The 1,072,903-nt window shown below is 42.4% G+C and overlaps 5 protein-coding genes, 2 long non-coding RNA genes and 1 pseudogene across 17 annotated transcripts in view; 3 read left to right on the top strand and 5 right to left on the bottom strand.

Annotated features, from left to right (window-relative positions):
- Nucleotides 1-26,287: 26,287 nt before the first annotated feature.
- On the top strand, nt 26,288-88,654 carry CAPSL (calcyphosine like). Of its 5 annotated transcripts, none has more exons than XM_033932838.1 (6): nt 26,288-26,364; nt 43,212-43,348; nt 46,593-46,770; nt 62,040-62,249; nt 73,635-73,738; nt 81,692-88,654. In XM_033932838.1, exons 2-5 carry the CDS (start codon nt 43,212-43,214, stop codon nt 73,734-73,736), a joined length of 627 nt encoding a protein of 208 aa, XP_033788729.1. In that variant the 5' UTR covers nt 26,288-26,364; the 3' UTR covers nt 73,737-73,738; nt 81,692-88,654. The 5 variants fall into 5 exon arrangements, with proteins under 5 accessions (XP_033788729.1, XP_033788748.1, XP_033788742.1 ...); XM_033932851.1 differs by having other exon boundaries at nt 26,304-26,323; XM_033932843.1 differs by having other exon boundaries at nt 26,338-26,364; nt 43,186-43,348.
- A 17,031-nt stretch (nt 88,655-105,685) lies between these two features.
- On the bottom strand, nt 105,686-142,818 carry IL7R (interleukin 7 receptor). Of its 2 annotated transcripts, none has more exons than XM_033932928.1 (7): nt 142,438-142,818; nt 136,908-137,056; nt 134,161-134,315; nt 125,549-125,714; nt 117,372-117,462; nt 111,216-111,291; nt 105,686-106,202 (listed from the first exon to the last, which is right to left on the bottom strand). In XM_033932928.1, the coding sequence occupies exons 1-7, from the start codon at nt 142,563-142,565 to the stop codon at nt 105,714-105,716; spliced, it is 1,254 nt and encodes a 417-aa protein (XP_033788819.1). In that variant the 5' UTR covers nt 142,566-142,818; the 3' UTR covers nt 105,686-105,713. The 2 variants fall into 2 exon arrangements, with proteins under 2 accessions (XP_033788819.1, XP_033788827.1); XM_033932936.1 differs by having other exon boundaries at nt 142,264-142,527.
- On the top strand, nt 142,294-360,221 carry LOC117355004. Its single transcript, XR_004538261.1, has 3 exons — nt 142,294-142,827; nt 359,853-359,909; nt 360,086-360,221. It is a non-coding gene; the product is annotated as an uncharacterized LOC117355004 (long non-coding RNA).
- Nucleotides 235,934-273,355, bottom strand: LOC117354986. Its single transcript, XM_033932946.1, has 4 exons — nt 272,840-273,355; nt 260,750-260,913; nt 246,526-246,579; nt 235,934-236,391 (listed from the first exon to the last, which is right to left on the bottom strand). The coding sequence occupies exons 1-4, from the start codon at nt 273,216-273,218 to the stop codon at nt 236,344-236,346; spliced, it is 645 nt and encodes a 214-aa protein (XP_033788837.1). The 5' UTR covers nt 273,219-273,355; the 3' UTR covers nt 235,934-236,343.
- On the bottom strand, nt 299,348-843,501 carry SPEF2 (sperm flagellar 2). 2 transcript variants are annotated; one of them, XM_033932867.1, is made up of 34 exons: nt 843,276-843,501; nt 839,129-839,231; nt 823,957-824,203; nt 814,691-814,861; nt 805,797-805,937; nt 744,357-744,430; nt 723,998-724,190; nt 707,530-707,718; nt 687,475-687,662; nt 675,233-675,401; nt 624,977-625,196; nt 560,747-560,880; nt 554,455-554,558; nt 545,532-545,779; nt 534,181-534,295; nt 518,234-518,388; nt 512,166-512,252; nt 501,533-501,678; nt 479,405-479,532; nt 455,331-455,469; nt 450,718-450,855; nt 439,041-439,201; nt 419,483-419,666; nt 405,112-405,274; nt 401,876-402,007; nt 366,126-366,264; nt 360,080-360,309; nt 347,315-347,421; nt 344,820-345,002; nt 333,563-333,655; nt 324,463-324,636; nt 319,464-319,628; nt 311,532-311,651; nt 299,348-304,705 (listed from the first exon to the last, which is right to left on the bottom strand). In XM_033932867.1, the coding sequence occupies exons 1-34, from the start codon at nt 843,331-843,333 to the stop codon at nt 304,628-304,630; spliced, it is 5,076 nt and encodes a 1,691-aa protein (XP_033788758.1). In that variant the 5' UTR covers nt 843,334-843,501; the 3' UTR covers nt 299,348-304,627. The 2 variants fall into 2 exon arrangements, with proteins under 2 accessions (XP_033788758.1, XP_033788755.1); XM_033932864.1 differs by lacking the exons at nt 299,348-304,705; nt 311,532-311,651; nt 319,464-319,628; ... (18 more) ...; nt 554,455-554,558; nt 560,747-560,880 and adding an exon at nt 618,411-618,491.
- A 59,330-nt stretch (nt 843,502-902,831) lies between these two features.
- On the bottom strand, nt 902,832-903,534 carry LOC117366452 (annotated as a pseudogene).
- A 66,835-nt stretch (nt 903,535-970,369) lies between these two features.
- Nucleotides 970,370-1,029,030, bottom strand: LOC117354997. The gene is made up of 4 exons (XR_004538259.1): nt 1,028,906-1,029,030; nt 1,025,918-1,026,001; nt 1,002,572-1,002,657; nt 970,370-971,375 (listed from the first exon to the last, which is right to left on the bottom strand). It is a non-coding gene; the product is annotated as an uncharacterized LOC117354997 (long non-coding RNA).
- Nucleotides 1,029,031-1,029,139: 109 nt separating this feature from the next.
- PRLR (prolactin receptor) overlaps nt 1,029,140-1,072,903 on the top strand; it is a 311,196-nt gene continuing 267,432 nt past the window's right edge. For 3 of the 5 annotated variants that reach the window (XM_033932893.1, XM_033932877.1, XM_033932901.1), the window contains exon 1: nt 1,029,140-1,029,254. The gene's annotated coding sequence lies outside the window, so the exon portion shown is untranslated. The remainder of the gene's footprint in view (nt 1,029,255-1,072,903) is intronic. The other 2 variants (XM_033932896.1, XM_033932881.1) reach the window with 1 other exon arrangement.

Consider the following 1,072,903-nt stretch of genomic DNA (forward strand, 5'->3'; position numbering starts at 1 on the left):
CCCCTTCCTGCGGGACCTAAAAAGTCCCTGGATATATTTTAAAATCCTCTATCTGGACGTCCAGGCCATTGAGACACCCAGACCGTCAGGACGTCTATCTTTATACATTTTCGAACAAAATTTTATCCAAGTCCCAAACGCCCAGAACAAGACCATGTGGATGTGGGAGGGGCCAGTCATTGCATAGTCCTGTAATGGACTGGTCACTCAGACATGGCAACAGAGCAGTGGGGCACCTTACAGGACATTGCTGTGAACTTCACAAAAAGGGTGCCAGATAAACATTTCACCAGACTCCCTTATAGGTTATGGTGAGCCCCCCCAAACCCACTTGTCTACAACCCCAATAGCTCTTATGGCTGCAGGTAGCACCTATATTGCAGTAGAGTACGGGCTGGGGGGAGGGGTTGGGGGGGCTCACATTTTCTACCATTAATGTAGTGGTTAGAGTGGCTTATGGGTCTGGGTCCTCCTCTCTATGGTTCACTAGCCCCCGCCCCCACCCTCACCCCAGACTATTTAAGACACCTCTGTGCAGCTGTACTAGGCTTTCCTATACCAGGTGCTGCTGTTTTAGAGACGGGTATATATACCTTTTTGTTCTCATTTTTGTGTGGTGGAAGGGGGCCAGTGAGCACTGGGGAAGTTTGGGAGTGTCTTACCTTGAAGTGTGCAGTGGTCATCTGGTCAGTTTGGGCACCTTTGTGGCATTTAGAGCCATCTAAAACAGTTCTAGTTCCAAACATAAGTTCCATCCAGGATGTCTTACAAAATGTTTGATTATCGCTGCAAGATGTCTATATCTAACCCACCCTTGAGACTGCCCAAAGCTCACCCATAACACACCTCCACTGTGCTCATCTTGTGCTTTGAACGTACAGAGGCTGGAACACCTTGCTATATGTACAGAAAAATGATTTTATTGGCACTTGGACGTCCTGGCAATTAGGATGACCAAAGTACTGATTTAGGATGCTTTTTGGACATCTATTTTTTTTTTATTATGGGTCCCATAGTTTATTAAAACTTGTTATACTGCATATTACTATCACACAGATCTGAGCAGTTTACAATCTATAACATATATTCAGTTGAAAGGAACTACAAGACAGAGTGCATGCATTCCTGACAGTGGAGAGCGTAAAGGAGTCAAGGGAGTTAGATCTCAAAGGAAGGGGACAGAAAAAACAGGAAACAACAGTTGTCAAGTTATCTAAGCTTAAGTTAGGTCCAGACTGAGTTTAAATGCAGAGTTGAACAGCTAGGTTTTAAGGGCAACTTTAAAAATTTAAAGGATAATTTGCCTCAGATGTGTAGTGGTAAAGAGTTACAGAGGTAGGGGTCAGTAAAGTAAAAAGCGTGGTGTCTAGTGGTATTAAGTTATGCCAATTTGGGACTTGGCAAAACATTTGAAAGATGCTATTATATTATATTGTATTGTTTGTCGTGTATATGGCATAACTATGTAACTATTAATAGTGGTTGTTGGTAGCAAAGCAGGGATTAAAGCTCTCATGAGACACAGGTCTGTGTCTCACATCTTCAGAAAAAAAGAAAGAAAGACTATGAAGTGAATGTAACAATCAAGATGCAGGAATGCATAGTTAACAAATCAACTACTTCACTAATCAAGAAATAAAAAACATAGTTCTGGAAGTTTTAAGTGAGGGAAGGAGAGGTTGCCAAGCAATGATGCTGGGATGAGAAGATTGCATATATCTAATATTCACAAGGGTGCCACAATTGCCAGGGGATCAGCTGGTTTCCAGGGGATGAAAGGTACTGATATTGCAATACCAGTTTGCAGTTAGGAGTACATGTTGCTAAAATACATACCTAAGATTACTACTGTTATCATTAACAGGGCTGCCTGCCAGGACAATTCAAATTATTTTTATTCTATCAACAGAGGTATATGTAAACCAGGGATATTCAGCATGAAGATTATACATTTGTTTATTTATATAGTACCATTTATAGCAGTGGTCTCAAACTCGTGGTCCGCCAGGTACTATTTTGAGGTCCTTGGTATATTTAGCATAATCACAAAAGTAAAACAAAACAGTTTCTTCATCATATGTCTCTTTAGCCATAAATTACAATATTATTATTAAGACTTAGCGAAAAGGAAAGATTTAACTATTTTTTTCTGAGGCCTCCAAGTACCTACAAATCCAAAATGTGGCCCTGCAAAGGGTTTGAGTTTGAGACCACTGACTTATAGCCTAATTAGTTTATATTCAGGTACCTGAGCATTTTTCCCTATCTGTCCTGGTGGGATCAGAGTCTATCTAATGTACCTGGGGCAATGTTTCTTCTTTTAGTAATGAATTGGGGCCATAGTTCTTCTCTTAGTAATTAATTGAAATGTATTATACTGTTGCTTTCAATGTTGTAAATGTTCTGCCCCCGGCAGCCTTGTACTAGTTTAAAATGTGTTTAAAGTATTCTCTCTCTTCATAGAATTTTATGCTGCAGTCAGTGTAAGCAAGGCATTATGCGGAATGTAGTTCCTCACATACTGTAGCCATCCCTGCTTACTGTACAAGCTTTATTTCTAGTGGTCTTTCTCCTAAGTCCTCCTCCCTTTTTCTCTCATCTAAGCTTGGGTCTTTGTCTTACTGCAATACATCCTGGTCACTTTTACAACCTTCACTCTGATGGGTCCACAAGGTATGACTTCGCTCTATCCCTATTGGTCTCTTTTCCTCCCTCCCCTGCTTCCTGGGTACTCCCTGAGACTCTTTTGTCTCAACCTCTGTCACACATTCGGTTCCATTTTAAGCACATGGCTGCATCCCCAGCAAAAGCACCAGTGTTTTCACCTTAAGCCAGGGGTGTCCAACCTGCGGCCCCGTGAAGTATTTTGTGCAGCCCCAGTCAAGGGCGATGCAGTGTTTTCCTCTGCTGCCCCTGGGTGTTTACCGTCTTGCCGGGTCCCTCCTCTATCTTGCTGCAGCATTTGTGCAGCTCTAGAAACATATTTTTTGGCCAATGCGGCCCAGGGAAGCCAAAAGGTTGGACACCCCTGCCTTAAGCTATCCAACCACATGCAAGAATAATTCAGCATTTCAACTCTGAAACTTGGAGCACCTTTCTGCCCAACCTCTTTCTCACTTCTGCCCATCTTTCATCCTTCAAGCCTACTATCTCTTCTTCAGCTGCAACATCCAGGAGATTTACCAATTGTAAGTACATTTACCATATCTACTCAATAAAATATACCATATCTATTCAATAAAATATATATTCAGAAAATCATAAGGACCTGCCTATGTATGTGTGTTGGATATGTTAAGGTTTAACTTTCCGTTGAATATACTGCATTTCTGCTGAGAGAGTCTCTGGCTGAGGCAGCACAGGCTATATGGCAACAGATCAGAAAACTGTACTGAAAGTTTTTACAGGAATGTGTTATGAAAGATATTCTGGCCTATATTCAAAGGCAATTATCAGGTGCTGCTGGCCAGTGGCACTAACCACTTAATATTTATTTATTTATTTAAAAACAATATACCACCAGGAGTCACAGTGGTTTCCAATTAATCATACACAAAGCAAGAAAAACAAACACCCCCCCAATAAAAAAAACATTCTTCAAAACATCATCAACACATATGAAAATCAAATTTACAAATCTTTCAATAACATATTTAAAAGAATACAAATAATGGCTGACAACTTTAGGAAAGACAGATCAGAAATGTGTCTACAAACAATTTGGTTTTCAACATCTTAAAGCTGTAGTGATCTGCACATAATCTTAATTGCCCAGTAAGCTTGTTCCAATATGATATTCCAACAATGGAAAACATTTGGAGTTGAGTTGCCACATATCTTACATTATCAGCTGTCAATGCTACCAATTTCATTTTCCCCTCAGATTGTAGTGCCTTTGCAGGTTTATAAATCTCCCATAGAGACTGAAATCAGAGTGGCACAGTTTGATATACTATTTGATGTAACAGGGACAGCACTTTAAACTGAATTCTTTGCTCAGTCGGCAGCCAATGCAAGCTTTTCAATGTGGGGGTTATATGGGCTATCCTCATTACCCCACTAATCACCTTAGCTACAGAATTCATAAGCACCTGCAGAACCTTCAATTTCGTTTTAGGCAAGCCCAGAAACAAGGAATTACAGCAGTCCATAGGAAAGTGTGGAGTCAAGCAGGATTCCAAGCACCTTGGAGGTCTTCTCAATGTTTAGTGATGCACAACTGTGGGATTCTGACTGTATGGCAGTGTGGAACCAAAGAAGCTTGGTTTTGGTGGTGTTTAGTTTTAGTTTGTTGGAGAGTGCCCAGAAGTAGATTTTTTCAATGTCTTTGGAAACTTTTTAGCATCAGAGTAAAGTGGGATTAAGAAGAATATATCATCTGCATAGGATAGTAGACATTCACCATTGGTAAAGGTGAGGTTGCCCAGGGTGCTCATAAAAACTTTATATTAGTTTTCTTCTTTGATTGCACTTTTCCCTCCCTATTGTTTTTTCCATATATGGTTCTACTCTGTACTTTGAAACACTGAATTGTAGTTCTTTTCTCTCTTAACTTGTGTATTAGTCGGTCTGTAAGTCTATTTGTCTAACCCATTATTTTAAATTGTATATCTAAATATATGTTTATATTTTTATCAATTTTGTACCTCACTTAGTAAAACTAAATAAGCGATTCATCAAACTAAAATAAATAAAACTTGAAACTTGAAGAGCACTGGTGACAGTGGGGACCCCTAAGATACTCCACAAAATGCTTTCCAGATTTGGGAGAAGGTGACATCTTTCCATACATAGTATTCTCTGTTTGTCAGGAACTCATTGAACCAGTTGAGGACAGTTCCAGTCAGATCTAGTTCATTGTGCTTATTCAGTAGGAGCTTATGATTGACAGAGTCAAATGCAGCTGATATGTCAAACTGTAGGAGGGTTGATTGATGCTCTTTGCTGAGCACCTGCTTGATTTTGGTGGTTAGTGTGAGTGAGTGAAGGATGTAGGCAGGATAATTTATGAGTTTCATTAAAAAAACAGTGTTTCAAGAAGTTTGGTGAGTAGAAGTATTCCAGCTATGGGTCTGAAGTTGGAGGATGAGGCTGCCGCTAGGTCAACTCCTTGACTTTTTGGAATAGGTTTGAGAGCAATGTAACCCATTTGGATGGGAAGTTGTTCATCAATGAGGTCAGCCAATGAGTGAGTTAATTAGAGATGTAGGAGTATAAGTATGATGGGCATTTGGCTAATATGCTGCTTTTGGTAGACAGTTTGTTTAATTGGGGGAGCACTTCATCTGGGGTGAGGGGTTCAAAAATGCTCCAGATTTGGTCTACTGTGCAGGGATAATTGGCAACGGGGTCAGATTGGATCTTTGGGTTTATAGTGCTTGATGTTTTGCTGATTTCTGCTTGCACACTCTTAATTTTGTTTTGGAAATAGTTTTCTAACTCTTGGCATTGGGGTTGGGTGTTATTGGGAGTGGGGGGCAGTAATTGTGCATATTAGTTCTCAGCCTTTAACTTACACTTAGATGACACTACCAATAAAGATACCTTAGATTTTGTCTCATTTCTGAATTCTCTTAGTTTATCGCTACCTACAAAAGCCATTACACATGAAAAAGGTCACATGTTAGATCTTTTTTTAAATTTCTTTATTTATACATTTGTTACAATTTAAATAACAAACATAAAGGAATATCCATTTTATCATTGACATAAAAATGCTCATAAAATAAAATTTAAAGAAAATTATATCAGTGATCTAGTCCACATCATTTGGCTCGCTAATGCTGTCGCTTAGAAACAAATAACTACACCAAGATATCTAACATGTGGCAGACAGAAGAACATGTGGCACACTTTTACACATTAGAACTTATCAGTTTTATGGATTTTACGTACCAACAAACTGGGCCAGATGAGGTCTGTTGGTGCAGGGATCCCTGGTCGGACCACCTTCTTAGGAAATTCCAATCTTTATGTTCCCTATTAATGATTATGTACAACAGAAATGAATGGTAACTATTAGGAAAAAGATCTGTTCTAACCTTTTCTGGTCCAACTTATTAAAAGTATTACCATGTATTTCTCCTGACAAATGGTCAGAAAATATATGGAAGGAATGGATGGAAACATCTGAAAATATATTTCAAATCTTATCCCCTTAACAACTAAATAAGTGAGTTATGCTCAGAAGACACCCTGGTATACATCATACCACCGTGAGCTAAAACAGGGGTGCAGAAAATTGGAATGGAAATGGAAAAAAACTAACATAGAATCTGATAAACGGATCTGGAAAGTTAACATCAAGAAATATAACCCCTAGAGATTAAGACTGCAAGAAAAAACTATTATGGTATTAAGATAACCAGTTCAGATAATCAAAGTAACGTCCTTTTTAAACTCTGGCGCTCACTAACCTCAGAGAGTGTAAGATCAAAGCAAAACTGTATACCAACTGCAGAAGATTTAGCAAAATTTTTTAACAATAAAATTACATTTATTAGAGACACTTTTCCTGACGATTTTCTTTTAAGCCCAAGCAGGCAAATTATAATTCCAGTAGATCATTTTTGGAATAGTTTTGATCCAGTTTCAGAAACTCAAGTTTTAAGAATTGTGTGAAAAATTGAAAAAGTGTAGTTGTAAATTGGATCCTTTTCCTTCTTATCTTTTTGGGGGTATCACCTCACAGGCTGTTACATGGCTGGCCTTACTATTAAATCACTTCCTTGAAAATGGTCATTTCTCGTTGGGTATGGGGAACATAATCCTAACACCTCAATTGAAAAGTTTATGGAGGTCTGGGAGCCTTTAACAAATTATTTCTCTCCTTTTGATTATTGAAGTATAAGGGGGGGAGGGGAGGAGGATTTTATATGTATAAAATTATATGATTATATTGGAAGAAGGATGTGAGGGCGAAGTTATAGTTTGATTTCAGTGAATGTATGATTAATAAGTATTATTATATTGTATATGATTGTATAATGAATTACTTGTTGAAAGTTTTTAAATGAATAAAGAAAAAAAAAAAAAAGTACCAATCTGGATCCTTCAGTTCCCTCCCATTACTGTCCAATCGCAAATATACCTGTACTGACAAAAATGATGGAATCTATTATCTCTAGCCAACTTTCCAACTATTTAGAGAAATTCTCCATTCCGTTACCATTCCAACATGGGTTCAGACCAAATTTTAGCACAGAAACCCTTTTAGTGTCACTAATTTCAAAGATTCAAAATTTACAGATGCAAAATAAATATACAGTACTCCTGCAATTTGACTTATCGGCTGCGTTCGATGTTGTCTGTCATGATATCTTGATCCATATGTTATCAGATATTGGTTTAAATCAAGCAGTTCTGAATTGGTTTAGTAAATTCTTATCATTACAATCTTATGAGGTATATTTGGAGGGTGTGACATCCTCTTCTTGGAAACCGAGTCGTGGAATACCACAGGGTTCCCCCTTGTTGCCAATACGGTTTAATATTTATATGATCTCATTGAAAAACTTTTGTCTCACATCTGTAGAGACTATATTTACTTACGCAGATGATATCCTCATTTTATTGGAAACTGATCCCAATCTTAGCAACTTATTCTCAAGTATAGACTGTTGCATTTCTAAACTTCAAATGTGGGCACTCTCCATTCAAATAAAACTTAACGCTGACAAAACTAAATTACAGTCAAACCTCGGTTTGCGAGTGTTTTGCAAGACGAGCAAAACAGTCCAGCAATTTGTAACTCACAAACCGAGAGTTTTCTTGCAAAATTTACCTGCCCTACGATCTTGGCGATGTGCTCGGAACTGAAGCGAGGCCTGTTCTACTCCTCCAACACCACTGTTGAACACTGCCTGAGGGTTTGCCACTTCTGCTCCACACAGCGTCACACCGGTTTGCGTCTTGAAGACGATGGCGATGGAGCAGAGCCCAGCCCCGGAAGCAGCGACAGGAGCAGCGGCATCGGGAAGCCATAACAGAAACTAGGAAAGACAGAGCCGGACCAGCCACACATGCTTCTGCCAGTAAACTCCAGCTGGTTGTCTACAGTGGCCAGGTGTTGCCAAACCTTATTTTCACTACACGGAGCAGGTGCAGTGCGCTACATTAGAGTTTGTTTCTGCCTCCAATTCCCAACTAAAGGTGCTGGCAGAGGTTTAGCATTGTGTGCTGAAGGTATTGTATATTATGCAGCTTTCTTAAACATGCAACGGAGTTTTTGATTGATTGCTTGACGGATTAAATATTACAGTATTTTGGGTTGTGGAACGAATCATTCGAGTTTCCATTATTTTCTATGGGGCAATTTGCTTTGATATACGAGCGCTTTGGATTACAAGCATGTTTCTGGAATGAATTATGCTTGTAAACCAAGGTACCACTGTACTTTGGGTTGGGCCAAAATTGGAAAATCTTCCTGTTTCTGTCACACCAAAAACAGGTATTTCGTTACAGATAGATTTTTCTTCCAGAGTGCTGGGTATTATCCTAGACTCATCCTTCACATTTCATGAACAGATAAATTCTTTGGTAAAAAAGTGTTTTTTAGTCTGTATATGTTGAAGAAAGTTAGATCATTATTTCATCAAGATCATTTTTCAGTGTTGGTACAGTCTATTGTACTTGCCCAGTTGGGTTATTGTAATTCTGTATATCTAGGTATCAAACAGGGTAGTTTAAGAAGACTTCAGTTAATACAGAATATGGCAGCTAAACTCATCTTTGGGAAGAGAAAGTACAATCATGTCTCTTTTCTGTTGAGAAAGCTTCATTGGCTCCCAATCCGTTTTAGGATTCAGTTTAAATGCGCCTGCATCATTTTTAAGCTTCTTTACGGAATATTTGGCCCTTTGGTTACTTTATACTGGAATACCCTTAGATCTTGCTATTAGAGGAATACACAGAGATATAAACTACTGTTCCCTTCCTTCAAAGGAATTAAATCATCCGGGAAACTCAGTCAATCTTTCACTTATAAACATGTAGAAATGTGGAATGGGCTTCCTGACTGTCAGATTGATAGATCAGTTACAACAATTTCATAAAGTCCTAAAAACCGTGGAGGGGCATAATAGAAAGGAACGTCTAAGTCCATTTTCGTCCAAGTCGCAAGTCATCCAAAGTAAAAAACAGCTTAAGACACATTTTCGAAAAATACATCCAAATTATTTTCCGTTTCAGAAATCGTCTAAATATATGTCCTGCCGATCTGATCGTCCATCTTTATACCACATTTTCATTCAAGTCACAAACAACTTGAACAAGTCCTGTTGGACGTAGGAGGGGTCTGCAAAGTGATGGACTGAACACCCAGACATGGCACCTAAATAGTGGGGTACCTTGCAGGGCACTGCTGTGAACGTCACAAAAAGGGTGCCATGTCATCATCTCATTACAGCTCCCTTATAGGTCATGGTGAGCCCCCCAAACCACCTCCAGAATCCCCTAGACCATGGGTAGGCAATTCCGGTCCTCTACAGCCGGAGCCAGGTCAGGTTTTCGGGAAATCCACAGTAAATATGCATGAGATAGATTTGCATCTCAAGGAGGCAGTGCATGCAAATCCATCTCATACATATTCATTGTGGATATCCTGAAAACCTGACCTGGCTCCAGCTCTCGAGGACTGGAATTGCCTACCCCTGCCCTAGACCCACTTATCTACCACCCCAATAGCCCTTATGGCTGCAGGAACCACTTATATGCCAGTACAAAAGGGTTATGGGGGTGTATAGGGGAGTGCACATGTTTCAATATCAATGCAGGGGCTTATGGGCATGGGTCCTCCTCTCCATGGGTCCCTAACCCACCCCCAAGACAACTTAAGATGCCTCTGTGCAGCATGATTAGGCTTTCCTATGCCAGGCTGCCAGGTGATGATGTTCTGGAGGCACAATTTTCAAGTTGTGATTAATATTTTTCTGGGGGGGAGGTCGATGATCACTGGAGTGATGTGTGGGGGTCTGTAGTTTGGATCTAAAGTGCTTATTTGGTGACTTTAGGTGGGTTTTTGTGACTTAGACCATATTTTAAATGGTCTAAGTCAGAACGTCCAAGTTCCGTCTATGCTGTGCTGTATAACTTTCGGTTATACATGCAGTACGACTAAGTCTAAGCCTGCCCACGTCCCACCCAAATCCCACCCTCGACACTCCTCCTGAAACGCCCCGTTTAACTATGGTCGTGCAGTAGCACTGCGAAGGCCTAGGTTGTTTTAAAATACGTCCAAAACCCGGTTTTATTATCGGCACTTGGATGTTTTTGACTGATGATCGTCCAAGTGCTGATTTAGGCCGGTTTTTGGACGTGTTTCTCTTTCGATTATGAATCCCTTATTATTTACACAATACTTGAACAATTTACCTAAAGATTTAACAAATTGATTGCTCTACAACACTTATTTTCTCTTATGCTCTTTTTAGTTTTTTTTGCTGGTCTTTAATTACTTGTAAATCAAGTCGAGCTTTGCTGGGAGATGACCCGGTATATAAATTGAAGATTAGATTAGTTAGAACAGTTTCTTGATGTCAAAGGTATGGTTGTCTAATTTTGAGGCAAAGTAGGATTTCTTGGCTTTGGCTATGTGGCGTTTCTAGGATTTTATCACTGTTTTCCATGCCCGTTTGTGTTTGGAGGAGGGTTTTTTCTGCCATTGTCTTTCTACACGGCAACAGTTTTGTTTCTCAGCCTTTAGGGAATCATTGTACCTTGGGGATTCTTTGGCAGTCCTGACATTATGGGGATGTAAAAGCGAAATGGAGTCTAATGTTTAGTCACATTGTCCCAGTTGCTTAACTGTACTATGTTGACAGTTGTTTACTTTTGCAGGTGATCAGTTACTGGGGACCAAAACTGATTAGGGTCTATTTTACCTCTGCTTAAGAGTTTCTGATTTGCTGGTTTGGACGTAGGGCACTAGTCGCTCAAAATCAGCAGCGAGAAAATGTCCATTCTTGAAAAGTACGTCTAAAATATTTTTTCCCCGAAAATCGTCTATCTGGACGTCCAGGCATTTGATCATCCACTACGTCTATCTTTATATCACATTCTCAACCAAAAATTTGTCTAAGTCCCAAACGCCCAGAACAAGACCTTTTGGACATGGGAGGGGCCAGCATTGTGATGGACTGGCCACCCAGACATGGCAACAGAGCAGTGGGGCACCTTACAGGGCACTGCTGTGAATTTCACAAAAAGGTGCCAGATAAACAACTCACCAGGACTCCCATATAGGTTATGGTGAGCCTCTCAGAACCCACCATACCACCTGTCTACAACCCCAATAGCCCTTATGGCTGCAGGTGGCACCTATGGCAGTAGAGTTTGGGGGAGTTTGGTGGGCGCACATATAATTATTACACCCACATATAATTATTACACCATTAGTTAAAAATTAAAAAAACATCTATCTCTGATGTTGCCAACTATAGACCAGTAGCTTCAATTCCTTATTTGTAAAATTGATGTAAGGATCAGTCTACCAGCAATTTCAGGACTACTTGGATCAATACCCTCAATCGGGTTTCAGGCCATTGCATAGTTGTGAAAGACTTATCATAACTCTTTTAAACCATCTTTATGCCCTGTTTAGTAAGGGTTCAGGAATACTTTTGCTGCAATTGGACTTGAGTTGTGCATTAGATTTGGTCGATCATGACATCTTATTAAACAGTTTAGATCAATGGGAATTTTTGGCAGGGTATTGAGTTGGTTTAAGAATTTCTTGCAAAGTCAAACTTATCAAGTTTTCTTCAATGGAGAATACTCTGACAAATGGAGCAGTCCATGCGGAGTTCCACAGGGGTCTCCTTTGTCACCAGTACTCTTTAATGTCTATTTAGCGACATTAGGTCAAAGATTATCTTATAATTTAAAACTATTTAGCTATGTGGACCAAATTACCATTGCTATCCCAATTAACACCACTATCTCTGCCTCTCTCAGATTGATCCAAGATATAGTCCATGCAGGGGAAAATTGGATGAAGGAATTTTAGATTAAATCTAAACACTGAAAATACTAGGTTTTTCTTTACTACTCCTTCCAATTGGCCATTAGAAAATCTGTTGACACTGGATAGCAAAACTTAACCTCTGGTTTCTGAACTAAGGGTGTTAGGAATTTATTTAGATCAGATACTTTCTATGAAGACACTTACAAATGCGACGGTTAAAAAATGCTTCTTTATATTATGGAAGCTGTGGGCAATTAGATCCTACTTTGACCAACCGTCATTTAGAATACTGGTCCAGTCCTTGGTGCTCAGCATCTTGGATTACTGCAATTCAGCCCATTTGGCAGGTCAACGCAAGAATCTAAATAGATTGCAAGGAATCCAAAATGCTGCTGTTTGCCTGATTTTTAACCTGAAGAAGTCTGATCATATAATGCAATATTATAGAGAGCTTCATTGGTTACCTTTTGAGGCAAGGGTCATGTTTAAATTTGGAACTATTTGTTATAAAGTTCTCCAGGGGCAAGTTCTGGGATATTTAATTTCACAATTTAGGGCATATTTTACAAAGCTGTTTAGCGCGGGTCGCTGCGGTAACAGCCTCAAAGCCCATAGAGATTTAAAGGGCTTCGGGACTATTGCTGCACGGATTTGTAAAAGAGGGGGTTAGTTTTTAAAAAAAAATATAAACTGTCCTTTACGGATTACATCTATTTTCACTTTTCCACCAGTAAAAGAATTTACTCATAAGAGGTTTCTACATAGAAACATAGAAGATGATGGCAGATAAGGGCCATAGCCCATCAGGTCTGCCCACTCTACTGACCCACCCCCAAGTCTACTATTCTAGGGATCCCACTCCTGGTGACAGATTCCCTTGGCTTATCCCTCTAAGGCAGTGGTCTTAAACTCAAACCCTTTGCGGGGCCACATTTTGGATTTGTAGGTACTTGGAGGGCCGCAGAAAAAAATAGTTAATGTCTTATTAAAGAAACTAGTCTTTAAGCCCGTTACATTAACGGGTACTAGAATAGATGTGTGTGTCTTTATTTCTTTTTCTCTCTCTCCTCTTGGCCGCTTTCTGTCTCTCTCTTTCCTCGGCTGTCAACCATCACCCCTTGCCTGTTCCACCTGTCCAGCAGTAGGCCTTCTCCCTTCCTTTTACCTCCCCCTGTCCAGCAGCACTCCTTACCTGCTCCCCCTGTCCCTCTTCCCTGCTCCCCCTGTCCAGCAGCACTTCTTCCCTGCTCCCCTGTTCCTCTTCCCTGCTCCCCCTGCCCAGCAGCACTCCTTACCTGTGTCTCTCTTTCTCCTTAGTGGTTTTTTATTTTTTTCAATCTGTCTCTTTAGCCCCCCTGTCCTTCTGTGAGTGTCTGTGTGTCTCTGTCCTTGTGCACTGTTGTTTTGTTTTGTTTTTTTTTTAATCTCTGTTTAGCTCCTGATCCCCTCTGTTTCCATGGCAACCCTGTTCGCGGATGTGAGGGCCGTTTTGTGGTGCCGGGTCTGGCGGCGCCGTGTATGTCGGAAGCGGAAGACGGGCCTCAGCGTTTTGTAGGGCCGGGTCTGTTTTGTAGTCAGCGTGTAGGGCCTCAGCGTTTTGTAGTCGCCGTGTAGGGTGGAAGCGGGAGGCGGGGCCTCAGCAGCGGTCGGGAGGCTCACGCCGCCGGCCCCCAGGAGCTCAAGGTCGGCGGCGGATATAGCTAGCTTGTAGGGCGGAAGTGGGAGGCGGGGCCTCAGCAGCGGTCGGGCTGCTCGCGCCGCCGGCCCCCAGGAGCTCGAGGCCGGCGGCGGACATGGCTAGTGTGTAGGGCGGAAGCGGGAGGTGGGGCCTCAGCAGCGGTCGGGCGGCTCGCGCTGCTGGCCCCCAAGAGCTCGAGGCCGGCGGCAGACATGGCTAGCGTGTAGGGCGGGAGGCGGGGCCTCAGCAGCAGTCGGGCGGCTCGTACCGCCGGCCCCCAGGAGCTCGAGGCCAGCGGCGGACATGGCTGGCGTGGCATGGTGGAGGAGGAACAGAGGTCGGTGACGTAAAACCCGCACATGCGCAATCATGTTTCCGTGACGGATCAGGGAACATGATTTTTTTAGTGCGCATGCGTGTCCTACCATTTTATTATATTAGATTACAATTTTGCATGAGGTTAAACTCTTTATAGTTTATAAAACTTTCCTTTAACAGTTTTACCTCATGCAAAATTGTCATTTCTTTAATAAGACATTAACTATTTTTTCTGCGGCCCTCCAAGTACTCTATTTTTTCTGCAGCACTCACATTTAAAGTTTAATATCTTTTCTTTCTCAAAACTGGCACATTTCAATTACTAAATTGAAAATAAAATCATTTTCCTACCTTTGTTTGGTAATTTCATCAGTCTCTGGTTGCACTTTATTCTTCTGACTGTGCATCCAATATTTCTTCCCTTCTTTCAGCCTCCTGTATGCTTTCTCTCCTCCAGATCTCATTCCCTCCCCAAACTTTTTCTTTCTTTCTCTGTCTGTCTTTCTCTGATTCCGTGTCCCATTTTTTGCTTTGTTACTGGCTCTCTTTCTTTCTTTCTTCCTGCACTCCCCCATGCCACCGCCGCCGGGGAATAGGCTGCTGCTGCTGCTGCTGCTGGCGCCATCGGGAACAGGCTGAGATCTCCACGGGGCCAACTCTCCCCGCCCGACGTCAATTCTAATGTCGGAAAGGACGTTCCGGGCAGCCAGGCAGCGATTGGCTAGCCAGAACGTCCTCTCGACGTCAGAATTGAGGTCGGGCGGCGAGAGAAGCAGGGAGATCAAAGACACGGTGCCGGCCTGTTCCCCGATGGCAGCGGTGAGAAGGGAAGCAGACGATCCGCGAGCTGCACTCTAGGAAGAACAGGGACCGCGCCCCCCCCCTTGGTACACCACTGGAGCAGCAGCATGTCTGGCCGGCTCATTCCATTCAAAGCCGCGGGTGGCGGCTCCTTGCGAGATCCGCGCCTGCGTCTGAAGCCTCTCTGATATTGTGACGTCAGAGAGGCTTCCGATGCAGGAGCGAATAGCGCAAGGCCAGACCCGCTGCTGCTCCAAAAGGAAGGGAATCATCCAGTCCAGACCGCGGGCCGCAAATAAAACTTGGAGAGCCACATGCGGCCCGCGGGCCGCGTGTTTGAGACCGCTGCTCTAAGGGATCCCACATGGGCATTCCATTTGCTCTTAAATTCTTGCACGCTGTTTGCCTCGATCACCTGCACCGGGAGCTCGTTCCAAGGATCAACCACTCTCTCGGTGAAGAAATATTTCCTGGTATCGCCATGAAATTTCCCGCCCCTGAGTTTGAGCGGATGCCCTCTTGTGGCTGAGGGTCCAGGCTGTTAGTTGGGATGACGAATTTAGAAAGTTGTTAATGCTGTCCTCTTCATATTTGCAATTTAGAAAGTTATTGAAATCATTTCAAGTTTCAAGTTTATTAAAAATTTGATTGATCGCTTAATCCACATTCTAAGCGATTTACATATTACTAAAATTACAATAAAAAGGGGAATAATACATTAAATAGAACTGAACATACTATTGACAAAACTATTGACAAAACAACAACAACAACAAAAAAAAAACATGAGGAAAAGCATGGGTAAAAAGTTACAATATGTTGTAAAGATAGAAAAACAAGTAGGGAAAATACATAAGGAGAGGGAAAAGGCTAAATGTTTCAGTGAAAGATTAGAAATAAAAGAATAATTATTAATTAGTGTAGAAATGATTAACTAGAAAAGGCATCTTTAAAGAGAAAACTCTTCAGCTTACCTTTGAATTTGTCTATATTTGTTTCTTCCCTTAAATAGATAGGGAGAGAATTCCAGGTTTGGGGGGCTGAAACAGAAAAGATAGCTTGTCGTCTAGTATTTATGAATTTAAGAGAGGGAACCGATAGAAGATCTTTTTGTTAGATTTATGGGTAACTGAAAATCTGGTAATTTTCTATTACTAGAATCTTGCCTTTCACAAATTTTGTAAATCACTGTTATTGTACAGCCTCTTTACTCTTTTGTACACTGCAATGAACTGAAAGGTATTTATGGTTTAGAAATAGAAATGGAAATGGAAATGGCCCTCCTTTCAATGGTTCACTAGCCCACCCTCCAGGCTATTTAAGAAACCTGTGTGCAGCTCTACTAGGCTTTCCTATAGCAGGTGCTGATGTTCTGGAGAAGGTATGTACGTTTTTATTCCGATCTTTGCGGGTGTGTGAGGGGGTCAGTGAACACTGGGGGAGTGTATGGGGTCTTGACTTTGTCTCTGCAGTGGTTATCTGGTTACTCTGGATACCTTTTGGGAATTATACCTCTTTTTATATCATCTAAGTCACAACATATAAGCTCCATCCAGGAAGTCTTGTAAAATCTTCAATTATCCCTTGTGGTATTCAGCCTATGCCTGCTAGGTCTGTCCCCAGAGCAGTGCACAAACTAGAAGCAGATGCACTAGAAACAGCTCACTTTAAATCTCAAACTGACCATTTTGAGGACTTTTCTTTTTTGGCCTCTAGAAGGAGCAGGAGAGCAGATTTGCCTGTTTTACAGCACACACACAGCTCTAGCTTGGTTCCCAACAGTCACATGCAGGCAGGGCAGGATTAATTCCTTGGCAGGCCCTAGGCAAACAAGCCGATTGGGCCCCTTATCTAAAAGCATTTCAAAAGTTTCAGAATGGTCCTCTTGGACCTCGCTGCAGAGGAAAACCAGCAAAGGATGGCACAGCAGGGAAGAACTGCTGTTTGCTGATTCTCCTCCTGCCTGAAGAATGATGTCAGAGGATGGGAAGAGTATACACTGCTCTGGCCTCCCCCTAGCCAACCATTCTTTCTGCTTGCAACTTTCTTACCAGGACCTTGGCAGAAATTGAGAGCCCCCTCCTAAATGTTTGGACCCTAGGCACTTGCCTAGTTTGCCTATGCATTAATCTTGCCCTGCATGCAGGCTGAAATTAGAACCAGCAGGAAAGCCTTTGCACCTGAGGGTTTGGGACGTGGCTGCAGGCTTTTACTCCAGGCAGAGAGAAAAGAAGCAGCATGGAAGGCAGGAATGCTTAGGGTTGGGAGTTCTGGATGGCAATGAACAGTCAGAATGCATGGACCTGGTAGAGGCTGGTTCAGAGCAGGAGATAGTACACCAGGATTTACAAGCCATGGAGTTGGAACCATACCCTGAACTGCCCAATGGAAACCTGCCAATGGAAGTCTGCTGAACTAAAGGCAAGTGAACTAAACTGCCTAATTGTTTGAACTGGATATTTTTGGATAAGCTTGCTGTATGTTTTGCTAAGTAACCCTGAAGAAGTGGAGTGATTTTTGGCACCAGAACTTTAAAAGAACTGTCTTTGGGTTTTGTTTTTTTCTTTCCCTCGGGGGGAGGGCAGTTAGTACTCCCAGGAAGTGGGGACTGCTCTGTGTTTTTCTGTGGTGGGTTTTTAGAGGGTATACTTTTGCAATATTGAGACCAAACAGAGCATACTCCCTGGCCAGCATGCATTATGCTGGTGCTTTTTGCCGTAGCACTAGTGCAGGCTGAGTTAGCAGACATCTGCCCAAGAAACTGTTTTGGAAAATTCAAATATTTCCTTTAAAGATAAGCTGAAGAAGCTGTGATGGCTTGGTGAAGCCAGAACCGTGTTTTTTGGGTTTATTTTGTGTTTTCAGTATTGAGAGGTCGATAAAGGGGGTTTAAAGAACTTTATTTGTCAGAAGAAACCCAGAGACTGTTTGAAAATACTTTTTTTTTTTTTTTTAGCACGGTGTGCACTAGTAGAAGGACCATATTTTGAGTACTTTGGAGCATTCTGACACTATTGTTTTTTTGGCCTTTTGAACTGTTTAAACCAGGGGTGTCCAACCTTTTGGCTTCCCTGGGCTGCATTGGCCGAAAAAAAATGTTTCTGGGGCTGCGCAAACGCTGCAGCAAGACAGAGAAGGGAGACGGCAAGACAGTAAACACCCAGGGTCAGCAGAGGAAAACACTGCATTGCCCTCGACCAGGGCCGCACAAAATACTTCACGGGGCCGCATGCGGCCCTCGGGCCACAGATTGGACACCCCTGGTCTTAACTCTTATGCCAGAAGGCTGGTTTAAATGGAGGGTTTTTGTAAATAAACTAGGTCCTTGCTATAAGAAACATACTTACCTAGTGCTGTGGTGTTATTCTGTGGTTGCCTTTTCTTTTCCTTGTGAAGCCCGCAGCGGCTCACAAGAGTTTTCTCTTGTCACTGGTGCCCTAGGATCCATTGCCCTGAGGTTGCCGGTGACACCCTGCAGGACGACTAAGTCTAGGTCAGCCCTAACCACTCCTTCAAAACTTCCCCTTTTAGCTCTGAGCGCACTGCAGCATTCAGAGGCCTAAAAGGTCCCTGGATATATCCAAAAAATAGGTTTGATTAACGGGACTTGGACGACCTGTCGTTTAGTTTGACCAAATGCTGACTTGGGCGGGTTTTTAGATGTGTTTATATTTCAATTATGAGTCCCATAGTGTAAAGGATAGCAGTGAGTGATCAGACCAGGGGACTGCAGACCAGATAGGATCAGTGACTGGGAGCATGGAGCTAGTTGCTATGATGTCAATGGTTTGACCTTTGTCATGCGTTGGGCTAGAGCGAACCAGTTTTAGGTGAATGGTCGAGCGGAAGGTTTTGAAGTCCAGGACTGCAGGGTTATCTTAAGATTCAAAGGCTATGCCAATGTCTCTGAGGATGAGCACTTTAGTGAATTGGCATGCAATGCTTGAGATGATTTCCTGTAGCTTGTGGTATGTTTGAGACCACACCCTGAGTGGGTGATGTATTAGCAGGATGCCAACAGTGCTGAGGAGGCTGTCTGTTTCGTTTTGTAGAAAGCATGTCATATATTCCAAGTTTGATAGGGTGGCAGTGTCCATTATGGATATATGAAAAAAGCTCTTGTAGATTAGAGCAATACTGCCTCCTCTTTTGCCAGGCCTTGCAGTGTGTAAGATACTGTAGCCTAGGGGCAGAGATGGGCCAGTTCTGGGCTGTTTGCCTCTTTGAGCCATGTTTTAGTAAAAAAGGCAAAGCCTATGGGGCTCATAATCAAAACGGAAATACGTCTAAAAACAGGCCTAAATCAGCACGTTAGACCATCAGTGAGACAAGTCGTCCAAGTGCCGATAATTGAACTGGTTTTTAGACGTATCTAAAAATGACATAGGCCTTCACAGTTTCTGCAGTACACCCAGAACTAAAAGGGGCATTTTAGACGGAATGGTAAGGGCGGGATTTGGGTGGGAAGTGGGCCATCCTAGACTTAGGCTTACTACATGTATAACCGAAAGTTTTACAACACTGCCTAGATGGAACTTGGACTTTGCGACTTAGGCCATCTAAAACCAAGTCTAAGTCACAAGAAAGTATCCAAAGTGACCAGATAACCACTACAGGGACAAAGTACAGACCCCTACACACTCCCCCAATGATCACTGATCCCCCCCCCAACTGCCATAAAAATCGTAATAACAACTTTACATATCTGCCTCCAGAACATCAGCACTGGCAGCCTGGCATAGGAAAGCCTAGTAGAGCTGCACAGAGCTGGCTTAAGTGGTCTGGAGGGTGGGCTAGTGAACCATGGAGAGGAGGTCCCAGGCCTATAAGCCACTCTAACCACTGCATGCATAGTGAAATATGTGCATCCCCAAAACCCTTATGTACTGCCATATAAGTGCCACTTGGTGGGTCTAGTCGTTTCTGGGGGTGTTTTGGGGGGCTCACCATGACCTATAAAGTTGTTGTAGTGAGATGTGTATGTGGCACCCTTTTTGTGAAGTTCATAGCAGTGCCCTGTAAGGTATCCCATTACTCTGGTGCAATGTTTGGGTGTCTAGTCCATCACTTTGCTGACCCCGCCCACGTCCAAAAGGTCTTTGTCTAGGCATTTTTGACTTGGATGAATTTTTGGACAAAAATGAGGAATAAAGATGGACAATTTAGTGGTCTGGACGATCAGACAGCTGGACATAGTTAGATGATTTTTGAAAAAAAAAAAAAAAAAGTTGGATGTATTTTTCAAAAATGGACCTTTTCCCATGTCCGACTTTGGGTGACTAGCGACTTAGGCCCAAAACAGACTTAGACGTATCTTTTGATTATGCCCCTCCACATCTTTAGAGTATATCAGTTCATTTAGCAGCAAGAGTTTTCTCGACACAGACCTGACATTAATGCATGGAATATTGCTACTCCTTGGGTTTTGACCAGGTACTAGTGACTTGGATTGGGCACTATGAGAACGGGCTACTGGGTTTGATGGACCATTGGTATGACCCAGTAAGGCTATTCTTATGTTCTTATATGCATGGTATTGGAGTGGAGAATCTTTCATGGATGTAGAGGTGTTTGGAAGTTGCAGAAGATTAGTGTGTTTGGTGAGGTTTGTGCATCTGTGCTTCCTTCTGTTGGCAGAGTGGTTGCCACAGATGGTAAGTATTTGATAAGATGGGTGACACAAGTAGTTGGTGGAAGGATGGGTAACCTTACATGGTTTGGGCTTCCTGTGTGTTGATCAATGAGTAGGGATGGGATAGTGTAGTATGGTGTGGGGATATTAGCTTCCAGGCTGATGAGGCCTAGTAGAGCAAGGAATAACAGGTAGAGCAAATTCATAGTCACTGATCTGCCCGGTTGGGTTTGAGTTGTGAAATCCTCAGTGGTGGTGTTTGTCCTCTGTTAGGCAGGGAGCTTAATAGGCTGCTTCAGCTTTAGGAAGAATTTTGGCAGGGCTGTTGGCTTGGTTCGTCTTGGTGGGTGGTGGCTGGGGCTTTCCGCTGAAGAAATGGTCTGGTACAGTGAAGGGATGAAGAGGCTGATCCTTCCCTCACTATGCTGGGCTGGCTGGAGGAGGCAAGGTAAATGCTCCGACACTCATAGAATTCTTATGAGCATCGGAGCATTTACCTCGCCGGCCCACAGTAGAAACCTCTTCCGCAGCTTCCCTAAATTAAGACATTTTTCAGTTAGCAGAGGCTAAAACTTCCTTCCTCCAGTTAGGACAGTATACCATATTTAAGTTGTGATGTAGTATTTAGAATATGTCAGGTTCTGAAATTTACATCTACTATCTTTAAATTTTGCACAGTATAGGGGATACACATTGCACATAATACATCACCAGAGTTAACAGTAAAGTCTGGCTTTGTGAGAGTTCAGTTGAATTTTTGTCTACATATTTCTTATTTTTGATTATGGTTTATTTGCATTTTGTGTGTTTCAAAGAGATCAAGTATTCTGTTAGCAATATCAATCTCTACTAAAATGTACTGATGTTCTAGTAGCCCATCACAATGTTTACAGTGCAGCTGTTTCTTAGGCAGGCCCTTCTTGTGTGACTCCTGGAAATTAGTGCTATTAAGATATGATAGAACTAGGATCAATTAAATTATACTTTTTGGTGGGAATCTCTGTCACACTTTTAAAATAGAACGTGTGATGGCCGTACAACAGGGACATTATAAGAAGTTTATGGATATTTTGGAGCCATTGACAAAATTCTGTAAGGAGTGATTGTTGATTTTGCTCTTTGTTAATACACGTCCAGGGTGGGTGGGTAAGATATATCTATATTTTTTAAAATTTGAGTGCAATTTTGGGATACGTAGACGGGGGGGGGGGGGGGGTGTGTGTGATAAGAACATAAGAAGTTGCCTCCGCTAAGGCAGACCAGAGGTCCATCTCGCCCAGCGGCCCGCTCCTGCGGCGGCCCATCAGGCCCATTGCCTGAGCAGTGGTCCCTGACTAGCTCTATAACCTATCTCTACTCCTATTCCTATAACTTACCTCTACTCCTATCCCTATAACCTACCTCTACACCTATCTATACCCCTCAATCCCTTTGTCCTCTAGGAACCTAACCAAACCTTCTTTGAAGCCCTATAATGTGCTCCTGTCTATTACAGCCTCTGGAAGCACATTCCATGTTTGCTTTCCTTGAGGCTGTGGCGCACTGCGCCGACACCTTCAGTGTTGTGTCTACCATCACTCCCAGGTCTCTTTCAAGGTTACTTACCCCTAGTTGTGATCCCCCCATTTTGTAAGTGAACATCGGGTTCTTTTTCCCCACATGCATGACCTTGCATTTCCCTATGTTGAAGCTCATTTGCCACTTTTTGGACCACTCTTCCAGTGTCGTAAGATCCTTTTGGAGATCTTCGCAGTCTTCCGTGGTTTTAACCCTGCTGTATAGTTTGGTGTCATCCGCAAATTTAATGACCTCACATTTTGTTCCCACCTCTAGGTCGTTTATGTAGATATTGAACAGGAGCGGTCCCAGCATATATGTGTATATCAAAGAATATAATTTTGATTGAATTTAGGGGCTCCTTTTACTAAGCCTTGTTAGGGTATTAACGTACGGAATAGGGTGTGCTAAATTGCTGCACACACTAGATGCTAGCGCCAGCATTGAGCTAGCGTTAGTTCTAGCTGCGTAGCGTGGGTTTAGCGCGCGCTAAAAACGCTAACGCAGCTCAATAAAAGGAGCCCTAAGTGCTGTTATAGAGTAAAATGACTGTATTTATATGTTGCACTTATTTTTGGCTTTAAAATGAATAAAGATTAATAATAATAATATAAAAAAAGATATGATAGAATTACTCTATAGTTCTTGAGTGACATTTGTAGGCTTTTGCATTACTTTAAATTATGCCTGATACTGGATTTGAATTTAGATTCTACCTTTCTCAGTAGTAGCTCAAGGCAAGGTATATTCAGGTTCAGTAGATATCTCCTATTCCTGGAGAGCTTGCAGTCTAAGGATGTACTTGTCCAAGATAATGAGCAACAGTGGGATTTGAACTCTAGCTTCCCTGGTTTGCAGTCTGCTGCCCTAATCATTAGGTACAGCTAACATAGATGATACCTATTCCAAACATATTTGATGCCTGCTGGCCTTTAATTTATTATTGGATTACCAAATATATATGTTGCATGTTGATGTTATATCCTAAAAGCTTCTGAAGGAGGCTGTTTTTTGACATAATGAAATTATTGAGCCTTAACAGTACTTCTGAGAATCTGAGATAATCTCTGGGCAATGCACTCTGATTTAAGAGTGAGATTCATTCCTATAACTGGTTTGGAATATGCAAAACCACCCCTTCTGAAGATGTTGTTCTAGAAGATAAGAAACTGCTGTACTTGGTATCAATGTTAGCCATTTTGCCTCCCAAATATATCATTCCTACAGCTAGAGCCTAGGGGGCTCATAATTGAAAGTGAAAAACCTGCCCAAGTGCCAATAATCAAAACAGCTTTTTGGACATATCCTTAGAATCCCGCTGTGTGCCCATATCTCAAAGGGGCGGTTTTGGAGGAGTGGTTAGGGCGGGAGGTGGGTCAACCTAGACTTAGTCGTCCTGCAGCTAATAATTGAAGGTTTGACAAGACTGCCTAGACCAGGGGTCTCAAAGTCCCTCCTTGAGGGCCGCAATCCAGTCGGGTTTTCAGGAGTTCCCCAATGAATATGCATGAGATCTATGTGCATGCACTGCTTTCAATGCATATTCATTGGGGAAATCCTGAAAACCCGATTGGATTGCGGCTCTCAAGGAGGGACTTTGAGATCCCTGGCCTAGACAGAACTTATACGTTGTGATTTAGACAAAGTAAAAATAGGTATAAGTACCCAAAAGATATTGAAAGTGACCAGAAAACCATTACAGAGACCTGTGTTCACTGACCCTGTTGCACCCCCACAAAGGTCAGAGTAAAAAGGTACATATCTGCCTCCAGAATATCAGCACCTGGCATAGAACCTAATAGAGCTGCACAGAGGTGGCTTAAGTAGTCTGGGGGGTGGGCAAGCACACCATAGAGAGGCCCATAAGCCATTCTAACCACTACATTCATGGTGAAAACTGTGTGCCTCCCAACCCTACTGTACTGCCATAAAGGTGTCACCTGCAGCCATAAGGGCTATTGGGGTTGTAGACAGGTGGGTATAATGGGTTTTTTTGGGGGGGGGGCTTGCAATAACCTGCAAGGGAGTTGTGGTGATATGTTTATGTGGCACCCTTTTTATGAAGTTCACAGCAGTGCCCTGTAAGGTGCCCCACTACTCTATTGCCATGTCTTAGTGGCCAGTCCATCACTTTGCTGTCCCCTCCCACATCCAAAAGGTCTTATTCTAGGTGTTTGGGACTTGGACAATTTTTTGGATGAGAATGTGGTATAAAGACAGACGACCTGGCGTTCTGGACGATCAAACGGCTGCACGTACAGATGATTCTCGGAAAAAAAATATTTTGGATGTATTTTTTGAGAATGGACTTTGGACACTGCTGATTTTGGGTGACTACTGCCCTACGCCCAAAATGGACTTAGATGTTTCTTTTGATTATGCCCCTCCCCATATTTCTAAGGTCCAGAATGGCATGGTATGGGGAAATAGAGAAGAGGGAGTACTAACTAAAGAAGGAGGGAGGGAGAGAGGAAGAGAGAAAGGGCAGGACTTTAGAGAGGGAAAGTTGCAATAGTGAGGGGAAGGGGAGGAAGTGACACTGTGCATTCCGCTTGCAAATTCATGGTGATATAAGTGGTGGTGGTGGGGGCACCATGAGACAAACTTTCCTTGGTGCTGACTCATTTCAGTGAAAAAAAAATCTTCAGTGTCCAATAAACTGTGCTCATCCCACACTTTTTTTTTTTAAATTGTCACACTGTTTCATTGTTTTCAGTGTCAGGATCTCCCAAAGGCCCCTCTCTCCGGCCATGCATATCAGCCTCTCACCTCCTAATACATACGGTTCACTCAGATTTCTACTCCCCAAGTGCATCACTCTACTTCTTCATATTGAATTTTAGTTGTCAAACAGACCATTCTTCAGAAGCTTTTAGGATATAACATCAACAAGCAACATATATATTTGGTAATCCAATAATAAATTAAAGGCCAGCAGGCATCAAACATGTTTGGAATAGATATCATCTACCGTATCTTAGATGTAACCAAAGGATTAGGGCAGCAGACTGCAAACCAGGGAATCCCGAGTTCAAATCCCACTGTTGCTCATTATCTTGGACAAGTACATCCTTAGACTGCAAGCTCTCCAGGAATATATTGAACAAAATCATCCCCAACACCGATCCTTGTGGCACTCCACTACTTACCTTTCCTTCCTCTGATCGAATTCTGTTAACTACCACACTCTATGAACCAGTTTCTAATCCCGTTCACCACTTTGGTTCCTAAATTCTGCCCATCAAGTTTATTCAAGAGCCTCTTATGCGGAACCATGTCAAAGGCTTATCTGAAATCTAAGTAAATTACATCTAGCGCACAATCTTGATCCAATTCTCTGCTTGCCCCATTCATAGGCTCTTCCTCAAACCCTACAGTGCCTTGTAAGATTATGGAACACCTTGCTATAACATTGTTGTCCTTTAGCGCTGGACAAATTCATCCTGCTACAGCTGGTACTGTGTTAGAATGACACACCCCAGGGATCTCTGCATTCTTTCCTCCCTTACAGCAAGTGCTCTCTACAGTACTGGAGAGAAGAAAACACCCCTGCAGCAAAGACGGGCACTCGAGGCCATATGAGATGAGAGCTGTGCTGTTAACTAAGTTGTCTAGTTTTGACCAACCCTGGTTTTTGAACTCAAGTCCAAAAGCAGGGTCGTGCTTGTAGTCTCTGATGCTACCCACTAAATCAGCTAAAAAATTTCCTCCTGGAACTGGGCAAGCTCAAAGCTGTGGGGTATGAGAACAGCATGGCCTGATTGTCTCAGCCTTGAGAATTGTTATTTATCTAGTTCAGAATTTGTATCCAGAGCCATTAAAGTATTACCTGAAAGAGACTGTATAAACTACAGGAGGAAAAAAAAGCAGAAGCCTGCATTTCTTAATTATTAATTATACACGTCACCTCTTTTCTTTACTAAAACTTTGGTTATTTTTTTTATCTTTATCTTGAAAAAGTTTCACAGGGAGTCTAGAAATCCTTCTTTTCAGAAACCTCGTTAATATAGATTTTTTTTTTAATGTTTAGAGCCCTTATTCATTACCTGCATTTGAATAACATCCTAGACTACTAGACCCTGCAATGCCTCAATGCGTCGGGCCCTGGCACATTAAACACGCCACTCCGGGTTTCAGCGCTCGAGCGACCAGCGTTACCCTAGTAACGGCACCCGTGTGCCTCAGGCTGCAAACTGGAATGGGGCGGGGCCATTCAAAATTTCCGAGGGCTGACGGGTGATGGCCTCCCAATCGGTATCCGAAGAGTCTCATCCCTGGTCCGCCTGAACCAATGAGTGCCAGAGAGGTGCGTTTGGTATAGTAAGGGGCGGGACGAGTGTCTTAAACAGCAAGAAGGGAGCTTCCATAGTTTCAGGTGAAAAGCAGCGAATTTCGAGGGGGGTCCGCAGGTTTAAGGTAAATGTTCTTGTTGAAAAAACAGCTGGTGCGAAGTTTTTGGCGCTGCTGTGGGAGCGCACAACTGGGTTCGGGGGCAAGGCTGCTTTCTGGATTCACTTCTTAAAGGGAGTAAGACTAGCCGCAGCCCTGCACCTGATCTAGCTGTGAAGAGCTAAGCAGATCAGTCTTCTGCGGAGTTCTTTCTCCTCCCATCCTTGTTGCCATAGGCACTGCTGTTGTTTTCCCTGTTCTATTTCTCCCCCCGGGTGCCGTACCTCTTTTTTCTGGACTCGATCCGACACCCCCCACCTCAATCCAGATGCATTTTAGGTAGCCGCACCCTTTCCCGGACATTCACCATCCTGGGTACCTCCACTGTTGTCCCACCTACTTCACTCCAGCTTCTCTCCCCTGTCCGCTCTCTCAAAGCAACTTTGTTCTGGGTGCATCTGCTGTTATCCTATTCTCTCTGAATCTAGTCCCATCTCGGATTCCTAATGTCCTCAACCCTCCTGTCTCCTGCAGCTGCTCCTTATCTGAAGTCTCTTTTCTAGATACCGGCTATTAAGTGCCAACTCCTTCCCCTGAAGCCCAAATAGCTTTAAGTTATTTGCAACATACTAACCATTTGGATCCTGAAATCTACTCATGATCAGGACCTATTCTGCATGTTGTATTGCTCTGTGCCCCACCCACTAACGTAGTTAGAGTTGCCAAATGCTGTTTTCGAGGATAGGTTGACCATTAATGGTTTTACTCCAGTGCATGCATGGACTTGTAGACCTGGAAAAATTAGTACAGAAATCGGACCAATCTACCCTGAAGAAGCAGAGCTAGTTGGCCTGAATAGGAAAGCCCTGGCCATGTGCCAACAATATACCGTAGTGTCCTCACCTAGCCCTTTCTGGAAAGATGAATTCTAGGATGGCTACAGATCTCCCTCTTGTGCCTTTTCAGCATATCACAGGATTTGAACATACTGTAGTTATGACTAATCATTTTCATGCTGCTTGAATGCCGTTCACTGTAGCCTAGATCTGGATGTGGGTCTATTGCTTTGGTTCTGAAATTCTTCCCATAAAGTGGGAGAAAATAAAGGCCAATAGAAATTCTACAAGGTGGTAGTATCAAGCTAGTTAAAAAAGTATATAGATCATTAGACTCCATTTATTAAGGCTTTTTTTCCCCCATTATGTATCTATGGGGACAAAGCTTAAAGGACAATTCTGTAGATTGGCACCTCAGTCTAGGCACATCAATGCCATGTGCTTGGTGTCAATTCTATAATGTAGGAGATGGATTTAGTGGAAAGAGGGGCGAGGGAGTGATAGGTGGACTGGGAGAGAGCGACCCAATTTTGCCAGTTGGTTTCTGGGTCTGCAGGCTGAGGAACGGAGGAGAGAAGGTTGAAAAATTTGGTCCAGAATAGGTTGTTTGTAATTTTTTTGCGGAAGGTAATGGAATTGGAAGTGAGTGGTGGAGCTCCAAAAGGTGACATGAAAATTGGGAGACAGAAGGTCCCTAAGAGGTGGTCCGACCAGGGTACATGTTCCCAGCGAGTGTCACCGGCTAGAGTTTTGTGAGCGGTAAGATCGAGGAAACTGATGAGATCTAGTGTGTGCCCTTTTTCATGGGTTGGGGATGGGGCAGGGGGGGAAACCAAGGGAGGTGAGGAAGCTAATGAATTCGGTTGTGTCCTTGCTGGTGAGGTTGTCTAGGTGGAGATTGATGTCCCCGATAATCAGTAGTCTTTGGAATTTGAGGAAGGCATTTGTTATAGTCTCGATGACGAGTTCAGAGGATTTGTTCCAAGGGGTAGATGGGCGATATAAAAGCAGGATACCCAGTGCATGAGGGTGGAGTTCATCGTTGACAGAGGCTAGCATGTATTCTAGTGAGGTGTGACTGCCTTTTTCAAGGAGCTGGACATCAAAAAATGATTTGTAGAGAAATGCCAGGCCACCTCCTTTTCGGTTAGTTCTAGGAGAGAAAAGGCCATGGTAGCCGTGGGAGCAGAGTTCGTTTTGGGTAAATTGGTCATCTGTTGTGATCCAAGACTCTGTGATGCATAGGAATCCAGGATCAGAATCCGCAAGTAGATCCTTCAAAATTTGGATCTTGTTGCATGAGGATCTGACGTTGCAATAAAGTGTTGGGACTGGGGTGAGAGAATCGGAGGCGAGGTTTGGGAGGTTGGCAGGGGGAATAGGCTTTAGAGAGGCAAGGTTGGTTCGTCGAGGGTTTTTTGGGGGGGGAATGGCTTCTGGTGCGTATCAGCGTGGGGATTCTGAAGCCAGGGCAGATATTACTGACACTTGCGGAATTGAGGAGGTTGGGAGAGGGAGGTAATAAGCAGAGGGTGGTGTTGAGCGAGGAGCAGAGTAGGAGGAGAAGGAGCCACATGGATGGCTTCATGGTAAGGGATTGGGAAGCCTTTGGGGGTGGGGAGGCAGGTGAGAGTTGGGGAGCTTTGGGGGTGGGGAGGCAGGACTTTTTTTTTTTTTGAAAGCTAGGATGGAGGAAGAGCTAGGCAGCTGTTGGGGAGTTAGGCAGAAGGGGTTTTTTTTATTTTTTTTTTAAGAAAGCTAGGATGGAGGAAGAACTGGCAGCAGTTGGGGAGCTAGGCTGCAGTTGGGGAGCCTTAGGGGTGGGGAGGCAGGACTTTTTTTTTTAATTTTTAGAAACAAACCCTCAGGTTTAAGAGGTGTGGGGCGGAGGAAGGAGAGACCAGGAAAGGAAAGGAGCTTCCTCCTTCCTCTGCCTAGAGGAGACACTGGAGGGAGAGCTTTGAGGACCCTCAGTGAGCTAAGGGGGAGTCCAGGAATCCAGTACTGAGATGGGTAGGGAACACTCCTGTACAGATGGGGAGCTTTTCCAGTAGACCCCAGAGGCTGGAGGGAATGTGCTCAGAGGGAGTAGAAGCAGAGCTGATCCGGCGGCCCTCGGGGGCTGAAGATGAATCCGGCGCTAGAGAAAAAGTCGGAGGAGAAGCGGGCGCTCCTCTCCTTGGTGTGGGGCCGGAGAAAAAGACCACGCTGTGCCGGTGCAGGAGATTTCAAAGTCAGCTCTCCTGCTGGGTCAGGAGAGGGGCGGAGCAGGGCTCCCACGCTCCTCTCCTTGGTGTGGGGCCGGAGAAAAAGGCCATGCTGTGCCGGTGCAGGAGATTTCAAAGTCGGCTCTCCTGTTGGGTTGGGAGGGGGGTGCAGCTGGGCTCCCACGCTCCTCTCCTTGGTGTGGGGCTGGAGAAAAAGGCCATGCTGTGCCAGTGCAGGAGATTTCCTTGAAAATCTAGATACACAATATCGACCAGCTCACCTTTACATGTTTGTTCAGTCCTTTGAAGAAATGTAGTAGATTAGTGAGGTAAGATTTCCCTTGACTACATCCATGTTGGCTTTCTCATCAATCCATGCTTATGTATAAGCTCTATAATTTTGTTGTTTATAATAGTCTTTACCATCATGCCCAGCAGCGATGTCAAACTCACTAGTCTATAATTTCTCAGATCATGTCTGGAATCCTTAAAAATTGGCATTACTTTGGCCACTCTCCAGTCATCTGGTACCTTGCTGTATTTTAAAGATAAATGATTAATTACTAACAATAGCTCTGCAAGTTCATTTTTGAATTCTCTGGGATGTATACCATCAGGCCTAGGTGATTTGTTATTCTCCATTTTATCAGACTGCCCCATTACATCTTCCAGGTTTACAGGGATCTTTTTTTTTTTAGTTTCTCTGAATCATCAGCATTGAATACCGTTTCTCTCCCACATATTCCTCAGTGGAGACTGAAGCAAGGAATCCATTTAATCTCCGTTTTGGCTTTGTCTTTCCTGAGTGTGCTCTTTTTACCTCTTGTTAATCTAGTGGTCTACTCTATCTGATTCTTTTACTGGCTTCTTGCTTCTAATATACCTTAAAAAATTTGTATTATGTTGTTTTTACCTCCAACGCAATATTCTTTTCAAAGTCTCTCTTTGCATTCATTATCAGCATTTTGCATTTGACTTGCCATTCCTTATGCTGTTTCCTGTTATTTTCAGTCATGTATTCCCTATATACATAGAGAATCCATGTCTGCATTGGGAAATCTGGATGCCAGAAATTATATCTGCTTTGAGACACATCTACTGTAAGTGCCTGCTGTATGGACAGCTGTAAATCCTGATATTTTGGCTCGCTGTGGTGCAAGTACCCAACACCCTCCCCTTCGACAGCACACTCAACCCTGATAGAACCTGACCCTTCCATCAAGCACACTCAACCCGCATGTCAACAGTCCCTCCCCCCCCAAAAAAAAATCAAAGACACCCTTGGAGCAGCCACAACCCTTCCCCTGCCAGCAAAAACACCTCCCAGTAGGTGATTCCCCTACTTGATTTCCTATTATTGATAATTTTAATATGGGATCAATGTACAACTTTATATCCTGGAGCAGTGGTCCCCAACCTTTTTGCCACCAAGGACCGCTTTTACAGAAGCAAATTTTTCCAGGAACCGAGGTGGGGAGGATTTGGAGCGGATTCGTAGGGCAGTTTTATACACAATATACATTACATTTCTATTATTATTAAGTTATAATATCATAATAGAAATTATACAACTTACCATAATGTAAAATTGTTGGGAGTCCTGAGCTTGTTTTCCTGCAACTAAATGATCCCATCTGGGGACGATGGGAGACAGTGATACGCATGCAGAAGAATCCCGCCAACCCATCCCCCCTGCGCACCTTTCCATCTCTCCCTCCCATCCTCCATGTGCAGCAGAACCCCAATGACCCTGCCAACCCATCCCCCCTGCGCACCTTTCCATCTCTCCCTCCCATCCTCCACGTGCAGCAGAATCCCGATGACCCTGCCAACCCATCTCCCTGTGTAGAACCTTTCCATCTTTCCCTCCCACCCCCCATGTGCAGAACCCTGGCGACCCCGCCAACCCATCCCACTGCGCACATTTCCATCTTTCCCTCCCATCCCCCATGTGCAGCAGAACCCTGATTACCTTGCCAACCCATCTCCCTGTGTAGCACCTTTCCATCTCTCCCTCTCATACACCCCCGTACCACCAGTGCCCCCAAGAGCTCCTCAAATGGGGCTTTCTGGAAGGAATGAAACAGTCCGCTTAATGTTGTTGAAAAAAAATCCTTAACTTGGAAGTAGGGGAAAATGTCTCCAGAAGACAGCTTAAATTGCTCCCTAACCTCAGCAAACTCCCAAATTCTATCCCCCTCTAAAAATTGCCCAAAATACTGTAAACGCAGTCTGCTCCACCTGCGAAAAAGACCCCCAACCCTACCCAGCTGGAAATCCAGGGAGTGCATCAGAGGTAAAAAAATAAAGGTACACCATAACCCTGATGACCCTGCCAACCCATCTCCCTGTGCACCTTTCCATCTCTCCCTCCCATCCCCCACATGCAGCAGAACCCCGATGACCCTCCAACTGTGAGGCCCCGACATACCTGAAAAGCAGTGGCAGCAATGAATAGGCTGCTTCGCTGCCTTTCCCACCAGGGCCTTAAGAACATAAGAATTGCCACTGCTGGGTCAGACCAGTGGTCCATCATGCCCAGCAGTCCGCTCACGCTGCGGCCCTCTGGTCAAAGACCAGTGTCCTAACTGAGACTAGCCCTACCAACGTATGTCCTTGTTCAGCAGGAACTTGTCTTGAATCCCTGGAGGGTGTGTTCCCCTATGACAGACTCCTGAAGAGCGTTCCAGTTTTCTACCACTCTCTGGGTGAAGATGAACTTCCTTACGTTCGTACGGAATCTATCCCCTTTCAGTTTTAGAGAGTGCCCTCTTGTTCTCCCTACCTTGGAGAGGGTAAACAACCTGTCCTTCCATCTGCTGCCACGTCACTGATGTCATCAGTTACGCGGCGGCAGAGGGAAGGCAGCGAAGCAGCCTGTTCAGTGCTGCAACCGCTGCTGCTTTTCAGAATGGTAGTCAGCGGCGTTCTGCTGAGGGATGGAGGATTTCTTGCGCCCGGCTGTCAGACGGCTGTGGGCTGTGGACCAGGGGTTGGGGACCCTTGTCCTGGAGGATGTAATACTTTACATTTGCCTAGAGCTGATCATAGAGGGCATAACTCTTTTTACACCCCTTCACTAGAAATCTTAGCGTGTGAAACCAGGGACGGTTTATTTCAGGGCTCATTATGCTGTATATTATGTTATCCTAGGACAAGCAAGCAGCATATTCTCACATGTCTACTGTCCCTGGATAATATCTGTTACGGTAAGTAACTGTGCTTTATATCCCTCCGGGAAATTGGCTTACTGTTGAAAATGAGTTCTTGGAATTTGCAGCAAAGCATATTTTAAAACTAGATTTTACTCTTTTAATAGGAGATATTAACCTGAAGTTAGATGATCTATAAAATCTATCCACCTGAATATCTGCAGGATTTTTAGAAGTGTTAGGTCTCTCCTTTTATGCTAACATCCCATAAAAGGGGGAACAACTTGATCTGCTGGCATAACAACTACTGATGGAAGATGAAACCTTGTTTTTAATAATGCAATTATGGTTCCGTGTTCAGATCATTTTCTGTTGAATTTCTTTGTATTATGGTTTTTAAAATTCTAGCAGAGGAGATCCTTTTATACATTTCTAATTACATTGCTAAATATTTTCCAGGAACAAACAATTTAAAATTCTTAATGCCTATCTATCTATCTATCCTCACATATGAGTGATGTCATCCATGGAGCCCGGTATGGACTGTGGTAAAAGTGTATTGCCACTTTAAATTTTTAGGAACTTCGCGACTTCCCACACGACACATGGTGTCTTCCTGTCCGACACCAGCTCGCGGTACCTCAGATCTTTGTTTACTATGGAGCGAAGAAATGCTTTTTTCTGGACTCTGTACATTGCATGTTGCCTTCCTGTCAATGTACTTCTTTTGGCTTTTTGCCATTTTTATTATTTTTCTTAGAATATTTTTCTATCTTTGGTTTGTGAAGAAAAAAAATTCTTTTTTCCTTTGTACCTCAGTTGAGCCATCAACCCTCTTTTTTTTTTCTGCTTCGGCGGTTTTTCTCCTTCTGTCACCTTTGAGTTTAACCTTGCTGCCAAATTTTTCCATCCATGTTGAAACCATTAAATGGTTTTAAAAAGTGCTGTTTGTGTCAGTGCCTTATCTCATTTACTGACCCGCATAGTTGGTGTTTACAGTGTTTGGGCCCTGAGCATTGGGTAGACACCTGCACTCATTCCACCCTACAAAAACGGCTCATTAAAGGCTTTCCACATGCAGCAGGAGAAACTGTTTGGCTCAACAATGGACTCTGGGGTTAGATCTGAGCCTTTGGTGGACATCATTCTTGCATCGGGGAAGCCTGCTAAGAAGTCATCCTCTTCCCAGCAAGCATTGCAGGCCTCTACAGCATCAAGTCCCTTGATGCAAGCCAAAGGTTGATGCCAACACTCTCCTGCAGTGCAGGCTGTCTCTCCTTCAGAGTATGAATCCTCTTCGAGGTCACCCACCCCTTGACACCCTGTTACACCGATAGTGCCGGCTGTTGAGCCAAGGGAACAACTCAGTAAGTTTTTCCAAAGGAAGATCGATGACATGTTCAAATTGCACTTGAAACTAGTGCTAACATTGACATCCTCGGTACTCCACAGCCTAAGTATAGCACTCCAAGGCCACATGGTACCAATTCTGGGTCTACACTGACACGCCAGTCTACTTCCTATTGGCACTCTTCCAGTAGACATTGACACTCTCCATCGAAGCATCAATCCTCCTTCTCCTTGAAGCGTTAACATTCTGCATCAAGGCCTTGATGCTCTCCATCAAAGCACTGACATTCTTCATTGAAGCATCTACGTTCTCAATCACGTCAATCCTATGCTTCCAGGTACAAAAGATCTTTGCATCATTCCTTATCTTCATCGGATCTGTACCGATGACATCAAGAAAGTTCTCACTGATCCCACCAGTCACCTGGGACTTATGACTCTGATCTCTCTCATGCCACACTGACTCTGAATGTGAGCCTACTTTTAACTGCTCCTGAATCATATGGTATTCCTTCAGATCCATCTCCTTCTCCTCCTAGAAGAAGGTCTCCTCCTGAAGGACTTTCATTTACTAGATATATCAGAAAGTTGGGAAAGGCTTTCCCTGTCAAATTAGAGGCTGACACTGAGCCTAGAGCAGAGCTCCTTGATGCCTTGGATTTTGATAGAAAGAAACATAGAAAGATGACGGCAGAAAAGGGCTATAGCCCATCAAGTCTGCCCACTCTACTGACCCACCCAATTTAGTCTGTGCGCTAATGACCCAACTCTTTAACTCAACCTTCTTAGTGATCCTACGTAGGTGTCCCATTTATTCTTAAAGTCAGGCACGCTGGTGGCCTCGACCACCTGCACTGGAAGCTTGTTCCAGCGATCTATCACTCTTTCCGTGAAGAAGTACTTCCTGGTGTCGCCATTAAATTTCCCTCCTCTGAGTTTGAGCGGATGTCCTCTTGTGGCCGAGGGTCCTTTGGGAAAGAAAATGTCATTTTCCACCTCGACACGTCCTGTGATGTACTTAAATGTCTCAATCATGTCCCCCCTCTCCCTACGTTCCTCAAGAGTGTAGAGCTGCAGTTTGTGCAGTCTCTCTTCGTACGAGAGATCCTTGAGCCCCGAGATCGTCCTAGTGGCCATCCGCTGAACCGACTCGACTCTGAGCACGTCTTTATGGTAATGTGGCCTCCAGAATTGCACACAGTATTCCAGATGAGGTCTCACCATGGCTCTGTACAGTGGCATTATGACTTCAGGTTTCCGGCTGACGAAACTTCTATTGATACAACCCATCATCTGCCTTGCCTTGGATGAGGCCTTCTCCACTTGTTTGGCAGCCTTCATATCTGCACTGATGATTACTCCCAAATCTCATTCTACTGAAGTCCTAGCTAATGTTTCTCCTAAGGAGACTCCTCTTTCTGTCAAAAGATTGATTCACTCTACAGAATAATATCTTGTCCTGGCTTTGACAAGCTGCAGCTACAACATTAATTGTCGTGGAATTGACCATTAAAAAAATCCTCCAGCTCCAGGGTTTATGCTTCTGTGCTACCAGGACGTGATGGGCCGTACTATGGATAAATTTGGTCACCGTCTTTACCAAAACTCTGTTAGCTAACTTCTACATGTCTTTTTACCTTAAACATCTGGTAAAAAGTTGACTGATTTTGAACAGCATATTACCTCAGACTATCTTGCAGATTTTCAGCAGACTACTCACAGTATCCTTCAAACAAGAAAAGATATGGCAAGAATGGCATTTGATGCATTTAAACTGCCATGTCTGTTGCTATGAAGCATCTTACTTGGCTGCGAGTTTCTGACATGTATATTAATCTTCACAATCGCTTGACCAACATTCCATGTCTTATTTATTTATTTTAAAAATTTATATACAGTTTAAATAGAACTCTTTGGTGACTGCATAGAAGTGGCTACTCAAAAGCTTACTCAGCATGAGCAGAATTGCAAAGTGCCATTGCTATGTTTTGACATTGTTTTAGATCAGATCTGTTACGACAGAAGGTAGTGATCAATTGAGATTGCTCTGAGGAAAAGGATTTTGGTGAATAGCAACTAAAACAATTGCTGAAATGCTGCAGATATCCATGGAATGTGTTGGATGTATAATCCACAAGCAGCTGGGTATGCAGAAGCTGTCAGCTAAGTGGGTGCCCAAATGTTTGCCAACTTTTTGGAACAACTAGTTACTGTTGATGAAACATGGTTACACCACTGTAATCCTGAAACAAAACAGTCCATGCAATGGTGGCACTCAGGTTGGTCGAGGAAATTCAAGACCCAAAAATCAGCATGTGAGCTCCCTTTCTGACCCATATGTGCATGCTCATATGCACGGCTTAGAGCAGGGGTAGAGAACTCCGGTCCTCGAGAGCCGTATTCCAGTCGGGTTTTTAGGATTTCCCCAATGAATATGCATGAGATCTATTTGCATGCACTGTTTTCAATGCATATTCATTGGGGAAATCCTGAAAACCCGACTAAACTAAACTAAACCTTAAGTTTTATATACCGCATCATCTCCACGGAAGTAGAGCTTGGCACGGTTTAAAAGAACTTAAAGATGAGAAAGGGTAGGAAAAGGTTTACATAAGTTTATAAATCGAGTGGAAAAGTAAGGGAAAAAAGAAATTACATGTTAGAGAAGAGCCAGGTTTTTACTTGCTTGCGGAATAAATGGAGGGAGCTCAGGTTCTGCAGTGGGATAGTAAGGTCATTCCAGAGACCTGTGATTTTGAATAGAAGTGATTTTCCCAGTTTACCTGCGACTGGAATACGGCTCTCGAGGACCGGAGTTCCCTACCCCTGGCTTAGAGGGAACACTGGCTTCTGTGACCTCTACTGTATTTCATGGCCACAGTGTTGTGGGATCAGGAAGGTGTTGTAATGATTGACTATCTTTTAAGGGGCCAAACAGTTAATGCAGAATACTACTGTAACTTGCTGTATTGAATATTTCTGTAAATTGTACTGATTAAAGGAGACATTGAAAGAAAAAAAAAGAGGAGGAAAGGAGGTCTTTTTTTGCAAGACAATACACTTGCTCACAAGACTGGCAAAACAGTACATGTTTTGATTCAGTTGGGGTTTCAGTACATAGACCACCCACCCTACTCACCAGATCTTGCTCCATCTGACTATCTGCAGTGAAGTCATCTCAATCTGGACTTTAATCCGACTGTTCTGATTTATATTTTCACTTTTTTTTCCAGTTTATGTTTTATTGTTAATTTCATTCATTGATTTGCCCCTTGTTTTGTTTTATTTTTAACATTTAAATTTCTCCAAAATTCTATTGCTCAACGGTTCCTCCTTTCTGCAGCTATTCCTATCTCTCTTCTTTTCTACCTTTCAAAGTCCTTAGATCAATGTAGTCTTGTTAGAATGTTTTTTTTCTTATTTTTTCTTCTATTTCTATTTCTTACTTTTATTACTCAACTAATTGTTATTTTTCCAGGTACTTCAGTTAGATTGTGAGCCTTCGGGACAGTAAGGGAATTTCTAAGTACCTATTCTTTATTTATTTATCTTATTTTTATTATATCCTTTAACGTATATTTCTCTGTAAACCTATATTACTTATAATTTTAATGCACACTATTGTCTATTTTCTGTAAACCGCTTAGAATCCTAACGGAATTTAGCGGTATATAAGAAATAAATTACATTACATTACATTTACTATTTTCTGTTTCCAAACCTTAAAAAGAGTTTGAAAGAGTGACAATTTTTGAGTGATTTGGAGGTGTTTGCAGCAGCAGAGCAGTATTTCAGTGACCAGACATCAGAGTAATTTTTGTAAGGGTTACAGAAACTTCAGACACAATGTGCCAAGTATGTTGAACTTAGGGGTGAACATGTGGAATAACTTGTAAGTTTCATGGCTCCACCTATTTCCCTTCCTGTTTGGGCTGAGAACTTTTCAGCACCTCCTTGTAAGATCTCCTATCTACAGTATATGCTGTGCTGTAGTTTACTGTTTATCTTGGCCTGGGATCTTGGCCACAGGAGCCAGTTCTGTTGGTGCAGCAAGTGCTTTAGCGCCTCCAGCATTGAGCAAACATAGTACCTTCACTTTATCCACATATGGATAAATGTAATGGTTTCATCACCCTCAGTCATTGTGAACTGTTGGTTCCTATCAATGTTCCCTCTAATTTTTGCTGGTACATGTGCGCAAACTCCCCCCCCCCATTATGTGCACAAGTTTTCCACTTCCACAATAATTAAAAAAAAAAATTGTATAGCCTGTTACTAGGCACATATACTCCCTTTCTGACTTGTGTGCGCATGCTCATATGCACAGCTTAGAGGGAACACTGAATGACATCTGCAGTATTTCACACATGAATCCATTGTATATTTCCTGATGATATTATGTGGGTATCTATTGTCGAATTTTAGCTGCGAGGTAGACTGTCAGGACCAGTTTGCAAGTCCAGCCTTTTGAATAACCAGCCTCTAGCTTTCTCCTGCCATGTTGGTAGTTGTAATACTCACAGACAGCGTCCAGTGGCCCATGGTGGTGTTCTTATGCATTTGTCTAGCTTTTTGCTCCACCTTCTTCAGTTTACAGCTTTCTCAGTCTTGACTCAGGTTGAATTCATGAGCTCAGCTGACTTTCATCTCCCATCTAGATGGGACACATGACTCAAACTCGAGCACACCCCAGCTCTGGATGTGGCTCCAGCTTGGTGTATAGCACACAGTTCCATCTTCAGATGCAGAACAAGAATCCATCTTGTTTTTTAGAAACCCGTTGAACCAGCTAAGAACCTGTCCGGAGATGCCGATGTGCGCAAGGGAGTTTAGGAGAGTGGTGTGGTCGACTAGGTCGAAAGCATTGCAACTTGACCTAAGCAGTGCTTTCGACCTAGTCGACCACACCACTCTCCTAAACTCACATGCGCACATCGGCATCTCCGGACAGGTTCTTAGCTGGTTCAACGGGTTTCTAAAAAACAGATCTTATAGAGTGATCAAGAACGACTCTTTCTCTCACAGTTGGGACAATTCTTGTGGTGTTCCCCAGGGCTCACCACTTTCCCCCATCCTATTCAACATATATCTCGTCTCCCTGGGAAACCTCCTGCACAGCTTCAAGCTCAAATTCTTCACTTATGCAGACGATATCACAATAATCATCCCACTAACCAGTTTCACCCTAGAGCTGCTTAACTCTATATCACACTTACTCAGGCAGATAGAACTCTGGATGCTATCCTATAGATTAAAACTAAACCCTGACAAAACTAAATTCTTCCTGGCCTCCCCCAACGATAAAATCAAAGATACCTCAATTCAAGTGAATGGATCGGACTTCCCCCTAGAACAAACCCTAAAAATACTAGGAGTCACCCTAGACAAACACCTTTCCCTTGAGAAGCACACCGATCTTACCGTCAGGAAATGCTTCTCGGCGCTCTGGAAACTCCACACCATAAAAAAATACTTTGATGACAACTCATTCCGACTGTTAGTACAATCCTCCATTCTCAGCATCCTCGATTATTGCAACATCATTTACCTAGGCTCCATGAAGAAAACCACCAGGAGACTAAAACTGATTCAGAACACGGCCGTCCGCCTTATATATGGCCTAAACAAATGGGAACATATCACCTCTTACTACCATAAACTGCACTGGCTACCATTTGAATCCAGAGTACTATTCAAGTTCGCATGCCTCAGCTACAAAACGGTGTTTGGTCTATCCCCAAGCTACCTCATCCCCCACTTTAAATTAGATCACAATAATAAGAACTCTCGCAGAATTCATCTATTCGCCTTCCCCTCCCTAAAACTATGTCAACTTAAACGATTCGTCGACAAAACCTTCTCCTTCCAGGCGGCCAAACTAAACTCATGGCTTGCCCAAATTATACTTGATGCCCCCACTTACCTGGACTTCAGAAAAAAACTCAAAACTCACTTATTCCATAGACAGAATCCCTAACTCTCCCACTTGCTCCTTCTACTCCCTTCAATACACATGAACCTCCACCTTCCCCCCCTAATGTACCCTCCAAACCAACTAACTTCACTGACCGGTTTTTTTCCCTCCTATTGTACACTCTTGTATTTTCCTATTGTACTCCATTGGATATTCTGTCAACTTCATTGACCTGTACACCCCAAAAAATGTTAATTCTTGTCAACTTAAATGACATGTTCATTCCAAAAAATGTTAATTCCCAATGGTATCATCTTTTGTAACATTATTAATTGCTGTGAACCGCCTAGAACTCTCTGGGTATGGCGGTATACAAAATAAAGTTATTATTATTATTATTATCTTGGAATGTGGAGCATGGCTAGAGCACAGCTTGATCTCTGCATGTGGAGCGCATCTGAGTCTTTGGATGTAGGACAGAACTCCATCACTGGATGTAGGGCACATTCCCATCGCTGGATGTTTTGTGCAGCTTCTTCCTTTGCACTTGGTTCATTTTTTACTGTTGCCAGAAAATGGCTGACTTTTCACTTTCTGAATTCATGGCCATATGCTAATGTTACCATTCATTTGGGGCCATTAACAAAAATTAGTGCATGAGCGTTTACTATTACCTATTTTGTAAATTATAATTTAGTATATTACAAAAAAAGTAATACAAAAAAGAAGGAAATAAATTACAAAATAAAAAAAACCCAGCCCATATCAAAGGGAACAACCAATCACCAATCAAAGGAAGTAAAGCAAAAGGGGAAAAAACCCAACAGTGGCATAGTGAGGGTAGAAGGCACCTGGGGCGGTGGAACCCCCTATCTTCCACCTTCCCTTCCCCTCGTACCTCTTAAACTCTTTGCCAGTGCGAGCAGCATCTCCAACCTGCTGCCCGCACCAGCTTGGCTCTCCCTCTAACATCACTTCCTGGTCCCATGACCAGGAAATGACTTCAGAGGGAGAGCCAAGACCAACGTGGGCAGCAGATTGTAGATGCTGCTCACGCTGGTGAGGAGTTATGAGGGGGAGGAGAGGTGCTGGTGCCCTCACTAAGTTGGTGCTGAGGACAGTCCACCCCACTATACTACGTCACTGATCCCACATAAATTTTATGCAGCAAAGTAGCAGGCAAAATAAAACATAGAACCTATATTACCACCATCTGTTTTGTAGGTAGTAAGGGCTCATGCGCTAATTCCGTTCTAATCAGTTAGCATATCTATATTGCAATGCACTGATTAGCACAGGAACTCACTCTCGGCTCCCAGACATGCCCCCTCCCAGCAAAATTAAAAAATTATTTTAGTACGTGGTTTGTTTGCATACATTCAGAACTTATTTGGGATGCTTCACTGTTTCTGGTAGTAAGCATACTCTAGTGCAGTGGTCTCAAACTCAAACCCTTAGTGGGGCCACATTTTGGATTTGTAGGTACTTGGAGGGCCGCAGAAAAAATAGTTAATGTCTTATTAAATAAATGACAACTTTGTATGAGGTAAAACTCTTTATAGTTTATAAATCTTTCCTTTAACAGTTAAAGGAAAGATTTATAAACTATAAAGAGTTTTACTTTATGCAAAATTGTCATTAACTATTTTTTTCTGCGACCCTCCAAGTACCCTATTTTTTCCGCAGCCCTCACATTTAAAGTTTAATATCTTTCCTTTCTCAAAACTGACACATTTCAATCACTATATTGAAAATAAAATCATTTTCCCTACCTTTGTTGGTTGGTGACTTTATTTTTCTGTGCATTTAACTATGTTTCCAGGGTCTTCTTGTCCTTTGACTGGTTTTCTCTCCGTCTTCACTTTCTGCCTTGCATCCATCTTTGGCATTAACTTAATATTCAATTTTTATGCTTTCTTTTCAAAATCTACGTTTCCATGTCTTCCCTTCCCTTCTATCTCTCTCTTCTTCTGTCCCTATTTCCATGGTCTGACATCTCTTTCTTTCCTTTCTCTCCCTCCCTCCTTCCTTCCTTTCCCCTGGTCTGGCATCTGTCTCCTTCCCTCCCCCAACTTTTTATTTCTTTCACCCTGCCCCCTTTTTTCTTTCTCTCTCTATCCATGCCCCCATTCTTTCTATATGTCTGTCTTTCTCTCTCTCCGTGCCTCCTTTCTTTTTTTCTTTCTCCATGCCCGCCCTTTCTTTCTGTCTTTCTCTCTCCATGTCCCTTTCTGTCTGTGTCCCATTTCCCTTCTTTCTTTCTGTCTCCCTGACCCCCTTCCTTCCTTTACTTCTCCCTGTCCTCCCCCAAGCCACCACCATTGGGGAACAGGCCGCCACCACCGCAATCAGATAACAGGCTGCCACCGCCGCAATCGGGGAACAGGCTGCCACCGCCACAATTGGGGAACAGACCAGCGCCGAGGTCTTAACTCTCCCTGCTTATCTTCCCCAGCGCGGGGACAACCAATTCACGCCACCCGACGTCAATTCTAACGTCGGGGAGGAACTTCCGGGCCAGCCAGGCAGCGATTGGCTGGCTTGGAACTTCCTCCCCGACATTAGAATTGATGTCGGGTGGTGAGAATTGGTCGGCTCCGAGCTGGGGAAGATATGCAGGGAGAGCTAAGACCTCGGGTGCTGGCCTGTTCCCCGATTGCGGTGGCTTGGGGGAGGGCAGTGGGAAGGAAAGCAGATTGGGGACCCCTGCTTTAGGCGAGGACAGATCGCGGGCCGCAAAATAGTCCCTGGGGGGCCGCATGCGGCCCGCGGGCCACGTGTTTGAGACCACTGCTCTAGTGTGTACCACAGCTTAGTAAAATGAGCCAATAACGAAGTATTTTGCTTACTTTGTATATTATTATAATGTATCCCAGTTATATAATGCATTATATTGATGTGTTAAGATGCAAATATCATATGTTATTCCTTTAAAATGTTAGTAACTACCTCCAAAGTTATAAAGGAAAATAAAAATTGTACACAAATTAGATGCTATAGCTAACCCACTTACCGCAGCTTTTACAAAGCTTTTGCAAAGCTGTGGTAGAGGTTTCTACTGTGGGCCATTGAGGCAAATGCTCCAGTGCTCATAGAATTCCTTTGAGTGGTGGAGCATTTACCTCGCTGGCCTGTGGTAGAAACCTCTACCGCAGCTTTGTAAAAGGAGCCCTTAGTTTGTGATTTTGCATTGGAACTTCAGGTATTGTATTTCTAATTTTTCTATTTATTTTAGAAAATATTTAGAGCAGTGCAAGATAAAGTATAGGTTCTCCTATTTTATTTTTGCTGGCCTTGTTCACATTTTCTCTACAAGCATTTCAGTTTTAGTTAATAAATATGGTAAGCATAAGAACTCTTCCTTTTTTTTTTTTTTCCCCAAATTATAGATAGATTTTATTTATTTTACAAATAGATGGCTGGAACAGCAAGGCACGACCGAGAGATGGCAGTACAGGCAAAAAAATCCCTTTCAAACTGTACAGATCCCATTGAGAAACTTCGGCTACAGTGTCTGTCCAGAGGATCTGCAGGAATTAAAGGGCTTGGTCGGTAAGTCTAACAGTCCAAATATGGTAACAAGCTATTTACTACTTATGTCAAACATTTGTTGCTCGGAGAAAGAGCCAGTGGTTAGACTTAGAATAATGAGAACCAGGAGATTTGATTCAAATTCTAGTTTACCTGCTCACTCTCCTCATGATTTGGGGTCAGTTACTTTATTTTGTATTGCCTTCAATGCTTACGTAGATTGTAAGCTCTAGGGAGAAGAGACTTGCAGTACTTGGATGTTTATTTAAGAACATAAGAATAGCCTTACTGGGTCAGACCAATGGTCCATCTAGCCCAATATCCCATCTTTGCGGAAGCCAATCAAAGTCACAAATTCCTGGCAAAAACCCAAATAGTAGCAGCATTCCTTGCTACCATCCCATGTCTGTCTCAACTATGGACTTTTCCTCCAGGAACTTGTCCAAACCTTTTTTTTAAACCAGTTACATTTAACTGCTTTTACCACATCCTCTGACAACATGTTCCACTATTCTCTGAGTGAAAAAATATTTCCTCCTATTGGTTTTAAAAGTATTACTCTGTAACTTCATTGAGTATCCCCCTAGTCTTTGTAAATCTTCATGCAGTAAAAAATTGATGCACTTGTACCCATTCTACCCCACTCAGGATTTTGTAGACTTCAGTCATATCTCCCCTCAGCCATCTCTTTTCCAAGCTGAAGAGCCCTAACCTCTTTAGTCTTTCCTCATATGAGAGGCGTTGCATCCTCTTTATTATCTTGGTCACTCTTCTTTGAACTTTTTCTAGTGCCGCTATATCTTTTTTGAGATAAGGAGTACTCAAGGTGAGGTTGCACCATTGAGTGATACAGAGTCATAACATTCTTATTCTTGTTAACCATCCCTTTTCTAATAATTCCTAGCATCCTGTTTGCCTTTTTGGCTGCCGCCACAGATTGGGCAGAAGGCTTCAGCATATTGTCTGTGATGACACCCAGATCCTTTTCTTGAACGCTGACCCCCAAGGTGGTCTGTAGCATCTGGTAACTATGACTTGGATTATTCTTCCCAATGTACATCACTTTGCATTTGTCCACATTAAATTTCATCTGCCATTTGGATGCCCAGTCTTCCAATTTCCTAAGAACTATCTTAATGTAGAATGGTTTAAAATGCTTTCAAGCCAATTTTCCCTTATGAATCAAATTATAATAGGATGTTTCCGATGTGAAATCTCTACAAAACTACTTTGAATAATCAGATAAAGAGTGGTAAATCGATGAAGTCATCTTTAATAACTGAAAATATTGTACATGGACACAAGATTGAGCATTTGGAGAATTTAGTGAGAAGTTATAACCTTCAGGTAATTAACTTTCCTAATAGTCAATCTACTACTGCAAGAGATATGTTCAAACGTTATATGAGAGAAGTTTTATAGATACTGGAAGAGACATTTCTACCACTGCAGAATATCTATTATTTGCCAATATCTAAGAAAGAAACTTTACCTGCTCAAGGGGATACAGGTTCAGATATAGATGTTATAAATATTTCCAAAATTCTGGAGACTTCAGGGTCTGAATTGGTGACTCCTGCTACTTTGCTGATAACATTTACATTGTCCTCCAAACCAGTTATTACGTATGGTTTTTTAAAGAAAAGGGATTTTTTTTTTCTGGAATCCCAGATGTTTCCTAATCTTACTAAAGAAATCCAGAAGAGAAGGAAAAAGTTTTCTGTTATAAAAACCAGGAGTTTTGCAAATGGGAACATTATTTCTTCTTAAATATCACTAAATTCATTATAAAATATACCGTATTTTTCGCTCCATAAGATATACCTCACCTTAAGACGCACCCCAGATTTAGAGAAGGACAACAAGAAAAAAACCCATTCTGAACCAAATTGTATACTAATATATACCCGATACCTTTAAATTCTATCCCAGCCCTCCCCAATCAATCATCACTTTTATATACCCCCCAGCACATTTAAATTCCATCCCAGCCCCCCAATCAATCATCACTTTTACATACCCCCCCAGCACATTTAAATTCCATCCCAGCCCCCCCCCCCCAGCGGTACCTTTAAATATTGGAGGTCGGTGGACGACTGCTTGCTGCTTGTTGGGGCCTGCGGCGCACAAGCTCGCTAATGCCTGGGCCCGGACACTTCTCTAATTGGGCTGGTCGCTGGTGCTTCGCAGGGCTGCTGCCTTCTGATTACCGGCACGTTGGGGCTAGCGGTGCACAAGCGCGCTGCTGTGTGGGCGGGCACCACTTCTGAATGACTGCTCAGTTACTGAGGCAGCCATTCAGAAGTAGCGCACGCCCACACAGCAGCGCACTTGTGCGCTGCTGGCCCCGACGTGCCGGTAATCAGCAGGCACCAGCGACCGGCCCAATTAGGAAAGTGTCCGGGCCCAGACATTAGCGCGTTTGTGTGCTGTGGGCCCCGACAAGCAGCAGGTAGCTGTCCACCGACCTCCAACATTTAAAGGTACCACTGGGGTTTTTTTTTTTGGTTTTGTTTTTTTTGTATATTCGCTTTATAAGATGCACCCTTATTTCCGCCCACTTTTTTTGGGGAAGAAAGTGCGTCTTATGGAGCGAAAAATGCGGTAGGTCTGTTAAATTTATTTTTTTTTTATCCTTCGCAACTCAGCTTTTTTTTAAACAGTGAAAAGGATTGATCAGGCACGCAGTCCCTCTTATCTCTCCGAGAGTAGCATTTATTATTATTATTATTATTTATATACCACTTATCAATGGAGGTTGTCTAAGCGGTTTTACATTCAGCCTATCAAGTACTTTTTCCTAACTGTCCTGGCGGGCTCACAATCTATCTAACGTACCTAGGGTTATGGAGGTTATGATTTGCCCATGGTCACAAGGATTGTGGGGCTTGAACCCACAATCTCAGGGTGCTGAGGCTGTAGCTCTAGCCACTAGGCCACTCCTCATTCTTGAACTTGAAGCTAGTTGAGGAGACTACTCTGTGCAGGAATGGCCACACATGTTTAGAACGTTGTACTAGGTTCAGAGCTCTGGGAAATTCTGATTTTTCATTGTAACAAGCAGTGTTGTCATCCACTTGTATGTATGCTGAATTCTGCTTTACAGTTCAAATATCCAGATGTGGCCTGCATCTTTAATTAGACTTCATTTTCATAATCACACCTGCAAATTCCACTGCTCATTGGTATAATATTTTATTTTACTTTGCACTTCTTTATCTGTTATTTTTTCAATTTTGTTCTAATTCACACACTTTACTTGCAGAGTATTTCGGATTATGGATGATGATAACAGCAAAAATCTAGACTTCAAAGAATTTCTGAAAGGCCTTAATGATTACGGATTGGTAATTGGGAAAGATGAAGCATTGGATCTTTTTTCACAATTTGACAAGGATGGAAGTGGGACAATAGACTTTGATGAATTTCTGATAACATTACGAGTAAGTAAACTAAGCATTACAATTTAAGGGGCAGGATTGTTGATAAAACTGTGACGGGGAAAATTAAACAAATAGTTCTGATTCATTTCATTTTTCTGCTACTTGCTATAGGGACCTAGAAATCTGTCCACAAATATGCATCTGACAGGTTGGAGTGGAGTTGTACTCCAGCTGTGAGATTTTGGTCTGGTCTGGGCATGGCTGAGAAGCATTCAAAAGTCATAAATTGCACTTGGGTAGACAGAGGTATGGATGTGAGACTTGCAGATGGCAAGAGTGGAATGGAACTGGAGTTGGACGAGGGCTGCAGGCCTCAAACTGAGTTAGAATGAGGCTATAAGTCCAGAAGAGGAACTAGTAGCGATCTTTACTGGTATCTGTGGACCAGCCTGGAATACAGAAACTTGGCAACAAATGATCAGAATACAGAAAGTTTGAGAGTAAATAGGATGCTTAGATTTCAGGTTGTTGTGAAGAGCTTTCTATTCTCAGTTACCTCTTAATGAGACCTTGCAGTGTGGCCTGGGAAAAGGGCAGGGTACATAGAATATTTTGTCCATTAATGTTGTGAGAAACCCACTGTGGAGATGTGCGCCCTCACTCAGGCGGGAAGGCACTCGCGCATGCGCAGTGCAGCACTCGTAAGCTCTTACAAAGATCTTCAAGCAAGCTACTAGCTACCAGCCTGGAGTAAGACAACTCCATAGAGAAGATTGTGTCCATTTTTATCTAGCTGTTATCTAGATAAAAATGGACGCAATCTTCTCTATGGAGTTGTCTTACTCCAGGCTAGTAGCTGGTCTTAAAACTAGGGCTCCCTTCATGAATTCCTAGCCTAACCCTGGTTCAAGCTCCTATGCTAGTCTTGTCTTAGTAATAACATGTAGCTGCAGGAATTTGAAGGAGTAGGAGAGGTGAAGTGAGAAAACACAGTTACTTACCGTAACAGTTGTTATCCAGGGACAGCAGACAGATATTCTCAACAGTGGGTGATGTCACCGACGGAGCCCCGCAGCGGACAGCCTCGCAAGCAGACTTGCTTGAAGATCTTTGTAAGAGCTTACGAGTGCTGCACTGCGCATGCGCGAGTGCCTTCCTGCCTGAGTGAGGGCGCGCATCTCCTGTGAGGGACCTCAGTTCAGATAGCTAGCTAAGAAGCCAACCAGGGGAGGAGGGTGGGTTGTGAGAATATCTGCCTGTTATCCCTGGATAACAACTGTTACGGTAAGTAACTGTGCTTTATTCCAGGACAAGCAGGCAGCATATTCTCAACAGTGGGTGACCTCCAAGCTAAGCATAGTGGGATGGAGGGAGAGTTGGCAAGTTATGAGAAAAGATTTTGTAAAGATGGCCATCCCTTCTGGAGAAAGTATCCAGACAGTAATGAGAGGTGAAAGTATGAACCGAGGACCAAGTGGCAGCCTTGCAGATTTCCTCAATAGGAGTTGATCTGAGGAAAGCTACAGACGCCGCCATTGCTCGAACTTTGTGGCCCGTGACTCTACACTGCAGAGGGAGACCAGCCTGAGCATAACAGAAAGAGATGCAAGCAGCCATCCAGTTGGATATGGTTCGCTTCGAGACAGGATGCACCAACTTATTTGGATCGAAGGAGATGAAAAGCTGTGGGGCTGTTCTGTGAGGTTGAGCGCGTTGCAAATAGAAAGCCAAGGCACGCTTACAGTCCAAAGTATGGAGTGCCACTTTCCCAGGGTGAGAATGAGGCTTTGGAAAAAATACTGGAAGAACAATAGATTGATTGAAACAACTTTAGGTAAGAATTCTGAAACAACTTTAGGTAAGAATTTTGGATGAGTACAAAGGACCACCTTGTCATGGTGGAAAACTGTGAAAGGTAGATCCGCAACCAAAGCTTGTAACTCCTTGACTCTTCGAGCAAACGTGAGGGCAACAAGGAAAACTACTTTCCAAGTAAGGTACTTGAGATGAGCCTTATCAATTGGTTCAAATGGAGGCTTCATCAATTGAGCCAGGACAACATTGAGATCCCAGACCACTGGAGGTGGTTTGAGCGGTGGATGAACATTAAAAAGTCCTTTCATAAAGCGGGAAACCACAGGGTGTGCAGACAGAGGCTTCCCATCAAGAGGCTAATGAAAAGCAGCAATCGCACTGAGATGGACTCGGATAGATGTAGACTGGAGGCCAAACTGTGATAAGTGAAGTAATTAATCCAAAACAGAAACCAAGGATGTAGACATTGGCTCCATATGGCGAGTGGAACACCAAGCAGAAAATCTAGTCCATTTCTGATCGTAACACTGCCTAGTGGATGGCTTTCTGGAAGCCACCAAAATATCCTGTACAGACTGAGAAAATTGTAGAGTCTGTTGGGTGGAAAGGTACCAAGCTGTTAAGGTAGAGACTGCAGGTTGGGATGTAGCAAGGAACCTTGACTTGGAGTAAGCAGAGAAGGAAAAATCGGTAGAAGTAGAGGCTCCCTGGTGCTGAGTTGAAGTACCACGCTTGTCTGGGCCACCAAGGAGCTATCAGAATCATGGTGGCATGTTCTGTCTTGAGTTTGACAAGAGTCTTGAGAATCAGAGGGAATGGAGGGAAGGCATAGAGAAACTGACCCATCCAATCCAGTAGGAAAGCACCTGCCTCGAGACGCTGGGGAGAGCAGAATTGAGGCAGCTTGTTGTTGAGGGGAGAGGCAAAGAGGTCTATTTGAGGAGTCCCCCCATCGAGCAAACACGTGACATAGAGGCGAGGAATTGAGTGTCCATTCGTGTGGTTGCAGAAGAAGACTCAACTTGTCCGCCAGACATTTGTGCTGACCTTGAATATAGACAGCTCTGAGAAAGATGTTGTGATGGATTGCCCAATCGCACAGCTTCAGAGTTTCTTGACCAAGGGAGTGAGATCCCATCCCTCCCTGTTTGTTGACATAGTACATAGCGCTTTGGTTGTCTGTCCGGACAAGGACTACCTTGCCTTGAAGAAGGTGTTGAAAAGCTTTGAGAGCATTGAAAATCGCTCTGAGTTCCAACTAGAGAGCTGCACGGGAACGGGGATGACGGGAATCCCGCGGGACCCGCGGGCATCCCGCGGGTTCCCCCTTCGGGTCACGGGGATCCCATGGGGATGCCCCCTAGGGTCGCGGGGATCCCGTGGGGACGCCTCCGAGGGTCGCGGGGTTCCTGCGGGGCTGGATGTACTTAGTCGCGCGGCTCTTCTTCTCCCTACCTGCTCTGCTTGCAGCACAGAGCCGAACGGAAGTCTTCCCGACGTCAGCGCTGACATCGGAGGGGAGGGAGGGCTTAAACAAAGCCCTCCCTCCCTCCGACGTCAGCGCTGACGTCGGGAAGACTTCTGTTCGGCTCTGTGCTGCAGGCAGGGCAGGTAAGGAGAAGGAGAGTAGCTTCGCGGTTCGAGTGGCTACCAAGGGAGGGGGGCGGTCCGTCCCCGTTGCAGCACAGCCGGCCAGGTCCCCTTACTTTTGTGGCACTTCCCCGACCGACCGACAACAGCCCCGGTCCGACAATCCTCCCTGCCCTGTAGCTGCAAATCTAAATTACCTTCTTACAGCAGCTGTAAGAAGGTAATTTAGATTCGCGGTTAAAGGCAGGGAGGTTTGTTGGACCGGGTCTGTTGTCGGTCGGTCGGTCGGTCGGGGAAGCGTCACAAAAGTAAGGGGACCTTGCCGGCTGTGCTGCACCCGAGGCGGTAGAGAAGGAGGGGGGAGAAGGACGCTGAAAGCACTGAAGACAAAGGGGTGGAGAAGGACGCTGAAAGGCCATGGGGAAGACGGGCAGCGGGGGGGGGAGAAGACGGGCAGAGGGGGAAGGACTCTGAAAGCACTTGTGGAAGACAGAGGAGGGAGAAGGACGCTGAAAGCACATGGGGAAGACAAAGGGGTGGAGAAGGACGCTGAAAGGCCATGGGAAGGGGGGGAAGGACTCTGAAAGCACTTGTGGAAGACAGAGGGGGAGAAGGATGCTGAAAGCACATGGGGAAGACAAAGGGGTGGAGAAGGACGCTGAAAGGACATGGGGAAGACGGGGGCGTGGGTGGAGAAGGACGCTGAAAGGCCATGGGGAAGATAGAGAGGGAGAAGGACGCTGAAAGGACATGGGGAAGCAGAGGGGGGAGAAGGACACTGAAAGCACATGTGGAAGACAGAGGGGGGAGAAGGACGCTGACAGGACATGGAGAAGATGGGGGGAGAAGGACGCTGAAAGGAAATGGGGAAGAGAGAGTAGGGAGAAGACACTGGCAGGGAAGAAGACAGATGCCAGACTATGGGGGAAGCGGAGAGAAGCAGATGGGTGCCAGACCAATTTGGAAGGGGGAAGAAAGGGAGAGGCACAGTAACAGAGCAAATGGAAGATGCAGAAGGAAGAGAGACAGTGGATGGAAGGAATTGAATGAGAACATGAGGAAAGCAGAAACCAGGCAACAAAGGTAGGAAAATAATTCTATTTCTTTTTTTTTTGCTTCAGGATAAAGTAGTATATTAGTTGTGTTGATAAAAATTTATAAACATTAGAGGCTCTGGTAGAAACCCGTTTACAAAGAATGTATTCTTCCCAATTAATATTTTCAAATTAATAAAGTCTTTTTGCTTATTTGTAAATGGGTTTCTACCAGAGCCTTTAATTCAGTAGCATAATTAAATGAAATAACTATTTCTGAAGTTTATAGGGACGGGCGGGGACGGAGGGGATTTCTCACGGGGACGGGTGGGGATGGAGGGGATTCCTCGCGGGGACGGGTGGGGACGGAGGGGATTCCTCGCGGGGACAGGTGGGGACGGAGGGATTCCTCACCGGGACGGGTGGGGATGGGTGGGATTCCTCACGGGGACGGGTGGGGACGGGTGGGACTTTGGCGGGGACGGGTGGGGACGGGTGGGATTTTTGTCCCCGCGCAACTCTCTAGTTCCAACAGATTGATGTGACAAAGACAGTCCGCAGGAGACCAATGACCTTGGGTATGAAGACCGTCTAGATGGGCTCCCCATGCGTAGGTTGAAGAGTCTGTTGTGAGAACCTTTTGATGAGGGAGATTGTGGAACAGCAAACCTCTGGAAAGATTAGAAGAGAGCATCCACCAATGGAGAGACTGCTTCAACAAAGGAGTTAGTGTAATTTGTTGAGAAAGCGGGTCGGTAGCTTGTTGCCACTGAGATGCCAGGGTCCACTGAGGTATGCGAAGGTGAAGTCTGGCAAAAGGTGTCAGTTGAACTGTAAAAGCCATGTGATCGAGCAGAACCATCATGTGTCTTGCTGAAATTGAAGTGAGATGAGACACTGGATGGCAAAGGCGAATGAGGGTATCCTGACGTGGTGGAGGTAGAAACGCTCTGAGCTGGACAGTGTCTAGAGTGGTCCCAATGAACTGGAAAGACTGAGATGGGGTCAACTGGGATTTTGGAAAGTTGACTTCGAATCCCAGACATTGGAGGAACATTATAGTCTGTTAGGTCGCTGCAATAACCCCTTGTTGAGAAGGGGCTTTGATGAGCCAGTAGTCCAAGTATGGAAAAACTTGAAGACCTTGGGTACAGAGGGCTGCAGCCACCACCACCAGACACTTCATGAAGACTCTGGGGGATGAGGCGAGTCCGAAAGGAAGAACTCTGTATTGTAGATGAAGATTCCCCACCCAAAATCTTAAATACTTGCAAGAGGCTGGATGAATCGGGATATGAGTGTAAGCCTCTTTGAGATCCAGAGAGCATAGCCAATCTCCCTGATTCATCAGGGAATACAGAGTTGGTAAAGAAAGCATCCGAAACTTCTCTTTGACTAGAAATTTGTTGAGGGCTCTGAGGTCCAGAATTGGTCGCAAATCCCCCGTCTTCTTTGGAACTAGAAAATAACGGGAATAAAAGCCATGTTCCGTTGGTTCAGAGGAACCTCCTCGACAGCTCAAAGGCGAAGAAGAGCCTGAGCTTCCTGAAGAAGAAGGGGAAGTTGCGACAAATTGGAATGACACTCTCTTGGAGGGCGATCTGGAGGCACCTGAAGAAAGTGAAGTGAGTATCCCTCCCGAAGGATGGTGAGAGCCCAGAGATCTGAGGTGATCATCTCCCACTGGTGATAAAATTGGTGAAGACGACCCCCTATGGGCAGAAGAGAATTCTGATGCAGGGAGGTTGGCATGCTCAGACTGGGAATGTCAAAAAGACTGAGCAGGTTTAGTCACAGCAGGAGATTGAATCTTCTGCTGTCGTTGTTGCTGTGGAGGCCTTTTAGGTGGAGGCCTGGAGAAAGCTGGTGTCGTTTTTTGAGGATAACGACGTGGTGGTTGCTTGTATGGATGAGCAGGAGGAGTCTTAGGCTTCAGCCGAATCAAGGAAGCAAAAGAGCGCTCATGTTCAGAGAGGCGCTTTGTAGCAGCTTCAATAGAATCATCAAAGGGTTCATTCCCCTGGCAAGGCAAGTTCGCTAGACAGTCCTGCAGATTGAGTCCATATCAACAATGCGGAGCCAGGCGAGACGTCGCATGGCTACTGCAAAGGCAGAAACTCTAGAACAGTGTTTTTCAACCGCTGTTCCGCGGCACACTAGTGTGCCGCAAGATGTTGCCTGGTGTGCCGTACGGTGCAGACACTGATTAGGCCTCAGGCCGGGTCCCACACGCGCTCCCATGAGACTCCCCCGGTCCCCGCTGCTGTTCAGTTTCGATCTTCTGCTCTGACGTAACCGGAAACAGGAAGTTGCAGCAGAGCAGAAGATTGAACACTGAGCAGCCGCGCGTGCGCGGCTCTTTGAGAAAGCGTGCATGTCGCCGAAAAACAAAACCTACAAACTAAGGTGAGGCGAAGGGAGAGAGCTGGCTAAACAGTAGGATCGATTGGGCAGGCGAGTGGTGGCTGTGGGGACCGTGCGATCGCTCGTGTTCCTGGCTCAAATTGGAAGGAGGGAGTGAAAGGGAAAAGGATTCTGGGCCAAGGGGATGAAGATGGAAAGAAAAACCCACAGCAGGAAAGAAAGGGAAGGACAGGCAGGTGAGCCAGATGCTAGAAGCAGGGGGGGGGAAGAAAGAGGGAAAAAAGCTAGATGGGGTTGAAAAGAAGAGACACACTGGTATGGAAGAGGAAGATAGGGGAAATCTGGACACAGGAAGGTAACAGAAAGAGGGGAAATTATGTGCATGGGGCATAGGGACAGAGACATAAAGGGGACATGCCATGGGGATGGTATATGGACACAGGGGGGGGCAATGACAGATACATAGGGGAGATATTAGAAATGGAGAAAATAGGAGCACAGAAGCGAGATGGTTTGTGGGGATGGGACAGGGACCGAGCTCGCAGGCTCCAGTGGCTTGCACAAATTACATTGTAACGTGCCATGAAAATAAGAGGGAGGAAGGTAGATAGATAAGCCACGTGAGAGGAGCTGAAGGGTAGTAGAAAGGAACAGATGGTAAAGGAGGGAGGGAAGGGTGGTGGTGGAAAGGAATAGGACAGACATTGAAGGAGGGTGGAGAGGAACAGACCCCGAAGGGAAATGTGGAAGACAGAGTGGGAAGAAGACAGATGCCAGACTATGGGGGAGCGGAGGGAAGAAGATGGGTGCTAGACCAATTGGGGGGGGTGAAGGGAGAGGCACAGTAACAGCAAATGGAAGACATAGAGAGAAGACACACAGTGGATGGAAGGAATTGAATGAGAAGATGTGGAAAGCAGAAACCAGACAACAAAGGTAGAAAAAAAAATTATATTTATTTATTTATTTTTTGCTTTAGGATAAAATAGTATATTAGTTGTGTTGATAAAAATTTATAAACAAAGCCCTGCCAGCTGAACATCTCTTTCTCTAGTTCAGCAGCAGGAACTTTGATTTATAAGAAAGGAATAAGCTAAATATTACAGTACTAAGGCTTATATGGATGCAGCGGGGACGGTGACGGGGCGGAGAATGGGATGGCAGTGGCGGTGACGGGGCGGTGAAAGGGATGGCAGTGACGGTGACGGGGCGGTGAAGGGAACGGCTGTTGACGAAGAGCTACGTGTGTGTCTTTCTTCGATTCCAGCCAGAATATCAGCTTTGTGTTCAGCCAAACAGGCCCAGGTTTCGCACTGAATAAAGTATTTTATAATTTTTCACTATTCTGTTTACTTAATATTTCATAATAAAGTAATTATAAAATACTTTCTTTGTGTTTATTTGATTCCTATTCAAGAGAATTACTTTATATATAGTCAATATAGGCACAGAGTTAAATTTTTTAACATTTTCTAATGGTGGTGTGCCTCGTGATTTTTTTCATGAAACAAGTGTGCCTTTGCCCAAAAAAGGTTGAAAAACACTGCTCTAGAAGAGAGCTCAAAAGCATTGTATGTGGCTTGCAGCATGAAGAGTCGAAGTTGAGACAGAGTTCTGATGATCTGTTTAAATTCAGGAAGACTTTGTTCCTCAAGAGCCGGGTAGAATTTAGGCATCAATTTGAGGAAATGATTAAAATAAGCCATGAAAATGTTATAATTGAGAATTCTGTTAGCCATCATGGAATTCTGGTATAATCTACGGTCAAACTTGTCCATGGTACGGCCCTCCCTGCCTGGAGGGACCACAGCATAAAGCTTAGATGGATAAGCTTTCTTTAAAAAAGATTCCACAACCAAAGACTGGTGGGACAATTGAGATTTCTCGAAGCCTTTGCAAGATACTGTGCGATACCTGGATTCCAGCTTGGATGGAATGGCTGTAATGGAATAAGGAGTTTCCATATTCCTTAAGAAAGTTTGCTTCAATACTGGAGTCATAGGAAGTCTCAATGTCTCCTTGGGTGGATGAGATAACTCCATGTCGGCCAAGTATTCAGGAGTATACTTGGAATCAGAGTGGAGATCCAGCTGAAGAGCTTTTCCCATGTCAAAGACGAACCTGGCAAAAGAGGCAGACTTCGAGGTTGAGGCACCTTCAGGAGAAGGAGTGCGAGACTGAGGGACTACCGAATAGGAAGGAGAAGCCTCTCTGGAATACTGAGAAGGAGGCTCAGAGTCCAGGCGCACAGTGATTGAGGAAGCTGCACTACCTGCGTGAGGAGGAGTTAGTGAGTGTTTGCGCTTCAAAAACCTCGATGGTGAAGTCCCCGGAGTTTGAGGGACAGAGTGGGTCAAGGCAGAAGGAGAAGGCTCCTTCGGAGGAGGTCTCGATGGAGGAGTCTTCGACCTTGATGGATTGCGAGGAGAAGCAGCCGGTGTAATAGCCTTGTGAGACTTATGTTTAGATTTAGTAGAAGTCTCAGTAGCCTTGGATAAACGAGGCATAGAAGACTCAGTATCTAGAGGAGGAGAGGGTTTCTGCTGTAGAAAAGTCTCCTGAGGAAGCTTGGAAGCGAGATGCCTCGAATGCCTTGAGCGATGTCTCGATTGAGGTGGAGGAGACTGTGTCCGAGGAGTAGGTGAAGAGTCACTGGATGAGAACCGGCGAGACTTCCGAGGCTTGCCTCGAGGTGCTTCTACAGGAGTCTCAGACTGCTGCTCAGGCTGGCTCATAGGAAGCAGGGTTGAGGACGGGAGGAGTTGAGCCATGACCGAGGAAATCTGAGTGGTCAGAATGGTTTTCAATATGTCCTCGAACATAGGCACTGAGACAAAGGGATCAGGTCTCGAAGGTGCAGCAGTGCGCTCCAAGGAGGGCAATCTCGAGAATGGGGGTTAAAACCCGATGGTCAAGACTACCAGTCCTGGTTACAAGAAAGAAGATTATATCAAGGTAAGAACCTACTCTTTCCATTTTTGTTGTAGTTCCTGTTTTGGACAATTTTAATTAAATCCAAGATAGGCTGAAATGATGTATCGATCTTGAACAATTGACTTGTAATCACTTTTTGAAACTTAACAGATGAAAACCAAAAATATTATGATTTAGTTAGTCATTAACACAAATATCCTAGAAAACATTGTCTTGAATTCTGGAGAACCACTGAAGGTTGAAAACAAATTTAGGGTACTTGGGAGAACCTTGTGTGAATTATTGGGAGTCACCCTAGATAATAAATTAACATATCACTACCATATTAGTTCAGTAGTCCAGCGTTATTAAAGATTACAAATGATTAGATCACTTGCTAAAATATTAGATTCCTCTTCGTTAAATATTCTAATTCATTCTTTAGTGATATTATGTATTGATTATTGCAATGCCCTTTATAAAGGCATAGCAAAAAAAGGACTAAGTCGCCTTTAAATAATACAAAATACTGCAATAAAAATTATATTCAATGCCAAAAAGTACGATCACGTCTCCCCCCTACTATGCAAAGCATACTGGTTGCCTGTGGAACACAGGGTTAGCTACAAAATTATACTACTCACATTTAAAATACGACAAAGTAACCAACTGGATTTCATTAATAACCTATTTTTTTTTTAAGTTCATGAAATGCTTATTGAATTTTCAAAGCAAAACAGAAAGAGTACATTCCACATTGACATCTAAAACGCTTCGCTCCATGACACAAAACCTTCTTGTAGTTACATCTTTAAAACAAATAAACAGTATAAGATCTAACAATTTTGCAGTAAGTACACATTTGGGAAGAAAAATCTTTGATCCACTTTAAAACAAACTTAAAAACGTTTCTGTTCCAAGATACATATGACACATAAATGCTCTTGTAAGGGCAAAACCCCCCCCCAAAAAAAACATACCGACTGTAGAAAGCATCCTTTTTTCCCTTAATTTTTGTTCTCTTTCTTTTGAAAAACATTGTAGTTCTTCCCCTCCTTTCCCATTTGTTTCTGTTCATCCCGTCAAATTTATTACGCAGTCTATTTTAATTGTCTTCCTCATTTTATGTGACACAAACTAATTTTTATTGTATACCGCTGAGAAGTTTGAGCGGTATAAAAATTTTTAAATAAACTTGAAACTTATAACAAATATTTTTAAGCTAAGGCAGTGTTACTCAATTAGACCACATTTTAGCTTTCAACACTATTGAATGAGGTTTTAGGAAATCATATGTCCACAACTTGACTATTGCAATTTTTTATATGCAAGAATTACTATTGAATTACAATATTAATTGTAATTGATGCAGAATGTGACAGCTAAATTGATATAATTCAGACAAGTATGATAGGGCTAGCCCTTTTAATGATAGATTTGTTTTGGTTGTCTGTAAAGGCAAGTGTTAATTTTAAACTAGCTTGTTTGGTTTCTAAAATATTACAAGGTGCTATTTCTTCTTACCTTGTTTGCTTTCAGCTGCCAAACGCTCTCTTCACATCTTAACTCTATTTAATTGAAAGTATTTGCTAAATAAAGAGGCTCATTTTAAAAGTATTCTAGATCACAGTTCTTCAACTGCCGGTCCGCAGACCGGTGTCGGTCCGCAAAAAAATCTTGCTGGTCCACGAAGGATTCGGGTCCCTGCCGCAACAAAAGGTGCCGGTGTCAGCTGACTTGCAACTTCCTGTTGCCTTCGCTGTGCCGGGACTCCTGCCGCGTATGCTTCCTGCCTTGTCTCCGCACTTCCAGACCAGCAGCGGCAGCTCTGTGTGCTTTTAACTTCGGCATAGAGCTGCCCCTAAGCAGTAGTTTAGCGCGGTTTCATGAGGCAGCCTCAGGGCCTTTGCTAGGCCGGCCCGCTTCGATGATGTGATGTGGGCCGACCTAGCAAAGGTCCTGAGGCTGCCTCATGAAACCACGCTAAACTACTGCTTAGGGGCAGCTCTGTGCCGAAGTTAAAAGCACACAGAGCTGCCGCTTGCCTAAAGACTCTTGGGCCGCTGAAGAAGGGCAAAGAGCAGCTGTCCTGGAGGTTTCCCTTCCTCTCACCTTTGCAGGTCCCTTTTTTCCACCTTTTTTTTTTTCTTCAAATGGCAACGGGCCACAGCATCGACATCAAGTAAGTTCCACTGTTCCTTGCAAGCGGTTCTGCTCGGCCAAAGCTTCCCCTCTGACATGAGCCACCCTCAGGGGAAAGAAAGTGACCCGCAAAGTTGAGGGGAAGGGGGGCAGATGATGGAAGTTGGGGGGGGGGGAGAGAGAGAAGGGGCAGATGATGGAATGGAGGAGATGAGAGAGAGAAGGGGACAGATGATGGAAGTGAGAAGAAGGGAGAGAGAGCAGAAGGGAGTCAGTTGAGAGGGGAGAGCAGATGCTGAATGGAAGTGGGGAAAGAACACATACTGGATAGAAGGAGGAGATAAATAAAGGGGGAAGAAAATAGTAAGATAATGGAGGGGTGAGGAAAAGGGGTGACAAGCTGTGGGTAGACACAGTGAAAAGAGAGAAACAGGACTAAATAGTAAGAAAGAATTTAATTTAGATGGAGGCAGAAAATAGAGAAGGAAAACCAGAGAAGAAAAGGGAAGAGAGAGCAGAGAACGATATCAGATCTGAGTGGAGGAAATGAGAAGAGAGAGATGCTAAAAACCACAGGGGGGAGGGAAGGACAGAGATGCCAGACCATGAGGGGAACAGAAGGAAGATGATGGATGCCAGACCAAATTGGGGGGGGGGAGGGGCAGGAGGAGAGATGGCAGGGAAAGACAGACAGTGAATGGAAGGGGCAGATGCTGGACTGAAGAGACAGAGAAGGTTATCATGCCGCTGTACCGGGCCATGGTACACCCTCACCTGGAGTACTGCGTCCAGCACTGGTTACCGTACATGAAGAAGGACACGGTACTACTCGAAAGGGTCCAGAGAAGAGCGACTAAGATGGTTAAGGGGTTGGAGGAGCTGCCGTACAGCGAAAGATTAGAGAAACTGGGCCTCTTCTCCCTCGAACAGAGGAGATTAAGAGGGGACATGATCGAAATATTCAAGATACTGAAGGGAATAGACTTAGTAGAGAAAGACACTATTCACCCTTTCCAAGGTAGGAAGAATGAGAGGGCACTCTCTAAAGTTGAAAGGAGATATGTTCCGTACAAACGTAAGGAAGTTCTTCTTCACCCAGAGAGTGATAGAAAGCTGGAATGCTCTTCCAGAGGCTATTATAGGGGAAAACACCCTCCAAGGATTCAAGACAAAGTTAGACAAGTTCCTGCTGTACAAGAACGTGCGCTGGTAGGGCTAGTCTCAGTTAGGGTGCTGGTCTTAGACCAGAGGGCCACCGCGTGAGTGGATGCTGGGCATGATGGACCACTGGTCTGACCCAGCAGTGGCAATTCTTATGTTCTTGGGGCAGACGCTGGATGGAAGAGAGTGAAAAGGCAATGAAAGCAGAAACCAGAGACGATAAAAGGTAGAAAAAAATAATTTTATTTCTATCTTGTGATTCAAATATATCAGATTTGAAATATGTATCTTGCTAGACATAACTGGGGAGTGCAAAGCCCAGGCAGTGCTTCTTTAGCTTCCAGCTGGCTTAGGGCTGGCTGGTCTCTGACCAGGGGGCAGTTGCCCTAGTTCCACTCCCCTAACACCATTCCTGTCATGTGTGACTGTGGTATTCTGTTACATGATATTTGTGTAGCATTCTGTAATAATTTGGCTTATTCAGTTTTCTTGATAATAGAGGGGATATATGTGAAGGGGAGGGGAGATAGGGGTTTTGTTGATCTTTGCCCTGTATTATTTGTATTTATAAAATGACAATTGTATAGAATATTGTTTCTTTTTATACTTTAATAAAATATGTTCAATATAAAATCATAACTATTTGAGGCTTGTGCGGATGGGATCAGATGGTTTGTGGGACCGAGCTCGCGGGGACGGGGCGGCAATGGTTTTTAAAAAAAATTTCAGTCTTAGTAGTTTGCCGGTCCACGAAATAATTATTTTATTTCCGCCGGTCCATAGGTGTAAAAAGGTTGAAGAACACTGTTCTAGATAACACTTTTAATTTTCAAGGAATAAAAAGTCTGCAATTCTCTTTCCTTACAGCTTAGGATGGTTCCTTCATACATTTCTTTTTGTAAAATGTTAAAATCTTATCTATTTTTGAGGTATTTGGGAAATTTAATATATATTGTTGAATGGAAATATTTATATTGACTTCTTTTGAATTGTACTCAGCGTATAAATATATGGGATAGAATAGAGGTGAATACAAGTGTTATAATTGTAATTACAGTGGAACCTTGGTTTATGAGCATAATTCATTCCAGAAGCATGCTCGTAAACCAAAGTACTCGTATATCAAAGTGAGTTTCCCCATAGGAACTAAGAGAAACTCGCTTGAAACGTTCCCACCCCCCCCACCCCCCGAGGCCAGCGGTGCTGCTCTACCTCCCCGAGAACCGGCATTGCTCCCCCCTGCTCATGAAGGCCCCCCTGCGTGATCCACCATTCCCCCCGCGATCCGGCACCCCCCTCCTGCTCACGTCGCCCCCCCCCAGCCACAATCTGGCATCCCCTACACACACATCCACCCACTCGAACACATTGCTTACCCCCATCTGGCACCCGGCACCGGCACCAACACATCAGACATTCCGGTGCCGGTGGCCGAAGATCTGCCGTCTTCTTTTTGCTGGGCCTTGAGCATCTGCGCATGCTCAAGGCCTTCGAGTTCCCGCTCTCTCCGAGAATCTCCAAGAGAGCGGGAACTCGAAGGCCTTGAGCATGCGTAGATGCTCAAGGCCCAGCAAAAAGAAGACGGCAGATCTTCGGGCACCAGCACTGGTATGTCTTGTGCGTTGGTGTCGGGTGCCAGATGAGGGTAAGCAATGTGTTCAGGTGGGTGGATGGGTGCGTGGGGGATACCAGATTGCGGCGGGGGAGGATGCCGGATCGCGGGGGGGAGCGCTCGTAAATCGAGGCAAGGCGTTGATTTTGCGAATGTTTTGCTCATCTTGCAAAACACTCGCAAACTGATGCACTCGTAAACCAAGGTACCACTGTATATGGGAATAGTGTGGAAGGGTATATGAATGGTATAATTTTAATTTGAGTTTTCAGAATATCCACAATGAATATGCATGAGAGATTGACATGCACTTCCTCCTTGATATGCAAATCTTTCTCCTACATATTCATTGTGGATATCCAGAAAACCTGATGGACTTGGTATGTCCCAAGGACTGGGTTGAGAATGCCTGGTCTAGGACAGTGTTTCTCAACTCGGTCTTGGAGTATCCCCTTAACAGTCAGGTTTTCAGGATATCCACAATGAATAGGCATGAAAGAAATTTGCATATAATAGAAGTATATACAAATCAAGTTTATGCATATTCATTATGGATATCCTAAAATACCTGACTGGCAAGGGGGTACTCCAGGATTGAATTGAGAAACACTGGTCTAGGGGATATAAAGAAGAATGTTAACCTTTTGTCTCTTTGCTGTGAATAAAAATCAATTGTTGAATGTTTTTCTTTTATATAGCCACCGATGTCTAATGCCAGAAAAGATGTCATTATGCAGGCATTTAGGAAGTTAGACAAAACTGGTGATGGTGTTGTAACAATTGAAGACTTAAGAGGAGTATATAATGCAAAACATCATCCAAAATATCAGAATGGAGAGTGGACAGAAGATCAAGTTTTTAGAAGCTTTTTAGATAACTTTGATTCTCCCTATGACAAAGATGGACAGGTGAGTAATACATTCTAAGAAGAAAGCTTATCCCAGGACAAGCAGGCAGGTATTCTCACATATGGGTGACATCATCCGACGGAGCCCCGATGCGGATGCCTCACAAGCAGACTTGCTTGAAGGAACTAGAAGTTTTGAGTCGCCCGCACCGCGCATGCGCGAGTGCCTTCCCGCCCAGTGCACAGGGTGCGTCTCCTCAGTTCTTAGTTTTCCGCGGAGCTGCGAAGTCCATCTTTTTGGCTCTCTCCGGTAACTTCGTTGTTCGTGCCTTCTCTCACCGCGGTTTGTGTTTTATTTTTCTCACGAATCGCTGTGTTATTACTTTTCTTTCTTTAAAAAAAAAACTGTTTCCGTTCGTTCGTCCGGTACAGCCACTTGGCCACAGCCTGCAGACTTCGACTTTGCGTCGGCTGTATTTTTGTCTATGCCCCGGCTTGTTACCGGTTTCAAACGGTGTTGCAAGTGCAAGCGCACGATATCTCTCAGGGACCCTCACGGACGCTGCCTCAAGTGCCTTGGGCCGAAGCATCATCCTACCTCGGGCCTGCCTTGCCAAACACTTAAGCCTCGTGCTTTTAAGCGTCGTTGCATCCTGGTGGATAGCCTCTTCGAGATGGAGTCTACTAATCCCTCGACATCGAAGGTGTCTTCGGCCTCGACCCCTGTCGAAACCTCTGCCTCTACTGCTTCCACCTTGAGCCTCATCAGACTTTCGTCGTTTGGAGCGGCTCTTGATTCGACACCCTCTGCTGCGATATCTTCTCCTGTCTCCTCAGGTCAGATAGCTCAGCACCCGGTTCCGCCAGTGGTGATTAAAGTGTCGAAGCCTTCCAAGTTGAAACACTCTCACACCACTGTGCGGGACCCTTCAGCCAAGGCAGATGGGCAGGTTTCAGACACGGTACCCTCCTTGCCGGCTTCGTCCCAGACCTCTTTGGAGAAGCAGATTATTAAGGTCCTTACTAACATGGGACCCACACTGCTCACTCTTCTTCAGCCTGGGCATATAGCAGTCTCCCGCGAGGTCGAGCCGCCTTTGCCCCGGTCTGATCCGCCACACTCGATGCAGGGAGCGGAGTCTCTGTGAGTGTCTGGTCTGGCTTCCAAGCACGAAACGCATGGAGTAGATTCTGTGCGAGTGCGTCGACAAGATACCTCACACTCTACAAAGGCTGTCCAGTCTTCGAAAGTGCTTCGAGGCTCCTCTTCCACGCCTATAGATCTTCGATCTTCTGCTTCCGAGGCGACCTCTGCTCGGTCCTCGAGATCCAGGTCGAGACACAGTTCTCGACACCACTCGAGGCCTGCTTCGAGGCATTTTTCCAGGCATCATTCCTCGAAGCCTCGATCCCCTCTGGCCTCGACAAGACCACCAACTCCTCGTTCCAGGTCTCCGATGCTGGCCCTCGAGGATATTCCGATTTCCAGTGCCTCGTCCAAGTCTCCAGGTTCCTTCGCACCATGGTTTCCAGCCAGGCTTCTACTTCTTCGACTCCAGCTGCCTCGACGTCCTCGAGTCCTTCTCGAGGCCGTGCAACTGCAGATCAGTAATCTTTCTCCTCTTTTTTGAGACAGATGGCTGTGTACTTGAGCGTTCCATTGGACACTGGCTCTAAATATTCTAAAGAATACCTCGAGGTCATGCATCTTCCTCAACCTCTGGCTGAATCTCTTAAGCTTTCACTTCATAAGCTTCTCGATCAAACTTTTACTAGATGCATGGAGACTCCTTTTTCCATTCCAGCAGTTCCAGGAAAGTTGGACGCCAGATATAAAACGGTCCATCATAAAGGCTTCGACAACTCCCAGTTGTCTCATCAATCCCTGCTTGTAGAATCTTCTCTAAAGAGATCCCATCCTTCCAGGGTTTATGCCACAGTTCCTCCTGGCAGGGAAGAAAAAACCATGGATAAATTTGGACGTCGCATCTACCAGAATGCTATGATGTCTTCTAGGGTCCTTAATTATAATTTTTATTTTATCACATATTTTGAATTTCTTTTGTCTCTTTTGCCAAAATTTTTGAGTTACATGCATTTTGAGTTTCAACAACTCATTGCTTCTTTCTCCCAGTTACGTCTTCATCTTCTGCAATCATCTTATGATGCCTTTGAGCTCTCTGCCCAAGCAGCAGCTTGCTCTGTGGCCATGTGTCATCTAGCCTGGCTTTGCACCATTGATATGGACTCTAATCTTCAGGACCGCCTGGCGAACATTCCTTGTGAGGGCAATGACCTTTTCGATGAATCTATCGAGGCAGCCATCAAGAAATTGTCTGACCATGCTAAATTCTTTGCCTCCATAGTCAGACCTAAACCTAAGCCGACTCCTTCTAGGCCTGCACACCCTCCTGTTATCTACCAGAGGCGTTTTCCTCCAAAGTCGGCGCCTTACACTCGCCCTCCTTTGAAGAAACAGCAGAAACCTCAACCTTCTGCTCCACCTAAGACTTCTCAGCCTTTTTGATTGTTTACAACAGAACATAACCTCCACCGTTCTGTCTCTGACTCCCTTTCCACCTATAGGAGGTCGTCTCCATCATTTTTACAACAGATGGACGGTCATTACATCCGACCTCTGGGTACTTACCATCATAAGGGAAGGATACTCTCTTCATTTCACTCAGGTTCCACCAGAGCTTCCTCCAAGAGAGTATCCTTCCAATCCGTCCCAGACAGCCCTTCTTCTTCAGGAAGCTCAAACTCTGCTTCGTCTCCATGCCTTCGAATCAGTTCCCTTGGAACAGCAAAGCAGGGGGTTTTACTCCCGTTACTTCCTTGTTCCGAAGAAGACGGGCGATCTGTGACCCATTTTGGATCTCAGGGCTTTCAACAAATTTTTAGTCAAAGAAAAGTTTCGAATATTGTCCCTGGCATCCCTTTATCCCCTTCTCGAGCAGAACGACTGGTTATGCTCTCTGGATCTCAAGGAGGCCTATACTCATATCCCCATTCATCCGGCCTCCCGTCAATACCTCAGATTTCGGGTGGGGAATCTGCATTTTCAATACAGAGTTCTACCCTTCGGCCTGGCCTCGTCTCCCAGAGTGTTCACCAAGTGCCTGGTTGTGGTAGCGGCAGCTCTAAGGAACCATGGTCTTCAGGTATTTCCCTACCTCGACGACTGGCTCATCAAAGATTCCACATCTCAAGGGGTTATTGTAGCGACCCAATGAACTACCTGGTTCCTACAAAGTTTGGGTTTCGAAATCAACTTTCCCAAATCTCAACTTCAGCCCTCACAGAATCTACAATTCATTGGAGCTGTTCTAGACACTGTCCAATTCAGAGCATTCCTTCCACAACAACGTCTGGAAGCTCTTCTTCTGTCATACAGTGTCTTCCCGCTCTTCCATCTCAGCGAGACACATGATAGTACTTCTGGGTCACATGGCCTCCACAGTACACGTGACTCCTTTTGCCAGACTTCACCTCAGAATTTCTCAGTGGGCCCTGGCATCTTAATGGACGCAGGTTTGCGATCCTCTTTCCCGACACATCACAGTCACTCCTTCTTTCAAGAAGTCTCTCCGTTGGTGGATGCTCTCTTCCAATCTTTCCAGAGGCTTGCTTTTTCAACTGCCCCCTCATCAGAAGGTCCTCACGACAGATTCGTCGACCTACGCTTGGGGCGCTCATCTCGATGGTCTCCATACTCAAGGCCTCTGGACCAGTGCGGATCATCAGTGTCATATCAATCAGTTGGAACTCAGAGCGATCCTCAAAGCTCTCCATGCTTTTCAACATCTCCTTCACAACACGGTAGTCCTCGTCCGCACGGACAACCAAGTCGCCATGTATTATGTCAACAAACAGGGAGGGACGGGATCTGCCTCCCTCTGTCAAGAAACTCTGGAGGTTTGGGACTGGGCTAACCGTCACAACACCTTCCTCAAAGCTGTCTACATTCAAGGGGCTCAGAATTGCTTGGCGGACCACTTGAGTCATCTCCTGCAACCTCACGAATGGACTCTCCATTCCTCGTCTCTTCATCACATTTTCTCATAGTGGGGAACACCTCAGATAGACCTCTTTGCAGCTCCCCACAACTTCAAACTGCCTCAGTTCTGCTCCAGGATATACTATCCTCACCGCATTCACATTCCTCCTTATCATCTGTTTTGGATTATCTTTTGCACCTGTCCAACTCTGGACTCAAGTCTACATCCATTTGAGTCCATCTTAGTGCAATTGCAGCTTTTCATCAGCCTATTGACGGGAAACCCCTCTCTGTTCATCCAGTGGTTTCCAGATTCATGAAAGGACTTTTCAATGTCAAACCTCCTCTCAAACCGCCTCCTGTAGTTTGGGACCTCAATGTTGTCCTTTCTCAACTCATGAAGCCTCCATTTGAACCAATTGATAAGGCTCATTTGAAGTATCTCACTTAGAAAGTGGTGTTTCTCATTGCCCTCACTTCTGCTCGAAGAGTCAGTGAGCTGCAAGCTTTGGTTACTGATCCACCATTCACTGTGTTCCATCATGACAAGGTGGTTCTTCGTACTCATCCGAAATTCCTACCTAAAGTGGTCTCAGAATTTCATCTCAACCAATCTATCGTACTTCCAGTGTTTTTTTCAAAGCCTCATTCTCACCCTGGAGAATCTGCTCTTCATACTCTGGGCTGTAAACGTGCTTTGGCCTTCTACTTGGAACGCACCAAACCACACAGAACTGCTCCTCAACTTTTTGTCTCTTTCGATCCAAATAAGTTGGGACATCCAATTTCTAAACGCACCATCTCTAATTGGATGGCGGCTTGTATCTCTTTCTGCTATGCCCAGGCTGGCTTACCACTTCACAGTAAAGTCACAGCCCATAAAGTCAGAGCAATGGCAGCTTCTGTAGTTTTCCTCAGATCGACACCGATTTAGGAGATTTGCAAGGCTGCTACTTGGTCCTCGGTTCATACCTTCACTTCTCACTACTGTCTGGATACTTTCTCCAGACGGGATGGACAGTTTGGCCAAACAGTATTACAAAAGTGGCTGTGCCACTTGATCTCCTAAGTTGCCAACACTCCCACCATCCCATTCTGGTTAGCTTGGAGATCACCCATATGTGAGAATACCTACCTGCTTGTCCTGGGATAAAGCACAGTTACTTACCGTAACAGGTGTTATCCAGGGACAGCAGGCAGCTATTCTCACAACCCACCCATCTCCCCTGGTTGGCTTCTCTGCTAACTATCTGAACTGAGGAGACGTGCCCTGTGCACTGGGTGGGAAGGCACTCGCGCATGCGCAGTGTGGGTGACTCGAAGCTTCTAGTTTCTTCAAGCAAGTCTGCTTGTGAGGCGTCCGTATCGGGGCTTCGTTGGATGATGTCACCCATATGTGAGAATAGCTGCCTGCTGTCCCTGGATAACACCTGTTACGGTAAGTAACTGTGCTTTTTCTGTATTTCATGTAACATTGCAGTATAGACATTTGAATGTTGCAAAAGAATATTTTCTAATGACATGCAGATAGAGGGGTCCTTTTATAAAGATGCAGGCAAAGTGGCCTTAGTATGCCCTTGTCCTACACACTAAGGCCACTTTCTAACAATAATAAAATGGCTCAAATTTTTAGAATTAATGGCTACTAGCACGTGACCACTTAAACAAATTAGTGCATGAGCACTTAGCAACACCTATTTTGTAGGTGCTAATGGCTCACATGTTAATCATGTGCTAACTGATCAGTGCTGGCACACTCAGGGGAAGATTCTCAAAACTTAAACGTGCCTTTAACATTCTCGCTAAACCGGTTTCAGCAGGTTTAGCGTGCATGTGTATTAGTGGCGGATGATCAAAATAGTTTACCGTGGTCTCTTCCGAGTTTCCTAGTAGTCTCTGATTCTGCCATGCAAATGTAGTACAACGAGGTCATTAATATTAAAATGAGAACTCTGAGTGATTCTCTAACCTTGTCGTGCCATATTTGCGGCCAAAATTTGATGACAAGTCTGAGCTGTGGTAGTCTTACTTTCTTTTTGATGCTTCCTGTGCTCTTTCCAGTTTTCCTTGGTTTTGTCCTATTTCCATTTACGGAATGAATTCTTCTTATCCCCTATCACTTTCTTTACTTCTTTAGTTATCCACGCCAGGTCTTTTGTTCGGCTCTTTTTGCATCCTTTTCTAAATCTGGGGATATACAGATTTTGCGCCTCGCTCACCGTGTCCTTGAATAAAGACCAGGCTTGCTCTACAGTCTGCGATTTCTTTGAGCTGTTCCTAAGTTTCTTCCTTACCATTAATCTCATCACTTCGTAGTTTCCTTTCTTGAAGTTAAAAGTTGTCCCTGTGGTCTCTTCCCCTTCGATACTCCTACTTCAACTTTGAACTTGATCATATTGTGATTGCTGTTTCCCAACGGCCCCACTACTTCCACTTCTTTTGCAGGTCCTCTTAGCCCATTGAGGATTAGATCCAAAGTGGCATTCCCTGTCGTCGGTTCTCTGACAAGCTGCTCCATGAAGCAGTCCTATATAGCCTCCAGGAATCCGGTCTCCCTAGTGCATTTCGAGTTTCCAAGACTCCAGTCTATCCTGGGATAGTTGAAGTCTCCCATAACAATCATGTTACCGCTTTTGCATTCTCGCTTCATCTCGGCTTTCATTGCTTCGGTTTGCCCAGGTGGACAATAGTAGAGGCCCATCTTTATCTCGGGCCCATTCCTTCCCGGAATTTTAACCCATAGTGATTCCAATTTGTTTGTCATCACTGCTGTGTCCATTCTGGTCGAGTGTATGTTATCCTTTATGTATAGGGCTATTCCTCCTCCTTTCTGACCTGACCTGTCTTCGTGATATAGTTTGTACCCCGGCAGTGCTATGTTCCATTTGTTTTCTTCATTCCACCAAGTTTCAGAGACCCCAATGATGTCTAGGTTCTCTTTTTTGGCCATGACTTCTAGTTCTCCCATTTTGTTCCTTAGGCTCCTTGCATTAGTATACATGCAATTTAAGTCCTGCTATTTTTTTGCCTTCATTTTCTTTTCCTGTGCTACGATCTTCTTATCATCCTCTTCTCGATCTGTCAACTCTCTTGTTTTTTTACTGTTGTGTCTTCCCAGCATTTTTCCCACTCAGTATCCTCTCGGGATACCTTCTTCCGAATCGTCGACACTTGGTCGACTGTCAGCTTTCCCCTTTTTCTTAGTTTAAAGCCTGCTCTATTCCTTTCCTGGTGCTGTTTGCTAGAAGTCTAGTTCCCTCTGCGCTCAGGTGCAGTCCATCTCTCCTGAAGAGCTTGCTCTTGCTCCAAAACGTTGTCCAGTTCCTCACAAAGTGGAACCCCTCTTCCTCGCACCATCTCCTCATCTATGCATTTATTGACTGTAGATCCGTCTACCTCTTCACATCTGCCCTCGGTACTGGTCGAATCTCGGAAAACGCTATCTTCTGAGTCCTCATCTTCAACTTCCTTCCCAGAATCTTGAACTGTTCGATCAGTGCATTTCTACTGTAGTCTCTCCTGCTGACATCATTTGTCCCGATGTGGATTATCTTCCATCTCTGCTCCTTCTAGGATCTTTTCAATTTTGTCGACGATGTCTTTTGCTCTTGCTCTTTTGTTTTCTGGACTGGGAGGCAATTTTGATGGCAGAATGTAGATGCAAAATTCATCTGCTATTGCATTTACTCTAAAATGGGAGCCTGGATTAATCAAAGTAAATTTTTTGTTGATGGTGTTCATACGTAGTGGATCCAATTCCAGAGTTGCTGGCCCAGAAGCTAGTTGTGACCTATCTGTGGTCTCGGATCATTCTTTCCATTTGGCTCACTGCCACTGTCTGTGATTGCATGAATTTCATGTCTATAAACAGGCAGAAGCTCCAGAATCTATCATTTCCATTGTTTTTAAGTCTTGGTCCTCCCCTTATGAGCCATACCTAAATTAATAGGTGCAGGGCAATAGGTGAAGAGCATCCCAAAGGTAGGCACTTCATTGAAGTTGTGATTATTCATTTTCCACTGGACAGTTTCAGATTTTTCTGGTCACTTGGGGCTTTTGAGTAGTTGATGCAATACATATTCACAGTACAGATGGAGACCTTTTTCATATCTTCTCTTGTTTTCTGTGATTTGAGAGAAGTTGCCTTGCTCTGTTAATTATCATGAGCTCCGAGGCGAGTTGAAACTGTGTACAAGGATCACTGTGTAGATTCCTGAGAACCTTATCTTTTGTTTCAGAGTTACATTTTGCATAGTATTCAATTCTAGAGAATGACACAGGGGGACCATTTACCGCGGTAAACCGTGGTCACCGCAGTAAATCTGCAGGAATGGAGACATTTGCAACTGGTTTACTGCAGGAATGGGGACAAGAATTTTCACCGCCCCGCGGGAACAGGGACAAGACCTTTTACCGCCCTATTGGAGCGGGGAAAAGTCTTGCTCTGTGGTAAAAAAAAAATTGTCCCCATGTCAGACTCGGCATCTCCTCCCCAGCTGCTCTTATGCCTATTTTACCTTCAGGAGCCAGCCATGCCACAATGAAGACAGAAGGAACCCAAAACCAAAGCCTGAGACCAATGTAATTTGAAGAATAAAATTACCAGACAACAAAAAGTAGAAAAAAATTAATTTATTATATTTTGTGATTAGAATATTTCAGATTTGAAATATGTATCCTGCTAGAGCTGGTATTAGACATAACTGGGGACCGCAAAGCCCAGGCTGTGCTTCTTTAGCTTCTAGCTGGCTTAGGGCTCTCTTTCTGACCAGGGGGCAGTTGCCCTAGTTGCACTCCCCTAACACTATTCTTGTCATGTGTGACTAAATTATTCTGTTAGCTTGATTTTTCTATGTAGCATTCTGTAGTAATTTGGTTTGTTCAGTTTTCACAATAGTGGAGGGGATATTTGTGAAAGGGAGGGGAGACAGGGGTTTGCTGATCCTTGCTCTGTATTATTTGTGTTTATAAAATGACAGTTATACAGAATATTGTCTCTTTTTATACTTTAATAAAATAAGTTAAGTATAAAATCAGAACTATTCGAGGCTTGTGTGGATGGGGCAGGGAGGGGGACAGGGCAGGGATGGGGATAAGTTCACGGGGTATCATTCTCTATTAAATTCTACTTGTCATTACTAATGCAAAGGGTGATTAATGACACTAATCATATCTTTTTTTGGGGGTGGGGGAGAAGGGGATGATGTGCACCAGTTCATCTTTAATATGCTCAGTTAACATGCTCCTGAAGCTCAGGCTAATTTAAGTCTATATTAAACCTGCTTCCCCAGTTGCTACACACTGACTCTGAGGTTCATGAGGCTCTGTTTTACTAGTTGCCCTTGGTTTGGCTCTCCATCTCCAGTTCGCTATCTGGAAAAGGACTAGCTTGTTTCAGTAATAGTGTTGCAGAGATCAGTGTAGCTATGAGCCTATTTTGTATGCTGTTTGTGCTATATTGGGAAACAGATCATCGGTAAATCAAAATCATGTAGCCTGTCCCTAAGTTCCCACATCACAAGTGGAATAGCAGGAGACACTTGCTGGTTTATGAAACCTTAATATTCTTTCCAGTTCCTCTCAAACTTATCAGTAAGTGGCAGCCTGGGTTCTGCCTCTGGTGCTGGGGCAATGGAACTGGGTTCTCTGGGGGTTACATTTGAGACCTGCAGGGTGTCTACCTGCTTTTGTGGGTGTTGCCCTTGATCCTGCATGGTTTGGTCCTACATGGTTTGACCACTATTTGAAACGTATTTAGTAGTATGGGTTGTTGCAACACTGTTTCAATTGGGATTGGCACAAACTGTCAGGCTGTATTGCCATGGATGACTGGCCTTTGAATAAGGTGAGGCCTATCTGATCAGAGTATACTGTATGGGGCTATCTCTTTGAAGGAAAAGTCCATATAAGCCTATTTAGGCTAAGCCTATAAGCCTAAGTGCTCTCATGTTAAGTCTGTATTATCCAATTAGTAGTGCTCCTTACAATGTACTGACAGGATAACACTTCCACACCCATTCCCTTCCCATGACTCACCACTTCCTCAAAACATTAAAGCATTTTGTGGTAATCCTTTTTTCCTGCATTAAGCGCATGTTGGCTCTTAAAACAGTAAAAGGGCCCCAAAGTATTTTAATGATTTTATTATGCAGTCACAGTAGCCCCATGTCTTTCCACATGTCCCAAGGCAGCTCCTGTTAAGTCCAGGACTGCTTCAGCTGTGAAGACTAAGGGACTCTGTAACAATATAGTTCTGTTACAAAGAGATATAAATATAAATAAGGTATTCATTATATTAGGATAAAGGCAAGGAAGATACAAGGCTAAGACCAAAAGATAAAATGTGGTGCCTAAAATAGGGAGGCTGATATGTTTGAACTTGCAACTTGTATGGCTGCTTTCGTATGTAAAATGTTGCTCCCATTTCAGCTTTACAATGTTACTGTCCTCTAGATGTGACAACTTCTTTTCTTGTTTGTTGTGCTATATCGCATGGTTCTTTCAGGTACATGAAAATCTGATGTAACAAAGGGTCCCTTTTATCTAAACTGTGTAAAGCTGTTAATGTATGAATTTGCCCACGCTTAACAGCTAGCACACAAGTGTGCCAGTTATTAGCACTGTGTCAAGCCAGTTAGTGCACAGACATTCATGTTAAAATAAGAGGTGGGGAGTAGGTGGAGAATGAGCATGTTACAGTTGACATGTAGGCCCGGATTCTGTAGCTGGCACCACTATTGGCGGCTGCCTTAAAAACGGTTGATCACGTATCAATCACGCGCCGGCACTGGATACAGAATCGCGCCTCTAGCGAAGGTAAGTGCCAGAAATGTAGGCCAGGGTTTTCCAGGCCTACATGTCCGGAGCCTATCTTTGATGTGAATCACGCCTGCGTAGGCGCTTTAGGCTGCCTAATGCCACTTCCAGTGTTAGCCATGCCCACAGAGGCATTAGGTGGCCTAAAGCACCTAAGGGAGCACGATTATGGTGCTGATAGGTGCCCTGAAACTTGGTTAAAAACATTGTTTAAACAGCATTTTTTTTTTTTTTTTTACTGAGTTTTGGTGCCTACCAGCACCTAAAAAATTGGTGCCAGTTAGAGAATCTGGGCCATAGCTCTTACTGCGCTCTAACTATAATTTTTGCTCTTACCATCTCCTAAATAAGAGGCACTAAGTACCTTTGTGCTAATTAACAAAAATGTATATGAGTGTGCTAATGAACTTTTCAGTGCAGTAATTAGTGTACAGCCTTTGCACTTAGCACACTTTAATATTTGCTGTTTAAGACATAAGTGCAAAGCTTGCTCACTTTAGAAAAAGACCTTATAGAATATTTCTTTTTTTTGTTGTTGTTGACGCTCAGTACTGTTTTAAACATTCAAGGATTTCTGCACCATCATGAAGAATAAAGCTGCTGTTCTCAGTTTTAATTTTTATTTTTTAGGTTACAACAGATGAATTTACAAACTATTATGCAGGGGTCAGCGCTTCAATAGATACAGATGTCTACTTTATCACCATGATGAAGAATGCTTGGAAACTCTAACTGTATGACTTAGATTACAAAGCTTTATTTTCAGCTGCACTTTTATTCCCATTCAGTTTTAATACTATTCAGTCTTTTTATTGATTAGAATTTTAATTTCAGAATATGTGGGAAACATAAATGTAATAATGGGTATCCTTTTTTTTTTTAAGTGCTGTTTGTTAATCCTTTATTCAATTCCCAGTCAAATAATAATTTAAACATTCTAGCGTGACGCACTCAATCCCTTCTCATGAGAATTCTTGTAGGAATCTTCATTAGCATTCTTGTGCTCCGTCTCCAATCCTTCTGGGGCTGTCTTTCATTTCCTCAGTTGTCTTCCTACAAGCAAGATGTAGGAGCTTGTCTTTTCTTCTCATGTTTCTTTTATTTAAATTAGTTTAGTTTTGTTTTTTGCTGTTTGCAAGGCTTTTTCGGTGCTGCGGAGGATTCCTCTTATGGAACAACTCTGGCTGTGGGAGAGCTCAGACTCTGAGGTCAAGAGGCTGCTTTGCAGTGCACCTACTTGGGCAGCCTGCACTAAAAGTTTAGGGGCTCAAGGACTGATCCCAACGGAACAAGGCTTGCCCAGGTTTGTCCACAGTGGGCTTGAGCGCAGACTTCGTGGCTCTGTGGCGGTTTTTCCAGGATTGGGGCCGACTGTTTCTTTCCTCGTTCACATGTGCATGATCCGGTGGGGTTCGTTGGGCTCGAGAGGCAGTCAGAAGACACAATTAGTCCTGTTTCCAGGCTTATTGAGGCAGAGATTCTCCTTGTAAATCGTTTGCATCTTCCACGCTTTCAGCTTCAAGCACACATCATAGCACAGTAACAGGTTAAAAACCTGAAACACAGAATCAGGGGGGTGTCTTTAAAATTGATTTTTTTTGTAGTTTCTGGGGTTAGAGTTAGGTATCCCCCACCCCTAAAATCGCTATTTTTAAATCCCCAGTGTAATTCCCCAGGACCGTTTTTGGCACTAAAATTGTAGCCGCAGTGGCCATATTGGATTTTCCTATTTGAAAATAAAAGCCTCCTCCATCTGCCTTAAAACACCTCAATTTTGTTTAGAAACAGATGTGATGGACTCCTCAGGCCAGGATACCTTAGATTCATGCCAAGTTTGCGGTGGATGGCCATCTGAGGATCGTCTGTTTCACGTGCTGTGTGTGTGTGTGGGGGGGGGAAGGGGAAGGAGTGGAGCCACTGGCTTAGCCTCCTCTAGTCATTTGGGGGGGAGGGAGTGTTAGTGCCCAGATGGTCCGAGGGTCAGGGAAAAGAAATCCATATTTGAGCCAGGAAGCAATGCAAGTGCGTCCCCAGCAAAGCACAGTTGGGACACAAACCCCAGAAAGGAGCTCAGGAGCTTCTGCAGGAGCCATCTGGATATCCTAGTCAGGGGTGTGTAATATATGCAAAATATCTGTGCCATTTAAAAAAAGAAAAAATCCCCCAGTTACTAATAGGTCTAGAGCAATCGGCTTTTACTGCTGGTAAAACCTGATGCTAAATAGCCAAGTGATGTTAGTGCGGCAGTAGCTTGGCTATTTTGCATGGGGTTTTACTAATTTGCATGGATCAGATTGGAAAATGGCTGATCACACTTGGTGGGCCGTTCTGTGCATCAGGTCGTTATCAGTGACGATCGCTGACTTTTGTGCACGCATCCCCCAGTTAATCTGGTGACTTTGCTGTAACCAGAATTATAAAAACATTCTTCCATGATTGTGTGACTGCCCTGTTTATAATGCCAGTGTTTTGATCATGACAGTGTGGCCTGCATAGAGTGGCAGGTGTGGCTCTGGCTGCCTTGTTGGGCAGACTAGATGGACCCTGCAAGTCTTTATCTGACATCATATACCATGTTTCTATAGCAATTGTTTCCAAAGTAGATGGATGTCTCAAAATGGCCAGAAAACTATCCATCTGCCAAAAAGTCCAAATTGCAATTTTCAAAAGGTAGAATTTGAATGTCCTAAATTGCAGTTTGTCCAAATAGCAATGGGGTGTATTTAGGTTGGGACTAAAGAAGGCCCAAAATTAGGAATTTTAGTAGCAATAATCAAACGGGAAGAAACTTCCAAGTCAAAAACGAAGGTTGTCCTACTTGAGGCCTGTTTCAGTTACGTCCAGGCCAGAGTATAAAAAGGTGCCCTGATTGAGCAGCTGAGCTCTAGAGAGATTAAGGCATAATCACTCCTAAATTCTACAGCAATTACTGTCCTCCTTTCTTCATCCCTGATAGTGACACCAGAAAGGGAAAATAGGCTCTCTGACAACATCAAGTATTGTGCACACTTGAACACTAAAGGAAACAGGACTGAAGGATGGCCTAGTGGTCAGTGCAGTGGACTGTAAACCAGGGGGCCCAGATTTTAATCCAGTTTCAACTTTTTTTTTTAATCCTTTAAATTGTGAACCCTCCAGAAGCAGAAATATACCTACTGTATCTTATATTAAAGACACCTGCGAGGCTGAGGACTATTGAAATGGTGAATATTCAGGTATTTCCCTGTCTCTGGAGGACTCATCATTTAAAATAACAAGAGTTGCATTGGAATTTGAACCTGGGTACCTTGGATTAAATTCTGCTGCACTGACCATGAGGCTACTCTGCAGCGACTTTTGCATAGCCATTTTTGCACAAATGCTGCCAGACAGACATCCTTATATCACTTTTTTTGATGTTCATAATTTGGACACTTTATTTTGGAACATGGCTGTTCATTTTTGATGATCTCACATATTTTTGAACAGGAAAGCCTAATGCATTTCCTCTTTGACAATGGCTGTGAGATTGACTTTTTTGGATGTTTTATGTAGGATGTCTCAAGTATGATTTGGACATTCTTTTGAAAATGGCCCTCCATATCCCACAGTGAAAATAAATGCCATGAAAATAGTGCAGTTACTTTTGGGCTGGTCAGTACTTAATAAGAGGCCATTTATATGTGTCAGTTATTACTTAAATAACTGACATACTGACTTTTCAGCACATTGTTGATGTGTAAACCCCATGGTTTCTGGATAATTCTATCCATTGCAAATGTGTCAAAACTCTGCCTTAGAACCTATAAATCATGTAGAAACATGCACCTTCTTAACAACAAGCATGCTATTACACATATAATTCCCAGGGTAATTTTAGAAGAAACCTTGTATGCATAAAAATCCTTTATAAAATTACCTCCTACAAGTATAGAATCTATTTTTTAAGCTTAAAATACCCCTCATTATACAATTATATAGTTGTGAAGCTGTGTTATTTGATTGAATGATATGAAAGTGCAGCTGTAAATATTTCTCTGGTAACTTGAGGTTTAGGTAACTAACTGTGCAAATAATTTTACTAACTCTTGTGAAACAGAAAATGAAATGTGATTTAAAAAATAACTCATGTATGTTAAGTCTTCTGCTTACTAGCCATACTTCTGAAGGGTCATTTTTAAAGGTATTTCCACAGATAAAGCATGCCTGCCTGGTTATGTGGATAAACTCACACCCATATAGTCAGTGTACACACAAGTTTATCTGGTGTTTGAAGAAGTGCTTTGGGAAGGAGGGGGGTTAGGGATTGGTGTGCAAATTCATATTTATACATTATGTGAAAAAATCCCTCCCTACCTGAATGGTTTCTGATCATTAAACAAAGGGAACATAAGTAAACACAAGTTTTTAAATTATTACATCATTTATTTAGGAAACAAAGTTATCCAACATCCATATCACCCATGTAAAAAAGTAACTGCCACCTAAACTTTGTAACTGATTGAACCACCTTTAGCAGCAGTAGCTGCAACCAAATGCATCCTATAATTTGATATCAGTCTTTCATATCACTGTTGAGGAATCTTATCCCATTCTTTGCAGAATTGCTTAAATTCAGATAGTCGTAGGTTTTTTTTTTTTTTTTTTAATTTCTTTATTCATTTTATAACTTACAACAAGTGTACAGTAAATATCAAACAATTATAGTACAACATCACTTGAAAATCTACAATATCATATCATTTTGTAGGGAAGTTTGTGTGCAGAGACCGTTACGGTGTCTTCATTTGAATCCATAACACCTCTATGAGGTATATAAGAACATAAGAACATAAGCAGTGCCTCTGTCGGGTCAGACCACAGGTCCATCCTGCCCAGCAGTCCGCTCCCGCGGTGGCCCAAAAACAGGTCAAGACCTGTCTGAATCATCAGAAGGGGCTCCCCTGCCACCTTGGTTTCCCATTTAAGTCCTGCCTTCCTATCGAAGTCCTAGCCCTCCGGTCTACACATGCACGACCAGGTTGGTTTACTCGTTTCCTGGTTAACTTCCTACACCCGTGTTACATCCCAGCTCCTCCCTCAGTATCCCACGATCCCTCTATCCCTCAGGAATCCATCCAATCCCTGCTTGAATCCCTGTACCGTACTCTGCCTGATCACTTCCTCCGGTAGCGCATTCCAAGTGTCCATGACCCTTTGGGTGAAAAAAAACTTCCTTGCATTTGTTTTGAACCTGTCTCCCTTCAGTTTCTCAGAATGCCCCCTCGTATTTGCTGTCCCCTTCAGTCTGAAGAATCTGTCCCTATCCACCCTCTCTATGCCCCTCATGATCTTGAAGGTCTCTATCATATCTCCCCTGAGTCTCCTTTTATCCAGAGAGAAGAGCCCCAGCCTATCCAGCCTCTCGGCGTACGAGCAGTGTTCCAGCCCTTTTACCATTTTCGTTGCTCTCCTTTGGACTCTCTCAAGTACCGCCATGTCCTTCTTGAGGTGCGGCGACCAATACTGAACGCAGTATTCCAGATGTGGACGCACCATCGCTCGATACAATGGCATGATGACTTCCCGTGTTCTGGTTGCTATGCCCCTCTTTATGATGCCCAGCATCCTGTTGGCTTTTTTTGAGGCTGCTGCGCACTGTGCAGATGGCTTCAGTGATGCATCCACCAGCACACCCAAGTCTCTCTCGAGTCTGCTGTCTCCCAACAATACCCCCCCTAATTTGTAGCTGAACAACGGGTTCTTTTTCCCTATATGCATGACCTTGCATTTGTCCACGTTGAATCGCATTTGCCATTTGTTTGCCCAGTCTTCCAGCTTGTCCAGGTCCCTTTGTAGGTCCTCACACACCTCCCTGGTCCTAACTCTGCCGCACAGTTTGGTATCGTCTGCGAATTTTATAACCTCACACTTTGCCTCCTTTTCCAGGTCATTGATGAATATGTTAAAGAGTAAAGGCCCCAGCACCGATCCCTGTGGCACACCGCTCGTGACTCCCCGCCAGTCAGAATATTGACCCTTTACTCCAACCCTCTGCAGTCTACCCGACAGCCAGTGCTTGATCCATCTGTGCACATCCCCTCCCACCCCGTGGTTCCACAGTTTCTTAAGTAGCCTTTCATGTGGCACCTTGTCGAAAGCCTTTTGAAAGTCGAGGTAAATGATGTCTATGGGCTCCCCATTGTCCATCCGACTGCTTATTCCCTCAAAGAAGTACAGAAGGTTCGTTAGGCACGACCTTCCCTTGCAGAATTTGTGCTGGCTTGTTCTCAGTAGGCCATTCCTCTCGATGTGCTCGCTAATGCCTTCCTAATGTTTCCACCATATTCCCTATTATATCATTAACTATAGGCTACATCATTCAAGTTATTGAATATTTTGAATAAAGCTTCTGAGGCAGGCCACATTGGCCCAAACACATGCGTGTCGAGCCACCGCACAGGCTTTTTTTTATGACTGTTGAATAAACTGCACACCAACGCTTCTACATATCTCCACTGTGGTTTGTTTGATCTGGGGGTGGAGTCAACACTTAATTGCCTAAATTAAGTGGTCAAATTGGACCGCATTAAACTCGCTCCTTTCTTTATGCATTATTGCTTAGGTAGGTAAGTGCTGAATATCGCACAAGTTCCAAGATAGCCAACCGCACAAACCTGGATATTAATGCTGGTGTCCGGAGATTTCCCAGCATTGAACATCTAGACAAAATGCCAGCTGAGCTTAAAAAAAATGTTCACTACTGCCAGTTAAATATTTATGCGTTTTTGTTTAGGTTTCCTTAATATTATATTTGGTTTAAAGATCAGAAAGCATTCAGTGTGACACATATGTAATAGCTGGGGAAATCAAGATGGAGGAGGCCTTTTTCATCTGATTCTACATGCATGCTTTTGAAGATTCAAACATCTGTTTGTAATTTTATCCAGAAATTTTGTATGTCCCAGTAGCAGATGTAAATGTAATTGGATTCTCCTGGGGAAATGTTCAGAATAGAAGCATGCATGTACTTTTGCTTTGAAATCTAGTATGATCATCGGATAGAAAACTACATGCATATTTATTATCCACGCAGGCAGTTATAAAATTACCTCCACCCCCCCTAATAAGTTTTAGTGTTTGAGAGATTAATGGCTGTATTGTAAACCACATGTGGCTCTGAAGTCAGGTATGGTCAAGTTTTGGCAAAATCTAGATGAAGTGGAATTTTAAGAAACTAACCATTTGATTTCTTTCTGTGTCTACTGAACCAGTGTGGTGGTGGTGGAAGCATTGTGCTATTGAAGGTGCTGGATGAAATTTTAACACTGATGCACTTTTGCACCTTTAACACTGCTTTGCGTATTCGTTTAATTTTGGATATTTTGTAATCCAGTATTCCTAAATCCCCCCTGTAAAAATTCTCCATTTGATTCTGAAAACCTTCCATTTCCTCTTCATATTATGTATTGTATATGATTTTTAAAAATATACTTAATCTATAATATGAAAATTAGATTATTGAAATAAGGGTGCTTTTTACAGTATTTCATAATGTGCCTCATCTGCAGAATCTTTAAACTTCTGTTGCTCTTGTTCTTTTTTCTAACTCTGTGGGTGAAGGAGCTTTGCTTGGTTGTACACTTTCACATGATTCGTTTGATTTTCTATACTTTGCAAATAATAACATTTAATTATTGTTTGGTTCAGCATGATGTGATTTGTTGCTATTATGAAATGGACATGATATAAAATATGAATGATCATTCTGTTTGGAATGACAGTCTATAATTAAAATTTTAATGCTGATGCCAAAAGTTTTGGAATAGTGATGCCCAATCCTTAAACTCTACTTTCTACTTGCAGTTATATACAAATTTAATCGTATAGTAAATCTCATAAACATTCAAAACATCACTATACACTCTGAACTCTTGGATCTCAGTATTTTACACTCCCTCCGCACCCACCACTTCCGCGGGGCATGGAGTAATGTGCAGCAGATCTTCACCGATCCTCAAGTATTCTGTTCTGATTAGTATTAAATTTATGTCTTTTAAAATATTTATGAAGTTATTAACATTCATTAATTCATTCAAAGACATAAAGTGCATAAACTTGGCCAGGAGGTTCTCTCCACCGACATGTCACATGTTTCGCGCTTGCTGTTTCCAGGTGCCACCACCTACAAACAGAAACTTTAAACTTAATTATCTGCTTTTAGATGGTATACGTAAAATTATATGAAAAAACTTTTTGTAATTAGTACCTTTAGTTTTCTCTGCGTCGTCATCTCTTTCCTACTGCAGTTCAGTGTTTTGGAAATGGCGCAGTTGTCAGTCTATTCAGATTTAAAGGGCCATAACCAGCTGATAACCAGCTGATAACCTTCTTAACCAATCAAAAACCTCAATTTAGATCAACATCATTCATTCAAGTTCAGCATTGAGTCCGTAGGGTACTACGTCATTCAATTTAAAGATCCAATATTGTTCTTTGTAATTTAGTTGTTTCTCATATGCACCGCGGAAGTGGTAGGTGCGGAGGGAGTGCAAAATATTGCAATCCATAAACTCAGCATATGTCCAGTGTTTTGATGCCATTCATAATGGTTAGTAATGATAATGAATGTATTCAGAAAGTTGTTTCCATTAGTTTGACCCAATCTGCATATTGTTTGTCTAATATTTTGATGTGTAGTTGACTTTTGTCTTTTCTTCTCATTTTAGGTTTCGAAAAATGAATTTTTGGACTATTATTCTGGAGTTAGTGCATCAATCGACAATGATGTTTATTTCATTCTTATGTTGAGAAGTGCTTGGAAATTGTGATATTTCCTATGTACATGTTTGCTTTCTTTGAGGTTTCAATATTCCTGTTGATAACTTGTCTGTCTTCATTTCTAATTGACTCAACTATGCGGCCTTACTTACTGACAACCTTTCCAGTTGTATACTGTCTGAAACTCATTCATTCTGAACTTCCCTACAAAATCCATATAATTCCTTTACTGTGAAACCACCATCTTATGCTCTTCCGCTTCCTAGTTAGCATACTTTTTAGCTGTTCTCCTCTAGTCTTGAGAGTGATTGAATTCTTACACTGTCGTTTGTGTTTGGTAATCGGGTTTCTTCTTAATTTGCCCATCAGATTTAAAAAAAAAGTTTCCTCTTTCCGAGCTGCTTTTGAACTGTTCACTCTCTTTTTAATGCCCTTTGTTCATGCCTGTGTTCTGTAAAGCTCATAGATTATGTTACCTTAGAGAACACTAATTGAAAAATTATTGATCATTTTCTGCTTTTTCCTCTCATGTACTTAATCTAATCTAATAGAGCCATTTCTATTCTACTTAACCAGAATATACGAGTTTAAGGCAGATCACAGCTAAAATATAAAGGGACAAAACACATTTAATTACAGTAGAGTTAAGAACTGCATAAAATCTCTAATTCAAATACCTGTCAGATATTGAGCAAATAAGTAAGATTTGACAGCTCTCCTAAATGTATGGTAGCAGTCAATTTCTCAAATATTACATGGCAATTTATCCATAGATCAGGACCCACTACCTATCATAGATTTCTGTCTAGTAGTAGATTTTTGATAAGTAGAGACTGAAGGTATCTTTAGTCTTTACTTCTTGAGATGAATGTAACAATTTAGTAGAGGGAGATTTATACTGTATTTTATTTTGAAGATAATCTGGAGTTAATCCATAGCAATATAAAAAAAATGAACATCAATTCTTGCCTTTATCAGCAGCCGATGTAACCTTATCAAGAATGGGGAGGTATAATTATTAGATCATTTAGAAGGCAATTTTCAGCAGAGGGTATTTTCCATAAAACTAAATGACTGTCTTACTCGTTGTGGTTTTCCACCACCATAGCCCATTTAAGTGGCGCCACTAAAAATCCATGTATAAAGTTAAGTGGACAAGATATTAATTTAATGTTCTACCTGCAACTTGTGTCATCGCAGATAAGTTATTTGTTTAAGCAGTTGGATATCACCACATGAAAAGATAACATTATACCCAGCCCCAGAATGCCCCTAGCCATGCTGCTTTTTAAAATTTGCATTTAGGGCTAGATTTAATAATGTTGCACTTCTACATTATCATATGCATTAATGTGTGCTATTTACCACGGTGCTCATTTCATGCAATGGGGCTTATATACTAGTAGCATACGTTAATGGCTTTAGCATGTGCTAACATGGTAATGTACTTAGTAAATCTATAAAGTTTAAATGGTCTGTGGCTGCTGCCAACCATATAAGTTTGTATCCCTTAATAATGCATGATCCTAATGTTGTAAAGCAATGGAAGAAGACAATGGCCAGAGCCATAGGTGAATATATTAGACAGAACAAAGATTGTGATAGTGCCTTTATATAAATTGCTGGTGACAACTTATCTGTAGTATTGTGTCTAGTTCTGAAGACCGTACTTCCAAAATGATATGGTCCTTTTCAACTTTTTCGCAAATCTTTAAAAACAATTTTATTTGCTAATCATTTCAGAAATCAGCCTTACTAATATTTCTGTCTGTTATTTTCTTATTCTTTGCACTTTTTTAGTTTCTGTTAACCGAGTCGAGCTCCGCTTTGGTTGAAGACCCGGTATGCAAAGCTAAGATTTTAGTTTAGTTTAGGAATGGGTAAGCGCAACCAAGACAAAGACTTCTAAACCCATGTGAATTTAGTATACCTTAGAGCAGTATTTCTTAACTCGGTCCTGCCAGTCGGGTTTTCAGGATATCCACAATGAAAGAATTTTGCATATAATGATGGCAGTGTATGCAAATCAAATTTATGCATGTTCATTATGGATATCCTGAAAACCTGAATGGCAAGGGGGTACTCCAGGATCAGGTTGAGAAACACTGCCTTAGAGGAGAGAGAAGGGGAATATGATACACATGTAACTACTTAAATGATAAAATTAGTATAGAAGCATTTTTTCAGTGGAAAGTATGTTCTGGAATAAGGAGGAGGAGAGTAATATGAGGCTCTAAAATGGAGTAACATTAGAAAATATTTCTTCACAGAAAAGCTGGTGAATTATGAAGCAACTAACCAGTGCAGCTAGTGGAGGCAAAAACATTCAAGCAAACATTTGGTAAACACAAAGGGGCCTTTTTTCTAAATCTTAGTGCATGCTAACAGACATTAACATGCACTATGTACCACATGGACCATAGGTATAAGAAAGGACACGCTGCATTTAAGCCCCTTTTTTACTAAGCTGATCACCGTGGTGGCCCACGGTAACCGTACCGAAGCCCATTGGGCATGAATAGGCTTCGGTGCCATTGCCATGTAGCTTTGTAAAAGATGGGGGTTAGTGGTCTGTTAGCACATGCTAAGGTTTAGTAGAAAGGCCCCAGTAGTGCTTGAAAGTAAAGGTATAGATAAAATGGAGCAGAAATGAAATTTAATAGTGTAGAGGAGCCTTATTTTAAAAATCTGTTATAATGTTCTGCGTTCCTGTCATAGTATCCAGAAATTTTGTGTACATTGTGTTCTGAGGATACATTTACCCGTTTCCCAATACTACTATTACTTGCTTTGTAGCTTCTCCAGAGAGTAATTTTAAAATACATTTATTCATGTAAATTGCTGCTTATATAGGTAAAAAAGGTTACTTGAAACTTGTTCACCTTTGTGGGTAAAAGTATGTATATTGTTCCACATGGTGGCATACATTAACATGTATTTTCACGGGGATGCTCCTGAGGAGGAAGTCGGAAAAGGTACAACATAAATGAGGCCCTTTTCCTAAAAGAAAAGTCTATAAACCATTATTAAGATGAACTTAGGAAAATCCACTGCTTATTTCTAGGATATGCAGCATAAAATCTGTTATACTTTTTGGGATCTTGCCAGGTACTTGTGACCTAGATTGACTACAGTTAGAAATAGGATATTGGGCCTGATGGACCTTCGATCTGTCCCAGTATGTTAGCACTTAAGTTCTTGTGTACTAAAGTGTAGTATGCACTTAATGTGGGAATTACCGTAGCATATATAGCCACACTAACAGCTAGCACTGTGGCTTGACAATTCTGGGGTAACTCTGTACCTATGTGAATATATACAGTACACATGCACAGGAAGTGACTATTTTCCAACTAAGCAGTATTCTGTAAGTACTTAGCTAAATGCAATGGCATGTGCTAGCAGATGGGCAGTCACATTGTCAGAGAATGGTTAGAGCACAAGCTTTGGGCACCCTTTTACTAAACTGCAATAACATTTGAAATTGAATGTGTGAATATACTTCATCATAGCTGTAAATTATACACAGCACTCAGTGGGGGTGGAACCAGCATTTTCTAATGCTGGTCCTCCAGTAAAGTAGCAATTAGCACGCAATACCTGGTTAGAGTTAATGCAAGAGCACTTACAGTGGAAACAGGCACATTATCACAAAACCCCTTATTGTATTTGTGCAGTAGCCTATTTCTGGGCATTATCATATCATACGGTTCTTATATCCTGCAATTCTCAGCTTGGATTCATTACGGTTCACAATTAGATTGATGATTGGTTACTTCTAGACTTTGCGTATGATAATTCACCTGGGAATGGGTTGGTGTTGGTTATATTGAGAGCTTCATGTGACGGTTTACTTGAGAGTTAGGCACCTAGATCAGCTTATTTGGTGTTGATAATTCACAATTAGTCCTTTATAATTAGCTTTAGTTAAAATTAATTGGATGGTAGGCATCTATTGCTTTCAGGTACATGCCTAATCCAAGGCAGAAAAGTGGGTGTGGTTAGGGGCGGATCTTGGGCATGTTTTGCATGTAGGTACCTAATGTAGACTTAGGTGCTGGTAGGCACATAACTTAGGCCTTAGTATTTAGGCCAAGAAAATCTTGGTGTAAATAGGGGGCAGTTAGGGTTCAGACACCCACTGAAGCTTAAGTCCATTTTAGGCACCACCAGGTGTGATTCTGTAAATTGTGCCTAACTGAAGATTAACAGATGCTATTGCCATGTTCCTCGGTGCCTGTCTTAGGCGCCATTTATAGAATTGGGGCCTAACTGTGCTAAGTGCTTACTGCATTATAATAAAAGGACCCAATAATTTGTAAATTGAAAATTAACTGCAAAGTAAGAATAATCACACAAACGTTGCAGCAAATGTACAGTCCTAAGCAGTTTACAAAAAACACACATAAAATATATTAACATTAATACATAATCTTCTTAAGACATACAAATACCAAAACAGTGATTTACATCAATCATTTTTAAACAATTTCACATCACTACCGCCACCCCCCCATTACAAAACCATGCTAGTGATTTTAACACTGGTTGCAGTGGTAACAGCTCCGACGCTTATAGGAATTCTGTGAGCGTCCGAGCTATTACCACTGCAGCAAGCACTAAAGAGGGGTGGGGGGAGTAAAATACCTGAAAAAAAAAGTTTTTCTAAAACCATTTGAACATTTGGCTGATCTTAAGCTCTTTAGAAGTGCATCCATCATAGATAAATAGTTTCACATCACTAAAATACCTGAGAAAATAGAAATGTTTTTAAAGACTTTCTAAAGTCATCCAAAGATTCAGTCGGTCAAACTATTTGGGAGCACATTCCATAGCTGAGGACCCACAACCATAAATTTAGAATTTCTAAACATTATCCAGTCTTATTTGTTTGAAATCTGGGACATCAAGTAGAGCCTGATTCCCTGAATGTAAAGATCGTCATGGAACATGAATCTCTAAAGTTGCAGCCAAACAGAGGGGTTGCTGTTCATGAAGGATTTTTAAAAAAATCGGTGTAAGATCTTAAATTGAAAAATAAGTAGCCAGTGTAGTTTAAGAATCAGCATAATGTGACCATAACGAGGGCACCCCGAGATAAGTCTAGCAGCCACATTTTGCACAATCTATACTGCTCTTAGATCTGTTTTTGGTAAACCTACCAACAGTGAGTTACTATAATCAAAGAGTGGATATACATAAGCCTGCACTAGAGTTTGAAAGAAGAGATTGTGTTAGAAAACCAATTCTCAGGCTCTGATGGTGATCAGCACTGTTTCTGCTCATATCTCGATTGGTGGCAGAAAACCACCACTGTCACTTATACAATTTGGCATAATTTCTAAAGTATGCTATCTTAAAACTTGTACCTTTTTTTTCCCTGTTGCTGAAAGCTACAGATACCCCCGTTACAGGTTTATCATACCTCCTAAAGCCTCTTTCAAGCAGCATTAGTTTTATAATGACAAGATTACTGCAGCTTCATGATAATTGGTCTTACAGTCATTTTTTTCTTTCATTTTCGCCTAATACCAGTCCTATAACATTTCCGCTAATGAATTTAAAATACAAGTTTCAAAAGAATTTATTCAGATCTATTTGAGACTTAAATTTGAAACTTGGTGAAAATTGCATGCCTTCTCTGGTAAAGATTTGGCAGCTTCCTTTTGGCACCTTCTCTTTTCGGTTTTTAATATTTCACTATTCATGTCACTGTTAGATTTACATCTTTAGTTGACCTTTAAAATGTTATTCTGATAATCTTCCCCATACTTGCAGCTTTTAACCACTCCTAATTTTTTTTCACTTCCTTCTAACTTTTCTCTTCATTTATTCTTGCCGTTCATATATACTCTTTTTTTTTTTTTACCTCTACTCTTTCTCTCCTGTCCTCCTCTTAGGCAATAAACCATAATAAAATGAAGTGAAAAGCACACATTTTAAGTTTCAAATCTACATGTTCATCCAATTCTCTGTCACCTTGTTTTGGATTGATTGTTTCTGTTTGAGGTGCATAGCTTTGAATTGTACTTTGGAATAAAGTACTATACAGCAAAAGAAAGAAATAGTTGAATAAAGATCTGTCTTTTGAAACTTAACAGATGTCATTTAATATTACAAGCAAATTTCTGTTTGTTTGCTTTAAAAGTAGTGTTTAAAAAATTTGCTTGTGTCAGTTTTGCCTTACAAGTTTCTTTTTCCGTTGAACAAACTAAGGGGTCCTTCTAAGGTGCACTAACGGATTTAATACATACTAATGATTAGAGTGCACTAAATGCTAAGATGCCCATAGGAATAAAAAGGGCTGCTTCACATTTAGCGCACACACTAATCGTTAATCTACGCCAAATCTGTTAGCACATCTTAGTGAAAGGAGCCCTAAGACGTAAAACCGAATAAAAATTTTTTAGTGTTTGTTAATCTATTTTATTTAAAACTTCTAAAGTGTCATCTCTGTGATTTTTTTTTTTTTTTTAAGCATGTTGTCTTGAATAATTCTTAAAGGACCTATGCTTGAGTTTAATGTTGCTCTATTCCTCTTGGTCTGCTCTACAGGGACCTAAATCAGGTTATATATAAATATATATATATATATATTGGAATATTCTTCTATAAAATGTGCATTTTTTATCTGAATCAGCCGTCTTATGAATGAATGAAGACCAAAACCACCAGCTGCTTATTATTGGACCTAGAATTATGTAAATGTTCTGTATTTGGTAAACTGCACGTAAAATACAGTGAGAAAGATGCTTATTAAAGTGTAAAAATTAAATTATTTTTTGTATTAAAAATCATAGTATAAGCTGTTTGTTAATGTTTATAGCCTGTCATATGCTGTTCATCTAGTTTCATATTAAATGTGTTGCATTAACAAAAAGCATTGTTTGTCTGCAGAAATAAAAATATTACCCCCAACGTATTTGGAAAGACAAGAGTTGGAATTAATTGCAGTAATATATTGGTAAATGTTTGAGATGATTTAGGTAATATGCATTTAGTCTGATCTGGGCAACAGTTGAAAGAAATGGAGTTTGAATGTTTATTTATTCAGTTTTTTAGCCCATTTAACCCATTGTCCTAAGAGAGCTCAGAACGGTTTATTCAGGTGTATGAGATTTGGAGGCCCAAAGAGCAAAAAATGCAGGCCGTTGAGAAAGCAGGAGAAATAACTGCAAAAAGCTTGGTCAACTCTTAGGGCTCTTAAATTGTGAGCACTAGACCTTAACACCAGCATTGAGCTGGTGTTAGTTAGTTAAAGGAGCCCTAAGTGAAGCAGAATTGCATGCGTATTTAGTGATCGCACAAATTTTGTAATGATTTGACACTTTCAGTGGACACAGTTGTATTTTTCACCTTTTCTATTTTTATTTGTGTTTTGGGAGGTAGTGGTGGGGGGGGGAGGTAGTGGTTTCTACTAAACGGCCCAGATGCACAAAGCTTTGACACCTTGGTAAAAATTACTGTTGTGGGAGTGCTTTTTCTTTTACTAGTTGACGCTCAGCACGATAGCATGCAAATTATATGCATGCTAGTCATGTGGCAAATTGCCAGTATAAGGGGAGAGTAACTGTGCCTAGCGCTTGCTCAGAAGAGCAATCACTAGCACAACTCCTCCTCCTCCTCACTCCCGTGTCAAAAAAAAAGCAGCCCTTGGTCTCCCTGCCTATTAGTGCAGCTAATCGAGGCGGCTGCCAGCTTAGCTGATTGGGGATTCTCCTGCCCCAATCAGCTGAACCAGCAGGAAGACCAGGGGCTGCTTTTTTTTTTTATGGGTCCTAAGGGTTTAAGAATCTCCTCTATAAATTTGTGAGTGTGCCAATACCAGATAGGATTGGTTTGCCAGGATAAAAAAAATCTCTTATCTGTTCATCCTTTGATAGCCCATTTTCTTGAAAGAACTATTCCACATGAAACCACCTATCAAACCTCCACCTGTTACTTGGGATCTTAATGTAGTACTATCTGCTCTAATAAAGTCTCCCTTTGAGCCACTTACATCTTGTTCTCTCAAATTTCTCATCTAGAAAGTCATTTTTCTCATTGCCATCACCTCTTCATTCCATGTGAGTGAACTTCAAGCTCTTGTATCGGATACTCCCTACACAGCACTGATCCCTAGTAACTGTTCATATTGTATCATCCTACAACTTAGTATAACATCCTGTATCTGATTGTAAACATCCTATAACTGTTCTCTCGTCAATATCTTGAACCTTACTGTAATCACCCCAGTACCCGCTCTCCTTGTACTTTCCTGTATCTTATTGTAAACATCCGGTAACCGGTTTCCTGTTAATCTTGTACCTTTCTGTAAACACCCCAGTACCTCATTGTAAACACACTGTAACTTTTTTTTCGTGTTAACCTTCCTGTAAACACCCCAGTACCCTGTACCTCATTGTAAACACACTGTAACTGTTTTTTCGTGTTAATATTTCGTACCTTATTGTAACCACTTTGTATTATCCTGTATCCTTCTGTTAACACTGTACTCCCTCTAGACACGACTTCACTGTAAACCGCTTCGAACTTAGGGTATAGCGGTATATAAGAAATAAATTATTATTACACAAGATTCTACCATGAAAGAGTAGTGCTTCGAACTCAACCAGAATAACTACCTAAAGTCTTCTCAGAATTATACCTCAACTAGGCCATTGTTCTGCCTGTTTTCTTCCCAAAATAGCATATGTATTGACTGCAAACTTGCTCTAGCATCCTACCAGGACTGGACTAAACATTATAGAGGATCATCCCAACTCTTTCTGGGTTTTGACCCTAACAAATTCGGAATTCCTGTTACCAAGAGAACTATCTTCACGTGGCTAGTGGACTGTATCTCCTTCACATATACTCAGGCTGGGCTGGTGCTTCAGGGCCATGTGATAGCTCATAATGTGGGAACTCATTTCTGCTCTGCATCTATTGAGCACATCTGGAAAGGGGCTACGTGGTCCTCAGTCCATACCTTTACTTCTCATTACTATTTGGAACAAAATTCCAGAAGAGACAGTTGGTTTGGATAAGCATTTCTACAAAATCTTTTCTTTACCTGAGCACCAACTTTCCCTCCAACCCACAGAACTCTGGAACAACCTCTCATCCCTGCTCAGAAATTCTAGCTCCTTCCAATCCTTCCGCAAACACTTGAAAACTTGTCTCTTTTCAAAAATCTAATCACCTCCCGTTCTCCAGTACCCTGTCCCTCTCTATCTTCTCAGTCCCTCTCCTATATCCCTTCATTGTAGTTCCTTTCCTCTTAACTTCTGTAAACCGTGCCAAGCTCTGCACTTGTGGAGATGGCGCGGTATACAAACCTAAGATTTAGTTTAGTTTAGATTTCACCAGGCTCATGTTTATATATCTATTTCTAGTGTTTAAGCCCGTTACATTTACGGGTGCTTAACAGTGTTCCCTCTAAGCTGAGCAGGAGTCCTCCACCCACAGTCTCACCAATAGAGGGTGCTGTTTTACTGTCACATTTTTCAATTGTGAGGGACAGGCAAGTTCTGCAGGACTCCAGGGAACATACCTGTCCTTAGCGACTGAAAATATTCCACCCCCTAGTGGTAGCAATGCAGCTGGAGGACACCTGTCTGTCTGTCTGTCTGTTTTTTTCTCTTTGTCTTTGTCTCCTTAGACGCTGCCTGTCTGTCTGTCATTTTTTCTGTCTGTGTCTCTCCCTATGTCCTTAGTGCCCTCATTGCCTCCTTCCTATGTCCTTAGTGCCCCTAGTGCCTCCTTCCCATGTCCTTAGTACCCCTTCCTACGTCATTAGTGCCCCCAGTACCTCCTTCCTGTGTCCATAATGCCCCCAGTGCCTCCTTCCTGTGTCCTTAATGCCCCCAGTGCCTCCTTCCTATGTCCTTAGTGCCCCAGTGCCTCCTTCCCGTGTCCTTAGTGCTCTCAGTGCATCCTATGTCCTTATTGCCCTCGGTGCCCCTTTCTATGTCCTTAGTGCCCACAGTGCCTCCTTCCTATGTCCCCATCACTATCTTCCAGACTTTGTCCCACCCCCACCCATGCCAGCGTGCCTCCCATCCCCCTGAGCAGCAAGTTTCCATTTATCCCCTCCGGCACCGACCCTACCCGGCACACCCGAAACCCCTGTTGACCCTCCCAGCCGATCCTCCCACCGCTAGACGGCCGACAAACCTCCCGGCTCCAGTAGCTTCCGAGGCACATTAAACACGCTGCTTTGCGGCCTTCTACTGCCCTAATTTCCTCTGCCACATCTCTGATGATGTCATCAGGGACGCGGCAGAGGAAATCAGGCCAGTAGAAGGACGCGAAGCAGCGTGTTTACTGTGCTTCGGACGCTGCTGGAGCCGGGAGGTTTGTCGGCTGTCTAACTTACTTAGCTACGGCCAAATCTATCTTCCGTCCACGATCCTCACGGGAGCAGCGCCTGACCCTCAGCGGCTCGAAGTTCTCCTCCCAGCAGCCACCGCCACCGTCGCTCTGCGAAGCCCTCCTCCCGGCAGCTGCCACTCCGCACTGCCTTTCATGCGCTTTAGCGCGCATGCGCACTCTTGCCGGCCACAGCCCGACAGATCAGGGAACATGGCGGTAAGAGTGCGAATGCGCGCTTAGCATTTTATTATATAGGATTATTCTCCAGAGTGATAATCCTGGCAGCTTGGGCGTCCTTCACAAGAGAATATTACTCTTGCTTGTTCCCAGAAAAAAGACAAAAATACTTACCTGTAGCAAGTGTTCACTGAGGACAATTGGCATGTATTTTCTGAAAACCCACCCATCTCCCCTGGTTGGTGTCTTAGCTTTGTTACTGAACTGATGATTCTGTGAGCCGATGTCAGGCAGGCAGGCACTGGCATGTGTGCAGTATGGGCACTACATAAAGATTTAGAGTGACAGTGCACTTGGTAGTGCTTGATATGTGAATGGCCTACTACCGTGTAGCTTATACATGTGTATAATGACTCCCATTCTACCCCAACCTGCTCCACATTGATCATATATATATAGGCTACGCCCTAGTAGGCTGGTAACATATTGTTGGGGGGGGGGGGCATATCGTGTGCCAGGAGCCAGTATTTAGTACTACTACAACCACAATGCACTGGGATAGAAATCCCCCATCCAGGAATTAGCATCTCCACATTGCCATTTCTCACATTCTGCTTATTTTGACTTGACACCCACCCCTTTATGTCCCCTCATATGCTGATGACTTCCATTCTAAAAACCTGCAGCCAAGACAGGCTCTCCTCGTAAGATGAATGCATTTTGGTTGCTTCTTTCCCCTCATCTCTCCCCTCCCCCTTCCCCCTCTCTCTCTCTCCCCCCTCCCCCCACGCCTCTCTTAATATCAGCCTCAGGAAGGTTGGAGGAGAAGAGGTTAAACAGAAAAGAGAGCAATGAACATGACAAGGCAACCATTCACAGATAAAATTCCAGTCCAGGTTTCACCCCTGGTCATATTAACCACTCTTATTTTAATTGTTATACGTTTTATTAATATAATACTGTGATATTATTTTTCATTCATTTCAAAAGAAAACTATACAAAACATTCAACTAAACTGTGAAGCTGGCATGAAAAGTACTCTTCTATCAGCCTCTATCACATCACATGCCCCCTTACAAAATCAGATCCTGAAGCAGGTGGGCAGATGTCCTATCTCTAGATCATTGTGTATAATTCAGGAACTCTTTGGTAGATTGGGTTTCTGGATGGATAAGAAGGATAGGGAATCTTAACAGCACTGATAACCTCGCTGATTGAGCCCATGCGAAAAGCTTCTCTAGCTTAACAAGCTTTCTAAAAGCTTTTGAGTCACTTCACTTTGCATATGTTCCTGCCTGCCACCATCACTGGGGACTACCTCAGTCTTTATCTTCCCATGGCGTTCTCAAAGGTATATCACGAGAGTTTATCTCAAAATGTGGTGATTTCTTTACTGTTACTTTAAAAAAACTTTTTCATTGTGAAATAATTTTTATTGAAAAGCATGGGATCACATAATTTATATCATAAAACAGTGACATAGACAACAATAGTGCTGTAGTATAGCAGGTTCATCATAACAAGTTTTGACATAATAATTAAGCTACTCTCCCTCTAGCCTACTAATCTGACCTAAAGATAGAGATCAAACAGCAAAATCCCAGTGTAGGACAGGATGTAGGAGGATCAAATGTCCAATGTATTTCCAACTAGAACAATCTTGTAGTGGTAATGAGCCCAAATAAACCAAAATTTATTTTTTTTTTGGGGGGGGGGGGGGGTGTTTATGACCCTGAATCTCTATACTGCTCCACAAGTGGCTGAATGGGTCAAAATACTACTTCACAGAAAAAACCACTCAAGAGAACGTATTCTTTCCCACAAAGAAAGGTATAAGTAACCCCAATGATCACTCAATATTGTAGTTTGCTTTATTAAGGGTCTTATATTGATGGAATATTCTCTAGATGTGATGGCAAGTGGAAAATATACAATTCATTTTTTTATAGTTATAGTATTTTTATTGATATTATAAAGAGAATTACAACATGGTACAAGCCTTGATAAAGAAACATAAACAATGGGTATAACAGGTTGAAAGAATCATTTAAGTTAACAAAGAGAGGTTACTCCATGGGGTACATCAAGTCTAACAATTATAAGGAGGCAGCAGCATAATATGATGAGAACTAATCATTTATACAAATGTAAACCTACAAATTAAGGTGTAGATTTTTCCATATTCGTAATAGAGATTTGATGGTGGAGATGTGGCCTAGTATTGGTGACCATTGGGAGAGTAAAGGGGGTGGGGGTCATGCCTCCAGGGGTCATGACAGTAGCCTACTTGTAGTCTTGTGAGCTGTGCTGCTTGTTTGTAGCCTCTTAACTACTGTTTTGTGTGACTTTTATGTTTTTATACTTAAAACTGCCAAAGACCCTATAAGACCCTTGAGAAAGGCAACATCATTATATATAAGGCAAAGATGAAAGCATTTCAGTGATATTTGGAGACAAAGAGGCTGTATACCGTAATTCCTTAGACATGTAGTAACTATTAGCAGCTATGTGATTTTGTTTATGTGTATATGGTCATGAATGGTTTGCATTTACATTATGTATACAATATCCATTAATGAAAAATGGTTATAAAATGCTTCACTATGCTGCAGCAACCTATTCTGCATCCTAGAGAAAGAGACATCCCCATTGAAAAAGTAAACTCTGCATGCCTGCTGACTCTTAATACCCTCAGTTGAAGATGTGTTTTCATCTGGGACTTCTGTGCTTTCTCGTAGGAAAAGGTATGAACCTGTATGCTTAAGATTTGGAAGGCATGATATACAGTTATGTTGTAGTTTTGATAAGGAATAACTTCAGTACTCATTGCATTTTTCCTCTAATTTCTGCATGCGTTCCATTTGAATTTTAAACATTTATACAATTGTGTTTGAAACACAGCATGCATTTTGAGAAAAGTTAAGATGTCTATTCTGTGTGGCACAGCTAATATGGAACTTAACCAAAATCAAAGATTTCAACCTAGTACAATATATACTTATAATCCCATCATATTTTTCATATATTATTTTTTTTCTCCTGTACAATTCAGACAATTCTATTGACAGTTCAGAAGATGTGGATGATAAACTGAAGAGTATCTGTCAGTACATTTTAAACGTTCGGGACTGTAGGAGAAGCAGCAACTGCAAGAGCAGCTAGATTGATAGATGCACTATGACTCGGGCTTCAGGTGTACACATGACCAAATGAACGCAGCAACAACAAAATGGTAAAGCAGTAATCAGTGTGTGAGCCATTTGTAACAGCTATGGCTCATTTAAACCCGTGGATTTTGATATAAGAATAAAGGCAAACTGTATGCTTGCTTTCACGATTAAAGATTTGAGTGGAGGAATAGTCTTTGTCACTTTCCTCCTGGCTTTGAACAAATCATTAAAACACCCTTTTACTACAGCACAGTATGAGCTAATGGAAGCTTATGAAATGCTAAGAGGTCCATAGGCTTCTTAGCATTTAGTATATTCTAATTCAGTTAGTGTGTGCTGAAGGGCCTCTTAATCCTTCATTGCCTCAAACAGAAAATTTAGGGGGTAATATTTAGCCCATAGTGTTAAGTGGTTATTAAGCTGAACTGAGCCCAGATATTGATTGCCGGGCCATGTCAGAGCACTAGCATTGAATATCTGGGTCCCTGTGCCCACCCGGAAGCTTAACGGTTGCACAGTTAGCTTGGTGGATAGAGTTAGGACAGCACTTTTGCTGGCTTAACTTTATCCACTTACCTAATCTGTTCACAGACCGAATATTTATTTAATTCATTTTTTTATCTTGTTGTCCCCAAAGAGCTCAGAACAGGTTACAGGTTAAACATACATAGTATATAGTTAACAGGTTACAATTTCACATAATTACAGTACAAGGTTGTATCCTAACATGATACAAACTAGGGGTCTAGTACCAACAATTACAGAGTTGCTTAAGTACTGGCTCTGCCCACAGACCACCATAGCACTAAGACCCTGATTCTATAAAAGATGCCTACAGTGAGGCGCCTAGATCGGTACGCTTAGCTGATCTAGGTGCATAACTTAATCTTTTTAATTGGCTTAAACAGCAATGATAATTGAAAGTACCATTTAAAAATAATTGAAAACCAATTTAAAAAAATTAATATGCCAGTAGGTGCCTACCACTTCGAGGTAGGTGTCTACACTAAAGCACCTACTGGTAATTAGGCGTGGTTAGGGGTAGATTCGGGGTGGAGTTTGGGCTTGGATTAACTTAGGTCCACTCATTTAGGCCAAGAAAATCCTGGTCTAAATGGCAGTGTACTTAAGGATTCAGTGCCTTCTGGTGCCTAAGACTGCTTTAGCCCCACTAGGCGTGACTCTATAAACAGTGCCTAGTTTTTCATTGACAACCATGACAAATGGCGTCTAGGAGTTAAGTGATGGGCTGGGTCACGAACTGGTTGAGTGGAAGGCAACAGAGGGTAGTGATCAATGGAGATCGCTTTGAAGAAAGGGATGTTACCAGTGGTGTGCCTCAAAGTTCTGTTCTTGGGCCTGTTTTATTTTATTTATTTATTTATTTAGATTTTTATCCCGTCCTCCCAGTAGCTCAGAACGGTTTACAAGTAAACATTCACAATGGAGTGAATTGGACATACAAGATTATACAGTAGATTTAAATACTTGGACATATGAGCAGCAGTTTAAATATAGGGACTATAAAGCAAATTAAGAACAGTAGTTTAAATATAAGTAGTTTAGTTTAGATATGAGTTATTTGAGTATAGGCTGAGAGTGGACTATACAGAAATTTAGGCAGAAGATTAGAATGGAGAAAGAAGGGTAGATGTAGGGTTTAAGGGGTTGGGTGTAGACTGAGGGGACTTTAGTTGAAGAGGAGGGTCTTTACCATTTTCTGGAATGTCATTAGTGAGTTCTGTAGTCTGAGTTGAGGGGGGAGTTGGTTCCAGAGTTGGGAATGAAGTGGCTGTAGGAGCGTTTGTGGGCGGTTTCTGAGAGGAGGGACCTTCCGTCGTATCTCCGTTTTTGAACGGAGGGTGTTATGTTATGTTATGTTATTTATTTCTTATATACCGCGGGTGGGGATGTAGATGGGTAGCTTGGATTTTATGTAGGAGGGAGTGGTGGCATAAATTATTTTATGTGCTATTGCCAGGGCCTTGAATGTACAGCATTGGCTAATTGGGAGCCAGTGTTCAGCGCTGAGTGCTGGGGAGATGGGATCATGGTAGTTGAGGCTGTGTAGGAGGTGGATAGCTGCATTTTGGACCCGTTGGAGGCGCTTGAGATCTTTTTTGGTTATTCCATTAAATAGGGAGTTGCAGTAATCCATTCTGGAGAGGACATATGCGTAGAAGAGTTGGGCTAGGTCAGGTGTGGAGATGTAGGGTTTAATCCTTCTCAGTTGGCGGAGGTAGTAGAAGGAGGTAGAGACTATTTGGGATATGTGGGAGGATAAGGATAGGTTTCCGTCTAAGGTTACTCCTAGGCTGCGTACTTGATCTGTTGCCGTTAGTAGAGTGGAGTCCCATGATAGTGTTGGGCGTGTGTATTTGGTGTTTTTTTTCCTGATCCATAAGAGTTCGGTCTTAGATGCGTTCAGTTGTAGTTTGTTGTTTGTCATCCAGGTTTTCATGTCAGAGAGGCATTTTTATAAATGATATCGCTGTTGGGTAAGATTTGCCTCTTTGCGGATGATACGAAAGTTGTACGTTAAATTGTATGTTTATTTTATATTTTATTGTAACTCGCTTAGTAAATTATATATAAGCGATTATCAAATTTAAATAAAACTTGAAACTTGAAGGGTTGTCGGGTAAGATTTGCCTCTTTGCGGTTGATACGAAAATCTGCAATAAAATAGACATACTGGATGGTGTGAATAACATGAAGAAAGACCTGGCGAAGCTTGAAGAATGGTCTGAAATCTTGCAGCTAAAATTGAATGCTAAGAAATGCAAGGTCATGCACTGGGGCTGCAAAAACCTGAGGGAACGGTACAGATTAGGGAGTAAAGAGCTTATGTGCACTTATGTGCACGACAGAAGAGCGGGACTTGGGTGTGATTTTATGTGATGATCTTAAGGTGGCCAAACATAAGAACATAAGAAGTTGCCTCCACTGGGTCAGACCAGATGTCCATCCTGCCCAGCGGTCCACTCCCGCGGTGGCCCATCAGGTCCATGACCTGTGAAGTGGTTCCTGACCATTTCTATAATCTACCTGTGCTTCTATCTGTACCCCTCAATCCCTTTTTCCTTTAGGAACCTATCTAAACCTTCCTTGAACCCCTGTACTGTGCTCTGGCCTATCACAACCTCTGGAAGTGCGTTCCATGTGTCCACCACCCTCTGGGTAAAAAAGAACTTCCTAGCATTTGTTCTAAATCTGTCCCCTTTCAATTTCACCGAGTGGCCCCTAGTGCTAGTGGTTCCCCACAGTTTGAAGAATCTGTCCTTATCTACTTTTTCTATGCCCTTCAGTATTTTGAAGGTTTCTATCATGTCTCCTCTAAGTCTCCTCTTCTCCAGAGAGAACAGCCCCAGCATTTTCAATCTGTCAGCATATGAAAAATTTTCCATACCTTTTATCAGTTTAGTTGCTCTTCTCTGGACCCCCTCGAGTACTGCCATGTCCTTCTTGAGGTACGGTGACCAGTATTGGACACAGTACTCCAGGTGCGGGCGCACCATTGCACGATACAGCGGCATGATGATTTCCTTTGTCCTGGTTATGATACCCTTTTTAATGATGCCCAGCATTCTGTTTGCTTTCTTTGAGGCTGTTGCACTCTGTGCTGATGGTTTCAATGTTGTGTCTACCATCACCCCCAGGTCTCTTTCAAGGTTGCTGACCCCTAGCAATATTCCCCCCATTTTCTAGCTGAACATGGGGTTCTTTTTCCCTACATGCATAACCTTGCATTTCTCTATGTTAAAACTCATTTGCCACTTTATTGCCCACTCTTCCAGTCTCGTCAGGTCCCTTTGCAGGTCTTCACAGTCTTCCGTGGTTCTGACTCTGCTGCAGAGTTTGGTGTCATCAGCAAATTTAATGACCTCATATTTTGTCCCCGTCTCCAGGTCGTTAATAAATATATTGAACAGGAGCGGTCCCAACACCGATCCCTGTGGAACTCTGCTCGTGACCCATTGCCAGTCTGAGTAATGGCCATTTACTCCAACCCTCTGTTTCCTACCTGCCAGCCAGTGTTTGATCCATCGGTGGACATCCCCTTGCACCCCGTGGTTCCACAGCTTCTTAAGCAGCCGTTCATGGTGTACCTTGTCGAAGGCTTTATGGAAGTCAAGGTAGATGATGTCTATGGATTCCTCTTATCCATCTGGCTGTTTATTCCCTCAAAGAAGTACAGTAAGTTCGTGAGGCACGACCTTCCCTTGCAGAAGCCGTGCTGGCTCGCCTTCAGTTGTCCATTGTTTTCTATGTGTTCGCAGATTGTGTCCTTAACCAGTGCTTCCATCATCTTTCCCAGGACCGAGGTCAAGCTGACCGGCCTGTAGTTTCCCGGGTCACCCCTTGATCCCTTCTTAAAGATGGGCGTGACATTTGCTATTTCCTCTGGGATCTCCCCAGTTTTTAAGGATAGATTACATATTTGGTGAAGTGTTTCCGCTATTTCGTTTCTCAGTTCTTTTAGTACCCTTGAGTGGATGCCATCCGGACCTGGTGATTTGTCGCTCTTCAGTCTGTCTATCTGTCGGAGGACATCTTCTCGGCTCGCCTCTAGTTGGACCAGCTTTTCATCTTGGTCTCCTCGGGTTCTGGGATATTGGATGTGTCCTCTCTCGTGAAGACTGATGAGAAGAACTTGTTTAACCTGTCAGCTATCTCTTTTTCCTCCTTTACCACTCCCTTCCTGTCTCCATCGTCCAATGGTCCCACTACCTCCCTGGCTGATTGCTTCCCCTTCACATACCTGATGAATGGTTTGAAGTTTCTTGCTTCCCCCGCCAGTCTCTCCTCATACTCTCTTTTTGCTTTCCTAAGATGACAGTCTTTTTGGTGCCTTTTGTGTTCCTTCTGGTTGTCCTTTGTTTGGTCCTATTTCCATTTTCTGAAAGATGATTTCTTGTCACTTATCGCCTTTTTTACTGCATTTGTTATCCACGCCGGGTTTTTTGTTCGATTCTTTTTGCACCCTTTCCTAAATCTGGGGACGTATAGGTCTTGTGCCTCGTGCACCGTGCTCTTGAGTAGGGCCCAGGCTTCTTCTACGGTCTCCATCTTCCTTGAGCTGTTGTTGAGCTTTTTTCCCACCATTTTCCTCATGGCCTCGTAATTTCCTTTTCTGAAATTGAGTGCTGTCGTTGTGGTTCTTTTCACCTTTGATGTTCCTATTTTTAGTTTGTACTGGATCATGTTGTGATCGCTGTTTCCTAGTGGTGCTTTTACTACCACCTCCTTTGCGAGTCCCCCTAGCCCGTTGAGGATTAGGTCAAGAGTGGCATCCCCTCGTGTTGGTTCCGTGACCAGCTGTTCCATGAAACAGTCCCTCACCGCCTCTAGGAATTTTGTTTCTCTCATGCAATTTGAGTGTCCAATGCTCCAGTCTATTCCAGGGTAGTTAAAATCCCCCATAACCACCACACTTCCACTTTTGCATACCTGCCTCAATTCGGCCTCCAAGTCCTGGTCGTTTGCTTCTGGCTGTCCTGGTGGGCTATAGTACAGTCCCAGTTTAATGTCCGCTCCATTTCCTCCTGTCAGCTTAACCCATAGTGATTCCAAGCTGTCCGCCCTCACTGTTGTTTCCATCCTGGTTGAAGGAATGGAGTCCTTTATATACAGCGCTACTCCTCCACCCTTCTTGTGTGTCCTGTCCCTCCTGTAGAGTTTGTACCCAGGTAGGACCACATCCCATTTGTTGTCCTTGGACCACTATGTTTCAGTGATTCCAATTATGTCAAGGTCCTCCTTACTGGCTATAACTTCTAGCTCTCCCATTTTGGTTCTAAGGCTCCTAGCATTTGTGTATAGACAATTTAAGTCCCGGTTGGTTACCTTCTCTGTTGGTTCTCCTCGTGGTTTGGTGACAGCGAAAGCTAGAAGGATGCTAGGTTACATAGGGAGATGTATGGCTAGTAGGAAAAAGGAGGTATTAATGCCTCTGTATAAGACTTTAGTGATACCTCATTTAGAATATTGTGTACAATTCTGGCGACCACACCTTCAAAAAGATATAAAAAGGATGGAGTCGGTCCAGAGGAAGGCTACTAAAATGGTATGTGGCCTTCATCATAAGGCGTATGGGACAGACTTAAAGATCTCAATCTGTATACTTTGGAGGAAAGGCGGGAGAGGGGAGATATGTTAGAGACGTTTAAATACCTACGTAAAGTAAATGCGCATGAATCGAGTCTCTTTAATTTGAAAGGAAACTGCAATGAGAGGGCATAAGATGAAGTTAAGAGGTGATAGGCTCCAGAGTAATCTAAGGAAATACTTTTATTACAGAAAGGGTGGTAGATGCATGGAACAGTCTCCCAGAAGAGGTGGTGGAGACAGAAACTGTGTCTGAATTCAAAAGGGCCTGGGATAGGCACATGGGATCTATCGGAGAGAGAAAGAGATAATGGTTACTGCAGATGGGCAGACTAGATGGGCCATTTGGCCTTTATCTGCCATCATGTTTCTATGTATTCAATCAGGGTCTGATTGGCTATGTGATGCTGAATATTAGTGGCAGTGATGCTGAGTGCTATTTAGGGGCATAGCTATCAACAGAGGGAAGGCTTCTGGGCCAGCCACATGCAGCGTGTAAGAGCAGTTGCCTGCAACGCATCTCTGTGCGGCTGAAGGCAGGAAGGAGTAGCCTAGCTGGACAGCACTGAAAGGAGCGAGGGTATTGTAGCAAATAAGGTAGAGAGGGGATATGATTGTGGGAGAAAGGGACAAAGGAGGGGGGAATTTGGGACAAAGGCAAGGAGAGGAACACAAACTTGGGACACAGAAGAAAGGGAGGGGGCATGAACATGAGGCACAGAAAGGACTGAGGAAGGAAGCATTAACCTGGAAGAATTGTTGGGCATGAGTGTGTAAGTGAGAGGGAAAGAGATGGTGCACATGGGGAAAGGAAGAAAGAGGAAATTTGTTGGTCACAGAGAGAGGATTGAGGTAGAGATGCATGGGGAAGAGAAGGATCAGAGGGAGAAATGTTGGATATGGTGGTGCAGAGGGAACAGAAGGACAGATTGAAGGGGATGCAAGGGGAGGAATATTCGGACTTAGTGATGGAGGGAGGGATGTGGCATGGTGTTGAAAAGGGGTGATAGAAGGAGAAATAGGCATGGGGCTGGTGGGCAGTAGTGAAAAATTCTGCACATTTTCCGTGGGATGAGAGAGGGAGAAATGTGTGGCAGTAGAGGGGATGGGAGAGATGCACCATGGATCTCTCTCTCTGTCTTTCCCCATTCCCTTTGCAGGAAGGGAGGGAACATAAGAACATAAGCAATGCCTCCGCTGGATCAGACCTGAGGTCCATCGTGCCCAACAGACCGCTCACGCGGCAGCCCAACAGGTCCAGAACCTGTGCAGTAATCCTCTATCTTAACCTCTCTATCCCTTTTTCCAGCAAGAAATTGTCCAATCCTTTCTTGAACCCCAGTACCGTACTCTGCCCTATTACGCCCTCTGGAAGCGCATTCCAGGTGTCCACCACACGTTGGGTAAAGAAAACCTTCCTAGCATTCGTTTTGAATCTGTCCCCTTTCAACTTTTCCGAATGCCCTCTTGTTCTCTTATTTTTCAAAAGTTTGAAGAATCTGCCCCTCTCTACTCTCTCTATGCCCTTCATGATCTTGTAAGTCTCTATCATATCCCCTCTAAGTCTCCTCTTCTCCAGGGAAGAGTCCCAGTTTCTCCAATCTCTCAGCATATGAAAGGTTTTCCATACCTTTTATCAGATGTGTCGCTCTCCTCTGAACCCTCTCGAGTAACACCATATCATTCTTAAGGTACGGCGACCAATATTGGACGAAGTACTCCACATGCGGACGCACCATCACCCGATACAACGGCAGGATAACTTCTTTCGTTCTGGTAGTAATACCCTTCTTGATTATACCTAGCATTTATTCACTCTCTTAGCGGCCGCTACGCACTGTGCCGTCGGCTTCATTGTCATGTCCACCATTACTCCCAAGTCCCTTTCTTGGGTACTCTCCTTCAATAACATCCCTCCCATCATATAGCTGTACCTCGGGTTTCTACTTCCCACATGTAGTACTTTGCATTTCTCAACGTTGAACTTCATCTGCCATCTCGTCGCCCATTCCCCTAGTTTGTTCAAGTCCCTTTGCAATTCTTCGCAGTCCTCTTTAGTCCGAACTCCACTAAATAGTTTGGTGTCGTCCGCAAATTTTATTATCTCACACTTCGTCCCTGTTTCTAGATCATTTATAAATATATTAAATAGCAGCGGCCCAAGCACCGAGCCCTGTGGGACACCACTCGTGACCCTCCTCCAGTCCGAGTAGTGGCCCTTCACTCCTACCCTGTTTCCTACCTGCCAACCAGTTTCTGATCCATCTATGTACGTCTCCTTCCACCCCATTGTTCTTGAGTTTCCAAAGTAGGCGTTCATGAGGTACCTTGTCAAAGGCTTTTTGGAAATCTAGATATATGATGTATATGGGGTCTCCTCTGTCCATCCGTTTGTTAATTCCTTCGAAGAAGTGCAATAAGTTTGTTAGGCACGATCTCACCTTGCAGAAACCATGTTGGCTGGTTATCAGAAGTTTGTTTCTTTCAAAATGTTCATCAATGTTGTCTTTTATCGGTGCTTCCACCATTTTTCCCAAAACGGAGGTCAGACTCACCGGTCTGTAGTTTCCCGGGTCACCTCTTGATCCCTTTTTAAAGATGGGCATAACGTTGGCTATCTTCCAATGCTCCAGGATCACGCCTGTTTTCAGGGATAGATTGCAAATTTGCTGCAGTAGTTCCGCTATCTCCTCCTTTAGTTCCTTGGGAACCCTTGGATGAGAGAAAGACAGATGGACAGTGATAAAGAGAGGGAGACATGTTGCCAATAGGGGTGGAGGAGAGAGGAGGAAAAGTTGGAATCATGGTAGGACAGAGAGATGCTGGCTGGGGAAGGGAATAAGGTCCGAAGGAGAGCATACAGGAGACAGAAAGAAAGAAATATTGGATGCACATTCAGAAGGAAGTGCAACCAGAGCTCATGAAATCACCAGACAACAAAGGTAAAAGATGGGCGTAAGGTTGGCTATCTTCCAATCCTCTGGGATCACGCCTGTTTTCAGGGATAGATTGCAAATTTGCTGCAGTAGTTCCGCTATCTCTTCCTTTAGTTCCTTCAGAACCCTTGGATGAGAGAAAGACAGATAGACAGTGAGAAAGAGAGGGAGACTTGATGGCAATAGGGGTGGAGGAGAGAGGAGGAAAAGTTGGAATCATGGAAGGACAGAGAGATGCTGGCTGGGGAAGGGAATAAGGTCCGAAGGAGAGCATACAAGAGGCAGAAAGAAAGAAATATTGGATGCACAGTCAGAAAGAAGTGCAACCAGAGCTCATGAAAACACCAGACAACAAAGGTAGGAAAAATGATTTTATTTTCAATTTAGTGATCAAAATGTGTCAGTTTTGAGAATTTATATCTACTGTCTATATTTTGCAATATGGGGTCCTTTAACTAAGGCACACTAGCCGTTTTAGTGCGCGCTAAATGCTAACGCATCCATAGACTATAATGGACACGGTAGCGTTTAGCGTGTGCTAAAATGGCTAGCACATCTTAGTAAAAGGACCCCTATATTTGTCTGCTTTTCTATAGTTGTTACAGAGGTGAAAAAAAAATGAATATAAATGATAATTAACATTTTCTCTGTGTACAGTGTGCTTTGTGTTTTTTTAATTTTGTGTTTGCCATTATGTATTAATAAGATTATATTGTGTGTATATGAAAAATGAATGGAAGAAATTGCATTAAAATTAGTACTATTTTTATGGGGGTGGGTCTGGGTGGAGCTTGGGCAGGGGTATTCGGTTGATATTTATTAGACTTAGGGTGCACTTGGCTTGAAGAAGTTGAGAAACATTGCCTTAGAGCACAGGTGTCAAAGTCGGTCCTCGAGGGCCAGAATCCAGTCGGGTTTTCAGGATTTCCCCAATGAATCTGCATGAGATCTATTTGCATGCACTGCTTTCAATGAATATTCATTGGGGAAATCCAGAAAACCCGACTGGATTCCGGCCCTCGAGGAGGGACTTTGACACCCCTGCCTTAGAGGGAACACTGGGATAGTTGGCTCTTTTTTTCAGTTGGGAGCAGAGGTAAGCAGCATGAATTTTAAAATCTACAAGTTCTGAATTACATACAAATCCGACTTAAGAGCAGCTTTAAAAACGTAACTCATTCTTAACTCGGGGACTGTCTTTATTTTCTCAAATATTTTAAAATCAAGTTCCCTGAAGTTTGGTTGTGGTCATGAAAACTGACATTGTAATATATGCTTCTTTAGGGTCTAATGGCTTAAGATTTTTAGCTGGCTCGGTTTGTTCAGCTTGGTTGGAATTTATGAAATGTGGTCTGGACTGGTTTGACAAGGCAGTTGTATCACTTTGAAAGCCATTGATTTCTTGATTTATTAGTACACCTGGACTGATAAGTGTATGAAGACTGGCAGAACTATTCTTACTGCACTGTGCTTTCTGAGAATGGATTGGCCATGATCCTCCATATGTCACTGGGCACTTTAGGCTATTTTCAGGCTCAAATTGCTGACTCATGCTTAGGCCCAAGCCCCTCCAATTATTTCCCACTAAGCATACATCTTGAATCTGCGATGTGTTCAGAAGATGCTCTGGTTCTGTTTTTGATTGAATGGCATCTATTTTATGCACATTAACATCTAGGAAGCATTTAGGATCAAAACTTATGTCCAGATCCTGTATGAAAAAGAAACAAAAGATTGTGTTAGGTTTATCAGAGGTCATATTAAGTACCAGTAATACTGTAGACTAGCACAAGGAGTAATAGGTTTATCAGAGGTCATATTAAGTACCAGTAATAGACTAGCACAAGTTGGTTTGAGGACAGATTTCAGAAGGATTTAATCATGCAATTTTCAAGCACGTCTAGGTGTCTTACATTCCTGGGTTAAAAATTTGCCTCATTCAAAGTAACTAAGGGGCCCTTTTACTAAAGAGCATTAAGCCTTAATGCAAGATTAACACACACAAAGGGCCTGATTCTGCAAATGTGCGTCCCAATGGTAGGACTACCGCCGTCTCTCAGCCAATTGGGTCGCACATTGTAGGCACGTGTCACATTTCAATGGAGACGCATAGGTCGCTTAAGCATGCCCAAGGTGGGGCGTGGGTGTGGTTTCACCCAGAAGTGGCCTTGGGTGTGTTGAAGCGTCCCTATGTGTCTTTGTAGGCGCAAGACAGATGCCTTAAATGTAGGCCTGTGAGAATGATTTAAATTTAGTTCTCAGTTTTTTTTTGTAATTCACATTTGTTGTTCTGTGGTCAAAAGATATGGATCTATCCTGATGTAACTAAAACTACACAAGTTAGAAGGAAAGGATTTTTAGTTTTAAGGAAGGAGACACCATCTATAGTAGCCTCCTTTCTTCAAGCTTACCCATGTAAATGCATTGTAAAATATCTGGGGTTGAAATATGTTTGGTTTTTTTTAACCATACAATCTGAAGACCTTTTTGGATATGAAGAAGATCTCTGGAGTTAATGAACCATCTAAGGATTGATATAATTGTTTAGCTCGAATCTCTTAGGGCCTGTTTTACAAAGCTGTGCGGTAACGGCCCCAAAGCCCATAGAGATTTAATGGGCTTCGGGGCTGTTGCCGTGCGTCAGCCACTAGCGTGGCTTTGTAAAACAGGCTGTAAGTTTGTAACCTTTGGAATATTTGAACTATTTCCTTTAAGTTAATCTCTCCCTCGACTATAGTGATCTAAGAAGGAGAGATAGATTTCTTATTTTTGTAATAAGCTTTTTATTTGTTTTTTTTCTTCTGATTTTATAATCTCTGCTGCTTGATCAAATTTAATGTTTGTGAATAAAGTTTTAAATCATTTTTTTTAAAAGTAGGCCTGCAAAGTGCTGGCCTACATTTAAGGCATCTGTTCAGTGATGCAGATATGATTCTCTTTAGGATGGCGATGCATGATTGACATGTGATCAGTGGTCGCTTCTTAGGAATCCACCGAGATTGGAGTCCTAAAGAGAATCTGGCCAAACAGGCTATGCAGAAATGCATTAAAGCATTTTGTGTTATTTTGCCTGCTTGTGTATGATAACCTGTGTGTTACCAATTTTTAAAAATATATTTTTGAGTGGGCATTCATTCCTGCATTATCAACTAGTGCATTAAGATTAGCATGCACTAACTGGATAATGCAGACTTAATGTGGGAAGTGGGAATTGCTCCCGTGTTAATTTTTTGCAGGTTCTGCTTGCTAGTGGGAACATTAGCGAATAACCTGTTCCTCCCTCATGTTGGAATGTGTTATGCCTAAATTTTACCACACTTTAGTAAAAGGGCCCCTAAATTTAGCCATGAGCTTGCATTCTGTATAGTGCAACCTAAGTTGCATGCACAAATCTGTGTGCAGTACAGGTTTGCATGCACAATTGTTTAACAAGCTAATCAGCACCAATAATTGGCAATTAACACCTAATAATTGATGCTAATTGGCACTAATTAGAAGTTACGCACATAGATTTTTAAGTGCATTCTATAAAGTGGTGCTTGTAAATTCTAGTGCGTGAATCTCAAAAGAGGGCGTGGCCAGGGGAGGAGCATAGGCAGATTGTGGGCATTTCTAAAAGACAAATTATAGAATATGTCCGATCCATGTATAACTTAGGTACAAGTATTTAGGCCTGGTTTTTATTGACCTAAATGGGTGTGTCTAAATGTTAGTCATGCGTATGGGTGCTAAGTGTGATTCTGTATATGGCAAGTACCTTTTATAGATTTGTGCTATGCGCCATTCTGGTCAGCACCAATCTTTTAGTGCCATATATAGAATTTGGGGAATAGTTTCACAAAACAGCTGTACTTAGCCACTGCTTAAGTAGGTAGTCCTAGGTGGTAAATTGGAGTCAGCAAAGAAAGGAACATCCATAGATACTGAATTTTCAATTCCACACATACTCTTTTCTCCCAAAACCTCACCCACATAAATAGAAGCATAAAATTATAAGGGTAACTTTGTACCTGTCCAGGGAATTTCTTTTTGGAAACTAAGGACTCCTATTATCAAGCCGCGCAGCAGGGTTAGCGCATGCGACTTTTAATCACGTGCTAACCCCTGCGCTGGTCAAAAAACTACCGCCTGATCAAGGCAGGCGTTAGCGGCTAGCGCGGCCGGCGGTTTAATGCGTGCTATTACGCGTGTTAAACCGCTAGTGCGGCTTGATAAAAGGAGACCTAACTAAAGGTGTGCAGGTGTAAAAGTTCCTATTTTACTTTACTATGAGGGGTTATAACATTTTTCTGTTTGTAAATTGTGTATTACACGTGGAAAAAGGCTCTCATAAAATTGTGTGTGGGGGGTAAATTCATTTAGAAACTATAGTGTGCCAAAAGATGTATACTTTTAAAGTTTACAGTTTTATTAATCTTAATATACTGCTGAACTGCTAGAGCAAACACTGCGGTTTACGATGACAAATTTTTACATACGCATTCATAGGTGCATAGTGTGGATGGAGTTACAAAGCACACACAGAATGCATGTACAAATTTACACCGTCTCTGGAACAGATATGAACTTTGTACATGAGAATTTGAGTGCTTCTCCAGCTTGTTCTCTAGGTACCTGTTTTTGTTTTTATAAAAGGTAAATAGACATCTGTGGAGCCCTTTTGCTCACATTTCTACTTAATTGTTTTTCTTTATGGTATATAAAATAAACTGAGCTGTTTACGTACAAAGTGAATATGGGAAAATGAAACAAGGAAAACTCATAGGAGACTAACTTACAATATTTAATATAAAACAATAAAAATCTAGAACTAGAATGAAAAGATATAATAGGAAGGGAGGAGGTGAAAATATAGACAATACAGTGATAAAGAATCTGCTGACAATAGGTCACCACGTAGAGAATGACACGGGGACATAATTTGTCCCCATCCCCGTAGTTAATCATGGAAAACCATCCCCATGTCATTCTTTGAGGAGAGAGGGAGGAATCGGAGTATGAATAGGCACAACCACTCACCCTCAAGCCTTGTATTGAAGAATACTGGTGTAGAAAGTCTGCAGTTGAGATAAGACACTAAAGAATGACATGGGGTAGTTTCCTACAGTTATACCTGTTTTTAGATCACCTAAGTCACAATGTATAAGTTCCGGTGGGTCGGGACAACGGGACGATCGGCCCGAAAATGGGACTGTCCCGTTGAAAACGGGACGTAAGGTCACCTTAATTATGGGCCTAGAGCACTAGTCACCCAAAATCGGCAGTGTCTAAAATCCATTCTTGAAAAATATGTCCAAATTTTTTTCCCCCCAAAATCGTCTACTTCTATGTCCAGCTGTTTGATCGTCCTCCAGAAAACCAAGTTGTCTATCTTTATACCCCATTCTCTTCCAAACAAATCGTTCAAGTCCCAAATGCCTAGAACAAAACCTTTTGGACGTGGAAGGGGTCAGCAAAGTGATGAACTAGCCACCCAGACTTGGCAACACAGTAGTGGGGCACCTTCCAGGACACTGCTGTGAACTTCACAAAAAGGGTGCCACATAAACATCTCACCACAACTCCCTTGCAGGTCATGGTGAGACCCCCCAAAACACCCCCAAAACCTACTAGACCCACCTGTCTACAACCCCAATAGCCCTTATGGCTGCATGTGCCACCTATATGGCAATACAGTAGGGTATGGTTTTTTTGGGTGGACTCACATTTTTCATCATGAATGCAGTGGTTAGAGTGGCTTCTGGGCCTGGATCACTAGCCCACCCCCCAGACTACTTAAGCCACCTCTATGCAGTTACCTATTCCAGGTGCTGATGTTCTGGAGGCAGGTATGTATGTTTTTATTCAGATTTCTTTTTTTTTGGGGGGGGTGTCAGTGATCACTGGGGGGAGTGGGTGGGGGGAGGTCTGTACTTTGGATACCTTCTGGGCACTTAGACATCGTTTTAGATCACCTAAGTCACAACGTATAAGTTCTATCCAAGCAGCCTTGTAAAACTTTTGGTTATACTTGCAGCATGACTAAGTCTAGGTCGGCCCATGTTCTGCCCAAATTCTACCCTCACCACTCCTCCTAAAATGCCCCTTTCAGCTCTGGGAATACAGTGGCAGTAAAAAGGCCTAAGTTGCCTCTAGATACATCTAAAACCTGTTTCAATTATCGGCACATGGACAACCTGTCTTTTAGATCGTCCAAGTGCCGATTTAGGCGGGTTTTTAGATATTTTTCATTTTGATTATGTACCTCTTGGTTTCCCTATACTTGGGACCATTTGCTAGATGCATTTGCCTCATTGAAATGAAAAGTATCAGGAAAGTAGGTTTCATGGCTCCACATCATTCTCTTCTTGACTGGGCTGAGAACTTTTCAGTGGCCCCTCGTATGTAGAACTACTTTCACACTATGCACTATCATAGTTAGATGCCATTTTATAATATAGCTTGTAGCTATAATGTTTGCATTTACACAAATGAGCACAAATATGCAAATACACGCCAGTATTCTGGTCATTTATGAATGTTCTTAAATGTTAGACTTTTTTCTTTCACTGAGCATCCATATCTTAAGCAGAATATTTCCATTAAATTCTACAGCAAATTGATGTGGAAATTGCATTTTTTTTCCTTTGCAGCCAATTAATAAAGTAAAAACTACTTCTTGCTCAGCCTTAGTTGCCAACAGACTTTATAATTATTTGATTTGTATAACATCAAGTGCGCAAACCGTTTTTGTCTTTTTACAGAGCTTCTCCAAAGTACTCTTATGATCTGGAATTTCGGCCCACACTATAGACTTGATTCTGAAATACAGACAACACATTTAAAATCATGTTAGAAAAGAAGTAATTTTCAAATGAATAAAAAGTAACAGTGATGCTAGTAAATAATACATTAATCCAGTTGACTCTCAGGGGGAGGGGGATATAAATGTCAATCTATTCTCTTCTACTGGGGAGAAGGCAGCATAACATCAAAATCATGCCGTGGAGAAAAAAAGTCTTCACAATTCATAAGGAGCTTAACATAACAGCTAATGCTGAAAGCAAGTAAGCTCATTTTTCATCATAGGTCAAAGAAAAAAATTCCACTCCAAAACGATAAAACTGAAAATGCTCCTCATAGAAACATAGAAAAAGCGGCAGAAAAGGGCTATAGCCCACCAAGTCTGCCCATTCCAAGTATCCCCCCCCTGAATTTACTCCCTTAAAGATCCCACGTGAGTATCCCATTTTTTCTTAAAATCTGTTACGCTGCTGGCCTTTATCACCTGGGGTGGGAGTGTATTCCAATGATCCACCACTCTTTCGGTGAAGAAGTACTTCCTGGGATCGCCATGAAACTTCCCTCCCCTGATTTTCAGCGGATGCCCTCTGGTGGTTGAGGGTCCCATGAGCCAGAAGATATCATCTTCTGACTCGATGCGTCCCGTGATGTACTTATACGTTTCAATCATATCTCCCCGTTCTCTTCTTTCCTCAAGTGAGTACAGCCGCAACTTCTTTAGTCTTTCTTCATTCGTGAGATCCTTGAGCCCCATGACCATCCTGGTGGCCGTTCGCTGAACCGACTCGATCCTCAGCACGTCCTTTCGGTAGTGTGGGCTCCAAAACTGAACACAGTACTCCAAGTGAGGCCTCACCATGGCTCTGTACAACGGCATCATAACCTCAGGTCTCCTGCGGACGAAACCTCTACGGATACACCCCATCATTTGTCTTGCCCTGGAGGAAGCCTTCTCCACTTGATTGGCAACCTTCATATCCTCGCTAATGATTACTCCTAGATCGCGTTCCACCGTAGTTCTAACCAAGGTCTCACCATTTAGTACATAAGTTCTCCGTGGGTTTCTCCTGCCCAAGTGCATTATCTTGCATTTTTTAGCATTGAAGCCTAGCTGCCAAGTTTTTGACCATTGTTCCAGCAGCAGTAGGTCGTGTGTCATATTATCAGGTGATAAGCCACTGCCTACTATGTTACAAAGTTTGGCATCGTCGGCGAACAGTGATACCCTTCCTCTAAGTCCTTTCGTCATATCTCCTTCATCAATACGTAAAAGGCACACAATGATATGCTCTATATATTATATCAGTTCATGTCCAGCATATCGCCAATTATGTGGAAAAAAAATATGTAGCAGCTCTTGAGTTTAAATGTAAACATAATCTGTAATCAAGAAAACCTTCCCCCCCAACATCTGCATATCAAAACTAGCATATTTCTCCTTGGAAGTTACCATGTCTTTTTTTGTTTGTGCCAATTACGGGCAATACATTCTGTCTCATCTTTAGACAGTTTTCAAACTGTGGTAAGAGCTATTGTACCACCTCAGTTGGATTACTGTAATTCTTTGTATTACACTGAATCTAAAAAATAGGCCGCAATTGCTTCAAAATACAGCTGTGCATTTGATTTGTAGAGCAAAAAAATATGACCAACTTACTCCTCTTCTGAATTAAGTACATTGGTTGAAGATTAAGAAGATAATGAAATGGTTATACTTATATATAAATTATTGCAGGAAATGGAACCAGAAGGTTTAATGAAGTATATAACTTTCCCAATCATACCCCCTCTTCTACGAAACCGCACTAGCGGTTTCTAGCATAGAGAGCTGTGCTGAATGGCCCGTGCTGTTCCCGAGGCTCATTGAGTTCCTATGAATGTCGGGAATAGCAGGGGCCATTCAGCATGGCTCTCTGTGCTAAAAAATGCTAGTGCGGTTTCGTAGAAGAGGGATAGAGTTACTTCTCGATATAAGTTCATATGGGTATTTGAAATCCTTTGAGTTTATAGGAACAAAAGGCTCCTTTTACTAAAGTGCGCTAGCGTTTTTAGTGCGTGCTGCTGATTAGCGCACGCTAACCCCTGTGCTATGCGTAAAAACTAACACCAGCTCAATGGTGGCATTAGTGTCTAGCGCACGTGGCAATTTAGCGTGTGCCAAAACCACTAGTGCAGCTTAGTAAAAGGAGCCCAAAGCTTTGGAATGATTTTCCAACTGGACTAAGAAAAGTTTCTTATTATATTTTTTTGAAAGTTGCTGACAAGGGAGGAGGTGGGACCACTGGATGACGGAGACGGAGATAGGAAAGGCGTGGTGAAGGAGGAAAAAGAAGTGGCGGATAGACTAAACATGTTCTTTTTGTCAGTATTTACAAAAGAGGATACATCCAACATGCCAGAACCTGAAAAAAATCTTCATAGGAGATCAAGCAGAAAAACTAACATCCATCGAGGTTAGCCTTGAGGATGTACACAAGCAGATAGATAGATTAAAAACTCACAAGTCTCCTGGCCCAGATGGAATCCACCCTAGGGTATTGAAAGAAGTAAAGAAGAAATAGCGGAACTACTACAGCAGATTTGTAATATATCCCTGCAAACAGGCGTGATCCTGGAGGATTGGAAGATAGCTAATGTTACGCCCATCTTTAAAAAAGGGTCGAGAGGTGACCCGGGGAACTACAGATCGGTGAGTTTGAGTTCGGTTCTGGGGAAGATGGCAGAAGCGCTGATAAAAGACAGCATCAATGAGCATCTAGAAAGGAATAAACTGATGAAACCAAGCCAACATGGCTTCTGCAAGGGAAGATCATGCCTAATGAACTTATTGCACTTTTTTGAAGGAATTAACAAACGGATGGACAAAGGGGATCCCATAGACATCGTATGCTTTGATTTCCAAAAAGCCTTTGACAAGGTACCCCATGAACGCCTACTACGGAAACTGAAGAACCATGGGGTGGAAGAAGACGTACACAGATGGATCAAAAATTAGTTGGTGGGTAGAAAGCAAAGGGTGGGAGTGAAGGGCCACTACTCGGACTGGAGGAGGGTCACGAGTGGTGTTCCACAGGGGTCGGTACTCGGACCGCTGCTGTTCGATGTATTTATAAATGATCTAGAAACAGGGACGAAGTGCGAAATAATAAAATTCGCAGACAACACCAAATTATTTAGTGGAGTTAGGACTAAAGAGGACTGCGAAGATTTACTAAGGGACCTAAACAAACTAGGACAGTGGGCGACGAGATGGCAGATGAAGTTTAATGTAGAGAAATGTAAAGTCTTGCATATAGGAAACAGAAACCCGAGGTACAGCTATACGATGGGAGGGCTGGTAATGGGTGAAAGTACCCAAGGAAAGGACTTGGGGGTGATAGTGGCCAAGACAATGAAGCTGTCGGCACAGTGCGCAGCGGCCTCTAAGAATGCGAATAGAATGCTAGGTACTATCAAGAAAAGTATTACAACCAGAACAAAAGAAGTTATCCTGCCATTGTATCGGGTGATGGTGTGCCCGCATCTGGAGTACTGTGTCCAGTATTGGTCGCTGTACCTTAAGAAGGATATGGCGATACTCGAGAGGGTTCAGAAAAGAGTGACACAATTGATAAAAGGTATGGAAAACCTTTCATATGCTGAAAGATTAGAGAAACTGGGGCTTCCACAAGGCAATATATTGCAATAGATCTAGTAGGAGGAGAGTCTTCAAGTCACATAGAGACTTACAAGATCATGAAGGGCATAGAGAAAGTGGAGAGGGACAGATTCTTCAAACTTTTGAAAACTACAAGAACGAGAGGGCATTCGGAAAAGTTAAGAGGGGACAGATTCAGAACCAATGCTAGGAAGTTCTTCTTTACCCAGAGGGTGGTGGACACCTGGAATGCGTTTCCAGAGGGTGTGATAGGACAGAATACGGTATTGGGGTTCAAGAAGGGATTAGACAATTTCCTGAAGGAAAAGGGGATAGAAGGGTATAGATAGAGGATTACTATACAGGTCCTGGACCTGATGGGCCGCCGCGTGAGCGGACTGCTGGGCATGATGGACCTCTGGTCTGACCCAGCAGAGGCCCTGCTTATGTTCTTATTGTTAAATGAATAACTTTTAGAACAAATTATAATTTTTTAATTGCTGTTATCCGCCTAGAATTTATTATGAGAATAGTGTGTATTATAAATAAATTAGAATAGAACATATTAAAAAAATTCTGATTCTTATTTTATCTGCCTTATAAGGCACTGTTTAAAGTCTTATTCCTGGAATTGTCACCATATAGCATAAATCCAAAATCAAATTCCAAGCTTCCAACCTTTAGAATATTCTTTCTATGTTACTCCTTTAAATCCTTAACTGATGTTGCTACTTTTGTTTTAGCTATAGACCTCAGAAACACCCCTCCTCCGTCCCATAAAGGTTATGATCTCATAACGGGGAGATTCATGTGTAACCTCCTCATCGGTCAAGGCTTAAATTTTTAATGGCTGATGCTCAATAATTTTATATTTATTTTAAACACTTTTTATACTTTAATACGACTAATGAAGTTTATGTACTTATCTTCAAAAGTGTTGCTTATTTTATCTGGACATAAATCTCTCCATTGCCAGACATACTGTGATAGAATCCTAAACCTGAAAAAGTCTTAGATACCAAAAAATGGAAGATTTGGGGCTCCTTTTTCTAAGGTGCGCTAGCATTTTTAGCGCACACAGGATATTACCGCGCGCTACGCGGCTAGAACTAACGCCAGCTCAATGCTGGCATTAGCATCTAGCGCACGCGGCAATGTAGCACGCGCTATTCTGCGTGTTAATGCCCTAATGCAGCTTTGTAAAAGGAGCCCTTTGTTGTTTTTTTTTAACATGGTCAAGTTCTGGTTTCCTTATATCCATAGTTTGGACGTTTCAGTTTGTAAAGTAGATGTTTTCCGTGATACACTGATTTGGAAGTTCTGATTTGGACTCAGATGACCTTTCTCAAATGCCATTCATAGCACACACACAAATGCAAGGGAAGAATTCAAATGGATGGTGCATGGGCAGTGCTGCCACTTACAGAATACAGTGGTACCTCGGTTTACGAGTGCACCGGTTTGCGAGTGTTTTACAAAACGAGCAAAACATTTGCAAAATCGGTGCCTCGGAAACCGAGCATGGCTCGATTTACGAGCACCCCCCCCGCAATCTGGCACCCCCCCTGCGATCCGGCACCCCCCCGCCTTGAACTGGCACCCCCTGCCACGATCTGACCCCCCCCCCCACCACGATCCGACCCTCCCGCCACAATTGGGCACCCCCCTGACACGATCCGACTCCCCCCCCCCCGACACAATTGGGCTCCTCCCCGCCGCTTCTCACCCTCATCTGGGCATTCTTGAAGATCGGCCCTCGTCTGCTGGGCCTTGAGCATCTGAGCATGCTCAAGGCCTGCGAGTTCACGTTCTGAACGTGAACGAAAACTCGCAGGCCTTCAGCATGCTCAGATGCTCAAGGCCCAGCAGACGACGAGTCCGATCTTCTAGAGTGCCCAGATGAGGGTAAGAAGCAGTGGTGGGGGTGCCCAATTGTGTCGGGGGGGATGTCGGATCGTGTCGGGGGGGTCGGATCATGGTGGGGAGGGGTGCAGGTTCGAGGCAGGGGGGTGCCGGATCGCAGAGGGGGGTGCCTGATTGCAGGGGGAGGGCCTTCGAGGGGAGCAATGCCGGTTCTCGGGGGGGGGGGGGGAAACGCATCAAAGCGAGTTTCCATTATTTCCTATGGGGAAACTCGCTTTGATAAATGAGCATTTTGGATTACAAGCATGCTCCTGGAACGGATTATGGTCGTAATCCAAGGTACCACTGTACTGTAAATTATACGCGCCCCTGCTGTATTTATATATCCACAGGTCTATGGCTTGTGTGACCGTTGTGCCTATTTTTAATCATGCTGCTGCTGGTTATGCTGTTATAGACTAGGCTCTCACAACATTGCATTAGGACACATAAAAGGAAGGGCCCGTTTCTAGAACTGCCCCCTTAGTCTTTTTGCATCTTTTTCACTAAAAGCTGACCAATTTCAGTGGAGTGATATATAGGACAGAAAACAATTACCTTTTTTCCCAAAATGTGATGACCAAGATAACCATGATACCAATTAGAAAGCAGGCCCCAATGGGCAGTAAAAGTGCCATCTGGAAATTAGCTGTTGAAAACAAAAAACAATATTTATTTTATACACATCTGCTCTTATTTTTGTAAAGAAAATTATCTGAAGAAGTTTGCTTATATGTATGAAATACCATGAGGAGGGGGGCTCAGCCTATCTGATCCCTACTGGCTTTCTTGTTGTCATCCCTATGAACATCTCTGTCCTGGGCTGCTCTCATTCCATACAGCAATTTCTGTGTTACACTTTTTTTTTTTTTTTCAGTGTCTCTCTCATTTTTGCACTGCTGATGGTTATTCACTGCCCCTCCTGTCAGTTTTCTGCTTTCCATTTCATGTAGAAGTCAGATTAACTTCCTTTCCACAAGGCAATATATTGCAATAGATCTATTAGGAGGAGGGTCTTCAAGTCACTATGGGGCTCATAATCGAAAGAAAAATATGCCTAAAAACCCACCCAAGACCTAGACTTAGTTGTACTGCAGGGATCATCAAAAGTTTGATGAGACTGCCTGGACGGAACTTATCCATTGTGACTTAAGTGATCTAAAAACAGGTATAAGTGCCCAGAAGGTATCCAAAGTGACCAGCTAACTACTGCAGATATAAAGTACAGACCCCCACACACTCCCCCAGTGATCACTGATCCCCCCCCAAGACCGCCATAAAAATCAGAATAGGAAACCTGGCATAGGAAAGCCTAGTAGAACTGCACAGAGGTGACTTTAGTAGTCTGAGGGTGGGCTAGTGAACCATAGAGATGAGGATCCAGGCCTAAAAAGCCACTCTAACCACTGCATTCATGGTGAAAAATGTGAGTGCACCAAACCCCCCCAAACCCTACTCTACTGCCATATAGGTGCCACCTGAAGCCATAAGGGCTACTGGGGTTGTAGACAGGTAGGTATAGTAGGTTTTGGGGGGGCTCACTATGACCTATAAGGGAGTAATAAAGAAACTGTGATTTATTTTTGATAGAAGAAGTCTTTCAGGATGGTGGTGAAGAGAGAGTTCATATTTAATATGTCATAATGACATTAAAAATATGATAAATATCCATGAAAGATTTATTATTATCATCTGAGTAATCCAATTTTTTCTATACAAAAACCCAAATAGTAAGAACATAAGAAATTGCCTCCGCTGGGTCAGACCAGAGGTCCATCGTGCCCCGCAGTACGCTCCCATGGCGGCCCATCAGGTCCATCACCTAAAAGGTGATTTTAATCCCCCTTGTCCTTCTATCTATGCCCTATCATAACCTATTTCTACCTCTATCTGTATCCCTCAATCCCCTTATCCTTCAGGAATTTATCCAATCCTTCTTTGAAACCCGGTAGTGTACTCTGTCCTATCACAACCTCCGGAAGCACATTCCAGGTGTCCACCACCCTCTGAGTGAAAAAAAATTTCCTAGCATTGGTTCTAAACTTGTCCCCTTTCAATTTCTCTAAGTGCCCCCTTGTTCTAGTGGTTCCCAGTAGGCTAAAGAATCTGTCCCTTTCTACCTTCTCTATGCCCTTCATGATCTTGAAGGTCTCTATCATGTCTCCTCTGAGTCTCCCCTTTTCCAGGGAGAAGAGCCCCAGCCTTTCTAACCTGTCTGTGTATGAAAGGTTTTCCATACCTTTTATCATTTTCGTCGCTCTTCTCTGAACCCTCTCAAGTATCGCCATGTCTTTCTTGAGGTACGGTGACCAATATTGGACACAGTACTCCAGATGCGGGCGCACCATCGTGCGATACAGCAGCAGGATGACTTCCTTTGTCCTTGTTGTAATGCCCTTCTTAATAATACCCAACATTCGGTTTGCTTTCTTTGAGGCTGCTGCACATTGTGCTGTTGATTTCATTGTTGTGTCCACCAGCACACCCAAGTCTTTTTCAAGGGTACTTTCCCCTAGCATTGATCCCCCCATTTTGTAGCTGAACATCGGGTTCTTTTTCCCTATATGCATGACCTTGCATTTCTCTATATTGAAGCTCAGTTGCCATTTATTTGCCCACTCTTCCAGTTTGTTTAGGTCCCTTTGCAGGTCTTCACAATCTTCCGCAGTTCTGACCCTGCTAGAGTTTCGTGTCATCCGCAAATTTTATAACTTCACACTTCGTCCCCGTTTCTAGGTCGTTTATAAATACATTGAACAGCAGCGGTCCGAGCACCAACCCCTGTGGGACACCACTCGTGACCCTCCTCCAGTCCGAGTAATGGCTCTTTACACCAACCCTTTGCTTTCTGCCTGCCAACCAGTGTTTAATCCATCTGTATACATCCCCTTCCACCCCGTGGTTCCACAGCTTCCTAAGTAACCGCTCATGAGGTACCTTGTCAAAGGCTTTTTGGAAGTCGAGATAAATGATGTCTATGGGTTCCCCTTTGTCCATCTGGCTGTTTATCCCTTCAAAGAAGTGCAGTAAGCTCGTTTGACACGATCTTCCCTTGCAGAAGCCATGCTGGCTCACTTTCAGTTGTCCATTTTTTTCTATGTGCTCACAGATGCTGTCCTTTATCAGTGCTTCTTCTATCTTGCCTGGAACTGAAGTCAAGCTTACTGGCCTGTAGTTCCCCGGGTCACCCCTCAATCCCTTTTTGATATTTGCAATTTTCCAGTCCTCTGGGATCTCCTCGGTTTTCAAGGACAGGTTACAAATTTGTCTGAGTGTTTCTGCTATCTCGTTTCTTAGTTCTTTTAGTACCCTTGGGTGGATTTCGTCCGGGCCTGGTGATTTGTCGCTCTTCAATCTATCTATCTGTTTGAGTACATCCTCATGGCTTACTTCTAATTTTGACAATTTTTCTTCTTGATCTCCACTTATGATCTCTTCGGGTTCTGGTACATTGGATGTGTCCTCACTCGTGAAGAACTTGTTTAACCTGTCTGCTACCTCTTTTTCCTCCTTTACCACTCCCTTTCTGCCTCCATCATCCAGCGGTCCTACTTCCTCCCTCGCCAGTTGCTTCCCTTTAACGTATCTGAAGAACGTTTTGAAGTTTCTTGCTTCCCCAGCCAGCCTCTCTTCGTATTCTCTTTTTGCTTTCCTAACCACTCGGTGACATTCTTTTTGGTGTTTTTTGTGTTCCAGTTCTCCCCGTTTTGGTCCTTTTTCCATTTTCGGAACGATTTTTTCTTGTCACCTATTGCTTTCTTCACTTCATTTGTTATCCATACCGGGTCTTTTGTTCGATTTTTTTGCACCCTTTCCTAAACCTGGGGATGTACAGGTTTTGTACTTCTTGCATCGTGCCTTTGAATAGAGACCAGGCTTTCTCTACGGTCTCCATCCTTTTTGAGCCGTTTTTGAATTTCTTCCTCACCATTGCTCTCATAGCATCGTAGTTCCCTTTCTTGAAGTTGAGTGTTGTCGCTGCGGTTCTCTTCACTTTTGATGTTCCTACTTCCAATTTGTACTGGATCATGTTATGATCGCTGTTTCCTAGAGGTCCTACAACTTCCACATTTTTTGCAGGACTCCTAGCCCATTGAGGATTAGGTCGAGAGTGGCATCCCCTCGCGTTGATTCCTTGACAAGCTGTTTCATGAAGCAGTCCCTCACAGCCTCTAGGAATTCTGCTTCCCTCGCACAGTTGGAGCTTCCAATACTCCAATCTATCCCGAGGTAGTTAAAATCCCCCATTACCATCACACTTCCGCTTTTGCATTCCCGCCTCAATTCTGCTTCCAGTTCTTTGTCGTTTGCTTCTGTTTGTCCAGGTGGGCGATAGTACAGTCCCAATTTTGTCAGCTCCATTCCTTCCTGGTAATTTGACCCATAATGATTCCAATCCTTCCGCCTTTGCTGCCGTATCCATTCCGGTCGAGTGAATGGTGTCCTTTATGTATAGTGCTATTCCTCCACCCTTCTTGTGAGTCCTGTCTCTCCTATAGAGTTTTTACCCTGGCAGTACTACGTCCCATTTGCTTTCCTCAGTCCACCATGTTTCCGTGATTTCAATGATGTCTAGGTCATCTTTTTTGGCCGTGACTTCCAGTTCTCCCATTTTGGTCCTCCGGCTCCTTGCATTTGCGTACAAGCAATTTAAGTCCTGGTTTTTTTCTTTTTCCTGTTCTTTTTCCTTGTGGTTTGTTCCACTTGCCGTCCCCCTCATGGGCTGCCAGCCCCTGAATTCCATTTCATTCTTCCCCTTTCTATGGTGCATCTTTTTCGCCTCAACCTATTTCCTCATTTCCACATGCTCCTCTAGCTCCAGCTGTTTGCTCTTCTTTTTGTTCTCTAGTTTCTCTTGATCCTTGGACCCCTGTAATTCGTCTTTTGTTTCTTCCCAGCATTTTTTCCGCTCAGTATCTTCACTTGATACTCTTGTCCGAACCATCGACGTCAGGTCGACTGTCAGCTTTCCCCTTCTTCTCAATTTAAAGCCTTCTCTATTCCTTTCCTGATGTTGATCGCCAGCAGTCTCGTTCCTGCCGTGCTCATGTGTAGTCCGTCCCTCCTGAACAGCTTGTTCTTCCCCCCAAAAGTTGTCCAGTTCTTCACAAAGAGGAAACCTTCCTCTTCACACCATCTCCTCAGCCATGCGTTTATTGTTTGTAGCTTGGACTGCCTCTTCACATCTGCCCTCGGTACTGGCAGGATCTCTGAGAATGCTATCTTCTGTGTCCTCAGCTTCAGTTTCCTTCCCAGGGTCTTGAACTGCTCAGTTAGTGTAGTCCTGCTGTAATTTCTTCTGTTCACATCGTTGGTTCCAACGTGGATCATCACTACTGTCTCTTCCGTCTCAGCTCCTTCCAAGACCCTCTCGATTCTGTCGGTGATGTCCTTCGTTCTTGCGCCTGGGAAACATGTCACTAGCCGGTCTTCTCTCCATCCTGCCACGTGACTGGCCACTTCTCTCAGGATTAAGTCTCCCACTATGATTGCAGATTTCCCCTTCTTCAGCTTCCTCTTTGGTCTCAAGCCTGTATCCTTGGTGCGGTTCAGTGCTTCTCCCTCAGGGTTCTGGTGAGTCTTTGCCTCCTCTGTTTGCTCGATTTTTCCATAAGGTTCTTCATCCTTGGTGTCTGGTTGTTTCAGTCTTCCATCTGTTGGTTCCTGTCCGCATTGCTGGTGGTCCTGTTCCTCCACCCTCCTGTAGGCCTCCTCAATGAATCTCTCGAGCTCCCTTACTTGCTCCTCAATGTGGCTCTCTCTTGTGGGGTCCTCAGTTGTCCTTATGGTTCTTCCGAGATGCGGAGTCCCTCCAGCTCCTGGACCCTGTCCTGTAGTCTACCGACCTCCTTCAGGCTTTCCAGTTCCTGACACCGACCGCATATGTACGCCTGCCTTCCTGAGGGGAGATAGTCGTACATATGACACTCGGTGCAGTACACTGGGAAGCTCCTCGGGGTTCCTGCTGCTTCCATTTATCTTTCTAGTCTCTTGGTGTGTGGTGTGCAAAGGTGGTCCCTGCTGTGCAGCTGGATGAATAAGAGAGAAAGAAAAAGAAAGAAGGAATGAGAGAGAAAGAAGTACTTGTGACTTACTTTCTAGGTTAATCTGCTGGGTAGCCTGGTGTCCTGGCTCCTTCTTAGGCTCCTTCACAAAGGCGCTCGCCTTCGCTGCACGCCGTTGGCTCCCTTCCTCTTAAAGGGAAGCCCGGGCGCCGATGCGACCTCTGACACAGTGGGGGTGGGCGGAGCATCCTCTCGCCGCTACCCCGATCCGGATTCCTCCCCACTGCCTCTCCGCTTGGATCTGCTCCTCTCCTCTGCCTCTCTGTTTCGGCTTTCAGCCGCAGCATTCCATTCTACCGATCCAGGGCAAGCAGTGACTTCCCCCATGTCTGTCTCAACAGCAAACTATGGACTTTTCCTCTAGGAAATTGTCCAAACCTTTTTTAAAATTAGATACATTAACCGCTCTTATCACATCCTCTGGCAACACGTTCCAGAGTGTAACTATTCTTTATGTGAAAAAATATTTCCTCCTATTGATTTTAAAAATATTACTTTTTAACTTCATAGTCTCCCTTAGTCTTCGTAAATCTTGATGCAGTAAAAAATTGATCCAATTGTACCTGTTCTACACCACTCGGGATTTTGTAGACTTTAATCATATCTCCTCTCAGCCATCTCTTTATCAAGCTGAAGAGCCTCTTTAGTCTTTCCTCATACGAGAGGAATTCCATCCCCTTTATTATATTGGTTGCTCTTTTTTGAACCTTTTCTAGTGTTGCTATATCTTTTTTGAGAACTGAATGCAATACTCAAGGTGAGGTTACACCATAGAGCGATACAGAGGCATTATAACATTCTTAATCTTGTTTACCATCCCCTTTCTAATAATTCCTAGCATCTTGTTTGCTTTTTTAGCCAGTGCCGCACATTGGGTGGAAGGTTTCATCGTATTGTCTACAATGACCCCCAGATCTTTTAGGGGGGCAGTATTCCCCGATGTGGACCCTAGCATCTGACAATTGTGATTTGGGTTATTCTTCTCAATGTGCATCAGATGAGGATGCATTTTCAGTGGTTAGAGCTATAACCTCAGCACCCTGAGGTTGTGGGTTCAAACCCATGCTGCTCCTTGTTACCCTGAGCAAGTCACTTAATCCCCCATTGCCCCAAATATATTAGGTAGAGTGTCTACCCACTGGGTCAGCTAGGGAAAAGTGTTTTGAGTACCTGAATGAAAACCACATAGGCAGTAAGTGGTATATAAATACTAAAAATAAAATAACATCATTTTACCCACATATGTTACCTAAGTGTACATCCAATAGTGCAGCCACAACTCCATCACTCTACACACATCTATAGAAAACCCTGAAACAACTTGAACTACTTGGCTGGTAATTGTGGTATATATGTCATTGTATTATATTAAGTGTAAATAAACTAATCTTTGGGATTCTGCAAGGTACTTGTGACCTGGTTTGGCTACTGTTGGAAGCGGTGTCAGGTCAAAAGCGCGCCGGGACAAAGGCGCATGCAGACAATTGAGCACAGCGCGGAGGCGCGCACCACACAAAATTACTGTTTTTACGGCTCATACGGGGGGGGGCGGCATGGGGGGAACCCCCCCACTTTACTTAATAGAGATCACGCCGCGTTGTGGGGGGCGTGGGGGGTTGTAACCCCCCATATTTTACTGAAAACTTCACTTTTTCCCTGTTTTTAGGGAAAAAGTTAAGTTTACAGTAAAATGTGGAGGGTTACAACTCCCCAAACCCCCCACAACGCCGGTGCGATCTCTATTAAGTAAACTGGGGGGGCTCCCCAACAAAACCCCCCGTCGGAGCCCCTAAAAACTGTAATTTTCTTCGGCGCGCGCCTCCGTCTTGCACTCAGTTGTCGGGGCACGCCTTTGTCTTTCGCGGACTTGTCTATGAACCGTTGGAAGCAAGATACTGGACTAGATAGATCATTGATCTGAACCAGTATGACTATTCTTATGTTCTTATGTAGAAAGGCTACAAAAAAAATGTAATCCTTGGAGCAGGTGAGTAAGATGAAGGGTAGGAAGGAATTAGAAAAAAACTAAGTTTTAGAGCCAAGCAAATTAAGCAGTGAGAAGGCAAGGATAATTTTTTTTCCCCTTTAGTGTAAAGGATAGATAAAAGCATTGTTAAGCTCTGGAACTCATTGCTGGAGCAAGTGGTAAAAGCAGTTAATGTAGCTGGGTTTTTATAAAAGATTTGGACTTATTCCTGGAGTTACATAGCATGGAATATTGCCTTTTTTTAGGGACTCCAGCCTTTCTCAAGACTAGACAGACGAGCCTAGGAAGAGTGGCCAAGCACAGCCGGGAAGGCACTCAGCCTGGCAAGTGCTTGCCAAAAGATCTATTCACACAGTATTGACATTGTCCGCTACAGTGCAATCATTCTTTCACACATTTCCCTCATGCTGCATCACCGTTGACTATATATCCCCTGAAGAAGGCAGTTCATACTGCCAAAACTGGGATCCTAGTTGTGATTATTGATTGACACATTAATATAGGAACTGTTGGTTGATTTAGAAATCTTATTTGCCTTTCTTTTTCTGTGTCTTTCTACTTTTGGAAGCAGGATACTGGGCTAGATGACTCTTGATTTAACTCAGTAGGGCAACTCTTATGTTCATATGTTCTTAGAGTGCAAAATTAGGAAGTGAAAAAAATATATATACAGTATACTGCACCTTTTTGATGCACTGAGGTTTTAAAGTGCTCTGAAGAACTCCAGTCACTCCATGTTCCATTGAAATATTTCCCATTTGGCTTAGATCGAACTTTCACCTCGTACTTTGCACCTGGTTTCAACTCTTGTTCCAATAATTTTATTTGAAGGAATTCAATGTTTTTATACTAAAATTGTAAAAAAATTACAGAAGTAAAAAAAATTTTTTTTTTAGTTTAAATATCTTTATTAATCCTCCTTTTATCAAGCAGCGCTAGAGGCCGGCAAGGTAAGTGCTCCGATGCTCATAGGAATTCTATGAGCATTGGAGCATTTACTGCCTGAGCTCGCTCTAAAAACCTCTAGTGCAGCTTGATAAAAGGGGCCTTAAAACTTTTTTTAAAGTACAAAAAATGTTACAAAACATTGTAACCATTAAAACCATGAAAATAACTCAATATAAAGGACAATAAGCAATAAAACATATTGCAACATTTATTGCAAGGACAATTAATATGAGATGTCATTTGGATTTAATTCTAGATGGATATACAGTAAAACCTTGGATTGCAAGTAACTTGGTATGCAAGTGTTTTGCAAGAGAAGCAAAACATTTTATTAAATTTTAACTTGATATACAAGCAATGTCTTGCAATACAAGTACATACAGTATACACGCATCACATCACAACTGAGCCGATAGTTCTTCTCTGTCTGATGCTGCAAGAGTGTATTCAGGGCAGGATTAATTCTTCGAGGGCCCCTAGGCACACAAGTACACTGGGCCCCCTAGCCACTCTCCGCCCCCCTGCCCCACCCCATTTATTTACCTGTTTTCTTATTTACTTCTTTATTTCCACTTGTATTTCTTTTTTTCTTTTATTATAAAATTCAAAACAAACAACATAGATTACCATACCAGTGCCAGTGTACAGTTTTAGTTCTATGCAAGCCCCAAATATCTCTGAACAAATCCCCATTTCAATCCCTTCCCACCTACTTGCCCAGGACTTTAACTCTGAACCCTTTCCATACGTATATAAAAGTGTTCAAATGCATTATAAAGTAGTAATACTATCCGAAACATAAGTCTACATTAATAACCAAGTTTGCAACTCCTCTCAACTGCCTCACTCTATGTTGTCCAACTTTAACCCATATGTATAAACAACCAAATCTGTAACTCTGGTACGTTCCACTCCAAGTGATCCACCAAAGAATCCAACGTGGAACAAAAGAAGATCGACAGACAATAAGGAGATTCAAATCAGGTTTATTTTTCAAGGTGCTTCCAGGAACCATGCCTGTTGCATTTCGCCAAACAAGGCTGGTCAACGCTATCAGAAAACCATGTCTTTCATACACACAGGACACAGAACCACCCTCACCCAGTATGGAATAAGTAATCACAAACTAAACTCCCCCTTTTTTTTTTTTTTTTTTTACAAAAGCACAGAAGAGATTTTAAGCACTGGCTGGCGGGCTGAATGTTCTGCGCTGTTCTGGCGATCATAAGAATTCTATGACCATCGGAGCAGTGCAGAGCATTCAGCATACTGGCTTGTGCTACAAAGCAAAGGAATGATACAATTTAGGGGGTAAAGAAACAGTGGTGCATATCCCCCAATACTGAACAAAATATAAAGATAGCGGATGTAAATTTGAAAAAAGAGAAATAAATCACTTTACAAATTAACAAATAAAAAGAAAACAAAAAATGGAAAACAAGTGATACCATTTTATTGAACTAATACATTTTTTAAATTAGCTTTCAGAGGTCAAAATCTCTTTCCTTAGGTCAGTAAAGCATAATGCTGTTACAGTATCCTGTCCTGACCTGAGGAAGAATTTGGCCTCTGAAAGTTAATCAAACGTATAAAAATTAGTCCATAAAAAAGGATCACTATTTCTATTTCTAAACATTTATCAACACAGCTACAATACTACTTTATCCTAAAGCAAAAAAAATAAAAAATATAATTTTTTTTCTACCTTTGTCATGTGGTTTCTGCTTTTCTCATCTTCTTGTCATTCTCTTCCTTCCATCCACTGTCTGCCCCTTCCAGAAAATGTCTTCCTTTCTCTGCCATCTCTCCTCCTGAACCCCTGGCATCCATCATCTTCCCTCTGTTCCTCTCATGGTCTGGCATCTTTCTCCTTCCCTCCCCCCTGTGGTTTTTAGCATCTCTCTCTCTTCTCATTTCCTCCACTCAGATCTGATATCTCTGTCTCCTTCCCCGTTCTTTGGTATCTCTCTCCTCTCTCTCTCTTCCCTTTCCTTTTCTTCTCTGGTCTTCCTTCTATCTCACTAACTATCTTCTTCCCTCCATCCGGCATGTGGGAAAGCAGCAGCAGCAGCAGTGATGAGGAAGTGAGGGCTGGGCACAAGTTCTCCCCACTTCCTTCATCTGCTGTACTCTAACCCCTTCTCTTTCTCCCTCCACCCTAGGCCCATCTCATCACTCACCTTTCACTCCGATTTTTTTTTTTTCTTCAAATGGCGACGTCCCCCCCCCCAGCATCGATCGGCAACACGGCCCCCCAGATCGGCAATGTGGGCCTCCCCCATTGACAGACCAATCGGCAACGGACCCCTCCTCCCCCATCGACGGAAAGTAGGATAAGCAAAGAACGCAGGTAAGAAAGGCAACAGCAACTTTAATTTTCCAAGCAGTGCTGCTTGCCCAAAGCTTCTCTCTGATGCGCCCCGACGGAAAAAGGAAGCTGCGTCAGAGGGAAGCTTTGGGCAAGCAGCACCGCTTGGAAAATTACAGTTGGTATGGTATGGTGTGGTATGGAGTCTAAATGTGGAGACTCCCTAGAGGGAAAGACTAACTCAAAGTCAATATAGCAAGCAAAAGAGTTCTAATACAAAGGAAGTGAAAAGTGAAAAAAACTTGATTAACATATCGGTCGTTAAATAATACTCTATTATTGTGGAATTGGTTTCCAAATTGCGAATGCCTTAGAAAGGGAAGAGGAAAAAACTGATTTAACCTAACAAATTTATGCTTCCTCTTTTGCTAACAAAATCAGTTTTGTTATTTGTTAGATTAAGTCAGTTCTCTTTTCCTTTTCCCTTTCTAAGGCATTTACGATTTGGAAACCAATTCCACAATACTAGCGTATATTTTTTCACTTTTCACTTCCTTTGTATGTTTCTCGTTTACTTCTGTATAAATTTTCTCCGTTCATGATTTAATTTTGTTTTTTGTTTTGTTTATTTTCATACTCTAGGACCCTTGAGAAAGACTTTGTTAGCTGAAACATGGCCTATGTCAGGTCCGTAAGTTTTTAATACAGTTGATGTGGATATTTTTCTTAATATTGATTGAAAAAATAAATTTTGCTCTCAAAATGTCATGGCAGTCCTTTTGAGAGCAGAGCTGATGTGGGTAAGAGTGACTGGAGATCACTCCTGCCCTGACTGTACCACTAGACTAGGGGTCTCAAAGTCCCTCCTTGAGGGCCGCAATCCAGTCGGGTTTTCAGGATTTCCCCAATGAATATGCATTGAAAGCAGTGCACATAGATCTCATGCATAGTCTACACCCCAGGGTGCTCAGTGAGCTGCGTGATGTCCTGGCAGAACCGCTATCAGGACTCTTCAATCTCTCCCTAAGTTCGGGGAGAGTCCCCATAGACTGGAAAACAGCTAACGTCGTTCCACTGCCCAAAAAGGGTTGCAGGGCAGGGGCTGCAAACTACAGACCGGTGAGTCTCACATCAATAGTATGCAAACTCATGGAAACACTAATCAGACGTAAATTAGACGCAATCTTGGATGAGGAGAATCTACGGGATCCCAGTCAACACAGATTTACCAAGGGTAGGTCCTGCCAATCCAATCTCATCAGCTTCTTTGACTAGGTAACAAAACAGTTAGACTTGGGAGAATCCGTGGACGTCGTATACCTAGACTTCAGCAAAGCTTTCGATAGTGTCCTGCATTGCAGGCTGTTGAGCAAGATGAAATCAGTGGGGCTGGGATAAACACTAACTACATGGGTCAATGACTGGCTGAGTGGCAGACTTCAGAGGGTGGTAGTTAACGGTACCCTCTCTAAAATATCGGAGGTGACCAGTGGAGTACCGCAGGGCTCAGTCTTGGGCCCGCTCCTTTTCAACATATTCATAGGTGACCTAACTCAGAGGCTTCAAGGTAAGGTAACATTTGCTGACGACGCCAAACTATGCAATATAGTGAGAGATGGCAATTCACCCGATAGTATGACACAGGACCTACATTTGTTGGAGCTTTGGTCCTCGACCTGACAGCTGGGCTTCAACGCTATGAAATACAAGATCATGCACCTTGGCAGCAGAAATCCGTGCAGAACTTACACCTTGAATGGTGAGACCTTAGCTAGAACTTCAACAGAACGAGACTTGGGAGTGATCATCAGTGCAGACATGAAAACTGCTGATCATGTGGAGAAGGCTTCATCTAAGGCAAGACAGTTGTTAGGTTGCATCCGCAGGAGTTTTGTCAGCCGGAATCCTGAAGTCATAATGCCATTATACAGAACCATGGTGAGGCCTCATTTGGAATACTGTGTGCAATTCTGGAGGCCACACTACCGAAAAGATGTGCTGAGAGTAGAGTCGGTGCAACGGATGGCCACCAGGATGGTCTCGGGGCTATCGTACGAGGAAAGGCTGAAAAATTTGCGGCTGTACTCACTCGAGGAACGTAGGGAGAGAGGAGACACGATCGAGACGTTTAAGTATATTACCGGCCGTATCGAGATGGAAGAAGAGATTCTCTTTCTCAAAGGACCCTCAGCCACAAGAGGGCATCCGCTCAAACTCAGGGGTGGGAAATTGCATGGCGACACCAGGAAATATTTCTTCACCGAGAGAGTGGTTGATCCTTGGAACGAGCTCCCGGTGAAGGTGGTCGAGGCAAACAGCGTGCAAGAATTTAAGAGCAAATGGGATGCCCATGTGGGATCCCTTAGAGCACAGGTGTCGAAGTCGGTCCTCGAGGGCCGCAATCCAGTCGGGTTTTCAGAATTTCCCCAATGAATATGCATTGAAAGCAGTGCATGCACATAGATCTCATGCATATTCATTGGGGAAATCTTGAAAACCAGACTGGATTGCGTCCCTCGAGGATCGACTTTGACACCCCTGCCTTAGAGGGTTAAGCCAAGGGAACCTGTCACCAGGAATGGGATCCCTAGGATAATAGACTTGGGGGTGGGTCAGTAGAGTGTGCAGACCTGATGGGCTATGGCCCTTATCTGCCGTCATCTTCTATGTTTCTATGTTTCTAATCCTGAAAACCTGACTGGATTGCGGCCCTCAAGGAGGGACTTTGAGACCCCTGCACTAGACCATCAGGGAATTTAAGGTAGTCCTGGGTGGGATGGGGGTCATATTTGTGTGTACTGCAATTGTAAATAATGCAGTTATGATCTTGTATAGGGCTACCAGACGTCTGGATTTCCCTGGACATGTCCTTCTTTTGAGGACATATTCAGAGATACGGACAGCTTTTCAAAACCTGGCACTTGGTCCGGGGTTTTAAAAAGCTTCTGGTAACAAGCGATGTCGGAACGGCATTTGTGCATGCGTGGATGCAACCTGGTGACGCGTGATGTAATCGTGTCACACCAGCGCATGCGTGAATGCCGTCCGATGTTGCTCATTGCTCGTGCAGGTCGACGGGGACGGGCCTGGGGGTGGAACGGGGTGTGGCTGGCCAGAATGGGGCGGGCTTGGGACCGGATTTTCAGTTTGGAAATTCTGGTAACCCTAATCTTGCATAGTAGTTCATATGGTAAATAGAGTGCTCCAAATAAATGCTTTTGATATAAAAGTTTGCAGTAATTTAAGTCGGTAAATTTGTGATGATATACTCCTTAGGAAATAGCCTCTTGGTAGAGATATGACATTAGCTGTCATTCCAAATGTGGCACAAAGTCAGCCATTGTAAAAGCACTGTGGCTTTTTGAGTTTGCCAAATCCATCCAAAAATAACTCTTATAAATTTGGTATGTCTGTAACAGAAAAAGGTTCACATTTAGACCTAACCTATAAAGTTTTAGTGCTTTTCATGTTTCCTTATTTAAGATGAGCTTTCAAAGGAACCATAACTGATTTCATGAGTATTTGCAGTTTCACTTCCCCCTCCCCATTCACAGTTTCTGCACTCGCAATTTCACATAATCGTGATTTTTTTCTGGGGAGGGGGAAAATTTTTAAAAAAACATATTTTTTACCTCTCTGCCGCCTTTCCGGCCTTACCTGGTGGTCTAGTGGGCTTTTGGGGCAGGAGCGATCTTCCTACGCTCCTGCCCCGTGCAGATCGCCATAAGGAAATGGCTGTAGGGAGTTCCCGTCGTAATCTCGAGAGACTACGGGAACTCACAGCAGCCATTTCCTCATGGCGATCTGCACGGGGCAGGAGCGTAGGAAGATCGCTCCTGCCCCGAAAGCCCTCTAGACCACCAGGTAAGGCTGGGAAGGCGGCAGGGAGGTGGGGGTGGGTCAGAGCCGGATAATCGCGGTTTTTCTCCTTTCGCGGTCCGGCTCTGCCCATATCCCCTGCGAATAACGAGGGAGAAGTGTACCAGCCGAGTGTACTTGCATGTGCCTGGCTTAATCTTTGAGACAAGCATATGCTACTGGCAGGATCAATCTAATATAATAAAATGGTAAGCCGCGCATGCGCACTAAAAAAAACGTGTTCCCTGATCTGTCGCGAAAAAACAATTGCGCATGCGCGGCCCCGGCGGCGGCAGCTTTCAAATAAAAAATTCCATAGCTGCGGCGGCCTTCCTCACCCCCGGCTCCTCTCTCGAACTGGACGGTCCCCGCATCTGCCTACCCTTCCCCCCAACACAGCGTATTTCTCCCCCCCCAACGAATCAATAAATCGAGCCGGGCCGCCCTCCGCAACAGACCAGAGGAGATCTTTGCCGCTCACCCCCCTTCCCTTGCCGCTGACCCGAATACCTACCCGGAGATTCAAGAAGCCTGTACAGCAGTCTTCACACGCTGCTTCAGGCCCTTCTACTGCCCTGATTTGTTCTGCCGCGTCTCTGATGATGTCATCAGAGATGCGGCAGAGCAAATAAGCGCAGTAGAAGGACCCGAAGCAGCGTGTGAAGACTGCTGCACAGGCTGCTTGAATCGCCGACTTACAAGGGAAGGGAAGGGGGGGGGCTGCAAGGACTCTATCCGAGTAATTTAAAAACTCTGGACAGGGGGAGCAGGAAGAGGTGATGATGGACAGGGGGGGAAATGAAGGGAGGCCTAATGCTGGACAGGGGGAGCAGGAAGAGGTGCTGATGGACAGGGGGGAGGTAAAACAAAGGGAGAAGGGCTGCTGCTGGATAAGGGGAGCAATGAAGAGGTGGTGGTGGACAGGGGGGAAAAATGAAGGGAGGCCTAATGCTGGACAGGGGGAGCAGGAAGAGGTACTGATGGACAGGGGGAAAAAATTAAGGGAGGCCTACTGCTGGACAGGGGGAGCAGGAAGAGATGCTGATGGACAGGGGGGGGGCGGAAATGAAGGGAGGCCTACTGCTGGACAGAGGGAGCAGGAAGAGGTGATGATGGACAGGGGGGAAAAAGGAAGGGATGCCTATTGTTGGACAGGGGGAGAAGGAAGAGGTACTAATGGACAGGGGGGAGGTAAAACAAAGGGAGAAGGGCTGCTGCTGGATAAGGGGAGCAGTGAAGGGGTGGTCGTGGACACAGGGGAGGTAAAAAGAAGGGAGAATGTACAGGAAAAAGTGGCTAAGGAGACAGAGAGAGAAAGAAATAAAGACAGACACACACACATATATTCTAGCACGAGGGAGGAAAATGCTGCACAGGGAAGTAGGGAGGGGGGAAATGCTGATGCTCAAGGAAATGGAGGGGGAGGAAACGCTGATATGGCTACTGTACAGGAAAGTGGACAAGGGGAGATAAATGCTGCATAGGGGGCAGAAAGAGAGACAAATAGAAAGAAAGACAAATAATAGGAGGGAGGGAGACAGAAATAAAAGAAAAAAGACACAAGGGCAGGGAGTGAGACAGAAAGAAAGACAGACATACATATATTCTAGCACCCGTTAATGTAACGGGCTTAAAGACTAGTCTTTAATAAAGAAACATTCAAAGCACTAAAACTTTATAGGTTAAGTCTAAATGTGAGCCTTTTTCTGATACAGACATCACACATTTACAAGAGTTATTTGTGGATGGAGATGGAAAACCTTCCCCTGCTCTCTCCCACAGTGATGTAATAGCTCCAGAAACTACCTTGTGTAGCATATTGATCATTAGGTAGCTGACAAGAGCACCAGGCATTACTGCAAGGGAGATGCATGTTTTGCTCTCCCTCTCCCCTATCAACTTAAGAAGAAAAATCCAATAAGGGGAAAAGCAAAACGGCTGAGAGAACATGCAAGAGACTACCAAACTGTTAATATCTTGGCCCATCCCTTGTCACTGCATTACAAAATTTCTAGAGTTATAACCCAAGAAGTCAATCAAATGAGTATAACATAAATGAAACCTCTCCAACAAGCCTTCCATAGCAATGAGCTTGATTACCTTCTCGAGAATATTGAACCTGGTTCTTGTTATCCAAAAGCACTTGAAAACCAAGAAAATTATCATTGAATGTCTACTTACTTCCCAGTTATCATTTTCCACTCTATAAGCTATTTGGTGCTCCAGATTGTCATGTAGGTAGTCATTTGATGAATATGTTATATTGTATGTGATGAGATACTCTTTACCTTTCTCCAGGTATGTGACTGTTACATTAAAAGGGGCGTAAGGGTGAGCTGCGAAAATAGGAAAAATATATATATAGAATTTGTATAAGAAATGTGACATCCTTCATTTACTATCTGAATATTTTAAAATCCTGCAAAAGCTCTTAAAGATAGAGTTTATATTGGTTATTTTGTGAGCAATCACTCTATAATTAAAATAATTCCTTCTTGATAAATATTAGGAAACCTGTTCATGAAACAGTCATCAAATATGTCCTTTGACCACTGTGGCTCGATCTGGATAATGCTGGGAGGTTCATGGATGGAGCTGGGGCAGACCATCATTTATCCAGATGGTGACAATATTCAGGCTTCTATCTAGATATGTATTCACCTAATTTAGGACAGGAAGAAGGCTGTCAAGTGTATGTGGACTGGCCATCTAGTTAGTATCTGAATATCACCACTTCCCAAATAGCCACAGTGCTGCTATCCAGGTATTGCCACTGAAAATCAGGATATTATTTACCATGATGGCTAATGTTTAAAAATAGAGAAAAAAGTAGAATCTGAATACACACAAGGGCAATTAAATTGACTGGAGGAAAAGAGCCTCAGATGCCCTGTTATGCACAGCTACAATGTTTCAATTGCTGGCCTTACTCAGGACTGTTTTCTTCCATGGGCTACTGAACTTTTAACATCTTTTGTCATTTAGAGTGAGGTAATTATTGAATTACAGGTTTAATATTGTGTTTCAAATGCAAAGCACATAAACAAGCACTTATCTCCACTTGTCCTGACAGGACCTGTTTCGCTAAAGGCTTCTTCAGGTGGCTTGGTTAACCTGCTGGATCTGCTCACATTTCTGTGTTCAAACTTCTCCGGGCTTGAACACAGAAGTGTGATCAGATGCAGCACGATAATGAAGTCCCCTAAGAGCTGGAGTCTCAAAACTCGCCGGTAAAATCCAATGAGTCAATGTAGTGCCTGTAGAGGGAGTAACTTTTATTTTACAGGCGATTCTCAGCCATTTTATTTATGCCTACCAAAAGCCCATTTTTAATATAATTGGTATATTAACATAGGCCGTGCTCTAGGGGTCTCTTCCAGCCCACAACGCACCAAATCCATCTTTGACATCATGACCAAAGAGCCAAAGTGTCCTGATCACCCCCATATCTGCACTCTCTATACCACCAATGATTAAAAAGGTTGGTCTGGGGGACCTATTAGAGTTGGAGGAGGTTTACCTACTTCAGTAGAAGGATGGATGGAGATTGTGATTGGTTGGAGAGGAGGAAGTGAAGTACTTTGTACTTAAGCTATCCTGGCTGAATCCAAGTTTCCAAGTTTATTTACAGTTTGATATACCAACCATCAAACAAATATCTGGACGGTTTACAATTATTAAAATTAGAGTTTAAAAAAGAGTAATAATAATAAAAGAGAAAATAGGGTAACAAAAACCAGACAAAGACAAAGATATGGACAAAGTTGTTACAACAGACACTGGGGGAGGAAAGATTCAAAATTACATTGAAGTCAAAATGAAAATAAAAGGGAGGTAGGAAGGGGAAGGGAGATAACGAATAGGGGAGGGGAGGGAGGTTGTTTCTTAAAAGCGGTTCTTTTTAACAGTTAAAGTGGAAGGAAAAGGATCTTATCCAGAATGTTGGTATGCATCTTGAAATAAAAAGGTTTTTAATTTGTCAAGTAAGTTTTCCGTTTGAAGGTGAGATGTCATTGCATTCCAGAGGGAAGGGGTTGTGACGGAGAAGATAGAGTTTTGAGTGTAGAAAAGTTCTTTGAGAGACAGAACAGTCAGTATATTTTGATCAGCAGATCTCAATGCATGAAGTGAGGCATAAGGAATAAGATATTTATCAAGGAATGATGGGGAGTGTGCGAGTTTAATCTTAAATACCAATAGGAGAATTTTATAAGTAATTCAATGTGAAACAGGAAGCCAATATTGGCTGGGATCCGCATAACTTCCAGTGGCTACTGCAATTGGAATTAGCCTTGGATTATTCAGTACTGGTGCCCAGATATGGCCCAGTACTGAATATCCAAGGCTAATTCTGTCTGCAGTTGTCAGCGTTTATAAAACAAATAAACACCGAATACTGCGGGCTAAATATTGGCCAGTTTGTTTTCTTTTTGGGCAATATCCATATGCAATAACTTATCAACTTATATAGAATTAAGTCTTTTTATTCCTCCTTTTGAAAATTGTTGAAAACATTTTTATTTAAGAAGATTTACTTTGAGCTGTTTTAAATTCATGCTAGGATTTATGTGGAATTGATTAGCTGAATTATATTTCATTATTTGTATAATTCCCAGAGAAGCCTGGTCTCTCTTTTATGTAAGGTACCTAGTTGAATCTTATTTTGGAGAAGCTGGATAGGTTCTCAGAATAGATCAGGTTAGATTAGGACTCTCCCCACAGTTCACTCTTACTCTCCTTCCCAAAAATCAAACCTTCCTTACAATCACTCTTGTCTTCACTCAGGCTCACTTTTTTTCTTTCAGAGCTTTCGCTTCCTTTCTCTTCCCCAATCCCAGGATCATCTTTTCACCTACCTAGACTTGATACCAACCACAAGATCTTCCTTCAGTCAACTTTGTACTCCCCTCTTCTTTTAGACAACTTACCAATTTTTACTGGCTCATATATCTTGCAGTGGGTTTTCAGTGGGAGGAGCATGCATACTTTATAGGTATCTAGTATTTTCAGGTGATGTAATTTTAATGTATATCTGTCCTCCTTCAACTCGACGTATTTTATGCAGTGAGGGAAATGGCTGTGAAGATAAAAGAAACCCCAATTTTCAAAGTGAGATCATTGGCAATTAATGTTTTCCCCTTCCTTTCATTACTTTCTTTATAAATAAACTTTTCGTTTCTGCTTTTATTTTCCCTTATTCACATACTCATGTTTCAAAAAAATGTACAAACCACCAAAAGAAAGGAGGAATAGACCTTGCCTTATACAATATCAGAGTCCACAGAAGAAAGGCAAGAAAAAGATGTCAATTCCAGTCGTGCATTGAAATCTTTATTGTGTAGGTCCCAACAAGGATCCAACTTTCGACAATAACAATTGCCTTCTTCAGGGGACAAATAAAAATACAAAGCTGTATAACAGTAAAAAATGATGTCAGGTTGGACAGATCACTAAACTAAAACTAAACTAAACTAAACCTTAGGTTTGTATACTGCGCCATCTCCACAAGCGTAGAGCTTGGCACGGTTTACAGGGTTAGGTTGAAAAGGAGCTACAATGAAGGGTTATAGGAAAGGAGCTAGGAAGATAAAGAGGGACAGGGAACCAAAAAGCGGGAAGTGTTAGATTTTTGAAAAGAGCCAAGTTTTCAGGTGTTTGCGGAAGGATTGGAGGGAACTTGAAACTCTGAGCGGGGATGTGAGATTATTCCAGAGTTCTGTCGTTCTAAAGGGGAGGGATGTTCCTAGTTTTCCTACGCGGGATATACCTTTTGTAGAGGTGAATGATAGTTTCAGTTTTTGGGAGGATCTAGTGGAATTAGGGTTAGAGGAGTTCCAGAAGAGTGGGATAACGGGAGGGAGGATGCCATGTAGGATCTTGAAGGCTAAACAGGCACATTTAAAGAAGACTCTGGAGTGAATTGGGAGTCAGTGAAGTTTGGACAGGAGTGGGGAGACGTGGTCGAACTTGCCTTTTGCAAAAATAAGCTTGGCCGCGGCGTTCTGGATTAGCTGAAGTCTATGGAGTTTTTTTTTAGTTAGGCTTAAATAGATGGAGTTGCAATAATCCAGTCTAGAGAGGATGGTGGATTGAACAAGGACGATGAAGTGAGAATGATGAAAGTACGATCTCACTTTCCTCAACATATGAAGACTAAAGAAGCATTTTTTTACCAAGAAGTTTCACAACCGAATTAAGAAATCATTTCATATTCTGCCATAGCTTTCGGAGTAAAAAGTGCAATAAAGTAAAGAAGTGTTTGCGATGAGCCTACCGCCACCACAAATTGTTATTGCCGAACCTTTGATCCATGTTGGGACCTACATAATAAAGATTTCTGTGCACGACTGGAATCAAGAACATTAGAATAGCCTTACTGGATCAGACCAATGGTCCATTTAGCCCATTATCCCATCTTCACAGAAGCCAATCCAAGTCACAAGTACCTGGCAAAAGCTCATATAGTAGCAGCATTTCATGTTACCATCCCTTGTCTGTCTCAACAGCAGACTATGGACATTTCCTCCAGGAACTTGTCCAAATCTTTTTTTAAACCAGCTACATTAACTACTCTTACCATATCTTCTTGCCTTTTTTCTGTGGACTCACAAAAATGCAGCAGTCAATATTTAGCAAGTGCCAATCTGACTGCCACAGGACTAATTAGACCTGGATATTCAATTCCTGCCCCTGTCCAGATACTTGCACCAAACATCAGGGTATTTGACAGTACTCAGAAGTTATGCAGATATGGTTGGTATTCAGTGCCATACTTACAGTAGATAACTAATTGGTTTTTTTTTTTGGTTTTTTTTTTTTTAAATGCAGCACAACATGCCCAGTTATGTATCTGTGCTTTGGCAAAGAATATAAGCAGTATCTGGATAACTTTAAGGTTGCCCCAACTCTGTCCTTGAATATCCCAAACACTAAGCACACAGTGCAGTGGTGATCTGCCTGACATTCAGTGGCATCTGAGTTGCAGCCATTTCTGCTCAGATAACCCCTTTTGAACACTAACCACATATGTATTAATGCTTTTATTTAATGCCCTTACATAAGATATTTTGCAACAATGGAGTGCACATAATAGGTTTCAGGATAGGTGTTAGTCAAGAGAGCTGTGGTAACCCTACCTATGAAGCAAAGGTGACAGAACTTCAAATCCCAGCAGGCCAAGGGCAGAGCAAACTTAAAGGCAGGACTGGAGCAGCTCCAGTATCTAGTAAGCCTAGAGCTAGATTGAGCCAGATTGACAAGAGCCTGAGCTCATAAATAGCTAGAATTGAGAGCTCACCTGCACTGCAGCACAATCAATTTGGGAAGGAGAAAGAAAAGGGTGAGGCTCACATGGAGAGGGAGGCACAAACACTGGGAAGGCAAGAGTGAGAGAGAAGGCAGCCAGCCCTTGTCTGTCAGAAACCAGAAGAGCACCAGAACATTATGCACCTGAGGGTCAGGTAGGAGTAGGGTTACCAGATTTTCCGTGTGGAAAATCCAGATCCCTAGACCTGCCCCCAGTCCCACCCATCCCCGCCATGCTCCAGTTCTGCCCTGTCATGCCCCCATGCCCGCCCCCACGACTCTCAGCGGGCAGGACATCTTTCTATCTTTCTTCTTTAATTTAGTTCATTGTTATGTTCTATTTCTTTTTTTTAATGCTACCAAAATTCTTCCATTCTCTGCTGTCTTACTATGAGAACATAAGAATAGTCTTACTGGATCAGACCAATGGTCCATCAAGCCCAATAGCCTGTTCTCATGGTGGCCAATCCGGGTCCCTAGTACCTGGCCAAAACCCAAAGAGTAGCAATATTCCATGCTACTGATCCAGGGCAAGCAGTGGCTTCCCCCATGTCTTTCTCAATAACAGACTAGGGACTTTTCCTCCAGGAACCAGCTATGCTATCTGCTCTTACCACATCCTCTGGCAACTATCTTCTCCCCCTTGCAATTCTCCTTACATACCTACCTCTAATATCTGACCATTAATTCTGTCACATACTACCTTTCTGTTCATATCACACATTCCTTACTTCTATCCCTCATCTCTCATAAACTCAATATCTTCCTCAGAAGCCATAAGTTCCTAATGAAATTAGTATACAGGCTTATGGTGTCAAATGAATAAACAAACTCTCTTTTTCTTAATCTATGCTGGTCCTAGCCAGGTCCTCCTGAATACTTCTCTAATTTGGGAGTGGCTAGAAATCTTTTTCTCCACGGACCAAGGGCTCAGCTTAGCCACTCAAATACCATGACTACACATATATTGAAAAGGAGCTGCAGCGCTTGGGCCAGAGGGAGTGGGGCTACATTTTTGTCATCCTTCTTACATCTTGATAGCTTTACCCCAAAAGTACATAAGAATTGCTATACTGGGTCAGACCAAAACATCCTACTTTTAAATCACAAGTCCCCAGCAGGATTTCCAAAAGAAGAAAGATTTCTACATATCTACCTTAGAATGCCTCTGCTGCAGATCAGGAGCAAGGAGATTCTTCTGGGAGTCACTAAGAAATACGTACATGAGAACTCTTTAAGTGAGTTGGAGGACCCAGCTTGGAGGAGGTAGAATGGAAAGGGTAGGGTTATCATATTTTTCTCTGGGGAACACTGGACATATGACTTTGCCCCAGCCCACCTAATTCCGCCTCCAGTCCCACCCCCCACAAAGTCTCCTCTCTTCTTCCGGATGAGTTCCAGCTGCATCTGGAGGGCCTGGAGCATGTGAGGATGTGTGTGACATCTATGCATGCTCAGAGGTCCTCCAGAGGCAACCGGAGCTCATCGGAGCTTTCCAAAACCCATACAAATGCCAGGTTTTCGAAAGTCCGTCCGGGAGCCCAGACAGTCCTCTAAAAAGAGGACATGTCCTGGTTTTCCTGGATGTCTGTTAATCTGAGGTAAGGGAAATAAAATGAATGTGTTGAGAAATGGAACTTTTGGTTATTTTGATCTCTCACCAGAGCCCAAGAACTGAGGGAGACTCCTAGGAGTGACATAAAGACCCATGTGGAATTGCCACAGTGCAGTGATGTGGTGTGTTTGGTGTGGCTTAGGGGAAGGGGGATGAGATCTGGAGAAGCTCTCCAGAACAAGAATCAATTGGATTTTATGCTTCAAGACTGTTGCCAGGAGAGGACAGAAAAGACTGTGTGGACAAATCTCCAATGATTGTGATTTTTTCTTATGGCAAAGTCTAGACTGAGGGTTTCAGTTTGGGGACCAGATTGGCCCCAGGCTGAGGAATGAAGGTGGGACCCAGAGTGATTCTTCGCACGTACAAAATGGATTTTGTGGTAAAGAGATTGGGACCTTACAGAGAGATTTACTAAAGTAACTGTATACTGGAAATGTGTCTGAAGAAATGTTTTGAGAGACTTTTGTAAATAATCTAACCTAATCCTTAGATTTATATACTGAATCCTCTTCCAAAATAGAAGCTCAACTCGGTTTACATAAAGATACTTGGTAACATACATAGATCAGATTTACGGTAATTAGCAATTCTAAGAAAAATGACTTAATAGGATCCACAACCCCAGTAGGAATTTTCTAAAACTTGGAAGAAAAGGAAGAATTCTAATTCTTACTGGAAGTTCATTCCAAATAGATGTAAAAACATATAAAAAGAATCCAGAGAAGTAGCGTAAAGATTTTATTTCTTTAAGTGAAGGAAAATATAGTTTATACATCTGGAAGCTTCTTGACTTCATGGACTGCAACGAGTTCAAAGAAATTGAGACCAAAGGCATAATTTTGAAAGTGATACTTGCACATTTAAATTGGATTCTGAAACCAACTGGAAGCCAATTAAGTGCTTTCAGGAGAGACATATTAAGTGCTTTCAGGAGAGGCATATTTCTTTTTGCCATAAATCAATTTAGCAGCCATATTCTAGATTAATTGTAGTCTTTTTAGATTTCCCTTGCTTAAATAGTTTATACCTGCTTAAAATAGCTTACATCTGCTTAATAAGTTTATACCTGCAATTCAGATTTTCAAATAAAGTTCAAATGATCAATTTTTCATCAGTCTCAGTTTGATTTCTTTTCAATTAAGTTAAAGACTGTGTGAAGTGATTGCATACCAGGAAAAATTATCCTTTGGCCTACTAGAGTATTGCCAGTGCCAGCTTCTGCCCAGCTCGAAAAACAGGCTATGTTTTGTAGATCCTGGTCCGGGCACCTAACCTGAAGTGTTAGTTGGTGTTCAAACATGTAGTGAGTGAGACCAGGATTACAATACTTATGGACTTTTCTTTCAATAATTTATCCAAACCTTTTTAAAATCCAGTTAGGCTGCTAATTGCTTATTTCCAGTGGTGTGCAGTGACATATATAGTAGGGGATTCAGTAGATGAGCTAGACCAGACATGGGCAAACTACGGCCCGCGGGCCATATCCAGCATGTTTTGTTTCTTAATCCGGCTCGCGGCTGCATGAAGGGACTGACCAGTGTTGGCGCTCGTCAGCCAGTGAGTGAAGCCCGCAGAGAGACTGTGGGAAAGAAAGCAAGGCCCCGCGGGAGTGAGAGAGTGCGAGCGAGCGAAGTAAGCCTTCCGTCAGACCCTCTGACGTCATGGCTACACGCTGAGCACCGAGGGAAAAGCTGCCTCGGGACTGAGGCCTGGACTGATGACAGAGGGAGTGAGCACGTGAGCGAGGCACCTCGCGGCAGAAAAGATGTTGCTTTCGCGCCCACTACTGGAGGGGAATTTTTTTAAAAGAAGAAATTTGGATGCGCTGCGTGTGAGATACAAAGATGGGAGGGAGCGCCAGTACCCGGTGGGTCTCCTTTGAGGCAGACGAGAACGACAATATAAAGGTGGTGAAAAGCATCAGGGTGAGTGAGAGAGCCTGACAGCCCAGGACGTGGAACGTGAGGAGGCTGCCCGGGGCACCTCTTAGTCGGGAAGAATAGGCCTCAGTTCACCACCTCAAATTGTTAAAATGCTCGGATTTATTCTTCAGAGGGAAAGATGTGGCAACATATCGCATCCACAGAGAGATACACTTTTTAAGATGGTGGAACCCAGTAACATAAAATGAATGGAGAGAAAGTACAGAAATTGTCAGGCTATCTCTGTGACCCATTATAGACATCAGGGTGCTTTAAATGGATAGAAAATGCCTCCATAAGGAGCAATTCTATAAAAATAGATGGTAATATTTACCTGCTTGTTATGTATGCAAATATTTAGAATCATGGCGTTACATGAATTTGTGTAGAGTCATGCACCTAAATTTCACCTAATTGCTAGTCTTTAAATATCTGATTAAGTGACCAGGGTGGGGGTTGGGTTCTGATTAAGTGACCGGGATGGGGTGGGTGACCTGAATATACATTAGAGTGTGCGCCCGCCAGGACAGATAGGGAAAAATGCTCGAGTACTTGAATAATTTGTAATTCGCAGAGAATTGTAGGATATGCAGAATAGAAATAATTAAATAAAATAAAAATAAAAATAAATAAATAAATAAAATATACAGGCAAAGTTCAAATTCACAATCTGAAGACAATTTATGTCACAAAAAAAAAAAGATAGAATCAGTAAAAGGAAAGATGTTCACTTATTGGTATATAGGGAAGTTTCACAATGAATCTCTGAAAGACATATGCTCTGGGCCAGAGCCTGTGAATAAGCCATGAGTGTTTAAAGAAGGTGTGATGAATAACAGTGATTCTGCACAGTATTATCATACTTTCGGTAACGTCTACTGTGCAGCATTACCCAGTATGAGCAAGAACTATACACATTAAAAAGTGTTTCTACACCTTACTGCTTTGAGCAATGTATGCTTTCTTATTTCTTACACAAAACACCAGCTTCAGAGCAGATAAGCAGAAGGAAGTCTACATATCCCTCACTGAGCCATATACAGTCATTTGATCTATTCTTTATGATTCAATATAGTTATGTGGAAACAGAAATACAGAAAATTAGAGCAGATAAAGACAATATGGCTTTATCCAGTCTGCCCATCCATACCAACCACTAATATCCACAATCCCTTCCCCTTCCGTTAAAGGTTTTTAGTGCTTGTCTCGTGCTTTCTTGAATTTGGATACAATCCTCATCTCTCCCCCTCCCTCATCAGGAGGCCATTCCACGTATCCAACACCTTTTCTGTAAATATGTATTTCTTTAGATTACACCCGGGTCTGTCCTTTTTCACATTCATCCTATGCCCCCCTCATTCCATAGCTTCCTTTTGATTCAAGGCCTGCCTTCTGTGCATTTATGCCATGGAAGCATTCAAATGTCTCTATCATATCTCCCCTCTCCTGATTTTCTTCCAAAGTATACATTACATGCAAGTTAGAGATCTTTAAGTCTCTTTTTCCAACTGAGCCTTGGATACTTATGGAAGTACCTTTTTATAATACGTTTTTATACTTTTGAACTTGTAGCTGCCTTTAAGTTCATTTATTCATCTCTACTCCTTTTTGGCATATGAACTGTTCTTACCTGGAAAATCCCCACTAAATACGTATCGGGCCCATAATTTGTAACAGTGGTTTAGTTTGCGCTCTTGCAAAATCTCAGTGGACCATGAAGCTGTATACGAGGTCTGTTCAAAAAGTTCCAGGACTGATTTTATTAAAATTTATCAAACAATCTTACAAGTTATTCCATTGAGTCCCCTTCAAAATATGTATTTATTTTTTTTATTTAAAAAATTTCTGGTCACGTAACACCATGTTCTGAGGAGGACACTGTTAACTTCCTCTCCAGCCACCTGCCAGATTAATCCCTTATTAGCCAGTTTTCTAACCTCTCTCGGGGCATCTCGAACAACTGATTGCTGTGTGCAACACCTGTGCAGTTTGCTGGTGACCTGTGACAGTGGATGCCCACTAAAAACCTGCATAGGGAGAAGGACCGGGGCCGCGTACAGGACACCAAGATGGTGCAGGCTCTGAGCTCCGTGGGCCCGTCGCCAACCCCAATGTGGGTGGTGAATATCACTGCCGAAGTCACCGCAGCGGTTGCTTCCATACTTGATGCCTGGTTCCAACACTTTGATTCTCAACTAGTGACGCTGCAAGGTAAGATCGAGAGTGTGGGCCGTGATCTCACTCAGTTTCAGCAACGAGTGAGTGACGTGGAGAATCGGGTGGGAAGCCGATTAAAGTAAAGTGGAGGCGCTTGAACAACGCTTGGAGGACCTTGAGAACCGAGCCCGATGGAATAACCTTAGATTTGTCAGGCTCCCGAAACACCTACCTGAACCGGATCTATGCGCGTTCTTTGAGCGCTGGCTGCCCAAATCCCTGGGGAGCTCTATTTGGATGGGTTAGTCTTACGATAGCACTTCCTAGTCTTACGATAGCACAACTTGAAAAGTGCTAGTGGCTGCCGGGGAGATGGAGCTGGCCATTACTCAAAGTTCTACCTTGAAGGCTCTGGGTGTAGATGGATATAGAGCTGAGTTCTACAAACTCATGAAATTGTTCAGCCGATCGCTAATATGTTTAATGTGATGAGTAATGCTGAAGCTATGCCAGAGCATTTCAATGTGGCTCAGATGATAGTCCTTCCTAAGCCAGGGAGAGATCCTGCCCTTCCAGAATCCTGTCGTCCTATTTCCCTACTAAATTTTGATGTTAAACTTTTAGCGAAAATCTTGGCCAACAAGCTAGCAAGGTTCCTTCCGTACATTTATAAAGGGTCGGTCCGTGGCCAAGAACCTACGGAAAATATTAACCTCATTGGCATATAGTAATCGAATGACATCCCCTTCTTTACTTATTAGCTTCGATGCTGAGAAGACTTTCGATCAGGTTAGTTGGGATTTTTTGTTTGCTACTCTGTCTAAATATGGTTTTGAGGGTTGTTTTGTTTCAGTTATTAATGCACTCTATGCTACCCCTCAGGTGACTATGTGGGTCAATAATTGCAGGTCCCCTCTCTGAAATTCATAGGGGCCCTTGTTGTTTGTCCTGGCTCTAGACCCACTTATAAGAGAGATTTATGCTAATCCAGACATTAAAGGTGTTCGGAGAGGGGGTCATAGTTTCTTATTTTCCCACCATTCCCTGGGACTTTGACTCAGGGCAAGATTCTCAAAAGTTTAATGCTGTCGCTAAACTATTTTCTGGCGGTATAGCCTGTACGCAGTTTAACAGTGGATTATCAAAAGGGATTATCTTTAGCAAGGTTTCCAGCAGCCTCTGACAGTGACATGCAAATGGGCTCTTCAACACTTAAATGTGTCCTCCGGTGGATTCTTACAAAATGCCGAGCCATTTTCAAAAAGCGGCGTCTGTTTTTGATGACAAAAAAAGTGGCTATTCCAGGGGTGTCGGTCAGTATCAGATACTGCTAGAAAGCCCTGTGTTATGATGCAGCAGGAGAGATGCCCATTCTTTTCACTGCATCACACCACCCTTTCCCTGCAGCCAAGGCCAACACAACCCCTCCCCCCTCCGGAATGGCAGTGACCCCCTCCCCAACAGCAGGAGAGATGCCCACTCTCTCCTGCTGCACTAAAAATCCTGATGTGACTACCCCGCCACAACCCATTCTCCCCTGCTTTCAAGTGACCCCCCTCCCCCTTACCTCAACATAGATGAGCCGGAGGGATGTGGACACCCTCCTCCCAGATACTGCGTCATCTAAAATGGGCCTTCCCCTCCCTGGTGCATCATGGGATGCATCAGAAAAGGTCCTAAGGCTCTGATTGGCCCAGACACCCCATAGGAGGGGCCTTAGGTTTCTGAGCCAATCGGAGCCTCAGGCCCGTCCCTGTTGTATCCCAAGATGCACTGAGGAGGGGAAGGCCCATTATAGACGATGCAGTAGCTGGGAGGAGGGTGTCCACATCCTTCTGGCTCATCTTTGTTGATGTAAGGGGGAGGGGGGTAGTGGAGACGGGGAGGCGAGTCACTGATGTGGGAGGGGGCGGTCAGGTCACGGCGGGGTCATCGCGTCAGGATTGTTAGTGCAGCAGGAGAGAGTGGGCATCTCTCCTGCTGCAGGGGGGGGGGTCACTTCTGGGATTTTAGGGCAGCGGGAGAGTTTTAATTTTTGACATTTTAACAGCGTTTTTTCTGCGCATGTGCCCATCGCTATCACCAGTGATGGGCACATACAAATTTAGTAAATCTTCACTGCTCTCTGCCAAACTTATTTGCATGTGTGATTTTTTTTTTTTAAGAATGTCTCATTTTTTTTAGATTTGGTATCAAAACGGCTGCGTTAGCAGACTGTCGCTTTTGTTTTTTTTTAAATCTTTATTGATTTTCAAACTTCAATAATGTAATACAATTGATATATCAGAAAAACTGCACAAAAACACATTATTAACTATATAATTATTACATTAACAATCATTTCCTCCCCTCCTGAACTTATTATTTGAATAATAATACATATAAAATAATTTTAATATTATAATGAAATAATTAAACTTTTCAAAATATATTTCCCCCCTCCTCCCTGGATGTGCAATGATTGTAATAAAAAAAGAAAGAAACATGACCTTAATTATAATACAATAAAATTAGTCAATGGACTCCATATATCTTTAAAAGACTTATTATTCCCAAACCGTTCTGCCATCATCTTTTCATACTTGTACATGGTACACACAGTTACCTACCAAATAGTAAAATTAATCCTATCATGATTTTTCCAATTATGGGTAATCAGCTGATTCCTGTCAATATCATGAAAAGGCGATTTTTAAATTTGTCTAAAGTAGGTTTGACATGAAGTAGTGTGCCACATATTATCGCCTCATATGACAATGGGATAGATGATTCAAGAATAAGATTTATTTGTCCCTAAACTGAATTCCAGAAACTAAGGGCTCCTTTTATCAAGGCATGCTAGCAGTTTAACACGCGTAATACCGCGCGCTAAAACCGCCAGCCGCACTAGCCGCTAACACCTCCCTTGAGCAGGCGTTAGTTTTTAGGCCAGCGCGGGGGTTAACGCGTGATGAAAAGTCACGCGTGTTAACCCCGCTAGCGCGCCTTGATAAAAGGAGCCCTAAATATCAATGGACAAAAATATGAGATGATCCAAAGTCCTTATATTAATGTGACAATGCCAGCATCTATTAGATTTAGAATTATCTATTTTTTGTAAGCGAACTGGGGTCCAAAAAAGCCTATGCAATAAAAATGACCATATTTGTCTCATAGATGCTGACGCTGTACATTTTAACCTCCAAGTTCAAATTCGTGGCCAACGAGACACAGAAATATACTGTTTTATCTCGATGCTCCAGATATCCCTAAGACTATTTTTTGGCTTCTTGTTTAAAAATCTAGAAATCAATATGTACCACTGGGCGGCCTGATGTCCTACTAGATCTGTCTGGTAGCAAAGGATCTGCAAGTTATAATAAGTTTTGAAACTTTTCCATTCAGGGAACCCACTCTGAATAGCCTGCTTCAACTGCAACCACCTATACTGTTGAAACTTTAAAATTCCAAATGATTGTTGCAGCCGTGAAAAATCAAGCAGTTTTCCATTAGATATAACATCATCCAATGCCCGAATACTTGCCTGCATCCAATTCTTCCAGGCAATCCCAGCACCACCTATTTGAATCTTGGAGTTTAACCATAAGGACTGTAAAGTTGATTTCATTATAGAAAGATCTGTAAGTTTGTCAATAAATTGAATTGTTTTCCATGTGTCCAATAAAATGATGTTGTCCTTAGCTTATCTAGGTAGCTTGATACTTAGTACATGAGATAGTCGCATAGGGGACATAAATTTCCATTCAAGATATAGCCAATCTGGCTGATGTTCCATGAGCTCAGGGAGGATCCAATACATACCTTGACACATTATATAGGCTTGATGACACCTATAAAAATTGGGAAAATTTACCCCTCCCTCCACAATTGTTTTTTGTAAAGATACTAAAGCAATTCTTGCATTTTTCCCAAGCCAAATACATTTTGTCAGAATACTATTTAGCTTTTTGTAAAAGGACCCTTGAAAATAAACTGGCAACATACCCATTTGGTAGCACACTACAGGCAAAATCATCATCTTGACCGTTTGAACTCTCCCCCACCAAGACAAATGTAAAGGGTTCCATTGCTCACACATTTCAGTGACCTTTGACAGTAAGGATTTTTCATTTACTTTCATCGTTTCTTCCAATGTACTTTTTATCCAAATACCTAAATATTTTATATCATCTTCCTTCCAGATAAAAGGAAACTCATCAAATAATCCTTTTGTACAATGTACATTTAATGGAAGAACCTCTGATTTACTCCAATTTATTTTGTAACCAGAGAATTTTCCAAATCTATCTATCTATCAGATCCAGTAAATGTGGGATGGTCGACTCAGGATTCCTCAAATGAATCAAAATATCATCTGCATACGCAGAGACTTTATATTCCCAACCTGCATAAGGAATACCTTGTATCTCCTCCGCTTGTTGAATAGCCAAAAGTAAAGGTTCCAGAACAATATCAAATAGCAAAGGAGATAACGGACACCCTTGTCTAACTCCCCTCTCCATAGAAAACCGCTCTGAAAAAGTATTATTTATATACAATCTGGCAGAAGGAGAACTATACAGGGTTTGAACCATTTGAATGAATCCAGAACCAATACCAAACCAATCCATTTCCTGATACATAAAGGTCCATTCTACTTGATCAAAGGCCCTCTCTGCATCCAAGGATACACAGAAAGCCGGATCATCCATTTCCTTTGTCAAGTTTAACATATGAAAGGCCAATCTGGTATTATTTGAAGAATGCCTTTGAGCAAAGAACCCTGTTTGGTGCATACCAATAATATAAGGGAGAGCCTTGGCCAAACATAAAGCCAATAACTTTGATTTATTTATTTATTTTTTGTAATCGTTTTTTTTAACGAGTCAACAAGAGAAACAGACAGCTTGCATAATACAAGCAAGCAAACTAAAGAAGCTTACAATGATCATCACCAAGAAACTTAATACAGCAAGAAGATACAAGACCAGGCAATAGCTTTGCTAATAATTTTCCATCTACATTAATCAAAGAAATAGGCCTGTAATTTGAAACCAACATAGGATCTTTATTTGGCTTTGGCAAAACTATTGTTAAAGATTCTGCCATAGTACCTGTAATACAACCTTTAGTCAGTTGAGCCTGATATAAATTGAATAGATGAGGTAACAAGATAATTTGAAAGGAATTGTAAAACTCTACCATATATCCATCATCACCTGAAGCGGATCCAACTCTAAGAGACTTCAAGGCTATCGGAATTTCTTTTTAACGCGGGTTTTTGAGAATCCTCCTCTCAGTTCTTATGAATGTGTAGACTTTGCATAAGTTATTTTTGGCATGCTGGTGTTTTTCATCAATAAGGGGTTTTCCCTCCAGACTGCTGTAGAGTCCCTTCTCTTCTTCATCTGCATTGTGATTTCATATGGAAGATCTAGTTTGATTGAAGATATTTATAAGAAGTGGAGATTCCCAATGAAGCTGAACTAAGATTTTTCTCCACTTTCTTCAGGATTTTCTTGTTCCAGTATGGTTATATATGAAGATTGTCACCTTAGGAGGTTTAGCAGTGTTCGGGGGGATGGGGGAGGGCACATCCACCCTCCCTGCATTTCCATATAGAGCAAAGTTGGTTTCTTTAGAGTGGTTTGTGTGTCCTTTCCTTAGGATTATTGGGTAGTTGAAATCACCCATTATTATACTGATGCCCAATATGTCAGCTTTCCTAATCTCTGAAAACATTTCTTCGTCTGTCTGCTCATTCTGACCTGGGGGACGGTAGTATAACTCTACCTTTATATTCCTTCCCTTCACACATGGAATTTCTATCCATATGGATTTCTATCCTTATGGATAACTACCAGAAATCCTCTCCAGACTCCTTGCTGGAAAGAAGACACACCTTTTTTGTTGTTGTTGTTCTCTTCATTTTAAAAAGGGGCCCAGTAACTAACAGGCAAATGCAACCTCCTTTGCATCCCAATTGCAAGTTAGGTTTACTTTAGAAGTAAGATTTCTATGATGCTCCTCTTTGTGAACACAGAGGACACATAGTAACGTAGTAACATAGTAGATGATGGCAGATACAGATCCAAATGGTCCTCTAGTCTGCCTAACCTGATTCAATTTAAAATTTGTTGGGGTTTTTTTCCTTCTTCTCCTTAGCTATTTCTGGGCAAGAATCTAAAGTTCTGCCCAGTACTGTTCTTAGGTTTCAACTACTGAAATCTCTGTCAAAGCTCACTCCATTCCATTTACACCCTCCCAGCCCTTTAAGCCCTTCCCAGCCCATCGTCCCCAAAACGGCCATATCCAGACACAGACTGTGCAAGTCTGCCCAGTACTGGCCTTAGTTCTTCAATATCTATTATTATTTTCTGATTCTAGATACTCTGTGTTCATCTCACGCTTTTGTGAACATCGTCACCGTTTTCCTCGCCACCACCTCTCTCGGGAGTGCATTCTAGGCATCCACCACCCTCTCCATAAAGAAGAATTTCCTTACATTGCTCTTGAGTCTCCCACCCCTTAACCTCAAATTATGTCCTCTGATTTTACCATTTTCCTTTCTCTGAGGCTCCTGTTACACCTCAACGAAACAAAGAATTATTACTGGTCAGAGTATCATCTTGGAACTGTAAGTCAGGGATCCTTTTACAAAGCAGTAATACCGATTAGTGGTGCACCAAATGCAAAGAAACCCATTCAGTTCCCTTGGGCTTTTTTGCATTCAGCACATTCTAATCGGTAGAGCCGCTTTGTAAAAGGAGCCTTAAGTAAATAAAGGAGCCTTAGTGGTGCACCAAATGCAAAGAAACCCATTCAGTTCCCTTGGGCTTTTTTGCATTCAGCACATTCTAATCGGTAGAGCCGCTTTGTAAAAGGAGCCTTAAGTAAATAAAGGAGCCTTAAGTAAGTCTAGTTCTGGGTATTTGCTCTGATTCAATAAAAAAGATAGCTAAGACAGCAGTGGGAGAGAAACCCTCTTTACCATTTATGAAGCCATTATTTTCTCATTTCAGGAAACCTTGTCTGTGGCACAGTAACTCTTCTTTACAGACAAAAGAGAGAGTGAGTTCCAATCGGCCAGCAGTGGTTTCCAGACTATCTGGGAACAGCATGTGTAGTGGTCTCAAACTCAAACCATTTGCAGGGCCACATTTTGGATTTGTAGGTACTTGGAGGGCCTCAGAAAAAATAGTTAATGTGTTATTAAAGAAATGACAATTTTGCATGAGGTAAAACTCTTTATAGTTTATAAATCTTTCCTTTTGGCTAAGTCTTAATAATAATATTGTCATTTCTAGCTAAAGAGACATATGATCAAGAAACTGTTTTATTTTACCTTTGTGATTATGATAAATATACTGAGGGCCTCAAAATAGTACCTGGCGGGCCACAAGTTTGAGACCACTGGTCTACACAGAAAGGCATCCTGCTGAAATTAGGCCAAATTAAGGTTACATTTTCCTATAATGCAATTTTTTAACCATAACCTCCTTTGAATGGCTTGCAAAATATTGAGTTTCCACACATTTGTCCTAGTTTTAAAGAGACTAAGTAGATGTAACAAGCTAGTTGCACATATTTTATTTCATTTTAATGGAGAACTTCAAGCAGCTTCCACAGACCACTCAATATAAACAAAACTAGTTGCACATAAAGAACATAAGAACAGCCTTACTGGGTCAAATCAATGGTCCATCAAGCCCAGTAGCCCATTCTCACGGTGGCCAATCCAGGTCACTAGTACCTGGTCAAAACCCAAGGAGTAGCAATATTCCATGCTACCAATTCAGGGCAAGCAATAACAGACTATGGACTTTCCTCCAGGAACTTGTCCAAACCTTTCTTAAAACCAGCTACATTATCCACTCTTACCACAACCTTTGGCAATGCGTTCCAGAGCTTAAGTTTCAAGTTCAAGTTTATTAAAATTTGATAAATCGCTTATTACATACTAAGCGAGTAACATAAAATATAAGATAGATCAAGAGTTCATTGTACATCATTGAAGTGGGTTAAAAACAAACAGACAAAACAAACAAACATGATACATAGGGAATGGAAAGTAAGAGAGAACAGTTACAATGTTTATATTTATCTTAATTATGAGGAAAAGAAAAAACAGGTAGGGGAAAAACATGAGGAATGGGATTGGAATTGATAAAAATGAATTATTTAAACATTAAATATTAAATAAGATGAATTATTTTAAACATTAAAAGCATCTCTAAATAAAAATGTTTTAAAAATATTTTTGAATTTGTTGAGATCTTTAACTTCTCTTATATGTAAGGGCAAGGCATTCCAGGTTTGAGGGGCCATTACAGAATATATGTCGTGACGTCTGGTTCCGATAATTTTCAGAGAGGGAATCATTAACAGTCCCTGAGATGCGGAACGAAGAGAACGTGTCGTGTTGTAAGGAATGAGTAGCCGATCTATAAATTGTGGTTCGTTGGTGGATAGTGTTTTGAATACTGAGAGCAAAATTTTATAGCTTATTCGTTGGTTAATGGGAAGCCAATGTGAATCAATTAGGAAGGGAGTGACGTGATCAAATTTTTTTCCATTATGAATGATTTTAACTGCAGTATTTTGTATTATTTGTAAACGTTTCTTTTCTTTTTGAGTAATATTTAGCAATAGTGAGTTACAATAGTCCAGTTTGGCGATCACAAGCGAGTGTATTAAAATATTTAAGGATTTAGATTCTAGAAACTTCGACACAGAACGAATCATACGCAAACGGTAGAAGCAACTTTTGACAATATTACTGATATGATCGTGGTAAGAAAGATTTTCGTCGATAATAACCCCAAGTATTTTTAATGATGATACTAGGTTAATGGGTATATTGTCAATTGAAAATGGGGCCGTTGGTATTAATCCCTGTTTAGTTGGAAAGAGTAATGCTTTAGTCTTAGTTACGTTTAAAGCTAATCTATTGTGTATAAGCCAATTTTTGATTTTTTCAAGTTTTTGATTAATTAAATGTATTTCAATAGAGTTTTCAGGGTTGAAGGGGTGAATCAATTGAATGTCATCGGCGTAAGCGTAGGTGGTAAAGCCTATAGACTGAGCTAGACTTAGTAAAGGAGCAAGAAAGATATTAAAAAGTAAAGGAGATAAAATAGATCCCTGAGGAATACCATAATCGTGTGAAAAAGAATTGGAAACTGAATTATTAAAGTGACCGGTTGGATAGAAAAGAAGTAAACCACTCCTATTGGTTTTAAAAGTATTTCCTCATAACTTCATTGAGTTTCCCCCTAGTCTATGTAATTTTTGACAGAGTGAAAAATCGATCCACTTGTACCCATTCTACTCCACTCAGGATTTTGTAGACTTCAATCATATCTCCCCTCAGCTGTATCTTTTCCTTTTTAGTCTCATTTTGGCAAGATTTAAGTACTACAGTGAGGATATGTGGCGTATGTGGCCTTTTCCCAACTGACCTCAATGAAATCATCATCACTACGATCCTAAAAGACCCAAAGGGACCAACAGATCAACCATCCAACTACAGACCCATTGCCTCAATACCACTATATGTCAAACTAACAGAAGGACTAGTAGTCAAACTCCTCACTAACTATCTAGAGGATCACAACATACTTCACCCCACACAATCTGATTTCAGAACCAACTTCAGCACAGAGACTTTACTAGGTTCTCTTATGGACACAGCTAGACAACACCTCAGCACAGGAAAAAAAAAATGCTGCTCATACAACTGGACCTGACCGCAGCATTCAACCTGGTAGACCACGGCATCTTACTACAAATTCTGGACACAATAGGTATCTCAGATAAAGTATACTCATGGTTTGAAGGTTTCCTAAAACCGAGAACATACAGAGTAAAATCAGATAAAGAAAAATCAGAGCCTTGGTCCAACCCCTGCGGCATACCCCAAGGATCCACACTATCCCCCACCCTCTTCAATCTCTATACTGCCTCACTCGGTGCATACCTGGACAAACTAGGCCTAACATCACCATTCTCATACCTTTTGATCAACCTACACTGAACACTAGAAACAGTAGCGAGCTGAATGAAAGATCACAAACTGAAACTGAACCCAGACAAAACAAAATTCATCCTCCTCGAAAATAACAAAGTTCCAACCATAACCAATATAGAAATAAATTAAATCAACTACCCCATTCAAACCACCCTAAAACTACTAGGAATGATGATAGACAGATGCTGCAATATGCAACCTCAAATAAATAAAACAATACAGAAGTCATTCGCAGTTATGAGAAACCTAAGACAAGTCCGAAAATTCTTCGAAAGAACACAATTTCAACTCATAGTACAATCCCTAATCCTAGGTCTGCTAGACTATTGCAACATCCTCTATCTCCCCTGCCCTGCAACAATGACAAAACAATTACAAACATAGCTCTGAGGCTCGTATACTCACTGAGGAAACATGACCACATTACGGAGGCATACCTCAACTCACACTGGCTTCCAATTCCAGAAAGAATACTATTTAAATTTTACTGTATACTATTCAAAACTATAAACGGAGACAGCCCAACCTACCTGAACAACCGCCTCATCCAATTTACCTCAACAAGGCATAGGAAAACTCACACCCCATTCGAACACCCTCTAATCAAAGAAGTGAAATGGAAAAAACTATATGACAGCCTCCTAGCCACTCAAGCAGCAAAGCTAGACAACCAAATCTCCAGTCTACTGATAACAACCCCAGACTACAGGACTCTTCAAGAAATCCCTGAAACAGTCTTAACACCACGAGTACCTTCCTTCCCACCATCTTCTTCCTGACCCCCAAATCAACCTGACCCTCTTTTTACCCTCTCTAGAAATAGCCAGAGATCTTCTTTTGTAACCCTCCATCTACTACTCTTTTGTAATCCACCTTGAACCGCAAGGTAATGGCGGAATAGAAATCTCTAATGTAATGTAATGTATGTCTGAGGACATACTTTACATATGGCTTACTGTAAGAATGAGATTCTTATCATGATATGTGCAAAACTGGAACTCATTTGGAGGCATCACCTCTGAGAAATCATACAGAGTAATGCTCTACAATTTTACAATCTTATATTTCCTATCCTCTTCCCTCCTGCCTTTCTCAATAACACCCACAAAATATACCAATACTCAAACTATTAACATATTCCATTGACACGTTCCATTTCTTGCTGATTGTGAGCCCACCGGGCCAGACAGGGAAAAATGCCTGAGTACCTGAATAAATTAATGTAAACCGTTCTGAGCTCCTCAGGGAGAACGGTATAGAAAATTGAATGAGTGAATGAATGAAAGTAGAGAGAAGAAAAAAACACAATAAAATTGAAGGGTTATTGGAGGGGAAAAATGACTAAAGAAGATGGTGTTATCAGCCGTCGTTGCTCAACCCGCCGACTTTACGAAGGAGGTGCTAAAAAGTTCTCAGCCAAACCAACCAACTTCCTAAATTCTGAGCATTATTTTGCCACTGCAGTTGAAAAGAGTATTGTCTTATTTCGTTAAGTGCCAATTTGCAGAAAAAAATTATGTGTGTTGATATTGTTTCAGATCATTGACTGAACCATATCCATGTCATTCTCTTGGTTGGACTGAGAACATTTCAGCACCCCCTTGTATATACAGGCTGAAACAAAAAAAGTAACCGCTTAGAGTTTTTTGCTGTTTTCTTAGCAAACACTTTTGAATTTCAACATGAAATTTTACAGCTTTATTTGTTACTATTTACGTTTATGTAGAGTGGATTATGTAAAGTGGAATCAGATTATCTTTAAAAATGGTGACGTTTCAGATTTTAGCATGACCACCCAGTGATTTTTTTGCATGTTCAAATATGTTTCTACTGTAAAACTACCATTATTTGTAAAAAAAAAAAAAAAAAGAGGGTACCAGCTTACTGTTAAAGATATCATAGTGATGTAGAATTTTATAAACAATAATACGAATTTGAATCATTTGTATTTGATGATATGATAATTTACAGATAATTTCTTTAAAAGAATTTCAGATCAGAATCCAGACCTACAGAGGGGCATAATCAAAAGAAACATCTAAGTCCGGTTTGGGCCTAAGTTGCAAGACACCCAAAGTCAGACATGGGAAAAGATCCATTTTTGAAAAATACGTCCAACATATATTTTTCCCAAAAATCGTCCAACTGTTCATCCAGCCATCTGATCGCCCAGACTGCTAAGTCGTCCATCATTATACCCCATTTTCATCCAAAAATTCATCCAAGTCACAAATGCCTAGAAAAAGAACTTTTGGGTGAGGAAGGAGCCAGAAAAGTAATGGACATGACACCCAAACATGGCACCAGAGTAGTGGGGTACCTTACAGGGCACTGCTGCAAAGTTCACAAAAAGGGTCCCACATAAACATCTCACTACAACTCCCTTATAGATCATGGTGAGCCCCCCAAAATACCCCCAGAATATACTAGACCCACCTATCTACCACCCCAATAGCCCTTATGGCTGCAGGAGCCACTTATATGGAAGTACAAAAGGGTTAGGGTTTTTTTTGGGGGGTGCACATTTTTCACCATGAATATAGTGATTAGAGTAGCTTATGGGCTTGGGTCCTCCTCGCCATGGTTCACTAACCCACCCCCAAGACCACTTAAGCCACGTCTGTGCAGCTCTTCTAGGCTTTCCTGATGTTCTGGAGGCAGATATGTAAAGTTGTTATTTCGATTTTTATGAGGGTGGAGGGGGGGGTCAGTGATCACTGGAGCAGTGTGTGGGGGTCTGAACTTTGTGTCTGCAGTGCTTATCTAGTCACTTTGGATACCTTCTTGTGACTTAGACCTGGTTTTAGATGGCCTAAGTCACAAAACCCAAGGCAGTGTTGTAAAAGTTTCGGTTATGCAGTATGACTAAGTCTAGGACATCCCACGTCCCGCCCAAATCCCACCCTTGACATTCCTCCTGACACGCCCCTTTTAGCTCTGGTCGTTCAGCAGCACTGTGAAGGCCTAGGTCGTTTTTAAATACGTCTAAAACCTGGTTCAATTATCGATACTTGGACGACCTGTCTCTCTGATTGTCTAAGGGCCGATTTAGGCTGGTTTTTAGACGTTTTTCTATTTCGATTATGAGTCCCTGAGTGAGTAAAGTTTCAGAGCAAAGGTAATAAGTGTATTTTCTCAAGAACTGGAAGCTCAGAACTGTGTAGAAAATTTGTCAGTATGACTGCAAAAGTCGGACTCATTGTTAATTGTATTATATGAATGATATTATTTTACTGTGTTTTAGCGGAAACATTTTTAATCTGCAAAAGTCGGACTCATTGTTAATTGTATTATATGAATGATATTATTTTACTGTGTTTTAGCGGAAACATTTTTAATGTGCAAAAATCATTGGGTAATAATGCTAAAATATCAGTAATATCTATAGCTTAAAATAATTAAATGTTTAATAGTAATACATAATATGATGACTACATTTGTGTGTAAAATTTCTTGTTGAAATGGTGTGGTGGTCATGTAAGTACACTTTCCAAGGTAATATAAAGAAATAAAACAATAAAAGGGAACTTTAAGACAATCTAAGAACGTAAAACCTTTGAAATTGAAATTATAAGACATTTTGACACCTACCAGACAAGTCTTAACAGAGATCTGGGCTTCCTTTCCCACTACAAAGACATTTAAAACTGTTCTACCATCTCTCGGTCTCCTGCCCACCCACCTACACCTCCCTTTTCCTGTCCCTAAAATGCTTTCATATTTTACTTATATATACAGATTTTATCAACATTTGCTTATTATTTCTGATCTGAAGAAGAAGGGTACTGTCAGCCTCAGCATTTTCGGTTGGCCTAACCAATGTCAGCAAAGGCCTATGGGAGATCATATCATTCATGTCTGACCTTAGGGATTGAAAATACTTAAGAATTCAATGACTAACAAAATTAAATATTCATTAAAAACCTCCATATAACTAGGTGTGATCTATTATGTTTTATATATGTAAGTGCTCAGTTTAAAACATCATTCAAACACAGCAGTGTTGTAAAGCAATGATGTTATATCCAGACATCATCGCACCCTCCTATCTACCTACCTCACATATAACTAAAGAGGTTAATATAAATCTGTTAAATTCAAAAATAATTTTTTCAAGTAGTTATTATGAGAAGGTGGTACTTAGCTCAAAAGGTCAGTTCCAAATCAACTTTAGGTCTAGGGTGCGTGGAACTTGGAATATTCTAGTCGGTGCAATGTTGCTGGTTTGAACCTAAATTGTGTAGTGTCATCATTACAATTGTGCTCCAAAAAGAAATCCACAGTGTGTTATGCTATTGAATAAATAAATAAATCCCAGTGCAAAAACTCAATCTCCACTTTCACTTAGGGCAGGGGTAGGGAACTCCGGTCCTCGAGAGCCGTATTCCAGTCGGGTTTTCAGGATTTCCCCAATGAATATGTATGAGATCTATTTGCATGTACTGCTTTCAATGCATATTCATTGGGGAAATCCTGAAAACCCGACTGGAATACGGCTCTCGAGGACCGGAGTTCCCTACCCCTGACTTAGGGAATGTCACCTTACAGGTACCTTTGAAAGCTCATCATAAAATGCATTGAGCTTTTAGTCCAATAAAAAAGGTATTACCATATTTCCTTTGTGGGTTTTTTTTTTTGTTTTATTTCTTTATATTGTTGAAATTCATAGCAGTTGCTGAGAAAACGGCAGAAAAACTGAATGGGGCTACTTTTTTTTTGCCTCACCCTGTATGTATGTGGGTGAATGTATGTTAGCGTTGCCTTTGGGTTGTTGCGTGTGGGGAATGTGTATATATGTGTGTGGGGGTTTTTTGAGTGGGAGAAGTTTGATTTTGGAAGTGAGGGCAGTTTATGGGGTAGTGGAGAAGTTGGGGGTATTTGAGGGGGGGATGAGGCAGTTTATGAAATGGTGGAAAAGTCATGGGGGGAGTAGTTTCTGGGAGTAAGGCAGGGTGCCAGGTTTTGAAAAGCCATCCAGACCCCCGGACATGTCCAGGGAAATACCTACATCTGGTAACCCTAGCCAGGAGGCACCCAAGCTCAGTGAAAAACACTTTACAGTGCCTAACGCCACTGTAGGCGTGGTAACGCCAGAGGTGGCATTAGGCACCGCAAAGAGCCTAGATAAATTAGGAACCGCAAAGCACCTAGATAAATTCAAGGGAAACTTAAATTCTTTCTATTTAAAGACATATATGAATGCTGATATGGTTCTGCTGATGCCTTGTTCCTATTCTGTTAATTACCTTTTATGCTCTCCTTTCTTTAAAATTGAAATTCTCCCTACTTTCCTTTTGTTTCTTCATCTGTCCAGATTGTCCAGTATATATTTACTCCCTCTTTTACTAAGGTGTGCTAACCGATTAGCATGAGCTAACTGATTTAGCACACGCTACATTAGTTTGCGCTTGCTAATCAGTTAACGCACCTTAGTAAAAGAGGGGGATGGTATGCTAAATGTTTCCCCCCCTTTTTTATTGTAAAACGCTTAGAATTTATGATTAGTGTTTTATCAAAAATTTTAATAAACATGGAAACTTGGAAACTATGGAGGCACAATTCACAGCAAAGGTAGGCACCGGAAATGTAGACCTGGAAAACCCTGGCCTACATTTCTGGTAAGGGGAAAAAGAAACAGAGAGAAGGTATATACCAATATAGTGTATATTACTTATAATACCTTCCTTGCAGTATCCTGCAGATTGGAATATCTAAGTAAGGGAATTTGTTATTTTCTTACAACTGAATTATAATATTGAAGAGTATAAAGTTTACTGGCAATTTGCACATTATGCACGATCATCACTTTCAACAACTTGTCCCTGATGAAGCAATTAATTTGTGAAATGGTAGAGCCGCCATCGGACTTCTAATGAACTTCTGATTGGATTTCAATGGAACCTTGGATTTCTAAACGACTCTAACAAGTTACAAGCGTTTGGATTATTATCCATTCAAAGTCTGTTAGATCTTTTTTTTTTAAATAAATCTTTATCAAGTACTAACAGTGCATTACATATGAAGCTGAACATATAACAAATCAAGAAAAGCACTTTGAACTTACATATAATTGAAAGTAATATTTCCCCCAACCCCTTTATTTAATCAATAATAAAAATACAATTCTTCTTCCAATAAACCATTCTTATTTAAAATAATACCCCATTCCCACCCTGGATGTGTAACGAAATCAGACAAAAATAAAAGAGAAATGACAACTATATAGAAGCAATAAAAGATGCCAATGTGCCCCACACCAACCTTACTATGCCCCAAAATTTCAGCATTCATTTTTTCATATTTGTAGCTGGAGCATAAGTTCGCCCATCAGAAAGGAAAGTTAAGTCAATCATAGTTCTTCCAATTACGTGTTATCATCTGTATGGCTATTCCCATCATAATTAAGAAAAGCCAGCATTTATAACGGTCTATAGGGGTTTAACATGTAGTAGTGTTCCACATTTTATGACTTCATAAGTCAATGGGATTGATGACTCAAGTACAACATTAATTTGACCCTCATATCGACTTCCAAAAATTAAGTATCAAAGGACAATAGAATAACAGATGATCCAATGTCCCTATATCAAGATGACAATGCCAGCATCTATTAGATTTAGAACTGTCTAACTTTTGCAAACGAACTGGGTCCAAATAAATCCTATGCAACAAGAAAAACCAGGTTTGTCTCATAGAAGCTGATGCTGTACATTTCAACCTCCAAGTCCAAATTCGTGGACATCAAGATGTAGAAATATACTGCTTAATCTCAATGCTCCAAATATCTCTAAGACTATTTTTTGGCTTTTTTATTCATGAATTCAGAAATTAATTTATACCACTGGGCAGCGTGGTGTCCTAATAAATCTGTCTGGAAGCATAGTACCTGCAAGCTATAATAATTTTTTAGATATCGCCAATCAGGGAACCCACTCTGAATGGCCTGCTTCAACTGCAACCACCTATAATTTTGAGACTTTAAAATACCAAATGATTGTTGCAGTCGTGTAAAATCAAGCAGTTTCTCATTAGATATAACATCGTCCAATGTACGAATGCCTGCCTGCATCCAATGCTTCCAGAAGATCCAAGATCCGCCTATTTGAATCTTGGGGTTCAGCCATAAGGAATGATAAGTAGATTTCTCTATTGGAACATCTGTTAATTTATTAATAAATTTCAAGGTTTCCAATAATTTCAAGGTGTCCAATAAAATATTATTGTCTTTAACATAACTAGGTAATTTGATACTCAACACATGAGACTTAAGTTGCCACTCTAAATATAACCAATCGGATCTTGATCTGGAGTGGAGATAGAGCGGTGAAACGAACTTGTTGAAATTTCCTTAGCATTTTTTGTTCAAGTTTAAGTTTTGATTTTTTCATTATTGATTACTTTGGAAGTTTGTTATTCGGGGGGAGGGGTTGAAGCGCTTCTCAGTCTTTTTTCTCGTAGCTTGGAATTATTCACAATGTTCCTGGGCTTATTGGTATGATCATTTATTTAAAAAAAATAATTTTATAAGGACTTTATGATGTATGGGGTGGAGTTTATTTAGATTTTGATCTGGTGCTAGTCACCAAATAACATTTACCCGGGGCTAAATTTGAACTGCAGGGTTGCCTGAGCCCGTACTGAAAGTCCTTTTAATAACTTTAATAACATTATTACTATTACTCAGACGCTGGGGTAATTTCAAAGGGAGTTTAAAGCGCTCACCAATTTGTTTTTGTTATAGTTTTTCTTTTTGGGTGGATATTTTGGTTTTTTGAAGCCCTTGATCTTGATATGGACATATGTACTTGAGGACTTCAAAAGGACTTTATTAAGGTGCAAGCCATATGGATTTCAAAAAGTTAAGTGCTAATTTTTGATCATGTTATGGATATGTGAAATATATTTTTAATCTCTGAGAAAATATACTCAAAATAATGATGAAATAAATTAAATAAATTATTATAAGTAATATACACTGTATTGGTATATACCATCTCTCTTTTTCTTTTCCCCCTTATTTGAATTATTTGTTCAGAAGGTATTTCTTTTCCCGTTTTTGATTATTGTCTTGGAGCTACATTTCCGGGGCCTACCTTTGCCAGACGTGCGATTCTCTAACCGGCACCATCACGTGATTGACACACAATCGGCGGCTGTTGACAATGGCAACGGTTAGAGAATCTGGAGAGAAAACATATGCACAACTAAATTCACTATGAGCTCCCGAGTCCTTGCAATGAAACTGCTAAAGCATGATTAAATATTTTACAGTGATATTCAATAGAATCATGATACTTACCATACTTCAAATGTTACTTTATCAACTTTAGAATCTAGATCTACCGGATAGCAAGTTAAACTACTATTATTTATATCCAGCTGGCTGAAGCACTCAAATTCATAATTCAATTCATCATCATCTTCAGGGAGCCCTGAAAAACAATTAGTACAGAAATAACTATGCAAATTAGCTTAAATAATGTAAGAACTTATAAGAGCTGGGGAAAGAGGCATGCTAGAGAGCTAGCTGCATGAAAGAGCTTGTTCTTTGAGGAACAAGTTAAAATCCCAATGCTATCTGATAAACTCTCTTGGGGCAGGATGCAAAAAACTCTCCAACCGTCTTAATGACCTAATTTGCCAACCCGATGTACAAAATGGCCCACTGCGTGCTTTTTCCATGCGTGCTTTCTTCTATTCTACCATGCAAATGACCTCATTAGTAGTAAAACAAGGTCATTAATATTAACACGAGCCCTCACATCGCTAAGGCATCTATCAATGGCTGCTAAGAGCCTGAAATGACTGTTGGTGGAATGTGACTGTTGCTGGGATGTGTAACGGTCCTCAGTGTCTCTTTTATTTATTTATTTAATTCGATTTCTATCCCATCCTCACAGTAGCTCAGAATGGGTTACAAGCAAACATTCACAGAATACACAAACCAACGGAGTGGTTAGTGAATTCAAGATGACGACTGGAGAAATACCAGGATAGCAAGCTAAATACCATTTAGTTGCTTATATGTACCTGTACAGTGAATTGAAACCTATGGGGCTAATAATCGAAAGAGAAAAATGTCCAAAAACCGGCCTAAGTCGGCATTGGACGACCATAAGTCAAAAACGTCCAATTGCCGATAGTAAAACTGGGTTTTGGACGTATTTCTAAATGAACTAGGCCTTCATAGTACCACTGAATGACCAAAGCTAAACAGGGCGTTTCAGGAGGAGTGTCGAGGGTGGGAGTTGGGCGGGACATGGGCCAGTTTAGACTTAGTCGTACAGCATGTATAACTGAAAGTTATACAGTCCAGGATCGACAGAACTTGTACATTGTGACTTAGACCATGTAAAACATGGTCTAAGTCACAAAAACCCACCTAAAGTCACCAGATAAGCACTGCAAACACATAAAACAGACCCCCATACACTACCCCAGTGATCACCGACCCCCACCCCCTAAAAATATTAATCACACCTTTACAATTCAGCCTCCAGACCATCATCACCTGGCTGCCTGGCATAGGAAAGCCTAGTCGTCCAGCACAGAGGCGGCTTATGCCATCTTGGAGATGGGTTAGGGACACATGGAGAGGAGGACCCATGCCCATAAGCCCCTGTAATCACTGCATTGATACTTAAACATGTGCACTACCCTATACACTCCCAAAACCCTTTTTTACTATCATATAAGTGGCTCCTGCAGCCATAAGGGCTATTGGGGTGGTAGATAAGTGGGTCTAGGGGATTCTGGAGGTGGTTTTGGGGGCTCACCGTGACCTATAAAGGAGCTATAGTGAGGAGAAGACATGGCACCATTTTTGTGAAGTTCACAGCAGTGCCCTGTAAGGTACCCCACTATTTAGGTGGCATGTCTGGGTGTTCAGTTCATCACTTTGCAGACCCCTCCCAAGTCCAACAGGGCTAGTTCTAGGCATTTTTGACTTGGATGAAAAGTTGGACGAAAATGTGGTATAAAGATAGACGATTTAGTGACTTGGATGATCAGATCAGCAGGACGTATAGTTAGATGATTTTTGAAACAAAAAAATTTTGGACATATGTTTTAAAAATGTGTCCTAGGCTGTTTTTCTACTTTGGACGACTTGCAATTATGCCCCTCTATCTGCTTTATGGACACAATTTGTGAACTTCTTTGAACAATATATAAATTTATTATTCTTTTATATAATTCTTCAATGTCCTTCTTTGCACCATTATATGGCACTACTTTCTACAATGGGATGCATGTTTTTCATGCGTATCCACATAATTCATTCGTTCGATTAGCATTTATAATCACATCTTCCTTTACACAATGGAGCTTCATGGTCACACTCTAACAATATTGTAAGATGTTTCACCACCACTATATATCGGATCATCATGTCACATCTAATTGTTCATACTAGGACCCCTGAGGAAGAAGTGTTTCTTTGAAACACGGACTGTGTCAGGTCCTAGTTCATCAACTTCTTGGACCATATTTTGAATAAAAACTGTTTTATGCTTATATCTACGTCTATTGAATAAAGACTTGGCAACTTGTACACCATTCCTGCAGTTCTTCCTTTTGTTTGTTGATCAATATATAAATTAATCATTAAGATTGATATACACTTCTCTTTCCGTATTCGCGGTTTCTGTATCCACGGTTTAACTTATTCACGATTTTTTGTCAGCTGACTCGGCCCTCCAAAATTACATCACTCTGATAATCGCTGCTTCCATGCTCTTTGCCTTCTTTCTTCTTTGCACTGAGAATTTTGTGTTTTGTGTGTTTGTTATTTTTTCGGAAGGGAGTGTGTGTGGGAGGGAGCGAGAAGGGTAGAGTGAAACAATTACCCCTCAGAAGACACCCCCCCTCTGTATACTGCAAGATGATTGGATTTCGGCAGGCGCGGGCTTCGGTGCTCAGGGTCACTGTCAGTGCCTTCCGATCCTTACCGGAGGCATGTGCTTGTGTCCCCCACCTCTTCTTTGTCCTGTGTGTAAAATCGGAGCGGACAGTGAATGGAGCCAGTCGCAGATTAGTGCAGAGCATGGATTGGGAGGCTTCCACCGCTGGCCTGGAGGAGAGAATGGAGAGCAGAGCCATCCCTTTCCAGTGCATTCATGTGCAGCTGAAAGGGGGAGTGCCGTTGGTCTGTAGGGGTGTTTCCTTATTCACACCTGAAGGTTAGGCCTCTCTGACATCATCAAGCCTGAACTATTATTTGCAAGAAATCATTCCAGCCTGAGCCTAGCAAGAAGAGAAAGAAGAATACATCTTTGCTGTTTCTGCCTGATGCATTCTGGGTATGTACCAGAATTGTATTCTAGTCAAGGACATCCATCTATGCCATCAAGCATGCCTATGACATGCTTAGCCTGTGTGAATCTTGGGGGAGGAATTGCTCCTGTGTTTCTTATCTAACGAAGGCGCCTCTGTCTCCCAGATTGTACGAGACTCTATACAGAAAGGCTATTCATCTAAGTTCTGTTTCTGGATTGGTCCGGAGAAGTCATCTGATTAGATCCAAGTGAAATGTGCTAATTATAATTTAGTCTGTGTTAGGATGTGGGTGAACTCGCATCTTATCATAGGTGTTCTCCATGCACTTCTTTTATAATAATTAAGACCTGAGAAGTTACCTCTTGTGATTAGCTCTCTTCCAGGGAGTGAAGGAACAGGACTTTTATCCAGACCTGGTTTTCATATCACATAAAGGAAACCTTTGCTGCCAACATAAGTTACAGCTTCTACAGTGGCTGACGAACTCTTGTTCTGGTACCAAAAGAATTCTTATCTTTAGTGTTGAATAGAAGACGACTTCCCTTTCACCTGATTTTGTGCCAAGGCCTAATTGGATGGTGAGAATACGGAATTCTATTATCTTATAAGCTGGGGTTAGATAAATGAATCCTATTGTGGTTCGGGATAAGGAGAAGTGAAGCTACTCTTGGTGATAATCTGTAATAGTTGCTGCTAATCAGGAATTATTTAGAGTGTAAGAATTAGTTTTACTTATTTATCTAGCAAGTGTGTTGTGATAATTATGTACTGAGTTTCATATATGTAATGGATATTTTGTGAACAATATTTAGTTATTGCTGCTGGCTTTTGAATTATATTTTTCTATTTTCATAATAAAAGTATTTCTCATTAGCCTGGGTCTGGTGTCGTGTAAATAGGCAAAGAAAGCTGAACCTGGATGAGATATTATGGTCTTCCCTAGAATACTAACAGGCACGTATTTGTTTATGTAACTGATTAGTGGACTATAAATCTTTCTTCACGTTGAAAGGGGGCCTGGAGCACGGGGAGCCACTAATCTTGTCCAAGGTAAGGAAGTGGCGGGGAGGCGATCGTTGGTGCCAGCCTGCCATGCACTCAACAGTGTGTACTTTCCCCCTGCTCAGGAGCTCTTTTAAATCCCCGTAGTACACTACTGCATTTGCGGTTTTAATGGTAAAAACACTGACTTTTACAGAAAACTGCGAATAACATATTGAAAAGTTATTTGTGGTTTTTTCATATTTGCGCCTATATCCGGAACGCATCCACTACGAATATGGAGGGAGAAGTGTATATATTTTTCTCTTCTTTCTTTACATTTGTATTATTGGCGTTTTTTCCCTTTTTAAGTGATGTACACCGCACTGATGTAACAAAGTGCAGTATATAAATAAACAGAAGAATATTGGACACTGGGAGTTTTTTGTAGACCTATGTGGCACATCTGTTATATTTTGTGTCTGCATTGCAAGAGTTTATTATAGGCTCAATATTGATAAGTCTTGAATTACAGGTAGGGTTGGTCAGTCTTTCTTAATATACAGTATATAAGTGGATAATTTGATGAAAGTTTGATTATAAATTCACTCATTCTCCTAATTACCCCTGTATAATTGAAATCACCCATTAGTATACTGTTAGGAATGGGTGGGAGAGAATGGAAACTAAGCCAGCCTCTAGCATAGGGGTAGGGAACTCTGGTCCTCGAGAGCCGTATTCCAGTCGGGTTTTCAGGATTTCCCCAATGAATATGCATTGAAAGCAGTGCAAGCAAATAGATCTCATGCATATTCATTGGAGAAATCCTGAAAACCCGACTGGAATACAGCTCTCAAGGACCGGAGTTCCCTACCCCTACGGAAGCCTAGCAGATAGTTCAAGCTGAAAAACTGTAGAACTATAAAAGGCTATTATTCTATGGAGACTAGCTAAGTAAAATTTGTTTTTTTAAGATATAAACTGTCTACTGTATATAAGGGAACCTTTTAAAATCTAAACTGTCTATAAAAAGGAACCTATCGTGTAATGTCTGGAAGAACAGCCAGGGAAATCTCTTCTCTAAGTTTCTAAAACAAGCAAGGCCTGCCATCTGCACCTTAAGGGGTGCCACTGTTAATCCATTGCCCAGGCCCTCTTGAAGGAAGGCCAGTAAAAACAATACTGGGGTTTTGTTGAGCTCCAGATTCTCCTTATTGCACGAGCGCTGAAAACCATCCCACACCTTGGCTAAAAGAGAGGATGGTTTACTGACCTTCAGTAGGTTGGTAATGGCCACTTCTGAATATCCTTTCTTGGTTAGTGCTGTGCGCTCAAGAGCTATGCTCCAAGACTGAAGTGACCTGGATCTTCTAGAGCAGGGGTAGGGAACTCCGGTCCTCGAAAGCCGTATTCCAGTTGGGTTTTCAGGATTTCCTCAATGAATATGCATGAGATCTATTTGCATGCACTGCTTTCAATGCATATTCATTGAAAACCCAACTGGAATACGGCTCTCGAGGACCGGAGTTCCCTACCCCTGTTCTAGAGCAATCAACGTCTATGTAAGCAAGTCCGGATCCACCTGGAGCCTGGAGCTCAGAGCAAAATAAAGTATTCTTATCCAAAGATATGTTTTCTACTCCTCTCAGAAACATATGTCCACCCAGAAAGAGAATGTCCTTTTCCCTCTTTTCTCTCCTCTCAGTGAGCTCTGTTCTACTGTTTTGTTTGCCTTTTTATAGCAATAGCACCAGCTTAAAAATTGTTTCTGTATGAACTTCGAGGACAACCTCCAATCCAACCACAGGAGGACTGGCTAGTTTCTCCTATCAGTTTAAAATCAATAACGTGTTCAAAAAGCACTGCAGGAGGTTTATGTTCAGTCCTTAAATGCAATACTTTCACACATGGTCCCCTGAGAGATTTTTGTGAAGGTTTTGGGTTGTACTTTTTTTTATTGTAGTGTCTGGTTCAAAGAAGCGTTATTTCAATACTGGTCAAGCAAGATTGCAGGTTATTTGCCCTATTTGTATATAATCTTTAAATCTGGCTTTCAGTATGATGCTTTTCAATTGTTAAGTGACTTCTTTCTTCCAAAACAATAAAAGAAAGTTTTGTTCCTATGCGAAAAAACTCACTGCAAAGTAAAAAAAAAAATTAGTATACTCTTCTGATAGCCTTCATTCTCAACTCCCAGGTCATGCTGACTCGGTTTCATCTTTATTTCCTGACTAGTCACATTCTAAACTGAATATGAGTCACCTGATATAATACAGGTTGGAAAATCCCAAAGTATAAGGTAACTGACTGTGGGAAAATTTTTCTTTTAAATGCTTAAGCAACAACATTTGAAATCTGAAGCTTTAGCAATTTTAATTTAAGAATATTTCTAGAGTTAAAACACTGAGAGAAAAGCTTTGAAAAAAGTTATGCTTCCAGGAATGATTTTATTTGGTTGTCAGTTTCATTACATAGTAACCTAGTACATGACAACATATAAAGACCTGAACGGTCCATCCAGTTACATGCATTATAAATTTATGATTCAATTAAATTGTCTTTTTTTCTTTGATATTTCAGGGTCATAGACCATAAAGTCCACTTGGTACTGTCCCTAGGTTCTAATTACTGGAGTTACTGTCAAAGCTCACTTCAGCCTATTTAACCATCTTGTTGTTAGCAGGATACATACCGTAAAGTCTACCCAGCAATTTCTTCATATTCCAAGTTTACTGGGATTCCCATCGATGCCCTCCCAGTCCATCCTAAATCAAATTGCCATATGAGGCTCAGACCATGCAAGTCTGTCCATTGCCAGCCTTGGTTCTTCAGTTTATACCCTTCATTTTCAAATTACAGATCCTTTGTATTCATCCTACGCTTTTTTGAATTCTGTCATTGTTTTTATTTCCCAAGAAGTAGTGGGGAAGGGATTACGCACATCAGCCTCTAGAACATCATGTAAGCCTATTAAAGAGTCCTTGGTCCTTTCTAGTTGGACCCTTAACACGGTTTGTGTTTCGGCTTCCGAAAAAAGCCTTCCTCAGTGGTGTGTAGGTAATTCAGTAGATGGTGCTGTTATACTGGAAATCTAAGAAGGATTGCTCTTGGCTTGTATAAAGAGTCATAAGAAAACAAACTATTCGGTCCCAAACCGTGTGGAGAAGTTCACGTATGAAGGACTCTTTAATAGGCTTGCATGATTTTATGTGTATCTCAATGTTTCTAATAAATAAATTGTTTTGCTAGAGCAATGGTCTCAAACTTGAGGCCCGGGGGCCACATATGGCCTGCCAGGTACTATTTTGAGGCCCTCGGTATGTTTATCATAATCACAAAAATAAAATAAAACAGTTTCTTGATCATATGTCTCTTTAGCTATAAATTACAATATCATTATTAAGACTTAGCCAAAAGGATAGATTTATAAGCTATAAAGAGTTTTACCTCATACAAAATTGTCATTTCTTTAATAAGACATTAACTATTTTTTCTGAGGCCCTCCAAGTATCTACAAATCCAAAATGTAGCCCTGCAAACGGTTTGAGTTTGAGACCACTATTCTAGAGGATGAGGTGTGTAGTCCCTTCCCCACTACTTCTTGTGCTTTGTTCTATTACACGTGGAGTTGTTTTTTTCCTTTTTGTTGTGGTGTACAGTACTCCCCCAAAATTCACGGGGAGTTCCGTTCCAGGAACCCCCACGAATTTTGAAAAACTGCGAATGCGGTTTTTCACCCATCAAAAGGCAGGGGAGGCAGGAGAGGGCAGATGGAGAGGCAGAAGAAAGCAGCTGGAGCGCCGGCGGGTGAAGAAAATCACTCGCGGTCTGCTCTGACCGCCTCTTCCTATAGTAAAGTCGGGCTACACCAATCAGGAGCTGCTTTGACACGAAGCTCCTGATTGGTGTAGTCTGACTTACTACAGGAAGAGGTGGTCAGAGTAGACCGCGAATGAGTGAGTCCGTGATTCGCGAACCGCTAATTCATGGGGGAACACAATATCGTTTTCATTTCCACCATCTCCCTCAGGAAGGCATTCCAGGCATTAACCTCCCTTTCAGTGAAAAGGAATTTCATAACGTTACTCCTTTGTCCAGCACCCGCAATCTCAATTTATGCCCTCTAGTTTTACCATTTTCTCTTCTCTGTCCGATTGTTAGTGTGAACCGTAGACAGGCTCTGAACAGGCACAGCTCTTACACAACATTATTACTAGCCCAGCCCCCGTTTTCTGTGGCAACATTTTCTAGGTTCTGTGGAAGATTTTTCCAAATTCTTTAGGAATTAGGTGGCACATTTGCATGAATTTGAACAGATCTGCCTATTGAATAAAATATTTATTTAAAAAAAATTTCTTCACCGCTTACACTAGCATGAAGCGTTTTGCAACGTAAACATACACAGTCATGTATAAACACATAATCAGTAATAACATTTTTCCTACCTAATCCTCCCAACTCTTTTAACTGTTGCTAAAACCAGCACATAACTAATAAAATTTAGATAAAACAGATTATCAAAATCCAAAACATTGCTACCTAGTATCCCGGTAAAGCATTCCATTTCAGAGGACCCGCCACAGAAATGGCAGAGATGACAGTGCCAGCATCTATTAGACTTAGAGCTGTCTAATTTCTGTAAACGAACTGGGGTCCAAACTGCTCTATGTAACAAAAAAAAAACTTTTAGGTTTTTTTTTCAATTGTTTATAAACACTTTCTTCTGTGAACAGTGTGATATTTACTCCATTCCCATATATACCTTTGTCAACCAACTGAGCTTCATCTCCAAAAAATGTATACAAGACCCAAAGACTTAATATGTGGTTTTTCTGACACTGGGGATTTTGTATGTGGTCTGAGGAGGAGTAAAAAATTAGTTTACCTTTCTGTGGTTTTCTGAGATATTGTGACAGTTTCTTGTGCTAGCATGAGCTACCCACAACTTACTTTTTTTCTTGTTATACTGAAGGGGACAAGCTAGTGATTAAAATGACAAAAAGATGGTAATAATAATTATAATAACTTTATTCTTCTATACCGCCATAGTCGTGAGACTTCTAGGCGATTTACATTAAAGAGGGCTGGACAGTCAGCGAATTACAATATACAGAGATAAAAGAAATACAGTATGCAGTATCTTAAAAATGAGGCAATAAATACAATAGTTTACAATGAAGAGAGCTAGACAGTCAGCGAGTAACAATATGCAGAGATAAGGATCAGACAGCATGCAGAATAAATTATTGTCTTATACGCAGGAGTGGTGGGTGGATAGGGACAGATTCTTCAGGCTGAAGGGGACAACAGGTACGAGGGGGCATTCGGAGAAACTGAAGGGAGATAGGTTCAAAACGAATGCAAGGAAGTTTTTTTCCACCCAGAGGGTCGTGGACACTTGGAATGCGCTACCGGAGGAAGTGATCAAGCAGAGTACGGTACAGGGATTCAAACAGAGACTGGATGGATTCCTGAGGGATAAGGGGATCGTGGGATACTGAGAAAGCTAACCAGAAAATATATGCAGAAACCCAACCTGGTCGTGCAGGCAAGACCGGAGGGCTAGGACTTTGATAGGAAGATAGGACTCAATTAGGAAACCAAGGAGGCATGGGGGCCCCTTCTGGTGATTTAGACAGGTCGTGAACTGTTTGGGCCGCCGCGGGAGCGGACTGCTGGGCAGGATGGACCTATGGTCTGACCCGGCGGAGGCACTGCTTATGTTCTTATGTTCTTATGGTCATGTTTGAAATATTAGGAATTGATTTAGGGATTGTGTAGATACTTTTTAGGTAATATTTCTGTCGAATAAGGCAGTTTTTATGGCTTTTCTAAAGGCGTCATAGGTCAAGCTTGCTCCATTGATGTAGTTGTCAAACCAGTGTTGTTGTTTGTTTGCCTGGTACATAAAAATTCTATCCAGAAAGGTTTTGTATTTGCAGCCGGTAATGCTTGGGTATGCAAATAGATTGCTGTTTCTGGTAGGGTGATGAGGGGCAGAGGTAATTGTGTGGCCACATGTGGGGGCTGAAGGGGAGATGAAGCAATGAAATGAAGGACAATACGCTTGACTGCAAATATTTATTATGATATACCAATAATATTTATGAATAGAAAATACACGTCTAACAACATGGCCCAACATTAAAGCTTTCCACATCAACGAACAATTTAAGGCATAAAGAGCCCTCGGAAAGGGATTCTTTTTTTTTAAATTCCTCTTATGTCAAACAACATGTGCACTATAGATCGTCATCAGTCCATAGAAATTATCCTATGCTTATACTGTATCAAAGTCTGCTACATAAAAATTATAAAAACTGAGAAAAATGAAGGCAGAAAAAGACTACATGGCCTATCTGGCACACCGACAAATCCGCACATGACAATTGCACCCTGACAAATGCGCCCCGACAATTGCACGCACGGACAAGTGTGCGCATGACAATTGTGCCCCGTGAAATGCACACACCAAAGAGGGAATGTTTGAAAGGAATACATACATTGTGATATTCTAAATCTGCCATAAGTGGATATGTGGAAGGCCCCGATTTGCTCAGCCTCCTCAGGCCCTGTCCCTAAAACCTTCCCAAACACAGCAATTAGATTGATGTGCAGGGCTCATAGATTTGATCGTGTAACCCCATTATATAGCCTCTAGGATAGAATTTAGTAGGGCATGATAAGGTGAATGTCCTTCATATCTGTCTTTTTTTTTTTGAAAATCATTTTTTATTAAGGAGTCAACAAGGGAGACAAGCCATGTTCACAGACTGGTGATTCCTGCGCTGTGTAAAGCTCGCCTGGAATCTTCACGGGAGAGAGAATTCTTCTGTTTGGACTCTATGATATGGAGCTGATTGCTCGTTCCCCTTTGAACTGAGTCATCTTTTAAATGGTTTAAACTTTTATTTTAAACCTTCTGTTTAAGAAGGCATTTGGTAACTTGATCTGGGGCACCTAATGAGTTAAGGGACTGTCTACATCAGTGGCTCTCAACCCTGTCCTGGAGGACCACTAGGCCAATTGGGTTTTCAGGCTAGCTCTAATGAATATGCATGAGAGAGATTTGCATATAATGGAGATGACAGGCATGCAAATCTGCTCCAAGCATATTCATTAGGGCTATACTGAAAATCTGATTGGCCTGGTGGTCTACATGACTGATTTTGCTGTGTGGCAAATTAGAGCTTTTCTATCATTTATTGTACTTCATTTTTCTATTATATTTCTTTTACTCATTTATAAACCACTGTGACCTTGCTTGGATATGGTGGTATACCAAATGCCTATAAATGATAAGCAATAATATGTATATAGTATGGAGTGGAGGCATAGCCTAATGGTTAATGCAGATCCCGGGGAACTGGGTTCAATTCCCATTGTAGATTCTTGTTTATTCTGAACTTCTATACCGCTACTAATGACTGGGATGCCAATTCAGAGCGGTTTGCACGAGCTTCTGTGGAGGTGTTATAATACAGAGTTACAAAGAGCTTCTGCGAGCTCTATACAGAGTTACAGGGGCTTCTGTAGCGGTGTTACAATACAGTCATTAATAGCAGCATAATTATGACATAATCAATCAATCATCCTACTTATGTTACCGGCACATCGATTGTCCTACTTATATGTATATGTTCATACCAAATCAATCGTCCTACCTATCTTCGCATCTAATAATAGGTTTACTATTGCAGCTAAGTACACAATATTTCCATACCTCCTAAGGAGTTTGGCCTATTCAGCTAAATATACCCCCTCTTTTACTAAGGTGCGCTAACCGATTAGCGCGTGCCAATCAAATTAGCACGCGCTAAATGCTAACCTGTCCATAGACTAACATGCACGCGTTAGTGCAGTGGTTCCCAAACCTGTCCGGTCCAGCCAGTCAGGTTTTCAAGATATCCCTAATGAATATGCATGAGAGAGATTTGCATACCTGCCACTTCCATTATATGCAAATCTCTCTCATGCATATTCATTAGGGATATTTTGAAAACCTGACTGGCTGGGGGTCCCCCAGGACAGGTTTGGGAACCACTGCGTTAGCGTTTAGCGTGCGCTAATCGGTTAGCGAACCTTATTAAAAGAGGGCCATAGTCTATATACATGTATACCGGCCTAGGCGACTAAATATAGTATAGTCTGTATACATGTATACCCTAATCAAGTCACTTAACCCTCCTTTGCCCCAGGTACAAGAACTTAGACTGAGACACTAGGGACAAACAAAGTACCTGCATTGCATAAAATCCTTATTGCACTGTGTACATCTAGTAGCATTATAGAAATGATTAGTAGTGGTATAAAGTGATATATATTCACATATTGTGGCATAGGTACATGCAATATTCCTCCAGATGCTGGTATAATCTTTTGCAAAATATCAAATCTTTGGCTAACGCATGTGAGATGTACTGGAATGCATGTATATTTCCTCAGCGACTGGCGTGTTCTGTGTGGGCACACAGTTTTTGAGTGCATATAGTTTGCATAAGTTGAATACTGCATAGGTATAAACAGTCTCTCCACCGAGGCATTAGGAAACTGCTGAAGTTCAGTATTTCACATCTGTATTTGAATATTCTTCCATGCTAATCTATTATGGTATCATTTCTATTATACTGACATCATATTTCTGTTACATAGTTGTTCCATAGAGCTGTTAAATGTATATATTTCTGATACCCCCTATTGCTAGGTTTAAATTTTCCATTTCCAAGTTTACCTTATATTTGGCCATTAGTCTATTGTTTTATACTAAACTGTACCTGCTGAATATCATCTCTTCATAAAGACAGTTAATAAATCCCAGTGAATAAATAAATATTACATCTGCTTCTGTGAAAATGACACTATGGCTAACAAAAGTAATTCAGTTCACTCCAACTTAGATAGTATAATAGCGCTAGATAATATATCAATGCTTTATAAATTCTTTCTTAGTCCAGTTTCTTTACAGCAGTACATCTTAGGAATTCAGATATCCACCCTTATAACAAAAGTAATAACATACTAAATGGGCAAAATATTAAGCAAGCATTGAGGAGACACCATGACCCACAATTACAGATAAAGCAGAAACGGAGCGGCAGAAATCTTCAGCGAAGGAATAACCATGCGAGAAACGTGTTCAGTGTCTGTGAGCCCAGGCAGGCTAAATATATACATAGTAACATAGTAGATGATGGCAGATAATGACCCGAATGGTCCATCCAGTCTGCCCAATCTGATTCAATCTAAACATTTTTTTTGCTTTTCTTCTTCTTAGCTATTTCTGGGCAAGAATCCAAAGCTCTGCCCAGTATTGTTCTTAGGTTCCAACTACTGAAGTCTCTATCAAAGCTCACTCCAGTCCATTTACACCCTCCCAGCCATTGAAGTCCTCCCCAGCCCATCCTCCACCAAACAGCCATATACAGACACAGACCGTGCAAGTCTGTTCAGTACTGGCCTTAGTTCTTCCATATTTACTATTATTTTCTGATTTTAGATCCTCTGTGTTCATCCCATGCTTTTTTGAAATCCGTCACAGTTTTCATCTCCACCATCTCTCTCAGGAGCGCATTTCAGGCATTCACCACCCTTTCCGTAAAGAAGAATTTCCTAACTTTGCTCTTGAATCTACCATCCCTCAACCTCAAATTATGTCCTCTGGTTTTACCATTTTATCCCAGGACAAGCAGGCAGCATATTCTTAACGCTTGGGTGACGTCACCGACGGAGCCCCGGTATGGACACTTTTAACTAGAAATTTCTAGTTGGCCGCACCGCGCATGCGCGGGTGCCTTCCCGCTCGACGGAGGAGAGCGTGGTCCCCAGTTTCCTCGTTTCCGCGGATCAAAGAAGACGCATGTATTTTTCAACGGCCGTTGAAATATCGGATTTTGCCTTCCCGCTCGCGTTTTTGTCTTCCTTTTTCTTTTACCTTCGGGTTTCTTTTTCGTTTTAAATTCCAAAAAAACCCCCCCAAAAAACCTTTGTTTTCTCTTTATTTTTCGAACCGGCCCCGGCGGGGCCTGTTGTCACCATACAGGCCTCCGGTTTTGATTTTGCGGAGGCCGTGTTTCCCTTCATGCCCCCTCAGCCGGGCTTTAAGAAGTGCCAGCGGTGTGCACACCCGATATTTCTCACTGACCCGCGCAATTGGTGCCTACAGTGCCTGGGTCCAGAGCATCGGGCTGACACCTGCACCCGCTGTGCTACTCTTAAAAAACGTACATTAAAAAATAGACAGATCCAACAAAATATTCTTTTCGTCACCGGATCTGCCATGGAATCAGCCGCGCCATCAACGACATCGCAAAAGTCGGCACCGACTACTTCGACACCGCCTGATCCTTCCTCGGGGTCGCTGGCACCAGGTAAGCCGGCTAAGAAGCCTTCCACTTCCCTTGAGAGCCCTCCTGCCACACCGGCGACGCCGGTCCTCCCGGCATCACGCCGACCCCGCAAACGCTCCGCCTCGATTTCGGTGAGTGCCTCGTCATCGGCCTCCTCATCGCCGAGGCATGGAGCGGCACCTATGGTACCGAAAAAGAAAAAAGCGGTACCGGTGCCCCCTCTGGACGACCGCATTGCGGCCATACTCCAAACCCAACTGCAGGAGCAACTACAACAACAACTCCAGCACTTGTTGCCCACACTGTTGACCCCACTCCTTTCGGTGCCGGACCGGCCCGAGCCTCGCACCACACCACCGGTGTCGACACCATCGGTACCGTTGAACACCTCCATGCCGGTACTCGCGGCTGAACCACTTCATCCTCCGGTGCAACCACGCTCTGATGCCGACCCTCCCCGACATCGAGACCGACACCAGTCCCCCCGAGACCAGGACCGGCACCGATCTTCCTCCCCCGGTACCGTCTCGATGCGCTCTGGCAAATCCCTCTCTAAGACTCGCCATACTGAGCCATCCGCACCACCGTCCCGTCCCGCGCATACCGACGTCAGGGACCCGGACTTATGGGAAGAATCCCCACCCGGTACTGATGATGAGGCTTCATCAACGGACGAGGAACCATCGATGGTCGATACCAGTTCCAAACCTGAACAGTCTTCATTCACAAAATTTCTACGAGAAATGTCGGCAGCTCTGTCTATCCCTTTGGAGTCCGACTCTAAGAAGTCCCAGGCTTTCCTTGACGCCCTGGACTTCGAACAACCCCCCAAAGAATTTTTAAAGTTACCCGTCCATGACATCTTACGGGAAACTTTTTACAAAAATTGGGAAAACCCTCTCACGGTACCGGGTGCACCTCGAAAACTGGATAGTTTATATAGGGTCATTCCTATCCCGGGGTTCGACAAACCTCAACTACCCCATGAATCCCTTCTAGTGGAGTCCACTTTAAAGAAAACCCAGGGCTCCAGTGTTTATGCCTCTACTCCTCCTGGCAGAGAGGGCAGAACGATGGATAAATTTGGCAAGCGCCTTTATCAGAATTCCATGCTTTCCAACAGAGCTAATAATTACACCTTCCACTTCTCCTTCTATATGAAGCATTTGGTGCAACAACTCTCCTCCTTCCAAAAGTACATCCCTGAACGCAAGGTCCCGGTTTTTCAACAACAACTTTCCAGTTTGCTCCAACTCAGGAAATTTATGGTGCGCTCCATTTATGACTCTTTTGAGCTGACCTCTTGAGCATCTGCCATGGCTGTTGCCATGAGGTGCTTGGCCTGGCTGAGAGTTTCTGACCTCGATATTAATCACCAAGACCGCCTAGCCAACGCACCTTGTCTTGGTGATGAACTCTTTGGGGAGTCCCTGGACTCAACTACCCAGAAACTCTCGGCACACGAGACCAGGTGGGATACCCTGATCAAACCTAAGAAGAAAACTCCTCCTGCTCGCCCCTACAAACAGCAGTCTTCCTATCAACGCAGGTTCTCGGCCAGACCTCTCAACCCGCCTCAACAACAGTCTCGCCGGCTTTGTCAGCAGCACCAGACTCAGGCACGTTCACAGTCTCACCCACCGACCAAGCCTCTCCCGCAGTCAAAACCATCTCAGCCCTTTTGACTCTTTTCTCCAGGGCATAGCCAGTCTCCCACCATCCTTGCCTCTTCCTCAGCCGATAGGAGGACGTCTTCAACTCTTCCTCAACCATTGGGAGGTCATCACATCAGACCTGTGGGTCCTCAACATCATTCGCCATGGCTACTCTCTCAATTTCCAGACTCTTCCACTGGACAATCCTCCCATAGAGTCTGTTTCTCACTCCTCTCAATCCCCCCTCCTCCTGAGGGAGGTCCAATCCCTCCTTCTTCTTAATGCCATCGAAGAGGTACCCCCAGACCAAAGGGGTCGGGGATTCTACTCCCGCTACTTCCTGGTTCCCAAGAAGACAGGAGACCGCCGTCCCATCCTCGATCTCCGGAACCTCAACAAGTGACTGGTCAAGGAAAAGTTAAGAATGCTCTCCCTTGCCACGCTTTACCCGCTTCTCTCTCAACATGACTGGCTATGTTCCCTAGACCTCAAAGAGGCCTACACTCACATTCCAATCCATCTGACTTCACGTCGCTACCTCCGATTTCAGGTATAGCACCGCCACTATCAGTACAAAGTGCTACCCTTTGGCCTCGCATCATCACCTTATTGTGGTGGCGGCCTTCCTCAGGTCTCACAACCTCCAGGTGTTCCCGTACTTGGACGATTGGTTGGTGAAAGCTCCTACGTCTCCGCTTGTGCTGCAAGCCACACAACACACCATCTATTTCCTCCATCTCCTGGGGTTCGAGATCAACTACCCCAAGTCGCATCTGCTTCCCACACAGCGACTTCAATTCATTGGAGCAGTTCTGGACACCACTCTGATGAGGGCGTTTCTTCCCGCCGACCGACAACGGACCCTGCTCCATCTCTGTCGTCAGGTGCTCCTTCATCACTCCATCCCAGATCGGCAGATGATGGTCCTCCTAGGCCACATGGCCTCGATGGTCCATGTACTTCCTCTGGCACGACTCCACCTCAGGACACCTCAGTGGACTCTAGCCAACCAATGGTCACAGACCTCGGATCCTCTTTCTCATCCCATCTCTGTGACATCGTCTCTTCAGCAATCTCTTCAATGGTGGTTGAACTCCTCAAATCTTTCCAGGGGTCTACTCTTTCATCTGCCCCCTCACTCCATGACCATCACCACGGATGCCTCCCCCTATGCGTGGGGAGCTCACCTGGGAGATCTTCGCACTCAGGGTCTCTGGACCCCTCAGGAGCGTCTACATCACATCAATTTCCTGGAACTCAGAGCCATGTTCTATGCTCTCAAAGCCTTCCAGCACCTTCTCTACCCTCAGGTCCTTCTTCTGTGCACAGACAACCAGGTCGCCATGTACTACATAAACAAGCAAGGCGGCACCGGATCTCCCCTCCTCTGTCAGGAGGCCATCTGCATCTGGTCCTGGGCCACGGCCCACAGTCTCTTCCTCAAGGCTGTATATATCCAGGGCGAACAGAACTCCCTGGCCGACAATCTCAGCCGCATCCTTCAACCTCACGAGTGGACTCTGGATCCTCCCACACTCCGCTCCATCTTTGCGCGCTGGGGCACTCCGCAAGTGGACCTCTTTGCAGCTCCTCACAACCATCAGTTGCCCCAGTTCTGTTCCAGACTCTTCTCTCCTCACCGTCTGGCCCTGGATGCATTCCTGCTCGACTGGACGGATCGGTTCCTCTATGCCAGGGGTGTCCAATGTCGGTCCTCGAGGGCCGCAATCCAGTCGGGTTTTCAGGATTTCCCCAATGAATATGCATTTAAAGCAGTGCATGCAAATAGATCTCATGCATATTCATTGGGGAAATCCTGAAAACCCGACTGGACTGCGGCCCTCGAGGACCGACATTGGACACCCCTGCTCTATGCCTTTCCTCCACTACCTCTGATGTTGCGGACATTGTTCAAACTCCGCAGGGACAGAGCCACCATGATTCTCATCGCTCCTCGGTGGCCTCGCCAACACTGGTTCTCCCTCCTGCTCCAGCTCAGCTCCAGGGAGCCCATTCCTCTTCCTGTGTTTCCTACTCTACTTACACAGCAGCATCAGTCTCTACTGCATCCCAATCTGTTCTCGCTCCACCTGACAGCTTGGTTTCTCTCGGGCTGACCTCTCCAGAGAACCTGTCTCAGCCTGTCCGTCGTATTTTGGATGCCTCCAGGAAACCGGCCACCCTCCAATGTTACCATCAGAAATGGACCCGGTTCTCCTCTTGGTGTCTACTTCATCATCACGATCCCGCCTCATTGGCGGTAGAAACTATACTGGACTATTTGCTTTCTCTCTCCGACGCTGGCCTCAAATCTACCTCAATCAGAGTCCACCTCAGTGCCATCACTGCGTTTCATGAGCCTATCCTCGGAAAACCTCTCACGGCTCATCCCCTGGTTTCCCGGTTCATGAGAGGCCTCTTCAATGTCAAACCACCGCTGAAGCCTCCTCCAGTCGTCTGGGACCTGAACGTGGTTCTCTCAGCCCTCATGAAACCTCCATTTGAGCCTCTTGCCACAACTTCACTCAAATTTCTGACATGGAAGGTGCTTTTCCTCATTGCCATCACCTCTGCCAGGAGGGTTAGTGAGCTACATGCACTGGTCGCTGACCCACCTTTCACGGTTTTTCACCATGACAAGGTAGTTCTGCGTACCCATCCTAAATTTCTTCCCAAGGTGGTCTCGGACTTCCACCTCAACCAATCCATTGTGTTACCTGTCTTTTTCCCTAAGCCCCATTCTCATCCTGGGGAACACGCATTACACACGCTGGACTGTAAGCGTGCCCTTGCATACTACCTTGACCGTACCAGGGCTCACCGCTCGTCCCCTCAGCTCTTTTTGTCCTTCGACCCTAACCGTCTAGGTCGCCCTGTCTCTAAACGGACGCTTTCTAACTGGCTTGCTGCCTGCATTGCGTTCTGTTATGCTCAGGACGGTCTCTCACTGGAAGGTGCTGTCACGGCCCACAGGGTCAGAGCTATGGCTGCTTCTGTGGCTTTCCTCTGCTCCACGCCCATCGAGGAGATCTGCAAAGCTGCCACTTGGTCCTCAGTTCACACATTCACTTCTCACTACTGTCTGGATGCCTTCTCCAGACGGGATGGGCACTTCGGCCAATCTGTGTTACAAAATTTGTTTTCCTAATGGCCAACCATCCCTCCTCCCTCTCTGTTAGCTTGGAGGTCATCCATGCGTTAAGAATATGCTGCCTGCTTGTCCTGGGATAAAGCACAGTTACTTACCGTAACAGGTGTTATCCAGGGACAGCAGGCAGATATTCTTACGACCCACCCTCCTCCCCGGGTTGGCTTCTTAGCTGGCTTATCTTAACTGGGGACCACGCTCTCCTCCGTCGAGCGGGAAGGCACCCGCGCATGTGCGGTGCGGCCAACTAGAACTTTCTAGTTAAAAGTGTCCGTACCGGGGCTCCGTTGGTGACGTCACCCATGCGTTAAGAATATCTGCCTGCTGTCCCTGGATAACACCTGTTACGGTAAGTAACTGTGCTTTCCTTTCTCTGGAAAATATTTTGTTCTACGTTAATACCTTTCAAGTCTTTAAACGTCTGAATCATATCTCCCCTGACCCTCCTTTCCATTAAGGTATACATATTCAGGGCCTTGAGTCTCTCCTCATACGTCTTTTGGCGTAAACCTCCTATCATTTCCATTGCCCTCCTACACAACATAAAAAAAATTCAGGATGCATCCTTTACTTCCTCAGAAGTTTTCATCATTTCGGAGATCATGTTGGACCAGTTACTGGGGGGGAGGGGGGGGCAGGGTAGCGCTTCTTTCGAAATGGTAGAAAGAGAGTTTTCAGAGTTAAACATATTTTAATAGTTATTTGTACTCCCAATAATCCCACGTGCCTATCCCATGCTTTCTTGAATTTGGAAACAGAGACTGTCTGAATTCAAGAAAGCATGGTATAGGCATGTGGGATCTCTTACCGCGAGGTTACTGTAGATGGGCAGACTGGATGGGCCATTTGGCCTTTATCTGCCATTCTGTTTCTATGTTTTTTAATAACGAGTCAATTCTTTCTGTAGTTGTCACTCCATTTCATAAGGGACTTTTTTTTTTTGAGGGTAGAAACATTCCCTTGTCCTTTCTGTTATTTTGTATTGTATTATTGTTTTGCTTTTTAACAGTTTGTTGCACATTTGTAGCTGCTATTTATTTCTGCACTGTTTTGAGTGGTTTAAAATAAGACTAGAAATAAAATGGAAAACAGAGAGTTAAAGAGGCAGATGATTTGTAACATTACTCAAAGACCCATGTTATAATAATGAGTGTCTGATAAATACCAGTATACTGGTGACAAACCAGGTACTTTTTATTGTATTTCCGTGACATGTCAGGGGTAGCAAACTAGAATATATGAAACCCAACATCAGATTTTTACATCCAAAGGGGATGTTCAACCTTTTCTTTCTATACTAGACGGCAATTGATTTTTTCTGTTACAGCCCCCCAAACTTGGAACTCACTTCCTATTCACTTGAGGGAAGAACACAACTTAGAAAAATTCAAAAGTAAACTAAAGAGCTTTCTTTTTAAAGATGCCTTTGAAAATTAGCCATTTAGTCTTCCAACCAATTTTACTTTTTCTCTCTAATTTTATTGAAGTAATTTTTAACTTCCCTTTCCCTCTGTATCTCCCTTATATGTCTCTTTAACTTTTAAATAATTTGTAGTTCTTATCCCTCTTTTCCCTTATGTTCTTAGTTTTGTTACGTTTGTCAATAGTCTTGTCAGACCTGATTTTTGTTATTTATTGTATTGTTCCCCACATTTTGTAATTTTATTATTATGTACATCGTTGAGAATTATGATTAAGCGATTAATCAAATCTCCATTAAACTTGAAACTATAATAGGCTGCTCCACATTTAAAACATGAATGATCATAACCAAATGAACTTAGGAGAGTTCACATCATGCTTCAGAGCTTTGAAAAAAAGATTGAAATAATTCTTATCTAAAAACCCAAGCTAAGATCATCATTTTAGTTCTCACGGAGAACCGATGTGTGTACAGCGTTACTGTATAGGTCTGACACACCGAGAATGCAAAGCGGATTGGCTTGAACTCTGAAACTCAAACAGAGAGAATACACTTTTAAAACAGCTCCACTTTTGTTCTGCAAGTCAATTGTTCTGTCACGCAGGTTTAAATTGCTTACCAGATTGCTGACCGCCACTCTGTCCATCGGCAACGTGAAAGAGCAACAGTACGCAGAGATATGTTGCTGTCATTGCGAGAGCACACGTACTGAGGTGTAAGTCAAACTCAATGTGATGTTATTTTCCACAGTGTAAGAAAAAACCCCCAAACTTGCTGCACCAATAATATAACCACAACTAGGGGGAGGTGCAAGCATGAAGATAATGAGAAAAGAATCAATGCATTGCTACATAAAACAGCTCATAGCAATTACTAGTTCACTGTATGACAAGGGGCTCATTACCTTTTTGAAAGGTGCAGCATTTCAGTGGCCCTTTACCATGCAGGCACCTTTATTTATTTATTCATTCATTCAGTTTTCTATACTGTTCTCCCAGGGGAGCCCAGAGGTTTACTACAGTGCAGGAAGATTTTGCACATAGTATGCAGTATGTGCAAAACCAAATACACGGCGAGTGTTTAGCGGTGTCAGGTCAAAAGCGCGCCCAGACAATTGAGCGCAGCGCGGAGGTGCGCGCTGCTCAAAATTACTGTTTTTAGTGCTCCGATGGGAGGGGCGTGGGGGGAAACCCCCACTTTACTTAATAGACATCGCGCCGCGTTGTGGGGGCGTTGTGGGGTGTGTGAGGGGTTGTAACCCCCCACATTTTACTGAAAACTTAACTTTTTCCCTGTTTTTAGGGAAAAAGTTAAGTTTACAGTAAAATGTGGAGGGTTACAACCCCCCAAACCCTCCATTACGCCAGCACGATGTCTATTAAGTAAAGTGGGGGGGTTCCCCAACAAAACCCCCCGTCGGAGCCCCTATAAACTGTAATTTTGAGCGGCACGCACCTCCATCTTGCCCTCAGTTGTCGGCGCGCACCTTTGTCTTTCGCGCCGTTGTCTATGAACCGTGTTTAGCATACCAAGAGCAGAACAGTGGAGACAGTCTGCCCTGATGCTGGAGTGGTCAAATGACACGGAAAAAAATTTGTCCCTGTTCCCACGGGACCTCGGTTTCCCATCTTGTCCCCACAAGCTCTGCCCCTGCCCCCTTTCCTGCAAGCTCCGTCCTCATCTGCACAAGCTTCAAACCCTTTAAAATCATAAGTAGCAACATTCTAAAGCTCAGATTGTGTTGTCATAATGCCTCTTTCTGCCAATGCCTAAGCTCTGTCCTCATCTGCACAAGCCTCAGACACTTTAAAATCATACGTGTTTGAGGCTTGTGCGGTTAAGGCAGAGCTGGCAGGAATGAGACAGGGACAGACCTCACGGGGACGGGATGGGGACAAATTTGTCCCTCTGCCATTGGCCACAGTTTGCATGTATGTGGCAGTCAGCTTTGCTGGCCCTGCCCTCTGTGATATAAACTTCCTGTTCCGGGGCAGGGGACTGGCAGAGCTGACATTAATGCATGTGGACTGCAGCCCTGTGACTGCTCCATACTACAGTACTACTACTATTTATCATTTCTATAGCGCTGAAAGACGTACACAGTGCTGTACGTTTAACATTCAATAGACGGTCCCTACTCAGAAGAGCTTACAATCTACTTTGGACAGACAGACAGGACATCTCAGGGTTGGGGAGTTTCTGGCAGAAGGAATGATACAATGGGTATAGGTATCTGACAGTGAGTGGGAGTTAAGAGTTGAAAGCATCTTAAAAAAGTGGGCTTTTAGCTTGAATTTGAATACTGCTCCAGTAGTACCATGAGACAATCACTAGGCAGCAGAGGCACCATTTTGGAAGCAGGCACCAACCTGGGTAGCCGTGGAAGAGGATCATGGGGGTTGAGGGAGTAAGGGCCATGCAGGGGGCCTGAGCTGTTCTGTCAGGGGCAGTGTCTGACTGAAGGGGCAGGATCAGATAGGAGGCTGGTTACCATTGTGGGGGGGAAGGGGCATGGTTTATCACGGTGAGGGATTGGAATGGGAGGAGTCTGGCTTGCCAGGGAGGGGGTGTAGAAGTGGCATCAGACCTTCAAAGGGGGTATTTTGAGAGGAGGAATACTTATTGGGGAGAAAAGATCAGTGGGGGAATGTGAATGGGGTGATGTGGGGGGGGGGTGAGCTGCTGTAGCATTTTACAGTTTTGCAATAGTTTTGCCTCACCAAGTTGTTTAATTTCTTTGAAGGTGCAAATAAACATGTGGATAAAGGTGAGTTGGTTGATGTTGTAGTATCTAGATCAGGGGTAGGGAACTCTGGTCCTCGAGAGCTGTATTCCAGTCGGGTTTTCAGGATTTCCCCAATGAATATGCATTGAAAGCAGTGCCTGCAAATAGATCTCATGCATATTCATTGGGGAAATCCTGAAAACCCAACTGGAATACGGCTCTCGAGGACTGGAGTTCCCTACTCCTGATCTAGATGATCAAGTTCTTTATGAGTGACTCCTGAGAAAATTAGAGCCATGGAATAGGAGGCAATGTTCTGTTTTGGATTAGGATTTGGCTATTGGCCATTTTTCTCAATGGAGGGAGTGAGTAGTGGTGTGCTGCAACTATCTGTATTGGGATTGGTGCTATTTAACATATTTATACATGATCTGGAAATTGGAACAACAAGTGAAGTGGTTAAATTTGCAGATGATATGAAACGATTCAAAGTTAAAACACATGTGGACTGTAAAAACTGCAGGATGACTGTAGGAAATTGGAAGACTGGGCAACCAAATGGCAGATGAAATTTAGGGAGGATTCATCAAGGGGTGCTAACTTCTTTAGTGTGTGCTAATGATTAGCATGTGCTAAATGCTAAGATGCCCATTACAAAGTCTAGGGGGGCACTCAATGAAGTTATAGGGAAATACTTTTAAAACCAATAGGAGATTATATTTTTTCACTCAGAATAGTTAAGCTCTGGAGCGCATTGCCAGAGGTTGTGGTAAGAGCGGATAGCATAGCTGGTTTTAAGAAAGGTTTGGACAATTTCCTGGAGGAAAATTCCATAGTCTGTTATTGAGAAAGACATGGGGGAAGCCACTGCTTGCCCTGGATCGGTAGCATGGAATGTTGCTACTCTCTGGGATTCTAGAATATTGCTACTCTTTGGGGATTCTGCATGGAATGTGGCTACTATTTGGGGTTCCGGAATCTTGCTTACTCTGAGATAATCAAGAAAATAAACAAAAAACACGCTTATGTAAATCACTATAACAAATTCAAAAGGTATTTTCTTATAGCAAAGTCTATATCATAATTTCATATGTGGATAGATTGTGCTCAGAGACATGGAGAAAAAAGGGGACACTGTCCCCCAAAAACCTCACCACCCAATCATTGCAGAACTTCCACTTTACTGAAGTATAAATCTGTGCGTTAGCATCAAAAACTATTAAATAGCACTTATGTTTTTATGTAAAGTTCTTTGGCCTCGACGTGCCATGTTTCAATATTTCTTCAGGAAGCCAAAACGGTGTAGTCTAATTCAGTATCAGAAGTCGATACATACTGAATTAGACTGACACCTTGTATGGAAGACTTTTTGTCTTTTGACTACACCGTTTTGGCTTGCTACTCTATGAGTTTTGGCCAGGTACTAGGGATCTGGATTGGTCACCGTGAGAACGTGCTACTAGGCTTGATGGACCATTGGTTTGACCCAGTAAGGCTATTCTTATGTTCTTAAATTCACTTATCATCGGTCATTAAAAAAAACTCCACTCAAAATGCACAAACTGTAAATAAATGATTTCCTCCAATAATAGGTCAATAGAGCGCAGTAAAACTACATACTTTAAGCAGCTGAAAAGGGACTTCACTCTTTTTGTTTTGTAAGACAGCCTCCTGGAAGCATCACAGCAAAAGGCAGAAACCCACTTGCAAAAATTATTTTTAAAAAATCCAACAAATGAAATAAATGATTCAAAAGCAGAAAAACTAAAGAAAAAATGCTTTTAAACAGGCGCTCAATCCAATTTTGAGTCTAAGAACACCAAAATCCCAATGGGAATACCCCGTTTCGCAACCAGCGTCTTCTGGGGTCGATAGTAGAAACTGTACCAAGGCTACCCCTTCAGTTGTCCAATTAATAAACTATTTTCAAATGAAGATAAATAATTTGTTTGTGGAACTGCATATTCACGAGAGACCCTGTGATTTAGATATATCATTTTTAGAAAATTCTTTAATGAAAGATCATTGGCCAGCAGATAGAATTTAAAATACTTTTGCTCAAATAAATATAGCTGATTTAGATAGAATATGTAACAAATATGTTAAATCTCATTGTTTTCTTGATAATTGCCCTAATTTCTTGATGAAGTCTGGTCTGCGGGAATTTAGATCTATTTCGTTACAATGGATAGAAAATTTCTTTCAATGGGGTTTCCCCCCCAAAAGAGTATGCAGAGATTATTCTTATACCCATAATGAAGAATTCTAAATTATCTAAGAATGTAATTATGAATTACAGATTTGTAACATCTATCCCTTACTTTGTAAAAGTTATGGAGGGTTCTGATAATGGAACAGTTGGTGGATTACTGGTATTTGGATTGCTTTGATATACTGCATATGTCTCAGTTTGGATTCCATCTTGACTGTTTTTAGATGTAATCCACTTAGGTTTGTAATGGAATAAAATTTTTAAAAATAAATTGTTAGAGGAGATAAAAATCATACATTAGTAAGGGAAAATGAGCTTTTATTAAGCTACTACCATAGACCTTTCAAGTGCATTTGATTTGGTAGATGATAAAGTTCTTCATGTTTTAAATAACAGGAATAGTTGGAAATGTATTGACTTGGTTTCATGGGTTTCTATCATTCAGATCCTGTCGCGTCAAGATAAGAACATAAGAATAGCCTTAATGGATCAGACCAATGGTCCATCAAGCCTAGTAGCCCGTTCTCATGGTGGCCAAGAGTAGCAACATTCCATGCTACCAATCCAGGGCAAGCAGAGGCTTCTCCCATGTCTTAATAACAGATTATGGACTTTTCCTCCAGGAAATTGTTCAAACCTTTCTTAAAACCAGCTACACTCTCCGCCTTTACCACAACCTTTGACAATGTGTTCCAGAGCTTAATTATTCTCTGCGTAATTGCTATTGGTTTTAAAAGTATTTTCTCCTATTGGTTTTAAAAGTATTGCCCTGCAGATGTTTTTTCAGAAAAGTGGTTGCCACCATTAGAAGTGCCACAGGGTTCTCATTTATCTCATATTTTATTATTAATAATAATAATAATAATAATAGCTTTATTTATATCCCATCATACCTTTCAGTTCAAAATCGTTTACAACAAGATTATGGACTTGAATGCATGAATGCAGCAAAGTTACATCATAGAAACATAGAAACATAGAAATAGACGGCAGATAAGGGCCACGGCCCGTCAAGTAATGTAATGTAATGTAATTTATTTCTTATATACCGCTACATCCGTTAGGTTCTAAGCGGTTTACAGAAAATATACATTAAAATTATAAGTAAGAAAGGTACTTAGAAATTCCCTTACTGTCCCGAAGGTTCACAATATAACTAAAGTACCTAGAGAGTAATAAAGAAATGAAAAGTAGAGATAGAGGAAAAATAAGAAAATAAACATTCTAACAAAACTGTATTGAACTATGTACTTTGGAAGGTAGAAGAGAAGAGAGAAATGAATAGATGCAGAAGGAGGAACCGTTGAACAAAATAATTCTGGAGAAATTTAAATGATAGAAATAGAACAAAACAAAAACAAGTGGCAAAACAATGAATAAGATTAAAAATATTTCATAAACTGGAAAAAAAATAAAAACATTGTCTTCAATCCACGGTTTCAGCTTCAGTGATGAAGTGGAGCAAGTAAGTTTTGGAGGAACTTCCCAGAATGTTCCCAGAAAAAGGACTTCTTCAGGTAAGAGATTTGGTTGATAGTCCCAGGATGCCCATGTCTCCTCCTCTGCGATGGTCTCCTCCATGCAATCCTCCCCACGACACACTGCCCGTGCTCCAGCCGCTACCCTGAATGGCTGCTCCAAGGAGACTGCCCTAGATGAGGCCTGTGGTGATTGAAAGAATTCCTCTTCTGCAGAAAAGCCACCCGGTGCTGATTTTGGTGTGTGTTGGTGCTGCAGGAGCTGGGGCTGACAGGGAACCTCTGCTTTGCTGCTGCTGCATTCCTCACAGTGCACGGATTGTGCGACACTGGCGAGAAACTCTGAAGAAAAGCCGGGCTGATGGACGCTAGGATTTCGGGGCAGAAGTTCTCAGACTCCGGGCCAGGCAAGCGTTGAACAGTAATCACTTCACTGTCCCTCTCCTACCTTTGCCCTGTGAATAGATCCCATGTGTCGATCCCATTTGGCCTTAAAATCAGGCACACTACTGGCCTCAATCACCTGCAGTGGAAGACTATTCCAGCGATCAACCACCCTTTCAGTGAAAAAGAATTTCCTGGTGTCACCTCATAGTTTCCCGCCTCTGATTTTCCACGAATGCCCTCTTGTTGTCGTGGGACCCCTGAAAAAGAAGATATCTTCCTCAGCCTCGATGCGGCCCGTGAGATACTTGAACGTCTCGATCATGTCCCCCCTCTCTCTGCACTCCTCGAGCGAGTACAGCCGCAATTTGTCTAGCCGTTCCTCGTACGGGAGATCCTTGAGTCCCGAGACCATCCGGGTGGCCATTCTCTGAACCGACTCCAGTCTCAGCACATCCTTGCAATAATGCGGCCTCCAGAATTGCACACAGTATTCCAGGTGGGGTCTCACCATGGATCTATACAATGGCATAATGACTTCAGGCTTACGGCTGACGAAACCCCTGCGTATGCAACCTATGATTTGTCTTGCCTTGGATGAAGCTTGCTCCACTTGATTGGCAGCCTTCATGTCTTCACCGACGATCACCCCTATGTCTCGTTCTGCTACCGTTCTTGCTAGGATCTCGCCATTATGGGTATAGATCTTGCATGGATTTTGGCTGCCCAGGTGCATAACTTTGCATTTTTTGGCATTGAAGCTGAGTTGCCAGGTCCTAGACCAGCGCTCCAGTAGGAGTAGGTTGTGTATCATGTTGTCGGGCGTTGAATCTTCATCCGTTGTGCATTTGCCCACTACATTACTTAGTTTGGCATCATCAGCGAATAAAGTTATTTTCCCTCGAAGCCCTTCTGCCAAGTCCCTTATAAAGATGTTGAATAGGATCGGGCCCAAGACCGAGCCCTGTGGCACTCCACTGATCACCTCCGTCATTTCGGAGGGGGTGCCGTTCACCATTACCCTTTGAAGCCTACCTCCAAGCCAGTTCCCAACCCATTTCGTCAATGTGTCTCCTAATCCTATAGAACTCATCTTGCTCAGCAACCTGCGTTGTGGTACGCTATCGAATGCTTTGCTAAAGTCCAGGTACACTATGTCCAGGGATTCCCCAATATCCAGATTCCCTGTCACCCAGTCAAAGAAGCTGATAAGGTTGGATTGGCATGATCTTCCCCTAGTAAATCCATGTTGACGGGGATCCCGTAGATTCTCCTCATCCAGGATCTTATCCAACTGGTGTTTGATTAGAGTTTCCATTAGTTTACTCACATGAGCATGAAGTAGGAGGAAACAAATAGGCGTGTAACGTAGTTATATATAACAGGAGGTAGGAGCATGCCAGAAGACGTAGAGGAAATTGTTTAAGAAAGTTTAAACAAATTCGTCCAATAGATGGGTTTTCAGTGATCTTCTGAATGATTGGTATGACAATGAGTTAAGGAGTAAGTCACTTAGGGCTCCTTTTACGAAGGTGCATTAGGGCCTTAACGTGCGGAATAGTGAGCGCTAATTTGCAGCGCGCGCTAGCTGCTATCGCCTCCTTTTGAGCAGGCGGTAGATTTTCAGTTAGAGCGCGATAATCCGGTGCATGCGCTAAAACGCTTAGTGCACCTTCGTAAAAGGAGCCTTTAGAGTATTGTTCCAGATTTCTGTATTACTTTCATTACTAGGAAAAAATCATTAGAGAAGCCAGGTTATCGCATGTTTATCTATGCTTATGATATTACAGTCTTGTTCCAATTGGATAATACAGTAAAAACTTGGATTGCAAGTAACTTGGTATGCAATTGTTTTGCAAGACAAGCAAAACATTTTATTAAATTTTAACTTGATATACAAGCAAAGTCTTGCAATACAAGTAAATACAGTATACACACATTACAACTGAGCCGATGGTCCTTCTCTCTCTGACACTACGGGAGTGTAGTGACTGTTCTAAACAAGCGAGGTCTTGCAATACAAGTACATACAGTATTTTGTATTCAAGTTTTTTTGGGTTGTGGAACGAATCATCTGAGTTTCCATTGTTTCTTATGGGGAAATTTGCTTTGATATAAAAGTGTTTTGGATTACAAGCATGTTTTCGGAATGAATTATGCTCGCAAACCAAGGTTTTACAGTATATTACAAGATATTAATCAGAAAATTTCACAGTGTTTTCATTTGGATGAATGCTTTTAATCTGAAATTGAACTAAGATAAAACTAAATTCATATTAATTGGTTCTAAAGACATACAAGGAGAAGGTTTAACTCTTAAGTAGATGTTATTCATTACAAGTTAGAATCATCTTTAAAACTCCCTCCTCCCTCGTCAACCCCACTTTCATGTCTGTCATTGTCAATGTCTTTAATTGTTCACTTCCCCTTTTGCTCTTTTATTTAGTTTTACAATCTACAAGCATAATTTTACTTTATCTTTTATTGTAAACCGGCTAGATACCCGTTGATGGTCGGTATATTAAAAATCAATAAACTTGAAACTTGAAACTTGAATTATTCTAGACAGCAAACTGACTATAGAAATTCAGATTAATTAATTTAAAAAATGTATATCCTGCTACATCCACAGTTCTGAGCGGGTTCCACAAAAACATACATAATCAAATTCTAACACACAAACAACATATAAAATAAAACTCAAATAAAATTTGCATTCTACAGCTGTTCTCACAGAAAATTTTACAAAAACATAGGGCTCCTTTTACTAAGCTGCGTTAGGGCATTAACGCGCGGAATATTGCGCGCTGAATTTCCGCGCACGCTAGACCTTAACGCCAGCATTGAGCTGGTGGTAGTTCTAGCTGTGTAGCACGTGGTAATATCCTGCATGCGCTAAAAACGCTAGCACACCTTAGTAAAAGGAGCCCATAGTAAACCAAAAGTCTACCTGCAAGAAATGAACAGACTTACTTATCTTCTCTCTCAAATAATGTTTTCACGCCTCTCTTGAACTGTATCACAGTGGATGACTACTTAATTTCAATGGTAATGCCACAAAACAGCACTCTATACGGACACCATAGACTATCAAATTCTTGTCTCACCAAATTCAATGACGGAATTTCAAGATTCAACTAGAAGTGCTTTTTAGACCTTAAGAAAACTTAGGGCTCCTTTTACAAAGCTGCGCTAACAGTTTTAGTGCACGCTAGCCTAAAATGTACCACCTGCTGAAAAGGAGGTGGTAGCGGCTAGCACGCGCAGCAATTTAGCCTGTGCTATTCCACACATTAAGGCCATAGCGCGGCTTTGTAAAAGGAGCCCTTAGAAATATTAGAAAATATTTGCAGCAAGATCAATTTAGATTGGTAGTGCAAGCACTAATATTAAACAAATTAGATTACTGCAATATAGTTTATCTAGGAATTCCTAGGTATCTGCTTAAATGTTTGCTGACAATACAAAATTCAGCTGTTCAATTCATGTATAAGGTAAGAAAATCAGATAGTTATACCTTCTTATATAGCTTTTTACTGGTTGTCAATCAAAGCTAGAGTCATGTATAAGTTGTGCTGTTTGGTGTTTAAAATATTATATGGATTTACCCCACAATATATGAGCAATTTAGGGCTCCTTTTACAAAGGCACGTTAGGGCCTTAACGCGTGGAATAGCGCACGCTAACCGCTATTGCCTCCTTTTGAGCTGGCGGTAGATTTTCGGCTAGTGCGCGTTAATCCGGTGCAAGCGCTAAAACCGCTAACGTACCTTCGTAAAAGGAGCCCTTAATTTTCAGGCCATTGATAGGCCAATTTTATAATGTTTGTAATACTTTTAACATAACAATTTCCAAGTTTAAAAGGAATTATATTAAGAGTTTTATCAAAAATTTATTTGATAATAACATCTCTTCTGATACCGACCCTTTAATAACTTGGGAAGCTTTTAAAGCCTCCTTGAGATGGGAACTCATTTCAATTTCCGCACATAAATCTAAATCTGAAAAGGCTTCAATAGTAGTTCTGGAAAATCAAATATTGGAAATGGAACAAAAATATATTCTCACTAAGGATCCCCAATTATATAACACATTATGCCAACTTAAATACCAATATAATAGCACTATTTCCAAACAAGCAGAAATGCAAATTTTCATGACCGAAGCTAAATATTATGTGGAAGGAAATAAAAGTAGCAAATTGATAGCTTCTTATTTGAAAAGGAAAAAGAATCGGATTCAGATCCCAGCCATCCAAAACGAGGAAAATATAAATATCACTACCTACTCTGGAATTTTAGACACGTTTACAAAATACTATGAATCACTTTACCAATCAGAAGCATCCTCTAATTCAGCTCCATTATTTTCCTTTCTACATCCATTGAACAGGCCAATGTGATCTCGCACTGATAATGTTGCTTTAAATAAAGCACTAGATGTAGAAGAAATTCTCATTGCCTTGAAACAATTACAATCCAATAAATCTCCGGGAGCAGATGGAATTCCTGTCAAATTCTATAAAATTTTCAAAAATGATCTGTTGCAACATCTTCTCGAGTTATTTCAATACTTAACTCCTGATAATGTTAAACAAAGTCGCTTTACTGAGGCAATAATTACTGTCATCCTAAAATCCAATAGAAATCCCCTACAAGTACAGAATTATAGGCCAATTTCACTCCTTAACGTAGATTACAAAATTTATGCTATAATCTTGGCGAACAGGATTCGAGAGCTCTTACATACTATTTCTGAATACTCATCTTTTTCAGAATATAAATTAAATCAAGATAAAATGGAAACTCTTCCTCTAAACCGTTATGCTAATTCAGATATGATTAAACCTTACAATTTAATATGGGCCTCAAAAAAACTAAAACACCTTGGTATTGAACTCACTGTATCCCTTCAGGAATCTATTGATATCAACATGCAACACATCCTTCAAAAGGTGAAAAACTTGATTCAATCCTGGCACCCTCTCTATCTTTCATGATGGGGACGCCTAGAAAAGATCAAAATTATGTTTATGCCCAAAATAAATTATACATTACTTATGATCCCCTGTCTTTAAAAAAAAAAAATAGATTCCCTATTATCTTCCTTTCGGTGGAAAAATAAGCAACCATGAATAGCTTTAAAAAACTTAAACTGAGAAAAGAGGATATTGGTGTTCTCTTTCTGGATTTCTATACCTATCATAAGGCATTTATTATCCATCAAGGTCTTTATTGGTTTGCAGAACAAGAACTATACTCGCCTATATGGTTTGAAATTGAAAAACAACTAATTACCACTCCAACCTCACGCTTACTTGACTGCCCCACATTCTCTATTTGACAATCCCTTACTACAAACCACGACTAAATGTCTACTGGAATTTGACATAAAATTAGAATATCCTCATACCAACTCAATATTTACCTCTCTCTGGTTTAATTCTAATATTCTTATTAGCAAGAAACCATTTCTATGGAAAGAATTGATTGATAAAGGTGTTTCACACTCCAGAATGTATTGGACTCGAACAATCAATTGCTTCCATTTAAGACTCTTCAGAATGAATATATTCTTAATCGTTCCGATTACTTTAAATGGATGCAACTCCATCATTGCTTATCTAATACATCCTTTATTGATACAGTCAATTTTCACCCCCCACTCTTCCTACCATAGCAACAACTTTATTGACAACAGGACACACTGCATCCCGAATATTATTATTATTATTAGGATTTTTTTTATATACCGCCTATCAAGGTTATCTAAGCGGTTTTTATAGTCAGGTACTCAAGTATTTTCCCTCTCTGTCCCGGTGGGCTCACAATCTATCTAATGTACCTGGGGCTATGGAGGATTAAGTGACTTGCCCAGGGTCACAAGGAGCAGCACGGGGTTTGAACCCACAACCCCAGGGTGCTGAAGCTGTAGATCCAACCACTGCGCCACACACTCTTTCTATACAATGGAACACTATACCTAATACCGCATTACATGATGTTTGGGAAAGAGATTGTGAACACAAGATAGATGATCAATCATGGGCACTCCTCTGGTCGAAATCATTACGCTCTCTATTGTCAGCAAATACATTACAATCTATGTATTTTCTACATCACAAAGCATTATGGACCCCTCACAAACTTAAAATCGCTGGCCTTACCCCCACCAGTGCTTGCTGGAACTGTGAGACTCAGTCAGGTTCCCTAATTCTTATGATATTTGAATGTCCATTAGTATATTCCTTCTGGTCAGGAATATGGATTATAATGCAAAAGATCTTCCAGCTGGATTGCAATCTATCTTTATAGTAATGCTTAAATCACAATCTCCTCATATTGATATAATAGATTCAGATAAGAAACTTTTTGATATATTATTGATTCTTGCACTGAAACTGATTCATCTCTAACTGGAAATCTTCGACCTCACTCCATGTCCAGCACTGGTGGAACCTAGTATTGCAACATCATAAATTTGAGATAGCGTTGTCGGAACATAGAGGTCAGCTCAGATAACCTTGATAGGCGGTATATAAAAATCCTAATATACAAAATTAAGTTGGTCTCTCTTAGGTACATACTTACAAGCTTCTAATGTATGATTTTGCCCATCCTATGTACTCATTATTGGAATCTTGCATTGAAAACTGATTATTGCTGTAAATGTAATATGCCTATGTATGTTTTGTTTTTTTGTTTCCTTTTTGTTATTGTTTTTACCATTTATTTTGCTTGAAAACTTTCAATAAATTTTCATGGAAAAAAAAAATAAGGAAATAATTCTCAAACAGTTGATAGTATGGGTTTATGATACTACACTAGTGTTTAAGCCCGTTACATTAACGGGTGCTAGAAAGCAGCCTCCTTTCCCTCTCCCGCTCCAGTTCCTCCCTGTCTCTCCGTGGCCCCCTTTCTGTCTTCCCCCCCCTAAGCAAAACGATCTGCCTCCCAGCACACCCCTCCCCCCGAAGCAGCCCCCTTTCCCCTCCTGTAAGAATGTTTACCTGCATGGGCCACCTGCAGCATCCTCCAGCCGTTCCTCTGAGCTGAAACTCCTTCATGCGCCTCCCGCCTACACTTTTTTGAAGATGCGCGCCATCCCCGCGGTCTGGCCAGCTCCCCTAGTCCCTTACCGCCGCCGCCGCTGCCACCCCCTTCCCTTCCCTTCCCACGGTCGACATCATCAGAGACATCATCAGAGACGTGGCAGAGCAAATCAGGCCAGTAGAGGCCGCGAAGTAGCGTGTTTACAGTGTTGCGGCCGCTGCTGGAGCCAGGAGGTTTGTCGACCGCGGGAAGGGAAGGGGGTTGCGGTGGCGGCAAGGGACAAAGGGAGCCGGCCAGACCGCGAGAAGGGAAAATCGGATGGGAGGGTCAGACCGTGGTGGGAGGCTCAACGGGGATTCGGGTGGGGGGGGGGCAAAGACGAACTGAAAAGAACCCTAGGTGCGCATGCGCACTCCTGCAAGGCCACGGACCTACATCTCACAGATCAGGGAAAACAGAAGCACGCAGTTGAGTGCGCATGCGCGGCTAGCGTTTTATTATATAGGATTACAGCCCTGGTTCTGATTGCACTAGGGGAGAAAACACAGGTCAAAATTAATGCTCATGGAGTAGACAGTCAATCTCTACATTGCCACATAAATCCAATATAGGTATACACTTTCACAACAAATCTGCACAATTATTTATGTACAGAAATATTTTTTGTAGATTTCATTTAAGTTTTGAACTGAAGCACAGTCATTTTCTACTGACAAATGCTGAGTGAATCTCTTTATAAGCTTTTTCTGCTAGAGAACTTAATAGCCACATTTGTAGCTGCTAGAAGACAGATTAGAAGCAGTAGCAATTTATCTGATTTACTGTATGTGCTGATAGCTATGCAGTGCAGTGACCCAAGAACCAGGGGAATTGGGTTCAGTTCCTACTGCAGCTCCTTGTGACTTTGGACAAGTCACTTAACCCTTCATTGCCCCAGGTACAAAATAAGTTCCTGTATCGTAATATGTAAACTGCTTTGATTGTAACCACAGAAAGGCAGTACATCAAATCCTATCCCCTTTCCTCTTTATTGAATGGAAACAAGAAAAAAAAAAAAAAGAGTGGTACAATCTAATATTCATTGCATTACTGACTTGTCAGATTAACAAGAGGATTATTGAAAAATATAAAAAGAATTTAAAAAGTATGTGTGGTAAGGAATATCACTTTTACTCCAGGATAAATTTTTTTCCATCTTTATAGTACAAAGGCTCAGATTCTTTAAGTGGTACGTGCCATGGCAGATGCCTACAAAACAGATGCCAATCGCGTGTCAGTCACCAACAGGCACCACTTCCAGAATCGTGGCTCCCAAGGACCCTAAGGGGCTCATAATCGAAAGAGAAAAACGTCCAAAAACCAGCCTACGTCAGCACTTGGATGAACATTACATATAGTAACATAGTAGATGACGGCAGATAAAGACCCGAATGGTCCATCCAGTCTGCCCAACCTGATTCAATTTAAATTTTTTTTTTTTTTTCCTTCTTAGCTATTTCTGGGCGAGAATCCAAAGCTCTACCCGGTACTGTGCCTGAGTTCCAACTGCCAAAATCTCCGTCAAGACCCACTCCAGCCCATCTACACCCTCCCAGCCATTGAAGCCCTCCCCATTGTCAAAATATGTCCAAATGCCGATAATGAAAATGGATTTTAGAAATATTTCTAAACAACCTAGACCTTCATAGTGCCACTGAACGACCAAAGCTAAACGGTGCATTTCAGGAGGTTTGTCGAGGGCAGGAGTTGGGTGGGACGTGGGCCGGCTTAGACTTAGTCGTACAGCATGTATAACCGAAAGTTATACAGCCCAGCATAGACGAAACTTGGACGTTGTGACTTAGACCATTTAAAACATGGTCTAAGTCACAAAAAAACCACCTAAAGTCACCAGATATGCACTGCAAACACATAATTCAGACCCCCACGCACTACCTCAGTGATCACCGACTCCTCAACCCCATAAAGATCGTAATCACACCGTTAAAATTCAGCCTCCAGACCATCATCACCTGGCAGCCGGGCATAGGAAAGCCTAGTCGTCCAGCACAGAGGCGGCTTAAGCCGTCTTGGGGGTGGGTTAGGGACCCATGGAGAGGAGGACCCATGCCCATAAGCTCCTGTAATCACTGCATTGATACTTAAACAAGTACACTCCCCTATACACTCCCAAAACCATTTTGTATTGCCATATAAGTGGCTCCTACAGCCATAAAGGCTATTGGGGTGGTAGATAAGTGGGTCTAGGGGATTCTAGAGGTAGTTTGGGGGGCTCACCGTGACCTATTTGGGAGCTGTAGTGAGGAGAAGCCATGGCACTCTTTTTGTGAAGTTCACAGCAGTGCACTGTAAGGTACCCCACTATTTAGGTGCCATGTCTGGGTGTGCAGTCCATCACTTTGCAGACCCCTCCCATGTCCAACAGGGCTTGTTCTAGGCATTTTTGACTTGGACGAAAAGTTGGACGAAAATGTGGTATAAAGATGGACGATTTAGCAACTTGGACGATCAGATCGGCAGGATGTATAATTAGACGATTTTCGAAACAAAAAAATTTTTGAACGTATTTTTCGAAAATGTGTCCTTGGCTGTTTTTTTACTTTGGATGACTTGCGACTTAGATGAAAACGGACTTAGACTTTCCTTTCGATTATGCCCCTCCACTTTTATAACAACTTCTAGAGCAAAACACATAATTCCACCTAACATATTTACAGTTATTGCTACTATAATTTGTGCTTATAATGCTCAAGTTAGACTTTGCCGTGCTTTCTTGAAAGTGACATGGAATGAATATTAATTGTTCCCTCCTCCTTCCAGGTCTTTTACACACAGGAACCTCCACCCCCCCCCCCCTACCCACTGAGAATGTAAACTGAAGGTGTACCGAGAGAGTGCAAACAACTTTGTATGCCAAGAATCTAATGTTGTCAACAGATACAGAGCTAAGGAAATCCCCATTAGTGGTATCTGAGGGGTTTTTTTTTCTTTTTCTACAGCATTATGAAAACAACACATTCATACCATTTTGCTTCCAGTAATTTAAGGGACAAGTTTTACACACTTCTCAGTCCTAGCCGTTGAAATATATTTCTAAAGAGAAAATATGTTTTTAAAGATTTTGCAGTGAAAACATTTGCTAGCTTGGTAAATCCAGGCTAGGCATGGTTTTTAAAAAAAAATTTTTTATTCATTTTAAAACCATGATTAAGTGCAGGATATAATACAATCATATAACTCTATAAAAACACTTAAATACATTTATAATTATAATTTATGACAAATAGATATATCACCCCCCCCCCCAATTATATTCCAAAAATACTGTACACTCAATTTGAGAAATTGAAAAATACATTCCAACCCGCCCTCCCAGCCACCCACCCTTGATGTGTATGATCAAAGGGCATAATCACTAACCACCCTTAAACCAGCCTTGGAATACTGCCACATGAGGCCACAACCGTACACATTGTACAATGGAAATACTTTTAATAGTATTAAGAGAGGGCAGTTTTCAGAGTGCCAATTTCAACACATGAATTGCTTTTGAATAGTAGAAAGGGCTATGTAAATTGTCCTCTCATACCTAAAACTGAAATAATTAAGCTGTAATCATCTACAGAGAAGAAACCATTGAGAAAGCAGAAAAGTTGATAATGAAGCCTTGGGTTTTGAGAACAGAATAAGTGATAAACTGAGCCATGCTTAACATTGGTTTGCTAAATTCTTGTAAGCTGGATGGCACAGGACGGCTCTGGGAGGATCCTTGACAAAGCTGAAATAGCGAAACCTGTTGGATCCAGCCTCCCCAGACCGCAAAACTGAACAGTTATAAAGAAAAGTAAAAAGCTGTGTTCCTAGCAGATGAAAATTTTGAAATAAAATATTTATAAAGCGCTACTAAGTAAATATGAAAAGAATGGAGAAATAACATAAATAGAAATTAGTGACCAATGACAATTTGACACGTAAAGCTTACTGCTATGAAAGCATGTGGAGCAGTGAGTGGTGCCGCTGAGGTCACTGGGAGTGACGGTGAAAGTGTTAATATTGTTCTAAGTTGGTGGTATAACTTGGGTATATTGAAGATCATATATAACATCGGTTTCAAAACACAAAACAGTATCACTAAAGACAAGTATATTACACAAAGCACCATTTGCATTATATTATTGTGTTTGAGACATATCTGAAAAATCTATTTAAGTTAGGACTATTCGACTTTACGAAGCGTTTACTACAGTTTCCCTCGCCAGCTGTTAGCAGCCCCAGTCTCCCGCACTCCCAAGTCTCGCTGCGCAGTAGTAATAATCTAAAGAGGAGGAGACGCCACAACGAATACCACAAAGGGATTGTGCTGTGCTTGACTTAGAAAGCAAGAAAATGTTGATAAAATATTACTTTAAGATGATTACAATATCACTACCCAGTCTAATACAGTATTCTTACCTTAGTCTAACATAGGCCGACTTACGACCTGCCAGTCGGAACCAATTACGGTTGCAAGTCGACGAGTACCTGTATATAGAATGTTAATTTTGAATATCAGAGCTGTCGTGTGTGTATGCCTTTGAGTCAACCACTGATCCATGGCTGTATGCACAGTGAGGAATTCTCCCTGTGTTGTTTCAAGGCATAGTACAGGAGTGGTTTGCCATCGCCTTCTCCCGCGCAGGGTGTGACTCCACTATGTTGCTGCCGCAGAGCTATCTTGTACAAGAAAAGACATGAAATGAAACACAACTATGTGAATTGTGCAGTGGATGACATCACAGAACGTATCTTATTGATTTATTTAAAACGTTTTTCATCCGCCTTTATCCAAGGCGGCTTACAAATTTCGATACATGTAGAGGAAAATACAAAGGGCTCCTTTTACTAAGGTGTGCTAGCGTTTTTAGCGCACACAGGAAATTACCATGCGCTGCACCAAGTGCTATGCTTCTAGAACTAATGCCAGCTCAATGCTGGCGTTAAGGTCTAGCACGCGCAGCAAAGTAGCGCGTGCTATTCCGTGCGTTAAAGCCCTAATGCAGCTTAGTAAAAAGAGCCCAAAGTTTCAATATTGTACCTGCATAGCCACCATCATTCTTCAATTTAATAAACCATTTACCTGTAAAAGCATAACCACTGTTATATATTCACTTTACAAAAAGCAACTTCCTAAATTTCAGGAGGTTTCTACAAAGACATAATATTCCTGACAAGACCATTTTTTCTCTCAGTTGTACCATTTTTTTCTCTCTGTTGTACCATTTTTTTTCTCTACCACCTAATTTTATCTGATTGTAACATTGTACCATTTTCGCTGATTGTCCAACCCTTCTTCGTTGTAAACCGCCTCGAACTACTATAGCTTTGGCAGTATATAAGAAATAAAATTATTATTATTATTATTCCACATCAGTGGACCAGCTAAAGAGAAACAAGAACTCTTCGCTCGTACATACCGGATTTTATTCTGTTTCTTTGTGTCCAGCAACAGATGATTCTCAGATCTCAGCTTCCGCGATGGACTATACAGCATTAAATATTTCCCCCCAAATAATATGGTAGAAAATCATAGACACCCTGATGTATGAGTTTCAATACCTTGAATTTAATGCGAAACGCTATGGGCAACCAATGCAATCTCTTCAAAAATCCTTTTTTTTATTGGTAAAACGATTGTTATAGAAAAGCCTCTGAAATCTCAGTTCAATCTCTATAGTGATTTTTCTTTAATAACTTTGCAACCATTCCCCACCCCCTAAAAAAATACAAAACAATACATGGAGTGTTGGAATAGCCCATTGGTTACAGCAGCTGTGAGCCAGAGAGACCATGGTTCAAATTCCACTGGTACTCCTTGTGGCCGTGGCCAAATCATGTAACTCTCCACTGCCTCAGGTACAAATTTATAAAGTTCAGGTTTATGAACAAGCATCAAATGCATATTACCAAAAGACTAGCAAATAAGTGGATTAGTCTATATATCCAGAGTGCTGATGAGGAAAGGCCGACTGTTTGGTGCACCGAGGACTGTGGTTCCTTCTTGCCTGACTTTGCTTCTGTGATCCGCTGCTCGAGCATGCCATCTGGAATGACGGTTTGATGGGGCATGTGTGGCTTGTCATCAGGGGTCCTCCTGTCTGTTACTCCAGCTCTCCTTGGCATTATGGATTCGGCCGTTGGGACCCTCCTGCCTTTTCCCTTAACCATTGTGTCCTGCCTTTGCCTTGTATAGGACTGAGCCTTTATTTAACTGCTAATTTGCTTAAATTTTCTTTATTTTTAAAGTAATTTTGTTGTTTTTGTTTCCACCTGTAATTGATTACTTGTTAGGATATGTATATATCTTGTATCTTTGTCTATCTCTACCTTTCCTATTTGAATATGTTCTATGGAGTTCCTTTCTGTTTTTAACTGTTATATTGTAAACCGTTTAGGTCAGTACAATGCGAGAGCGGTATATCAAATTCTGAATAAACATAAACATGTGAGAGGAGTTTATACAAGAGTGGGTTATGGGCAGCAGTTTTAGCGAGTCACCTAACACCAGCACCTGGAGCATGCTCAGTGTCCATGCATGGGCTGATGTTGGGTGGCTCACTATAGCTGTTCCTCACTGCTGAACTGTGCTAGAGGGAGTTCAGGGCACCTTTGAGGAGGTCTTCAGCTGGTAGAGCTTAGGGACCTCTGCCTAGGGTTACCAGGTAGTCCGGAACTAAAATCCGGACCCATGGTCCTGCCCCCATGCCCTCCCAGTTCTATCTCAATCATGCCCTGCCCCTCAACCTGTTCACTTGTTGGGAGGGCATCTGCGTATGCACTGGTGTGACACGATGACATCACATGAAGGCACACATGCACGTGACGTCACCGTGTGGCATCCGTGCATGCACAGATGCTATCCCGACGTCGCTCCGAGCTGGAAGCTTTTCAAAACCCGGACAAAGTGCCAGGGTTTGAAAAGCTGGCAGGTCGCCTGGACGTGTCCTCTAAAAGGAAGGCATGTGGGGAAGTCCGGACATCTGGTGTCCCTACCTCTGCCAACTATAGCCACAGTGCACTGATGCTGGGTGGGCCTTAACCTAAAGTACCTAGGCTACTGCATTGTAAGGAAGATGGACCAGGATGAATGACAAACTAAAGAATAGCAAATCACCTGGACCATTACATTACATTACATTAGTGATTTCTATTCCGCTTGTACCTTGCGGTTCAAAGCGGATTACATAAGAAGAGAGCTGGACATTTCCAGGAGGATACATTACATTGGAAAATTTCTGGTACAGGTACAAATTGAGGATTCAGATTAAATTACATTGGAAAATTATTTCAAGTTACGTTACACAGAAAAATATTCTGCTTCCTTACATTGGTAGATAGCTGGTTTCGGTAGGAGATATTAGGTTTCAGGTTGATTACTTGGGTTTCCGGTTACTTTTTTTTTTTTGGGGGGGGGGGGGGACGATTGAGGATATTGTACCAGGGAGTGGGCTGTACTTGGTCAAGTTAAAGAGGGGAATAGGAGGAGGGGGAGATTAAGTAGATTGTATATACTTTTTGAATAGAAGTGTTTTGATTTCTTTATGGAAATGTGTTGTATGTTCCAGAGTATATTTAAAATTGTAAATGTACCTGAAAATTGAGGCCTGGCTAGTACCTGGATGGGGGCCCACTGCCAAAATTTAGGGGCTGTAGGTTGAAGGGTCTAATGTGACAAACTGAATGACTGTTTGGGTAATACTATCATGCGCGCTCCATCCTATTTTAGTTTTAGAAAATCAGCAAAAATGCAGTTGTTTGATCGATTTGTAACCTATGGATTCATTGTTTACTTTTTATCCTGTATGCATGTATTGTAGGTGATTTTTATTGTTTTCTCGCTGATTGTCCAGCGCTTCTTACTATAAACTGCCTCAAACTGTTGTGGCTTTGGCGGTAAATAAGAATAAAATTATTATTATTATTAGTGGAGCCGCATACACAGGGCCGGATTTTCCTATAGGCTAACTAGACTTCAGCCTAGGGCCTCAAGATCAAGAGGGGCCTACATTCAAATTGTTAGCAAAATTAAAATTTCACTATTCTAAAAACAGTGAACACTAAAACACTGAACTGAAAATAAGGAGAAATTCTACACTTCGGGATCGGAACCGGCTCTGGCCGCAACGGGGCGCCGACTCGGCTTCTCCCTTTCTTTTTCTCGCCCTGGGAGGAGGATCGGGGAGGGAAAGACATCAGTCCGGAAACAGCTGGGCAAAGCCCAGCCCCGCAGGGAGAGAGGCAAAACGTGGATCTGTTAGGACAGGGCGGCCCAGACTGGCATCGGGGAGGGGGGGAGGGGGGGTTCAGTGGAAGGGGGATGGGAGGCAGGTAGGCAGGCTGGCATCAGAGGGGGGATGGGGGGGGTTAATGGAAGGCAGGCAGGCAGGATGGCATGGGGGGATGTTCAATGGAAGGGGGATGGGATGGGAGGCAGGCGGGCATCAGAGGGGGGGGGGTGAGGTGTGGAAGGACGCACTGGGGGCACTATGGACATAAGAAGGGGCAATGTTGTGTGTTATGTTTGATTAGTTATTGCTACAAGTACTATATATGGTGCTGAGAATAAATGTCCAAATAAGTGTTCTCGACTTTTTTTTTTTATTATCTGTGTCACATTTTTTATAAAGGTTAGTACCAATAACATGTTTCATTTAACATATTGATATATATCACAGTAATGATGTATTTTATTATCTCTCATGTAATTTACAAACTTAAAAATGGGAGGTGAAAGGACCTCATAAGTGGAATAGCCTAGGGCCTCTTTTCATCTAAATCTGGCCCTGCGCATACAGCGCGGGAGAAGGCAATGGCAAATCACTCCTGTACTCTGCCTTGAAACCTCACAGGGAGGATTCCTCACTGTGCATGCAGTCACGGGTCGGTGGTTGACTCAAAGGCATGAAATTTGGAAGGTGACCAACATAGCACCAATTTTGAAAAGGGCTCTGGGGTAGGGTTACCAGACATCTGGATTCCCCCAGACTGGATTGCGGCCCTCAAGGAGGGACTTTGAGATCCCTGATGTAGAGTGACATTTTATAAAGGAAATCCAATTCAGAACATGGATGTCCACATTAGAATGTCGCAAATAGATGCCCATCTTGCATGTATTTTAGAACAGGATATGGCTTGTTCTAAAATACATGTGAGATGGACAACCATATAATGGAAACCGTAAGCATGAACTAGTGGTGTAGCTAGGGATTTTTAACAGGGGTGCATCTCTTCCACCATCCTTAAAATCACTTTCAGTCTTTACCCAGGAAGCTGTAGTGGCATTGATAGGAGCCAACTTTTCAAAATGATTGGGGGTGCTCAAGCTCCGCCCCAGACCCTGCCCAAGCTCTGCCCCAGACACTGTTATCCGTCAGTCTTCTCTAATCAAGGCATCTGCCCTGTGCTCTTGTATGTGCAATATTCATGGGCGACCAGAACAACCTTTGTCAGTTACACCTGTTCTTCACGCTGTAAACCTTTTTTACCCACTCAAAAACCTTTTGTTGATTCATAATTCTATATCCATACTGAGTCAATATCTGATGGTGCATAAAGAAAGCGCCTACTGCATGTTGTTCTTTGATGGTGCAATCTTGCAATGCCCAGAACATGCCTCCAAGATGCCCCCTTTAGTTTTGGACACACAGCAGCTAGGACAATTTACAAGACATCCAGAAAGACAGTTTTGAAAATCGGGACTTGGACATCCTAGTGATTAGGACATCCAAGTGCCGATTTATAACATTTTTGAATGTCTTAGTGTTTTGAAAATGTCCCTAATGGTGTATCTAGACTTTCAGAAAACTTTCAACAAAGTTCCTCATGAGAGACATCTGAGAAAATTAAAGAATCATGGGATTAGAGGCAATATTCTATTGTGGATTAAGGATTGGTTATTGGACAGAAAACAGAGGGTAAGGTCATATGGCCATTTTTCTCAGTGGATGGGGTGAATTGTGGTGTGCCACAGGGATCTGTATTGGGACTAGTGCTATTTAACATATTTATAAATGATCTGGAAATTGGAACAAGTGAGATGATTAAATTTGCAGATAACATTAAACTGTTCAAAGTTGTTAAAACACATGTAGACTTTGAAAAATTGCAGGTAGCATGGAATGCTGCTACTCTTTGTGGTTTTTGCCAGGTACTGGTAAGCTTGTTTGGCCTCCGTGAGGACAGGCTACTGGGTTGGATGGACCACTGGTCTGACCCAGTAAGGCTATTTTTATGTCCTTATGTAAGACCGTAGGAATTGGAAGACTGGGCATCCAAATGGCAGATGAAATTTAATGTGGATGGATGCAAAGTGATGCACATTTGGAAGAATAATCCAAATTATAATTACCAGATGCTAGGGTCTCCCTTAGGGTCAGTGCTCAAGAAAAAAGATCTAGGTGTCATCATAGACAATACACTGAGACCCTCTGCCCAAAGTGCAGCAGTGGCCAAAAAAGCAAACAGGATGCTAGGAATTATTAGGAAAGGGATGGTAAATAAGCCCAATAATATTTTAATGCCTCTGTATTGCTCCATGGTGCAACCTCACCTTGAGTATTGTGCTCAATTCTGATCACTGCATCTTAAAAAAGACATAGCAGAATTAGAAAATGTTCAAAGAAGAATGACCAAGATGATAAAGAGGACAAAGCACCTCTCGTATGAAGAAAGGCTACTGAGATTAGGGATATTCAGCTTGAAAAAGAGACAGCTGAGGGGAGATATGATTGAGGTCTTCAAAATCCCAAATGATAGAGAATGAGTACAAGTGAATCAAATTTTTACTCTATCAAAAATTATAAAGACTAGAGGATGCCCAATGAAGTTACATGGAAATACTTTTAAGACCAATAGGAGAAAATATTTTTTCACTCAAATAGTAACATAATAGATGACAGCCGATAACGACCCGAAAGGTCCATCCAGTCTGCCCAACCTGATTCAATTAAAATTTATTTTTCTTCTTCTTAGCTATTTCTGGGCAAGAATCCAAAGCTCTACCCGGCACTGTGCTTGGGTTCCAACTACTAAAGATTAATTAAGCTCTGGAACTCATTGCCAGAGGATGTAGTAACAGCAGCTAACGAAGCTGGGTTTAAAAAACGTTTGGACAAGTTCCTGGTGGAAACGTCCATAGTCTCCCATTGAAACAGACATGGAAAAAGCCATTGATTGTCCTGAGATTGGTACCATAGAATGTTACTACTATTTGGGTTTCTGCCAGATACTTGTGACCTGGAATGGCCACTGTTGGAAACAAGATACTGAGCTATATGGACTATTGGTCTGATTCAGTATGGCTATTCTTATGTTCTTAATAAATAAATACAAAGGTTTGAAATATATTATTGCATATCCTTGCTGCAGCCATAACTGAACAAGTGGGAGGGCTGATATTGGAAAGGTCACATCTAGGAGGAGGGTTGGGTGAGAATGGTCAAGAGTGGGTGAGAATAATTGTCAGCAGAAAGAAGATTAGGTGGGCAAAGAGAAATCTAATCTGTACCAATCCTCGGTGAGGCAGAGAAAGTTCACCCTCTCCACTACCATCAGTATGGGTTCCCTGTTCCTTACTCTCCAAGTCAAGAATGAAGTAGTTCCTGAATCAATTAGGAGATGTGAAAGAAAGATATAGATTTGAATAATGTGCTGCAGATACAACTGTGTGTGGACAAGAGGACACAAAGGTTCTGTTTATTATGTTTAACTGTGTTGTGTGATGGGTGTTGAACTGTTGGGAGTCTACCAATCTGACTGCCATGGAGATGTGTGTTATACTAAGTTGTTTATGACTGTATGTCTACTGGTTATCGCTCCTTATCAATTAGAGAATGATATATGAGTCAGGGGGCTACTTTCAGCTGCAGAGCATAGAAACCATAAGTCACTCTGTCTGAGCTATAACTACAATGACTCTTGTTTGGAGACTTCTAAGAACTGTGAATTAATGATTATGAACTTTCCCAGAAGCTCTCTCTATATCTTGGTCAATAAATCACTTGCAAATGCAGAAATTGTGACCTGAATACCTTCTGTTTCTGTAACGGTGAACAAACAGGAACTATCACAGTGTTTTAAGAAAGCTGTATCCAGGCACAAGGGATGGTATATAAGACCAAGAATGTTACAAGGCCTCTGTATTGCTCCATGGTGCAACCTCATCTTGAGTGTTGTGCACAGTTCTGCTTACCGTAGCTCAAAAAAGGAATCGCGGAATTAGAAGCGGTTCAGAGAAGAGCAGCCAAAATGATAAAGGGGATGGAACTCTTCTTGAATGAGGAAAGACTAAAGAGGCTGAAGCTCTTCAGCTTGGAAAAGAGATGACTGAGGGTGAACATGACTGAGATCTACAAAATCCTGAATGGTATAGAACGAGAAAAAGTGAATTGAATTTTTTACCCTTTCAAAGAGTACAAAGACCAGGGGACACCCTATGAAATTACATGGAAATACTTTTAAAACCAATAGGAGGAAATACTATCAGAGGATGTTGTAACAGCAGTTAGCATACCTGAGTTTAAGAAACATTTGGACAAGTTCCTGGAGGAAAAGTCCATAGCCGGTTGCCGAGACAGATATGGAGAAAGAAAGTCACTACTTGCCCTGGATTGGTAGCATGGAATTTTGCTACTATTTGGGTTTCTGCCCTATCCATTGCAAATGCAAGCAGTGTCTCACTTCCGGCTCACCACATATTAACTTTCCCACATATTCACCATTATAGAACCCCCAGGGAACCCTGAAGAAGACTTTTTGTCGAAACACGGATCGTGTTGGGTCCTGCATCCCTAGCGGATTAGGTCCTTTAAGGCTCTTATGTGGATTACTTTACTTTTATGTGGATGATTTTAGTGTACCTTTGGAACTTTGACATTTTCAAATAAAGTCCATTAAGGAACATCGTCATTCCACAGAGTTTCTTTTGGGTTCTTTCACTGATAAACACAGATGAAGGATAAAAGAAATGGAAGGCAAAGGTCTACAAAATCCTGAGTGGTGGCAAATGGGTAAACCTGAATTTTGAAAAGTAATAAGATTAAAGAACGCTCAATGAAATTACATGGTAATACTTTTAAAAAGAATAAAAGGAAATATTTTTTCACTCAACAAATAGTTAAGCTCTGGCTCATAATAAAAAAAATAAATACGTCTAAAAACCAGCCTAAATCGGCACTTGGACGATCTAAAAGACAAGTTGTCCAAGTGCCGATAATTGAAACGGGTTTTAGACATACCTAAAAACGACATAGGCCTTGTCAGTGCTGCTGTACGACCAGAGCTAAAAGGGACTTTTAGGAGGAGTGGTGAGGATAGGATTTGGGCGGGATGTGGGCTGATCTAAACTTAGTCGTACTGCAAGTATAACCGAAAGTTTAACGAGGCTGCCTGGACGGAAGTTGTATGTTGTGACTTAGGCCATGTAAAAACAGGTCTAAGTGGCAAAAAGGTATCCAAAGTGACCAGATAAGCACTGCAGACACAAAGTACAGACCCCCACACACTGCCCCAGTGATCACTGACCCCCCCCCCCAACACCATAAAAATCATAATAAAAATATACACATCTGCCTTCAGAACATCAGCACCTTGCAGCCTGGCATAGGAAAGCCTAGTAGAGCTGCACAGAAGTGGCTTAAGTGGTCTTGGGGGTGGGTTAGTGAACCATGGAGAGGAGGACCCAGGCCCATAAGCCACTCTAATCACTGCATTCATGGTGAAACATGTGCACCTCCCAAAATCCTTTTGTACTGCCTTATAAGTAGCAATTGCAGGTGGGTCTAGTAGGTTCTGAGGGTGTTTTGGGGGGGGCTCACCATGACCTATAAGGGAGTTCTGGTGAAATATTTATGTGGCACCCTTTTTGTGAAGTTCCCTGTAAGGTGCCCCACTATTCTGGTGCAATGTTTGAATGTCCAGTCCATCACTTTGCTGACACCACCCACGTCCAAAGGTCTTGTTCTGGACGTTTTTGACTTGGATGAATTTTTGGCCGAGAATGGGGTATAATGATAGATGACTTAGTGGTCTGGATGATCAAACAGCTGGTCGTCCAACTAGATTATTTTTTTGGATGAAAAATATTTTGGACGTATTTTTCAGGAATGGACATTTTACGGCCATTTTGCTTAGCCGACTTTGGGTGACTAGCGACTTAGGCCAAAAATGGACTTAGATGTTTCTTTTGATTATGCCCCTCCACGTCTTTAAAGCACGTCATAATTGTTGATAAGAGTCAACCGTCATAATTAAGAAATTCAAGTCCTTATCCCATAGTGCCGCTTGGAAGGACAGCAGACGTTGAAATCTTTTAAATTTACAGCTCTTCTCAGATGGGGAAAAAAATAGTGTGTGTGATTTCTTGGAGTGCTTTTGATTGTAAGTGATTCCAAGGGATGTTCTGGGATTAGGCCTGCCAGTGCCTTAAAACAAAAAGATCCATACTTAAACCTAATCCGCGTTTCAATCAGTAGCCAATGCAGTTGATGATAGTAAGGTATAACATGATCATACTTCAGATTATAGATCAAGCGAACCACTGCATTCTGAATAATGTGCAGTCTTTGTCTATTTTACCTATTTTCAGCTCTTACTTTAAAACAGTAAGCAGCTTTCAGAAGTCTGATTAATAGTGAACAGTTTAGCTGATTTCTTTAAGATAGCATATTATCAACTGATCTCATTTTCTTTTACTGTGATTGAGATGGTGAAATTTTGCAGAACACTAGCTGCTTTGGATTTAAGGAAGTGATAAGATTTATAGCCTTGAATTCAAGGCTTGCAGCCACTTTCTGGATTGTGCCACTCACATAAAGAGGATGCACCCTGATCTGGCTATTTCCAGGCACTTTACTATTTTTGGATCTTACTCTGTGAAACAATCAAAGGCTGTTGAATCTTGCTGGCATACTGCTTTGCGTGACTATACAATGTTTTACAGACGACATGCTGAAAGATATTTTCGTGTCAAGCCGTCTTTTCATTTGTTATACTCATTGGGCCTGATATTAAGGATGGCTCCTGTCTGGTTAAGTAGCATTTGGTCGGCTAACTGCTAATTTCATAACATAGCATAGATCAGGGGTGTCAAAGTCCCTCCTCGAGGGCCACAATCCAGTCGGGTTTTCAGGATTTCCCCAATGAATATGCATGGAATCTATTTGCATGCACTGTTTTCATTGAATGCTAATAGATCTCATGAATATTCATTGGAGAAATTCTGAAAACCCGACTGGATTGCAGCCCTCGAGGAGGGACTTTGACACCCCTGGCATAGATTCTTATATACTGCAACTATCTCATGGTTCTGTGCGGTTCACACATCAAGAAATACTAACCAACACAGTATGATCACAGCGAATTAGTCAAAATATTTGCCAAACAAATATGTTTTTCCATTTTACTGTTGGAAAATCAAAAAATTGTACTTTACTTAGATGTTTTCTGTTTATGAATTTTAAATGGTCAAAAAGATGGCTGGGCACAATAGTCAAATGGCTAAAATGGTCAAAAAGATAGCTGGGCATTCAAAGCTTTAAAACATATACAACTGAACTTGAAAATTACTCTAGCTTCCATTGTCAGCCAGTGCAATCTGTGATAATACTGCGACATGTGATCAGTTCGGCTTAAACTCACTCGCTATATCGCACGTTAGCCACCACTTTTAAGCGCTAACCAGCCAAGTTTGGCAGCCAAATAGGGTCATGCAAAAAGCAGATCCATCTATGGCTGCTATAACTTAGATGACCAGTGCTTAAAATTGGCATAGCCAGTTAAGTTTGAGCTGGCCAAAGATCGACTGGATATTCAATATTGATCACTGGAAATGGCCAGCATTGGATATCAGTGATCAGTACCAACCACAGGAGTTAGCTCACTCTATATGTGATCATAAAATGGGGACACTGCCAGAAAATGCCCTAAATTTAGATTTCCCATTGCATTTAAAAATTGACCAATCTTAAATTATTGTGAAAAATTATAAATAAATAAATTTAAAAGAAATTGACCAATCTTTATTTACAGCTTTGTTCCAGATCTGCTACAATACAAACAAAGAATTGAATTCAAGATCAGTGGCTATAGACAATAATACTTATCAAGGGTAATATTTAACCCATGGCTTCAAGCAGTTTATAAGCCCCCTTCCAGCTGCAAGCTGATCCTAACCCCAGATATTTGATGCTGGGGCATATCCAGGCACATCCACTGACCCAGAACATACATAACATAAGAACATAACATTACATTACATTAGTGATTTCTATTCCGCCTGTGCCTTGCGGTTCTAGGCGGATTACAAATTATAAGAGATCTGGACATTACCGAGAGAATTGCGTAACAAAGATTATCTAGAGAATTCCATAACAGTGATTCATGTACTTTACATGGTGTGGTAGAGGATTCAATTATAAGAATTACATAGCAGAGAATCAAGTGATAACAGGATACAGTGGAGAATATCAGTATATACGGGTTACAGACGAGAAGTTACCTAACAATGACGTAAGAAGTTTGTTGGATAGTGAGGTAGATGCTTATTTAGGAATCAGAATATTTTTGGAAGGAAAGGTTCTAGGAGTTGACTAATGTGTTATTCAAGAGAGGGAGAGCTTGTGCGAAAGGGGAGGAGATTAGTTAGTAGGGACGTGTTTTTTGAATAGAAATGTTTTGATTTCTTTTCGAAACACTTTGATGTCTGTTGTGTTGATCATTAGTTTGGTGATGGTGGGGTCAATTTTCGCTGCCTGTGTCGCTAGAAGGCTGTCGTATAGTTGTTATGTTATGTCTATACGACAATTGTTATGTCGTATAGACATAACAATTGTCGCTGCTGGGTCAGACCAGTGGTCCATCGTGCCCAGCAGTCTGCTCATGCGGCGGCCCCCAGGTCAAAGACCAGTGCTCTAAATGAGTCCAGCCTCATCTGCATACTTTCCAGTTTAGCAGGAACTTGTCCAACTTTGTCGAATCCCTGGAGGGTGTTTTCCCCTATAACAGACTCCGGAAGAGCATTCCAATTTTCTACCACTCTCTGAGTGAAGAAGAACTTCCTTACATTTGTACGGAATCTATCTCCTTTCCACCTTAGAGAGTACCCTCTCGTTCTCCCTACCATGGAGAGGGTAAACAATCTGTCTTTATCTGCTAAGTCTATTTCCTTCAGTATTTTAATGTTTCAATCATGTCCCCTCTCAGTTTCCTCTTTTCAAGGGAGAAGAGGCCCAGTTTCTCCAATCTCTCACTGTACAGCAACTCCTCCAGCCCCTTAACGCTCTTCTCTGGACCCTTTTGAGTAGTACCATGTCCTTCTTCATGTATGGCAACCAGTGCTGGACGCAGTACTCCAAGTTAGGGCACACCACTACAGAAGCATGATAACCTTCTCCGATCTGTTCGTGATCCCCTTCTTTATCATTCCTAGCATTCTGTTCGCTCTTTTTGCTGCCGCCGCACATTGCGGGACAGCTTCATCAACTTGTCGATCAAAACTCCCAAGTCTCTTTCCTGTGTGGTCTCTCCAAGTACCACCCCAAACATCCTGTATTCATGCATGATATTTTTGTTACCGACATGCAACAGTTATACTTATCCATGTTGAACCTCATTTGCCATGTCGAAGCCCATTTCTCGAGCTTGATTATGTCACGTTGCAGATCTTCGCAATCCCCCTGTATCTTCACTACTCTGAATAACTTCATATCTTCCGCAAATTTAATCACCTCGCTCGTCGTACCAATGTCTAGATCGTTAATAAAGATGTTGAAGAGCACAGGTCCAAGCACCGAACCCTGCGGCACCCCACTGATGACGCACTTCCAATCTGAGTAGTGTCCATTTACCCCCACTCTCTGTTTCTTATGCTCCAGCCAGTTTTTAATCCATGTGAGTATTTCACCCTTGATTCCATGGTTCATAATTTTCCAAAGTAGTCGTTCATGTGGAACCTTGTTGAACACCTTCTGAAAATCCGGATATACAAAGTCGACTGGGTCGCCCTTGTCTATCTGCCTCTTTACTCCCTCAAAGAAGTGCAGCAAGTTCATCAAACAAGATCTGCCTTTGCTGACACCGTGCTGGCTGGTCCTCATCAGACCATGTCCATCAAGGTGATCAATGATGCTGTCCTTTAGCAGCGCCTCTACCATCTTTCCCAGTACCGAGGTCAGACTCACCGGTCTGTAGTTTCCTGGATCTCCCCTCGAACCTTTTTTGAAGATCAGCGTAACATTCTCCACCTTCCAGTCTATAAAGTTAGGATAACTGTTTAGCTATCCTAATTTGATGGACTCACTCTAGCTGTTTACAAAACTGAATATTGCTGCTAATCAGCTACATCATGCCTCTGCCCTAAATCAAGGTGTGTGTGTGTGGGAGATTTAGTATCTGCTGACAGTGGTGTAGTAACAGGGGGAGGGGGGCATGGGGGGAGGAGCAGACTGCCATGGGTGCCATCTTCGTAGGGTGGTGTAGTAAGGGGGGGGACAGGGGGCAGACTGACATGGATGCCGTCTTGGTGGGTGTGCCAGCACCTCTCTGCCCCCCATGCCACACTCATGCCCTGCCATCCCCAGCCCTGTACCTCCTTAAAATCTTTGCCAGCACAAGCAACTATTCTAGCCTGTTGCTCGTGCCGGCCTGGCCCCCTCTGAAATCACTTCCGGGTCGCGGGGCCAGGAGGTGACGTCAGAGGGAAAGCCAATGCCAGTGTAAACAGCAGACCGAAGCAGCTGCTTACGGTGAAGATTTAAAGAGGCATGGGGGTGGAAAGGGAGGGTACAAGTGTGGCATGGGAGTGTGGAAGAAGCAGGGGTGGAGAGGAGGGTATGGAGGGGGGGGGGCACCACTGCCCTGGGCATCTCCAACCCTCACTATGCCACTGCCTGCCAGAGGTCAACTAGCTCAGTGGGATGTAACCAGCCAGCAATGGCTCTTGACCAGTTAGCTTTAATTTGGCCAAATGCTATTTATTTTACTATGTTGGCTGGAGGTTCTGCCCCCTATCCTAGATCAGTGGAGAGTGATCCTGACTCACCATTTACAGATGAAGCGACAGATATTTAGTGGATTTGGACATGGCTAAAGGACACAAGTTTCAATGTATTTGAGAACCATTTTGGCCAAGGGGGAGGACCTGGATATAATTGGAATTACAGAAACATGGTGGACAGAGGAGAATCAATGGGATGTGGCGCTGCCAGGGTACAAGCTCTACAGGAGGGACAGGACCCACAAGAAGGGGGGAGGCATAGCACTATATATAAAGGACTCTATCTACTCGGTCGGGATGGATATGGCAAAGAAGGCAGAGGGGCTGGAATCGCTATGGGTCAAATTGCCGGGAAACAAGGGTACAGGCATAAAACTGGGGCTGTACTATCGCCCACCTGGTACGCCGGAGGAAATCGGACACGACTTGGAAGCTGAACTGAGACAAGAATGCAGGACTGGAAGTGTAACAGTGATGGGGGACTTCAACTACCCGGGGATTGACTGGAGTACGGGTCACTCCAACTGCACTAAGGAAACAGGATTTGTAGAAGCTGTGAGGGACTGCTTCATGGAGCAACTAGTCAAGGAACCGACGCGAGGGAGTGCTACTCTTGACCTCATCTTAAACGGATTAGGGGGGCCTGCAAGAGGGGTAGAAGTGGGAGGACCACTAGGCAACAGTGACCACAACGCGATCCGATTCACATTAGAAAGGGGGACACCCACAGTAAAGAGGACCGCAACAACTGCGCTCAACTTCAGGAAAGGGAACTATGTTGCTATGAGGGAAATGGTGGGGAGGAAGCTCAAAAACGTCCTTAAGATGGAGACTGTAGGAAGCGCCTGGACCCTATTCAGGGACACCCTGCAGGAAGCACAAAGAATGTACGTCCCAAGTTTCAGGAAAGGCGGCAAGAACAAGCGGTCAAAGGACCCGGTTTGGATCTCAACAGAAGTAAAGAGGGCAATAAACGACAAGAAAGTGTCCTTCCGGAGATGGAAAAAGGACCCAACGGAGGAAAATCACCAGGCGCACAGGAAATTCCAAAAGGAATGCCACCGAGAGGTTAGAAAAGCAAAAGGGAAATATGAAGAGGGGCTGGCCAGGGAGGCGAAAAACTTCAAGGCATTCTTCAGTTACGTAAAGGGAAAGCGACCAGCGAGAGAGGAGGTGGGGCCGTTGGACGATGGGGATAGGAAGGGAGTGATCAAGCAGGATAAAGAGGTAGCTGAGAGGTTGAACACGTTCTTCTCGTCGGTTTTCACGAGAGAAGACACATCTAATATACCGGACTCAGAGGAGCTCATGAGTGGGGAACAGGCTGAAAAATTAGAACACATAGAGGTAAGTAAGGAGGATGTCCTCAAGCAGATAGACAGGTTAAAATGCGGCAAATCGCTGGGCCCGGACGGGATCCACCCAAGGGTTCTGAAAGAACTAAGACAAGAAATAGCGGGCACAATCCAGCATGTTTGCAACCTATCCTTGAAAACTGGAGAGGTACCAGAGGACTGGAAATTGGCGAATGTCACACCTATCTTCAAGAAGGGATCGAGGGGTGACCCCGGAAACTACAGGCCGGTGAGCCTGACTTCAATTATAGGGAAGATGGTGGAAGCTATGATCAAGGATGGTATTTGCGAGCATATCGAGAGATATGGCCTACTGAGAACAAGCCAGCATGGATTCTGTAAGGGAAGGTCATGCTTAACGAACCTTCTGTACTTCTTTGAGGGAATAAGCAGTCGGGTGGACAATGGGGAACCTATAGACATCATTTACCTTGATTTTCAAAAGGCTTTCGACAAGGTGCCACATGAAAGGCTGCTTAGGAAACTGTGGAACCACGGGGTGGGAGGGGATGTGCACAGATGGATCGAGCACTGGTTGTCGGGTAGACTGCAGAGGATCGGAGTAAAGGGACAATACTCTGACTGGCGGGGAGTCACAAGCGGTGTGCCACAGGGATCGGTGCTGGGGCCGTTACTCTTCAACATATTTATCAATGACCTGGAAAAAGAGGCAAAGTGCGAGGTTATAAAATTTGCAGACGATACCAAACTGTGCGGCAGAGTTAGGTCTAGGGAGGAGTGTGAGGACCTGCAAAGGGACCTGGACAAGCTGGAAGACTGGGCAAACAAATGGCAAATGCGCTTTAACGTGGAAAAATGCAAGGTCATGCATATAGGGAAAAAGAACCCGTTGTTCAAATACAAATTGGGGGGGGGCATTATTGGGAGACAGCAGTCTTGAGAGAGACTTGGGTGTGCTGGTAGATGCATCACTGAAGCCATCTGCACAGTGCGCAGCAGCCTCGAAAAAAGCCAACAGGATGCTGGGCATCATAAAGAGGGGCATAACAACCAGGACGCAGGAAGTCATCATGCCATTGTATCGAGCTATGGTGCGTCCACATCTGGAATACTGCGTTCAATATTGGTCGCCGTACCTCAAGAAGGACATGGCAGTGCTTGAGAGAGTCCAAAGGAGAGCAACGAAACTGGTAAGAGGGCTGGAACACTGCCCATACGCCAAGAGGTTGGATAGGCTGGGGCTCTTCTCTCTGGAAAAAAGGAGGCTCAGGGGAGATATGATAGAGACCTTCAAGATCATGAGGGGCATAGAGAGGGTGGATAGGGACAGATTCTTCAGGCTGAAGGGGTCAACAGGCACGAGGGGGCATTCGGAGAAACTGAAGGGAGATAGGTTCAGAACAAATGCAAGGAAGTTTTTCTTCACCCAAAGGGTCGTGGACACTTGGAATGCGCTACCGGAGGAAGTGATCAGGCAGAGTACGGTACAGGGATTCAAACAGGGATTGGATGGATTCCTGAGGGATAGGGGGATCGTGGGATACTGAGAGAGGTGCTGGGATGTAACACAGGTATAGAAAGCAAACCAAGTAATAAGTATAGAAATCCAACCAGGTCGTGCATGTGCAAGACCGGAGGGTTAGGACTTCGATGGGAAGATAAGACTCAATGGGAAACCAAGGTGGCAAGGGGGCCCCTTCTGGTGACTCAGACAGGCCGTGACCTGTTCGGGCCGCCGCGGGAGCGGACTGCTGGGCAAGATGGACCTGTGGTCTGACCCAGCGGAGGCACTGCTTATGTTCTTATGTTCTTATGTAACTCATTATCACCGACTGCCCGCAGTCATTTACTTAACTTATAAACAGTGTTTTATTTTTACTCCTTTTTCTATTTTCGAGCATTATTGTTCCTACAAGTAATACAACCTATTCTAAATTAATCAAATGGTGAAACCTTAACAAGAACTGTCGCAGAACAAGATCTGGGTGTAATCATTAGCGAAGATATGAAGGCTGCCACTCAAGTGGAGAAAGCCTCGGCCAAGGCTAGACAAATGCTGGGTTGCATCCGAAGAAGTTTTGTCAGCCGTAAGCCTGAAGTCATAATGCCATTGTACAGGACCATGGTGAGACCTCATCTGGAGTATTGTGTTCAGTTTTGGAGGCCACATTATCAAAAGGATGTGAAGAGAATGGAATCGGTTCAGTGAATGGCCACTAAGATGGTCTCAGGACTCAAGGATCGCCCATATGAAGAACGTCTAAACAGGCTACAGTTATATTCTCTCAAAGAACGCAGAGAGAGGGGAAACATGATAGAGATGTTCAAATATCTTACAGGCCTTACCGGAGGAAGATATCCTTTTTCTTAGGGGTCCCACGGCAACAAGAGGGCATCCGCTCAAACTCAAGGGTGGGAGATTTCATGGTGACATCAGGAAATACTTCTTCACCAAAAGGGTGGTTGATCGTTGGATTGGCCTTCCACGTCAGGTAGTTGAAGCCAGTAATGTGCTCGACTTCAAGAAACGATGGGATAAACATATGAGTTCACTTTCAATATTGCTTACGGGGAGTGTTCTTTTAATGGGAGGGTTCTTTTGAGTGGGCAGACGTGTTGGGCTGACGGCCCTTTTCTGCCGTCATACTCTATTGGGGTTTTTTTTTTTTTTTTTTGCTATTCCCATCATAGTTCAAATATTTTTCCAGTACTTGGCTTGCCCCCTCTATTTGTTTCTCCAAATATTTTTGTCTATAGATGCCAGTTTTAGAATTACAATCCCCCCCCCCACTTTGATTTAATTAGTAAAATCATTTGCAGTTTCTTCATGCATTTACTTTTTGTTGTTACACTGAGATCAAAATGAGGTCTTTCTGTGGTTTTCATAGGTTACGAAACAATATATATTGATATTTGCATATTTTGCCAGATAAAGTTACAGCGATGTGGGTGATATCACTTATGAGCCCTAGTTGCAAGAGTAGTTGGCTAACAGAATAGTGACCTCCAGTTTCCTGTTCTATTTCTTTCTTGAACAAAAAATGCTTGGTTTTGTTGTTTTCTTGTAATTGCTGTGCATGTGGGAAAATATGCTTTGAAGGCCATCATTATAGGCATTCAGAGTCAGATTAAGGCATAGGCAAACTAGGCACATGCCTTAGGCTCAAAGGTTTATTTATTTACTGGGATTTATTAATTACCTTTATGAAAAGATTCATCCAAGGCAGAATTCAGAAGGCTAGGATTACCAATTGTCTAGATTTTTTCAGGATTATAAAAAGTTGTAAATTACCCGTCTGAAAGCCAGAAGAATGGCTAAGTGTGTGGATATTGTAAATATAAGAAAAAAGTGAGGTTTACCTTGTTCTCCCCCCTCCCTGTGGGGTTTGCCTAGGGTACCAGACGTCCTCATTTTAGAGGACTGTCCGGGTGCCTGGATGGGCTTTCCAAAACCCAGCAGTTTGACCGGGTTTTGGAAAGCTCCGGCTGCATCTAGAAAGCCTCTGAGCATATGTGGATGATGTCACATATGTCTGCATATGCTCGGAGGCCCTCGGACAAGGCCTGGAGGTCAGCAATGAAAAGATGAAGCTATCTGGGGGCGGGGCTGGAGTGGAATGGGGTGGGACTAGAGGCGAAACAGGTGGCAGAATGGGGCAGGGCTAGCACAGAACAAGGCGGGGCTGGGGCAAAACAAGGCGTGGCCATGTGCCTGGGATTTTTCAACAGGGTTGCTGAGATTGGTGAGGGGGGGTTTATGTGAAATCTGTTTTTATTAACAAGAAAAATCACAACAAGGTCGATATGACAAGCAACAAAAACACTGTTTTATATGTAGAGATACCCGCCAAAGAGGACTGTACTCTTATGTCCTCCAAGGCCACAAGAATAGCCCCTCCCCCAGGTCCCCCCCAGTGAACCCCCCCACCCACTCCCTCCAACCACTCCCTCCAACCCCAACCCCCAAATAAAATAGCACATAAGGAACCAAGTTCAGACAGGTGGGTTTGAAAACAACTGAAGTCCATTTAGAATGTGAATGCGACTACGACTCCTTGGAGGTAAAATGTCCAAATAAGGAGACCAAACAGTGACAAAGTCTCTACTTCTGCGACGAGAGGAGGAAGCCAACCGGGCCTCCCATCCCATCAGTTCATGCAGCTTATTTCTCCAATACTCAAAGGACGGAGGTACATCAGCCAACCAGTAATTTAAAATACATTTTTCCCCCAGAATATAACATTTGCTCAAAAACAGTATTTCAGCTGAGGTATATACAGAAAACAGAAAGAAGTAGGCAAACAGCATATGAAGCGCTGAAAGAGGAACGGGAACATCTAGCAGTCCCCGCAAAAAAGAGGCCAAAGACCCCCATAAACTCTATACCTTCACAAAGTCAAAGGTCATGAATATAAGAATTCACTTCGGTTATGCAAGTAGTACAAAGTTGGGTGTCCACACAGCCCAGATGGAAGGTTTGACTTTGAGAAGTATATGCTCGCAATAGTGTTCTAAAGTGGCATTCCTGAAGCTCAGCGTTATGTACCGGAACTGGGATATGTTTAAGAGCTCTGCGCAAAAGTTCCACCCCAAGGACCCTTCCCAGATCCCGCTGCCAAGCCTCCAATATAGAAGAAAAATCCCGGGAGGGACCAAGGACACCAAGCTGCTTATGGAAAAAGGAAATGGAAACTCTGGATCCCGGATCCGCCTCCCCTCCAAAAAGATATGAAAACGGATCCCATAATCCAAAGATAAAGAACCCCCCAGGCAAAGACCCCACATAATGGAGCAATTGGCAATGAGCATAAGCAAACCCAAGAAGGGGGATACCAAGCTGCTGCAACTCTTCACAGGACAGAAGCCTCCCATCGTCCCGCAAAACATGGAAAAGACACTCAACATCCCCAGCCCGCCATCTATCAAAAACCGAAGAGACCAACCCTGGGAGAAAGGAGAGATTTCCCGTCAGAGGCAATAAAACACTAACATGAGGATCCTTACGCCACAGTGAAAGAAACCGCCGCCACACCACCCAAAGCAGTCGAAACAGAATGCTACCTCTACTGGGATGAGGGACCGCCACCAACCGAGCATGAAGTAGAGAGAGGAGGTGAATAGGATAAAAATAATCTTGCTTCAAAAAGGTGTCAGTATACAGAGTAGTACCCAAAACCCAGTCCCGAATGTGTCGTAAAAGACAAGCATGATTATAGAGAGCAATATTCGATACCCTGAAGCCTCCCCGATCCCAGGAGCCCAATATTAACTGCCACTGTAATTTAGGTTTCTTGCCTCCCCAACAAAACTTAGATAACAAAGAGTAGAATGCCGGAACTTCTTTCTGCAAGAGGCATAAGGGAAGTGTCTGGAGAAAATACAGTCACTTTGGGAACAAAACCATCCGAAAGAGGTGCACCCTCCCCATCAGTGAAAGAGGCAACTCATGCCAGGTAACCAAAACAGAAGCAGTAGTGGAGAGTAAATGGTCCACATTCAAACGGTAAAGTTTGCTAACTAGGAACCAGCCCACTTCCCCCTCCCCTCCCGCCAGGTTCCCCGGATGTGCTCAGAAGATGCCAGCTCTCCGATTTTTTCAGATTTAGAGAAAAGCTGGAAAAGTCCTCATATTCCTAAATACTTCCCAAAAGAGTAGGCAAGGACTGATGCGGAGTAGTCAAAAAGACCAAGAGGTATTCAGCGAATGCCGCAACCTTAAAGTGTGTAGCTCCCAACTGAAGGCCACTAATATCCACATTAAATTGGAGCTCTCGAATCAAAGGATCCAAGGACAGCAGTGAGAGAGGGCAGCCCTGATGAGTGCCCTGACGAATCACAAAGGGGGTCGAGAGACTCCTATTCACCGAGATCTGCGCCACCGGATCACAATACAGCGCTTGTAAAGCATTAAAGAAAAAGGGTCCCATCCCATTCGCTCGAAGTACAACAAACAGGAACCACCACCTCACTCAGTCAAGTAAGGAGGGGGTTCTGTCCACAGCAGTCTTTTCCAAAGCCAACTCAATACGCCGAAGGTTCTTAGACACCAAGTTATCGGGCACAAAGCCCACCTGCTGGTCAGACACAAAAGAGAGCAACACCCGAGCCAAATGATTAGCAAGGACCTTAGCCATCAGTTTCATCTCGAAATTCAACAAAGATATAGGTCTATAGGATTCTGGCAGAGTCAGGTCCCATCCTGGCTTTGGAAGAACAATAATCTAAACCTGATTTAAATACCGAGGGAGGAAACCCTTAGCCACATTTAGATTAAAGATCTCAGCCAACACCAGAGCAATCTCCCCAACAAGCAACATATACAATTCACCACGATACCCATCTGGCACTGGCGCGTTACCTAAAGGGCATGCACGAATCACCCATTACACCTCCTCAGCAGTAATAGTATGCTCCAACATGTCCAAATCCCGAGCTGATAGACTAGGCAAGTCCAAGCTATCCAAGTAAAGCCTCCCATCTAAAAGGTCCATGCCTGGCGAGTCATAAAAGGCAGCAAAAATAGTTCGCAAGAGATTACTGGCGTCTTCCGTCCTATGATGAAGAGTACCAGTAATACCCCCAGACCCTCAATGGGACCGAACCAATCAAGCCATCATACGACTACTTTTGTTAGCAAAGCGAAAGACCTGAAACTTATAAAAGTCCCGGTTCCTCTGCGCCCCCCAGTGTAAAAGCTCATTCAATTCCTGCTGCGCTGCCAACAGCTGCGACTTAAGTACCAGCGAAGCCTGATGAGCATAATGTCTACGCAAAGCCATCACTCGACGTTCCAATGCAATAATTGCATTATAGCGCGTTTTAGTCTCAAAGGCCATAATGACTATGATTTCCCCCGTAGCACCACTTTCGCCGACTCCCAATAAAGATTGGGATCCTAATTGTTATGCTTAAAATCCTCCCACTTAAGGATTAAAAAGTCCTGGAAGCGTTGATTCTTATACAAATGGAAGGGAAATTTCCATTGGGTACTATCCCTCAGGAGGGTCCCCAACACCAATGAAGCCCCACCCACGCATGGTCCAAAATTTCAATGGGGCCGAGTTTCACCTTCCGTACAGCTGGAAGCAGCTCTCTAGAAACATCAATAAGATCAATTCGTGATAGCATCCCATGAGCTCGAGAAAGATGAGAGTAATCTCGTTCCACTGGGTGCAAAACTCTCTAGACATCCAGAAGACCCAGAGAAGAGGCCAATAGTGCAGCCCCCATACAAGTCTTATAAACCTCCCACCCAAAAGAGGCAGAACGATCCAACTGCGGTCAGGAACCTCATTAAATTTCCCCCCCCCCCCCCAATGATCATGGGAAGGCTTCCAAACTGCAACAAGTGGTTACATAGCTTCTGAAAAAATTTGCCTGGGGGATTGTTAGGAGCATAAAGATTACATAAAACTAAGGGCTTATTATTAAGAGTCACGGAAGCAATGAGGTAGTGCCCCTCAGGATCCCTGATAACCTTATGAGTCTGTATCTGAAGACCCTTACGAATCAAGGTCACTATACCCCCCTTCCACCCCAGAACCAGAGCCTCAAGATGGTCATCCACCCACCAAGTGCACAATTTAGCATGTTCTGCAGAGGACAGCCTAATTTCCTGCAAAAAGCGAGATTCATATTAGTATGGTTCATCAATTGTAGAATTTTATACCGTTTAACGGGGGAATGGATACCCACCACATTCCAAGAGGTTAATTTATGTTCCAGAAAAAACTAATGGAAGAAAAACATGCAAATACAGAAAATCCCATAGCAATATACTAGAGGGGCGTCCCAGCCACCCCCCCAGTTGCCCTACACTCCAAGGAGCTAGCCACACTTGTCTGAACTGAAGATTACCCCCCCAGCAGTCCCCCCACCCCCTTCTCCACCCCGTCCTCCTCCCCCCCAACTTCCCCAACCCTCCTGACCCAACCAGAACACCACACCCCAAGGGGGTGCCACTTTCAGGAAACCATATGCGCCTGTCACAGGATCCCCACAGATTCCAGAGATTTCCGGTCCCCCTCCCACCTCCCAGCAGCCCAAAAGAGAAAGAACACAAGGTGGAAAAAAACACCAGAACAGGCTGAGCTTATATAAGGTAACAGAGTCCATGGTCCAGACAACCGAGCCACCCAGAAAAGGGAGGATCCAGGGAAGCCCCCAGGGGAACAAAGAGAGCAGGAAAACAAACACTCAACCCCCCATCCCCAGTTCCTATACCGCAGCAGCGGAAGAGAGAGAGATATAGGGAGTGAGCCCTGATTAGAAAGGACAGCAAGAAATGCTCAGTAAAACCTAACAACCCCCCCCCCCCCCGTGCCCACAACTCCCACGGTAAAGCCCACAAGTGGAGAACAGCTCCCAACCAGTCACATTCAGCACTCATCCACACAGCACCCCACTCACTCCCCAAGGACCCACCCCCCTCGAGAACAGCTCCCAACCAGTCACATTCAGCACTCATCCAAACAGCACCCCACTCACTCCCCAAGGACTCACCCCCCACCCCCCTCCAACCGGGAGAGCCAATATTGAATGCCAAAGAGCAGTAGAACAGGCCCCACTGCCCCACTAAGCCAGAGATGTCCCCCACTAACCCACTCAAACTCTCATACACCACACACTGATTCCCCATCCAACAAACCCAGAAACATTACAATTCCCCCCTGTCTCTCCCCAAAGGAAAATAAGGGGAGGGGGTGGGGAAGAGACCAGGCTCCAGAGATGAGACCTTAACAAGGCCAAGCGCGCCCCTCGCAGGAGGTAAACACAAGAGTCTCAAGTCACAGAGCTCGGTACCCCAAGTGATAACAGAGCATACAAGAGCACTTCCAAGTTCATGGGATATCCTCTGGGATGTTCCCCTCCAAAAACGCCAAGTGGCCTCCGGAATATCGAAGTGATGTGCCTTGTCTGAGTGCATGACTCTCAGACCACAGGATATTGGAGAGAGAAAGGAATGCATCGACAGACAAGGCTGGTACAGAGAGTGGAAAATTTGCAATGAGCCTGAGAGACCTCCGTGGAGTAGTCCTGGAAGCAGAGGACTGGTTCTTGGCCCACTGCTGCAGAGCTGCCAAGTTACCCAGCTCCAAGGAGGGTAACTTTTAGGTCAGTCCTGCTTTTGAACTTATAACCCAATTCAGTGTTCTACATGCAGTCCCTGATAGCATCAATTGAAATCAGCACTTCAGGTCCCCGATGCACCAGAATAAGGCTACAGAAATCTAGGATTGAGTTTCCTGAACTTGTCTGCTCTCCAGCTCTACCCATTAAGCTCCTCCATTCAAAGTACAATGTTCCCCCACGAAATCGCGGTTTGCGAATCACAGACTCACTCATTCGCGGTCTGCTCCAACCACCTCTTCCTGTAGTAAAGTCGGACTACACCAATCAGGAGCTGCGTATCAAAGCAGCTCCTGATTGGTGTAGCCGACTTGACTACAGGAAGAGGTGGTCGGAACAGAACGCAAGTGATTTTCTTCACCCGCCGGTGCTCCAGCTGCCCTCCTGTCTCCCCTGTCTTTTGACAGGTGAAAAAATGCATTTGTGGTTTTTCCAAAAGTCGCGGGGGTTTCTGGAACGGAACCCCCCGTGAATTATGGCGGGAGTACTATATGTGCTTGCATAGTCCCTATTCTCACTCACAAACTATTACTGCTATCATACACAGTGGCATAGTGAGAGTGCGAGGCACCTGGGAGGGGGGGGGTGCCCCTCCCCGCTCTCTTCTGTGCACCCCACCTCCACACACTCCTTCCCCATCCCCTCCTGCCATGCGCATGCTGCTTTCCTTCCCCGTACCTCTGTAATGTTCCTGGCATGAGCAGCAACCCCCATGCTGCTGTCGCTCCAGCGTCGGCTCTTCCTCTGACATCACTTCTTAGGCGCCTGTCCAGGAAGTGACGTCAGAGGAAGAGCCGACGCTGGTTCGACAGCAGCTTGGGGGTTGCTGTTCACGCCAGGAACGTTACAGAGGTACGGGTAAGGGGAACGGCATGCACACGTAGCAGTGGAGGAGGGGTGGAGAAGAGACGGGTGGCTGCGCCCAGGACGGACCGCCACCCCCACCCCACACGCACTACTCCACTGATCATACCCTTAGCTAGGCTCTGCACTTTCCCCTGCTACTTCTGGAGAGGTGAAATCATGGTGGTGGAGGAGGTCCCTGTTAAAGGGGCCTACAAACATGTTTTATAAAAAAAAGTCTGTGTTTATTAATATAAAGTTATATATATCATTAAAAAAACAGCATATACATGTCATAAAAGATACACACCATTTTTCTTTCTCGCCTGGTGACTGGGGATCGCTGGATTTTTGGGCTGTGTGTTCTACTACGCAGTGCTAAGATTCCCGAAGAAGGGGGACGGAAGCCGCTGAATTTAGAGCAAGCACGCGCTTTGATGGTTTTTTGCATTTATTACAGCTACAAAAAAGATAAGTACCATGCATAACTTACTATCATCTCCAGCTTCAAATTTTGTTGGACTCTTTCATTAATGGTCTGATAGGAAGTATGTACGCTGAACTGTGTTTATAGCAGCAGCCAAGTATGAATGTGTTTTTTCATGTGTTTTTCACATTTTGATTTATCCTGAGCACATTTGTGCACTGTAATTCACAGTGGGGGTGAGACCGGGGCACAAAGAGTGGGCACAAAGAGTGACAGCTGACACTTTGGTCTTTCTAGTTGTATAAACTGAGGACTCCCCCCACCACACTTAATTCACTTTATATATTGTTATGTAGTGTTTGAACCATTTTCCTTGGCTCCTGCTATTTTCAGTTTATCCAAGAATAATTTTTGGATTTCTACTATATAAGATACACAGACATAGGAAAACATTATAAACAATGCAAAACACCGCATGAGTTCCTATTAACTAGCACAGTAAAATTCCACGAATTCAAATATTCTTTTAATGAGAACCATTGCAAACAAAATTGTTAATATCTGCCAGATTTTGTAGCTACATATGCCTCAAATCTAGGATCCGAAAGAAGAAAATAAGAAGAAACACAAGCACTGGCAAGTTAGATGCAAAGCATTGATAAAGACAGCTACAAAAGACTATGAAGAGAAACTTGCAAAAGAGGCAAAAACTCATAACAATTTATTTAGGTACATCAGAAGCAGAAAAGCTGTGAGGGAATCTGTGGGACCGTTTCAAGTTTATTAAAATTTATTTAATCGCTTTACATAAAATTCTAAGCGATTTACAATAAAATGGAGAACAAATAGATAAAACAAGACAAAAGGCACAAATCACAAAACTGGAACAAGGGGATGAGATTAAACCACATTTTTAAAAGAAAAGAGGAGAAAAAGATAAGGAACATATGAGTGGAAGGGAAACATATAAAAAGAAAGGATACGTGAATTACTTTGTGGTTTAAGAAAAGGATACCTAAATTACTTCGCAGATTAATGATCAAATGAATCTTTAAAAAGAAAGCACTTTAGGGATCCCTTAAATTTATCAAATCTTTTTTCCTATCTTAGAAAGGCAGGAAGTGAGTTCCATATAGTAGGTGCTGTAATAGATAACAACGTATTCCGACATGTGTTAATTACTTGGATGATCAAGGAGTAAAAGGGGCGCTCATGGAGGATAAGGCCATAGGGGAAAGACTGGATGAATTCTTTGCTTTGGTCTTTACGGTAGAAGATGTAAGAGATCTTCCTGAACTGGAAATGGTTTTTAAGGGTGATGATGCAGAGGAACTGAAAGAAATCTCGATGAATCTGGAAGATGTACTAAGCCAAATCGACAAGTTAAAAAGTGATAAATCGCCAGGACTGGATGGTATACATCCCAGGGTACTAAAAGAACTCAAACATGAAATTGCTGACCTGCTGCCTGTTAGTAATCTGTAACCAGCCGTTAAAATCGTCTGAAGTATCTGAAGATTGGAGGGTGGCCAATGTTATGCCAATTTTTAAAAAGGGCTCCAGGGGAGATCCGGGAAATTACAGACTGGTAAGCCTTACTTCAGTGCCGGGTAAAATGGTAGAAACAATTATAAAAAATAAATTGGTGGAATACGTAGACAAACATGATTTAATGAGATGGAGTCAGCATGGGTTCAGCCAAGGGAGATCTTGCCTCACCAATTTGCTTGACTTCTTTGAAGGTGTGAATAAACATGTGGATAAAGGTGAGCAGGTTGATATAGTGTATCTAGATTTTCAGAAAGCTTTTGATAAAGTTCCTCAGGAGAGGCTCCTAAGAAAATTAAAGTGTCATGGGATAGGTGACAAAGTTCAATTGTGAATTAGGAATTGGTCATTGGATAGAAAACAGAGGGTAGGGTTAAATGGTCATTTTTCTCAATGGAGGAGAGTAAACAGTGGAGTGCAACAGGGGTCTTTACTGTGACCGGGGCTATTTAACTTATTTATAAATAATCTGGAAATTGGAACGATGAGTGAGGTGATTAAATTTGCTGATGACACTAAACTGTTTAAAGTTGTTAAAACGCATGCGAATTGTGAAAAATTGCAGGCGGACCTTAGGAAGTTGGAAGACTAGGCCTCCAAATGGCAGATGAAATTTAATGTGGACAAATGCAAAGTAATACACATTGGGGGTTAGCACCCAAGAAAAGGACCTGGGTATCATCGTAGTTAATATGATGAAACCTTCCGCCCAATATGCGGTGGCAGGCAAACAGGATACTAGGAATTATTAAAAAAAGGGATGGCTAACAAGACTAAGAATATTACAATGCCCCTGTATCGCTTCTTGGTGTGACGTCATCTGGAGTATTGTGTTCAATTCTGGTCTCCTTATTTCAAGAAAGATATAGTGGTGCTGGAAAAGGTTCAAAGAAGAGCGACCAAGATGGTAAAGGGGATGGAACTTCTCTCGTGTGAGGAAAGACTAAAACAGTTAGGGCTCTTCAGCTTGGAAAAGAGACGGCTGAGGGGAGATATGATTGAAGTCTATAAAATCCTGAGTGGAGTAGAACAGATACAAGTGGATCGATTTTTCACTTCGTCAAAAATTACAAAGACTAGGGGGCATTCAATGAAGTTACAGGGAAATACTTTTAAAACCAATAGGAGGAAAAAAATTTTCACTCAGAGAATAGTTAAGCTCTGGAATGCATTGCCAGAGGTTGTGGATAGCGTAGATGGTTTTAAGAAAGGTTTGGACAAGTTCCTGGAGGAAAAGTCCATAGTCTGTTATTGAGAAAGACATGGGGGAAGCCACTGCTTGCCCTGAATCGGTAGCATAGAATATTGCTACTCCTTGGGTTTTGGCCAGGTACTAGTGACCTGGATTGGCCACTGTGAGAATGGGCTACTGGGCTTGACCCAGTAAGGCTATTCTTATGTTCTTAAATTCCACCAAGTGGAATATGAAAGCTAGATCAAATCCATCCACGAATTCAAGATAATTTTAATATACAAATATATGTTTGCCTAGGACCAATATAGTGGTAATCCAGCCCTGCAGACACTACTGACTGTAGTCCTATTCTCATGTTAAAGAATGAAAATACTGTATAAAGCAAGAGTAATTTATTTGAAAGTTTTAAAAATGCACTGATTGGAAATGACCAGAATATTTGTGAACGAGAACATGCCAATGTGTAGAGCACAGGCTCTGCTTTCTGCAGGTTATCAGGTTCTCTGATCTGTTCTTACAAAACCAAACTGTCTTCCAGGCTACAGCTCCATCTTTTGCAATGCAAAAACCAAATAACCATTCCTGAGTGCATTTGCTTATTGCTGTTTATCTGTCAGTTACACTGTGGTATGAGCTCTGTCATCACACGAGACCCATTCTCACACTCTTTTAAATGAAAGAATGCAAATTATAGGCAAGCAAATTCTAGCTTGTTTCTTCTTTTAATGAGATAATCTGACCAATATTTAAAACGTTATCGCGGGCATGAGAGGCTCCTACATGCTTAAATCACTTGTCTTTGGCTAACCGTTGATATTGAGCGGCTCTTAACTGGTTAGCACCGCTGAATATTCATGCTTAGCACCTGTGCCATGGGTGTTCTTGGGGCAGAGTTGGCACTTATGTGGTTAAGTGCTGATATTCAGTCCTTGACTGCTTAAAACAACTAAGGTCCCTTTTATAAGGTTGCGTGGCAAATGTAACACAGACCATTTGCTTCCTATGGACTGCGTCACTTTTACCACACCAGTACTCGCTACTAGGGCTTTGTAATAGCATTTTTGAGCTGAATTCATTTTGCTAGTATAAATGAATTATACTTGAGAGTTTTAATATGCAATTAATCACAAAGTTATGCTAATCTGAGAATTTGCGACTAGTTTTGTTATGATGAATATTTTAGATATTGCTATATTTTATATGTCTATTATTTATGACTGTTATTGTGATCTACTTAGAATGTTAAGATAATGTGGAAAATAAATATTTGAAAAAAAAAAAAAAGCAGTTCTATGTTTAAATGCTAATGATCTTCATTGCAAAGCCTGTGAGCAAATAGCGGTTTGCAGAGACCACCTGGGCAGCCTGCGCTGCAGTTCGGGGTTCATCCCTGCAGGATCCAACACTTCTCCTTCCCAGCAGCGGCCTTCAGCATCCTGGAAGCTTTTTCTCTGGTACTGCTTCCTGTCCCGACATAGGCGGAAAGCAGTAGCAGAGGGAAAGTTTCCAGGTTGCCAAAGGCAGTGTGTTTACTTCACTTACACTGCTGGCAGCCCGAAGAGTACAAGAGCAGCTGCCAGGAACGAGAAGGGTGAGGAACCACTAGATTCTATAGAAGGGGGGAAAGATAACTGTTTCACAGGGGTGGAGGTTAGTAGAGAGATGCTGGACCACGGCATTGGAGATGAGAAAAAAAATAAAGAGATGCCAGACCTCTTGGAAAAGGGAAGAGAGAAGTCAGACAATAGTAGGGAGGAGGAGAAAGAGGGAAGGGAAGGGGAAGAGAGAAGAGGTGATACCAGACCACATAAAGGGAGAAAGGGAAAGAGAGAAATGTTGGACAACTGGAGGAGGGCGGGAAGGAGAGAGAGATGCCAGACCAGAGAAGAGAAGGAGGAGAGAGAGAGAGAGAGAGTTTCCATAATAAGGCAGGGAGGAAGAAGGAAGGGAAAAAGAGGAGAGAGATTCCAGACTACAAGAAAGGGGAAAGAGGAGAGAGATGTTGGACTATAATCTGTTCAGGAAAGCAGGATAGGAAGGAAAGGAGGGGGAGTAGCGTTATCTGTTAAAAATTATATTAAAGCCACACAATTGCAGGATCTGTAGGGCAAGGAAGAGGCATTGTGGATCAATTTGGAAAGAGGGAATGGTAAATAAGAACATAAGAACATAAGAATTGCCGCTGCTGGGTCAGACCAGTGGTCCATCGTGCCCAGCAGTCGCTCATGCGATGGCCCTTAGGTCAAAGACCAGTGCCCTTACTGAATCTAGCCTTACCTGCGTACATTCTGGTTCAGCAGGAACTTGTCTAATTTTGTCTTGAATCCCTGGAGAGTGTTTTCCCCTATAACAGCCTCCAGAAGAGTGTTCCAGTTTTCCACCACTCTCTGGGTGAAGAAGAACTTCCTTACATTTGTACAGAATCTATCTCCTTTTAACTTTAGAGAGTGTCCTCTCATTCTCGCTACCTTGGAGAGCGTGAACAACCTGTCATTATCTACTAAGTCTATTCCCTTCATTATCTTAAGTCTTTTGGTGCATATTTTTACTATGGAAGATGCCGTCCCGTACTGGTGAACTGCTGTTACATTTACAAGATTATTCAATCCATTCTGTCGTTAACAGTGATCTCACAATCCCCTGAAGAAGGCATCTTCTGATGCCAAAACTGGGATCCTAGTTGGGACATTTTAGAAGACCTTTCTTATTAAAACAGGTCCTCAATTACAGACTTGTAACTTTCACAGAAAGGCTGGTCAACCATAGACTTTTATGTATTTTTAAGATTTGTATTAATAAAGTAACTGTTGGGTTGATTTATGACATTTCATTTGCCTCATTTTGTTTGTTTGAATTTGTGTATTTTGAGGCAAATCTCTTCTTTCTTTTCCTGACTTGTGGGCTCCAACCATGTCTAAAATCAATTTTGGCAGACGTATATTCCAAAAACTGACATATTCTAATTAATAAATAGAAATTAAAATTCCTTCTTCGACCTTTGTTATCTGGTCATTTTATTTTTATAATCTAGTCTCTCTGCTTTCCTTTGTCTTCTCTTAACTCTCATGTCAGGATCTCCTTGTCCAGTTGATATTTCTTTGTTCTCTATTTCCACCATTCATCCTCCCTCTGAGTCCCTATTTGACCTGTCCAGCTTCTCCCCTATGTATCCTTGACACTATCCTACTGCCATATTGACTATCTTCTCTCTCTGTCCTTATTCTTGGCCTGCTCAGCATCTCCCTTCTGTGCCCTAATCCTCCTTCCCCTCTGTCCATCATCATCCATTTCCCTCTGGATCTCTATCTTTATGACATGTCCAGCATTATTACTGTTTATTACTGTTTTATTAAAATTTGATATGATTGCCTATTCCTAGGTTTCTAGGCGAGTTACAAAAATAAAAATTATACATTATTTTAAATACATAAATTTACTTTGGGGGTTGACATACTGGGCACACAGGGAAGACCTCTTTATGTCCCTATCCTCCTTTTCCATGTTCAGAATTTCTCTCTGTGTCCCTATTCTCCCCTCACTCTTTCCTTTTTCCTGCACTTCCTGCCTCCCTTAGGGCTAGCATCTCTTCTTCTTTTTTCCATCTTTCCTGTCCCCTCCCATCCTTAAGGGTCAGCATTTCTCTTCTTTCTCTTTTGTGCCTCCTCCTGAAGGGAAGGCACCTCTCTCTTTTCCTTCCCTTCTGCCCCTTCCCAGGAGGGACTAGCAAGTATCAGTTTCTCTTCCGTCCTCCCTTTTGTTACCACCTCCACATGGATATCTTTGTTCCTTCTTCCCCCAAATTCCAGCATCTCTTCCTCTCCCTCCCCTGGAGTTCAGTAAATGTCCCTTTCTCTTCCCTCCCTTTTGTCACCCACACGGATCCAGCATTTCTCTTCTTCCTTCCACCTCAAATCTTGGTATCTCATCCCCTCCCTCTGTCCCTCTACGGGTCTAGCATCTCTCTCTCTCTCTCTCTCTCTGCCTCCTTTGCCTACAAGTCCCAACATCTCTTCCTTCTCTCGTCCTGTTTCAGCCTTTCTTCCTTCCATCCTTCAGTCTAGTATCGCTTCCTTCCCCCTGTCTCAGCTTACCAGCTTTGCCTCTGTGACCAGCAGCATTGAAACATGCTGCCACAGCTGGCACAGTCCTTTCTCTGATACATTCCACCTCTGATACAACTTCCTGTTTTTGGTGGTGGTACATGGCAGAAGGAAGGGGTCTACACCAGCTAGAGGTAGAATTTCTTCAAAGATACCATCTATAGAGGCAAGATTGAAGGACCTGGGGGGCATGGGGGTGGAGAGTGAAATGCCGAGTTGCAGGAAGGGGAGAAGGAATAGAAAAATTAAAGAGATGCAGTGAGCAGTAGGGAGCCAATGCATTTGAAGAGGACATTTAGGTGTGTGGGCTGGAGAAGGGGCCAAAATGCATGTCATACATTTAATGCATGAGAATTAGCATCTGTAGTCTCCAAACCAGCAGAAATTTACACACAAGAACCCAGTCAGCCACCAGAGCCTCCTGCTTGCCATACAAAGGGTAAGCATATTAAAAAAAAAATAAAAAAACCAAACCCAAAACACTAGTTATATAAACTTCTAATATATTCCTTGTTGTCTTTTCCCTAACTGAAGAACCAAATTCAGTATGCTTTCCTCATCAACTTTTATAATTTTTGATGCCCTCCTCTGCATCTTTCTTTATTTTCTTTTTTTAAACCATAAATGAAGAAATGACAACTTTGACAGATCATATATGAAAACAAAGCTGTGACACGAGCATCTCTGCTGACAGACTATAGAGTGATCTGTTGAACTTGCATCGTGAAAGCAAATATTTGTAAAACATCAAGGCATGGAAAAAACCCACTATGAAAACAATAATGTAGAGAGATGAACACACAGACAAACCACAGGCTTCTGAAAACCCTTGGTTTGGAACACATCCCATACAATGACTCTGCCATCATCAACGTGTGATCTTGTGCTTTGGAGTTAAGGTACTGAAGAATAAGAAATGCATTCCCACACCAAGATGAAAACAACTTTGCCTGCGGTGAACTGATCTGTAGCCCATCAACCAGATAAATACAGAATGCATGTAGTTTGCACAGCGGGTTGTCTTGTCCTTGCAGAGCAGAGTGGGTAGGTGGTGCAAGAACTCCTCAGCGGTAAAATTATGGGTTAGTTAAGGAAAACCTCTGTTTAAAAGCAAGCAGCGAGAATGCATAGGCATCTGCAAGTAGAAAAAAAACATATTGTTGCAAGCTTTATGCTGTAGATAAATGTAAGTATTTAAAACGACGTATTTCAAACATCCAAAAATCCAGTAGAATAAATGACCATTTTCAAACCACAAAAAAAATATTTTTTTCTTTCAAAAATGACCATTTCCTAGATGTGTTTGTCCTCAGTGCATTTATCTTTTTGACCCAATTTTTGAAAGGAAAAAAAAGTCCAAACAAAAAATGCACAAACCCCCCCCCCAACCATTGGGATTTAGGAGAGGTCAGCATTCCTACAGACTGGCCACACAGACATCCCATCAGAGCAGTGGAGCACCCTAGGGGGCACTGCTGTGAACTTCACATAGGTTATGGTGAGTCCTCAAAACACTCCCAAAACCCACTATACCCACCTGTCTACAACCCCAATAGCCCTTATGACAGCCTATATGGCAGTAGAGTAGGGTTTTGGGGGTTTTTGGTGGGCTCACATTTTCCACCATAAATGTAGTGGTTAGAGTGGCTTATGGGACTTGCTACTCTTCTCTATGGTTCACTAGCCCACCCACCAGGCTACTTAAACCACTTGTGTGCAGCTCTACTAGGCTTTCCTATACCAAGTACTGATGTTCTGGAGACAGGCATTTACTTTGGTATTCTGATCTTTGTGGTGTGAGGACGTCAGTGAGCACTGGGGGAGTGCGGGGGTATCTTACCTTGATGCATGCAATGGTCATATGGTCAATTTAGGCACCTTTGTGGCACTTAGACCTTTCTAAAACAGGTCTAGTTCCAAATGTATAAGTTCTATCCAGGATGTCTTGCAAAATGTTTGGTTATCGCAGCAAGATGTCAATGTCTAATCCGCCCTTGAGACCGCCCATAACATGCCTATCTCGTGCTTTGAATGTACAGAGGCTGGAACACCTCACCAGATGTACAGAAAGACAGTTTTGATTATCGGCACTTGGACGTCCTGGCGATTAGGATGTCCAAGTGCCGATTTAGGATGCTTTTTGGGCATCTAAGTTTGTTGTACTACGCTGCATATGCCTATCAGTGCTATCGAAATGTTAAATAGCAGCAGTGGTAAGCTTTCTTATTTATGGACTCCTGCCTTTGTTCTTTTTTACTCCTCCTTGTTGTATCTCCTGAGTAAAGATTCTTATTCACTTAAATTTCTATATCAGGGTTCCCATTTTAAGAAAACATATTTAATTTACATAAGAGGAAATCATATGCTTATACAGAACATAAGAATAGCCTTACTGGGTCAGACCAATGGTCTGTCTAGCCCAGTAGCCCGTCCTTACGGTGGCCAATCCAGGTCACTAGTACCTGGAAAAAAACAAATAGTAGCAATCTATGGCAAGGAGTGGCTTCCCCCATGTCTTTCTCAATAACAGTCTATGGATTTTTCCTCCAGGAAATTGTCCAAGCCTTTCTTAAAACCTGCTACGTTAACCGCTCTTACTACAGCTCCTAAACATTATTTACAATCAGCTTTGGGAACTGTGTACTCTAAGAACCCATTTACCTTTATGCTTTGAAATAGGACACTTGTGAAAAGAAGGACTTGTAGAAATTAGTCATAGGTGGTGGGCCACTGAGTCCATAGCCTTACCAATATTTTGCCCATCACAGCATCAGCAACAATAGAGCTTGAGGGCAGGGCTGGAGATAGGTTTATTTGATACCTCCAATCATAAAGGTGTTCAACTGCCCCTGAAATAAATAATTGGCCTGGATGGGCCGACTTGATACACTATATGATAAGATCATAAAAATAGCCTTATTGAATCAGACTAATGGTCCATCTAGCCCAATATCATGGAGGACAATCCAGGTCATAAGTAAAACCTGGCAAAAATTCAAATAGTAATAACATTATATGCCACTGATCCAGGGCAAGCAGTGACTTCCCCCATGTCTGTCTCAACAGTAGTTTATGGACTTTTCCTCCAGGAACTTGTCTAAATCTTTTCTAAAACCAGCTACATTAACTGCTCTTACCATATCCCCTGGCAACGCATTCCACAGCTCAATTATTCTCTGAATGGAAAAATATTTCCTCCTATCGGTTTTAAAAGTATTACTCTATAACTTCATTGAGTGTCCCCTATTCTTTGTAAATCTTGATGCAGTAAAAAAAATCAATCCATGTATACCCGTTCTACACCACTCGGGATTTTGTAAACTTCGATCATATCTCCCCTTAGCCGTCTCTTTTCCAAGCTGAAGAGCCCTAACCTCTTTAGTCTTTCCTCATATGAGAGGAATTCCGTCTGCTGTCAATTTTTTTGTAAATATTGACCAGAAGATCTTTTGACCATGTGCTGAGCAAAATTTAAAATGTCCCATCACTTGTATGGGAAGGAGAAAGGGTAATAAAATTAGACTATTAATTATGGACCTTTAAGGGATATGATAGGTGTTGGGTGCCAAAGGAAAGAAACTAAGTAGAAATTTCATATGATCATCTAGCCAAGATAGTGGAGTAGGAAAACACACACACTCTCACACTCACTTTTCTGATGGAATCAGTACATGTAGATAAATAAATAGATACAGATATTTATTTATTTATTCAATTTTCTATACCGTTCTCCTAAGGGAGCTCAGAATGGTTTACATTCATTTGTTCAGGTACTCAAGTATTTTTCCCTGTCTGTGCCAGTGGGCTCACAATCTATCTAATATACCTGAGGCAATGGGGAACCAAGTGACTTGCCCAGGGTCACAAGGAGCAGCTTGGGTCTGAACCCACGACCTCAGGGTGCAACGGCTGTAGCTATAACCCCTCTCTCAGATATAGTGTGGTAGGAGATAGCATGGCAACAAGTATTGTCAGACAGAGATGGCAGACATAGTTAACAAAATATGGCAAAAACATAACATGACAAATATGGTGTGGTGAGACATAGCTTGGTGAGCATAGTATTGCAGAACATAGCATGGCAAACATGGTATTATGAAGCATGACTAACATAGCATGACATGACTTGGTAGAAATGGTATGGCAAGCGTGCATGATGAAGCCTAGCATGGAAGTCATGGAATAGTAAACACTGTGTGGCAGAAATGGCATGAGAGATTGTAGCATGGCAAACATAGTATGGTAAATATGGTGTATAGTTTATTAGAGTGTAGTAGGCCAAAGATGGCGAATAGTATGACAGAGTGTGGAGGAACATTGCATGAGAGCACATGGTATGGTCAGACACAGGACGAAGTGCATAGTGTTTGAGACTCGAGACAGTGGGGGGTCAGGGCACTGTTTCAGAAGTTTGGGGAATTTGGACCGGCGCACTCTCATAGAGGGTCAAGGGTTTTTTTAAAATTACATTGCATATATTGCATGTACAGTGCTGCGTACATCTAATAGCGCTATAGAAATGATTAGTAGTACATTAGTATTTATGGATCACTAATATGCCCCAGAAGGAGTCCAATGGGATTTACAGTTTAGAAGAGCTTAGCTAAATTAGGGTTCATGACACAGATAACTTGGTTTGTGTTCGTGTAAGTGTATGATATGGCATATGGTTTGGAGAGAAGATTGGCTATATCTGGTGTTGTAGTCTTAATATTACGGGTTCTGGTTTAGGTGTCTCTTTCCCAGTTTGTAGGGAGCTTGGTCATCTACCAAAACAGGAGAGGTAATTTGTGTTTTGTTTGGTTTCTTGTGTTTGTAGCCTGTTGCTTGTAATTGGGGTGGGGGGTTAGGTATTTTCCAAGTAGATAGATTTTTAGGCCTTTATGAAAGTTTGTTATAATATTACTTTATGGAGGTATGTCTAGAAACAAACATACTCTATAGGTGGCAGCTGGGATTTTGAGTAGTGTGAGCAGACTAGAATGAGCTATATAGTCTTTCTGCCATCATTTATAATGTTGTTATACCTGTTACATTACATTCCTATGTTACTATGTTACATTACATTAGAGATTTCTATTCTGCCATTACCTTGCAGTTCAAGGCGGATTACAAAATAATTATAGATGATGGGTTACAATGGAAGAATATTTGTCATTTCTAGAGGAGTCTGGTGGATTTAGTGTGGTGGGAAGATGGAGGAAGGACGGTAAGTGTGATGTTAGGACTGTTTCAGGAATTTCTTGAAGAGTATAGTTTTTATTTCTTTTCTGAACATCTTGTAGTCTGGGATAGATATCAGTAGATTGGAGATCTGATTATCTAGTTTTGCTGCTTGAGTGGCTAGGAGGCCATATTATAGTGTAATGTTTTAATTTATACATGCTTCTTATTTTATTTTATGTTATTCGATGCATTATTGTTGTACTATGCACCTTGGGGTGTCCTTATGTTGTATTTGATGTTTGCATCAATAAAAATTGTTTGAACCTAATGTTATTATGTCACATGTAACTAAGACAAACCAACAGTATAGTAGTGTAAGGCAACTATGGCAAAAGGACCTCTGCACTCAATTATAGAAAAATTGTGGAGAAGAAGAGACCTCTGTCGTATTTTCTTTTGTATCCCTCAGTGTCGCCTCTCCCCCCTTGCAATCTGTGCAAACCTCTGCTGCACAATTCATCTTTTACCAACCTCACTACGCTCATGTCACCCCTCTTCTTAAGTCACTTCCCTGGCTCTCTATCTGCCATCGCATACAATTCAAGTGTGTTCATTCTGCTGCCCCTCAATATCTCTCCTCGCATCTCTCTCCTTATACACCTCCCAGAGAACTCCGTTCCTCAGATAAGTCGCTCTTAGCTTTACCCTTCTCCTCCACTGCCAATTCCAGATTTCGTTCCTTTCATCTAGCTCAGGGGTGTCCAATGTCGGTCCTCGAGGGCCGCAATCCAGTCGGGTTTTCAGGATTTCCCCAATGAATATGCATGAGATCTATTTGCATGCACTGCTTTCAATGCATATTCATTGGGGAAATCCTGAAAACCCGACTGGATTGCGGCCCTCGAGGACCGACATTGGACACCCCTGATCTAGCTGCTCCCTATGCCTGGAATAAATTATCCGAGTTTGTCCATCAAGCCCCTTCCCTTTCCTTGTTTGCTGCGTGTGGTCTGGTAGCACTATAGAAATAATTAATAGTAGTAGTAGTTTAAAAGCAGATTGAAAAACCACCTTTTTGATTTAGCCTTCAATCATAACCCTACTACTTAGCTCTCCAACCCAGGCAGTTGATTAATCGTTCCCCTTAACTGTATCCATGACATCCTGTTTGCTGCTTAGATTGTAAGCTCTTTCAAGCAGGTACTGTTTTCTTCTTCACGTAAATACATCAAACCCTCCATATTCTGGAATAAAACAGACGCAACAATCCAAGAAAGTAACCCCAAAAATTTCATCTCACAAAGGTGCACACTAAGTACAGCTATCCTAGATGAGCTAGCCCCAGTACAAACAAAAACTAAAATCAGCAGACGATCAGACAAATGGTTCGACAAGGAACTACTCCTACTCAAAAGACAATGCAGACAACCATAAAGAAAATGGAGACAAAGTAATCAAGAACACACAAAAAAATGGAGAAAACTAAACCAATAATACAAGCAAAAGCATTGAAGTTCAAGACACAAAAAAACTATTACAATTACTAAAAGAACTCACAGACACTAAACCCTACCTAGCCAATAACGACACTCCACCCCCTTCAGCCACCCTTCTAGCTGAATACTTTAGAAACAAAATTAAAACAGCCAGGACAACCTTCTCAGGAACCCCAATCCGCCTTGATGAGATCTCAATGCCCCCCACAGAAAAAGAATCAGCTGCAGCAGACAGAACCTGGACCGACTTCACCACAATACAATGGTCCAACCTAAACAGACTCTACAAAAAATACAGCCATGTGACCTCAACCATTGCCCTCCATACCTGTTAAAAGCCTCTAGCCCAAAATTCCGCACTCTCCTCATACAATGGATACAATCCCTGCTCACAGATAGCCTTTTCCCACAAGAACTCAGCGAAATCATCATCACCCCAATCATAAAAGACCCAAAAGTAGCAACAGATCAACTATCCAACTACAGACCCATAGCCTCAATACCATTATATGTCAAGCTAATGGAAGGCCTTGAAGCCAAACATCTCACCAACTACCTAGAAAACTACAACTTACTCCATCCTACACAGTCTGGTTTCAGAACCAGCTATAGCACAGAGACACTACTAGGTTCCCTCATGGACACAGCCAGACAACACCTCAGCACAGGCAAAAAAAATGCTGGTTATACAACTAGATCTCACCGCAGCATTTGACCTGGTAGACCATGACATTCTACTACAAGTACTAGAAACAATAGGAATCACAGGAAAGGTGCACACATGGTTTCAAGGATTCCTACAATCCAGGACTTACAGGGTAAAGACAAACAAAGAAAAATCAGAACCATGGTCCAACCCCTGCGGCGTATCCCAAGGGTCACCTTTACCCCAACACTCTTCAATCTCTACATTGCATCCCTTGGCACCTGCCTAGACAAACTAGACTTAACTTATTTTAGCTATGCAGATGACATCACCATTCTCCTTCCTTTTGATCAACTAACACCCTCCATGACAGACACACTACATAGAACACTAGAAACAGTAGCTACATGGAAGAAAGAACACAAACTAAAACTGAACCCAGACAAAACAAAATTTATACTCCTGGAAAAAAACAAAATCCCAAACATAACAAAATTAGTAATAAACTCAATCACATACCACATTCAACCCACCCTAAGACTTCTGGGAGTGATGATAGACAGAGGCTATACCATGCAACCACAAATCAACAAAACAATACAAAAATCATTCGCGGTCATGCGAAACTTAAGGCAAATCTAAAAATTCTTCGACAGAAAACAATTCCAGCTCATGGTCCAATCCCTAGTCCTAGGACTTCTAGACTACTGCAACATCCTCTATCTCACCTGCCCTGCAGTCATGGTAAAACAACTACAAACAGTAAAAAACACAGCCTTGAGACTGATCTATTCGCTGAAGAAATACAACAACATCACCGCCACATACCTTGACTCACACTGGCTCCCAATACAAGCAAGAATACTATTCAAATTTTACTATCTACTATTTAAAGCCATGAATGGAGACAGCCCAGTTTATATAAACAACCGCCTTATCAGAACTACCACAACCAGGCAAAGGAGAACCCAGACACAATTCATACACCCCCCAATCAGAGGCATCAAACACAAAAAAATGTACGATGGCCTACTGGCCATGCAGGCAGCAAAACTGGACCACCAACTATCCAATCTACTGACCACGACTCCAGACTACAAAAGTTTCAGAAAAGAAATAAAAACCCTGTTTTCAAGAAATCAATCAAAACAAACTAACACCACAGGAAGCTCTTCAGTCCTCTGAAGTAATCTGTTCAACTCTGTAACTCCTGGAAATGTACAGATAACCTCTTATGTAATCTGCCTTGAGCCGCAAGGAATAAAAGTCACTAATGTAATGACTCTGTACAGCGCTGCGTGCATCTGGTAGCGCTATAGAAATCATTAATAGAAACATAGAAACATAGAAAGATGACGGCAGAAAAGGGCCAAGGCCCATCAAATCTGCCCACTATAGACCCTCCCCTTAAGATTAGCTAGTGTTTTGCCCTGACCCTCTTAGGGATCCCACATGGGCGTCCCATTTATTCTTAAAATCTGGCACACTGCTGGCCTCGATCACCTGCACTGGAAGCCCGTTCCACCGATCAATCACTCGCTCCGTGAAGAAATACTTCCTGGTGTCGCCGTGAAATTTTCCGCCCCTGAGTTTGAGCGGGTGCCCTCTTGTGGTTGAGGGGCCTCTAAGAAGGAAGATGTTATCTTCCACTTCTATACGTCCGGTGACGTATTTAAACGTCTCAATCATGTCTCCCCTCTCCCTGCGCTCCTCTAGAGTGTAGAGCTGCAAATTGTCTGCATAATAGTAGTAGTAGTAGTAGTCGTTTAATAAATATTTTTTGCAGCTGAGGAAATCAGCAGTGGAAGACATCCGCATTTCATTGGCTGTAGAACCGTCCCAGGCGATTATGAAGATAAGTATCCTTACGGCGTAGGAATGAGAAAATTTGTAATGATTGTCTATAGTGAAGAATTGCAACATTGAGAAGCTTTTTGTGGAGTTTTTTCTAGAGACCAATGACTGCAAGCCCCCACGCAGGACACATAAGGGTTGAAAATTTTCTGAGGTCTCTCTCCTCAGAGTACTTTTTAAGTTTGGCTGCATGTGTTATAAGATAATAAATGGTCTGGTTCCGATTTATCTTCCTGATCGTTTTAAGCTTGCAGGTACCTTGCGTTCTATAGTAAAGGGTTGCCAGTGTAAAAGATTTTTGAATCGAATACTGGCTTATCAGGCGGCTTTTTAGGATCATAACTTTGGCACATTGAGTCCAACATCGGACTCGTATTTACGCTTTAGAAAATCGTTACAGACCCACTTATTCAGAAAAGTGCCTAAATAGGCTGAATTGTATTTCGCTGCAAATGTGCAGCATCTTGGAATTGTGAACCGCATGGAACTGCGAGGAAGATGTGGTATTTAAATGATTTGTTATGTTATAGTTGCCTTACACTACTATACTGTTGGTTTGTGATTGATATTTATAGTAGTACCCTTCTCCCTCTGTATTCACAGTTTCAGCAATTGCGGTTTCGATTATTCGTGGTTTTTAGCTTGCTGGCTCCTCCCCCCAAAATTACATCAGCTTGCATAGAGAAATTGCTGATTCTAAGCGTTTACAGGGAAAATCGCTGATTCCCAGCAGTTTCTTCACCATGTTTTTTGCCTCTCCTTCAGGAACAGGCCAGGTCTCCCACCATGTTATTTACTGTTTCACCATATTCACGATTGTTTTTAATAGAAAACAGCGAATAACATATGAAAAAGTTATTTGTGGTGTTTCTGTATTTGCGGGTCTGTTAATCCCCTATCACAGCGAATACAGAGGGAGAACTGCAGTTCATTTATTAGATATTACATTACATTACATTTGTGATTTCTATTCCGCCTGTGCCTTGCGGTTCTAGGCGGATTACAGTTAAGAGAGATCAGGACATTACCGAGAGAATTACATTACAACGATTTAAGTAAATTACATGTTGTGGTATAGAAATACAAGTATAAGATATCTGGATTTATCGATAGAATAACTTGACAGGGTTCAAGTAGTTACAAGGTTCAGTGGGGAAAACAATATAGGCAACTGAAGAAAGATACCTAACTTTGAAGGAATCAGTTAAGTGGATACCTAAGGGAGATGCTTATTTAGGAGTTTGGATATTTTTGGTAAATGAGGTTCAAGGGGATGACTAGTGTGTTATTTGCTGGGGAGAGTGCATGTGCGATTGGGGAGGGGAATATTAAGTAAGGACGTGTTTTTTGAAAAGAAATGTTTTGATTTCTTTCCGAAACACTTTGTTGTCTGTTGTTTTGATCATCAGTTTGGTGATGGTGGGGTCATTTTTCGCTGCCTGAGTTGCTAGAAGGCTGTCGTAAAGTTTCTTACGTCGGGTACCATTATGAGGGGGGAATGTGAAAAGATTCTGAGTTCTTCTTGATCTGGGTAGAACAAATAGGTCATAGTTACATAATAATAATAATTAATTTTTTTGAATACCACCCCACCAACAGTTCTAGGCGGTTCACATGTACAATCTAGCAGCATGCAACCCTGCTAAAGATCCATCAGGCCAGGACATCTGTTCTATAATCATTTTTGCATTAAAGGTTGTATTTGATGTTTAGGAGACAGGAACATTTCTTTCAGATTACTAGTAATGTATGGATTATAAATGCAGTAAATATTTATATCTGCTCCCCTTCCTGCATCTATAGTATAATTGCTTTGATAATAGGGTCCTGGAAACATCTTCTCATTTCACTCATTATATGAGTTAAAAAATACACAGCAATTTTGTTTACCCTCTCTGTGTTTGTAATGATACATTTGATACCTTGTAAATGTAGGCTTTTAAGAACCTAGTTTTCTTAACAGATAGATCTTAGTGGAGGAAGTGGCTTTGTGTCAACAGGTTGCAAAATGTGCTTTGCTGTACAATCTGAACAAAACGAAGAAGAGTACAAGATCCTTCTGATATAAACCAGTCCTGACTACTGCTCTTAAATATTTAAGTATTACCTTTGTTTGCAAAAGAATCTTCATCTTTAGAGCAAAAGCTTCATCTGCTACCATCTATGCAAAAAAACAAAAATGACAAGTGAGAAAACACATGAAAACAGGAATAAGTATGTAAACTATAAGTGAGCCATAATATGCACCCAGAAATATATACCACTCTTGAGAAAAGCAGGGAAATGAGAAGTACCGGTACTCGTAATCTGTAAAAGCTCACACAGTTGTCAAGTTGTTGTCAGGTAAAATGTAATAGAAAAAAAAAATGAAGAGACTTGCATTTGTACTAAAGAAATCCATAGAAGCTTTATGCGATAGGGTGAGATACTGGCACTTGGGGTCATTCTTGATGAGCAAACTAATCAAGGAATTAGTCAAAGCTAGAGGAATGTTAGTGTGCATAGGGAGAGGCAAAACTAGTAGAGAATGTGCAATTAAACTCTGAAATGTATTGCCAGAGAATGTGGTGAAACCAGTTAGCTTAGCAGAGTTTAAAAATGGTTTGGATAATTTCCTAAAAGTCCATAAGCCATTATAAAGATAGACTTTGGGAAATTGTTTGCTTATTCCGAGGATAAGCAGCATAAAATCTATTTTGCTCCTTGGTATCTTGCCAGGTACTTGTAACCTGGGTTGGCCACTGTTGGAAACAGGATCCTGGGCTTGACGGACCTTCAGTCTACCCCAGTATGGCAACTCACAAGACCACAGTAGGAACTCACGTCAGCCATTTTTGTTTGCGGCTCTGCATGGGGCAGGAGCGTACAAAGATCACTCCTGCCCTGCTTCACTGTTAGATCACCAGGCTTTAAAAAGTAAGTTGTGGAGGGGTCGGGGAGGCAGAAGGGAAGTGGGAGTGGGTCATAGTTGGCCCTTAGTAAGTTGTAGAGTTTTTTAAAAGTCTGGGAGGGGGGAACCCCCCCCTGAATAATCAAAGTCATGAGAGGAAGTATTATGTACAATTCTTGAGACTGCACCTTCAAAAAGATATAAACAGCATGGAGTCGGTCCAGAGGAAGGCTACTAAAATTGTCAGTGGTCTTCTTCACCCCCAACACATCAGCACCTCTCTCTGAGTCTTCTCTCCAGTCTCTTTCTCCTTTGCAGGTCCAGCCCCTCTTTCTCTCCTCTCCTCTCCTCTCCTCTCCCTCCCAATTCCCATCTTGCGGGTCCAGCATCTCTCTCTCTTCAACCTCCAGCACCCCCTGCACATCAGCACCTCTCTTTGAGTCCCTCCCTCCAGCCTCCTCCTCCTTTACAGGTTCAGTAACATAACATAAGATAAGAATTTATTTCTAGATCGCAGTTACCGTAAAATTCAATGCAGTTTGGAAAAGACTAGCTACAACACATGATTCCGGATCATATATACGTTAATATTAAGAGCTGAAAACTTCGAGAACCAAAAATTCTTGAGTTGAGAAGATAAGAAATAGATAAGAGCCGCTTAAAATCTTTGTCCCATAAAGCAATCTGAAAAGAGAGAGTTTTATTCTGGTATCTATAGCCCTTAATTGGTGGAAAGAGAAAGAAAGTTTTAGTACTACACAAATAATACGCAGGTCCAGTTCTTCCTTTCCATCTGTCAAGCCCTGCCACAGCACTTTTACCTTGTTGGTGCTGCCCAACTGTGATTAAAATAGATCTGCTCCAGGGCCTTCCATTGGCCGCGTCCTGTCCTGAGTAAACAGGAAGTTGTATGATCAAGGCGAGATGCAACTGATGGAAGGCCCTGGAGCAGGCCTCTTTTGGAGGTTGAAGGAGCAGTGGCATATCAAGGGCGGGGCGGGGGGGCTGTCAGCCTAATGGGGGTATACAGCCAGCACACCGAGTCCAAAACTTCCTGCCCTACTCAGCCACGAGACCTACCTACACCTTCCTGTGGCTGCTGGCCAACCCCTCCGACGTCACATACTTGTTCTGGAGCAGAGTCGGCAGCCATGGGGAGGTGCAGCAAGGTCCTGCGATGACTGGGTCTGTCAGTTCTGCTCCATAACAATTAAGTGACATCGGAGGGGGTGGACCGGCAGCAGCAGTCTTCACAGGACCTTGCTGCACCTCCCCATGGCTGCCGGTCCACTCCCTCTGACGTTACTTATTTGTTCCAGAGCACAGCCGGCAGCTGCAATCATCGTGGGACCTTGCTGCATGACAGTGGGATGGAGGGAGACAGAAAGAAGCAGGATACTTGTATGGAAGGGTGGTGGAGGGAGAGGGAAGTGGGGTGGAGGGGGAGGGGAGAGAAGGAAGCAGGATACTGGTATGGAAGGGTGGTGGAGGGAGATAAAGGGGGCAGATTCTGATAGAATTGGTGTGCAGGGAAAGGGGAGAAAGACATAAGGGGGAAGGATACTGGATGAAATTGGATTGTAGGGAAAGAAAGGGGACAGGTGCTGATGAAAGTGTGGGGAAGGGAGAGACAAGAGGCAGATGCTGATGGAAGAGGGGTGGATAGAGAGAGAGAAAGGGCAAACATTGGATGTTAGTGGGGAGGGTAGAGGGGGAACCTATGCTGGATGGAAGTGGATGTGTGAATGGAAGTGGGAGACAGAAGGGAGCAGATGCAGGAAGGAAGTGGAAAGATGGGGCAGATGCTGGATGAAAGTGGACAGAGAAGAGAAGATACTAGATGGAAGGGGTAGAGAAAGAGGGCACATGATAAAAGGAGGGGATAAATAAAAAGAAGGCACATGATTGGGGAAGACGATTCAGTTAGTTAAATACTTGATGGGGTGAGGGAAAGAAGTGGCAAGCTGTAGGTAGACAGGGAAAAGGGAAATTGATGACAGGATAGTAAAAACTTAATCTAGACAGCTGCAGAAAATAAATTGAGAAGGAAGATGAGGGAATAAAAGGAAAGGGAAGGGATAGGAAAGAGTGAAATGCCAGACCATGGGGTGTGGGAGAGGGAAGGAAAAGAGAGATATGCCAGACCATTGGAGGAGGGGAAGAAAAGGAAGAAGATGGATGTCAGACCAATGGGGGTGAAGGGAGAGATGGAATAGGGAGGCATACAGTTTCTGGAAGGGGTATAGAATGAGAGAAGATGCCATATAGAAGGGGCAAAGAGAGGGCAGTGGATTGAAGGACGAGAGTGACAAGAAGATGAGGAAAGCAGAAACCATAGAAGCCAAAGGTAGAAAAAAATTTCTAATTTATTTTTTGCTTTAGAATAAAGTAGTATTGTATCTGTGTTGATAAATATTTTTAAATAGAAAATGAAAATAAGGTGAGCCTTTTATTGGACTAATTGCAATACATTTTTGACTAATTCAGAGACCAAAACCCCTTTCCTCATGCCAGGACAGGATACTGTAACAGCAGTATACTTTACTGACCTGAGAAAAGAGGTTCTGGCCTCTGAAAGCTAATTGAAAAATGTATTAGTCCAATAAAATGGCATTATCTTATTTTACATTTTTGTTTTATTCCCCCTGCCTCCCTTTGGCCCCCTTTTATGAAGCTCCATTAGGTTTTTTTTATCACCAGCCAGATATTAGTTCCGACGCTCATAGGAATTCTTTGAGTGCCAGAGCCCTTATCACCACGGCCTGAAATACAAAAAAACTAACGCAGCTTCATAAAAGGAGGAGGGGGTTATTTGTTAATTTGTAAAGTGATGAACTCTTAGAGAGAGGAAGAGATAATGGTTACAGCGGATGGGCAGACAAGATGGGCCATTTGGCCTTTATCTGGCATCATGTTTCTATTTCTCTGTTTTTTCAAATTTATATCTGCTATCTTTATATTTTGCACAGTATTAGGGGACATGCATCACTGTTTCTATTTCTGTGGTGTTGCATGGTATGCAGAGTCCAGCTTCTTGGTGGTTCAGTTTAACCTTGTCTACGTATTTCTATTTTATCCCCCTTTTACAAAACCGTAGAGTGTTTTTTAGCACTGGCTGTGGTGGTATGCAGAGTCCAGCTTCTTGGTGGTTCAGTTTAACCTTGTCTACGTATTTCTATTTTATCCCCCCTTTTACAAAACCGTAGAGTGTTTTTTAGCACTGGCTGTGGTGGTAACAGCTCCGACGTTCAGAATTCTATGAGCGTCTGAGCTGTTACCACCATAGCTGAAAACCGCACTACAGTTTTGTAAAAGGGGAAGGGGTTAGTTTGTGATTACATATTCCATACTAGGCGATGGTATATTCTGTGTTCTGGATGTTTGAAAGACATGGTTTTCTGTTAGGACTGACTGTGCAGGAATGATCTGTACTAGTATGGCTTGTTTAGTTTTACAATGGGTGTATTGATGTTCTACTGCTCACTGCAATAAGTAAGATGCTGCCTTTTCCTAGATACACTGTTGTTGTGCGACGTATGGATTGTGGATTGGTCCAAAGTTAGATTCTCTTCCCTCAGGAGAATCTCTGAAAATTGAGTTTTCCACGCTAATATTGGGTATTGTTATTGATTCATCTCTTATATTTAAGGATCAGCTAAATTCTCTTGTTAAAAAGTGTTTCTTTAGCCTCCATATTCTGAGACGAGTGAGAGCGCTCTTTCATCAGCAACACTTCTCTGTATTGGTTCAGTCAATTATCCTGTCAAGGTTGGATTATTGTAACTCAATGTGCCTGGGTCTCTCAAAGGTCAGTCTGCAGAGACTTCAACTGATACAGAGCACCGCTGCTAAGCTCATTTTTGGTAAGAGTAAATTCGATCACGCAACTCCATTGCTCAAGGAATTACATTGGCTTCCAGTATATCTTAGAATTCATTTTAAGTGCGGTTGTATTGCATTTAAAATTCTCTTTGGCATTTTTATTACTTTGGTTCCTTTAGATTGGAATGTACACAGATCTCATCTCGCTAGGAGTTCAAATAAATTAAAACTTACATTTCCTTCCCTTAGGGGTAAAAACACTTTCAAGAGATTTAGCCACTCTTTCATTTTCAAACTAACTGAGCTCTAGAATAAGTTACCCCTTTCATTTAGAAGTCTAGGCCCCTTCATTTTATTTTGGAAAGCTCTGAAAACATTCTTGTGGAAACAGCCATTCTAGATTACATTCTTCCTCTATATTTATGTACTATATTTACATTATAGTAAACTGAGTTGAGCATCTTTTGGCTGAAGACTCGCTCTATAAAATTAAGTTTTAGTTTAGTTTAGTTTGACTAAAAATCATGTTTTTCATACAGATTGGGAGGGGGGGGGATCAAAAATGATGGGCCCCAGATGTCACATATGTTAGGTACGCCACTGTGAGGGAGGTGAAGGGAGAGCACCGATACCAGACCAGTGGTGGTACAGGGAGGGGTGTTCAGTGAATTAGGAATGAAGTGCTTTTAACGTGATTAATTCATTAAAATTAACACACATTAAAATAATAACACATTAATCATGTTAATTTTAATAAGTGTATGTGTGGTAATTATTTGAAATCATGAATATGCATTGTAAACCGCTTTGAAATGACTGTATAGTCATTGTAAGCGGTATAGAAATTTTTAATAAATATAAAGGTAGATTATTAAAGATCATTAGTCATTTTTTTAACCATATTGCTTTGTTCACATTACAACCCTGACATTTTGCTGCTTTGGTCAGTAGTATGACTGAAAGAGACTGGCTGAACCTGGCGTTGGAAAGACATTTTGTGGCATAAACCACAGCATGCTGATCTGTTCATGCTAGGCAGAAAACCATGTCACATTACAAACCCATTCTACGTGAGAAACAGCACAAATAAATTAGGCCAGAGTTTTTGTGTTTCTGAAAAAGGTCAGCCTAAATGCATTGACCTCAATTTAAAAATGTTTTCAAAAATATTATTTAATCAACTATTTAATGTGCATTTTCAGCTGGAACAATTATGTTAAAAGTACATAGAATATATCAAAATTCATAGAACAATTACTTATGTTTAAATCATGTTTATTCAAAAGAATTTCAATACACGTCCTGCTGCAACAATCACTTATAGCAGGCTAACATCAAGTCTTGGGTCAACCATTCCTTTTAGAAGAGAAAACACTGACTGGATCAAAGTACAGAGTAAAGGTAAATAAAGTGGGAATGGTAAGTAAATAATAGGGAAATGTCTTTTTTCCTCCAGAAACTTGTCCAAACCTTTTTTAAAACCAGCTAAGTTAACTGCCCTTACCATATCCTCTGGAAATGCATTCCAAAGCTTAACTATTGTCTGAGTGAAAAAAATATTTCCTCCTATTGGTTTTAAAAGTATTTCCCTGTAACTTTATTGATTGCCCCCTAGTCTTTGTAATTTTTGATAAAGTAAAAAAAAAATCAATCTGAGGAACTATTTTTTCATTCAGAGAATAGTTAAGCTGTGGAATGCATTGCCAGAGGTTGTGGTAAGAGTGGGATAGCATAGCTGTTTTTAAGAAAGGTATGGACAGTTTCCTGGAGGAAAAGTCCATAGTCTGTTATTGTCTGTTATTGAGAAAGACATGGGGGAGGCCACAGCTTGCCCTGGATCGGTAGCATAGAATGTTGCTACTCTTTGGGTTTTGACCAGGTACTAGGGACCTGGATTGGCCACCATGAGAACGGGCTACTGGGTTTGATGGACCATTGGTCTGACCCAGTAAGGCTATTCATATGTTCTCATTTGTACACGTTCTACACCACTCAGGATTTTGTAGACTTCATTCATATCTCCCCTCAGCTGTCTCTTTTTCAAGCTGAAGAGCCTCTTTAGTCATTCTAATCTAATCTAAGGTTTGGCTTTATATACCGAGACATCATTCCAAGAAAGCTCGACTTGGTTTACAATAGTTAACTCATAAGAAAGGAGTTCCATCGTCTGTATTCTCTTGGTTGCTCTTCTTTGAATCTTTTCTAGTTCTGCTATCTTTTTTGAGATAAGGCGATCAGAATTGAACACAATACTCAGGTCGCACCATGGAATGACACAGAGACATTATAACATTCTTAGTCTTGTTTACTATCTCTTTTCTAATCATTTCTAGCATCTTGTTTGCTTTTTTGCCACCGCTGCACATTGAGTGGAAAGTACATAGAAACATAGAAACATAGAAATAGACGGCAGATAAGGGCCCACGGCCCATCTAATCTGCCCACCTTAATGTCCCTCCCCTACCTTTGCCCTGTGAATAGATCCCATGTGCCGATCCCATTTGGCCTTAAAATCAGGCACGCTGCTGGCCTCAATCACCTGTAGTGGAAGACTATTCCAGCGATCAACCACTCTTTCAGTGAAAAAGAATTTCCTGGTGTCACCTCGTAGTTTCCTGCCCCTGATTTTCAACAGATGTCCTCTTGTTGTCGTGGGACCCTTGAAAAAGAAGATATCTTCCTCCGCCTCGATGCGGCCCGTAAGATACTTGAACGTCTCGATCATGTCCCCCCTCTCTCTGTGCTCCTCGAGCGAGTATAGCTGTAATTTGTCAAGCCGTTTTTCGTATGGTAGATCCTTGAGTCCCGAGACCATCCGGGTGGCCATTCTTTGCACCGACTCCAGTCTCAGCACATCCTTGCGATAATGCGGCCTCCAGAATTGCACACAGTATTCCAGGTGGGGCCTCACCATGGATCTATACAATGGCATAATGACTTCCGCCTTACGACTGACGAAACCCCTTCGTATGCAGCCTGCTCCACTTGATTGGCAGACTTCATGTCCTCACTGACGATTACCCCCATGTCATGACAATGTCTACATTGTCTACAGTGGCACCCAGATCTTTTTCTAGGGTGCAGTCCCCCCAAGGTGGACCCTAGCATCTGATAACTATGATGAGAAAAGAAGCGAGCTGAAGTTTGAAAGGATCAATTCCCTAACTGTTGTGTTTCAATGTATCAAAGGTGGTATATTGCAGAAGACATATTCAGACTAGCAAATACCACGAGGCCACCACTAGAGGACGCAGAAACCATTTTACACTGGCCACCACAACAGGCAGGAGCAAGTGGGCATCACTCCTGCCCATAAGACCCACTGGACCACCAGGTATATATGGGTAGGCCTGAGGGAGCCTATGGGGGTTGAGGTTGAATAAGGGGCTTCAGACTGCCTTAAAATATGTGTAGGGGTGGTGGGAGGGAGAGGGGATCAATGTCACAGAGGAGGAAAAGAGGATTAATAGATGCAAAGATCACCTTATGTGGATCCTGGATGATATTCTGCCTGAGTTCACATAAGTGTCTTATGTGGGTCCCGGCTGAATATCAGCCAGGACCCGCATATGCCAGATATTGAATGTCCATGCTCAGACATGGCCCGACATTGAATATCTGAGGCTAAATCTGCCTGTGGCAGTCAGTGCTTTTAAAAAAAATGCTGACTGCCCTAAATTGAATATCAGCCGAAGAGTCTTTTCATTGATTTTCCTCCATAACAAATCTTATACCATTGTGTTAAATTTTCAGTTATTATGCTCCCAGACAGCCAGATATTGTGAACCCCTTATATATAATTACTTTCCAACATTCATTGAGCTGGAAAGAAGACAAACACACTGCCCCGGATTTTATATAGGTCACCAATATTGGGTGCCAAAATTTGGGCTTGGATCCCAGATGCACATTTAATTAGTCAATTTGATGCTAATAATTATTGGAGTTATTTGGAGTTGATTGGCACTTAATTGGCAGTAATTAGGAATTATGCATGCATCTCCCTATGTCTTGTTCAAGTTTATTAAAATTTTGATTAAATGCAAATCAAGATTTCTAAGCGTTTTACAAGTTATAATAAAAGGAGGGAGACATAATTTGACAGATTTCTACTGAACAAATAGGTAGGAAAGGTGGGAGAACCACAAATTTCTATAACATATGTGCCTAATTTTCATGACATACGACTCAAAAGGGTAGGGGCGCTCCACGAAATTAGGCGCAATGTTATTGAATACTTGGCTTTATGTGTTCAACTACCATCCGTTGGGAGTGAGGATTTGCGCCAGGTTTCAGCAGCCACAAGTCCTTGTGCACAACGTTGGGAGTGGAAATCCACGCTAAGCGCTTTTCTATAAAGATTGCCTAGTGCTCAAATCCTGTTGCTGCTCCCTGGGCAAGTCACTTAATCCTCCAGTGCCCACCGCCTTGAATGTCAGTTTTGGAATGTCAGTTTTGAAATGCCAAAGCAACAAAAAGGTGGTATAGAAGTCTCCATTCCCTTTCCCTTTATAAAATTGATGCTTACTGCAGATCTTTTAATGATACTTTGGATACCATTTACTGAATCTGGCCTACTAGAACAAGTTGTAACCTCCTCTTTTTTTCAGACGGCAATGTCTTCCACCATCTCTGTTATTTTGACGTTTTCTAGGCTACACTGAAGAGCTGATGGTATATGACATCATTCTAGGGTTCAAAACTAAACTTCAAATAACCACTATCATTAGAAATAAAGCACTGAAAGGCTGTTCCCTTTTAAAACTGTGAAACTTACTTTTATACTGTGGTGGTGTGCCTCAGAATGTGGAGCAATTAAACCCAGTTTAGAGTTTTATAGTGTAACTAGTCTTTAAGCCCTTTACATTAACGGGTGCTAGAATCCCTCTCCCTAACTGTCTCTCCATGGCCCTCTTCTGTCTTCCCCCCCCCCTCCGAGCAAAGCTGTCTGACCCCAGCACACCTCCCCCCCAAAGTAGCCCCCGTTCCCTCTCCCTATCTTTCCATGGCCCCTTCTGTCTCCTCTCAGAGCACAGCTGTCCCCAGCACACCTCACCCCCCAAAGCAGCCCCCTTTCTCTTTCCCTCTCCCCCTGGCTCCCGGTATTGATCCCCTTCTTACCCTCTCCTCCATCCCGGCGTCTTCTGGCCTGCTCCTCTTCAAAGCATCCTGCGATCGTGGTGGCCGGCTTTAGCGAACCTCGCAGGCTGCTCTCCAACTCGGTAGCACGTTCCCTCTGACGCAATCCTGTGCGTCAGAGGGAGCATGCTACTGAGGTTGGAGAGCGGCCTGCGAGGTTCTTTAAAGTTGGCCACGATCTGTATTGGATCTGAAGAGGATCGGCGGCGGCGGTGGCGAAGTGACACGGCGAGGACGCGGGCAGGCAGCGAGTGAGAGGCAGCGGTGAGTGAGGGCGGGCGGTGATGCGCCGAGGCAGGGAGAGAGCACAGTCGCGCGCCTTCAGCCCCCGCATGCGCCTTGAGGTTAGAATGTTGCAACAGAAGCACACCTCACGGCGCCACACCGCACGAATTTTCGAGAGCGCATGCGCGCTCTAGCATTTTATTATTATGGATACTTTTACACACTCCTGGTTACTTCATGGGCTACCAACCACCATCCTACTCTTTAATAAATTGCTCAAATGTTTAAAAAAGGCTAAACCTGCCTTTATACATAGCAAATCTCTATAGTTTCACATCATTTAACGCTTTAGACTTTTCCCTTTAAGCATTAATTTCATCTGCCAATACAGGCTATTTCGAGTGGAATTCGGCAACTGGGTGCATCACACATAAATCATCATTTAAGTTGGAAGTGGTACTTATCTCAATCTTGTTGATTTAAAATAGTTTTTCTGTGCCACTGGTTCAGACGAGCTATCGCTGCAATGTTTGTGGATTTTATTCAAGTCAATTTTACTCAATGTTTGTATATTTTACTCAAGTGACATCATCGCGTGACGGCCGCGCCCACGCAGACTTCCTCCCTGCCCGACACAGCTTTTCAAAACCTGGACAAAGTGCCGGGTTTTGAAAAGCCATCCGGACCTCTGGGCATGTCCGGGGATATCTGGACGTCTGGTATCCCTATGTTCCTCTATTAATACCGACCAGTGGCGTAGCGAGGGAGGTTGGCGCCTGGAAAGGTGGCGCCCAGCATTGCCGCATCATATGCCCCCTACTTTCCCGTCACTTGAGTGCTCCCCACTCTTCCCCTCCTCTTGAGCACCTCCCCCACAGTTGGAGTGGATAGGGGGAGCCACTGGCACCCCTCCTAAAAAGACAGCGGCCTGGATGGTCCGCCCTCCCGCCACCCTTACTACTTATTATTTATTTGTTTAAAAGACTTATAAACCACTTTACAATTGAAGCGATGTACAGAGTGACCTACATAATATAATGATAAACCATAAGAACAGTACATCAAACAAAATAAAATCTACTTAGCAGGACAGTGAAACTAAAACTCTGATACCAACATTCCACATAGCATAAATTCCATTGAGAAAACCCAAGCTAATAGCATAACAGGATAGATACTGATACACTATACGGAACGTTTCTTGAGTGGATTAGCTGAAATGACTACAAACTGAAGTGTCTTGGAACTGGATTTGGTCCTCCTCTAAGATAAGTAACGGGGTGATTCTATAACAGGGCACGAGCAGTTCCATGTGCCATGTGCAAGTAAATGCCAAGATAATTGGCATTTACACCATATTCTATAAAGTAGCAAGTAAGATCGTTACTTCCACCCAGATAAACTCTGTTGACCTTCCCCAGATTTTCCATGACATCATCCGGATAATGCTGCTGAATTTCCAGTTGAGTTGATGATTAGTCCAGTAATCAGATAACTGACTGGATAAAGTTAGCATAGAAAAAAAGCCATCCTAACTTTATTTATTCAATTTTCTATACCGTTCTCCCAAGGGAGCTCAGAACGGTTTACATTAATTTATTCAGGTACTCAAGCATTTTTCCCTGTCTGTCCCGGTGGGCTCACAATCTACCTAATGTACCTGGGGCAATGGAGGGATTAAGTGACTTGCCCAGGGTCACAAGGAGCAGCGTGGGTTTGAACCCACAACCCCAGGGTGCTGAGGTTGTAGCTTTAACCACTGTGCCACACACTCCCTTGGGAAACGGTCTGAATATCACTAGTACCTGGGTATGTAACACTGGTCAACACATACCCAGATATTTAGGCCCTGATTCTGAAAAGTGCCGTCCCGATTTTAGGCAGCTGTAGGCGTCCTACAGCTGTCTAATCAGCCAATCGGGATGCACGTTTTTTAAAAAAAATGCTCCCCAGGCAGGCCGCCTATATTGAAGGCGAGGCCCGCAAGACACCTAGGCCCTGATTCTGTATAGGACGCCCGGGAGAGGCGTCCTATTCAGAATCGGCCTAAACTAAACCCCGATTCTGTAACCGGCGTCCATGTTACAGGCGCAGGTTAGAGAATCGGGTTAGATTAGACACGGCCCGCTACACTTATCGCGGCAAGGGATCTCTCTGTCGCTATAAGTATAGCGGGCTGTGGCCCCCTGACCGATCGCTGGCAGGAGGGTGCCCAAACCCTCCTGCCCGAAGACGCACCCCCCCGACACTACCGACCGCCCCCCCCGACATTACCAAACGCTGGCAGGAGGGTGCCCAATCCCTCCTGCCCGAAGACGCACCCCCCCGGCGCTAACAACCCCCAAACCTCCACTCCACCAAACCTGTTCTTACGGCCAGATGGGTTTTGCACGTCCAGCCGGCAGGCACGCCTCGTCGAAATGAGGCAGGCCCGCCCCTTCCCGGCCCATCCCGCCGAAGCCTAAGGTCTGATTGGCCCAGGCTCTTAGGTTTCGGCGGGATGGGCTGGGAAGGGGCGAGCCCGCCTCATTTCGACGAGGCGTGCCTGCCGGCTGGACATGCAAGACCCATCTGGCCGTAAGAACAAGTTTGGTGGAGTGGAGGTTTGAGGTTTGTTAGCGCCGGGGGGGGGGGGGTGCGTCTTCGAGCAGGAGGGATTGGGCACCCTCCTGCCAGCGATCGATATTGTCGGGGGGGGGAGATCGGTAATGTCGGGGGGGGGCGGTCAGTAGTGTCGGGGGGGAGATCGGTAGTGTCGGGGGGGGCGGTCGGTAGTGTCGGGAGGGTGCATCTTCGGGCAGGAGGGATTGGGCAGCGATCGGACAGGCCGCGGCCCGCTATACTTATAGCGGCAGAGAGATCCCTTGCAGCGATAAGTATAGCGGCCACGTCTACTTACAATGTAGACCAGCATTTTGCTGGCCTACATTTTAAGCTTCTCCTCTACTAGGGAGACGTGTAGGGCCGCCTAGGTTCAGCCTAAGGCCCGCCTAAGGCCCTTAGACGAGCTTAGGCATCTTGCGGGTCTCCCTAGACTCCCGGAGGCGCCTTCAGGCCTGCCTGGGGAGCATTTTTTTTTTTTAAACGTGCATCCTGATTGGCTGATTAGACAGCTGTAGGACGCCTACAGCTGCCTAAAATCGGGATGCACTTTGGAGAATCAGGGCCTTAGTGTTGACTGGTAGCCAGATACCAGTGCAAATATCTAAATATAAAGAGCCTGATTCTATATATGGTGCGTAGATCAGGAATGCCTAGCTGAGTTCTGTGTAGTGAGCTTAATTGGCATAGCATGCCATTAAAAACTCATTAACTTTTTTTTTTTTAAATAATTAAGAGTTCTTTGTGTAACTCAGCATGGCTCCTACTGACACCTAAAGTAAGGTGCCCAGCTGTGCCTACCTGCAAAGTAGGCATGGTTAGGGAGGGAGAATAGTTGTGGTCTGACTTAGGCATTGGTAGGCATTTGTGTTAGGTGCTGCTGGGCAGTGGTTGGCCCCGGGCACCATCTTGCTAAGGGCGCAATCCCCCTTCTTTCCATTCCTCCGCTCCCCTCCTTGCCATGCACATGTGCCCACTGCCTTAGCCCATTCCTTTTTTACTTATCCCGATGCGAGGTTGCTGCCCATGTCAGCATCGGCGCTCTGTGTGATGTCACTTCCGCGACACGTGCCTAGGAAGTGGCGACAAAGGGCGAGCCGACACTGGCGTGGGCATGCTGCTCATGCCAGAGAAGTTAAAAAGCTACGGGGAAGGGGGAGGGGGTGCGAGTGCGGCAGGAGGGGCGGGGAAGAGGGCGGGGGAGGAGTACCTCTACCCTGGGTGTCGCTCACCCTTACTAAGCCACTGCTGCTGGGCATGATTCTATAAACAATGTCTATTGATTGATTGGTAGTCGTGATGAATGGCGCCTAGGAGTAGGTGCCTCCAGGCAGTTTATAGAATCTAGCCCCAAAATCCTATGACTGCTGGCATTTAAGAAAACATTGACTGCTGTAGGCTGAATATTTGGGGGTGGGGTTGGGAGGCACATTTCTAGATTCCTGTAAATCCACTCTTATATAGTTCAACTAATTTGACTTTTCACTGTAATCAATTCTTTTGTTTGACTCCAACATTTTCGCGCTCATTAATGTCTGATGGGAATCTGGTAGAAACTAATACAGATCAAATACGCTTCAAAAAGGAACTAAGCAAGCATGCGACTTTGTAAATTCATAAGCGATCTGCACTTTGCATCATTCTGGGCCCATACACTTAAAATTGGTGGCAGTAGCGGTTCTCGCCCGAGCTTCTCTTCCCTTGCAGCATCTCTCTTTCCCACATGCTGAACCTTTCCAGCTTCTGCAAAATAGCTAGGATTCCTTTGGGGTGGAAGATTGGTTCCTCTTCTTGCAGATAGTTGCCGTGATCTTTTACCTGAGAAACAGGATAGAAAATAGGTCGTTATTAGTTTCTTCTCATTTATTATCTTTTTTTTATTGCTTATTTTTCATTTCATTCTTCCTCAACCCCTCTAAGACCCCTGAGGGAAGGCGTGTTCGGTTGGACTATTATATTTGTATTTTTATGGTTTTATTGTGAAAGAGTATATAATAAATCATTTTCAGAACATCTATAGCCACAGTCTTTTTTGTTTTTATCGTTGGATTGATTTTACTGTGGATTATTGGGTCTTTTTTTTTTCTTTTGTTGTCTTCCATAGTGAGCAAAGGAATTGTTCACTTGAAAAAGATAAAAATAGAAGGAAGTTGAAATAATGACACTGGAAAGCTAAATCTGTGATTGAACTCTGAGGATAGTACAGAAGTTTGGAACTAATATTCTCAGCTCTGAACTATCTGTTCAGTAACTTACAGGTAGTAAAACTGTGATGAAATTTAGATGTACAGCCATTTTCTATAATTTGGGTACCAAATCTATTGATCCATTGAGAACATGATGCAGCTTCAGAAAAACAAGAGACCCTTGTTGGGTTATGTGATTTTTTTTTTTTCACGCCGTCAAAATTTACAAAGGCTAGGGGACACTCAATGAAGTTACGGAGAAATACATTTAAAACCAATAGGAGGAAATATTTTTTCACTCAAAGAATAGTTAAGCTTTGGAATGTGTTGCCAGAGAGTGAGAGGGGCTAGCATTGCTGATTTTAAGAAAGGTTTGGACAATTTCCTGGAGGAAAAGTCAATAGTTTGTTATTGAAAATCCCCCACAACGCCGGCGCGATCTCTATTAAGTAAACTGGGGGGGCTCCCCAACAAAAACCCCCGTCGGAGCCCCTAAAAACTGTAATTTTCTTCGGCGCGCACCTCCGTCTTGCGCTCAGTTATCAGCACGCGCCTTTGTCTTTCGCGGTGTTATCTATGAACTGATTTTGAATTATGGATAAACATTTTTTGATTTGGTGACATGGACATTTTGTACATTAATTCACTTCCTGCTTTTTGGTATCAGTGAATGGAGTTTTTTTAATGCCCTTATTTTGTTTTCTTTATTCTTGAAAGTAAGTATGAGGGGCGTTCAATAATTTATCTACCTCAGTAAGAAAGAAAAGAGTTTTCAAAAAATGTTGTTTAATTTTTCAATATAGTCCCCTGATAGCTCCATACACTTTATCCATCGTGCCCAGCAGTCCGCTCACGCGGTGGCCCTCTGGTCAAACACCAACGCCCTAACTGAGACTAGCCCTGCGTATGTTCTGGCTCAGCAGGAACTTCTCCAACTTTGTCTTGAATCCCTGGAGGGTGTTTTCCCCTATGACAGACTCCGGAAGAGCATTCCAGTTTTCTACCACTCTCTGGGTGAAGAAGAACTTCCTTATGTTTGTACAGAATCTATCCCCTTTCAATTTTAGAGAGTGCCCTCTCGTTTTCCCTACCTTCTTAAATAACTTGTAAACTATTAGTGTTGTCATTGTAGCTACACCATTGAGTGCATCAAAGCAGAATATCTAGGGCTACCATTTTTTGGCCTGCAAAAACCCGGATACAAGGCCATGCCCTGTTCCGGTTCCAGCCCCGCACTGCTCTGCCCCAGCCCGACCCAGCCAGCCCGCTGTCAGCTCCACTCCATTCTTCACCAGCCACTCCCAGTTCAGCCTCCAGCCCTGCCCCACAGACCTCCTCTCTTCTTCCCCAACAAACTCCGGCAGCAACTGGAGGGCCTGGAATAAGCACGGATCTGTGTGATGTCATCTGTGCATGCTCAGATGCCCTCCAGATGTGGCTGGAGCTTGTTGGGGCTTTGCAAAACCTGGACAAACTGCCGGGTTTTGGAAAGTCCATCCAGTTCCCTGGACAGTCCTCTAAAAAGAGGACATATCTGGGTTTTCACGGACATTTGGTAACCCTAAGAATATCAATATTATCCCAGGACAAGCAGGCAGCATATTCTTAACGTATGGGTGACGTCACCGACGGAGCCCCGGTACAGACACTTTTAACTAGAAAGTTCTAGTTGACCGCACCGCGCATGCGCGGGTGCCTTCCCGCTCGACGGAGGAGAGCGTGGTCCCCAGTTTCTTCGTTTCCGCGGAGCGAAGAAGACACATGTGCTTTCAACGGCTGTTGAAATTTTCTACTTTGCCTTCCCGCTCGCGTAATTTTCTTCCTTTTTTGCTTTTTTCCCTTCGGGTTTCTTTTTCGTCTAAAAAAAGAAAAAAAAATTATTTAATTTGTCTTTTCCTTTATTTTTCTAGCCGGCCCCGGCGGGGCCTGTTGCCAACATCCGGGTTTGATTTTGCGGAGGCCGTGTTTCAATTCATGCCCCCTCAGCCGGGTTTTAAGAAGTGCCAGCGGTGTGCATGCCCGATCTCTCTCACTGACCCGCACAATTGGTGCTTACAGTGCCTGGGTCCAGAGCATCGGGCTGACACCTGCACCCGCTGTGCTGCTCTTAAAAAATGTACGTTAAAGAATAGGCAGATCCAGCAGAACATCCTTTTTGGCACCGGATCTGCCATGGAGTCTGCCACACCATCGACGGCGCCGCTAAAGTCGGCACCGACTACCTCCACACCGCCTGATCCTTCCTCGGGGTCGATGGCATCAGGTAAGCCGGCTAAGAAACCTTCCACTTCCCTTGAGCGCCCTCCTGCCACGGCGGCGACACCGGTCCTCCCGGCATCCAGCCGACCCCGTAAACGCTCCGCCCCGATTTCGGTGAGTGCCTCGTCATCGGCCTCCTCATCGCCGGGGCGTAGAGCAGCACCTATGGTACCGAAAAAGAAAAAAACGGTACCGGTGCCTCCTCTGGACGACCACATTGCGGCCATACTCCAAACTCAATTACAGGAGCAGCTACAGCAACAACTACAGCACCTGTTGCCGACAATATTGGCCCCGCTCCTTTCGGTACCGGACCGGCCCGAGCCTCGCACCATACCACCGGAGTCGACTCCATCGGTACCATTAAACACGTCCATGCCGGTGCTCGCGGCGGAACCCATCAACCCTCTCGTGCAACTACACTCTGATGCCGATCCTCTCCGACATCGGGACCGTCGCCAAGCCGACCGAGACCGGCACCGCTCCTCTTCCCCCGGTACCGTCTCCATGCGTTCTGGCAAATCTCTCTCTAAGACTCGCACCGCAGAACCATCCACACCACCGTCCTGTCCTATACACACCGACGTCAGGGACCCGGACCTCTGGGAAGAATCCCAACCCGGTACCGACGATGAGGCTTCTTCAACCGACGAGGAGCCCTCCACAATCGATACCGGTTCCAAGCCTGAACAATCCTCGTTCACCAAATTTCTTCGGGAAATGTCAGCGGCTCTCTCTATCCCATTAGAATCTGACTCTAAGAAGTCACAGGCTTTCTTAGATGCCCTAGACTTCGAGCAACCCCCCAAAGAATTCCTAAAGTTACCCGTCCACGACATCTTACGGGAAACTTTCTACAAGAATTGGGAGAACCCTCTCTCGGTACCAGGGGCCCCTAGAAAACTGGATAGTCTCTACAGGGTCATCCCTATCCCGGGGTTTGACAAACCCCAACTACCCCATGAATCTCTTCTTGTCGAATCCACCTTGAAGAAAACCCAGGGATCCAGTATTTATGCTTCTACCCCTCCTGGCAGAGAGGGCAAAACGATGGATAAATTTGGCAAGCGCCTTTATCAAAATTCAATGCTTGCAAACAGAGCCAATAATTATACCTTTCACTTCTCCTTCTACATGAAGTATCTGGTTCAACAACTCTCTTCATTACAAAAGTATCTTCCTGAACGTAAGGTCCCTCTTTTCCAACAACACATTTCCAGTCTGCTCCAACTCCGCAAATTCATGGTGCGCTCTATTTATGATTCTTTCGAGCTCACCTCTCGAGCTTCGGCCATGGCGGTCGCCATGAGACGACTGGCCTGGCTGAGAGTTTCCGACCTCGACGTTAACCACCAAGACCGCCTGGCTAACGCACCTTGTCTTGGTGATGAACTTTTCGGAGAGTCCCTAGACTCCACCACCCAGAAACTCTCTGCTCACGAGACCAGGTGGGATACTCTCATCAAACCGAAGAAAAAGACTCCGCCTGCTCGCCCCTATAGACAGCAGTCTTCATACCAACGCAGATTCTCAGCCAGACCTCTTCATCCACCTCCGCAACAACCTCGCCGACCTCATCAGCAATAGCAAATTCAGGCTCGCTCCCAATCTCATCAACCTGCCAAGCCTCTCCCTCAGTCAAAACCTTCTCAGCTCTTTTGACTCCTTTCTCCAGGGCATAGCCAGTCTCTCACCAGCGTTACCTCTTCCTCAACCTATCGGAGGACGCCTGCAACTTTTTCTCAGCCGTTGGGAGGTCATCACATCAGACCAGTGGGTCCTTACCATCATTCGCCACGGCTACTCTCTCAACTTCCAGACTCTTCCACCAGACAATCCTCCCGTAGAGTCTGCTTCTCACTCCTCTCAAACCCTCCTCCTTCTCAAGGAGGTTCAATCCCTCCTTCTTCTCAATGCCATCGAAAAAGTCCCCCAAGACCAAAGGGGTCAGGGATTCTACTCCCGCTACTTCCTGGTACCCAAGAAGACAGGAGACCTACGTCCCATCCTCGATCTCAGGGACCTCAACAAGTGTCTGGTCAAGGAAAAGTTCAGGATGCTCTCCTTTGCCACGCTTTACCCTCTTCTCTCTCAACACGACTGGCTATGTTCCCTAGACCTCAAGGAGGCCTACACTCACATTCCAATCAATCAGACTTCACGTCGCTACCTCCGGTTTCAGATACAGCACCATCACTACCAGTACAAAGTGCTACCCTTTGGCCTTGCATCATCGCCCAGGGTGTTCACCAAGTGCCTTATTGTGGTGGCGGCCTTCCTCAGGTCTCACAACCTCCAGGTGTTCCCCTACTTGGACGATTGGTTGGTGAAAGCACCTACGTCTCCGCTTGTGCTACAAGCCACTCAACACACCATCTCTTTCCTCCATCTTCTGGGGTTCGAGATCAACTACCCCAAGTCGCATCTGCTTCCCACACAGCGACTTCAGTTCATTGGAGCAGTTCTCGACACCACACTGATGAGGGCGTTTCTCCCCTCCGACCGTCAACAGACCCTGCTCCATCTTTGCCTTCATCACTCCATCCCTGCTCGGCAGATGATGGTCCTCCTGGGCCACATGGCTTCTACGGTCCATGTGCTCCCTCTGGCACGACTCCACCTCAGAACACTTCAGTGGGCTCTAGCCAACCAATGGTCTCAGACCACGGACCTTCTTTCTCATCCCATCTGTGTGATATCATCTCTTCAGCGATCTCTTCAATGGTGGTTGAACTCCTCCAATCTTTCCAGGGGTCTGCTTTTTCATCTACCCCCTCACTCCATGGTCATCACCACGGATGCCTCTCCCTACGCATGGGGAGCCCACCTGGGAGAACTTCGCACACAGGGTCTCTGGACCCCTCAGGAACGTCAACATCATATCAACTTCCTGGAACTCAGGGCCATGTTCTATGCACTCAAAGCTTTCCAACACCTTCTCTACCCTCAGGTTCTTCTCCTGTGCACAGACAACCAAGTCGCCATGTATTACATAAACAAGCAAGGCGGCACCGGTTCTCCCCTCCTCTGTCAGGAGGCCATCCGCATCTGGACCTGGGCCACGGCCCGCAATCTCTTCCTCAAGGCTGTCTACATCCAGGGCGAACAGAACTCCCTGGCCGACAATCTCAGCCGCATCCTTCAACCTCACGAGTGGACTCTGGATCCGACCACACTCCACTCCATCTTCGATCGGTGGGGCACTCCTCAGGTGGACCTCTTTGCAGCTCCTCACAACCATCAACTGCCCCTTTTCTGTTCCAGACTCTACTCTCCTCATTGTCTGGCCCCTGATGCGTTCCTGCTCAACTGGACAGGTCGGTTTCTCTATGCCTTCCCTCCACTTCCTCTGATGTTGCAGACGTTGTTCAAACTCCGCAGAGACAATGCCACCATGATTTTCATCGCTCCTCGGTGGCCTCGCCAACACTGGTTCTCTCTCCTGCTCCAGCTCAGCTCCAGGGAGCCCATTCCTCTTCCTGTGTTTCCTACTCTACTTACGCAGCAGCATCAGTCTCTACTACATCCCAATCTGTCCTCGCTCCACCTGACAGCTTGGTTTCTCTCGGGCTGACCTCTCCACAGAATCTGTCTCAGCCTGTCCATCGCATTTTGGATGCCTCCAGGAAACCGGCCACCCTCCAATGTTACCATCAGAAGTGGACCAGGTTCTCCTCTTGGTGTCTACTGCATCACCACGATCCCACCTCATTGGCGGTGGAAACTGTACTGGACTATTTGCTCTCTCTGTCCGACGCTGGCCTCAAGTCTACCTCCATCAGAGTCCACCTCAGTGCCATCACTGCGTTCCATGAGCCTATCCTCGGAAAACCTCTTACGGCTCATCTCCTGGTTTCCCGGTTCATGAGAGGCCTCTTCAATGTCAAACCACCTCTGAAGCCTCCTCCAGTCGTCTGGGACCTGAATGTGGTTTTGTCAGCCCTCATGAAACCTCCGTTTGAGCCTCTTGCCACTACTTCACTCAAATTTCTGACATGGAAGGTGCTTTTCCTCATTGCCAGGTGATTCTGCGCACCCATCCTAAGTTCCTTCCCAAGATGGTCTCGGACTTTCACCTCAACCAGTCCATTGTTTTGCCTGTCTTTTTTCCCAAACCCCACTCTCATCCTGGGGAACAGGCGCTGCATACGCTGGACTGTAAGCGTGCCCTTGCTTACTATCTTGATCGCACAAGGGCTCACCGCTCATCCCCTCAGCTCTTTCTATCTTTCGACCCTAACCGTTTAGGTCGCCCTGTCTCTAAACGGACGCTTTCTAACTAGCTTGCTGCCTGCATTGCCTTCTGTTATGCTCGGGCCGGTCTCTCACTGGAAGGTGCTATCACGGCCCACAGAGTCAGAGCTATGGCTGCTTCCGTGGCTTTCCTCCGTTCCACGCCCATTGAGGAAATCTGCAAGGCTGCCACTTGGTCCTCAGTTCACACGTTCACTACTCACTACTGTCTGGATGCCTTCTCCAGACGGGATGGACTCTTCGGCCAATCTGTGTTACAAAATTTATTTTCCTAATGGCCAACCATCCCTCCTCCCCCTCTGTTAGCTTGGAGGTCACCCATACGTTAAGAATATGCTGCCTGCTTGTCCTGGGATAAAGCACAGTTACTTACTGTAACAGGTGTTATCCAGGGACAGCAGGCAGATATTCTTAGGACCCGCCCTCCTCCCCGGGTTGGCTTCTTAGCTGGCTTATCTTAACTGGGGACCACGCTCTCCTCCGTCGAGCGGGAAGGCACCCGCGCATGCGCGGTGTGGTCAACTAGAACTTTCTAGTTAAAAGTGTCCGTACCGGGGCTCCGTCGGTGACGTCACCCATACGTTAAGAATATCTGCCTGCTGTCCCTGGATAACACCTGTTACGGTAAGTAACTGTGCTTTGTGGTTGTCTTAAGAAAGATTGTTCTGGTGCCTTTTGTTTTTGAAGATTGGTCCCAAATATCCTCATGTTTCATTATTTTATCCTTTCTATAGTATATAAGATGAATTAGAGGCTGACCCAAACTGCTTTTTTTCAGTTTTGGTCAAACCAAAACTGCCACTGAAACTGTCTGAAACCTTTTGGTCGAAACCAAAGTCGCAGTCAAAACTCATTATCTGGTTTTGGCTAAAGGTAAAACTGAAACCCAAAATTCAAGTTTGGTTGTGTAAATGTGAACCAGTTTGGACCACTAGGGAGTTGTCAGAGCTTGCTGTTTGCATTCTTCTGCTAAACCCACAATTTCTAAATATAGAAACATAGAACCTGACGGCAGAAAAGGGCCACAGCCCATCTAGTCTGCCCACACTAATGGCCCACCCCCTAACTACCTCCATGAAGAGATCCCACATGCCAATCCCATCTTTTCTTAAAATCTGGCACGCTGCTGGCCTCAATTACCTGTTGTGGAAGATTATTCCAGTGATCAACCACCCTATCGGTGAAGAAATATTTTCTGGTGTCGCCATGAAATTTCCCACCCCTGATTTTCAACGGATGCCCTCTTGTTGCCGTGGGTCCTTTAAGGAAAAAGAGATCCTCTTCCACCTTGATATGGCCTGTGACATATTTGAATGTCTCGATCATGTCTCCCCTCTCTCTGCGTTCCTCGGGTGAGCACAGCTGCAACTTACCCAGTCGTTCCTCATACGGGAGATCCTTGAGACCTGAGACCATCCCGGTGGCCATTCGCTGAACCGACTCAACTCTCCGCACATCTTTTTGATAATGCGGCCTCCAGAATTGTACACAGGGTTGTATCAAAAGCATTTATTTGGAGTGCTGTATTTATTATAAATAAACTATAGTGCAAGAACTATTGTGCAGTACAAAAAAAGAATACAAGTAGCTCCCTCCCCCCCCAACCAGGACTACCTTACAATTCTTCATAGTAGTGCTACATTCATAACGTGACCATTTATTTTTTCCCTCATAACGGCTGCGCTAGAGTGGACAGCTATTAGACACGTAAATATATAATGATGTCATAATTTACGCCTAGATTCATGGGATTAAAAAATGCCACCGCAATCTTTACCCTTAAACACTATTGGGAGGCGAGAGTTCATATGGTAAGCAGTTAAAAAAATGTATTAAGAATAGTAAGATGTGGTTTTTATTAAACTAAGTGCAGTATAAGTATCAGTAATTTTATTACCTTTACTTTTATGTTAGGTGGACTGCCTTGAAAAACCGGTTCGGTGAAACATGTCGGCATCTGCCCTAGCCGACGAAGTTTCATTAGCAGCTGAAGTCATAAAAGCTCACGTGTCTCAGCTCAAATGATTGTTAAGAGATATTTATGGAGTATATAATTTATTACTATTTAAAGTGTGAATAAATTAATAACTTAAAAGTGATAAAAATTAAAATAAAATAGGAGAGTTAACTTGCTGAAGGATCAATAACGATTTAGCAGCGCTTCATAAAATTTATTATTGAAGTCTACTGCACGAATTCCGAGGAACCTTAAAGGTATTCTATATACCTGCAAGTGTGGAAAATATATATAACATTGCATGGACTATATACTATATATATGCAGTCATGGTACATGGAGTTGTTGTGCCGCTGGGGCTTGCAAGCATCTGAGAAGGTGAAAGCTATGCTGTCGGTAGTTTCACTACCAGGAGGCCTCCCAAAGTGGACAAGTTTCAGCGGAGATGTCAAACTAACGATGTACCACCCATTTGGGCAGCAGCAGATGGGCAGTGTTGGAGGCAGAGGATTGCGTTTGATGCGACAATGGCAACAACATCAAATTTATACTGCACAGAAGAAAGGCCCGGCAATCTACTTCTGTATTCTGCCACGAAAACTAGAGAGAAAGAAAAAAAATTTCATTTGAAATACCACCTTATCAATCAAGGTCAATTTTCTTTTGTGAGGTACTCTATGGGAAGAGGGACAACCCCTGTTCAAGGAGGAAAGGCAGGAGGGAGACAAATGGGACAAAGCAAATTTTTTGGTTTCTACTGAAATCACATGGTCAATTTTTGCCAATACATGACTGAAAATTAAAATAACCTTATGGATAAAACTGAAACCAGGCCAAAAAATTATTTTGGGCCAGTTTCAGGACCATAATCAAAACTGAAATTCAGTTGGGGATTGATAGATGCTGGATAAATGTAGTTTCTGGTTGCTTGAGAGTTACTATTAAAAATAGGCCTAACTAATACTATGCCATACCAAAAACTGTTCCAGACAAACTACCGGACATGTGTTGACAAAGTGTGGACATACTCAGGTGTGGCGTGACAAATTTACACTTAAATTTCCTCCCAAAATTGATTATATTTTCATTTAAAATATTACAGTATTTGTTTGATTTTTTTCTGCTGGTTGCTTGAGAGTTCTGGTTGCTTGAGTTGCGGTTAACAGAGAGTCTACTGTAGCATTTAAAATATACTATTTTGCACAGTATAAGGGTAATTTTATAAATTCATCTTTGACAATATACATGTGCAATATACATGACTCTTATAAAGTAGCACAAAGCATGAATTTATATGCTTTTACTGTTGCCATTGCCAGAGGTGTGGTTGGGTTGAATGTAGGCAGAATTCATAAAGTATATATGTTGAATGCATTGCCAGAGGATGTGGTAAGAGTGGTTAATGTAGCTCATTTGAAAAAAGGTTTGGACAAGTTTTTGGAAGAAAAGTCCATAGTCTGCTGTTGAGACAGGCATGGGGGAAGCCACTACCGGCCCTGGATCAGTGGTGTGGAATGCTGCTCCTATTTGGGTTTTTGCCAGGTAGTTGTGACTTAGATTAGCCTCCATGAAGATGGGATACTGGGCTAGATGGACCATTGGTCTGATCCAGTAAGGCTATTCTTATGATTATTTATGCTGATTTATACCGTATATGTAAGCTCTTTAGAAGGTACCAATGTCTGCACCTGCATTTGAGGCGTAATTCCTTCCACTTATACTAAACTAGTCTTATAGCCCGTTACATTAACGGGTGCTAGAATATATGTGTGTGTGTCTGTCTTTTTTATTTTTTCTCTCTCCTTAGTCGCTTTCTGTATTTCTGTCTGTCTTTTTTTTTTTTTCCCCTTGGCTGTCCACTACCACCCCTTGCCTGCTCCCCCTGTCCATTCTCCCTTCCTTTTACCTCCCGTGTCCTCCACCACCCCATCACTACTCACCTTATCCAGCAGAAGCCCTTCTCCCTTTGTTTTACCTCCCCCTGTCCATCATCTGTCCAGCAGTAGGCCTGTCTTCATTTTTCTGCCCCCCTCCCTGTTCATCAGCACCTCTTCCCCTGTCCTTCAACCCCTTTTCAGCCCCTCCATTTCCGTGTGTTGCAGCATTTCCTTCCCACCCACTTCCCTGTGCAGTATTTTCCTCCCCCCCATACCTTCCTCCTGAACTCCATGCCCTACTTATGTCGACATCCGCCTTGGGGGTGGGGGGGAGGAAGAGAGAGAGCAAACTTCGGGCGGCCAGCAGCCGCCACGGCCGACATCCACCTCGGGGGGAGGGGGGAGGAAGAGAGAGAGCGAGCTTCGGGCGGCCAGCAGCCGCCGCGGCCGACATCCACCTAGGCGGGGGGAGGAAGAAGACCGTAAGCCGCGCATGCGCACTTCCTAGCTACAGCTCACAGAAAACGGACACACGCATAGGAACTGCGCATGCGCGGCTTACCGTTTTATTATATTAGATTTTATAAAGACATGTGTAGCCCTATTTTAGAAGTAGGAACTGAAATGTTAAGGTCAGTTTAACCAGTTTAATCTCAAGTTTAACCAGTATTTTAGAACATAACTTGCTAATGTAAAACCTGATATACAATATAGGAGAAATGGATTTTTATGCACTGGGTACATCAGTTTTAGAAAAATAAACATTTAAAAAATCGATGACTTCAAAGCCAGCACAAACCAATTATATGCTGGCCATGCCTAAATTTACATGCATTAATAAAAATTAAATCCAGAAGAAACTGAAAACTCATCTATTCAATACTTAATCACCTGTATCCTCTCCTTCCCTTTCTACCCCTCTCCCTACCCCCTCCTACCTACCTCTTCTCCCCCCTCCTCCCCCCTTCTCCATCCTCACCCCTCTCTATAAGTTGCCTTGAGCCTGCCTAAAAAGAAGATTGGATTAGATATTAAGAAGCCAGTAATCAGTGCTAATTGGCTCATTATTTAATTTAGTTGTGTATGCAAATGGGACACATGCCCAAATAGGTGTCTGCAACTCAGAGCATCATATATAGAATTTGGGGGATAGTTTCAATAAAACATTTTCAAAGTAAAATCCCTCCCTGTATAGAAACATAAAACATTACCTGAAACTAGTTGTTTCTGCAGATTTGCTAAGTCTGTAAAGAAATACTCATTCGGCTTATCAGGCATAATGCTTCTTTTGGCCCTTGCTAACTGGTTCTGGGGTAAAAAATGTTCAAAGCCTTTTTCGTTCATTTCTGGTGTTGTCTTCTCTGTAATCTGTTTTCTTATTAGAGCTTCAACAGGTCGATTTATCTTCCCAGTTTTGAGTTTCTCCTCCAGTTGCTGTTGGGTAAATTGAGGATATTGAACTGACAGCAGGACAGATGTACAAACCATAAGAGTCAGGTCCTGTAGACCATCTGACCAGCCAGCGGCTGTAGAACCAGCAGAGACTGGAATTCCACAAACAGCACAGACAGAGGAATACATATATTTCATACTGTCATTATAGGCATGGATGAAATCTCTTTATGTAGCAAAACAATTGAAGTGTCAACTTATCACTGGGACCTTGGGTGGTGCAGAAGAAAGAAAGCCATGATGCCTGGAGATTGCTTTTAAGACTCTTGTGTGTGCACCACTTGACGGAGGTAGGACTTTTCTCTCAGCAGGGTTGTTGAGGTCATTTATTCAGAAAGCCAAATAGACACGCTTCATTTCTATAGATAGTGACCAAAGTGAATCCCATGTGCTATATCCACAGTACCAGCTTAGTTAAGATTTCTCTGTAGCAGGAAATTCAACAGATATATATATATATATTCCATTCTTCTACTTTCCATTCAGTTTTTGTTGTTGTAAAAATCATATCTGATGAATTGCCTGTTTTCTGTTTCTTAGTGCTGGACTCTGTTTACTTTCCTGCTATTGCTCAGTGGCTGATGGGAATGTTTTACATTTACTGGATTGAATAATCGCTTGGTAACCAGACTTCAATAGCCTCATTGTATTCTGGCTTGTTTATTTCTCACACTCTTTTATGAGAACTAGAAGCCAAGCTGGAGACATGTTAGAGAATGACACGGGGACAAATTTGTTCCCGTCCCCGCACAAACTCAATTTCCCTGTCCTGTCCCCATGAGTTTTGTCACTTTCCCAGTCTCTGCCCCATTCCTGTTTAACCACACAAGCCTCAAACACTTATGATTTTAAAGTGTTTGAGGCTTGTGCAGATGAGGATGGAACTTGCAGGAATGGGGCAGGGACAGGAAAAGAACTCACGGGGACGGGGAAAAATTTGTCCCTGTGTCATTCTCTATGTATACAGTACAGTAGTGTAATTAAGGTAGGGATCTATTTTCCTAAGGACTTCTTTCAGTATATGACAGATCTAGAACAAACATTCACAACTAAATAAGTCCTCCCCGATACAGGAAGTTACATCAAGGGGTGAGAGGAAGAGAGAGACTGCCAGTGCCAGCAGCGTGACTATGGCCTCACAGTGGTTTCATTGTCAAGAAAGCAGTAGTGCAAATTGGTTAGTGAAGGGAAAGGAAGGGAAGCAGCCTGAATATGCCAGGAATCAGGAGGGGGAGGGGCGGGAAGAGAGATGAAGTGATGGTGGAGTTGGGGAAGAAAGATGGAGGATACAGCATGGTGGGGCTTGGGAGGAAAGAGATGAGGGAACATCCTCTAGTTTTGTTGGACTCCTCTGAACAGAGTAGGAATAAGGTATAAACAAAGGAATGGAAAACAATAATGAGAATGAAAATGTTATAATGCCTTTGTGTTGCTCTATGGTGCGACTGCATCTGGAATACTGTGTGTAATTCTGGTCACTGCATTTAAAAAATGATATAACAGAATTAGAAAAGGTAGAGAGAAGGACAACAAAAATGATAATGGGGGTGGAATGACTTCTCTATGATGAAAAGCTAAAGTGGCTAGGGCTCTTCAACTTGGAGAAGAGATGGCTCAGGCGAGATATGATAGATGTTTATAAAATACTGAGGGAAGTGGAATGCATAGACCTGAATCACTTGTTTATTCTTTCTAGAAAATACTAGGAGGGGGCACGCAATGAGGCCACTAAGTAGTAGATTTAAAACAAAATGGAGAAAATATTTCTTCATTCAATTTGTAATAAAACTCTGGAATTTGTTTCCAGAGAATGTGGTGAAAGCAATTAGCTTAGCAGGGTTTAAAAAAGGTTTGGATCATTTCTTACAAGTCCATACGCCATTATTAAGATGGCTTAGGAAAATCCACTGCTTATTTCTAGGAAAAGCAGCATAAAATCTGTTTTACTCTTTTGGGATCTTGCCAGGTACTTGTGACCTGAATTGGTCACTGTTGGAAGCAGGATATTGGGTTTGATGTATTCTTCGGTTTATCCTATTATGGCAACTCTTATGTTCTTATGTAAGCGTGTACTTTAGGACTAGTGCTCAATTGCTTTTTTAGGGGGCTGTAAGATGTGTTAATTAATTTAATTGTTCCCAAGGTTAAATTTTCTTCTAGTAAGTCAGCTACCATCTGAAAAGAGAAAAGGGTCAGGCCAGAACCATCACAGTCCACAGAAGTCTGTCTCTCGATGCATTTTAGCTGCTGCTTCCTCCTCTGACTGTTTTCCTCTACAGTTGGAACAATGTGGGACTGCATAGTCTTACAAAACCCCAGCCCCACCTGCAGAGGAAACTGGTAGAGGAGGAAGCAGCAGCAGGCAGGAAGCACCGCTCCTCTGACTCCTACCTGCTGGAGGGGGAGGGTAAAGTGTTGGAAGGTGCTTATGCCAGGGAGGAGTAGGAGTAGAGGGATAAAGGATTTTTATAAAGAAGCAAACAGGAGGAGTAACATACTGGTAGTCACACATATGAGATGGGTTTAAAAATGTATTTACTGTATATTACATTGAAGATCCAACATAGCCAACAAGGAAGCTTTTTGTAATAATAGAGAATGACCCCCCTAGACAATCCCAAAAAAGAAAATTGTGAAAAAAAAGCAAAACATCCGCCTGCAAAGGAATTCTGCGCAATAATATCGTCTGCAGAAATAGACTGCCAAAGGACCTAAAAGTTTGTTTTCAGTCACAAGACCAAAACATATGGGACAAACCAGCTAGCATGGACTGGCACTTTGGGTAACATGCATGAGAGGCAAATCCTGCCATGTATGCCTTGTGAGGGGAAACATAGAGCCGTAATAAAAACTTATAATGCTGTTCTTGCAGGACAATAGAGCGAGTCAATCGCAGAAGATGTTTCATAAGAAGACGCAGACCATCGCCAGTTATCTGTTCCGAAATAGCAAGATATTGATTCCTCACTCCGCCACAGCATCACAGTCCCAGGATGCACTAAAAAAAAAATAATTTGGTGAAATAATTTGGTTGTCTAGACAGTGTCAAAGTTTCCCAGACATATCCGTTATGTCTTCATTTAAGATGTTGGAGTCCAAAGAATGAAGATAATGGGAGACTTGGCAATAGGATAACCAATCTCTAGCCAGCAGAGCTCCTTGAGCTTGAAGATCCTGAAAAGAAAGAGGAAGTCCTTGCTCATTCACCACATCCCTCACATAGCATATACCCTGATCAGCCCACCCAGTGTAGCAAATAAAATTTGGATGTATCTGGGTCCAAGTCACAATTCCCCCATAAAGGCAGTAAAATGGTGGATGTAAAAGGCAAATGCATTCGTTTACACAACAATTGCCAACACTGTCTCATAGATTTCAACAGAGGCCATGACCTTTCCTGCTGTCTTTTGGGTCTTGAATTTCCTTGGCCTTGGAGAACCTGAGTGCCACCATTGCTTGGACTGTTTTGTCTCAGGATCATAGTGGTCTAATCATGTTTCATCAATAGTAACTAGTCATTCAAAAATGGGATCAACTTAATGAAAATGCTGCAAAATCAACTTGGAAGTGTCCTCTTGACGTCGTTTCTCAACAGCATTTTAACATTTGTGCACTCATTTGGCTGACAGCTTCTGCATACCCAGCTGCTCATGGATTATACAGTACACCCAACACATTCCCTGGATATCTGTAGTATCTCAGCAATTGTTTTAGATTATATTTGCCAGTCAGCTAAAATCATGTCATGGACATGATCAACAATTTCAGGAGTTGACGCCGTTTGAGGCCTCCCAGAACTTGCTGCATATTTGGTCTCGAAATCTCCACGTTGAAAGTTTGCACACTACTTCTTCACTGTGGAGTCTAATAGGCATTTGTCACTCAATGTTTGCATCATGCATTCATGGATTTCCTTTGGAGTTTTCTTCTGCAAGAATAGGAACTTGATGACTCAGAGTTCCATGCTTGAAAAATTCCATACTTGTTGACATGATTCAATCAATGATCTGAAATAATGCCAAAACATAGTATTACAATTCTGCAAATTGGCACTTTGCAAAAGAAAATAACTCTCTTTTCAGGTACAGTGGCAAAATAACACTCAGAATTTAGGAAGTTGGTTGAGCTGAGAACTTTTCAGCACTCTCTTGTAGACACCCTGAAAGGTGTAGATAATACAAGGAGGGATCTAGCTGCGCGCGTCTGGTAGCGCTATAGAAATAATTATTATTAGTAGTAGCAAAACTTGAAGAATGGTCTAGAATTTGGCAACTGAGATTTAATGCTAAAAAATACAGGGTCATGCGTTTGAGCTGGAAAACCCAAAGGAGATGTATACATTTAGGGGTGAAATATTTCTATGAACAAAAGAAGAATGGGACCATGGGGATGATCATATCTGATTATCTTAAGGTAACTAATAAGGTAGAAAAGGCAATAGCGAAAGCTGAACTGATACTTGGATGTATAGGGAAAGGAATGGCTAGCAAGAAAGAGGTAATGGTGCCTGTGCATAAGTTTCTTGTGAAACCTCTTTTGGGCTATTATGCCAATGGAGGCACGTGTGAAATTCAAGTTTTGTTGTTTTTGCTTCAAGGTACTTTATGGCTTAGCCCCCTAAATATATAACAGACCTTTTATCCTTCACAACCAACCGATTCAGGAGAACTTCACATCCAAACTTTGTTTCTCCACCGGTTAGAGGTTGTAAATTTAAAAGTCATCACCAACATCTTCTCTCACATCAAGCAGCATCATGGGGTAAAGACCTGGAGCAACTGCTCGTGCCTACTACTTATAGGGAATTCAGGAAACGCCTAAAAACACATCTGTTCCTGAAGTACTTAGGTAACTGATCTATACAATCTTAGTCCTCAACAAATGATCTTTAGAACTGTTATTCACTAACTCTGAACTTTGTTTATTCCACTCGATCTGTAATACCTTTTAATCATTGTAAACCGCATAGAACTTCACGGTCCTGCGGTATATAAACTGTTATTATTATTATTACTTGCTTTACAGTCCTCCAAAGATTAATTGTGTTCTGCAAGGCCTGGGCTCTCGGGGACAGGGAGGCATGAATCTCTGGTCACATGTACTCTTATTCCCAACCTATGGATCTCTGGGTTGGGGACTAAAAACTCATGTTCAGACATCTGTCTTGTCTGTGCACAAGTTCCCAACATGACTTTGTAGGACTGGGATGGGGCAGTCACATTTAGGTACCGGCTTATAATGTCCAGACTAAGATCATGCTATGAGCTTCAGTGAATTCCTTATCCAGCTTCACGTCCCTCCTTGAAAAAGACCTCCAGCCCAGCATGCATCCTAGAAGTAGAGGCTTCAGGGAGGGCTGCATCCAGGCCAGCTCCAAGGAACTCTTTAGAATCCTCAGGAGACACTCAGGCCCTAATTCTATAAATGATGCCTGGGCTAGATCTGCACTTTTATCCCCCTTTTTATTTCTGGAAGCTCTGATCAACCAGCTCTCCAAGTATGGATGTACCTGGATTCCCTTCTTTTCTGAACTGCGTTGCCACTACTACCAGCATCTGGGTGAAGGTGCGCAGAGCCCTCTCCAGACCAAAGGGAAGTGCGGGGAACCGAAAATACGAAATTTTAGCAGTGCCAGTTTTTCGGTGCCATTTATAGAATTGAGTCCATAATACATACCCTCAGTTTAAAACCTAAATTACAAGCAGGGGCCAAGAAGTAGAAGCTTTTTAAAAAAAAGCTAGGATTCCCTCCACCCTCATCTCCTCATATACCAACAATTTCTTTAACAGATTGGGGCAATTAGTTCTAAATATTACATCTCAGTTAATGAAAGCCCAGCCCAGTACAGCACTGCTTCTTCCAGAAGGTTAGCAGTATGAGATAAGGATGCACATATAGAACATTTTTAGCTTGTGTTCTTTTTCCATGTCATTTCTGATTGCTGGTGTATTATTGCACGCAGTTTAAATTCTTATTAATGACTTATAAGTTCATGTATATTAGGCAGCCACTGTATTATTCACTATGCACTGAAGCAGGAATTATGTTCGAGTTCAGGTAGGGTTACCATATGGCTCCAGAAAAAGGAGTACAACTAAATATATTAAGGAATACAATGGTATATAATCAGTAAATATGTATCAAAAACATATTGTAGGTGATATTTAGTAGCAGGGAGTCATTCATGCCACATATACACGAACTGTTGACAAAACACCAACTGTATGAAAAATCATAATACAACGGAGAAAAATAAACCTCAATTGTGAAAGGCCGGGACTACACAAGTACCCAAACCTGTTCACATCATCACTGGTTTATAAAAAAAACTCCGTATACATATAAATAAATAAATAATTTCCATTCATACAGAATCAAATATTTTTCAAAAATTTTTTTCAATGTAAGCAGTGTAAGCAAAGTTCAATGCATTAGATCGTGTCAAAAAAGTGACCAGAATCCCAAACTAACAAAAATATTAGTACATATACACGTATACAGTTGGTGTTTTGTCAACAGTTCGTGTATATGTGGCATGAATGACTCCCTGCTACTAAATATCACCTACAATACGTTTTTGATACATATTTCCAGAAAAAGGAGAACAGATTGAGACATCCGGGTTTTACTTCCATTATTTTCAATGGAAATAAAACCCAGATGTCTCAATCTGTCCTGGACAATCTGCCCTCCTGGAATTTATGTTTTGTGTTCACAATTTGTATGTTTCTTTCATGGAAACTGCTTTGTTTATAAGCGGTATATACATTTTTTAAAATAAATACTTACATTGCTTTCAAAGGAAGAAAAACCCAGATGTCTCAATCTGTCCTCTTTTTATCTGGAACCATATGGTAACCCTAAGTTCAGGTATGCTGCTCCAGGTCTCAGCTGTCCACAATATTCAGTTGGAGGCTACACTTAGGGGAGCATTTTTTTTTTTTTTTGCTTTGACCCTACATTATGGAATAGTTTACCAGGGAATTTACAAGCAGAACAGACTTTGCCCTGCTTTGCAAATGGCTGAAGGCGTATTTCTTAGGCTGGGGTTTGGGATCCCCCCTGTAGGTGCAGGCAATGATGTGCTGTACAGATATAGGGGTTAATTTTGTTTTCGTTAATTATGGGGTGAGTCCTGCTTGGGGTCTGTCCTTTATTGTGGTTTGAGTACTCTGAGCACCTCAACAATTTCTGAATTTTAGACAAATTTTTGAGCCTCAACTCCACCACTCACCGCCTCAAAATACTTTCATCGCGGCGAGCTTTACGTGGTTATTTCCTCATTGGCTCATTCTACTTTTTGTCATTTTTTCTTTTCAACTAGTATTGCACCCTTCCTTATACTTATATATCAAAGTGCTTAGTGCTTACTCATTTCATCAACCTCATATATATTTTATAAATAAATAAATAGATATAAATAGAGCAAATAACTTAGCTTTGTATCGTTTAGTTCATTTAGCTTCATAAACCTTCAGTTTAATTCGTTCGGTTTGGGAGGGTTGGACCAGACATGTTTCGCCCACTGCTGTTTCAAGAGTCCTCCCTATTACAACAACAAAAAATTGTTTGTCAAAATTCATTCATACTTGTGTAAGCCTTAACCACCTAAACTATTTTCATTTCGTAATATTAGAAATAAAACTCTTTACCACAACCGCCAGAATCGATCCACCTCTATCAAATCTCAATTCTAAAGATGGCCGCTGCGTCTTCTGAAAGGTGTTTTTAAAGCATATCTTATTACCGAATTTCCCCCCCCCCCCCTCCTACTTATTTCCGGGTAGAATATCAGCCTATCAGAGAACCCTATTCAACTTCTATATTCAGGCTCCCTGGTTCCACCATCCCTATACGGTAAATCCATTTCTGTTTACATGATGGTGTTCCTTTTCTGATTTTAATTGTACTTTATGTTTTAAGAATTGTACACTGCTGAGGTTGCCTAGGCAGTTAGGTGGTATATAAAGTTCAATAAAACCGGAAACTGTCTCTCTTTTGGACAGTTTATCATCACAAGAGTAAAGTCTTTGAGTGCACACTTTTTCTTTCTCGTAAAAGAGAATGCACTGTCAGGAGAATTCTACTGTATATAGGGTGCCTAAAATTGGACGTTACTTCCACACCAAAAAAACAGAACAGAAAAGCATTCTAACAGATGCAAGGCACCAAGATGGGGCAGAAACAGCAGATTCACATGAACTCACTCAAATGACCATTTATAGAATAGTGCCTAAGGTCATTGATTTTATTCTATTAATATGCTTTTATTTTTTATTCCCTTATGTACCTTTCCTTTTTTGTTCTACTTTCCTATATTAAATTGTATTTCATTATCCCTTTTTTACCTTATGTTATGAATTTAATGAGTTAATTTTTAACCTATTGTATTGTCTTAAGTTTGTATTGTATTGTTTTGTATTGTTCCCCTTTGAATGTATTTTAAATTGTTCATCGCTTAGAACTATGATTAAGCGATTAATCAAAAGAATTAATAAACTTGAAACTTGAAACTAAGGGGTCCTTTCATCAAGCTGCGGTAGGGGTTTAGCGCGCGTAATACCACGCGTTAAACCACCTGCCGCGCTAGCCACTAATGTCTGCATTGAGCAGGCGTTAGTTTTTTAGCCGGCCGCGGGGGTTAGCCCGATGCGCTAATCCCGCTAGCGCAGCTTGATAAAAGAAGCCATAAGTGTTTCCACATGGATGTGCAAAGGGATGATAAGATGGGAGGGACAGACGTTAGGGGCATTCTTTTAAGATATATACAGTGTCATAGAAGTCTTTGCATAGGCCACAGTCGCGGTTGGTCTCTTGGCTCTAAGGAAGGTAGCTATGATTACTTCTGAGTAACCTTTCCACACTAGCCTATGCAAAGACTTCTATAACACTGCATACATCTTAAAAGAATGCCCCTAAAGTCTGTCCCTCCCATCTTATGCCCCCTTTGCACAGGATGTAGTACAATAACCAGGATGTAGTACAACAAAGAAAGTCTATATTAGAAAGGTACTATTAGTCTACACTCAACACGGCCAGTGTTCTGGCACCACATGCCTTTTTCAAGAATCAGCACCACCAATGAATATATGTTATCTCCTCTATCAATATGCTTCAAGTACAGCGCAACTGGTCATGGCTCCCACCCTCTGGAATTTCTTACCCTATTACCTCCGCTCTGAAAAATCCTTCACTACATTTAAGGCACGCTTGAGCAATGGGCCGCGACATGGCAAATGAGGTTTAACGTGGATAAGTGTAAGGTGATGCATGTCGGTAACAAAAATCTTATACACGAATACAGGATGTCTGGGTAGTACTCGGAGAAACCCCCCAGAAAAGAGACTTGAGAGTACCGGTCGACAAGTCCATGAAGCCATCTGCACAATGTGCTGTGGCGGCGAAAAGGGCAAACAGAATGCTAGGAATGATCAAGAAAGGGATCACGAACAGATCGGAGAAGGTTATCATGCCGCTGAACTGGGCCATGGTATGCCCCCACCTGGAATACTGCGTCCAGCACTGGTCGCCGTACATGAAGAAGGACATGGTACTACTCGAAAGGGTCCAGAGAAGAGCGACTAAAATGGTTAAGGGGCTGGAGGAGTTGCCGTACTATGAGAGATTAGAGAAGCTGGGCCTCTTCTCCCTTGAAAAGAGGAGACCGAGAGAGGACATGATCGAAACATTCAAGATAATGAAGGGAATAGAATTAAAGACAGGTTGTTCACCCTCTCCAAAGTAGGGAGAATGAGAGGGCACTCTCTAAAGTTAAAAGGGGATAGATTCCGTATAAGCATAAGGAAGTTCTTCTTCACCCAGGAGAGTGGTGGCAAGCTGGAATGCTCTTCTGGAGGCTGCTATAGGGGAAAACACCCTCTAGGGATTCAAGACAAAGTTAGACAAGTTCCTGCTGGACCAGAACGTACACAGATAAGGCTAGTCTGTTAGAGCAATCGACGCGTTAGCATTTAGCACGCCCTAAATCGGCTAGCGTGCCTTAGTAAGAGGGGAGGAGGGAGACAGTTTAAGAGACACTGAGATAAATAAATAAATAAATATGTCTGTAGTGTTCTTTATGGCCATACTGCTTTAATCTATATGTACTTCAACACTTATGCTGTCGTCATAATTATTTACTTCCTCCTCTGAATGCTTCTGTTAAAGCCATTTAAGCAAGGATACTGAAATCCCCTAAATGTACAGACATTTCTAGTTCCTCAATTTTCTGTCCTAAAAAATCCCTAGCTAAGTGATCTCAGCTATTGCTTTCTGTGTTTCATTCCCTGTCTAAAAACAAAAGGAATTGATCCCAAAATATCCACAAAGAAGAAAATCCAGAGAAAACCAAAAATCCTCTGTGGAGTGACGATGTTCCTAAATGGACGTTATTTGAAAGTGCTTTTCCATTGCAAATGCAAGCAGTGTCTCACTTTCGGCTCACCACACAATTGTTTTCCACGTACTCACCTTTATAGGACCCCCAGGGACCCCTGAAGAAGACTTTTTGTCGAAACGCGGACCGTGTTGGGTTCTGTATCCCTAGCGGACTAGGTCCTTTAAGGCTCTTATGTGGATGATTTACTTTTATGTGGATGATTTCAGTGTACCTTTGGAACTTTGACACTTTCAAATAAAGTCCATTTAGAAACATCGTCACTCCACAGAGTTTTTTTTGGTTTTCATCCCCTGTCTGACATAACTCCACTCATATTGTAGGCTTGTGTTGCTATTATATTAAGTGTTTCTTCCTTTGTCTGCTTTTCTAAGCATCTCCCTTTTTTTCTACTGGCCTTTGAAGAGATGACTTGATTCTAATGTTCCCAAGTCCTTCCATCCAGATTCGTCTTCTTTCAATCCTGCCTTTCTTTTTCACTCACGTACTGAGTTAGGTCTTCCAGGTATACCAAAGTAGCTTGTTAATGGGTCACAAGAGGCTGCTTTTTAAGCCTGAGGGGGGGGGGGGGTGGAAGCAGTTTAAGCTTTGAGACAATATTATCATTAACCTTTTGAAAATAGTATATTGAATGATCCCCTAAGAAGAGCACTAGCTGGCTTTTTGTCATCTCTGTAGTATAAGCCAGAGAACAAATTAATGTCAAGTCAAATTAATTCACCAGACCTCAAATGCCCAAGGCACTACTTGAATAATTTTTCATGCCCTTAACAGGGTGGTAAATTCATCATTGGTCTTGGTGAAGTGACATGTGCTTTAATGTTTTTTTGTAATCGTAATTTAATAACATTTAATAAATATAAAGTGCATTTAGTGCTTAAGGTGCTAAAATAAAAAGATCTTGTATCCTAAGAGTCTATGCGGGATGGTGGTTAACGGCAAGAGTGGATCCCTGACGAAGCGGCAGCGAAACATGTCAGGTCCACCAACCTAAGTACAGCAACACTTTTGAAGATAAGTACATAAACTTCATTAGTCGCTTTAAAGTATAAAAAGTGTTCAAAATAAATAAAAAATTATTGAGCATCAGCCATTAAAAATTTAAGCCTTGACCGATGAGGAGGTTACACATGAATCTCCCCATTATGAGATCATAACCTTTATGGGACGGAGGAGGGGTGTTTCTGAGGTCTATAGCTAAAACAGAAGTAGCAACATCAGTTAAGGATTTAAAGGAGTAACATAGAAAGAATATTCTAAAGGTTGGAAGCTTGGAATTTGATATTGGATTTATGCTATATGGTGATAATTCCAGGAATAAGACTTTAAACAGTGCCTTATAAGGTTATTTAAAATAAAAAGAAAGGCACATATCTTTTGTGCCCAATGGCTGCCCAAATGTTTCACACTCGGTTTCGTCAGGGGCTATGCCTCCTTTAATATGTGCACCAAAAATTAACCAGACAATTTTAAATGCACATAAATGACCAGCACAGCATATCTTATGCCTTACAACTGTTATTTGTTTGAACAAATTGTAGTTTTCTTCAATTCCAATCGTTTTGTCATCTCTGCTCATTTTTGGCCTTTTGTCACAGTTGTCCAGTGGAGATCAAACAGACAAAAAAAGAAAAAAAAAACCCACTTTATTCATATAGGGGCCCTTTTACTAAATTGCATTAGGAGCTAATACTTGCCTAAAACGGGACACCCCCCTCCCCCCCGAGTATCCCAGTATATGATATAGCATCACACATCACAGTAAGGGAATTTTTCAAGTACCTTTCTTATTTCTAATCTTAATGTATATTTTCTGTAAACCGCTTAGAACCTAACGGATGTAGCGGTATATAAGAAATAAATTACATTACATTACATTACAGTAATTTGAGAATGTGCAAGTTATAACTGTGCACAAATAATTGGGGGGAATTTTATTGAGCAGCCATGTCAGGGGTGGAAAGTGGGTGTTCCTGCAACAACCAGTTAGTTCATCTACCTTACTGCACAGAGATAATGCAGGAGCTCTTTCCTCCTACAATCATACCATACCATATTGATTCTTGTATCCCGCAAATGTCGACTAGGAATCATTGTGGCTTACATAATATTAGAAATGATACAGAGGTATATGCCACATAAACATGGATACGTTGTAACAAGTCAGTGAAGTGAAGAGAACAGATGTGTTTTCAATGCTTTCCAGAATTGGAATACAGTCAAACCTTGGTTTGCGAGTAACGCGATTTGCGAGTGTTTTGCAAGATGAGCAAAACATTCTCACAAATCGTGACTCGCAAACCGAGCGTTGACTCGATTTGCAAGCATTGCCCACCTGCAAATGCCCCCACCCCCCGAGAACCGGCATTGCCCCCCTTACCCCCCGCTCACGAATGCCCGCCTGCCCAAACAGAAGCCTTACCCCATCTGGCACCGGCACGCAGCCCACAGGACATGGCAGTGAATGAAGATCCTTCCTCTTGCCTGAGCCTTGAGCATCCGACATTCTCAGAGAGAGTGAGAGCCAAAAGACCTTGAGCATGTGCAGATGCTCAAGGCCCAAGCAAGAGGAAGGATCTTCGTTCACCGGCGCTGGCATGTCCTGTGGGCTGCGTGCCGGATGAGGTAAGGCTTCTGTTTGGGCGGACAGGGAATGCCGGTTTGTGCGGTGGGGGGGGGGGAGCGATGCCAGTTCTCAGGGGGGGTGGTAGTGGTGGACCAGTGCCGGTAGCCTCGGGGGGGGGGGGGTAACCAATCAAGTGACTTTCCCTTACTTTCTATGGGAAACTCGCTTTGATATACGAGCAATTTGGTTTACAAGCATTCTTCTGGAATGAATTATGCTCATAAACCACGGTTCCACTGTATGTGGTAAGTTGTCGTAAGCTGCTTGGGAGTTCGTTACAGACTTTGGGTCCTTGGAATTCAAAGGTAGTCTCGAAGAGAGCTTTTCTCCGGATCTGGCATGGGGAGGGGAGTGGTAGCTTCCAGCATTGAATTGTTCTTGAGTCATTGAAGGACTGTAAGATCAGGATGGCAGAAGTGAGTCCAGCTAAGTTTTCTCCATATATGGCTTTATGGACCATATATGCAATTTTGAACTGAACCCTGCTTTTGACTGGTAGCAGTAAACTTGCCCTCTTATATTTGGTTTTGTGAAGGATGAGCTTTGCTACTGTGTTTTGGAGCACCTGCAGATTCTTAAGATCTTTCTCTGCAATGCAGAGGGAATTACAGTAATCCAAAGAGGGGAGGAGGACTGCTTGGGCCACTGTCCTGAAGATTTTGGGGCTTAGGGATAATCTGATTGTTCTCAGCTGTCTTAATCAAAAGAAGACCTTCTTGACCAGTGAGTTGACTTGGTCTCTCATGGTCAATTCTGAGTTGAGTATTAGCCTAAGCACCCTTGATGCTCTGTTTATAGGTATCTGCTCGCCCGTGTTCAAGGTGTTTTCTGTTTCTTCAATCTGAGGAAGCGCTGACCATGAGTTTAAGTCTTCTATTAATGTAGTAATGTATTGAATTGTGTCTGGTTCTGAGTCTTTAGCCACGCATAGGTCGTCTGCATAGGAGAAGGTGTGAACGCTGGAGTCGGCGATATGTTGACCCAAGGTACTTACATGGTTTTTTTTTTTTGGTTTTTTTTTTTAAATAGCCACTTGCTAATGGCAATATTAACACATGACCAATAAATCCTAATAATTGTCTAACCACGTGATCCAAAAAATAATATAAAATAGAAGAAACACCCACCATGGGATTATGTACTGCTGAGATAAATTTTTATTCTGTTGTTACCATTCATTTGGAAAGTATGAATGTGAATATAGTGGGGTGAAAATGCCTCAGAGTATGGAGCAGTTAACCCAGCTGGGTTTCAAACGTGATCAACTCACTTACTCCCAATCAGATCATAGGCCCAAAAAACCCTTCCTTCCTATAAATAAATAGATATCTTAATTTTTATCTTTTTTTATTTATTTTTTCAAATTTACTTATCTTCTCTTACTAGATTATGTTGTGCTCAGACTTCCTATAAATTCACGTTTATCTATATAAATCAGAAGAAAGTGCTCTTTGTCATGCAGTCAATTCGAAAAAATAATTATTTATGATAACCTCAGCAGTTCATAAATACATCAACCAGCAACTTCAGAGTTTATAACAGTTAGATAACTTATCTGTCATAAGCTTTTTTTGTCAATTGCAGCGGCGTACCTAGCATATGTGACACCCGGGGCCCATCATTTTGTGGCACCCCCCCATCTGTACGAAAAACATGAGTTTTAGTATCAAGCCATACGTCACACATGAATACCTAGGAAAAGGCAGCATCTTACATATGCAGTGAGCAGTACATTAGTACATCCATTGTAAAACTAAACAAGCCAGACTAGTACAGATCAATCCTACACCGTCAATCCTAACAGAAAACCATGTCTTTCGAACACACAGAACACAGAAAATACCTTCGCCTAGAATGGAATATGTCATCACAAACTAACCCCTCCCTCTTTTACAAAACTGTAGTGTGGATTTTAGCCATGGTGGTAACAGCTCTGACGCTCATAGAATTCTGAGCATCAGAGCTGCTACCACCATGGCTGGCGCTAAAAAACGCTCCACAGTTTTGTAAAAGGAGGGATAAAATAGAAATATATAGACAAAGATTAAATTGAACCAGCAAGAAGCTGGACTCTGCATACAGTGCAACACCACAGAAACAGTGACACATGTCTCCTAAAGCAACAAATAAATATAAAATTTTTGTTCTACCTTTGTCTTCTCTGGTTTCTGCTTTCCTCATCTTCTTGTTACTCTCTTCCTTCCATCCACTGTCTGCCATCTCTCTGCCCCTATATGGCATTTTCTCTCCTTCTATGCCCCTTCTAGAAACTGTATGTCTCCCCCTTCCATCTCTCCTTTCATCCCCATTGGTCTGGCATCTCTCTCCTCTCCTTCCCTCTCCCACACCTCTCTTCTGCAATCCCTTTCTTCCCTCATTTCCCTTTTCAATTTATTTTCTGCATCCATCTAGATTACGTTCTTACTACCCTCTCATCAATTTCCTTTTTTACTGTCTACCTACAGCTCGCCACCTCTTTCTTCACCCCCTCCAGTATTTCCCTAACTCAATCCTTTCCCCCCATCATGTGCCCTCCTTTTATTTATCCCCTCCTTCCATCCTCTGCCCTCTTTTCTCTCTCTCTTCTCTCCACTTCCATCATCTGCCCCTTCTCTCTTCCCCCACTTCCATCATCTGCCCTCTTCTCTCTCCCCACTTCCATCATCTGCCCCTTCTCCCTCTTCCTCCCCACTTCCATCATCTGCCCCTTCTCTCTCTTCCCCCCTCCTTCCATCATCTGCCCTCTTCTCTCTCCCCCTTCTCTCCACTTCCATCATCTACCCCTTCTCTCTCTTTCCCCCACTTCCATCATCTGTCCCCTTCTCTCAATCTCTCCATCCACCACAGGCCCATCTTTCTCCCTCATCTTTCCGATTTTGGCAACAAGATTGGCAAGGTTCCCCCCCCCCACGACGGCACTGAGCGGCATCGGCGCCCCACCCCTCCGCAACGGCACTCAGCGGCATTGGCGCCCCCCCTGCCCCACGACAGCACTCAGTTCGGCCTCCTTCTCCCGGCATCAGCAGAACTTCAGATCGGCAACAGGTGCTCAGTCAAAAGCTTCCCCTGACTGAACTGCCTAGGCGGAAACAGGAAGCTGAGTCAGGGGAAGCTTTTGACTGAGCACCTGTTGCCGATCTGAAGTTCTGCTGATACCAGGAGAAGGAGGCCGAACTTAAGTGCTGTCGCGGCAGGGGGGGACGCCGATGCAGCTGAGTGCTGTCGCGGAGGGGGGGCGCTGATGCCGCTGAGTGCCGTCGCAGCCCAGGAATTTTCCGGACCTCTCCACTCGGCTGCACTCGGGGTGGACCGCCCCCCCTTGGTACGCCACTGGTCAGCTGTTATTGAAAGGAATGCACTATGCTGTAAAACGCTGCCACACAGTAATCGACACTGTCAGCATTTCGTGGGCTTACAAAATCTCCCGCTGCCTCAGGGGAGATTCCTCTGTAAACTGAAGAAAAAAGAAAAAATATTAGTTTTTTGTTAGACCAATTCAACAGACTTGATTCTTACTGCCTTCTCTTACTCAGGTTCCCAGTTCTTCAGACCTCAGCTAACAAAGGCACCAGCAGGATTTTAAAGATGGACTCCAATCACATGATGCTATCGTATTATTCTCATTTGTGCTCAAGAGGAAGATGTAGTAATAGTGATTAGCATATCTATAGGTTATTTTATTGGCTACAGACATTTTTAAAGATATTCATAAAATTTTTTCTTTATTGATTTTTCAAACTATCAATAGTACAATAAACAAATAGATGTACATATAATAATTCAAGAAAAGCACATTCATCTTGCAGAATCACATGAGCAATCATTTTTACCCCTCCCACCCAAATGACTAATCAAGAAAAACACAAATATATAGATTCCTTCAATAACCTTTCTCAATTTAAATTAATGGTGTATTGATCTGTTGGGAAGGGATATATTATATTTTAAAAGGCCATAAATAGGATGTAATAATGTATGGTTCAATTAATAAATTGTATTATTTGGCATAATTTTCTATTACTATAATCAATTAAAAGTGGTATGAAGATTTTATGATATAATTAATCGGGATTTTTGAATAAGAAACCAAAAACTAGTCTTCGAGATATTTGGAACATTGAGATTAAGCATCAAATTTCTGCGTATCAATGGCCACAAATTTGGGCTTGGAGGATGAAATGTACAACATCAGCATCTATGAGACAAACTTTTTTTTTTTTTTGTTGCACAGAACGTTTTGGACCCCAGTTCGCTTACACAAACTAGATAGATCTACATCTAATAAATGCTGGGACATCTACATCTAATGAAGCTGGGACATTGGATCATTTATTGTTTTATTGTCCTCTGATACTTAGTTTTTGGAAATCTATTTGGGGTCAACTAAATGATTTGCTTGAAAATCCGCTGGTATTATCTTATGATACGGTGTTATTTGGTACATTAATAAGGGGCTAAGAGCCAAATTTCCTCCAAAAATAATAAACTTTTACTCATAGTGACAGGTGTTGCCATTCAGCACATTATGAAAAATTGGAAAAACTGTGATCGACTAAGCTATAGTTTTTGGTGGAATTCATTATGCCATATTTTTAAAATGGAACGAGTAATTGCCATACAGCAGGGGCACTTTAAGAAGTTTAATGATGTTTTGGAGCCATTAGTAAAGAATTGTACAGATTAAATTTTAATTTTTCTTTTCCCTTTTATTCATAAATGTCCAGGGTGGGGGGAAGGGGGAGACACTTAGGGCTCCTTTTACAAAGGTGTGTTAGGGCCTTAACCCACAGAATAGTGCCATGCGCACTAGCCGCTACCGCCTCCTCTTGAGCAGGCGGTAGTTTTTCAGGTAGTGCGCGCTAATCCGGTGCATGTGCTAAAAACGCTAGCGCACCTTTGTAAAAGGAGCCCTTAATGTTATCTTATGCTAAAGTTATAATGATGGATTTAGGGGAGGGGGTGTATTTGATGTAATCTATTCATTGATGAGTCAGTAAGTGATGTTAAAGTGTAAAGTGATTTGTATTTCTGTTGCACTTAATGAAAGTTTTGAAAATGAATAAAGAATTTAAAAAAAAATTAAAAAAAATAGTATATCCCCACCCACCCTTGAATTCTGGTGACCCATTTGTGGTCAAATTAATAGAATACTAGACATCCCATTGAAATTGACATATGATGCGGTGCTATTTGGCACGGTATTGATGGCTAAGAGCCCAATAACCTCCCATAAGCAACAAACTTCTTTTTATCATGACAGGTGTTGCCATGCAACTTATTTTAAAGAACTGGAAAAACTGGGACCGTTTAAATTATAGTTTCTGGTGGGAGTGTTTATGCCATACTTTTAAGCTGGAATGCACTATAAAAGGACATTATAGGAAATTTAAGGATGTCTGTTAACCTTTGACAAAATTCTGTAAGGAGTGACGATGGATTTAATTTTAGCCCTTTGAGTATAAAAAATTTTTTTTTGAAGCAGAAGCAGTATATTTTATCATCGGTATAAAATGCTCTCAATTTTTGATAAAAGTGCTGCCATTCCATATTACTATTCAAGCCCGTAGGTGTTAAAGCTCGAAGTCTGTAAATCCATCGTTGCTCCCTCTGAGCTAGATATCTTCTCTATTGCTCAGAGGGAGCAACGATGGATTTACAGACTTCGAGCTTTAGCACCTACCGGCTTGATTAGTAATATGGAATGGTAGCACTTCAAGCTCCCTATCTGCTTTTCAGTTCTTTTGTGTATCGTATTTGTTGTATAATGTTCATATTTTGTTATCAAAAACTTTTAATAAAAAGATTTTGAAAACTGAAATATACCACAGTGCCTTCAAAGCAATTCAGTCAAAGGTTTTCTGGGGAAAACAAAGAGATTGGTTGCCTGATATTGGTTGTAGGGTTTCTGTAAGAATCAATAGCATTTGGGATTTTTTTTCATAGGTTGTCTTTCCTGAACATTAAACAGAACAACCATAATAAACAAAACAGCCTGGTGGAAATAAAAGAGCGGCAGAGCATCTGATCACGCTAGGCAACAGCAGCTACAGCAGCTACAGCAGCCCCAAAAGAGGGGCAGAGCACAATAAACAGCAACTTGAAAGGAAGCTAAATACAATCAAGAGGAAAAGGAAACCAATGTGGTTCTCCAAGTGACTGCAAAAATAAAGGCAAACCAAAATAGCATTCAAAAAAATACAGAGCAGAACATAGTAGATGACGGCAGATACAGACCCGAATGGTCCATCCAGTCTAGAAATTTGTTGGGGGGGAGGGGGTTCTTAGATATTTCTGGGCAAGAATCCAAAGCTCAGCCCGGTACTGTTCTTAGATTCCAACTCCTGAAGTCTCCGTCAAAGCTCATTCCAGTCCATCTACACCCTCCCAGCCATTGAAGCCCTCCCCAGCCCTTCAGTATTTTGAATGTTTTGAAAAAATGAAGGGAATGGACTTAGTAGATAAAGACAGACTGTTCACCCTCTCCAAGGTAGGGAGAACGAGAGGGCACGCTCTAAAGTTGAAAGGGGATAGATTCCATACAAACGTAAGGAAGTTCTTCACCCAGAGAGTGGTAGAGAGCTGGAACGCTCTTCCGAACTCTGTTGTAGGGGAAAACACCCTCCAGGGTTTCAAGACTAAGCTGGACAAGTTCCTGCTAAACTAGGATGTACACAGGTGAGGCTGGACTCATTTAGAGCACTGGTCTTTGACCTGGGGGCCGCCATGTGAGCGGTCTCCTGGGCAGGATGGACCACTGGTCTGACCCAGCAGCAGCAATTTGTGTGTTCTTGTGTTCATCCTCCACCAAACGGCCATATACAGACACAGACCATGCAAGTCTGCCCAGTACTGGCCTTAGTTCTTCAATATTTACTATTATTTTCTGATTCTAGATCCTCTGTGTTCATCCCATGCTTTTTTGAACTCCGTCACCGTTTTCTTCTCCACCACCTTTCTCAGGAGCGCATTCCAGGCATCCACCACCCTCTCCGTAAAGAAGACTTTCCTAACATTGCTCTTGAATATACCACCCCTCAACCTCAAATTATGTCCTCTGGTTTCACCATTTTCCTTTCTCTGGAAATGATTTTGTTCTACATTAATACCTTTCAAGTATTTGAACGTCTGAATATACTGTAGATATACAGTAGAAGTAAAATAGTAAAGCAACAGAACCATTGATTATAGAGGTGCTGGTCCCAAGCGATTACACAATGAATCACATGGAGACAGGAAAGATCCTTAAGTATCAAGAAACACAGTCTGAAACTTAGAAAAGTGACAGAAAGACACAGAAATATTTCCCATCATTTTGGGTGCCACAGGCCAGATTAAAAAGAACTTCCAAGTGCACCTGGATAAGTTGCCCATACATATTACATCTTATGAACTCCAGAAAGGCGTCTTTGGCACAATGCAAGTCCTATGCTGAGCATTAGCAGTATATTTGAGAGACTGAGATCATACTCCACCTATCCTGGCTTAAAACATAAGAACATAAAAATTGCTACTGCTGGGTCAGACCAGTGGTCCATCATGCCCAGAAGTCCGCTCACGCTATGGACCTCTGGTCAAGGACCAGTACCCTAACCGAGACTAGCCCTACCAGCGCACGTTCTTATTCAGCAGGAATTTGCCTAACTTTGTTTTGAATCCCTAGAGGGAGTTTTCCCCGATGCCAGACTCCAGAAGAACGTTCCAGTTTTCTACACTCTCTGTGTGAAGAATTTCCTTACGTTTGTATGGAATCTATCTCAACTATGGAGAGTGCCCTCTCATTCTCCCTACCTTGGAGAGGATGAACAACCTGTCCTTATCTACTAAGTCTATCCCCTTCAGTACCTTGAATGTTTCGATCATGTTCCCTCTCAATCTCCTCTGTTCGAGGGAGAAGAGGCCCAGTTTCTCTAATCTTTCTCTGTACAGCAGCTCCTCCAACCCCTTAACCATCTTAGTCCCTCTTCTCTAGACCCTTTCGAGTAGTACCGTGTCCTTCTTCATGTACTGCGACCAGTGCTGTACGTAGTACTCAGGTGAGGGCGCACCATGGCCCAGTACAGCGGCATGATAACCTTCTCTGATCTGTTCGTGATCCCCTTCTTTATCATTCCTAGCATTCTGTTCGCCCTTTTCGCTGCTGCCGCACATTGCATGGACGGCTTCATCGACTTGTCAATCAGAACTCCCAAGTCCCTTTCCTGGGATGTCTCTCCAAGTACTGCCCTGGACATCCTGTATTCGTGCATGAGATTTTTGTTACCGACATGCTTCACTTTACACTTATCCTTGTTGAACCTCATCTGCCATGTCGATGCCCATTCCTTGAGCTTGTGAGGTTCATTTCTTGCTATGTTATATGCAAATGCATTTGGAGAAATTGCCCCTGAAAGAATAAGGAATAATGCTGAAAGAGACCAAAAGAAAACCAAGGATAGCAAAGACACATGCAGAATTTAAAAAAAAAAAAATGACTAAAGATCCAAAGCATGATATAAAAATGCAACTTATTTATTCAATTTTCTATACTGTTCTCCCAAGGAAGCTTAGAATGGTTTACATTAATTTATTCAGATACTCAAGCATTTTTCCCTGTCTGTCCCAGCAGGCTCACAATCTATCTAATGTACCTGAGGAACTGGGGGATTAAGTGACTTGCCCAGCATCACAAGGAGCAATGTGGATTTGAACCCACAGCCACAGGGTGCTGAGACTGTAGCTTTAACCACTGTGCCATACATTCAGGTATATTGAAAAGGAGAAGGCGGCCAGAGGTGAATCTGCAAGACTCCGAGGTGCTGAGAGAACCGAGGTGTGGAGACTATTGAGGAAAAAGTGCAGCTGCTAAACAAATATGTCTGTTGTGTGCTCATGGAAGAAAAGCTTGGACCCCAAACGATGGACAAAGATATATATGGGAATGGAGTAGCTACAATGCAAAGCAAAAAGGAACAAAAACCCCACATAAAGTCCAAACTGAAGAAAGTCAGCAGGGAGTGGGATAGAACGCATCAACCTTGAAACAAACCCAATTTATTCATACAAATTCAAAATAAAATATATGTAAAGGAGCATGAATCTAAAGTCTTATTATGCAGATATATGAATATAATATCCTTAATGTGCAATGACCCAGTCGACAAATAAATTGTGTATGTTACAAGGTTGATGTGTTCTATCCCACTCCCCGCTGACTTTCTTCCGTTTAATGGCGAAGATACCACACCATTCATGAAGAGAGCGTATTGTGGCCGGGCCAGGCCCAGGTAAGTGGGAAAATACGGCTCGGACCACAAGGAAGATTTTTGATGCACCTTTTATATGGCTGGTAGAAGGAAAACCCGGACACTGGATTTCTCTCAAACAAAACTTCATCGGGTTTATCATAAGGCAAAAGAATATGAACTTGGTGCACCTTCAAAAGGATAGAGGTCTCAAATTGCTGGTGCATTTGGATCTCCTGTCGCAGGGTCCAGTTCCCATGGAGAATCTGGAATGCTTTGGTCTTATAGCATGGCTCTTGAGGAAGCAGCTCTAGTGCAGAAAGGTTATTCAAAAGTAGTCATAGCTAGCTTCCTTAGTCTTGGGTTTCTAGTTCGCCCTGACCCTGTTGTCACAGTAGAAGGTGGTTAGAATGTTATTGTTTTTCCTTTGCAGTGCCCCTCCTGAGGAAGCCAATCGTAAAACCCGGGTTGGGAGGTTTAACAGCTTATGGCAGTTGCAATGTGTTAGTTCTTTAAATATGTACCCTGAGCAATGAAAGAGCAACAACAGTGCCATCCTGCATTCAGATAAGTTATCTATCTTTTCCTTGTATGTTATTAGCAGGTGGCAGAGACAGTGAACTTGCTGTGATGGTCTCTATTATAACTGACTCCGTGACTTTTCACTAGAGTTTGGTTATGGGTCTGAGCGCTCACTTAGAAATCTAGAGTCACTGTTTGACCATAAAAGTATTTGGTTGTTTATTATGCCAGAATTCAAGAAAGTGTGGAACAGGCACATGGGATCTCATAGGGAGAGGAGGAGATAGTGGATGCTGTGAATGGGCCGACTGGATGGGCCATCATGCTTCTATGTTTAACAAGCCAGTGATTTTCTAGTTTCTAGTGCTTGGCCTCTTATCTCTTATACTATTGTCATATTGTGCTTGTGAGGGTGCTAGAGCAAGGCCAAGGCCAACTACTTTTCCCAGAGTCTTATAATTGCCACAGTCTTGGCAAGTAGGTCTTCCTATGGACTACAGGTCGGAGACAGCAGAAGTGACTGTTTCTGAGCAGAAGGTCCATTTTATAGACATAGGAGGATTTCTTCTGCCATCCTTTTAATTTTAATGGGCTCTCTTATCTTTCTACAACTTTCCTACATGTTCTGAGTCTCTCCTAATCCTTCCATTCTTCCCTAAGGCAGGATGTCAAAGTTCACATAGAGGGCACTGCTTACCTGAAATAAGCCTGTTTGACTTCTGATGATGTCAAACAGAAAGCTTTATTATGCTACTAGTTTTAAACCCGTTACATTAATGGGTGCTAGGATAGAGATGTGTGTGTCTGTCTTTCTTTCTCTTTCTCTCTGCTTGTCCGCTGTCTGTCTTTCTTTCTGTCTCTCTTTCCTCGGCTGTCCACCACCACCCCTTGCCTGCTCCCCCTGTTCAGCAGTAGTCCTTCTCCCTTCCTTTTACCTCCCCCATGTCCAGCAACACCCCTTCCTTGCTCCCCCTGTCCAACAGCAGCCCTTCTCCCTTCCTTTTACCTCCCCCTGTCTAGCAGCACCTCTTCCCTGCTCCCCCTGTCCAGCAGTAGGCCTTATCCCTTCCTTTTACCTCCCCCCCCACTGTCTAACAGCACCTCTTCCCTGTTCCCCTGTCCAGCAGTAGGCCTTCTCTCTTTCTTTTATCTCCCCCCCCATCTAACAGCACCTCTTCCCTGTTCCCCTGTCCAGCAGTAGGCCTTCTCTCTTTCTTTTATCTCCCCCCCCATCTAACAGCACCTCTTCCCTACTCCCCCTATCCAGCAGTAGGCCTCCCTTCCTTTTACCTCCCCCCCCAGTCTAATAGCACCTCTTCCCTGCTCCCCCTGTCCAGCAGTAGGCCTTCTCCCTTCCTTTTACCTCCCCTCCTGCCTAGCAGCACCTCTTCCTTGTTCCCCCTGTCCAGCAATAGGCCTTCTCCCTTCCTTTTACTTCCCCCGTCTAACAGCACCTCTTCCCTGCTCCCCCTGTCCAGCAGTAGGTTCCCCTTCCTGTTATCTTCCTCCCTGCTCCCCCTGTCCAGCATTTGGCTTCCTGATCGTTCGTGTCTGCCCTCCTCTTTAAAAAAAAGTCTACTGAGGATCGCGGCCGGCTGTAGCAAACCTCACAGGCGCTATGCACCTCAGTAGCACGTTCCCTCTGACGTGATCTGGTGTGTCAGATGGAATGTGCTACTGAAGTGCAGAATGGCCTGCGAGGTTCGCTACTGCCAGCCATTATCCTCAGTAGGCGTTTTTGAAGAGGACGGCAGACAGAAGAGCCGCTTCGGTGGACTGGATGGAGGACTGCTGCTTGATGCCTGAAGGAGCTGGAGAGCAGGGAGGTCCGCGCTTTACAATTGCTCTGCCAGTAGCGCGCATGCGCATTCCTGCCTGTCATGGACATACGGATCACGCAGGTAGGAGTGCGCATGCGCACTTAGTGTTTTATTATTATAGATTGGTGGATTCCCTTAGCACCACTGAAATTATTGTGACAGCAGCAGTGGGAACACTGACACAGTAATGAGAAATGGAAACAGCACTGAGGATTCAGGCAGTCTCAGTCATACTACTGAATTCCTCATCATGTTGCTCAGAACACCTTTCTACAACCTGGATGAGCCAAGTTCCAGGTATAAATAAAGACATCCATCTTTCTGGATATGGACGTCCTTTCCTGTTTTGCAATTGCAGTTGGACATCCATATTGTGGCTCCTCCCTAATCCCACCCAAAAGACACCCAGACCATATCTCCTTAACATAAGGACATACCACAATTTTAGATACCCAAACCCTGGCTTTAAAAAATCAGAATTTAGACATCCATGCAATATGGATGCCTATATGCCAATTTTCAGATGTCTACAACATGACTAGAGCTTCTAATATAACCACATTGGTTATCTAGAGGTCCAACTGATTTCATCACAGGCTTTTTGATTTGAATATACTTGAAAAATGTTATTATTAGTTTTTGCATCTAGAGCAAATTACTGTACATTTCAAATTCTTTCTTGGCAAGGTGTTTGTTCAGAGACTAACACTTACAGGTAATCAACAAGAAGAGTTTATATTCGTATATTTTTATTGAATTCACAAGATTTTCTAAAATACATTTTCCATTTAGTGAACTTGACATTAACACCTCTCAGAGGATGCTAATATTATATTGTAACATATTTTATCTGATACAGCAAAATATTCAATTACAGTAACTAACATAAATAATTATTGATATGCATACAGATTTCCTGAAATTTTCTAAAACTTATACTTTCTGTTACCATAGTTTCATATCTATACATCAATATTCTACATTCTAGGCATTATGGGGTCGATATTCAGACCATGGGAGTTAGCCGGGCTTTCTCCCATGGTCAGCGCTGAGCCTAGATATTCAATGCCAGGCCATTTCTGGTGACTATTGAATATGTGGTCTATTTTTGGCTAGTAAAAACTTATCCGGCCATATCAAAATTCAACACTGGTCAGCTAAGTTTATAGCAATCATAGACTAGCTATTTAAGCAGCCTGGATTGGCCACATGACTTAGCCAGCCATTGGTCTTCAAGGGTAGCTGGTTAAGTCACATGACTTGGCTGGCTAGCTACTAACCACTGATATTCAGCGGCCATCTCACACTGAAATTAGCACTTAGGCAACTAAAGCTGGGATTCACTAACTTGCCCGATCGGGGTCCAATCCAGGCAGGTCCGATAAATTCAGGAACGAAAAATATGCAGATGGGGGTGATCGCTCTGTAGTGATCCCTGCGCATGCCCGTCTGAGACGCAACCTTTTTTTTTTTTAACTTAAACTTTTTTTTGTTAGTTTTTAGCCCTGCAAGCCCATGGGCGGGGAAGGGCAGGAGAATGGCGATGTGGCAGGAGAGCTTCAGGGAAGGGCAGGAGAATGGCAATGCGGCAGGAGAGCTTCATGGAAGGGCAGGAGAACGGCGATGCAGCAGGAGAGCTTCAGGGAAGCGCAGGAGAATGGCAATGTGGCAGGAGAGATTCGGGGAAGATCGAGGCAGAGCACGGCAGCATTTGGGGAGAGCAGGCAAGAGAGATTGCAGGGCAGAGAGCAGGGCTTCCAGTCGGAAAGACGCTTTCGACTGGTCCCCAGCAGTCGCTTTTTCAGGTGATCGTCCAGCCCAGTTGGATCAGAAATTTGGTGTTGTGAATCACGTCCCAGCCTACTTTGCATGCGTTTCACTTCATTTGCATGCATGGATTTGAAGCGGATCGCAGGAGAGGTAAGTGAATCAGGCCGGATGGAAATTTGATAGTAAAGGGGTCGCAAACCGATTGATACACGATTGGTTTGCTTTGTGAATCTATCCTAAGTGCTATTTAGCCGGCCAACAGCCATTCCTGGCCAGCTAAATAGTGCTGAATATCGAGTGGTTTGTATCTCTAGGAACTAAAAGTAGATTTTAAAACCTAAGAGAGTAAAATATGTTACATTTTATTATAAGCAGAAATATCTTCAATAACTATAATCAATTCCAAATAATGGCTTTAATTAGTTTTGTGGTCTATAACTGTTATGAATGAATGAATGAATAAATAAATATTTATTTTATTACATTTCTATTCCGCTTAGATCCTAAGCGGATTACAATAAAACAGACATCAATTGAACATCAATTTGACGACAACAGTTACAAATCCCACAAACTCTTCCACCACACTGTCTCCACAGTTTTACTTTCAAAAACCCTTAGCTCTACCAAAAGGCTTGCACAAACAAATGCGTTTTTAGATCTCTCTTAAAAGATGTAACATCCCCACATAACCTCAATTAGCCAGTCAAGCAAATTGATAATAATTGATAAGTTAAAGGTCAGATTGCTATTCAGTGTGGAGGTAGACTTGGACTTTTCATAAGGCTTTATATATATGATATGATTTTAAGTGATTTTGGTTTATAATAAAATTACATTTGTTCCTTAGGTTGATGTATTCAGTCCCTTCCCCACTCTTTCTTTGTTTGTCCGTGGGATTTTCTTCCTTCCTTTTGGATTATTTAATTAATGGTATATGCAGGCATTTCTGGATAACAGAGTTGATTTTTTTTTTAATTATATATAAATAAGTGTACTAGTGTATGAATGTTATTTTTTAATAATTGGTTTTGCTTATTTGATGATGTGTATAGCTGAAGCAGGTAATCAACTTTTAATAAATATAAATGGAAGTTTATATAACTATTTCTAAAGTTATTTAAAAAACCACTTCAGATTATATCATTTTATATTATATAATTCCAAACTCAAACACAGTTCGTTCAGCAACGTGGAGATCTTTGTGCACATGACTGAAGTGGAATATTATCATTTCTGGAGTAATGACCCTATTAAGACTTTTCACACATTGCCAAGCATAGCTGTCTGATCCTAGGAAACTATACCTTACAGGCCTGATATTCAAAAGCACTTATTTGGTAGCAGTATCTGCTACCTAGTTAAATGCTGCTGACCAGTGTCATTCATTGATTTTGAGTGGTATTATCCAGATAATTATTGTATAGGGCTGGGGCAGTGTGTGGATGGAGTGCTGGCAGCTCCTGGAGTTGTCTGCTTAACAACAATATTCTACAAAAAGGCAGAATAGTCAAAGGTTTTTCATGTTGTTTTTCACTTTCATGTGTGATTATAGTTGATTGAGTAGTGAGTGTTTTCACTTCATGTAATTTATTTAAATCATTGCACACAACGGGGGCCCAGTGATGGTGTGCGGGTAGGAGTTTATGACCTCTGCCTGCCTGTGAAGCGTTGGAGCTGGTCTCCTATGGCTGCTCGTTCACACTGAGGGCTCCCTACATTTAAAAACTATTTTGCTGTTTAGAGCGGTAGGGGATTACAACTCCTCTGAGTGACCCCTTCCTTGAACCTTTGACTATTCTGCCTTTTTGTAGTATCTTGTTGAGGTTGTGGCAGTTTTTGCGTGGAGTAGTGTTTGTTTGGGTAACAACAATATTCAGCAGCTAGCCGGATACTTGTTCAGATAACACTGCAACAGTATACAGGCTGCCCTAATTTTATCTGGTTAGCTATCCAGGTAGGAGGCTGAATATCACTGCCATCACTGACTATCCTATCTAATGCTAGATGCTATATGAACACTGGCACTGAATAGCAAGATTTATTTCAGCCACAGTAGCTGATGTTTAGAAACATCTCTGACTGTCCAGGTTGAATACTGACCTCTCATGATTCATTGTCAGGGGTAGATGGTGATGATTGGAACTATTTTGTTGTGGCCAATCATGTTTTGTAATAAATGACTGCCCTTGTATGAATTGTGTCTTACCGGTAGTTTACATTTTTATTTTGAAAGGCGTATTGTAATTTAATAATGTTGAAGTAATTATTTGATTGAATATTTAATTTATATGATGTTGTAACCAACCTGGATATTATCAAATATAAGGAGGAATCGCAAATACTAGTAAATAAATAACTACACCTATTGGAAGAGCTCATTCCCATGTCATTCTTTAGGGAGAGAGGGAAGAATCAGAGTATGAATGGGCCCAGCCACTGACCCTCAAGCCTTACATTGAAGAATTCTGGTGTAGAAGGACTGAGGTTGAGATAGACACTAAAGAATGACATGGGATAGTTCCCCGTAGTTATCTGTGGAGATGGGAATGGGGACAAATTTGGAATATATACCAGGCCAAAGAATGGCCATCTATAAGGACTAATGTGAAAAAAAGGAGATACCACAGTTTGCTTTACTGTCTCAAATAAAAAATATAATTTGGGCGTATAAGAGCCTTTGTTACCTATATATTATAAAAACTGTGTCTTGTTCTGTTTCTGGCAACATGACTCCTAGCACTGCAAGACTATTGCTAGGGGTCACTTGTGCCATTTTGAACTTGATGCCGGCAAAGGGCAGGACTGACTGGAGAATCTCTCCTGCCCCAAGCATACTAGACACCAAGAATTTTGTCAAGTATAGGTTGGGGAGGGGAGGGAAGGCTTTGGTGGGAGGTGTCTTGATTGATGGGGCCATTAGGATGGGAGTAGGGATCCTTCTCAAAAGGGCCATGTGGGGGGGGTGGGGGATGGAGTGGGGTCAGTTCTGAGTATCATATTCTAGCCCCTTTATAAAATGCCCAGGAAAAATTGGCTGCAATTTTGCAGCTCAGTGCCCCCAGGAAGGAAAAATGTTGCCAGCTTTTTACTAGCAATATTTTTCCAGGAATAAGACAGCTAGTGATGTTCATTATAAGTCGTATTATCCAATGCTCTTCATGCATTTCCATGCTTTGCATATATCCTCTGATACCTCATATTAATGTGTATTACAGTAATCTAATGTGCATTAAGGAGTCACTAAGAATTGTTAGGGCATTAATATTTCTTAATAATTACCCTATTGAATTTCAGGTATAGATTTAAGGGGCGATATTCAGCCCACAGTAGTGAGTGGCTTACAAGCCACTTCCAGCAGCAGGCTGACTTAACTGTGGATTTTTAATGCAGTTCCCAATACCAGAATTTGACTGTTGACCTGGAAGCTAACCAGGCACCAGAAGACATTCTGATCGATGCCTAGTTAATTCATCATATGAAGTTAGGACAGATGTTTTGCTGTACTAACTTTATGCAGTTAGTCAGTAGTAAACTGAAGATTACTACTAACTGGATAAGTTTCCACTCTGCCCTAATATCGCCCTTGGACCACCCACAAACTGGCTGGCTTCAGCATATTGGTTAGAGGAGAAAGTCACTGGTAATGTCAAGTCAAGTGCTGAATATCCCTGGATAGCCCTACACAAGTGAATAGTCAGGAGTCTCTTGTGGCCATTTAAATTACTTTGAATACGACCCCCCCTCTCCTCCCCTCCCCCTGATTTTAAGCTCTTCAGGGACAGAAAAATACCTACTGTACTTGAATATAACTCACCTTGAGCTATGACTTGAAAAAGGCATAAGTTAAATCCAAAATCCCTTTCTTAAATTTAAACTCAGACTTAGTTGTATTTAAAATTTAGAAATATTAAATTGAAATATAATGTATGTTCCTGTTTATTATAAAGGTGTTATATACTGTTGCCTAAATTTTTTATTTGTGAAATGTATCTAGCAGTATAAAAGAAGAATCATATCATGCCCTTTTGATACTCTTTGCACACCCCTACTACCCTTACTATGATTTAAATGCCAAATTTATTTTATTAATAGTATAGGATATTATTAGCAATAAACATGTTTATAGTATTTATTCCCATTGTCCAGCTTCAGATAGTGTTTGTTACATTTATCCAAATAAAAGACAATGAAATACAGAAATTTATGAGCATCTGGCCCATACTCTGCCTCTAGAGAGATAACTGTGATTTACAATTTCTATATAATGAATAAGTCCACATTTTACACTGGCTAAGTATTAGAGGTAGTCCTAAAATCACAATCCATTGATTTTCTTGTATGCAAAGTTTACCATACCACAATTTTAAAGTCTGAGTTACAAAGGGGTCATTTTTCAAAGACCTACTGAAAAGACAATTCTTCAACAAGGTGCCTGGCAGGAGCCTGTTTTATAATGGAAAGTACACACCTACTTTCCTTTATAGATATTAGTATGACTGATTATAGTGCATATGTGCATAGACAATTAGGTGCAAGTACTTAATGCCAACCATAGTATTAGTTTAACTGTGGGCCTTAAATGACAAAAGTATATGCGTACTTTATAGTTTTCCATAAGGACACATCCCACCCATACTCTGCTCATGTATATACCCCCCCATGCACATACTCGCTATGCAAGATACACTTGTTTACAGAATAGTACTTAGGTAGCATATTGGCAGATGCACACAAATGCACGTATATGCTAGTACTCTAAACATACATGTGAAATGGAAATATGTTATAAAATTGCCCCCTGCGTTAGTCAGACAACTGGACACATATAGGTGGTGTTCAAACACACATTTTTGGCCTACATTTCCAGGTATCTTATTACTGATTTGGGATGGTGATCCTATAAACCATGCTCAGAGGAAACTGCCCAGATTAGACATAGATCATGATTCTACACTGCAATATTTTTGCTGCACTGTTTAAATATTATTTGTTATATAGATTGCACTAGCTTTTACCCCATAATACCAAAATCTAATTTAAAATTATCCTTTATTTAACAAAAAGTAAATAAAAACTGCAGAGTTTAGCTGATATAGCAATGGTCGACAAAATATTAGAAATATGCATACAGACTCTTCCTTAGAAATTCACAAATTTCAGATTTCCTTTTCATGTTTTCATTTATTTTTTTAACTCATGAATGAGATCAGCATCTCTCCCTCATTTTGATGAGTCTCTTTGACTTTTTGAAGTATCACTTGAATGTTCTGTGAAGAATAAAGTAAAAAGAATATGTGATAAATATATTTAGAGGTGATTTAACTGTATCTTTAAATCTAAGATTCTAGTTAACAATGAACACTCGAGGGAGAACATTATCATTGTGGGCTTCTGTTAAGATGTGCTACTATACTGTGAACTCCAGCCATTAATAACTAGGGCCCTCTTTTACTAAGGTGCTAATTGATTTATCACATGCTAAAAGCTAACGCGTACATGTTAGTCTATGGACGCATTAGTGGTTAGCACACCTTAGTCTCACTAAATAAAATAGGACCTGTAGTAATATTTATTTATTTAAAATTATTTGTAGCCCGTCTATCTACAAGTCTAGGCGGGGACCAATGTAAACATACAAAATCAGCAAATAACAAACAACAAAATGCAATAATAGTACACATCAAAAAGAAAAAAAAATCATAGAACATCATAAAACATCTGAACATCTTTACACAATCATAAAATACATCTTCAAAAAGACAGCTCAAAGCTGGTACCAACCACAGCCTAACATTAAAAGATAGAATTTCATGCACCTACCCAGCTGGTGCCAAAACCATGTGTAATATAGTTTTACCTCTTTTCTAAATTGACAAAGCATGGTCAATTGACGCATAGAAGCTGACAGGGCATTCCACAGAACTGGGCCCCGAACCAACAACGTGGAATTCCTATTGCCAGCAAGTTTCACAGTTACTAAGGATGGACTTTCCAATCTTAAACTGTCAGCAGACCTCAACTCATGGGTAGGAGAGTACTATCGAAAAAGTGAGCGAACGGCTATATGACAATTGCTTTGAAGCAACTTGAACATCAAACACAAGATCTTAAATTCTACCCGCATCTCAATAGGCAGCCAATGAAGTGCGCATAATATTGGGGTGATATGGTCAAATTTGGACACATGAGCAATAAGACGAGCAGCAGCATTCTGTGCCATCTGCAAGGCACGCAAAACACATTTAGGCAACCCTACATAAATAGAGTTGCAGTAATCCAACAATAGTGTTATCAATAATGTAACAACTGTTAAAAAGTTGTCATCTGATAAATAATCATGCAGCCTCCTTAGTAGCCGAAACTTGAAAAACACACTGGAAATCACACCCTTGATGATTGGAATCACACCCTTGATGGGAATATAATCCATCTTAATGGTAGCCTGCATTGATAACTATGCCCCTCAGCTGCTTAAGCAATCTTCTGGAAACTTAAGTCCTAAAAGGACTTAACATTAAAAGGAAATTCTAATCCTTGCATTATTTGGGTTCAAAAGTATACAAAAGTAGTAATTAAAACTCGTGATGTATCAGTTGAAACACTGAGGGCAATATTCAGTTGGTCAGTATAGTGAAGTTACTTACCTGTAGCAGGTATTCTCTGAAGACACCAGGCCAAATCTGGATGATATCTTCCAACGGAGCCTGGTGTATACAGCAAGTAGAAATTTCTAGCAGCATCCTACTGCGCATGTGTGGGTACCTTTCCCATTCTAACCTTTTTAGCCATTCCTCATATGAGAGGACTTGAATCCCCTTTATCATTTTGGTCATTCTTCTTTGAATCTTTTCTAATTCTACTGGATCTTTTTTGAGATACAGCAACCAGAACTGAAAACAGTATTCAAGGTGAAGTTGCACCATGGAATGACACAGAGGCATTATAATATTATTATTAGATTGTGTTATTTGCCACCCTTTTCCTAATAATTCCTAGCATCTTGTTTGATGTTTTTGGCCACTGTTACACACTTGGTAACAAAGAAACACAGTAAATGACATCAAATAAAGACCTGAACGGTCCATTCAGTCTGCCCAATAATCACATGCATTATACATTCATGGCTAAATTGTCTTTTTTCTTTAATATTTCTGGGTCATAGACCGTAGAAGTCTACCCAATACCGTCTTTAGGTTTCCACTACTGGAGTTGTCATCAAAGCTCACTCCAGCCTATCCTAATCATCCTGTTACTGGAGCTTCCATCAAAACCCTTCACAGCCCATCCTAAACTGAATGCCATATACGGGACACAAACTGTGTAAGACTGCCCAGAACTGGCCTTAGTTTGCTTCATACCATTCATTTTCTAAATTAGAGATCCTCTGTGTTCATTCCACACTTTTTTGAATTCGGTCACCGTTTCATATCCACCACCTCCCTCAGGAGGAAATTCCATGGATCCACCACCCTACTCTGTGAAAAATAATTTCCTAACATTACTCCTAAGTCTGCTACCCCACAACCTCAATTCATGCCCTTTAGTTTTACCATTTTCTCTTCTCTGGAAAAGATTTGTTTCTATATTAACCTTTTCCTATCGTAATAAATTTTACGTTATGCTGGTTCCAATCGTAATTATTTTAGCAAAGTTTTGTACTATTCACCGCTATCATTTACGGCTATTGTAAACATAATGTAAATAAGTCATAAGTCTGTAAATTCAAATATTTTGTGTTCCTGGCTCTTTATTAGTATGGGACATACGATGGCAATAACATTTTTGGAATGTCCCGTCATCCAGGACACACGATAGGAAAAGGTTAATACCTTTCAAGTATTTAAATTTTTGTATCATATCTCAGCTGTCCCTCCTCTCCTCTAGAGCAGTGGTCCCCAACCACTGGGCCACGGACCAGTAGTGGGCCATGGCAGGTGCCAAATTGGGCTGCGCATCTAATGTCGACTTTTCCGGTGCTGGCAAAAAAACAGCTGATTTCCCCCATGGCCTGGCACCAGTAAAAACCAGCTGATCCATCTCAGTGAAAAAGAGCTGTCCCCTGCAGTCTGAACTCTGGAAATGAAAGAGAAGTGCATGCTGGGGCCAGGTCTGGAACCACGTGGAGTGGAGGCATAAGGGACCAGTGTATGCCTGTCAAGTTTATTCAAGAACCTCCTATGAGGAAATCTAATCTAATCTAAACCTTAGGTTTGTATACCACATCATCTCTACATTCATAAAGCTCGACACGGTTAACAAGAGTTAGGGTAGAAAGGAACTCCAGTGGAGGGAAGAGGCAAAATGAAGAGAAAATTTAGAGGACTAGAATAACCAGGTTTTCAGATGTTTACAGAAGAGTTGGAGAGAGCTCAGATTCCTAAGAGGGGAGGTAAGGTTGTTCCAGAGCTGAGTGATTCTGAAAGGGAGGGAAGAACCTAGTTTTCCTACAAGTGAAACGCCTTTTAGAGAGGGAAAGGAAAGTTTCAGTTTTTGGGTGGATCTGGCAGAATTGGGGTTAGAGGAGTTCCAAGAAAGAGGAATGAAGGGAGGGAGAATACCGTGTAGGATCTTGAAAGTGAGGCAGGCACATTTGAAGTGGACTCTGGAGATAATCGGAAGCCAGTGGAGCTTGGATAAAAGCGGTGAGACGTGGTCGAATTTGCTTTTTGCGAAGATAAGCTTAGCAGCGGTATTCTGAATCCGCTGGGTCTTTGAAGGTTTTTCTTTGTTAGGAAATGTGTCAAAGGCTTTGCTGAAATCTAAGTAAATTACATCTAGTGCACGTCCTTGATCCAATTCTCTGGTCGCCCAGTCAAAGAATTCATTTAGATACATTTGGCATGATTTACCTTTAGTAAAACCATGTTGCCTCGGATCTTGTAACCCATTAAATTGTAGGAATTTCACTATCCGTTCCTTCAGCAACGCTTCCATTATTTTTCCAATAACTAAAGTGAGGCTTACCAGCCTTTAGTTTCCGCTTCATCTCTGTGACCACTTTTGTGAAGAGGGACCACATCCACTCTTCTCTAATCCCATGGAACCTGTCCCATCTCCAAGGAGTTATTGCACAAATCTTTAAGAGGACTTGTCAAAACCTCTCTGAGCTCCAATACATAAGAAATCACATCCTTTTCTGAAATGTTGAGGGTTCAAGAAGAATACCTTAAGAGAGTGAAAACAGTTGCTGAGAAAATACTGAATTTGCTCTAAGTGTTGCTCTTCAACCAAACACATAGCTAAAGACTGTAAAGCAGCCATTAAGTGCACAGTGTGTGATAGTGACTAACACGTCAGTGCCTTACATCCTGGCAGGAGTAGACTGACCTCTCTGAGGACCCCTGCCCCAGAGTCAGGCCACAGCAGGGAAAAGGGGACAGAGCAAATTACATCACAGAACATTACTACAAAAAGAGGTGTGTGGAGAAGGCCTCAGTGGAACGTCATGCACCAAGATATGGTGTGGCAAAGGGATATCCTAAAGAGCAGCCAGAAAAGGCAGCGAAATTGTACGTTGTCATCGATGAACAAAGCAACCAGTCTCTGGCAAGGACAGAGTTCTTTGATATGTTTAACATCCAGGGAAACCACTACCCCAACCACCTTAGAACCTGTTCAGGGAGGACCAGGAAAATGGGGGGAGAAAAGCAAGTGGTTATGTTATAGAAGCAATGGATGGCAGCATCAAGCAAGATTTTTCACCTCTAGTTGAGTGCAACCAGATACCAGATATCAGGGAAGAAATCCCTACACCTGAAGTTGTACAACAGTACTCTCTTCTGCAACCAATAGCAGAACACATATAGCCAGTGGATCTAAAAGCCAAGATCCTGCTCTTACTAGGAAGAGACATACCAGACCTGGTCAGAGCTCTCGAATTGAAGGTGGGACCACCTGATGCTCCATATTCTTACCGACTCGCCTTTGGATGGGTGATAGTAGGTGACGTCTGCCTCAATGGGCTGAGGAGACCAAGTGTAGATATGTACAAGACATGTGTCTTGGTTAATGGGCTCACCACCTTATTCAAGCGTTGTCCTCTGAGATGCTTCACATTTCTGTTGGGATGTCTGTGTGGCCAGTCTGCTAAAATGCTGGTCCCCCCTACATCCCAATGGCTTGATTTTTGCATTTTTCTTTTGAATGTGTTTTTTTATGTTTCAAAAAGAAAGATGCACAGAATAGAAACATATCCATTTTTTAAAAAACAAGATAGATGTTTTGCAGTTTTGAAAATGGGTATGTTTGCTTCTGGAGTTATTGCGTCTCCTGCATAACGTCCAAACTTGGATTTGGACTTCATAATGAAAATGCTCCTCCGAGTGTCTTTATAAGATAGGCTCATACAGTGGTGCCAAACAGCGCACAAATCTTCCCACACAACTTTAGACCCTGCTCCAAAGCAACTGTAAATGTGTGCAAGCATTTTATGCACGTGCATGCATATTTTATAAACTACTTCAATATTTATCAATCACTTAATTCCTATAAAGGTCCAAAGCAACTTACATAAAAGTACAAAAGAATCATCACTGTCTTTTATCATGATCTTTTATTAGCATTTGGTATATCGCCATATTGTGATGAAATTATTTTGTACTGTATTTTTACGTAAGCTGCTTTGGCCTTTGTAGAGAATAAGTGGTTGATGGTTGATTTTTAGCCCAAGATGGTGCAGTCATGAGCAGATGCACAAGCTGTTGGCTCCCAAGTTTCGGTGCGGAGCCTCTAAAGTTGAGTAGCTAACATAGTCAGGATGGGGAAAAGGAGGGCAAAGGTTCGTGAGCCTCAATCGGAGTCTTCTTCTACTCCTGCGGATAAAACAAAGCTCAGTCCAACTAACATGCCAGAGTAACCAAAATCACTGAAAAGCTATGGAAGCATTTTTTAAGTGATTTTCAGTGATTTTGGTTACTCTGGCATGTTAGTTGGACTGAGCTTTATCCCAGACCTGTCATCTGTGAACATATACGCCACAGTGACCCTTGATGCAGGCGTTCCTCAGACGCCGAAACACAGTGCTGTGTCGGGTCCACAGCTTCTGCTTGTGTCCTTTTATGAAATAAACAGGTTGGTTTTACATCAGTGTTCTTCAGTGGAGTGATCATTGTCCGTTCCCACTTCCTTTTGTACTGTTTTATACCCGTGGGTTCTCTGTCCTGTTGGACTTTTTGGTGTTTACTTATAAAAAGCTAGATAACATATATCTAGTTATGTGTGATATTTCAGAACTGAACCAGATAATTTAAACTGGATAAAGAAAAGACTGTGTTTTATGCAATCCTATTTATCTGGTTAAGTATCGAATATTACAACATAAACAGGAAAGACATCTTCTCACAGTAAAAACAAAAGAAAACAGTGAAGGTGACCATAAAGTGCTGGGATACTTTATTCTTTACAAAAAAAAAAAAAAAGACTTGACACATATGTGTTTCGGCCCAATGGCCTGCATCAGGAGTCTGAATACAGATCTTAAAACTCACTATTGGCATGTCCTTATTGTGACATGCCAATAGTGACATTGTAAAACAATCACAGTTGTGATACATGTTTAGAAGTTACACTTCTCTGTTTAAATACAAACTCATGATCGGGCTATTAGTTTTGAGATCTGTATTCAGACTTCTGATCAAAGCCATTGGGCCAAACATGTATGTGTGTTTTATTTGAAGAATAAAGTATCCCAGCACTTTATGGTTGCCTGTGCTGTTTTCTTAAGAACTGAACATTGGCATTTAATTAGATGTGCCACAAAATAGCTGGTTTGAGCCAAGGTGCTAGCCAGGCATATTCAGTGGTGCTAGCTGGTTAAGTGCTGCTGAGTCTGGTTAGCCCTGGGCATGTGATTTAAATGACTTTGAATTTCAACCCCTATGCATGTATATTGCAGTTTCACCTCAGTTCTGCCCAAACTATTCCCATGGAATGCTTATGCACAGATTGTGTAAAAATAGACACACTCTTGTGATGGGCTTATCATTTACGCATGTATACCTACATGCAGTTTTATAAGAGCAATCCTCCTTGTGTAAAACATGCTCTTCAGCTGATGATACCACTCTGATTCCTATGGAAAACTGTAATACTTACAGGAAGTTTGTACTGTTGATAGTTTTCAATCAGGTCTTGAATGAAAGGGTGCCGCAAAAGAGATTTAAGAGGAACTGATAGATTACGTGGACTGAAGCTCCTGTATACGAGTGTTAATTGCTTGAAGAAAATGAATAAGAATTATTAGTAGTGATTTAAAAAAAATAACAGACTGAACAACAGTCAGCTGGACAGATCATTAAAAATGTCTATCAAAACTGTCATATTAAAGATGTCTTAAAGATGAAAGGGTAAATTTATAGCTGAGTGCATGGGTATTAAGGACACACATAGGGCTCCTTTTACGAAGCCGCGTTAGCGGCTTTATTGCTCACACCTTTTTAGCGCGCGCTAACCCCCACGCTAGCCGAAAAACTACTGCCTGCTCAAGAGGAGGCGGTAGCGGCTAGCGTGGCCGGCAAATTAGTGCATGCTATTACGCGCGTTAAACCGCTAATGCGGCTTTGTAAAAGGAGCCCATAGTTTTCTCTGTTGGATCTTCATAGAAAAACTATGTTTGTACTTCTGCATTGAAAATTACCCTGGAAAATCATGCACTTTTGTTTGCTATTTGGGGTACACAATATTTCTGGGTTAAAATACACACATACAGTATTTACAGCTTCTTGCCAGTTCCCTCCCAAATCTCTCTGGGAGTCTCCCTCGGTCTTGGGCTTTGGTACAACTCCAGAGAAATAGAAACAAATGCATTTTTTCCTGACCAGTGCAAAATATAGACAGCATATGTAAAATCTCAAAACTGACACATTTCAATCACTAAATTGAAAATAAAATCATTTCCCCTACCTTGTCTGGTGATTTTATTTTTCTAACCATCTTTCCCAGTCTCTGACTGCACTTTCTTCTGTCTGTGCTCTTAATTGTGTATCAGGGCCTTCTTATCCATTTGCTGTTTTTCTTTCCTTCTTCACTTTCTGCCCTACATCCATCTTTACTAAAGTGCATTCAGGGATATAAAGTTAATAGACACAGAGCCAGAAAAGCTATAATAAACACCGGAGAGAACTGGCCTGTATAGGTGACTAACCTATAAAGGGTGCTCAAACAGATTTATAAAAAAGCTCAGAGATACGAAACTCTGAAGGGAAGGTTGTGAGACCTCCCTTGGAGAAAGAGTTTACCTTCCAGTCATAGTCCTTTTATGAAAAGTCTTTGATCACTTCCTTCAAAGGTTTAGAGATGAGTTTTAATATATACCTTTGAAGGAAGTGATCAAAGACTTTTCATAAAAGGACTATGACTGGAAGATAAACTCTTTCTCCAAGGGAGGTCTCACAACCTTCCCTTCAGAGTTTCGTATCTCTGAGCTTTTTTATAAATCTGTTTGATCACCCTTCATAGGTTAGTCACCTATACAGGCCAGTTCTCTCCGGTGTCTACATCCATCTTTAGCATTAATTTTTAACATTCAACTTTCTTCCATTTTTCTGCTTTCTTCTCAAAATCTATCTAACTTTCCATGTCTTCCCTTCCCATCTATCCTTGTGTATCATTTCCTCCCTTTTTTTCTCCCCTATTTCCATCTATCCATAAAAAGCATTTCTTATCTCTTCCCTACCACACCCATTGCTGTGCACTGTCTCCCCTTCCTCTCCATCCCTATACACCATCTCATCCCTCCTTATCCCTCTCCCATGGTCAGACATGGTCTCTGTCTTTCCCCTTCCCCCTCCTATGGTCTGGCATCTTTCTCCTCTCCTTCTCATAGTCTGGAATCTCTCTCCTCTCCCATGGTCTGGCATTTCTCTCTTCTTCCCTCCCTCTTCCTGTGGTCTAACATATCTCTCCTTCTCTCCTTTCCTTTCCACAGTCTGCCACCTCCCTCATCTCCTTCCCACAGTCTGGTATCTAATATCCTTTCCTTCTCACAGTCTGGCATCTCTCCTATCTCCTTCCCTGGTCTGGCATCTATCTCTCCCCTTCTTCAATCACCATTCTCTGGAATCTGACATCTCTCCCTTAGAGTCATCTCTCCTCCCTCCCAGTGTAATATTTCTCCCTTCCTCCTCTCCACTACCATCATGTTCAACAATTCTCCCTCTTTCTTCCTTTTCCCATGTATACATACCATCTCTCTTTCCCTCCCACTCCACACCCCTATATCCAACAACTCTCTTTTTCTCTTCCCTCACCTACTGGCATCTCTTTCCCTCCCTTCTCACACTATACCCATGCATATCTCTCTCTCCCTCCCTTCCTAACCCGCAGCCCGTGCAGCATCTGTCGTTCCCTCATTCCCAACCCCAGCCCCCCCCCCTTCTCAGCTGTATCCTATGGTATGACCAGTTCCTGACTCCCCCACCTTCCACCTCCCCGCCACTATAATTTAAAATCTTCAGGCAGCTGTCAGAACAAAGAAGTGAGCCTCCCATTGCCAGCCTGATCTGGAAGTGTTCTTTATGCAGCGTCCTGCCTGTGCAGGACGAGAAAGTGCTGCAGAAAATACACTTCTGGGGCAGGCCGACAGTGGAAGGCTCACTTCATTGTGCCGCCAGCTGTGCTGGAAGATTTTAAATTACAGTAGGTGGGGGAGTTGGGAGAACCATACTTCCGATTCCAGATTTTTGGGGAGGCCATGTCCCCTGTGGCCTCCTCTGTTCTGATGCCTATGGCCCAACCAACCAACTTCCTAAATTCTGAGCATTATTTTGCCACTGTAGCTGAAATGAGTGCTATTTCGTTAAGTGCCAATTTGCAGAAATGAAGTTCTATGTTTTGACATTGTTTCAGATCATTGATTGAACCATATCCATGTCATTCTCTTCTTGGTTGGGCTGAGCGTTTTGCTGCTGTTTATAGAATCTGGATCTAAGAACTAGAAGGATACTATCTTACTAATGGCTTATGGACCTTTCTTCCAAGAACTTGTCCAATCCATTTTTTTAAAACTCAGCTATGCTATTTGTATTGCTTCACTCAGCAATGAATTCCAGAATTTAATTATGCATTCGGTGACAAAATATATTTTTCTAATTTGTTCTAAATTTACTTCTTAGAAACTTCATGGCAACTCTTTCAAAAAGCACTGAGACTAGGGGAGATAACTGTTCTGCATTTATCCATTCCATTGTACTCATGATTTTATAGCTCTCTTCATATCTCCCTTTGACCATCTCCTCCCCAGGCTGGAGTTTTAACGTCTTTATCCCTTCCTTAGAAGGGAGCCATTACCTCATTTTGATCTTTTCAATCACCCTTTATTGTACCTTTTCTAATTCTGCTATCTTTTTTGAGATGCTGTGACTAACATTGCACAAAATATTTGGTTGGCAAGAAGCCTAACAAAACTTTGAGGATGAGAACACATTCTTAAATATACTGAAACATAGAAACATGATGGCACATAAAGGCCATATGGCCCATCCAGTCTGCCCATTCACAGCATCCACTATCTCTTCCTCTCTCTAAGAGATACCACATGCCTGTTCCACGCTTTCTTGAATTCAGACATAGTCTTTGTCTCCACCACCTTTACTGGGAGATTATTCCATATATCTACCACTCTTTCTGTAAAAAAGTATTTCCTTAGATTACACCTCAGCCTATTACTTCTTAACTTCATCCTATGCCCTCTTATTCCAGAGCCTCCTTTCAAATGAAAGAGAGTCACCTCATGCGCATTTATGTCATGTAGATATTTAAACATCTCTATTATTTCTCCCTTCTCCTGCCTTTCCTCCAAAGTATACATATTGATATATTTAAGTCTGTCCCGATACGCCTTATGACAAAGACTATCAACTATTTGAGTAGCCTTCCACTGGACCGACTCTATCCTGTTTATATCTTTTTGAAGGTGCAGTCTCCAGAATTATACACATTATTCTAATGTCTCACCAGAATTTCATACAGGGGCATCAATACCTCCTTTTTCTTACTGACCATACCTCTCCCTAAGCACTCAAGCATCCTTCTAGCTTTTGCCATCGCCTTTTCAACCTGTTTGGTCACCTTAAGATCATCACATACTATCACACCTAAATCCTGCTCCTCTTTCATGCAGAAAAGTTCTTCACCCCCTAAACTGTACCGTTCCTTTGGGTTTTTGCAGCCCAAATGTATGATCTTGCATTTCTTAGCATTAAATCTTAGATGCCAAATTTCAGGCCATTCTTCAAGATTCGCTAGACCCTTCCTCATATTACTCACACAATCAGGGGTGTCTACTCTATTGCAGATTTTGGTATCAACTGCAAAGAGGCAAATCTTACCTGACATCCTTTCAACAATATCATATACAAAAATGTTAATCAAAACTTGAGACACACTACTGGTAACATCCCCTTTCTCAGAGCTATCTCCATTGCCCACTACCCTCTGTCAGCTTCCACTCAATCAGTTCCTGATCCCGTCTGTCATACTGGGGCCCATACCGAGGGCTTTGCTAAATTCTCTGGTCACCCAATGGTCCTTCAAGCCCAATAGCTCATCTCACGGTGGCCAATCCAGGTCAGCAGTACCTGGCCAAAACCCAAGGAACTTAGGATTCTAGAAATGGATTCTAGAAACAACACTATACTCTATTTTCAAAGCATTTCTAATAATTTACTTACCACAGGAGTCAGATTTACTGGCCTGTAGTTCCCTATTTCTTCCTTACTTCTACTTTTGTGGAGAGGGACCACATCTACCCTTCTCCAGTCCTCTGGTACTACTACCAACTCTAGAGAAGCATAGAAAAGGTTAGCCAGCAGAGCCTCCTGAACTTTCCTAAGTTCCTTCAGTACCTTCGGATGTATACCATCCGACCCCATCACTTTGTCCACCTTTAGTTTAGCTAGCTCCTCACAAACACAATCCTCTGAAAATCAATCAGAGTCTAGCACACTTCCATCCCTATTTGTGTCTGTCTTCTGTGGTCTCGCTTCCGGCGCTTCAGCTGTGAACATAGAACAGAAATATTTGTTAAGCAATTCAGCCTTATCTTTATCAGTTTCTGTAGTTTCAAGTTTATTAGGTGTTTATATACCGCCTATCAAGGTTATGTAAGCAGTTTTACAATCAGGTACTCAAGCATTTTCCCTATCTGTCCCGGTGGGCTCACAATCTATCTAACATACCCCTTCACCTTTGAGTCTCACAATACCACTTTTGCACTTCTTACTATCATTAATATATCTAAAAACTGTGTCCACCCATTTTACCATGTCACCTATTTTTTTCTACCATTTGCATCTTTGCTTTCCTGACAACTTGGCCAACCTCTCTTAAATTTTCCAAATATTTTTTACCTGTCTTTCTCTTTCTGTGATTTTTTTGTAATTTATGAAAGCTAGCCCCCTTTTATTTTCTTCTTCATTATTTCTTTATTTATTTTAAATTAAATACCAAGTATAACTTGTACAGAAAAGCATAATTAGTCAAAGCCTAAATCAAGAAGAAAAAACAAACAAAAGAATATACATTTTAGACTAATTCAGCTCAAGTCCTCTATTTTGAATCCAAGACTTCAATTTAGCGAGAAAAAGTAAAATATTATTCAATACATCAAATAATGCTATAGACTATAGAGCTGAGATAGGAGTTACATATAACCTATGGAGCACTTGATTTGTTCTCGTCCAGTCGAGATAATGCCAAAAAATCTAATCTAATCTAATCTAAACCTTAAGTTTATATACCGCATCATCTCCATGAGAATGGAGCTCGACACGGTTTACAAGAACTTAAAATAGTGGGTAGAGAAGAAGAAAAAGGATTACATGAACTTATGTGTAGAAGGGGGGAGAGAAAGGGGGGAAGGATAGAGCTACAATTTTCTGAAAAGCCAGGTTTTCAGTTGTTTGCGGAATAACTGAAGGGAGCTCAGGTTCCGCAGCGGGGTGGTGAGGTCGTTCCAAAGACCTGTGATTTTGAAGAGAAGGGATTTTCCCAGTTTGCCTGAATAGTGGATGCCGCGTGGAAAGGGGAAGGCTAGTTTAAGCCTTTGGGCAGTTAATTGTTGAGGTTCAAAGAAAACATATTTAATTGAACAGTGGGAAACTATACACTTGCAAGGGTGCCTCAAATAGAATGTAGCCCCCAATGAAATGATGCCTGGTCTCAAAAGAAGAAATTCTCATCGACATTTTTGCATTTCTCTTGAAAGATCGGGGAACATTTGTATTTTACAACCAATAAATTCTTTCTGTTTATTTTTAAAGAAAAGCCTCAATAACCATACTTTATCAATTGAAAGAACTACAGTTAGAATCATCATAGAAGGTATTGCTACATCCTTGTCTGACGTCTCCAAAATATCTGAAACATTCAATGATACCTGATCAGGAGCTTTTAACTGTTGCAGAGACTTATTCTTATTAAGTAAGTAGTATACCTGAGAGAATGGAGGCAGTTTCCTCTGAGACTTGAAGAATTTCAGTTAAATATTTCCAAAGCATCTCCCTAGGAGTAACCATTTTAAGTCTAGGAAAATTAATCAGTCTCAGATTATTATTACATGAATTATTCTCAAGCATTTCTACCTTCCTTCTACGATTTACATTGTCTTTAATTAAAGACTCTTGAAGATGTTTAGATGATGATAAGTACTGTTCAAGTTTCTAAATCAAAGAGTTGGAGGTAGTTATATCCGCTTTTAAATCTTTAAGATCTTTAGAATGTTGGATTAATTTTCCTTCAATGTACTGGAAACTGGGGCTAACAGCCTTATCAAAGTTAGCCATCAGGTCCCATAAGGACTCCAGAGTCACTCCAGAGGGCTTTTCCCAAAATATAGGTTGTTGTTGAATGTAAAAATGCTCACCATCCAAATGAATTCCTTAGCGTTGGTCTGGCTGGCTCAATCCTCCTCCCGTAACTGCATGTGCCCCAGATTCTTCTGCAGAAGCATCCTGAATAGGAACTTCTGCTCCCATGCACTCCATTGTAAAGTTGGCTGCCTCTGGGAAAAGGCCCTCCCCCATCTCTGGGGTTTCCTTGTCCCTGAGAGAGCTAGTGATCTGAGGCTGCGAGGGTGGTGTTCGCATATCGGTGCTAAGGGTGGTATCTAGCCCAAGAGGAACTATTCCTCCTGACACCCTCAGTGGGCTACTCTCCAGTGCCATCATGGTAGCTCCCTGCATCTGCTGCACCAATTCTTCGATACTGCCGAAAATCAGCACTCCGGAGCACTGTGAGGCGCCAGCAGCCCTCCTGCCTCTCCTTTTCGGCATTGGGAAGAAATTGCTGAAATATCGGGCTGCAAAAGCTGCCAGAAGGAAAATAACCAACACTGTTCAGGTGCGCACTGCTCAGCTCACTCATCAGCAGCCATCTTGGATTTTTTTCCCCGCTAGCCCCTTTTTCTTACTTTCTCAGCTACTACTTTTGAGAACCAAAGCGGCCTTCTTTCCCGCTACTTTTACTTACTTTCCTTACAGAATAGTTTGTTGCTCTTACAGTAGCTCCTTTCAGTTTTGCCCACTGCTTTCCTACTTCTTCCAGATGTTCCCATCCAGAAAATTCCTTGACATAATCCCTCATCTGAACAAAGTCAGGGTTTTTTCTAAAGTCTAGAACCTTTACTTTTGAATGAGTCCTCTCTATACCTGTCTTAATATTAAACTACACCATGCGGAAGTCACTGGATGCCAGATGATCACCCACTGTAACATCAGAAATACTTTCCCCATTTGTAAGCACTAAGTTCAGTATGGCCCCATCCAGCGGGTATGTTATAATGCATATTTTGACAATATTGGACTATTTTGAGTTAATGCTCTCAATCATCAATGGCATTAATTGGTATTTTTGGTCTATCTCAGCAGAGAGGTTTATAAAGATACTGAAATTAAGTTACCCTCTCACCCTTAGAACAAAGAAGACGTATACTACGGATCAATGTTGCTATTACATCAATAATCAGGCAAGTACAGCAAGCATTAAATTCATTACTCACTTAAAAAAAGGATTTTTATTAGTCTGACATACCTCCTCAAAATTGCTTTCTTCATTCTCTGAAGAGGAAAATCTATGATTTTCCCCATATAATTTTGCGCCATGCTTAAAAACTTTGAGTAAAGCAGGAAGGCTGATTGTTGCTGTGTAGAGTCTATCCAAGATGTCATTATCTATTTCTGAAAGCTGTTCATTTAGCTGATGAATACCAGTAGAAGAATAAAGAAAAATATATTAGAAGCCAATATTATAGTGATTCAAAGAATTTACAATAAACGTTTCAATTGCTGGACTGTTATGAGAACTGTAGACACAAAGCAAGTTAAGAGACTTTTGAAAAGTCATTTGTCTGTTAAAGCTTCTGGTAATACAACAAATTAGAGAATGACGCAACAGATATAACTAGGAACATGGATGATTTGGAACACATATATGTTCGTGATATGTAAGACACTGAAAAATATTTAAGAAGTTGGATTTCATATAATAGTTTAATATGTATGGTTGTGGTGACATAAACATTTGTTTTTATGATATTTTATTGAGTTGTTTTTAGATTTGTGTTTTATTTTTATGTATATAATTTTATAAGCTAATAAATGTGAGGCATGGAGAGAAAATACTACAACCCAAACTCAAATTCTCTCCCCATTTAAATAATTTGCTAAAATTGTTGTCCCACCAGACATTTACTCCGGCGAAAGAAAAAGCCTCAGGTCACTGGTGAGCCATTATAAAATTAGCTTTACCCTATTAGACATCAATGGCATAAAACACTTTCGCCAGTTTTTTATGTAAATTTAGCTGCCAGTGTTGGGCAGATGCTCAGTATTGAACAGGAGAATCTCAAATAAGTTTGTAATGCAAAAACTGTGAAAATGGAAGACTATTCTTAGTATGACAAGGATGCATACTCCTATAATCTAAAAAAAGTATTCCTGTTATTTTTGTGCGCAATTGAAGAAGCAAGAGTTTGAGCTGCATCTTCTATGGTGGGATCAATTGGACATCATTTATAATATGTTTACTATACAGGATTGTTTGGACTCTGTATTTAAGCTAAGTACTGCTATTTTTTTTTTTCATTTTCTGTGCACAGTTTTTTGAGTTTGGGAAACTCAGTATATGGGTCCCAAGGAGGGCTCTGGATCATAATGAATCCGATTCTATATACTGTATCTGATATTGTTTTTGAAAGCAAACAGTTTTTCTCTGAGTCTTTTGACTGTGGAATTTTTTTCCCCTTTCCCTCTTTTTTCCCAGTGTTAACAAAACCTATGATAAAATAGCCATTCCATATCAGTGTCCATTCTTATCTATGATAGACATCCTGTGAGATTTGAAGTGCTTTTATTTATTTATTTATCTATTTATTAATTTATAGTGGTACAAAAAGGAAATTATAAAAGTTTTATTAAAATATGGGAGCCATTAACATTGTTTTGTAATGAATAGATACCATTTTTCTTTTGAAGATACACCATGTAAGGAAGGGAGGGGGGAGGGGTTATTTAGATAAAATGTTGAAATAAAATTAATAATAGGGATGGAGGGTAAGGATTTCTTTTAAGTTAATAGAGGATAATGATAAGTTTTTCAAGTGTTTAACTAAGTATTGTTTCTTATAATTCTTGTACACTTTATGAGAGGGTAAAATGAATTAAGCAAAATAGTGTTGGGAGGGATGGTGGGTTATGGATTTATATATATATATATATATATATATATATATATATATATATACAATTGTTATTGTCTTGATGGATATATCAAGTGTTATTTCTGAGACTATGTATGATTTTTCTTATACACTTGTTGAATGATTAAAAAGGAATAAAGAATTAAAAAAAAAAAGTTTCCATATTATACGAAGATTAAGGAACGACAAGGGTACCTGGTGTAGCAAACATTTCTGTAGTTTGTACGATAACTTTATATTTGTTATTTTATGTGCATATTCTGGCACATAAAAGAAAGTCTACAGAAAATTTACTCCATATCATTAAAAATTCCACATTGGCATTTACACTTTTTCAGAGGCACACTGAAGTGTCAGATTCCTGCTTGTTTGGATCTGGGATATTCAGCATAGCCTTGTAAAATATCCAGGGAATTGTGAGCATCTCATCCTGTTCGTCCCCATTCTTATCCTATGCAAGCTGGAGCTTCACATTTGGCTATTTAGGATTAACATTTATATTCATTTTACACTCTAGAATGGTAAACTTTAGCTTTGTCATGTGTATGATACCCAGGTGTCACTAAAGCTCATACAGCTGAAGATGAAACCTCTTTCAAGCTTTATCAGGGGTTGAAATGTCCTTGAAGGTGCATAGGGGAATAACTAGGTGGTTGATAGGGGAATAACTAAGGGGTTAATATTTAGCTGGTAGTATGCAGCATTTTCCTGACTGCCCAGTGTTATGCCTGGACATTCAAGGCCGGGCCGTGTGCGGACTTTAACACTGAATTTTCGGATTTCTGGAGCCGGCTACACCATAGCCAGCTAAATGCAATACTCAGCACTGAACCAGCTAAGGGACACCCCATAAATATTGGATTGACTTTTATGTGGTCCTATTTATGCAGTGAACTTGGCCAGGAAAGTGCTGAATATCAGCACTTAACCGAACAAGTCCCGATTCCACCCCAGAACACCCCCAAAATAGCTGATTTTGCTTTACCAGTTATTTTAAGTAGCACTGTCTGGTTGAGTGCCACATAAATGACTGGCTAGCTCTGAACGGGTATTTAACTAGTCAGAAGCCATTTCTGGACAGCTAAATCACTTTGAATATCGACCCCCTAGGATTATTGTACTTGAGATTCCAACTGGGATGTGTCAGTGGGAGGAGTTAAGCAGATTTCTGAGTTTACGGTCCCAGTTTTGGAGGGAAAAAGTGGTATGCCTCTTTTCCCAACAAGGTGGAAGGTGGATGATATTTGTCTGGATAGACAGGCCTGAGACAACTAGGAAAGCATGAGCTGGGAAGCTTTTACCTCAGGATGTGATTCATTCTGTCAATTACATTTGGGGACATTAGTGGTATGGGACTGAGGCCAAGCTGAAAGATGGAACCTCTGTGCAGCTAAACACAGCTGTGGGTAAGGAGGAGAGGTGTCCTCCATAAAAGCTTAAAAAGGAATTCCAAGTGTAAGTGAGAAAACAGAAAGAGTTCTAGGAGTGAGCAGGAGAATCTGATAGGAGTTGACTAAGAAACTGTTTATTTAAACCCCCATTCATGAACTGTAAATACAATTAGAGTACTGCTCACCAATCTATCTGCAGCAGCGACCGCAAATCATACAAATCAAGTTTGTAAAATGAGGACCATAATTCATAGAAACAGCTTTACATATCTGTGATCAGTGGATAATATCCTATATAATAAAAGGTTACCGGCGCATACGCTGTTAAAACAGCGTGTTCCCTGCCGCTGTGGTATGTGATCCATGGTCGTGTTCCATTTTAGAACCCGGCGGCAGGGAACATTCTGGCCACTCCCCTCCTCCCGCCCTCACTCACCAACTGCTGCTGGGAGGAAGCGCAGGCAAGCCGGACCCCTGAAACACAAGCGCCTGCAGGAGGAGGCCCCCGCCAACACCTTCCCAGTCTCCTGAGCTGCGTCCTCTCTCTCCCCCCCCCCCCCCGATTGCCGACCTTGGTGGCCGCTGACAAGTGCTGTGTCCCTCCGTGCCGAATTCCATTTTTGAATTCAGCACAGAGAGACACAGCACGGCCAGCGACTCCCCCCTCCCGCCCTCACCCACCACCAAAACCAGCTACTTTAAAGCCTCCTCCTTCTCGCCGGCTCACCCGCATTTAAATTCAGAAAAAAGCGCTGCACCGCGCTACTGCTGGTCTCGCCGTCTTCTGTCCACTGCGGCCTGCCCTCTCTGACTACTTCCTGTTTCCGCTAGGGTTGGCCGCAGTGGATAGAAGACGCTGAAGCCAGCGTTAGCGCGGTGCAGAGCTTTACTCTGAATTTAAACACAGCGGCTGGGAAGGGAGCGGGAAATGCTGCTGCTGCACAGGGAAGGCCGGGAAATGCTGCTGCTGCACAGGGAAGTGTGTGTGTGGGGGGGGAATGCTGCTTCTGTACAGGGAAGACTGAGAAATGTTACTGCAGCATAGGGAAGTGTGTGTGTGGGGGGGGGAATGCTGCTTCTGTACAGGGAAGACTGAGAAATGCTACTGCAGCATAGGGAAGTGTGTGTGTGTGGGGGGGGGGAAATGCTGCTTCTGTACAGGGAAGACTGAGAAATGCTACTGCAGCATAGGGAAGTGTGTGTTTGTGGGGGTGGGGGTGAGAAATGCTGCTTCTGCACAGGGAAGGCCGTGAAATGCTGCTGCTGTACAGGGAAGTGTGTGTGTGTGGGGGAAATGCTGCTTCTGCACAGGGAAGGCCAGGAAATGCTGCTGCTGCTGCACAGGGAAGGGTGGGAAATGCTGCTGCTGCACAGGGAAGTGTGTGTGTGTGGGTGGGAAATGCTGCTTCTGCACAGGGAAGGCCGGGAAATGTTGCTGCTGTACTGGGAAGTGTGTGTATGGGGGGGTGGGGGTGGAAATGCTGCTGCTGCACAGGGAAGGGTGGGAGGGAAATGCTGATGCATAGGGAAGTGGAGGGGACGGAGAGGGAAAGTGGGCCTGGGAGCAATCTTGGTTTGCTTTGGGGGAGGGGAGACAGAAGGGGGCCATGGAGAGACAGCAAGACAGGCAGGCAAGCAGCACATTAGAACGAAAGACAGACACACAGAAAGACAGCGGGCAGGGAGAGAGACAGAAAGAAAGAAAGACAGACAGAAAGGGTGCCAGAGAGAGAACCAGAAAGAAAGAAGGACAGACAGCGGGAGGGAGAAAGACAGAAAGAAAGGAAGAGAGAGATAGGGGCAGGGAGAGACACAGAAAGAAAGACAAACAGACATATATTCTAGCACCCGTTAATGTAATGGGCTTAAACACTAGTATCATTTATATAATGAGCATGAAATATATATTTTCTTTATATACTTTACTACGTCTCCCATATACCTTAGACAGAGAAGAATCATCTTCCTTTCCTTGGATTTTTATTTCAGCAAGAATACCAAATGCTCTGTAAAATCCCCTCTTCGGGTCAGGATGAGATGCAAAGTAAAGTAGCATTTCAGTGTAGTTGAGTTGAGGTGGTTCTTTACTGTGATCAGCAAACAAAGTGAAGAAAAACTGTAAATGAAAAATAATCTGTTAAGCCCCTTGTGGTGGCTAAACAAACCCTGGAGGCAGTGTTCAAACACTAAATAATTACCTGTATATATGTAAACTACTTTGGCCTAGATTCCTTAACCTTCCCGATCCTATCTGATCAGTGGGCCATCCATGGCAGGCCGACTGATCCACAACGCATCCTTATGCAAATGGGGGAAATCGGAGGCACGCTCCCCCCACCGACCACATGGATCGATGGAGAGTGATCCTGACACATGTGCAGACCATCTTCTTTGCCTGTAGATGGTCTGAGCATGCTCTCTGCACAAGGAAGAGCTGGAAACTACTTTTTTGCGGGTTTAAAGCGGGGCTGCACTGCGGCATGTTCTGGAACTTAATAGAACACGCCATAGTGCAGCCCCGCCAAACTCATGGGTTAAAACCATAGAGTCTGGGCGGCAGGAGCAGGAGTGTTGGGGCAGAGAGCAGGGCGGTAGAGAGCAGGAGAGTCAGGGCGAAGAGCAGGGCTTCTGCACAATTGACTGGCCCTCAGCAGTCACTTGTTTTTGGATCGGTCAGCCCAGTTTTAGTGAATCGAGGCCCTTCCTACTTTGCATGCGCGGATCGGATCGAAAAGGTGACGGATAAAGCTAGAAGGTTGCTGGGGTGCAGAGGAAGCGGTATGGCCAGTAGGAAAAGGGAGGTATTGGTGCCCCTGTATAAGACTCTGGTGAGACCTCATTTAGAATATTATGTACAATTCTGAAGACTGCACCTTCAAAAAGATATAAACTGAATGGAGTTTGTCCAGAGGAAGGCTACTAATTGACTGGTGGTCTTCGTCATAAGGCGTATGGGGACAGACTTAAAGATTTCAATGTGTATACTTTAGAGAGAAGGTGGGAGAGGGGAGATATAATAGAGAAGTTTAAAGACATTTAAATAGGGCTCCTTTTACTAAGGTGCACTAGTGTTTTTAGTGCGCGCTAACCACGCGCTAAATGAAAAATACTAACGCAAGCTCTATGGAGGCGTTAGCGTTTAGCACGTGTGGTGGAGCCCTAAATGGAGCAAATGCTTTTTGTGGCACATTATATAACTGGTGGAGTCAGAATTGGAGCTATAGCTACTCCAGCTGAATAAAGCGAATTGGCTGCCGGATATCTGCTTCTTTACCTTTCCCATTGTTTGTTTTTGTTTTTTTTCTTTCTTCTGCTTTTGGTTTTAATACGTTCAACAGTACTGTAACAGAAATCCTGTCGTTATTGGCAACCAGTTTTTTGCCTATCAGTTTTTTGGGGGTAGGTTGCCAAATTGCCATTAGGCTTCAGATCTGTTGGCCTTTAGTTTATTGTTGAGTTACAAAACATATTTGGAATAGGTATTATCTGTATTACCTGGTTAGAACAACATGCTGACAACTAGGGAAATCCTACTGCTACTCCCTGAGTTATTGGACAAGTTCCTTACCCTCCACTGTCCCAGGTACACATGTGGAGGGGCATAATCAAAAAAACCATCTAAGTCCCTTTTTGGCCTAAGGCCTTAAACGTTGAAAGCAGAAGCAGGGAAAGTGTTCATAACCAAAACAAACATCCTTGTTTTGATAATGGCCTGCCTCTACATTCAGCTGTTTAAACGCCCAGCCAACAACTACGTCTACAAGTACACCCCCATGACGTCTACACTTATACCCCATAATGAACCAAAAAAAACGCATAAGCCCAAAACGTCCAACACAAGGGCTTTTAGGCGAAGGAGGAGCCAGTCCTTTGCCTAAAAGCTGGATTTTGTAACCGGTGTCTGTCAAAAACAACACCGGTTACAGAATCCACACCAACCCCGCCCTCACACACATCAGGCAGCTGCGGCATCCCCGACGGTATCGGGGCAAGAAGGAGCCCAAGCCCTCCTGCCCTGGTGATCGTGCCCTCCCCCCGCCGAGTACGATCAGGCCAGGAGGGAGCCCAAGCCCTTCTGGCCCCGGCGACCCCCCGATTCGATATGGCCAGGAGGGAGCCCAAGCCCTCCTGGCCCTGGCGACCCCCTACCCCCCACTCCCACTACAATACGGGCAGGAGGGATCCCAGGCCCTCCTGCCTCAACACAACCCCCCTCCCCCCAATGACCGCCCCCTCCGAACCCCCGATCGGCCCCCCGCTGACCCGCAGCAGAACCCCCGCCCACAGGTGGGGCCTAAGGCGCCTGGGCCAATCAGAATAGGCCCGGGAGCCATTTAGGACACTTTTTAGATGGGTTTTTTTTTGTTTATGAACCCCCTTAGATTGTAAGACCTCTCGGAATAAGAATATATCTACAGTACCTGAATATAACTTGTCTTGAGTTATTACTGAGAAAAGTGTGATCTAAATCCAAACTCAAAATCCAGTATTAGGCTTATTAGGCCTGATTTTCCAAGAGGTGCCTAGCTTAGGTGCCTCTAGACACCTCCATTGAGGACACCTAGCGATGCCTAACTTAAATCTGCGTGCAAGTTAATTGTTTTTAATTGGTTTAAATGGTGTAATTGACCATGCCATTATAAATGATTAAGGTTGTATGTAGAATACCACGCGGTGCCTAACGACGCCTAGGTCGAAGCGCCGTGCAACACCTAATGATGCCTATCTGAGAAGTAGGCCTGGTTATGGGTGGAGAATAGGTTTGGTTGACTTAGGTGTCTGTGTTAAGCACCGGTAAATTAGGCCAGGCAAAACCTGGCCTAATGTACCGGCACCTACCACTAGGATGCCTAGTGACTCCTAAGTCTGCATAGGCGCCGCTAGGCATGATTCTATATATGACGCCTAATGGTTGATTGACAATTGCATTGACTGGCATCTACAAGTTAGGTGCCACTAGGTGCTGTGTATAAATCAGGCACATTGTGTTGTGAAATAATACAGAACAGCAGAAATATCACTAATGACCTGGAGAGCAATTCTACTATGGGGCTCATTTTCAAAAACGAAAACTGTCTGAAAAATGTCATAAAGTGGCACATGGACATTTGGAACGCCAAAGCAGCTAAATCACTATTTATGAAACCTACTTTCTAGTTTTCTATTCTGTTTCTATTATGCAGTATGTCTAAATTTCATGGGGCATGTTGGAGGCATGGTTTGGGCGGGATTAGCATGGGCTTAGGACTTGGACATTTTGCAGCGATAATAATCTAACATTTTATAAAACGTCCAGGGCACCATTTAGACCAAGGATGTCCAACCTTTTGGCTTCCCAGGGCCACATTGGCAGAAAAAAATGTTTCTGGGGCCGCACAAATGTGCAAACGCTGCAGCAAGACAGAGTAGGGAGCTGGCAAGATTGGTAAACACTCGGAAGCAGCAGAGGAAAACATTGCATCGCTCTCGACCAGGGCTGTAAAAAATACTTCACGGGGCCGCAGGTTGGACACCCCTGAGACGTTTGGGACTTAACCTGTTTAAAAAATGAATAAGTGCCAAAAAGGTGCTCAAACTGACCAGATGACCACTGGAAGCATGAAGGCATGGTCTCCCCACATTCCCTCAGTGATCACTGACTCCCTTCCATCTCCCCAAAGATGTGAAAGAAATGGTATATACTTCTCTATGGCAGCTGCAGATATTATGGCCATTCCTTGTAGAGCAGCAAGCAGGTGTCTGGAGTAGTCTGTTAATCAGTGCTGTGGACCCCAGAGAAGGGGACCCAAGCCCATATCCCACCCTAACTAGTAAGTAATAATAATAATAATAATAATAACTTTATTTTTGTATAACGCAATACCACAAATCAGTTCAGAGCGGTTTACAGGTTAAGAGACTGTACATTTACAGCGAAGTTACAGCATATCAGAAAAACAGTTCAAATCAATTTATGCATTGCAGGTGCAGAGAATAGTTAACAATTATTTGGTATAAACTAGTGAACAGTTACAAAATGATCCAATAATTGTTGCATGGGGGGTGCAACCAGGGAGGGTAAGGGTAAAGGAGGGAGGCGAGGTTGGGATTATTGGTTTGGTAGGGGGGCGGGGGTTAGAGGAATTTATCAAAGAGGTATGTTTTGAGAGATTTCCTGAACGATTGATAAGTAGGGGCAAGAGAGATGAGAGTGGACAAGCAGTCATTCCATTTGCCAGCTTGGAAAGAGAGGGTCTTGTCGAAAAATCTTTTGTAGATGCATCCTTTTGGGGAGGGGTAGGCAAACAGGTGGGCATTGCGTGTACGGTTAGTGCCTGGGAAGGCGAAGTGGCGTGACAGATATATCGGGGCTGAGCCAGTTAGGGTTTTGAAGCAGAGGCAGGCGAATTTGAAGATGATCCTTGCTTCGAACGGTAGCCAGTGAAGTTTTCTATAGAAAGGGCTAATATGGTCTGACTTTTTGAGCCCATAGATGAGGCGGACGGCGGTGTTCTGGATAAGTCGTAGTCGTTTAATGGTTTTCTTGTAGGAGCCCAGATATATGATGTTGCAGTAATCCAGGGAGTTTAAGATTAGGGATTGGACCAGCAAACTGAAGGTGGGGAAATCAAAGTAATGTTTGATGGAACGGAGTTTCCAGAGGGTGGAAAAGCATTTTTTGACCTGGGTATTAGTGTGATCTTCTAAAGTGAGGCATCGGTCCAGGATGACTCCGAGGATTTTTATAGTGGAATTGATTGGATATGTTAAACCATTAAGTTGCAGGGTGGTGGACGATAGTTTGTGGTTGGGGCTTGCAAGGAAGAACTTAGTTTTTTCTGGGTTGAGTTTCAGTTTGAAGCGTGTGGTCCAGTTTTCTACCATGGTGAGGACAGTTGAGATGTATAGTTCTGTCTCATGTGACAGTGAGGTGATGGGTATGATGATTGTAATGTCATCTGCGTAAATATAGGATTTCAGGTTACGGTTCGATAACATGTGTCCCAGTGATGCCATGTAGATATTGAATAGTGATGGGGATAGGGGGGAGCCTTGGGGGACTCCGCAGGGGTTGCTCCATGTATGGGAGAAGGTTCCGTCAGTATGGACTTGGTAGGTTCGGTTTTTTAGGAAGCCTGTGAGCCAGGTTAGTACTTGTCCGGAAATGCCAATGGAGTCGAGGCAGCTAATCAGAATGTCATGGTCTACTAGGTCGAAGGCACTGCTGAGGTCGAACTGGAGTAACAGTGCGCTGTTTCCCCGTGAGAATAGTTGGAGGAGGTGATTGGTTAGTGAGGCTAGGACGGTTTCCGTACTGTAGTTAGTGCGGAATCCAGACTAGGAGTCGTGAAGGATGTTAAATTTCTCTAGGTATGACGTGAGATTGTAATTGACAAGTCCTTCCATGATTTTTAGGAAGAGAGGAATATTGGCGATGGGTCTGTAGTTGGAGGTTACAGAGGGGGATTCTTTGGGGTTTTTGATTATTGGAGATACGAGGATGTGTCCGAGCTCCAGTGGGAAGTGGCCGGTTGACATGCACAGGGTGATCCAGTTGAAGAGTTCCGCTTTGAAGGGGAGGGGGGCGTTTTTCATGATGGATGGAGGGCAGTTATCAAGTAGACAGTTGGATTTGGAATATTTTGAGTATAGCTTGAGAAATAGGTTCCAGTCTGGGTTTTTGAAGTGAGCCCAGGTCATGTCAGCCGGTGAGCCATCATTTTCTGGAGTGGGTGGCTGGATATATGGGTAGGTGCTAGTTGTTGTGAGCGTTGTTTTCAAGTTGAGAATCTTGCTGGCGAAGTAGTCTGCTAGGTTTGTTGGGGAGGGTGGTAGATTGGTGGGGGAGCTTTTATGTGGGACAGTGTCAAATAAGGAGTTGACTAGTCTGAAGAGTTTATTGGTGTTTAGGGATGGGGTGTTGATAAATTGGGAGTAGTGCTTGTGGCGCTTTTCTTTGATCATTTTTTTGTATTCTGTAACTTTAATTCGCCAAGAGTGTCTGTCAGTGTTTGTGCCTGATTTGCACCAGGTTCTTTCCAGTTTGCGTACTTTGCGTTTGAGGGCAAGTAGATCTGCATCAAACCATTTGGCAGAGGAGCGGTGTTTTTTCTTGCAAAGTTTCAGTGGAGCAATGTCATTTAGGGTCTTATTGCTTAAATTGTTCCAGTCTGAGATGAAATTAGGGTCAGGATCTGGGATGGATGTTGGGTTGTAGTGGGACCAGAATTCTTCTGGGTTAAGTTGGCCTCTGGACCATATTGTTTTTTCTTTGTGGGTGGTTCTTGGTTGTTTTTTGGTTTGTTTTTTAAGCCAGTGTAATTTGAAATTGCAACGGAGGTGGTCAGACCAGGGGGTGGCGGACCATTTTATTTCTTTGAGGCAAATGCTGGGGGTTGAAGGGGTGTTGGGGAGGAACGAGATCAGGTCTAGGTGATGTCCTTTGTCATGGGTTTTTGTAGGGGGTGGTTTGGAGAAACCTAGGGATGTTAGGAAGGACACTTGTGGTGGAAAGAGTGCACCCACCGAAACCTTTCTGTACTGACATATTTATTTATTCATTTGGATTTATTAACTGCCTTTATGAAGAGATTCACCCAAGGCAGTGTAGCGCAAATACAATTCAACATAAAACATACAATTTTATTAACAGCATAACAGTAGTATATAGGTGACACCTGCAGACATAATTGCTATTGGGGTGGTAGACAGGTGGGTCCAGCAAGTTTTGGGTAGGTTTTGGACGGCTCCCCATACAATGTAAGAGGGTTATGGTGAGATGTGTACATGGAATCCTTTATGTGAAGTTAACTGCAGTTTACAATGTATCAAACTAAAATGAAATTAGGTACTTGAGAAAAACTACCCTTTATCATGCTTTATCATTCTCATCTTCCCCTTCGCCCCTTCCCTGGAAATCCACGGAATCTTGGAGGCTGGATGGTGGCTGGCTGACAGTTGAGCTCCCTCCTTTTAAACAACTATACTTCATCTATTTAATTATAAAATCCTCTAAAAGGACATCAACCAAGCAAAAGAAGCATATGGTATATGCGTTATGAGAAAAGACCAGCTGTAAATTCTAAACATCAGAAGATACTATGAGCTGTTTGCCTGCTCCTGCCTTTTGCCTGCTCTCACCATAACTGACATCTCTAGGGCTCCCAGGCCATCTCTCTTCCTCCGGGGCTCGGCATGTGAGCGAGCTCAGCCCCCCAGAAGCAGCCGGGAACCCTCCTGAACTGCGGCAGTTGAGCCGGTCGCCTGCTCCTGCCTTTTACCTGCTCTCACCGCAGCTAACATCTCCAGGGCTCCCAGGCCACCTCTCTTCCTCCGGGGCTTGGCGTGTGATCGAGTGCCGCCTCCCTGAAGCAGCCAGGAACCCTCCTGAACTGCAGCAGTTAAGCCGTTCACCTGCTCCCGCCTGTTCCTTGCTCGCACCGCAACTGACACCTCCGGGACTCCCAGGCCTCCTCTCTTCCTCCAGGGCTCGGCGTGTGAGCAAGCTCCGCCCCCTAGAAACAGCCGGAAACCCTCCTGAACTGCGGTTGTTGAGCCGTTCGCCTACTCCTGCCTTTTGCCTGCTCACACCTCGGCTGGCACCTCCAGGACTCCTAGGCCACCTCTCTTCCTCCGGGGCTTGGCATGAGTGCAAGCTCCGCCCCCCAGTAGCAGCCGGGAACACTCCGCTAGCTTCGGCCATGAATAGGAGCGACCCCCACCGCCACCGGGAGGCCATGGTTGGTCCGGACGGCACGGTCATCGAGGTGCCGCAAACGGTCAGAGAGGCTCGAGCGGTGCCTGTCCAGAAAGGAGACAGATTCAGCGAATTTGGCATGCAGGAGGCAAGTGTGAATGTCTTAGACGAGTTGATGACCGGAGACACTGGATTTGGGGCTTCCGGTTTGCTGGCAAGGATCGGATGACATCTGGAGAAGTTTGGCAGCCAAAGCAGTGAAGTCATTTCAAGCTGGACTTCAGTCTTGACTGTTTTTGTTTTTTATTTTTCACTTTCTTTTTAGTTTATGATATATTTTAAATCTCATTCATTGTTTTGCCACTTGTTTTTGTTTTTATTTTATTATTTAAATTTCATTTAAGTTTCCCCAGAATTCTATAGTTTCAACGGTTCTCCCTTCTGCTTCTATTTCCTATCTCCCCTCTTTTCAACCTTTCAAAGTCCTTTAGATCATTGTAGTCTTATTAGAATGTTTATTTTCTTATTTTTCTCATCTATCTCTATTTTTATTTCTTCATTATTCTACTAATTGTCATTTTCCCAGGTACTTTAGTTAGATTGTGAGCCTTCGGGACAGTAAGGGAATTTCTAAGTACCTATCTTACTTATAATTTTAATGCACCCTATTGTCTATTTTCTGTAAACCGCTTAGAATCCTAACGGAATTTAGCGGTATATAAGAAATAAATTACATTACATTACAAAGAACATGCCATGGCTATAAATTGCAGGACCTATCTCCTCATGTCTAAGCTGAGGGAGGGAAACAGGCAAGCCTGTTCATTTCTCAAGGCAGAAAATAATCAACTGATTTCATTTCAAAAAGGAGTCTTGTGCCTTACAGTGCAGTGATAGAAAGAGGAGGAGAGTTGCTGGCGGAGGTACTTTCCAGTGAGGAGACATTATGCCCACTGGAAGGTGGAGGGGTGTTTAAAGACCACCACAGATGAAGGATTGAGAGAGGCGAGGGATGGAGGACCAGGATCACAAAGGCAAAGAGAAAGAAAACGAGGTAGTGGGTAGATAGATAGAACTTTATTTTCTCTGTCTTCTTTCTTCTTATCACAATGATCCTCTATCCCCAGTCAGCCTTTGCCCACCAGTGCTCCAGGAGAATAAGAGAGAGAGTGTGTATGTGATTTTTTAAGAGAGAGAGTTCATATCCAACCTGATCATGCTTCCTCTCCATCTGAACCACAATTCTACTTCCTTATTTGTTACAAGTTAAGCTTAAGCTTAAGCAGGCAATGGAAAAAAAAAATCATAAATCAAGTCTTTTTTTTCTTAAATTATGGGGGGGAGGGGGAGGCAGTATGACAATTACCTTTATGAGATGTTCCAGTCTATTAAAAGGCAAAGGCTCTGTTGGATTTTCTGGAATATATATCTCAGTGCTAGGTGCAAACCAGAGTTCAACCTACAAAGAAAACCAACTCTGTTACTGTAGTCATTATATTTCCATTCACATTGGAATGATGATTTACTTTTTTTTTTAAATCACTGTAAAGGAAAACATAGCCATTATTTTATTCATATATTTATTTATCTTTTTTTTTTTAAATTTTTATTTTTAAATTTTCCATTCTTACAATATTTGATTCATATATAATATTATCAATTATTACATATCAAAATTTTATCATTAATAATTCATATTATTTAAAATATAATATGATAAAGATTATACAATAACATATAAAATATAAATCCCTTCCCTTTTTATATAATATGTTTCCATTAATTAATCAGTTCCCACCCCATTCATATATAATTTTTATCATTGTGCTAAGAAACTAATCATTAGAATAATTTGTCAATGGTTGCCAAATTTTCTTGAAATTAGGAAGATTTCCCTGTTGTAACGCTATTATTTTTTCCATTTTATAAATATGACAGACAGAATTCCACCAGAACGTATAATTTAATTTGGTATAATCTTTCCAATTTTGAGTGATTTGTTGCATGGCGACTCCTGTTAATATTAGTAATAGCTTATTATTGTTTGCTGAAATCGGACTCTTAGTTCTCATTGCAGTGCCAAATAATATAGTGTCATATGAGAGTCCTACATGATTTTCTAGTAACTTATTAATTTGGGGCCAAATTGAATTCCAAAATGCGTTTACACAGGGACAGAAAAAGATTAAATGATCTAACGTCCCAATTTCCAATTTACAATGCCAGCATCTATTAGATCTAGTACTATCTATTTTTTGCAGGCGCGTTGGGGTCCAGAACACTCTATGTAATAAAAACAACCATGTTTGATTCATAGATGCTGACCTTGTAGATCTTAATCTCCAGGACCAAAATCGTGGCCATTGAGATTCAGAAATTGTCTGACCAATCTCAATACTCCAAATATCCCTAAGACCTGTTTTCTTTTTTTTATTTAAAAATCCGTATATCAATTTGTACCATTTTGCGGCTTGGTGACCCAAAGAATCCGTCTGGAAACATAGAACCTGTAGACTATATTGATTATTTAGATTTTTCCAATCAGGGAACCCTTCCTGAATGGCCTGCTTCAATTGCATCCATTTAAAATATTGTGTTTTATTTAATCCAAATTTATTTTGCAATTGTGAAAAACTAAGCAGTGATCCTTCTGATATAACATCATTCAATGTTCTTATTCCTGCATTTATCCATTGTTTCCAGACGATTTTAATTCCGCCAATTCTGATCCTGGAGTTTATCCATATTGATTGATTTAGAGATTTAGCAATGGGTTCTGGTGATAGATTACTGATATATCTCAATGTTTTCCAAGTGTCAAATAAAATTCTGTGGTCTTTATATCTTTTAGGGTTATGTATATTTGATTCATAAAATTAATTCAATATCATGCATATATGTAATATAATACTCTGAATAAATAAATATATTACAACTATAGCTCTTATTCTCTATATATTCTGTTATTCATCATGTGAGTTAAATATATCCATTTTTATAAAAATATTATTATTAATAATAATGCATTTCAATCATTTCTTAGATCATTTTCATAATAAATTAATTTAAATAAATATTTGAACAAAATATACATTTTTATATCAATAAATAAGTTTTATAGTAAATTCATATTTTATTAATTATCTACCAATCAATAGCTTAATTTCTTATTTTTATAATAAGTTAATGTGACTGAATAATTGAATTAAATAAAAATCTTATAGTAGACATCTATTTTATTAATTAATCCTGTCAATAATCAAATTATTTTCTTGTATATATTTCATAAAATTGTAATTTTCTTTCACAGAATTAAAATATTGTATTTATAATAAATTAATATATTTCATTATTTCTAACTTATTCTCAATATAGCAATAATAAAATTTCCTTTCTATATTTTTAATGATATTTTCATTATAATCATTTCATTATTCATTAATCATAATAAATTAATATGCTATATAATCGAATAAATTCTCTATTTTGATTAAAATGTGTACTTTATACAAATTTCTAAGTAAATAATTCATTTATTTATATTTTAATAATTTAAAAAAATTTTTTTTATATTTTATTATTTTATTTTTTTTTAATATTAATGATTGTGGATGTTAATATTTTATTAATCCATTAATTATTAATTTAATAAAATAATATTATATTATTGCATCCACTATATCAATGAATAATTTTCCAATTAATAACATTTCTTATGTCTTAAAAATTTTTTTTTTATCTTCTTTATTTTCCCTTTTTTCCATCTTCTTTCTTCTTTCTTCTTTCTTCTGTCTTCTTTCTTCAGCTGAATTATTCTGTTTTTATGTAAAGATAGGTTCTTTTTGTGACAAAAATTCTTTCAGTTTTGCAGGGTCTTGAAAATATATGGATTTATTTCCACTGGATACTCTCATAGTAGATGGGTAATATAGTCCATATATGTATCCTTTTTCTTTCAGCTGCTGTCTGTATGTGAGGAATTGTTTTCTTATGTTTGCTGTATATTTAGCAAAATCTGGAACTAAAATCAGTTTTGATCCTTTATAGTTCAAGTTTTTATTTGCTTTTGCCATTTTTAATATTTCTTGAGCTTGTTGATACCTTAAAACCTTGAATATCAAAGGTCTTGGAGCAGCCTGATTTACTGGCTTTCTTGTGGGGATTCTGTGGGCTCTTTCAATTTCCAACGGCCATTTTGAATTGAGCTGAAGCAGTTTAGGTAGAAGATTTTCCAAGAATTGTACAGGATCTCCCCCTTCAATATTTTCAGCCAGCCCCAAAATTCTGATGTTCTTTCTTTTTCCTCGGTTTTCCATGTCCACCATTTGATTTTTTAAAGCTGCTACTTCTTTTTTATCTTTGTCATATTCCTGTGTGAAGGATTCATACCTCTCCATTTTTTCTTCCAGCACTGTCATTCTCAGTCTCTCCGTTTGGATCTCTTGTTTCATGTTAAGAAGCTCTTCTTTTACCTCAGATATTTTATTGGCATTTTCAGTCAGCATCAGTTTTATTTTGAATAGTTCAGTCATAATATCAGACTTTTCAGTGAGTTCTTCAGTCTCCATCGGGAACGGGACACTCGTTGGTGACAGGGGAGTAACTTTTGTTCTTTTTGCTGATATTCCCGATGTTGAAGGTTTTTCAGCTTTCCCCTGCTTCATGCTAGCCATTTCCGACGTTGTTTTATATATTTTTAATATCGATATGATAAAGTAGAAGTTTTATTTTTGTTCCGTTTGTTGCCTGGATACGGGAGCGCTGCGGTTAGGCTGCCATATCGTGCGCGCTCCAAGCCACGCCCCCCTTTATATCTTTTAGGCATTGTTATAGTTATTAACTGTTCTGGATATAAAGGGAACAGGAGCCGCCATTCTAAATACAGCCAATCTGGTACATTTTCTAAAAGGTCTGGGAGGATCCAATACATACCCTGTCTTAAGATATAGGCTTGATGATACCTGTAAAAATTTGGAAAATTTACCCCCCCTTCCACAATTGGTCTTTGTAATGATACTAATGCGATTCTTGGTCTTTTCCCACACCAAACAAATTTTGTAAGAACATTGTTAAGTTTTTTATAAAATGACCCCTGAAAAAATATTGGAATCATACTCAATTGGTAACAAACTACAGGTAATATCATCATTTTAATTGTTTGAATTCTTCCCCACCAAGAAAGATGTAATGGATTCCATTGCTCACACATTTCTGTTATTTTTTTCAATAAAAGTTTTTCATTCTCTTTGAGTGTGTCTTCAATTGTATTTTTGATCATAATTCCTAAGTATTTTATACCATCATCTTTCCAAATAAATGAATATGGTTCAAATAATCCTTTGGTACAATGAACATTTATTGGGAGAATTTCTGATTTATTCCAATTAATTTTATATCCAGAAAAAGTACCATATTTTTCTATTAAATTAAGCATACATGGAATAGTAGTTTCCGGTTCTCTTAAATATAGTAATATATCATCTGCATATGCAGATAATTTAAATTCAAAACTGGTAAATGATATTCCCTTTATCTCCTTAGTTTTGTTTATTGCAATTAATAAAGGTTCTAGGACAATATCAAAAAGTAAAGGAGACAGAGGGCATCCTTGTCTAACTCCCCTATGCAAGTTAAATCTATTTGATAAATTATTGTTAATATATAATCTTGCTCCAGGAGAGCTATACAATGTCTGAATCATTTTAATAAAACCGGATCCTATACCAAACCATTGTAAAGCTTGGTATATAAAATTCCATTCCACTCTGTCAAAGGCTTTTTCTGCATCTAAAGATATTAAAAAAACTGGATCATTTATATTTTTTGCTAAATTTAATGAGTGGAATGCTAATCTAGTATTATTTGATGAATGTCTTTTAGCAATAAATCCTGTTTGATGTACATCAATAATGAAAGGGAGAGCTTTTGCCAATCTTAATGCTAATACTTTTGCCATTAATTTGTTATCCACATTCAATAATGAAATAGGCCTGTAGTTTGAAACCAGAGTAGGATCTTTGTTTGGTTTTGGTAAGACTATAATTATCGATTCTGCCATAGTACCAGAAATGTTTTCATTCTTTATTTGATATTGATACAAATTTAACAGATGTGGTAATATGATATTTTGAAAAAATTTATAAAATTCAACAGTATACCCATCTCCACCTGGAGCGGATCCAACTCTAAGAGATTTCAGTGCTGTTTCTAATTCTTTTAAAGATATAGGTTCTTCTAAACTTCCTTTTATATGATCTGGAATATTTGGTCCAATATATGAATTTAAAAAAGTTAATCCGTCTTGTTCTTTATTTTTATAAGAATTGGAAGTATATAATTCTTTGTAAAAATCAAGAAATTGTGTTGTAATATCTTTTGTGTTGGTATGTGTGTTACCTTGTGTATCTTTAATTGCAATAATCTTAGATTTTCTTTTCTTTGCTTTTAGAAAGTTTGCTAATAATTTCCCCGCTTTATTTGAATTTCCATAATATTGTACTTGTTTGTTGAAAATGTCTTTCCTCACAATTTGAGAAGAAATCTCATTATATTTAACTTTTAATTTTAATAATTCTTGTAATGTATTATTTTCCCATTTCTCAATTAATTTATTTTCTAATAATTTAATTTGCTTTCCCATCTCAAAAAATTGTTTTTTTTTTTGTTTGTTAATAAATGTTGAATATGATATAATATTTCCTCTCATAGTTGCTTTAAAAGCATCCCATAAGATCTCAGCATTAATATCATCTGATTCATTAAATTGAAAATATTCTTGCATTTTTATTTTAAAATCTTCAAGAAATTTTGAATCCGCTAGTAAATCATTATTAAATCTCCATATTGAATCAAAGTTTTCAACATCATAATTTTGAAGGTTAATCCACACACCAGCATGATCTGAAATTATAATGGGATCAATTGTTGCTTTTAGTACACGCTGCGCTATATTATTAGAAACAAATATATAATCAATTCGTGAAAAAGATTTATGGACCTGAGAACAAAAAGAAAATTCCTGATCATTAAAATGAAGAATTCGCCATATATCTACTAAATCACAAGATAGAATCAAATTATCTAAACCTAATGATTTTATAACTTTACTTGGTTTTTTATCCAATATCGGATCCATTACAGCATTGAAATCCCCTGCTACTATTAAATTAGATGTAGCCAGTGGTAAAAGTAATTGTTGAATTTGTTTAAAAAACTCCATTTGATTCGTATTAGGAGCATATAAATTGAATAAATTCAGGGTTGTATTTCCCAGAACCATTTCGATATGCACCCATCTTCCTAAGGGATCATAATTAATTAATTTAAAATCTACATTACATTTTTTGTTTATTAGAACAGCCACTCCAGCTTTTTTTTTTAAAGCCGGTGCAAATAAACATTTAGAAATCCAACCTCCAGATAATTTTTTTGATTCAATTTCTGAAAGATGGGTCTCTTGAATGAAGTAAATGTCCGCATTTTGATTTTTAAGGAACGATAATAATTTCTTCTTCTTAATAGGATGATTTAAACCATTGACGTTCAGGGAATACATTTTTATGTCCATCTAATTAATAATTATGTTGTAACCAGTATTCTATGATAATTTACAAGATTAGTTCCCAGCACATTCAATAAAAATTTATCTCTTATCCCACCCATAATTTTCCCTCCCTCCCCACCCATTATCATATTCTGATTTGGAACACGCATTGGTCATGGAAAACCTAAATCTCCTTTCCCAGGCAACTAATAATTCATTGTATCATTCAAAAACATATTTCTAAATTCTATATATTCTTTATACTTCCACCCTTATATCATTGTAAATTATGTCCATTTCATCTATAAAATTTTATAAATATATTGAGATATATATTTATTTATCAATTGGGGAGGCAATCAGTGCTCCCTCTAAGGACTGGCTGGGTGCACGCAATTTTGTTTTTGTGTGAGCAACAAGTTCTAAAAACAAGATTTGAAACTATTTTTTGTGAGCGACCATGTAAAGTCTGTGAGCAATGCTCTTAGAATGTATATGCTCAGCTTAGAGTAACATAGAAGGCAATCGTATAACAGGGTGCCTGGCAGGAATCTATTCTATAAAAGAATATAGGCGCCTGTCTTCCTTTATAGAACACTTGAATAACTAGGTATGAACTCACTGAGCACTTTTGTCTGCATAGATCTGCTGTATTAGCACCTAAATGCTGCAGATCCTATGTAACTTACATTATTCTATAAGTTGCATATATAAGTTTAGGTGCTATCTATACTCTGACCCTGAGTAAGCCTCTTTGCAACTACACACATTGCATGCTAAATGGGACTTGCAGAACAACACTTAGGCAGCATGTTGGCATACACAAGCAAATGAAGAGACAGCTCACGGAAGATATGATAGAGGGCTATAAAATATTAAATGGAGTGATGGAACGGGTAGATGAGAATTGCTTGTTTACTCTATCCAAAAATTACTAGGACTAGGTGGCATGCAATGAAGCTACTAAGTAGTACATTTAGAACAAACTGGAGAAAATATTTCTTCATTCAACATGTAATTAAACTCTGGAATTCATTATCAGTTAGCTTAGCAGGGTTTAAAAAAGGTTTGGATACTTTCTTACAAAAAAAGTCCATAAGCTGTTATTTAAGATGGACTTGGGGAAATCCACTGCTTATTCGTAGAATAAGCAGCAAATACTGTATTTTTCACTCTATAAGATGCACCGGACCATAAGACGCACCCACCTGTAGAGGAGAAAAACCCAGGGAAAAAAATTCCCACTGCCCTGCCCTGTACCCCCTACAGGGGTCTTATAGAGCGAAAAATCCATAGGCAGTGTAGGCACCCCACCCCGTAGGCTGCACTGGCACTCCCCCCCCCCTTTAGACAGCACAGGCACCCCCCATAGGCAGCACAGGCACACATCCCCATAGACAGCAGAGGCACCCCCCCCCATAGGCAGCACAGGCACAACCTCCCCATAGGTAGGCAGCACAGGCACAACCACCCCGGTACCTTTTTTAAAAGACCTCTTTCCGCACTCTTGCCTGTCTCCCTCGTGAGAACTGACTGCAGCTATTCGGGGAGTGGCGCCGGACTAGGCAGGAACACGAACATCACACATCTGCCTTCTGTGCCGCTCTGCCCCGAACCGAAGATGAACCATCCGGTGAGGGAGACAGGTAGGAGCGTGGAAAGGGGACTTAAAAAAAAGGTACTGGGGTGTGTGTGTGTGTGCCTGGGCTGCCTACAGGAGTGGAGGGTTTTCGCTCATTAAGACACACCCTTATTTCCACCCCCTTTTTGTGGGTGGAAAAAGTGTGTCTTATGGAGTAAAAAATACAGTAATCCTTTTTATTCTTTGGGATCTTGCCAGGTACTTATGACCTGGGTTGGTCACTATTGAAAACAGGATACTAGGCTTGAAGGACCTTTGATCTATTCTAATGTGGCAACTCTTATGTTCTTATGCTAGTATTCTACACACATGTGTAAATGTTAGCACCTATTTTTTAAGTACATAAGCATCGCCATACTGGAATAGACCAAAGGACAGTATAGCCTAGAATCCTGTTTCCAACAGTGGCCAATTCAGGTCACAAGTACCTCCCAAAAAGTAAAGCAGATTTTTGCTTGATATTCCACGTGATTTAAGCAAGCAGGAAAGGCTCCTGCCTACTTTAATCATGCTTACTTGGCTGGCCACCATTATTTGCTGTACTTAACTGAGTAGTTCTGCTAAATATTGGCTCTGACTCACCATTACAACAGTGGGTAGGAGAAGAGTATTCTGGAGGTGAAATTGGTGAGGAACTGGGAGCTATACAGGTGCCAGCAATAGCTAAGTAATCATTTATGAATGCATAAATAGTAGTCCCCTAACTTTGGTCACTTTGTTATGTGGGTTCTGGTACTCACATAACTTATAGGTAGTGACCAAAGCTTTGGTTCAGCTCTTCTCTTTCCCATACCTCTCCAACAAAGTTCTACCTTCCATATGGCACATTTCTCCAGTACTGCAACCCACCTCCCAATGTCAGCCTACCCCTCCCCCCCAGCATTTCCAATTTAGTGGCATCCCCCAAAACCAACACCTCTCCTGGCAGCTTCCAAAAGTAGCAAACCCCACCCCTTGATCCAGCCCCTCTCCTGCCACTTTCTAACAGTAGTGCAAACACCCTCTCTAATACCAGACCCACATCACAGCCCCCCCCCCAAAGGTATACCTCTAGCTTCCTGGTGGTCCAGTGAGGTCAATCAAACAGGAATGAACCTCACTCACACCTGCCCCTAGTAGCTCTCAGTAGAAAATGGCTACTGCAAGTTCTAGCTGAAGTTTTATGGTACTATCACTAAAGGTTATCCTTCCATATGAGCTTTCTTTGTCCTTATATGGAAGGCTGATCTCTACCAGTAGTAACATGAGACTATTGGTAGCCATTTCTACTAAGAGTCACTAGGAGCAGGAGCAGAAGCAAGTAGGGTTCGCTCTTGTTCAGTTGACCCCATTGGAATACAGGGAGCTAGAGGTAGGGCAGGGGAAAGGGCCAAAAGGTGGGTAAGTGGGTGGGTGAGGGGGGTCTGGTACTGGGGACATGTATGAACTGTTGTTGTAAAGTGCTGGGAGTTGAGCTAGCATTAGGGGGAGGGGGAATTCATTTTTGGGGGGAAGGTGCCAGGAAGAGGGCTAGCATCAGGGAGGAAGGTTTCACTAAACAAGATTAGAACTGGGAGGGAAGGGGTAAAAAAAAACTGATCCTCTTATGTGAGGCCCAGGCAATGTTCAAATAGGACCTGCATATCTTTATTATGCAGGTCCTGGCTGACTATCGGCTGGGACCTGAATAGGTTTTAGCATCAATCATGTTTGGTGAGAGTCAGATATTCAATGTCAGTGCTTGAACACGGCACCCTGTGAACATCAGGCTATACATTAACAGCTCCCAGGGAAGAAAGCTAACACCAACTCATCAGGTGGCCATGATTAATGCAGTTTGCAAAGTTCCACACAAGTTGCATTATTCATTTATATTCTTTGCATCTCATTATTAGTTAACATGCATTGCAGTAAAAACTCGTGATTAGGGTCAAATAATGCCTGTTATGCAAATAAAAAGAGATTAGGTTCTTACTTTTCTAACATCTTTTCTAGTAGATAGGTGTGTCATCCTGGACTGTAGGGTATTCTCCCCATGCTCCCAAGCCATGCAGAAGGAATCCATTCCAGGTTTGCAACTCCTCCCTTCTCCAGGGGGCTCTGCTGCCTTTTTCAGTTTGTTTCAAAGCAGATGATAACCCTATACAGGAACACATAAGATGGAGGGGTATAGGGAGACTCCCTGAACTACAAATATGTTCTTCTCTGAAAGTATAACAAACATGCTAAACATTTTAAACAGGAGAGGACAACTTCCCAAAACTTGGAAAGCGGACACAAACAGCGAAAGAGATTCTTGGTACTCAATGCCTTTTATTATATCACAAGACTCAACACAATCGTGTTTCGGCCCAAAAAGGGCCTACCTCTGGAGTCTGCAGTCAGATGGTAGTAAAATCACTATCCTTATAAGACAATGTTTGAAAACAAGAAAAATGGCTCTGAAAACCGACATGGCTGTACTTGTCAGAAGAGTTTGCCGCAAGTTTATATGCTCCACAAAGATTTTTCAAGCTCACCAAACAGGTCCCCAAAGGACCTAAGTCTGCTTCTTCTCAACACAGACAGAGCTTTGGTACACTGATAGCTGCAAAAGTGGCATAAAATACAAAAAATAGTAAAGAAAGATACCTTCCAGCTTATGTGCAGAAAGAAAAGCTGAAAGGAGCAGCAGAGCCCTCGGAAGAAGAAGGAATTGAAAACCTGGACTGAATTACTTCTGTATGGCTCGTGAGCATGGGAAGTATACCCTGTCCATAATAACACACCTATTGCACTACAATAAGTGTTATTCCCTTAATGCACCATAGTGCTGTACCTTTCCCTGTAAATATAGGGACTTCCTTGAAAGGACACATATTTCTTCCATGACAGCAAACTATGCAATATTCACTGGATAAGTAGGGATTTGCTCTGAATAGTGTTACTTACCTATTCACTATCCTTTTAAATTAAATATTACAGAGGCACATATTTTGGTATAGAACAGCTTGCGTAATAAGCATTTTTTCTAATTCTATGTTGATTTACCATCAGTGGGAGTTATAATAGTTGGATGTGAATTCCTTTGAAGGTCATACTTTAACCTTTTCCTATCGTGTGACGGGACATTCTAAAAATGACATAGACAGTGGATAAACAATCTGTATGGACTAATAGCCAGGAATACAAAATATTTGAATTTACAGACTTATTTACATTATGTTTACAATAAATGATACTGGTGTAAATGATAACGGTGAATAATACAAAACTTTGCTAAAATAATTACGATTGGAACCAGCGTAACGTAAAATTTATTACGATAGGAAAAGGTTAAGTGTATTCATAAAATTTTGCCAAATACAAAATAGGATAACTGACCTGGGAACTTGCAATCAAAATAAGGAAAACTTAGCAAGGAAGGTCAGTCATGCTTTAAAAGCTACGATTACTAACGTGAAGATAATGAAAACAAACCTGGCTATATTCATCTTCTGTGACAGTACCTTGCCCATCCTTATCAATTGCCTTAAATCTGTTCAGCAAATTAAGAAGTTCATCCATAGAAGGATATGGCCAAGGCTGTGCAGCTGATAATAAGAACTTTCGCCAGTCAATAACATCCGAAGCCAAGGTCAGTATGGATGCCAGCTCTTGTAACTACAGAAAAAAAATGGTTATTAAAGACTTGGAAAGCATAAACATACAGTATTTAAGGGACCTAAGTATTACACTTTAAATTGCTAGGGAAAAACTGTGGGTGGAGCTAAGGAGCCCAGTGAAGTACAGCAGAGGCACAGAGAAATTTCTGGAGTGGATTCCTTCTGCAGATGGCTCACGGCAAAGGGGATACAACCCATCTGTCTAGAATGTCTCACCTAAGCACCTATGCATAGATCAGACATGCACGTGAGACATTCTAGGCATAGATGAGACATTCCAGGTATAAGTTCTGGATCAGGCCGCTGAGCTGATCATAGCTGCCGCAATCAGTTCAGTGGCCCAGACAATCCATCCCCCCCTCCCTGCTGGCAGGAGAGACACCCAAAATGATTCAAAATGGTTTTTTAATCCACTATATCTTTTTTGAGATAAGGTGACCATATCTGTGCACAATACTCAAGGTGAGGATGCACCATGGAGTGATACAGAGGCATTATGATATTCTTGGTCTATGTCTGAGGCAGAACTTATACCTGGAATGTCTCATCTATGTCTAGAATGTCTCACGTATTGCACTGGAAAACACATTTTATTCTCGTTGATAGGCTGTCTAATAACTGCCCACATTCTTGGCATAATTCACAGGTGATTAAAAAAAAGGAAAGAAAGATGCCAGATCTCCGGGGGAGGGAAGGGAAATGGAAGGGGAGGACAGAGATGGAAGATAGATGGTTAGCACGGAGAAAGAAGAAAGGAGACCCTGATAAGAAGACAACCAGAGCCTGGGACCAACAAGATTTGAATAATGACCAGACAACAAAAGGTAGAAAAAATAATTTTATTTTCTGTTTAGTGATTACGATATGTCAGATTTGAAACGTGTATTCTGCCAGAGCTGGTGTTAGACTGTAAACGTGAGCTAGGATTTAACAGAGAGAGGAAAAGTCTTTTTTGTTTGTTTATTTTGTTTACACCACAGCACCAGTGTGGTTAGGAGAAGGCAAAGGGGGTGAAGAGGCTATAGAAGGGGTGAAGTGGCTATAAATCCGACTAGATCCGAGTCAATATATTTTAGTAGCATGCTTGACTTACTGGCCCTGATGCAGTGGATTTAAATAAGTTTCCACGAAACGCTGGCCACGTTATGGTCTGAAGCAGTTTGCTGGGGATATAAGATTTGAGAGCTAAGTAATCTTAATGGACATTGGATGTTTAAATTAAGTCTCATATAAAGAAATAGTGCATCGTTCCACAGAACTTAAATTTTTAAAAAATTGACATTTTAGAATAAGTTATTTCTAATTAAAAGATTATAAAAATTTTTTTAGGAATTTATTGGGAATAAATTTAAAATCTTTGTAGTTAAGGTAAGGGACTGGAAGGTTGCCGATGATTAGAGCTAAGGAGCCGGAAAATGTACGCAGACTTGTATGGTCAGAGTCTATGACTTGCGTAGGCTCGATTACTGAGGCCCTTCCAGTTAGTTAATGATATTCGTTGCACTTTTTCATACCGAGTGGGAAGTTAGGGGTCTTTATTATTATAAAATAAACCCACCAGGATGTTTGGAAAAAACACCCAATTGGGCAGGAAAATCAAATTGAATCGAAAAATCGATTCAATAGGCTGACTCAAATCAAATTTTTTTCCTGAATCAGTCAGCACTCCTTGCCACCCCTCTTCCCAAGTCTCACATCTTTACTCCCTCCCCCTTTCTGGCCCCGAGTCCATGTCCCCTTGACTTTCGCTGTCCATCTCTCCTCTCCCTACTCTGCTCTCCCCCAGTCATCCATCTCTCCCTCCCCCTTATGCCCCCTCCCTTGAATCTTTCCCTTTCCCCATTTTGCCCTCTCCATTTTTTTCTGCCTCCACCAAGTCCATGTCTCCCTTTCACTCCCCTCCGCCATCTCTCCCTGACCCACTTCCATCCCCTCTGCCCTCCATGTCCATCTCTCTCTCTCTCCTGCTCCATCTATCCTCCTCCAAGTCCATCTCTCCCTCTCCCCCTTCTATCCCACTCTGCCACTTCTCCCTGTCCTCCTTCTAACCCCTCTGCCCTCCCCAAGTCCATCTCTCCCTTTCAAATATGACTTATCTCCCTCATACCCTCATTCTCTTACCTCATCCCTGAGTCTACTGACAAATGGTGAAAACAATAATATTGTAGAATAATGACCTAAACATGACAGATAACGTTTGTAGAACATTCTGTATAGGTAACATCACTAGTAGAACATAATGAGGCCCAGGCAATACTGTAGATATGTGAGGCTAGGACACCATTGGCCAGGATGGTTATTTAAACTCACTTGTGAATATGATAGTTGCATCCACATGTCTGGAAGGTTATCAGTTCCAAGGTTCAATGTTGTCAAGTCAAATAAAATATCAATGAATGATTTACTGGATATAAAAGCTGTTTGATCAATAAAAAAAAATTATTTTTTTAATATAGAGACAGATTCAATAAAACAGCTGGAAAATAAAAATTATCAGCAGGTGAAAAAAACAAACAGAAGATACTCACTTGCAGCAGGCATTTTTTGAGGACAGCAGGTAACATATTGCCACAGATGGGTAATGTCATTTAAAAGAAACCAGGATGGACACTACCCAGTTCTAGCAAATTCTGAAACTTTTAGCAGCACTGTGACACCCATGCATGGTACCTTTCTGCCTGATGTGAATGTGCGGGACCAGCAGTATAATTAAAAAGCTTAAGGAATGCAACTCCTAGGGGAGGAGGAAAGTTACAGTATGTAGTAATATGTGTTCTGTTGTCCCTGGAGAACACTTGCTACAAGCGAGTAACTTTGTTTTCTCCAAGCACATGCAGAATATTATTTGCCACATATAGGAATCCCTATCTACCAGGTTTACCAAAATCAACAAAGAATGGACAATAGGGACTTGCAACAGGCAATGATAACCAGAAACCAATTAACCTAGAGCATATAAACCAATCTGTTATGTGGGCATAACCTAAACAGAAAAAAATGGGCCTAGGGGAGCTCTGTAACCAGACCAAGAAGCTGTGGATGGGAGGGAGCACATTAGAACGGCCAATGACCAAGCACTGTGACAGAGAAGATGGATTCTAATTCGAGATCCTTCATAGCACTAGCAAGGAAATGGTGGACAGAGACAGATTTAAAAAGTCTGCGAATGGTGGGGCTTCACTCAAATCTGGACACTCCGAGATACCATGTTGACTAGTCCCAACAAGGGTATTAGCAGCATCCAAAATAGGAACAGTTTCAGGAGACAGGATAGATGTAATAGCCATTGACAGCTAATGACAATCAAGATCTGTTATAGTTGGATGAGAGGGCTCCTGCACAGGGACCTCCAGCACAGGGGTGACCAGCTAGAAAGAAGGCGACGCTCCCTCCAGCTGCATCAAATGGGCTGGGTACAAAATCTACGTGTTCTAGATGAGCTGAATGAAATCTGGAGAAATGCACACTCTGTGGCCATTGCTGGGTCCCGCAGAGGTGTCCGCACTACACCAAAAGAGTCCCCCAATTTGATATGCAAGTGTTTGGTGCCAGCATCCAGAACAGCCTCTGGACAAGACTTTTTGCCCAAATTAAGGACCCATGTCAGCTTCCCAGACCTGGAAGACCCAGAGGAGGTGAGGCCTGAAGCTCCTATCCCATCCTCTGGTGTGCTGTGGCACATAGTACACAGATGCTGTTCTGATGACAATCCTTACATGAATTTGACAGATTAGGGGTTGAGGAGTCAATCTAAGTTGATTTTCAGCAAAATCAAGGAGTTTTGAAGCAGATTCAAGCTCTTAAAAAGATCAATATTAATCCAAGATGCTCCAGTGAATTTGTATCATAAATGACAATAATGATAAATTACAATAATAAAGAAAATCCAAAAATAAAAATTAGTGATTTTGGGTTTGGGGAGGTGAGATACCTGAACCCTACCCTCAGAAACTCTAAAAAATTAAATTTACAGAGTTCCATAGACCACCCCCAAAGCTCCCATAGGAAATACAGTCTGTGAAGTGCCTGCCTGCCAGCTCTGTACACTGCAGCTGAATGGAGGAAAATGATTTTCTGCCTCAGAACTGCTCCAAATTGACCAGACTTGAAGATCTTCAGCCTGTCAGTCAGACGGACCTGACTGTAACCTCCGCCACAGATCCACTGAAGTTTCTCTATGAAGCAGCAGTCCAGCTTCGCGGGACTGCATCCTTTCCTCTGGCAGAGGACCACCACAGGGGTCTCATGGCACTCAAGCCACTGGAAAAAATGTACTTTAAGTGAAAGAAATAAGAAAAAGATGCACAGCAGAGCAGAAGACTTCTGCACGGATTACTTGAGAAATTAAAATATGCAGAAGGCTCTCTCTGTCTCTGAGGTAGGAGGAGCACATGCTCAGAAAGGTGTTTGGATTTCTGCAACTCCCGGATTCTGGGAAGGGATTGAACACCTAGAGTATAGAATCCGGAAGGGATGTAACAGAAGCTAAGTCACAGTGCACTTTCACCAGGATGGGTTTGGGTGAAAATGTTGGCAGAATAATTGACTGATTAAGGTGGAAATCTGACACCACCTTTGAAAGAAACTTAGGGTGTATATGAAGAACCACTGTTATGATGAAACTGTGTAATGTAGAGGTCTAAAGCTAGCTAACTCTGCTGACATCAGGAACAATACCTTCCAGGTCAAAAACTTCAGGTGACAAGAGTCTAGTGGCTCAATAGGAGCTTTCATTAGCATAGTGAGGACAAAATTGAGGTCCTATGACACAGTGGGTTTGATTGGCAGAAGCAAATCTCTCATAAAGCGAACACCTAGAGGCTGTACAGAGATGGGTTTACCTTCTATACAGTGATGGTAAGCACTAATTACACTGTGGTGAACTCTTATGGCATTGGTCTTAAGACTAGACTCAGAAAGGTATAGAAGGAATTTAATCAGTTTTTGTGTAGAGCAAGTAAAAGGATCTAAGGCCTTGCACTCATACCAGATGGCAAATCTCTTATAAGAATATTAGAGTTGTCATACTAGGACAGACCAAAGGTCAATCAATACCAGTATCCAGTTTCCAACAGGAGCCAACCCAGGTCACAAGTATCTGACCAGATCCCACTTGAAATTGTATGACCTCTTAGTGGAATCTTTCCTGGAAGCAAGCCAAAACCAGGAGACACCTTCATTCAATTGAAGGGATGGTATCTCTATGCTCTTAATATTCAAACCATGAGAGCTAGGGATTGAAAGCTAGGAAGTGAGAGAGATCCACCGATCTGAGTAATGAGGATCATAAATTATTCCAGTCTCCATGGGTCTTCTAAGACTAACTCCAGAAGTACAGGGAACATATCTATCTCAACCAGTATGGGGCAATAAACATCATGGTTCCCCAATGCTGTTTGAGTTTCAATAAAGTTTTCCTTACATGAGGTATTGGAGGATATGCATACAGAAGGCATTCCCCTCAATGAAGAAGGAAGGCATCTGAAGGCCTGCTATGTCTGGAACAGAACTAAGGGACATTATTATTATGATGAGTGACAAAAGGATTCCCTGAGGAGGTACCCCAGTCTTAGAAGACCTGACAGGCTACACCCATATTGAGAAACTCCTCGTATGACTGCATCACTGTGCTTAGTCTGTTTGCCAGACTGTTGTCTTTGCCAGCCAGGCATATGGCTCTATGCTATAACAGGTGATGCCACATTCTGACCCCTTCCGGAGTTGTGCATGGAAATTATCAAAAATAGAACCTAAGTTTCAACAGCAGATAGAACACCTAAACCTACACACCATTATAGTGAAAAGACTGTTGGAACCTACATCCTGTGTACAAAATGTGTCAACTCTTCCAGGATGCATCAGCATATTGAACTCAACAAATACTGAAATTGACATTAAAACAGTTAAACTGGTAAAAGAAGAGAGACAATGTTTCTTCATTTTGGAATGGCCATAACATAAAAGGAAGTCTGGGATTGTTTTGACAATGTAACTCAGTTAAAATCGTCAATGAAATTAAATACTGACATTATGTAGTTCTTGGAGAAGATTTTCATATATAAGAGGTTCGAGAGAGAGAGAGAGAGAGAGAGAAAAAGGAAATTTTATCTTCTATACTTAGGAAATATTAAATGTTTACTGGAGAAGGAAACTCTTTCTCTTTGGTTTCTTAATGTTTTTATGAAGACTAAATTCAATTATATTGAGAAGGATTTTAATCTATACAGACAAATATGAATTGATTCAGAGTCAATGTTTGAATTGAATGTCATATAAGCACATTGACAATTTTAAAAAAAAATTTAGTTAGTGATTAAGGTTTGATTGAGAACGTGGAGGGGCATAACATAAAAACACGTCTAAGTCCCCTTTTGGCCTAAGGCCTTAAACGTTGAAAGTAGAAGCAGGGAAAATGTCCATTATAAAAAAAAACCATCCAAAAGGAGGTTTTTTTTATAATGGCCTGCCTCTACATTCAGCTGTTTAAACGCCCAGACCACCACTATGTCTAAACTTATACCATATAATCAACCTAAAAAAAAGCCTAAGCCCTAAACGTCCAAAACAAGGGCTTTTAGGCGAAGGAGGAGCCAGTCCTTCGCCTAAAAGCTGGATTCTGAAACTGGTGTCTGTCAAAAACAACACCGGTTACAGAATCCACCCCCCTCACCACGACATTGGGGCAAGAGGGAGCCCAATCTCTCTTTTCCCGCAATCCCCATCCCCCACTGATGACATTGGGGCAAGAGGGAGCCCAAGCCCTCTTGCCCCGCGGCACCCCAAACTTCCCTGACTCGATGGGGCAAGAGGGAGCCCAAGCCCTCTTGCCCCGTGATCCCCAAACCCCCCCCCCCGGGCTGAATCCGTTGGGGCCAGGAGGGAGCCCAAGCCCTCTTGGCACGGCGATCTCCCCCCTCCCCCATAACATGATCCGGCCAGGAGGGAGCCCAAGCCCTCCTGGCCTGCGACCCCCCTCTAACCCCTACCCCCAACTAAAATACAGGCAGGAGGGATCCCAGGCCCTCCTGCCCTTGACACAACCCCCCCCAACGACCGCCCCCCGAATCCCCGACCAGCCCCCCGCCGACCCGTGAAACCCCTGCCATCCCCACGACCCCCCCACCCCCACCCCCTTTCCCCATACCTCAAAAAATGTTGGCCGGACGGATGGGTGCCAAGCCTGCCTGTCCGGCAGGCCAGCCAGTGCAGGAATGGGGCAGGATTGGCCCAGGTGGCTCAAACCCCGCCCACAGGTGGGGCCTGAGGTGTCTGGGCCAACCAGAATAGGCCCAGGAGCCTTAGGATCCTCCTGTAGTCGGGGCCTTAAGCACATGGGCCGGGTAGGGTCCACAAGTCTCCAGAGATCCAATTATTTTGTCTGATCGTGGAGGGATGTGGATTGAATTTAAACTTGCTGAACAGGAAAATGGTAGATCATTATGGAGATTCAATAATGCATTGTTAGAGGATTCAAATTTTCTTGAAGAATTCCAGTTAAAAATGAATGAATTTTTCCAAATTAACAAGTCAAAAGAAATCCCAATGGTAACTATATGGGATGCGTTTAAGGCCACTATGAGAGGTCAAATTATATCATATTCAGCATATATTAGGAAACAGCTTAAAAACCAATTTTATAATTTGGAACAGGAAATTAAGGTTTTAGAGTCCAAATTGGTTGAAAAATGGGAACAAACTACTCTACAGGCTCTTTTAAAAGTAAAATGTAAATGTAATGAGATTTCTTCACAATTTGTAAGGAAAGATTTGTTTTCTCAACAGAACATGTATTTTGGAAACTCGAATAAGGCAGGAAGATTATTGGCAAATTATCTTAAAGCAAAGAAAAGAAGGACAAAAATTATTGTAATAAAAGATGAAAAGGGTGATTCCAATTCTCAAATTGGACCTATTTTAAAGCAATTCTTAAATTTTTATACAGCTTTGTATTCTTCTGAGCCTTATTCAGATAAAGAAAAAGATGGTTCAGAGTTTTTTAAATTAATTAGTGGTCCAAAAATTCCGGATCATATAAAAAGAAGCTTAGAGGCGCCTATATCATTAAAAGAATTGCAATCAGCGTTGAAATCCCTTAGAGCTGGATCCGTTCCAGGTGGAGATGATTTCATGGTAGAGTTTTATAAAACATTTCAAAATACCCTTTTAGTTCATTTATTAAATTGATATCAGATCCAACTAAATAATGGTTGCATTACAGGTAGTATGGCAGAATCTGTTACTAAAGTCTTGCCAAGGACAAATAAAGATCCCACATTGGTTTCAAATTACAGACCTATTTCTTTAATCAATGTAGATGGTAAACTTCTAGCTAAGACATTGGCCTTGCGTTTGGCTAAGGCTCTCCCTTTTATTATTGGTATGCACCAAACAGGATTTGTTCCTCCAATAACACCAGACTGGCTTTTCATATATTAAATTTAACAAAAGCCATGAAAGATCAAGCCTTCTCTGTATCCTTAGATGCAGAAAAAGCTTTTGATAGGGTGGAATGGATCTTTATGTATCAAGCAATGGACTGGTTTGGTATAGGTTCAGGATTTATACAAATGATTCAATCCTTGTATAGTTCCCCTTCGGCTAGACTGTATATTAATAATAATCTCTCTGAAAGTTTTAGTTTGCAGAGGGGAGTTAGACAGGGATGTCCCTTGTCTCCTTTGCTTTTTGATATTGTATTAGAACCCTTGTTATTAGCAATTCAGCAGGCGAAGGAGATACAGGGTATTCCTTATTCAGATCGGGAATATAAGGTCTCTGCTTATGCAGATGATATACTGCTTCATTTGAGGAATCCTGAAACAACTATTCCATGCTTACTTGATGTAATAGAGAAATTTAGAAAGTTTTCAGGATACAAAATAAATTGGAGCAAATCAGAAGTTCTTCCTATTAATGTTTATTGTACAAAATGATTATTTGAAAAATTCTCCTTTCTATGGAAAGAGGATGGAATAAAATATTTAGGCATTTGGATAAAAAACACATTGGATGAAACAAGAAAGTAAATGAAAATTTTTTATTACAGAAGGTAACAGAAATGTGTGAGCAATGGAATCCTTTACATCTTTCTTGGTGGGGGAGAGTCCAAACTATTAAAATGATGATATTGCCTGTGGCTTGTTATCAAATGGGAATGTTACCAGTTTTTTTTCAGGGGTCCTTCTATAAAAAGTTAAATAATATTCTTAGTAAATTTATTTGGCTGGGTAAAGCTGTAAGAATTGCTCTAGTGACTTTACAAAATTATTGTTTCTGGTGGAGTTCGGTTTGTCAGGTGTATGAAATGGAAAAAACATTGGCAATCAAGAGAGGTTATTATAAGAAATTTAAAGAGGTGTGGAGACCATTAATTGAGTATTATAATAAATAAATAATTATATTTATCCCCATTAAATATATGTAGGGGGGAGGAGAGATGGGTGGGTTTTATGACATTATGAGGGGTAATATATGGAAAGGGAGGGAGGGGAGATAGTTTATGGTATAAAATGAATGTAGAGTTTCAAGTGAAGAATGTATAGTATGACTTGAATTATTGTACACTTGTTTGCATAATGTAAAAACGAATAAAGATATTTAAAAAAAAAAAAAATAAAAAAGTTAAATAGTATTCTAACAAAATTTATTTGGCTGGGCAAAACTCCTAGAGTTGCCTTAGTATCTTTACAAAAACCAATTGCAGAGGGAGGGGTAAATTTTCCCAATTTTTATAGGTATCATCAAGCCTATATTTTGCGCCAAGGTATGTATTGGGTCCTCCCAGAGCCCACTGAAAATATCCCAGATTGGTTATGGTTGGAATGGCGACTCATTTTTCCTCTGCGATTATGCCATGTTTTCAGTATCAAAATGCCTAGATTATATAAAGAAAACAGAATACTAGTAGATGCGTGGAAAACATTATGATAAGTCAACAATTTAACACCTATTCCAATTTACAAATCAACAAATCAAACTATATGGTTAAACTCCAAGATTCGAATTGGAGGATTTAAGGTCATCTGGAAGCATTGGATGATAGCAGGATACTTTAGAGGATGTTATATCTAATGGTAAGCTGCTTGACTTTTCTCAGTTGCAACATAAATTTGGACTTAATAAATCACAAAGTTATAGATGTTGCAATTGAAGCAGGCCATTCAGGTGAGGTTCCCTGAATGGAAAAATTTAAATAATCAATATAGTTTGGAGTTCTTATGCTTTCAGGTGGACTTCTTGGGACACCAGGCCGCACAGTGGTATAAATTGTTAGCTGGATTTATAAATAAGAAACCCAAAACTGGTCTTAGGGACATTTGGAGTATTGAGATTAAGCACCAAATTTCTGCATCTCAATGGCCACGAATCTGGACTTGGAGGTTGAGAGGTACAATGTCAGCATCTATGAGACAAACTTGGTTTTTCTGTTACATAGAGCATTATGGACCCCTGTTCGTTTACAAAAGTTAGATAGCTCTAAGTCAAATAAATGTTGGCATTGTCATCTCGAAGTAGGGACTTTAGATCATTTATTGTTGTACTGTCCACTCATTTTGGCTTTTTGGAATTCAATATGGTGCCAAATAAATTGTTTGTGGGAAAATCTAGTGGCATTATCTTATGATACTGTTATTTGGCATGTCTATGAGAGCTAAAAGTCAAATATCATCTACGAACAACAGACTTTTATTAATAATGACAGGAGTCGCCATACAACAAATTACAAGCAATTGGAAGAATTGGAAGAGGCTTAACTATAGTTTTTAGTGGAATTCATTGTGTCATATGTATAAAATGGAAAGAACATTAGCCATTCAGAAAAGGAATTTTAAGAAATTTCAGAAGATTTGGGAGCCAATAGCAAAATATTGTAACGTATAATCATTGTTTTCCCCTGTAAACATGCACATCCAGGAGGGGGGAGGTTTGATAGGATGATAAATTTAAATATATTAAATTGAGGGTCATTATAGAAATTATATATGTCGGTCATTGGGATGGTTTAGGTGGGAGGGGGGGATTAATTCTGAAATAGATATTAAAAGAATATTAAGTGTGGTATTGAAGTAAAAAATGTTGCATTTATTGTTACACTTATTGTAAGATTTGAAAATAATAAAGAATTGAGGGGAAAAAAAACATTTCTTAAAATGGAGTTTTAAAGGACATCAGAGGAAAAATAGCCAAATTAAAATCAAAGAGCTCACCAAATAAATGATACATGACTAGGGCCAAAGGAGCTGCAGAAAAAAAGAAAGAAAACAAACAGGCTGACAACACTAGAACACATAAGAATAGCCTTACTGGGTCAGACCAATTGTCCATCAAGCCCAGTAGCCTGTTCTCACGGTGGCCAATCCAGGTCCCTAGTACCTGGCCAAAACCCAAGAAGTAGCAACATTTCATGCTACCAATCCAGGGCAAGCAGTGGCTTCCCCCATGTCTTTCTAAATAACAGACTATGGACCTTTCTTAAAACCAGCTACGCTATCGACTCTTACCACAACCTTTGGCAATGCATTCCAGAGCTTAACTATTCTCTGAGTGAAAAAATATTTCCTCTTATTGGTTTTAAAAGTATTTCCCTGCAGTTTCATCGAATGTCCCTAGTCTTTGTAATTTTTGACAGAATGAAAAATTGATCCACTTGTACCCGTTCTACTCCACTCAGGATTTTGTAGACTTCAATCATATGTCCCCTCAACTGTAAAGAAATGTAAAACTAAGGAGAAAAAAAAGTCACATGTAGCACAAAAGAGGGCACAAAAATTTCAAAAAGATGCAATGAGGAGAGCTGTGCTGAAACACCACTGCTCTGCTCTGTGGAAAGGCTAAGACTTCTGGTCCAGCATGTTTATGTCAAGTGGGAAAGCACCTGCACAAGCACAGAACATTGCTGCCAAATGCTTCAGAATTTATTAGAATCCTGGGCAACATCCATGCTAGGCTCCATTGGATGATGTCACCCATAGAAGACAAATGATGTCCTGCTTGTTCTCAAGGTCAAGATGGGGTATGGCAGGGCAAATTTAAATATCTGGAGTCACAAAACATGTGCCTGTATGGACATTTTTGGACGCAGCAGAGAAGGACCTTGTCACTGTGTTGCTCAGATGCAGCTCCGCCTGCTGCCTTTCCCCGCTGCTCGGTATCTCTATTACTGATGGGAATATTTACACTGAAAACACTCAGTGAATTATGGGCCATAAAATCAAAATAAAGCACCAAAATAGAACACATTAAACAGAACAATATTTGCAACATTCAGGAAATATATGCTGGCATACTTTAACACTCCCAGTCAGCTCTGGCTCCCCAATCCAGCATCTTCCTTTTGGCCATGTGAGTAGTGATGTTTAATAGCACTAGACAGAAATCCATAGATTATTGGCAATTATGTATCCAGCACTGAATATCTGGGTTCACCATGCTGCCTCCTGTGGTCTGAATATTGCCCCCCTTATTTCTTTGATAACAGGACTCTTAACATTATCAAATAAAATTTCCTAGTGTTTATGACATATTCAGTTTTAATTTATTTGCGTTCATCCAATATTAAATAGAAGTAAAGCAGTGAGCAGATCAAGAACTGACTGAAATACTCTAATGGAGTCCAAAAACAACTTATTATTTATTTATTTAAAAGATTTATATACCGCCTTTAAACAACGCGGTTTCCATAAAAATAACCATACCTAATTGCAGAATATAAGACTAAATTACAGTTCTAAAATTTGAACTAAATTACAGTACCATAAAATACATTTTCTTATATAAAACCCCCCAAAAACCCCATTTGTATCCCAAAACAAACAATGCCCAAGCAATTAATAACAAAGGCACTTAAGAACCCACTTATTGACTCAAACAAAGAGTCAAGACAGAAGTTACATCTACCAGGGAATATATTAATATGAAGACTGAACAGCTCTACAAATAGGTGTCCACAAATTGCTTGGTTTTCAACAGCTTTTTGGAACTAAAATGGTCGGTGCTTAATCTTAGATGTCCCGACAGCTAATTCCAAAGTGATGTTTCAGCTGCTGAAAACATCTTAGATTTTGTAGCTACATATCTCATACTTTCTTCAGTAGTCACCAATAGTCTCATGGCTTTCTATTTTATTGATGTCAATCAAACATTTATTGTTTTATATGAGTTTTTTCTTAGTATGGATGACATTATTTATTTATTATATTTTATGCTATTTATTCTGTTTTTATAGTGTCATTAGCTCCTGATGCAACGTGAAACTTGGTCAGATCAGGTATAGCTTTTACCCTTCTAGCTCATTAAAGTATTTTTAGATTACCTTGGAGTACTTTGGTCTGTTCTTAGTCTGCTCACCACTTTGCCGGTCTGGCTCTTGCAGACTATTTGCCTGTTTGTTTGCTAGCATTGAAGAAGATTCCCTTTGTTGGAAAAAAGATTTGAAGTTCATCGGCATAAAGCCTACAGTATATTCTATACCATGGCTTGCTAACAACTGGCAGATAGAAATCATATACCCCCCATTTTTTTTTATCAAACTGCGCTAGAGGTTTTTAGTGTGGGCCCATAGGAATTCTATGAGCATCATAGCATTTACCACACCAACTCACACTGAAAACCTCTAGCACAGCCTGATAAAAGTGGCCCGTAAATATTAAATAAAACAGGGAAAGAACTGAGTCTTGGGGGAATTCCTGATGTGAACTCTATCAAAATGGAGCAATCCTGAGTTTGCCTGATTTTACCCATTAAAATTATTTTCACCTTACCTTTAGACCCTCACCCTAACCTTGGCACCAGCCTACCAACCAGTCTCCAGATGCAAAATATGCCTCACCTACCAACTGCTGGAGATTGAAAAATACTGACTGGTAATAAGTTGTTCAGGATACTTATAGAATGATATCACTAGTCTGGTGGTTCTCTAGCTCTATCTGCTGATAGAAGGCAAAACCAAAGATCTGGTGGGATGATAAACAACTGTATGTTTTATAAAACATTTCAAAATGTAATGGCATATGGTATTTGTTTGAGATATACAGTTCTACTCTCAAGATTAGTTGCATCATGGTGACCACCCTTGTGGTCTTTTGTGGCATGATACAATAGTGGTTTGCCATTGCTTTCTGTGCAGTTTGAAGCATTACTATGTTGCACTGTCTAGGGAGGCATGACCTGGACTAGCATTGTTACCAGAACCTGACCAGCATTGGGTCCATGGTAATAGAGGGTTAAGCACTTGCCCAAGGGCACAAGAACCTGCTATAGAATTTGAAACTGGTTCCCAACCCACTACTCTAACTATTAGGTTACTCTTCCACTCTTTACGAGATACATAATTCCATTTAACCACAGAAAGATAGGACCGAGAGCAATTCAAGACATTTGGTTTACTTCTATGACTTCAGGCTAGGTCACCGAACTAAACTATTCCAAATATTTGTCTGACTTGCTCAGAAATTAGCTACAATTTATAGTTATAAGTTCTTCCTATTGTGTAACCTAAATTTGCTTAATTTCTGATCATTTCTTGTTAAAATGTAGAGAACTTCTCACCACCTCTTTATACTTTTCTTTGAGTGTGCTTTCTGTAGTAAACTGACAAGTCAACCCATGATGATCATGTTTTTATAAATGCCAGGCAGCAAGTTTCTTGAAAACTGTACCCAGATACAAGTACCGAATACCCAGGGGAAATACAGCTACTGGAATTTATCTGGTACTGATATGCAGACCAGCATCCAGATAATTATCTGGGTACTTTTACTGTCCTAACTTTATCCAGATAAACCTGATTAACAGACTGAATATTGCTACCAAACCAGTAATTATAGTTTCTCTCTGACTCCTCCCACAGACCATTGCACAAATAAGGCTGAGACAGTCTGACCAGATTCTCAGTGACACCATACTGGTAAGTGCTACTAAAAATCCAGTGAGTGGGACTTATTTGGGTAGGATTATTCCCAATGAATATTGACCACACAATTACTTATTTGAGTCCAGCACCCACATTGCAGAATATAAGTAGGTACTTATGCAAGTCTGAAAAATGCTGCCTTTGATGAACAATCTTTTTCCTACCTCCAGGAGACACTTTTAGGAGCTGCTGATACAGGTTGTTAAGCTGAGACATTTTTAAAGTGACAAAGAATTGCTTTTCCAGTGAAGGGGGGCGTGACAGCGGAAGAGGATCCGGGAACAGTTTTACATCACTGTTGATGTAGAAGTCTGTCTGTTCTAAAACAAGTTCACTCTGGATTTTATTAGTAGCTTCAATGTGATGTTGTGCAATATAAATCATCTTGTCAATACTGCAAAAATAGAAACGATACATTTGATGGCAATGTAAAAACAGATTGCAGTTCATATTTCATATTCTGCATGCACAGTTTTTAATTTTTTTCTGAAAATGAAATCTGTACACGATGTCCTTAATGTGAAAACAAATGGCTCAATACACTCCTGTTCTTACTGAGCTATGAAGAACAAATACATGGATAGAAAACCATAATTCAGAAATATTCAAGGAAAACCAAAATGTCCTTAAAACCATCCAATATGGGCCACGTTCCACACAAACAAGGGCTGAATCAGCAGTAATCTTGCTAAAGCCAAACATTAAAAAAACAAAGAACATATAAATGAACTGTATCATTTGGATCCCTTTTGGTTGTTTACAGTTCATTTTGTATGTTCTTTGTTTTTTATTTTTGGTTTTAGCAAGATTACCCCGATACAGTTCTTGTTTGGGTGAAACGTGGCCTATGTCAGGTTTAGTTTTAAGAATATTTAAAACTTTTTTTTTTTTTTTTTTTTTTCCTTATTATTTTTTATTTTCAAGTTTTACATAAAGTGTACAAAATATTAAAATACAATTGATAAATACACAATATCACTTTTATATCTAATACATCATATTCTAAATATATTTTTCCCCCTCTCCCTCCCCCCACCCTTCTATTACTTTTTAATCATACATTACATATTGTATATCATATTATAGCCTATTATGTAAAATTTATTTTCACTGCCCCCCCTCTATGTGTGTCACAAAGAAGATATTTAAAAGAAGAGAAGAAGAAGAAAAATCCTACTATTTATTCATTGCAGTATTTTGTCAATGGCCCCCATATTTTTATAAATTTAGTATATGTCCCTCTTTGTATTGCTATTGTTCTTTCCATTTTGAATATATGACATATTGTATTCCACCAAAATGTATAATTTAGGTTATTATAATTCTTCCAATTATTGGTTATATGCTGAATGGCAACCCCTGTCATAATTAATAAAAGCTTGTTATTTTCTGGTGAAATTTGACTTTTTTTTCTCATCATCATTCCAAATAATATTGTATCATATGATATTGCTATATGATTTTCCATTAATTTATTAATTTGTGGCCAAATTGAATTCCAAAAACTTTTAATGTAGGGACAATGATACAGTAAGTGATCTAATGTCCCTGGTTCCAGATTACAGTGCCAGCATTTATTGGACTTAGAACTGTCTAATTTTTGCAAACGTGTAGGGGTCCAAAAAGCTCTATGTAATAAAAAGAACCAAGTTTGTCTCATAGATACTGACACTGTACATCTCATTCTCCAAGACCAAATTAGTGGCCATTGAGATGCATTAATTTGATGCTTAATCTCAATGCTCCAAATATCTCTTAGACCATTTTTTGGTTTTTTATTCAAATATCCAGATATTAATTTATACTTTTTGAATAAGGAAGTAATTTATACATCTATTTGGGATCTGCTCTTTGTGTGTGAGTTAAAAAATTAATTGGACACACAAAAGACAAAGATATTTCATTAAGACTTCCAGCACTAGTAAATGGGCTTAGCATGTTTTAACACAGGACTCTCCCACATTCTAAGCCCATTTCTAGGTTGTCCATAAATTTGGCCTCGCACTAATGTTAGGATTAGCATGTGACAAAAATTAATGCCAGAGCTCTCACATTATTCAGTTAGCACATTTTATTGTCAATGCACTAGCTAAACAGCATTTCCATGCCCATTCTTCATCCCTGTCAAGCCCTCTTCCCACAGAAAATAAGTAAATGTATAACACAGGGTTAGCATGTGCAAATGGCTAAACTAACTCAAAGCATTTTAACATGTTTTGCATTATGCTATTTTTTTTCCATATTAAATGCACATTAATACTTAACATGGTTTAGTAAAAGTGTTCCAAAATTTTGAATTGCTACACAATACCCAATCATGGATATATTGACTGCTACCCAGGGCTAGAATATCTCTAGACAATCCCTTATGGGAGCAATTTTGTCATTTTTAAAAAATCACATAGCAAAAGGGTGGAATTCTATAACCAGCACCTAAGTTAACTGACAGATGCCACTTAAAATGGCAAAAAGACATAAAAATTAAAGCACCTACTGGTACCTAAATATAAGGCACTCGAATCACACCTATGTAGGTGCTTTACGGCGCTTAGTACCACTATGGGTTTGACTAAAACCAGAAGTGGCATTAAGCATCGTAAAGCGCCTACATAGGGCCCTGTCTTTCCTGGAGGTGCAATTCTATATATGGTGCTGTCGCATGATTGACACGTGATCGACGGCCGCTTTTTAAGCAGCCACCAATATCAACGCAGTATAGAGAATCCGGGACAAAATGAGCAAACTTATCTAAAACAAACTGGCATTGGTTTCAATGCCAACAAATTTGATGAAGGAGTACACATAAGGAGCAAGTCCTGCTCCTTAGTGTGCTCCTTTATGTACCTCTGAAGGGAACCACTTTTTATCATTTCACATGTAAAATCACATCCATGATCCGCCCTTAATCACACCTACATTAAGGTAAGCGCCTTGATGTAGGTGTTCACTAGAAAGCTGTAGGCGCCTACTGAGTTAGGCGCCTTCAAGTTAAGTGGAGAGGTATTTACAATAGGACGCCTAAGTCTAATTTGGGTATTTTGGAAAAAAACATCCAGAAATCCAGTAGAGAAAATGTCCATTTTCAAAACAGCCAGACGTCTAGCTTTTATTTCTGAAAATGACCTATGAGCTTGGTATCAATCCAAGGAAGATGAGGAGGAGGTTCGATGTGCAGCTCTTTTCCGCTTTGACATGCCTATGAGATCTATCCCTAGGATTAATTGTTCAAGAGACTCAGACAATGGCCAGACATCAGCTACACCCTGTTTCTCCCTCGTTTTTCCCATTTCCCTTTCTTTTATTTTTATGTAATGTATCCCACCCATTCCCCTTTTGTAGCATGTTTTGTCTGTATTGTCCGTGTAACCAGTCTCTTCTTTCCCTTTTTAAAAATATATATTATATTAAAAAAATGTTTAAAAATTTTGTACTATTGTAAACCATTTTGGCATTTAAAGCGATAGGTATATCAAGACTAAATAAACTTGAAACTTGATAAACATGTAGACTGATGCTTCCTGGACTTTGAACGTCGAATAGAAGATGATGAACATCGATGTTTGGATGAAGTGGATCGATGCACTGATGGAGAACTGAACTTTGATGTGATGACTGATGTCGAGGAGTAGAATGTCACATCAAGGATCAATGATGATTCGATGAAGATCCATGTCGACATTCTACAGGAGCGTTGAATGCAGTACTGTGGGGCCTCATGGTAGTATGCTCAGGCTGGGCCAGTACCGAGGGAGTCAATGTTAAAGTTGGTGCATGGAGTTTGAATAAATCACCAATCTCTCTCTGGAAGAACTCATCGAGCTTTCCCTATAAGAAAGCTTATCTGCTGGTACCATCGTTGCAGCAGCTTGCCTCAGAGAGGGTGACCTCGATGAAGATGCACACCTCGAAGGAGAGACAAGCCTCAAGGGTGGACATCATTGCTTGGTCTGCATCAAGGGACTCGATGCTGTTGCAACCTGCGATGGTGTCTGGGAAACTAGTGACTTCTTAGCTGGCTTCTCTAATGGTGCAAGATCTCCCAATACCGATGTCAATGTCGATGCAGGAGTCTGATGTAGATGGCTGTGAGGTCTTGTTGGTGTCCATGGCCGTGCCGAACAATTTCTCCTGCTGAAGTCAATGACTTTTGATGAAGCACTTCTGAAAGGTGGAACACCAGGCGTAAGATTCCACCCAGTGTTCAGGCCCAAGACACTGTAGGCACCAACTATGAAGGTTGGTGAGGGAAATAGGCCTTTGACATCTACAGCACTTTTTAAACCCCATTAATGATTTCGACATGGACAGGAATATGGCTTCATCAAAATTAAACTCAATTTTGCCAGAAAAAAAGTCACGAAGGCCAAAGCCAACGAATGACAAAAAACAAAATAAACTTTTTTTTTTTTTTATCAAAGAGAAAAAAAAAATATTCTAGACAAAAATAGAGAAAAAAAGACGCGTAGCAAAAACTGAACAGAGTTCAGGTCAACAATGACTTTGCTCCACGGAAAATGAAGAACTGAGGAACTGCAAACCTACGGATGGGAAGGTACTTGTACATGCGCAGTGCGGGCAGTCGTGAAGTATCTAAAAACTTAAAGTGATACTACACTTTTAATGCGGTCCGTACCGGGGACCCATGGATGATATCACCCACATGTGAGAATATGCTGGAATAAATACATATATGCCATTATTCTAAACATTTATTTACATATTCTGTGTGGAATTATTAGTGCCTACTTTATACAATTATACACTTTCTCCCAAAGTCTCTATATGACACCTAAAGTTGTGTGCATACATTGTTGCCTTTAGCCGATGTATGCGCATAACTTAATTGTCTAATTGGGCTAATCAGCACCAATAATTGGCAATTAACAACACATAATTGATGCTAATAGGGATTAATTAAAAATTATGTGCATAGCTCAGAAAGGACGATGCTGTAAAAAGTATGCATAAGTTGCGGTGTGTGAATTTGAAAAAGGGGCGTAGCTAGGGGAGGATTAGGGGTGCTCCTAAAAGTTAGGTGCATTATTATAGAATACGCTTGATTCGTGCACAACTTAGGAACATGCATTTAGGTCTGGTTTTAGCTGGCTTAAATGCCTGTGCTTAAGTTATGCATTGTACACAGGTGTTATGCACGATTCTATAAAAGCTACACACACCTTGTAGAATCACGTTTTCATTCTAGTCAGCAACAATTTTTTAAATGCCATATATAGAATATGGCCATTTGTGCATAAAAAAAAATTACAGGGGTAATATTCAGCTTGCGAAAGTCATTGGTTTTTAAGCCACGGACAGGTGGATTGAATTGAGCGTGGGTATTCATTGCTAGGCCATGTCCAGGCTCCAGCAGTGAATATACAGGTAAAGTGGCCAATTGGAAGATATGTACCAATTAATATTCAGACTGGTGTATAGCTGACTTGGTGGATAGTTAGCACAGCCTTTTTGTTATCCTAACTTTTATCCACTTACTTAACTGAATATTGCTACTAACTAGTTAAATATTGCCTCTGCCCAATCTCTACCCATGGACCATCCCTGAAGCAACTAACAGTTAATGTTGATATTTTGTGGCACTGTTTGATTTAACCAGACAGGAAGCTCCCCTGCACATTTAATTCACATTGAATATCAACCTCTATATATGATTTTGCAATTACAATTTTTCTGTAGTATGGGATGGTAAGGACTTGGTTTGAGATACTATTTAAAGATTTTTAGATTGAAATAGTAAGGCAAACATTAGATTGGATTTATTATTTTTGATCAATCGTTATTGACAATAGTGTTACATGGTGTACAATATTTTAACAAAGTGAAGAACTTTACATTTCGAAGTATACAGTATAATTAGTTCAAGAGCCTACATTGTAACAAGTGCATAAAATCACCTAATTTATGTTGATCTGTGATAGATTATCATAAAATCACCTAATTTACATCAAAATATGGTAAGCTATTTGTCCATCATTATTTTATGATTAATTAATCAGTCCATAATACTGTTAAATAAAGTTGTTTTGAATAACTTCCTAAAGGCAGAATAACAATCACAGTTTCTGAATACAGTTAACCTACTAATTTTTAACTGGATTAATTCTATATCCTTTTAATGCAGCTCCGAATGATTTTACACCTACCCATCAAGTTATTTCTTGAAGGGCATATTTCACAAACATATATTATTACCTGGACATTTCTGCTAGATACCTAGCTCCAAGACACTTTTCCATCTCTTGATATGTATATTCAGCTTGTGATGTTAATTCATGAACAGCTGTAAGTGTTTTTGACTTAAGCAGTTCAAGTCGAGCTTTTGTAGTTGCATCTGTAGAAAAATTTAGTTGAGAACAGTTACAAATTAGGAAGCTAATTTATTAAACTGTGTTGAGAATTGAATGCCATTAACTAATAATAATAATAATAATAATTTTATTTCTTATATACCGCTATTCTGTAATATTGTACTCACAGCTATGGTTTATTGTAAATAATATTGCTTTCCTTATATTATTTTAAATATTATTGTGAAGTGCTCAGACCAAATAACCCAAAATATAGTGAAGTCACTACAATGAGGTTAACATGGGGACCATCATCGCCTTCACCTGTCCCCTGCCCTCCCTAGATGACCACAAACATTTTCAGATCAGTTTAATTTAATATACTTATCTGAATAGGAGGGTAGTTGGTTTTGTTAATTCTCATTGGTGACTGTGTATTAATAAAACTCATGTGCTCCGTTAAAATTCTAGAACTGTTCATTCATTCTTCCAATCCCGTCCCCCCGACTCGAGTTTCACCTCCTACCCTCCTATTCAGATAAGTATATTAAATTAAACTGATCTGAAAATGTTTGTGGTCATCTAGGGAGGGCAGGGGACAGGTGAAGGCGATGATGGTCCCCATGTTAACCTCGTTGTAGTGACTTCACTATATTTTGGGTTATTTGGTCTGAGCACTTCACAATAATATTTAAAATAATATAAGGAAAGCAATATTATTTACAATAAACCATAGCTGTGAGCACAATATTACAGAGTAATTCTTGTCACAGAATACTAAGTTTTATCTCCCTATTAAGTAAGAAATTTATATACCGCTATACCATAAGTTCAAAGCGGTTTACAACGGAAGATACATATAGTCAGGGTAGAGATACAAGATAATAACGTTCAGTCTGAAGTACAAAGAACATTTGGTCAGAAGTGTAAAAAGTATTCAATCTGATGTACAAGTGTAGAAAGCATTCAGTCTGAAATACAATTAGAGTTGAAAGAGATCTTCAGTTGACTTAGAAGATTGAAAGTTATTCCAGTGGTGCAATTGAGAAATGGATGGGTGTTAGGAATTGATTATGGGATAGGTAGGACAAGTTTTGATGAAGAGATAACTAGAACATGCTTTGGGATTTAGAACTTGTTACACAGACGTGTCTTAAGTAGTTTTCTAAAGTCAGCGTAAGAGATGGCCTCTAGTATGGGTTTTCCGAGCCATGTGTTCAATTTAGCTGCCTGAAATGATAACATTCTATCGAAGAACTTCTTGTATTGGCAAGCTTTCAGGGGGTAATTGAATAGATTTATTCTGCGGGTGCTCTTGGAACAGTTTAAAGTGAACTGAGAGACAAGGTAAGCTGGTAGCATCCCGAAAATGGCTTTGTAGCTAATGCAGGCAAACTTGAAGAGAACTAGATTCCACAGGCAACCAGTGAAGTTTTTGATAGTACGGGGTTATGTGTTCCCATTTTTTTAAACCGAAGATTAGACAGACCATGGTGTTCTGGATTAGTCTCACTTGTTAATTGTCTTTTTATAAGCTCCTAGGTATATGATATTACAATAATGCAGAGTGCTCAAGATGGATGATTGTACTAGTAAGTGGAAAGACACTTCGTCAAAGTATTTTTTAATGGTGCAAAGCTTCCATAGGACCGATATGCATTTTTTAAACATTAGATCTGTATGTTTTTCCAGGGTTAGGTGCTTATCAAGGGTTACACCTAGTATTTTTATGATGTGATCGATTTTGTATTCACGACCATTTGCGTGAATCGTATTTTCTTTTATCTTTTCGTTAGGGGTTGCCAGGAAGAATTTGTTTTTTTTCTGTATTGTTTCAGTTTAAAGGCTGTCATTCAGAGCTCAATTTGATTTAGAATGTTGGTTAAGGAATTAGAAAAATCTGACGTTATACAGGTTAAGGGGATCACTAGAGTAATGTCGTCTGCGTATATGTAGAAATTGAGCCTTAGGCTTTGTAGCTAATTTCCCAGTGAGATGTTGAACAGAGTTGGGGATAGAGGGGAACCCTGGGACAACCCGCAATTGTTATTCCAGCTGTAGGAGAGTTTGTCTTCTTTGTATACTTGATAGGATCTGTTCCCTAGGAATCCCTGAAACCAGTTGTGCACGTTTCCTGCGATACCTATGGTTTCTAAACAGTTCATTAGGATGGTGTGGTCTAATAGGTCATAGGTACAACTTAGGTCCAGTTGGGGTATGCAGCCAGAAAATTATACTAGGTATACTAGGGGTATGCAGCCAGAAAATTATGTAACGTATCCTGTTTTGTTTATGGAAATTTTATTTTATTTTATTTTTTAAATGATTTTTATTGATTGATAATGCAGCCAAAATCACAGCATGAAAACAGAAGTCGTAAAACAAGAGTATACAAAAGCAGTGCAAATTGTACAAAGCATCCAAGAATGATAAAAGTAAACAGTCAAAATGAATCTGCAAGGCCAAGCCCATCAACAAAGCACTCACGCAAGCAAGGATATAACAGCAAATCGTGCCTTGGACTGAGTGTAACATCTAACAATAGGGCATGTGCCTCCCTGGAGAGCTAACTAAAGCCGCAATAAAAGTTTTATAGTAGAAAGAGAGAAAATACCCCGCCACACACACTCACATTCATTCCAGTAGGCACCATCCAGCCAGGCGTACCACATGAATCACACCAGATAATCCCCACAGACCCCCTCCCGTACCCCATCCATATACACACCAAACATACAGGTTTTTTTTTCATCATGACAGTAATATTGATAAGTGTGAGCACTGTTTTCATTGAGTGCACACAATGTGCAAAGAGTTTGCACTCTCTACAAAGACTGTATCCTCTTTCTACATAGTGCACACTCTATAAAACTTAGTTACTTACCTGTAGGAAGTGTTATCTGAGGACAACAGGCAGATATTCACATATGTGGGTGATGTCATCCATGGAGTCCATTACGGACAGTCAAAAAGTGTATTATCACTTTAAAACTTTTAAAGAACATCCATACTGCACATGCGCTGCTCCCTTCATGCCCGACGTCAGCTCACGGGACCATCAATTCAGTAATTAAACTAAGAAGCCAGCTAGAGGAGGTGGGAGGGTTGTGAGAATATATGTCTGTTGTCCTCGGATAACACCTGCTACAGGTGAGTAACTATGCTTTATCCGAGGACAAGCAGGCAGTATATTCTCACATGTGGGACTCCCTAGCTGCCAGGATCATGCCTCTGAGATGAGGGTATCAATAAGTACAATGAGCCTGGTGAAACTGAAAGGGATGGAGGGAAGTTGGCATCTAAGTAGAGAATACATTTTGTAGAACTACTTGGCAGAAACAACTATCCCATCTGAAATGATTCTCCAAAAAATAAAGGGATGTGAATGTATGAATTGAGGACCAGGTGGCTACTTTCCAAATGTCCTCAGTGGAAGTGGAACGCAGATAAGCTACTGAAGTCATTAATGCTCAAACTTCAGGTGCAGTGACATGGATTTCAAGCCTCAGCCCAGCCCAAACTTAGCAGAAGGAGATATAGTCTGCCAGCCATGTGAAGATGATTCTCATTGTGATCATTGACAGGATCAGCTGAGTAGAAGTTCTATAAAGTTTTTCAGATAGTAAGCTAGAGCATGTTTGGAATCCAAAGTGTGGAGTGCAGCTTCACCAGGGTGAGAATGTGGTCTTGGAAAGAAGACAGGAAGCACTATAGACTGGTTGAGATGAAATTCAGAGATGACTTCCAAAAGGAACTTGGGTTGAGTACGAAGAACTACTCTATTGTGGTGGAATGTTGTATAAGATGGTTCTAACAGAAGTACTTGAAGCTCATTTACTTGGCAGGCAGATGTGATAGGAGGGGCAGGACTGTGGCAGAGGGAACGATAGTTGCGGAGGCCGATGGCAGCCTGCAAGGATTGCTACAGCACCAGTGAAACTCTCTGCAGTCTGCTTTGCTGCTGTAATTAAGTAAAAGTAAGACCGGGAGGCCAGGGGGGAACATGCAGGCCTTCAGGGTGGACAGGCCTTTGGGTGAGAGGGGCCCTGGTGTAGAAGTAAATGGAGAGAGGGAGGGAAGGGTGGGTTCAAAGAGATGTACATATGCCGGACTGAGGGGGGGGGGTGAGAAATAATGGGTCTAAAAACAGAGAAGAGGGAGAGAGATGATGGACAATGAGATTTAGGGAGGGAAGGAACAGAAAGGGAGAGAAGTTGGAGGTGTGGGTGTGAAGAAGAAGGATTCCACTTTGTGCGCTACTGGATGACATTCTGGGGAAAGAGCAAGCTATACATGAAGGATGGACTCCACCTCTGCGGAGACGGACAGAGGCTACTTGCAAGCAACATCAAGCAAGAAATTAAGAAGTTTTTAAACTAGGAAGAAGGGGAAAGCCGACAGTTGACCAAGAATCGATGGCTTGGAAAACAGTATACCCAGAGGATACCATGCAAGAAGATTGTGGGGAAGACTCACCGGATCATAGGCAATATAGAAATCATCACGGATCGAAAGGGACACAAGAGGAAAGGAAATGCAAGAAAGTAACAGGCTACAAACTCAAGTATATGTACACGAATGCAAGTACTCAAGTATATGTACACGAATGCAAGGAGCCTAAGGAATAAGATGGGGGAATTGGAAGCTATGGCACAAAAAGATAACTTTAACATCATCGGCATCACAGAAACATGGTGGAACGAGGAAAAGTCTGAGACACTGTGCTACCGGGATACAAGCTATACCGCAGAGATAGAGTAGGACAAAAAGATGGGGTTATTGCCCTATACATCAAAGAGGGAATCGAGTCTACTGGAGAGAATATGCCAGAAATGAAAAATAAGGTAGAGTCTCTATGAGCCAAAATACTGGGAACAAATGGAATGGAAATGAAGATCGGCATCTGCTACTGACCCACAGGGCAGCCGAAGAAACTGATGGAGAAATGACGGACGAGATTAAACGCAACTGCAAGGGAGGCAACGCAGTTATCATGGGTGACTTCAATTATCCGGGGATAGATTGGAACCTAGGCACCTCCGACTGCAGTAGGGAGACCAAGTTCCTGGATGCTGTAGGCGATTGCTTCATGGAACAACTTGTCAAGGAAAATACAAGAGGAAATGCAATTCTAGACTTAATTCTAAATGGACTATGAGGACTGGTGCAAGGTGTAGAAGTAGAAGGGACTCTGGGAAACAGTGATCACAATATGATCCACTTCAACCTGGACACAGGGGCAAAACATTGATCCAGAATGACGGCCATGGCACTGAACTTCCAAAAAGGGAATTACGAAGTGATGAGAATCATGGTGGGGAGGAAGATTAAGAAGAGGATAAGCACTGTATAAACGCTTCTAAGCCTCGTGGTTCTAATTGATACCAGATGTGCCTTAGGCTGGTTAGAAAAAGTATATGAGATTACGTATCCCAACCTGACATACATATAGTATGTGAAACTATGAATGAAAATAAATGGTCTGAATGAATGGAAGTGGCCCCTGAACCTGAAAGTGAGTGATTATGTGTATGGATGTGTATTGAACAAAAGAATGGGTTTTGAAAAAAACATATTATATATATTTGCAACCTAAAGAAATTTAAAGGAAGCCTGAGCACAACATCTGGAAATAATTAGCAGTCTCTAGCATAGAAAGGGGGAAAACAGCCCCTCCTTTTCCTCCAAGGCTGACCAGTTTTCAACACTTTTTAGGTGTAATATGAAACTTAGTTGTTCAAAGCAGGCTGAGAACATTTCAGCATCTTGCCTGACACATAGACAAATTGTCTGAAATAAGTTTTAAGAATGACAAAAAGAATATTGGATATGTTATAAAATGTTAATGTATATTCAGAAATGAATGTAAACAAATATGATTTCTGAAACTTTTAAACATATAAAGGAATTTTCTTTATCTAACTTTAAACACCACCTCTGTTAATTTTGATTGGCTGACAGCCAATGATGTCACACTGAGCCAAAGGTATATAATGGGGAGTTTCGAAGTATTGAGCTGAGTTCGTTATCAGAAGGCCAGTATTTTGGCAACTATAACGACCTCCCGCTAATGCAACTAGCTTTTGATGTCCATGATAGGAAAAAATAAAAATAATAAAATTAAATATTTTGGTGAACCTTGCGTTAGCGTCATTTTTCATGTTTTTGTTATTTTTCACACCTTGAGTGAAAGCTAGCAGCTTAATTGGTAACTGCAGCTTTATGAGTGTGCTGGTGTCTCATGGTCCATGCTCACCATGCAGTCTCACAAGAAGTTCCTAGACAGAATGTTATCATTCCAGGCAGCCAAACTGAACACATGGCTCGTAAAACCCATTCTCGAGGCCACTTCTTATGCCGACTTCAGAAAATCACTGAAGACCCGTCTCTTTAACTAATTCTAATTCCTAATTCTTGCCCAATCCCCCTCAGCCCAATCCCCAATTCTCTTGATTTTAGATTAACTCATCCTTCTTCTCATTTGTAAAGGTATTCCATCCAAATTGTTTTCCCCTGCACCCCAATCTCTGACTAGATACTTCCTTTTGATTCAAACCATCTTGGTTCTCTTCCATTTGCAATTTGTATCCCAGAAAGTACTGTTTCTGTTCCCCTTACATCTCATACACTCATTGTATGTATCTCGTTGTAAACATCTCTTACTTCTTGTTGTAAACATCTCTTACTTCTTTTTGTAAGCATCTCTTACTCTCATTGTATGTAACTTGTTGTAAACCGCTTTGAACTTATGGTATAGCGGTATATAAGAAATAAAATTATTATTATTATTACTTTATCATATTTTCCTATCTGTCCCAGTGGGCTCAAACTCTATCTAGTGTGCCTGGGGCAATGAGGGGATTAAGTGACTTGCCCAGGGTCACAAGGAGCAGCGAGGGATTTGAACCCACAGCCTCAGGGTGCTGAGGCTGTAGCTCTAACCCCTGCGCCACACACTCCTACATGAGCTACAATATAGTCTGCCCATATGCAGTAACCATTATCTCTTTCTCTCTCCAAGAGATCACAAGTGCCTATCCCAGGCCCTCTTGAATTCAGACACAGCTTCTGTCTCCACCACCTCTTCCAGGACACTGTTCCATGCATCTACCACCCTTTCTGTAAAAAAGTATTTCCTTAGATTACTCCTGAGCCTATCACCTCTTAACTTCAATCCTATACCCTGTCATTCCAGAGCTTCCTTTCAAATGAAAGAGACTCGACTCATGCGCATTTATATCATGTAGGTATTTAAATGTCTCAGCTAGGAGATCCTTATTGGAAAGAATCTGCACGTATGTTGATGTGTTTCTTCAATCGTTGATGTCCAACATTCCTTCTTTTCTATTAGATACTACAGATTTTTAAAAATGCTTAGATGCACAGAATCAAGTAGACAGTGCAGTTCCGATGGTAACTCTAGAAGTGAAATCGCTATATACCTGTATTCCTCAATCAGAAGCACTTCAAGTAGTGAGGAATGTTTTAGATGCTCGGCCCTATCCACATCAAGTGCCTACGGAGGTTATAACAGCTTTAACAACGATTGCGATGTTCAAGAATTATTTTCTTTTTGATCATAAGTTTTTTCAGCAGAAAACAGGGATGGCAATGGGGGCATCGTTTGCCCCTTCCATAGCAAATTTGTTTATGGCTAAGTTTGAACAAGACTGGAAATATGCATTGAGTTTCATGGTCCATATTAAAGTGTGGAGAAGGTATATAGATGATATTTTTCTGCTATGGACCTCGACGCAGGAACATCTTGAAAGTTTTTTTCAATATTTAAACAGCTGCCACCCCACAATTAAATTTGAAATGAAATGTGACAGTGTAGAAATTATGTTTTTGGACGTGAAAATCGTACAGGATAATGGTAGATTTGTAACATCTGTTTTTACGAAACCTTCAGACAGGAATACCTTGTTGCAGTACACTAGTATGCACCCTATTACGCTGAAGAACAACTTGCCGGTGTCACAATTTTTCCAGTATAGAAGAATATGTCATTCTACTGAAGATTTTGTGAATAATGCACAATTGTTACACAGTAAATATGAACAGCGAGGATACCCAAAGTCTGTCATCTCTAAAGCCTTTAAAAGGGTGAGATTTAGTGCTCAGGAACAGTTGTTATAATATAGACCAAAGAATGACAAGAGTGATTCTATAGCATGTGTTCTACGATATTCTGGCATATCACAGCGGCTTGGTAGAAAGATTATATCTTTATGGCCCATGCTGCAAACTAAGCAAAACTGTCAGGATTTGGATTGTAAAATTGTATTCGCTCGGAATAAAAATTTGAAAGATCTGCTGTGCCCTGCGGATGTTTGGACAAAGAAGGAAGGAGGGAGGGTTGGACTTTTTTGGTGTAACCAGTGCACTGCTTGTTCTTTATTGAATGAGGGAGAACAAATTTGCATACCCAGAAGAAAATGTATCAGGATGACCCAGTTTGTTACTTGTGAAAGCATTGGAGTAGTTTATGCAATACTCTGCCCTTGTGATCTGTGCTACATAGGACATACTGTACGCAGTCTTAAAACAAGATTGTTTGAACATCGTTCTAACATTTCACACAAAAGACAGGTAGATATACTTACACGACATTGTGTTGAAAAAAAACACTCTTTTGAGGAATTTAGGTGCTTTGTATTACATCATATTCCCCTTACAGCTCGTCTTGGGGATGTGAAAAGATTGTTATATCAAAGTGAACAGCAGTCTATTTTCTTTTTGAAAACTATCTGGCCTTAATCAGAAAGTAGAATGGTGTGCCTTCTACTGATGGTGAGATTGTTTGTTCCAGTACATAAAGTTTTTTGACAGTGACCCCTATGAATCCGGAAATATAAATTCCAGCGCCATTCTGAGCCAGGTGTGGACGGAGCAGGAGAGAATGCGATTGCCCTGACGCAACCGTTGTTCGGCGAAACAAGAGCCTTGTTGGTGACATCCAGTTCCTTTTCTTTTTTCAGCGTGAGAAGTTCTATAGCAGGAAGATCCACTCACTGCTGTTGTTGCCATCGTGGAAGATAAGTGAACTGTTTTGTTCTTTTTATGGCTCCCTGTGCACAGTGGTGGCTTTGGTCCCATTTTGAAAAGTTACATTTTGAAACGTGTGGAGTTTTTTTGCCTATGATACAGAGCAGGACTGGCTTAAGAACTCATTGGGTTGCCGTCGCCGTCCATATATTGTTGATAAATTGAGGCTTTTTCTCCACCTATTATAAATGTACTTTCATGGGGTATTTCCACCACTAGGCTAATAACAATTTTTTTGCTGATTGTATTTAAATGTCTATCATATTTTCCCTCTCCCACCTTTCCTCCAAAGTATACAGACAGATCTTTAAGTCTGTCCCTATACACCTTATGACAAAAACCACACACCATTTTATTAGCCTTCCTCTGGACTAACTCCATCCTTTTTATATCTTTTTGAAGGTGCAGTCTCCAAAATTGAACACAATATTCTAAATGAGGTCTCACCAAAGTCTTATACAGGGGCATCAATACTTCCTTTTCCCTACTGGCCATACCTCTCCTTATGCAACCTAGCATCCTTCTAGCTTTCACTGTCAACTTTTCAATCACACCCAAGTCCCGCTCGTCTATCGTGCACATAAGATTTTCATCCCCTAAACTGTATCATTCCCTCAGGTTTTTGGAGCCCAAATGCAAGACCTTGCATTTCTTAGCATTAAATTTTAGCTGACAAATTTCAGACCATTCTTCAAGCTTCACCAGGTCTTTCTTCATGTTATTCACACCATCCTGGGTGTCTACTCTATTGCAGGTTTTGGTATCAACCGCAAAGAGGCAACTCTTATCTGACAGCCTTTCAGCAATATCATTTATAAAAATGTTAAAAAGAACAGGTTCAAGAACAGAACCTTGAGGCACATCACTGGTAACAACCCTTTCCCTCAGAGCAATCTCCATTGATCACTACCCTCTGTCGCCTTCCACTCAACCAGTTCTTGACCCAGTCTGCCACTTTGGGACCCATCCCAAGGGCACCGAGTTTATTTATTAGACGTCTGTGTGGAACACTTTCAAAGGCTTTGCTAAAATTTAAATACACCGCATCTAGCGCACTCTATCCAATTCTCTGGTCATCCAGTCAAAGAAATTGATTAGATTTGTCTAACAAGACCTACCTCTAGTGAATCCATGTTGCCTCTGGTCCTGTAATCCACAGGATTCCAGAAATTTCACCATTCTCTGTTTTAAAAGTGTTTCCATTAATTTGCTTATCACAGAAGTCAGACTTACCGGCCTGTAACTCCCTACTTCTTCCTTACTTCTACCTTTGTGGAGAAGGACCACATCTGACCTTCTACAATCCTCCGTTACCACTCCCCACTCTAGAGACTCATTGAAAGGTCAGTCAGCAGAGCCACCAGAAGTTCCGTAAGTTCCTTCAGCACCCTCGGATGTACACCATTTGGCCCCATTGCTTTGTCTACCTTTATTTTAGCTAGCTCCTCATGAACACAACCCTCTGAAAATCGATCAGGGTCTATTACTCCTCCATCCCTATTCACGTTTGTCTTCTGCGGTCCCGCTCCCAGAGCTTCAGCCGTGAACACAGAACAGAAATATATTTGTTAAGCAATTCAGCCTTTTCTTTATCAGCTTCTACATATTCCTCCCCTTCACCTTTGAGTCTCACAATGCCACTTTGGCATTTCTTCCTATCACTAATATATCTAAAAATGTCGTCTCCCGGGGGGCGCTAGAGGGCGCGATAAGAAATGGCAGCATAGTTGGCAAGCTCCGACATTACAGGCTAAGAATCAAATAATAATCAGTGATATACCTCGCAGATTTTCTATTTTACTAGCCTTTCTTCCTTGCCTTACCCGATGGCTTCCTCCAAGGTAGGCAAAAGACACAAACCGGAGCCTACGTCGCCGCAAAAAGCAGGGGATGATAAATCGGAGCCGGATTCAAACCAGGCCCTACTCACTGAATTGCGTGCCATTAAGGAGATTGTTAATGAAACGAAGGAAGACACATCGGAAATCAAACAAGACTTGACAGAGTTAAAACAAGATATGGTGCAGCTAACTACTAGACTGGATAATGTGGAAGCTACACAAACATCGGTTCAAACTTCCATAAAAACCGTGCAGAGCCAATTAAAAAGAATGCCTCAGCTAGAAAAAGATCTTGAAGACCTCCAGCTTCGCTCGCGCCGGAACAATTTACGGGTGCTAGGAATTCCGGAAGGCAAAGAAGGGGCTGACATCCTTTCTTTTATGGAAAAGTTAATTCCGGACATTCTTGATATAAGTTTTACAAGAGAGTTCGAACTAGAACGAGCTCACAGAGTCCCTTCGTTTAGACCAGCGAATGCTAGATATTCCAGAGCCATTATCATTCGGTTCCTGCGCTACACTCAATTGGCTGAAGTCATGCAACAGGCTAAACTAAAATCTCCACTCAAGCTGGATACCCACACCATTCTCTTCGTTCCAGACCTTACAAAAAGTGCAGCACAAAGAAGAAAGCAGCTCCTCACTTACCGACCGAGGCTGAGGGAGCTCAAGGCTCAATTTGGTATGCTGTTTCCAGCCACGATGCGGGTTACGATCAATAACCAAACTAAAAACTTCACTGATTCTCAAATGTTATCTGATTTTCTGGAGGAAATACAACCGACTGCTATAGACAGAGTTTAATATTTTTCATCTTCTTGGGAGGTTCATCGGAACTCTTTGAATTCAACGATTAATAATGCATGCAGCGTGGCGACCACGTGGAAGCTGGCTCTCCTTCCCCATGCCTCGGCAATGGCGGTCAGATCATCTTTACATCTTGCAAAGTTTCAAAATCACCATAATGAAATTTATCGAAATTAATATACATCGATGCAGCTTTGGCACTTTGTGGACTTATTCATTCCTCTAATGATTTCCCAGTTTCCTTACACTTCTCTCGTTTATGCAATAATGAAATTTCCTATACCTTATCTGATGATTAATACTATGATACTTTTAAAGTTGCATCCAGTTCTGTTTCTTTATCCCTTAAGCATAATACTATTAATTTGATTTTAACATTGGTATCTGTGTTCTAAGTATTTTTATATGTTGTTTTAACAAATTCGTACTTCCATGAATTATTAATGAATTCTGGTTGGTCATGTTTCTTTTTGTGCACTGCTCAGTTATTCCTCTCTGCATATTAATTAGTTTTACTATTTAGCTGCTAGACCCTTTAGGCACATTTCTTTCTTCTATGTGTTCTTTTCATACTGTTAATATGAACTATGATCGTCGCTATTACCCCATTCATTATTTATGAATTGTTTCTCCTTTTTCTATAAGCTGCGGCGCTGTATATATCTATTACTAAGTTTAGCCCTTTTTTTTTTTTTGATTAATTGCTCTCTGCTTAGTGATTCACCTTATGAATTCATTCATTAATCAATATGCTACTATGAATATTTTATTCTTATCCTGTTTTGTGTTCTTTTAGAATAACATGCTATGCCCTATATATTACATAATCTACTCTATCACTCAAAATGAATTACTTGCCCCATCCATAGACTATTCTCTAATTATCATTATTATGTTTCTGCTGCTTCTTTAATACATTTTTCTTCCTTTTAATTCTTGCTGTTACTCTACATTCATGCTATAATGTTATTATTTGCACAATATTCATTTTTAATGAATTGTTTTAACTTATTACCTCATGCAGTGAAGTTATCATTATTCATATTAATTCGTATTCTTCAATTATACCAGTTTTTTGTTTTTTTTTTTTTCTACTTGTTGATTTCTTTAAGATATGCTCATTAATTATTATGCTGCTATGAATATTTTAATTTTCACCATGTACTCTGCTTACTATTGATTACAAAGAACAGACTGACTATAATAGTAATGATAATGTTTAACAGTGAGAAGAGAGTGGAACTACTGGTATTCAAAAAAATGCTCAGAGAAGTGAAACCCTGAAGAGGGGGTGAAAACCACCTCTTGAGAGGAAGAGTTTACCATCCAATCATTGCATTCACATGTAGAAAATCACTCTCTGGTCACTGGTGAAAATATGACTTCATAACTCTTATGTAGTATTATTCCAAAAGTTATGTCAGAAAACTCTCTATATGGACAAAATAAGATTGCACTTAGCTTGCAAAAAGACTTAGAAAGATTAACAGTCTCAGGGGTCCCAACGTGGCCCCGTTTCGAGATCTTCTGCTTCAGGAGACCCAAACGTGTTTGTTTAAAGCCCTCTGTGCAGACTTAGTAGAAACAATTTTTTGCCAAGAGAAATCGGTCTTAAGATTCAAAAATTCCAAACGAATCGGGTCGTTTGGAATTTTTGAATCTTAAGACCGATTTCTCTTGGCAAAAAATTGTTTCTACTAAGTCTGCACAGAGGGCTTTAAACAAACACGTTTGGGTCTCCTGAAGCAGAAGATCTCGAAACGGGGCCACGTTGGGACCCCTGAGACTGTTAATCTTTCTAAGTCTTTTTGCAAGCTAAGTGCAATCTTATTTTGTCCATATAGAGAGTTTTCTGACATAACTTTTGGAATAATACTACATAAGAGTTATGAAGTCATATTTTCACCAGTGACCAGAGAGTGATTTTCTACATGTGAATGCAATGATTGGATGGTAAACTCTTCCTCTCAAGAGGTGGTTTTCACCCCCTCTTCAGGGTTTCACTTCTCTGAGCATTTTTTTGAATACCAGTAGTTCCACTCTCTTCTCACTGTTAAACATTATCATTACTATTATAGTCAGTCTGTTCTTTCTATCATTCAGTAATTTTCTGACTACATTAATATATCTCCCTGTACCCTTCTAACGTACTATTGATTACAGGCTGGGCCTTTCTTTGCTAAACACTACATCTCACACCTTTTATGAATTGTCCTGCACATTTCCTTTTTCTATATACATATTATTCTTATTTTCTTATTGATTGTTACTATACCTTCAGGGTGCATTAATTCTTTTCTTTTTATGCTCACACATGATATTTTTATTATATTGTTATTACCTCTATATCAACTTAGTAATTATAAATTATCTATCTTTCTTTAGTTATGAATTGAAGCCTCTCGTGCCTAGCTATATTAATTACATTACCTGTCAGTAGTTATTTATTTAGTGTGTATTTTAACGTACTTTATAATATTTAACATAATGTTTTATATATAATACTCCTATCATGAACTTCATTGCTTTTAGAATATGTGTTGTCTCACCTTCTGCAATATTTTTATGTTAACTTCCAAGATACCTCATTTATTATAATTAATTGTTCCCTGTTGACTTAGATCTGTCATCATATCAAGTTGCTTTTATAATGCTTGTTTTACATGTCAATTCCTTAAATCAATTTTATATATCTTTGGGGTATGCATATGAACTACTCTATTCATCTCTATCAGGTGTGTGCAATAGTGCACTCATACTTACCCAACCAATTTATTATGCTTCAGTATTTCTATGTCTTAGGTACATATCTATTAATTGTTAATGATTTGACATTCTATTACTAATGCTAATCCCTCCTTTATACACCATTTCATCTAACCTGCTTGATTTGTTATCTATTTGCTCATAAGTGATATGTATTTCAGTGTTCTGAATAACTATTACACATTACAACTTCTTTCTATTATAAATTTGCTAATCAGTCACAAACTGTCTGTCTATAGTTTATAGCACATCATTTTAGCTATTCTGCTTATTTCTGTCATTTATTCATAATTTGTTACCCTCTTTTACTTATTAATGGTCCAGACTACACATAATATACATTTGAATAGATTTTAGGTAAATTAGGAGGTGATGTCGTCTACATCAAGCCATGTTTATTGTGTCCTTGTTGCCAAAGTTTTACTTAACCACTTCCTTGGTGTCGCCACACCAGACTTGAATATGCTAGCTGCTTAATGGTCATATTGCGTGCTGTAAAAGATGTCATGGTGGTTCCTCCCATAGGATCTGGTTCACTGACTGTTAATAATTTGTTGCCATTATATTATGATACGTTAGTGCATAAATGATTGCAATTCACTTGTTTGCATTTACTCAATGATTTCACCTTACAACTTCTTCGTTGTTCTTCATACACTGTTGGCTATATAACTATTCTATAGTACTTAAGATTAACCTTTCAAAATTGACAAGCTTTTAAGAGGATATCATATTTCCTATGTCGGATTGCTGATTACTCTGCCCTTATGTTCTCTCTCCCCATGGTGTTTTACTGTACATTGTCCTTTTCAGGACTTGGCAGTACTTATGTGCGTTTGTATAACACATTGATGTTAACTCATTTTGCTCATTGCAACACTCCACACCGCATTTATGTTAATATTCTCACTGGAACTGTCACTCTTTTTGCTAATCTCTCTTCTATTTTTCCATGGTAAAAATTCTTTCATTGAATGTCAAAGGGTTTAATAATCCTATCAAAAGGAAAAAGATATTGGATTATGTTTCTAAAAAATCGCCAGATATTGTATGTTTCCAGGAAACCCATTTAACTATGCTGGAATCAGCTAAACTAAAAACTAATTGGTCATTACCTGTTATTGCCTCCCCAGCGGTTCAAAAAAAGAATGGGACGGCCATACTGCTCAGGAATTGTGACTATATTAGGCTTTTATCTCATACTACTGATACGGAAGGACGTTGGATATCTGTTAAACTACTTATTCATCAAAAAGAGATCACATTACTAAATATCTATGCTCCTAATCTGGACAAGCCAGAATTCTTCGACAACCTATTGGCTTCAATTCTTGAGGATAAAACACATTCCCATATATTAACTGGTGACTTCAATTTAACCTTGGATCCAGCAATTGACAGGAAGTCCTTAGTCACCCATAAACCAACCAAATCATGGCAAAGCCTTCATAATCTGATTACACATTTAAAGCTTGTTGATGTGTGGCGTCTCATGAATGGAGAAGATAGACAATACACTTTTTATTTAGCACCTCACAACTCATACTCGAGACTAGATTACTTCCTAATAAGTAATAATCTATTGAATGCTGTCTCCCATTCCACTATTCATGAGATTTCTGTCTCAGATCATGCAGCCATTGAGCTATCTTTCGACAGTCATTTGCTCTCAAAAAAAGGAAAGGTTTGGAGATTCAACAACGCACTATTACTTGATGATGAATTCAAAAAAGTCATCAGGTCAGAGATTGTTGAGTACTTTGAATTTAATTCTACGGAAGATGTTGGTTGGCCAATTTTGTGGGATGCTCTTAAGGCCACTCTCAGAGGTGCTATAATATCTTATCAATCCCGGCTATCTAAGGTGTGGTCCAAGCAAATCTCAGCTCATGAACAATCGATTAAAGATTTGGAAAAACGGCATCAATCGAATCCTGCAGACATGTTAACTTTGAAACTACTACATCAAGAACGTCTGAGTTACAATTTGATGCTCAGCAAAAAGGCAGGGAATGCCATTTTTATGCAAAAAGCTAATTATCATTGTTCATCCAACAAAGCGGGAAGTGCCCTTGCTCACTATCTGAAAATACAAGATGAGCGCCTATCTATATCAGCCATAAAAAAAGAAGATGGATCTCTTACTACTGATCCACACATAATTTCGCAAACATTCAGTCATTTCTATGAACAGTTGTACTCTGCGGAAATTACCCACTCAGACCCGTCCAAGATACTGACGGATTCTCCACACCCTATAATCTCGTCTGATGATAATAAGATTCTATCATCTACTATAACGGTATCAGACATTTACTCAGTCTTACAAAATATGGCGAAAAGGAAAGCTCCAGGACCGGATGGCTTCACATCTGAATTTTATGCAACATTTCATCAAGAATTAGCGCCATATCTAGTTAAACTTTTTGATTATTTTGTGCGTTCTGGGGATGTGAGAGGCACTTTTACAGAAGCAAGTATTATAGTTTTGCCAAAACCAGGCAAAGATCATCTTTTGGTATCCAATTTCCGTCCACTTGCTTTAATAAATGTTGACGCAAAAATATACGCAAAAATTTTAGCTATTCGCATGCAAAAACTGCTCCCTAAATTAATTGGAGAAGATCAAAATGGCTTCATGTTGAATAGACTCTCAAGTGATAATTCACGAATGTTCGCGAATGTTATTCTACATGCCAATCTGCAAAAATCTCCCCTGTTGGCCTTAGCACTTGACGCCGAAAAGGCATTTGATAGAGTGGAGTGGGACTATCTTTTCAAGACTCTACGATGGTTTGGCTTTGATGAATCATCCATACAAATGATCAAAGTTTTATATTCAGCCCCCACAACCAATGTAAGAATCAATGGACTCACATCTGCTCATTTCAAACCTACCAGGGGTACGAGGCAAGGGTGCCCGCTATCGCCACTTCTGTTCAACCTTGCTCTAGAGCCCTTCTTACACTCCATAAGGCTTAATAAAGATATCAGGGGAATACAATGCATGGACTCTGAAATAAAATTCTCAGCATATGCAGATGATGTCCTGTTGTATCTCACACCTGAATCTATATCACCGTTGCTCTCTCTTATTGGTGATTATGTGGCTGTATCAGGTTACAAACTCAACAACAGCAAAACTGAAATCATGCCTCTAAATTCATATGTGCTTCAACACTCCATCACACAATATGGCTTTCGCTGGTCTGAATCCTCATTGACTTATTTGGGTATTCCATTCGGCAAATCTCTGGACCTCACCATTGAAAACTGTTCTTCACAACTAATGGACAACATCAAGGCACAAACTCTCAAATGGAACCCTCTGAATCTTTCCTGGTGGGGAAGGTTAGAGTCGATCAAGATGGTGTTGGCTCCCAAAATATTGTACACCTTGAGTATGTTGCCTACTCTTTTCCCACTAACAGTCTATAAAAAATTGGAGTCTTTGCTAACTAAATTCCTATGGAATAATAATACTCCCAGGATCGCTCTACACAAGCTGAAACAATGCAGATCTCATGGCGGAGTAAACTTTCCGGATTTATTGGATTACCACCTTGCTTTTCTGGCTCGTCAAGGTACTCATTGGCTGACTTATGTCTCTGATGCGACGCAATCTGCCCGCTGGCTGACTTTTGAACAAGCTAGATACTATCCATACAGCTTACAGAACCTCCCTTTCATGTTGCCACCATCATCACCTAACATTCGTGATCATATACTACTATCCATGATTCAAGTATTTAAAAGGATAGAATCATCACTCAATACTAAATGGCTGGATACACTTCATGCACCTATTTGGCGTAACAATATCATTCGAATCCAAAATAACGTTGTTATCTGGAAAATATGGCAAGCCGCTGGAATACATCAATTAAATCAGTTGTATGATGGATTTGCATGGAAGCCCTTTGTCCAGTTATGTGCTACTAATGATCTGCCGAGTACTCAACATTTCCATTGGATGCAGCTTAAACATGCTATCATGGCGCAACATAAACGTCAAAGTTTTGTCACAGCTACACCTGATATATTAACACTATGTGTATCCATGACTAACTGTAGAAAAGCAGCATCTAAATGGTACAAATATATAAGATTACAAAAAATGTTACGCCCTTCTGAAACAGAGCATAAGTGGAGTCTGGATCTTCAAACTGATATTGATGAAAAAACTTGGGAATATTTGTGGTCCAGAACTCATGCCATTTGTAAATCAGCGTCCTTCCTTCAAACATCTTTATTTCTTACACACAGAGCTTATTGGACCCCCAGCCGTCTGGCTCGTTTTCATCATGGAGTGACTGACAAATGCTGGTCTTGCGGTGCGTCACCAGGTAATCTTAGACATATGTTATTTGACTGCCCATTACTCCTTACCTTTTGGTCTAAGGTTTTAGCTGATATAAACAACTTATTACATGTATCCATTCCACTGAATTACAAATCTATTATCTTGGGAAGTATTGATCTAACGGACAGTCTCACTAAGGATGAAGATTACCTCCTTCATATACTTTTTCTCATAGCTATCAAGAACATACTCTCGAACTGGAAAAATCTTGAATCAGTGAGCTATGATTCCTGGTGGAACACTGTTTGCTTGATAGTTAAATATGAAAAAATAGCAGCGGAAAGATTAGGTTCACTGTCTAAATTCAATAGGCGCTGGAGTCCTCTCTTGCTGTATGCGGATTCGCCACCTACTAACTGACTTCAGTCCTCATTCTTTGTGTTAATAATACTCTCATAACCCCTCTGACATTGTCAATTTCTCCTTATTACTAATACTTTTATCTCTCCTTTTCTCCAGTGATGGTTGTTCATGGTTGTGGTGTGGTCTTTTTGACTGATAGTATACAGACGACACGCTATTATTATTGGTTATGTATCATGTACTAGGTATTTTTCCTTTTTTTTTCTTTTCCCTCCCCTTCCTCCCCTTTTTACTGATATGGAATGTTGTATTATCATTGACTAATTTTGGGCGTTGACTTGTGCATTTATTGAATACCAACACAAGCTTTATTGTCAGGATCTCTTGTTCTGTATTAGTATTGTTTCATTCTTTTATGTTATGTTACAAAAACTTTCAATAAAACGTACTGAACTTAAAAAAAAAAAAATGTCGTCTCCCCGTTTTACTATGTCAGCTAATTTTTCTTCCATTTGCGTCTTTGCTTTCCTGACTACATGACCAGCCTCTCTTAACTTTTCCAGATATTTTTGCCTGTCTTCCTCTTTCTGTGATCTTTTTTTTAGTTTATGAAAGCTAACCTCTTATTCCTTATCTTTTCAGCTACTACTTTTGAGAACCAAACCCACCTTATTTTCCTCTTACTTTTACTTACTTGCCTCACAAAAAGGTTTGTTGCTCTTACAATTACTCCTTTCAGTTTTGCCCACTGCATTTCCACTCCTTCCAGACGTTTCCATCCAAATAATTCCTTCATGCAATCCCCCATTCAAATAAAGTTAGTTTTTTTTTTAAAGTCTAGAACCTTTGCTTTTAAATGAGCCCTCTCTATACCTGTCTTAATATTAAACCGTACCATACAGTGATCACTGGATGCCAGATGATCACCCACTGTAACATCAGAAACAATTTCCCCATTTGTAAGCATTAAGTCCAGTATGACCCCATCCTGCGTGGGGTCCATTACCAACTGCTGGAAAAGTTATCCTTGTAGAGAATCCAGGAACTCCCTACTTCTAGAAGACCCTGCAATAGGGATACCCCAATCAACAAACAGCATGTTAAAATCACCTATTAGTAAAACTTCCCCTTTTTTAGATATATTCTGAATGCCTACCATTAAATCTCTGTCCACTTCTTCCATCTATGAAGGAGACCTGTATATCACACCAATGTAAATACATTCACCATTCCCTCTTTCCAAATTGATCCACAGTGCCTCTTCCTACAGACCCTGCAATTGTGTGGCTTTAATATGATCTTTAACATATAACGCTACTCCCCCCTCCTTTTCTTCCTACCCTGTCTTTCCTGAACAGATTATAGCCCGGTATAACTACATCTCAGTCATGGTTCTCCATGAACCATGTTTCTGTGATCCAGCTCATCTTCTTCCATCACAGCTTCTAGATCCAGAATCTTGTTTCCCATACTTCGAGCATTAGTACACAGCATACTGCTTTCCAGACATTGCCCTCTTTTCCCATCCGTGTAGAGCAGGGGTGCCCACACTTTTTGGGTTTGTGAACTACTTTTAAAATGACCAAGTCAAAATGATCTACCAACAATAAATTTTTTTTTTTTTTTTTTCTTCTTTTTTTTTTATCTTTATTCATTTTAAAGCCAAAAATAAGTGCAACATATTATACAGACATTTTACATTTTAACAGCACTTAAATTCAATCAAAATTATATTCTTTTTTTTTTTTTATGTTTAAGTTTTTTTATTGAATTTTTTTTCCATTTAACAACAAGTGTCATAAATTTTCATACAATTATCTTAACAATACACTTGATATTTTTATAATATATTTTATATATAACATTTCTTGTCTTATTTTTCTTATGGTTTTATATATCATATAATTGTAATTATTTTTCTTATAAAGTTATACAATATATATATTGTAATGATTTTATCAATTATTATTTAACTATGAACCTTTTCCCCCTCCCTTTATTACGTTATTTTCATGTAAGAATATCATCTATTATAATATTTTATTTATAATATATGATAAAGAGAATAATTCCCTCCCCTTAACCCCTCCCCCCCTCCTTCTTTATACTATTTTCTTATCATGGGAAAATGAAATTCAAATATTGCAATATTCTGTTAATGGTCCCCAAATCTTCTTGAACTTATTGATATATCCTTTTTGTGTTGCAAATGCATGTTCCTTCTTATATATATGGCAAACTGAGTTCCACCAGAAATTATAGTTCAATCTGTCCCAATTTTTCCAATTATGTGTAATTTGCTGTATTGCTATTCCAGTCATTATAAATAAAAGTTTGTTGTTATTTGATGAGATTTGACTATGGGCTCTCATTGTAGTACCAAATAGAATTGTATCATATGTCAAGGCACCTGGATTTTCTAACATCCTATTTATTTGGGGCCAAATTGATTTCCAAAATGTTAATATGAATGGACAATAGAATAAAAGATGATCTAATGTCCCTGCTTCTAGATGACAATGCCAGCATCTATTAGACTTAGAGCTATCAATTCTATGTAAACGTGTAGGGGTCCATAGAGCTCTATGTAAAATAAAAAACCAAGTTTGTCTCATAGATGCTGACATTGTACATCTTATCCTCCAAGACCAAAGTCGTGGCCATTGAGATGCATTAATTTGATGCTTAATCTCAATGCTCCAAATATCTCTAAGACCATTTTTTTTTTTTAATGTATAAATCCAGATATTAATTTATACCACATTGCGGCCTGGTGTCCCATGGAATCTATCTGAAAACATAAGAATTCCATACTATGATAATTATTAAGATTTTTCCATTCAGAGAACCCTGTCTGAATGGCCTGCTTCAATTGCAACCATCTGAAATATTGTGATTTATTTAAACCAAATTTATTTTGCAATTGTGAAAACTCAAGCAGTTTACCTTTATTTATTACATCTTCTAAAATACGAATTCCAGCCATCATCCAATGTTTCCAGATAATTTTAAAACCGCCAACTTTGATCTTTGGGTTAAGCCATATTGTTTGAGTCGTTGATTTAGTTATTGGAATAGGAGTTAGATTACTTATATATCTTATAGTTTTCCAAGTATCCATTAATATTTTATGATCTTTATATAACCTTGGCATTTGAATACTTATCACATGACTCAGACGTAAAGGAAACATTAATCTCCATTCTAACCAGAACCAATCTGGTATATGTTCAATGGGTTCTGGGAGGATCCAATACATACCATGACGCATAATATAGGCTTGATGGTACCTATAAAAATTTGGAAAATTTACCCCTCCCTCCTCAATTGGTCTTTATAAAGATACTAGAGCAATTCTGGGTTTTTTTCCAAGCCAAATAAATTTTGTTAATATTTTATCCAATTTTTTGTAAAAAGACCCCTGGAAAAAAATTGGTATCATACCCATTTGATAACAAACTATTGGTAAAATCATCATTTTTACAGTTTGCACTCTCCCCCACCAAGATATGCACAAAGGATTCCATTGCTCACACATTTCTGACACTTTTTGTAATAAATTTTTTTCATTGATTATCATAGTTTCTTCTATAGTTTTTGTAATCCAAATTCCTAAGTATTTTAATCCTTCCTCTTTCCAAATAAAAGAAAATGAGTCAAATAAACTTTTTGTACAATGTACGTTGAGTGGAAGTACTTCTGATTTATTCCAGTTTATTTTATATCCTGAAAATTTTCCAAATCTTTCAATCAGTTCGAGTAGCTTTGGAATGGTTGTTTCCGGATTTCTCAAATAAAGTAATATATCATCCGCATATGCTGATAATTTATATTCTCTATCTGAATGTGGAATACCCTGTATCTCCTTTATCTGTTCTATAGCTAATAACAAGGGTTCTAAAACGATATCAAAAAGCAAAGGAGATAGTGGGCATCCTTGTCTAACCCCTCTTTGTAGAATAAATTTTTCTGAAAAATCATTATTAATATATAATCTAGCAACAGGGGAGTTATACAATGCCTTTATTATTTGTATAAAACCGGATCCTATACCAAACCATTCCATTGTCTGAAACATGAAGGACCATTCCACTCTATCAAAAGCTTTTTCCGCATCTAATGAAATAGAGAATGCTGGGTCATTGATGGATTTTGTCAAATATAACATGTGATGTGCCAATCTAGTATTATGAGACGAATGTCTTTGAGCAACAAAACCTGTTTGATGCATATCAATAATGAAAGGGAGAGCTTTAGCCAATCTTAATGCTATTGCCTTAGTTAAAATTTTTCCATCCACATTTATTAAAGAAATAGGTCTATAGTTTGATACCAAAGTAGGATCTTTATTTGGCTTAGGTAAAACTATAGTTATTGATTCAGCCATAGTACCTGTAATACAACCTTTATTTAGTTGTTTCTGATATAATTTTAATAAATAGGGCATTATGATGTTTTGGAATGATTTATAAAACTCTACTGTATAACCATCTCCACCTGGAGCTGATCCAACTCTGAGGGACTTCAATGCTGTACCTAACTCTTTTAAGGATATTGGTTCTTCTAAACTTCGTTTTATATGTTCAGGAATCTTTGGTCCATTTATTAACTTTAAAAATTCTATACCATCTTTTTCCTTTTCTGAATAGGGCTCGGAAGAATACAAATCTTTATAGAATTTTAAAAATTGTTTTATTATGGGATTAGTTTGAGATAACATTTCTTTATTTTCATTTTGAATTGCAATTATTTTTGTTTTTTTCCTTTTTGCTTTGAGATAATTTGCAAGCAATCTTCCCGCCTTATTCGAATTTCCATAATACAGAGCTTGTTGTACAAATAAATCTTTTCTAATGATTTTTGAAGAAATTTCATTATATTTACCTTTAGCTTTTAACAATTCTTGTTGTGTCAAATAATCCCATTTTTCAATTAATTTTGATTCTAGAGACTTTATTAATTTTTCTAATTCTATAAATTGTTGTTTTTCTTTTTTTATTTTCATTGCTGAATAAGAAATAATTTGTCCTCTAGTATATGCTTTAAACGCATCCCATAAAGTCTCTATGGAAATTTCTTCTGTATCATTAATTTGAAAATATTCTTCTATTTTTTTTATAAGATTTGTACAAAAGTCATTATCTGCAAGCAATGTATTATTCAATTTCCATATAGGTCTGTTTATATTTTGATCTATTATTTTAATTTCAATCCACACTCCACCATGATCAGATAATACAATTGGATCAATGACAGCCTGTGTGACTTGATGTACTAATTGATTAGAAACAAAAATATAATCTATTCTAGAAAAAGAATTATGGACTTGTGAACAAAACGAAAATTCCCGACCATCAAAATGAAGTATACGCCAAATATCCTTTAAATCACAAGATTGCACCAAATTGTCAAGACCTAATGATTTTATAAATCTTCTCGGGCTTTTATCTATCAATGGATCCATCACAGCATTGAAATCTCCTGCCACTATTAAATTTGAAGTAGCCAGTGGAAGAATCAACTGTTGCAGAGTTTTAAAAAATTCATTTTGATTTGAATTAGGGGCATATATATTGAAAAGCGTCATGGTGGTATTTCCCATGTCCATTTCTATATATATCCATCTTCCTAAAGGATCAGCTGCCTTAAACTTAAATGAAGCGGAACATTTTTTATTTATTAATATTGCAACTCCAGCTTTTTTTTCCTATTGCTGCAGAAAAGTAACATTGCTTGACCCAATCACCTTTTAGCTTTATGGATTCATTATTTGATAAATGGGTCTCTTGTATGCAGCATATATCAGCGTTTTGCCTTTTCAAAAATAATAATGCCTTTTTTCTTTTAATCGGGTGATTTAGACCATTAACATTTAAAGAGATTATTTTAAGATCCATTTAATTTTAATGTAATATGTATTATAACAATCCCATCTGCAATGTTTTTTATGAACTTCATTTTCCCATAAATAAGATAGTTTGAGGAATTATCTATTTTACCCCTACTCTTAAAATTTAATACCCTCCCATTCCCTCCCTTCCCACCCCATTTGTATACGATCACTTGGAAACACAACATAGATCAGGTTTAACATTACTCCATTACAAGCTAAAAAATAAATTATAGTTTTATACTTATTACTCCATGCTAATAACATAGTATAATATATCTTTATACTAATATTTGTTATATTTATTTTCTCTTTTATTCATTTTCAGAAATATATATATATATATATATTTTTTTTCCCCTTATAATTCTTACCTTTCTTTATTTTACAAAAAATTACTCAAAAACAGAATAGAGCAAAGAAATGATTCTAATCTACGGGATTTTAACAGAGTTTCATATAATTCAATCAAGCCTGACTAAAAGCTTAGTTCCTAAGAACTTAAAGGCATTACTAAAAACTTAAAAGCCTAGAAAGTGTTTATTACATATTTATTATTATTCTGGATTCCTAAAATTGCAATATATCAATTGTCAGGTTAGTCAAAGTATCTATTAACCCATTTTTAAGTAAATAAATAAATTCAGTTTAAGTATATAGTGAAAGTCATTGGTAAATAAATATCCAATAAAATGCAATATCTTTCTTTCAAAATTATATGTGTAAAGTATGAGAAGGATGAGAATAAAATAGATGAGAAAAAGATATAGAAGAAATACAACATTTGAAGACAATTTTTTTTTTTTTTTTAAAGTACTTCTATAATAAACTTAACGTTCTTCACTATCTTTGTCAGGGAACATGCCAAGAATGCATAACAGTTAGCTCAGTGTATCAGCTGGGAATGGTTACAAGCTTGTTTGCACATATGGCAAACATAAAGGAAGGGCTCAGCTGTTCTCCTCCAACTGGGTGGGAATTAACTTTCTGCTTCTTTTACTAATATAATTGTAGTCATTATGTTCCACATCTTAGCGTCTGGGTCTTCCGGGATATTCATAGGAGCAGGGCAGATTCAGTTTGTAATTTACTCATGTGTTGGTAGCCTTCTATTCAGGATTTTTTTTTTTTTTTAATGAGACACTTCCCAATCGACTACAAGTTTTCACGCAGGTTGCACTACTGTTTGTACTTCCTGTTGACACGCAGATCCCTTCCTCTACTCAGCAACTCAGCAAACATAGTATCTCTAGTGTTCCACCTTTCTCCATTTCTCTCCGTGAGCATATAATCCATGCTGCAAGAGGATATCTTTCAAAAAGCTCCTCCATCTCGTCCCTTCAGCTGCATATATATTGAATTCTCCAGGTAGATCAATGTTCTTTTTTTTTTTTCCCTCCACAACATTCTGTTACTGACATGTTTGCATTCTTTTCAAGTTGTTCCATTTTCCTGTTATTTGCTTTTTTAAAAAAATTTCTAGCATTCTAAACAGTTTTTACTGTTTTTTAATGTTTAGATTATTTTGTATATAATAAATCAAAGTGAAAAGTTATTAATGTCTTCTTGTTATATTAAATACTTTAAAATATTCCCAAAGTTTCTTTTTAAGATGTCATTGGTTGTTCAAATGTTTCTTTTTTTTTTTTATATTATTTTTTATTTTCAAATTTTACAGAAAGTGTACAACATATTTAAATACAATTGATGAATATACAATATCACTTTTATATCTAATACATCATGTTCTAAATATATTTTTCTCCCTCTCCCTCCCCCCACCCTTCTATTACTTTTCAATCATATATTACATATTATATATCATATTATATCATATTATGTATACATTATTTTCACTACCTCCCCTCTATGTGTGTCACTAAAAAATTATTAAAAAGAAGAAAAGAAGAAGAAAAATTCTATTGTTTATTCATTGCAATATTTTGTCAATGGCCCCCATATTTTTATAAATTTAATATATGTCCCTCTTTGTATTGCTATTGCTCTTTCCATTTTGAATATATGACAAATTGTATTCCACCAAAATGTATAATTTAGGTTATTATAATTCTTCCAGTTATTGGTTATATGCTGAATGGCAACTCCTGTCATAATTAATAAAAGCTTGTTATTTTCTGGTGAAATTTGACTTTTTTTCCTCATCATCATTCCAAATAATACTGTATCATATGATATTGAAATATGATTTTCCATCAATTTATTAATTTGTGGCCAAATTGAATTCCAAAAAGTTTTAATGTAGGGACAATGATATAATAAGTGATCTAATGTCCCTGGTTCCAGATTACAGTGCCAGCATTTATTGGACTTAGAACTGTCTAATTTTTGCAAACGTGTAGGGGTCCAAAAAGCTCTATGTAATAAAAAGAACCAAGTTTGTCTCATAGATGCTGACACTGTACATCTTATTCTCCAAGACCAAATTAGTGGCCATTGAGATGCATTAATTTGATGCTTAATCTCAATGCTCCAAATATCTCTTAGACCATTTTTTGGTTTTTTATTCAAATATCCAGATATTAATTTATACCACAATGCGGCTTGATGTCCTAGGAAGTCTGCTTGAAAACATAAGAACTTTAAACTATATTGATTATTTAAAGTTTTCCATTCAGGGAACCCAACCTGAATGGCCTGCTTCAATTGCAACCATTTAAAACTTTGTGTTTTATTAAGACCAAATCTATGTTGCAATTGTGAAAAATCCAGCAGTTTACCTTCTGAAATAACATCGTCTAGAGATCTAATGCCTGCAATAATCCAGTTCTTCCAAAGGATTTGAGCTCCGCCAATTTTGATCTTGGAGTTTATCCATATAGATTGATTAGTTGATTTGTTTATTGGGATAGGTGTTAATTTATCAATAAACCTCAACGTTTTCCAAGTATCCATTAATATTTTATTTTCTCTGTATCTTCTAGGTATGTTAATACTTGGCAAATGAACTAAATTTAGGGGAAACATAAGAGGCCATTCTAAATATAACCAATCCGGTGCATTATCCATAAGTTCTGGGAGGATCCAATACATACCCTGACGTAGAATATAGGCTTGATGGTACCTATAGAAATTTGGAAAATTTACCCCTCCCTCCTTAATTGATTTTTGCAAAGTTACTAAAGCTATTCTAGGTGTTTTACCAAGCCAAAGAAATTTTGTTAAAATGCTATTAAGCTTTTTATAAAAGGACCCCTGAAAATAAATAGGTATCATACTCATTTGGTAGCAAACTACAGGTAACATCATCATTTTAATAGTTTGAACTCTTCCCCACCAGGAAATATGTAATGGGTTCCATTGCTCACATAACTCCGTAACTTTTTTTAATACATATTTTTCATTCTCTTTTACAGTATCTTCAATTGTATTTTTAACTTGAATGCCAAGATATTTAAATCCTTCTTCTTTCCATATGAATGGAAAAGTGTCAAATAATCCTTTTACACAATGAATATTTAAAGGTATAATTTCTGATTTATTCCAATTAATTTTATAACCTGAAAATTTGCCAAACTTATCAATTAATTCCAATAAAGAAGATAAGGTAGACTCTGGATTTCTCAAATAAAGTAAAATATCGTCAGCATAAGCCGAAATTTTATATTCCATATCTGAATATGGAATACCTTGTATCTCCCTCGTTTGCTGTATTGCTAACAATAAGGGTTCTAATACAACATCAAATAACAAAGGAGATAAAGGACAACCCTGTCTAACTCCCCTTCGCAATTGAAATCCATCAGATATCATATTATTAATATTTAATCTTGCAATCGGGAAGCTATACAAAGTTTTTACCATTTGTATAAATCCAGAACCTATACCAAACCATTCTAAAGCCTGATACATAAAATTCCATTCTACCCTATCAAACGCTTTTTCTGCATCCAATGAAACTGTAAAAGTCGGTTCATCCATTTTTTTTTGATAAATTTAACATATGAAACAATAATCTAGAGTTATTAGAGGAATGTCTTTTAGCAACGAAACCCGTTTGATGCATATCTATAATATGTGGGAGAGCTTTGGCTAATCTCAAAGCCAAAATTTTCGCCAAAAGTTTATTATCCACATTTATCAAAGATATAGGCCTGTAGTTTGAAACCATAGTAGGATCTTTATTTGGCTTAGGCAAAACAATTATTATTGATTCAGCCATAGTACCTTTAATATTACCTTTTATAAGTTGTGTCTGATATAAATTTAGTAAATATGGGGAAAGGACATTTTGAAATGTTTTGTAAAATTCTACTGTATATCCATCACCACCTGGAGCGGATCCAACTCTAAGAGATCTCAATGCTGTTTCTATTTCTTTTAATGATATAGGTTCATCTAAACTCCGTTTTATATGATCAGGGATCTTAGGTCCATTAATAAAATCTAAAAAATTTTTACCATCTTTTTGTCTCTCAAAATAAGGCTCGGAAGAATACAGGTCCTTATAGAATTTCAGAAATTGTTTTAAAATTATATTTGTTTGATTTGTTATTATGCCATTATCATCTTTTATTCCATTTATATTAGTTCTTCTTTTTTTTGCTTTAAGATAATTTGCCAATAATCTTCCCGCCTTATTAGAATTTCCATAATACACTGTTTGCTTGGAAAACAAATCTCTTCTTATCATTTTTGAAGTTAATTCATTATATTTACCTTTTGCTTTCAAAAGAGCTTGCAAAACTTCATATTCCCATTTACTTACCAATTTAGCTTCTAATATTTTTATTTCTTTTTCTAATTCTATATATTGTATTTTAATCTGTTTCCTAATAAAAGCTGAATATGATATAATATTACCCCTCATAGTTGCTTTAAATGCATCCCATACATTCTCAATAGATGTATCCTCTACTAAATTTATTTGAAAGAAATCGTTAATTTGTGTTTTAAAATTTTCCAAAAATTTGTCATCCACAAGCAATGCATTATCAAATCTCCAAAGAGGTCTATTATTCTCTACTTGATCTAATTGTAATTCTATCCATACTCCCGCATGATCCGATATAATAATAGGATCTATGGAAGCTTTAATCACCTGTTGCACTTTATTTGTTGAAACAAAAATATAATCTATTCTTGAAAATGATTTATGAACCTGTGAACAAAATGAAAATTCCTGATCATTAAAATGAAGAATACGCCATATATCCTTCAAATCACATGATTGAACCAAATTATCTAAACCTAAAGATTTTATACTTTTACCTGGTTTTTTATCTAATAATGGATCCATTACAGCATTAAAATCTCCAGCCACCACTAAATTAGAAGTAGCCAGTGGTAATAACATATTTTGTAATTTTTTAAAAAATTCTGATTGATTCGAATTAGGGGCATATATATTAAACAACATCAGGGCATTATTTCCCATACCTATATCAATATGTATCCATCTTCCATGTGGATCTGAATTTATTACCTTAATATTGGCCATACATTTTTTATTTATAAGAATTGCTACCCCTGCTTTTTTACCCTCTGCTGGAGCAAAAAAACATTCTTTTACCCACCCACCCGTTAGTTTCTGTGATTCCTTTATATTAAGATGGGTCTCTTGCAGACAGTAAATATCCGCATTTTGCTTTTTTAAAAATGCTAATACTTTTTTCCTTTTAATTACATGATTCAGGCCATTGACATTAATAGAATATATCTTAAAAGACATTATATATTCTAATATTTATCATTATAATCTTCTTTCCTTCTTCCTTCATATTTAAAATCCAAAAAATATTCTCAATGACACACATATTTACCCCTAAAGTATCCAATCCCTTACTAATCTTTTTTTTAATCATTGTAATAATTCTCATCTTTTTCCCTCCCTTTCCCACCCAATATAATGACTGCTTAAGAACACACATTGGAACAGCAATCCGAACATTCCCCTCCCCCTAGGCAACCAATATTTAATCATTATCCCCTTCTATCTATCTATATTAATCTTTACTATCTTTAATCATTTTTTATGTCTTAACATTTCATTAATGTATCTTTATTCTTTCATCAATTTTAATTTATATTTTCTAGTATTATAGTTTACATCTTACATTTATATTTTAAACATATATTTAATATGGTATTGATATTTTTCCTATATCTTATATTTTTCTCTTTATATTTTTATTATCTTTTCTTTAGTTCATGTTTTCCTTTCTTCAGTATTTCAATGTCTCATATTTTTATAATTTTTCACAATGTGATCGAAACCAATTTTGATGTTTTTTATTAAAATGTCATAGGTTCTGATTTTGAAAGAAAATCTTTTAGTTTTTCTGGATCTTCAAAATACAAAGATTTGTCTCCAGATGACACTCTCATTTTTGCCGGATAATATAATCCGTATTTATATCCCTTTTCTTTTAGTTGAGGTCTCATGTCTAATAGTTTCTTTCTTTTATTTGCTGTGTTTTTTGCAAAATCCGGCAAAAGCCATATTCTGGAACCTTTGAAGTTTAGATTTTTGTCTTTCTTGGCAGCATTTAATATTTCTAATGCTTGTTGGTATCTAAGCATTTTGAATATTAGTGGTCTTGGCCTGCCTTGATTTTCTACATTTTTTACTGGAATCCTATGAGCCCTTTCTATTTCCAGTGGTTGTTTTAAATCTAGTTGTAGTATTTTTGGAATTAAGTTTTCTAGAAAATGTTTAACATTTTTCCCTTCTAAATTTTCTTGTATTCCAAAAAGTTTAATGTTTTTCCTTCTTCCTCGATTCTCATAGTCTTCCAGTTGATCTTTCAATTTATTCAATTCCAGACTGTCATTTTTGCATCTGTTTGCTTCACCTTCTATGGTCTCCATTTTAGATTCTAATACAGTTGTTCTTTTATTATTAACTTCCATTTGTCTGTGGATGTTCAATATTTCTTCCTTCATTTCAGACATATTGGTTATAGTTTCCTTAAGCATTTGTTTAATTTGTCTTAATTCTTCCATAACTTCTGCTTTACTCAAAATGTCAGGTTCTTCAGCAGGAAGTGGGATCTTGCTTGGTGTTATTTGATCTTGTTTCTGTCTTTTTGCAGACGTACCAGCCTCATTTTTGTTTTGTCTGGTACTTGCCATGTTGTTGTTTTCTTTTTCTTGGGTTTTACTTTCTTTATATTTATTAGGAGACACAATAGTCTCTTTCAGTCACAATTCCCAGTAATCTTTCTTGTTTCAGTTTTTTACACAGTTACAGCTTTGACAGCACTAGTTTTAGAACGGCATTGAAACTTTCCTTTTTCCTCCTTTGGCCAATTCAATTTTTTCTTTTTTTTTTTTTTCTTTTATCAGCCTGCCCTCACTGCCTCTCTGTATCAGTCCAGAGAAAAGCCAATAAGAAAAAACAATTATCTTCCCCTCAGCCTTTTTTCAGTGTCAGCAGTTTTTTCATCTGTTTCCTCTGGTTTGTTCACACACTTCAATATCTCGCCGCTTGTCTCTTTCCTTTCAAATTTTCCATTGATACCAGTAGCACTATCAAATTGTCTCCGTTGATGAATGAATCTTTTTTTCCTTTTTTTTTGTCTGTTATCTGCCCCAATGCCGATCCAGCGCTGAGGGAAAACAAACAAGAAGACTGGCTTCAGGCAAAAGATCAGTTAATCACTCAGGGCTCCGTTTCAGCGCTAAACTGGAAATGGCTGCCTCAAACCGCCACACTTAGGAATTCAACTGACAACGTCCACACATTGGGAGTCGGTCTCTCTTTTACTTTTTTAACGTTAGTTAGTATTTTCCCCTTTAAACAACTTTCCTCACAGTTACAGCTTTGACAGCATTAATTTTAAAACTGCATTGAAACTTCCTTTTTCTTCCGTTAGCCAATTCAATTCTTTATCAGCCTTCCCTCACTGTCTCTCCACATCAGCACAGAGACAAGCCGGTAGAATCAGCAATTTATCTTTCCTTAGCCCCTCTTCTCTTCAGTGTCAGGCCCCCTCAATTCATTTCCTCTGGTGTGTACATACTTTAATATCTTGCCGCTCTGAGAAAGCTGCAAACCTTCGTCAAGTCAAATCTTCAACAGCCTTCTCTCAATACCTCAACATTGGGAAAAGTCGGCAAACAATATAAACTCACTGTCTTTTCACTTTTATGACCTCCGGTACCATCAGATTGTCTTCGTTAAGATTTCCTTTCCCTTTTTGTATGTTATCTGCCCCGATGTCGCGCCGATCCAGCGCCGAGGGAAAACAGTCAAAGGATCAATCAATTAATCTCTCAGGGCTCCGACTCAGCGCTTCAAACCGCCACAGCCCAGGAAGCCAACTGATAATGGTCTCACACTGGGATCAGTCCCTTTTTCAATGTTAGTCAGTTTAAATTTTTTTTAACAGCTCTCCTCACTATCGTGCCGTATCACCACACAGAAAAACCGGTAAAAAATAGTAGCCTTACTTATCTCCTTCCCTTCAGATCTTTTCTGCGATTTTTCAAATTGTCTTCTTTTATATATATTTAAGTTTTATCATTCAGCAATTGATTTCTTAAAAAATCAAGTTGAAAGGGGAATTTTTATTAATTTGTTGCCTATTGTTCAAATGTTTCAAGGTATTCTGCTAGTTTTTTAGAATCATTAAAATTTTATGTTTTATTTCCTAATGTTACCTTCATCACCGCTGGGTAGAGTAATCCATATCTTGCCCCTAGTGCTCGTAGTTGAGGTCTTAAATCAAGTAGTTGTTTTCTTTTTTGAGCAGTTTCTCTAGCAAAGTCTGGCACAATATGTATCCGTGCATCTTGACATCTTAGGTTTTTATTTCTAGATCCAGAATCTTGTTTCCCATACTTCGAGCATTAGTACACAGCATACTGCTTTCCAGACATTGCCCTCTTTTCCCATCCGTGTAGAGCAGGGGTGCCCACACTTTTTGGGTTTGCGAACTACTTTTAAAATGACCAAGTCAAAATGATCTACCAACAATAAAAAATTTTTTAAAAAAACACAAAGCACATTGAAAGACAGAGAAAATGTTAATTATCTTTCATATTCCAGGGTTTTTTCCAAGAGGTCAGGGCAGATGACTCTATGCAATGTCACCTCAGTAACAACTATACAAAAATAGACAAATATACCCCCTCCCTTTTTACTAAACCGCGATAGCAGTTTTTAGCACAGGGAACTGCGCTGAATGCCCCACACTGCTCTCGACACTCATAGGCTCCCTGCGCTAAAAACCGCTATTGTGGTTTGGTAAAAGGGAGCCATAGTGCAAAATATAGACAGCAGATATAAATTCTCAAAACGGACACATTGTGATCACTAAATTGAAAATAAAATAATTTTTCTTGCCTTTGTTGTCTGGTGATTTCATAAGTCTCTGATTGCATTCTTCTGACTGTGCATTCAATATTTCTTCCCTTCTTTCAGCCTGATGTATGTTTCCAGACCTCATTCCCTCCACCAACTTTTTCTTCCTCCTTCCCTGCCCACTAAATTGAAAATAAAATCACTTTCTTCTTCTGACTGTGCATCCAATATTTCTTTCCTTCTTTCAGCCTCCTATATGCTTCTTCTCCTCCAGACCTCATTCTCTCCCCCAACATTTTCTTTCTTTCTCCCTGTTCCCTTCTTTCTTTGTCTCCCTGCCTCCCTTTCTTTCTCTCTCTCCCCATGCCCCCTTTCTTTCTGTCTCCCTGCCCTCCTCCAAGCCACTAGGTTTGCCGCCACCGCCGCAATCGGGGAGCAGGCCCCCAAGCCACCACCGCCCCAAGCTCTCCCTGCAGAAGTGTCGCGCTGACCAGAATGCCGCTCCCTGACATCAATTCTGACATCGGAGAGGAAGTTTCCGGCCAGCCCGGCAGCAATTGGCTGGCCCAGAACTTTCTCTCTGACATCAGAATTGACATCAGGGAGAGGAATACTGGTCGGTCCGACGCTTCTGCAGGGAGAGCTTGGGGTGCTGATGGGGGACGTTGGGGAGAGGAAGGCTGATCGGCCCAGTAGATCAGGATGGCAACATAAATCTATCACGGAACCCGGGATGGGCATCGCGATCGACTCGTGTTGCCTTCCCGATCTACCGGTTGATCGCAATCGACGTATTGGGCACCCCTGGTGTAGAGGTATTCAGTGATTTACTCACCTGAGGGCTTTGATCACCTTGCCCCTTCACTTCTTGTTTAAAGCCCTCTTCAGTAGATTAGCCAGCCTGCTGCTGAAGACACTTCTTCCCTTCTTTGATAGATACACACCATCTCTGCTCAGCAGCCCTTGGAAAATCATCCCATGGTCCAGGTAGCCAAAATGCTCTCAACGACACCATCCACGTAGCCATGCATTCATCTCCAGTATGCAAGCATCTCTGCCCTGGCCTTTATCCTTTATAAGTGTACACTATTTACACACTATCTTCAACCTATATGTGTGTATTTTAGATGACTATATTTACCCTATATCTACATTTATCTTACATATTTATAGTATAATACATTCATTTTCTGTTTTTTATTGTATACTTTGCATTTGTGAATTTTCCTGTGTTCATTCTGTCATGTTCATGTTCCTCCTCGTTGCTACTCCCCACTGAATGTTTATGATCCACAAATTACTTTTTTCTATAAACTAAATGAATAATGTAGCATTTCACTGTTTGTTATGTTTGACAACATATAACATGTACCTTCAAATTGAAGTGCAAAATAAAATTCCTCCTGCATTTTCTTTTTCAATGCTTTTTGATGTAGAACTTCAGCACTTTCTTCCACTACGGGTGAAGTAGGGGATTGAGCAGCAGGCTCAGGTGATGCACTTCCTATAAAACAAGTAAAATGATCATTGATCTTCCCTCCATCATTCTGCAACATTTATTAAACTTTCTCATCATGTTCGTCTTTTTTGCTATCTAAACCTCAGCCAAATACCATTTGACTTCTTTCCATTCTCCTAGGTCCCTAGAAGGGTACACACAATAGTAAAGGGGGCTTCTTTGATCTCATTGATAGTTACGTAGTATTTGAGGAACAGAAGCTGTATTGTTCAGGTTTTTCAACTGATTATTATATAGAAAAGATGATAATACTTCTTATCTGGAATAGCATGCAGGAGGAACTAGATACTTTGGTTTACAGAGTTTCCAATGGATGATGTGCCACCTTATTGTGTCTTTATGAGAAGTAACGTAATGGTGGGCTGAGAACCAGGAGGACTGGGCTCAATTTCCACTGCAGTTCCTTGTGATCCTGTGATCAATGGTCAGTATTTTATTAAGAGATCATTCTTGTGTATATATGGCATATATGATTTTATAAAATTACCCCATTGTTCCATGGCAGATAGAAACATTTTCAACAACACTATCTAGATCAGAACTTCTCAAACTGTGATTTGGGACCCCAAATGGGGTCACAAAACCCAGATTTGGCATCATGACCTAAGAGGGCTCTCCATAGCTGCGTCATTATTCTGCACCTCCAGGGTGTAGGGGGTGTCAAAAATTTTATTTGGTTGTACTCATGGACAGGGCAGGATTAATTCGTCAATGGCCCCTAGGCACACAAGTACACTGGGCCCCCTGCCACGCCATGCCCCACCCCACCATGCGCCCAGACGGAAACAGGAAGCTGCATCAGAGGGAAGCTTTGGGCAAGCAGCACCGCTTGCACAATTACAGTTCCCGTTGCCTTCCTTACCCGCATTGCTTGCTTGTCTTACTTTCCGTCGATGGGGGGCGGGGGGGGGGGGCTTCGTTGCCGATCGGGGGGGGGGGGCACGTTGCCGATCAATGCTGGAGGGGCCCATCGCCGTTTGGAAAAAACACTGTTGTTTTTTTTAAAATATCTTTATTCATTTTTAATCTTTCAACAAGTGCACAAATTAAAACCATACATAGTCTTGAAAACATCACTTGGAAATCTATCAAGAAAAACAACAAATTCTAATCAATTTAGAAAAAACAATGTTGATGCCCTCCTTCATCGGGCCCCCTTGACCATTTCGGGCCCTATGCACGTGCCTACTTGGCCTATTGGTTAATCCTGCTCTGCTCATGGAGTCACTGCCACAAAAATATTAATAAGCACTTATCTAGATAGTATCACTGAAAATTCATCCACAAGTCCCTTTTGAATATTAACTTGTGTAAAACAAACATAACAGGATATTAGATTAGAAGTAACCACAAAGACATTCAAAACTAAGCTTAAGACCTTCTACTGTAAGGAGTCATTTGGAACTGACATATCCTTATCAGATATTTCCCATATTTATTGATTGAACGACTACTTCAGAAAATTGCGAGCCATGGAATAGAGGGTGAAATACTCACATGGATTAAAAACTGGCTGGAGCAACGGAAACAGCAAGTGGGGGTTAATGGACTGGAAGAGCGTCACCATTGGGGTGCTGCAGGGCTCGGTGCTTGGACCCATGCTCTTCAACATCTTTATAAATGATCTGGACATTAGTATGACGAGTGAGGTGATTAAATTTGGGGACGATACAAAGTTATTCAGAGTGGTGAAGACGCAGAGAGATTGCGAAGATCTGCAATGTGGCATAATCAGGCTCGAGGAATGGGCATCAACAAGGCAGATGAGGTTCAACGTGGATAAGTGTAAAGTGATGCATGTAGGTAACAAAAATCTCATGCACGAATACAGGATGTCCGGGGCGGTACTTGGAAAGACCTCCCATGAAAGAGACTTGGGAGTCCTGATCGACAAGTCGATGAAGCTGTTCTCACAATGTGCGGCAGCGGCGAATAGGGCGAACAAAATACTAGGAATGATAAAGAAGGGGATCACGAGCAGATCGGAGAGGGTTATCATGCCGCTGTACCGGGCCATGGTGTGCCCTCACCTGGAGTACTGTGTCCAGCACTTGTCGCCGTACATGAAGAAGGACACGGTACTACTCGAAAGGGTCCAGAGAAGAGCGACTAAGATGGTTAAGGGGCTGGAAGAGTTGCTGTACAGCGAAAGATTAGAGAAACTGGGCCTCTTCTCCCCCGAACAGATTGAAACATTCAAGGTACTGAAGGGAATAGACTTAGTAGATAAGGGCAGGTTGTTCACCCTTTCCAAGGTAGGGAGAATGAGAGGGCACCCTCTAAAATTGAAAGGGGATAGATTCCGTACGAACATAAGGAAGTTCTTCTTCACCCAGAGAGTGGTGGAAAACTGGAACGCTCTGCCGGAGTCTGTCATAAGGGAAAACACCCTCCAGGGATTCAAGACAAAGTTAGACAAGTTCCTGCTGAACCAGAACGTACGCAGGTAGGGTTAGTCTCAGTTAGGGTGCTGGTCTTTGACCAGAGGGCTGCTGCGTGAGCGGACTGCTGGGAACGATGGACCCCGGATCTGACCCAGCAGCGGCAATTCTTAAATCGATTCAGTGGCATGACTTTTGGGGAGTGTGATGGATAGTGGACATTTTGGTTAGTATAGAAACCTTTTTTTTTTTTAACCTCTTATAACATTATGCTATATGTATCCTATCTCTTTACTTTCCTATCTTTAATGGAGTTCCTTTCATAAAATATTTGTATTGTAAACCACTTAGATCTGTCATATGCTGAAACGGTATAACAAGTTCTAATAAAACATAAATATTCACAACAAAATTAATAGCATATTAACACTTTGGGCTCCTTTTATCAAGGCACGCTACGGGGCTTAGCGCGTCGGACATTTCATCACACGCTAACCCCTGCGGCAGCCTAAAATCCTAACTCCTCGTCAGTGGAGGCGTTAGGTACTAGCACGGCAGGCGGTTTAACGCGCGGTATTCCGCGTTAAACCGCTATTGCGCCTTTGTAAAAGGACCCCTTGGTTTCTTTCATGTAGAAGCACAGAATATGATGGCAGAAAAAGATCTAACAGATAATCCAGTATAAAAATCCACATGTTTCAGAATTACCTTTCCTTTTCCCTTTCTTTTTACTCGTAGATTGTGAAGATTTTTTCTTGGCACTGGATCTAGTTCTAGAAGGTGTTCGAGAACCTTTCCGACCTTTTTCTTTGCTTTCCCCTCTCCGACGTTCTTTTAGGTCATCTCCTTCCATCTGCATTTCAGCAGCTGTCTAACAGAAGAATAATCATAGTTGTATTCAAAGCATTTCAGATGATTCTTCCATTTACAGGAAACATTGGCAATTGTTAAATAATGAATAAAATTCCACAACAACAGGTTGTAATGGGGCCTATACCATAAAACTTATGCAAAGGTTTACCATGCAAATCAATACAATTTTAATGTTAAAATGGATTTTGTTAGCTCAGGGGATGAGAGAGAGAGGGGGGGGGGGAGGGGAGTGCAGACCAGAAGTGTATTTCCCCATCCACCTATGCGCCTAAAGCCTTCATGATGACACCAGGCTTTGAGCCACCTATTGAAGTCCTCTGTGTTTTTTACTCTTTCCTTTCCCTTTCCATATGCAGACACTACTTCTGAAAAAGCTACAGGCTTTGCAAAAGGTTTCAAGCCCTCACCAAGCTCCCAAAAAGCTTTCTGTATTGCAAGTGTGGAGTTTCTCTCAATTCCCAACGCTGCAAAGAAAAAGCCTCTAGTTTGTCTTGAGACTGCCTTGAAAGAATTAATTCCAGGGAATTGAAGCAATAGGTGATGCATCAAAATCGCGCGAGACAATCACACGCAGACAAAGCCAAGCTGACAATTGCACACAGGACATCAGCATGCCGGATTTAAACTGAATTTTACAGCGCTCCAAGGGGGGGTGGTGAGCATCGGTATTGATCTGTGAAGTGGTGTGAGAGCCTGAAGAGCTTGGTGGGTCTGGATAGAGCGTATGAGAAGCAGTGAAGTTGAAACCCCTGACGCAGCAACCAGAGCAAAACGGAGGGTTCCCCGTCGGGTTCAGTGGCTGCAGGGCCCAGGAGGTGAAGGACTGAGAGATCCTGGATGCCGAAGCAGCTAAGTTGTTCTCTTTTTTTGCTGTGTTCCACGCTGAATCCTGGACTACTTTGCTACAGTGCTAATTTACCCATTTTTTCACAACTGAGGGCTGTGTGACCCGGTGTGTTTTGTAACATCTCCCTGCAGGCTACCATAGAGCTTTTTCTACCGGTTCTATATTTTGGAGTACAGGGTTAGCCTTGAGAGGTGGAGTTTTTTGCCAGATGAAGCTGAACTGAGGCTTTTTCTCCACCTTTCTTTTTCCCTGTTACTACCTGTTGTGTGATTGGCTTGTGTGTGTGTGAAATTAAAGCCTGTTAGTGTTGCAGAGGGGAGGTTTGTTGTCCATATGGGGTTCTGATTTAGAGGTAATATTATTGGAACTCCTCCCCCTCTTAATTTAGTAGTATTGGGACTGCCGTTGGGGAGGTATGGGGGGAACCCCCACATTACAAATGAAACTGATCTTTTTCCCTAAAAAATAGGGAAAAATCCTGTTTCCTCTATAATGGGGGGTTCCCCCCAACGGCAGCACCAACACTATTAAGTTAAGTGCGGTAGTTCCCCCCCATAAACACCCCCCCCCTCGGAGCTCTTTAAAATTCAGTTTAAATGTGATGCGCTGATGTCCAGCGCGCAATTGCCGGACCGGCTTCGTCTGCGCGCAATTGTCTCGCGCGGTTTAGTCTCTGAATGAAGCAATATCATGTGGGGTGGGGAGGGGAAAGTGAAAGAGAGGCCAGACTGCAGGAAGAATGGAATGGAAAGAGAGACTGGACTGCATAGTTTGTGGGGTGGGGGGAATGCTAGACAGTACATGCACTGCCACTGGGGGAGCCCAAGCTAAGATTGGGGAGCTAGGCCCTCCTCCCGAGGGCTCCCTATGGCTACGCCCCTGGTGAGGGAAGAGAATAACAGAGAAGTTCGACCTAGGAGGGCTGGCCTTGAGAGGTGAAGATGATGACTGGAAGGGTAGTTGGTAAGAACAAGAAATATGTTGGAGCAGAACATGAGAAGGAGTGAGAGAAGAGAACGGTATGTGGGAGTAATGCTGGATCAACGGGAAAGAGGAGGGAACATCAGGAAACAGAGCAGGAACAATGTTGGACCACAAAGGGGAGAAGAGAGAGGATGTGAAATGATGGACCGTATGTGTGGGGGAGGGGGAGGGGGAGGGAGGGGGGAGAGAGACAGTAGGGAAGAGAGTTGGAACAGGAAGAGGGTGGAGGAAAAAGGACATGGAGATGTCAGACCATGAAGGGGAGAGGGACAAGAGATGCTGGGTTACAAGAATGGAGGGGGGATATACTGGAAATTGTGGAATCGTGGGAGAGAATGAGGGGGTAGCAAGGAGACGAATGAGAGGATAGTAGTGGCAAGGAGATAGAAACAAAGAAACATGATGGCAGATAAAGGCCAAATGGCCTATCTAGTCTGCCCATCCATAGTAACCATTATCTCTTTCTATCTCCAAGAGATCCCACATGCCTATCCCAGGCCCTTTTGAATTTAGACACAGTCTCTGTCTTCACTACCTCTTCTGGGAGACTGTTCCATGCATCTACCACCCTTTCTGTAAAAACATATTTCCTTAGATTACTCTGGAGCCTATCACCGCTTAACTTCCAGAGCCTATCACCTCTTAACTTCATCATATGCCCTCTCATTGCAGTTTCCTTTCAAATAACAGAGACTCAACTCATGCGCTTTTATATTACATAGGTATGGACACTTTAAAAGTGCATCGCCACTTTAATAAGTTTAGAAAGTTCACGACAGCTCACACCACGCGTGCGCGAGTGCCTTCCCGCCTGACATAGGTGCGTGGCTCCTCAGTTTAGTAAGCCAGCTAAGGAGCCAACCAGGGGAGGCAGGTGGATTGTGAGAATATATCTGTCTGCTGTCCCTGGATAACTCCTGTTATGGTAAGTAACTATGTTTTATCCCAGGACAAGCAGGCCACATATTCTCACATGTTCTCACAAGACTGAGTGGATTTATCAGGAACAATGGAAAGGGCATAGGGAGGATGCTGTTTCTTTGGTTTCTTCTGCTGAGGCCATGCCGGTGCAGAGGCCTTAGCTGAGAAGCGCCTCTGATAAGAGGAAGATGAAGCAGGTCTAAATTAGAGAATGACACGGGGGAAAAAATCTGTCCCTGTCACCGCCCCATCCCCGGTCCACCATCCTCTGCACCGCCCCGTCACCGCCGTTCCCTCCACCGCCCCGTCACCGTCACCGCCATCCCTTTCACCGCCCTGTCACCGCCACTGCCATCCCATTCACCGCCCCCGCAGCATCCATATAAGCCTAGCAATAATCCTCCGCGACCACTTCCAGTTCCAAATCCTCGATTCTAAACTGACCAACGCTCTGGAAATCCTCTCCTGCAAAATCTCCAAAGCTGACTGCAAAGACAATCTAACTATTACACTATTTTACTCCCCCCCCAGCAAATGGAACCAAGCCAAAGAAGATTTCTATGAATACCTCCTCACAAATTCCGTCGCGGGCACCCACAATCTTCTTGCAGGGGACGTCAATCTACACCTTGAACAGGAAGAGAATTCCAACGTGGCCGATCTCCTCTCCTTCCTAACATCCCTAGGTTTCTCTAAACCACCCCCTACAAAAACCCATGACAAAGGCCATCACCTAGATCTGATCTCCTTCCTCCCCAATACCACTTCAACCCCCAGCATCAACCTTAAAGAAGAAAACTGGTCCACCACCCCCTGGTCTGATCACCTCCGTTGCAATTTCAAATTACACTGGCTAATAAAACAAACCAAAAAACAACCAAAAACCACCCACAAAGAAAAAACAAAATGGTCTAGAGGCCAACTTAACCCAGAAGAATTCTGGTCCCACTACAACCCAACATCCATCCCAGATCCTGACCCTAACTTCATCTCAGACTGGAACAATTTCAGCAATAAGACCCTAAACGACATTGCTCCACTGAAACTTTACAAGAAAAAACACCGCTCCTCCGCTAAATGGTTCGATGCAGATCTTCTTGCCCTCAAACGTGAAGTACGCAAACTGGAAAGAACCTGGTGCAAAACAGGCACAAACACAGATAGACACTCATGGCGAATTAAAGTCACAGAATACAAAAAAATGATTAAAGAAAAACGACACAAGCACTACTCCCAACTTATCAACACCCCATCCCTAAACACTAATAAACTCTTCAGAATAGTTAACTCCTTATTTGACACCGTCCCACATAAAAGCTCCCCCACTGATCTACCACCCTCCCCAACAAACCTAGCTGACTACTTCGCCAACAAAATTCTCAACTTGAAAACATCGCTCACAACAACTAGCACTTACCCATATATCCAACCACCCTCTCCAGAAAAGGATGGCTCACCAGCAGACATGACCTGGTCTCACTTCAATAACCCAGACTGGAACCTATTTCTCAAGCTATACTCAAAATATTCCAAATCCAACTGCCTACTAGATAACTGCCCTCCAACCATCATGAAAACTGCCCCCCTCCCCTTCAAAGCGGAACTCTTCAACTGGATAACCTTGTGCATGACAACCGGCCACTTCCCACTGGAACTTGGACACATCCTCGTATCTCCAATAATTAAAAACCCCAAAGAATCTCCCTCCGTAATCTCCAACTACAGACCCATCGCCAATATTCCTCTCTTCCAAAAAATCATGGAAGGACTGGTCAATCACTACCTCACATCATACCTAGAGAAATTTAACATCCTCCACGAATCCCAGTCTGGATTCCGCACCAATTACAGTACGGAAACCGTTCTAGCCTCACTAACCAATCACCTCCTCCAACTATTCTCACTGGGAAACAGCGCACTGCTACTACAGTTCGACCTCAGCAGTGCCTTCGACCTAGTAGACCATGACATTCTGATTAACTGCCTCGACTCCATAGGCATCGCCGGACAAGTACTAACCTGGCTCACAGGCTTCCTAAAAAACCGAACCTACCAAGTCCATAATGACGGAACCTTCTCCCACACATGGAGCAACCCCTGCGGAGTCCCCCAGGGCTCCCCCCTATCCCCGTCACTATTCAATATCTACATGGCATCACTGGGACACATGTTATCGAACCGTAACCTGAAATCCTATATCTACGCGGATGACATTACAATCATCATACCCATCACCTCACTGTCACATGAGACAGAACAATTCATCTCAACTGTCCTCACCATGGTAGAAAACTGGACCACTCGCTTCAAACTGAAACTAAACCCAGAAAAAACCAAGTTCTTCCTTGCAAGTCCCAACCACAAACTAACATCCACCACCCTGCATCTTAATGGCTTAACATATCCAATCAACTCTACTATAAAAATCCTCGGAGTCATCTTGGACCGATGCCTCACTTTAGAAGAACACACTAACACCCAGGTCAAAAAATGTTTTTCCACCCTGTGGAAACTCCGCTCCATCAAACATTACTTTGATTTTCCCACCTTCAGATTGCTGGTCCAATCCCTAATTCTAAACTCCCTGGATTACTGCAATATCATATATCTGGGCTCCTACAAGAAAACAATTAAACGACTACGACTTATTCAGAATACCGCAGTCCGCCTCATCTACGGGCTCAAAAAATCAGACCACATCAGCCCTTTCTACAGGAAACTTCACTGGCTACCGTTCGAAGCAAGGATCATCTTCAAATTCGCCTGCCTCTGCTTCAAAACCCTAACTGGCTCAGCCCCGATATACCTTTCACGCCACTTCACCTTCCCAGGCTCTAACCGTACACGCAATGCACACCTGTTTGCCTACCCCTCCCCAAAAGGATGCATCCACAAAAGATTCTTCGACAAAACCCTCTCTTTCCAAGCTGGCAAATGGAATGACTGCCTGTCCACTCTCATCTCTCTTGCCCCAACTTATCAATCCTTCAGGAAATCTCTAAAAACATACCTCTTTGATAAATTCCTCTAACCCCCCGTCCCCCCGACCAAACTAATAATCCCTTGCCTCCCTCCCTATCCTTCCCCTCCCCCCATGCAACAATTATTGGATCATTTTGTAATTGTCACTGGTTTATACCATATAATTGTTAACTAATTCTCTGCACCTACATTGTATAAATCGCTCTGAACTGTTTTTCGATATGCTGTAACCTCGATGTAACTTCGCTATAACTAAGCTGTAACTTCGCTGTAAATGTACAGTCTCTTATCCTGTAAACCGCTCTGAACTGTTTTGTGGTATTGCGGTATAAAAAATAAAGTTATTATTATTAATATTTATCTTATTCCGTTCTTATAAATCAAAGTTCCTGCTGCTGAACTAGAGATGTGTAAGCAAATCAGCAGCGCCACCATTATATTAATAGGTTGCCCTCGTCGTCCCTGTCTTATGAAAGAGCACAGGCTGTGTACAAATGTTTGCAAGTTAAAGAACCACTCTCACTCAGGCTGATGATACCGAGGAGGGAGTGGAAAACATGAGAGAAGGGCTGTGGGAAATGCTGCTTATAATGCAATTGAATCAAAATGTGGAGCCACCATGGTGAATCTTTTTAAAAAATATATAATCATCTTTATTGCGAGCAAACCACATAACAAACAAACAAAGGCCAAATAGGAATACATCCAGTCCAAGTTACCGATTACAGAAGAATTTTACAATAATAAACAAAAGTAAGATAAAAATATGATACAATACCAAAGAAGTGAACAGTAGAGGCCAATGTTTAAGAGAAAGCAGAAAGAGAAAAAATAGATTTGCAGGAGAATTTTTTTCCCCCATATATTATAACATCCCTCCCCCCCCAAAAAAAAACTACCACCATCCCATAATCAGTACAACTCCCCTCACCCAACTTCCACCCACAGAAACCAATTATTTATTCAATATAAGACTATGTTGTTGATGAGTGAGCGTATTCCAATAGGGCTCCTAGATCGCCTGGAATGCACTCCAGCGCTTGGACTCTGCACCGGCAGACATTACAAACAAATCATTCTGCCCCAAGGCAGAGGCCTCAATATTTATTTAAGTATTTATATACTTCCTGTTTCCGGTTGCGTCAGAGGAGAAAATTGATTGACTCGCGCAGCCGCGCGTGCACGGCTGTGCGAACGCGTGCGGCTTGGGAAAAAGGAAACTCGAAATATATGGCAAACTCGAAATATAAGGTGAGGTGGAGAGAGGGAGCTGGCAAAACGCTACAGGCGGGCGGGCGGTGGCTGCGGGGACCGCGCGATCCTTGATACCTCACTGCGGAGACAAGACCATTCACCGCTCCACGGGGCGGTAAATGGCCTTGTCCCCGTCCCTGCAGCGACTGCTATTTTTCTTTCCCCATTCCAGCCGTTTACCCGCGGCTAAATGCGGTAAACCGCCACCGTGTCATTCTCTAGTCTAAATGTCTTGATGAAGATGGCTTAGATTAAGGCTTTACTAAGGTGTCCCACTGAGTCTCATGTGCAGTGAGCTTTTGGGATGCAGTGTCTATAGAGTCCCCAGAAAGCTCATCACCTAAACAAGGAACGTTTGCTAGCCTGTCCTGAAAATTAACGTCCATGTCAGAGACTCTAAGCCACGCCAGCCTCCTCATGGCCACAGCCATTGAGAAGGCTCTGGAGGTGAGCTCAAAAACATCATAAGCTGAGCGAACCAGATATTTCCTCAACTGAGTGACAGTGCTGACAAAGTGCTGGAAACCTTACAGTTTATGAGAAGGGATATATTTCTGATATCCAGGAAATTGCTTGATGAGATGTTTCAAATAACAAGAGATATAACATAGTAACATAGTAGATGATGGCAGATAAAGACCCGAATGGTCCATCCAGTCTGCCCAACCTGATTCAATTTAATTTTTTTTTTCTTCTCCTTAGCTATTTTTGGGCAAGAATCCAAAGCTCTGCCCGGTACTGTGCTTAGGTTCCAACTACTGAAGTCTCCGTCAAAGCTCACTCCAGCCCATCTACACCATCCCAGCCATTGCATTCCTCCCCAGCTCATCCTCAACCAAACGGCCATATATAGACACAGGCCATGCAAGTCTGCCCAGTACTGGCCCCGTGAAGTATTTTGTGTGGCCCTGGTTGAGGGCGATGCAGTGTTTTCCTCTGCTGCTCCTGGGTGTTTACCATCTTGCTGGCTCCCTCCTCTGTCTTGCTGCAGTGTTTGTGCAGCCCCAGAAACATTTTTTTCGGCCAGTGCGGCCCAGGGAAGCCAAAAGGTTGGACACCCCTGCCTTAGGCCTTAGTTCTTCAATATTTACTATTATTTTCTGATTCTAGATCCTCTGTGTTCATCCCAAGCTTTTTTGAAATCTGTCACCGTTTTCATCTCCATCACCTCTCTCGGGAACTCACCCTCTCCGTAAAGAAGAATTTCCTTACATTGCTCTTGAGTCTCCCACCCCTCAGCCTCAAATTATGCCCTCTGGTGCCGCAGGGTTTCCCTCTCTCCCCCACTCTGTTCAACATCTATCTTGTCTTTTGGGAAACCTGCTACAACTTAAAGCTTAAGTTTTACATTTATGTCGACAACATTACTATTGTCGTCCCATTAACTTGTCTGACACTAGAGTTCACAAGTCTTCTTGCATCCACCCTAAGCCAGATTGAGCTCTGGATGACGGCTTTTAAATTGAAATTAAACAAGGAAACCCCCCCAATTCTTTTTAGCATCGCCCAATGATAAGCTCAAAGAAACAAAGATACATGTGAATGGTTTGGATTATAATATAGACCAATCCATAAAAATACTGGGACTAACGTTGGATAAACATCTTACATTGGAAAAACATACCGATTTATTGACTAAGAAATGCTTTTCAGTGCTTTGGAAGCTTCGTACCATTAAGAAGTATTTTGATGAAGCCTCCTTTCGTTTGCTGGTGCAATCATCAATCTTAAGTATTCTTGACTACTGTAATATTGTATACCAGGGGTGTCCAACCTTTTGGCTTCCCTAGGACGTATTGGCTTAAAAAATGTTTCTGGGGCTGCGCAAATGCGCAAACGCTGCAGCAAGACAGAGGAGGGAGCCGGCAAGACAGTAAACACCTGGGGCAGTAGAGAAAAACACTGCATCGCCCTTGACCGGGGCCGTACAAAATACTTCACGGAGCCGCAGGTTGGATACCCCTGTTGTATACATAGGGGCCTGTAAGAAAATTCTTAGAAAATTAAGAGTAGTCCAGAATACTGCTGTTTGTTTAAAAAAATGGAAGCACATTACTCCTTTCTATCAAAAACTGCACTGGTTGACAGTGGAGTCTAGAGTTTTGTTCAAGTTTTCATACATTTGCTATAAAGTAGTTTTTGGTATGTCACCAGGTTACCTGCTCCCTCATTTTTCTTTGAGTCACTTTAATAAGAATACACGAAGAATATATCTATTTATATATCCTTCCATAAAATCTTGTCATTACAAGAGGTTCCTTGAGACAACTTTCTCATTTCAGGCCGCCAAATTGAATATATGGCTTGGCAAAATGATGTTAAAGACTCAACTATTCAATAGGTTGGTATCTTAATGTTCTCTGCTTTTTTACCATGTCTTTTTAACTTTATTCATTTTACCTATACATTTGTATTTTACTTTGATGTATTTATTGGAATTGCATGTACTGTTTTTCCTGCTGTGACATAGAACTTTACCGGTATGGCGGTATCTAAATAAATAATTATTATTTTCCTTTCTCTGGAAAAGATTTTGTTCTACATTAATACCTTTCAAATACTTGAACATCTGAATCATATCTCCCCTGCCCTCCTTTCCTCTAGGGTATACATATTCAGGGCTTCCAGTTTCTCCTCATACGTCTTTTGGCACAAACCTCCTATCATTTTAGTCGCCCTCCTCTGGACAGCTTCAAGTCTTCTTATGTCCTTCGCCAGATACGGTCTCCAAAACTCCAAGTGGGGACTCACCAACGACCTGTACAGGGGCATCAACACCTTCTTTCTTCTATTGGTTATGCCTCTCTTTATACAGCCCAACATCCTTCTGGCAGCAGCCACCGCCTTGTCACACTGTTTTTTCACCTTTAGATCTTCAGACACTGTCACCCCAAAGTCCCTCTTCCCATCCATGCATATCAACCTCTCACCTCCCAGCACATACGATTCCTTCTGATTATTAATCCCCAAATGCATTACTCTGCATTTCTTTGTATTGAATTTTAGTTGCCAGATATTAGACCTCCTCATACGTCTTTTGGCACAAACCTCCTATCATTTTAGTCGCCCTCCTCTGGACAGCTTCAAGTCTTCTTATGTCCTTCGCCAGATACAGTCTCCAAAACTGAACGCAATACTCCAAGTGGGGACTCACCAACGACCTGTACCGGTCCCATCACTTTGTCCACCTTCAGTTTTTCAAGTTGCTCATAAACATTTTCCTTCATGAACGGTGCAGAATCTACTCCATTTTCTTGCATAACTTTGCCAGACAATCTCGGTCCTTCTCCAGGATTTTCTTCCGTGAACACAGAACAGAAGGATTTGTTTAGCACGTTTGCTTTCTCCTCATCACTCTCCACATATTGGTTCCTAGCATCTTTTAGTTTAGCAATTCCAGTTTTCATCTTCTTCCTTTTACTAATATATCAGAAAATTTTTTTTATCTCTCTTTTTTACATTTTTAGCCATATACTCTTCCGACTGCGCTTTCGCCAGACATATCTCTCTCTTGGCTTCTTTCAGTTTCACCCGGTAGTCCTCTTCTTGGTTTTTTTTAAATATTTCAGGAATGCCAAATCTTTCGCCTTTATTTTCTCGTCACTAGTTTAGAGAACCATATCAGTTTCCTTTTTCTCTTGTTTTTATTTATTTTTCTTCACATAAAGGTCTGTAGCCATTTTTATTGCTCCTTTCAGCTTAGACCACTGTTTTTTCACTTCTTTTAGCTTCTCCCATCCTAACAGCTCTTTCTTTAGGTACTCTCCCATTTTATTAAAGTCCGTATGTTTGAAATCTAGAACTTTAAATATTGTGCGGCCGCTCTCCACTTTAGCTGTTATATCAAACCAAACCATTTGATAATCACTATTTCCCATGTTGGCTCTATTGGCCACTTCTCTCTAAATCACTAACTATTCTCTGTACTCTTTTAAATCTCTAATCTAATAAAGCTATATGGTGCCTATTTACATATTGTGGCACCATATACACTGTAAAGAGATTATTGGTCTAATACTAACATACACTTCATTATATGTGTTTATGTATATATATATATATATAAATTCTTCATTTTTTCATTTGTATGGACCTTCGGATATCAACTGGATCATGATTAATGCCCAGCAATCTCTTGTCTTCATCAGTCCACTTTATTGTTTATTTACTCAAAACTCTAAAATTCATTTAGTTTCATACTTATTCTTAATTTCATAACTCCATAACTATTTCTTCATTGTATTTCATTTTAGTTCACTTCACTTCCTTACTTAATATCTTTTTCTTCTAATTTAATCTTATTAATTAGCTACTTAGCTTTGAGGTTAGCTCTCAAACGTTAATCAATGCTACCTCTCCCGACATGCATGTTTCAAACAAGGTTTTTCTTCAGGGTCGAGGGGAACTGAAAAACATACAAAACTTTTAAAAAATCCAACTCTCTTCTCAGTTTTTGCTTTTTTTAAAGAAATCATTCAAACCTTGAAAACGCTAGTGACCTCTCAAATATAAAAACATTATACTCTGGATGCAGCAGAACTGAGCTCAAACAGCAAAAAATATACAAATCTTTTTCTCTCTTTTCTGGTTCTCTGCTTAACATTGTGCAAGCACTTTATCTAAAAGTTGTTACTTCAGGGAATTGTTACAAAACACACCTAGTTCAACCCCAACCTTTTCAGATATAATTTAGTTCAGATATAAGCTTATTCAAATGGAAATTTGCTAAGATATAGAGCTGTCGCTTACCAGTCGAGAATGTGCAGTCTTTCTTCAAACATGGCCACAGTTTGTAATCTACTGAATATAAAACAGCTGTAGGCTCCCCATTTGAACGTCTGACGTCAGACAGAGGGCTGACCTATTGCTAGGCAACCAGCTCATGGAATCAGCACTATCTTTCAGGACTATTGTTCAAATCATGGAGAGCACTGCTAGCTCTACTGAATAAAGCTAGAAAATACAAAACTGCAGGCTCCTTGTTTGGACGTCAGTCAGTGGGCTAATCTGTTGCTAAGCAATCTATTCGTGCTATCAGCACTGACAGACCTATTATTTAGATAATAGAAAACCATTCTATTTCCTCATTGAGCCCTACTGGCTCTAATGATTTGAGTTGGAAAATCCATCTCTGTTCTTTTATTGCCAAAGCTTTTTTGGCCAACGTGGAATTCTTATAGAGCCATCGACCAAATCTGTACTGAATTTGGAATCTACCTCCAATTTAAGAGAGAGGTCCTTTACCCAATTGTCGAATAAATCGAATAAAGGAAAGCCTCTCAGTGGGAGAAGAAGCTCTAACAGAGAATGCCTCAGAGACTCTGATGCAGGAGAGTCCTCTGCTTCTGTAGCAGAAGGTGAAGGATTTGGATTGGAATCATTCTGCAAATCAGAAACCAGAAGAACAGAGGGAGAGCGATGTTTTGACCAGTGCCGGTCCAGTGTTGGAGTCTGAGAATGTTTACATTTCTGTGAAGCCTTCCCAGACTTCATTGAACTCCTGCCAGAGTGTCCAGAAGATGATGAATGACGCTGAGAAGATGTGGATCGGTGTCTATGCAGGACCGGTGTCTATACAGGACTGGTAGGTCTGGAGCGGTGTCAAGAGTCCTTGTGGTGCACCAATTAAGCATTGATGGTACCAGAGGTCCTGGCAGTGTTAGGCTCAGGCTGGGCCGGTACCGGAGGAGTCAGCGCCAGGAGAAGTAATTAAAACTAGTCCCCGAGCGCCTCTCGAAGCAAAGCATCGAGCTTCTGATGCAAGATAAGAACCGGTATATGTGGCTTCATTGCTGGTACCACAGGTGCTGCGACATGTTCTGAAAGGATGACTCCGATGATGAAGCACCGCTCAATGGTGGAACTGGTCGCTGCAGGGATTTACGCTTGGTCGGCACAAATTGACTTGATGCGTCATGACCTTGGAAGGTGGTGGCTTCATAGCCAGCTTACCTGAGGGCATATTGTGTTGTGACATCGGAGTTGATGCTGGTGCCTCTGGCGGTATTGTTGACTTTGACATCAGAAACTTCGATGTAGATGGTGTTGTTGGCGCATCCCCATCCATGCTGACACTGAAGAGTTTTTCCTGCTGAAGAATGTGATTTTTTTTATGGTGTGCTTCTGAAGCGTAGAACAAAACGGGCAAGATTGAATGCGGTGCTCTGTACCCAAACACTGTAGGCACCAGCCATTAGGGTCTGTCAAAGAAATAGTGCGAGAACACCGACTGCACTTTTTGAAACCAGTCAGCGAGTGTGACATTGACGGGAACACTGCCTCAGCCTAATTGAACTCAATGGCTGGACATAAATAAAGGCCTTGCTGGAAAAACTCCCCCCATAGATGTCTGAAAAAGAAAAACTGTAAACTCTCATTTTTTTTGTTTTTTTTAAACGAGAAAGAAAAGATATAAGAAAAGAAATATAAGAAAAAGCGCGAGAGCGGGAAGGCAAGTTTACCACAAAAAAATGAAGACAATTAAGAATGCGACTTCAAAGCTTTGTGGAAAAAAACGAAACTAAGGAGCCACGCGCCTACTCGCACATGCATGGTACGGACTATCGCAAACTTTCTAAATTTGTTAAAGTGGCGATGCACTTTTAAAGGGTCTGTACCGGGGCTCTGTGGATAATATCACCTACATGTGAGAAAATGCTGCCTGCTTGTCCTGGGATAGCATGAATAATAATAATAATAATAATAACTTTGTTCTTCTATACCGCCATAGTCATGAGACTTCTAGGCGGTTCACATTGAAGAGAGTTGGACAGTCAGCAAGTTAAAATATGCAGAAGTCAGAGAATTACAGAATACAGATTCTTAAAAAGGCAGTGAAATACAATATATACAGCATACAGAATCTTAAAAGGCAGCGAAATATAATATACAGATTGTTAGCAAATGTTAGAAGTTTCAGACTTATATGCAGGAGTGGACATATTTAGTGTTTGGTGTAGATACTTTTTAGGGTGCAACAAAAGATAAGAGTAGGAAGAGAAAAACAACAGAAATGAAAACATTAACATATGAGACAAGAGAAAGGCCAAATGTGCACAAACTCTCAGTGATACATGTGATAAAATGAAAACTGGCAATACATCTAACTGAGACGGATTTATACAAAAACTGAATTTTGGGGAGATGTTCATTACATATAAGCTACTAAAATATGAATACCAAACTGTTGTAAATATTATATTGCATAAAATGTCTTACCAAATTAGATACAGCTATCACTGCTGTTTGCCAGATATCAGCAATTAGCTTTTCGTCAGTTTCATAGCTCACTGTTGGACTTAAAGGGGAGTTTTCTTCTTTGTTCTTTCCTGGAGTACTTTTACCTTTTGGTTTGACTGCAGGTAGTTCAACAGACTGTGGTCTTCGAGATATCAAAGGGATTCTTAAATTTAAAAAAAGCATTATACTTATTGTGAAGGATCAGCTTACATAGAATGTAAAGAATGGAACTGAAAATAAATAGAACCAAGGAAGGCTGTTAAATAAATCTATATCCACATAGCACAACCTCAAGAGTATAGGATAACAAGTCCAAGTGTTACTCTTAAGGGAGAAAAGACCTCAGTGTCTAATAGGGAAAATCAAAGCAACCCATATAGACAGGCTAGTTGCAAATATCACTTGCAACCAGCAGACACATCCTCGGTCAAAAACTCCCCAAAAGTTGAGGACACAATTTCACAGTGAATTTCAACAGTCTTAATTCTAAGTCTCAAAAAGTTAAAAAAAAACCACTTATCTGAAAATTGTTGTCTTCTCAATCAAATTGCAAACACAAGAACGTGATCCTGGAGCTTGGAAGCAGGAGAAAATCACTCCATAGGAGACAAACTCAGAGCATAGCAGCTACTAAATATCACCACTAGCATAATCCAACAGGGTTCCCTGTTTTGCTGGTGCGCTTCTTCAGGGATTTGAGCATCGATTCACCCGCTTCAATTTCTGTCCTTGACAGAATTTTCCTTGACAGAAATTGAAGCGGGTGAATCAATGCTCAAATCCCTGAAGAAGCACACCAGCGAAACAGGGAACCCTGTTGAATTATGCTAGTGGTGATATTTAGTAGCTGCTATGCTCTGAGTTTGTCTCCTATGGAGTGATTTTCTCCTGCTTCCATGCTCCAGGATCAAGTTCTTGTGTTTGCAATTTGATTGAGAAGACAACAATTTTCAGATAAGTGTTTTTTTTTAAACTTTTTGAGACTTAGAATTAAGACTGTTGAAATTCACTGTGAAATTGTGTCCTCAACTTTTTGGGAGTTTTTGACCGAGGATGTGTCGGCTGGCTGCAAGTGATATTTGCAACTAGCCTGTCTATATGGGTTGCTTTGATTTTCCCTATTAGACACTGAGGTCTTTTCTCTCTTAAGAGTAACACTTGGACTTGTTATCCTATACTCTTGAGGTTGTGCTATGTAGATATAGAAAGAACGGAACTGAGACATATTCAACCTTGGGGGTTTGTACAAAGGCTATTCTGAATGTGAAATGTTTTGTAAAATCAGGCTTGTCAAACCCATGGACCAGAACGCAGCCTAGTGAGTGCTTTTTTCTGACTCTCAGAAGCTTGGCAATTCTTGTAGTGCTTACAACAGGATTCCTGCTTCCCCAGCATGACTTAACTCTCTGTAAGCATGACACTCGCAATACTGGAAATTCGGGTTGATTTTGCAGTTTTAAGTCTCACGAGAGAATTGCAACCATGTAATCAATCCAAACCTGCAGTGCCTCATGGCTCAAGCTTGCAGAGAGCCAAGTCATGGTGGGGAGATTGGAATCCTGCTATTTCTTTTGTGACTGAAGCAAGGTGAGGGGGAAAAAAAACTGGGTGAAGGCTGGGAGGAGGTTATGTTGCCACTATTTGATAAGAACATAAGAAGTTGCCTCCGCTGAGGCAGACCAGAGGTCCATCTCGCCCAGCGGTCCGCTCGTGCGGCGGCCCATCAGGCATATTGCCTGAGCAGTGGTCCCTGACTAGCTCTATAGCCTATCTCTACTCCTGTTCCTGTAACTTACCTCTACTCTTATCCCTACAACCCATATCTACACCTATCTATACCCCTCAATCCCTTTGTCCTCTAGGAACCTATCCAAACCTTCTTTGAAGCCCTGTACAGTGCTCCTGTCTACCACAGCCTCTGGAAGCACATTCCATGTATCCACCACCCTCTGGGTGAAAAAGAACTTCCTAGCGTTTGTTCTAAACCTGTCCCCTTTCAATTTCTCCGAGTGCCCCCTTGTACTTGTGGTTCCCCTTAGTTTGAAAAATCTGTCCCTGTCTACTTTCTCTATGCCTTTCAGGATCTTGAAGGTTTCTATCATGTCTCCCCTAAGTCTCCGCTTCTCCAGGGAGAAAAGTCCTAACTGTTTCAATCTGTCAGTATATAAGAGATTTTCCATACCCTTTATCAGCTTTGTTGCTCTTCTCTGGACTCCCTCAAGTACCACCATGTCCTTCTTGAGGTACGGCGACCAGTACTGGACACAGTATTCCAGATGCGGCCGCACCATTGCACGATCCAGTGGCAGGATGACTTCCTTCGACCTGGTCGTGATACCCTTTTTAATGATACCCAACATTTTGTTTGCTTTCCTTGAGGCTGTGGCGCACTGTGCCAACGCCTTCAGTGTTGTGTCTACCATCACTCCCAGGTCTCTTTCCAGGTTACTTACCCCTAGTGGTGATCCCCCCATTTTGTAGCTGAACATCGGGTTCTTCTTCCCTACATGCATGACCTTGCATTTCCCTATGTTGAAGCTCATTTGCCACTTTTTGGCCCACTCTTCCAGTGTCGTTAGATCCTTTTGGAGATCTTCACAGTCTTCCATTAAGGAGGAGCCCAGGCGCTGACGCTGCCTCTAACGCTGCGGGGGTGGGCGGAGCTCCCTCTCGCCGATACCCCAGTTGATTGCTTGCCTGCCCGCCTTCTCCTGCTTCCTCGGCGGTTCTCCTGTCTCCCCTCTCCGGCTTCTGAAAGCCTCTGCTGCTCAGCCCTGCGGTCTCAAACACGCGGTCTGAGGCAGGTCGCGCTGTGGCTCGTCTCCTATTAAGGAGGAGCCCGGGCGCTGTCGCTGCCTCTGACGCTGCGGGGGTGGGCGGAGCTCCCTCTCGCCGCTACCCCAGTTGATTGCCTGCCTGCCCGCCTTCTCCTGCTTCCTCGGCGGCTCTCCTGTCTCCCCTCTCCGGCTTCTGAAAGCCCCTGCTGCTCAGCCCTGCGGTCTCAAACACGCGGTCTGAGGCAGGTCGCGCTGTGGCTCGTCTCCTATTAAGGAGGAGCCCGGGCGCTGACGCTGCCTCTGACGCTGCGGGGGTGGGCGGAGCTCCCTCTCGCCGCTACCCCAGTTGATTGCCTGCCTGCCTGCCTTCTCCTGCTTCCTCGGCAGCTCTCCTGTCTCCCCTCTCTGTCTAATGGATATCTATAACTCCTTGCAAGCTTAATCATAAAAGGCAATTTAACAGAGGAAAAAGCCTCAGACTGAGGCCCTCCCACCACCACAATGGTGGTTTAAAGGTGGTTAGGCAATAACCTCACTGGCAAAAAACCTCTGTAATGTCGCAGATAGATAAAAGCATTGCTCGGTGCTATTTAAATTATTAAATTGTATACATTTGAAGATAGAGGTAAAATCTTCCACTTATCTGCTGTTGATCGGTACACCAACGGTAGCCAGCGTTTCACAAGTCTGCTGCCTCAGGGTGTAACAAATCCGATCAAACTTAAAGAGGGACACTAAACAGCATCTCCACATCGATTAAGCTTGCAAGGAGTTATAGATATCCATCAGACGTCATTCTCACATTTTTTGTGAAAGTGTTCATTTGATACATTAGGTTTTCACAGTACTTGAGTCTTTTTGCCACTATTTGATGAAACATGTTTGCATGTTTTTGCCCTTCAAATGTTACAAAATATAAAATGTGGGCTCCGGAGACAAGCCTGTGTAAAATACATATAAGGACGTGCAGGAGTGCACATATATATATGTGACCCCTTGTTTACCTGGATGCTGACAAGGGGCACACAAAGGTATTCTTATTTGTTGAGACCAGAGCTGGGAACCTTGAGTCCTACAGCAAATGTGAACCAGACTTATCGCTCTTTCCTTTCTCTCCAAAATAAAGTAAGCCCACACAAGCATTATAAACTCCAAACATGAACTTTACTCTTTTCAAAGTGAAAAGAAGCACTCTCTTGGAACAGTTGCTTTTAGAACAAGTCTAACTAAGTACTGATTTTATCTCTTCTTCTCTCCAAGATGTTATTTTAATTTCCAACCCCAGTTACAATGATCAGATGGACAGCTCTAACTAACAGAAACTACCCTCTTAATCAGATCTCCTAACTCCAACTGTACATAGTAACATAGTAGATGACGGCAGATAAAGACTCGAATGGTCCATCCAGTCTGCCCAACCTGATTCAATTTAAATTTTTTTAAATTTTTTCTTCTTAGCTATTTCTGGGCAAGAATCCAAAGCTCTACCCAGTACTGTGTTTGGGTTCCAACTGTCAAAATCTCTGTTAAAACCTACTCCAGTTCATCTACACCCTCCCAACCATTGAAGCCCTCCCCAGCCCATCCTCCACCAAACGGCCATATACAGACACAGACCGTGCAAGTCTGCCCAGAACTGGCCTTAGTTAAATTTTTAATATTATTTTCTGATTCTAGATCCTCTGTGTTCATCTCACGCTTCTTTGAACTCAGTCACAGTTTTACTCTCCACCACCTCTCTCGGGAGCACATTCCAGGCATCCACTACCCACTCCATAAAGTAGAATTTCCTAACATTGCCCCTGAATCTACCACCCCTCCACCTCAAATTATGTCCTCTGGTTTTACCATTTTCCTTTCTCTGGAAAAGATTTTGTTCTACGTTAATACCCTTCAAGTATTTGAACGTCTGAATCACGTCTTCTGGCGTAAGCCTCCTATCATTTTTGTTGCTCTCCTCTGGACCGCTTCAAGTCTTCTTACGTCTTTTTCCAACAACTGAAGTGAGGCTCACCGGTCTGTAGTTTCCTGCTTCATCCCTGTGACCACTGGTCTGTTGGTGGATTCTGACCAACAGATAGGGCTGGATTAAAGGGCAGGCTCAATAGGCATGTGCCTCAGACCCGAAGAGGTTAAGGGGACCTGATGAGCTGGGTGCCCGTGTGTCTCCCTCCTTCCTTCCTTCTCCCTCTTGTGCAGCAGCTGCCATTTTGTCTTCCTCTCTTTATCGATTGGATGCCTGGTTTTAATATTAATGACCTCATTTGCATGCCAGAATCAGAGAATGTACGACCACACAGAGAACCATGCAGTGAGCCATTTAGAGCATCAGGTCAGAAAATACGATTGGTTGCTAAACCAGTCAAACCATTTAGCGACGATAGTCAGACAATCGGAGGCTTTAGTGCATCTATTCTAGCCCCAGTTGCATGAGCTTTATTTTCACAAGTTCACACCCTTTAGAAGTTATCCATTAGTACCTATTGTTCTTAATTCAGCTGCCAAACTATCTGTGCAGCTCTGAGCTAGGGATGCCCTTCATACGTATTCCAATACACAGCATACAGCACAGATAATATTAAAACTCTGACTTGCAGGCTAGGGAAAAAGCAAAGATGGTGGCACACTCTTGGTGACCTCTGTCTTCTGTGCAAGGCTTACCTTCCCAAATTACTTCAACATTACTTCTCTTTTGAGGAATAATTTCTTCATACTGCACATGAAGAGGAAGAGAACAGTGTGGGCTATTTCCTCACTGGCTTGTGCTTCTTTGCTGATGCAACAGCGGATGGAGAGGTATATCACTGGAGACCCAGTGATTGGTTTTGGGGGTGAGAGTCCTGCTCAGTTATAGCCTGTTTCTTTGGGGCTGAATGCTTCTTTCTGCCCCCCCCCCAATCCAGTCTGCTTGCCATGTCCAGCATTGGAGGCTGTTTTAATGCAGGAGCAGTGGGGAGACATGCATGAGTGTCAGCTTGAGGCTCCTGTTGGGGGAGTTTTACAGCTCAACGAAGCCAAGAATGTCCTTCTGTAGAGAGAACAGGAGTTACCATTACTCCCACGACAGTGACTCTGGAAACTATATGGAAGGCTATTAATGAGCTTACAGCTGCTATAAGGAAATCTTTTACAGAGGTAATTATCTTTGATAACTAAAATGGATAGTTTGGTAACAACTGTGGAGGAGGGAAAATAGGACTATTCTAGAAAATTCCAGGAGGTCCAAACTGATATTCTTGATTTAAAAGAATTTAAGTCAACTGTTGCAAGAGATCAATTAAATTTAAGGAGAAAGGTAGAACAGAGGGAGAACTTTAATAGAATATTAATTCTCCGGTTTCTGAATTTTCCATATGATTCTGCTATTCTGCCTATTGATATGTTTAAAAAATACTTTACTGAAGTTCTTAAATTTTCAACACAAATGATCCCCCTTTAAATAAGGTATATCATGTGACTTTACCTAAGAAAAAAAATCTTAGACTGAGAATATCCCATCGCAAGTTCCTGATCAACATTAGTTGAACTTACAAGATATCGCAGGTATAATATAATAATCAATGTCTGAGATCACACAAAGGTTAATTTTGGTAGTTTCCTTCATAATCTGAACAGGATTTTAACAATCTTATGAAAATATATTTCCACAATGCTCAAGCTCTTTTTTTATGGATAAAGAGTGTGGATATTTCCTGATGTCACAAAAGCTATGCAAGAAAGAAGGAAGGTTTTTCTGTCTTATATACAAGAGCAGCTTTTAAATTGTTATATCAATGTAAATGCTTGGTCCTACTGGGAGGTATTAAGTATGTCTTTTTCTCATTGGAACAGCTGAAAGCATTTATAGATTTGAAGAAATTGATATAGTTCCAGAGACAGATATAATCGCTGAAGTTCGTGTTAGTGCCTTTTCTATTTCTTTAGTTTTTCTTCTTTGTAAAGGATATTCTTGTCCTATTGGCTGTCTTCCACATTTGTTTTAGTGGTCTATAAAGGAAAAGATTGTTTCCACATATAAATTTGCTTTCTAGTTTCAAGGAGGAATTTCTTTCCATGTTTCTGTAACAAGTGTTAACTTGTGTATAAAGCATTTGAAAAATTAATTTAAAAAAGAAAAACTAACCTCTGACTTGCAGCTCTGAGAAATAGATGTACCCCTAAACACCCCACCTTAGTATATACTATTTGCCCAGGCTATTTGCCCACTCTCCCAGTGCATGAACAAATGATTCTCTTAATAAAGGGAATCATTTGGAGTGTTCTCACCCTAAACGGTAATGGAATGATTCAACACGACCAGTTCAGCATGGCCATTTCAGTGTGGCCAGATCAGCAGAGCCCTTTCAGAGTGGTCTTTTAATTATGGGACAGTTCATCACAGCCATTTCATCATGACCCTTTCAGCACGGGCTGTTTCATCTCTTAATATTAAGATGTCTGCTCAGTCAACCTTTTACCCTTGAAGTATTCCCTCTGGGCAACTTTCTGTTCCAATATGATGCGCCTGATTGATCTGTGATGATGCCCCTCCCCTTTCAAACCTTGAAGTTACCTGATGATGCAGAGGCAGGAGAAGACCGCAGGTGGGTGAAGGGAAAGGAAAGAAAGCACAGTTACTTACTGTAACAGTTGTTATTCAGGGACAGCAGGCAGCTATTCTCAACATATGGGTGACGTCATCCACGGAGCCCAGATGCGGACAGCCTTGCAAGCAGACTTGCTTGTAGAAACATAGAATTTTTAAGTCAGCCACACTGCACATGTGCGAGTGCCTTCCCACCCAGTTCAGATAGCTAGTATAGAAGCCAACCAGGGGAGAAGGGTGGGTTGTGAGAATAGCTGCCTGCTGTCCCTGGATAACAACTATTACGGTAAGTAACTGTGCTTTATCCCAGGACAAGCAGACAGCCTATTCTCAACATATGGGTGACCTGCAAGCTAACTAGAATGGGATGGTGAGAGCATTGGCAACTTAGGAGAATAAATTTTGTAATACTCTTTGGCCAAAATGGCCATCCTGTCTGGAGAAAACATCCAGACAATAGTGAGAGGTGAAAGTATGAACTGAGGACCAGGTAGCAGCTTTGCAAATTTCCTCAATAGGTGTAGATCTGAGGAAAGCTACTGATTTTGTGGGCTGTGACTCGACTCTGTAGTTGTAGTCCAGCCTGGGCATAAAAGAAAGAGATACAAGAAGCCATCCAGCTAGAGATGGTATGCTTAGAAATTAGATATCTCAACTTGTTTGGATCAAAGGAGACAAAAAGTTGAGGAGCAGTTCTATGTGATTTGGTGCTTTCTAAGTAGAAGGCCAAAGCATGCTTACAGTCCAGAGTATGAAGAGCTGATTCTCCAGGATGAGAATGAGGTCTTGGAAAAAACGCTGGAAGTACAATAGATTGGTTGAGATGAAATTTTGAAACCACTTTAGGTAAGAATTTAGGATGAGTACGGAAGACCACCTTGTCATGATGGAAACTTGTGAGCTCACTGAGAAAAACCACTTTCCAAGTAAGATACTTAAGATGAGCTGTAGACATTGGTTCAAATGGAGGTTTCATCAATTGAGCAAGAACAACATTGAAATCCCAAACCACTGGAGGCGGTTTAAGAGGAGGTTTGACATTGAAAAGTCCTTTCATAAATCTGGAAACCACCGGAAGAGCAGAGAGGGGTTTCTCTTCAATAGGCTGATGGAAAGCAGCAATTGCACTGAGATGGACTCGGATCGATGTAGACTTGAAGCCAGAGGTGGATAAGTGCAAAAGATAATCTAGAACAGAAGGTAAGGAGGAATCTTGAGGCTCCTTATCATGAGAGATGCACCACGTAGAAAATCTAGTCCATTTTTGGTGGTAGCATTGTCTAGTGGCAGGCTTTCTAGAAGCCTCTAAAATGTCTCTTACAGGTTGAGAAAACTGAAGAGGAGTTATGTTGAGAGATACCAAGCTGTCAGGTGTAGCGACTGCAGGTTGGGATGAAGTAGAGATCCTTGACTCTGTGTAAGCAGAGACGGAAAAACTGGTAGAAGGTATGGATCCATGCTGCTGAGTTGAAGTAGAAGGGAGTACCAAGGTTGTCTCAGCCACTGAGGAGCTATCAGAATCATGGTGGCACGATCGTTCTTCAACATGACGAGAGTCTTGAGAATGAGAAGGAATGGAGGGAATGCATACAGAAAAAGATTTGTCCATTCCAGTAGAAAAGCATCTGCCTCGAGGCGATGAGGAGAATATATCCTGGAGCAGAACTGAGGCAGTTTGTGGTTGTGGGAAGTTGCAAAGAGATTTATCTGAGGCGTTCTCCACTGTGAAAAAATGTGATGAAGAGTCGAGAAATTGAGTGTCCATTCGTGAGGTTGCAGAAGACAACTCAATTTGTCCGCCAAACAGTTTTTTGCCCCTTGGATGTAGACAGCTATGAGGAAGGTGTTGTGGAGGATTGCCCAGTCCCAAACCTTCAGAGCTTCTTGACAAAGGGAGGAAGATCCCGTCCCCCCCCTCTGTTTGTTGGCATAGTACATGGCAACTTGGTTGTCCATCCGAATGAGGACTACCTGGTCGTGAAGAAGATGTTGAAAAGCTTTGAGAGCATTGAAGATTACTCTGAGTTCCAACAGATTGATGTGACACTGATGATCCATATTGGTCCAGTGGCCTTGAGTACGGAGACTATTGAGATGAGCTCCGCAAGCGTAGGTCAAGAAATCTGTTGTGAGGACCTTCTGATGAGGGGGCGTTTGAAACAGCAAGCCTCTGGAGAGATTGGAAGAGAGCATCCACCAGCGGAGAGACTGTCTCAACGAAGGAGTGACTGTAATGTGTTGAGAGAGTGGTTCGCAAACCTGTGTCCACTGAGATGCCAGGGTCCACTGAGGAATTCTGAGGTGAAGTATGGCAAAAGGAGTCACATGCACTGTGGAGGCCATGTGACCTAGTAGTACCATCATGTGTCTCGCTGAGATTGAAGAACAGGAAGACACTGCATGACAGAGTTGAAGAAGAGCCTCCAAATATTGTTGCGGAAGGAATGCTCTGAGTTGGATAGTATCCAGAACAGCTCTGATGAACTGTAGATTCTGAGAGGGCTGAAGTTGGGATTTGGGAAAGTTGATTTCGAATCCCAAGCTTTGTAGGAACCACATAGTCTGTTGGGTCGCTACAATAACCCCTTGAGGTATGGAATCTTTGATGAGCCAGTCGTCCATGTAGGGGAAAACCTGAAGACCATGGTTCCTTAGAGCTGCTGCTACCACTACCAGGCACTTGGTGAACACTCTGGGAGATGAAGCCAGGCCAAAGGGTAGCACTCTGTATTGATAATGCAGATTCCCCACCCGAAATCTGAGGTACTGATGGGAGGTCGGATGAATGGGGTTGTGAGTATAAGCCTCCTTGAGATCCAGAGAATATAACCAATCGTTTTGATATAAAAGGGGGTAAAGGGATGCCAGGGATAACATGCAAAATTTTTCTTTGACAAAATTTGTTGAGAGCCCTGAGATCCAAAATAGGTCTCAGATCTCCTGTCTTCTTCAGAACTAGGAAGTAACAGGAGTAAAAACCCCTGCTCTGCTGTTCCAAGGGAACTTCCTTGATGGCACGGAGTTGAAGCAGAGCTTGAGCATCCTGAAGAAGAAAGGCGGTCTGGGATGGATTGGAAGGATACTCTATTGGAGGAAGCTCTGGTGGAACCTGAGTGAAAAGAAGAGAGTATCCTTCCTTGATTATTGACAGTATCCAGAGGTCAGATGCAATGTTCCCTCTAAGCTGAGCGCATGAGCGATCGCTCACTATTTTCAGTGGCGTCACTCTAACTTTTTCTCGTGTTGCTCAATCGAGCGCGGGCGGAGGTGAGAAGAAGCGTCGGCGGTGGTCTGCCCTGCTCGTGCAGGACCGGCGAGATCATCAACAATTTCCTGCCGGTCTGCGCAGGACCAGCAAGATCGATGAGCTGTAGTTCGCGCAGTCCGACAGTGTGCTCTCTTCCCTCCCAGCGGCTCTCCTTACTTACAAGCGCAGCGATTCAGGAAGGAAGCCTTGGGGCTTTTGCTGAGTCGCGGCCGTCTCTGATGATGCAACTTCTGCTTTCCTCAGAGGCGGTGCGACCCAACAAAGGACCCAAGGCTGCCTTCCTGCATTGCTGGGCTGGCAAGTAAGGAGAGTTGCTGGGAGGGGAGAAAGCCACTGTTAGAGGCTGGGAAGCTGCTGGGCATGATGAGAAAAAAAGGGACAGCTGCTACTGGGCCTGGAAAGGGATAAGGAGAGATGCAGCTGGGAGGGGAGGAGGGAAAGGAGTCTGGGAAGCTGCTGGGCAAGGGGAAAAAGGGACAGCTACTACTGGACCTGGAGAGGGATAAGGAGAGATGCTGCTGGGAGGGGAGGAGATAAAAAGGGAAGAGAAGAGAGTTACTAATGGACAGGGGGAAGAGGGAAGGGAGAAGAAAAAAGGAAGGAAACAGCTGGCAGGGAGATTAGAGAAGGGGAAGGGGAGAGACAGGAGATAGGAAGGGGGGGTCAGCAGAGAAACTGAGAGGGACAAAGATGTTAGATCTGGTGTAGGAGAGATAAAAATGAAGAGAGCAGTGAATCTGGAATGAATCATGTAAAAACGAGAGAGGGGCATAGGCTGGATGGAAAGGGGAGAGGGGCATAGAAAGAAGACAAATACCATATGGAAGGGGGAGAGGTCAGACAATAGATGGAAGGGGCAGATGCTGGATTGAAGAGACAGAGAAGGCAGACGCTGGAAGGAAGAGAGTGAAAAGAAGATGAAAGCAGAAACCAGAGACAACAAAAGGTAGAAACAAATAATTTTATTTCTATTTTGTGATTTGAATATATCAGATTTGAAATATATATCCTGCTAGAGCTGGTGTTAGACATAACTTGGGGACTGCAAAGTCCAGGCAGTGGCTTAGGGCTCTCTCTGATCAGGGGGGCAGTTGCCCTAGTTGCACTCCCCTAACCCTATTCCTGCTATGTGTGACTGCGGTATTCTGTTAGCATGATATTTCTGTGTAGCATTCTGTAATAATTTGGCTTATTCAGTTTTCTTGATAGTAGAGGGGATATATGTGAAGGGGAGGGGAGACAAGGGTTTTGTTGATCCTTGCTCTGTATTATTTGTATTTATAAAATGACAATTGTACAGAATATTGTTGCTTTTTATACTTTAATAAAATACATTCAGTATAAAATCATAACTGAGGCTTGTGCGGATGGGATCAGATGGTTTGCGAGGACCGAGCTCGCGGAGACAGGGCGGAAACGGGTTTTTGGAAAACTGAAAAGAATCAAAGAGAATATTTGTGAAGATTGAAGAACTGATGATATTACATAATTAAAAAAACTTTAAGTAAATTGTTTTTCTTCTAAGTTTTGCATATTTAACCCTCCCACAATCTCATGGGCACTCGTCCTCCGCGCCTGCTCATAAATTTGTGGAGTATGTAACTTGTCGCTCATGCATATTTTTTTCGCACACACCTCATCAATCCTTAGAGGGAACATTGGTCAGATGTAATGGTCTCCCATCGGTGGTAAAAATGATGGGGAGAAGGAAGGGCAGAGGCAGAACAATGGAGGTTTGAGACAGTCAAAAAGGCTGTGAAGTCTTAGGTGCAGCAGAAGGCTGAGGTTTCTGTTGCTTCTGTTGCTGTAGTTTCCATGGAGATGCTCAAGTGTAAGGAGCCGCCCTTGGAGTATAACGCCTCTGGAAAACCGGAGTAGGGCGTGAAGGTTTTGCAGGAGCTGACTTTGGCTTTGGTCTTACAATGGAAGCAAAAGATTTTTCATGTTCAGACAACTTCTTAGTGGCAGCCTCTATGGATTCATCAAAGAGGTCTTTGCCCTGACATGGAATGTTAGCCAGACGGTCCTGAAGATTAGGATCCATGTCAATGATGCAAAGCCAGGTCATGCGGCACATTGCTACAGAGAAAGCAGTGGCCCTAGCCGACAGCTCAAAGGCATCATAAGATGACTGGAGAAGATGCAATCTGTGTTGTGACAGAGTAGCAGTGACTTCTTGGAACTCGAAATGTCTATGTTGACCAAGGTTCTTCAGAAAACCTGGAAGAAGATCAATAAGGAACTTGAGATTAGTAACGAAGACTAAATTGTAATTGAAGACTTTGGAAGACATCATAGCATTTTGATATAGACGGCATCTAAATTTATCCATGGTCTTACCCTCCCTTCCAGGAGGAACTGTAGCATAGACCCTGGAAGGATGGGTTCTTTTCAAAGAGGACTCCACAAGGAGGGATTGGTGAGATAATTGTGAATTCTCAAACCCTTTCCAATGCAGAGTTCTATACCTCGAGTCCAATTTGCCTGGAACAGCAGGTATAGCACAAGGAGTCTCCAGACAACATTTGAAAGTTTGAGACAAAAGCTTGTTAAGAGGAAGCGTAAGTGACTCTGCAGGAGGTTGAGGTAGATGCATGACCTTGAGATACTCCTTAGAGTATTTAGAACCAGCATCTAACTGAATTTCCAGGTCATCAGCCATCTGACGAAGGAAGGACGAGAAAGACAGCTGATCCGCCAAGGCTTTGCCTCGTGAGGGACTCGATGACCTTGAGAACGAAGGTGAAGCCTCTCTGGAGAAGTGGCAATCCAAAGAATATGGAGACTTGGAGGAGGCAATGGAAGCAGTCGATTCCTCAGGGTCCAGAAGCGGTGACCTCAAGCGAGGAGTTGAGGGCCTTGAAGAGCTGAAAGGTCTGGAATGAGGCCTAGACGAAGAAGGCTGCTCTTTAGAAGAAGATCTACACCTCGATGGAAGTCTCGATGAAGGCCTCGATCGGCAACGAGAGTGGTGCCTGGAAGCAGGTCTCGAGGATCGAGGAGACCGCCCTATGTATAAAAACAGGCAATGCTGCTGGTGAATGGATAGGGCTAGAAGCTGTAGATTGAAACACAGTGGATTGGATCAGGGAATCTTGAAGCACTCCCAAAAGCTCTGCTCCTTGTATGGAGTGTGAGAAATCCTGTCGAGACACTCACAAAGAATCTACTCCTTGCTTAGAGTGTGTAGATGCCAGACCAGACACTCGCAAAGACTCTGCTCCTTGCATAGAGTGTGAAGCTTCAGCTCGAGGCACAGGCAGGGACTCGACCTAGCAGGAGAATGTTGATTGCCCAGGCTGAATTACAGGAGGCAGCGTCAAAGCAGAAGCATATTTGCTCAATAACTGAACAAACTGCTGCTCCAACATGGTCTAGAGAGAAGCCTGCAAAGGTGGATCCGCGTCTGAAACCGGACCACTTGCTGAGGCTAAAGGCTCCAAGTGGCAGTGGAGATGTACTTGGACTTGGAGGTCTTGGAAAGCTTGAGGATCACTGCAGGAACCTTCTGCTTAAGTATCTGATCTGAGGGGAGCTCAGGGGAAGATAAAGCAGATATACTCAAGGCTAAAGATGATCCAAATGAGGATGGTCTAATGAGGCTCGAGGTCGGAGTTATAGAAGTAGGAGGACCTTGGCTGGAAGGTGGGACCGAGGTAGCACTCAGGGCGAGGGTGTTACTGAAGAGTCTATGCTGAAGGGTTTTTCCACTAAAACTCGATGACGTTTAAGGGCTCGAGGTTGAAGAGTAGCACAGTGCTTGCACGACTTCGGATTATGGTCAGGCCCAAGGCATTTGAGGCACCAGCGGTGTGGGTCCATGAGAGAAATCGCACGCTGGCACTGGCTACACTTCTTGAAGCCCATGACTGGCCAGGACATAGGAAGGAAGATAGCCGCTGCGAAGTCGAAGCCCGCAGGCTGCGGCCGCGCGGCCTGGCCCACCAGTCAGTCAATGAAGAAAAATCAAAATGTCTTTTTTTTTTTAAAGGAAAAGAAAGAAAGTAACACAGCGATTCGCGACTAAAAGAACACAAACCGCGGTGAGAGAAGGCACGAAGCGAACGAAGTTCAATGCAGAGTGTCAAAGTACAGACTTCTCGGCTCCGCGGAAAACTGAGAACTGAGGAGACTTGCCCTGTGCTGGCCGGGAAGTCACTCGCGAAACTTCTACATTTCTACAAGCAAGTCTGCTTGCGAGGCTGTCCGCATCCGGGCTCCGTGGGGTTTCAATGGGGATGCCTAATCTCTCCTGCCGCGATTGCGATCCCTCCCCCCCGAATGACCGCAAATCAGCAGGAGGTATCCCAAGCCATCCTGCCGACACCCCCACCCCAACCCGCGATCGCGGCAGGAGGGATCCAAAGACCTCCTGCCGACACCCCTGAACCCCCGACAATACCAGCAGGAGGGATCCCAGGACCTCCTGCCGAAGACAGCCCCCCCCCGACAATACCGGCAGGAGGGAACCCAGGCCCTCCTGCTGAAGATGCAGCCCCCAAACCCCCCACCCCCCGACGACACCGGCAAGAGAGATCCCAGGCCCTCCTGCCGAAGACGGGTCCCCATCCCCCTGACAATACCGGCAGGAGGGAGCCCAGGCCCTCCTGACAAAGACGCAGCCCCCAAACTCCCCAACAACACCAGCAGAGGGGATCCCAGGCCCTCCTGCCGAAGACAGGAGTGCTTCCTAGGGATTGGAGAAGAGCAGATGTGGTCCCTATTCACAAAAGTGGTCGCAGAGATGAAGTGGGAAACTACAGGCCAGTAAGCCTCAATTCAGTTGTTGGAAAAATAATGGAAGTGTTGCTGAAAAGAAGGATAGTGAAATTCCTAGAATCTAATGGGTTACAGCAGGGGTGTCCAACCTTTTGGCTTCCCTGGGCCGCATTGGCTGAAAAAAATGTTTCTGGGGCCACACAAACATGCAAACGATGCAGCAAGACAGAGGAGGGAGCCAGCATGATGGTAAACACCCGGGGGCAGCAGAGGTAAACACTGCATTGCCCTCGACCGGGGCCACACAAAATACTTCACGGGCTAGGTTGGACAGCCTTGGGTTACAGGATCCGAGGCAACATGGTTTTACTAAAGGTAAATTGTGCCAAACGAACCTGATTTAATTTTTTCATTGGGTGACCAGAGAATTAAATCAAGGGCTGAAGTTAGGACCCAAAGTGGTGAACTTGATTAGAAACTGGTTGACGGACAGATGCCAGAGGGTGGTGGTTAATAGAAGTCGCTCGGAGGAAGGAAAGGTGAGTAGTGGAGTCCCTCAGGGTTCGGTGCTGGGGCCAATCCTGTTCAATATGTTTGTGAGTGACATTGCTGAAGGGTTAGAAGGAGAGGTTTGCCTTTTTGTGGATGATACCAAAATTTGTAACAGAGTAAACACCAAAGAGGGAGTGAAAACATGAAAAAGGATCTGCAAATGTTAGAGGAATGGTGTAATATCTGGCAACTAAAATTCAATGCAAAGACATGCAGAGTAATGCATTTGGGAATTAGTTATCGGAAGAAGCCTTATGTGCTGGGAGGTGAGAGGCTGATATGCACAGAAGGGGAGAGGGAACTTGGGGTGATAGTGTCTGAAGATCTAAAGCAAAGAAACAGTGTGACAAGGTGGTGGCTGTTGCAGAAGGCTGTATAGAGAGAGGCGTAACCAGTAGAAGAAAGAAGGTGTTGATGCCCCTGTACAGGTCGTTGGTGAGGCCCCACTTGGAGTATTGTGTTCAGTTTTGGAGACTGTATCTGGCAAAGGACATAAGACAACTTGAAGCTGTCCAGAGGAGGGCAACAAAAATGGTAGGAGGTTTGTGATTAAAGACGTATGAGAAGAGACTGGAAGTCTTAAATATGTATACCTTAAAGAAAGGAGGGACAGGGGAGATATGATTCAGACGTTCAAATATTTTAAAGTTATTAACATAGAACAAAATCTTTTTCCAGAGAAAGGAAAATGGTAAAATCAGAGGACATAATTTGAGGTTGAGGGGTGGTAGACTCAAGAGTAATGTAAGGAAATTCTTCTTTACGGAGAGGATGGTTGATGCCTGGAATGCACTCCCAAGGGAGGTGGTGGAGAGGAAAACGGTGAGAGAGTTCAAAAAGTGTGGGATGAACACAGAGGATCTCAAATCAGAAAATAATGGTATATATTGAAGTATTAAGGCCAGCACTGGGCAGACTTGCACGGACTGTGTCCGTATATGGCCATTTGGTTGAGGATGGGCTGGGGAGGGTTTTGAGGGCTGGGATGGTTTAGATGGGCTGGAGTGAGCTTTGACAGAGACTTCAGTAGATGGAACCTAAGCACAGTACCGGGCAGAGCTTTGGGTTCTGGCCCAGAAGTAGCTAAGAAAAAAGAAAATTTAAATTAAATCAGTAATTTAAAAGGGAGGGTAAGGTTGGACAGATTGGATGGACCATTCAGGTCTTTATCTGCCATCATTTACTAAGTTACTATATATGCACAAACTGTGGAACTTATCTGACGTTGGATCGCATGCGGGTTTTAATTCCAACATTCACACTTCAAATTTCCATCAGTCAATACCGCTCCTCCGGACACTGTTGATCTTTTTCTCAAATATTCAGCAAGCTATCAGCAACAGAGAACGTAACTATATATAATGCTTAGTGGTTAGAGCAGCTGCCTCAGCACCCCAAGGTTGTGAGTTCAATTTCCACTGCAGCTCCTTGCAATTCTGGGCAAGTCATTAAACACTTCATTGCTCCAGGTACAAAATAAATATCTGTCTAAAATATGTAAATCACTTTGATTGTAACCCTTTATCCTTCTTCACTTACTTATCAGATCAAGTAGAGTGCATTCCTAATGGCAGATGAAATTTAATATAGACAAATGTAAAGTGATGCACATTGGGAAGAATAATCTGAATTACAGTTAACGGATGTTAGAGTCCACCTTGGGGATAAGCGCCCAAGAAAAGGATCTGGGTATCATCGTAGATAATACAATGAAACCTTCCGCCCAATGTGCGGCGGTGGCCAAAAAATCAAACAGGATGCTAGGAATTATTAAAAAAGGGATGGTTTACAAGACTAAGAATGTTATAATGCCCCTGTATCACTCCATGGTACGACCTCATCTGGAGTATCGCGTTCAATTCTGGTCTCCATATCTCATGAAAGATATACGGCCTCTTTTCAAAACCGCACTAGCGGCTGCTGCACGGCAACAGCCCCAAAGCCCTTTAAATCTCTATGGGCTTCGAGGCCATTAGTGCAGCGCAGCCGCTAGCACGGCTTTGTAAAAGAGGCCGATAGTGGTGCTAGGAAAGGTTCAAAGAAGAGCGACAAAGATGGTAAAGGGGATGGAACTTCTCTCGTATGAGGAAAGACTAAAACGGTTAGGGATCTTCAGCTTGGAAAAGAAATGGCTGAGGGGAGATATGATTGAAGTCTACAAAATCCTGAGTGAAATTACAAAGACTAGGGGATACTTGATGAAGTTACAGGGAAATACTTTTAAAACCAATAGGAGGAGATTTTTTTCACTCAGAGAATAGTTAAGCTCTGGAACACGTTGCCAGAGGATGTGGTAAGAGCGGAGAGCGTAGCTGGTTTTAAGAAAGGTTTGGACAAGTTCCTGGAGGAAAAGTCCATAGTCTGTTAGTAAGAAAGACATGGGAGAAGCCACTGCTTGCCCTGTATCGGTAGCATGGAATATTGCTACACCTTGGGCCAGGTCTTAGTAACCTGGATTGACCACCGTGAAAATGGGCTACTGGGCTTGATGGACCATTGGTCTGACCCAGTAAGGCTATTCGTATGTTCTTATTGGCAGGCTACTTTGGGCAACAGTAACTCATCCTCACAATCTGATTGGTGATTTCTTTTTGTGGTTAGTACACCACTACAGAAAGGCAGTGGCCTTTCAGCCATAGTCAATAACACCTGGGTACAGCTGAATCCTAAACAATTTTCTCCTTTCTAGTGATGACTGCAGCATCATCTGGAATGGTGGTTGGCCACTCACCACCACTACAATTCTTTTTAAAGATTACATTTCTTATAATCTATAACCAACAATTTTCCATCTCTGGTACTGATAACATGTGAGAGTTTGGTGACAACATGATAAGCTCCTTTCGAATATGCTTAAAAGAAGGGTCTCTCCTACACTAGGGAGACAGGAGATGTGTGTGCTTAAATCAGTTGACATTTGAATTTCTATATGTCACCTACTGATCTCCTCATGTTGTGCCATGGACGGGCCACCTATGTCATTTGAATCTGAGAGTTCCACCCTATTTTCCATTCATCTGGTACTGACTTTAAAAATGGACTCATGAAGGAGTTTAGGGGATCTAGGACAATTCAGCACAGCCAGTTCAGAATAGCCATTTCAGCATGGCCAGTTCAGCACGGCTGTTTCAGCCAGCCCGGTTCAGCATGGCCATTTAACCGCAACTGTTTCATCGCAGAAAGGGCTATGCTGAACTGGCTGCACTGAAAGGACCATGCTGAACTGACCATGCTGAATCGTCCCATTCCCCAGTAACCACTGGGGGAAGTGTGTGTGGGCCATATGTTCAGCTCTCCAGTGGTCATCTGGTCAGTTTGGGTACCTTTTTTGGCCCTTTTAAAACAGGTCTAACTCTGAACGTCTAAATGACTCCCTGGATATCCCTGCAAGATGTCCAGGTGATAAGCCCACCCAAATCCCACCCCAAACACACCTCTCACATACCCCCTTAATACTGAGGCATACTGAGGGTGAATGCCCTGCAAGTCATCTATAAACTTAGTTCCAAAAATCAGCACTTTGACGTTTTGGCAATTAATACGGCTAAGTGCCACTTTATGCCATTTTTGGACATTTTTCTCTTTTGAAAATGAGTCCCATTGTATCATACAATAAGTATATGAGTTTCAATTAACCTTTTTGGCTTGTCAAAATCTTTAGTTGGATCTCCATTAATGATGTCTAACAATGATATTCGAGCAAACTCACGACTTCCATCAGACAGAATAACACCTTCCATCCCTTGATAGTAATCACGAAGAAGTCTCACTGTATCTTGAAAACGATCCACTTCCACCTTTAAAATAAAAGGCAAATAGATTTATAAATCAAATTTAAATACATTTTGTCTCCTTTGAGAGATTAAACTATTTACATGAATTTACCAAGCGAAAGAAGACTGAAAATGCACATGGGCAAATCACTAAATATACTAACAAACAATCTGGTACTCGGTAAGATAAGCTACAACACAGTCCAAACATATGAACTGCAAGACAAATAAGGTCCCAGAAACATTGATATTACAAACATAGACACATAGGAAAATGAAAGCAGATAAAGTCATATGGTCTATTCAGTCTGCCATTTACTATCCCTTCTTCTCCCTTAGAGATCCTACGATTTGAATTTGTTCCAAACTTTCTTGAATTCAGATATAGTTTTCATCTCTACCATTTCCATTGGGAGGATGTTCCATGAATTCTCCACCCATTCCATGAAGAAGTAATTCCTCAGTAATTCCATGGATTCACTAGAGGTAGGTCTTGTCAGACAAATCTGATCAATTTCTTTGACTGGGTGACCAGCGAATTGGATAGAGGATGTGCACTAGATGTGGTGTATTTAGATTTTAGCAAAGCCTTTGACAGTGTTCCATACAGACGTCTAATAAATAAACTGAGTGCCCTCGGGATGGGTCCGAAAGTGACGGGCTGGGTCAAGAACTGGTTGAGTGGAAGGCAACAGAGGGTAGTGATCAATGGAGATCAATCTTTGGAAAGGGATGTTACCAGTGGTATGCCTCAAGGTTCTGTTCTGGGGCCTGTTCTGTTCTTTTTAACATTTTTATAAACGATATTGCTGAAGGGTTGTCAGGTAAGATTTGCCTCTGTGCGGATGACATCAAAATTTACAATAGAGTAGGCTGGATGGTATGAATAAAATGAAGAAAGACCTGGCGAAGCTTGAAGAATGGTCTGAAATTTGTCAGCTAAAATTTAATGCTAAGAAATGGAAGGTCATGCATTTGGGCTGCAAAAACCCGAGGAAACAGTACAGTTTAGGGGGTGAAGAACTTATGGGCATGACAGAAGAACGGGACTTGGGTGTGATTGTATGTGATGATCTTAAAGTGGCCAAACAGGATGAAAAGGTGACGATGAAAGCTAGAAGGATGCTAGGTTGCATAGGAAGAGGTATGGCCAGTAGGAAAAAGGAGGTATTGATGCCTCTGTATAAGTGAGACCTCATTTAGAATATTGTGTACAATTCTGGAGGCCGCACCTTCAAAAATATATAAAAAGGATGGAGTCGGTCCAGAGGAAGGCTACTAAAATGGTATGGGATCTTCATCGTAAGGCATATGGGGACAGACTTAAAGATCTCAATCTGTATACTTTGGAGGAAAAGCGGGAGAGGGGAGATATGATAGAGACTTTTAAATACCTATGTAATCAGGGCAGGATAAAGCATAGGCAAACTAGGCATGGGCCTAGGGTCCTAATATTTAGGAGGGGCCCTCTCAACATAAGAACATAAGCAATGCCTCTGCTTGGTCAGGCCTGAGGTCCATCTTACCCAGAGACCACTCATGCGGCGGCCCAACAGGTCCAGGACCTGTGCATTAATCCTCTATTTATACCCTTCTATTCCCTTTTCCAGCAAGAAATTGTCCAATCCTTTCTTAAATCCCAGTACTATACTCTGCCTTATAACGTCCTCTGGAAGCGCATTCAAGGTGTCTACCACACATTGGGTAAAGAAGAACTTCCTGACATTTGTATTGAATCTGTCCCCTTTCAGCTTTTCCGAATGCCCTCTTGTTCTTTTATTTTTTGAAAGTTTGAAGAACCTGTCCCTCTCTACTCTCTCTATGCCCCTCATGATCTTATAAGTCTCTATCATATCCCCTCTAAGTCTCCTCTTCTCCAGGGAAAAGAGACCCAGTTTCTCCAATCTCTCAGTGTATGATAGGTTTTCCATCCCTTTTATCAGACGTGTCGCTCTTCTCTGAACCCTCTCGAGTAACGCCATATCCTTCTTAAGGTACGGCGACCAAAACTGGACGCAGTATTCCAGGTGTGGGCACACCATCGCCCGATACAGCGGCAGGATAACTTCTTTTGTCTTCGTTGTAATACCCTTCTTGATTATACCTAGCATTCTATTCGCTCTCTTAGCGGTCGCTGCGCACTGTGCCGTCGGCTTCATTGACGTGTCCACCATTACCCCCAAGTCCCTTTCTTGGGTACTCTCATTCAATAACATCCCTCCCATCGTTTAGTTGTACCTCGGGTTTCTGCTTCCCACATGCATTACTTTACATTTCTCAATGTTGAATTTCATTTGCCATTTTGTCGCCCATTCCCCTAGTTTGTTCAAGTCTCTTTGCAGTTCCTCACAGTCCTCTTTAGTCCGAGCTCCCCTAAATAGTTTGGTGTTGTCTGCAAATTTTATTATCTCACACTGCGTCCCTGTTTCTAGATCATTTATGAATATATTAAATAGCAGCGGCCTGAGCACTGAGCCCTGCAGAACACCACTCGTGACCCTTCTCCAGTCCGAGTAGTGGCCTTTCACCCCTACCTTCTGTTTCCTACCCGCCAAACAGTTTCTGATCCATCTATGTATGTCTCCGTGTGTAAGTCGAAGCAGAGTTTTGCCCTGGTACATTAGCTGCTTCCACAGAGAAGAGAATCGGGAGGGCGCAGAGCCATTGTTCACCACAGAGGTCTGTCTATTCTTCCTCACTCCCTATGTGCTGCCTTCTAGTCAGCAGGAGGAGCCAGCGAGCAGGGCCTGTTATCTGCTGTTTCCTCCTCTGCCAGTTTTCCTCTGTAGTCAGAATCATTCAAGGCTCCATTTGTGGGAGCTTTAAAATATATTTAAATTACAATGAGGGGCCCCACCAAACCTATTTGCCTAGGGTCCAACAAAGATTTAATCCTGCCCTATACGTAATCTAAATATGTATGAGTCGAGTCTCTTTCATTTGAAAAGAAACTGCAATGAGAGGGCATAGGGTGAAGCTAAGAGGTGATAGGCTCCGGAGTAATCTAAGGAAATACTTTTTTACAGAAAGGGTGGTAGATGCATGGAATAGTCTCCCAGAAGAGGTGGTGGAGATAGAGCCTGTGTCTGAAATCAAAAGGGCCTGGGATAGGCGCGTGAGATCTCTTGGAGAGAGAAATAGATAATGGTTACTGCGGATGGGCCATTTGGCCTTTATCTGCCATCATGTTTCTATGTTACTTCTCAGTCTGTCCTCTTTCACCTTCATTTTATTCCCTTTCATTCCAGAGCTTCCTTGCAATTGAAAGAGACTTGCCTCCTGTGCATTTATTCCACGTAAATTTTTAAATGTCTCTATCATGTCTCTCCTCTTCCACCTTTCTTTGAAAGTATACAAACTGAGATCTTTAAGTCTGTCAGTATCTACACAATACTAGGAACAGGCAAAAACATCAATATATCAATGCACAGCACCTAAATTTCACTAGAATTAAAGCTTAAAGACTCAAAAATTTATATGCAGTGCTACAAGTACTAAAAGTAGATGTGCATAGGGAAAAAAAGCCTCATGGCACAGTTCAAAACAACAGTTTTCTCAAACCACTTAAGGCCCTGATTCTGTAAGTGGCACCTACAAAATGGGTACCTATTGCATATGAATTACTGACAGGTGCCCAGAGACCTTTCTGAATAACGGTCAGTGACACATAGTGATACCGAAGTCTGGTGCCATCACTAAACAGCTTCACTTTGCACCATTAGCCGCCAAGGACCTAGGTACCAGTCCCAGAGGCCGCAGCTATTTTTTTTGTAACAAGGGTTCAATTGGGTTTTAATGGTGTGACCAATTATCATGCCACTTAAACTCAATTAAACCAATTAAGTTTAGGTGATGGTAGGTATTTTGGCAGTTTTTGTAAAATCTGACCCTTAGTGCCTCCTCATTGGCATAAACTTCCTCACCCCCCCTGTGTTTTATTTTCATCCTCAATCCACATTCTAAATCATCCTTAAGTTGAAATAAATATTGTCAGTCACTTATCTGTATTCAAAGTTTGCATTTGATTGAAGCAAACCAGTGGCCAGTGTTTCGCTTACTCAAGCTGCTTCAAGGCAAACATGGAGTGACACACATGTGTTAGCTGAATCAATCAAATGCAAACTCTGGTAAAATTTATGATCTTTAGGTCTGCCCACATATGCTTTAAGATGACCACTGACCATTTCGGTAGCTGGTCTCTAGACTGACTCCATCCTGCTTATATCTTTTTTAAGGTGTGGTCTCCAGAATTGTGCAGAATATTCTAAATGATGCCCCTGTATAAGATTTTTGTGAGACCTCATCACTTCCTTTATTCTATTGGCCATTCCTCTCCCTATGCACCCAAGCATTCGTCTAGCTTTAGCCGTTACCTTTATACCTGTTTGCCCATCTTAAGACCTTTACATATAATCAAACCCGAGTCCCACTCCTCTTTCATGCACAAAAGTTCTTCAACCCCTAAACTGTACCGTTCCTTTAGATTTTTGCAGCCCAAATACATGATCCTGCATTTTTTTGCATTAAATCTTAGATGTCAAATTACGGATCATTCTTCAAGCTTTGCTAGGTCATTCCTCATGTTATCCACACCATCAGGGGTATCTATCTTATCACAGATTTTGGTATCATCTGCAAAGAGATAAACCTTACCAGACAGATGCAGTATAAAGGAGACTGAAGAGTGAAATCTTGTGGATTAAAAGAGAGAAAATTAAATGGGAGCAAACTGAGAGGTAAAAATAAAGATAGATATAGGAAAGAAAATGAAGACAATGTGGAGGGAGAAAAGAAGTATCAGATGGCCTGAAGAACCTGGAAAGAAAGTTACGAGAAGACAGAGACCAACATATTTATAAAAATAAAATGGCCAAAGGTACAGTTTAGGTACAGTAAAATGGCCAACGGTAGAAAAATATTTTCAATTTAGTAATTTCACGCACGGACCCCACCCTCTCTCCCTACCTACCTATGGCCAAATCTATCTCCCTCCCTCCCCCTTATCTTCATGGCACTTTTGTAAAAAACTTACTGAAGCCGGCGAAGCCTGCCTGCCTGCAGTCACATGTGTGTGGGCGGAAGCTTCTCCTCTGACGCAACTGGAAGATGCGTCAGAGAAGCTTCCACCCGCCACCCTAAGGCTACTGGGCCAATTCCAGTTGGCCCAGGCGCCTCAGGCCCCACCTTTGGGCAGGGTTTGAGGCGCCTGGGCCAATCAGGCCCTAAGGCCCGCCATTCGACGGATGGCGGGCCTGCCGGATGGACGGGCTTTATTTCAAAGGCTCATCTTGCCTCAACTAGAAATTGTGCATTTTAAAAATTTAGTCCCAATATTGTGGAATAGTTTATCTGTGGAATTGAGGAAGGAAGAATCATTTCAAAAAATTAAAAGACAATTAAAGGCTTATTTTTTCCAGTTAGCCTTTTTAGATGGATGAGACGGAACTGGGACTGCAGTCTGCATTTATATATGCATTTATATATTTTTAAAGTAAAATGTCTTAAATTGGTATTAATAGTTTTTTATTTTTTTATGTATTAGAAATTTTATTTTTCTTCTTTGTGCTTTTTATTTCCTATTTAAAATGGAGTTCTTTCTATATATTTTTGGAAAGTTATATTGTGAACTGCTTTGATCCTTTCTTGGCTGTACAGCGGTATATAAAGATTTTAATAAACAAACATTTTGGTTGGGCTGAGAACTTTTCAGCACCCCCTTGTATGTATTACATTTTTCTGTGACATATATTTGAGCATCATAATATTATATAAGAAGATTATAGTTCTTCATAAATAACAGCAAAAAGAGAGAAATGTTTAGTGAGGTAAAACAGCTTATTTTAAAACTGTTTAAAGAAGAAACCATATGATTTTGCATGGTTTATATCTTTAATCTTTAAGTTAAGCCACCAAAATTTGCACCTGTCAGTTTTGATTTATTAGACCAGTACTATTAATATGAGACAGTAACTGACAAAACAATGGTATATATTCATGGGAACATGCACAAAACCACATTCACAATACATGGTAGAGAAATCTCACAAGATGATGCCTTTTTTACCCAACAGGTCCAAAACAGGCACACAGGCAACAAGATGCAGAGACCTCAAGAAAAAGAAAAGTAAAAGTCTGACAGAATTTGCTTAGAGTCTAATTATTTAGCCTGAATATATTAACTGCTCAATTATTTATTTGTATTTATGAGACATCTGCTCCAGGAAAAGTTCTCAGCCCAACCAAGCAGAGAATGACGTGGATATGATCTGAAACAATGTCAAAACACAGAATTTCATTTCTGCAAATTGGCACTTAACAAAATAAGATAACACTCTTTTCAGCACAAAGTAAAGCTGAGCACTTTCCCCCTTGGAATCAAAAAGCCACAAAGCAACTAGGATGCTAGGAATTATTAAAAAAGGGATGGTTAACAAGACTAAGACTGTTATAATGCCCCTGTATTGCTCCATGGTGCGACCTCATCTGGAGTATTGCGTTCAATTCTGGTCTCCTTATCTCAAGAAAGATATAGGGCTCCTTTTACTAAAATGCGATAGTGTATTTTAGCGCACGCTAAACCCACGCTATGTGGCTAGAACTAACGCTAGCTCAATGCTGGTGATAGTGTCTAGTGCATGTGGCATTTTAGTGCGCTCTATTCCGCGCGTTAATGCCCTAACGCAGCTTAGTAAAAGGAGCCCATAGTGGCGCTAGAAAAGGTTCAAAGAAGAGCGACCAAGATGGTAAAGGGGATGGAACTTCTCTCGTGTGAGGAAAGACTAAAACAGTTAGGGCTCTTCAGCTTGGAAAAGAGACGGCTGAGGGGAGATATGATTGAAGTCTATAAAATCCTGAGTGGAGTAGAACGGTGGACAAGTGGATTGATTTTTCATTCCGTCAAAAATTACAAAGACTAGGGGACATTCGATGAAGTTACAGGCAAATACTTTTAAAACCAATAGGAGGAAATTTTTTTTCACTCAGAGAATAGTTAAGCTCTGGAACGCATTGCCAGAGGATGTGGTAACAGCGGATAGCGTGGTTGGTTTTAAAAAAGGTTTGGACAAGTTCCTGAAAGAAAAGTCCATAGTTTGTTATTGAGGAAAGACATGGGGGAAGCCATTGCTTGCCCTATATTGGTAGCATGGAATATTGCTACTCCTTGGGTTTTAGCCAGGTACTAGTGACCTGGATTGGCCACTGTGAGAATGAGGCTATTCTTATGTTCTTTTGAACATTTAGAACTTTGTTTCAGCACATCATTGCTTTTTAAAAGGAAAATTTTAGTTGTATTACATACCAAATATACCTCCCCCCCCCTTTTATGAAGCCACATTAGGCTTTTTATTGCCTACCACAGTGGTAAAAGCTCCGACACTCATACCGTCGCAGCCGGTGATAAAAAAAAGTCTAACGTGGCTTCATAAAAGGGGGGTCATAGTTCTGACTTCTATATCATACTGTATATAGATAGTAAATGATAAAAAATATATGGGGTGGAGGGCCAAGACAATTTATTCTAGCAGAATTAATGGCATAATAAAGGTCAGGGAAGAAATATTCCACAGAGTAGCACTGGGTTGCTCTTCAATGAAAGCTCTTGACAAAATATTCAAAGGTGAGAAAATAACAAAGATCAGACTTGTCCATGCACTCATTTTTTCAGTGGTCAATTATGGATGCGAAAGCTGGACACTACGGAAACAAGACAAAAGAAGATTGACTCATTTGAGCTTTGGTGCTGGAGAAGGATTTTATGCATGCCGTGGACCACCAGAAGAATTAACAAATTGATTCTGGAAGAGATCAAATTGGCTATGTCACTTGAAGCCCAAATGATGAAGTTACAACTGTCTTATTTTGGTCACACTGTGAGAAGAGAGATCATTAGAAAAGGACATTGTTTGGGAAGATCGAAGGAACCAGGCAAAGAGAGTGATCTGAAAACAACCATGTAATGGATGCCTTAGCATTTAGCGCACGCTAAATCAGTTAGCAACTTAATAAAAGGACCCCTAAATGACTCTGATGCCTGGGGCCAATATCTGTATTTTCTTTCTCTTCTACCCCCCAGACACTCCATCCAAGCTGACAGAATGAGAATACAGCTTTTGGTGCAACAGTACAAGTACTTCTTTTTATTATACTCTTCCTATCCATGACATCTCTCCAATTTATAGCTCAGAACAGCTGTTTGGCCTGCATAGCTCCAAACAGATTTCTATGGTACAAATGATTCAGTTTTAAGCAAAGACAGGAAAGATGCTGACAACAGGAAAGGTGGGATAGGTTACAGAGTACCCTTGGAGGTGGAATCACCAGCCCACTGCTGAACCCACAGCATTTGGCGTGCAGAAATAGAATACACGGACACCTTGGCAAGCACCTTCAAAAAGTCATACAGGGCATCTGCCATATAATCTGTCCCAGCCATCAGGAGCTGAGTAGGAGGCTCCATCACATCTGTCTCCAGCATACACAGCTGGGAGAGGCAGATGCGTGCCACAAAGGACGTTGCCACACCTGCTTTAATGCCTAAATTCGCTGTCTCAAAAATCTTCCTGAGGACCACATCCACATGGCTGCCATGCATATCCTTTAACACCACTTCCCCATCACAGGGAAGAGAGGTTCACCTAGTCACCTGAGCCAACAAGGAATCCACCTTGGGCTGTGCCAGAAACTGCTGGCACTCTGGCGCATAGGATACAAACAGGATATAGGCCTTGCATTTCTCAAAGGGCCTTCTGGAGAGTCAGACTACTCAGAGACCATAAAACTCATATCCGAATGCCAAGGAAAAGTTGCAGATTGAGAGCACACACTGCTGAGTGGCCAAGTTCAATTCCTGCAAAGATTCTGTAATCAGGTCAGGCAAAGCCGCAAATTTAAATAAGCACAGCACAAACGAATCATCCCCAGGATCCGAAACCCTAAGGGATCTGTGGATCCAGTACCCAAGTCCAGATCTCCTAATATGGGACTGGCTGCACTATCAAATAAAGGATCAGAGAGGTCAGGATCAACTACTGGATCCCTCAGAACAGGAGTTGAAACCTGAACTGACGGAGCGGGAGGATGAGGGGAGATTCACAATGTCACCCCGCCGCCCAAAGACGTCGATGGAGGAGGCTGAGAACTTCGAGCCACAGAACTTCTGGCCTGAAATTCGAACCACAAAAATCTCATGAAATCAGAAAAAAATGTCAGGTCCCTGGGGCATAAAGTCATTCTTAGATGACTGAGACTTGCGTTTCTTAGGCTGCAGAGGGGGGATCGGCATGGCAGGAGAGAGTGGGCATCCCTACTGCCGTTTCACTGCTGTGGGGGTGTTCGGTCCCTGGTGCCGGTTCATCGAGTGGATGTCTCAGCGAACCGGTTTGTTGGAGGGCGTCATCAGCAGGAGGGGGTCCTTTTTCTTCTTCTTCTTCTTTTTTTTTTTTTTTAATTAAATGAGACAGATATTGTGTGTATTTAACACACCCACATCTGTGGCCATTAAAAAAAAAGGTTTCCTGCCCCAAACTGCTGAGTGGCAGGAGGCTTCCCCTGCCGTCTCTGCACATGTGTGAGAGTTGCTTTCACAGCAATGAATTGGACAGGAGAGACCGGGTATTATGATGAACCTCCACACAAATTATTTGTATGCAAACCTTTTTGTGCATCAATAACTCTTTTAGAATTGGCCAAAAATCGGATTGGAGTGGACCCACGCGGTCTTACAGATCCTGTTTAGTGCATCTAGGCCTTGGATGTTTTGACTAGTAAGATGTCCAAATGGCAGTTAATGCTTTCTTTTGGACGTCTATCTTTGTTTGAAAATGAGCCTTAGTATGCACCCTAATAGGGAAGGAGACTGATGTATCAGGCAGAGCAAATCAGGGCAGTAGCAGGCCGCGAAGCAGCGTGTTTACAGTGCTGCAGCCTCTGCTGGACTAAGGACGTTTGTCGGGAACTGTCACGCCGCTGGAGCCGGGAGGCGACGGAGAGGGCAGGGGGTTGCTAGTGGCCGGCAGCTGGCGCTCCGAGGCCAGACCGTAAGCCGCGCATGCACACTTCCTAGCTACAGCTCACGGAAAACGGACGCATGCATAGGAAGTGCGCATGCGCGGCTTACCGTTTTATTATATTAGATTTAACAGGCAACTGATTACTGCATAAAGAGAGGCCTGACTTTTTATGCTGTCCTATTGATGCAGTTAAACTGATCGGTTAAGTGCTGGCCAAGTGCTAATTCCACCCCCCAGAATGCCCCCAAAATAGCTGGACTAACTTTTTTAAAATATTATTAATAGATGATATTCTTACATGAAAACAATATAATAAAGGGAGGAGAAAAAGGTTCAAAAAATTTTAAAAAATAATTGATAAAATCATAACAATATATATGTTATATGACTTTATAAGAAAAATAATTATAATTATATGATATATAAAATCATAAGAAAAATAAGATAAGAAATGTTATGTATAAAATACATTATAGAAATATCAAGTGTATTGTTAAGATAATTGTATGTAAATTTATGACACTTGTTGTTAAATGAAAAAATCAATAAAATTCAATACACTAAGTACAAAGGGGGAGAGTATTAAAATAAGTGCCAGACTGGGCATGGGGGACAGCTTATGGGGCCAGGAACAGAGGAGAGAGAGAGATGGTAGGTAGTGGTCTGAAGGAAGAGAAGCTGGATCTGGGGAAAGAGATACTTGAAGGGAGGACTATTGGGGAGAGATGGTGGACCTGGGGAAGGGAAGTTGGACCTAGGGATGGAAGGGAGGGAGAAATGTTAGGTCTGGGGGTGGAAAGGGGAGAGAGATGCAGCATCTGTTTTTTTCCCTCCATCTTATTGTTCAGCATCAAGGGGGGAAGGAAGAACAACAGAAAATGGAGGAAAGAAGAATCCATGGGAGGGCAGAGAGCTGGGATAAGAAGATGCTAGGGGATGAAGAGAAAGGGACAGGGAGATATAGCCTGACCAGTGGAGAGAGGGAGGGGTATTCTGAAAGTGGTGTGCCATTTGTATGAGGTCAAAAGGGAGATGACAAGATGAATGAGAGTATGGAGAAAAACAGAAAGAAACACAGACATATATTCTACCGCCAGCGGGAGGAAGGGAGACAGAAAGAAAAGAAGAAAGACACAGGGACAGGGAGAGACACAGAAAGACAGACAGAAAAAGGGGGCCAGGGACAGAGACAGACAGAAAGAAAGACAGCAGGACAGAGAGAGAGAGACGGAAATAAAGACAGACAGACAGACATATATTCTAGCACCCATTAATGTAACGGGATAAAATACTAGTATTGGGTATAAGCCTTAATAAAAGAAGCATGTTCTTGAACTTTCAACATAGGCATCTTGTCTTAAAATCCCATCCAATGTTTGTATATTTTGTGGCTGCTACTTTTCGAAAGAAAAGAACAAGTGTGCAAAAAAAAAAAAGTTTTAAATGAAGGCAAGAGGAAATTGCAGGGTCCTAATAGTAAATAGAAACTTGGAATAATGATTTTGTCCTTGCAGGGTCATTTAGTCATACCTGCATCAGAGTAAAGTAGTCATTTACTAAGATTCCAATGTGATCTTGCAACCAACTATCATTGATGATATCTTCACGCTCCAGTTCAGCTTCCTCTTTTCTGTTATCACTGATATTCCAAAGGCGATCTCGTAAGTCCTAAAAACAAAATAGGAACCATAAAACATTTCATTATTTATATATTTATTTATTAGATTTATTAGCTACTTTTCTGAAGAGATTTACATAAAGTGGTCTACAGTAGTTATTGCTGGTCATAGGCAGTTTGAATTGCAATAATAGTATAACTATTAAAAAAAAAACCCTGACTAAATGTTAGCAAAAAACACAATTAGTACATGAGGTAAACTTAGTTATAGACAAATTAAATTATAGTAATAGCAATAACATGAAACAATGTCAGTACTGTACACATTAAAATAGCAATTAGGACACTCATAACAAATATGATACTCACAATATTGGCACTGTAACAGGTGGTACCCGAGGACAGCAGGCAAATATTCTCACATGTCTAATCCCTAATCTAATCTTCCATTTGTGCGTTGCACATACCTATACAGGCTCAAAGCGACATATCAAGGAGGAAGAGGGTGACATCATCCATGGAGCCTGATACAGATAGTGTAAACTAAACTAAACTAAAACTTAACCTTATATACCAGGTCTTCAACCAAAGGAAGCTTGACGCGGTTAACAATAAATTAAAAAAATAAAGAAAACTGAAATACTAGAGAGTTAGTTTTCGTGGAGTGGTATAATCGAAAGGGGCATCTAAGTACATTTACATCCAACTCGCAAGTCGTCCAAAGTAAAAAACAGTCTAAGACACATTTTCGAAAAATATGTCCAAAATTTTTTTACTTTAGAAAATCGTCTAATTATACGTCCTGCCGATCTGATTGTCCAAGCCGCTAAATCATCCATCTTTATACCACATTTCCATCCAACTTTTCGTCCAAGTCAAAAATGCCTAGAACAAGCCCTGTTGGATGTGAGAGGGGTCTGCCAAGTGATAGACTGAACACCCAGACATGGCACCTAAATAGTGGGGTACCTTACAGGACAATGCTGTGAACTTCACAAAAAGAGTGCCACGGCTTCTCCACACTACAGCTCCCATATAGGTCATGGTGAGCCCCCCAAACTACCTCCAGAATCCCCTAGACCCACTTACCTACCACCCCAATAGCCTTTATAGCTGCAGGAGCCACTTATATGCCAGTAAAAAAGGGTTTTGGGAGTGTATAGGGCAGTGCACATATTTCAATATCAATGCAGTGATTACAGGGGCTTATGGGCATGGGTCCTTCTCTCCATGAGTCCCTAACCCACCCCCAAGATGACTTAAGCTGCCTCTGTGCTGGACGACTAGGCTTTCCTATGCCAGGCAGCCAAGTGATGATGGTCTGGAGACAGAATTTTAAAGTTGTGATTAATATTTTTATGGGGGTGGGGGAGGGTCAGTGATCACTGGGGTAATGTGTAGGAGTCTGTTTTATGTGTTTGCAGTGCTTATCTGGTGACCTTAGGTGGGTTTTTGTGACTTAGATCATGTTTTACATGGTCTAAGTCACAACGTCCAAGTTCCGTTGATCGTGGACTGTATAACTTTCGGTTATACATGCTATACGACTAAGTCTAAGTTGGCCCACATCCCGTCCACACAGCCTTTGACACTCCTCCCAAAACACCCCGTTTAGCTTTGGTCGTTATGCGGCACTATGAAGGCCCATTTTTAGTATCGGCACTTGGACGTATTTGGGAAATGTTCGTCTAAGTGCCGACTTAGGCCAGTTTTTGGACGTTTTTCTCTTTCGATTATGAGCCCCATAATGTTTAGCGAATAAAAAAGTTTTTAGAAGTTTACGTAAGAGTTGGAAGGAACTGGGACATCTCAAAATTAGGGGAAGTTCATTCCATAATTGGGGAAATTTAAACGCCACAGAGCTGCTAAAATTCTTAACTCCTTGAATTCCTTTCCTAGAAAGAAGAGAAAGTTTAAATCGATGAATGCCTCTCGCATATGAAAATCTATAAACATTCCATAGCAGAGGAACAAGAGGAGCAAAGATACCATGTAAAATCTTAAAAACAATACATAAACTGAATTCTAAAATAAACCGCAAAGATGTGCTGAGAGTTGAGTCGGTTCAGCAAATGGCCACCCGGATGGTCTCAGGACTCAAGGCTCTCCCGTATGAGGAACGGCTGGATAAGTTGCAGCTATACTCGCTCGAGGAACGCAGAGAGAAGGGGGACATGATCGAGACGTTCAAATATGTCATGGGCCATATCGAGGTGGAAGAAGATATCTTTTTTCTTAAAGGTCCCACGGCAACAAGAGGGCATCCGTTGAAGCTCAGGGGTGGGAAATTTCATGGTGACATCAGAAAATATTTCTTTACCGAAAGGGTGGTTGATCGCTGGAATAGTCTTCCACTACAGGTAATTGAGGCCAGCAGCATGCCAGATTTTAAGAAAAAATGGGATTGGCACATGGGATCTCTTCACGGAGGAAGTTAGGGGGTGGGTCATTAGTATGGGCAGACTAGATGGCCCTTTTCTGCCGTCAGTTTCTATGCTTCTATGTTAACTACTGAAAAGATAGTGTTTCTTCTAGTGTTAATATGATTCAGGGTTGGAATTGCTAATAAATTTTGCTCCGAAGAATGAAGAAAACGTGATGTAGTGTGCGGTATCAAAAATTTATTAATGAATTCTGGCTGTCCAGTGTTTCTTGTTTTAAAAGGCAATAACAGAGTTTTATAAATAACACGATGATGGATGGGAAGCCAATGGGCTTTTATCAGAAGAGGAGTTACGTGGTCGTATTTTTTGGCCTTATAAATGACTTTTACTGCTGTATTCTGGATTATTTGTAAATGTTTTAACTCTTTTTTGGTAATACCATGGTATAAGACATTGCCATAATCCAGACAAGAAATGACTAGTGAATGAATTAAAATATTTAAAGCCGATATGTCAAGAAATTTAGTTAGAGAGCGTATCATTCTTAAACGATAAATTTTTTTTCTTATAACTGTACTTATATGATCATGAAAAGTGAGAGATTTATCCAACGTGATACCTAGAAGCTTGATACTACGAACAATCTGTATTGGAATAGATTTGATTTTAATAGGAGAGAGAGAACTATCTTTCTTGAAAGGAAATATCAGTTTTTGTTTTAATGCCATTGAGTGATAATTTGTTCAAATTTAACCAGTCATGAATCTTATTGAGCTTTTGTTGATGGTATGAATATCGTTTCGATTATCTAAGTTGAGGGGATGCATTAATTGGATATCATCTGCATAAGCGTAGACGGTAAAACCAATTGATTGTCCTAGCATGATTAACGGAGCCAAGAAAATTTGGAAGCAGGAAGCTCGTTCTGAGGCTCCTGCTTTAGGTCGCCAGACCTAAATGACGGGCTTTCTCCTCCCCGGTACATCATGTGATGCATGGGGAGGAGCCAAAGGCCTTGGTTGGTCCAATCGCCTAAGGCTCCTCCCTAGGGTTGCCATATTTTTCATTTGGAAAATCTGGACCCCCTAGACTCGCCCAGTTCCACCCATTCCCGCCCTGTCACGTCCCAGCCCTGCCCCCACTACTTGCTTTCAAAAGGAGGATATGTCTGGGGAAATCTGGATGTCTGGTAATCCTACCCCTCCCAAGGATACAGTTACAGTTAGTTTATTTGATATACCGCATTTCTTAACAATTGTAGTCAAATCAAGGTGGTTAACAAAGTTATAAACAATGGATACGAGATTTTAAAAAAACAGACAGGGGAAAGACCAATACTGCAAACAAACTGGGACAAAAGGATATTCAGGGAAGGGATGAGTTACAATATTTATAAGGGAAAGGGGAAATGAATAAAAGAAAAGAAAAACACATGAGGTTAAGGTGATTAAGTTGCTTTTGTTTAGTTTATTCTTGGATAGGAAGCGTCTGTAGGGATTCCCCAGTAAAAACCTTTCTGAAATAATGAGCCTTCGGCTGTGACTTGAAGACTTTAAGATATTTTTCCAATCTAAGATAAATTGGTAACGAGTTTCAAAGTCTTGGGGCCATCACTGAAAAACTTGACTCGCAGTTAGCATCCAGGATCATTTATCAAATTGATGGTACAGTTAATCCTGGATACAGAGAGAGGGGCCTAAGGCCTGATTGACTCACATCACATGATGCACTGGGGAGAGGAAGGCCTATCATTTAGGACTGGCAGCCTGAAGCAGGAGCCTAAAAGTGGGCTTCCTGCTTCCAACTTTTAAAAAAGTACAGGGAAGGTTCAGGGATGTTTAGGGAGGGTGGGGTGTATCCAGTGCCATTTTGGTGGGGGTTCAGGGGGCAGTGGTTTGGGAGTGCCTGGTGCAGGAGGGGGCATGGTATGGGGGTGTTCTTCAGGGCAGGAGGGATTGGGCATCCCTCCTGCCATTATTTTGGGTTTGGGGGGGACAGTGGCTCGGGATGCCTGGTGCAGGAGGAGTGTTCTGCTAGTATTCTATAATGGAATCTGGGTGCATAGATGTCATTATAAAATTTGCGCTCAACGCACCTAACTTTTAGTATACTTAATCAAGTTGCCCCTATATAGTACATACATATACTCGTTGATGTAGCTCTGCTTTTGTTTCCTCATCTTCCATTAAATCCTCTGGAATGGAGTTGTAATCATTTTGCCATTGAGAAACAAACTCCTGCTTATGGTCAGGACGCTTCAAGAAATCATTGAACTTAATTCTGAAAAAGCACAGAAATAATTATTTACCATTTCTAAATTCATTAATTAATTGTACCACACACAACGAAAGATTAGGTTCTTATCTTTGTTAATCTTTTTTCTTGTAAATCCACACTTTATTCCAGGACCAGTGGGTTATTTCTGTCTACCTGCCAGGACTTTGTAGGAAGCCTCAAACTTCAGAGACTTAAACCTCTCCCCCTCCTATCTCATCACTGTCTCTGCAACCTCAGTCAGTCTTAAAGCAACCAGGAACATCTGTAGAGGATAATAACAAGAGAGAGGGAACAGGAAAACTTCCCGGCAAGTAAGTCAATTTTGCTCATTTCAACAAAAGCAAAACAGCAACAATGAAAAATAAGAAAAAAGGTTATGAAACATTAGATAACTGAAGGACAAAACAGTGTTCTAGGAAGACACAGCCCACACTATCAGAAGGGGGCGCCTGAACCAGGGACACGTCCAAACTAAATGCTAAACTCGTTCCGATGGCACTCTTATAAAGGCTGGTCAGAAAACAGAAATCCAGCTTACCAGTACAGTAAAACCTTGGATTGCAAGTTTTGCAAGATAAGCAAAACATTTTATTAAATTTTAACTTGATATACAAGCAATCTTACAACACAAGTACATACAGTATACACACATCACAACTGAGCCGATGGTTCTTCTCTCTCTGACACTGCAATAGTGTAGTGACTGTTCTAAATGAGTAAGGTCTTGCAATACAAGTACGTATAGTATTTTGCATTAAAGTTTTTGGGTAGTGGAACGAATTGTCTGAGTTTCCATTATTTCCTAAGGGGAAATTCGCTTTGATATATGAGTGCTTTGGATTACAAGCATGCTTCTGGAACGAATTATGCTCGCAAACCAAGGTTTTATTGTACTTGTAAAAGCAGATGATCAGCGAATTAGCAAGATATAGGGTGGGTTCCTGGAATAAAGTGTCGATTTACAAGAAAGAAGATTAGCAAAGGTAAGAACCTAATCTTTCGTTCTTGTACTATCCCACTTTATTCTGGGACCAGTGAAACATAACAGAGCAGTGCCAAAAAATCAGGGTGGGATTGATGAGCCTGCTGCCTCAGAAGAAAAATCCTTACCCATGGCCATGCCCCCAGGCCCACCCAGTTCCGCCTTATTCCACCTGTGTCACGCCCTGTTCCGCATCAAGCCCTGCCCCCTGATGGCATCCATACATGCGCAGACGCGATACAATGACATTACCGTGTTACATCCACACATGTGCGGGTGCCCCTTCCTGATGTGATTTTGACGGGTAGCTTTTCAAAACCCGGACAAAGTGCTGGGTTTTTTAAAAGCTGTCTGGACCCCCAGACATATCCTTGAAAAGAAGGGCATGTCCAGGGAAATCCAGACAGCTGGTAACCCTTGCCACAACAGAGGCACCAAAAGCAGCATTCTGCTTGGCTGCCACATCGATCCTGCACATCTCATCCAGAGAAACAGCTGACGACTCTGCCCAAGAGGACGAAACAGCTCTGGTAGAATGAGTCTGCACCATTGAGGGGGGGGGGGGCATCTTTCCAGCTGCCACATAAGCCGTGGAAATAGCCATATGGATCCACCTGGAAATGGTGGCCTTAGAAGCAAGCTTACCTTTGTGGGCAGAACACAACCAGAACAAACAGGTGGTCAGGAAGGTGAAACTCGTTGGCGAACTCCAGATACCGCAACATAATCCTGTGCACATCCAAGGCCTGCAACACCTGGTCCTACTCCCTCAAACCAGAGGCAGCAAAAGTTGGAAGCCGGACTTCCTGACTCACATGGAAAGCAGAAACCACTTTTGGAAGAATGAAAGGAACAGTATGCAGAATCACAACGGAATCCATAATATGCAGAAAAGAATCCCTGCTAGAGAGAGCCTGAAGCTCTGAAACCCTATGAGCTGAGGTAATAGCCCCAGGAAGACCGTCTTAATTGTGAGATCCATAAGGGACACTTGCTCCAGAGGCTCATATAGTGGATGAGCCAAAGAACGGAGAACTAGATTAAGAATCCAGGTCGGAGAAGGAAGGCGCAACAGAGGCCTAAGTCATAGAAAACAAGCCACATCTGGATGAGCTGTGTGACAAACCAAGCACCCGTGCTGGATTTGCACCTAGAACTGCCAAGATCCTATGCAGAAGAGCTGACCAGATCAGCTCTAGTGACCAACTTGAGTCTGACCTCCGTTGTCCATGTTATAAAAGCAGTGGTAATCTGGAGCAGGCGGAATCAAAGCATTTGCACCCTGTTAGTATTTCAGCTGGGTAGCTAAAGCCAAGGTGGCTGTCCCCATAAAATTAAGGCAAAGCAGAAAGAGGAAGCTTAGGCTGAGGCAGCCTGCAGTGAAACCAAAGCCCATTCCCCTCTACAGGCTGAAGGGGAATGGCTTTGGGCTGGTTAAAGGCAGGAAGGGGAGTGGAGAGTGACATGGCAAAATCACTCTAGCAGGATGAAGCAAGGCAGGAGCCTTGGCGAGAGCAGGCAGACTCTGAGGTTTTAGATTGGCCCATGCAGGAGGTAGAGGAAAGTTGCCCTACTTCTAACTTTCAGGTTCCAGAGAATTTTATGGAAATGGAAATCCAGAAAGCCTACCCTACTTCAGTCTACCCTACTTCAGAGGACCAAGAAGAGTTTATGGAACTTAAATGAAAAAGTGAGTAGCAGTGAGGCAGCTGGTGTTTGGGGTTTTGTTTTTTTTTTTTTCAAAGTATGCTTTGTATTTTGAGTTCCTTGTTTTTTTGAGCTGGATATTATTGCTGGCCAAGACATGGGTACTTACCTGATTTTTACAGTCTGCTAACAGGATATTTAATTTGGGCAAAAAGGCATTGAGACAGAGTGAATGGTTTATATCAGTAGTCTCAAACTCAAACCCTTTGCAGGGCCACATTTTGGATTTGTAGGTACTTGGAGGGCCTCAGAAAAAAAACAGTTAACATCTTATTAAAGAAATGACAATTTTGCATGAGGTAAAACTCTTTATAGTTTATAAATCTTTCCTTTTGGCTAAGTCTTAACAATAATATTGTAATTTATAGCTAGAGAGACATATAAAAACATAAGAACATAAGAAATGCCTCTGCTGGGTCAGACCAGAGGTCCATCGCGCCCTGCAGTCTGCTCATGCGGCGGCCCATCAGGCCTAGGACCTGTACAGTAATTCTCTATCTATACCCTTCAATCCCCTTTTCCTTCAGGAAATCATCTAATCCCTTCTTGAAACCTAATAGCGTACTTTGTCCTATCACACCCTCTGGAAGCACATTCCAGGTGTCCACCACCCTTTGGGTGAAGAAGAACTTCCTAGCATTGGTTCTGAATCTGTCCCCTCTTAATTTTTCCGAATGCCTTCTCGTTCTTGTAGTTTTCGAGAGTTTGCTGCCCTGTGCTGCCGATTTGCGTCCTGGCTCAAACCCGCCGCCATGGCGATCCTGCCCCTGATGCTGCCGATTCGCTGCTCTGCCTCGTCCTGCCCCTTGGAGCAGCACTCTCTTTTGTATGTGGCTGGCCCAGAAACTTTCTCTCCGACGTCAGAGTTCACGTCGAAGAAACGCTAGTGGGTCAGCCACGTGTAGGGTAGCTGGCTCGTCGTCTTCTGCCGAGCCGATCTGTGCCAGCCCATCCATCCTGTGCCGTCCAAACGCCAAACCACCTTGGGCCCTTGAAGGGAGTGCTGGGTACTAAGGAGCAATTGAAGCTGCATGAACAATTGAAAGAGGACCAGCAGCAGCAGTTAAAAAAGTAAGTAAAGGCCGGGGACAAATGCTAAAAAGCTGAGCAGGGAGGGGCAGAAGGCCTAGATGACTTTTTTTTTCATATGGTGGTGGAGATGGAACAGAGGGGGTGGGGGGATATAATATCCCACCCCCACCCCCTCTGTTCCATATTTGTTTAAGGATTATTGTATATTTTCTTTGTATTTTCATTTCATGATAAAAATAATCATTTCAGCCTTCTGCCCCTCTCTGCCTTCCAGCATTTGTCCCCTAGCAGCACTCCCCACATCACTATGTCCAATATCCCCAGGGAGTGCTGCTGGGGACAAATGCTGGAAGGCAGAGAGGGGCAGAAGACCGAGATGATTTCTTTAAAATATGGTGGTGGAGATGGAACAGAGGGGGTGGGGCTGCGGATATCAGACATAGTGATTGCGGGAGTGCTGCTGGGGACAAATGCTGGAAGGCAGAGAGGGGCAGAAGGTCGATATGATTTCTTTAAAATATGGTGGTGGAGATGGAACAGAGGGGGTGGGGCTGCGGATATCAGACATAGTGATGTGGGGAGAGCTGCTGGGGACAAATGTTGGAAGGCAGAGAGGGGCAGAAGGTCGATATGATTTCTTTAAAATATGGTGGTGGAGATGGAACAGAGGGGGTGGGGCTGCGGATATCAGACATAGTGATGTGGGGAGAGCTGCTGGGGACAAATGTTGGAAGGCAGAGAGGGGCAGAAGGTCGATATGATTTCTTTAAAATATGGTGGTGGAGATGGAACAGAGGGGGTGGGGGTGCGGATATCGGACATAGTGATTGCGGGAGTGCTGCTGGGGACAAATGCTGGAAGGCAGAGAGGGGCAGAAGGCCGATATGATTTCTTTAAAATATGGTGGTGGAGATGGAACAGAGGGGGTGGGGCTGCGGATATCAGACATAGTGATGCGGGGAGAGCTGCTGGGGACAAATGTTGGAAGGCAGAGAGGGGCAGAAGGCCGAGATGGTTTCTTTAAAATATGATGGTGGAGATGGAACAGAGGGGGTGGGGCTGCGGATATCAGACATAGTGATGTGGGGAGTGCTGCTGGGGACAAATGCTGGAAGGCAGAGAGGGGCAGAAGGCCGATATGATTTCTTTAAAATATGGTGGTGGAGATGGAACAGAGGGGGTGGGGGTGCGGATATCGGATATAGTGATGCGGGAGTGCTGCTGGAGACAAATGAGCAGTTTAACAAGGCAGGGGACAAGAAATGCTGGAAAGCAGTGAGGGGGAGGGGACACAAACTCAGGACATGGGAGGGAAGGAATAGAAAGGGACAAAGGGTGCTGTTTGGTGGTCAATAGAGCGGGAGCCGTGGTCCCAGTCATTGCTGAGGTGAGGGAGACCAGGCCGCGCGGAGGATCTTCCGCTCCCCTGATGGAGCAGGTGATGGTAGTTGGGGAGGGCCGGGGGTACAGATCCAACAGCCCAACTGTGTCCAGATTGGTGAGCTTTAGTGAATCTAGCCCTTAGTAATGGGGGAAGGTAAGAGTTACAGGTGGTGTTACAGTTTGGGGACATGATGGAGGACTTGCACAGAGGGATTTTTGTTGGGGATCACTGTAAGTTCTTGTTTGGGGGGAGCAGGAGGATCTGAGTCTTCAGGCGAGGGAAGTCTTGAGAAATTACTTTTGGGCAAGATTTATACAATGCAATTACGCATTAAGTGTGTTTTGTTGTGATTTCACCAATGTAATTATTAATGCAGTTCATGTTTGGTTTAGGGCAGAAGTGATTTTGAAGAGACATAAACCCTGAAGAAACTTAGCAGTGAAATGGCTGGGCAGCTGTCGGGCTAAAAGATAAGTGCTCTTCTTTATTTGATTTTTTCCAACTCAGCAGACAGATAAATATCAGCCTGCAGAGAAAAATTAACTTGAACATAAGAATAGCCTTACTGGGTCAGACCAATGGTCCATCAAGCCCAGTAGCCCGTTTTCTTGGTGGCCAATCCAGGTCACTATTATCTGGCCAAAATCCAAAGAGTAGCAACATTCCAGAATCCCAAAGAGTATCAAGATTCCAGGTAGAATCTCAAAGAATAGCAAGATTACGGAATCCCCCAGAGTAGCAACATTCCATGCTACTGATCCAGGGCAAGCAGTGACTTCCCCGTGTCTTTCTCAACAACAGCCTATGGACTTTTCCTCCAGGGACTTGTCCAAACCTTTCTTAAAACCAGCTACGCTATCTGCTGTTACCACATCCTCTGGCATTGCGTTCCAGAGCTTAACTATTCTCTGAGTGAAAAAACATTTCCTCCAGTTTATTCAGAGTCAGTTGTCAGTATAAGAGCTAAACAAACTGTTCTTTCATATACAGTTTAGATCACCCTTCATTTTAACAATGCCTAAATCAGGGGTGTCCAACCTGCGGCCCGAGGACCGCATGTGGCCCTGTGAAGTATTTTGTGCGGCCCTGGTCAAGGGCAATGCAGTGTTTTCCTCTGCTGCCCCCAGGTGTTTACCGTCTTGCCGGTTCCCTCCTCTGTCCTGCTGCAGTGTTTGCACGTTTGTGCGGCCCCAGAAACATTTTTTTCGGCCAATACGGCCCAGGGAAGCCAAAAGGTTAGACACCTCTGGCCTAAATGCAAGTGCACTTTTAATGTTAACTTACAAGCTAAGTACCCGTTTATAAAGCAGCAAGGAAGTACTCCATCGGACGTCAGATGTGATAAGTGTTGTACAGAATTTAGCGTAGCCCACGGAGGTGGTAGCGATATTGAGCAACATTTAAGATCAGAAAAACATAAAAATTCTGATATTGCAGCCGCTTCAAGTTCTTCGATGCTTAATTTTTTTAAGAAAATGGATTCACCAACTTCGAAAGATCTTGAAGTTGCTGCGACGGAAGGCGCCTGGGCTTATCATACGGTGCAAGAGAACCACAGTTTTCGCTCAAACGATTGTGCTTCTAAGTTAATTCAATCATGCTTTGAACAGAAATTTAGATGTTCTCGTATGAAAACAGAAGCTATTGTTGTAAATGTGTTAGCGCCAATAGTAATAGGCAAATTAAAAGATCACCTCAGCGAATGCAACTGTGTTTCTATATTAACCGATGCTTCAAACCACGGGTCCACAAAAATACTCCCTGTTTTAGTTCGCTTCTTTTTACCGTACGAAGGCACACAAGTCAAACTTTTAGAATTTCAAGACCAACCGGGCGAAACATCAGACGTTATTGTCAATTATCTAATAGAAGTATTGACAGAAATTAATTTGACTTCAAAAATCGTGGCATTTTGTGGAGATAATACTAACTGCAATTTTGGCAGATTGAAAAGACGAGGTGTCAACAATGTTTATGCAAAATTAAATTTATTCCTTGGAAGAACATTGATGTGAATTATGTGACCTCCACATCCAATTCCTAACGCAATTAAAACTGCCGCAGATTGTCTACCTGTAGACTTTGAATGCGTTATTGTGAAAATATATTCACATTTTTATATCTATAGTGTTCGCGTGGAAACTCTGAAATAATTTTGTAACGAAGTTGACACAGAATATCAAAAATTACTAGGCTATAGTAAAACTAGGTGGCTTGCGCTTATGCCAGCTATTGAAAGAGTTTTGAAACTCTACAAGTCATTAAAAAACTACTTTATGAGTATTGATAAATGTCCAAACATATTGAAAACTTTTTTTGAAAATCCTAGCTCTGAATTATGGCTTTTTTTATGCATGCACAGTCAGCAACATTCCATCAAGCTGTGTTAAAGATCGAGGGTTAGAGTATATCTGCAAATTGATGCCATGAAGGAAATAAATCAACTTAAAGACAATTTGGCCTTGAAACAAAGTACTCTGTTTCTTCCCCACTCCATTCGTAATTTAATGGCAAAATTGCAAGAAAATGGCTGCAGTGGTGTTGAAGAAGAATATATTAAAACTACAGCTGCTGAGTTCTATAAAATAAGCAAAGAATATCTGGAGCAGTGGACTTGGTTCTGTGAAGAGTTAAAAATATTTGAATGGTCAAATTTAACCAAAATACCTACTTGGGAAGAAATTCAAAGTGTAATGAATGTATTGATTGAAAAGGGATTTCTTAATTGTAACCAAGATACAGAAGTATTTAATGAGTATTCACTTATTTCTAACTACATTACACTACAAAAAGTGACAGAATGGAACACTGGGAGTGTTTCAACCGAAAGTTGTTGGGTGGAATTGTTCAAACACTTTCACACCAATAATTTGAATCATACAAACTTTCATATAATTATTGAACATATTTTATGTCTGCCCGGCACTAATGCACCCGTAGAAAGGGTTTCTCTTATGAATAAGTTGTGGACGAGTGAAAAAACAGTTGCATGTCGCAGTTCTTAAAGCAATGTTAATTACCAAAGTAAACTGTAAGTAATCCTGCCAAGAATTTCATTCTTATTTGAAACCAACACCAAATATACTTAAGCAAAATTGTTCTGCAGACAAATATAAGACGACATAAATTATTTTTTGTCACATGTTCATTCCTGTTCTTTTCATTAATATATAAGAACTATGAAGAAATATGTGTTTTCTTGAAAGTTTTGTGAATCTTTACAAAGTTCTGAACACAGTTGCAAGTTGCAGTTCTTAAAGCAATGTTAATTACCAAAGTAAATGGTAAGAAATCCTGCTATTAGCCTGTTCCTGATGATAACATGTTTTGATTTAAATATAATTTCTTTGCTAAACGCACTAGATGACTCCAATAATGTGTCCTGAGTGCAGAAAGAAAGTAATATTGGATGCAGTCAGGAGGAAGTGCAACCAGAGACTCATGAAATCACCAGACAACAAAGGTAGGAAAAAAGATTTTATTTTCAATTCAGTGATCAAGATGTGTCAGTTTTGAGAATTTATATCTGCTGTCTATATTTTGCATTATATTTGTCTGTTTTTCTATAGTTGTTACTGAGGTGACATTACATATTTTAAAATCATCTGCCTTGACCTCTTTGAAAAATAAAACAAATATAAATGATAATTAACATTTTTTCGCCTTTCAGGGAGGGGCAGAGACTGAACAAGATGGCTGCCTGAAGCACTCCACAGGACACCACAGAAAAATTTTTACCTGCTCAATGGTTAAGAGGAAGGCTAAGACCCAGATCTATCTAGCTGAACCCAGGTCGGCTCAGCATTTGTCCGTTCCAATGGATGCTTTTGTGGAGCGGGGGCTACCATTTGTAATGGCTGAAAAGTCCTTAGATGGAGGCAGGAACCAAATGGAGGATTCCATGTCCTCCCTCGAGGCAATCAGCTTCTCCCCAGAAGAACGAAGAGCTCCAGATCAACGCAGGGAAAGAGGAGAGCAGCACAGCTCAGCCTGCAGACCGTGGAGAGAGAGATGGCTCTGTGGCACAGGCATCGCAGGCTGATTCATCAACTCAGCTGCGATCCAGTGAAGACTTGAAGACAACGTGGGAAACGAAGGACCCACTTCATCTCAATTTGCATCAAGGTACTGTGAAATTATCTGATTTAGAATTAATTTTAATGATTCCAACCCTAGTTAAAACCACCAACGATTGACCTGGATTCTATTTGGGAAGCCATTTCCTCATTACAAGTATCTTTGGGCACCCAGATTCAAATTTTAACTTCCTATTGCGCTGGAGTATTTTCTGACTCTTCTAAATTAAAAGACAGAGTGGAAAAACTGGAAGTAAATCATACAGTTCAAGAGACTAAAATTGAGACACTACAAAATCAATGCCAACTTTAAATTAGAGATATCTAGAAGACAAAACCTCAGACTAATCAATTTTCCTAAAGCAATTTCTATTACACCTCTTGATATGTTCAATAGATACCGTGTTTCCCTGAAAATAAGACCTACCCCAAAAATAAGCCTAGCAGGATTTTCAAGGAAGCCCTACCCCCAAAATAAGTCCTAGTCCCGGGATTCGCCGGCAGTTTCCCTTCCCTCCCTCCCATCAGAACCTGCTGCGAGCTCTACTTACTAGTGCTGCCCGATTCAGGAAAAAAAATTTCATAAGAACATAAGAACATAAGCAATGCCTCTGCCGGGTCAGACCCGAGGTCCATCGCGCCCAGCAGTCCGCTCACGCGGCGGCCCAACAGGTCCAGGACCTGTGCAGCAATCCTCTATCTATACCCCTCTATCCCCTTTTTCAACAGAAAATTGTCCAATCCTTTCTTAAACCCCATTACCGTACTCTGCCCTATTACGTCCTCTGGAAGCGCATTCCAGGTATCCACCACCCGCTGAGTAAAGAAAAACTTCCTAGCATTTGTTTTGAATCTATCCCCTTCCAATTTTTCCGAATGCCCTCTTGTTCTTTTATGTTTTGAAAATTTGAAGAATCTATCTCTCTCTACTTTCTCTATGCCCTTCATGATCTTGTAGGTTTCTATCATGTCTCCTCTGAGTCTCCGCTTTTCCAAGGAGAAGAGCTCTAGCCTCTCCAGTCTTTCAGTGTATGAAAGGTTTTCCATGCCCTTAATCATTCGTGTCGCTCTTCTCTGGACCCTCTCAAGTATTGCCATATCCTTCTTGAGGTACGGTGACCAATACTGAACACAGTACTCCAGGTGCGGGCGCACCATTGCCCGATACAACGGCAGGATGACTTCTTTTGTTCTGGTCATAATACCATTTTTAATAATACCCAACATTCTGTTTGCCTTCTTCGCGGCTGCTGCGCATTGCGCCGTTGACTTCATTGTTGTATCCACCAATACACCCAAATCTCTTTCAAGGTTACTTCCCTCTAATACTAATCCCCCCATTTGGTAGCTGAACATCAGGTTTTTTCTCCCTATATGCATGACCTTGCATTTCCCTACATTGAATTTCATCTGCCATTTATTCGCCCACTCCTCCAGTTTGTTTGGGCGAATAAATGGCAGATGAAATTCAATGTAGGGAAATGCAAGGTCATGCATATAGGGAGAAAAAACCTGAGAAAAAACCAGTAGGCTGAATCGATTCGATTCAGCCTACTGAATCGATTTTTCAATTCGATTCGATTTTCCTGCCCAATTGGGTGTTTTTTTTTTCAAACATCCTGGTGGGTTTATTTTATAGCCTCTTCACCCCCTTTGCCTTCTCCTAACCACACTGGCGCTGTGGTGTAAACAAAATAAACAAACAAAAAAGACTTTTCCTCTTTCTGTTAAATCCTAGTTCACGTTTGTGGTCTAACAAAAGCTCTGGCAGGTGAAGAAATAATAATAATAATAATAACAGCTTATATACCGCAATACCGTGAAGTTCTATGCGGTTTACAAAGATTAAGCAAAGGTAAATATTGATTGACTTTAAGAGGGGAGGAAGAAAGAGGGTTAATAGGACAGGAAATCCATTTTTGAGGAGAGAGTGATCAATAGAACAAGTTAATCGCTATAGAGGGGAGAGAGAAGAGAGGATCAGTTGTTTAGATACTCTAGGAACAGGTGTGTTTTCAGACGTTTCCTAAATTCCTCATAAGTAGTGGGCGAAAGCGACACCAGGAAGTATTTCTTCACCGAAAGAGTGGTTGATCATTAGAACGGGCTTCCGTTGCAGGTGATCGAGGCCAACAGTGTGCCGGATTTTAAGAGGAAATGGGATGACCATGTGGGATCCCTAAGGGGGTGGAGTTAAGGAGTAGGGTCGTTAGGAGTGGGATCTCTAGGAAAATAAGCCTAGGTGGATGGGTCTGTTAGGTGGGCAGACTTGATGGGCTATGGCCCTTTTCTGCCGTCATTTTCTATGTTTCTATGATATACGTTTCAAATCTGACATATTGTAATCACAAAACAGAAAATAAAATTATTTTTTCTACCTTTTGTTGTCTGGTCATTGGGATGGGAGAAAGGGAAACTGGGCAAGGGTCCTGCTGCACAAGGGATGGTAGGGAGGGGAGAAAAGCTACTGCACATGTGGGGTGAAGGAGAGAAAGGGAGAGATGATCATGTACATACCCCGAAAATAAGACCTAGTGCCTTTTTGGGGCCTAAGATTAATATAAGACACTGTCTTATTTTCGGGGAAACACGGTATTTGTCTGAAATTTTGAAGGTTTCAGAGTCTTCTTACCCACCAATATCTAAAATCTATTATATACCATTTGGTAAGAAGAAATCAGAGAAGGGTCAGCAAGATTTCTCAATGGATAGTTTGGATTTAACAAACTTTTGGGAAAAATCTGAGATGAAGTGGTGACCTTGGCCACACTTTTTGTCCAGTTCACATTGGATTTAGATAGAGAATCGCTGTTACAAATGTTCTTTAAATATCGGAATAAATTGTTTATAAATAGAAAAACTGGAATGTTTCTGGATGTGTCGAGGATTACCCAAAAAAAGTGGAAGCAATTTTTCCTTCTACGACCCCAGGTCATAAAGTTGGGGGCAACTTTTAGGGCCTCTTCTACTAAACCACGCTAGTTGCTAGAGTTGCTATGAGCGTTGGGAGCAGCGCGGGCCATTCAGTGTGGCTCCCTGCGCTAAAAACGCTAGTGTAGTTTAATAGAAGAGGGGTTACTCTCAGATTCCCCTGTAAATGTTTGATTAATCTTCAGGGAATTAAATATATATTTTTAAAGCGTCACAATTAACTACATTTTTAGCGAATAAAGTGGTTGTTTTTTCTAGTACATCATTGGAAAAGGAAGGCAAGCCCATAAGGCACTCATCTTTTTCTTTACCTTTTAAAAATTTGTGGGGTTATAATGTCCGTTGTACAGTTATTATATTTATGATTTATCATGAAAATTTGAAATTTAATAGAAATAATTATAGAAAAAGATAATTAACATTTTCTCTGCATACAGTGTGCTTTTTGTTTTTTAAAATTTTATGGTTACCATTATGAATTAATAAGATATTGTGTGTACATGAAAAATGAATGGAAGAAATTGTGGGCAGATAGGGGTGGGGCTAGGGCGGGATTGGGGGCAGGTCTGAAATTAGTAGGTGTCCCCTTTTGAGGAAAAAAATAAATGGTAACCTTATGGGCAAACTTCAGCTTCCTACTGGCTTGGACTCACAAGAGAAAACTCAGAGAAAAAAATCCCTCAATTTCTCTTCCAGACACTGACTAGTGCCCAAACCCCACACAAAGTCCAAAAAACCCCCAAAACCCAGCTAGGGTTTTACATGTAGTGTCCTTAACTCAGGTTTCCTCATCCAAACAGTTCAGTCAGCAAATGCAAAGCACAAAATATTCTCCAAAAGAAAACAGCACGTTTGCAGCAAAAAGAAACACAGTCTTTTCAAAAAGTATAATGTCCCAAACTCAACAAGCTCAAAACCAAAAACTCACAGCTCTGCATTCAGGAATGCCTGGTAGCCAAATCCATGTCCCATCGATTCTGGAACAGCTCCGGTGGAATCAGCGTTTTCTTGAACTCCATTTGCAAATTCAATAGAAGAACCTGCCTCCTCTATTTCCATAGGGTCTGGCACATTACCCTGGCTTAGGCTGGGAAGCTGCTTTTTGGGGAGATGCTTTATCCTCTCTAATAGCATAGTCAAATCTGCAGCCTTTTTAGGATTAGAGCCACGCCCTAACTGGCCTGAGCTTGCTCTAGCACAGGGGTGCCCAAAAGGTCAATCGTGATCGATCAGTAGATTGCGAAGGCAATGCGAGTCTATCGCGAAGCCCATCGCTCGCGATCTACCAGGGCCGCTCAACCTTCCTCTCCTCGACATCAATTCTGATGTCAGAGAGGAAGTTCCATGCCAGCCAATCGCTGCCTGGCTGGCCCGGAACTTCCTCTCCGATGTCAGAATTGATGTCGGGGACAGGAATGCTGGTCGGCCCGATGCTTCCAGAAAGCAGGGAGAGCTTGGGGCGGCGGTGGCTTGGGGGCCTGTTCCCCGATGGTGGCGGCAGTGGCTTGGGGGGAGGGCAGGAAGAAAGAAAGGGGGCAGGCAGGGAGACAGAAAGAAAGAAGGTAAACAGAAAGAAAGAAAGGGGGGACATGGAGACAAAAAAAGAAAGGGGGCATTGAGAGAGAAAGAAAGAAAGGGAGGCAGGGAGACAGAAAGAAAGAAGGGGGCAGCGAGAAAGAAAGAAAGAGGAGCGGGGCAGGGAGAGAGGAAGAAAAAGTTGGGGGAGGGAATGAGGTCTGGAGGAGAGGAAGCATACAGTAGGCTGAAAGAAGGGAAGAAATATTGGATGCACAGTCAGAAGAAGAAAGTGCAACCAGAGACTCATGAAATCACCCACGAAAACAAATCTTTGCTTTTAAACCTTCATTGGCTTCCGGTCTATCTCAGGATTCACTTTAAATGTGCATGTATTACTTTTAAAATTTTATATGGTATCTTCATCCCTCTTGTCCCTTTATTCTGGAGTGCTTATAGATTCTCCTATGCAAGAGGCACCCAACAATTCAAACTCTCCCTTTCTTCAGTGAAAGGAATCAAAGAAGTCAAGAATTTCAGTCAATCCTTGGTTTTCAAATTTTTTCAACTATGGAACGAACCTCCTCTTATTTATGGGGTCCTGGTCCTTTTCAACTTTTTCATAAATCTTTAAAAACTGTTTTATTTGCCAAACACTTTGGAAATTAGTCATATTAATATTTTCTGATTGTTACTTTTTAAAGCATTTTTTTAGTTACTGTTAACCGAGTTGAGCTCCTTTCTGGCTGAAGACCCGGTATATAAAGCTAAGTTTTAATTTAGTTTAGTTTAACAAAGGTAGGAAAAATGATTTTATTTTCAATTTAATGATCAAAATGTGTCCATTTTGAGAATTTATATCTGCTGTCTATATTTTGTACTACATATTAACATAGTAGATGACGGCAGATAAAGACCTGAATGGTCCATCCAGCCTGCCCAACCTAATTCAATTTATATTTTTTTTATTTTTTCTTCTAAGAAGATGATGATGAAAGTAATATTTTGTTACAAAAACTTCAATATAAACTTATTGAACTTAAAAAAAAATTTTTTTTTCTTCTTAGCTATTTCTGGGCAAGAATCCAAAGCTCAACCTGGTACTGTACTTGGGTTCCAACTGCCTAAATCTCCGTCAAAACCTACTCCAGCCCATCTACACCCTCCCAGTCATTGAAGCCCTCTCCAGCCCATCCTCCCCCAAAACAGCCATATACATACACAGACGGTGACGGGACAATCGCGCGCCAGACACCAGCGCACCAACAATCGAGCACTGACAATTCAGCACAAGACACAAGTGCACCGCAGGAAAACTTAGTTTTAAAGAACTCCGACAGGGGGTGTGGGGGGGGGAACCCCCCCGCACTTTACTGCATACTGTTCGTGTTGCCGTTGGAGGGGTGTGGGGTGTGCAACCCTCCACATTATAGAGAAAACTGAACTTTTCCAGAAAAAAATCAGAAAAAGTTCCGTTTTCTCTATAATGGAGGGTTCCAACCCCCCAAACTCTTCCTCCAAAAGCAGCGCGAACACTATGCAGTAAAGTGGGGGTTTCCCCACTCACACCCACTTCAGAGCTCTTTAAAACTAAGTTTTCCTGCAGCGCGCTGGTGTCTTAGAATTGTCTGCCCTCCATTGTCAGCGCGCTGATGTCTCGCGCGCGACTAACTATGAACCAACACAGACTGTGCAAGTCTGCCCAGTACTGGCCTTAGTTCAATATTTAATATTATTTTTTGATTCTAGATCCTCTGTGTTCATCCCACGCTTCTTTGAACTTAGTCACCGTTTTCCTCTCCACCACCTCTCTCGGGAGTACATTCCAGGAATCCACCACCCTCTCCGTAAACTAGAATTTCCTAACATTGCTCTTGAATCTACCACCCCTCAACCTCAAATTATGTCCTCTGGTTTTACCATTTTCCTTTCTCTGGAAAAGATTTTGTTCTAAGTTAATACTCTTCAAGTATTTGATTTCAAATATATTTATTGAGTTTTAGTAACCAAAACAGAGTTACATAAAGAACAAAAAAAATGATGAACAAATGAACAAAGAGGTTCAGACGAACCATCCAGATATCAGAAAAATACATAGTACAAAATGCATATAATAAGATATTTATAATATTTTGTTACAAAAGAGGGAAATAAAAAGCATATGTAAAACCTGGAGGCTCAAAAGAACCCACTGTAGAACCTGGAGAGGAGAAAGGAAGTAGAGAGGGAAATTGAGAGAAGATGAGGAAAAAGAGGTAGATCAAATAGAAGAAGGAAGAGGGAAGCTAGTAATGAAGGAGATATGAATAAAGAATGATGAGTAATGAGGAAAGAATGCGGGGCGGACATCCCATGCCAACCTGGGGTAGTGAATAGAAAAGAAAAGGGAGAGAAGTTTAGATATGAGCAAGATCAAGAGAAATTAAAGGAAAGACAATGATTAAGGAGAGTAATGTTGAATAGGTTCCCATATCTTGGAAACGCGCTGCAGACGGTTTGTAAATTCAGCAGCTTTTAGCTCATAGGAATGAATCATGAGAATAGAATTCCACCAGAAAACAATATTAAGCGAATCCGCAGATTTCCAGTTATGGAGAATCATTTGAATTGTTAAAGCAATTAAAATGTTAAGAAGAGCTTGTTGACTGGTGGAAAGGGGGTCAGACACAGCCAAAGTCCTGTAAAGCAAGATATCAAAAGAGAACCCGGATGAAATGGGAAGAATACGTTGAATAAGACGCCATACTTGTGTCCAGAAGTCCTGAAGAATAGGACATGCATATATCATATGATGGAGGTCCCCTAACTCCGAAGCACAATGCCAACACCTGTTAGAGTCTCTAATGCCTGCCATATACATCTTGTGAGGAGTCCAAAAAACTTTGTACACGAGAAAATAAAGCGACTGAGATAAACTGGCGGATGCTGTCGGCCGAATTATTTTACTAAAATAATGGTCCCAGTCCTGATCGGATCCCTGCTAGGTGGAATAGGATGACCAAATATCCGTAGATCTCTTGGCTCTAGGGTGTAAATGTGATCTGAGTTCTTTATAGAAAAGAGACGTGGTATGACCTAATTCTAGAGCTAATTTTGAAAGTGTCATGAAAGGAGAAGTTTGGGCATATGAAAAAATGGATGGGGAGCATTTAAGTAAACAGTGAGAGAGTTGAACCCAATGATAGCATTCCGTTGAAGGTAGGTCAAACCTGTCCATGAGTTGAGCGAAAGAGAGGAGTTTACCCTTATCTATGACCTGATTTAAAGTCCATATCCCCCTGTCTATCCAGGATCTCCAGTGAACAGGACGATTGTCAATACAAAAAGAGGGATTGTACCAGAGAGGAGAACTGTTCGTGTTGCGTCTGTCGGATCCGGAAATACGATCAAAATGCTGAACCGCTTGGAGGGTGGCATATATGGTGGTAGATTTACAAGGTAATGAAGAAGCAGAAAGGAAAGACAAGTGGGTTAATGGGATCGGACAAACAAGGTGCTGTTCAACTCGAAACCAGGCAGTTAGTTCTTCAGAAGAACTAGGATCCAATGTCCAGAATGAACTATACCGCATAAACGAGGCTATATGATAAAGAAAAAAGTCCGGAAAGCCCATGCCCCCATTTTCTTTGGAGGCTTTGAGAATTTTTAGGGAAATACGAGGTGTTTTCTTGCACCAGAGGTAAGCTGAGAGTTTCGCTTCAATACATTTGTAAAACTCTTTGGGGGCTAATCTAGGGAGCATGGAAAGATAGTAGTTGACAGTCGGTGTAATAGTCATTTTGATAGCCTCAAGACGTCCCCACCACAACAAGGAAAGAGGAGACCACCTCTTCACCAGTGTTTCGATCTTGGATGTTAAAGCGTCTAAATTGATAGACATCATGGTATCAGTATCATGATGGAATAGGATACCAAGGTATTTTAAGGAAGAGCTGGCCCAACGAAATGAGATAGGACCACAATCAGCCAATGAAGTAGAATCATTGAGAGGCATAACCTCGGATTTATCCCAGTTTATTCGATAACCAGAGCAGCGCGAAAAGTCAGATACTATTTGGAGAAGAATAGGAATGGAGGAGGCTGGTTTTGAAAGAAACACCAACAGATCGTCAGCATAAGCTAGGGTTTTAATTTGTAAGGAACCCACAGGAATGCCAAGCAAATGCGGATGTTGACGAATCGCCAGCAGCAACGGTTCAAGAGCTAGGTTGAATAAGAGGGGAGACAAAGGACAACCTTGTCGAGTGCCTCTGCGGAGAGAGATGGGAGTAGATAAAGAGTCGTTGATCCGTAGTCTAGAACAAGGCTTATTGTATAGTAATTTGATCCATTGTATAAAGTCTGAGCCACATCCAAACCATTGGAGAGCCGCAAGTAAATGATTCCACTCCACCATATCGAAGGCTTTCTCTGCGTCCAAGGAAATAGCTATCATTGGTTCAGTGGTAGAATGGGCGATGTCTAGAACAGAATGGAAGGTACGTGCATTATCACCAATGAAACGAGCTTTCATGAAGCCTAACTGATCTGGATGAATGAGATTGCCTAAGATCTTATCTAATCGAGACGCTAAGACTTTAGCCAGAATCTTACAGTCAGTGTTGAGTAGAGAAATAGGCCGATAATTGGCTACCCGTGTTTCGTCTCTCCCTGCTTTGGGTAAAACAATAATGTGCGCTTCCGTGAAGCCACCTTGATCATCAGGATTGGAGAACAGATAATCGAAGAGGAGTTTCAGCCAAGGGATAAGATCAGTAGAGAAAGTTTTATAAAATTCCATTGGAAGTCCATCGGGCCCTGGAGATTTATGTGAGGAGAGGGATTTTATGGCTTCAAGAATCTCGGTTTCTGTGATAGGAGCCCCAAGACATGAGGCCTGGGAACAATCCAAGGAGGGATGGGAGATATCCTGAAAGAAGATAGAACTAGGAATAGAGGAGGAATTGATGGACGACGAGTATAAGGCACTATAAAAAGTGGTAAAGAGTTGGGATATGGAGCTATCATCTGTGACAAAGGTACCATCTTCTCTCACTAGTGCAGCCACTCTAGATCTTTGCTTATGATTAGCTAAGTAACGGGCCATAGAACGGCCAGCTTTGTTGGCAGACATGTAAGTGCCTGCTTTGGATATTAAGAAGTCCTGTTGTGCTCTAAGTCGAGATAATATGTTATATTCAGCCTTTTTCTGAACTAAATCCGGTGACATTTGAGTAAAATTATTCGTAATCTGCTGGCGTTCCAATAAAGAGATGTCTTTCTCCAAAGATTCCATATTAGAATGATCTGACCTACGCTTCCAAGCAGAGAAGCTGATTACTTCACCTCTGAGGGTCGCTTTAAAAGCTTCCCATATGGTGGTATAGGATTCGATGGAAGAAACGTTATTATTGAAAAACTCCGTGATAAAGCTTCGTAGTTTATCTTGGAAAGCAGAGTCCAAAAGAATGGCTGTATTGAGCCGCCATATTCGATTGGGGCGTGTATGTTGTAATTCCACATGTAACCCAATGGGGGCGTGGTCCGAAAGAATAATAGGATGAATAATAGCAGCACGGATCGTAGGGAGAAGAGATTTAGAAATAAGGAAGAAGTCCAGTCTAGAATAAGAACGATGAGGGGCAGAATAAAACGTGAAGGATCGTTCACCCGGATGGAGTAGTCTCCACGGGTCACAAAGGCCAAGATCTTGAATAACGTTGTGAAGTTCAGATCGCATTTTAGAGGGGCGAAACTGCGAGTGAGAGTGCCTATCTAGATTGGTGTCTAACGGGAGATTAAAGTCCCCGCCAAGTATTAAAGGATAATCAGCTACATCTAGAAATACGTCCCTCAAGGTTTCCATGAGTCAATGTTTGGAGCATAGATGTTGACAATAGAAAAGGATAAGTCACCGAACAACTGATATTGCAATCCATCGGCCTTCAGAATCCGACGATTGATGTAAGATGCGAGCTTGTAACGAAGTCTTCACCAAAATGGATACTCCTCTTTTTTTATGGAAAGCAGGGGAAAATGCATGTGTAGCATATCCAGGAATACGAAGTTTGGAACAGTCTGTGAGATTCAGATGAGTCTCCTGTAGCAAGAGAACATCATAATCTTTCGCTTTAAGATAATCTATAATTTTCTTACATTTGAGAGATTGGTTAATACTGTTGACGTTCCATGATACTAATTTAAGAGAAGACATACAAGTGGAAGAAAAAGTTGAAATCAAAAAGGATATGACATGGAATGTCCGTCCCGCACACTAGTAAATTAGGCATGAAGAAGAGAAGGAAATCATGAAAATGAAGAAGGAAAAGAAGTCCTCTCCAGGATAGAGAAAAGAGGGGAGAGAGCACCAGTTTGATAAACAAGTGGAGCGGAAGTCACAAGGACCATCCAAATTGAAAGTCATATGTTTTCTTAAGATACCAACCATGATAAATGTCGACTGAATGAGTTGCCCAAGTCCGGAAATAATATAGTGTACAGTATGAACATATGTGGGTCGGGATCAGAAAAAAATACCAGCAAAAACTGATAAATGTACAAAATACAATGCATAAAACATGAGAAAATTATATATAATATTAAAGATAATATATAAAAAAAAAAAAAAAAAAGGAGGGGGATATATTTTTGGTCAAATACCATCAATGGTAAATGCTATCTGTATATCTTATTCAGAATGCGAAAAGGAATAACATTTGTATGGTGAATGTGAAACCAGATGAACATGTTACATTATGTGAAGATCAATTTGATAAACCAAGTAACAAAGCAGAAAAAGAATGTCATGTTAATAATAAAAAAGATGAGATTAACAGTAACATTAACATTCGCGGCTACCCTGGGTCAGGGAGCAAGTGCAGCACAATACTACTGGATGCTAAACATATAAGATATCCAGGAGGCGTGTCTGAATCAAAATGCTGTCTGAAGGGGACAGACTCCTGGATATAGAACCAGCTACCCAGATTAAACCTAAAACACAAGGTGAGGAACGGGACATAAAACTGTTAGGCAATATCAAAAGGAGTGTGTCTAGAAGAAAAATATGAATTCATCAATCAGTTGATAAGTTGGAGCTGTACATGTGGAGGATAAAACTCATGAGATGTAGGCTAAAAAAGTTATAACATTGAACAAAGGGGATAACACAATTCATGATGGGTAATAAGAATTGGAGGATAGAAAATATAAAACAATTTAGCAAAGCTTCACAGATAAGATAATTAAAAGAGGGTTATCAATAATTCATCAGCAAGTGGAATAGGGGAAGAGACGTGAGCAATGTATGAATTAATTATACAACATGAATTCATCCATCAATTAATAAAGTAGAACAGTTTGGACTTGAACAGGATGGTCGCGTGAGCTGCTTGCTCCTACCCTTTTCTAAGCTTATATTCCAGATTTTGCCCGTTCTTTCTGCTTTTTTTGAAATTTTTTTCTCAGCTACAGCCTTGTTAACTCCTATCCTAATTTCTAACATAACATGGCTAGCAAAAAATCCAAAGCCGACACACTTCCAGCAAGCAAACGTCTCAAGTCGGCTCCCCCCTCTCCTGAGAAGCCTGGCTCCGCTGCAGACCTTGTGGAGGAGATCGACCCGATCCTTACAGAATTGCAGAATATTAAATCTCTAATGAAATCGCACATGGAAATATCACAAGATATGCGAGGGGAACTAGAGTTAATCCATACACAAATAGCTGCATCTCAACAGCGTTTCGACTCACTTTCTGAACGAGTCACTGCCGTGGAAAAAGATCTACCAACAATAAATGCTAACTCGGCGGCCATTTCTAAACTAACAACTGACCTCGAGGATATGGCTAACCGCAGCCGTAGATCTAATTTACGGATCCTTGGAATGCCATAAGGGGCTGAGGGTAATGATATGCTAGCCTTCCTGACTTCGTGGCTCCCGAAGTTCCTGGACATCGAGTTCTCCCCTACCTTAGAGCTCGAGCGCGCTCACCGCTCTCCTTCCATCCTGCAGCCTGGAAACAAGCGCCCACGCCCGCTGGTCGTCAAGGTACTCCGATTCCAGCAAGCCTTACAAATCTTAAATGCTGCGAAGGGAAAGGCGTCCATGCTACATCAAGGACGTAAAATTATAATTGTGCCCGACCTAGCTCCCGCCACTGCAGCGAACTCTTCAAGTATTTGAACGTCTGAATCATATCTCCCGTGTCCCTCCTTTCCTGTCCTCATACGTCTTCTGGCGCAAGCCTCCTATCATTTTCGTCGCCCTCCTCTGGACCGCTTTTGGCCCCCTTTTACTAAGCTGCAATAGCGGTTTTTAGTGCAGGGAGCCTATGAGCGTTGAGAGCAGCGCGGGGCATTCAGCGCAGCTCCCTGCGCTAAAAACTGCTATCGCGACTTAGTAAAAAGGGAGGGGGGTATATTTGTCTATTTTTGTATAGTTGTTACTGAAGTGTCATCTGCCTTGACCTCTTTGAAAAAACCCCAGAATATAAATGATAATTAACATTTTCTGCGAACAGTGTGCTTCGTGGTTTTTATAAATTTTATTGTTGGTAGATCATTTTGACTTGGTCATTTTAAAAATAGCTCGCAAGCCCAAAAAGTGTGGGCACCCCTGCTCTAGCGTGTGGCTCTTGGGCTCCCCCAGTGGCTGCTTGGGAGAATTACAGGGATCATGGCAGGCATGGAACCTGACTAGTCACAGTACCTGCCGGCACCCTCTAAGGAAGGCAAAAGACCCTGGACCACAGTCGCAGGGGTCCCTGTGCCTGGCATGGAAGCCGGCAGAAGGGAGACAGGAAGAGACTTTTTTTTTTCATTCAATTATGCTTGATAAAGCACATCAACAAAATCCAGGGATAACCCATCCTCCGCAGCAGGAGCTGACCTCTGCACTCCAGTTGGGGACTGTTTGGAGAATTTACCAGATTTATCCCCCGAGATGTGCTTGAGTTTTGCTGTAGCATCGCCTGCACACTCCCCAGGGCCCCCCAACACCATTTTCACGGGAGTCAGACCCTTCATGGAGGTCAAATGCACCGAATCAGGGCAAGCCTCTCACCCCTTATGGGCCGCAACACGTGTAATATGGCTGCACATCTGACAGCCATCTACCACAAATGAGGCATGAATCCATGACATCCTGCCCTGGGGAGGTCATCTATGTTGTTTTCTTTCAAAAATGAAGCTGGCAAGTATAAAAAAAATAACTTTAAAATCAAATCTGGAAAAATCCAAGATGGCCCTTGAGGGCCTCTTTTGACTAAAAATAGCACAGAAAACCCTCAAAAATAGGATTTTAGGGATGGGGGGGGGGAGTAGGGCATGGAGGGAAACCATCTAAAATACCCTTTTTAAAGATCCCCAAAATCTCTGATTCAAGCTGTTAGCTGGAACTCACAGAAACATGTGCTGACAGGAAAACACTGCAGATAGAGCTGAACAGCTCACAGGGAGATCCTCTGCCTCAACTTGCTGGAAAGCTGAACTTTGAATCTTCTGACTGCCACATTGGCTTGATGTTCATGGCTGGTTACCTCTGCCACCCTTGGACACACCGTGCGGCACACCTGGTCGAGGAACACAGTCTGATCCTGGGTGCACCTCCACGGAACCACGCAGCCTGCACTCAACCCACTAGCAGATGAACCTGGGGTGAACTAGCTCCCAAGGGAATGGTCCTGAGCCCCAAACTGATGTACAGGTTGTTCAGAGGGCTTACTGACAAGCAGGGAACCCTGCAAAGCAAACTTTTCCCAAAGGTCTGTGATCGCCCACAGTTGAAGTTGTCCCCGCAGGGAACCTCCGCAGCACGAGGCAAAAACTGTGAATATAAAGACTGAAATTACATGAAATAAAACACTAGCAGAAAAGACAAGCTCCTACAGGAAGAAAGACTGTGGTTACAGAAACAGTGATGAGGTAAGAGAAGAAGGAGGGTTTGAAGTTTGAGGCTTCCTACAAAGTCCTGGCAGGTAGATAGAAATAACCCACTGGTTCCGAAATAAAGTAGGATTGTACAAGAAATAAAGTAGGATTGCAAAGTAGGATTGTACAAGAAATGCTCATTGCTACTCTTTACACACAGAAAGTTCAAAGTAAACATATACACAGAAATAAAGGGCACAGTATTCAAATGTAATCTGGATAGCAGCACTGATCACCATTCTATCTCAATATTCAATGCTGGACTGTATCCAGTGGTGCCAAATATCTGGATTTTTTTAGCACAACAACCTGGGTTTAAATAACCACTTACCAAGACTGCTAAATATTAGCCAGATAACATTCACTTTTTACATGTAATCTCCGTTTCTAATGTTCACTTACTTTGTATCATAAAGATGATGGATCACATGTAGACGTTCTTCTCTCAGATTTCTTAGTATAGTTTTAATGGTGCTTACATAAGTATCTTCTACAGTTTTCCAATATGGTACTAAATATTGTGGTATTTCCTGTTAATTGAATACATATATCCTTAAAGGATTTTCCAAAGTTCACTGAATGTATATTGATATTTTGTCCAACATCATCGTTTTTAAGTTTAGTGCAAAGCTTCATTCCTTTTGAATGTAAATAATCTAAATATTGAATCATCATGACATTACAAAAACTTCTTAAATCTTTTAGTTCTTCTGAGAAAAACAACTTTACAAGCCATTTAGGTGTATGGCTAAATATATATATGCATTGCTTGACAATGTGTATATTTTTAGCTGCATTTAGTGAACATAAGTGTGTTGGGTATATTTAGAACAGGGGAGGAAAGTAACATATAGATTACTTTTTATTTTGTGCTATTTTTCATAGCAATGTACCTGCACAAAGCAGGTGCTAAAGTTTGTTGATATTCTGTACCCACAGAATGTTTCAAAGTGAAAGTATGCATATATTTTATTGGTTAAAATTGTTCCTTTAATCTTTGAGACAGTAAAATGGTAACCTTCAAAGCTATTTCTATAGAAATGTATTTTATCAAAAGGTCCATTCTAGGTACAACTGTAGACATGTAACATAAGTCACAGGTTAAGAGGGCTTTCATGAGGCAAAGAATGGGGCAAAGCTTACAAGTGCATGCATACTTTTGGGCTTGAAAAATTAGGAATTCATTTTTCATCAGAAAAAATATGCACACCAAATAGATGTAAATATCTGCACATAGATTTCCCAGGGTACTTTCCAAAGTGAAAGTTCAGCAGAATACTCATAATGAAAAGAATGCACGTAGTTCCCAGTAATTATGCCATTATAAAAATATACATGAAATAAATTTCATGAATACTTACTTAAGTGGGAAACTGAAAACAATAGCAAAAAAATCCCACTAGCAATCCCACTATTGTTTCTTGCTAATATATTCAAAATTAATTGTAACTATAAATTATTTTTAAATTATACCAGTAGGTTATACTTAAATATATTTAAATGTATATCAATGGGGAAAAAGGCCTCAGAGTAAAGAGCCAACTGCACAACTGATACGTGTCAAACAAATCAGCCAAAATTGCCTACTATGGCTCATACATATAGTCTTTGGAAAAAAAACCTTTTGTTCATCTGCTTTTTCTCTTTATTTTCTCTATTTTTCTTATTATTTTTCTTTTTAATTTTTTATATGCTATTCTCAAACTACTGGAGTAAAATCAGCACTGCTCATTTAATCAGCTATATAGTAGCAAATCAAACAGAGAAAAGTATAGCATTTAACAAGTGGACTTATCTCTTTGGTAAGATATTTCAGTCTGCTCCGGTCACCCACTTGCACAAATAGCATCTGCCTTAATGAACTGTTCTCTGAAACTTAAGAATTCAGAATGGGGACCGGGAGAATATCCTTGCTACTAAGAACTGAGCTGAAGCAGTCAGCATTTTGCTTGACTTTTATTACCTCTGCTGCTTCAGGGCAAATTACATTGCACATTTTATCTGCAAATATTCCCAAAGGTGTAAACTGTTAAATGTAAGAATAGTTCACACTACAATGCTGCATAATTGCTAATCTTATACTTCTTAAATTAACTCCAATTGCTGGGGTATTCAGACAGTGACATATTGGCGACGGCGGCTTTTTAAGTGTTCTTATTATGACATCATTTACTGCTTTCCGATTGGTGCAGCCATTATTCAAAAGCGTTTATTCATAAAACATTTAAAACACTATCCAAAAAGTATTCTTCACAGCTACCGTAATTAATAAAGAAAGAAAGGAACCAAACCAGACTCATAATGGGCTCTACTAAGCAACACAAAAAGTGATTTAAGAGATTTAGTACAATGATCTTAAAAAATCATGGCATGTGTCTTAGAGGTCAAAATGTATTAATAAAAGTTTTTAGTAATAATAATGCAGCCGGGGGCGTGGCTTGGAGGCGCAGCCGGATGGTCAGGTGAAGACTAAGCTCCGCAATTACAGGCTTTTTGAAAGAAGATTTAAGCTATTGAATTGGGGTTTTTTCAGTGGTAATTAGATTAGTTTTAAAAATTGCATCAAGCAAACAGATGAAGAATGAAGTGGCTGGTACAGGATCGGGGAGTGCAAAAAGATCAAAGACAGAACCGGCGACTCCTTCGAAAGTGCCGTTGCCGAAAGAGGATAGCGGCGACATTTTAGCAGAGATGAAACTAATTAAAGAAATAGTTTTGAACAATACTCAAAAGCTGCAAGAGGTGAAGGATGAAGTTTTAAACCTCACATTATGCATGGAGCAGATCGAAGTTAAAATAGATTAGATGGAAAAGAGAACGGCAGCACATGAATCTGAAATACGGTTATGCAAATCATATAGGGAGAAAGTGGACACTCTCTCAAGAGAGCTTGAAGATTGTATTAACAGGGGGAAAAGGAACAATTTAAGAATAATTGGGCTCCCAGAAAGAGTTGAAAAAAATAATACAATCTCCTTCCTAGAAAACTTTCTCCCAAAGATCCTGCCTCTCACGACAAAGTATCCATTAGAATTTGAGAGGGCTCACAGGATCCCTACAAGGAAAACAGGTAAACAACTGGGGCCACGTTCACTTATTTTTAAACTTTTAAGACATCAGCAAGTCATGGAAATTATACGGCTTGCAAAAGAAAATAAAAACTTGAAATGTCAAGATTCAAAAATTCATATAGTGCCGGATTTCACTAAGGCCACCGCGGATAAAAGGAAAAAATTACTAGAACTGCAGCCACAAATGAGATATCTAGGGGCCAAATATGGATTGCTGTACCCTGCTATAATGAGGGTTACTTATGCCAATAAGACAATGAGTTTTGAGGATCCTGAAAAGTTAAAGGTCCTTTTAGATTCATGTGAACAACCGATGACTGCATGAAAAAAGGATTTAATTGCACTCACTTTTAATAACTTATTTATTTGATTAATTTTTAAGGATTTATTTAAACGAAGATGGGATTTTTATGTAGGGAATTTGAAAGAATGAAGGATGGAATATTTTTTGAATTAACTGCTATAACCATCCGTGATGCAAGGTGTTAATAGATAAAATTCTATTTAGAATACTTAAATGAATGCTCAAGATTTATGCAAATTAGCTGGTTTCCATGGTTTATAGAATGTAACAAATGAGTATTCCAGACTTGGAACTGAAGCCTGGAATTGTGCCACACCACTAAGGAAGAAAAAGGAAGTATATTGAATTAGAAAAAGAATCTGAGTTGCAGGATCTCTGACTTGAAGTACGGCTTCATCAGCGCAGTACGAAATGCCTGGCAGACAATGATTGTCTTATGTTCTTATGTTTTACACGTGTTCACACCTCCTCACTACAGAGGCAAGTGGAGCTGGGAAAAATGGAAAATCAAATCAAGGAAGAGGAAGAGAAAAAGCAGGTGAAAGCACAAAACTTCATAGAAATCCCAGAGCCCTCTTGAAAGGTGAACTCCGTTATTAAAGTTGAAAAGCTGAACGGAGGTGGGCGTATGGAATACGTTTTACAGGGAAAAACAATTGAGAGCTTTCGAAATCAGAAGACACCGCTTTGCTATTTTTGAAAGTACTTTACAGGATTTCGAATATTAGTTCGGAGTAACCACAGCAACAACAGACAAGGTTTTCATTTCATCAGGATGCCAGGCATGGTATTGCCTCTGCAACAGAGGTCTGAACTCCTGAGCCTTGCATAACGATGGGGGATTGGAGTCATCTTACTAGTGCTTCTTTAACAGAACCATCAGGCTACAGCAGTTTGGCAGTAGAAGAAAATGGCCATTTTCTTCTACTGCCAAACTGCTGTAGCCTGATGATTCCGAGGCTTCTGCTCAGCGTCAGTCGTTCCTGAAGAAGGGGGAGTGCTCCCCCGAAACGGAGTCCCGTAGGACGTTTGGTGATTTGCTGGCTGCTTTTTCAGAGAAGCTAAGTACCTTCTTTTGGCATTATTTGGTTAAAATTGGACACTTGAACTTTCTTGTTAGCCCCCTTGGATCAGGGGTAGAGACTACCTGTAGTGAGTGTGTTTTGATTTTGTTTGCACTCTTTAGCACTTTTGTGTTATTTAGCACTAAAATTCACAGAGAGCCCGGGGATGTTTCACAGTTGACACCTTTCTGGGTGTAAGCCAGTGGCAGCCGTTAACTCCGGGGGTCCGGAGGAGGGCTGTGTGACTGAGGGCTCTCTATAAAAATTCATATATATAGTTTAGGTGACGTGGTCTTTCCTCGGCACTACAGGCAGTCTCTCCCCCTGATCTCAGTTTCCTTCTTGGGGCTTGGGAGATTTTTTTATCATCATAGATGCGGCAGAGCAAATCAGGGCAGTAGAAGGCCCCGAAGCAGCATGTGTAGAGTGCTGCACACGCTGCTGGAATCGGCAGGTTTGGAGTCGGGACCGCGAAGAACGTAGTGGCTGGAATGTTTTGTCGGCGCTTCCCACCCTGTGAGGTGTCGCCGCGGCTCCTCTCGATCCCCACCAGCATCGGAAACCTTCTCCAAAGCTGGTGCGGCTGGTGAGAGGAGTCGAATATTGTGAAGAGCAAGGAGTCCAGCACTGGCGGCCAGTCCTGCCGGCGAGTGTAGGTGCTGGGAAGAAGTAAGGCTGGGGACTCGCGCATGCGCACTCCTGCGGCCACAGACCTACGGATCACGGAAGCACACAGTTAAGAGTGCGCATGCGCGGCTAGGGTTTTATTATATAGGATTGTCCATTTAGTTTGGCTTTCTGGAAATCAATATGGGGCCAAATAAAATGTTTGTTAGAGAATCCAGTAGCCCTAACATATGATACTATTTTATTTGGTATGTCAATGAGGGCAAAGAGTCAAATATTCTCAAAAAATAACAGACTTTTGCTAATTATGACTGGAGTCGCCATTCAACATATTACATTTAACTGGAAGAATTGGAGTAGATTAAACTATAGTTTCTGGTGGAATTCTTTGTGCCATATTTATAAGATTGAAAGAGCATTAGCCACACAGAATGGACATTTTAGTAAATTTCAGGATGTTTGGGGGCCATTGGCTGATTATTGTAATGAATAAATAACATTTTCCCCTTAATAATAGAATTGATAATGAGGGGGTAGGGTTGGGAGGGGTTCTGATTCTTTATTAAAGATTTGGATGAACAAAAAAAAAAGTATATTGTATAATATAAGTGAATGTATATGAAATGATAGGGTGGGGAGGGAGGATAGATAAATTTCATTAATTTAAGATGACTGTAATAGAATATCAAGTGATGTTTTTAAGTTCAAATGTTATTTCTTGATTCACTTGTTGTAAGTTGTAAAATGAATAAAGATTTTATTAAAAAAAATAAAAATATGCAGCCATTCCAAATTTTTGTTTAAGCCCTTTGGGATCAGGGATTGCAAACGAAAAATCTATCTTTGTTCCCTTTGAGCAAGATATCTCCTAAAGTCCCCCCTCTCCTCCCTCTCTTTATGAGGTCAATGATCAAAAGTCTTAGAGAAAAAAAAGTCATGTTGTTTATCTAAGCCAGTGTCTCTCAAACTGTGTGCTAAGGCACAGTGGTATGCCCTGAAGAGATTCCGGGTGTGCCATGAGAGATTCCATAATTTTACTTTAAAAAAAAAAAAAAAAAATTCCCTTCATATATATATATATACACTATAATAGATGACATATACGTTGCATACACTAGAGTCTGTCAATGTTATGAGTGTCTGTGTGCGTAAGGGTACAACCGCCATGAATAGATTGGCTACAATTGGGGACATGGTTATACCCATGGCTACCCCTGTTTTTTGATGAAAGATATTACTCTCAAACATGAAAAAGCTTTACTTCGTTGCTATTGATGCTATTTCTATAATAAATTCTGTAGGGACTGCATGTAGGTGTATTCTTTTATCCAGGGTTTCATGTAAGATCGTCAAAGCTTCATCCTGTGGAATAATGGTGTACAAGGAACAAATGTCCAATTGTCACCAATATAAGGCTTGAAGAAAGGTTTGAAGAAATTTATCCACATATATCGATAGTGCTTCAAGCAATGCCCCTTTATTAGATACAATTGGTCTCCCAGGGGATTCTCCAACGACTTGTGGACTTTTGAGAGTAGATAGAATATTGGAGTCTTCGGATTCATTACGTTTAAGAAACAAAATTCTTTTTAAGTGAGATACCCTTTCTCTAATGCATCATTAGTAATTTTATTGATCTTGATCTGTATATTGTTAGTGGGGTCTGCAGTGAGTATTTCATACTCTTCACTAATCAATTGTCTCCTACCTTCTTTTAGATAAATACAGTATCTTTATTTAATAGCACAATGGCCCCACCCTTATCTGCACACCTAATTATTAGATTTTTATCATTTAGAAGAGATACCAAAGCGGCTCTATCTTCTTTAGATATGTTATCCCATCTTTTATATGTTGTATCCATGTGTCTTCCCAAATCAAGCAATACCAATTTATAGAACGTTTCCAGAACTGGGTCAATTGGAGTTGTGGGGATCCAGGTTGATTTTGGGGTAACTATGGATGTATCATCAACTGCATCAGAATCTATGTTTGCAAAAAAACATTTTAATTCGTAGTAGCCAAAGGAATTTCTCTACTTCAACTCTTGTTTGGAAATGGTCGGTTATTTTAGACGGAACAAATGCTAGCCCTTTATGTAATATTTTCTGTTCACTTGCTGTCAATTGATGGTCAGATAAATTTGTGATCTGGTTTGTGGTCTCTGGTTCTGTCCATGACCCCGTCCATTTCCTCTTCTCCATCTGTTTTTTCATTGATATCGGGGTCTTGATCCTAAAAAATCATCATCTGAGCTAAGGCTTACACTGGATGATTCAGATGTCTTATAAAATGTGACCTTTTTCTCATTGGTAGTTTTTTCTTGTCCTTTAAAACTTAACCATGGGCATATTCTCTGGTTGACATAATCGTCCTCATCTCTTTAAAATTTTTTAAACTTGTCTTTCTGAGTATCATCTTGATGTTGTTTAAATTCATTTTCGGTAGAATTTTGTTTTAGTTGCTTCAATTTGTCCTCATGTGGATTAAAAACTGGCTGGAGCATAGGAAACAGAGTGGAGGTAAATGGACAATACTCGGACTGGAAGAACATCACTAGTGGGGTGCCGCAGGGCTCGGTGCTTGGACCCGTGCTCTTTAACATCTTTATAAACGATCTGGACATAGGTGCAACGAGCGAGGTGATTAAATTTGCGGACTATGCAAAGCTATTCAGAGTAGTGATGACGCAGGGGGATTGTGAAGATCTGCAACGTGACATAATCAAGCTCGAGGAACAGGCATCGACATGGCAGACGAGGTTCAACATGGATAAATGTAAAGTGATGCATGTCGGTAACAAAATTTCATGTACAAATACAGGATGTCCGGGGCGGTACTTGGAGAGACCTCCCAGGAAAGGGACTTGGGAGTTCTGATCGACAAGTCAATGAAGCCGTCCACACAATGTGTGGCAGCTGCGAAAAGGGCAAACAGAATGCTAGGAATGATAAAGAAGGGGATCACGAACAGATCGGAGAAGGTTATCATGCCACTGTACCGGGCCATGGTGTGCCCTCACCTGGAGTACTGCGTACAGCACTGGTCACCGTACATGAAGAAGGACACGGTACTACTCGAAAGGGTGCAGAGAAGAGCGACTAAGATGGTTAAGGGGTTGGAGGAGCTGCCATACAGTGTAAGATTAGAGAAACTGGGCCTCTTCTCTCTCGAACAGAGGAGATTGAGAGTAGACATGATCGAAACATTCAAGGTACTGAAAGGGATAGACTTAGTAGATAAGGACAGGTTGTTCAAACTCTCCAAGGTAGGGAAAACGAGAGGGCACTCTCTAAAGTTGAAAGGGGATAGTTTTCTTATAAACGTAAGGAAGTTCTTCTTCAACCAGAGAGTGGTAGAAAACTGGAGCGCTGTTCCAGAGTTTGTCATAGGGGAAAACACCCTCCAGAGATTCAAGACAAAGTTAGACAAGTTCCTGGTGAACACGAGCGTACGCAGGTAGGGCTAGTCTCAGTTAGGGTGCTGGTCTTTGACCAGAGGGCTGCCGTGTGATCGGACTGCGGGGCATAATGGACCACTGGTCTTAACCAGCAGCGGCAATTCTTATGTTCTTATGTCCTATATTTCAATTTTTATAGTCATAATAGCTTTTCTGGGTTGATCTTTAATTAATACCATCAGGTCTAAAAAACATTTGTTCAGAATAGCAATCCATTGTTTATTAAATTCAGTATCTTCATTAAACAATTTTGGCTATTTATAGATTCTAAGACCTCTTGGAACATACTCCTTCTTACAATATTCAGTCAAAGTAGCTCCGTGCAGTTCTGCTCTGATGTATCTTTTTAACAATACAGTTAATTCATCCCAATGTAATTTGTTATCCATATTTGTTTGCTCCCAACGTAATACTGGTGAAGAATCTAACACTGAACTGATGAAGTCAGCCGTAAAACTTAACCCACTGTGCCATGTCACACAAAAAAATAATGCAAACAGCAATAAGACAATCTAGTGTCTGACCTAGTGGTCCAAAAGACAAACTCAAATCAATAGCAAAAAAATCCCATTAGTGAGTAGTACTGATTCTTGCTAATATATTCAAAATCAATTGTAACTATAAATTATTTTTAAATTACACCAATAGGTTATACTTAAATATATGCAGCATTGTAGCTTTGTAACTATTCTTACATACAGTTTACACCTTTGGGAATATTTGTAGATAAAGCATGTGATATAAATTGCCCTGAAGCAGCAGAGGTAATAAAAGTCCTATGAAATTCTGGCCGCATCTGCTCAGTACTTAGCAGCACGGATATTCTCCCGGTCCCTGATCTGAACTCTAAGTTTTGGAGAAAAGTTCATTATGGCAGATGCTATAGGGCTCATAATTTAAAAAAAAAAAAAAAAAAAGTTCAAAAAGTGGCCTAAATCGGTACTTGGATGATCAAAAAGCCAGATCGTCCAAGTACCGATAATCAAAGTTGGTTTGATATATCTAAAACCAGCTTACACCTTTACCCTGCCTCTAAACGCCTAAAGTGAAAAGAGGTGTTTTTAGAGGGGAAAGGGCAGGAGGTGGATGGGAGGTGGGCCAATCTAGACTTAGTCGTACAGCAAGTATAACCAATAACTTTAGCAGGTATAAGTTCCAAAAAAGGGCCGCTGAGCTGATCGCGGCTGCCGCAATCAGCTCATAAGCCCTGGCAACCTGCCCACTCCCACCACAATTATCGTGGCAGGAGAGATGCCTCATCTCCCCTGCCTCAATTGCGATCCTTCCCCCCAAACTGCTGTGAATCACAGCAGGAGAGATGCCCAATTTCTCCTGCCACGTTTCGTGGCAGTTCGGGGGGGGTAACGATCTTGGCAGGAGAGATGGCCAATACTGGCAGGAGGGAGCCCAACCCCTCCTGCTGAGGCACGAGCCCTGCGACCCCCCCCATCTGACACAATACCGGCAGGAGGGAGCCCAACCCCTCGTGACCCCCTCTAAAATACAGGCAGGAGGGTCTCAGGCCCTCCTGCCCATGGCGTACCCTCCCCGCAACTGCCCCCTCACCCCCAGTCACTCCCCCAACGGCCCCCCTAACCCCACAACCCCCCTCACCCCCAACACCCCCCCCTCCAAACTTACAATAAGTTGGACGGATGGGTTTCTGATTATGATATACCTAAAAAAATTGTTATGAGCTTTTGCCTCTTTTGCAAATTTCTCTTCATATTCTTTCTTAGCTTTTTTAAATCAATGGTTTGCATCTTACTTGTGGTGCTTGTATCTCTTATTTTCTTCATTCAGATCATTTTTTCATTCTTTAAAGGACGGGGTTTTTTTTAGCTCTAATAACCTTTTTCACTTCACCTTTTAACCATGCCAGCTCTCATTTCCTCTTCTTTCCGCCTTTGCTGATACATTGAATATATCTGGCCTGGGCTTCCAGGATGGCATTTTTAAATAACACCCATGCCTGGTTTACAGTCCTAACTTTTGCAACTGATCCTTTTAGCTTCTTTTTAACCATTTTCCTTATTTTATCATAGTCACCCTTTTGAAAATTAAATGCCGATACAGTAGATTTCTTTTGCAGCATCACTCCCAGTATCCGCTCAGATTGATCATGTTATGATCATTGTTTCCCAGTGGACCCAACACAGTAACTCCTGTACTATTCCTCGCATTCCACTAAGGACAAAATCTAAAATAGCACCCCCTCATGTTGGTTCCTGGACCATTTGCTCCAAGAAGTAGTCATTTATGACATTTTGGTATTTTACCTCCCTAGCTTTCCCCGATGTAATATTTATCCAGTCAATGTTGGAGTCATCGAAATCACTCAAACACACACATGCCCTATATGGTACCACGGGCAAATTCTTCTACACTACAAGCCCACCCCCATCCCCTCAATATAACATGTATCTCTGGAAAAAATTCTAGAAGTGGAGAAAAACTTCAGTTTGGCTTTATTGGTTAAAAAACGCCTCCACTCCTCAAGATAACATCCAAGATGAAATCCTCTAGGCCTTGAATGAATATCATATAAATAGTATCAAATATCATTTGAGGCACAATAGCAGTCAGAGAGAAAAACTTGCCAATTTCAGAAACATTGGCATAAGCACATCAGAATTAAACATGTAAGTCCACTTCCAGATGAAAAAATACCCAGTTCAAATGCTACACAAATGGTAAGAAACAGTCCACTTAGTTGCACTTGCTGCCCAACCAGAGTCCACATGACGCCACTGCTTCAAACAGTACTCCAGAGGTAGTGCAAGCTGAAACACCTGATGGAGAAGTCTCCGTTTCACCAAGCTGCATCAGGGGTCAGTTCTCACTGAAACAGCATCCAAGTTTTGAGCATAAACATGGTGGTATGACTGATCTTTGGCCTGAAAATATCTGACCATATCACCCCTTACTTCAAGAAACTTCAGTGGCTACCAATCGAGGCCAGAATCATCTTCAAATTCGGCTGCATATGCTACAAGACATTATTGGCACAACTCCCACTTACCTCCTGTCACTTCATCTTACAGGATAAACCCCCGCCTCTCCCGCAAAACATTACTATTCACATTCCCAACACCAAGGGGATGCCACTATAAGAAATTCCTTGACAGAACACTATCCTTTCAAACAGGAATCTGGAACAATTCCCTAAGTGGCCTTCTCCTAAACATCCTGTCTTACCACTCATTCAGAAAAGCACTAAAAACCCACTTATTCGACAAATTTACCTAATAGGATAAGCCCTGGCCTTTTCTTTCCTCCTGCATAAATAAATAAAAATAAAGTCCAATTCACTGGAGCTAATGGTGCTGAGGTCTCAGAATGCCACCAAGCACTTATGCAACAGACTCCTCTAATACCTTATCGGCCATTAGGGATCTGTTCTCATTCAAAAAATGCCGGACACTCAATCCGGTTATTCAAACCTGAAGAGTGGACAGATTACAATAGATAAATCCACCGCTGTTCCTTCTGTCTCAGAACTTGCCAGCAATCTCCCCGCCTAATGGTGTAGACAATGCTCAACAACAGTGCACCTCAAAGAAAATGATGAAAATGTCTGCCCTCTTTCTGCCTCTTCCATATGGCATCTGTTCTCTTTCTATGCCTCTTCCAGAAACTGTCTAAATTTCCCTTCCATCTCTCCCTCCTCCCCTCCTCCATTGATCTGACATCCATCTATTTCTCTCCTCTCCCCCCATGGTGTGGCATCTGTCTTCTTCCCTTCCATCTTTCCCTCCCTCTCAGCAGATTTTAGCATCTCTGTCTCTCCTCTTTTCTTCCCCTCAGATCTGGTATCTGTGTCCTTCCTCCTTTCCTCCTCCCAGGTCTGGTATCTGTCTCCTCTCCTTCCTCCCTGCTCTGGCATCTCTCTCTCCGCTCTCTTTCTCCTGTTCTTCCCTGCTCATTCTTCTCAATTTATTTTCTGCCTCTGTCTAAATTATTTCTTACTATTCAGTCTTCAATTTCCCTCTTTCATTGTGTCTACCTACAGCTTGCCACCTATTTCCCTCACCCCTTCCAGTATCATAAGAACATAAGCAGTGCCTCTACTGGGTCAGACCAGAGGTCCATCGTGCCCAGCAGTCCGCTCACGCAGCAGCCCAACAGATCCAGGACCTGTGTAGTAATCCTCTATCTATACCCCTCTATCCCCTTTTCCTTCAGAAAATTGTCCAATCCCTTCTTGAACCCCAATACTGTACTCTGTCCTATCACGCCCTCTGGAAGCGCATTCCAGGTGTCCACCACCCGTTGGGTGAAGAAAAATTTCCTAGCACTTGTTTTGAATCTGTTCCTTTTCAACTTTTCCGAATGCCCTCTCGTTCTCGAAAGATTGAAGTTTTCGAAAGATTGAAGAATTTGTCCCTCTCCACTTTCTCTATGCACTTCATGATCTTGTAGGTCTCTATCATATCTCCTCTAAGTCTTCTCTTCTCCAGGGAAAAGAGCCCCAGATTCTCCAAACTCTCAGCGTATGAAAGGTTTTCCATACCTTTTATCAAACGTGTCGCTCTCCTCTGAACCCTCTCGAGTATCGCCATATCCTTCTTAAGGTACGGTGACCATTATTGGACGCACTACTCCAGATGTGGACTCACTATCACTTGATGCAACGGCAGGATAACTTCTTTCGTTCTGGTTGTAATACCCCTCTTGATTATAGCTAGCATTCTATTCGCTCTCTTAGCTGCCGCTGCGCACTGTGCCGTCGACTTTGAAGATTTGCTCAGGTTCCGGGATGTTGGATGTGTCCTCTTTTGTAAATACAGACGAAAAGAACATGTTTAGTCTTTCTGCCACTTCTTTCTCCTCCTTCACCACTCCCTTCCTGTCTCCGTCATCCAGCGGTCCCACCTCCTCCCTAGCCGGCTGCTTCCCTTTAACATATTTGAAGAACGGTTTAAAATTTCATGCTTCCCTGGCTAGCCTCTCTTCATATTTTCTTTTGGCTTTTCTAACTACAAGGTGAAATTCTGTTTGATATTTCCTGTGCTTTTTCCAGTTCTCCTCAGTTTTACCCCTTTTCCATTTCCTGAATAAATTCTTCTTATCACTTATCGCTTTCTTCACTTCTTTAGTTATCCACGCCAGGTCTTTTGTTCGACTCTTTTTGCACCCTTTTCTGAATCTGGGGATATACAGTTTTTGTGCCTCGCTCACTGTGTCCTTGAATAAAGACCAGGCTTGCTCTACCGTCTGCCATTTCTTTGAGGTGTTCCTAAGTTTCTTCCTTACCATTACTCTCATCGCTTCGTAGTTTCCTTTCTTGAAGTTAAAAGTTGTCGCTATGGTTCTCTTTCCCTTCGATATTCCTACTTCAACTTTGAACTTGATCATATTGTGATCGCTGTTTCCCAACGTTCCCATTACTTCCACTTCCTTTGCAGGTCCTCTTAGCCCATTAAGGATTAGATCCAGAGTGGCATTCCCTCTCGTCGGTTCTCTGACAAGCTACTCCATGAAGCAATCCTGTGTAGCCTCCAGGAATCCTGTCTCCTTAGCGCATTTTGAGCTTCCAAGACTCCAGTCTATCCTGGGATAGTTGAAATCTCCCATATTAATCATGTTATCACTTTTGCATTCTCGCTTTATCTCGGCTTCCATTTCTGCATCGATAGCTTCGGCTTGCCCAGGTGGATGATAGTACAGGCCCATCTTTATCTCAGGCCCTTTCCTTCCTGGTATTTTAACCCATAGCGATTCCAATTTGTTGGTCGTCGCTGCTGTGTCCACTCTGGTCGAGTGTATGCTTTCTTTTATGAATAAGGCTATTCCACCTCCTTTCTGACTTGACCTGTCCTGGCGATAGAGTTTGTACCCCGGCAGTGCTGTATCCCATTTGTTTTCTTCATTCCACCATGTTTTGGAGACCCCCAATGATGTCTATGTTCTCAGTTTTGGCCATGACTTCTTATTCCCCCATTTTGTTTCTCAGGCTCCTTGCATTGGTATATATGCAACTTAAGTCCTGGTATTTTTTTGTCTTCATTTCCTTTCCCTGTGCTTCGATCTTTATTTTCTTCTCTTGTGCTACAGTCCTTTTATCCTCCTCTTCTGGGTTAGTCAACTCCTGTGTTTTGCCCGTTGTTTCTTCCCAGCATTTTTCCCCCTTAGTATCTTTGCAGGATCAGCGGATGGCCACCAGGATGGTCTCGGGGCTAAAGGGTCTCCCGTAAGAAGAAAGACTGAGCAAATTGCAGCTCTACACTCTCAAAGAGCGTAGGGAGAGGGGAGACATGATTGAGACATTTAAGTACATCACGGGACGGGTCGAGGTGGAAGATGATATCTTTCTTCTCAAGGGACCCTCGACCACAAGAGGACATCCGCTCAAGCTCAGGGGAGGGAAGTTTCGTGGAGACGCCAGGAAGTACTTCTTCACGGAGAGAGTGATTGAGCAATGGAACAAGCTTCCAGTGCAGGTGGTCGAGGCACGCAGCATCCCAGACTTCAAGAACAAATGGGATGCCTATGTGGGATCCTTACGAGGTCATGCCAAGGGATAGGGTCACTAGGACTTGAATGAGCGGGTCAGTAGAGTGACAGTATAATTACAATTATACTTCAGGGGGTCAGTAGACTTAAGAGGGTAGGTAAATGGTGTGGGCAGACTTGATGGGCTATAGCCCTTTTCTGCCGTCATCTTTCTATGTTTCTATGTTTCTACCTTTTTCTGAATCGTCGACACTTGGTTGACTGTCGGCTTTCCCCTTCTTTTCAGTTTAAAGCCTGTTCTATTCCTCTCCTGACGTTGTTTGCTAGAAGTCTAGTTCCCGCCATGCTCAGGTGCAGTCCATCTCTCCTGAAGAGCTTGCTCTTGCCCCAAAACATTGTCCAGTTCCTCACGAAGTAGAATCCCTCTTCTCCACACCATCTCCTCATCCATGCATTTATTGATTGTAGTTCCGTCTGCCTCTTCACATCTGCCCTCGGTACTGGTAGGATCTCTGAGAACGCTATCTTCTGAGTCCTCATCTTCAACATCCTTCCCAGAATCTTGAACTGTTCTATCAGTGTGCTTCTTCTGTAGTCTCTCCTGCTGACATCATTTGTCCCGATGTGGATCATTACTGTAGTCTCTTCCGTCTCTGCTCCTTCTAGGATCTTTCCAATGTTGTCGATGATGTCCTTTGTTCTCGCTCCTGGGAGACAGGACACTAGTCGATCCTCTGTCCCACCTGCTTTGTGGCTGTCCACATGCCTTAGGATTGAGTCTCCCACTAGAATCGCAGACTTTCCCTTCTTTCGCAGGTCTATGTCCTCGGAATGCTTCGCTGCTTCTTCTTCTGGGCATCAACTAGCCCTTTCTTCCCCTTCCTGCAGTTTTCCTCTGTGGGCATCTTCTTTGGAGTCATCTTTCTCTTGTTCTCCCTTCCATGTTAGTGTAACTTCCTCTTTCCTCTGCAGTTCGTTCTCTTTCACCCTCCTCCTGTAGGCTTCTTCAATGAATTCCTCGAGCTCCCTGACTTCTTCCGCAATGTGTCTTTGTGCTGCAAGATCACATAAGCTTTTCAGACAAAGAAGCTGGATCACACTGCTCTCTTCCTGCTTTTCTAGCCAAGTCATTGCTGTATTGAAACATTCAAAGGCTTCTGCATGTGTTGGTCCCACATCAGCAATAACCTGCTGGCCATCATCAGTTTCTTATGCCTCTTGTTCCTTGTCTTGTACTAATTCCACAATTTCATCATCTGTTATGACCTGATACACTGTATCATTAGCGTCACTGCATATCCATTCGCTGACTTTCTCACATTACAAGCAGAGCAGCCAGGAACCTGTAGAATATCCTCTGTGATGTTTTTAAGGACATCATCTTCTTCTCCATCACCATATCTTTCTGATTTATTCCATGCATTTTTTAGGGTTTGATTTTAAACTGATTTCCAAGCCCCAGCAACCATGTATTAACAATATTTTATATTTAGTTCTTTTATGAATTGGATCATACCACATTCATCATCAATATCAGCCAATAGAAGTTTCTGTAACAATTGTTTCCTGTCAACCGAGTTGAGCTCCATTTTTATGCAGATGACCCGGTATATAAATTTAAGTTTTAGTTTAAAGTCGTTTCAAGGAAACGATAACTCCTTGATCCATTGGCTGCATTACAGATGTCACATTTGGAGGAAGCACAAAATTTCAAACCGTTCTTCAGATATGTTAAAGGGAAGGAGCCGGCAAGGGAAGAGGTGGGACTGCTGGATGAAGGAGATAGGAAGGGAGTGGTGAAGGAGGAAAAAGAAGTGGCGGATAGACTAAACACTTTTCATCAGTATTTAAAAGAGAGGACACATCCAATGTGACAGAACCTGAAAAGATCTTCAAAGGAGATCAAGCAGAAAAATTAACATCCATGGAGGTAAGCCTTGAAGATGTACATAAGCAGATAGATAGATTAAAAACTGACAAATCTCCGGGCCTGGACAGAATCCACCCTAGGGTATTGAAAGAACTAAAGGAAGAAATAGCGGAACTACTACAGCAGGTTTGTAATCAATCCCTGAAAAAAGGCGTGATCCCGGAGGATTGGAAGATAGCTAATGTTACGCCTATCTTTAAAAAAGGATTGAGAGTTGACCTGGGGAACTACAGATTGGTAAGTCTGACTTCAGTTCCAGGGAAGATGGCGGAAGCGCTGATAAAAGACAGCATCGATGAGCATCTAGAAAGGAATAAACTGGTGAAAACAAGCCAACATGGCTTCTGCAAGGGAAGATCGTGCCTAACGAACTTATTGTACTTCTTCGAAGGAATTAAACTAAACTAAACTTTAGGTTTATATACCGCATCATCTCCACGATCGTAGAGCTTGGCACGGTTTACAGGAGTTGAGAGAGAAAGGAACTCCATGAAGGTTAATGTGTATAGAGTAAGGGTATAGAGAAAGAGTGATTGGGGCTTACGATGCCAAAGATGGGTAAGTATTACATTTTTGAAAACAGCCAGGTTTTCAGATGTTTGCGGAAGAGTTGGAGAGAGCTCAGGGTCCGGAGGGGGGAGGTAAGGTTGTTCCAGAGTTCAGGGAGTCTGAAGAGGAGGGAGGTCCCTAGTTTTCCTGCACGGGAAATACCTTTTAACGAAGGAAAGGATAATTTAAGTTTGTGAGTGGGTCTGGTGGTATTAAGGTTTAAGGAGTTCCAGGAGAGTGGGATGAAGGGAGGGAGGATGCCATGGAAGATTTTGAAAGTTAGACAGGCGCATTTAAAGTGGACCCTGGCGATAATCGGAAGCCAGTGGAGCTTGGACAGGAGCGGTGAGACATGGTCGAATTTACTTTTTGCAAAGATGAGCTTGGCCGCGGCATTCTGGATCCGCTGAAGTCTATGAAGGCTTTTCTTGGTAAGGCTTAGGTAGATTGAGTTGTAGTAGTCCAATCTGGACAGGATGATAGATTGGACGAGAACAGTAAAGTGGTTTTGATGGAAATAGGATCTTACTTTCCTCAGCATGTGAAGGCTGAAATAGCATTTTTTTGCCAAGGAATTGAGATGGTCGTTGAAAGATAAAGTGGAGTTGATGATGATGCCCAGAACATTGCTTGAGGACTCCAGCTGCAGAGTGGAGCCAGAGGACAGGGAGATGGAGGTGGGGAGTTGGTCAAGTTTAGGGCCGAGCCAAAGTAGTTTAGTTTTGGACTCGTTCAATTTCATTTTGACAGTATGGGCCCAGGACTGGAGGTTCGTTATACAGGAGGATATGTTCTCCGAGAGGTTGGTAAGGTTTGGGTCGGTCTCGAGGAGGACTAGGATATTGTCAGCGTAAGTGTAAATTGTTTCTAGGGGTGATAGGTGGAGGAGTTTAAGGGAGGACATATAGATGTTAAACAGGATAGGAGAGAGAGGTGAGCCTTGCGGGACTCCACACGTTGGTTGCCAGGGGGCGGATGAGGTGCCATTCATGTTGACGGTGTAAGAGCGAGAGAGTAAGAATTTAGAGAACCAGTCTAAGACTGTGGAGTTGATGCCTATCTCGGAGAGTTGGTAGACTAGGATGTCATGGTGAACAACATCAAAAGCAGCGGAAAGGTCAAATTGAAGGAGGACGGCAAACTTGTTTCGAGAGTGGAGTAACTGGACCTTAGAGATTAAGGAGGTCAGTAGGGATTCGGTGCTGAAATTGGGACAAAATCCATATTGGTAAGGTAAGAGGATAGAAAATCTCTGTAAATAAGATGCGAGTTGGGTAGCAATGATGGACTCGAGTAACTTGGTTAATAGAGGGATATTTGCTATTGGGTGATAGCTGGATGGTGTGGAGGGGTCTAGGTCAGATTTTTTCAGTAGAGGGGTCAGGGCAATATGACCCATTTCTGGGGAGAAAAGGCCCGAGCGTAAGGTGGAGTTGATGAGTTCGGTGATAGAAGAGATGGCCTGTGCGGGAATTTTCTCATATAGGTAGGAGGGGAATGGGTCTAAGGAGCAGTTGCAGGATTTCAGTTTGAGGCAAAATTTGAGGACCGAGGATTCCGATACGAGCTCAAAGATGGACCAGGATCTGTCCACTGGGATGGGATAGGAGGTCGTTGGGGTAGAAATGGAGTCGGTGGGCACCAGGGAGTTGTAGGAGACTGTGGGCGGGAAGGGGGATCTCAAGGTGGTGATCTTATCGTTGAAGAATTTCACCAGAACACCAGCTGAGGGGGAGGAGGGGACTGAGGTGGAGCCTTTTTTGGAAGTTAAGGAACGCCAGATATTGAATAGAGTACTGCTCTGGTTGTTGGATCTGGTGATTTTATCTCCGTAGAAGTTCTGTCTTGCTTTTTTCAGAACTGTATTGTAGAACTTGATGTTGGCCCTCCAGGACTGCCTGTCGATAGGGGATTTAGATTTTCTCCATTTGCGCTCCAGAGCTCGACATTTCTGTTTTAGTTCTCTGTGATAGGGGAGAAACCAAGGGGCCTTACGGGAGTAGGAGATGGTTTTGGTGGAAAGAGGGGCGAGGGAATGGTAAGTGGACTGGGAAAGTGTGACCCAATTATGCCAGTAGGATTCTGGGTCTGCAGGCTGAGGAATGGAGGAGAATAGGTTGAGAAATTTATTCCAGAACAGGTCGTTCGTAATTTTTTTGCGGAAGGTGATGGAACTGGGAGTGCGGGGCGGGGCCCCAAAAGGCGACTTGAAGATGGGGAGACAGAAGGTCCCTAAGAGGTGATCAGACCAGGGTACATGATCCCAGCAAGCATCGCCGGCTAGAGTTTTGTGGGCGGTGAGGTCGAGGAAGCTGATGAGGTCAAGTGTGTGCCCCTTTTCATGGGTTGGGGATGGGGGACTCCATTGACATCATATACTTGGATTTTCAAAAAGCCTTTGACAAGGTACCCCATGAACGCCTACTACGAAAACTGAAGAACCATGGGGTGGAAGGAGATGTACAAAAATTGGTTGGCGGGAAGAAAGCAGAGGGTGGGAGTGAAGGGCCAATACTCAGACTGGAGAAGGGTCACGAGTGGAGTTCCGCAGGGGTCAGTGCTCAGGTCGCTGCTGTTCAATATATTCATAAATGATCTAGAAATATGGACGAAGTGCGAAGTTATAAAATTCGCAGACACCAAACTATTTAGTGGAGTTAGGACTAAAGAGGACTGCAAAGATTTACAAAGGGACCTGAACAAACTGAGAGAGGGGGCGAATAAATGGCAGATGAACTTTAACGTGGAGAAATGTAAAGTCTTGCATATAGGAAACAGAAACCTGATGTACAGCTATACGATGGGAGAGCGGTAATGGGTAAAAGTAGCCTAGAGAGGGACTTAGGGGTACTGGTGGACAAAACAATGAAGCCGTGAGCACAGTGCGCAGCAGCCTTTAAGAAGGCGAATAGAATGCTAGGTATAATCAAGAAAGGTATTACAACCAGAACGAAGGAAGTTATCCTGCCGTTATATTGGGTGATGATGCGCCAGCATCTGGAGTATTGCATCCAATATTGGTCGCCGTACCTTAAGAAAGATATGGCGATACTCGAGAGGGTACAGAAAAGAGCGATGAGATTGATAAAAGGTACGGAAAACCTTTCATATGCTGAAGGACTAGAGAAACTGGGGCTCTTTTCCCTAGAGAAGCGGAGGCTTAGAGGGAACATGATAGAGAATTACAAGATCACGAAGGGCATAGAGAACGTGGAGAGGGACAGATTCTTCAAAATTTCGAATACTACAAAAACGAGAGGGCATTCGGAAAAGTTAAGAAGGGACAGATTCAGAACCAATGCTAGGAAGTTCTTCACCCAAAGTGTGGTGGACTCCTGGAATGCGCTTCCAGATGTTGTGATAGGTCAGAGTACAGTATTGGGGTTCAAGAAGGATTAGATGATTTCATGAAGGAAAAGGGGATAGAGGGGTATAGATAGAGGATTACTATACAGGTCCTGAACCTGATGGGCTGCCACGTGAGCGGACTGCTGGGCGTGATGGACCTCTGGTCTGACCCAGTAGAGGCACTGCTTATGTTCTTATGTTTACTTTGAATCCACCATTCTCTTGTTCTAAGCTTTCAGCCATAGGATGTGATGGTGCATTGTCCAACAATAAAACTACGTTTTCTTCTTTTCCTGTATGAAGTTGGAATCTTTTCACTTCTGGTATGAAGCAGTTGTTATACCAGTCAAGGAGAATTTCACAATTCATCCAGGCTTTCTTTTGGCTTCTCTATAACAGTGGGAGCTTATGTACATTTTTGAAAGCACAAGTGTTTTTAGATTTACCAATTAGCAATAGCTCCAACTTACAACTTCCAGTTGCATTTCCCCCCCACCAACAGTGTGATTTACTGTTATTTCCAATACAGTTATTTCCAATTCAGACCCATTTCTTCTGTATTATAAACACAATCAGGATCATAGATTTTGATGTCATTAAATTGGACAAGAAAGTCATTAGCTGCTGGTAAGTTTGCGAAAAGTTTTTCACCAAGAATTTCAATATGCCTGATTCCATGGCGGTGTTTAAAATTTCAAAGCCACACCCAGTGCTGACTTTGAATTCAGACTCTCCATGAAGTTGCTGATTGAAAAACATTGCCTTTTCAGCTAAAATAGGCCCAGATATTGTATAGCCCAATGATCTTTTTTGCAAAAACCATAGATATAGAGCTTTATCTACCTGCTCATTAGTTGACCTTTTCATAGTTTTTCTGGAACTCCTTTCCTCTTTTTCAAGAACTGAAACGTAGTTGACAATAGCATCACTTTGACCTTTTTTGTCAGATATTGTTGATGTTCCAAAACCATATTCTTCTGCTAATGTTTTTCTGGACATTCCTTTTTTTTTAACTTTTCCACAATGTCCGTTTTGTCTTTTAATGACAAAACAACTCTTTTTCACTTTGCCTACATTTTAATTTTCTTATTTTGAGAGAGAAGCTTTAATAACCTGTCTCTAGTATGTACTTCTGAATTTAAACTGACGCCATCACCGGTCCGGATAATTGGACATCCGGATAATTGAAGTTCGGATAATCAACGTTCCACTGTATACAATAAAATATTACCCTACCCTCCCTTGATTTTCAGCGAGGTCAGTGAATTTAAAGATGCTGACACAAGGGGCTTATGACCTAGATGTTCAATGCTGGGACTAATCCAGGTACAGGGTTTCATAACCCTGTACCTGGATCATAATATAAGTGGCTGCCGGAAGTTATCCAGTCCTGACCAATATTCATCCTGGTGCCAAGATAATTGGCTGGATAAAGTTTGGACAGCCATTAAACTGTCCTAGATTTATCTGGGCCCTTACCTAGTTAGTTAGCTGAAAATCACCACTTAACCAAGTAATTCTCAATTCTGTTCTGACTCTGCCCTTGTACTACCCTGGCTCTAACTGGATGGTGCAGTGGTGGTTTTACCAGATTTTCAACAGCACCAGCTTCTTAAATGCTGCTAAAAAATCTTACTCACTGCAATGTAACCAGGCAGGAGTTTTTCCCCTTAATGTTTAATATTCTCCAATGTATTAGGATCAAAGATACATTTTTTTACCTCAGGAATTAGTTCATTTACATATACCCACTCCAATGATCCAGGTTCACAAGGTTTTTCAGAAGGGGAAGGTATTAGAACTTCAGAAGCAGGAGTTGATACCATGTTAGGGTCTCTGGGTTTCTGTAATTCTTCTTGTATAGAATCTTAAATACACACATACACAGTTAGCACATTGAAACATATGAATATTTAGCTAAAATACTTAGGGTCCCTTTTTATATCTATGGACTTCTTAGTATTTAGCATGCACTAATTCCAATAACGTGCTAAGATTTCGTATAAGGGCACATAAGACTCATTTAAACATATATACAATATGTACATATACTTTAAAAAAACAAACAAACAACCTTTAGTCAGAATCCACGTGAGTAAAAGAAAGGTTACACAGGTGAGATGAATGAATGTCAATGGATTTTCAGATGTCATAATGTGTGTGTGTATTTTCACAACACATACGGATTTTTTAGCTGCAGTAAAAGAGGAATTTCCGAAGGTTTACTATAACATACCCCATCCTTTACTAACATGTAGCACGGGTTATAAGAAGGGTCGGAGCAGTTACCGTCATTGCTGGCACTAAAACCCGTGCTACGTGTTAGTAAAGGAGGGGGATAGTAACATAGTAAATGACGGTTTCTTTAGCGGGAAGCCCCAGCCACTTTTTCATCAGGCTCCTTCCAGCCCTCTTTTCAGCCCTTTTTAGGGGCTCAGAGGTCCACAGAGTGCTCAGAAATCCAGAACAGTGAGGGGGAAGAAAAGCCAATTCATTTCCCCTCACTGCACCAGATCCTACTCTCAGCTAGTTTCTTCCACAGGAAGCCCCGCCAACTTCTTCATCGGGCTCCTTCCAGCCCCCTCTTCAGCCCTTTTAAGGGCCGACTTCCAGGAGGGCCTCCCTTCCCTTTGTGTGGCCCTTCGCGTGGATCAAGGGACCAAGCCTAGAGGCCAAAGCAACATGCTCCCAGTCACCCCCCTGTCCTCATTCCCACCATGGACCACCCACACACAGTGGCATCCTTCATACAACCACCTCCACGCACCAGTCAACCCAGCTCTATTTGCTACTATCTGCTTCACTATGCTAATCATCATAGGCCAAGGCAAATATGGTGACCTAGGCTCCCAACACAAAAACCACTGTTCCAGAAATCCCCTAAATCTCATTCCCATCCCACCTGCCACCCCTAACACAAAATATAACCCACCCATACTGACCCTCATCAACGCCAGATCAGGCACCAACCTAACCACCACCCTCCATGACCTTCTCTTCGACAATAGACATTCTTATGATCACAGAGACCTGGCTCTACGACAATAACTGGGTATCGCTGGGTGAACTATGCCCCCAGACTATCAAGCCTTAGGCTGCTCCCACACTTCTGGCAAGGGAGGCGGAGTAACAGCCATCATCAAGACCATCACGTCCCCCAAACTAATAGACTCTATGACCCTCTCCACACTAGAAGCCCTTGCCTTCACGATCAACCCCACAAGAGAAAGTCACATTCATCCTACTTTACAGAGCACTCCAGCAGATGCTCTAGAAACTCTCCTCAGCTTCATCACCAAACTTTTCCTCTCCCACAGATCCTAGGAAACTTCAACTTCCCAGACTACCCCAACGCCACTGGCATGAGCAATGACTTCCTCTCTTCTCTGGCCTAGGACCTAGCAAATTAATGGAAACACTTGTAAAACAGAGAATTGTCAAGTTTCTGGAATCCTGTGGATTACAGGACCGGAGGCAACATGGATTCACTAGAGGTAGATCTTGTCAGACAAATCTGATCAATTTCTTTGACTAGATGACCAGAGAATTGGATAGAGGATGTGCCCTAGATTTTATCAAAGCCTTTGACAGTGTTTCACACAGACTAGAGAATGACCCAGTGGCTGTTACCCACCAAAACGGAGAAAAGAAGTGATCACTGCGGGTACGGGGAGAAGGCCATTCACCACCCCGTGGAGTGGTAAATGGTCTTGTTTCCGCAGTGAAGAGAGGGAACGCGCACGGTCATCAATCGCACGTCCTCCCTCCATACTGATAGCTGCCGTTGAAGCATCTCCCTCCCTCCTTGCCTCTTGATTGCTGCCGCCCGATCGCCACCTGAACCCGATCGCCGTCTGAGCATCTCCCTCCCTGCTCCTTACCTTCGCAGCAGGCAATTTTTCTAAAAGTGCTTCCTACCAGCAGCCGGAGCATTAAAATCGCGTGAGGCTGCCGTAAAGGTCATCTCTGACGCAACCAGAAGTTGCATCAGAGACGACCTTTCTTGCAGCCACATGCGATTTCAATGTTCCGGCTGCTGGTAGGAAGCACATTTAGAGAAATTGCCTGTCGCAAAGGTAAGGAGCAGGGAAGGAGAAAGGTAGGATAGGTGGGGAGGAGAGGAACAGACGCTGAAGGGAATTGGGGGAAGTTGGGGTGGAGAACAACAGACACTGAAGGGAACTGGGGAAGGTGGGGTGGAGAGGAACAGATGCTGAAGGGAACTGGGAAAGGTGGGATGGGGAGGAACAGACGCTGAAGAGAACTGGGGAAGGTAGGGTGCAGAAGAACAGACACTGAAGGGAAATGGGGAAGAGAGATTCCAGACTATGAGGGGAGCGGAGGGAAGAAGATGGGTGGCAGACCAATTGGGGTGGGAATGGAGGAAGTGATGGAAGGGAGAGGCACAGTAACAGAGCATATGGAAGAAACAGAGAAAGCAGACAGTGGATGGAAAGAAATGAATGAGGAGAAGATGAGGAAAGCAGAAACCAGACAACAAAGGTAGAAAAAAAATTTATATTTATTTATTTATTTTTGCTTTAGGATAAAGTAGTATATTAGTTTGCTGGTAAAAATTTATAAACAAAGCCCTGCCAGCTGAACATCTCTTTCTCTAGTTCAGCAGCCAGAACTTTGATTTATAAGGAAGGAATAAGCTAAATATTGCAGTACTGAGGCTTGTATGGATGGGGCGGGGACAGTGGTCACGGGGACAGGGTCGGTGGTCACAGTGACGGACAGGGCAGTGACGGGGACAAATTTTTTACCCGTGTCATTCTTTTTTTTTCAAAACAGTTTATTGATTTCAAGTATTTTTATTGAGTTTTCAATAACACAAGAAAATACAGTAAAGGAAGAACCATGAAAGAAAAAAAACATCCGTTAACAAATGAACTGTAAGGTTCAACTGAACCATTCAGAACTCCAAGGATATGACATACAGATCATCTCAAATGGGAACTTAGGGAAAAACTGAAGAGCCCAAAAGAACCATGTGAAAACCTGAGGAGGAAGTAACGAAAGAGGAGAGCAGAAAGGTAAGAGAAAGAAGAAAGAGGATATAGAAACAGGAGAAGAGAAAAGCAGGAAAATAAAGAAAGTAGGACGGATATCCCACCCCCAGGAGGGGAGACAAAAAGGGAAATAGAGTGGAAACGGAATCAGTAGAATTACATGGAAAGACAACGGTTAAGGGGAGAAGTGCTGGATAGGTTCCCATATCAAAACAGTTTATTAAACGATAAAGGCCAAACAAACATAGCAGGTGAGATAGCTTTTTCAGTCTACAGTATAAAGAAACAGAAACAACAACAAACCATCCAAACAGGCAGAGACCTGTACAGTCTGGGTTGAGTTCTTATACCCAGACTCGGCCAAGCCCCACCCAACAAGAGAAGCCTCCCCACCCCAGTCCCCCCTTCAACTCACTTGCAACATGGGTACCACTGGCTTCCGCAACTGGTTGAGAACTTGGCCATTGATCAGAGGGGAAAGAGTCTCCAAATAAGGTGCCCAAATGGACAAAAAAAGCTTACCACGATAATGAGAAAATCGAGCTGACAGGGATTCCCAGACCATTAGCAGATGAAATTTATTGCGCCAATACCAAATGGTGGGTGGGGAGTCCTGGAGCCAATGATTTAGAATACATTTTTTACCCACTATATAGCCTTTGCGAATAAGTAAAGAATCCCCAGCAGAGAGGCCACCCAGATAACCCGTAGCCAAAAAGATGATCCCATCCACCTGAAAAGGAAGTGCATAGCCCACCAGGGTCTGCAGATAACAACAAACCTCCAGCCAAAAGGCTTCCCCATGTCATTCTTTAACACAGACGTCTAATAAATAAACCGAGTGCCCCTGGGATGGATCCCAATGTGACGGGCTGGTCAGGAACTGGTTGAGTGGAAGGTAACAGAGGGTAGTGATCAATGGAGATCGCTCTGAGGAAAGGAATGTTACCAGTTGTGTGCCTCAAAGTTCTGTTCTTGGACCTATTCTTTTTAACATTTTTATAAATGATATTGCTAAAGGGTTGTCGGGTAAGATTTACCTCTTTGCGGATGATACCAAAATCTGCAATAGAGTAGACACGCCGTATGGTGTGAATAACATGAAGAAAGACCTGGCAAAGCTTGAAGAATGATCTGAAATTTGCCAACTAAAATTTAATGCTATGAAATGCAAAGTCATGTGTTTGGGCTGCAAAAACCAGAGGGAACAGTACAGTTTAGGAGGTGAAGAGGTGACAGAAGAGCTGGACTTGGGTGTGATTGTATGCGATGATCTTAAGGTGGCCAAACAGGTTGAAAAGGTGACGGCAAAAGCTAGAAGAATGCTAGGTTGCATAGGGAGAGGTATGGCAAGTAAGAAAAAGGAGGTATTTATGCCTTTGCATAAGATTCTGGTGAGACCTCATTTAGAATATTGTATACAATTCTTGAGGCCGCACCTTCAAAAATATATATAAAGGATGGAGTTGGTCCAGAGGAAGGCTACTAAAATGGTGTGTGGTCTTCATGATAAGGCGTGGGGACAGACTTAAAGATCTCAATATGTATACTTTGGAGGAAAGGCGGGAGAGGGGAGATATGATAGAGATGTTTAAATATCTACGTAATATAAATGTGCATAAGTTGAGTCTCTTTCATTTGAAAGGAAACTCTGCAATGAGAGGACATAGGATAAAGTTAAGAGGCGATAGGCTCCGGAGTAATCTGAGGAAATACATTTTTACAGAAAGGGTGGTAGATGCATGGAACAGTCTCCCGTAAGAGGTAGTGGAAATAGAGACTGTGTCTGAATTCAAGAGGGCCTGGGATAGGCACGTGGATCTCTCAGAGAGAGAAAGAGATAAGGTTACTGTGGATGGGCAGATTAGATGAGCCATTTGGCCTTTATCTGCCATCATGTTTCTATATCAAACCCTGCACATTCAGCAGGCAACACCTTAAACCAGGGGTCTTCAAAGTCCCTTCTTGAGGGCCGCAATCCAGTCGGGTTTTCAGGATTTCCCCAATGAATATGCATGAGATCTATGTGCATGCACTGCTTTCAATGCATATTCATTAGGGAAATCCTGAAAACCCGACTGGATTGTGGCCCTCAAGGAAGGACTTTGAAGACACCTGCCTTAAACATTCTAACTGCACCACCACTCTAGTCTCATGGTCATACCACCACCTCATCACGTTTCAGCTCCCAGATGAAACCACCCATGCCCTCCCAAGAAGCCTGAATCCCACCATTCGCACTCATATCGCAGACTCAATCAACCCACAAGAAATGGCAGCTGGTATCCATAACATCGGCAAAACCTGCAGCCGACACCTCCAATCCATCGACTTGGCTGCCTCCAACTAGCACTCAGGAATCCAGTCCCTCTATGACAACCTTGCCCAGAAAAGAAACACAAAGGTACCCACCAACAAAACCCCAGCCCCCTGGTTCACCAACCACCTGCAATCCCTGAAAAGAATTCTGAGGAAATTCAAAAGAAAATGGGTTAAACACCCAAATGAAGAATCAAAGGCACACTGGAAGAGCCTACTAGCTTCCTACAAGTCCTCCATCTTGGAGGCAAAAAAAACCTACTACTCTCAACTCCTACAAAAAGTCCCCAACCAGTCTAGACACTTGTTTGCCCTGACAAACTGCTTCTTCTCTGCTGCCTAAGGATGCAATCCCAACAGCCTCACAGACCTAGACAACAAGACCCTCTCTAGTTTCTTCCAAAACAAAATTGACACCATCAGCAACAAGCTGGAAAACACCCCCAGCAAAGGTGTTCCCCCCCCCCAATCTGTTCTCCTCAAGGTCTGACTAGCCCAGCATCCAGATCACTATCCCAACTCCTCCCAGCCACGCATAATGAACTTCTCAAAACTCTGAAGGAGTTCAAACCCTCCAGCACTATCCTAGACCCCCTGCCCTTTCAGCCTCCTCCCATCCACCGCCGATGCCTTAGCGGAATCCCTCCTCCCCATCACAAACACCTCCCTAGAAAATGGTAAGGTCCCACTCAGTTGGAAAACAGTTATTATCAAATCCACTCTAAAGAAACCTACCCTTGACCCAAATGACCCTAACATCTACTGCCCAGTCTTGAACCTCCCACTTGTATCCAAAATCCTGGAAAGAACAGTACTCCACCGGCTACTCCCATTCATAGAAAGCCAAAACGCTCTCTCTCCTTTTCAATCTGGCTTCTGACCTGGCCACAGCAAAAAAGCTATTCTTCTAGACATGATCGATGACAGTTGGTCAATACTAGACATAGATAGCAATGCCCTGCTAGTACTGCTAGACCTAAGCGCTGTCTTTGACACTATTGACCACCAACTCCTACTGCAAAGGCTCACCGACCTAGGAATCAAGGACTCTGTACTTCAATGGTTCACTTCCTTCCTTCAACAGAGAATTCAAACAAATCAGAACCCAAATCTATCAAATATGGAGTCCCCCCAAGGTGCCCTGCTGTCCCCACTTCTCTTCAACCTATACATCAGACCAGTTATCGATATCGCCCAAAATTACAACATCAAAATCCACTCCTATGCAGACGACATTCAGCTTCTTCTTCTGCTAGGTAAAAACTGATCTACCCAACTCACCAACCTTCAACACTGCCTCACCAACATGAAGAACTGGATTACAAACAACAAACTCTAGCTGAATGCTGCCAAAACTGAACTACTATGGATCAGAAAGAAAAACACTAATTTCACCTGCCCAATACTATCTTGGGATTCTACACTCTTTTTTTTTTAATCTTTATTTTTATTCAAAATTTTTACATTTCAAACATGAACATATTCTTGAATATTGATTAGAATTACAATGAAGAAATATGGAGGGGGTAAAACCGGACAAAGCTTAAAATAAATAAATTATTAATTATTTATTTAGTCCACAAATATTAATAATCCAAGACCTAAGAAAACTTATAAAAAAATATTATTAATAAATCATCAGGACATAATAGAAATTAGAGAGACGCTTGCAGTAGCTGGTTCGTTAAACTGTAGGTATTGTCACTGCAGCAATGGGCACTCCCACCCCCCTTCTCTGGCCACAACAGATTGCAATAACTGTTTGGGATAAAAAAACAAAAAATGTTCTCCTTCTATTGAAACACAACACTTAGCAGGAAACTTTAAAACAAAAGAACCACCCAAAGCTAAGATTCTCAGTCTATATGCCAGAAAGTCTTTTCTTTGCTTCTGTGTTTCTCAAGATATATTAGGAAATATGCGAACAGTTGAACCCAAAAACATATTGTTCATATGTGTAAAGTATATGCAAAAAATCAAATCTCTATCAAACTCTAAAGCAAATGTAACAATAAGTGTAGTCCTCTCAGTTATTACTTCAAGGGAATTTTCCAGAAAATTTGGTACATTCGGTCTACTTGCATCTGTTCCTGGTGGGTCCCTAGGAGTAGAGCGATCTTGCTTCTTCTCAGAGGAGATATATTGGACTCTAACAATAGGTGGTAAACTTTCCTCTGGGATTAGCAAGGACTCTTTCAGATATTTCCGGACCATTTCCAAACCAGGAATCAATGGAGACTTAGGAAAATTCAAGAATCTTAAATTGTTTCTCTTCTGTTTATTTTCCATATACTCTAATTTTTTATAAATAAAAGATCTCTCTTTAACAGTCTCCAATTCCAATGATTTAAGTGAATTAATCTATTCATCATGTTATTGTATTTTTTGACTCTGCTCTCTTAATTTTATTCCATGTTCATTTACCTAAGAGTTGATAGTAATACAATCTGAACGTAGAACCGAGACTGCCTTTTTGAGGTTGGAGTCCATTGTTACAATAGCCCCCAACAGAGTGTCTAAACTGACTATTGAAAGCTTAATTAACTCCCCAAACTGCTGACTATTGGGAGCTGAAGTTGAGTTCTTACCAGTATCTGTGTTGGGTGCCATCAAAGTGGCTACAGTGGGAGCCTCACTCTCCATCGACTCAGCTCCCACTGCTCCTCCGGGACTCTCAAGCTGACCCTCTTGACGGGTAAGCTGGAAAACCTCTCTCTCTACAGAGTGTTCTCTCCCAGGTTGAAGAGGAGCCTGTACTTCAATCGGGCTCAAAGAAGCCCGATCGTTACTAAGGTTCGCCATGGTTCCTCCCAAAGCTGGTGGCGTGTCTCTCTGATGATGCGTCACTCCAGTGTCCAGCGTTGTTTAGATCAGGTTCCTGGAGCTCTCAGCTGCCGCAGGATTCAGCCTTCTAGCTCCCTTCCTCTTCCCCATTAAGCACGTCAAAACAAACAGCAGACAGCCGTTATTATTTATTTATTTTGATTTATATCCCGTTCTCCCAATAGGTCAGAACGGCTATTAGGAGAACGGCTATTGGGATACTCCAAAGTGAGTATTTGAAAGTTAGCAGGGTCGAAGAAACCTTTAGCACTGCTCCGAGTAAAAAAGCGCAACTGGCAACAGGAAAAGAAGGGGTGAGTCAAAGGACGCTGGGACAGAGCTCACCGCCAGACGTCCGACTCAATCGCCATCTTGGATCCGGGATTCTACACTCTTGTCAGCAAAAGACCAAGTGCGCAGCCTTGGGATGGTACGGGATGGCCACTTGTCCCTCTCAGCCCATATCTCACAAGTGGTATCTACCTCCTTCTACTATCTGCATCAGCTAAAAAGGATCAAATCATATATCACTAAGCCTGACCTAGCCCAACTCCTCTACGCCTATATACTCTCCAGAATGGACTATTGTAACTCCATCTTCAATGCAATCACTACCAAAGAACACAAGCACCTCCAATGAGTTCAGAATGCTGTGATCCGCCTCCTACATAACCTTGATTACCACAACCCCAGCTCCCCAGCCCTCCATGCAGAACACTGGCTATCAGTTAACAAACGCTGTGTGTTCAAAGCCCTTGTTACGGCCTACAAGAGATTCCACCTCATCACTCCTGCCTACATCACATCCAAACTCCCTCAATACACTCTTGCCCGCCCACTCCACTCTCAAGCCGAGAAATGACTATACATCCCTGCAGGAAGATCTGAGCTCCCAGGAGAATGGGATAGAAATCTAAACAAATAAATAAAAAGCAGACACTGTTAAAAACTGAGGTCTTATTCTGGTCTTTATCCATGTCTCTAAGGCCTAGATTCTCAAAAATGTGCATTACAAACAGAGAGGCTGCTGTCGCAGCTGTTATAGTAGCAATTTTAAAAAAGTGAGTTATTCTTCAAAAAACACTCATACAAATGAGGTTGGTGGAAAGTAGTGAAGATTCTCTACATTTGCATGTGGCTATTGCTGGTTATAGTGCTGGGCACATGGGCAGAATAAATGCAAAAAAAAAAAAAAATCCCCCAATAATAAATCAAGCCACAGATTCCAAGCAATCCTCCATCTGACAGCGGGAGAGATGTCCACTCTCTTCTGTCGCCACGCAACCCTCACCTTCCCCCATGCCTCTGACGACCCCTACTCTCTCCTCCTTACCTTATTTAGATGGCTGGCCGGAGGGATGCCTATTCCCTCCAGCCAGCAGGACCGCCATTTTGCTAATAGAAACATAGAAAAAGCGGCAGAAAAGGGCTATAGCCCACCAAGTCTGCCCATTCCAAGTATCCCCCCCCTGAGTTTACTCCCGTGTTCCTTGAGTTTTGAGAATCTGTCCCTTAGAGAGAGAAAGAAACTAATGAGGAGAAAGAGGCCAGTTAAATTCAGCTGGGAGAGAAGTATTTGCGGAGATGAACTGTTCTATCTATGCCCTAGCTCTATCCAGAGAGCAAAGTAGCTAAATTACATAATGAACTATCTGGTGAGAAAATTGTTCTCTGCAATAAAAGGTTTATGATTAAAGTTAATCCACATATAAAAGTATAAAAGTTGCACACAGAGGAAGATGTTGTACCCATGTAAGAAATTGACTTGTCCTTTTTTTATTCACCCTGACTGTACAAGGACATATGAAAGGGACCCAGACATCTTGCAGCCAGGTCTGACAAGCTTTTTCCAACTGGTAAAAGATATGGTGGAGATCATTTTTCATTCCTTCTGATCTTGCTGGGGGCTTCAGATTGCCAAGGTGAGCAGTGCTCTCTTGCAGAGTCTCTGGTGGGGAACTGTCCAATCTAGCCCCCAGTGGTTGCTCATCACACTTGTTTTCTTTCATTTTTGCAATTACTGTAATTGGTTGCTTAGGGGATTGATGATATATTGAAGGATCTTTATTGCTACCTGTATCAAATGTTCGGGGGGTGGGGTTGTATTGATTCTATTACCCTTTGTTATTAAGCATTAATTGAAGAGGAACACTGATAACAAGCATGTACTTCTGGAAACAATATAAATATACTTAACCAGACTTCATTAAGGAATCACTTTGTGGAAGTGTCCTAGGTATCTTTCCTTTTATCTCTTTAATAATGTCAATGAGTTGAGGAGATTCTAAGGAAAAATATTTTTTAAAAATCATTCACTGAGAAGTCTTTTAATATGCTGACATAAAAGAGTGTACTTATACAAATAAAAAGTAGTTTCTAAACTAGAATAAAGTTTAGATGACTTTCCACTTGCTCAAATAACATTTCATCTGCCATTTGAATACTCAGTCTCCCAGATCCTTAAGGTCCTCTTGCAATTTCTTAACTTTGAATAACAATGTCGTTAGCAAATGTGATTACCTAAATTGTTATTCCTGTTTCTAGGTCATTTATACTGTAAATATGCACATATCCGTAGAGAAATCCACTATTTACCCTTCAATGAGAATGTTGACCATTTAACCCTAATGTCTGTTTTCTAACTTTTAACCAGTTCTTAATCCACAATAGAACACCCCCAATCCAATGACTTTTTAATTTCCTCAGAAGTCTTGCATGAGGAACTTTGTTAAATACATTCTGAAAATCTAGATACATAATGGGGCTCATTTTCAAAAGAGAAAAACATCCAAAAGTGGCATTTGGACGTTTTGTTTGTTAAAATGTTGAAATTGCAATTTTTGAAACCTATTTGTAGATGGTTTTCTCTGCTATTTGCATAGAGCATCTAAATCTCAAGGGGGGGCATGTTTTGGATGACATGAAAGACATGATTTGGATGTTTTTGGAACATTGCAGAAAACGTCCAGGGCAAAACTTGGATGCTTAAGGCTAGACCTATTTCAATAACAAATAAGTGCCATAAAGGTGGTCAAACCGACTAGGTGACCACTAAAGACATGAAGGCATGCCCCCCCCCCCCCCCAGTGGTCACTGACCCTCTCCCATCCCCCATAGATGTGAACTACACAGTACACACCAGCCTGTATGACAGCTTAACAGGTTATGGTTGTCCTATTAGAGCAGCAAGCAGGTCGCTGGAGCGTTTTCCCCGTAACTTTAATCACAGACAACCCTAGATCACTTCAAATCAGAGCTTAACACATTTCTCTTTACAGAAGCGTATTCAACGTTTTTCATAGGTTACCAATATGTATTCCCCCTCTTTTCTATCTTACATTTGTAGTTCCTCCTTCCACCCTCATTGTCATGTTAATGTTATTTTGATATCACACTTGAGTGAAGATGCTTCCAAGCACCAGTTCCATCATATGATGTTGACAGGCCAGTCATGCTAACTCTTGTCCTACTAATGATTCAATGAAGATACAGTGGTATCTCGGTTTACGAGTGCACCAGTTTGCGAGTGTTTTGCAAGACGAGCAAAACATTCGCAAACTTGGTGCCTCGTAAACCGAGCTTGCCTTGCTGTACGAGCGCCCCCTCCGGCGATCCGGCATCCCCCCGGCGATCCGGCATCCCCCCCAGTGATCCGGCATCCTCCCCCACTCGCATTGTCCCCCCCTCCACCGCGATCCTACTTCCCCCCCCCCGAGCAGTCAATGACACCCTTTACCCGACTTGGCACCAGTGCCGGTGCCCGAAGATCCTCCCTCTTCTGGCGCGGCCTGGGCTGGGCGGTGCGTCGGAGATCCTCCTTCTTCTGGTCTGGGCTGGGCTGGACTGGCTTTGAGCATTTGCGCATGCTTAAAGCCTTCTGGTCTCGCTCTCAATCAGAGCGAGACCAGAAGGCTTTGAGCATGCGCAAATGCTCAAAGCCAGTCCAGCCCAGAAGAAGGAGGATCTCCGACGCACCGCCCAGCCGCGCCAGAAGAGGGAGGATCTTCGGGCACCGGCACTGGTGCCAAGTCGGGTAAAGAGTGTCTTGACTGCTCGGGAGGGGGGAAAGTAGGATCGCGGTGGAGGGGGAGATGCCGGTTCGCAGGGGTGGGGAAGCTGGATCGCAGGGAGGGGTTTGGAACAGCGTCGGATTCCTCAAGGGGGGGGGAGAATGGAGCAGCGCCGGTAGCCTCGTGGAGGGGGGGGAGGAGGTGGAACCAATCAAAGCAGTTTCCCTTACTTCCTATGGGGAAACTTGCTTTGATATGCGAGCAATTTGGTTTACGAGCATGCTTCTGGAACGAATTATGCTCGTAAACCAAGGTTCCACTGTACTTGCTTTTCTTCCCGCCTTCCTTGTCCTCCCTGAACAGGTTCTAGCATTTTCCCTCTGTGTCCATATACCCCCTTCCATGTCTTGTATTTCCCATCTCTGTCCATGTACTATTCCCATGCAGCATTTCCCTTTGTGTCCCTGCACCTATTTTCCTCTCCATGCTCATTATTTTCCCCTGTTTCTAATACCTCCCTGTTTATCTCCCTCTTCCTTCATCTGCTTAGTATGGCATCTCTTTTTCCCTTCCCTTCTCTGCAGACCCTCCTCCAACAGGTCTAGCACCTTTCTACCTTCCCTCCAGCAGCCTCCCTTCCACAGGCACAGCAACTCTTCCCCTTCCCTCCAGCTCCCTCTCCTGCAGGTCCTGTAGCTCTCTCCCTTCCCTTCAGTTCCAACGCCTTCATATGCCCTTCCCTCCAGCTTCAGTCCCAGTCCCCCTTCTGTGCCCTTTCCTCCAGCCCCAGCTCCCCCTCCTGTGCCCTGAAGGGGTAGTGGTTTCCTTGGATGTAGTGGGGTAGTGGTAGGGGTAGTGGTAGGGGTAGTGGTTTCCTTGCCAGGGACTGGTTATTTTGCTCATTGATGACAACATGCATTTTCATGCCTTTCCTGTTTGCTCTTTTGGGTATACCTTTGCCACAGAAATCTTGGTGCGTGACCTCCCACTAAGCCTTCTCCACACCTTTGTTCAGTTCATAATGATGCTCAATGATGATACTTGCTCCACCTCCTTCTCCCTGCTGTGGCTCTGAGGCTGGGGGTTTTGGAGAGGTAGGCCTGATCTTGTCAGGGTGTATGGCACTTACATATTGCTCACTGTTGCACATTGTGCATTTAGGCCTGGATTCTGGAAATGCCACCTACATTGGCTGCCGCCTCAAAAAATGGCCAGAATCACGGGTTACATCAAATTTAGGTGCCATTGATGTAGGCCAGGGTTTTAAAGGCCTACATTACTGGCGCCTAAGTTTTGACTGAGAATCACGCCTAACCGCACCTACTTTGACCTTAGGTGCTGTTCTATGATGTAGCTGCAATTCTGATGCCTATCAAGGTAGGTGCTTGCTGGTGCCTACTTTTTTTAAATGAAGTTTTAATTGTTTTTTAAACAGTGCAATCAATTACTGCATCTATTAAACCAATTAAAGCAATTAAGTTAGGTGGCGGTAGGATGCCTACCACATCCTAACTTATGGCACCATTTTAAAAATTCTGACATTAATGGCCACTTTACAGTCTTCAGCCATATGCTTGGATAAAGAGCAACATCTGTAACAAATTCTGTATTTTCTTAGCAATTCTTCTCACTCTCTTAAGGTTTTATGTATGGGACATTGTCCTTCTGGATCCTCCACCTTCTTTAAAGTAGGAGGACATTCAGTTGGTAGAGTCACTGTGGGTAACTCATCTATCTTGTGCGCAGCTATGGACTTGCTGGTGGGGAGGCTGGACTTCTTAAAACTGGCTTCTCATTCTGTAAATGTCAGGGCTTGGGCATCCCCACCAGCAAAGGAAGGACTTAAAGCTGCAGCTGTAGGAGCTGTGCCACAGCAACTCTAGTGGTGGTCAAGCATAGCTGAAAGTGTGCGGCCATGAAAAATATAATAGAATTTAATGGCACCATGATCTGAGAAAGTTTGGGAACCTGTTCCATAGTGTAACTACCCCAAAAAAATCTAAGGAAAGATATGCAAAACTCCTAAAACTAATAAATTATGCCCTATTGGAAACCATAGGAGGGACCTACCTAGACACTACCAGGGGAATGATTCCAGCCTACTCCACCAGCAACTGTAAAGGCTCTCCAAGTGCATTATAGTGTTTCTCACTGCTGAGTGAACTGATACATTTTGGACCTTGCTTAATGGTTGTTTATAAGTGGAGTTTTTTGCCATATGAAGATGAACTGAGGCTTTTTCTCTACCTTTTTTTTCCTTTTTTTCTTGTTTTTTGTGTGTTAAGTGAATGAGTGGGTCTTTGTATGAGTGCAGTGGGTAGACCTGGTAGTGTCTAGGTAGGTCTCTCCTATGGTTTCCAATAGGGCATAATTTATTAGTTTTAGGAACCTGTTCCATAGTACCATTCTACTGACCCTATAGTACACATAACTTTCAAAATGAAAGTTTTTCAAACTTATTTTCCAAATTTTTTTTTTTTAATTCAATTTTTCAAAATTCATTTCACGAAGAAATAATAATAGATTACTAAAACACAAGAATGATAATAAAATATCTAACTGAAAATTCTATCTAGCTCAATTATGTATTTACCAATAAGTTCAAATATATTTATCAATAAATCAAGCTCTAATAAGAGGGCTTAAAACAAGCTAATCCTTCCTGGTGATTACATTTCTCTCCTTTCAAAAATCAGTTTAAGCAACAAAATAATAAAATATCAATCTAAAGAAATTACTTTTTCTCTATTTCTCTAGTATTTAAGAATTGTTACAATTGAATAGAATCCCAAAATATAAATTCCTTCTTTTGTAACTTAAGCATTTGCATGGAAATTTTAAGAAAAATGTAGCTTTGAGGGCCAGTACCCTAGAGGGCTCATAATCGAAAGAGAAAATGCCCAAAACCCAGCCTAAGTCGGCACTTGGATGATCATAAACGAAAGACGTTCAAGTGCCGATAATCAAAACGGGTTTTGGATGTGTTTATAAACAACCTAGGCCTTCCCAGTGCCACTGAATGACCACAGCTAAACGGGGCGTTTCAGGAGGAGTGTCAAGGGCGGGATTTGGGCGGGACATGGGACGTGCTAGACTTAGTCGTATTGAATGTATAACCGAAAGTTTTACAACACAGCCTAGACGGAACTTGGACATTGTGACTTAGGTCATAAAAAACTATATAAAGTGACCAGATAAGCACTGTAAACACATAGTACAGACCCCCACACACTACCCCAGTTATCAACGACCCCCACCCTCATAAAAATCGTAATCATAACTTTAAATATCTGCCTCCAGAACATCAGCACCTGGCAGCCTGCCATAGGAAAGCTTAGTAGAGCTGCACAGAGGTGGCTTAAGTCATTTTGGGGGTGGGTTAGGGACCCATGGAGAGGAGGACCCAGGCCCATAAGCCACTATAATCACTGCATTCATGGTGAAATATGTGCACTCCTCCAAAACCCCCAAAACCCTTTTGTACTGCCATATAAGTGGCTCTTGCAGCCATAAGGGCTTTTGGGGTTGTAGACAGGTGGGTATAGTACGTTTTGGGGGTGTTTTGGGGGGCTAACCATGACCTATAAAGGAGCTGTAGTGAGATGTTTATGGGGCACTCTTTTTGTGAAATTCACAGCACTGCCCTGTAAGGTACCCCACTATTGAGGTGCCATGTCTGGGCGTCTAGTCCATCACTTTGCTGACCCCTCTCATGTCCAACAGGGCTTATTCTAGGCGTTTTTGACTTGGATGAATATTTGTACGAAAATGTAGTATAAATATGGATGATTTAGCAGCTTGGACGATCAGATCAGCAGGACGTATAGTTAGACGATTTTCGTGAAAAAAAATATTTTGGATGTATTTTTTGAAAATGTGTCCTAAGCTGTGTCTGACTTTGGACGACTTGCGACATAGACAAAAACGGATTAAACGTTTCTTTCGATTATGCCCCTCCACGTTTTAATAAAAGAAATTCCTTTCTTCTCAATTGGGTAACTTGAGCTACATCAGGAAATATTAGCACTAAATCTCCACAAAATTTGGCAAACTTATACTTAAAGTACAATTTCATAATCCCTATATGGCTCTCTTTCCTATTTTATAATGTACTTCTTTACCTTAATCCTATCGTTCTAGTAGGTCCTGTTTGTTTTAATGTATGTTACCCTATTTTACTATTTTTATTATGTACAAACCGCTTTGAAGACTGATAGGCGGTATATCAAATTTTTATTAATCTTTAAACTTTTACCTTTTGGTTTTTTAACCACTTCAGCCAAAAAAACTTCTTCCATCCTTTTGCACAGTAAGCTTTCTTCAATTTCACCATCAATCTTTATTAGAATATTTTGTTTTTCTGAAAACCACTTCTTTAGCTCAGGCCAGTTGTCAAGGAAACCTCCAATTCTGTAAAATAAGATCAATGTTACTAGCAAATAACAATAACAATTTAACAGGAAAATACAACAATCTCATTCTCAACAAGAGAAATCCAACAGAATTCATATTACTCCTATAAAATAATTTACAAAGAGTGGGGGGGAGGGAGAGTCAGCTTTTGCCTAGAGGACATAGTTTTGGTTGAAGGGCAAGGTCTATAATTGGGTATTGGAGCTTAAACAGAGGTGTTTGTTGGGGGAGGGAATTAGATATTATGGCACTGCTGGAGGCTTCAGAAGGGAAGAGATTGTGTACAAGTACAGAACTCCCAAATAATTTCCCCTCCCCCCAAAAAAGAACACAGAATAAGCATTATGCTTTCAACAATAAGGGGATGTGGGTTGCTGTAGCTAACTAGGAAGCATAAACACATGAAAAAATGTGCTTATCACAGGTGCTCAAGTTAGATATATTTCCCCATAGGAGAGAAAATGGATCCGGTCAATAGTCTGCTGGTGGCAGTCAGCGTTTTAAAAATGCTTACCATTGCTGACTAAATTAACTCTGAATATTCAATGCCAGGTCATGTCTGAGCACTGATATTGAATATTTGACGCTTACCATACGAGATAGCATGTAATATGCACTTCCCAGCTGAATAATGTCTGGGACCCGCTTAGAAGAATTAGTCCTTTTCTTCCCCCCTTCCTGATCCTGCTGCCACTCTTGCCTCATGAAACTCCCTCCCTCCAAAATAGACTTCCCCATGACACCTCCGCCCAATACTAGGCTGACCACTAGCAGTAGTACCACAACACTACTGCTAGAACTCACAGCAGTCATTTTCTACCAGAAGCCACTACAGACAGTTGGAAATTGGGATTTGCACCTGCTTGACTGACTAAAGTGACTCCCAAGGAGCAAGATACATTACAACCCTCTGCTCAGTGTGCAAATAGAATGTTAGGAATTATCAGGAAAGCAATGGAAAACAAAAACGAGAATGTTATAATGTCTTTGCATTGCTCTATTGTGAAACAACACCTTGAATACTGTATGCAATTTTGGTCATTGCATCTTAAAAAATATATAGCAGGGGGGGGCGTGGCTTGGACGCGAACGATGACGGTTGGATGAAGAAAGAGCTCCTGTATAAACAAGCTTAATTTCAGAAAAACTACAAAAAAAAAACGTTCTTAATGATATAATAAATTGGAGTTTACCTTTTTGATTAGGTGGGAGAGACATTTGAAGGGGAAAATCGGGAGAAAGAAGTGCCGTTTTCATTTGTTTTCTGGGAAGTGAGGTGTGGAGGGCTGAACCCGTCTCAACGGCATAAACAGCAAAATCGGGTCCCCCAGGCAGAGGCGGCAAGATCAGATCCCCACTGACAGAGCCGGCAAGATCGGGTCCCCGCTGGCAGAGGCGGCAAGATCGGGTCCCGCTGACAGAGCCGGCAAGATCGGGTCCCCGCTGGCAGAGGCGGTAAGATCGGGTCCCTCAGGCAGAGGCAGCAAGATTGACCTTTAATCGTTGCCAGGGAGGGCTGGTCCGGGACGCCGTGTGGCCAGGGAGGTTTTCCTTCCCCTCCTCTTTAGCAAGATCAAAGCTCTCTGGCGTATAGCAAGAGGAAAGATTTCCCGAAGGTGGGGGTTTGCAGACGGTTGCTCGGTGCACCACGACCGCGGCCATCTTAGATCGGGAAAAAAAAAAAGAAAATTTTACAAAGTCTGGGTCTGCCGGTGAGCTGCCTAGTGACAAAGATAAGTTTTTTTTTTTCTGAAATGCCTGATGCCTGTTTAAACTAGGGAAATGGGCTGCTTTGAAATAGCTGTCCTCTGCTGGAAATGAGGAGAAGTCTGCAGTGAAAGCTACTTGGCAACGGTTTTTTTTTTTTAACTATTTCCTTGCTGCTAACTTCAAAAATAAACTGTGAAGGATCAGTATAAAGGTTAATCTCTGCTGCTGTAATTCAAGAGATTCAGATATAAGAGACTGTAGGTTTTTGGGCTCTGAGGAAGGACAAATAAAAGGATTGGTAATTTCTTTGACCTGAAGAAAAAAAAAAAAAAAAAAAAAAAGTGACATTGAGGCAGTTGAGAGTCACTGAAATACATATATATGCACATTGAAAGATTAAAGTAAATATATTGGATGGAATATTGCTCTCCTCGGTGAAAGCTGCGATTGGGCTTGTAAGAAGAGAGCTAGAAAAGAAGGCTGCAAATTTTTTCAGGCTAGATGCCAACAACGAGTCTGCAATAGAGCCTAAGACAAATAACTGACAGTTGCTTTAAGAATACTGAAAAAAAAAAAAAAAAAAAAAAGGCGTGGCTTGGACGAATGGTTGGATAAACGAATAGCTCCTTATATGCAAATATATTAAAAAGTCTTACTACCAAATATTTTAAAGAAACTAAAATATATATTGAAATATGACTTCAACTAAACAAAATAAAGCTGACTTAGGAGCTGGAACATCAGGAAGCAATAAGAGGTCGAAACCTGAGCCAGGTACACCCTCTAAAATCCCATTACCAACAGAAAAAAATCTGGATGTTATGGAAGAACTAAGACAAATAAAAGAAATTGTCTTAGATAGTAACAAAAAACTACAAAAAGCAATGGAAGATGCTGCAATCTTAACTAAAAGAGTGGACATTACAGAAAATAGAATTTCAACATTAGAAGATATTACAGAACAATTAAATACAGACATGAATCACAGCAAAATCATATGGAAAGAAATAACAGAGATAAAAAAAAATCTTGAAGACAGCCGGAATCGTGAAAGACGGAATAATTTAAGAATAATCGGATTACCTGAAGGAGTGGAAAAGAATGATCCGATTGCATTTCTTGAAAAATTTCTACCTAAAATACTACCATTGAAATTTAAAACGGAACTGGAAATTGAAAGAGCTCATAGGATTCCAACACAAAGAAATAACACTCAAACAGGTCCAAGAACCTTAATTTTCAAACTTTTAAGACACCAACAAGCAATTGAAATATGCCAATTAGCCAAGGAAATCAAAAATCTTAAATGCCAAGATTCAAAAATATACATTGTCCCGGACTTTGCAAAAGAAACAGCAACAAGAAGAAAACAATTCTTAGACATGAGACCACAACTAAGATCTCTAGGAGCTAGATTTGGGCTCCTGTACCCGTCAATTATGAAGGTTACCGTTGCTAACAAAACGCAAAACTTTACAGATCCAAAAAAACTACAGGAATTTATAAATCAACTGGAGCAACCTATGACAATCTAAAGAACAATTAATGGGTTCATACTAAAGACTATTGACGGTTAAAGATAGATCAAAACGGAAAGCAATGGAAAAAGAACACACAAGGATCGAATTAAAGACTTAAACAACTTGCAACATTCTCCATGGAAAACAAGAAAACTGAAAAATACAAAAATTCTAGAATTCTATTCAGAATACATAGAATAAACTTAAAGACAGGAACATAAATGATTTGAAACACATCTCCGAACTCAAATGATGACGAAGAAAGTTTCTTCAACAAACTTAAAAATGTATTGATTGAATCCGAAATTTTGAAAGCGGAGTAATAGTGAGAAAGAAAATCATCCTACAATCACAAAGAAGATTATAAAAAAAAAAAAAAAATGAAGTGATTGGTTTGTTGTATGTCCGGTTGAAGGTGGTACTTCAGGTTTAATTTTGCGTTTCAGATACATTAAAATACATTTCAAATAAGAAATGTATGAAAAAAATAAATCTGAAACGCAAATTTTATGTTCTTTTATTTATTAAGTTTAATTTAGTATCCACAATAGTTCAACCTGGGAATCCTCTATGGGAGATAAAAGAAGAGTTTTTGGCACAGGACTTCACTCTTGTCTGCACAGGCCTCAGATACTTCAAAATTATAGATGTCTATAGAGTATGCTATTGAGATAGAACTTATAAGAACACTGATGGGAAGGTTAGCTCCTCTTAATTGACAACTCTCTCGTGAATCATAAGAAAATAATGAATATAAGAGATGAGAGGATTCCTGTGCTGTAGACTCTTGTTACAGTTCTGAGGAAAGAGGCTAAATTGGAAAGCTTTTTAAAGTAAAAATAATATACCACCTGAAAAGAAATGAATAGTAATTGAAATGTTCTTAGATATAATTGATTTAAAATAATCATTCTTATGGATTTAAAGATATACAAATACAGAAAATAATCTTTCAATACATAAGAATGAAAAACTTTTTACTTATTCTTATAATTAATAATAAAATAAAAGAAAATATACAAAAATAGAAAAAAAAAAAAAAATGGTAGTACTTTAGATAATTATTAATAGCTTGTGGGAGTTATCTAAATCTAACCTCAACCTGCGTATCCAAGTTTTCGTAATTAATAAGGGGGGGAAGGGAGGGATAAAAGGGATGGGAGGGAATAAAAGGGAAATATATAAGGAAATCATGGGAATAAAGGAAAAAAGAGAAATGAAATACTTAAAACATTGGGAAAATATACATAATTTAATACCTGAGAATTTAAAAATAAATGGATATTAAAATTATGTCTTTAAATGTTAACGGTCTTAATCATATGATAAAAAGGAAAAAAGCACTATCATTTTTAAAAAGGCAAGATGCAGATATATGTCTTATACAAGAGACCCACCTCTCACATATAGAATCTAAAAAGCTAGAAGGAGGCTGGGTCAAACAGTGTTTTTTCTCACCAGCTATAGGGAAAAAGGCAGGTGTTGCTATTTTAATTAATAAAAAATGCTCTGCTTCATTTAAACTAAAAGCTTCAGATATTCATGGAAGATGGATAATGGTGGAAATGAATATGGGAAATACTACCATGACGTTAATCAATATATACGCCCCTAATTCGAACCAAAATGAATTCTTTAAAACTCTTCAACAACTGATCATACCACTGGCTACTTCAAACCTTATAGTAGCAGGGGACTTCAATGCTGTAATGGATCCTTTATTAGATAAAAACCCAAGTAGAGTTATGAAATCTATGGGACTAGATAATTTGATTCAATCTTGTGATTTAATAGATATATGGAGAATACTTCATTTTAATGGTCGGGAATTTTCTTTCTGTTCTCACGTTCACAATTCTTTTTCAAGAATAGATTATATCTTTACTTCAAAACATCTTGCACATCAAGTGACACAAGCAGCCATTGATCCAATTATTCTATCTGACCATGGTGGAGTGTGGATCAAAATTAAAACTACAGATCAAAATAATAACAGACCAATTTGGAAAATAGATAATACAATGTTGGTTGACAAAAATTTTTGTGAAAATCTTCTAACAAAAATGAAAGAATTTTTTCAAATAAATGATAATGATGATATTAACAAAGAAACTTTATGGGATGCCTTTAAGGCAACAATTAGAGGACAAATAATTTCTTATTCGGCTTTTCTAAAAAAACAAATTAAAAAACAATTTTTGATCTTAGAAAAAGAGATTAAAAATTTAGAATCAAAACTTATAGAAAAATGGGAATATTCTATTCAACAAGAATTATTAAAATTAAAAGGTAAATATAATGAGATCTCATCTAAGATGATTAGGAAAGATTTATTTTCTCAACAAACATTGTACTATGGTAATTCAAACAAATCAGGAAGAATATTGGCAAACTATCTTAAAGCGAAAAAAAGAAAAACAAAATTAATAGCAATAAAAGATGAAAATGGAAATATATATACACAAATTGAACCTATTTTAAAACAATTCTTAAAATTCTATAAATCTCTTTATTCTTCCGAAAATTATCTAAATAAAGAAAAAGATGGTTTTGAATTTTTAAAAATGTTAGAGGGTCCAAAAATTCCTGAACATATAAAACGAAGTTTGGAAGAACCAATATCACTAAAAGAATTAGGAACAGCTTTGGAGTCCCTTAGAGTTGGATCCGCTCCAGGTGGTGATGGATATACAGTGGAATTTTATAAAACATTTCAAAACTTTTTATTACCCTATTTATTAAATCTTTATCAATATCAACTCAATAAAGGTTGTATTAAAGGCACTATAGCAGAATCTTTGACTATTGTTTTGCCAAAGTCCAATAAAGATCCCACTTTGGTATCAAACTATAGACCAATATCTTTAATAAATGTAGATGGAAAATTATTAGCAAAAATACTTGCGCTAAGATTAGCTAAAGCTCTCCCCCATATAATAGGTATGCATCAAACAGGATTCGTTGCTCAAAGACATTCATCTCATAATACCAGATTAACATTCCATATGTTATATTTAACAAAGAAAATGAATGAACCTACTTTTGCAATTTCATTAGATGCAGAAAAGGCCTTTGATAGAGTAGAATGGCCTTTTATGTATCAAGCAATGGAATGGTTTGGTATAGGTCCTGGATTTATACAAATGATACAAACAATGTATAGCTCCCCTTCTGCTAGAATATATATTAATAATACGTTTTCAGAAAAATTTAATCTACAGAGAGGAGTTAGACAAGGATGTCCCTTATCCCCTTTGCTGTTTGATATTGTTTTAGAACCCTTAATATTAGCTATCCAACAAGCTAAGGAGATACAGGGTATACCTCATTCAGATAAAGAATATAAGATATCTGCTTACGCAGATGATTTATTACTATATCTGAAGAATCCAGAATCCACCATTCCACATCTACTTGAATTGATTGAGAAATTTGGAAATTTTTCAGGATATAAAATTAATTGGAATAAATCAGAAATTCTTCCACTAAATATACATTGTACAAAAGGTTTATTTGATACATTCCCTTTTGTTTGGAAGGAAGAATATATCAAATACCTTGGAATTTTGATAACAAAAACAGTAGATGAAACAATGAAAATTAATGAAAAATGCTTACTACAAAAAGTAATAGAAATGTGTGAGCAATGGAATCCTTTGCATTTATCTTGGTGGGGAAGAGTACAAACTGTAAAAATGATGATTTTACCGGTAGTGTGTTACCAAATGGGGATGATACCAGTTTTCTTTCAAGATTCGTTTTATACAAAAATAAATAGGACTTTGACAAAATTTATATGGCTTAATAAAAAACCAAGAATTGCTCTAGCGTCATTACAAAAACCAATTAAAGAGGGAGGGGTAAATTTTCCCAACTTTTATAGGTATCATCAAGCCTATATCTTACGTCATGGTATGTATTGGATCCTCCCAGAACCTACAGATAATATTCCAGACTGGTTTTGGCTAGAATGGAGGCTTATGTTTCCATTACGTCTTAATCATGTAATTAGTATCAAAATGCCAAGGTTATACAAAGATCATAAAATATTTATGGATACCTGGAAAACTCTAAAATACATAAGTAATCTTACTCAAATTCCAATTAGTAAATCAACCAACCAAACTATATGGCTAAACCCCAAGATCAAAATTGGCGGTTTTAAAGTCATCTGGAAACATTGGATGATAGCAGGCATTCGCACTTTGGATGATGTAATTAAAAATGATAAATTGCTGGAGTTTTCACAATTGCAACAAAAATTTGGTCTCAATAAAACACAATATTTTAAATGGTTGCAATTGAAGCAATCTATTCAGAAAGGGTTCCCTGAATGGAAAGATCTCGTTAAATATCACAGTTTGGAATTCTTATGTTTCCAGATGGACTCAATAGGTCACAAAGCCGCACAGTGGTATAAATTAATATCCGGATATATAAATAAAAAACCAAAAAATGGTCTTAGAGACATTTGGAGCATTGAGATAAAACACCAAATTAGTGCATCTCAATGGCCACGACTTTGGTCTTGGAGGTTAAAATGTACGGTGTCAGCATCTATGAGACAAACTTGGTTTTTTCTTCTTCATAGAGCTTTTTGGACCCCTACTCGTTTACAAAAAATAGATAGTTCAAGATCTAATAGATGCTGGCACTGTCATATTGAAATTGGGACATTAGATCATCTTTTATTCTTTTGTCCATTTATCCTATCATTCTGGAAATCAATTTGGCCCCAAATTAACAGAATGTTAGAAAATCCAGTAGCCTTGACATATGATACTATATTATTTGGAACAACTATGAGAGCAAAAAGCCAAATTTCATCCAGTAATAACAAACTTTTATTTATTTTAACTGGAATTGCAATACAACAAATTACATTCAATTGGAAACAACATGATAGATTGAACTATATGTTCTGGTGGAATTCGGTATGCCACATATATAAAATGGAACTCGCTATTGCAACACACAAAGGATACATGAATAAATTTAAAAAAATATGGGGACCATTAACCGATTTTTGTAAAGAAGGATAATTTTTCCCATAAAGAACACTGGAAACATCTGAAGACCGTTAACATGATTTCTCTAATGAACTTTTCCCATGATAAGATAATTGTTAAGAGGGAAATGGGGTGGGTTTTTCAATTTTGATTATTACATACTAAATTAATATTTAAAAAATGTACAATAAAATTGATTTATGTATTATTGGTTGGGAAGGAGGGTGGGACAGGGGATTATTATATTAATGTTATACTTGATATTAATATATGAGTTAGTCAAGTGTGTATTTAAGTTTCTATTGAGTTTATTTGTAACACTTGTTGTAACACAAAAAAATGAATAAAGATTTAAAACCAAAAAATATATAGCAGAATTAGAAAAGGTACTGAGAATGGTGACAAAAATGATAAAGGGGATGCGACAACTCCCTATGAGGAAAGGCTAAAGCAACTAGGACTCGTCAGCTTGGAGATATTAGGTCTCAGGGGAGATATTAAAGAGGTCTATAAAATACTGAATGAAGTGGAACAGATACGTATGAATCGATTGTTTACTCTTTCCAAAAATACTAGAACTAGGGGGCATGTAATTAAGCTACTAAGCAGTAGATTTAAAACAAACCAGAGAAAATAGTTCTTCACTCAATGTGTAATTAAACTCTGGAATTCGTATGGTCCTGTTTGATGTTGGAGCCGTTTTGGAACTCACTTTCCCCATACACATGTAGTAGATTGCTTAATGCCTAATCTCAGCTGACCAATGCTATTTTCTTAATTTACATTGGAGTACATGCAATTGTGTTGGAGCTCTATGTGAAAGTGGGTAGGGGGAGTCTGGGTGGGGTACAAATTGTGTAACTTTTGTCAACAAGTTGTTTTTGGTATAGAATAGATACATGGAGAGGGTATAAGCTATAAAGTGGATCAGAATGTTAGTATAGCACTCGGATTTCTTTCTGTCTGTATTTGTTATTATACTTAATAAAAATATTGAAAAAAAAAAGAACTCTGGAATTCGGTGCCAGAGAATGAAGTGATAGAAGTTAGCCATTTGTTAGGTATTTGTGACCTGGATTGGATTGGTCACTGGATTGGATTGGATTGGTCACTGTTAGAAACAGGATCCTGGACTTGATGGACCTTTGTTTTGCCCCACTATAGCAACTCTTATGTTCTTGTGAGATAGGCCCTGGAGTGGGGAGGGGGCAACAGGTGGGTAGTGAGAGGAACTTGGAGGGGCTCTGATGGGAAAAGGTGCTGGGGGGTCTGTTATTAAAGGAGGTGACAATAGAGGGGTTTGTTATTGAGAGGAGCGGCAGGAAATAGTGGCACATGGATAGAAGGAATGAGAAGAGGAGGAAAGAGATGGTACATATGGATGGAAAGAAGGGGAAGAGAGGGAAGAGATGGTGTATAGGAAGCCAATGGAGCTATAATCATCCTAGCAACAGAGTTCATCAATACTTGTAAAGCTTTACTCTTAGTTTTCGCAACCCCCAAATACACTGCATTACGATAGTCTAATTTACCCATTATTAACACTTGCACCACAGTATGAAAATCCAAAAGCAACAACATTGATTTCAATCTATACAGCATATGCAATTGAGCATAGCCCATCTGTATCGTTTTCAAAATTTGATACCCCATAGTCTAACCACACTCCCAATACCAACATTTCCTTTTTTTCCTGATAACTGTGTCCCCAGCACTGTCATACACTCCAAATCAATTTCACCTTTTTCTCTCCCCACTGTTAATACCTCAGTCTTATTAACATTCAGCTTCAAATCATGCTCAATCATCCAATGAACAACTCACTCCATGCAAGAATTTAGTCTCAATTCATTTTCCCCTTCGTCTGTACCCATTGGAAAAAAGAACAAGGTATCATCAGCAAATATTAAATAATGAACATGTAAGCTCTAAAAGACTGTACCTATTGCTGACATGTCAATATTGAATAATAAAGCTGATAATGTAGATCCCTGTGATACATCTCTTTTCATTCAAAACCCCTATAGCTTCAACCAAATGATCACTCAAAGGAGCGCTCTAAGGAGTAGAACCTATTCCTTAGTCGTGCTCCTTCATTGGCGCGACAAAGTCAGTGCTTTGCTCCTCCGGCGCTGTTTTAGTATATTTAAAACCCACGCCCCTGCGACATCAGCCAAAGGGGGCAGAGCCAACAATCTTCCAGCTGAGCAGCTACCCAGGTAAAAAGGAGCTCGTTCTCACTATCCCAACTAGCAGGCAAAGCACATCAAATGCCACACAAGGATGGGCAGTTTCTGTAGAGGGTGAAAGCATACTAGCATAGCAAGGCAAATATACATGCATATTTTACATACAGCCTCTTACACCAGTGTAAATGCTCATGTCTAAATATGGAAGAGATGTACTGTATTTTCGCGGATATAACGCGCGCGCTATACGCGTTTTTACGTACCGCGCATACCCTTCGCGCACTATATGCCTGAGCGCGGTATACAAAATTTTTTTTACATATTTCACACCCCGCCCGACGCCCCATTCATCATCCGGAAGGACGCTCGCACCCCCACCGCTCGCACCCCCACCCCGAAGGACCGCCGACTCCCCGACAATATCGGGCCAGGAGGGAGCCCAAACCCTCCTGGCCACGGCGACCCCCTAACCCCACCCCGCACTACATTACGGGCAGGAGGGATCCCAGGCCCTCCTGCCCTCGACGCAAACCCCCCTCCCCCCAACGACCGCCCCCCCCAAGAACCTCCGACCGCCCCCCCAGCCGACCCGCGATCCCCCTAGCGACCCCCACGACCCCCCCACCCCCCTTCCCCGTACCTTTGGTAGTTGGCCGGACAGACGGGAGCCAAACCCGCCTGTCCGGCAGGCAGCCAACGAAGGAATGAGGCCGGATTGGCCCATCCATCCTAAAGCTCCGCCTACTGGTGGGGCCTAAGGCGCGTGGGCCAATCAGAATAGGCCCTGGAGCCTTAGGTCCCACCTGGGGGCGCGGGCTGAGGCACATGGGCCCAACCCGACCATGTGCCTCAGGCCACGCCCCCAGGTGGGACCTAAGGCTCCAGGGCCTATTCTGATTGGCCCACGCGCCTTAGGCCCCACCAGTAGGCGGAGCTTTAGGATGGATGGGCCAATCCGGCCTCATTCCTTCGTTGGCTGCCTGCCGGACAGGTGGGTTTGGCTCCCGTCTGTCCGGCCAACTACCAAAGGTACGGGGAAGGGGGGTGGGGGGGTCGTGGGGGTCGCCAGGGGGATCGCGGGTCGGCTGGGGGGCGGTCGGAGGTTCTTGGGGGGGGCGGTCGTTGGGGGGGAGGGGGGGTTTGCGTCGAGGGCAGGAGGGCCTGGGATCCCTCCTGCCCGTAATGTAGTGCGGGGTGGGGTTAGGGGGTCGCCGTGGCCAGGAGGATTTGGGCTCCCTCCTGGCCCGATATTGTCGGGGAGTCGGCGGTCCTTCGGGGTGGGGGTGCGAGTGGTCCTGCCGAGGGGGGAGAAGAATCGGACGTCGAGGGGGGGCATCAGGCTTTCAGGATGGGGACAGACCTTCAAGGGGGGACAGGACTTCAAGGGGGGACAGGCAGACCTTCAAGGGGGACAGGCAGACCTTCAAGGGGGGACAGGACTTCAAGGGGGACAGGCAGACCTTCAAGGGGGACAGGCAGACCTTCAAGGGGGGACAGGACTTCAAGGGGGGACAGGCAGACCGAAGGGAGTGAAAAAGCTATAAAATAAACCCACTAGCGTGTCAATGTGTTGAGAGGAAGAGGTGGTCTGGGAAATTCTGCTGAGAAAACTCCGGGTCGGGACAGCGCACGGAGAGGCGGGGCAGTGCACGGAAAGTCATGGCAGGTGAACGGAGAGTCGGGACAGCGCACGGAGAGGCGGGGCAGTGCACGGAAAGTCAGGGCGGGTGAACGGTGAGTCGGGGCAACCAGAGGAGAGTCGGGGAGGGCGAAAGGAGAGTCGGGGTGGCCAGAGGAGAGTCGGGGAGAGCGAAAGGAGAGTCGGGGTGGCCAGAGGAGAGTCGGGCAGCATGCGCGGTATACCCATGAGCGCTGTATACAAAAGTTTCCGTACATACAAGTGTGGTTTCTGCGCGCTATACCCGTGTGCGCGTTTTACACGGGTGCGCGTTATATCCGCGAAAATACGGTACATAATGTAGACAGTATTTTATAAATTATCATCAGGCTCATAATCAAAAAAACATAGATGTCCAAAAAGCATCCTAAATCAGCACTTAGACGGTCTAATTGCCGGGACGTCCAAATGCCGATGATCAAAACCATCTTTCTGCACATCTAGTACGGTGTTACAGCCTCTATTCATTCAGAGCATGAGATTGGCGTGGTGAAGGCAGGTTATGGGTGGGTTTTAGGCGGTCTCAAGGGCAGGTTAGACATGGACATCTTGCAGCGATAATCAAACATTTTGCAAGACATCCTGGATGTAAATTAGATGTTTGGAACTAGACCTGTTTCAGAGGGGTCTAAGTACTACAAAGGAGGTGCTCAAACTGATCAGATGGCCACTGCATGCATCAAGGTAAGACCCCCCCATACTTCCCAGTACTCACTGACCCCCTCATACCCACAAATATCAGAATACAAACATACATACCTGTCTACAGAACAACAACACCTAGTATAGGACAGCCTAGTAGAGCTGCACACAGGTGTCTTAAGTAGCCTGGTGAGTGGGCTAGTGAACCATAGAGAGGAGTAGGAAGTCCCATATGCCACTCTAACCATTACATTTATGGTGGAAAATGTGAGCCCACCAAAACCCTACTCTACTGCCATATAGGTGCCACCTGCAGCCATAAGGACTATTGGGGTTGTAGACAGGTGGGTATAGTGGCTTTTGGGGGCAAAGGGAGTTCTGGTGAGATGCTTATCTGGCATCATTTATGTGAAGTTCATATCAGTGCCCTTCCCACATCCAAATGGTTTTGTTCGGGGTGTTTGGGACTTAGATGAAATTTTGGTTGAAAATGTGGTATAAAGATAGACAACTTGGCGGTCTGGGCATCCCAAAGGACTAGACGTCAAGATAAAGGATTTTAAAAAAATAATTATTTCTAGGTGTATAGTGGTTTGCCTTTTGAAACTAGGCATTTTCTTACTGCCGACTTTGGATGTCTAGTGCCATACATCCAAATCAGACTTAGATGTATGTTTTGAAAATGCCCCTCCACGAGTGTAAATCTGTGTTGCCCATATGCCCCGCCCAGATTTCATTCACTTAAACACTCAACTTACACTTTAGGGGTTACCCATGTAAGTTTACTTGGCAGTTACTTACATGGGTAAATAACTTGTGCACTTATATGGCACTTAAGTGTAGACGCCTTTTTTAGAAAATTGCCCCTCCAAGTGTCTTATCAAAAGAGCCTAAGGCATACCATTTCATGCTTCCCCACACATATTTATAGAAAAAGAAATAAAAGATTATCAATTTAGAGATCAATATTCAAAGTGATTTAACCAGCCAAAAATGGCTCCTGGCTGGTTGTTTTTTTTTAAAATTTTTTTTCCAGTTTTAAATTTTTTATTCATTTTCATATATCAACAAGTGTAACATAGAAATTTAAAAAGATCACATAAAACATACACTTGAATTCCTTCATGTATCACTGTAAATACAACATATTATTCTGTATTTATAAACAATAATACCTAAAATATCTGTATTACCTAATATGTATAATAATTGTTGTTAAAATTTAAACCCTTCTTTTCCCTCCCCTCCCAATACATATAACAATTATAATAAAATATTGACAAATATTTTATGAGATAAATTAAATAAGATGAAACCCACCCCCTCCCTTCTTAATATGAGTTTTTATTATGGGAAAATGATTTAATTCATTACAGAAATCTGCTAATAGTCCCCATATCTTCTGAAACTTGCCAAAATAACCTCTCTGTGTTGCTAATGCATGCTCCATTTTATATATATACTATAATCATATAAACCGGTATGGAGTATTTTCAAATCGTTTCAATGAATTATGAGTATGCCTCAGCCCCACCACTCCACCGCTGTGCTAGCTCTTAACTGCGGCGAGATTTATGTGGCACTTCATCATTGGCTGCTCATAGTCATTTTAAATCTGCTAGTCTTGTTTTTTAATTCTTTTTTTGTATCTTTTTTATGTGTACCTATAAAACCATCTTAGCTGTAAGAATCAAATGTACTTAATTGTACTTAGCTTTAAGTAGCATAGCTAAATCCAGCCAACGCCGGGCGTTGGCTGGATTTAGCTATGCTACTTAAAGCTAAGTACAATTAAGTACATTTGATTCTTACAGCTAAGATGGTTTTATAGGTACACATAAAAAAGATACAAAAAAAGAATTAAAAAACAAGACTAGCAGATTTAAAATGACTATGAGCAGCCAATGATGAAGTGCCACATAAATCTCGCCGCAGTTAAGAGCTAGCACAGCAGTGGAATGGTGGGGCTGAGGCATACTCATAATTCATTGAAACGATTTGAAAATACTCCATATCGGTTTCTTTATATGATTATAGTACATTTAGAGATTTGATCCCGGTAAACTAATATAAGAAGATAGCCATTTTCTCAGAGTCCATTTTATATATATGGCATACGGAATTGCACCAAAAGTTATAGTTTAACCTATCAAAATTTTTCCAGTTATATGTAATTTGTTGTACTGCTACCCCGGTCAATATAAATAAAAGTTTGTTATTGTTTGAAGAAATTTGACTCTTTGCTCTCATTGCTGTGCCGAATAAGATAGTATCATAAGTCAAGGCTACTGGATTTTCCATCATCCTATTTATTTGAGGCCAAATTGAATTCCAGAATAATGATATGAATGGGCAATAGAATAATAGATGATCTAATGTCCCAGCCTCAAGATGACAGTGCCAACATCTATTAGACCTAGAGCTATCTAATTTTTGTAAGCGAACAGGGGTCCAAAAAGCTCTATGCAAAATAAAAAACCATGTTTGTCTCATAGATGCTCCTGGCTGGTTAAAGGGAATTTGATATACTGTCTTTCTGTGGTTTTGTACCTGGGGTAATGGATGGTTAAGTGACTTGTCCAGAATCACAAGGAGCTGCAGTGGGAAATGAACCCAGATCCCCTGGTTCTCAGGCCACTGCACTAAATACTTAATTGGCCAAGATAACTGCATAAATAAGATCACATAAAAGTCAATCCTATTTTTATGTGGCTCACCATAGCCAGTTAAGTGCTAAATAATGCACTTAACCGCTTATGTTGTCATTGGCTCCTTATATCCAGAAATTCAATGCCAGAATCTGGACACAGCCCGGCACTGAATTTCCAGTAATAATGATGGCAGTGGTCAGCAAAATTCTAATCACAGCTAGCTGAGTATCAGGCCCTTAGATTTTTGTCCCTTTGGGTTTATGTATGCTTATTTCTAAAAATATTATATTATTTCATTTCCAGTGCAAGAATTTTGGGAAAATAATGATCAGACTTCTATATTCACCATTCATGAAAAAAAAAAAAGGCTGAAGAGTTAAATGAACCAACCTGTATTCAAGCTGGTCTATCACTGGATCATTTTTCCTTTCCCTTTTTTCCTTCTGATTTTGTTCATCATCTTGATTAGTTGCAGATGAATCAGGCTCAGCTGTTGAGATGATAGCTGTTGAGATACATATTAATTTAACAGATAGTATTTTAGAGGAAGTAACTTAAAATCCACACAAAGAGGGGCAAAATCAAAACATCCAGATGTCCAAAAACCTGTCTAAATCGGCAGTTGGTTGCCCTAATAACCAGGTCATCCAAGTGCCGATAATCAAAACAGTCTTTCTGTACATCAGCAAGGTGTTCCAGAGCATGAGATGGGCATGGTGGAGGTGTGGTATGAGCGGGCTTTGGGCAGTCTCAAGGGCGGATTAGACATGAACCTCTTGCAGTGATAATCAAACATTTTGCAAGACATCATGGATGGAACTTATAAGTTTGGAACTAGACCTGTTTTAGAAGGGTCTAAGTACCACAAAGGTGCCTAAATTGACCAGATGATGACTGCGTGCATCAAGGTAAGATACCCCCACACTCCCCCAGTACTCATGGACCCCCTCACACCCAAAAGATCAGAATACAAACGTACATACCTGTCTCCAGAACATCAGCACCTAGTATAGAAAAGCCTAGTAGAGCTGCGCACAGGGGTCTTAAGTAGCCTGGTGAGTGGCTAGTGAACCATAGAAAAGAGTAGCAAGTCCCATAAGTCACTCTAACCCACTACATGCATGGTGGAAAATGTGAGCCCACCATAAAAACCCCAAACCCTACTCTGCTGCCATATAGGTGCAATCTGCAGCCATAAGGACTATTGGGGTTGTATGCAGGTGGGTATAGTGGGTTTTGAGGGTATTTTAAGGGCTCACCATAATCTATAAGGGAATTCTGGTGAGGTGTTTATCTGACACCCTTTATGTGAAGTTCACAGCAGTGCGATTGTTGCTATGTCTGGGTGGCCAGTCCATTACAGGATTGGCCCCTCGCACATCCAAATGGTCTTGTTCTGGGCGTTTGGGACTTGGATGAAATTTTGGTTGAAATGTGGTATAAAGATAGACGTCCTGGCAGTCTGGGCATCCCTATGGCCTGGATGTCCAGACAGAGGATTAAAAAAAAAATTATTTCTAGACATATGGTAGTTTGCCTTTTGAAAATAGACATTTTCTTACTGCCGACTTTGGACGTCTAGCGCCACTGGTCTGACCCAGCAGTGGCAATTCTTATGTTCTTAATGTAACAGCAATGTGAATAGTCTTATTTTCTAAGGGCTCGATATTTAGCAGCATTTATCCAGGTAGGAGCGGCTTCTATCTAAATAAGTGCTGCTCATCAGGATCATACCCAGATTTTCAGTGGCAGTATCAGGATGATGTTGCTGAAAATGTTCTCTGACTGCCTCAGTGCCAGGTGGTGATGGGGTGGTCTAAGGATACAATCACAGCAGAGCCATATATTATCTGCCATATATATAACCAAATATTGGTTATACCCAGATAACTTCCATTGGTCAGCTGATACCCAGATATTCAGCTCTGATAGCTGGGTTTCAGCTGGCACTAAATATGTGGGTATAGATATAAATGTAGTGGCCATCATTTAAATCCAGCGCTGGCCATTGTTTGTAAATTTCTGGGGTAAGTGTTTTATCTCATTTGAGTCTTAGTCAAAAGTTCTGAGAGATAAATCTAAACAATTTCAAATGGGGAAAATAGCCCTTTCCTTCTGCAGGCACTTTAATTAATACCACAAAAGCTTGGGATGAGGGCAGGGAAGGGCAAACTGGCAAGTAACATGCAAGTATTTCAAAATAAATGCTTTATAGTGTCATCTTGATCTTTGGTTATGAAAGTACTTATAGCAGTGTCTGGCCCCTAAATTTTAAAAAGATACAGATGATAAATCAGAGTTATATTTAAAAACCCCTATTAGTGATGAGATGCAATTACATTACAATTTAATTATTACTGCACTTCTTCGAAGGAATTAACAAACAAATGGACAGAGGAGACCCCATAGACATCATATACCTAGATTTCCAGAAAGCCTTTGACAAGGTGCCTCATGAACGTCTACTCCGGAAACTGAAGAACCATGGGGTGGACGGAGACGTGCATAGATGGATCAGAAACTGGTTAGAAGGTAGGAAACAGAGGGTAGGGGTGAAGGGCCACCACTCAGACTGGAGAAAGGTCACGAGTGGTGTTCCGCAGGGCTCGGTGCTCGGGCCACTGCTTTTTAACATATTCATAAATGATCTAGAAACAGGGACGAAGTGTGAGATAATAAAATTTGCGGACGACACCAAACTATTTAGTAGAGCTCGGACAAAGGAGGACTGCGAAGAATTGCAAAGAGACTTGGACAAACTAGGGGAATGGGCAGAGAGATGGCAGATGAAATTCAATGTTGGGAAGTGTAAAGTATTGCATGTGGGAAGCAAAAACTCGAGGTATAATTATGCGATGGGAGGGAAGTTTTTGAATGAGAGTGCCCAAGAAGGGGACTTGGGGGTGATGGTAGACATGACAATGAAGCCGACAGCACAGTGCGCAGCTGCCGCTAAGAGAGCGAATAGAATGCTAGGTATAATCAAGAAAGGTATTACAACCAGAACGAAAGAAGTTATCCTGCCGCTGTATCGGGCAATGGTGCGCCCGCATCTTGAGTACTGCGTCCAGTATTGGTCACCGTACCTTAAGAAGGATATGGCATTGCTCGAGAGAGTTCAGAGGAGAGCAACACGACTGATTAAGGGGATGGAAAGCCTTTCATATGCTGAGAGATTGGAAAAACTGGGACTCTTTTCCCTAGAAAAGAGAAGATTAAGAGGGGATATGATAGAGACTTACAAGATCATGAAGGGCATAGAGAGAGTAGAGAGGGACAGATTCTTCAAACTTTCAGAGAATAAAAAAACAAGAGGGCATTCGGAAAAGTTGAAAGGAAGCAAATTCAAAACTAATGCTAGGAAGTTCCTCTTTACACAACGGGTGGTGGACACCTGGAATACAATTCCAGAGGAAGTTATAGGGCAGAGTACAGTACTGGGGTTTAAGAAAGGTTTGGACAAATTCCTGCTGGAAAAGGGGATAGAGGGGTATAGATAGAAATTTACTGCACAGGTCCTGAACCTGTTGGGCCGCCGCGTGAGCGGACTGCTGGGCGCGATGGACCTCGGGTCTGACCCAGCGGAGGCATTTCTTATGTTCTTATGTACAGTTACGATAGTAACATAGTAAATAACAGCAGATAAAGAAAGACCTGTGTGCTCTATCCAGCCTGCCCAACAGTCACATTCATTCTTAAGGCAACAAATCAGTAATTATTCATTTTGCTCCCTGAGATAGATAAGACCTGTACTTAGATGATTTGAATGTGGTATGGAATGTCCTAGGAGAAAGTGTAGTTACTTACCTGTAATGTAGGTTCTCCGTGGACAGCAGGATAGTCAGCCACATTACCCACCTGCCTCCCCATACGGCTGACCCGGCCACAGCTAGGAACATCCTGGGGATTAGGGGGAAGCAGGGGGAAATGGGAAAGCTAGCTACATGCTATGGATGCAAACCACACTCAGGGAAGGCCAGTTCCCATCGGACCTTGGTGAAATCATAATTACCCCTATACTGAAAGACCTCAAAGGTCCAATAAACAACCCATCAAATTATAGACCAATCGCTTCCATCCCATTATACGTCAAAATAATAGAAGGTCTAGTAGCACAACAACTCTCCATGTACCTAGAAGCCCACAACATCCTATATCCATCTCAGTCTGGATTCAGATCTAATCACAGCACAGAAACTCTTCTGGTATCATTACTAGACATAGCCCGACGACACCTCAGCCTAGGAAACAGATTGCTAATCATCCAACTTGATCTCTCAGCTGCATTCGATCTAGTGGACCATCCCATACTACTCCAGACACTAGACGCTATAGGAATCTCAGGTAAAGTTCACAACTGGTTCCAAGGCTTCCTTAAAACAAGATCATATAGAGTTAAGTCAAAAGATATTCCATCTGAATCATGGGTCAAACCCCTGCGGAGTGCCACAAGGATCTCCCCTCTCACCCATACTATTCAACCTATTCATAGCTTCCCTAGGCACCACCCTGGACGCCCTAAACATAGCTTCATTCAGCTACGCGGACGACATAACCATCCTCCTTCCATTCGACATCCAAGACCCCATCTCCACTGGACGCTTGAAAACTACACTGGAAACAGTTGTAAAATGGATGACGAATCATAAGTTGAAGCTGAACTCGGACAAAACTAAATTCCTACTACTAGAGAAGGACAAAAAACCATCCCTAACAGAACTGGAAGTAAACTCAATCAAGTACCCAATACAGAGCTCCCTCAAAATCCTGGGAATACAATTAGATAGATGCTGCACTATGCAGACACAAATCCACAAAATCATCCAAAAAGCATTCTTCACAATGCGAAACTTAAGAAAAATAAGAAAATTCTTTAACAAAGATCAATTCAGGATCATTGTCCAATCCCTTGTGCTAGTATTGTAGACTACTGCAACAGCCTCTACCTACCATGCCCAATCAACACAATAAAACAAATACAGACCGTCCAGAACACAGCCCTCAGACTCATATACTCACTTAGCAAATTTGACCACATTACCAACGCATACTTAGAATCTCACTGGATACCGATAAAAGCAAGAACATAATTCAAATTCTACTGTCTTCTATTCAAAGTAACCCATGGAACCGCACCCAGCTACCTAAACAACCGCTTTTACCACTACCTCTCACCCAGAAGAAGGAGAACACAGAACCTTTTCACCTACCCACCTCTCAATGGTACTCGACGTAAGAAACTTTACGACAACCTTCTAGCAACACAGGCAGCTAAAATTGACCCTGATCAAATCAACAGACATAAAAGTGTTCCGAAAAGAAATAAAAACACTTCTATTCAAAAAATACTTCCCATCACTCTAACCTCCAACTAATGAGCTCACGATCAATCCCTTGGGAATACCACCCCTATAGTAACACTCTGTCCAATCCTCAAACTAAACACCTCTACAGACTATATCATCAACATTATGTAACCAACGTCATGTAATCATCAACGCTATGTAACCACCTTCGCTAACATGTATATGTTGTTACTCTCCATCCGCTGTAACTTGAATCTGTTGTTATGTAACATATTCTGTAATCTTGAATGTATTATAATTCTTTACTGTTACCTGTAATTTACTCTTCTCCTGTAATGCAATTCTACTGGAAATGCCCAGATATCTTCTATATTGTAATCCGCCTAGAACCGCAAGGCACAGGCGGAATAGAAATCTCTAATGTAATGTAATGTAATAAAATACATATAATTGCTCTTGATCCTTTTTCCCGCATATGGGATAGAGACTGTAAAAATCTGTCTGGCATCGGCTGCACTACCCCACACTGCTCCACTACTGGAGTTGCTGTCACAGTTAACTGCAGCACCTCCCCCACCCTCCCTGATCCATCTTGGCATATAAGGAACATAGACTGTAGAAGTCCATCCGGCATTGTCTTCCTTCCCCACTGCTGGGTTTTTATTTAAGCATCACTCCAGTGATACAGTTTTTGATCTTTCCAGTTTTGCGTCAATACTGTCTTGACCTGCTTGCTCAGACTGGGTCTTAGACATTAAAAATTAATACTAATATTCATTCTATAATACTTGAAGGACACATTTTAAAAACTCACTTTATTTTGGATTGTCAGCAGTAGCAAATTCCATAAATGAGACACTGAGTAACACAAGAGATTGTTTGCAGTTACTATATCAATTGGGCAAGATTGAAATTAATGCATTTCAGCCAACTGTTTAAGGGCTGCAATGGTGGACCTTGGGAGCTGCATGCAGCCCTGGGACCATACATTAGAGACCACTGGTCCATGGGCTTTAGTCCACTCCAGATAGAAGGCTATGGCTCGTTTGCAATGCACTTTCACCAGGATGGACATGAGGTTTTGGAAAAAATGTAAGCAAAACATCAAAACATAAGATATTTGACTTATTAAGGTGGAAATCCAACATCATGTTCGGAAGGAACTTAGAATGAGTATGCAGATCTGCTCTGTTGTGATGAAACTTTGTGTAAGGTGAATCAGCCACTACAGCTTGAAGCTTGCTGCCTCTGCATGTTGACGTGACTGCCATCAACCATACCATACCATACTATACAATTTCTTATAAACCTACAGTTTTCTACATGGATTTGATGCAGCTTACAATAAGATTTGTAACAGACACAGCAGTTACAGTAGAATTTGTGGTTACAATTGGTCAATGGTCATAATATTGCAGAGAGAAAGGATTTGGTGTTGCCTACAATAAGATTAGTATTAGTCATGGTAGCTACAGTGGAGTGTCTAGATTGCAGCTCTGGAAGTTTGGAATGAACTGTTGACCATTATGTCTGAGATGAGTGCCTTTGAGTTATCCCTATATATAGCTTTATGAACCATGCACACTATTTTAAATTGAATTCTTCTTTTTATAAGTAGTCAGTGTAGTTCTCTCAGAAGCAGACTAGCCCTCCCAAATCAACTTTGGTGGAAAATCAGCCTGGCCACTGTGTTCTGGAGTAGCTGCAAACATTTATATTCTTTCTCTGAGATTCAGGAGTATATGGTGTTGCAGTAATCTAGGTGTGGAAGTAGTACTGCTTGTGCGATTGTCCTAAAGCTATTATGGTTTAATATTGGTCTTATGGTTTTTAATTGTCTTAGTCTGAAAAAAACAACCTTTTTAACCAAGGAATCAATCTGGTTCTTGAAGGTTATATTTGAATCTAGGATAAAACCTAGGATTTTAGATGCATTTTCAATCTTAAGTTTCTCTCCTGTGGCTAGTGTTAGAGTCTGATTCAAAATGGGGGTCATGACCACCAGAGTACTTTAGTCTTCAGTTCGTTGAGTTTGAGGAAGTTTTTCTGCATCCATGTATTCAGGTCCTCTGTGATCTTTGTTAGATGATGTAATGTGTCTTCAATAAAGTCCTTGGCTAAACAAAGGAGGAAAATGGCATCTGCACAGGAAAATGTATGAACACGAGGATGGCAGAAGTTCTTCCTAGGGCACTTAGATATAATTTAAACAGGGAAGGAGACATTGGGGATCCTTGTGGTACTCCACAAAAAACATTCTATTTGTGGGACCTCTTATCACCACTATGCACTTCGTAGGTCTTATTTTGTAGGAATTTTGTAAACGATTTTAGTACAATACAATACAGTGTCTTAAATACAATTCTTTTGCAAGGAATCTTTGTGGTTTACAATATGAATTACATCAAGATTTGGAAGTTACATTATTAGAGTGGAGGTGGTTTGGGGAGGAAGGGATGAAGATAAGAGAGTGGTTATAGGGTGAAGAGGTATGTCTTTAGTTTCTTCCTGAAGTCAAGGTATGTGCTGGGTTGTCTTAGTTGTATTGGCAGTTTGTTCCAAATGTAGGGAGCTTGGTATTCTAAGGTAGCCTCAAACATCTTCTTCTACTGTATTTTTTGAGGTGATGGGAGGGGCAGTTTGAAGCATTGTTTTTCATGTTTATTGAATAAGGAATGCAGGACTTTGATATCAGATGTTAGTCCCTCCAAGTTTTCTCCATATATCACTTTGTGAACCATGCAGGCTATCTTGAAATGGATTCTCTTGTTCATCAGTAGCAAATGCAGTTGTTCTAATAGTGGACTTATCCTTTCGTATCTATTCTTTTTTAGAATTAGCCTTGCAGTTGTGTTTTGTAGCAGTTTGAGTCTCTTGCACTCTTTTTCTGTAATGCTACCTTATAGTGAGTTACAGTAGTCCAGATGGGTTATTAGGACAGATTGTACTACTGTCTTAAAACTAGTCTCTGTTAGAATTGGTCTAATTGCCCTCAGTTGTCTCATCTTAAAGAATAATTTTTTCACTAGAGAGGTGATATGAATGTTTTAGGTTAAGTTTGAGTCAAGTGTAGCTCCCAGTTTTGGGGAAGAATTTTCTGTCTTTAGCCTCTCACCTGTGGATAGCTCTAGTTCTGTGCTCGGTAGTGAATTATAATCTCTGAACCATATTTTTGTTTTAGATTTATTTAGCTTAAGGAAATTATTCTTCGTCCATGTACTTAGGTCATGAATAGTGGTTTTCAGGTAATTTAGAGTGTTATTGAAGGACTCTGGCTTTGCAGAGAATGACGATATCATCTGCGTAGGAGAAGATATGAGCCTGGGTTGAAGGTAGGTTATTTCCCAGTGCACTTAGATAGATGTTAAATAGCGTAGATGATATTGGTGAGCCTTGTGGGACATCACAATTGACCTTTCATGGTTGGAATCTTTTGTCTTCCTTCCAGATTTTATATGCTCTATTTCTTAAGAATTGTGAAAACCATTGCAGCACCATGCTTTATATTCCTAGTTCGTTTAATTTGAGGAGTAGGAGATAGTGGTCTACCACATCAAATGCTGCAGAGATATCAAATTGTAATAATATAGATTGTTTGCCTCTACTGAGTTGATTTCTTATTTTGGACGTTGGTCTGAAGCCATGTTGTGATTTGTGGAATCCTTCTGTTTGGTCTATGAAGTTAGTTGAGTGCTTACACAAAATTCTAGTAATATTGCGGACCATGGAATCCCCACTATTGGCCTGAAGTTTTTTACTTTGGTCAGATCAAGGTTTATGGCTTTGAGTATGGATATCAATATAATGGTTGATATTGTTTGGGGATACAGTCCATTTTCTAAGCATCTGTTTATTAGGTCTATCTTGTTTGAGATCTCTTATATGCTCACTGCAGTGAATTTTGACCAGCATCTGTTGGCTGGGATTCCTTCATCCTGGTTGTTTTTGGTTGGGTAATGATCTCTGCTATCTGCTGGATCTTGTGTGAATGATGTCCTCACAATTCAGATTTTTTTCTTGAAAGTAATGAGCTAGATTGTCTAGGTCTTCCATTATATCTTTTGTGGAAATTAGTGAGTTGTAGATTTTGAAGGCATTTGAAAGAATTTCTAGATTCACTAATCATCTTGTCATAGTATGATTTTTTTGCTTTGTTTACTGCTTATTGGTATTGTTTTGTTTTTTTTTCTTCCAGTCAATGTAGGTTTCTTTTCTCCTCAACCTTTCTACTCCTCTTACTTCTTTCCTCTTGGCCTTCAGCTGTTCTGTGAATCATGGGTTATTTTGCTGTTTCAGCTTTCTTTTCTTTTTATTAGTGCAATCTTATCTAGAACCTTCTTAGTTAGGTTTTGCCAAGCTGTAATGCCTTCTTCTATGCCTTAATTCATCGATTCTAGTTTTTCAGTAACTTCCATCCAGAATTCCTCTATGGGTATCTTACCACGTTTTGCTATCTGTTTAGTTTATTTTGGGTTTTGTATCATTATTTTGGGTATTTTTAGGAAGAAGTTCAGGAGATGATGATCTGACCCATAAAATGTGATCTATTAGCTTGTGATTTGGTCTGTTTGTTGAGTGTGAAATGGACACTTTTGTGAGTAAGGACCTGTGGGGAGGTGGTGAATTCCGGTTGTTCTAATAAGCTTTAAAAGTTTTGTATTTTAGGGTCATCCTTTGCTTCTAGGTGAAGATTTAGGTTTCCTATAACTATCATTTTGATTATTGTGATGCACTGTTATTAAGTTGTCCAGTATATTTACTGCATTCATTTCAGGTAGCACAAAATATGGTGGCACACTTACTTACTGGATCTTCTAGATTTACTCATACTTCACCAATTTTGAAAGAGCTCTACTAGCTTCCAGTTTAATGGAGAATTCAATTTAAAGTTTAGGTGTTGATTTTTATAATATTAAATGCCTTGGCCCCTGTTGCTCTTGCCTCATCATTATGACTTTACCAATTGGCTCATATATTAAATTCTGCAGAAAAATTAATGTGCTGTTAATATGATTTAGATGTCAAGAATTAATTTTTATTATTTCTCTCTTTGTTTGTTTTTAATGACCGTATATTTTGTATGCTTGCCAAGAACTGGATTGTGCATATTATAAATACAGTAAAACCTCGGACTGCAAGTAACTTGGTATACAAGTGTTTTGCAAGACAAGCAAAACATTTTATTAAATTTTAACTTGATAAACAAGCAAGGTCTTGCAATACAAGTACATGCAATATACACACATCACATCATCACAACCGAGCCAATGATTCTTTTCTCTCAGACACTGCAGGAGTGTAGTGACTGTTCTAAACAAGCAAAGTCTTGCAATACAAGTACATACAGTATTTTGTATTAAAGTTTTGGGGTTGTGAAATGAATTGTCTGAGTTTCCATTATTTCTTATGGAGAAATTCGCTTTGATTTACTAGTGTTTTGGATTACAAGCATGTTTCCGGAACGAATTATGCTTGCAAACCAAGGTTTTACTGTATTTTAAATAAATAAATAAAAATTGTTACAATAGGATTCATATAGCTATTTAATGCAGGGGTGTCAAACTCAATCACATTAAGGGGCCGAAATCCAAAACACAGGCTAAGTCGCAGCCAGACCCCATCCAATCTCTACCCCAGACTCCGCCCCATAATAATACTAATTATAACACCATTTTTTCCATTCATTTTTCATATATACACACACAATATAATCTTATTAAGACATATTGGTAATGGTTAACCACAAAATTAAACTACACAAAACATACTGTATGCTTATCAACATTCGTTCCTACCAGAACACAGATAACCCCTATGCAAATATGGGACCAAAAACTAAAAGTACTAATATATTAAAAAACCACCCTGAGATTCAAGATTCTGCATGCAGTACAACCCCCAGAGAAAAAGAAACAAGAGCAGTGCAAAAGATAGACAGCAGATTAAAATGCTCAAAATTGACACAATTCAAACATTAACTTGAAAATAAAACCATTCCCCCTGCCTTTGCTGTCTCCCTTTCTCCATGCTGTGCCTACCTCCAGTGGGTGTCTAACCTTCTGGCCGGCTCCAACCTGGCCGTTTTATGCAGCCCATAGTCTGATGCCCCCGATGTCATCTTGTGGCCGGCTCCCTCCTCCTCACAGCTGTAGTGTGCATGGAGCTGCATGCAGCAACTCCTCGTGCGTCCTGCTTCTAAACTGGAAGACTTCTCTCTGACATCGCAATGTCAGAGGGAATGCTTCTGGATGAGGTGTGGGACGTGCGAGGAGCTGCTGCATGCAGCTCCATGCACACTACAGCTGTGAGGAGAAGGGAGCCAGCCACAAGGTAAAACTGTGGGCATTGGACCGCAGGCCGCATAAAATAACCAGGCGGGCCAGATTTGGCCTGAGGGCCTTGAGTTTGACACCTGTGATTTAATGAAACACTTACCTTTTACATTAGCAGCACGTTTCAGTACCTCAAAGTCAGAAATATCTAGCAACACAGCAAAGTCCAGTCCAGACTGAGGCGGAATCGGATTTATTGGTTCCTTTGGATCTATTACCAATAAGGTTTTTTTTGGTTTAAGGATAACTTTATCAAAATCTTTTCCTGTCAGAGCTCTGTCAAACAGTTTTGCTTGATTAATTGTCAATGGAAAATCTTCTATGATCCATCCATGACCGCATGGTAGGTTACTAGAAAACAAATTTAAGAAATCTAAAAAATTAGAAGCATTTGGTAGTATATAAAATCCAAGACCTCCTCTAATTAGTAGTTTAATAGCATGTTCTGAAAAAAAAATTTTGTGATCAATATTCAAAACAATTTAACCGGGCAGAAGAGGCTCTTGTCCCAGTCAAATCATACTCAATGGGCAAGTCACCAGTATTTAGTCGAATTTAAGTGGGCAATGTACTGAATATCAGCTAAAACTGCAGAATGGAAATCTGGGTAGTGGAAGGACATTCTGGGGTGGAGTCAGGGAGTGCCAGTGCCCACATAGCTAAGTGATAAAATAGCTATAAAAAAGGCTGACCTAAATTTGATCTTACCTCTACACATCTCCATTTTCTCTCCCAACAGGCCCAAACTCCTCCCCCTGCCAAGTGCATGTGCCCTTCCTGACCTCCTTAGGAGCATGTGGCCCTTCCTAATATCCCGAAGAGCATGCCCTCATGAGCAGTCCACCCCAGATTCCCCTCAACATACTTTCCCCCTTCTGAAGGGCTCCCCCAATCACCCACCTGTAGGCTCCTTGGGCCTACCTTGGTATCCCTGGTGGTTTAGAGGGTAGGCCAGGCAGGAATAAGCTCCAATCATTCCTACTCATGCCAGTGCCAGTTGCAAAATGGCTGCCATCAACCTCTAGTTGTAGCCATGAGGTAATACAGTGAATTACCTCATGAGGCAGCATGGGCCAGAATTATCAGGGTTTGAAACCTGTCTGACCTACCCCTAGCCCCCTCCCCCCAGGATACTAAAGTAAGCTCCAAGGCTTAGAGGTGGGAGAGGAACTTTGGGAGAGTCCATGTGGGGGGGCTGGTATTGGGGAGAGGGCAAATGCTCTTGGTGGGGGGATAAGAAAGGGACACATACTCTTGGTGGGGGAGGGGGGCTGGGCCTAGCTTTGAATATCTGAGTCTAATTTTGCCAATGATGGTTAGTACTTCAAAACAATATCTGATTTCCGCCAACTGAATATTTATCAAATTGTTTCCTTAGCATAAGCATTAAAAGTTGGTATCACAGCAATGTTAAGTAATATAAATAAGGTATGATTTTAACTCATATTCCACAACTGTTATAATGTATGTATAAGAAGAGAATAATTATAAAACATGATTGAACATTGTAATAAAACACTTATTGAAAGCGTTTGGGTAAGATGTCTCTCATTCTCACTATTCTTTCTTTTCTTTTTTTAAACTAATGAAACATTCTAATCTCAGTAATTTCACCAGGAAAAGATGGAGCAAAATTACATAAATGTAAAAAATTACAGAACATTTTGAACAGCAGAAAAAGAAATAGAAACTTTCATATATCTATATGGAAGATTTTTTTTGGGGGGATGCATTAAACAAGGAGAACAATACCTCATGGGTAGTAACAACCAGAGAAAAGATTAAGGTCCAAAAACAGGTGTGGAGTCCAAGAACAAAAGGAGTCAAAAAGAGAACAAAAAGAGACAAAGGGTTAAAAGAGATTAGGCTCTTTCCTTAATAACATATTTCCAGTAGATAGAATGGTATGCTGAACCTGAGAGTATTCTGCCCATTCTCGCGAGCATATTGCAGAAAGATGTCAATCACAGCTTTTGAAATCTCTTCCTCTCCCAGGAGTCTGCTGCCCCTTTCAGTTCATTCCAAAGCATGGAAGAGCTCTAGAGTTAAAGACAGGAAAAGGAGAGACACGGGGAACTCTCCGAAACCAAGGTTCTGATCTGCTCATATATTATATTAATCAGGTTTTCTATTCCACTTTAACCTATCAGTTCAAGATCAGATTACGTTACAAGAGGTTAGGTCAATTACCCAGGAAATTACAGTGGACAGATTGACGTGGACATTTAATAGGGTTGTTAGTACAGGTAGATAGGTATAACAATTAATACAATTAGGTCATAGTTTCAACTATAAAGTTACAAGTACAAGTAGGTCATTGTTGATTTTGTTTTGTCCCAGGAGTTGCATTAGGCCAGTGTATCGTAAACTGTGTGCTGCAGCACACTAGTGTGCCATTTGAGATTCCAGGTGTGCTGTGAGACACCGGGGAAGAGGAGAGGTGCCAACGCTGGCTGACTGCCTACTGGACGTGTCTCTCACAGTGAGAGGTATATCCTGTAGGCAGTCAGCCGGCACCAGCTCCTCCTCTCTGTGCCTCTTCCCTTCCAGTATCCCCCACTGGGGGCTCAGGACCCAGCATCTCCCACTGGGGGCTCAGGACCCAGTCTGTAGGGCCTTTGTGCATACATGGACGTCAATGTAATGATGTCACATATATGCGTGATGTCATCATGCCAACCTCCATGCACTTCCAGATGCCCTCAAGCTGCGGCCACCACGTTTAGTGTGTCATAGCTTCACAAAGTTTGTGAGACAGTTTAAGAATGTGCTTTTACAATTATTGTTGCAGTTACTTCTGGGTTGGCTTACTGTCTTGGTACAGAAATGCTTTTAGAAGTTTTCTGAACCTGAGGTAGTAGTCACAAGATCATAGTGTGAATGGTATTTGGTTCCAGCATTTTGCTAATTGATATTGGATGGATAGGGCAATTTGCCTGGTAAATTTTATATTGATGCATGCTGGGAATTTTAATTGGAAAAGATTTCTGGTAGAATATCTGCTGGAGGCACCCTGGAATAGGATGGCCAATTGTTAGGTAGTTGGGGCCATTCCCTCTTAGGAACTTAAAGGCAGTGATGTCCAATTTAAACTTGATCCTTGCGGTTATCGGCAGCCAATGTAGTTTCATATAGTAGGGCTGCAGATATTCTGATTTCCATACTCCGTATATGAGTCTTATTGCTGCATTTTGAGCTAGTTGTAGACGCAATAGTAATGCTTTAGAGCAGTGTATCTCAAACTATGTGCCGAGGCACACTGAGGAGGAAGAGAGGCGCCTGCCGGCTGACTTCCTTACACGGTAGAGCATCAGTGCTGCCCAATTTGCTGAAGGCCTGCATGTTTCCCCCTTCTCTGTAGCATCCTCCGGCTTCCCCCCTGGCCTCCTGGTCCCACCTTTAAAGCTAATTACAGCAGCCTGCAGAGGATTGCCGGTAGGTAAAATGATTTTATTTTCAATTTAGTGATTGAAATGTGTCAGTTTTGAGAATTTATATCTGCTGTGTATATATGAATAATGAATGGAAAAAATTGCATTACAATTAGTAAAGGGGATGGGATCTGGGGCAGAGCTTGGGTGGGCCTAGGAATGTCTGTGGTTGGGGTACTCAGTTGATATTTGTTAGACTAAGGGGATACTTAGCTTGAAGTAGTTGAGAAACACTGCTGTAGGCAATTGGTTGGCGCCAGTGCCTCTCCGGCCTTCATCCCTACTGGCATCTCAGGGCTCATCTGGAGGGCCTCTGCACATGCGCTGACGTCGACATGATGATGTCATGCAAATGTGTGATGTCATCATGGTGATGTCCGCCCACGCACTTCTGGGTGCCTCAAGCCGTGGCCACTACCTTTAGTGTTCCCCGGCTCGAGAATGTTTGAGAGACACTTTAGAGCAAAGAACTAGCATTATATTACAGTAGTCTAGTCGAGATAGGATTAGGGATTGGACTAAAATTCAGAAACCCTCTATTTCAAAGTATTTTCTGATGAATCTTAGCTTTCTCATCACAAGGAAAGATTGTTTTATTATCGATTTGTACATGGCATTTCATGGATAGGTGGTTATCTATTTCTACTCCTACGATTCAGGATTATAGTTCTAATGGAAAGTCTGTCATCTACTGTGATTCTTGGAGTGTAGCATGGGTCAGTTTAGGGTCCTAGCCAAAGGAATTTGGTTTTGTTCTTATTTAATTTGAGGCGGTGGGTCGAGGTCTAGTTTTTACTTTTTTTTGAGAATGGTGAGGGTATTGACTAATGTGACCATTACAGTTAGTATGATCATTATGTTGTCAGCATAGTTCAAATGTTTTATTCGTGTGAGCCTAGATTGGCTCCCAATGATTGCATTAGGAAATTGAACACTGATGATGAAAGTTGGAATCCTTGGGGGACCCTGCTTGGAGAGTGTCAGCTATCAGAAAGTTCTCCATCCTTACGTACCACATAGTGTAGGGTGATTAGGAAACCTTGGAACTAGGAAAGGACTGGGTCGCTGAATCCAAAATTGCTGAAGATCTCAGACATTTGATCAAAGTCTACTAGGTCAAATGTGCTGCTTAAGTCAAATTGGATTAAGATTACGCTGTGACCCTTACTTAGTAGTTCTTTTACATATGTGACTAGTGCCATGACCACCGTCTCAGTGCTGTGACTTTTTCCTGAATCCCAATTGTGAAGGGTGAGGATATTGAAGCGTTGTAAGTAGCATTCATTTTGATGAATAGGGGGATGGAAGCAACTAGCATATAATTGGTCACATCAGAGGGGCTGAATTTTGGGCTCTTGGGAATGGGCATTAAGATAACTCCTCTGGGGAAAAGGCCAGTGCTTAGGTGATAGTTGAGCCATTGGGTTATTTTTCTATGGTTGTCGGGGTGGCTGCTTTAATCAAGTAAGGTGGGCAGATGCCAAGGGCTGCAGTATGCTTTGGAGTATTTTAGGAGAAGCCATTTTGTGTCTTTGAATGTAATCTCTTAAAAACATTTCAAGATCTGTCTGGTGGTATTTCCATAAGTGGTTTTGTTGTAGCAGGTCTAGCTGGATTGGTGAGGGATAGCTGGTCTTGTGTGGATTGAATATTTGTTTTTAAAATAATTGGCTAGTTCCAGGGCTGTTGGACTAGAGGGGTTGTCACTCTTTGTGATCTTATTCAAGTTGGTAAGGTTATTTAATATTGAGAACAGTTTGTTGATTTTAAGATTATCTTCTGTGTTGATCTATTTAGAGTAGTACTCTTTCTTCTTTTGCCTCAATAGTGATTTATATTCTAGGATTTTCTGGTGCCAGTTAGTCTTGTTTTCCGGGGTCGGGTGTTTATGCTAATAGTGTTCAGCTTGTCGGCAAGTTCTTTTTAGGGACATATGTGCTGAGTTGAATCACTTTACTGATGATCTTTGGATTCTTTTGCTGCATTTGAGTGGGGTTAGATTGTTTAGGGTTTGTTCATTGATCATTTTCCAATGGTTGAGGAAGTCTTGGTCAGGGATTGGGAGGGATAATAATGAGTTATCTATTTCATTCTAATATGATTCAGGAGTTATCTTGTTTCTATATTAAGATGCTACTCGGGAGGTTGGTTTGGTTATGGTGAATTAGTTGGTGAATTGGTTTGGTTATGGTGAATTTTAGGAGTAGGTGGTCTAACCATGGTACTTTGAATAGGCAATTAAATTCTAGGTAGCTTGTGCTTTTTGATGAAGTTGAAGAAATTAGTAAATTTAACTGGTAGCCTCCTCCAGATTTACTTCCAATTCAAAACAACCTTCATCACAAAACATTCCACTTGAGTCTCAAGACAACACAAACACCACTAACTTCCACAGATTTTTACTGGACAGCCAACTAGACCTGAAGACATCAGAACCTATACATATGAAAGGTCACACCCTGAACTTCATATCTTCAAACCCCTTTACGCTTATAACAAAAACCAACTGGACAACAGTTCCTTGCTCAGACCACTACTTATTAGCCTTCAACCTTAACCTCCACAAGGAAAAAAGCTACTATCAAGACCACCACTGAGAAACCTCTAACAAGAGACAAGATTAATGCCAGCATATTCTGAAGCAAGGCCTCTGAAATGCTAAATATTACTTCAACCAGCCTCAGAGCCTCACTCAACAACTGGAATAACACATTAGAATAAACCTTCAACTTCATTGCACCATTATGCCTCAAAAACTATAAATCAACCAAGTCCTCACCTTGGTTCACAGATACCCTAAAAGTGGAAAAACAGTCTTGTAGAAGACTTGAAAGATAATGGCCAAACAGCAATCTCCCAAGCAGATCAGAAGACACCTTTCATGCTCGCCTGCAAAAAGAGAAACTGAAAGGGGAAGCAGACTTCTGGGAGGAGGAAGATTTAAAAGCTGTGATTGACATCTATCTGCAGTATGCCCACAAGAATGGACAGAGTACCCTAAGGTGCATTCCTATTGCAATGGAAAATATCTTAATGGAATATAACATTGCTTCTGGAGAAGCATGACTCTACATGGCACTAAGCACTTTAGATATCTTTGGATATCTTTGGTTAGTTTCCCAACTAGCATATCAGACTCCTCATGTAAGCATTTCAGCCGAAAAATGGCCATATTGAGTCATGCTTCTCTGGATGCAACATTATATTCCAATAGATGGTATATTATCCTTTATCTCCAATCATAAATAAATAGAAGTGACTCTTTGTTTTACCTTGGATTCCACGCCTTTTTTGGGTCCTCACTCTTTCCTTTGGTAGATTTTTTTTGTTGATAGCCTACATTTGCAGTTATTAGTTTCTCTCCCTTTCAAATTTTCCTGCACTATTTTTAAAGGTAGAAATCACTTGGAATCAATCTACATTGGGTAAATCACTTAACACCCCATTGCCTAAAGAATAAAATTAGATTTGAAGCCCTCTGGGAAAGGGAAATATCCACAGTATCTGAATCTATGATGGTGGAAGCTAACAAAACTGGATGGATTACTATGATGGTGGAAGCTAGCAAAACTGTCTAAAGTAGGCAGCGTTAGAAGACTGATACAATTGAGGATGTTATGAAAATATGATTCTCCCCTTATCTATCCTGAGAGTCAAAAAAGCCTTCAATGCGTATCAGTATTCCCAAAAGTCCTCAGCAGCATCACTCAAGGATGGCAATATGACACATAAAGCTTATGGCTGTGAAAGTTTTTTGAGCCTTGAGTGGTGTTACCAAGGACCTATGGGAATACTGATTTGCACTGAAAGCTTTTTTGACTCTCGGGGTAGATAAGGGGAGAAGTATATGTTTGAATTTCCGGAGAATCTTAAAAAAGCTGCCAATATAAAGAATTATTATATGAAAATAAGGATTGACATGGGGGTGGGTTTGGATGAGATAAAAGCATCTGCATTACTGAGAGCATGGTCTTTGGCTGCCTGCACGACCCAAGAAGTTAAGAGGGGTGTCCTGACCTGGCATAAAGAAGGGCTGCAAGAAAAAAAGTGGATTGTCTCTGTTCAGTAGCAGAGGCAGATTAAGACAAAGTCACGAGGCTCTGGGGCAAACAGACTGGAGATCCCAAGAGAAAACCAGGTGAGTGACCTGCTGGAGGCTGATATGGGAACCACACCTCAAAGAGGGTCAGGGCCGTGTTTCTAGAAGTTGGGAAAGAACCTAGCAGGACATTACTGAGAGTCAGTGAATGCAGTGTCGGGTTGTTCTGCCTGGCAGGATGGGATTGATCCCACTAGGGTCGGAAGAAATAACTATGGAAGGAAAGAGAATATTCAGCTGTTATCAATTTAGATCAGTGCTCTCAAACTCAAACCCTTTGCAGGGCCATATTTTGGATTTGTAGATACTTGGAGGGCCTCAGAAAAAATAGTTAATGGCTTATTAAAGAAATGACAATTTTGCAGGAGGTAAAACTCTTTATAGTTTATAAATCTTTCCTTTTGGCTAAGTCTTAATAATAATATTGTCATTTACAGCTAAAGAGACATATGATCAAGAAACAGTTTTATTTTACTTTTGTGATTATGTTAAACAGACCGAGGGCCTCAAAATAGTACCTGGCGGGCTGAATGTGACTCCCGGGCCGCGGGTTTGAGACCACTGATTTAGATGTATTTGCTAGACTACAAAAGACAAGAATTGCATGAGGATTTCCTGTTAACTAAAACTGAACTGTTTGGTAGGGAAATTTCTGAAGTAGGATTCAGAGTTATACTGGTGGTCACAATAACTGGGATTTATCCTGGCCCTGATCTGCATCCAATTCAACAGACTTAACACTTTTTGTAAATCCTGATCCAGGTGCCTAATCCAAAGAGCTTAACCAGCATCCAGGACTGTGTGAGTGAAACCACAGTTACACAAACTACTACTGAAAATATGTGAGCTAAATAATAATAATAAAAAAATAGGTACCATAATAAGCACTTACAGTGGCTGGCCTGGTACAGAATTACCCTCTTAGGGAGTAATTCTCTAAAAAAAAATGTGCAAGTGGTAGTATTTTAGACGTTTACAAATGTAAATGATCACTTAAGAATAATAAGAAACAGAAAACTACATGTTATGTTTTGATGTCAAGTATTTTGCCTGTAGGCTTGTCCATGATCAGAGTACGGGTACAACATGGTTCAAGTGCACAACTGTGCATAAATTATAGAGCACTGTCATTTGCATGTATTCTGGCTAATATCTAGACTTGGGTATTTACACCAGTTATTAGGCTGAAGTAAGCCTTAACCTGTTTTTGCTCAGTGTTCCAAAATTGTTTTATTTGCTTATTTATTATTTTAGATTAATTAACCACCTTTTCATGACGAGATTCACCGAAAGTGGTTTACAATTCATTGAATAGTAATCAGGTACTTTTAAATATTTTCCTTATCTGTTCAATCAAGCTCACAATCTAATTTTAGAAATCCATTTCTTATTTGATTTGCATAAGTATATTGATTTTGCTATCTAATCTATATGTTATCACAAACTTAAGAAAAATAATTCTCCTTTAAACTAAAATTAAAGAAACAAGATCTTACTTAATAGCCAGTATCAACATTTCAATTAACAGTTCATCACTGATACTTTTTCCTCTTTTCAACAACTCCTTGGCCTTTGCACCAAGCTGAGCTTGTGAAGCAAGCTGCAAAAAAAAAAAAAAAAAAAAGTTTATGCATAAGAGAAATTATATTTTTTTCAAGTGTTTTTATGTTCAAATCTGTTTTTATTAAGAATGAAAATAGAAATATGTAAACAACAGAATCAAGATCAAAAAAGAAACAATCAACAAGGCAGAACAGTAGCAGCATAATGTTGCCCTTTCTTACCCCCCACATTTCCCCATCAAAGCAAAACAACCCCCCCAAGAGATCAGTAAGGGTGGCTAGCCTTAGATGTCAGCTACTCCAGAGGCCCTTACTCTTGTGGCCCCTGGGATGTCCAAAAGGTTTGTCTCAAAAAAAAAAAAGGAAAGGGGGGCTGTGTCTGGTCCTGAACTAGAGCTCAATAACCAGCAGACCGCCTATGAGATGGTACTCAAAAGGAGGCTACGCCCTCTAGGAGATAAAGAATCGACATAAGCACCCCAAATGAGTAAAAAATGTCTACGCCGGCGCAGGCGACCCATCGCCTCGCGAGCCTCCCATAAGGCCAAGTTATGCACCATGGATCTCCATCCCCAAAAGGATTGCAGCTCGGACACCGTCCAAGATTGTAAGATACATTTACAAGCAAGGAGACACACCTTATGACACCAGAGGGAACCCCCTTTAGGAAAACCTCGGAAAGCTCCCAGAAAGTCCAGGACCAATTGCTCCACTGTACCGAGAGGGCACAAGAGTAAAGGCGCTGTATATAAATTGTGATAGACCCCCAAAAGGATTGAATAGTCCATCAATCCCAGAAAGAGTGAACAAAAGTATTAGGGTCCCGGCCACATTTTAAACAGAGAGGAGAAAAGATACCCCCAATTTTATGAAATTGCACTTGGGTGTAATAAGCCCTATAAAGCACTCTAGCATAACACTCCCGAAATACCGCTCCCGTTATCAACTGAGGAATCCCACTCAAGGCACCCAGGATGTTCCACTGATTAAGGTCAGTATGAAGCTCCAGGCCCCACTTGGCTTGTAGCCTTTGGATGCCCTTAGGGCGTTCAAACTGAGAGAGGGACTTATGTAACCCCGACACAGAGGTATGAGAGCCCATCACCCCTGTGAAAAAAAGCTTGAAGAAGCTGCCCAATAGGTTGCGCAATTCTCCTGAGGGAGTGAAAGAATATAGTGTTTGGCCTGACAATAGGCAAAGGTGTCACCCCAACAGTGGCCCAACTGATCACCAAACTCCATGAGAGGTCTCAAACGGCTCTCAGGAGTCAATAATTGTTCCACTGTGTGGATCCCCCGACGAGCCCAGTCCAAAAAAACAGGGTTATCAAGTCCCGGAGGAAAGGCTAAATTATCCCTCAAGGAGATCTGGTTAGTCACCCTGGGGTCCCCTCCCAACTTACAAATGAAACTACCCCACACCGCCCACATAGATTTCAATAAAATATGCGATCAAAACATAGCGGGGATATCCTTAGCAGGTAAATGCAAAAGACTACGGAAGGTATGAGGGGCATAGAAAGCCAATTCAAAATCCATAGGGGTAAATTGATCTTCTCCCTATAGCCAGTCCTTCAAATGTCGCAATAAACAGGCAGTTTGCCGGTCCACAAAATAATTTTTGTTTTTCCGCCGGTCCATAGGTGTAAAAAGGTTGAAGAACACTGATCTAGTGGAATCTGATGGAATTGAAGAGAGTAACCCTCCTTGATGATCGAGAGTACCCAGAGATCTAAAGTGATTAGTTCCCATCACTGATAAAAATAATGGAGAAGACAGAGACAGCGAGATTGTTGTTATGCTCTGGCTGAGACTGTCAAAAAGACTGTGGGCTTTGGCTGCAGCTGGAGTCTTGGGCGGCGGCCTGGAATAAGATGATGATGACTTTTGTGGATAAGGCCGCTGGTAAGATGCAGAAGGCTTGAAACCTCGTAGTCTCCGGGGGTTTAGGTTTTGATTGAATGAGAGCAGCAAATGATTTTTCATGTTCAGATAAGCATTTCATAGCCGCTTCAATGGACTCATCAAATAGCTCATTGCCATAGCATGGGATGTTTGCCAGCCTATCTTGTAGATTTGGGTCCATGTCCACAATGCGCAGCCAGACCAAGCGTCGCATTGCCACTGAGAAAGCAGTCACCCTTGAAGACATTTCAAATGCATCATATGTTGCTTGAACCATATAAACGCGTAGCTGGGATAGAGTAGAATGTATGTGCTGAAATTCAGGCAAACGATGTGGAGGCAAGTACTTGAACAATGAAGGCATGGTCTTGACCCAGTGCTTGAGATATTTCCCATATGCGTCCAACGCTGATGGCACAAGTTCTCCTCACTTTCATCATCTTCCCCCTTCTCTCCACTTCCATCATCTTCCCCCTTCTCCCCACTTCCATCATCTGCCCCCTTCTCTCTCTCCACCCCAGGCAATTCTATCACGTTATCCTGCCCCCTTCCCCCAGCATATGTCCCACATCCAGCATGTGGGAAAGCAGCAGTAGTGGTGAGGAGGTGAGGGCCCCTCACCTCCTCACCACTGCTGCTGCTTTCCCATATGCACCTGACGCTGTTGACACAAGTCCTTCCCACTTCCATCATTTGCCCCTTTCTTTCTCTCTACCTCTTTTCCCCACTTCCATCATCTGCCCCCTTCTCCAGTCCCCACTTCCATCATCTGCCCTGGCCCTGTCTCTTTCTCCCTTAAGTTCTCCCCACTTCCTTCAAGGCTTGACAGGACTGCCTCAGCTTGACTGCTAATAAACTAGAGAAAAATTAACTGAAAAATACCAAAACTTGCCACAGTGTGACCCCGAATATGATCTAAGGACTAAAAAGTAGAAGTAAAACACTGACTCACAAACCCCTGCCGAGAGATATCTAAAAGAGAAAATAAAAAATGCACGGAACTGGGCTAAGTAAGAACCAGTGTGAAACTTGAATCACAGAGTAGCAAGAGGCTCACTACCCTCCTATGAGAGCTGAGAACACGAAACCTAAACTGACAAAACTCAATATAATGTAAAGCAAACAAGCAAACTGAGAGAGCAGGCAAAGGTACTAAATCTAAACAAAAAAATATCAAAGGAAAAAAAACACCAGAAATAAAGAAGTCAAAATGCTGAGCACAAAATAGCTATGCTGAGTGTAATACTAAGGCAGTGAAAGAACCCTGCGGTAAAGTGAAAATATAAGTAAAAAAGGTGGGGGTCGAGTGAAGAATTCTCATTGGTCCAAAAACGTGTACAACTTTGCTAGGGAAAACAGAAAGAAAAAATCCTTTCTAGTGTGGCCAGGAGACCGTAATATAACACTTTAGGAGCTCGTGCTAACTGGATGGGCGGAAGTTCGGACCACGGGGCCCCCTGGATCTGTGGGGCCCAGGACAGCTGCGCTGGGGACCCCTGATAATTTTGGGCCCTAGGTACGTGCCTCCTGGACCTACCCTTTAATCCAGCCCTAGATGCAGGAAGTCCCTTTCAAGTGTCGTTTATCATTCAATGAATTGATTTTTCAAAAAAATTACTCTGTAATCCCCCAGCCCCCTCCAAAGATAGCATTCCTCCCACTGACCCCTCCATACCTCCTCTACATTCCCCTACACCCGAGTTTGCCATCAGCTACTTGTGGCAGGAGAATCCCCAATTGGGGATTCCCCTGCCGGATCAGCCCTGATCCAGCAGGGAGAGCCCTGATTTCCTCCACAATCCCCAACACCCCTCCACACTTCCCGACCCTCCCCCCAGTGATCCCCCAGCCCCTTTCAAAGATAGCACTCTTCCTGCTGAGCCTGACACCCTCACACACTCCGACATCCCATATCTCACATCCCTCCATACACCCCGACACCCCATACCTCACACTCCTCCATGAACCCTGATGCCCCCTGACACCCTTCCACACCCCCTGTATATCTGCATGAAAAAATTGACTTTCATATTTCCCTTATGTATATATACTGATGTTGCCAACATTTGCTTATTTCTGATCTGAGGAAGAAGGGGTTACTTCAAAAGCTAATTATAAATTATATTAACATCCCTTTTACAAAACCATAGTGCAGTTTTTCGCGCTGGCCATGGCTGTAACAGCTCTGACCTTCAGGAGAGTTGAAGCTATTACCGCCATGGCCGGCGCTAATAACCGCACTACAGTTTTGTAAAAGGGGGGAGGCTAAGTTAGTCTAACAAAAAATGTATTATTTTATTTCCGTTATGTTTTTGTTTTATTTCTACACTAGTCTTATAGTCCGTTACATTAACGGGTGCTAGAATATATGTGTGTGTGTCTGTCTTTATTTCTTTCTCTCTCTCTTTCTCCTTAGTCGCTTTCTGTATTTCTTTCTTTCTTTTTCCTTGGCTGTCCACCACCATGCCTTGCCTGCTCCCCCTGTGCATTCTGCCTTCCTTTTACCTCCCCTGTGTCCACCACCACCCCTTCACTGCTCCCCTTATCCAGCAGCCCTTCTCCCTTTGTTTTATCTCCCCCCCTGCTAGAATATATATCTGTCTGTCTTTCTTTCTGTCTCTCTCTCCCACTGTCTTTCTTTCTTTCTGTGTCTCTCCCTGCCCCTGTCTCTTTCTTCTTTTCTTTCTGTCTCCCTCCCTCCCACTATCTGCCTTTCTTTCTATCTGTCTTTTTCCCTGCCCCCTATGCAGCAGCATTTCTCTCCCCCCTTCACTTCCCTGTGCAGTAGCCACATCAGCATTCCCTCCCCCTCCATTTCCCTGTGCAGTTGTGTCAGATCCGTGAGGAGGAGTGAAGTGGCTTGGAATTGAGTGTGCTGAATCCTAGGAAAGGTGGTAGTTGGGTGAGTAAGTGTGCCAGATTGGGGGTGGAATGGGAGCAGGGCAGTTGGGGAGATACAGTAAAAAAAGGATGCTTATGGGTGAGGGTAGAGTTTTGAAAGTGGTCACTGAGGGAGAAGTTGGGAAACAAATGAATTGGATGGGAGGAGGAAGATAGTTTTGGTGTCTGTCAGAGCAGTGGAAGGAAAGAGCAATTGAGTGAATGTCACAGCAGTCGAGGATGGGAAACAGTTTTGAAGTGTGTGTGTCACATGGAGCCAGGGCAGTAGAGAATCTGGGTCAGACTGAGAGTGTCTGATCAGGAATAGTGTTTGGAAAATAAGTGTGGATGGAGGGATTGGGAGAGTGTGAATCAGATGGAGAGAGGAACGGAATTGGGTTAGTGGGAACATTAATTAGTGGGAGAGGCAGTAAGGAATGATTAGTGAGTTTGCTAAGACATTGGTGAGTAATAAATGTGTAGTGGGAGGAGGGGAGGAGTGTGGGTCGGAAGCATACTGGATGAGTGTGAAGGGAGGTATTTGGGTAGGGAATGAGCCCTGTCAATTTGAGGAGAAGGTGAGGATGGTGTTTATGCTGCATCAGCCAAGTCCAGCAGGTAAAATCTACTGAACTGAATGAGTCGCACTGTGTTTTCCCTCGGAAGTTGTTCTGCGGGGGAGAAGGGAGAGGGAAGCACAGGGGGAGTGTCACATGTCTTTCGCTGGCCTCACACTCCAAGAGCCCCCCTCTCTTCACATGCATTCAGAGACCGGTCTCTCCTCTTCCGCTTCTCCAACCCCCTGCCAGTCCAGCGCGTCTCTCCCCGTCTCTCAGGCCTTCCCACCTGACCCTCCCACCACCGACAAACCTGGGGGCTCCAGCCACGTAGGCAGCAGTTTAAACATGCTGCTTCGCGGCCTTCTACTGGCGATTTCCTCTGCCGCGTCTGTCTCCGATGATGTCATCAGAGACGCGGCAGAGGAAATCGGCAGAGAAGGGCGCGAAGCAGCGTGTTTATACTGCTGCCTACGCCGCAGTCCAAGAGTGCAGGAGCCTCGTTTTGAGTGTGTTGCAGTCCAGGCCTTGAGGATCATGGCAGGAAGGAAGGCATTGTTTGGCGGCCGCTGGAAGGAGGGGAGCATACCTTCCTCCTGAACTCCATGCCCTACTTATGTCGACATCCGCCTCGGGGGGGGGGGGGGAGGAAGAGAGAGAGAGAGCTTCGGGCGACCAGCAGCCGCGGCGGCCGACATCCACCTCGGCGGGGGGTGGGGAGGAGGAAGAAGACCGTAAGCCGCGCATGCGCACTTCCTATTTACAGCTCACGGAAAACGGACGCACGCGTAGGAAGTGCGCATGCGCAGCTTACCGTTTTATTATATTAGGTATTACCTATTGTACTTTAAAAATTGCTTAGACAGAACTGAAGTTATGCATACCGGCTGCACATCCCCAGGTTCCACTTTCGCAGTCACATTTTTTCCACCTTTGGAATTCATTTCATTATCAAGGCATGCCTGCAGAGCTTCCTGCACCAGAGTGTCAATGGAAATCATATGAATAGATCTGTAGGCTAACCAAAAAAGAGAGCATTTTTGTGAGTTTTAATTTGCATGTTACATAATTTAAGTATATATGGTAAATATACGATAAATTCAAATACATTTGTAATTCTAAGTAAGAACAGATTTCCAGTTTCTGTTGTTTTTGTTAGCTAACCCTCCCCTTTTACAAAATCATAGCATAGTTTTTAGTGCTGACCACAGTGGTAACAGCTCCGATGCTTGTAGGAATTCTATGAGAGTTGGAGCTGTTATTGCTGCAGCTGGCACTAAAAACAACGCTACAGTTTTGTAAAATAGGAGGGGGGGGAGGTTAAATTAGTAAGAATTAAGGAGTTAATTTTCAAAACATTACTGAGTACCAAAGAGAAAAAATTACTTTGACTTATTTCCCTTTTGGAGAATTTGTAGCCAAATCTATATTTGCTTAAATTTGACACAGAAACTTTGACCAGTTAGATATGAGCATGGTTAGCCATTTCAACTTAGCCAGTTAAGGGGGTACTTTTATAAGTAAATTGAGTATGTAGAACAGTGTTTTATATGTTCTAATAGGGGCTCCAATGTGTACTCAGTTAGACAGAGTATACAGTTGTTATGGTAAATGAGAAAGCATAGTACATATCTTATGCAATATGAGGGTAATTTTATAAAAGATTTTTCACACATAAAATTACCCCAAGGTTACACATGTAAAAGTACTGCGTGGTGGTAAAAAATTGCACATTTTACATGACCTACATATAGGCATGTCTAAGAGCTGCATCTGAGTGGAGCATGAGTAGAAAGCACAGTTACTTACCGTAACAAGTGTTATCCAGGGACAGCAGGCAGATATTCTCACACATGGGTGCATCGCCACTTTAAGACTTTAGATAGTTCGCAATAGCCCACACCGTGCATGCGTGAGTGCCTTCCCGCACGACGCAGGACCCATGTCTCCTCAGTTAAGATAAGCTAGCTAAGAAGCCAACCAGGGGAGGTGGGTGGGTTGTGAGATTACCACAAGTGTCTAAGGTGAAAATAAATGAACCTTTGCGTGGAATTCTGAAACACTTCTTCCTACTTTTCCTAACCTCGGTAGTTTATTTTTATTTTTTTTTTATTATTTATTCAATTTTCTATACCATTCTCCCAGTGGAGCTCAGAACGGTTTACATGCATTTATTCAGGTACTCAAGTAGTTTTCCCTGTCTGTCCTGGCGGGCTCACAATCTATCTAATGTACCTGGGGCAATTGGGGAGTAAGTGACTTGCCCAGGGTCACAAGAAGCAGCTTGGGTTTGAACCCACAACTTCAGGGTGCTGAGGAACTAGATTATTAGTGGCAAACTCCAATTTTTCACATTTTGTATATTGTGACTTCCAAGGTAACCAGAATGGGATGGTGGGAGAGTTGGCCTTCAAGAAAATAAATATTATCATGCGAACTGGCTGAAGTGCACATCCTGTCTGGAAAAAAAATTCCAGACAATAATGATAATAATAATAATTTTATTCTTATATACCGCTAAAGCCATGGTAGTTCAAGGCAGTTTACAATAAGAAGAGCTGGACAATCAGCGACATAGTTACAATATAGAATCATCTAATACATGTATACAGAATGGAAGAGATAATGAACTAAGGCCTTGATTCACTAACCCTCAGATCCATATCCGATCCTTGTGGGGGGTGTTGGGCCGGGGGGGGCAATTTTTTATTCTCCTGCTCTCTGCCGCCCTTCCCCGCAGTGCTGCCCGCTTTAAAACCATGGGCTTGCACTGCGGGGAAGGGCAGCAGAGAGCAGGAGAGTTGGGGCAGGCAGAGAGCAGATCCTGGCACAGAGCAGGAAAGCCATGGGAGGCAGAGAGAGTCGGGGCAGGCAGAGAGCAGGTCTAGGCAGAGAGGAGCGGAGTTTTTTATACAAGCGTCTGGTCCTCACTAGTTGCTTGTTCTTGATCGACCAGCCAATTGGTGTGTCAGGAGAAAAGTTTAGTGAATCGCGTCCCTGCCTACTTTGCATGCATTTCTCCTCATTTGCATGCACGGATTTGAAGCAGATCGCAGTACAGGTTTGTGAATCGGGCCGGAGGAAAATCTGCTCACTAAGGGCTTGCAAACCGATCAGTTTGCTTAGTGAATTTGGGTCTAAAAATCTTAGGTAACAAATCAGTTAAACAGTTTTGTTTTTACTAATTTTCTAAATGAGAGGTGAATGTGTGAATGTGTGAACTGAGGACCAAGGGGCAGCTGTATAGAAATCCAGAAGAGAAGTAAATGCAAGGAAAACTACAGAAAACTGCTCTAGCTCAGACTGCATGGGCTGTGACCTGACTCACCAGGTGCAGACCAGGTTGAGCAAAAAACAGAACGAAATACAGATAACCAAACAGTGAGAAACCAGTTCCTCAGAAACAAAAAGTCCCCAACTTGTTAGAATCAAATGAGACAAAGAGTTTGGGGAAAAGGTGTATAAGTGTTGGTCCTGGTGATGTAAAAAACCACCGATGAAAAACAAAAACAAAAAACTGTGGATACAGATGTTCTGGAGATAATTTATTATACACTGACATATAAAACATGAAAATTCAATTTAAAAAGTACAATGATAAAAATCCAACCGGACCCTACACAGTCCAATGGTTTGCAAACTCACATATAAAGAATTGGACTGAAAACAGTTTATTGTCTTTAAACATGTGAGCAAAGAACACCGCAGACAAGCTGAGGTAGCAAAAAAATGCTAAGAATGTAAAAAACCAAGCACACTTATAGACCAGAAAGGAGAGAAGGAGATGAAACTTCTCCATCCCGTTGAAAATAAATTGTGGTTGCGTGAGCAGAAGCACAGTATCAGAGAGAAAAACTGTGAAGGCTAAATCTGCCTCCAACACTTGCAACTCACTGATGCTCATGACAGAAGTAAGTAAGATAGGAAAAAATAACTTTCCAGGTGAAAAAACGGGAAGAGGAACTGTGACCATTGGTTGAATAGTAGGCTTCACTAACTTGGAAAGAACCCATGAATGTCCCAGATTACAGGTGAAAGTGTAAGGGTAGTTTCACCTTGAAATGTTTTGTCATGAATCTGAAGACCAATAGAGGAGCAGAGAGAGGTTGGCTCTTGATTGCATGGGAAAAACTGAAACAAGCCATAAAAAGCTTTCCCTTCAGTAGCATGTGAAAAGGTAGAACAGTACTGGGAAAGATTCTAGTCGCCAAAGGAGAAACTTCACACCAATCCAACTAACAAGGAAGTGCGATGTGGATGATGAAGGAGACACCGGGAAGAAAAAAACCGAACTCACAGTTGGTTATGATAACAATATAGTGAGGTTGGTGTCCTGGAGACATCAAAATCTTGCGGATAGTCTGAGAGAGATGTGATACAGAAGAGGTCACCATGAAAGAAACCCAACCACCAGATGAAAGGATTGCAGGCTGAAACATAGAAAATGTCCATGCTAGTGACAAAGCAGAGCAGACAAAAATGGCAGAGGTATTTGCTCCCTGGTGCTGAGAAATAGAAGAAGGAAGAACCAATGTTATTTGAGCCATCCAGAAGCTAAGAGAAGCATGGTGGCTAAGTGCTATTGTAGATTGAACAAAAATAGCAACAGGAAAAGAAAGGATGAAAGGCATAGAAAGAAACTTGCTTGTCCAATGTATAAAAATGCTTGTCATTCAAACAATGTAATGAGTATAGACTGAAGCAAAATGGGGGTGGCTTAAAGTTGGTGCGAGTCACCCTGTGAAGTCCACCCATGAAGAGCCGCATTAAACTGAAAGCTGCAAAGCTAGGAGTCCATTGGTGAAGTTGAATAAGTATGCTGAATTTGCCTGATAGAGAATTATTTTCCCCTGGAAAAACAGACAATCAGCAAGATAATGAGGCAAGCAATTGTCTAAAGCCAAAGTTGGAGAGTCCCTGCGGCTCCAAGTGTTTATGGAGTATAAGGGTAGTTGATTGCCAGTACTCAAGAAATGTTGAAAAAACATTAAGAGAAAAAAGGGACACTGTAAGGTGATATGAAAAAATGTGCTCCTTAAAGGAGTAAAGTCCTTGGTTTAAGAGGACATGCAGTTGCAGTTCCCAGTTATGAGGGGATGAATTGTCAATATCACCCCTTGAAGAGGAGGAAAGTAAAAAAAAAAAAAAAAGAGACCTTCCAAAGAGTACAGAGGAGGTCATACATCATTTAAGCAACTGCTGAATAGAGGATGATATAAAAAGACACTGTTGCTAAAAAGCAAGGGTCTACTAAGAAGTATGAAGACAGAGTCACATGGAAGTCATGTAGCCTGAGAAATCTTCAAGTGCCATGCAGGAAATGTTCAAATTTGAAACAGGCAAAGGAGAGCCATTTCAGAAGAAGAAATGCTCTCAGTAGAGAAGAGGCCAAAGACAAGACTTTTGGTAGAGCACCACCAAAATTGAAGAATGGTAGTTGTACCAGAAAAGAAAAATCTGAAGACAACAAAAACAGAGTGTTAGAGCAACAAAACGCAAGCACTCCTTCTTAATATTGAAAAGATGAGAGGCCGTAAGAAGGGCCTGACAGTGCAAATTGCGCTAGATGATGGAAAAACGCAAGCACATATAGGAAGCCCTATGGAATGAAAGAAAATAAGAGGCTTCCCTGAAACCCAAAGAGCAAAAACTCGGGAAGAGTAAAAATACTGCACCTGGGTGCGAAAACAACAGCAGAAACAAAAGGTGTGAAAACCAATTAAGTGGGAAGGAGAAAAAAACTCCAGATCCCTAGAACTCAAGGCAGTCAAGAGCCAGATAGCGGCAGAAAGGCAAAAGGTCCCAAGGCCAAAAGGCTAAAGGGCCTATAACGTAAAAGACGAAAAAAATGCTGTGATCAAAACCAGGAGAAGAAAATTTATCCTAAAAGGATTTAGTGACCTCCTTCTCCCCTACAGCTACTCCCAAACCTCCGGCATGAAGTATAAAGGGATGTAGGAAACTGAGGAATAGTCTGAATGTTCCCAAGCAGATACCCTCCAAATTTGGTGGAACAGTGGAAAGCAGTGAGGAACAAATACACCTGGTTGATCCTGTATCACAACAAAAAACAAGGAAAGAGCTGTAGTGATGGGAAAACTAACTGTTAGTTCCCGCCAGCCAGAAAAAGTCAATGTTCATTGATGCTTCTTGTAGTAGTAATTGTAAGGACTGAGAAGGCAGAGTCAAGCAGCAGAAGACAACACTGTGCATCAATCAATTTGATGTACAGTAGGAATGTCGACTCTCCTTCCATAGCAACACCGAAAAGAAAGTCTTAATTTTGAGGATATGCTCCGAAGGAACACTTCAAAAAGGCTGATGTGAGTTGAATGTTGCCTTCACCAGCAGATATACAGACACTAGATCCTGAAGACTTTTTCAAGGTATATTGTCACTAGAGATTCATAAAGAAGTGGAGGCGTATCAAAGGCAGAAATAATAATCACTCTGCATAAAACAAGTCTCATAGGAGCCCTTGAAAAGGGGGAAAAAATGGAGATGGTGATCTAAAGAGAAAATCTCTCTCAAAAAGTGAAGAAGTAAAAAATTTTAATATTTTCCTAAAAAATTTGGTTAAAACTGAAGAAGCAGAGTCAGGTAGCGGTAGATGATGCTGTGAGCAGCTGAAGCTAAAGCTGAAGAAATAGCATCATCATGTAGGGAAAAAATTATTCCTGCTCAGAGTCTTCAACCCAGTCAAGGTTGATAGAAATTGCCAATGGAGGAAGACCGGTACCGGCGAGTCATCGGTGTCAAGTCTTTGACAAGGAGTGGCGACACCAATGGAGACTCCACTGCAGGTGCAACCGGTGTCGAAGGCTCAGACTGGACTGGCACTGGAGGAGTCGGTATGGACACGGTCAAGAGTTGGGTTGGCACCAGCATCAGAACATGCTCACCTAATTTTTCCCTAAGCAAGTTGTGTATCTTTTGTGTTAGGGTAAGCACTGGTACCGCTGACTTTGCAGACTAGACCGTCACCGAGAGAGTTGGGGTCGACATGGATACATTAAAAACACACATACACCCAATTTCTCCCGTAGCAAGTTATCAATCTTTCGCTTAAGGGAGAGCACCGGTACCGCTTGTTTATTCTTCGGTACCATCAGTGTCACATTCCGGTCCCATAAGGATGAGGTCGGGACCGGGTGGTGATGAAACTTCATCAAAATCAGTATGGTAGGGAGAGATCCAAAATGGTGATGGAGTGAGTTGCGTTTTCAAGTGGATCCTGCACTTTACTGGCTATTTCACATTTTCAACAGGAATTTTACCTTTTGGTATGCCTAAGCGCAGGGGTATAAATATAATTTCTTTATAATGTCACTGGGGTACTAATAGTTAAATATTAGTGGAAGTCAGAAAAATATTAGAGTTCAAATAAAAGAACTGTCTTCTCATTCAAATTGGTAACCAAACTTCAGGATTGCAACCGTCACGTTTGAAAGTCACTCAGAGGTATAGAGTTCTTCAAGAAGAGAGTTGCGCCCTCTGTAAAGACATTTATTTATTTATTTACTTTTGTAATCAAACTTGGAGTGTAACCAGAACTAATAAAGTTGCAACGACTGAAAAATATACTTTGGTTCATCACTAGAGGGCGCAACTCTCTTCTTGAAGAACTCTATACCTCTGAGTGACTTTCAAACGTGACGGTTGCAATCCTGAAGTTTGGTTACCAATTTGAATGAGAAGACAGTTCTTTTATTTAAGCGCAGGGGTAAGCAGGAGTGTTCTTCCTGCCTCCTCTTCCACTTCCCTGACGCGACAAGCGGCTATAACTTCCTATGCCGTTACAGCTGGAGTGGGCGTATTCGCTTACCGAGGTGAGCAGACCTTGGTCTTGGAGGGCGAAGTATCGCTTAGCCCATTGGGGACTAGAGTTGCTCCGCATTCTGGGATGATGTCAGGGATGCCTTCAACAGCGCTGGAGTTGATGTCTCTATCGGCGTTGCAAGTCTCACCCCTGACCCCAGATATGATCTATAGCTTGCTGACTTCCTTACAGCCAACATTGGAGTTCGGAGGAACTGAAACCCAGAGTGAAGCAGAGAAGGAGGAGGTGAAATTGGGGAGTCTCCCGGAATATCTCTTCCTGCTCCCCTGATAAGACCTGCGATGATTGATATGGAGGCGATCTGGAGTGGCTTGGAAATGTTACACAAGGTATGCTCCCAGTTTGTTGCCTTAGTACAAAATACTAACACTCAATTTAAAACTTTTGAAGAGAAATTCAAGCAACAGTCTGATAGAATGGACAAGTTAGAGAAATCAATGGCAGAAGTGAAGGTTTCTACTAACTTACAACTTAAGGAAAAGTGTTTGTTCACTAGGAAAATATAAAATTTGGAGAATGCAAACAGAAGTTTGAACTTGAGACTTTTAAATTTTCCTCTCTAAATTTCAATCACCTAGAGCAGGGGTGCCCACACTTTTTGGGCTTGCGAGCTACTTTTAAAATGACCAAGTCAAAATGATCTACCAACAATAAAATTAAAAAAAAACACAACGCACACTGTACGCATAGAAAATGTTAATTATCATTCCTATTCCAGGGTTTTTCAAAGAGGTCAAAGCAGATGACTCTATGCACTATCACCTCAGTAACAACCATACAAAAATAGACAAATATACCCCCCTCCCTTTTTACTAAACCACGATAGCAGTTTTTAGAGCGCAGGGAGCTGCGCTGAATGCCCAGCGCTGCTTTCGATGCTCATAGGCTCCCTGCACTAAAAAACTCTATTGCGGTTTAGTAAAAAGGGACCTTAGTGTAAAATATAGACAGCAGATATAAATTCAGACACATTTTGATCATTAAATTTAAAATAAAATCATTTTTCCTACCTTGTCTGGTGATTTCATGAGTCTCTGGTTGCACTTTCTTCTTCTGACTGTGCATCCAATCTTTCTTCCCTTCTTTTAGCCTGTATGCTTCCTCTCCTCCAGACCTCATTCCCTCCCCCAACTTTTCCTTCCTCTCTCCCTGCCCTTTATTTCTCTCTGCCTCCCTTTCTTTTTTTTCTGTTTCTCTTCTTTCCTTCTGTCTCCCTGCCTGCCCTTTTTCTTTCTTTTTCCCTGCCCTCCCCCTAGCCACTGCCATTGGGGACCAGGACCCAAACCGCCACCAATAACAGGCCCCAAACCGCCACCAATAACAGGCCCGAAAGCCGACGTCGCCCCAAGCTCTCCCTGCTTCGGCCGACCAGCATTCCTCTCCCCGACGTCAATTCTGCCGTCGGGGAGAGGAAGGCTGATTGGCCCAAGATCGCGATCGACCTATTGGGGGAAATGCTGCCGGGTCCTGCCTTCGCGGAAACAGAAAGTATGCAGGACCCGGCAGCAAGAAGAGCAAATGCTTCACTAACCTGTCTCCCGCCTTAGCCCATAGCGAACGCTTGCTTCAGGGCTCTCAACATGTGCGTTCCGGCTTCCCTTCTTCCCCCCCCCCCGACATAACTTCCGGTTTTGGAGGGAAGAGAAGGGAAGCCGGCACGCACACGTTAGTGCCACGGAGCATAAGTTCGCTATGGGCTGAAATCTCCAAGCCGTATTTTTTTGTTTTTTTTAATGTTCAGCAGCGGCAGCAGCAGCAGATGACAGCTGGGTGGACCGCCCAGCTAAAAGGCCCTAGAGAGAACACTGGAGAGGAAGGCTGATCGGCCCGGTAGATCAGGACGGCAACACGAGTCTATCACGGAGCTACTGGTCGATCGCGATCGACGTGTTGGGCACCCCTGACCTAGAGAATTATTTCATTCTTTCTTAAACTCAGTTCTGAAATTTCCTGAAAATAATATGCCACCATTACAAAAGTTATATTACCTGAATCTTCCTAAAGAGGATAAAGAAAAAGGAGAAACATTACCAGGAGATTTGGATCTCACTGGTATGTTGGAGACATCTCAAGAAGAAATAGTGACTAGAGCCACTTTACTGGTAACTTTTGTTTTTCTTCAACATAAGGAAGCAATTCTTCGTCTATTTTATAGGACTGATAATGTGGAATTTCATGGATTCAAAATTTTAATTTTTCCTGATGTATAAAAGTGGACGCAAGCCAGACGTAAGAAATTTCTGGCTTATCGTCAGTCTGTCTTGAGTATAGGAGCAACTTTTCAGTTACGTTTTCCCTTAAATGCTGCATTACTTATCAGAGTAACAGATATATTTTTTATGAATCTGATCTGTTGAACTTTTTCCTTGAGGGTAAAGCAACTAAAAGAACTTCAGTGAATTCCATGGACTCTCCCAACCAGGCCATTTATTAATTGACTCCAACTGCACTCTGTAATTTGATTTAATTTTGAACTATTTCCTGAAAACCAACTTCCCTTGGAGGTGATGGATTCTCTCTCCCCATATTGTGGACTTTGACTTTAGTTACTAATGTGGAATTATTTTATAATTTGATTAATTTGTTTCTTTTTTCAATTGTTTCTTTCCTTTCAAGTGTTGTTTATCAACTTGTAAAAATATAAATTAAAAAAAAAAAAAAAATCAGTATGGTGAAGCTGAGTCCCAGTTTCAAAGGAGAAGCACTGGTATCGTTGACTGGTCATCAGTATCATCGGTATCGCTGACCTGTCTCATATGGATGAAGTCAATGTTGAGCCCCAGATCAGGACCGGTCACTTACGGGACTGCATCAAAGGTAGCATGAGTTGAACTGTAAGTGGAGCTCAAGCTTTTGAGACTGAAGGAAAAAACACTGGTACCATTTGCTTTTTCGCCGGTACCATCGGTGTCGAGCTCCAGTGCTTTGATGATCAATGACGAGGCACTTCACAAGAACAGGTGACATGTATGGGACATATACAAACACTGGTACCATTGGTATTATCACCGGTACCCATGGTTCCGTTCTCCAGTCCCATGAGAATGACGCCTAATCAAGCCACTCCTCATGATCAGGAGCGGGCGCTTACAGGACTATTTCAAGGTCAGCATGACTTGACTCAATGCTAGTCTGACCTGAGTCCCAATGGAGGAAGCCCACTTACTCAAACAGCACAAGGCGACACTGGAGGCAGGCGGTACTGCTGGTGTCGATAAATGCAGTGTTGCCGAGATCGGCATTGGAGTCGATATCGACATCAAGCTGCTGAAAAATTCAACATCACTGGATCCTTCGATGTCAAAACTTCGGCCCCACATCTCCTGTGTGGGGAAGTCATAAAAACAGTGTCAGGATGAGAAAGTCCGTTGATGAAGATCCTGTTCTTCTGATTCTTTTTTCCTACTGGGTTTGTTTGTTTTTTTTAGCAATGAAATGGAAAACGGTGCAGTGACTTCAAAAGAAAAAAAAAAAAGCTGGAACACGGCTTCACTTGATGAAACTCAGTCAACTGCCTGACATAAAGGGGAAACAACAGATGAAAATTAAGGTCAGAGGCTGAAGTGAACAAGTAGGCCCCAGCGAGTCAAACTTAAAAACGAGCTAAAATTAAAATAGAGATTTCTTTGTTTTTTTTAAGAAAGCAACACTAAAGAAAAAAAGAGGAAAAAACTGACTAAAAGTCAGAAAGCCACATGAATGGGAAGGCAAGAAAAGTTTAACGATCATTAAAATGTGTCTTCTTAGCTCTGCGGAAACGAAAAAACAGAAGATCCAAGCCCTGCGTCGGGCGGGAAGGCATGCGCGAATGCGCAGTGTGGGCTATCACAAACTTTCCAAAGTCTTAAAGTGGTGATGCACTTTTAAAGTGGTCCGTACCGGGGCTCCGTCGATGATGTCACCCATCTGTGAGAATATGCTGCCTGCTTGTCCTGGTTAAAGTAATTTATGTGTATTTTTTAATAAAATGGACATGTAAGAGCTTATTTTATATTCATTAGTCTCCTATTTACTAAACCACATTAAGGTTTTGCAGGTAACATATGATAATTGCTGGGAGTGCTCCTGGCACATGGAAGAAGGCAACTGTATCACTAATGCAATGAAATCATCAATATTCAGGGGTACTACACCAGCTAGTGTTCCGCAGGGGTCGGTGCTCGGACAGCTGCTATTTAATATATTTATAAATGATCTAGAAACAGGGACGAAGTACAAAATAATAAAATTTGCAGACAACACCAAACTATTTAGTGGTGCTCGGACTAAAGAGGACTGCGAAGAATTGCAAAGGGATTTGAACAATGGGCAAAGAGATGGCAGATGAAGTTCGACGTAGAGAAATGTAAAGTATTACATGTAGGAAGCAGAAACCCGAGGTACAGCTATACGATGGGAGGGATGTTATTGAATGAGAGTACCCAAGAAAGGGATTTGGGGGTAATGGTGGACAAGTCAATGAAGCCAGCGGCACAGTGCTCAGCGGCCGCTAAGAAAGCAAATAGAATGCTAGGTATAATCAAGAAGGGTATAACAACCAGAACGAAAGAAGTCATACTGCCATTGTATCGGGCAATGGTGCGTCCAAATCTGGAGTACTGTGTACAATATTGGTCACCGTACCTTAAAAAGGATATGGCGACACTCGAGAGGGTGCAAAGGAGAGCGACACGTCTGATAAAAGGTATGGAAAACCTTTCATACACTGAGAGATTAGAGAAACTTGGGCTCTTTTCCCTGGAAAAGAGGAGACTTAGAGGGGATATGATTGAGATCTACAAGATCATGAAGAGCATAGAGAAAGTGGAGAGGGACAGATTCTTCAAATCTTCGAAAAATACAAGAACGAGAGGGCATTCGGAAAAGTTGAGAGGGGACAGCTTCAAAACAAATGCTAGGAAGTTTTTCTTCACCCAACGTGTGGTGGACACCTGGAATGCGCTTCCAGAGGGTGTGAAAGGACAGAATACGGTATTGGGGTTCAAAAAGGGATTGGACAATTTTCTGTTGGAAAAAGGGATAGAGGGGTATAGATAGAAGATAACTGCACAGGTCTTGGACCTGTTGGGCCACTGCGTGAGCGAACTGCTGGGCACGATGGACCGCAGGTCTGACCCAGCGGAGGCACTTCTTATGTTCTTATGTAGTGCCACTGAATATTGGCTCTGAATGCCCCAGCATAATTCAATTAGAGATGGGATGGTCCAGGTGGACCTGGAAGCTACATGGGCACCAGAGATATTCAGTGCCAGTATCTGCATATCTAACCATGCAGACAGTACTGTATAAAAATCAGTCCTATCTTTGCCTGGTTAACAGGTACCAGAATGGAATATCATCTGGCACTTGCATAATTTCAGGATACACTGAAGATCCACTATTCCACGTCTGTGCCGACATGGACTAGAACTGAATATCCAGGTCAGATAAAGCCTAAAGTGGTCAGCACCTTTAAGTTCACTGACCACAGTGTATATCTATCAGGTTCCACTCCCAGATAACATTGCTACCATTTTGCTTTACAGTAGGGATGGTGTTAGCATGGTAAAGTGGCATGTTTATTTCGCACCATACATATCCCTTAATGTAGATGCCAGAAAGTTCCACTTTGGTCTCATCAGACCACAAAACCTACTTCCACATGCCTAAATTGTATCCTGTTTCTTTGAAAACACTATCCAACACATCATGGGTATAATTTTATAAAGGATTTTTCCCTACATTTAAGGGTTTTTATAAAAGTAGAAAATTAGGGGCATTTTCAAAACACTAAGATGTCCAAACAACATAAATTGGCACTTGGATTCCTAATTGCCAGGACGTCTAAGTGCCAATTTTTTTAAACCATCTTTCTGGACATCTTGTGAGGCATCCTAACCACTGTGCGACCAAAACTAAAGGGGGGCATGTTGGAGGCATGTCCTGGGCAGACTTAGACTTGGATGTCTTGCAGCAATAATCGAACCTTTCCTAAGATGCCCTGAACGGAAATTAAATGTTCTGAGCTAGGCTTGTTTTAAAAGCATCTAAGGTACACAAACTGATCAGATGACTACTGGAGATATTAAGTTATGACCCCCACACACTCCCCCAGTAGTCATTAACCCCTCCCACCCCACAAACTTCTGAATGAAACAGTACATACTTGTCTCTAGAACAGCAGAACCTGGTAAAGGAAAGCCTAGTAGAGCTGCATACAGGTGTCTTATATAGCCTAGTGGGTAGGCTAGTGAACCATAGAGAGGAGGACCCAGGCTCTAAGCCACTGTAAGCATTACATTTCTGGTGGAAAGCATGAGGCCACAAGAACCCACAAAAAACCCTACTATACTGCTAAGTAGATGTCACTTACAGCCATAAGGGCTATCGGGTTGGTAGACAGGTGGGTATAGTATGTTTATGGGGAGTTTTGGAGGGCTCAGCATAAATTATAAGGGGTATATCGTAAGATGTACATCTGGCACCCTTTATGTGAAATTCACAGCAGTGCCCTCTAAGGTGCCCCACTGCTCTGTTGGGATGTCTATGTGGCCAGTCTATTATAATGCTGGCCGCTCTCACATTCAAATGGGCTGAATTTGGTCATGTTTGTGGTTGAAAATAGCAAGCAAAGTTGGATGTCCTACGGTTGGACGCCATGGTGGCCACGACATCTAATTAGGTGATTTTCAAAAAATATTTGGACGTCTAGCAGTTTGGCCAGTTTCAAAAATAGCTGTTTCTGCATGTCTGACTTTGGATGTCTTGTGGGACACATTCAAAGTTGGACTTAGATGTCCTATCAAAAATGTCCCTCAGTGTTTGGTACACAAAAAACATGTGGTGCCAAGAAGGCAGATACTTTTATGACCTATGTGTAGGCCTAATCAGAGATAGAGTTTGAGCAATTCTGTTTTCTTGTAAGGAAATCATATGCCTCAGACAACTTCCTAAGCAGTTTCCTTAACCTATACTACTGACTTTGGAGGGACTGCCAAACTCTTGCGATGCCAAATTCATTCTAGTTGTACTGTGACAGTGTCCCAAGAGATATTCATACATACAGATGTTCTCTTGCAGCCTACTCCTCATTTTGTACCTTTGAGTAACTTTATCCTGGAGTTCTTTCAGCATCTGTCTTTCGGCAAGTTTAGACCCTTGCTTTAGATTCACTCCATACAACAGAAACAGCTTGACTCTTCGTCCAGCAGTGTTCGAATCAGCTCTGCTTCTGTGATTGGACACAGGTGGGCTCTTTTTAACTTATTAAGGCAACTTTTGCAAAGAGCTAGCAGGGATTCACTATGACAAAGGATGTAAAGACTTGTGCAATAAAATAATTTGGTTTCTTATTCTTAATTACTCTTCAAATACTTCTATAATCGTTCTTTCACGTTGAAAGTGAACAATATGTTGTGTAAATCAGTAAAATGAACTACTTTAGTTCCTTTTTGAATTATATTTCTAGAGATCTATAGAAAAGGATTTAAACCATTTAACTACTGTAATCTTAATACTATGTATCAAGTACCAAATTAACCTCCCCTTTTACAAAACTACGAAAGGGTTTTTTTTGTGACGGCTACTGCACTAAATGCTGTGCGCTGCTCCAATGCTCATACAGTTCCTATGAGCATCGGAGCAGTGCACATCATTCAGCATGCTGGCAGGTGCTACAAATTACTTTTGTGGTTTTGTAAAAAAAAAAAAAAAAGGGGGGGAGGTAATTTTGATATACCATTCTGAGCAGTTAACAATAAAATTAAATTAAAATTAGAACGTGGTTTACAATAAAATTAATATGGAAATAAAATAAACCATTAGGAATATTAAATAAAAACAAAAATAAAATTAATAAATTGAAAATAAATACACATCAGTATTTTAAACATGTGAAGTCATCTATAGATCCTTGAGTAATTCAGTCAAAAATCACTTTCTTGAGACAAAAAAATCAATATGAAATTTTCTTCTATGATCTAAAGCTAGTTCTTATATTGTCTTGAATAAAATTTGGCTACATTCTCTTTGGGACAGCAAAAAGCTTTTCTGAATCCTATTCTTTATTTAAAGGTATACAAGTTTCTTATCAGAAAATGGTCAAGACTCTTGTACTTTAAATGGGACCAATGTAACTCAGTAATGCATAATTCATGCCACTTCTTATATTCTAGATCGCAGGAAACTTATTATTGTACAAATACTAAAATAACTAAAAACTGTTTCTCTAGTTTCTGAAAAACTACCCAACCTTGTTCTCTTAGGGTTCCTTTTACAAAGCCGTGGTAGTGGCTGCTGCTGCAGTAATCACACAGACGCCCATAGGGATTTAATGGGCATCAGAATGTTTGCTGCGTGGCAGCCACTACTGCAGCTCTGTAAAACAGGGGGGGGAGGGGTAGTCAGCAGGCTTTGCTAGACATACATAAATTCTCAGATTGCAAGTTCTTTTAACTATTTTACCGTAGCAGTAGTCATGTGAGACTACCACTAGGTGCATCATTTTGATGCACAGCACCAGAATGTCAGGAGCAAGTATGGAGAATTCAAATGAAAATTACACCAAGAGGATTAATATTCATTGTTATTGTGCAGAAAACAGCAATTTTTGTAAAGAAAACACCTAATACAGTCAGCTGTAGGGTACAAATGGAGCAGGGTTTCATTACATAGGAGTTTTCCTGAAGAAGCTATTCAGTGAAATGGATAGACTTCCACTGGGATTAAATTAACGCTCCAAATTATGAAGAAGCACACCTCTTCCCCCAATATTCAAAGCTATTTAACCAGCCAGACAAGACTGCTAACCAAGTAAATAGCATATCGGCATCTGTCCGCTAATATTCAAAGGGAGATAATTAGTTATCCCCTGCTGAATATTGCCATATCGCTAAGCACATAACCAGCTATATCCGGTTAGGCACCAATATTCAGTATACATAGTAGTCTTATCTTTAACTGCTAAAAAGTTAACTTGTTAGTGCTGAATATTGGCATAGTCAGTTAACATTTTAGCAATTAAAACAAACTTAAAATTAAAAAAAATATTCATTGCTGGTCACCAGAAATTCTCAATGCCAGCAGCAGACAGTAAAAGCATTGCCCATTGCTGGCTGAATATCAGGCTCATAGGTGCTTTATCTATGCATACACAGAAATTATTTTTTCTGAAACTGCAAAGTTTTTGAGATATAATGATCATAAAATACAATTTAGATGTTTCTTTAAGGAAATAATTCAAAGAAAATAAAGCATTGTTACTTACCTGTAACAGGTGTTAGCCAGAGACAGCAGGTATATATTCTTACATGTAGGGTGATGTTATCAATGAAGCCTGTTACGGACAGTCCATCAGTGCAGTGTCACTTTAAAAACTTGAAGAACACCACACATGCCATTCATTCGTGGGACCATCAAGTCAGTAAAAAAGATAAGAAACCAACTAGGGGAGATTGGAGGGTTGTAAGAAAATCTGACTGCTGCCGCTAGATAATACTTGTTTTAGATAAGTAAATGTGCTTTAACCCAGGACAAGCAAGCAGCATATTCTTACATGTGAGACTCCCTAACTAAACCCAAATGAGTTGGAGGGAAGTTGGCTTCTAAGTGGAAAATAAATTTTGCAAAATTGTTTGGCCAAACTGACTATCTCATCTGGAATGATTCTCCAGACAGTAATGACATGTGAAGTTATGTGTTGAGGATCAAATGGCTGCCTTGCAGATGTCTTCAATGGGATTTTTGAAAATCATCAATATAAAAAATTTAAAAAATAGTTGGATTGACCCGGTGAGGAACTAATGTATAAATCCAACCACTATGATATGCATTTGAGTGGCTGGTGGCATTTCTGAGGGTCTGTTAAAAGATACTATATATAAATAAGAATAGTTGGGAAAATTACAAGGAGGTCTCAACATTGACCAACATTTCATAATTTCTGTTGATACGTATTTCCCATCTAAATAGACTTTCTTGACTAAATAATTTACTTCAATGGGAGTGTAACATAGGTGAGTTACTGAAGTCACCATTGCTTGCACTTTATGTGAAGTAACATGGCCCTCAAGTGTCAGCCCAGCCCGAGCATAGCAAAAAGATATGCAGTTAGCCAGCCATATTGAGATAGTTCTCTTGGTGACAGGAGCTCCAAGTCTGTTTGGTTCGAATGACAGGAAGAGCTGAATTGAAAGTCTGTGAGGCTTAGTCTGATCTAAGTAATATGTCCAATGTGTAAAGTCTTCTTGGAAAGAAGACAGGTAGAATTATAGTCTGGTTTAGATGAAATTCCAAGACAACTTTAGGGAGGAACTTTGGATGAGTTCACAGAGCTACCCTGTGGTAGTAGAATGTCATAAAAGGTGGATCCGATACTAGCACTTGAAGTTCACGAACTCTGCGAGCAGATGTTACAGATATGAGGAATACTACTTTTCAAGTGAGATACTTGAGAGATGAAGTTGAGAGTGGTTCAAAGGGAGGCTTCATAAAAGTGGAACAGACCACATTAAGATCCCATGCCACTGGAGGAGGTCTGAGAAGTGGCTTGGTGTGAAAAAGTAATTTCATGAATCTAGAAACCAGAGGATGAACAGACAGTGGCTTTCTGTCTATTGTTGAATGGAAGGTACTGATAGCACTGAGGGGAACCCTGACTGAAGACCAGAGTTGAAAAGGTGCAGGAGATATTCAAGCACTGATGGTAGTGGGCATGTGACTGGATCTAATGAGTGATAATCACACCAGATTGTGAAGCGAGTCCACTTGAAATGGTAACAGTGTTGAGTGGATGGCCTTCTAGAAGCTTCAACAATGGATGACACTGGTGCAGAAAGTGTTGAGATATCTAATTGTTGGGCGACAGATTCCATGCTGTGAGTGCTAATGAACTTGATTAGGATGGAGCAGAGAACCCTCATTCTGCATTAGCCAAGGTTGGAAAGATCTGCAGTGTGATTGGTTCTCTTTTGCTGAGTTGCAGGAGGAGAGGGAACCAAGGTTGACAAGGCCACCATGGAGCTATTAGAATCATGGTGGCCTGATCTTTTCAAAGTTTGAGCAGAGTCTTCCTAGCAAAGAACTTGGCAGGAATGCGTACAGAAAGTGGTTCCACCAGTTGAGGAGAAAGATATCCAACTCCAGATGATTGGGAGTAAACAGTATGGAACAGAAGACTGGAAGTTGGGGGAGAGAAGCAAAGAGGTCTATCTCTGGGGTCCCCCAATCCATAAAGATTTGATGAAGAACTTTGGAGTTAAGTGTCCGCTCGTGAGGACTCTGCTCAGTTTGTCTGCCAATATATTATGCTTTCCTGCCAGGTAAACTGGACCGATGTTTCGCCCCTGCATCCAGGTTGAAGTGGATCAAATTCATATGCGCAGAACAAAGACAGACCCTCTTTCAGTATAGAATAACTAACCATAAATTAAAAATAGAAACACACAAAAATATTAAATTGAATCCCCAAGAATCCACAACACAACACCAGAGAAAGAAAAAAAGTGATATCCCCCTGTACTGTGCAAAATATAGACAGTAGATGTAAATTTCAAAAAAATGACATATTAGAATCACTACATTAAAAGTTAGCACCTGCTGTGGATCTCTCCCTCCCTCTCATACACTCCCATGTTCAACATCTCTCTCTCTCCCTCAGTCCAAAATCTCTCTTCTCCCTTCCCCCATGCAGCATTCTCTCCTTTTCTCTGCCATGTCCAACATCTCTGCCTCTCTCCCACTATCCACCATCTCTCTCCCCCTCTTTTGTGCCCTCAAACATCTCTCTCTTCCTCCTTTCCATCATAATTTGAAACATTTCTCCCTCTTTCCCCATGCATCCCTATTCCCCAACATTTTCTTTTTCCTTGCAATCTGTCTCCCTTCCCTTTACCCCTCTCTACCCCTTTGCAACAATCTTTCTCTTGTCCTTTCAACTCGGTGCATCATCTTACCTTCCTGTCCCTCTCCCACCACACTTAAAGCTAACTCTCTCTCTCTTTTCTTAGCTCCTGCACCTCCCTCTCGTCATTCTTTGGCTTCAATGAGTCAGAGTCAGCAGCAGCAGTCACTACAGGCTGCCTGCCACTAACCCAGAAGCCTCTCCTCTGCCATGTCATGCCCTGGCAGAAACAGGAAACTGTAAATAGTAGCAGCCTGTAGCAGTCACTGCTGGTCTTTTGAAGCCGGCCAGCTGAGAGTGAAGAGAAGAAGGTGCAGGTACCGCAGAACCCAACCTGCTTCCCTAATGCTGGTATGGAGGTGGGGCGGGGGCACATACATTGTCAGGCCTACCCATTGCTATACCCCTGCCCCCCTTCCTGTGCCATCCCTCCCTCTCTGCTCTGCCTGCCATCCATCCATCCATGTCTCTCGTCCACTGCCATCTGTTGACTCAACCCCCCCTGGGCCCTACCTATTAATGTTCCCAGTGATCTAATGGCAATGGAGACCAAAACACCCTCCCCAAGCTTACCTTTTATGTCCCCAGTGATTTAGTGGCTTCCTCAGGAGCAGGAAAGAGATCAACACTTTCCTGCCCCTGCTAGACCCACATGCTGATGCTAGTCTGAAGATCCTCAAAATTACTGCTGAAACTTCATGGGGTACATTATATTACATTACATTTACATTTCAAGACCGCAAAACCTTACAGATCGATGCGGTTCACAAAAAGATAAAAACACTGGGCATTCCCAGTAATCTCCTGCCGCGATGGTTGCGGTGGGTAGGTTGCCGGGCCGCTGAACTGATCGCGCCAGCGGTCATCAGCTCAGCGGCCCCATTTTCGGCACTTAGACCTGGTTTGACTTCGTCTAAGTCAAAAAGGTCTAAATGCCAACTAGGCAACCTGTCAACTGTTTTGGTTATATGTGTTGTACGCCTAGGTGTAGGTCGGCCCACCTCCCACCCACCGCCCGCCCTTTCCCCTCCTCTAAACACGCCTCTTTTCTCTCTGTGCGTCTAGAGGCAGGGGAAAGGCCTAAGCTGGTTTTAGATACGTCTAAAAACCAGCTTTGGTTATGGGTACTTGGACAATCAGGCTTTTTGATCGTCCAAGTAGCCATTTAGGACACTTTTTAGGCGTTGTTTTTTTGTTTTTTTTTTATTATGAACCCCTTAGTTAACATTTTATATTAACTTCCATCTTGGGTAGTCAAATATTTCCCAAAGAAAAAATGTTTTTGTCAATTAAAAGACATATATAAGTAAGCTATTCCAAATTTAGCTGCCTGAAATAAAAAAGAGCTCTCTACAACTCTCTACAAAGAGCTCTCTACAACTGAAAATCCTTAACAGAGGGAAAATCTTTAGATCTCTTAGATACAAAGATCTGAATTAATTGGGACATATATTCTGGGGCAATACCTTGCAAAATACCAGACTATGCATATCATTTTACAGTAAATTCTTGCCTTCATCAACAACCAATGTAATTGGTTTAACAGTGGGGTAACCCTGCCAAATTTATGTGCATTAGAAATTGACTATGCTACTATATTCTATAACATCTACAATTTTCTAAGACAATTAACAGAGATTCCTAAATATTATATTGCCATAGTCTAACTGGGAAATAATTACTGCCAATACTTGTAATTTAAAATGATCCTAAGGAAAGATCAAAGAGATTTTAATTGATTCAATAATGGAAAAAACAAAAGGAGGAATCCAAAACTACCCCTAGGACTTTCACTGAGCTTTCTACAGGAAGACATTCATCCAAAGAAAGAATGGATGTCAGTATACTTTATTATGGACCATGAAAGCATAGAATTTTTTTTTCTTTATTCAAGTTTAAAACATGTGGCAATGCCCAGTTTTTCACTGTATTAAAGTGAAGTTACTTACCTGTAGCAGATATTCTCAGAGGACAGCAGTGGAGTAAAGATCGGCAAAAGAGCACCAGAGGGAGAGAAAGAGACACACTGCTGGAAAGGCACCTGTTGGAACATCAAGAGCTTCCTTCCATCCTGAGAACCACCTTATGGGAGAGAGGTATTTTGTGAACTCCTCTGGCCTGGGACATTGCTGGCCCCGCCCATTGGGTGTCACCACTTGAGATATGGGGTGAAGATCAGCAGAGAAGCACCAGAGGCATGATGTGCCAAAGGTTGAGTGCCTCTTTCACTGTGCTGACAAAGCAGCATGACTAAGGAGCAGTTTGCTCCTTAGGGTGTTCCTTTGAGTGAACTTTGGGAGGAACTTCGGAATCTTGTGGTGTAACAAACCCACTGCCAGCAATGGTTTTGTTCCTAGGAAAAGTGTTAAGGCTAGACAGCCCCAATGCAAAAGAGCTGACTAGGTCAGTGCCCTGGAACATATAGCTTGCACTCTTATATAGAGCCTTTAAATCAGGGGTGCCCACACTTTTTGGGCTTGCAAGCTACTTTTAAAATGACCAAGTCAAAATGATTTACCAACAATAAAATTTTTTTAAAAACCCACAAAGCACACTTTACACAAAGAAAATGTGAATTAGTTATATTCCGAGGGGTTTTCAAAGAGGTCAAGGTAGATGACTCTATGCAATGTCATCTCAGTAACAACTATACAAAAATAGACAAATATACCCCCTCCCTTTTTACTAAACTGCGATAGCAGTTTTTAGCGCAGGGAGCTGTGCTCAATGCCCCGCGCTGCTCTCAACGCTCATAGGCTCCCTGTGCTAAAAACCTCTATTGTGGTTTAGTAAAAGAGGGTCATAGTGCAAAATATAGACAGCAGATATAAATTCTCAAAACGGACACATTTTGATCACTAAATTGGAAATAAAATTGTTTTTCCTGCCTTTGTTGTCTGGTGATTTCATGAGTCTCTGATTGCATTCTTCTTCTGACTATGCATCCAATATTTCTTCCCTTCTTTCAGCCTAATGTATGTTTCCAGACCTCATTCCCTCTGCCAACTTTTTCTTCCTCCTTCCCTGCTCCCTCCCCTTTCTTTCTTTCTCCCTGCCCCCTTTCTTTTTTTCTGTCTCTCTGTCCCCCCCCTTTCTTTCCTTTCTTTCTTTCTGTCTCCCTGCCTACCCCCTTTCTTTCTTTTTCCCTGCCCTCCACAAGCCACTGCCGCCATCGGGGAACAGTCTTCCAAACCACCGCCGCCCCAAGCTCTCCCTGTTTCCCGACACAGAAGCGTCGGGCTGACCAGACTTCACTCCCAACGTCAATTCTGACAGCGAGAGAATGCCAAGCAGCGATTGGCTGGCCCGGAACTTCCTCTCCAACGTCAGAATTGACGTCGGGTGGGGAAGGCTGGTCAGCTCTGCACTTCTGCATCAGGAAGCAGGTAGAACGCAAAGGTAACACAATTGACTCGTGTTGCCTTCGTGATCCACTGGTCGATCATGATAGACCTTTTGGGTACCCCTGCTTTAAATCCTGGCAGAAGATTTTCTCCTGAAATGCTTACTGTTCCTTTAAGAAAGGAGCAGGGAAATCTGGTCTCTGGCAGAGGTAAGCAGTTTGCTAGAGAGCTGATTCATCTCCCCCCCAGCCAGGGAGAAGGGGGAGTGGTTTTGAGCTCCCTGAAGGGAAGCCTGTGAGAGTCAGTGAAGAGTGCCCAGCCAGACTGGGAGATACAGGAAGTTGATTCTGCCCCAGTCCTGGAACAGCTAAGTAACATGGAAGCTATGGATTTTGAAGCAACAGAGAGTGTACTAGAATCTAGTGTAGAACTAATGGAAATCAACTGCTGTAAAAGTGAGTGTGCTGAGTTGTGCCATTAACTCTCTGAGGAGGACATTACTATGAACTGTGTTTTGCTTTTGTGTTTTGCCTAAAAGAAAGTGTCTTGTGCTGGCATAAGTTTTTCCTGCTTAGGGACTGTAATGTTTCTGAGCTAGTGGTTTTTGTCTTTTCAAAACTAGCTCAGAGAAAACATTTAGTTTTTCCTATTTTTGTTTTGCAGAGATTTTGGCATTGAGGTACGTTTGAACAGAGGCAGCTAATTAGCAGCAGTGCAGCAGCTGTGCCTGGAAGCCGTGCTGAAGGCTGAGCCAGCTTGTGTCTAAGAACTGTTCTTTGTATGACTACAAGTCGCTGGACTGTAAGATTGAGAAGCTGATATTTATATCTTTTGCTTCACTTATAACAAGAGACAGTTATGTAAGAACTCTTTGGGCAAAAGCTGCCTGCATACAAGATACTGTGATAAACTTAAGCCTTTGTTACCAGGGGCAAGATACCTTGATAAAAGTTTAGCACTGCCACTAACTACCTTAAGAACCTCCCTGAAAGTATTGCTGTACTGCACCTCTCTGTATCCAGTGTTTTTATTGTGGCTGTTGGGCAGTTGCTGGAGGAAAAGCTGTATTTTTGTTTATTGCTCAAATTCTTCACTTTTGTTACTTTTGAATTATTCTGTAAGAAACAGGTTGCTTTGAACCCAAACACAAATTCTGGCCAGTGGCCCAGAATAATAAATCTTTCTAAGAACTTGAAACCTTTGGTGGAAGTCTCCTTATTTTTGCTGGAAAGGGAAATCCTTACCCAAAATACTGGAGTTTAACCACAGCACAGCTGTTGCCAGACCTGAAGGGTACCCCAAGCTAAAGGGGACATGCCGGGCCAGTATTTTGTCACAACCCAGGTGGTCTGCTGCGCTCATCAGAGACCCTAGGTTGTCACAGTGGGAAAAGGTAGATATAGTCAACTTTCCTCAGTGAGGAGGTAAAAAAAGGTAGGAAGAGGGATATGTCTGTTTTAGTACAGGCTGAGAGATGAGTGAGAACTGTCTGCATATTGGTTTGAAGAATGCATGGTCTGTGAAAAACAAGACAGTTTTAATTTATGATAATATGAAACTCATTTTCAAAAGAGAAAAACATGCAAAAAGCGGTAAGGGGTAGATGTACGTTTTTCTTGCCAAACACTTCCATTTTGCTATTTTCAAAACCTATTTTCTAGACAGATATCTATGCTTTTGATCACTAGTTTGTCTGAATCTCAAGGGGGAATGTTAGAGGCATGGTATGGGTAGAATTCAGATAGGCTTATGACTTGGATGTTTTAAGAATATGTCCAAGACACAAGTTAGATGTCTGGGGCTAGACCTGTTTTAATAACGAATAAGTGCCAAAAAAGGTACCCAAACTGACCAGATGAGAACTGGAGGGATATAAGCATGACCCCCACTCCGAAAGATATAAATTAAACAGTACATACCCACTTGTATGACAGCTTCAGATCTTATGACTAGTCCTAGTAGAGTAGTAAGCAGGTTCATGGAGCAGCCTGGCAGGCATTGTAGTCACACAATTAGTAATAACTTGTGCTCAAAAAGATTTTGATATGTCAATTATTCCAAATACTACTTTTCAATCTCGCATATGCTCAGAAGTCCTATAGGAGAACCCACCACCTAATCACTGCATATGTGTCACTGATTGAAAATAAATTCCAATGATGTTTAAATTGCTTTTGATTTCAGTGCTTATTATACTAGATAAAGACTTTTCTCAAAAATTATTAGTGTGTCCCGGATCCCAACGCGAACCACGTTTTATTGTCTTCATCAGGAGACCCATGGGTAGACAATACATCAGCTCATTTTTGGATTGGCTCAACTCCTGTGACATGAATTTACAATTTACATCTCAGATACATCAAAGTCAGTTACCTTTTTGGATATTCAGATTACATTAGATCATGGATCTTTCAACACCTTGATTTACAGAAAAAGTATGGATAGAAACAAACTTACTGAGGTATGACAGTTTTCATCTGAAACATCTTTGGAATAATATTCCAACAGGCCAGTTTTTATGTTTAAGACAGTTATGTTCCTCATATGGTGACTTCCAGAAAAAAGCAACCGATATGAAGGCCAAGTTTACAGAAAGAGGTTATCCGCAGGCTGCCATTAATAAAGTACTGTATACAAAAGAGCAGCAAATGCAGACAGGCAAATGTTGTTACAACCTCAAAAAACAGACCAACAAAGCTCTCTGGTGTGCGTCTTGCCAAATTCAGCACATGCCTTCAAAATCAAACAGTACCATTCAGAATTGTCTGCCACCTCCCCCCCCCTGATTTGCATTTTCAAAGAGACAGAATTTGAAACAGCATTTAGTGAAATCACAATTAACTATATCACAAGCTAGTGAGTTCTGGGTCATGAAGTCACAAAGCTTGTGGACAGTATAAATTATGCCAATATAGCGTAAAAATGCCTGAGTGGGTATTGAATAGATATGGCCATGTTCTATCTGACTGTAGGACAAATGGAGTGATACATGCCATCCAATATCCAAGTACACTACAATACATTGGGCAGATGTCTTGTAGTGTTCACACATGTATAAGTGAACATCTCAGGAAAATCAGAACTCAGGTTTTGGAGGTACCTCTTGTCCAGCATTGGCTCAAAGAACAACATTGCTTAGATGATCTAAAGCAGGGGAGCCCAATATGTCGATCGCAATCGACCGGTAGATCGGGAAGGCAACGCGAGTCAATCGCCCACATTTGTGATGACCTACTAAGACCAGATGAGTTAGTAGGTCATCACAAATGTGGGCATTGTTCGGTATGTCATAATGAGAGAATGCTCTTCTTTTGTCAATTCAACAGACCATAAAGAATATTTGTTGAGATCATATACTTCCTGTGATACGAGTGGTATAATTTATGCGATCTGCTGTCCTTGTAATTTATTATATATTGGGCAGACCACACAACAATTTAGAACCAGAATTATTGAGCATAGGTTGTGCTTAACATGTATTAAAATAGAGGCATCCATGGTACAGCATTGTTTAGATTTTAATCATAAATTTTCGGAAATGCGCTGCTGGGTCATCGAAAAATTATATCCTTCTGATAAGGGAGGTGATTTTAGAACTTACCTCTGCCAAAAGGAACAGAAATGGATATTCAGATTAAAAACTTGTGTTCCAAATGGTCTTAACACTAAGATAGAATGGCGCGCATTTTTTTAAAAAGTAACCTAGAAGTTGCAGCGATTGGCTGTATCTCCCGTGTTCCCCGTATGGTGCCTGCCCTTTATAAGCTTGGTAGAACGCCGAGACGCCATTTCTTTATGAGGAAATCTTTGAAGCAGTAGCTCGTATTTTAAAGTAAGTAGAATCAAATTGAAGGTTGTTCATGAGATAGAAAGATTTAGAATCTAAATATATACAGTGGTGCCTCACACAACGGACGCCTCGCACAGCGCACGCTGCGCACAACGAACTTTATGTCTTGATTCGTACAACGAACTTCGTTTCACACAACGAAGTCGCCCGAGCTGCATCCTTCCGCGCAGGCACTGCGCTTAACTGCCCTCTCTCCGCCTGGCTCCCTCTTGCCCCCCCGACTCCCCGACACGATCGGGGCAAAAAGGAGCCCAAGCCCTCTTGCCCCGCCGATTCCCCAACTCCCCGACAATATCGGGCCAGGAGGGAGCCCAAGTCCTCCTGGCCACGGCGACCCCCTAACCCCACCCTGCAATACATTACGGGCAGGAGGGATCCCAGGCCCTCCTGCCCTCGACGCAAACCCCCCCTCCCCCCAACGACCGCCCCCCCAAGAACCTCCGACCGCCCCCCCAGCCGACCCGCGACCCCCCTGGCCGACCCCCACGACACCCCCAACCCCCTTCCCCGTACCTTTCTGTAGTTGGCCGGACAGATGGGAGCCAAACCCGCCTGTCCGGCAGGCAGCCAACGACGGAATGAGGCCGGATTGGCCCATCCGTCCCAAAGCTCCGCCTACTGGTGGGGCCTAAGGCGCCTGGGCCAATCAGAATAGGCCCGGGAGCCTTAGGTCCCTCCTGGGGCGGGGCCTGAGGCACATGGGCCCAACCCGACCATGTGCCTCAGGCCCTGCCCCCAGGAGGGACCTAAGGCTCCCGGGCCTATTCTGATTGGCCCAGGCGCCTTAGGCCCCACCAGTAGGCGGAGCTTTGGGACGGATGGGCCAATCCGGCCTCATTCCGTCGTTGGCTGCCTGCCGGACAGGCGGGTTTGGCTCCCGTCTGTCCGGCCAACTACAGAAAGGTACGGGGAAGGGGGTTGGGGGTGTCGTGGGGGTCGGCCAGGGGGGTCGCGGGTCAGCTGGGGGGGCGGTCGGAGGTTCTTGGGGGGGGCGGTCGTTGGGGGGAGGGGGGGTTTGCGTCGAGGGCAGGAGGGCCTGGGATCCCTCCTGCCCGTAATGTAGTGCAGGGTGGGGTTAGGGGGTCGCCGTGGCCAGGAGGACTTGGGCTCCCTCCTGGCCCGATATTGTCGGGGAGTTGGGGAATCGGCGGGGCAAGAGGGCTTGGGCTCCCTTTTGCCCCGATCGTGTCGGGGAGTCGGGGGGGCAAGAGGGCTTGAGCTCCCTCTTGCCCCGATCGTGTCGGGGGTGCCAGGGACCACACGGAGTCACCCACTGTACCACCCGATTCGGGTAAGCGCAGGTATCGGTGGGTGGCTTATTTGCGGGGGGGTGCCTTATTTTACATTTTTTTCTAAAAAGGGGGGGCTGTCTTATTTGATGGCCCTGCCTTATCATCGGGGAAACACGGTAGAAAAAAAAAAAAAATGAACAGTTAAGTCCCAGTTTTTGCCGCTGAGACTCTGCCCTCTCTCACTGTAAAATTAGACTCTACTTAGTCTGTCTTTAAATTTAAAAAATGTGTGTTGTTTTAAAAAACAATTATGTTTTTAGATGTATCTAAATAAAAATAATAACCAAAAATTTATCTTTTTTTATGTCATCTTAGCATATTTTATGCTACAGAACAAATTATTTTTTTTAACATGTATTGTTATGGGAAAACGCGTTTCACATAACGAACTTTTCGCATAACAAACTTGCTCCTGGAACGAATTAAGTTCGTTGTGTGAGGCACCACTGTATTTTATTTTATTCTTCTAGATAATCCCCTGATGCAGCCGTAGGGCGAAACAGGGCCTGTCGGGATATCATTGAAAATAAGAGGTTGACTCTGGAAAAGGAGACTGACTTCTTTGAGCGAGATAGTTTTGTATCCCGCTATTCTTTTGCAAACTGCATTCTGCGGTGATTTCACAGTACCAGAAGAAATCATTAAGATAAGTGCTTCTTCTCTTCTACATAAGATAATATATGATAATACTTCGAAAATCAAAAGAGTGATAATAAGTATATAAGTAAAAGTGAAGAGTGATAAGGAAGTGGAAATAGTTGAGACCAGGGATGTATTTCTCTATGACAATATATACATTGCCATAGACAGTTTCACAGGTTATTCCTGAGAAACACTGAGGTCTCTTCCGCTGTCCTATATTGAAGAGTATTACTTTCTGGTATTTGAAACTTTGAATATCAATTTGTGTGGCTTATGATCATTTGAAGATATTCAGCTTGTACTGTGATAGTAGTTTTGAAAATAAGTTAAACCATAAGTGTGTCTTCCATGTCAGTGGACCGTCCGCAGGTGCATTTTTTAGTGGTCCTGGGAGCGATGACCCTGAGAAGAAGGTCTCTTAAGTTTGTTAGTATCCCGACCCTCCTCTCTTTACTGAATTGAGGCCTAGTCTTCTCGGTTCACTGTCATACTACTTCTTCAAGGCGCCTACATTGCCTCTTCCCGTCACTTTATTGCCTTAATGGTTAAAAACAACTTGTTAATCGCGCAATCTTTTAAATAACTAATGTGTTTGTGTTTATGATGCCTTAGCACGGGTTGAACAAATTGTCAAGAGCCCATTTTCTAGGTTTGGGTTGGTAATTTGAACTCTCGCAAAAGAAATATGCGGGAATGATTTAATTTTGTACCATACTGAAGCTGGAGTTTATTTTTGTTTAGTTTTTTAAAGTTTTGTTTGTGGAGTCCTGTCAATACTGACTTCTTTGCATGTGCTGAGTATTCTAGTTACTAGGAAATGAATTTTTAATGCTGGTGATATTTCTTTAATTAAATGGGCATCTAGGGATAAAATTAAGATGGGGCCCTTATAGTGCCATATTGCTTGTTATAGAGTGAAGACTGTCCTGTTTTCAATGCTTTAGAGAGGGAAAGGAACCGGCGAAGCTCACTGTAGCGGTGAAGGACGCGATCAGAGACCAGAAGACTTTGTTTAAGGAATGGAAAAGGTCAAAAACGGATGAAAATTGGAAAAAGCACAAACAATATCAAAGCAGGTGCCACAAGGCGGTAAGAAGGGCCAAAAGAGACTATGAGGAAAAAATAGCCAAGAAGGCGAAAAACTTCAAGCCATTCTTTCAATATATTAAGGGGAAACGACCCGCAAAGGAAGCAGTGGGGCTGTTGGATGACCATGGGATAAAGGGAGTGCTAAAGGAGGACAAAGCCATCGCCGACAAACTGAACACATTTTTTGCGTCTGTATTTACCAAAGAGGATATGAAAAACATACCGGAAGCCCATAGGCTATACGCAGGAAATGAGGAAGGGAAACTGACAGGGTTAGAAACATAGAAACATAGAAGATGACGGCAGAAATGGGCCACGGCCCAACAAGTCTGCCCACTCTACTAACCCACCCCCTAATTTCTTCCTTGAAGCGATCCCACATGCCTATCACATTTTCTCTTAAAATCCAGCACGCTGCTGGCCTCAATTACCTGAATTAGAAGACTATTCCAATTGTCGACCACCCTTTCGGTGAAGAAATACTTCCGGGTATCACTATGAAATCTCCCACCCCTGAGTTTCAACGGATGTCCTCTTGTCAGTCTAGAAGAGGTACGCAGGCAGCTTGATAGGCTAAAAAACGATAAATCCCCGGGACCGGATAGCATGCATCCGAGAGTAATCAAGGAACTGAAAGGGGCTATAGCTGAACTGCTTCAACTAATAGCCAATCTATCAATCAAATCGGGAAGAATTCTGGAACACTGGAAAGTGGCGAATGTCATGCCGATCTTCAAGAAAGGTTCAAAGGGAGATCCAGGAAACTACAGACCAGTGAGTCTGACCTCAGTACCGGGAAAGATGGTAGAGGCGCTGATAAAGGACTGTATCATTGATCACCTTGACGGACACAATCTGATGAGGACCAGCCAGCACTGCTTCAGCATGGGGAGATATTGCTTGATGAATTTGCTGCACTTCTTCGAGGGAGTAAACAGGCAGATAGACAAGGGCGACCTGGTTGACATTGTATATCTGGATTTTCAGAAGACGTTCAACAAGATCCTGCATGAACGACTACTTCGGAAAATTGCGAGCTATGAAATCGAGCATGAAATACTCATGTGGATTAAAAACTGGTTGGCGGATAGGAAACAGAGAGTGGGGGTAAATGGACAATACTCGGACTGGAAAAGTGTCACGAGTTGAGTGCCGCAGGGTTCGGTGCTTGAACCTGTGCTCAACATATTTATAAATGATTTGGAAACTGGTACGACAAGTGAGGTGATTAAATTTGCAGACAATACGAATTTATTCAGAGTAGTGAAGACACAGGATTGTGAAGACCTGCAACATGACATAAACACGCTCGAGAAATGGGCTGCGACATGGCAAATGAGGTTTAATGTGGATAAGTGTAAGGTGATGCATGTCAATAATAAAAATCTTATACACGAATACAGGATGTCCAGTGTGGTACTCGGAGAAAAGGGCGAACAGAATGCTGGGAATGATAAAGAAGGGGATCACGAACAGATCGGAGAAGGTTATCATGCCTCACCTGGAATACTGCATCCAGCACTGGTCGCCGTACATGAAGAAGGACACGGTACTACTCGAAAGGGTCCAGAGAAGAGTGACTAAAATGGTTAAGGGGCTGGAGGAGTTGCCGTACAATGAAAGATTATAGAAACTGGGCCTCTTCTCCCTTGAAAAGAGGAGACTGAGAGGGGACATGATAGAAACATTCAAGATAATGAAGAGAATAGACTTAGTAGATAGAGACAGGTTGTTCACCCTCTTCAAGGTAGAGAGAATGAGAGGGCACTCTCTAAAGTTAAAAGGGGATTGATTCCGTACAAATGTAAGGACACTGGTCTTTGACCAAAGGGCCACAGCGTGAGCGGATTGCTGGGCACAATGGACCACTGCTCTGACCCAGCAGCGGCAATTCTTATGTTATTAAAGGGTGTGAGTATGTATGGACTTGGATAAGGGAATCTGGAGCATGAGCATGTGTAGAGGGTATTTAGAATATTGTTTGTGGGTTAGTTTGTGAAATGCGGAACTTAGTATGCTAGTAGTTATAAGGAAATAAGACAGAGAATATTATAAGGTCTCTGTACTGCTTTATGGTGTGACCTTACCTTGAGTATTGCGTTTGGTTCTGGTTGTCTTATCTCAAACAAGATATTGTGTAATTAGAAAAGGTTCAAAGAATACTCCTAGTGGAATTCTGTGCAACTGCACAATGCAGAATGTACACAGAATTCCCCATTCACATAGAATTCTGCACAGACCTTCTGTTCTGCCCCGACCAACTCTTCGACCGACCGAATGACCCCCCCCCCTCCATGAGAGCTGACATACCAGTGAGCCTCCTAAAGAAGCATTATCTTGAATGTTTTGATAATGTCCCCTCTTAGTCTCCTCTTTTCAAGGGAGAAGAGGCCCAGTTTCTCTAATCTCTCACTGTACGGCAATTCCTCCAGCCCCTTAACCATTTTAGTCGCTCTTCTCTGGACCCTTTCGAGTAGTACAATGTCATTTTTCATGTATGACGAACAGTGCTGGACGCCGTATTCCAGGTGGGGGTGTACCACGGCCTGGTACAGCGGCATGATAACCTTCTACGATTTGTTTGTGATTCCCTTCTTAATCATTCCTAGCAATCTGTTCACCCTTTTCGCCATTACCGTGCATTGCATTGACGGCATCATTGTCTTGTCTACCAGTACACCCAAGTCTCTTTCCTGGGGGGTCTCTCGGAGTACTGCACCGGACATCATGTATTCGTGTATAAGATTTTTGTTGCCAACATGCATTATCTTACACTTATCCACATTAAACCTCATTTGCCATGTTGCGGCCCATTCCTTGAATGTGTTTATATCACGTTGCAGGTCTTCGTAATTCTTATGTGTCTTCACTACTATGAATAACTTTGTATCGTCTCCAAATTTAATCACCTCGCTCATCATACCAATTTCCAGATCGTTTATAAATATGTTGAAGAGCACGGGTCCAAGCACCAAACCCTGCGGCACTCCACTTGTGACGCTTTTCCAGTCCGAGTATTGTCCATTTACACCCACTCTATCAGCCAACCAGTTTTTAATCCACGTGAGTATATCACCCTCAATTCCATGTCTGACAATTTTTCGAAGTAGTTGTTCATGCAGGACTTTGTCGAACGCCTTCTGAAAATCCAGATATACAATGTCGACTGGGTCACCCTTGTCTATCTGTCTGTTTACTCCCTCAAAGAAGTGCAGTAAGTTCGTCAAGCAAGATCTTTCTTTGCTGAAGCTGCACTGGCTGGTCCTCTTCAGATTGTGTCCTTTTTCTTAGATATTTCTGGGCCAGAAACCCAGAGGCCTACCCAGTAGTGTGCTTAGGTTCCATCTGCTGGAGTCTCCATCAAAGCTCACTCCAGCCCATCTTAACCATCGAAACCCTCCCCAGCCCGTCCTCAACTGAATAGTCCATATACGGGACACAGGCCATATAAGCCTGCCCAGTACTGGCCTTAGTTCCTTCAATGTATACCCATTATTTTCTGATTAGAGATCCTCTGTGTTCATCCCATGCTAGTTTGAACTCTGTCACCATTTTCTTCTCTACCACCTCCCTTGGGAGTGCATTCCACGCATCTCCATAAAGAAGAATTTCCTAACATTACTCTTGAATCTACCACCACTCAACCTCAAATTGTGCCCTCTGGTTTTACCATTGTCCTTTCTCTGTAATAGATTTTGTTCTACGTTAATACCTTTCAAGTATTTGAATGTCTGAATCAAATCTCCCCTGTCCCTTCTTTTCTCTAGGGTATACATATTCAGGGCTTCCAGTCTCTCCTCATACATCTTCTGGCACAAGCCTCATTTGTATCTACCACAGACTCAGCCACTGCACTCTCTGCCTCATTTATGGGTTTGAGGGGCATCTCATTATGCAAAGGACTAGGCATTTAAGCTTAAGATCCTCCATTATGCTTATTCTCATGTGTTATAACTCTGGTAGCTGAGACAACAAAGCCCATAATGGTCTCCTTTCTAGGGCTCAAAGAAGAGATAGTCTCTGGTGGGTAAGCATTTCACTATGATTCTCACATAAGCCACAGCAGACACTGAGTTTCCTCTCCTATGTCCGCTCATGATGCCATCTTGATCCTCCTGTTCTGATTAGTACCAACTTCAACTGACCCTTAGAGGCACACACTGATGCATCTGATGTAGGCCTCAGTGCAGACCTGGCCCAAGAAGTTGACACAGAATAATGCATTGTGACTTTCATAAGTCAAATGTTGCTTGCACATGAGAACAACTAATTTGTAATTGAGAAGGAAGCCCTAGCTTTCAAGAGGGCACTGGAAACATTCTGATACTATTTAAGGCATCTCTTTACTTTGGTAATGCATCATGATCCCTTGCCATATTGAATCCAATGGTTGATTTATGAGTTGCCTCCTGAGACTTCAGCCCTTTCTATGTTTCTATTACTAAAATGGTATGTGGTCGTCATCATCTCAATCTGTACACTTTGGAGGAAAGGCGGGAGAGGGGAGATATGATAGAGACACTTAAATACCTACATAATGTAAATGCAAATGAGTTGAGTCTCTTTCATTTGAAAGGAAACTCTGCACTAAGAGGGCATAGGATGAAGTTAAGAGGTGATAGGCTCCGGAGTAATCTAAGGAAATACTTTTTTACAGAAAGGGTAGTAGATGCATGGAACAGTCTCCCGGAATAGGTGGTGGAGACTGAATTCAGAAAAGGTGTCCGGCTCCTGGGACATAAAGTCACCCTTAGATGACTTAAAGATGTGTTTCTTAGGCTGCGGGGGGTCCACAGCTGGGCTGATGGAAGAACCAGCCATGCTGAGCCCTGAAAGCAATGTCGGCCATCTCGCTGGGCTAGTTGAGCGTTTGGTCACCTGCTTCAGCTTAACTGTACGCTTAGTCGGAGAAGCTTAGCCAGACACTACAGTCCCCTTATCTGTGCCACGTAGTGCAAAGACGCTCTAAAATCTCTAAATTTGCACCATCCTGGCAAGAATTCACATGAGGAGAGCCCAAGGACTCCATCCCAGCAATTTTCTAGGCAAAATTTAAAGTTTTGAAGAAGCAGGGAGCTAACAAAAAAAAAGATCGCTAAAAATCCAAGATTGCCATGGCACAAAATTCATGCCAAAATTGCAACTTAAACCATTCAAAAACACACTTTTCCAAACTCCCCCCGATGTCTCTCACAGGCTGTCAACCTGTGTACTCACTGTGACCTGACAAGATCCATGCTGCAAACCTGCTTTCAGCTTTCTCATAGTAGCTGTATGAGAATTTCACTGCCCTAATGCTGGGATTTGGTCCTTAAAGTTGATCTTTGGGCTGCCAGTCAGACTCCTCTGTCTGACTATACCTCCGCGGCAGGGAGGGGCAGGAAGCGATCACCTGTCCCATTGTCCCCACGAACAGCTTAGGGACGCTGTCTCTGAAAACGGGACATTTCGGCGTCCCAAAGCTGTGAGTGGAGACAATGGGATAGGGGATCTAAAAACGGGATGGTCTTGTTCAAAACGGGATGTATGGTCACCTTAGGTATACTGTTCTGTTTTCTAACCTAGACCTCTTTATTCCTCAAAAAAACAAACAAAAAAAAAGGCTTTTTCTTCCTTTCCTGGCTAACCTTGGTACAAGAGTTTTTCTTGAACTGCTAATTTTTTTTTCTTCTAAACTTTCCTAACTTAGGTTCTAGATAAGCTTAGATAAGTAGCAGATTAAGTTTTGTAGCTGGTCTTAATGGGCAGGAACTTGGAATATGTACATCTATAGGCAGGCTCTATTACAGTGTATAGAAAGGTGTTTTAATAGAAAATTACACTGGAAGATAGGTTTCACTGCTAACACAACTCGCAGACCTCTGGTTGCCTAGGCCCACCCACCCCTGTGTTTACACTACTTAAATACCTAATTCTCATTTGCTTGGTTCCCTGCTTGGAAAGACAACCCTACACTTATTTCGCCAATCTCTATTAATGGACTCCCTTTGCAAGTTGTACAAAAAACAAAAATACTCGGTGTAATTTTGGACCATAAACTTACCTTTCATGATCATATCAGCAGTGTTATTAAGTCTTCTTTTTTTAGACTGAGACAGATACGCTCTATCTCTCAGCTATTTAATAATGACTCATTGAAAATTCTCATCCATTCTCTTGTAATTTCAAAATTAGATTACTGCAACGCTCTATTTAATGGTATAGCACAAAAAGAAATCAGACGTCTTCAGATTATTCAGAATACAGCCATCAGACTTATCACAAAAGCTAAAAAATTCAACCATATAACTCCTCTTCTTAAGGAAGCTCACTGGCTTCCAGTAGCCCACAGAATAACTTACAAACTTTGTCTGCTCACATTTAAATCTCTTCTGTTTAAAACTCCGGCTTTCATTCATAAACTATTAATTCCTTATTCCTCCAATAGAACCCTAAGATCAGACCAACAGCACTTATTAATGATTCCCTCATTAAAAATAATAAATACGCGCCGTCAGTATATTTTCTCGGTGACGGCACCCCAAACTTGGAATTCTCTTCCCATCTATTTACGTGAAGAACTTAATCTAGACAAATTTAAAAACAAACTGAAAACTTTTTTATTTAACGATGCATTTGTTATCTGATTTTATTGGTTTCTTTTATCATTTTTCAACAAAATTTTGTTTCTAATTCTCTTTTCTTCACATATTCAACTATTTTTATCCCATCCTTTTGTGTTTTCCTTATTTGGCTTCCCACTTTGCTCAATTACATTGTAACTTCTTCCCCAACCTTCCTTTTGTTTCCAGTTTGATCAGTTATCGTCTGTGTCTTGTGAGTTTTAATTATTTTAAAATTATTTTTATTTTGTAATTTTATTAATGTGTAAATCGCCTTGAATATTGAAAAGGCGATTAAACAAATAAATAATAAACTTGAAACTTGAAACTTGTTCTTGTCTATATATCAGTCACTTCCTATATCATCCAATCAAGATGACCTTTATTCAGTGCAATCACTGTGGGGCTTTAGTTCCAAGTCGCACCATCTGGACACTTAGGGCTTGTCTCATCTGTCTTCAGCTTTCTAGTATTAAGGAGGAGCTCAGAAATCTTAAGCAGGAATTGAATGCAATCAAAGCAACTTCCATCACTCCTCAGAATCATACCAATTTGCAACCACTGCCTCAAAGATCAATGCAATCAAGGAATAAATGGATCACAGTAAGGTCAGGCAGACTACAATATGTGACACAGAAACATACACCCTCACAATTGCACCTATAGAATTCCTTTGCTCCATTAGAGCATTGCAGTGCTCAAGAAAGAACTGAAATCGAACTGGAACCAGTGAAGGCAACTTATTAAGAAAAGCACTCACAAAGGAAGAGTAAGAAACCTCAAGCCAATAAATTATTGCATTTAGGGGATTCTATCATCATTAACATTGAAACAGAAGACAAGGAGCCTAAAATAATAAAGTGTCTCACAGGATCCTTGGCTACTAGAAGTACCTAACATATATTGTCTATAATTAAGGAAGAAACTAAAAAGTCTAAAGCTGATGTTGTTATCCATCTGGGAACAAATGATCTAGCCAACAACTCCACACTTGCAGCTCAGAAAGTCTTTCGGGAGCTTGGTGAGGGCTTTAAACCTTTTGTAAAGACTAGCTTTTTCCAAAGTACGCCCAACATATAGAAAGGGAGAACAAAGAGCTAAAAACACAGAAGACTTCAATAGGTGGCTCAAAGCCTGGTGTCATCAAGACGGCTTTAGGTACATAGGAGGATGGGGAAATACATGGAAGGACAAGAAGCTATATTGTACTGATGAGCTACATATTACTACAGCATGAAAAAGAATCCTTGCAGAGAAATTTAGACAATATGTTTCTAGGCATTTAAACTAGAAGTTGGGGGTGGCGTATGTATGAAGGACAATTATAGAGACCACCCCAGCAAAAAACAAGATGTGATGGTAGTAAAGGTTGCAATACAAGCAATATTAGCAACTCACTTCTTAGCGTTGCAATGGGAAGTGAAACAAAACAAAAAACTATACAAAAAAAGATTACCGCTGGAAAGAGATGACCACAAATGCTCACAGTCTAAGCAATAAGTTCTGCAAACCCCCATGTTAGAGGGAGACCTGGATATTGTTGCTATCACAGAGACATGGTTCAGTGAATCCCATGGATGGGATCAAGTTTCAAATTTATTAGGATTTTATATACCGCCTATCAAGGTTATCTAAGCGGTTTTTACAATCAGGTACTCAAGCATTTTCCCTCTCTGTTCCGGTGGGCTCACAATCTATCTAATGTACCTGGGGCTATGGAGGATTAAGTGACTTGCCCAGGGTCACAAGGAGCAGCGCGGGGTTTGAACCCACAACCCCAGGGTGCTGAGGCTGTAGATCCAACCACTGCGCCACACACATACCAGGACATAATCCTTTTAGAAAGGATAGAGATGGTCAAAAAGGTAGCTCTCTATGTAAGGATCGATATCCAAGCGACTGAAATGCAAGGGACCTGGGGAGAGGAAGAAGCAATATGGATCGCTCTGAAAAGAGAAGATGGAACTTCTATCTACGTGGGTGTAGTCTACAGATGATTCAATCGCAGCAAATTGATAAAGATCTGATTGTGGATATCCAAAAGTTTGGAAAGAAAGAGGAGGTGCTGCTGTTGGGAGATTTCAACTTGCCGGCTGCGGACTGGAAAGTTCCGTCTGCAGAATCGGAAAGAAGTAGGGAGATTGAGGCTCTGCTCAGACAAATGGTGACAGAACCCACAAGGGAAAAAGCGATATTGGATCTGGTCCTCACAAATGGAGAGAGTATATCTAATGTACGAGTGGGTGCTCACCTGGAAAGTAGTGATCATCAAACGGTTTGGTTTGATATAACGGCTAAAGTGGAGGGCGGCTGCACGATACTAAAAGTCCTAGATTTCAAACGTACGGGCTTTAATAAAATGGGAGAGTACCTGAAGAAGGAGCTTTTAGGATGGAAGGACATAAGAGAAGTGGAAAAACAGTGGTCTAAGCTGAAAGGAGCTTTAAAAATGGATACAGAACTTTGTGCAGAAAATAAATAAAAACAAGAGAAAAAGGAAACTGACATGGTTCTCCAAACTAATGGCAGAGAAAATAAAGGTAAAAGGGTTGGCGTTCCTGAAATTTAAAAAATACCCAAGAAGAAGAATACAGAAAGGACTACCGGGTGAAACTGAAAGAAGCCAAGAGGGAGATACGTCTGGTGAAAGCGCAGGCGGAAGAGCAAATGGCTAAAAATGTAAAAAAGGAAGATAAAATTTTTTCAGATACATCAGTGAAAGGAGATGAAAGATGGCATTGCTAAACTAAATGATGCTAGGAACCGATATGTGGAGAGCGATGCTTTTTTACACTATGGAAATTAAAGATCATCAAAAATTATTTTGACTTTTTATCCTTTAGACCAGGGGTGCCCACACTTTTTGGGCTTGCGAGCTACTTTTAAAATGACCATGTCAAAATGATCTACCAACAATAAAATTAAAAAAAAAACACAAAGCACACTGTACGCTGAGAAAAAGCAATGTTACTTACCGTAACAGTTGTTATCCAGGGACAGCAGGCAGCTATTCTCACTAGTGGGTGATGTCATCCGACAGAGCCCCGATACGGACATCTTGAAAGCATGTCTTGCTTGAAGAAACTTAGAAGTTTCGAGATGCCCGCACCGCGCATGCGCCAGTGCCTTCCCGCCCGATGTACCGGGCGTGTCTCCTCAGTTCAGGTAGCTAGCCTGAGAAGCCAACCCAGGGGAGGTGGGTGGGACGTGAGAATAGCTGCCTGCTGTCCCTGGATAACAACTGTTACGGTAAGTAACATTGCTTTATCCCAGGACAAGCAGGCAGGTATTCTCACTAGTGGGTGACCTCCAAGCTAACCCCAATGGGATGGTGGGAGAGTTGGCAACTTAAGAAAACAAATTTTGTAATACAGTTTGGCCAAACTGTCCATCCCGTCTGGAGAAAGTATCCAGACAATAATGAGAGGTGAAGGTATGAACCGAGGACCAAGTGGCAGCCTTACAAATCTCCTCAATCGGTGTCGATCTGAGGAAGGCTACAGAGGCTGCCATTGCTCTGACCTTGTGGGCTGTGACCTTACAGGGAAGGGATAATCCAGCCTGGGCATAGCAGGAAGAGATACAAGCCGCCATCCAGTTAGAGATGGTGCGCTTCGATACAGGTCGTCCCAACTTGCTTGGATCAAAGGAGACGAAAAGTTGAGGTGCAGTTCTGTGTGGCTTTGTGCGATCCAAGTAGAAAGCCAGAGCACGTTTACAGTCCAGAGTGTGCAAAGCAGATTCTCCAGGATGAGAATGAGGCTTTGGAAAAAACACTGGAAGCACGATGGATTGATTGATGTGAAATTCAGAGACCACTTTAGGTAAGAATTTTGGATGAGTACGGAGAACCACCTTGTCATGATGGAATACAGTGAAGGGTGGATCTGCCACTAGGGCCTGAAGCTCACTGACTCGGCGAGCTGACGTGAGGGCCACCAGGAAAACCACCTTCCAGGTGAGATACTTAAGAGGAGCCGTTTTGAGAGGTTCAAACGGAGGCTTCATAAGATGAGACAGGACAACATTGAGATCCCAAACCACAGGAGGAGGTTTGATAGGAGGATTGACATGAAAAAGTCCTTTCATAAATTTGGAAACCACAGGATGAGCAGACAAAGGTTTCCCCTGTAGAGGCTGATGGAAAGCCGCAATAGCACTCAGGTGGACTCGTATAGAAGTAGACTTGAGACCAGACTGGGACAGGTGTAGAAGATAGTCCAATACAGACGATAGAGAAGCTTTCTGAGGTTCTGTAGCATTGGAAATACACCAGGTCGAGAATCTCGTCCATTTTTGGGAATAGCATTGTCGAGTAGCAGGCTTCCTGGAAGCCTCCAAGACCTCCCTCACAGCCTGAGAGAACTGGTGAGGGGTTATGTTGAAAGGAACCAAGCTGTCAGGTGGAGAGACTGCAGGTTGGGATGAAGCAGTGAACCTTGATGTTGAGTAAGCAGTGAAGGAAACACTGGAAGAAGTATTGGTTCCCTGCTGCTGAGTTGAAGTAGAAGGGAGAACCAAGGTTGTCTGGGCCACCGAGGAGCAATCAGGATCATGGTGGCACGGTCTGATCTTAACTTGACCAGAGTCTTCTGAATGAGAGGAAAGGGAGGAAACGCATAAAGGAAGCGATTCCCCCACTCCAGTAGAAAGGCGTCTGCCTCGAGGCGGAGAGGAGTGTAGATCCTGGAGCAAAACTGAGGCAGCTTGAAGTTGAGGGGGGCTGCAAAGAGGTCTATCTGAGGTGTCCCCCATTGTGCAAATATCTGATGAAGGGGTTTGGAATTGAGCGTCCATTCGTGAGGTTGGAGAAGACGGCTCAATTTGTCTGCCAAGACATTGTCCTTCCCCTGAATGTAGACAGCCCTGAGGAAGGTGTTGTGGCGGACCGCCCAATCCCAGACTCGAAGAGCTTCCTGGCAAAGGGAGGCCGAGCCCGTGCCTCCTTGCTTGTTTACATAATACATGGCGACCTGATTGTCGGTGCGAATTAGGACCACCATGTCGTGAAGGAGATGTTGAAAAGCCTGAAGAGCATTGAAGATGGCTCTGAGCTCCAGAAGATTGATTTGATGGAGTCGCTCCGCACTGGTCCAGAACCCCTGAGTGCGAAGACCATCCAGATGAGCTCCCCATGCATAGTTCGATGAATCGGTCGTGAGAACCTTCTGGTGGGGAGGAGAGTGAAACAGCAAACCTCTGGATAGATTCGAAGAGGTCATCCACCAAAGAAGAGACTGCCGTAGAGCAGGAGTGACTACAATGTGTCGGGACAATGGGTCGGAGACCTGAGTCCACTGAGATGCCAAGGTCCATTGAGGAATTCTGAGATGTAGTCTGGCAAAAGGCGTCACATGAACTGTGGATGCCATGTGACCCAAGAGGACCATCATGTGTCTCGCTGAGATGGACGGGCGAGAAGACACCGACTGGCAGAGTAGAAGAAGAGCATCCATGCGCTGAAGAGGGAGGAACGCTCGAAGTTGGATGGTATCCAGGACTGCCCCGATGAAGGGGAGAGTCTGGGTGGGCTGAAGATGTGACTTGGGAAAGTTGATCTCGAAGCCCAAGCTCTGCAGAAAACAAATCGTGGTCAAGGTCGCCGAAATGACCTCTGGGGCTGACGGGGCCTTGATGAGCCAGTCGTCGAGGTATGGAAACACCTGAAGACCCATGTTCCGGAGTGCAGCGGCCACCACCACCAGACACTTCGTGAAGACTCTGGGCGAAGAGGAAAGGCCAAATGGAAGCACTCGGTACTGCAGATGTAGATGTCCCACCCGAAATCTGAGGAACTTGCGGGAGGCCGGATGAATCGGGATGTGAGTGTAGGCCTCCTTGAGGTCCAGAGAGCATAACCAATCGTTCTGCTCGAGTAGGGGGTAGAGAGAGGCAAGGGTCAGCATGCGGAACCGCTCCTTGACCAAAAACTTGTTGAGGACTCGAAGGTCCAAAATGGGACGCAGATCGCCCGTCTTCTTCGGAACCAAGAAATACCGGGAGTAGAACCCCTGGTTTTGCTGATCTACTGGCACCGGCTCGACGGCTCGAAGCCGAAGCAGAGCCTGCGCCTCCTGTAGAAGAAGAGCGGTCTGCATCGAGTTGGAAGGATACTCTCTTGGAGAGTGGTCCGGGGGGACCCGTTGGAAATGAAGAGAGTATCCCTCTCTTACGATGGTAAGGACCCAAAGGTCCGAGGTGATCGACTCCCATTGATGATAAAAATGGTGGAGTCGACCCCCGATGGGAAAAACAAGGGAAGACAGAACGTCGGTTATGCTCCCTGGAAGAGAGTCAAAAGGGCTGAGTGGCCTTGGGTGCAGCCGGCATCTGAGGCTTCTGCTGAGACTTCTGTGGAGGCTGCCTCTTCGCAGGCTGTCTCGCAAGGGGAGCCTGTCTTGGTTGATAACGCCTCTGGTAGATTTGAGGCGGTCTAGATGGACGAGACTGTTGAGGCTTAGGCTTAGGACGCAGAATGGATTGAAAAGACTTCTCGTGGTCCGAAAGCTTTTTAGTGACAGTCTCGATAGACTCATCGAAAAGATCCGCTCCCGCACAAGGCACATTAGCCAATCTGTCTTGGAGGTTCGGATCCATATCAATAGTGCGAAGCCAGGCCAGGCGACGCATGGCGACTGAGCAGGCCGCAGCACGTGCCGAGAGCTCGAAGGCATCGTAGGAGGATTGCATCAGCTGCAGCCGCAACTGGGACAGGGTTGCCACCACCTCCTCAAACTGGAAACGAGCTTCAGCATCGATGAAAGGGACGAACTTGCGGAGGACCGGCAAGAAGAAATCCAAATAAGAAGAGAAGAAGAAATTGTAATTGAGCACTCGAGTCGCCATCATCGAATTTTGGTAAACTCGTCTACCAAACTTGTCCATCGTTCTTCCCTCCCTGCCCGGAGGCACAGAAGCGTAGACCTGGGAAGGGTGAGAACGCTTGAGAGAAGACTCGACCAGCAGAGACTGATGAGAAAGTTGAGCTCCCTCAAACCCCTTGTGGTGAACGATGCGGTATCGAGCATCCAGCTTGCTGGGAACCGCAGGGATAGAATACGGTGTCTCAAAACAGCGCATGAAAGTCTGGTCCAGCAATTTATGCAAAGGAAGCCGAAGAGTCTCCGCCGGAGGGTGAGGCAAATGCATCGTATCCAAATACTCTTTAGAATATTTAGATCCAGTATCCAAAGTCACATCTAAGTCATCCGCCATCTGTCGGAGAAAAGATGAGAAAGACAATTGGTCCGCCAAGGCCGGCCGCCGAGACGGACTAGACGAAGTGGAAGCTTCCGGGTCTAGGGAGAGCTGAGACCGGCATGGAGAATAAGAAGTAGATGGTTCCTCATACTCTGGTCCCTCCGGTTGGGAAACATCGGACGATGAGTATCCCAAACGTTGCATCTTTTTCTGTGGAGACACTTCCGAATGACGTGAGGAGTGTCGAGATGAATGACGAGAACGATGCCCCTCCCGGTGCCGGGATGGGGAGCGAGAACTTCTGTGCATCGCACGATCCCCCGAAGCCTCTAAGGAATGGATGGGGCTCGAAGCGGTGGATCGCAGAGGTGGCAAGGACGCGGACTCACGCAGCGCCACCCAAGTCTGGTATGGAGTGCGGAAGAACTCTTCCTGCGATGCAGTATGCCCAGGACTTCGAATATCAGGGACCGTCCCAGCGCCCTGTTGTCTTGGAGGAGTAATGGGCTCTAAAGGTGGCATATCATGAAGGGAAGCCCTCCTGGAGGCATCCGCCGCCCTCCGCCGATCCCCCTCGTCGAGCAGCGAGATCGAACGGGGAGGGGGAGGGGGCGGACCGCCCTCAGGGACCGGTGCTCGGACTTCACCCTGAATGTTGGCGATAAGCCGGGGTCCCATAGTGTGCATAAGCTCGACAAACTGAGCTTCCAGCAGAGATCGAAGCGAAGCCGATATGGAGGGATCCGCACCGAAAGGGGGTCCTCCTGCACGGTCTTCGCGCTCCTTCGCGGCCAAGTGCTTCTGCTTAGTAGCTTTGGGCACCTTAATGACCACGGGAGGGACAGTGGAAGGCGGTACCTGAACCGAAGAGACAGAGGCAGGCGCCGCAGCGGAACTGGAAGCCGCAGCTGGTGTAAACGATGCTGGCTTCACGATGCCCGAAGCGGGAGTCGTCGATGCAGGTTTCGAGCGAATCGGTGAAACCTCAGCAGATGTAGAAGCAGACAGATCCTTGGCAGTCTCCATCTTGAACATCGACTCCCAAAGTAAGCAACGCCGCTTAAACGAGCGCGCAGTGAGCGTGGAACAAGGCCTGCACGATTTCGGAACGTGGTCCGGACCAAGACACTGAAGGCAGCGTCGATGCGGGTCCGTCAACGAAATCGCACGCTGGCACTTGCTGCACTTTTTAAAACCGGTGATTGGCCGTGACATAGGCCGGAAAATCGACGCTGCAATGTCGAAAGAGGTAGGCCGCAGCCACGAGGCCGGGCCGGCCGAACCGCCGGAAGAAATAATTTTGAACTTTTTTTTTTTTTTTTTTTTTTAAATAAAGTAAAGTAAAGTGAATTCAAAGAAATAAACCAAAACGCGGGTCAAAGAAGGCAAAGAAAAACTGAAATTCAGTCAGCGCAGATTGAAGATAACTTCTCAGCTCCGCGGAAAGAAAAGAACTGAGGAGACACGCCCGGTACATCGGGCGGGAAGGCACTGGCGCATGCGCGGTGCGGGCATCTCGAAACTTCTAAGTTTCTTCAAGCAAGACATGCTTTCAAGATGTCCATATCGGGGCTCTGTCGGATGACATCACCCACTAGTGAGAATACCTGCCTGCTTGTCCTGGGATAATGTTAATTATCATTCCTATTCCGGGGTTTTTTCAAAGAGGTCAAGGCAGATGACTCTATGCACTGTCACCTCAGTAACAATCATACAAAAATACACAAATATACCCCCTCCCTTTTTACTAAACCACAATAGCAGTTTTTTAGCGCAGGGAGCTGCACTGAATGCCCAGCGCTGCTCTCGATGCTCATAGGCTCCCTGCACTAAAAACCGCTATTGTGGTTTAGTAAAAGGGGGGGCCATAGTGCAAAATATAGACAGCAGATATAAATTCAGACACATTTTGATCACTAAATTGAAAATAAAATCATTTTTCCTACCTTTGTTGTCTGGTGATTTCATGAGTCTCTGGTTGCACTTTTATCTTCTAACTGTGCATCCAATCTTTCTTCCCTTCTTTCAGCCTGTATGCTTCCTCTCCTCCAGACCTCATTCCCTCCCCCAACTTTTCCTTCCTCTCTCCCTGCCCTTTCTTTCTCCCTGCCTCCCTTTCTTTTTTTCTCTCTTCATGCCCCTTTCTTTTTTTCTGTTTCCCTTCTTTCTCCCTGCCTGCCCCCTTTCTTTCTTTCTCCCTGCCCTCCACCAAGCCACTGCTGCCACCATCGGGTAACAGGCCCCAAAGCCGCCGCCGCTCCAAGCTCTCCCTGCTTCGGGCCGACCAGCATTCCTCTCCCTGACGTCAATTCTGCCGTTGGAGAGGAAGTTCCGGCCCAGCCAGGCAGCGATTGGCTGGCACGAACTTCCTCTCCGACGGTAGAATTGACGTCGGGGAGAGGAAGGCTGATCGGCCCAGTAGATCGCCAAGGCAAAGTGAGTCTATCACGGAGTCTATGACTCACTTTGCCTTGGCGATCTATCGGTCAATCGCGATCGATCTATTGGGCACCCCTGCTTTAGACTGTTGGTGCAGGCATTGGTATTATCTATATTGGACTACTGTAATATTGTCTATTTGGGCGCACCAAAGAAAGTTGTGAGAAAATTAAGAATAGTGCAGAATACAACTGTTCATCTGATATTTGGCCTGAAGAAAAGCGATCATATCAGTCCTTATTACCGATTATTGCACTGGCACGAGTAATGTTTAAATTTTCTGTTTTAAGTCAGTTTGGGGATTGGCACCTACCTACCTACTATCTCATTTCGTGCTATATAACCCCGTGAGGATAACCAGGAATTGTAACTTATTTGCATACCCGAAGATTTCAGGCTGTAAACTTAGGTCTTATTTAGACAGGATGCTTGCATTTCAAGCAAGCAAGCAACAGTCCTAGTTGGGTAACTATATTAGTGGAGCCATGCTGTCCTATGGCACTTTCAGAAAAGAAATTAAGACAGTATTATTTGATAAATTTATCTCTTAATTGCGCTTTTATTCTTAACACAATAATTTTACTGTTCTAATTTAAATTTTTAACGTCTTTTTAAATAATAGGCTGTATTCTTATCATTACTATTTTGTATTTCACTGATTGTCCAGTTTTTCTCTTCTGTGGAAACTGCCTAGAATTCTTTTGATTAAGGCAGTATAGAAAAATAAAGTTATGTTATGCTATGTTATGATGAGGAAAAAGCAAACGTGCTAAACAAATACTTCTGCTCTGTGTTCACAGAAGAAAATCCTGGAGAAGGAATGAGATTTTCTGGCAAAGCTACATGGGAAAATGGAGTAGATTCTGCGCCATTCATGGAGGAAAGTGTTTATGAACAACTTGAAAAACTGAAGGTGGACAAAGCAATTGGACCGGATGAGATCCATCCCAGGATACTGAGGGAGCTCAGAGAGGTTCTGGCGGGTCCTATTAAAGACTTGTTCAACAAATCTCTGGAGACGGGAGTGATTCCTGGGGATTGGAGAAGAGCGGATGTGGTCCCTATTCACAAAAGTGGTCACAGGGATGATACCAAGACTTATAACAGAGTAGACACCGAGGAGGGAGTGGAAAACATGAAAAAGGATGTACAAAAGTTAGAGGAATGGTCTAATATCAGGCAACTAAAATTCAATGCAAAGAAATGCAAAGTAATACATTTGGGGATTAATCGGAAGTTGCTGTATATGCTGGAGGGGAGAGGCTGATATGCACGGAGGGGGAGAGGGACCTTGGGGTGATAGTGTCCAAAGATCTAAAGGCGAAAAAACAGTGCAACAAGGTGGTGGCTGCTGCTAGAAGGATGCTGTGCTGTATAAAGAGAAGCGTAAACAGTAGAAGAACGAATGTGTTGATGCCCCTGTACAGGTCGTTGGTGAGGTCCCACTTGGAGTATTGTGTTCAGTTTTAGAGACCGTATCTGGTGAAGGACACAAAAAGGCTTGAAGCGGTCCAGAGGAAAGCGACGAAAATGATGGGAGGTTTGCGACAAGAGACGTATGAGGAGAGACTTGAAGCCCTGAATATGTATTCCTTAGAGGAAAGGAGGGACAGGAGAGATATGATTCAGACGTTCAAATACTTGAAAGGTAACGTAGAACATAATCTTTTCCAGAGAAAGGAAAATGGTAAAACCAGAGGACATAATTTAAGGTTGAGGGGTGGTAGACTCAAGACCAATGTAAGGAATTTCTTCTTTACGGAGAGGGTGGTGGATGCCTAGAATGTGGTCCCGAGAGAGGTGGTTAAGATGAAAACGGTGACAGAGTTCAAAAAAGCGTGGGTTGAACACAGAGGATATAGAATCAGAAAATAATAATAAATATTGAAGAACTAAGGCCAGTGCTGGGCAGACTTGCATGGTCTGTGTCTTTATATGGCCGTTTGGTGGAGATGGGCTGGGGAGGGCTTCAATGGCTGGGAGGTTGTAGATGGACTGGAGTGAGCTTTGAAGGAGACTTCAGTAGTTGGAACCTAAGAACAGTACCGGGCAAAGCTTTGGATTCTTGCCCAGAAATAGCTAAGAAGAAGAAAAAAACCAACCAACCAATTTTTAGATTGAATCAGGTTAGGCAGACTAGATGGACCATTCGGGTCTTTATCTGACATCATCTACTATGTTACTATGTTCTGCACCATGTGGGTATGGGGAAATAACCCAGCTGTCTAGAATGTCTCACCCAAGGTATCCTATAAAGGCTGACCCTAACACAGGCATTCATGCCAAAACATGACCTGTGATGGGTCCCTCATTAAAGGTTTGTTGGTTACTCATTCTTGGAGGCATAAGGACATAAGCAGTGCCTCTGCTGGATCAGACCAGAAACGAACTACTGATAATCAGCCAACATGGTTTCTGCAAGGGGAGATCGTGCCTAACAAACTTATTGCACTTCTTCGAAGGAATTAACAAACGGATGGACAGAGGAGACCCCATAGATATCATATATCTAGATTTCCAAAAAGCCTTTGACAAGGTGCCCCATGAACGTCTACTCCGGAAACAGAAGGACCATGGGGTGGAAGGAGACGTACATAGATGGATCCGAAACTGGTTTTTGGGTAGGAAACAGAGGGTAGGAGTGAAGGGCAGTGTTCCCTCTAAGCGGGCGGGTGTTGTGAGCAAACTTTTTTCACTGTGAGCTAAAAATATCGGGCGCCAGCAAGTTATGAGCCAAATAAATATGTTGCTTTCTACCACAGAACTTCCTTACGTTTGTATGGAATCTATCCCCTTTCAACTTTAGAGAGTGCCCTCTCGTTCTCCCTGCCTTAGCTACTAAGTCTATTCCCTTCAGTACCTTGAATGTTTCTATCATGTCCCCTCTCAATCTCCTCTGCTCAAGGGAGAAGAGGCCCAGTTTCTCTAATCTTTCGCTGTACGGCAACTCCTCCAGCCCCTTAACCATACGTGACAAAAAATCAATTCATGTAGCAAATGCTACATTTATCTTTTGGCATGGCCCATCATGTAGCAAATGCTATAACTGATGGGCCATGCCAAAAGATAAATATATATATACTAAAAAATAAAAAATAAAAATAAATATATACTAGGAGTAAAGGGGCATGCAATAAAGCTTTTAAGTAGTAGATTTAAAACAAACCTGGGAAAATATTTTTCATTCAACATGTAATTAAAAAAAGATTTGGATAATTTCCTTAAAAAATCTGCATGACATTATTAAGATGGACTTAGGAAAGCCCACTGCTTATTCCTAGAATAAACAGCATAAAATCTGTTTTACTCTTTTGCACTGTTGTGCTTTCAGCAAAATGTTTTAAACACAAAAACAGAAAATCACATGCACAGGCATTAGGTCACCCAGGCATCTAGAATTAGCAATCTTGCACAGCCAGCCTATGATTGACAGGAGCTGCCAAATCACATTGAAAAGGATGATAAGGAAGGCAGATAAGAGATGGTGGAAGGAAGACAAAACGAAAAGGCAAGAACAAAACTGAAGTAGAAACGAGCCAAACATACAGTATAGCATACAAAAAATGTATGTTTTCCTTTGGCTTCCAAAAACTGATTGGCATCCAAGTTCCCTAAAGTTTCACACAGTCATCTTCTAATAATGTCACCATATACAGTTGGCTTGCCAGAAATATGTTTAGGATGCCACTGCAACTCTACCAACAGCATATTAACTTAACAGTGTAGCTTCAAAATAACTGCATCTCTATCCTTCCCTCCCCCCTGTGGTTTTTAGCATATCTCTCTTCTCATTTCCTCCACTCAGATCTGATCATTCTCTGCTCTCTCTTCCCTTTTCTTCTCTGGTCTTCCTTCTCTATTTTCTGCCTCCATCTAAATTAAATTCTTTCTTACTATTTAGTCCCGTTTCCCTCTTTTCACTGTGTCTACACACAGCTTGTCACCCCTTTCCCTCACCCCTCCATTATCTTACTATTTTCTTCCCCCTTTATTTATCTCCTCCTTCCATCCAGTATGTGTTCTTTCCCCACTTCCATTCAGCATCTGCTCTCCCTTCTCAACTGACATCCATCTGCCTTCTGCTCTCTCTCCCTTCTTCTCACTTCCATCATCTGTCCCCTTCTCTCTCTCTCTCATCTCCTCCATTCCATCATCTGCCCCTTCTCTCTCTCTCTCTCTCTCCCCCCCCCCCCAACTTCCATCATCTGCCCCCCTTCCCCTCACCTTTGTGGGTCACTTTCTTTCCCCTGAGGGTGGCTCATGTCACAGGGGAAGCTTTGGCCGAGCAGAACCGCTTGATTGACAGTGGAACTTACTTGATTGATGTCGATGCTGGGGCCCGTTGCCGTTTGAAGGAAAAAAAAAAAGGTGGAAAAAAGGAACCTGTAAAGGCGAGAGGAAGGGAAACCTCCAGGACAGCTGCTTTTTGCCCTCCTTCAGCGGCCCAAGAGTTCAGACCAGCAGCGGCAGCTCTGTATGCTTTTAACTTCGGCACAGAGCTGCCCCTAATCAATAGTTTAGCGCGGTTTCATGAGGCAGCCTCGGGGCCTTTGATAGCCGGCCCGCTTCGATGATGCGATGTGGGCCGGCCTAGCAAAGGCCCCGAGGCTGCCTTATGAAACCGCGCTAAACTATTGATTAGGGGCAGCTCTGTGCCGAAGTTAAAAGCATACACAGCTGCCGCTGCTGGTCTGGAGGTGCGGAGACAAGGCAGGAGGCAAACGCGGTGGAAGGCAGGAGTCCCGGCGAAGGCAGGAGTCCCGGCACAGCGACTACAACAGGAAGTTGCAAGTCAGCTGACGCCGGCCTTTCGTTGCGGCGGGGACCGAATCCTTTGCGGACCGGCAAGATTTTGTTTGCGGACCGGCGGTTGAAGAACTGTGCTCTACACTGTGTGCGCTGTGACGAGAAACTTGTGCGCTGCGAGGTAATATTTTGTGCGCCAGCGCACCCCAGCGCAGCTTAGCGGGAACACTGAGGATCACGAGTGGTGTCCCACAGGGCTCGGTGCTCGGGCCACTGCTATTTAATATATTAATAAATGATATAGAGACAGGGACGAAGTGCGAGATAATAAAATTTGCGGATGACACCAAACTATTTAGTGGAGTTCGGACTAAAGAGGACTGCGAAGAATTGCAAAGGGACTTGAACAAACTGGGGGAATGGGTGACGAGATGGCAGATGAAGTTCAACGTTGAGAAATGTAAAGTATTACATGTGGGAAGCAGAAACTCGAGGTACAACTATACTATGGGAGGGATATTATTGAATGAGAGTACCCAAGAAAGGGACTTGGGGGTAATGGTGGACATGACAATGAAGCCGATGGCACAGTGCGCAGCAGCCGTTAAGAGAGCGAATAGAATGCTAGGTATAACAACCAGAACAAAAGAAGTTATCCTGCCGTGGTATCGGGCGATGGTGCATCTGCATCTGGAGTACTGCGTCCAATATTGGTCGCTGTACCTTAAGAAGGATATGGCGTTACTCGAGAGGGTTCAGTGGAGAGCGACATGTCTGATAACAGGTATGGAAAATCTTTCATACGCTGAGAGATTGGAGAAACTGAGTTTCTTTTCACTGGAGAAGAGGAGACTTAGAGGGGATATGATAGAGACTTACAAGATCATGAAGGGCATAGAGAGAGTGGAGAGGGACAGATTCTTCAAAATTTCAAAAAATAAAAGAACAAGAGGTCATTCGGAAAAGTTGAAAGGGGACAGATTCAAAATGAATGCTAGGAAGTTCTTCTTTACCCAACGTGTGGTGGACACCTGGAATGCACTTCCAGAGGACGTAATAGGGCAGAGTACGGTACTGGGGTTTAAGAAAGGATTGGACATTTTCCTGCTGGAAAAGGGATAGAGGGGTATAGATAGAGGATTATTGCACAGGTCCTGGACCTGTTGGGCCGCATGAGTGGACTGCTGGGCTCGATGGACCTCAGGTCTGACCCAGCGGAGGCATTGCTTATGTTCTTATGTTAGGTCCATCGCGCCCAACAGTCCGCTCACGTGGCAGCCCATCAGGTCCAGGACATGTATGATAATCCTCTAGCTATACCCTTCTATTCCCTTTTCCTTCAGGAAATCATCTAATCCCTTCTTGAAACCCAATAGCGTACTCTGTCCTATGGAATGCGCATTCCAGGTGTCCACCACCCTTTGGGTGAAGAAGAACTTCCTAGCATTGGTTCTGAATCTGTCCCCTCTCAATTTTTCCAAATGCCCTCTCATTCTTGTAGTTTTCGAAAGTTTGAAGAATCTGTCCCTCTCCACCTTCTCCATGCCCCTCATGATCTTGTAAGTCTCTATCATGTCCCCTGTAAGTCTCCATTTTTCTAGGGAAAATAGCCCTAGTTTCTCCAATCTTTCAGCGTATGAAAGGTTTTCCATACCTTTTATCAAGCGCGTTGCTCTTTTCTGAACCCTCTCGAGCATTGCCATATCCTTCTTAGGGTATGGCGACCAATACTGGACGCAGTACTCCAGATGCAGGCGTACCATCGCCCGATACAACGGACGGATAACGTCCTTCGTTCTGGTTGTAATACCTTTCTTGATAATACCTAGCATTCTGTTCGCCTTCTTAGAGGCCACTGTGCCGATGGCTTCATTGTTTTGTCCACCAGTACCCCTAAATCCTTCTCTTGGCTACTTTCACCCATTACCAGCCCTCCCATCGTATAGCTGTACATCGGATTTCTGTTTCCTACATGTAAGACTTTACATTTCTCTACATTAAACTTCATCTGCCATTTATTTGCCCACTCTCCCAGTTTGTTTAGTCCTAACCCCACTAAAAAGTTTTGTGTCATCTGCGAATTTTATAACTTCGCACTTCGTCCCTGTGTCTAGGTCATTAATAAATATATTGAACAGCAGCGGTCCGAGTACCGACCCCTGCAGAACACCACTTGTGACCCTTCTCCAGTCCGAGTAGTGGCCCTTCACGCCTACCCTTGGTGCTTTATGCTGGTCTGCTTATTATTAGTAGTAGTAATCTGCTTACCTTCCTGTTGTTGCTCCTGAGTATGCTACCAGATTACTGTACTCTAACACCATCTAAGCACACATGCACACTCTTACCCTGTGTTCCCTGAGTCCTGATCTGTCGGGCTGTGGCCACAAGAGTGCGCATGCGCTTACCATGTATCTCTCTCTTTCTCTCGCAGCGAGCATCCCGGCTCCGGCCTGACTCACAGCAGATAACATGCCGCGACTCCCCTCCCCGGCGCCGACCCTACCCAGCACACCCGAAACCCCCGTTGACCCTCCCAGCCGCACCTCCAAATGCCAGACAAACACAAACCTCCCGGCTCCAGCAGTGTCCAGGCACAGTAAACACGCTGCTTTGCGTCCTTCTACTGGCCTGATTTCCTCTGCTGCGTCCCTGATGACATCATCAGAGACGCGGCAGAGGAAATTAGGGCAGTAGAAGGCCTGAAGCAGCGTGTTTACTGTGCCTCGGATGCAGCTGGAGCCGGGAGGTTTGTTGGCCGTCTAGCGGTGGGAGAGTCGGCTGGGAGAGTCAACTGGGGTTTCCGGGGGGAGAGGGGGGTTAAATGGAAACATGGGAAGGAGGCAGGCATGGGGGTGGGGGGGGTTTAAATGGAAACATGCTGCTCTGATTGGAAGGAGGCAGGTAGGCTGACTTCGGGGGAGCGTGGGGGGGTTTAAATGGAAATATGCTGCTGAGAGGGATGGGAAGGAGGCAGGCTGGCTGGCTTTAGGGGGGGTGGTTTTTTTAATGGAAATATGTTCCTCAGACGGATGGGAGGCAGGCAGACAGGCTGGCATGGGGGGGGGGGCAAAGTCTGGAAGATAGTGATGGGGACACGGGAAGGAGGCACTAGGGGCACTAATAATATAGAAAGGATGGCACCGGGGGCACTAAGGACACAGTACGCAGGCACTGGGGCACTAAGGACACAGTACGGAGGCACTGTGGGCATTATGGACACAGGAAGGAGGTACTGGGGGCACTAAGGATGTAGGAAGGAGTACTAAGGACATGGGAAGGAGGCACTAGGGGCACTAAGGACATAGGAAGGAGGCACTGAGGGCACTAAGGACATAGGGAGAGACACAGACAGAAAAAATGACAGACAGATAAGCAGCGTCCAAGGAGAGAGAGACAAAGAAAAAAAAACCCACCAGACAGACGTCTACTCTAGCACCCGTTAATGTAACGGGCTTAAAGACTAATTAGTATATATTACATTATGTAACAAAATTTTATTTTGTTTGTTCCTGGGTAATAAGTGTTCTTTCTTAATTGCCTATGCACAAAATTTGCTATTGTGACAAGGACATTGATATTTTGAAATTTACCTTTTTTGCAGAACATTCCAGATTTATTCCAAGCTGAGTAAACTTAAGGGCCCTTTTACTAAGGTTGCAAACCTCCAACAGATGCATTTTGCTATATATGAGTACAATTTATCAAGACAAGAGGGAAAAAATACTCCATAGAAGCATCTGCCATGATGAGCAATGCTTACAAGGGATATTTCAGCATACCTGTTGGGGATCAATACAAACCTTGGGCACCTCACTTCACTTGCAAGCACTGCCAAAAAACGCTGAAGGTAAGACAATTTTGTTTCTCACTAGAATGGCGGAGTTTTCTGCTAATATAATTTCTTAGAATGTTTAATTTTAAAAAATATTTTAATTCTAAAATCTTCAATATTATTTGAAAATATATCATATATGAAATATGTTGTGACAATCCATGTACATTAATCATAGGTGAAATAAATGTATTGTTTTTATTGTTACAATTTTATTTTGTTCTTCTTTAGAATGGTACAGAGTGTCACAAGCCCGGCACAACAGCTAGCCTTGTTCCAGCTAGGAAGCAGAGGAACTTAGCCCTGAAGTTTAAGAGAGCTGATCAGTGCAGCAGCTCTCCAACTAGCATGGAGCAGAACTCTGATCCTGGGGAGGTTTCCCAAGAGCAGGAGCCCTGGGAGGAGTTGGAACAGAATGAGGACAAACACTTCTTTGAACCTAGACCAGGCTCTGGTAAGACTCAGCTTAGAAAAGAGGCTCTAAACCCTTTAGGCACACACCTGCTGAGGTTAATTGAAGAGCAGGAGAAAGCTCAGGGAAAGCTGAAACATGCCCTTCCCCCACACAGGTGGGAGCGTGGCCCTCCCAGAGCAAGACAAGTGGAGCAGTGCAAGCCAGGGAGAGTCAGTGCTGAGCCACCAGAGGAAGCAGACATATGGCTAGGTGCTCCAGAGGTCAAGCAGGGAAATGAAGTGGAGATGCAGGATTCAGAGGAATCCTTACTGGTAAAACCAGCCAGACTGCCTGAGGCCGGAGGAAGCCATGGACATTTCATTGGAACTTGTTGAGGACAGAATGGATGAGAGTTAAGTTTGCTCTTTTATGCTTTCAATGGCACTGTATTATTGGAAAAGGAACTGTATGTTTGCTGGCTGCGGGAGAATTTAGAAGCACATTGCAGGGAAAAGCTGCCCTGCCTGAAAAGGACTTTGGACTGTGTTGGTTTTTTTTTCCTCCCCGTTTTGAAAGTTAAAGCCACTGATTGACTCAGTGGGGATTGTGGGGCAGAATCCACACAAGATCCACAGGGTTGGGATTGTGGGTGCCTTTTTTTGGCTATTATTGAAGAGTGGATTCAGCAATTCCTCACCCCCATCAACTTACTAAGGTTGGTAGGGGAAAGCCTAATTAAACTTAGGCAGGCACAGTGTGCTTTATCAGGACAAGTGAATTTTTGCAGGACTGTGCAATACTCACCAATTATTGTTTTTCCTTTTTGCTTGCAAGAATCTGGTGAGAAACTTTAGGACTTACTCTGAGGCAAGGGTGTGGCCAGCCTTGTGCTGACCTGGCAGTCAGAAGGACTGCAGAGCTGAAAGCCAGAACATGTGAACTGTTTGGGTTGTTTTTTTCTTATTTTGCATATGTTTTGAACCTTGGCTACATTGCTGAACAAAGCTTTCATTATTTGAACTGTGGCTGAACGGTAGCCTTATTGTGTGGGAAGAACTGTTGCCATTCTGACCATTTACTTCCCAGAATATTATTGTCCCAGCAGGGCTTTCAAATTTTGAAGGCACACCAGCATTAGTGTTTTGCGCGCTGCCCGGTATCCGATCCAGGACTCGGTGCCGGGAGTACGACAAGAGGGGAAAAGAGCCATGAGGTTTGCTATCCCATGAATTTGGCGGAAATCCACTGACCACTCAAGCAACTGCTACTTCTGAATGGTGGACCCTTCTAAACGTCGAATTAGTAAGCATGCATCTGCAATCACATATCCAGATATAACTTTATCCAGCACCTTAGTGCCACATTTGCCCTGAGCTCCCCATACCAACTCCCCCAGAGAGAGAGCAGCTGTCTTTAGAAGAGAGTAGCAAGTCAGAGAGTGAGAGAGATGTTGTAGATCCAATTTACAATATCAGTGGTGCAGCTGAAAACCCCATACTTTCTAAACCAAATAAACCTCAATGACTTGATCAAAGATCTTAGTCTCACCAAGTCCAATGTAGAGCTTTTGACATCTAGGTTCAAGCAGGTGAACTTTGTTGGATGAAAGTGTGCAAATCACAGATCAGAGGAAATGTCACCAAGCTTTTTCCACCTTCTTCACCCATCAATGTGACCAGTCTGTTTAAGGCAATTAGAATCACCTGTAACCTGAAAGAGTGGCATCTCTTCATTGACAGCTCATCCAGGAGCATCAAAGCTGTGCTACTCCATAATGAGAACAAATACCCAGCTCTTCCACTGGCTCAGTCAATGCATCTCAAAGAGGATTAGAACAGCATCAAGACCTTACTAGGCGCCTTTAGGTATGATGAGTACGGCTGGAAACTTCAAATTGGCATTCCTAATGGGTCTTCAAGGTGGTTTTACCAAGTTGCCCTGCTATCTCTGCATTTGGGACAGTAGGGACACAAGAGTGAACTAGTAAAAGCAGGACTGGCTGCAGCAGATCAAGTTCTCTGTGGGGAGAAACAACATCAAATGGGAACCAATAGAGGACCCCCAGAAGGTGCTGATGCCACCACTGCACTTCAAATTGGGCCTAACATAACAATTTGTCAGAGCTCTGGATAAGAAGTTGGCAGCTCTCAAGTACCTTCACGACATCTAACCTAATCTGTCTGAGGCAAAGATCAAATCAGGTGTCTTTGTTGGACCACAGATAAAGAAGATCCTGGAGTACAAGCAATTTCCCATGAAGCTAACTAGGAAGGAGAAAGCAGCTTGGAACAGCTTTGTCACAGTGGTTCAGGACTTCCTGGGCAATCACAAGGCTGAAAACTATGTAGAGTTGGTTGAGAATCTGGTAAAATAGGCTATAAGATGTTTCTCAGAGTCCATGTTCTTGAGGCTCATCTTCAGATATTCAAGGAAGACATAGGAGCATACTCAGAGGAACAAGGTAAGCACTTCCACCAGGATATACTATACTCAAATGCTGCTACCAAGGACAATATAATGAGAACATAATGGGAGACTATATCTGGGGGCTGATTTGTGAAAGTGACTTACAATATAATCACAAATCTTGAAAAACTACTCACTTCTAGATCTTCTGTGGTCATCTATGTATAACTTTAATATAAATATATGTTAACTGTGATTCATATGTTGTTTTTTATAACTTTATAAGAATGAAAAGATGAAAATCTGGCATTTTCACAAGAGCAAATGTAGTACAGTGGTTAAAACTACAGCCTCAGCATCCTAAGGTTGAGGGTTCAAACCCATATTGCTCCTTGTGACCCTGGGCAAGTCACTTAATCCCTCCATTTGCCCCAAGTACATTAGATAGATTGTGAGCCCACTGACAGACAGGGATAAATGCTTGAGTATTTGAATAAATTCATGTAAACCATTCTAAGCTCCCCTGGGAAAACCATATAGAAAATTGAATGAATAAATAAATTGGAAAATTTAACTATCCCAGTCACAAAAACAAAGTTTTATGGAAATAACAGACATTTTCTATACTTTGTAGGCATGAGCAATTAGGAAATTACACTTACTGCCATGGAACAAAAATCATGTTAAATGGAGGGGCATTTTCATAGGACATCTAAGTCCAACTTTGGATGTTTTGAGAAAAACGTCCAAAAATTGGGGGAGAAAATATCTATTGTCGAACCTGCAAGACTTTTTTTTTTCTCAAAAATGGCCCAGCTAGACATCCAATTCTTTTTGCCATTATAAAGAAAAAACTCCATCCAAATTAAAAATGGCCAAAATGAAAGATTAGGTTCTTACCTTTGCTAATCTTCTTTCTTGTAAATCCATCCTCTATTCCTGGACTAGTGGGTTATTTTCCTATGGTTGCCAGACAGCTTCTAGGGAGCTTATTATACAAAGTCTTAAGCCCCTCTCCTCTTACCTCAGGACTGCTCTCCAGGAATCCAGTTTATGACAAAGCAGCCAGAAACACCTGTAGAGGACAAAGACAAAAGAGAGAGGTACAAGGATACTCTACTACCAATAAGTCTAATCTGCTCATAACATGAAACCACAACAATTTCTGAACAATTGAAACAGGTCACTATAACATCAGGAACCTATACAACAGAAATAACAGTACTATAAGAAGACTCAGGCTGCACTAATTAAAGGGGAAACTGGGACTAGGGACTTCCAAGACAAAGTGCTAAACATATACAGATGGAACTCTTAGAAAGGCTGGTTAATAAATCAGAAATCTAGCTTACCAGTACTTATAAAGGTAGCCAATTAGTGATTCAGAAGTTTCCAGGGTTGGTTCCAGGAATAGAGCGTGGATTTACAAGAGAGAGAAAAAAAAGGGGGGGAGGCTTCTCACCGACCACTATGTAAGCTGAGAAAATATCCATATGGATCCACTTGGAAATGGTGCCCCTTGTGGGCAGAACCCACTAGTATAAACAGATGATAAGAGGCACAAAACTCATTTGTGACCTCCAAGTACTGCAACAGGAGCCTATGCACATCCAAGGACCACAACATCTGGCCCTGCTCCCTCAAAGTGGAGTAAGTAAAGAAAGGATGACAGATCTCCTGATTAACACGGAATGCCGAGACCACTTTGGGAAGAAAAAAGGGAACAGTGCACAGAATCATGTCTGAATCCATGATGCACAAAAAGGGATACCGGCAGGAAAGAGCCTAAAGCTCAGAAACCCTCCAGGTGGAGGAAATGGCCACCAGAAAGACAGATTTGACTGTGAGGTCCATTAAGGATGCACATTCCAGAGACTCATAAGGCGGATGAACCAAAGAGTGAAGGACCAGGTTGAGATTCTATGACAGACAAGGCAGCCTCAGCGCAACCTTCAGAAAATGTATGACTCCAGTTGAGAAGCTAGGTTGCCACTCAGAGAATTGGGGCCTAGACATGAAAGCTCGGCAAGCTGTACCCTGAGAGAAGCCACAGCCAGGCCTTTCACCAGGTCATCCTGAAGGAACTCCAGAATCTGGGGAACCGATAGAACTGACGGATCCTCGAGTTTCTGGATGTACCAAGCCTGATAACATTGCCAAACTTTCACGTAGACTGCCACCATGGACGACTTCTTGCTACGGAGAAGAGTGGCAATCATGGCCAAGGAATAGCCCCTGCAAACTAAGGTCGTGAACTCAATAGCCAGGCCGTAAGACCAAAGTGGTCTGGATCCTGAAGCACAATCAGGTCCTATGTGAGGAGATGAGGATGACAAGTAGTCTGAGATCCTGGTCAAGCTGCAGCTGCATCAAGTAAGTAAACTATGGGTACCTCAGCCAGTTAGGTGAGACAAGAATCATCCAACCCCTGTGGGTCGCTATTCTTCTCAACAGCCAGCCTATCATGGGCCACAGAGGAAGACATATAGAAGACCCTCCCTCGGCCAAGGTTGAACCAGAGCATCGAGACCCTCGCTGCCGGTCTTGTAACAGCAGCTGAAAAACAGGTTTGCTTTCTTGTTGGTCACTGTGCCATGATGTTGAATGTGGGATGCCCCCACCTTTCCACAATGCAGTTGAATGCCCTGCGGGACAAAGACCACTCTCCAGGGTCCAGAGTCTGATGACTTAGAAAATCTGCCTGGACGTTGTCCACTCCAGCCATGTGTGCAGCTGAAAGTGCCACAAGGTGGCTCTCTACCCATTGGAAAAGAAGCTGAGCTTCCAAGCTCAGGGAGGTGCTTCTGGTGCCCCCTGGTGATTGATACAAGCCACTGCATTGGTGTTGTCTGAGAAGATGTGGACCGCTCAGTGCTGGAGACGAGTTTCAAATTAGAGGAGAGGCAATTGGATCACCCAAAACTTCAGATGATTGATCAACCACTTCCGATCAGAGAGGACCCACCAGCCCTGAACTGGACCATGCATGCACACAGCACCCCAGCCCTTGAGACTGGCATTTGTCATTAAGATCACCCACTCAGTAATCTGGAAAGGGAGACCCTTGGACAGCAAAAGGACTCAGCCACCAGGCTAGACTGCTCTGAGCTACCAATGCTCTAGCAATGCAAAGGATCACTTTTTGGACTCTAGCATGAAATCAGAGCATCCTGCAATGAGTTATGATTATCAGATTTATAAAATCTGGACACATGGCCCTGCCCCTAGCTCTACCCAGTTCTACCTAGCCCCACCATGTTCCACCCAAGTCATGGCCTGTTCTGTAACAGCCCCGTCCCAAACCTCTTCTCCTCAAGCTCGGAGACATGTTTGGAGGGCCTCCGAGCATGCACAGGTATGACGTGATGATGTCACACACATGCGTGTGACATAAGCATGTTGCACTCATGCATGCGTTGGTGCCCTCCAGATGCAGCCCTAAGCTCGAAGCTTTTCAAATCCCAAAGTGCCAGGTTTTGAAAAGCCGTCTGGATGCCTGGACAGTCCTTTAAAAAGAGGACATATCCAGCTAAATCCGGACATCTGGTAACCCTAGCCTGGGTTCCCTTCTCTGCAGTCCATTGCACTGCCCATAGGATTGGCCATAGTCAGGGCAGGATTAACCAATAGACCAAGTAGGCACGTGCCTAGGGCCCGAAATGGTCAGGGGGGCTCGATGAAAGAAGGCATCAACATTGTTTTTTCTAAACGGCGATGGGCCCCTCCAGCATCAATCGGCAACGCGGGCCTCACCCCAATCGGCAACCCCCCCCCATCGATGGAAAGTAAGACAAGCAAGCAACGTGGGTAAGAAAGGCAACAGGAACTGTAATTGTGCAAGCTGTGCTGCTTGCCCAAAGCTTCCCTTGGACGCAGCTTCCTGTTTCCACCTGGGCGCATGGTGGGGTGGGGCGGGGCAGGGGGCTCAGTGTACTTGTGTGCCTAGGGGCCCTCGACGAATTAATCCTGCCCTGGCCATAATATCTGCACCTGTCATAAAGACAGACATGTACTGTTTTGTGCAAATATTTGAGGGTGGGAGGGGGTCAGTGGACACTGGGGGAGTGTGTGGGGACCTTATTTCATCCCTCCAGTAGTCATATGGTCATTTTGGGTACTTTTTAAGTCCTTATGCGTTTTAAAAACAGGTCTAGCCCAAAACATCCAAACTGTGTCCTAGACATTTTATAAAATGTTTGATTATTATCGCTGTAAAATGTCCAAGTGCTAAGCCTACCCAAACATGACTCTTATGCAGCTCCTAAAGACTTAGACTCACTGGAGAAATGACCAGAAAGATGTCTAGAAAGTCAGTTTTGAAAATGCCCACTTGGACATTTTGACCAGTAAGATGTCCAAGTGGGTTTAAGCCGTCTTTTGGACATCTACCTTTTTTGAAAATAAGCCCCCATAAATGTTATTAGTTAATAGGTTATGTTACATACTATAGGATCTCAGATAAATAGCACATATTTATGCTTATAAATGCTCAGTAAAATACCAGTAAATCTAATCCTATATTTTGCCATTGATATTTGTAGATACACCACTTTAAGCTTGCTTCTCTCTTATCTATCTATATATCTATATATATATATATAAAATCGGAGGTATGTGTGTATGTATGTGTGTGTGTATGTGCCGCGATCACGCAAAAACGGCTTGACCGATTTGAACGAAACTTGGTATGCAGATCCCTCACTACCTGGGGTGATATGTTCTGGGGGTCTCGCAGCCCACCTGCACACGTGGGCGGAGCTACAAACAGAAAATCAGATTTCACCCATTCAAGTCAATGGAAAAAATGTAAAAAGCTGTGGGACCGATTTGAACGAAACTTGGTATGCAGATCCCTCACTACCTGGGGTGATATGTTCTGGGGGTCTCGCGGCCCACCTGCACACGTGGGCGGAGCTACAAACAGAAAATCTGATTTCACCCATTCAAGTCAATGGAAAAAATGTAAAAAGCTGTGGGACCGATTTGAACGAAACTTGGTATGCAGATCCCTCACTACCTGGGGTGATATGTTCTGGGGGTCTCGCGGCCCACCTGCACACGTGGGCGGAGCTACAAACAGAAAATCTGATTTCACCCATTCAAGTCAATGGAAAAAAATGTAAAAAGCTGTGGGACCGATTTGAACGAAACTTGGTATGCAGATCCCTCACTACCTGGGGTGATATGTTCTGGGGGTCTCGCGGCCCACCTGCACACGTGGGCGGAGCTACAAACAGAAAATCTGATTTCACCCATTCAAGTCAATGGAAAAAATGTAAAAAGCTGTGGGACCGATTTGAATGAAACTTGGTATGCAGATCCCTCACTACCTGGGGTGATATGTTCTGGGGGTCTCGCGGCCCACCTGCACACGTGGGCGGAGCTACAAACAGAAAATCAGATTTCACCCATTCAAGTCAATGGAAAAAATGTAAAAAGCTGTGGGACCGATTTGAATGAAACTTGGTATGCAGATCCCTCACTACCTGGGGTGATATGTTCTGGGGGTCTCGCGGCCCACCTGCACACGTGGGCGGAGCTACAAACAGAAAATCAGATTTCACCCATTCAAGTCAATGGAAAAAATGTAAAAAGCTGTGGGACCGATTTGAACGAAACTTGGTATGCAGATCCCTCACTACCTGGGGTGATATGTTCTGGGGGTCTCGCAGCCCACCTGCACACGTGGGCGGAGCTACAAACAGAAAATCTGATTTCACCCATTCAAGTCAATGGAAAAAATGTAAAAAGCTGTGGGACCGATTTGAACGAAACTTGGTATGCAGATCCCTCACTACCTGGGGTGATATGTTCTGGGGGCCTCGCGGCCCACCTGCACACGTGGGCGGAGCTACAAACAGAAAATCTGATTTCACCCATTCAAGTCAATGGAAAAAATGTAAAAAGCTGTGGGACCGATTTGAACGAAACTTGGTATGCAGATCCCTCACTACCTGGGGTGATATGTTCTGGGGGCCTCGCGGCCCACCTGCACACGTGGGCGGAGCTACAAACAGAAAATCAGATTTCACCCATTCAAGTCAATGGAAAAAATGTAAAAAGCTGTGGGACCGATTTGAACGAAACTTGGTATGCAGATCCCTCACTACCTGGGGTGATATGTTCTGGGGGTCTCGCGGCCCACCAGCACACGTGGGCGGAGCTACAAACAGAAAATCTGATTTCACCCATTCAAGTCAATGGAAAAAATGTAAAAAGCTGTGGGACCGATTTGAACGAAACTTGGTATGCAGATCCCTCACTACCTGGGGTGATATGTTCTGGGGGTCTCGCGGCCCACCTGCACACGTGGGCGGAGCTACAAACAGAAAATCTGATTTCACCCATTCAAGTCAATGGAAAAAATGTAAAAAGCTGTGGGACCGATTTGAACGAAACTTGGTATGCAGATCCCTCACTACCTGGGGTGATATGTTCTGGGGGTCTCGCGGCCCACCTCCACACGTGGGCGGAGCTACAAACAGAAAATCAGATTTCACCCATTCAAGTCAATGGAAAAAATGTAAAAAGCTGTAGGACCGATTTGAACGAAACTTGGTATGCAGATCCCTCACTACCTGGGGTGATATGTTCTGGGGGTCTCGCGGCCCACCTGCACACGTGGGCGGAGCTACAAACAGAAAATCTGATTTCACCCATTCAAGTCAATGGAAAAAATGTAAAAAGCTGTGGGACCGATTTGAACGAAACTTGGTATGCAGATCCCTCACTACCTGGGGTGATATGTTCTGGGGGTCTCGCGGCCCACCTGCACACGTGGGCGGAGCTACAAACAGAAAATCTGATTTCACCCATTCAAGTCAATGGAAAAAATGTAAAAAACTGTGGGATCTCCAGTTATTTTACTTAGCAACCTTGACCCACCAAAACTTTGCAATGGCACAAGGCTTTGTGTAAAGAGGTTACTGGCCAATGTAATTGAAGTGACTATCTTAACCGGAAAGGGACAAGGTGAAACCGTATTTATCCCGCGGATACCACTTATTCCAACAGATCTTCCTTTTCAGTTTAAGAGATTGCAAATTCCAGTGAGACTTGCATTCTCTATCACAATCAACAAATCACAAGGACAGACTATTACATACTGTGGAGTGGATTTAAGATCCCCCTGTTTTTCCCATGGACAACTCTATGTTGCTTGCTCAAGGGTGGGTTCACCCAAGAATGTATATGTTCTTGCTCCTGGAGGTGAAACTAAAAATGTTGTTTATAATCAAGTTTTGTGTTAGTTGTATTGTATTCATTTTGTCAAATATTTCACTTTATAATTTGAATATTGTACTTTTTATAAAGCTGTAAAAAATAATTTCATTCACCACTATAAAGTATCTTTATTTGAATCCATTTACAGTGTTATTGCTATAATTAAATACCCGTGCAACGCCGGGGCATCAGCTAGTATGTAAATATGTGTGGCTATATTCTTGTCCTGCATTTATGTTCATGGACAAAATATTATATAGCTCACATTAATTGAAAGAGTCACACAGGAATCAGAAACTTAAGATAAAAAAAGGAAACATATTATAAATATTGTACCTTGTGTTAAGTATTTTAGGCAAGTGCTTTTCCCTGAAAAAACTTTTCCAAGAATGCAACCCTTTATTGAAGAAGAATGAATTATAGGTGGTGGAGTCTCAGGTCTTACAGGGATGACAATATTCAGCAGCCTATAAATTATATGACCAAGTACATTGTTGTTAGGTGCAGGTCCTTTCACACTCAAGTCTTCAGGTGGTATCCACTCCCCATTCATAGCCTATAACAAAAAATAAATAAAAATTAATATACATTTAAGAATATAGCTGAAGCAATGTATAGTTTTTGTTAATAATAGGAGAGACATTTCTAGGTAAATGCTAATTTTCTGGCTGTATGAAAATTGTCCATGCCTTACAAGGTAAAAGTACATGTAGATACTAACAATGTGCATATTTTTGTCCAGAAAAGAGTGAATTCCCACATGTTTATATAGGGCAGAGAAACAGTACACATGAAGGGGCATTTATGACATCTAGGAATTTTACCTCCCTAGCACTCCCTAATACAGTATTTATCCACCCACGCTTGAAAGCATGAAAGACCTGCAATCTGTACCTTGAGCGACCCAACTGCTAGACCCTTCTTGAGGCTATCATGGAGAAAATAACAGGACTGTAGCATTCAATGCCATAGAGGATTCCAATTTTGTGCTGTTACACCACCCTCAGAAGCTCTTCCAAGCTTTAGCATAGGCAGAAATCATTGCTGGTTTCTTGGACTGAAGGATTGCAATAACTGCCTCTGAATAGCCTTTATGCTCTAGCAATAAGCGTTCAAGAGTAATGCCATAAGTCCAAAGTGTTCCAGATCTTCCAGGGAAATCAGACCCTAAGAGAGAGCAGTGTTAGATGAACTGGGAGCTTGAGGCTCTGTCTTTCTTCAGATGCACTAGATTCGCATACCAAGGCTATCTTGGCCAGATTAGGGCAACAAGAATCATGAAATCTGAATGGGTCGCTATTCTTTAAATGACTGTCTATCATGGGCCAAGGGGGAAATACATATAGCAGCCCTGTCTAGGGCCACTGTTGTACTAAGGCATCCATGTCTGCATTTCAGGGTTCGTATCTTTGACTGAAAAACCTCTCAGCTTTCTTTTTGGATCGCTGTTGCCATCAGATTGAATGTCATACAATGCTTTTGAATGCTCTGTGGGACAGGGACCACTCTTCTGGCTCAGGTAGTTAGTCTGAACAATCTCTACTCCCGCTACATGAGCGTCTAAGAACACTTTTAGGTGAACTTCTGCCCATCGAAACAGCAAATAGGAAGAAGTGAAAACTGAGGGGCTACAACAAAGCCCTATGGGAGGAGAGGTGGAGCCGTGCAAGAAGATGATTGGCAGCTTCTGCAAGGTAACTCGCGTTTTCAGGGTGATTGCTCATTAATTCAGGATCTCTGCTCCCATTTCATTGGAAATGTAAATATGCTATGCAGCCACAAAACCACCCAACAACAGTTGCAGATCGTAACTAGCACATTTTCTCCATGGAAGTTATAATACAAAAATGCGTCCAACTCCTGAAGGCCCCACAAGGGGAATTCATAACATAACAGATTTTTTTATTTATATACCACAAAAGCCTTTTGGTTCTTTCCTAAATCTTTATTGATTTTTAAACTAAAACAGTGCCATACAAATAAAAGAACAGTAGGTATTACATACATTACACTAATATCTGTATAGGTAACATAAATATCATTCAAAATTTCAATTATCCCATATATAATAGTAACATAATATATAGTAAAAATGAAGAATAAAGTTACCCCTCTCTCCAACCCTGTGTAAAGTTAAATGAATAAAAGGAAAGATAAGATAAATATACATTATTATACTTTCACAAATTTAGTCAATGGGCTCCAAATTTTATTAAATACACCACTAAATCCTCTACAATCTGCATTAATTCTTTCATATCTGTATGTAGTGCAAATGTTTACCCACCAGAAAGTGTAACTTATTCTGTCATGGTTTTTCCAATTACTCGTTATCAATTGAATGGCTATACCTGTCATGATCATAAATAGACAACTCTTATATTTATCTAGAGTGGGTTTCACATGTAATATTGTTCCACAAATTATAGCCTCATATGATAGTAGAATATTTGAATCCAAAACCAGATTTATTTGTCCCCAGAATGACTTCCAAAAAATAAATATAAAAGGACAAAAATATAGCAGATGATCCAAAGTCCCTATATCAATATGACAGTGCCAGCATCTATTAGACTTAGAACTATTTATTTTATTTAATCGAACTGGGGTCCAAAAAATCCTATGTAACAGAAATAACCACGTTTGGCTCATATATGCTGACATTGTACATTTCAATCTCCAAGTCCAAATTTGTGGCCAATGAGACACAGAAATATACTGTTTTATCGCGATGCTCCAGATGTCTCTAAGACTATTTTTTGGGTTTTTATTCAAAAATCCAGAAATCAATTTGTACCACTGAGCAGCCTGATGTCCTACTAGATCAGTTTGGTAGCAAAGAATCTGCAGGCTAAAATAAGTTTTTAATTTTTTCCATTCAGGGAACCCACTCTGAATAGCCTACTTCAACTGAAACCACCTATATTGTTGAGATTTTAAAATTCTAAATGAATGTTGTAGTTGTGAAAAATCAAGCAGACTTCCATCTATAATAATAATCCTCTTAAGTGCACATGCGCACTTAAGAGGCTGTGGGCACCTGACAAGTGCTGTGTCCCTCCGTGCCGAATTCTATTTTCGAATTCGAACATGGAGAGACAAAGCACCAGCCGGCGACTCCCCCCTCCCGCCCTCACTCACCGTCAAAACCAGCTACTTTTAAGCCTCCTCCTTCTTGCCGGCTCACCCGCATTTAAATTCAGAGAAAAGCGCTGCGCCGCGCTACCTCTGGCCTCGCTGTCTTCTGTCCACTGCGGCCCGCCCTCTCTGACTACTTCCTGTTTCCGCTAGGGTTGGTCGCAGTGGATAGAAGACGCCGAAGACAGCAGTATCGCGGCGCAGCGCTTTTCTCTGAATTTAAACGCGGCGGCTGGGAAGGGGGCTGCGGAAAATGCTGCTGCTGCACAGGAAAGGCCGGGAAATGCTGCTGTTGCTGCTGCACAGGGAAGGCCTGAAAATGCTGCTGCTGCACAGGGAAGTGTGTGTGTGTGGGGGAAATGCTGCTCCTGCACAGGGAAGTGTGTTTGTGTGGGGAAAATGCTGCTTCTGCACAGGGAAGGCCAGGAAATGATACTGCTGCACAGGGAAATGTGTGTGTGTGTGGGGGGGGGAAATGCTGCTGCTGCACAGGGAAGGGTGGGAAATGCTGCTGCTGCACAGGGAAGTATGTATGTGGGGGTGGTGGAAATGCTGCTTCTGCACAGGGAAGGGTGGGAAATGCTGCTGCTGCTGCTGCACAGGGAAGGGTGGGAAATGCTGCTGCACAGGGAAGTGTGTGTGTGGGGGGGAAATGCTGCTTCTGCACAGGGAAGGCCTGGAAATGCTGCTGCTGCACAGGGAAGGGTGGGAAATGCTGCTGCTGCACAGGGAAGTGTGTGTGTGTAGGGGGGGAAATGCTACTGCTGCACAGGGAAGGCCGGGAAATTCTACTGCTGCACAGGGAAGTGTGTGTGTGTGGGGGGGGGGAAATGCTGCTGCTGCACAGGGAAGGGTGGGAAATGCTGCTGCTGCACAGGGAAGTATGTATGTGGGGGTGGTGGAAATGCTGCTTCTGCACAGGGAAGGGTGGGAAATGCTGCTGCTGCTGCTGCACAGGGAAGGGTGGGAAATGCTGCTGCACAGGGAAGTGTGTGTGGGGTGGGAAATGCTGCTTCTGCACAGGGAAGGCCTGGAAATGCTGCTGCTGCACAGGGAAGGGTGGGAAATGCTGCTGCTGCACAGGGAAGTGTGTGTGTGTGTGTAGGGGGGGAAATGCTACTGCTGCACAGGGAAGGCCGGGAAATGCTACTGCTGCACAGGGAAGTGTGTGTGTGTGTGGGGGGGAAATGCTGCTTCTGCACAGGGAAGGCCGGGAAATGCTGCTGCTGCACAGGGAAGGGTGGGAAATGCTGCTGCTGCACAAGGAAGTGTGTGTGTGTGTGTGGGGGGGGAAATGCTGCTTCTATACAGGGAAGGCCGGGAAATGCTGCTGCTGCCCAGGGAAGTGTGTATGTGGGGGGGGGGGAATGCTGCTGCTGCTGCACAGGGAAGGGCGGGAAATGCTGCTGCACAGGGAAAGGTGGGAGGGAAATGCTGCTGCTACACAGGGAAGTGGAGGGGATGGAGAGGAAAAGGTGGCCTGGGAGCAACCTTGGTTTGCTTTGGGGGAGGGGAGACAGAAGGGGGCCATGGAAAGATAGAAAGACAGGCAGGCAGGCAGCGCATTAGAACGAAAGACAGACACACAGAAAGACAGCGGGCAAGGAGACAGACGGAAAGAAAGAAAGACAGATAGGGTGCCAGAGAGAGAACCAGAAAGAAAGAAGGACAGACAGCGGTAGGGAGAAAGAAAGAAAGAAAGAAAGAAAGGAAGAGAGAGACGGGGCAGGGAGAGACACAGAAAGAAAGAAAGACAGACAGATATATTCTAGCACCCGTTAATGTAATGGGCTTAAACACTAGTTAGATATAACATCATCTAATGTCCGAATACCTGCCTGCATCCAATTCTTCCAAGCGATCCCAGCACCGCTTATTTGAATCTTGGAGTTTAACCATAAGGACTGCAAAGTAGATTTCATTAAAGGAACATCTGTTAATTTATCAATAAATTTAATTGTTTTCCATGTGTCCAATAAAATCACATTGCCCTTGGCATAATTAGGTATTGTAATATTTAATATATGTGAAAGTCTCATCGGGGACATAATTTTCCATTCAAGATATAACCAGTCTAGCTGATGTTCTAAGAGCTCAGTGAGGATCCAATACATACCTTGATGCATAATATAGGCTTGATGATATCTATAAAAATTGGGAAAATTTACCCCCCCCCTCTGCAATTGGTTTTTGTAGAGATACTAAAGGAATTCTTGCTTTTTTCCCAAGCCAAATAAATTTTGTCAGAATACCATTTAACTTTTTGGGCTCCTTTTATCACGGTGCGCTACGGGGGTTAGCGCGTCGGAAATTTCATCACGCGCTAACCCCCGCGGCAAGCCAAAACACTAACGCCTCATCAATGGAGGTGTTAGCGACTAGCGCGGCAGACGGTTTAATGCACGGTATTCCGTGCGTTAAACCCCTACCGCGCCTTGATAAAAGGACCCTTGAAAATAAACTGGTAACATTCCCATTTGGTAACAAACCACAGGCAATATCATCATTTTGACCGTTTGAACTCTCCCCCACCAAGACAAGTGTAAAGGGCAGTGGCGTATCTAGCATATGTGACTCCCGGGGCCCATCATTTTTTGACCCCCCCCAATCTATATGAAAAATATGATTTTTAGTAACAATCCACATATCGCACAAGAGTGTACCTAGGAAAAGGCAGCATCTTAAACACTGCAGTGAGCATTAGAACACCAACACATACATTGTAAAACTAAACAAGCCAGATCCCGCACAGTCAATTGATCCTGCAGTCAATGCCAACTGAAAACTATGTTCTTTTCATACACACAGAACAGAGATACACCCTCGCCCAATATGGAATAATCACAAACTAAAAATAGAAATATGTAGATAAAAGTTAAACTGAACCGCCAAGAAACCAGACTCTGTATACAATGCAACACCACAACACCACAAAATATAAAGACAGTAGATGTAAATTTGAAAAAACTGATACATGACAATCACCATTTTACAAATTAACAAATAAAAATAAAACAAATAATGAGAAATAAGAAAATGCCATTTTATTGGACTAATCCCAGTAAGCTCGGTCCCCATCCCCACAAACTACCTGATTCCATCCACACAAGCCTTGAATTGTTTTATATTGAACTTATTATATTAAAGTATAAAAAGAAACAATATTCTGTACAATTGTCAATTTATAAATCAGCGTCTTCTCCCCACTCTCTCTTCCCCATTTCCCTTCAGCATCCTCAGCCCACTCTCTCTCCACTTTCCTTCAGCTCACACACATAAAAACAAGCAAGTAATTTTATATAATTTTCATTAAATTCATTCATAGAAATTAAAGTCTAAATAATGCCAGTCACATAACAAAACATGATTTTACAAAAATAATTCCCTGCACAGTCAAGTCTGCAAGGATTACTAGATGTCTTTCAGCAGCTCCCCTCCCTCCCTCCCTCTTACCTTTGTGGCCAAGTCAAAATGAGCTACCAACGATAAAATTTTAAAAACACAAAACACACTGTACGCAGAGAAAATGTTAATTATCAATTATATTCCGCGGGTTTTCAAAGAGGTCAAGGTAGATGACTTTATGCAATGTCACCTCAGTAACAACTATACAAAAATAGACAAATATTTTACTCCCTTTTTACTAAACTGCGATAGTGGTTATTAGTGCAGGGAGCTGCGCTGAATGACCCATGCTGCTCTCGATGCTCATAGGCTCCCTGCGCTAAAAACCGCTATTGCGGTTTAGTAAAAGGGGGCCATAATGCAAAATATAGATAGCATATATAAATTCTCAAACATTTCGATCACTAAATTGAAAATAAAATCATTTTTCCTACCTTTGTTTGGTAATTTCATCAGTCTTTGGTTGCACTTTATTCTTCTAACTGTGTATCCAATATTTCTTCCCTTCTTTCAGCCTCCTGTATGCTTCCTCTCCTCCAGACCTTATTATCTCCCCCAACTTTTTCTTTGTTTCATCCTGCCCCCTTCATTTTTCTCTCTCCATGCCCCCTTTTTTTCTGTATGTCTGTCTTTATCTCTCTCTCTCCGTGCCACATTTCTTTCTTTCTTTCACCCTGCCCCCTTCTTTATCTCTCCATGTCCCCTTTCCTTCTCTATGTCTGTCTTTCTCTCTCTCCGTGCCCCATTTCTTTCTTTCACCCTGCCCCTTTTTTCTTTCTCTCCATGCCCCCTTTCTTTCTGTATGTCTGTCTTTCTCTCTCTCTCCATGCCCCATTTCTTTCTTTCACCCTGCCCCCTTCTTTCTTTCTCTCTCCATGCCCCTTTTCTTTCTCTATGTCTGTCTTTCTCTCTCTCTCTGTGCCCCATTTTTTTCTTTCTTTGTTTCACCCTGCCCCCTTTCTTTCTGGTTCCTTGTCCCCCCCTTTCGTTCTTTCTTTCTCCCTGCCCTCCCCCATGCCATCGCCATTGGGAAACATGCTGCTGCAACCACCGCTGGGGAAAGGCTGCCACTGCCGCCATTAGGAACAGGCCGGCGCCGAGTTCTCCCTCCCTGCTTTTCTTCCCTGCAGGGCCGACCAACTCTCACCGCTCAATGTCAATTCTAACGTCGGAGAGGATGTTCCGGGCCAGCCAGGCAGCGATTGGCTGGCCCAGAACGTCCTCTCCGATGTCAGAATTGATGTTGGGTGGTGAGAGTTGGTCAGCCCCGTGGGGAAGAGAAGCAGGAAGGGAGAACTCGGCGCCGGTTTGTTCCCGATGGCGGTAGTAGCAGCCTATTCTCCGGTGACAGGCCAGTTGTGCACCCCCTTGGGGCGTGCACCCGGGGCGGACCACCCACCCCCCGCCCCTCCCTTGGTACGCCACTGGTAAAGGGTTCCATTTCTCACACATCTCTGTAACCTTTAACAATAGAGATTTTTCATTTATTTCCATTATTTCTTCCAATGTACTTTTAATCAAAATACCTAAATATTTAATACCGTCTTCCTTCCAAATAAAAGTAAATTCATCAAATAATACTTTTGTACAATGTACATTTAATGGAAGAACTTCTGATTTACTCCAGTTTATTTTGTAACCAGAGAATTTTCCAAATTTATTAATCAGATCTAATAAATTTGGGATGGTAGTTTCAGGATTTCTCAAATGAAGCAAAATATCATCTGCATATGCAGAAACTTTGTATTCCCGACCTGCATAAGGAATACCACTTATCTCCCTCGCTTGTTTAATAGTCAATAACAAGGGTTCCAGAACAATATCAAATAGCAATGGAGACAACGGACATCCCTGCCTAAATCTCCTTTCCAGGAAAAAACATTCTGAAAATGTATTATTAATATATAATCTAGCAGAAGGGTAGCTATATAAGGTTTGAATCATTTGTATAAATCCAGAACCAATACCAAACCAACCCATAGCTTGATACATGAAAGACCATTCTACTCGATCAAAGGCTTTCTCTGTGTCTAATGAAACAGAAAATGCAGGATCTTCCAATTCTTCTGTCAAATTTAAAATATGAAAGGCCAATCTAGTGTTATTTGAAGAATGTCTATGAGCAACAAATCCCGTTTGGTGAATACCAATAATATAAGGGAGAGCTTTGGACAAACGTAAAGCTAATAACTTGGCTAATAATTTCCCATCTACATTAATCAAAGAAATCAATTAGAAACCAACAAGGGATCTTTATTTGGCTTTATAGTTAATGAATCTGCCATAGTACCTTTTATACAACCATTGTTTAATTGATCCTGATATAAATTTAGTAGATGAGGTAACAATATATTTTGGAATGATGTATAAAATTCTACCGTATATCCATCACCACCTGGAGTGGTTCTAAGCGGTTTACATAAGAGGTAAAGCTGACCAGAGTCAGCAAGCTACAGCATAAATGCAGTATATAGTATAAATTTGCAGGCGGTTAACAAGGAAATAGCAACAAGGTAACAAATAGGTCTTTAACAAGTAGGTAGACATGGCCAGTTGAGTTGTCAGGAGCAGTTAGTAGTAGAGTTTTACAAGAGGAGGAACTGATCGTCATGGGGGAACTGAACGTCAACATCCATAGCTCCTAAAAGAGATTTTGATGGTCATCCATATACATATAGAACTGAGTGTCTATCTACTAAATCAACTTGACGACTACTAGCTTAAAGTAGATATTAAACAAAATAGGCACCAGCATTCATCCTTGTACCACTTTATAGATCAGCGCCTGTGGTGGCAAAGAGATTCTGACAAGCAGTATGGAATGTTGCATATATGATAGGTTCCAAATCAGGCAAGTATTGTGCCATTGATAACTGTTCTGCCAGTTACACTATCTCACACTGAATATTGGCACTAAGCCAGCCAGCTAAGTGCTATTTAATCATCTAGGAAAAAAGATTTTATATAAAAAAACAAAAGCAATGTAGAGAACAATGAAAGAATCACTAATAAAATGTCCCAATCTAACTGAGGGCCCACATATTCACACATATATTATTTAAGCTAGATGCACATACAAGGGGCCACTGAAAAATTATTAACCCAACCAATAAAGTTGGGGTAGTCTTCATTGAGGGCTATATACGTTAGTCCAGAAATTTTCCACTTTTTTTGTTCCATATTTTTCCAACTGAAGGAAAAAAAAGTGGAAAATCACTGGACTACCCTTGATGGAGACTGCCCCAACTTTGCTGGTTGAGCTGAAAACATTTCTGCGGCACCTCATAGAGATATACACAGAACATCAAGGTGAAGATTATTTTTAGGATGATCATTTAGACTGTATTGTATTATACAGACAGAATATTTTTTTTATTAATGATTCTTTGATTGTTCTCTACATTGTTTGTTGTTTTAGTTTAATATATATGCAACAGGGCACTATGGGCAGATAGTGTGGTCAGATATGGCTAATATGTCAGACTGTGGTTATTTTAATGCACAGAAAGTATGGTATTGTTATTTTGTGACTGTCAAGCAGCTGTGGGAAAGGTAAATGTATATAATATGCTTAATGTTAATGGAAATTAATCAACAAAACAGGAGAAAAATGGCACTATTCTCTAACTGGGCGCCTCAGTGTTCTAACATACAAATGCAAAGAGGGCAATCAGATTTGAGGAGCAAGGGTGGGGCATGTGTTTTATTGAATATTGTCAGTCAGGCATCTGCTGCATATAGATCAGTGGTTCCCAAACCCTGTCCTGGGGGACCCCCAGCCAGTCGGGTTTTCAAGATATCCCTAATGAATATGCATGAGAGAGATTTGCATATAATGGAAGCGACAGGTATGCAAATCTCTCTCATGCATATTCATTAGGGATATATTGAAAACCCGACTAGCTGGGGGTCCCGCAGGACAGGGTTTGGGAACCACTGATATAGATGCTCACATTTACACTAGCCATACAGTATGCATAAGTGGTGGCACCTAAATTTATGTGCCTAATCGCTGACCTAGTCTAGTAATATATAACGCATTAGGTAAACAATTTTGCTGTTATACTCATAGAATAATAGCATGGAGGAGCATAATAAGTCGCTAGTTGCTCAAAGTTGGACATGTCCAAAGTCCATTGTCGAAAAATACTTCCAAAATATATTTTTTTTCGAGAATCGTCTACTTGTATGTCCAGCTGTTTGATCATCCAGACTGCTATGTTGTCTATCTTTATACCCCATTCTCGTCCAAAAATTAATCCAAGTCAAAAACGCCTAGAACAAAGAACCTTTTGGACATGGGAAGGGTCAACAAAGTGATGGATTGGACACCCAGACATAGCAACAGAGTAGTGGGGGCACCTTACAGAGCACTGCTACAAACCTCACATAGTAACATAGTAGATGACGGCAGAGAAAGACCCAAATGGTCCATCCAGTCTGCCCAACCTGATTCAATTTAAATTCTTTTTTTTTTTTTTTTATAAATTTTTCTTCTTAGCTATTTCTGGGCAAGAATCCAAAGCTTTACCCGGTACTGTGCTTGGGTTCCAACTGCCGAAATCTCTGTTAAGACTTACTCCAGCCCATCTACACCCTCCCAGCCATTGAAGCCCTCCCCTGCCCATCCTCCACCAAACGGCCATACACAGACACAGACCATGCAAGTCTGCCCAGTAACTGGCCTAGTTCAATATTTAATATTATTTTCTGATTCTAAATCTTCTGTGTTCATCCCACGCTTCTTTGAACTCAGTCACAGTTTTACTCTCCACCACCTCTCTCGGGAGCGCATTTCAGGCATCCACTACCCTCTCCGTAAAATAGAATTTCCTAACATTGCCCCTGAATCTACCACCCCTCAACCTCAAATTATGTCCTCTGGTTTTACCATTTTCCTTTCTCTGGAAAAAAGGATGCCACAGAAACATCTCACCACAAATCCCTTATAGGTCATGGTGAACCCTCCAAAACCTACAAGACCCACCTGTATTAATATAGAAATATATTTTCAATAAAACCTATTAGACCCACTGTCTACCATCCCAATAGCCTTTATGGCTGCAGATGCCATCTATATAGAAGTACAATAAAGCTTGGGGGGTTTTGGGGGGATGCACATGTTTCACCATGAATGCAGTGGTTAGAGTGGCTTATGGACATGGGTCATCCTCTCTATGGTTCACTAGTCCACTTCCCCAGTTCTTGAATTTAGATTTTTTGCTGTGAGAGCCACTGTTCCCTCCTAAGCTGAGCAGAAGTTCTCCAGTTGCATTGCTGGCTGTAGGGGATGATGCTTCAGTATTATATTTTCAATCATTATGTTCCCTGGAGTCCTGAAAAGCTTGCCTATTAAAAATGTGATAGACAGCACCCCTCACCCCCACCACTGCCAGGATTGTAGGTGGAGGACTCCCACTCAGCTTAGAAGGAACAATGGTGAGAGCTCTCATTCACAGGTTACATTATTGTTGTTAACTTTGTTACACATTATCAAACAAATGTTAGCCTAACAAAAATAATGTGAACACTGCTGTCTAAAGCTTCTTATCATTTTTTGTCTAAATATGAATGTCTGATTAATAATGCAATAAGGGGTCCTTTTATTAAAGCGCGCTAAACAATTTAGCATGCGCTAAAGATTAGCACGTGCTAAATCAGTTAGCACGCCTTAATAAAAGGACCACAAATTTTGCTAGTAAAAGCAGCAGTTTATATCCTAAATTTATCATAGTCCTCTTCCATTTCATCTGCTGAATTACAGTATGTGCTGAATTGTCTTTAGCTATAGTCAAATGGTGGAAGTCACTGTGAACTTCAGAAATGTATTTCTTGACTAAACATTGTCACCTTTAGTGGAATAGGTCCAGAATACAGGAACTATTGGGTTTGAAGACTATTTTCCTTTCTTCAAAGCATGAAACATTACATTGTACAGTATAAAAATGTTAAAAATTTCATATCTATTGCATGTTACAAAAGTAGTACTTGGCATAATTCATTTGTGCAGTCTGTTAAGTAAACTCACCTTAAACAGCCAACTGCAGCGTCTTGGTTTCCCATTTTCATTTTGGAGTCAACATTTGACATCTAATTTGTCATTATTCCTCACAGATATAGATTCTGGGTGGCATGATCTCCAATTTGGTTGAAAGTTGAAATGATTTTTGTGCTTACTTTGGTCATTTAAATCATCCATATAGTAGAGCTTGCAACCACAATCAAGGCCAGTAGGCTGCTGTAGTATTGTCTGCCTTTATTCATTCACAAATTCCTTTCTCTTTACACGTTTAATTTTTGTTACAGTTTGTTTCCATTAATCATGCTTTTGTTTTTTAATATTTTGGTGGGATAATTCAACACTTACGACCACCATGCTCGAAAACATAAGAACATAAGACTAGCCTTACTGGGTCAGACCAATGGTCCATCTAGCCCAGTAGCCCATCCTCACGGTGGCCAATCCAGGTAAAAACCCACAAAGTAGAAATATTCCATACTACTAACCCTAGTAGCCCGTCCACAAACCCTAGTAGCCAATCCAGATCACTAGTATCTTCCCAAACATGATGTCATTCTCCAGTGATCTCTCTCTTCTGATGGTGTGACTAAAATAAGACAGTCATAACTTCATCATTTGGGCTTCGAGTGACATAGCCGGTTTGATCTCTTCCAGAATTGATTTAGTTTTTCTGGTGGTCCACGGCATGCCTAAAATCCTTCTCAAGCAGCAAAGCTCAAATGAGTAAATCTTCTTTCTGTCTTATTTCCATAGTGTCCAGCTTTCACATCCATAACTGACCACTGAGAAAATGAGTGCATGGGCATCTGATTTTCATTTGGAGTGTTATTTCCTTGCTTTTGAATACTTTGTTGAGAGCCTTCATTGAAGAGCGACCAAGTGCTATTCTGCTGAGTATTTCTTCCCTGCTAGTTGTTTCTTTGTTTACAAATGAGCCTAGGAGATTGAAATCCTTTACAACTTCTATCACTTTCAAGCTCAAAATCTGTTTTTTATAATAACTGACTTTCATGCTCAAAATCTTCATCATTTTCTGTGTTCATGATCTTCATCTTGTTTATGTTTAGTTCTAATCCCATGTTATGATGAACACAGAGGATCTAGAATCAGAAAGAATACTAAATATTAAAGAACTAAGGCCAGTATTGGGCAGACTTGCCTGGTCTGTGTCTGTATATGGCTGTTTGGTGGAGATGGGCTGGGGAGGGCTTCAATGGCTGGGATAGTGTAGATGGGCTGGAGTGAGCTTTGACAGAGACTTCAATAGTTGGAACCTAAGAACAGTACCGGGCAGAGCTTTGGATTCTTGCCCAGAAATAGCTAAGAAAAAAAAACCTCAAACAACAAATTTTTAGATTGAATCAGGTTGGGCAGACTGGATGGACCATTCATGACTTTTTCTGCTATCATCTACTATGTTACTTGGCAAAACCCCAAATATTAGCAACATTTCAGTGCTTCTCCCATGTCTGTCTCAATAACAGACTATGTACTTTTCCTCCAATAAATTTTCCAAATCTTTCTTAAAACCAGCAATGTTAACTGCTCTTACCACAATCTTTGGCAATGCATTCCAGAGCTTAACTATTCTCTGAGTGAAAAAAAATATTTCCTCCTATTGGTTTTAAAAGAAACTCTCTGTAACTTCATTGAGTGCCACCTAGTCTTTATAATTTTTGATGGAGTAAAAAATCAATCCACTTGTACCCGTTCTACATCACTCAGGATTTTATAGACCTCAATCATATCTCCACTCAGCCATCTCTCTTCCAAGTTGAAGAGCCCTAATCTTTTTAGTCACTTCTCATATGAGAGGAGTTCCATCCCCTTTAGCATCTTGGTCGCTCTTCTTTGAACCTTTTCTAGTTCCACTATATCTTTCTTGAGATAAGGCAACCAGAACTGAACACAGTACTCAAGGTTGCACCATGGAGGCATTATAACATTCTTAGTCTTCTTAACCATCCCTTTTTAAGCATTTCTTAGCATCTTGTTTGTTTTTTTGCCCGCCGCCACACATTGGGCAGAAGGTTTCATCAAATCATCTACAATGACACCCAAATCTTTTTCTTGGGCACTAACCCCCAAGTTGGACCCTAGCATCTGGTAACTATGATTTGGAGTATTCTTCCCGATGTGCTTAATAATGCATACGCCCAAATATGTAATACTAAGGCTTTTTCTGTGTCAGTATCCTTTCTTACTTGCTTCCCTTCCCTCGCCTCCAGTGGCCACAGTCTATTATCTCTCCCCTTCTATCCTCAACCTTTTCTCCGAGTCTAACCTTTGTCTTGGTGTTTTAAAACTTGGCGGCAGCAGCAATTCCCAAATGCTGCCCTGTTGCCAGCCCAGCCTCTACTTTCTACTCTGGTCTGCCTCTCTGACATATTTCCTGTTTCCTCAGGAGAAACCTCACAAAAGAAGAGGTGATCAGATGACCAAACTTCAAATCTTGGAGCCATATGGCTTGAACTTGATGATAGATTTGAACACACATTTTATTGAAAATGTAATCCAAATTGGTAGAGAGCAGTGGGCAGATTCTAACTTGAACAGATTTAGGATTGCTGTTGAGTTATGCTTGGTTTATCCAATGTAAACATGCACTTTTTTTGCTTGGTGGGGATATTTCTGCAGTTGGAACCTTTCCATTGTTTGATCTTCGCGGTTGTTCCAGTTGAGTGGCATTTGAAACAAAATTTGAGAGAAAATTTCTTTTGGTTTCATTCTTGTACCTACAATTAATGGTTCAACGGCAAGCATATGAATTCAATTATCATATTTTATAATATTGGTTATATGATTTTAGTTTGACATAATCATTAAGGGTGTCAGTTTTGAACATTAATATACAATGGCATTTTATATTATTTCATTGGCAGAAGATTTAGTATGCTTCCAGGTTTCTTTTCACAATTACACTTTGGTAGGATCAGTAATTTTGCCATATATTTATAATACATAGTTTAATTACACTTAGGCCCTCTTTTACTAAGCTGTGGTAGAGGTTTCTACCACTGGCTGGAGCGCTAAATACTCAGATGCTGCTTCGATGCTCATATTATTATTAACTTTCCCCCTCTTTTATCAAGCCGCATTAGGGTTTTTTTAAATCACAGGCCATGGCTGTAAAAGCTCTGATGCTCATAGGAATTCTATGAACAACACACCTTTAACTGCCGTGGCCTGAGATAAAATACCTTAACACGACTTGATAGAATGGCTTGATGACTAGCAAGAGGAATGCCCACTCCCTTCTGCCGCCACCCAGGAACTCCTCCCACAGAAGCTCCAATACCCCACGAACAAGAACCCCATTAACCCCCCCCCCTCAAGGCTGTAGACTCCCCACCCCCCAAACCTTGTATATGAAAGTCCAGCCAGAGGGATGCTCATGCTGTCCGACGGGCAGATCTGCCACTCCAAAATTCCCTTCTTGGTACATTCTGGGATGCACCAGGGAAGAATCTAAGGCTGATTGGCTGGCTGGGCCAACCGGAGTCTTAGGCCTCCTTCCCACTGCATTCTGGGATACAGTGGGAGTAGCCTAAGATTTTGATTGGCCAGATACCTAAGGCCCCTCCTATGATTAGTGTTGAGTTTAATTACATAGCTAAGCTTGTAATGATTAAAAGTATGCTATGTTTAGCTGAACTGATTATACATATTTTGATTGTTTTTCATATGCATAATATTTTCCTGCACCTTTTGATAAGGTTAAACATTTTTATTTCTTAGCAACAATTGTTTCTAGCAATCTCTTATTTGATGTATCATCACTGATGAACTAAATACAGTTATTAAGTTTTGAACTAATTGTATCATTGTACACAAAGGATATCTATTCTAAATTTTTATAAATTATTTTTATGTATCATATTTTTATCATTTCCTTGTATTTTCATATTAACCATTTGAGTCATGCATGTTTCAATATAATCATTTTAGATTTCTATAAGGAATAGTGCCCTAATGGGTTTTATGGCTTTTAATATACATTTTCAGATTATTATTTATATATATAATAACTAGTCTTTAAGCCCGTTACATTAACGGGTGCTAGAAAGCAGCCCCCTTTCCCTCTCCCCCTCCAGTTCCTCCCTAACTGTCTCTCCATGGCCCCCCTTCTGTCTTCCCCCCATAAGCAAAACGATCTGCCTCCCAGCACATTCCTCCCCCCGAAGCAGCCCCCTTTTCCTCTACCCCTCCAATTCCTCCCTGACAGTGTCTCCGTGGCCCCCCTTCTGTCTCCCCTCCCAAGCAAAGCTGTCTGCCTCCCAGCACACCCCTCCCCCCCCAAAGCAGACCCCTTTCCCTCTACCCCTCCAATTCCTCCCTGACTGTCTCTCCGTGGCCCCCCATTTTGTCTCCCCCCCCCAGCAAAGCTATCTACCTCCCAGCACACCCCTCCCCCAAAGCAGGCCCCTTTCCCTCTTCCGCTCCAGTTCCTTCCTGTCTCTTCGTGGCCCACCCGATTTTCTCTTCTCGCGGTCTGGCCAGCTCCCCTAGTCCCTTGCCGCGGCGGCCACCCCCTTCCCTTCCCGCAGTCGACAAACCTCTTGACTCCAGCAGCGGCCGCAGCACTGTAAACACGCTGCTTCGCGGCCTCTACTGCCCCAATTTGCTCTTCCGTGTTGCTGATGACGTCATCAGAGACACGGAAGAGCAAATCAAGGCAGTAGAGGCGGCGAAGCAGCATGTTTACAGTGCTGCGGCCGCTGCTGGAGCCAAGAGATTTGTCGACCGCGGGAAGGGAAGACAGTGGCGGCGGCAGCAAGGGACTAAGGTAGCCGGCCAGACCGCGAGAAGAGAAAATCGGGTGGGAGGCTCAACGGGTATTGGGGGGGAGGGGCGAAGACGACGACGAAGACGAACTAAGCCCTTGCTTTCTCCCTAGCTCCCAGTGCCCTACTGGTCTGTACACCGTGATCTGGAGAGCAGGGAGTCCAATGCTTGCGGCTGGAAAGCAATGCGGCTGGGAAGCAGTAAGGCTGGGGACTCGCGCATGCGCACGTCTCCAAAGCCACGGACATACATCTCACAGATCAGGGATTTCAGATCACGCAGGTCTGAGTGCGCATGCGCGTCTAGCGTTTTATTATATTAGATTTTTAAAGCTATTTTTTATGTATTTTTTGCAGAGACCTGTGATGCAGGCAAGTTTGTCAAAACGCAGCCCATGTCAGGTCACCCAACAAAGAAGGTCTCCCAAACTTTTTGAACAGAAGGCACACTAAACCCAGTCCCGGAAGTGTGCGAACATCAACGGGATGACATGTGTGAAGTCATCATGTCGATATCCACACCTAAGTGGCAGCCTATCTGGCCACAACCTGAACCCATAACTTTGGGGGATCCTGGAGGAGGGAAGGTGCGTGGAGGAGAGACACCAGTGAGCAGAGTCCTCAGCGCCGGCTGACTGCCTATAGGACGTGCCTCTCACACAAGAGTTACGGCCTATAAACAGTCATCCCGCACCAGCATCTCTTCTCCTTACCAGTGTCTCATCGGGAATCTGCTGTGGCACACTAGTGTATCGTGGAACACAGTTTGCGATATACTGCAATAAAAAGAATTTTTGTTATCCCAGTTTGTGAGGTCCTTGCTACTTCTTTTCTCTTCACTTGAAAGTCTTTGTGATAGGCGGAAATAAATTGGCATGAATCATTGTCTCCATCCTTGAAGAATCTTAATGAGCCCATGTAGATCAGGGGATGCAAACCTCTGTCCTTGAGGGCTGCAACCTAGTTACCGTATTTTTCGCTCCATAAGACGCACCTGACCATTAGATGAGGAAAACAAGAAAAAAAAACATTCTGAACCAAATTCTCCCTGCCAGGCTCTGTACCCAACCCCACACTCCTTGTCAGGATCTGCACCCTGTCCCCCTTCCTTGCCAGGCTTTGTACCCTGTCCCCCCTCTCGTGGTCTAGTGGTGGGCAGGGACATGGCATAGGGCAGGCAGGGACAGGGCACAGATGTCAAGGCAGATGACTTTTTAAAATGTGCAATGTCATCTCAGTAACAACTATAGAATAATCTTAAATAATAAAATGCTAGCCGCGCATGCGCACTTGCCTCGCGTGTTCCCTGATCCCTTTTCTGTCGGGATGTGGCAAGACAAGTGCGCATGCGCGTCCTTCCCTGCTCTCCACATCACAATACGGCCCTACCGGAACATGGCGAAAGAGACAGCCGGGACCGAAGGAGCCAACGGCAGAAATCTCAGGACGGGGAGCCGCAGCTCAGCCTCTTCAGACCTTGCTGCTCCTCCTCTTCGGGCAGCAGGCTTCTCTCACGCACCCATCGCTGCCGCTCTGTCGGGAACTGCTGGCGTGAGTGCGCATGCGTACATCACCACAAGCGCAGCGAAACTGGAGCAGACTTCCCCCCTCCCATCAGAGCAGACCGCACCACGCCGCCCCTTCACAACGAGGAGAGGGATCGCGGCCGCTCAGTGCCCCCACCGAGGAGCCCAGCAACTTTCCGCTGCCCGGGACCCGAGTCATTTGCCGCCCCCCCCCCTCTTCCCTTACCGCGGGCCCGACTGCCGATTTAAGCAGCGTGTGCAGCAGTCTTCACACGCTGCTTCGGGCCCTTCTACTGCCCTGATTTGCTCCGGACGTGCCAGAGTAAATCAGGGCAGTAGAAGGACCCGAAGCAGCGTGTGAAGACTGCTGCACACGCTGCTTAAATCGCCATATGTAGTCGGGCCCACGGGAAGGGAAGGGAAGAGGGGGGTGACAAAGGACTCGGGACCGCGTTTGCAGTCGCAACTGTGGGAAGGGAAAGGGGGTAGAGGAAACGCTAATGTTACTGCACAGGGAACTGGTGTGGGGGGAGGGAAATGGAAGGGGGAGGGAATGCTGCTTTGCACAGACAGACAGAGGGAGGAAGGGAGACATAAAGACAAGAAGAAAGACACAGGGGCAGGTGCACAGGGAACTGGTGTGGGGGGAGGGAAATGGAGGGGGAGGGAATGCTGCTTTGGACAGACAGACAGAGGGAGGAAGGGAGACAGAAAGACACAGGGGCAGGTGCACAGGGAACTGGTGTGGGGGGAGGGAAATGGAGGGGGGAGGGAATGCTGCTTCGGACAGACAGACAGAGGGAGGAAGGGAGACAGAAAGAAAAGAAGAAAGACACCAAGAAGAAAGACACAGGGGCAGGGAGATACACAGAAAGACAAACAGACAAAGAGGGACAGAGACAGACAGAAAGAAAGACAGTGGGAGTCGCGTCAGGAGGGGTGTGGGATGCCGCAGAGGGAACTTTTCCAATGGGTGCAACTGGGCGGCTGTCGGGAACCTCTGATCAGGGGCAGAGCAAGGTAAGTGTATCATAGGGATAAGAAGGAGGAGGGGGGAGAAAATGGAAGGGGCGCCTACTGCTGGACAGGGGGAGAAGTAAAGAGGTGCTGATGAACGGGGGTGGTGGTGAAGAAAAAGGAACGGAGGCCTAATGTTGGACAGGGGGAGAAGGAAGGTGCTGCTGGACAGGGGGGAGGTAAAACAAAGGGAGAAGGGCTGCTGCTGCATAAGGAGAGCTGTGAAGGGGAGGTGGTGGACACAGGGGAGGTAAAAGGAAGGGAGAATGGACAGGGGGAGCAGGCAAGGGTGATGGACAGCCAAGGAAAAAGAAAGACAGAAAGAAAGAAAGAAAGCGACTAAGCAGGGAGAGAGAGAAAGAAATAAAGACAGACACACACACATATATTCTAGCACCTGGACAGCCGAGGAAAAATAAAGAAAGAAAGAAAGACAGAAATACAGAAACAGGCTAAGAGGAGAGAGAGAGAAAGAAAGAAAGACAGACACATACATCTATTCTAGAATACATCTATTCTAACGGGCTGAAAAACTAGTAGACAAATATAGTGTAAAATATAGACAGCAAATATAAATTCTCAAAACTGACACATTTTGATCACTAAATTGAAAATAAAATCATTTTTCCTACCTTTATTGTTTGGTGATTTGTTTCTTTCCTTCCTCAGGCCCAACAATTGTCCCTTCTTCCCTCCCTCCTTCCTATGTCCCCCTCAATGCCTTCCAGCCTTTGTCCTCTTCCTCCCTCCCCGTTGTCTGATTTTTTTCTTTCCTTCCTCAGGCTCAACAATTGTCCCTTCCTCCCTCCCTCCTATGTTCCCCTCACTGCCTTCCAGTCTTTGTCCTCTTCCCTCTCCCCCCAACTCAGGCCCAACAATTGTCCCTTCCTCCCTCCCTCCTGTTCCCCTCACTGTCTTCCAGCTTCTGTCCTCTTCCGCCGCCCCCCCAAGCCTGCCTGCCCGCCTGATTTAATTACCTCCAGCTGCTGCTGATGAAGCAGCAGCAGCAGGGGGAGAGGGGAGCTCATGGCTCAGCATGGCACCCAGAGCAGAAGATGTTGCTACTTGCTAGGAAGGGCCAGGTGGGTACAGTGATTGCACGCCGGCCCAGAAGTCTTATTCCCGACATCAATTCTGATATCGACGAGAAGTTTCTCGCTGACGTCAGAATTGACGTCAGGGTAAGGCTTCTGGGCCGGCGGCGTGCAATCACTGCACCAACCTGGCTTTTCCCTTCCTCTACTTTCTGCGGCAGTGAGCAACCAGCAGCAGTGGCGGTGAGCGAGGGGCGAGCAGTGGTGGCAGTCTAAATAAGGTAACAGGGGGGGGGGGTATTCACTCCATAGGACGCACCCCTTTTTCCACCCACTTTTTTGGGGGAAAAAGTGCGTCTTATGGAGCGAAAAATACGGTAGGTTCTCAGCATATCCTTAATAAATATGTAGTGCATGCAAATAGATCTCATGCATATTCAGTGGGGGAATTCTGAAAACCTGACTGGGTTACAATCTTCAAGGACCGAGGGAGGGTGCCCTCCCCTGATATAGATGAACTCAGGTGCTATAGACTGTTACTTGATAAACAAAAATATTTCTTCCCCACCCCACCCCACCCCACCCCACCTCCAAATTCTGTTCTTAAATAAACCAAGGGAGTTTTTCTCTGTAGTTAAGGAACTGGTTACTAAACCAAACCGCTTTAGGATACATGGTCCATCCTGAACTTATGAATGAATTTTTTGCAACCATAATAATTGATCTCTAGTTATCTTTGGAGCCTAGGGTTTCCAGGTCCTTGACTCTGAAAGTCTTTCTGTTCCAGAATTGAATTCTGCAACAAACATATCAGTATGGGGATGCAGAAAAAAGGAGCCAGCTGAGATCTACTGACCTAATTACCCCATTTTCAGACTTAGGATGAAAGATGAAGTCTACTACCTAAAGTAACTGCTTTCCCTTTAAATTGAGTCTTCCATGCTGGAGGCCACCACTGGCTGTAGATGCAGTGGCATACCTAGCATATGTGACACCTGGGGCCCATCATTTTTTGAAACTCCCCTCCCTTCTGTATGAAAAACATGATTTTTAGTAACAATCCACACGTCACACAAGAGTGTACCTAGGAAAAGGCAGCATCTTAAATACTGCAGTGAGCAATACAACATCAATACACCCATTGTAAAACTAAACAAGCCAGACTAGTAAAGATCAATCCTGCATAGTTAATCCTAATAGAAAACCATGCCTTTCGAACACACAGAAAATACCTGTCTATCTCTCTCTGTCCCTTCTATATGGCATCTTCTTTCCTTCTATTCCCCTTCCAGAAACTTTATGCCTCCTCCTTCCATCTCTCCCTTCACCCCCATTGGTCTGGCATCCATCTTCTTCCTTTCCCTCCTCCAATGGTCTGGTATCTCTCTCCTCTTCGTCCCTTCCCTCTCCCACACCCCCATGGTCTGGCATTTCACTCTCTCCTCTCCCCCCCCCCATTTCCATCAACATCTGCCCCCTTTCTTTCCCTTCAACCCAATTCCATCCGGTATCCTTTCCCCCTACACCAATTCCATCAGCATCTGCCCCCTTTCTTTTCCTCCAACCCAATTCCATCCAGTATCCTTCCCCCTTATGTCTCTCTCTCCTTCCCCTGCACACCAATTCCATCAACATCTGCCCCCTTTCTCTCCTTCCACCACCCTTCCATACCACCCTGACCCACTTTCTCTCCCTCCACCACTCTTCCAAACCACCCTAGCCCCCTTTCTCATTCTCCACCACCCTTCTATGCTCCTCTCTCCCTCCAAACCAGCAAGGTCCCGTGATGACTGCTTCTGCTGCCTCTGCTCCGGAAGATGTAAGTGACGTCGGAGGGGTTGAGCCGGCAGACGCAGGGAGTTGCGGCAAGGTCCACCCCTTCTGACATCACTTATGTCTTCCGGAGCAGAGGGGGGTTGAGCCGGCAGACGCAGGGAGTTGCGGCAAGGTCCACCCCTTCTGACATCACTTATGTCTTCCGGAGCAGAGGCAGCAGAAGCAGTCATTGCGGGACCTTCCTGAACTTCAGCGCAGCTGCCGACTCTGCTTCAGAATAAGTATGGCAGCCGTGCTGAAGTGCAGGGCCCAGTTGTGCACCCCCCTAGGGCTGACACCCGGGGCAGTCTGCACCCCCCACCCCTGAGTAGATGCACTACTTTGGAGCTCAGAGTAAGGCATACAGATACTCATCAGGTGGTCCCAACACTGGAGCAGGGCTGTCAGGCAGTTGGAAACATATTCAGAACTTACACAGATTTCACAATGAAGCAGATTCTGGAACAAGGAAGACTTCACAATGGAGAATCCAACTTCAGAACAAGGAATGCAAGGAATTGAAAGCTCCGGGAAAATCAAGAGTAGCAATGATCAAGCTCTCAAACTCTGGTAAGGACATCAAACAATAATGGGGGATGGGGGGAATATTCAGCTTGCAATGGACAGCTTTTTTATTCTTGGTTATTCAGCACTGGACTGTACCTGAGACCCACATGATGAATGTCTATACCTGAATACTGGTGCTGAATATGCAGATACGAGTGGCCACTGGCACTTATCCTGATATCAACAATATTCATACAAGCCTTTTTGCTGCCCTAACTATATGCAGATAGTTACCAATTAGTAGACTGAATATCACTGCTGAATAAATTCTGGCTCCTCCCCTGGGCCACCTACAGCACTACCCAGATAAGTCCCAATTAATATTAGCCCCTGGATTTACAACAGGTACACACTAGAACATGCCACTTAACTGGATTACTTGCTGCTTTAGATTTTGTCACTTAAATTGAGAGAACATTTTGAAATTCACTCCAGATTCTTAATTCCTGAGCAAAAATGGAGAAACAATCTTTTATTGGTATTCAATAATGAGTGGAACATTTCACCCTATCGTCATAAGCATAAGAGATTGTGTTTTTCAGAATGACTTCTTATTTATTTCATTCGTTTTCTATCCCGTCCTCCCCAAAGAACTCAGAACGGGTTACAGGTTAACACACATAATATAAAGTTAACAGGTTACAATTTGCCATAGTTATAGTACAAGTTTTTTTTTAAGTACAAGTTTTTATCCTAACTCAGCACATACTAAGGATCTAATACCAGTATATACATAATATACAGTTTACAGGTTGCAATTTGCAATAGTTACAATGCAAGGTTTTTTCAATTAAAGTTTTTATCCTAACTTAACACATACTAGGGATCTAATACTAATATACAGTTTACAGGTTAAATTTGTTTTAGTTACAGTGCAAGGTTTATCAATTCAAGTTTTTATCCTAAACATACCAAGGATCTTGTAAAAATATTCATTTCTTTGTAATCTATCAATTGTGGGTGGGGGAGCTATGTGAACAGGCATTCTTTATTGCTTTCCTGAAGTTGAGGAGTCCTTCAAGGGATCTAATCTGCAGGTGTAGTTGATTCCAGTGGCTCAGTATGAAGTAGGAGTAGGAATGTCATTAGACAATTTGCAGTTGAAAGGAATGACCAGGGGTGTTTTGAGGCCTATTTCATCATGGGAATGGCAGGACCTGTTTGGCACATATGGAGGAAGCTTGCCCATTACATATCCCGGTGTCATGTCATGCAAGGATCTGAATGCTAACATCAGGCCCTTGAAGACACAGCATTTGACTACGGATAGCCAGTGAGCCAACCATAGAGCCTGGGAGACAGGGTTGTGGGGATGGAGGTTTACTGGTTAAAAAATGCTTTTCGTTACTTTGGAAACTCAGAACTATCAGAAAATACTTTGATGTAGTATCTTTCCACCTACTGGTTCAATCTTCCATCTTAAGCATGCTCGATTATTGTAACATAATTTACTTGGGAACCTTCAAAAAAACCATTCTAAGACTCGGAGTCATTCAAAATATAGCAGTTCGATTGATCTTTGGGCTGAAGAAATGGGATCACATAAGCCCCTATTACCAAAAACTCCATTGGCTTCCCCTGGAGGCACAAATTCTGTTCAAGTTCTCTTGTCTGTGTTATAAATCAATACTTGGTCTGGCCCCCACTTACCTAGTTTCTCAATTTAATCTGGCAAGTTTTATTAGGCCCACACGAAGAATACATCTGTTCACCTACCCAACAATAAAGGCCTGCCACTATAAAAGATTCCTGCCCAGAACTCTCGCCTTCCAGGCAGGCAAATGGAACGATTGGCTAAGTAACATTATCTCACACTTCTCAACCTACCTCAATTTTAGAAAATTGATAAAAACGAGTTTGTTCAAGCGATTTGTAAACTAAGAATTCCATAGCACTGCGAATTCAACCATTAACCTTAAGAACTTTATAGCTTTCTACTTCTTCCATTATATAAGATTGTATAGATCTCTTTGAATTCTTGACCACTTCGCTGATTGCCCAGCGCTTCTTGTTGTAAACCACCTCAAACTTTTCATGGCTTTGGCGGTATATAAAAATAAAATTATTATTATTTGCTGCATTTTGTACACATTGGAGATGTACGTTCTTCGCAGTGAGATAGCATGTTGCAGTAGTTCATGTGGGAGAGGACTAAGACGTAGAATAGCTGGGTGAAGTCAGACTCAGAAAAGTAGTTCCTTATTTTTCAGAGAATTAAGGCATGATTATTTTGGCTATTCCTACTTTGAATTTTTATTACATTTTCCTAATTAGAAATTCCCATGTTATTTCTAAAATTCTGTTAACCGAGTCGAGCTCCTACCTGGTGATGACTCGGTCTATAAATCTAAGTTTTAGTTTAATTTAGTTTAGTAGTAAAATGAGGAAGATACCACTTGAGAGATATGGTTGGAAAGTGAAATGTTGGAGTCAAGGAGTATTCTCTAGGCTGTGAGCTTGATCTTTTGCAGTTATGGTAGTTGAGTCTCATCATAGCAAGTTGCAGTTGCAGTATTCTGTGCAGATCCATAGGAGTTCTGTTTTGAAGGCATTTAGTTGCAATTTGTTGAGGGTCATCCAGTTTTTGATTTCTGAGAGGCTTTTTAGGAATTTTGTGATCTAGGCATTGTGGGTTTCTCCTAGTGGTAGGTATAGTTAGATGTCATCTGCGAAGGAGTGAATCTGTATTTAATATTTGCAGGCTATGTCTAGGACTGGATATGAAATGGGGAAGAATAAGCTTTTCGTTCCATGATAGGATCTTCTGTGTGGATGTCCAGACAGGCCAGGATCGGTTTCTGGAAAATGGTTCAGAGCAAAGGCAGAGGTGGACTGGGTCTACCTGATCTCCACTTATATAATGTAGCAGCACTCTAGCGATGGATCATGTTTCATGTTTATTAAAATTTGATGCAAACGCTTATAATATTAATTTCAAAGTGAATTACAAATATAGTAAAATCCGGGTAACGAAAAACACTTAAGTATATGTTGTAGCCCACTGTAGCCCAGGACAGGGCTCAATAGCACTCTCAGTGGTTACTACAAAATAGCACACCAGCGTGTGACCCGAAATGGAGTCACCCTGCAGGACTGAACTGTTTTCAACAGGAACCAAAAATCCCAAAACAAAACACCACAATTGAAGTTCATAGGAAATAAATCAATTTTACTCATTCCTTCCTGAAGGTAAGTAGTTCATGATACAGCTGCCAAACTTGTCAGAATGTTCCCAAACAGCAGCAAACTAAATATCACAATAAGCAAGCAAACAAACAGCATACAATAAAGTCCTTGGCTTGCTCTCAGCAATGATTTAGTCTCAGCTGTGTCTGAGAGTTCAGCTCTCCTCAGAGCCAGTTCTGACTGCTCCCAGGCAGCAGGTTTCAAAAACACACACAAAAAAAAACAGTTCATGGCACTTATTCAGTAGCACTAGTGCTCAAAGTTCATTAAAGCCTCTGGCCAGTTCAATTCACTGCCAGGACAGGAGAGTGTCAGGTTTTGCACAATAAAGCCTCTAGACAGGCTTTCAAAAATTCCCTCCCAGGGTGTTAGCAAAACCTCTCCCAAACAATACACACTCCTAGCTTGCAAAACAAAATAGTCCCAAACAATCAAGTGTAAAATCCAACTCACTGTTTGCAGGTTGAGGCCCAGTCCACCTACATGGCCTCAGGAAAGTCAGGAGCACATTCAGCAAGACTTGCTTCACAATCCATGGATTGTTCTTCTGGACATAACAGCTCCTCAGCTTGTCCAGCCTCTAGTAGTTCCATGGGAGTAGGCTGGTTGCTCCTGCTTGGCCCCGGGGACTCCCTAGGGAGAAAAGGTTTAAACCTTCTCCCTAGCTGACCTCCCTGTCTGCTCACAACTGCTGGTCTAAATACTCTAGGGCGACGCCCTACTCTGTCTGAGTCAGCAGTGTTCCAGGGGCCTCTTGGGCTCCCCCGGTGGTGGCTCGGGGATGAATCACCCAATTCTTCATCAGTTAATTCGGGCTCCCTCTGGTGGTCAAAGGAGATATGCTCAGGCTCAGGAACCGGAGGGACCTTGGAATTTCCCTTCCTGGTTTTCCTTTTCACTTTTTCCCCTGCCTTAACTGGGACCTTGGCAGGGAGAATACCTGGCTGGTCACAATGTACCAAGACAAATTTTATAAACAGACTTATAGACACCAAGAGGAGAGAGGGTGTAATTACAAAATTTTAGAGAAAAGGTAACATTGAAGGGTAGCATAACAGGCTGGGGGAAAAAAAGAAGGAGCAGAATGCTAAATAAACAAGTAGAAAGGAAGTCTGTAGTAATGCTATCAACGAAATGGAATTTTAATTTTCAAAGGTATCTTTGTAAAAAAACGTTTTCAGAGAACTTTTGAACCTATTTAGAACAGATTCTTCTCTGATATATCCGGGGAGAGAGAGTTTCATAGCTGCGGTGCGACGACCAAAAAAATCTCTTCCCATCTCGTGCCTATAATCTTTAAAGAAGGTACCAATAAGAGACTTTAATCAGTTTCACACAGGTAGCTTGCGCTATGCACCACAGGGATTGATTGCGTCTTGGACCTTTACCCTCAACCCCTTGGCATGTTTGACTTTGAGGTCCAGGCACGTTCAGTCCACCGAAGCATCAAATCCCTACTTTACTGCTTTATAGAGGGCTTGGAAATGGTAGAGGGGCTTTATTGGAGGCAACTGTGATAACTGGGCTCTATTACCACTCTTTGAATTCAAGAAGGCATGGGATAGGCACATAGAATCTCTCAGAGAGAGAAAGAGAAAATGGCTACTGTGAATGAGCAGACTATATGGGCCATTTGGTCTTTGTCTGCCATCATGTTTCTATGATAATCTGGATTTCCTACCAAGGAGTGGAGGAGCCCGTAGGAAGTCACCGCAGTTTGGAAAGGGACTTTACTTAGGTCAGTGTGAAATTCTGGGGCAGGGTACCTTCCCTACATATGAGAGACTTCAAAAGAGCTGGAATATACTGCACATGCCCTTTTTTACACATGTCCAGCTCAGGCATTATTTTTACCACATATGTAAGGGCCAACCTGAAGGGGGAAAATTCTTATGGGTGGATAATGTCTTCTTGCATCTCCTCATATCTTTGAACTCTGTTTTGATCAGGTATAAAGTAGGAAGAGAGGAAAAGCAACTGTTCTACTTAGACTTCTTAGCTTCCAGTTGGTCTCAGATGTTGGAAAGGCACTTACTAATAAAGATATTCTAGATTGTTTTGCCTACATAACAACATGCTCACAAAATGCCCAGTTGCAAGAGTTACAATTCAAGATATTCCACAGGACCTATTTTACTAGGCATCGAGGGGGTTCAGTCAGGGGTATTTCTGGTCTGGGTAGGAGTGTGAAAAATGCAAAGTTGCACCAGGCATTCTGATCCATATGCTGGTTGAATGTCTTTACTGGAGTGGGATTTTGGATATTATAGCCACTATACAATGGTTTTATGAGATTTTGATTTTGGGTAACCCTACTGCATTGGAAACTCAATGCGTTGTAAATTTGTCTCTGTTGCACTATTACTAGCAAAGAGAGGAGTTCTACGCCATTGGACGGATAAGTCACCCCATTCTTTGGCAGCTTGGAAGGCCAGAATGAAGGAAATGGCTCACTGGGAATTGCATGATTATTCTGAAGATTATAAGGGGAAAAGGATTGTATATTGGAAACTTTGGAGAGAGTATTTATCTGCTCTACTAATCTGATGTTACCTCTATAAGGATTCACAAGTTGCTCATGTGTGGTCTTATTCATTATTTCTGTTGGGGTAAATATGCTGTGGGTGGGTGAGGTTCATAGGATTGTGGGGAGCTAGGTGGAGAGGGGTTGGGCTCTCTATTGAAAACTGTTGTTCCTAGATGCCTTATAATTGCATTGCTAGTTGCATTTTGATGTACAAGACGTTGGGGTTTTTTTGGTCTCCCAAGATTTTGTAAGATCAATGTTTTGTGTATAACTCTTATTCTTTTCTTTGGAGGATTATTCAATAAAAACATTTAATAAAAAAAAGAAAGGCCTTCTAAGTTGATAGCATCGTTGTTGTATATATTGTTGGGTTTGCTTCCTGATTGACGGTTGATTTGTTGTATAGGTGTGGTTGAATGTGATCAAATGATGATCAGATGAGGGTACTGATTTAGTGGTGCAGTCAAGAGTTCCTGTGGTGGGTGGAGTATCTTTGTGAATAAAGATTAGGTCTAGGATGTAGCCCACAGAGTGAGTCGGTGAGGGGACCATTTGCTGGAAGCCTAGGTCCGATAGTAAAGTGATGAAGTCTGCAAGGGATCTGGTCTCATTTGGGTAGTTTGCAAAGTTAAAGTCTCCAAGTGTGATAACCCGCTTGAATGCGATGACCAGCTTAGAAAATACTGTTTTCAGGGTTACTGGTAATATTTTAATTGTTTTTATTTTGTCTGTCTTATTTGAATCCGTAATTGCCCTTGGTATTCTTTTAAACTCCTGGTATGGCAATAACAATTTCCAACATTATCCAAAGATCAATACTATCCCAGCTCCAGTGACTGTATTTAAAAATGGTGCTAGGATACATCACATAGTAATGTGTTATTATTTCTGAATATGGAATTCCCAGGGCTAGAATCAGTGGTGCTCTCTGCCTCTATCATCACAGATACTTTCAAATGGCTTAGGCAAGAAGATACATAAAAATCTAATATAATAAAACGGTAAGCCGCGCATGCGCACTTCCTATGCGTGGGTCCGTTTTCTGTGAGCTGTAGCACACATAGGAATTGCGCATGCGCGACTTACGGTCTGGCCTCACGCGAGGCAAGACAAGTGGCATGCGCGCTCTTCCCTGCTCTCCACCGCTGCCGGCCGCTAACACCCCCTGCCCTCTTCAAGCCGGGACCGCAGCCAGCCAACGATCGCCTCCACAGCGCGCGAGAGGAGAAGGGAGAGGACTGTCCCGCTGGCAGCATGGCCCCGATCCCCTTGCGCCGCAGCAGCGTCGACGACTCCCCCCTCCCGCACCAACTGCTGCTGCTCCTGTTTGAAGCGGCCTGATGAGGTTCGCGGCCGACTATAGTGAACCTCGCAGGCCGCTCTCCACATGAAGCACGTTCCCTCTGACGCAATCGCGTCAGAAGGAACATGCTATCATATGGAGAGCGGCCTGCGAGGTTCAATACAGCCGCCCATGAACCTAAGCAGGCCGCTTTGAACAGGAACAGGAGCGGCAGCGGCGGCAGGAAACATGGATTGATGGAGGCAGGTAAGAACGGGAGGGGAAAGAAGGGCTATGAAGCAGCCAGAAAAGGGAGCTGTTTTGGTGGGAGGGTTGTGCTGAGTGCACGAAGCAGGCAGGCAGCCATTGCACAACAGGGGGAGAGGCAAAGGGGGCTGCTTTGGGGGGATGGTTGTGCTGGGGCCGACAGCAATCATGGGGGGAACAAAAGATGGCCACGGAACAGGCAGGCATGGCACAACAGGGGGCCAGAGGGAGAGCGAAAGGGGGCTGCTTTGGGGGGAGGGGTGTGCTGGGGGCACACAGCAATCAGGGAGGGGGGAGGAACAGAAGGGGGGCCATGAAGCAGGCAGGCATTGCACAACAGGGGGAGAGGCAAAGGGGGCTGCTTTGGGGGGATGGTTGTGCTGGGGGCCGACAGCAATCATGGGGGGAACAAAAGAGGGCCACAGAACAGGCAGGCATGGCACAACAGGGGGCCAGAGGGAGAGCGAAAGGGGGCTGCTTTGGGGGGAGGGGTGTGCTGGGGGCACACAGCAATCAGGGAGGGGGGAGGAACAGAAGGGGGGCCACGAAGCAGGCAGGCATTGCACAACAGGGGGAGAGGGAAAGGAGGCTGCTTTGGCAAGCAGGGGGGCCAGGGAGACAGACAGAAAGAAAGGCACACAGACAGGAGACCAGGGAGAGACACAGACACAAAGAATGACAGACAGACAGCGTCCAGGGAGAGAGAGAGAGAGACAAATAAAAAACAAAAAACAGACATATAGACATCTACTCTAGCACCCGTTATTGTAACGGGCTTAAACACTAGTTGTTAAATATACAAATTGTAGGATGGAAGAGTGAAAAAGCCTATAAGCTCAAACACTACATCTAAAGAGAGGGATGTATCGTGAAGTGAAGAGGAAGACCTTGGTATTGTGAAGTGAAGAGGAAGACCTTGGTACTGGGGAGCCGCACCATAAATGCCAACAATATATCCCCCATGCAGATAACTCATATGTTATTAAAAATAAAGCCTAAATGAGTTTGCCCCGTACATCATAATGTCTCCTCTTTGTGCAAGATAATGCTAATCAAAATGAAAACAACTAAACAAAATCACATCATTGTTTTCAAATATCTTCCCTCTTTCTTCCCATACTAATTCAAAATTTTTTTACTGCTCACAAGTTGTTCAGCAAATAATAATCAAAATTCAAAGTCAACTTCAAAGGACACCTTCACTGCCCGACAGAGCTCCCCGTGTCATTCTCTAAAATACTGTTCTATATATCCTAGCATCCTTCTGGCAACAGCCACTGCCTTGTCACACTGTTTCTTTGCCTTTAGATCTTCAGACACTATCACCCCAAGGTCCCTTTCCCATCCATGTATATCAGCCTCTCACCTCCCAGCACATACGGCTCCTTCCAATTTCTAAACCCCAAATGCATTACTCTGTACTTCATTGCATTGAATTTTAGTTGCCAGATATTAGACCATTTCTCTAACTTTTGCAGATCCTTTTTCAAGTTTTCCACTCCCTCCCTGGTGTCTACTCTGTTACAAATCTTGGTATCATCCACAAAAAGGCAAACCTTTCCTTCTAACCCTTTGGCATTGTTACTCATAAACATACTGAACAGCACTGATCCTTGAGGGATTCTACTACTTACCTTTCCTTCCTCTGAGAGAATTCCATTAACCACCACCCTCTGGTGTCTGTCCGTCAACCAGTTTCTAATCCAGTTCACCACTTTGGCCCATCAAGTTTGCTCAAGAGTCTTCTATAAGGAACCATGTCAAAGGCTTTGCTGAAATCTAAGTAAATTACATCTAGCATATGTCCTTGATCCAATTCTCTGGTCACCCAATCAAAAAATTCAATCAGGTTCGTTTGACAAGATTTACCTTTAGTAAAGCTATGTTGCCTCGGATCCTGTAACCCATTAGATTCTAGGAATTTCACTATCCTTTCAGCAACGCTTCCATTATTTTTCCAGTAACTGAAGTGAGGCTTACCAGCCTGTAGTTTCCTGCTTCATCTCTGCGACCACTTTTATGAATAGGGACCACATCCGCTCTTCTCCAATCCCCAGGAACAACTCCCGTCTTCAAAGATTTGTTGAACAAATCTTTAATAGGACCCGCCAGGACCTCTCTGAGCTTCCTCAATATCCTGGGATGGATCTTGTCTGGTCCCATTGCTTTGTCCACCTTCAATTTTTCAAGTTGTTCATAAACACTTTCTTCCGTGAATAGTACGGTATCTACTCCATTCTTGTGTGTAACTTTGCCAGACAATTTTAGTCCTTCTCCAGGATCTTCTTCTGTGAACACAGAAGTATTTGTTTAGCATGTTTGTTTTTTCCTCATCACTCTCCACATATCGATACATATAATCTTTTAGGGCTTCTTTTATTAAGCTGCAATAGCGGTTTTAGTGTGCGCTTAGCGTGCGTAGAATTGCCCCGTGCACTAGACGCTAACACAGCTAAAAACGCTATCGTAGCTTAGTAAAAGAGGGGGTTAGTCTCACAATTCCATTTTTAATCTTCTTCCTTTCAAAAATATATCTGTAAAAATTTTTGGCTCCCTTTTTACATTTCTAGCCATTTGCTCTTCTGTTTGCGCTTTTGCCAGACGAATCTCTCTCTTGGCTTCTTTCAGTTTCACCTGATGGTCCTTTCTGTACTCCTCTTGGGTTTTTAAATATTTCATGAATGCCAACTCTTTTGCCTTTATTTTCTCCACCACAAGTTTAGAGAACCATATCGGTTTCATTTTTCTCTTGTTTTTATTTATTTTCCTACATAAAGGTCAGTAGCCATTTTTATTGTTGCTTTCAACTTAGACCACTGTTTTACCACTTCCCTTATATCCTCCTATCCTATTAGCTTTTTCTTCAGATACGCTCCCATTTTACTAAATTTCATATGTTTGAAATCTAGGACTTTTGAGTTTTGTGTTGTCATCTTCCACTTTAGCTGTTATATCAAACCAAACCGTTTGATGGTCGCTATTTCCCAGGTGGGCACCTACTTGAACATTAGTGAAGACCAGATAATAGTAACATAGTAAATGACAGCAGATAAAGAACCGAATGGTCCATCCAGTCTACCCAAACATACACTCTCTATAATTTAATGATTTAATTTAAATTGTTCTTTTTATTAGTTATTTCTGGGCCAGAAACCCAGAGATCTGCCAGGTACTGTGCATAGGTTCTATCTACTGGAATCTCTATCAAAGCTAACTCCAGCTTATCTAAACCATCTCAGCCCATCCTCAACTGAATGGCCATATACGGGACACAGACCGTGCAAGTCTGCCCAGTACTGGCCTTAGTTCTTCAATATATACCATTATTTTCTGATTAGAGATCTTCTGTGTTCATCCCATACTATTTTGAACTCTGTCACTGTTTTCCTCTCCACCACCTCCCTTGGGAGTGCATTCCAGGCATCACCCACCTTCTCCGTAAAGAAGAATTTCCTAACATTACGCTTGAGTCTACCACCCCTCAACCTCAGATTATGCCCTCTGGTTTTAGCATTTTCCTTTCTCTGGAAAAGATTTTACTCTACGTTAATACCTCAGGCAGGTCAGATTTTCAGGATATCCACAATAAATATACATGAGATAGATTTGCATCTCAAGGAGGAAGTGCATGCAAATCCATCTCATACATATTCATTGTCATTATCCTGGAAACCTGACCTGCCTATGGCTCTCGAGGACCGGAATTGCCTACCCAAGCTTTAAGGTATACATATTCAGGGCTTCAAGTCTCTCCTCATATGTCTTTTGGTACAAATCTTCTACCATTTTCATCACCTTTCTCTGGACCGCTTCAAGTCTTCTTATGTCCTTTGCCAGATATGGTCTCCAAAACTGAACACAATACTCCAAGCGAGGCCTCAGCAATGACCTGTACAGGGGCATCAACACCTTCTCCCTTCTACTGGTTACGCCTCTTTCTATACAGCCTAGCATCCTTCTGGCAACAGCCAATGCCTTATCACACTGTTTCTTTGCCTTTAGATCTTCGGACACTATCACCCCAAGTTCCCTCTCCCCTAGGGTTACCAGATTTTCCTGAAGGAAAATCTGGACTCATGGCCAAGCCCCCAGGCCTGCCCCATTCTGCCTGTCACGTTCCGTTCTGCCCCCAGCCCTGCTCCCAATTGGCATCCATGCATGCGATGCAATTACGTCACGTGCATGCACGTGTGACATCACTGCGTTGTGTCTGCACATGCGCAGATACCCCTTCCCAATGCGATTTTGACGGGAAGCTTTTCAAAATCCGGACAAAGTGCCGGGTTTTGAAAAGCCATCCGGATTCCCGGACATCCTCGAAAAGGAGGACATGTCTGGGGAAATTCAGACATTTGGTAGACCTACTCTCCCCATCCGTGCATATCAGCCTCTCACCTCCCAGCACATATGATTCCTTCCGATTTCTAATCCCCAAATGCTTTACTCTGAACTTCTTTGCATTGAATTTTAATTGCCAGATATTAGACCATTCCTCTAACTTTTGCAGAAGCTTTTTCATGTTTTCCACTCCCTCCTTAGTGTCGCTTTTTCCCTGGTGGGTTCCGTCACCATTTGTCTGAGCAGAGACTCTTGAAATGCATCCACAATCTCCTTACTTCTTTCCAATTGCACATATAGAACTTTCCAGTCCACACCCAGCAGATTGAAGTCACGCAACAGCAGCACCTCCTGCAACCAACCAACAGCAGCACCTCCTGCAACCAACAGCAGCTCCAGCTGCTCCATAAAGCAGTCCTTCATTTCATCCAGGAACTTTACCTCTCTAGTATGCCTGATGTTATGTTTATCCAGCCAATATCGGGGTAAATGAAATCACCTATTGTACTTCCCGGTTTGTTAGCTTCCCTAATTTCTGCTAATATTTCTACATCTGTCTGTTCATTCTAGCCAAGTGGATACGCAGTAAGATTCTTTCTTGTAGTGTACCATCTCTCAAACTGTTTTGTAATGTATCTCCTATAGCATCCTTATACTTTACTAATTAGTATCTCTTTAAATTGTACTGTAAATCATCTTGAACCTATTTAGGCATAGTGCATCTCATAAATACGAGATTAGATTAGATTCCTTCACTACAATGCCGCAGCCTCTCCTCTCTCCCCCACCCCCCCAATCCCATATCAAGGTCTCACTCAAGTTCAGGTCTGTTTCTTTTCACTCTCTCGCCCTCATGTACTTTACAAATTAAATTTATACTTACATTTATTTAACTAGTCTGTACTTAGGATATTTTATACATTATGACCTACTATTGTAACATAGCTCTCTGCATATTTCTTTCCTTCCTCAATTTCACTTATTAGTTCATATAAGCTGCCTAGATGTCCTTATACGCAATATACCAAATAAATGTGAAACGTAAATAAATACGTATTCCAATGGCCAGCAGATCTTAAGCCTGATGAAAATTTAGCAACATACTAAAAATTGGATAGGTAATCATTTTAGGACTGCCAGTAGCAACAGGATTTCTGTTACAGTGCTGCTGAACATCACATGGCAAACTGGAAGATGCTGGGCTGGGAGAGCCAGGGCTGACTAGGAGCCAGTTGTTAAACTATATGCATGCATTTCCAGAATAGTGCCAATCAGTGTTCCCTCTAAGCGGGCGGGTGTTGTGAGCAAACTTTTTTCACCGTGAGCCAAAAATATCGGGCGCCAGCAAGTTATGAGCCAACTCGCCCGATTCTCCTCTCGCCGCCCTGCCATCTGCCGTACGCCTCTTCCGATCGTGCGCTGTGACGAGAAACGTGTGCGCTGCGATGTAATATTTTGTGCACCAGCGCACGCCAGCGCAGCTTAGCGGGAACACTGGTTCAAATGGTTTTATTTATTTCCCCAAATTTATTTTTGTTATACGCATTGAAAATATTTGATATTGCGTTTAAATCAAAATCTCAATAAACTTGAAACGAGTGCCCGTGAGATTGTGGGAGGGTTAAATACTCAAAACTTAGAAGTTTTTGCTACGCCAGCTTTCTGGTATCTTTACATACAGTGGCGTACCTAGCATATGTAACATCCGGGGCCCATCATTTTTTGGCACCCCCCCCCATCTGTAAGAAAAACATGATTTTTAGTAACAAACCACACGTCACACATGAGTACCTAGGAAAAGGCAGCATCTTACATATTGCAGTGAGCAGTACATCAATACACCCATTGTAAAACTAAACAAGCCAGACCAGCACAGATCAATCCTACACCGTCAATCCTAACAGAAAACCATGTCTTTCGAACACACAGAACACAGAAAACACCTTCGCCTAGTAAGGAATATGTAATCACAAACTAACCCCTCCCTCTTTTACAAAACTGTAGTGTGGATTTTAGCTACGGAGGTAACAGCTCTGATGCTCATAAAATTCTGAGCATCAGAGCTGCTACCACCAAGGCTGGTGCTAAAAACGCTTCACAGTTTTGTAAAAGGGGGGATAAAATAAAAATACATAGACAAAGGTTAAATTGAACCAGCAAGAAGCTGGACTCTGCATACAATGCTTCACAGAAACAGTGACACATGTCTCCTAAAGCAATAAATAAATAGAAATTTTTTTCTACCTTTGTCTTCTGTGGTTTCTCCTTTCCTCATCTTCTTGTAACTCTCTTCCTTCCATCCACTGTCTGCCGTCTCTCTTCCCCTATATGGCATCTTCTCTCCTTCTATGCCCCTTCCAGAAACTGTATGTCTCCCCCTTCCATCTCTCCTTTCACCCCATTGGTCTGGCATCTCTCTCCTCGCCTTCCCTCTCCCACACCTCTCCTCATAGTCTGGTATCTCCCCTTCCCTGATTCTCTGGCATCTCTCTCCTTTCCTTTTCTTCCATCTTTCGCTCCCCCTCCATGCTCTCACATCTCCCCCTTCCTTTTCCCTTAGACTGGCATACCTTCCTCCTACGCTCCAAGCCCTGGCATCTCCTTTAATTCCCTCCCTCATCTTCCTTCTCCCTCCAGCTGGGTACCGCAACACTCTTCCCTGCAGCTCTGCACTTCCCCACAATTGCCATGCTTCGGTTCCTCTTCTTCCTTCCTTCCTCCCCTCCCCCCGCGGGACCCTGCGGCACCATCAACTCTTACTCCCTCTAATGTCGGCCCTGCAGCTCCAGACTTCCTCGCACCTTCTCCCCTCCCCCTTTGGATCGCTATTATTTTAAATGTTATAGCCGCGGAGCTGTATCCATCAGTGGAGATGTCTAACCTCGGCCTGCCCCGGAACTCTTACTGCAGCAGACGCCCGTCTAGGCAGGAACAGGAAGTCACTGTTGCAGTAAGAGTTCCGGGGCAGGCCGAGGTTAGACATCTCCACTGATGGATACAGCTCCGCGGCTATAACATTTAAAATAATAGCGATCCAAAGGGGGAGGGGAGAAGGTGCGAGGAAGTCTGGAGCTGCAGGGCCGACATTAGAGGGAGTAAGAGTTGATGGTGCCGCAGGGTCCCACGGGGGGGGGGGGGGAGGAAGGAAGGAAGAAGAGGAACCGAAGCATGGCAATTGTGGGGAAGTGCAATCCCCCCAATGCGTCCCCTTACCTTACCTCCCCTTACCTTTGCGACGCGTGTGTGCGCTGTGAAGAGAAACTTTGCGCTGCGATGTAATATTTTGTGCGCGCGCGCAGGCCAGCGCACCTTAGCGGGAACACTGGTGCCAATACTATTTTGTTCAATATGTTGTATTATGTTGGTGTGCATTATTTTGATTGTTTTGGTACTTAATTCCCTGGAGAGTGTATTCAGTGGGCATAATTACCATCAGTAACGGAGGTACTGGGGGAGGCATCTGCATCAGAGGCACAGGGAAAGGCCCTTTTTTTGCTGTATTCAAAAGTACCCCTACTGTTCCTTTACTGCTGTTATAGATGTTGTCCTCCACCCTGATTTTAACTAGCAGTGCCACAACTCCACCCTAGGCTTGTCCTAGCCCCATTTCTACCTTTGCTTCTTTTGTTATCAACCAGCTATGCAAAAGGACTGTCCTAAGTTAACCAGGTAAGTAACCAGGTAAATATTCAAGTATCACTGCTGAATATTGGCAATACCCGGTTAATTCCTGGTAAGCTGCTCAGTTCAAGGATAGTCAGTGCCAGTTACCAGACAGGGACTCCGGTGGTCAGTGTTTAAAGAGATGCTGTCTGATGCCAGCTGAATTCTGCTCCTTAAATTTCAGTTGATGTGGCTTCTTAGTACATAAAAACTAGCTGGCGCACAGTATCATAAACATAAGGCTGAAAAAGAAAGAGTAGGTGAAGCAGGAAGATTTTGGAGGAGGAGTGGTCAAATAGAGATATGAGTGGATAAAGAGGCAGAGAAGAAAAAGATTAAAAAGGCCAGGATACGAGATGGCAACTAAGACGGATGTTTGACGCTGCGCTCCACATCACATCGTTATATTACCCTCTCCCATTTGTTTTGTTACCTAGAGTTTGCCGAGTCCTTGTGCTGACTGACTTTTTTTGGTTTTTTTCTTCAATATGGGGAAGAGGAAGGGAGCTTCACGACCAGGACCTCTGGTGGTTGAAAGCTCCAGAAACTTGATCCAGATGACGCTGGACACTGGAGTGACGTGCCAGTTACAGGACACGCCCCAGACCTTGGGAGGAATGCCAATTTCATCAGTGAACCTTAGTGTAGATCAGGCTTCTCCTAGCCCAATCCAGAGGCAGCCTCTTCCCCAAACTGGGAGAAGAAGCACTGCAGAGGAGGAGGCAACCCAGTCTACCTGTGGAGAGGAACAGCTTAGTGATCCCAGAGGAGTGGTGAGTGGAGAGTATTTGGAGAGACAGACTCCCACTGAAGATAGACCAACGATGTACAATACAGAAGCTGGTGAGAACATTTCTTCTCTAAAATAACAGCTTGGGGAGTTAATTAAGCCTGCTATAGTCAATTTAGACGACCTATGAAAAGCAATTGTAACCATGAATTCTGACCTTAAAAAGGCAGTATCCTTGGTATGTGCCGATTGTGCTTCTATTAGCTCCCAGGTTAATAAACATGGGGTAATGTTAAAAGAACAGAGCAAGTCTATTAAAAGACATGAAGAACAAATTAGTCAAATAAAATGTATGGAATTGTAGATTATTAAGGAAAGATCTTCCATTCAGAGAAAACTGGAATATATGGAAAATATGCAAAGAAGGAATAATTTAAGATTGCTGAATTTTCCAAAATCACCGTTAATCGCTCCGATAGCAATGATGCGGAAAAATCTGAAAGAGATCCTATTAATGCCAGAAGAAAGTTTGCCACCAATAACTAGAGCCCTGTATATCACTATGAGTGGGGAAAAAAAACCGGTTGCCTCTACCCCTAGTGAAGAAGTGGGAACACAGAAGAGTGATTTAAATTTGGCAAACTTTTTGAGAACTTGCTTGAAGTTATAACTAAGAGAACTACCCTTATAGTGACATTTGCCTTGGAGTTTGATAGGGAAGTAATACTTCAAAACTTATTTCAGGCATGTGAACGATAAGTTTTTTGGTTCAACTATTCGTTTGTTCCCAGATTTATCTAAGGAGACACAGAAAAGAAGGAAAGATTTCTTGGGTTATAGACCAAGGGTCTTGGCCCTAGGTCAGGGGTGTCCAATGTCGGTCCTCGAGGGCCGCAATCCAGTCGGGTTTTCAGGATTTCCCCAATGAATATGTATGAGATCTATTAGCATACAATGAAAGCAGTGCATGCAAATAGATCTCATGCATATTCATTGGGGAAATCCTGAAAACCCGACTGGATTGCGGCCCTCGAGGACTGACATTGGACACCCCTGCCCTAGGTGCATTATTTGTTTTGAAATTTCCTGCAAAATGCTGTATTTCATTTGAAGGGAAAAATTTCCTTTTTTTCAAGCCAAAACAACTATTTTAATTTATTGTGGCTAAAGAAGGGGGAGGGGGAGTATTGGTTCAATTGCACTATCCTGAGTGTAACAAACTGGCTGTTTGGGGGTTAAATAATTAATTAATGAACCTTCAAACAAAATTTTATTAACTTATCAATCATATATATGATTAATTTATTATATTTCTAATATTTATGCAAGTATGTTGACTTGCTATTATTATTATAACTAGTGTTTAAGCCCATTACATTAATGGGTGCTTGTAAAGCCTCCTTCCCTCACATGTCCCCTATTTTCAGCCCCAGCTCCAAACTTCTCTCATCTTTTCATCAGGAAGGAGAAAAACCAGTGTTTAACTTCAAAGAAAAGCGCTGTGCCACACTGTTGCTGGCCTCGGCGTCTTCTGTCCACTGCGGCCAGCCCTAGTGGAAACAGGAAGTTGTCAGAGAGTGGGCCACAGTGGAAGCACGGCGCAGCGCTTTTCTTTGAAGTTAAACGTGGCGGGCAGGTGAGCAGGCGAGGGGGAGAAGTAGATGCCGGCAGGGGTACCTGTGCCCCCTCCCCCCCGTTCCAATGTTTATGGAGGTTTCTCTGGCGGTGAGTGAGGGTGGGACGGGGGAGTCGCTGGCGTGTTTCCTGCCTCCATGTTCAAAAATGGAATTCGACACAGAGGGACACAGCACCCTGTCAGGATTTTATTATAGAGGATTTGAATAAAATTTAAAAAAGACCAATACAGTATCAAAAAAAGAGGGAAAAATGACAAAGGGAGAGAGAAGAAATAAAAAATAGAAAGAAAAACCTATGAAAAAACTTGGGGGAGACTGAAAGGCTGCAGGATTAAACCAATCAAAAATAAAATGCCCAGATAACAAAGGTAGGGAATACATTTTATTTTCAGTTTTTAGAGACCAGAATTTTTTCATTTGCTCAGTATTATAGGAAATGCACATTTGCTTCTGCAGTGTATACTGCTCATAGTCTGGCCTCTCAGGGTTTCCCTTTTCAGATTTTGTCTATATGACAGGGTGGAGTACCTGTCACTGGCTAATAGAGGGAGCCCAAGCAGTGGAGCTCATGGAGACTGAAAGGAGAGCTGATTTACATAAGAGCTGCAAGTGCTGCTGGGAGCTGTCCACTCACCCTGAATGGACTGTGGTGCTAAAAAGAACAGCTACCAGCACAGAGAGCTCAAGCCTTGGGTAGAGGAATGCTGGTCTCTTGCCTAACTTCCATAAAATTACTTGGAGTCATCATTGATGATAATTTCTCCTATCATGAGCACATTAGTAACATAGTTAAATTTTGTTTTTATCGATTACGTTTGATTCGTTCTATTTCCAAGTTTTTGGAACCAAAATCTCTGAATATACTTATACATTCACTTGTTATTTCCAAGCTAGACTACTGTAATTCATTACTACTAAACATTACTCAAAAAGAAAAGAAACGTTTACAGATAATTCAAAATCTTGCCGTTAAACTTATTCACAATGGTAAAAAATATGACCATGTAACCCCTTTTCTAGTTGCCTCACACTGGCTTCCCATTAACCATCGCATTACCTTTAAAATTCTACTTTTAGTATTTAAAACTTTATCCACAAACGAACCGCAATTTATAAACAGGATACTTATTTCATATAACTCTTCTCGCCCTCTTCGTTCTTCGACCCAAGGTCTCCTGGTAGTCTCTTCTTTAAAAGTGATCGGTTCGGCACTAGACGACATGATATATTTTCAATAGTAGCCCCCCAAGTCTGGAATTCTCTACCCCAATATATAAGACACGAAAAAGACATTAGCCGTTTTAAAAATAATCTAAAAACCTTCTTGTTTAAAATGCTTTTACCCTCTGATTGGAATAGTTACAGTGCAGTAGACTCTTTATCAAAAATAAAAAAGATACCCCTCCTAATGTTTTTTCCCTTTATTGTTTCCCTCTTTTCAAAATTATTAATATTGTAACTTTATCCCTTCATTCCTCTCACATCCAGTTTTGTCTGTTGGTCTAACCCCTTTTCTGAGTAGTTATTTTTTTTTAAATTTATATGTTGTATGCATATCTTGTATTTTAATGTATGCATATTTTAGATTTTAATGTAATTCGCTTAGTAATTTATGTATAAGCGATTCATCAAATTTCTAATAAACTTGAAACTTGAAGCCCTGAACGCCACTGCAGATTGGTACTGATAGGAGGCTTGGTGCAGTGGAGTAGAGTGCAAAGGCTGATCAGTCCTGACAGGGGGAATGGTGCAGCAGCAGGAAGTTCGGTGGTGGGAGGGTCTGCAGGGACCTATACACTGGTGGAGATCTGAGAGAGAGATCTGGCTCTGGAGTGAAGTCCAGTAGTGGAAGGGTCTGCAAGGACCTATACACCAGCAAAATAAAATCTAAGAGTAGCCAGAGGGCCAGATAGAGCCTGGAGTTGAGGAATTGGGTCAGGTTTGACAACAGACGGTAGGACCGGTGATGAGGCCAGGGAATGAGGGTCTGGTAGAGGCCCCACAAGAGGCAGCTGGAAGAGCTGGCAGAGTCTAAGGCTGGGGGTGAGGGGTCAGGCAGCTTAACAGCAGTGGGACCAGGTTCACAGGTTCCGTGGGCTGCCACAGAGGTCTAGGAGGGCTGTTATTGGCTGGTAGGTCATACAATGAAGACCACTGGTCTAGGGGATAATTCTATAGAGGGAGCCAAGAACATACACAAAAGATCATAATGCCAGCATATAAATGCATATATGTGTACATAGCGAAGATCAGTGTACATATGTTTGTGAATGCTAATATTCCAGCTAGATGCTATTCTATAACCTTGTGTCTAAATGTGATGGTGCATAGTTTGAAGGTGGATGTACTCAAAGGTGGAATCTGGACAAGAGTATGAAATAGCTTAGTTACATGAGCAAATTTATAGAATGCTATGATTTAGGTGCATTTTTAAGCATCTAGACATGAATATTTATATCAGCTACCTGCATATGATAAATGTAAACCACTTTGGTTGTACCACAGAAAGGCAGTGTATCAAATTAATTGCCCTTTACCTTTATTCCTAAATTATATAAGAATATCCACACTGCTTTGCTAGAATCCTTTAAATGAAAGAAGGATACCTATCCATCTTTATAGGCTTTAAATAGGTATCTTCTTAACACCTAAAAATAAGCACTCCTTTATAGAACTGTCCTTACAGAGTCTGTATATGGATTTATTGCAGTCTTGCTTGTTCTGTGTTTCCAACAGTAGATCTATTTGTGCTGTTTTTCATAGGTAGGGTAGTTGCAGGTTGAATCCTGGATGTTAGGGCTGATATGATATGGTAAGTTTGCTATACAAGTTCTGAGTGTCTTTTGCACAGTTTTGTTTTATTTCACAAATGTCTGGCAGTGAAAGAAGAATGTTTCTGGGGTGGCATCACAATTTGAATATTTTTTTCTGTATGGTGAATTCTAGCACACTGTTGGGGAATGTGGAGTGTGTGTGTGTTACAGAAATGAAGGTGCAGTTTTTATTTATGTTTTGGTAATTCACCCAGAACATTGTAGATTGACAAGCTATAATTGTCCAATCTATACAGAATCTAGACTTCACTCCCAAAAAGAAGAATTAATTGTATGATGCTATAAAAATAGTAATTTTACCATTTAAGCCTTTTCATGAACCTTATTTTTGAAAAATTTTCTCCCAAATTATCTATATGTCTCTCCCATAAAGTAATGGTCTGAGGAGAAGATTTATTTATTTAGTTAATAATTTCCCTTTCCTTTTCTTTATTGGAATTTACTCTGTGTTACTAAAGCGAGTGTTATGTCTTGTAATAATTGTATAAAATAAAAAATAAAAAAATAATAGTAATTTTACTAGCTAGTTTAAACAGGCTGGTGCTGGAACATCAAAAATCAAACAAGAGAGGTCAGTGGCCAATTAGAGCTGGATTTGCTCTTCTCCCTGTTGGCTGTGGCTGGATCTAGCCAAGAGCTGCTGGAACAGTAAGGGGAGTTTGTTAGGGAGGATGCAGAGTTTACACATGCATAGCCAGACATTAAGGCAGAACATGGCTGCAGCAGCAGAAATACTACTACTTATTTCTATAGCGCTATTAGACATATGCAGCACTGTACATCAAAACACAGAAGAGATAGTAGTCCCTGCTCAAAAGAGCTTACATTCTAGTGAAGACAGATAAACTGGACAAGAAGGTGCATCTATAAACAGTGCTCCGGGGGAGGGGGGGAATAACAGAGGGAATGATAACAGAGGGAATAACAGAGGAAAGACAGATATTGGTGCTTAGCAGATAGAAGAATTACAGAGAGAATGATAAGACAGATATTGGTGCTTAGCAGATAGAAGAATTACAGAGAGAATGATAAGACAGATATTGGTGTTTAGCAGGTAGGCTGGAGTTTGGAATTGAAAGCAGCTTCAAAGAAGTGGGTTTTAAGTCTGGAATTGTATATTGCCAGAGACAGAGCTTGACATATTACATTACATTGATGTCTTCTATCCCACCAATACCTTTCAGTTCTAGGCGGTTTACAATAAGAAATTAGGTCTGGGCATTTCAAGGGAGATTACAAAGTTGATAGCTATAGTATGCATCGGGATCTGGGAATGGTCGATACGGTTTGGTTAGATCATTTGACAAATTTCTTGAACAGTATGGTTTTCAGTTCTTTCCTGGTTGTGAAGCTCCCTTCCTCTTCCCCATATTGAAGAAAATAAGCAAAAAAAGTCGGTCAGCAGATTTGAGAGGTGGTGGTCTATTTTTGCTGCTCTGGTGGCTAGTAGACCGTCATATATTTTTTTTGCTTTGCATGCCTTTGATTGGGGGGTGGGTAAAGTGTGCTTGAGTTCTCCTTGATCTGGATGTGTTTTCCTGGTTAGGCGGTTGTTCAGATAGCTTGGTCCATTTCCATTTAGGACTTTGAATAGGGTGCAATAGAATTTGTGTTGTATGCATGCTTGCACTGGGAGCCAATGTGAGTCTTGGAAAGCTGAGGTAATGTGGTCGTATTTTTTCAGCAAGTATATTAGTCTTAGGGCTGTATTTTGGACTGTTTGTAATTGTTTTAGCATGTTGGCGGGGCATAACAGGTAAAGTATGTTACAGTAGTCCAGAAGTCCTAGGATTAGCGCTTGTACTATGAGTTTGAATTGTTCGTTGTTAAAGTATTTTTGGACTTGTCTAAAGTTGCGCATGGTAGCGAATGCCTTCTGAACCATTTTGCTGATTTGAAGTTGCATGGTGCAGCCTTTGTCTATCATTATTCCCAGCAGTTTTAGGTTGGGTTATAAGGGATATGTGATGGAGTTTATTTCTAGGTTTGGTATGGTTGGGGTTTTGTTTCTTTCTAGATGTAGGAATTTGGTTTTGCCTTGGTTCAGTTTTAATTTGTGGTCTCTCATCCATTTTGAGACTGTTTCTAGTACAATGTGTAGTTTGTTCGTTGTGTTGGGGGGTGGTTTGGTTGAAAGGCAGGAGGATGGTGATATCGTATGGGTAGCTGTATGACGTTATGCCTTCTTTGTCTAAGCATGTGCCAAGTGTGGCTATTTAAAGGTTGAAGAATGCTGGTGATAGTGGGGAGCCTTGAGGGACTCCGCAAGGGTTATTCCAGGATTCTGATTGTTCATTGTTTGCTTTTACTATGTATCTTCTTGAGCGGAGGAATCTTTAAAATCAATTGTAGACTTTGCCTGTGATTCCTATTGCCTCCAGTGTTTGTAGTAGGATGTCGTGAACTACTAGGTCGAATGCCGCTGTGAAATCGAGTTGTATGAGTAGCATTTTTTTGCTTTTGCTTAGGTATTGTGTCTAGGAGAGAGACTAGTAGTGTTTCTATACTGTAGTTGCTTCTGAAGCCTGATTGTGAGGGGTGAAGTATGTTATGGGTTTCTAAGTATTCGGTGAGAAGTTTTGCTACGAGGCCTTCCATTAGTTTGACGTATAGCGGTATTGAGGCTATAGATCTGTAATTGGATGGCTGATCTGTTGCTCCCTTTGGGTCTTTCAGAATAGGGGTTATGATGATTTCAGCAACTTCTTGTAGAAATTGACCCTCTGTGAGCACGTAACTAATCTACTGCATGAAGTGGGCGCGGAATCTACTGCTGGCAGCTTTTAACAGGTATGGGGACAGTGGTTGAGGTCGCAGGCTGCATGACTGTATTTTTTGTAGACTTTGTCTAGGTCGTGCTATTGTGTGTCTGGGAAATCTGACCAGTCTGCTGCATAGGCCTTGTTTTCTTTAGGTGGTATTGAGATTTTGTCGAGGTGGTTTGGGGTCCCGGTGAAGGTGTTTCTGGCTATCGATATTTTGTTTCTGAAGAATTCAGCCAATTGGACCTGGGGGGGCCACCGTGGGAGCGGACTGCTGGGCATGATAGACCCATGGTCTGACTCGGCAGAGGCCATGCTTATGTTCTTATGTTATGTTCTTATGTTGAATGGCTGTGGGGGGGAGGGGCAGTTTTAGTGGCCAGGTAGGGTTTGGTGTCTGTGAGTTCCTTTAGTAGTTTGAAAAGATTTTTGGTGTCTTGGATTTCTATGCCTGTCTGATTGGTGTAGTATGCCTTTCTTTTAGCTTTTGTTTGTTCAGTGTTCTCCAGGTTATTTTTGTGTGTTCTCGGTTGTTTTTTCTCCATTCTCTTTCAAGATGTCTGCATTGTCGTTTGAGTTGCAGTAGCTCGTTGTAAAACCATTATCTGAGCGTCTGCATATTCTGGTCTTTTTCTGCAGTTGTGTCATGTCTTCGAGGATGGATGTGTTTAGGGTGCACCAATGGTTAATGAAGTCCTTGGGGGTTTCCATCTTGTATCATGGTGTCTACTTTGTTCCAGAATTTAGGTGGGTCAATATTTTTGTGTGCTTCGTATGTTAATCTTTGGTTATTTTGTTTGGTTTTGCCCTGTGTCCAGTTGATTTTGAAGGTGTACATGTAATGGCCTGACCAGAGAGTGTGTGACCATGTTCCATTTGTGGTGTGAATTTCTGGTGTGGTGGGTTATTGGGACATGAAGGCTGCTATGTCGAATTGATGGCCCTTCTCTTGTGTGGTTTGTGGGTCTAGGATTCAGTAGAATAGGGTTTTGAGGAATGAGAGGAGGTTTTCTGTTAGGTTGGAAGATTCGTCTTCCAGGTGTAGGTTAAGATTGCCTAGGATTAGGTTGTATGTTGATGTGAGGGAGTTTTTCTGAGTATAAATTCTTCGAATTCTGATTTTGCTATAAATGCTATAAATGCTTCGAATGCTGATTTTGTTCCATTTTCCTGGTGTTATGTAACAAAGTAGGCAGGTTAGGGTTCCTTTGAGTGTGGGGTCCTATAATTGGCAGGCGAGTAGATTCATGTGTGGGGTGGAGGTTTTGTCTTGTAGCGCTATATTTAGAGTATTTTTGGCCAGGATGGCTAATCCTCCTCCTCGTTTTTTGTCTCTACAAACTACTTGTATTTTGTAGCCTTGTGGGCAAGCTTCCGTTATTCTGGGGTCGGTGTTTGAGATTAGCCATGTTTCTGTGAGGAAGAGGCATCCTAGTTTTTATGTTTCTATCCAGTCTTTAATGATCTCAGTTTTTGGGATCTGATGTTCATGTATGCACATTTTATTGATGTAAATTCAGTTTTAGTGTTGTGTGATATTTTTGGGCAGATGAGGGTGTCTGCTTGGGGGGTAGGTTTGATCCTGGGATGGTTTCGGGAGGCATCTGTGGGTCTTCTCCCCCAGGTCTGGGGGATGCTATGGTGCATGCAGGTGGAGTAGTCAACCACGTTTATATGGCTACTCCCTACTGAGTGGTGGTTTCTGTTGCTTGTTACTATAACTGGAATTGGTGAGTTATAGTTTCCTTTTGCTTTCAGGAATGTTAGGATCAAGAGTAGTAGGGCGATGACTATTTGTTTCTGTTTTATTGTTTTCATTTTTTGTGGAGTTGGGAGGTGAGGATTGGGTGGAACGAGCTGTGTTTCTTTTGATGTTTTCACTGGTGATTTTTGTGGTAGGGCAAGGATTATTTTGTTGTAGGGGGTCTTTTTGGTATAATTTGGTGTAAAATGGCCGCCCAAATGGTCTGCCGGAAGGATATGTCCAATTTTTTGGTGGCAATCAAACAGGGTTGAAGAGGTGCAGGAGCTCTGTAGTGGGTGGAGCCAGGCTCGATTCTCACGTCTGGAGTAGCGTCGTGCGGAGGGAGAAAGGACCAGATGGAGGGAACCTTCCTCTGCCTTGCTGTTCTCTGTGAAGACCTTCCAGCGGCCTCTAATAGGGCTGATGAAAAACAGGAAATCTGTAGTTGGTGGAGCCTGATCCTCGCGTCTGGAGTAGCGTCGGGTGGGGGAAGGAGGGACAAGATGGAGGGAACCTGCCCCCTTCCTCTGCCTTGCGGTTTTCTGGAAGAAAAAAATAGAAAACCTTTCGGCATCCCTCAAATAGGGCTGAAGAGGAGCAGGAACTCTGCAGTGGATGGATCCAAGCCCGATCCTCGTGTTTGGAGCGGCGTCAGGCGAAAGGAGGAGGGACAGAATGGAGGGAACGTTCCTCCTTCCTCTGCCTTGCTGTTTTCTGGAGAAAAACCTTTCAGTGGCCCTCAAATAGTGCTGAAGAGGAGTGGAAGCTCTGCAGTGGGTGGAGCCAAGATCAAAGCCCTTTCAAGGGCTGGCAGGAAATGGCTGCTCAGGGAAGACGGGGGGGGGGGGGGGGGGGGGGAGCTTCCCGCAGAAGAAAAAGTAGAACCTTGCGGTTCTGGTGCAGTGAGGGGGATTGCTGGTCTTCCTTCCCCTCACTGTGCTGGAATAAGTTTGCCACACTTTAGATCAAAGCCCTTTCATGGACTGGCAGGAAATGGCTGCTCAGGGAAGAAAGGGGGCGAGGCTTCCCACCAAAGAAAAAGTAGAACCTCGCTGTTCTGATGCAGTGTGGGGGATTGCTGGTCTCGCCTCCCTTTCCAAGTATACAGTAAAGTAAAGTAGAAGGGATGGAGGCTGGAGCTGGCTGTAGAACAGAAGGGAACAGATGAGAGAGACTTAACCAATGAGTGGAGTGCTCGAGAAAGGGGTGTAGGAAGTGAGGAGAGATACTGAGGAGCTGCAGAGCGGTTACACTTGTAGGTCATTAAAGGGAGTTTCAACGGTATGTGGAAACGGATAGGGATCCAATGAAGTGACTTGAGGATAGGAGTAATGTGGGCATTGTGACATTAGTGGACTATGAGCCATGCAGCACAGTTCTGAACAGAAGGGGAGAGATGGTTTAGCTGAAGACCAGTGAGAAGCAGGTTGCAGTAGTATAGATGATAAGTGATGAGGGTATGGATGAGGGTCTTAGCAGTGATCTCAGAAAGGAAGGGTCTAATTTTAGCGATATTGTAGAGAAAGAAACAACAGGTTTTGGCAGTCTGTTGGATATGTGAAGAGAAGGAGAGAAATAAGTCAAAGATTACTCCATAGTTGCTAGCCAACGAGACAGGGAGAATGAGGGCATTGTTCCAGAAATAGAGAATGGGGGAAGATGAGAGATGGGTTTAAGTGGAAAGATAAGGAGTTCAGTCTTGGCTATGTTTAATTTTAGATGGCGGTGAAACATCCAGGTAGCAATGTCAGACAAGTAGGCTGAAACCCGGGATTGAATGTCTGTCGAGATTTCAGGTGTAGAGAGATATATCTGTGAGTCATCAGCATTGAGGTGATACTGAAAACCATGGGAGGAGATTAGAGCTCCAAAGGAAGAAGTGTAGATGGAAAAATGAAGTGGTCCTAGGTCAGGGGCCTGAGGTAAACCAACTGACAGCAGGACGGCGGTGGAGGAGGATCTATCATAGCGTATGCTGAAAAATGTAGGAAGGTGCTTGTTTATGACAAAAGAAACACCCTTGGATCTAATTGCATAGAGTACTGAAGATCCAAAAACTGACATTTAATTTTCAATATCATCTTCATTTTAGTTTAAGAGCCCTGCAATCTGTGCTCCTCATGAAAGGAAAACTCACCTCTGGATACTGTAATCCTTTTAACTGGCCTTGGATATGAATCATTTACCTCAAGTACTTCGTAACTGAATAAATTGTTTCTTCTTTCATATACCAAAAACAATGAAGTTTATTTACAGATCAGATTTAAACAGTTTAGAAAATGTCATGTAAAATAAATTATTCCATTACATGTACCTTGTAGTCCTCAAAACCCTCCTCATCTAACAGATCTTGTTTTTCCAGCTCCACAAGCTGTTCTAAAGTTGGCTGAGGAGGCAAAGGCTCAATGGATGCTTGTTCATAGATTGGTTTTCCAGCACAAAACAGTTGCTTCCATTCACGCATTAGCTGAAATGGGATTAAACTGTAGATAAAGAAAACAAAATTATCATCTCTTTGATAACAATGAAGTAAAAGATTGATGGGGTTGATTTGTTTAGATTCCAAGTTTGTTATATAATTTGATTAATCACAGTTTCTAGGCGATGTACAATTTCATAAATAATCAAATATGGGGAACAAATCAGACAAACAATAATCATATCGAATTAAAAACAACAAATACAAACATTTCTATATATAGTTTAACTTATACATATAAACTCAAAGCAGAGGGAAAATTATTAATGGGTTACAATCAATATAAATTTAATAACGTTTAAGGGAAAAACAATAGGAAGGGCAACAGATAAAATTTATAATGATATATAAAGTAAAAAGTAAAAAAAGACCGAATCTTTGAGATTCATTCACTAAAAGCATCTATAAAAAGGAAACTCTTAAGTTTGGACTTGAATTTATCTAAGTGCTTTTCCACTCTAATAAATAGTGGGAGGTCATTCCAAGATTGGGGAGCTGTTATAGAGAAAATGGTGTGACGCCTCGTATTGATAACTTTCAGATTGAGTTTGTTCCTTTTCATTGCTTGCTTGAAGTGAATTCATAAAGGTGTGGAGGGGCATAATCAAAAAAACCGTCTAAGTCCCTTTTTGGCCTAAGTCCTTAAACGTTCAAAGCAGAAGCAGGGAAAGTGTCCATAACCAAAACAAACGTCCTTGTTTTGATTATGGCCTTCCTCTGCCTAAACGCCCAATCACCATTACGATCGTACTCGGGGGAGAGGTTGCCGCGGGCCAGGAGAGTCTGGGCTCTCTTCTGGCCCACTCGAGTCGGGGGTCGCCGTGTGCCAGGAGAGCTTGGGCTCTCTCCTGGCCCGATGTTAATTGTGAGGGGGGGTGATGGATCGCGGCAGGAGAGATGCCTCATCTCCCCTACCGCGATGCCATCACTCCTCTACCGGAACTGCCGCGACCCGCGGCAGGAGAGATAGGGCATCTCTCCTGCCGCGGGTTGTGGCTGTTCGGGTAGAGGAGTAACGGCATCGCGGTAGGGGAGATGAGGCATCTCTCCTGCCATGATGGTTGCGGTGGGTAGGTTGCCGGGCCTCTGAACTGATGGCGCCAGCGGCCATCAGCTCAGCGGCCCCTTTTTCGGCACTTAGACCTGGTTTGACTATGTCTAAGTCAAAAAGGTCTAAGTGCCGACTAGGCAACCTGTAAATGTTTTGGTTATACCTGTTGTACGCCTAGGTGTAGGTCGGCCCACCTCCCGCCCACTGCCCGCCCTTTCCCCTCCTCTAAACACACCTCTTTTCTCTGTGCGTCTAGAGGCAGGGGAAAGGCCTAAGCTGTTTTTAGATACGTCTAAAAATCAGCTTTTGTTATGGGTACTTGGACGATCAGGCTTTTTGATCTTCCAAGTAGCCATTTAAGACACTTTTTAGACGTTTTTTTTTTTTATTATTACCCCCATAGTATCTAGAGTCTATCAATTGCACCTAAAAAAACTGACAAAAATATAGCACCGAGTGCTGTTCTATAAAAGGCATTCAAAGTTAGTTGCCATTTATAGAATATCTCAAATAACAACAAGGCAAATGGACTATAACATCTAAGATGGAAGACAAAAGAGAAGCAGACCTTCAAGAAAACAGTCTTTATTAAATCTTTAAAACTAGCAGACATCAAAAAGTATTGCCCAACATGGCCATGTTTCGCCAGAAAGTTGGGTCAGGGGTAAAAACGTACTAGCTGGAGTAAAATTTTAGGTTCCACCAAACTGATAAAAACATTTCTAGTCTGACGTAACGTAAGGAAGTTCTTCTTCACCCAAAGAGTGGTAGAAAACTGGAACGCCCTCTAGGGATTCAAGACAAAATTAGACAAATTCCAGCTGATCCAGAACGTACGCAGGTAGGGCTAGTCGCAGTTAGGGCACTGGTCTTTGATCAGAGGGCCGCCGCAAGAGCGGACTGCTGGGCACAATGGACCACTGGTCTGACACAGCAGCGGCAATTCTTATGTTCTTATGACGAAACATGGCCATATTACAAAAACATAGAAACATGATGGCAGATAAAAGGCCAAATGGCCAATCCACAGTAACCATCATCTCTTCCTCTCTCTAAGAGATCCCACGTGACTATCCCAGGTTTTCTTGAATTTAGACACTCTCCGTCTCCACCACCTCTTCCAGGAGACTGTTCCATGCATCTACCACCCTTTCTATAAAAAAGTATTTCTTTAGATTACTCCTGAGTCTATCACCTCTTAACTTCATCCTATGCCCTTCTCATTCCAGAGCTTCCTTTCAAATGAGATTCGACTCATGCACATTTATGCCACGTCTCTATTATATCTCCCCTCTCCCGCCTTTCCTCTAAAGAATACATATTGAGATCTTTAAGTCTATCTTCATATGCCTTATTATGAAGACTATGCACCATTTTAGCAGCCTTCCTCTGGACTGACTCCATCCTTTTTATATATTTTAGAAGGTACGGCCTCCAAAATTGTACACAATATTCTAAATGATGTCTCACCAGAGTCTTATACAGAGGCATCAATACCTCTTTTTTCCTACTGGCCATACCTCTCCTAATGCAAGCTAGCATCCTTCTAGATTTTGCCATCACCTTTTCAACCTGTTTGGCCACCTTAAGATCATCACATACAATCACACCCAAGTCCCGCTCTTCCGTCATGCACATAAGTTCTTCATCCCCTAAACACTACCGTTCCCTCGGGTTTTTGCAACCCAAATGCATGACCTTGCATTTCTTAGCATTAAATTTTAGCTGCCAAATTTCAGACCATTCTTCAAGCTTTGCCTGGTCTTTCTTCATGTTATTCACACCATCCAGCATATCTACTCTATTGCGGATTTTGGTGTCATCAGCAAAGAGGCATTTCTCACGCAACAACCCTTCAGCAATATCGTTTATAAAAATGTTAAAAAGAACAGGCCCATAAACATAACCTTGAGGCACACCACTGGTAACATCCCTTTCCTCAGAGCAATCTCCATTGATCACTGACCTCTGTCGCCTTCCACTCATCCAGTTCCTGACCCAGCCCATCACTTTGGGACCCATTCCGAGGGCACTCAGTTTATTTATTAGACGTCTGTGTGGAACAATGTCAAAGGTTTTTCTAAAACCTAAATACACCACATCTAGCACTCATCCTCTATCCAATTCTCTGGTCACCCAGTCAAAGAAATTGATCAGATTTGTCTGACAAGACCTACCTCTAGTGAATCCATGTTGCCTCCAGTCCTGTAATCCACAGGATTCCATAAACTTGACCATTCTCTGTTTTAGAAGCTTTTCCATTAATTTGCTTACCACAGAAGTCAGACTAACTGGCCTGTAATTCCTTACTTCCACTTTTGTGTAGAGGGACTACAACTGCTTTTTTCTAGTACTCCGGTACCACTCCCAACTCTAAAGGTCATTGAAAAGATCAGTCAGTGAAGATACCTTCAGCACTCTCGGATGTACACCATCCGGCCTCATCGATTTATCTACCTTTAATTTAGCTAGCTCCTCAGGCAATGCTGTTTGTTAACTGGGAGTTTTAAATAGTTAATAAAGACTGTTTTCTTGAAGGTCTGCTTCTCTTTTGTCTTCCATTTATAGAATACTGCTTAGCTCCGGGAACCATGACTACTTTTAGACGTGGCCATTTATGTCAACTGGAATGTGGTGTAAATCCTAGTGCCTAAATTAGGCAAGCATCCCCTCTTATTCTATAACAGTGTATATAAATTGCAGGAATACCCTGATCTACCTATTACATTGCCCCCTTTTTGGAACTGTGCAAAAAATTTAATTAATTCCAATTAGAAGCAATAATTACTTGTTAAGATCCCAATTATTTGTGCTAATTGGCTTATTATTCAATTAAAATACATACGCATATTGAACACATACCCAAATTTGAATGCACAATTTATAGCGCTTTTTATAGAATTCAGGGATTACTACATACTTCCGTCCCTCTATTTTTAGCCCACAAAACTGGTACCTGGTACTTAGATTCACTTGTCATAGAGAAGGGAACGATTTAATTCATTGTCTCTCAAATTGTGTCCCACAACACAGTGGTGTGCCCCGAAGAGATTCCCGGAGTGCCATGAGAGATTCCAGAATTTTACTTTATGTTTAAAAATTCCCTTCATAAGTATACACTAGAATAGATGACATATACGTCACATACGCAAGAGTCTGTCAATGTTATGAATGTTTATGTGTATAAGGATACAACCACCCAGATAAGCATCATTCTTTGATGTGATTGGTCCTTGAAAACTAACAGCAAGTAATTTTATTTTTATTTTTTATATAGTAGTTATCCTAACTGGAGCAACAAAGCAATCAAGGTTTTGTTACCATTTGCTCTTCTTATCTTTGTGAACTTGGGATTTTTAGCTCTGACAGAAATTAAATAGAAAAAAGATAACGACTGCAGATGGTGGATGATGAAATGCATATTTGCTTGTCGACTATTGAGCTTAGTTTTGAGTAAATTTGCACTCAAAAACAAGCACATCCATCACATTAATTAGTAATTCTATTCTACTTTAGTTTCACAGTTGTTACATAGCTTAAAGAACTTTAAATAACACTCAAATTTATTTTTTGTTGGTTTTGCAATTTTATAATTTCAATTATAATGTGCCGCGAAAAAACATTTGCTCTGTTTAGTGTGCCGGAGCTAAAAAAGTTTGAAAAACATTTTCTTCGCTGCATCACACAGTCAAATTTCTCTTATTATACATATACTAGTGTTTAAGCCCGTTACAATAACGGGTGCTAGAGTAGATGTCTGTATGTCTTTTTTTGTTTTTTATTTGTCTCTCTCTCTCCCTGGACACTGTCTGTCTGTCATTCTTTGTGTCTGTGTCTCTCCCTGGTCCCCTGTCTGTGCGTCTTTCTTTCTGTCTGTCTCCCTGGTCCCCCTGCTTGCCAAAGCAGCCTCCTTTCCCTCTCCCCCTGTTGTGCAATGCCTGCCTGCTTCTTGGCCCCCTTCTGTTCCCCCCATGATTGCTGTCTGCCCCCAGAACAACCATCCCCCCAAAGCAGCCCCCTTTCCCTCCCCCCGGCCCCCAGTTGTGCCATGCCTGCCTGCTATGTGGCCCCCTTATTTCCCCCCCCATGATTGCTTTCTGCCTCCAGAACAACCATTCCCCCAAAGCAGACCCCTTTCCCTCTCCCCCTGTTGTGCAATGCATGCCTGCTCCGTGGCCCCCTTCTGTTCTCCCCCATAATTGCTGTCTGCCCACAGCACAACTCTCCTCCCAAAGCAGCCCCCTATCCCCCTGTTGTGCAATGCCTGTTTGCTCCATGGCCCCCTTCTATTCCTCCCCCCCATGATTGCTTTCTGCCCCCAGCACAACCATCCCCCCAAATCAGCCCCCTTTGCCTCTCCCCCTGTTGTGCAATGCCTGCCTACTTCGTGGCCCCCTTCTGTTCCTCCCCCTCCCTGATTGCTGTCTGCCCCAGCACACCCCTCCCCTCAAAGCAGCCCCCTTTCGCTCTCCCTCTGGCCCCCTGTTGTGCCATGCCTGCCTGCTCCGTGGCCCTTTTTTGTTCCCCTCATGATTGCTGTCGGCCCCCAGCACAACCATCCCCCCAAAGCAGCCCTCTTTGCCTCTCCCCCTGTTGTGCAATGCCTGCCTGCTTCGTGGCCCCCCTTCTGTTCCTCCCCCCTCCCTGAATGCTGTCTGCCCCAGCACACCCGTCCCCCAAAGCAGCCCCCTTTCGCTCTCCCTCTGGCCCCCTGTTGTGCCATGGCTGCCTGCTCCATGGCCCTTTTCTGTTCCCCCCATGATTGCTGTCGGCCCCCAGCACAACCATCCCCCCAAAGCAGCCCCCTTTGCCTCTCCCCCTGTTGTGCAATGGCTGCCTGTCTGCTTCATGCACTCAGCACAACTCTCCCACCAAAACAGCTCCCTTTACTGGCTGCTCCAGGGCCCTTCTTTTTTGGCTTCCCCTCCCGTTCTTACCTGCCTCCATCAATCCATGTTTCCTGCCGCCGCTGCCGCTCCTGTTCCTGTTCAAAGCGGCCTGCTTAGGTTCATGGGCGGCTGTATTGAACCTCGCAGGCCGCTCTCCATATGGTAGCATGTTCCTTCTGACGCGATCGCGTCAGAGGTAACGTGCTTCATGTGGAGAGCGGCCTGCGAGGTTCGCTACAGCCGGCCGCGAACCTCATCAGGCCGCTTCAAACAGGAGCGGCAGCGGTTGGTGCGGGAGGGGGGAGTCGTCGGGCTGTGGAGGCGATCGTTGGCTGGCTGCGGTCCCGGCCCAGCGTTTTTCGATTTGTGTTGTCGCCGCATCCGCACTCTTGCTGGCCAAGTAAGGCTGTGGAGTCGCGCATGCGCACTCCTGCAAGGCCACGGACCTACATGTCAGATCAGGGAAAACGGAAGCACGCAGTTGAGTGCGCATGCGCGGCTAGCGTTTTATTTCAGATATGATAAGCAAAGCACTTATCTTTTCAAAGGTTCCGATGTAGGCCGTTTTCATCCTGCATCAGGGAACCAAGATGAAAATTTGAATTAACTTTAAAGGTGGCTCAGTTTCTTCCTAAACTTGGGAAAGATTCAAAGGCAAAAACGCTCTCCACAAATTTCAAAAGGAGTGACTTTTTCTATTGTGGTACATTGTTATTTTGTTCACCCTCATTGAAATTTTACTATTGATTGATATTACACTGATTGATTGATTGGCTTTGACTTCTAAGTAAGCTTCACAATACCACCCTAACACTCTCTAGCTGGGGCCAATATGTGGGGAATTCTAACCTCCTTTATGAAGGTTCCCATCCCACCCCATCCCATATGACTCTGTTCCCATCCGTGGTTCCCAAATGTTCATTAGCATAAGGCAAGGACAAGCTTTGGGCTCTTAAAGTACCTTCTGTTCTCCCAGCTTTTAAACATGGCACCTAACTTCAGCTGTGTTGGGATTCTCAAACATACTTCTACCAAAGCTTGACACACTTTTGGTTCAAACATTCACTCAGACTGAAATTCTCATTCCTTAATTAACAGGATCATCTTATTCAAAACTTAAACAGTTACTATTTCCCTCAAACATCCAGCTCTCAGGCACACTTTGCTCTAGATCAACACTACAATCCATGGCACATTCCTGGTCACTTAAAACATAGCCCTGTTTCTCTATTTCCATTTGACTCTCCTCTTCGTATACTGGCTCCCCACCTCTTCTAACTGTGAGTGCAACTGTGTCTTACTACCAGCTTCTGTAAAACTTTCCTCAGAACCGTCCCCTCTCCAGGAAAGCCTCTCTCTGGGAACCTGGTACCTTATTTGCCTGTGTCCCTAAGGCAGAGTTCTCCTATGGGGAAGAGGAATTGGTGTCCAAATTTCCTCAGCACTTCTCAGTGTGCCTGGGCTGTTTCTTTGCTTCCATGCTCGGGATGACTGCTCCTCCACCCCCCCCAGCTCCCAGCTTTCAGGGATTTATTCTTCCATGGTTTATGAATTTCCTGGTGCACATCAGCTCTGCTGGAACTTCCCCTCTCGTTAGCCCTATGTTTGTCATAAAATACTACTGGAGCATTAAAGTGAGCTTTACCAGCAGTTTTAGGGAAGAAATGATAGGGTAATAAAGTGGAGCCTTGTGCTGCTGCGACACTATTTCTTATCCACTGCCCTTCTGGTGTACTTAGAACATAAGAATTGCCGCTGCTGGGTCTGACCGGTGGTCCATTGTGCCCAGCAGTCCCCTCACACGGCGGCACTCTGGTCAAAGACCAGTGCCCTAACTGAGACTAGCCCTCCCTGCGTATGTTCTGATTCAGCATAAACTTGTCTAACTTTGTCTTGAATCCCTGGAGGGTGTTTTCCCCTATGACAGACTCCAGAAGAGCGTTCCAGTTTTCTACCACTCTCTGGGTAAAAAAGAACTTCCTTACGTTCGTACAGAATCTATCCTCTTTCAATTTTAGAGAGTGCCCTCTCGTTTTCCTACCTTGGAGAGGGTGAACAACCTGTCCTTATCTACCAAGTCTATTCCCTTCAGTACCTTGAATGTTTCAATCATGTCCCTTCTCAATTTCTTCTGTTCGAGGGAGAAGAGGCCCAGTTTCTCTAATCTTTCGCTGTACGGCAACTCCTCCAGTCCCTTAACCATTTTAGTCACTCTTCTCTGGACCCTTTCGAGTAGTACCATGTCCTTCTTCATGTACAGCAACCAGTGCTAGACGCAGTACTCCAGATGAGGAATAGCCCAGTACAACAGCATGATAACCTTGTCCGATCTGTTTGTGATCCCCTTCTTTATCATTCCTAGCATTCTGTTCGCCCTTTTCGCTGTCGCCTCACATTGCACGGACGGCTTCATCGACTTGTCGATCAGAACTCCCAAGTCTCTTTCCTGTGGGGTCTCTCCAAGTACCGCATCAGACATCCTGTATTCATGTATAAGATTTTTGTTACCGACATGCATCACCTTACACTTATCCACATTGAACCTCATTTGCCATGTCGCAGCCCATTTTTCGAGTGTGTTTATGTCACGTTGCAGGTCTTCGCAATCTTCCTGCGTCTTCACTATGAATAACTTAGTGTCGTCTGCAAATTTAATCACCTCACTCGTCGTACCAATGTCTAGATCGTTTATAAAGATATTGAAGGGCACGGGTCCAAGCACTGAGCCCTGCGGCACCCCACTAGTGACGCTTTTCCGGTCCGAGTATTGTCCATTTACCCCCACTCTCTGTTTCCTATGATCCAGCCAGTTTTTAATCCACGTGAGTATTTCACCCTTGATTCCATGGGTCGCAATTTTCCAAAGTAGTCGTTCATGCAGAACCTTGTCAATCGCCTTCTAAAAATTCAGATATACAATGTCGGCCGGGTCGCCTTTGTCTATCTGCCTGTTTACTCCTTCAAAGAAGTGCAGCAAGTTTGTCAAACACGATCTGCCTTTGCTAAAACCATCTGCTTGCCAGATTTTAAAGTCCTGATTGCTAAGTCCGTCTGCTTGCCAGATTTTATTTCTTTCCCTAAGAATGCGTACTGGTTTAGCACAGGTAGGACCAGTAGCAGGGTTTGTGGGCATGGCTAGATCTTGCCTGTCACAATATATACTGTGACAGGAAGAACCTGTCACTGGTTCAGATCCTGTAAGGAAAATGTCCCAGTGCCTAAGGAGAGAAGTCTGTTCCTAGCCCTAAGAGAAGACAGGGAAGATCAGAGGGGATACTGCAGAGAAGAACAGGATTCCTACTATAGTACCCTATCATTCTTTTTACAAACACACTGTAAGCTCTCAGGAAAATCCCTAGCCAAACAGCCTGACACAGCAAGAGTTAAGGACAGTGGAAGGACCGAAATGCGCCGACTTGCTCAAAGAACAGCTTGAGGTTGCCCTGGGAGCAGGGAGAAGCTAAAGACTCAGCCAGATAAATTAATCCCAGCTAAGAACACGAGGAGCCAATTAGGAACTTGGAAGGAAGGAAGTTCCTCAGAAAGCAAACCATCCTGCTAGGAGCTCAGCCCCACTGCCTTTACCTCACAGGTATTTTATTCCAGGATATAGCAATACTGGAAAGGGTTTACTTTCCAGACAGAAGCCAGCTTTGAGAAGGGGCAGTTAGAGCATAGGTGTTCAGAAACTGCTCGGGGGAACAATCTGTTCCCTACTTCAGAGTGGGAGGAACCCTTCATGGAAATAGAAGAAGGGAGAGCGATAATGAAATGGAATGGAGCCCAAAAGCAGTTGAACGCATATGTGAGTAAAATACTATGGAGAAGGTGGTGTAAGTTTATTGAATAATAGAAGGTGGTCTAAAAGACTGTAAGGAGGCAATAGTGTCCTTATGAATGAATGTTTGTTGAATGTGTGGCTAAGATGAGGAAACGATAAAGCCAGGATCCCTTGGTACTGTTAAAGCATAATGGAAGTGGGATAGGATAAAAGTGACTAACATGTAGAAGGGTAATTCAGAGCCATGACATTCTAGAAAGGTTTGCACAATTTCCTGGAGGAAAAGTCCATAGTTTACGATGTTTACCAAGTTTATTTAAAAATTTAATTAGACGCCTATCAAATACTAAGCATTTTATAAACAAAAGAATAAAGGGGAAGTAAAAATTTAAAAATAAAATGTTTAAAAACAAAAACATATGGAAGGACACATAATAACACATACATTAAACAAAAAGAAAGGGGGTAGAACTACAATAAATTATAGGAAAGAGAACATAAATGGAACGCTCTGCCACAATATATTAGAAATGAAAAAGATCTCACAATATTCAAAAAATCTTTAAAATCCTATCTGTTTAAAGATGCTTTTAATATTTAAATTTTTAAAATTTTTAGTGAGGTTTCAAATCATGCTATGGTTTAACTACCCCTCACCCTCTTGTTTTTTCCTTTTTTCTACCAAAAATTGAAAATTGTAACTTTTACTCTTTCCCTCCCGATTCATGTTTGTATTTTATGAAAGTATATTGTTAAAATGTTAGTTTCTCTATATTATTCTCTATTTTGATTTTGTACATCGCTTAGTAATATTAATAAGCGATTCATCAAACATATTAATAAACTTGAAACTTAAACTTGAAAAAACAATAGGGAATAAGGGAAAAAATATATTTTTTTGAAATGCTGTAACCGTTGAAAATAGAAAGGAGATTTAAATATTCGAAAGCATCTTTGAATAAAAAACTTTTTAAGGCTCCTTTAAATTTGTCTAGATCTTGTCTGTTATTGAGACAGACATGGGAGAAGCCACTGCTTGCCCTGGATTGGTAGCATGGAATATTGCTACTCTTTGGGGGTTTTCAGGTACTGGTGATCTGGATTGGCCACTGTGAGGATGAGCTACTGGGTTAGATGGACCATTGGTCTGACCAATAAGGCTATTCTTGTTTTCTTATGTAACCCAGGGAGGAATTTAGACCATTAAATCTTAAAGGGTAGTATGGTTCTCCTTTCCACTGCCCAGGGTTAAAGACTGGTCAGTGGGGAAATATGTAGTTCAGGGAGTCATGTGGGAAAAACCTCCTGAAAAGGGTTTAACTGAAGCACAGCAGTTGTGACAAGCCTATAGAAGAGAAAAGGGGCCAGAACAGGGTGGCCACTAGGTTTTCAGAGCCAGAAAGCTGCAAAAACTGAGTTAAAAGTAGCAGCTGAACTTTGTGTGAATGAAAGCTCACTTTGAGGAGACTTTTTGATTATTTCAACTTGTTAAAGGAATTGTTCTAAGATGAACTGTGTTGTGGAATTCAACGAGCCCAAATAAGGGTTAGCCCAGGGGTAGGCAATTCTGGTCCTCGAGAACTACACGCAGGATATCCACAATGAATAGGTATGAGATGGATTTGCATGCACTGCCTCCTTGAGATGCAAATCTATCTCATGCATATTTATTGTGGATATCCTGAAAACCTGACCTGCCTATGGCTCTTGAGGACCGGAATTGCCTACCTCTGGGTTAGCTCAAGAGGCTTGCAAAATAATCCAGTGCAAGTGGAACTGGTGAATAAATGTTTGAACTTATCTGTGGGCAACCTTTTTTACTCTTTCCTCTGTTGCCATTATAGTGTGACCTTCAGAGAGCGCTGGGCTTTGCGCCTGTGGCGGAAGCTGTGTCTCTGGTGCGCTAGGCCGATTCCAGCCCCGTCACAATACATAAATAAAATATAATAAAAAAGGTGTTTATTGGAAACTGGAAAAATACTAATTCCCCTAGCCCTTTTTAAGCCTCCTTACCCAGTTTATCTTGTATCCTCCACTCAGTTTTAGTGCCTCTTATGCACTAACTCCTAAGTGACAGAAATATGCATATTTTATTACACTAGAAAAGATACATGGCAATAGAACCTGTGGTGCAAAATCACTGATAAACACATTTTTTTGTATCCTTAAAGAACATCTAATGAGCTGAAAAAAATTCAAAATATATACGTTATAAATACCTAATTAACCTCCCCTTTTACAAAACCACGCAAAAGGATTTTAGCGCTGGCCAGCGCGCTGAATGCTCTGTACTGCTCTATTTATGGTGCAATGCCACAGAAAATTTTATCACACAAGATCCTCCAAGAGTACTTACTTGTTTGTCAGGTGCCGATATTCTCCTGTTATTGTTACTAAGTCAATAATATGATCCAGCACTTGCTGACACATCATATAATGCTTTCTGTAACGAGCCTCTGCCCTTTCAGCAGCAATTTTCTCATGAATTTTTAGCTCATCACGAATCTGCTCCTCATTGTCAATTTTTGTTTGTTGTGCTAGAGCCTGAAGGAATACAATAAACATCTTAGAATTAAACCTATAAAATATGAAACATTATTACTTCCTTCTACAATAAATAAGTAGAGCAGAAGATTCTAGTTACAAACAAATTCCTAGGTCTAATTGCCCCAGGTACATTAGATAGATTGTAAGCTTGCCGGGACAGAGAGGGAAAACTGCTTGAGTACCTGAATAAATGAATGAAAATCGTTCTGAGCTCCCCTAGGAAAATGGTATAGAAAATTGAATAAATAAATAAAAATAATAAATAAATGTGGTAAAGAAAATAGATCAGTAAATTACAAGGATTTACAGTAGAATCTCAGCTATCTGGCACCCATGGGGATTGGTGGATACCAGATAACTGTAGTTTCCGGTTATTTGAGAGTTAATGTAAAAATAGTTATCTCTCTTCATACCTCACTCTATCCCACCTCACTCTATCATTCCCTACCCCTACTTGTAGGTCCAGCATCTTCTTCCCTTCTTTCTGGGTCACTTTCTCTCTCCCTTCTCTTCCACTTTCTCTCCCCCCCACTCCCTCCCTCCCTTCCCTAAAGCAGCAGAGCTGGTCCTGACAACCCCCTCTCCCTCCATTCACAAAGCAGTGCCTTTCTCCTGCCGCGTTGGAAGTGGCGCAGCAGAGGAAAGGCCCTGCTGGGGCTGGCCAGAAGCTACCTGTTTACCAGTGCTTTCTCTGCTCATCGTCTGACACTACATCGTCGGGTGAGTGAGGAAGGAGGAAAGAGGGAGGGAGGTTGTCACGACTGGCTCTGCTGTTTCGGGAATGGAGGAAGTTGTCAGGACCAGCTTTACTGCTCCAGGAATGGAGGGAGGGAGGTTGGTGTCTGTGATGCTTCGGGAGATGGAGAGTAGGAGAGAGATTTGTGGCTTCTGTTGCTGACGCCTCTGGGGCTAGAAGGAGGGAAGGGAGGATATTGGGTCAAGAGCACCACTTTGGACATTGTCTTAAGAGCGTGGGAGACAATTTTTTTTTTACCAACAATTTTTTTGCCAGTTAATTGCAAGCCGGATAGCTGAGATGCTACCGTATTTATTTTTAAATTTCTATTCCACTTAAAATCTAAGCTGAGTACAATATACATACATATTAAAATATAACAGACAGCACAAAACATTCACCGACAGCTCTTATTCCAAAAACTTTCTTATTTTAATGAGTATTCCTATGCCCATCTCCAGTCACATCATACAGCCAAAAAAGACCCGAACAAGGTATTTTTAACATTTTCTTAAACTGCAACAATATCTAAAGGCTCCTTTTATCAAGCCGCTTGTAATACCATGCGCTAAACCGCCAGCCATGCTAGCCGCTACCGCCTCCCTTGAGCAGGCGGTAGTTTTTAGGCCAGCGCGGGGATTAACGCGTGATGAAACGTCGCACGTGTTAATCTCGCTAGCGCAGCTTGATAAAAGGAGCCCTTAAGTGTTCCTGGTAAGTTAATCCATAGCTGTGGACCAGCCACAGAAATAGCTGATGCTTGAGTTTCTGTATATCTCACTCCTCCCATCCTCTCAGTAGACAATTCCATAGAGCACTTGATGGATTAATGATAGGATTTTATACTGGACCTGATATATTTACTGGCAGTCAATGTACGTAGTAGATTGAATAAAGGTATCACATGCTCAATCTTGCAGTTGTGTTCTGAATCACTAGTAGGGCATGAATCTTGGATTTAGCTATCCCAAGGTATAAAGCAGGGGTGTCCACCCTGTGGCCCAAGGGCTGCATGCGGCCCCGTGAAGTATTTTGTGCGGCCCTGGTCGAGGGCGATGCAGTGTTTTCCTCTGCTGCCCCCAGGTGTTTACCATCTTGTCGGCTCCCTCCTCTGTCTTGCTGCAGTGTTTGCGCGCTTGTGCGCCCCCCCCCCCCCCCAATTTTTTTTCAGCCAATGTGGCCCAGGGAAGCCAAAAGGTGTGGACACCCCTGGTATAAAGCTTTACAAAAGTCAAGCCTAGATATCACTAGGCTTTAAATCACAGTTCTAAAATCATATATTGACAACATAGGTTTGATTTTCAAGAGCATAGGCAGATGAAAAAAGAGGACTTCACCATTTGTAGAATCTGATTCTGCATGGATAAATGTGGATACAAAAGAATACCTAAACCACGTCAGACAGACTTCCCCCACAATCACTGTCTCAATCTACAATAACTTCTGATTCTTTCCAATAAACATAATTTCAGTGTGGGCCACATTCCGTACTAATTTGATCTTCTCCAGTCAAATCCCAATTCCTTCATACAAAGTGTCAGCTTCTCAGACACCCATTCAATTCCTGATTCAACTGAGAAAAAGAAAACTGCATTTAATCTGCATGCTTGCGGTAATGTACTCCCAAACTTCCAAGGGTCTGCCCTAAAGACACCATTTGTAGATATTAAACAGCAGAGCTGATAGAGCAGATCCCCGTGGAATGCCCTTAGTCAGCATCATCAAAGGTTTACTCTTTACCACAAACCTGTACCGTACTAACAGAGAGTTACACCAGGCCAATCCATCCTCTTGCAGCTTCTTTAACAATAGCCCCACATTCATTGTATCAAACGCAGAAGAAACATCCAATGATATAACATAAAAGGTTTTCCCCTCATCCTTGCCTAATCGGATAACATCCAAGGTAGACAACAAGAGGGACATAATCAAAAGGGTCGTCTAAGTCCATTTACGTCCATCTCGCAAGTTGTCCAAAGTTAAAAAACAGCTTAAGACGCATTTTCGAAAGATACGTCCAACTTTTTTTGTTTCGAAAATCGTCTAATTATACGTCCTGCCGATCTGATCGTCCAAGCCACTAAATCGTCTATCTTTATACCACATTTTCGTCCAACTTTCCGTCCAGGCCCAAAACGCCTAGAACAAGCCCTGTTGGACGTGGGAGGGGTCTGCAAAGTGATGGACTGCCACCTAAATAGTGGGGTACCTTATAGGGCATTGCTGTGAACTTCACAAAAAGGGTGCCATGTCTTCTCCTCCCTACAGCTCCCTTATAAGTTACGGTGAGCCCCCCCAAACCACCTCCAGAATCCCCTAGACCCACTTATCTACCACCCCCAATAGCCCTTATGGCTGCAGGAGCCACTTATATGCCAGTACAAAAGGGTTTGGGGGTGTATAGGGAAGTGCACATGTTTAAGTATCAATGTAGTGATTACAGGAGCTTATGGGCATGGGTCCTTCTCTCCATGAGTCCCTAACCCACCCCCAAGATGACTTAAGCTGCCTCTGGGCTGGACGACTAGGCTGTCCAATGCCAGGCGGCCAGGTGATGATGGTCTGGAGGCTGAATTTTAAAGTTTTGATTAAAATTTTTATGGGGGTGGGGGGGTTGGTGATCACTGGGGTAATGTGTGGGGGTCTGTTTTATGTGTTTGCAGTGCTTATCTGGTGACTTTAGGTGGGTTTTTGTGACTTAGACCATGTTTTACATGTTTTACATGGTCTAAGTCACAACGTCCAAGTTCCGTCTAGGCTCTGTTGTAAAACTTTTGGTTATACATGCTGTACAACTAAGTCTAAGCCGGCCCACGTCTTGCCCAACTCCTGCCCATGACACACTTCCCGAAACGCCCCGTTTAGCTTTGGTCGTTCAGTGGCACTATGAAGGCCTAGGTCGTTTAGAAATACGTCCAAAACCCATTTTTATTATCGGCACTTGGACGTTTTTGAGAAATGTCCAAGTGCCGACTTAGGGCGGTTTTTGGACGTTTTTCTCTTTCGATTATGAGCCCGCAAGAGTTTCCACCCTGTAAGCCTTTCTAAAAAAATATTGTATTGTATTGTGTGTTTATTTATTATTTGCCTTATACAAAGTGAAGTACAATAAACATAATAAATATCCTTACAGGGAACAGGGGCGGGAACAAACTTTGTCCCTGTGTCATTCTCTGAAACCTTGTATCGATCCAAGATGGCTGCCGCTATCTGTTGCTGACAAGACGCTAGAGAGTGTCTTTCCTACTTACCAGGGGGGTCGCGGGTCGGCTGGGGGGGGCAGTCTGAGGTTCTTGGGGGGGGCGGTCGTTGGAGGGAGGAGGGTTTGCGTCGAGGGCAGGAGGGCCTGGGATCCCTCCTGCCCGTAATGTAGTGCGGGATGGGGGTAGGGGGTCGCCGTGGCCAGGAGGGTTTGGGCTCCCTCCTGGCCCGAACAACTAGCGGGGGGGGGGATGGGTCGCCAGGGCCAGGAGGACTTGGGCTCCCTCCTGGCCCAATATTGTCGGGGAGTTGGGGAGTCGGCGGGGCAAGAGGGCTTGGGCTCCCTCTTGCCCCGATCGTGTCGGGGGTGCCGCGGTTGGCTGGGGCAAGAGGGCTTGAGCTCCCTCTTGCCTCGATCGTGTCGGGACCGCCAAGAGGAAGCAGCAGGACACCGGTAGGAGCTTCTACATGATGGGGGTGGTCGGGAGGCTGTGGGGGTGCTTGCCAAATAGTGCCTTATTTTCGGGGGGGGGGGCCTTATATTTCCCAGGTGGGGAAAAAAAGGGGGGTGTCTTACTAAAGGAGGAGGTCCTATAATGGGGGAAACACGGTAGATAAAAACCACTTATGTTATAAGTGGTCTATAAATACTAAAATAAATACATATATACAGTACATTAACACATACATAAATAAAATGTCAGATCAATTGGCTTCATAAATCAACTTAACTGCCATGTTTTGCACTAACTGTAGAGGAGGTTATGGGATTGATCCCAGCACTGCTACTTGTGACCTTGGGCAAGTCATTTAATCTTCCATTGACCCAGGTACAAAATAAGTACCTGTATATATGTAAACTGCTTTGAATGTCTAACTACAAAAAGGAAGTATACAAGTCCCATTCCTTTTCCCCTGTTTCTTCTCAACCCAGTCTTCAGGGCACACCCAATCAGTCATACCAAGGAAGCAGTGCATACAAACCTGCAGCCATATTTCCTTAGATTGTGAGCATGAAGACGCTGAGATCACGTTTGCCCTGAAGCAGCTTGTCTAAGCGAAACGTTGGCCGTTGTCGGCAGGGGGGAAGTCTTCTATAATTGAGCTGCACACAATTATAGAATACTAGTTCCCGAAGAGAGGCAGCGTGGGAGCCCTGCTCCGCCCCTCTCCCTGACCGAAAGGGAACATCTAAAAGAGCACAGCAGCCAGCCGGGCCCTCTTTCAGGCCACCAGCGTGAGACAGCGTATCCAGATTGTTCCCGAAGAGAGGCAGCGTGGGAGCCCTGCTCCGCCCCACTCCCTGACCGAAAGGGAACATCTAAAAGAGCACAGCAGCCAGCCGGGCCCCCTTTCAGGCCACCAGCGGGAGACAGCGTATCCAGATTGTTCCCGAAGAGAGGCAGCGTGGGAGCCCTGCTCCGCCCCCCTCCCTGACCGAAAGGGAACATTTAAAAGAGCACAGCGCCAATGGCGCTCAGCCATTCGGCGCGCCTTTGTGAAGCGCCTGCAGTGACGACAGTTGGATTCTGAAGCTAACAAAATAACAGGCTCCAATCATCAGGAGCACACCAGCACTTTACGAGAGCGATGGAGGACCCAGGATCCCAGAGGTACTTTCCGGTATACTGCACAGAGTGCAATATGTACGACTACCTCCCCTTGGGAAGGCGGGAGTACATATGCAGTCGGTGTCAGGAACTGGAAAGCCTGAGGATGGAGGTCGGCAGATTGAGGGTCAGGGTCCAGGAACTGGAGGGACTGGAGGGACTGCGCACCACAGAGGAGACAAGCTGGTCAACCCAGAACACAGACGGAGCAGGCCCCATTGTGGACCAGGTGAGAGACCTCGAGAGATTCATCGAGGAGGCCTATAGGAAGGTGGAGGAACGGGACCAGCAGCTGCACAGACGGATGTCGGCAGATGAGACCCAGGATCCACAAGGCGACACCGGGGAAGGACCTAGCGGAGGAACCACGCAAGAGGAGGAGACCGCGACTCACCGGGACCCCGAGGGAGAGACACCGCACTACACCAAGGACACGGACCTGAGGCAGAGGAGGTTGCTGAGGAAAGGGAAGTCTGCTATTGTGGTGGGAGACTCGATCTTGAGAGAGGTAGACAGTCACGTAGCTGGAGGAAGGGAGGACTGGCTAGTGACTTGTCTCCCAGGGGCCAAGACACGAGACATCACTGATAGGATCGAGAGGATCCTGGACGGAGCAGAGACAGAGGAGACTGCGGTAATAATCCACGTCGGAACGAATGATGTGAGCCGGAGGAACTTCAGCATGGCCACACTGACTGACCAGTTCAGGGTCCTGGGACGAAAGCTGAAGCGGAGCACACGGAGGATAGCATTCTCGGAGATCCTGCCTGTACCGAGAGCAGATGCAAAGAGGCAGGCAGACCTCCAGGCTGTGAATGCATGGTTGAGGAGATGGTGCCAGGAGGAGGGCTTCCACTTTGTGAGGAACTGGACGTCCTTCTGGGGAAAGAGCAAGCTCTACCGGCGGGACGGCCTGCACCTGAGCACAGCGGGAACTAGACTACTGGCAGCCAATGTGAGGAAGGAGATCGAGAGGGCTTTAAACTGAGGAGAGGGGGAAAGCCGACAGCTGATCTGATGTTGACACTTCGGACAACAGTATCCAGAACAGATGCTGAACGGGCTGACTGCAGGGAGGAAGCAGAGGGACCGGAGGATCTTATGATCAGACAGCGAAGGAAACATCAGGTAAAGAGAGCTTGCTGGGAGAAGACTAAGGGGCATGGAGACACAGGGGGACTGGGTGGCACGAGGGCGAAAGCTGAGGGCAATATAGAGGTACCACAAGGCGAGGGGGATCAAACAGAGGCTCAAGGGATGATAGCCCAGGAGGGGGCCGGTAGGGCTAGAAAACCCAGAGGAAAAGCGGGGAAGTGGGGTGGCGGGAATGTGGGGAAGCTGAAAGCTAAGAGGGTAAAGGCTGAGGGCAAAGCAGAAGCACAGGGAACGGGAGAACTGCCCGAAATCCAAGGGCAGGCGGCCCAGGTAAATGCAGAGGTGGAGGATAAACGACGGGACCTGCGGTGCTTATACGCAAATGCAAGAAGCCTCATGGCCAAGATGGGTGAACTAGAAGTCGTGGCCAAGGGGGAGGACCTAGATATAATTGGAATTGCAGAAACCTGGTGGACAGAGGAAAATCAATGGGATGTGGCGCTGCCGGGGTACAAGCTCTACAGGAGGGACAGGACCCACAAGAAGGGGGGAGGCATAGCACTATATATAAAGGATTCTATCCACTCGGTCGGAATGGATATGGCAACGAAGGCAGAAGGGCTGGAATCGCTATGGGTCAAATTGCCGGGAAACAAGGGTGCAGGCATAAAACTGGGGCTGTACTATCGCCCACCTGGTACGCCAGAAGGAGTCGGACACGACTTGGAAGCGGAATTGAGACAGGAATGCAGGACTGGAAGTGTAACAGTGATGGGGGACTTCAACTACCCGGGAATAGACTGGAGTACGGGTCACTCCAACTGCACTAGGGAAACAGGATTTGTAGAAGCTGTGAGGGACTGCTTCATGGAGCAACTAGTCAAAGAACCGACGCGAGGGGGTGCTACTCTTGACCTCATCCTAAACGGATTAGGGGGGCCTGAAAGAGGGGTAGAAGTGGGAGGACCACTAGGCAACAGTGATCACAACGCGATCAGATTCACATTAGAAAGGGGGACACCCATAGTAAGGAGGACCGCAACAACTGCGCTCAACTTCAAGAAAGGGAACTATGTTGCTATGAGGGAAATGGTGGGGAGGAAGCTCAGAAACATCTTTAGGATGGAGACTGTGGGAAGCGCCTGGACCCTATTCAGGGACACCCTGCAGAAAGCACAAAGAATGTACGTCCCCAGTTTCAGGAAAGGCTGCAAGAACAAGCGATCAAAGGACCCGGTTTAGATGTCAACTGAAGTAAAGAGGGCAATAAATGACAAAAAAGTATCCTTCCGGAGATGGAAAAAGGACCCAACGGAGGAAAATCACCAGGCGCACAGGAAATGCCAAAAGGAATGCCATCAAGAGGTTAGAAAAGCGAAAGGGGAATACGAAGAGGGGCTGGCCAGGGAGGCGAAAAACTTCAAGGCATTCTTCAGTTACGTAAAGGGGAAGCGACCAGCGAGAGAGGAGGTGGGGCCGTTGGACGATGGGGATAGGAAGGGAGAGATTAAGGAGGATAAAGAGGTAGCTGAGAGGTTGAACAAGTTCTTCTCGTCGGTTTTCACGAGCGAAGACACATCTAATATACCGGACTCAGAGGAGCTCATGAGTGGGGAACAGGCCGAAAAATTGGAGCACATAGAGGTAAGTAAGGAGGATGTCCTCAAACAGATAGACAGGTTAAAATGCGGTAAATCACCGGGCCCGGACGGGATCCACCCAAGGGTTCTGAAGGAACTAAGACAAGAAATAGCGGGCACAATCCAGCATGTTTGCAACCTATCCTTGAAAACTGGTGAGGTACCAGAGGACTGGAAATTGGCGAATGTCACACCTATCTTCAAGAAGGGATTGAGGGGTGACCCCGGGAACTACAGGCCGGTGAGCCTGACTTCAATTATAGGGAAGATGGTGGAAGCTATGATCAAGGACGGCATTTGCGAGCACATCGAGAGGAATGGCCTACTGAGAACAAGCCAGCACGGATTCTGTAAGGAAAGGTCGTGCCTAACGAACCTTCTGTACTTCTTTGAGGGAATAAGCAGTCGGGTGGACAATGGGGAACCCATAGACATCATTTACCTCGATTTTCAAAAGGCTTTCGACAAGGTGCCACATGAAAGGCTGCTTAGGAAGCTGTGGAACCACGGGGTGGGAGGGGATGTGCACAGATGGATCAATCACTGGTTGTCGGGTAGACTGCAGAGGGTCGGAGTGAAGGGCCAATATTCTGACTGGCGGGGAGTCACGAGCGGTGTGCCACAGGGATCGGTGCTGGGGCCGTTACTCTTCAACATATTTATCAATGACCTGGAAAAGGAGGCAAAGTGCGAGGTTATAAAATTTGCAGACGATACCAAACTGTGCGGTAGAGTTAGGTCCAGGGAGGAGTGTGAGGACCTGCAAAGGGACCTGGACAAGCTGGAAGACTGGGCAAACAAATGGCAAATGCGCTTTAACGTGGAAAAATGCAAGGTCATGCATAAAGGGAAAAAGAACCCGTTGTTCAACTACAAATTGGGGGGGGCATTGTTGGGAGACAGCAGACTTGAGAGAGACTTGGGTGTGCTGGTGAATGCATCACTGAAGCCATCTGCACAGTGCGCAGCAGCCTCGAAAAAAGCCAACAGGATGCTGGGCATCATAAAGAGGGGCATAACAACCAGGACGCGGGAAGTCATCATGCCATTGTATCGAGCGATGGTGCGTCCACATCTGGAATACTGCGTTCAGTATTGGTCGCCACACCTCAAGAAGGACATGGCGGTACTTGAGAAAGTCCAAAGGAGAGCAACAAAACTGGTAAAAGGGCTGGAACACTGCCCATACGCCGAGAGGTTGGATAGGCTGGGGCTCTTCTCTCTGGAAAAAAGGAGGCTCAGGGGAGATATGATAGAGACCTTCAAGATCATGAGGGGCATAGAGAGGGTGGATAGGGACAGATTCTTTAGACTGAAGGGGACAACAAGTACGAGGGGGCATTCGGAGAAACTGAAGGGAGATAGGTTCAAAACAAATGCAAGGAAGTTTTTTTTTCACCCAAAGGGTCGTGGACACTTGGAATGCGCTACCGGAGGAAGTGATCAGGCAGAGTACGGTACAGGGATTCAAACAGGGATTGGACGGATTCCTGAGGGATAAAGGGATCGTGGGATACTGAGAGAGGTGCTGGGATGTAACACAGGTATAGAAAGCTAACCAGGTAATAAGTATAGAAACCCAACAGGTCGTGCATGTGCAAGACCGGAGGGTTAGGACTACAATGGGAAGATAGGACTTCAATGAGAAACCAAGGTGGCAAGGGAGCCCCTTCTGATGATTCAGACCGGTTTGGGCCGCCGCGGGAGCGGACTGCCGGGCAGGATGGACCTATGGTCTGACCCGGCGGAGGCACTGCTTATGTTCTTAGTCTTTAAGCCCGTTACATTAACGGGTGCTAGAATAGATGTGTCTGTCTGTCTTTCTTTCTTTCTCTCTCTCTCTCCTTGGCCGCTTTCTGTCTGTCTGTCTTTCTTTCTTTTTCTCTCTCTCTTTCCTCGGCTGTCCACCACCACCTCTTGCTTGCTCCCCCTGTCCAGCAGCAGCCCTTCTCTCTTCCTTTTATCCCCCCCATGTCCAGCAGCTCCCCCTGTCCAGAAGTAGGCCTTCTCCCTTTCTTTTAACCCCTCCCCCCCGTCCAGCAGCAACTCTTACCTGATCCCCCTGTCCAGTAGTAGGCCTTCTCATTTCCTTGTTCCCCCTGTCCAGCATCCGCTAGCCCGGGCAGCCTCGGGATTTTTGCTAGTCGGGGGTGAGAAGAGGCGTCCCGGCAGCGCAGGAGTCAAACTGCCACTGAAATCACCGTCACAAGCTGCCCCACGCACCGAAAATCGAATTTGGCACAGATGGACACAGCACGGTGGCAGGGATCACAAAACCCTAAGTACGCCTGCACGCTTAGGGTTTTATTATAAGGATTTGAAGAACAAATGAAGAATCCTTGCTTAGAAATTTAGACAATATGTTTCTAGGCATTTAAACTAGAAGGTGGTGGTGGCATATGTATGAAGGACAATCATGGAGGCCACCCCAGCAAAAGACAAGATGTGATGATAGTAAAGATAGCAACGTAAATATTATTAGCAACTCACTTCTTAGCAATGCAACAGAAAACGAAACTAAACAAAAAACTACACAAGAAATGAGTTTACTAAGAAAGATAGCTGGAAAGCAATGACCACAAACGCTCCAAGTCTAAGTAATAAAGTTCATAATCTGCAAACCCTGATGTTAGAAGCAGACTTGGATATTGTTGCAATCAGAGAGACATGGTTCAGTGACTCCCATGGATGGGATGCAAACATATAATCTTTTTATGAAGGACAGAGATGATAGAAAAAGGTGGAGTAGCACACTATGTAAAGATCGATATCCAAGCGAGAGATATACAGGAGACCTGGGGAGAGGAAGAAGCGATATGGATCGCTCTGAAAAGAGAAGATGGAACTTCTATCTACGTGGGTGTAGTCTATAGACCTCCGACTCAATTGCAGCAAATTGATAAAGATCTGATTGCAGATATCCAAAAGTTCGGAAAGAGGAGGTGCTGCTATTGGGTGATTTCAATCTGCCAGATGCGGACTAGAAAATTCCATCTGAGGAATTGGAAAGAAGTAGGGAAATTGTGGATGCCATTCAAGAGGCTCTGCTTAGACAAATGGTGACAGAACCTATGAGGGAAAAAGTGATACTGGACCTGGTCCTCACAAATGGGAAGAGTATCTCTCTTTTTTTTTTTTTTTTTTAAATTCTTTATTCCTTTTTAATCATCCAACAAGTGTACAAGAAAAATCATACATAGTCTACCTCTAAAGAGTATCTCTAAAGTTCAAGTGGGTGCCCACCTGGGAAGTAGCAATCATCAGATGGTTTGGTTTGATATAACAGATAAGTGGAGGGCGGCCACACAAACTCAAAGTCCTAGAATTCAAATGTATGGACTTCAGTAAAATGGGAAAGTACCAGATGAAAGAGCTAATAGGATGGGAGGACAAGAGAAGTGGAAAAACAGTGATCTAAGCTGAAAGGAGCAATAAAAATGGCTACTAACCTTTATGTGGGGAAATAAAATAAAAACAAGAGAAAAAGAAAACCATTATGGTTCTCCAAACAAGTGGTGGAAAAAATTAAAGCATTCATGAAATATAAAAAAAACCTCAAGAAAAGGACTACCAGGTGAAAATGAAAAAAGCCATGAGAGAGATACATCTGGCGAAAGCACAAGTGGAAGAGCAAATGGCTAGAAATGTAAAAAAGGGAGACAAAATTTTTTTCAGACATAGAAACATGATGGTAGATAAAGGCCAATTGGCCCATCTAGTCTGCTCATCCACAGTAACCATTGCCTCGTTCTCTCTCTGAGAGATCCCACATGCCTATCCCAGGCTCTTTTGAATTCAGACACAGTCTCTGTCTCCACCACCTCTTCCGGGAGACTGTTCCATGCATCTACCACTCTTTCTGTAAAAAAGTATTTCCTTAGATTACTCCGGAACCTATCACCTCTTAACTTCATCCTATGCCCTCTTATTGTAGAGTTTCTTTTCAAATGAGAGACTCGACTCATGCGCATTTACATTACATAGATATTTAAACATCTCTATCATATCTCCCCTCTCCCGCCTTTCCTCCAAAGTATACAGATTGAGATCTTTAAGTCTGTCCCCATACGCCTTATCACGAAGACCACACACCATTTTAGTAGCCTTCCTCTGGACAAACTGCATCCTTTTTATATCTTTTTGAAGGTGCGGCCTCCAGAATTGTACACAATATTCTACATGAGGTCTCACCAAATTCTTATACAGGGGCATCAATACCTCCTTTTTCCTACTGGCCATACCTCTCCCAATGCAACCTAGCATCCTTCTAAATTTCGCCGTCACCTTTTCAACCTATTTGGCCACCTTAAGATCATCACATACAATAAACACCCAAGTCCTGCTCTTCTGTTGTGCACATAAGTTCTTCATCCCCATAAACTGTACCGTTCCCTCGGGTTTTTGCTGCCCATATGCAGGACCTTGCATTTCTTAGCATTAAATTTTAGCTGCCAAATTTCAAACCATTCTTCAAGCTTCGCCCGGTCTTTCTTCATGTTATTCACACTATCCAGTGTGCCTACTCTATTGAGGATTTTGGTGTCGTCAGCAAAGAGGCAAATCTCACCCAACAACCCTTCAGCAATATCGTTTATAAAAATGTTAAAAAGAACAGGCCCAAGAACAGAACCTTGAGGCACACACTGGTAACATCCCTTTCCTCAAAGCGATCTCCATTGATCACTACCCTCTGTTGCCTTCCACTTAACCAGTTCTTGACCCAGCCCGTCACCTTGGGACCCATCCTGAGGGCACTCAGTTTATTTATTAGACGTCTCTGTGGAACACTGTCAAAGGCTTTGCTAAAATCTAAATACACCACATCTAGAGCAGTGGTTCCCAACCCTGTTTTGGAGGACCCCCAGGCCATTCGGGTTTTCAGGATTTCCCTAATGAATGAGGAGTAAACAGGGCTTCACGATGTCGCCTTGCTTTCTGTTTTGGGCCCTCACCTGACGGCAACAATAGCACTCATGGGCCACGGTGATCATCAGCTTGTACGCATCGGCAACACAACAAAAACTACCCCAGCGATGCACCCCATTGCCGGCCAGTAATTTACACTGCCAGTGTGATTGTCAACTTGCGCATGTCGGCAGCGCAGTAGACATGAATTTAACTGTGCACTAGAAGACTGAGCTCTCCTGACACTTCCAAACCTCTATCGAGATCCTTGAAATTATCTTTGGGCAGAGGACCCCGCTAAGTACTGAAGCATCAAGAACCCCAAAAAGGATCTATAGCCTGTCCCCCCAGGAGCCCGTGTCAAGGACTCTGGGTGACAATCTGCCACACTGAAGATTGTTCAGTCCTTTTCCAAAGAGAATTTGACCTTGGATGCCAATCTCCCACAGGCAGAGACTAAATAAGCAAAAACCTTGCTTATAACTCTGAAAACATTGTACAGAGCATCTGCTACATAATATACTCCTGAAATTAAAAATTTGGAGTATGCATCATCCTCCGCCACTGGGGCTTGATGCAATCTGGTATGGCAAGCACATAGAACCAAAGAAGCCACAGATGCCACACCTTTAGACCCCATCCTACCATCCTGAGCAACCTCTAAAATCACTCCACCCTTAGGCATAAAAGTATGCCTTAATAGGCAGAAAAGTATGTTTGGTATCTTGAACTACCAATGCATCCACAGCTGTTGAAAATCAGGAACCATCAAGTACTGCTTTGTCATATTCCAGGCAACCTGCAAGGAGCCCTCCAAGGCCTCCCCATGCTCGATGAGCAGCATTATACAGTCTGGATGTGAAGGGTTTCAGGGAAAGGTGTGTTCTGAGTCTTAGAACAGCTCATGATCGAACTCTATGCAGCAGAGGTTAGTGGGGGTACTAGCTTTAAATTCCATAAGTTTGTAATAAACTCCAGCAAAGCTTAAAAGGGTGGTACACCATTGGGTCTTCTCCCTGGACAAGGGCTACCATCATCTCTTGACTACTTGCCTCTGCCTGAGACCCTGAGTCTGCTAAAATTAAAATACACTCTGGGGCAGTAAAGGCAGTGACACCAACCTCCAGTCCATCTCTGATTGGAACTCTGGGACTTATCCATGGCTCTTGTTTGAGAAAGGTGTACTCTGTGAGGGCAGACCCCCTTGCACAAGCTCCTGCATGGCCCCAGATGGTGCATACATCTCCTGTCAATCCGAACAGGCTGTCCACATCAGATTCACCAAATCAGGGGTAAAGCCCTGAACAGGATGCCCAGTTCTCTTGCCCTTGTGGACTCAGGCATCCATGCATCTGCGCTTCACCACATCACTATCTCAGGGCTCTGGGAGGTATTTTTCCCCAAAATATGAGCCATCTGTGACTCCTTAGCCCTAGAGGGAGCAGAGAGGTTAAGCCTATCACTCCCGCCATCCCTCACATGTCACACGGCACATTCAGAGGGTAGGGGTGGGGGAACCTAAATCAACTCAGTAACCTCCAGAACAACAATTTTCAGACCCACCCCCCTGACTCTCCTATAGGTTATAATAGCCTATACTCACTGTTCTATGCCTGTGCTGTGTGTGCTTCAGCTCACACTGCAGCTGGATTATGGAGAAAACTCCTGCCTCAGACAAGCATATAAAAGGGTCCAATTGCTGCAATCTTCGAGCTGCCAGTTGGACCAAAGTCAAACTAAGACGTCAGACCCCCACAGCTCCACACGCCTCACTGGGGGAAGGGATATGCTGAAGCCCACCAGACCACAACTGTGCCAAAAAGCCTGCATTCAAGCTCCAGAACGACCAGGAGTGAACTACATTACTAAAGGAACAGACCTTGAGCTCCACAGTTATTAATACAAGTTGGCTAAACAGGTTTCCTATTAGCTTGCCTTGTTAGGCTACAGACTTCTGCTCACAGTCTGTGTCTTCTCCCAGGCAGAGCTGCCACAGGACTGCTGGGACCTCTTGAGCACCGAAGAGCCTCCAACTCTGGATAAAAACCCGAAAATAATAAAGTTCACTCGGAGCAGATCAGAAAGCCAACTTCCAACTCACATTTAGAAGAAAAGGCTGTGGAGCTTCAACACAGCCCAGTGAGGAAGGAGGCAGAGCGAGAAAAAAAAAAAAAAGGTAGATGATGTCTTCTACACAAAATCACAGAGAGGAAAATAACCCATTGGTCAAGACTGATGTACCTTTTGCAGCAGAAAATACATTTCAAAAATCGTGAATTGGAAGGTTTGGTGAGATAAACGTACATCTGCCCCTTTATGTCATTTTTGGGACATTTATCTTTTTTGAAAACATTCACAGGTTAAATAAAAATATTCAAAGCAGTTTGATAAAAATTTAAAATACTGTTTGGTTAAAAAGAGTATAAGCGCAAAGGTCTTCTACAAGATATCTTTCCTTGTTTAAATAAAGATGGGGAAATAATATTTTTTAAAATATGTTCCTTAATAGTTAACATTCAAGCAAAGTTATGGGGCCAGTGTTAAATATTCTGTATTAGCTGTAAGATTTTCCAGAAAGATCAAACTCTTCCAAAACCTTCTACTGGATAACTTTGTGCCCTTTATTAGAAAAGCAGAAAACTTTTCTATCATAAATGTCTGTACAAACTGTTTGAGGTTTTTTGTTTTCTTCTAAGAAGGGAAGTTATCAAAGTTTAATAAAAGGTTTTAGTGCTTCAGCCCAGGAATATTGGGCCATCCCTTTCCTCATCTGTACCATAAAAATTCTCTGGGGTCTAAGTAAACAGTCCCCCCTCCCCACCACACACACACACACCAGCGACAGGCACCTAGTGACACTTAGTAGTAGTACTACAACTAGCAATTATCTTTCTGTTTGGAGGGAGGAGCTTGGGGTGTAGAACAGGGGTCCCCAAAGTCCCTCCTTGAGGTCCAAATCCAGTCGGGTTTTCATTATTTCCCCAATGAATATGCATCGAAAGCAGTGCATGCACATAGATCTCATGCATATTCATTGGGGAAATCCTTTTTTTAAAAAAAATTCTTTATTCATTTTCATATCTTACAAGTATATAATATTCAATCAAAAATTTTTACAAATCACTTGACATTTTTACTTATAATCATTAAAGTATAAAAGAATCCCTCCCCACCCACCCAATCCATTAATAATAAACCAATTAGCACAGTGGTCTCAAACTCAAACCCTTTGCGGGGCCACATTTTGGATTTGTAGGTACTTGGAGGGCCACAGAAAAAAATAGTTAATGTCTTATTAAAGAAATGACAATTTTGCATGAGGTTAAACTCTTTATAGTTTATAAAACTTTCCTTTAACAGTTTTACCTTATGCAAAATTGTCATTTCTTTAATAAGACATTAACTATTTTTTCTGTGGCCCTCCAAGTACTCTATTTTTTCTGCAGCACTCACATTTAAAGTTTAATATCTTTTCTTTCTCAAAACTGGCACATTTCTATTACTAAATTGAAAATAAAGTCATTTTCCTACCTTTGTTTGGTAATTTCATCAGTCTCTGGTTGCACTTTATTCTTCTGACTGTGCATCCAATATTTCTTCTCTTCTTTCAGCCTCCTGTATGCTTCCTCTCCTCCAGACCTCATTTCCTCCCCCAACTTTTTCTTTCTTTTTCTATGTCTGTCTTTCTCTGATTCCTTGTCCCATTTTTTGCTTTGTTTCTGGCTCCTTGTCCCCCCCCCTTCTTTCTTTTTTCCTTCTGGCTCCCTGCCCCCCTCTTCCTTCTTTCTTCCTTCCTGCCCTTCCCCTTGCCACCGCCACCGGGGAATAGGTTGCTGCTGGCGCCATCGGGAACAGGCCGAGATCTCCACGGGGCCGACCAACTCTCGCTACCCGACGTCAATTCTAACGTCGGAAAGGACGTTCCGGGCAGCCAGGCAGCGACTGGCTAGCCAGAATGTCCTCTCGACGTCAGAATTGAGGTCGGGCGGCAAGAGAGCAGGGAGCTCAAAGAGCATGGTGCCGGCAGTGAGAAGGGAAGGGAAGCAGTTGGGCACCCCTGCTCTAGACGAGCCGCGAGCCGCACTCTATGAAGAACAGTGGAGGGTGACCGCCCCCCCCCCTTGGTACGCCACTGGAGCAGCAACGTGTCTGGCCGGGCTCATTCCATTCAAAGCCGCGGGTGGCGGCTCCTTGCGAGATCCGCGCCTGCGTCTGAAGCCTCTCTGATGTTGTGATGTCAGAGAGGCTTCCGATGCAGGAGCGAATAGCGCAAGGAGCCGCCAACCCGTGGCTTTGAACGGAACGAACCGGCCAGACCCGCTGCTGCTCCAAAAGGAAGGAATTATCCAGTCCAGACCGCGGGCTGCAAATAAAACTTGGAGAGCCACATGTGGCCCGCGGGCCGCGTGTTTGAGACCACTGAATTAGCAAATATCATATTTCCAAATCCCACCCTACCTATATCTTATATAATAACAAGGTGTTTAAGGTGTCTGATTATTAGAATATATAATCAATGGCCCCCAAATCTTTTTAAAATTATGTTAATTTCCTTGCTGAATAGCAAGCACTCTCTCCATTTTATAAATATGACAAACTGAATTCCACCAAAAGGTATAATTAAGTTTAGTATAATCCTTCCAATTTCCAGTAATATGTTGAATGGCAACCCCTGTCAGTATTAATAAAAGTTTATTATTATTTGCTGAAATTGGACTCTTAAATCTCTTTTTTTTTTTTTTTTTTATTTCTTTATTCAGTTTTGCATATCACGACAAGTGCATCAGAAAAAGTCATATGATCTTATAAATACACACTTGATTTTCTTTCATGTAACACTTGTTGGACTCTTAAATCTCATAGATGTACCAAATAATATAGTATCATAGGAAAGGGCAACATGATTTTCTAACAATGAATTAATTTGGGACCAAATTAACTTCCAAAAGGCATTTATATAGGGACAGAAAAAAATTAAATGATCTAAAGTCCCCGCTTCTAAACTATAGTGCCAGGATCTATTAGACCTAGAGCTATCCAACTTCTGTATACGAACTGGGGTCCAAAAAGCTCTATGCAACAAAAAGAACCAGTCTGCCTCATAGATGCTGACCTTGTAGTTCTTATTTGGAGATCATTGGGGAAATCCTGAAAACCCGACTGGATTCAGCCCTCAAGGAGGGACTTTGGGGACCCCTGGTGTAGAAGGATTGAAACCTGGGGGGACTCACTGAATGGGGGTGACTGGTTGAGGTATACTATTGGGCAGGGATGTAACAGAGGCTTTCTGAGGAGAGGGCTGTGCAAGAGCCTACAGGTTTTCATGATGCTGGCTCCTTTAAGAAATATCCCATCAGCACTGGGCTGCAGCTTGATGGTCTGATGCTCCCATGCAGTAAAATAACCCCCATCTTTAGCTGAGGTTATTTTATAGCTATATTGTGCCTTGTGGTGTGGATTTAGTGCACAACACAAACTGAGGTATAGTATTTACATAGTAATCAGCTGTATATGCATGTTTTGTATCTTGTTAATACGTATTCAAAGCTGTTTTAGGGCCCTGCAGGCAGCATTAGAGCCTTTTAATATGTATTAAGGGGTCAATAAAATAGGTTAGTGCCCTAATGCAGCCGCATAACTTCCTCCCTAGGACTGAAATACAAGCTAACCAACCACACAAGTCCATATAACATGTATTCTGGTTGCCTGGTGTTTTTCTCATTCAAGAGCTAAATATACCTATCTATCCGCTCATATTCAGAGGCATTTAATGAACTGTCTGGTTAGTGCTAGAACAGAGCTGATGTTTAACTTTATCTGTCAAGTTAACAATGCACTGTCTGCACTAACTCGAAATGCAAAGCCCAATATATAGTTTCTGGGCACAGTTCAGCATGATGGCTGTAAGCAGCTGATTACCATGGGCTGAATATTACCCCCTAAGTTCTCTATTCTTTTGAAGGCCTATTTATGCCACATTTTAAACTACCTGAGGTAACCTGAATAATTTTGAACAGTGCTCCTAAATCTTCTAAGCATTTTAAAAAGCCAAAGGTTAAATTTGGAAAAATCATTTTAAGAGGACAGATTTCAAAAGCATTTGCCTGGCTAGAAGAGGTATTTGCCCAGATAAATGGCTTGACTGAAAATTGTTCTCCTTGGTTGCTTCGTAAATGTGAGGATTCGTAGTGCATATATTAACTTTATAAAAGAAAGACATTCCTGTCAGTATGTTTAGGTCAGGGGTTGCAGAACGAAGTGCATACACTAGGTTTCCAAAAGTACGAGTACCTATGTTATTCTCCCCTCGCTTAACCTTTGGCTTTTTAAAATGCTTAGAAGATTTAGGAGCACTGTTCAAAATTATTCAGGTAGTTTAAAATGTGGCATCTATGAAAGAATTATGCATTAATAATTCTAAGCTGTTCTCTTAGGTCTCCTTTTACTAAGCTACGGTAGTGATTTTAGTGCGCGCTGTAAAGTAGCGTGCGCTAACCTCCATGCTACACAGGAAAACTAACACCAGCTCTAGGGAGGTGTTAGTGTCTAGCGTGCGCGGCATTGTAGCACTTGCTATGCACGTGCTAAAACCGCTAGCACAGCTTAGTAAAAGGAGCCCTTACGGGTAAAATCATAACATGAAATTGTGCCTAGTTATATAATAAATAATCATTTACCGCTTCTTTGTCAAGAGCATCTTGGAACTCTTTCAGTCGTCTTTCTCCATATTGTTTTTCTCTAAAAATTCTATTTTGCCATAAAATTTCTTTTTCATGTCGAACATGCATGAGTTGTACAGCAATCCTGCGCTCTTGCTGCGACTGTCTCATCAAGCGATTAATGAGTTGCTCCTCCCGGTAAGCTTCCTGAAAATGAATTATCATAAGCTCTTTTGACAGAATTTTACAAAACAACAGTATGTTTACATAAAGCACAAGATTTTTAAAAGAACACACAGTAAATTCAACAAATTAACACTATATGGGGGGGGGCGTGTCCGAGCCCGAGCACGATGGCGGCATAAAATCCTGGCTCCCGCATGCTTCCCCTGAACATAAAGAAAAACAATATCGGACCGCGATTCAAAATTAATACGGAGCACAGGCACGTCTTCATAAAGTGATATACAGTGCCACAAACTGTCTATTAACAAGGATGGCAGAAAAAAAAGTGAGTAAAAGGCATAAGCCTGAGCCGCTCTCTCCCTCTAAGGCCCCGCTCCCTAACTCCACCAACGACACTAACGCCAAAATTTTAGCGGAGCTACTTGAACTAAAGGAGCTTGCCACAGAAACTAAAGCCAGTACTGATGATATTAATGAAAAATTAACGAACCTGGTGGCTGACTTCACTCAGCTACAGACCCACGTGTGCACGTTGGAGGCTAAAATGGAGGTAACCACGCAACAGGGAGTTGAGCTCAGAAAGCAGATGAAACGCATTACTATGTTAGAAAGAGAGCTGGAAGACAGCAGTGACAGATCCCGGCGCTGCAATATTCGAATACTCGGGCTTCCGAAGAATGGGAGAGATACCGGTCTCATCAAACAGCTTGAATCTTTAATACCTCAACTACTGGATCTCACCTTCCATAGAGAATTTGAAATTGAAAGGGCTCACAGGGTACTTTCCTCTCTTGCCGCCGGTGATACACGACCTAGACCCGTGGTGCTTAAAGTTCTAAGATACCAGCACGTCTTAGAGATAATGCAGCGGGCAAAGATCAGAGCCCTGGTTAAGCACGAGGGCTCCACCATCTTGTTTGTTCCAGATCTGAGCAAAACAACGGCTCGACGACGTAAACAGCTTCTTTCCTACAGGCTGCAGCTCAAATCTTTGAATGCCAGATTTGGAATCTTCTACCCGGCCCGCATGAGAGTCACCCTGAATAATACCACCAAAGATTTTCTTGATCCGGAAGAGCTGGCCACCTTTATTGAACAGCACTCACCAACTCCAATAAATCAGGTCTGACTGACTGATTGACTGATAGTGCCTATGGCAATAATAACACATTTTATCTAGTCTGCTTGCAATATCAGTCAAATATATGTTCTACCTGACTGATGCTGCTAATTCAGTAATATGATGTTTTCTATTGTCATTGATCTCTGCTTACTATCTGTCTGCGTTCTACTCTGAAATTAATTTTTTTTCCTGTTCACATTACAATCTGTATACAGAGGGGGAGCACTGGGTTTTGTGCTGGCATCATGCCTCACTCTGCTGCACTCACACTTTTGTTATGTAAAGGTGTTTCTTTGAGCACCTCGGTTAGTACAGGGTGTCTATCCCCAGTTATTACCACTACAGAGTTCCAGAAACAAATGTCATGCTTTTCAATCTGTGTATGGCTTTCCTTTAGGATGGATGCACATCTGGTACATTATCCATTTGTACTATTTGTTTTATGTTTCATACATTTGAATTATACTGCTTTCATTCATGTCCCTTAAAATCATATCTTTAAATGTAAAAGGTCTCAACAACAAAATCAAACAAAAAAAAATACTGACTTATCTAGACAGTCTTAAACCCGATATTATCATGTTGCAGGAATCTCACTTGGACGCCACTGCATCAGCAAAGGTTCACTTGCCCTGGTCTCTACCTCCATATTTCTCTCCTGCTGTGGATCAAAAAGGTGGAATTATCACTCTAATCAGGAAGAATACTAATATAACCATTCTTTCCTCCTCTACAGATTTGAATGGGCGCTGGGTAAAAGTCAAGGTCTGCATTGCAGGTGAGATCATGTGCCTGTTTAATGTATACGGCCCAAATATGGACCGCCCAGAATTCTTTCATAATATCACTCAATCACTATTAGAAGAATCTAACTCACAATTGATCGTGGCAGGAGATTTTAATTTGGTCTTAAATCCCAATATTGACAGAAAATCAAAATGCGCATATAAAAAAACTAGAGCATGGTATGCCTTACAAGACTTAATAAATGACATCAATCTGATCGATATATGGAGACACATGCATACAGATGTTGAAGGTTTCACCTTTTACTCTCCTCCACACGCATCGTACTCAAGAATCGATTTCTTCCTTGTAAGTGATTCCTTATGTATGTTCAAGATACTGAGATCCTACCAATCACCATCTCTGATCACGCAGCCATCGTTTTGAATATTAAAGGCCTAGCACCCCCTCCAAAGCCTAAACAATGGCGCTTTAATAATGCCCTACTACAAGATACGGTCTTTTGTGACTTAATAAGATCTCAAATTCGAGAATACTTCATGTTTAATACACCAGAGCAAACACCATGGACGTGTTGTTGGGATGCATTCAAAGCTTTTATCAGAGGAGTAATTATAAATTTTACAGCTAATAAACATAAGGAAATTAAAGAAGCTCAAACACGAATGGAAGATGAAATTAGAAATCTTGAAAAACAACATCAACAAACCCCGGGAGATATCACTTTATTAATACAATTGAATAAAGCTCGATTCAGATATAATGCTATATTAAGTAATAAAGCCTCACACGCAATTTTCCAACAATCTGCATCTTATTTTGCTGAAAACAATAAGTGTGGCTATCTACTGGCCAATCTTCTTAAACGTCGAGAGGAAAAATCGCTCATCACCTCCATTAAACTAGACACAGGTATGGAGGTCACCGAACCTTCTGCAATATCGCAGGCATTTAAGGACTTCTACAGCAATCTTTACACCTCTGAACTTCGATGCCCGCACTTGATATCAAATTTTTTGGATAATATTCCACATCCATGCCCGGATGATATTGACAACACCTACTTAAATAAACAGATTACTCCTACAGAGATATCTCTGGTTCTTCACTCCATGGCCTTGAAGAAAGCTCCAGGACCGGATGGGCTGACAGTGGAATTCTATAAAGAGTTTCAAGACGTACTCATACCTTATTACTTACCTTTTCTGGAACATCTCATATCTACAGGTGCAGCCTCTGGATCCTTTACAGAAGCTACTATTATTGTATTGCCAAAGCCTGGCAAAGATCCACGTTACCTAGCTAATTATAAACCACTATCTCTAATAAACGTGGACGCCAAGATATATGCCAAACTGTTGTCTACAAGGTTACAGTCGGTTATCACCAAATTGATATCTCCGAGACAGAGTGGCTTCATACTTGGCCGAAGCTCTAGTGATAACACTAGGTTATTTTCACATTTCCTTGATCAAGTGCATAGACAAGAACATGAAATACTTGCAGTTGGACTCGATGCAGAGAAAGCGTTCGACCGAATAGAATGGCCGTTCCTATTCGCTACTCTTCATTGGTTTGGATTCTCAGATGCGTTTATAACTAAAATCAAAGTACTTTACTCCATGCCTACCACCAGAACGTTCATCAATGGTTCCTTATCATCTGCTTTCCAACCTACCAGGGGAACTCGACAAGGATGCCCCTTGTCACCATTGCTTTTCAACCTGGCACTGGAACCACTGATACAGCGGATATGTATTAACCCAAATATTTCTGGATTTAGATTTGGGTCTCCAACACCGGATATTAAACTGTCAGCATACGCAGATGACATCCTACTGTACATATCACCTTCTTCATTTCCTCACTTGCTATCTGATATTACCTCCTATGCAGATGTCTCGGGCTATAAGCTGAATATGGGGAAAACTGAGGTAATGCCCCTTAACTGCCCAGCGGCGAAATCTGATCTGATCTCACAAGGAGTGAAGTGGTCAGCCCCCTCTATGAAATATCTGGGAGTCCTATTCGGACCTACTATTGAAGATACCATGAATCTTAACATGACACATATGATAGATATCGTCAAAACTGCTGCTTCCAAATGGTCTCCTCTAGCTTTGACATGGTGGGGTAGGCTCGAAACTATTAAAATGATGATTGCTCCCAAGCTCAATTACATATTATCTATGATACCTTTCTTGTTCCCACTTCACTTTTACAAACAAGTTGATTCTTTACTACTGAAATTCTTATGGAAGCAAAAACAACCACGTATTGCATTGACCAAGCTGAAGGCTCCCCGTACTTTGGGAGGAGTTAATTTCCCCAGTTTTTTGCATTATCATCAAGCCTTTATTATGAGACAGTGGGTAGTAGGTTATCATAGCAACGAACATGATGACCCCCCTGCATGGATTCCACTCGAAAGTGCACTATATGGGAAGCAACGTGTTAGACATCTAGCAGGTGCCACTCTCACCAAAAAAGACAAGCAGGACAGTATTCTTGTCGCTTATAAATCAGCTATTGACGCAGTGGACTCTACCTTTACGTCCAGATGGAGAGATTCCAACCTGCCTATTTGGAACAACGACTTATTCAAAATTTCCGGATCGCCTATCTCATGGCCTGCGTGGCAGCGTTGTGGAATTCATTTGGTGAAAGATCTTATGAAATCGGACGATTGGATGTCATTCTCGGACTTGTCAAAAACCTGGGGCTTGGATGACTCCCAACATTTTCGTTGGCTTCAGCTGAGACATTGTGTAAAATGCTCTTTCTCTAGCATTCAATACCTGACCAAGGACCCTGGTTTATGTGTACTTTTACGCACATTGCCTTTGAAACAATCTAAAGCGTCCATGTGGTACAAACTTATCCGACAGGCTGTCTTCACTAGTCCCCTTGAGCTGGAAATAAAATGAAGTAAGGATTTGAATCTACCATCTGATGCCATTGATTGGTCAGGTGTATGGTCGACCTTCTACAAATCTATTCGATCAGCTTCGCTTATGCAATCCATATTTTTCATTTTACATAGAGCAACATGGACCCCTGTTTTATCGAACAAAATTAATCCCACGTCTTCTGCAGCCTGCTGGTCGTGCAATCTACCAACAGGTACATTACAACATTTACTTTTTTCCTGCCCACTCATACAGTCCTACTGGAATAGGGTGTGGTTTACCATATGTGAAATATTGGGGATTGCTGATACATTGACATATTCCATCCTTATTGTTAGGGAACAAGCGCTTAATACTCCGATTAATGCAGACTTGTCACGCTTGTTCACAATAATGATATCTATAGCGATCCAGACGGTGTTATACTGCTGGAAAGATCTCTCTAAAATTAATTATCATATGTGGTGGAACACACTCTGTCTTACAAGCAAATATGAGAAAGTTTTAGCTGAACGATCGAATAACATGTCTAGATTTCTTGAGATATGGAGACCTTTGATACAATATTGTGACTTATAGTCCCTTGTGAACAATTATTTTTGTAGATTTATTTCTTTGGCTTATTCCACATAGTCATGCATATGTTCTGCTATGAGTTTCTGAATAGGCTAATGGCATGCATTGGATATGTACCCTTGTATACTGATTATATCATTCTGCACTCTACAACATTTCTGCTTTTCATTGATGTGATAGACACTTTGACTTTGTTAAATACATATTTGTACTTACCCTTATAATCTTAAAATTCAATAAAGATTTTTGAACTTAAAAAACAACAACACTATACTACATCCAATACTGTATACATGAAAAACTAGTGAAATATTATCAGAGGGCTGTTTCATTAGTAGTGAAATTCTGAGGAATTAGATGCAAAGGGGCTCATAATCAAAAAAAAAAAAGTCTAAAAAAGTGGCCTAAATGGGTACTTGGACGATCAAAAAGCCTGATCGTCCAAGTACCCATAATCAAAGCTGGTTTTAGACGTATCTAAAACCAGCTTAGGCCTTTCCCCTGCCTCTAAACGCACAGAGAGAAAAGAGGCGTTTTTAGAGGAGGGGAAAGGGCGCGCAGTGGGCAGGAGGTGGGCCGACCTACACCTAGGCGCACAAAACGTATAACCAAAGATTTTGACAGGCTGCCTAGTCGGAACTTATAAGTTTTGACTTAGACCAAGTCAAAACAGGTATAAGTGCCGAAAAAGGGGCCGCTGAGCTGATGGCGGCTGGCGTGATCAGTTCAGCGGCCCGGCAACCTACCCACCCACTCCACAGCAACCAGTACGGCAGGAGAGATGCCTCATCTCCCCTACCACGATGCGATCACCCCTCTATCCAAACTGCTGCGACCCGCGGCAGGAGAGATGCTCTATCTCTTCCCTGCTGCACTCTCCCACTCTCTTCCCTCATTCCCATTTGCAGGCATCTCTCTATCACTCCATTCTGCTCCTGGATCTAACACCCCCCTACTTCTCCCCTTCCACCTCCTGTGTATTTCTCTCTCTCCCTTTCATCTATCCCCATGTCCAACACCTCCCTCTCTCCCTTCCTTGTCCCCTATGTCAAATCACTCTTTCCCCCTCTATGCACCATCTTTCCCTCTCTGTCCTCCATTATGTGCAATTTCATCCTCTCCACACACCATGCATGTCTCCCTCTCCTCCCCCTGTGTCACCAGCTTTCCTTCCTGAAGTTCCTTTCACCTCTTCCCTCCCCTGTGCCACCAACTTTCCTTTTTCATACCTCTTCTCTCCCCCTATGCCACCAACTTTCCTTCCTGAAGTTCCTTTCACTCCTTTCCTCCCCCTGTGCCACCAACTTTCCTTTCTCTTACTTCTTCCCTCTCCCTGTGCCACCAGCTTTCTTTCCTGAAATTCCATTCACCCCTTCCTTCCCCCTGCACCACCAACTTTCATCCCCTATACTCCAAGGTTTGCTTCTTCAGGTTGCGGTTTTGGCAGTGACTCTCACATGCTGCCTCCCACTAATCCGGAAATCTTCCCTCTGCCACAGAGAGACTTCCGTATCAGCAGCAGGCAGCATGTGGGAATTGCTGCTGATACCGCAACACGGCTGGCGTGGTGAAATTCTGCACAGGAAAAAGGGATTTCATTCCTCCCTCCCATCACACTGTGCATCACTTCCCAATCGACAACTGCAGCGGTAAACAGGCTGCTCGTGGCCTGACTGCCAGGGCTTCCCTCTGCCGTGTCATCAGTGATGCGGCAGAGGGAAGGCCCCAGCAGGCAGGCCAGGAGCAGCCTTTTCACCTCTGCTGCTGCTTTAGGAGACCTGGAGGAGACTCAGGACTCACTGAATCGGTGAGTCCGATTTTTTAAGGAAATGAATTGATTTGAATCGATTCACCAAAGTGAATCGGTGAATCAGGCAGCACTACTTTAGAGGGCACTGTAGTGAACTTCACATAATAGGTCCCAAGTACACATCTCACTATAACCCCCGTATGGTGAACCCTCCAAAACCTACTGAACCCAACTGTAAACCACCTCAATAGCCATTATGACTGCTATATGTAGGTACAATAGGACTTGAGTGAATTTTGGAAGGCTCACAAATTCCACCATAAGTATAGTGGTTAGAATGGGATATAGGTTTGAGTCCTCATCTCTATGATTGACTGAATCACCCAACAGGCTACATGAGAAACCTGCTTGCTGCTCTACTAGGACTGGCCATAACATCTGAAGCTCTCATACAGGCTTGCATGTACTGTTTCATTCACATCTTTGGGGTTGGAGGGGGGGCAGTGACCACTAAGGAAGTGTGTGTGGAAGGGGGTAGGAGTCTTTACATCCCTTTAGTGGTCTTCCGGTCAGTTTGGGCAACTTTTTGCTACTTATTTGTTATTAAAACAGGTCTAGAAGGTGGCTTTGGAGCATTCTTATATGGTCGGGTAGTTGAGGAGCTCCATATAGTCAGGCTATATATAATAATTTCAAGTATTAAAAATTTTGTGAGTCGCATAAGTAAAGTTTTGTTTTCGGTAGCGGAATGGCTTCGGGCAAGCAATGTAAAAGCGCTTTAGCGGGAACAGGAGCAGGAAGCGTCAAGAGGTCAAAGTTAGAGCCGACGTCTCCTGCATTAGTTCCACTTCCAACGGAAGAAATAGAGAACAGAGATCTCATGAAGGAATTGCAACAGATAAAAGAGATAGTTTTAAACAACGCAAAAAACATAAAGAGGTCAAAGAGGAGGTAGAAAATTTAAATAAAAGAATGCAAATAGTAGATATAAAGATTGAGCATATAGAAAAACGTGTGGAGCGAACTGAGGCAGAAATACAATTTCAAAAAGATCATAAGGAGATAGAGCTATTAAAGAAAGAATTGGAGGATCTGTCTAATCGCGAAAGATGGAGTAACTTAAGGGTGCTTGGGTTACCAGAAGGGATAGAAAAAAATGATCCCATAGCCTTTCTCACTAATTTCTTACCGAAAATTCTGCCAGTTAAAAGCAAGTATCCGTTGGAACTGGAAAGGGCGCATAGGGTCCCAGTAAGAAGATCTAGTAATCAGAAAGGACCACATCCATTGATTTTTAAAATGCTCAGGTACCAACAGGTGGAGGAAATTATTAAATTGGCTAAAGAGAATAGAAATCTCAAATGTCAGGATGCAAAGATACACATAGTACAGGATTTTGCGAAGGAGACTGCTTACAGAAAAAAACAACTGTTAGAGTTACGCCCGCAGTTAAGAGCATTGGGAGCCAGATATGGTTTAATTTACCCAGCAATTATGAGTGTTACTCATGAAAATAAAACTTTGAACTTTGAAGATTCAGCTAAGTTAAAGGAGTTTTTGGATAAGTGTGAAATGCTTATGGCTACATAAGAGTGAAACTAGGGATGTATATCTTTTTCCTATTTCTTTAGTTTATTATAGTGTTTTAGTTTATTTTTGGTGTTTTGAGAAATATATTTTAAAACTCAAAGCCAAAGTTATGAAGCTGGGCAATTCTACAGTTAATTTTGAATGGCTCAACATTCTGACAGAGGAATGCAGTCACTTGAAGTAGCTGCATGGAATGAGGCTGTTTAGAAGGAGGTTTAAATGATAGACCTTTCCTTTTTTTTTTTTTTTCAAATATTTATTCATTTTTATTTCTTACATCAAGTGAAAATACATACTAAAATACACTTATTACATAACACTTGAATTACATTCAAATATTCTTATAATATAAAATAAATATCCCCCCTTTTTGTCAATACTCCTGTTACCAAATAAAATAAATTACCCTCCCTAACCCCCTATATAGTCTATCCATGTGCTAAGATATCTGATCATTAGAATAACTAGCCAATGGTCCCCATACTTTTTTAAAATTATGAATATTCCCTTGTTGTAACGCTATCATCTTTTCCATCTTATATATAAGGCAAACTGAATTCCACCAGAATGTGTAATTTAATTTAGTATAGTCTTTCCAGTTTTGAGTAATTTGTTGCATGGCAACCCCTGTCATTATTAATAATAACTTATTATTATTTGCAGAAATCGGACTCTGAGTTCTCATTGATGTACCAAATAATATAGTATCATATGAGAGTCCTACATGGTTTTCTAATAATTTATTAATTTGGGGCCAAATTAATTTCTAAAAAGCATTTATACAGGGACAAAAAAAATTTAAATGATCTAGCGTCCCAACTTCTAATTTACAATGCCAGCATCTATTGGATCTAGTGCTATCTACTTTTTGTAAACGTGTTGGGGTCCATAAAACTCTATGTAACAAAAACATCCTTTCCTTATGGCAGAACTGAGTATAATAGATATGAATATGGCTTAACATAATGGGGAGTATGTGAACCTTTTCATTTCCTAGATGGCTGGAGAGAAGATTTTAAAGAATGTTAATCCTAGGATTGAGAGTGGTATAAGACACATGGAGCAGGAACAGATTTAACAATGCTCTGGATGTTATTCAGTAAATGAAAATGGTAACTCTGCATCTTCCACAGCAAGGTTGTGCCTTGGGATTCTTCAGCACTTCTAGACACATTCCTCCAAGTGCATTTAAATTTCCTATAAGTACAGTTTTTATTCCTGCAGAACTTCTCCTGTCAGGATTTAAAATGATGTATTACAAGGTAAAAGGGAGAAGAAGGACAGTGAAGATGTTTATATACATCTTAGTCTGCAGTGGTTTAATTAAAGTACTGAAGGAAATGGAATCCTATACCTGAAAAGAATATCAAACGATTTGTAATTTGGCATGAGAGGTTTGACAGGTTATGGGATTTTTCTGCAATATGGTGAAAAGTGAATGATGTAGGGCACATGTGTCAAACATAAGGCCCGCGGGCCAAATCCGGCCCGCCAGGCCTTGCAATGTGGCCCGCACCGCGCTGTCATCACTGCACGCCGCTGCGTTCCATCACAATGACGCGCGGTGACATAGGAGGGTTGTGATCTCGCCGGCCGTACTTGCTATCTATCTCCCCCCATCGACCGCCCCCCCAAGAACCTCCGACCGCCCCCCCAGCCGACCCGCGACCCCCCTGGCCGACCCCCACGACACCCCCACCCCCCTTCCCCGTACCTTTCTGTAGTTGGCCGGACAGACGGGAGCCAAACCCGCCTGTCCGGCAGGCAGCCAACGACGGAATGAGGCCGGATTGACCCATCCGTCTCAAAGCTCCGCCTACTGGTGGGGCCTAAGGCGCCTGGGCCAATCAGAATAGACCCGGGAGCCTTAGGTCCCACCAGTAGGCGGAGCTTTGAGACGGATGGGCCAATCCGGCCTCATTCCGTCGTTGGCTGCCTGCCGGACAGGCGGGTTTGGCTCCGGTCTGTCCGGCCAACTACAGAAAGGTACGGGGAAGGGGGGTGGGGGTGTCGTGGGGGTCGGCCAGGGGGGTCGGAGGGTCTTGGGGGGGGGCGGTTGATGGGGGGAGGGGGGTTTGCGTCGAGGGCAGGAGGGCCTGGGATCCCTCCTGCCCGTAATGTAGTGCGGGGTGGGGGTAGGGGGTCGCCGTGGTCAGGAGGGTTTGGGCTCCCTCCTGGCCCGAACAACTAGCGGGGGGGGGGGGGGGGGTCGCCGGGGCCAGGAGGACTTGGGCTCCCTCCTGGCCCGATATTGTCGGGGAGTTGGGGAATCGGCGGGGCAAGAGGGCTTGGGCTCCTTTTTGCCCCGATCGTGTCGGGGAGTCGGGGGGGCAAGAAGGCTTGAGCTCCCTCTTGCCCCGATCATGTCGGGGGTGCCGCGGTTGGCTGGGGCAAGAGGGCTTGAGCTCCCTCTTGCCCCGATCGTGTTGGGAGTCGGGGAGTCGGCGGTCCTTCGGGGTGGGGGTGCAGGTGCGTGCGAGCGGTCCTGCTTGGGGTGAATCGGACGTCGGGGGGGGGAACTATGTAAAAAAAATTTGTACTACGCGCTCACGCGTATACCGCGCAAGGGTATGCACGGTTTGTAAAAACACATATAACGCGCGCGTTATATGCGTGAAAATACGATATTATGCATGCGCATAGATAACAAGTCACGTGAGATTCAGGAGGCGTGACCTATAGTCCGGCATCCGATGTGGTTGTGCGGGTGGCAGAGCAGAGGAGAGAGTGAGTGTGCGGGCATAAAAAATACACAGCAGAAGCTGCCAGTTCCTGGCATAAAGTGTAGGCATAAAAATCGCAACAGAAATCTAACTCCTATTCCAATTAACAAATCAACAACTCAAACGATTTGGTTAAACCCCAAGATCAAGATCGGCGGTTTCAAAATAATCTGGAAAGACTGGATGTGAGTAAATATTCGTATTTTAGATGATATTATAAAAAATGGTAAGTTATTAGAATTTTCACAATTGCAACATAAATTTGATCTTAAAAAAACTCAATATTTTAAATGGTTGCAATTGAAACAATCCATTCAGGTAGGGTTCCCTAAATGGAAAAATCTTACAAATTATCACAGTTTAGAATTCTTGTGTTTCCAGATAGACTCAACAGGTCATGAAGCCGCACAGTGGTATAAATTAATATCCGGATATATAAATAAAAAACCAAAAAATGGTCTTAGAGACATTTGGAGCATTGAAATAAAGCATCAAATTAATGCATCTCAATGGCCACGACTTTGGTCTTGGAGGTTAAAATGTACGGTGTCAGCATCTATGAGACAAACTTGGTTTTTTCTTTTGCATAGAGCTTTTTGGACCCCTGTTCGTTTACAAAAAATAGATAGCTCTAGATCTAATAGATGCTGGCACTGTCATGTTGAAATTGGGACATTAGACCATCTTTTATTCTTCTGTCCATTTATCTTATCATTCTGGAAATCAATTTGGCCCCAAATTAATAGGATGTTAGAAAATCCGGTAGCCTTGACATATGATACTATATTATTTGGAACATCTATGAGAGCAAGAAGTCAAATTTCATCAGGTAATAACAAACTTCTATTTATTTTAACTGGAATAGCAATACAACAAATTACATTCAACTGGAAAAAGCATGACAGATTAAACTATACTTTCTGGTGGAATTCTGTATGCCATATTTACAAAATGGAGCTCACCATAGCAACACAAAAAGGATATATAAATAAATTTCAAAAAATTTGGAGACCATTAACAGATTTTTGTAAAGAATAATAATTTTCCCAAGTTTAGAACTTTAATTTGAAAGAATAGGGGGGAATATATTTCTGATCAATACACAGTAAATCAATATTTGAATGTATACTATAAACAATGGAAAGGAAATTTTAAAATAAAATTGTATCTAAATATTATTGAATGGAAAGGGGGGGAGGGAATGGGAAATTATTATAATTATATTCAATAAGTATTATATAAAGTTAGATTTCTGACATATTAATATGAATTTATATTAACTAACTAAAAGGAATATATTTATTAATATATAAGCTTATCAAGTGTGTATATTTAAGTTGTTTTTTTATTACATATATGTAATTCACTTGTTGTAACATAAGAAAATGAATAAAGATTTATAAAACAAAAAAATCACAACAGAATCTGCTATCTGTACCCAGCCAGGCATTTATTGACTGACTTTTTCATTCTAACGCAGATTTCCAATAAACTACATCTTTTACTGCCAATATTCATCCCAAAATGTCCAGGAAAAGAAAAGTTGACGGTGAAGGCAGACAATTTAATGACAAATGGGAAAATGAATACATGTTTGTGCTTAGTGAGGGCAAACCAGTGTGTATATTGTGTTATGAGACAGTGTCGGTGATGAAAGAGTACAATATACGTCGTCATTTTGACACCAAACATAATGTTAAGTATGGCAAATATACTTTGGAAGAAAAGCATAAAATTGTTAAAGAACTAAAAGGCAAACTACAATCACAGCAGCAAATGTTTACAAAGGCTACAGCGAAAAATGATGCTGCAGTGAAAGCAAGCTTTATAGTGGCTGAAGAAATTGCCTGTACTTCAAGGTGTTTTTCAGAGGGTGCCTTTTTGAAGCAATGCATGCTAAAAGTGTGTGAGAAAGTATGCCCAGACCAGATACAGAGTTTTCAAACTGTCAGTTTGTCAAGAAACACCATTGCAGACAGAGTTCAAGAACTCTCAGGAAATCTATCATCACAGCTGGCCGAACAGGCATGCAGTTATCTCGCTTTTTCACTTGCTATCGATGAAAGCACAGACAACACTGATACAGCGCAGCTGTCCATCTTTATACGTGCTACGAAGACCGACCTCTCTGTCACTGAGGAACTTTTGGATGTAGCTGCCATGCATGGGACGACGACTGGTAGAGATATATTTGAGGCTGTGGAGAAATCTATAAATAATTTTAAATTACCCTGGGAAAAGTTGGTGGGGCTAACTACCGATGGCGCACCTTCAATGTGCGGAGAAAAGAAAGGCTTGGTTGGACTAATGAAGGAAAGAATACAAAAAAGTCACTGCCACACACCCTTGATTACTTATCATTGCATTATCCACCAAGAGGCTATGTGTGGAAAAGTTCTGGACATGAATGGCATAATGACCACAGTCATTAAAACTATTAACTTTATAAGGGCACGTGGCCTGAATCATCGCCAGTTCCAGCAGTTTTTACAGGAGGTGGGTGCAGAGCATGGAGACGTGCCATACCACACAGAAGTAAGATGGCTGAGCAAGAGCGCAGTCCTCAAAAGATTTTTTGAGCTCAGAGAACAAATTGCTCTTTTCATGGAAAGTAAAGGAAAGCCCTTGCCTGAACTGTCGGATCCCGCCTGGCTATGTGATTTTGCTATGATGTGTGACATATGCGAGCATCTCGCCCAACTGAATCTGAAGCTGCAGAGACGCAAACAAGTCATCACGAAGATGTCTGACATGATCACAGCATTCCAGCGTAAACTTCAACTATGGAAGTCCCAACTGGAACAGGACAATCTTGCCCACTTTCCCATTTGTTTGAGTATCTCAACCACTATTTCTGGTACTTTTCCTTGCAGTCGGCTGGCTACCAAAGTTAGCCGTTTACTAAGTGAATTTGAGCGGCGCTTCTCTGACTTTAGAACACAGCACTCAGGCTTTGACATCTTTGCCAATCCTTTTACAGTTGATGTCAACAATGTGCCCCATCACCTTCAGATGGAGATAATCGAGCTTCAGTCTGACAGTGGCCTGAAATCAAGGTTTCAGGATGTTGAAATTGAGGACTTCTACCCTCTACTGCCCCCTGACTCAATGCCAGAGCTCCGACTTCATGCTGCCCGTATTCTATCCATGTTCAGGAGCACCTATCTTTGTGAACAGATGTTTTCAATAATGAATCTGAACAAAAACAAGCACAGATCACGCATTACCGATGACAACCTCCATGCTGTTTTGCGGGTTGCTACAGCCCAAGAAATAAAACCGAACATTGACTCATTGATACGGGGAAAACGGTGTCAGACATCTAGCCAGAAAACAAAACAATGAGCATTTTAGGTACATTCCAATATTACTGTTTTGCTTGATACCAATATTACTGTTTTGCTTGATAGCATGTGAGTTGGTTAACAGCACTGTTAAGGAAAAGATTGTTCCACTCATTTTAAATTCACATTTCTGGTTAACATTGTCAGTTTATGACTGTTCAGTAAACCATTCGGCCCGCGATTTAGGCTGGATTTTAGATTTTGGCCCCTTCTCTGATTGAGTTCGACACCCCTGATGTAGGGTATTGAAGTATGATTGGAATCAGTGCATGTATGATACGGTTTGATTCTGATCTTATACCCTGATGTTATTATATTGCTTTCCATGGATTCTAATGTATTTTGGTGCACAGTTAATCTGGAGGAAAATTGGCTATGAGAAGTACAGATTTTCAACTTAACAGCTGTATGGTGATTTCCATACAGTCAATCTTGTGATCTGCTATGTTTTGTAATGATATGGATTAATATATACAGATGCTGTATGAATGTAAAGTGGTTACTTTATTAAAGAAGCCTATTGGAGTATGCCTGCAGAACCATATACAAAGAAGATCTTTTGAAGAAAGAAGTATTATGGTGATGGACAGCAGGGTTGATGCTGAGCAGCGATTTGGATATGGTATATGTCTCAAGTTATGTGAATAATTGTATGAGGTCAACATAAGATGGATGGAAATTGTTGGTTTGCAATTGCTAAAATTGTACGTATTGGAAGTAATTGGGTTTTGTTTAACTAAATGTGTGGTGATAGTATGAAAAGGAGATTTAATATAATCTTATTGTTATTTCTTTTTGGAGTGTATGTTATAAAATATTCTTCCGGGAAAAAAAAATCTATAGTAGATCTATTATGTTTTTATTATTTCTTTCTTTTAATAAGTGACTTGCATATAATGCTAGTTGTGTTTAAATTAAATATGATTTCTCTCTTCTTTTCCCTCTTCCCCATCCAGTGGTTTGACATCTCTCTCCTTCCCTTCCCCATCATCTGGCATCTCTATCTGCTCCTTCCCTTTCCTTTCTTCTCCTACAGATCTGGCATCTTTCCTTCCCTTTCTTCCCCATCCCTGCAGTCCAGGATCTCTCTTACCCCCCTCCGCTGCTGTAACTCTTTGGGCTGCCAGCAGCGTGAGTGAAGTAAACATGCTACCTTCGGCGACCCAAAAACTTTTTCTCTTCTACTGCTTCCTGCCTATTCGGGGACAGGAAGCAATAGCAGAGGAAAAGCTTCTGAGTCGCCGAAGGAAGCATGTTTACTTCACTCACACTGCTGGCGGCCTGAGGAGTTAGAGCTGCGCCACTGTGAACAAGAACAGTGAGAAAATACTGGATCTCACTGGGAGAGGAGGGAGGCGATGGATAGGTGTGTGAGCCACCTAGAAGGTCTTCATGGGCTGCCATTAACTCACAGTCCTTGCAATGAAGACCTTGCATTAGGCAGTTACACAAAGAGAAAGAGCATCTGTGGGTTTGTTTTTGTTTTTTTTAAGTAACACTAGGGCAACTTCCCATTGTTAACACGTGCTGCACCTCACCTCTTGTGCCTCATGGGCTCCCAGTTGTTCTATTAAGATTTTACGTCGCCTTTTTTCCCTCTGCTCCCGTGCTATGTTGTCTTCTTCCAAGCGTTTCTGAATACTTCTTATGTACTCATCAGTTCTGTCTGGTTTTAACAAAGCTTGGGTTGCTACAGTGGATGTTGAGATAATTCCTTCCAACTGGATACTTCTGAAAGTGAAATTATTACAATGAGATTTCTTTTTTTTTTTTACTTATAAGGAGTACACTGTTCTACTTGTGGAAGTTATTTGTTAAAATAGATATTTACTCAGAATTAGAGAATAACATGGTAGTTGTTACCCACCGCTATCTGCGGGTAGCCCACCGAAACGGGGAAAGAAAAATTAGTGGTCGCTGCGGGGACAGGGATGGAGACAAGGCCTGTGGAGTGGTGAATGGTCTTATCTTCGCAGTGAAGCCAGCATGGATCACAGGGTCCAGCATCCTCACCCAATCGCTGCATCCCACATCCTGCCATCTCCCTCCCTCCACCTCACCTTAGGTGCCGAGTCCGACTTTAATTTTTCTTCTCCCAGCCGCTCGCTTTCAATAAGCCACGCATGCGCAGCTGCTTGAATTGTTGAATCTTCTCCTTTGATGCAGATGGAAACAGGAAGTTGGGTCAGAGGAGATTTAACAGCTCCAGCAGCTGCGCATGCGGCTTATCGAAAGCGTGTGTCTGGGAGAAGAAGAATTAAAGTCGGACTCAGTGAGGTGGAGGGAGGGAGATGGCAGGACATGGCAATGGGAGGGGGCTTCTGGACCACAAGATCCGTGATCGCTCATGTTTCCTCACACTAGGAAGGAGCGAGGGAAAGGGAAACAGAGATGCTGGGCCAAGGGGATGAAGAGGGAGAGAAATATTAATCCCACGGGCAAGAAAGAAAGGGGACAGGCAGGTGAGCCAGATGCTGGAAGCAGGGGGGGGGGAGAAAGAGGGAAAGCAGCTAGATGGGGTTGGAGAGAAGAGACACATTGGTGTGGAAGAGAGGGGAAATCTAGACACAGGAAGGTAACAGAGGGGAAATTATGTGCAGGAGGGCATAGGGACAAAGACATAAAGGGAACTTACATAGGGATGGTATATGGACACAGGGGGGGAAATGCCAGATAAAGATAGGAGATATTAGAAATGGGAAAAATAGGAACACAGAAGCGAGATGGTTTGTGGGGATGAGAAGGGGACCGTGCTCACAGGCTCTGGCGGCATGCATAAATTACGTTGTAACGTGCTACGAAGGTAAGAGGGAGGGAGGGAGATGGTCGGACCGCGCGAGAGGTGCTGAAGGGTGGTAGAAAGGAGCAGATGCTGAAGGGGATGGCGAGAGGGAAGGGTGGTGGTGGAAAGGAATGGAACAGACGCTGAAGGGGGGTGGAGAGGAATCGACGATAAGGGAAATGTGGAAGACAGAGTGGGGAGAAGACGCTGAAGGGAAATGGGGAACAGAGAGTGGGGAGAAGACGCTGGAAGGGAAGAAGACAGAGATGCCAGACTATGGGGGAGCGGAGGGAAGAAGATGGGTGCAAGACCAATGTGTGTGTGGGGGGGGGGGGGGGTGAAGGTGAAGGGAGAGGCACAGTAACAGAGCAAATGGAAGATGCAGAGAGAAGACAGACAGTGGATGAAAGGAATTCAATGAGAAGATGAGGAAAGCAGAAACCAGACAACAAAGGTAGAAAAAAATTTTCTATTATTATTTTTTTTTTTTTGCTTTAGGATAAAGTAGTATATTAGTTGTGTTGATAAAAATTTATAAACAAAGCCCTGCCAGCTGAACATCTCTTTCTCTAATTCAGCAGCCAGAACTTTGATTATTAAGGAAGGAATAAGCTAAATATTACAGTACTGAGGCTTGTATGGATGCTGCGTGGATAGTAGTCACGGGGACAGAGTGGGGACAGTGGTCACGAGGATGGGGACGGGGCGGGGGCAGTGGTTGTGGGGACGGGGATGGGGTGGGGAGAGTGGTCATGGGGACGGGGCGGTGACAGGGATGGTGGTCGCGGGGACGGGGCGGTGACAGGGACAAATTTTTCCCCATGTCATTCTCTACTCAGAATAAAAACCTGTCAAGAGGGCATTTCTATAAGGAGGCATCTATCTGGAGGTTATTCTGCAAAAAAAAAAATATATATATATATAGATGCCTCCTTTCCTTTATAATGTAACAAACAAAATTACCAAATGGCTTTAAGCTACCTGTTGCAAATTCACACCCATCTAACAATGCATTGTTAAAAGGGTGTGAATTTGCAACAGGTAGCTTAAACCATTTGCCAATTTTGTTTGTTACATTGTATTTTTTATTGGTAAAATAATTTTTGGTTTGCTTGTATCCTTTCCTTTATAGCAGAGGTTCCTAACCCTTTTTGGTTCCCATACTTCTTTAACTGATCAATGAAAACCTTCCACCCTCTTCCTAACCCATGTGTCCACTAGTGACCACTGACAGTCACAAATGTCACTGTTAGCCGCTAATAATGCTAACATGTCACTAAAATGACAGTTGCACAAAGTTATACTATCAGTAACTGTCAGTGCACTTTTCACTATGTGTACCGGGCTCCGTGGATGACGTCACCCACATCTGAGAATAGCTGTCTGCTGTCAGATAACACCCTGTACAGAATCGGGAGCTGCCCCAACCCTGAAACATCGCAGCAGCCGCAAGGGAAGGAGTTGGTCGGGTGTGGAGCCCAACTCCACCCCCAACGGCCCTTGCGGCGCCTTTTCTTCTTTAAAGTTTCCTGTTCAGGGCAGCTCCGTTTGAATCGGGAGCTGCCCCAACACGAACGGACCTCGGCAGCCGCAAGGGAAGGAGTTGGTCGGGTGTGGGAGCCCAACTCCACCCCCAACGGCCCTTGCGGCGCCTTTTCTTCTTTAAAGTTTCCTGTTCAGGGCAGCTCCGTTTGAATCGGGAGCTGCCCCAACGCGAACGGACCTCGGCAGCCACAAGGGAAGGAGTTGGTCGGGTGTGGGAGCCCAACTCCACCCCCAATGGCCCTTGCGGCGCCTTTTCTTTAAAGTCTCCTCTTCAGGGCAGCTCCGTTTGAATCGGGAGCTGCCTCAACCCTGAAACACCGCGGCAGCCATAAGAGAAGGAGTTGGTCGGGTGTGGGAGCCCAACTCCACCCCCAACGGCCCTTGCGGCACTTCTTCTTTTTTATCTAAAGGTTTCCTCTTTTCATGCCTGTCTGACCTGACTAAAGGAGCCACAAGGGAAGGAGTTGGCCAAGTGAGGGAGTCCAAGGTGGGGGAGAGAGACTGGGAGAGAGACCGGGTCGGCGTGGGAGGCCAGCTCCACCTACCCAACCCTCCCCCCCCCACCCCCCCCCCACCCCCACAGCCTCGAACTAATTCTTTTGATTCAGGGCAGCTCCATTGCTATCGGGAGCAGCCCCAACTAACCAAGACACAGCGTCCTGTGGCTGGGGAGAGTGACCGGACTGGCATGGGAGACCAACTCTGCCTCCCGACGGCCCCCCCCCTGCGACCTCAAACTAATTCTTCTGCTTCTGGGCAGCTACATTGCTATCAGGAGTTGCCCTAACCAAGACAAAGCATCCCGCGGCAGGGGAGAGAAACCAGGTCGACGTGGACACCAAAGACCGAAGCACAGGGAAAAGAAATGAAGACAACAAAATGACAGGATCTAAACTGCATATATACTAATGCAAGGAGTTTAAGAAACAAAATGGGGGAGCTAGAAGCCATGGCCAATACAGAGGACATAGACATCATTGGAATCTCTGAAACGTGGTGGAATGAGGAAAACAAATGGGATACAGCACTGCCGGGGTACAAGCTCTATCGCCGGGATAGGTCAGGTCAGAAAGGAGGAGGAATAGCCCTATACGTAAAAGAAAGCATACAATCGACAAGAATGGACACAGCGGAGATGATCAACAAACTGGAATCGCTATGGGTTAAAATACCGGGTAGGAAAGGGCATGAAATAAAGATGGGCCTATACTATCGTCCACCCGGGCAAACCGGAGATAGCGATAAAGAAATGGATGACGAGATGAAGCGAGAATGCAAAAGCGGTTACACAGTTGTTATGGGAGACTTCAACTATCCTGGGATAGACTGGAGTCTTGGAAGCTCAAGATGCGCTAGGGAGACAGAATTCCTGGAGGCTATACAAGATTGCTTCATGGAGCAGCTTGTTAGAGAACCGACGAGAGGAAATGCCACTCTGGATTTAATCCTAAATGGACTAAGGGGACCTGCAAAGGAAGTGGAAGTAGTGGGACCGTTGGGAAACAGTGATCATAATATGATCAAGTTCAAGGTTGAAGTAGGCATACCGAACGGAAAGAGAACCATAGCGACATCTTTCAACTTCAGGAAAGGAAACTATGAAGCAATGAGGGAAATGGTAAGGAAGAAACTTAGGAACACTTCCAAAAAATGGCAAACAGTAGAACATGCCTGGTCTTTTTTCAAAGACACGTGAGCGAGGCACAAAATCTGCACATCCCCAGATTCAGAAAGGGGTGCAAAAAGGGTCGAACAAAAGACCCAGTATGGATGACTAAAATAGTGAAGGAAGCGATAGGCAATAAGAAAAATTCATTCAGGAAATGGAAAAAGGACAAAACTGAAGGGAACCAGAAGGAGCACAGGAAGTATCAAAAAGAATGTCACCGTGTGGTTCGAAAAGCCAAAAGAGAGTATGAAGAGAGGCTAGCCAGGGAGGCATGAAATTTCAAACCGTTCTTCAGATATGTTAAAGGGAAACAGCCAGCTAGGGAGGAGGTGGGACCGCTGGACGAAGGAGACAGGAAGGGAGCGGTGAAGGAAGAGAAAGAAGTCGCAGAAAGACTCAACATGTTCTTCTCGTCTGTATTTACAAACGAAGACACAACCAACATACCGGAACCTGAACAAATCTTCAATGGAAATCAAGCAGAAAAATTAACATCCATGGAAGTGAGCCTTGATGATGTACACAGGCAGATAGAAAAACTTAAAACTGACAAATCCCCGGGTCCGGACGGAATCCATCCCAGGGTTTTGAAGGAATTAAAGGAGGAGATAGCGGAACTACTGCAGCATATTTGCAATCTATCCTTGAAAACAGGCATGATCCCGGAGGATTGGAAGATAGCCAATGTCACGCCCATCTTTAAAAAGGGATCAAGAGGTGACCCTGGAAACTACAGACCAGTGAGTTTGACCTCGGTTCCGGGGAAACTGGCAGAAGCACTGATTAAAGAACACATCGATGAACACCTGGAAAGAAACAAACTTTTGAAAACATGGTTTCTGCAGGGGGAGATCGTGCCTAACGAACTTATTGCACTTCTTCGAAGGAATTAACAAACGGATAGACAGAGGAGACCCCATAGACATCATATACCTTGATTTCCAAAAAGCCTTTGACAAGGTGCCTCACGAACGTCTACTCCGGAAACTGAAGAACCATGGAGTGGACGGAGACGTACATAGATGGATCAGAAACTGGTTGGCGGGTAGGAAACAGAGGGTAGGGGTGAAGGGCCACTACTCGGACTGGATGGGGGTCACGAGTGGTGTTCCGCAGGGCTCAGTGCTCGGGCCGCTGCTATTTAATATATTCATAAATGATCTAGAAACAGGCACGAAGTGTGAGATAATAAAATTTGCGGACGATACAAAACTATTTAGTGGAGCTGGGACTAAAGAGGAATGCGAAGAATTGCAAAGGGACTTGAACAAATTGGGGGAATGGGCGGCGAGATGGCAGATGAAGTTCAACGTTGAGAAATGTAAAGTATTGCATGTTGGAAACAGAAACCTGAGGTACAACTATACGATGGGAGGGATATTATTGAATGAGAGCAACCAAGAAAGGGACTTGGGGGTAATGGTGGACATGACAATGAAGCCGACGGCACAGTGCGCAACAGCCGCTAAGAAAGCAAATAGAATGCTAGGCATAATCAAGAAGGGTATTACAACAAGGACAAAAGAAGTTATCCTGCCATTGTATCGGGCGATGGTGCGCCCGCATCTGGAATACTGCGTCCAATATTGGTCTCCGTACCTTAGGAAGGATATGGCGTTACTCGAGAGGGTTCAGAGGAGAGCGACACGCTTGATAAAAGGGATGGAAAACCTCTCATATGCTGAGAGATTGGAGAAACTGGGTCTCTTTTCCCTGGAGAAGAGGAGACTTAGAGGGGATATGATAGAGACTTATAAGATCATGAAGGGCATAGAGAGAGTAGAGAAGGACAGATTCTTCAAACTTTCGAAAAATAAAAGAACAAGAGGACACTTGGAAAAGTTGAAAGGGGACAGATTTAAAACGAATGCTAGGAAGTTCTTCTTTACCCAACGAGTGGTGGACACCTGGAATGCGCTTCCAGAGGGCATAATAGGGCAGAGTACAGTACAGGGGTTTAAGAAAGGATTGGACAATTTCCTGCTGGACAAGGGGATAGAGGGGTATAAATAGAGGATTACTGCACAGGTCCTGGACCTGTTGGGCCGCCGCGTGAGCGGACTGCTGGGCATGATGGACCTCAGGTCTGACCCAGCAGAGGCATTGCTTATGTTCTTATGTTCTTATGGAAAACCAGCTCCGCCTCTCGACTCCCCCCTCCCGCAATCTTTGTGCAAACGTATTATTGGTAATGACGGGAAACCAACATAACAATTAACACAGGAAGGAATCACAACCAGCAAACAATAAGCTCTTATTGATCCTATTGATCTATTTATTAAGCAATAACGTTAGGGACGTTATCTCACTCTATCCAAAACTTCACTCCATTCCATTACCCTGACACATCCATTAGGCTTCTAATTAACCAACAGGAAGAAAGAGTAAATCATATTAAAGTAATCACAAGTGACGGTAGACCACACCGTACCCTCAAAAAAAGGACAAGGGAGATAAAACCCATCAAAATCACCACACTCACCATACCCATCACAACTACCTCTGTTCCCTGAGCTTACCTCAACACTAGATCAGTAAGGAACAAAGCTTTCTTAATCAAAGATTGGATCATCAGCAAGCAGTTAGCCTGCCTCTTTCTAATGGAAACATGGCTACTGTCTGAAGAGGATCCAATACTAAACGACCTTATACCAGATAACTATAAAATTCACATGTTAAACCGCGAAGACAGAAGAGGGAGAGGACTGGCAGTCATCCTTAAGGAAGAACTCGAACTTGACTTAGTAGATTCCAAGATAACCAACCAATTAGAAATACTAGCATGCAAAATTAGTAACAAGGATCTAGAAGAGTCCCTCTCCTGCATTCTATTTTATGTCTCGCCAAAAAGCTGGTCAAAGGCCAGAGAGGACTTCTACGAATTCATTCTACAAAATTCAATTACTCCATCTCACAATATTATAGCAGGAGACGTAAACCTACATTTAGAGAATGAGGACAATCCCGACACGAAAGATTTTAAAAACTTCCTATCCTCACTCAACTACAATCTCCCTTTATCCACACAAACATATGAAAAAGGCCATCAGTTAGATTTGGTAGCTATGTCCACAAAGGAGATCCTAAATCCTTCTATTTCTTTATCCGACGGTATCTGGTGCCAAGATATCTGGTCCGATCATTTCACCTACTACTTTAACTTAATCTGGAATCAACCAAAAGCAAAAACTCACCCAAAGATAAAAAAAGAACATCTCACAAGGGGCCACATCAACCCAGAGGCATACTGGGCACATTACAAATCACGTGAGGAAATAGATGAAGAGGATGATTTCTGGGAACAGTGGACGAAAACAAGCACATCCATCTTAGATAAAATTGCCCCTAAACGAAACAGAACAAACCGCTCAAATAAATATAATAAATGGTTCGACTCTGAACTATTAAAAATGAAACAATCAGTAAGACGACTAGAAAGGATCTGGAATAAAACGGGAGAAATATCAAACCGGAACAATTGGAGATCCAACATAAAGTACTACAAACAATTGATAAAAGAAAAACAAAAAGCATTCTACTCATCCAAAATTCATACATCCAATATGAGTTCAAAAGGAGTCAACACTAAAGAACTGTTCAACTTGGTTACAAATTTATTTGATACCACACGTCACAATCAATCCATGCACGACACGAAACTTCCATCAGCAGACGATCTAGCACAACACTTTGACTCAAAAATTATGAACCTAAGGAACAATTGTCCAACAAACAACATACATGCACATCAAATAGCCAACATACATGAAAATGAAATACCAGTGGATATGTTTTGGAACTCCTTTCAGGATCTAGAATGGAATAACTTCATCAAACTCTATAACAAGTATACTAAATCACACTGCATTCTAGATCCCTGTCCCCCTGACATTATGAAAGCAGCCCCATTAGACTTTAAACTAACACTGTGGAGTTATCTGACCAATAAGTTCAAAAATGGAAAATTCCTAACGAATAATGGTCACATTATAATCACCCCAATTCCAAAAAATCGTAAACAATCCCTAACATCAGTAACCAACTATAGACTGGTAGCATCCATTCCATTCTTCGTAAAAATAATGGAAGGTTTAGTACATACCCGATTGATGGACTACCTTGATCAGCTCTCTCTACTACATGAAACCCAGTCTGGCTTCAGACCTCTGTTTAGCACCGAGATGGTGATTGCAGCGACCCTAGAATACTTACGCAACTTATTCAGCAAGGGCCATAATGCCTTAATCATGCAGTTCGACATGAGCTCGGCCTTTGACTTGGTGGATCATGAGAAATTGTTACAATGCTTAGACACAATCAGCATCAGAGGTGAGGTATTTGACTGGTTCCGAGGATTCCTTACGTCCCGCACCTATCAAGTACGTTTCAACTGCAACCTCTCTAAAACATGGAGAAACCCATCAGGCGTTCCACAGGGGTTTCCATTATCCCCACTACTCTTCAACGTCTATATATTATCACTAGGCGTGCAGCTGGCCCAGCGGGGTATAAAATTATTCAGTTATGCGGATGACTTTACAATCATTATCTTGTTCAATACTTCTCCCTCCGAAACCACCCCCACGGCAACAGAAGCACTAAACCTGATGGAACAATGGACCACAGAATTCAGACTGAAGCTTAATTCAGATAAAACTAAATTCTTTATAGCCTCATCACACCCACCTGTCACTACAACACCACTACGCATTAACAATCTCAACTACCCTATTCAACCTTCAATGAAGGTTCTGGGGGTAATACTGGACCAAGGTCTAACCATGAAAGACAATGTGGACTCCCTAGTCAGAAAGGGGTTTTTTACTCTCTGGAAAATTAGGTCCATTAGAGCATACTTCGACGCTTCAGCATTCAGAATTCTGGTACAATCCCTAATACTAAGCCATCTTGATTATTGTAACATTGCTCATCTGGCAATCTCCCAGAAGCAAATGCAGAGACTACAACTGATACAAAATGCAGCAGTCAGGTTTGCTCTGGAATACGTTGCCAGAGGATGTGGTAAGAGTGGATAGTGTAGCTGATTTTAAGAAAGGTTTGGACAATTTCCTGAGGAAAAGTCCACAGTCTGTTATTGAGAAAGACATAGGGGAAGCCACTGCTTGTCCTGGATCGGTAGCAGGGAATATTGCTACTTCTTGGGTTTTGGCCATGTACTAGTGACCTGGATTGGCCACCGTGAGAATGGGCTACTGGGCTTGATGGACCATTGGTCTGACCCAGTAAGGCTATTCTTATGTTTTTATAACTTCCTTCTATGCATTGGACTCTTGTCCCTTTTGGTTATTTAAGAAGGGGAATTTGACTATGCTAGAAAAGCTTTGCAAAACTGTGAACATTCCATTGAGGACAATGATCTACATTAGGGGAGTGTGGCCTAATGATTAAAGCTGCTAACTCAGCACCATGAGGTTGCAAGTTCAATTCCTGCCTCCTTGTGACTCTAGATAAGTCACTTAACTCACAGTTGCCCCAGGTACAGTTAGATTGAGAGCCTGCCAGGATAGATAAGGAAAAGACCCAAAACTACCTGATTACTATTCAATGTATTGTAAACTGCATTAGGTAAATATCGTCATTAAAAGGCAGTTAATACTGTAAATCCCAGTCTAGAAGAGGTATGCAGGCAGATTGATAGGCTTAAAAATTATAAATCCCCGGGATTGGATGGCATCCGTCTGAGGGTAATCAAGGAATTGAAAGGGGCTATAGCTGAACTGCTTCAACTAATAGCCAATCTGTTGATCAAATCGGGAAGGATTCCAGAAGACTGGAAGGTGGCAAATGTTAAGCCAATCTTCAACAAAGGTTTGAGAGGTGATCCGGGAAACTACAGACCATTGAGTCTGTCCTCGGTACCGGGAAAGATGGTAGAGGTGCTGATAAAGGACCGCATCATGGAAAACCTTGACGGACATGATCTGATGAGGACCAGTCAGCACGGCTTCAGCAAAGGAAGATCTTGCTTGACGAACTTGCTGCACTTCTTCGAGGGAGTGAACAGGCAGATAGACAAAGGCGACCCAGTCAACATTATATATCTGGATTTTCAGAAGGCATTCGACAAGGTTCCGAATGAACGACTACTTTGAAAAATTGCGAGCCATGGAATCGAGGGTGAAATACTCACGTGGATTAAAAACTGGCTGGCGGATAGGAAACAGAGAGTGGGGGGTAAATGGACAATACTGGGACTGGAAAAGCATCACCGGTGGAGTGCTGCAGGGTTCGGTGCTTGGACCCATGATCTTCAACATATTTATAAACTATCTGGAAAATGGTACGATGAGTGAGGTGATTAAATTTGCACATGTTACTAAGTTATTCAGAGTAGTAAGTTATTCAGAGTGATACACGAATACAGGATGTCTGAGGCCTTACTTGGAGAGACCCTCCCCCCCCCAGGAAAGAGATTTGGGAGTGCTGGTCGACAGATCGATGAAGCCATCCATGCAATGTGCAGCGGCGGCAAAAAGGGCGAATAGGATGCTAGGAATGATTAAGAAGGAGATCATGAACAGATCGGAGAAGGTTATCATGCCGCTGTACCGGGCCATGGTACGCCCTCACCTGGAATACTGCTTCCAGCACTGGTCGCCGTACATGAAGAAGGACACGGTACTACTCGAAAGGGTCCAGAGAAGAGCAACTAAAATGGTTAAGGGATTGGAGGAGTTGGCGTACAGCAAGAGATTAGAGAAACTGGGCCTCTTCTCCCTTGAAGTTTCAAGTTTCAAGTTTATTAGGATTTTATATACCGCCTATCAAGGTTATCTAAGTGGTTTTACAATCAGGTACTCAAGCATTTTCCCTCTCTGTCCCGGTGGGCTCACAATCTAGCTAATGTACCTGGGGCTATGGAGGACTGAGTGACTTGCCCAGGGTCACAAGGAGTAGCGCGGGGTTTGAACTCACAACCCCAGGATGCTGAGGCTGTAGATCCAACCACTGCGCCACACACTGAGACTGAGAGAGAACATGATAGAAAAATTAAAGATAATGAAGGGAATAGACTTAGTAGATAAAGACAGTTTGTTCACCCTCTCCAAGGTAGAGAGAACGAGAGGGCACTCTCTAAAGTTAAAAGGGGATAGATTCCGTACAAATGTAAGGAAGTTCTTCTTCACCCAGAGAGTGATAGAAAACTTGAATGCTCTTCCGGAGGCTGTTATAGGGGAAAACACCCTCCAGGGATTCAAGACAAAGTCAGACAAGTTCCTACTGAACTGGAACGTATGCAGGTAGGGCTGGTCTCAGTTAGAGCACTGGTCTTTGATCTGGGGGCTGCCGCAGGAGCGGACTGTTGGTCACGATGGACCACTGGTCTGACCCAGCAGCGGCAATTCTTATGTTCTTATGCTCTGGTCTCAGTGTCTGGCTCCAATCTGACATGCAAAACTTTTCCCATTTGCCTGATGTATTTGGTAAATGAAAATCCCTCTGGAGGAGATATTCATCTTTGAGGAGGAGATGGATCTAAAGAGATGACATATGACTCTGGAGCAGATAATGTAGGTTCATTGTTCATATCAGTATTGTGTTGAGATAGGTCAGTATCAACATCTGGCACCGCAGGAGGTTCTTTGTAGGATGAAAAGGAAGGCTGTTTTCTGGATTGAGGAGTTCAGTGACTATGAGAATGTCGAGAAGAGCTTCTTCGACATCAGTACCAATCTGATAACATAAGAACATAAGAACTGCCATCTCCGGATCAGACCTTTGGTCCATCAAGTCCGGCGATCCGCGCACGCGGAGGTCCTGCCAGGTGTACCCTGGCGTAATTTATAGTCCATCATATCTTTATATGCCTCTCTTAAGGAGATATGCATCTAGTTTGCTCTTGAAGCCTAGGACGGTCGATTCCGCAATAATCTCCTCTGGGAGGGCATTCCAGGCGTCAACCACTCTCTGAGTGAAGCAGAACTTCCTGACATTAGTCCTGAACCTGTCCCCCCTTAGCTTCATTTCATGTCCTCTAGTCCGTGTCAAATTGGACAATGTAAATAATCTTCTCTGCTCTATTTTGTCGATTCCTTTCAGTATTTTGAAGGTCTCGATCATATCCCCACGCAGTCTCCTTTTCTCTAGGGAGAACAATCCTAGTGTTATAAGTCTATCCTCGTATTCCAGTTTCTCCATACCCTTCACTAGTTTTGTTGCTCGTCTCTGCACCCTCTCCAGCAGTTTTATATCCTTCTTTAGGTAGGGAGACCAATGTTGGACGCAGTATTCCAAGTGTGGTCTGACCATTGCCCTATAAAGCGGCATTATAACTTTCTCCGATCTACTCGAGATTCCTTTCTTTATCATGCCCAACATTCTATTTGCCTTCTTCGCCGCTGCCGCGCATTGTGCCGACGGCTTCAGGGTCCTATCTATCAGTACACCCAGGTCCTTTTCTTGTTCACTCTTCCCCAGAGTTGCACCTGACATTGTATACTCGTATTCCGCATTCTTATTGCCTAAATGCATTACCTTGCATTTCTCCACATTGAACTTCATCTGCCATTTCTCCGCCCATGTTTCTAACCGACACAAGTCGCTCTGGAGTTCCTCTCTATCCTCCTGCGATCTGATTGCCCGGCATAGTTTTGTATCATCTGCAAACTTGATGATCTCACTGGTTGTTCCTTCCTCCAGGTCATTGATATAAATATTAAAAAGGATCGGCCCAAGTACCGAGCCCTGTGGTACACCACTAGTCACTTTCTCCCAGTCGGAGAACTTCCCATTTATGCCCACTCTCTGCTTTCGGTTTTCCAGCCATTTGCCTATCCACCTTTGTATATCCCCCTCTATGCCATGGCTTTGTAGTTTCCCGAGAAGTCTTTCATGTGGAACTTTGTCGAACGCTTTCTGGAAGTCCAAGTATATTATGTCCACCGGCTTCCCACTATCAATTTGCTCGTTCACAGTCTCAAAAAATTGGAGTAAATTCGTCAAACATGATTTCCCTTTCCTGAATCCATGTTGACTGGGTTTCATCAAGTCGTGTGCGTCCAAGTGCCAGACTATGCTATCCTTGATCAGTGCTTCAACCATCTTGCCGGGGACAGACATAAGACTCACAGGCCTATAGTTGCCCGGTTCCCCTCTCGATCCTTTTTTAAAAATTGGCGTGACGTTCGCTATCCTCCAGTCGTCCGGTATCTGTCCAGTTCTGATTGTCAGGTTTGCAAGTTTTTGCAATAACTCTCCGATTTCAACCTTCAATTCCTTTAAGACTCTCGGGTGAATTCCATCCGGTCCAGGGGATTTGTCACTTTTAAGTTTGTCGATCTGATAGTATATCTGGTCTAAGTCCACTTCAACTGTGGTGAGGCTGTCTTCTATTTCTCCTGCAAACACTTTCTCCGCTTCAGGTATTGTTGAGGTGTCCTCCTTCGTAAAGACGGACGCAAAGAAGGAATTTAGTTTGTCTGCGATTTGTTTATCTTCCTTGATGTACCCTTTTCTTCCCTGGTCGTCCAGGGGTCCCACTGCCTCTTTTGCAGGTTTTTTCCCTTTCACGTATCTAAAGAAGGGCTTGAAGTTTTTGGCCTCCTGGGCTATTTTTTCCTCATACTCCTGTTTGGCATCCCTCACCGCCTTGTGACATTTCTTCTGATCATCTTTATGTTTATTCCAGGCTTCGGTTGTCTTTATGCATTTCCATTTTTTGAAAGAGTCCTTCTTTTCTTTTATGGCTTCCTTCACCTGTATGGTAAGCCATGCCGGTTCTCTTTTGCTCTTTGTTCTCCGATCTTTGGAAATCCTCGGAATGACGATGAAGAATGATGTTGAGAATGAGTAGATCTTGAGCAATGTCGAGAAGGAGAACCGGTACTGTGCGATGCTTGCTTGGATCTAGAAGAGCAGGCATCAGTACCATGGGATATTGACATCTGTCTATGTTTTGATACAGACCATTGATACTTTGATGCAGAGTGCTGATGCTTCGATGCAGAGCGTTGCTGTGTCAATGCAGATCCAGAGCCGGTACTGTGTGGCCTTGATGCAAGGTATAGGTGGAACCGCCTTGAACTGCAAGGTATAGGCGGAATAGAAGTCCCTAATGTAATGTAATGTGCTAAGCTCAGGCTGGGCCAGAACCGAGGGAGTAAATCTAAGCACCGGTGCCGTTTGCATCTTAAATAGTTCACCAAGTTCCCTCTGGAAGAACTCCTTCAGCCGGTACCATCAATGCTGCAGGGTGTTTGGGGATGGGTGACTTTGATGAGGAAGGATGCCCTAGAGACATAGCCTTTACATAAAGAGATTGATGGCATTGATGCTTGGCCTGCATAAAGGGATGCGATGCTTGCTGAGAAGAGGATAGCTTCTTAGCCAGTTTACCCAAAGGAGGAACACCATCCGATGTTGATGAAGGCATCAATGTCAGTACCACCAGTACTGATGGTTCGGATTTATCGCTGAAGTCCATGGTCAATCCAAAGAGCTTTTCTTGCTGGATACAATGAGCCTTTAAAGAGTTTTTTTGTAGTGTAGAACAATGAGCACAAGTGTCTACTTGATGCTCAGGCACCAAACACTGTTTACACCAGCTATGCGGGTCAGTGGTGGAAATAGGGTGCTGGCACCAACAGCACTTCTTAAAGACACTCGAAGGCTTCGACATGGAAGGAAAAATCTTGGAGGCAAAGTCAAATAGTCAGTGGCTGACACCGAATATGCAATACAGCAAAGGGGAAAAAAGGGCCCTGAAGGACCGAATGAGGGAACAAAAAAGAAAAGATTTATTTATTAATTTTTGTTAACAGACCATTATTAATAAAATAAGAAATTAATAAAGCCGAAAGGCATAAAAAAAAGTTGACAAGAAGACAACACAATTTTAGACGGAGTAAAAAAAAAAAATAACTTTTTCGCTCTGTGGAAAACGGAGGAACTGTGAGCCGATGTCAGGGAGGAAGGCACTCGCGCATGCACGGTGCAGGCAGTCTTGAAGCTTCACAAAGCTTAAAGTGACAGTGTACTTTTCACTGTCTGTACAGGAGCATGGCACATTTTTCACTAAAAATATCTTTTCCAGGATTAGTGAAGCATAAAAGAATTAGAGAATAAATGGAGAACAGGATCCTGAGCCTTTATTAGCCTAGGGAATTTGATTTTTGGAAGCCATTCTGAACTCTTTATGTTTCGCCAAATTTTTGTTTTCCCTTGATAATTGCAGTGCCAAATAAATGTGATTCTGTGAAAACTTACCTGTTGAAGCCTGACTGCATGACTGTTTCTTTTTTGTAAGCTCAGCAGTACAGGGATTTCCTCCATATTGGGGAAGCATGCCGGGGCCTATGTTAAGTGGCATGCGCCGGGCCCTCCTATAGTCTGAGGGACGGCTGTGCTACAATGCTCAAAGACAGGCCAATGGTCACTGCAGATGTTCTGGAACAGACTTCAAATGCATCAAAAGTAGCTCTAGCCATGAACTTCTAGTTCCTAGTATTGAACAAGCTTTTAAATAACTGTTGAAATTGCTTCAACTAATCTGGAGGAAGAAATTGGTCAAAGTCAGATAATTGTTTGAGCAAAGATCTAAAATAAATGGACATGTAAAATTTATAGTCCATAATCCTATTAAGAATCACTGAAGATTGGAATATATGTTTGCCAAAAGAATCTAACTTTCTGGCTTCTCTTCCTAGAGGAACAGAATAATAAGAACGTGAGCTGCATGCACGCTTGAGGGCAGATTCCATGATCAATGAATGATGTTGAAGTTGAGATCTGTCAAATCCTGGACATGTTTGTTTTCTATATGTAGTATCTATTTTTCTATAAGCTGTTTGTACTGATTAAGGGGTCTCCCAATTTTTAAAGTATATCTCATGACTTTGTGTAGAGCTACTTTAATGTACTCATTTGGTGGTGTTTCAAAGTCATATACAAACATTGGTTTTCATTTCCTCCATAAAGAGCAGAGCAGAGTAACAGTGTGAATATAAAAAAATCAGGTTATAAATGGATATATAATTTAGTTGTAAGAATTTACACTTGGCAAAGAGCTAGAAAAAATGTGCATACCTAAAATGTGAAAACAAGCACATAAATGATAGTATTCTATAATTTATGCATGTAACTGCGCACTCTGCTCAAGCTCTGTTCAAGTACTGTCCATGTGTATGCCTACCTTCCAATTACACACCATTGCCAGATTAACACATTTTAACAATTAGTGTGTGCCAACGGCTAACTAAGTTAGCATATTTTATACTTATGGGCTTCATAGAACTTAGTGTATGCTAATCGTTAGCATACTCTAGTAAAAGGACCCCTAAGTTTCATGTGCATTGCTGTTGTGTCTATATTTCAAAACACTGAGATAAGGTGGAAAACATCATCCATAAAGTCTTCCTCCAAGTCCTCTTTGTAGTGCTCTTTGAAATTATCTGCAGCTCCACAGTTCTCAAAAATATTCAAAGAACAAAACTGTGTAAGAAATCCAGATTTCTTATCTAATTCTTTGTAAGCTATGTTGCATCATTGCAGTCCTGTACCCAACAGTCACAGACAATGTAATGCAATGGTTCTTACAGCTGTCCTGGGTGACGCCCAGTCAGTTGGGTTTTCAAGATATCTCTAATGAATGTGTGAAATTTGCCTATAAAGTAAGTTAGGGTTGCCAGATTTTCTCTTTGATAAAAGAGGATGTGTGGCCCCATCCTGTTCCACTTATGGTTCCACCCCATTTCTCCCCTAGCCCCGCCCCAACATGAACCTCTTTGAGCTCGAAGGCCACATTTGAAAGCCTTCAAACATGTGTGGACATCGACGCAACGGCGTCACACACATGTGTCCGTGTGTACAACTTCATCATGGTGCCATCCGCACATGCACAAAGGCTTTCAGATGCAGCCTCCGAGCTCAGGATTTCCAAAACCCGGACAAACTGCTGGATTTTAGAAATCCCTCCAGGCGCCCGGACGGTTCTCTAAAAAGAGGACATGTCCAGGTTTTCCCAGACATATGGCAACCCTAAAGTAGATAGTAGGCATGCAAATAATAAAACACAAAATATTAATAATCACCTTAACTTTATTACAATTGTCTTCATAGCATGTGCTAGCACCTAAATTTAAATGTATTACAAACTTTAAACCATACACGCAACCTTTTCCACAGTCACATGTTCCTTAAGATTTGCAACAGAAAGACTGAATTTTTTGATCCATCATGTGGTAGAAATCCACTCAGCTGAAATGCTTTTTCAATTCATTCAAGCTGAGATTCTCGTTCTTAATCTGTCCACTTTATATTGCACTGAAATTGTATTCAAACAGTTCTTGTAATTCACACATGAAATACAGTCCAGCAACAGATTTTTTTAGCCACACTCTCTGACCCTGTGAGTTTTATATATTATGGAAGGTTCCTGGTCTGCCCCTGCCCCTTTGTTTTTTTCAGTTTTGTCCCTTTGCAGGGTTTCCTCTCCATTTATTTGTTATTTGTGGTTTTCCTTTAACCAAAGGTAATCAATTATTTTTCTCTTCAGCTTTTAATATTTATTCCTATTTGTTGGTAGACAGTAATTCATGTGTTCCCATATGCAAAAGAGGCCACTTAAAGCCCATAAACTCAGTACCACATCAGCATTGACATCAAGTATGGCCAGGGACTCAGAACCCAGGTTCCTGCAACTCCAGCATTGACATTGGCACTACCTGCTTTGATGCCACATCATGAACATTGGTCATCGAGCTCAATGCACCACCAGGACTCTACTTCATTTTTACCAATGCCTCAGGCATCAAAAGATGCAGCACATACTAAGAAGCACATATTTTCTTAAGAACATAAGAATTGCTGCTGCTGGGTCAGACCAGTGGTCCATCATGCCCAGCAGTCCGCTCCCGCCGCGGCCCGTAGGTCAAAGACCAGTGCCCTGAGTCTAGCCTTACTTGCGTACGTTCTGGTTCAGCAGGAACTTATCTAACTTTGTCTTGAATCCCTGGAGGGTGTTTTCCCCTATAACAGCCTCCGGAAGAGCATTCCAGGTTTCTACCACTCTCTGGGTGAAGAAGAACTTCCTTACGTTTGTACGAATCTATCCCCTTTTAACTTTAGAGAGTGCCCTCTCATTCTCTCCACCTTGGAGAGGGTGAACAATCTGTCTTTATCTATTAAGTCTATTCCCTTCATTATCTTGAACGTTTCAATCATGTCCCCTCTCAAGTCTCCTCTTTTCAAGGGAGAAGAGGCCCAGTTTCTCTAACCTCTCACTGTATGGCAACTCCTCCAGTCCCTTAACCATTTTGGTCGCTCTTCTCTGGACCCTTTCGAGTAGTACTGTGTCCTTCTTCATATATGGTGATTAGTGCTGAATGCAGTACCCCAGGTGAGGGCATACCATGGCATGGTACAGCGGCATGATAACCCTCTCTGATCTGTTTGTGATCCCATTCTTAATCATTCCCAGCATTCTGTTTGCCCTTTTTGCCGCCGCCGCACATTACGGGGATGGCTTCATCGACTTGTCAACCAGTACTCCCAAGTCTCTTTCCCCTTCTAGGCATGCCACTGCATTCTCCCAAGCATTGATTTCATCAATGCACAGACAACCATCCATCCAGTTGGTGTCTCCACATTTGCATACCTTAACATCGAGGTCTCCTACGCCACATTAACCAGTACAGTAGACTGCTACCATGCCACTGTCTTTCGGTACCAAAACAGGCTCTCAAGGAGGAGATATGGGCTATGCTCAGACAAGAGCTTTTGATGCTACTGCAGATACAGTCTACAAAGACTCTAAAAGCTTCCATGCTTGCATCAGCCCAGCCCACGGATGCACTGAAGCACGATCAAGAACAAAATCTCACACACACACTAAAAGTTGAGCATTAGAGTCAGCATGGGCCCACTCAACACATGCATTATCATCAATGGAGGAATTATTCCCTATTCACCCCGATGCAAGCCCAATGCTGTCCTTGATGCAGAATCCCTGATGCACTTAGTACTTTGAATAATCTGACTCTGATGTCTCCATTCACTTAAGTGAGGACTTACCAGAATACTATGCAGAAGAGTCCTACAGAAAACCTTCTGATTCTTCGCCTCGTCCTCCACCTGAGAGCATCTCTTTTACTGGATTTGTTCAACAAATGGGGACAGGCATTACCCATTAAAATGGAAAAAGAAGAGGAACCTCATTCTGAACTCATTGAACAAACAAACAGATCCATATGGATAGACAAATGGACCCTCCCCAAAAGGCGCTATTGCTTAAATAAAAACACCTAATTACTTCCAATAAAAATAAATATTAAAAGTTGAAGAGAAAAATAATTAACTTTGGTTACAGGAAAGCCACAAATAGCAAATAAATAGAAAGGAAACCCTGCAAAATGACAAACCGAAAAAATAAAAGGGCAGGGGTAGACCAGGAACCTTCCATAATAAAAAAAAGCCACAGGGTCCGATATTGTGGCTAATAAATCGGTTTATAAGAAATCCATACAAAAGCCAATAATGAACTAGCACAAACATCCATTCAAAGGCGAAGAGTCACAGGAGCAAACAAATGGACTCAAATATCCACCAAAAGGAAACAATCATAGAAACAATTTGACTGGACACAGATGTATGTTTCAAAAATAAACACCTGTTTCTGTGACTCCTGATACTAGACATATATTGGACTTTGGTCAAAGGGGTCATGAAATGAACAGTTTATTCAACTATGGAGCCACATCATTTTACACTAATGTGCATTTTTCTGTTTCTAAATGCAATTAAGATTGCACTGGCAGTTCACAATGTCAATAAACTGAGGGTACAGAAATCAAGCATTTTTGTTTTGTAAGACTCACAGTCAATAGGAACTCCAAACTGTCAGCAATTCCAATTTCTTCCTATGTAAAAGTTATCTGGTCATTACCTGTCAATGGATTGAACGCTACTAGGTGGACTCTTGTGCGATTTTTCAAACTTCATAATTTCAGTGTAGACATCCTGCAGAAGCAGCAATGAAATGTTGTCATTCTTTGGTCAGATACATGTCATTTTATAACTGTGCAAAGGCAGTGGCATAGCGAGGGTAGGAGGCGCCTGGGGCGGTTGTGTGCCCCACCCCCCTGCACCCTCTTCTCTGCCCCCCACCGCTTCCACACCCCATACCACACTCGCATCCTCCCTTTCTACCCCCATGCCTCATTAAATCTTCGCCAGCACGAGCAGCTTTTCTGGCCTGCTGCTCACGATAGCACAGGTTTTCCCTCTAACGTCACTTCCTGGCCCCGTGACCCAGAAGTGATTTCAGAGGGAACCAAGCTGGCATGAGCAGCAAGCTAGAGTAATTAGAAACATAGAAAAATGACAGCAGAAAAGGGCCATAGCCCATCAAGTCTGCCCACACTAAAGACCCACTCCCCTAACTTTACCCTCTTAGATATCCCATAGCCCATCAAAGAGGTACGGGGGCAGGAAGGGAGGGCGTGAGTGTAGCATGGGGGGCGGAGAGGTGCTAGTGCCCCCATCAAGATGGTGCTTGGTCCACTCCACCCCACCCCACTTTTTAGCTTTGCACAGTGGCGTAGTAAGTATACACATACTCTTCTCTGTGTGGATTGTGCTGGCTTTTCAGAATGAAAGTATGTGTGTCGGGTTTTCAGGATTTCCCCAATAAATATGCATTGAAAGCAGTGCATGCACATAGATCTCATGCATATTCATTGGGGAAATCCTGAAAACCCGACTGGATTACAGCCCTCAAGAAGGGACTTTGAGACCCTGCTGCACATCAAGTAGATCTTCCATTCCTGCTAGTAAAGCTAAATTTTACCATCAGAAATGCCTTTAAAAATTATTCACAAAAACAAAACCCAAAAATGAAAACTCATTGAACAAACAAACAGATCCAGGTACCTTAATAACCCAAAGGGGTTTAATAAGTGTAATACATCCTAGGACCTGTTGTTTTATAATGTTCAAAATCACCACAAAAATTATTTATAGAACACACCCAATAAACACTCTGCCTGAAGAGTGATCATTAAACTCCAAATAGTTGTCTATCTTGCCATGACGTAGCAGATGAGTTCATCACATCTTCTTTGACCTCATCACATTTTCCCTTGATCTCCAGGATTACTGTGGGCGTTCTCCTTGCCGAAGTATCATATTGATTCAACTATTTGGAGTTTCATGATCACTCTTCAGGCGTATTTTGCCATCTCCCAGTGCGTTGCTCCTGAGGAAGGAGGTTTCTGCCTCCATAACGGAGCTCTGTAGAGCTGATTTCCAACACGGACTTCGAAAGGCATACTTTGATCATCAACATCGCCAACGGAGATAAGTACTTTTTTGTACTCTCAGTATTGACATTGTTTCTCCATATGTTAAAGTTAGATTAGGAGTTGTTTTCTCCCTTCTGACTCATTTTTGTAAAATAATTTTTTGCGTTTCACCCACAGGGCAGTGTCATGGCCTTTGGGGTTGTGAAGGTATTCAGAGCTTTTGGGGGGCTTTGGCTTCCTTTCTTCGGGGCCTGTTACGTGTTCTTGTCTCTGTCTCTGTATTTCATATGCTGTTTGCTCATTTCTCTATGTTTTCTGTTTATACCTCTGCTGAGAAATTGTTTTTGAGCAAATGTTATATTCTGGGGAAAAAGTGTATTTTTTTTTTTTTTATAATTCTTTATTCATTTTCATATTTTACATGAAGTGTACAAAATATTGAGTTACAACTAATGAATACACAATATCACTTTTATATCTATTACATAATATTCTGAACAAATTTTTTTATCCCCTCTCCCACCTCCCAACCTTCAAGTACTTTCCAATCACCTTATACATATTGTATACCATATTATAACATGTTATGTAAAATTATTTTCACTACACCCCTCCATGTGTGCCATAAAGAAGACGAGAAAAAGAAGAAGATAAATCCTACTATTCATTCAGTACATTACTTTGTCAATGGCCCCCATATTTTTATAAATTTAGGATATATCCCTCTTTGTATTGCTATTACTCTTTCCATTTTGAATATATGACAAATTGTATTCCACCAAAATGTATAATTAAGGTTACTATGATTCTTCCAGTTATTGGTTATATGCTGAATGGCAACCCCTGTCATGACTAGTAAAAGCTTGTTATTTTCTGGTGAAATTTGACTTTTTTTTCTCATCATCATTCCAAATAACACTGTATCATATGATATTGCTACATGATTTTCCATCAATTTATTAATTTGTGGCCAAATTGCATTCCAAAAACTTTTAATGTAGGGACAATGATACAGTAAATGATCCAACGTCCCAGGTTCCAGATTACAGTGCCAGCATTTATTGGACTTAGAACTATCTAATTTTTGCAAACGTGTAGGGGTCCAAAAAGCTCTATGTAATAAAAAGAACCAAGTTTGTCTCATAGATGCTGACACTGTACATCTCATTCTCCAAGACCAAATTAGTGGCAATTGAGATGCAGTAATTTGATGCTTAATCTCAATGCTCCAAATGTCTCTTAGACCATTTTTTGGTTTTTTATTCAAATATCCAGATATTAATTTATACCACAATGCGGCTTGATGCCCTAGGAAGTCTGCTTGGAAGCATAAGAACTCTAAACTATATTGATTATTCAATGTTTTCCATTCAGGGAACCCAACCTGAATGGCCTGCTTCAATTGCAACCATTTAAAACTTTGTTTTTTACTAAGACCAAATCTATGTTGCAATTGTGAAAATTCCAGCAGTTTATCTTCCGAAATAACATCATTCAGAGATCTAATGCCTGCAATAATCCAGTCCTTCCAAAGGATTTGAGCTCCGCCAATTTTAATCTTGGAGTTTATCCATAAAGATTGATTAGTTGACTTGTTTATTGGGACAGGTGTTAATTTACTAATAAACCTCAACGTTTTCCAAGTATCCATTAATATCTTATTTTCTCTGTATCTTCTAGGCATGTTGATACTTGGAAGATGAACTAAATTTAGGGGAAACATAAGGCGCCATTCCAAATATAACCAATCCGGTGCATTATCTATCAGTTCTGGGAGGATCCAATACATACCCTGATGTAAAATATAGGCTTGATGGTACCTATAAAAATTTGGAAAATTTACCCCTCCCTTCTTAATTGATTTTTGCAAAAATACCAAAGCTATTCTATGTGTTTTACCAAGCCAAAGAAATTTCGTTAAAATGCTATTAAGCTTTTTATAAAAGGACCCCTGAAAATAAATAGGTATCATACTCATTTGGTAGCAAACTACAGGCAAGATCATCATTTTAATAGTTTGAACTCTCCCCCACCAAGAAAGATGTAACGGATTCCATTGCTCACATAACTCTGTAACTCTTTTCAATACAAATTTTTCATTTTCTTTTACTGTATCTTCAATTGTATTTTTAACTTGAATGCCAAGATATTTAAATCCTTCTTCTTTCCATATGAACGGAAAAGCGACAAATAATCCTTTTACACAATGAACATTTAAAGGTATAAGTTCAGACTTACTCCAATTAATTTTATAACCTGAAAATTTGCCAAACATATCAATTAATTCCAATAGACAAGATAAGGTAGACTCTGGATTCCTCAAATAAAGTAAAATATCATCCGCATAAGTCAAAATTTTATATTCCATATCAGAATATGGAATACCCTGTATCCCCCTTGCTTGCTGTATTGCTAACAATAAGGGTTCTAATACAACATCAAATAACAAAGGAGATAAAGGACAACCTTATCTAACTCCCCTCTGCAATTGAAAACCATCAGATATCATATTATTAATATTTAATCTTGCAATCGGGAAGCTATACAATGTTTTTACCATTTATATAAATCCAGAACCTATACCAAACCATTCTAAAGCCTGATACATAAAATTCCATTCTACCCTATCAAACGCTTTTTCTGCATCCAAGGAAACTGTAAAAGCCGGTTCATCCATTTTTTTTGATAAATTTAACATATGAAACAATAATCTAGAGTTATTAGAGGAATGTCTTTTAGCAACGAAACCCGTCTGATGCGTGTCTATAATATGTGGGAGAGCTTTGGCTAATCTCAAAGCCAAAATTTTCGCCAAAAGTTTGTTATCAACATTTATTAAAGATATAGGCCTGTAGTTCGAAACCAAAGTAGGATCTTTATTTGGCTTAGGCAAAACAATTACTATTGATTCAGCCATAGTACCTTTAATATCACCTTTTATAAGTTGTGTCTGATATAAATTTAGTAAATATGGGGAAAGGACATTTTGAAATGTTTTATAAAATTCTACTGTATAACCATCACCACCTGGAGCGGATCCAACTCTAAGAGATCTCAACGCTGTTTCTAATTCTTTTAATGATATAGGTTCATCTAAACTCCGTTTTATATGATCAGGAACCTTAGGTCCAATAATTAAATCTAAAAAATTTTTACCATCTTTTTGCCTCTCCAAATAAGGCTCGGAAGAATACAGGTCCTTATAAAATTTTAGAAATTGCTTTAAAATTATATCCGTTTGATTGGTTATTATACCATTATCATCTTTTATCCCATTAATGTTAGTTCTTCTTTTTTTTACTTTAAGATAATTTGCCAATAATCTTCCCGCCTTATTAGAATTTCCATAATACATTGTCTGTTTGGAAAACAAGTCTCTTCTTATCATTTTTGAAGCTAATTCGTTATATTTACCTTTTGCTTTCAAAAGAGCTTGTAATACATCATGTTCCCATTTGTTTACCAATTTAGTTTCTAGTATTTTAATTTCTTTTTCTAACTCTATATACTGTTTTTTAATCTGTTTCTTAACAAAAGCCGAATGTGATATAATATGACCTCTCATAGTCGCTTTAAAAGCGCCCCATACATTTTCAATAGATGTATCTTCCACTAAATTAATTTGAAAGAAATCACTAATTTGTGTTTTAAAATTTTCCAAAAATTTTTCATCCACAAGCAATGCATTATCAAATCTCCAAAGAGGTCTTCTATTTTCTAATTGATCTAATTGTAAATCTATCCATACTCCCGCATGATCCGAAATGATAATGGGATCAATGGAAGCCTTAATCACTTGCTGCACCTTATGTGATGAAATAAAAATATAATCTATTCTTGAAAATGATTTATGAACCTGTGAACAAAATGAAAATTCCTGATCATTAAAATGAAGAATACGCCATATATCCTTCAAATCACATGATTGAACCAAATTATCTAAACCTAAAGATTTTATACTTTTACCTGGTTTTTTATCCATTAATGGACTGATTGATTCGAATTAGGGGCATATATATTGAACAACGTCAGGGCATTATTTCCCATACTTATATCAACATGTAGCCATCTTCCATGTGGGTCCGAATTTACTATCTTAAAATTGGCCATACACTTTTTATTTATAAGAACTGCTACTCCTGCTTTTTTACCCTCTGCTGGAGCAAAAAAACATTCTTTCACCCACCCACCCGTTAGTTTCTGTGATTCCTTTATATTAAGATGGGTCTCCTGAAGACAATAAACATCCGCGTTTTGCTTCTTTAAAAATGATAATACCTTTTTCCTTTTGATTACATGATTCAGGCCATTGACATTAAAGCACAGTTACTTACCGTAACAGGTGTTATCCAGGGACAGCAGGCAGATATTCTTGACTGATGGGTGACGGCACCGACGGAGCCCCGGTACGGACAATTTTAGAGTGATTGCACTCTAAGAACTTGGAAAGTTCTGGCATGCCGCACCGCGCACACGCGAGTGCCTTCCCGCCCGACAGAGGCGCGCGGTCCCCAGTTATGATAAGCCAGCTAAGAAGCCAACCCGGGGAGGTGGGTGGGACGCAAGAATATCTGCCTGCTGACCCTGGATAACACCTGTTACGGTAAGTAACTGTGCTTTATCCCAGGACAAGCAGGCAGCATATTCTTGACTGATGGGTGACCTCCAAGCTAACAAAAAGAGGGATGGAGGGAAGGTTGGCCATTAGGAAAACAAATTTTGCAAAACAGATTGGCCGAAGTGTCCATCCCGTCTGGAGAATGCATCCAGACAATAATGAGATGTAAAAGTATGAACTGAGGACCAAGTAGCAGCCTTGCAGATTTCCTCAATAGGAGTGGAACGGAGGAAAGCTACAGATGCTGCCATTGCTCGGACTCTATGGGCCGTGACAGAACCTTCCAGTGTCAGTCCGGTCTGAGCATAACAGAATGAAATGCACGCTGCCAGCCAATTAGACAACGTACGTTTAGAAACAGGACGTCCCAATTTATTCGGATCAAAGGACAGAAAGAGTTGGGGAACTGATCTGTGGGGTTTAGTACGCTCTAGATAGTAAGCTAGAGCCCTTTTACAATCCAAAGTATGCAGAGCTTGTTCCCCAGAATGAGAATGAGGTTTTGGAAAGAAAACAGGCAGGACAATGGATTGGTTGAGATGGAATTCAGAGATAACCTTAGGGAGAAACTTTGGATGTGTATGCAGAACCACCTTGTCATGGTGAAAGACCGTAAAAGGTGGATCTGCAACCAGTGCATGAAGCTCACTGACCCTCCTGGCAGAGGTAAGAGCAATAAGGAAAAGTACCTTCCAAGTGAGAAACTTGAAAGGAGAGGTAGCCAAAGGTTCAAATGGAGGCTTCATTAAGACGGAAAGAACCACATTGAGATCCCAGATAACAGGAGGGGCTTTAAGAGGTGGTTTCACATTGAAAAGACCCCGCATGAACCTGGACACCAGGGGATGAGCTGAGAGAAGTTTTCCATGGACCGGCTCATGAAAAGCAGCAATGGCACTGAGGTGGACTCTGATGGAAGAAGACTTAAGGCCAGAGTCAGACAAGGAAAGCAAATAATCCAACAACGTCTCCACTGCCAGGGAAGTGGGATCAAGATGATGAAGAAGACACCAGGAAGAAAATCTCGTCCACTTCTGATGGTAACATTGCAGAGTGGCTGGTTTCCTGGAGGCATCTAGAATGGAACGAACAGGCTGAGACAAAAGAGTATCATGAGATGTCAGCCCGAGAGATACCAAGCTGTCAGGTGCAGAGACTGTAGGTTGGGATGTAGAAGAGTCTCTTGATGCTGTGTAAGCAGAGAAGGAAACAGAGGAAGAAGAAAAGGTTCCCTGGAACTGAGTTGAAGTAGAAGGGAGAACCAATGTTGCCTGGGCCACCTCGGAGCAATTAGAATCATGGTGGCTCGTTCCCTCTTGAGCTTGAACAAGGTTCTCAACATGAGAGGCAGAGGAGGGAAAGCGTACAGGAACAGATTGGACCAGTCGAGGAGAAATGCATCCGCTGCCAGACGGTGAGGAGAGTAGTCTGGAGCAGAATAGGGGCAGCTGGTGATTGTGAGGAGCTGCAAAGAGGTCTATCTGAGGAGTGCCCCATTGAGTGAAGATAGACTGTAGAGTTACAGGATCGAGTGTCCACTCGTGAGGCTGGAGAATTCTGCTGAGTTTGTCCGCTAAGGAATTCTGTTCTCCCTGAATGTAGATAGCTTTCAGGAAGAGATGGTGATCTATGGCCCAAGTCCAAATCTTCTGGGCTTCTTGGCATAAGAGGCGAGAGCCTGTCCCACCTTGTTTGTTGATGTAGTACATCGCAACTTGATTGTCTGTGCACAGCAGAAGGACCTGAGGAAAGAGAAGATGTTGGAAGGCCTTGAGGGCATAAAACATCGCTCTGAGTTCTAGGAAATTGATGTGATGCTTCTTTTCCTGGGCTGTCCAAAGACCTTGAGTCTGGAACTCGTTCAAATGAGCTCCCCATGCATAAGGAGAGGCGTCGGTGGTGATGACTAGTTGATGAGGAGGTTGATGGAACAGAAGACCTCTGGATAGATTTGAGGATACCAACCACCATTGTAGAGACTGACGAAGAGATGATGTCACAGATATGTGTCGTGAGCAAGGATCCGTCGCTTGGGACCACTGAGTAGCAAGGGTCCATTGAGGAGTGCGCAGGTGAAGACGTGCGAGGGGTGTGACATGGACTGTGGATGCCATGTGACCCAAGAGTACCATCATTTGTCTGGCTGAGATGGAATGTTGTGGAAGCACCTGCTGACATAGAGACTGAAGGGTCTGAAGACGATTGGATGGTAGGAATGCTCTCATGAGGAGTGTGTCCAGCATCGCTCCAATGAATTGAAGTCTCTGAGTGGGGATGAGGTGAGATTTGGGTAGATTGATCTCGAATCCCAGTATTCGTAGAAACAGGATGGTTTGGTTGGTGGCCAGGAGAACTGCTTGAGCGGATGTGGCCTTGATTAACCAGTCGTCCAGGTAAGGGAATACCTGAAGGTGGTGAGAGCGTAGAAATGCAGCTACCACAATAAGACATTTGGTGAACACCCTTGGAGAGGAGGCAAGACCGAAGGGCAGCACCTTGTATTGGTAATGACAATGATTGATCATGAATCGGAGATACCGTCTGGAGGTTATATTAACCGGTATGTGAGTGTATGCCTCTTTGAGATCGAGGGAGCATAGCCAGTCGTCTTGATTGAGAAGAGGATAAAGGATGGCTAAGGAAAGCATCTTGAATTTTTCCTTTACCAGATGTTTGTTGAGATCGCGAAGATCCAGAATTGGTCTGAGATCTCCTGTTTTTTTGGGAACTAGAAAATAACGGGAGTAGAACCCCTGCCCCTTTTGATCTAAAGGAACTTCTTCTATAGCGTTTAGAAGGAGGAGGGATTGGACTTCCTGAATAAGGAGGGCAGATTGAGGACTGTTCAAAGCAGACTCTTTTGGCAGGTTTTGGGGCGGAAGAGTCTGAAAGTTGAGAGAGTAGCCTTGGCGGATGATGTTGAGGACCCATTGGTCCGAAGTGATAACTTCCCACCGGCTGAGGAACAGAGAAAGACGACCTCCTATAGGTTGAGGCAGGAGAGCAGATATAGGAGTACTGGCTATACTTTGGAGAAGTAAGTCAAAAGGGCTGTGTCTTTTGCTGTGGAGGTGGCTTCACAGGCTGCTGTTGCTGCTGTTGTCTGGGAGGCTGACGTTGTTGCTGCCGTTGACGCCTGGGTTGCTGAGCTGTTGTTGGCAATGGCCGAGCTGTGAAGCGGCGTTGATAGGCTGACTGTTGTCTAAAAGGCCTTGTTGGGGGAGGCTTTTTCTTATTTTTAAGTAGGGTATCCCAACGTGTCTCATGAGCAGATAGCTTTTGAGTAGTCGAGTCCATGGATTCCCCAAAAAGCTCATCCCCTAGGCACGGGGCGTTGGCTAACCGATCTTGATGATTAACATCAAGTTCAGATACCCAAAGCCAGGCCAGGCGACGCATTGCCACAGACATTGCTGTCGCTCTGGATGTAAGTTCGAAGGTGTCGTAAATGGACCTAACCATGAACTTACGCAGCTGAAACAGAGATGACAAGCAATGGTGGAAAGATTGTTGTTTCCGTTGAGGAAGGTACTTCTCAAATGAAGCCATGTTGGTAAGGAGATGTTTAAGGTAGAAAGAAAAATGAAACGCATAATTACCAGCTCTATTTGCCAACATTGCATTTTGGTAGAGCCTCTTACCAAATTTGTCCATGGCTTTACCCTCTCTGCCAGGAGGTACAGAAGCATATACACTGGCTCCTGAAGATTTTTTAAGGGTGGATTCGACAAGTAAAGATTCGTGTGGAAGTTGAGGTTTGTCAAACCCAGGAATGGGAATTACTTTATATAGAGAGTCTAACTTACGTGGGGCCCCTGTTAAGGGAGTCTCTAAATTCTTGTAGAAAGTCTCCCTCAAGATGTCGTGAAGAGGGAGCTTCAAAAATTCCTTTGGAGGTTGGTCAAAGTCAAGGGCATCCAAAAAACCTTTAGACTTTTTGGACTCAGCCTCCAAAGGAATGGACAAAGAGTCACACATATCTTTCAGGAAACTGGAGAAAGATGAAGTGTCATGCCTAGAGGACGGGTCATGTACAGCAGACTCCTCCTCATCTGAGGAACATTCTCCTTCAGAGAGAAAGGGTTCCTCTGAATCTCCCCACAGATCAGGATCCCTGACATGGGGAGAACGGTCCCGAGACCCTGGGGTAGATGGTTCTACATGTCGGGTTTTGCGCACCGATTTACCCGATCTCATCGATACCGAACCAGGCGATGTAATCGGTGGCACCGGTGCCGAAGTCTGCACCGACTGATGTTGAGCTCTCGGCTCCGGTGCAAGGACTGGCATCGATACCGATGATGTGGAGTGAATCGGTACCGAGGGAGTGGATACCGACAGCACAGGTTGTTCCACTATCGGTACCGGCTCAGTACGGACCGGCACCGGAAGGTTCGGTGCCAGGATAGCTGGAAGGAGCTGTTGTAATTGCACCTTGAGCTGTGCCTGGAGAATGGCCGTAATACGGTCATCAAGGGATGGCACCGGTACTGCTTTTTTCTTCTGCGGTACCTGCGGTGCCGCTCGACGCCCCGGAGATGAGGAGCCCGATGTCGAGGGACTCACCTCGATAGGGGCGGAGCGCTTCCGCTGGCGCCTCACAGTCGGCAGGATTGGACTCACTGCACTCGAGACCGGAGGACGCTCCAGCGGGGAAGGCTTCTTAGCCGGCTTACCTGCATGCTGGGACGCCGGTGCGGTGTCGCGCGGCGTCGAAGAAGAGGGTGCCGACTGAATCGGTGCCGAAGCCGGAGTCGATGGAACGGGATCGGACATCTCGGCACCGAACAATAATCGCTGTTGTATTTGGCGATTTTTTAATGTTCTTTTTTTAAGTGTGAAACAGCGGGTGCAGGTGGAGGCCTGATGCTCAGGACCCAAACACTGTAAGCACCAGTTGTGTGGGTCCGTGAGAGATATAGGCCGAGCACACCGCTGGCACTTTTTAAACCCTGGCTGAGGGGGCATGAACGTGAAAACGGCTTCAGCCAAATCGAAGGCCGAGGCCTCGATGGTGGCAGAAGGCCCCGCAGGGGAAAAGCCAAATTGACTAAAAAAGAAAAGTTGTTTTTTTTTTACACAAAAAGAAAAGAAAAAGGAAACAGGCAAAAGCCAAAAAGGTTTACGCGAGCGGGAAGGCAAGTCAAAAAAATTTTCAACAGCCGTTGAAAAAACGCGTCTTCTTAGCTCCGCGGAAACTAAGAAACTGGGGACCGCGCGCCTCTGTCGGGCGGGAAGGCACTCGCGCGTGCGCGGTGCGGCATGCCAGAACTTTCCAAGTTCTTAGGGTGCAATCACTCTAAAATTGTCCGTACCGGGGCTCCGTCGGTGCCGTCACCCATCAGTCAAGAATATGCTGCCTGCTTGTCCTGGGATAATAGAAAATATCTTAAAAGACATAATATATTTTATACTCCTTATCATAATCTTCCTCTTCCCTTCTTCCATAACTAAGATCTAAAAAACTTCTCCCCATGGCACACATTCTTACCTCCAAATTACCCAATCCCTTATTAATCTTTTCCTTAATCATCCTAGAAATATCTTTAATACCCACCTTCTTCCCACCCCTCCCCCCCCCAATATAATGACTGCTTAAGGACTCACATTGGACAGTAATCCCAACTTCCCCCCTCCCCCCCAGGCAACCAATATTTATTAATAACCCCTTTATCCTTTATTGAGACAAACTCACTACCTCTCCACAATATATCTAATTATATCTCTCTTCTTTTTCCATTTTAAAGTAATTAATTTCTCTATCTATTATTTAACCTTTAGTCACATAACCATATTTATTTCCTAACATTCCATTAATGCATTTTTATCATTTCACCAATCTCTAATTCATTCCCCCAACATTTTATTTCATTCAAGAAAATTCTATCAGTCATATATTTAATAAAAAGTATCATTTTCCTATATCTTATATTATCTAATCCATCTTCTCCTATCCTCCTTTAAATATCCAACAACAAATATCCATCTCTTCATATATTTCTGTTAAAAAAAAAATTTCAATTTTATAAGTTTTTATCCCCTATTTGTATTTAAACATTTGTATTTCATTTTCAAAATAATTTTTTTCCCCCTTTTTATATTTCCTCTTCTCCAAATTAAATCCAATCTTTTTAAAGCTATATTATCACAACATCAATCTTTACATTCCTTCAGCTACCAATAAATTCTTATGTATCTTTCTTTTATATTATTCATTTTCCTTTCCTTTACTTGCATTTAAATATCATATAACTTGTCCTTTCTATCATTAGTCCATTCTGCAATCTTTTCCTTATTGTCCTTTCATTCTTTACTTTCTCCTTTTCTGACTTATTAAATAAACTGAACTTTCATATTTATTTCTTATCTCCATCCATCCACTCTTAAAGACTTTTGACTGCCAATTGTCATTTATTATTTTTTTTTTTTTTATAATATCCTTTTAGTCTATCAGTCCTGCTTTCTTCTTCTTCACATCTATTTATTTTCCTATTCAGTCTTCACTTTTCCTTTTGTGTTAATTTGTCCAGTCTTTTAATCTTTCTTGTTCATTCTTTACTCCAACCATCCATCTTTCAGTCTCCTAAAAGTTCAGTCTAATAACTTCACTTTAATGTCTTTCCAGTCTATCCTTCTTTCTACTTTCTTCTTTACATTCTTTTATTTTCTTTTTCACGTGTTCATTTTTATTTCCTGTTCTTTGTTGCATATTCTTCTTTTTCCAACAAACAAAAGTCCCATAGTTCTTTATATTTAATTTTTTGTTCAATATCCACCAATCCAGTCTTAGTATTTATCCCTTCAACACCCATTGTGCTAAAATGACATAGGTTCTGATTTTGAAAGAAAGGTCTTTAGTTTTTCCAGATCAACAAAATACAAAGATTTATCCCCACAAGATACCCTCATTTTTGCTGGTTAATATAACCCATACTTATATCCTTTTTCCTTTAATTGAGATCTCAGATCAAGGAATTTCTTCCTAATATTTGCTGTATTTTTAGCAAAGTCTGGTAAAAACCATATTTTGGATCCTTTATAGTTTAAGTTTTTATCTTTTTTGGCAGCATTTAAAATTTCTATTGCTTGCTGGTATCTTAACATCTTGAATATTAATAGTCTTGGTCTCCCTTGATTTTCCAGACTCTTTATTGGAATCCTGTGTGCCCGTTCTATTTCCAAAGGCTGTTTGAAATCCAACTGCAATAATCTAGGAATTAAATTTTCTAAAAACTGTATTGCATTTTTCCCTTCCAAATTTTCCTGTATTCCAAAAAGTTTTATATTCTTTCTTCTTCCACGGTTTTCGTAATCTTCCAGCTGACTTTTCAATTGAATTATTTTCAAACTGTCATTTTTGCATCTTTTTCCTTCACATTCTAAGCTCTCCATTTTAACTTCTAACTCTGTTGTTCTTTTATTAGCTACTTCCATTTGTCTGTGTATATTCAGGATTTCTTCCTTCAGTTCTGCCATATTACTCACAGTCTCTGTCAGCATTTGTTTGATTTGCCTCAGTTCCCCCATAACTTCAGCTTTGCTTAACTCCTCTGATACATCAGCAGGAAGCGGAACCTTACTCGGGGTAATTTGATCCTGCTTCTGCCTTTTCACAACCCCTCCGGTTTCACTCTTACTCTGTCGGGTGCTCGCCATGCTCCCGCTGTCCTCTCCGATGTTTTCAGCTGAAAACAGTTTAAAAGGAAATCTTTATTTATTCAACGGTTGCCCAGGTAAGAGGAGCGCTGCGATCACACGACCATTTTGTGTGCGCGCTAAGCCACGCCCCCCGGAAAAAGTGTATTTTGAATTTCTGGCTGGCTGATGTTTCTCCCTCCTTCTGGTATTGGAGGAATAAATTACACGAACTTCTAGGATGGGAGGCCACCATGGCTTATTCCTCTCACCGCAGGAGCAGAGACTTTGTTCATATTTGGTCTCCTTATTTGGACAGTTTGTTGCATTTGGACTTATTTGGACTTGTAGTTGCATTTTGAACTGACTGCTGTTGTATCCTACCCCGACTTCCCCTTTTTTTCTGGATTTGGGGGAGGGGGGATGGAGGGATTGGAGGTGGGGTGGTACGGGGGGGTCTGCTTGGGGGGGTCTGGGGGTTAGGGGCACCTTGTAACCTAGGAGGACATCAGAATCCAGTCCTCTTGGAGGGGGGATGGAGAGCCTTATCTTATTTACTTCAATTCTTGTCTGCCATTTTGAATTTGTTGGTGTATGGTTTGTTCTTGTTAATAAAAACAGATTTAAACATAAATAATTTTTGTGGTGATTTTGCACATTATAAAACAACAGGTCCTAGGATGTATTACACTTATTAAACCCCTTTGGGTTATTAAGGTACCAACTCCTTTACAATTTTGAGAGTTATGATAACCGAGGACCATTTTACTCTTTATATTTATTACCCTATTTTTATTGGCACACTTTTGAAACAAGCAAGTTCTATAAAATAATTATGCAACATTAAGAACACTTTCCTAAGTGGTATATTTAAGAAATAATTTTTGTTGATTTAAAAATTATTTTGCTGCTGGAAAGGTTTTGCAGTCCCATCTACATATTCCTTCCAGCATCTACTGAGGTGACTTTTCAGGTCCACCTTGAACCATTTGGGCCTCTGCTCCTGCTACTATACATTCCCTCTGGCACCTTACCATGCACTGGGGACGTTTTGCAGCCCATCTGGCCCTTTGAAGTGACTTCCAGTTCCAATACACTGGGATCTCTGTTCCTGCTACACCACACTCCTTCTGGCTGCTTACCAGGTGGTGCATGCCTTATTATATCTCCATAGGTTTGTATCTTCCCTTCTTCTATTTCTTATAGCTCCATTACATTTTCTCTTCCTGATGCTAGCTCTCTCCAATCTTATACCCCATCTCAAAGTATTACATCGCTCATTTTCTACTTCCATCACCTCACCATCCAACCTTTTCTCACCTATCAAGCTTCAAGGTTTCCTTCCGTTCATTAATCCATCTCCATTTTCCATTCTGTCTGAGTGATCTCTTCCTTCTCATTGTGATCAAGCCTCCCCTACTTTTCTCTATACTCTCCTGCTCATTCTCTTTCTCTCCACTGGTGATACACATCTTAATTCTATTTACTTCTCACCAAATTTGTGAAGATCAAATCACAAGTTCTCTAATCTTATTCTTATTCTTATTCATTTCCTTCCTCCCTCTTTCACTTTCTCGTGTGCCTTATGGAATATCTGCTCTGTCCCCAACATGCTTGTCTATATGCATGACTTCTTTATCTCTTGTACTCTGCATCTTCTTGCTCACGCTTGGTATTTCTCTGAAGACTCTGCTTCAGTTGCTGCTCTCTGTCATGGAAGTTATCTTTCCCCTATAACATCACCTGGATCGATGCATCAGTGGAGCTGAGCTACTACTCTCTTTTTCTTGTAGATTTCAACCCCTTTTTTCTCCTCAATCTCACTTCTTTTCTTACTCTGAAATCTACTCTACCTATTCATTCTACTACCTCTCCAGGTAACTGTCATTTACTGACCTCCCCAAAATAGTTCCTCTTCTTTTCTCACTGACTTTGACTCCTGGCTTTTCTTCTTTATCAAAGTGCCGTCCCTTTCCCTAATTCTTGAGGACTAACATTCATGCCTCTAACTCTTATGCCTCAGATTTTCTTGCTTGACCATCCTCATTCAATCTTCAACTACGTTCTACTATCCCTACTCACCAGCATGGCCACTGCTTCATCTTCTTCTCAAACTGCTCAAATTTCTCCACCTAAGTTCTTTCCTTCTCTATCATTTGATAGCTTTCACACGTAATCACCCAACCCACATTAACATAAGAAAATAAGCAGTGCCTCTGCCGGGTCAGACCACAGGTCCATCCTGCCCAGCAGTCCGCTCCGCGGCGGCCCAAACAGGTCAAGACCTGTCTGAATCATCAGAAGGGGCTCCCTTGCCACCTTGGTTTCCCATTTAAGTCCTGCCTTCCTATCGAAGTCCTAGCCCTCCGGTCTTGCACATGCATGACCTGGTTGGTTTATACTCATTACCTGGTTAACTTCCTATACTTGTGTTACATCCCAGCTCCTCCCTCAATATCCCACGATCCCTTTATCCCTCAGGAATCCATCCAATCCCTGTTTGAATCCTTGTACCGTACTCTGCCTGATCACTTCCTCCGGTAGCGCATTCCAAGTGTCCACGACCCTTTGGGTGAAAAAAAACTTCCTTGCATTTGTTTTGAACCTGTCTCCCTTCAGTTTCTCAGAATGCCCCCTCGTATTTGCTGTCCCCTTCAGTCTGAAGAATCTGTCCCTATCCACCCTCTCTATGCCCCTCATGATCTTGAAGGTCTCTATCATATCTCCCCTGAGCCTCCTTTTCTCCAGAGAGAAGAGCCCCAGCCTATCCAGCCTCTCGGCGTATGAGCAGTGTTCCAGCCCTCTTACCATTTTCGTTGCTCTCCTTTGGACTCTCTCAAGTACCGCCATGTCCTTCTTGAGGTGCGGCGACCAATACTGAACGCAGTATTCTAGATGTGGACGCACCATCGCTCGATACAATGGCATGATGACTTCCCGTGTTCTGGTTGCTATGCCTTCTTTATGATTCCCAGCATCCTGTTGGCTTTTTTCGAGGCTGCTGCGCACTGTGCAGATGGCTTCAGTGATGCATCCACCAGCACACCCAAGTCTCTCTCGAGTCTGCTGTCTCCCAACAATACCCCCCCCCCCAATTTGTAGCTGAACAACGGGTTCTTTTTCCCTATATGCATGACCTTGCATTTGTCCACGTTGAAGTGCATTTGCCATTTGTTTGCCCAGTCTTCCAGCTTGTCCAGGTCCCTTTGCATGTCCTCACACTCCTCCCTGGTCCTAACTCTGCCGCATAGTTTGGTATCGTCTGCAAATTTTATAACCTCACATTTTGCCTCCTTTTCCAGGTCATTGATGAATATGTTAAAGAGTAAAGGCCCCAGCACCGATCCCTGTGGCACACCGCTCGTGACTCCCCGCCAGTCAGAATATTGACCCTTTACTCCAACCCTCTGCAGTCTACCCGACAACCAGTCCATCTGTGCACATCCCCTCCCACCCCGTGGTTCCACAGCTTCTTAAGTAGCCTTTCATGTGGCACCTTGTCGAAAGCCTTTTGAAAGTCGAGGTAAATGATGTCTATGGGCTCCCCATTGTCCACCCGACTGCTTATTCCCTCAAAGAAGTACAGAAGGTTCGTTAGGCACTACCTTCCCTTACAGAATCCGTGCTGGCTTGTTCTCAGTAGGCCATTCCTCTCGATGTGCTCGCAAATGTCGTCCTTGATCATAGCTTCCACCATCTTCCCTATAATTGAAGTCAGGCTCACCGGCCTGTAGTTCCCGGGGTCACCCCTCGATCCCTTCTTGAAGATGGGTGTGACATTTGCCAATTTCCAGTCCTCTGGTACCTCACCAGTTTTCAAGGATAGGTTGCAAACATGTTGGATTGTGCCCGCTATTTCCTGTCTTAGTTCCTTCAGAACCCTTGGGTGGATCCCGTCCGGGCCTGGTGATTTGCCGCATTTTAACCTGTCTATCTGTTTGAGGACATCCTCCCTACTTACCTCTATGTGCTCTAATTTATCAGCCTGTTCCCCACTCATGAGCTCCTCTGAGTCCGGTATATTAGATGTGTCTTCGCTCGTGAAAACCGACGAGAAGAACGTGTTCAACCTCTCAGCTACCTCTTTTTCCTCCTTAATCACTCCCTTCCTGTCCCCATCGTCCAACGGCCCCACCTCCTCTCTCGCTGGTCGCTTCCCCTTAATGTAACTGAAGAATGCCTTGAAGTTTTTCGCCTCCCTGGCCAGCCCCTCTTCGTACTTCCCCTTTGCTTTTCTAACCTCCCGGTGGCATTCCTTTTGGCATTTCCTGTGCGCCTGGTGATTTTCCTCTGTTGGGTCCTTTTTCCATCTCCGGAAAGATACTTTTTTGTCCTTTATCGCCCTCTTTACTTCTATTGACATCCTTTGATCGCTTGTTCTTGCAGCCTTTCCTGAAATTGGGGACGTACATTCTCTGTGCTTCCTGCAGGGTGTCCCTGAATAGGGTCCAGGCGCTTCCCACAGTCTCCATCCTAAAGATTTTTCTGAGCTTCCTCCCCACCATTTCCCTCATAGCAACATAGTTCCCTTTCTTGAAGTTCAGCGCAGTTGTTGCGGTCCTCCTAACTATGGGTGTCCCTCTTTCTAATGTGAATCTGATCGTGTTGTGGTCACTGTTGCCTAGTGGTCCTCCCACTTCTACCCCTCTTGCAGACCCCCTAATCCGTTTAGGATGAGGTCAAGAGTAGTACCCCCTCGCGTCGGTTCTTTGACTAGTTGCTCCATGAAGCAGTCCTTCACAGCTTCTACAAATCCTGTCTCCCTAGTGCAGTTGGAGTGACCCGTACTCCAGTCAATCCCTGGGTAGTTGAAGTCCCCCATCACTGTTACACTTCCAGTCCTGCACTCCTGTCTCAATTCTGCTTCCAAGTCGTGTCCGACTCCCTCTGGCGTACCAGGTGGTCGATAGTACAGCCCCAGTTTTATGCCCGCACCCTTGTTTCCCGGTAATTTGACCCACAGCGATTCCAGCCCCTCTGCCTTCGTTGCCATATCCATCCCGACCGAGTGGATAGAGTCCTTTATATATAGTGCTATGCCTCCCCTCTTTTTGTGGGTCCTGTCCCTCCTATAGAGCTTGTACCCCGGCAGCGCTACATCCCATTGATTTTCCTCTGTCCACCAGGTTTCTACAATTCCAATTATATCCAGGTCCTCCCCCTTGGCCACGACTTCTAGTTCACCCATCTTGGCCGTGAGGCTTCTTGCATTTGCTTATAAGCACCGCAGGTCCCGTCGTTTTTCTTCCACCTCTGCATTTACCTGGGCCACTTGCCCTTGGATTTCTCATCCAATCACCATCAAAAACATTTATAAATATGCAGGCTATTGGCCCTTACACTCTCTCATCTGCTATGCGATTCAAGTCTATAAAATGAGGCAATCTCTTCCAATAATACTATACTCTCTTCCAGTTTGGATATTTTTGCCCTTCCCTGTTCTGTTGTGTACCAAACCCCAGCTTCAACTAACCTCCAGAATCTGCTACCTATCCTGTACCTGCTCTGCACAGCATCTTTAACTAAATTCCCATACCCATGCTGAATTCATATATTTCAAATTCTTGCTGACTCTTATTTTTTTGCCAAACAAGAGTACTATGTCCATTTGACAAACTCTCGCACCTCTAAACCTCATCATCTCCTTGTCACACAGAACTCCCTCCTCAAGCTGCCTCTACCTACAACTCTCCTCCCTCCTTTCACTTTCAGTCTCAACCATGGCTGAGAATTTCCATTACAAGTTTTGCAAAGTTAATCTTGAGTTCTCCACTAGGTTACCTCCATCAGGCCTAAGTTTTAACCTGCTTGTATGACATTGTTGCCTGAATGTCCCTCCACTATTTGAAACTGATTTTGGCGAAGACTGAGCTTCTTATCTTTCCCTCTAAATCCACCTCTCCTTTTCTCTTAGTCTCCATTTCTGTGGATAACATTGTCAAACCTCCTATCTTCTCATGTCTCTCTCTTTCTCTGCATATATCCAACAGAAGGCTAAAACCTGTGATTTCTTCCTCTATAATATCACCAAAATTCATCCCTTTTATTCTAAGACACTGCCAAAAGCCTTATCCACACTCCCATCATTTCCTACTTAGACTGCTGTAACATGCTTTCTACAGGTCACCACTAAACTATCTCTCTCCCCTTTAATCTATTTAAAATAGAAAGAGTAATTACCCAACAAAGAGGAAATTATAATAATTTTAAAAAGATTTGGGGGCCATTAACAAGTTATTGCAATGATTAGGCACCATTAACCATTGAAAGTACACTTATACATAGGGGGGAGGGGGAGGGTATAAAGTTATATTAAGGTTCATTCAATTGATAATATTTATATGATATTTTTGATTAAAAGATTTGTGGGGAGGGTATAAATGTATGTTTTTAAGATGATGTTAAAAGAAATACAAGTAATGTTTACAAGGTTTAAATGATGTAATATTGTATTCTTGATGTAAGATGGAAAAATGAATAAAGAATTTGAAAAAAAAAAATAAAATTTTGCTGCATGACTTATCTCATTCCATGGTTATTAGACTCACTTAACCCTTCTTCTCAACTCACTCTATTGGCTCCCTATTTCTTTCCATATAAAGTTCAGACTATTCATTCTGCAGCTTCAAAATATCTGATTGGCTCAGACGTTGGGAAGAGAAAGGCCCGCAGTTTTGTAGAGACAGTGTTAGAGAATCTGCCCTATGTTCAGACAGGCAGGCACCTCTAAAAATGGCCAGGGACTCAGCAAATGAGTTACAGCAGTTTCCAGACGCCTGAAAAAAACCACTGAGAAGCCCAGTCAGTTCTTGAGACTTCCTAGAGGGTGGTCTCTGCTTGTGACCTCACTCCAGAGGAGATTTAAAATCTGGCTCGGGGGGGGGGGCGTGGCTTAGCGTGCACACAAAATGGACGTGTGATCGCGGCGCTCCTCTCAACCTGGCAACGGTCGGCAAAAAAAAGTTTTCCCCTTTAATTCCGATTTCGGCGAAAAACAGCGAAAAGAAGAGCACCCGACAAAACAAAAATGAAACTGGTGGGTCGGCGAAAAGGCAGAAGCAGGATCAAATTACCCCGAGTAAGGTTCCGCTTCCTGCTGAAGAGTCGGATGTGCTGAGCAAAGCCGAAGTTATGGAGGAACTGAGACAAATTAAACAAATGCTTAAAGAGACTGTGAGTAATATGGCTGAAATGAAGGAAGAAATACTAAATATCCACAGACAAATGGAAATAAATAATAAAAGAACAACTGACTTAGAAGCTAAAATGGAGGTTTTAGAATGTGAAGGAAACAGATGTAAAAATGACAGTTTGGAACTGATTCAATTGAAAAATCAGCTGGAAGATTATGAAAGCCGAGGAAGAAGAAAGAATATAAAACTTTTTGGAATGCAGGAAAATTTGGAACGGAAAAATGCCATACAGTTTTTAGAAAATCTAATTCCTAAAATACTGCAATTGGATTTTAAACAGCCTTTGGAAATAGAAAGGGCGCACAGGATCCCATTAAAAAATATGGAAAATCAAGGCAGACCAAGACCATTAATATTTAAAATGTTAAGATACCAGCAAGCAATAGAAATTTTAAATGCTGCCAAGAAAGATAAAAATTTAAATTATAAAGGATCCAAAATATGGTTTTTGCCTGATTTTGCTAAAAACACAGCAAACAAAAGGAAGAAATTCCTTGACTTGAGATCTCAATTAAAGGAAAAAGGATATAAATATGGATTGTATTACCCAGCAAAAATGAGGGTATCTTCTGGAGATAAATCTTTGTATTTTGAAGATCCGGAAAAGCTAAAGACCTTTCTTTCAAAATCAGAACCTATGTCATTTTAACATAATGGATGTTGAAATGAACAGAAAATATCAAGTCTGGTTTTGATGGATATTGTGCAAAAAATTTAATGTAAAACTAAGAGACTTTGGAGTACTGAAGAAAGAAGAATATGAAATAAAGAACAGGAAATAAAATGAACAAAGGAAAAAGACAATAAAAAATATAAAGAAGTAATAGACAAGAAAGATGGACTGGAAACTCAAGAGACTAAACTTTAGACGAGTAAAGGTTGGATGGCTGGAGTAAAGAGTGATCAGAAAGAAATAAAGAACTTGAATAATTAACAAAAGGAGAAAAGAGAAGAATGCACCAGATAATAATACAAATGGGTAAAAGAAGAAAGCAGAATGGATAAAAAAAAGGATATTAAATAAAATGACAAATGACAGTCAAGAGACTAAAGGGAAGAAGGATATAGATAAGAAAACAATATGAAAGATCAGTTAATTTAATAAATTAACAAACGAAAAGTAATGAATGAAAGGATAACAAAAAGAAGAATGTAGAATGGACTAATCATAGACAAAAATGATCTATGACATTTAGATGCAAGTAAAAGAAAGGAAATGAAAATGAAAAATATACAAGAAAGATACATAATATGAAATTATTGATAATTGAAGGAGATGACTAAAAGATTAATTGTAAAGTTTGATTTTGTAATATTATAGTTTCAAAAGGATTGGATTTTTATTGGAAAAGAGGAAAATGTATTTAAAAAAAAATTAATAATAATTAAAAAAATTAAAAATTTCATTTTTAAGAATGAAAAAAAATGTTGATATATAGATGATAAAAATTATAAAATTGTAATCAACTTTTAAAGAAGTATATGAAGATATGGATATTTGTTTTTAGATATTAAAAGGATGATAAGGATTGCTGGATTAGAGTGTATGAGATATAGGAAAAATAACTACTTTATTAAATATATGTTTATGATAGAATTTTGTGGTATAAACTAAAATATTGGGGAAATATAATTTAAAGATTGGTGAGTAGATAAAAATACATTAATGGAATGCTAGGAATTAAATATGGTTAAAGTTATCAAAGGTTAAATAACCGATAGAGAATATAATTATTTTAAAATGGTAAAAAAAAAAAAAAAAAGATTTTATGTTTAGAAGAGAGATATACTAAGATACACTGTGGAAGATTAATGAGTTTATTTTAAGAAATGATAAAGGGGATATTAATTAATATTGGTTGCCGGGGGGGAGGGGGATGTTGGGGTTGCTGTTCCAATGTGTGTCCTTAAGCAGTCATTATATTGGGGGGGAAGGGTGGGAAAAAGATGGGTTTTAAAGGTATTACTAGAATGATTAAGGAAAAGATCAATAAGGGGTTGGATACCTCAGGGGTAAAAATGTGTGTCATTGAGAAAAAAATTTTAGATCTTAAATATGAAGGAAGGAAGGAAGAAGATTATGATGAGAAGCTTAAAATATATAATGTCTTTTAAGATATTTTCTATTAATGTCAATGGCCTGAATAATGTAATCAAAAGAAAAAAGGTATTAGCATTTTTAAAAGAGCAAAACGCGGATGTTTATTGTTTGCAGGAGACTCATCTGAATATAAAGGAATCACAAAAACTAAAGGGTGGGTGGGTAAAGGAATGTTTTTTTGCTCCAGCAGCAGGTAGAAAAGCAGGGGTAGCAGTTCTTATAAATAAAAAATGTATGGCCAATTTTAAGGTAATAAATTCAGATCCACATGGAAGATGGATACATATTGATATAAGTATGGGAAATAATACCCTGACGTTGTTTAATATATATGCCCCTAATTCGAATCAATCAGAATTTTTTAAAAAGTTGCAGAGTATGTTGTTACCACTGGCTGCTTCTAATTTAGTGGTGGGTGGAGATTTTAATGCTGTAATAGATCCATTATTGGATTAAAAACCAGGTAAAAGCATAAAATCTTTAGGTTTAGATAATTTGGCTCAATCATGTGATTTGAAGGATATATGGCGTATTCTTCATTTTAATGATCAGGAATTTTCATTTTGTTCACAGGTTCATAAATCATTTTCAAGAATAGATTATATTTTTATTTCATCACATAAGGTACAACAAGTGATTAAAGCTTCCATAGATCCTATTATTATTTCTGATCATGCGGGAGTATGGATAGATTTACAATTAGATCAATTAGAGAATAGAAGACCTCTTTGGAGATTTGATAATGCATTGCTTGTGGATGACAAATTTTGGGAAAATTTTAAAACACAAATTAATGATTTCTTTCAAATGAATTTAGTGGAGGATACATCTATTGAAAATGTATGGGATGCATTTAAAGCAACTATGAGAGGTAATATTATATCATATTCAGCTTTTGTTAGGAAACAGATTAAAATGCAGTATATAGAGTTAGAAAAAGAAATTAAAATATTAGAAACTAAATTGGTAAGTAAATGGGAATATGAGGTTTTGCAAGCTCTTTTGAAAGCAAAAGGTAAATATAATGAATTAACTTCAAAAATGATAAGAAGAGATTTGTTTTCCAAGCAAACAATGTATTATGGAAATTCTAATAAGGCGGGAAGATTATTAGCAAATTATCTTAAAGCAAAAAAAAGAAAAACTAATATTAATGGGATAAAAGATGATAATGGTATAATAACAAATCAAACAGATATAATTTTAAAACAATTTCTAAAATTTTATAAGGACCTGTATTCTTCCGAGCCTTATTTGGAGAGACAAAAAGATGGTAAAAATTTTTTAGATTTAATTAATGGACCTAAGGTTCCTGATCATATAAAACGGAGTTTAGATGAACCTATATCATTAAAAGAATTAGAAACAGCATTGAGATCTCTTAGAGTTGGATCCGCTCCAGGTGGTGATGGTTATACAGTAGAATTTTATAAAACATTTCAAAATGTCCTTTCCCCATTTTTACTAAATTTATATCAAACACAACTTATAAAAGGTGATATTAAAGGTACTATGGCTGAATCAGTAGTAATAGTTTTGCCTAAGCCAAATAAAGATCCTACTTTGGTTTCGAACTACAGGCCTATATCTTTAATAAATGTTGATAACAAACTTTTGGCGAAAATTTTGGCTTTGAGATTAGCCAAAGCTCTCCCACAAATTATAGACACGCATCAGACTGGTTTTATTGCTAAAAGGCACTCCTCTAATAACTCTAGATTATTGTTTCATATGTTAAATTTATCAAAAAAAATGGATGAACCGGCTTTTACAGTTTCATTGGATGCAGAAAAAGCGTTTGATAGAGTAGAATGGAATTTTATGTATCAAGCTTTAGAATGGTTTGGTATAGGTTCTGGATTTATACAAATGGTAAAAACATTGTATAGCTTCCCGATTGCAAGATTAAGTATTAATAATATGATATCTGAAGGTTTTAAATTGCAAATGGGAGTTAGACAAGGTTGTCCTTTATCTCCTTTGTTATTTGATGTTGTATTAGAACCCTTATTATTAGCAATACAGCAAGCAGGGGGGATACAGGGTATTCCATACTCTGATATGGAATATAAAGTTTCGGCATATGCGGATGATATTTTACTTTATTTGAGAAATCCAGAGTCTACCTTATCATGTCTATTAGAATTAATTGATATGTTTGGTAAATTTTCAGGTTATAAAATTAACTGGAGTAAGTCGGAAATTATACCTTTAAATGTTCATTGTGTAAAAGGACTATTTGAAGATTTTCCGTTCATATGGAAGGAAGAAGGATTTAAATATCTTGGCATTCAAGTTAAAAATACAATTGAAGATACCGTAAAAGAGAATGAAAAATTTGTATTAAAAAAAGTTACGGAGTTGTGTGAGCAATGGAACCCTTTACATATTTCTTGGTGGGGGAGAGTTCAAACTATTAAAATGATGATGTTGCCTGTAGTTTGTTACCAAATGAGTATGATACCTATCTATTTTCAGGGGTCCTTTTATAAAAAGCTTAATAGCATTTTAACAAAATTTCTTTGGTTTGGTAAAATACCTAGAATAGCTTTAGTAACTTTGCAAAAATCAATTAAGGAGGGAGGGGTAAATTTTCCAAATTTTTATAGGTACCATCAAGCCTATATTCTACGTCAGGGTATGTATTGGATCCTCCCAGAACTTATAGATAATGCACCAGATTGGTTGTATTTGGAATGGCGCCTTATGTTTCCCCTAAATTTAGTTCATCTTCCAAGTATTAACATGCCTAGAAGATAAAGAGAAAATAAGATATTAATGGATACTTGGAAAACGTTGAGGTTTATTAGTAAATTAACACCTATCCCAATAAACAAGTCAACTAATCAGTCTCTATGGATAAACTCCAAGATCAAAATTGGCGGAGCTCAAATCCTTTGGAAGAACTGGATTATTGCAAGCATTCGATCTCTAAATGATGTTATTTCAGAAGGTAAACTGCTGGAATTTTCACAATTGCAACATAGATTTGGTCTTAGTAAAACACAAAGTTTTAAATGGTTGCAATTGAAGCAGGCCATTCAGGTTGGGTTCCCTGAATGGAAAACATTGAATAATCAATATAGTTTAGAGTTCTTATGTTTTCAAGCAGACTTCCTAGGGCATCAAGCCGCATTGTGGTATAAATTAATATCTGGATATTTGAATAAAAAACCAAAAAATGGTCTAAGAGACATTTGGAGCATTGAGATTAAGCATCAAATTACTGCATCTCAATGGCCACTAATTTGGTCTTGGAGAATGAGATGTACAGTGTGTGATACAAATGAGAAACGAATGGTATGTAAGGAATATTGATATTGAGTGAGACTGCCTTAGATACGTGGTGCTCACGAGTCAGACCAAGTGTTTTTAACACATACTGATTGGTGATCACAGAAACACATCATCTCAGCATGCGATTAGCACGCGTCTGATTATCCAATCCACAATGAGGGGATGGGTAATTAGCTCACGAGCCAGGCCAGACATACTGATTGGTAAACATCATCTCAGCATGCGATTAGCACGCATCTGATTATCCAACCCAAAAGGAGGGGATGGGTAAAAAGTACAATATAAATGGTGCTTTCCCTGAAAAAAAAGGTAGGGACTTTTCCACTGCTGACGAGCTGTGTGATGACATATTGAATAAGCCTCCTGATCGTGGTCCCCCGACGGAGTGATGATGCAATAACCGGTAACGTATTGATTCAAACTCTGTACTTAATTAATGATTATGGCTAAAAATACTATATTTATGTAATAAAACTTAATTTGTATACTATTTCGAACTCCTGGTATTATTTCCAGTGAGGAAAAGTGACTGAAGGTTTTTTTTGAAAAACCCTTTTAAATAGTAATACATTAATTGGCGTAGTCGGCAGGATTTCTCGAAAGAAAACTTGAACGCTCTTGTGATACAGGAATGTTCAAGAAAAAAGAGAAATCCTCAAAAGAACCTATAGAGGTGCCCGGCTGGACCGAGGCACCGTATAATTTGATAGCACAAGAACTAGCCAATAATCATGGATTAGCAGAGTCATGGGAAAAGGTTCTGGGAAGGGCAGAACCACTTGATCTTGTACAAGCTTTAGAAAAATGCCCCGATGAATCGGGTGATGTAGTTGCTCTGGCTCGAAGGAGCTGGGTATTAACTTCTGCATACCGTATAGTGCACATGCGGTTGCAAACAGCAGTTCAGGAACAAATTAAAGCAGAACGGGCGCAGGTGGAAGTAGAGAGGCGTTGTCTTATGCTGGAATGTAGTGGTAAGCTTTTAAGAGATAAGTTAGATCACTATCAAAAGATAGCTGAGGAATCTGCAGTTTATATTGCTGCCACAAAATATAAGAAAAGGCGCGGTCAAGTAAATAGGATAAAGGTGCAGAAACATATTGCGGCCGCTACAGTAAATTGGGACCCTAGTAAGTGGGATGGGGATGTTTGGGATAGTACTGACTCGGATGATGGATGGGATTGGGACGATTGTCCAGGAGGACCTCGGTGTCCTGATCCAGAAATAGGTCCCCCCCGTTTGTGTAAGTAACCCATCGGTAAAACCAGTAACTAGACGAAAACATCAGACCACTTATGGACCAGATAGGCAGGATAAAAGAGGAGGGGATGGACAAAGAATCCCGGTACGGAATAGGGATGGTGTGATATTGAATGTGGATGGGACACCCGCAGCGGAGGGGGATGTATGAGACTGAATTGGTGCCCCATGTGCAAGCAAGAGAAAGTTTAGAGGATTTCACTCAGGCTGAGGTGGGAAGATTTAGGCAAAGAAGTGGGGAAGGATATATGAAATGGGTGGTACGATTAATGGATACGGGAGCAACTGGGGTAACTTTGGATAAAGGGGATGTACATAAATTTTACACTGTGACGCGAGACCCTATAGTAACACGGGCGATGCGTACACACTTTGAAGGAAGAAATGGGGAAAATATTACTTTGGCGGGACTCATTATTTATGGGATGAGGGATAAATATCCAACTGAAGGGGATATTCCTGCTAATGATAGACCTTGGTTTGCCTTGAAAGATGGGATTGAAAGGGTGAAAGAGGAAGCAATGCGTAGTTCGCTACACATCTTAGAAGTCACAGAGGATCCTTATGTAATCCCTGTAACTGCGGGATTTAGGAATAGGGTATTAAAAAATACGCCCCCAGCATACAAGGCTGTGATGATGGCCCTGTTATTATCATTAACTGGGGATCAGGTCTCTGTCTTATTAGATAGAATGATAGAATTGCAAGATATGGGGGAATGGTCGAAAAATGAAGGAACTAATATGGAAAGAAGAAGAGAAATAAGACCTTCCCTCAGACATCCTCAATTTACGAGTAACAGTCATGAGGGGAGGGTATCGAGGAAGGAAATGTTTCAAGCTTTAATAAAGGCAGGAGTAAACAAGGAAAAGATAGATGGGGCAGATACTGGAGTATTATGGGGACTCTATAAGCAAAAAGTGTTAAAAAACAGGAAGGTGACTAAAGAAATGTCGAAAGAAAAGAAAGAGAAAGGAACAGATGAAAGGAAGGAGGTAGAAAAACCAAAACTTCCAGATTGGGAACAGTATAAGGATCTGTACCCCTGGAAGGAATTGGCGGTAGCCATGGCCTCGCAATTTAAGGATTACATGATGTTGACTCCAACAGCCCCTCCTCCAATGACAGAGGATTCAGAATAGGTAGCGAGCCGAACTCCTATGTGGATAAAACCAGATGAACGTCCATATGTTCAATTAGGAATACATTGGAAGGGAGGAAATGTACAACGGGTTCCTGCTCTAATTGATACTGGGGCGGAAGCTACCTTAATATATGGGAATCCACAAAAATTCAAAGGACCAAAAATAAAAATTTCGGGGTTAGGAGGAAAAGTAACGGAGGGTGTGCAAACTCAAGTGACATTGAAATTGGGAAATTTACCTCTGCGGAAATGTACGGTCATCATAGTACCCATACCGGAGTACATAATAGGAATGGACATTTTAAAAGGGATGACACTACATTTACCGGAGGGGAAATATGCCTTTGCAGTGAGAAAGTCTTCAATAGAAGCTTGTCCGATATTGGTAGGTAAGGTAAAAATGACCCCCGTACATATACCTCCGGCCACCAAATTAATTGCAATGAAGCAATACCGAATCCCGGGAGGGCATAAGGAAATTACCGAAACTATAAGGGAAATGGTGGAGGCAGGGGTGATGGTACCTATTACCACCGCCTGGAATAATCCGGTGTGGCCAGTCAAGAAGAGTGACGGTACATGGAGAATGACCGTGGATTATCGTCAACTAAATAAATTTACCCCGCCACTTACGGCTGCAGTCCCTGATACTATAGGGATTATTGAAAGGATACAGGGACATGATGGGGAGTGGTATGCAGTAATTGATTTAGCTAACGCATTCTTCACTATCCCTATTGAAGAACGTGCCCAATCTCAGTTTGCATTCACATGGCAAGGAAGGCAATTTACTTTTACTAGGCTACCACAGGGATGGTTACCGTATTTTCACGCATATAACGCGCGCGTTATACACGTTTTTACCTACCGCGCATACCCCTCGCGCGTTATATGCGTGAGCGCGGTATACAAAAGTTTTAAAACATAGTTCCCACCCCGCCCGACGCCCGATTCACCACCCCCCAGCAGGACCGCTCGCACCCCCACCCCGAACGACCGCTCGCACGCGCTCCCACCCGCACCCGCATCCACGATCGGAGCAAGAGGGAGCCCAAGCCCTCTTGCCCGGTCGACTCCCCGACGTCCGATACATCCCCCCCCCCCCCGGCAGGACCGCCGACTTCCCGACAATATCGGGCCAGAAGGGAGCCCAAACCCTCCTGGCCACGGCGACCCCCTAACCCCACCCCGCACTACATTACGGGCAGGAGGGATCCCAGGCCCTCCTGCCCTCGACGCAAACCCCCCTCCCCCCCAACGACCGCCCCCCCCCCAAGAACCTCCGACCGCCCCCCAGCCGACCCGCGATCCCCCTGGCGACCCCCACGACCCCCCCACCCCCCTTCCCCGTACCTTTGGTAGTTGGCCGGACAGACGGGAGCCAAACCCGCCTGTCCGGCAGGCAGCCAACGAAGGAATGAGGCCGGATTGGCCCATCCATCCTAAAGCTCCGCCTACTGGTGGGGCCTAAGGCGCGTGGGCCAATCAGAATAGGCCCTGGAGCCTTAGGTCCCACCTGGGGGCGCGGCCTGAGGCACATGGGCCCAACCCGACCATGTGTCTCAGGCCGCGCCCCCAGGTGGGACCTAAGGCTCCAGGGCCTATTCTGATTGGCCCACGCGCCTTAGGCCCCACCAGTAGGCGGAGCTTTAGGATGGATGGGCCAATCCGGCCTCATTCCTTCGTTGGCTGCCTGCCGGACAGGTGGGTTTGGCTCCCGTCTGTCCGGCCAACTACCAAAGGTACGGGGAAGGGGGGTGGGGGGGTCGTGGGGGTCGCCAGGGGGGTCGCGGGTCGGCTGGGGGGGCGGTCGGAGGTTCTTGGGGGGGGCGGTCGTTGGGGGGGAGGGGGGTTTGCGTCGAGGGCAGGAGGGCCTGGGATCCCTCCTGCCCGTAATGTAGTGCGGGGTGGGGTTAGGGGGTCGCCGTGGCCAGGAGGATTTGGGCTCCCTCCTGGCCCGATATTGTTGGGGAGTCGGCGGTCCTTCGGGGGGAGGGATGTATCGGACGTCGGGGGGGGCATCAGGCTTTCAGGATAGGGACAGACCTTCAAGGGGGGACAGTGCACGGAAGTCAGGGGGGTGAACGGAGAGTCGGGACAGCGCACGGAAAGTCAGGGCGGGCGAAAGGAGCTTCGGGCAGCATGCGCGGTATACCCGTGAGCGCGGTATACCAAAGTTTTTGTACATATCATCGTGATTTCTGCGCGCTATACCCGTGTGCTCGTTTTATATGGGTGCGCGTTATTTGCGTGAAAATACGGTACATAGTCCTACCATTTGTCATCGAATAGTAGCGGAACATTTAGATGAATTTCATAAGTTCGCATCTATACAAATTTCTCATTATATTGACGACATATTGATACAGGGAACAACGAAGGAAGAGATGCAAGGGCAGTTGGATTTATTAATTGACCATATGAAAAAGAAGGGATGGGAAATAAATCCAACAAAAATACAAGGACCGGCAACATCAGTAAAATTTTTAGGAATTCAGTGGAATAGAGGACATAGAGAAATCACAGAGAAAGCAAAACGAAAAATATTAGATTTTCCTACTCCAAAGAATAAGCAGGAGATGCAATCATACATTGGTTTATTTGGATTTTGGAGACAACATATTCCACATTTGAGTCAACTACTGAGCCCGTTATACAAGGTAACTCATAAGAAATATGAGTTTATGTGGGGAGAAGAACAGCAGGTTGCTTTTGAAAATGCTAAACAAGCCATACAGACAGCTGTAGATTTGTGGCCCATGAGAGAAGGGGAAGTGGAATTACATGTATCTATTAATCAAATGCATGCTAATTGGTCATTATGGCAAAAACAAAGTGGAAAACGGGTACCATTAGGATTCTGGAACAGAAAATTCCCGGAAGCAGGTGAAAAATATATTCCCTTTGAAAAACAACTTTTAGCATGTTATTGGGCGTTGGCTGAGATCGAACAGATTACATTAGGTCATACAGTACTATTGCGACCACAAATTCCAATTATGCAATGGGTAATGTCTGATCCCAAGACAAATAGAGTAGAACATGCTCAGGAACAAAGTATTATTAAATGGAAATGGTACATTTCCCAAAGAGCTAAAATAGGTGAGCATGGGGTAGCTACTTTGCACGAAAAAATAGCTAATATTCCTAACGGAGAGCTGGAAATCATAAAGCCAGTATATGCTCATGAATCTCCAGTGAAATGGGGAGTGGGATTTGATAATCTCACGTCAGAACAACAAAAACATGCTTGGTTCACAGATGGGTCTGCCAAATATGTGTGAGGAGAGCGGAAATGGAAAAGTGTGGCCTATAACCCTAAAACTGATACTACCCTGGTGATGGAGGGAAAAGGAATGAGCAGTCAATACGCTGAATTGATGGCGGTAGTCACTGCTTTAAGGAAAGAAAGAGGAGGGGAATGTCATCTTTTTACTGACTCCTGGTCGGTCGCTAATGGTCTTGCTACATGGTTAATGGGGTGGAAGTCCCATAATTGGTTAATTCATGGTAAGCAACTGTGGGGTAAAGAATTGTGGCAAGACATAGAAGAAATTGTACAGGAAACAACAGTGTCAGTATTTCATGTAGATGCACATATGCCTGTTGATTCAATGGAACGATTGTTTAATTCCCAAGCAGATGCTGCAGCCGCCATTTCTGTAACCACTACTAATGAAATTCCTAAGGTGGAAGAATGGTTGGAAGGTATAGCCATTTGGGCGCATCAGAAAAGTGGACATCTTAGAGAAAAAGCTACTTACAGGTGGGCTCAGGAACGAGGGATTCCTTTGACAATAGATGTGATCAAACATGTGATCGGAAAATGTCCGTTGTGTCAACATATCAAGAAACGGGAAGTACCACATACGGTAATGGGGCACATAGGCAGGGGGCGATTGCCAGCCCAGATTTGGCAAATGGATTTCATAGGACCGTTACCCGAAAGTCGTAAATGTAAATATATGTGTACTGCTGTAGATACATACTCGGGATTATTACTAGCATTCCCTTGTGCCTCTGCGTCACAATGGAGCACTCTAAGGACTTTAGATATGATTATTCAGTATTATGGTATGCCCTTACAAATACAAACTGATAATGGATCACATTTTACGGGAGGGCAGGTAAAAGAATATGCTAAGGAAAATAATATTGAATGGGTATATCACATGCCCTATTATCCCCAAGCAGCGGGATTAATTGAACGGATGAATAGACTTTTGAAGGAGGCCCTTAAAAAATTAACTACAGATGGCAAATATGGGCAATGGAGGGATAATGTATCTACAGCATTACAAAAATTGAACAATCGGCCTTTAACCACCCCGTTAATGAGAATGTTAACCCCCAATTTGACAATTGGGAAACTGTCCGTAGCTGCCATGCAATATTGGAAAATACACCCTGAAGCCAATATTCCTTACCGAGCCACGCCATTGGCTGCGGGATTAGATATGTACAGTATGAATACCTTGGTTATAAATCCCCAATCGGTAAAAGTTATTCCTACCGGAGTGGGAGTGAAAATTCCCACAGGGCATTATGGGCAATTAGCTACCCGTTCCAGTTTTGCTATAAGAGGAATTATCACTTTAGGGGGAGTAATTGATGCTGATTATCAAGGGGAGGTTAAAGTCATATTGATAAATTTAGGAGAAAAGAATGTAATAATTGCAAAGGGGGAACGAGTAGCTCAATTGTTATTGATACCGATTTATATCGTGCCAATTAGGGAAATAACCCCTCCTTCTCAGCTGACTGTAAGAGGGGAAGGGAGGTTTGGAGCTACAAATACCGTAAACGTAGGAGCCAAAATCTGGATTAGTAATCCTAGAGGACCTCCGGAACCAGCGGAGGTGATTGCAATCGGGAAAGATAAGGCTCTCATTGTAATGAAACCGGGAGTGGAAAAATGGGAATATGTCCCTCAGGAGAAATGTTATTTGAGAGAGTAATAATGTTTTCTGAAACTTGCAGATATACATGTGCCTTGGAATCCTTGGAATATGGTATGGGGTAAGAGGCGCTGCCCCCGGGCGACGTATTACAATTAAAGAAGGGGTCGTTACGTCATGGAGATGGAAGCATTCTTCAATGAATCGAAAGCAAGATAACTTCACTTGCAGTGCTAATTCCAGATGTATCATTGCAAATGTAACAATAAGAGACCATACATGGATTACAGAAATTAAAAGCAATGAACAAATTAGACCAATCGCCCAATACGTATTATATGAGGGACTAAACACTACCTTGAATATAACTGCAGAAGTGGATCCAAGATGGCGACTGGGAGCAGGACGCGCTGAGTTGCACGTCCCAGAACAGTGTCGGTTTTGAACAATTCTAGCGGTACTTTGCTTACCGCGATGCCTAAGAGACGGGGCCGGAGTGCCGCTTCTGCCTCGCGGCGTCCTGGAGCCCCTGCTCTTAGTAATATCCAAGATCTTCTGCGGCGTATGCAGGAGGTCACTGTAACATCGGACGGTGGCCTGCTGAGGACACAGGGAGGCGAACCCACGGTGAACACTCCTGGGCCCGATACTACTCTAAGCCCCGATGTTAGGGCACCACCCCCGCAGCCTCAGATTACCAGCTCTCCCAGGGGTGGAGAAACCCCGGATTCTGAGGTTTTCTCCTCTCCAGAGGCAAGGAAGGATCTTCTGGAGAGCTTGGAGGCTGGGGCTCTCACTGCAAGGGTCCCCATGGAGATATCTGGGGCAGTAACATCTCAATATGAGGGGGAAGGACAGAAGACAAGCCCCGAAGGAAATCTTCAGAACGGTGAGCACTTCACATTCACACAAACTCCAATTGTATTGATTAAACCTGCTGAAGTGACTTTAGATTCCATTTGGGACTTAATGGCTGGTTTTGTTAAAAATATAACTCCTACTTTTCAACAAATCGAAGGGAAAATTAAGGAACATAATAAAGAATTGAAGGACTTAAGAAAAGAAATGAATACCTCTAACTCATCCATACAGAAAATAGAAAAGGAAATTATAACATCGAAACAATTGCAAGAGACTTTAGTTAAAGATAATATTAACCTAAGGAAGAAGATTGAAATGCTTGAGAACAATTCACGTAGTAACAATTTAAGGTTAATTAATTTTCCAAGACTTGATCTGGTAACACCCAGAGATATGCTTAAGAGATATTTAGTGGAAACTTTGGAAATACCTGAAGATTCATTACCACCATTTTCACGGGTTTATTATTTGCCTGATAAAGAACGAAACCAACAACAAAAAGTAAAATCTCCAGACCGAGAACCCTTAAATATTTCACAAATCTTAGAGACATCTGAGAAGGACTTAACATCATCAGCCACTATGATTATTACTTTAGCTTTGCCAATTGATAAAACATGGTTGTTAAAACTTTACTTTAAAAATAGACAGAAAAGTTTCCTTGGTCACAAAATACAAATGTTTCCAGACTTGGCACGGGAGACGCAAAGGCGCCGCCGTGAATTTCTTCTTTTGAAACCTGGGGTTTTATCCTTGGGGGCGACTTTTTATTTGAGACATCCGTGTAAATGTATTGTGTGTTACCGTACTCTCAAATATGTGTTTTTTGAACCATCCCAATTGACAAACTTTGTGGCAATGTCTAGTCTGAATTCAACAACCTTTGAACCCTAAATTTGATTATTGATGACCTCATTTCAGTGCTATAGCTTTCAGTTTCTTATGTATTATTATTAACTTCTTCTATTTTTCGCCAATTTTCTTTGACTCTTGGATCCTAAGTTGAGGACTTGAGCATAAATAGTAAAATTTGTTAATTTGTGAATTATATTTACTGTATAATTGATATCTATTCTATTATTGCTTTCTGTACAAGTGTAATACTTGAAATTTAAATTGAAAAATCAATAAAAGATTTAAGCATAACTGCAGAAGTGATAGTCCTGTGTTGTCAAACAGAAGAATTTATGACATGGAACAGTTCGGCCCAGAGGTTTTTTTGTTACGAACAATTGTACTACATATAATGGAACACAAATGAATATTACTGTAAATAGGTCTTATGTAGTATGTACTAATACCACGGAAATTTATAACAGATCAATGTGGGTAGAATATGTGGTATTCATAAAAAATGATACGGCAAAGGTAGATCCGGGACAAATAAAGAGATTACCATCCACATGTGAAATGGTAGGTCAACATGCACAAAAAATTAATGTGATGTTTGAAATATTATTTCCTCCCTCTTCTCAGTGTTCAGACCGAGGAAGGAGAGCATGGTATGATACGTTAATGGGGGGATATGGTACCATCACAGGTACTTTAAACACATTTGATATTGAAACATTGGCCAATAGATTACATAAGGCGGGAAGTAATATTAATGATGCTTTGACTGTAGCTGCAAAATGGATGCCTACCATATGGCAATCTGCATTATTACAGACAGGGATTGATAATCAATTACTTAATCTAGCAAACGCCACAGCGGATATTGAATATATAATTGATCAGAAGGTTTCGAACATAATTAATTGGACTTTATGTACGTTACAAACAATGCAGCAACAACAACAAAAAGGAATTTTTCAATCTAAGTTAATGACTGGAAATGAGCAGATATGGAGGACCGTGTTTAATAAAACTATACCAAAAACCTTTTGGATACAATTTCAAGCACCAGAAGTACAATGTAATGAAACTCGCTGCATAGGAATGTTTAAAATGTATAATGTTACAAAAAAAATGATTATGTGTAAATATGTAGTGCTACCCCTCATACTAGGGGAACCTCAGAAGCAATTTTTCTGGGCACCCAAATTTAATGGACAAATGATTGATGTGAATAACAAAACTCATGACTTAACATTTTGTGACTCCACTTTGCAAGGGCAAATTTGTAAATTACAATCAATAGTATATGAACCATGTTTACTACAAAATACTGTAAATGTGTGTGAATGGACTATATTACCGATAACTTATCAGTATATGATTGAAATAGCACCACGCGTAATATGTGTGGTGACTAATGAGCCAATAATACCAAAAATGATAGTACCCTTTGTAGGATGCTTACACAATATGTCAACACTTCTTTGGCAGAATCAAACTTATGTTTTAACACCTGATATAGGACTTAGAACAAATATACTCTGGGAAAACAACTTTTCCGTTCCAAATTGGGATTTGAAGTTGGAAAAGTTAAAAGCAATAATACAAGGGTCCCATATGATAAATCAGTCCATAAGGAATTTGAACAAAAGCATAATAGAGCACCAGATTAGTACCACCATTGTAGCAGAAAAAATTATTAATATTGGATCCACAATTGCGGTTGCGACATCGCATCACTGGTGGGATGTGTTTCTGGGATATTCACCATCAGCCACTACCACTTTGAATTGGTTAATTCACCCTTTACTTATTCTGACCATAGTAGTACTTGTTCTGTCCTTGTGGAATTGTTATGTGGTTTATGGACTATGCTGTAAACCAACCCGGCCCACGATGGTATCCTATGGCAGTATCACTCAATAAGGACCGAATGTGATACAAATGAGAAACGAATGGTATGTAAGGAATATTGATATTGAGTGAGACTGCCTTAGATACGTGGTGCTCACGAGTCAGACCAAGTGTTTTTAACACATACTGATTGGTGATCACAGAAACACATCATCTCAGCATGTGATTAGCACGCATCTGATTATCCAATCCACAATGAGGGGATAGGTAATCAGCTCACGAGTCAGGCTAGATGTTTTTAACACATACTGATTGGTAAACATCATCTCAGCATGCGATTAGCACGCGTCTGATTATCCAATCCACAATGAGGGGATGGGTAATCAGCTCACGAGCCAGGCCAGATGTTTTTAACACATACTGATTGGTAAACATCATCTCAGCATGCGATTAGCACGCGTCTGATTATCCAAACCAAAAGGAGGGGATGGGTAAAAAGTACAATATAAATGGTGCTTTCCCTGAAAAAAAAAGGTAGGGACTTTTCCACTGCTGACGAGCTGTGTGATGACATATTGAATAAGCCTCCTGATCGTGGTCCCCCGACGGAGTGATGATGCAATAACCGGTAACGTATTGATTCAAACTCTGTACTTAATTAATGATTATGGCTAAAAATACTATATTTATGTAATAAAACTTAATTTGTATACTATTTCGAACTCCTGGTATTCTTTCCAGTGAGGAAAAGTGACTGAAGGTTTTTTTTGAAAACCCCTTTTAAATAGTAATACACAGTGTCAGCATCTATGAGACAAACTTGGTTCTTTTTATTACATAGAGCTTTTTGGACCCCTACACGTTTGCAAAAATTAGATAGTTCTAAGTCCAATAAATGCTGGCACTGTAATCTGGAACCTGGGACGTTGGATCATTTACTGTATCATTGTCCCTACATTAAAAGTTTTTGGAATGCAATTTGGCCACAAATTAATAAATTGATGGAAAATCATGTAGCAATATCATATGATACAGTGTTATTTGGAATGATGATGAGAAAAAAAAGTCAAATTTCACCAGAAAATAATAAGCTTTTACTAGTCATGACAGGGGTTGCCATTCAGCATATAACTAATAACTGGAAAAATCATAGTAACCTTAATTATACATTTTGGTGGAATACAATTTGTCATATATTCAAAATGGAAAGAGCAATAGCAATACAAAGAGGGATATATCCTAAATTTATAAAAATATGGGGGCCATTGACAAAATATTGTAATGAATGAATAGTAGGATTTCTCTTCTTCTTTTCAATATCTTCTTTGTGACACACATGGAGGGGGGGTAGTGAAAATAATTTTTACACAACATGTTATAATATGGTATACAATATGTATGGGGTGATTGGAAAGTACTTGAAGGGTGGGGGGAGGGAGAGGGGATAAAAATATGTTTAGAATATTATGTATTAGATATAAAAGTGATATTGTGTATTCATTAGTTGTAATTCAATATTTTGTACACTTCATGTAAAATTTGAAAATGAATAAAAAATTATAAAAAAAAAAAAAAAAAAAATCTGGCTCTGGGTGAGATATTTGTCTTTTGGCATGATTTACCAACTGATCAGATCTGAGTGGATTAGTTTGGACTGTGTCATTTAAGTACATGTTTTCACTGTTCTAGAAACATACCGTACCTCTTTTTACATTGAGAAGAGTAAAAGTTCATATTTGTAGTTACAATACTGGTGTGGACATCCTTTATTTCTGAGAGAAAGGAGAGAGTGGACTGTCTGGTGCCTGCTTGCTTTGGGAATCAAGGGTCCTAGCTCTGGTCCTCATTAAATAAAATAACTTTGTGTACTCTCTGCCAGCATCTGGGTAAACAGGGGGGTTACATAAATGGGGCCTGAACAACAGGGACCTGCAGGTACGCAACAATTTTAAAGACCACACCACTGAAAAGTGAATAAAGGACTTTGGAACAATTTTGAGTGGAGTTATAAAAAATTGAAGCAGACAGTACCATGAGTGCTGCTAGTGTGGAGCAATCTGATATCCAAATGCTGAGCATAAGACTGAACCAAACTGAGTACCTATTAATAAAAATCCAGCAGTAGAGCAGTCCGGCGCCACGTATGATACACGTAGAACACACACATAACACACACATGACAGAGCACCCTGGATACAAGCAGGGCTCTTCAACAAGCCGGTGCACACAAAGGAGGCACGTCAGAGGAGAGAGGAGAAATGACCTATATGGAGATTGATTGGAGAGACTTGAGAGAGGGACCTATTTAAACCGCACCATGGAAGACCACTGGCTATGCAAAACTGAACCCAAGCAACCCACAAGGGAGACCTTAAGTGCACTTCGCCTTTGCCCACTTGGCTGTTGGGAGCAACTGATTTGGACCGAGAGACACTAGCCCAGAATATAACATCATCTAACAACCTGTTCCTGGCCAAATCCAATGGCTTCTACTCTATCCTCATCCTCATCTGTCTGCTGCCTTTGACACTGTTGACCATCACCTCCTCCTCAACACGCTGTCCTCGCAGGGATTCCAAGGTTCTGTTCTTGCTTGGTTTTCTTCCTATCTCTCCCATCGTACTGCCATCCCACTGTTTATTAGTGTACCTCAAGGCTCCATCCTGGGCCCTCTCCTCTTCTCCATATATACCCACTCTCTCAGTACACTGATCTCCTCCCATGGTTTTCAATATCACCTCTATGCCAATGACTCCCAGATCTACCTTTCCACACCAGATATCTCTACAGGCGTTCAGGCCCGAATCTAAGCCTGCCTGTCTGACATTGCCACTTGGATGTCTCACTGCTATCTCAAACTGAATATAGCTAAAACTGAACTCCTTATCTTTCTATCTAAACTCACTTCCCCCTTCTCGCCATTCTCTATTTCTGTGGATAACTCCTCCTCTCTGTTTCATCAGCTCGCAACCTCGGGGTGATCTTTGACTCCTCTCCTCTGCTTCAATCCAACAAACCGCTAAAACCTGTCGCTTCCTCCTCTATAATATTATCAAAATCTGACCTCTCCTCTCTGAACACATTACCAATACCTTTATCCACACTCTCATCACCTCACGCTTAGACTAATGCAACGTACTTCTCTCAGGTCTCCCATGCATCCGTCTCTCACCCCTTTAATCCATTCAAAATGCTGCTGTATGACTCATATTCCGTGAAAGCCGATATGCTCACATTACCCCTCTCAAGTCACTTCATTGACTCCCCATCTGTTTCTGAATACAGTTCAAACTCCTCTTACTGACGTGCAAGTACATTCACTCTGTAGCCCCTCAATATCTCTCCTCCCTTATCTCTCCCTATGCTCCTCCCCATGAACCCGTTCATCAGATAAGTCCCTCTTATCTGAACCCTTCTCCACTGTCAACTCCAGACTCCATCCCTTGTTTCTTGCAGCACACATATGCCTGGAACAGACTGCCTGAATCAATAAGTCATGCACCATCGCTAGCAGTGTTCAAATCCAAGCTAAAAGCCCACTTTTTGAAACTGCTTTCAACTCTTAACTCCCACTCACTGTCTGATACCTTTATGGTATCATTCGTTCTTACCAGAATCTCCCCAACCCTAAGATGGCCTGTGTCTGTCCAAATTAGATTGTAAGCTCTTCTGAACAGGGACCATCTACTGAATGCTAAATGTACAGCACTGCGTACGCCTTTCAGCGCTATAGAAGTATAGTAGTAGTATCATTGCCAGAGTCTAGAGTTGACCTCAGGAGAGAGATGGAACGGACGAAAAAGGAGTTTACAGCTTAAAAGATCGACATCATTCTAGAAGGAGGCAGTGGAAGAGATTAAACATGTCTCCCGCTATTATTGTGTTTTGGCAGGTTTTTTCCCTTTTTGCTTTTTTTCTGCGCATGTGCCCATCGTTATCACAAGCGATGGGCACATGCAAATTTAGCGTCTGCACTGCTGCTCCTCTTGCCAGTCTCAGAATCTTACGGTACCTCACATCTTTGACAGCTTGGGAAGATTGGTACTGGGTTGTGGCAGTGCCTGCACCCTGGATCCAAAGGTAACCCATCAACCGGCCTCCTTCCACTGCCAACCAACACCCCTCCCATACAGCGTGAGAAATGCCCACACTCTCACACTGCCAAGCAACCTCCCCCCCAAAGTGGGAGAGATGCCGCGTCCAGGTCAATCAGATTCTTAGGCAATTTCCCGGTGCATCCTGGGAGAGGCCTGAGGCTCTGATGCACCAGAGAAGAAAAGGCCCACTTTGGAAGAGGTGGGCCAGCTGGCCGGAGGGACTAGCCATCCCTTCGGTCAACCATCTAATTAAAGGTACAGGGAAGAGGGGTCAGAAGCAGGGGGTGGTGTGATGCAGTGGGAGAGAATGGGCATCTCTCCCAGTGCTGCGGGGAGGAGGGGGAGAGGGGATTCGCTTGTCACCAGGAGAGAGTGGGCATCTCTCCTGCTGCTAGGGGGGTTCGCTTGTTAGCAGGAGAGAATGGACATCTCTCCCACGGCGGGAAACATGTCGCTTGGCAGTGGGGGAGATGCCCACTCTCTCCCGCTGCTAGGGGGAGTTTGCTTGGCAGTGGGAGTGGGCATCTCTCCTGGTGCAAAGGGGGTGTTGTGTGGCAGTGGAGAGAATGGGCATCTCTCCTGCTGCTCCTGCTGCTGGGGGGGGGTTCTCAAAACGGCTTTTCTAGAAGTTTCTGACACTACTATGCTGGGGTTTTCACTGTACCGGCACCCCTGGACCTGTCGCTGATTTTTGTCACCAAAAGCTGACACTGCTCTTGGAGAATGGCTCAGTGATTTTTAAAAATCCACTGGAGTGCTCATTTTAATGCTGAAGAGCCAGTTTGCATGTCAGTATCGGAGGTTGCTAGAAACCTTGCTAAAAACAGAGATAAGCCATTTAGATAATCTGCCGCTAAAATGCATGCAGGTTAAACTGTTGGAAAACAGTTTAGCAATGGTGTTAAACTTTTTTTTTTTTTTTTTAAATTCTTTATTCCTTTTTAATCATTCAACAAGTGTACAAGAAAAATCATACATACATGGGGCGTGGCTTGGACACGCAAGCAAATGGTCGGGTAATAGCTGTGCTCCATGCTAGACAAGCTAATATTTCAAATTTAAAGCTCCAAAATTGATTTTTTCACTGAAAAAAAACGGTGGATAAGAAGAAATGGCATCGGGCAAACAAAATAAAAACGATACAGGAGCCGGAGGATCAGGAACAAGCAGTAATAAAAGATCAAAGCCTGAACCAGGGACACCTTCAAAGGTTCCGCTGCCTTCAGAAGGAGAAACAGACATGATGGTGGAAATAAGACAGATCAAAGATATCGTTTTAGAAATCAAAAAACAACTTCAAAAGGCAATTGACGACGTAGCCATGCTTACAAAAAGAGTGGACCTAATAGATAACAAAATAACTCACTTAGAAGAAAAATCGGAAGAGGTACATACTGAAGTCATGCAAAATAAAAAAGCTTGGAAAGAAATGGAAATAATGAAGAGAGACTTGGAAGATTGTTTGAATAGGGAAAAAAGAAATAATTTAAGAATTATAGGGATGCCTGAAGGAGTGGAAAAAATGATCCCATCACTTTCCTGGAACAATTTCTTCCAAAAATCCTGCCTCTTAAATCCAAAGTGCCTCTCGAAATTGAAAGAGCACACAGAATACCAGGACAAAAAACAACATTACAAAAAGGTCCAAGAACTTTAATATTTAAACTACAGTGGTGCCTCGCATAACGGACGCCTCGCACAGCGAACGCTGCGCATAACGAACTTTTTGTCTTGCTCCCTATAACGAACTTCGTTTCACACAACGAAGTCGCCCGAGGGGCCCGGGGGGGGGGGCGGAACTACTCTCGCCGCTTCCTAATGTGAGCCGGGAACAGCAGCACCCTCCTGTCTGAATGCAGTGTTCCATCATCTCCCTCCACCTTACCTTAGATGCCGAGTTTTCCGGCTTTCTTTTTCGGCCAGCCACACACTTTCAAAGAGCAGCACATGCGCGCATGCTCTGTTGTTCAATCTTCTCCTCTGACGCAACCGGAAACCGGAAGTTGCAGGAGAGGAGAACATTGATCAACTTCAGCAGCTGCGCGTGCACAGCTTTTTGAAAGCGTGCGGCTGGGTGAAAAAGAAAGCTGGCAAACTCTGCATATAAGGTGAGGTGGAGGGAGGGAAATGTAGGGCTGCAGAACGAATTATTTTGTTTTACATGTATTCTTATGGGAAAACACGTTTCACACAACGAACGTTTCACATAACAAACTTGCTCCTGGAACGGATTAAGTTCGTTGTGTGAGGCACCACTGTATTAAGATACCAACATGTTGCTGAAATATGTCAACTGGCTAAAGAAAAAAAAAATTTACGATGTCAAGATGCACGTATACACATTGTACCGGATTTTGCCAGAGAAACTGCCTTAAAAAGAAAACAACTACTGGATTTAAGACCTCAATTAAGAGCACTAGGAGCAAGATATGGACTTCTATATCCAGCGATTATGAAAGTAACTTTGGGAAATAAAACACAAAACTTCACAGATTACAAGAAATTAGCAGAATATATAGAACAATGTGAACAACCAATGACTTCTTAAATAAAATGCTGAGTAAGTTTATCAAGATTGATATTTTTTTTTTTCAAATGAATGTGTTTATATTTCATATTATTTTAAATCGTTACTGAAAATAAACTTTGAAAAAAAACAGTTTGAATTAACTGATTCGAATATATAGAATCTTCCAACTTACTTTTAAAAAAGAGAAAGATCGATGACACGAGCACGGAACTTGGCTCGGTGAGAGCATGGATGAGTGGCTGACATGGGGGAGGGGCGGAATGTTGACTTCATGCTGTGTGTTGCTGCACGACTCAGGGAGTTGGAGGATTGAGTCGGATTTCAAATAGACTGAGAGGATTGCGAGGTGAATGTCTCCCTGCCATATAGTCCCTCAGAGACACAGAAATACCCGAGGTATGATGGTTGCTATGACACTGCCGTACAAAAACACGAAGAAGCATGCATTTACAGGAAATCTCTATTCAACCAATGAACTACACCGGAAATGAAAAAAAAAAAGGTTGTTTTCACGTCATCACATCTACGGAGGAAGAAGAGGAAACTTGAAGGAAAAAAAAAAAAGGCATTCATACCAACGGAACTATACGGAATGAAAATATATTTAATATTAGATATAAAATATAGAATGAAATAAACTGTATTTACAAAGAAAATAATAATAACTTCATAGTAAGAATATGTTTTATGATTCAGATATAAGCTGAATCCATTCTCTATAAGATACAGTTCTTTACCGGATATAGAGAAAAAGGTTTATGGATAGGAATCATTAAAGTTTTCAATTGACCTATTAAAATAGGAATAAGAATGAGTAAGAGAATGGGTTATGATAGATTTTAATTTTTTATTTTTTTTTTTTCACAATTTTTACCTTTTAATTTTAGATGAATGTATCTCATAGAATAGAAATTATAATGAATGAGATGAATGATTGAAGTTATAAAAGATAAAATGTTTGCTTAAAGTATTCTAATAATCTTATCCTTTTTATAAATTCAAAATATCTTATATATATTTAATTTAGCTGAACATAACAAAATTTGGATAAATAAAAGTATTCATATAAATAAGAAAACAAAGATATATAAATTGTTGAATTTTAATAGTAGTATTTATATTATTACCATGGAGCTTGTGATATTAAAGTATTTTATAGCTTGTAAGGAGTGATGTTAAACCTGATCTAATTTTGCGTTTCCAAGTATTCGTATATGTATGGGGTGGGGAGGGAGGAAATAGGGGGGTATTAAATTTCAAGGGTCTGTGTACAATAGGTAATTCTTTATTTTATCTTATATGTGGGGAAAAAAAGATTAAAAAAAAATATTGAAGATTGGGATGTTACATTACAAATTATATTAATGCATAATGGGTCTTAGGATAATATCTTTAAACGTTAATGGTCTCAATCACCCGATTAAAAGAAAAAAAGCATTATTATTTTTAAAAAGACAGAACGCTGATATATGCTGCATACAAGAGACCCATCTTTCAAATAACGAATCTATAAAGCTAAAAGGTGATTGGGTCAAACAATGTTACTTTTCTTCAGCAATAGGAAAAAAAGCTGGTGTTGCTATATTAATAAATAAAAAATGTTCTGCTTCATTTAAATTTAAGGCAGCTGATCCTCTTGGAAGATGGATATATGTGGAAATGGACATGGGAAATACCACCATGACGCTCTTCAATATATATGCCCCTAATTCGAACCAGAATGAATTTTTTAAAACTCTGCAACAATTAATTCTTCCACTTGCTACTTCAAATCTAGTAGTAGCAGGGGATTTCAATGCTGTTATGGATCCACTGATGGATAAAAATCCGAGAAGATTTATAAAATCATTAGGCCTTGATAATTTGGTACAATCTTGTGATTTAAAAGATATTTGGCGTATTCTTCATTTTGATGGTCGGGAATTTTCGTTTTGCTCACAGGTTCATAATTCTTTTTCTAGAATAGATTACATTTTTGTTTCTAATCAATTAGTACATCAAGTCACACAGGCTGTCATTGATCCAATTATACTATCTGATCATGCCGGAGTGTGGATTGAAATTAAAATAATAGATCAGAATGGAAATAGACCTATATGGAGATTAAATAATACATTGCTCACAGATACTGATTTTTGTGAAAATCTTTTAGAAAAAATAAAAGATTATTTTCAAATTAATGATACAGAAGAAATTTCAATAGAGACTTTGTGGGATGCTTTTAAAGCATATATTAGAGGACAAATTATTTCTTATTCAGCATTGCAAAGGAGAAATTAGGTTCTTACCTGCTAATTTACTTTCTTTTAGCTTCTCCAGACCAGTAGAGGTTAACTTTACGAATGGGTATATATCTAATCATGACCAGCAGGTGGAGACTGAAAACAAAACTTTGGGACAGTATATCCTAGCCCCTCCTCTCTATTTCCCTCAGTCTGCCGAATAGCCAAGCAGAACCAAGAACTGGAAAACAACAGAGAGAAAAAAACAATACTCCAAAAGGAGTAACAAATAACATACCCAAAATGCTGTTGGAAAATGCAGAGGAGAAATTCCCGAAGGAAGAATGTCCCCACAGCTCGCCAGCTAAGCCAGCCGAGCCACAGCCGCTGTTCTTCAATTCTCCCCGGCCCTAGAAAAATACTAGAACCCGCAGCAAAAACCAAAAACTGCCCGCGCAACAGCCCCAACAACAACAACAACAGACAGGGTGGGGACCTCTACTGGTCTGGAGAAGCTAAAAGAAAGTAAATTAGCAGGTAAGAACCTAATTTCTCCTTCTTTAGCACTCTCCAGACCAGTAGAGGTTAACTTTACGAATGGGACGTACCAAAGCAGTCCCTCTCACGGGCGGGACCCCCGAAGGGCCGATACCAGTACACGCTCACCGAACACCGCGTCCCGACGCGCCTGCACATCAACCCGATAATGACGAACAAAGGAATGCAAGGAGGACCAAACCGCAGCCTTACAAATATCCACTGGAGGCACGAGCGACGACTCAGCCCAAGAAGCCGCCTGACCCCGAGTGGAATGAGCCTTGAGAAACTCCGGAACAGGCTGCTGTTTCAGAAGATAAGCGGAAGCAATCGTCTCCTTGATCCAGCGCGCAATAGTAGCCTTAGAAGCGCCCGCTCCCCGACGAGGACCCGCCAGGAGGACAAAGAGATGATCGGACTTCCGGAATTCCTGGGTCCGCTGCACATAAGAGCGAAGGACCCGACCGACATCCAACTTGCGCAGCTGCCGTTGCTCAGAAGAGCCCTCCCGACCACCCAAGACCGGGAGAACCACCGATTGATTGACATGAAAAGGAGAAACAACCTTCGGCAGAAAGGAAGGAACAGGCCGCAAGACGACCCGCTCCCTAGAAAACTCCAAGAAGGGAGCCCTACAAGAGAAAGCCTGCAGCTCAGAAACACGCCTAGCAGAAGTAATGGCCACCAAAAAGACCGCCTTCAAAGTAAGGTCCTTCAAAGAACAGTCGTCCAAGGGCTCGAAAGGCGGACGCACCAAAACAGAGAGAACCAGATTAAGATCCCAAGAGGGAACCGAGGGCCGTAGGGGAGGCCTAAGCAACTTGGCCGCCCGCAAAAACCGAATCACATCAGGAAGAGCCGATAAACGCTGACCTGACACCAACCCTCGAAAGGCCGACAGGGCCGCAATATGAACCCGGAGAGAAGACCAAGCCAGGCCTCTATCCAGGCCATCCTGCAAGAACTCCAGAATGTTAGGCAGAGAAGCGCGAAAAGAGGTCACTCCCCGCGCCCGACACCATTCCTCAAAGAGACGCCAAACCCGCACATAAGCCCGAGAGGTAGAAAGCCTCCGGGACCCCAACAGTGTAGAGATCACCTTGTCTGAATATCCCTTCTTGCTAAGGCGACCCCTTTCAAGAGCCACGCCGTAAGACAGAAGGGAGACGGGTCGAACATGGGAATGGGACCCTGCATCAGAAGGTCGTCCGAGAGAGGCAGAGGAAGAGGATCCGCTACCAGGTGCCTCACCAGATCCGCATACCACGGACGGCGAGGCCAATCCGGCGCCACCAGCACCACCAAACCCGGATGGTGAACAATGCGAAGAAGCACTCTGCCCACCAGCGGCCAAGGAGGGAACACATACAACAGCCCCTCCGTTGGCCACTGCTGGACCAGAGCATCCAGACCCTCGGCCAGACCGTCCCTGCGACGACTGAAGAAGCGGGACACTTTGGCGTTGCCACCCGTGGCCATCAGGTCCATCAGGGGCTGCCCCCAAGCCTGCACTATCAACTGAAACGCCTCGGCGCCGAGACACCACTCTCCTGGATCTAGAAAGTGACGACTGAGGAAGTCTGCCTGAACATTTTCTACTCCGGCTATATGAGAGGCCGAGAGGTCCAGCAGATGGGATTCCGCCCAAACCATGAGCAGAGCCGCCTCCTGCGCCACCTGAGTGCTCTTGGTGCCCCCCTGACGATTGACATAAGCCACCGCCGTGGCATTGTCCGACAGCACTCTGACCGACTTGCCCAGCAACAGGGAGTGGAAAGCCAACAGCGCCAGACGGACCGCTCTGGTCTCCAACACGTTGATCGACCAGGCGGCCTCCTCCGCGGACCAGGTGCCCTGAGCTGAGTGACCCAAACACTGAGCCCCCCAACCCAGGAGACTCGCATCCGTCAGGAGCACCGTCCACTGCGGGAGATCCAGACCCACCCCCTGAACTAGGTGAGGGGTCTGGAGCCACCAACGCAGACTGCAGCGCGCCAAGCCTCGCAGGGGGACCGGAACATCCATCCCGTGCCTCTGGGGAGACCACCTCCGGAGCAGAGCATACTGGAGAGGACGCATGTGGGCCTGCGCCCACCTCACCACGTCCAGGGACGCCGCCATCGACCCCAAGACCTGGAGGAAATCTCGCGCCCGAGGACACCGGGACGCCAAAAGCAGGCGAATCTGAGATTGCAATTTGCTCACCCGGCCCTCTGGGAGGAAGACCTTCCCCAAGGAGGTGTCGAACAGCACCCCTAGGTACTCCAGACGCTGAGCCGGGACCAACCGACTCTTGGAAAGGTTGACCACCCAGCCCAGCGACCGGAGAAACTCCACCACCCGAGCAGTAACCCGGGAGCTTTCCTGCAACGACTTTGCCCGAATTAACCAGTCGTCCAGGTAGGGGTGTACCAGGATGCCCTCTGACCGCAAGGCTGCCGCGACGACCACCATCACCTTGGTGAACGTCCGAGGAGCCGTGGCCAGCCCAAAGGGAAGCGCACAGAACTGAAAGTGCCGACCCAAGATCGCAAAGCGCAGGAAACGCTGATGAGAGGCCCGAATGGGAACATGCAAGTAGGCCTCCGTCAGATCGAGAGAAGTGAGAAACTCCCCCGGCTGAACCGCCAGAATGACCGACCGCAGAGTTTCCATACGGAAAGAGGGAATCTTGAGAGCCCTGTTGACCCCTTTCAAATCGAGGATGGGCCGAAAGGTCCCCTCCTTCTTGGGCACCACAAAGTAAATGGAGTACCTGCCCGTGCCCCACTCCGGAGGGGGCACCGGAACAACTGCCCTGAGATCTAGCAAGCGCTGAAGGGTCTGGCGAAAAGCCTGCGTCTTCCCCGGAGTCTGACATGGAGAAGCGAGGAAAAAATCCGGCAGAGAGCGGGCGAACTCCAGGGCATAACCGTCCCGCACCACCTCCAGGACCCACTGATCGGACGTGATCTCGGCCCATTTGGGGAAAAATTCGCGCAGCCGGGCCCCCACAGGAACCAAAGGGGGCGCCGGCAAGGCGTCATTGTGCAGGACGGGAAGCGGGGGAACCGGCGGAGGGATTCCCTGCCCCCCGACGGGCCCCCCGAAAGGGCTGCATGCGCTGGAAAAACCGACCCCGGGAAAATCCCGGAGACTGGAAAGAAGCAGCCCCACGCCCAGGGCGATACTTGCGAAAGTCCCGCAAACGCCCCTGGGCCGCACCCCCCCGAGACGCCGGGCGGGCACGGTCCTCCGGCAGACGGGGAACTTTCGAGTCCGACAAAGTCTGAATCAACTTATCCAAGTCCTCTCCAAACAAAAACGACCCCCGAAAGGGAAATTTAGTAAGCTTAGCTTTGGACGCAGCATCCGCCGCCCAAGCGCGCAGCCACAACACACGCCTTGCGGCCACGCCAAAAGCCATAGACTTAGCCGAGATCCGCACCAAGTCATATAGAGCATCTGAGAGGAATGAGGCCGCCATCTCAATCTTCGCTACCTCCTGATCCACCAGAGACCAGTCGTCAGACTCTCAATCCAAGACCCGCTCCGCCCACCGAAACACGGCGCGAGCGACCAGTCCCCCACAAATAGCCGCCTGGACCCCAAAGGCAGAGACCTGAAAATTTTGCTTAAGGATGCTCTCCAATTTGCGCTCCTCAGAGTCCCGCAAGGCAGAACCGCCCTCAACAGGCACGGTATGCCGCTTGGAAATTGCCGAGACCACCGCATCCACGACTGGCGAAGCTAACGTAGCCCGATCCCCTTCCAGAATGGGATACAGGCGAGCCATGCTGCGCGCCAGCCGCAACGGCGTCTCCGGCGTTTTCCACTTCTCCAGAATAATATCCCGAATATCCTGATGCATAGGAAAAGAGCGGGAAACGGAACGGATCCCCCGTAACAGGGGGTCCCCCACACGCGGAGTCTCCGGCGGCGCGTCCTCAAAACGCAAAACCGAAGAAACCTGCTGAATAAGGTCAGGCAGCTCATCTTTCTGAAAAAGGCGCACCACGGACGCCTCGTCACTGGAGAACGGGAAATCCGACAACCCGCCGCCAGCTTCCGTCCCCTCCAGAGAGTCCTGGAACTCCTCAGAAGGGTCCAGGTCCTCCTCCAGACCGACCCGTTCCTCCGACCACAAATTCTCGTCCCACGACACCCGCGGACGCTTGGACAAGGGAGGCGGCGGAGGGGACGTCACGCCAGACGAAAGAGGCAAAGCTGCAGGGAGCGCGGAGGAAAACCCACCCCCCGAAACCCCCTGGGCGCAACCGGGACCCCCAGCCGCCTGAAAATAGGCTCTGCATAAAGAAAAGAAAAATTCAGGAGAAAAACCCCCCGAGGGTCCCAAGGGACTCCCTGCCACAGCAAGGGACCCAGCAGAACCTTGCCCCTGCATAGTCAAAACAGGGGGAAGGTCACCTGAGGTGGAAGACAAAATGGAGGGGCCAGACAGAGAAGATGGCGGTTTTCCTGCCAAAAAAGCTCCCTCCATAGCCTGAAGTGGCTGAGAGACCTGAATAGTCTCAGCCGCTAAAGCAGGCAAGCCGGCATCAGCTGTCAAAAAATCAGCTGAGAGGGAATCCTCTAAAACCCGACCGTCGGCGGTTTGGGGAATCCCTCCGTGGGTGGACGGAGAAGACCGGGCTTCCCCACCGTTCCCTGCCGACTCGCGAGGCACCATCGGCGGGGAGCTCTGGGCGCCTGCAGCCGCTGCCGACGGAGCTCCTCCACCGCACCGGCCTGAACACCGCTTGCACAGGCCGGCCGCGAGTGCCTCGCGTCTGGAGCACAATGAGCACTTTTTCCCTTTAGAAGTGCTCATTGCTCCATACGCGACCTAGCTGCAAAAAAGTGCCGGTTAGTTGAAAAAATACAGTAAAATACAGTTTTCTTAAAGGGATACAACCCTCCAGACCAGCACTACCTCAGGATTTTTTTTTTTTTTTTTTTTTTTTACAGAACAGACTCCACAGGCTCTCAAAGCAATATGCCTTGCTTGATTTAGGGGGCAAGGCTTACTGCTGAGGCTCCTCTAAAAAAATGTGGGGAGGTGGAGGAAGTGGGGGGAGGGACCCCGCTCGTGACCCGCCGGGTTTGACACCCCCGAGGTCGGACGAACCCCCAAACAGAGTCCGCCCAAGCTCCGTCCGGCTAAAAACAGGGACAATAAACCCCCTAAACAAATTCCAACAGCCCTACCAAGGGAGATGGGTACAGATCACTCAACACCTGCTGGAGACTGAAAGAAGACTGAGGGAAATAGAGAGGAGGGGCTAGGATATACTGTCCCAAAGTTTTGTTTTCAGTCTCTACCTGCTGGTCATGATTAGATATATACCCATTCGTAAAGTTAACCTCTACTGGTCTGGAGAGTGCTAAAGAAAACAATTTACAGAATTGGAAAAAGTGGTGAAGTCTCTAGAATCAAAATTAATTGAAAAATGGGATTATTTGACACAACAAGAACTTTTAAAAGCTAAAGGTAAATATAATGAAATTTCTTCAAAAATTATTAGAAAAGATTTATTTGTACAGCAAGCTTTGTATTATGGAAATTCGAATAAGGCAGGAAGAATGCTAGCAAATTATCTTAAAGCGAAAAAAAGAAAAAGAAAAATAATTGCTATTCAAAATGAGAATGGTGAAATTTTATCTCAAATTGATCCCATTATAAAACAATTTTTTAAATATTATAAAGATTTGTATTCTTCTGAGCCTTATTCGAAAAAGGAAAAGGATGGTTTAGATTTTTTAAAGTTAATAAAAGGACCAAAAATTCCTGAACATATAAAACGAAGTTTAGAAGAACCAATATCCTTAAAAGAATTAGATACAGCTTTGAAATCCCTTAGGGTTGGATCCGCTCCAGGTGGAGATGGTTATACAGTGGAGTTTTATAAATCATTTCAAAACATTATAATGCCCTATTTATTAAAACTATATCAGACACAACTAAATAAAGGTTGTATTACAGGTACTATGGCTGAATCAATAACTATAGTTTTACCTAAGCCAAATAAAGATCCCACTTTGGTTTCAAATTATAGACCAATTTCTTTAATAAATGTGGATGGAAAAATTCTAACTAAGGCATTAGCATTAAGATTGGCTAAAGCTCTCCCTTTCATTATAGATATGCATCAGACAGGTTTCGTTGCTCAAAGACACTCATCTCATAATACTAGACTGGCACATCACATGTTATATTTGACAAAATCCATTAATGACCCAGCATTCTCTATTTCATTAGATGCTGAAAAAGCTTTTGATAGAGTGGAATGGATCTTCATGTTTCAGGCAATGGAATGGTTTGGAATAGGATCCGGATTTATACAAATAATAAAAGCATTGTATAGCTCCCCTGCTGCTAGATTATATATCAATAACAATTTTTCAGAAAGATTTATTTTACAAAGGGGGGTTAGACAAGGATGCCCACTATCTCCTTTGCTTTTTGATATCGTTTTAGAACCCTTATTATTAGCTATAGAACAGGTAAGGGAGATACAGGGTATTCCGCATTCAGATAGAGAATATAAGTTATCAGCATATGCGGATGATATTTTACTTTATTTGAGAAATCCGGAAACAACTATTCCAAATTTGCTTGAATTAATTGAAAAATTTGGAAAATTTTCAGGTTATAAAATAAACTGGAATAAATCAGAAGTGCTTCCACTCAATGTACATTGTACAAAAAGTTTATTTGACTCATTTTCTTTTATTTGAAAAGAAGAAGGATTAAAATACTTAGGAATTTGGATTACAAAAACTGTGGATGAGACTATGAAAATTAATGAAAAGGGGGGGCGTGGCTTGGAGCGCGCACGATATGGCAGCCTAACCGCAGCAATAGTAGCAGGGGATTTCAATGCTGTAATGGATCCGATTTTGGATAAAAAACCAAGTAAAGTTATGAAATCATTAGGCTTAGATAATTTGATACTATCTTGTGATTTAGTAGATATATGGCGAATTCTTCATTTTAATGAACAGGAATTTTCTTTTTGTTCTCAGGTCCATAAATCTTTTTCACGAATTGATTATATATTTGTTTCTAATAATATAGCGCAGCGTGTACTAAAAGCAATAATTGATCCCATTATAATTTCAGATCATGCTGGTGTGTGGATTAATCTTCAAAATTATGATGTTGAAAACTTTGATTCAATATGGAGATTTAATAATGATTTACTAGCGGATTCAAAATTTCTTGAAGATTTTAAAATAAAAATGCAAGAATTCTTTCAATTTAATGAATCAGATACTATTAATGCTGAGATCTTATGGGATGCTTTTAAAGCAACTATGAGAGGAAATATTATTTCATACTCAACATTTATTAATAAACAAAAAAAAAAACAATTTCTTGAAATAGGAAAGCAAATTAAATTATTAGAAAATAAATTAATTGAGAAATGGGAAAATAATACATTACAAGAAATATTAAAATTAAAAGTTAAATATAATGAGATTTCTTCTCAAATTGTGAGGAAAGACATTTTCAATAAACAAGTACAATATTATGGAAATTCAAATAAAGCGGGGAAATTATTAGCAAATTATCTTAAAGTAAAGAAAAGAAAATCTAAGATTATTGCAATCAAAGATACACAAGGTAACACACATACCAACACAAAAGATATTATAACACAATTTCTTGATTTTTATAAAGAATTATACACTTCCAATTCTTATAAAAATAAAGAACAAGACGGATTAACTTTTTTAAATTCATATATTGGACCAAATATTCCAGATCATATAAAAGGAAGTTTAGAAGAACCTATATCTTTAAAAGAGTTAGAAACAGCATTGAAGTCTCTTAGAGTTGGATCCGCTCCAGGTGGAGATGGGTATACTGTTGAATTTTATAAATTTTTCCAAAATATCATATTACCACATCTGTTAAATTTGTATCAATATCAAATAAAGAATGAAAATATATCTGGTACTATGGCAGAATCGATAATTATAGTCTTACCAAAACCAAACAAAGATCCTACTCTGGTTTCAAATTACAGGCCTATTTCATTATTGAATGTGGATAACAAATTAATGGCTAAAGTATTAGCATTAAGATTGGCAAAAGCTCTTCCTTTCATTATTGATGTACATCAAACAGGATTTATTGCTAAAAGACATTCATCAAATAATACTAGATTAGCATTCCACTCATTAAATCTAGCAAAAAATATAAATGATCCAGCTTTTTTAATATCTTTAGATGCAGAAAAAGCCTTTGATAGAGTGGAATGGAATTTTATATACCAAGCTTTACAATGGTTTGGTATAGGATCCGGTTTTATTAAAATGATTCAGACATTGTATAGCTCTCCTGGAGCAAGATTATATATTAACAATAATTTATCAAATAGATTTAACTTGCATAGGGGAGTTAGACAAGGATGCCCTTTGTCTCCTTTACTTTTTGATATTGTCCTAGAACCTTTATTAATCGCAATAAACAAAACTAAGGAGATAAAGGGAATATCATTCACCAGTTTTGAATTTAAATTATCTGCATATGCAGATGATATATTATTATATTTAAGAGAACCGGAAACTACTATTCCATGTATACTTAATTTAATAGAAAAATATGGTACTTTTTCTGGATATAAAATTAATTGGAACAAATCTGAAATTCTCCCAATAAATGTTCATTGTACCAAAGGATTATTTGACCCATATTCATTTATTTGGAAAGAGGATGGAATAAAATACTTAGGAATTATGATCAAAAATACAATTGAAGATACAGTCAAAGAGAATGAAAAACTTTTATTGAAAAAAATAACAGAAATGTGTGAGCAATGGAATCCATTACATCTTTCTTGGTGGGGAAGAATTCAAACAATTAAAATGATGATATTGCCTGTGGTTTGTTACCAAATGAGTATGATTCCAATATTTTTTCAGGGGTCATTTTATAAAAAACTTAACAATGTTCTCATGGTGTGGGAAAAGACCAAGAATCGCTTTAGTATCATTACAAAGACCAATTATGGAAGGGGGGGTAAATTTTCCAAATTTTTATAGGTATCATCAAGCCTATATTTTAAGACAGGGTATGTATTGGATCCTCCCAGATCTTTTAGAAAATGTACCAGATTGGCTGTATTTAGAATGGCGGCTCCTGTTCCCTTTATATCCAGAACAGTTAATAACTATAACAATGCCTAAAAGATACAAAGACCACAGAATTTTATTTGACACTTGGAAAACATTGAGATACATCAGTAATCTGTCACCAGAACCTATTGCTAAATCTCTAAATCAATCAATATGGATAAACTCCAGGATCAGAATTGGCGGATTTAAAATCGTCTGGAAACAATGGATAAATGCAGGAATACGAACATTGAATGATGTCATATCAGAAGGATCACTGCTTAGTTTTTCACAATTGCAAAATAAATTTGGATTAAATAAAACACAATATTTTAAATGGATGCAATTGAAGCAGGCCATTCAGGTAGGGTTCCCTGAATGGAAAAATCTAAATAATCAATATAGTCTACAGGTTCTATGTTTCCAGGCGGATTTTTTGGGTCACCAAGCCGCAAAATGGTACAAATTGATATACGGATTTTTAAATAAAAAAAAGAAAACAGGTCTTAGGGATATTTGGAGTATTGAGATTGGTCAGACAATTTCTGAGTCTCAATGGCCACGATTTTGGTCCTGGAGATTAAGATCTACAAAGTCAGCATCTATGAATCAAACATGGTTGTTCTTATTACATAGAGTGTTCTGGACCCCAACGCGCCTGCAAAAAATAGATAGTACTAGATCTAATAGATGCTGGCATTGTAAATTGCAAATAGGGACGTTAGATCATTTAATCTTTTTCTGTCCCTGTGTAAACGCATTTTGGAATTCAATTTGGCCCCAAATTAATATGTTACTAGAGAATTATGTAGGACTCTCATATGACACCATATTATTTGGCACTGCAATGAGAACTAAGAGTCCGATTTCAGCAAATAATAATAAGCTATTACTAATACTAACAGGAGTCGCCATGCAACAAATTACTCAAAATTGGAAAGATTATACCAAATTAAATTATACGTTCTGGTGGAATTCTGTCTGTCATATTTATAAAATGGAAAAAATATTAGCGTTACAACAAGGGAATCTTCTTAATTTCAAGAAAATTTGGCAACCATTGACAAATTATTCTAATGATTAGTTTTCTTAGCACAATGATAAAAATTATATATGATTAGGGTGGGATTTGATTAAGTTATTGGAAACATATTATATAAAAAGGGAGAGGGATTTATATTTTTATGTTACTGTATAATCTTTATCATATTATATTTTAAATACTATGAATTATTAATGATAATATTCTAGAAATGTAATAATTAATAATAATTTTTATGATTCAAATATTGTAAGAATGGAAAATTTATAAATAAAAATTTAAAAAAAAAAAAAAAAAAGAAAATTAATGAAAAAAATTTATTACAAAAAGTGTCAGAAATGTGTGAACAATGGAATCCTTTATGCATATCTTGGTGGGGGAGAATACAAACTGTAAAAATGATGATATTACCAGTAGTTTGTTACCAAATGGGTATGATACCAATTTTTTTTCAGGGGTCATTTTACAAAAAATTGGATAAGATGTTAACAAAATTTATTTGGCTTGGAAAAAACCCCAGAATTGCTCTAGTATCTTTACAAAGACCAATTGCGGAGGGAGGGGTAAATTTTCCAAATTTTTATAGGTACCATCAAGCCTATATTATGCGTCAGGGTATGTATTGGATCCTCCCAGAGCCCATTGAACATATACCAGATTGGTTCTGGTTAGAATGGAGATTAATGTTTCCTTTACGTCTGAGTCATGTTATCAGTATTCAAATGCCAAGGTTATATAAGGATCACAAAATATTTGTTGATACTTGGAAAACTATAAGATATATAAGTAATCTAACTCCTATTCCAATAACTAAATCAACGACTCAAACAATATGGCTCAATCCAAAGATCAAAGTTGGCGGTTTTAAAATTATCTGGAAACATTGGATGATTACTGGAATTCGGATTTTAGAAGATGTAATAAATAAAGGTAAACTGCTTGAATTTTCACAATTGCAAAATAAATTCAGTTTGAATAAATCACAATATTTCAGATGGATGCAATTGAAGCAGGCCATTCAGGTAGGGTTCCCTGAATGGAAAAATCTTAATAACTATCATAGTATGGAATTCTTATGTTTTCAGATAGATTCCATGGGTCACCAGGCCGCAATGTGGTATAAATTAATATCTGGATTAGTACATAAAAAGAAAAAAAATGCTCTTAGAGATATTTGGAGCATTGAGATTAAGCATCAGATTAATGCATCTCAATGGCCACGACTTTGGTCTTGGAGGTTAAAATGCACATTGTCAGCCTCTATGAGACAAACTTGGTTTTTTATTTTACATAGAGCTTTATGGACCCCTACACGTTTACATAGAATAGATAGCTCTAAGTCTAATAGATGCTGGCATTGTCATCTTGAAGCAGGGACATTAGATCATCTTTTATTCTATTGTCCATTCATATTAATATTTTGGAAATCAATTTGGCCTCAAATTAATAGGATGTTAGAAAATCCGGTAGCCTTGACATATGATACGATTTTGTTTGGTACTGCAATGAGAGCTCGAAGTCAAATTTCATCAAATAACAATAAACTTTTATTTATATTAACTGGAGTAGCAGTACAGCAAATTACACATAATTGGAAAAATTATGACAGATTGAACTATAATTTTTGGTGGAACTCAGTTTGCCATATATATAAGATGGAGCGTACATTTGCAACACAAAAAGGATATATGGATAAGTTCAAGAAGATTTGGGGACCATTAACATATTTTTGCAATGACTGATTTTAATTTTTTCCCATAATAAGATAATGGTTAAAGAAGGGAGGGAGGGAAGGGGTAAATAATTTATTCTCTTTATTATACATTATAAAAAATATATCATAATGAATGAATGATAGTCTTATGAAAAATTAATGTGATAAAGGGAGGGAAAAGGGTTCATAATTAAATAATAATTGATAAAATCATTACAATATATATGTTATATAAATTCATAAGAAAAATAATATAAAATATGGTTTATATAAAATACATTATAGAGATATCAAGTGTATTGTTAAGATAAATGTATGGAAAATTTATAACACTTGTTGATATATGAAAAAATCAATAAAAAACTTAAAACAGTAAAAAAAAAAAAAGAAAAATCATACATAGTCTCAGAAATAACACTTGATAAATCCATCAAGACAATAACAATTGTATATATATATATAAACCCATAACCCACCCTCCCTCCCAACACTATTTTGCTTAATTCATTTTACCCTCTCATAAAGTGTACAAGAATTATAAGAAACACTTAAACTTTTGAGAATCCGGGCCTATGTTGAGACAGGAAGGGACTTCTGTAAATAGCTAGGGACTCAGCAAATGAGTTCCAGCAGTTCCCAGATGCCTGAGAAAACTCATTGGGAAACCCAGCTAGTTATTGGGATTTCCCGGAGGGTGACCTCACTCCAGAGGAGGTTTAAGATCCGGCTCTGGGTGTCTTTTGACTGACCAGCTCTGAGTGGATTAGTAGGAGTGTAAATAGTTTGGACAAAGAGATTAGGTCCTTATTTTGCTAATATCTTTTCTAGTAGATAGGTGTGTCATTCTGGACAAGTGAGGTATATACTTAGGTCCGGATTCTGTATAGGATGCCTACTCTCAGAAGCCACCTAAGCGGCTCTTGAGAATCGCACATGGGCATCCTATAGAGAATCATACCTAAGCTCACCTAATAACCCTATTCTCTAACCAACGGCCATGTCACAGGTTAGAAAATTGGGTTGTTGCAGAGTTTATCACGGCAAGTGATCTCCCTGCTGCAATAAGTTTAGCAGCAACCTGCCCCCCTGAAGACTATCGGCAGGAGAGATGCTCAGTCCCTCCTGCTGGAACCCCCCCACCCGAAGATCGCCAGCAGGAGGGATGCCCAGTCTCTCCTGCTGGAACCCCCCATCCCCACCCCCAAACATCGGCGGGCATCCCTCCGCTGGAAACCCCAGCCCAGCCCCTGGACCCTCCTCCACCTTTCTGGACCCCCAGACCCCCCCAACCTTAAATCGTTGGCTAGCCAGAGGCATCCTTCCTGCCTCCAGCCAGCTGGCCCATCATCTTGCAAATGGTGGGCCTGCCCCTTCCCGGTTCATCGTAGGATGCACCGGGGAGGGGCCTTAGGCCCTGCTTGGCCCAGGGAGAGGCCTAATGGATCTGGCCAATCAAAATCTTAGGCCACTCCCAGTGTATTTTGCTGGCCTACATTGTATGCATCTGCTGCGGGTCCAGGGAGACATGTATGGCCACCTAGGCTTGCCTAAGGCTACTTCCGGGCCAAGACACACCCATGCCTATCCTTAGAGGAGCTTACGCGGGTTTGTGCGTCTCCCTAGGCTCCCGGAGGCGTCTCCAATGTAGGCGACCTGCCTCGGGATTTTTTTTTTTTTTAAACGTGCATCCTGATTGGCTGGTTAGGCAGCAGTTGGCCACCTACAAATGGAACACCATTTATAAAATTTGGCCCTTACAATTAAAAAAAAAACCCCACAACACAACAGAGACAGAATGAACCAATGAAATTAGAAATCTTGTTAGATACTGAAGAAGTTGGTACAGAAAACACAGCCAATCAGCTCCAGGGAAAACATTAGATTAAGGAGGCCCCAACTTTACAGAATATGGCTTATAGAAAAACCTACCCAAAGGCTTATAGAAAAAGTTGCCAGTGTACTGCTTCCCACAATGGGCTCCATTGGTAATATCACCTATATGTGAAGATTTTACAGTCCTGCTTATCCTCTGAGAAATGTTTAGATATTACTTATAGATAATTATACAAAAAAACAAGCTATGATTCCTGTTCAAATAGTACATAACTTTGCTGGCAAACAGCATGCAAAAGACGCAAAGGAAAGATAAACAGGTAATGTCATAATAGCTACTCTTTATGTAGTAAATGTAATCATCACTGTAGTATGTTTAGGGCTGGTACCAGGATATCAGGCATACTAAGCAAGCCTATAGCTTTGTGCTCACTTCCTCCTCTCCCACACATGATCAAAATTATGCTTCATAATCATGCACCAATCATATTCAGATTCATTTCCCCATTCTCTCTTTACTAGCATCAGAGATACCTAGTCTCCTAACTCCTTCACCACTAGGATTACCAGATATTTCCAAAGGAAAATTCGGACCCATGGCCATGCCTCCAGGCCTGCCCAGTTCCGCCCCCAGCCCTGACCCAAACGCAACCGTGCATGCCCCTTCCCAACGTGATTTTCACAAGAAGCTTTTCAAAACCCAGACAAAGTGGCAGGTTTTGAAAAGCCATCCAGACCCCCAGACATGTCCTCGAAAAGGACATGTCTGGGAAAATCCAGACATTTGGTAACTCTATTTTCCACCCCAGCCTCATCCATTCAGCCCCTCCCACCTCTCCAAGCCACTTAATCCTCTCGTGCCCACCGCTTTGAATGTCAGCTTTCAATGCCAAAGCCACAAAAAGGTGGTATACAAGTCCCCATTCCCTTTCCTACCCAGGTTCCCTTGTTACATTAGCTGTAGTTCTTCTAGTGGCCCAGTCCCAAAACAGCAAGGGAATGAGAGGCTTATAAACAGTCCCCTCCCCATAAGCACAGAAAAAATTGACTTCTGACCAAGGGGTATGCACAGATATAGTATGACACCTAGAAGGGGGAAGTTAGTTAATCCTTTTGCTGGTGCCTTACATTTTTGGTCTTGTGGGTCAAGCCCAAAGGCAGCACTTTGCACTTGCATATGGACTGCTGTCACCTTCAAAATCATGGCACTCTAGGCAACCACTTAGTTCTCCCTCTATCTCTGATAACATTTTCCTTCAGTTCATATTTCTTTTTAATAGAAAAAGATATCATGTTTTACAACTGACCTCAGCTTCTTTTTTCTTTTTTAATATTTTCCGAGCTTCAATAGCCTTTAAAGTACGATCTGGAGTTGGCTTTGGAATATGAACAATAGCTGCTTGGATTCTTGCCAAGATTTCATTCTGTCTTCTTCTTGCCTGGCGAAGCTAAACACATAAAGGCTCTTCAGTCACTCAAGGTGTTATGAGACAGTGCTTTATTTGCCTTGTATCCTCTTTTAATTTATTCATCTGTTTATTTATTTACACAAGAAATAAATCCTCCAAAGGAAATATTAGGCATTTACCTTGATAATCTTCTTTCTAGTAAATAGGTACATCATTCTGGAATACTTGGGTTGTGTATCTCTGGTCACGAGATCCTGTGTAGAGACACTCATTTACATTTTTCTCCTCTGCCTCCTATCCCTCTGGGCTGTCCTGTAATACAGTCCATAAATGCAAAAAGGTCCCACTGTTTAATGCATAAAGTGTGGCTAAGGGAGGAAAAGGATCTCATAAACCTGCTTTGTGGTTAGGAATAAACCTCAGCCAAGTCTGACAAGGTTCCAAGTTTCATTCATTGATCCTGAAAAACCTCCCCTCACCTTTTTATTAAAACTTTATCTATTTTAAAATTTATTTATTCAAAATTCTTTAAAATGTTTCATAATTAGATAAGTATCCAATTTTCTTTGCATTCACTTATCTTAAATGGCGCAGGCAGCAAAAGCCCGACGGGGCTTTTTCAAGGGTTCATTACAGCTGCTGCATATTTTTTTAGTCACGGCGCTCCATCTTTGAGCTAAATGCTGAATGGTTTCTGTGTTCCTCGTGACAGTTTTCCAGAATTCTGGGATACTGGACTGGCATTTCTTCTCAAAATGGATTATGCTATTCTCTATCCACTGTGGCCCTTCCATTCTTGACTGCCCACTTGGGTCCCACATGAACTACCACTGAGCCACTTCTATAACTGTAAGAGCTAGCACCTCCTAGTACCCAGACCTAGCCTCTGGCCCTTGCTGTACTCTGACTTGTTTCAGGGCTCAGCTGGCCATCTGTAAGGCCCCCACCATGGCCTCCTTAACTTCAGACTCTTTGTCTAACCATCTCTGTAGGTCTGTCACCTGTAGAGATATGTCTCAGGTTTGGACCAGAGCCTGGGCTCTTTGTACTCGCTCCTTCTTCATCATTCTCTTCTGGATACCTTTAAGCTGTTTCTCCAACTGCATTCTTATCTAAACTTCCTTCTGGTGTTGGGTAACTACATAATCCAACTCTTTCAAAGTTTCTCCTGTGGAGACTTTCATTTAGGTCATCTGTGCTTGGCTTTGAGCCTACAGATTGACACAATGACTGAACACCACGGCAAACCATGGTGGACCATAGTTTAACTGCAGGGATGAGAAAAAAACTGGGTTGTTTACTGCCGGAATGGGAAAAAGGCCTTTCACTGCCCGCAGGAGTGATAAAAGGTCTTGCTCCCCTCGGTAAAAAAAAAAATTGCACTCTGGCCAGCATCTCTGCGAGTCCAGCAGCCATTCCCCCTCTCCCCACCCCAATGCGAGTTGGCATAGCTAAATGTTCCTCATCATCGTTCCTCCTCAACTCTCCTCTTGGCCCGCGCCTAATTTATCTTTATCTTCAGCCACCATATAGATCAATCTTCAAAGGCCTGCACTGAGACCTTCCCTCTGCCGAGTCTCTCGCTAATGTAACTTACGACTTCACGAAACTGAAAGTTACATCAGCAAGACAAAGGGAAGACTTTGGTGTAGGCCTTTGAAGATTGTTCTTCATGGTGGCTGAGGCTAAAGGTATAATAGGTGTGGGCCAGAGGGAAAATCAGGAGGAACATTTAGTTGCTGACTCGCATGGGGGGGCTGCTGGACTTTGAGGGGAGGATTCTGCTGCTTGAGGGGCTGCTGGACCTATGGGAGTATTCTGTTGGACTTGTAGGGGGGGGGGCTGCTGGACTCCTGGGGTTATTCTGCTGCTATGGTCTGGTCTGGGAGCTGAGTGGAAGGGGCTGGAGCTGGACCTGTTCTGGGGGCTGAGAGGAAGGGAAATGGGGACTGGAGCTACAATGAATGGAAAGTAATGCCAAGTCGTTGGTGCTGGCCTGTCCCAAAACTCCCTAATCCAACGCATGAGCTTCGCTCTGCGAACTTCAGGGAGAAAAGCTTTGTTGCTCTTCGTGCTGAAAAGGACTCCCAGATACTCCACTGCCACTGAGATTATGTCATGTTAAAAAAAGAAAACTGGACTTAGGGATATTTGGAGCATTGAGATTGGACAGACAATTTCTGCATCTCAATGGCCAAGATTCTGGTCCTGGAGATTAAGATTAACAAAGTCAGCATCTATGAGTCAAACATGGATATTTTTATTACATAGAGTGTTATGGACCCCGACGCGCTTGCAAAAAATAGATAATACTAGATCTAATAGATGCTGGCATTGTAAAATAGAAGTAGGGACATTAGATCATTTAATTTTTTTTTGTCCTTGCATAAAAGCCTTTTGGAATTTAATTTGGCCCCAAATTAACATATTACTAGAAAATCATATTGGTCTCTCATATGATACCATATTATTTGGTACTGCAATGAGAACACAAAGTCCAATATCAGCAAACAATAACAAATTGCTTTTAATATTGACAGGAGTTGCCATGCAGCAAATCACACAAAATTGGAAGGATTATACTAAGCTAAATTATACATTCTGGTGGAACTCGGTGTGTCACATTTACAAAATGGAGAAAATATTGGCATTACAACAAGGAAATATAAAAAATTTTAAGAAAATATGGGATCCATTGACAAAATATTCTAAAGATCAGATATCTTAACACATTGATAATAATAATATAGGGTTAGGGAGGGAAATATAGAAATTAATATGAGAAAAAATGAAAAAACAAATAACAGGGGAAAGGGATTCAATATATATGATATGATATTGTACATACAACTATAATTATTATAAATTAAATATTATGCTATTCATTTATTGTAAGAATGAAAATTTTATAAATAAAAATTAAAAAAAAAAAAAAAGAGATTATGTCATGTTATGAGTATCAAGATGCCTAGATTATATAAGGACAATAGAATTTTATTAGATACTTGGGAAACTATAAAATTTGTATATAATTTAATACCTATTCCTTGTAACAATCCTGCAACCCCGAGGCTTGTCACAGAGAGATTTGGGAGGAATTACAAGCCCAGATGCAGGAGGGCGAACCAAGTCAGAGCCCGGGGGAGTAAGTCAGCTGACGATCCTGTGGACTCAGAAGGAGAAAGGGAAGAAGGTCCAGACAACTGGGACTTCCCTGATAATGTACTGAGATCAGACAATAAAGATTGGCCTGATGGGTTTGCAGAGTCTGTGCAGCAGATGGCAGCACAGCAGGGTGCCTGGAGAACAGTTCAAGCCAAGGGAAGAAAACTTTCTCCCCTGCCGGAAAGGGGGAGTGGTTTCTTCCCTCAGCTTAAACGGAGACTCTCTAATGAACTAGGGGGGAAGAGCAGGAACATGGCAGAAAGGAACCAGCAGATTCCCCAGGACAGCAGCAGAGTCGGAGCCAGAATCCCAGCCTGAGGCTGAACTAGAATGGAAACACCCAGTGCCCCTGTCTCTGACCGATTGGGACATGCCAGAGGTACAGGTTAGACACTCTCCTGTGGATCCATGTATGCCTGAACCTATGTTGATAGGAGAAAGCTATACCTCAGGGGAAACCCAGAGTGTGCCAATGGAGATTTCCTGAGGATAAGGTGAGGGCTGGGAAAACGTTTTTCTGCCTACTGTTTCTCTGCTGTCATGCTGGAACCTGGGGAATGGCTAACAGGATGTTAAAGTGTTGTAAACTGCCAAGTTGCATTCCTGTATGCTGGAGTTGTGTAAAGCACAAGAGCTGATAGGAGGTGTTTAGCCTAGCTTACTTAAGCAAACGCTGTGCAGGGAATTTGCCTAAGGTGTCTATGATTCCTGATACCAGACCTCCGTTCAGGTACAGCTGTTGGCTAATTACATTAACAAACTGTGGGAGGTAATTTAACCCCGTGTGCTTTTTGAACTGGGTAAAACTCCAACAAAGGACTGTTCCGTTTTGACCTGCATTATCTCCTGCAGTACAAACACAGGAAAATAGTTTCCCAAATAATCAGGTTCTGCAAGACTGCTTTGAGTGAAAGAACCTTGGACTTTGAGGGCAGTTAGCCCCTTTAATGAATGCACTCTGGTGAAGGAAAATGCTTGTACTATGAGGCATTTAGGAAGTCCAGGGTAGTGGGAATTATATTTTTGATTTTTGAATGAACTTTTCAAAATTTATGTTACTGGTGAAACCGGTCTTGCCTCTGAGGTTGCCAAGGCCAGTGGCCGAATAAAAGCTATGATTTATTATTGAAGCCATTCTGACTGCTGGAGTTTTCTGTGCCAAGAACACACCACATCTAGCCCAGGAAAACCATAGGGGTATCCAGCCTGCAAGGTAACCCTACTTTAAAGGGGCTCACGCCAGGTGTTGGAAGTGTGTCACTGCCTAGCATTGGAAAACCGCTCGGCCAGAGACTAGGTGTTGACATCCTATATATAAATCCATGTGTCAGACTATATGGCTGAACTCCAAGATTAAAATTGGAGGATTTAAGGTCATCTGGAAGTGGTGATGGGAGGTATACGCACTTTGGATTATGTTATTTCTGATGGTAAGCTGCTTGATTTTTCACAAAACTGCAACATAAATTTGGCCTTAATAAATCACAAAATTATAGATGGTTGCAGCTGAAGCAGGCCATTCAGGAAGGGAATGGAAAAATTTGAAGGTTCAAAATAGGTTGCCGGTCTTATGTTTTCCAATGGACTTCCTGGGTCACCAGGTATAAATTAATTTCTGGATTTTTGAATAAGAAACCAAAAAATGGACTTCGGGACATTTGGAGCATTGAGATTAAGCATCAAATTACTGCGTCTCAATGGCCATGAATTTGGTCTTGGAGGATGAGATATACAATGTCTGCATCTATGAGAGAAACATGGTTTTTCTTATTACATAGAGCATTTTGGACCCCAGTTCATTTGCATAGAGTAGATAGTTCCAAGTCTGATAGATGCTGGCATTTTCATCTGGAAGCTGGGACGTTGGATCATTTACTATACTATTGATCCTTGATACAAAAATTCTGGAGATCTATTTGGGATCAAGTTAATAATTTATTAGAAAATCCAGTGGCACTATTATATGATACCATTTTATTTGGAACATCTTTTGAGGGCAAAAAGTCAAATTTCAGCAAAGAATGACAAACTTTTGTTTATAATGACAGGGGTTGCCATGCAGCTTATTTAAAAGAACTGGAAAAATTGGGATAGATTAAATTATTCATTCTGGTGGGAATCCCTATGTTATGTCTTTAAAATTGAAAAGTTTATGGCCATTCAAAAGGGGTATTATAAAAAATTTGGGAACCATTAACTAAATACTGTAAGGACTGATTTATTTATATGAATGAGGAAAACATACATATCCGGGGAGGGGGGTATGTTTTGGTACTGGTTAAGAGGTATAGATAGGTTGTTTATAGATATATTTTTTTAATGAGATGTTGATCAATTGAAACGGGTGGGGGAAAATAAGTCTTGTCTTATTCTATTAAGTTTATTGTGCTGTATTGTTAATATTTTATGTAAATGCATCATCTTGTCTGCACAATTGAAGTTTTGAAAACGAATAAAGAATAAAAAAATAAAAAAAGAATCTCCCACCCACTGTCTGATCCAACGTTGCTGCTGCCTTCAACCCCAACACCACAGTTTTAAATTGTCTCTTAAGGACAAAGTCCAGTCTGCTGCCCTGTGTATCCTTCAACACAACTCCCTCTTCATTGGGGAGTAAGGTACACTTTGTAACCTGTGCCACCAGGGAATCCATCTTTGGTGCACTGAACAGCTGATGAAATTCCACATCCACTGGGTAAAAGTTTTGTTATGGCCTTAGCCACACAAAGGGGCCCTTCCGGGACTTCTCAATGGTCTGTGAGCATCTTAGTAACATCTGGATGGGAGGGAAAGCGTGTGGTCTGAGCCTTGGCACAGCTAAATGTGCTGCGCATTGGTGCTGCGCATTGTGATGAGCAGCTTATACCTGCTAGTAGTGGTCCTGAAGCAGAGCATTTAGGAGCTGACAGAATTTCATCCCCAGGTTTAAACACACACATTTCTAAGTTTATTGCTGTTCCCATCCAGAACTCTAGAGGGAGCAGGTCTGCACAAAAACCTGTGGAAGACAGCACACTGCTAGAGCCATCCCTGTAATCAGAAGGCAGTGAGGGAAACTCCCGCACCTGGTGCTTGGGGGTGCAGCTGCAGGTTTTTAAGTGCAAAGGCTGAGTTGCTAGGGAGAAGGAAGAGGGCAGCACAGGCAGAAGCATGTAGGCTTCACCAAGACACAGAGCTCACAGGGCTGAGAAGTCAGGCTGATGCTGAACAACCCACAGTTATGGAACTGGATGAAGCAAGTACAGAGACTACAGTCCCAGAAAGTCTATTGTACCAGTCCATGGAACTAGAGCTAGCAGACCAGCAGCCACAGGACATGGAAATTTGCTAATTCATTCAGGCAAGTGAAGAACTATTGTCTTCTTTGAAAAGCCAGATTAAGACTGCATTTAAACTGAAGAAAACCTTTTGCTACTGTTTCATTTTCTTTGTATGGAAACTGGAATCTTTAAAGAACTGGGTTTTGTTTTGTTTTTTAAATCAAGGACTGAGAATTGGCAATGTAGCAGAGATTTCTGACCTGGAACTCAATCTAAGAGGGACTCTATACTTCTAGAGAAGTAGTCTCATACTCAAACCCTTTGCAGGACCACATTTTGGATTTTTAGGTACTTGGAGAGCTTCAGAAAAATAGTTAATGTCTTATTAAAGAAATGACAATTTTGCATTATAAACTCTTTATAGTTTATAAATCTTTCCTTTAGGCTAAGTCTTAATAATAATATTGTAATTTATAGCTAAAGAGACATATGATCAAGAAACTGTTTTATTTTTGTGATTATGATAAACATACAAAGGGCCTCAAAATAGTACCTGGTGGGCTGCATGTGACCTCCCCCTCCCCCCTGGGCCGCGTGTTTGAGACCATTGCTCTAGATTGGGACTAGAGGAAGCTAAGACAGCAGCTCCAGCTCCCCTCCTTCATGTGCCATGCGGCATGTGGAACACAGACAGTCCTTGGCCAGCCAGCCATTGCAAATCTGGCATGAATCCTTAGTATCCTAGCCTGAGTCCATCTGGACCATTTTTGGTCCAAATTGAGGTGCTTTGAAAGGGTTACTATATTTGTGAAGTCAAAAAAAAGGACACAGGCTGAGAGCAGCAGGCTCACCTTGCTGTTGTCCAGCCTGAAGATTAAATTTCAGCGCAGCCTGAGGTAGGTGGGGGACAGCGAAGTTTACAACAGATATGGATGAAAGCTGAACAGATACCCTATGGTTTGAGGAAGATAGAAGCTTTTATTTTAAAATCAGGAAATGTAAGATGGCTGCCACAGCAGTGATTTTAATGCTAAAAACTATTCATGGGGGCTAAATAAAGGGGTCAAAAAATTAAGGGAACAGGATTTTAGAGGCAGAGAACCCTAGCCCTAGCCCCAGAAACTTAAAAATGACTTTTAAAGACATCTCCCCCCACCCTTCCTATCTATTTGAGAGAAGAACACAACCTTGATAAATTTAAGACTAATTTAAAAACATTTCTTTTTAAAGATGCTTTTGAGTGATAGTTTTCCCTCTTGGATTTATTAATTGTGTTAATTTTGATTATGAAATTTTATATCCCCTACCTTGTGTTTTTTTCCCTGACTGTTCTATTTATAATATTTTGTAGTTCAATTCCCTTTTTTCCCCTTTTTCTTGTCTGTGAAGTTTGTTAATAGTCCTGTTTGTTTTTAAATCTATGTTAAATATTGTATTACCCCTTAATATTGTAATTTTAATGTTTATTATTTCTGTTCATCGCTTTGAATTGTGATTAAGCGATTAATCAAAAACACTAATAAACTTGAAACTTGAAACACCCACCCCCTTCCAATTTGTCTCATAGGCTGTCATAGTTTTACTCACTGTGCATGCTGGTAATGGGAGCTGTAAAAGGGTTGAAATTGTAGCCAGAGTACGTCTGCCTCAGACAAGCCAGGATATCCAGATAGCTTGCTTCTTCAGAATACTCTGTCTAACCAGCCGGTCCGAGACCTCAACCCCCACCAGAACTCTAGCGTGAAGTTGAGAAGAGGAAAAAACTGCCACAGGGCCACTCAGCCTGCACTCAAGCTCTCTATAGACAAAACCTGGAGCAAGCCGTGCTCCCAAGAGAATGATCCCTGGGCTCCTGGACTGTTAATGCAGGTCGGGCAAGCAGGGGCTCTGCCACGGCATATCAGAAACTTTGTGCATTAAAACATGTTATAGTCAATTAAAGATATCATTGTGTTTTTCAAAATTCCTACGTGATATAGTCAGTGGGTAATTATATTTGTGTTTGTTTTAAGGAAGCTCCTTAAGAACTCTCTATTTCTAGGAAGTGCAGTACTTCACCTTCCCCACCCCTATTGTGTAAGCCTGTTTGATTATTTATTTTTTTCTTTTATTTGAATATTGGTTTTATTCCCTTCCCCCCTTTTGTCTCTTTATTTGGATTTGTTCTACTGATTATATGTCCTAATATGATTTTTTTTCTACCCCCCCATGTTTGTAACAAATTTTATTCTTGTGAAAACCGTCTAGATGTAATGATAGGCGAGATATCAAATATGTAATAAACTTGAAACTTTACATCATTGTACTGCACTTGCTTTAACAATAATGTGTGCAACATTTACTGTACACAAGCAATTATGTTCATACCTTTTCAATATCTTGTATTCTTAGCTCCTCTTGTATTTTTTTAACCTTTCTGAGCTGTTCATAGTGTAACCGAGCCATTTTCTCATCCATTTCCTTAGATTTAATTTCAAACTTCTCTGCCACATGCTGCAGGTCAACATCTGTCTGACGAGGCACCATGTTTTTAAGGCGCTAAGAAAAGAATACAAGATACAAAATTTATAAACAATGCTTAAACTTGTTCTTATCTTCTAATTTCTTTTCACTGATGGCCAGACCAAACAAATGGGTTCTGCCCGCCAACGAGCAGATGAAGGCAGAGAACAATGGCATTTTAACACTGTCATCACCAGTGTAAAGAATGGTGCAACTCTGGAACTTGCCAGCATACTATCAATTCAGTTGTTGGATATGTTCTGGCTGTTCTCAATGGCTTACCATGCGAGAAATGTGGTCATCAAAAAATGTCTATCATTCCTGCTAGCAGGAAATGCAAGGCACAGAGAGGCTATGTGGCCCTACTTGCACCAACTACTACTTGTATCGTCATGCCTGACAATCCATGCTCTCTCCTGGCATGAAACTGTTAATCTTGCAAGTTTCACAAGTCCTCCAGCTTCAGAACCCCTTCTCCCTGCAGATACCAACACTATGAGCCATCCACCAGCAGGAGCTGTAAGACCCATGGGCCTTGCAGCACTATTGGGTCCTTTTGCAGCAGAGCTATATTCCTCTGCATCCTCTGTAAGCAATGCCAAGTTCAATAGGTAGAGCTGGGAAAGAAACTTCAAAATGGCTTCTGCCAGTTCTAGCTTGCCACAGTCAGGAAGCTCCCACAATTTACCTCCCTCTCCTCCGACCCAATACTCACCTTTCAGCTACCAGGATACCCTCCAGACAAGGATTCTCCCTTGGCATTCCCCCTCAAAATCACTGCAGCCCAGATTCTGTAAAAAGCATCCGCCAATCATGTGTCAATCACACAACAGCACCAGGTACAGATTCACACCTCTAGCAAAAGGTAGGCACCAGAAATTTCCGGTGCCTACCTATGATGTATATTGCACCTCTGTAGGCACTTTAGGCCGCCTAATGCCACTTCTGGCGTTGTCATGTTCACAATGGCGTTAGGCAGCCTAAAGCGCCTATGGAGGTGCGATTCCGGACCTGATTTTTTAGGCGCTGGTAAGTGCCTTGAAACTCGGTTAAAAATGTCATTTCAATATTTGGGAAAAAAGCGGGGGTTGCTATATTAATAAATAAGAAATGTACAGCTAATTTTCAGTTAATTGATTCAGATCCCTTAGGAAATGGATACATGTGGAAATGAGCATGGGAAATAATACCCTGGTATTATTTAATGTGTATGCCCCTAATTCGAACCAAATTGAATTTTTTAAAAAGTTACAATTGATTTTCCCACTGGCCACTTTTAATTTAGTAGTGGCTGGAGATTTTAATGCTGTTATGGATCCATTAATGGATAAAAAACCAAGCAAAATAATGAAGTCATTAGGATTAGATAATTTAGTGCAATCTTGTGATCTGAAAGATATATGGCGGATATTTCATTTTAATGATCGGGAATTTTCTTTTTGCTCACAAGTTCATAAATCCTTTCCAAGAATAGACTATATTTTTGCCTCAAATCAAATAGTACAACAGGTGACACAAGCTTCCATAGATCCAATCATTTTGTCTGATCATGGTGGTGTGTAGATTGAATTTAAATTTGATGAACAGGATAATAGTAGATCTGTAGGGAGATTCGATAATACATTGATTGTGAATTCAAATTTCCTTGAAGAATTTCAGTTAAAGATAAATGAATTCTTTCAAATTAATACCTCCAGAAGAAATTTCCATAGAAATATTATGGGATGCCTTTAAGGCTATCATGAGAGGTAATATTATTTCATATTCTGCATATATAAAAAAAAAAACTTAAAAAGCAATTTGCTAATTTGGAAAAAGAAATTAAGAATTTGGAGTCTAAATTGATTGATAAATGGGAGCAAAGTACCCTGCAGGCTCCATTAAAAACAAAAGGCAAATATAATGAGATATCTTCAAAATTGGTAATTAAAGATTTGTTTTCACAGCAGACTCTATTATGGAAACTCAAATAAGGCTGGAAGATTATTGGCAAATTACATTAAAGCAAAGAAAAGAAGAACAAAAATTATTGCAATTAAGGATGAGAAAGGATATACACATTCTCAAATCGGAAATATTTTAAACTAATTTCTAAAATTTTATAAAGAGTTATATTCTTCTGAGCCTTATGATGATAGGGGAAAAGATGGATTAGAATTTTTGAAGTTAATTAATGGACCGAAAGTTCCTGATCATATAAAAAAAAAGTCTAGAAGAGCCTATATCATTAAAAGTATTGCAAACAGCGCTGAAGTCTCTTAGAGTTGGATCCGTTCCAGGTGGTGATGGTTTTACTGTGGAATTTTATAAATCATTTCAAATTACCCTGTTACCTCATTTATTAAATTTATATCAGACTCAACTAACTAAGGGTTGCATTACAGGTACTATGGCAGAATCTTTAACTATAGTTTTGCCAAAGCCAAATAAAGATCCCACTTTGGTTTCAAACTAGAAGCCACCTTTTTAATTAATATAGATGGAAAACTCTTGGCTAAGACTTTGGCTGTACGCTTGGCTAAGGCTCTCCCTTTTATTATTGATATGCACCAAACTGGATTTGTTGCTAAAAGACATTCATCTAATAATACCAGATTGGCTTTTCATATGTTAAATTTAACAAAAGCCATGAAAGATCTGGCATTTAGTGTGTCTTTGGATGCAGAGAAAGCTTTTGATCGGGTGGAATGGACCTTCATGTATCAAGCATTGGAATGGTTTGGTACATGGATTTATACAAATGATCCAAACATTGTATGGCTCCTCTGTTGCTAGATTGCATGTTAATAATAATGTTTCAGAATGGTTTAGTCTGCAAAGGGGGGTTAAACAAGGGTGTCCCCTATCTCCTTTGCTTTTTGATATTGTATTAGAACCCTTGTTATTAGCTATTCAGCAAGTAAAGGAGATACAGGGTATTCCTTATTCAGATCGGGAATACAAGGTCTCTGCTTACACAGATGATATACTGCTTCATTCAAATGGGTATGATACCAGTTTTTTTTCAGGGGTCCTTTTATAAAAAATTAAATCGTATTCTTACAAAATTTATTTGGCTGGGTAAAATTCCTAGAATTGCTTTAGTATCTTTACAAAAGCCAATTACAGAGGGTGGGGTAAATTTTCCCAATTTTTATAGGTATCATCAAGCCTATATTTTGCGCCAGGGTATGTATTGGGTCCTCCCAGATCTCATTGACAATACCCCAGACTGGTTGTGGTTGGAATGGCGAGTCATGTTTCCTCTACGTTTGTGTCATGTTGTCAGCATCAAAATGCTTAGATTGTATAAAGAAAACAGAATATTAATGGATACATGGAAAACTTTACGATATGTCAGTAATTTAACATCTATTCCAATCTATGAATCGATGAATCAAACTATATGGTTGAACTCCAAGATTCAAATTGGCGGATTTAAGGTCATCTGGAAGCATTGTATGATAGCAGGTATATGGATTTTAGGTGATGTAATTTCAAATGGTAAACTGCTTGATTTTTCACAGCTGCAACATAAATATGGTCTTAATAAATCACAAAGCTTTAGATGGTTGCAACTGAAGCAGGCCATTCAGGCATGGTTTCCTGAATGGAAAAATCTTAATACGCAATATAGTTTGGAATTTTTATGCTTTCAGGTGGACTTTCTGGGACACCAGGCCGCACAGTGGTATAAATTGATAAACGGATTTATAAATAAAAAGCCAAAAACTGGTCTTAGTGATATTTGGAGCATTGAGATTAAGCATCAAATTTTTGCGTCTCAATGGCCACGAATTTAATCTTGGAGGATGAGATGTACAGTGTCCGCATCTATGAGGCAAACTTGTTTTTTTCTCTTACACAGAGCATTTTGGACCCCCCCCCCCCAGTTAGATTACAGAAGTTAAATAGCTCTAAGTCTAATAGATGTTGGCATTGTAATCTTGAGGTAGGGACTCTAGATCACTTATTATACTATTGTTCCTTTATCTTGGCCTTTTGGAAATCAATTTTGGGCCAAATAAATTGTTTATTGGAGAATCCTGTAGCTTTATCATATGATACGATTCTATTTGGTATGTCAATGAGAACAAAGAGCCAAATTTCATCAAACAATAATAAACTTTTATTGATTATGACAGGAGTCGCCATACAATATATTACAAGTAATCAGAAGAATTGGAGTAGACTTAATTATAATTTCTGGTGGAATTCGTTGTGTCACATTTATAAAATGGAAAGAACAATAGCTATACAAAAGGGGAATTATAATAAATTTAAAGAGATTTGGAGGCCATTGACAAATTATTGTAATGAATAGATACCATTTTCCATTACAAGTAAATGTGGGGATGGGTGGGGGTTCTAAATTGTATTAATTGTTTAGATTAATAAAAAAGAATATTTATATACATTTCAACAGTGTTTTTTACTGAGTTTGGGCCACTACCGGTGTGGTTTAGAGAATTCCCCCCGCACTTCTAAAGCAGGTTCAATTTTCTCCTATTTTTTTTTATAAAGCTTTTCTGAAGTACCAGCCCATAGTGCAGAGGGGGGAGGGGATCATTTAGAGAGCACAGAGAGAGGGACAAGGAGACAAGATGGGAGGGATACAGAATAGGAAGGAAGCTCTCTAAGTGCCTTGCTTGTCACCTGTAACTTGGGCCCTGTAGGACCTCCTTGTTTTGGACTCCCTGGCCCCTGAGTGCTGTAACCCATATATCAGAGTCCTGGGTCAGGTTTTCTCCTAGCTCTATTAAACCAATCCCTAAGAGCTATGCCACAGCACTGGGATTCAACCTCAAGGCCACAGACCAGAGCCAGGTCTGATGAAAGATGCTACTGTTCCAGTCCAAGTTGCAACTATCTGCTTGAGAGAGAAAATACAGGCAAGTTCCAGGGCTGCATCATTACTTATACTGATGATGACATAAGGAAAGTAGATTTTATTGTTAGTTAAATGATCTGAATTGAAAATTATCTTCTAAATCAGTAATCTAAATATACTGTATAATCTTCCACCATCTTTGCACTGCAGTGGTCTGTGAAATACTATATAAACAGTATCTAATGCATCATTTTTCAGGAAAGATATGATAGGAGCTAATATCAAAACAAAGTGGGCAAGAAAAGTAGAGAATGAAGGACAAAATACTGCAAATAAATTCAAACATGTCAGTATTGCTATCTGGATATGAGCCACTAGCCAGGATACTAAGAATACTACCCAATGAACTTTCTCCAGAATAGTTCCTACACTCTGGAATGCATTCTCACAAAGACTTCATTTAATGTAAGACTATCTTCAGGTGAAAATCTGGATCTTTTCCAAAGCCTTTAATGGAACAAGAAATGGAACACACAAGGACTAACACCAACTACACTTACTATATAGCATGACTTGCTTATCTACTCCTAAAACTTGTGCCTTTTCTGACTTCTTTTAGTTAGTCACCTTTATTACTGTCTGGCTTCTGTTATTCTATCTTATCTGCCTTTATGTTCCACTTCTTCTTCCAAAAAGAACCCCAAGAGGGACTGGAGGGGAAGATAACCTTACTATATCAAAATGAAACACTCCATTAATAAAGCATATACAGTATCTATAAATTTATGAAGGAAAAAGCCTCAGATGGTGCAATTATTTGAACACTGAAGATGAAATCATGATCCTCCTCCAATGATAGCCATCATTTCGTGGCTCTAAACACCACTTCTTCAGGGTAAAGGATCAGATGCACTAACTGTTGTCTATTAAAATCTTATAATATATATTGTGTTGACATACTATGTCATAATGTGTACTGTTGTTAGAATACTTTTATTGCTCTAATTCTCTATTGTCTATGTTTATTCTTGTAGTATACCAACTTGGATGAATTTCTTTATATAAAGTAGTAAATAAATAGTTCAGCTAATATTCTTGCAGACCTTTCTGTCACTACCTGGAAAGTGCCAAGTGGAAAAGTTAGAAACAGAAAAATAGCATCATACAAGGTGTGATAAAAAATATGGTGAATGCTGCTGCTGAGTACCATCCAATGGAAAGCCAAGAATCTTCAATACAGGAAGCGGTGCGTCCAACCTTAGTAACAGTGTGTGACAAGTTTCAACTTGTTTGGTGCAGTCAGTTGGTTGTAAGCTACAGATGAGAGAAGGTGTGTGTGTTTAAAAGTGTGCCATAAATCGTGGATCACGAACAATGCATTAACATAAAATTTTGTTTATGTGATGCTGCAGTGACCATGAAGGTGGTTTGAGTGATTTCGTAATAATTGTGAATCAGTTGACGAGGAGAGATCAGGACGTCCTTCAATATTAAAAACCCAAGAGAATGTTGAAAGAGTAAATGAAATGGTTTAAATCAAACAGGTGATTGACTATTAAAGAAATTTATGAGGAGCTGAACATCTCTTCTTTTCAAAACATTTTAACAACCGATTTGAACATGAAAATGACCTGAGAAATGGGCAAATGATTTCATCCTCCATCATGACAACCGCTCCATGTCGCACATCGCTTATGGTACAGCAATTTCTGCCACATAAAAACATAACGGTGTGTCGTCATCCATCTTATTCACTGGATTTGACATGTGACTTCTGGCTCTTCCCCAAAGTCAAAATGACCATGAAAGGTAAACATTTTGAATCAATTCAGGACATCGAGGCAGCTATGACAGCGTAATTAAAGACACGAAAGAGGACTTCGAGAACTGCATCAGGAAGTGGCAAGAACAATGGGATAAGCATGTTGGAAGCGAGGAGGAGTATTTTGAGGGGGATTAATGGCAATGTGCCTTTTACTTTAATCATTTTTTTATTTATTTAAACATTCACCATATTTTTTGATCACACCTTGTATTGCCTATCGGGTCTACCAACTACTAAGCTGTACAATTCCTTCCTTCCTCAAAAATGATAAAAGCATAGAAAATGATAGATAACCAGATAAAATTAAGGCAACCTTTTTTATTTTCTAACTGGACTCAATATTGCTACGTTCCATACAGCTGCGCCGGTCACCACTGTATCCAAATATTTGGTACCAGCCACTATGTCATGCTGAAGATTTGATTTTAAAAACTTGCTAATCACAGAGTTTAAACATTACTTGGACTATTTATCTGGTCTCCATCCCCATAAGCTCCTTTACAATCACATATGGGGCAATTTTTAAACTGTCTACATTTTGACAAACTTTGTAGATGCATTTTACTCATGGACTTTGCATTATATCTCAAAGCAAAAAAAAGTCTGTATTTAAAGGAGTAGGAGGAATGCCTATCTCTCACTAATATGTTCTCTAAAAATAACTAAATTGCCTATTTTGCAGAATAATGTACATACTTATAATGACACTAAAGGAGGGCAGTTGTTAGTTAGTCAATATGCACATATAAATCATTATTTACCCATATAAATAGTTTTACAAATTGTCCTAATACACTATAGGGCTCATAATAAAAAAAGTGGCCTAAATGGGTACTTGGACGATCAAAAAGCCTTATCGTCCAAGTACCCATAATCAAAGCTGGTTTTATCTAAAACCAGCATAGGCCTTTCCCCTGCCTCTAAATGCATAGAGCGAAAAGAGGCGTTGTTAGAGGAGGGAAAAGTGCGGGCAGTGGGTGGGAGGTGGGCCGACCTAGACCTAGGCATACAAAAGGTATAACCAAACGTTTTGACAGATTGCCTAGTCGGCACTTATACATTTTGACTTAGACCAAGTCAAAACAGGTATATGTGCCGAAAAGGGGCCACTGAGCTGACCATGGCTGCTGCGATCAGCTCAGCGGCCCCAGCAACCTGCCTACCCCCTACAGCAATAATCGCGGCAGGAGAGATGGCTTATCTCCCCTGCTGTGATCCACCCTTCCCGCCCCCCCACGACGATCAGGGCAGGAGGGAGCCCAAGCCCTCCTACCCCGTGGCACCCCCGAACTCCCCGACACTATCGGGGTAAGAGGGAGCCCAAGCCCTCTTGCCCCACAAACCCCATCCCCCTCCCCCAATGACATCAGGGTAAGAAGGAGCCCAAGCCCTCTTGCCCCACGATCCCTAACCCCCCTCCCCCCCACACGATCCGGCCAGGAGGGAGCCCAAGCCCTCCTGGCCCGGGGACACCCTCTAACCCCCACCCCCCACTACAATATGGGCAGGAGGGATCCCAGGCCCTCCTGCCCTCGAAGCAACCCCCAGCCACAACTGCCCCCCCGAACTCCTGATCAGCCCCCCTCAACGACCCCCCCAATCCCACCCCCCCGTACCTTGAAATTGTTAGCCAGACGGACGGGTGCCAAGCCCGCCCGTCCGGCAGGCCAGCCATCCCAGAAATGGGGCCGAATTGACCCAGGCAGCTCAAACCCCGCCCACAGGTAGGGCCTGAGGCGCCTGGGCCAACTAGAATAGGCCCAGGTGCCTTAGGCTCCTCCTGTGGGTGGGGCCTTAGGCACTTGGTTGGGACACCAGGCCGCACAATGGTATAAACTGTTAGCTGAATTTGCAAATAATAACCAAAAACTGGTCTTAGGGACATCTGGAGTATTGAGATTAAGCACAAAATTTCTGCATCTCAAGAGAGAGCGAGACCAGAAGGCTTTGAGCATGCGCAAATGCTCAAAGCCAGTCCAGCCCAGCCCAGAAGAGGGAGGATCTCTGACGCATCGCCCAGCCCAGGCCGCGCCAGAAGAGGGAGGATCTTCGGGCACCGGCACTGGTGCCCAGTCGGGGTAAGGGATGTCATTGCCGTGCTCGGTGGGGGGGATGTAGGATCACAGGGGGGGGGGCAGACGCGAGCGGGGGGGATTCCGGACGCGGGGGGGGCGATCGTACAGCAAGGCAAGCTCGGTTTACAAGGCACCAAGTTTGCAAATGTTTTGCTCGTCTTGCAAAACACTCGCAAACCGGTGCACTCGTAAACCGAGGTACCACTGTATATATATATATTTTTTTTTTTTTTTTTTAATTTGGTTTCATTAACTACCTTTATGAAGAGAGTCACCTAAGGCAGTGTACAGCTGGTACAGTTTAACAGCATAACAATTATGTGTGTATAGATAGATAGATATAAAAGATTGAGTGGTCTGGTTTTATTTCTCTTCCTGCACTTGCAGTTGCTTACAAGATGATCAGAATAAAAATACTCACATCTCGATACAGGTCAGTTTCAACACTTTGAAGTTTAGCTGATGCTGGAGATCTCATTGTTTCCAGGCCTATTCCTTTTACCCCTGCCTTTTGTTGCAAAACAATGTACATTTGATATAGAAGTCTGGTTGCAGCTCCATGTTGTTCCGACATAATAGCTTGGGCAACATTTTGGTCAAATGGCACACCCAGAAGTTGAAGTGTTGGTTCCATGCGAGAGAAGTTGTTCAGTTTTGAATTTGCAGCCCTATAGATGGTAAAAAAAAGTACATAAATTAATCAGGACCTCTACACTTTGAAATTGTATGTTAACTGTGATGTCGGCTATCCTTCATTCTCAAGTGCCAAACCACACTGAGTCCTCCTATATGTCAGGAATCCTTAGGCAAACCAAGGGACATCAGACTGTCAGTATACGACCCATAACTATAGCAAAGACCCACCTGCTACACAAATGCTTACAAATAATCTGGAAGTTTATATAGTATAATTTCTTAACTAAAGTTTAATCCTATTGAAAGGCTTATTACCACAATTTGATTTTTTTTTTATCCATTTTTTTGAAAAAAAAAAAAATAATGAAAATAAAAAGTGCTATCTTTTATTCTATTGTCCATTCATTTTGGCTTTCTGGAAATCAATATGGGGCCAAATAAATTATCTATTAGAGAATCCAGTGGCCTTATCATATGATACTGTTTTATTTGGCATGTCAATGAGGGCAAAAAGTCAATTATCCTCAAATAATAACAAGCTTTTGCTAATTATGACTGGAGTTGCCATTCAACAAATTATATTTAATGGGAAGAATTGGAGTAGATTAAACTACAATTTCTGGTGGAATTCTTTGTGCCATATATATATATAAGATGGAAAGAACATTAGCCACACAGAAAGGACATTTTAGTAAATTTCAGGATGTTTGGGGGCCATTGGCAGATTATTGTAATGAGTAGATAACACTTTTCTCTTAATAATATTATTGAAAATATGGGGGTATGGGTGGGAGGGTTTCTGATTCTTTATTAAATATTTGGATTAATAGAAAAGAAAATATTGTATAATATAAATGAACTAGATTTTTAGCCCGTTACATTAATGGGTGCTAGCAGCCCCTCTCCCTTATTTTTACCTCCTCCCTGTCCAGCGGCACCCGCCCATTCCCTGCTCCCCCTATCTAGCAGTAGCCCTTCTCCTTTAATTTTATCTCCCCCTGTCCAGCAGCACCCCCCCCCCCATTCCCTGCTCCCCCTGTCCAGCAGTAGCCCTTCTCCCTTACTTGTACCTTCCCCACTGTCCATTAGGAACCCTTCTCCCTTACCTGCAAACCATGCAGCCTTGGGGCTTTTGGTAGGCCAGGCCACCTTACATTTTAGAAGCCCCCCTCCCCATTCCCTGTGCAGCAGGGCAGAAGCATTTATTTTCTTTTCTGGCCGGCTCCCTTGCCAAATTTCAAAGCCGCAGGCAGCGGCGGCTCCTCAACCGTTCCGTGCTTACAATGGCCCCCACACTCGCGGTCTGGCTTGCTCCCTTACTAAAGCTTTTCATGGTGGCGGCTCCTCTTGCATCCGGCCCTGTATCTAAAGCTTCTCAGAAGACTGGCTCCCGTGAAAATGTTATTTTTCTGTTTAAAGCCGCCGCGGCAGCTTCTCTCAAGAGGCGCACCAGCATCGGAAGCCTTGTCCAACGCTGGTGCGGCTCTTGAGAGAAGCTGCCGCCGCGGATTTAAACAGAAAAATAACATTTTCATGGGAGCCAGCCTTTGGAGAAGCTTTGGACACAGGGCTGGATGCAAGAGGAGCCGCCACCATGAAAAACTTTAGTAAGGGAGCCAGTCAGACAGTGAATGCGAGGCCGTTGTAAGCTCGCATACACATTCTTGCCGGCCACAGATCAGAGATCACGGAACACGCAGGTAAGAGTGCGCGGCTAGGGTTTTATTATAGTAGATGTGTATGAAATGGTAGGGATGAGAGGGGGGATACATTTCATTATTTTAAGATGATTGCAATAGAAAATCAAGTGATGTGTTTTTTTTTTTGTTTTTTTTTTAAATCTTTATTCCTTTTTATTTCTTTCAACAAGTGTACAGTATTATTACAATTAATTTACATGACACACTTGGCATTCTTAAACAATATTATTATACATGTTTTTATTCCCCCCCCACCTCCCACCCTTTTCCATATCAATAAAATATTCCTTCCAAATTTATATATAATTATACATCCCTTTTTGATAATACAATTAATCTGACATGAAATCTGTCCCTCCCCCCATCCTTCTTCCTCAAACACTTTAAACATTTTATTATACCCAGTAATGCACAACAATAAATATCCCATCCTATTACATATATCTCCTTATTTTTCATAACAACATATTTCCAATATTTTTCCCTCCCTATCCCTCCCATCCCATCCCATTTCTATATATTATCCCCAAGGAAAAAGAATAAACTTTACTCGTTATAATATTCAATTAATGACCTCCACACCTCTTGAAATCTTTTAAAATACCCCCTCTGTATCGCAAGAAATCTTTCCATCTTATACATATGACAAACAAGTGATGTTTTTAAGTTCAATTGTTCTTTCCTTTTACACTTGTAAGTTGTAAAAATGAATAAAGATTAAAAAAAAAAGAAATTAAAAAGTGCTTGCACAGAAAGCAGTTTAATTAAAATTCCTAATGGTCAAACCCACATACACAGAATATAGACACATAAGAAAACATAGAACATTTCCAGATTTTCTGGCCCCATAATATTCTCCTGCTCCTTTATAACTTCCACCATGACTTTCATTCACAACTGCAAGAGCTTTACCACTCTTATATCTGAGAGAGAGGTGAGCTGATAGGGGTAGAGGGAAGGGAAAAAAGGCAAATATATGGCAGCAAGAGGGATGCACAGTTTGTTCACATGTTTACTGTTTGTAACTGCTATGTTATCTTCATTTTGACATGAAATTTGGACATGAAAATTGTTATATCGATTGTACGTTATTGAATGGATTGGCTGTTCGCCATTGATGTTTTTTACTGTTTGGTTCTCCCTCAGTTTAATAGAATAGACTTACAGGAAACAAACTCCAAAGGAGAGGAGGGATGGTTAGTATGAATTGTGTGAATTGCTATTAAAAGCTACTTCATTTTCTTTAAGACAAGTAGGTCACTTTGGTCATACATATGGGACCCGTTAAATAAACAGGGGTGAAACAACACCAATACCAAGCAAGCAATATGTTTTGTTGAGAAAGCCATGTACAGTATATTGTAATTCTGAAAAAAAATACAGGGAAGACAATATGAAATCGTAAAACTGACTCTACAAGTTACAAAGGAGCCCTTTCACTAAACAGCAGTAAATTTTGCACTTACTGCACAGTTAATGAAAAAATTACCATTCAGTAAGTGCAAAGGCTTTGTGGTAAACGCAAGAGGCATGCAGGGGAACCATTTTATCTTGCTTGGCCAATAACGTGGGTCCTATGGACTATCAGCCCAGGTATGTAATGCGACCTCAGTGCTAACTGTAACAGTAACAGCTGGCTGGGGCAATGCCTCGGGTTTGAAGGCCACCCCTTCCCCACACAAATCCTGCACCTCCCCAATTATGTTGCCAACTCCCAACCCAGCTCCCCTTCCCCCAAGCCAGCCCCAGTACCCTCCTAATCCGGGCAATGCCTGCTTGTCAGTTCCAATCCTCCAATCCACCCCCCTCAATAACAATTCCAACTGCAAGAATTTAGCTAGGGGGTCATTGGCTAATTTGAAATCAGGTGCTGATCTGGGTAGTAGTGAAGGAGGATCACTGCTGCCTGGCACCATTGCACCACCAATGCAGACCCCCGAGTAAGTACTGGGCAGTGGGGTTTGGGAAGAGAAGGATTTGCTATTGAGGGTGTGTTTTGATAAGAGTGGAGCTGTTAGTCCTAGGGGATTAGAAGGGTTGGGACCAACTCTGGGAGGTCTTTGTCAGGATTAGGGGAGAGGAGGAGTTAGAATGTTGACAAAGTTACTGGGGCCTAGTTTGAAAGATTAGGAATGTGATCAGGTGGATCGAGGGGAATGAGGATGTGTTCGGGGGGGGGGGGGGGGGATCATGGTCCGTGCTACTGCACCTCCTATGACAGCTCATTGCACTCTTCTTGAGGTGGCAGTAATTTCACAGCTGTGCTTTCAGAAGTTATAAATAAAAGCAGCAGCCAAGAGGAACCAACTAGGTAGCTATAAGTATTTTCCCTTAATTTCTACCATAATATATTATTTCTTCAACCACTGTCCCCCCACCCCACCCCCATCAAAAATGATCCCAAGTGAGTTCTGTCCTGGTCTGGAAGAACCATAGGAAAGAAAATTAACAGGTAAGATCTAATATTTCTTTCCTTAGCTTCCCTCCAGATCAGTACAAATATGTAAGAAGTACCAAATAATGTCTTCCATGGGGAGAAGCCAGACAAACATATAATCTTGCCCCAAAATCTGCAACCTGGAACACCTGCATATCAAGTGATAGTGTCTTATGAAAGAACGCAAGGACAGTAAGGTAGCCGTTCTGTAAACTTGAGGAGGAATAATGCTCTGCTCTGCCCATAAGGTCGCCTATCATCAAATGGAATAAGACTTCAGAAACAAGTAACTTCCCAACCCTTCAATATGTACATCAGTGCAATGGCCTTTTTAATCCTCTGAGACACAGGAACCTTCAAAGCTGTCTCTCCTTTCCTATGTCCTCCAAAAACCATAAACAGTCTGACTGAAGAAATTCCTCCATCCTCTCAATATAGGCTCAAAGAACTCTTCCAACATCCATTCAGTGAAACTGCTTTTGCTGCTTCCCCCTACACTGGAAATGTGTTGCTCTGATTAACATGGAATGAGGATACTAAGACCCAGAAATTTCAAAGAAGAGACAAGTTAATCTAATCATGTATTTTTTAATGAGTATACCATATTTTTCGCTCCATAAGACGCACCTCAGATTTAGAGGAGGAAAGCAAGAAAAAACCATTCTGAACCAAACTGTGCACCCAGCCTCCCTCACTCCCTGCCAGGCTCTGCACCCAACCCCACACTCCTTGCCAGGCTCTGCACCCAATCCTCCTTCCCTGACCTGTAACCTACCACCCCCCTCATCTCTGGTGGTCTAGTGGTAGGCTGTGACAGGAGGGATCCGTCTCAACCGACCAACAATTTTTTCCTCTCCCTCACCGCCCCCCAGTACTATTTTTTAAAACACAGCACACACGCCGTCCCTTCCTTTTAAAACACCCCCGCCTGCCGGCCCTTCCCTTTAAAACACCCAACCCCACCCCGCAGTACCTTTTTAAGCGCCCCTTAAGCCTGATGGTCCAGCGGTGTACAGGTCAGCAGGAGCATGCAGTCTGTGCTGCTGCCTGGGCCCACCCCGCTTTCAGAATGGCTGCAGTCAGTTCTCGCAAGTCCCTTCCTCAACATCTCTCTCTGTCCCTCCATGAGTCCAACTTTTCTTCCTCTCTCCTCCACTCCCATTGGCAACATGTCTCCCTCTCTCTCTCACTGTCCTTCCTTTTCTCATTCCCTCCCTTGCTGCAAAGGGAGTGGGGAAAGAGAGAAAGAGATCCAGGGTGCATCTCTCCCACTCCCTCAACTACCACATCCAACATTTCTCCCTCTCGCATCCCCAGAATCATGTACAGAATTTTTCATTATTGCCCATCAGCCTCATGCCCATGTCTCCTTCTATCACCCCTCTCCAGCACAATGCCACATCTCTCCCTCCATCACTATGTCCAACATTCCTCCCCCTTGTATCCCTTTCAATCTGTCCCTCTGTTCCCTCTCTACAACTATATCCAACATTTCTCCCTCTCACACTTTTCTACCTCTTAGTTTACTCCTGGCAGAATTCTGTGCATCTCTCCATCATTCTGCTCCTGGATCGAACATCTCCCTCCTTCTCCCCTTCTACCTCCTGTGTATCTCTATCTCCCTCTTATCTATCCCCATGTCCAACACCTCTCTTTCTCCCTTATGCCTTGTGTTAAATCTCTCTAACCCCTTCCATGCACCATCTTTCCCTTCCTCTCCTCCATTATTTGCAATTTCATCTTCTACCCTCACCATGCATGTCTCCCTCTACTCTCCCATCTTTCCTTCTTCTCATCCTCCCCTCTCCTCCTCCTGTGCCACTTGATTTTCTTCTTCTTACCTATTCCTTCTCCCGCTTACCTATTCCCTCTCACTTGATTTTCTTTCTCTTACCTATTCCCTCTCCCTGTGCCATTAGATATCCTTCCTCTCCTTCCCTGTACTCCAAGGCTTGCTTCTTCAGGTCGCAGTATTGGCAGTGACTCTCACATGCTGCCTTCTGTTAACCCAGAAGTCTCCTCTCTGCTGCAAAGAGACTTCCGAGTCAGCGGCAGGTAGCGTGTGGGAATTGCTGCCGATACCACGATGAGATTCTCCCCCCACCCCGCCTGTTTCGATGCTGATTTGCTCGAAACAGTGGAAGATGATATTTTCTTTCTCAAGGGACCCTCGGCCACAAGAAGGCACCCGCTCAAACTCAGGGGCGGAAAATTTCATGGCGACACCAGAAAGTATTTCTTCACAGAGAGAGTGGTTGATCATTGGAACAAGCTTCCAATGCAGGTGATCGAGGCAGACAGCATGCCAGACTTTAAGAATAAATGGGATACCCATGTGGGATCCCTACGAGGGTCAAGATAAGGAAATTGGGTCATTAGGGCATAGACAGGGGGTGGGTAAGCAGAGTGGGCAGACTTGATGGGCTGTAGCCCTTTTCTGCCGTCATCTTCTATGTTTCTATGTGAATCGATTCGAATGAATTGGGCAGCACTACCGCATACTCCTAAGCAGTTGAGAAAATTTAAGCATTGCATGAATACACAGTACAGCCTCATGCTACATAATTAAGATGAATCCTTATTTCATGATGAATATCTTTTAGACTATAATGTTAAATAAAAAACTATCTTTAGATAAATTTTTCCTCAAAAAAGCATTTTATTTAAAGAAACTAACTTAAATTTTAAAAATCAATTTTTTTACTTATTTTTAAGTCACTGATTTTTATCCACCTTGTTCCAGCGCTTTCTTTCAATTGAGATTTGCTTCCTGCGCATTTATATCATGGAAGTATTTAAATGTCCCTATTATTTCTCCCCCTCTCCAGCTATTTTACCATACATTAATGGCATAGCTGATAGTGTGGAATGTAGTTAGCTACACCTGTGGAGGTGCAGCTAACTGCACCACATTATCTGTCATGTTAGCAGTTAACATACAGTAAAGCACAGTTACTTACCGTAACAGGTGTTATCCAGAGACAGCAGGCAGCTATTCTCACATATGGGTGACGTCACCAACGGAGCCTCGATGCGGAAGCCTCACAAGCAGACTTGCTTGAAGAAACCAGAAGTTTTGAGTTAGCCGCACCGCGCATGCACCCACATGTGAGAATAGGCTGCCTGCTTGTCCTGGGATAACAACTTGAATCCTAAATTGTATAGTACAGTCCCCACCTATACCATTCCTCCTAATAGGAATTTCTTCATTAAATGAGTTTCTAATGCAGTCTTGTAAATAGGCCTGAAAAATTAAATTCGACTGAGGTATATATTTCTGTAAGGTTAAGTTATTTAGCTTCACTTGTTTTAATACCAGATGAATCACTGCTTTTTTTGATTTAGATAGCAAGATATAAGCAGTTATACAATTCTATATAAGTTCAAGTTCAACTTTAAGTGTGAAAAATATTTTTAATACTGTATTATTCCCTAAATGTATATGGCCTGAAGAAAACTTAAGAGCTTCCTGATGGTCTAGCAGGGATGATGGTACAGTGGGGTACTCTGCTAGTCCAACAGAGGTGACGCAAATGAAGATAAAAAACTTAGTAACTGACAATTAATGAGAAATTCTATGGTAATTGAGTGATCCAATGAATACCTTATTAAAAATTTATCTCTTCAAAACTCAGTGCTGTCAGTTAGTTCAGGCGGGTGTCCTGCTAAGGTGTCCCCTCCTGATGAAGCTCCAATTCGTGAAATTCGAGTTGGGGGAACGAGGGAAGTATTGAGACAGCAGAATTCTTTATTTTATGTTGATTATCTAACCAGAGCAGTTGTGAGACATTTCCAGCAACTCCACCATTACAGATAAGTACTTATAGATTATGTAAGAGTTGGACAAATAGTGGTGGAATGAGACAGTGATCAGCTGTGATGGTCTCTTCAACAACCAGCTCCGTGTCTTTACACTAGAGTTTGGGTGTAGGGTCTGATCTTTTCACATTCACCAATTTTTTATATTATGTACAATTTAAGTATAAGTTATAGTAAAAATTTAGGGCTCCTTTTACAAAGCAGCGCTAGGGCCTTAATGCGTGGAATAGCACGTGCTAGATTGCCGCACACGCTAGCCGCTAGCACCTCCTTTTGAGCAAGCGGTAGATTTCCGGCTAGCGCGCGCTAATCCGGTGCATGCAATAAAACCACTAGCGTGGCATTGTAAAAGGAACCCTTAGTTTTAAAAATTTGAAGTGATGAATTTTTAATAAGATAAAAAATTTAGAACATGTCAAAAATCTTTGGGGGCGTGGCTTAGCGCGCACACAAAATGGTCTTGTGATCGCAGCGCTCCTCTTACCTGGGCAACCGTTGAATAAATAAAGATTTCCTTTTAAACTGTTTTCGGCTGAAAACATCAGAGAGGACAGCGGGAGCATGGTGAGCACCCGTCAGAGTAAGAGTGAAACCGGAGGGGCTGTGAAAAGGCAGAAGCAGGATCAAATTACCCCGAGTAAGGTTCCGCTTCCTGCTGATGTATCAGAGGAGTTAAGCAAAGCTGAAGTTATGGGGGAACTGAGGCAAATCAAACAAATGCTGACAGAGACTATGAGTAATATGGCAGAACTGAAGGAAGAAATCCTGAATATACACAGACAAATGGAAGTAGCTAATAAAAGAACAGAGTTAGAAGTTAAAATGGAGAGCTTAGAATGTGAAGGAAAAAGATGCAAAAATGACAGTTTGAAAATAATTCAATTGAAAAGTCAGCTGGAAGATTACGAAAACCATGGAAGAAGAAAGAATATAAAACTTTTTGGAATACAGGAAAATTTGGAAGGGAAAAATGCAATACAGTTTTTAGAAAATTTAATTCCTAGATTATTGCAGTTGGATTTCAAACAGCCTTTGGAAATAGAACGGGCACACAGGATTCCAATAAAGAGTCTGGAAAATCAAGGGAGACCAAGACTATTAATATTCAAGATGTTAAGATACCAGCAAGCAATAGAAATTTTAAATGCTGCCAAAAAAGATAAAAACTTAAACTATAAAGGATCCAAAATATGGTTTTTACCAGACTTTGCTAAAAATACAGCAAATATTAGGAAGAAATTCCTTGATCTGAGATCTCAATTAAAGGAAAAAGGATATAAGTATGGGTTATATTACCCAGCAAAAATGAGGGTATCTTGTGGGGATAAATCTTTGTATTTTGTTGATCCGGAAAAACTAAGAATGTAAAGAAGAAAGTAGAAAGAAGGATAGACTGGAAAGACATTAAAGTGAAGTTATTAGACTGAACTTTTAGGAGACTGAAAGATGGATGGTTGGAGTAAAGAATGAACAAGAAAGATTAAAGGACTGGACAAATTAACACAAAAGGAAAAGTGAAGACTGAATAGGAAAATAAATAGATGTGAAGAAGAAGAAAGCAGGACTGATAGACTAAAAGGATATTATAAAAAAAAAAAATGAATGGCAATTGGCAGTCAAAAGTCTTTAAGAGTGGATGGATGGAGATAAGAAATAAATATGAAAGTTCAGTTTATTTAATAAGTCAGAAAAGGAGAAAGTAAAGAATGAAAGGACAATAAGGAAAAGATTGCAGAATGGACTAATGATAGAAAGGACAAGTTATATGATATTTAAATGCAAGTAAAGGAAAGGAAAATGAATAATATAAAAGGAAGATACATAAGAATTTATTGGTAGCTGAAGGATTGTAAAGATTGATGTTGTGATAATATAGTTTTAAAAAGATTGGATTTAATTTGGAGAAGAGGAAATATAAAAAGGGGGAAAAAAAAATTATTTTGAAAATGAAATACAAATGTTTAAATACAAATAGGAGATAAAAACTTATAAAATTGAAATTTTTTTTTAACAGAAATATATGAAGAGATGGATATTTGTTGTTGGATGTTTAAAGGAGGATAGGAGAAGATGGATTAGATAATATAAGATATAGGAAAATGATACTTTTATTAAATATAGGACTATGATAGAATTTTCTTGAATGAAATAAAATGTTGGGGGAATGAATTAGAGATTGGTGAAATGATAAAAATGCATTAATGGAATGTTAGGAAATAAATATGGTTATGTGACTAAAGGTTAAATAATAGATAGAGAAATTAATTACTTTAAAATGGAAAAAGAAGAGAGATATAATTAGATATATTGTGGAGAGGTAGTGAGTTTGTCTCAATAAAGGATAAAGGGGTTATTAATAAATATTGGTTGCCTGGGGGGGAGGGGGGAAGTTGGGATTACTGTCCAATGTGTGTCCTTAAGCAGTCATTATATTGGGGGGAGGGGGGGAAGAAGGTGGGTATTAAAGATATTACTAGGATGATTAAGGAAAAGATTAATAAGGGATTGGGTAATTTGGAGGTAAGAATGTGTGCCATGGGGAGAAGTTTTTTAGATCTTAGTTATGGAAGAAGGGAAGAGGAAGATTATGATAAGGAGTATAAAATATATTATGTCTTTTAAGATATTTTCTATTAATGTCAATGGCCTGAATCATGTAATCAAAAGGAAAAAGGTATTATCATTTTTAAAGAAGCAAAACGCGGATGTTTATTGTCTGCAGGAGAACCATCTTAATATAAAGGAATCACAGAAACTAACGGGTGGGTGGGTGAAAGAATGTTTTTTTGCTCCAGCAGAGGGTAAAAAAGCAGGAGTAGCAGTTCTTATAAATAAACAGTGTATGGCCAATTTTAAGATAGTAAATTCGGACCCACATGGAAGATGGCTACATGTTGATATAAGTATGGGAAATAATGCCCTGACGTTGTTCAATATATATGCCCCTAATTCGAATCAATCAGAATTCTTTAAAAAATTGCAGAGTATGTTGTTACCACTGGCTGCTTCTAATTTAGTGGTGGCTGGAGATTTTAATGCTGTAATGGATCCATTAATGGATAAAAAACCAGGTAAAAGTATAAAATCTTTAGGTTTAGATAATTTGGTTCAATCATGTGATTTGAAGGATATATGGCGTATTCTTCATTTTAATGATCAGGAATTTTCATTTTGTTCACAGGTTCATAAATCATTTTCAAGAATAGATTACATTTTTATTTCATCACATAAGGTGCAGCAAGTGATTAAGGCTTCCATTGATCCCATTATCATTTCGGATCATGCGGGAGTATGGATAGATTTACAATTAGATCAATTAGAAAATAGAAGACCTCTTTGGAGATTTGATAATGCATTGCTTGTGGATGAAAAATTTTTGGAAAATTTTAAAACACAAATTAGTGATTTCTTTCAAATTAATTTAGTGGAAGATACATCTATTGAAAATGTATGGGACGCTTTTAAAGCGACTATGAGAGGTCATATTATATCATATTCGGCTTTTGTTAGGAAACAGATTAAAAAACAGTATATAGAGTTAGAAAAAGAAATTAAAATACTAGAAACTAAATTGGTAAGCAAATGGGAACATGATGTATTACAAGCTCTTTTGAAAGCAAAAGGTAAATATAACGAATTAGCTTCAAAAATGATAAGAAGAGACTTGTTTTCCAAACAGACAATGTATTATGGAAATTCTAATAAGGCGGGAAGATTATTGGCAAATTATCTTAAAGCAAAAAAAAGAAGAACTAACATTAATGGGATAAAAGATGATAATGGAATAATAACCAATCAAACGGATATAATTTTAAAGCAATTTCTAAAATTTTATAAGGACCTATATTCTTCCGAGCCTTATTTGGAGAGGCAAAAAGATGTTAAAAATTTTTTAAATTTAATTATTGGACCTAAGGTTCCTGATCATATAAAACGGAGTTTAGATGAACCTATATCATTAAAAGAATTAGAAACAGCGTTGAGATCTCTTAGAGTTGGATCCGCTCCAGGTGGTGATGGTTATACAGTAGAATTTTATAAAACATTTCAAAATGTCCTTTCCCCATATTTACTAAATTTATATCAGACACAACTTATAAAAGGTGATATTAAAGGTACTATGGCTGAATCAATAGTAATTGTTTTGCCTAAGCCAAATAAAGATCCTACTTTGGTTTCAAACTACAGGCCTATATCTTTAATAAATGTGGATAATAAACTTTTGGCGAAAATTTTGGCTTTGAGATTAGCCAAAGCTCTCCCACATATTATAGACACGCATCAGACGGTTTTCGTTGCTAAAAGACATTCCTCTAATAACTCTAGATTATTGTTTCATATGTTAAATTTATCAAAAAAAATGGATGAACCGGCTTTTACAGTTTCCTTGGATGCAGAAAAAGCGTTTGATAGGGTAGAATGGAATTTTATGTATCAGGCTTTAGAATGGTTTGGTATAGGTTCTGGATTTATACAAATGGTAAAAACATTGTATAGCTTCCCAATTGCAAGATTAAATATTAATAATATGATATCTGATGGTTTTCAATTGCAGAGGGGAGTTAGACAAGGTTGTCCTTTATCTCCTTTGTTATTTGATGTTGTATTAGAACCCTTATTGTTAGCAATACAGCAAGCAAGGGGGATACAGGGTATTCTATATTCTGATATGGAATATAAAATTTCGGCTTATGCGGATGATATTTTACTTTATTTGAGGAATCCAGAGTCTACCTTATCTTGTCTATTGGAATTAATTGATATGTTTGGCAAATTTTCAGGTTATAAAATTAATTGGAGTAAGTCTGAACTTATACCTTTAAATGTTCATTGTGTAAAAGGATTATCTGACGCTTTTCTGTTCATATGGAAAGAAGAAGGATTTAAATATCTTGGCATTCAAGTTAAAAATACAATTGAAGATACAGTAAAAGAAAATGAGAAATTTGTATTGAAAAGAGTTACAGAGTTATGTGAGCAATGGAATCCGTTACATCTTTCTTGGTGGGGGAGAGTTCAAACTATTAAAATGATGTTCTTGCCTGTAGTTTGCTACCAAATGAGTATGATACCTATTTATTTTCAGGGATCCTTTTATAAAAAGCTTAATAGCATTTTAACGAAATTTCTTTGGCTTGGTAAAACGCATAGAATAGCTTTGGTATCTTTGCAAAAATCAATTAAGGAGGGAGGGGTAAATTTTCCAAATTTTTATAGGTACCATCAAGCCTATATTTTACGTCAGGGTATGTATTGGATCCTCCCAGAACTGATAGATAATGCACCGGATTGGTTATATTTGGAATGGCGCCTTATGTTTCCCCTAAATTTAGTTCATCTTCCAAGTATCAACATGCCTAGAAGATACAGAGAAAATAAGATATTAATGGATACTTGGAAAACGTTGAGGTTTATTAGTAAATTAACACCTGTCCCAATAAACAAGTCAACTAATCAGTCTTTATGGATAAACTCCAAGATTAAAATTGGTGGAGCTCAAATCCTTTGGAAGGACTGGATTATTGCAGGCATTAGATCTCTGAATGATGTTATTTCGGAAGGTAAACTGCTGGAATTTTCACAATTGCAACATAGATTTGGTCTTAGTAAAAAACAAAGTTTTAAATGGTTGCAATTGAAGCAGGCCATTCAGGTTGGGTTCCCTGAATGGAAAACATTGAATAATCAATATAGTTTAGAGTTCTTATGCTTCCAAGCAGACTTCCTAGGGCATCAAGCCGCATTGTGGTATAAATTAATATCTGGATATTTGAATAAAAAACCAAAAAATGGTTTAAGAGACATTTGGAGCATTGAGATTAAGCATCAAATTACTGCATCTCAATGGCCACTAATTTGGTCTTGGAGAATGAGATGTACAGTGTCAGCATCTATGAGACAAACTTGGTTCTTTTTATTACATAGAGCTTTTTGGACCCCTACACGTTTGCAAAAATTAGATAGTTCTAAGTCCAATAAATGCTGGCACTGTAATCTGGAACCTGGGACGTTGGATCATTTACTGTATCATTGTCCCTACATTAAAAGTTTTTGGAATGCAATTTGGCCACAAATTAATAAATTGATGGAAAATCATGTAGCAATATCATATGATACAGTGTTATTTGGAATGATGATGAGAAAAAAAAGTCAAATTTCACCAGAAAATAACAAGCTTTTACTAGTCATGACAGGGGTTGCCATTCAGCATATAACCAATAACTGGAAGAATCATAGTAACCTTAATAGTAACATAGTAACATTTTGGTGGAATACAATTTGTCATATATTCAAAATGGAAAGAGTAATAGCAATACAAAGAGGGACATATCCTAAATTTATAAAAATATGGGGGCCATTGACAAAGTATTGTACTGAATGAATAGTAGGATTTATACTTCTTCTTTTCTTCTTTATCTTGTCTTCTTTATGGCACACATGGAGGGGGGGTAGTGAAAATAATTTTACATAACATGTTATAATATGGTATACAATATGTATAAGGTGATTGGAAAGTACTTGAAGGGTGGGGGGTGGGAGAGGGGATAAAAAAAATTTGTTCAGAATATTATGTAATAGATATAAAAGTGATATTGTGTATTCATTAGTTGTAACTCAATATTTTGTACACTTCATGTAAAATATGAAAATGAATAAAGAATTATTAAAAAAAAAAAAAAAAAAAGAACATGTCAAAAATCTGACATGAGAAAGAGAGACAAGAAGTATTTTCATCAGCTGTGCCAGGTTGCAATAGTAAAGACACATCTGACAATCTTGGGGACAAAAAAAAAAAGAACTTAGGGGACCCATGGGGATATAGCTGCATGAAACTATTGTATAAGAGCAATGAAAATTTTATGTCTTTCCTGAAAGCTCTGGAAGAATCTATCTTTTCAGTTCCACATGTGTTCACACTGCCTATGTGTGACTAAAATGAGCTGCGTGTCTTCAGATCAAAAAAATATTTTCCCATTTCTTATAACCAAAAATGTACTAACTTGCTCTGTACAAACTGGTCAAAATCATCCTGGAGCTGATGCTTGTGTAGAACTTCCCCAATTAGGTATCCAGAAGCAAAATCTTTTGCAAATGACTTTAGATCTGCACATAGAAAAAAAATAGTTAATGACCTATAAAATAATACAATATAGTCACCAATCTGTCTTCACTGTATATGTTTGTTTTATATTAGCATGTTATTGGTTATATGCTTTATGCTTATTTTTAAACCTCTGGTTCATTAGTGGTATATAATTAATGTTAAATAAACACATGAATATTGCTGCTTTTATATCTTTATTAAAACAGCCCCAACAATACACAAAAGCCGATGAACAAATATACAACTTTTTTAAATCAAATATGAGGAGTGAATGAAAAGTAATACCTCTATTGTTTTTGTTTAAATGAATATATTGTCAGGTATAAAAAATGAAACTAATGCTTGAAACTTGTTTATTACATGTATTTACTTTTCCACATAATCGCTACCATTTGCTACACATTTCTGCCAATGATGGAAATATTATAATCTTAACAGATAATTTTCTTTTCTTTAGTCCTACCAGACCAGTCCAGAACCTGTGGGTTGTGTCCCTCTCCCTGCAGAAGGAAACAGAGAAAACAAATAATTCCTTGTGATTTGTCCTATAGGAGCATCATGCAGGCACAGGTGTTCAGTGGTTTTCACCGACTCCAGTGGATGGCACATCATGCAGGTTCTGGGCTGCGTTGCTTAATTGAGCTCTTGTACCTGTTTTCTGGTCATGTTTTTGAAAACAGTCATGAAAGAACTGTACATCTTGAGCCATATTCTATATACAATGCTGCAAGTTAGGCGGCAGTAGGCGCCCTACCTCTGCCTAATCATATATACTCAAATATAAGTCAATCCAAATTCAAGTTGAGACCCCCTTTTTCCCCAAAAAAAGAAGGAAAAATGGTTGACTCAAATATAAGTTGGGCGGCTTAATATTCAAATGTCCTGCCCTGTCAGGCTCTGCACCCAGCACCCTTCCTTCCTTCCTTCCCCTGTCAGGCTCTGTACGCAGCACCCTTCCTTCCCTCCCCTGTCAGGTTCTGTACCCAGCACCCTTCCTTCCTTCCTTCCCTCCCCTGTCAGGCTCTGCACCCAGCACCCTTCCTTCCTTCCTTTCCTCCCGTCAGGCTCTGCACCCAGCACCCTTCCTTCCTTTCTTCCCCTGTCAGGCTCTGTACGCAGCACCCTTCCTTCCCTCCCCTGTCAGGCTCTATACCCAGCACCCTTCCTTCCTTCCTTCCCTCCCCTGTCAGGCTCTGCACCCAGCACCCTTCCTTCCTTCCTTCCCTCCTCTGTCAGGCTCTGCACCCAGTACCCTTCCTTCCTTACCCTGTCAGGCTCTGCACCCAGCACCCTTCCTTCCTTTCCTGCCCTGTCAGGCTCTGCACCCAGCACCCTTCCTTCCTTCCTACCTTTCTTCCCCTGTCAGGCTCTGTACGCAGCACCCTTCCTTCCCTCCCCTGTCAGGTTCTGTACCCAGCACCCTTCCTTCCTTCCTTCCCTCCCCTGTCAGGCTCTACACCCAGCACCCTTCCTTCCTTCCTTTCCTCCCGTCAGGCTCTGCACCCAGCACCCTTCCTTCCTTTCTTCCACTGTCAGGCTCTGTACGCAGCACCCTTCCTTCCCTCCCCTGTCAGGCTCTATACCCAGCACCCTTCCTTCCTTCCTTCCCTCCCCTGTCAGGCTCTGCACCCAGCACCCTTCCTTCCTTTCTTCCCTCCTCTGTCAGGCTCTGCACCCAGTACCCTTCCTTCCTTACCCTGTCAGGCTCTGCACCCAGCACCCTTCCTTCCTTTCCTCCCCTGTAAGGCTCTGCACCCAGCACTCTTCCTTCCTTCCCTCCCCTGTCAGGCTCTGCACCCTTACTTCCTTCTCCTGTCAAACTCTGCATTCTCCCTCCCAGGCTCTGCCCTCTGTCCCCACCCCCTCATTCCCAGCCTTACCTCTGCCGATTCCTGGTGGAGAGGCAGCGGGCAGGAGCAAGAAGTGCACAGATCCACTTTGTTCATCTCAGCGGCATGAGCAGCAGTGCGATTTGGCACTGCTTCTCGGCGCTGAGTGGCTTCCTTACTGGCTCCCGCGAATTCTCGTGAGAAATGTATGCAGAAAGGGCAGGGAGGAGGAAGGGGGGCAGAGCCTGGCCTTAAAAATTTCTGGGAGGAGGCACTGACCCGAATATAAATCAGGACCCCCATTTTTGGGCCCAAAAATCCCGGTTTATATTCGACTATATACAGTAATTGTTTGAATTGGCTTTAATTGATGCGGTAATTAACCACATCATTTAAAATCGATTAAAAACGTATTTTTTTTAAAAAAAGGTTGGCGCTAATAACGTGTCTACAGCAGGATGCCTAACAGCACATTTTGTCTATGTGGACATGGTTAGTGGTGGAGCGGGACTTAGGTGCTGTTAGGCTCGAGTCACTAAAGAATTCAGATGCTTGCAATGTAGGCCAGTAAAACTCTTGCCTAAATTGCAGGCGTCTTTAAGTTTTTTTTATCTTAGGTGTAATTATTTTCTTAGATGTAATTATGTTAACGGCACCTATGCGTGATTGACATGCGACTGGCATACATTTTTGTAGACACCGCCAATTTAGGCACAGTTTACAGACCCCATGTCTCTTCAACCTGTTGCTCATCGTCCTTTCCAACTCTTCATTTGAGTTGAACAGATGCCCCCAAAAGTAGTCCTTCAACTTAGGAAAAATATGGAAATCAAATGGTGCTAAGTCTGAGCTATATAGAGGATGGGCTAAGACTGTGAGATTCATCTTTACAATTGCTGCTGTGGTGTTTCATGCTATGCGAGGCCTAGCACTGTCATGTTGCAACAAACTTTTCTTATTGTGATTCTGAAATCTTCAGTCATTCTTGTGAAAGGCAAAGTGTGTCAGCAATTTCCCTTTGAGTGAACCTCTGTCTTTTACAAGTTCATCAAACTTTGTCCATTGCTGTCACAGGTCCCCTGCACTACACCCCTCCTCCCAACAACCCTTGAGACCCCCAACAGCACTGGCAACCCCCCCCCCATCCACCCACACACATCACCTGACACCCCCGACAGCACTGGCAACACTCCCCACCCACATCATCCAACAACACTGGCAACACCCCCTCACATCACCTGACACTCCCGGCAGTACTGGCAACACCTCCTCACATCACCCGACACTCCCGACAGCATATTTCTCAAAAAATCAAATCCATTCATGACAGTGTCCGGCATACCCTACTGCTCACAATACCATATCTTCAGTCAGCGACCCAACGCCTAGCTTGAACGGCCACCATCCAAGCCGTTCCCACACTTACCTGTGTGCCTAAACACAACTTGCATGCTCTCTTAGGGCTGCGTATGACAGCACGGCAACCTTAGCTCCATTTCGGTTTTCAACTCGCACCTGAAATCAATGCTACCAGTCCCATAATGCTTTGTAAATTCATGTCAGAAATCCATCAATGGTTTAGAATCTCCTTCTTAGTAACCTGGCAGCTCTGGATTAGATTGCATGCTACCCTGCTTCCAGTGCTAGCCTAACCATTAGGTATAACTAGTCAACCATCTAAGGCAAAAGGCTGCAGTCAAAACAAAATAACAAGATCCAACAGCCACACTAACTTCAACCATGAGTACATACTTTAACCTGCATTTTATAGGATTTTGTGTCAACATGATTGTTCAGTTTAATCATCAAAAATCTTGGGGGAGGGGGCTGCAGGCTAAGGGCCTGAAAGTTAATGTGGGGTGGGTGTTAAGGCTGACGGTTTGCTCAGGCTGCTCACTAATTGCTCTTGCACCAACTCTGCCCGCTTCCAACAGGAAAAAAGCTGCTGTAGCTAAGCCATCACCCGTCACTGCGCAGCATGTGGCCAGGAGAGGGCGCTCGAGAACCATCCCAAGAAGAATGACGGTGACCGCGCCCGAAGCCGCACTATAGCAGTAATTGATGGCGGTTTGCTGCTAACAAAAAAAAAACAACAAAACAAAAAGACTAGGAGTTCAGCCCCATCCAGCTCACCTCTCTATACAGGTGGAAAGTTCCCCTCATCTTCATAGCCAGAGTAGTCCAGGCATCCCGCAGCGTTGCCGTCTTACTTACCTACGGTCTTTGAGATCCGGAGCTCCTCGTTCAGCCACTGACAGATTATCTGCGACATGGCTCCGCTGACAGTAAACGAGTCGAGAGGTGAGAGCCACAATGAGGACACGTAGGTACCACCAACCAGTCAAGGATTCCCAGCTTCCTGGCCGGCCGCGTCCCGTTACCAAGGAAATCAGTGTTGCTAAGCGACGATTCCTAAGGTCTCCTTGCTGTGAGACTTAGAACGTCACACGCAGCCCTAAAAAAAAGCGTGCGAGTTGTGTTTAGGCGCACAGGTAAGCGCGGGAGCGGCCCCTGTTGGACGGCGGCCGTTCAAGCTAGGCGTTGGGTCGCTCACAGAAGATATGGTATTGTGAGCAGCAGAGTATGTCATAAGTAGATTAGATTTTTTGAGCAGTATGAAACAAGAGAGTGGTTATTTACAGAACTTTTATTTATTTAAAATATTTATAATCCGCTTACAGCCTATGCAGCTCACAGTAAAACATACATACATACCCCCACACATGTCCTTTTCGAGGACATGTGTGGGGGTCCGGACGGCTTTTCAAAACCGGCATTTTGTCCGGGTTTTGAAAGCTTCCTTGAAATCGCGTCAGGCAAGAGGACATCTGCTTACGCAGTGGCAGGCAGGCAGTGGGAGCGGGGCTAAGGCGGGACTGGGGCTTAACAGGGCAGGGATGGGTGGAACTGGGCGGGCTGGGGGCGGGTCTAGGAGTCTGGATTTTACTAAAGTAAAATCTGGTAACCCTAATAATATCAATAAATAAAACATAATCATCAAACTTAACAAAACTACACAGTAACATAATCATCAAACATAACAAAACTACACAGTAGCAATCAAAAAACTAGCCCCTTCTTCTGTTTTTCTTTTTTTTAAATTCTTTATTCATTTTTTAATCTTACAACAAGTGTACAAATAATAAAACATTTAAAATTAAATACATCACTTGAATTTCTTTCTAGTATAACATCAAATAAATTTATTCCCTTACCACTCACCCTTTCCTTTAGCATTCAATCAAAAATATACAAATATAAATATTCTTTACTATTGATTAAACCTATAGTAAAACTTTAATTCACCCTCCTCCCCCATTTGCAAATATACTTTCAATAGAAAATGGTGTCTACTCATTACAGTAAGTCGTCAATGGCCCCCTGATCTTTTTAAATTTATTATAATACCCTTTTTGAATAGTAATTATGCTTCCATTTTATAAATGTGACGTAACGATTTCCACCAGAAGGTATAATTTAATCTACTACAGTTTTTCCAATTACTTGTGATATTTTGAATGGCAACCCCTGTCATAATCAATAAAAGTTTATTGTTGTTTGATGAAATCTGACTTTTTGTTCTCATTGATGTACCGAATAGAATCATATCATATGATAATGCTACATGATTCTCTAATAAACAATTAATTTGGGACCAAATTGATTTCCAAAAGGCCATGATAAAGGGACAATAGCCCCTTCTATTAAACTGCACTAGCAGTTTTTAGCACAGAGAGCCGCCCTGAATGGCCCGCACTGCTCCCGACGCTCATAGGAACTGTATGAGCATCGGGAGCAGCGCAGGCCATTCAGCGCAGCTCCACGCATTAGAAAACTGCTAGCGCAGTTTAATAGAAGAGGCCCTAAAATTAAATGAATCATCCTTTCAATGTACTTTTCCTCTCTTCTTCAGGATCTTATTCCACCATCCCACGGGTAACATGTGAATGACCAGTGATGCAGTATTTGTAAATACGCTAAGGCTCCCTTACACCTTGCCCAGCTGGCCATGGAGGTGGCAGGCTACTACTCTCACCCTCTTGAAGATTTCACCCCTTTATTCCACCTTAGTCTCACTGCTTCTCTTCCTTTGAAGTCCACTCTATCCATCTTTTTGCACCTCTACTCCTCCACATAGCTGTCATTTACCGACCCCCCTGATAAGTCTATCTCTTCATTCCTCACTGACTTTGATTCCTGCTTTCCCTCATTCTTGAACATTCATCTCCCTCATCCTTGATGATTTCAATATTCATGCTAACAACCCCTCTGATTCTTATGCTTCTAGCCCTCATATGATCTTCAGCTACGCTCCACCACTCCTACCCACCAGAATGACCACTGCCTTGATCTTGCCTTCTTTTCCAACTACTCTATCAAAGTGCCGGGTTATGAAAAGCCATCTGGTTGCCCGGATGTGTCTTCTAAAACGAGGACATGTCTGTGTAAATCTGGACTCTCTAGTCCTCATCCTTCTTGATCTATCCACAGCTTTTGACACAGTAAATCACCACCTACTCATCAATACGATGTCCTAGCTTGGATTTCATGGCTCTGTTATCGCATGATTTTCTTCCTATCTTCCCATTGCACCTTTAGCATATGCTGTGATGGATCCTCCCCAACCGCCATCCCATTGTCAGTCGGCGTACCATTTATTTTGCATGTCAAGGACTTGTTATTGAACTTTGGACAAACCATTAATAAAATATATGTAACTGTAGGTTGGTTTTTGACAACTCCTGTGCCTCTTCTTTTGTTGTTCTATTTTACCCCGAGGCTTGGTACCTTCTTTCCTGTTTTTTGCATTACACATCCATGCCACAGGCCATATTGATCTGACATACCTATATAACTTGGCTGGGATTCCAACAGATGTATTTCAGTGTTTTGAGACAATATTATGTACAGTGGCTCACAGTAGCTTTTATGCATGTACAGATAGGGATGCTTGTTTTTGTACCATGGACTTTTATCTGCCATATACCCATTTCCTTTCTTGGAGGTTCATTTCTGGAGATGGATGTGGGGGTGATTTTGAACCACTCCTAAACATTCACACCACAGTTTCTGAAATATGCCTGCTGATCACATGTATTCCATTGAACATTTATATTTCTTTTTGGATGTTATTTCTAAAATCCACCTCCATATCTTTTGAATTTTAATCCTTTTGCTAATGCTTCTGAAAACCATGCTGTTCTATTTTCTTTTTTCATTTTGCTTTTGTTTACTTTTCTATGGATGTACTGCCTTTACACTTGGTACTTGTAGTTTAATCCACTGTTCTACATCCTTTCTTAGGTATCTCTCGCACCTTAATTGTACTGTTATTTATTTATTTATATCCACACATTCCACACTATCCCGTGTACTAGGCATTTTATGATGCCAACAATCATAATAAAAATAACAGATGTACATATATTAAAATATAAAATTGACTAATACATAATCAAAAATATAATCAGATATCAGATTCGATGGCTGGGAAGGTGTAGATGGACAGGAATGAGCTTTGATGGAGACTTCAGTAGTTGGAACCTAAGAACAGTACTGGGCAGAGCTTTGGATTCTTGCCCGGAAATAGCTAAGAAGAAAAAAACAAAACAAAAAAACCCCAACAAATTTTTAGATTGAATCAGGTTAGGCAGACTAGATGGACCATTCGGGTCTTTGTCTGCTGTCATCTACTATGTTACTATGTAAGTTCTACCATAGGTTTATTTAAAAGCTTTTTTGAAATAATGAACCACATCGTTTGGACAGTGGATCAAAGGTGACTGCTTTCTGTGACCTTAGAAATATTTTTCCTATTTTTAGTTATCACATAGATCATGTGAAGAAGATGGTAACCCAGTAAACCTGCTATCCTAAGGCTGCTGAAAGGTCAGTACTTGTGATGAAAAGTTTTTTTTTTTTCATAACTCAGATTACATATGGTTTTTGTTTCTTCAAGTTCATCACTTAAACTCACTCAAGAACATACGAGGGGGTGCTGAAAAGTTCTCAGCCTAATCAACCACCTTCCTAAATTCTGAGCGTCATTTTGCTACTGTAGTTGAAAAAAGTGTTATCTTTTTTCGTTAAGTGCCAATTTGCAAAATCAAAATTCTATGTTTTTATATTGTTTCAGATCATTGATTGAACCATATCCATGTCTTTCTCTTCTTGGTTGGGCTGAGAACTTTTCAGCACCCCCCTCATAAAGCATTGCAACTGCTCTTTAATTTCCCCACATGAAACATTTCTTAAAAATCATCTATGCACTTCAGTTCTACAGTTAAAGGACTGAGTACGAGTATTGAGACACATCAGCATATATGCAAGAGACTACAAGGTTTCAGGGGGGTAGTTATGGTATAATTGCTGCCTGATGAAGCTGAAGTGGTACAAGTAATTCGTTTTTACCTCTTAGAGTTTGACAGTGTTCCACGGAACAACAATTTGTCTGAATGGAAAAGAACATGCTGTACTATTAATATAGTTGAATATAGTATACAGTATATTAGGAAGCTGAATCCATTCTGCAAGGATGCATACTGTTTGGGAATGTACTTAAGATTTTCCTTTGAATAAAAGTGGAAAATACCTTATATTCCAATTTAAAAAATATATATAATAATAATGTATTGTGGCCCTTACAAGGATTTGAGAAGACCTGAAATGATGGGAAGGACAGTTGTTAGTAGGAGCACCCTGCTTGCAGTTGAATATTTCTTCTCAATATTTCTACTTACCTTCTTGGCCAGGGAATGCAATGACTCTTCTGCAGTTTTTCTATGGTGAATTAATTAGTTCAACTCCTGGTCATTCACAATGACATCCAATATGAGAATTCTTGGAGAGGAAGAAAGCAAGAAGATCTGTATTGTCTCCAGACATTTAAGAGAGCTTAAGTCCAGAGCAGCAATTCCCCCCTCTCCCTTCACACTGAGCTTGAGGATTGAAGATGAGCTTCTGCAGATGTGGGGTGTTAGAGGTATGTGACTGTAGCAGGCAGTTCAGCAGGATGACTTTAATAGTAGAGATGAGATGCCCACATTTTGGCTCTAGTCAGTGGAGATGCATTTAGCAGGGATGGAGACCTCGGTGAAGGGGCAGCAGATTGTAGACTCATAAAACAGCCTTCTGGAGAAACTATACATCAAGATGCTTTGGGGCTACAGTGTTGAGATCCATACTTTAATTTTCCACCAAACTTTGATGATTTCTTTGAAATTTGAAAAGTCAGTGTGAAACATCAGTGCTCAGGACCACAATCACTTATATTAGTAATCATGTGATCAAGGAAAGTTTGATGATTTATAGTAAAATTGAAAATTAGGAGAATGCATTCAGATGGTGTGATTTATGTCTATTAAACTTTCCATGGGTACTAATTATTTTTTTGATGGAAATGTTTAAAAAATATGCAGTCCTTTTTTGAAAATGCTACTTGAATTTCTGCATAGATAGAGAGGCTAAGGAATAGGAAGGTGGCTTCTCAGTTAATATTGGATAGTCTAGAACTTATAGAGTTTGCAGAAAGATCAATAACAAAACAAGTTTTATCTTCCTTATTGCTTATTGTGTTTGTCTTAGATCCTGATGGAAACTGGTTACTGAAGATGCTTTTTAAAATGAACAGGATCTCATTTTAACTGTCATTCATATGGAGACAATTCTTTCTTTTGACTGCAAGAGTCTGTAATTAAGTGGTTTATTTTTTTCTGAGGTTTTCCTGAAAGTGTTTACTGGTAATTAAATATCAGGTATTAGATTATATATTCTTTTGACCTGAATAGCTGACCCCCCTCTGTTCCCCCAGTAATAAGACCAGATATTCAAGTATCAGATAGGGGTGGCTTCAATTAATGTGGGATTTCTCCCTAGTTCTTCACCTTAAGGGGTAGAGTATCATTATCAGATTTTTGCCATGACACTTTTTCTTCTTTTGTTTGCTTTTAATTTGTCTTCTGATTTCTAACTTGAATTCTATCTAAAGTTGTGTACTTAGGCTACCGCTTTTTATTTTTCTCTTTATTGTGTTTGCTCATTTTCTTTAACATGTGTTTTACTTAAGAATATAAGAATTGCCATGCTGGGACAGACCAAAGGTCCATCAAGCCCAGTATCCTGTTTCCAACAGTTGTCAAGCTAGTTCCCAAGTTCCTAGCAAGATCCCAAGTAGTAAAACAGATTTTATGCTTCTTATCCTAGGAATAAGCAATGGATTTCCCCAAACCATCTCAATAATGGCCTATAGACTTCTCTTTTAGGAAATTATCCAAACCTTATTAAAACCCCACTAAGCTAACTGATTTCACCACGTTTTCCAGAAATGAATTTCAGAGTTAATTACACATTGTGTGAGGAAATAATTTTTCCAATTTGTTTTAAATCTACTACTTCCTGGCTTCATCATATGCCTCATAGTCCTAATATTTTTGGAAAGAGTAAACAAGCAATTTACATCTTACATCTACCCTTTCCACTGCACTCAATATTTTATAGACCTCTATCATATCTCCCCTGAGTTATTTCTTCTCCAAGCTGAAGAGCTCTAGCTGCTTTAGCCTTTCCTCATAGGGACACTGCCCATCCCTTTTAACATTTTCATCACCCTTCTCTGTACCTTTTCTAATTTTGCTATATCTTTTTTGAAATACGACAATCAGAACTGCACACAGTATTCAAGGTGTGGCTGTACCATAGAGCATTATAGCATTATAACATTTTCATCTTTGTTTTCCATTCCTTTCCTGATAATTCCTAAAATTCTATTTGCTTTCTTAGCAGCCGCCACATATTGAGCTGAGGGTTTCAATGTATCCTCAACGATGACACCTAGATCCTTTTCCTGGACAGTGACTTCTGACATGAAACCTTGCATCACGTAACTCCATATGCATCACTTTGCACTTGCTCACATTAAATGTCATTTGCCATTTTGATGCCAAGTCTTCCAGTCTCACAAGGTCCTCTTACAATTTTTCACAATCCTCTTGCGATTTAACAACTTTGAACAACTTTGTGTCATCAGAAAATTTTATTATCTTACTAGTTATTCCCATCTCTAGATCATTGATTAATATGTTAAAAAGACTCCAGCAGATTCAGAATGCCGCTGCTAAGCTTATCTTCGCAAAAAGCAAATTCGACCACGTCTCACCGCTTTTGTCCAAGCTCCACTGGCTTCCGATAATCTCCAGAGTCCACTTCAAATATGCCTGCCTCACTTTAAAGATCCTACAAGGCATCCTCCCTCCCTTCATTCCTCTTTCATGGAACTCCTCTAACCCCAATTCCACCAGATCCACCCAAAAACTGAAACTTTCCTTTCCCTCTCTAAAAGGCGTTTCCCTTGTAGGAAAACTAGGTTCTTCCCTCCCTTTCAGAATCACTGAGCTCTGGAACAACCTCACCTCCCCTCTTCGGAATCTGAGCTCCTTCCAACTCTTCCGTAAACATCTGAAAATCTGGTTATTCTCAAAAATGTAACTCTTCCTCCCCCTCTGGTTATTCTAGTCCTCAAAATTTTTCTCTTCATTTTGCCTCTTCCCTCCACTGGAGTTCCTTTCTACCCTAACTCTTGTTAACCGTGTCGAGCTTTCTACCCTAACTCTTGTTAACCGTGTCGAGCTTTATGAATGTAGAGATGATGCGGTATACAAACCTAAGGTTTAGATTAGATTAGATTAGATTGGTCCCAGCACAGATCCCTGGGGAACCACACTACATGGCATCCTCCCTCCCATTATCCCACTCTTCTGGAACTCCTCTAACCCTAATTCCACTAGATCCTCCCAAAAACTGAAACTATCATTCCCCTCTGCAAAAGGTATATCCCGCATAGGAAAACTAGGAACATCCCTCCCCTTTAGAACCACAGAACTCTAGAACAACCTCACATCCCCGCTCAGAATTTCAAGCTCCCTCCAATCCTTCCGCAAACACCTGAAAACTTGGCTCTTTTCAAAAATCTAACACCTCCCGCTCTTTGGTACCCTGTCCCTCTTTATCTTCCTAGCTCCTTTCCTATAACCCTTCATTGTACCTCCTTTTCAACCTAACCCTGTAAACCGTGCCAAGCTCTACGCTTGTGGAGATGGCGCGGTATACAAACCTAAGGTTTAGTTTAGTTTAGTATTTACCCTTCTATCACTTGTGTGGGAAAGGAGGAAACAGACAACCTTATAGAGTAAGAAACAGGTTGTGGGCACTGCATATGTGCTTCAGGTTATGTGGTTTGTATTTAGAGAAGGCATTGGGTCCTTATAACATGTGCATCTAGAGGTGTCAGTGGGATAATGCAAAGCTTTACAAGCAACCAACTGCCAGAGATCTGATCACTCTCAAAGTTGCAATACATTTTAAACTGTAAAACAGTGTCTCTCAAACGTTTTAGCTCCAGCACACTACACAGAGCAAATATTTTTCGTGGCACTTTATAATGGAAATTATAAAATTGCAAAACCAACAAAAAATTAAATTTGAGAGTTATTTAGTTAAAGTTCTTTAAGCTATGCATAGGTAATTGTAACAACGGTGAAACTAAAGTAGATAGAATAGAACTGCTAAGCAATGCGATGGATGTTCTTGTTTTTGAGTGCAAATTAGCTCAAAACGTGGCTTAATGGTCGACAAGCAAACATGCATTTCATCATCTGCCATCTACAGTCATTCTCTTTTCTTCAATTTAATTTCTGTCAGAACTGAAAATCCAAGTTCGCAAAGATAAGAAGATCCAAATAGTGCAAAGCCTGGATTGTTTTGTTGCCCAAGTTAGGATAACTACAACATAAAAAATAAAAATAAAATTACTTTCTGTTAGTTTTCAATGACCAATCACGTCAAAAAAATGATGCTTGTCTGGGCGGTTGTATCCTTATGCACCACAGACACGCATAACATTGACTGACTCTTGCATATGCGACGTACATGTCATCTAGTCAAGTGTATAATTATGAAGGGAATTTTTTAAAATAAAGTAAAATTCTGAAATATCTCGTGGCACACTCGGAATCTCTTTAGGGCACACCACTGTGCCGTGGCACACAATTTGAGAGATACTGCTATAAAAGAAGGCATGCATCAAGGCAGGATCCTGGGAATCTGGGGAAAGCATCTGCATTAATCAAAACATCTGTTATTTCACCCAGAGTATTACAACCACTTTAATGTTGAGGGAATGAAAGGCTTTTCTGTTGCAATGGGTCTCCTCCTTCCTTTGTGGGGACCTTGTTGGCACATGTTGGCAAGTTAATGACCTCCAAAGCAGATGGGAAATGGGTTATTTCATAGAACTGGATCATAGCTTGCAGCCTCTGCTGCACACTCAGAAGGAAGTAGTACTGCCCGATTCACAATTCAAATCGATTCACCAATTTACTTCTGGTGAATCGATTCGAATCAATTTGGTTTGGCAAAAAATCGAACTCGCCGATTCAAGTCCCATTCACGGCGTTCATGCTTTCACTCTGCCACTGTCACCCGCTGGAGTTGTCCCCATCTAAAGTAACTTCCGGTTTTGTGAAACCGGAAGTTATATAAGAAGGATATATCAGAAGGATTTGGGAGTGCCGAGTGGACGTCATGCTGACTCTCTCCTTCGCGCCGTGAAAACATTTCTGCTCTCCTCCACGCGATTCCCAGTATAAGTTTGAGAATCAGGCAGGGGGGCTGGGGAAGCTAAGAATCGGACATGGGGGCTGGGGAAACTGAGAATCGGGTAGGGAGGCTGGGGAAGCTAAGCATCAGACAGGGGGGCTGGGAAAGCTGAGAATTGAGCAGGGGGGCTGGGGAAAATTAGAATCGGGCTAGGGAAGCTGAGAATCTTGCAGGGGGGCTGGGGAAGCTGAGAATCGAGCAGGGGGGCTGGGGAAAATTAGAATCAGGCTGGGGAAGCTGAGGATCGGGCAGGGGGGCTGAGGAAGCTGAGAATCGGACAGGGGAAGCTGAGAATCAGGCAGGGGGCTGGGGAAGCTGAGAATCAGGCTGGGGAAGCTAAGAATTGGGTAGGGAGGCTGGGGAATCTGAGAATCGGGCAGGGGGGCTGGGGAAGCTGAGAATTGAGCAGGGGGACTGGGGAAAATTAGAATCAGGCTGGGGAAGCTGAGAATCGGGTAGGGAGGCTGGGGAAGCTGAGAATCGGACAGGGGGCTGGGGAAGCTGAGAATCAGGCTTGGGAAGCTAAGAATTGGGTAGGGAGGCTGGGGAAGCTGAGAATCGAGCAGGGGGCTGGGGAAAATTAGAAGGGGGCTGGGGAAGCTGAGAATCAGGCAGGGGGGCTGGGGAAGCTGAGAATTGGGCTGGGGAAGCTAAGAATTGGGCAGGGGGTCTGGGGAAGCTGAGAATTGGGCAAGGGGGCTAGGGAAGCTGAGAATCGGGCTGGGGAAGCTGAGAATCAGGCAAGGGGGGCTGGGAAAGCTGAAAATCGAGCAAGGGGGCTGGGGAAAATTAGAAGGGGGCTGGAGAAGCTGAGAATCGGGCAAGGGGGGCTGGGAAAGCTGAGAATCGAGCAGGGGGGCTGGGGAAAATTAGAATCGGGCTGGGGAAGCTGAGACTCGGGCAAGGGGACTGGGGAAGTTGAGAATCGAGCAGGGGGGCTGGGGAAAATTAGAATCAGGCTGGGAAAGCTGAAAATTGGGCAGGGGGGCTGGGGAAGCTGAGAATTGGGCTGGGGAAGCTAAGAATCAGACAGGGGAAGCTGAGAATCAGGCTGGGGAAGCTAATAATTGGATAGGGAGGCTGGGGAAGCTAATAATTGGATAGGGAGGCTGGGGAAGCTGAGAATCGGGCAGGGGGGCTGGGGAAGCTGAGAATCGGGCAGGGGGCCTGGGGAAGTTGAGAATCGGGCTGGGGAAGCTGGGAATCGGGTAGGAGGGCTGGGGAAAATTAGAATCGGGCTGGGGAAGCTGAGAATCGGGCTGCCCAATTCACAATTCAAATCAATTTACATGACAAAAAATCGGCCTCGCAATTCGTTGACTGACCATCCCCCCTAAAGCAGGAGTGGCAGCGCTGCCTCTTGCTGGCCTGCCGCTCCTGCTTTAGAGGGCGAGTGGGGAGGGTGAGTCGGGAAGTGGCTTCCTCGCTGGTGTCCGGCTTCCCTGCATCAATTTACCTAATTTCAGCAGCTTGCCCTGCAGTAGATCGCTGACTCTAGTGATCTTTGCAAGCTGCCATACGTCGTCCGAGTTGTCTTCTCTCTGCCATGATCCTTCTTCTTCTCTGACATCAGAGGAGGGGCGGGACCACGGCAGAGAGAAGACAACTCGGACGACATATGGCAGCTTGCAAAGATCGCTAGAGCCAGCGATCTTCTGCAGGGCAGGCTGCAGAAATTAGGTAAATTGAATACGCAGGCCTTCAGTGGGGTGCAGACGTTCAGGGGAGGGGGCCCTGGCATAGAAGTACATGGAGGAAGGGAGGGAAAGGGGTTGTTCAAAGAGACATGCATATGCCAGACTTTGGGGGGAAGAAATAAGGGGTCTAAAACAGAGGAGAGGGAGAGAGATGGTGGACAATGGGATTTAGGGGTGAAAGTTACAGAAAGGGAGAGATGCTGGATGAAAGGGTAGTTGAGAAAAGGTGGATCTGTAGATGGAGATGAAAAAAAAGGAAAGATGCCAGACCTCCAGGGGAGGGAAGGGAAATGGAAGGGGAGGACAGAGATGGCAGATGGATGGTTAGCATGGAGAAAGAAGAAAGAAGGAGACCCTGGCAAGCAAGCTATCAGAAGACAACCAGAGCCTGGGACCAACAGATTTGAACAATGACCAGACATCAAAAAGGTAGAAAAAATAATTTTATTTTCTGTTTTGTGATTACAATATGTCAGATTTGAAACGTGTATCCTGCCAGAGCTTTTGTTAGACCACAAACGTGAGCTAGGATTTAACAGAGAGAGGAAAAGTCTTTTTTGTTTGTTTGTTACACCACAGCGCCAGTGTGGTTAGGAGAAGGCAAAGGGGGTGAAGAGGCTTTAAAATAAACCCACCAGGATGTTTGAAAAAAACACCCAATTGGGCAGGAAAATCACGTCAATCGAATCGAAACGTCGAATCGAAAAATCGATTCAGTAGGCTGAATCGAATCGAATCAAAAAATTTTTTCCTGAATCGGGCAGCACTAGAAGGAAGGATATGTAATTAGAGGTGTGGGTGGAAAAGGCCCTCTGACACTGTAAGATGCTCTGTGAGATGACAGACTGAACCACAGTGACAACCAACATGGACTGAAAACTATTGTAGTGACCTTTAGGTGGACCAGCAAGTGCTGTCCCCCCCTTCTCTGTGTGGTGGAGGAGAGGTCCTAAGTTTCTGTCAGAGAATGTAAATGGTAGCCTTGTCAAAATAGAACATGGTGAAGCACTGGTCATCTGTGAGATCTAGAATTTGTTCCTAGCCCTTTAAATTCTCTGATAGTGATGACTTCTCATGGACCTTATCTGTTTCCTATATATCTCTTGCTTTATGGCCTGCTGAGGAGTAGTGGCTCGTGGCCAGCAGGGGGTGCTGTTTATGGGACGATAATGGAATGGATGTCGAAGCATGATAGTGCAGTATTTTTGTGGAGTTTTTTCTACAAAAGCGCCAGTTTTTCGTATGATTCTGGGTAATTCTAGTTAGACAAACATCTGTGTCAGTTAAGGACCACGCCCAAATAGAAGCGTACAGAAAAACAGGTGAATAAAAATTTAAATAATAATGTAGCTAAGGCCAGAGAAAAACACACTAAAGATTAAAATAAGGGAAAGAATGGTGTTTTCTTGTGTACTTTGCTGTTGAGCCAAATCATGGTGGAAATCATGATTACATGATTACATGGAATCCATGGGTTCTCTGTTTGGACACCATCTTGTGCCAGTGAATAGTTTTCTGTCTTCTTTGTCCTCTCTGAGTTTTCCCGATCCCAGCAGCATGGTGTTAATTAACACCAGATGTGTTTGCTTTAGACTGGTAAAGAAGGATAACGTGTCTCAAACTGAATTGGATGTAGTTTTGAATGAAAATTATGATTTATTGAATGGAAAAGCTTGGCCAAGCAAAGAGTGAATGAAACAAATATGATTGAAGTGTATGACTGTGTTGCTTTGAAAAAACATATTTTATATATTTTAAACCTGAAGAAACACTAAGGAAAATCCTAAGGCAGCATCTGGAAGTAATTAGAGTCAGTCTCAAGAATAGGAAGGAGGGGCATTGGAAGCCCACGCTTCAGGGAGAGGGGGGAAGACTTGCCCCCCTCCTCCAGAGTAAGGTTTCTGTGTAAGGCTATGCAGTTTGAACCTGTCAGCTTAGGAAGAGTTTTTTCCTTTAGGGCTGAGCATTTATCAGCACCCTGTTAATAATTGTAGATTCTTTTTGAATATGTTAATGTTAATTCAGAAATCAAAAGTAATTTTCTGAAACTGTCTAACTTGAAAACATGGAGGAATTTTTGTCTAAACTTTAAGACCACCCATAGAATTGTTATTGGTCGTTATGATGATGATGTCACCGAAAAGCCAACAGTATATAATAGGAAAGTTGGAGCTAGTAAAACGAGACCGTTAGGAGAAGGCCAGCATTTTGGCCACCATAACGATCTCCCATTAGCGCAACGTTAGCAATAATGCTGACGCTTTTGAGCTCATAATGGAAAAATAGAAACAATAATTCAATAAATCTTGGTTATAATTTAAAAAACCTTGCGCTGATGTCATTTTGCATGTATTATTATTTTCAAACCGGAAGCTTTCACAAAGGCGTCGATGTCCCTGGCTCATTGCACAGCCCATTTGTTCAACGTACTTATGCAGCTTGCGATACTCTCTACCACAACCTGGGATAGGTGCTACCTATACCCTGTGAAACCTTTCCCCTGTACTACAGCAGTCACAACATGCTACACACACAAACTCTTATTCATGTGCAAAACATGGAATTTTAATTCTTATTTTATTCTAGTTTTATCAGTGTAAATTTTAGCCTTTATTCAGTCCTGTCCCAAAAATTTTAGTTCTTACTCAGTTCACAAAATCACAACAAATAATTTCACTTCTTGGGGTTTTTTTTATTGTGAGCAAAACACACAATTGCAAACATATCAAGAACAGCCCTCAGAATATCATAAGAAATAACTTACGCTGGGTTTTACTAAACCGCGGAAGAGCTTCTTACTACGGTCCAGCAAAGTAAATGCTCCGACACTTTTCTGCGATTTAGTAAAAGGAGCATTTGGTTTAGTTTTATACTGAAAAAAAGCACTAATAGCACTTGGCTTAGTGCTTTTCTTAGGGTGAAGCCAAACCAAACAGCACAAACAGGCAATGTCCCTTTCCAAGCAACAAAACAAAGCCAGTAAATAAATAAAAAAATAAGTCAAGAGCAGCCCTCAGAACATCACACACAAATAACTTAATGCTCTTCTCTCAGTCATTTCTAGGATCCTTGAAACCTAAATGGCCCATCCTTAACATTAACTTTTTTTTTTTATTATTTATTTATGATTTTTGTACAACCAATGAAAATGGTACAGAGAAATACTGAAATACACATATTAAGTCAATACAGACTAAAAACAATATACAGGCAATATACTTCCTTAACATTAACTTGTAGTACATGGCTTATTGCTTTTCACTAAGAAACCACATAGCGCAAACAGACAAAGGAATATCAATGTCCACTATATATGTGCAAATTTAGCATTTAATTTAAGAAATGCTCTCATTTTCAAGCTACTTTCAAGTCTATTTCTGTGTCCTGAAGTCAACATTTCATACAGAATAGGCAAAGGCAGTGCACACAGGGCTGAGGTACAGTACACACTTGCAGCATGGTAATGGGTGTGTAGAAGGATTTATGGTTCACTTAGCAGTATTATAAACACGTTACGTTTCTGTTAAGTGGTCTAGAGAAAACCATAACCTTTTATTCAAGTTCAAATATCATGGTCTAATTATACGACACAAACCCAGGCTAATGAGAAATATCTTTATTATGAAAATAGAAAAATATAATTCACAAGCCAGCTGCAGAATCTAAATATTGTTCAAAATATCTAATTACACAAATGAAACTCAGTACATGATTGTCACAATCTAATGGTTAGACAATTAAGTAAAACTTCTTGTTAAACACACACTATTCCTTATAATAATAATCCCTGATTAGCAAATGATTATATTATCACCCAGGTAACTTTTCAACCCTTTACTTTTATAAAATGATTCCTATCTAATTCCCAAGCTAATAAAAGTAATTTCCGTATGCTCACCCTTAATTAGCCTCTCCGGCACAATTAGGTGGAAGAGAAAATTTTCTTGTCAGCTGGAAGACGTCAGGAATACCGTTGTAAAAGTTACACGTGTTGAAGATCCTTGATGAGGCTATAAATCATCAGCAATAAGTTCCGTTTATCTGTGCTAAGTTCAGAACAGTTTTTAAATGTCCGAATTTCTATCTCTTAGGCAGAGAATCACACAAGGTAACTTACAGGTCTAATTATTGAAAGAAAAAGTTTACAATTAGAACATCTGTGAGCAGATCTGAGCTTCCCCGGACCTTATCACAGACTAACTAATTATTAATTAATTAGCACCTTTCTTTTCTTGAATCTCATCAGATGACTTCCTCGGACCAATCCAGAAACAGAACTTGATGAATAGCCTTTCTGTATAAAGTATCATATATGCTGGAAGACCCAGGGCCGTTAGACAGATAAGAACAGAATAATTTCTTCAAGATTCACACTGTCCCATTATTAAAGCACAGATGAATGCCCTTGAATAGCAACATTCGGGTACATCCCCATAATGCATCATTCTTCTTACTTCTTGCAAAATTCATGCTGGAAAGTTGCTTGCAGAGAGATTCTTGAAACAATGGTTCAGGCTTGATGACATCATAGAGGCCTAACCTCAGGTGTGAATACGGAAATATCCCTACAGTCCCCCCTTTTGGAGGAGAAATAACTTCAATGGAGTCAATTTCACCTTCAACCTAACTAAGTAGGAAAGGATCGACAAGACCCAAGGTGATATAAAAATGCATAAACATAAGCAATACCATATAAATCAGCAATAAATCAAAGATATCAATAATCAATGGATAATAATCATAAAGGCAAGGGTAAAATATATGAACCCAGCCAAATAAATGATAATAAAATCACTGAATAATGGCAATATATGATAAAATCAAAAATCATAACTACTTAGCAAGGCACAAAAGGTATGCCAAAGCAAAAGTTAAGACAGGAAGATCATAATCAAAAATACGGCTAGCAAAATTACTCTTTCATAGCCGCAATGAAATCATGCATTCTTAAGTCTGTATGTGATGGTTTCTGTTGAATAAGACGTCTAATCCGAATGGTCTCATAGAGTGCAAAAACAGAGAACCCAAATAAGAGAACCCACAGGATGGCAAAAATTGGAATAACAACAGTGATAAAAAGATCAATACTGCGGGTATCAACAACTTCATGTACATTGGAGGTGCCAATATGAAAGTCCTCAATATGAAGCTTATCATTATCAACTTTCAGTTCAATGGTGTGGGAAGGTTTTGTCATCAAATATTGTTCCACTTCAAGGGTAAAGTTGATGGAATGTCCACTGAAAACATCCAGGATTTCCAATTCAGTTTCAGTAGGAGTAGAGTCCAAATGGAAAAGAGAAACATCGAAAGAAGATGTGCTGGAGCAGGATCTGAACGGGAAGAACAAGAAACCAGGAGAATCTTGAAGGACAACACGGGACTGCGGACCAGGATCGATTACTTTGGTACCAACGCCAATCAGCAGGACAGCCAGGAACAGCATCGGCAGAACTCGTTTTGCCATCTGAAAAACAGAAAAGAGAGAGAACAGCCTAGGCTGTTGCTAGGTTAATGTCTTCATCACAACAATGGTTTCATCCTGGGCAAATTTACTGGGATGACATGGTCTCAGTTGATTAATGTGGACCCATTTAAGGACATCTGCACCTGGAGAATTTGATTTGATGCGAATTTGATAGGCCACAGGTGAAGCTTTTTCCACTATAGGGAATGGACCATGCCAACTTGGCAAAAATTTACTTTCTTTGGTCTTGGTTTTGCCAAAATTGTAATAAAATACCTTGTCGCCAATTTGGTATTCCTTTGTGGTAGTCCTATGATCATAATAGGCTTTTCTACCTTTAGCAGCAATTTCCAGATTTTTCTGGGCAAAAGAAAATGCACCCTGTAAATGGTTACGTAAATGGGTGACATATTCATGAGCAGTAGTAGCACTAGAAAGATTTACATCATTAGTTCTATACAACAAATGAATTGGTAATGTCATTTCTCTACCTGTCATCATTTCAAAAGGCGTCACCCCCGTAGAACGGTGAGGCGTGGCACGAATAGCCATCAGTACCAAAGGTAACTTCATGTCCCAATTCTTACCAGAGGTAGACACGTACTTCTTCAGGATCGTGATGATGGTACGATTCGCTCTTTCCACTTGTCCCGATGATTGAGGGTGGTAAGCTATGTGCAATTTACTTTTCACTCCAAGCATCTTCCACATATGTCGCATCACCTCTGCAGTGAAATGTGATCCTTGGTCTGAGTCCACTCTCATGGGCAAACCCCACCTACTGAACACATGATTCAGTAACAAGGTAGCGGTAGTCTCTGCCGTACAATTGGGTGCAGGCAAGCACTCAATCCACTTTGTAAACAAACAAGTGACAGTCAACATATACTTATTACCTCGGGAGGAACGGACCACTGGGCCAATCCAGTCAATCTGGATGTCGGACCAGGGCATGACCAAACCCTTCTTTCTCAAGGGTGCTCGGTGAAGTGGTGTAGAGGGTTGAAATTGACAACAAGTCCAGCAACCTCTCGTATATAACTGCACATCTTGCCGCATATGAGGCCAATAGGCCACTTGCTTCAGTGTCTCATAGGTAACATCTTCACCTCTATGTCCTGCACAAGGTTCATCATGGGCATGTTGCAACATGATTCCTCGATATGCACGGGGTACAACCCACTGCACAATACCATGCTTACTCGTCCGAGTGAGCAGGTTCTGATGAATCGAGAATTTCTCTCTGGAGGTGTAGAGTATCCTCAGTTCTTCATCCTTCTGATCGTCTTCAGACAATGGATGATCCTGTGGATTCTGTATGAAGTTATAGAACTTTCCCAGGATAAGATCGGTCTTCTGAGCGGTTACAAGATCAAAGGAAGGGATATCATTACCCCACTGAACTACAGGTGTTTCAGCTACCTGTTTCGTTTGGCGTCGAGTAATAGCATGTACCATCGAAAACAACTCTTCAGGGCATTGCCATAGTTCACCTGACAAAGCACCTTCTTTGGCCAGTTGATCCGCAAGGTCATTTCCGATCTTGTCAGAACTATTAACTTTAGCATGACCTTTCACTTTCTTCCAGTAGATGGTCATGTCATTGTCTCGTACCAATTGATCTAAGGCTAGAATCAAGTCGCCATGATGGACAGGCTTTCCTTTGGAATTTAACATGTCCTTCTTTTTCCACACGGGTAAGTGAGACACAAAGTTTTGACGCACATAATCAGAATCTGTACAGATAATCAGTTCTGGGATCCCCTTCTGTACCGCAGACTGTACAGCGACCAGAGCTGCTACAATCTCTGCATATTGGTTGGTTTTAGCACCCAATCTATACTTCAAGGTTTCCATAGGTGTGTCGGCATTCCACACTACACCTACTCCTGCGACCAAATTATGGGTCGAGGTCTGGTGGAAGGCACAGCCATCTACGTAGACTTGAGGTATATTGGCACATAGCTGTTCATCGTAAAGATGATGACGATGGGGTTCCTCCTCTTCTGGTGGAACATCAGGTTCCGGTATACCTGTAAGAGAATCTTGTTCTGTACAATCATGCAATTCTGTTATCCCTTGGGCTACTGTGTTACGATGTTTCAGTGCATACTTTACCTGTAAAGGCCATCCTTGGAGAGCCAAAGTCCATGAGACTATTCGGCTATTGGAGACACGACCAGTTTTGATCTTGTCACTGCCCAAGAAACTAATGGGTTGATGACAAGTTTCTACAATGAGTTTTTCTCCTTGGATATAACTCCGAAAATGTTGAAGAGCCCAAACAGTTGACAGTAGAGCTTTCTCACATTCAGAATACTTCTTCTCTACATCGGTGAAGCCTTTGCTTGCATAGGCCACCACACGCTTGTCAGAGTCGTATTTCTGGTACAAGACAGCACTCATAGAGTGTTTGGAGAATCCTAGGTCGATGAAGAATTCACGACCACTCTCAGGGTAGGACAAGCAAGGAAAGTGACTAAGCTGCTCTTTCATCTCTTGCATAGCATCTTCCTGTTCAGGACCCCACGTCCAAGGTACATCCTTCTTTAGTAAGGCAACCAAGGGTCTAGAGATCTCTGCATACTGATCTATGAACTGTCGAGAATAATTGCATATCCCCAAAAATGAACGAAGTTCCGTCAAATTGGTAGGTTTCCTCAACTGTTGTAGGGCCTGTATCCTTTTCTTCTGTGGTCGAAGACCTTCAGAGGAAATGTCATACCCTAAATAATTCAGAGATGTTCGGCACCATTGACCTTTGGCAAGGGTCAATTTAGCTCCTGCATTTTGCAATTGTTGGAACACATGTTCTACCTCTTCCAGGTGTTTCTGAAAGGTGGGACTCTTGATCAGGATGTCATCCACATAGACTAGAGTTCCTCGAGCTTCCGCATCTGGAAGGGCTTTATGGAGAAATATGTTGAACTCAGCTGGAGAGTTCAGAAAACCAAACGGTGTTCTATTCCATGTGTACTGTTTCTTCCCAAAGGTAAATGCTAGTTTGTATTGATCCGGTGGATGTACAGGAACTGTCCAAAATCCAGAAGCTAAATCCAAACTGGTAAAATACTTAGCTCCTTTGATGGTAGTCAAGCTCTGGTCAAGATGGGCCATAGGCCACCTAGACAAGGGTACCCGCTTGTTTAGCTGTCGGTAGTCCAAGGCAATTCTCCAACTGTTATTCTTCTTCAGGATTGGCCACAAGGGTGAGTTGTATGTACTGTTGCAAAGCCTAATGATACCCCTAGTTTCTAGGGTATCAAGTATCTCTTGCACGGACTCATACGAGGCCAAAGGAATCTTATACTGACGTACGAAGACGGGCTTACTGTGGAGATCCGTAGGAATCTTGGTCACATGTAGATCAGTCAGTCCAGTGTCATAAGAATCCACTGCAAAAAGGTCTCGATACTTGTACAACAACTGTGTGAACTGAGCCTTTTCTTCATCAGAAGAGCACGCATCAGCTAGGTCCACTTGTTCCTTTACCATAGCATCAAACTTAGAAAAAGGTTGGTTGGAAGAGATTTCCACATGGTCTTCAATCTGTTCTTGCAAAGATGAAGAATCAATGGCATTCACCGCTTTGGATTGGTCAGACAGAGCTAACTTCCTGGATAAAATCAAAAAATCATTCTCCACTGTTACATGGGAAGTCAATGCATCATATGGCCAAAGGAAATCCAATGAAATGAGTCCTTTAGGTGAGGTAAAAATTCGGTCCGGTATATCCCCCCCCTGGCAGGGGTCAACAATGGAAGACAAGCTGCCAATGATAGGCAATGTTACCTCAACATCAGGAAAAGATTCACCCACTAGAAAACCCAAATGTTCTCCAGCGGAGAGAAAGACTTCCGTAGGTTGAGCATTGACAATCAATACATGGAAAGAAGAGGTAGGTACTTCAAGACATGGTAAAGCACCTAGAGAAAGACCATGCTCGAGAAAAGAGGAATTTGGGTTGAAAAAGCCAATATCATCGAGCATGCGTTGACCATGGGCCAAACGAAGAGGTAGAGCAAACTCCTGCACAAGGCCAGGAATCTTGACGTCTTCAGCACAAACCACTTCACAAACTTGAGGAAGAAGTTGTCCAGCCTTCAGACCATCCATCAGGTCCACATCTTCTACCGGGGTGCCTTGCAATCTGCTCCAAAGCACACCGTTCACCAAATCAACGTAGACTCCTAGACGAACAAGACATTCGGATCCCAAACACAAGGATGTGTGTAGGCCTTTCACCACAGAAAAGTGATGAGAGAAAGTCTTAGAACCCAGGGTCAGCGGAAGGCTACAAACCCCAACAAGAGGCTTGACCCCCTGACCTGGTATAGGTAGGTGAGTAGAGTGGCGCCGAACAAACGGAACCGATGTGGTTCGCTGAAGTTGACAGTAAAAAGATTCACTAATCATGGAGATGTCACTCTGGAGTAGCAGTTGAGCTTGAACTGGGACAGAACCGTGCAGGTGAACATCAACAAACAAGTCAGTATCATCCTGGTGAAGTACAGCCAGTAGACGAGGATGAGAGATCAAAGAACAGGAAACAAATGAGGTCGGGTCTTGGACAGTCTCTTGAGGTGGATCTGGCACGGGGAACGTAGACTTCAGAACAATCTCCAAATGGTCAGCCTGGAGAACAATGTCAGATATTTGTTCCTTGGGAACGCTGACAATCTCGCGGTCTGTGGGACCCCCTTCTGGAACATTGGCATACCGTAGCTCCAAAATGTGTGGATCCGCTGAACGCAGGAAATTTATTCGAATTGAAGTATCGTTTCGTTCCACAGTACTGGTAACCTGGGAAAGGCGTGTAGTCGGTACCTTTCCAAAAGGAAGGGGACGAGTCACCTGAGCCCAGACCACTTCTTGGACGTAATCCAAAATAGGCCGCAATCTCTTTAAAAGATCGTTTCCAATCAAAAACTCCTCTCCTGGACTAGTGGTAATAATCACTGGGTGTTTAACATTCATTTTGCCTAACTGCAAGGTTAGCCAAGTTTGACCAACTGTCTCAATGTTCTGATGTCCATATGCAACCAAAGACAAATCACTGGGAACAATCAACAGTGTATTCTGGGTACCCAGAGTAGTCTGCAAACGTTGGAATAGTCCCTGAGTGATCAAAGTCACTTCGGAAGCCGTATCAAGTAAACCGGGACAAGACAAAACCTGTTGGAGAAACAAAGGTAAAGTGTACCGTTGACCCATAGGCTTTAACCTACCCAAGAAATACTTGTGTAACTTAATGGAATCCCACGAAGGAAGCAACTCGGTGTTCTCAGATAATTCACTGGATTGTACCAGATCTATGTCTTGTGTAGCATCAGGAGATGTTGTTTGGACAGAAGATACAATAGTGGGTGGAGAAATTGGTTCTCGGACTAGTCATGCGTTATCGTCTTCTAATAATTCGGGTGTGTCATCCAGGTCGTCTACTATGGAAGCCTGGGTATCAGTTATTACAGACTTGACCACTCGAGTTCCGGAAGGATTTATGAGAAGGATTTATGGTTCACTTAGCAGTATTATAAACACGTTACGTCTCTGTTAAGTGGTCTAGAGAAAACCATAACCTCTTATTCAAGTCCAAATATCATGGTCTAATTATACGACACAAAACCCAGGCTAATGAGAAATATCTTTATTATGAAAATAGAAAAATATAATTCACAAGCCAGCTGCAGAATCTAAGTATTGTTCAAAATATCTAATTACACAAATGAAACTCAGTACATGATTTTTCTGACAAGTAGATAAAGAAAGCTGTAAATCTGCCTTCTGAGCCCGGACAGTATTAAGTTGCGTCACTAAAGATGTACACTTAACACAAGAAATATCCACTGTACTTTTTTTCTGACTTTCAAGTTCAGCATTCAACTCAGAACATTGATGTCGTAACTCAGACATCACCTGATCAAAGTCGGAATGTTGATCTTCACAATTAGAAACTAACAGTTCAAGGGAATCATTACGAGTCCGTTCTGCCTGCAAAGAATTTTTACAATCCTCTAATTGCTCATATAAATCACTCTGAAGCTGACGTTGTTGAGATAAACTAGCAGAGATAGAAGTTTTAAAAGCAAACAATGCACAAATGAGCTCTGAATAATTTTCTCCTGTAGGCTTAGTACGAGCATGTAGGAGACGCTGCAATACTGAACAGTACGCCTGATTAGAGTCCTCTATATCTGCATGTAATAAACGTACAAGGTCAGAAAAATACACATCAGAATCTGTCTGTTTTAAAACTTGCACAGCTAATTTCTGAAAAACATCCTTTTCAAGAGCATGCCACGAAATCTGAGTCTCAGTGTCAACAGACATGGCAACGGTCGTAAATTAGAAACCTAGATATCCCGGACGAGCCCCCAAAATCTGTAGAAGGATTTATGGTTCACTTAGCAGTATTATAAACACGTTACGTTTCTGTTAAGTGGTCTAGAGAAAACCATAACCTTTTATTCAAGTTCAAATATCATGGTCTAATTATACGACACAAACCCAGGCTAATGAGAAATATCTTTATTATGAAAATAGAAAAATATAATTCACAAGCCAGCTGCAGAATCTAAATATTGTTCAAAATATCTAATTACACAAATGAAACTCAGTACATGATTGTCACAATCTAATGGTTAGACAATTAAGTAAAACTTCTTGTTAAACACACACTATTCCTTATAATAATAATCCCTGATTAGCAAATGATTATATTATCACCCAGGTAACTTTTCAACCCTTTACTTTTATAAAATGATTCCTATCTAATTCCCAAGCTAATAAAAGTAATTTCCGTATGCTCACCCTTAATTAGCCTCTCCGGCACAATTAGGTGGAAGAGAAAATTTTCTTGTCAGCTGGAAGACGTCAGGAATACCGTTGTAAAAGTTACACGTGTTGAAGATCCTTGATGAGGCTATAAATCATCAGCAATAAGTTCCGTTTATCTGTGCTAAGTTCAGAACAGTTTTTAAATGTCCGAATTTCTATCTCTTAGGCAGAGAATCACACAAGGTAACTTACAGGTCTAATTATTGAAAGAAAAAGTTTACAATTAGAACATCTGTGAGCAGATCTGAGCTTCCCCGGACCTTATCACAGACTAACTAATTATTAATTAATTAGCACCTTTCTTTTCTTGAATCTCATCAGATGACTTCCTCGGACCAATCCAGAAACAGAACTTGATGAATAGCCTTTCTGTATAAAGTATCATATATGCTGGAAGACCCAGGGCCGTTAGACAGATAAGAACAGAATAATTTCTTCAAGATTCACACTGTCCCATTATTAAAGCACAGATGAATGCCCTTGAATAGCAACATTCGGGTACATCCCCATAATGCATCATTCTTCTTACTTCTTGCAAAATTCATGCTGGAAAGTTGCTTGCAGAGAGATTCTTGAAACAATGGTTCAGGCTTGATGACATCATAGAGGCCTAACCTCAGGTGTGAATACGGAAATATCCCTACAGTTGCAATCTTTGATCAGCGCAACTCACCTACAGTGGTTCTGCCACTTGCAGAATGTGGATGACACTGAAAATGCTGTTCTTCATTGTCTGCAGCCTGCTCTTCGGCTGTACATTTTTGGCAGACAAAAAAAATGTTCTTCAGTTGCACATATTGGTGTAGGTGGATTAGTTAGTGTTGGTTGCTATGACATAGCCACGGGTGGACTAGAGTGGGTGAGACAAGCGCACTCAGGGCTGATGTACAAATTACACTTGACAGCGGCATAGTAATGGGTTCAATCTTTTTTTTTTTTAACTTGTAGCTTTATTCATAACAAGAAGCATAACCAGACAAGCAACGTAAAAGATAAATAATGCAGATCATATCAGAAAGATTAAAAAGATATCCAGCAATACTATAGCTGTTAACAACAGTTAAACTAGTCCCTAAAAACAAGAAAAACTGCCCACCCCAGACCTCAACACCCCACACAATTATAGTTGCAATGCAGTTCTCTTCCACACTTCATAGCATTGCCATTTTTGCTTCAGAGCCATCAACTTATACAGAGAATGATAATCATCCAATTTATTTGGTAAGCAGACAATTTCCAGTGAGCAGCCAGAACAAGTCATGCAACTGTCAAAAGTAGCTTAGTAAAACTGACTTCCCCCTCCTCCCAATCCAGATCGTGGTGGTGTAAAAATGTCCTCTCAAGTGAGGGTTCTACAGCTCTGCGCAAAATGTAGGCAAGCATATGAAATACAGAACTCCAAAACACCCTAGTCATGGCACACAATACAAATAAGTTCCCTCCTGCCCACAGGCCTTCCAGCACTTCCCAGCACCATCACCTGACATGCATACAAGTAAAATAGGGGTATAGTACCAAAGGAACAATGCTTTTTAGCCATTCTCCACCATAACTGTAGCAAGCCCAAAAGAAGCAACAGCTGCCAAGTGGTGGCCCATTTCCCAGGGGAAATTGCGCAACCCAAATCCGATTCCCAGGCAGACATATAATTTAGGGGCATATCACTTCTCACATTGAGACAAGAATATAAGGCAGAAATCATCCCTTTTTTTTTTTAACCTCCAGGCCCAGAAGTTTTTCAAAATCAGTTTTCCCCCCAAGGAGCTCCCCCCAAATACCCGCCCTTTGAATATAGTCTTTAACCTGTAAGTAAGGAAACAGGTCTCGGGATTCCAAACCTTACTTCTCCCAAAGTCAAAGGGTTGAATCGCCCTTTGGTCTATATTAACCAATTGCCCACACAAACCAATCTCTTAAGCTCCCACTGCAAAAAGTTCCCCAGCAGCTCTCCTGGAGAAAATTCAATGTTGAATCTAAAGAGGGTGTACCAAGAGTGTCTAAGAGGGACCAACCCTGCTCCATCCTGCTCTATAGCTACCCATGATATACAGGTCTGAACTTGTCACTCCAAAAGGGCTCACAGCTGTGCTGCCTGATAATATTTTAATATTAAGGGCATTGCCAAGCCCCCCCCCCCCCCCCAGCTTCTTACTAAAACAGAGCACATTTCCAATCCTAGGATGCTGACATAACCAAATAAAAGCAAAGATCTGTCACTGCAATCTCTCAAGCACTCTCCTGGACACCCAGATTGGCAGCATATGAAATAATAATAAGAGCTGAGGCAAAAGCATCAACTTAACTACTTTAATCTGACCCAACCAGGAGAAGCAAAAGCCACTCCCATGTGTTCAAGTCTTCTCTAATTCTCCAGTAGAAAAACGGAATATACTATAGTTGAAATCATAGAGCTTAAAATCAGGCGGTCCCAAATGAACCCCCAAATATCTCATCATCCTTTCATCCATCTGAAAGAGAACATACGCATCAAGGCCTGCACCCTCTCAAGGTGGAAGATTGATGTTCAGAACTTCAAATTTAGCCATATTCACTATAAACTCCCGTAACTTCTCCTTCACAGCAGGTAAAGACCACTCGGGTTCAGTTAGAATAAACAAAATGTCATGAGTAAATATACTAGCTTTGTAGTCTCCTCCTGGCATCCTCATTCCAACTACATTAAGATTGTCCTGAACTTGCTGGGTCAAAGGCTCCAGCACCAAAGCAAAAAGGACCAGAGATAAGAGGCAACTCTGTCTCACTTCTCTGGCCAAAGGGAAAGTCTCAGAATATCTCCCGTTGATCTTCAGACAACTTAAAGGAGAGTTATATAACACCCTAAGGCAGCCCTGCATCCTGGGCCCCAAGCCAATATGCTCCAACACCTTGAATATGACATGATCGAAAGCCTTCTCCGTGTCAATTGATAGAAAGACTGTCTCCTGCGCCATCCATACCACCCATTCCCATAAGGCCCAATCAAGCATGTTCGCATTGTCAATGGTGTAGCTCCACAATTGAAGGGTATGAATGGAAGGATCCTCAAATGGCCCAGACCATTAGGGCACATTCTCAAACAACTTGCAAATCAGTTCGAGTTGTTTATATTATAATCTGTCCTTGTAACCTTGTCTATGTGGGACGCACTAAGCATCCCGTTCATATTCGCTTGAATGAACATAAATCTTGCATACAGAACGGCACCTTACAAGCCCCTCTTGTCCAACATTGGACGGAAAAACACCATTTCATTACACAGATACGTTGGAGAATTATTGACAGTATACAAGTAGGGAGGTAATTGGGAGGAGAGGCTTAATTATCTAGAACAGAAATGGATATATTCTTTGAATACTGTAGAACCAAAAGGTTTAAATTTAGAATTGGAATGGGCTACTTAGTTATGATTTCTGGGGGGGGCCTTTTCAGTCATTCAGTATGGAAATAACAGCACTAAAGAGAATGCTGGGTTCCCGGCGCGGTTCCCACTGGGGTTGATGATGTCATCCCTCAGCTTGTCCCGGGACGGGTTACTTAAGAAGTGAAAAACACGCCACCGCCATCTTTTGATGATGGCTGTGGTCTAGAATAGGAGCTGTAAGCAGGAAGGTGAGAGTTTTTTTTTAAGTTTTGAAAGTTTAGATAATGTTATACTGATAAAGTTTTGGTACTTTTTAAGTAGGCCGATTTAGACACTAAAGTTGTAATTTATATTTTAGGCCTTGAGAAAGCCTCATTAGGTAAAACATGTTGGCCTGATACCCCTGCATTGCGACCACTAAGCTAAGTACTTATTAATTACTATTTATCCAAAGTATTAATGAAAATAAACAAAATAAAAAATAAATAAGATAATATAAAAAGGAGTCTGATGAGGAGAGGACACTTAAAGCCACGGACTGTGAGAGTTACTGAGTCCCTGGTGGTGTCGCTGAGGACTGTTAGCTAATGGGTTTGAGAAATATATTGGACACTGTGCAAGAGTATGAACAGTTGCCTATGATTAATTCTGAGTTATAGATTTCTCAAAACAAGTCAGGTTTATCAAAATTTGAGTGCTTTAGTAAATTGAATTACAACTCACCCTCAGCATTCAACATTCAATTAATCACACATCCTAAGTAACAAAATAACAAGCTGCCCGCACAGTCCAAGAAAGAAATTTTTCTTTTAAAGGCATTGTTCCAGGTGACCAAAGGACCAGTCTAAAGGAATCAAGTTGAGGGTCCAGCTGCACATGAAGCTGATTCCGCTTCCTCCCCCATGGGTCGACCCAGTCTGCATTCCACTCTTTACCAGCGGAAGCCCACCAAGTGTTGTTCAATGGACTGGGTCACTTCTCTGTCAGTCAGGTCTACAGGCACCTCAATCCCTTCCCTGTGGAGCAATTCTCGAGCTTCTCCAATTGTAATCACTCACTTAGGGGCTTAAGAGTGATCAAAAGACCAAAGGGAAAGGTCCATCAATAGCGCACATTGGCACGTGTGAGGGCCCTGGTCACCACCCTAAAGGACCTCTGTTTCTGCAGTGTGCTGGAGACAAGATCCTGATACAATTCCAGTTTGTGACCATTCTATGAACAGAGGATGATTGATTAGGAACTAACAAGTCAGAGAGGAAGACGGATACCATGAAAAAAGATGCAGTAGGCTAGAATCAAAATCATATGTTTGATGTGAATGATTACTATAAACCAATATTTGTCTATTAGTAAAGGTATTATGGGATCAGACCTTATAATTCCATAGGAGAAAGAGTAGCCTTTCACTTTTGAGTATTTTCTCTTGATCAAAAGCTGAGAGAAAATGGTATAAAGTAATAAGATACAGCATCCCGAAACCCTGACATCATGCTTGCCAGTTCATGCTGTAGCAACTGAAGCTATGTTGCCATGGAAACAATCTTGGGCTCAGCAGGTAAACCCCTACCCACCCACCCTATGAGGATTAAGCCTGGCCAGAACCTGGCTAAGTGTGCGTGACATTGCCAGGGAACCATGAAACATTGAGTGCTGGTGCCCCTTCATAGTGAAAAAACCTATACCCACCCTTTCTGTTTTCTGTGTCAGATCTAGACTGTTCAAACAAGTCAACATATTTCTTAGTCAGATGGAGTGAAGTGCTCAATTCCTTTGAGTAAAACATCTATGTGACTTATCAGCTGCTGACAGAGAAAGAAATTATAACCTTTCATGCTTTAAACATTAGAATTACCAAAAAAGGCAGAGCCAAATTAAAAGAACATCACATAAGGTAATCTGAACAAACTTTCAGAAAACCCTGGGGGAAGGGGGAAGGAGTCTAACAGATTGCATGTGTGACAGACATGCAATATGGATATAATACTCTAGTATAGGGGTGCCCAAAAGGTCGATCGCGAAGGCAACACGAGTCGATCGCGGAGCCCATCCTGGGCTCCATGATAGACTCGCGTTGCCTTCGCATTCTACCTGCTTCCCGACACAGTAAAGAGGATACTGAAGCACCGGGCCGACCAACCTTCCTCACCCGACGTCAATTCTGATGTCAGAGAGAAAGTTCCGGGCACTTCCTCTCTGATATTAGAATTGACGTCGGGGGGGGGGAGGGGGAAGGCTGGTCCTGGCACTTCTGCATCCTCTTTAAGGTGTGGAAGCACGGAGAGCTGAAAACGCGACGGCAGCCTGTTCCCCGATGGTAGTGACGGTGCTTGGGGGAGGGCAGGGAGAAAGAAAGAGAACGAAAGAAAGAAAGGGGGACAGGGAAACAGAAAGAAAGGGGGGGGACTAAGAAAGAAAGGGGACATGGAGAGAGAAAGACATACAGAAAGAAAGGAGGCCGTGAGACATAAAGAAAGGAGGGGGGGACAAAAAAAGAAAGGGGACATGGAGAGAGAAAGACATACAGAAATAAAGGAGGCAGGGAGACAGAAAGAAAGGGCATGGAGAGAGAAAGACAGGGAGACAGACAGAAAGGGGGCATAGAGAGAAAAAGACAGGGAGACAGACAGAAAGGGGACATGGAGAGAGAAAGATAGATAGAAAGAAAGAAAGAAAGGGGGCATGGAGAGAGAAAGACAGCCAGCTAGAAAGAAGGGGGCAGGGAGATAGAAAGAAAGACGGACAGAAAGAAAGAAGGGGGCAGGGAGAGGGGAAGAAAACGTTGAGGGAGGGAATGAGGTCTGGAGGAGAGGAAGCATACAGGAGGCTGAAAGAAGGGAAGAAATATTGGATGCACAGTCAGAAGAATAAACTACAACCAGAGACTCATGAAATCACCAGACAACAAAGGTAGGAAAAATGATTTTATTTTCAATTTAGTGATCAAAATATGTCCATTTTGAGAATTTATATCTGCTGTCTACATTTTGCATTATGGCCCCCTTTTACTAAACCACAATAACGGTTTTTAGAGCAGGGAGCCTATGAGCATCAAGAGCAGCACAGGGCATTCAGGGCAGCTCCCTGCACTAAAAACCACTTTCACGGTTTAGTAAAAAGGGAAGGGATATATTTGTCTATTTTTGTATAGTTGTTACTGAGGTGACATTGCATAAAGTCACCTGCCTTGACCTCTTTGAAAACCCCCAGAATATAAATGATAATTAACATTTTCTCTGCGTACAGTGTGCTTTGTGTTTTTTTAAATTTTATTGTTGGTAGATCATTTTGACTTGATCTTTTTAAAAGTAGCTCAGAAGCCCAAAAAGTGTGGGAGCCCCTGCTCTAGTATGTCTGTCTGTCTGTCTGTGACTGGGGGATGGCATAGCAGTCAATATTTGTAAATCTGCTAATGCGTCCAAAGTTAATACAAGCAAGAAATGAATTTCACTGCCCTCGTTTCTTCCTCCCCCCCTCACTCCCTCAATGCATGTTTAAAGCATTACAAGATTTAGGTAAAGGATATGCCAAGTAAAATCCTTCGTGATGTTTCTTTCCTTCATGTCCATCTTATTACAGGAAAAATGAAAGACAAAAGAAATCCATTATGCCATGCCATAGGGATATTATTATATATCATAACATCATATCATAATTGCTCTTTGTGATCCACCTTGGACTGGCTCACATGCAAGATGACCCAGTCCAAGGTGGATCATTGGATAATTATTTAACACTATATTTCTTTTCTAATTAAAATCCAAAATAGAGAGGGTGTTTTTTTTAATTTGCATTTTTTTCTGTGTTGGGTTGCCTGACTTTAGTGCTGATTATATTGCAGCATGTAGAACCTAGTATATTATATAAACAGCCAGAGGTAGTGGTAAATGGAATTTGCTCAGAGGAAAGGAAAGTGAGTAATGGAGTGCCTCAGGGGTTGGTACTGGGGCCAATTATGTTTAAATATTTGTGATAGACATTGCTGAAGGGTTAGGAGAAAGAATTTTCTTTTTTTGAGGATGACACAAAGATAAACAATAGAGTAGGTATCCCAGAGGGGCTAGAAAAAATGAGGAGATCTCCAAAACTTAGAAGAATGGTTAAAGATCTGGCAGTTAAAATTTAATGCAAAGAAGTGCAGAGAGTTGTACTTGGGGTACAAAAATTCAAAGGAGATGTACTGTATGAGATAGGAAGGAAGTAAGAGATTAATAAGCATAGTTCAAGAGAGGGACCTTGGCGTGATGGTGTATGAGGAGCTCAAGGTGACAAAACAATGCAACAAGGCAGTAGCTGTTGTCAGAAGGATGCTGGTCTGCATACAGAATGGTAAAACCAGCAGAACAAAGGAGGAGTTGATGCCTCTGTGCAAGTATTGGTTAGGCCCCTCTTGAAGAATTGTGTTTAGTTTTGGTGGTTGTATTTTGTTAAGGATGTAAAAATACTTGAGGCGGTTCAGAGAAGCATGGAAAAATGGTATGGGGTTTGCACCACAAGATGTATGAGGAGAGACTTGATAATCTGAAGAAATGGGGTGATTGATTAAGACATTCAAAGGCATTCAAACCTTTTCCAGAAGAGGAATGATAGAACTAGAGGACATAAATTTAAATTGCAGGGAGGCTGACTTAGAAATAATGTCAGGAAGCACTTTTTCATTAAGGTTACCATATTTGTGAAGACAAAAAAGAGAATATATGACCCCACCGTTACAGCCCTGCCCACACTCCTCCCATTTCCTTGGTCTTCCTTCCATCTTCTGTGCTTCTCTCTCTTTCCCTTCCTCCCCCATGGGTGTTTCTCTCTCTCCCAACTTCCATCTCCTGTGGGTATTGCTTTCTTTCTTTTTCTATCTCCTTCCAAACTCCTCTCCTACTGTTTCTAACTCTCCCCTCCCATCTAGCACTACCATACTCTTTTCTCCAGCCCTCCTTCCCTCCATGTTATTTCTCCAGCTCCTCTTCATGCTTTCTCCCTACCTCCCTCCAACCATCCATGCTGTTTCTTCAGCCTTCCCTCCCTCCATGCTGTTTCTCCAGACCCCTCCTTCTCTTTTTCCCTTCATGCTGTTTCTCCAGCCCCCACTCTTTCCTCTCTCCTCTTATGCTTCATCACCTCATGACCTCTCTAGCTCCCGACTCCCACCTACCTCCTCTCTGGGCCCTCTGGGCCCAGCCGCTGTAATTTAATCTTCAAGCAGACAGCAGCAGCAACGAGGTGAGCCTGCTGCCAGCAGCCTGCCCCAGAAGCCATCTCTCTGCAGCTACTTCCTGTTCCCACATAAGCAGGACCTATAGAGCGACGGCTTCTGAGGCAGGCTCACCTCGTTGTTGCCTGAAGATTAAATTACAGTTGTCAGGCCCAGGGAGAAGGTAGATGTGAGAGTCAGGAGAGCTGGCTAAATTCAGACTCCCCCATTAAAAAAACAAAACAACATCCAGGCATCAGGACATCCTCAAAAAAGAGGACATGTCCATTTTTTCCCGGATGTCAAGTAACCCTATTTTTCATAGAGAGGATGGTAGATGCCTGAGATGCCCTTCTGTGGGAAGTAGTTGTGATGAAAACGACAACTAAATTAAAAAATGTTTGGGATAAACATAAAGGAATTGTATATGGAAGGCATGGAACCAAACAAGCTTAGTGGTGATTAGATGATAACACTAGTAATTGAGAAGCTAAGCCAGTGCTAGGCAGACTTCTACAGTCTATGCCTCATTGTGGCTGAACAGATAGGCCAATGTTGGGCAGACTTCTACGCATAGGCAGCAGAACTTCTTTTTTGTTTGGGGGCCCAAAAGCTTTGCCCTAGACCTGCCCAGCCTCCGCCTCATATTCCACCCCCCAAATAATAGTACTAATTGTAATGTCATTTCTTCCTTCATTCTTCATATGTACATGATATAATCTTATAATCTGTCTTTCCCTCCTTCCAACCCCGTTCCAGTATGGCTATTCTTATGTTCTTATCTTTTTAAATTAACCTTTATAAAGTTTATTTTCATGCATTATTTAACTAAAAGAGGCTGAAGTGTTACTTTGTTGTTGGAGGGGGGTTAGTCTTTACTGGCAGGGGGAGGGAAATTACTGTCCTTAGTTAATCCCTAAATCTTGAGGCATGTTTCTCTCTTTTCCATTCAGAAATCCTACCCATTACATAAACATACTCAATACAGCAGTTCAGCACTAAGCTGGGGATCTGAGATGAATGAAAGAAAAGGCTTTCACTATGTTTTCTACTTAATAGCTCTTTGAGAATCTGGCCTCTGATATGCCCTTAATTAGCATTTGGAACCATTCTAAACCATTGAAAACCTTGCTGATTTGGAACATTTTGCTCAGATCATCTGGTACACAGAAGCTTCTTCCAACTAGAGAGTGACACAGGGACAAAGATTCATCTCCATCCTCTCACAATCCCCACAGTGAAGTGCATTTTTCTTCCCTGTCCACTCACCATCCACAGTCTTAATTATCTTCCCACTCAAAGCAGAAAGATGATTTTATATAATTTTATGAGCCTGAGGCATTTCAAATAAACATTTTAAGCCAGAACCTCACCAAATGCAGAACAAAGAGGCACAAATTAGAAACAAAAATAAGTAGACAAAAATTGAACTGGGAAGTCTAAATAGTTAAACTCAGCAAGTAATGCTGCATTTCTTCCTCTCTCTCCTCCACCCTGTGTGCAAAGTGTCTCCCTCTCTCTCTCTCACTGTTCACCATCTCTCTCATTCCCCCCTTGTTGCAAAGGAAGTAGAAAAAGAGGGAGAAAGGGAGATCCAGGGCACATCTCTCCCACTCCCCCTACTGCCAAGTCCAACATTTCTCCCTATCTTGTCCCCGGCTCCTGTACAGCATCTTTTGCCCCTCCCCACCAGCTCCATGTCCAATATTTCTCCTTCTGTCATCTCTCTCCAATACCATGCTGCATCCCTTCCTCCAACATTCCTACTTCTTGCATCCCTTTTCATCTGTCCCAACATTTCCTCTCCACCATAACATCCAATATTACTCCCTCCCTCCTCTCCACAATTATCATGCTAACAATTCTCCCTCTTTCTTCCTTCCCCCATGCGCACCATCTCTTTCATCCTGCTCCACGCACCTATGTCCAACCATTCTCTCTTTCTCTTCCAATTCTACTGACAGTATCTCTCTTTCCTTTCCTTTCCTTCCCTTACCAACACCCCACCTGTACAGCATCTGTCTTTACTCCCTTCCCAGCCCCCAAGCCCATGTAGCATCTGTCCTTCCCAAACCTCTAGCCTGTGCATGTGTCCTTCCCTGCCTTCCCAATCCCAACCTGTGCAGTCCTTCCATGCTTACTGATCCCTTCCCAGCCCATAAAGCATCTGTCCTTCCATGTCTTCCCAACCCCCCAGTCCATACAGTGGCCATAATTTCATGGATGCCCATGTTTAAAACTCGCACCTAACTCAATGGGCGTGGTTTGGGCAATGATTCAATATAGGCATCCTTTGATTCATTCACATAACGCTAAGCGACCTAAGGTGTCCATATCATGCCTATATTGTAAGCGAATGAAAATCAGGTCTACTTTTGAGCTTAGTTTGGGCTTCAAATAGATCTGAGTTCTATGGACGGCACTTAGGCACTCTTTGGACGCCTTAATACAATCTGCTAAATAACTCTCTGGGATTTATTTTTGCTGTATTAAGCTCAAAATACATTTAATAAGGTACCACATAAACAGGGCACATCAAAACAGATATATTGCATGCAAAACCTTCTATTTTTGTGGACAAACAGAAATATCATTTGCTAATTAAAGGAAAAGATCTGTTAACTGAAGCACAGCACATGAAAAATACAGCTTTAGGTTTCTTGCTAAAAAAAAACCTACCTTTTTATTCTGACTAAACAGTGCTCCAATCAGCTCATTCTTAAAAGCAAAGGAAGCACATGAAAAAAATATAGATTGCATACATAACTTCATTTGCAAAAGCTTAAAAACTGGAAAAAAAAACAGGTACAAACCTTAGCATGGCTTCTATGTCATTGCAAATAGAGGTGGGCAGCTACACAATACTGACCTCATTGTGAGATCATCAAGGTGCACCTGCAAAGTAGAATGCCACAATTAAAATATCTGTTTTGATGTGCCCTGTTTACGTGGTGCCTTTTGAGCTTAATAAAGCAAAAATAAATCCCAGAGAGCTATTTAGCAGATCACATTAAGGACGTCCAAACTGTGTCTAAGTTCCATCCATAGAACTCAGGTCTATCTGAAGTCCCAGCTATGCTCAAAAATAGACCTCTTTTACAATGCCTATAGGACCTAGTTTTACAATTGCTATGCAACTTGCTAGCTCACTGTGTAGCACACTGGTTAAACCTACAGCCTGCTTGCCCTGTATCGGTAGCATGGAATATTGCTACACCTTGGGTTTTGGCCAGATACTAGTGACCTGATATGGCCACAGTGAGAACGGGCTACTGGGCTTGATGGACCATTGGTCTGACCCAGTAAGGCTATTCTTATGTTTTTATGTTGCTGGTTCGAATCCCAGTCACTCTGTTTGATGGAAGAGAAATAAACAAAAGCATTAAACAGATCCAACTCCCAGTATCACAATTATAATGAAAAACACCATAAAACTGCCATTCTAGTAATGTCATAATAATAAAATATTATAACATTAAGGACATTGTTTGCATATCTAAATCTCACCTAATACCAGATTCTCTAAAAATTTAGACATCTAAATAGTGCTGAGTGCTGCTGAGCGCGATTCTACAAAGGACACCTATCTTAGACGTCTAAACCAGGGGTGTCCAACCTGCGGCCCAAGGGCCACATACAGCCCCATGAAGTATTTTATGCGGCCTCGATCGAGGGCAATGCAGTGTTTTCCTCTGCTGCCCTCGGGTGTTTACTGTCTTGCCGGCTCTCTCCTCTGTCTTGCTGCAGCGTTTGCATGTTTGTGCGGCCCCAGAAATTTTTTTTTTCGGCTAATGTGGTCCAGGGAAGCCAAAAGGTTGGACACCCCTGGTCTAAACGGTACCTAACTTTAGACACATTTTGCAGAATCAGAGCCATAGTGTGCTGAAACCCATTTATTTCCACACTAACCCCTTGATATTCAGTGCTATTTAACTGGCCAGCATTTTTCAGGCTAACCACTAATATTCAGCAGGAGATAGCCAGTTATGTTTGCTGAATATTTGCACTCTCTCTTTCACTCTCACAGACTATTTTTTTCACTAACTCTTTTCTCCACCACTAACCACCTCTCCTCTCTCCAACGCTACTTCTCACTACACCCACAAAGAACCATCATGCCACATGCAGGGCTATATATAGATGTGCGGAACATTGGGAACGTCCTCATACTACTACATTTTGACATCATTGGGGACATTTTCTAGCACAGCTAAGGGTACATTTTTTATGTAAAGTAATTTTTTATTCAACCAATGCAAATACAGTAGATACAGAAGTAAAGTACATTTTCGTTAGTCCACAACATAACTCCAGATCCCAAGTCCCCCCAAACCTCCCCCCCCCACCCCTTCTGGGCAGCAGCAGCAATAGAAAACCTAATTAACTAGGGCACTGGCAGAGTAGGAGCAGTGTTCCAGTCAATCCTCCCATAGTTGTCGTTGAACATAAGTAGTAAAGGTCTGGCTAAAAGGATACCAGCATTGACGGAATAACCGACCCTTTTTTGCATTCATGTCCACAATAGCCTTTCTTTCCAATAACAGCTGTTGTAGCATTAGTACTCTCCATTGTTGAATAGATGGTGGGTGAGGTGAAAGCCACTGTGTGAGAATACATTTCCGTCCCATAAGCACAGTTTTCCGGATGAAATTCGCACATCCCGGTCTAGCTGGGTGAAGACGGATTTGAAGTGTGAAGAGAAAACTAGGGTGCATCCTCCAGGAACACCCCCAAAGTTGAGCCACAGAGGACACCAAGCGTAGCCAGAAAGCAGACACCAAGGGGCAAGTCCAAAACATGTGTCCAAAGGATGCCATAGGCTCTGCACATTTCCCACAGCAATGTCCCGAGCTAATCCCCATTATCTGAGCTCTCTTGGGTGGATAGAAAGCTCTCAATATGAACTTGTAGTTCCGCTCTTTCTCCAGTGCAGACAGGGCAGGATCATTCCCCAAGCGAATGCCCCTACGGATTATATCAGCAGAGATTGGCACCTGAAGATCAGTCGTCCATTTCTGGGCAATGGAAAGAAAATCTAGTTCTCCAGAAAGGTCCTGTAAGAGCTTATGATAAAAGTTCAACGGCATAGGTTCCTGTGCAGTAAGGCATAGAGATTCCTGGAGTCCGTTTTGGACATCCACTTGCAATGTCTCCGAAGGTAAAGTCAGTAAATGTAATGTAATGTAATGTAATTTATTTCTTATATACCGCTACAAAATGCTGGAGCTGTCTGTAAGCAAACCAATCCATGGAGGAAAGATGAAACTGCAGCTGTAGATCAGCAAAAGAGGCAGGAAGTCCCGTATCTACGACCACATGGGACAAGTAGTGGAGACCCTCCGAGTTCCAGCGTCGAAAAACAGCCGAGTCCAAGCCAGGCTGGAAATCCCCATTGCCAATGATGGGGAGATAAGGTGTTCCATATGGAGAAATTTTTAACAGCATACACAACATTTTCCAAGCTTTACGCATGACAGATAAAAAGGGGTTAGTTAGTATCTGTGGCGAATCTGGTAAATGACGGGCATGCAACAGATAACTGAAATGATAGGGTTGGAAAGAAAAACATTCAATCTCAGGTAGCGAAAAACAGGTAGTTTTACAGAACCAGTCATGAATATGGCGCAATTGACATGCCAGGTTAAATCTAGAAACACTCAGAAGGCCCAACCCCCCATGATGTCTGGGTAACATTAACTTAGATAAAGCTATCCTAGCTCTTTTACCCTGCCACAAGAATGTAGTAAGGTGAGAGTTATGTTGTGATAAATGTGTCGATGTAATAATAATGGGCAACATTTGCAATAGATAGGTCCATTGAGGCAGTATCATCATATTGTATAAAGCAATGCGGCCTGAAAGCGATAAGGGAAATTTCCTCCAATTGGAAAGTGTGGTCACAGTACGACGGAGTAAGGGCAAGACATTAGCTGAATAGAGCCTATCTAAATTTTGAGGAATAACCACCCCCAAATACGTCAATTGGGAAGGGGCCCACTGTAAAGGAAATTCCCCCCCCCCAAGTCTGTCTCACCTCGGGCGAGGTTGGCATCGCCAGGGACTTTTGCCTATTAAGAACTAGACCTGAATAAAGGTGAAATTCATCCAACAGTTCTAAGGCTCGAGGGAGTGAACGTTGGGGATCTCCCAAAGTCAACAGGAGATCGTCCGCAAATGCCAACACCCGCAACTGAGAGGAGCCCTCTGGCAACCCTACGATCTCATCATCTCTCTGTATTGTGCGTAACAAAGGGTCTAAGTACAACAGGAAAAGAAGGGGGGACAATGGACATCCCTGTCTCGTCCCCTTACCCACTGGAAACCCTAGAGATCTCACCCCGTTGACTAATACCGATGCAGTGGGACCTGAATAGAGTGTACGGATCATGGCCATGAAACTATCCGGAAACCCTACATATTGTAAAACCTGAAACAAATAATGCCAGTGTACCTTATCAAATGCTTTGGCCGCGTCTAGCCCAACTATTAAACCAGGAGAATGAGTCTGTTGAACACAAGAAAGGGCCAGTAGCACTCTGCGCACGTTAAGTACAGAATGGCGCGTCCGGACAAACCCCACCTGTTCAGGCACAATAATAGTGGGCAGCAAAGGCGCCAGCCTATCCGCTAGCACCCGAGCCAAGATCTTTATGTCAACATTCAACAATGATATTGGTCGATAAGATTCAATATCCGTAGGCGGTTTAGCAGGTTTCGGGATTAACGTAATCAGAGCATCATTTGCATATCTCGGGAATTTGCCCAGAGTCTGAACCGCTATGTAATAATTAAGGAGGGATCCCCCTATGAACGAAGATAAGATCTTAAAAAACTCCGGGGAGTACCCATCCGGTCCAGGAGCAGTGCAGGGCTTCAATTTCTTAATCGCCTGCATCACCTCCTGGAGTTGTAATGGTCTATCCAACCGGGCCACCTGGGCCGTCGACAATCTAGGCATCTCCGCGTCCTCCAAATAATCACAGACATCAGGGCCCGAATATGAACCAGGGGAGGCGTAAAAGGCCTCAAAGTAATTTTTAAAGCTAGCCGAAATATCTTCCGCAGAAGTCAGCATCTTCCCCGAATTTTCTCGTATCATAGATATATATCGGGATCCCGTCCAGCTTTTAGCAACAGACGCCAGCAACTTCCCGGCCCTATTGCCATATTTATAAAATTGAAATTTACGGTAAAACAGTAATTTCTTAGTACGTTCGTGTATAAGGGAATTTAGCTCAGCTAGAACTGTTCTGTACTTTTCATTATTAGCTACTGAGGGGGTGATTAACAAATCTCGTTTCAATTGAGTCGACAGTTTTTCTAAATGTACTATACGGTGTGCAATGCGTCGGGTCCTAGAAGCCACGTAAGCAATGACATCTCCCCGTAATACTGCCTTCGCGGTTTCCCAAAATAGTGTTGGTTGCTCTATGTGTTGTGCATTAAAGGAACAATAGTCTTCCCATTTTCCAGATAGAAACTCCCGAAAATGGTCATCATCATGTAAGTATGAAGGGAATCTCCATCCCGACCCACGACCCACGGGGCCACCCACTGCCACATCCAGCCAAATCATATGATGATCAGATACCTCAAGGGGGCCTATAGTCGCCTCTGAGACTCGAGCAAACAAGGTTTCAGAAAGTAAGGTGTAATCGATTCTAGAAAAGGAACCATGTGCTCTAGACTGGTGCGTATAGTCTCGCTCAGTGGGGTGGAGTAACCTCCAGGGATCCACCAGCCCCAAAGCTCGACACAAGTAAGGAATACCTTTTGTTTGTCTCACTGTCGTCGTTCCTGTTCCCCCAGAACGATCCATCCCCGCATTTAATACTTGATTCAGGTCACCTACCAGGATTAAGGGACAATCAGAGTCCTGTAAACAAATATTAACCAGATTTTGGAAAAAAGAGTGCTGATATCCAGTAGGGCCATATCCCACCAGTAATCTAAAGGGCCCACCCGGTCCAGTCACTTTTACCAGGAGATATCGGCCCTTGGGATCACGCCTCAGGGCTGTGACTGTGCAAGGCAAGCCCTTCCGAAACAATATGGCTACCCCCGCCCTCCTCCCCGTCGAAGAAGCATAGTATAAATCCCCAACCCAACCTCTCCGGAGCTTCTGGTGTTCTGCATCAGTAAGCCTAGTCTCCTGCAAGCAAGCTATGTCAGCCGCATGATGTTTCAATTGAGATAAAATTTTCGTACGTTTAGTAGGGGAAGTAATTCCTGAAACATTCCAGGAAAGTATACGGAATGGCCTGTCACCCATACTGCCCCCCACCATGCTGTGCAAGGCCAAGAAACCAGCCAGTAAAAGATGTCCTGGAGTGCCCAGCCTCACCCCAGGACTCCACATTCACCCCCACTACAGACAGTGCATGCAACTCTGGGAAAGTAACTCCCAGATAACAGATAGAAAGGAACACAAAAAACCCCATTAATAGTGCCGCTGCTACCCAGAAATGTCCCACCCCCCCATGCCCCCCAACATTCTCTACAACTCCCATCTTATAGAAGAAAGTAGGCCACGAAAGACACCGTCTCCAGGGCCACCCCGGCCCGCAGATATAAAAGGCTCAGCATAGCCTATATAACATTATCCCCTGGGAACAGTAAAAGTTATCAAGCAAGACACCTGTGTAAGTCCAGCCCTAGTAGTATACTCCACCAAGTCAGTCTTCCCCCCTGTTGGGTCTTCCAAGGCGCTTGATGAATTCAGCTGCCGCCTCAGGGGACTGAAAGGACTTCCACACACCGTTAGAGCAGATCCGCAGCTGAGCTGGGTAATTAAATTGAAATCTCTGTTTACTGTCCGATAATTGTGCACAAAGTGGGTAGAAGGGCCTTCTCCGTTCCTGCAGCGCCATAGAAAAATCTTGACTAATGCGGATCAAAGCTCCTTCATATTTCAAGGCGTCTCGCTTAGCGCGGTATAGCTGCAGAAGTTCCACTTTATGTCTGAAATTTAGTAACAAGAAACAAACTAATAAAGGAACCCACTAGCTACTTCAAAATTCTTTTCATTAGGTGGTGCTCAGATTCCAAGATGGAAGTAAAGAGTTCAGTATGGGGATCAAACCCCTATGAAAACTCTTATGGTATCTATCATTGCACCGTATGGAAATTTAGTAACTTCATGATGACTACCCTCGGGCGCGCCTCTAGTCCAGGGCGAGGGCCCAGGCGGTGAGCCCGTTCAATATAGAGGGGCCCCAAGGACTGAGGTAGCGGCAGCTCCTCCCGCAGCCATCTCTCCAATGTCTCCAATAGGCTGCGATCCGGTATCGTCTCCGGGATCCCCAACAGGCGCAGGTTCGAGCGTCTAGAGCGGTTTTCCAAGTCGTCCAGCTTTTCCGCTTGTGCTCGAACCTGCGCCTGCAGTGCGCCGAGGTCAGCTCCCTGGGTCGCGGAGGCATCCTCCAAAGTGGAAACCCGCTGTTCTAACTCAGTGGTGCGGGCCGCCGCCAGTAGCGTCTCGATATTCGAAATTTTTTCCGTTAGGGATTCTAATTTGGGCCCCAGTACCTGTGCAAGTGCGACCTTAATATCGTTCAGTGCAGTCTCCGTAAGATTCGAGACCGCCGCCGCGGGGCTCGTCGCCATCTTGTTTTCACTAGGCCGCGCTCTCTCCCGATCCTTACGCGCCGGTTTCGCTTGCATGTGCTCTCTCGATCTGGTGAGGTATCTGTCCATGCAAGGCAAAGGTTCCGATGGTCTGCTGGTCCACTAATAAGTGGGGAAAATGCCGTTTATCAGTAATGGAAGCAGGGCAGCCCTGGAGCGAGCAAGGAGACGTCCTCACGTGCTCATGGCATCACGTGACCCCTAAGGGTACATTTAAGATGTCTTTCTGGTCAAATAATTGAAATTGTGGAACATCTAACTTGGACGTTTTAGGGGGTCCATAATCAAAACTCGTGGACATCCAGTAGAAAGGGGTTTTAGATGGCAATATTGGAGACATCGCATTTTTGAAACATCTTTTTATTCTTGGACATCTTTTCAATTATGGACTCTATCTTTTGATATCCAAATCTGGACATCCTGAGTTGGACTTAGACATCCACACACACATATCCCGGGATATATTTTCTGGTATTTACTACAAAACTTGACATTTCTCTATGGCCCTTATCCAGTCCCTATGTTGGTGCACATTACGTAACAACATATTTCTAGTATTTCTTTTTCTGTTATCATTCTATATATATTCTTAATTTTTAAACATTACGATGTTATCTTTGAACTAGTCTTTAAGCCCGTTACATTAACGGGTGCTAGAAAGCAGCCCACTTTCCCTCTCCCCCTCCAGTTCCTCCCTGTCTCTCCGTGGCTCCCCTTCTGTCTTCCCCCCCTAAGCAAAACGATCTGCCTCCCAGCACACCCCTCCCCCCGAAGCAGCCCCCTTTCCCTCTACCCCTCCAATTCCTCCCTGACAGTGTCTCCATGGCCCCCCTTCTGTCTCCCCTCCCAAGCAAAGCTGTCTGCCTCCCAGCACACCCCTCCCCCAAAGCAGACCCCTTTCCCTCTACCCCTCCAATTCCTCCCTGACTGTCTCTTCGTGGCCCCCCATTTTGTCTCCCCCAAGCAAAGCTGTCTGCCTCCCAGCACACCCCTCCCCCAAAGCAAACCCCTTTCCCTCTGCCCCTCCAATTCCTCCCTGACTCTCTCTCCGTGGCCCCCCTTCTGTCTCCCCCCCCCAAGCAAAGCTGTCTATCTCCAAGCACACCCCTCCACCAAAGCAGGCCCCTTTCCCTCTCCCGCTCCAGTTCCTCCCTGTCTCTCCATGGCCCCCCTTCTGTCTTCCCCCCAAGCAAAGCTGTCTGCCTCCAAGCACACCCCTCCCCCAAAGCAGGCCCCTTTCCCTCTCCCGCTCCAGTTTCTCCCTGTCTCTCCGTGGCCCCCCTTCTGTCTCCCCCCCAAGCAAAGCTGTCTGTCTCCAAGCACACCCCTCCCCCAAAGCAGGCCCCTTTCCCTCTCCCGCTCCAGTTCCTCCCTGTCTCTCCATGGCCCCCCTTCTGTCTCCCCCCCAAGCAAAACGATCTGCCTCCCAGCATACTCCTCCCCCCGAAGCAGCCCCCTTTCCCCTCCTGTGAGAATGTTTACCTGCATGGGCCACCTGCAGCATCCTCCAGCCGTTCCTGAGCTGAAACTCCTTCATCCCCGCGGTCTGGCCAGCTCCCCTAGTCCCTTGCCGCCGCCACCCCCTTCCCTTCCCGTGGTCGTAAAACCTCTTGGCTCCAGCAGCGGCCGCAACACTGTAAACATGCTGCTTCGTGGCCTCTACTGCCCCGATTTGCTCTGCCGCGTCTCTGATGAAGTCATCAGGGACACGGAAGAGCAAATCAAGGCAGTAGAGGCCGCCAAGCAGCGTGTTTACAGTGCTGCGGCCGCTGCTGGAGCCAAGAGGTTTTTCGACCTCGGGAAGGGAAGGGAAGGGGGTTGCGGCGGCGGCAAGAGACTAAGGGAGCCGGCCAGACCGCGAGAAGAGAAAATCGGGTGGGAGGCTCAACGGGGATGAGACGACGATGACGAAGAAAGAACCCTAGGCACGCATGCGCACTCCTGCAATGCCACGGACCTACATCTCACAGATCAAGGATTACAGATCACGCAGGTCTGAGTGCGCGTGCGCGTCTAGCGTTTTATTATATAGGATTTTACTAGCATTTCTACAAATAGTCATCACTAAGCTTTAGCCATTTTCACCTTTTTTGTTCTCATATCCAGTGGCGTACCTAGGGTATGTGGCACCCGGGGTGCATCATTTTTTGACACCCCCCCCATGTAAAAAAATATTTTTTTGTAATGACCATGAAACGGAATAAATGGTCAGAATAGAAACAGGCAGTGAAAATTTTCTTATATTCCAAACATAACATAACATAAATTATGTTTGAATTGTTATGACATCAGAAGTACATATGGAGGTGATGCTTGGGACAGTTCTGATTGTGTTAGTTCGGTTTTATGTGTTTTTTGAATAGAAGGGTTTTTATTTCTTTTTGAAGGTTTTGCAGTATGTGGTTAATGTCAATTGGTTGTAGAGTTGGGGGTCGAGTGTTGCAGCTCGAATGTCTAGGAGGTTGTCGAACAGTTTTTTTCTTTTGACGTTTTTGGTTGGAGGGTATGTGAATGGTGCGTGAGTTCTCCTATGTCTGGTTGAGGTGGATTGAATTATTTAGCTGAAGAAATTAGTTACCCCCTCATCCCACACACATTAATTCTCTTCCATTTTTGTTCCCATTATAAAAAACACTGATAAGTTCCCAGAAAAAAAACACATTAAAATAAGAAGTGAAAACAAAGGCCCCTACAGATGAGAACATAACATAAGAATAGCCTAACTGGGTCAGACCAATGGTCCATCATGCCCAGTAGCCCATTCTCATGGTAGCCAATCCAGGACACTAATACCTGGTCAAAACCCAAAGAGTAGCAACATTCCATGCTACCGATCCAGGGCAAGCAGACACTTCCCCCATGTCTTAATAACAGATTATGGACTTTTCCTCCAGGAATTTGTCCAAATCTTTCTTAAAACCAGCTACACTATCTGCTTTTACCATAACTTCTGGCCACTTCATTTTTAAGTTTAGATCTTTCCTTTCAAACAGAGAACTTGCTAGATGTCAAATACAGCACAAGGTAACTTCACATGGACTTAGCTGTGCAGGAAATGTGAATCTCCTCATACACCCACCATATATTGCAAAAATGTGCAAAGGTCTGTTTTTTTCTTTCGATCACTACATAGCCTAATGCCACACAAGCAGCGCTGTTACAAACATATTCTGTAGGTCAATGCTAAGGATAACAAAGTTTCCTTCCTTGGACCAGAAGGAGATACTGCTAAACCACTGGAAGAGATCCCAAAACAACACCCAAAGACTCACTCAGTGTGTGAACCAGTTGAGTGGAGTGGACTAACTGGGGGGTGGAAATGGGCCCGGAGTTTGCTCAGCAGAATTTCCCAGACCACCTCTTCCTCTCAACACATTGACACGCTGCCACCACCACCACTAGGAACACCTCACTGGGTAGGCCAGCTATGCTATAAACTTTATAAAACACATTATTATATTTTCTTATAAAGCACATATTTTAACTGAACTCTCTGACATCCTCAGCCTTTCCATTCACAAAAATAGAAGGAAGAAAAGTTCCCATTTCCTGCTGTCTCATGTCCCCGGCCTATACAATATTTTTTTTCTGCAGACCCTTCAAAAGTCTGACCAAATCCTCGTTTCACTTGCATTATAAAGTAATGAGGATGCCATCTCTCCCCAATCCCAGGTCCTAAAGTCTAAGACAGTAGCGCAAACTAATGCTGCCAGATTCAGGAAAAAAAATTTTGATTCGATTCAGCCTATTGAATTGGTTTTTCAATTCGATTTTCCTGCCCAGTTGGGTGATTTTTTTCAAAACTCCTGGTGGATTTTTCACCCCCTTTGGCTTCTCCTAATCACACTGGCGCTGTGGTGTAAATAAAATAAAGAAACAAAAAGGACTTTTCCTCTCTCTGTTAAATCCTAGCTCACGTTTGCAGTCCAACACCAGCTCTGGCAGGATACACATTTCAAATCTGACATATTATAATCACAAAACAGAAAATAAAATTAATTTTTCTACCTTTTGTTGTCTGGTTATATTTCAAATCTTGTTGGTCCAAGGCTCTGGTTTTCTTCTGATAACTTGGGGTCTCCTTCTTTCTTCTTTCTGCATGCTAACCATCCATCTGCCAACTCTGTCCTCCCTTTCCATTTCCCTCCCCTCCCCAGGAAGTCTGGTATCTTTCCTTTTTTTCATCTCCCTCCACAGATCCACCTTTTCTTAACTACCCTTTCATCCGGCATCTCTCCCTCCTTCCCCACCACCCGAGTCCACCATCTCTCCCTTTCTTTTCCCAATTACCCTCCTATCCTGTATCTCTATCCCTCCTCCACACCATCCCTTGTGTCCAATTTCTCTCCCTTTCTGTTCCTTCCCTCCCTAAATCCCATGGTCCATCATCTCTCTCCCTCTCCTCTATTTTCAGACCCATTATTTCTTCCTCCCCCCCCAAAGTTTGGCATATGCATGTCTCTTTGAACACCCCCTTCCCTCCGTGTACTTCTAAACCAGGGTCCCCCCCCAAAGGCCTGTCCCCCCTTAAAGGTCTGCCTGTCCCCCCTTGAAGGCCTGCACCCCCCTTGAAGGCCTGTCCCCTCCTTGAAGGCCTGCCTGCCTGTCCCCCCCCCTTGAAGGTCTGCACCCCCCCGAAGGCCTGCACCCCCCCGAAGGCCTGTCCTCCCACCCTTGTAGGCCTGTCCCCCCCTTGTAGGCCTGCCTTCCTGTCCCCCCCTTGAAGGCCTGTCCACCCCCCCTTGAAGGTCTGCACCCCCCCGAAGGCCTGCACCCCCCTGAAGGCCTGTCCCCCTTTGAAGGCCTGCACCCCCCCGAAGGCCTGCCCCCCCCTTGAAGGCCTGTCCCACCCCCTTGTAGGCCTGTCCCCCCCTTGAAGGCCTGCACCCCCCCTTGAAGGCCTGCACCCCCCCCAGGCCTGTTCCCCCCTTGAAGGCCTGTCCCACCCCCTTGTAGGCCTGTCCCACCCCCTTGTAGATCTGTCCCACCCCCTTGTAGGCCTGTCCTACCCCCTTGTAGACCTGTCCCCCCCTTTAAGGCCTGCCTGCCCCCCCTTGAAGGCCTGTCCCTCCCCCTTGAAGGTCTGCACTCTGCACACACCCCCAAAGGCCTGTCCCCCCCCCTTGAAGGCCTGCCTGTCCCCCCCCCTTGAAGGCCTTCCTGCCTGTCTGTCACCCCCCTCCTCCTTGAAAGCCTGCCTGCCTTCCCGCCCGCCCCACCCCGAAGGACCGCTCGCCCCCCTGGCCTCCCCGCACCACTATGAAGCAGCGCTACCTATGCTCCCGGCCTTGCCGTTCAGTCCCCCCCCCACCACCCCCGAAGGACCGCTCGCCCCACTGACCTTCCTGCACCACCTATGAAGCAGCCGCAGCAGGATCCCGACGTCAGCGATCTCTGCGCTGCTTAGGCGCTGCTTCCTGCGCCGCGTTCCCGCCCCATCTCTGATGTCAGAGGAGGGGCGGGACCGCGGCGCAGGAAGCAGCGCCCAAGCAGCTCAGGTATCGCTGAAGTCGCGATCCTGCTGCGGGCTGCTTCACAGGTGGTGCAGGAAGGTCAGTGGGGCGAGCGGTCCTTCGGGGGTGGTGGTGGGGGGAATGAACGGCAAGGCCGGGAACACCCCCTCATGGCTGGCATCCGGGGCGGACCGCCCCTCCCGCCCCCCCCTTAGTACGCCACTGCTCATATCTTCCTTCAGCCTTTTCAGCTATTTTGCCTTTCCTCTTCTGTCTGAAATCTTGTGTACCTTTAAATGCTAACACTCTGTCCTTACTTTACAGCCTTTTCTTTTGAAAATCACTATGATTTCTTTTTTTGTCATGTGTCACATTTATTTATAGTGTTGATATAGTTGCCATTTTTCTCTATCCCTTAGGATTATTATAGAGTATTTCCTGCTCATTCTTTTGTGGGAAGTCATTTTTTCTGTCAGCTTTGGGAAACATGCATCGCTTACAGATTTATATTGTGTGTGTGTTTGAGTGAGTTAGAAAGAGAGAGATGGGGAGGGTTTGCAACCATGTATGTTTATGAAAAAGAGAGCGATAGTGAGAGGTTGAAGTTTGGCTTACAAATCTGTGTGACAAAAGTAGAATCTGTTTGAGAACCCAAAAAATCTGGTTTTTATTATACTGAATTTAGGCTTTGCTTGAATTTATTCTACTTTTTGCTTGTTTGGGAACATTTTCTGACAGGAGAGTGAAAGTTAATGAAGGAAAATTAAATACAAAAGTTTCTTCAATGTCTCCCCCACCCTCCCTTTTACATAACCGCAAAGGTGGTTTTTAGCACAGGCCGGCGCGCTGAATGCTCTGTGCTGCTCCTGACACTCATAGAGTTCCTATGAGCGTCGGGAGCAACACACAGCATTCAGCAGTGCACTTCAGTTGCACTAAAAACCTCTTTTGCAGTTTTATAAAAAAAAGGGGGGGGGGGTATGATTTATATCTAAATCTAAATATGCTGACATTTGATCACATATTTTCCAGGACCAAATATTAGTTCTTTATGAAAATAAAAGTAAAGTATGAGAATTATTGTTGGCTTGTTAAAAGCAACTGTCCTCTTTGTACAAAAGTTAATGGGATCTTAACACTGAATGAAGGAGAAATGCACAGTTTAACATGTAATACAAGCACCATATCCTTGGGTTTGTTTTTTTAATAAACTGCTTGAATATTCACCATTTTTACATCTGAGGTTCAGTTTTTACTACCTGAACCACTTTCTCACTGCTCTAGGGTAATATTCCCTCCTCTGATATTTTTAAGAAATAAATGTGTTCTCTTGACATGCAGAAAAGAGTTACACGAAAGAAAAACAGCTATATGTAAAACAGATGCAGCTGAGCTCCTGTAATAAAATACATCAGAAACTCAGAACTGGCCTCACAGTTACATCTTGCTTTGTGGGACTCAAAACCAAGCTCCAAAGCCCTGATGATCCTCAAACCCGATTGGTTGAGGCTTGAGGTAAATGAGGCAGGAAATTCCATTGGTCACCAATCTGAATTTTTGTGGGAAAGTCCACTGGTCCCAAATTTGAATTTTGGCAGGAAAATCAGTTGGTCTCTTTCCCATAGAATGGAAAATTCCCTGGTGAGTTTAAAGATGTTCTCCCTGTGAAAATTCATATTGGTCACCAATGAACTTTCCTGCCTCATTCACTTCAAGCCCCAACCAAGCGGGTTTGAGGACCCTAAAGATAAACTTCAAACCTCACAGCATATCCTGAAGAAAGCCAAAGCATGATGGCTGAAACTTCAGTTCTACCTGACCAGATGTGGTGAGACCCGGAAAGCTGCAATAAGCATGATGCTGTCCATGGAAGCCTAAGGGAACATATCAATCTAGTGCAGGGGTCAGCAACCTTTTTAAAGCAAAGAGCCATTTTTTCCTAAATGTTTGACCCAAGATTTACAAAGAGCCGCAATGGGTAGACAAGGGGGTTTGAGATATGATGATGCCAGCGGATGTTGCCCAATCCGGTCCCAAGCTCAGGCAGAGCTGGGGCCTTTCTTATCTGCTCTTCCCAATCCAGAAGAAGCCTCCAATGGCTCAGGAAACCTCCGTTTTGCTCTTCCCAGCCCTTCTTTCTCCTCAAGTGGCCGATGCACAAAACTATCACTGGTTTCTTAGTTGCAACACTCTGAACCATATCTCCCACTGTTCAAGATCCCTCTTATTTTTCACATCTTCCAGTAAGACGCTGCTGCTTTCAGCGCGATACCGCGCTGCTGAGACGTGCGCTGTTGGCTGTGCTGGTCCTCTGCCCCGGAACAGGAATTGACTTAAGAGGGGGGCAGAGGACCGGCACAGCCAACAGCGCGCGCCTCAGCCGAGCGTACCACGTCGGAAGCAGCAGCGTCATTCTGGAAGATGTGAAAAAATAAGAGGAATTTTGAACAGTGTGAGGTCGTCAGAAGCACTGTTCTGAGCCGCATCCACGTGGCGAAAGAGCCGCATGTGGCTCGCGAGCCGCAGGTTGCCGACCCCTGATCTAGTGGATAGTCACCCCAGTATAAAATGTTCATAAATAGGGAAGGGATTTGTATACTATCTTTTTGTAATTTTACAACCACACTCAAAGTGATTTATATACAAGTACTTCAAGTATTTTCCCTATCTGTCTCAGTGGGCTCACAATCTATTTAATGTACCTGGGGCAGTGGAAGATTAAGTGACTTTCCCAGGGTCACAAGGAGCAGTGTAGTGTTTGAACCCACAAACTCAGGGGCCTCTTTTATGAAGCTATTTAGTGTGGGCTGCTTCATAACTGCACTGAAGCCCATACAGTAGGGATTTAAAGTGCTTCTGGGCCATTGTCATGCAACAACCACTAGCATGGCTTTGTAAAAATAAATAAATAAATAAATAAAAGGGGGGGTCAATTGTAATCTCTCCAGGGACAAGGAAATACCTAGTGTATCTGACTATAACTCACTTTCAACAGACAAGCAAGTTAGCAAGGAAAAATTAATCTCTAGCTAACATTTATCATAATGTCTGTTCAATCCTTGTTTCCTGGTAAAGCTTTCAGTCCTTGCTAGGAATTGGAGACCTCCTTCCTCTTTTCATTTAACCCATACAGCAAACACTTGGAATAAAGTTGGTTTTGCCTACAGAGGTCTCCTAGCCATTACAACTCATACCCCCTCTTTTACAAAGATGCGCTAAGCTTTTTAGTGCACGCTAAACACGTGCTAAACGCTAACGCGTGCATGCTATCGATTTAGCATGCGCTAAATCCACGCTAAAACGCTTAGCGCGCCTCTGTAAAAGAGGGCCATAGTTTTTTGAAGCACATATGACTTATCTTAGTTTATTTATTAGGATTTATATACCACCTTTTTGAAAAAAAATTCACCCATGGTGGTATATAGGAAGAATAAATTGAACAGAGACAATAGAAAATGATTGTTGTACAAATATTCAAACAAGAATGCTACTTAAATTGCCAAAACAATACATAATAAAACATTTGAATAGATATCATAAGGTGGAACTACAGGTGGAACACAAAGGCCCGCTAAGCGTTTTAGCGCGTGTTAAATCAATGCGTGCGCTAACCGCTAACGCGTCCATAGGATAACATGCATGCGTTAACGTTTAGCGCATGCTAAAAAGCTTAGCGCACCTTTGTAAAAGAGGGAGAAAGTGATTCAATTCCATTTCCTCTGGTCCTTGTTTTTTCTTGCTGTACTTTCCAGACTCTTATGGAAGCAAATCCTGGTTATTCAGACCACCAAGTTTCTCTTGTCTGACCTCTGGATTCTGCAACAGTTTAGGGGAGACTCCAACCATACCTCTTTATCCTCTCCTGATTTTGCTAGATGCAACATTTTATACTGAAGACTTGGTTGAAAACCACTGGTTTATATTACCCACAATTATAGGGAGGCAATAATGCTGTTTCAGGGGAAAGTAAGGAAAGAAACTAGCTGGCAATGCTCTATGTAAATCAGGAGGAGTTCTCAGCTCAGTCCTTGGACACATCTAGCCAGTCTGATAAATATGCATGAGATAACAGTTAATAAAAAAAAAAACAACCTTGCAAATGTGGATATTCTGAAATCCCAAAGGACTGGATTGAGAATCACTGATTAAATCATGCATGTAGCTAACACCCTTCTCTTGCTGGGAGTTCACAGGCTGATTCAAAGTTATTTTATTAGGAAAGATGTTGTAATTTCAGAAAGTTTATAAAAACATAGTTCATGGTTTTGTACATTCCATCATAAAACATTCATTCAAAACCACACACCTAGTTGCAAAACCCAACTCTCAGGAGAAGGAATTTTCTCCTCCTGTTTCTGGTAGTCTGAGTTACATCTGAGAACATTTTTTCATATTACTGTTTAAACAAAGTATCCTTATTATGGAATAAAATATCTACAGCAGATAATATCAGAATTCAAGACCAAGTTGACAGCCTTTGGCACTTCTCTTTGGGATTTCTCTAATAACTCAGTCATATTATCCATAGACTGAATTTTATAGAGACAGAGCATGGCAAGCATGGTTTAGCAAAACAGTATGGCAAAGAGTTTTACAAAACATGGTTAATATAGTATGACATGGCTTGGCAAAATGGTAAGTCAAGCATGCATGACAAACGTACCATGGAAAACATGGAACGGCAAACATTGTTCAGCAACCGTGGCTTGAGAGATTGTAGAATAGCTGTATGGTAAATATGGCTTATAGTTTGGTATAGGAGGACAGTGGTGAAACAGCATGATGTAGTGTGGTAGAACATTGTATAATAGAATGTAGTATGGTCAGACATAATGGAGAAAAAGCCTTAAAATTGCAAAAACAGTACAAAAGCAGCGATCAAACTATTCTTTTCATGCTGCTCATTATTCTTATCATCGTCATAAAAAACTCCATCCAAAAATACTAAAATCTCAACAACATGGTATAAACCCACCACTGTGCACAGGAAAAGTCTAAATCTGTATTTTTTACTTAGCTAAAAAATATTTGGGTGGCTCAATGTCCAGTGCTGGTTCCTCTCACAACTTTCAATAATCTTGCCACATCATGTACACTTTTACAAGGAAACTCCAATACAACAATCTTTTCAATCTCCAGCACTGACCCAGTCATACCATGTATCTTGATTGATGTGTTATCTATACCATACTCCGACAAGGACCTTATTTTGCCAAGCTATGGCTGCATCAGGGAACGTTCTCACATATCACCCTGCTTGTCCGTGCATTGTTTTGGAGAGTCCTACCCGCTCATCTGATCGGAGATTCCCCTGCCATGATCAGTTGATGGCAGGTCCTAGTGCGATTCTCTAACCAGCGCCATTGCATGATTGACACGCGATCGGTGGCTGCTTTTAATGCTGCTGCTGACTTTGATGCCAGTTAAAGAATCTGAGCAATCATGTTTACACAAAAATAATTCTAGCCCAGTTCTGCTGGCCACTCTTGCTGCCTTAAAAAAATTAAATACTATACTACCCAAGCAACCTTAGAAAGTGTACAGTATAATTCAGTAATATGAAGTAATTCTTCTATTCTGATTAATAAGAAACCTATTAACTGGTCTCTACAGCAGAAAAGTAAAATATGGTTTATTAAACAACTGGTACCAGGTATTCTTAAAACTGTTTCACAATTGCAAACTTTCAGACACACACAACGTTTTTCTTGGTTTCAATCACAACATGCTTTAAAAAAATTCCAACTTTAGGTTTTAAGTCTTCTTTCCAATAGTACTTGCTTCTTGTCATGCTTCTCCTGTTTATAAAACTTTTCAGTTAAGTAAAAATAATTATTGTTTAGGTGCTCAAAATGTCTGGAGAAAAGTTGTAAATGCAACGTTGTCATTAGATCACTGGAAAAACCTTTTGGACACATGGATCAAGAGCTTCAATCCATCATCACTCAATCGCTGTACTTGATCATTATGGACTTCTAGAAAATCTAAGAATAGTGGTCTGTTTAATTCAGATCATTGCTGGTCATGTCTAAAGGACATTGGTACATCAACTCATATGATATATGACTGCTTAAACCTTCAAGATTTTTGGGCTGAAGTATGGGATAAAACTATGCAACTTAACAAAACATTATATGGAAGTCAGCTTTATCCAGCACTCTCTCCAATGATAATAAATCTTTGTTCGACTTTCTAATAACAGTGGCTCTAAAGTTAAAATTAATTACTGGAAAGATAACGCTCATTTATACATTTTTATGTGGTGGAACTGGGTCATTATGTACAGAAAATATGAAACAATTTTGGAAACAATTTTCCTATCATTAGCTGCTATAATGCTAAATAGAAAAGGCTAGATGCTTTTCTCTCTCCTGGTAATGTTTAATAATCTTTATTTTGAAACATTTATTTATTTCATTTTCTATCCTGTTTTCCCCAAAGAGCTCAGAACGGGTTCAGGTTCTAATTTTGTAAATTTATATCTATATATCATCAGGATTTTGTTGCCCTTCATTGCTCATTTATTTTGTTACTTTTTGATTCTTTATTTTTCTTGTAATTTAAAAAAAAATGATATGTTTGCAACAAAGGTTAGGGTTATCCATCACATTTTAAACCATAAAATTATACTGCTTTGTCACCTTCTGATCACCTACCCATCTCTCCCTCTGTTCTCTCTCCTCCCACTACTACCCCTATCTTGAGAATGTAATTGGAATGCTTTTGTGCAGGCTGATTGATCATCCATTAGCAACCCAAGTTTTCCATAGCATATACCAAAAGCCTTCTATCATTCTGAGAGGGTCTTTGAAATATTTCCATAGTTTTAACCTTAGTTATGGCCATGCTATAAATTAGGTTGAAAATTTTCATGATAGGTAGTTTATTTTAATTGACCTTCAGCAGACTGAGTTTTTACTTTCTGCCATGGTACCACAATAAAATTAAGAGAATGGGGATGTTGTATTTAAATGAGAAAATGCAGGCAAAGTCAATATTTGAACACAAGAGTCCTCATAAACAAAGTATCCAATTATGAAGAACATGGTCATGATGAAGAGGGAACTTTGGTAATTATAAATGCATACTAAATAAACTTTCAGGAAAGTTATTACAATCATGAAAATCCATAATAACCTGTGCTTGTTGAGGACCTATAATTAACTAAAGTGACCAACAATTTCAATCTGTGCTCCTATTCAAAGAAAATTATATACTTTATAATTCAAGAAAAAGCAAATTATATTGCAAAGTTGAAATTTACAAATGAAAGAGGTTTCTCATGGTTACAGCAAAGCAGAGTTCTGGACTGCCATTTTTCTAGCTTAACAAAAAACAGTCTCAAGGAAGTTAACCACTCTCACAAAGGCTCATCAACATTTATACTCCAAACATAAAGCAAGCGAGAAAGGGACTCTTTCTTGAGCAGTTTAGAGCCTCAGTCTGCTCCTCAGGGTCAGTTTTTAGAAAATAAAACTGTATTCTTCAGTGCAAGCCCCAGGAGCCAATGATGGCCTCTGGAGACCTCTTGGTGGCCCCCATTGACTTTCAGGGGGAGGTATTCTGCTACTCTGCCTCTCTATCCAGGCTCAGAACAGAAAGGGGAAAGCAGATGGGAGCAAGCACCATATGCTTGAAGGACAAGGCAATTCTCAATAAACAAAAGATAATGCATTTGGAAGTGCTCAAAACCTTGAGGATCTCTCCAAATGGAATTTGATGGTTGGCTGATAGGGATGGATGTCATTGACACACACTGGTCAGCAGTGTCATGGCTCCCATGGAAAGACATTTGATTTATGTCCTTCAGCTTTTTTAGAATTCAAAGTATCCCAGCTTAAAAATAAGATCACTGACATAAGAATATAAGAACTGCAATATTGATTCATCCAAAAGTTCATATAGCTCAGTATCTTATTTCCAACTGTGACCAATCCAGGTCATAAGTGAAAGAGCAGTGTCCCATCAACAGATTCAAAACCCACCCCCACCCCCCGGTTAACCCTCAACCAGAACAATTATTTCCTCCCAGTCCTCTTCCCTCTTCATGCTTAGCATGTACATTCTTAATCAAAGGAACAGGCTGTCTGGTTAAGAAAAGGATTTCCCTTCAATACCATGGCCTAGAGAGAGGTTCCCAAAACATGGTACCCATACCCCAAGCGATATATGAGACATCAATGAGGATTATATGGCAGCTGCACCCAAGCATTACCTTCATCTCCCTGATGCCACATGCTTGCCTGCAGAGCCACTGCCTTCAGAGATCTGCAGAAGCATCAACAAATAGAAATTGTAACCTTCTCCTGCTTGCAGCCTACCCAACCCCACAGTTGCAAGCAAACCAGAAGCAAGTGCAGGGCCATAGCCTTGTGCATACCACTGGCAGCTCTTGCTGGATCTTCCCCTGTGATATAACATCCTGTTTTGGAGGGGTAGGGCCATAAAGATACACATACAGAGGAGATAATGCATGGCTTGGGGAGACACACACAGAGGAGATGCTGCATGACTGAGGAGAGAGAAAAAGAGACACGCACACACAAGAGATGTTGTATAGCTGAAGAGAGAGACACACACACACACGGGACATGTTGCACGGGTGGGAAATAGCGAAACACACAGAAGAGAGCTACATGGCTTCAGGGGACAGACACACACACATATAGGAGATCCTGCATGGCTTGGGGGTGAGAGACATACAGAAAAGGGAGATAACCAATAATGGGTAAAGTTGGAAAACAGAAAATGGAGATGAGCGATGGATATGGAGAGAGAAGAAATGTCAAATGGACAAGGAGACCCTGGCAAGAAAGTTAAGAGAAAGACAGAGGAAAGCAGAAACCAGATATTAAATTAGCATGATTAGAAAAATGACCAGACAAAGGTAGAAAATGATTGTATTGTATTTTCTATTTCATGATTAGAATATGTCAGGTTTTAGAATACACATCTGCCAGAGCTGATCAAAGCTTGGGGGTACTAGGTTGAAATTTGTTTGACTTAGGGGGGTACTTGACTTGAAGAAACTGAGAAACACTGCCCTAGAGCTTCCTTCACTAGGCTTGGGTTATCTTTATTTATAATAAAATTATAGAAATATGAATCAGATGTTTTACAAATAAAATAGCAACATAGTATATCCTATACAAAAATTAACTAACAGCAAAAAAAAAAATGGTTTACCATGGGGCATGCTATGGCATTCTATTTTCATCACAGATTCATAACATAGCATAAAAGCCTTCTTCTATACCACATAACCGTAAAGTTCCATGCGGTTTACAGAAGAAGAAAAAATAACAATCGGAATAAGAATTTAATTACCTAGAAATTTAGCAAACAAGTATGTTTTCAAATGTTTCCTGAACTGCTGACACATATTAATGGTTGCAAGTAAAAAATTGAAATACTTATCCCAGGATGCTGCCTGATAGGACAATGATGATATTTTTTAAAACTACATCCTGTAGTAGATGGAAAAGAAAAAAGTGAGTCAGAGCCCTAGAACGTTTTGCATTGACATATGTAAACGCATCCCATAAATACTGTTTATACTCGAATATAAGTTGATCCGAATATTAGTCGAGACCACCATTTTCCCCTCAAAAAGGAGGAAAAATGGTTGACTCGAATATAAGAAGGGGGGCTTAATATTCAAGTGCCCTGCCAGAATCTGCACCCAGCGTCCACTCCCCCACTCCCTCCCCTGTCAGGCTCTACACCCAGCCCCCTTTCCTCCATGCCCTGCCAGGCTCTGTACCCAGCCCCCCTCACTCCTTGCCAGGCTCTGCACCCTGTCCCCCTTCCTCCCTCACTGCTCTTACAATCTCCCTCCCTCCCAATACCTTGAAAGCCTTCACCGGACCTGCTGCAAAACCTGGTGGTCCAGGAATGAGGGATCCCCTGTCTCCCATCACAGCTGAATTCCCCCACCCCTGTGTACCCCTCCAACTCCTTGGTAGCCTCGCAGTGGGCAAGACAGGAGGAATCCTTTCTGCCTCCTGTGCCTGCCGAAACTGGACATTCATACCTCCCTCCCACCTCCACCAAGCACCTTTTGGGTCCCACATAGCTAGCCAGTGCACGTAGCAGGAGCGATCTTCCTACTCTCCTGCTCCGTTAAAGGCCGCTGGCTGATTCGACCTTCCGTGTTCTTTTTGGGTTACAAGTGGCCCGCCGATGTAGTGTGCATGGAGCAGGAGCAATCTTTCCACTGGCTAATTGGCTGCTGCGAGTTCTCGTGCCATTCTTTAGTAACTATCTCAACCTCAATCCTTCTACACCAGCAATCTTCAATGCAAGGCTCGAGGGTCAGTGGTTGTGCCCATTCATACTCTGATTCTTCCCTCTCTCCTTAAAGAATGACATGAGGATGGTTTCCCACGATTTTAAATCTCTTCCTTTTAAAATAGGGCCTCCTATATCAAACCACAATAGAGTTTATACTGTGGACAGACAAGGTAAATGCTCCGATGCTCATTCAATTCCTATGAGCATTAAATAATTTATCTCGCTAGCCTGTGGTAAAAAGCTCTATCGCAGTTTGATAAAAGTGGGCCATAGTTTGCTAACATATGAGTGCATTTAGGGCCCCTTATACTAAGCAGCGTAAGAGCATTTTACCGCAGGCCAGTGAGGTAAATGCTCCATCACTCATTGAATTCCTGTGAGCATTGGAGCATTTACCTCGCTCGCCTATGGTAAAATGCTATTATGCTGCTTAGTAAAAGGGGCCCTAAATGCACTCATGTGTTAGCAAATTATGGCTCCCTTTTATCAAATCACAGTAGAGCTTTTTACCACAGTCCGGTGAGGTAAATGCTCCGACGCTCATAGGAGAGTGGGTATCCAAATGACAAGTGAAAAGTGATGAATGTGAGAAGGAGGAACCCAAATAGCTACATGTTGCATGTTTCCATATTAGGAGTCACCACCCAGGAAAAGGATCTAGATCAGTGGTTTCAAACACGTGGCCCGGGGGCCACATGCAGCCCGTCAGGTACTATTTTGAGGCCCTCGGTATGTTTATCATAATCACAAAAGTAAAATAAAACAGTTTCTTGATCATTTGTCTCTTTAGCTATAAATTACAAAATTATTATTAAGACTTAGCCGAAAGGAAAGATTTATAAACTATGAAGAGTTTTACCTCATGCAAAATTGTCAATTCTTTAATAACACATGAACTATTTTTTCTGAGGCCCTCCAAGTACCTACAAATCCAAAATGTGGCCCTGCAAAGGGTTTGAGTTTGAGACCACTAATCTAGATGTCATTGAAGATACATTGAAACACTTGGCTCAATGTGCAGTAGTGGCTAAGAAAGCAAATAGAATGTTAGGAATTATCAGGAAAGGAATGGAAAACAAAGATGAAAATGTTACGAGTATAATACCTTTGTATCTCTCTATGGTGCGGCTGCACCTCAAATACTGTGTGGAATTCTGGCTGATGCATTTCAAAAAAGATATAACAAGTACAGAGAAGGGTGACAAAAATGACAAAAGATATGGGACAACTTCCCCATGAGGAAAGGCTAAAGCAGCTAGGGCTCTTCAGTCTGAAGAAGAGACAGCTCAGGGGAGATATAATAGAGGTCTATAAAATACGGAGTAGAGTGGAATGGGTAGATGTGAGCTGCTTGTTTACTCTTTCCAAAAATACTAGAACTAGGGCCATTCAATAAAGCTACAAAGCAGTAGTGAACCAAGGAGTGATCCACCCCAGGTGCAAGCACTGGTATGCAGCTGGCATACCAAGTAACTTGCCCCTTCTCTATTAAGTTTTTTTTAACAAATTTATTAGGATTTTATATACCGCCTATCAAGGTTATCTAAGCGGTTTTACAATCAGGTGCTCAAGCATTTTCCCTAGGTTGGAGTTGCTTCTTGTGCCAGTGAAGAGCTAGAGATACGCGGGGGGAAGAGAGGTGCGTGCGCAGCAGGGAAGGAATGGGGAGGGTGTAGAGGAGGGCAGGGGAGGGTCGCTTTTCAGGGTCAGCTTTCCCAATCTGATTCTGGCATGCAAAGTTAGGGCATCAGTGAGCTGATTTGTGCATCAGGTCGGCAAATATGATCTAGCCCCCAGGCAGATGACAAGAAGAAGACAAAGGGCCAGATGTACAAATCTCACTGTGTATTTAATGATCGTCACTAAACCAATGTCGCAAAAATTCATGGCCTGTAATGTGATAGGAAGTTAAGGCCTTGAGTGCTCTCTGCTTGGTGGGTATCAAAATATTTTATCATTTTGATTTCAAAGGTCTTAAGTTCCTGGATTGTTTTAACATTTCCTTTTAGTATTCTCACCATAAAATATTTGATGAGATTTATTATCTATCAGAATTAATAACTCAAGGTCAGAGTAGGAAAAAAATCAAACAATAAATCCAACTGAAGTCTTTTGTCTCCACTTTTCTCCTAGGGTTTTTTTTTCAGGTTTTTTGCAAAGTTTATTGTGGGCGTTTTTCTTTTTTTTTTTTTTTTAACTCAGATAAGAATTCCATATTGCTTCAGCACATTTGTGTATTTGGCAATTTTGCTCTTCACATTCTTCTCAGCTATTTTTTTTCAATTTCCTAGTTTTCTTCTTCTTCTCATAGTGGAACTTGGCCTTCTCTTTCCGCTTTACTTCCAGGGTAGCTGTCACAGCTTGGTACTTCCATCCGACTTCATGGGCAAGCTGACCGAGGTAAGCAAACTTGCGTGTCAGTTTGAGACATACAATCTTCAGGGCAGCTGGTACCACCATGCATTTCCTCTTGTCATAAGGGGGAGGAATGCCATCAAACACTTTGAGCCTCTCCAGGGCAGCCTGACCACGCTTCGTCTTATGCGGCAGCATGCCTCTGACTGTGCTCCAGAAAAAGCGGCTGGGGGCTTGGAAATACGGGATGGGTTGGTATTCGTTCTCTTATATAAGAAAGCAAGGTACTTCAATTTCTTCCGGTACAAGTTGCCATAGATATTAATGCCCTCATATCTCACAATCACCACTTTGTGGCCAAGCAGAACCTGGTTAGCCACAGTGAGGTAGCTGTCTCCACATTCCTCGAATGAGAGTGGAGGATATTTAGATTTATTGAGAGATTTATTATCCCCGTTTGATTAGCATTTCCATCAATAAGAGTTTGCCCGAAGGGAGTCTGCAGGCTTCTTTGATCACCTTCTCCTTTTGAATTCTGATTCTCATGCTCTTCAGATAGATTGGAAAGTGTGTCCAAATTGTTAAGGTCTCTTCCATCAGATGTTACATCGCTCATGCTCCATGAGATCCTTTCTGTCTTTCTGTGATTTACCTTGTATGGATAAGTGATACAGATAGCAGCCGAATATCATCTCTCACTGTATAAATTTAGGCCTCACCCTAGAACTCTCTTGGTTCCTCCTCCAGATATATAGATATAAATTTAGCCATATATTGGTAGTTAATAGAAAAAGATGCAACTATATATAGATAAACTGTTCATATAAACTTAGGTTGGCATATTCAGTGGACTGAATATCTTCTTAAAGAACTATATGGCTTCCATAGATTAAACACAGGATATATGTGTTTTCTTTGCCCCCTCCCCCCAAAGATGAAAATGTTACGAGTATAATACCTTTGTATCTCTCTATGGTGCGGCTGCACCTCAAATACTGTGTGGAATTCTGGCTGATGCATTTCAAAAAGATATAACAAGTACAGTGGTGCCTCGCATAACGGCCGCCTCACACAGCGAACGCTGCGCACAACGAACTTTATGTCTTGATTCGTACAACGGACTTCGTTTCACACAACGAAGTCGCCCGAGCTGCATCCTTCCGGGGTTCCTGCGGGGTTGGATCGCAGCGGGGTTGGTCGAGCCGCGAGGGTAGTCTCCTTCTCCTTACCTGCCCTGTCGCAGCACACAGCCGAACGGAAATCTTCCCGATGTCAGCGCTGACGTCGGAGGGAGGGCTTAAGCAAAGCCCTCCCTTCCTCCGACGTCAGCGCTGACATCAGGAAGACTTCCGGTCGGCTGTGTGTGGCTGCGGCAGGGCAGGTAGGAAGAAGGCAATGGCGAACGAAAGAGGGGGGAGGGGGCGTTCCGCCCCGAAGAATGTGCACAGCTGGTCAGGTCCCCCGATCGACCGACAACAGGCCCGGCCGACAAACCTCCCTGCCCTGTAGCCGCGAATCTAAATTACCTCTTACAGCAGCTTCAATAATCCAGCTGCTGTAAGAAGGTAATTTAGATTCGCGGCTACAGGACAGGGAGATTTGTCCGACCGGGCCTGTTCTGTTGTCGGTCGGGTGCAAAAGCGCCACAAAGGTGGAGGCAGGGAGGGAGGAAAGGTGGAGTGGAGAAGAAAAGACACTTAAGGGGGGAGAAGGCCGCTGAAAGCACATGTTGGAGCAGGGGATGAGAGGGAGGGAGAGAAGGGGAAATATTGGACAAGGGCAGAAGGGATGCTAAATCATAGGGTGACAGGCAGAGAGAACAACAGGAAAAAGAGTGGAAGCAATCTTTAACCCTGAGGGTGAGGGCAGAGAGAGGTGGTGAGATGATTGATCATGGGGAGAGGGACAAAAGGGAATAGAGATGGGATAGGAAGATAGTGGAAGTAAAAGGACAGGGAGATGTATGTTTTTAGATGTATCTAAATAAAAATAATAACAAAAAATTTATCTTTTTTTATGTCATCTTAGCATATTTTATGCTACAGAATGAATTATTTTTTTTAACATGTATTGTTATGGGAAAATGCGTTTCACATAACGAACTTTTCGCATAACAAACTTGCTCCTGGAACCAATTAAGTTCGTTGTGTGAGGCACCACTGTACAGAGAAGGGTGACAAAAATGACAAAAGATATGGGACAACTTCCCCATGAGGAAAGGCTAAAGCAGCTAGGGCTCTTCAGTCTGAAGAAGAGACAGCTCAGGGGAGATATAATAGAGGTCTATAAAATACGGAGTAGAGTGGAATGGGTAGATGTGAGCTGTTTGTTTACTCTTTCCAAAAATACTAGAATTAGGGCCATTCAATAAAGCTACAAAGCAGTAGTGAACCAAGGGGGCGCAAGGAGTGGTCCACCCCAGGTGCAAGCACTGGTATGCAGCTGGCATACCAAGTAACTTGCCCCTTCTCTATTAAGTTTTTTTTAACAAATTTATTAGGATTTTATATACCGCCTATCAAGGTTATCTAAGCGGTTTTACAATCAGGTGCTCAAGCATTTTCCCCAGGTTGGAGTTGCTTCTCGTGCCAGTGAAGAGCTAGAGATACGCGGGGGGAAGAGAGGTGCGTGCGCAGCAGGGAAGGAATGGGGAGGGTGTAGAGGAGGGCAGGGGAGGGTCGCTTTTCAGGGTCAGCTTTTCCAATCTGATTCTGGCATGCAAAGTTAGGGCATCAGTGAGCCGATTTGTGCATCAGGTCGGCAAATATGATCTAGCCCCCAGGCAGATGACAAGAAGAAGACAAAGGGCCAGATATACAAATCTCACTGTGTATTTAATGATCGTCACTAAACCAATGTCGCAAAAATTCATGGCCTGTAATGTGATAGGAAGTTAAGGCCTTGAGTGCTCTCTGCTTGGTGGGTATCAAAATATTTTATCATTTTGATTTCAAAGGTCTTAAGTTCCTGGATTGTTTTAACATTTCCTTTTAGTATTCTCACCATAAAATATTTGATGAGATTTATTATCTATCAGAATTAATAACTCAAGGTCAGAGTAGGAAAAAAATCAAACAATAAATCCAACTGAAGTCTTTTGTCTCCACTTTTCTCCTAGGGTTTTTTTTTCAGGTTTTTTGCAAAGTTTATTGTGGGCGGTTTTCTTTTTTTTTTTTTAACTCAGATAAGAATTCCATATTTCTTCAGCACATTTGTGTATTTGGCAATTTTGCTCTTCACATTCTTCTCAGCTATTTTTTTTCAATTTCCTAGTTTTCTTCTTCTTCTCATAGTGGAACTTGGCCTTCTCTTTCCGCTTTACTTCCAGGGTAGCTGTCACAGCTTGGTACTTCCATCCGACTTCATGGGCAAGCTGACCGAGGTAAGCAAACTTGCGTGTCAGTTTGAGACATACAATCTTCAGGGCAGCTGGTACCACCATGCATTTCCTCTTGTCATAAGGGGGAGGAATGCCATCAAACACTTTGAGCCTCTCCAGGGCAGCCTGACCACGCTTCGTCTTATGCGGCAGCATGCCTCTGACTGTGCTCCAGAAAAAGCGGCTGGGGGCTTGGAAATACGGGATGGGTTGGTATTCGTTCTCTTATATAGGAAAGCAAGGTACTTCAATTTCTTCCGGTAAAAGTTGCCATAGATATTAATGCCCTCATATCTCACAATCACCACTTTGTGGCCAAGCAGAACCTGGTTAGCCACAGTGAGGCAGCTGTCTCCACATTCCTCGAATGAGAGTGGAGGATATTTAGATTTATTGAGAGATTTATTATCCCCGTTTGATTAGCATTTCCATCAATAAGAGTTTGCCCGAAGGGAGTCTGCAGGCTTCTTTGATCACCTTCTCCTTTTGAATTCTGATTCTCATGCTCTTCAGATAGATTGGAAAGTGTGTCCAAATTGTTAAGGTCTCTTCCATCAGATGTTACATCGTTCATGCTCCATGAGATCCTTTCTGTCTTTCTGTGATTTACCTTGTATGGATAAGTGATACAGATAGCAGCCAAATATCATCTCTCACTGTATAAATTTAGGCCTCACCCTAGAACTCTCTTGGTTCCTCCTCCAGATATATAGATATAAATTTAGCCATATATTGGTAGTTAATAGAAAAAGATGCAACTATATATAGATAAACTGTTCATATAAACTTAGGTTGGCATATTCAGTGGACTGAATATCTTCTTAAAGAACTATATGGCTTCCATAGATTAAACACAGGATATATGTATTTTCTTTGCCCCCTCCCCCCAAGAAGCTAAAAAAAAAAAAAAAAAGATGGTGGTAGATTTAGATTAATTCTGAAATGTCTCAAGTGACAGTATATTCTGTCTAAATGCAATGCCCTATTATAGAATACTAGACGTTGGTGATACATGTATAACATGAAAACAGCCAATTCATCTCCTCCTTGCCAAAAGAACACTTTGTGCTAAGGAACAGCTTATTTTCCAGTCTGTTACCACAGACAAAGATGTATACTGAGCAAAAAAAAATCTGCTTTGCCCATCTCCGCTAGCATACAAAAGATGCCTACCTCTTGTGTGTAACCTGAACCAACAGGTATAAAAAAAGAACCATGCATGCATAAGCATCTGAAAAGAGTCTACTTCTTTCATTTGTTTCACTTTCTCTCCTCCTATTGTACTCCCTCCAGTTAAAACAAGTTGAAAAGTGCATGCTCTAAGAGAGTGTTAGTTAAGAGGATGAGTGGGAGGTCTGTGTGGCTTGGTGGCTGTGATCATGTGCATGCAGGGAGGATGTGGGATGTGTAAGAGTGTTGGGGTATGGAAGATTGTGGCTTGTGTATGAGTGGAGATGGAAGTGTGAAGGATCTTCTTGTGAGTGCAAAGAATTGTGACGGTGAATGCATGGAGGAAGGGCGTAGGGTGTAGATGCGAGTGCAGAGAATGTGAGGGATTTCAGAAATGGTACAGGGGCATGAGTTCAGTTTTGCAAATCAGCCCCTTCCTTCTCCTCTCAGAAATTTTTCCTTTCCTGCCCACCCTGCCCCACCTCTCAATTCCTCCCTTCTCTTCCCCTTTCCTAACCTCTCATACATTTTCTTTCTAGTCTACCTCTCACCCCCTTCCCTTTTTTTCTGGCTTTTCTTCTCCCTTCTCTTCCTATCCCTTTCAGATTGAGCCATACTTCTGACTAGCACTTGAAGTTAAGAGCATGAGAACATAAGAATTGCCATACTAGGACAGACCAAAGGTCCATCAAGCCCAGTATCTAGTTTCCAACAGTGGTCAACCCAGGTCCCAAGTACCTAGCAAGATCCCAAGTAGTAAAACAGATTTTATGATGCTTATCCTAGGAATAAGCAGTGGATTTCTCCAAGCCATTTCCATAATGAGCATCTGTGGGTCCAAAGTCATCTGCACCAACAGAGCCAACAGTGGAGCAGTTTGAAAGTTCTGTGAAGGTTGTAGATGGCCAAAGCTGAGACTGCTGCCAAAATGGGAGACTGTAATGCAAAGGTTCAGGCCTCAGTGCAGGAGGCAGACTTCATTTCCATAACTTTGATTCATGGACTAAATGTTGTTTCATTGTTGCTCTTTGAAATTGCTAAAAGGATAAGCTTATTACTTTATTTGATAACCTATAGATGAGTGGGGGTTGCAGTAGGTTCAGGCAGGGGTGTATCAGATATGATGTATGCAAGGAGATTAAAGGGATGAGAGGGGAATGTGTATGGTGGTGGTGTGCATAGGGCTGTCTGGTGGTTGGGAAAAGTGAATGGAATGTAGCCTATAAACTGTATATTAAGTATATTGGTATTTGACCTCTAGTATATAAGTTTAGGATAAAAAAAAACTTGTATCATAAACTGTACTGTAATTATGGCAAATCATAACCTGTTAACTGTTTTTTTATGAATGTTCAACCTGTAACATGTTCTGAGCTCTTTGGGGATAACAGGATCGAAAACAAATTAAATAAATAAATATTGTGCTACCAAGGGAGAAGAAAGATGGGAATCTGGGGGTCACAGGAGAGGGGGATTTAGATTGGGGTTGGTTGGCAGAAAAGGAAGAAGAGTTACTTATAAATAGGTTGAAGTATAGGGAAAGATTGTAAGACTTGCTTGTGATGGGGGTATGTATGTTTATGTTTAGTAGTATTTATATTAAAAAATAGTCCACAAGTTAATAAATAAACAAAAAATACCTATAAATATAAAGTGCAATAAGTGCTGATAAAGTGCTCAGATCACCAACCAAAAAGTGCTATGAGTACTAATACAAGTACTAGCGTCAGTTGTACAGGGACCATCATAGCACTCTGATGTCCCTTATTCCGCCTTCAACAACACTTGAACATACAATATAACCTTGGTTTGCAAGCATAATTCGTTCCAGAAGCATGCTTATAATCCAAAGCACTCGTATATCAAAGCGAATTTCCCCATAAGAAATAATGGAAACTCAGACGATTCATTCCACAACCTGAAAACTTTAAAACAAAATACTATAGTACTTGTATTGCAAGACCTCGCTCATTTAGAACAGTCACTACACTCCCGCAGCGTCAGAGAGAGAAGAACCATCGGCTCAGTTGTGATATATACTTGTATTGCATGACCTTGCTTGTATACCAAGTTAAAATTTAATAAAATGTTTTGATTTTCTTGCAAAACACTTTATTTATTTATTCCATTTTCTATACTGTTCTCCCAAGGGAGCTCAGAACGGTTTACATGAATTTATTCAGGCACTCAAGCATTTTTCCCTGGCTGTCCTGGTGGGCTCACAATCTATCTAATGTACCTTGGGCAATGGAGGGATTAAGTGACTTGCCCAGGGTCACAAGGAGCAACGTGGGTTTGAACCCACAAACCCAGGATGCTGAGGCTGTAGCTTTAACCACTGCACCAGACTCTCCCATTGCAAGTAACATTGCAAGCACCACATTCTCACATTGCAAGTTACTTGGATTGCAAGTAACTTGGAAACCAAGTTACTTGCAATCCAAGGTTTTACTGTATATTTAACAGTGCTATGTTTACATTAGGGTGTTAAATGGAACACTTATCTTGAGTTGTTTTAAATAGTGCTTGTGCAAATCTTCAATATAATCCCCTAAACAACCCCGTACAATTGGAAACCACTTAGCCTCCCTTCAACTCAAGTTTCACAAAAGCATCATCAGGAAGGGGGCACTGCAAAGAAGTGAAAAGAGAACTAAAAATAAATACAATATACCTCTCATAAATGACTCTAAAATATTTCGGTTAGAAAAATATTACATATTATTAAATTCAATCTAGATAAGTTTAAACATTAGTTTCAAAATGTACTGAAATCTTACTTGGCTAAAGGAACAGGGGAAACCCCATCAGAACGGGAAAGAAATTGCAGATTGAACAGCCATTAATCCAAACTTATTAGCCCTGGGAGTGCTGACGTCAAATGTACTACTAAGGATCTGATAGGTGCTAAATGCCCTCCCCAATCTACCGAACCCGCCCCTTAAAAATTTGAAAATTAATCAAAGTTATATCCGCTCTTTGTTACAACATCACTGCGGTTTACAAAACAAAATTTAAAAAGGAAAAGAACGCCAATATTTAAAGAACAGATAATAAAAACAAATAAAAACAATTTTTAAAAAAGGTTAGTAATCTAATAATCGCTGCCTGATCTGTTACCCAAAGATTTGAAAAAACTGTAAAATTAAAATTAAAATTCGATAGAAACCTAAAAACTATAAAATAAAGAAAATGCTAATCCAAAAAGATAAGTCTTTAATAAAACTCTAAATTTAGAATAAGAAAGCTCATAGCATAACTCGTTTGGAAGGGAGTTCTATAAATTTGGAACAGAAGTACGAGTAGGTTTATATGGAACAAGCAATTTTGCTAGATAACTGACTAAAGCCAATCACAGTGTGTTGTGCGTCACTCTTCTAAAGACACAGGCAGCCATCCTGGAGACCGCGCTGGACCACCACTAAAAAAAAGTACCGGGGGGGGGGCATAATGTATTCAGTCCATAAGACACCCCCCCCTTTTCCACCCCCTTTTTAGGGGTGGAAAAAGTATATCTTATGGTCCGAAAAATATAGTAAGTACAGTATTCGTAATGCTTTGTGATTCGAGACAAGACAAAAGAAGGGAACAACTAACTTCATCAAAAGCTGCAGAAAGATCCAAAGAGATCAATAATACAGCTTTACCCTGATCTATCGCAGTATAACTGGGATGGATGAAGGAAGTATGAGAAAGTTTGGGGAGTTAGTGATGAGTGCTGAGGGCTCTGATTTGTTTCCCAGCTGAAGGCAACTCATGGGGAGTATGTAAGAACTGATTTTCCATATTCCTCCAAGAAACAAAGTGGAGGAATTGGTGAGTGATTGAATTGGGCTCAGAAGGTGGGGTTTGGTGGAGATGAGAACAGGTGTTATGATTGAGTGTTTACTTATAAGTGTTAAAGTTGAAAAGTTCTGGCAGGCCACATTAGGTGGATGTGGAAGGCTGTGGTTAATCCAGTGATGTAGTGGTAGATGGACACCTTGGGGGTATGGCTCAGAGGGGATAGTATTGGGTTCATGCTTATCTTTTATCTGATTGGGTGTGGTATGTTTTAATTGGTTGCAGCATGATAAGGTCTCAGTCTGTACTTGTTCTTTCTCAATGTAAGAGGTATTGCATTTTTTAAAAAATTTCTTTATCTATAATTTTAATAATTGACATTCTTACCAGTCAAACAAGAAAAATATAATGTAAAGTATGATTATAGTATACCACATTGTTCAAAGACATCTCCTTATTAATACAAAGTATAATTAGTCCACAATATTCTGAAGGGAGTAGCTAAAGTAAAACTGAAATAGAACATAGGAAATTAAATCAAAGGAAATCGAATGGAGGTCTGACTGCTCTTAGAACAATTCTTTTCCTGAACTATTTTGAAAAACAGCAATTCTCATAAGTTAGATACAGGCTGTTCTCTAGCCGAAATAAATTTAGACAGCTGTTGCGGCTCATAGAAAACATATCTATTTTCTTTATATACCAATACGCACTTGCAGGGGTATCTTAGAGCACAAGTTGCCCCTAAATGAACTACCTGAGGTCTCAAAATGAGAAATTGTTTCCTTCTCTTTTGGGTGGAACGAGAGACATCTGGATACATTCTTATGGTATTCGTCAAAAAAGGAACATCTTTATATTTAAAAAACATCTTAAGCATCCATTCTCTATCAGAGTCAATAGCAAACTGTACAATTAATGTGACTGAGACCTGGACCTCAATATCTGACCTCTCTAGGAAATTCGTCAGATCCAAACTATCAGCAGATACATTCTGCTGGTTAGGATTTTGAGATTTAACTTTCGTAGGTAGGTAATAAATTTTTGAGAGAGGTGGGTATGAGGTTTCAGGTACTTTCAGAATTTCACTCAAATATCTTTTAAACATTGCTAAGGCAGTTATAGTATGGACTTTAGGAAAATTAATAACCTGGAGATTACATCTCCTAATAGAGTTTTCCATCATTTCTTGCTTGAAGTGCAAACTAGCACTGTCCTTAGTCCAAGTTAAAGCTTGTAATTCCAAGGATTTTGTTTTAGTCTCCAATTCAGTCACTTTACTATCTAAAGAAGTTATCTTGGTCTTAAGTTCCAGATTTTCTGAAAGTACTGTAGTACATCTTGTAGAAAGTTGCTGGATTTGATTCCCTAGAGAAGATTGCATATTGGATATCGCATTCCATATAGTGTCCATTCTGAAGACTTTAGGCCTCTGTAAGGGAACTACTTCTGCTCGAGAGTTCCGTGCAGCGCCCAAAAAATCAAGAACCGCCTCAGCTGTAGAAAATTCTTCCTGAGTTTGCTGTGTTCCCATCTCCAACTGGGAAGAAGTTAGTACCTCCTCTTGCCCCCCTGCCAGAGTCGGTCCTCCCGCTCTGTGGGACCAGCAAGCTGTGTGGACTATGTTCATTGGAGGATAGTGTGACATCCTCGAAGGAGAGACCCCGCGCCTCAGCCGTGGATATCTCCGATTGATGCATTCCAGAGCTGCGCTCCACAAAGGCATCCATCAGGCCTGCAGGTAAAACAGTTTCGTCCGGGAACACCCGGACTTTAGATTTACGTTTTGCCATCCGGTATCAGGAAAAAAGCTTATTACAGGGACAGCGGCGTCTCCGTGGTAGCATCAGGCCGCCATCTTAGTTACGCTCCGCCCCCTTCGTATTGCATATTTTAAATAATCCAAGGTTCAAATGGTGTTCCTAAAGGAACTCTCTTGGCCCGAATGTGATAAGCTGGAGAAAAAAGCTAACCTAAATTGTTTGGATAGCTAAGTGCCGGCGTTGAATATTAGCAGTACCTAGATAACTTCCAATGGCCAACAAAGAACCAGATATTCAGTGCTGGTATCCAGGTATAGGTTGGCATAAAATATCTGGGCCTTGAAATAACCTCAACAGTCAGTATTTAAAAAAATGCTGACCACCCTAGGCTTACTATTGGAAGGATTGTGTCTTCCAAATTACTATAGATAACACATCTGTGAAAAAAAATCTTCCAAACTAGCTGATGTAAAGAGTTTACAAGGCATTCTACATGGTTGTATCAACCACTATGTGATAGAGAAAGGCTTTCTTCCTCTGGCTGCATGTAGTTTCAGGCTCCATGTTCATGGTCAGATATAAATCAGCAACATCTGTGTATGTGGTTGCTGCATGCAATATAGTAAATTACCAACTTGGCTCTCAAATATCTCAGCTTTCCCACACTGTCAGACTGTGTGCCAGAATTCTTCAGTGCACTAAAGAAGCATCCTTCAACATTAAATCAGAATGTAATGGTTGCAATTAATTCATGTGATGCTCTTATTCTGTTTATTATTCAGACATTCACAGTTTCAAATCTAATCAAACTGATACAATAATCCATATGGAAGCAGAAATTAAAATGAATCTTACTATTTTTATCTGCCGTTACATCCAACAGAAGGAAAATACATGCAGACTAGTTTTCTGCTCCAAGAAAAAGGCAACTACAGTAATCCTTGTTTTTCACTTTCAGCAACCAATCTTCACTTGAAAGGATATTTATGTAGTAGGTATATGGAGCAAGAGTCCTTTCATTTTCTACCCACATCCAACAGACTGCCTGTCGCTTCTATCTCTACATCAGGAAAATTTGTCTCTTCCTCTCTGACCACACTACCCGGACCTTTGTCCACACTCTCGCAACCTCATTCTTAGACTATTGCAATCTACTTCTAACAGGTATCCCGCTGAACCACCTCTCTCCCCCTCCCCCCACTTCAATCTGTACAAAACTCTGCTGCACGACTTATCTTCTGCCAATATCGCTACACTCACCTCACCCCTCTCCTCCAATCATTTCACTGGCTCCCTATCCGCTTTCGCATACAGTTCAAACTCATATTACTAACCTACAAGTGTGTTTGTTCTGCAGCCCCTTAGTATCTCTTTTCTCTTCTCTCTCCTTATACACCTCCCTGATAACTCCGTTCCTCAAACAAATTGCTTTTATCTGTACCCTTCTCCTCCACTTCCAATTCCAGACTTGGTTCCTTTCAGCACACTGCCCCATATGCCTGGAATAAACTACCTGAATCTGTCCACCACGCCCCTTCCCTTATTCAAAAGTAGGCAAAAAACCCACCTTTTTGAGACAGTCTTCAACTCATAACCCTATGCCCCTCTGCCCTCTGCTCATCACCCTAGCCAGCAGTTTAACCATCCCTTCTAACTATAACCCCTACCCTGGCATCCTGTTTGTCTGTCTTGATTGTTTGGATTGTAAGCTCACTCGAGCAGGGACTGTCTCCTTTATGATTCTGTACAGTGCTGCATACATCTGGTAGCGCTCTAGAAAAAATTAATAGTAGAAGTAGTATTTAACTTTCAATCACAAAGCTGCATTCTGTCTAATAGGCCCTATGATGACTATTGTATCAACTAGTCTTCAATTTGCAACTTTTCCTTCAGCTTGGAAACACGCCATAGTAGTTCCAGTTCTTAAATCCCCAAATGTACTTTTCTTTCAAAAGTTACGGAGAAAGTTATTTAGATCAGGAGTGTCAAAGTCCCTCCTCAAGGACCACAATCCAATCAGGTTTTCAGGATTTTCCCAATGAATATGCATGAGATCTATTAGCATACAATTAAAGCAGTGCATGCAAATAGATCTCATGCATATTCATTGGGGAAATCCTGAAAATTAGACTGGATTGCAGCCCTCGAGGAGGGACTTTGACACCTGTGATTTAGACCAAGTTAATGCCCTTCATTCATGCCAAATGGGGTATCGGCTCAATCACTCGACAGAACATTCTCTATTAGGTTTGGTTAATTATGTACATTCATCTCTTGATGGTAACTGTGATGTTGTTCTCTTTTCTTTAGACATGTCTGCTGCATTTGACTTGGTTGACCGTGATATTCTATTACGTCGTCTGGAAAATCTGATAAGGCTCTTCAATGGTTCAAATAATATCTAACATATAGGACCTACTCTGTTTCTTCTTTAGGTTATCTTTCTACTTTACATTCACTTCAGTCAGGTGTCCTGCAGGGGTCTATACTAGGGCCTATACTTTTTAATATCTTTCTGGCCACCCCTGACTGTACTGCTCCAATCTCTTGGATTTACATTCTTCATCAGCTGATGATATCCAATTGTTGCATCCTCTTAACATTAGCTGTTCTCAAGATTATTCTCTGATTTCTGGTAAACTTGATACGGTTGCAGACTGGCTAACTATGAATAGATTAAAAATGAATTCACAAAAAAATCTAAATGTTGTTTTCATCTACAAAAAGTAGTTCAGACCTCCCTTGTTTTAGCTTGAAGGCTACTGTATTCAACATCAATTAAAATTCTTGGTATAATTATAAATAATACTTTATCTTTTCATCAGTATATTTCCAGTGTCGTTTCTTCCTCTTTTTTCAAATTGAGGCAAATTCGCTCTGTAAGATCTCTACTAAAGCAGAATTCCGTTAGAATTCTCTTACATTCTATGATTATATCTCAGTTGGATTACTGTAATTCTCTGTTAATAGGGCTTCCTCAATATTAACTCTGACGGCTTCAGCTTGTCCAGAATATGGCTCTTCGCTTGATCATATAACTCCGCTATTTAAAATTGAACATATGCTTCCAATAGCATGTAGGATTCCTTTCAAATATAATGTTCTCACATTTCAAATTTGATTATCTGGCCTTCCTTTGTTTCTGTACACTCTTTGTTCCTCTTCTCAGTATTTGATAACTGTACCATCATTTCGGCAAATGTTCCTAGTCAAATTTCTCAGTGATGGCCCTGAGCCTTTGGAATTCATTACCACTTTATCTGAGATCGGAAAAATCTCTTAAAGTCTTGAAGTCACAGCTGAAGGCTTATTATTTCAGAAAGGCTTTTGACTGTGAATCCATACAGACACTTCCTATCCCGGAATAAACAAAACAAAAACAACTTTATCCCCTTAACCTCTTATGTTTTCCTTTGTTTTATTAATTTCCCCTTTCCCTTATAAATATTGTAGCTCATCCCTTCCCTGAATATCCTTTTGTCCCAGTTTGTTTACAGTATCAGTCTTTCCCCTATTTTTTTTTTTTTAATCTTGTACCCATTGTTTTTAACTTTGTTAACCGCCTTGATTTGGCTACAATTGTTAAGAAATATGGTATATCAAATATACTAACTGTAACTATATAACATCCTTTCTAAGCAACAGATCCCAATGAGTGCTATTTGATACTACCCTATCAAAGCCAATCAAGTACGGGGTACCACAAGGATCACTACTATCCCCTCTGCTGTTTAATCTCTACATTACACTTGTCCTAGATAAAGCCCAGAAACACCAAATCAAGATTCACTCTTTTGCCAATGACATCCAACTATACCTACCACAAGGAGAGAACCGTGACTCCCAGATTGCAAAACTTCAATACTGTCTCTCAGAAATCAGAATCGGGATGCCCACAAACAAGCTCCAACTAAACACCTCAAAAACTAAACTCCTTTGGATCCACAAAGAACATTGCACCTATAACCATCCCTCTCTCCTCTGGAAATCATCTACCATAACAGCCAAAGACCAAGTTTGCAGCCAAGGGGTACTTCTCAACTCTAACTTACTACTTACCGACCATATCTCACAAGTCGTCTCATCTTCATTCTACTATCTACGACAACTACAGAAAATAAGAAACTATTTCTCTAAATCAGACTTTACACAACTTCTCAATGCATTCGTCCACTCCCGCATGGACCACTGCAACACATTGTTCAATGGACTGAAAGCAAAAAATATAAAGTGTCTCCAATGTGTACAAAACACAGCAATCAGACTACTGAAGAACCTTTGCACCTGTGATTCAGTATCCCAAGCACTAGCGTCAGCCCACTGGCTACACATAGCTAAACGTTGCATCTTCAAAGGCTTAGTACTTGTGTTCAAGTTCTTATACAAAATGGCGCCTAGCTACATATCAGCCAAACTCCCACCTTATGTCCCAAACAGACCCCTCCACTCCCAGGAGGAAATATGTCTTCAAATACACCCTGGGCGGAGCCTCCAACTAGAAAGTTCCAGACAAAGGTCATACTCTCACTTCTTACCAAAGTACTGGAATCAACTACCACCTAACATCAAATCCCTTAATAGATTTTTGAGCTTTAGAAAAGCAATAGTAACCAACCTCTTCACCTGGCTCCTCAGAACAAGCTAGCATTTAGAGGTTAGAACTACAGACTAAGTACCCTGAGGTTGTGGGTTCAAATCCCATGCTGTTCCTTGTGACCAAGGTCAAGTCACTTAATCCCCCATTGCCCCAGGTACATTAGACAGAGTGTTAGCCCACCAGGACAGATAGGGAAAAATGTTTGAGTTCCTGAATGTAAAACACATGAAGGGCCATAATCAAAAGATACATCTACGTCCGATTTGGAAGTAGGGTGCTAGTCACCTAAAGTTGACAGTGGGGAAATGCCCATTCTCGAAAAGTACATCCAAAATATTTTTTTTAAAAAATCATCTATCTGGACGTCCAGGTATTTGATCATCCAGATCACCACTATGTCTATCTTTATACCACATTTGTCCAAGTCCTAAACACCCAGAACAAGACCTTTTGGATATGGGAGGGGCCAGCATTGTGATGGACTGGCCATCCAGACATGGCAACAGAGCAGATGGGCACCTTATAGGGCACTGCTGTGAACTTCACAAAAAGGGTGCCACATAAAAATTTCACCAGAATTCCTTTATAAGTTATGGTGAGCCCCCCAAAACCCACTATACCCACCTGTCTACAACCCCAATAGCCCTTATGGCTGCAGGTGGCACCTATGTGGCAGTAGAGTAGGGTTTTGGGGGGCTCACATTTTCTACCATGAATGTAGTGGTTAGAGTGGCTTATGGGCCTGGGTCCTCCTCTCTTTGGTTCAGTAGCCCACCCCCCCAGGCTACTTAAGACACCTCTGTGCAGCTCTACTAGGCTTTCCTATAGCAGGTGCTGATGTTCCAGAGGCAGGTATGTACATTTTTATTCTGAACTTTGTGGGGGTGAAACGGGGTCATTGAACACAGGGGGAGTGTGTGGGGGTCTTTACTTTGTCCCTGCAGTGATTATCTGGTCACTTTGGATACTTTTGTGGCACTTATACCTGCTTTTACATTGTCTAACTCACAACGTATAAGTTTCGTCTAGCAAGTCTCGTCAAACATTCGAGTATCCCTTTAGGATGACTAAGTCTAGGTCAGCCCACATCTCGCTCTAACCACTCCTCCAGAAACGTCCCTTTCAGCTCTAGGCACACAGCAGGATTCAGGATTCAGAGGCCTAAAATGCCCCTGGATACGTCCAAAAAGCCGTTTTGATTATCGGCATTTGGACGACCTATCTTTTAGGATTACCAAGTGATAACTTGGGCGGGTTTTTAGACGTGTTTAAGTTTTGATTATGAGCCCTTTAGGCTATAAGTGGTATATAAATAAATAAATGTTCAACTGACTCCAGTGACTGCATGCTTCAGGCTCCAAGTATCTGCTAATCCAGAACAATTGAATTAGACACATCTCACTGGACCCTATTGCCTTAGTCTTCTGTTCCTTGTTAATTGTTATGTGTCTAGTTTGATAACTGTTATGTATGGTACCATGTAACCTGTTCTGGGCTCTTTGCGGAGGACAGGATATAAATCGAAATAAATAAATAAGATGTGCCTTACATTCTTTATCTGCTATCACACAATACATTTCTCTTATTTATTTATTTCAATTTTCATTCCGTTTTCCCAGAAGCTCAGAACGGGTTACAATTTGACATTCACAATCAATTTAAGAACAGAATAGTCATGACAAGAATAATATTTGTAAACACACTACACTAACATTACCTAGTGGGAAAATTCACAAAATAATATAGATCAAACACTTCCCACTTTTATGAAAAAGTGCATAGTATAGTCACTTCAAACTAATATACATCCAGGAGGAGGCCTCAGTAATGGAGCCTACGCGTAGTCGTATTCACTGACTGAGGTTATCAGCGTCGTTGCTCAGCTCCTTTGCTCCAATCATTGGCCATACTCCAGTATCCTCTAATTCTAAACAACTTATTTTTAGCCTGTTTTATTTATTAAAGAATCTAAAAATTCTACAATATCTTATTCTGATTTACTAAAAATTCAGTTCTACCTTATTTTTTTCACTTTTCTGATTCTTCTAATTTTCTAAAAATTCTGTAATGATACTCTCTCAGCTTGTTTTTAATTATTCAAATGTCAATTTCTAATTTCCTTTCATCTTTTATAAATACTTAATCATTCATTTGCACTGATTCATACTCATGAGACTTTACTGAAAAAACTTTTCATTTATAATAGTTTCCTTTCCATTCAGCGAATTGCACTTATAGGCTAGTAAAAAATTACTTAGCTTTAGTCAGCGCTTGTGTTTCAAAAAATACCAACGTGGCCAGCGTTTCGTGGAATTCACTTCATAACCACTGCATCAGGGCCAAATTGTAAATGAACCAAGCCATGTTCTGTGCAAATCTAACAACAGTCTCCATCAATAATATTTGACCAGCCTGCATAGGTACTATAACAATGAGTTATGTTAAAGAAAAAATAAGTGCATGCTGTTTGACCTCACCATCCCAAGTAGTGTCACCATTGTAGAAATGAATCATCTGCTGTTTATTGCATAATAGGATACCTCTGCCAAAGTGCCAAAAACCACCTGTTTTATAAAGGCAACAGGTTCCTATGCATCTTCATAAAATACAGTAGGCACCAAGAATGATCCCCAGTGGTGCAAAGAAGGTATAAAGGTGTCCACATACTTTATGTGTGTACAAATGGATTTTATGCTTGTGTATACTGTAATTCTGCTTCTGTGTTGCCCAAACTAAGGCCCTGGAAATGCTTACAAAATCATCTGTGAGTTTTATAAGATCTCATACTGCATGTAAAAACATGTTTTACACATGGAAAATGCTTTGTAGAATTACTCCCTTTATGAATGCTGTCCTCATAAAGCAATTTAACGCAAACTGTGTGCCGTGGCACACTAGTGTGCCTCCTGAGATTTCAGGTGCGCCGCAAGTTGCTGGGGAGGAGGAGAGGTGCAGGCACTGACTGCCTACAGGACATGCCTCTTGCGGCGAGAAGCACATCCTGTAGGCAATCAGCCAACGCCAGTTCCTCTCCTTCTCTCTGCGTGTCTTCCCTGCCAGCAACCCCTCACTAGTGGCTCAGGGCCCGTCTGGAGGGCCTTTGGGCATGCATGGACATTGACGTGATGACATCACACATGTGTGTGACATCATCACATAGATGTCGGCACACTTCCAGATGCATTGAACCATGGCCATTATGTTTAGCGTGCCGCAGCTTGACAAAGTTTGCGAGACACTGTCATAAAGCAAATCTAAATGATTGTATAATATATGCTCTACTGGTGCCTCGCATAACGAACGCCTCGCACAGCGAACGCTGCGCACAACGAACTTCTTGTCTTGATTCGTACAACGGACTTCGTTTCACACAACGAAGTCGCCCGAGCTGCATCCTTCCGCGCAGTGTGCGTGACGCTACCGGCTACCCTCCTCCTCCTCCTCCATCAACCAAATGGGAAGTTACATCATGAGGGGAGAGGAAGGAGGAAGGAAGCCGTTGGCAGCATACGCACTGTTAGAGCCCCGTGGCTTGTGTTAAAGTTGTTTACAGACTTCAACAGCAGCGGGAGAAAGCAGTCGCCGGCCCTGTTTCGCCGATCGAGGGGGGGCCCTGTTTTGCCGATCGAGGGGGGGCCCTGTTTCGCCGATCGAGGGGGGGCCCTGTTTCACCGATTGAGGGGGGGTGCCTGGTGTTGCCGATCACTGCGGGGGGGGGGGGGGCGGGCTTTGGCAGAGGTGGGAGAAACAGTAAATGAGTGGAAGTTGGCAGGCCTGGGGATGGAAGGGCAGTCGAAATACGGTATGTTGGAGCAGGGGATGAGAGGGAGGGAGAGAAGGGGAAATATTGGACAAGGGCAGAAGGGATGCTAAATCATAGGGTGACAGGCAGAGAGAACAACAGGAAAAAGAGTGGAAGCAATCTTGAACCCTGAGGGTGAGGGAAGAGAGAGGTGGTGAGATGATTGATCATGGGGAGAGGGACAAAAGGGAATAGAGATGGGATAGGAAGATAGTGGAAGTAAAAGGACAGGGAGATGTCAGGAGAGGAGATTATGGGCTACAAGAATGGAGGGAGGAGATATGCAGGAAATTGTGAAATTGTGGGACCGACCAAGGGACGGGGGTGGCAAGGACATGAATGAAAGGAAGATAACTTCTAGCCCCTCACCGCTGCTGCTTTCCCGCTTGTGCCTGATGCTGACGGCACAAGTTCTTCCCACTTCCATCATCTGCCTTCTTCTCTCCCTCCCTCCATCCCAGGCAATTCACTGAGAGGGGCAGGATAACTGATGGCACTGCGCTTAACTGCCCTCTCTGTCTTTAAATTTAAAAAATGTGTGTTGTTTTAAAAAACAATTATGTTTTTAGATGTATCTAAATAAAAATAATAACAAAAAATTTATCTTTTTTTATGTCTTCTTAGCATATTTTATGCTACAGAACGAATTATTTTTTTTAACATGTATTGTTATGGGAAAACGCGTTTCACATAACGAACTTTTCGCATAACAAACTTGCTCCTGGAACCAATTAAGTTCGTTGTGTGAGGCACCACTGTATATTAATTACTTCTAGATTATGCAATAACGAAGGAGATGCTAGCATCTCTTTCTTTTAGCAATTCTACTTATTTGTTATCCTAATTGATTGCATTAATCTATGCCCCTTTGTTCTTTCTTTAATCGAATCAGTAAAATAAAAAGGCAACTTTTTCTTATTTCCAAAGCTTTGCTGAATTGTAACCTCTGTTCTTTATACATGCTTTAATTTTTTTCTGGAATGTCTCTTCTGCACTGTAGTTTATTATCCTTGTCTAAGACTGTTAACTGCAAATTTTGAATTATACATTTGATTATGGTTAAGAAAAGTTAAGCACTGCAATATTATGAATTATGACCTTGACTGTAGAAAATTTATAAGCGTACTGAAAAGCAGCAGGTCATGATAATTAACTATATCTTTCGAAAGAGCAGCCATAAACAACCATATATTCTCTACGTAAAATTATGCCATAATAGGGTTGCCATCTGGATCCATATTTACCCAATGGAGTTGATCCAGTCCTGGGTTTACTCTATTGCATACAGGGATGTGTAGTTTACTATTGCATTCCCTAAAATAAGCAAGACTAAAAGACTGCATGCAATGGAGTAAACCCTGGACTGGAAATTAGCTAATGTCGTTCCTCTGCATAAAAAGGGTTGCAGGGCAGAGGCTGCGAATTATAGACCGGTGAGTCTCACATCAATAGTGTGCAAACTCATGGAAACACTAATTAAAAGCAAATTGGACACGATCTTGAATGAAGGGAATCTTCGGGATCCCAGTCAGCATGGATTCACCAAGGGTAGGTCCTGCCAATCCAATCTCATCAGCTTCTTTGACTGGGTAACAAGAAAGTTGGACTTAGGAGAGTCTTTGGACGTCGTGTACCTGGACTTCAGTAAAGCTTTTGACAGTGTCCCACACCGCAGGCTGCTAAGCAAGATGGAATCGATGGGGTTAGGAGAGACACTAACTACATGGGTCAATGATTGGATGAGTGGCAGACTTCAGAGGGTGGTGGTTAATGGTACCCTCTCTAAAACATCGGAGGTGATCAGTGGAGTGCCGCAGGGCTCGGTCCTGAGTCCACTCCTTTTCAACATATTCATAGGGGATCTGACTCAAGGGCTTCAAGGTAAAATAACACTATTCGCCGATGACGCCAAACTATGTAATATAGTAAGTGAATGCAGTTTACAGAATTATATGGCGCAGGACCTGCTTACATTGGAAAGTTGGTCCTCAACCTGGCAGCTAGGCTTCAATGCTAAGAAATGTAAGGTCATGCACCTCGGAAGCGGAAATCCATGCAGGACGTACTTCTTGAACGGAGAAACGTTAACTAGGACTTCAGCAGAACGAAATTTAGGAGTAATCATCAGTGCAGACATGAAAACTGCCAATCAAGTGGAGAAGGCTTCATCTAAGGCAAGGCAGATATTGAGTTGTATCAATAGAAGTTTCGTCAGCCAAAAGCCTGAAGTCATAATGCCGTTGTACAGGGCCATGGTGAGACCTCATCTGGAGTACTGTGTGCAATTCTGGAGGCCACATTACAGTAAAGATGTGCGCAGAATTGAATCGGTTCAACGGACGGCCACCAGGATGATCTCGGGGCTCAAGGGTCTCTCGTACGAAGAGAGACTGAACAAATTGCAGCTCTACACTCTCGAGGAACATAGGGAGAGGGGAGACATGATCGAAACATTTAAGTACCTCACGGGACGTGTCGAAGTAGAAGATGATATTTTCTTTCTCAAGGGACCCTCGGCCACAAGAGGGCACCCGCTCAAACTCAGGGGCGGAAAATTTCATGGCGACACCAGAAAGTATTTCTTCACAGAGAGAGTGGTTGATCATTGGAACAAGCTTCCAGTGCAGGTGATCGAGGCAGACAGCATGCCAGACTTTAAGAATAAATGGGATACCCATGTGGGATCCCTACGAGGGTCAAGATAAGGAAATTGGGTCATTAGGGCATAGACAGGGGGTGGGTAAGCAGAGTGGGCAGACTTGATGGGCTGTAGCCCTTTTCTGCCGTCATCTTCTATGTTTCTATGTCCTTTTAGGTGGATCCATTTTGTAAATTCATGCCATAATCTACTGGTCACTTGTAACTGGTGAAGTTTCCTGACTAGTGCTTTAGCAGGGAAAAAATCATATGAATCATTAATGCATGATCACGGATGATTTTGAAGCCTTCTGAATAAAAAGAACCCTTGTGTTATGAGCATATACTGTATTTCCTCATATTTGTATTGACTTAATAAGAATATTTTATGTAATTCGAACAAAACACTAATTTATCTGGTAGGATGATGTCACCATAAAGTACATCACAGTTAAATGTATCCATATATCGTTTTAGTTTCAGCACTCAGCATATGCCAAACATCCTGTGATTTCAGCAGTTCAATTCTCCCAAAACAAACTGTGCAATTACACTTGAACAAGCATGCAGCCCTGTAATTTGTTCTGCAATCTTTTCTTTCCACACCCTGCATTTCCTATAAAAGGCATTGCTTTATCCCAAAAGGTCTAAAAACAGTGATCTAGCACTTCAGGGCCTGTGTTCTAAAGGATTTCTCTCATTTGATTTGTATGAAAAAATGATTGGCACTATATTGTAAACCATCTCACCCTTCCAAATGTATTTCTACACTTTCCTGTGAACATCCATCTATTCATTTAATCCTATTCACTCATTTTACAAAGCTAGGATTAGATTGACAAAGGTGTATGGTCTTACAGAAGAATACTGTAATGGTTCAAAGCAGCAGCCTAGGGACCAGAAAATCCAAGTTCAAATCCCACAGGTGCTCCTTGGGCAAGCTCCTTGCCATAGGAGAAGGAAATGGCAAACCACTTCTGCATGCTCGTTAATGTTCTTCATTTACTGTGGGTCACATTTTATGCATTGACACTGCAGAGGGTCGGAGTAAAGGGCCAATATTCTGACTGGCGGGGAGTCATGAGTGGTGTGCCACAAGGATCGGTGCTAGGGCCGTTACTCTTCAACATATTTATCAATGACCTGGAAAAGGAGGCAAAGTGCGAGGTTATAAAATTTGCAGACGATACCAAACTGTGCGGCAGAGTTAGCTCCAGGGAGGAGTGTGAGGACCTGCAAAAGGACCTAGACAAGCTGGAAGACTGGGCAAACAAATGGCAAATGCGCTTTAATGTGGAAAAATGCAAGGTCATGCATATAGGGAAAAAGAACCCGTTGTTCAACTACAAATTGGGGGGGGGGGGGTGGCATTGTTGGGAGACAGCAGTCTTGAGAGAGACTTGGGTGTGCTGGTGGATGCATCACTGAAGCCATCTGCACAGTGCGCAGCAGCCTCGAAAAAAGCCAACAGGATGCTGGGCATCATAAAGAGGGGCATAACAACCAGGACGCGGGAAGTCATCATGCCATTGTATTGAGCGATGGTGCGTCCACATCTGGAATACTGCGTTCAATATTGGTCGCCGTATCTCAAGAAGGACATGGCAGTACTTCAGAGAGTCCAAAGGAGAGCAACGAAACTGGTAAGAGGACTGGAACACTGCCCATACGCCGAGAGGTTGGATAGGCTGGAGCTCTTCTCTCTGGAAAAAAGGAGGCTCAGGGGTGATATGATAGAGACCTTCAAGATCATGAGGGGCATAGAGAGGGTGGATAGGGACAGATTCTTCAGGCTGAAGGGGACAACAGGTACGAGGGGGCATTCGGAGAAACTGAAGGGAGATAGGTTCAAAATAAATTCAAGGAAGTTTTTTTTCACCCAAAGGGTCGTGGACACTTGGAATGCGCTACCGGAGGAAGTGATCAGGCAGAGTACGGTACAAGGATTCAAACAGAGACTGGATGGATTCCTGAGGGATAAAGGGATCGTGGGATACTGAGAAAGCTAACCAGAAAATAAGTATAGAAACCCAACCAGGTCATGCATGTGCAAGACCGGAGGGTTAGGACTTCGATGGGAAGATAGGACTCAATAGGAAACCAAGGTGGCAAGGGGGCCCCTTCTGGTGATTCAGACAGGTCGTGACTTGTTTGGGCCGCCGCGGGAGCGGACTGCTGGGCAGGATGGACCTATGGTCTGACCTGGCGGAGGCACTGCTTATGTTCTTATGTTCTTATGTACTAATAATGCAAAGTAACAGGATTAGCATGTGCTCATATTAGAGCACTGTAGCCCTAAGATTAAATATGAACCATTTGCCATATTTATAACCCTGAATCAAGTCTATATCCTTTTTGAGTAATGTATGCATTTATGTGATGTGAACATGAGAATACAATGTTCACTAATAACCAAAAGAGGGCATTACAAATTTTCATTATTATAATAATAATAATAATAATAATTTTATTTCTTATATACCGCCAAAGCCATAGTAGTTCGAGGCAGTTTACAACGAAGAAGGGCTGGACAATCAGCGAAAATGGTACAATGTTACAATCAGAGAAAATAGGTGGCAGAGAGAAAAAAAAAATAAAAATGGTACAAACAGAGAGAAAAATAGAATAATCAGCGAGCAGTGGTGCAATCGGGAAGGATGATACAGTCAGCAAAGAAGGGGCCAGGGTGGGCATAGGGGTTTTAGGGTATGAATCGGGTGAAAAGATTAGTTTTTAGTAGTTTCCTGAAGTTTAGGTAGGATGAAGTGCGTGAGATGATGTGGGCCAGCCAGTTATTGTGCTGACCTGCTTGGAAGGCAAGAGTTCTATTTAGAAAATGTTAGCCACACAGTCTCACCCAGGGGATGTTTTAATGGTGCCAAATTAAAAACATAAGAATTGTCATACTGGGACAGACTGAAGATCCATCAAGCCCAGTATCCTGTTTCCAACAGTGGCCAACTCAGGTCCCGAGTTGCACTTACTTCTCCCTCCTCTCTGGTCAGGATGGTAGAAAGAGATTGATTTGCAGAGGGTATGGGGGTTTAGCTGGAGCCAAGTAACAGCCAGTGGAACATAAGAATTGGGTGCACGGCCATCTAGTGCAACCAATCACTTTGGTGGTTTCCCTGACAGGATTAGCAGGAAACACTATTCGGGGTGGAGGGATAGAGAATTAGTTGTTGGTAGCCTGAGTTTAGAAGAGGTGCACACAGTATCTGACAGTGTCCTCAGTAGTTTTTTCATGAGTGGAGAACAGCATTGGAGATTGGCTATTCGGGCTGAGGGATAGTTGTCTGAGCTTCTGAAAGGGTCGGAATGCAGTATTCTTAGTCTGGTCAAGTCATGCAGTGACTCTGATTGTGAGGTGGTTGGAGGGAATTGCCCAGGCTCCTGAGGGGGGTCATCTACCAGTCTCAGGCCAGTGAGCAGTAAGTGTGCAGCATCATCTGCAGGACTCCTGACATGTAGTATGGCTGGTTTCTATGGTGCATGTGTGCTGCTGTCCTGGGTGCAGAGGGTAAATACTGTATATTGTTTTGTTCTCCTTACTTGCCAAAGATTCTGTCTCAGTGGAGTAAAAAAAAAAGGTAAGGAAAGAAAAAAAAGGAGATCATTTAGAGGTTTTTTTAGGAGGTAGAATTTATGGGCTTATCCTAGTACCCTCAACTCCACCAGCATCTGTGGCTTTAGGGTTGGGTGAGGTTCAGGGTAATGCTTTGACTAACATAAGTTTTTATTTCTATGCTGGATAGTGTGAGAGGCCAACTTTGCGTTTTCACCACTGATTTTCTTTGTGTGGGGGCCTGGGCCCAGTCTTCCAATATGTAAAGTATCTAACGTTGTTGCTTACTTTTGAATCTTTCTTTGTCAGCCAATTAAATTCCTGGCATTTGCTAGTGACCTCTCTCATTTTAAGTGGCTTTGGTTTCAAGCCTTTTCAGGTATTTTGTCAACAAACTCACCAGAGGCCTTGTGGAACATTGTGCAGAAATCATTGGAAGCTTGCTGGATTTTTCATTAGCAGTCAGTGTTTACAGGAGAAATAAAGGACAGCCTCACCACAGTTGAAGTGAACTTAGATCAGATATACTACCAGATCGACAAACTTAAAAGTGACAAATCCCCTGGACCGGATGAAATTCACCCGAGAGTCTTGAAGGAATTGAAGGTCGAAATCGGAGAGTTACTGCAAAAACTTGCAAACCTGTCAATCAGAACTGGTCAGATACCAGACGACTGGAGGAAAGCGAACGTCACGCCAATTTTCAAAAAAGGATCGAGAGGAGAACCGGGCAACTATAGACCTGTGAGTCTTACATCTGTCCCCGGCAAGATGATTGAATCACTGATCAAGGATAGCATAGTTCAGCACTTGGACACACATGACTTGATGAAACCCAGTCAACATGGATTCAGGAAAGGGAAATCGTGTTTGACGAATTTACTCCAATTCTTTGAGACCGTGAACGAGCAAATTGATAGTGGAAAGCCGGTGGACATAATATACTTGGACTTCCAGAAAGCATTTGACAAAGTTCCACACAAAAGACTTCTTAGGAAACTACAAAGCCATGGCATAGAGGGAGATATACAAAGATGGATAGGCAAATGGCTGGAAAACAGGAAGCAGAGAGTGGGCATAAATGGGAAGTTCTCCGACTGGGAGAAAGTGACTAGTGGTGTACCCCAAGGCTCGGTACTTGGGCCGATCCTTTTTAATATTTATATCAATGACCTGGAAAACGGAACATCCAGTGAGATCATCAAGTTTGCAGACGACACAAAACTCTGCCGGGCAATCAGATCGCAGGAGGACAGTGAGGAACTCCAGAGCGACTTGTGTCGGTTAGAAAAATGGGCGGAGAAATGGCAGATGAAGTTCAACGTGGAGAAATGCAAGGTAATGCATTTAGGCAGTAAAAATAAGGAATACGAGTACAGAATGTCAGGTGCAACTCTGGGAAAAAGTGAACAAGAAAGGGATCTGGGTGTACTGATAGATAGGACCCTGAAGCCGTCGGCACAATGCGCGGCAGCGGCAAATAAGGCAAATAGAATGTTGGGCATGATAAAGAAAGGAATCTCGAGTAGATCGGAGAAAGTTATAATGCCGCTTTATAGGGCAATGGTCAGACCCCACTTGGAATACTGCGTCCAACATTGGTCTCCCTACTTAAAGAAGGATATAAAACTGCTGGAGAGGGTGCAGAGACGAGCAACTAAACTAGTGAAGGGTATGGAGAAACTGGAATATGAGGATCGACTTAAAACACTGGGATTGTTCTCCCTTGAGAAAAGGAGACTGCGTGGGGATATGATCGAAACCTTCAAAATACTGAAAGGAATCGACAAATTAGAGCAGAAAAAACTATTTACATTGTCCAATTTGACACGGACAAGAGGACATGAAATGAAGCTAAGGGGGGGCAAGTTCAGGACTAATATCAGGAAGTTCTGCTTCACACAGAGAGTGGTTGACATCTGGAATACTCTCCCAGGGGAGATTATTGCGGAATCGACAGTCCTAGGCTTCAAAAGCAAACTAGATGCATATCTCCTTGAGAGAGGCATATAAAGATATGGTTGGCTATAAAATAACACCCAATAATAGGTTCTTTGTGCAATTGGTTTTACATGTGTCTCGAGGGAAAGACCTCAGAAACCTGCATCCAACACAGAACAGTCAATTCTTGTGGTAGTATAGCTTAGCAGGACAGATTTTCTATCATTGGTCACAAAACCCTCCACACACCAATCCCAAGTGCTTTCTGCTATAACAGTCAATATTAATTTCTATAGCACTAGGTGTGTGAAAATATGATGCACTTATCTGGTTGCAGAATAAGGCCCGACGGGACCCGTTTCGCCAGCTTATGGCTTCGTCAGGGATCCTATTTTTATGACAGCTGCAAGACAACAATAAGACAAGTGCTTAGCCAGCACTCAGATAGCAAAACATCCAATTGTCTCTGCACGTTTATACGAAATCGTACTCACTGTGTTCAGTCCTGAAAACACTTTGAAAAATGGCGCCGGAGGCGAACAGACGCCGCGCATGCGTATTTAAGAGCATGCGATCATGACGTCATCACAAAAATGATGAAACATCAGAGAAAAGAAGCATTAGAAGAAAGAGTGCCAGCCGATGTTCCCATTCAAACCAGTAGGTTTTAAAGCACTGAGTTGGAAAGTCCATCTGGCTTCTCTTTGTAATAATCTAGTGTGTCGATCACCCCCCCGATCGTTATAAGGTTCATGGTCAATACACATAGAGGATAAGTGATGAAAATCATGCTTGAATTCCAGACAGTGTTCTACGATGGGGGCACTGATTCTTTTGAGCTTGAGATTAGAGCGATGCTCATACATCCTGGTTTTGAACGGACGTATTGTTTTCCCTATGTACACTTTCTTGCACGGGCAAAAGATAGCGTACACTACGAAAGTAGAATTACAGGTCATATGATGTTTCAAATAGTACATTCTTTTGTCGACAGGGTTTATGAAGCTGGACCCCTGTATCGTCATCTGGCATATACTGCAAGTGCCACACTTCACAAAGCCCCATGGCTGAGCTGTGAGTTCCCTCGGTGTGGTGCGATACATAGAAGGACTTAGTAAATCTTTAAGGTTCTTGTCCCTTGTATACGCGATCCGTAAAGGGACATCATGAAACAAAGGAAGGGTTTGAATTATCCTCCAGTTCTTCTTCATAATAGTAGCAGGAGCATTATCATGTGCTGTGAATCTCATCACACACGTTTGAACATGGTCACTCTTCTTCTCTGACACAGTCTCCTCACTACTATCCTTCGGTGCCAACAGCCAATCTCTGTTATAATACTTGGCACGTTTCTGTGCTCTTTTAACTACCTGGTGTGGGTAGCCGCGTAAGCGCAGCTTCTCCCCAAACCCCGTGGCTTGGGTCCTGTAGCGGTTTCCTGTAGAACAATTCCTCTTGATTCGGAGGAATTGGGAAAACGGCAAATTGTTTCTTAAAGCCATGGGGTGGCAGCTTGTGTACTCCAAAATGGTATTTCGGTCGGTCGGCTTGATGTGTAAATCAGTGGCAAAAGAGCCCTCAGACTGAATGACTATGACATCTAAAAAAACCACGGAGGATGTAGAAAACTTCATGGTAAATTGAATGCATTCATCGCATGTATTTAACCAAGTATGAAACTGTAGTAATTCTTTTTCCGTGCCACTCCATAGCATGAACACGTCGTCTATGTAACGGAACCATTGGAAAATTTTTGAATGAAAAGGGGAACAATCCACCCACGTTTTTTCGAACGCCGCCATATAGAGGTTGGCGACCGAAGGGGCAAACGTTGCCCCCATAGCCACTCCGGTTCTTTGTTTATAAAAAATGCCATCAAACGTAAAGAAGTTCTCCTTCATCGTGATTCTGGCGAGATTTGAGAGAAAATCAGTGGGTATTAAATGTGGTCTCGGTCTATTCTCAAACACCTCACTCAGGACCTATAGGGCATTATCCTGAGGGATGGAAGTATAGAGGGAGACAACGTCCATGGTGACCAACAGAAAAGGGAAGCTGTCCGCCTCTATTACTGACAATTTGTTCAAGAAATCAGCGGTATCCTTAAGGTATGAAGGAACTTTCGGAACTTCGTGCTTCAAAAATTGATCTACGAACGTAGATAAAGTTTCAAGCAAGGAATTGCGAGATGACATAATCGGTCGTCCAGGCGGGAACTGAAGATTCTTATGAATTTTCGGTAACGTGTAAAACACCGGAACCGTGGGCCATTGCTTATTCAAAAAGCGATGATCCCTCTGAGTAATGAAACCCGCTGTCAAACCAGCATTTGTCAAGTTCAAAATTTCTCGCTGCAGCCTCATGGTCGGGTTCCGTTCCAGTTTTTCATACACATCCAGTTGGCTCAGTTGTTGACGGATCTCATTAACATAATACTCTTTGTCGAGGACTACCACCGCACCCCCCTTGTCCGCTTTCTTGATAATGATGTTCTCGTCTTTCCGGAGAGCGGACAAGGCTTTACGGTGTGCCGCATTCAGATTGCCTTTGGTCTTGTGACGGGTGTCAAACCATTCGTGCGTATCCCTCAAAACACATTTCTTAAAGGCGCTAATGACAGGGTCAACAGGGCCAGGAGGCACCCAAGTGGAGTGAGGACTCACAATCGTGCGATCATGATGCTCTGTTTTATCACCGAAAAAAACTCGCAATTGTAAGAGCCGCAAAAATTTCTCCAAATCCACTGAGAACCGAAAGAAATCAAAACCTGAAGAAGGAACAAAAGAAAGTCCCTTCGTTAGAAGATCCACTTCCACAACCGAGAGTAACTGGCTAGATATGTTAATTACCACTGGTTTGTTTTCGTTTGGGACCTTGTATTCGGTCGTGTGCGTGATCCTCCTCTTCTGCCTCTGGTCCTTCCGCGTCTTTGAGGTTGTCCTGACCGTAAAAAAGTCTGATTGGAATCAGTAGTGGAGGACGAAGAAGACAGCACGCCCTCCGAACCACTCTTGCTACCACCAGTGAGCCCCTTCTGTGAAGCATTTCCGGATACATCCAGGGATAAACATGTTGACTACTGTAGTCATTCTCATCCCTTTTGAACTTCTTGGTTTTGTTTCTTTTCAGATTTTCTTTAAATTTATCCATGTTATCATTTAATTGCTTCAACTGAGACTCAAACTCCTCAGCAGGTTGTGTGTTCTTTAAACTACTGATATCCTCATCCAATTTCATCTTCAAATCATTTACGCTAGAGGAGCTCTTCTCGATAATAAGTAGCATCAAGTCTAAAGAGCACTTGTTCAGGATCTTGTTCCAAGTGCTGATGAACTCAGGGTCATCTTTAAACGCTTGGGGGGCTTTATTCATCCTTAAGCCCCTCGGGATTCTCTCCACCTTACAATATTCTATAAGGATTCCACTGTTGGTTTCCATACTAATCATGGTTTTGAAATTTTTGATGATATCACCCCATGCATTCGATTGCTCATGGGAGGTGTGTAAATTCTCAAATTGTGTAGGGAGTTGTAATAATTTGTCAACTCGATCGTTGGTGAAACTGAACACAGTTTTCCACTCATTCGTGGCCATTCTCTATATAGTGACTCACTACTTCAACAAACAATGGTAAAGAACCTCTTGTATGTGATACACAACACCCAATAATAGGTTCTTTGTGCAATTGGTTTTACATGTGTCTCGAGGGAAAGACCTCAGAAACCTGCATCCAACACAGAACAGTCAATTCTTGTGGTAGTATAGCTTAGCAGGACAGATTTTCTATCATTGGTCACAAAACCCTCCACACACCAATCCCAAGTGCTTTCTGCTATAACAGTCAATATTAATTTCTATAGCACTAGGTGTGTGAAAATATGTTTTTATAAACAAAGAACCGGAGTGGCTATGGGGGCAACGTTTGCCCCTTCGGTCGCCAACCTCTATATGGCGGCGTTCGAAAAAACGTGGGTGGATTGTTCCCCTTTTCATTCAAAAATTTTCCAATGGTTCCGTTACATAGACGACGTGTTCATGCTATGGAGTGGCACGGAAAAAGAATTACTACAGTTTCATACTTGGTTAAATACATGCGATACATTCAATTTACCATGAAGTTTTCTACATCCTCCGTGGTTTTTTTAGATGTCATAGTCATTCAGTCTGAGGGCTCTTTTGCCACTGATTTACACATCAAGCCGACCGACCGAAATACCATTTTGGAGTACACAAGCTGCCACCCCATGGCTTTAAGAAACAATTTGCCGTTTTCCCAATTCCTCCGAATCAAGAGGAATTGTTCTACAGGAAACCGCTACAGGACCCAAGCCACGGGGTTTGGGGAGAAGCTGCGCTTACGCGGCTACCCACACCAGGTAGTTAAAAGAGCACAGAAACGTGCCAAGTATTATAACAGAGATTGGCTGTTGGCACCGAAGGATAGTAGTGAGGAGACTGTGTCAGAGAAGAAGAGTGACCATGTTCAAACGTGTGTGATGAGATTCACAGCACATGGTAATGCTCCTGCTACTATTATGAAGAAGAACTGGAGGATAATTCAAACCCTTCCTTTGTTTCATGATGTCCCTTTACGGATCGCGTATACAAGGGACAAGAACCTTAAAGATTTACTAAGTCCTTCTATGTATCGCACCACACCGAGGGAACTCACAGCTCAGCCATGGGGCTTTGTGAAGTGTGGCACTTGTAGTATATGCCAGATGACGATACAGGGGTCCAGCTTCATAAACCCTGTCGACAAAAGAATGTACTATTTGAAACATCATATGACCTGTAATTCTACTTTCGTAGTGTACGCTATCTTTTGCCCGTGCAAGAAAGTGTACATAGGGAAAACAATACGTCCGTTCAAAACCAGGATGTATGAGCATCGCTCTAATCTCAAGCTCAAAAGAATCAGTGCCCCCATCGTAGAACACTGTCTGGAATTCAAGCATGATTTTCATCACTTATCCTCTATGTGTATTGACCATGAACCTTATAACGATCGGGGGGGTGATCGACACACTAGATTATTACAAAGAGAAGCCAGATGGACTTTCCAACTCAGTGCTTTAAAACCTACTGGTTTGAATGGGAACATCGGCTGGCACTCTTTCTTCTAATGCTTCTTTTCTCTGATGTTTCATCATTTTTGTGATGACGTCATGATCGCATGCTCTTAAATACGCATGCGCGGCGTCTGTTCGCCTCCGGCGCCATTTTTCAAAGTGTTTTCAGGACTGAACACAGTGAGTACGATTTCTTATAAACGTGCAGAGACAATTGGATGTTTTGCTATCTGAGTGCTGGCTAAGCACTTGTCTTATTGTTGTCTTGCAGCTGTCATAAAAATAGGATCCCTGACGAAGCCATAAGCTGGCGAAACGGGTCCCGTCGGGCCTTATTCTGCAACCAGATAAGTGCATCATATTTTCACACACCTAGTGCTATAGAAATTAATATTGACTGTTATAGCAGAAAGCACTTGGGATTGGTGTGTGGAGGGTTTTGTGACCAATGATAGAAAATCTGTCCTGCTAAGCTATACTACCACAAGAATTGACTGTTCTGTGTTGGATGCAGGTTTCTGAGGTCTTTCCCTCGAGACACATGTAAAACCAATTGCACAAAGAACCTATTATTGGGTGTTGTGTATCACATACAAGAGGTTCTTTACCATTGTTTGTTGAAGTAGTGAGTGGCTATAAAATAAGCCAGGTGTATACCTAGCAGGGCCTCCGCGTGTGCGGATCGCCGGACTTGATGGACCGAAGGTCTGATCCGGAGATGGCGCTTCTTATGTTCTTATGTTCTTATGATACTACAAGGGAAGATGGAAGAGATTGTGGTTGTTTCTGAATGAACATACGAAATCTTAAAGGGGTGCTTTTCCATTAAGACAGATTCTAGAATTCATTCAGCAGGCTCATTTGCATGGTTGGTCAAAACTACTTTCTTGGCTTCCACATTGGCAAGCATGAATTTGTACAGAAGTTGCTCCATGGCTATGCTAGATTTAGGCTGCATTTGGTTCATGCCATGGTTTACCTTCCTGTTTTTCAAAGTGGGCTGCAGGATTTGCTTTAGGCTTTCTGGAATGTATATTCTTCTGATTCTTTTGCATTTATGGAACCTTGAAAGTGAGTGAGCTGATAGCAATGGCAAAAAAAAAAAAAAAAATGATAATGGAAGTATGGGTTTACTATGGATTGATGTGTACGAGTCAAAGCATGAGTACTCTTGAAGATCCAGTATTTCTGGACAGATCAGATGGGGAAAGAGTTATGGGTGTTATTGCAGAAAGTGCTGGGGTTATTGTTTTGAACTTGGAGGTGTTCTAATGCATATTTGTCAATGAACCTGACAGATGCCTTGTTTTGGTTCACTCATCCTGACGCCACCCCCATACCCAATACTGTCCACGGTAGGAGGGGTGCCCACGCCATTCTGCCGTAACCCCCGAAACCCCCCTCCCCAACTGCAATAGGCAGGAGGGATGCCCACTCCCTCCTGCCAGAAGGCTCCCCTCCCAAACTCATCCCCCCTTTACCTTTTATACTATAGCAGGACAGAGGGATGTCTACTCCATCTGGCTGCCAAGCCCGCTTCTTTACAATGGCAGGCCTTCCCCTTCCTGGTGCATCCTGGGATGCACTGGGGAAGGGCCTAAGGCCCTGATTGGCCCAGGCACCCAAGGCCCGTCCCATAGTAGGGGCCTTGAGTGCCTGAGCCAACCGGAGCCTTAAACCGCCTTCCCAGTACATTCTGGGATACACTGGGAGCAGCCTAAGACTGATTGATTGGCCAGATACCAAAGGCCATACCCATGTAACACAAGCAATTAATATGTAGGATAGAAAGAGCATAGAGGAATTCTCCGATTGTTTTTTATTTTCAAAATTATAGTGTTTAGAGCAGTATTAGGATGCCACTATACATTAGCTGCAAATAGATCTTTTTATGATGAACTGAGTCTTCACCAAATTCCTTTTTATGGTAGTTAGACAATTCTTTTCTGTGGAAGGGGAAGAGAAGATTGAACTGATGGATCAGAACATTTCAAGTTTTTTTTAACTGAAAGTGTTATGGAGGATCAAAGATTTATTGCCAAACGAAAACTTTATTCCAGCAATGCATGCATTGGTTATGCCGGTATTTGAGTATTGTAATTCTTTGTTTTTGGGTATGCCTTATCATTTAAAAAAAAAATCATTACAATTGGCCTAGAATGCAGCAGCACAAATTGTTACTGGTACTTCTAGATTTGAGCATATTTATCTAGTACTGCAAAGGTTTTGGGCCCTTTATATCAAGCTGTGCTAGAGATTTTTAGTGTGGGCTGGCAAGGTGAGAGCTCCAACGCTCATAAGAATCCTATGAGCGTCAGAGTATGAACCACACCCCCTCACACTAAAAACCTCTAGCACTGCTTGATAAAAGGGGGATTACGGTATATTGGTTACCTGTTCAATAGTGATCTTGGTTTAAGATTCTGACTTTAATTTTTAAAATCTTAAATGGGGATTCCCCCCACCCCCACCCCCCCAAACACACACACTTTGGCAGCATCCCTGAGACTTTACTGCCTTCATCATTCATTATGCTTGGTGGAGACTAGAGCTGCCCGATTCAGGGAAAAAAATTTCGATTCGATTCAGCCTATTGAATCGATTTTTTGATTCGATTCGATTTTCCTGCCCAATTGGGTGTTTTTTAAAAACATCCTGGTAGGTTTATTTTATAGTCTCAACACCCCTTTTATAGCCTCTTCACCCCCTTTGCCCTCTCCTAACCACACTGGCGCCGTGGTGTAAACAAAATAAAGAAGCAAAAAAGACTTTTCCTCTCTGTTAAATCCTAGCTCACGTTTGTGGTGTAACACCAGCTCTGGCAGGATATACGTTTAAAATCTGACATATTGTAATCACAAAACAGAAAATACAATTAGTTTTTCTACCTTTTGTTGTCTGGTCATTATTCAAATCTTGTTGATCCCAGGCTCTGGTTGTCTTCTGATAACTTGCTTGCCAGGGTCTCCTTCTTTCTTCTTTCTCCATGCTAACCATCCATCTGCCATATCTGTCCTCCCCTTCTATTTCCCTTCTCTCCCCCAGAGGTCTGGCATCTTTCCTTTTTTTCATCTCCCTCCACAGATCCACCTTTTGTGTCCGTTTTTGTTTGGGTTTTTGTTTTTTTTAATTTTGTTGGGGGGGGTGTTTCTCGGTCTCCGACTCTCCTGCTCTCAAGCCGGCCTTTGAAACCCTGCCTTCCTTCTCAAACACAGTACCGTCAGAGCTGACTTTTATTTTACTTTTGTAGCCCAGCGAGCCTATGGTTTTAACCCGCTTTAAACCCACGGGTTAAAACCATGGGCTCACAGTGCGGGGTGGCAGGCAGGAGAGATCTGGGGACGAGCAGGGTGGCGATTCAGGGCAGAGCAGGCAGGAGAGATCTGGGAAAGAGCATCAGGGCGGCAGGCAGGAAAGATTTGGTGCGGCAGGCAGAAGAGATCCGGGGACGAGCAGGGCAGCAATTCGGAAGAGAGCAGGCAGGAGAGATCAGGGCAGTGCAGGGCGGCAATTCAGGGCAGAGCAGGCAGGAGAGATCCAGGGAAAAGCATCGGGGTGGCAGGCAAGAGAGATTCGGGGAAGCAGAGAGCAGGGCGTGCAGAGAGCAGGGCTTTAGTGGAGCTGGAGAGTCGGAAAGACGTTTCTGACTGGTCCCCAGCAATCACTTCTTGGGTTGCTCGGCCAGCCCAGTAGGTTTTAAAAATTTTGTTGGTGAATCGCATCCCTGCCTACTTTGCATGTGTTTCCCCTCATTTGCATGCATGGATTTGAAGCGGATCAGAGGAGAAGTTAGTGAGTCAAGCCGGAGGTAAGTCTGGTCACAAAGGGGTCGTAAACCAATCGGTACACGATCAGTTTGCTTTGTGAATCTAGCCCTATGTCCTCTAGTCTTACATAGAGAATACCTTTACTGTGCCCTTTCCAGATTGTTTAATTTTACAGCTCTAAAAGTTCCACCTATATTCTAAAATGCTGTTCGTACAAGAAAAGCAGTACAGAATGTTCACCTGATGTGTGATTCATATGCATCATTAAATACTGAACCATAATGTCCAAGGAGCTCAGCAAACACGTTTCTCAGAAATATTTCCAACTGATTAAAGACCCAGCACACAGAATTGTTATAAATGGTATTTTGGTTCTTCATAAAAACTGCATAAGCAAAACACTACAGCCAAAAACAGGAGATAGAACAACACAGGGCTTAATTAGATTATCTTTGCCCAAAAGCAATTATCTGAGTAGTGCTCAGATGGGGAAGATGAAGAGTAGAGGTGGCATGTTTATTTTCTCTGGGCTTAATTGCCTATGCTTATTTCATGCCCTCTTGGCTTTCACTTCCAAGACATGAGATCATTGTATTTGTCCAAGTCACACCGAGGGTAATCTTATGATATGCATGCTTGGGTGGTGCTAAGCCTTCTAATATATAGGGCTCCTTTTACTAAGCTGCGATAGCGGTTTTAGCATGCGCCTAGCATGTGCTGAATTGCCAAGTGCGCTAGATGCTTAGTTCTAGCCACGTAGCGTGGGTTTAGCGTGCGCAACAATTCAGCGCAAGCTAAAAATACTATCGCAGCTTATTAAAAGGAGCCCATCGACACCCTATATTTATACCAGGGTTTTCTTAGCCTAACTTTCGCATCTAAAGGCACCTAATTCACAGAGACACTTAACTCGAAACAACATCCATGATCCACCCCTAACCAAGCCCAGTTGTAGTGTAGGCACTTTGGGATAGGTGCCTACTTTTTATAGAATTGTATTTTTCAAGTTAGGCACCTAGCTTTCAATTGTCCAATTAAAGCCAATTATGAAGTGTTGAATGCCAATAACAGCACCAATTATCTCTATTGACTGTCGCCCAATCTATAGGATTCAACTAATCCACCCAGTCCAGAACAATGATCATGCCGAAATTCGGAATATTAATTAAAAATTAAATCTTGTGTCTGACTGGCTCTGTCAAAATCTTCTCTCTCTTAATATATCAAAAACCAAATGTATGCTTTTTTCTCAGGAACAATATAAAACTCTTGTCTCCCCAATATGCATTTCTTCAATCCCAATCGAATTTGTACCGAATATCAAAATTTTAGGAGTGATCCTGGACAACACGCTATCTTTAAAATCTCAGATCAGTTCAGTAATACAAAAATGTTTCTTCAAACTAAAAATGATTAGATCTCTCAAATCACTACTTAACCCGAATTCAATTAATATTCTTATCCATTCTTTAGTAATTTCAACTTTAGATTATTGTATTTCACTTGATCAGGGCATCACTCAAAAGGAGATCAGGAGATTAAAGGTCATCCAGAACACTGCTATAAAAATCATTTGTAACGCTAAAAAATTTGACCATGTAACACCACTCCTCAGAAAAGCTCACTAGTTACCCATTTCACATGGGATTACTTTCAAAATACTACTTCTTACTTTTAAAGTTCAATCTAATCACATTCCAACCTTTATAGATAGGATGCTAATCTCATATGATCCACATAGAACACTATATTCTTCCCAACAATACCTTTTAGCGGTCCCTTCAGTACCCTGACTGTTTTACGATACAACGCGGAAAACAATCTTCTCTGTGACCGCTCCCACACTGTGGAATACTTTACCTCTGACCTTGAGACAAGAAAAGAATCTCAATAACTTTAAATCTAATCTTAAAACATCTCTTTTCAGAGATGCTTTTGAGATTTATACTTAATTTTTTAATTCAAAATCTCAGACATCAGGCCTTACATTAACAATTCCTTTTGTGCCTTTTGTTTTTTACCTCCCCTTTCTTTTATTTTATGCAATGTATCCTCCCCATTTGCCCATCTGTATTATATTGCATCTGTATAGTAATTGTGAATTTGTTCCCTTTATTTATTTATTTACTTTTCATCTTTTTAAAACTTTGTATTAATTGGAAACCGCTTTGACTATAAAAGCAGTATATCAAGATTTAAAGAAACTTGAAACTTGCATGCCGGTGCCTTCCTGCCTGGCATCGGCTCATGAGACCTTCATATCTTCGTTTTCTGCAGAGCTAAGAAGTTGTGTCTTCCGTGTTCTCCTCAGTGTAACAAACATTTTTAATTTTTTGGTACCTTTCTGTTATTAATTTTCTTAATTTTTGCCATATTTCTTCATTTTTATCTTTAATCCTACCAACTTTGGTTCATTTTTGTTAACTTTTGTGTTTTTGGCCTTCAGGTCACTTTGAGCTCTTTTTTCTCCTCAAGAGCACTGATTGTTTTCTGGTTCCTTTCTACTCAAGCTCCGGGCCGTTGAGCCCTTTGACTTCGAATCAGCTGTTTTCCCCTCCATGTCAAAATCAGTACTGAGTGGCTTTAAAAAATGCTCTTGATGCAATATTTATTTATTTTTTAGTATTTATAATTTGCTTATGGCCTAAGCAGTTTACATTCAGGTACTCGTGTATTTCTCTCTATATGTTCTGGTAGGTTTACAATCTGACTAACATACTTGGGGCAATGTAGTGTTAAGTGATTTGCCCTGGGTCACAAAAAGCAGTGCTGGGCTTAAACCTGCAGCCTCAGGACACTCCTTCGTTTCAGGTTCTGATCTGCATAATTGGTGCATTCAGTGTTTGGGTCCTGAACATCAGGACATCGATTGTGTTCTCTGCTCCTGCATTCAAAAGAAGTCACCTAAAAGCCCGCAAACTTCAGTCCAAGAAACGTTTTAGCATTAGCATTGACATCGAGCATGGCTGAAGACTCAGAAACCAATGCTCGGTGCATCTGATTTTCAGTCTGAAAAAAACCCAGATCATATTACATCTTACTATAGAAGACTCCATTGGCTCCCATTTGAAGCCCTTGTGAGGTTTAAACTGGGAACGCTTTGTTATAAAGTCTTGCATGGTCAAGTGCTAGAATATCTATTAGAATTATTTACTTTATTCACACCGAATCGTCTACTGTGTAATACTGCTTTATTTGTCACTCCTCCAGTTCGAGGTTGTATCTATAGAAAGTTCCAGCAATGCTTGCTTGCTTTTCAGGCAGCTAGTTGGGACAAAGAGTTACGCATTTTATTCAGAAGGTCTTGTTCTCACCCACATTTCAGAAAGTTATTAAAATCATTCTTATGCACAAAATTTTTAGAGAACTAAAATGATTAACGATTATTCTGTGTTCACTGGAAATGTCCAGTTTTTTGTCTTTTGTGAACCGCATCGATCCGTGAGGTTTTGCGGTCTATAAATGTGATGTAATGTAATGTATCGGGAAATTCTGAATTTCAATTTTTTATCTAAAAGCCTAAATTTGACATCTAGCCCCTCCCTCCCATACTTTCCTATCACAGGACCCACAAGTGTTATTTTTTGAAAAGCACATTTATTAACACTCTTTTCACAATCTCATACATAGTGATTGGGTGGTGGGTTTGGCTATAGGAGCTTCAGCTCTTGGTCGAATTACACAATTCTGAGTGTATGTGAAAAGAATTTTAAGCTAGATATACAATTTACCTAATAACTCTTATTTTAGGAGTCTAATTTGCCGACGACGCTAAACTGTGCAACATAGTGGGCAAAAGCACAATGTCTGACAGTATGACGCAGGACCTATTCTTACTGGAACAATGGTCCGCAACTTGGCAACTGAGTTTTAATGCCAAAAAATGTAAAGTTATGCACCTTGACAGCAGAAATCCATGCAGTACTTACACTCTGAATGGTGAGACCTTAACAAGAACTGCTGCAGAATGCGACCTAGGAGTAATCATTAGTGAAGATATGAAGACTGCCAATCAAGTAGAGAAAGCTTCATCCAAGGCTAGGCAAATGCTGGGATGCATCTGAAGAAGTTTTGTCAGCCGGAACCCCGAAGTTGTAATGCCGTTGTACAGGTCCATGGTGAGACTTCATCTGGAATATTGTGTTCAATTTTGGAGGCCACATTATCAAAAGGATGTGCTGAGAGTGGAGTTGGTTCAGCAAATGGCCACCAGGATGGTCTCAGGACTCAAAGATCTCCCATATGAGGAACGTCTAGATAAGTTGCAGCTATACTCTCTCGAGGAATGCAAAGAGAGGGAAGATATGATAGAGACGTTCAAATATGTAACTGGCCGTATTGAGGTAGAAGAAGATATCTTGTTCCTTACAGGACCTATGGCAACAAAAGGGCATCCGTTGAAACTCAGGGGTGGGAGATTTCATAGCAACACTAGGAAGTATTTCTTCACTGAAAGGGTGGTTGATCGTTGGAATGATCTTCCACTTCAGGTAATTAAGGCAAGCAACGTGCTTGATTTTAAGAAAAAAATGGGATAAGCATGTGGGTTCACTTCGTGGAAGTGCTTAGGGGGGAGAGTCCTTAAAGTGGGCAAACTTGTTGGGCCAGTGGCCCTTTTCTGCCATCATATTCTATGTTTCTATGTTTATTCAGTAATGTCATAACAGGTGGCTCAACATAAATCTTTTCCAAGTGATTCTCTATTACAAAAAAAAGGCTTTCAAAACTCAGGTTTCCAGAATGTAATACAGGTATTGCTTGAACCTGTTACTCTGACTCTGGTATACTGAAGGAAGTAATTGAATTTGGGGTCATGGCTCTAAGCACTAACGAAAAGGAGGTGCTCTGGAGGAGCAGCTGGGAGGAAGTGCAAGCACAGAAACTGTGAGACTAATATTTGTGCTTATGGTTCTGCCATGTCCCTGCCCCTCGTAATAGGAAGTCAGTATAGGAGGGAACAAGGATGAACCAGAGCCTTTAGCACTTAAATCAACTCAAAGCCCCAGTGCTTATACGAGATGTAAGTGCAGGTGCCTAAGTAATAAAGACATGCATGTACTTTTTATTATTCTATAAGGTATGTGTGTAAATTGACACCCCGCCCAAGCTCTGCCCATGTATATAACCCCTTGCAAAATGAGCTGTGCAAGATAAATGCATATTTACAGAGTAATAGGCACAAATTTGGTGTATATATGCAAACAAGTGCACATATATGCATACATGCTAGCATTCTAAACATTTACACATGTAGCACTTGCCTAAATGTTAGCACCTATTATATAGAATTTCTCCATTGTGTTTGCTTCCCACAAGACTTAATGGAATAAACTCATTTTAACTGTTAGTTATGGTTTGTTTGGTTTTGTCTGTCTCTCTAATATACTTTTCTTTTTATTCTGATAATCCTACTGTATAAGATGAGATGAGTTTCCTAGTTTTAAAATTGCATGTTTATGAAAAAGCAATCTGGATGCTATTTAACTGTAGATGAAGTTTTCTTTAGAACGGTATCCTTTTAGAGCAGTATAATTAACCAACTGTGTGATTTTCTGGCAACTGAGCAGTTGCTCATTGTTCCATACCAGTAATGTTCTGTGGTTTTATTAGTGTAAGATATTTAACATTATATTTGCAGGAGTATTCATAGCTGTTGCTAGGGATTTTATGTGCAGAGAGTCATGTTTGAAAGAATGGGATTCTCCGAGGTAGGCCAGTCCATTCTTTCTTTTAGCATCTTTTAAACCAATGTTTCCCAGTTCAGTCTTCGAGTACCCCCTTGCAAGTCAGGTTTTTAGGATGTCCACAATGAGTACTGTATTTCCCCAAAGATAGGCTGCGGCTTATAGATTGATTTTACAAACATGAGTACTGGGTGCGGTTTGCTTAAATAGGGCGGCCTATCTAAAGACATCCCCCCTGTAAATCAATCATCCCCCCCCCGCACCTTTTTAAATCCCCCTTAAATACCTTCCTCGCTGGACAGCTGCCTCCTTCAATCTTGCAGTCAGCGGTGCAGGTCAGGAGCGATTTTTTTCAGCATTCAGCCTAGCCCCGTGCTGTTTCCTGAATTCCCACGAGTCCCAGTACTCTGAGATCCCATGTGCCTATCCCACACTTTCTTGAATTTAGACACAGACTTTGTCTCCACCACCTCTTCCAGAAGACTGTTCAATGCATCTATCACCCTTTCTGTAAAAAAGTATTTCCTTAGATTCAAAGCTTCCTTTCAAATGAAAGAGACTCAACTCATGCACATTAATGCCACATAGGATTTTAAACATCTCTATCATATCTCCTCTTTCCTGTCTTTCCTCCAAAGTATACATATTGAAATCTTTCAATATGTATACTTATGATGAAGACCATGCACCATTTCAGCAGCCTTCATCTTTCCGACTCCTTCCTTTTTATATCTTTTTGAAGGTGCAGTCTCCAGAATTGCACACAATATCCTATATGAGGTCTCACCAGAGTCTTATACAGGGGCATCAATACCTCCTTTTTCCTAGCATCTTTCTAGCTTTAACCTGTTTGGCCACCTTAAGATCATCACATATAATCACACCCAAGTCCCATTCTTCTGTCGTACACATAAGTTCTTCACCCCCTAAACCAGTGATGGCTAACCTTTTTGAGCCCGAGTGCCCAAACTGCCGCATAAAACCAAAGAATTTCCTCAAAGTGCCAGCACGTCAATTAAACCTTAATAACAAGATTTTAGTATCTAAAAACTCTTTATAAAGTTGCCTGAACTATGTAACATCATTTTTAAAGGTTGGAATCTTTGTATTGTCAGAGAATCAATTTGATTCACAATCCTTTGGTTTTCATTTCAATTTATTGGCAATTTATAATGTTTTAATGATTTCATTCATGGGCCGAATACACACATACTTTTCTCTGTCGCCGCACTCTTTGACCAAAAGATTTGTAAGCCTGCAACCACGTCAAGGTAGACTCTTTCAGCAGCTCCCCTCCCTCCCCCTTACCTTTGTGGCCAAGTCAAAATGATCTACCAACAATAAAATTTTAAAAACACAAAGCACGCTGTACGCAGAGAAAATGTTAATTATCATTTATATTCCGCGGGTTTTCAAAGAGGTCAAGGCAGATGACTTTATGCAATGTCACCTCAGTAACAACTATACAAAAATAGACAAATATTCCCCCTCCCTTTTTACTAAACCGCGATAGCGGTTTTCAACGCAGGGACCTGCGCTGAATGCCCCACGCTGCTCTTGAAGCTCATAGGCTCCCTGCGCTAAAAAACGCTATTGCGGTTTAGTAAAAGGGGGCCATAGTGCAAAATATAGACAGCATATATAAATTCTCAAAACGGACACATTTTGATCACTAAATTGAAAATAAAATCATTTTCCTATCTTTGGTAATTTCATCAGTCTCTGGTTGCACTTTATTCTTCTGACTGTGCATCCAATATTTCTTCCATTTTTTCAGCCTCCTGTATGCTTTCTCTCCTCCAGACCTCATTCCCTCCCTAAACTTTTTCTTTGTTTCACCCTGCCCCCTTCTTTCTTTTTCTCTCTCTCCATACCCCCTTTCATTCTGTATGTCTGTCTTTCTCTCTCTCTCCGTGCCCCATTTTTCTTTGTTTCACCCAGCCCTCTTACTTTTTTTTTTTTTTTGGCTCCCTGTCCCCCCTTTCTTTCTTTCTCCTTGCCCTCCCCTATGCCACCACCATTGGGAAAATGCTGCCACCGCCACTGGGAAATAGGCTGCCACTGCCGCTATCGGGAACAGGCCGGCGCCGAGTTCGCCCTGCTTCTCTTCCCCACGGGGCCGACCAACTCTCGCCACTCGACGTCAATTCTAACATTGGAGAGGACGTTCTGGGCCAGCCAGGCAGCGATTGGCTGGCCCAGAACGTCCTCTCCGACATCAGAATTAACACGGGTGGCGAGAGTTGGTCGGCCCCACAGGGAAAAGCAGGGAGAACTTGGCACCGGCCTGTTCCCAATGGCGGCGGTGGCACTCAAGTGGCTAAAGAGACGCAGTTTGCCAGCCTAGGGAGAACACTGGAGGGTGGCCAGCTGTGCACCCCCTTGGGGCGTAAAACCAGGGCAGACCGCCCTCACCCCCACCTTGGTATGCCACTGTCTGTACCTCACTCCTTCCCTATGACCAAAAATTCTCCTTTCTTCTATTCCCCGTGTACACAACCATCTCTTTCCCTCCCTTCCTCTCTCCCAAGTCCTTGCCTTCTGTGTCCACACATTCCCTCTCCCACCTCAGCATCTCTTTCCCTCCCTTCCTCTCTCAAAAGTCCATGCCTTCTGTGTCCAAAAAACACATTCCCTCCCCCACCTCAGCATCTATTTCCCTCCCTTCCTCTCTCCCAAGTTCATGCCTTCTGTGTGCAAAAACCCATTCCCTCCCCCACCTCAGCATCTATTTCCCTCCCTTCCTCTCTCCCAAGTTCAGGCTTTCTGTGTCCAAAAACGCATTCCCTTCCCCACCTCAGCATCTCTTTCCCTCCCTTCCTCTCTCAAAAGTCCATGCCTTCTGTGTCCAAAAACACATTCCCTCCCCCACCTCAGCATCTATTTCCCTCCCTTCCTCTCTCCCAAGTTCATGCCTTCTGTCCAAAAACCCATTCCCTCCCCCACCTCAGCATCTCTTTCCCTCCCTTCCTCTCTCCCAAGTTCATGCCTTCTGTGTCCAAAAACCCATTCCCTCCCCACCTCAGCATCTCTTTCCCTCCTTTCCTCTCTCCCAAGTTCATGCTTTCTGTGTCCAAACACCCATTCCATCCCCCACCTCAGCATCTCTTTCCCTCCCTTCCTCTCTCCCAAGTTCATGCCTTCTGTGTCCAAAAACACATTCCCTCCCCCACCTCAGCATCTCTTTCCCTCCCTTCCTTTCTCCCAAGTTCATGCCTTGAGTCCAAAACGCACTCCCTCCCCCTTTTGTGTTCCCCGTTTGTCTCCCAGCCCATCTTAGCAACTTTCTCAGCAAAATGTAGCTCGAGCTGCGTAGTCTTGTCTTCTATTTCTTGCCTGTCCCGCCGCGCACACATAGCCGACCAGAAGTCTTCCCCGACGTCAGCGCTGACGTCGGGGAAGATTTCCAATCGGCTGTGTGAGCGGCAGGGCCGTCGGAGTAGAAGACGAGCCTCGCGGCTCGAGTTATATTTAACCCCGCGGGTCCTCCATCGTCCCCGTTCAGCTCTCTCTCCTGTGCACCCCCTGGTAGTACTGCCCTGATGGCGGCCCTGCGCATGCCAGCTGCAAGGCCTTCACGTGCCACAGTTGGCACGCGTACCATAGGTTCGCCATCGCTGCCCTAAACTGTACCATTCCCTCAGGTTTTTGCAGCCCAAATGCATGACCTTGCATTTCTTAACATTAAATTTTAGCTGCTAAATTTCAGACCATTCTTCAAGCTTTGCCAGGTCCTTCTTCATGTTATTCACACCATTACTCTAATGCAGATTTTTGTATTATCTGCAAAGAGGAAAATCTTACCCAACAGCCCTTCAGCAATATCATTTATAAAAATGGTCAAAAGTACAGGTCCAAGAACAAAACCTTCAGGCAAACCACTGGTAACATCCCTTTCATCAGAGCGATCTCCATTGATCACTACCCTCTGTCGCCTTCCACTCAACCAGTTCTTGATCCAGCCCGTCACTTTGGGACCCATCCCAAGGGCACTCAGTTTATTTATTAAACGTCTGTATGGAACACTGTCAAAGGCTTTGATAAAATCTAGATACACCACATCTAGTGCACTCCCTCTATCCAATTGTCTGGTCACCCAGTCAAAGAAATTGATCAGATTTGTCTGATAAGACCTACCTCTAGTGAATCCATGTTGCCTCTGGTCCTGTAATCCACCGGATTCCAGAAACTTCACCATTACATTACATTAGTGATTTATATTCCGCTTATACCTTGCGGTTCAAAGCGGATTACAGTGGAAGAGAGCTGGACATTTCCAGGATGATGCATTACATTGGAAGATTGCTGATACAGGTTACAGAATTGAGGTTCACATTACATTACATAGGAAATTATTTCTGGTTACGTTACATAGAAGATTATCCGGTTACTTTACATTACATAGTAATATTACCATTCTATGTTTTATAAGTGTTTACATTAATTTGCGTACCACAGAAGTCAGGCTTACTGATCTGTAATTCCCTACTTCTTCCTTATTTCCATTTTTGTGAAGAGGGACCACATCCGCTCTTTTCCAGTCCTCTTGTACCACTCCCAACTCTAGAAAAGCATTGAAAAGGTCAGTCAGCAGAGCCACTAGAACTTCCCTAAGTTCCTTCAGCACCCTCGGTTGTTTTGCCTACCTTAATTTAGCTAGCTTCTCACGAATACAACCCTCTGAAAATTGATCAGGGTCTATCATTCCTCCATCCCTATTCGCATTTGTCTTCTGCAGTTCTGCTCCTGGCGCTTCAGCCATGAACACAGAACAGAAATATTTCTTAAGTAATTCAGCTTTTTCTTTATCAGTTTCTACATATTTCTCCCCTTCACCTTTGAGTTTCACAATGCCACTTTTGCACATCTTACTATCACTGATATATCTAAAAAATATCTTGTCTCCCCGTTTTACTGTGTCAGCTATTTTTTCTTCCATTGGCATCTTTGCTCTCCTGACTTCTTGACAGCCTCTCTTATATTTTCTAGATATTTTTGCCTGTCTTCCGCTTTTGGCAACCTTTTATAATTTATGAAAGCTATCCTCTTATTCCTTACCTTCTCAGCAACTACTATTGAGAACCAAAGCGGTCTTTTCTTCTTTTACTTACTTGCCTCATAAAAATGTCAATCATCTTTCAGTTTTGCCCACTGCATTTCTACTCCTTCCAGATGTTCCCATCCAGACAACAAATCATAACCACAAGGACTCCACCTTTATCTGCTTGTTTGATCACAATATTTGTTTCCTTTTTTAGAGAATCAATTGCTCTTTTCTCTTCCATGGTATGAGTTTAAAAAAAATTATATTTCCTTTTTCCAATACTTCAATATCTTTCAGGGCCATTTTCTTAAACGTATTGTATAAAGAAGTTAGTTGGTCACAGGGGATTCCATGTGCTCTCATACCTCACTATGGAGGTATCAGTATTCTTTTTTTTTTAAAAGAAATCCATGATTGTAAGTTTTTGTTTCAATATAAATGAATCAGCTTTTGTGTTAAAAGAATTATACTTAGGGGTAGGTACAAAAGACATTCCCTTCTCTAAAATTGTAATTTCAGTACATAAGAACATAAGCATTGCCTCTGCTGGGTCAGACCAGAGGTCCATCCCGCCCAGCAGTCCGCCCCCGCGGCAGCCCAACAGGTCATGACCTGCCTTAATCACCAGAAGGGGCCCCCTTGCCCCCTAGGTTTCTCATCGAAGTCCTATCTTCCCATCAATGTCCTAACCCTCCGGCCTTGCACCTGCACGACCTGGTGAGCTGTCTATACTTATGCAACACCCCAGCACCTCCCTCAGTACCCCACGATCCCTTTTTCCCTCAGGAATCTGTCCAATCCCTGTTTGAATCCCTGTACTGTACTCTGCCGGATCACTTCCTCCGGGAGCGCATTCCATTTGTCCACGACCCTTTGGGTGAAGAAAAACTTCCTTGCATTTGATTTGAACCTATCTCCCTTCAGTTTCTCTGAGTGCCCCCTCGTACCTGTCGTCCCTTTTAGTCTGAAGAACCTGTCCCTGTCCACCCTCTCTATGCCCCTAAGTATTTTGAAGGTCTCTATCATATCCCCCCTGAGCCTCCTCTTTTCCAGAGAGAAGAGCCCCAGTTTATCCAGCCTCTCAGCATATGGGCAGTTTTCCATATGCTGAGTAATTATTTAAATATCTGCATGAAATATTCAGAACTTTATAAGGTATTCTGCTATCATTTAACATAGAAACATAAACACATGATGGTAGATAAAGGCCAAATGGCCCATCTAGTGCAACATTTATTTCCAATAACTCTCTATTGCTCTTTTTTGATAATAGGGTAAATTCCCTTTTTGTATCTGCTGAGATTTTGTTATGGGTGTATCTGTTGTGGAGCCTTTCTTCTATATTTTGCCTAGTTGCCCGGCATCTTCTCTCCACTGCAGCCTGCCCCAGTAGAAACAGGAAGTTATCAGAAAGGGTGAACTGCAGTGAAAAGAAGACGCCGGGGCCAGTGGCAGAGCACTGCTGTGAATCAGTTCCGCCACCTGGCAACTTTTACAAGAAATTTAAGGTAGTTGCCTATGTTTCATATTTTTTTACATCTTTCCTAAAACGTTCCAATTACTAATTAAAATCATCATGTATTATTAAGATACAGGATAGATCACTTAATTGGATATTGTGGCAGAACTGTAGTATCTGGACTCTTCAAGATTTAATAAAGAATTCCCAATGAATGACCTTTGATAAATTACACACTCGGTACAACTTGCCTCTTCATCAGTAGTATCGCTTGATACAACGAGTGAGGTGATTAAATTTGCTAATGACACTAAACTGTTCAAAGTTGTTGAAACACATGCAGATTGTAAAAAAATTGCAGGCGGACCTTAGGAATCGCCTATTTGGCAATTTCCCAGAAGAATATGCGGCGATTACAACTGGTGCAAAATACGGCAGTCAAGCTAATTTTGGGGTTGAAGAAGTTCAATCATGTAACACCTTCCTACCGACTTCTGCATTGGCTGCCGATGGAGGCACAGGTGAAGTTTAAGTTCGGATGTATTTGCTTTAAGTTACTATTCGGTTTAGCCCCTAAATATATAATGGAACTTTTCTCTCTCTCAACCAACAGACATAAGAGAAGCTCACACTTGAATTTTGTTTCTCCACCGGTTAAAGGATGTAAATTTAAAAGACATCATCAACATCTTTTCTCACATCAGGCAGAACTATGGGGTAAAGATCTGGAACAATTGCTTATGCCTACTACTTATGGGGAATTTAGGAAGCACCTAAAGACATATCTGCCCCTGAAATATTTAGGTAACTGACCTGGACAATCTAACTGATCTCTCGAGCTGTTAATCATTAGCTTTTAACTTTGTTAATTCTACTCAATTTGTAGCATCTTTTAATCTTTGTAAACCGCATAGAACTTAACGGTCCTGCGATATATAAACTGTTATTATTATTATTATTATGTTATTGGAATAAAATATGGGATACCATTTATACAATCTTAAACATACAAGAACCTTTAAGTTTCCGCATTATCATATTAGGTCATCATGGCCTACTGCATACACTGACTGATCATAATGTGCGGCTGCTTAACATCTTGCTATTCCTGGCCCTCAAAAATATCTCACGTTGCTGGAAAGACCTATCTAAGGTGAATTACGTCACCTGTTGGAATAAGTTATGCCTTACAGTAAAGAATGAAAGCATCTTAACGGGGGGGGGGGGGGCTTGTCCGACATGGCGACCAGACGCGCTAACTGAGTGCTCCCCGAGGCGGCAGGCTACTTACAGTGACAACATTCCTCTCAGTGATCTAAATCATTGCAATCTAATTTCGGAGTGTCTTCTCACTTTTACAACTTTACCATGTCACTCTCCAAAAGCAGCAAAGGAGAGCAATCGCCGACTGCAACCCCCAGTGGCAAAAGGCCTAAACATGAGGCTCCTTCGCCTGAAAAACAACCGTCGAAAACAGTGGATTCACAACTAGAATTACTCCTTACTGAGATGCGTGCCTTTAAAAATATCATGACAAAACAGGTGGAAGAATCACAATTAATTTGGGTGGAAATTGAAGCCCTAAACTCGCAATTCACCGACGCTAGGCACAGATTAGATGCGCTGGAATCTTTTCAAGCAGCACATGTTCAAAATGTATCCCTTATCCCTAAGCACGACCGGGATATTACAGCTTTAAAAGCGGATCTGGAAGATCTCTCGAACCGGAGCCGTCGGAACAATGTAAGAATCTTGGGAATTCCGGAATCAGCCGAGGGAACGGATGCACGGGCATTTCTAACATCTTTGCTTCCTTCCTTGCTGGATCTAAAATTTGACATACCATTAGAACCGGAGAGGGCGCATCGTGTTCCATCGCGTATAAATCCTGCTCAAAAAGCGCCTCGTCCCATCGTAGCGAAAGTACTGAGATACCAACATGCGCTACAGATTCTCTTAGCTGGCAAAGAGAAGAAGCAGATTCTTTACCAGGGAAAAAAAATTCTCCTGGTACCAGATTTGGCGAAATCCACTGCGGCCCGAAGAAAAGCTTTTCTGCAGCAGAGACAGGATCTGAAGGACATTGGTGCCCGATTTGGCCTACTTTATCCGGCCAAAATGCTGGTCACACATCATAATAAAACTTCCACCTATTTAGATCCGGTTGAGTTACAGAAATACATTGATTCTATTAAGATGCAATGAGTTTATTTTGGTGATTATTGTTCACCTGTATGCTTTTGCTGTGATGTGAATGTTTTCTTGATATCATTATGTTTTACTTCCATGTTTCCTGCCGCTCTTGGAGAGCTCGGTCAGGGGCGCTGTTCGACCTCTATAGGTTTCCAGCCCACCCGGTTTCACTTTAACTGGTTTCAAATGTCATCTCTCTGGCACTGTTTGCCTTGTTTTGAGATGACATTTTGGTTATTATATCAGTTCCAAAGATCAATATGTTTCTCAATTCTTTTAGCATATCTGTGCTTCTATAATGATAATTTGTTTTTTCTACTTGATCTACTGTATGTTGTTTCCCTGATGTTCCATGACTAACTTACATATTCTCTCCTTTAACGTCAATGGTTTGAATCATTGCATCAAACGTAAAAAGGTGACCAATTATCTGCGTTCACTCAAGCCAGATATTATTATGTTCCAGGAAACACATCTCTCACATGCTGATAGCGCAAAAACTATGATTCCTGGTTATTCTACACCCTTTTTTTCTCCTGCATTGAGGAAAAAAAACGGGGTCTCGTTATACTTTAAATCATCTCTCCAGTACTCCATTATTGCTACTGAATCTGATTCAGAAGGTAGATGGTGTTTAGTTTATATGACTCTACATAATAGACCTATATTATTCTTAAATATATATGCCCCTGTGTCTGACATTCCTGATTTCTACCGCTCCTTGCAAAACATTCTGTTGAAATATCCGAATGCTCCAATTGTTATAGGGGGAGATCATAATCAACCTCTTGATCTTCTTTTAGATAGAACATCCAAATGCAGACCGGCCAAGTCGAAGACTCTAGTAGAAATTAAAACCCTTATTAAAAATTTTAACCTTATTGATCCCTGGAGAACCTTACATCCAAAAGAACGTGAATATACACACTTTTCCGCCCCTCACAATACTTATGCCAGAGTAGATTATTTTTTAATATCCTCTTCTTTCTCAACAAACATCTCCAAAGCTATTAACCATTCTATAATAATTTCCGATCATGCTCCAATTTCGCTTTTTCTCTCAATCTCCTCGTTTCCATGTATCAAGCGTAACTGGAGACTTAACAATAGTGTTTTATCTGATGATTCAATTGTTACTAAATTAAAAGAATTCACTAATAACTTCTTTATCACCAATTCGGATCCTTCCATGTCACAAGCCACTATTTGGGAATCTTACAAAGCCACGGTACGGGGTGAACTCATTAGTCTTATGGCTTGGAAACGTAAACAATCCAATATCCAATTGAATTCCCTCGAATCTGATATATCAAGTCTTGAATCCCAATTTTTTTCTGATCCTTCTGACATGATTTCGCATGCCCAACTAATGAAAAAGAAATATGAATATAATAACATAGCGTCTGCCTTAGCAAACAACGATATTTTCATTTTAAAATCTGGGCATTATATTGGAGACAACAAGATGGGTAAGGTCCTAGCTCGTTATTTGAAAAAGAAAAATGAGACTCATCACATCTCCTCTATCACTAATTCCCACAATCAATCAATTACTGATTCACTGGGTATTAGTACGGAGTTTGAAAAATTTTACTCCGAATTATTCCAATCAGAATCGGAATCTTCACATGAAGAAATAACAAATTACTTAAATACAATTGCTCATCCAACTTTGCCATCCCATCTCAAAGAGGAACTAGAGAGTCAGATAACCGTGCAGGAAATCCAATCCACTATCCGTACGCTTCCATCTAATAAATCTCCAGGTCCGGATGGCATTACTAGTGAATTTTACAAAGTCTTATCCACACAACTCAGCCCCCACTTACTGAAATATTTCAATTATATACATTCACATCCTGATTTATAACGTAACTTCACGGAAGCCAACATAATAATATTCCCTAAACCAGACAGAGATCCCACTAAAGTGGGCAATTATAGACCAATATCTTTACTTAATTCGGATTATAAAATACTTGCAAAAATTTTAGCTAACAGAATAAATAAAGTAATACATCTACTCATAGCTCCTGACCAAGTAGGCTTTATCAAACAACGCTATATAGGAGACAATCTACGCAATTTTTCACAATATCTCTGGGTGTGCAAAAGTATTAGCTGAACCTGTGGTAGGACTTGCAATAGACGCTGAAAAGGCATTCGATAGGGTCGAATGGCAGTTCCTACTACAGGTTCTTAAGTGGTTTCATTTTGGTGAAGATTTTGTGGCTTGGATACGCGCATTATACTGGAAACCACATTCTAGAATTTTAATCAATAACTCACTCTCTAATCCAATTCCTTTACATAGGGGAACAAGGCAAGGCTGCCCTCTTTCACCTCTCCTTTTTAATCTTTCGTTAGAACCCTTGATATCTGCAATTAGACAATCCCCTTCCATACAAGGAATACCTTCAACACCCCAAGACGTTAAAATAGCAGCATATGCTGATGACATTATGCTTTTTCTTAAAAATCCTCAAGATTCTCTGTCTGCACTCATCCCCCTGACGGAAATATACTCGTCTTTCTCAGGATATAAAGTAAATTGGAGCAAATCAGTCATCTTTCCGCTTAATGACCACGCTTCATACTCTGACATACAAAACTTTTCATTCTCATGGTCCACTTCGCCTATAAAATATCTTGGTGTATATGTTCATAAAGACCCTGAAGTTGTTATGGACTTCAATATCGCTAAATTGAAAGAAATGATAAATAATACCTTATCACAATGGTCTCCACTTTATATTACTTGGTGGGGTTGTATTTCCGCAATCAAAATGACTCTATCCCCTCAAATTCTATTTAAACTCATCATGCTTCCAAGCTTATGTAAACCACAATTGTACAAATGGATAGACAGTCAATTAACTTCTTTTATATGGCAGCATAAAAGACCTAAAATAGCGCTCAGCAAATTGAGAGCAGCAAAATCCCTAGGGGGGATAAATTTTCCTGATTTTTATAAATATCATTTAGCCTCCTTAGCCAAATATGGTTTCTACTGGATAACATATAGAGCATCAGATGATCCTTTTGTAATCCCTTCTTGGTTAAACTTGGAAGTTTCCATTAGTAAACCAATTCCTATATATGCTCTTCCTACTATGACTATGCCTAAATGTCTCAAGAATTTCCCTCTCTTCCCAGTGACTCATACTGCACTTCGAGCATTTGATAAGGTAGCAGTACATTCCATCTTTTCCCACATGGATATGACCCTCTGGAACAATATGTCATTGAAACTAAACAAACGATGTTTGAACTGGAAGAAATGGAAAGATGCAGGTGTGTGGCAAGTTCGGTCCCTTTATAATGGATCTGAGTTATTGCCCTTTTCCAAATTCTGTGAATCCTTTCCATCTCTCTCAACTAAGAAACATAAATGATCAACTCTATCCTCTCTTCTATCCAATATACACTTATCTGATACCTCGTCCATCTATATATGGAGTACTACGACTATAGATATAGGAAAAGCTATGTCATTTTATTATAAGATCTTAAGAGATTTCTATTATAAATCATCCCCGGCCATTGTTGACAAATGGTCCAAAGATTTAGATGGAGAGTTGACTGATACGGAATGGTGTAGATTATGGTCAAAAATTAACAGACCCTTATTATCAGCTAGTATGTCTCAATCACTTCTATTTGTAATGTGGAGAGCGATATGGACTCCTTATAAAAAGAAGAAAGCAAACCTCTCTACTGATGATAATTGCTGGCATTGCTTACAATCGCAAGGATCGCTTAGTCACATGTTATTCTCATGTCCTCTTATTAAACCTTTTTGGATGCAGATTTGGTCCTTTGTATGTCATATTACTAAATGTACAGCTGATCTCTCCTTTGATATTATTGTTAAGCGCTCTCTTCATCCCTGCTTTAAAACCAGTCTTTGCGAAGACAAGCTGATTGACATTATGATTTCAGTAGGCATTCAACACGTCCTTCAAAATTGGAAGTCAGCGTCTCGTCTGAATTTCACCTTCTGGTGGAATTCCTTATGCCTATATAAAAGATTTGAACAATATGCAGCTGAAAAAATGCCACAACGACAGAAACTATCGACCCAATCTCTTTGGGCTCCCATTGATGTTTATATTCAATCTTTATGATATTTTCAATATGTATATTATATTTTGCTTGTGAATATCTGATTTGTTTGCTATATTGTACCTCAATTTCACCATGACTTTTGTGAACTGTACAAGTTGATGTATGTTTTCTATATCTGTATGATTTTATAATAAACAGATTGGAACTAAAAAAAAAGAAAGCATCTTAACGGAAAAACACAAGTCCACAAGTTCCTACATCAAAATTTGGAGTCTAGTCATCTCTTATTGCAATACAGGCTAACAACATTCAGTTACTGTGCTAGGAAACAGATATCTCCTACTGAACATATTTATCATATCATGGCTCATTTTTCGCATTCCTACAGGTGTATGGCTCCGGTGTCTCTCTGTGTTTTGGATTCTACATTTGATTATGGCTGCATGTTATGCTAATACTCTCCTTCTAGTTAGGCAAAGGTCAGCTTGCTGTATTATATTATATTGATAAAATCTCATGACTTCTTGCTTGTCTGTATCTTGCCTTGTTAACATTTATTGTACTTTTTATATGTTAAAATCAATAAAAAAATCTTTGAACTGAAAAAAAACCTCATCATGTACATCGTTAAAATATGTCATGCCTCTTCAGAAAAAACAAATTCTAAATCTAAATTCTCTTTTAATTTCTCAACCTTCTTTGTAGTAATTTGTACAATCAAAATCATTACGTCCAGCAAACACAAATTAAGTACGGCTTCTCATTTTAACATAAAGTCATTATACTTTCTTGGCTCTCGATCCTCAAACCCCTGGGTATCATTTTGTTGTGAATGTAATCCAACAGCATTGATGAGTGGAGTTAAATATGAACTAATCTTTTACTGAGTTTTATTGCTTCTTCCCAGTGGTCCAATTGATTTTCAAATGCTGGAGGTTTTTAAAAAAAAATGGTTCCATGGGAAAGAGTTCCTGAACTTGAGCTTCAGTGAAACAGTGAATATTTCTCTATGGTAAATATGACACGATGCCTCACCAATCAGCATAATACATACAACAAACCAAAAAGCAGATCAATCAAATAGAAAGAAGTCCGATTTATTGAATCAATGACCCACAAAGGTATCAAAAGTCTAAGCAAAGTGTCTACAAATACTGACAAAGGCTCTAAAACTGAGCCATTTGTAGACACCATTGGTTTCCCTGGTGGATTAACTAATCCTATTCCTAGCAGCCTGTACCTGTAAAAAATTGAAATCTTTTGCAGTAACTGTGAAATACCTAACTCAGAAAAAGCCTATAAGCAAAACCTTGTGCTTATTTCAGCTGTTGATTTTGCAAGCTATCAACTGTCCACATGAATTACTTGCAACTGTGAAATGTTTAACTCAGAAAAAGCCTGTAAGCAAAACCTTGTGGTTAGTTTAACTGTTGATTTTGGAAGCTATTTCAGTAGTAAGACTGAGACTATTTTAAATTCCTTCAGTATTAGGTTTGGGCAGGATATTGTTGCACTACCCTCAATCATCTATTGGACCAAGTTCAAACCAGTTTCAAACAATGAAATCTTTTCTGTTTTGAAAGTACTAAATCTGACTATGTACTTGCAAAGTCCATGTCTCCCCACCCCACCCTTATCTTTAGGCAACAGAAGGAGAAGATTGACCCAGCCCTTGGTGCCCTGGTTAATGAATTACTGAAATCTGGTATACTGCCAAAGTCTTTGTAAAGTGTGACAGTCCATCTATCCATTGTTGAAGAAGGAGTCATTACATCTGTCAGTTCTGAGCAATTATTGCCTGATCTGTTTATCATCTCTTTACTTGTAGTGGCTAAGATAATTGAAAAACAGTCAAATGATTTTCTGGTATATGACAGCAGATAAAGACTCCCGTGGTCCATCTAGACCAGTGGTCTCAAACTCGTGGCCCAGGGGCCACAGGCAGCCCACCAGGCACTATTTTGAGGTCTTCGGTATGTTATCATAATCACAAAAGTAAAATAAAACAGTTTCTTGATCATTTGTCTCTTTAGCTATAAATTACAATATTATTATTAAGACTTAGCCAAAAGGAAAGATTTATAAACTATAAGGAGTTTTACCTCATGCAAAATTGTAATTTCTTTAATAAGACATTAACTATTTTTTCTGCGGACCTCCAAGTACCTACAAATCCAAAATGTGGCCCTACAAAGGATTTCAGTTTGAGACCACTGATCTAGACTGTTCAATAAGGCAGTGAGAGTTGCACCTGTCACTCTGTGCAGGTTACATTCTGTCATGATAGAAATATAGAAACATGATGGCAGATAAAGGCCAAATCTGCAGTAACCATTAACTCTTCCTCTCTCTCTCTCTCTCTCTAAGAGATCCTACGTGACTATCCCAGGCTTTCTTGAAGTCAGACACAGTCTTTGTCTCCACCACGTCTTCACAGTCACTGTCTCCACCACTGGGAGACTGTTCCATGCATCTATCACTCTCTCTATAAAGTATAAGTATTTCCTTAGATTACTCCTGAGCCTATCACCTCTTAACTTCATCCTATGCCCTCTCATTCCAGAGGTTCCTTTCAAATGAAAGAGCCTCGACTCATGCACATTTACGCCACGTAGGTGTTTAAACGTTTCAATCATATCTCCCCTTTCCCACCTTTCCTCCAAAGTATACAGCTTGAGATCTTTAAGTCTGTCCCCATACGCCTTATGACGAAGACCACACACCATTTTAGTAGACTCTCTCTGGACCGATTCCATCCTTTGCATATCTTTTTGAAGGTGTGGCCTCTAGAATTGTACACAATAATCTAAATGAGGTCTCACCAGAGTCCTATACAGGGGCATCAATACCTCCTTTTTCCTACTCCCTATGCAACCTAGCATCCTTCTAGCTTTCACCGTCAACTTTTTAACCTGTTTGGCCACCTTAAGATCATCACATACAATCACACCCAAGTCCCGCTCTTATGTCGTGCACACAAGTTCTTCACCCCCTAAACTGTACCGTTCTCTCGGGTTTTTGCAGCCTAAACACTAGCACCACAAATAGGGCAGTGACACAATCATAGAAGCATGGCTTTTGATTTGGGTTGCAACATAGAAACATACATTGCCAACACTTGATTAAACCAGCAATCAAACAATATTGTAAGCTGATAACATATTACTTGCTATTACACTTCAGGGGTCTCCCTTCCCTCTCTGAGATACACTCATGGCATGTGATATGAATGTGACTCAAAAATACACATTTGTTCTTGAACAGTCCTCGCTATTCTCAAGTCACAAACTGTAGAAGTCTGCCTGGCACTGGCCCTACTTCCCAATCGCTGGAGGTACTGTCAAAACCCACTCCAGCTCATCCAAATCTGTCTTTCCATAATTTGAATTTAATTTCAGAAAAGCACATGAAAGGCAATTCTATCAAAAAGTACCTGCATTTAAATACCCCTTGCATGTTCATGCAGAGAAAAATAGCACTTATGCATGTACATGCCCTAAGTATTATCTATAAGGGCATGTGAAAGTGCTCTAGTAACTGTATGAAGGGGGGGCATACATATGGGAGGAGCATGAGCAGGCTATGAGTGTGTATATGCATAAACAACCAGAACACTATAGTTATGGGCCATATTCTATATTAATAAATAAATACGGTGCCCAAAAAATTGCACTACACTGTATATGGCACACCTTATAGATTCATGCTAAGCACTGAGGCACATCACAACTTTTAAGCACACCCATTTAGGCCAAGGAAAACCAGGCATAAATCCTTGCACTTAACTTACATATGCATCAACATATTTTATAATACTGTACACAAATTCTAGAAATGAGGGTTTACGATTATAAAATTGTAAGATTGTAAAATCTGGACCCATGGTCCTGCCCCCAGGTCTGATCAGTTCCACCCAGCCCCACCCTGTTCCGCCCTAGCCCTCCCCCCCCCCCTTTCTCATGCTCTGAGCCACAACAGGAGAACATCTGTGCATGCACAGATGTGACATGACATCATAATCATGTGCGCATGAGTGTGACATCACCGCATTACATCCGTTCAAGTGCAGATGCACTCCCGATGCGGTCTTGAGCCGGAAGCTTTTCAAAACCCAGATAAAGTGCTGGGATTTGAAAAGCCATCTGGATGCCTGGACAGTCTTCTAGAAAGAGGACATGTCCGGGTAAATCCAGACATCTGGTAACCCTGCCCATGATCCACCCATGCTCCTCTTCTGGCCTCTCCCCCTTTTCAGATTCACACACTAGAACTGGTGCATTATAGAATACGCATACAAAGTTGTACACATATCTTTTAATTTGTGCCAATCAATGCTCTAAGGCAGGGGTGTCCAAACTGCGGCCCAAGGGCCACACGCAGTCCCGTGAAGTATTTTGTGCGGCCCTGGTCGTGCGGCCTCTGCTGCCCCCGGGTGTTTACCGTCTTGCCGACTCCCTCCTCTGTCTTGCTGCAGCGTTTGCGTGTTTGTGCGGCCCCAGAAACATTTATTTCAGCCAATGCGGCCCAGGGAAGCCAAAAGGTTGGACACCCCTGCTCTAAGGAATAGCTGGGTACGTGCAAATTTTGTTTTCACGTGACTGACAAGTTCTAAAAACCAGCAATTTTTGATCCCAGCATTAGCAATGTATTTTTGTATATAGCTCAAAAAAAATTGCATATATGGTAATTGATTTAATTTAGTTTAATTGCCCCCCTTTTTCAAAACCATAGTGCAGTTTTTAGTGCTGGCCACGGCAGCGACAGCTCAGCCGCTCATAGAATTCCTATGAGCATCAGAATTGTTACCGCCATGAACGGAGCTAAAAATCATGCTATGGTTTTATAAAAGGGGGGTTGGTTTTCTATAGTATAACCTAGTTTGAAAGTCAGGTCGGATCAGTATTTTTGTGAGTGATCATGTAACAACCATGTAAAATATGAGTGATTGCTCATGCACTCCGCTTAGAGGGAACATAAGAGCCAATTAGTATCAATTATGAGATGGTAATTGTCAATTATCAGCACTGATTAGGCTTATTAAACAATGGCGTTCACCCTTATTTTAATTTCTAAATGTACAATTTCTTTTCTTATCTATGACATTTATCTGTATTATATAATGGGCGATATATAAGAATTAGAACATAAGAATTGCTGCTGCTGGGTCAGACCAGTGATCCATCATGCCCAGCAGTCCGCTCCCGCGGTGGCCTCTAGGTCAAAGACCAGTGCCCTAACTGAGACCAGCCCTACCTGCGTATGTTCCGTTTCCGCAGGAACTTGTCTAACTTTGTCTTGAATCCCTGGAAGGTGTTTTCCCCTATAACAGGGGTGCCCAACGCGTCGATCGCGATTGACCAGTAGCTCAGGAAGGCAACGCGAGTCGATCGCGGAGCCCATCCTGGGCTCTGTGATAGACTCGTGTTGCCGTCCTGATCTACGGGCCGATCAGCCTTCCTCTCCAGTGTTCTCCCTAGGGCCTTTTAGCTGGGCGATCCGCCCAGCTGTCATCTGCCGCAGCTGAACATTAAAATCCCCCCCAAAAAACCGGCTTGGAGATTTCAGCCCGTAGCGAACTTATGCTCCGGGCTCTAACGTGTGCGTGCCGGCTTCTCTTCTCTTCCCTCCGAAACCGGAAGTTATGTCCGGGGTGGGGGGGGGGGAGAAGAGAAGCCGGCACGCACATGTTGAGAGCCCTGAAGCAAGCATTCGCTACAGGCTAATGCGGGAGACAGGTTAGTGAAGCATTTGTTCTTCTTCCTGCCGGGTCCTGCCTACTTTCTGTTTCCGCGAAGGCAGGACCCGGCAGCATTTCCCCCAATAGGTTGATCACGATCTTGGGCTGATCAGCCTTCCTCTTCCCGACGGCAGAATTGACGTCGGGGAGAGGAATGCTGGTTGGCCGAAGCAGGGAGAGCTTGGGGCCTATTATTGGTGGCGTTTGGGTCCTGGTCCCCGATGGTAATGGCAGTGGCAGTGGCTTGGGGGAGGGCAGGGAGAAAGAAAGAAAAAGGGCAGGCAGGGAGACAGAAGGAAAGAAGAGAAACAGAAAAAAATGAAAGGGAGGCAGAGAGAAAGAAAGGGCAGGGAAGAGGAAGGAAAAGTTGGGGGAAGGAATGAGGTCTGGAGGAGAGGAAGCATACAGGCTAAAAGAAGGGAAGAAAGATTGTATGCACAGTCAGAAGAAGAAAGTGCAACCAGAGACTCATGAAATCACCAGACAAGGTAGGGAAAATGATTTTATTTTAAATTTAGTGATCAAAATGTGTCTGAATTTATATCTGCTGTCTATATTTTACACTATGGTCCCCTTTTACTAAACCGCAATAGAGGTTTTTAGCGCAGGGAGCCTATGAGTGTCGAGAGCAGCGCTGGGCATTCAGCGCAGCTCCCTGCGCTAAAAACTGCTAACGTGGTTTAGTAAAAAGGGAGGGGGGTATATTTGTCTATTTTTGTATGGTTGTTACTGAGGTGATAGTGCATAGAGTCATCTGCTTTGACCTCTTTGAAAAACCCTGGAATAGGAATGATGATTAACATTTTCTATGCGTACAGTGTGCTTTGTGTTTTTTTTAAATTTTATTGTTGGTAGATCATTTTGACTTGGTCATTTAAAAAGTAGCTCGCAAGCCCAAAAAGTGTGGACACCCCTGCCCTATAACAACCTCTAGAAGAGCATTCCAGTTTCCACCACTCTCTGGGTGAAGAACTTCCTTACATTTGTACAGAACCTATCCCCTTTTAACTTTAGAGTGCCCTCTCATTCTCCCTACTTTGGAGAGGGTGAACTTAGTAACATAGTAACATAGTAGATGACGGCAGATAAAGACCCGAATGGTCCATCCAGTCTGCCCAACCTGATTCAATTTAAATTTTTTTAATTTTTTCTTCTTAGCTATTTCTGGGCAAGAATCCAAAGCTCTACCCGGTACTGTGCTTGGGTTCCAACTGCCGAAATCTCCGCTAAAACCTACTCCAGCCCATCTACACCCTCCCAGCCATTGAAGCCCTCCCCAGCCCATCCTCCACCAAACGGCCATATACAGACACAGACCGTGCAAGTCTGCCCAGTACTGGCCTTAGTTCAATTTTTAATATTATTTTCTGATTCTAGATCCTCTGTGTTCACCACATGCTTCTTTGAACTCAGTCACAGTTGTACTCTCCACCACCTCTCTCGGGAGCGCATTCCAGGCTGTCTTTATCTACTAAGTCTATTCCCTTCAGTATCTTGAATGTTTCTATCATGTCAAACTCCTAATAAACTTAAAACTTAAGTTGTACATGCAAATTGGATGTGTACACTGATTTCCATGTGCAACGTAAGGCACCATACACTGAATTTTGGGGTATGCATCCACAGTTACACCAGATCTATGGGTGGAATAATTACAGGTGCATACATTTTAGCCTCATCGATGCTGACTTGCTCATATACAATAGGTTCTCCCCATACACATCGGAACATGTAAAAGAAGACACTCTTATATAGAATTGCCACCAAAAGCTTGTTGATATCTTTGGCTGATGTGTTTTCCAAGGCCAGGACTCACTGCTTGCACTAATTCACTAGATTCATTACATATGTCATCAGCTTCCAACACTATCAGATCCTGTTGAAGAAGCTGACATTCTTTGGAGTTGTAAAGTCCATTATGTTGGTTCACTTCATACTTACACAGATATACACAGTGGGCTGGATTCTGTAAACGTTATTGGTGGCTGCCTAAAAAATGGCCACCGATCGTGTGACAATCACGCAATGGCACCATTTACAGAATCATAGCTTTTGTCAAAGTTAGGCACCAGAATTGTAGGCCAGGATTTTAAAGGCCTACATTTCCGGCACCTACCTTTGATGAGAATCACATCTACAGAGGCGACTTAGAATGTCTAAGGTTGTTTCCAGTATTAAACATGCCTACTTCACCCTTAGGCATTCTGAGGTGCCTCCATAGACGCAATAAAAGTGCCGTTTATCTAGGTACCGGTAGGCTCCTACATTTTTTTAAAATGATGTTTAAAATGTTTTTAAATGGCTTTTACCAATTACCTCCCCCCCCCTTATTTTTTTCAAAAACGTAGTGTGGTTTTTAACGTCAGCCGCAGCAGTAACAGCTCCGATGCTCATAGAATTCCTATGAGCATCGGATCTGTTACGGCCACACTTTTGTAAAAGGGGAGGGGGTGGTAAGCTAGGTGCTGGTAGGGCGCCCATCGGTGCCTAACTTAAGGTGCAATTTATAGAATATGAGCCAGTGAGTGCATGTGGGGAAACTCATGCTGAGCTGCCATACTGCTGACATCCGCTCTCCCTTAGGGTTCTGCCTAAGTGATTCCATAACATTCCACTAGAGAATCTGAATTTCAATTACCTTTCTTGCCCTCCTCAGCAAGATTCAGGGAAGCTCAGATACCAGACCCAGGGGCAGCAGAGACACAGTAATGTTCAGGTGTATCTGTGTCTTGTAGTAGCCCAAGCTCATGCTCTATTTTATACTGTTTTTACACGTTAGGGGCACTGTTCCCTCTAAGGTACGCCTGGCCTGGCCATGCACCTTTTTTCCGAACCCTGCACAGCAGTTCTGGACTGATGCATACCAAGAGTTATTACTAAGATGTAATAACTGAAACAGTGGATAGGAAGATATGAACTCTCTACCATGATGTCATTTTGGTAATAAATGTGATTGTTTTGGGCAAGTTGTTTTGTTAATGGTTGTGTATTGTCGTGGCTCGTGGCTCGTGGCTAGCGCTGTTTATGGGACGATATTGGAATGGATGTCAGAAGCATGATAGTGCAGTATTTTTGTAGCGCCAGTTTTTCGTATGATTCTGGGTAATTCTAGTTAGACAAACATCTGTGTTAGTTAAGGACCACGCCCAAATAGAAGTGTACGAAAAACAGGTGAATAAAACATTTAAATATAATGTAGCTAAGGCCAGAAGAAAAAACACACTAAAGATTAATATAAGGAAAAGAATGGTGTTTTGCTGTTGAGCTAAATCATGGTGGAAATCATGATTACATGATTACATGGAGTCCAGTTTAGGTTCTTTGTGTGTACTATAACTGTCCTGTCTTCGGCCACCATCTTGTGCCAGTGAATAGTTTCTGTTCTTTGTTCAGCTTCCCGCCTTTATCCTCGTGGTTCTAATTGATAACAGATGTGCTTAGGCCAGTTAGGAAGAGCATATTAGACTCCATATTCCAAACTGAGATATAAAATGTATGAAGTATGAATGGCCAAGATATGAATGAAATTATGAATGTTTGGGGCCCCTGAATGTGATATGTGGTGATATAAATGGTTTATAAGAAGAAACACTAAGGAAAATCCTAAAGTAACATCTGGAAGTAGTTGTTAGAATCTGAGATGCTGTATCAGTCTCCAGCAGAGGGGAGGGGGATTTAAACCCCCCCTTCCTCCAGAGTAAGGTTTCTGTGTAAGGCTGTGCAATTTGAATCTGTCAGCTTAGGAGTTTTTTTTCCTTTAAGGCTCAGAACTTGTCAGCATGGAAGGGCTGAGAATTTCTCAGCACCATGTTAATAATTGTGAATTCTTTTGAATGTTAATTCAGAAATCAAAAGTAATTTTCTGAAACTTTGACTAACTTTTAAATGAGGAGGAATGTTTCTTTGTCCAACTTTAAGACCACCCATAGGATTGTTATTGGTTGATTAGGATGATGTCAATAATGTGAACCAATTAGACTGCAGATGGATTGTAACGAAGGAATGTCGTCATTTAGGATATATATGGACATGTAACTGGAAAAACGTTGGAATTGTTATGAGCAAGGCCAGCTTTTGGCTTCTGTAATAATTCTCTGATGCAAATGATGCTCAATTGATTTGCTAATAAAATTAATTGTGTACTCTTATGACCTAATATAGATATCTAATAAAAAATAATATTTTGGATTTTATTAAAATATTTTGCATCATTATTTTCTCATTTTCATTCTACAACCCTAGAAAGCTATAAGTACGCATGTGTGCAATTATCCTGCTCAGTATGTGCGTTTATTTGTTTTATTATGTATGTACATTTTGTAACCCGCTTTGGATAAAGGCGGGCTAGAAATGATAATAAACTAAACTAAACTGTGCCTCTGTGTTCAGAATTTCACAAACTAAACATCCATTACTGTATCTATGCAGACACTATACAATTCTTTTTTTTCCTTTTGGTAGTGCAATGAGTGGTGTAATGATGAAATTACAGCACTGTTTGATCACTGTGACAGTCTGGATGGCTGCTAATAATTGGCCATTAAATCTAACAAAAAATGAAACTGTGGTAATGGGATAATCTGTCATTTCTGATTCACCCTCCTCTATTCAATTTCAATCTCCTCAGTTTGCGATTCTGTCTCTGACTTGTAGTCATGGTGTCTTATTGGATTCCAGACTGATGATGAAACTTTGATCAATGCTGTCATTTGTTCTATCTGTTTTAGACTTAGACCTATGAGAGTACTGAGAAACCTTATCACTTGTAACTTTAGGATGGTATTGCAAAGTCTTGTTTTATTCATGCTATATTATTCTAATTCTCTTTGCTTAGGCCTTCCATAGGCTAGTCTCAAGGGCCTCACAATTTGAGTATAATGTACCAGCTTAGGCTACCTTTTCTTTATTGGATTAAAGAGAAGTTGAAGAGGCAGTGAAAGAAACAGTAAAACAAAACGCCACCTGGAGTGACAGCTCCAGAAGGACCGTCAGTAAAGATACCAACAAACACCAGTATGGCAACCAGCCTTTTTGCAGATGATAGCAAGATTTGTAACAGAGTGGATGCCCCGGAGGAAGTGGAAAACATGAAGAAGGATCTGATAAAGTTAGAAGGATGGTCTAACATCTGGCAACTAAAATTCAATACGAAGAAGTGCAGAGTGATGCATTTGGAGGGTAGAAATCTGAGGGAAGCATATGTGCTGGGAGGAGAGAGACTGATAAGCACAGATGGAGAAAGGGACGTTGGTGATTGTGTCTGAGGATCTAAAGGCATCTATGCAGTGTGATAAGGCAGTGGCTGTAGCCAGAAGGATGCTAGGCTGTCTAAAAGAGGAATAACCATCAGACGAAAAGAGGTGTTGATACCCCTATATATGCCATTGGTGAGGTCACACTTGGAGTATTGTGTTAAGTTTTGGAGGCTGAGGATCTAAAGGGATGTATACAGTGTGATAAAGCAGTGGCTGTAGCCAGAAGGATGCTAGGCTGTATAAAAGAGGAATAACCATCAGACGAAAAGAGGTGTTGATACCCCTATATATGCCATTGGTGAGGTCACACTTGGAGTATTGTGTTCAGTTTTGGAGGCCATATCTGGTGAAGGATATAAAAAGATTTGAAGCGGTCCAGAGGAAGGCAACATAAATGGTAAGTGGTTTAAACCAAAAGAAGTATGAGAAGAGACTGAAAGACCTAAACATGTATACTCTGGAGTAGAAGGAGGGACAGGGGAGATATGATACAGAAATTTAAATACTTGAAAGGTATTAATATAGAACAAAATGTTTTCCAAAGAAGGGAAAATGGTAAAATTAGAGGGCATAACTTGAGGTTGCAGGGAGGAAGGAGTAATGTTAGGAAATTCTTTTTCACGGAGAGGATGGTGGATGCCTGGAATGCCCTCCCGAGGGAGGTGGTAGAGAGGAAAACAGCAATAGAATTCAAAAAAGTGTGGGATAAACCAGAAAATAAATGGTATACATTAAAGAAGTAAGGCTGGTATTGGACAGACTTGTATGGTTTGCATCCCATATATGGTGATTTGGTGTAGGATAAGATTGGGAGCGCATCAGTGGGAACTCCACTAACATGGAACATGAGGACGTTACTGGCTAGACTTTACAGTAGATATCCTGCAAACAATGGGATGGTTGGATAGGCTGGAGTGAGCTTGGATGACAACTTCAGCAGATGGAACCTACAACAATACCAAGTGGACTTTAGTCTATGGCCCAGAAATTTCAAAGAACAAACAAGTTAATTTAATCATGTATTTTAAAGAGAATAACTAATGGGCAGACTGGATGGACCATCCATGTCTTTTACATGTCTTTAACTGAAAACCCATCTGTTCGACACTCGGGGCTCCTTATATCAAGGCACGCTACGGGGGTTAGCGCGTCGGACATTTCAACATGCGCTAACCCCCACAGCAGCCTAAAATCCTAACACCTCATCAATAGAGGTGTTAGGTACTAGCACAGCAGGCGGTTTAACACGCGGTATTCCACGCGTTAAACCATTACCGTGCCTTTGTAAAAGGACCCCTTAATCTCCTTTACCCTCTCCTTTCCTTTTCCTCCCCTTTCCCCTTCCCTCCCCTTCCTCTCCCTCCTACCTATCCACCTCCCCTCTCTCCTTCCTCTCCTCCCTCCCTCCCCCTCCTCTCCCCTTTTGCCTCTCTTTAAAGTTGCCTTAAGCCTGTATAGGTATAAGCGACGCACAAAATGGAAGATTAGATTAGATCTGCCGTTATTTACTATGTAGGATAAAATTTATGTTTCAGCATCCACCTGCATCAGGGGTAATAAATTATATTGGACAAAAGCAAAGTGCTTTGCTGACTATATAGGAGTATGTGCAAGAATCCCTAATCCTCTGGTATCAAGACAAAGTCAAAATTACATAATCATGGAAAAATATGTCACATATAAGTTTGTTGCAAAATAATAAATCTTACCAAACATTTTTCAAATATTTTAAAAATATATTTTTAAATTTGTCTACAAATTAATAGTTCTCACATTTAAGGCCCACAAGGTAAGACTTCCACTATACCTATCCTCTCTCAGAATCCCTGACTCACTAGTATGCCTTTTTCAATAGATAAACAACAACTGATTGGTTCTCCACAGACCCAAACTTGCACAGATAGAATCGACTAGGCACCACTCATTTTTCTTCACCACACTTTTCTTATGGAAAGAAATAATGATTACTGCGGATGGGCAGACTAAATGGGCTATCTGGCCTTTTTCTGCTGTCATGTTTCTATGTTTCATACTGTTCTTTCAACAGTTGCAGCTGGAAGAGGAGATGCCTTTGACCTTGTTTCCCATTGCTATTTATTTTATATTGAACCCGTTTACCATGTAAGCCCCAACACAGACCTCTACAATCATTCTTTTTCAGATTCTTTCCTTTCAGATTATGCTTGGAAATCCATATTCTCATAAACTTTAAATCTGTTGTGAGCCATCTGCTATAGCTCCTATTCCCACCAGAGACAAACCCTTTGCCAAGACACTTTCTTTTTATTTATTCAATTTTCTATACCGTTCTCTCAAAGGAGCTCAGAACGGTTTACATGAATTTATTCAGGTACTCAAGCATTTTTCCCTGTCTGTCCCGGTGGGCTCATAATCTATCTAATGTACCTGGGGCAATGGGGGGATTAAGTGACTTGCTCAGGGTCACAAGGAGCAGTGTGGGTTTGAATACACAACCTCAGGGTGCTGAGGCTGTAGCTTTAACCACTGCGCCACACACTCCTTTTTTAATGGTAGATACAGTCCTATAGCCATAGCTTGGATCTGTGCTTTAGCCTTTGATCAATTCATTGCTGAGCTGAGGAAGATCAGGGACAACAGAGATCTTAGTAAAATTAGGCTTTATTTGCAGTTCAGTAGCAGAATGCACCATTTTTCCAATGGGGCCTGCCCATTTGTTGTTGCTTAATGTCTTGCCATGTAAAGCCATCACCAAGTGTTTGAATGGTAATTCACTTGTGTGATCAATCACCAAAGCAGTGTCCAAGTGAGTGATGAGTCCTGCATCAATCCAGGCAGCAGTAGCAATTTGTTGTCTCTCCAGTCCAGTACGATATCTTAAACTGGTAAGGTCTATGTTGGTTATATCCTTAGTATTATATTTTAGTCTCATCCTAGTTTTATCTAGAACAGTGTATTGCAAACTGTGTGCCACGGCACAACAGTGTGCTGCGACAAGATTCCAGTTGTGCTGTGAAAGAGATGAGTCAGTCATTGTTGGCCCCTCTCCTCCTCTCTGCCACCCCGGCAATGGGGGGATTTCCAAACCCTGGCAGTTTGTCTGGGTTTTGATAGGCCCTTGAGCTCAGGGCTGCATCTACAAGGCCTCTGAGCATGTGTGGATGTCGACATGATGATGTCACGCATGTGCATGTGACATCACTGGTCAATGTCCGCACATGCTCAGAGACCCTGTAGACGTGACCCCAAGTTTAGTATGCCGCGGATGAAAATGTTTGCGAGACACTGCTCTAGAGCAACAGGAGCTCCCTCCATTAATTCTTCTACCACAACATCCAAATCTTCCTGTTCCACATCAAAGATCTCTCCATCATCTCTTGCTCTTCTGCAGTTCCTTCTATAGTCGTTATAGTCCTTGGTGTCACCTTTCTTCGGTATAGATATGAGCAGTGATCATCTCCAATCAGTTGGCCATATTTTTTCCTTCCAAATCTGTTGGCACAGTCAAAAGAGGACCATGTTAGCACCTTCTGAGCCTTTGATTAATTCAGTTTGGAATACCATCAGTATCCATATTGATATTGATACAAGCTTAATTGAAAAACAAGTCACCTGGAATTGATAGTATTCAAATTGAATTAATCAGGAAAGGTAGGCGCTGGAAATGTAGGCCAGGAAATTCAAGACCCACATTTCCAGTGCCTACCTTTTACGTGAATCATACCTACAGAGGCATTCTATGTTGCCTAATGCAACTTCCAGCATTAGCTATGCCTACAGTGGCATTCGGCATCGTAAAACACCTCCATAGGTGTGATTCTGACACTGTTTATTAGGTGCCTATATTATTTTTAAAACCACTTTTAATCTGTTTTAAACGGTGTTTTCATCTTAAGTTAGGTGGTGGTAGGGCATCTACTGACCTAACTTAGGGCACCATGTATAGCAGGGGTCTCCAAAGTCCCTCCTTGAGGGCCGAATCCAGTCAGGTTTTCAGGATTTCCCCAATGAATATGCATTGAAAGCAGTGCATGTACATAGATCTCATGCATATTCATTGGGGAAATCCTGAAAACCCGAATGGATTCGGCCCTCAAGGAGGGACTTTGGGGACCCCTGATGTATAGGATCTGCACCTGAGAGGTTTTCTTTAATAGGCAGTAGTTGTTAATTTAGAATATTCCAGTTTCAGTCCAAAAAAAGAAAAGTAGCATGACATTAAAAAAGGAGATGTAATAAAGTACCTGGTTTTTCTGAACATGACCAACAAATGTAACAGTTTAGTAACATAATCTTTGAGGTCCAAAGCAACCTGTGATGCAAAAAGTACAAAGACTGTATGATACTTGTCTACTGATTCAAGTCCAAAATCTGGACCCTTGCTCCAATTAAAGTTCTTGTTGTAAATCTGGTTCCCAAGCCTTTTGTAAGGTAGACCTGGCTGTAATTGGTTGGCACTGGAGTATTGAGTGACTTGGCCAGGGTCACAAGGAGCAGCACTGGGATTTGATCTCATAACCTCTGGTTGCAGAGGCTCTACCAGGGAGCCACTCATTCCTACCATGGCCTTGAATACACATAGGGCTCCTTTTATAAAGCCACGCTAGCGGTTTAATGCGCGTACTAGCGCACGTTAAACCACCAGCCATGCTACCTGCTACCGCCTCCTCTTGAGTTCTGCTTACCGGTTCTACTGCACAGGGTGGATGGGAGGAAGGGATGGAAAGAAAAATGCCGGCTTCTACTGTACAGGGGGAATGGGGGGGAGGTAGAAATTGAAAGATGCTGCTCAATGGTTTTACTGCACGGGGGGATTGGGGGCAGGCAGGCAGACAGTCTAGCTGTGGGGGTGGGGGTGGGTCAAATTCTGGAAGGCAGTGAGGGGGACATAGGAAGGAGGCACTGGGGGCACTAAGGATACGGGAAGGAGGCACTGGGGGCACTAAGGACGTAGGAAAGGGCACTAAGGACATAAAAGGCACTGAGGGCACTAAGAACATAGGAAGGGGCACTAAGGACATAGGAAGGAGGCACTGAGGGCACTAAGGACATAGGAGGCACTGAGGACACTAAGGACATAGGATGGGACACTAAAAACATAGGAAGGCGACACTGGGGGCACTAAGGACATAGGAAGGAGGCACTGAGGGCACTAAGGACATAGGATGGGACACTATGGACATAGGAAGGGGGCCACAGAGAGACAGGCCTGCATGGCGCAACAGGCAGGGGCCCAGGGAGACAGAGACAGAAAGAAAAATAGATAGATAGGGGGCCAGGGAAAGACACAGACAGAAAGAATGACAGACAGACAGCGTCCAAGGAGAGAGAAAGAGACAGAAAGAAAAATAGATAGATAGGGGGCCAGGGAGAGACACAGACAGAAAGAATGACAGACAGACAGCGTCCAAGGAGAGAGAGAGAGAGAAATCTCAGACAGACAGACATCTACTCGAGCACTCGTTAATGTAATGGGCTTAAACACTATAATAATAAAACCCTAAGCGCGCATGCACACTCTTACCAGCGTGTTCCCTGATCTGTAGGTCTGTAGCTGGCAAGAGTGCGCATGCACGCTTACAAAGTTCCCTCTGTCGCAGACCCCATACTCCACAGCCGAAGTCAATGCAGGCGGCATACTTCACACCCGAAGTTGACATACTCCACGGCCAAAGTTTACGGAGGCGGGGATCATGATAGGAGCCACGGCGGCAAATTTAAACAACCAAAGTTGACGGCTCTCACTCAGGTCAGGAACGAGCGGCTTTTCAACCCCCCCCCAGCACTGCCGCCGCTGCACCTTTTCAAACCCTCCCTCCCCAGCACTGCCGCCATCGTTGGTACCTTTTTTTTAACAGCCTGGTATATATATATATATCAGGGAAAGCAACATAAGAACATAAAAATTGTCACTGCTGAGTCAGACCAGTGGTCCATCATGACCAGCAGTCCGCTCACGCTGTGGCCCTCTGGTCTAAGACCAGCACCCTAACTGAGACTAGCCCTACCAGCGCACGTTCTTGTTCAACAGAAACTTGTCTAACTTTGTCTTAAATCCTTGGAGGGTGTTTTTCTCTATAACAGCCTCTGGAAGGGCGTTCCAGCTTTCTACCACTCTCTGGGTGAATAAGAACTTCCTTACATTTGTATGGAATCTATCCCCTTTCAACTTTAGAGAGTGCCCTCTTGTTCTCCCTACCTTGGAGAGGGTGAACAACCTGTCCTTATCTACTAAGTCTATCCCCTTCAGTACCTTGAATGTTTCGATCATGTCCCCTCTCAATCTCCTCTGTTCGAGAGAGAAGAGGCCCAGTTGTTCTAATCTTTCGCTGAACGGCAGCTCCTCCAGCCCCTTAACCATCTTAGTCGCTCTTCTCTGGAGTAGTACCGTGTCCTTCTTCAGGTATGGCGACCAGTGCTGGACGCAATACTCCAGGTGAGGGCGTACCATGGCCCGGTACAGCGGCATGATAACCTTCTCTGATCTGTTCATGATCCCCTTCTTTATCATTCCTAGCATTCTGTTTGCCCTTTTTGCTGCCACCGCACATTGTGTGGACGGCTTCATCGACTTGTCGATCAGAACTCCCAAGTCTCTTTCCTGGGAGGTCTCTCCAAGTACCACCCCGGACATCCTGTATTTGGGCATGAGATTTTTGTTACCGACATGCACTTTACACTTATCCACGTTGAACCTCATCTGCCATGTCGATGCCCATTTCTCCAGCTTGATTATGTCACATTGCAGATCTTCGCAATCCCCCTGCATCTTTACTACTCTGAATAACTTCATATCATCCGCAAATTTAATCACCTCGCTCGTCGTACCTATGTCCAGATCATTTATAAAGATGTTAAAGAGCACGAGTCCAAGCACCGAGCCCTGCGGCACCCCACTGGTGACGCTCTTCCAGTCCGAGTATTGTCCATTTACCCCCACTCTCTGTTTCCAATGCTCCAGCCAATTTTTAATCCACCAGCCTTGAGATTATAGTAGCTCCCAAGGGCTGCTGCTTCTCCTCCTCCATTGATCTTAAGCTGCTCCTAAAGGCTGCATGCCTTGGGCTTAGCTCCCAAGGGTTGTTTTTTCTTTTTTTCAGACAAGCATCTAGGGATATACCTATGCTGGCACTCGGAACACCAGCTCTCATAAGAGCTCTGTAGTAACCAGTAAATTTCCCCTCTAAAGTGCTATTTCCCAAAAGAGTATAATGAACAGATAGCACTCTGTACAATGCAAAACTCATTTCTCTTTAAACTCCATGAATCTGGTATCACTATCTCCCCAACCATCTTCTCTCTCTTTTGAACTCATGGGGGAGTGGATTTCCACTTCCCCTCTTTGATTCAGCCCTTCTCAGTATATATAGGGTTATCATATTTGTGAAGACAAAAAAAAAAGAGGACACATGACTCTGCCCGTGGCTCCACCCCCACCCCGCCCTTCACTCATTTCCTTGGTCTCTCTTTAGCCCTGTTAGTGATTTTCTCTCTCTCTCCAAACCTCCCGCTCTTTTAGTGCTTCTCTATCCTTCCTATACCCCTGCCACAGTGTCACACTGTAGACTTCAGGGCATATCCTGAAGAAAGCCCAAAGCATGATGGCTGTAATGTCGGTTTCTACCTGACAAAGACACAGCAAGACCCAGAAATCTGCAACAAACACCTGCTGCAGGTGCTTCTTTCTTTCTTTCTCTCTCTCTCCCCTTCCAACCCCCTATCTCCCCTTCAGGTGGTTCTCTCTCTCCTTCCAACCCCCTCCCTGTCCCTGTCTTTCTTTCTCACTCTCTCCTCCCAACCCCCTCCTCACCTGTGGGTGCTTCTCTCTTTCTCTCCTTTCAACCCCCTCCTCTCCTGTTGGTGCTTCTTTCTCTTTTTCCAATCCCCTTTTCCCCTGCAGGTGCTTCTCTTTCTTTTTCTCTCTCTCTCCTTCCAGCCCTCCCCATCCTGCAGGTGCTTCTTTCTTTGTTTCTCTCTCTCTCTTTCCAACTCCCCTTGCTTCTCTCTTTCCCCCACAAGTGCTTTCTTTCAAACCCCCCACCTCAGTGCGGCTTCTCTCTCTCTTTCTCTCCAATCCCCCAACCCGGAGTCAAGTATGGCTCTTCCCGGCGTTGTAATTTCAATCTTCGGGCAGTCGGCAACTTAAGCGATGTGAGCCTGCTGCCTTCAGCCTGCTTAAGTGGGAACAGGATGTCACAGCAGAGAGAAGGCTTCTGGGGCAGGCTAAAGGCAGCAGGCTCACATCGCTTAAGCTGCCGGCTGCCCAAAGATTGAAATTACAGTGCTGGAGGAGGTAAGTATGGTACAGGGGAGAGCGATACTTGACTCCGAGATGAGGGCTAGAGGCTGGACTGTATGGAACATAAGAACTGCCATCTCCGGATCAGAGCTTAGGTCCATCAAGTCCAGTGATCCGCTCACGCGGAGGCCCAGCTAGGTGTAACCTGGCGAAAACTTAGTCACCCGTATCCTTCTATGCATCTTTCGAGAAGATGTGCATCTAACTTTCCCTTAAATCCTAGAACGGTGGGTTCCGCAGCAACCTCCACTGGGAGAGCGTTCCAGGTGTCCACCACTCAGTGCGTGAAGCAGAACTTCCTGGCATTTGTCCTGGGCTTGTCCCCCTTCAGCTTCAGTCCATAACCTCTTGTCCTGGTCACAATAGACATCGTAAATAACTTTTTATCCTGGAAGGAGTCCAAAACCCGCTCAAACTCCCTCCAGTTCAGAAAACCATCTGGTCATCCAGACGTGGCTAGCATAGCTGGCTTTAAGAAAGATTTGGACAATTTCCTGGAGGAAAAGTCCATAGCCTGTTATTGAGAAAGACAATGGCGAAGCCACTGCTTGCCCTGGATCGGCAGCATGGAATGTTGCTGCTCTTTGGATTTTTGCCAAGTACTGGTGACCTGAATTGGCTACTGGGCTTGATGGACCATTGGTCTGACCCAGTAAGATTATTCTTATGTTCTTATCCAGGTAAATCTAGATGCTAGATAATCCTAAATTTATATCCCCATATTAATTTTCGACCATAAGCTTTATTCACTTTCATGAAATAATCCCTTAAAAGGTATAACATTCCTCCTAAATGTGTATATGTTCATCCCTCACTGCTTGATTTGCATAAGGTGTTATCCAGTCCCCTCTGCCATGTAACTTTTGTGAACTTGATACAATGCTCCTACAGCACAAATAGATGACAGTCAAAACTCCTCTTATTCAACAGACAGATAAGCATTGATTTTAAACCAACTATACAAAAAAAAAACTTCTTTTCAAGCTCTGGCCAGAAACCCACCCCACTGGGGGGTTTCACACATAAGCATGGAAGACCCACATTTCAGGGTAGCTTCCCTCCTCCCAGGGCCTCTGTCCTTGGGGCTCATTCCTAGAGACCTCTTGCCTTAAGGCCTCTTTGATCTGCCCTGACAGAGTTTTTACTTCTTGTTCCCTGTTGACCTAGGGCAGGGGTGTCCAATGTCGGTCCTCGAGGGCCGCAATCCAGTCGGGTTTTCAGGATTTCCCCAATGAATATGCATGAAATCTATTTGCATGCACTGCTTTCAATGCATATTCATTGGGGAAATCCTGAAAACCCGACTGGATTGCGGCCCTCGAGGACCGACATTGGACACCCCTGACCTAGGGTAACCAGATGTCTAGGAAAACTCAGACATGCCCTCTTTTTAGAGGACTATCCAGATGGACCTTCCAAAACTTGGCACTTTTTCTAAGTTTTGGAAAGCCCCAATCTCCAGCCACATCTGGAGGGCTTCCAAGCATGTGGGGCTGGGGACAGAATGGGATGGGGCCATATGTCTGGGTTTTTAAATCGCAAAATATGGTAACCCTAGCCCCGACCCTCTGGCCAGACAGCCTAACATTCCTATGCTTACTTTGACTCTGCTCTAGTCTCGGATTCCTCAAATTAACACCACCTGCTAGAAGATAACATAATGGCCACATCAGAGAGGAAGTGTTTCTAGAGATACCTGCTACTATGCACTCCTTCCCTCACAGTGCCAAAAATAGATGCCACTTTATAGAATTTCCCTCTAGGTGTCACTGTTGCACAGTGATTGAGGCCCATTCCCAGGAGCTATAACCACTGTTTCTATTGCATCCCCAGATTTACCCAGCCTGGGGAACAGAATTCTGGTTTGAGAATTAAACCCAGATGTTTCATGTGACAGCCATCAACTCTGCCACTTTTCCACTGTCCAGCTCTGTATTTACACAGTGTCGAAAAAGAAGGGAGTATCCTTTACATATTGTAGTTTCAAAACACTTTGCAATTGTTTAAACATTTAGTATGACCTTTGAAAATACATTTATTTATTCATTCAATTTTCTATGCTGTTCTCCTCAGGAAGCTCAGAATGCTTTACATGAATTTATTCAGGTACACAATAATATTTCCCTGTCTGTCCTCGTGGGCTCACAATCTAACTGATATACCTAGGGCAATGGGAGAATTGGGTGACTTGCCCAGGGTCACAGGGAGCAGCTTGAATTTGAGCCTACAACCTCAGGGTGCTGAGGCTGTGGCTTTGACCACTGTGCCACACTACCTCCCCACCTTTGAAAATACATATGTATAATAGTATTTTTTAGTTTAGAATTTGTGTTCAAAGTGTCCTCCTTCAATCTTGACACATACAGAAATTCTTTGACACCACTCACTAAACACCATTTTGCTAAAACGGATCTTAATGCTCACTTCTTGAATGACATTATTTTGAAAACAGGAATCATCCAATTTTTACAGCATCTTGCAGTAAACAGTCCTGTCAATAATAGTAATATTTTTTGAATAATAGTATATTTGGTTATGGGTTACTGGGGAAAATGCTGGGGGTTCCCTTTTTACCCTTGGACACTACACATAATATACAATTACTAATTCCTTCCTGTTTCCGCACAGCTGCATAAATCTTCACAATTCAATACTCTGTCTAACTCTAATCCACTACAAAAGTAACCATCATTCTTCACTAGTTAGACCAAAAATATTTTATTACTCTCACTTTTATAGCATACACACATATTTAATCCTTTAATTATAGTGGCATTTCCAAATCTGTATATCTGGCACACAGTAAAGGTCTAACAGGTAGTTGCTAAGTCTTCTCTACAGGATCAAACTAGTTTGCAATCCCTTTAAACTGTGAAGCTATTCTGAGAAGCAGGAACTGTACTAGGATGTACGAGTAATATGTAGGTGTATATGGTAAAAATAAATGTTTCTGCCAGCAGATGAGTAGAACAGAACTATGCTGTCTTCCAAAGAAAGTCTTGCTTTTATGTGCTTTAATTAAATTAGGTATTTGTTAAGACTGTGATCTTATAACTCAAAATCCCATTATTCTAAAGGCAGTGTGAAATATTTGCGGGCATGTGACAATTGTAACAGTAGCAAAGCACTGGGAACTAATTCAAGGCTTTTTTTTTTTTTTTTTTAAAGAAATGAATGTTTTGTTTGCAGTTATGTAAAAAAAAAACCCAACAACCAAAAAACATTTCCGAACAGGTCAAAGGATGCGGCCTCTTTAAACAAAACACAGCAATGCTGTTTGTAATATGCCGTAAGGCAAATAAAACAGCTGCCATAAAACTGTGCAAGAAATAACTGTAGCTGTGAGAACGCTTGGGATCCAGGCTCAGATTCTGGAACAATCAGCATTTATTGGACACAGTCACGCTGTCACATGTGCCTGTGTACTCATACTGCACAGAGTTTCACTGGGTTTTACCACTGTTCTTTAGTATATCAGTTCTTTTCTTTTTTCAGTTTAAACCATTTTTATTAGATTTAAGTGAAAAACATTACATTACATTAGTGATTTTTATTCCGCCATTACCTTGCGGTTCAAGGCGGATTACAGAAGAGAATTTCTGGACATGTCCAGAGGTAAGAACATAAGAACATAAAAATTGCCACTGCTGAGTCAGACCAGTGGTCCATCATGCCCAGCAGTCCGCTCACGCTGTGGCCCTCTGGTCTAAGACCAGCACCCTAACTGAGACTAGCCCTACCAGCGCACGTTCTTGTTCAACAGAAACTTGTCTAACTTTGTCTTAAATCCTTGGAGGGTGTTTTTCCCTATAACAGCCTCTGGAAGGGCGTTCCAGCTTTCTACCACTCTCTGGGTGAATAAGAACTTCCTTACATTTGTATGGAATCTATCCCCTTTCAACTTTAGAGAGTGCCCTCTTGTTCTCCCTACCTTGGAGAGGGTGAACAACCTGTCCTTATCTAATAAGTCTATCCCCTTCAGTACCTTGAATGTTTCAATCATGTCCCCTCTCAATCTCCTCTGTTCGAGAGAGAAGAGGCCCAGTTTCTCTAATCTTTCGCTATACGGCAGCTCCTCCAGCCCCTTAACCATCTTAGTCGCTCTTCTCTGGACCCTTTCGAGTAGTACCGTGTCCTTCTTCAGGTACGGCGGCCAGTGCTGGACGCAGTACCCCAGGTGAGGGCGTACCATGGCCCGGTACAGCGGCATTATAACCTTCTCTGATCTGTTCATGATCCCCTTCTTTATCATTCCTAGCATTCTGTTTGCCCTTTTTGTTGCCGCCGCACATTGTGTGGACGGCTTCATCGACTTGTCGATCAGAACTCCCAAGTCTCTTTCCTGGGAGGTCTCTCCAAGTACCGCCCCGGACATCCTGTATTCGTGCATGAGATTTTTGTTACCGACATGCATCACTTTACACTTATCCACATTGAACCTCATCTGCCATGTCGATGCCCATTCCTCGAGCTTGATTATGTCATGTTGCAGATCTTCACAATCCCCCTGCGTCTTTACTATTCTGAATAACTTCGTATCATCCGCAAATTTAATCACCTCGCTCGTCGTACCTATGTCCAGATCATTTATAAAGATGTTAAAGAGCACTTGTCCAAGCACCGAGCCCTGCGGCACCCCACTGGTGACACTCTTCCAGTCCAAGTATTGTCCATTTACCCCCACTCTCTGTTTCCTATGCACCAGCCAATTTTTAATCCACGTGAGTATTTCACCCTCAATTCCATGGCTTGCAATTTTCCGAAGTAGTCGTTCATGCGGAACCTTATCGAACGCCTTCTGAAAATCCAGATATACAATGTCGACTGGATCGCCCTTGTCTATCTGTCTGCTTACTCCCTCAAAGAAGTGCAGCAAGTTCGTCAAACACGATCTGCCTTTGCTAAAACTGTGCTGACTGGTCCTCATCAGCCCGTTTCCATCAAGGTGATCAATGATGCTGTCCTTTATCAGTGACTCTACCATCTTTCCCAGTACAGAGGTCAGACTCACCTGTCTGTAGTTCCCCGGATCTTCCCTTGAACCTTTCTTGAAGATAGGTGTAACATTCGCTACCTTCCAGTCTTCCGGAATCTTTCCCGATTTGATCGACAGATTGGCTATTAGTTGAAGCAGTTCGGCTATGGTCCCTTTCAGTTCCTTGATGACCTTCGGATGGATGCCATCCGGTCCCGGGGATTTATCGCTCTTAAGCCTATCAATCCTGTCAGCTTTCCGTCTTCGTTTCCAGCATATAGCCCGATGGGTTGCTGTGTACATCTTCTTCGGTAAATACAGATGCAAAAAATGTGTTCAGTTTGTCAGCGATTGCTTTGTCCTCCTTTAGTGCTCCCTTTATTCCATGGTCATCCAACGGTCCCACCATTTCATTGCTTGTCGTTTCCCCTTAATATATCAAAAGAACGGCTTGAAGTTCTTCGCCTCCTTGGCTATTTTTTCCTTGTAGTCTCTTTTGGCCCCTTTTACCGCCTTATGGCACCTGTGTTGATGTTGTTTGTGCTTGTTCCAGTTTTCATCCGTTTTTGACCTTTTCCATTCCTTAAATGAAGTTTTCTTGTCTCTGATCGCTTCCTTCACCTCTACAGTGAGCCACGCCGGTTCTTTGTTCTTTTTCCTCTTGGATCCCTTGTTGATACGCGGTATATATATATTTTGCGCCTCGGTGACTGTGTCCTTAAAAAGGGACCAAGTTTGCTCTAGCGTTTTTACAGTGCTTATCCTCTTCTTAATCTTCTTCCCTACCATGAGTCTCATCCCTTCGTAATTCCCTTTTCGGAAGTTCAGTGCCGTGGCTGTCGTTTTGGACCGATGTTTCTCCCCTGCGTCCAGATCAAAGCGGATCATACTGTGATCACTGCTTCCCAGCGTCCCTTCTACTTCTACATCTTGTGCTGGTCCTCACAGGCCATTTAGAATTAAGTCCAGAATTGCATTTCCTCTAGTATTTTCCTTGACAAGTTGTTCCAGGAAGCAATTGCCTACAGCATCCAAGAACTTGGTCTCTCTAATGCAGCCGGAGATGCCTAGGTTCCAGTCTATTCCCGGATATAGAAACATAGAAACATAGAAATAGACGGCAGATAAGGGCCCACGGCCCATCTAGTCTGCCCACCTTAATGTCCCTCCCCTACCTTTGCCCTGTGAAGAGATCCCATGTGCCGATCCCATTTGGCCTTAAAATCAGGCACGCTGCTGGCCTCAATCACCTGTAGTGGAAGACTATTCCAGCGATCAACCACTCTTTCAGTGAAAAAGAATTTCCTGGTGTCACCTCGTAGTTTCCCGCCCCTGATTTTCAACGGATGCCCTCTTGTTGTCGTGGGACCCTTGAAAAAGAAGATATCTTCCTCCGCCTCGATGCGACCCGTAAGATACTTGAACGTCTCGATCATGTCCCCCCTCTCTCTGCGCTCCTCGAGCGAGTATAGCTGTAATTTGTCAAGCCGTTTTTCGTATGGTAGATCCTTGAGTCCCGAGACCATCCGGGTGGCCATTCTTTGCACCGACTCCAGTCTCAGCACATCCTTGCGATAATGCGGCCTCCAGAATTGCACACAGTATTCCAGGTGGGGCCTCACCATGGATCTATACAATGGCATAATGACTTCCGCCTTACGACTGACGAAACCCCTTCGTATGCAGCCCATGATTTGTCTTGCCTTGGACGAAGCCTGCTCCACTTGATTGGCAGACTTCATGTCCTCACTGACGATTACCCCCAAGTCTCGTTCTGCTACCGTTTTTGCTAGGATCTCGCCATTAAGGGTATAAGACTTGCATGGATTCTGGCTGCCCAGGTGCATAACTTTGCATTTTTTGGCATTGAAGTTGAGTTGCCATGTCCTAGACCATCGCTCCAGTAGGAGTAGGTCATGCATCATGTTGTCGGGCACTGAATCTTCGTCTGTTGTGCATTTGCCCACTACATTACTCAGTTTGGCGTCATCGGCGAATAATGTTATTTTACCTCAAAGCCCTTCTGCCAAGTCTCTTATAAAGATGTTGAATAGGATTGGGCCCAAGACTGAGCCCTGTGGTACTCCACTAATCATCTCCGTCATTTCGGAGGGGGTGCCGTTCATCACCACCCTTTGGAGCCTACCTCCAAGCCAGCTCCCAACCCATTTCGTCAATGTGTTACCTAATCATATAGAACTCATCTTGCTCAGTAACCTGCGGTGTGGTACGCTATCGAATGCTTTGCTAAAGTCCAGGTACACGATGTCCAGGGACTTCCCAATATCCAGCTTCCCCGTTACCCAGTCAAAGAAGCTGATCAGGTTGGATTGGCAGGATCTCCCCTTAGTAAATCCATGTTGTCGGGGATCCCGTAGATTCTCTTCATCCAGGATCTTATCTAATTGGTGTTTGATTAGAGTTTCCATTAGTTTGCTCACTATCGATGTTAGACTCACTGGTCTGTAGTTTGCTGTCTCCATCTTTGAGCCTTTCTTGTGGAGTGGAATGACGTTAGCCGTCCTCCAGTCCAACGGGACGCTGCCTGTACTAAGGGAGAGGTTGAAGAGCGCGGACAGTGGCTCCGCCAAGACATCACTCAGCTGCCTAAGTTGAAGTCATCCATGATAACTGTGTTGCCTCCCTTGCAGTTGCATTTAATCTCATCTGTCATTTCTCCATCAATTTCTTTGGACTGCCCTGGAGGTCGGTAGTAGATGCCGATCTTTGTTTCCAGGCCATTTGTTCCTGGATTTTTGACCCATAGAGACTCTAACTTATCCGTCAGTTGTGGCGTGTTCTCTCCAGCAGATTCAATTTCCTCTTTGACGTATATGGCAATGCCCCCACCTTTTTGAGTCACTCTGTCTCTGCAGTATAGTTTGTATCCCGGTAGCACAGTGTCCCAGACGTTTTCCTCAGTCCACCATGTTTCCGTGATGCCTATGATGTCAACGTTATCTTTTTGTGCTATGGCTTCTAATTCACCCATCTTATTTGTAAGGCTCCTTGCATTTGTGTACATACACTTGAGTTTGCAGCTTTTTCCTTTCTTGCATTTCCTTCCCTCTTGTGTCTTTTTTGATCTCTCTTGCCTGTAATCCGGTGAGTCTTTCCCTCTATCTTCTTGCACGGTATCCTGATTCCTTACAGTTCGTCCAGAGTTCTCAGATCAGCCTCTCAATCCACCCTAAATGTTCCTTCTTTGAAAATTATCGGAACCCGCCGTGCTTCAATTTTCTCTGTTACTGCCCCAATGTTATGGAACTCTCTCCCTTTGTACTTAAGATTAGAACAAGATTTGCAAACTTTTAAAAAGAATTTAAAGTGTCTTCTTTTCAAAGAAGCCTTTAACTGACAGTTCTCATTTATAATAACATCAGTTAATTTCTTGTACAATTAATATCAGTTAACTTCTTTTCCCTTAAATATAAACCATTATACTCATTCTTATGACCTTTTTTGGTCTATTAATTTCCTTCTTTATCTCCCCATTGTGTTTTCCTTTTATGTATTCTTTAAAAAAAAAAAATATTGTATTTCTTCCCCGTTTTCCCACTGTTTCTAGTCTTCTTCTTGTCCTAAGGATGTAACCCTTGTACGTTTAGTAGAATATCATGTATAAGTCAGTTTTTGTTTTTTTTAAATTCTGTTTTTATTTTTTGTAAAACGCTTTGAAATTGGAAAAGCGTTTAATCAAACAATTTAATAAACTTGAAACTTGTATACCGGTTCCCGAACCATCGACTCTCTCTCTCTGTCGACTGTCGGCTTTCCCCTTCTTCCTAGTTTAAAAACTTGTCCACTTCTCTCTTGGTGTTGCTTGCAAGTAGCCTCGTTCCGTCTCTGCTGAGGTGGAGTCCATCCTTCCTGTAGAGCTTGCTCTTCCCCCAGAACGTTGTCCAATTGTGCACAAAGTGGAATCCTTCTTCCTCACACCAGTGCCGCATCCACGCATTGACTGCTTGCAGCTCCATCTGCCTCTTCTTATCTGCCCTGGGTACCGGCAGGATCTCCGAGAATGCTATCCTCTGCGTTCTGGTCTTCAGCTTCCTTCCTAGCATCCGGAACTGATCCTTCAGTACTTCCCTGTTGTAGTTCCTATTGCTCACGTTGTTCGTCCCCCATATGGATCACCACCGCCGTATCTTCTTCTTTCACACTGTTGAGGATCCTGTCAATGCGGCTCACTATGTCTTCTACCTTGGCTCCCGGTAGGCAGGTCACCAGCTGATCAAGTCTTCCTCCCGCTATGTGGCTGTCAACTTGTCTGATGATGGAGTCGCCCACGACGATTGCTGTCCTCTCTATCTTCTCCTGATTCTCCAGCCTCAGGTCCGTGTCCCTGGTGTATGTCCATCTCTCCTGCCGCAAGTCCGTATCCTTCGTTCTTGCTACTGTATCACCCATTTATTCTTGGTGGTTGTCTGTCAGGAGGTCCACACTCTCTGTAGGTGTCTTTTGGCAGTTCCATTGTTGCTGGTGATTTTCCACGGCCTCCCTGTATGCCTCCTCTATGAACTTCTCCAGCTCTCGGACTTCATCCTCGATGGTGTCTTCTGTCTTGTTCTCTGCTTCCTCTGTCTGGATGTTCTCTGCATCTCTGTCTCCGTCCTCCCTGGTTTGAAGTGCCTCCGTTCCAATATTCTGCTCTCCAGGAGTCTGACTTGTCTCTTCAGGCTCTCCGCATCGGACGCATACGTAAGACCGCCTCCCAGAGGGGAGGTAGTCATACATATGGCAGACGATGCAGAAAACTGGGTAGCACAATATCTTGCTTCCATCTGCTGCTTCTATTGCTGTCTGCTTGCCGGTCTGCTGCAGATGCCTTCTGGGTCTGCTGTGGTTGCGCCTGCTCTTATCTGCTTTTTTCCCCCTTTTGTTCTCTCTGCCTCTGCCTCTCTCTGTAGCTTTTTTTCTCCTGCTCTCCTGCTCAGATCAACTCTGCTCTGTTGGCCCCTCCCCTTTTAAGGCAGAGCTTCAGTGGTGGTCGTCGGGGGTGGTGGAGCTAACTCTCACCGATTCCCCTCTTGGTCTCCTGCCTCTGCTTCTCTCTCCTGCTGTTTTATCTGCTTTTTCCCCTTTGGCTTCTCTCTCCCTCTGCCTCTCTATGTAGCTGCTTTTCTCCTGCTCTCCTGCTCAGATCAACTCTGCTCCGTTGGCCCCTCCCTTTTTAAGGCAGAGCTTCGGTGGTGGACGTCGGGGGGGTGGAGCTAACTCTCACCGATTCCCCTCTTGGTCTCCTGCCTCTGCTTCTCTCTCCTGCTGTTTTATTTGCTTTTTCCCCTTTGGCTTCTCTCTCCCTCTGCCTCTCTATGTAGCTGCTTTTCTCCTGCTCTCCTGCTCAGATCAGCCAGAGTAGAGCGGGTTGCTTCAGAGGATTGAAATGTTTCATACGGTGTTAGTTAGTCTTCATGGATTTCTTGAATAGCAGGGTTTTTATTTCTTTTCTGAACGTTTTGTAATCTGGAGTCGCGATTAGTAGATTGGAGAGCTGGTGGTCTGGTTTTGCTACCTGTGTGGCTAGAAGGCCATCGTACAGCTTTTTTTCTGTTTGACATCTCTGATTAGAGGGTATGTGAATGGTATCTGGGTTCTCCTGTGTCTGGTTGTAGTAGTTTGGAGTAGGCGGTTGTTCAAGTAGGCTGGGCTGTCACCATTTATGGATTTAAATAATAGACAGTAGAATTTAAATAGTATTCTTGCTTGAATTGGGAGCTAGTGTGAGTCGAGGTATGCCTCGGTGATGTGGTTGTGTTTTCTTAGTGAATAGATTAATCTCAGGGCTGTGTTTTGTACTGTTTGTAGTTGTTTTATCATTGTTGTGGGGCAGGGGAGATAGAGGATGTTGCAGTAGTCAAGGAGACCTAGGACTAGGGACTGGACCATGAGCTGGAATTGTTTTCTGTCAAATAATTTTTGAACTTGCCTTAGGTTTCTCATGACAGCGAATGATTTCTGCATTGTTTTGTTGATTTGTGGTTGCATGATGCAGTTGCAAAACAACATTATACAAAGTAAGTAAGAAACATTAGCCTGCTAAGGAGGCAAGGAGTGGCCCTAGTGGCAGGGCTGCTGCCTCAGCACCTTGAGGTTGTGGTATCAAATCCCAGTGCTGCTCCTTGTAGTGCTGCCCAATTCAGGAAAAAAAAATTTCGATTCGATTCAGCCTATGGAATTGGTTTTTCGATTCAATTTGATTCGATTTTCCTGCCCAATTGAGTATTTTTTTTTTTTTCAAACATCCTGGTGGGTTTATTTTATAGCCTCTTCACCCCCTTTGCCTTCTCCTAATCACACTGGCGCTGTGGTGTAAACAAATGAAACAAACAAAAAAGACTTTTCCTCTCTCTGTTAAATCCTAGCTCACATTTGCGGTCTAACACCGGCTCTGGCAGGATACACGTTTCAAATCTGGCATATTGTAATCACAAAACAGAAAATGAAATTAGTTTTTCCACTTTTTGTAGTCTGATCATTATTCAAATCTTGTTGGTCCCAGGCTCTGGTTGTCTTCTGATAACTTGCTTGCCAGGGTCTCCTTCTTTCTTCTTTCTCTGTGCTAACCTCCATCTGCCATCCCTGTCCTCCCCTTCCATTTCCCTTCCCTCCCCAGGAAGTCTGGCATCTTTCCTTTTTTTCATCTCCCTCCACAGATCCACCTTTTCTTAACTACTCTTTCATCCAGCATCTATCCCCCCTTCCCCTCCACCCCAGGTTCCATCATCTCTCCCTTTCTGTAACTTTCATACCTAAATCCCATGGTCCATCATCTCTCTCCCTCTCCTCTATTTTCAGACCCATTATTTCTTCCCCCCCAAAGTCCAGCATATGCATGTCTCTTTGAACCTCCCCTCTTCCCTCCCTCCCTCCATGTACTGAAGGCCTGTCCCCCCCTTAAAGGTCTGCATCCCACCCCTGAAGGCCTGTCCCCCCTTTGAAGGCCTGTGTCCCCCCTTGAAGGCCTGCATCCTCCCCAAAGGCCTGCCTACCTGTCCCCTCCCTTGAAGGTCTGTCTCCCCCTGAAGGCCTGTACCTCCCCCTGAAGACCTGTCCCCCCTTGAAGGCCTGTCCCCCCCTTGAAGACCTGCATCCCACCCCTGAAGGCCTGCCTGCATCCCACTCCCTAATGCCTGCCTGTCCCCCCTTGAAGGCCTGCGTCCCCCCCCTTTGAAGGCCTGCATCCCCCCCAAAGGCCTGTCTTTCCCCCCTTGAAGGCCTGCATCCCCCCAAAGGCCTGTCTTTCTGCCCTTGAAGGCCTGTATCCCACCCCTGAAGGCCTGCCTGCATCCTACCCCCAAAAGCCTGCCTGTCCCCCTTAAAGGCCTCCCTCCCTCCTTGAAGGCCTGTTCTCCCCCCCTTGAAGGCCTGCATCCCCCAAAGGACTGTCCTCCCCCTTGAAGGCCTGCATTCCTCCCGAAGGCCTGTCCCCCCTTGAAGGCCTGCATCCCCCCCGAAGGCCTGTCCCCCCCTTTAAGGCCTGCATCCCACCTCCAAAGGCCTGTCCTTCCCCCCTTGAAGGCCTGCATCCCACCCCTGAAGGCCTGCCTGCTTCCTACCCCCAAAAGCCTGCCTGTCCCCCTTAAAGGCCTCCCTCCCTCCTTGAAGGCCTGTTCCCCCCATTGAAGGCCTGCAACCCCCAAAGGACTGTCCTCCCCCTTGAAGGCCTGCATTCCCCCCGAAGGCCTGTCCCCCCCTTGAAGGCCTGCATCCCACCCGAAGGCCTGCCCCCCCCTTGAAAGCCTGCATCCCACCTCCAAAGGCCTGTCCCCCCCCCCTTGAAGGTCTGCATCCCACCCCTGAAGGCCTGCCTGCATCCTACCCCCAAAGGCCTGCCTGTTCCCCTTAAAGGCCTGTCCTCCCCCTGGAAGGCCTCCCTCCCCCCTTGAAGGCCTGTTCCCCCCCCTTGAAGGCCTGCATCCCCCAAAGGACTGTCCTCCCCCTTGAAGGCCTGCATCCCCCCCGAAGGTCTGTCCCCCCCTTGAAGGCCTGTATCCCACCTCCAAAGGCCTGTCTGTCCCCCTTAAAGGCCTGTCCCCCCCCGGAAGGCCTGACTCCCCCCCTTGAAGGCCTGTCCCCCCTTTGAATGCCTGCATCCCCCCTTGAAGGCCTGCATCCTCCTGAAGGCCTGTCCCCCTTGAAGGCCTGCCCGCCCCACCCCGAGGGCCTGCCCGTCTCATCCCGAGGGACTGCTCGCCTCACCCTCCACCCCGAAGGAATGCTCACCCCCCCTGGCCTCCCCGCACCGGCGTTTACCGTAACGAAGCAGCCTGCAGCAAGATCGCGATGCCAGCAATCTTAAGTTTGCACTGCTTCGGAGATGTTTCCTCCGCCGCGGTCCCACCCCTCCTCTGATGTCAGAGGAGGGGCGGAACCGCAGTGGAGGAAACAGCTCCAAAGCAGTGCAAAGATCGCTGGTATCGCGATCTTGCTGCAGGCTTCTTCGTTAAGATAAACACCGGTACGGGGAGGCCGGGGGGAAGCGAGATGCTGGGGAGGCCAGAGGGGGAAGCGAGATGGCGGGGTGGGGGGAAGCGAGTTGCAGGGGGGTAAGCCGGACGCCATTGGGGGGAACCGGACAGCAGAACTAACCGGCTGAGGCTCCCCCTTCGTCTTCTAAAGCGGGTGTGGCAGCAGCCGGCCAGCAAGAGCAGCGCTGCCGCTCCTGCTTTAGGGGGCGAGGGTCAGTCGAATCGGGAAGCCAATTTTTTTTTGTTTTGAATCGATTCGAATCGATTCACCCGAAGTGAATCGGTGAACTGATTCAAATCGTGAATCAGGCAGCACTAGCTCCTTGTGACCCTAGGCAAATCACTTAATCATCCATTGCTCTGGGTGCAAACTACCTGTACATATGTAAACTGCTTTGAATGTGTAACTACAAAAAGGCTGTATACAAGTCCCATCCTCTTTCCCTTAACAAAATACAATGTGCTATAAAATGAAACAATATACAAAAATTATGCCTGCATATTACTGCGTGGAGCTGATATGTTTAGCATACAATAGATTAATGTTAGTGTAACAGCTGTAGCCCGGTTACTCAAACAAGAGTCACACAAATGCTAGCAAGCAGTCTGTGGAGGTAGGAGAATAAGCTTTTATTTACACAGAATGAGGGGGGAATTTTTTTTTTTAAATTAATTAATTAATTATATATATATATATATATATATTTTTTTTTTTTTTTTTTACACAGAATGAGGAGTCTGTTTTCCTCACAGATCTCCCCTCATAGAAACCTGCTATTTTCCCAAAATACACTGCCCCTCTCAGTTTAGTTAGTCCAGAGTTCTGGGTGACAATTCTTTGCATCCAGCTAGGTGCACAGTTCACACCTTTGAGAGAGAGTTTTAAAATGCAGCCTTTTTACTTATTCCTGTGTAAGCAAAAAAAAACTTCAGTTCAGCGGGTTCCTACCACAGTTGGGAATAAGTTACAATTCTCCCCTGGTCCTCAACGTCCTTCCTTCACTATGAGATCTGATCCTGGCTCTTCCTTTTAAACTCTCCTCATCTACTTCATGGTTTGACACCTTCCTCCCCTCCCCCTCTCCTGAAGCTGTTTCCCTTTCTGAGCTGTCCTTGCCTTTCCTCTAACTGGCCAGGAGGGGGAGTGTTGGCAGTTCCTCCAAGAAACCTGTCTGAGGAGCTGAACTAACTTGAAGGGGCAGGGTTTCATAGCCTCTGTCACACACCCTCCCCCTCATGTTTGCCCTGTCAGGCAGAGTACTTGTCTTTTGGGGTTCCATCACTCATGATAAAAAAATCTGCATTTTTGTGCCCCTATCCTGGTCGATGCTTTATCTCATAGTTGAAGGGCTGAAGCCTAAGGAACCATCTCATAATCTGGGCATTTGTGTCCTTATATCGGGCTAGCCATTGTAGGGGAGCATGGTCAGTGATCAACTGGAAGTGTCACCCCAGTAGGCAGAGCTTCCTTTTCGATCATTGCAGGATTCCTTTCCTAGGAGAAGAGTTTCCTACTGATGAAGGCAATGGGATGTGCTTCCCCATTTCTCTTTTGAGAGAGTACTGCTCCCAGATTGATGTCAGAGACATCCATATGGACAATAAATAGATGGGTGAAGTCTGAATTGATGACTACAGGTTCAGCGCAGAATGCAGTTTGTAGCTTTCAAAATGCCCTTTCTTGCTCGGTCATCTATTGAACTGTCTCCAGGGCTTTTTCTGCAGGAGTCTTGTTAGGGGCTCAGCCTTTTCTGCTGTCAGGAATTAAGTGGCGGTAGTACCCCACTAGGCCAAGAAAGACCTGGACCTGTTTCTTGGTTTGAGGAATCAGGGTACGTTTGATGACTTCCACTTTATTCAATTGTGGTTTAACGTGTCCTCGTCCCATGATGTATCTTACTGTACCTCTTGACCACCTAGGAAGAACTTTTTCAGATTGGCGGTTAGGTCTGCTTCCCTTAGGCTGTTCAGGATGGCTTCAAGTTGGATCAGGTCTGGGACTATACATCACAGTGTCGTCTAGGTATGCTGCCACATAGCCTTGATGGGGTCTCAAGAGGCAATTCACCAGAAGCTGGAATCTACTTGGGGCACCATGTAATCCAAACGGGAGGACTGTAACTTGGAACAATCCTTGGGGGATGGAGAACGCTGCCTTTCCTTTGGCTTCGGGGGAAAGGGGTACCTGCCAATACCCCTTGGTCAGATCCAAAGTGGAGATGAATTGAGTTTTCCCTAGTTGGTTGATTAACTCGTCCACCCTCGACATGGGTAAGTATCAAATTTGGATACCGCATTTACCCTCTGAAAGTTGATACAAAATCTTGTACTTCCATTGGGCTTCGGCACCAGTACTATTGGCAAGCACCAGCTACTGGAGGACTCCTCTATGACTCCCATCTGTAACATGTCTTCAATCTCCCTCATCACCATATGCTATTGAGACTTAGGGATCTGGTAGGGTCGTTGATGGACAACTATTCCAAGCTCCGCGATGGTCTCGTGAGTGGTTAGATGAATTTGCCCTGGCTTCGTGGAAAAGATGTCTTTGTTATGGGAGATCAGATGCTCTAGATTGGTTCTCTGGAAGGACTGTAGCTGATCTGAGAATGGTATTTGGGTGGTTGTAGGTTCTGCCTCACCCACAGGGCCAAAGCCATCTTGCTGGATCAACGCCGAGATCAATCCATTGTGCTTCCAGTATTTTTCCCAAAGCCTCATTCTCATTCTGGAGAAACAGCTCTTCACATGTTAGACTATAAGCATGCCTTGGCTTACTACATTCAAAGAACTAAGCCACACAGATATTTATCTCAACTGTTCATCTCTTTTGACCCTAACAGATTGGGCCAGCCTTAAACCAAAAGAACTATTTCCTTGTGGTTAATGGCCTGTACTGTATATCCTTTTGCTATGCTTAGGCTGAGCTGCAGCTTGAGAGATGTGTTACAGCACACAAAATCTAAGCTATGGCAGCATCAGCTTTCTTACGTTCCACTCCCATTGATGATGATTACAAAGCAGCTATTTGGTCCTCAATTTATACATTCACATCTCACTATTGTCTAGAATCCTATTCCAGACCAGATGGTTGTTTCAGCCAAGCAGTATTACAGAATTTATTTTCTTCTTTATGGTCAACTCTCCCTCCATCTCATTTCAGTAAGCTAGGGAGTCCCACATGTGAGAATATGCTGCCTGCTTGCCATAGGATAAAGCGCAGTTACTTACCGTAACAGGTGTTACCTGGAGACAGCAGGCAGATATTCTCACATCCCTCCCACCTCCCCTAGTTGGCTTCTTAGCTTGCTTATGGAACTGAGGAACCGTGAGCCAACGTCAGGTGGGAAGGCACTCACAAATGCATGATACGGGCAGTCTCAAAGCTTCACAAACCTTAAAGCAGTGGTGTCCAACCTTTTGGCTTTCCTGGGCCGCATTGGCCGAAAAAAAATTTTCTGGGGCCGCGCAAACGCTGCAGCAAGACAGAGGAGGGAGCCGGCAAGATTGTAAACACCCGGGGGCAGCAGAGGAAAACACTGCATCGCCCTCGACCGGGGCCACACAAAATACTTCACGGGGCCGCAGGTTGGACACCGCTGCCTTAAAGTGACAGTTCATTGTTCACTGTCCGTGAACCAGGCTCTGTAGATAACGTCACCCACATGTGAGAATATCTGCCTGCTGTCTCTGGATAACACCTGTTACGGAAAGTAACTGTGCTATATTGTTGCAAAGGATCATTTCCTAGGATCTTACTGCTACTACTATTTATCATTTATATAGTGCTGAAAGGCATATACAGCGCTGTACATTTTGACATTTATTAGCCAGTTCCTGTTCAGAAGAGATTACAATTTAACTTGGATAGACCTACATGACATATAGGGTTAGGTATGCAGAACACAAGGAGAGAGGAGTTAGAAGTTGAAAATAGTTTTGAAGAGGTGGACTTTTAACTTGGCCTTGAACACTACCAGAGACGGAGCCCACTGTAGCAATTCGGGCAGCTTGTTTCAAGCATAAGGCACAGCATAATAATGAACTCCATTCCACAGCCACTCATTCACATTTATCTGTGATACAAACTTGTACTCTACCAAATAAGAGTCTTTCCATAAATATAATATAGTTGTGCTAGCTAAAGATATTAACCAATAGTTCATCAAGCCCAGTAGCCCATTCTCACGGTGACCAATCCAGTTCACTAGTACCTGGCCAAAACCCAAGGAGTAGCAATATTCCATGCTACAGATCCAGGGCAAGCAGTGGCTGTGGTAAAAGTGGATAGAGTAGCTGATTTTAAGAAAGGTTTGGACAAATTCCTGGAAGAAAAGTCCATAGTCTCAATTGTCTTGCGCTCAATTGTCGTTGCACTCACTTATCTGCATGGAATGTTACTACCGTATTTTCACGCATATAACGCGCGCGTTATACGCGTTTTTACCTACCGCGCATACCCCTCGCGCGTTATATGCGTGAGCGCGGTATACCAAAGTTTTAAAACATAGTTCCCACCCCGCCCGACGCCCGATTCACCCCCCCAGCAGGACCGCTCGCACCCCCACCCCGAACGACCGCTCGCACGCGCTCCCATCCGCACCCGCATCCACGATCGGAGCAAGAGGGAGCCCAAGCCCTCTTGCCCGGCCGACTCCCCGACGTCCGATACATCCCCCCCCCCCGGCAGGACCACTCGCACCCCCACCCCGAACGACCGCTCGCACGCGCTCCCACCCACACCCGCATCCACGATCGGAGCAAGAGGGAGCCCAAGCCCTCTTGCCCGGCCGACTCCCCGACGTCCGATACATCCCCCCCCCCCGGCAGGACCACTCGCACCCCCACCCCGAACGACCGCCGACTTCCCGACAATATCGGGCCAGAAGGGAGCCCAAACCCTCCTGGCCACGGCGACCCCCTAACCCCACCCCGCACTACATTACGGGCAGGAGGGATCCCAGGCCCTCCTGCCCTCGACGCAAACCCCCCTCCCCCCCAAGAACCTCCGACCGCCTCCCAGCCGACCCGCGATCCCCCTGGCGACCCCCACGACCCCCCCACCCCCCTTCCCCGTACCTTTGGTAGTTGGGCCAGAAGGGAGCCCAAACCCTCCTGGCCACGGCGACCCCCTAACCCCACCCCGCACTACATTACGGGCAGGAGGGATCCCAGGCCCTCCTGCCCTCGACGCAAACCCCCCTCCCCCCCAAGAACCTCCGACCGCTCCCAGCCGACCCGCGATCCCCCTGGCGACCCCCACGACCCCCCCACCCCCCTTCCCCGTACCTTTAGTAGTTGGCCGGACAGACGGGAGCCAAACCCGCCTGTCCGGCAGGCAGCCAACGAAGGAATGAGGCCGGATTGGCCCATCCATCCTAAAGCTCCGCCTACTGGTGGGGCCTAAGGCGCGTGGGCCAATCAGAATAGGCCCTGGAGCCTTAGCTCCCACCTGGGGGCGCGGCCTGAGGCACATGGGCCCAACCCGACCATGTGCCTCAGGCCGCGCCCCCAGGTGGGACCTAAGGCTCCAGGGCCTATTCTGATTGGCCCACGCGCCTTAGGTCCCACCAGTAGGCGGAGCTTTAGGATGGATGGGCCAATCCGGCCTCATTCCTTCGTTGGCTGCCTGCCGGACAGGCGGGTTTGGCTCCCGTCTGTCCGGCCAACTACTAAAGGTACGGGGAAGGGGGGTGGGGGGGTCGTGGGGGTCGCCAGGGGGATCGCGGGTCGGCTGGGGGGCGGTCGGAGGTTCTTGGGGGGGAGGGGGGTTTGCGTCGAGGGCAGGAGGGCCTGGGATCCCTCCTGCCCGTAATGTAGTGCGGGGTGGGGTTAGGGGGTCGCCGTGGCCAGGAGGGTTTGGGCTCCCTTCTGGCCCAACTACCAAAGGTACGGGGAAGGGGGGTGGGGGGTCGTGGGGGTCGTGGGGGTCGCCAGGGGGATCGCGGGTCGGCTGGGGGGCGGTCGGAGGTTCTTGGGGGGGAGGGGGGTTTGCGTCGAGGGCAGGAGGGCCTGGGATCCCTCCTGCCCGTAATGTAGTGCGGGGTGGGGTTAGGGGGTCGCCGTGGCCAGGAGGATTTGGGCTCCCTCCTGGCCCGATATTGTTGGGGAGTCGGCGGTCCTTCGGGGGGGGGGGGAGGGATGTATCGGACGTCGGGGGGGGCATCAGGCTTTCAGGATGGGGACAGACCTTCAAGGGGGGACAGTGCACGGAAGTCAGGGGGGGTGAACGGAGAGTCGGGACAGCGCACGGAAAGTCAGGGCGGGCGAAAGGAGCGTCGGGCAGCATGCGCGGTATACCCGTGAGCGCGGTATATCAAAGTTTTTGTGCAAATCATCGTGATTTCTGCGCGCTATATCCGTGTGCGCGTTTTATACGGGTGCGTGTTATTTGCGTGAAAATACGGTACTCTTTGGGTTTTAGCCAGGTACTAGTGACCTGCATTGGCCACCATGAGGACGGGCTACTGGGCTAATGGAACATTGGTCTGACCCAGTAAGGCTATTCTTATGTTCTTATGCTCCCCCATGTCTTTCTCAATAACAGACTATGGACTTTTCCTCCAGGAAATTGTCCAAACCTAGGCATGGCCATTTGCACCAAAGAAAACATGGTGCAAATGCCTGCACCTAACTTTCGATGTGAATGTAAGTATTCTACGAGTAATTATGAATGTAACTTAAAGGCATGCTTCTGATCCTCCCATTACCTACTCATTTCTGTCCCCCCCCCCACCCCATTTGTGACAGGTGCATAAAATTTAGGCATGAATCCTGTGCCTAAATTTACTCACATAACCTATATTCGATTTAATTAGCAATAATAATTTCTTATTAAAATGCCAATTATTGGCACTAATTAGCTTCTGTTCAATTAAACTGCACATGCTATTTGGGTACATGACCAAAATTGTACATGTAATTTTTAGTGTTTTTTTATAGCATTAGGGGGCATATGATAATGGTTCATTAATAACTAAAAATGAGCAGCATATGATAATGGTTCATTAATAGCTAAAAATGAGCAGATAGTAAACCTTATTTTTTCCCAATAATGCGTTAAGTAATCACATGAAAATAACCTATGTTATTGTGTTCCTTTTGGGGTTTTTTTAATGGCCAGCATTTACTATCTGGCTTGAGTATAACAAGATCACCCCTAAGAAAAAGGGGAAAGCCGACAGTCGACCGAGAGAGTCGATGGTTCAGGAACCGGTATACCTGGAGGATACTGTGCAGGAAGATAGAGGGGAAGACTCACCGGATCACAGGCAAGACAGATCGAAAGGGACACAAGAGGGAAGGAAATGCAAGAAAGGAACAGGCCGCAAACTCAAGTGTATGTACACGAATGCAAAGAGCCTAAGGAATAAGATGGGTGAATTAGAAGCTATAGCACAAAAAGATAACTTTGACATCATTGGCATCACGAAAACATGGTGGACCAAGGAAAACGTCCGGGACACTGCTACCGGGATACAAACTATACCGCATAGACAAAGTGGTTCAAAAAGGTGGGGGCATTGCCATATACGTCAAAGAGGGAATTGAATCTACTGGAGAGAACACGCTACAACAGAAGAATAAGTTAGAGCCTCCATGGGTCAAAATTCCGGGAACAAATGGACTGGAAATGAAGATCGGCATCTACTACCAACCCCCAGGGCAGTCCGAAGAAATTTATGGAGAAATGACGGACGAGATTAAACGCAACTGTAAGGGAGGCAACACAGTTATCATGGGTGACTTCAACTATCCAGGGATAGACTGGAACCTAGGCACCTCCAGCTGCACTAGGGAGACCAAGTTCCTGGATGCTGTAGGCGACTGCTTCCTGGAACAACTTGTCCAGGAAAATACAAGAGGATATGCAATTCTGGACTTAATTCTAAATGGACTGCGAGGACCAGCACAAGGTGTAGAAGTAGAAGGGACGCTGGGAAACAGTGATCACAATATGATCCGCTTTGACCTGGACGCAAGGGTGAAACATCAGTCAAGAATGACAGCCACAGCACTGAACTTCCGAAAAGGGAATTATGAAGGGATGAGACTCATGATAGTGAAAAAGATTAAGAAGAGGATAAGTACTGTAAAAACGCTAAAGCAAGCATAGTCCCTTTTAAGGATACAGTCACTGAGGCGCAAAATCTATATATACTGCATATCAACAAGGGATCCAAGAGGAAAAAGAACAAAGAATTGGCATAGTTCATTGTAGCAGTGAGGGAAGCGATCAGAGCAAGAAAACTTTGTTTAAGGAATGGAAAAGGTCAAAAACGGTTGAAAACTGGAATAAGCTCAAACAACATCAACGCAGGTGCCATAAGGCGGTAAAAGGGGGCAGAAGAGACTACGAGGAAAAAATAGCCAAGGAGGCAAAAAACATCAAACCATTCTTTTGATATATCAAGGGGAAATGACCCACGAAGGAAGTGGTGGGACCGTTGGACAATCATGGAATAAAGGGAGTGCTAATGGAGGACAAAGCCATCATCAACAAACTGAACACATTTTTTCATCTGTATTTACCAAAGAGGATATATACAACATACCAGAACCCATCAGGATATAAGCTGGAAACAAAGACAGGAAACTGACAGGGTTGATGGTCTGTCTAGAAGAGGTATGCAGATTGTTAAGCTTAAGAGCGATAAATCCCCAGGACCAGATGGCATCTATCTGAGGGTCATCAAGGAACTGAAAAGGACTATAGCTGAACTGCTTCAACTAATAGCCAATCTGTCGATCAAATCGGAAAGGATTCCGGAAGACTGTAAGGTGGCGAATGTTACGTCAATCTTCAAAAAAGATTCGTGGGGAGATTCGGGAAACTACAGACCGGTGAGTCTAACTTTGGTACCGGGAAAGATGGTAGAGGCGCTGATAAAGGACCGCATCATTGATCACCTTGGCGGACACGATCTGATAAGGACAGCCAGCATGGCTTCAGCAAAGGCAGATCCTGTTTGACAAACTTGCTGTACTTCTTTGAGGGAGTAAACAGGCAGATAGACAAGGGTGACCCGGTCAGCATTGTATATCTGGATTTTCAGAAGGCGTTCGACAAGGTTGGAAAATTGCGAGGCATGGAATTGAGGATTAACTACTCATGTGGATTAAAAACTGGCTGGATGATAGGAAACAGAGAGTGGGGGTAAATGGACAATACTCAGACTGGAAAAGCATCACCAGTGGGGAAAAGCATCACCAGTGGGGTGCCGCAAGGCTCGGTGCTTAGACCCGTGCTCTTCAACATCTTTATAAATGATCTGGACATTGGTACAACGAGTGAGGTGATTAAATTTGCAGACGATATGAAGTTATTCTGAGTAGTGAAGACATGGGGGGATTGCGAAGATCTGCAATGTGACATAATCAAGCTCAAGAAATGGGCAGCAACATGGCAAATGAGGTTCAATGTGGATAAGTGTAAATTGATGCATGTCGGTAACAAAAATCTCATGCATGAATACAGGATGTCCGGGGCGGTACTTGGAGAGACCTCCCAGGATAAAGACTTGGGAGTTCTGATCCCTGGGGAGAAGTGGGGATACTGGGGGAATGGGGCGGGGAGTTTCATGTACTTTTGCAGATGATACCGAATTTCAGTGTTCACAGCCTTGTCCAATTTCTTTATTTGCTTGTTGCTTTTTATTTCTGGTTGTATTCATATTCATCAATAAAAAAGATTTATACTAGAATAATAAGTAGTAGTAGTAGTAGTAGTAGTAGTAGTAGCACTGTCTAGGTCAGTGGTCTCAAACTTGCGGCCCGCCAGGTACTATTTTGAGGCCCACGGTATGTTTATCATAATCACAAAAGTAAAATAAAACAGTTTCTTGATCATATGTCTCTTTAGCTATAAATTACAATGTTATTATTAAGACTTAGCCAAAAGGAAAGATTTATGAACTATTAAGCGTTTTACCTCATGCAAAATTCTCATTTCTTTAATAAGACATTAACTATTTTTTCTGCGGCCCTCCAAGTACCTACAAATCCAAAATGTGGCCCTGCACTGTGTGAGTTTGAGACCACTGGGCTATGTGATGTGTGAGGTCCTCCACCTTCTCACCAGGCAGGCAAGTGATCATGCAATCCTCACATCCAGCAGCCACACAGCTACCTACATGCCTAATAATCGAATCTCCCACTAAAACGGCCATCCTAACCCTCCCCTGGAGACACATACTCAGTGTGATAAAACATTGCATCCCCTGGTGAGCAGGTCTTAGCTACAGGATTGCTTCCTACTTCTCCAGGGTGATGCTCTCCTTTAAGAAGATTTCCCTCCTCCAAGGCAGCACAGCGACAACGCTAAAACTTTAGTACAATTATGTTCTGTTCTGTTAGTACAGAGAATGCTGTCCTAAATCTAAACTATGCAATGTAATATCTTCTACGAATGCCGCAAATTCATCTAAACTACCGTATTTTCACATAGATAACGCGCACCCGTGTAAAACGCGCACACGGGTATAGCGCGCAAAAAACACAAATTTATGTACAGAAATTTTTATATACCGCGCACACCCGTATACCGCGCATGCTGCCCGACTCTCCCGTCGCCGCCTGACTCTCCTTTCGCCAGCCCCGACTCTCTTCTGGCCACCTCGACTCTCCTTTCGCCCGCCTGACTCTCCTCTCCACCTTGAAGTCCTGTCCCCACCCTGAAAGCCTGATGCCCCCCCCCGACGTCCGATTCACCCCCCCAGGACCGCTCGCACCCCCACCCCGAAGGACCGCTCGCACACACTCCCACCCGCACCCCCACCCTGAAGGACCGCTCGCACCCCCACAGCCTCCCGACCCCCCCCATCATGTAGAAGCTCCTACCGGTGTCCTGCTGCTTCCTCTTAGCGGTCCCGACTCCCCGACACGATCGGGGCAAGAGGGAGCTCAAGCCCTCTTGCCCCAGCCAACCGCGGCACCCCCGACACGATCGGGGCAAGAGGGAGCTCAAGCCCTCTTGCCCCAGCCAACCGCGGCACCCCCGACACGATCGGGGCAAGAGGGAGCTCAAGCCCTCTTGCCCCCCCGACTCCCCAACACGATCGGGGCACAAGGGAGCCCAAGCCCTCTTGCCCCGCCGACTCCCCAACTCCCCGACAATATCGGGCCAGGAGGGAGCCCAAGTCCTCCTGGCTCTTGCGAACCTCCCCCCCGCTAGTTTTTCGGGCCAGGAGGGAGCCCAAACCCTCCTGGCCACGGCAACCCCCTACCCCCACCCCGCACTATATTACGGGCAGGAGGGATCCCAGGCCCTCCTGCCCTCGACGCAAACCCCCCTCCCCCCAACGACCGCCCCCCCAAGAACCTCCGACCGCCCCCCCAGCAGACCCGCGACCCCCCTGGCCGACCCCCATGACACCCCCACCCCCTTCCCCGTACCTTTGTATAGTTGGCCGGACAGACGGGAGCCAAACCCGCCTGTCCGGCAGGCAGCCAACGACGGAATGAGGCCGGATTGGCCCATCCGTTCCAAAGCTCCGCCTACTGGTGGGGCCTAAGGCGCCTGGACCAATCAGAATAGGCCCAGGAGCCTTAGGTCCCTCCTGGGGGCGGGGCCTTGGGCACATGGTCGGGTTGAGCCCATGTGCCTCAGGCCCCGCCCCCAGGTGGGACCTAAGGCTCCCGGGCCTATTCTGATTGGCCCAGGCGCCTTAGGCCCCACCAGTAGGTGGAGCTTTGGGACGGATGGGCCAATCCGCCCTCATTCCGTCGTTGGCTGCCTGCCGGACAGGCGGGTTTGGCTCCCGTCTGTCCGGCCAACTATACAAAGGTACGGGGAAGGGGGTGGGGGTGTCATGGGGGTCGGCCAGGGGGGTCGCGGGTCGGCTGGGGGGGCGGTCGGAGGTTCTTGGGGGGGCGGTCGTTGGGGGGAGGGGGGTTTGCGTCGAGGGCAGGAGGGCCTGGGATCCCTCCTGCCCGTAATGTAGTGCGGGGTGGGGGTAGGGGGGTCACCGTGGCCAGGAGGGTTTGGGCTCCCTCCTGGCCCGAACAACTAGCGGGGGGGGGGGGGGTCGCCAGGGCCAGGAGGACTTGGGCTCCCTCCTGGCCCGATATTGTCGGGGAGTTGGGGAGTCGGCGGGGCAAGAGGGCTTGGGCTCCCTTTTGCCCCAATTGTGTCGGGGAGTCAGGGGGGCAAGAGGGCTTGAGCTCCCTCTTGCCCCGATCGTGTCGGGGGTGCCGCGGTTGGCTGGGGCAAGAGGGCTTGAGCTCCCTCTTGCCCCGATCGTGTCGGGACCGCCAAGAGGAAGCAGCAGGACACCGGTAGGAGCTTCTACATGATGGGGGGGGGGTCGGGAGGCTGTGGGGGTGCGACCGGTCCTTCAGGGTGGGGGTGTGGGTGCGGGTGGGGGTGCGGGTGCGTGCGAGCGGTCCTTCGGGGTGGGGGTGCGAGCGGTCCTGCGAGGGGGGGGGTGTGAATCAGACGTGGGGGGGAACTATGTAAAAAAATTTTTGTACAACGCGCTCACGCATATAACGCGCAAGGGTGTGCGCGGTACGTAAAAACCACGTATAACGTGCGCGTTATATGCGAGAAAATACGGTATGTCTGCCAAAAATGTCTTTCAATAATTTTGTCCTTCTATACTATGAATTTACCATTGTAACCCATTCTGGGCTCCTTTGGGAGGATGGGCTAAATAAACAAATAAATATAAATAAATAAAAGCACAGCTCTTCTCTTTTGTGTAAATCCTTAGAAGTGCAGGGACTTGAAAAGAGCTTAAATTAGGTCACCTCTTGTTATGAAAGGGAGGTAAAAAAAAAAAAAAATCTTAGGGCAAGCAGACTTTAAATTCTACAGTATTGTCTAAACTGACTTTGCTAAATAAGCACAGTAATTTTAAAAAGAGAACGAAATTATCTATTTAACCTCAAGTTTACCTTTTCCCAAGATTATATTGAATTTCCCAGCAGATAAGATACTCACCAGCAGGTTCTCTCAGAACTCTTCAGGATGCTATCAAAACAGTGAGGTTAGGTTGCCACAAAATCAAAATAAACCAAGTACAGTACCTTTAAGGGAAGAGTGAACAGAGAGTAAAAATTCAGATTATCCTCATCAACTGATAAGAAGGATGTGAATAACAAACATAAAAGAAAATTTGAAATGAATGTACATAAATGCTATAACCCTAAAAAAATAAGATGGGAGAGTTAAGATATGTAGTTTATTATTTATATTCCACCTTTAAACAAGGCACTAAATGAAGAGGTAGGTGTAACACGCATCTCAGAGACCTGGTAGTAGGAAGCTAACCAATGAGATACTGCGATTGTGTCTTATCCACCTAACCTGGCAGATTCTGTAACCGTTATCGGTGTCAGGTCAAAAGCGCACCGTGACAAAGGTGCTCCCAGACAATTGAGCGCAGCACGGAGGCACGCGCCGCTCAAAATTACTGTTTTTAGGGCTCCGACGGGGGGGCGCGGGGGGAACCCCCCACTTTACTTAATAGACATCGCGCCGCGTTGTGGGGGCGTTGTGGGGGGTGTGGGGGGTTGTAACCCCACACATTTTACTGAAAACTTAACTTTTTTCCTGTTTTTAGGGAAAAAGTTAAGTTTACAGTAAAATGTGGAGGGTTACAACCCCCCCAAACCCCCCATAACGCCGGCGCAATGTCTATTAAGTAAAGTGGGGGGGTTCCCCAACAAAACCCCCCATTGGAGCCCCTAAAAACTGTAATTTTCTTCGGCGCCGCCTCCATTTTGCGCTCAGTTGTCGGCGCGCGCCTTTGTCTTCCGTGCCGTTGTCTATGAACCCCGTTACCCATGCCACAGGCACCAGTTAGAGAATCGGGTTGCCACTGAGCTGATCACAGCAAGGGAATCTCCCTGCCATGATCAGCTCAGCGGCTGTGGCAGGGAAACCCCGCCCCCGCAAACATCCCCTGCAGGAGGGATGCCCCTGAAACATTCCCTGGCAGAAGAGATGCCCAATCCCTCTTGCCAGCACTCCCTCCCCAACATTCCCGGCAGGAGGGATGCCTACTCCCTCCTGCTGCCAACCCTGAAACAACCCCCGACAGGAGGGATGCCCACTCAGGAGTGATATGATAGAGGACTATAAAATACTGAGTGAAGTGGAAAGGGTAGAAGTGAATCACTTGTTCACTCTTTACCAAAATACTAGGACTATGGGAACATGCGATGAAGCTTCTAAGCAGTAGATTTAAAACAAACTGGAGAAAATATTTCTTTACACAAAGAGTAATTAAGCTTTGCAATTCGTTGCCAGAGAATGTGGTGAAATTAATTAGCTTAGCAGTGTTTAAAAAATGCTTGGCTAATTTCTTAAAAAAGAAGTCTATAGGTCGTTATTGAGATGGATTGGGGAAATCCTCTGCTTATTCCTAGGATAAGCAGCATAAAATCTGTGTTACTTCTTGGGATCTAGCTAGGCACTTGGGGCCTGGGTTGGCCACTTTTGGATACAGGATGCTGGGCTTGATGGACCTTCGGTCTGTCCCAGTATGGCAATTCTTATGTAGTTGAACAGCATAAACTGGTTTGTTTCTTTATCTCTCCTGCTGTTTCTTTGGTTCCCTAGTTATAGCAGCCATGTGCCTTTCGCATCCCATGTACTTTCATATTCATAACTCCTTTAAAGTGCATATTGTTATTTAGTATTCTTGGGGCTCTCTAAGATGTCGATTTATTAGGAACAACTTGTACAAAATGCAGGGAACACAGGGCCTGATTCTATAAACCAGTGGTTCTTAACCTTGTTGGAGGTACTGAACCCCACCAGATTCATATGCGTGTTCACCGAACCCTTCTTTATTCCCTTAGTTTTGCCGGAGCTAGACTAGAATTACTCAACTTGGCATTGCAAATCATGCAATTAGGACGCTGACTCCCATCACGTTCCGTTATACATGTGAATCCATATTGTACATATTCGTCCGACCACTTTCGTGTTTTGCTCGACATAGTTAGTAAGGGATTAAAATATTAAGATAGGTATCACACGACGTACCATCACAACAGTTACAATTCGACTACTGTGCGCATCAAATCCCCTGCAGCACAGATAGGCCAAACGATGTTGCGTGATCACCTGCAGCCAATTATGGACAAGCGGGGCGTATCATCACAAATCATAAGCGCTTCGGTCACGTTCAATCATCTATCAGTTAAATCACAAATTTTGATCAGGAATTGATTGATGTATATAAGGCGTTAGTTACAGATTGATAGATCAAGAAACCGAGTACACGATCAGTCTTGATCAAAATCACTGAATAACTGATAGATGATTGAACGTGACCGAAGCGCTATATGAGTCGGAGGTGTGTTTTGACCTCCGCCGAACCCGCGAGACTGACTCACCAAACCCCTGGGGCTCGGTCGATCCCAGGTTAAGAACCACTGCTATAAACAATGCTTATGTTAGGTGCAGCTAAGTACCCTAATCATGGACACCTATTTATTTAATTTTAAAATTTCTATACCGTTTTTATTCAAAACGGTTTACAAGGAGTTACATACATAAAAAGTTAAGAATCCATACAAAAATAAGAAGATAAAACAGACATATTCAGTCTAACATAAAATCAATTGCCCAGAAAATGCATCAATACCATCAAAACAGACATATTAAAATGTACAAACAACTTAATATTTTTAATGGGTTAAATGATGTGGTAATTGACCACACCATTAAATACCCATTAGTAAACAATTTTTTTAATTGACAGTTTAGGTTGCATCATATGTATTATTGTATAAGATGAGGATGGGAGTAAATGACTGTTTAATGTAATAATTGTATAGTTATTAGTGCATTCTATGCAGTATTTATCATTTACCAATTGTATTGCACTATCAAAGTTTGAAAATCAATAAAGATTTAAACAGTTTAGGTTGCATGCTGATATCCATGCAATGCCTATGTTGAAGCATCCTCCAACGCCTATTAACAACTACCTGAAAAGTAGTCATGGTTAGGGGTGGAGAATAGATATGGTTGATTTAGGTGTTGCTAGGTGTCACAGTTAGAAATGTATTTTCAAAGCACGTAGGCACAATGTTCCAAAGGTTACTATGGTAGTTTGTCTAAATGCTTTGAAAATGAGCCCCTTAGGCTCCAGTAAATTAGGCCAGGTAAAATCTGGCCTAATATACCTGTGCCTACAACCAGGACGCTTAGCTTACCTTAAGAAGGATATGGCGTTACTCGAGAGGGTTCAGAAAAGGGCGACGCGATTGATAAAAGGTATGGAAAACCTTACATATGCTGAAAGATTAGAGAAACTGGGGCTCTTTTCCCTGGAAAAGCAGAGACTTAGAGGGGACATGATAGAGACTTATAAGATCATGAAGGGCATAGAGAAAGTGGAGAGGGACAGATTCTTCAAATTTTCAAAAACTACAAAAACGAGAGGGCATTCGGAAAAGTTAAAAAGGGACAGATTCAGAACCAATGCTAGGAAGTTCTTCTTTACCCAGAGGGTGGTGGACACCTGGAATGCGCTTCCAGAGGGTGTGATAGATAGAGGATTACTATACAGGTCCTCGACCTGATGGGCTGCCGCGTGAGCGGACTGCTGGGCACGATGGACCTCTGGTCTGACCCAGCAGAGGTACTTCTTATGTTCTTATCACTTAAGCATGCCTAGGCGCCACTAGGTGTGGTTCTATAAGTGGCTCCTAATGGTTGATTGACAACTGCGCATAAAGACACCTACCAGTTAGGCGTGAATAGGTGCCATTTATAGAATCAGGCCAATAGTTCCTATTGGGTATTCCTAAACATGAGAGCATTTTTCCTGTTTTCAGGGAAATATGTTGGCTTTCAATCCTTTCATGTGTTAAATTTAAGATCCTGCTGACTTTCAATGCCTTGAGGAATGAATGTCCTAGTTATTTATATACTAAATTAGCAAAGCGTGTCCCAGGAAGAGCATTGAGATCAGGCCAGGGTTTTTTGTTGGAAGTCCCTACTATAAAAGAAATGAAAAGGAAAAAAGTTGAGATTCAGAATGTTCTCTATTTTGGTGCCTGTTTGGTAGATCAGCTTACCTATTGAGCTAAGGCTGGAGAATAATGTGAAACAGTTTAAAAAGAAATTATAAACATGGCTGTTCACAGCTTAATGAGACTTTAAAGCAACTTTGGAGAGCTGGATATTTTATATTTTACCTTTGTGTTTGTTTTTTAGTTGTATTTGAGTGTTATATGTGTTTGCATGTAAACTGGTTTGAACAAACATTTTGGGCCCCTTTTACAAAGCCACAGTAGCGATGCTGCTGTGGTAAATATACCAAAGCCCATATGAGTTGAATGAGCTTTGGTGCATTTACCTTGGAAAAGACTCCCCTTGTGTTAATATAAGCTGTATTTTTTAAAATTACCCCAAGGAGGATAATACTATAATAGGGCACCTACTAAAGCTGTTAGTTATGGCACCTATTTTAACCAAATCTGCTTGCTACTTTCTTCAAAATAGTCATAACACCTGCAGCTGACATATGGCCTGGTTTTCCTTTCTGGTTTCACTACTAGGAGAGAGGACAGCAATCACTGGGGGATTAAGGAGGGGACATGCCTTATCCCTCCAAGTGTTCAGCTATTCAGAGCACCATATTGTAATTTGGATGTAACTGAAACAGGTCTAGATAAAAACATCTTTCATTTTAGACATGAACATTTCTTCCCATTCAAAAATTGTTATTGACCTCCAACTTTTGGGTCCTCCTTAGTGCCGTCTAAAACAAGGCCAAAATACACATACACACACACACACACACCTTGCTATTTGGATAAACTGCAGTGTGAAATGTCCAAATTCTGACTTTTCAAAATCAGAAAATCTACTGTAGCCGTATTTAATTTTCAAAAGGGTGACTATGATAAAATTAGGAAATTGGTTAAAAAGAAGCTAAAAGGACTGGCAGCAAAAGTTGAAATGTTAAATCAGGTATGGATGTTATTTAAAAATACCATCATGGAAGCCAAGACCAGATGTATTCCATATATTAACAAAGGTGGAAAGAAGAGCAAACGAGAGCTGGCATGGTTAAAAGGTGGCGTTAAAGAAGCTGTTAGAGCCAAAAGAACATCCTTCAAAGAGTAGAAAAAGGATACAAATGAAGAAAATAAGAAGCAACATAGGAACTGGCAAATTAGATGCAAAGCATTGATAAAGAAGGCTAAAAAAGAATATGAAGAGAAACTTGCCAAAGAGGCAAAAACTCATATTAACAACTTTTTCAGGTATATCAAAAGCAGAAAGCTTGTGAAGGAATCCGCAGGACCGTTGGATCATGAAGGAGCAAAAGGGGCACTTAGGGAGGAATATGCCATAGTAGAAAGGCTTTGGTCTTTATGAAAGAAGATACAAGAGCTATACTGTACCTCAGGGGTGCCCAAAAGGTCGATCGCAATTGACCAGTGGATCATAAAGGCAATGTGAGTTGATTGCGGAGCCCATCCTGGGCTCCGTAATAGACTCGCGTTGCCTTTGCGTTCTCCCTGTTCCCTGATGCCACAACAGGCCAGCAGCGACTATAGAAGTGCCGGGCAAGCCAGCCCCCTTCCCCCCCCCGATGTCAATTCTGACGTCGGAAAGGAAGTTCCGGACCAGCCAATCACTGCCTGGCTGGCCGGAAATTCCTCTCCGACGTCAGAACTGACGTTGGGGGGAAGGCTGCTGGCCTGTTGCGGCGTTGGGAAACTGGGAGAACTTGGCAGCAACAGCGGTGGTGGATTGAGGGGGCCTGTTCCCAGATGTTGGCGGTGGCTTGGGGGCATGTTTCCCGACGACTGCCCCAGTGGTGGCTTGGGGAGAAAAAAAGGGTAGACAGAAAGACAGGGAGGTAGAACGGGGAGATAGAAAGACAGACAGGGAGACAGAAAGAAAGAAAGGGGGGCATGGAGACAGAATGAAAGGGGGATAGGGAGACAGAAAGAAAGAAAGGGGAGGGGGCAGGGAGAGAGGAAGGAAAAGGGGGAGGGAATGGAGTGAGTCAGGTGGCAGGGGGCAGGCAGAGAGAGAGAGGAAGAAAAAGTTGGACTCATGGAAGGACAGAGATGTTGGTTGGGGAATGGAATGAGGTCTGGAGGAGACAAAGCATGCAGGAGGCAGAAAGCATGCACAGTCAGAAGAAAAAAGTGCAACCAGAGACTCATGAAATCACCAGACAACAAAGGTAGGAAAAATGATTTTATTTTAAATTTAGTGTAATCAAAATGTGTCCATTTTGAGAATTTATATCTGCTGTCTATAATTTGCACTGTGGCCACCTTTTACTAAACCACAGTAATGGATTTTAGCGCAGGGAGCCTATGAGCATCGAGAGCAGTGTGGGGCATTCAGTGCAGCTCCCTGCGCTAAAAACTACTATCGCGGTTTAGTAAAAAGAGAGGAGGTATATTTGTCTATTTTTGTATAGCTGTTACTGAGGTGACATTCATATTTTAAAGTCATCTGCCCTGGCTTCTTTGAAAAAAAAACCTGAATATAAAAGATAATTAATATTTTCTCTGTGTACAATGTGCTTTGTGTTTTTTTAAAATTTTACTATTGGTAGATCATTTTGACTTGGTCATTTTAAAAGTAGTTCGCAAACCAAAAAAGTGGGCACCCCTGCTGCAACTGAAGCAGAAATGGTATGATGCGGAGGAACTGAAAGAATTCTCAGTGAACCTGGTTAGGTAGGAAGTTAAATACGTAGTAATTCCAGTATAGTAAGCATGTTAAGTAAATATTAGACCTGAAGCTTTAATACAGGGGTGCCCACACTTTTATGGCTTGTGAGCTACTTTTAAAATGATCATGTCAAAATGATCTACCAACAATAAAATTTTAAAAAACACAAAGAACACTGTACGCGATCGACTCGCGTTGCCTTTGCAATCGACTGGTCGACTGCGATCGACCTTTTGAGCACCCTTGCTTTTATGCATCTCATTATAGTGCAAAAAAATAGGGGTCAAACATTCTAGGGTTGCATGGGAAGAATTATGTACATGCATAATCAAAACTCTCTGGTTTCACAGAAGGTTTGCACTAAGTTTGGGTGGCAAGATTTCATCCGATAATTATTTTGGAGCTTCATCTAATGAATCATACCTACACTCTAATTTATATAGAATAAAGTCCTGCCCATTCAGCATCGTACTAGCTCTACATATGGCTGTATAGGGAGGACAAATGAGTCTTGCTGAATCAGATTCAAACTGTGCTGGCTTCAAGCTACCACATCTAGATTATTTTTACAAGGAAAAGAGATCACAGGTTAATAACTAATACATTAACCTCAAATGTTTAAATTTATTCACACCACTATTTTCCAGATTTTATATTCCACCTTTACCTATTCAGTTCAAGGTCGGATTACATTTTAAGTGGTTGGATTAGTTACCCAGGAAGTTACAATGGACAGTCTGACACGAACATTCAATAGAGTTGCAAGTACAAATAGATCAGTACAGTTACTAATACAGTTAAGTCATAGTTACAAATACATAGTTACAAGCTCAAATAGGTCATCATTGGCTCATTGTTATGTCCCAGGGCTTGCATTATAGCAATGTCTCTCAAAACCTTTTAGCTCTGGCACACTAAATGGAGCAAATGTTTTTTTGCAGCACATTATAATTGAAATTATAAAATTGCAAAACCAACAAAAAATTAAATTTGAGAGTTATTTATTTAAAGTTATTTAAGCTATGTATGGGTAATTGTAACAATGGTGAAACTAAAGTAGAGAGAATAGAATTGCTAATCAATGTGATAGAGGTGCTTATTTTTAGTGCAAATTAACTCAAAGCGCAGCTCAATAGTTGACAAGCAAACACACAGTTCATCATCCACCAGTTCTGGGCTCCTCTGGGAGGACGGGCTAAATAAATGAGAAAATAAATAAATAAATCTGCAGTTATTCCCTTTTTTGCCAATTTAATATCTGTCAGAGCTGAAAATCCAGGTTTGCAAAGATAAGAAGATCCAAATGGTAACAAAGGCATGATTGCTTTGTTGCTTAAGTTAGGATAACTTCTGCATATAAAAACAAAAATAAAATTACTTGTCGTTAATTTTCAAGGACCAATCATGTCAAAGAACAATGTTTGTCTGGGCAGTTGTATTCTTATGCACACAGATGCTCATAACATTGACAGACTCTTGCGTACGTGATGCACATGTCATCTATTCTAGTGTATACTTATGAAGGGAATTTTTTAAAATAAAGTAAAATTCTGTAATCTCTCGTGGCACACCTGGAATCTCTTTGGTGCACACCACTGTGCAATGGCACACAGTTTAAGAGACACTGCATTAGACAGTCTAGAGATGTGCTTTTACAATTACCATTTTAGTTTCTTCAGGGTATACTCGCTGTCTTGGTATAGAAATGCTTTTAAAAGTTTTCTGAATCTGAGAGAGTGGTCACAAGATCATAGTGTAAGTGTTAGTTGGTTCCAGCATTTTACTAATTGATATTAGATGGATAAGTTAATTTGCCTGATAGGTTTGAACAATTTCCTAGAGGAAAAGTTTCTTAAAACCGGCTATGCTATCTGGTTGTGGTAAGAGCAGATAGCGTAGCTGGTTTTAAGAAAGGTTTGGAGAATTTCCTGGCGGAAAAGTCCATAGTCTGTTATTGAATAAGACATGGGGGAAGCCACTGCTTGCCCTGGATTGGTAGCATGGAATGTTGCTACTACTCCTTGGGTTTTGGCTAGGTACTAGGGACCTGGATGGGCCACCGGAAGAACGTGCTACTGGGCTTGATGGACCATTGGACTGACCCAGTAGGAACATAAGAACATAAGAGTTGCTGCTGCTGGGTCAGACCAGTGGTCCATCATGTCCAGCAGTCTGCTCACGCGGTAGCCCCCTGGTCAAGCACCAGTGCTCTAAATGAGTCCAGCCTCACCTGCGTATGTTCCAATTAAGCAGGAACTTGTCCAACTTTGTCTTGAATCCCTGGAGGGTGTTTTCTCCTATAACAGACTCTGAAAGACCGTTCCAGTTTTCTACCACTCTCTGGGTGAAGAAGAATTTCCTTACATTTGTACGGAATCTATCCCCTTTCAACTTTAGAGCGTTCCCTCTCATTCTTCCTACCTTGGAGAGGGTGAACAATCTGTCTTTATCTGCTAAGTCTATTTCCTTCAGTATTTTGAATATTTCAATCATGTCCCCTCTCAGTCTCCTCTTTTCAAGGGAGAAGAGGCCCAGTTTCTCCAATCTCTCACTGTATGGCAACTCCTCCAGCCCCTTAGCCATTTTAATCACTCTTCTCTGAACCCTTTCAAGTAGTACCGTGTCCTTCTTCATGTATGTGTTCAGTTTGTCGGCGATTGCTTTGTCTTCCTTTAGCACTCCCTTTATTCCATGGTCATCCAACGGTCCCACCGTTTCCTTTGCAGGTCGTTTCCCCTTAATATATCGAAAGAACGGCTTGAAGTTTTTTGCCTCCTTGGCTATTTTTTCCTTGTAGCCTCTTCTGGCCCCTTTTACCGCCTTATGACACCTGCGTTGATGTTTGTGCTTATCCTGTTTTCGTCCGTTCTTGACCTTTTCCATTCCTTAAACAAAGTTTTCTTGTCTCTGATCGCTTCCTTCACCTCTACAGTGAGCCACACTGGTTCCTTGTTCTTTTTTTCTCTTGGATCCCTTGTTCATACGCAGTATATATAGATTTTGTACCTCAGTGATTGTGTCCTTAAAAAGGGACCAAGCTTGCTCTAGCGTTTTTACAGTGCTTATCCTCTTCTTAATCTTCTTCACCACCATGAGTCTCATCCTTTTGTAATTCCCTTTTCGGAAGTTTAGTGCTGTGGCTGTCATTCTGGACTGATGTTTCACCCTTGCATCCATGTCAAAGCAGATCAGGTTGTGATCGCTGTTTCCCAGCGTCCCTTCTACTTCTACACCTTGTGCCGGTCTTCGCAGTCCATTAAGAATTAAGTCCAGAATTGCATTTCCTCTTGTATTTTCCTTGACAAGTTGTTCCAGGAAGCAATCGCCTACAGCAGGGGTATCCAACCTTTTGCCTTCCCTGGACTGCATTGGCCAAAAAAAAAAATGTTTCTGGGGCCACACAATCACGCAAATGCTGCAGAAAGACAGAGGAGGGAGCCGGCAAGACTGTAAACACCCGGGGGCAGCAGAGGAAAACACTGCATTGCCCTCAACCGGGACCACAGAAAATACTTCACGGGGCTGCATGCGGCCATCGGGCCACAGGTTGGACATCCCTGGCCTACAGCATCCAAGAACTTGGTCTCCCTAGCACAGCCGGAGGTGCTAAGGTTCCAGTCTATTCCCAGATAGTTGAAGTCGCCCATGATAACTGCGTTGCCTCCCTTGCAGTTGCGTTTAATCTTGTCCATCATTTCTCCATCAGTTTCTTTGGACTGCCCTGGGGTTCGGTAGTAGATGCTGATCTTCGTTTCCAGTCCATTTGTTCCCGGAATTTTGATCCATAGAGACTCTAACTTATCCGTCTGTTGTGGCGTTTCTCTCCAGTAGATTCAATTCTCTCTTTGACATATATGGTAATGCCCCCACCTTTTTGAGCCATTCTGTCTCTGCGGTATAGTTTGTATCCCGGTAGCACAATGTCCCAGATGTTTTCCTCAGTTCACCATGTTTCCGTGATGCCGATGATGTCCACTTTATCTTTTTGTGCCATAGCTTCTAATTCACCCATCTTATTCCTTAGGCTCCTTGCATTCGTGTACATACACTTGAGTTTGCAGCCTGTTCCTTTCTTGCATTTCCTTTCCTCTTGTGTCCCGTTCGATCTGTCTTGCCTGTGATCCGATGAGTCTTCCCCTCTATCTTCCTGCATGGTATCCTCCGGGTATATCGGTTCCCAAACCATGCTCTCTTTCTCTCTCGGTCGACTGTCGGCTTTCCCCTTCTTTCTAGTTTAAAAACTTCTCAACTTCTCTCTTGATGTTGCTTGCAAGTATCCTCGTTCCGGATCTGCTGAGGTGGAGTCTGTCCTTCCTGAATAACTTGCTCTTCCCCTAGAACATCATCCAGTTGCAAACGAAGCGGACTCCTTTTTCCTCACACCAGCACCACATCCACGTGTTGACTGCTTGCAGCTCCATCTGCCTCTTCTCGTTGGCCCTGGGTACCAGCAGGATCTCCTAGAATGCTATACTCTGCGTTCTGGTCTTTAGCTTCTGTTCTTATTGCATCCTGGGAATTTAAGTGGAAAAGATTTCTCGTAGAATATCTTTTGGAGACACACTGGAGTAGGATGGCCAACTCTCCTTCCCCACCCCCCTTTTATCAAGCCGTGCTACCAAGCAGCACAAGTTTAATGCTGAGCTGCCATTCTAATCCTATGGGCAGCTCAGCAACACAGCTTGATAAAAAGGTGGGCCTGTTAGATAGCTGTGGGGTGTTGCTTGTCAGGATTTTAAAGAAAGTGATGCCTAATTTAAACTTGATCCTTGTGGTTATGGGCAGCCAATGTAGTTTTATATAGTAGAGCTTTAGGTGTTCTGATTTCCATAGTCCATATATGAGTCTCATTGCTGCATTTTGAACTAGTAGTTGCAATAGCAACACTTTAGAGCAAAGAACTAGTGTTACATTACAGTAGTCTAATCAAGATAGGATTAGGGATTGCACTAAGATTCAGAAAACCTCTGTTTCAAAGTATTTTCTGATGTATCTTAGCTTTTTCATCACAAGGAAAGATTATTTTATTATTGATTGTACATGGTTCTTCATGGATAAGTGGTTATCAATTTCTACTCCTAAGATTCAAGATTGTAGTTCTAGTGAAAAGTCTATGTCATCTACTTTAATCTTTGGAATGTAGCGTGGTTCAGTTGAGGGTCCTAGCCAAAAGAATATGGTTTTGTTCTTATTTAGTTTGAGGTGGTGGGCTGAGGTCCAGTTTTCTATGATGTGGACACATTTTTTGACATTGGTGAGGGTGTTGGTTAATGCAGCTGTTACAGGTAGCATGATCATTATGATGTCTACACAGGTGAATTGTTTTATTTGTGTGAGAACTAGGTTGGCTCCCAAGGATTGCATTAGAAGGTTGAATACAGATGGTGAAATGGGTATCCTTGGGGTACCCCACTGAGAGGGTGCCAGCTGTCAAGAAGTTCACCATCCTTACATACAGAATAGTGCCGAATGGTTAGGAAGCCTTGGAACCAGGAGAGGATTGGACTGCTAAATCCAAAATCACTGAAGATCTCAGACATTTGATCAAAGTCTTCTAGATCAAATGCACTGCTTAGGTCGAATTGGATTATGATTGCTCTGTGACCCTTGCTTAGTATTTCTTTGCCATATGTTACCAGTGCTGTGACCACCATCTTGGTGTTGTGATTTTTCCTGAATCCCAATTGTGAAGGGTGGAAGATAGTGAAGCACTGTAAGTAGCAATCAAGTTGCTCTGTGACATATCCTTCCTTAATTTTGATAAATAGAGAGATGGAGATTGGAGGCTGACTTTTGGGTTCTTCAGAATGGTTGTTAAGACAATTCCTCCTCCTGATTTGGGGAAAAGGCCAGTCAGTTTTTAGGCAATAGTTGAGCCGTTGAATTATTTTTCCATGGTTGTTGGCGTGGCTGCTTTGATCAGGTGAACTGGGCAGGTGTTGAGGCTAAAGAATGCTCTGGAGTATTTTAAGAGAAGCCATTTTGTGTCTTTGAATTTAATCTCTTCAAAATCGTTCCAAGATCTTTCTGCTGGTATTTTCATAGGTGGTTTTGTTGTGGTGGGGTTATCTGGATTGGTGGGGGTAGCTGGTCTCATGTGGACTGAACCTTTGTTTGAAAATAGTTAGCTAGTTCTGAGGCTGTTGGGATAAAAGGATTATCACCATTTGTGATCTTGTTTGTGTTGGTTAGGTTATCTAATATTGAGAACAATTTGTTGATTTTAAGATTGTCTTCTGTGATGATCTATATAGAATAGTACTCTTTCTTCCTATACATTAGTAGTGATTTATATTCTAGGATTTTCTGCCGCCACTTAGTTTTGTTTTCTGTGGAGGGGTGTTTATGCCAGTACTGCTCGGCTTGATGGTAAGCTCTTTTTAGGGACATAAGTGCTGAATCAAAACACTTCTCTGATGATCTTTGGATTTTTTTGCTGCATTTGAGTGGGGCTAGTGTGTTTAGGATTTGTTCATTGATCATTTTCCAAATGTCCAGGAAGTCTTAGTCAAGAATGGGGAAGGATAGTAATAAGGTATCTATTTCATTCCAGTATGATTCAGGGACTACTTTGTTTCTATAATAAGAGGCTACTCGGGGGAGTTGGTTTTTAATATCTCTTTCCACAATATGGTGAATTCTAGGAGTAGGTGGTCTGACCAAGGTACTTTGGATGGGAATAAATTCTAGGTAGCTTGTGCTTTTTGCTGAAATGCAGATTTAACTGATGGTCCTTTTCATGTGTGGGTTGTTGAAACAAGGGTTTAAAGTCTAGCTCATTTAAGAGGTCAAGGAATTTCAGGGTTTGAGAATCTTAGACTGAGTCTAGGTGGAGATTGAGGTCTCCTATGATGAAATTGGAGTCATATAGTACTGTGGTTCTTGAGATGATGTGAGAAATGCAGTTCAGCTTCTAGCCACTTTCACTTCTAGCAGATGGGGTGTTGGGAAGAGTCGCTGTTTATTTCTACCATTAGTAGTTCTACTGAGGTGAGAGTTATAGATTCCATGATTTTGATGTGAAAAGATGATTTGTGCAGTATTGCCCAACTGCAACCAATTCAGTAATTGTAATCTGGGGTCATCTTACATTGGTATCCTTGTAATTCATCAAGCAGATCTTTTATGATTTCAGTGTTGTTGATCACTGATCTCGCTTAAACATATCCATGTGGAATTGAGGTGAGTATGACTTCATTAGTGTAAGTGGTTAGGATTCTTATTAGTTTGTCCAGGTTTGGTTTAGTGATGTGATTGTGGTGTGGTGTGGTTTTTGGTGTCTGGAGGGTCCAACCAGCATTGGGATTACCCAGTGCATGTGATCAGCACAGTTTATCATATAGTGCCTCCATGATGGGACTGTGTGTTCTGAGGGGTTATCTGATCTACTGTTGGGAAGGATGAAGTAGGCTTTGGTTTGTCTGGTGCTAATCAATAGGCAGAGAATTGTTATGAGATATCAACTCATTTTTGTTAGTTCACTGTAGAAGATAGATTGGGTGGTGTTGTAGATGTATTTGAGTTAACTCACATTCAGAGATTAGTACCCTATAGCAGGTAAGTTTGGTTAGGCGCTGTAATTTTATTTGAGCTGGCTCACATTCAGAGGCTGGTTCACTATAGCCTCCCGAGGATGGCCCCAAACTTAAAAAAAAAAAAAAAAAAAATCGGCAGGAGGGGAAGCCCACTACCTCCTTCCTCAGCTACACAGCTACCTTTAGGAGGGATGCCCACTCCCTCCTGCTACCGGGTGGCCCCCCTACTGAATCGTCCCCCAATGCCACAACCTCCACCGATGCTGCATCGCTTTCCATGCCATGAGGATCCCCATCTATGCCAGGACCGCCCCCCCCATTCCACGATCCCCTCCCCCAGCCCTTCTAGCTCCCCCCATACCTCCCATCCTGCCCCTATACATTATAAGAAGAGACAGTAGAAGGGATGCTTAAGGCCCTGATTGGCTCAGACACCTATGGCCTCTCCCCTGGTTGGCCCTTAGGAGTTAGAGCCTATCAGGGCTTTAGGCCCCTCCTGATTCATCCCAGGTTGCACTAGGAAGGGGAAGGTCTGACATTTTGGAGAGGCGGGCCTGATGGGCAGGAGGGACTGGGCAAACCGCCTGCTATCTCTTCCTATAAGGTATGGGGGTGGGGCAGGAGGCATAGGGGGAGCTGGAGGGGCCACGTGGCCAAGGCCAGAGGAAATTGGCATCCCTCCTGCTGACTTTTTTTAAGTACAGGGGTCGGGAAAGGGGTGAAGGGTCCTGGCATGGGGGTTCATGGCATAAGTGGGAGGGGGTCACAGCATGGGGGGCTTGAGGCATGGGTGGGGGTCCATGCATCAGGGGTCAGTTTGGTGGGGGGCCACCCAGTGGCAGGAGGGAATGGGTATTCCTCCTGCCCATGATCTTCATGGGTGGAGGTTTGGGAGCATTGGGGGTTAGGAGCGTGGGAGTCTGGGTTTCTGAGGCAGGAGGGAGTAGGCATCCATCCTGCCTCTCTATTCTTTCAGGCGGCAATATGGTAGACCTGTTGATAACACCTGCTGGCTTTTTTGGGTTATTTAAACTAATCAATATTTTTTGAGCATAATGAAGTGATGTTAGCGCATCAATTGGGGGGGCTGGGTTTAATATTAATAACCTCATTTTAATACGTTGGCTCAATGTGCAGCGGCAGCAAAAAAAGCAAACAGGATGTTGGGCATGATAAAGAAGGGTATCACGAATAGATCTGAAGATGTCATAAAGCCGCTTTACAGAGCGATGGTAAGACCACACTTGGAATACTGTGTCCAACATTGGTCTCCCTACCTAAAGAAGGATATAATACTACTGGAGAGGGTGCAGAGGTGAGCGACGAAGCTTTTAAAAGGTATGGAGAACTTGAGCTACAAAGATCGCCTCAGAAAACTAGGATTATTCACCCTCGAGAAGAGGAGACTGCGAGGGGATCTGATAGAGACTTTTTAAAATACTGAAAGGATTCGACAAAATAGAGCAGGAAACAACTTTATTCATATTGTCAAAGGTGACTCGGACAAGAGGTCATAGATTGAAGCTGTGGGGGGCCAGGGCCAGGACAAATGTCAGAAAGTTCTGCTTCACACAGCGAGTAGTGAACACCTGGAACGCTCTCCCGGAAGAGGTTGTGGAGTAAACCACCATTCAAGGATTTAAGGGCAAGTTTGATGCACATCTTCTTGAAAGACACATTGAGGGTTACGAGTAACTAAGGTATTCGCCAGGGTAGGCCTGGCTGGGCCCCCGCGTGTGTGGATCGCCGGACTAGATGGACCCAAGGTCTGATCCGGTGCAGGCATTTCTTATGTTCTTATGTTCATTTGCATGGAAGAGTCAGCCAATAAGCAAATTCATGGAAAAGCATACGATGGGCCATTTTGTACTATGGGTTGGCAAATTAGGTCATTGCTAAATGGGTTTAGCAATGATCGTTAGATAGTCGTAGAGTTTTGTGCATTTGGGCCCAAGTACTGTAGATCTTGTAGCTTTGAAGTCTGTACAAACTGAATACTATTTAAGTTGACCAAACATTCTGTCTTTGAAGGGAAAGTGGATTATACTGCCTTTTTGTAGTTATAAATTAAAAGCAGTTTACATATGTATAGGTACTTAATTCTCCATTACTCCACATACAAACGCCCAAATTCACTAAACCTCCAAACCGTCTGCGATCCGTTTCTGTTTGCATGCCGGACGACGAATTCACTAAAGGCCTGCATGTAAATGGGGACGATCGTTAACACGCCACCTACCCACAGCCAGGATCACTAGAGAGCGATCCCCACTCATGTGCACACCCTGACAGTAGTGACAGGAGAAGCAGCCTCCTGTCACTGCTGTCAGGGCTCAGCCCCGATCTCTCCTGCCTGCCCTGCCCCAATCTCTCTTGCCTGCTCGTTGGACTCTCCTGCTCTATGCTGCCATTCCCTGCCTGCACTGCCTGGGAGGAGCCTGAGGTGCCTCAGCCAAACAGTGCCTTAGGCCCCTCCCCGTGCACCAGATGATGCGCCGGGGTGGGGCCTAAGGCCGCTATTATGCAGCGGCGGTCCGGGGAGCAGGAGCAGGAGGACTTTTCTCCTGCTCCAGAAGATTGGCGTAGGAGCAGGAGGGTCCGGGCACCCATCCTGCTCCCGAAGATAACAGCCTTCTTGTCGGAAGGAGCAAGAGGGTCCGGGCACTCCTCCTTCTCCCAAAAATGTAAAGGTACCGGGGTGGGCCGGGCCGGGCTGGACCCGACCTCCTGGGCCGACCAGGGGTGGGCGGGGAGGTGGGAGGCCTAGGAGCAGGAGGGAATGAGCACCCCTCTTGCTCCCAACTTTTTGATGCCAGGGATGGATGGGCTGTGCCGGGAGGGGGGCGAGGGTGGCCATGCTTGGGGGGCACGTTTGTGTGTGGGGGTACATTATTTTTTGACAGGCCTGCATGTCTTTTATTAATTTTTTTTATGGGGCAGATATTTTGCGTGTGTAACACATGCAAAATATCTGTGCCATGGAAAAAAATGAATAAAAAAGACAGGCAGGCCTGTCAAAAAACCTGCAGACCTGACGGTAACTCAGTTACCGACAGGTCTACAGCAATCAGGTTTGCTAATAGTAAAACCCAATTCAAAATAGCCAAGCAATTGTTAGTGAATCAATCGCTTGGCTATTTTGCATGGGGTTTTGCTAATTTGCATGGGAGGATCACTACAGGCTTTAGTGAATGGGGTTGGAGGGAAATTTGGTCGCAAAGGGCTCGTAAACCCATCGGTACACGATCGGTTTGCTTAGTGAATTTGGGCCAAAATAAGTGACTTGCCCAGGGTCACAAGGAGCAGTGCTGGGAATTGATCCCATAATCTCAGGGTGTTGAGGCAGCAGCTCTACCACTAAGCCACACCTCACCTACAACTTGCTAATAGAACAAATAATGTGCCACTGTAGCAGTTACAGTATATGAATGTAAAACAGTGAGCTGATAAAGACTAACGTGGGCACATTAGTATCTAATTTAGAGGAAATCCCTGATGTTGACAGAATACTGCCAAATACTATATTTCTCCCAGCTTCCTGTATCACAGTACTCTATTGTGAATTATATAGAAGCATATTTGACAAAGAGGCTAAGATGCTTATTTATAGGCTTAATATGCTGGAAGAGATAATTAAGACTATTTTCTCACTGGAGAGTAATACGTTAGCAGAATGCAATCAATGCCAGCCAAGTTATGCAACCAGATGAGAGACTATCTATCTCTAAGGTTGGTCATGGTCAGTCCTATAAAAAAAGTAAAGACCTAGAATTATGCACTAACTACAGGCCAACTACAGGATAACTACATTAATAAATGCTGAGTATAAAATATTTACAAACAACTTGAGTATGTATATTGAAAATTTTTTGGTTCAAGTTGTCTATCCAGACCATATGGACTTCATAAAAGGAAGATATGGCTCAGATATTCAGCGATTGATTATATCATTTTTCTTCAAAGTTGAAGATTGAGTCGGCAATACTCTTAAGGGATGTAGAAAATGCTTTTGGAGGATGTGGTAAGAGTGTAGCTGGTTTTAAGAAAGGTTTGGACAAGTTCCTGGAGGAAAATTCCGTAGTCTGTTATTGAGAAAGACATAGGGGGAAGCCACTGCTTGCCCTGTATCAGTAGCATGGAATATTGCTACTCCTTGGGTTTTAGCCAGGTACTAGTGACCTAGGTTGGCCACCGTGAGAACGGACTACTGGGCTTGATGGACCATTGGTCTGACCCAGTAAGGCTATTCTTATGTTCTTATGATTTGGATTTGAGTTTGGCAGCAATTTTGTTAATTAGATCAAGAATTTGTACTTATTCCCATCTATATCAGTTTCTGTTGATAGTTGGGTCTCAGCCCTACTTCATCTAGGCTGTGACACACGGTAGGGCTGCTCTCTTGTTTGCTATAGCTGTTGAACCTCTCATGGTACTCATTAGATATACAAATATGATTCAAGACATATGTATAGGCAGGGAGACACATATGATTTTTTTTGTATGCTCATAATGAGAGAGACCCTATTAGATCTCTATCTATGTTGTTAGAATTGATGATGAACTTTGGGGACTTTAGCGCATTATATCATTAATTGTTCTAAGTCAGTGGTTATATCTTGTGACTCATATATGATGCCTAGGGTGTGGAGTTTTACTAGCCTGAGATTGCAAATAATCTCTAAATTTACAGTAGCAATCCGGGACTAGTGATCTGGTATAGCTTGGCTTCTCTCAGTGGAAGGAGTAGCCTAGTGGTTAGAGCTATATAGCCTCAGTACCCTGAGGTTGTGGGTTCAAGCCCGTGCTGCTCTTTGTGACCCTGGACTCAATCCTCCATTGCCCCAGGTACATTAGATAGATTTTTAGCCTACTGGGACAGTTAGGGAATTATGCTTGAGTACCTGAATGTAAACCACTTAGACCAGTGTTTTTCAACCTTTTTACACCCGTGGACCGGCAGAAATAAAAGAATTATTTTGTGGACCGGCAAACTACTAGGACTAAAATTTAAAAACACCGTTTCCGCCCCATCTCCATGAGCTCGGTCACCTCAGTAACTATAGAAAAATAGACAAATATAGTGCAAAATATAAACAGCAGATATAAATTCTCAAAACTGACACGTTTTGATCACTAAATTGAAAATAAAATCATTTTTCCTACCTTTGCTGTCTGGTGATTTCATGAGTCTCTAGTTGCGTTTCCTTCTCTGTGTATCCTTTCTTTCATTTCTTTCTTTCTGCACTCAGGCCCAAGAATTGTCCCTTTCTATTCCCTCCCTCTTTCCTTCCCATGTCCTTAGTGCCCCTTCCTGTCTTTAGTGCCCCCAGTGCCTCCTTCCCATGTCTTTAGTGCCCCCAGTGCCTCCTTCCCATGTCTTTAGTGCCCCCAGTGCCTCCTTCCCATGTCCTTAGTGCCCCTTCCTGTCTTTAGTGCCCCCAGTGCATCCTTTCCATGTCTTTAGTGCCCCCAGTGCATCCTTCCCATGTCCCTCTCACTGCCTTCTACACTTTGTCCCACCCCCAGCCTCGAAGCCAGCCTGCCTGCCTGTCTACCTCTCTTCCTCCTTCCCTGGCCAAAGCCAGCCTGCTAGCCTGCCTACCACCTTCCCTCCCTGTCCCGCAATAAAAAAAAAAAAAAAAAAAAAGCCTCCCTCCTTCCTTTCCCCTGCTCTTACCACCCTGCCGCTGCTGCTACAGCCGACAGGAAATCTTCTTTCCGACGTCAATTCTGACATTGGAGAGGATATTATGAGCCAGAATTGATGTCGGAAGGAAGACTTCCTGTCGGCTTTAGCAGTAGCGGCAGGGCGGTAAGAGAAGGGGACCCTGGGAAAGGAAGGAGGGAGGGACAGGAAATGATTGCCTGTCCCGTTGTCCCTGAGCATAGTTTTGGGACGCTGTCCCGAAGCTGTGTGTGGGGACAACGGGACAGGAGGTCTGAAAACGGACCTATGGTCATTTTAATCTTGCCGCCCCTGCGCGAACCGGCAGAAATTTCCTGTGGACCGGCAGCGGTCCTTGGACCGGCGGTTGAAGAACAGTGGCTTAGACAACCTCCATTGATAGGCAGTATATAAATAAATAAATAATACTCAGCTTGCTGCCTACCCGGGGCAGAGCACCCCCTCCTCTAGGCAGTAGGAGGAGCTGCAGCAGTTGCGGGGTTGTGGTCTACCTGCAGACAGTCATCAGCTCTGTTGGTCCCCTGCCCCAGCAAAAGAAGTCGTTAGAGTGGTCAGGGGCTGAGAGAGCCGTCAACATGGGCAGAAGGACCAGAGCTCTGTGACCATTCTAGTAACCACCAAATCCCTTTACCTGGGATGGACCACTCCTACCACTCCACCCTTGGTATGCTAGAGGCATCTCTTTAATCTTCAAATTATGAGGTCCTGCTAAAAGCCATTAAATCTGACATGATAGGCTGGAAAGAGGCGCCAACTTTTCAAAATTATTGGAGGTACTAAACTCAACTGAAATGACCTATCCCTGGATATAATCAAAGAGCATATTTAATATTAGGGGTGCTCAAGCACCCACAGAGCTGGCTCCTATGCTATACCCTAACTTCCTCCCCCCATGAAACAATCAAACTATGCCCATATATTATACTTTATGGTATTCTGATGGTTCATATATTTTTTTTCAGTATATAAGAGGAGCCTTGGGACCAGTGATCAGGTGTGTTTATTCCATAGATGCACTGTTGTTATCTATACACCTATTTGTACACATTGGTATCATCCGTAACCACCCCTACAAAAGGGTTATAGGCTGATATGGGCTGTGGGAGAAAAGGGAGAAAGGGCTAGGGGATGACACATGGCTGGGGAGAGCAGAAGAAGGCATATAGAGAGATGAGAAAAGGGGACTCATGTTGGTAAATAGTGACAATGTGGCATGGTAGAATAGAATAGAATTGGCACACAGAGTTGCACTGCATTCATAAGATACCATTGCCAAATTTTTTCCTGACACAGCATGAGTGGAGATGGCCCCGTGAAACGCAGGCAGCGTCAGAATAAAGCTAGTTCAAAGAGCAACGGCTCACGGCTCACTTTAACAGCTATTTTTGTGAAACGAAAAGCTCATAAAAGACAGTAGAGCATTCTCAAAATAAGTACCGATTGATGATCTATTGATTTATACAGAATGCAGTAGTTATCACCATTTCTGAAGTATATTTTGCACTGGTCTGCCGGTTCTATATTGAAATAAACTATTACGTAAACCAGCAGTATGAGAAAAATTGGCTGTTTGGTACATATAGGCAAGAATAGAGAATTTGTAGTTTAAAAAAAAAATAATTTAAGAATAAGTTTAATAAAGAAAAGAAAAAAATAATAAAATTAGGGCGGGGGGGGGGGGGAGGGATGGTGAAAACCTGTGACATGAACAGGAGTATGTTAAGACTTTCACAATATAACCCAAATTGGGTACATAACTCCAGATTCTGAGGCTTTTTAACCCCAATAGAATATAACCTTACAAGGTTATTTCATTCACCAGTGGTTTTGTGATGTATGGTAGAAAGAAGTTCATACTAGGACTGGAGAAAGGTTTGATGCTAGGGCTGAGAGAAAGGAAAGGGGATGGGTTACAATCTAAATGGTTTAACCTCAGTGTCTCACAAACCATTCCAAGCCGCAGCACACTAAACTCAGGGCCACGATACGACAGTCTCGGCACATGCATGGACATCTATACGATGATGCCACACGTATGTGTGGCGTCTTCACGTCAATAACTGTGCATGCATGGAGGCCCTCCAGACGGGGCCCTGATCTTCTTAACCCTAAAATGACTACACCAGTGGAGAGGTACGGAGAGGCACCTGCGAGGAGGAGAGGCACCGGTGCCGACTGACTCACCTACATGATGTGCCTCTTGTGGCACATCTGGAATCTCACCACAGCACACAGTTTGCGATACACTGGTTTAACATATTATTTAAAGGTACTTATTTTGTATTTAGGACAACGGTGAAGGAGGGCTTAGAGCTAACAGAGGACTGCAGATAAGAGAAAGGGCAGATGCTAAGAGATGTGTATAGAAGGCTAATTTGGAAGTGGGACTGAGGGCAGTGGGCTAACACAGAGGCTGGGACTGAGAGGGAGGCAGGGGATGCTGGAGCTAGTTGGAGTAGCCTGGGGACTGATGTAAGGACTGGGGATGGGTGATAGAAGAAAGGAGAGGGCGAGAAGGAGCTCAGAGTACAGGTAAACAGAGAAAAGAGAGTGGAGTAGACCAGAGGGAAGGGATTCTATTCTATTTTATTCAGACTCTGATATCCTGTTTATTGGCTTCAAAACAAGTTACCTCTATGTACACCAAGTTTGTTTTCCCAACAAAGTTTGTCTTACTTATACTGTGAATGTAATCTTGTAACCCATTCTGGGCTCCTTTGGGAGGACGGGCTAAATGAATGAATGAATAAATAAATAAATAAAGTATTAACATATACTGCAAAGAATTCACAGATTTTTAGTAATTAAAATATCATATTTTGGGTGGAGGGAATAGAAGTGTGTGCTGAAGAGTGCGTCCCATTACCTACTGAGAGATTCTGCACTGCTGGTGCTGACCCCAGAACAGCTGATGTCAGAGGTAGCCTCCATAAAGCCAAGCACCAGTAATGGCACGTGACCATTGGGGTTTGACCTAAGGGGAGCATCCCTTAGAGCCTCTTGGAGCCACAAGGAGATGCGACAAGCAGAATTTAGAACTGAGCCTTTTTTTATGTTGGACATCACAATTAAGGGGTAAGCGGAAGGCCAAATTATATAGGTCCTATGTAGAAACATGTAACTTGAGCAGTAGGCAGCACACATCAATTATCTTTCTCCTCACTAGATCCTGGCCCCTTTCTTAGTCCAGAAGGTAGATCCACCCCTCCTCATCTTTTAGTCTCCCAACTCGAGATCAAAACGGTCTATGAAGATTCAGGGGTCTTAAAATCCTTAGAAAAAAGAGACTGTTTCTGGAGAACCAGGGGATATAAATTTGCTTTTGCCTCAGCTGGTTTCCTTTGTAGATATGCAAAATATTACCCCTGGGAAGGACGCGGACAAAGGCTCAGATATTACCTTAGGTGATGTAGTTGGTAGTCACTTGTATTGAGTCCACGTTGAAAGGAACTGTGTCACAACCAAGCACCTTTTCAAAGGTTACTGCAGAAATAAAAAAAATGAAGAATCGGACTTGAAATCCAAACAGTTAGGAAAATCTTTTGCTTTGTAGAAAGCCAGATAAAAACCTTGAATGCTACTGGTCAGTCCACTATTAAGGACAGTTTAATGTTTCATAGAAAATTAGAATTGGTAGAAAAATTAACTAGAGCTTAAAACCTGAGGTTCTTAAATTTTCCTGTTACGGATCTTTTATCAAGCCAATATTTTTCAAAGGTTTTGAAACTACTAGATTCAAAAGATATAAATATTTCAAGATTATTTTACCTTCCAACAAATGTGATTCAGATGGGGAAAACTGTTTTAAGCGCTCCTGAAAGTCCCAATCTAATTGCATTTCCGGAAAATTCTCAAGATAGTATTTCTAAAAGAGCTACATTACTTGTAACCTTTATGTCTGAAACCAGTAAGAGTTTGGTTCTGAAAGCTTATTTTCTGAATAAGAATACTTCCTTATCTGGTCAAAAAATGCAACTTTTTCCAAGATGTGGCTTGTTCAGCCCAATTAGGACATAATTTGGTCCTAAAATTGTGTCTACAAGGCGTGCTGAAAAGTTCTCAGCCCAACCAAGAAAAGAATAATGTGGATATGGCTCAATCATTGATCTGAAACAATGTCAACCTATAGGACTCCTTTTATCAAGCTGCGCTAGCGGGGTTAACGCGCACGACGTTTCATCACGCGCTATCCCCTGCGCTGGCCATAAAACTACCGCCTGCTCAAGTGAGGTGCTAGCGGCTAGCGCAGCCGGCGGTTTAACGTGCGCTATTACACACATTAAACTGCTAGTGTGGCTTGATAAAAGGAGCCCATAGAATTTTGTTTCTGCACATTGACACTTAACAAAATATAATAACAGTCTTTTCAGCTACAGTAGCAAAATAACTCAGAATTTAGGAAGTTGGTTGGCTGGGCTGAGAACTATTTAGCAATGGGTGGCACTTTTTATTTGAAATTTCCATGTAAATGTTTAGTCACCTTTACTGAGAAGTTACATATTTTTTGAACTTGATCAATTGGAAGGATTTATTACTCACAAATTAATTTCAGATTAAAGTCATAATATTTGCATTAATCTATTTTTCCTGTTTCTCTATAGTAAGGAAAGAGGTGCTAGTGGAAACTAATGTATTATCATGATTAGTTTTGATTTTTTAAAACCTTAATTTACCTAAAAATAATTGCCTTACGCTTATCTCTATTCCCTCCCAATAATGTGAGCTATTTGATATGGGTTTAAAAAAAAAATTTTAAGAAATATTCACATATCGATGTCAAATCTTTTTTTTAATTTACCTCTGGAAAAGAAAGTGATGTAATTGCAGATAAACAACAAATTTTCCTTGATTTACTTAAGAAATAAAAGATATCCACAAAAAATGTGTATTCTAACTGAGGAAGGAGCCAATCAGGGACTTCCTTAGGCTCCTTCCAGATGACACTGGGCCTTAGTTAGGCCCTTTCCTGGTGCATCATGTGATACACGGGGAGTGGCCTAACTTCCTGATTGGCTCAGACACCTCAGGCCCCTCCAGTGAGTGGGGTCTGAGGCATCTGAGCCAATCAGGGACTTCCTTAGGAAGGAGCCTAATGAAGTCCCTGATTGGCTCAGATGCCTCAGGCCCCTCCCAAGGGAGGAGCCCAAGGCATCTGTGCCAATCATGGCCTTAGGCCCCTCCCCATGTATACCTGATGCACTGGGGTCCTTGCAGGAGGAGCAGGTGTTTTTAGTACCTCCTGCTCCCAACTTCCAGGTACGGGGCCATGGAGGGGGCAGAAGAGGGGGGCATCCAATGGCAAACTTGATAGTGAATCAATCGCTGTTGGAGAATCGGCCAACAGCGTTTGAGTCGCTATCTTTAGTGAATCTAGCCCAAGGTTGGGTGCAGTATTTAGAATGTGGGGAATACTGGCATCTCCTAGCTGCCCACAAACTATGAATGGCTTATGGGACTGTGACAACTGAGTGTCAGTGGCAGACCCGAGATGCTAGAGAGCCCTTTGCCATCCAGGAGCTGTGGAGGTTTGGGTACAGTGGCACGCGGGGTGGTGGCACCTCCCCCCCGCTGCCACGTGTGCCCCACTTCCCTTGTACCTCTTTAATTTTCCTGGTGCAAGCAGCATCACAACCTTGCTGCCCACATCATGTCTGCTCTTCCTGACATCACTTCCAAGGTGCAGGACCCAGAAGTGATGTCAGAGAGCGCCAACACCGATGCTGGACCCAGAAGTGATGTCAGAGAGCGCCAACACCGATGCAGGCACAAGTTTGTGATGCTGCCCGTGCCAAAATTAAAGATGTACGAGGGAAGGGGTACATGTGTGTGGCAGGGGAGGGGTCAGGAAGGAGTAGGGGGACAGAGAGGATGGATGCTGGCGCCCAGGGTGGACATTTCCCCCTTACTACACCACTGGTTGGGTAGCTTGGCTAGGGTCACAGGGAACTGTTGTGGGATTTGAAACTGGGCCCTCTGGTTCCCAGCCCTTTTGCACACCACTCCTCTGCCTATATACTGGTGTATGCCTCTGAAAAGGCCTTTATAAATTTACCCCCACAAAGTACTCAGTCCCGACTAAATTTTAATTAGATTTCTTATCAGAGAAGTAGGAGGTCTGAGTCACTTCTTTTTTCTCCAGTTAGGAGCACTTCACATAAAAAAGATACGCATATATTGGTTTCCTCAGAAAATATTGAAAGCCCACGAAAACCCTTCTTCAGGACACTGGACCAAAAAAAAATAAATAGTCTTTTTCTGTGAACTCTAATTGCCAGCAGATTGTAGGAAGGATGCCTAATTGCTTTGGAGGTTTTTAAATGCCATTTCTTCTCTCATTGTTTCTTCCTCCCCCCCAGTCGTGCACACCCTATGATACGCTTCCCTAACCTTGGAAAACTCGCAGGCTCCAGACATTTTGCAGGCTGAACACACTCGGGTTTCGCCCGAAGCTAGGAACAGAAACGTTGCGACACTGACTCCGCCCCTCGCAGGAAGGCTGTGCTGGTAGTTTGAGCCCTCGCAGAGCGCCCAGGCTGTGCCACTGGCGGAGAGGGGGAGAACCTTTCACGTCTGCTCTCTTTCGTCGTCTCTCGCGTTCCTACTTGCAGTCGTTCCCCGCTGGATTAAGACGTCTTCCGTGTTGGGGGGGTGTCAGATGAGGGATTCTCATGTGTCCGAGCGGGAATCGCTCCGGACTTCTTATGGACCTCGGAAGTCGTTCCCTGAGCAGGAAAAAGTGAGTAATGTGGTTAAACCTGTTTCTCGGATCGTATCTACCTGGTTGTTGTTTTGTTTTTTTTTTTTTGCAATCGCAACGTAGCGTATGGCAGGGTTTGTGGAATCTACGTTTTCAGCAGAAGAACAATGAAGCAAAGGATTGAGAGTCAATTATGTTTAATAATCTGAGCCGAGATTTGCTCCTTAACTAGTAGTAATGGATGTTATTTAACAGCCCTGTAACTAGCTTGCAGAAACAGATGCTAACCTATGTGCTGTGCAAAACTTGTATTTGTGTGCCTAAAACATTCTGAATGTATTCGGCGAAGCTAGTGAAAATATTATATAAATCGGTAAATACAGTAGTATGTTGTGTACCTTCAAGAAATAATAGGAAACTGTATGAATTCTGGTACAATATGTATACGTATGTATTCCATCTATATGTACAGTAGGCTCTTTATTAACCGGAACTCAAGCAACCAGAAAAAAAAAATCAAAGAAATACTGTAATACTTTCAATAAAAATGAAAATAAAATAATTTTCTGGCAGAAATTTAAGTGTAAACTTGGCATGCCATAGCTGAGTATGCCCACGCTTTGCCTACCACATGTCCAGTAGTTTGCCTGGAACAATTTATAGTATCAAAAATCAGTGTTCGTATTTAGTTATGTATCAAACGGTGATCAAAAAGCTTATTTTCAAAAATTCTTTCTGATATATCTAATCAATTTCAGTATTCCTTAGTTGGCAAATAGCAATTCATTTGTGTTCTTATATACTCAATTCATAGTTTTCAATGATAGAAAGAAATAGACCTCAGTGGCTACATCTGTACAGAATCAGATCTGTCATAGTACAGAATTCAAACGTAGGTAGCCTCCTCATTGGTCATATCCCAGCCGCCGTCCTATTAATAAATTAATTCTTATTTTATTTTGATTTTCAATCATAATTCATAAAACTTTAAATATTTTGATTCAATAAATTAGTATAATAACTTAGCTTATCATATAGCTGAATGGGGCTCCAACATGGATCCATGATTTGCTAGGGCTGTTTCAAGGAGATACCCCATTTTCCAGCCTTATATCTTTTTTAACAGTTTATAATATGGCATAGTATAGGGCAGTGGTCGGCAAACTGCAGCTCGTGAGCCGCATGCGGCTCTTTAGCCACTTGAGTGCGGCTTGCAGCTCAGCTAGCTAGAGCAGGGGTGTCCAACCTGCTTCCTGACAATGTAAAGAGGACGCTGAAGCACCGGGCTGACCAACCTTCGCCACCCAATGTCAATTCTGACGTCAGAGAGGAAGTTCTTGGCCAGCCAATCGCTGCCTGGCTGGCCTGGAACTTCCTCTCAGACGTTAGAATTGACGTCGGCCCGGTGCTTCAGCGTCCTCTTTACAGGGAAGGGAAGCAGGGAGAGCTCAGAACTCGGCAGTGGTCTGTTCCCCAGCTGTGGCGGTGGCAGCGGCCTGTTCCCCAATGGTGGTGGCTTGGGGAAGGGCAGGGAGAAAGAAAAAAAGGGGGGCAGGGAGACAGACAGAAAGGGGGCATGGAGAGAGAAAGATAGGGAGACAGACAGAAAGGAGTCATGGAGAGAGAAAGAGAGACAGACAGAAAGAAAGGGGGCATGGAGAAAGAAAGAAAGGAGGCACGGGGAGAGAGAGAAAGATAGACATACAGAAAGAAAGGGGGCAAGAGAGAGAAAGAAAGAAGGGGGCATGGTGAAAGAAAGAAAAAGTTGGGGGAGGGAATGAGGTCTGGAGGAGAGGAAGCATACAGGAGGCTGAAAGAAGGGAAGAAATATTGGGTGCATAGTCAGAAGAATAAAGTGCAACTAGAGACTGATGAAAGTACCAGACAACAAAGGTAGGAAAAATTATTTTATTTTCAATTTAGTGATCAAAATGTGTCCGTTTTGAGAATTTATATCTGCTGTCTATATTTTGCACTATTGATCCCTTTTACTAAACCGCAATAGTGGTTTTTAGCGCAGGGAGTCTATGAGCATCGAGAGCAGTGCAGAACATTTAGGGCAGCTCCCTGCGCTAAAAACCGCTATCGTGGTTTAGTAAAAAGGGATGGGGTATATTTGTTCTTTTTTTGTATAGTTGTTACTGAGGTGACATTGCATAAAGTATCTGCCTTGACCTCTTTGAAAACCCAAAGAATATAAATGATAATTAACATTTTCTCTATGTACAGTGTGCTTTGTGTTTTATAAAATTTTATTGTTGGTAGATCATTTTGACTTGGCCACGAAGGTAAGGGGGAGGGAGGGAGGGAGGGGAGCTGCTGAAAGACGAGGGAGGGAGGGGAGCTGTTGAAAGACATCTATTAATTTTTGCAGGCTTGACTGTGCAGGGAATTATTTTTGTAAAATCATGTTATGTTATGTGACTGGCATTATTTAGACTTTAATTTCTATGAATGAATAGAATGAAAATGATATAAAATTGCTTGCTTATTTTTATGTGCATATGCTGAAGGGAAGTGGAGAGAGAGTGGGCTGAGGACGCTGAAGGGAAATGGGGAAGAGAGAGTGGGGAGAAGACGCAGATTTATAAATTGACAATTGTACAGAATATTGTTTCTTTTTATACTTTAATATAATAAGTTCAATATAAAACTATTCGAGGCTTGTGTGGATGGGATCAGATGGTTTGCGGGGACGTGGACTGAGCTCGCAGGGACGGTGACAAATTTTTTTCCCCGTGTCATTCTCTAGGTTCTGCCATGAATCGATTTCGACTACGTGCGGGCAATTGGGATGTCAAGCGGGTGCGGGGTATGGCTCTCAAAAGAAATCTTAATCGTTGTACTGCTGATCTTTGGCTCTTTTGACTAATGAGTTTGCCTACCACTGGTATAGGGTATAGCATTAGTTAGACCTATTTTTAATAGTAACTCAAAAGCAACCAGAAACTACATTTACCCAGCATTTATCAATCCCCATAAATGCCAGTTAATTGAGAGTCTACTGTGTTCTACCTCTAACCCTCTGTTGTAGTTCCTTCCTATTTCTCCTACTGTAAACCGCGTCGAGCTCTACGAACGTGGAGATGATGCGGTATACAAACCTAAGGATTAGATTAGATTCATATAATTTCATTTCCAGTAGGTGGGACATTCTAGACAAGTGAGATGCTTGTCTAGAATGTCTCATCTATCTACTGGAAAAGAATTTACCATGGTAGGCACATAATCTCTTTATATATGTGTCTCTATTGATATCTACCTACAGATCTTTGCTTTGCATCTATCGTTCTCTATCCCTCTCTGTATGGCTCTGGCTAGACTGAGAGATAGATGGATTAAGGTCCTTGTTATGCTAAACTGAAGAAACAATAGCTTCACAATTCATGTAAAATTCCTGTTGGTTGAATGGATTACTAAAAACTCATGAGTAAAAGACCTATAATTAGTTCAGCAGACTAGGGGGAAGAATTAGCTACTCATTTTGTAAAACTCCTTCTGTATTGTTCAGTAATTTGAATGATAATATAATTGTGCTAAAACCAACTAGGGAAACTTTTTTTTTTTCCTGGCTATTGAATAGTAAGTAAGTTACTCTTAAATATCTGTAAAATCTATATATCATAAGTATCTTGATAATTTGGTGACTCAAGATTTATATTTATCTAATATAATAAAATGATAGGTCGCGCATGCGCACTAAAAAAACGTGTTCCCTGATCCGTCGCGAAAACTCGAGTGCGCATGCGCAGGTTTTACGTCATAGCCACCTCACAATACGGAAGTTTCTTTACACGCTGACGATCGCCTCCACAAGCCTGCTCCCAGCCAGCCGACGATCGCCTCCACAAGCCGGGACTGGGGTACAAAGACCGCCTCCTCCCCCCCCCAGGACGAACCGAAAAACTGACCCCGCCGCCCGGGACCCAAGTCCTTTGCCACCCCACCCTTCCCTTCTCGCGGACCCCAGGAGGAGTCGGTTTCCGTGTAAGCCAGATCGTCGTCGTCACCCCCATCCCCCCGGCGCACACGAACCCCTTCACGCGGTCTGACCGCTACCCTTACTCCCTTGCCGCCCCCCTTCACGCGGTCCCCACAAACCTCTCGCCTCTAGCAGCGGCCGCAGCACTCTACACACGCTGCTTCGCGGCCTTCAACTGCCCTGATTGCTCCACCGCGTCCCTGATGACATCATCAGAGATGCGGCAAATCAAATCAGGGCAGTTGAAGGCCGCGAAGCAGCGTGTGTAGAGTGCTGCGGCTGCTGCTAGAGGCGAGAGGTTTGTGAAGAGTTGCTGCTGACCAGGGGAGCAGGGAAGAGAGACTGGGGGAGCAGGGAAGATGTTCTGCTGAGCGGGGGATCAGGGAAGAGGGACCAGGGGAGCAGGGAAGAGGTGCTGCTGACCGGGGGAGCAGGGAAGAGGGACCGGGGGAGCAGGGAAGATGTGCTGCTGACCGGGGGAGCAGGGAAGAGGGACTGGGGGAGCAGGAAAGAGGTCCTGCTGACCAGGGGAGCATGGAAGAGGTACTGCTGACCGGGGGAGCAGGGAAGAGGGACCGGGGGAGCAGGGAAGATGTGCTGCTGACCGGGGAAGCAGGGAAGAGGGGCCGGGGGAGCAGGGAAGAGGTGCTGCTGACCGGGGGAACAGGGAAGAGGTGCTGCTGACCGGGGGAGCAGGGAAGAGGTGCTGCTGACCAGGGGCGCAGGGAAGAGGTGCTGTTGGACCGTGGTGGGATGGAGGGGCGTAAAAATGGGTTTGGAGCTGGGGCTGAAAATAGGGCACATGTGAGGGAAGGAGGCTCTACTAGCACCCGTTAATGTAACGGGCTTAAACACTAGTTTATTTATATTTCAAAAGATGAATTCTGCCTTGAAAGGTGAGCAAATTCAGGGCTTCTTTTACTAAGCTGGGTTAGGGCATTAACGCATGGAATAGCGCGTGCTAGACACTAATGCCAGCACTGAGCTGGCATTAGTTCTAGTCGCGTAGCATGGGTTTAACGTGCGCTAAAATGCTGCATGCACTAAAAACGCTAACGCACCTTAGTAAAAGCTGTAGCAATACTCAAGCTGGGCTCTTATTTTGGCATTTAAGTATCTCCTGTTGATTTAAGGGCCAGATTTACTGTTTTTCCTCATAGGTACAGAGCAGGAGAAAAGCCTTGATGGACCAGGAGGCCAGTAAACAACATCAATAATGCAACGTGCTTGTTTGAATATCAAAAATACTGCTACTACTATTTATCATTTCTGTAGCGCTGAAAGGCGTATGCAGCGCTGTACATTTAACATGCAATAGATGGTCCCTGCTTGGAAGAGCTTACAATCTAATTTGGACAGACAGACAGGACATAAAGCGGTTGGGGAGTTTCTCGCAGAGAGAATGATAGGATGGACATAGGTAATTTTACAGTGAGTGGGAATTAGGAGTTGAAAGTAGCTGCAAAAAAAATAAGCTTTTAGCTTGGATTTAAGCACATAATAAGTATGTAAGCCGAAGGGCCAATTGGTCAAATATTTGTTTTTTGCATTTTTGAAAACAAAGTCCAAATATTGGGGGTCCTTTTTATTAAGGTGTGCTAACCGATTTAGTGCACGCTAAATGCTAAGATGCCCGTAGGAATATAATGGATGTCTTGACATTTAGCGCATGCTAATTCTTAGTGCACCTTAATAAAAGGACCCCATGATTATGATTACTGAGAGCTTCAATACCGCTGCTAATGACTGGGGAGTCAATTCAGAGCAGTCTGCAAAGGTGCTACACTACATGAGCTTCTGTAAAGGTGTTTTGATATATTAGCTTCTGTAGAGAAGTTATCATAAGGAGTTGTGAGGTGTTACAATGCATGGGCTTTGTACTGAAATGCATGGAGCTCTGTGGTGGTGTTACAGAGTTATTAATACTGGTATGGTTATGACTTAATCCATCATCCTACTTATATGCACATGTTTATACCAAATCAGTTGTCCTATGTATGTACACATGTAATACTAGGTTTACTATTGCAGCTAAATGCATTATCACCCTTTTTTAACATACGAGGGTCATTTCATAAATAATGCACAGTATTTTTTTTTTTTAATTTACGTGTTTTTTTTTCCCCCAAGTATTTCTTTACAATCCTTCAATATAAGAACATAAGAGTTGCCTCCGCTGAGGCAGACCATAGGTCCATCTTGCTCAGCGGTCTGCACCCGCGGCGGCCCATCAGGCCTATTGCCTGAAACAGTGGTCCCTGACTAATTTTATAACTTACCTCTACCTCTATTCTTATTTGTACCCTTCTATCCCTTTGTCCTCCAAGTACCTATCCAAAGCTTCTTTGAAGCCCTGTAGCGTGCTCCTGCTTACTACATCCTCCGGCAGTGCATTCCATGTATCCACCACCCTCTGTGTGAAGAAGAACTTCCTGGCGTTTGATTTAAACCTCTCCCCTTTCAATTTCTGAGTGCCCCCTTGTACGTGTGGTTCCCCTTAATTTGAAAAGTCTGTCCCTGTCTATTTTTTCTTTACCCGTCATGATCTTGAAGGTTTCTATCATGTCTCCTCTAAGTCTCCGCTTTTCCAGGGAGAAAAGCCCCAACTTTTTCAGTCTGTCAGTATATGAGAAGTCCTCCATGCCCTTTATTAGTTTAGTTGCTCTTCTCTGGATTTTCCCAAGTACTGCCATGTCCTTCTTGAGGTGCGGCGACCAGTACTGAACACAGTACTCCAGGTGCGGTCGCACCATTGCACGATCCAGTGGCAGGATGACGTCCTTCGTCCTGGTTGTGATACCCTTTTTAATGATACCCAACATTTTGTTTGCTTTCCTTGAGGCTGAGGCGCACTGCGCTGACGCCTTTAATGTTGTGTCCACCATCACTCCCAGGTCTCTTTCAAGGTTGCTTACCCCTTGCGGCGAACCCCCCATTTTGTAAGTGAACATCGGGTTCTTTTTCCCTATATGCATGACCTTGCATTTCCCTATGTTGTCTCCCTGTTTTGCAATGACCGAGTCCCAACATCCGGGAAGCTTCATTATTCCATCCAAGACACGGTTTTAGTTCAGTTGCCGAATGGTTCGGGTACCGGCAGAAGAAAGATCTTCCAGGGATGCAAAACGATGTCCATGCATAGGTTGTTTCAACTTTGGAAAAAGGTCAAAGTCTGGTGGTCTCATGTCCGGACTGTAGGGAGCATGCCAGCCGTATTCATATAGTTTTGCAATGACATTCCCTATGTGTGGGCGAGTGTTGTCGTGAAGAATGACCCCCCTTTTGCAAAACCGCAATAGCGGTTTTTAGTGCAGGCTGGCGTGCTGAATGCTCTGCGCTGCTCCCTACACTCATAGGAACTCTGAGTGTTGGAAGCAGCGCAGAACATTTAGCGTGCTGGCCTGCACTAAAAACCACTGCTGTGGTTTTGTAAAAGGGGGGAGGGTAAATAAATAAAAAGATAATCCTCAAAAAAGCTTTAATTAAGTGTGTGGCACAGATTTTCTCTGTGGGAATTCATTTTTAGTGCTTCAACAAGAAGGTAAATAACACATCCTACTGAAATGCAACTCATATCTTACCCCCTCTTATGAACGCATAACGTGTTTTTTTTTAGCAGCGACAACTGCTCCGACACTCGTAGAATTCCTATGAGCATCAGAGCAGTTACCCCCACTGCCAGCGCTAAAACCCATGCTATAAGTTTGTAAAAGAGGGCATTAGTCTTTAACAGTCTTTTCTCTTATTCCTTTGCTTTTCTTTATTGCCTTCCAGTGCTTGGTCAGTCTTTTTCTATTGTGGGCATTGAAGTTTAAAAAAAATATTTTGTTAGAATTTGGTTTCTCTGGGTTACAAGATTTCTGGTAGGGGCCATGCTAAAGCTTTTCAGACATCTTAATAAGGTAACCTTTGTCTGAGTGATTCTTTTGTATAGTTGGTTTTTTTTTCTGACAACAGGAGAACTTCCAGTTTAAGTGAAGGGTGGTGTAGGAGACTGTTTTGTGTTGCATAATTTTGGATGGATAATATCTGCAGTGTTATTCATTAGCAAGTTGTTGGTCTGGTTTCTGGTTTCAGATACCAATAGGGAGACAAGGTCCTTATGTTAGTCTATTTAATGATGTGAAGTGACAAAGGGTGAAGGGATTCCTTGCGTTCAGTCTGAAGTACACAAAGAAAACTGCTGCTTGTGAGATACATAAATATGTTGATTTTTAAATAATGGCATATCTTTAAAAAAAAAAAAAAGTCACAGTTCAACTGTTCAAACTGAAAGAGCTGTTTAATCAATTATCAAGATTTTGTATTAAGTTAAATGTAGCTTCTGGGAATTGTAATAGGGTTATGAAGCCTATATTATTATTATTATTTTTTTACTTCAGGGTCAATGGTACAAATCCGTGTCAGAGGAATAGCTGATCACAGTCTTGTTTCTGGTGGACAGGTATCCTCGTGCCTTTAAAAACAGCAACTTTTGGCAGTATTATTTGTAAAAGCCAATCAGGATCCAAAGGTGTCACAAACTTGGGGGCAGAATTTCTTTCTCACCCACCAAGCTGTTCCCTCCAGAGCAGTGTCTCTCTAACTTTTTTAGCTCAGGCACACTAAATGGATCAAATGTTTTTCACGGCACATTATAATTAAACTAAACTAAACCTTAAGGGGGTAATAATAATTAAAAAAAAAGTCTAAAAAGTGTCCTAAGTGGCTACTTGGACGATCAAAAAGCCTGATCGTCCAAGTACCCATAACCAAAGCTGGTTTTTAGATGTATCTAAAAACAGCTTAGACCTTTCCCCTGCCACTAAATGCACAGAGAGAAAAGAGGTGTGTTTAGAGGAGGGGAAAGGGCGGGCAGTGGGCTGGAGGTGGGCCAACCTACACCTAGGCGTACAACAGGTATAACCAAAACAGTTAAAGGTTGCCTAGTCGGCACTTACATCTTTTTGATTTAGACAAAATAAAACCAGGTCTAAGTGCCGAAAAAGGGGCCGCTGAGCTGATGGCCGCTGGCGCCATCAGTTCAGTGGCCCGGCAACCTAACCATCGTGGCAGGAGAGATGCCTCATCTCCCCTACCGCGATGCCATCACTCCTCTACCCGAACTGCCGCGACCCGCAGCAGTTCCGGTAGAGGAGTGATGGCATCGCGATAGGAAAAATGAGGCATCTCTCCTGCCGCGGCACTCCCCCCACACACACACAACATCGGGGCAAGAGGGAGCCCAAGCCCTCTTGCCCCGCTGATTAACATCGGGCCAGGAGAGAGCCCAAGCTCTCCTGGCCCCTGCGACCCCCCCCCCCCAGCGACTGGCTTGGGCCAGGAGGGAGCCCAAGCCCTCCTGACCCTGGCGATCCCCCCCCCCGCCGCTACTCGATTGGGCCAGGATGGAGCCCAAACCCTCCTGGCCCTGGCGACCCCCCTGCTGCTACTCGATTGGGCCAGGAGGGAGCCCAAACCCTCCTGGCCCTGGCGACCCCCTACCCCCACCCACCACTACATTACGGGCAGGAGGGATCCCAGGCCCTCTTGCCCTCGACGAACCCCCCTCCCCCAACACCCGCCCCCCCCCCAGAACTCCCGTTCGGCCCCCCCCAGCCTACCCGTGACCCCCCCGTCCGACCCAACCCGGGCCATGTGCCTAAGGCCCCGCCCACAGGAGGGGCCTAATGCTCCTGGGCCTATTCTGATTGGCCCAGGTGCCTTAGGCCCCACCAGTAGGTGGGGCTTTGGGACGGCTGGGCCAATCCGGCCCCATTCTGCTGTGGGCTGCCTGCCGGATGGACGGGTTTGGCACCCATCTGTCCGGCCAATGTTAAAAAGGTACGGGGAAAGGGGGTCGCTGGGTCGGCCGGGGGGGTCATGGGTCGGCTGGGGGGGAGCCGATCGGGGGTTCTGACGGGGGTGGACGTTGGGGGGAGGGGGGTTCATCGAGGGCAGGAGGGCCTGGGATCCCTCCTTCCCGTAATATAGTGGAGGGTGGGGGTAGGGGGTCGCCAGGGCCAGGAGGGTTTGGGCTCCCTCCTAGCCCAATCGAGTAGCGGCGGGGGGGTCGCCAGGGCCAGGAGGGCTTGGGCTCCCTCCTGGCCCAAGCCAGCCCCGGTGGGGTTGGTTGCTGGGGCCAGGAGAGCTTGGGCTCTCTCCTGGCCCGATGTTAATCGGCAGGGCAAGAGGGCTTGGGCTCTTTCTTGCCCTGATATCGTCGGGGGTGCTGCGGTTGGCCGGGGCAAGAGGGCTTGAGCTCCCTCTTGCCCCGATGTTGTCGGAAAGGGGGGGGGTCGTGTTTGACATGGCAGGAGAGCTTGGGCACCCTCCTGCATGGATGGTTGGGGGGGGATTCTGTAACCGGTGTTGTTTTAGACAGACACCAGTTACAGAATCCAGCTTTTAGACAAAGGACTGGCTCCTCCTTCGCCTAAAAGCCCTTCTGTTGGACGTTTGTGGCTTAGGCGTTTTTTTGTTTCATTATGGCTGAAAAGTGTAGACGTGGTGTGGGTGTACTTTTAGACGTAGTGGTGATTGTGTGTTTAGCCAGAGGAAGGCCATAATCAAAACAAGGACGTTTGTTTTGGTTATGGACACTTTCCCTGCTTCTGGGTTGAACGTTTAAGGACTTAGGCCAAAAGGGGACTTAGACGCTTTTTTTGATTATGCCCCTCCACGCTTATATACTGCATCTTCTCTATGAAAATAGAGCTCGACACGGTTTACAGAAAATTAAAGAAAAAAATACAATAGGTATAGGGATAATATAGAAGGAAATGAAGATCACAATTTTGAAAAAAAGCCAAGTTTTCAGATGTTTTCGGATTAATTGGAGAGAGCCCAGATCCCGCAACTGGACAGGAAAATTATTCCAGAGCTCAGTAATTTTGAAAAGAAGACACTTCCCTAGTTTTCCAGTATAGATAACGCTTTTCAGCATAGGAAAGGATAATTTAAGTTTTTGATTACCGGTAGGTCTGGTAATCTTAGATCTTGTAGAATTCCAAAATAGAGGAAGTAAGGAAGGAAAGATGCCATGCAAGATCTTAAATGTAAAACAAGCACATTTGAAAAAGACTCTAGAAATAATTGGAAGCCAGTGAAGTTTTAGCAAAAGTGGAGAAACATGATCAGATTTACCTTTTGCAAAGATCAGCCTAGCCACAGTATTCTGGATCAACTGAAGTCTAAATAAATAACTCACAAATTTAATTTTTGTTGGTCTTCAAAGTCTTTTAAAGCTATGTATGGGTAATTGTAACAACGTGAAACTACCTCCCCCCCTCCCCCCTGCGCACTCATTTACAAAGCCACGCAAAAAGTTTTTTTAGCACTGGACGATGCACTGTGACTGAATGTTATGTGCTGTTTCGAAACGCATAGGAACTCTATCACCGTTGGAGCAGCGCAGAGCATTCAGCGCGCCAGCTGGCATTAAAATCCTCTTATGTGGTTTTGTAAAAGGGGAGTTTAAAGTAGATAGAATAGAATTTCTAATCAATGCGATAGACGAGCTTGTTTTTGAGTGCAAATTAACTCAAAATACGGCTCGATAGTCGACAAGCAAGCACGAATTTCATCATCCACCATCTGCAGTTGTTCTCTTTTTATCAATTTTTTATTTCTGTCAGAGCTGAAAAATCCAAATTTGCAAAGATAAGATCCAAATGGTAACTCAAGTTAGGATATCTACCGCTTAAAATATAAAAATAAAATTACATGCCTTTTGTTTTCAAGGATCAATCATGTCAAAGAATGATGCTTGTCTAGGCAGTTGTATCATTACGCACACAAACTCATAACATTGACAGACTCTTGCGTACGTGGCGAACATATCACCTATTCTAGTGACATGAAGGGAATTTTTTAAAAGAAAGTCAAATTCTGGAATCTTTCATGGCACACCCAGAAACTCTTTGGGGCACACCACTGTGCTGTGTGGCACACAGTTTGAGAGACAACTCATGACTCTCAGGCTTTCTGCTTAGCCATCTCGCTCCCCTCCAATCCATCCAGAATTCGGCTGCACAACTCATATTCCGGGAGAGCCTTCCCCTCCCCCCCCCTCTTTAAATCTTCACCAGTGCAAGCAGCTTCTCCAGCCTGCTGCTTGTGCTGGCATTGGCTTTCCCTCTGATGTCACTTCTTGGCCCCGCAACCTGGAAGTGATTTCAGCGGGAGCCAGGCCAGCGGAAGCAGCAAGATAGAGTAATGGCTTGTGCTGGTGAAGATTTTAAAGAGGTACCTGGGGGATGGGGTCAAGGAAGGAAGGGCCCGAGTGTGGCGTGGGGGGCAGAGAGATGCTGGTGCCCCCACCAAGATGGCGCCCAATTCAGTCCCCCCTTTACTATAACACTGGTGCCACTTAAGAGAATTTGGGGGCTATTTCACATACAAAAGTTGTTAATATACTTGGCACATATTCTTTTTTTTTTTTTTGTAAATCTTTATTCATTTTATACGTACAAAAAGTGTGATAATACATAAACACATTTGCACATTGAGAATATCACTTAATATTCAGCAATAATACCAATCATAAAATCTTATCTCCCTCCCTTTCCACCCCCTCATAATAAGTAATTAAATTACTTTATATAAGATGTTATACTTAAAATCCCCCCCTCCCTGAAAAATGAACTTGGCACATATTCTACAGCTTCCTCAGAAGTTGTTAACATACACTATTTGGCATTTAAAGTTATCAGTGCCGGATTTACCTATAAGCTAAATAAGCTACAGCTTAAGGCTCACAAAAGTTCAGAATTTTGGGGAGAGGGCTCTGAAAATTTTACTTGGCCTTTTATCGAACTTACAGCCTCTTTTACAAAGCCACGCTAGCGGCTGCGCTTCGCTAACGGCCCCGAAGCCCATAGAGATTTAAAGGGCTTCAGGGCTGTTGCTGTGCGGCTTTGTAAAAGAGGCCGTTAATGTTGAAGAGGTAGAATTACAACCTTATTTCTAGAGACTTGCTTTTGAAAATTTTTAGTTTTTTATGATTTTGATTCTGAAGAGCTTTTAGATGAATGCAAATGATTTATCGTTGTACTGTCACTTGATTATGCATGTATTTTGTGAACCGCTTAGCTTTAAGTGGGGGTACAAGTTTTTAAATAAATAAAATAAATCTGCACTTTTTAAAATGGCTTCAAATGTAACAGATTGTTCAGGAGAAGGGTCATTTTCGCAGCTAAAGAGAATCCAAAATGAACTGAGAGCAACCATGGGCTTCTTTTGCTAAGGTGCGCTAGCTTTTTTAGCGCACGCAGGATTTTGGCGCGCGCTACACGGCTAGAACTGATGCCAGCTCAATGCTGGCGTTAAGGTCTAGCGCGCGGGGCAATTCAGCGCGTTAAAGCCCTAACGCAGCTTTATAAAAGGAGCCCCATGTCTCAAGAAAAATGGTCTGCACTTACAGTAGCATCGTGTGCACAGAAAGCAATGAGCTGCGTAGCCCGTCATTTGAGGATATAATTCAGGATCTGGCTTTTGTAAAATCAAGGAGGAAAATGTTTTAAGCTTTATCCGATGTCAATTTCTTCCTAGACAGAACTTTCAAGTTTCAAGCTGGTAGACAGCAATCATGGCTAGGCTATCTCATCGATACCGCTAGGTTGACCTACAGCATCTTCCGGAAAGAACTAAAGACCACTTTGTTTAAGAAATTCTTGTCCTAGCCAGACACTCTCCCGCAAACATAACTTCCACACCTTACCCTGAATTTCTTCCTCACACTAGGTATCCACATTCCCTGTCTGCTAAAAATTCCCTCTTCATAATTGTATCCTGATATTTCGCTGATGTTAGAATATTTTCAATTGTAAGATGTAAAATAGTTATTTATACATTACTTGTTGGAATATTCATATTTATCTCTATCTCTACCTCTCTCTTTATATTTTTATCTTTACTTTTCATTAATTCTTCAGGTACTTTAGTTAGATTGTGAGCCTTTGGGACAGTTAGGGAAATTTCCAAGTACCTATCTTATTTATTTTTATCTATTGTATCTTTTTAATGCATCATTTTTGTAAACCGCTTAGAAACCTCACGGTTATTAGCGGTATATAAGAATTAAATTAAAAATTTTGCAAACAAGTTCATTATGTCTTGTATTAATAAAAGTGAAAACTGTTGCCTAGTATCACAAAGGTTGCGGTAACTACGGTAAGTCAAAGGACCCAGTTTAGCTGCGGGTATTGTAGCATTATATGAATTTGGAGCAGCCCCTCTCTCGCTTCATTAATGCTTTATTTGCATATATTATTTAATGACTTTACTCATAAGCACTAATGTTACCGTGTGCTGCTATCTGTGCTTACTTCCACAACGTGTATATAGAATACGAGCTTTGTAATGTTTACATTTTCTTTTTCAGAACAGCGTGTCAAGAGTTCTCAGAGATATAGGGCTCCTTTTACTAAGCTGCGCTAAGAGGTTTGGAGTGTGCGCTTAGCACGCGCTACACGCTAACGCCTCCATAGAGCTGGCGTTAGTATTTTCCACGCAGTGCGGATTAGACGGACGGAGACATTTCACGTTAGCGTTTTGATATTTACTAACGGTTTCACTCCTCCTGAAGAAGCCTCTCTGGCGAAACTCAGCCACTGAGTTGAGGAGTTTAGCTTTTCCACACAGGAGCCGATTGATTCCTGTTTTTGCACTACTTCACTGTTTTGAAAATGATTTTCATCACCTATTATGTGATTTAACTTTCTGCAGAGCCACAACTACAGACCATCATACAAGATAAGTGTTACATTCTTTTTATCTTGTTATTTTTTGATTATAGTATGCAATGTTCCTCTTGTGAACAGGGACTGAAAAGTGATATGATGGTCCCTTTCTGATTTCTATGTGGCTCGCATGTAAGAGATATGACACTGAGCACTTTTCATTATTTATAAAAATCATATATTTATATTCACATTTTTTAATATATAATTTATTCATCGAATATTTAAATATTTATTGATTTATACATTTATTTTTAGTATTTGGGAAGAAGCTGGTAATATTTGTTTTGATTGTATAGTGCTACCAGCAATCTAGCAAGTTTTATACTCCTATTTTTAGTTTAGTAAAAGGAGCCCATAGTTTAAGACCAAAGGAGTCTTTGTACTAAACTGAGGTAAATGCAAGCATACATTGAACAGATATTAAACAAAGGCTTACTGTAGGATGAACACTGGTGTCCTGCAGTAAATTTCCCTTTTCTACGCATGTATACCACAGGCTAAAAAATAGGCATGACAGCGCAAATTCATTAGCACGGAAACCCTTACCGTCTACAAAATAGAGTGTGGTGCAGTGGTTAAAGCTAGAGCCTTAGCACCCTGAGATTGTGGGTTCAAACCCACGCTGCTCCTTGTGACCCTGGGCATGTCACGTAATCCTCCCATTGCCTCAGGTGCATTATATAGATTGTGAGCCCACCGGGACAGACAGGGAAAATGCTATTTAATCACATTCATAATTCAGATTAAACAAACACTTTACAACATACTAAAATCACATAACGTACTTTGAACATCCTAAAACGTACAAAACATCAAAACATAATTTATTAAAAAAAAAGTGTATGGTATGTGCATTGACTCCATACTAAATGAATGAGAAGATGCTAGACACCCCTCAACAGTTACTAAAAAGTTTTGCAGATAATTCATATTCCGTGTTACAGCTCATATGCGGTAATAGCAGATTTTAACTGCAGTTAAGTAAAAGGGCTCCTATGTCTCACCCATGTTCCTCTGTGGAAGTCCTTCAGCGTGTTTACAGTTCATCATGGCTTAATGTCATTATAATTACCATTGTTTCTGCATGTTCCTTCTGCTAAAATTATTAAAGAGCAGCTGCATTAGTGCCAACCCCTCTGGAATTCCACTTGTCACCTTATTCTAATTAACTATCTGAATTCCTCAGCTGGGAACATCCAGCCTGTAAAATGTATTTATTTATTTCAACATACTTATTAACCATATCACCAGCTGAAACCAGCTATCAGAAGTAGTGTACACTACTGAAAGATTAATAATATGATAAAAATGGCAACAACCAAACAAGCATATGTTGAAAGAAACAACCAGCCCTCCCTAACATATGGCATGTAAAACCACCCTGTTTGGTTTTCTCCTACTCCCTTCTACAAAACCATCCTTGGAATACCATCAAAGAACTTCCTCAGGGCAATAAATAAAACACATCCAGGAGGTGTATCAAATGATGTTAAACCATAAACTATGGTGAGGAGTGTGTGGTGCAGTGGTTAGAGCCACAGCCTCAGCACCCTGAGGTTGTGGGTTCAAATCCCACACTGCTCCTTGTGATCCTGGGCAAGTCACTTAATCCCCATTGCCCCATGTACATTAGCCAGAGTGTGAGCCTGCCAGGACAGATAGGGAAAAGCACTTGAGTACCTAAATGTACACCACTTAGGTTTATAAGTGGTATAGAAATGTTATAAATAAATAAATATGCCTGGGAACCTCATTCAGATACAGCCCAACACCATGCTATCACCTAGAGCAGGGGTGCCTACTAGTGCTGCCCGATTCAGTGAAGAATATTTCGATTTGATTTGATTCACCCTGTTTAATCGATTTGATTCACCCTGTTGATTCGATTCACTTTCAATGACATAGTTTTTTAAGTGTCATTTTATTTAACCAAGGCAATATCAAGGAAATCGGGCAGCTCTACCATATTCCCCTTACCCAGCCCCCCCCCCCCCCAATGATTCTCAGTTTTCCCAGAGCATCCCCAAAGAAAGGACCCCATATTCCCCTCCTCGATTCTCAGCTTCCCTAAAGAAAGGGCCTCAGCTTCCCCCTTCCCCTCCCCCCCTCCATTCCATGGCCTCAGGAAAAGAAGAGAGCAGTGCAGCAGAGAAATCCTTGCAGGAGGTGTCGGCATTCTTAGTAGACTGGCCACACACAGAGATCCCAGCAGAGCAGTTGGGCACTGTGGTGAAATTCACATAAAAGTTCTCAGGTACACATCTCACCCACTGGATACAACTGTACACCACACCAATGGTCCTTAGGTGACACTTATATGTGGGTACAGTGGGATTAGGATGGGGTTTGGAAGGCTCACTAATTATACCATAAGTTGTAATGGTTAGATTGGAGTATGGGCCTGAGTTATGGGATTGGTCAAGAGTTATGAACGTCTTTGCAGCTTGATTTATGACAAGCAATTTATGTGCAGTTTTGCCACGCACTTAAGTCATGGCTATTGAAAACATATTTTCTAGTGCAATAGGTGTGTCATTCTGGACTGTAGGGTATTCTTCCCATGCGTGTGAGCCATGTAGAAGGAATCCACTCTAGGTTTTCAACTCATGCCTAGCTCACTTCAAAACAAAGCTAAAACCATTTCTATTCCAAGATGCTTTTGATTCTTAACTGCCCTTGTAAGGCTTAAATTCACATCGTTTTTTCTTTAAAACGTACTTCTCCACCTATTGTTTGTCCCTTATTGTTCTCTGTTCTCAGAATATTGGAGGGTGGAGGAATAGCGCTATACATAAAGGACTCCATACCCTCAACCAAAATGGAAACAACAGTAAGGGCGGACGGCTTGGAATCAATATGGGTTAAGCTACCAGGAGGATCTGGAGCAGACATCAAATTGGGTCTATACTATCGTCCGCCTGGCCAATCGGAAGAAATCGACCGGGACCTGGAGACTGAACTGCGGCAGGTATGCAAGAATGGAAGTGTGGTGGTGATGGGGGACTTCAACTACCCTGGGATAGACTGGAGTATCAGGCACTCAAGTTGCGTGAGAGAGACCAAATTCCTGGAAGCCACGAGGGACTGTTTCCTGGAGCAGCTGGTCACGGAACCTACACGAGGAGAAGCTACTCTTGATCTAATCTTCAGTGGACTGGGGGGACCTGCAAAGGAAGTAGCAGTATTAGACCCACTGGGGAACAGCGATCATAACATGATCCAGTACAGACTAGAACTGGGATCATCCAGGGTGAAAAGAACCACAACAACAGCGCTCAACTTCAGAAAAGGGAATTATGATGCAATGAGGAAAATGGTGGGGAAGAAACTCAATGGCAGCACAAGGAAGATAGAGTCCGTAGAAAGCGCCTGGACCCTGCTCAAGCGTACGGTGCACGAAGCACAGAACCTGTACATCCCCAGATTCAGAAAAGAGTGCAAGAAAAATCGAATAAAGAACCCAGCATGGATAACGGCTGCTGTAAAAAAGGCGATCAGTGACAAGAAAGCATCATTCAAAAAATGGAAACAGGACCAAACGCAGGCCAACCAAAAGGAACACAAGGAAAGCCAGAAGGAGTGCCACCGAGTGGTTAGGAGAGCAAAGAGGGAATATGAAGAGAGACTAGCGGGAGAGGCAAAAAATTTCAAATCATTCTTCAGGTACGTAAAGGGAAAGCAACCAGCGAGGGAGGAAGTGGGGCCCTTGGATGATGGGGATAGAAAGGGAGTAGTGAGGGAGGAAAAAGAAATAGCTGACAAGTTAAATGACTTCTTTACGTCGGTCTTCACGAGGGAGGACACATCCAACATTCCGGAACCAGAGGCAATAGAAAATGGAGATCAAGATAGCAAGCTGGTCCAACTAGAGGTGAACCAGGAGGATGTCCTTAGGCAGATAGACAAGCTAAAGAGCGACAAGTCGCCAGGTCCGGACGGCATTCACCCAAGGGTGCTCAAGGAATTAAGGAATGAAATAACAGAGACACTTCAGCAAATATGCAACCTATCCCTAAAAACTGGAGAGATCCCGGAGGACTGGAAAATAGCTAATGTCACGCCCATCTTCAAGAAGGGTTCAAGGGGCGACCCGGGAAACTATAGGCCGGTGAGCCTCACATCGGTCCCGGGAAAGATGATGGAGGTGCTGATTAAGGACAGCATCTGTGATCATATCAAAAAAAATGGACAGCTAAGGTTGAGCCAGCATGGGTTCTGCAAGGGTAGGTCGTGCCTCACAAACTTGTTGTACTTCTTTGAGGGGGTAAATAGCCAGGTGGACAAAGGTGAACCCATAGACATAATTTACCTAGACTTCCAGAAAGCCTTCGATAAGGTACCACATGAGTGGTTGCTCAGGAAGCTATGGAATCACGGGGTGCGAGGGGAGGTCCACCGATGGATCAAAAACTGGCTGGCAGACAGGAAGCAGAGGGTTGGTGTAAAGGGCCACTACTCGGACTGGCAAGGGGTCACGAGCGGGGTTCCTCAAGGGTCAGTGCTGGGACCGCTCCTGTTTAACATATTCATTGACGACCTGGAGGCGGGAACAAAATGTGAGGTCATCAAATTCGCAGATGACACCAAACTATTCAGCAAGGTTGAAACCACGGTAGATTGCGAGGATCTCCAAAGGGATCTTACGACACTGGAAGAATGGGCGAAAAAGTGGCAAATGAGCTTCAACGTAGGGAAATGCAAGGTCATGCATATAGGGAGAAGGAACCCGATGTTCACTTACAAAATGGGGGGATCAATGCTAGGGGTCAGTAAGCTGGAAAGAGACCTGGGAGTGATGGTAAACACGACATTGAAGGCGTCGGCACAGTGCGCCACAGCCTCAAGGAAAGCAAACCAAATGTTAGGTATCATTAAGAAGGGTATCTCGACCAGAACGAAGGAAGTCATCCTGCCACTGTACCGGGCTATGGTGCGCCCGCATCTGGAATACTGTGTACAGTACTGGTCACCGTACCTCAAAAAGGACATGGCAATGCTTGAGGGAGTCCAGAGAAGAGCAACTAAACTGATTAAGGGTATGGAAAACCTTACATACACTGACAGACTGAAGAAGCTGGGGCTGTTCTCCCTGGAAAAGCGGAGACTCAGAGGAGATATGATAGAGACCTTCAAGATCCTGAGGGGCATCGAAAAGGTTGACAAGGACAGATTTTTCAATTTGAAAGAAACCACAAGAACAAGGGGTCACTCGATGAAATTGAAGGGGGACAGGTTTAGAACAAACGCAAGGAAATTCTTTTTCACACAGAGGGTGGTGGACACATGGAACACCCTTCCAGAGGCCGTGATAGGAAATAGCACAGTACAGGGTTTCAAGGAAGACCTGGATAGGTTCCTAGAGGACAAAGGGATTGAGGGGTACAGATAAGAGCTGTGGAAGGTTTAGAGATAAGTGTAGAGGTAGGTATAAAATTAGTCAGGGACCGATGCTCAAGCAATATGCCTGATGGGCCACCGCGTGAGCAGACCGCTGGGCGGGATGGACCTCTGGTCTGCCCCGGCGGAGGCGACTACTTATGTTCTTATGTTTACCTTTTTCCCTTTTGTTTCCGTTTGTCTTTGGTTTAAGTCTTTCGTTTTACTAACTTCCCCAGATGCCATATATCATCAAGTTTTAACTTCGTTTTACTGTTGATGTATGCTGCTTATAATTTTTATTATTGTACGCTACTGAGAAGTCTGATTGAGCGGTATAAGAAATTTTAAATAAACTTGGAAACTCCTCCTTCTCCAGAGGGCTCTGCTACCCCCTTCAGTTTCCCTTGTGCACGTGAGCCAGATGGAGTCTGTATATTTATTGGGGGTTTTTTTCAGGGTTTTTTGTGACTTTCAGGGGGGGCAGGGGGGAGAGTGGTTCTTGGAGCTGAGATGAATGGCAAGCTGTGCTCAACCTTTACTGAGGCCCCTGCTATTAATCCGTGCTAGCGATTTTTAGCACAGGGAGCCATGCTGAATGTCCCGCGCAGCTCCTGACACTCATAGAGTTCCTATGAGCGTTGGGAGCAGTATGCAGCATTCAGCGCGGCCCCTAGCGCTAAAATCTGCTAGTGCAGTTTAATAAAAGGGGGCCTAAATGATGAATATACTATCTATCAAAAGCTGAAGAGAAACTTTATTTATTCCACAGTAATTTAAAATTTTATTTTTTTTTAGTTAAATTTCTTTGCTACCCTATGTTAAAAAGATTGTTTTTGGTGTGCCTTAACATGAAGACTTAGGGCTCCTTTTACTAAGGTGCGCTAGTGGTTTTAGTGCACACTTAGCGTGTGCTACAATGCTGCGTGCACTAAACGCTAATGCCTCCATAGAACTTGCAGTAGTATTTCTCGTGTAGCGCGTGGTTTGCGTGCTCTAATCTTGAGTGCGCGCTAAAAACGTTAGCGCACCTTAATAAAAGGAGCCCTAAAATGATTATTTATGTAACAATAGCTTAAAAGTTAACAATGTAGAAATGTTTCCATAGTGTAACACTACAGTATTGTGATAACAGGAGATAAAAATTACTTTCTGTTCTAGGATAAGCAACATAAAATCTGTCCCTCTCTACCTTCTCTATACCCTTCATGATCTTGTAAGTTTCTATCATATCCTCTAAAAGCGGAGACTTAGAGGGGATATGATAGAAACTTACAAGATCATGAAGGGTATAGAGAAGGTAGAGAGGGACAGATTCTTCAGACTGGCGGGGGCAAGAAAAATTAGAGGGCACCCAAACAAATTGAAGGGGGATAGGTTCAGAACTAATGCTAGGAAGTTCTTCTTCACTCAGAGGGTGGTGGACACCTGGAATGCGCTTCCAGAGCAGGTGGTAGAGCAGAGTACGATTTTGGGTTTCAAAATGGGATTGGACGAATTCATGAAGGGTAAGGGAATCCAGGGGTACAATTAGAGGGTTACTATATAGTACAAAATGCTTTAGAGTAATAGATCACTTACAGGTCATTGACCTGCGGGGCTGCCGCGGGAGCGGACTGCTGGGCATGATGGACCTATGGTCTGACTCGGCAGAGGCAATGCTTATGTGGATCTTGCTAGGTGCTTGTGACCCGGGTTGGCCACTGTTGGAAACTGTCCCAGTATGATAATTCTTGTGCTCTTATATTTTGCTGCTATTTCAGCCTAGATGTCAGCAAACAATCTTTAACTGAGTGGAAATAAAACTAAGGTATCGTGGTTGAGGGACTCCTTGATTCTGACTCTGGAAGTAAAAACTAGTGGTTAACAGTTCTGTCTGTGAGAATAAGACAAGACTACCTAGCCTTTGGGATACTTTTTATTCATTGTTCAGGATAGAAAACTGCTGGGATAGCTTTTACCAAATTATGGCTAGTTGAGCAGCTGCAGCTCTATTTAGACGTTGACAAGCTTAGACTTCGTAACCAGTCTTTAATGTTTACTCACTTTGTGGAGATACTGTAAAAGCTTCTGTATAAGTCTGAGGCTGTGCCAAATGCTGTAATCGGAACTGCCCTGGATAAAGCTTGCAGAGATTTCGGAGGACTAGACACCACTACTGAGGGAGATGCATTAGTTCAATACAAACTAAGGGCTCCTTTTACGAAGGTGCGCTAAGCGTTTTAGCGCAGGCACCGGATTAGCGCGTGCTATAGCGCGCGCTAGCCAAACATCTACCGCCTGCTCAAAAGGAGGCAGCAGCGGCTAGCGCATGCGGCAATTTAGCCTGCGCTGTTCTGCGTTAAGGTACTAGGAGCCCTAAATCCCACTGAAGGGTATTTGAAAGGGATCATGGAGTAAAATGGTCTCAGTAACCCACTTGGATAGGGATAATTCAATCCCAGGATATTTCCATCCAATGCCCAAATCATGCAGGTTTTAAGATTACCATCACTGACCAAATTACCTCCACCTCCTTATTTGTGTAACCAATTTTTACTCTATCATAAATTCATTATTCTTTTAACTGTTCTTTTTATACACCGCAAATCAACACTTTTCTTTAAAGTGTGCAGAGTATTGACAAGCCCAACGGGGACCCGTTTCGCCGTTTTCTGTGGCTTTTTCAAGGGTTCTCAGGATACGTTTTTTTTTTTTTTGGTTTTTTTTTACAGTCCCCCCACACTTGGGGCTGTTAGTCACTGTTAATTTCTATTGAGGTTATTCCTAAAGAATCCCATTTTTCATCTTCTGTGTTTTATTGGGAGGTGCATTAGTTCTCACTGGTAGCATGTAACCATCATGGCCTTACTTCTACATAGACGGTAGTATCATAGGCATCGGAATGCTGTTTTGTTTGGGGGGTGCCCATGGGCTCCGCTCTAGCTACAGAAGAGTCTTGTGGTATGACCTCTCATCAGCTCCTGACTCCCCCACCCACCTCCTCCCGGCACTGTATTTTTGAATCTTTAGGCAGCTACCGTGCAGCATCAACGAGCTGGGCTGCCCCCAGAAGTAGAATGAAGAGCTCTGGGGCAGGCCTGCTCATTGATGGTACGCGGTGGCTGCCCAAAGATTTAAAAGTACAGCACTGGGAAAAGGTTGGAGGGAAGGAGAGCCATAACCGACTGTCAACCGCCAATCTTTGGGGGAAGCCATGGCCCCTGTGGTTTCCCCCATTCTGATGCCCATGGGCAGTATAGTAAATTAGTCCAATTCTACTTCTTGGGGGGAGGGGGGTATTATTCTTTACTACAATACAGGTGAAAATGAAAATTATATCATATGAAAAAAGAAAATAATTCACAGGAAAATATATTTGATAAATCCACATCTTGAAAGAGAAAATCAATATAATAAAGAAAAAATAAAGGATCCTACAAACCTATTAAACTGTACTATAAATCTTACATACTCACAAATATATCCATCTCCCTTATCGCAGTTTACCATAACAAAAGACAATAAAATATTCTAAGAAACAAAATCTTCCAATTGAGATGGCTCAAAGAACACACAATTCTTCCCTACAAAGGTAACCAGACACTTGTACAGAAACTTCAAATAGAAAGTTTCTTCCAGTGCCACAATTCTACATATATGTTTGGAAAAATACAACCCATAAGATTTTTATGATCCATATAATGCTTTTTTATGTTCACTCTCTTTAGAAGAAGCCCCACTTTTGCGTACAAGAAAAGAGATGATATTTACAGCGGCCTCAGTTATTTGGAGTGTCCCTCCCCCCTTCAGCTATTGTAAAAAGATTACGGTACCTGGCTTTCAAGCAACTATTAAACCTGGCATTTTTAATATATTTTTGACCTAATCATTTGTAGTAGTTATATGTGTTGCTAATAAGGTTTAAGGATTGTTGACGTGATTAACCACCTTTCATTAAGGACACCAAAGCAATATGCACAAAATTAAAAAAAAATAATGGCTCCATGACTTTCTGGCTTTATGAACTGTTGAAATTATTCATTTAATATTTTGTTGCTTTTAACTTGACTGTCATTAGCAAAAGACTGACTTGTATGTGTAATTGCATTCTGTATTTTGTTGATTTTGCACTTGTTTTGATGTGTTTATTTGCTATCCTGTATTGCCTTAGGCAGCTTATATAAAGGCAATTCATGAATTTTTAAATTAAATTATCAATGCTGAATTAAAATGGTGTTTTTAAATGATCCATATTGTAATTTAAATACCAGTCTCATAGAATACAACTCCATGTAGATTATGAAAGTGAAATGCTTTGCTGTTATAGAGAAATGAGACTCGTAGCTCACTCAGAAGAAAATGTCTTTTGGAAATTCACTTGTCTAACAAAATGTATATGGTCCAAGACCTAGGGTATAACTATGTGAAGGAATAGAGAAATAAAGTGTGATCTATTATAAAATCCATTTTTGGTCCTCCTAAAGTCTGTTAGCAGTCTTAAATACAGAACCAATACTGTCTTTTTTTTTTTTTTTAAAGACTGTGAAAGTGATGCCAGTCTGGTGTTGAATATATATATATATAGCACATTTTATTCACTGTTCTAGATGTGCATTTAAAAAAAGTTAGGGGTCCTTTAATTAAGGCGTGCTAAAGATTAGCGCGCGCTAAATCCGTTAGTGCACCTTAATAAAAGGACCCCTTAGTGCACACAAAATCAATTTACTGCACATTAACCCCCTCTTCTACTAAACCGCGCTAGCAGTTTTAGCGCGGGGAGCCACGCTGAATGGCCTATGTTGCTCCCAAAGCTCATTGAGTTCCTATGAGCGTCGGGAGCCATTCAGTGTGGCTCCCCGTGCTAAAACCGCTAGCGCGGTTTAGTAGAAGAGGGGGTAAGCTATGAATTAAAGTGTGCTAAATCAATTTGTGCATGTTAACGAATTTTTATTAAAATGAATGTGTGAAACAATCTGAAAAATACGCAAAATGGAGAACATTTCCAAAAACTCCAAAATACAAACTCCATTTTTAAAAAATCTATCCATAACGCTATTCTCCATCGACTGATCAACAACTAACGTATAAATTCACTTGAATAAAATTTAAAATAACCCCCTCTTTTTTTTCCTATTGCTAATTTTATGAAAACTACGATTACAATTTACAAAATCTGTAGAGTCATAACTTGCTCTCTAAATTATGAGAACTAGGAAGAAGTTTGATCAGGTAGTCTTTTACTACTCAGGGTTGGATGACTCTCTTCATCCTTTCTACTTCTGGTCCATGGCTCACTGGCACAACTACCGTATTTTCACGCATATAACGCGCGCGTTATACGCGTTTTTACCTACCGCGCATACCCCTCGCGCGTTATATGCGTGAGCGCGGTATACAAAAGTTTTAAACCATAGTTCCCACCCCGCCCGACGCCCGATTCACCCCCCCAGCAGGACCGCTCGCACCCCCACCCCGAACGACCGCTCGCACGCGCTCCCACCCGCACCCGCATCCACGATCGGAGCAAGAGGGAGCCCAAGCCCTCTTGCCCGGTCGACTCCCCGACGTCCGATACATCCCCCCCCCCCGGGCAGGACCGCCGACTTCCCGACAATATCGGGCCAGAAGGGAGCCCAAACCCTCCTGGCCACGGCGACCCCCTAACCCCACCCCGCACTACATTACGGGCAGGAGGGATCCCAGGCCCTCCTGCCCTCGACGCAAACCCCCCTCCCCCCCAGCGACCGCCCCCCCCCAAGAACCTCCGACCGCCCCCTAGCCGACCCGCGATCCCCCTGGCGACCCCCACGACCCCCCCACCCCCCTTCCCCGTACCTTTGGTAGTTGGCCGGACAGACGGGAGCCAAACCCGCCTGTCCGGCAGGCAGCCAACGAAGGAATGAGGCCGGATTGGCCCATCCATCCTAAAGCTCCGCCTACTGGTGGGGCCTAAGGCGCGTGGGCCAATCAGAATAGGCCCTGGAGCCTTAGGTCCCACCTGGGGGCGCGGCCTGAGGCACATGGTCGGGTTGGGCCCATGTGCCTCAGGCCGCGCCCCCAGGTGGGACCTAAGGCTCCAGGGCCTATTCTGATTGGCCCACGCGCCTTAGGCCCCACCAGTAGGCGGAGCTTTAGGATGGATGGGCCAATCCGGCCTCATTCCTTCGTTGGCTGCCTGCCGGACAGGCGGGTTTGGCTCCCGTCTGTCCGGCCAACTACCAAAGGTACGGGGAAGGGGGGTGGGGGGGTCGTGGGGGTCGCCAGGGGGGTCGCGGGTCGGCTGGGGGGGCGGTCATTGGGGGGAGGGGGGTTTGCGTCGAGGGCAGGAGGGCCTGGGAACCCTCCTGCCCGTAATGTAGTGCGGGGTAGGGTTAGGGGGTCGCCGTGGCCACGAGGATTTGGGCTCCCTCCTGGCCCGATATTGTTGGGGAGTCGGCGGTCCTTCGGGGGGAGGGATGTATCGGACGTCGGGGGGGGGGGGGCATCAGGCTTTCAGGATGGGGACAGACCTTCAAGGGGGGACAGTGCACGGAAGTCAGGGGGGGTGAACGGAGAGTCGGGACAGCGCACGGAAAGTCAGGGCGGGCGAAAGGAGCGTCGGGCAGCATGCGCGGTATACCCGTGAGCGCGGTATACCAAAGTTTTTGTACATATCATCGTGATTTCTGCGCGCTATACCCGTGTGCGCGTTTTATACGGGTGCGCGTTATTTGCGTGAAAATACGGTACTTGTTTGGTGATTTGGTAGATACTACAGAGGTGGGGGAATGGATTTGGAAGAAGGGGTACAAAATGGTATTGTCAGTTAGTTACCTGAACTTGCTTTGGTGGTATATGGTGGTGGTCGTTGCTGCCATTGATGTGATGAGTTGACATTTTCGGCCAGATTCTGTAAATGGCACCATTATCAGCTGCTTCCTAAAAATAGCTGTTGATCATGTGTCAGTCACGCAATTGCACTGTTTATAGAATCACGACTTTCATCTAAAGTAGGCGCCAGAAATGTAGGCCAGGATTTTAAAGACCTACATTTCCGTTTGACGAGAATCACATCTACAGATGTGCCTTAGAATGTGTAAGGTCATTTCTGGTGTTAACCACACGTACTTCGACCTTAGATGTTCTTAGGTGTCTCCGTAGACATGATGAAGGTGCTGTTTTTCTAGGGTACTGGAAGGCATCTACATTTATTTTATTTTTTATAAATCATTATAAATTTTCAATTCGAGAACAGTGCATTAAATATATACATACAATTAACATCATAGACAGCACTTACAATTGATCAATGAATAAAACAAAATATATTACCCCCCCTCCCTGGATGTCAAATCAAATAGGAAATAAAGGCATAATCCAACTAATCAGAGTTAACAAAATTCGTCAATGGATCCCCATGTTAATTTAAATAGTTTATTATGACACGATATTTCTGAATTCATTTTTTCATACTTATAAATATCTACATTTTTAAAAGATTTTAGAAACCTTTTTAAATTGCTTTTACCGATTAAGTTAGTAGTAGAAGTAAGTTAGGCGCCTAACTTCAAGTGAATATGGGCCTTTGTGTCTTCGGTATGACTACCTTCCTGATGTTATGCATTCTCTTCTTTGACAAATGTCCAAGGCACATACTTTTGGTCAGGCTTTTCTTTCTTTGAGCTCTTTCTCACTACCACTATTTTAAAATATTTATAGGGTGCCACAAGGTGTTTGAAGCTCTGATGGAGACATATAAAAGACTGTCCCTGATCCATGGAGCTTATAGCATATGCATAGAGGCGTGAATGAAGGAAAATATTTAAAGTGTCAAAGATAAGCTATTGGATGCACTTAATGAAGAAAGGGATCATTTTCTCATTGAATAATGTCATAAGAATGGAATCTTCACTCCACAAAACAATTTATATAAGAAAACAGGATGATGGATAGGATGAGGGGATCTTATAAGAGATATTTAGCTTAAATTGATCTTTTTAAATTTGTCCTCTACAGAGCTCTTCCTGCCCAATATCCCTCTCATATTAGTTCAAACAATCCACTGCCCTATTGCAAAAGATACAGCTCACTTAAGAAACGTGCAAATTGAAATGTTAGCATAAACAGAATAACATTTAGCTCCTTTCCTGGGATCCGGATGGTCTTCCATTTCTGCCGTCAGCACTAGGAACCATTCTGAAGTGCCAGGCTTATTTTTATGTTTGCAGCAAGGGGCTAAATCATGAGGAAAAGAAGATCGGTAGCAAAGTAAAGGGGGAGGCGTGGAGGTCCCAGGTGCTGTCTTAGCAGGCGCACTGGGAACGCTGACTTTGGCTGTAAGCTCCTTACAGCCCCTGTCCCCGAGCCACCCAGAACAAAACACCAGCCTCCATCATAAATACCTGTTTTATTGATGACTGCTGAATGTAGGGTATACTTCCTCTGACCTAAACAGCAGCTGCAGCGTGGCCTCTTAGGGACCTGCAGTCATCAGAAGACAGTATGGAACCTTACAGCCATGTGTATGCTGACTACTCTGCAACATCCTGCTCCCTTATTTATTTTATATCATTACCCATGCATCCCTCCCTCCCCCCAGGCAGGAAACAGGGGAGCTCCAGGAAATTACAGACCGGTAAGCCTGACTTCAGTGCAGGGCAAAATGGTGGAAATAATTATAAAAAATAAAATTGTGGAACACATAGACAAACATGATTTGATGAGACAATCAGCATGTATTCAGCCGAGGAAGATCTTGCCTCACCAATTTCCTTGACTTCTTTGAAGGTATGGATAAAGGTGAGCCGGTTGATATAGTGTATCTAGATTTTCAGAAAGCTTTTGAAAAAGTTCCTCATGAGAGGCTCCTTAGAAAATTAAAGCGTCATGGGATAGGTGGCAAAGTTCAGTTGTGGATTAGGAATTGGTTATCGAATAAAAAACAGAGGGTAAGGTTAAATGGTCATTTTTCTCAATAGAGGAGAGTAAATAATGGAGTGCCAAAGGGATCTGTACTGGGACCGGTGCTATTTAACTTATTTATGAATGATTTTGAAATTGGAACGATGAGTGAGGTGATAAATTTGCAGATGACACTAAACTGTTCAAAGATTGTGAAAAATTGCAGGCGGGCATTAGGAAATTGGAAGACTTGGCATCCAAGTGGCAGATGACATTTAATGTGGACAAATGCAAAGTGATGCACATTGGGAAGAATAACCCAAATCACAGTTTACCGGATGCTAGGGTCCACCTTGGTATTTAGTGCCCAAGAAAAGGATCTGGGTGTCATTGTTGACAATATAATGAAACCTTCCACCCAATGTGTGGTGGTGGCCAAAAAAGCAAACAAGATGCTAGAAATTGTTTAAAAAGGGATGGTTAACAAGACTAAGAATGTTATAATGTCTCTGTATTGCTCCATGGTGTGACCTCACCTGGAGAATGTGTTCAGTTCTGGTCTCCTTATCTCAAGAAAGATATAGCGGCACTAGAAAAGGTTCAAAGAAGAGCGACCATGATGATAGAGGGGATGGAACTCCTTTCATATGAGGAAAGACTAAAAAGGTTAGGGCTCTTCAGCTTGGAAAAGAGACGGCTGAGGGGGAGATATGATTGAAGTCTACTAAATCCTGAGTGGAGTAGAATGGGTACAAGTGGATCAATTTTTTCACTCCATCAAACATTACAAGGACCTAGGGGACACTCGATGAAGTGACAGGGAAATACTTTTAAAACCAATAGGAGGAAAATTTTTTTCACTCAGAGAATAGTTAAGCTCTGGAACTCATTGCCAAAGGTTGTGGTGAGAGTGGATAGCATAGCTGGTTTTAAGAAGGGTTTGGACAATTTCCTGAAGGAAAAATCCATAGTCTGTTATTGAGAAAGACATGGAGCAAACCACTTCTTGCTCTGGATCGGTAGCATGGAATGTTGCTTCTCTTTTTGAGTTTTGGCCAGCTACTAGTGATCTGGATTGGCCACTGAGAATGGGGTACTGGGCTTAATGGACCTTTGGTCTAACCCAGTAAGGCTATTCTTATGCTTTTATGTAATCAGAACCAACATACAACAGTGGAGGTTCGAGAACGATGGTGTGCAATTTTATTCAACAAATCATAGTCTTGTGCGGTGGCTCGACACACACGTGTTTTGGCCACTGTTGTTTGTTGGTTCTGATTGTGTATGTGGAGTAGTGCTGCCCGATTCACGATTCGAATCGGTTCACCGATTCGAATCGATTTAAAATAAAAAAAATCGGCTTCCCAATTCGGCTAATCCTCCCCCCTCACCCCCTAAAGCAGGAGAGGCAGCGCTGCTCTTGTTGGCTGGCCACTGCCGCACCTGCTTTAGAGGGCAAGGGGGGAGGGTCAGTCATGAAGTGCTGCTGTCCAGTTCCCCCCCTGGTGTCCGCTACCCCCCTTGGCGTCTGGCTTCCCTGCACGGTTTACCTTTGAAGAGCAGCCTGCACAGAAGATCACGGTGTTAGCGATGTTTGCAAACAGCTTCTGAGCTGTTTCCTCCGCCGCGATCCTGCCTCTGATGTCAGAGGAGGGGCAGGACCGCGGCAGAGGAAACAGCTCCGAAGCTGTTTGCAAACATCGCTAACACTGCAATCTTCTGTGCAGGCTGCTCTTCAAAGGTAAACCGTGCAGGAAAGCCAGGGGGGAAGCCGGACACCAGTGGGAGGCCAAAGGGAACTTGCAGGCCTTCCGGGGTGTGTGTGTGTGTGTATGTGTGTAAGCAGTCCTTCAGTGTGGGGTGTGGGACAGGCCTTCAGGGGGGACAGGCAGGCAGGCCTTCGGGGGGGGGGACAAGCCTTCAAGGGGGGGAGACAGGCCTTCAAGGGAGGGGGGGCCCTGGTGTAGAAGTACACGGAGGGAGGGAGGGAAGGGGGTTCAAAGAGACGTACATATGCTGGACTTGGGGGGGGAAGAAATAATGGGTCTAAAAATAGAGGAGAAAGAAGAGAGATGATGGACAATGGGATTTAGGGAGGGAAGGAACAGAAAGGGAGAGAAGTTGGATACAAGGGATGGTGTGGAGGGGGATAGAGATACTGGATAGGAGGGTAGTTGAGAAAAGAAAGGGAGAGATGGTGGAACCTGGGGTGGTGGGGAAGGAGGGAGAGATGCTGGATGAAAAGGTAGTTAAGAAAAGGTGGATCTGTGGAGGGAGACGAAAAAAAGGAAAGATGCCAGAGGACAGAGATGGCAGGTGGATAGTTAGCACGGAGAAAGAAGAAAGAAGGAGACCCTGGCAAGCAAGTTATCAGAAGACAACCAGAGCCTGCGACCAACAAGATTTGAATAATGACCAGACAACAAAAGGTAGGGAAAATAATTTTATTTTCTGTTTTCTAATTATAATATGCCAGATTTGAAACGTGTATCCTGCCAGAGCTAGTGTTAGACCGCAAACGTGAGCTAGGATTTAACAGAGAGATGAAAAGTCTTTTTTGTCTGTTGATTTTGTTTACACCACAGCACCAGTGTGATTAGGAGAAGGCAAAAGGGGTGAAGTGACTATAAAATAAACCCACCAGGACATTTGGAAAAAACACCCAATTGGGAAGGAAAATCGAATCGAAAAACCAATTCAATAGGCTGAATCGAATCAAATTTTTTTTTCCTTAATCGGGCAGCAATATCGTGGAGGTTTCTCGCCTGGTTTTTACTTTGACTTTGTTTATGTAACCAGAGACATCCCTCCCCCCCATACTTTATGAGTCACTGAACTGGAACAGACTCTGACACATACTACATCATAACCATAAAAATGCAAAAGAAAATGACATTTTCTTTTCATTTGTCACTTGAAACAATAATAAATACTACAGATGCCATTCTCATCTGTCTTTTTTAAAAATTATTTCACAAATTGTCACTGTAGTCATAAAAGGCAGGCTGTTTCTGTAGGTAGGAGCTCATTGTCAAAGCACTTCTTTCCCATTTCTGAGTTCTGCCTTTCATTTGCTTAGTCCTTCTTTGGTAAGATCAGTTCTGCCTTCTAAAGGTAAGTGAGAGGCTATTCTGTGGGTTTTGCTATTCATTGCCGGACAATGTCTAACTTCAGGGAACTTGAATTGAGCTTCTTTGTTGATCGCAAATTCTTTGGGAAATCTTGTTTCAGAATGTGCCATTAGGCTTTTGAGTGGGATTAAATAATCAACATAAATCTTATCCATGGTGTTTTGTATTCATCACCATAAATGAAGCATACCTCTGCTTCATCAGGTAATTTTTCAATATTTTTGTTAATCATTAATTCTTCCTGATTATCTTCGAGGGTTGATATGGATGTTGATAGCATTCATAATTTTTATTTAAAAAAAAAAAAAAGATCACCGAGAGATCCTTTTACAAAGCTGCGGTAGAGGTTTCTAACTTGGGCTGGTGAGGTAAATGCTCTGACGCTCCTAGGAATTCTACGAGCATCGGAGCATTTACCTTGCACGCCCGCAGCAGAATCCTCTACCGCAGCTTTGTAAAAGCCAGCGTAAATGATTTTACAATGATTAAACCTAAGTACAAGTACCTTCAAATTACTAGCTAATAAAAACATTAGAATTCCACTGCTGGGTCAGACCAGCAGTCCGCTCACGCGGGCTCATCGTGCCCAGCAGTCCGCTCACGCGGCAGCGCCCAGGTCAAAGACCTGTGCCCTAACCGAGACCAGTCTTACCTGCGTTCATTCCGGTTCAGCAGTAACTTGTCCAACCTTGTCTTGAATCCCTGGAGCGTGTTTTCCCTTATAACAAACTCCAGAAGAGCATTCCAGTTCTCCACTACTTTCTGGGTGAAAAAGAACTTCCTTACGTTTGTACAGAATCTATCCCCTTTTAATTTCAGAGAGTGCCCTCTCGTTCTCTCTACCCTGGAGAGGGTGAACAACCTGTCTTTATCTACTAAGTCTATTCCCTTCATTATCTTGAATGTTTCGATCATGTCCCCTCTGTCTCCTCTTTTCAAGGGAGAAGAGGCCCAGTTTCTCTAATCTCTCACTGTACGGCAACTCCTCCAACCCCTTAACCATTTTAGTCGCTCTTCTCTGGACCCTTTCGAGTAGTACCGTGTCCTTCTTCATGTACAGCGACCAGTGCTGGACGCAGTATTCCAAGTGAGGGCATACCATAGCCCGGTACAGCAGCATGATAACTTTCTCCGATCTGTTTGTGATCCCCTTCTTAATCATTCCTAGCATTCTGTTTGTCCTTTTCTCCGCCGCTGCACATTGCACTCAATTTGTAGCATCTTTCTAATCATTGTAAACCGCATAGAACTTCACGGTCCTGCGGTATATAAACTGTTATTATTATTATTGCGCAGACGGCTTCATTGACTTGTCGACCAGTACTCCCAGGTCTCTTTCCTGGGGGGTCTCTCCAAGTACCACCTCGGACATCTTGTATTTGTGTATGGTATTTTTGACACATACATGCATTACCTTACACATATCCACGTTGAACCTCATTTGCCATGTCGCTGCCCATTTCTCAAGCGTGGTTATGTCGCATTGCAGATCTTCACAATCCCCCGGTGTCTTCACTACTCTGAATAACTTCGTATTGTCTGCAAATTTAATCACCTCACTCGTCATATCCATTTCCAGATCGTTTATGAATATGTTGACGAGCACGGGTCCAAGTACTGAGCCCTGCAGCACCCCACTGGTGACGTTCTTCCAGTCTGAGTATTGCCAATTTACCCCCACTCTCTGTTTCCTATCCGCTAGCCAGTTTTTAATCCACGTGAGTATTTCACCCTCTATTCCATGGCTCTCAATTTTTCGAAGTAGTCGTTCATGCGGAACCTTGTCAAACACCTTCTGAAAATCCAGATATAGAATGTCGACCGGGTCATCCTTGTCTATCTGCCTGTTTACCCCCTCAAAGAAGTGCAGCAAGTTCATCGAGCAAGATCATCTTTTGCTGAAGCCGTGCTGACTGGTCCTCATCAGATCGTATCCGTCAAGGTGATCAATGATGCGGTCCTTTATCAGCGCCTTTACCATCTTTCCCGGTACCGAGGTCAGACTCACCGGTCTGTAGTTTCCCGGATCTCCTCTCGAACCTTTTTTGAAGATCGGCGTAACATTCGCCACCTTCCAGTCTTCCGGAATCCATCTCTATCTGATCGACAGATTGGCTATTGGTTGGGCTTATTGGATACAAACTTAATTTTGAAATGGACACCTTCATGATAAAATACCAGGTTTAATAAGACTTCACCTAGAAATTGGATGACTTAGGTACAGCGAATGGTTTTGATGAATCGGTTCTTATTCTTTTCTTTTCTTTCCTGCTCTGCATTCAGCCTCCTCTATTCCACTTTCATATAGTATGTAAAAACAGAAAGATGAAATGACCTCAGGTACTTGCATTGAAAGTTTTTCAATTATTTTATACTATAGGGTATAGCAATCAACATCAGAGATAAGGGAGTATCCAAAATAAAAGAAAAAAACAAGTGGGAAACTAAAGATGTTTCCAAACACAAACTTCTATAACATATGGATCTGGAATGGCCAAGTTGTCGTCCCCTCACACCCATCACCAACCCCCTGATTACAAAATCCCCCTTGCTGTACTCACGCACTTATATCCTCAGCAATAATGTTAACGATAAATAAAACACAGACACTTTATTGATGGTAATAATCAGGCTGCAGCTTTGTTTATTGGGACTACTAATAAGCAATGAACAATTGCTTTATCCTGAGCTACAAGACATTGCAATTTTTTTTTTTTTTTTTTTTTTTAAGTTCAATTGTATTCCAATGACCCTGCCATATCAGCAAGAGCCTAGGGGGTGGCATGGATCTCCATGCCCCTATTCTGTGTCACGGGCCTCAAGACATATTCGCTCACTTGAGCTCCCTTACCCTTAACTGCTCATCCCCTGATGAGCCTAGGGGTATAGGCATGGACCGCCATGCCCCCCCCTTACAGAGTCACCTGACCTGCGACATCACCACTCAACTGAACTGACTGCCAAATACCCGCTCATCTTCAGATGAGCCAAAATCTTGTAGTTTGGGTTACCGTCGCTGCGACAACCCGAAACCCCCAAAATCACCTGAGTGAACCCTATATCCAAAGGTGAGGGTGGGTGGGAAAGTTGCCTCCGAGGGACAGGGATGCCCGCTGTTCCTCGGAGGCATGCAACCTCTAAACCCCTTCCCATCATGCCCTGCTTCCCCTTGCTCAACCAATCCCTTCCGGGCGGGAAACCAAGTCCCTCCTTTCTACCTCCGACCCACTCTTACCCAACTACCTCCCCCATGCCCTTGCAAACTGTCTCTGCATGGGCAACTACTTGAGCCATCCAGCCCATTGTTATAGTCACCCATCGAGACAAGCTCTTGGGCTCTTTTTTAAAAGCAGAGATTCAGTTCTGTAAATGTTAAAAAAAGACTCGATGCTGCAGGCGTTTTGGTACAGAAAACTATACCTTCTTCTGGAATCTGCAAATAGATTAAACATATACCCCCTGTTTTACTAAGGTGCGCTAACTGATTAGCGCGCACTAATCAAATTAGCACACGCTAAATGCTAACATGTTCATAGACTAACATGCATGCGTTACGGATTAGCGCGCGCTAATAGTAGTCATTGGAATAAGAACATCCACAGATAGATTAAAATATAAAAATATGCAAATAAGCATTATATAGAAACAAACATAAAAATAAATATGAAATAGAATATGTACTTTACATAAAGATGGCCCATTTACAACTACCCAAAATATATATTTAAAAAACACTAAAAGAAGGATATTATTATACATTTGCAGAGTGTCTTCCAACTATATTGAAGCTATCATTAAAAACATAAACAAACATATACAGATAAAAAAAGAAACATATCTAAACATGTATGGCGAATCAAGTGACAAACTTGAAAACTTATGAACATTACAAGAAGTAAATGCAAAATGAGAAATGGGTGTATTATGCATATATACTATACAAAGTATTTAGTATATACCAAGAATGCAGTTCAAGGGTAATAAAACTGTATCTAAAACTATATATAAAACAACTCATTTAGATATATAATACAGAAATACTATACAGAAGTATTTAATATAAACATAAAAAACATTTAAAGGATAAACAAATTGTATATAGGACAATCCATTTTGCTAGGGAATAATTAAAATCATTTTGAAAGGCAGTACACCTGTGACTACTCTGCAGGAGATTTTTCAATAAACCAATGTGGTCGGGTCTCTTAAGTTTGTTTTGAATGTCAGCTTTGAATGCCAAAACCACAAGACAGCATACAAGTTCCTATTTGATCTTTTTAAAAAAATTATTTATTTATTACATTTCAAAATAACTTTCAAGCATATAAATCTTGTACGGATAGTATGATTAAAACATAATAATAAAGAGAATTGCATTTTAAGCATAGAAAAGGAAAACAAAGACTCAAGTCCTCAAAATCAGATCCAAGAATTATTTGAGTAATGTTTAAAGTAGATTAATTTTGTAAAGGAAAAATATGACTGCTGCTAGGCAAGAAGCTGAAATTTATTCTTGAGAAGTTGTTGATCTTTCATTTTCCACACGTTTTTGAGATTAAAAAAAAAACTCATCAGCTGAAATGGATCGAAGATAACATATTTTAGGGAACGGTACCTAACTATGCACTTGCATGGGTAACAGAGAAAAAAAGACTCCACCAATCTGTATCACCTCAGGTTTTAACAAAAGAAACTGACGTCGCCTTTTCTGTTTCTTTCAAAACATCTGGAAATATTTGTATGTTCAGTCCAAGAAATTCCTTCATTCTATTTCTGAAAAACCGTTTCAAAATCCAATCTTTATCTGGGGATAGTGCCACTGTAATTAAGAGAGTAGCTGGTTTAGCTACCCCTCAATCTGAAGATTCTAGCATTGTGGTAATATCTAATGGTGTTTCTCGCTGCTCATCATGTTCTTCCTGTTAGTCTTGAGCCAATATTGGCAAATAATATGCCCGCATGAGAGGAGGTAAAGAATCTTCTGTCCTGTTTGATCTTTTATTTTCACTCTTCTTTGTATGAAATAAACTGGGGAGATCCCGGAGGACTGGAAAATAGCAAATATCACACCTATCTTCAAAAAGGAATCGAGGGGTGACCCGGGGAACTACAGGCCGGTAAGCTTGACTTCAGTTCCAGGCAAGATGGTAGAAGCACTGATAAAAGACAGCATCTGTGAGCACATAGAAAAAAATGGACAACTGAAAGCGAGCCAGCATGGCTTCTGCAAGGGAAGATCGTGCCAAACGAACTTACTGCACTTCTTTGAAGGGATAAACAGCCAGATGGACAAAGGGGAATCCATAGACATCATTTATCTTGACTTCCAAAAAGCCTTTGACAAGGTACCTCATGAGCGGCTACTTAGGAAGCTGTGGAACCACGGAGTGGAAGGGGACGTATACAGATGGTTTAAACACTGGTTGGCAGGCAGAAAGCAAAGGGTTAGTGTGAAGGGCCACTACTCGGACTGGAGGAGGGTCACGAGTGGTGTCCCGCAGGGGTCAGTGCTCGGACCGCTGCTGTTCAATGTATTTATAAATGACCTAGAAATAGGGACAAAGTGTGAAAATTATAAAATTTGCGGATGACACGAAACTCTGTAGCAGGGTTAGAACCGCGGAAGATTATGAAGACCTACAAAGGGACCTAAACAAGCTGGAAGAGTGGGCAAATAAATGGCAAATGAGCTTCAATATAGAGAAATGCAAGGTCATGCATATAGGGAAAAAGAACCCGATGTTCAGCTACAAAATGGGGGGATCAATGCTAGGGGAAAGTACCCTTGAAAAAGACTTGGGTGTGCTGGTGGACACAACAATGAAATCAACAGCACAATGTGCAGCAGCCTCAAAGAAAGCGAACCGAATGTTGGATATTATTAAGAAGGGTATTACAACAAGGACGAAGGAAGTCATCATGCCGCTGTATCGTGCGATGGTGCGCCCACATCTGGAATACTGTGTCCAATATTGGTCACCGTACCTCAAGAAAGACATGGCGATACTTGAGAGGGTTCAAAGAAGAGCGACGAAAATGATAAAAGGTATGGAAAACCTTTCATACGCAGACAGGTTAGAAAGACTGCGGCTCTTCTCCCTGGAAAAGCGGAGACTCAGAGGAGACATGATAGAGACCTTCAAGATCATGAAGGGCATAGAGAAGGTAGAAAGGGACAGATTCTTTAGCCTACTGGGAACCACTAGAACAAAGGGGCACTCAGGGAAATTGAAAGGTGACAGGTTTAGAACCAAATGCTAGGAAATTCTTTATCACTCAGAGAGTGGTGGACACTTGGAATGCGCTTCCGGAGGTTGTGATAGGACAGAGTACACTACCGGGTTTCAAAGAAGGATTGGATAAATTCCTGAAGGCTAAGGGGATTGAGAGATACCAATAGAGGTAGAGATAGGTTATGATAGGGTATAGATAGAAGGACAAGGGGGATTAAATGATTTAAATAAGGACCACCTTACAGGTCATGGACCTGATGGGCCGCCGCGGGAGCGGACTGCTGGGTGCGATGGACCTCTAGTCTGACCCAGCGGAGGCAACTTCTTATGTTCTTAGTCCTTGCATGGCAATGCCTCTGTCAATCTAAAAAAAAAAAATGTTTTTTTTTCGAAACAAGCAGACTGAAAGATTCTAATGGAGAGATTCTTTGTCTGTTGCTTAAAGACTGCTGCTACTATTACATCTACTTACTATTTCTATAGTGCTGCCAGAAAGCTAACAATTGCTAATGGAACTGTCTTCAGAAAACAATTCACCATCTTTTTTTAGTAGCGTAGATTGCATACTCTAGCAACAGATGCCACAGCTGTATTTCACATTGACTGAAGAATAGTGTGCACTAATTTTTTTTTTTTAAGTCTTTGTTTATTTATTAAGTTTTCATAAACATAAACGGAAAAATATAACCAGGAATACGTAACTTTTATAAACAGCACAGTAAGCCATACATAAGAAACAAAGCAATCCTAGCAAGTGGCAGGTAATAGTAATAAGTATAACAGCGGAACCTGGAGCAGCCCGCTCCCCCCAAAAAAACCTCCTCACACCCGTGCCCCCTCCCCCTCCTCAATAACACATGCCACTCTGTTGGTGAACCTGACCGCAGCCCTGTTTATTGAAATAAACCTATAATTTAATACATTATTGACCTTATTTAACAAAACAATTATTGTATAACAATAACACAACTTGATCCCGAGCTACTATAACAATTAAATGACCCCGACACTGCCATGCTAGCAAGGGTCCGAGGGGTGGCAGGTCTCCACATGCCCCATTGTCCAGGATCATCCGACCCACCAGGCCTGCCGGCTTACCGCTCATCCCTTGATGAGCCCAGCAGCCAGTAGCTCGGGCTACTGCCACAGGCCTGTAACATAAGAACATAAGAATTGCTGCTGCCAGGTCAGACCAGTGGTCCATCATGCCCAGCAGTCCACTCCTGCAGCGGCCCTTAGATCAAAGACCAGTGCCCTAACTGAGTCTAGCCTTATCAGCATACGTTTCGGTTCAGCAGGAACTTGTCTAGCTTTGTCTTGAATCCCTGGAGGGTGTTTTCCCCTATAACAGCCTCCGGAAGAGCCCCGATCTGTTCGTGATCCCCTTCTTTATCATTCCTAGCATTCGCTTCGCCCTTTTCACCGCCGCCGCACATTGCGCGGACGGCTTCATCAATTTGTTGGTCATAACTCCCAAATCTCTTTCCTGGGAGGTCTCTCCAAGTACCGCCCCGGACATCCTGTATTCATGCATGAGAATTTTGTTACTGACATGCATCACTTTACACTTATCCACATTGAACCTCATCTGCCATGTTGATGTCCATTCCTCGAGCATGATTATGTCACGTTGCAGATCTTTGCAATCCCCCTGTGTCTTCACTGCTCTGAATAACTTCGTATCGTCCACAAATTTAATCAACTCACTTGTTGTACCAATGTCCAAATCATTTATAAAGATGTTAAAGAGCACGGATCCAAGCACCGAGCTCTGCGGCACCCCACTGGTGACGCTCTTCCAGTCAGAGTATTGTTAAGAACATAAGAATCATCTCTGCCGAGACAGACCACAGGTCCATCATGCCCAGCAGTCCACTCCCGTGATGGCCCCCTAGGTCAATGATCTATTACTCTAAAGCATTTGTACTGTATATTACCCCTCTAATTATACCCTTCAATCCCCTTTTCCTTCAGGAATTTGTCCAGTCCCATTTTGAAACCCAAAATCGTACTCTACTTTACTACCTCCTCTGGAAGTGCATTCCAGGTGTCCACCACCCTCTGAGTGAAGAATTACTTCCTGGCATTTGTTCTGAAACTGTCTCCCTTCAATTTTTCCGAATGCCCTCTAGTTTTTGTTGCCCCTGCCAGTCTGAAGAATCTGTCCCTCTCTAAGGAGTCGTGAGAATGAGATGTCAATTCAGCCATGGGTGTAAAGTTCAAAGTTCACTTGATTGATAGTAGCACTGTGACTCTGGGCAAGTCACTTAGGGCTCCTTTTACAAAGCCACGTATGGGGTATGAATTATAGTGGGTGTTCTATAGAGATTTGGGGTTGTTGAATTCAAAACTGACCTTAATCTTTGGGTATAACCTTCTGATTTTTGGCAAAAAAGCATTATAACAAAATCTGAAATATTAAAACAGTTTGCCTCAAATTAGATTTTTAAGCTAAAGTGGGAAAAGTGTATGGATAGCATTAAAGAATGTAATTGAGAATTTTCTGGGGAATAGGAAAGCACCAGACTATGTCCAAATAGTGGAGACAATGCTTAAAGCATTCTGTGATCTCAAATGCAACATGTCACTAAAAATTCATTTTCTCCACTCATATCTGGATTTTTTCCCCTGATAATCTTGGTAGTGTATGTGATGAGCATGGGGAACAGTTTCACCAGGACATTGCTACAATGGAGAAACGATGGAATTCATCAATGTTGGCTGACTTGAGGAGGGGGAGGACATAGAGATGCTCCTAATCTCATTTATAAATGCACTTTAACAATAAAACATTTCTAGAAAATAATATTTATAGGAACTCTTAAATTGGTGCAAAGCGTTACATTATGACTTCTCATGCTATAAATATTTACGATTTGCTAAAAAAAACTATATGTGATAGAAAACTGAGGCTATTTTAATACCCAGGAGGTCAAATTCTATAAAGTAAACCTCATTTTCTTCTTGCCCTAGAAAAAAAGTAAAAAATTTTTGCGCAGTGCTCTCTATCTTTTCACCCACTTTTGAGTCTCCCATTTCCAACCTTTGTATGCATTACCTCTGCAGCTTATCTATCCCTGCTTCTCATTCTCTCGCCATCCCAGCTCCTTCCCTTTTATGTCTTACCCCTTTATTCAGCCTCCCACGTCTCCTTTTACCTTTCCTAGTTCTAACTTTTCTCACTCTCTTCACAAATGTCCCCTTTGTTCTTCAGTCTCTTCATAGCCCTTCTCTTTGTCTCCCCTTTGCCCAGCATCTTTTGTCCCTGCCTCTTCTTACTTCCTTCTCCCCCTCCCTAGCACCTGCCCACTTAAGAACATAATAATTGCCATACTGGGACAGACTGAAGGTCCATCAGGCCCAGTATCCTGTTTCCAACCATGGCCAAACCACTTACCTTCTTCAATATTTATTTACCCTATTTTTCCTCTACCTTAACTCCACTCCCCATCCCTCTGCCCCTCCATCTTCACCTTTCCCTGCATATGCCATTGCTCCCTCCCCCAGTATCTGGTATCTTTCCCTTCCTTCTCCCACTCCCTTCCCCTGCTTCAGCCACCAAATCACACTTCCCATTTGCCCTTTCTCATACCTTAGCACCCTCCTCTCGGATCCAGCATTAGATCCCGTCTCCCATCCCTACCCCTGTCTGTTAGCTCGGAATCCCATTTTTCCTTTCCCAATATCAGATTCTTCTCCCAGCTCTAGCATTAGGCCCCTTCTGGCACCTGCCCCCAGCTTCAGACCATTTCTCTCACTTCCACCATCTGCCAATATCAATTCCCAATTAACATCAGCCCCCAGCCCCTAAATTAGACCTGTCTCCAAGCCCTAGCCCTATTTTGTCCCTCTTCAACTCCCAGCCCCATGCCTTGTATCAGACTTAGCTCCAAACCCCAAATGCCCCCTTGTCAGTCCCCAGTCCTCCTTAGAAACATAGAAAATGACAGCAGAAAAAGGCCACGGCCCATCAAGTCTGCCCACTCTAATGACCCACCCCCTAACTTCCTCCATGAAGAGATCCCACATGCCTATCCCATTTTTTCTTAAAATCTGGTACGCTGCTGGCTTCAATTACCTGTAGTGGAAGAACATTCCAGTGATCAACCACCCTTTCGGTGAAGAAGTACTTCCTGGTGTCGCCATGAAATTTCCCACCCCTGATTTTCAACGGATGCCCTCTTGTTGCCGTGGGTCCTATAAGAGAAAAGATATCTTCTTCCACCTCGATACGGCCCGTGACATATTTGAACGTCTCAATCATGTCTCCTCTCTCTCTGCGTTCCCCAGAAACAGATTTATGTCTCGGCCCTAATCCCCATCTCCAATTTGCCCTGTACTTTTATATTACCTGCAGAGCAACAAAAGCGTATCTTTTTGTTACAAACGCGTTGCCTGACTTTGGCCAGCTTTTGTTGGCATGAGATGCTTATTAAAGTCCCTTGTGAAACAGGAAGTAGTTACTCTCTGCCTTTTAACGAGCACTTAGTACGGATAGCAAGAGTGGCAGTAGGTCACTGGCCACTCTGCAAGTAGGAAAAGGAGCAGCTGGCAGGAAAATTGTTAATGGGATTAAAGCCCATATTTCTCTCTATCCCCCCTCCCCCCAAAAAGTGACATCAGTCCTAGAGTTTATGTACAATAAATAGCCATGCCTATTATAGTATCTATACATGTACTAACATGCACCACACACATTGTGCCCAAACTGCATCCCTGTGTATCCTCATTGGCAAAGTATGCGCCATTTTTTCAGGGCATGTACCTTTGCATGAATCAGTATTTTTGAAGAGGTCATTTATATATGCATTTGGACATAGCCAAAGTAGGTGAATGCTTTACTGTCTCTGAGAACGGTTCTGAGCAGTGCTAGCTGTTACATTTCTAGTCTATTGCTGAATCTGCTTGAGGAGGAAAGAAACCTACAGTCTCACTTTGCTTTACTATTGTGCACTAAAGGCCGACGAGATTCATCCTTATTATGAAATCATTTAGGATGTAGCATAGCAGCAACGTTTCAAAGAACTTACATACTGACCATTGAAGAAGTTCAAGAAATGCAAAAGTAGATTATAGCTATTTACATAGTAACATAGTAAATGACAGCAGATAAAGACCTGAATGGTTCATCCAGTCTGCCCATTAGGTATACCTATTCAAAATACATAATTAAATTAACTTGTCTCTTCTTTAATATTTCTGGGTCATAGACTGTAAAGTCCACCTGGTATTGTCCTAAGTTCCAAAAGCTGAAGTTGCTCACTCCAGCCTATCCTACCATCCTGTTTGCAGGATATCTACCATAAAGTCTCTGGCCAGTTACAGCCTCGTGTTCCAAGTTAGTGGAGTTCCCATTGATGCCCTCCCCAGCCCATCTGAC

Source organism: Geotrypetes seraphini, chromosome 1, assembly GCF_902459505.1.
Source record: "Geotrypetes seraphini chromosome 1, aGeoSer1.1, whole genome shotgun sequence".
Classification (NCBI taxonomy): domain Eukaryota; kingdom Metazoa; phylum Chordata; class Amphibia; order Gymnophiona; family Dermophiidae; genus Geotrypetes; species Geotrypetes seraphini.

Bases quoted from the DNA above. Each gene is read 5' to 3' on its own strand.
- CAPSL (XM_033932838.1), top strand. From the start codon at position 43,212: ATGGCTGGAACAGCAAGGCACGACCGAGAGATGGCAGTACAGGCAAAA. The intron at 46,771-62,039 runs GTAAGTAAACTA...TCTTTTATATAG, and splicing joins AATTTCTGATAACATTACGA to CCACCGATGTCTAATGCCAG. The intron at 62,250-73,634 runs GTGAGTAATACA...TTTATTTTTTAG, and splicing joins CCTATGACAAAGATGGACAG to GTTACAACAGATGAATTTAC.
- IL7R (XM_033932928.1), bottom strand. From the start codon at position 142,565: ATGACGTCAGAGGGTCTGACGGAAGGCTTACTTCGCTCGCTCGCACTC. The intron at 134,316-136,907 runs GTAAGTTGTCTA...CTATTTTCGCAG, and splicing joins ATATGAGCCAGTAAAAATTG to CTCACCCTTACGCCCCTTTT. The intron at 117,463-125,548 runs GTGCAGTATACT...TGTTTTCAACAG, and splicing joins AACCTCAGTGCATCAAAAAG to CTAATTTCCAGATGGCACTT.
- LOC117354986 (XM_033932946.1), bottom strand. From the start codon at position 273,218: ATGAAATATATGTATTCCTCTGTCTGTGCTGTTTGTGGAATTCCAGTC. The intron at 260,914-272,839 runs GTAATGTTTTAT...CCTGTTTCTCAG, and splicing joins GCAGAAACAACTAGTTTCAG to GTAAAAGATCACGGCAACTA. The intron at 246,580-260,749 runs GTATGGGCCCAG...TTTTTTGCATAG, and splicing joins TACTGCCACCAATTTTAAGT to ATGGTAGCAGATGAAGCTTT.
- SPEF2 (XM_033932867.1), bottom strand. From the start codon at position 843,333: ATGTCGCAGATAATCTGTCAGTGGCTGAACGAGGAGCTCCGGATCTCA. The intron at 333,656-344,819 runs GTTTGTTTTCAT...TTTTCTTTGTAG, and splicing joins CAGAAGATGAATATAGCCAG to GTTGAACTCTGGTTTGCACC. The intron at 304,706-311,531 runs GTAAGTATTACA...TATTCTTCACAG, and splicing joins ATCAACAGTACAAACTTCCT to AACATTCAAGTGATACTTCA.